The sequence below is a fragment of the Muntiacus reevesi genome, chromosome 5 (assembly GCF_963930625.1).
Source record: "Muntiacus reevesi chromosome 5, mMunRee1.1, whole genome shotgun sequence".
NCBI classification, from domain to species: Eukaryota; Metazoa; Chordata; class Mammalia; order Artiodactyla; family Cervidae; genus Muntiacus; species Muntiacus reevesi.
In genome coordinates this window covers 101,079,520-102,213,908 of record NC_089253.1, presented here as the reverse complement: position 1 = coordinate 102,213,908, position 1,134,389 = coordinate 101,079,520, and the positions used below count along the sequence as shown (strand labels likewise).

Sequence of the window (1,134,389 nt, the reverse complement as noted above, 5' to 3'; positions counted from 1 at the left end):
ATCAAATGCAGAAATGCCGGAAATGTTTAGACTAAAGCCTGTAAGTTAAAGCCTGATTTGGGCTCCCTCCTTCCAGACTCTCAGGGTTACTAGGACCTTCATGGTTCCTTGCAGGGACAAATCAGTGGAAATTCTTGAGGAATGAGGCTAGAAAAAGGCAGGAGACGAATTAATTTTGTTTATTCCCTGATTTCTTTACCCGTCTCCCAACCTGCTTTCCCCTCCCAGTGGGCAGAGGGGCTTGAGGACTGTGGCTATAATCTCAGCTCTCTTTGCTACTTTGGGGGATTTACAGGGAAATCAGTGCTTGGCAACTTGTATTTTTCACTGCTTGGCCCAAACTCCAGACATGAGCCCCTTTCTCTTATTTGAACAACATTTATATGTAAGGAATAGATCTGGGAGAGATCTCTGCATCATGGTCCTCTCCCACATTGGGGCTGATTGGGCAGCAGTGACATCTCTGTGTTAGATGCAGCAGACATCATGGCTTACAAAAAATGTCAGCCAGGGAAATGCTGCCCTGCCAACCCTCTGTCCCCACCCGTGCCCTCTCTGTTGCCTGAACTCACACCATGGACACACAGAGCAAGGTTCAGAATCCACACGAGCTACTGTTAACACACAGACTCCCCCTTCCTATTATTCCAACCGCAAAGACACTCCAGGCCCTAGGAATTCCCAGGTACCCTAAGCAAGTCACCGTGACCTTGAAGGAGCTGTTACCTGGGGCTCGGCAGCTGGAACCCACCGCAGTGGTCTCTAGACTGTTGTTCTGAGAAATCACAAACACCAAATCCTCCAATCCCTCCAAATTTGAGTTTGTTGTTTTAACCTTTAACAGCCTTTTCAGGTAAAAAATAACAAAGATCGATTTACTCACTTTGTAGCTACACTGTGCCTGGAAATGCATTTACTTAATAACTAGAAAGACTAGATGGCAGAAAGGAAAAAAACAAGAACACATGGAGTACATACTCCTCAGGCGTTAAGTGAGCTAAAATAAAAATAAAAACAGACAGAGGAAGGGAGAGGACAAACCAACTTCCCCACCCTTCCACAGCACTGTAGCTCAAAGACTGGAATCTCCGCTTGTTAACCATTGTTAACTAGTATTTTTAGTCCTGGTTGCTTTTAGCCTCTGTATAGTTCCTTTTTTAAAACACATTTTCTATACGTTAATAAAAGATCCTGAAGGAATGATGTGCTTTTGTGGAGTCCTGTGGGGAATCCTGGAGATGCACCTTTCTTCCCAGGAAGCTGACTTTGCCTCTGCCCAGGCCCCCTCCCTGACCACTCAGGTTCACCCATCACTTCCGCCAAAGTATCTTCCCAGAATCACTCTTTTGGATGGTGAAAGGGTTGCTGGACCCAATTCCATCATGTGTGGGTTGGGGGCGGGGGGCTTCCTCACACCAACAAATGGTTCTCAAACACTGTGAGTACAGGTGCCTTCCCTGGTGGTCCAGTGGTTAGGATGTCAGGCTTCCACTGCCAGGCTCCAAGGTTTGATCCCTGGTTAGGGAACTAAGATCCTGCAAATCACTTCATGTGGCAAAAAAAAAAAAAAAAAAAAAAAGCATCAGGTAAAGGGCTCAGTCCCACAGGACCACCCTCCACCTCAGACCCCAGTCGCAAGCCCAGATTGCTACCTGTGCTTCTGACCAATGGGCTACAAACTGAAGGTTCCAGTGACTAATTTGCCAGTGCAGCTCACAGATTTCAGAGAAGCATTTTCCTCAATGGATCACTGGTCTGTTATAACAAGATATATCTCAGGAACAGCTCTACCTGTTCATCAACCTGGAAGTTCTCTGAACCCTGTCCTTTTAGGCTTTTATTACATAGGTATTATGTGACTGAGTAAATCATTGACCATTTGGTGATTGTTCCAACATCCATTCTCTCTTTCTTCCCTCCCTAGAGGTCAGGGGGTGGGGCTGAAAGTTCCAACCCTCTAATCAGGTGGTTGGTTCTCCTGGCAACTAGCCCCCATCCTTACGTGTTTCCAAAAGTCACCTCATTCACCTAACCAGACACCTTTATCACTTTTCAACTTTTAGGAAATCTCAAGGGTTTGGGGAACGGTAAGCAGGAAAGATGGATGAAGACAAATATACATTTATTATAAATCACAGTAACATAGCCAGGCTGATCTCACGCTCAATGTCTTGCTACTCCATCTGTGTCCCTTGCCTCCTGTTTTCCCATTCTCTCATCATATCCTTGCTATTTCCATCCTCTCCTTCTTCTCTCCACCTCCTTCTCCTCCTCTCTCTTTTCTTCATCTTTCTCTCTCTTCCTTCTGCATCTCCCACTCTCTCTGAATTCTTCATCTCACCTTTTGTGTTTACCATCAGGAAAGGTCACTGCTGGGTGACAGCCTCTGCTGGATGCCCCAGCATCACCCAGACTGGTCCTGTCTATGATTTTGAGCCCTTGATCAGCCACAAAGACTGACTCATTGTCCAGTTCTCTCAAGCCTGGCGTGCCCAGTGGTAGCCAGATCGCCAAGGCTCTAGTGCCATCTATGGGCACCAACGGAGAATGTCTAACAGGCACAGCCTGCTGGGCTGCCTACCTTAGGCTCAGTCAGTCTCCAGCTCCTGCTTCTCCGACTTGTCACCTAGGATGACATTTTCCCTTTCTCTCCCTTGAGAACAGACCCAGCGCCCAGGGTCAGATCAACTCTAATCTCCAGGTACCATTAGGTGAGACCCAGCCGAGTAACAGGGCTTCCCCTGGTGGCTCAGTGGTAAAGAATCCCCTGCCAATGCAGGAGACGTGGGTTTGATCCCTGGGTGGGGAAGATCCCCTGGAGAAGGAAATGGCAACCCACTCTAGTATTCTTGCCTGGGAAATCACATAGACAGATTGGCTGGCTACAGTCCATGGGGTCGCAAAAAAGTTGGACTCGACTTAGCAACTAAACCACAACAAGCCAGGTAACAGCCCCAGGAGGAGGGACATGAGGAAAACTTCCATCCAGTTCAGTTCAGGAGGCATGCAGAGCCAGGAAGCACAGACAGGACTGTGGCAGCGCATTAGGTCCCATAAACCCAGACAGGTTCCTCCCCAGCTGGCCAGGGAAGGGGCATGGAGGGAACTGCCCCGGGAGGTCTACTTGGAGGGCTGGGTCTCAGGACAACAGGAATTCGCCAAAGGAAAGACAAGGAGGGAGCAGTTAGAAGGAGAGTCCGAGGGCATGAAGCAGAATAACCTGGGTGAGCAGCACCGAGAGTGGTGAGTATTCACGTTGGCCTGGCTCCCCGGGGATCTGGGCAGGGATGTGGAGACAGAGTTGCTCACCAGGACAGACAGAGCACTGTGCGATCCCAAGGCCAACAGGCAGAGGGTTTTCTCTGCATCTCCATATTAAAAGGGAGACACAGAGTGTACTTTAAAAAGGGGACAGGTTCCCAGCCTTGATATCATAATTATTATTTTTTTAATGTTTATTTCTCCTAACCTTTTCCAGGTACCAGCAGGCCTGTCCTCAACCCTGGGGCCATGTGAGAAACATGGACAAAATCCCAGCTTCCAGTCACATGACAATTTCCCCTGGATGGCGGCAACCCACTCCAGTATTCTTGCCTGGGAAATTCTACTGGCAGAAGAGTCTGGTGGGTTACCGTCCAAGGGGTCCGAAAGAGTTGGGCATGGCTGAGCACGGATGCAGGCAGGCAGATGCCCTACACAAAGAGGGCAGAGCACTTTTCTTAGCCTTTCCTTGTGCCTCATTTCCTAAAAAGCAGACTTCTATAATATCAGACAAGAGAGGCCCCTTTTTAAATAAGCCACATTTCCGGGTCCTGTTTTAAATAAGCCACCCCCAAAACCCATATATTAGAATTATGTTACCAGAGGAGGGATCTTCATAGTATTCAGATAAAACCCATCCCTGAAATCTCGTTCTGCATATTATCTGGGAAAAGGAGACTAAAGAGATATAGGGATAAAGGGATACAGTGGAACTCAAAGGCATCGCAAGAATTGGTATTTATTCCTGAAGTGGCTGAATGCAAAGCTATGTTTTAGCTTAAATGAGCATAATTCACTCATTGCTTAAGACCTCCGGGTACATTGACAACCATCTGAACACATGTTTAATCACTGCTGTGTTGTGGGAATGAAGAACTGCCACGGGTGAAATTTAAAAGTGGGTTATTAAGCAAGAGAAATGTTAGCAACTTAGTAATCGGTGCAATTACCAAGAACAAGACCTAAACACAGTAGCGTCTTCTCCCCCTAATGATCCCAGCAGTGACCGCTTTGCCGGCAGCAGTGAGACATCAGGGCGGAGTAAGAGACCAAGGGGTCTGTATCTCACCTCCTGTGTGAAATGTACAAGAGTCTCCATTGCCCAGGATTTCAAGAAACATGCATTGGACTCGTAAATCCACACGTAACTGCATCTCCTACTCCTCTTCCCTCATCTCACCATCTTCATTCAGTGAGCACCTGCTGTGGACCAAACCCAGGGCACTGGCCCTGGACGTGCAAAGATTAAAGGGCTGCCTCCCACTGGAAGAATTTTAGCTTCTTTTTGCCTCTTTCTATTTCCATCCACTGGTAACTCCCTATTCCCCAATTAATACTCCATACATATGTGAGTAAAGAGCCTTGCTTCAAAACTTTTAAACAAAATAGAGCAGGTCTTCCAAATTTATGTTTATGTGTTCATGAGGAACTGGAAAAAGATGTGCAGTAAAAGAATTCCATCAGCTAGGATGAGGGTTGTCCTTTCAATATCGGCAATTGGGTTTTTTTGGTCTACTTTTTTAACTCAGACACATTTCAAACACTTCAAACACTAAGAAATGTGGCAATCAGGGAAATACCTGAGTCCAAAAAAGCTAACAGAACCTTCTCAAATGACTGACTCCTATACAATCTTTCTTGGGAGGCGGGAGAGGGAAAATGGCATCGGAAAATGTTCTGGTACTTTCGGATGTGGATGGCCTTTAATACCTTACATAAGAATTGCTATGCTCAGAGATGACTACTAAGTACACATTCATAGCTTGTGTAAAAGCTTTGGATCTCCTCTTTATGACAAACAATAAGCCCTTTAGAGGTTTCCGGGAAATGAGTATAAATTACAAGAAATGCAATGGCAATTATGAAAATTCAATATGCTAGCTGTACAGGAAATTTAAAGATCCAAGGAAAACAGAGAGAACTCTGAGGGAATGTGTAAATTACATCTGGGTGCAAGCAATACCTGGTGTGATTTGTGACCCACACTCACTTTTTATGACTTTTCTGCCCCACAGAAAATAAAACCCACAGAGTAATAACCAAAATTCACATTTACAACCAAAGCTACCCTGAAACAATGAGCAGCAATGACAGCCTGGATTGTTTCTAAAGGCAACTCAGCTGACTTACTGACTTAGATGAGAGAGGGATCGCCAAGGAGGTCAAGGTGCAACCACCTGCCCTCCCCCTCCCCCATCCCCACCTGTACCCTTTAGAGACTCTCAGAGACATTTATGTAAATCTACTTTTCACCATTTCTGTCCCCCACCCAAGAAATGATTGGATTTTAACTGAGTTTGAATTACCCATGCTTGCTAGAGCAGGGTTTCAATACAGCAGTACAATGGACATTTTGGTAAGACAATTCTTTGTTGCAGGGAACTGTCTTACACACTGCAGAATATTTAGCAGTGTTACTGGTCTCTACTCACCAAACTCCAGTTGGATCACCCCTCCACCAGCCAAAAACACCTACTGACATTGCAAATGTCCCCTCAGGAGCAAAATCACAACCACTGTCTAAGGAAACTTATCACAAAAGAAGACAATTTCAATACCAACCTCACTGAAGCAACCTTTTCAGAAGCTTCAGCCAGTCCCTGTCAGTCCAAATGACAAAAGAGTCACCCAAACTGAACACTGCTGTAACTTTTCTATTGAATTTCTTTTTATATAATTTATAAAAGTTTGAAAAGCATATATCTGTGCTTCATTTTAGTTTCATTTTGTTGGAATTACTCTGGGTACTTTTGCGATATAAGATTAGATTCCAAGGCAGAAAGTAGAATTTATCAGATGGTGCTTACTGAAAATGAGAGTTTGACTTATAAATGGTTCCATTTGTCATGGCTCTCCAGGAATCAATTAAGTTTCAAATCTAGGGTCACTGGGAAATTAGACCTTTGGCTCTATTGCTCCATCTGATGGACAATAATAAATGGTATCGATTGTCTAAGATCCCTAGATACTGCATGATTTCATATGTCCTGAAGGTTGCTTAAGAAAAGAGAAATCAAGGGAGAGTTGGGTAACAAAGACAGGAGCCAGAAAACTCTACTTAGGTCCAGGATTCTGATCCAACAAGCAAGGAGGACCAACATCAGTGCCTGTTTCCCCAGGAGAATGTGTACATCCAAGTTACTTGCCTAAGAGGGTCCTCTGTGATGTTGGGGAACGCAACAGGCTAACCAGACCCCCAACCAGGAAGAACTTTTTAATTGGGTCACAAAAATAGAAATGGAGCAAAACAGAAAAATAGACAGTTGTCCATGAAAGAAATCTACTGCAACATGTGACAGAGAAGCACACCTACCATTAAACCCCTTTTCCCAGCTCAGCCTACCAAACAAGCTCTTCCACAACAGGAAGGGGAATGCAGACAGAGATGCCATTTTTCAAAGGAGTCAGTAGGCTGATTTTTCTTTCCTAGTGTCCCAGCTATGCCTGTGGGGCCACTTGGCCTAGTTTTATGCTTAGAAAAAACTGTTACCATAGTAGATCATCTGTAAAGTTATGTTACCTATAAAGGTCATTTGGGATCAGGAGAGGATCCACATGCCAGTGTGACTGACAGCTCTCTTGGTCAGATGGGACAGGTCTGGTTCAGTCTCTCAAAAACTTCCGATGAGATCCCTTTCCTGTAGGGATGTTCACAGCCACAGAGCTCAAAGCAAGGGAGGAAAACGTGGGATTCACAACTTGATGCCATGAGAGATGTGCTGCTCTCCATCATGGTCTTTTCCACCACAGAATTTTCTTCCAGATCAATGACAGCAGACCCTCTCCGATGGGGGTCTGGCTTTATCAGATTTCTAGACCATTTGTTTCTCTTCCAAAACCAAACCACTTGGAAGAGTCAGTCCTCCGATTTGGTGGAGTAGAGAGCATATTTTCTTTCCAAAGGCTTGGAGGGGATTGGGAGAGTACCAGTGAGAAGAGTATTCCCCTCATCTCTGAGCTCCTTGGGGGACGAGCTGGGTTTTCCATTTCTATTCCTAAAATTCAACCCAGCCCTCTGTATGGACTCAATACAGAATTGATGTAAACTGAATCAAATTAATCCTATCTCATGTCTACAAAAGAGATTCAGTGAACAACTTTGATTACGCTGAAGTTCAAATAGAGCTCTAAAATAGCACACTCTGAGACTTATTTGAGGAACAGAGGAAAGAATCCTGGATATTAGGTCAGAGGTATATGTGAAGGAACCATTTCTACCACTTACTGGTAACACTTCCCAGGGTAAGTCCTTTTGCCTCTCTGAAGCTTAAAGTCTTCATCTCTAAAATGGGAACAAGAATAGCCACACTTCTTACTTCACAGACTACCGTGAGAGGCAGACATTAAAATGTACGGAAAATGCTTTCAAGTAAGTGTTCTCACTACTGGAAATGTGCTAACTTGCTGAAGGTATAAAAACGTTGAAAATCATGCTTAAACTGCAACTACCTTCCCAGCAGTGTTATGAGCTAAAATTTCACCAACCTAGTTCCGTAAAGCAACTTATTGCCTTAAAAAATGCCCTGGGCAAAATAAGAGCCTCAGCTTGCTATCATGGGTCAGCCGATGGCTACCTGAGAACAGGAGGGGGCAAAAAAATGAGAAGCCAGAGAACAAGGAACAGAGGACACGAGAGCAGAACAAAGCAGGCGCAGCAGAGGTCTGCCCACCAGTGACTCTTTTGGTGGAGAGAGGTGAAGAGGAACAGGCTGTGTTGAAAACCAACCCAGTAAGGTCCAGAGCTACTGTCTAAGGACAGCCTGGTTCCAGCTCATCCCCCAACCAGACCCTCCCCTGGGACACTGAATCAGGACCAGAGAGACCCTAGCAGCCACCAGAGACTCTTAATAGCACTCTTTCAGATTCATGAGTGAGATCCTCCCTTAGATCTGTATTTATCAAAACTCCTCATAGGCGACCACACCTGGTTGAGGTTGAAGTCTGCTGGGCTCAGGCGTTAGGCCCCCAAAGGGCATGCTCACCAGCACAGACGACAACTTCTAGTGTGAGGGCTCCCATCTGGCTTCTGAGGAACTGTGGACTTCAGTTTTGTTATGTAGGGCATCTGGGACTACAGCCCAGATGCTCAAGGGGCAGAGAGCCCAAATACTGCCATCAGCCCCCTTATATTCCCCCCGATTGGAGGCTCAGATCCTTATCCTCACTTCTACATGAATATGAAACACGTTTGAAGACTATTCATTTGGAAGAGCCATTGTTCTGGATGCCCATGTCTCAATCCAGGCTTGCCCTCCAACTTTGTCAAGGCCCACAGAAGAAAGAGTGTCTTTTTCTGCTCCTCACTGTGTATGTGCTCAGTCGCTCAGTTGTGTCTGACTCTGCGACTCCATGGATTGTAGCCCGCCAGGCTGCTTTGTCCATGGGATTCTCCAGGGAAGAATGCTGGAGTGGTTGCCATTCCCTTCCCCAGGGGACCTTCCCAGCCCAGCAATGGAAGCTGCATCTCCTGCATTGGCAGGCAGATTCTTTACCACTGAGCCACCTGGGAAGCCCTTCTGCTCCTCAGAATGGACCCCAAACTTCCTACTGACAGAAGCTTGGTCTCTCAGAGAAGGTACTATCCCCACTCCAGAGCTGAGCACTCATCTGTCCCCCTCCAGCTATGACATTAGTACCACAGCTTGTCACAACCCAGCTCTGATTCTGCCTAGTGCTACAGGGGGCAAAAGACTCCTATCCACCTTCAGAGCCATTCGTCTGTCCCAGGTCCTGACCTAAGAAAAGAAGAGGAACAGAAATTACCACCTTCACATGAGTCCTCAGCTCCCACTTACACCCAGGGTCATAGACAAATTTGCGGTTCATCAAGCCAGTGTTTTCACTCCGGTGGTGTCACATGGACTGGACAGATGTGCAGGGCACCAGAGCCCCTCTGCTGCCATTTCCCCCATCAAGGCGTGGTGAAAGTCTGACATGAAAGTGTTAGTCATTCAGTCGTGTCCAACTCTGCAACCACATGAACTGCAGCCTGCCAGGCTGTTCTGTCCATGGGATTCTCCAGGCAAGAAGACCAGAGTGGGTTGCCTTTCCCTTCTCCAGGGGATCTTCCTGACCCAGGGATCAAACCCAGGTTTCCCACATTGCAGGCAGATTTTTCACTGCCTAAGCCACCAGTGTCAGACTTCATTTTTTTGGGCTCCAAAATCACTGCAGATGGTGACTGCAGCCATGAAGTTAAAAGACGCTTACTCCTTGGAAGGAAAGTTATGACCAACCTAGATAGCATATTAAAAAGTAGAGACATTACTTTGCCAACAAAGGTCCGTCTAGTCAAGGCTATGGTTTTTCCAGTGGTCATGTATGGATGTGAGAGTCAGACTGTGAAGAAAGCTGAGTGCCAAAAAATTGATGCTTTTGAACTGTGGTGTTGGAGAAGACTCTTGAGAGTCCCTTGGACTGCAAGGAGATCCAACCAGTCCATCCTAAAAGAGATCAGTCCTGGGTGTTCATTGGAAGGACTGATGCTGAAGCTGAAACTCCAATACTTTGGCCACCTAATGGGAAGAGTTGACTCATTGGAAAAGACCCTGATGCTGGGAGGGATTGGGGGCAGGAGGAGAGGGGGATGACAGAGGATGAGATGGCTGGATGGCATCACCGACTCAATGGACATGAGTTTGAGTAAACTCTGGGAGTTGGTGATGGACAGGGAGGCCTGGCGTGCTGTGATTCATTGAGTTGCAAAGAGCCAGACACGACTGAGCAACTGAACTGAACTGAAGCCACCAGGGAAGCCTCATCAAGGCACAGTACTTCATACTGAAAGCAAGAGCGTTTCTCCCCACACAGAGAGCCCGCTGCCAAAAAGGCCCCCCAGGGCAGAAAGGAAGACATGTCCTTCAATATAGCATCTCATCTGAGCTAGATGAGTATTTCTGACCTAGAGCATCCATTCACTCATTCTTTCATTTGTTTGTATATTCATTCATTCACTCACTCAACAAAGAGTCACTGGACACCCCCTGTCTGTCCTCATTGTGCAAAGAACTGATAGAAAGCCAGGGCCACTGGAGCGCAGATGGATGGTGAGTGGGTAATACAGAAGCAGCCGCGAAGGAGGGCAGAACCTCATCAGACAAGGCCTTGCTAGACACACGTGAATTCTGATCCATTTTAAGAGTAGTGGGAAGCCACAAGATGAGTGAGCAGATTCTAAAAAGGAGAGAGATGATCATACATGCATTTAAAAGAGTTGACTCTGGCTCTCATACAAATGTCTAAAGGATTCACAAGATGGGTGGGGGGCAAGTCAGGAGTGGTTCAGAAGAGAAATCAAGATAGCTTGGGCTCAAATGGCTTTAGCAGAGTTGGGGAGATAGGCATAGTCAAGAGATGTTTAGGGTGTAAATCAACAGATCTCGAACACGGAGATGAGCAACACTGAGGTCACAAGATGGCCTGTAAGATTCTCGGTGGCATGGCTGGATGGACAGTGGCCATGCAGGAAGTCACAGGCACTAGGTAAGAACCGAAGGCAGAAAACTCCATTTCACAGGTAAGATAGAGGCACTCTGAGATATCAAAGTAAGAGGGCATCTACGTGTACAGGTCTGAAGTTAAAGGAAGGGCATGAGCCAGAGACATCTGGGGTTCACACACAGGGTGAGCTTCATGGACATGTGACCTATGCAGCCACATAAGGCCCACACTTAGAAGAGCCCCACTCTTGGTCTAATGTTCTGCGGTCATCATCTTGAAATTTTGAACAAAGTGATCCACATTTTCATTTTTCAGAAAGTCCAGTAAATTGTAGAGCTGGTCCTGAACACATACCATGATATCAAGAAGGATACTGAGAATAACTGAAGTTGCAGACATGGATTCATTTTGCTCATTGAACAGATATATGGATAACTCAATATGTTTCAGGCCTTGGTCTATGCACTGGGGATACAGCAGAGAACAACAGAGACAAAAATATCTGCCCTCATAGACTTTATATTATGGTGAAAATGAAAGTGTTAGTCATTCAGTTGTGTCCGACTCTTTGCGACCCCATGGACTGTAGCCTGCCAGGCTCCTCTATCTATTGGGATTCTCCAGGTAAGAATACTGGAGTGGGTTGCCATATCCTCCTCCAAGGGATCTTCCTGACCCAGGGATGGAACCCATGTCTCTTATGCCTCCTGCATTGGCAGACGGGTTCTTTACCACTAGCACCACCTGGGAAGCCCAGCCCTGGCATCTACCCACTAGATACCAGCTGCACACACATGCACACACACCCGAGTTTTGACAAACAAAACTATCCCCTGGGGGCAAAATCATGCCCTGCCCCTTGAAAACCACAGCTCTGAGGACAGGGCACAGTGGTTCAGGTCTAAGCCAAGCAGGAAAATCCTATCCCAGCCCACAGTTAGTGGTTCAAGGTGAACAAAGTCCCAAATTAGTTCCAGAAGATTGAGACAAATATTTTCTAGCAGGTTCCAGGAATAAAACTCCCAATGCCTCTGAATTTTGGGGTTTATGGATGAAACACTTAGAACCAGTGTATCCTTTTTCTTTCCGTGAAAAAAAGTCAGGCTCAAAATGAACCTAACACCACATGAGGCTAAACAGAGATGCTGAAAGAAACTGGGTTCTGATTACACAGTTAAGCTTCAGAATCCAGTCTGACCTAGATTCATGAAAACATCCTCTTTTTTATTTCAGACAGTTTCAGTTGGGTTTTCTGTTACTTGATACTAAAAGATTCTTAACCTATAAAATACAGTAAGTAGGTTCACGATATGTAGGCCCCAGGAAATTTTTGACTCAGTCTAAAGAATACCTACCAATAACTTCCAGTTTTGAAAAAAAAAAGTTAAGAGAAGTTGAAATTGCCTCTTTCCAATTTTGACCTCCACCAAAACCATCCTCAAAGTCATGCTGGTTGCATACTTAAATGGATAATGTCAAAAGAGTTCCATCAGATAGCCCCCATCAAATTATCCTTGATTCCTAGCTCATCCAGAACGGTCCCAAGAGACTCTATATAGAAGAAAGGAAAAGTTAACAGAAAATTAAATTCTAGATGTTTGTTGTTGTTCAGTAGCTCAGCCGTCTCCAACTAATCGCTACCCCATGGATTGAAGCATGCCAGGCTCCCCTATATCTTCTGGAGTTTGCTTAAACTCAAGTCCATTGAGTCCATAATTTCATTCAACCATCTCGTCCTCTGCCGCCCCTTTTCCTTTTGCCTTCAATCTTTCCCACAATCAGGATATTTTCCAATGAGTCAGTTCTTTGCATCAGGTTTTGGAGTACTGGAGCTTCAACTTCAGCATCAGTCCTTCCAATGAATATTCAGGGTTATTTCTTTTAAGATTGACTGGTTTAATCTCCTTGCTGTCCAAGGGGTTCTCAAGAGTCTTCTCCAGCACCACAGTTCGTAAGCATTAATTCTTTGGCATTCAGTCTTCTCTATGGTCCAACTCTCACATCCACACACAACTACTAGAAAAACCATAGCTTTGACTATACAAACCTTCATAGGCAAAGTGATGCCTCAGCTTTTTAATACACTATTAGGTGTTTATATTATTACTTTGTGATGACAGTGGGAAATTAACCCAGCTAGTGCAGCTGTTGTCCATAACTGTAGTCCACAGGGTCCATTTTCAGGGGACCCTAAAAATCCAAACTCCTTTACAAGAATAATAAGATAAAATTTACCTTTTTCATTACATTGACATTTGCATCAAACCGCAGGCACCTCAGGACAAATCAAGGCAATGGCAGCTAACCATACACATAGCAGTATTTTTTACTAGCACTAAAAAAAAAAAAGTCATTTTCCCTTAAGAATGTCCTTGGTGAAAAAAATAAAAATTATTAATTTTATTGCATCTTGATCCTCAGTGCATGTCTTTTTAATTCTGTGTGACTAAATGGGGAGAATTCTTAAAGCACTTTTGTGACATACCCAAGTATAATAATTGTATCAAAGAAAAGAACTTATGCAATAGTTTGAGTCGCCAGATGAACTAGTTGGTTTTTTTATTTTCATGGAATGCCATTTTTACTTGAAAAAACAACTGACAGACCAACTACAGATTTTCAGACTTTGGCAGAACTTTTCTTAAAAATGAGCCAAGTGAGCCTGTCATTTTGAGGAAAACAATTGACAGTATTTGTAGCTAGTGATAAAAAAAAATTGAGCTCTCAAGAGAAAATTAGAATTTTGAAACACTTGTATCCACCATGCTAAGCTTGACAGCTTCAAGATACTTAAGAAAATTGCTGATGATATCAGTGGTGATGTTTAAAGATGTGATTGTTTGATTTTGTGTAATAAAATACATCAAATTTGAAATATCTACATAACTCATTGAATGGTTTTTCTATTATATTTATGTTTTCTACTATGTCACTTTGCTGTTGATCTTAGAAGTTATTTTTATATATTCTAGATAGAAAGCATTTGTCAGTTATGTGTGTACTTCAAATTTTTTTTCACTCAATTGCTTGTTTTTCCACTCGTTTATGGTGTCTTTGATAAAGAGAGTTTCTGATTTCAATGTAATCGGGTTTATCAATCTTTCCCTTAGTGGTCAGGGTTTGTTGGTCTTGTTTTTCGAGACATGAATATATTCTTTTGTGGTATTTATGGTTTTATCTTTTACATTTAGCTTTTTAACCTACCTAGAATTTTTTATTGGGTAGACTTATATGAGGTTGCCTTATTTGACGGTTTGGGGCCTACAAGATAATAGTTTTCTATAGCTCAACACAATGTATGATGTGGGCAGGGATATATTTTCATTTTTTTCCATATGAATAAAAATCTTTTCAGTACTATGTATTTAAAAGTCTATCCTTGCCCACTGATCTGCAATGCTTATTGACTATCCCAGACCCAATACCACATCATCTCAATTATTATGGCTTTAAAATAACTTGATATCTGTAAAGCAAGACCTCTTACCTTATTCCTTTTCTTCACTAGAGTTTGACTATTCTTCTCTTTTTGAACTTCCAAATAAATTTTAAAATCAGTTTGTTAATTTCCACCCAAAAAAACTTGGTATTTTTCTTGACATTATATTGATCCTACACATTAATTCAGAAAAATAGGCCTCTTCACAGGTTGAGTCATCTAGTCAGTGGGCACAGAATCTCTCTCAACTTACCATGTCTACTTTAATGTCTCTCGGTAAAGGATTATAATTTTCTTCTAAGAGGTCTTACATATCTGTCACTAGATTTCCTGTCAGCTACTTTTTGGCTCTGAGATTTGATTTCACTGTATTTACAAACCAATGTTGGCCAATTATCATTTCATGAATGCTGGCAGAAGACAAGAGACTCCGGCAAAAAAGAAAACTCTTATTACTCCCAATAAGAAGCATGTGCATTGGTTTTCCTTGATTTGAGCCCCACAAAGGAGCCCAGATGGAATCTGTCCATGTAGTGGGTTTGCTTTATGGTTAAGGATCACTGAGCATGAGAAACCCATTATTTTATTCAAGCAATAAGCAAGCTTGCTCTTTGTCCCAGAGGAAGACATTATTTCATCCCTCAAAAACTCTCGATGCCAAAACAACCTACGATCAGAGTCATGTAAGAGTTGTCAAGACCATGAGTTCTTGACATATCCAACAAAACATGCAGGCATATGAGGGACTCCTGGAGGAGGATCTCCCAACAGTATTTCCCAAAACCTTGTAAAAATGTCAAGTGTTCTGTCTGTTGCTGATACAGAGAAATATCGTTGAATTTTTCACATTAATTTACTATCTAATAATCCTGACAGTTTAGTCGTTAAGTCTTGTCCGACTCTTGCGCCCTCATGGACTATAGCCCACCAGACTCCTCTGTCCATGGGGTTCTCAGGCAAGAATACTGGAGTGGGTTGCCACTTCCTTCTCAAGAGGATGGAATCAAACCTGGATCTCCTGAATTGCAGGCGGATTCTTTACCAACTGAGCTACAAGGGAAGCCCTCTAATAATCTTACTAAATTCATTAATTCTAATAACTTCTCCTTAGATGTTATAGGATTTTTATAAATAAAATGATAGTTTTGAATAATGAAATGCTTCTTTTGATTCAAACTTTGTATCTTTTATTCTTTTTTTTTTCCTGCTTTATTTCACTGGCTAAAATATTTCACTGGCTAAACTAAAGTAATGCTGAGGCAACTGATGACAGTACTCTTCTTCTTTAGCTCAAAGACAAAGTTTTTAATGTCTCACCACTACAAAAAACACTTTCTCTAGTCCTCTTCCCCTCCCTGGATTCTAATCTAGAGTCTGATTGGGAATCACTATCATAGACTTACTATATCAAATCTCCAAAATTGTAGCATAAACTAGTGAAAATTTTTCATCCCAAGTCATACTGTTATGATATAGTGATACACTCAATACACACTTGTAAAATTGAACAGAATGCCCTCAAAGGGCAAGAATGCAGCTTCAAGGATTATGTACATTGAGAGGGGAAAATAATTTCTTTCTATTTCAAAGTTTCTGAACAATTATAATAAATGGACATTTTTCTGCATCTATTAAAATTATTGCATGATTTCCCTCCATTCATCTAGTGTATTAAAACTTGAGATAAACTTGACTTTGTCATTTTTATACACTGTTAAATTTGATTAGCCTTTCTTTATGCTTTTGTTGGCATTTGAAGTATAAACTCTCAAAGTATTGCATTAACTTCATCTCACACATTTTGATTGGCAGTACTTTTTATTATCATTCCGTTTAAAGTAATCTGTAATTTCTGTAAGCATTTCTTTTTTGAACTAATTATTTAGCAGTGTGCATTCCAATTCTAAACATACTTTTTAAATTACCATTTTATCATTGATTCCTTCCTAATTGGATTGAGCTGAGAATACCCAGTCTATGTTATTCAGCCTTTTAAAATTTGTTAGGTTTTGCTTTATGGCGCAGCATACAGACAAATTTTTGTAAATATTCTGTGTATTTTGAAAAAAAAATGTACTTCCCAGTCAAGTCAATTATATGTATCCATTAAATCAATTTTTTTTTCATCATGTTGTTCAAATATTCTATATTCCTACTGATGTTTTTTATCTACTTGTTCAATAATTACTGAGAAAAGAGTATTAAAATGACCCACTATGATTGTAGATTTTCTTTCCTCATTGTAGTTATCATTACTTAGTTAGAGATTTAGAAGTTTTGTTATTAAGGTACACATGATTTTTTTTAAGTATTTAATTTAATTTAATTTTTTTTTTTAATTAGTTGGAGGCTAATTACTTTACAATATTGTAGTGGTTTTTGCCATACATTGACATGAATCAGCCATGGATTTACATGTGTTCCCCATCCCGATCCCCCCCATTGCCTCCCTCCCCATCCCATCCCTCTGGGTCTTCCCAGTGCGTGATTTTAAATTATATCTTTTTGGAGAATTAAACTTTTTAATGAAGTGGTCTTCCTTATCACTAGAAAGAATTTGGCCTTAAAGTCTATATTTTCTGGTCTTAAAATAATTGCACCTGGGGACTTCCCTGGTGGTCCAGTGGTTAAGAACCCACCTTCCAATGCAGATGGTGAGGGTTTGATCCCTGATCGGGGAACTAAGGTCCCACATGCCACAGAGCAACAAGCCTGCGTGCCCTAGAGCCAACACACGCACCATGACTGGAGAGCCTGCATGCACACCGCAACTGCTGAGCCCACTCGCTCTAGAGCCTGTGCTCTGCAACTAGAGAAAGCCTATGCACCCCTCTGAAGACCGAGCGCAGCCAGAAATAAATAAATTTGAGAAAAAAATAATTGCACCAGCTTCCTTTTGGTTAGATTTTGTCTGATACATCCTCTTTCACTTTTTTTTTCCTGTTCACTCTTTCTACATCTTTTTATATGTTTCTTTTATTAATAACCCATAGTTGATTTTGTATTTCACCAAATCAGATCATCTTTCTTTCTCTTAACTGTGGCATTTATTCCTTTTTGTTATTGATAGACTTTATTCTTAAGAACAGTTTTAGATTTATAGAAAAATTGAAAACATTCTTCAGAGAGTTTTCATATTTCCCACATCCAGTTTCCCCTACTGTTAACATTTTTACATTCATATAGTATACTTGCTCTACTTGATGAACCAATATTGATACATCATTATTAACTGACATGTTTTGGAGAGGAATACCACAGAGGTAAAGTGCCATTTTCATCATGTCAGATCAAGTGTACATGCTATCAATGTGTATTATCACTGTTGATATTGACCTTGATCACTTGACTGAGATCATTTTTATCAGGTTTCTCTATTGTAAAGTTAGACTCCCCCCGCCCCCCCATACTGTAATCTTTGGAAGGAAGTCACCATGTGCCACCCAAGCTTAAGGAGTAGAAACTCATGTGTCACATCCTTGAGGGCAGCCTATGCATGTAATATACTTGAAACATTTCCGCATAGGAGGAATCTCTCTTTCTACTCCATTTATTTATTTATATCAATACAGACTCATGGATATTTGTTTCTAGTTTGGCTTATAAACCAATATTACTTTATTTCTTGCTCGAATTGCTCCAGCTTTGGCCACTGGGGGCTCTTTGGGTTGACTCAGTGGCCCCTCTGATCTACCTACATCACTATGGGGTGTCTGTTTGAATGTCCATTTTTTTTTTTTTTTTTTTTTTTAGCATTTCCTTTCTTTATGGCACTGTAAGATGCTCATGGCTGACCTTGTATATCTCATGCCCCAGCCATTTCTCCAAGGGGTCTGGTTCCTTCTATCAGATTAACAGCATTACAAACCAAATCTGGGCAGTAGGTATGCTCACTACTACTGAGCTGTCATTTCTTTTAAGCCCTTTCAGCTGATAAAACAAAGAAATACACTATATATCGGTGTATATCAACCAGTATTAATGGTATGTCACCATTTGTTTTTATATTAGGTTAGAAATGAGTTCTTTTTCACATCTCCAACTCATTACCAAGTGAATGATTCTAGCCTCCTCCCTAAGCTTACTGGTAAATTCCCATTCCAACAGTGAGAAACTAGGCTCCTACCATCTGCTGTCATTTACTTAATTCTTCAATTCCAGCATGCACAGAGAGCAATATCAGAATTTCTAACACGTATCTCCATGGGAAGCAACTTTATCAACTAAAATACAATGCTTATGTTCAGTTGCTTTTGCCTTATAGATTCCACTCATTTCCGAAATGACTTGGGTCAGCACATTTCCCACTCTCTTGTTTGTGTGTGCTAAGTTACTTAGTGAAGAAGGCTGAACGCCAAAGAATTGATGCTTTTAAACTACGGTGTTGGAGAAGTCTCTTGATAGTCCCTTGGACTGCAAGGAGATCCAACCAGTCCATCCTAAAGGAGATCAGTCCTGGGTATTCATTGAAAGGACTGATGCTGAAGCTGAAACTCCTGTACTTTGGCCACCTCATGCAAAGAGTCGACTCAATGGAAAAGACCCTGATGCTGGGAGGGATTGGGGGCAGGAGGAGAAGGGGACAACAGAGGATGAGATGGCTGGAGGCATCACTGACTCGATGGACATGAGTTTGAGTAAACTCCGGGAGTTGGTAATGGACAGGGAGGCCTGGTGTGCTGTGATTCATGGGGTCGCAAAGATTCAGACATAACTGAGCGACTGAACTGAACTGAACTGAACTGAAGTTACTTCCAACTCTTTGCAACCCCATTGACTGTAGCCCTCCCATCTCCTCTGTCCTTGGGATTCGCCAGGCAAGAATACTGGAGCAGGTTGCCAGCTCCTCCTCCAAGGGATCTTCCCAACCCAGGAATTGATCCCAGGTCTCCCACACTGTGGGCAGATTCTTTACCATCTGAGCCACCAGGGAAGCCCTCCATCCTGTTCGGTGACATCATTTTAAATATCCCTGTGATATAAGTTCTATTGCCATAGTTTGAATTCTTTCCTGGGATCCTCCAGACTCCTAAATGATTTTTTTTTTTAATTTGCATGCATTGAAGTTGAGTGCTTATCTTATAAAGTTTGATGGGTTTTGATAAATGCATAAGGTTATTTATCCACCATTTGAATGTCATATAGACAGTTTCACTTACCTAAAAAATTCCCTGGGCTTCACCTATCCCCTCACTCTCCTCCAAATTCCTTGGCAACCACTGATCTTTTTACTAGTTTCAAGAGTTCTAACTTTTTCAGAAGTCATATAGTTCAGTTCAGTCGCTCAGTCATGTCTGACTCTTTGCGACCCCATAGACTGCAGCACCCCAGGCCTCCATGTCCAACACCAACTCCTGGAGTCCACCCAAACTAATGTCCATTTTGTCAGTGATGCCATCCAACCATCTCATCCTCTGTCGTCCCCTTCTCCTCCTGCCCTCCATCTTTCCCAGCATCAGGGTCTTTTCCAATGAGTCAGCTCTTCGCATCAGGTGGCCAAAGCATTGGGGTTTCAGCTTCAACATCATTCCTTCCAGTGAACACCCAGGACTGATCTCCTTTAGGATGGGCTTGTTGGCTCTCCTTGCAGTCCAAGGGACTCTCAAGAGTCTTCTCCAACACCACAGTTCAAAAGCATCAATTTTTTGGCACTCAGCTTTCTTCACAGTCCAACTCTCACATCCATACATGATCACTGGAAAAACCATAGTCTTGACTAGACAGACTTTTGTTGGCAAAGTAATGTCTCTGCTTTTTAATATGCTATCTAGGTTAGTCATAACTTTCCTTCCAAGGAGTAAGCGTCTTTTAATTTCATGGCTGCAATCACCATCTGCAGTGATTTTGGAGCCCCCAAAAATAAAGTTAGCCACTGTTTCCCCATCTATTTCCCATAAAGTGATGGGACCAGATGCCATGATCTTAGTTTTCTGAATGTTGAGTTTTAAGCCAACTTTTTCACTCTCCTCTTTACTTTCATCAAGAGGCTCTTTAGTTCTTCTTCACTTTCTGCCGTAAGGGTGGTGTCATCTGCATACCTGAGGTTACTGATATTTCTCCGGGCAATCTTGACTCCCACTTGTGCTCATCTAGCCCAGCATTTCTCATGACGTACTCTGCATAGAAGTTAAATAAGCAGGGTGACATATACTTAGAATTATACAGTATATAGCCTTTTAAGACTGAGTTCTTTTATGTAGCAATGTGCGTTTAGAATTTTCTATCTTTTGTGGCTTGATAGCTCATTTATTTTTATTATTAAATATTAATAATATTCTATTGCATGGATGTACCATAGGTACATGTTTATACATTCATCTATTGAGCCACATTCCCGTTGCTTTCAGTGTTGGGTAATAGACAAAAGTTTTCAACTCAGTTGGTGAATACATAGGAATGTCATTGCTATAATATGGTAAATATTTAGCTTCTTTAGAAACTGCCCATATTGGCTGTACCATTTTCATTCCCAGCAATTAATGAGAGCTCCTGTTCCTCTGCATCTTAGCTAGTATTTGATATTGTCAGTTTCTTTGGATTTTGGTCATTTTCATTGATATGTGGTTGTATCTCATTGTTGCTGTAATTTGAAATCCCCTAATGACTGCTTCAGCAATACATGAACCATGAACTTCCAGATGTTCAAGCTGGTTTTAGAAAAGGCAGAGGAACCAGAGATCAAATGGCCAACATCCGCTGGATCATCAAAAAAGCAAGAGAGTTCCAGAAAAACATCTATTTCTGTTTTATTGACTATGCCAAAGCCTTTGACTGTGTGGATCACAATAAACTGTGGAAAATTCTGAAAGAGATGGGAATACCAGACCACCTGACTTGCCTCTTGAGAAACCTATATGCAGGTCAGGAAGCAACAGTTGGAACTGGACATGGAACAACAGACTGGTTCCACATAGGAAAAGGAGTATGTCAAGGCTGTATATTGTCACCCTGCTTATTTAACTTCTATGCAGAGTACACCATGAGAAACGCTGGGCTGTTAGAAGCACAAGCTGGAATCAAGATTGCCGGGATAAATATCAATAACCTTAGATGACACCACCCTTATGGCAGAAAGTGAAGAGGAACTAAAAAGCCTCTTGATGAAAGTAAAGAGGAGAGTGAAAAAGTTGGTTTAAAACTTAACACTCAGAAAACTAAGATCATGGCATCTGGTCCCATCACTTAATGGGAAATAGATGGGAAAACAGTGTCAGACTTTATTTTTGGGGGTTCCAAAATCACTGCAGATGGTGATTGCAGCCATGAAATTAAAAGACGCTTACTCCTTGGAAGGAAAGTTATGACCAACCTAGATAGCATATTAAAAAGCAGAGACATTACTTTGCCAACAAAGGTCCATCTAGTCAAGGCTATGGTTTTTCCAGTGGTCATGTATGGATGTGAGAGTCGGACTGTAAAGAAATCTGAGTGTCAAAAAATTCATGTTTTTGAACTGTGGTGTTGGAGAAGACTCTTGAGAGTCCCTTGGACTGCAAGGAGATCCAACCAGTCCATCCTAAAGGAGATCAGTCCTGGGTGTTCATTGGAAGGACTGATGCTGAAGCTGAAACTCCAACACTTTGGCCACCTCATGTGAAGAGTTGACTCATTCGAAAAGACCCTGGGAGGGAGGAGGAGGAGACTGCTGGGAGGGATTGGGGGCAGGAGGAGAAGGGGACAACAGAGGATGAGATGGCTGGATGGCATCACTGACTCGATGGGCATGAGTTTGAGTAAACTCTGGGAGTTGGTGAGGGACAGGGAGTCCTGGCGTGCTGTGATTCATGGGGTCACAAAGAGTCGGACATGACTGAGGAACTGAACTGAACTGAACTGAATGACAAAATATTGAGGATCTTTTTCATACGCTTCTTTGCCATCTAAATTCATTGGTGAGGTATCCATTCAGATCTTTTGCCCACAAATTTTAATTGATTTGTTTTTCTTATCATCGAATTGTAAGCGTTCTTTGTATATTTTCACTTATTCCTTTTACATTTAATGAGATTACTGATATATTTCTGTATGCACTCCACTTTATTTTGTGCTTTCTACATGTTGTATTATGTTTCTTCCCCAACCCTCATCAAAGTCTAAATTTAAACAATATCTTTACTCTTCATCTAGACAATACAAATATTTTACAACACCTTAATACCATTTATCATCCTCTAGACTTATCGTTTCAATTAAAGTAGTTTACTTTCATCATACTTAAAAAACTAAAACCCCACACAAGATGTTATTGGTATTGTTTATGAGGATTTAAATTTACCCATATATTTACCATCCTCTCACTCTTCATTTCTTCTTTGACTATAAGCCTTCCATCTGGGATTGCTTTCCTTTTGCATGCAGTTCATCCTTTAGAATTTGCTTTTGAGAGGTTCCCCTGGCAGCAAGTTTTCTTGGTTTTTGGGTTTTGGGTTTGTTTATTTTATTCTTACCCTTGAAATATATTTTCTCTGGGTACAGAATTCCAGGTTAGTGTTTTTTTTTTTGTTTGTTTGTTTTTCTCAGCACCCTGAAGATCTGATTCTGGGTTTCTATTATTTCTTTTGAAAAACTCAACTTTCTATTGTTCTCTAAAGGTAATACAGATTTTACCTTCTGAAAATGTGCCCTCTTCAGATTTCTCTTTGTTGTTTATGTCCTGAAGTTTCGCTGTGATGTGCCCAGATGCACATTTATTTTTACTCTTCCTAGGATTTGTGAGAATTGTTGAATCTGTGTATTTTAATCTTTAACAGTTATGAAAAATTCCCAGCTTCTCTCTCTCTGAACACTTTACCTGTCCCATTCTCACCACTCCTCTGACTGTCAGTTAGCACTTTTGTTAGATCTTTACATTTTGTGTTCTAAGTCTCTGGAGATCTCTGGCATATTTTCCATCTTGTGTGTCTCTATGCTACATTCTAAATAACTTAGCTGACCTATCTTCTAGTGCACCCATTCTCTCTTCACCTCCATCTAATTTTATGTTAAACTCATTCATTGGTTTTCAACTTGTATTATTATAATTTCCATTTCAATAAATCATATCTGGTTTTTCTTCAAATCTGCATTAAATTAATTACACAAGGAATTCATGACACTGAGGTGGCTCTAATGACATGGCAGCTTATGGAATCAAACCAAAATCTAAACCTGTAAAAAGCCTTAAGGTTCTGAAATCAAAACACTAAAGACAACCCGTCACAAACAGCCAGTTAGGCTTTAAGCTGTAGTCAATCAAATAATTTCCTTTCTTTTTTCCCACTTTCTCCATATATGTCTTTCTCCTGCTCCTCTTGGCAGAATGCTCCTAACCATTTCCAGTTTGGCACTGCCTGATTTGAGTAGATTTTTGCTCAAATAAACCACTTAAATTCATAATATGCCTCAATTTAGATTTTAACATCTGCTTAGACCCTCATTAGTTTTGTGTTTTCTACAGACATTTTAAACTTTTCTTTTAATTCTTTAAGTAAAATAATCATTTATTTTGGATCATGAGATTGATAATTGCAGTATCTGGTGTCTACGCAATCTCAAAAATGACAGAATGATCTCTGTTCATTTCTAAGGCAAACCATTCAATAGTACAGTAATCCCAGTCTATGCCCCAACCAGTCATCCTGAAGAAGCTGAAGTTCAATTGTTCTATGAAGACCAACAAGACCTTATAGAACTAACACCCAAAAAATTGTCCTCTTCATTATAGGGGACTGGAATGCAAAAGTAGGAAGTCAAGAGCAACCTGGAGTAACAGGGAGATTTGGCCTTGGAGTACAAAACGAAGCAGGTCAAAGGCGAACAGAGTTTTGCCAAGAGAACACACTGGTCATAGCAAACACCCTCTTCCAACAACACAAGAGAAGACTCTACACATGGACATCACCAGATGGTCAACACTGATATCAGATTGATTATATTCTTTGCAGCCAAAGATGGAGAAGCTCTATACAGCTAGCAGAAATAAGACTGGGAGCTGACTGTGGCTCAGATCATGAACTCCTTATTGCCAAATTCAGACTTAAATTAAAGCAAGTGGGGAAAACCACTAGACCATTCAGGTATGACCTAAATCAAATCCCTTATGATTATACAGTGGAAGTGACAAATAGATTCAAGGGATTAGATCTGATAGACAGAGTACCTGAAGAACTATGGATGGAGGTTCCTGACATTGTACAGGAAGTAGTGATCAAGACCATCGCCAAGAAAAAGAACTTTGTAAGGCCTCTAATGAGGCCTTACAAATAGCTGTGAAAGAAGTGAAGCTAAAGGCAAAGGAGAAAAGAAAAGATATACCCATTTGAATGCAGAGTTCCAAAGAATAGCAAGGAGAGTTTAAAAAGCCTTCCTCAGTGATCAATGCAAAGAAATAAAGGAAAACAATAGAATGGGAAAGACTAGAGGTCTCTTCAAGAAAATTAGAGATGCCAAGGGAACAGTTTATGCAAAGACGAGCACAATAAAGGACGAAAATGGCATGGGCCTAACAGAAGCAGAAGATATTAAGAAGAGGTGGCAAGAATACACAGAAAAACTATACAAAATAGATCTTTATGACCCAGATAACCACGATGATGTGATCACTCACCTAGAGCCAGACATCCTGGAATGTGAAGTCAAGTGGGCCTTAGGAAACATCACTAAGAACAAAGCTAGTGGAGATGATGGAATTCCAGTTGAGCTATTTCATTCCTAAAAGATGATGCTGTGAAAGTGCTGCACTCAATATGCCAGCAAATCTGAAAAACTCAGCAGTGGCCATAGGACTGAAAAAGGTCAGTTTTCATTCAAATCCCAAAGAAAGGCAATGCCAAAGAATATTCAAATACTGCACAATTGCACTCACGTCACACACTAGCAAAGCAATGCTCAAAATTCTCCAAGCCAGGCTTCAACAGTACATGAACTGTGAACTTCCAGGTGTTCAAGCTGGTTTTATAAAGGCAGAGGAACCAGAGATTAAATTGCCAACATCTGCTGGATCATAGAAAAAGCAAGAGAGTCCCAGAAAAAAACATCTACTTTTGCTTTATTGACTATGTCAAAGCCTTTGACTGTGTGTATCACAACAAACTGTGGAAAATTCTTCAAGAGATAGGAATACCAGACCACCTGACCTGCCTCCTGAGAAATCTGTATATGTCAAGAAGCAACAGTTAGAACTGGACATGGTACAACAGACTGGTTCCAAATCAGGAAAGGAGTATGTCAAGTCTGTATATTGTCACACTGCTTATTTAACTTATATGCAGAGTACATCATGCAAAATGCTGGGTTGGATGAAGCACAAGCTACAATTAAGATTGCCAGGAGAAATACCAGTAACCACAGATCTGCTGATAACTCCACCCTTATGGCAGAAAGTGAAGAAGAACTAAAGAGCCTCTTGATGAAAGTGAAAGAGGAGAGTGAAAATGTTGGCTTAAAGCTCAACATTCAGAAAACTAAGATCATGGCATCTGGTCCCATTACTTCATGTTGAATAGATGGGGAAACAGTGGAAACAGTGACAGACTTTATTTTGGGGGGCTCCAAAATCACTGCAGATGTATGCATGCACTGCAGATTGCAGCCATGAAATTAAAAGACACTTGCTCCTTGGAAGAGAAGCTATGATCAACCTAGACAGTATATTCAAAAACAGAGACATTACTTTGTCAACAAAGGTCCATCTAGTCAAAGCTATGGTTTTTCCAGTAGTCATGTATGAATGTGAGAGTTGGACTATAAAGAAAGCTGAGTTCCGAAGAACTGATGCTTTTGAACTGTGGTGTTGGAGAAGACTTTTGAGAGTCCCTGGGACTGCAAGGAGATCCAACCAGTCCATCCTAAAGGAAATCAGTATTGAATATTCATTGGAAGGACCGATGTTGAAGTTGAAACTCCAATACTTTGGCCACCTGATGCAAAGAACTGACTCATTGGAAAAGACACTGATACTGGGAAAGATTGAAGGCGGGAGAAGGTGATGACAGCGAATGAGATGGTTGGATGGCATCATCAACTTGATGGACATGAGTTTGAGCAAGCCAGGAGTTGATGGTGGACAGGGAAGCCTGGCGTGCTGAAGTCTATGGTGTGGCTAAGAGTCGGACACGACTGAGTGACTGAACCGACTGACTAATGTCTATGCAGATCTATTTCTTCTGTTGACATATTTAGTAATTATTCATTGTTAGCTGCTCCTTTTCCTTTGTGGAGGGAGGAGAATTCTTGAGGCCTTGGATGGAAGTGGTTTCCCTCAGAGAGGCTTTGTGCTTATTTTTACCAGATGGTTGGGGCATTGCCATTCTGGAAATACCTTAAAATCTGACATGAAGTTTGTCTTACCACCTGGGTTACATGAATTTGATTTACATGTCCACATGTAAATCAAATGTCAGCTTAAATTTTTAATCATCAGGAAGAATTGTTTATTATTATTATTATTATTACTACTATGAGGGCTTCCTGAGTGGCTCAGTGGTAAGGAATCTGCTTGCAATGCAGGAGAGACAGGTTCAATCCCTGGGTTGGGAAGCTCCCCTGGAGAAGGAAATGGCAACCCGCTCCAGTATTTTGCCTGAGAAACCCCATGGTTAGAAAAGACTGATAGGCTACAGTCCATAGGCCATGGGGTTGCAAGAGTCAGACATGACTTAAAAACTAAACCACCATTGTTCCACCACCATTACTACTATTACCTGCTTTGTCTGATGCTTAAGCATCTTGCCTTGAAATTTCCTGTGTGTGGAGGGGCACAGCTGGGTTTCATTCTGACTCACACTGTCACTTAGCATGTGACCCATTGGGGTTCCAGGATTGGGAACAGTCACTGGAGTCTGCTTTCTCCCTGCTCCCTACTCTCTCTCTCTCTCTTTCTCTCTCTCTCTCTCTCTCTCTCTCTCTCTCTCTCTCTCACACACACACACACACACACACACACACACATATGCATACCAGGCACTTGTCCTAAAAAACTGAAAATTGATGCACAGGTTCATCGGGTTCAGCAACAGCCCTCAGGGTAAAAACTTTGCTTACTTCTCTAGCTTCCTGTCTTCCCTTAGATGTTGGATGGATAAGTCCTTACTGCTATATTTTACCAGTTCTTCAATGCTTTTGAGATGATTTTAAAAATATACATTAACTAACATTTTTCATAGTTATTAGCAGGAAGCTTGTTCCAGATACCTAGCCATTATATTACTAGAAGCAGAGCTATGTATTTTCTAAATGTGCAGATTTGTAGCAAGGAAATAATTCAGAGTGAATTCCTACTAAACAGGACAATGTGGAGATCAGTACCTTGACAATTTTTCAAAGGAAACTTAGAGAAATATGATGGTAATTGCCTTTTTTAATAATATATACCAAACTAGATGTTTCAGGCTAGTGGGGATTAGAGATTCAACTTCTGTCTGTGGATCCAGCAAAACTAGCTCTTCTATAAGGAGACAGATTCCATTAATTCTACAAATATTTATAGTGCAACTAATCTACATCCTGAGGATACAGAAGTGAAAAAACCAAGTCTCTATCCTCATTGAATATAAATTCAAATGGAGATTCATGCCTGTGCCTTTCTCAGCACCGTGTTCTAACCAGCAGAGTTATGTAGCACAGTTGAGATAGAGCTATCAGTGAGTGTCATATTTCCTGGGGCCAACTCAGCAGGTGTAAAAAAATAATAAAGTGAAAAGAGTGTTTTTTTTTCCTCTTTTCTTAAACAGCCAATGCTGCATGGATGAGCCATTATTTTTCTTTCCTCTGAGTTCAGTTTTCTTAAACCTCAGCCCTATCCACAGTGAGCATAATTGGGAGCAACAGGGATACACTGAGTCATTTGCATGACAAACCCTGCTGCAGTCAGTAGGTTGCACTTGGAGTTTCTTCCTTTGAGGAAAATCAGATTTTCTTTTGTCATTATAGTCTATGTCAAGTCACTGCGCCAGGTCTCACCCTTAGTTCTGGGGAATGAATGGGAAGTTGGATATGCAGTTTAGTGAGTTGGAAATGCCCAAATAAATCCAGTTTATTTCAGGATTAGAAGGTCTTGACCCTAATTTCAAGTACTGACAGCCTGATTCTACCAGAATACACATGAGCAGACACTAAGTCGAAAGGTACGGTCTGCAAGCTAGAGGAGGTGGTTCCCACATTTTCATCTGCTGCATGATCTCAGGTTCATACTTAGAGACCCCAGAGACAAAAGGAAAGAAGCTTCTTTCATGCAAAGTCTTGCCCTCCATGCCCCTATGATACAATTTAGAAGAAAGCGGGCCACAAAACTGCCCTGTGACTACCACTGTGTGCATCACTAGCACGTGAGGAAAGAGCACAGGGCGGCATTTTGTAGCATGTATTCCTCAAGACCCTTGCAGTGTTACAGGGAGTGGGGAATATATTGTCTGTCTCTTTTTTGAATCATCTATAACTGTACTTACATATTCTGAGAAGTTACACATTGAAGTAACGAGAACTGATTATCCAAACATATTCCAAATTTCCAAAATCATTTGATGAAAACTGTTTTTTTCTGCCTATCTAGTGTTCCATGGAAACACTTTGGGAAAGTGTCTCGAGGAAAACTTAGGTATCATCATGGTTATGTTAAAGTGACAGGATTATGGGTGCCTTTTCTTCGTCTTTTCAAATCTTTTGTCCTCTAAATTTTGTTTTGTTTTTAAAAAAGAGCCTCAAACTAAACAGTAAAAAATTTCTGATCAACTGTTCACTACAACTGAAATGTTACTTTGTCAAAATATTTACTCCTTTGTGTGACATGCTAGATTTCCATGGCATCACTGACACGATGGACATGAGTTTTAGCAAGCTCTGGGAGTTGGTGATGGACAAGGAAGCCTGGTGTGCTGCAGTCCATGGGGTCACAAAGAGTCAGACATGACTGAGTGACTGAACTGAACTGAGCTGATCATTTCTACTGCAAATGTTACCTAACTTAACATAAACTATATCATAATCAACTATTTTTGCCTCAGAAAAGAAAAATTTTTTTGTTTGCTTGTTTGGGTGTCAAGGTTCATAATTGCAAGCTAGATGATTGAGGCAGAAACAGACTAATGATACTGAAAAAATACTGAATTCACCTGAAACTATCATAGCACTGTTAATCAGCTACACCCAAATACAAAATAAAATGTTTAAAAACAAAAAAAAGACACTGAGTTGCCCATGGAGGTTCCAGGAGGATCAGCATCAGACTTAAATGTTACTCATTCCAGAAAAGCACCCAAAATTCTCTTGTAGAACTGATCCTGTGAAGACTTTATTGTTGTTTCTCCTGGACACAGACAAATTGCTTCTTCCACTGACAGCCCTGATCCTGGACACTGGTGTCTGTGCTAAGACTGCTAACACCACAGACTCTGGAAACTGGATCCAGCTTCCACTGGCACTATTAACCTCACCAAGATGATGTCTGCACAGCCAAGGGTCTTTTGGATTCATAACTTCCAAGTCAAAGTCCACCCTGGGTGAATCCGATTCATGAACTGTTAGTCATGTGCCCATGGTCCAGCTGTAAGGAAAGCTGGAACGGTGAGTACCTGGCTTCTACAGAGTGGAAGACTTTGTGCTCTGCCCAGGTAGAGGATGTCTCAAAGCTAAAGTGGGGAGGGAGGGTAGGTAGGAAGCCAAAATTAATGACAAACTGCCTCTCCTCCCAAGTGGTTCCATCCCGTACACCTCTCTTGTTTCACATTCAATTATACTTTGTTCTCCCATCTTCTCACAATCTACACTTTCCATCCCCTCTACCTATTACAAATTTTACAGCAATCTGAAGAGTATCAGAGCTTTATCCACAAACAGCTAAGACTGCAGCAAACTATAAGAGCTTGTTATTTAAAGAGCCAAACTCACTTATACCTATGGAGCTGCTGGCAATGACTTAGGTTTGAATGTTCCAACCAAAACCTCTCATGTATTTTTGCATGTCCACCCCATCACCCCATCTCCAAGTAGCCCTTCAACACTTCTCTGTACAGTTTGTATTTTTAAAGAAAATTCTATTGGTTTCCACAATACTGAAATGAAAATGTATCCCTTCTCCTACCCTTCCCCTAACTGGGAAATGCACACAGCTGGTAAGGTCAGTGTGGTGCAGTTAAGCTATCTTCCCTAAGAAGGTCTTGGGAGACCTGAGCGTATTTAAGGAATTTTTCAACTGCCAGAAAATATTCAATGACCCTAAAACAGCCGCCCAAGAACAGCCCTGGTATTCTGGGAGCCCAACAGTAAAACAAAAGGAAAATGGAGGTTAGTGGTGGAATGAGCCTGGGATTTGGAAAAGCAAAAATTTCAGAGAAGTATGATATGAAACCTGACACCAGGCAGAAGTCAAACCCCTCCTAGATGAACTGCCCACTCAGGGAAAACATGGGCTGTAGGGGCAAAGAGAGACAATATTGCTGAGGATCAATAGCTTTGCTGTCCAAAACTCTTCTGAAAGAGCTGGTCAGTAAAGAAAGAGCTTTTCCTAACTGACCAGAGGGAGAAAAGTTCCAGAGGCCAATAGGCCATCTGGCTGTATACACAGCATCAAACCAGTCAATTCTAAAGGAATTCAGTCCTTCTTTGGAAGGATTGATGCTGAAGCTGAAACTCCAGTACTTTGGCCACCTGATGCGAAGAACTGACTCGTTGGAAAAGACCCTAATGGCGGGACATGAGAGGGAAGACAGAGGATGAGATGATTGGATGGCATCACCAACTCAATGGACATGAGTTTGAGTAAGCTCCGGGAATTGGTGATGGACAGGGAAGCCTGGCATGCCACAGTCCATGGGGTCGCAAACAGTCAGACATGACTGAGCGACTGAACTGATCTTGTACTAGTGCTATTTGGGCACACAAATCATTCCTTTGCTGCTATTGTAATCTTCTTAAGAGCACAATCCATATCCACTCTCTGTTTTTAATCTCTATAACTCCAAAGATAATGGCAAATATTGGTAGCAAGGGAGAGAGGGAGAGAGGAAGGAGAGGGGAAGGGAGGGAGGGTGAGAAGGAGGAAAGGAAGAAAGGAGGAAGTAAAGAAGGGAGAGAAGGAGGGAGGGAGGATATTTGGAGCAGAAATGCTATACCACCAGAGATTTCAGTGACACAGATAAACCCATTCATATTATAGGGAAACTTTTACTTTTCCAGTTGAAGAGTTCTTGGCTCATGCTGGGAAATTACTTGAAGGACAAGGTAATTCAACACACTCTTCCCCTGGTCAGTTTCAGCACTTCATCCCATTTACAGTTTCACATTTTTAAAACATGAAAATAACTAATCTAAAGAATGCAGTAATAGGATTGGCCAGGGCCCATGAATCCCTAGAAATATTCTCACAAAGTCATTGTAGAAAGCCAATGTTGTGTGTCTAAGTGGTCTCCAGGGTGAAAACATAGCTTGCTCCTAGGGGATATGACTTGGAGCATGAATGGAGTTTTAGCTTGGGTTAGAGATGGGCATCAGTTTCCACTGACAGATTCCTAGGCTCCAACTACACTGCAATCTGGCTTCTGAAAACCACCTACTCCAATAAAACTGCTCCAACTAAGGTCACTGACAACTTTCTTATGGGTAAAATCAACAGCCCCCTCATAACCCTTATTTTACTTAATCTTTCCACAACTTTTATCACCTCCCATGTATCTGTTTCTTCAACTCTTTTTTTTTTTTTTTTTTTTAGCTTCTGAGTTTCTTTTTATTTCCATTCTAGTTCCTCTTTCTTAGTTTCCTAGCAGCCATTTCTTGCCCTGTCCATCCGGAACCTGTTAATGTCCTCTAGTGGTGATTTTGGTCCTTTGTCAATTTAATCTACTCCTCCAGGAAGGACTCCAAACTCTCATTTCCCATCATACCACCCAGCCCTTCTCAGCTGACTTTTATAAGGGCATGAAGCTCTAGTGCATCCATTGTATATAATTAATTAACTTCTATGTATCTAGAATGGGACTAGGTATCAACCATCCTGGATGAGAACTGAGAAAACAGTTACTCAAATCATATCCTGTAAGGCTTAATTCTCTCCAAGAACCTTTACTGAAGCCGGATAGCATTGGACCCCTAGAGTCAGCTGCTTAGGAGACAGCTCCACTTGGCTGTTTCACAGATGCCACATGTCAATAACAAATCTATTACCTTCTCTCATAATTCCTCTTCTCCTCTGTTTCTTAGTTTGATGAAGATCATCATTATATTACTGCTTCCTGATTTTTCTACCTTTAGACATAATCCATTAATTACTATGGAAGATAAAGATGGGATGTTCTCTCTCACACACACTCCTGTTCCCAGCATACACTTTCCATCCATGTTACTTACAATTTAGAATTTTTGTATGATATTCTATTTATATTATTATAGCTATGTAAACACATTTAATAACTGAGCCATATAATATGCTCTAATGACCTTTCCTTTCCTGAACAACTTTCTGTTTTCCCTGGAAATAATTGTGGTCTTTTGTTTGTTTATTCACTTAGATTTCTGTAAACAAAACCTTAATTTTTTTCATGTAATCATCACTAACTCAGCTCCAAACTCTTGTCCAATTATGTAAACATCCTTGATATTTTAGGCCTCTTATCAATTTTACTTCCTTAAAGAATCTGCCTATAGATAAACTTCATTGTTGATATCTCACCAGGCTCCCTGTGGAAGCCCTTATGTCAGTATCTTTAGATCATTTTTCTTGGGTTAGTCATATTTCCAGAGAAGGCTCTTTTCATCTCTTTCTTGAAGGATAAAGATGTTGTTGTCAAAATTCCGAGATGTCTCAATCTCAGTATGTCAACTTTTACTAACTCACTGTATTTTCAATATGATATTCCCATACTTGACTCAATGTGGTATCCATTTTATTCTCTAAAGAGAACAACTCTCTAGTCTTCTGTCAGAGTGGAAGTAGGAAGTCATTTTCTTATATAGAGAGGGAGATGATTTGGGGGTGTCCAACTCTTTAAAATAAATTGAACCACTTCTCCTCATTTTATATCCTCCTTTACTTCTACTTCCAGAATGTCTGTTACCTTTGATTCCTGAGACTTTGGGGGAAAATCTCTGGTTCAGATCAGCTTCCTATTTATTAATAGTCGTCCCCACTGCTTACTTAACACTAGGGTTCCACTTTCTCCAGTGTGTTGATCAATTACCACCCTTCCATCTATTATCTAGCTTCTAAAGTTTTGTTACTCTTGTGTTTTCCCTGTTTGTTCTTATGGTTTATATATTTATAAAAATCCCATTGTCATATTTTAAAACATCTTTTAATTTCAGCGGGGAGAAATACAATGTATCTCTTCAATTTACCTTCCTTAAATAAAAAGCCCCTAGCCTTTTAATTATATCTCTTGCTACTCTTCCAAAGCCACTCTACTTGTAGTTCTTCAAATGAGCTTTTTCTCTCACACATACACACACACACATTTTCATGTTACTCTCCCTGCTAGATTAGCTTTCTTACTTCCTCTTCCCCCACCTCTGCCGAGGAACTCCTGTTCATCCTTCACTAGGAGCTCTTACCTCCACCAGGACACTTCCCAGACCCTTTCCTGTGACCCTATAGCTCCCTGGATACCTGCTCACCACAGCACTTATCTTCCTGGATAATATCTGCCTATTTACTTTTCTGTTCTTACCCACTGGACTTTAAAGACGTACTAATGGGTCTCTCACAAGGCCTTCTTCCTCCAGGGATACCTCTGGCAAAAGAACATTTCTTTTAACCAAGTGGGAAATGAGAGACTGTATGAGATGCTTCCCTAAGGCAGGGTTCCAGACCAGGAGTTTCAGTGCAAGCCATGAAAAATATTATTATTATTATAATAAAAGTCTCTCTCCTAGATTAGTTCTCAAAGTTAGACAAGAAATTAACTGCCCTCAAAATTATGCATACTGCTTTTTAGTCAAAGCACTTTAGCATTCATCAATTAATTATAGTAATTTACTATCATTAGCTAGCTAATTAAATTTGAAACTGAACCTCCAGAGGAGAAAGACCAATTTGGAAATACCACTCCAGGCAGATGTCCATAGGCCTAACTCCTAATTTCTTGACCTTCCATGAAAAATAGTGGGTTCTGGGCTGGAACTGGGTCAAGCAACAATCCCATGGGTTACTCCTCTTCATTACAAGCATCCAAGCCTAGTTCCTCTCCTCTCCAGAGTTTCAATAGCAAACATTTCTGAAAATGTCCCCCCAGGTGACATACTCATCAGAATCACATTACTATTTTCAAACAGAAACAAAAGGTCATCTCCAACACAAATACACACAAAATGCAGAGCTTCTCTGGCCCTTACTCTTGCAAAAAAAAAAAAAAAGAGAGAGAGAGAATAAAATGACTAGAGCTATAAACCAAGCCACTGTTTCAGTGTCTAAGGGCTGCTTAAAAAGTGGTTTTGTTGGTATGTTGATAAAATGGACAACCTAGAAGAAATAGATAAATTCTGAGAAAGGTACAATCTCCCAAGCCTGAACTAGGAAGAAACAGAAAATATGAACGGAAAAATTACCAAAAGTGAAATTAAGCCAGTAATTTTAAAACTCCCAACAAACAAAAGTACAGGACCAGGTGGCTTCACAGCTGCTTCTACCGAACATTTAGAGAAGAGTTAATACTTCCTTCTGAAACTATTCAAAAAAATTGCAGAGGAAGGAAAACTTCCAAACTCATTCTACAAGGCCAACATGACTCTGATACCAAAACCAGACAAAGATATCACACAAAAAATAAAATTACAGGCCAATATCACCAATGATATCAACAGTATCACCAATGGGCTTCCCTGGTGGCTCAATGGTAAAGAATCCGTCTGTCAACATTTGTCAATAACAAATGTCAATGAAGATGTGGAGAAAAAGGAATCCTAGTACACCATTAGTGGGAATGTAAATTGGTACAGCTTTTGTTGAAAACAATATGAAAGTTTCTCAAAAAATTAAAAACAAAACTACTATATGACCCAGCAATTTCACTCCTGGGTATATATCTGAAGAAAACCAAAAACACTAATTCTAGAAGATACACATACCCCAATGTTCATAGCAGCATTACTTACTATACATATATACACACACACACTCAATGGGATACTTCTCAGCCATAAAAAGAACAAAATTTTGCCATTCGTAGCAACATAGATGGACTTGGAGGACATTATGCTAAGTAAAATAAGTCATTCAGGGAAAGTCAAACACCATATGATATCACTTATATATGGAGTCTAAAAACCACAACAAACTAGTAAGTACAATGTAAAAGACAAACCAGAGGTTAGCCCTGGGAAGAGGGAAGAGAGGAGGGGCAAAAAAGGGGTAGAGGAGTAAGAGACACAAACCATAAGGTACAAAATAAACTACAAGGATATATTGTATAACACAGGGAATATAGCCAATGTTTTATAATAACTATGAATAAAGTATAACCTTTCAAAATTGTGAATCACCATATTGTGAAACTTTTATAATATTGTACAGCAACTAATATTAAATTAAAATAAACATAGTAAATCACCAAAAAAGTGATTTTGTTGGGGCAGAGATTTGGGGGAGGATGGAAACAATGGAATGGAAGAAGGCAAACTTCTACTTGGGTAACTAGTATTCTTGTAATACAAAATAGACACCCAGATTTATTTCTCTTCCATACATAAGAGACATGACCTTTCACTTGAAATTTGTGGAGCTTTTCACTTCTTAATGAAAAGGAAAGTGAAGAGAAAAATTACCTGATGTGTGTTGTAGCCCCACATATGCATTGAAGTCACTGGAAACATGCCCATGGAGCATTAGTCCCAAAGCAGTCTGATAAGCCTCCATTTGCTAACCCTGAGATGCAACCCTCCTAATCCATTAAGGCCGCTACCCCTAACAGGAACAGCCTGGCTTTTTCCCCTTAGAAGAAAGGGAAGAAAAAGGAAGTACAAATATCTCAGGATGCAGTGATTTTTCTAAAAAGAGCAAACCACTTCTATGCATTTTCATTGCAGATTGCTTTTGATGAAGTCTGATTATGATGCTGTTATTATTTACATCACATAATATTAATAAAGATAACAGTAATAATAACAGCAACACGTTTCAGGTGCTTTCACAGTTTACATTACAGCTTGTGAAATACTTGAGAAATATTTTATTATTTCCATTTTTACATGGAATTAAGCTCTTGTAGAGAAAGTGATTGCCCATGGCCACAAAGCTAGTTGGTGACACAGCTGAAATTCCAACTCTGGTCAGTTCAGTTCAGTTCAGTCACTCAGTCATGTCCAACTCTTTGTGACCCCGTGGAATGCAGCACGTCAGGCCTCCCTGTCCATCACCAACTCCTGGAGTTTACCCAAACTCATGCCCATTGAATCGGTGATGCCATCCAATCATCTCATCCTCTGTCGTCCCCTTCTCCCACCTTCAATCTTTCCCAGTGTCAGAGTCATTTACAATGAGCCATTTCTTAACATCAAGTGGCCAAAGTATTGGCATTTCAGCTTAGTATCAGTCCTTCCAATGAATATTCAGGACTGATTTCCTTAGGATGAACTGGTTGGCTCTCTTTGCAGTCCAAGAGACTCAAGAGTATTCTCCAGCACAACAGTTCAAAAGCATCAGTTCTTTAGTGCTCAGCTTTCTTTATAGACCAACTCTCACATCCATACACGAACACTGGAAAAACCATAGCTTTGACTAGACAGATCTTTGTTGGCAAAGTAATGTCTCTGCTTATGTCTCTGCTTTTGAATATGCTGTCTAGGTTGGTCATAACTTTTCTTCTAAGGAGCAAGCATCTTTTAACTTCATGGCTGCAGTCATCATCTGCAGTGATTTTGGAGCCCCCCAAAATGAAGTCTGTCACTGTTTCCCCATCTGGTCATTTGATGACAATTGTTACAGAGTTACTCCATTCTCTCCACATGCATTAGAGTGCTTATAGCTGAAAATAAAAGAAATCTCAGCCAAAAATCCAAAGAAAGGGCAATTGATTCAGTGCTTCAGTGACATCAAGGACCCAGGTTTTTTCCGTTTTTCTTCTTTACTACCTCTTCTAGGTCAAATGTCTTCCCCTCATGGTTTTAAAATGCTACCACAATCCTAGGCATCACCTGTTTAGACAAAGTCTAGACGCAGAAAAATGACTATCTCTATAACATGTCCCTTTTTAAAAAGCAGAGGCAACTCCCCTTCACACTTTGTTGATCACAATTTCATCATATGCCCTATCTCAACTTGCCTATCACTTACCAAGTGGTACCATCTTGATTGGCTTACCAGTCAAGATTCAATGCAGTAGGGCTAGGAAAGCACCCAGTCTCTGCTGAACAAAATGGATTCTCAGAGAAAAGTAAATAAAATTTGTCAGCAGAGAAGAACAGAGGACTGCTCCGGGATTGGGACCAGGTGTCACTCTATCAATATGGCAGACCATTTTCTAAAACATCCTGCTATCAAATAGTGAAACAAAACATCTGGTAATTTTCTAACTATAATTGATATATAAGGCAACCAGAGTATGAGAGAAACATCAAAGTCCAATATGATTAAATATGTGTGGTGCTAGACATACAACCCTGTAGAGGGAACTTCACTAACTGGAGGTAAAGAGACCTGAGTTCTACAAACTAGTGGATGGTCATAACCTTTCTAATCTTGAATTCTTTCTTTGTCACACTAGTTAACAATGCTTGCCTCTATTTACTTCTTGGAATTTTTCTTACTATAAATGGCTTACTAAATCATTATTGCCATTTAGCTGAAGTCATTTTCCAATGAATAAATACAACAGGGAAGATTTCTGGTTTTGAAGGCATGTTGAGTGTTCCTCTTGCTGGGTCCTCCCCATGATTTCCTTCTCCTTCCCAGGTCTCAAACAAACCTGAAACATGTTTTGTGAATCCTCCGCTCCTGGTGCCTGACCCAAACGGCAGACCAGGATGTCTGTCAGTCAGTATCTGAGGGTATTTTCAGAATTCACTGTAATGTACACACTGAACCCGCTGTCTGTCTTTTCATCTCAGTGAACCTATTTGATGAGGAAGTGGGTGTCAGGGATCACAGTGATCCCAGTGAAGCTGAGGAGACTCAGAGGGAACTAACAGTGATTTGACCACTTCTGTTTCTTTGTAACCTGAGAGATGTTTCATCAAGTACTTTTACCTCTCACAAGATTCTTGGTTACCTTTCTCCGTGGCTCTTTCTCTCTCTGGTCACATCTTTCGGACTGGGACTCATTCTCTGATTATAACTTGGCTGTGTCTCTCTTACTCACCGAGTCAAGCTTCACTGCTAGGTTCATCACAATGGTATGCCCACATGACTCAATTTGTTCTCAATTTGTTCTTATTGACTCCATTGGTTCTGGTTTACCTTCACTCCTATAATTCAGAAAGCTTTTAGCTGATTGTCTGTGAGAGAGCATATCATAAAGTCATGTCCAACTGAACTGGAGGAGACATAGCAATCATCTTGCTACTCAAAGTGTGGTCTGCAGATTAGCAACACTGGCTGCTAGAGGCTTTTTAGAAATGCAGTCTCTCAGGCCAGCCCTAGACCTACTGAACCAGAGTCCACATTAAACAAGATTCTCGGGTGATTCAAATGCATATCAAAGTTTGAGAAGTGCTGATTTAAATCAACTACCTTATTTCACAATGAAGTCAAGTGACTTCTCTAAGGTCTCATGGCAAATTAGTAACTGAATTGGATCGGATTTCCAGTCTTCTAATTACTAAAACTGTACCATACTACTCTTAAATACTACTGATTCATTTTCATAGTTAGTTCTCCCAGCTTTAATTTTCATATAGGATGGTAAGCATAAAAATATATCAGTATTTGGGTTACAAATTCACTTCTGTTACCTACTACTATGTATTATTTTGACAACATAGCTTCATTGTATTCTGCAGCCTTCTTATCTTTCATCTCTTGATGTAATTAATTCACCAGGAATTTCTCTGGTCCAAACAATGACATGAATAGAGTTTCTCTTTAGGATCTTTTTTATTCACCTCTTCCTTTCTCTCGCCCTTTTATGACTCCATCAGCTGAATTTGCAAACTAGTCTAACTAATAATATTTTATTTAAAATTCCTCTACCTATATTTATTTTTATTTTTTATTTTTATTTATTTTATTCCTGTACTTATATTTAATGTGTTTGACTCCTCTGTCCATGGAATTCTCCAGGTAAGAATACTGAAGTGTGTTGCCATTTCCTTCTCTAAGAGATCTTAGCAACCCAGGGATTGAACCCAGGTCTCCTGCACTGCAGGCAGATTCTTTACCTTCTGAGTCACCAGGAAAGTCCAACATACCTATATTTATAAATAAAAATAATCTAAAGTTTTTATTTTAGTTTAGTTCTCGGTGAAGATCTGGAGATTAAAATTATGATTGCTTCATAAAATGAACTGGGAAGCTTGATCAATTATTTTAAAATCTGTGGCTCTCCTAAATGAAGAATTTTGTGGGTCATACTCTGTGGTTCCTCTATATTTTGAACACTTTTTACAAGATCATCCTATTTGAAGGATCATAACTAACTAAAATCAAAAACAAAATAATTTTTTTAGATGAAATATACATCTATGTTTGCATCTTTCTGGTATCTCTTGAGCAGACTGAGGATAGGATAGAAGAACAGAGAAGAGGAAATATGCCCTCAGATTTCCCACTCCAACCCTCACTGTCTCCTAACCTGAAATATAATAGAAAATCTCATGTATCCACAATCCATGTTTATCTATCAATACCTTCATTCATGAAACATCCATTAGCATCCTTCCAACTTCTTTTATTCTGTATCAAGCAGCTAAAGAAATGCAGCCTAAGAGTCCTAGGTTCTATTGCAGTACATTCGTGGTGTCCTTTTTTCTTCTTTTTTCCACTTCAGTGTCCTCAAAATAGAGAAGGAGCATTTGGACAGCTCACAGTCACACTCAGGCCTTCTGACGAGGCACATGTTAGCAGGCATGGGAGTATCTATGGGGCACTCTGAGGCCCTCCCTGATCTGGAAAGATGTGGTCATGATTCATGTTTCTACAGCAAATGACAAGAGGAAGAACAGAGCCTGCCACTTATTAGCAAGTGTCCCTGCTGTCCTTGTCCTCACATGCTGTATTTCTCAGTTTAGAATTGTCTCATAACCTCAGGACCAGCCTGCATTTAGAATTTCCTGGGTACCAAAAAAGAAAACCTATAATTTTATCACTACCGCCCCTGCCCCTCAGTTTTCTTTGAGCAATCTTTGTGATTGGAAGAAGCTAAGGAATATACAGGAAGTCTGAAGAATCTTAAAACTTAGTGCTCAAAGACAAATGTTTCCCTCTCTTGATTAACAGGTCAAGTAAGCAATTGCTTCTGTAATGTGGTCTGAAGACATAAATCAACAAAAGGTCTGCCTACCTCATACATTTCCCCCTCTCTGGCCTGAAATTCTGCTACTAATTTTGCTGATGGGAGGGAAATTAGTTTCCCTTTCTTGTCGCAGGGATGGAAAGAACACAGACAGGGCATCCAAATTCGCATTTCCCTCAGTTTGCCCAGGACTAACTTTTCTCTAAAATTTTCACAAATATTCAGGTGCATAGAGGGGGTTCCCAGGTGGGTATCAGGGGCTGTAGGGAGGAGGATGGTTGTGGGAGAGAAACAAACATTTCTAAACTAGAAGATACTCCTCCTAACTCAATACTCTATAAATTCCAGGAAGAAGAAAGGTTTGCAGTGCCTCTCAGCCTCCTCCAGCTCCAAGAATTTCCTCTCTTGACAAGGAATTTCCTCTCTTCCCAAGGAATTTCCTCTCTTCCCACCCAGCAATTGAGTAGGAGAATAAGGAGATACGGGGGGGAGGGGGGGAAGAAAGAAAGAAAATTAGCAAGCAATATTTTCTGAGGTAACCTGTACATTGATTTATTTATTTCTGTGTTATTTATGTATATGTTAATTTTATGCAAGTAATTCCAGAATTGTAAGTTGTTTTTATTGTTTCCAGCATGTAGATCCATGGAGAAACCCTTCTATTATTCAAACACGAAAGCAGCGACAGAACAACTTGAGAATTACAATAAGATGTAAAATACAGGAACAGTGACAAGGTGGTCCCAGAGGTATCTGCAGGCACAGTTGTCAGTTCACTCGTCATGATCTGAATTGAAGCTACAGAGAGGCCCAGGATCCAGAAGACTCAACTCCTCAGAGAATATGTTTACTCATCCCTTCGTTCATTCAACAAATACTAAGTAATCTGTAGTATAAGCTAGAAATGCCTATTAGGGGCTGGTCATGGCCACCCAGGTATTAAAACACTACTCTTGCTGGTCAAAAAACTGAAAATCACAGTGTGATGTGGTGAGCTGTAGTGCTGGGCTTCCCAGTGAGTGGTTCAGTGGTAAAGAATCCACCCACCAGCGCAGGAGACCTGGGTTCTTCGATCCCTTTATCAGGAAGATTTTCTGGAGGAAGAAATGGCAACCTGCTCCAGAAGGGGGCGACAGAGGATGAGATGGTTGGATAGCCTCTCGGCCTAAATGGATAAGAGTTTGAGCAAACTCGGAGATAGTGAAGGACAGGGAAGCCTGGTGTGCTGCAGTCCATGGGGTCACAAAGAGTCAGACACGACTGAATCAACTAAGCGCGCGCGCACACACACACACACACACACACACACACACACACACACACACACACGAACTGTTGTGGTAGAAATGGCAGAGTCTTCAGATAGAGTAAGGAAACAGCATTCAGCTTAGAGAAAATGACGTGTGTCTGTGCGTGTGCACGCGTGTGTGTGTTGAGGAGTAACATGGCATGGATAGGGAACAAAATAACAAAATTGTGAGGAGGACACCAGCAAATAACCCTGGAGAAGCCAGCAGGGGTTGCTCATGAAGAACAGTGCATGCTATATTAAGGAATGTGCACTTCACCCTGTAAATAAAAACTGGGGAACCATGGACAAAATTCAATCAAGAGCATATTATAGTCAAACTTAATTATGAAGTCCAATCATCTGCCAGGTCTGGAAGATGAGTTGGAGGAGGTAAACAACGGCTGTAGGGAGAGCAGTTAGGAATCACTGCTGTGATTAGGAGAGAGGTGATAGGAGCCGAAAGTGGGGAAGTGGCTTGGGGATGGGACAGGAAGAGAACTCTATGGCAGGCAAAGCCAACCACATTTGGAGAGATTGAATGAGAAGCGAAGAAAGGAAGATGTTCAGGATGACCCTAAAATGTCTTACTTAACTGATTAGTATAATAAACAGTGGAGCCACCAATCTAGCTAAAGAACTTAGGAGGACGTTTGGTGAGAAAGATGATGACTTCAGCACAGCCATGTTAAGTTTGATGGGCTTAAGTACCATCCGGGTATAGGTTTCCAGCAAGTCAGTTCAAAAGAAGGATCTGAAAGTCAGGTAAGAAGTCTGAGATTTAAGAATTATCAGCAGCAAGGTGATAGTGTAAGCCATAAAAGTGGGTGCACTGACTCTGAGAACTATGTAAAATGAAAAGGGAGCTGACCTAATGATGAAACCTTTAAGGAACATGAATATAAAAGGTAAGAAGAGAGAGAAATGTCCACCAACAGGACATCTAGAGGAAGCATCATAAAAAAAACCAGAAGAGTGAGACTACATGAAAGCCAAAAGAGGGAAGAAATTCAAAAGCCTACATCAAATGCAGTAGAAGTACAGCAAAACAGAAGATCTTAAATATCTCAGTGGATATGGTGGTTAAGAGGCCACTGATCATTTTCAATTCAGTTGCTCAGTCGTGTCCAACTCTTTGTGACCTCACGGACACCAGGCTTCCCTGTCCTTCATCAACTCCCGGAGCAAACTCAAACTCATGTCCATTCAGTCGGTGATGCCATCCAACCATCTCATCATCTGTCGTCCCCTTCTTCCTGCGTTCAATCTTTCCCAGCATCAGGTGTCTTTTCCAATGAGTCAGTTCTTTGCATCAAGTGGCCAAAATATTGGAGTTTCAGTTTAAGCATCAGTCCTTTCAATGAATATTCAGGACTGATCTCCTTTAGGATGGACTGGTTGGATCTCCTTACAGTCCAAAGGACTCTCATGAGTCTTCTCCAACACCACAGTTCAAAAGCATCAATTCTTCGATGCTCAGCTTTCTTTATAGTCCAACTCTCATATCCATACATGACTACTGGAAAAACCATAGCTTTGACTAGACAGACTTTTGTTGGCAAAGTAATGTCTCTGCTTATTAATATGCTGTCTAGGTTGGTCATAGCTTTTCTTCCAAGGATCAGACGTCTTTTCATTTCATGGCTGCAGTCACCATCTGCAGTGATTTTGGAGCCCAAAAAAATAAAGTCTATCACTGTTTCCACTGTTTCCCCATCTATTTGCCATGAAGTGATGGGACCAGATGCCGTGATCTTAGTTTTCTGAAAGTTGAGTTTTAAGTCAACCTTTTCACTCTCCTCTTTCACTTTCATCAAGAGGCTCTTTAGTTCTTCTTCACTTCCTGCCATAAGGGTGATCTCATCTGCATATCTGAGGTTATTGATATTTCTCCCGGCAATCTTGATTCCAGCTTGTACTTCATCCAGCCCAACATTTCTCATGATGTACTCTGCATATAAGTTAAATAAGCAGGGTGACAATGTAAGCCTTGATGTACTCCTTTTCCTATTTGGAACCAGTCTATTGTTCCATGTCCAGTTCTAACTGTTGCTTCTTGACATATACAGATTTCTCCCGAGGCAGGTAAGGTGGTCTGGTATTCCCATCTCTTTCAGAATTTTCCACAGTTTGTTGTGATCCACAGAGTCAAAGACTTTGGCATAGTCAATAAAGCAGAAGCAGATGTTTTTCTGGAACTCTCTTGCTTTTTTGATGATCCAGGGGATGTTTGCAATTTTATCTCTGGTTTCTCTGCCTTTTCTAAATCCAGCTTGAACATCTGAAAGTTCACGGTTCACGTACTGTTGAAGCCTGGCTTGGAGAATTTTGAGCATTACTTTGCTAGCGTGTGACATGAGTGCAATTGTGTGGTAGTTTGAGCATTCTTTGGCATTGCCTTTCTTTGGAATTGGGATGAAAACTGACCTTTTCCAGTCCTGTGACCACTGCTGCATTTTCCAAATTTGCTGGCATATTGAGCACAGCACTTTCACAGCATCATCTTTTAGGATTTGAAATAGTTCAATCATTTTAACTTGATCATATTAATGAAATGATGGAAGTTGAGAGATGTTGAAAAGGGGGGGGGGAGGGGACATGAAGAAGTAGAGACAAAATCCAGCCTACCCTAAAGAGTCTGCACGAGTAAGGAAGAAAAGAGGTTGTTGAGAACAAGAAGATGTGGATTCAAGGGAAGCTTTTGACATCAGAAGTAATTTGAGCAAGTTGATAGACAGAGAGAAGTAGAAGAGACAGGACGGAGGCAGATGAATGATGTGATGAAGTCCCAGAAAAGGCAGGAAGCAACAGGATCAAGAGCACAAGTGAAGGGATTAACCTTGAAATGTGAGGTGAGAGTCAGAAGAAGAGCAACTATTTTCCTGGGAGGTTGCAGCATGGGATATCAAAGGATCAGCAGCCTCTGTGAGTGGGGATTGCAGAGGAAGTTGAGACTTTGAGGAGATCCAGGTGTCAGTTAAGACAAGAAGGTTGAGGACTTTTCTGAAACCTCTTTAGGGATGTAGAAGAGTGTATGTTAACAGTAGGAAGGGAGTTAAACACACTCAGAGAATTCTCAGGTCCTTGGTAGGGGTAGAAAGTAGTCTGGCCTAAACTTAGGGAACGTGGCAATAAGTCTAAGAGTCCTCCATCTAATGAAGAAAGATTTCAATGTGACCATGACTTCTATTAACACATCCTATAAAACATTAACAGTATCATTACTAATGCAAGAAAACCTTCTCGTGCCAGAGTAAATAAAAAATAAAGGTGTGAGCTTAGATACGAGACAAGGTGGCTTTGAACAAGAATTTATGTTTCTGCTAAGCTGGTTTCTGCTCACTCACACTCTTTTTCTTTTTTCATTTGCATTTCTGGGTTATTTTCCCATTATGGTCACTTATTTACTTGACAGTTGATAGAAGGTCAGCTAAGGATGGAGTATGATTAGCATATAAACAAGATTTTAAAATAGCTGGAACAGAGAAGGACTTTAGAGTCTGCTAATCACTGGAGACTTGACCTCAAGTGAAAGTGTACTTGGGCAATCCTCAGCCAGCCCTAAGAATGCCCTGCCTTGCCTCTGGTGACCTAGAGTGAGTCACCATTCAACTTAGCTATAAGCTGCCACTGTGCCTTTAATTTAGCTCTAGCATTCTAAAAAACAAAAAACTTAGTCACAAATATACAGTACTTGAAGGAAAGGTTGAATGGTGTAAAACTAAAGACCTTAGACTCAGACCTGGGTATGAATGGCAGTTGTCAGGCCAAGCTTTATTTCCTTTAGCAAGTTCCTTGAATGCTGGGTAAGAGATGTCACCAATGAAGGGAAGTCATCTATGGGTTGAGTTCTTTATGTACATTATCAGAATATCCCCAACTCTATGAGCTTCCTGGCTCAGCTTCCCCCAGTGTAACAGTCTGAGCTTGTACCTTATCATACTAAGTTAGAGAAATCTAGTTATCTTCTCCAGAATTTCCCAGGTGGAGGCAAATGTTCTTCAGACTCCTGTCATCAGCTCATTTCTTAGCCTCTATCACCATCCACCTCCTGAGATGCTGTTCTCTCTCCTTTTCCAGTGTTGAGTGGACATGGTCCCTTCTCCTTAGGCCTCCACACAGCACCGACAGAAAGCTTTTCCCGAAGGTTTGTGTTCATAGAGGCGGTCACCTATCAAAAAGCAGACTAAAGTGGAATATCACACATCAGGCCAGACAGCATCTCTTGCTAACCCTCCATGTACCTGGGATCTCAACCTCCCCTTGTGAGCCTTCCCTCATCTTCTCTTTCCTCTGCATTCCAGGGCCAGGAAACAGACATGTTCTCTTATGTTATTACTCAGGGTACTTCCAGGTCCCCTTGGTGCTCTGCCTCACTCCCCTGTACATTGCCTTCAACAATCACAGAGGGCTCTTTATGTGAGCTTCTACCCTGGGCTCTACTCCCAAACAACACAAAGAATCATCAGAGCTTTGAAATAGCAATTTTTCTTGCACGAGCACCAGATCACACATCTGGTCTAAGATCACTGTTCCATAAGTAGAAAGGAAAGGAATAGAAAAGCTATTTTCTCTCTGTCCTTGCAAATGCCTGGGTCCTGAAGTTCTGGGATTCTATTTTCCTGGGATACATGTGTCACTTTATATCCCCACAGCAATGTTCTAAGACATATATTATCATCCTCATTTCACAGAGGAGGAAGTTTAAGCTGAGAGAATTGAAATGATTTGCCCAGGGTTACAAAGCTAGTAAGTAACAGAGTCACAATTAGAATGCAGTGTTTGGAATGCTGCTCCCTCCAAGTAGCTTGAGGCCACCATGCTGGGAGGGAGCCCAGGCAGCCACATGGAGAGAAGCATCGAGAAACCAGGCATGTGAGTGAAGGCTTCAAAGTCTTTCCAGCCCATGTTAGATATCAGCTGACTACAGACAAGTGAATGACCCCAGCCAGTGTCACATTGGACAAAATTATCTAGCTAAAAACTATGCAAACTCTTACCTAGCCTGTTTTTAAATCCAAAAAGTTAGAGTCCTTCAGAAGGCTCCACTAAGCAAGGTAGGTCACCCAGAAACCAAACTGGGGATGAATTGGGAGATTGGGATCGAAATATATACACTCCTATATATAAAATAGATGACTAATGAGAACCTGCTGAATAGCACAGGGAACTAACTCTGCTCAGTGCTCTGTGGTGATCCAAATGGGAAGGAGATCCAAAAAAACAAGGGATATATATACCCTCATGCTGGGAAAGATTGAGGGCAGGAGGAAAATGGGGTGACAAAGGATGAGATGGTTGGATGGCACCATCGACTCAACAGACATGAGTTTGAGCACACTCTGGGAAATGGTGAAGGACAGGGAAGCCTGGCATGCTGCAGGCCATGGGGTCTCAGAGTTGGACATGACTGAGCGACTGAACAAAATAACTATATAGATACACACACACACACACACACATAGCTGATTCACTTTGCTACATAGCAGAAACTGACACAGCAGTGTAAAGCAACTCTATTCCAAAACAAAAATAAGAGAAGAAAGAAATAAGACTTCTTCTCACAGACTAATTTCTCCTGGAGAGTCTGCCTGTGCAGTTGGCAAAGAATAACTTAGCCCTGTAGGACCAAAACACCCAAAGGTAGAACAGATTCTGCTGAGCACTGACCCAAATCAGTTTTTAGTTTCAGGAAAGAAATCTATATTTCTGACTACCGTTTCATTGCTGGTGTCTGCGTCTGTAAATGCGCATCCCTGGGCTTAGCAGCCTCCATGCAGACAAACCATTTCACTACTTATATTCTATCTCCATAAATCTCATCTTCCCACCCTAGAGCCATTCTGGTGATTTGAGCCTCCCTGTGCTCAAAGAACTAGTTTCTGGGCATTTGTAAAACACAGGTCCAGGAAGCATCTCTTGTGTGCCAAGTGCTGTTCTAGGGCCAATGGATTCCATACAGAAAGGGCAGACATGGGGCTGCCTGCTCTGAAGGAGCTTTGGCCAGGAAACCAGGCAAGAAATAAGAAAACAAATCAGTAAGATACAAAAATGAGGGCTTTATTGTAAGAATTAGGAAGAAAAACCACCATGAGATCCAGAGATGGGGCAGGATGAAGGGAGGTGGGGTGTGGTAGGGAGCAGTGTCTATTTTTAAAGACCCCTCTGAAAAAGTGACTTTTGATCAGAGACTTGAATGAAGCAAGGGAGGGGACTGAATGGAGAAATGGAGGAAGAAATGTTCCAGGAGAAACAGAAAGCACATGTAAAGGTCCTGAGGAAGAAAGAGCTTGGGGCTATTCACGGCAGAGCAAGAAGGCATTGTGGCTGGAGAGGAGGGGGAGGGGAGGTTGGGCAGGAGCACTGGGGTCACGTGGTGAAGCCTTCACACCAAAGCAGAGAGAGTGGATGTTCTTCTAGCATGCTGTGGGAAGGTGCTGGGGAGCTGTGAGCAGCACGCTCTGGCCTGCTACATGAGAAGCAGACTCTAGAGGGAACCACGTGGAAGCAGAGAGACCAGTTGAGAGATGACCACAACTGTTTAGAAGAGCAGTAATAGTAGCTCGAACTTGAGTGGGAGGACGTGATAAGACATGAGATGTGATCTGAAGGTAGAGTATCTCAATTACACACACATAATTATTATTCAGATCCAGTTCCTCAGCTCTGAGATTTGGAAGCATTTTCATTTTTTAAACTGATGATTAAAAATGCTGAGCTGGGTACTCCATCAGTTCAGTTCAGTCACTCAGTCGTGTCTGACTCTTTGTGAACCCACAGACTGCAGCATGCCAGGCTTCCCTGTCCATCAACAACTCCCGGAGCTTACTCAAACTCATGTCCATTGAGTTGGTGGTGCCATCCAACCATCTCATCCTCTGTCATCCCCTTCTCCTCCTGCCTTCAATCTTTCCCAGCATCAGGGTTTTTTCCAAAGAGTCAGTTCTTCGAATCAGGTGGCCAAAGTATTGCAGTTTCAGCTTCAGCATCAGTCCTTCCAAAGAATATTAAGGACTGATTTCCTTTAGGATGGACTGGTTGGATCTCCTTGCAGTCCAAGGGACTCTCAAGAGTCTTCTCCAACACCACAGTTCAAATACATCAATTCTTCGGCACTCAGCTTTCTTTATAGTCCAATCATGCATGACTACTGGAAAAACCATAGCTTTGACTAGACGGACCTTTGTCAGCAAAGTAATGTCTCTGCTTTTGAATATGCTGTCTAGGTTGGTCATAGCTTTTCTTCCAAGGAGTAAGCGTCTTTTAATTTCAAGGTCACCATCTGCAGTGATTTTGGAGCCCAAAAACATAGTCTCTCACTGTTTCCACATCTATTTGCCATGAAGTGATGGGACCAGATGCCATGATCTTAGTTTTCTGAATACTGAGTTTTAAGCCAGCTTTTTCACTCTCCTCTTTCACTTTCATCGAAAGGCTCTTTAGTTCTTCTTCACTTTCTGCCATAGGATGGTGTCCTCTGCATATTTGAGATTTTGATATTTCTCCCAGCAATCTTGATTTCAGTTTGTGCTTCATTCAGCCCAGCATTTTGCATGATGTATTCTGCATATAAGTTAAATAAGCAGGGTGACAATATACAACCTTGACATACTCCTTTCCCGATTTGGAACCAGTCTGTTGTTCCATGTCCAGTTCTAACTGTCGCTTCTTGACCTGCATACAGATTTCTCAGGAGGCAGGTCAGGTAGTCTGGTATTCCCATCTCTTTCAGAATTTTCCACAGTTTATTGTGATCCACACAGTCAAAGGCTTTAGTATAGTCAATAAAGCAGAAGTAGATGTTTTTCTGAAACTCTCTTGTTTTTTTTGATGATCCAGGGGATGTTTGCAATTTTATCTCTGGTTCCCCTGCCTTTTCTAAATCCAGCTTAAACACCTGGAAGTTCATGGTTCACGTACTGTTGAAACCTGTTTTGGAGAATTTTGAGCATTACTTTGCTAGCGTGTGAGATGAGTGCAATTGTGCAGTAGTTTGAACTCCATCAGTGCCCCCTGATGTAGGAGTGTTGCCACAGCTATTGGACAGCTCTCAGGTGGGGAGATGAGTGGATTTAATAAAATTGGGCCCCAAAGGAAAGCTTCAGATAACCATGTGCCAGGGATGCCTGTTGGTTCTCTGTCTAGGCAGCCAGATCAAACAACAATCATACAAATATCCATTGAGTTTGTCATATTTGCCATCTTGAAGGAAATCTGAGTTTTGTGACATGTTCCTTGGAGAACAAACTAACTGCATTTTTTGAAGCCTGATCAATATTCCTTGGTAGGTAGAACTAGTTTCTGATCAGAGAAGGATCAATTTGCATAAGGAAACCCAGGATCTTCTAAGAAGGAAGGAACCTGGACCCCTACATGTTTCCCTCAAGATTTAAAATTAGGAGGAAAAATGGTAGCCCTTACTATGTTTCATTGGTAGGAAGAGATTCCAAAGGTCCCGAAAACAACAAAGGCAAAGATGCCACGCTGGGGTCCTTGGCTCATCCCAGGAGCCTGAGGTTCATGGGGCTTGGCCAGTTCTGGGAGGACAGGGGCTGAGCACAAGTGAGTCCTCACACTGCAGTTCTAGTGCCTGTGGCTCAGAGAGCTATGACTTCAGAGCCCAAGCATGGGGTGCCTCAGTGGAATGGTACTGATAAGAGTCTACACCTGTGAAGACATCACAGTACTGTAAATGGTTGTAAACAGTGGTTCCATGCAGCAGCGAGAAAAACAAACAGCACAGGACCAATCAGACACCACCTCGTCATCTCCCGGGGTTTGAAGGGATCTCTGGATCCTTTTGGACTGAATGAGCCCCTGGTCCTCACGGACAGTGGGAGAGGGAGGGGCCTTAAGATGAGTTCCTGCACTTCCTGAATATAAGGACAGATGAGGACCCTAGTGATTAACTGAGGAAATCAAGAGAACCACATATTCGAGAATGGATACATACATGGTATAGTGCATGGTACACCATATATGTGGTAAGATAACTCCATATAAAGACAGAATAGACTTCCTTACATCATAAAACTGTGGCACCAGCTACCTTTACTAGTAAAGAAATGGGTCATTTCATTTATCGTTTTGTTTGTCTCTATATTTGCTACAATGAACATGCATCACTTTTTTTCAAAAAAAGAAAAAAAAGTAAATTAAAGAAGAATATTCACCTCCCTCACCAGATCCCTCACCCTGCCAGCAAGTGCCCCTGTGGGTGACCCCAGGAACCCACAACCACAGACCACTTCTGGTTGCTCTTGTGGCTCCTGTGATGGCCATAGGTGGTGATTCCTAGGCCGGTGAGTGGCCAGGGCCTGGCAGCCTCCCAGAGGGTATCCTGGCTGGCCTGACCTCTGAGTTGAAGTGTTTCCCCTGCCCAGGACAGGACAGTGGCGGGACCCGCCTCCACGTCCTGTTATTGATCAGGACTCCCTCAACTGTTCAGGGGGCCCCATGAGGTGACCACTCAGGGATGTCAGGCGGGGATTCCCACACAAGTTCCCTGGCGCCACACGTGTTCTTTAAAGAGAGAGTTTCACTTCAGGTACCAGGCATCACACCCACAGAGCAACAAATAGAACCTCTCCTGTGAATTTGCATGCCACAGCCTATCCTCTTGGGGTCACTTCACTGCCACAGGCATTTATATATTACCTCCATGTGGTCAGAGCTCTGAGCTGCAGGCTGTGGGGACAAAGATGAGAACCCTGACTCTGTGCTTCCAAAGAACCTCCAGCCCAGAGGGAGGCAGGAGACACAGAAGAGCCTCTGACCCAGGAAGAATGTCCTGTGAAAATAGGGACCCGCAGGTCAGCACGTGACTGACTTCCTCCCACAGCAGCCAAACCTATTTCTGGTATCAGGTCCTGCTTCAGCAGGTCTCAGATCCGTCCCCTCAAACCCATTGATGGTTCTGCCCTCTACAGCTCTCACCAAGACTCACACACCAGCCACAAACCATCTTTCAATCCAAATCCAAATGCACTGCCAGGATTTTTCCAAAATCTTCTCTCTCCTTTAAAGTATTCAACAGCCTCCTATGACCTTCTGTATGAAGTCTTATCTCTTTAGCATTTGGTGCCTTTCCTAACATAACCTATCTTTCCTATCCTTTTCTCCCTGCCCTCTAGCCCCTGACAACCCCCTACAGTCACCTCCACCCTCTCCCCCACCCCAGCCCACACATACACATCCAGAACACTCCAACAAGACCAGACTTAGCAACATTCCTCAAATCCAACACAGCCTGGAAGATCCTTTGCCTTTATCTCTGCTTGTCAAAAGTATGTTTATTCTTCAAGGTGCAATTTAAATGTCTCCTTTTCTGCAGAGTCTTCTTCAGACCTGAATCAGAATTAATCCTACCTTGAACCATAATAGTAATTTGCTTATATCTTCTTAATTGCACACATCATATTATGCTTTGCCACTCTCCGCTTAACCTTGAGCTCCCAGAAAACAAACATTACAAGTCATTCCCTTTGTGTCCCCCACAATACAGGACCTAGCAGACACCAGACACTTGTTTGCTACTTACTGAATCAAGATGAAAATCATTCTTATGCTTTCAATACAAAAAAAAAAAATTAAGAAGTGTCATGGTTCAGGCATTGGTTTCACAGATCCCAGATGGTTTTCTTTTTGTTTAGTCACAGAGTCATTTGGCTAAGTCTTTTGCAACCTCATGGACTGCAGCCTGCCAGCCTCCTCGGTCCATGGGATCTCCCAGGCAAGAATACTGGAGTGGGTTGGAATTTCCTTCTCCAGGGGATCTTCCCAACCAAGGGATCAAAACTGCATCTTCTGCATTGCAGGCAGATTCTTTACCACTGAACCACCTGGGAAACCCATGTGTACACTAACACACACACTACTGATTTCAGAGTTTCCCTAGAGAATCTCAACTAATACAGCAATCAATTCTGGACAGGATGGAAAACTAAGCAACTCTTGCTAGTACAGAAGGCCTGGCCCCAGTGGATATGGCATGTTGATTCAAGTATAATTATTCATATAGGAACACTTTATTCCAAGCCCTAGTATTTCTTCCACATGGAGGGACAGCCACTAGTGTGACAATCCTGACCCTCACTCCACCATGCCTCACTCACCTGGCTGGTGAGTTAAATGGAAAAACCACCTTCTTCGTCTTCATCGCATTCCTCTCTGCCTTTTCATGCTCCAAGTCTTACCTGAAAAAATGTCCAGCTGCGACTATGGCAGGGTAGCTAAGTCTGTTCAACTCTGTGCTCAGTTAGCAGGGTCATTTGATTCTCATTAGAAGCTGCATCTTCCAACTTAGCCTCTATCAGTAATAAAGAAAAAATTTTTTCTCCATTCTTACTGTTTTGTTTCCTGTTTAGAACCCTTAGCAGTGAAGAGGCCCCCAGGCAATACTCATATCTTGACTTAGCTTCTGAAGTGTCTACCCAAGGAACAGCCCACCCTGGGCGCTTGGATATCTCCTAAGGACCCTGGAGTGGCCTTGAGGTTGGGAGTCCAACCCCTCTTAGCACTTAAGAGGATTATTACACTTGCTTCTGCCTGTGGGAAACTGTGAGAAGCAAATCAGAACATGTATGTGAAACTTTCTGTGAAGTCTATCCCAGTACTTAAATGCAAGGTGGAATTATTTCTGTAGCTGTTGTCATCCTGTTGATGTAAAATCCCAGGGACCCACCGCGCCAAGTTCCACTGACTGTTTGCTGGCACCCTGAGGGGCTGTCTTACACGTGTTCTACCAACATTTGGACCAGCTGCCGTGTGGCTCTGGTGAAGCACTTCCCGTAGCATCCTCCACGTCCCACCAGACACCAGCGCCCTGTGGCGAGATACGGACGAGCACGTTTCCCCTCCCCCCCATGGGGTAACCAGTTTCTCAGACTCCTGAAGCAGGACGCGCCTGCCCAGGGTCTTGTGGCATTTATAAGAACTCTGCATGTCTTCCTGCAGCCAGTTCCCTCTTGCCTAGGGTAGCCCTGTCCCGGGGCTCAGACAGGTTTGCATGACAGATGCTGGGCTCACTTCATCACTTCACTCCTTAGAAACCCAGTACCCTGTTACCAGACCAAGATGGCGGTGCTTGGTCCCAACTTCCACAGGACGAGGAACCTTCTGGGAGGCTCCTGAGTCCCTCACTGGATCACTGGACCAATTTCCCAGAGATGCCCAGACATGTCTGAATTCCAGGGGTGGATGCAGTACACCCTTTATGATAATTCGTGGCGGATATGACCAGGCCTCAGGTCCCCCTATGGCAGTTATACAGGTGCCCTTGAGAGCACCCTCCTGATCTCACCCCTATTTCCTGGCCAACCCACTTTCAACCCCAGCCTCTGGGTTCCCCTCCACTCCTTGCTTCTCTCTCCCCCTCCCTCCCTTCCACTCTCAATCTCTCCTTCACTTGTCCAAGTAGAAGGGGTGAGATAAGAAGGGTGAGATATGGTGAAGGCACAAACAAGAATCAGCCTGGGGATATTTTCCCTCCGCTGCTCAAGCAGATCATGTATTTTCTATTTTGCCAGCCCTCAGAGAGAGAGAGAGTTGGGAGATTTTACCCTGTGCTGTGTGCGCTCACCTCCCTTGGGAAGCAGGCAACATTCCAGCACAGGGCGATCCCACACCCACGGTAAGTTCTGCAGCCTTAACTCCCAGGCGGTCTGGGATTTCTGTGGACGGGGCCAGAAGGGTGGAAAGCATGTGACATGGATGGTGCACCTGGCCCCTTTAAACTGGTCAGAGAGAAATGCTGCTTCCGAGAGGGTAACAGCAATACCATCTCAAGCTGAGCAGCTGGCTCCGCTTGGTGGATCATTCTCCCACACTAAATCCCATCCTGTTTGCCAGCCCCGAGCCAGCTGGTTTCGTTCTCTGCAGGTCATTCTCTAGGGAGGGTTGGGGGGCAGGGAGATTGGGCAGGAGAAGGGTGTTTAGAGCATGAAAAAGTTCAGGAAGGGTTTTGCTCTCTTCCAAAAAAGGACTGAGCCAGGAGAGCCGAGGGATTCCCCTTCGCAAGCTGGTGGTGTCAAGGACACAGGCAAGGGATGCTATAAATTTAGCACTGATTGTCCCGCTTCTGGACCATAAGAGGTCTCTGATGCCTTAACCTCACCCCTGCTGCTGGAACACATGTGGCAAACGCTGTGATTGCAAACTCCTAGGGAACACAGTTGGGGAGCAACTCACTCTGTGTGGGGGTGCAGGGGCTGAAACCAAGACACATATCTGGGAGACGCTGTCAAAGGATGACAAGAAGGCACCCAAGAACATCCAAAGGGTCCCTAGGATGAGGCGCCTGAGCTGGTGTGAGGCTGGGAGTTACATTTTTCCCCTAAATCCTTCCCACCTGTCTTCCCCACTTTGGCAAAAACAAAATATTAAGGAATAGAGAGAAGTATTGGTCCACAAACATGATTGTACAAGAAATGTCATGTGTATTTATGCACTTTAAATTTGACTCAGAGTCCTTTACCCTCCAGTCTAGTGGGATAGTCAACCCAGTCATTCCTCATTCCCATATCTTAAGGCTATGCAAAGGACCCCAGGGATGTTTATGAGTTCAAAATATTGGTGAGGCGCCTCCAGCGCACACTGGTGACTGCACTGTACCTCCACGTGACCCCTTGAAATCTAACCTCCCTGTGACTTTCCTGCAGCTTTAGATGGAGACTGTAGGGGACTGCAAGCCCATTCCCCCTGGAGCCAGGGTCTTGCCCACCTACGAGTACCATCCCCTTCAAAATCTTGCCAGCCTCCCATCAGGGAAAGAAGCAGGGGTTCTCCCTCTTTGAGAAGCTCTCTGACCCCCCTATCCCTCCCTTAACAGAGAAAAGGAATCTCTCCCTCTCTCCTCTCTCACCTCCTTCTCCTTGAAGGTCCTAGTCTTCCCAGCTCCTCCCTCCAAGAAAACCTGGATAGAATCTGTGTGAGTTGAAGGCAGTCACCTCAAGCTGCTAGCTGGCAGGACAAATAATCTCGCAGATATGAGTTAAATGTTGGACAAGACAGTTGAGGATCCAGCTTCTGGGGAATCTGCATTCTATTTTATGTTGAAGACATAGAAACAGGCTTGAGGAGGGCACGTAACCATGTGCAGAGCAGGGGTAAAAAGGATCCTTGCAGGCAATGCCAGGGACCAGGAAGAAAATATACCAAGGGGGTAGGAGGAAGAGGAAGAGTACTCTGGAGACTGAGAGGTCAGGGAAGTTTCTCCATGAACACCTCCTGGGGGCTGAGGCCTGAAAGACAAGGAATGCAGCACATGGAGAGTGATGGAAGAGCCTGCCAGGTGGGAAAACACCAAACATAAAACCCCAAGTTGGGTACACGTTTGACTCTTAGGAATAACAAATCAAAAAGCCAGTGGGACAATTGAGCTGACTTCAGAGTTGGGGTTAGGGACTCAAATTCAGGGGACGAAGGACTGTCAAGAGGAAAAGCTTTTGCAAAGGAGATAAGTGAGTCCTGGAACAACGTGGCAGGCTGAAGACTAAGGAGGGAGGCCTCCAAACATGAAAAAGCATGACCATGGACTCCAGAAGCACTGATGATTGACCTTGAGCATTAAGCTTCCCTTTTCTGGGTTATAATTTTCTTGTGGCAGCATCAGGTCCTTGAGAAAATTCTATCAAATAGCTATAGCTTTCAAGGAGCTGTTTTGGGGCAATCAAGTCCAGGCTGTGTTCTTGTTTTGGGGACTAGATCACAGGAAGCAGTATAGATATGGTTACAGCAGGGCAAACTGAAGTCAGACAGAGCTGGGAGAAGCCTGGATGACTTAAAGGATGTGTGCGGAACTCCTTGATGATTTTCAGAAATATTAGGGGAAAGGACAGAATTACTGAGAGTGCAGGGTGGGGACTCAGACCATGACAGCTGATGTTAACAGTGGTGATGGCTGATGGCCGGAAAATCTCTTAAAAGAGAAGTAGAACTGAACGGATGGATGAGATTTAGACCATACTTAGAAGAATTGCTTTGGATCTCCAACACAAAATACAAGGCCTTCTCTCAAGAACTTCCTTGGTTAAATTATCTCAAAGCTGTGGCAATTAAGTTTCTGGAAGCACTGCCCTGAACAGCAGTGTGTCCTCTTCCACTTGGCTATACTGCCCTTCCTTAGGCATCACCAGAAGGAGGGGTGCCACGTGGCCAAGCTTGCTTAGAGGACTTTGACAAATCTCCTGATACAATGCCAAAGGTGAGATGGGAGAGCTGGGTGGGAGAGCACAGCTCACGTAAAGGCTAGGAAAGGCCGGGCCTAGGTAGGGGGGTGGGCAGGATGACTTTCCAATAAGCCTGCTGCTGCTGCTTAGTAACTCAATTGTGTCCAACTCTTTGTGACCCCTTGGACTGTAGCCCACCAGGCTCCTCTGTTCATGGGGATTCTCCAGGCAATAATACTGGAGTGGGCAGCCATGCCCTCCTCCAGGGGATCTTTCCAACTCAGGGATCGAACCCAGGTCTCCCACATTGCAGGCAGATTCTTTACCATCTGAGCCACCAGGGAAGCCTTCTAATAAGCCTGTTGTAATTTGATTAATTCATTCAATAGAATTGGGAGGCATCAGTGATTTCTGTCCTCATGGGGCTTATACTCTAGTTAGTGAAAACATAACAAATAATAAAAGCATAATAAATACGTCAGTCATATGGTATGGTGGAGAGAGAGAAATGCTTTAGAAAGGAAATGTGGAAGAAGGGAAGGGAGATCGGGAGTACTGGGAAGAGGGCTTGTGGGCACTTTTAATACTGTGGTCCAAATGCGGTGACATTAAGTGGAACGTGAAAGAGGTGAGGGAAGAGAAGCTTTCAAGCAGAAGGAACAGCCAGTGCGAAGGACCTAACATGGGAGTGTGACTGATGCCTTGCAGGAACAGCCAAGAGGCCAGCCTGGCTGGGGTGCTGAGAGGGAACCCAGAGCAGAGGGATGACCATGGCCCGTCCCACCAGCTGCAGCAGAAACCGCGATAAGCTCCACGACGGCAGGGGCTGTGCCTTTTCATCCTGCCTCCCCAACACCTGGCACATTACCTGAATCCAGCAAATACTTGTTGAATGAATCACTGCCTGTAAAACGAGCCCTTTATGATGTCCCAGTGCGTGGGCCAACGCTGAGTGATCAACACGGCCCCCACTTCCTCTCTCCCACACTTCCACGCCCCTCTCCAGGCCTGCAAGCACCCCTGATGCAACATCAGGCAGTATCACCACCGCCCAAAGGTGTGGCCTCTTTCACCCTAAAAGAAGACACCCTGCGTCTCCAGAGACCACATTATCTGAAATTCTTGGAGGAAAGGGCTGGGAATGGAAGTTGCTGTGAGCAAATGAAACAAATCAGCCCCCAGTCAGCGTTACCTCCAGGCCCTGCATCCCTGACTCTGCCTTTTATGGCATCCACGCAGCCTGCCCCCTCCCCTTTCCTGCCCCTCTCCCCCCACCCCCAGAGTCCATTCACTGAGCAGGAAGATTTCCTCAGGAAGGAATTCCTGTGCACACTCAGTCAGAAGGCAAGGCACAGTAATCAGCAAGGGAGGAGGGGGAACTCATTTTCTTTTCTGAGACAACGGTACCAGTCCGCACATCAGATTTTTTCCCAGAGCCTGAAGTGTCAGTCAACAATTAAACAAAAAAAGGGGTGATCACAGCCCCTTCCCAGCTCCTCCCCTACCGCACTACCCACAACTCAGGGCCCCAAGGGCCTGTGGGAGACCAGGGGACATCTCAGGCCAGCAGGCTCCTGTAGGAGCTCTCCTCCAGAAAAGAGGAGAGTGACACCCCTGGGGCCCTCACCCTGGGAACGAGATATAACTGAGCTGGGAAGCTTGTCATGAAGCTCTGCAAACGCTTTGCAAATGATAAGGGCCCACCAGCGCTGTCCTTTGACTCTCAGAGCTATGGTAATCTCCTCCCTCCCCAGAGGAACTCAAAGCCCCCTCGCATTTTCCCTCAGTCCCTTCTTCCTTCTCAGGCACCTGCCAGCCTCAGGAGACTAAGAAGGCCAGCACCTGCCAGCCCTGCAGGAAACCCCACCTCACCTGTGAACCCAGGATCCAGCGAACAGACAATGTGAATGAATCTAAAGATGCTCTATTAACAGAAAGGTAACCTCTTCAGACAGATGTTCCTAAGAGATCAAGTGGGTTACTATGCTTCTTAAAATATAGATCTATTTGTTTCAAGCCCCCATTTCATATCCTAGGGGGGAAAAAATCTGCTGCCTGCCTTGAGATTTCTGCAAATTGCAAGGGAACCTATATCCTTCTCTCACCTCTGGCTCCAATTTCCTGCCCTTACTGAATTCTCATTTTCTGTTCTCCATAATTCTGCACCTTTTCCTCCCAACCCTGTCCTCTCGCCCAAAAGCAATCATTTTTACAAGCATCAGACGTTAGCTGAATGTTTATTGACGGTTTGTAGGTCATGAGGAATGGGTTACATTTTCTCACCACACAGCAAACGACCTAACATCTGATAGCAGCTGTCCCATTTCTTGAACATCCTCTAGGGATTTCTCACAGGCCATGCCTGAATGTGAATCGCCTTAGCTCCCTCTCTCCCTCGCTCCCCCAGGGATTCTCCCACTCCCGGCTCAGAGCACTGGAGTTCCCTCTCCTGCTTCGTATCCAAAGCCAGTCTAGGTGTGCCATGGAAGCAAAACCACCGGACTCTTCTAGCAGGGCCAGCTTCAGAACACACTTACTTTAAATGGTGCTTTTGCTCTGTTTTGCCAATGAAATTATAATTCATTTTAACTCATAGGGAAGCAAAAGAATTTCTTCCATTTCATTCTGCAAGCTCACGTCATTATTTGTAGCATTTGCGGTCTGCTATTTTTTAGGCTGAGAGCTTCCAGTTCCATTCATGGCTAAAGAAATAGACTTACTTACCTTGGATCTTGCTCCCCTCCCCCTCCTTACTTCCACCCCTTTCCCCACCCTAAACAGCATCAATACTCTGTAAATTGTGTAAATAATGTTTTGACTTTACCAATTGTCTTTGCCACGAAGTGGTCTAAATCAAAAGGCTTAACCTGGGGTCTAGGAACCCCTTAGGAAGTTAGGCAGAAGTGTAGAACATTTATGAATCCCTAAAACTATATGCAACTCTGCCTTTTTCTGAAGAGAGGGTTTATAACTTTAATAAGATATTCCCCCCAAAGGTTTTAGCCATTTATCAGGGAGCTAGAGAGCAGAGCTCTGTAGCTACAATGCAGCCCCAGGTGCTAAGGTAGCCTTAAACCAGGTCACTATTTAATTGGCAGTTTGGGAAAGAGAATAAATCATTATTTTTTTTTAAAGTAACTTTTCCAAAATAGCTGCTATGAGAGTTGTAAAAAAAAAAAAAAATCAACAGGAGTTAAGAACAGGGAAAATGAAAATACAAATTCTTATTTTTTTCAGAGAATTTTTGTAAATGTGATTCAATAAGCTAGTGCCTAACAGCTAATGCCTTTTCAGAGACATAAATAAAGTGATTCTGAAATGCAGACACTTACTCCTGCATTTCACATTCTGAAGAGTCTGGTTTTATAATCTTAAAATATTAACCATAAAAACAAAAATGAATCAGATACATAGATTTATTGTATTCACTGGAGAACAACTTAGCACAGATAAAACAACTGCAACAAATGAACCCAAAGTTAAGGATGGATGGAAGCCTAGAGCCAATTAAAGCAAAAAGAGATTTAAGTCTGAAAATTGAAGATAAGGGTTGGCAATTATCCTACCATCTAACCAAACATACAACTGCTACGGTTCTGGATGACTTGATGTATTTTTAATTATCATATCAAGTGTTTGACTCTAGTTAGAAAAAAATGAAATTGACCGTAAAAAAAAAAACTTTCATCTCTTTTCCCCATAATTCAGAAAGAGAAACATCATGTCTGCCCACAGTGTCTCTACATGTAGACAGAGCTGTGCAGTGCCATTAAAATTATATCATAAATTATAGAGAAAGGATGCTCACCATCTCCTGATCTGTGTTTACCTCATATTAATTCTCAACTGAATGTGGAAATGTTTAGTTTTGCTTCATTTACATTGTTAATAGTCTTACACTAGATTACGAGGAAACAGATGAGAAAGAAGGTCTTCAGAAGGTGGCAGATGGTTTAAAAGTCTTAGCTGAACTTGCCCTGTGGAAGACAATATTATACTTAAGCTCCAGGCAAGAGAACCCCTGGCCTGGACTTAAGTGTTAGAAGGGCTCCCGTATCTCACAGTTCTTCCCAGGTAGCTCTAGTAATAAAGATCCTGTCTGCCAATGCGGGAGACGTAAGAGACATGGGTTCGATTCCTGGGTCGGGAAGGTCCCCTTCAGGAGGGCACGACAACCCACTCCAGTATCCATGCCTGGAAAGTCCTATGGACGGAGAAGCCTGGTGGGCTATGGTCCACTGGGTCACCGAGAGCTGGACACCACTGAAATGACTTAGTATGCGTGCACACATCTCACAGCAGACGTAAACACACACACACACATGATCATGTGAACAGTTCTGTCACTTGGCATCTGGTGCTCAGAGATGGTGCAGAGAGACCCATAGTCCCAAAGATCCACTCTTGCTTCCAGCGCCCTTCATGGCCCAAGAGAACACTTCTCATCTCTTGCCTATGTCCTCAAAACAGAAGGTGACTGGGTCTGGATGCCACGAATGTTTGTGGGTTTTGTCCTGCAGATATTGAACCACAGGGAGGATTCAAGCAACAGAAGCACTGAAGTATAAGAGAATAGACAAATTAGCTTGTCAAACTCTTCCTCTTGACATAAACGCGACACTTCTTGCATACCAAATGATTGTTTCCTAGTAAGTGCCAGGTGTCTGTTTTCTTCTGTCTCTTTGTATTCTAATTTAAGGTTCCAGAAGTAATCACAAATGATCACAGTATTTGCAACAGATGCAGGTAGCAGCTGAGGAACATTATACAATATTAAACAAACCATATCACCCTTAAATTTGTGTATACGGTTGAAGCATGGTATCAGCATTTTTACTGGTAACTAGAAGAATGCTGAATGCTAAACTGTAAATGGTTTTGTTTTGATACAAACAGTTTAAAATATTTAATTAAAGTTCAAGAAAAATCATATTACATTTCATGTTTATTGAAAATACAGCCAATACTTTTTCAAGGAAGATTGAGTAGATATATTTAGATATAGCTATTTCTTCCACTAAAAATCCTGGACATTATACATAAAAATAAAGATAAGAAGTCTCTGAAACAAAGAGAAGAAGGCAGACTGACAAGAGACTTCAGAACTCAAGGAATGGCAGAGTGATGAGTTCCAGGGTTTTCTTTTTGCCTCGTGCATCCCAGACTTAAAGCTGAACAACGCAGCAGCCCAGAGATACTGACAGACAGATAAAACAAGCCCCAACGAAAGCCTTCTCTCTCTAGCCAAAGAATAGGACAAGGGCAGCCTAGCAGACAGAAACAACTATCAACTATACTTTTTAGACTATAACAACTCTACTCTAGCCAAAGACCATAGGAAACATCTGTGGCCCCATTCCCACCCATGCCAGCAAAGTTCAAGTGGGAGCCTAGACATCCCCGCGTACATAAGACTGTAATTAGGTGCTTCAACACCCTCAGTGATATCAGGGAAGGACTTTCATCCTCACCACCAATAACGAGCTCCCCCCAGGCCACTGTTCAGTGGAGAAGACACTGACAGCTCAAACTTGTGCCCCATAAAGTGATAACGAAGAGCCCCTGTTCCTCACTCCCCTCTCTGGTTCTGTCAGAAGCAGCCTACTGGAGAGTCAGGACTTTCACCAATGACCAGTTGACCTTGACCTTGCTAACCAATGACCTTGACCTTGTTAACCAATGACCAATGACTTTGGTAACAAGGTCACTCTAACTGCAGAGTCAGTGGAGACCACACGGAGAACTGGAACTCTTACCTCCACCCCGAGCAACTCCCCTGGGGTCAGCTGTCAAGACAGAACAAGTGGAGAACTTAGATGTCCACTTCTATTTTGCAGTGATGGAGCAATGCCTCCCCTTCTCCTGACAGAGAGGTACAAAAAAATAAATGTGTGTGTGTGCTCAGTCACTCAGTTGTGTCCCCATCGACTTTGTGACCCCATCGACTGTAGCCCGCCAGTCTCCTCTGTCCACGGGATTGTCCAGGCAAGACTACTGGAGTGAGTTGCCATTTCTTCCTCCATGGAACCTTCCCAACTCAGGGACTGAACCCTCCTCTCCTGCATTGGCAGGTGGATTCTTTACCACTGTGTCACCTGGGAAATCCACAACAAAATAAATAAATAAAAACAATTTCAATTAAAAATCACTTTTCATACCAACAACCAGAAAATTCTCAAACTGAATGGAAAAAGACAATGAATAGATGTCAACACTGAAATAAAAGAGACATTAGAATAATCTGACAAAGATTTTAAAGCAGCCATGTTAAAAGTGCTTCAATGAACGATTAAGAACATGCATGAAACAAAGAAAACCACATAGTCTCAGCAAAGAAGTAGAAAGTGTCAACAAAGAAATAAAAGATGTAAAGGAGAACCAAATGGAAACTGTAGAACTAAAAAACAATAACCAAAAAAACACTCAGTGGATGGACTCAACAGTGAGCTGAAAGATAGAACAATAGGCATTGCTCAATCTGAACAACAGAGAAAATAGACTGGAAAAAAAGATTAATGGTGGGCTTCCCTTGGCAGAAGAATCCACCTGCCAATGCAGGGCGCATGGGTTTGATCCCTGGTCTGGAAAGATTCCACATGCCTCAGAGCAACTAAGCCCATGCACCGCAACTATAGAAGTCCTAGAGCATGAGAAGTCACAGCAGTGAAGCCTGTGCACCACAATGAAAAGTAGCCCCTGCTCACCACAGTTAGAGAAAGCCAGCAAGCAGCCACCAAAAGTAAAAAATAAAGTAAAAATAAATTAATTTAAAATTTTTAATTATAAAAATGTTAATTAAAAAACTAATGGTGACTCAGAGACTTGTGGGACCATAACAAAAGTTCTAATATTCATTTCAAGGCAGTTGTAAAGGAGAGAGAAGGTGGAGCTGAAGAAATACTCAAAAGAAATAATGGCTGAAAACCTTCCAAATTTGACAAGAGATATATACAGATTAAAGAAGCTTAGCAAACCCCAAACAGGTTATACACAAAGAAATCCATGCCCAGATGTATCATAATTAAAACTTCTGAAAATCAAGACAAAGAAAAAAAACTTGAAAAAGTCAGAGAAAGACACCTTGCCTATAGGGGAAAAACAATTTGAATGACAGTGGATTTCTCATTAGAAACCAGAGAGGTCAGAAGAATTTTTTCCCAAGAAAAAATATTTTACAATATTTTTCAAGTGCTGAAAGAAAGAGTTGTAAACCCAGAATCCTACCTAGCAAAAGTCTTATCTAGGAATAAAGAAGAAATCAAGATATTCTCAAATGAAGGAAAACTAAGACGATTTGTCACCAGAAGACCTACCCTAAGAGAATGGCTAGAGAAAGTTTTCTAAACAGAAAAGGAAAAATAAAAGAAAAAAGGAAAAAAATATGTAAGCAAAAATATAATAAGTACATACAATAGGCTTTCTCTTCTTTAGTTTCTAAATTATTTTTGATGGTTGAAGCAAAAATGCCAACACTGTCTGATATGAGTCTAAGTATATGTAGAGGGAAGTTTAAGACAGTTATATAATAAATGGGGAAGTAATGGGATATAAGGAAGATAAAGCTTCTATTATTTCACTCAATACTAATAGACTATGATAAGATATATATATATGTAAATAAAACTTTTATTATATAATGTAATTCCCAGAACAATGATTTAAATAGCTATACAAAGAGATACACTCAAAAATACTATAAACCAAATGTAAGTCTAAAGAATATTTCAGTAACCCACAGGAAGACAAGAAAAATAAAACAGAAATGAAAAAAATGAGAAGAATAAGGGAAAAAGGAAATGGCATATTTCAACCTCATCGATAAATACATTAAATGTGAAAGTGAAAGTCACTCAGTTGTGTTTGACTCTTTGCGACCCCATGGACTATATTCCAGTTCATGGAATTCTCCAGGCCAGAATACTGGAGTGGGTAGCCCTTCCCTTCTCAAGGGGATCTTCCCAACCCAGGGATTGAACACAGGTCTCCCACATTGCAGGCAGTTTCTTTACTAGCTGAGTCACAAGGGAAACCCATATTAAACGTAAATGATCAAAATACATCAATTAAAAGACAGTCTTGGGAGAGAGGATTAAAAAACATGACCCAACGATATACTGTCTATAAGAAATTCACTTTTAACATGACAGTATAAGCAGGATAAAAGTAAAAGGGTGGAAAGAGATATGTAATGCAAACATTAATAAAAGGAAAGCAAGAATGACTATATTAATATTAGATAAAGTAGATTTCAAAGCAAGAAAATTACCAGATCCAGAGGGAGATGTTATATAACAGGGAAAGAGTCAATCCACCAAGAAGACATAGCAATTCTAAATGTGTATGCACCAAACAATGGGGCTGCAAAATATGTGAAGACAAAACAGAATTGAAAGAAGAAATAGACAAATCTACAAATATAGTTGGAGACTTCACACTGCCCTCAATGACTGTTAGAATAACCATACGTAAAGTCATCGAAGAGACAGAGGAATCCATCATCAACCAACAGAAAAAATCAATATTTATAGGATATTCCACTTAACAACAGCAGAATACATGTTCTTTTCAATTACCCATAAAACATATACCAGGAAACACCGTAGCCTGGGCCATAAAACATATCTCAACAAAGGTAAAATAATTTAAATTATGCAGTATATGCTTTGGGAACTCAAACTGAAAATCAATAACAGTACGATAACAGGAATATCTTCAAACTCTTGGACACTTAAACAACATACTTCTAAATAATCCATGGTTAAAGAAGTCTGAAGGAAATTTTTTAAATATATCAGAATGGAAGAAGATAAAAATATAACATATCAAAATTTGTGAAACATGGGTAAAGCAGGATTGAGAGGTAAATTTATAACACTAAATGCATATGTTAGAAATGAAAAGTCTCAAATAAATAATCCAAGTTCCCAAATAATCAAGAACCTAGAAAATGAAAAGAAAACCCAAGGTAAAAAGAAAGAAAGAATAATGATACAAGCAGAAATCAATGAAACTGATAACACAGAAAAATCAATGAAACGAAAAGTAGAATCTTTGAAAAGACAAAATTGGCAATACTCTTATAAGACTGACAAAAAGGGGAAGAGAGAGAGAGGGAAGGACAGAGAAGACATGAATTACCAATATCAGGAATGAAACCGTGGGTATTGCTATAAACTCTGCAAATGTTACAGGGAATACAAGTGAATACTACAAACAACCCTACAGACCTACATTTGACAAATGGATAATGAAAAATAAAAACAAAAACTTGAAAAATTTTGAAGTTCTCTTTGAAAAATTTTGAAATTTCCCTTGCAAAATAAAAACTACCACAATTCACTCAATATTAAATAGATCATTTAAATAACCACATAACTGTAAAGAAAGTTGGATTTTTAACTTAAAAACTCCCAAAACAGAAATCTCTAGGACCATATGGTTTCACTGGGGAATTCTATCAAATATTTAATGAAGAATTAACACCAATTCTATGTAATCTCTTCCAGAATATAGAAGAGGGAACTTTTACCCACTCATTTTATGCAACTAGCATTACTTGATACCAAGACCAGACAAAAACAGTACCTAAAAGGAAAGCTACAGACCAATATCCCTTGTGAATTTAGACACAAAAATACTTAAAAAAATATTAACAAATAGAATTCACCAATATGAAAAAATTATATACCATGACACAAGTGGAGTTTATTTCAGGGATGCAAAGCTGGTTCAGTGCTTGAAAAGCAATTGTAATCCACTAGTCAACAAATCAAATAAAGAAAATCACATGGTTATGTTAACTGATACAGAAAAAAATTTTGACAAAATTCAGTATTCATTCATGAAACATGAAATGAGATGTTTCATGTTCATTAAATTCTCAGTAAAATAGGAATAGAAGGAACTACTCCAATGTGATAAAAAAGAACCTATAAAAACCTACAGCTAACATTATACTTAGTGGTGAAACTCTAAATGATTTTCCCCTAAGATCTGAAATAAGGCAAGGATGTCTTCCCTCACCACTCTTACTCAACATAGGGCCAAAAGTTTTAGTCAGTACAATAATGCAAAGGAAATAAAAGGTATACAGATGAGAAAACATTAAAATATGAAGCAAAATTGTGCCTATTTCTAGATGACATGTATGTGAACCAAGAAATTCCAGATGTACAAGCTGGGTTTAGTAAAGACAAAGGAATCAAATTACCAACATTTATAGGGTCATAGAGAAAGCAAGTGAATTCCAGAAAAAAAATCTACTTCTGCTTCATTGACTACACTAAAGTCTTTGACTGTGTGGATGACAATAAACTGGAAAATTCTTAAACAGATGGGAATACCAGACCACCTTACCTGCCTCCTGTGAAACCTGTATGCTGGTCAAGAAGCAACAGCTAGAACTGGACATGGAATAACAGACTGGTTCCAAATTGGGAAAGCAGTATGTCAAGGCTATATATTGTCACCCATATATTATATGGAGAGAACGTCATGACAAATGCCAGACTGGATGAATCACAAGCTGGAATCAAGACTGATGGGAGAAACATCAATAACCTCAGATATGTAGATGATACCACCCTTATGGCAGAAAGTAAAGAGGAACTAAAGAGCCTCTTGATGAAAGTGAAAGAGGAGAGTGAAAAAACTGGCTTAAAACTCAGCATTCAAAAATCTAAGACCATGGCATCCCGTCCCATCACTTCATGACCAATAGAAGGGGAAACAATGGAAGCAGTGTATTTTCTTGGGCTCCAAAATCACTGCAGATGGTGACTGCAGCCATGAAATTAAAAGACACTTGCTGCTTGGATGGAAAGCTATGACAAACTTACACAGTGTATTAAGAAGCAGACAAATCACTTTGCTGACAAAAGTCCATATAGTCAAAACTCCTAGAACAAATAAGTGAATTTAGAAAAGTTACACAATTTAAGATAAATATGCAAAAGCCCATTGTTTTTATATAGACTAGCACTAAATGCATAGCCATCTTAATTAAAAATACAAAACTGTTTACAATCACACATAGAAAACAAATGGGTGCAGACCTAACAAAACATGTACAGGACTTGTATGCTGAAAACTACACAATGGTAATTAAGAAAATCAAAGAAGATCTAAATAAACATATCATGTTTATGGATAAGAAGACTCAAACTAACAAAGATGTAAATTCTTCCCAAATTGTTACACAGGTTTAACACAATTCCTGTCAGTATATGGGAAAGACTTTTTGTAGATATGAAGATTCTTCTAAAATTTATTTAGAAAGGTAAAGGAACTTGATTAGCTAAAGACACTTTTAAGGAGGCATGGGGTGGTGTAGCGCTGGGTCTTAGCTGTGACATGTGGGGTCTAATTCCCTAGCTAGGGCTTCCTGCATTGGGGGAACGGAGTCTTAACCACTGGACCACCAGGGAAGTCCCACTAAAACCATTTTGAAGTAAAGGATTAAAGCAGAAGGAATCAATCTACTCTATTCCAAGACTTATGGTGTAGCTACATTTACTAAAACTGTAACATCGGTGGAGAGATAGACTCTCAGACTTATGGATAGGATAGAGAACCCAGATATAGGCCCACACAAATATGTTCAAATGATTTCTGACAAATATGCAAAATCAATTCAACAGAGGAATTTTTCAATAAGTGATTCTGAAGTAATTGGTTTGTTATTGCTGTTGTTCAGTCACTCAGTTGTATGCAACTCTTTGTGACCCCATGGACTGCAGCAAGCCAGACTTCCCTGTCCTTCATCATCTCATGCTCAAACTTATGTCCATCGAGTCGGTGATGCCATCTAGCCATCTCATCCTCTGTCGTCCCCTTCTCCTCCTGCCCCCAATCCCTCCCAGCATCAGGGTCTTTTCCAATGAGTCAACTCTTTGCATGAGGTGACCAAAGTATTAAAATTTCAGCTTCAGCATCAGTCTGTCCAATGAACACCCTTTAGTAATATACATTAAAAATAATGTCAAATTTTCACTTTCTAATATTTCAGTTCAGTCACTCAGTCATGTCCAACTCTTTACGACCCCATGAACTACAGCACACTAGGCTTCCCTGTCCATCACCAACTCCCGGAGCTTACTCAAACTCACATCCATCAGGTTGGTGATGCCATCCAACCATCATCCTCTGTCGTTGTCTTTTCCTCCTGTCTTCAGTCTTTCCCAGCATCAATGTCTTTTCAAATGAGTCAGGTCTTTGAATCAGGTGCCCAAAGTATTACAGTTTCAGCTTCAGCATCAGTCCTTTCAATGAATATTCAGGACTGATCTCCTTTAGGATGGACTGGTTGGATCTCCTTGCAGTCCAAGGGACTCTCAAGAGTCTTCTCCAACAACACAGTTCAAAAGCATCAATTCTTTGGCATTAAGCTTTCTTTATAGTTCAACCCTCACATCCATACAGGATTACTGGAAAAACCATAGCTTTGACTAGAGGACCTTTGTCAGCAACGTAATGTCTCTAACATTTACTTCCACTTATATCGACAAAAATATACTCAAACGCCATTCTGATGATGTCATTCCCTTGTTTAAAAATCTTTCCACGCCTTTCCGAAGGCCTATCGTATAAAAACACTTTAGGTTGATAATTGAAAAAGACACATGTACCCCCATGTTCACTGCAGCACTAGTACAATAGCCAGGACATGGAAGCAACCTAAATGTCTGTCGATAAAACAAATATTGTTTATTAACGCATACATGTGGAATCTAGAAAAAATGGTACAGGTGAATCTATTTGCAGGGCAGGAATAGAGATGCAGATGTAGAGAATAGTCGAGCAGACATGGTTGTGGGGAAAGGGGCTGGGATAAACTGGGAGATTAGGACTGACACATATACGCTACCATGTACCAAATAGATAGCTGGTGGGAACCAGCTGTGTCGTACAGGGAGTTCAGTTCGATACTCTGTGGTAACCTGGAGGGATGAGATGGGGGAGTAGTGGGAGGGGCTAAGAGGGAGGGGATATACATATGTAGATTGTACAGCAGAAATTAACACAACATTGTAACGCCACTCTCCCCCAATTAAAACCATGCTGTGGGACAGCTGACTGTCCAGCTCACATGACTCCTGCTTTCTCGGGGCTTTTTGTCTTCCCTTTTTCTCATCCTTCCCCCCCACCCCCAAATAATTCATTCCTTATTCTCCTAAAGCCCCTTAGACTTTTGTTCACAGGACAGTGTGCATGCTTCCCTGAGACTGCCTCAAGGTTGAGGATGGTACATTTTTCAGACATGCTTTAGACACATCAGAGTTCCATGTTGATTGATAAACAAGGTGTTCAACCTATGGACTGAACAAATGAATAAATGACCTTGAAACACCTTGTAAGTCATACAACATAGGTTACTTTTTAACTTCACTCCAGGACCTTTTACAAAGAGAGATAGAGAAAAACAGAAAAATATACAAAAACCCCATAACTCAGGAGGAAGAGCCCTGTGTAGCAGCCAGCACACGCAGGGAAGAACGAATAAGTGGTTGGAATCATGAACATCACTGTACAGCTTTTATTAATAAGTTTGGGGTCAGGTCCTTTGAATTGTTCTTTAGGACCGATGGGAGAAGGGAGAGTGAGAAATCATTGTGTCATTTCCAGCTGCTCAGAGAAGAATCCCAGTATGTGTCCTATTTTTCATGAAGAGACACAAAGAGACATCAAATCATCAAACAGCACATTTCAGTTTTATGCACAGTCCCAGCCTTAAGAAATTTACAATCCACTTTCCATTGTAATCATTCCAAACACTTGCCTTTAAAGCAGTTTAATGCAGTAAGGAAATAATGCATGGGAAGGAGCAAGGGCTGTTGCTTCAAACAGGCCTGAGTTCAAACCTGGCTTGATCCTTTGCTAGTTAGTTATAGAAGTCTATCACATAATTTGTTTCCATGGCTGTAAAATGCAATATCAGACCACTTAGCCATGGAGCAGGTATAAGAATTAAATAAGATAATATATGTAAATTGTGGATCACAATGCCTGGCACACAGTAGGCCAATAAATTATGACCATTTCTCTCCCCATGAAAGGTACCAATCTCTGGATTATGAATTTCAAAATATCTTCAGGGGAAATATTTTTTCTCATTTAAACTGTATTAGAAACTCAAGTTATAACACCAAGAGAATACCCAAGAAAAGTATGATACGTGTAAAAAATGCTATGTTAGAAACCCTGCAGGGCTCTCAGTCAATACTTGTTGACTGGCAAATGCATTGTCAGATCATAAAAATCACAGAGATGGAGAGAGATAACAGCATAAAAAGGTAATTTGGAATCAGCACAGGATAATGACTATACCTCAATAAGTATTTTATTTTTATAAGCCACAGTAAAGGAAACTAGAAATCATTTAGGAAAAAAATCAGGTTTTCTTTTACAGCCACAAGTTTATATGAATACCAAGAGGCAGAGTACCTGAAATGCTGGCATCTCATTGGCAAAATTGCTAACTGGAAGCAAAAATATTTCACATATTTGCGGGGGCGGGGGGTGTATTCACAACTGTGGCTACCTCCTTCTACATGACCTAGGGAGCAGGAGACCTAAATATCCTACACACCCATGACTGAAGCACCGATTCAAACAAACACTTCCTGGAACATCATCATCTCAAAGACATGGTTTATGTAACAAATGTTTATTGAGCTTTACTATGTTCCTGGTACCATGCTGGACTCAGGGACACTGAGTCCAGATGATGGATCTAGTTTCCTGTCCTCAAAAGCGGAGGTAGGCACAGAGATAAATAAATACGAATGGAGAGTGACTGGCTATACTCGGGGTATGTACAAGGACACACAGAGGCACAAAGAAAGCAGTGGTCCATATAACCTGCAGGATTAAGGAACTATTTCTCAGAGGTAGCAACAACTGAGCTAGACCTTAAAAGGTAATATGCTTTTCATGCCAACTGATGGTAAAGGTAAGCCAAGCAGGGAAACCCCTGGATGAAGGTCCAAAGACTAAATATGCAAGTGAACTCAGGGAACTGCAACCAGTTCCCTGAGAACTGGGACTTTTATAAGTCATACATAATGTACATATACATACTATCTCACATGCATAGTATATACATATCTTCCTATCCTTGTGAAATTGGCAGCAAATAATTATTCCAATTTTGTTGATGCATGTACCATGAACTTACACTCCCTATGCCATGAATTCATCAGCCTGGCTAATATTTTTAAACTAAACACGTGGAGGTTGTTAAATGGCCCTCAGTCACCTATGCCTTACTCCTCATAGGTTGCTGAATTTATAAGACAGGCCACTCACAGTGATGAAGATCCTGGAGGGATGCAAAGGAAAAGAGACTGAAGGATTGAGGGACACAGCTTCCCAGTGTGGGCATCTCAATGGTCCAACAAAATAACCCAACATCCTGGAGAAATCAACATTCTCAAATTGTCAAAAATACGCTAAAACTGTGAGTAGTACATGAATCAGCCCTGTCCATTGTGAAACCTAAGCCTTAGGTTATTTTGCAACATAAAAATAAAAAGTCTGCCATCAAGAAAAAAAAAAATTTTAAGACAAGATATGCCAATTTGTGGAGAGACTCTCGGTACCCTAGGGTTTTGAGCCATTATAGATCATCTTATTTAGGCTACAGAAAGAACTGCTATGTCCACAGCAGGCATCACTAAGTGATCTCAGTATGTTTTCCCACTGAACCTGAGATAAGGGGAGGTCAAAGCATCCCTTGTACTGTTAAAAATAGTGCTTTTAGGTACCATCAAAATAGCTCTATGCTTGCATTAAAATTGTCACTTCAAAATGTTATCAACCCAATTTTGTGTCCCAGGTCTGCTATAGAAGAGTTATGTCACATTTCCAAAGGTCACATAATTTCTTTAAGCTTCTAATCCCTCCCTTGCAAAATGAAGGTCTGGACCGAATAACCTCCAAAGTCCCATTCTGACAGTTCACAATTCTGACTTCTCTTTTTACTGCATCCAGTTATCCCAAGCCACCATCTATACTAATAACCACTTGCCTTGGACAGCAGAAGTCTAACCCTTAGTCCCAAAGGCACGCAGGTGAATCCTTGACCCAAACAGCACAGTTCATATGAAATGCCCCATGGGACCATCTGATCAGTGTTTTTGTCCCCCGTTTTGGGCAAATGTGCACTAGAAGTAAACCAGTAAGAAAATGATTGCTATCCCTAGAGCAGTGACTTGAAAATCAATATTTGCCTTGTCCTCTGTGGTTTCATTTCCTGCCCGGAAACAGAGCTGGGTGCTGCAGATGAGGCCTGAGAAGACAAACACTTCTTCAGATATAGGTTCTGAGTTCAGCATGGCTTCCTTTGCTGAGATCTTGCTAAACACTAGAGAAACTTTTCTTTGGTGGGATCAGGCAGAAAGCACAATTTGGATGGACTTCACTCTGGATTTCCTACTTCTGGATGAAATTAGTGGAGTGCCACCTTCCAAAGGGCTTTCCAGCCTCAAGGAACCCTCAAAGTAGGTAGAGAAAGAGGAGGCACCCAAGGGTGCCAGCAGCCAGTAGGCAACAGGTGTGAGAAATGCAGCTGCACTGGGCACCCTGCCAGGAGGACCACAGAGTTGCCCCAGGAAGAGCCTACCCCTCAGCTCAGCAATACTGGGTACAGCTTTCTACTAGGGCAGTGAGCTCTGCCTGCATATTTATAAGAGCACATAAGGCAGTGTTTCAAATCCTGAATTATAAAGCCAGAGACCTGGGTTCAAGTTCCACCCCTGCCCTTTACCACTTCTCCGAGCCTCAGCTTCCTCATCCCTAAAATGATGCTAACAGTAGAATCTAATCATAAAGATCATGGTAAGCATTCAATAAGACAAGGAACAGAAAGCATAAGTAGTCACTAGTTTACAGTGCTGTGCTGAGTTCTACTTCTGTGCTTAGTCACTCAGTCATGTCTGACTCTTTGGACGATAGCCCGCCAGGCTCTCTGTCCACAGGATTTTTCAGGAAAGAATATTGGAGTTGGCTGTCATTTCTTCCTCCAGGGCATCTTCCTGACTCAGGGATCAAACCCATGTCTCCTGTGTCTCCTGCATTGCCGGTGGATTCTTTACCCTCTGAGCCATCGGGGAAGCTCCAGCTGTACTTGAGCCTGAGACAAAAGGAAAAATCAGCACTACCGAGCCTGTCTTTTTAAAAATCTTGATATTTTATGTTGGGCATTCATTTTTCACATTTTTTATTTTTTAAAATATTGCATTAAATAACTATTTATCTTGACTACTGACAGACTTTTGGGAGGTATACCTTAAATCTTGCACACTCACCTAAGAACTCAGTAAATGTGGGTTATCATTTAACCACCATCATATGATGACTGCACATCACAATTTAGCACTTAATTACCTAATTTCTTGTATTAGTCATTGCTCTAGGTGCTTATGTCCTGTTTCCCAACTAATTTGTGCACTTATTAAGGGCACAAATTATGACCTATGTCTTTTATTCCTAAAACCGCTGAGTCATAGAGATTCAAGTAAGTGCATGCCCAGTGGATTACTTATAGCCCAAGGTAGACAATTTCCATCTCCACTGTCCTCTAATTGTTTCATGTGCTTAATGGTTTCTGTCTCATGATCCTTGAGACCAGAGATGGCATCTGGCATTTATTCTATGTGTCATGTCTGGTGCGAATATGAGGGACAGAGAACTGGGAGAGACCTCTGAGTTCATCCAATCCCACCTGCTCACTTTACAAAGAAATTATTTGCTGCCCAAAGAAGTTTAACAGTGTAGCCAAGACATGCTGAGTGATAGTGCTGGGGTGAAAACCCAGGTCTTCTAGACTGTTCATACTCTAGTGCTCTGTTAATTTTCTTTCACCTCTCCATGCCCATTGTATCAAGCACAGAATTCTACAAGTAAGAAAAATTCAATAAGTGATGTAGATGATTGATTTCTAGAACTTGAATAATCTTCTTTGCTTAAACAGGGAGTAGGGAGGGAGTCATTGCCTGGAAAAGTGTCTGTGTATTTACCAGCTATCCACATCTCAGCGTCCTCAGTGTGCTCAGCGTGGCAAAGTGGTTATGAGAACATTGGATTTGGAGTTAGACAGATCTGTGTCCTGGGTTCACTACTTCCTAGCCATGTGACCTTGGATGAAATTAAGTCTCTTAACTGAATTTTCCTCATGCAAAATGTAAACTTAACAATGGTACTTAACACATAGAATTGTGGGAAATCACACAAAACAGAAATATGCAATGAGTATGGCAGACTGCCTAACACATAGTAAATGCTCAACAAATATTAGCAATTAATGACTATTCTAAAAGTAAAGCCCTAAAAGTTAGGAGGGCCATAAGGGGAGATGGATAGAGTCATATGTGCATTCACGCGTGCACACTCAGTCACTCAGTTGCATCTGACTCTTTGCAACCCCATGAACTGTAGACCACCAGGCTCTTCTGTCCTTGGAATTCTCCAGACAAGACACTGGAAAGTGAAAGTGAAAGTCCTTCAGTCATGTCTGACTCTTTGTGACCCTATGCACTGTATCCAGGCAGCCTCCTCTGTCCAGGGATTCTCCAGCCAAGAATACCAGAGTGGATTGCCATTCCCTTTTCCAGGGGATCTTCCCAACCCAGGGTCAAACCCGGGTCTCCCGCATTGCAGGCAAATTCTTTACCTTTTGAGCCACTACAAGAACACTGGAGCGGGTTGCTATTTCCTTCTCCAGGGGATCATCCCCATGTAGGAGTCTAACCCAAGTCTCCTGCAGCTCCTGCATTGGCAGTGGGATTCTTTACCACTGAGCCACCTGAGAAGCCCTAGAGTTATATGGATGGTAATATACCCACATCTTTATATAATAATGGATAAAGACTGAGAATAGGGAGCTAAATGATCAATTAAGCACTTAGAATTATGCAAAAGACTAGAGATCTCTTCAAGAAGATTAGAGATACCAAGGGAACATTGCATGCAAAGATGGGCACAATAAAGGACAGAACTGGTATGGGCCTAGTAGAAGCAGAAGATATTAAGAAGAGGTGGCAAGAAGACACAGAACTATACAAAAAAAAATCTACTGTCCCAGATAACCACGATGGTGTGCCACTCACCTAGAGCCAGAAATCCCAGAGTGTGAAGTCAAGTAGGCTTTAGGAAGCATCACTATGAATAAAGCTAGTGGAGGTGATGGAATTCCAGCTGAGCTATTTCAAATCCTAAAAGACGATGCTGTGAAAGTGTTGCACTCAATATACCAGCAAATATGAAAAAACTCAGCAATGGCCATGGACCGAAAGAGGTCAGTTTTCATTCCAGTCCCAAAGAATGTTCAAACTACCGCACAATTGTACTCATCTTACATGTTAGCAAAGTAATGCTCAAAATTCTCCAAGCCAGGCTTCAACAGTACATGAACCGAGAACTTTCTGATGTAGAAGCTGGTTTTAGAAAAGGCAGAGGAACCAGGATCAAATTACCAACATCCATTGGATCATAGAAAAAGCAAGAGAGTTCCAGAAAACATTTACTTCTGCTTCATTGACTATGCTAAAGCCTTTGACTGTGCGATCACAACAAACTGTGGAAAACTCTTCAAGAGATGGGAATACCAGACACCTTACCTGCCTCCTGCCAAACTTGTATGCAGGTCAAGAAGCAACAGTTAGAACCAGACATGGAACAACAGACTGGTTCCAAATTGGGAAAGGAGTATGTCAAGGCTGTATATTGTCACCCTGCTTATTTAACTTATACAGAGTACATCACGTAAAATGCCAGGCTGGATGAAACACAAGATAGAAGCAACATTGCTGGGAGAAATATCAATAACCTCAGATATGCAGATGACACCATCCTTATGGCAGAAAGTGAAGAGGAACTAAAGAGCCTCTTGATGAAAGTGAAAGAGGAGAGTGAAAAAGCTGGCTTAAAAATCAACATTCAAAAAATGAAGATCATGGCATCTGGTCCCATCACTTCATGACAAATAAATGGGTAAACAATGGAAACAGTGATGGACTTTATTTTCATGGGCTCCAAAAATCACTGCAAATGGTGACTGTAGCCATGAAATTAAAAGATGCTTGCTTCTTGGAAGAAAAGCTATGACCAACCTAGACAGCATATTCAAAAGCAGAGACATTACTTTGCCAACAAAGGTCTGTCTGGTCAAAGCTATGGTTTTCCAGTAGTCATGTATGGATATGAGAGTTGGACCATAAAGGAGGCTGAGTGCTGAAGAACTGATGCTTTTGAACTATGGTGTTGGAGAAGACGCTTGAGAGTCCCTTGGACTGCAAAGAGATCAAACCAGTCAATCCTAAAAGAAATCAATCCTGAATGTTCATTAGAAGGACTGATGCTGAAACTGAAGCTCCAATACTTTGGTCACCTGATGTGAAGAACTGACTCATTGGAAAAGACTCTGATGCTGGGAAAGATTGAGGGCAGGAGGAGAAGGGGATGACAGAGGATGAGATGGATGGATGGCATCACCAACTCAATGGACATGAATTTGAGCTATCTCCAGGAGACTGTGATGGACAGGGAAGCCTGGTGCGCTGCAGTCCATGGGGTCTCAAAGAGTTGGACACGACCGAGCGACTGAATAACAACAACAATAATATACCCATATCTTTATATAACAGCGGATAAAGACTGGGAATAGGAAGCTAAATTATCCATTAAGCCTTTACGATTATACTATTCTATCCCATGAAGCCTCATAAATAACTCTGATATCCAACATATTCTGTGAGATCTCAGTTCCACATAATCGTGAAAGGGACCCCACAAATACATACACACCCATTGCCTAGCTCCTGAAATCTCACAGATTTCCAAAAGCAATAAGAGACTGGACCAGCAGATTGCATCCTGTCATAGAGTCAAGACTGCCTAACTATAATTCTACTTTTAGTTCCATTTCAAGAGAAAACAAACTATATTAGCAAGGATGTCCAATCGATAAGCTGAAGCCCAGACAAATATAATACTACACTCCATGACTTGGAATGTTGCCAGCATAAGCCTGACACTATGAAAAACGGATGGAGTAACCCAGGGAAACCAACTGCATAATCGAGTTCACACAGTACCCTCATCTACTTTTGTTCTCTTTTGCCCTCCACACAAAGCAGGGCTCGGAAGCCAAATTCATATGACTCCACAGGAAGATGTGAGGTAGAGGTCTGTGTGAAAAGTTATCCTATTTTTTAGTACTTAGAACTTGGGGGAAAGAAACAGACTTAGATATCCCAAATTTCCAATCAAAGACTCCAATATTTTGCATTTTTGGAGCATCTTTAAACCAAAATCCTGAAACCACTTCTGCTTGTCTGGTATTAACATCTCAGAGAAGCAACCAAGAGTTTGTTGAAGCACTTTAAAGAGCACTTAATGTTCAAGGCCCTTTTGAATTTTGAAAAATGAGGGAAAATACAAATAAAACCATTTTTCACCCTATGTCAAACACTCTACTGGCAATCTGAAAGTTCTGTTAAAATTCAAGGTTTCCCAAAATCAATGTGGTATCCTAAATTGGATCCCAAAACAGAAAAAAATGGGGTGGGGGGAACATTAGTGGATGTACTGATGAAATTCAAAGAGTCTATAGTTCAATTATAAATACTGAGTTGCCAAAAAGTTTCTTTAAGTTTTTCCAAAAGCTGTTGCAAAAAAACTTGAATGAACTTTTTGGCCAACCCAATACCATGTTAATGCTAATTTCTAAGTGTACCACAGTTACATTAGATTCCAGCACTAGGGAAAACTGAATGAAAGATATATAAGATCTCTGTATTTTTTTTTGTAACTTGCCTACAAATCTAAAACTATTCCAGAATTCATTCAAAAAGTTATTTTTGAATTAGCAAAAATAGGAAGTCAAGATTTCTTTCCCAAAGAAACTTTGGTGAGTGAGAGATAACGGGTATTACTATTCCCTCTCCCCAGTGAAAAGCATATTAAAAAGACAAAAATCTCCAGTCTTTTACTAGAGATTAACCAAAAGATGGTGGCCAACTCCGTGTCTCCTCCAGGTAACATATTGGAAGGCAAGGGGAACTGGGAGCTCCAAATGTGGGCTCTCCAATTTGTCAAAAGGAGATCATGACCTCTCTTTCAAGCATCCCCATGGGGAATTCAGCACACAAAGGATGTAGAGCACTCTGCACGTATCAGGAGCTGGGGGGAGTGGCATTTTCCTTTGCACCTTCTCAGGACCTCCCCACTGGCAACTCCTGTTGGTCTCTAGGGGTGGAACGATGGCTCCTATATCTTGGTAAGAGGGCTCCCCGTGTTCTTGGGGAGCCTGCTGGATGGCTTGGCACCTGGACAGTGAGCTGAGGTCTCCCAGCCCCACCTCTACATGCACTTGTACTCTGCTGGGCTCCTGTTAAAACTCTCTGGAGGCAGCTCTGTCCTTGCACTACTTTGCAAAGGACAGCCCACCCATCACTCCGGGGGGATACAGAGACAGAAAAACCTACCACTTTCTTAACTAATTTACTTTTTCAGTAAGAATGAGAAGGGAATAAATGAGTCATGAGCTAAGACTGGGGGGCTCAACCTTGCCCCAAAGAGTGGCACTGTGCAAGCCACAAGGTGGGTCATTTCTAGAACAAACTTTTCTACCCTTGACTTGGCCCAACTTTTAATATGTCTGCACTGACTCAGTCTTTTGCTTCAAGGAAACTCAAATTAACTAGACTTTGTCATTGTGTGACAGTGTAGAGTCCATCTGTTCTTCCTGGTATTGTCTGGTCTTATTACAGATAGAGACTATTTGGTGAAAGTCCCAAGTTTTAACATCCTATGTCCATAGGTTGTGAATTTTCTTGAGTAATCTCTATTCCAAATATTCTGCCTTATTGATCCTAGAAAACTGTCCCAAATGTCCCAGAAACTGAAAATGTTTTAGGATGTCTTCTCTCCCCAGCAGCTTCATCTATCTAAAGGTAACCACATGTTCTGCCAGCCCATCAACTTTCTTCAGAGGAGGTCAAGGGACTTTCCTGGTGGTCCAGTGATTAAGAATCTGCCTCCCAATGCAAGGATTATGGGTTTGAACCCTGGTTGGAGAACTAGGATCCCACATGTCATGAAGCAACTAAGCCAGTGTGGGGCAAGTACTGAGCCAGAACTCTCTGGGACCCACAAACAGAGTGTGCACGCTGCAACAAAAGATCCCACATGACACACGAAGATCTCATGCACCACAACTAAGGCCTCTCTTTTCATGTCTGACTCTTTGCAACCCACGGACGGTAGCCCGCCAGGCTCCTCTGTCCATGGGATTTCCCAGGCAAGAATACTTGGAGTGGGTAGCCTTTCCCTTCTCCAGGGGATCTTCCTGACCCAGGGATCAAACCCAGGTCTCCCACATAGCAGGCAGATTGTTTACCACTGAGCCACCAGGAAGCCCTCACAACTAAGGCTGGAGGCAGCCACATAAACGAATAAATATTTTTTAAAAAGAAGTGGCCAAGGTACCCATCGGGTGTGTGGGTACCATCAGGGACAATTCTCATGCTTTTTGGCCACTCGGTATCTGAATCTCCTTCGTTGGGGGCGTGCCTCCCCTCTATGGAGCAGGCAATGACAGTTTACTGATTGGCCTCCTGTGCAACAGAAGGGCTAGCCTTGAACAAGACTCTACCAAATGAGCCCAGTCCAGACTTCAAATTGGAAACTAGTCATATGAGAGAGCAGGGATCACACAGAATCCATCTGGTGTGGGGACAGCTCATCCAGCTTACCAACATGGCAGTGGCAGCGAACCCAGGACAGTTTCCAGCACTCACTGTTGGTGTGGCAGGGGACAAGCGGCAGTGTCTAGGCTGAGCAGAAGCCGCCATGGGTCTTCACCAGACCAGTTCTTCAACACAATTGGGCTGTTTCCCTGGCCAAGGAGCCCCAGGGTCTGGCCCTCTGACCTTTCTAGAAATTCTATGAACCAGAGCCTACTTCACAGGTCAGCAACCTATAGTCACACAGGGCCCCAGGCTCAGCTTACTGACCCTGGGTTTAGTTAAATGGTCAGCTTCCCACCTTCTAATCCTTCAAATTTTTCACCAAGAGGCCTCCCATTTTCATTCTGTGCTGGATCCTACAATTATGTAGCTGAGCCTGCTGTGAGCTAGCTAATAAGCTTAGGGCTTCTGTGTACCATGGAGCCCTTGGGAGGTCTGATGAAGACTATGAGGTATATAAAGAATATTTTGAAATGTACACAATGAAATGCATGGGAAGCCAGCTTATATTAAAATATAGTTTAAATATTTTTTGTAAAACAAATATATGATAGCATAATAAGTGTGAATTTCATTAGTACATTAAATAAATCTAATGGTAAGTCTAATAACTGCTGTTGCCCAGAAGTAATATGAGCATAAACAGTATTCTGGAATGCCTGCAATAACTGAAATGTGACTTGAACATATACCTATGACTTCTAAAGGTGATAAACTCACAGATATCTGATCTGTTGTCTATAACTGAGGGAAATGCTAAGTTCAGTGAGAGATTATTTTAAAGTGAGGGCTTCCTGGTGGCTCATTGGTAAAGAGTCCCCCTGCAATGTGGGAGACCTGGGTTTGATCCCTGGGTCAGGAAGATCTCCTGGAGATGGGAATGGCAACCCACTCCAGTATTCTTGCCTGGGAAATCCCATGGACAGAGGGCCTGGGGGGCGACAGTCCATGGGGTCACAAAAAGTTAACATGACTGAACAACTAACCCTTTGACTTTTGATATAAGTCGCAGACACCTTATTTTTTCATTAAAATTTAATTGTAAAGCTTAATTAATTAAAATTTAATATAAATAAATTCCTTTTCTGGGTCAGTCAGCCAAAGCTATTGCTTTGCTGCTTACAAAAAGGAGCCTGTAGAATCCAGGGACCTGATGTGACCCAGGCCCCAGGGCGAGTGCTGAGCATGCCAGGCTTCTCACAGAAAACAAGCAAACACAACAGTCAGAGTGGTCCCAAGGGAGTCAAAGGCTTATCCAACATAGCTCAGCCTCAAGAGTTAAGATCTTAGACGGGAAAGTGTCAATGATGACAGTCCAGGATGCTGGACTCTCACAAGCCCTGGGCATGTTACAAGCTGGACATGTTACAAATCCTACATGTATGGTATAAACCAAGGTATCTAGAGGTCTGAGCATGTGGAGATCCCTTCCAGGTGGGAAGGTCAACTACTAATAACTAACAATGATTCTACCACCGGAGAAGGGAGATAAGATATAAGACAGTATAAACACTGCCCCAAGGCCCACAGCAAGTTAACAGAACACTGAAGAATCCCCTTCCTCAAATTCCCAAACCCTAATTCAGAATCCTTTCTTCTAGTCAACTGTTGTTATTGTTGTCTAGTCACTAAATTGTCTCCGACCTTTTGCAATCCCATGGACTGTAGTCCACCAGTCTCCTCTGTCCATGGGATGCTCCAGGCAAGATTACCGAAGTGGGTTGCCATTTCCTTCTCCAGGGGATCTTCCTGACCCAGGGATCAAACCCAAGTCTTCTGCATTGCAGCCAGATTCTTTACCACTGAGCCACCTGGAAAGTCCTCTAGTCAAATTACCTCTCAGATATTTCAACATGAGTTTGTTTTTTGGAGATCTCCTAGGAAATATGATCAAAACATAACTCCCCAGGTACTATTCTCTTGTCACCCTTCCACTCTTCCTTTTGGGGGGAGGGGACTCAAAAGTCCTTCAACACACGGAATATCTATCCTTACAGCACACTTGAAAAACCCCCATTTATTTAGAAAGTAGAAAACAATCCATTCTCAGATATCTTTACTTTTCCAAAGTTATTTTCTATCCATTGTTACACTTGATCTCTGGGCACATATCACTAACCCTGTTTTACAGATGAGGAAATCAAGAGTCAGTCACAGAGAGGCTGTGACTTGCTTAAGGTCACAGAGCAAGAAAGAACATTCAGGTTTCTTGCCTCTTAGCCCAGTGTCCTTTCCTCTGCCCATAACCCTCCTCTGAGCAGATCACAACAGAAAGGGAGGAGGTCTCTGAAAGGGAAGTACAATCATGCAGATCATCCAAAAAAAAAAAAAAAAAAAAATTCAAGACACCCACACCCCAAATTCTGGACAGCAGGTGTCAGTTAGGAAAAGAGAGGCTTGAAAAAGAAAACAGATCACCTCATCCTCTGACCCCAGACAGGCTCTGAGCCACCAACATAGGACAGAATTCCCTTGGCCAGTGACCAGCACACAGAGGCCTTCCCATTCCTGCCTGGGATTTAGGCTCCGAACAACAGCAACAGCAGGAAAAGGGCTTCATGAACATGAAAATAAACAAACTTTCTATTTTTAGCTGGGCTGCAGCTGCGAGAACTTCATTATTTGCTTTTTAGCTGCAGCATTCTGAGGGAGGAGAGGCGAGGGGGTAGGGGTGGAGAATAAGGACAACTAGGGACAGTCATGCTGGGAGCCAAATTTTCCACTGCACCTAATTACACACAGGCCGAAGAAACCCACGTCCAGCCTGGAAGTCTGTGGAGCCTGCAGGTCTGGAAAAACTGGAGAGCAACAACCAGGAAGCCAGCCCCTGACTAGGCTCTCTCTGGGCCATATATAGAAATAAATGATCTTTTGCCTACATGGTTTTTAGAGCTACTAAAAACCATGTCACCAAGTGATCTCATCAGAGGAGTGGAAGATAAGCTAGCAAGATGAGACCTTTCTGGGTTTCCCAGTTGGCTCAGTGGTAAAGAATCTTCTTGCCAATGCAGGAGACGCGGGTTTGATTCCTGGGTCAGGAAGATCCCCTAGAGAAGGAAACAGCAACCCACTCCAATATTCTTGCCTGAAAAATCCCACAGATAGAGGAGCCTGGCGGGCTACAGTCCATGGGGACACAAAGGAGTCAGACACGACTTAGTGACTAAACAAGAGACCTTCCTCCCCTTCACTTAGACTCTGGTGGGAACCTGTGTGAATCTCACAGAAACTTGGATCCAGCATTGTCCAGGTTTAAACACGCTGGGGTCCAGAATTCCCAAGGAACCTGCAGTGTTTTCTCCTGCCCAGGCCTCATTGACAGCAGCAACATCGGGAGCTTGAGAAAGAACAATGCTAACGTTAAAAGTGGGGAATAAAGGGAGCTGTGGGTCCCCTTCTCTGTATGTCTGGCACAGGATTGGGTGTTATGAGGAGGGAGTTCCAAGTCACCAGCCAGGAGGGATCTTTCCTTATAAAAGTCACAGTGGCTTTAGGAAAAGTATGCACCTGTGACTTCAGAAGCACCTCTTTAGCCGTGCCATACCCTGAGACCATGGCATCTTGAATTATGTTCTTTTCCCCTCTAGTCATAGCCCTTTTCTTTTTTTATAAGTAATTTTATTTATTTCTTCTTGGCTGCACTGGGTCTTTGTGGTGGACTTTTCTTTAGTTGCAAAGAGCAGAGGCAACTCTGTCGTTGCAGCGCGTGGGCTTCTCATTGCGGTGGTTTCTCTTGTTGTGGAGCACGGGCTCCAGAGTGTGCAGGCTTCAGTAGCTGCGGTCCCCCGGCTCTAGAGCACAGGCTCAACAGCTGTGGCACATGGGCTTAGTTGCTCTGTGGCATGTAGGATCTTCCAGATCAGGGATCACACCTGCATTGGCAGGTGGACTCTCCACCGCTGAGCCACTCTCCACTCGTGGCCCTCTGCCTGCACGGTCCCCACTATATGTAGTTTTTGCGAGGACACAGAATTGCAGACCCCAAAGCATACCGAGCAAGGGAAGAATACAATGCTTTGGGTATTTACAAGGAACACAGTAGGAACACAGAGGACTGGCTTTTACCTCATTCCTGGAGAGTTAAGATCTTTTCAGAGAAGATGGTAGCACCCAGACAAGTAGAGATTAAGTAAATGGAAGAGTTTCTCCTCAAACACCCCCCATGAAAGTTGTTTAGTCATTAAATTGTGTCCAACTCTTTTGCAACCCCAGGGACTGTAGCCCAACAGGTTTCTTTCTGTCCATGGGATTTCCCAGGCAAGAATACTGGAGTGGCAACAAAAGAGACACAGACTTAAAGAACAGACTTTTGGACTATGTGGGAGAAGGCGAGGGTGGGATGATATGAGAGAATAGTATTGAAATATATATATTACCATATGTAAAATAAATGACCAGTGCAAATTCGATGCATGAAGCAGAGCACCCAAAGCTGGTGCTCTGGGACAACCCAGAGGGATGGGGTGGGGAGGGAGGTGGGTGGGGGGTTCAAAATGGTGGGACACATGTATACCCATGGCTGATTCATGTCAATGTATGGCAAAGCCACCACAACATTGTAAAGTAATTAGCCTCCAATTAAATTAAATTAATTAAAAAAAAAAAAAAGAATACCAGAGTGGCTTGCCATTTCCTTCTCCAGAGGATCTTCCCAACCCAGGGATTGAACCTGCATCTCCTCTGTTGGCAAGCAAGTTCTTTACCACTGAGCCACCAGGAAAGCCCCCTCCCCTCCCATGAAAGCGTGGCTCTCAAATAATAAGATGGCAAGAGGACATAGCAGGACTAAAATATAAAAGAACTTAACCCCACCTTCTCAAAAATAGTCAGTTTCTACCTCCCAGTAAACATTTATCATTTTACCCAACCCAGGGATATTACATTACTGAGCAAACCAAATTACAAGAAAAAAAGACAGTGTCATAATCTATTTGACTGTGAATTTCAACAGCTAACAGTGTAAGTACTGGAATCTTGGGCTGGAAGAGATCATATGGGCTACTGAACCCTCTCACCAGCTATAACAATCCCTTCTACAGTATCTCTACCAGGTTGTTACCCAGCCTTTGCTCCAATTGCTCCAGTAATGGAGAGTTTTCCAAGGATCAAGACAACCAGTTACTTCATTTTAAAGGCAGGAGTTAGAGTGCATAGAGGCCTCCTACCAGGTTGAAGTTAAGGCTCCCAGCCTTTCCACACTAATAAATCACAAAAGGTCACCAGATTAACTTTGAGAGTGGTCAGTTCATTGTTCAAAATCTGCAGTGACTCCAACAACTGATATACACGCTCTACTCTCTGTCTAAAAGACTGGGAGAGTCTATACCAAAATTTAATATTGATTATATTTGGTCACCAGGTTTATGGATGATACTTTGTTTTTCTCCTTCATACTTTTGAATCTTTCCCTAGTTTTCAGAGATAGAGAGAGAGATTAGGAAAGGATAATCAAATAAATAATGTTACTTACAAAAAAGCTCTACAATGTTTATTCCTTCATGTTGTACCCAATTCAGCTCCCTTTCACTCTTTCTCCCTCTTTAAATTCTTATGCACTGCCTAGATTCTGGCCAACCCACCTCTATCATAAAGGTTTCCTTGATTGCTCCAGCCATTACTGCCTTTAAATTCAAATTATAAAATTGAGCACTTTATTATAAGCAGTTGTCTACTATCTGTTAATTATAGCATGGGTCAGTTCTACATTAGATGTAAATACCTTAAGGACTGTATCATGGCACCTACCTAGTACAATGCAGAGGTTACTGTAGATTCTCCATCAATATTTGCTAGTGGATGGATGGATGGATGAAATTCCATTGGGTGTATTTATTAGTGCAGTTGGTTAAAGCATAGTTTGAATAGTTAGAACATAGCCCTAATAAATAAGTTTTGAATGCCATCTGATCCTATGCTTTTCACACTAGGGTGCCCACAACCCTGGAGGAACATGGAAAAGTATGTCAAGTGTATAAGTCAAAAAATATTAAATAATGTCTTTCTGTTTTTGTGTCCAACTCTTTGCTACTCTAAAGACGGCATCACTCCAGGCTTCTCTGTCCTTCACTATTTCCCAGAGTTTGCTCAAATTCACGTCCACAGAGTTAGTGATGCTATCCAACCATCTTATCCTCTGCTGCCCTCTTCTTTTGCCTTCAATCTTTCCCAGCATTGGAGCCTCTTCCAATGAGTCAGCTCTTTGTATTAGGCAGCCAAAGTATTAGCACTTCAGCTTCAGCATCAGTCATGTCTTCCTAGAGCAAAAATATTTCCCCTTGGAGGAATACTCTGGTGGGAAAGTATGAGAAGCACTTTTGTAGCCCATGTTTTTTTAAGTGTGGGAATTCCCTCTAAGGCTGATATTCAGATACTGTTTGAGTTCATCCATTTAGGCTGTGCTTCTAGATACTTTCAGATACCTGTTTGTTTAAACCCTACCAAGAGATGTTCCTGAATGAAGGTATCATTCATCTTGCAGACAACAGGATAGAAACCACTGGTCTAGGAGCCAGAACACCTTGGTTCTGGCCCAGTTATGCAGCCATTGTGGGCAACCAGCCTCTTAAAGCCCCAGACTCTCATCTACTCTGCCCTCTTAACAAACGCTGAGTTAAACTAAATAATAAATTTGAAATGTCTTTGTAAACTGAAATTTACGTGCAAGCTTCAGGTATTATTGTTGTTGTCTTTATCATCCCAGAAGCAGTTAATTTGACTGTGTCCCAGGAGACAGGTTCTCTTCCCAAATCTGTCCAGTTGAACTAAGGAGGGTAGATGCAGAGCTCTGAATTGAGCAGTTTCTAGGTGGAAACCTGACTCTAGTGGAAGCTCCACCAGGCTAGACTCTCATTCATTTCTATATATCTCAGGTTTTGCACAGTATTGGGAGAGAATGAATGCTTAATGAATGCTGAATAAATGTGTTTCTATTATTTGGAATTTCTGCCTTCCATCATTTACCTGATCTCTGACAACATGAAAACTTTTCCAAACCTCAGCCTCCTTAACTATAGATAAGTAGAATAGTACCTCAGAGTACTGAAAATTTAAAAGCAATATACATCAGTTGCCTGGCTCATAGGGAGCTGTAAGTCAAAGGCAGTTAAAACAGAAGGAGAGGGTGAGTGTATTTCTGCAACTTAGCAGATGAAGGCTAAATTATTATTTTATGGTTTTTGTCAGCCCTTCCTTTTACCTGTTATAGGAGCCATCCCAGGGAAAGGAAGTTTGTTTGCAGCAATGTTGTTCTGAGTCACTGAACGAGTTAAGGAAGCAAATTTCAAAGGCACAGTTACTTTGCAGGCCCTCGGGGCAAAAGGAATAAACAATTCTAGCCTTCCCAGAAACTTCTTCCAAACTGAATATGCTTGGGAACGGGGAGCTGGGGTTTCCTAGGCATCTCTCTGACAAAGTGACAAGAAATGCTTTACCTCGGCCATGGAAACGCTGCGTGAAACCCCCATGATGGACTCACTCAATAAATTGACCAGTAATGGAGAGCAGGAGACACGGGGAGCCACAGAGAGAGACAAAATGAGAGCTCTGTGGGGCTCTCCTTCTACCCTAAGACCCTGCCAGACAAGTGGAATCCCAAGGCCCTTTGTTTATGTGAGCACTAGGCCAATGATGAATCCCGAGGAAGAACACTCCAGAGATGGCGCTGGGAAAACAGCATTCAAGACACCACCCGGGAGGCTGGGAGGCAGAAACTGAAAATGAAAACTGAGCCCCTGCATGCCCCAGAGGTATAAACAAACGGACTTCCACGCCAGCACCACCCGCTTGCCAGCCTCACTGCTGGAACACAGGGGCTCTATCTCTAGAACTTACAGGAGCGCTCAAGAAAGCACAGAGCATATGGAGCAGATGGACACAGGTGTGAGGGCAGACATGGGGATTGTCAGAGGAGTCTTTTAAGAGCTTCCTGAACTTCCCCCAATGCCAAAGTTTAGAGCTACAGTCATAAAAGTAATATTTTTTCCCCCTGGCATCCAAGCTACAGCATTGAAGACACTCTGGATGCTGTATGGAAAAGCGCTCCCCAGAAAAGTATATTGTCACTGCTCTTTTTAGAGGAGCTTTCATAATTAGAGTAATTTATGTCAGAATTAGACAGTTTAGGGAATGGAAATCTAATTGCAAGAGATAAATATAATAACCGATATGAAAACAGGCTCTCAAAATCTGCTTAGAAATCCAAAGCCAAAATGAAAAAGCAATGCATTTTAAAAAAGGCTACAAGGGGTGGGCTGGAGAAGGGGTGGGTGGAGGCGGGGCGAGGAAATACTTTCTCAGAATGGTTATAATTTAGCTGGAAAACTCGCTGTTTTTAGGATAACCTGCTAAAACTGAACATGCATGAGACTAAAAATAAAAGACAGCATCTGCAGCACATACTTGGCTAAGGTAAAAAGAATGAGTTTTTGCTACCTCCATGAAGCGAAGGCCATGGAGACTGTAGAACTGAGCATGTCCATTGGCTCAAATCCAGGACAGGGCTCCTGTCCACAAAGGCCCCATGTTCAGGGCCTGCTGGGCCACCCTGAACTCCTGACCACATGGAGTCAATATCGGCTTCCTCCAGCACTCCTTTCGGGCTCTGCCATTCACAGGTCTGTTCCAAACCCCTCTGGAATCCATTTATGTTGCCAGCCTGTACCACCTCTGGGAGATAATCCATCCCACGCATTCATGACCTGCTGCATAATGTAGTATTTCCACCGACTTGTCCTGAACTTGCCTCCCTCGTGGTTCCACAGTGCTGCTGAGTTTCTGGATCTGGTGAACAAGCCCATGTTCATCCGACCCGCACCATTTGTAGGCTGACCATTTCCCCCAACAGCCTGCATCTTGTCAGTCACCATTCTGACTTCCAGTGGGTGCCTTAGGGAATCCAGGTTGCTGATCCGGTACTTTCTGTAGCCCAGGTATGCTTTGAGATCCCTGCCCAAGAGTCGCAGGCACAAATATAGCCCAGGTTAAGGTGACAGTAAAATAATATCCTCAGTTTAATATTTTCCTTCCCTGAATGCAGTGTGGGAGATCTGGGTTCGTATCCCTGGGTGGGGAAGATCCCCTGGAAAAGAGAAAGACTACCCACACCAGTATTCTGGCCTGAAGAATTCCATGGATTGTAAAGTCCATGGTGTTGCAATTGGACATGACTACGCAACTTCACTTTCACTTTCTTTCACTTTTCCTGAAGGACAGGCCCATTTGGGGGCAGCATTATCCTGGGTGCAAACACAGTATATTTGACATGGCTTCTGGACTCAGAGAGTTTGCAAACTGACAGGACAGTGTCTGCAGGCAGCACAAGGTGGGTAGTTTCAGGCCAATAGTGCAAGTCAGCCATCTGATCCAGGGCATCATCAAGAAAGAAAAGCAAGTGTGGCAGACTTGGCCTTCACAGCAGGCTATGGTTCTATGCTAAATACCACTCCCTTTCCCGCCCTCCCGCCTTGATTTTCACAACCCTCTGAAAGAGAGGCAACAACTTTTGTCCCCAACATACTGATGTGAAACCAGAGCTTAGCAGGTGCTAGAGTTAGCAGGGGGTAGTCACTCAAATCTCCAGCCTCAGTTCACAAATCAGCTTAGTTTGGCTTCTTTTTTTTTTTTTAATTAGATGTTAAGGCTCTGTTCTACTCCATTTAGAGTTCACTAACCTCTTGACCACTCTCAAATATCTTTACTAAAAACATGAAAAATAATGAGGATTAAGCAAAATGTAACAGCACCATGGTGGCTTGTGGCCATCCATGAGGTCATCAGACCTGGGATTTCACTGCCAAGAGAATAAAAGAGTGGGTGGTGCTCTAACCTGCTGTTTTGTAAGGACTGCGTCATCCTCCCAGAGTGAGAACATCCTGGTCAGTCGCCCACTCCTTCACTTCTACCATAATTGCATCTTCCTCATAATGCCAGTCCCTCCACAGACTTGGAAGCCTTGCAAAATACCGTGAGCAAATCTGCTTTCTTGCCCACTGCTTTCTCTGCCACAGAAGAGACGGCAGAGAAAGCAGTCTCACTTATTGAGACATTACAGAGATACAACTTACAGATTCCTGTAAGTGGCTTCAGTCATGACCAACTCTATGCGACCCTATGGGCCATAGCCCACCAGACTCCTCTGCCCATGGGATTCTCCAGGCAAGAACACTGGAGTGGGTTGCCATGCCCTCCTCCAGGTGATCTTCCTGACACAGGGATTGAACCCACGTCTCTTATGTCTCCTGCACTGGCAGGTAGGTTCTTTACCACTAGCACCACCTAAGAAGCCCTCCTTACGAATAGGCCTGGGATTTTCTTTCCACCATTGATAGCCATGACCATAAAGCCCTAGTCTCAAGTCAATTGCCTCAGTTTCTCTTTAGTTGTTTTCTGTCCTCTCTTCTAAAAGTAACCCTAAAAATGGTCATGTAGGCCAGAACAAATGTGTAACATTGCTCCAACTTTCCAGGAATGCATCTTCTGAACTCCTTCCTCAATAGACTTCATTCCAGGCCTGAATGTGACCCTTGCTCACATGTGGGATTCCTTCACAGAAGGGGCTTTCCTACTCTACTTGATGACATAGTAGTAAAAGGATGGCTGGAGGGACTGGAAACAGACTCAAATCTGGGTTCCACCACTTATGAGTTATCTGACTGTGTGGAAGTTACTGAGCTACTCGGAACCTCAGATTCTCATTTGTAAAATGAGGATGATACTACATCTCACAACTATGTTGTGAAAGGCTGAGCGATACATTATGTGCCAAGCTCCTGGCACACTGCCATGTCCTCAGCATGAAAGAAAACCTCCATTCCTAAATCCTCAGGCCAGTACTCAAGACCTCACTCCACCCCTGCCCCAACCCCATTCCTTGCTCAGGGCCCTGTTAGACTCTGGCTTTCAGCTCAAGAGTGTCAGAGGAACCAGTTCTATTAATACATAGGTAGACAGCTATAGGCTCAGTGAGGTTACAGAGTGAGTGTTTCCCACCTTGGTTAGCACGTCTGCTAAGAGAAACTCCTCATCCTGACCCTTCTAAGCAATCTCTCCAGCCCAATCGTCCAATCTCTGCTGGCCCTACCTGACCACCTGTTAGCCCACCTGCTTCTGGAATCCACCTTCCCCCTCTTCTTGTTCAAATCCAGACTGAGTTTTCTCCACCTGTGTTTCTGGCAAGGAGGTCTTATCTAATTTCCTTCCACTGGAGGAAAACTTTTCTTTCTCTCTCTTTGCTTAATGATCCTTGACATTTCTGATGGGAGCACTGGGTTTTCTCTTTGGTCTTCCAACTCAGAGCCATTTGGTTTCTCCAGCGCTAACAGAAACAGATCTCTTATTCCTCTGTGGAAACAGTTGGCAGCACCAGCCATGTTTAACACCCACCCGCAGAGGCCAAAGGACTCAAGCACAGGAGGTGGAGGGCAAGACACGGCTCAGCACCTGGCACTTGGGCATCTGGCAGAAAGAGTCAAGAGGGCAGCAGCTCAGGTCCATGACATGGAAGGACCCTTGGACACTCCAGGGCCAGGCTTCCCACACACGCAGCACCTGGGAAGCACTGAGCTCCCTGCCCTGAGTCATCAGAAACTTTGGGTCTGGAGTCCTTCCCACGCGGTGGGCAGCTCTTTCATTTTCTAGCTTCCCAGGTGCTGGACACCTGACCCACTAGATCCAAATAAAGAGTGGATGCAGGGCAATATTGAGGAGAGGGGAAGCAACTCTGAAACCTCAGTGAAGGCATTTCCCCCTCCATCTCTGCTTCTGACAGCTCCTGCAGGAGCACACACTGTTTCTCATCGCCATCAGCGAGCAGTGCAAAGACTTCTCCATGGTGTTGCGTGCACCCCACCAAACACACAGCCCTGATCAGGTGAGCCCAGCACTGCCCTCTGTCCAGTGAAGGCACGAGAACCTTCACCCAATCTGCCCCCATGGGCTCCCTCTCCAACACCTCCCACCGCCTCTCCGAGAAGGCTGCTCCATTAGGAAGGGCTGGGCTGTTTTCACTTAAGCCCACTTTCCCTCCCAGATAGGTCTCAGGTCTCTGGGAACTTCGTTGCGTCCCTTAAAGCACTGAGGGACTGGCTGGCTCCGCAGGCAGGCAGGGGAGCGGCTGTGTCCTGGAGGGGGCGTGTTCCGGGACAGCGGGGCACAGACACGACACGCAAGGGCGGGGCGGGGACGGGGTAGCCGGCGGGAAGCCCTGGCAGGAGGGTGCGTCCGGCCCGTGTGCGCCCAGGGCCAAGGGCACCCGTCCTCCGCCGGCCCGGGCCCGGGGGTGGAGAGCGTGGGCCGAGCCCAAGACGCGCGAGGGGCAGCGCGTCTGATTCAGGAAGTCGAGCCTCTGACATCAGGGGCAGGACGACGGAGCGGAGTGAAACCTCAAAAATGCGAAGCCTGAGCCCGCGGGAGGGCAGGGGACATAGAGGGCGCCTTTCTCGCCACCGGCGGCAGGTACGCGCGGCGCAGGGCGGGCCCCGCTGACCCGCCCCTCCGGGCCGGGACCGCGCGGGACGGACACCCAGCACCTCGGCCGCCTTCGCTGGGGCGGCACCCGGCGGATCCCCGGGCGACCGCGCCTGCAGGAAGGCCTCCGGTGGGACTCAAAGGTGAGTCTCAAGAGTTTGTGTGGTTGTCTGTGTGTGTGTGTGTTTAAATACATTTTAAGGTGCCTTCCGTTGGCAAGGGGACTTCCCACTCGCTCTTGCCTCTAGAAGGATGAGTCCAACCCCGGAGATCAGTGAAATCTGAAGATCGTTTCCAAACAGCCTCCTCCCCTCACTTCCAGGGTTCCCCCCGCTTTGCAAGGATTCTCAGCAGTCTTACATCTGCTTCTGGGCTGAGTCCACATGGGTTCCCAGCCGCGTCTGGGGTGGAGTTCTCAGACTCTAGTTGACAACAGCTGCCGGCAGGAGCGGCTTGAAAGGGACAGAGGGACATTCAGTTTGCTCCAGGAACAAGTCAAGACCTGAGACCCTCCAAAAAGCATTCCAGGCTCAGAGGTTTCTAAATTGTTCTAGGCAAGCCGAATTTTCAAAAGGGGTCTAAGAAACTGGCCACAAGGAAAAAACGGCCTGGAGCCAGGGCTGGAATGGGAGCCTTTCTGCTATTTCCTGAGCCTCAGGGGATTTGCTGGGACCCAAACTTCTGCCTAACTTCTCTGCCTCTCTCAAGGGTCCCACTCCTACTCCCCTCCCCCCACGTGGCGGTAGAATGGAGGACACAATGAGACCTGTTTCCCTAGTGTTTTGAATAACTTCACAGGAATACATTATGTAATAGAGTTAAATAAACTATAGACATTAGCTTGTGGGAGCACCAGTCTTGCCCAACCGAAAGGGAAACCGAAGCAGACAGGCATGGCTTTAATTTCTCAGAGAACACTGGCAGTCCACTTGCAAGAATTCTGTTGAAAGAGGAAGGGTGGTACCCTTGAGCGTCTGAGAAGCACTTTTCTCCCTAAGCTGTTGTATTTACTTCACTCAACTCAAGTGCATAAGAACCTGAAGGTAGTCTGAAGGGACCCTCATTCTGAAGTCCCGCTGGGTAAGGGAAGAGCCTTGATTTATATGGAGCAGGACTTGAAGATGGCACTGATGCTAGGCTGTTCCTAACCTCGGTACAAATGGTTTCCAAGTTCCACCTAGAGAATTCAGCAAGGATGTCACCGTCAACCTCCTGGCCTGATGTGTCTACCTGTTGCCCAGTGCCAGGCTGGGAAGGCAGATGTATTGAAAAATCTGATCAAGTCTTTCATTTTATATGAGATTCTGGCTCCCCATCCCCAGTCCGGATATAATTTTAAGAAAGAAATGCATTGAAAACCAAATGTTTCTCCAGCCTTCAAACTTTGTTAACATTTAACCCATGGAATGGGCTTCCCTGGCTGCTCATGCCTGTGTGTATGTACGCGCTAAGTCGCTTTGACTCTTTACAACCCCATGGACTGTAGCCCACCAGGCTCCTGGAGTGGGTTGCCATTTCCTACTGCAGGGGATCTTCCCAACCCAGAGACTGAACCTGCATCTCTCATGTCTCCTTGTTAGGTGGGTTCTTTACCGTTAGCGCCACCCGGGAAGCCCCTCCCTGGTAGCCCAGTGGTGAAGAATGCGCTTGCCAATGCGGGAGACAGGGCTTCACTCCCTGAGTCAGGAAGATCCCCCGGAGAAGGAAATGGCAACCCACCCCAGTATTCTCAACTGGGAAATCCCACGGACAGAGGAGCCTGGCAGGCTATAGTCCATGGGGTTGCAAAGAGTTGGACATGACTTAGAGACTAAACAACAACAAACCTGTGGAGTAGAGAAAGGATGTTTTCCACCCTGTCCCCTGAATACTAACTGGGGAACTGCAGGTAATGCGATTACACTACTATGCAAGGAATGATGAGCTCTTTCCTGTGGCAGTGGGAATTCGTTTTTTAAACAGGGAAAGAGTATGGTCAGATCTGTGTTTGGAGAGAAAACTAATGGCCAGATGGAAGCTGGGTTGGAGAGATAAGGAACAGAGATAAGGAGGACCTCAGCTACGAGAACAGCAGAGGGAACTGAGAAAAGGGGCTTGGACTTTTGGTGATTTAGGAAGTAGAGTCAGAGGAACTGGAGACCAAGTGAATGTGGCTAAGGAGGAATGAATGGAATGGAGGATTATAAGGTGTTGAGCTGGGGATGGGAAGATGCATTGTGATGTTTGTAATGAAAACCACATGAACTGGAGGAGGAGTGGACTTGGGAAGCAGAGTTTGGGAGAAAATGATGAACACTTCAGACACATTTAAGTTGGCTGTACTCAGGAGATGCCTGGGTGGAGATATATGAGAGGTAGTGGGTACACAGGTCTGGAACCCAAGGAGATGTGGAGGTTGCTCCAATGCGACTATCTCAGATGCTGTGCAGAAAAGCAGTGTTGAAGGAAACTAAAGAGGACTGTATTACACTGTCAATGAGACCGCTTGACCCTGAAGGGTCTTGGATTGGTCAGTAATGGCCTACAGATCTTATTTTCATATCACATACTGACTTCCATATGATTCCCATGAGACGCCCATGGTTTCCCCCAGCTGTCTTGCAGGATGATACCTAAAATGTTGGTGAGAACCCTGGGTTAACGACACACAGGTGGTGAGGATGCATTTAACCAATAAGCAAATCCCCAGGAATCACTCCCCAACATGAGAAGTGAATACTTTAGTTGAATTGTAAGATCTGCAGGAGATCTCCCCAGAACTCATACCCCAAGTCAAGGCATGGCACCTGTGTGGGAGAGTCCTACCTGCATTAAAACAAGAAGAACAACTTCCTCAGATGAATTCTAAACCTCTGTAGAGTGGTCCTTTAGGTCTGGCTGCCAATGCCCAGATCAGGATTTTATGTGACCTGGTAGGGAAGAAAAAATCACCTTGAACTTGGAACTAGACAGACATGGGTTCAATTCTTGCCTTGACCACTTATTAGCTGCCCTTGCACAAGTCTTTCAATCGCTCAGCTTCATTTCCTTTACATTTAAAATGGGGATAATTATGTCTCACCAGGGCAATGGTTAGAATCAGAATCAAATTGAAAAAGAAAGTACATTTAATGTGCTATATAAATTGTACAGTTCTATAAAAATGTAAGGGGGTTTTATTATTATTACTAATCTTTCCCCTTGAAGTCACCAAATCAGATGGGCTATGTAGGTGTAGGATTTGGGCAGCATCGTAGGTCCAGACGTGCAGCTTTTTAACTGCATATAATATTTGAAGGCCATAATTATAGACGTTTCCTTCCGTCAGAGCAATAACAGGTATCTGCTTTGCTTCTTACTCCTTACTTAATGTGATCAAAGATCAAAGAAGTGAATGGTCTCCTAAAGCGATGCAGGTTGTGTACTGACCAAGAGCTCCTGGGAGCTCACAGGGTAAAGCAGCCAGGATTCCACTTACTAAGCCACAGACCAACCCCATTTGCAGCTGAGGCCACCCAAAGGGGACACTTTTTTTTCTGTAATCCTCATCAGTGTGCTAGTTGAACCAGCAGTAGTCCTGAATCCGAGCATCTTTCAATGGCTTAGATGTCTCTGTGGTTTTCCTGTCTCCCAGCCAGAAAAGCCTGACATATTCCAACCTAGTGAAGCTCAAGGTTTAGGCCAACATTAGAACTTTCAAATAAACAGACTTCTGATAGGGGCTGGTTGTTGAATGAAGAAAAGGAAGTAACCACAGACTCAGAGACTTCAAATGGAAAAACACTTTAGAGATGAGCCAGCCCCTCCCCCTCACTTCACAGATGAGCAAACTAAGGCTCAGAGAGGGAAGTGTGTGCTGGGGTCAACAGCTGGTTAATGGGGGAACCAGCATCCAAGTCCTCAAACAGCGAACCCTCCCTGGGGTTTCTACCACCTGGACCTTCTGTGCCTCACACACAGGGGCACAGGCAGGCACTGAGAGGCTGGCGGAGGGGAGAAGTGGAAAGATTGTATTTAAAGGCTGCATCTTCCCCCCAGTGGCCCCTGGGGGGTAACCCAGGGGTAACCAGGAGCAGCCCCTCCTTTAAGGGACTTCTCAGTGGTGCTAGTGGTAACGAACCCACCTGCCAATGCAGGTTAGACATAAGAGATGCGGGTTCAATCCCTGGGTCAGTAAGACCCCCTGGAGGAAAGCCTGGTACCCCACTCCAGTATTCTTGCCTGGGTCTCACAGGGTTGGACACGACTGAAGTGACCTAGCACACACACACACATGCTCCTCCTCTATGGCAGTCTCTCTGCCACACCCAAGCCTTCTGCTTCATCAGTGTCAAGCCTCAAACAGTTCTTAAGAATTCCCAGAGTCCCTCGAGAAGGGATACAATACTTGGTGCCTTAATGAACTAAAATCTGGTTTGGGGTTTTTTTTTGGGGGGGGTGGTTCTTAACCTTTTTTTTAAATTAGAGGATAACTGCTTTGCAACGTTGTGGTGGGTTCTGCCATACAACAATGCAAATCAGCCCTAAGTGTATATCCCCTCCTTCTTGAGCCTCTGTCCCACCCACCCCCATCCCATCCCTCACACAGGTCCCAGGTTGAGCTCCCTGTGTTACATAGCAGTTTCCTGTATCTGTTTTACACATGGTAGTGTATATGTGTCAGTGTTACTCTCAATGCATCCCACCCTCTCCTTCCCCACTGTGTCCACAAGTCTGTTCTCTACATCTGTATCTCTATCCTTGCCCTGCAAATAGGCCTCATCAGTACCATTTTTCTAGATTCCATATACATGCCTTAATAGATGATATTTGTTTTTTTCTTTCTGACTTACTTCACTCTGTATAACAGACTCTAAGTTCATCCACCTCAATTCAACTGACTCACATTCATTCCTTTTTATGGCTAAGTAATATCCCATTGTATATATGTACCACAGCTTCATTATCCCTTCCTCTGTTGATGAACATCTAGGTTCCTTCCATGTCCTAGCTATTACATATAGTGCTCCAATAAACATTGGGGTACATATGTCTTTTCGAATTATTAAAACCTATTTATTAGTGTTTCATGAAACTTGTCATGAAGACTATTTCCAAACCAGTGGGTCTGGAAATACACATGGGTATTTCATTTTTGGGTCATCATTACACGTCAAAATGATAGTCAACTCACTGTTCAGTGGAAAGGCTGTAAGTGAATCACAGGAACTCATGAGACGCATCACAGGCACAGAAGAGACACAACAGTGGCAGACAAACTTTCTCCCTCTCTAAGCACTGGGAGGAAAATCTGCAGCACAGTTTTGGGTAGACAATGCCCAGGGCTACCGAGCAGCTCAGGTTTCTGACCTGTCCCCCGCATCAGCCCGAGCCATCTGAACAGAGCACCACCTGGGGACGTGCGTGGGGGACCAGGCGAGCGTAGCTGAGCTCCCAAACAAACTCCACCCAAACACAGGATTCCTTTCTGAGGGTAACTCCCAAGGGACTGTGGCAGTGTCCGACCGAATCCTGGCCCTGGGAAGAGGCTTCCTCCCACGCTTGTAAGCAAACTGCTCCATGGAATTTGTTGCTAAGAAATGAAAGGAAACCTAATCACAGCCATGTTTCTTGATCAGACCTGAAGATTTGTAAGTCATTGCAGACTCTCAACCGTCTTTCTCTTTTTAACAAAGAGCAAGCCTTGCTCTCAACTGTCTATAACTCGTTCCTCTTGGGATGTTTTTCAGCAGACTTTTATTCGTCTTAAATATGACCCTGATTTCAAGCTGGATAAGCTTAAGGAAAGCCCATCCACAACTTCGTTTAGTTTTCCAGGCAAGGTAGAAAAGACAATTGGCAGGAGAGGGGGGGGAAATGTAATAGCAATAAGGATATAAAATTGCTCAGTCATGTCCAATTCTTTGTGACCCCATGGACTATACAGTTCATGGAATTCTCCAAGCCAGAATACTGGAGTGGGGAGCCTTTCCCTTCTCCAGGGGATCTTCCCAACCCAGGGATTGAACTCACGTCTCCCACATTGCAGGCGGATTTTTCACCAGCTGAGCCACCAGGGAAGCCCTCAGCAACATGGATAGTTGTACATAATAATATTCATACCTTTAGTCTTCTATTGTCCTTTTCAGGACAAAAGTTGGGGGTACATAGGTTTAGAGATGGGTGTGGAGGCAAGGGTTTGGGGGCGGAGAAATAGGCAGGGGAAACTGGGACATTCAATTAGCTTTAGCGCCATGGGAGCAGAATGGCATGCAGTGCACATGCTGGGTCTTAACCTAAATGAGATGTGACTGGCCACCTTAAATAAGAAAAGAGGAAAGCTGCACATGAACCTGGAGCCTCTGAGACCCTGAGACTGTGTCTTTTCAAAATTTCTGATCCTAGGTCCCTCTGCAACTCCATCAAAGGGACAAAGCACTAGCTTTCAAAAGCCCCTCTGCTGTAAAGACTCCACAGCAGCTCAGGGCCCCAGGAGCCTCTCAGGCACACTGGCCCCAAATCCCCCAGGAGCTAACACTGGGGTCACAGTGACTTAGGTCTGCACTGTGCATGCTAGGCTCTCCATAGCTATTGGTTGAATCATGGTGCTAAGACTTTGAGGCACACAAAAGTGACAGCCGCTGCTCCCTCCCACCACCCCCACCAGGCTGCTCTACCAGCACATCCAGCATATCATGGTGGTTTCTGTTCTGCTGGGGAGAAGCAGTGGGGCTGGAAGACAACACGCCACTGTCAGGGCCAGCCCTGCAGACACACCCCATCTGTCGGGCTCCTTTCTGACTCCTGACTGATGGCTCCCACCCTCCCCTCCCTCACTCCACCTTCCAGTCCGACCCGAAACATCTCCTGCCCAAGGCCCACAGTCTGCCCAGTGGCAGTTGCCAGCGCAGTGACGGCCATGGCCTAGATGAAAACCTCCAGACTCGTTACGTGGGTGACCCACCCTATCCCATAATGAGGCCTCCCAGGGAGATGGGAGCACCCAGACACAGCACACCACCCAGACATGCTTGCTCAGAGTGCTCCTGGTTTCCAGAAGAGAAACTCAGACCCTTCCCTGCAGGATGTCTGGCCCAACGCCTTCTCTGGCTCAAGAGAAAAGCAATGATGTGCCGGGTGCCTTAGGACACTCACTGCTTTCCAACTACTGTGCTCGTGTAGTTTTGCATGGAGATATTATTGGCCCCTCTAAAGAAAGAGCTGATTTTTACTGTGTTTTCAGTGGATAGATGGCACAGGTTTCCACAGCAAGGTGTGGAAAGAATATCCGAGATGTTCAGGTAGAAATACTGCATTTCCCCCACCCTGTCTGGGACAAGAGGGAGGGAACCAGTCACAGGGCATGTGACACACGGGGAAGAAGGTCTGATGCTCCTGACAGACATTTTCCAGGAATAAGTCTTCAGATGTTTTAAAAATAAATATTATTCCTTCAAGAAGGAATACTTCAACCACTGAGGTATGTGGTCATTCAGTATTTGGTACTGGAGGGAATGAATAAATACACACTAAAAAGATAATCAAATCAACAATGTTATACTTCTTAAAACTTAATAATGGAAACTGTACCATTGTTTTCCATTTATCATCTATCAGCTTTCAAGAAATTTTGTATTATCTCCTCCCATTTTTTTAATGGAAGTGAAATTCACATTACAGAAAATTAATCATTTTAATGTGAACAGTTCAGTGGCATTTAGTACATTCACAAAAGGGATTGATTGAAAGTTTTAGTTGCTCAGTCGTGTCTGACTCTTGTGATCCCATGGACTGTAGCCCGGCAGGCTCCACTGTCCATGGAATTTTCCTGGCAAAAATACTGGAGTAGAGTGCCATTTCCTTCTCCAGGGGATCTTCCTGACCCAGGGATTGAACCTGGGTCTCCTGCATTGCTGGAAGATTCTTTACCATCTGAGCCACAAGGGAAGCCCATAGTACATTCACAATGTTGTATAAATAGCATCACCACCTCTAGTTCCAAAATACTTTCATCACTGCAAAATAAACCCCCAGATCCATTAAGCAGTTACCCCTTATTACTCCCTCTTCCCAGCCCCTGGCAATCTGCATTTATGGATTTATCTATTCTGATATTTCCTATAAATGTATGCCCTTTTGTGTCTGGCTTCTTTCATTTAGCTTAATGTTTTCAAGGTTCATTCACGTTTCAGCCTTTACTGGTGCTTCGTGCTCTTTGTGGCTGAATAATTATTCATTCTGTGTATTTACTATAATTTGTTTAACTGTTGACCTGTTGATAGACGCTTGGGTTGTTTCTACCTTTTGGCTATTGTGAATAGTGCTGTTATGAACATGTAAGTACAAGGATTTGTTTGAGTACCTATTTTCAATTGTTCTGGGTAGATACCTAGGAGTAGAATTTTTAGATCATAGGGTAACTCTATGTGTAACTTTTTGAGGAACCATCAAACTGTATTCTCCAACATTTTAATCAGCAGATGTAAGTTCACTTCCTTTCTTGAGGATAAGAGGCATATGAAGTGACATGCTTTCCCACGCCTGGTCCCTTATTTGTTGCCTTTGAGCTTATCCTTTAAGGAAAGATACTAAACTCTGCTTCTTGTTGTCCTGGAGATGTGGAGTTATTTGGATGCTTGAGATAGAAAATATTTGGGGGACTTCCCTGGTGGTGCAGTGAATAAGCACCCACCTGAAAATGCAGGAGACGTAGGTACGATTCCAAGCCCAGGAAGACCCCACATGCCGCAGAGCAGCTAAGCCTCTGCACCACAGCTCCTGAGTCTGCGCTCCAGGGCCCACGCACTGTGACTGCTGAGCCCACACGCACAACTGCAGCGGTCTCTACATTCTAGGGCCCATGAGCCACAGCTAATGAGCCACTGGGCCACAGCTACTGAAGCCCATGTGCCCAAAGCCTGTGCTCTGCAACAGGAGAAACCGCTGCAATGAGAAGCCTGTGCACCACAGCGAGAGGGTGGCCCCCACTCCCTGCAACTAGAGAAAGCCCACGCGCAGCAGTGAAAACCCAGCACAGTCAAAAAATAAATAAACGATAAATAAAGAAAATATTTGGGTAAACTACAAATCCTTCTTGGTGCGGTTAAGTAGTAGGCAATAGGTAACACCAGCAGTATTTCTGGAGGACTGTTTATGTGCCATGCATTGCATTAAGAAAGTCATACCCTTGCTCTCATTTAACCCTCGTAGTTCAACTATGATACCTATCTGACATAGGAGGAAAACTGAGGTCTCTACCAAGAGTTAAGTTCTCTTCCTCTGGCTCCAGAGTGTTATTGATAAGCCTCTCCTACAAAGAAACTGCAACTGCCACCAATGATGAATCAGAAGCTGTTCTGTTACGGTCCACTTTGGCAGATGGATAAAGACACAGTTATTATACAGTGTGACCAGTGCTTTGATAGGTGTGACAATAGTGAAGAAGTACACTTAGCCCAGCTCTTAGGTGACAGACTTACCAGAGGAGACAAAATCTAAGTTCCTGTTATTATTTCATTTATAAGTAAATGAGCTTTTGTGCCACTTGGTGAGGCTGGACCCTCCCCCATCCTCCTTTGGCACCACCAGGTCATCATTCCTTGTGCCCAGTGTCTGGCACACAATAGCTGCTCATTAAACATAGGTTAATAAACACATGTCCATCCTAAAGGAGATCAGTCCTGGGTGTTCATTGGACGAACTGATGCTGAAGCTGAAACTCCAATACTTTGGCCACCTCACGCAAAGAGTTGACTCATTGGAAAAGACCCTGATGCTGGGAGGAATTGGGGGCAGGAGGAAAATGGGATGACAGAGGATGAGATGGCTGGATGGCATCACTGACTCAATGAGCATGAGTTTGAGTAAACTCCGGGAGTTGGTGATGGACAGGGAGGCCTGGCGTGCTGCAATTCATGGGGTCGCAGAGTCGGACATGACTCAGCAACTGAACTGAACTGAATAAACACATGTGCTTCTGCAGCTGGAACTTCCAGGCCCTGTCACACTGCTACAGGACTGCAATGCCTGAGACTCAACTCCTTTGCTTTCTTGAAACAGCTCTGGGGCTTCCCTGGTGGCTCAGTGGTAAAGAATCCACCTGCCCATGCAGAAGACATGGCTTCCATCCCCAGTATGGAGAGATTCCACATTCTGCAGAGCAACTAAGCCTGTGCACCACAACTCCTTAGCCTCAGCTCTATAGCCTGTGCTCCACGACACGAGAAGCCACCACAGTGAGAAGCCCACACACCGCCACCAGAGAGCGGTCCCCACTTGCCACAACTAGAAAACAGGCTGAGCAGCAATGAAGACCCAACACAGTCAAAAATAAATAAATAAATAAATAAGCAGCTGTGGCCCAGGTATGAGGGAAAGGAAATGAGGAAAGGCCTAGAACAACTTTCTTTGTTCTCTCAGTCTGAAAACATGAGGAGACAAGAGAAGGCGGGAAGCGGGGTGGGGAGAGGGGTGAGGCTGTGAAGATACCTCCCCTTGCCCAGGTGAGGAGTCTGTAGAAGTGCCTGGGGTCCTGGAGCAGACACGGAATGAACTGCTAAACCACTTTCCTGAAACTCTAAGTTCTCCACTTCATCTCAGGGTTGAGTTGTTGCATCAAGACATCCAAGCTCATGGCTATCCCATATCTGAGGCAGTTCACCTCGGCCTGCAGGGACAAGAAGCAGCAGCCTGGTGGAAAGATCTTGACTCTCCCCAGTGGATAATTCTCACTCCTCTTTCCCAGGGGTTTTCAGTGAGATTTGGCCCTCACTTACCTTCCCTGGTTCACATTCAGCTCCTCTCTACAAAAAGAAAGCCCTGCTGGCCTTGCTTTAGAAGGCAGAAGCTGTCCCAGCCTGGCTCTGGCTGCACCTTACTTATGCTGGGCCACGCTGGGTCGTCGTTGGTGTACGGGTTTTCTCTTGTGGTGGTGAGAAGAGGCTATTCTTCATTGCAGTGCGCGAACTTCTCATTGCTGTGGCTTCTTTTGTTGTGGAGCCTGGGCTCCAAGTGCACAGACTTCAGTAGTTGCAGCTCATAGGCTCTAGAGCATGGGCTCAGTAGTTGTGATGCATGGGCTTAGTTGCCCTGGACCAGATCTTCCCAGTCTAGGGATCGATCCTATGTCCCCTGCACTGGCAGGCAGATTTCTTAACCACTGGACCACCAGGAAGTCTCTCTGGCTTCATTTTTTTCTCATACACATTTAAGTGTCTTTGTGTCTGCCGGACACTATCCTGGAGGCCGTGGGGGGATTTAAAAACCAAAACTAGGCACAGGTCCCACCTGCAGAGGCCTACTGCCTACCCCTAGGAAGCTGCCCAGCCCAGCGGCAGTCATGCCCCCTCATCTAGAGGTGGAAGAAACAGCCTTCCCCCCCACCCCCGCCACCGGAATTAGAGCCTGTCCTGGGATCTCTGCTTGCAGGTGCCACCGTTTCTTTGCCCACCACCCAGGCTCTGGACTGTGCCACTTGTGGCATCCCCAACATCTGCTTCACCCTGCTTGGCTGGTTCTCCAGGCTCTGACCAACTTACTTAAGTCATAAGCTGCTACCCTGGGTTCCTAACCCCAACTATGAAAGCAAGGCCTTCTTGTTCTGCACAGGCCCCAGTCCTGGTCCCCTCCACTGCTGTAGCCCTACCCCATTATAGTACCTGGGACCTGGCCATGCAGAGGCCACTGCAAAGCTCGTGGAGATATAAGGGCTCAGGTTCCCAGGGATGACTGTGGGCACCCTGACCTGGAGGAGGTAACACACAGCCCCTCACAGACACCCTCAACTCTCCTATCCCATAACCACTCAGTCGGTTCACTAACCAATGGACAAGCATTTATTAAGCATCTACTATGTGCCAACACTGAACTAGGCATGGGGGATTCCTAGAGGAGAAAGCTGTCAAATAGTCTACAATCAAGTGGAAAAGCAGATATGAACAGCATCTGTACCACAAGTATACAATAGGAAGACTACATAAGTATCCTACAGTATCTTACACGCATTGTCAGGGAGGGAGGTAGGAGAGAGGGACAGAAATCTTCGATTGTGATGATCTCTATGTAACCGTGATTCCAGAAAAAGTCCCCAGGTCACTAAATTCTCCTTTCTCTTGGCCTGTCTGCTGAGGGCTGTTCAGTACACATAGGTCAGAGTTTGCTCTAGTTTTATAGGCCAGAGCCTTCCTCATGGGCTCTGCCCGGGACACCCAAAGGCATCTTGCCATACTGCACACATGAGGCATCAATCACTGTGGTCCCTTCTGCACCCTTGAACTCTCCACTGCTGGATTACAGCAGGGGTCACAAGCTCAACACCCATGGGTTACCCTGACAGATAACACTAACATGTGTGGAATGTGGGCCAGGTGCTACTTTAACCACATGACAAAGATGATTCAACTCATTTGATTTCCATAACAATTCAATGGCAGAGGGTCCATTCTGATTATTATTTTATAGCTGAGGGACAGAGGGATAGAGAGAATATCCTAGGTTGAACAGCTAGTGAATGGAGGAGGGCAAGCAGCCTTTGACCCAAGCTGGTCCACCTGAGAGAGTAACACAGGTAGTGTGGGGATCCCTACAGGACTCGCTGGAAGCTGTGCTCAGCCAACCTCTCTTCACTGATCACATCTACCTTACAGGCTTCCAGCTTGTAGCCTGTGATTTCGGGTTGCCCTTCTTACACAAAAAACTCATTTGGTTTCCACCAACCTTGGGCTAAATGTTAATAGTACTGTTAAATGGGTAGGCTAACTGAGTGTGTGTGTGTGTGTGTGTGTGTGTGTGTGTGTGTGAAAGAGTTGTTGTTGTTTAATTGCTCAGTCGTGTCCGACTCTTCGACCCCATGGACTGTAGCCCAACAGGCTCCATGGGATTTCCCAGCAAGAATAATGGAGTGGGTTGCCATTTGGAGCAATCTCTTTGATCTTGAGCCAATTGGAACTGGCTTTGGTTACCCTCATGGCCCCAGACTGGAATTTGGGATTATTAGCACATTTAAGAATATACAAAGGAATAAAGCATGTTTGGAGTTGAGAGGGAAGGAGGCAGAAAACTGACTAGCCACTCAGATTTTCTCACGCAATAATCTGCTTTCATGGTTAAACATGAAAAACAACCCCTGAGTAGGACCTTGGCCCAGTGCATCATCTTGTTACCCCTGCTCTGTCCTTGGACATTCAAGTCAGAATAAGGAAGGAGGTGAGGAAAGAGAGCAAGTCTCACAGTAGCATCTCTTCTCAGGCCACAGCCTTAGGAACCCTCACCTTGGGCCAAGCTGTTGCCTGGAATACCATGGATTAGAGCAGCTGGCTGGGAGAGTGAGCTGTTTGTTGCCATGGTAACAGTGGCAGATTCAAACTCTCCAGATCTGGGCCCGGTGCCTGGGCCACCTTGATTGGCTTCTTTCTCTGAGCCAGCTGTGCTTTCTTGAACAGCCTGGAATCCCTTCATTCTCATCCTCACTGCATTTAATCATCCCATTCTCCCGGCAGGTGCCATTTCAAATCCCACCCTCCTCGAAGCCTTGCCTAGATTCCCTCATTGGAATGAACAGCTTCCTTCGTGCTGCTCCCATAACCATTTGCTTGCATTTCCCTTGGGACGTGTAACTAGTCATGCTTCACTGTTCCCCTGTGCTCATCCATTTCCCAAGCAAAAAATAAATCCCTTGATTCACAGTCTGTGTCTTTAGTTTGGAATCCCTTACCCAGGTAGTTGGCAGCAAGTTTCACATCTTGTTAGGCAGCATTAGCTGGGAGAGCCTTAGAAAAAAGAAGCTCCTTGTGCACACAGTAGGTTCTCAACGGAAGTGCATTGTATTGAACTGTGTGCTGTAGAGAGGGGAAAGGGCAGTTCCTTGGCCTCCTTGGACTCAATTGTGTCAACAACCCAGGCTCAGGGAAGGAAGAAAAAAGCCAGCCAAAGGAGTTCCTCTTTCTGAGGAAAAGAAACAAAAACTTTTTGCAGTAATACCAGTGAGGTACCGAGACACTGAATGCAACACACACTCTCGCTACTCAACTGACTTGGCGTCTGAGAATTAGCAAATGGAATGTTAGCAATTCATGACAGCAAAATGTGTCAGGAACACAGCCAACCGGGGCTTTCCAAAAGCATGGCAATAGCCTCGCTCTCGTGTGATATAATTATAATATTCAATATGGCACCCCGTGAGGCAAAGGCCCACATCCATTTGAGGCCAGCGATCTTTGGAAGTCAGGTCTCACTGCTGTCATTTCTGTTTCTTGGCACTGACAGCCTCACTGGAGATCCAAAAGTAGCCAGTCACCGAAAGGCCTGCAGAGTGTGCCTGCAGTCTGGAATGCCCCTCGGCTATCTGGCATCTGAGCACATTCTGAGCCCAGGCTGAATGAATTCTCCAAACCCAGAATACTGAAATTCCAATTGGTAGATTTTTTTTTCTTTTCCTGAGTATCTTCTGTGTGGCCACAATGCTGGGTACGAACCCATAAACCAGCATGGCAGGGTGGAATGAGCCCTGGATATTTAGGGGCAGAAGAGCTGCCACGTCTGCCATGATTGGCTGTGAGACCTCGGACAACTCACTGAATTTCAGTGAACCTCAGTTTCCTCATCTATAAATATGGTCATTCACTAATTCAACAAATATTTTCCAAGAACAAAACAGGTGCAAATAATTTCCAAGAACAAACATGTCCCATCAAATATTTTTTTCCAAGAACAGAACAGGTGGGAGTACATTCTGTCTAGAAAGGAAGCAAGATGATTAAATAAACAGTGACTCTAAAGTGGGTTGTAGGCTGTGGTGACGGTATAGGGATAGTATCAGGGTACAGGACAGCGGCTCTAATGAGGTCGTGGAAGCTTTCCCAAGGGGGTGCTATTTCAGCTGAGACTAAATGCACAGAGACCAGGAGATTGCAGAGTACTGGTTGAGGTGGGATTGGGGGAGAGTTGGGGGGATTTGAGATAAAGAAGCTCTCTTGAGACCCCAAAGCAGGAAGGACCACATATCTCAGGGAGTCTGAGAAATGGAAGGTTTTATAAACTGGAAGAGTGACTGGTTGCCATTGTTGGTTCCTCTCCTGTAGCTTTTTGGGAGTTAATACAATTAGGAGAGTATCACGCTGGGAAATAGAAAAACTAGAACCTGGTCTGCCCTTGGCCACTGACCAGCTTTGCAATTTTAAACAAATTTTGAACACCCATTTCTGTTCTTTAGTTTATTCATCTGTGAAATAGGGCAAGAAATCCCTTCCCTTCTCACATTACAGTGGATTTAATGAAGAAATGTTTGCAGAAGAGAAGCTGTTAAAAAATTAAAATGAGTTATAAGTGCAGGGTCTTTGCTAGCACTTTCCCCAGTCATAAATAAATTCAAACCCATTCAGGCATCAGTTTTAAGACTGGAAAAGTGATTGCACCGTGGTTTTTCCCCCCCTTTCCTCTGCCTCCCTTCCCAAGCGATCAGGAAATAAATGACAGTTTCTTTCTGATTGGTTTGGTGATATTTCATTTCAGTTCATAATCGGATTTTGTCTAAGGGAGAAAGTACGCTATTAATAAAAGTGTTTTGTTTTTTTTCTTTAATTGTAATATTTGTGATTACCAAGCCTGGCTGGTTAGGGCAGACTGCCCATGAGCCCTGGAAAAGGCTCCCACTTTCCACTCCCACTGGAGTGGAAATAGCATCCCACTCCAGTACTCTTGCCTGGAAAATTCCATGGACAGAGGAGCCTGGTAGACTGCAGTCCATGGGGTCGCTAAGAGTCGGACACGACTGAGCAACTTCCCTTTCACTTTCCACTTTCATGCATTGGAGAAGGAAATGGCAACCCACCCCAGTGTTCCTGCCTGGAGAATCCCAGGGACGGTGGAGCCTGGTGGGCTGCCGCCTATGGGGTCACACAGAGTCAGACACGATTGAAGCGACTTAGCAGCAGCAGTCCATGAGCCCAGGGTGGCCCTTAATCCTGCTCTGGCCAAGGCATACTTTGAATTACCAGAGGGATCAGGTAAGAGAATGAAACATTGACACTGCTGCGTCTCTCCTGCTCACCAACATTCAGGACTTTCCTGTTACACCAAACCTATGCTGAGCCTTCCAAGCCCCCTGAAATCTCACCCACCTTCCTCAGGAGGTTTCTTCACTGCCTTCCCAGTCCCAAACTCTGTACGTGCTGGCCTCTGCACCCCAGCTCTTGCTTTCCCATCCTATTCAGCTCAGCCTAGCTTCCCTTCTCTCCCTTGAATGTCCAACCCTCGATGTGATCACACCCAGTATAGGAGCCCCGCACAACCTCCAGCTCCTCCAGGTTGCCTCTCCCTTAAAACCTAAGCCAACAGCCATCACTCTCCTTTCTAACTGTGCATGCATTTTGGCACTTCCTGATATTTATCTTAGCCTTTAATAGCTTGTATTATTTTTGAAAATTAAACTGTAAAGCACATTATCAGTTTATAAAGACACTCATGCATATTTAACTTGACTTTCACAACAACACTGGATGGTGAGTGGAGTCAGTGGAGTTATTATCTTCCCATCTGAGAGATGGGGAACCTGAGGCTTGGGATTCAGGGACCTGCACTGTCTTCTGGCAGGACTTACCGTGTTCTAAGTCTCATGAAGAAACTCTCCTAACTCTGCTCATTGTTATGTGGCAGCCTGGATGGGAGGGGAGTTTGGGAGAAAATAGATACATGTATATGTATGTCTGAGTCACTGTGCTATTCACCTGAAACTATCACAACTGTTAATTGGCTATACCCCAATACAAAATAAAATTTTTTTTTTTTTAAAAAAAGAAATCCCAGGCTGGGAACCAGATCATACACTTCTCTTTTCCCCCTCAGCACCATGTTGATCACATAGCAGATACTTAACTAACATTTCTTAGCATGAAATCCATATGCAACTACCGGAAAAATAGTTGGAATGGCATATTTCATTGATGCAAATCATCACTATTAGTACTATTAGCCTCCTCATGGATAAAGAACGGGATGCTTGCAGATTTGTTTTTATTTTAGTGACCCAGTAAACAACTTCGGGGAGGCTCTCACATGTTCTATACAAACCTCCCTACCCCCGCCCCCAGCGGTCAGTCAGAGGGCAGCCACCCCTGCAGTTTCTGCTCCTTCTGCTCACACCAAGCAGCCTGGCCCCACCGACTCTTGCTTCCTGCAAAGGATGGAATGTGCTTATCAGAACCTGCCTGGCAGGGTGGACATGCTTGACCAGCCCTTGGAAATCTGGGGTCATTTGGGCACACGGAGGATCCAAGCTGCCTAGCACCACGGCACCGCAAGGGGAAAGAGGAGCCTCACTGGTTGGGGCAGGGTCGGGATGGGGTCCACCCATCCACCCATTCGGGGTTGGAGGCAGGAAGACCTCCCAGCATGGCAGCCAGTTTTCCAAGAACTTCAGGCCACTGCGATGACCTGGCAGAACTGAGGGGTGATGGCTGCTGCCCTGTCCCTACATCGGCCCGGAGTAACGCCAGTCGTGACTCTTAAGAACTTGTGCAGTTCCTGACAGCCGAGGTGCACATTCACACGCCCTGCTGCTCTGACACAAGGACCCAGGCACATGCCCACTTCCAGTCGGTAGTTGACTTTGGAAAGTGCCTGCGTACAGTCAGGCCTTCAGAACTGTATCAGCAGCCTGCCTCCCTCCCAGCCCCGTGCCCGCTGCCCTTCTGCAGAGGTGAACCATGCTATCACTTTCTTGTGTCTCTTCCCAGATTTCCCCCATTTGGGAGATAAAGAAATTGAGGCCCCAAGTGACTGAATGAGCTTCCTGAGGACGCACGTTAAGTCATAGGTAAGAATTTGAACTGGCTTCTCATACCACCACGAACTTCCCCTATGTTCCCAAGCTATCTTTTAGCCAAGAATTCAGCTTGTATGAAAATCTACAAGAGTATAAACAAATAAAACCACATATTATTCAAAGCCAGGCCTGGGGATCTGGAGCCTCATAGACTGTCTACTGAGGAGCAGAGCTGCCTACCCCTCTCAGGGCAGTCACTTCCCAGGTCCTTCTCTGGCTGCTCCAAGCCAACTCCCATCTCTGGGACCCTCTCCTGCCTTCCAGCTAGCAGGGGCAGGACTACACATCCTGACCGTTTTGCCCTATCAAAATGCTCCCACCCAATGTCCTATTTCTTCAAGATACTGATACTTTGAGGGTTGGTCTGATAAAATAAATATACATACATACATTGGGCTGATAAAATATACATACATACATACATACATAGGACTGCTAAGGAAAGATAAAGCTTAAGGCTGGTGTAGAACCAGGTCAGAGTCAGAGTTCCCTGGCCTCTCCCACCATCTCCCCCTGCCTCCCATTGACCCCATATGCTTTCCAGAGTGTCTGCCATAATACTTTGAGGTTTCCAGGCAAGGATGGAGCAGAGGTGGTGGCTAGGGAGGACAGGATAGGGCTGAGGGAAGAGTGTGTGTGTGTGTGTGTGTGTACTCTTTAGTATCTATGAGGAACTCCCCTACCCCCACAATCCCCAGCTTAAGCAGTTTCTTCCATCCATACTCCCAAATCACTCATGGCCAATGCCTGCAGCCTCCTTTGGGAAGGTCATTTCAATAGTGAAGAAGAAAAACATTGATATGGGGGACAAAAGCAAGAGAACTGAGGCTATCAGGGATGAAGCAAAGTCAGTGGCAGTTCCAGAATTCCCCTAGAACAGGACTTAGGGGTAGCAATCTATATGCACAGAGGCACCTAAAACTGCATTTGATAAGACTGAGCAAATGTCACCTATATCAAAGAAAGAGGGTACTGAGGCAAAAAAGGGGGTGTTAGTTGCCTGGGTGGGTGCTCCATCAGTGTTTTAGCACATTCATACATGTCTTCTACGTTCACCAACAGTTACTTATCAAAACGGTAAAAATATATCTATATCCACACTCGATGTTGGGGGTACAGATGTAAATGCATACAGACAGGAAGTGAAGATTCATCCAGCAGTAACATCGACTCCTCCGCACTATATGCCCTCTGTGGCCCAAAGTCTGACGAACCTGAACTGTTTCCACACTGTGCATTCCACAGGGGTGAGTTATGACTGGAAGGAGAATATTTCTGCTCACTCCCTCTATGACTTGGCCTTTACATTTTAAGCCTTAATATTACAGTAAGGTAGCTTTCAGCTTTTAATTGCCCTGAACTTTTGTTAACATTAAATGAAGGGAGGAAATGGAAAGGAAAATAAAATTGTATCTGTATTGCTTCTGAGTTGCATAATTGTATATTTTTGCCACCCCATTAGTTTTCAACTATTCCAACCTCTAAACCTCTCCCCCGCCACCACTGAGGAAAATAAATAAGTCAGTCATTCAGCTATTGCTGCAAAGTTTGCCAGACTCTGAGTTCTCTAATATTAAAGAGAGTGATGCAACTTTAAATTCAGTCTATTTTTTAATTACCACCTGTGGGAGACCCAGAATCACACAAGTGCTTGGCTGTCTTCTTGCTTTTTCTAAAAACATACCTTCCCTCTAAGCAGATATGACGTTAAACATCAGTTATTGGAGTCAGCCTCAGACTGTGTCCCCTTTATTTGGGGACCAGAGAAGGCACTGCCCCTCCCCAACCGCTTTTAACTCCAAGATGACCTCAGAGCCTCAGCTCACACTTTCCAAAAATAAAACTGTACTTCGGCACTTTACCACACCCAGCAAAATTGGCTCCAAAATTTTTTACCAAATAGTTTGGAAGAGTGAAAATAAGAACAGTATAACCCAGGTATGTCACTGTAACCATGGCTACAGGTTTTATTAGCACTAATACCAGGATGTGGTCAGATTGGATATATACAGACGGCAAACACAAGCCTGAGTGGTGTCAGAGTGTGTGCCCATAAATTCTCCAAATTGGAAACGTGCCCCTTAATGACTATGATTCATAAAGGACCTGGGGCAGGCAGGGGTGAGGAGGGAGGGAGGGTGAGGGGGTTGAGGGAGGAGAAGGTTTAGGTTGGAGGGCTGCATCAAGAAGGGAGTCAGTAACTAAAATTACTTCTAATTTTAGCTGTAATTCAGCTTTTGAATACAATCCTCTAACATGCCCCTACCTTGCATTTAGACTGCAGTTTTCTCTATGTTCTTTGACGTACCTTGTCGTTTGTTCACAAGTCTTGATAGATATCTGAGATGGCTAATAGCTGTAGTTCTCAGATGAAAAGGGGGCTCAGAAAGCTTAACTGATTTGCCCAAGGTCAGAAGCTTGGAGGACAAGTGAACCCAGAACTAGAACTGGTTCCTCTTAATATTCTTTCCACCGCACCCGTCTGCCAGCCTTTATATTCTGCTTGGGACATTTGGATATGTATTCATTCCTCTTGCAAACATCCCTCACCCTTATCATTTGTTTAATTAGCCAGAAACCAAGATCAACCCATCAAACTGGAGGTGACAGCTGGAAAGTGAGGCTTGCCTTTTGTCCTCATCTCTTTTTCAAGCCCCCTGCCTGGCTTCCAGCTACACAGATGACAGCACAAAGAATAGGCACTGTAGTCCCTATTCCAGAGGGAGTGTGTGGTATTGGGGTTACAAAGTTTAATATGCCTCCAGGGACCAGGTAGGTGTCAGGACCGGGTGAAGCCAGCAGAGTGGGACTGGGGTACAGGTTAGGGGAACATCGGTCCTTCTAGTGCTCCAGCAGATATGGGAGGTTAGAGTAGCCCAACTTTAGGACTCACTAAAGAATGAGAATTGTATATGAAATCAGAGGAGGAAAAAATAAAGTAAAATAGAAGTGCCTAAGGGTTGGATATAGCTCCTGGGCTGTCAGTGAGCACTCTAGGGAGTTTTATGCCTTTAGGTCCCCAGCACCGACGGTCATGTGTGACGTATTGCACTTCTCTTATATTTCTGGTCCTATTAAAATGTGAGCCCCTTAGGGTCACAGGAGGTGTCTTAGTTCATCAAGGGTGTGTCCACAGAGTGTGGCACACATGCCAGGCTTTCAAATGCTTGACAGGTGAATGATTGGTGAATACCCCTTCATCCTAGAAGACAGGGTCCAGAGACTGAAGTCCTCAGCATCTGGAGAGTGGCAGTTCTAGAGCATAACATTGACAGCAGGGTCTTCTGCACTTTAGTACCTCCATTGTTGTTCAGTTGCTTGGTCATGTCCATCTCTTTGTGACCCCATGAACTACAAGTTCTGTCTGTTCACAGGAAAAGTGATCAAACTGCACACCAGACTTCCCTGTCCTTCACCATCTCCTGGAGTTTGCTCAAACTCACGTCCATTGAGTCCATGATGCCATCCAACCATCTCATCCTCTTTTGCCCCCTTTCCCTCTCACCTTCAGTTTTTCCCAGCATCAGGGTCTTTTCCAGTGAGTCAGCTCTTCCCATCAGGTGGCCAAAATACTGGAACATCAGCTTCAGCATCAGTCCTTCCAATGAATATTCAGGGTTGATTACCTTTAGGGTTGACTGGTTTGATCTCCTTTGAAGTCCAAGGGACTCTCAAGAGTCTACTCCAGCAACACAGTTCAAAAGCATCAGTTCTTCAGCCATCAGCCTTTTAATGGTCCAGCTCTCACATCCATACATAACTACATGTCGTCTGGCTAACATGGAGCGGTTGGAGGGCATGTCCCTGCTAGTCAGGGCCTGACAAAACGTGCTCCATTGGAGAAGGGTATGGCAAACCACTTCAGTATTATTGCCTCAAGAACCCCATGAACACAGTGAAAAGTAGCTCCATGGCCTTGGGCAAATTAGTCTCTGATAGCCTCGGTTTCCTTATCTGTATAATGGGGATTTAAAAGACTCACCTCCTGCATTCTTGAACGAGGTCATGTCTGCTGAGCCTTGATTACACACACAGAGTTGGACATTTAGTAAGAACACAACCAATGGTGGCTTTTGGATTCAACAGATCATTCTCTGTTCCTGTGAAAGGTGATAAGACATTATACCAACCCTCTGTTTTTGAGGCTTTGGCCTCTGAGGTCTCTGTGTTAAAAGAGGATAGTCAAAGGAAAACAAGTGAGCATTCTAGCTGAAATGAAGAGGAGAAAGTTGATCGTGATGGACAAGACAAGGTAGCCCTAAGAAACTAGATCCTGGATGTCAGGAGGGCCGAGAGAGGGGCGGCAGCTGAGAATGAGTGGAAATAAAATTAATGAGAGAGCGGGGGAAAGGCAAATGAGTCTGCCATGATTCCTAGGATCGGCTAACTCACTTCTTAAACCAGTTCACAGTAAAAGCGATTAAACCCTGCAAAAACTATGAATTCTGTAATGAATGGCTGTTTTTACCTTTCACACAATGAGTAGTATAATAAATAGATGGCTATATGGTTTTCAAGGCAATTTTAAGGCACCCACTGTATGAGGTGTACTTAGGCAACATGCTCTACACACATTATCTTTATACATATCATTCATTCACTCACTCATTCATTCATTCATCCGTTCAACAAATACTGCCAGCCCACTTTCTGCTAGGCACTCTGTGGGGTATAAGGAATAAAAAAATGTAGTACAGTGGAAAAAACACCTCGCCTTCTGAGAAATGTGCTAATAGCTAATATCTGTGTTTACAGAAAACTAAACTCGAAGTGCTTAAGTGGATGTAGCCCAGACTCCAAGCCGGTGTTAGTGAAGGAGGCAAAAGTCCTGACTGCATTGTTTTTTGGTTGAGGAGAAGAAAACTCAAGTTTCCTTGATGATCTAGGGACATAAATATGAGGAAGTTTGTAACTTGCTAACAGGCTGGGGATATTATATTCAATCATATATAGCACTGTTGGAATTTCCAGAGTATCAGAGAGACACGATTTTTAGTGTTTATTCCTAAGAGTGACTGAAAATGACTAATTATTGTCAGAGTCTATGACATGCATCCTTGGGAGACAATGTAATTAAGGAAGGGAAGAGAGAAAGGAAAGAAAGAGAGAGGGAGAAAGAGTAAAGGAGAATAAAGTGGCTAGAGATTTTAGGCCATCCATAACAGAAAGTCAAAGAAAGCCCAGATGAAAACCCTTTAAAACTCTTTTCATTGTCCTTAAATTATTATCTAATTATTTTCCTCACATCATCTTTGAGTAGAGAGAAGGTGTCTTTTTCTTCTGCTGTATTTCCTAGCATAGCTTAATTAATACTTGATTGATTGAAAGATCGACTCATTTGAACCTGGAGTGAAATGGAGCTTTTTAATTTTCTTTTCTGCTGAACCTGAAATAGAGCATATAGTAATTAGGGAAGGATCCCTTGTTATCAGAAAGTCACAGCCACGATGAGCAATTTGTAACCGAGCAAAAGGAAGGTAGATGATTATTTGGGACCTGATAAAGCATACTCCCCACTCCCTACTGCTTTCAGTGATATGGGAGTTTCTTGATCATTATTTCCTCCTTGAAAGAGTTTCTTGGCTAGGGATCTGTCTGGACAGCGGGCTAAATGGTGGGTAATTGTCATCAGAGTCTGACCACAGATGTGACTGATGGCCTCTTTTCTATGCCTTTCATTACCCCAGCTCTCTCCCCCAAAACCTGGATTGACTCATTTACATTTTTCTTAAAGATCTCTTGAGTTAATCAGCATTTCATTTATTCATTCATTCATTCAGGGACATGTTCAACTCTGGGCATCTAAACAGAATAAAACAGGCAAGGACCCAGTTCTCACTGAACTCGTTTAGCAGAGCAGGCAGACAGTCCATAAATGCATACGCCACAGTGACAAGAGCAATGCCTGTGAACGAGAAATTTCAGAGTAGGAAGAACTAGTGGGGCTGTAAGACAGGATGGTGTGGTAGAGATTCACCGGGGGCTTGGCTTCTCGGATGACTTGGTTAAGCAAGGCTTCCTGTTGAGCTAACATCTGAGGTTACAGTAAGTAGAAATGCCTTTGTGTGGAGCTTCTGCATGTTATGAAGTGGTCGATCACGCTAAGATCTCAGAGAAGATGTACTGAAGGGATTAACAAGTCCCGGCAGGGTGGACAACTCTGAAGTAGGTGTGTCCAGGGCATGGTGAGTGAGGAGGGGGGTACAGGACAAGATTAGAGATGGAGGCAGGGCCAGCTGATGGAGGCATGTCTGGGGTACGGCAAGGAGTTTTGATTTGACTCCACAGGCATTGGGAAGCCGTGGTGGGTGGGGGCAACGTGATCTGGCTCATGTGGGGAGAAGAGGCCATAAACAGGGAAGAGTAGAACCAGAGAGAATGGTTAGGAAGCTGAGCAGTAATCCCGGTGAGGGGTGATGGTGACCTAGCCGCGACGTGGCGAGACGTGGACACGTGTGGGATATATTTGAGAGAGAGAGGCCATGGGAGTGCCGAGGGGTGGGAGTGCTGTGAAGTCACTGAGTCTCCTGGGCCTACTGTGATGAAGCACCACAGGCTGGGCACTTTAAACAACCCAAGTGAGTTGCCTCACGGTTCTGGGGGCTAGAAATCTGAGATCAAGGTGTCGGGAGGGCTGGGTCCTTCTGAAAACCAGGAAGAGAGGATCTGTTCCAGGCCCCTCCCCTTGGCTTGTCAATGGCCATCTTCTCTCAGTGCTCCCCTTCACGCTGTCTTCCCTCTGTGCAAGTTGACCTCTGTGTCCAAATTTCCCCTTTTCATAAGGAAACCAGTCATATTGGATTATAGACCCGATTTATGCCAGTATGATTCATCTTAACTAATTTATTGATATATCTCCAAAAATGCTGTGTCCAGTTAAGGTCATATTTTGAAATAGTGGTTAGGTCTTCAACATAGACATATACTGTGTGTGTGTGTCTGTGTGTCTGTGTGTGTGTGTGTGTGTGTGTATAATTTTTTGTGCTGTTCTGTCTTTTAATTTTTCAAAGAAGACAAGTAATTACAATAGAGTCAGACAAGGGCTGTGATGGTAGGTTATTGGAGTAGTAGGTCGTGGAGTCTGGAAGGACAAGGAGTTCCCCTGTGAATGTCCCGAAGGGAGAGGTGAGAAGCCACGCCAGGCAGGTGGATCAGAGCACGTGGCAGCGCGAGACAGCAGGATGCTTGGGAGAACCTGAGGGCATGGGGCAATGGGGGCGGTGGGGGAGATGAGGCTGGGATGGGAGCAGGAGCCACCAGCTCACAAGCGCTTCGTTCCCCTTGCCAAGGAGTCAGGATGATGGTCCAAGAGACGAAGAGCCGAAGGCGGACTGAGCAGGGAGGCTTGACCCCATTCTTTTAGGAGATGAACTGAAGAAAGGAAAAACTAGAGACCAGTCTGAGGGCTCGGACAAATGCGATAACAAGGCGGGTGAAGAGCAGGGCGCCTCTGCTCCTCCGGATCCTTTCTCTGCTCCTCCACCCTCTGCCTTCTATGCTCATGCCATCAGAACTCCCTGGTCACCTTTGGTGCTCCCAGGCTCCAACTCCCTCCTAGACTGTGCCAAGCTCTTCCCCATGTCCAGGCCTTCACCCTTCCGTTCCCACCTGTGCACAGGTAGACCCCCGTCATCCCTCAGACCTCAGCTCAAAGTCACCTCCTCAGAGGCCATGCTGACTGTGTCCTTTATAGCATCAATAGCATCTCTTGGTTTCCGTGTTTGTGTACCTGTTTACTGTCCACCTTCTCCCTGCGGAAAACAAGTCGCTTTACCATATCTGCATCATTCCTGACTACATCCGCGCGCAGTGCCTAGGGCAGCGTTGACACATACCAAGAATGCAGAAGGAAGAAGGGGGGCAACAGAAAGACAGTCTGGTTTGGGGGGAGGACAGAGGCTCATGTCACACTCTGCCCAGGGATATGAGGTCCCCAGAGATGGTATCCCCATCCTCATATTCTGTATTTTAATTCTGAATTGGTTGCTTTGAAAAAGAATGATGAATGGAATGGAGTTAAGAGCCCCCTCACTACAGGAAAACTGGAGGAAGGAGGAGAAAATGCCTTTTAAAGGAGAGCTCAAGAAGGGTGGCACCCAGGCAAGTAGAGATTGGGTATGGGGTTCACACACTCCCCCATGAAAGGGTAGCTTTCAAATAATAACACAGTAAGAGGACATAATGGGACTGGCTTGGTGGTAAAGAATCTACCTGCCAATGCAGGAGATGTGGATTTCATCTCTGGGTCGGGAAGATCTCCTAGAGAAGGAAATGGCAACCCACTCCTGTATTCTTGCCTGGAGAATCCCAGGGACAGAGAAGCCTGATGGGCTACAGTCACTGGCGTCGCAAAGGAGTCAGACACAACTTAGTGACTAAACAACAACAATAGCAACAAAGAATCAAAGTCATGGCTCCAGAACCACTCCAAACTCCAAAAAGGCAAACAAAATGAGCATCAGCTGAGGAGTCAGGGATGTTTCTTCCGCTGGCCTATTCAGATAATAAGGGCAGATAATAAGGGGTCAGATAATAAGGGCACTCGTGTCTGTTGCCAGGCGTGGTACCAAGAGGTTTTACATTTACTGACTCACTTGTTTTCACAACAGCCTATTATTATCAGCTTCATTTTACTATGAAGAAAGTGAGCCCCAGAGAGAGAAGCTGAGTAACCTGCCCAATGGGATAAGACAGTGAGTAGCAGTCAGGATTCCAACCGAGGCTACTTGGTCCCGTAACCTGCACTCTGGAGCACTTAGCTAAATCCCTCTTGGGTGGAAGCTGCACTACAAGAGAACTGTTTTGTTATATCAAATATATATGTAAACAAATATCACATATTTGTTATAATCATTACCAACGTTAGCTTTTGGTCACCTGTATGAGTCAGGATGGGTTAATTGCTATAGCAAATAATTCTTAAATCTCAGTGGCTTCCCCGCACAAAGGTTTCTTTCTCTTCCACTGTTCGCTGTAGTCAGCAAGGTGCTCTGCTAGCAGCCATTCAGGAACATCTCCCACCTCTGCTGTCCAGGAGCCCTGGAGTCCTTCCCTGGGCCCTGTGCATTGGCCAGCCAGTGAGCAAGCAGAGAGATATCGTGAAGGACCTCAAGAGAGATTTCAGGACCCAGGTCCACACTGTCTTGTCCAGAACTCAGTCACACATCCCCAGAGGTGTCAGGGGGCTGAGAGGCATAGGCTGTCCTGAGCCTAGGATAAGGACATGATGTCCGTCTTGTCAACTGCTGTCTCAGTCTTACCTGTTAGGACCTCTGTATGGGATACCTGACTGGTGTGGGGGGTCATGCTGGGAGTCAGAAGACATTGGTTCTGGTCCTGACCTTACCAATTGTCAACTGTCTGACCTCCAGCAAGACACAGCCTCTTCTAGCCCAGATTCCTCATCACCAAAGTGAAGGAACTCAACCACATGACCCATCTCTGGATTCTTCCAACTCAGGATGTCTGTCTGACAAAGCATCACTTCATTATTTTTAATAACCATAGTGCCTTAATCATTTCTGTATTGATGACCTATTTGTGCTTTTGTTCAAAATTGCAACCATAACATTGATTCTGAAGGAAAATACTATCAATTTTCCTCTAGTACTCAATATCCATTTCCACACCATATATGCATACTCTGCAGGGCAGAGGAAGAGGCTCCAACCTGGACTAGTTACTTAAAGCAATTAATTAAATTGGGGGAAATACAGATCTCTTTTTCATCATGCCTTGAGCCAGGTTTAAGTCATAAAGTCACATTCCACTAGCAGATTATTTTCTGGGATCTGACATTTGTACAAAACAGTACTTACATCTATTAGAGGGCATCTGAGCATGCCAGGTTAGCAAGGTGAGAACCGTGAAGAAAATATATACCCAGAGCGGCAGAGCTAATAACTGCTGACTGAGATTCTAGCCGTGCCCTCGCTACCAGAGAGCCTTGGTTTCTGAAGTGTGTGATGTTGTCATAACCAAAGGGATTCTACAAGGACTGCAGGGTGGATCTGAGAGCTGGGCAAGGTTTGGGCAGGCAGGGTACAGAGCCCTGGGGCTGAATAAGATGCTTTACACCCCCAGGAGAGATGGTGAGAGTCTTAGAGCCTGTTGGATGGGATTCCTATTTTAGAAAAAAAAAATATATATATATATATAGCAGAGTTGGATACCAGAGAGGAGACTAGGGTTAGAAGACGAGGAGCAGAGCACAGCCCAGAGACAGTCCTCATGTTCCTCGGCCTGACAGTTCCACTACTGCATCGGCTGAAGAACGCCCAAGTCAGGCCACGTGTCCCGCCCGCCATCACCACCCTCAGCCTTGTCCGGGTGTCATTTCCCCTGATCAGTTATAATCATCTCCTCCTGCTCCCATTCTCGGCAATCTGTTCTCTCACCCCATTGACAGTGTTCTTTATAAAACACGGGTCTAGCCTATTCCCTCCTTGCTTGAAACTCCATGGCCCTTTCGCACACACCGGCCACTGACACGGCTTAGCCAACCCAACGGGTGCAGGGCCACCTGGCTCAAGGGCTTCCCATCACCCCCCATCACCCTCCACACACACTGCTGCTACATCCAGCCACACTGTCCTTTCGGGTCCTTTTCAGGAAAAGCAACAGGTCCAATTGTTCATCTGCAAAACCAAAGCACAGTGAACACATTATTTCCTGTGTTTCCAGACTTTGGGGAGAGGGGACACTTTATCGAGTGTTAACAATTGAACTCATTGCTTGAAATTTAGAGGCACTTCATCTGAAAAGGTATTGGAGAGTTGAAGATAAACACACAACACATATTACTTGAAAGTACTTTAGATAAGTTTAGTCTAAGTTTTGAGACTTCTCAGACACCTTGACCACATGATTGCTGTGGTTTTCTTGTCACTCAGACCTTAGCAAAGCCATCCTTGCTCAGCGCCTGCCCCAGCCTCCCTGATGGGCATCACTCATTCTCTCAGCATCCCAGACTTCTCCGTTGTAGCACTTTCTATGTTACACTTGCACACCAGTCTTCGGACTTCTTTGCTTCCCGCGCTGGACTTTGAGCATGAGAGGGACAAGGACTGATCCTACCTAGACTCAGCCCAGTTCCTGGCATGTAATGGTGCTGCCTAAGTAGTCACAGAAGGGAGAGGCAGATGCCGTCCTGACTGTTATTTCCTTTGCATCGCTTTCCCTCAATCCCCTCCAGGCCAGCAGGCTTACTCCTTCCCCAGCGCTTCTCTCATGCCTTAACACAGAGCTTGACCACAGGACTCATCACATTGTGCTTCTGCTATTTCTGTTTCTCCTCATTACAAGACAGGAAGGAGCTCAGGGTCTGAGTGCACAGGGTCAGACACAGTGGGTGTTCCGTGAATGTCTATTACATTGAACTATGACCTCAAAAATCACTAAGGACGGTGACTACAGCCAGGAAATAAAAGACGCTTGCTCCTTGGAAGAAAAGCTATGACCAACCTAGATAGCATATTCAAAAGCAGACATCACTTTACCAACAAAGGTCCGTCTAGTCAAAGCTATGGTTTTTCCTGTGGTCATGTATGGATGTGAGAGTTGGACTATAAAGAAAACTGAGTGCCGAAGAATTGATATTTTTGAACTGTGGTGTTGGAGAAGACTCTTGAGAGTCCCTTGGACAGCAAGGAGATCCAACCAGTCCATCCTAAAGGATATCAACCCTGAATGTTCATTGGAAGGACTGATGCTGAAGCTGAAACTCCAATACTTTGGCCACCTGATGGGAAGAGCTGATTCATTGGAAAAGACCCTGATGCTGGGAAAGATTGAGGGCAAGAAGAGAAGGCAGCGACAGAGGATGAGATGGTTGGATGGCATCACTGACTCAATGGACATGCGCAAACTCAGGGAGAGAGTGAAGGACAGGGAAGCCTGGCTTGCTGCAGTCCATGGGGTTGCAAAGAGTCGGACGTGACTTGGTGAATGGACAACAATAATGACCTCTAGGAAAGCAGCTCTGGCCCAGATGCCCTGACTACACAAGAGCAAGAAGTGACACCCAAAGAGGCTGCTGTGGGCAGGCCTCAGGTCTGCTGCATATGAAGATGAACCTCTTCCCCACCTCTCCTTGCCCATGATCCATCCATTCTCTCATTCAGCATATAGCTCCTGAGAGTATAGAAAAGGGTCATCAGCTCAGTCTGCTCATTCAGCAGTTTTTGAATCTGATAACTGTCCAGAAACACTTGGGTTGTTTGTTATAAACAAATTTCTGGGCGTTTCCTAGACCTACTGAATCAGTCTCCAGGAGTGTAATTCGGGCGCTTGCATCTTTAACCCCCTTGATGATTCTCAGCCAGCCATCGTGGCCAGAGTCAGAGACCGGAGAGGAGACTAGGGCTGCCCTCCTGAGATCCTGCTGTCACCTGGGATCCACGGGTGAGGACATAACGCAAACACAGTGATCACTGCAGCACAAGGTGTGGGCTCAATGGAACACGCGGGGAAAGGCCCAAGGCAAGGTCTCTGCCCCTTTGCCCCCAAGTTACAATGATGAGATGGACCAAACCCATACTCAGGAGTCTGCAGCTGCAGCAGGGGAATCTTTTAAGGTTCTGAAACAAACCTGACCCTCCTGCTTCACCCTACCTGTTATAAGAAGGCCAATGGAAAGCACTGTGGAGAAGGTCTCAGGGATTTTAGTTGGATGCCATTATGATCCTTATCATTAACATTTCTAGAAAGCATTTGCTACCCAACAGACCCTATTCTCCAGCTTTACATGTATTATTTCACCTAATAGAAATAACAAGAGGCTGGTGCAAAAGAGAATGCCCTGCCCCTTTCTTGGAGAGTTCCAGAAGAAACAGAAGTCTGTGGGCCAGCCTTGGACATGACTCTGGAGCAGCTCTTGGATGGCAGGGATGGACCAGTCATCCCTGTGGCAGGAGCCATCCCTGTACATTTCCAGGGGTTCCGAAGTCTGAGGAGAGGCTGGGGCCTGCAGGGGACTAGGTGCTCTCCCCAGGCCTCATTTTATGAGCTCAACAGTCCTCCAGACACTACCAGATGTTCCTCAATGACCCGTCTCCATTCCTGTTGCTGAAAGCCAGAGTCTAGAATTACAGCCACAGAACTGCTGACCAGCCCTAAGCAGGGAAGTCACTGACGCCCTTTTCATTTGAATGGAGTAGAGGTCCATGGTTCTTTGGCCATGAAGATTGGGCTAGAGGTGAGAGACGGGGAAGAAAAATCTCAAGGCTAGAATTAGTCCATTGTTATCTGGAGTTCACTCACTACTTTGTAGATTATGTTTCATACTGTTGTACAGTTTACAAAATGCATTAAACACATTGAGCTCTTAATCTTCACAACCTCATTACAAGGGAAGCTTATTAACTGCATTTTGTAGCTAGTGTTTGGTAACTGGCCAAGGTCACAAGAGTTAACCCAGGACTCAAACCCCCAGGTCTTCTGGCTCCAGGATCTCTGTTCTCCATCAATACCTCACATGCAGGCAGACAGAAACTTGTGGGAAGAATGAATGAATGACTCTCTCCCAGCTAAATACTAAGGAGGATATAGAGATGAATACTACTTGGTTTCAGGAAAACTGAAAGGAACTTCTCCCCTCTTCTCTCTCCTCACACCCACCCCCACAACCACAATCAAGTTTGGTTAGCACCTATTGTCGGTTTTACAAGAAGAGATGAATTATTTTTCAGTGTCAGCAACACTTGAGAGCTGACAAAAGGATGGGGTCTCCCAGAGGGCATTTCTAGGCCAAAGTGTGGCTCCTTTTGCAAAAGCATTCCACAGAAGCTCTGACTTTTTAAATTCATACCACCAAGGAGATATTTGATTGTTTCCTGGAAATGCTAATAATGCAAAGCTCATAAATACTAATGAAATGCTATAGATTAGCAGAGTTCAGCAAGTAACCTGGGGGGTGGGGGTTGCCTAGAAGAGAATTCTTAGGTTAAAAAATATAAATACCTTTTAATCGAATGTTCCCCAGACAGGGTTCCCAAGTGTTAATGAATATTCTCTTTGGCCATATGGAGAGTAGACTCAAATAAGTACCTTTAGGAATCCAGAAGCTGATTATTGACTTCGCTTTTGCTTGAAAAGAAATCTGTTTATTCACATGGTTATTTTAGGTGCCATGGGATGGATGAGTTTGAGCCAAAGTTGGGAGGGGTGGGAGGGCCTGGAATGTTGAAATAAAGACATAATTCAAAGGCATGCTTTTATTTCATCCAACTAAGCAACCTAAACTCGAATCTGCTGCTGCTTCTTGTCTATTGACATGATCCCTTGATGATAGTAAGTCCCGTGGAATGTATGAGGCTCCATGATATCAAAAACTATATCTTTGTCATTCATTCCTGAATCCTCAATACCAAACAGTTTGTGGTACATATCAGGTGCTCAATAAATGTTTGCTAAATGGCTGAAGTGCTCTCTTAAAACACCTTCCAGAGCTTTCCAGACCCTCTTACCTTTCCCTGAAGGGCAGCTCTGATCACAACATCTTCCTATTATGTGCTCAGTCATGTCTGACTCTTTGTGACTGCAAGGGCCATAGCCCACCAGGGCTGGGATTCTGGCTGAAGCCCACCAGGGCTCTGACCATGGGATTCTCCAGGCAAGAATACTGGAGTGGGTTGCCATTTCCTTCTCCAGGGGTTCTTCCCAACCCAGAGATCGAACTGGTATCTCTTGCATCTCCTAAAATTGGCAGGAGGATTCTTTACCACTGGCGTCACCTGGGAAGCCCGTTATAGAGCCCCTCCCCACAAAGAAACACGCCCTGTGAAGGTCCTCTCTAACCTGGCCACAGCCTACAGTCCTTCACTCTCCCACCCTGAGTTCCAAGCTCATCAGAAGGTCCCCTAGTCTCCTACTGATGTTCTAGAAGTTTCTCTGCCTGGGATCTTTGACATCTTTTTCACACATCTGTCAAGAGCCTACTTGTCTCTCAAGGGCAAGTGGCTCTACTTTCATGAATACTGTCCTACTGTTCTCCAGGAGCTCCACGACCTTCTCTCTCCGACCGAACCCAGAGTGCGCCCTGATTCACATAGGCTCCCCACAGAGACCAGCACAGGAAAGCTTGTCAGTAAGTGTGGTCTGCTGCTGTCTAATTTGAATCACAGAAATGCAGTGCAAGGAGGCTTGGGTTCTCAAAACCGTATGTGCAGGAAGGATCAGCTTAGAGAAAGGCACCCAAAGTCTTCCTATGACAGAAGAGAAAAATCCCTCTGGGCCAAAAAAACAGGCCCATACAAGGCTGAGGTCAAAGCAAAGATTATGGCAAAAGGAGGAGAATCCAGAGGAGACTGAGGAGTGTGAGGAGGAATAGGTGGGGGGGCTGGCCCCACTGAGGGGTCTGGGGAGACCGAGCGTGGTTTTCCTCTGTAAAGAACCTGGGCACTTGTTGGCGTGTGGGCAGATCCATGGCATGTGATGTTTCAGACGCTGGAGGGGCTCAGGCAAAGCCTCCAGCGAGGACACATAACTTCTCAGGGTGCTCATCTTTGTTGCACGTTGAGTTTAAGTTCAGATGCCAGTATGCTTTCTATAAACCTCCCCTTGGGCAGGACTGGATTTTTATCGTATGTATCTTCATGCATCTGTGAGTTATCTGACAATGGGAAATAAATCTCTTTGTAGTCTCTTTCTACAGCAGACCGGGATAAATGTTTCAGTTGATCTGGGGATGGCGGAGGATTCTATAAACCCTGGGCTACTTGCCAAAAATGGGTTAATTCCACATGAAGAAATTGGAGGCCCAGAGCAACACAATGAATGGCTCAGCCCTTGGGGATCTGGAGCCAAGCTTCCCAGAATCCTCAGGGCCAGCTCTGCTACTCACACACTGTGTGACCTGGGCCTGCATCTCTTTGGCTGTAGGATGGGAAGAATAACTGTACCTACTGCATAAGCTTGTGATAAAGTCCAAATGAGTCAACAGGTGCAAGGTACTTAGAACAGTGCCCAGCATGTAATAAGTGCCACCTTTTAAAAAATAATTATTTAATATGTATTTATTTACTCGGCTGTATCAGGTCTTATTGCACCATGTGGGATCTTTTGTTGTGGTGCGTGGACTCCGGAGTGCATGGGTTTAGTTGCCCTGCAGCATATGGTATCTTAAGGTTCCCAGACCAGGGATTAAATTCATGTCCCCTGCATTGCAAGATGGATTCTTAACCACTGGACCACCAGGGGAGTCCCAAGAGTGCCACCTTATAGCATGCTGTCAGGCTCCTTGGGCCCAATGGCACAGAAGCAGGTGCCAATATATATGACTACATAAACTGTATAAATGATGTTATGAAGGGGTGGGGCCACATGCCTGCAGACCAGGATGGAGATCCTGGGTGGGGCTTGGATGGACACGTGGGCACTGGGTATCTGGGACACCAAGAGTGCATGTTGTCCAAGGAATTAGACCTCCAAACACAACTGCTGGGACAGCGTGTGTAACACACCACCCAGATGTGTACCACACGCACTTATGCTCCAGTGCAGGACAACCCAATGAAGCCTGAATTTCAGAATGACTCTGGACCTAGGTCCCCCCTAGTGCGTCCCTCCACTCACGATGCACCACTTAAGTGATGTTCCTCACTTAAAAGATATAATTCACATGAAGGTGGCTTAGAAAAATATTGAGTGAAATATAAAGTAACGTTACTATCCTTAGTTTTTCTGCTTGCCCGGTAGCCTTGGGAGAGTGCTGGACCCATTGCTCATAGGTCTGGGTGTTCATCACAGCTTTGTGTGTGATGAGAAACACACATGTGCTAGTGTGCCACCTCACAGACAGGTCACCTCACCACTCTGGGCCTCAGATTCTGCATCTTTAAATGAGACAGCTGGTCAGGATGATTTCTAAGCTCTCCAGTCTGAAAATCAATGACTTTTCGATCTTTGGCTCCTAGACAATGTTTAATGCCCAGAGGTCTCTTAAATTCCTTTGACTCATGCCTGTCCTCTGAGTCTTGTTTAGACCCAAGAAACTGTGGATTCCAGAACTGAAGGCGCCTCTAAGATCTTACACTTGGGAACTGAGGCCTGAGATACATGTGGCGAGTTGGAGAAGGTACCATAGGAAGAGGGATCACTCTGGACAAGCAAGCAGAACTGTCCAGCCGCAAGCTTGGGCTCAGGATAGGAGCAGAGAGGCAGCCAGGGACCCCCTCCCAGTTTCCAGGCACCATCACCGATCAGCCTGCAAAACTCTTTTCACTGCAAAGAGAGGGAACAGGCCGGGGAGGAGACTTGGGAATACTTGGTTGGGGGACAGGGAGAAGAGACAAGGGTAATGAGGGAGAGAAAGGTAGAAACAGAAAGACCTGGTTTCCCACCCACAGCACGATGAGTCCTTGCCAGGTCTGAAAGTGGAATGTAAGGAGGGAGGAGTCACAGGGCCAGGAAGAAAGCATGAAGGACTGTGAGAAAAACAGGAGTGAAACAGGATGGGGACTGATGACCTCTTAGCCTGGGGAGGTCCAGGGCCCCCATGACAGCCAGCAAGACTTGAACATTCTGTCTTGTGCTTCAGCTTTCATTAGTGTTAAAAATGACAAGTTGTGTTCATGGAAGGTCAGATATGGAACTGTCCCGTGGGGAGTATGTGTTCATCATTTATCAGGTAGGCTGAAATGAAGAAAGGTGGAGAACTACTTCTGTAGAGGGTTCGGAGAGCCAATCCCCTAACCAGAACACTGTGGGATGCACACACTGATTTACCTAACCATCATGGAGGACTACCTACGTCCCAGGTCTGACATCTTATTAACTGTCATATCCTAAGCCCCATATAGTGTGTACATAGTGAGAATTAGTTAATACATAACTGACTAAATGCATGCATTTATCTTGCTTATTGAGTCTCAATACAATTTCAGTGAACTCTGGAACTCTTTGATTTCCTCCCATTTCCTGAGCCTAAAATCAATGATGTTATTAAAAATTATAGACCGTCCCCTCCTCGTCTCTCTTAAATGATCTGCTGTTCTCTCTTTAGGTGCTATCTGTGGTCTATCCAAACCCAGAGCTGGAAGAGGACTAAGTTCGAGGTGGACAAGCCTGCATCTTCTCACATCCTGCCCCTGTGGGTGAGCTAAGGGGCTCCTCTGGCCCAGTCTAGCCAGGCACCATGGAGAAAATCAGCATGTTCTTCAGCGCCATCTGGGACATCATCTCCACCAAACACCAGGAGGGCCTCTTCAACAGCATCTGCCTAGGCATTCTCCTGGGGCTGCCCCTCCTGGTGATCATCACCTTCCTCTTCATCTGCTGTCACTGCTGCTGGAACCGGCCAGCTGCACGTGGCCGACAGCCAGAGCAAACCAAGGGGAAGAAGAAGAAGAAAAAGAAGAAGGTGGCTGAAGAAGACCTCTGGATCTCTGCCCAGCCCAAGCTTCTCCAGATGGAAAAGAGGCCATCCCTGCCTGTCTAGGTAGGCAGAGGGCAGCGGTGTCCTGCCTTGGGAGCTCAGCTGCCTTCCAACCACACCCAACGTGGGGAGCAGAAATCCCTGCAGTGATGCGCTCATGTTCACAGAGGAACTACCCAACCAAGGAGCAACCCTCAGACTGAGTGTCCCCCAGGGCAGGCCTTCCCAGGGAGCACGTGGACAAGTCTTGGGCGCTTTCTCAGCATCTATGTGTCCAATAGCAATGCTCTTTACTGCAGACTCAGGCATGTCTTCCACCCATCTCTGGCACATTCCGTATGCAAAAGCACAAGGAACATTTATTCATACTTCTTTACATATCTCCCAAATGCACACATGCACAACACCACAGGTACCCAGGCAAGTATATTCTGTTCATCAACTGGTCACTGAATGTCTACTTTGCACAAGTCCCTAAATGAGGCAGTTCATTGTCTGCTCTTGGAAAAGCATCTCATAGGAAGGCCTGGCAGATCCAGGCCCACATGCACAATTATATAACAAGAGAAGCCTATGTGCTGTCAATGCCATACACCACTCAGGTTAGAGATGAATGCTCTTCTGTTCCTGTCCCTACATAACCTTTTACTGGAAATCTTCCTATCTGGACATTCCAGCCATCTGGTATACCCCCATTCCCATATATTGATACAGACACACCAAGTTCCTGTGCTTCTGGCCTCTCACCTGGGAGGAAAAGTTGAAAAATCAAAAGCTATCATCTTACAACTCATCACCACTGATGGGTGTTTAATGGCATCCAAGACTTCTCTTTGAGATGCTACCCCCAGCAAGCCTTCCTTCTCCAAGCAAGAACAAATGGCTTCTGGCCATCTTCATGGCCAGGTTGACGCCGTCCATGTCAGTGGACTGCCAGTGTGTACCTGCGCAATGTATGTTTCACAGATGGAATGGGATGCTACCCCTGAGCTAGGGCTCTCCTATGAACCCAGAGGTTTTCAGCAGGGAAGGAATTAAGACAATCACTGGTACAGTCTCACAGAGGGCACACTGGAAACAATTACATAAGGGTATCATGGAGGCATGGCATGTTGCAGACGGGGTGCAGAAGTTACAGAGTTTAAATGAAAGTAGGACGAAGCTATTTAGAGATTTATTAATATTTATCTTGAAGCTCAGGCTAGTGCTTTGCACACAGTCGGTACTCACAACTGTCTGTGTATGCTGTCAGATATGTGATGCTATTAAGGGTAAACTTGTAATACCTCACCAAGTCCCCAAGTGACCTTCTCTTCCAAGTGAGCCCATTAATTGCTGCAACAGGTGGAAGTTGGGTATTGAATTCTGAATAAGGAGGATGCATGCAGGGCCAAGGTTTGGGTTGACAATTTGCCCTGAGATCCATAATGACATGTAAGCTGGGTCCATGGTTAGTTGGGCAGAGCATCTCCCCACATTCTGGGCTGAGTTTGGGAGGCTGAATTAATCCACTCACAGGGTGAACTGGGTGGTGTGTTGATTGTCTGTGACCATAGCACAAAAATGGATAATTTCCCACATGGGAGCAGGTTGTGCTCTCAAAGTTCATTTGCACATCTGCAGGGTAGCTCTCTTGAAATATTTTCTGACTGAAGCTGTTCTAAATGATGGTGAAATTGCAATTTCATTAATAATATAGCTAAGCTATGATATTTATAGAAGCAAAAGCTAAATTCTCTAACATTGTTTCATGGAAAATATCCTCTGCTCACTTGGGGCAGCTGGTAGTCACCCGCCTTTCAGGCAAAGTCCAGGTCTAGTCCTGTGGAGGCAAGGTGCCTGCTGGCAACTGCAGCACCAAGATCTTCTAACAGAATACCCTGTTAAACATATTGCAGGCCTGCTTTTATTTTAAAACCGGCCCTGTTCCCCCTTCTTGCCCTAAATGGGCCTAAATACCCCAGGCACTCAGACCCCTCAGGCATAAACCTCTATGACCAGAGAAAGAAGCACCCTCTGATGCTCTGTCCCCTTGTCCTGGAACATCTGGCCACCCCCTTTACCTCCCAGAATGACTTCTCATCTCCCCACACCTCCCACTGCCCAGCAGGCTGAGTTGCTTATTCTGTCTCCAACTCTTAGCAACCCCTCAAATGGGGGACTTGGGGGAGACGTAGACGCTGATGGCTGAAACTGGTGTCAGATACAATCCAGGAGAGCCGATCGCTGGGATCACGGAACCACACAAGTACAATAGTTGTCATGGCAACCAGCTGCTAGTCTGAATTAAGACAGCAGTCCGTCGTCATCACCCACGACAAGGCCTCTATCTCCAGGTGCAGTGCCCCACCATCTCCTATCTGAATGTATCTGCTCCACCTCCAGGTGTGAACACTGAGAAACACACTTCTCGGTTGCTTCCATAACCCAGGTTTGGAAAGCCAAATGCTTGAAAGAGGCATCTCTTCTTTCCCATCCAGCCTCCTCAACAGCCTTCACTGGAGTACCCAGAACAGTGCCCAGTGAGTGAGAGGCTTTGCTGAATAAGTGTGTGTGTCAAAGAAGCAAAAAGCAATTATTGGAGTCCACTGCCTTTCCCTCCCACTTCATTGTCATCCTCCTCTCCCCTGTTTTCTTCTCCCATTCCCCTCTCTGTCTCAAGGCACCACCCTGGCTCCATCCCTCTCTATCTTCACTCCTCCTTCCCACCCTCTGTCCCAGAACCACCACTGGCAGCCAGGGGTCCCTTAGGACTGGAGCCACCTTGTGGGGGTGGGGATAGGCTAACAGAGGACAAAAGGGATGGCAAAGAAGAGGCCTCCTAAACCAGCCCCCAGGTCCAGGACTTCTGAACAATCAGAAGAGGTCTTTCTCCCAACTGCTCAATGGATTCGCTTTGGGTTTCTTGGGGGGCGGCGGGAGGGGAAGATATAGAGAAAGGGCACTCACTTTTTCAAGAAGAATATAAATGGTCCACGTTGTATAGCATTTGTCAGTGTTTTTTTTTTTTTTTTTTTTTTCCTGGAAAATTTAAATGCACCAAGAGAAGATTTTATTTAAATAAAATAGTTTGAAACTAAAAAGCCATGTGTAACCTCCTTACTTATGGAAATCAGTTAGTTATTTTCTTGACATTAGAAACTACCCTCTCCCAGAGTTCAACCAGAATGATGGATGGGCTGACTCCCTCTGGGACGCCAAAGGCCCAGCCATCCCTGGGCACTATCTTCCCTCTACCAGCAGAGTCAGAGGTCCGAGGACCAGGGGTGAACTCACACCCCACTGCCTGCAGAGCAGGCACCTTGGAAACTAGGCACCCTCAGAGATGCCAGATGCAGAAAAACACACTCATGTTCCTTGGCAACACTTAGAGAACATTCCCATCGATGAGGTCAATCAATGTCCTCTTAAAGGTAAAGGGGGAAAATAGCAAAAACTAAGTAAAAATAGACTCCTGAGTTAAATCTGGTGCTGGGAAGAGGAGAGATCAAAAGTTTCTACAGTAGCAGCAAGAGAGATAGATAGGTAGGTATCTATAGATAGGTAGATAAATAGATCATAGTAGGTAGACTTTATACATAAAGAGATAGACAGACATGTGTATGAATGAATAAATGTGTATCTTTTTTTCGAGTTGGCCATAGCCTTGCATTGGTTAAGAAATGCAATGAGGACTTCCCTGGTGGTAAAGTGGATAAGAATCCACTTGCCAATGCAGGGGACACAGGTTCGATCCCCGGTCCAGGAAGATTCCACATGCCAAGGAGCCATGCACCACAACTATTGAAGTCTGCGTGCCCCGACTACTGAGCCCATGTACTACACCTACTGAAGCCCACAGGCCTAGAGCCCGTGCTCCACAACAAGAGAAGCCACTGCAATGAGAGGACTGTGCACCGCAACTAGAGAGTAGCCCTTGCTCTCCGTAACTAGAGAAAGCGGATGCGCAGCTACGAAGACCCAGTGCAACAAAAAAATTAACACATAAGATGTGATTAACATTTTAAAAAATGTAATGAGTTAAATGTTCCTGATTCCTCCCTTGATGATGCTAAGCCATCATTAGCACAAAAACCATCTAGAGCAGCGCTATCCAACAGAACTAGGAATAATGGAAATGTCCACTCCCTGCCCAATATAGTACCATTAGCGGTATACAGCTATTTAAATTAATTACAATTAAATAAAGCTAAAGGTCCAGTAGCTGACTTACATCAGCCACATTTCAGTTGCTCAACAGCTGCCCACAGCTGGTGGCCACCATCCTGGAGAACGTGGGCCTAAAAGCTTGTAGGGGGAGCAGTCAGACACACCAGCAAAACACCATGCTAACTGCACTTCAAGGGCCAGGGCAGGCCTGCATTCATCTTTCCCAAGGCAGGCTGATATCCCTATGAAAAGTGAACATGTAAGTCACTCAGTCATATCCAACTCTCTGTGGCCCCATGGACTATAGCCTGCCAGGCTCCTCTGTCCATGGGACTTTGTTGTCGTTCAGTCGCTCAGTTATGTCCAACTCTCTGCGATTTTAAAATCGTGGGACTTTACAGGCAAGAATACTGCAGTGGGGAGCCATTCCCTTCTCCAGGGGATCTTCCCGAACCAGGGATCGAACCCAGGTCTCCCACATTGCAGGCATCAATGTGCCTGAATCTCAGATGGCAGAATCTTTACCATCTGAGCCACCAGGGGAGATATTCCTCTAGTTGCAATCTATTCCTGGGTTTCCTTCCCCATCACACATATTCTACGACCAACTGAGGACAGAGATCCTTCACTCAGCTCTCGCTTCTTTCCTCCAGGATTTTGAAAACTTTCCACCAACATGGAGGGAATGTTGCCCAGACCGCATCTGGGGGAGCGGGGGTGGGGGGGGGCGCTGCTGCACCCCTGTGTGGATGCCAGAGCTCAATACCATCAGCTCCACCTATCCAGGGTCAGCCCTGACGTTTGGGATATGAATGGACATGTGCACAACGCTGTGAGCATTCTCAACTCACTAGAACACTCTTCACTGGCCCCTTGCCCTCTGCCCTTAGTACAATTCCTAAATTCAAAGTCACAGGATTACAAGACTGAAAAGAAGAATGCCTTTATCACCACTTGCAGTCTCTGCCAGAGGTTCAAAGGGATGTTTTGAAATACCTGTGACATTTCATTCAGGAATGGCCATGTATGCAGGTATCTATTAATAACTCCTCTGGAGGCTATCTGTTCCATTTACATTTTTGACTCTAGGATGTGCCAAGCACAGCAGGTGGCCACAATATGAAGGCATTTGGAGGGGCTCACAGCCTGGCTGTGGGAACAGACAAGCAAAGAGACCATTCTAGTACAGTTGGTCACTGCTTTCAAAGAGGGAAGTTTCAAAGCTCATGTCAAGTCGGGTTGGGGGCAGGGGTCACCCAGAAGCTGTCACCCGGAAGAGAGCTAGCTGCAGACAAGGAAACAGGAAAAAGAGGGCACTGTTCGTATCACCTAAAACCTGACGGTTTAGCCTGGTGAGGACCACCGTAAGTGTGGGAGGCAAGGACTGGGTTGTCCCAATTCCGAAGCTAACTCCAGCTCCCACAGTTGTGTAATATACATGCAAGACTTAATCTCTGTCGAATTAATGCCAGTCAGTATCTATATCAGAGGGATGAGAGGATTAAATGAGATAATGCATACAAACCGTTTAGCACGGACCCTGGCTTATTGTAAGTGCTCAGTAAATGTTCCTTATTATTAAGGACAGAAGGAGGATCATGAGAGACTTGTGTCCTAGAAGTCAAAGGAAAAGAGACATTCGAGAAGAAAGCCAGAGTTCGTGGAGTCAAATGGTGCAGACAGGTCAAAGGAGATAGGAATTGAAAATAATGCACATTTTCTGTTCCTGTTGGTGTAATAAGTTCCCTCATTTCACCACATACTGCACTGCTTACAGTATTATCAATACTCCTTGAATTAAGGGCTCCCAATTTATAGGATGTGACCAGTGAACTTCTTAATTACCTATCCTTTCTTGTGTCAAGCCCCTCTGCCCAAAACTAAGCCATCCTAGGGTGACAGCGCCCCTGGTGGTCAGATCAGGAGAGAGTTTGCGTCAACGTGTTTTTCACCTTACAACAGTGCTTCTCTTAGAACATCAATCCAGCTATGTTGCTGATCCTCAGATGAAATGTGCTAAAGATTCACTGGGTTTCATGGGACAATCACAATGCCACACTCATTTTCTAGATAAGGGATTTTCACAATCTTAATTGCTGTTACAAACTTATTTCTGTGAAGTCTTCCAGACTTTACATCACTGCCTAGGAAAGCTCCCCTAACCACTCAAGTCTTCCCCATCACAAGATCAGACTGCACTCTTCCTACCTCCCCAGCTCTCCATTCCATTCTCACCTATATTCGAGTTAGTCTTTATGAGGCCAGAATTGTAACTTATTCAACATGTATCTCCAATACCTAGAGTGGAGCCTTAGTGCATACTAGATGTTACATAAATGCACTGATTAAGGGAAAAAAGAAAAAGAATCACTTGGTTTTTTGTTTTGTTTTTTTTTTTACAAGTGCAGATCCCCACTTCCTCTTTGCCCTTCCGCTGGATTTATTATATCTTGGACCAGATCAGACAACCTGCTCTTCTAACAAGCACACCAGGTAGATGACAGTGGTCTCTGAACCATACCTTGAGAAATATTATCTAGATATTCAGAAACCAAAAGTATTTTATAGTCAAACAAGTTTTCAAAGTGCTACATACCATGTCTTTCCCACTCTTTCTTGGAATCTGCAAGTATCATATTAAAAGCTCTAATGGGTACTAGAATAAAGAAATGGGTGTGACTCTCCTGAACTCAGAGTTTTCTCAAGCTTATTTGACCATGAAACCTCATCTTTTAGCACATCTGGAGGAGCAAGGGTTACAAGGAACACCATTTGGGAAATGCTGCTCTGGGGGTGTGCATACCCCCATGCTTCATCTGCTGGTCTTCTACTGCTAATACCTCAATTCATATCATCCCCAAGGAAACCTTTTGTGAAATGTAGACAGATTCTCCTTTCCTTTTACTTAACCTTTCTTTCTCACTCTGCCCTTTCTCTTTCTTCCATCTGTGAGCAAGCCATAATAATCCTATTGGTGCCTATTCATAGCAAATATACCTTAGCGTTGGCTAGAGATACAACTTTATAAAAGAACCCGCCTGCCAGTGCAGAAGACAAAAGAGATGCAAGTTTGATCCTGGGTCAGGAAGATCCTCTGGACGAGGAAATGGCAAACCACTCCAGCATCTTGCCTGGAGAATCCCATGAACAGAGGAGCCTGACACACTCAGTTCATGGGGTTGCAGATAGTTGGACATGACTGAAGCAGCTTGGCACACACCTTTATCAGGAAAAAAAATCCCAAAACTTTGAGTGACATTATGGAGATGGAAGATGCAAGGCCTCTATCCTACCAGAGTGCTTTCTACCTCATAAAGGCACTTCCATTACCTCATCTGACTTTTGCAGCAACTGACGTTGTGAGTAAATCATCCCCATTTTATAAAAGATGAAAGTGAGACGCAGAGAAAGTGAGCAACTTGCCCAAACCTGGACTGGAAACCAGAACCCTCAGACTCCTGTCCTAGGGCCCCAGGGGCACACAGGGCAAGGCGACCCAGTCCACTGATCTGGGCTCCTCAGAGACTGTTAACTAGCAACAGCACCCCCTAGAGGCCAAAAACTCCAATAACGACTCCAATGAAGGGCTCTGCCCACAAGTCCTTAGACACTGTAGCATTCTTGCCTGGAGAACCCCATGGACAGAGGAGCCTGTTGGGCTGCTGTCTCTGGGGTCGCACAGAGTCAGACACGACTGAAGCGACTTAGCAGCAGCAGCAGCAGTACTCTTGCCTGGAGAACCCCATGGACAGAGGAGCCTGGTAGGCTAGTCCAGGGGGTCGCAAAGAGTTGGACAGACTGAGCGATTTCACTTTCACTTTTACTAATGTCTCCTTCAGGTGGTCCACCGTGCAGTGTGAACCCTGAGAGTTCTGTGTCTTTTTTTTTTTTTTTTTTTGTCATCCAAGTGCCTGACTTAACCTTGGATTGCAGAAGCACCCACTTCAAAGACCACTATGCAGGATAAACACACTGCAAACACACACAGCTAGATGAAGACCTGGGCCGCCTCCCCTCACTGTGGCACCTTTGTTTTAGAGATCCTGGGTGATTTCAGTAATCAACTACTTGGGCCATTTGATTTTTTTTTTTTTTTTCTTTTCCTGCACTTTAAATTCACCAGGAAAGACTGATCCCTCAAAATCCTAGGCCCCCACCATGGACCCCAATAAAAGCAGAACCCTAAGCTAGCTCTCTCTCTCTTGAGCTGTTTTCTCTCTCCCCCACAACCTCACTATGCAGCCCCAGGCATGAAGTGTAACTGCCAGGTCTTGTAAGAAATAAACCTTTATTTTTTCAAAGTTTCCTAATAGTTATTGCTGAAGGGTGTCTTAAGATAAGAATCACAAAAGCCAGTTCAACCAAAACATTGGTTATTGATAGGTTGAGACCAGCACAGAACACACACCCAGCCTCACTGGCCTCCTTATCCTTCTCTCATCAAAACTAATTTTCTTCAGTTGCCAAAATAAGTAATTGTTTCATTCCATTTTTTTCCCTTTTTAAATTTAAATTGCAATACTACAATACCTTTGTTTTCTACTTCGGTCATTTAAAGTGCACTGCAATCTGTATTATAGAATGAACAGGCTTCTCTGGGCTAACCTGAGAACCTTTGTATACCATTGGAATCAGATCTCAACCCACTTCCCATTTCCCCCGTAGAAACTAACACAAGGCCTATTGGGAAGTGGATTCAGCTGCGCTTTAGGAACTGCCTAAAACCCCTTCCAGGGGCGCCCCCCATCCCCTTGCCGGACCACCAGCCCAGTAGACCAGGTTGGGGGAGACAGTCCCGAGCTCACCAGGCAATCTCTTCTAAAGGGCTTCAGGGGCTCCTAACGTGCAACTGGGGCTGAGAACAGCGGCTAAGATGAAAAAGGGGGTGGCAGTGGATTGCAGTTTCTCAGGTACCTGTTTTGTGCGGCAACACTGGCTGCGCAACCACCAAGCGATGGCTGGAAGGTGAGTCGTACCCCACAGGCTGACTCTCCAGATGAATTTACCCGGGAAGAAAGAAACGTGAGGACCCCCAGAACTTCCCTCGCTGTAGGGGAGGAAAGGCGCGTTGAGGCTAGAGGTTCCCGGTAGGACCACACTGCCATCTGCTGGCCCGGCCGGGAACAGCGCGCCCCTGAGCCGGGCCGCTGGCTCCAAACGTATTGATTGATCCGCACTCTTTATCGACAGAAACCTCCCGATCCTCTCCGCTGTCCGGGTGAAGGGCTTCAGAGTATGACCTGGAAATATTTTTAGCGGAAGACTTTCTCCTGTAAATGGCTAGCCGAGAGCATTTCATTATTTATACTTGCTTTTCCACTGCCATGCTGTACCTCCACCCGGGACACTCCACCTGTCCACAGCCTCCCTCTCTTCACACAACACACCTGGTCTTTTCCTGCAGGGCATCCCTTTGATCATAATACTTTGGGTCTTTTTTTTTTTTTTTTTCTTCTTTCTCCCTAGTTCCTTCAGCGTTTTCTGGCTTTAATGATCCTTGAATCCCTGAGAATTCCAAGTTAAAAAGCAGATTTTTTTTTTTTTTTAAATTTTCGGTCACACAGCTTGTGGAATCCACCAAGGATTGAACCCAGGTCCTCAGCAATGAAGCGCAGAGCCCTAACCACTGGACTGCCAGGGAATTCCCCAAAGCAGAACTCTGGACGTTGTGTGACAAACAAACGTTGGGACCCTCTTCCCAGAGGAAGCTACTGTCAAGAACAACCAGTTTTAAACTCTGCCATGAAAGGAGCCCTCCCCTCATTTGCCACCCATCCCCCTCAGATCCTGTTAATCCTTCCATTAATATTACTGATCTGTGCTCTTCTGTTTCCCACCATTTCTGCCTCAGGCCAAGGAAGTCAGTGTCTGCGCGCGTAGTCGCTTCAGTCATGTCCAACTCTTTGCGACTCCATGGACTATAACCCACCAGGCTCCTCTGTCCATGGGATTCTCCAGGCAAGAATACTGGAGTGGGTTGCCATGCCCTCCTCCAGGGGATCTTCTCAACCCAGGGATCGAAACTGCATCTCTTATGTCTCCTGCATTGCAAGTGGATTCTTTACCACTGAGCCCCCTGGGAAGCCCATACCCATCGCCTATTGCAATAACCCTTCACTGTCTGTGAATCTCTACTTCCTTCCACGCCTCCTTTCATTCTCCAACTTTCCCAATGCCCCCAACTTCCTTCCACGCCTCCTTCCATTCTCTATGCTGTCACCAGACTGATGCTTCCAAAATACAAGTCTCACTACAAGTGTCCCTCCAAGGTTTAAACACCCTCAGTGTTCTCCACTGCCCCTCCCAAACTTTTTCATCTTAGCTGTGGTTCTCAGCCCCATTGCATGTTAGAAGCCCCTGAAGCTTTAGAAAGCACAGCTGCGCAGGACTCAGCTGAGGCCCATTGAAGCGGCATCTCTGGGGGTGAAGTAGGGTCTGGTTACGTGACAGCTCCAGCTGATCCTGATGATCAGTGACAGCTGGGACCACGGTGCCAGCTGAGACCACCGGGCTCGCATGGCTGAGAGGAGTTCCTGCCCGTCTCTCCAGTATGGCTGCCCATCCCACCAAGAAACCATCTTCCTCCCTGAAACACACCACACTCCGTCCGATCTCATTTTTGCCATCAGGTAACCTCGTCCTGAGGTGCCCTGCCTGCCCCCAGCCTTTCACCTGTCCCTGGCGAATCCAGATTTGTTCTTCCAGACGCGATGCTGACACCACACCCACAACACTTTCTGGGGCACCCCGCTCTGCTCACAGCACTCTCTCCATTGCAGTGCCCACTCTGCATCCCCACAGCTGTCCCCACCACCCCGCAGGCAGAGGCTGTGTTCTGCTGATCACTCAGGGCTTTGCTAGCATCTCCCTTGGAACAGGAAACCGCTCAGAGACTTTATCAACTGTGATACTCCGTCCTCACTTTTACCCTGGTGCCTGGCTATGCCCCTGTCCCTTCTATGACAGCTTTTGTTTGTTGCTATTCTTCAGTTGCTCAGTCATGTCCAACTCTTTGCAACCCCATGGACTGCAGCATGCCAGGCTCCCTGTCCTGCACTATTTCCCGGAGTTTGCTCAAACTCATGTCCCCTGAGTCGATAATGCCATCCAACCATCTCATCCTCTGTCATCCCCTTCTCCTGCTTTCCATCTTGCCCAGCATCAGGGTCTTTTCCAATGAGTCAGCTCTTCGCATCAAGTGGCCAAAGTATTACAGTTTCAGCTTCAGCATCAGTCCTTCCAATGAATATTCAGGGTTGATTCTCTTTAGGATTATTTGATTTGTCCTAGCCAGTAAGAATCGTCCCTGAAGCTTCAAAACACTGATGGCTCATAATCTGACTCTAAGAAAAGTGTCTGACCCTCGAAAATGCAGGTCTACCCAGAAATCTATTCTGGGGCCTATCCTACATTCAGGCAGAGCAGGAGCTCCCAGAGTTGGTCACATTAAAATGAGGTTAGGCACAGATGTTTAGGTCTGGAATGTTCTCCTCAGTCAGACAAGCATCTTTGAAAATGAGCCCCCTGTCCCTACCCCCACCGACTTCCTTGTCTGCCCCAGTGGAATCCTTGAGGAGTCAACTGAGGTTTTCTCTGCCCTGTCCTTTCAGGGCAGCAAGAACCCTACAGGTGAAAGAATGCAAGAAACAGCTCCAGTTTCCCACAAGTTCTCTGGCTACCATGTCAGACGCCTCCTGAGCAAATAGCCCATCAGCGAGTGGCCCCCTTTGCCAGAGCTACAGTCACCCATCCATCAGAAGCCCCAGCCCAGAGCTCCCGAGTCAGAGGGGTGGGGGCCCAGCAGTCCTCTTCCCCAGGAGCATCTGAGAAGCCTGATTCAATGTGGGAAGACCACCCACCAGGCACTCCACCCCCACTGTGAATCATCCTGGGGTTTGATCCAATTTGTAGAGGTGGCTTTCCTTTTCCAAAAAGGCTGCACCCACTGGGGTGAGCACAGTGGTTCTGAGTCACCAAGGTGGAGACTCTACCTGCAAACAGGAGATGAGAGGCCTTGGAATTTCCAGGCTGTGCAAAGGAACCTTTAAAACCGACAAGGAAATTAGCTCCTGCTCTGGCCCTAAGGTATGATGTTGGAGAAGGCTCTTGAGAGTCCCTTGGACTGCAAGGAGATCCAACCAGTCCATCCTAAAGGAGATCAGTCCTGGGCGTTTATTGGAAGAACTGATTTTGAAGCTGAAACTCCAATACTTTGGCCACCTGATGCAAAGAGCTAACTCATTTGAAAAGACCCTGATGCTGGGAAAGATTGGGGGCAGGAAGAGAAGGGGACGACAGAGGATGAGATGGTTGGATGGGATCACTGACTCAAAGGACATGGGTTTGGGTGGACTCCGGGAGTTGATGATGGACAGGGAGGCCTGGCGTGCTACGGTTCATGGGGTAGCAAAGAGTCGGACACAACTGAGCGACTGAACTGAACTGAACTGGCCCTAAGGAAGCTGGATCAAGGCTAAAGACATCTAGTCAGTTTCTACAAATATCTGCTCCTCACAGAGGCTTGTGGAGTCCCCCAGTATTGCCACCAATCTCTACCTCCATCTCTTGATCCTACCTTAATTTTCTTTCATGGCACTTATCACTTCTGGAAATTGTATGGATATCTGTTGTTTATTAATTATCAGCCTCCAACAGAATATCAGCACAAGGACAGGAATCTTGCATTTGGTTCACTTCTAGAGTAGCAGGACTTACAGTAGACCAGCATGTAGTAGGGCTTAATCTGTATTTGTTGAATGAATGAAGGAATGAATGCATGACAGCACACACACTCCAGTAAGGCAAGAATGGGCTCGCTCACCTCTGTGAGCTCACCTCACACTGCCTGGGAAGCAGGCAGAGCCTTAAAGTCTCCTTGAATCAATGAACAAGGTGCAAGCTTGTTTTTAAACCATCAGCCCCAACACCTACACAGTACTTCATCCAGACTGCCCTTTATCAGACTGAGCAGTTACCAGGGCATTGCTCAGTGCACGTGTAAACGGAGCCAAGGGGATGCTGAAAATTTTAAAGGTTGACAAACACTATTCCAAACGGATGGCTTGGCGTTTGGCCAGAGGTTAAAACCTGGAGAACCCCAGGTAATAAAGGACTCCCAATCCTGAAGGAGGATTGCAGCTTGTAGGGCATTTGTCTTCCTCTTCACTCACTCACTTCTCCTGCTTCCAAATACCATTATTTACCATCACAACAGTAAGAGGTCACAGCCAACCAAATTCCATTATAACGCTCAAATTGTACCTTTGCTTGCACTTAGGTTAAATTTAGAATTCAAGTGTACTTGCATGGGGAAAATAACACACAGCAGATTTTTTTTAATCAGTGGTTTATTTTTTTTTTTTTTCTTGAATAGGAATTTGACTTTTTTCAATGGTTACTGACTTTGCTACAGAAAAACCTTCCAAAGTGATAGGAAAATAAGACAAAAGGATCTGACCTTGCCAAGTGTCCATTCAGACAATAAGCATCTGGTACTGAGCACTTTCAGAAAACCCACGGGTCCAACAGAATAGGCGGTAGGGGAGAGGGGAGGAGGCTGAGGACTTGATGTTATGAAGGAGTGACAAAGAAGAGTCTTTGGGAGGACCCAATTACCAAGAGAGTCAAACTATTCAAGGTTGAAATAAGTGAGAATTTATTCACAACATATGCAGATCTACAAAAGTGATTATGCAGATGGCTGGTAGGGGGCACTTCAAAATAGCAGTAATATGGAAGCTGGGGTTTCCAGCATGCCAGATACCAGTCAGAACTTAGCAAAATTCGACTTCTCTCTTTGTCTCTTCTAGTTCCCTTGAATAACATCAACAATTTTTTTTTTTTTTAAAGGGGAAGATTTATGCCTTTTCCCCCCAAAATCCAGTGGTAATGGAAGGTAAGTTTCAGGCTACTATCAGCCCCTTGTCATCAAAGAGAAACCCCTCTTTGGTACTTCTTTATAGACAGAAGATTTGTATTAGTAGAACTATGTGTGTATACATATATATATATATGTACATATATATATATATACGTACACCAATTTTGAGATTTCCAATTAGTGAAGTACTAGATGATTCTTCACTTTTTTTTTCCCCAACCCCATATATTTGTTACTGAAGCTAGAACAGTAAACCTTGCAGTTTCAGTCCTGTCTCTCCCATAGACACGGTGCAGCTACTTTTGTATGGATTTTCAGGCCCCGATATACGTGGGCAAAATGCAGGTGACAGGGAAGTAAGCTGCATGGCTGAGAGCTGGCTGACATGCTTTGTCCTGCAGATTATCCAGCCATCTCAGAAGCCAGGGGCCATGAGCCTTCTTCAAACCTCCATTAGTCAGTCATCACTACCCACCCCACCCCACGCTTACACAGATGGCCCCAACCCTGGGTTGGTCTCCTCTTGTGCCATATATGCACAAATGGGCCGTCAGAACGTTCTCGAATTTTCTCCCAGCATTCGCTTCTTTCTGCCCAGAACATGCTCCCCGCTGTAGCCGTGAGGTCGGATCTTCAACTCCACAAAAGGAATGGAGAATTCATGTCCCTTCCATGGCTCCCAGTTCACCCCCTATGTTAAATAAAGAAATAAGCCAATAAACAAGCAAGCCAACATCAAGAAGAGGCGCTCGGGAGAGTGGAGTGGGTTATGGCACCACAGAGTGCTTCTCTACCAGAGAAACCACTCCCTCCCCACTTTGCGGTTGTTTAGTCGCTCAGTCGTGTCTAACTCTTTCACAACCCCATGGACTGCAGTCCACCAGGCTCCTCTGTCCACAGGGTTTCCAGGTGAGGATACTGGAGTGGGTTGCCATCTCCATCTCCAGGGGATCTTCCCGACCCATGGATCGAACCCAAGCCTCCTGCATTGGCAGGTGGGTTCTTTACCGCTGTGCCACCTGTGAAGCCCACACCTCTCTGCACAAGGGACAGAAAAGGAGACTGGGGTACTTATAAAGGAAGCGAGAGGAGCCTGGCAGTGTGTGCCCTCTGCTGGGCAGCTGAGGTTAGACAGGCTGAGGACTGGGAAGCCCCCCGAGGTTGGAGGATGGGGGTGTAAGCCCAGCAGGTGGGTGAAGCCAGAGCAGCTGCAAAGACAACACAGGGTCAACCTGGTCAGCAGTGATTAAATTCACAGTGATTCGCCTCACTCTTTTCCTTTACAAAAAAATTAAAGACAAAAATAAACACATTAATTGGCCAATTGTGTAAAATCATTTTCAATTTACACTGTACAGATATTAGCTCTGGGGTAACGAATAGCCTGCTGAAAACTAAATTTCGCTTTATGACTTTTGACTGGTGAGCACAATAATATTTAATTCACTTAATAACCTTGCAACCTGGCCAATAAAGAGCCCAAGTGACCAATTTTATGTATTTTAATTTCTGAGGTAAATAATAAACAAGAAGCTAAATGCTGTGCAGACTGTGAAAAGCACATTAACCAGATGAATGTCTTTTATTAGCAAATATGGGGATGGTTTAGGGCACGTTGGCTGCTTATTTCAAATATCTGATCTCTGATCACAGCTTCCCTGAGTCAGTCCACATGCAGCCTCCAGGATTCATGGGCCCACCCTCCTTGGTTCCCCTGAGTGCAAATTTCTTCTTCCCTTTGAAAAATCATGTAAGGATGGGGAGTCCCTACTGCCTGGTTAGGACCAACAGAATCAGAATATATCTGGACTTTAGATGTATTAATATTTACAGTCATTTTGATATAAGGTGAGTTCTGGGGAGAGGTGACTTCCTGAATGCTAGGATCAAGACCCAGGGTAGGAAATTAGAAACCCAGGGAGGGGAAATTTCATAGAGTGGGATGAATTAATGATGAGTAGGAACAAAGATGCAATTTTCAAGAAGCTGTGAGGGAGCAAACAGGAGATGTCTAGTAGCTGGCGAGGAGTCAAGATGATGTTCTCGGGGCATGAGAGTTCGAGAAATCACTGGTATGAAAGTTTTAGAGCAAGGGAGGGGTGAGGAGCCTGTGTTCACACTCCTGAAGTGGAGAAACTGGTTTAGCACAATGCTCTGAGCAGACTTTGGGTGGCTCTAGGATTGTGGATCCAAGGGTGTGTGTGTATGCTAAGTCACTTCAGTCATTTCCGACTCTATGCGACCCTGTGGGTCTTGCCTAAAGCAGAAAACTGTTCCCCGTGATCAAAGGACAGAGAAAAACAGCTCTGGTGTAACTGGAAGAAGGACTTCCCTGGTGACTCAGATGGTAAAGAATCCACCTGCAATGCAGGAGATCCGGGTTCGACTCCTGGGTTGGAAAGATCCCCTGGGCGAAGGGAATGGCTAACCACTCTAGTATTCTTGCACGGAGGATTCCATGGACAGAGGAGCCGGGATCGCAAAGAGTCAGACATGACCGAGTGACTAACACTTAGAATTCTTACTTTTAACTGAAAGAACAACTGGATAGAATTCTGATGTGTCTGTTATGGATAAAATGTTTGTGTCCCCTCCCAACACCCAAAAATGTATACACTGAAGCCCTAACCACCAATGTGATGGTATTCACAAGTGGAGGCTTCCGGAGGTAATTAGGGTTAGATGACGTCACCCATGGTAGGATCAGTGCTCTTCCAAGAGAAGGACAGACCAGAGCTTGCAAGCCAGCGAGCGAGCGAGCTCTGCCTCTACTGAGTGAGGACACAGTGAAAAGGCGGCCATCCACAAGCCAGAAAGACCTCCCATCAGAAACTGAATCTGCTGAGAACCTGGACTTCCATCCCCCAGAACCATGAGAAATGAACACCTGCTGTTTAAGCTACCCAGTCTCTATTATTCTCTTACAGCAGTTCAAGCTGACAAAGAGAGTGTCCACATGTGAATTTGTAAAGTAGAATGATGTGTGATGCATACCATCCCTGTTAAGCTGTGGGTGGCCTGAGTCCTCCCGACACTGAGGAAGGCCGCAGCACCGGTGGCAATGCAGAGAGGGGTGGGCTGCCGCAGATGGGCAGAGAGGACCTAGACCTCAAGGCCACGGAGCCTGGAGAAGGAGCCCTACTGCCCTGACTGCTGGCCTCAGAAGGAGAGGGGCAGCCACACCAGCTGGAGGGTGTCACTCCGGGAACAGAATATGGGTGGAGCTAGTGGTAAGGAACCTGCCTGCCAATGCAGGAGAAGAAAGAGATGCGGGTCTGATCCCTGGGTGAGGAAGATGCCCTGGAGGAGGAAATAGCAACCCACTCCAGTGTTCTTACCTGGAGAATTTCATGGACAGAGGAGCCTGGTGGGCTACAGCCCCCGGGGGTCGCAAAGAGTCGGACACGACTGAGCGACTAACACTTTCACAGGGACAAAAAAGGTGTTCCCCTGCCACCCACCTCGCTATGCTTGGTCTCCCCGTATCTGCCGTTGGGGTTGGCCAAGTGGCAGTTCTTGTACCACCAGCCGCCGTGATGCGTCAGGGCACAGTTGCTGAGGGCGATGTCGTTGTCTCGGTCAAACGTTGTAAACTTCCATCCGTTGTGGTAACTGAGCGCATCCCCTGTGGGCAGAGGTGACAGAGGTGGGTGGGATCCTCCTCTGGCCTGAGAGAGGACTCGGCAGGAAAACCTCCGGGCACGAAAATGCCAGGGGTGCAGTTGGTTATGCCACAAGGAGTCACGGCCTTTCTCAAAATCGCCAAGATGAACACACGACACGAATGAACAGGTTCTCTTTCCTCGCTTGTCACCCAAACTTCAGGCCTGTTTTTCCAGTCGCTTGAATAGCATTTCCACTTAGTGACTTCACAGTAAAATATCCAAACATCTAAAACCGAACTCCTCGACATTCCTCATAGTACCAGACCAACCTCACACAACTGACCCCCGTCCCATGCCGCTGTCTCTGCTTCAGCATCCCCCCATTGGTCCAGACTGGGCACTCCTGAGCCACCTTTGAAAATCCTGTTGCCCCCGCCCCTCACCAAGATCCAGCCCTTCCTTCTGCAGATCACTCCAATACACCCCTGTCCCCCACGTCTGCCACCCTGGGCTGTTCTCACCTCTCCAGGCCTGTGTCAACACAACAGGCTTCCCAGTTCTTCCGAAGCTTAATAAGTATCCTTTTTCATCATCTCATATCTACTTCCTCCCATGTGGAGTGAACTACTCCTCCTGGCCTTGCAGGCTTGTACCTTGGCTGTATCCTCTCTACAACCTCATAGCCTGCTGTCTGTCCCCAAAGGCGCTGAATGTGTAGGGGGGATGAGTCCATCATCCATGCCTCTGCTTACCTGCTTCTCTCTACCCTTCAACAGTCCAAGTCCTCACCACTCCTCAAAGCCCAGCTCAATCCCACTCCTGAGGAAGAGTCTCCTTCTTAATCCTCCCATGCGCCCTCTTAACACCCACACACCTGAACTTCTAGAGCCCTTCTGGGCACACAGGTACAATTAAGTACTCATTACAAACTGTCTAGAAACCTGCCTTAATTACTTGACTTGTGTTCTACTATTTCCCCATCACATTTGTCATCCTTTTACAAGTTTACTTTTTAATTCAGCTCATAAACGGCAATAAGGGCTCATATAAATCCCAAGCTTAATCAAGTCTGTTCCTATGATAACAATACTTCCATGTAATCTGATCTCCGAGTTACGGATCACCTCCACATGTGCATTCTCATCTGATGCCCCTGACAAGCCTGCGGGGTGGGTCAGGCAGCTCTTAGTCCCATGAGGAAGGAAACTCACAGAGTTTGTTCTAGGGACTTGCCACAGTCTCTCAGTCCACTGGCAGCAGAGCCAGGACTCAAAGCTCCAACCTCAGACCCCAAGCCCGGCATTCTTTCTGAGCCACCAATTCACCTGCGGTTTGCTTGTTTCAACAGCAGGCTTTGATTATGCCAACAAGAATGAGCTATCTCTATCTACAACAGTGGTTCTCAAAGTTTGGTCCCTGGGCCAGCAGCATCTGCATCACCTGGGAACTTGTTAGAAATGCACGTTCTCAGGCCCACCCCAGTCCTACAGGACCAGAAACTCCAGGGTGGTACCCTGCAGTCTGTGCTTTGACAAGCCCTTCAGATGCCAGCTGAAGCTTGAGAACTTCTGTCCTGCAACCTCATTCATTCATTCATTCAGGAAACGTCAGGTACACCTGCCATGGCCCAGGCTCTGGGAATGCAAACAGTGGTCCTTGCCCTTAGTTGCGGGTGGCTGGGGGTAGATACATAAAGAGTTGACAAAACATGGTGGAAAGGGAAGGTCTCAGCTTGTCTTTCTCATTTGGGAGCTCAGACGGTGGCCCTTTCATGTCCACCATGTTGTTATTGTTTAGTCGCTAAGTCGTGTCCAACTCTTTTGCAACCCCATGGACAATATGTAGCCTGCCTGGCTCCTCTGTCCATGGGATTCGCCAGGCAAGAATACTGGAATGGGCTGCCATTTCCTTCCCCAGGGAATCCTCCCAACCCAGGGATCGAACCCATGTCTCTTGCTCTGGTAGGTGGATTCAGTGGGCCACCCGGGGAGCCCTCGTGTCCACCTTTGTTGTTGTCCAGTCACTCAGTCGTGTCCACCACTTTGTGACCACATGGACTGCAGCACATCAGGCTTCCCTGTCCTTCACCATCTCTCAGAGCTTGCTCAAACTCATGTCCATTGAGTCGGTGATGCCATCCAACCATCTCATCCTGTTATCCCCTTCTCTACCTCCCTTCAATCTTTCCCCTCATCACAGTCTTTTCTGAGACACAGCAAAACCTCTTCCCCTGCTAATTTTCTCCAATGAAAGAAGAGCAAACTGTCACCTCATTCACAGACATTTCTTCATCTCCTTAGACTTTCTGCAGATAGTTCCCTACAGTTCAAAATACCACACAATGGCTCCCTTAGTAACACTTTTAATGAGTACAGTTTACCTAACTTGCAAGTAAGTTCCAAGAGCTGTTTTCTAAGCACCTGTGCAGAGGCTGTTTCTTAAAGATCTCCTTGTGGCTATCTAACCTTGGGCACTGGGATAAAGAAAGGTGAAGCAGGTTGTGGCCTGAGTGTGAGACTTCCCCCCACTTCCAATCCATGATGGATTATCTACCTTCTGGCTTCAGAGACCAAAGGCACACTAATGCTCCAAGTGTAGATAGCGAGTGCTCTCATAAATCAAAAACTAACTTTCCTTTGGTCATCAGGCCCTGGCTAAGACAGTGTTCTGATGTATTAAGCTTATCTCCTCAAGGAAAATAGAGCAGAAAAGTCAATGGTGGTTATACTCTCTCTCCCTCTCTGGAAGTTTTAGGAGAAAACATTGATGTGATATAAGTGCCCCACTTCTAATGTAATGGCCTTGGGTGGGAGAGTCAGTGGCAAGCCCATAAGAGGTCTGAACCCAAGCCTAGGTGGGGCTGCTGACTGGTCAGCATCCATCTCATCAAAGTATCTCTTGAGGGGAGGGAAGGGGGGTTCCTAGTGGGTCCAGTGGTTAAGAATCCACCTGCCATTGCAAGGGACACAGGTTTGATCCTTGGTCCGGAAAGCCCCCACATGCTGCAGGGCAGCTAAGCCTATGTGCCACAACTACTGAGCCCATGATCCAGAACCCACACTCTGCAACTCCTGAAGCCCTAGAGCCCGTGCTCCACAATGAAAGAAGCCACCGCAATGAGAAGCCTGTGTACCATAACTAAAGAGTAGCCCCCAGGCGCTACAACTAGAGAAAACCCATGCACAGCAATGAAGATCCAGTACAGCCAAAAATAAATTAAAATAAAATATTTGAAATATAAATATATACATATATAAATCACTCTGGGACCAACTCTTCTCCTCTCGTACCTCCTGAGATAGGAAAGATGAGCCAGGCAGCTAAGCTATCTCAGGCCAGAAGAAGCTGTTAACATCACATCCCCTGTGAATGAGACACAGGCACAGGATCATGTGTCTGGACCTTGAACCTCTTCCACTCTGAGACCAAGAATGGGCCCACGAAAGTGTGATTTGTGTCACTCCAGCTTTCCCTTTTGTTCATGTGTTCAACGATCCTTTCCTTCTTTAAGTGCCAGTACTTAAAAATTCACTTCAGAGCTAGGGAAGCACTGGCCTTTGGGATGGAACAATTTTTCACTGTAGGTATTTGACAACCCTGGCCCCAGCCAACTGAATGCTGGTTGAGTTCCTCGTCACATTTCTAAGTGTCCATAGAGGGTGAACCATCCCTTCTTGAGCAGTTCTAAGTCTCTGAAATCAGCTGCAAGTGGCTAGTTAGCCCGCAGAAATCCTTCTGCACCACCCTGAATGTCTGCCTATTTATGTTTTCAATATAATCTCCAAATTAATGAACAGCAGCATCCTGAAGGTAGAGCTCATACAAAGTCCTACCTGTCTCACTCCAAGAATCAGAAAGTCAATTGACCTGGCAGTACCTTGCTGGAATTTCCTTTAAGGAGGAATAATGTGCTGGCTTTTTTTTTTTTAATCAATTTTTATTGGGGTATAGCTGCTTTACAATGTTGTTTTAGCTTCAGCTGTGCAGCAAAGTGAATCAGCAACACATACGCTTCAGTCAAGCCAACTCTTTGAGACCCTGTGGGCTGTAGCCCGCCAGGCTCCTCTGTCCATGGGATTCTCCAGGCAAGAATACTGGAGTGGGCTGCCATTTCCTTCTCCAGGGGATCTTCCCAACCCAGGGATCAAACCCGTGTCTCTTGTGTCTCCTGCACTGGCAGGCAGGCTCTTTACCACTAGCGCCTCCTGGGAAGCCCGATTTAGCACAACGGCTGTTCTATAAGGTTGTTAGTTTCTCCTGTATAGCAAAGTGAATAGGCTCCACACACACACATATATCTGAGTAGGGTTCCCTGAGCTCCACAGCAGGCTCTCCTTAGTTATCTACTTTATACATAGTATCAGCAGTGTGAATATGTCGATTCCAATCTCCCAGTTCATCCCAGTCCAATCTCCACCGCCCCCCCCCCCCCCCAACGCCGCTTTGGTGTCCATATATCTGTTCTCTACATCTGTGTCTCTATCTCTATTTTGCAGCTTCTTGATTTGACTTCAGTAGAAGCAAAAGTTGAGGGCCCGCCTGGACAGTCTGAGTAGGAAAAGAACCTAAAACCTTCGTTATCCACCAGAGCTGTACATCTCTAGTTCCAAAAAGAGTGACAACAGGATTAAAAGCTGCGGAGAGCAGGCCCATGCCTGGAGATATCAAAATGTTCCCTTTCTATCTGAATGCCATGTCCTCTAAACAGTACCTCATCATCTAGGACATAAGCAGCCAGAAGCTTGCTAAATTTCAAAATCCTCCTTGGGGACCAATCAACACATATAAGGAAAGCTCAAACTCCACTAACCCCACCAGCATAATTCAGAATTTAAGAGTAAGAATGATAGTACACAGGGGAAGATTAGACCGCTGCTTAAATGCTGCATGAATTCCAAGTCTCCCAAGGCTTCCTATTAAAAAATACATCCTCCACTGACCAGCACTTGTTGGCCTGCACAACCTTAGAATGGGAATTAGCCCCTAATCACAGTTAAAATGCAAATATAGTCCCCGGGAGGAGAATCACAGTAATTCACAAAGATGTTGACTCCTTTTCACTCATTTTCCCATTAGCATCAGGTCATTTACTGGATTAGGACAGACCTCAGAGAAGGGACATTTGAATATAGAGGGAGGGGGACTAGGTAGCCTGGGAGGGCAGGCTTGAGTGAGGTCCCCAGCAGAAGGCCCATGAGGGCAGCGGGTTTCAGGGAGAGATGTGGGCCCAAGTGCCAGAGGGAACCAGCCCAATCCCATATCCTACCTGTAGAAGGTGCCATGAGTGCAGTCTCTGAAGACTGGGCTTTTTCAGCCTGAGAAAGGAAGGCTGACTGATCACTGTGGTCAGGACCAAACAGGGTATTGGGAAGAAAAGGGATAGCCAGATATTTAACTATGTGGGCTGAGACAGAACATGAGGAGGCCCGAGGGGTCTGATGAAATAAAGTTCATATTTTCTGCCAAGATACAGGGCCCATTTGCACCTTGTCCATCTCCTTTAGTGTGTACCATGCATCTGTATTAACCAGACCTCTTTAGGAAATGATACTCCCTCTTAATATCCTCAAGGAGCCATCATGGATCATGACCTGTGATCCAATACTTTGTATGTGGTGCAGATCTGGACTGTGTAAACTGTCAATGATACATCATTTGACGGACTTATAACCCTCTATCTCAAGCACTTATCTAACTGTGCTCTGACCTCTAACAGGAGAGACAGTCCTCTGAATTTTCTGAAAGACTGCCACCTGGGTTATAATCAATTCTCAGGTTGGCTGGAATAAAACTTCCATGTCTTTCTTGTTTTTCACCGACAGGTCTAACAGAGACTGCAGTGTGCGCACCCTTTCCACCTCTGGCTGTAATGCAGTCTGATCAGCTACAGTTGGTGAAAGGGTGTGGGAGCCAGTGCACTTACTCCTACAAAAGGGCGTCTTGAAATCCCTCTCATTCGATTAATATCCTTAGAAACCACTAAATGCCCATCTGTGTTTCCCAACTATATTTTAACTGGCTTTTTTCTATGCCTGGCTTCCACATTTTTTATATCAACCCTGAATATTCACTGGAAGGACTGATGCTGAAGCTGAAGCTTTGGCCACTTGATGCGGAAAGCCGACTCATTGGAAAAGACCCTGATGCTGGGAAAGATTGAGGGCAGGAGGAGAAGGGGACGACAGAGGATGAGATGGTTGGATGGCATCATCAACTCAATAGACATGAGTTTGAGCAAACTCTGGGAGGTAGTAAAGGACAGGGAAGCCTGGTGTGACGCAGTCACTGGGGTCCCAAAGAGTTGGAAACAACTGAGCGACTATCACACACACACACATTCCTACATAGCCCCAACAAAGTCAAAAACACGCTAAGTCAAACACTAGACTTACTTGCTAGGGTTTAAAGACAATAAACACAGGTTTAAAGTATAATATTAAAACAAAAACCACACCTTGCATCTTAAAGAAAATGCTCAGTGTCATAATTCCAGTATTTCATCAGCTGCTTAATTTTGTTCTTTTCCTTTCAAGACTTAACACACCACCAACTGGCTTAAATCCAGTGAGACGCTAATTGAGGCTACCATTCCCCTCCTTTCAGCTGAACTATTAATTTCTGTGTTGCCATAGTTGTGTGGAGTTAATGAGACCGATTCTTCTTATTGTGTGAATCAGCACTTCCATTCTTCTGTCTTTGTTTATGGCAAAGTACCACAATAAATTTAAATAACACACACACACACAGGCACCGCTGTACAAGAGTGGCAGCCACACTACTGAAGCCGAATGAGAGGTGGGCAGACACTGTGAAATCTCTCGGAATGTAGGTTCATCAGTTAATGTACAACAGCCTGAACTGGGGCAGAAGAAGAGGAAGGATTTTACTGGTGGAGGATCAGTGTGTAACATAGAGAAGTTCTGATTTTATGACAGACAAAGATTGCTTTGACAATTCTGTTTTACCCCCTACAGGGAGCGGGACCTCAACTGTTCAATGAGGACAATTCACCTTTGTGAAACAATATTCCATCCCCCAGGTCCACGGCAGGTGGCCGACCCATCCTCAAGATGCACCAGGCAGGAGACCCCAGCAGGAAAGACACATTTTGTCTTACCTGCCGTGCCTCTGTATTTCCCGACTGTGAGCCTGTACCGCTCCTTGCTGGAGGCCACCTGGAAGGAGTCGTACACGGCATAGGCAGATTCGTTGGCAGTCTGTAAGTCCACTCTCACCTCGTAGCGGGTGGGCGTGCCCATGGTGAGGTTGTGTAGCTTGTCAAGTCCTAAGAACAAGGAATGGAATTCTGGTAACCAATCACCACTGTTTGCATCTGAGACTTTCAGTCCCCCAAATGTGTCTTGGCCTTTTCCTCCTGTGATAATGGGGCGGGGATGCGGGGGTCTTCCCTATACCATCTCTTATGGCAGGCTTATTTTCTCAACCCATTATGTCTTTGGCACAGTCATGCTTCTGAGCATGGAAACCATGCTCTGGGAGGGGGTGGGGGTGGGTAATCATGGGATGAATCTGCCCCCACTGATTCCTTCTCTCTCAAGCAGGAGCAGTCCTAATTATCATCCACTTATCTCACCAAGTGGGAGTGGAGATCAGCCACTGACTCCAAGGTCACTGATGGGATTTTTTAACCAAGCAAACCACAAAACTCATCTACTCAATCAGATACTGCACATCCACGTGATGAGTTTCTAATTCTTCATTTCCCAACTGATGCTTCTGGCTATTTCATTCTCCACGAACATCTGCTCCAGAAGAGAGCAGAAGGAAAAGGGAGAAAACAATGCCACAGTGACTGGTATTCCTCACAGAATTCCAGGGAACCTGTGTGACTGCCCAATGAGAGCCCAGAATCCCAATCAATCAATAACTGTTCTCCTCCTGTGGCTTCTGAGAAGTTCAGGATTGTGTGGGGCTCAGATGCAGCATAAAGCCCACGTGTGACAGTCCCACCCTCCCACACACCCAGCGCACACCAGAACCTTCCCAGTAACCCAGCCCCACCAACACCCTGGTGGGCGGCTTCCTCAGTGCCCCCATCACCTGGAGCTCTTCCTAAATGTGGGAAGCTCCCTCAAGCTGCCTGATCAGCTTCTTATGGAAGAATCTCCCCTTCACACCCCAGACTTCAGGGATGCTTAAAGATCATACCAAGCCAAAACTCCTTCATGGGGTCCCCGAAGCCTTCCACGTAGGTCCGCCAGCGCTTGAAGAAATCCAGTTGCCCGGTGTTCCGCCTCTGGAAGACCTGAAGAGGGAGACGGGCATTTCTCTCTGACACACGTGGACAGACGTGGCTAAATGAGAGAGAACAGCATGGCATGCTGCAGGCTGCCCTGAAGATGGACAGAAGCGGCCAGGAGGTGAAACTGACAGAGGTGGTGATGGACCGAAGTGGAACTGGGAGAGAGGAGGACATCAAGACTGCCTTTCGAGTTCTGGGCTCCCAGTGCTGATGGCAATTCACTCTGCTGATTGCTAAGAAAGGGGCTCTGAGAGAGGACAGTTTCCATGGGGGCAACATCACTCATTTGGGACCTGATGAGTGTGAGTAGCTTCTGAGGTATCCTGGTGAATGAAGGTGCCATAGGAGCTGCTGAATGTCAGGGCCAGAGCTCTCAGGAGGGGGCCTGGCTGGACTTAGAAGGTGAGCTTGTGTCTGAGATAGTGCTGGGGCTCACCAAGTCCAATTTCGCTCTCCTCTTCTCCAGGACACAAAGAGACTTTTTGTTGCAGCCTTTCTTGCATTTTAAGTTGGAACCATGTGACTTGTTCCGGCTACAGGACTGAAAGCGGGAGCACAGGGTGTGGGGTGGGGGTCTCCCCACTCTCTCCCCCATTGCCCCGGGCCAAGGTGCCATGGCGAAGCCACATGTCAACAGGGCAGAACCATGAGCTGGAATCAGTCTGAATCCTGAGTCACCACTTTGCACACGTGAGAGAAAAAACCTTTTCTGGGTTAAATCATTGGAATCAGGCATTAGTTTGCTGCTACAGCTTAGCCCATTCCATCCTAACTAACGTGGAAAGCTATCAGGACACAGAGAGGGAGATGAAGCCATCGGAAGGATGAGACCAAATCAGGAACTGAAAGGAGCAAGCGGCCTAGAATGAAGCCTTGTGGATCCCAAGATATAAGAGCCACACACCGCAAGATGAGTTCCTGAAGGAGATAGAGGAGCAGCTAGTGATGTAAAGGACAACTGGGAAGATGTGGAATCAGAAAGGCCACCAGAGAAAGGTGTGCCTGATGGTGTCAAGTGCTGGTGAGAAGTCAGGGAACGTGAGGCCCAAACTGCCCACAGACTCTGGTGACACGGAAGCCCCGGTGACTTGTGCGAAGGCTGTGCTAGTGAGTGATGAGGGCAGAAAGCCACCTGGTTCCAGCTCAAGAGTGATTGAGAAGGGACAACATGGAGACACGGTTGCGGCTGTTTCATGAGAGTATGGGCTGCTTTCTTTTCAAAAATCCCTCCATCTGGGGAAGGGAGGCAGTTCTGGCCAGAATCACTGGATTCTTTTCTATGCTGCTGCTGCTGCTAAGTCACGTCAGTCGTGTCCGACTCTGTGTGACCCCATAGACGGCAACCCACCAGGCTCCCGTCCCTAGGATTCTCCAGGCAAGAACACTGGAGTGGGCTGCCATTTCCTTCTCCAGTGCATGATAGGGAAAAGTGACAGTGAAGTCGCTCAGTCGTGTCCAACTCTTTGCGACCCCATGGACTATAGCCTACCAGGCTCCTCCGTCCATGGGATTTTCCAGGCAAGAGTACTGGAGTGGGGTGCCATTGCCTTCTCCTCTTTTCTATGAAGTAAACCTAAAAAGCAGCTAAGGGCTAAACACACCTATGTATGCTTTTGCACTTCTAATTCCTCCTGGCCTTGGCAGCCATGCTAGACGCCATGCTAGCTAACCCCACACATGAGTCTGGAACTCCCTAAGAATGGAGTGGCATCTTCCTCTCCACCTACTGTCCTTGGTGCTCTTTCAAAAGCAGAAGCCCCAACACAAAATCCAATCCCCCTCTTTTCCACCATGCTTCACACCACGTGCCTTGAAGTCAACCACTTCATCTGGAATTTGGTGAGGTAGACCTCCTAATATTTGAGCATTCTTGACACATTTTTCTCTGGGAAGAGACAGGGAGGGAGCCAAGAGCGGGTTGCCCACAACAGTGCCCAGAGCTCACCGCCAACTCCTGAAGCATCAGTCCCTGGCTGCTGGCCTGGGAGGCACTGAATGAAGGGTGGGGGTCCTGGCAGGGGTTGGTGACTCAGTCATTTCTGTTCCTGAGCATCAGTCGACTTGTTGTCCAACAGGGTTGGAAGCGGGAAGGAGGGGTCTACCCCAGAGGTACTAGGAGGACTCATGAGACGGGATGTGTGAAAGGGTAGAGAGCTGTGAGCAGAACTTAGGGATGGTCACGGTGAACAACTGCACTAACACTCACTAACACTGTTGTTCCCTTTCCCCTCTTCTTATGTGTCCATCTTATAAAGACATCACCTTCCTTTCCTGGCTTCCTTGATTTCTTTTTTCATTTACTGATCTATGTAACAAGCGCTCGTTGAGCACTTTTAAAGGCTGACTCCAGGGCAAGAATATACAATGCCATTTTACAGATGAGAAAGTGTAGAAAAACAAATAGAGTCACACAGCCAACTATTCGGTGGCTGATGCAAAGAAAAACACTGCCTCATCTTTCCCTGAGGAAGCCTGAAAACACCAGTTGTGTGGAGTCTACTGTTTAAAAAGCATGCCTTAAGATTCTGAGTCTGTTCGTTTCCTATCACGGCACCTGGGACTCCTCCTGGATCATGAGCAATGAAATCCTAGGGCATCACCATTTGATTCCATACACACTGCATCAAATTCTATTCCCGCTAATGTAGTTAGTTCCCATGTAAGGTCAGGCTCAAATCTGATCCCACCCTCCTAGGACAGAGGATTTACAAAGGCATTCGGTCTCTATCTCCAATCAATGAACGTAGTGCCAAAGCATTTTTTTGTTTGTTTCTTTGTTTATTTTACTAATGCTTCAGCGTGGCTAGGGAAATTAGAAAAAAAAAAAAAAAAAAAAAGGTTCTGATGCTCTTTGCATCACTATTTAGACCCAGTTCTACACTTACTAGCTGTCTCCTTGGGCAAGTCAGTTAACCTTGACTAGCCTCACTTCTCTAAACTATGAGATCAGGATGTTAATAGCCTATTTGTCATTCTCTTAAATCAAGGCTTCAGCATGGTCATGAATTACGATAAATCATAAAGGCCAGAGTCCAGCTCATACAGATAAAATAAGTGATTATTATATCTCAGTAAATGTGTTAGCTTGCATTTTATAATGTCAGATTCCAAATGAACTGACCCATGGGGATCATTTGTACATCTTGATCAGGCAGCCTTAATTGACTCACTGAGAATCTAGTCCATTCCCTTCTAGGAGATGAAAATACCTTATAATAAACTATTTGGGATAACAGAAACCGCTTGCCAAATAAATCTCAAAGGAGAAAAAAATCTTTGATTCTAACAACAGAGCTTCATTGTACTCTAGAACTTTTGGTCCTAAGTGACTAAATCAGGAGGAAAAAATTAAAATCTCACTTAAATGCCTGTGGAAAGAGCCTCTCATGTAGTTCTTAGGACTTACAAGATGGGAAACAGAAATGGAAATATTTGAGACACTTAAGTGTTCCTTAATAGTCTCCATTCCAGCTTCCAACCCGTAGCCTCAGTTACCTCAGGGCAGAGTTCTGGCTAACCCAAGTTAATCAAATTGTGTTCTTGCTGCCTGAGTGGAAAAGAATTTCCTTTAAAGGATTTGAGAAGCTCAGTTTATAAGGGTAATATACTATGATCATCTTTCAGTGACAGAAGACTTCTGAATCCCCCAAAACATGGAAATTACTAGTAAAAGATTTGGTGGAGAGGTTTGCAGGACTCCACATATTTTCTGGAGTATAGTGACTTCGAGGAGAACCCGACAGCATCTCAGATCAAGTAGTATCTTCAGGAACCTGGGTGAGAAAACAAGATTTGGGAGGGGATGGGGCACTGGCATTGGTGGGAACCCAGAGTTATTTCTGGAACTGAACTCTGTGTTCTGGTAAAGGTCACTTGTAAAAGGCAAGCTCCTTGAGGTCAGGGATTTTTGTCTCTTTGGCCCACTGCTGGTTCATAAGTACACAAAACATTACCTGACACATAGTAGGCACTCAATAAATATTAGTGAAAAAGATGGATACTCCCAGGCAGACAGACTAGCAGCAGGTCTCTTTCAAAAAATTGCCCTAGACACATATCTCTTTGTCTGTGTGAGGCTGGCTTTCAAAACGGCCACACCAACAGGGACTTCCCTAGAGGTCCGTTGGTCAAGATACTGCACTTCCAAAGCAAGAAGCCATAGGTTCCATCCCTTATTGGGGAACTAAGATCCCATATGCCATGCAGCATGCCACCATCCACCCCCGAAAACAAACAAACAACAAAAAGAACCACACTGGACAGTACAGACGTCCTGCCAGTCGGCAGCTACAGGGACAGAGGCAGGGACCTGGCTCCAAGCCTAAAGGGACAGAAGCACAGACGTACAATGGTGCTGACGAGAAGCCGCAGGTGCAGCCCAAGAGTCTGGTCAGGTGATGGCCTCCCATGTGACACTCGGTCCCATTACTTTTACAAATCAATCAGGAGTATCCCCCATCTGATCCATTTCTGCCTTTCAGCCATCAGATGCAGCTGTGTGGATAATAACTTTTCCTTTTCGCTGCTTATCAGATGGCATCATTTCATCTGTGGCTGCTCGAGTGTCTTTGGTTCCTCAGGCCCCTAAGCGAATGTGTAAATGAACGCAGTCTGAGCTCTATGAGATCATGCTTTCTCCTTCCCACAGCAAGTGGTGGAAGCACAGCGGGTAAGGCTGCAGGCTGGTTTGGAGCAGTGAGAGCCTCTCGCTGTTCAGGTACAGGGAAAAGAGGGTAAGGAGAGGTGGGAAGATCAGATTGAAAGTCTCAAAAGCAGCTCATCATATAATTGGATCTGCAGATGCAATCAAAGAAGGAACCATGCGGTTTAATGGCCCGCAGAGAATAAAACCTCCACACAGATGTGAGATGATCAGAATATTGCAAGTTTCCCTCTTTCAGGGTTTAGCCTTTCGTATCAAAGTTCCAAAAGCCCTGCTTCTGTACTGTGGAGCCAGGATGCAGAGCTTGGACAACAGGCTCCAAAATTCAGAGAACTGAGCCCCCAAAGAGGCCATGTGTTTCCATCTTGGATGACCTGAGATGACCCACTGGGAAAACCAAGGACCCAGGAGACTGCAGTCCGAGAATCTGGTCCCAACTTTGTTACTAACTAATGTGACCAACTCAGTAGACATGAGTTTGAGCAAACTCCAGAGGATGGTGAAGGACAGGGAAGCCTGGCATGCTGCAATCCATGGGGTCACAAAGAGTTGGACATGACTGATCAACTGAACAACATGTGACTTGGTCAGGGCGCTTCTCCTTCTGGGCGTCAATCTACCCATTTATAAAGTATGAGCAATAATCTCTCTCATTCTATAGCTTATATGTGAAGGTCATGTTTATGAGTGTGCTTTGCAGAGAGGAAAAGTGTAGGCAACTCATGTAAAGAGGCCATTAGTACTAGTAGATGGTGATAAACCCACAAGCCTTCCCAAACATCAGCCTGAATTTAACCAAGCCTGCTCTATCCCAGGAATCAAGTACCTCGGGCCCTGTTCTTACAGTGGGGCGGGATCTCTCTGAAACAGCTGCAAGGCACCAAAGCATCTCTCTCCCATGGAGGAAGAAGAAATAGAGTTCTCTGGGCTGAGAAACAAGAACAGCCCAGGGCTCTGTGTGACTCACAATCCAGCCGCCTCCGTCTGTGTCCATGTCACAGTACACCTGCAGGGGCCGGCTGGCATCCCCATGCAAGTAGATGGTGTAGAGGCCACTGGCGACGTTACTGTTCTGCTGAACTTGACTGCAGTCCGAAGGGTGTGGAAAACGGGCACCAACTGGGAACCAAGCAGAAGGACAGCACTGTCAGGAGAAAGGCAAGGGAGGAGGGGAGTGGGGCTAGTCCCCTATTTTAAGGTCAGTTTCCCTGGTGGCTCAGAGGTTAAAGCGCCTGCCTGCAATGTGGGAGACCTGAGTTCGATCCCTGGGTCAGGAAGATCCCCTGGAGAAGGAAATGGCAACCCACTCCAGTATTCTTGCCTGGAGAATCTCATGGACAGAGGAGCCTGGTGGGCTACAGTCCATAGGGACGCAAAGAGTCAGACACGACTGAGCGACTTCACTTTCACTTTGTTTAGAAATTATTTTGGAACCTCCTACTACTTTGCATCTTCCAACTCTTCACTCACATCTTATTTTTCTCACTCACCCTGCTTGCTCACATCAAACCCCCCAAATGTACGAGTGTGTGCTAAATTGCTTCAGTGTCCAACTCTTTGCGACCCTATGCTCCGCAAGCTGCCAGGCTCCTCTGTCTGTGAGATTCCCCAGGCAAGAATACTGGAGTGGGTTGGCCATGCCCTCCTCCAGGAGATCTGTCCAACCCAGGGATTGAACCCACATCTCTTACATCTCCTGCATTGGCATTTACCACTGGTGCCACCAGATAAGGTCAAGTTCATATCACTTTCTCCTCTGACCAAACCCCCCTCTTCCCCTCCACCAGACAATACTCCACTTCACTCCCTTCCTTCATCTCTTTACCATGGAATGGATCTCTTCTGAATTCATAACCCCATTTCCATTTCCCCTTGTCTAGAGAAATCCAGAGCCCTGTCGCCACTCGCTTTTCCTTGGACGCATTTTCTGGTTTTTCCCATGCTTGTCCTGCATTGCATTCTCGTTCAGAGTGCATGAGCTCACATTACCTGTGGAAAGGTTGGTAGATACACTCCTGCTCCGGCGATCACCCTTAAAGGCAACTAAGGAGATAGGGAGGGTGACACCCTGCTCAAGGCCTTGCAACTCAAACCTCTGGTTCCCTCTTCCAAGCTGCACCTCCTACCAAACAAAGAAGACAGTAGACATTCACTCATCACCCACAGCACCCTCAGTGTCAACAGCACTCCCTGGTGCTAATGACAGAAGCTCCTTGGGAGGGTAGAGTTTTGTCATTTTGAGGGCTCAGTAGTAACCCAGAATGCCAGTAGGTTCCATCTTCTCTTCAGGGCTGTGCCATGGAGATTCAGCACTTCCCAGCACTAGCCGGGAACCACCAGCACCTCAAACTGCCACCGAGGGAGCACCCTCGAGGGAGCACACATGAGGTCTCCTGCCCTCCAGATACAAGCTGGGCAACCAACAACAGCCACTGTTGGCAGCAACAGGCTAGCAACACCAAGCTGAGAAAGTAATGGGCAAAGTGAAGCTGGCCACTGATATCTGAGGCAGGGAGATAGCTGGATTTTCAATAACCTTTCTCCCTATGCTTATAATGGCAGCTTTGCCACTGAGATAATGAATAAATCAAGGTGCCCTTCCTTTTTTTCTTCCTCCCTTTTTTTCTTTTCAAGGAAAGAGAATATCAACTTTCCACTGGGACAAGTCACAGAGATATGCTGGCTTTCTAATTCCAGGTAGGAGGTATAACTCTTGAAATAAGGTTAATCAAATTCATTAAATAAACATTTATCGAACACCAACCATGTGCTAAGTTCCAAGCACTTCAGACACAAGGCGAGGCAAAGCAAACAAAAATCCCCTGTCCTTGTGGAGCTGACATTTATTGGGGAAGTAACACGGGACATATGTGTGGCCAGTGGATACGTGACAGGCAGCTAGGAAGGAGCAGGCACGAAAGTTAGCCCCATAAAATGAGACCACATGTACACTGTTCACAAATGACCAAGTTTAGCTTTCTCCCTTGCATACAGCAAGTGATCAGTAGGGATCAACACATTCATAAGCAGGTTGCCATGGGACCAGCTATTGAGTTGGTTGGCCCCAGTGAGTTGCTGTACATGGAGGCTGGGGCAGAAGAGAAAAGACGAGTGTCCAGTACCTTGACGGTGCCGTCTGGGAACTGGTAGGTCAGAATATAGCCATCGATGTTGGCAGAAGGGGGTGTCCAGGTCAGTACCCCACCAAACTGGGTTACAGCAGAAGGACGAAGGTTTTGGGGAGGGTCAATGTCTGTATATAAAACATCAAGTAGTTATTATTACTAAGGTAATGAGAAGAGGTAATTTTTGAGATTTCTGCTTATATTCTCTCCCTACACATTCCCATTTTCTTCTTCCTATCAAGTAAGTAGCAGGCTCCATTCTTCCTTGCCATGAGGTCTTTAGGATCTGTTTTTCTAAAAGTATAAACCCATGGAGGACAAGAGGGTTAAGGGGTGAGTTTCAGAGGGAGTGAACCTGGGCTCCCATTTCCCCAGCAGATCTGCAGAGAGTGGTGGTGGTGGTTTAGTCACTCAGTCATGTCTGACTCTTGTGACCCCATAAACTGTAGCCCGCCAGGCTGCTCTGTCCATGGGATGGGATTCTCCAGGCCAGAATACTGGAATGGGTTGCCATTTCCTTCTCCAGGGGCTCTTCCTGACCCAGGGATCAAGCCCAGGTCTCCTGTGTTGCAGGCAGATTCTTTACTGACAGCCACCAGGGAAACCACAGAGAGTGGTGTGTATGAGCAACCTCGATCAGCAAAGTCCTGGAGATGGCAGGGCTCCCAAAGGGGCAAGGAAGGACTAAGACCCAATGCAGCATATATATATATATATAGATGTGGTAAAAATGGCACTCTGAATTTGGGAGTAGCAGAGGCAAACAGATTTGAAAGGCCCGGGCATACAGAAACCAGGGACACTCAGTAAACACCTGCCCAAAAAGATGACCAAAATACAAGATGGGACCCCATGCCTGGTCTTGGGAAATCACCTGAGACTTCATACACAGCCCTGAGGAAGAAGCATGACTCTAAATTTACTGAGATTTCCAACTAACAAACAGAATGGGAACTTACAATAGAAATTAAGTTGGTACAGAAATATAAAGTTCTGTGTCTTAGGTAACTAAGTGTACAGCCTTAGATGCATACCCTGTACAAAATGGGGAAGCAGGGCAGATGTTTGTACAAAAGAGGAGAGAAAGGGAGACAGGGTAATAGAGATGGAGGAAAAGCAGAGATGTCTTCTCATTCCCACACACTTCTTCACTCAAACACCAGAGGGAAAGCGTGGGTGCGTGTATGCACTGCAGACCAGGAAGACTACATCTCAGCAAAAATTCTAGTCAACACCACAGTAATTGGTCAGACAGCTCACTTTTTTTAAAGCAAACAAAATATGAATGGAAATTTCCATTTTGAAAAATCATCATAGAGGGTGACTTTAATTTAGAAGTTTCCAAAAAAGATGTCTCTAGGCTATTTTCTACCCAGTAGCATTTCAGCAGAGAACTGAAATGCAGTATTTTAATAGAAATCAGGCAGCTGTTGTTTCGAATTAGGATGTTTTGACAAATTTTGAGTTTCTGTAATATCAGTGTGGTGTGGCTTTCTAAAGCATAACATCTGGTCTGGATTTTATTCCATCCATCACACAGAAAAACTGAATTTCCTAGTTTCAGAATCAAAGGAAAACCTTAACTATGTAAATATCTTGAGCTGGCTTCTGCCACCCCTTTGACTGCCCACCCATCCCCAAGTTATGAACCTGAGATGTTTGTCTTAGTTATTTCTACATTTCTACGAAGTAGAAAGATGAAATATTTTTGCCTTTAAAAATGGGGAGGGGGCTTCTCTGGTGATTCGGTGGTTAAGACTCTGAGCTTCCACTACAGGGGGTACAGGTTTGATCACTGGTCAGGGAACTAAGATCTCACACACTGCACAGCGCAGCCAAAAAAAAGATTTTTTTAATGGGGAATGTGAAACAAAGAGAAGATAAAGAAGAAAGAGAGAGAGAGAGGAATGGAGGAAAGAGGGAGAGGGAGGGAGACTGGGGGTGGGGGGGAGATGGGGGATGGAGGAAGGGAGGGAGGGGAAGAAGGAAGGAGGAAGATGCTGACTACCCCAAGACAGAAGTCCTGGGTATCAGGGAGCCTTGGGTGTGGAAAAGAATTTTTCTTTCTACACACCTTTGTTTAGTTTGAAAATTTTCACTATAAGCATGTATTACTTTTTTATTAAAAACGTCCGTTAACTGTAACTGATAAAAATAATGAATACATTCAAGGCACCTCTCATTTCAGTGGCCACACATGGTAATACTGTGGCCACACAGGGGATGGCCAGGCTCTGCCCAGACTGTCTAAAAAGACCCGAGGACGTCAGGGTGGGCTGCGTGATCCTACCAGGTCCCTGTGAGGCCTCATCTCCACAATGCTCAGTGAGACCAGGGGTCTCATCACACACATAAAATACAGGCAGTCCAGGCCCCTTTACTGGCCAACTACAGAGGGACAGTGGGAGAAGGAAGATGCTCCACCACTGCCCCCGATGTGGAGATGGAAGCAGAAAAGGCTCCTCGCCTCCCTCTTCCCCAAACTGGAGCTGAGGCCCAGCCAGGTTCTCAGGTCAGGACGGACAGCCTGGGAGCTGGGCTGGGTGAAGGGGGTGTGAGGGAGGCTCCCTTCCAGACAGCCACCTGGAAGAGTCACACAGTCTTCCTTCACACCACTTCCTTCCTAAACTGTCTGTCACCGTATTACCTCAGAAAGCTGAAAAGGGAAGCACTCTGAAGAGTGCCCTCAGGGGCAGCACTGTGTTCCCTGCCCCTCTCCTCAGACTAGAAGTGGAGGAAGGCTATCTCCTGTTAGGTGTGAAGGGCTCCATGTCCCCCACCCCTCACAGTACCTGTCAGGGCCTTGGTGTCGGCCTTCCTGCTCTCCCGGTCCCCCTTCTCAGCCCACACGTGGACCGTGTACTCCACGCCTGGCCTCAGGCCCGTCAGGACGGTGCTGCTCTGCTCCTTCCCCACCGGAACCTCGATGGCGTCTCCGTCAGCAGACGTGTAGCGCACCAGGTACCTGTCGATGACGGCCTGCACCGGGTCCCAGGAGACGGTGGCCGTGTTCTCTGTCACCTGCTCGGTCACCAGGTTTTTGGGGCTGTCAATTTCTTTTTAAAAAGGAAATGCTGAACTTTAGGGCCAAAGGAGCACATCACCATTCATGATACTTTTATTAACAATACAATTCCATTGAAAACATTTTTCCAGGGGAAACAAACCACTGGGAAAATGTTATATTAAAGCTGAAAGGAATTTGATCTTCTCCAAGTGCATCGACATGGAAACTTTTTGTTCTTCTAGTTCTCATAAAAATAAAAATAAAAATCTCCTGAGCAACAAGACAAGTGACCCCAATGGCAGGTGAAGGGACCTCTTTTGCTATTTGCATGGTATATAGCTATTTTGTTTCACAGAATTTTAGAGCTGAGAAGTTACACCTTTCAAACTTCTTCCCTTTCATAAAAGGAGAGGAGAAGGGAGATCTAGAGAAATGAAAAGACTTGGCCAAGATCCTGCTGTTTTCTTGCATTAAAACTTGGACTCTGGGGACTCCCCTGGTGGTAGAATCTGTATTGCCAATTCAGTGGGCATGGGTTCGATCCCTGGTCGGGGAGCTGGGATCCCACATGCTGTGTGGCATGGCCTAAAGATAAACGAACAAAGAAACAAACGAACAAAAAACTACACAAAAAACCTAGACCCTCTTCCTCCTGAATTGTGAGCCCTTTCACCTTCTCAAGGACTTTGCTCCCTTTCATCTGCCCTTTCTCACCTGTACCTTCAGTCTCTCCCCGCCTCCCGTCATTCCCAAACAAGCTCTAGGCTCTCCCATCCCTCTGCTCCCCTTAACTGACAGACTTCTCAGGAGAACCCGCTTGTATATCCCACCTCCTGTTCACTCCTCAGCTCAGTGAAGTTTCACGTTTCTACAGCACATCACTATAACTGCTGGTCTAGGTCACTAACAACCTCATCTTGCCAAATTCAACAGACACCTGTCATCCTCACCTTGCTCGACCTTTGAGCGGCATTTGGTAGAGCTGAGCCACTGCCCCTGTCTCAAGACACTCTCAGTCCTTGGCTTTCATGACTATACACTCCACTGGGTTTCTCTTAACTGCCTCCTCCTCTTTGATTTCCGTCAGCAACCTGAAAACGTAGGGGAACCTGAGGGGCCCTTCTTCCTCTCTGTCTACAGGTGATCTCAGCCATGTCCGCAGCTTTATTAACATTCTAATCATTTACTTGGGGCTGTGTCAGGTCTTAGTCACAGCACGTGGGATCTTCGTTGAAGCACGCAGGATCTTTTGTTGTGGCATGTGGGCTTTCTAGTTGAGGCACTCAGTAGCTGCCCCCTAGCATGTGAAATCTCAATTCCCTGACTGGGGATCAAACCTGCATCCCCTGCATTGGAAGGTGGATTCTCAACCCTGGACCACCAGGGAAGTCCCTCCACAGCTTTAAACACCAGCCAGATGCTCACAGATCCCCAGTGCCTATCAATTCTGAGCCCCTGTGTTTCTAGCAATCCTGAGTCCCTGACTTCTATCTACAAAAGCATATCTACCACAGCACCTAGCATGTATTAAACACTCAATAAATACTTGTGGAATCAATAAATAAGTCTCTTAGTTAAGCAAGAAATCCCATGAGTACCTCAAGTGTAAGCATTTAAAAGTCTTAATGTTCCTCCTCAGATCTGTTTATCGCACAGAAGATCCTTCAAGTAAGAAACAGATGTCATACTTGGTTCCTCACTTTCTTCCTGCTCCGCATCTCATCCATCAACAAAAAATGTCACTGATGCCTCCAAAATATGTGCCCTGATGTCCTCTTTTCTCATCCCTATTGCCATCATACTTGTCCTTCTCTCCCTACCAACTTGACTAATCTTCCCCCTTCTACTCCTGTCATCTCTCCCATTTATTCTCCTGACTGTGGCCTGAATAACCTTTTAAAAATGAATATTGCCTCATACCATTCTTCTCCTGATAGAATAGCATGCCCCTTCTTTGAGGTACTGTGTGTTCCTGTATGACCTGACCTTTCCCCCTGCCCCCATCATCTCATGCCACTTTTTCTCCCCACCTCTATGCTCCAGCAACACCAGCTTCCTTTCAAGTTCTTCAACCATCTCATGCTATTCCAAATCAGGGCCACACACTTGTTCTTCCCTCTGCCCAAGATGGCTAGTTTTCCCCAACCCCCCTTCTGCCCTTCCTCTACAAACATGTTGCCCAAGAGATCTGTCTGCAATGATGGGAATAGTCTAGAATCTATACGTTAGTCACATGTGGCTACTGACCATTGGAAATGTGGATAGTGCAACTGAGTAAATCATTTTTAAATTCAGTTCAGTTCAGTTCAATTGCTCAGTTGTGTCCAACTCTTTGCGACCCCATGGACTGCAGTACACCATGCTTCCCTGTCAATCACCAACTCCCGGAGCCTGCTCAAACTCATGTCCATTCAGTCAGTGATGCCATCCAACCATCTCATCCTCTATCGTCTTCTTCTCCTCCCGCCTTCAATCTTTCCCAGCATCAGGGTCTTTTCCAATGAGTCAATTCTTCGCATCAGGTGGCCAAAGTATTGAAGTTTCAGCTTCAACATCAGTCCTTCCAATGAATATTTAGGACTGACTTCCTTTAGGATTGATTGGTTTGATCTCTTCGCAGTCCAAGGGACTCTCAAGAGTCTTCTCCAACACCACAGTTCAAAAACATCAATTCTTCAGTGCTCAGCTTTCTTTATGATCCAACTCTCATATCCATACATGACTACTGGAAAAACCATAGCTTTGACTAGAGGGACCTTTGTCAGCGAAATAACGTCTCTGCTTTTTAATATGCTGTCTAGGTTGGTCATAGCTTTTCTTTCAAGGAGAAAGTAATTTTTAAATTACTGTGAGTTAATTAAAATTTAAATAGCCACATGTTGCTAGTGGCCACTGTACTGGATGGGACAGTATAACAGAACTGTAAGCTGGACACATGGCCATCAAGCTAAAGACTCCATTTCCCAGCTCCCCTTGTGGTGAGGGACACTGTATCTTCGGTCTAGCCGGGGGAATGTGAGGAGTGACATGTGCAGTGCAGGTATCTCTTCCCTTTCCCATGCCCCTTTCCACTGGCTGGAGTGAGGATGGGTAATGACCATGTATTGGATTGGCCAAGAAGTACCTTTGGGTTTTTCTGGGAAAACTCCCTAGGAATGGCTGAGCAACAATATGGAAGGAGCCTGGGTCTCCTGAACCATGCATGGAGCTATCTTATCAGCCTTGGCCCCTTATGCTCTGACCATTCCACAAGAGAGAAATCAACTTCCTTCTTGTTTAAGCCACTGTTACTTGGATGTTTCTATCAATGTGAATCTTTTTTAAAATTTTTTAATTGGAGGATAATTACTTCACAATGTTGCATTGGTTTCTGTAGGACATCAACATGAATCAGCCATAGGTATACATATGTTCCCTCCCTCTTGAACCTCCCTTCCTCTGCCCATCCCCTCCCACCCCTCTAGGTTGCCACAGAGTACCAGGTTGAGCTTCCTGTGTTATCTACCAGTCCCCCATTTCATCCCTGCGCTGTTATTCTCTACACCTATACCATGTTCATCCCCTCATAAAACTTATAATTTATAGTTATAAATGCATTTGCTTGTTGACTATCTGTCTTTCCCACTGGACTTCAAGACAGTAGGGATCATATATATTTTGTTCACTGCTATATCCCAGGCCTGGCACTTAGAAAATGTTCATTAAAATTTAGCTGCATGTTGAAATGAGCACTGAACTTCAACTGCCAAAAGTTCCTTCAATCTAAACACCACCTATTAAGTAAAAAATAAAATCAAATAGCTTGCTACAAAACAGTACTTTAATGCAGTGGTTTTAAGAATTTTATATTGGCTCTAACTTATTCCCTATAATTTCCTATAGCTGAGAAGCATCATCATTAAAAACACAGGCTTTGGAATATAGTTTAAGACATTCATGGGATTGCTCAGTACTGAGCCCATTATTATGCTTTGTTCTTTCTTTAAGTGAATGGAGTTTGTTGTTCTTTTTTGCTTCTTTTCTATTCTTTTTTTTTTTTTTACTGTAAACTCCTAAAATAATCCACAGTCCCTGAGGACATGGGCCACAAAATCAGCAGTGCCCTAATTCAGCAGCAGTAGATCGGCCCACAGTGAAAAACCCTAGTTTGCTTTTCTTGTCCCTCCTGTTACCTGTAGGGGCCTTGGTGTCGGCCTTCCTGCTCTCCCGGTCCCCCTTCTGGGCCCACACGTGGACTGTGTACTCCACACCTGGCCTCAGGCCCGTCAGGACGGTGCTGCTCTGCTCCTTCCCCACCGGAACCTCGATGGTGTCTCCGTCAGCAGAGGTGTAGCGCACCAGGTACCTGTCGATGACGGCCTGCACCGGGTCCCAGGAGATGGTGGCCGTGTTCTCTGTCACCTGCTTGGTTACCAGGTTTTTGGGGCTGTCAATGTCTGAAAAGAAAATAACAATCAAAATGCATTATTAATAGGCCACAGAGTGCAGAAAATCACAGCCACCTTGCTTGGGGTGACACCCTTTCATGTTTTGTGGGGTTTCCATCTTGCATGCTCTAACTGCATCATGGATATACGTCCTCTCTCCCCATAAAGACTTTGACTCCTCAAGGAGAAAGCACAGTAGACTGAAACCTGAGCGTCTATACTACTACCTCTACCAAGAGTTTAGCAAGACAAATTTCTTTATTCATTCAATAAGCATATGTCAAATGCCTACTATATACAAGGCTTGGAACTAGACAGTTTGCAGGGTTCAGTTGAAGAAGACATGGTCTCTGCTCATAAGCAGCTAAAAATTTTGTTTCTAGCATCATGTCAACAAAGACCTCTTAGTTCATATAAGATGATTCTACCAGCTCGATGCAAACATAAGCCCCCAGAGGAAGTGGGCTATATTCTACTCCCCGTGGGGTTCCCACTGCCTAAAGGGAACAGGGCCCATGGAAAATGCTCAATATATGTTGTTAAATGAATCGGCAAAATTAAAATCCAGTTTTAATATGCTTTAGCACATCATAGATTCACTTGTAATGCTGATTTGCTGGCTAAATCACAGTACAGAAATATAATCATACATGTCTTTCACAAAAAGGTGAGAATATAACCTAGACGTTATACCTGAAAATAACACAATATTGTAAATCAACTATAGAAAGTCCGGATATAAACCCATGCACATGTGTGCATGTGCTAAGTCACTTCAGCCATGTCTGACTCTGTGACCCCATGGACTGTAGCCCACGAGGCTCCTCTGTCCATGGGATCCTGCAGGCAAGAATACTGGAGTGGGTTGCCTTGCCATTCTCCAGGGAGTCTTCCCGACCCAAGGGTCGAACCTGTGGTTCCTGCATTGCAGGTGGGTTCTTTACCACTGAGCCAACAGGGAAGCCAGAACATAACATAGAAATTATCCTTATCCTCAAATGAGTCATTATAGTAAAGTAAACCACATACAACTATTCACTTTGGTAGATGTAAAGTCTACTTTTTGAAGTTGAGTTTTGAACACATAACAGTTAATATTCATGGCATTTGATTTTCATTTTCTGTTTCCAATCACGAATTCAACAGGAGAGCCTCAATACTGAACAGAAGACTCACACACTCAGAAGAAGCACTGGCAGGATCTGACCATCAGTCATGGCAGACTTGTAGCTTGGAGGCTGCCAAGTGGCCCTGACTTGTAAAGAAACCAGTTAAAGGGAAATGAGAGATGGAATATGCAGTACATTATGATGGAACACCATCCTGCTCTTCCATAAATCATCAGCTCTGCCAGTTTTCAGTTCAGGAAACCAAAACGAGATGAGGCATAGCCTTAGCATGACAGGCCTTACATTCCCGAAGAACAGTGCGCTGTTACCTGTAGGAGCCTTGGTGTCGGCCTTCCTGCTCTCCCGGTCCCCCTTCTGGGCCCACACGTGGACCGTGTACTCCACGCCTGGCCTCAGGCCCGTCAGGACGGTGCTGCTCTGCTCCTTCCCCACCGGAAGCTCCCTGGTATCTCCATCAGCAGACGTGTAGCGCACCAGGTACCTGTCGATGACGGCCTGCACAGGGTCCCAGGAGACAGTGGCCGTATTCTCTGTCACCTGCTCGGTCACCAGGTTTTTGGGGCTGTCAATGTCTAAAAGGTAAAGTACACTATTAGCAAGCACCAGAGAGTGAGACCATGTTCCTTGGGGTGAGGCAGTCTCCATTGTTATGGTTTTCCTGTCTCCCATGTGGATTTTAAGTTGTTTCATGGACATAGGTCTTCTCATCACTCTTGGATCCTCAAGGAGGCGGCACAGGATAGCAGAATGGGCACTGGATCCAGAGTCAGAAGAGCTCCATTCCAATCCCAGCCCGAGAGGCAGAGCAGAGGACCATGAGGAGCGGCCATGGGCTGGAGCCAGCAGCGGCTCTAGGTCAAGCTCAGTCATCAGCCAGCAGCGGCCCTGCACAACTCTGCCACCCCTGGTTGGGCCTCCATCCCTCATTTGTAAAATGTGGGCCTTGCCAAATAGATTTTAAGGTACCATAATATTCCATGAATCATCAGCTAACTTTGTGACTTGTCAAAATCATTTATGTCTCTGTATTTGAGGTTTCTCAACTGTAAAATGGGGATATTGATTCCTGCTCTACCCATCTCAATGAATTCCTCTGAGTACCAATGAAATGAAGACTATAATTCTCATTCATTGCTGGTAGGAATGTAAAATAATGCCACTGCTCTGGAAACAGTTTGGCAGCTCCTCAAACAGTTAAACATAGAGTTACCATATGACCCAGGAATTCCACTCCCAGGTATATAGCCAAATGAATTGACAACACATGCCCACACAAAAATTCATTCATAAATGCTCACAGCATCATTATTCACCATAGCCCCAAAGTGGAAACAACCCAAATGCTCATCAGCTGACTAATGGATAAACAAAATGAATTAGATCCATATAATGAAATGTTATTTGGCAATAAAATGTAAGGACAAAAGCTATAACATGGATGAACCTTGAGAAAATATTATGCTTAGTGAATGAAGTCAGCCAGAAAAGGCCACATATTCTATGAATCTACAGAATAAGGAAATCTCTACAGACAGAAAGTATGTAGTTTCCTAAAGCTAGAGGAAGCAGTGCTGGGGAATAAGTGCTAATGTCTGGGGTTTGTTTCAGGAGTGATGAAAATTTTCTGAATTAGACAGTGGTGATGGCTGCACAATTCTGCATATACTAAAAACCACTGAATCACACACACTATAAAAAGGTGAATTTTATAGTATATAAATTATAACTCAATAAGTCTGTACTTAAAAAATGAGAAACAGAGATGTGAGAGAGCTTTAAAAATTATGAACCATTACTGTTTAAAAGTGCAACCTTAAGATCCTCAGAATGGAGTACACAGCAATCAAAAAAGAATTGATCCACTAAGAAAGCAATAAGACTTCCTTGTCCTGAAGATATTGCAGCACAAGTCATTTTCCTAAAGTACTTACCTCACAGATCCTAACATGTGGCTTATTTCTTTCCTTTCAAGAAGGAATATTTAATGATTGATCACAAAGTAAATACACAGTTGGAGGGACAGTAGATGGATAAAACCAATCACCATTTATCTTTGCGAGATCAAAGTATGAGGCCAAATGTGAGCCCTTTATTTTGATGTAATGTGTAAAAAGGAAGTGAGGGATGGTGTGTGGTTTGGCAGAAGTCTACTCTCCTGCTCTTCCAGAAAACATCAATTCTGCCACTGTCAGTTTAGGGATACAAAACTTGACCAGCCATTGACTTTAGCATCTCAGGGCTTACATTTCTAAAGAGCAATGCTCCCTTACCTGTCGGGGCCTTGGTGTCTGCCTTCCTGCTCTCCCGGTCCCCCTTCTGGGCCCACACGTGGACCGTGTACTCCACGCCTGGCCTCAGGCCCGTCAGGACGGTGCTGCTCTGCTCCTTCCCCACCGGAACCTCGATGGCGTCTCCGTCAGCAGACGTGTAGCGCACCAGGTACCTGTCAATGACGGCCTGCACCGGGTCCCAGGAGACCGTGGCCGTGTTCTCTGTCACCTGCTCGGTCACCAGGTTTTTGGGGCTGTCAATGTCTGAAAGGAAGATGCTGATCAATAAACACCATTCACAGAGTGAGATCTTGGGGCCATGTTGCTTGGGGCGGGATAGTTTCCCATTCTCATAATTTTCCTATCTTATAACAGTTTTCAGTTGTTTCACAGACAGATCTCTTTATACATCCAGACTTGAGGATTTTCAAGGAGGAAGCACAGAACAGCAGAATGAGCAGTAGACCCAATCAGGAGAGCTGTGACCCTGGACAACCCAGCTGTCTCTGGCTGGGCCTCAGTTTCTTGATCTGTAAATCTTGCCTTCAGGTTGGATGGACTCAGGTTCTTTTGAGCCCTACTGGTCCATGCATGCATCTAATCTCATAAATTATTAACTTGCTTTGTGACCCTTGGCAAGTCACTTCACTTCTCTGCATCTGTAACATGGGGGTGTTCAATAGTTATTGTATATCTCTCCAGGGTAGCTCTGAAAACCAAGACCAACAAATGTCGTGTAGAAAGGGGCCTTGAATATATTATGGTTATCAGTGTTTACAGGAAAAAAAAGGCACAGGGAGATAACATGAGTACATGTTCTGTAGAGCTGGGTATCATAGGACCTAATAACATGCCCTTTATAGCAGTTTCTGGCACAGAGTGCATGTCCAGTGACCACAAGCTATTTTAAATGATAGTAGTTTGTTGATATTTTATGAATGTACAAGATTATATTCCTCCATACTACACATAGATAATGTATTCAAAAATGTATTCACCAAGAGAACAACACCACTTCTCTGTTCCAAATACAGGCATACCTAGTTTTATTGTGCTTCTCTTTATTGTGCATCATAGATATTACACTTTTCACAAATCAAAAGTCTGTGGCAATCCTGCACACAGCAAGTTTATTGGCACCATTTTGCATTTGCCAACAGCATTTGCTCACTCTATGTCTCTGTGCCACATTTTGGTAATTCTCATAATATTTCAAACTTTTTCATTCTTATTATACTGGTTTTGGTGATCTGTGATGAGTGATCTTCAATGGCACTACAATTTGCTGAAGGCTCACATATGATGAGCATTTTTAGCAAAAAAGTATTTTTAATTAAAGTATATACATTTTTGAGACTATTGTACATTTCACAGACTATAGTGCAGTGTAAATTTAACTTTTATATGCACTTGGAAGCAAAAAATTCATGTGACTTTCTTTATTCTGATGTTCACTTTATTGCAGTAATGTGGAAACAAACACAATATTTTAGAGATATGCCTATAGTTGATTGCAAAAGCCATTACCCTAAGGTCTTATCATAGACTGATAATCATATGTTCAAGTGGGACCATTCTTATCTTGGCTTAGGCTTGACCCCAAGAAAATCAGTATCTACATTCCAACCTGAGGGCCCAAAGTCAAGGTGGGTGCAACAGTTTTGTGGCCTTTGATTGATCAACCAACTACAGACTATGAATGAGGTTGGAGAGCACAAAGAGGTGGGACTTAGAGAGTGGATTTCTTCGAAAAGAGTTACACGGACAGTCCCACGGGTGAGGGCCAAGTCTCGAGTAAGCAGTTGCAACAGGACCCCTTACCGACCTGCACAGGTATACTCTAGAGCAAAAGTTCTCAACCAGGGGTGATCAGCAATGTCTCGGTTCAGTGTGGGATAGGGAGGCTCCTGGCCCCAAATGGGTGGAGGTCAGCGATGTTGCTAAACATGCTACAGTGCACAAGACAGATCCCTGCAACAAAGAATTATCAACAGTGCCCAGGTTGAGAAAACAAGACCAAAGCATGGGGAACATCATGGGCTGGTATCTGACCTGTGCATAGAATATCTGAGATGTGAAAAAATGGCTGGTTGCCTTGCTGCAAAGAAAGGAGACACTGCAGCATTGGGGAAAAAAACAACAACAACATATATCTGGTTGCGTGGGCAAAGGGTGCATGTGTGTTCCACATGGACCAGATGTGGACCAAGGCAAGGATAGCCCACCCAGGGTTACTATAGAAGCTATCAAAGGGAATCACCCAGAGGCGTGAAGAGACCCCACCAGAAGGGCAGTGGTGGGCACTCCCAGTGGATGAGCAGAGGAAGAGGAGTGGGAGACCAGTAAGAGAGGTACAGGTGCCCACAGATCACTCCAGGGAAAGAGCCGAGGGAAGAGGACAGACGAGCTGTCTCTGAAGAGCCCAAGGAAGTGTTCCATGAAGGAAAAGATGGTTTTAATCCTTGTTTTGCACCATGGCAGACTCAAGTCAGCTGGGACTGTTACTGTCAAGTGAGATCTCTCACCTCTTCTTCTGCTGACCCCTTAACTCCCACACACTAAACATTAATGGGTCAGAAAGTCTAGCTAGCACTCTGGAAGAACAGTGCTTGAAGAACGGAGGAGAAATATAAGAGAAGCCAAGCAAGCCCCTTTCTGTGACAGGCAGTCCGCCCACAAATGGCCCAAGCTGATGGAGAAGAGCAGGTTTAACTTTTAGTAAAGTATGTACAATTACTTGGATGTAGACATCTTAATTACTAAAATGAAACATATTGGGGGCTTAAAGTGATCTAGACATTTGCTTATTTTGAACTAATAAAACACCATCATTTCTGCCAAAAATGCTCATCCAAAGGGCAGAAACAAAAATAAGCACCATGGAAAGGCTTTAAACTGGTGAGGAAGGAAGAAATTTGGCTTGGGTGAACCCATCCCTCAGCATGATCATTATTTATGTTTTCTTTATATTTATTCCTTATGAAGGGGAAGGCTTTGGGTGTGTTAACAACAAACCAATGATAAGGCTTTGTTAACAACAAAGCAGGCTCACAGACAGAGAACAAAGGATCATGAGCAGGAATGTCAATGTTGAAAGCCTAAACTTTGGTCTTTAACCAAGCAGGACAAGCTACACATTCTAAGAGAAGCCACGCCATGGAAGAAAGGCGTACACAATTCCCTATGCGAAGATACCAGCCTGCTCATCCTTAAGCCTCTCTTTCTGTTAAGGTGAGAGAAGGAAAACCAACCTAGACAGACCATGAGCTTAGCAGAGACACAGTGACGATACATGCTCCTTTACCTGTAGGGGCCTTGGTGTCGGCCTTCCTGCTCTCCCGGTTCCCCTTCTGGGCCCACACGTGGACTGTGTACTCCACGCCTGGCCTCAGGCCCGTCAGGACGGTGCTGCTCTGCTCCTTCCCCACCGGAACCTCTCTGGTGTCTTCTCCGTCAGCAGAGGTGTAGCGCACCAGGTACCTGTCGATGACGGCCTGCACCGGGTCCCAGGAGATGGTGGCCGTGTTCTCTGTCACCTGCTCGGTCACCAGGTTTTGGGGGCTGTCAATTTCTTTAAGAAAACATTTGGGAAAGACTAAGCCTTGAAGCAACATAAGAGATACTCATCACCCCATCACAGAGATTTTTTTTATCTCCTAGAGCCCTCTTAGCACAAGACAATGGCTTTCCCATCCCGGATTCCCTGGTGGGAGTCAAGCGAGAAAGTAGCCCCTAGTTCTCCACATCAAAGGACTGCTCATTATAAACCTGACATACTTCCTTAGCTTCCAACTCCCTAAAATGTGGGAGGAACAATGTCTTCTAAGCAACATCATGGCAAATCAAAACAATCCATTAAGTATCTGGCATGATTTCGGGGTATCTAATTTACCATTTTATCAGGGACTACTTCCCAAGCAATCATTCTAGAAGTACTATCATAATCATTGCAATGACCAGATCCTATCAGTATCTTGACTGAGTCTGCTAAAAACACAGCCACTGCACAACTTTCCTTCTGTCTCCTAGTCGGCTGAGTGGCTCCATGAGTAGCTGTCACTGGCAGGAAGGGCAGCACGATGAGATCACCACTAGAACTCACTGTCTTCTTTGAACTTTCAGTCTCTTCTTTGCAAAGTTTCTCAACTCAAGACACACCTTTTGCTACCATGCACACCCAAATCCACACCCTCAAACTTCAATCCACATTGACCATCTTTCTCTTATTACCTGTCGGGGCCTTGGTGTCTGCCTTCCTGCTCTCCCGGTTCCCCTTCTCAGCCCACACGTGGACCGTGTACTCCACGCCTGGCCTCAGGCCCGTCAGGACGGTGCTGCTCTGCTCCTTCCCCACCGGAACCTCTCTGGTGTCTTCTCCATCAGCAGAGGTGTAGCGCACCAGGTACCTGTCGATGTCAGCCTGCACTGGGTCCCAGGAGATGGTGGCCGTGTTCTCTGTCACCTGCTCGGTCACCAGGTTCTGGGGGCTGTCAATTTCTTTAAGAGATGAAAAAGTGTGCCATTTGCCAACTCACTAATTTGTGAAAGGCCAGCATACAAACAACCAAAATGATGACCTCAACAAATTTCAGAGTGTGTTAAATGCCAATAGTTGGGATAACTTAAGGGTTTAATTAAGCAAGTGGTCTGAAATTTCCAAGAAAGAGCCATTTGCATTTAATGAAAAGTAAGGTTTACAGACAAAGCCTATATTGAGTCTCAACTCTATAAACTTTTCTCTACAAGTTGCCTTTGGAGAAAAAGAATTCGTCTTCATATACACATTTCTCCATTACCCTGGATTTATCTTTTAGTTCCTGACTCCTCATACTGCAAAGCAGTTATACTTCAATAAATCTTTGCATCACATCTAATATTTTCTTTTGGAAGAAAAATATCTAATAAGTAGAAGCTGTCAGTTCTTTCCATATAAAACATTATGTCTGAGGCCAGAGAACTGGGAGACTTTTAAAGTGAATGTATTTAATGTCTAGGTGGATAAAAATAATCCTACTTGTCTGAGTTTCTATGCAGTTAAACTGAGTTGAAACCTGGGTTCCACTATTTCCTGGTTGCCAACTTAGAACAAACTGTACAATTTAAGTCTTGATCTCCTTATCTCTACAAAGAAGGAAATATCAGTACCTACCTCTGTGTTATGATGAATGGTAAATGAGATATTGCATAGTAAATCTTAAATATGAGCTCTTTGCTATTATGAATGTCACTTAAGGTATGAAATATCACTTTCTCCTCAAAACATAAACCCTTAAAAAGTCAAAAATCTAAGGAATCGGGTGTAATGATTAGCATGCCTTTACTCTCCTGTTTCAAAGATCACCTCCTTGAAAGGCTGAGTTTTCTGTGACAACAGCTTTATTTCAGACCTGCACACCATGACTTGCCAGTGGGGCCAGGCCAGCTCGGAGGGATACGCAGACAAGGGAGAACATGCCAGAAGAAGCACAGGGGCTCGGAATGTACCAGCAGCTGACATGAAAGGACAGACAATTTATCCTGGGATTCTGAGCTGGCTTCTCTGTCCCAGCCTTATCTTTCCACACTCCACCCCTCTCACAGACCTACCCACCATAAACACCACTAAAGATAACATTACCAAGATAAGCTGATGTTAAGACACGACAGAAAACCAGCCTTTAAGATATTCCCACACCTATATTGTTCAGTCGCTCAGTCGTGTCTGGCTCTTTGCGACCCCATGGACTGCAGCACGCCAGGCTTCCCGTCCTCCTCTGCATGTGCTGCTCCCACTGCTAACAGCCGCTCATCCTTCTAGACTCTTCAGGTGGCACCTCCTCCTGTGGGCTGCCATGACCCCTCCCACCCCTACCTTTTTTCAGATTCCCATAGTTTCAGGGTTAACACAACGTAAGTCACTGCACTTTATCTTTTTCACTTGTCTTCTCTACCCAGAGGACTGTGAACAACGTATGAGCGCGAACCACGTCTTTTACCTTTGGACCCCCGGAGCCCGGCTCTGTGCCTGACACCCCCAGCAGTACCGCACCAGTGGTGGCCTCTGATCTGTGGTACTTATTCACACCACCCTCACCTGTGAGCAGGGAAACCTCTTCTCTATTACAACTTTCACTGTCTTAAAAAGGTTGGCCCAGGGACTTCCCTGGTGGTCCAGTGGTTAAGAATCTATCTGCCAATGCAAGGGACATGGGTTCAATCCTTGCTCTGGGGAGATCCCACATGCTGCAGGGAAACGAAGCCTGTGCACCACAACTCCTTGAGTCCATGAGCCTAGAGTCTGTGCTCCTCAACCAGAGAGGTCACCTCAACGAGAAGCCCATGCATCACAACTAGAGTAGCCCCACTGGCCCCACTCGCCACAACTAGAGAAAGCCCATGCACAGCAAGGAAGATCCAGCACTGTCAAAAATAAATAATAAATAAATAAATGTTTTCTTAAAAGGTTGACCCACATGTTCTATTCACAACACCCAAAATCCTGGTAAATGGAAGGCCGGGTGTAATATAACCCAGGATCTGGTAATCTACCATCAGTCCAGCGGCCAAATCTGACCCACTGCCTAATTACATAAATCAAGTGTTATTAGAACACAGTCATGCCAGTTCATCTCCACACTGTCTATGGCTGTTTTCTCATTTCAGTGGCAGAGTTGAATAGCTGCACCAGAGACTGTGGTCCCCAAAGCTGAAAATATTTACTATCTGGCCTTCTGCAGAAGGTTTTCTGACTCTGACTTTAAACAAATCTAGATCTCACCACCCTTACTGCCAACTGCTTCTTTCCCTGGAGGAGACAAAGACCACATGGCCTCAGGAGGCTATGGACCATGAAATGCTTCCAGGTCAAATGCGGACTAACACTTCTGGGCACTGAATGCTTGTGTCTTCTCAAAAATGTATACATCAAAGATCTAACCCCTCATTTGATGGTATCTGGAGGAGGGACCCTTGGGAGGGAATGAGCTTTAGACAAGATCATAAGGATGGGGCTCCCACGGTGGGATTAATGTCTTTCTGAGAAAAAGAGACCAAAACCTCCCCTCTCCAGTATGTAAAGAAGAAGGAAGCATCTGTAAGTCTAGAAGCGGGCCCTCACCAATAAATGAATCAACTGGCACCCAGATCATGGGAATTTCCAGGCTCCAGAACCGCAGGAAATAAGGTTCTGTTGTTTAAGCCAAACAGCCCATGGTGTTTTGCTATAGCAGCCTGAGCAGACTAAGACACATTTCAAGAAATAAGCATGACTATGATTTATATAGCATTCTCTATGTCAGGTAGGGGCTTCCCTTGTGGCTCAGTTGGTAAAGAATCTGCCTGCAATGCAGGACACCTGGGTTCAATTCCTGGGTCAGGAAGATCCCCTGGAGAAGGAAATGGCAACCCACTCCAGTATTCTTGCCTGGAGAATCTCATGAACAGAGGAGCCTGGAGGGCTACAGTCCATGCAGTCCCAAAGAGTCGGATACAACTTAGCAACTAAACCACCACTACCTCTATGTCAGGTACTTACATGGATTAATTCATGCAATCCTCACACTAACCCAGTGATGTAGACAAGTCACATGCCCCATTTAATAGACAAGAATCTGAGGAACAGAAGTGAAATAACTTGCCCCAAATCACTCAGCTAATAAATGGTAGAGCTGAGATTAAAACTTGGACAGTCAAGCTTCTGAAACCATATTCCTAACTGATTATCAGCTTCTCTGAGCATCTTGACACTAAGAGACTGTCCAAAACAGAAGTTTATCGATAGGTGAATACTTTTCTAGGATTCCTGTCACATGTGTGGGATGTCAGTAGACTCCAGGATTAGGCTTCTCTGAATTCAAAGTCGGAGCCAGAGGAGGGTTTAAGCAGAAGGAATGTCTGGGATATACATTCCTATGCAGTCTCGGGATACCTGCAGGCCCCAGCCGAGCCGAATGACGGGATGGAGTAAGGGAGCCCTTACAGTTTCTGAAAGCATAAAGCTAGAATTGGTACATTTGGTAAATGTTGACTCAGGAGGCAAACCGTTTTCATGGTCTGAAAGAGAGCTCCAGATTGCATACACAGTGCCCGTGCAGTCACTGCAAGCTGAGATAAGCATTCAAATTCACTGTCAGCCAAATGTTTTGAATTTTCACATCCAAAAAAAAAAAAAGAAAATTAGAAAGTATTCCTCTGCTCTGAGGGAGTTGCACGTGGAATTTCAACCCATGTAAGTATGACCCTCTGATTCAAATTAAAGGGATGGTCTCTTTTGTTTGAGGTTAAAAGGGGGGGAAAAATTCATAATTATGCAATTTAAAATTGCTTTGGCAACCCCCTGCCCCACACCTGCAAACAAAAGAGCTGCTGCTAGGTGGGACTCGGTCTCCTAATTCAAGAATCAATCTTCTCCCTGCCATGAGGAAGTCTGTTTGTTTAGAGATGGGGGAGAATAAGAATGAGAGATGACTCCCCTTCTCCTGTTACCTGTGAGGGCCGTGGTGTCCGCCTTCTTGCTCTCCTGGCTGCCCCTCTCAGCCCACACGTAGACTTCATAGGCCTCGCCCGGCTTCAGGCCTGTCAGGACGGTGCTGTTCCGCTCCCCGGGTACCGCCGTGTCCTTCGTCTCCCCATCAGCGGAGATGTAGCGCACCATGTACTTATCAATGACCGCCCGGACTGGGTCCCAGGAGACCGCCACCGTGTCTTCTGTCACTCGGCCAGTGACCACGTTGGTTGGACTATCGATATCTTCAAAAACATAACACAAGAAAGAAACATTAGAGAAGACCTCTAGCTGGTCAAGGTCACAAATGTTTCAAGACTGCATTCTTCTGAGTGCAAGGCTCTCCCTCATCTATGACAGGGGACAGCTGACCTCCGCTTGAACCCTAAGCTGAAAAAAGTCTTCCTGATGGACGTCCACTTTCAGACCACTGAACACATCAGAGAAAGTTCTTCCAAGTGTGGCCACCTGAAGTGGCTATCCTTCAAGTATGTCTACCCTTGGTGGGCATGTAGAATACATCTAATTCCTCTTCCCAGAGACCATTCAGCAGACCCCATAGACTGTAGCCTGCCAGGCTCCTCTGTCCATGGGGATTCTCCAGGCAAGAATACTGGAGTGGGTTGCCATGCCCTCCTCCAGGGGATCTTCCCAACTCAGGGTCTCTAACATTTCAGGTGGATTCTTTACCCTGAGTCACCAGGGAGGCCGGGTCTCTTTCTGCTGCTGCTAAGTCGCTTCAGTCGTGTCCAACTCTGTGTGACCCCACAGACGTCAGCCCACCAGGCTCCCCTGTCCCTGGGATTCTCCAGGCAAGAACACTGGAGTGGGTTGCCATTTCCTTCTCCAATGCAGGAAAGTGAAAAGTGAAAGTGAAGTCGCTCAGTCGTGTCCGACTCTTAGCGACCCCATGGACCGCAGCCTACCAGGCTCCTCCGTCCATGAGATTTTCCAGGCAAGAGTAGTGGAGTGGAGTGCCATTGCCTTCTCCAGGTCTCTTCCTACTTCTCCCCTAATCGAAACAGTTTCACCTCTCTAAGTTATGCACTTGTAAATTAAAATCTATTATATCATATTATAAACTTATATTACCAACTTCCCACTTAGTTTCTAGACTTGGCATTTACATCTAGACATGTTCTTGTCTTTCCCTTTTCATAGAAAAATTCCCAGAACTCAGTTCATTCATTCAACAATTCACTGAGCATCCATTCCATACCATGGAATGTAATGGCTCTCAGAAATCACCAATTAACAGGACAGTCAAAAATCCCTCTTCATGTAGACTTCATATTCTAGAAGGACTAAGCCAGAACAAAACGTCACAGACACTTTACCCTCAACAACAGCCTCAGCCCAGAGCCTCAGAAAATCCCTGGTTTTTTTCATACTTGTCCCAGTTACCCCAGGGGTTTTCAACCTTTGTCAACCAAGGACACCTACTAAGTACCACCACTAGAGGGTCTACTTCAGAAGATCTGAGATATACCCTGACATCTCTATTTAAAAAACAGATATGCAAAACTGCACAGGTGATTCTAATGTACATCAAAGTTTGAGGACCTCCACATTAAACCACATCTTCCCAATTTTTGCATACCATACATGTCCTGGACCCACCATTTATCCCCATTATATTTCATCTTACAGATTCCATTTATAATTTAGTCTTTCATCCAAGATGCCCACTTTCCTTTCGAGGCTTTTACCATTTGCACACTTAATAAGTGATTCATCTGAGTGCACCCATCAAGGTCACTGATAAAGATGCTTGCCCCAAGACCCTGCCTTACATATAGATTGGTATCCTTCTGGGTGAAGACACACAGAAAAGATATCTAAGCATTTTTCTTCTTCCTCATCCTGCTCTAGTTCTCTTGGCCAAGGATTTTCCAGCAGAGAAGCTACAACTTTACATAGCTCTGTTCTTTGACATCAGCTACAATGCACTTTTCTTGAGCACAGTGGCTGTGTTTTGTGTGCAAGGAAATGAAATACGTTCTATTACCAGAGACAGTGCATATTTTATGCAATAAATCAACTGCCATTTATTGACCACATATTAAGTGCCAGGTGCTTTTAATTCATGACTTTATCAGACCTCATAGTAACGACATAAGGCATTTACCAGGTTCTCCATGTACTAGTTTGCAAAATTAATAACGGTTACCATTTTGAGATCACTAATTAAATGCAAGACTCAGAGAGATTAGATAAATTGCCCAAAGTACACAGACAGTAAATGGTAGACCCTGACTCCTTCTGTAAACAATCACTGAGTGTCTGCTTGGACCCAGAGACTCAGCAGTGTTATGAGTTAAATTGTGTGACCCGACCAAAAAGATAAATCTAAGTACTAAACCCCAGCACCTCAAAATGTGACCTTATTTAGAGGGCTAGAGATACAGGGTTAAAATGAGGTCATTAGGGTGGTGGAACCGATCCTTATAAAAGGGGGAAATTTGGACACAGACACATACAAATGGAAGACAAGGTGAAGACACTCAAGGAGGAGACAGGCATGTGAACGTGCACCCCAGTGTTCACCGCAGCACTGCTCACGACAGCCAAGACATGGAAGCAGCCTAAAGGCCCATCAGCAGAGGAACAGGTAAAGAAGATATATATTAATATGTATCCACGTACACACACACAACGGAACACGACTCAGCCATTAAAAAGAATGAAATAATGCCAGTTGCAGCAACATGGATGAGCCTAGAGAATGACTTCTCAGCAAGACAGAGAAAGAGAAATAGCATATGATACCCCTTATATAATGGAATCTTAAAAAGTTACGATACAGACGAACTTATTTACAAAACAAAAACAGATTCCCAGACTTAGAAAGCAAACTTATGGTTGCCAGAGGGGTGGTTGGGGGGAATGGATAGTTAGGGAGTTTGGGATGGACATGGACACAACTGCTATATTTAAAATGGGTAACCAACAAGGACCTACTGTATAGTACAAGGAACTCTGTTCAACGTCATGTGGCAGCCTGAACGGGAAGAGAGTTTGGGGGAGAATGGATACATGGATGTGTACGGCTGAGTCCCTTTGCTGTCCCCCTGAAACTATCACAATATTGTTGATAGACTATATTCCAATACAAACAAAAAAGTTTAAAAAAAAAACACACACACAAAGATTACCAACAAACCCCAGAGGCTGGAAGGGACAAGAAAGGATCTTCCCCTGGAGCTGTCAGAGAATGTGGCCCTGCTGACACCTTGATTTCAGACTTCCAGCCTCCACAACCTTGAGAGCCACAGCCAACTTCCACACTCAATTTCTGCTTTAAGCCACCCAGTTTTTGATACTTGGTTATAGCATCCCTGGGAAACTAATATAGGCAATGAAGAGAATAAAGACCCTCAACTAGGGAGCTTACATTCTCTTGGAAGAGCCAGACAATAAACAAGTAGGGATAGTGTTAGGAAGCCCAACAGGGCAAGGTAAAGGAAATACAAAGTGAGAGAAAAAAGATACTTGGGATTTTAGAAGGAAGGCCAGTGAGAAGGTAACATCTGAGCAAAGAGCAAAGTGAAATGAATTTGGTCATGGACAATCTGGGGACCTCACTCCAGGCAAAGGTAGCAGCAAGTTCAAAGGCCCTGTTCCATGTATTCAGGAAACAGCAGTAGGCCAGGGCATCAGGACAGAGTAGGTGAGGAGGTTGAGTGGCTGAAGGTGAGGCCAGTGAGGCAAGGAGGCAAGGGGATGCCTTTGAAAGTCATTGTAACAACTTGGCTTTTGCACAGAATAAGATGAGAAGCTTCTGGGGGTGCAGAGAGGGGTGGTGGTTCACAGAATGGTATGCTCTGACATGTTATGAAAGGACCCCTCTAGCTGCTGGAGAGAGTACAGACTGTCGCAGGTCAAGAGCGGAAGTCCCCTAGGAGGCCACTACAACAGTTTGTGTGTGAGATGACAGGAACATGGACAACTGTGGCAGATGAAAGGGGGCTGGGGAGACTGCAAAGACAGTGTCCGCTCGGGAATTTGATGTGGACTATAATGACTTGTCACTTTGGGTCTTGAGCAATTTGCAGAAAGTGGCGTCATTTGCAGAGATGGGGAGATCTTTGGTACTGATATTACAAAAAGTGCTAAAGGAACTTCTCTAGGCAGGAAACACAAGAGATGGGGAGATATGAGGGAAGGTAGAGTCTCCAGAAGAGGCCAGGGAGAGGAATGGGACCAAGGGTTTGCTTTTGGACTCATTAACTGGTAACTGGCAGAGTGAAGATTTGAACCCAGTCCCATCTATCTAAGACTACAAATTTCCACCTTATATCACTACCATTGACCTCTTCTTCTTCTTCTTCTTTTAGTATTTACTTGTTTAGCTGCATCCAGCCTTAGTTGTAGCACATAGGACCTTCATGGTGTTATGCGGGATTTCAGGCAGACTCTCTAGTTGTGGCACAGGCTCAATAGTTGCACACACAGGCTTAGTTGCTCTGCAGCAAATGAAGTCTTAGCTCCCCCACCAGGGATTGAACCCATGTCCCTGGCATTGCAAGACCAATTCTTAACTGCTGGACCACCAGATAAAGGCTCCCATTAACTTCTTCTTATGGAACTATGACTACTACTAAGAATGCAAAAAAAGTGAAAGTGTTGGTCATTCAGTCGTATCCAACTCTTTACAACCCCATGGACCATAGCCCACCAGGCTCCTCTGTCCACGGGATTCTCCAGGCAAGAATACTGGAGTTGCCATTCCCTTCTCCAGGAGATCTTTCCAACCCAGGGATTGAACCCGGGTCTCCCACACTGCAGGCAGATTCTTTACCATCTGAGCCACCAGGGAAGCCCACTACTAAAATAATAATAATCAGTTGCAAAGAAAATAAAGTATGATCTGAAAATTTCTTGCGACCTGAAATCCAGCAGCATTCGTGGACTGGAACTTGGAGGGGCAACTAGAAAGAGGACATGGTCCCAGACTGTCACCTCTGGGAGACAGGGGCTGGGTGTACCTCACACCCACTGGCAGAGTGGGCCTCTTAGGACGAAAGGGCAGTGCATTCAGGACTCGGACATCAGAACGGCCTCATCCTGGGCCTCCAGAGCTTGAGCAGGCTCTACGAGGATGCTCAGGAGAAAGTGTGTACCCCGAGGGAGAGGGCTCCCTCCTCACCCCATTGCCCCTTTCTGTGGAAAGCATGATTCTGCACATGCCAGGGAGGGAATGAAGAGAGCCTCCAATGGTGATATGTCACTTTGGGGAAATCAGTGCTCAACTGGGAGTGGGGACACACTGACTGGCAAAGTGAGGATGGGGAACACCCAGAGACTCCTGCTTCTTGAAGTCCCTGGCCCCCATCCTCTCCCACATCTGTGCAACCCCCAGGCCTCTCACCACCTCTTCCTGCCCCGGATCAGTGCTTGTCACTATGGCTACAGGACCCTCAGCTGAGGCCCATGGCTTTGCAGGGCGACGACTGCCTACATATGCAGCCCTGTCAAGATCCATCATATCCACAGGGCTGGATGGAGGAAGGCTTATGCTATTACAATCGGGTTTGATAGATTAATGTATGAAAAGCACCTGGCATATAGTATGTGGTCAAGCAATGGCGCCTGGTTTTTTCAATACCTTATAGTTTTACAGTTTATTTGCAAAAAGTGAGCTTATGTAACACACCTCTTCTTAGAGAAAAAAAGCACATAAGGAATGAGCATGAGACAAGGGGCTACCTCTGGGATTACACAACAATCTGGCTCTGTGGCAGCCACTACAGTACTCTAATATCTGGGAAGCAGAGATCAGAAAGATTAAGAGAATGACCCTTAAAGAAGAAACTGAATGTTTACATATATCCCATCATTTTTGGATTTCCTTCCTATCTAGATCACCACAGAGCATCAAGGAGGTTCTCACTAGTTTACTATTTTATACATAGTAGTGTACATTATATATCAATCCCAGTCTCCCAATTCACCCCACCACCTCTTTTCCCACTTGGTGTCCATACACTTGTTCTCAACAATTGTGTCTCTATTTCTGCTTTGCAAATAGGTTCATCTGTACCATTTTGTGTATGTATAACTGATTCACTTTGCTATACAGCAGAAACTAATACAATATTGTAAAGCAACTATACTCTGATAAAATTTTTTTAACATAAACAGTAATGAGGGCAGGCTTGCCTTTACATATAATAAAATTATGATAAGTCCAAAAAAAAAGAAAGAAAGATGAAGGAAGTCTTCTTCTAAAAAAAGGAAGAAAAAGAAACTGAATATTGTCTTTCCATCACTGCCTGTGGATTAAGGACAGTTCTAAAGAGACGTGTTAGACTGCATCTGTCCCACTTGGGTGAACAGCGCTAAGCTACCACCAACAATTATGGGAATCGGTCCAGGGAAGCACAGATTTCTGGCACGAGGCCTGATTTTGACACACAGCCCTGAGGCTCCTCCTCCACCCCCAACAGTCCCAGGACCCCCAGGAACAGATATGAACTGGAAAAAAGCCATCTCAGTTATGAAGAGTGAGAGAGTAGGAGGCAAAATAGAATCATAGCACGTCAGGGTTACAGAGACCTCACTCAGAGAGGACATGTGACTTCTCCAAACTCATAAAGTCAGTGAGAGGCCAGGCCAGCCTGGAACTTGGGACTCCCCTTCCCCTTTCTCTCAACTCCCTAACAACAGCAACAACAACTTAAGTGTTTAAGAGGCTCCTTAAAGAGCTGCTCCTCTCCTTGATAAATTTCAGGATGGGAATCAGATGCCAAGATACAGATGTAGGAGGAAAGCCTCAGTGATAGGACCCCCCACAATGCATGACATCACTGGAGGGAGCCAGCTTAGCAGGACCAAGACCTCCTTCTCTGCCAAGAAGGAATATGGGGATCATAAACAGTCTTTTCCATGGAACAAAGCCTTTTAGTAGCCTGCTACAGCTGACCAAATCCGAGATGAGTCACAGCCCCAGCTCAACTGGGAGATGGGCCCTCCTGCCCTGGCCCCAGCTTCCTCCTCAGGTTGCAATCTCCCATCTGCTGGACACTAGCAGCCCTGGTCGGACCTTTCTCAGGGCCATGGGAGGTGAGGGACATCTAAGAAAAGAGTCATGAGGCTTGATAGGAAAGATTCACTTTTGAGTGCATGTATTAGGTGGTGTCAATGGTAAAGAACCTGCCTGCCAGTGCAGGAAACATAAGAGATGCAGGTTCGATTCTTAGGTCAAGAAGATCCCCTGGAGGAGGGCATGGCAACCCATTCCAGCATTCTTGCCTGGAGAATCCCATGGACAGAGGAGCTTGGCAGGCTATGGTCCACAGGGTCGCAAAGAGTCGGACACAACTGCAGCAACTTAGCACACACACACTCAAATAAAGGTGAGCCCCATTTCAGAGAGATCTACAAAACTGGGGATACAGAAAAGGCTGATAAGGAGTTCTAAGCATGTGAGGACAGGTTATTCTGCCTTATTACAAGATTCCCCCACAGGGTTGGATAGGGTTACGGCTGTCCTGGGTCTATGTTGACACGCTCAACAGCATGGGTCCACATTCCAACCCATGGCCACGGGATTAGGGACAGCCTTCTCCATTCACAACAGCCACATGTCAGTCACCTAGCTGGCATAGTGGGAAATGGCACAGTCAGGGCCTAAAAATCTATGGGGACATGGGCTTGAGGGCAGGGACGGGGGCCAGGGCCTATACTACTGTTCTGAAGATGAGTTCACTGGAGAGGTATGTATAGTACCTCTTCAGTATAGAACTATATTAGCTATGTTTTCTTAGGTTTCCTCTACTGCTGTTCATTGTGGCAATAAAATTATTCAAAAGATATCATATGTAGAGAATGTGTTCACAGAGATCGACCCATCTTCCTGCTGTCCTCCGCTAGCTTTGCTTCTGGAAAGTGACCCTAAACTCAAATGTCATTCACTAGTTTACTCTGAATCTCCTGAACTTTGTAGGCCTCAACATTCTCATCTGTAAAATGGGAATAACAATGCTTGCAATGTTAGTAGAAGGACCAAAGATAATGTTCATGAAGCCCCTCGGTACCTAGAACACAGTGAGGTCTCAAAGACTAGAGATTCTCATTATTTTTCAGCTACAGGATGTAGGTGTGGGGTGGCGGTGAGAGACAGGAGTTCTGAATGATACAGGAGCTCATCTTGAAACAAAAAGGAGCTAGAGAAGGAAAGTTTTAGGGGCTGGGCCATTTCAAATGAAGCACTGTGTTTGGGAAGCAATAACAAGTGAAAAGGATAGTAAGAGTTGCCAAACTTATTTCATAGCATAGTCTCAGGAGAAAAGTTCTGAGAAAATTGCTAACAAGTGAATATGCTACACCGTATGTTCTAATGTGCCTGGGAACACATGAGATTATGAAAAAGCAAGTGGTCCTTTGTTTCAGACTCATTATGGAAAGGCATGTATTACAGACATTATTACACAATCATAAACATAAAAAAAGTAAGAGAAGGAATTTGAAACTCATGTAGTCCAACTTCCCATGTTACAGATGGAGCGTCACCTCCCAGTGAGGGGCCAGCCTCTCTGGTCATCTGAAATGATGCAGCTGTGAGGGTCTGATGGGGGAGTTTGGGAACACTTCTCCCTGGAGACACTGGCCTGGCTGATGTGTGCTTCTCCAGAAGCTGACCCGGTCCTAAGGTTTTTAGAAGTGCTTTTCAGGGCACTTTGAGCATGTTAACAGAGTAAGATTTTCAGTCGACACTTTCTGTTCTGTGGTATGAGTTCCACTGAGTGATTCGTTAAATGGAAAACTTCTAAACTGTGCCAGTTCCACCCTGCACATGCATATGCCATTCTTATATTCCAGTGTGTTTTTCCATCTCGTGGAATGCACAACATCTGGAGAAAAGAGATTCTTCCCCTCCCTCTTACATTAACTAACAGTCTAGCCAGGTGTGAGAGTGTTTCCGGACCTTAGAGATTATTGTGTCTTTTTTTGCCATGTTAATAAGGCACATAATACAAATGTATTTGCAATCCAATAAAATATCCCATCCTGCTTTTAGAATATAATAAGCAACAAAAATATCTCTTGAATGTTCATGTTCTAGCTAGGATAATACACTTGAAAGTTTAACTGGCAATTCAAGGCCATTTGTAATTAAATGCTCTAGAAATTCAGGGGCAAAGATGGTTGCCATTTAACATGGTCCTAGAAAGCCTCAGTGGAGCGGCCAGTGTAGGGGCTGACGCTGAAGGGATGTGTGATGTTACTGCTGTGAGCCCTTGAAGGGCAGAGACCAGGGCTCATCATCTATGTATCTAAAGGAAACATGTCTCTGCTGCTGCTGCTGCTAAGTCGCTTCAATCGTGTCCGACTCTGTGCGACTCCATCCCTGGGATTCTCCAGGCAAGAACACTGGAGTGGGTTGCCATTTCCTTCTCTAATGCATAAAAGTGAAAAGTGAAAGTGAAGTCGCTCAGTCATGCCCGACTCTTCGCGACCCCATGGACTGCAGCCTATCAGGCTCCTCCATCCATGGGATTTTCCAGGCAAGCGTACTGGAGTCGGGTGCCATTGCCTTCTCTGAAACGTGTCTCTAGGACCCATGATACTTGGCAATTAATGCTTGTTGAACTGACTTAATTGACAGCTAGAGGTAACAGTGGAGAATTGTCCAGGCAGGGGTAACAACACGAACAAATCCACAAGGTAGAGAGAAGCCTTCTGCTTTAGGGAAGCCCAAGAAGAGTCCAGTTGCAGGAAGGCTTCCTGGTGGGAAATTCTGAGCATGACAATGGCCCGGGTTGGATGGGCCCACAGAAGCCAAGATAAAAGGACTCTATCTTACCCAAGACAACGAGAAGTCACAGAATTTTTTTAGTCAGGGAGTAAAGAGTATGAAAATTAACCAGAAATTCCCTGGTGGCTCTGATGGTAAAGAATCTGCCTGCAGTGCCGGAGACCCAGGTTAGATCTCTGGGTTGCGATGATCCCTTGGAGATGGGAAAGACAACCCACTCCAGTATTCCTGTCTGGAGAATTCCATGGACAGAGGAACCTGGTGGGCTAAAGTCGATGGGATCACAAAAGACACGACTGAATGACAGAAACTTCCAATTTCACAATGACCAGAAAAATAAAAGTAGGTAGCCTTTAAGTTTTGCATCCACCAAAGCAGACATCCTGGGTTCCAGTCCCAGCCCTGTCACTTCCAAGCTGGGCAATCTTGAGCTTAATTTCTCTAAGCCTCAGCTGTCTCATATGTGACTTAGAAATAATAGTAAGACCTACCACACAGAATTATGATCAGAACTAAATGAGATAATTCACGAGCAGTGCAGTTAGTACAAAGCCTGGGGCATGGTAAGCTCTCAATTAATTCACAGCTAAAGAAAATGCCTCTCAAAGCAAGCAAAGACCTGCCATTTTCCAACTCACTGACGGTGATTCACTAATCCACCGTTCATGCAGGCTGCACAGTATACACTGTATGGTTAAAACACTAATGTATATTTTATCCTTTATGATTGCCCAACTATATAATTCTTTCACATTCCAGCTATGCAATCTGTTAGGCAGCTGAAACAGTGAATTCAATTCTTGCACCATCTCACCCTTATTCTCACCACCCCAACCAGCTGCTGCCAGGACTGAATTGAAAAGAACTACAAAACTTTTCAAGAAAGTCTCCAAATTCAAATATCCCTTCTTTGCTGGCTCCAAGGATTAGCCTTTACCCAGCAGCATCAAGCTCACAGCCTCCCAACGTGACTTGGCAGGAGCACAGAGCGGCTGACAATTCAATACGGGCTCAAGCACCATCTAAAAACTAAAAATTACATAGGACGTCTTGCACATCAAACTACCATGATTTCAAATTCTTTCCTGATTAATAAATTACAAACTTACTGTCAAATATTACTGATTCATAGCAACATTGGTCACATATTTTCTTAATCCACAGATGCTAAATCTAGTGCTACTCCCCTGCGAAAGTCTTTAATATCTCTTGACATTTTAAAGCAAACTCCCTGAGTGTGTTTGTCATGAAAAAACACCGAAATGACAAGAAAAAAGTTATAAATCACCTGTCTTGGGTACTGTGGAGCTGTGTGCCTAAGTCCAAGATAATAAATGCCTTGGAAAGAACCCAGTGATTGAAGTTATTAAAATAGGCAGAAAGGTGTTGGAAACAGCCTATCCCCTTGACTCCAAGATCCAGGTGGAGATTTTCAACAGCAAGAAAAATGTGAGATAGAAGAAGTTTGCTTCCCCTCTCCTGCCCCGCACCCCTCCCCCAGAGATGTCAGTACACAGACAGACTGGCTGTCTCTATGCACGGCAGTACAGAGTTTTATCCAAAGAGTTATCAGCCAAGAATATAGCAGAATGCAAGCAAGGGATGCATTCACCGTGCCTCCACGTGGTTCTTACCTGTCCTGCCATTGAGAAGAATCGGCTTGCCCTCGAGGTCTCCCCTCATGGGGATGACTGTGATCTTATATTCCGTCCCCGGCTGCAGACCTGGAAACAAGGAGTCAATGCCGGGTTGCGTAGGGGCTCTGGACCCTGGAGCCCCAGCACTGCTCTTCTGGGGATTCGGAAGGGCGAGGGGTGGGGCTGTGGGTCTCCCCTCAAGACTACATTCTACCTACATTCCTGCAGCTGAAGAGCTGCAGGACCAGTGGAACATGAGGCATCACTGAGGAGCTTACGGGCCAGAATGGACGAGAAGAATCTGATGAGGCTCTGGTTTCTTCCTTGGGCCATTAAGCACATATTTCCCAATTGTATTTATAGCCCCAATGTTTTTCTGCTCCCGACAATCATTTTCCCGCAAACATTTCTTTCCTTCCCATTGTAATAATTCACTTAACTTGTTCCTCTTTCTTTTCTTTTTCACCTTCACTTTACTTGGCATTTTCTGTTTCTTTTTTGTTCTTAACTTTTGTGGTTTCTCTGTAGCAGCCACCTGAATGCTTGTTCCTTATGGCACAAAACTTCAGACTTTGGTGACAAAATGCAGGCAAATGGTAGCATGTATGAGGCACACCCCACAAAACATTAAGAACCCCAAGATGACCGCTCAAGACAGAAATCAGAGGGTGGAGGGCAGGACAAAGTCCCAGAGGAGGACGTACCAAGGAGCTGGTAAGCCTCAGGGCCCCTCACTTGCACCAGCCCCTTCCAAGGCCATGTGGTTGGGCATTGATGCTTATGTGTTACTTTTCTTAAGAGGTCCTGAAAACTGTGCAAGCATCAGGTGCCACAAAACATTACCCAGCCCTGCGTGGCCCCATTGTGTTTGCAGCCATCTGATTTCCAATCTTCCAGTGTTTGCTCAGTCACCTGGGATGAGGAATGCCCCACTCCTGGCCACCTAGCTCAACTCCTTCCACATCCACATTATGGCATTGAACAAACCAACTCCAACCAATTTCTCAATGTCTCTCTCTCTCTCCCATGTCACATACACACACACACACATATACACACACTCAGTTCTTCCAAAAAGAAAGCCTGTCTACCTTCAAATCCCCTCTGAGACACAGAGGCTTCCAGAAGGTTAGCTGACTTGGAAGAACATTTCAGAGGTATAATCTGTTACCCAGGTGCTTCAAGATCCTGGAATCAGCCCTGGGATGCTGGAGCAGAGTCTTCAGGCCCCTCAGAGTGGGCTGACCTCTGTGAGCTTGGAGTCAGGGTTCAGGTGATTCTCAAGGCCTCAGAATCCTCTGCACACAGCTGAGAGCTGTAGCTGCTGGTCCCCAAGGCTCACACAGTCCCCACCTCAGCACCCACACCGAGCATCTCGCATCCGCAGTGCTGGCTCTTACCTGTGATGTCGTATTGGCTCTTGGGGTCACCGCTCTTGGGCACGGTGACCTCGGCCACCTCGTGCCCCGTCAGCGGGCCATATCGCAACTTGTAGTAATCCACCTCGGTCGGAGGGTTCTCCCATTCCACGTCAAGGGAGTTCTCCGTCTCGTCCGTCACCCAGGCAGTGCCAGGCACAGCAAGATCTAGTGCAGGGGTCAGGCAGGGCAAGAGAAAGCAGTGAAGACGAGGGCCCCCATCTGTAACAGGCTGCTGGCTACCAGGTCAGCTCCCATTCCTGACACTGAATGCAGGCTGCAGCCCCAGGACGTGTCCTTAAAATGTGTCCCAGAACTGCCAAAGCAGCATGTAACTGGTGGTTTTCACACTGTCCATGGAGGACACACTGTCTTCCAGGAAAACCTCTTCCCTATCCCAACCCATCAGATGCCAAGCAACCCTCCCCGTCCACGTTGCCATGGCCAAGCCCTGAACCTCAACTCTTGAGGCCAGCTGTCAACACACTCTGCTTTGGGGGAAAGTCACACTTCTCTGAACTGAACATTCACCGTTTAGCTCTTCAGAGACGAAGCCCCATGACAAAACTCTCAAGGCCCCTCCACGTAGAGTTTGGGAAATATATTTCAAATTTTCTGGAATGCAACACTGGTGATACAACCTGCTCCTTCCTCAGTCTCCCAAATTACAGTTGCTTCCCCTTCTCCCAAATTCTCCTGTAAGATTTACCCCAAGGCAAAAGTATAAAGTAGCAGAATTTTAACTTGGTTCTTTGAAGGATTCTTCCTGCACTTTCTACCATATTTTACCTGATACCTGATATCCTCAGATACCTGATACCTGATATCCTCAGCTGCTCTAACTATTGATCCTGTGAAGAAAGAAAGTTACTGTGCATACTTCTTCATGCTCTACTGGCTGAGTTGGTAAAGTATCTACCTGCAATTCAGGAGTTCAGTCGTTAAGTTGTGTCCAACTCTTTGAAACCCCATGGACTGTAGCCCATCAGGCTCCTCTGTCCATGGGATTTTCCAGGCAAGAATACTGGAGTGGATGGCCATTTCCTTCTCCAATGCAACGCAGGAGACTGGAGTTCAATCCCTGAGTCGGGAAGATCCCCTGGAGAAGGAAATGACAGCCACTCCAGTACTGCCACACGAAGTATTAATGGCTAAATGTTCACCCATCCACTCAGAAGAAAATGAAAATATGATGTCTATTACTAAGGAATGGTTTGCTGGTGTGGCTCTGTGGGAAGGACTTTTGGGTGCTGGTGTTAGAGAGGGGTCTGGGGTCTCTGGGAGTGATTTGAATTCCAATGGCCGCCTCCCAGGCCAGTGTCGTCTGGCCTGAAGTTTGGAACAGGAAAGACAAGCCCCAGACTCTCAGCCTCGCCCCCTTCCTCACCTCCTGTGCCTTGGTTCTGAAGGTGTTCCCACCAGATTGACTGACCCTTTGTCAAGGAAACAGAACAGAGAATTTGTGCATCAGTCAAGGGGCGAACTCTCAAGGCCTGTGGCTCTGAATGTTTCTGAATCTCTCTGTTATGGATATAGAGTTTCACGGAGCCTTTTCCCTGAAGCGCTCCCTCCCAAGCTCTGCCTTTCACCTGCGAGCCTCCAGGTTCTTCCCTCAAAGATGGCAGTTCCTTGAGGGAACAGGTCAAGAGGTGAATAATGAAAATGACTCGAGGGTTACAGAAGGGGCACGACATGGCTCACAAGTGAAAAAGCAGGAACTTCATGAAAAAGTGCAAGGTGAGCACGGGGATAAGTGCCTCTCAGGCTGAGGTCCCCCGGAGGAACAAACCAGAAAGGGTTTCACTTGAATTGGATTAGACGACTTTGCAGTCTTTGCAGTCCTCTTTGTAGGATTTTACAAGTCCCCAGGGCAAGAAGCCAGGAGTGGTTGCTGAGACTTTCAGAACAGATGTCTCTGCTCTTCATTGAGAGACTGTGAGCGCTGTCCTGGCCGAAGACAGGGGCAGTCAGACAAAAACAGAAAGAGAAAAAGCAGCAGGGCTGGGGGGGCGGGGGTGGCGAGTGGAGCCTGACTCTCAGGGGAGAGAGATGTTCTCCCGCTGAACATACGCAATTTCACAGGGACTTCCCTGGTGGCTCAGTGGGTAAGACTCTGTGCTCCCAATGCAGGGGCCCAGGTTCCATCCCTTGTCAGGAAACTAGATCCCACATGCATGCCACAGCAAAGATCCTCAGTGCCACAACCAAGACCAGGAGCAGCCTAAATAAATAAATACAATCTCACAGGACATCAGCAGCAGAAAGATCAAGATGAAACAAGACCATTCCAAGATCAGGTCTGCACACAGGCAAAACATGAACTGAACATTATCCAAATCACAAAAATGACTAAACATCCTCCCTCCTGACTAATATGAGTGACTATTCCCCTCCCTTTTTTTAAACCAATGACAGCTTTAGCCTCCCTCTAGTCTGCCCTCTTTCTAGATAAGATTCACTAAGATACCAATCACAGGATTATCCCCAGTTCATGACAGTATGCAATCGAAAGTAAATCCCTGCTTCCCTAACCCTTCTCTCAGATCACCTAACATAAGTCCAAATCCTACACCAGACCCCTCAAACACTGTCTTCCTGAGACACACATGGTCCCCCATTGTGTGAGTTCCCATGAGGCAACAATCAATAAACCCAACTTGTTCAACTACAGGGATGTTTTGAGAGGTCTTTGGCTAGAGGGCATTGACAATGGCAATCACAAACTGTCCTCCCAAAGAGGATAAGTCCTTCACGTTCTTTCAAGCACTGAGCTACTCCTACCCTTTTCTATTCTTACCACCAAAATGAACAGGCAGCCAGATATTTCTGCAAAGACACTGCATTCCCAAGGCCCATCTACCTGGATCTCCCTGGCCTTTCCTTGAGAGTTTAGGTGAAAATGGAGGCAGCTCATTTTTATCACACCTAGAATAGTGACTTTTTGTTTTTTTAAAGTCACTGAGTTGTGTCGGACTCTTTGCAACCCCATGGACTGTGAACTCTAGACTCCACGGAATTCTCCAGGCCAGAATACTGGAGTGGGTAGCCTTTCCCTTCTCCAGGGGATCTTCCCAACCCAGGGATCAAACCCAGGTCTCCCACATCGCAGGCAGATTCTTTACCAGTTGAGCCACAAGGGAAGCCCAGGACAGTGCCTGGCAATGTTCAGATAAATGTTCAATAAAGTATATTGAGAAAAGGAATGAATTTGAATCACTTGAACAGCTAGGTTTCTCTGAACCCTTGAAGATCTAGACTGTCTCAGGTACTTTCATAGGAATGAATAATTTCTAAAGAATAAGCAGTGATGCTTGTCCTTCCAAACATCTTGGTGCCGTGGAGACTCTGTCCCTCCAGATCCATCTGCCTTCCTGTTCTGTATCCCAGATTATGACCTCTATGAAATGTATTAGCTGGGTTCCCTGGCCCTCTGATTTCTGGTCATGTGCAGCCAGTGAGACTAGAAGACCAGAGCACAGGAGAGAGAGTTTAGGCAACTGTTCTCCTTCACTGCCTCCTGATGAGAACACAGTGGACTGCTTGGATTCCTCTACCAAAGGCACTTCATCAGGCAGCCATCTCCTAAAGCTCTTTCCAGGTCCCAGTACCGACTTCCATCCCCTGCCCCTTCAGACTGGGGTGGATCGCCACTGACACTAGTCCTGGAGTATTTCATCATCCAAATCCTATCTATACCTTTATAAATAACCTCTTCACTAAACTTTCTAAGCTACCCCGTTTGTTCCCTCTCTTTCCTGCTGAGATGAATTTAATTGACACAGGTGGCTTCAGCAGACCCCCAATCATACCAACTTGACCTTGTTCAGAGGCTCAGTGAGGGCGTGAGGATGCAGGTGTCCTCTCCATGGCTGCTTGGACATGGGTGCCAGGGCAACCAGAAAAGACTCTTGAGAGTCCCTTGGACAGCAAGGAGATCAAGTCAGTCAATCCTAAGGCAAATCAAGCCTGAATATTTGTTGGAAGGGCTGATGCTGAAGCTGAAGCTCCAATATTCTGATAGGAAAAGCCGCCTGATAGGAAAAGCTGACTCACTGGGAAAGACCCTGACACTGGGAAAGATTGAGGGCAGGAGAAGAGGACGACAGAGGATGAGATGGTTGGATGGCATCATCGATGCAACGGACAGGAATTTGAGCAAACTCTGGGAGATGGTGAAGGACAGGGAAGCCTGGTGTGCTGCAGTCCATGGGGCTACAAAGAGTCAGACTCAACTGAGCGACTGATGAATAACAATCTCAGGAAATAGAGAAGACCCTGTAATTCCCAATCCAGCAGGCTCCATCACTGGCTTGGAGGACCCAATAATCAAGGAGCAGAGAGAGGGGAATAAGAATGGGGACTTTTCTTCAGAACCTAGGATTGCAGCAGCTGTGTTTTTCAAACCCCAAACCAGAGCAATGGCCTGAGTAGTAGAAGGGTACTTGTGGGGAGAGTGGAAGAAGATGTATAGAGCAGGACCTCTCCGGGGAAACCTGGCTCCTTTCTCACCTGTGGTGGCCAGTAGATGCTGTGGGCTACTGGAAATCTCTTTCTTCACGTTGCGCAGGGTCACGATGTACTTGGTTCCAGGCAGCAAACCAAGGATCTCGTAGCTGTGCTGCTCCTTGGGCACTCTGATCTGCTTCACGGAGAGCTCCTTCCCCAGTGGGTAGTAGCTGAGAAGGTAGTGGTCCACCTGGCTGGTGGGCTCCCAGCTGACCAGCAGGGAATCCTCTGTGCTCTTGAGCAGCTGCAGTCCCTGGGGGGCAACCACTGCACACAGAACAGGAACGGGGGTGGAGAGAGTGAGGGGACAGGGGTGGGGATCCAGAGCCAAAACGTATTCCTTGAGCACCTACTTTCTATTGGGTTGGCCAAATCATAGTGTATGGAGAAACTCGAGTGAACTTTTTGGCCAATCCACTGCTTAATGCTATGATGGTGAGTGTGGAGGATACACAGCCTGAGTAAGGCACCACGGTGGACCCCCCCCCCCCAGAAGTTATTATCTGGTTAGGAGTTAATATTGACTCCCCCCCCATGTCTCCAGTGATGCTCCAAGTCTTAGTTCAAAACCATCCAACCTATGCCTTTAAAAGGAGTTAACATTAATCTTTACATGGTCCAGAGATGAGAAAGCAAGCTACAAAAAAGAGAGAGGGAGAGACAACCAACTGGAACCAAGATGGTGAATCTGACTTCCAACAGACCCTGAGTCTCACTCTACCCTGATTTTCTATAGTGGCATATTAAATGGCATGCCTACCAGCAGCATTGACTGGGACATTAGGAGTCCAAAAAATGATAAAAAGAGAGTGGCACCCCACTCCTTTGAAAAAGCACTGCTCCTTCTCAGGTAGTCTATTGCACACACCTCCCCAGCATTAACCTTACTCCTCCTTCCTTTGTTTTTACTCTTTAAAATTAAATCTCTCTTGCTAGCTGGGCCAGTTGATCTGTGCACTTCTTCCACCACTGAATAAAGCTTGTGCTGTAGGGATCTCAGCTTAAGTTCTGTTATTGGCAGCTAGAACTGCAACCGTTCCCCAGCCAGGCACAGAGCCTCAGCAGGGCCAGGGCCTGAGCAGGGTCTACAAGACTTCATTCAGTAGCACCTAGACACACACACACACACACACACACACACACACACACACACACACACACGATCACCTAAGACTGCTGGTCCTCAAATCAGTGGTATCAGCATCACCTTGGAACTTGTTAGAAATGCAACTTCTTGGGGCCCTACCTCAGACCTGCTGAATCAGAACCTCTGAGAGGGACCCAGGAATCTGTATTTTCACATGCTCTCCAGGGGATTCCGGTGTAGGCTAATAAAGGTGGGGTGCCCTACTTAGGACAAAATGTACGCTGATGGTTAAAGAGCGCCTGGACCATGGGGGCCGGGTCAGAAGAGAGGCGGGCCCAGGCGCATCTCCGCTCTCACCCTGGGCGCAGTCGAGGCCGGTGAAGCCCTCCTCGCAGTAACACTCCCCCGTGTCGCAGAAGCCGTGGCCGCTGCAGTCGCCGGGGCAGCGCCGCTCGCTGCAGTCCTCCGAGGTGAAGTCCTCGTGGCACTGGCAGACGCCTCGCACGCATGTGCCGTGCGCGCTGCAGTTCTCGGGGCAGGCGGGGTAGGCGCAATCGGCGCCCACGTAGGGCGGCTCGCACACGCAGCTGCCGTTCACGCAGCGCCCGTGGCTGCTGCAGGCGCCGGGGCAGGCGAGCCGCTCGCAGTCGGCGCCCTCCCAGCCATGCTCACAGTGGCATCTGCACGTGTCCAGGGAGAAGGTCCCGTGGCCACTGCAGTGGCGGCCCAAACCTGCCCGAGAGAGAGGGGAACAGTCAGCGGAGGCTTGGAGGGCTTGTGAATGGGGACTCTCCATCCCTGAGGACCCTGAAAGCAGCGGATTTCAGGATTCTGCAAGACTCCTTCTGTAGAGGGTAGGGTCTATAGGGAAGACTAGGAGCCTACCCTTTCCACCGTGGGTCAGACTCGAACCTGCGAAATCTATACTTTATGCCTGAAAAGTCACAGGGGCCACACTAACCTTTTCCTTTCCATCCTAAGCACTCCTGCGACTTCGCTCGGTTCCCCCACCACCTCCCGCAAAATGATGCTAATTATTTAGTACCTTTCTATGAAAGCGCCTTAAATGCTCCAACCTTAGTATAAGGTTATATACCACTTAGTATAAGTGGGCCAGCTTATACTAAGGGGCAGAGCTCCTGGGGTGGGAGGAGAGAGTTAGGCTGGGTGGGAGTTTGTCTTGATTGGAGGAGCTCGACCTAGCAAGTCTGAGTCCTTAGGAAATGAGCTGAAGTTGAAGCCTGAAAGGTGGACCTGCAGAAGCTATAAAACAGCCCAGTCTCATTATGGGGATGACAGATGGGAGAAGGGTTAACCAGGCTCCCTTCTCTAATCCCAGACAGCAAGAGGCAGTTGGAGGATGGGCCAGTCCTCCTGGTCTGCTCACCAGCCCCAGCTCCTGATTCCCAGAACACCCTCTTTCCTTCCTAAAAATGTTTGTCGTTCAGGCTGCTCAGGGGCAGCTTCATGCTCTTTAATTGCCATTTTATTCCCGCGCAGCGTCCTTCGTGTCTAGTTCTGCGTCTGGCCTATAGGAGGCGCTCTTAATGGTAGCAATTTCTTCTGGCATTAAATTGTATGCCGAAGTATCACCGGTTATTATTCTTTGGATAATAATATGGGAAGTTTATGCTGAAAAAAAAATGTGGTGATGGAGGTGCTCACTATTTGTAAAGTCAAATTGTAGTACTTTATTACTAACAAAAGAATTAACAGTCTGCTGAATAATGGGCCAAAAAATCTGTATATCATCTCTAGTTCTCAGAACTTAGACTAGCTGATAGAATTATTCTCAGCAGACAGTGAGGAAACTTAAGAAATTTGCCCAAAGTCACACACTAAAGAATGGCAGAACTGAGATTTGTACCCAATCCTGCCTAGCTCCAAGCCACCGACCTTCTTTCCTCTCCTACCTGTCGCTTTCTCTTATAAAGCGAAGGAGAGATTGGATCCGCAGATAAAACTGCGCCCAGAAGCATTCTCTTCTGGAAGCACTGACCCAAGAGTCCAGGCTCACTTTAAGAGTTGCTGGTCCCTCCCTGCTCAGGCTTGACGATAACCCCTAGAGCTAGTAACAGTGATGACATCCCCCTTAGAGAAAACCCAGAGTGAGAGGCAGGGTGCTCACGCGCCTGGTAGAACACCTGAAGGTGCTCATTCAGTGTTTGTTGAATGGTTATCAGGTAGTGTGCTCACCAGCTGCTCCCGGGCAGCAGCGCTCAGCGCTGCACCGCTCCTTCACCTCCGCCATCTCCTCCTCCAGCTTCTTCACCCGGGCCAGGAGGTCCCGCACGCTCCCTGCCAGCTCACAGTCCTTCTGTGGCGTCTGCAGGCGGATGTTGTGCCTGAAGATGATATTCTGTTCCTCGACCTCCTCTGGGGCCAGGAGCGAGGTTCCATCACCACGAAGGGGCTGGGGGTCAGCCTCCACCTGGACCAAGGCGGACTTGGGCACGTCGATCTTGTAGGTGTGGCTGACAGTGACCTGTTGCTCCTTCTCGCTGCATCCAGAAGACTCGAGAGTGGCTGGGGCCGAGGTCGCCAAGAGCACAGAGCCCAACAGGAGCCCCAGGGGGAAGCAGAACCTCCCCTGGAGACCCATCCTTGGGGAGACGGGAAACTGATGTTCCTGGAAGCCTGCATTCAGAAGAACATGCAAAAGAAAGCCAGGGATATCTGCTGATGGAAATTGGCTTTTTAAATGGTTTCTAAGGGTCCACGGGAAGCTGAGAAACCAGCAGAAAGATTTCATCCTCTATCTCCTGAGGGCTCGAATTAGATTATTTTTTTTTTTGTTCCTTCTTCACACATTGCACATTCCTGCCTCCTGCTTTGCTGACACTGTTCCTACTCCCTGGGAGGCCCTCCTCTTCATTTCTAATTCTGTATTTCACCTGCACTTTAGTAATAACAAGAAAGACTTCTTGTAGTCAGGGCATACTTTGTGCCAAGCTTTGCTCGCCCTAATCCATCCTGACAACACTAACAATTGTAGCTGTACGTGGAGCACAAGTTGTGTGCCAGGCACTGTTCTAAACATTCTACATTTATTATTTCATTCAATCGTCACAACAATTCTTCATGGAATATATGGTTATCCCCATTTTAGAGATAGGGAAACTGAGCCATAGCTACCTCAGATGATTTGCCCACAGGCACACATGGCTGAGAGTGGCAGAATGTGAACCCGAGAAATCTGACACCAGAGTCTGTTCTGGTACCACGACATCATGCTGCCTCGTGAAGATGAGGAGGCAGAGGCTCATGGGATAGAGTGTGTTGACCTGGGTACCACAGCCCCCCAGGCCAGTGTCCCACTCACCACCTCTGCCCACAAACGAGCAAAAGAGCAGAATTTCTAATCAAAAATAACTTCCCCACAAAGTCTTCTGTCACACCCCCTCCCTCACCTCAGCTGGAAATTAGCTCTCCTCCTGCTGAGGATTCAGAGCAGTGTATGGGTCCCTCAGAGCATCTCTTAGCAGTGATTCTTGTCTTGTAATTACTCTTGGATGCAACTTGTGTCCACACAAGACCATAAGCCTTTTAAGGTCAGGACCCAAAGCCAAGTCCTCTCGGGGACCGCCCCCAAGACAGGAGCACAGAGCCCCGTGTGCTGAGGGTTTCAGTCAGCCTCCAACTCCTCTGGTGCTCAGGTGGTTAGTAAGTCCTGGACCAGAGCTGGCTGTCATGTTCCACCACCTCTGCCGCCCACAGACGGTGTAGACCTCTGGCACCATCTGTGCTCAGGAGGACCCCATCTCTCCTGGGGCCCCTGGCCCCCATCTGGGATGGCACATTCTTGATCACTAACAAGCTGAGTCAGGGCAGATGCCAGGGACCTGGTTTGCACCTCACATTGACTTGCAGGTACTGTCACCAACCAGTATGTCTGTCAGTCAAGCTGTCATCCAGAAACCAGTCTGCAGAGCTGCCTCCTGACAATGGACTCCTGTGACCAACTCGAGACTCACAAGCATTTGTACTAGAAACTGGAGAAGTCGGGAAGCCTAGTCCTTTCCCGGGCTGTGTCCCAGGCAAGCTCAGGGTCTCCCTCTCTGCGTGTGAGGCAGCTCCTACGTACTGAAAGGACAAATGGGGCAGGTCCTAGGTGTCTACCCCTGCGAGTTCAGTTCAGTCGCTCAGTCACGTCTGACTCTGCGACCCTATGGACTGCAGCACGCCAGGCTTCCTTGCCCATCACCAACTGAACTTTAGCCTCCTCGGTTGTCAAGTGGGAATAGCAGGGGCTGCTTGACTGCATTGTGTGTGGAAGGCACTCAGCACCATGCCAGGCACGTGTGTGCATGCTCAGTCACGTCAGCTGTGTCTGACTCTTCGTGACCCTACTGAGAGAGCCAATTCCTAGGTAGGCTGATAAGAAGTCTGGGGGTCCCCAAGGAGGAGAAAGGGGTCTGGAGTTCTCAAGGAGAAAAGGACAAACTTTTTCTTTAAGCGCAGAACTGATGATTGAACAACAAAACAACTCATCTTGCTCAAGGATATGCTTTTCCTTAAATTCTGTATATAACAATGTATCCTGCTTCAGGACCTGTGTCTCCTTCTTGAGAACCTTCTGGCAAATCCTGTCCTCTTAAAATGTATATTGTGGGAGTGGGTCTAGTAAGACCTTTGCAACGTTGTGACATTCTTTTGATTTATTGTAATAACCAATTAAAAAGTACATCGCTCACTTGCTAAGACTAGCAAGTGGGCACTCTCTGTCTCCCTTCTGAGGTCTGTGTCAGAAGCTTTCTCTGCCCCTTTTTATACTTTAATAAAACTCTGCTACACAAAAGTTCTTGAGTGATCAAGCCTGGTCCTTGGTCCCGAAGCTAAATCTTCTTCAGAGATCATGAATCCGACATCATTCACCATAAGCTATCACTATGGACTGTAGCCCACCAGGCTCCCCTGTCCATAAGGTTTCCCAGGCAAGAATACTGGAGTGGGTTGCCATTCCCTCCTCCAGGGAGTCTTCCAGACTTAGAGACTGAACCCATGTCTCCTGGGTAGCAGGGGGATTCTTTACCCACTGAGCCACCTGAAAGCCCTGCCAAGCACATAGTAAGGCCTCAGTAATTATTTTGAGGTTTTATTTTTAATCAGCTACTCAGTATGACTTCCTTTTTTCTCATCTCTTTTATTTGGAAGGGTGACATTGAAAAGAATATGCAACATAAATTGAATAGTTCTAATGAACAATTATGGGCTTCCCAGTGGCTCAGTGGTAAAGAATCCACCTGCCAATGCAGGAGACCCAGGTTTGATCCCTGGGTTGGGAAGATCTCCTGGAGGAGGAAACGGCAACCCACTCCAGTATTCTTTCCTGGAGAATACTATGGACAGAGGAGTCTGACAGGCTACAGTCCTTGTGGTTGCATAGAGTCAGACATGAGTTAGTGACTGAACACACACACACAATGAACTGTTTTAAAGGCAATAGTCATGGAACCACCATCCAAATTAAGAACTAGAATACTGTGGACCTGGAAGATATTACCTTAGTGAATGTCAAACAGGGAAAAATCAGTACTCTACTTTTTCACTAATATGTGCAATCTTAAAAATAAATGAATAAATAAAAGAGAAACAGACTCACAGATAGAGAGAGAAAATTAGTGGTTATCAAAGAGGAATGAGGTGGGGGAGAGCAAATGAAGTGGATTAAGAGGTACATACTACTGGGTATAAAATAAATGTTACAAGGATATAAGGTAGAGCAGAGAAAATACAGTCACTATTTTATAACTTTGTATGAGGTGTAACCTATGAAATATAAAATTACTACATTGTACACCTGAAACTAATGTAATACTGTTGTCAATTAAAAAATTTTTTAAAGAACTAGAATACTGCTAGTGAAAGTGAAAGTGTTAGTCACTCAGTTGTCTCCAACTCTTTGTAACCCCATGGACTGTAGCCTGCCAGGCTCCTCTGTCCATGGGATTCTCCAGGCAACAATACTGGAATGGGTTGCCATTTCCTTATTCAGGGGATCTTCCTGATCCAGGGATCGAACCCAGGTCTCCCACATTGCAGGCAGATTCTTTACTGTCTGAGCCTCCAGGGAAGCCCTGAGCCACTAGGGAAGCTGCTAGAATCCTAGACACCCCCATGTGTCCTATCTGATGCTGCCTCTCCTCCACATCAGTAGATGAAATCAGCAGAACGCCATCAAGAGAATTGACCTGGACAGACTATTTCTGGGCAGAAGAAAGGGAAACTCCCTAGTCATTAAGCCAAATTCTAGTACTGTGTAAAATCTTTAATTCTTAATAGTCACCATTTATTTCGTATCAGAAAGTGGAGGAAATAAATGCTGAAGGATCCTAGCAGAATTGTTATTTAAAAAATAATATTACAGCATTAAATGTTATTTGTCAAGTTGCTGCTACATGCAAGGCACTGACCAGATGCATTAATCCTCATGTAAGATTGGTGTTGTTCTCCTTACCCTGGGTGAAGAACCAAGTGTTGAGAGTCAGCTCACTTACCAGGAGCTGCTCAACGAGTAGGCAGCACAGACAGGATTCTCATTTTGGTGCATCTGATTGCAAGCCTGTGCTTGTTCTTCACTGATGCGACAAATAATGGGTAAGTGCAGTATACAACATTTCTATGCAATCCCCTCCTTTGGACAAATATCCTATATGTTGTACCCAAAGGTTGTACCACCATTGTGAACTAATCAGAACAGCCCCAAAGGAAAGCTCTTCTTCATGTTACCTCTTTGCTACACTCACTCCATCTTGGCTCTTTCTATTAATATTATCCAAAGCATATATCATTAATAATAGTAATAGCACACCTCTTCTGAGCACTTACTGCATTCCAGGAACTGGACCCAACAGCTTGCAGAGGTAATGGAATGGTCAGTAAGACATTTCTTGTCGTCAACTGATTTAGACAGTTGGTTAATAAGTCCCCCCACATTTTGGAGAAAGCTGTTCTTCTGGAGGGTTTCTGGGGATGGGGAATTTGGGGTGAATAAGAGGTGAATACAGTGCCTGCCCCTTGCCTGGGGGAATTCAGAGATGGGAGTTTGCCTGGAACAGGCTGCATAGCAGACACTGGAGGGAAGCCACAGTGGAAGGGCTTGCCCCAAGAGTTTGGGGAGACAAGGTATATAAGTCCTTCCATAGGTGAAGTTCATGCCACAAAAAATGAGGCAGTGGGGGCCAGAGTTGAGATGCACCCCCCCCAGCTCACTCCAGGGGGCGAACTACCAGAGGAAGTGCTCAGAGGGTAGAATGGGGATGGTCTGAAGAAAAGAGGGGGCAGGTGGAACCAGCTCTGGGAGCAGCTGCCTTAACAAGGCGTCTGATAACCAGAGGGAGCTATAACAGCCCTTGCTTAATGAAATGCCTTTTCCCTTCTCTTCTGACCCCCCACCCTGGCTCAGTGACCAATGTGCCAGTTGGAGTGGGGGAGATGCAAGAAGGAAAGCAACTTACCAGGCCAACCGTGACCCCCACCCCGGCCCCACCCACTCACTCATCTTTGGATTCCAACATCACCCAAAACTGAGTGAAAAGAATAGATGCAGCTTGGGTGGGAGGTCGAGACTCTGATATGGGAATGGACCTGCCTTTCACAAAAGGGGTTCTCTTCCAACCCCCAAAGTGACCAGCAGAGCCCTGGAATCTGCTGGAGAGCTTTGTCAGAAGATGGAGAAGGTGAGGAGCACCAGTAGAGTGACTTGGAAGGTAGGTATAGGATAAAAATGACCGTATTTCATCGTTACTGTCTTCCAAAGTTCAGTTGCATGATAAATCAGTCACACACACATTCTCTGCTTACTTTCCTAGGATGAGGCTCACAGGCAACAAGCAATGTGCCCCTGATTGTGCAAGGAGACTGCAAGATCATAGATTGGAACCCAGGTGCAGTGTCCTCTAACTGAGCCACTAACTCCTGGGCACTCTGCCATCACCAGTTACCACACAGATGGATCTGAAAAAGCACTTTCTAGGTATGGGCTGCACACAAGTTTCCACTGTCAAATCTCCGCTTCCCGGGCAACAACAGAGCTAAAAAGGCAGGCTTCAGACCTCTCTGCCCACTGCTGTTATCCAACGCCCTCCCCCCAACCCCCAGCCCATGGCTTGCTATTCTCCAAAATATAAATGAAGTGCAGATGGTTTTCTGAAGTTCTGAACAAATGCAAAGCAATCCATGGACTCGTCATAAACCACAGCAGGACTGGGCATAGCCCAGCCTCACGGTGTTTGTCTTTGAAGCCTGGAATAGGAGAAACCCCAGAAGCCCTTGTAGGAGTGTTCACTGTCACCCATCCCTCTGAGTTGTAGCAAGATGTCCTCGCTAATTACAGCCTCTTGGATGCCACACATTGAGGTCAGATTTTCCTAGCAAGGGTATTTCTCGAAAGATGATGAGAATAGGGGAGTCCTCAACCTAGCTCTTCTGTCAAGGGTAGGGGGTGGGAGGAGATGCCTTCTGGCTCTCTCTCCCACACGTGGCAAGAGGCTCAGGGGAAGAGAGGGATGACTTCACCCACTCTTTTATGAACGGTGACCACAGACAGAGCTCTGTGAGGATGGGGAGGAGACAGGGAGGGCAGTACACGTCACCCAGGAAAATGCAGGGCAAGTTTCTGAATGGGGATGATTATCCTGTTGAGGAACCGTTTTCCGTGGAGAGAAGAGTAACTGCCGTAGGAATATGTTGGCAAAGGGTATAGGAGGGCCGGCAAAACGCACACAGGAAACCAGGCATCCTGGAGAATCAGTTTCATTGATTGACGTGCGTGCAGCGCATGCTAAGTCGCTTCAATCATGTCCAACTCTTTGCAAATCAATGGACTGTAGCCCGCCAGGCTCCTCTGTCCACAGGGATTCTCCAGGCAAGAATACTGGAGTGAGTGACTCTGGGGGAAATGTTTCCCAGCCCAAGGATTGAACCCGAGTCTCTTGCATCTCCTGCATTGGCAGGCAGGTTTGTTACCACTAGTACCACTTGGGAAACCCCTCAATGACTGAACCTTTATTTAATTTTGACTTCAGGAGGGGCAGTGGGTGATGGGGAGAAATAGGAGCAGTGTGCATTAAAACTCAGGACAAATGCTGCCTCCTATTGCTGTTCTGAGAAAGGCTCTTTGAGGTGTATCCTGCTAACCATGAACTGGATGGATGGTCCCCCTAGTTCGGCCCTGAGGCTGAGCTGATGTCACTGGGCTCTACACTTATGCTTTATTTCATTCTCTTTTGGCAGGCACATCTACCCCTGTGGCTTTCATTTCCAACTAAACACTGAGAGCTCCCCAATCTGTATGTGAGTTCCTATCCCAGACATCCCTGTAAGCTCAGGGATGACAGTGGCCATGACTGTGTTAAAGCTCTCCATACTCACAGCCTTACAGCACAATCCTGGCCAAAGTAATATTTTGTGTAAATAAAGAATAGCCACTGGGTTTTTGTTGGTGTGTTTTTGCTTGTGTGTTTATTAGATGATGGGTACTGTGCCACACGCTTAATAATGAGACAGCAGTCTCATTTAATCCTCAAAATCCTGGGTGTCAATTGATGTCATTCTTTGTTACAGGTGCTCAGAGAGGTTAAGTAAGTTGCCTAAGGACACACAGCTAAGAAGAAGCAAGTGTATTAGTTGCTCAGTCGTGTCTTACTCTTTAGCGACGCCATGCACTGTAGCCCACCAGGCTCCTCTGTCCATGGGATTTCCCAGGCAAGAAGACTGAAGTGGGTTGCCATTTCATTCTCCAGGGAATCTTCCCAACCCAGGAATTGAACCGAGGTCTTCTGCATTGTACATGGATTCTTTACCATCTGAGCTATGGAATATATATCCCAAACTGGGATCAAGACCAGGTCTGTCCACTCCCCATAACCATGTTCTTCATTTCTCTGCTATAATTATTGCATCAAATGGGAAAAAATCCAATAAGATTACAACATGTGAAAAAGAGACCAAATGTCCACCTTCCTGAAATGTTTAAGAGAGGGATCCTCCAAAATAAAGGAAGCCCAAGGCATACTGAGTGCTCAGTTAAACACAAACTTTTTCTGAGCAGTACCACGGATAAACCCCTGGAAAGATAAATTATTGTTTGTCCCATAAAGAGGTTAAATTCTGGTCAGTTATCTTGAGAGGCTGGAAAGCTCTCTTCCTAGGAAACACAGAGCAGACCAAGACATCTGTCTGTAGGGGTAATTACCAACCAAGTCTTTGGCCAGAGGAGAAGGATGGACTATGATCCCAGATGGTCCTCTCCAGTCCTAGGGCTGGTGGTCTTTATGTCACTTCATTTTCTCCAAAGAAGGGCAGGAATAAAATATACTACTTACATCAAAGAGAGTAACAGCCAATTTCTTAGCTACCATTACGCATCTATTTAAATTTAGGGCTTTCTCTGGTTCCCTTATTACCTCATCTTGCCCTTACAGTTAACCACAGCAAATAAGAGCACTGCTTTGGGTTTTAGAAAAACTGTAATATCTTGGGTTTCAGGGTGGAATCACTTTAAAAGATATTCTGTCCCCAAATGAAAGGGTGAACATCACTGAGCTAGGAAGGAAAGTGAAGGAGGTGGGTAGCTAGGGATATGGTGATGTCACAAATGTTCCCTGGAAAATTTACTCCTCCCCCAAACTCCCCCTGGCATATTCACCAGTGATGTACATTCTGCACCCTGAGTGACTCCAGGGTCTTTTAACTCAAATACAGTCTAGGAGAGCAAGTTCTTATGCAACTGAGTACTTGCCATGGCTCAACTCGCCCTGGCCTGGAAATCTTACGTAAACAGTTTCACCTCTGTGTCTTTTTCTCCTACAGGTTGCAAATACCTATGATACACAAGACCTTCGCTGGTGGCTCAATCATAAAGAATTCTCCTGCCAAAGCAGGAGAAGTGGATTCACTCCCTGGGTCAGGAAGATTCCCTAGAGAGGAAAATGACAAGACACTTCAGTATTCTTGCCTGGGAAATCCCATGGACAGAGGAGCCTGGTGGACTGTGATCCACGGGGTTGCAAAAGTGTCGGACATGACTTAGTGACTAAACAACAACAACAAATGATGCACAAGGTCATACTGTTTCTGTCTGGGTCACTCTTTAGACAAACCAAGTATATATGGGCACTTTCATTTCTAGTCTTTGTGACACTGAACTCTGCACAGGTGTTCTCTATAGGACATGAGTCAGCAAGTTGTGAGTGAGGATGAAAAATTGATTTTATGTGATAAGGCTTAATATGGTCACATTTCAGACCTCAGTTCCCCCAACTCAACCACTCTGCTAGCCCAGTGGAATACACCTAGTGAGTGGCCAAGAAATCCTTGTGAAGACCTCACACTGCCATGCAATACCCCTTCTCACAAAGAACTCTATCAAGTCTGCCCATGTGCTATAGGCTGGTAAAGATAAAGGATGGCATTCCTGACCGAGCCTCAGCACTCAATCACTTTTTCTTGGATTGCTCATGTGATTGTTTTGTTCTATCTCCTGAATCTCTCTTTAACATTTTTTTTATTTGATTGCATCAGGTCTTAGGGCACTCAAGATATTCATTGCATCATAAATCTTTCACTGTGGTGCATAGGCTCAGTAGTTGTGGCACACAGACTTAGTTGCCCCAAGGCATGTGGAATCTCAGTTCCCTGACCAGGGATTGAACCAATGTCGTGTGCATTACAAGGCAGATTCTTAAACTCTGGACCACCAAGGAAGTCTCTATCAACTGAATCTTAATCCACCTTGCAAAGGCTCACATGGGTGATGAGAAAGTGGCTACCATTTTCTAAGCACTTATTATGTGCCAGCCTCTATACTAAGAATGTTTAGAAGCTTGAGCAAAGATATTTATTTATCCCCCAGGAAGGTCACACACACACACACACAAAGTCCTTCATTTTGCTTTCAAGGGAATGCACAGGCTCATGCATGAGGAGAAGACAAAATGGGCACAAGAGCAAAAATTCAGAGACCTCGAACCACATCAAACCAAGCACCCAGGATTCAGAATGACTAAATATTACCTTATACAAAATTAACCTTATTCCCTGTGGTCCTGAGGGGTGTCTGATGAGAAACTATACTTGCAGCTGGATGACAATGAAAAGAGGCACATTATTAAAAAGTTGCAATTCCTTTCTTTAGTTTAGCATGTGGTTTTCCACATATTGAAATAACTTGAAAGCTCCAGCCTTCTGTCAAAGAGGAGAGGCTTTTCCTTGTTAATTCCGAGGACTTGCACTGCTCCACCCACATTCACTGGATGTCTTTGAGACCAACAGCACATATTCAGATGGTGGCTGGTTGACATTAACAGTGAGTCTACTGTGCTGAAACCCAGCAAAGCCCCTGAGATCTCAGCTTCATCAGCTCACATTCTGGTCACTCCAGATACTGCTACAGAACCTCAACCATGATCTCATGTCTGTATCCAGAGCTTATAGGAGCCAAGGCTCTGGAATGAGCACTGGGTGGACACGAGTTTCCACTGGGTCTGGGCACGATTTCCTCTGGCATCTTCTTGGGAACAGACCTCAGTCTACCCTTCATTTCAAACCACAGACGAGGACTGGGATGGAAACCAGAAGCCACAAGATGATTTCAAGTCATGCTGTCCTATTTTCTCTCTTCCAGGAGTCAACTGCAGCCCACAAACTTGGGGACATAGCAGGATTCAGAATTGCATGAAAGAATGTCAGGTGGGTTTTTCCCTCCTCCCTGGGAAAATAATACTGATGCTAGTATACTCTTTATTCCTTCCTAAGTTCCTTCTCCTAACACTCTCACCTTGATTCTGAGTCTCCAACAAATGCCCAAATGCCAAAAATCACTGATTTTTTTCCATGTAGACTCCGTGCTCAGCCAGCCGCCAATCTATAGTCTTGGCTGAGCAGGTGTCACCCGATACCTTAGTAATACTTCAACTTCTCCAAGAACCAGTGGACTTTGGGCACTGTGGTTAACCTATGTCCAGATTTGGGCGATTTCTCATTTTTATGTTAGGACTTGTTCTTTTCTTAATGCTTATATAGGCAACTCAGTTTTGTGCTTTTAAGTGATTGTTCTCACTCATTCTTTCTCTCTCCTTCTCCTAGCTCTCTCCCAAACATAAAAAAAGATAAATAGATACATAAATGAAAACATCTCCAAAAACTAACCCACCATATTATTCCTTGAACGGTTTCAAAATGTTTCCTTTGTGGCATTATGAGGGTAATAGCATGAAGCTTTTGAGAAAAGACATTGTCCTCTTACAATAAGAATCAAAACAGATCAAAATAAATATTTGAGTAAACTTCAAAGCTCTCCAAGTTTATTCACAAATATCATCTTTACTGGAATATACAAAATCCAGAAAAGAAAAAGTTATAATAGTTTCCTGGTCACAACTAAAACGAAAGCTCCATTTTAGAATTTTTAAAAGTGAGATATAGCAGATAAATAACAAAAACAGAGAAGTCTTTGCTATTGTAAAGCCAGCAAAAAAATAGAGATGAGAACATGCTAGACTTGAAAGAAACATTTAATATAAAAATCTATTATTCCATGTGGAAATTTCCCTACAATACAGACTGCATCTGGCCAGGTAAGAAGATTGTGCTTAGCTCAGTTGGGGAATCAAGTATACTATTGGTTAGGGACATGTTACTCAGGTCCTGGGAAATATTATTAAGAAATAGTATTTCCTAATTGGAAATAAATATCACTTCATGGAGTTAACAGGAGACTAATTACTCTGCCTGGATATTTGGGATCGGGAAGTGAAGCCCGTGAGTTTATCCGCACCTGGCCACCATCCTCCCCCCACAGGTAGAATCTTCAGAGATTGGTGCTCTTACCTTGGAGGCTGTTGGGTACCACTTCCAATACTTCTGCTACCTGGAAGCCTGGCCTCTGCGGCTGCAGACCTTGGTGCTTGTCTATCCCTCGTTGTCTAATTCCCTCAGCTGTCCTCTCTGGGTTTAAATCCCATCCAGGCCAGGGGAGGAGCCAAGAGGGACTCTGGGGTGTTCCCCTCTCTTCCCAGCAAAAATTCAGTTAAGAGATAATGAACAACTCTTTCTTACTCTAAGTAGGAAAGGAAAAAATATATTCGAAATTTCCCCCCTTTGTTTTTACTTCAGTTACACAGCAGCTAAAAATACTGGAGGCTGTTTCCATTTAAGTAGGTCCAGAATAAGGTTATTAAAAGACCTCCTGGCCAAGAGCAGGGTCTCAGGGTTTGAAAGTGTGTTCAGCAAGTCTCTCTTTTTTGGCTGTTTCAGGCACTCTGGGATTTATTGCCTACCATTTTTAAAATAGGAAAAGACCTCAAGCATAGAAAGAAGGGAGCGGAGACCTCAGGGACAGAGCCTCTGTGTCTCCCTCCCCCTCTCCCTCCATCAGCTCACAGCTGGGAGTGGTGGGCTTCTGAGGACACCTGAGAGCAATAGCAGACCCCGAGGGTCTATTTCACAGCCCATTCTGACTCCCAGCCCTTCCCAGAGGCCTCCCACTCACCAGCACAGAAGACCCCTGTCACCAGGAAGGCACAGGGGTACCCTTTCATCTACCCTTCCCCTTTTGCCATCGGATGGCCAGGCCTTTACCCTTTCTATGAACCAGCTGTTCCAATAGGTCACAGCCCCACCCTCCACCCCTCTCCTGCCCTGCTTGAGGTGGATTCTGGAGCACAGATCTACAACACAATGGAACGAGCCCACAAGTTTTAGTTCAGCTCCGTAGTCATCAAGTGTTGTTGGAGAGAGAGCAGGAGAAGGAAGAGGACAGAAGAGATGTGAGATCAAGGAGCTGCTCCCGGAAGTGTGAAGGTGCGTCCAGAGGCAGATTGAGCGTATCTGAAGCTTATGTCTGCTACTGGCAGATGAACTTTGACTTAACCTCTTCCTGCCTCTGCTTATTTATCTCTAAAATGAATAATGTGATTATGGTGAAGATTAAATGAGTTGATACATGTAAAGAATTTTGACTAATCCCAGGGACACAATGATGGTTCAATAACTGTTAGCTTCAGGGGAGGGGGAAGGGATAAATTAGGAATTTGTGATTAACAGATACATGCAACTATTTGTAAAATAGATAAATAACAAGGACCTACTACATAGCACAGGAACTGTATTCAAAATCTTGTAATAACATATAATGAAAAAGAACCTAAAAAACAATATGCATATCTGTGTGTGTGTGTGTGTGTGTAGTTTTGACTAGCCTGAAGAGTGAGGAAAAACAATCAAAGGAGAGGAGTCAGGTCCCACATGGGATCAACGCTGCACAAAGAGAAGGAAACTGTCATAAGATGTAAGACACAGAGCAATGGAGTTCAGAGGAAACAAGAATCCAGAACCAGGTCTAAGACCCTAACCACAAGCCAAAAGCACTTTCACCCTGTCCGTGATAGGATGGACAGAATCAGTCATGAGAACAGGGGTGGGGTTTCCCACAGGTTGTCAGATGGGGGTTGGAGCTGATTTCATTTAACTCTCTAAGAAAGGTGACTTTAGTTCGCACTCAAGTTATAGGATTTCTTCTCAGTAGCCCTCATTTCAAGATCCATAATGCTGGTTGACTTCTCTGTGTGTTTATGCGGAGGCTCCTTAATTTCAATATGAGCTCCTGGAGAATAAGGACTTAGTTTTCTTCTTTTCCCCTCACTACCTATGGTACTGCCAAGTATATAATGCATTACCTTAAATTTTCCAGCATGACAGATATATTCCTCGAGATGCCCAAGGACAAAGCAAATTCCTCAAACCTATTCAGGCCTAATGAATGGTGGAAGGCACTCTTTTGTCTGCCTCCCCAACAGCCTTGCCCTTCCTCTTGCCCATGAGAACCCCAATTTTACTTAAATAGCCACTTGCCTTCTCCTGATCTTGGGCTTCAGGGGTGTATAGGCCCATTCCATGCTGGTGGGTTCTTATTTATCTAAACTTACTAGGGTAATCCCACGGTCCTTATTACTGACTGATTCAGACAAGAACATGCAATGCTTTAGGGATCAGTGAGTTGTAAGGAGAGGCTACTGATGGGACTTCAAGGAAAGGTCCTAACTAAAAATAAATAAATAAATGACCCAGAGAGGAGACACACATTGTCACATCTTTATATAAAGCCTGAGACTGTGCTGTGCCAGACACTTTGCAACCAAGTGTAAAGAGTCTTAGCCAAAGACAAAGCAAATCTATCAGGGATGGCCAAACAGAAAGATGGCAGGAATCTGGGTTTTTTAATGACATAGCTGCTGAATTAATTGCCCCTCAAGTTTTTCTTTAGGCCTCCCAGGTGGTTCAGTGGGTAAAGAATCCAATTGCCAATGCAAGAGATTCAAGAGACACTGGTTCAGTCCCTGAGTCTGGAAGCCCCCTGGAGAAGGAAATGACAACCCACTCTAGTATTCTTGCCTGGAAAATCCCATGGACAGAGAAGCCTGGGGACTATAGTCTGTGGGGTTGGAAAGAGCCAGATGCAACTTAGCATGCAAGTTTTCTACTTCAGCACTTTCTTGAGTCAGGATTTTGCTTCTTAGAACTGAGAGCATTCCACAGGATTCTACACTGCTCTGTTAATTTCTTGATAGAAAAGTGATTTCTTGACATCCCACTAAGAACATAAAGAGAGAGATATAGAAAATCCTAGGAAGAAATCATCACAGCCAGGGACAGGCCATAACTTAGAGACAGATAAGTCAGTTTCCAAAGCTTTCTGTTCCTTGAGCAGCACTGCATGTCCTTCAGATTGGGACTCCATTGCAGATTTTAAATTCTTTTTTTTTCTCTAATATTTTAAAATCTCTATTAGGACTTCCCTTGTGGTTCAGCTGGTAAAGAATCCGCCTACAATGTTTGATCACTGGGTTGGGAAGACCCCCTGGAGAAGGGAAAGGCTACCCACTCCTTGGCTTGGAGAATTTCATGGACTGTATAGACCATAGAGTCACAAAGAGTCAGATGTGACTGAGTGACTTTCACTTCACACCATATATTTAAATTTATGGACCACAGCCTTGTCTAACTCAATGAAATTATGAACCACGCCTTGTAGGGCCTCCCAAGACACACAGGTCATGGTGGAGAGTTCTGACAAACTGTGGTCCACTGGAGAAGAGAATGGCAAATCATTTCAGTATTCTTGCCTTGAGAACCCCATGAACTGTATGAAATGGCAAAAAGATAGGACACTGAAAGATGAACTCCCCAGGTCAGTAGGTACCCAGTATGCTACTGGAGATCAGTGAAGAACTAACTCCAGAAAGAATAGACAGACTCAAAGTAAAAACAACACCCAGTTGTGGATGTGATTGGTGATAGAAGAAAAGTCTGATGCTATAAAGAATACTGCATAGGAACCTGGAAGGTTAGGTCCATGAATCAAGGCAAACTGGAAGTGGCAAACAGGAAATGGCAAGAGTGAACATCGACATTTTAAGAATCAGTGAACTAAAATGGACTTGAATCAGTGAATTTAACTCAGATGACCATTATATTTACTACTGTGGGCAAGAATCCCTTAGAAGAAATGAAGTAACCATCATAGTAAACAAAAGAGTCCGATATGCGTATTCGGAGGCAATCTCAAAACATGACAGAATGATCTCTGTTCATTTTGAAGGCAAACCATTCAATATCACAGTAATCCAAGTTATGCCCTGACCAGTAATGCTGAAGAAGCTGACACTGAACGGTTCTATGAATACCTACAAGACCTTCTAGAATGAACACCCAAAAACGATGTACTTTTCATTATAGGGGACTAGAATGCAAAAGTAGGAAGTCAAGAGACACCTGGAGTAACAGGCAAATTTGCCTTTGGAGTATAGAATGAAGCAGGGCAAAGGCTAATAGAGTTTTGCCAAGAGAACGCACTGGTCATAGCAAACACCCTCTTCCAACAACACAAGAAAAGACTCTATACATGGACATCACCAGATGGTCAATACCAAAATCAGATTGATTATATTCTTTGCAGCCAAAGATGGAGAAGCTCTATACAGTCAGCAAATACAAGACCAGGAGTGGACTGTGGCTCAGATCATGAGCTCCTTATTGCTAAATTCAGACTTAAATTGAAGAAAGTAGGGAAAACCACTAGACCATTCAGGTATGACCTAAATCAAATTTCTTACGATTATACGGAGGAAGTGACAAATAGATTCAGTGGAGTAGACCTGATAGACAGAGTGTCTGAAGAACTATGGACAGAGGTTCATGACATTGTACAGGAGGCAGTGATCAAGACCATCCACAAGAAAAAGAAATGCAAAAAGGCAAAATTGTTGTCTGAAGAGGCCTTACAGACAGCTGACAAAAGAAGAGACGTGAAAGGCAAGGAGAAAAGGAAACATATACCCATCTGAATGCAGAGTTCCAAAGAATAGCAAAGAGAGATAAGAAAGCCTTCCTCAGTGATCATTGCAAAGAAATAGAGGAAAACAATAGAATGGGAAAGACTAGAGATCTCTCAAGAAAATTAGAGATACCAAGGAAACATTTCATGCAAAGATGGGCACAATAAAGAACAGAAATGGTATGGACCTAACAGAAGCAGAAGACATTAAGAAGAATTGGCAAGAATACACAGAAGAACTATACAAAAAATATCTTCATGACCCAATAGCCACAATGGTATGATCACTCACTTAGAGCCAGACATCCCAGAATGCGAAGTCAAGTGGGCCTTAGGAACCATCACTCTCAACAAAGCTAGTGGAGATGATAGAATTCCAGTTGAGTTTTTCAAATCCTAAGAGATGATCCTGTGAAAGTGCTACACTCAATATGCCAGCAAATTTGGAAAACTCAGCAGTGGCCACAGGACTGGAAAAGGTCAGTTTTCATTCCAATTCCAAAGAATGGCAATGCCAAAGAATGTTCAAACTACCGCACAATTGCACTCATCTCACACACTAGCAAAGAAATGCTCAAAATTCTCCAAGTCAGGCTTCAACAGTATGTGAACCATGAACTTCCAGATGTTCAAGCTGGATTTAGGAAAGGCAGAGGAACCATAGATCAAATTGCCAACATCTGCTGGATCATCGAAAAAACACGAGAGTTCCAGAAAAACATCTATTTCTGCTTTATTGACTGGGCTAAAGCCTTTGACTCTGTGGATCACAACAAACTGGAAAATTCTTCAAGAGATGGGAATACCAGACCACCTGACCTGCTTCCTGAGAAATCTGTATGCAGGTCAAGAAGCAACAATTAGAACTGGACATGAAAAAATAAAATAAAATAAAATAAAAACTGAAGCAGAAAAATACTTATTAAAAAAAAAAAAAAAAAAAGAACTGGACATGGAACAATAGACTGGTTCCAAATCGGGAAAGGAGTATGTCAAGGTTATATATATTGTCACCCTGCTTATTTAACTTACATGCAGAGTACATCATGAGAAATGCTGGGCTGGATAAAGCACAAGCTGGAATCAAGATTGCCGGGAGAAATATCAATAACCTCAGATATGCAGATGACACCACCTTTGTGGCAGAAAGCAAAAAAGAGCTAAAGAGCCTCTTGATGAAAGTGAAAGAGGAGAGTGAAAAAGTTGATTTAAAGCTCAACATTCAGAAAACTAAGATCACGGCAACCAGTCCCATCACTTCATGGCAAATAGATGGGGAAATAATGGAGACAGTGAGAGACTTTATTTTTTTGGACTCCAAAATTACTGAAGATGGTGACTGCAGCCATGAAATTAAAAGGTGCTTACTCCTTGGAAGAAAAGCTATGACCATCCTAGACAGCATATTAAAAAGCAAAGGCATTACTTTACCAACAAAAGTCTGTCCAGTAAAAGCTATAGTTTTTCCAGTAGTCATGTATGGATGTGAGACTTGGACTATAAAGCAAGTTGAGTGCCAAGGAATTGATGCTTTTGAACTGTGGTGTTGGAGAAGACTCTAGAGAGTCCCTTGGATTTCAAGGAGAACAAACCGATCAATCCTAAAGGAAATCAGCCCTAAATGTTCATTGGAAGGACTGATGTTGAAGCTGAAACTCCAATACTTTGGCCACCAGATGTGAAGAACTGACTCATTGGAAAAGACCCTGATGCTGGGAAAGATTGAAGGCAGGAGGAGAAGGGGACGACAGAGGATGAGATGGTTGGATGGCATCCCTGGCTCAATGGACATGAGTTTGAGTAAACTCCGGGAGTTGGTGATAGACTGGGAGGCCTGGCGTGTTGTAGTCCATGGGGTCTCAAAGAGTCGGCACACTCAGACACGACTGAGCGACTGAACTGAACTGAATATTTATTGATGTTGTTACAGTATTGCTTCCATTTTATGTTTTGATTTTGGGGCCCAACGCATATGGGATCTTAGTTCTCTGGCCAGGGATTGAACCCAAACCGCCTGCATTGAAAGGCAAAGTCTTAACCACTGGACCACCAGGGAAGTCCCTACATGGCCATAGATTCTCTGCAGCTCCCCTCTGCACGGGACTGAATTGATGTTCCCACTACCCGAGCCTGGCTTACATTTGTGATTTCTTTGCCTGAAAGACTGAGGCTCAGTGTCACTATGAACCTGAGCTTGAGCCTCCAGTGGCCGTGAAGCTTCTGCTCTCACCATCTTGGAAAACAAATGCCTTCTAATGATGAAAGAGCACAGGGAAAAGAGGCCTCGCCAGCCTCGCTGAAGCCACAGACCTTTGAATGAGCCCAGCCAATACTACGTGAGCCACCCTGGCCCCAATCTACTCCAAACTGAATTATCTCCCAGTCTACTCCAACCCACAGAATTATGAGCAAATAAGTCATTATTTTAAGTCACTGTATTTTGGAGAGGTTTGCTATGCAACAATGGAAAAATCATATGGAGCCTACACCCAAACTAGGGGAATAGTTTAACTGAAGCTAATTTCAACGCATTATTCTGTCCAAATAAGTGTAACCCATCCCAGAACAACCTGGAAAAAAAAAAGTTGCTTGTTCAAATGGTGGTTCAACCAACATGTTATTATATCATCTTCTTTTATTTAAGGAAGATGTAGGAAAAAGCATTCCAACTGCAGTCATATCCAATTTTATTTGTCCTAAGAAATCACCCAAAACCCAGAACACCAATGTGCTGGCTCTGGCGGAACCCGAATCACTTGTGTCTAGTTAGGAGACCTGGAGCTGGTTTTAGCTGATCTGGGTCTGGTTTGAGCTGGTTGGAAGATATGTCTTAGCATCTTTAATTAAGATTCTGCTGAATCTAAAGGAACTAAAACACAAACTGAACAGACCTCCACTGTCAAGATCTTGTCTCAGCTCACTTGCTCACTGTGTCTCTGCTCTAAGTTTTTATCTACTCTATACCCACAGGGACCCATTCCCTTCGTGGTAGACTCTGATTTCAAATTCTAATAGTGTTTATGGGGATATGGCATCTTTGATTTTTAAATGCACATGTGCTTGCAAAATAAACAGAATCTGGCATTCAGCAAACAGGAGGGTTTATTACTCCCTTCAAGGCAATAGGAGACCTTGATTCTTCTTTCATCAATATTTTCTTCTTTGGGTCAATATTCTGTGATATCTATCTCAGTAGAAGTCAATATCTTCTTATTAATTTCTTTTCACTATAACATTTGTAATGAGCCAATGACCTGAAATGTGTGGGGTCAGAAGGCTAGATTTGTAGCTGCTGCTGCTGAGTCGCTTCAGTTGTGTCTGACTCGTAGCAAGGGACCTGGAACCTTGAAGGGGATGGCAGTTTGGTCTTTATGAGGCTCTTCATGCATCCCTTGCCCATAGATCACTGTTTTGTAGATATCATTACTATTTTCACTTTAAACGTAACATAATTATAGACTAACTAGAACATGCATAAAAATGTAAAGAAAATTAACTGTAATTTAATTACTGTAATTTTCACAACCAGAGATAACAACTGATTTTTTTTCTACTGCTACTGCTACTGCTAAGTCACTTCAGATGTATACATATATGAAGAAATGTCCATATCTACACCCATGGATAAAAGAGATTAAACAATTAAGATTACATTATATGCTTTTTTGCTCAATTTTATATATTAAATTTTTTCCCAATTTTTTAATGTACTTTCAAGGACCTGCTTTTTATGCTGCATAGTATTCTAATATATACATCTAATACATGGGGGAAAGGACTGATTACAAAGGGAAACAAAGACATGGGGGGCAGTAATGAAAATGTTCTATACTTTGGCTGGTGGTTGTCAAAGGACTATATAGATTTGTCAATATTCATTGAATCATATTCTTTAAAAGGATCCATTTTAATGTATATTAATTGTATCTCAATAAACCCAAGGAAGGGGAAAGAATTAGCTAAAGAACCATCTCAAAATATGAAGCAGCTCTGCCCAGATCTTTGTCTACAATTTAAATTGTCTTGACAGCACATGGGAATAACCAGGGAGTTTTTAATAAAATAAAATGCAAGGGGTGTTGGGCAGGGAAACCAGAGACTCTGGTTTAATTGGCCATGGGTTGGGCCAATGAATTATATTTTCTGAAAGTTCCAATGGTGACTCCAAAGTATGCAGCCAAGGTTGAGAACCACTGGTCTACACAAGAATTCATTTAGACCAAAGAGGCAGAAGGAGATAAAATGGAATGTATATATTTCAGAATAATAAAAGAACTTTAGAAATTTTTCAAAATAAACATTTATTAGCCCACTGATGTTTTGGTCTGATTTCACGCCCCTCACCCCAAGGTCTGAGGTAGTCCTATAAATATTCTTGTTGTAATGTAACTCAAATACTATAGAATTTGTTCTTTTAAAGTATACAATTCAGTGGTTCTTAACGTATTCATCAGACTGTGTAATCATTACCAGTATTTACTTTGAGAACATTTTCTTCAACCTAAAAACAAACCCCCAATAGTCACTTCTCATTTCTCCTTCCCCAAGCCTGTGACATCCACAAACCTACCTGCAGTCTCACTGATTTTATCTGTTCTAGACATTTCAAATAAATGAAATCATACAATATATGAACTTTGTGATGGATTTCTTTCACTTACCATGGTGTTTTTAAAGTTCATCTATGATATAGCATGTATCAGTACTTCATTCCTTTTCCTGGCCAAATAATATTCCATCACATGGATATACCAAATTTGTTTATCCATTCATCCATTGATGGAAACTTGAGTCATGTCCACATTTTGCCTATAATGAATATTACTGCTATGAACATTTGTGCACTGGTTTTTATGAAGATATATGTTTTCATTTCTCTTGGTATTTACCTAGGTATGAAATTGATTTCTGGGCCATATGGTAACTTTATTATGTTTAACTTTTTGAGGAACTGTCAAATGATTTCCAAAGTGCCTATACCATTTTACTAGCTGTGTCTGAGTTCCAATTTCTCCATATCCTCTCCAACACTTGATTGTTGTCTATCTTTCTTAATTATAGTCATCCTAGTGTGTGTGATGACTGGTGCATGAGTGGTTCAGTGGTAGAATTCTCACCTGCCACATGGGAGGCCGAGATTCAATTTCCAGTCCATGCAGCCACAGCGTCCCCTTTGGGGCTTCCCTGGTAGCTAAGCTGGTAAAGAATCCGCCTGCAATGCAGGAGACCCTGGTTCTATTCCTGGGTTGGGAAGATCCACTGGAGAAGGGTAGGCTACCCACTCCAGTATTCTTGGGCTTCCCTGGTAGTTCAGCTGATAAAGAATCCGCCTGCAATCTGGGAGACCGGGGTTTGATCCCTGGGCTGGGAAGATCACCTGGAGAATGGAATGGCCACCCACTCCAGTATTCTGGCCTGGAGAATTTCATGGACTGTATAATCAATGGGGTTGCAGAGTCAAACATGACTGAGCAACTTTCACTTTCAGTGTGTGTGAAGTAATATCTTGAGGTTTTGATTTGTATTTTATCAATAATTAATAATGTTGAGCATTTTTTTAATCTGCTTATTGGCCACTTGTATATCTTCTTTGGAGAAATGTCTATTCAAATCCTTCACCCATCTTTAAATTGAATATTCATTTTTTATTGTTGCATTAGAAGGGTTCATTATATATTCTGGACATTAGACTCTCAATAAATATATTATTTGAAAATATTTTCTTCTATTCTTTGGATTGTCTTTTCACTTTCTTGATAGTGTACTTTGAAGCACAAAAATTTTTAATTTTGAGGAAGTCAATTTATTCTTTTTTTCTTTCATTGCTGATGCTTTAGGTATCATATATAAGAAAGCATTGACTAAATTCAGATCATGAGATTTACAAGTTTTCATCTAAGTTTTTTTTATAGTTTAGGCTCTTATATATTTAAGTCAATGATCCATTTTGAGCTAACTTCAGTATATGCTGGGAGGTAAGGGTCCAACTTTATTCTTTTGCATGTGGATATCTAGTTGTCTTAACACCATTTATTAGAAAGATTGTTTTCCCTGAATAAATTATCTTGGCACCCGTATTAAAAAATGATAGTCATGTATTTTTTGAGTTTTACCTCTGCTCACCTGGAAGAAATTTATATATTCTGTCAGTTGATCAGAAGATCTTAGTCCAATTGTCCACATCCACACATCACTGGGCCCAGTGCCCAATAGTTGTGACTTTCAAGTGCCAGTTCCCATGGGTCCTTAACAAATACTTTTTGATAAACTTAAGGTTAATCAATTTCATAAACAGAGCATAATTTGTTTCTGATCAAGTTGATTGGTCTGATTCAAGTGGCTCTCTCCAATCAGCCAGAAGGACCAAACTAACCTGTAAAAGTCAACAGTCTTCGATTCGGAGCAGTGAAATAATCTTTGGGATGACAGTTGCCTACCAAGTGGGACTATGATTTTGTCTGTTCCTCTCTCCTGTGTGACTCATGGTTAAATCCTGATTTATTCTAAGATAACCATATTGATTTTCAGTCTCTATGGAGTAGGTTGATTTAGGAAAAAATATTTGATCCACTTCTGTCAAATGGGGCTTCTGAAAAATTTTTCGCATGTGAAGAGACTGGGTCCTTCTCCTTCCCGTGGCTGTGGCCCTGCTTGCCTGGGATGTGGCAGCCTTCTTGTAACTATGAGGGAGCTAAACAGGACAAAGTATGACAGAGTAGAGCTGTGAGAGGAATCTGAGTCTTTTTTTTTTTTTTATTGCTGACCTTCATTTTTTACCTAAATATAGTGATTTTTTAAAAAGAGTAAATCAAAAAAAAAAAAAAAAACCTTTACAGCAAATATTTTGCATAAATATAAACATGCATGTCTACTTCATAATTAAGCAAAATAAACTTTCAGGCACAAGATTTTAATAATCATTAAAGAACGAGACAATTAATTCAAGACAGAAATAACAGGAGCAATAAAGACATTTCATGACATTTCAATTGGTCTTGTCGTCCAACCTACTGGTTAAGGCCTGAGTTTTATGGATCCTACCTTCCTCACCAAATGGAAACATACAATTTGGCTGTACCTAATGTATATCCACATAACAATCACTCTTTCAGAATAGTGTAATAAATACATCACATGCACACCCCCCCCACACACACACCCTACTTAACCAGCCTCTCAAACAGGGAAGTAATAAGGATCTTGGAATTTTCAAGTTTTCCCACCACTGAAACACATACACATTAAAACCACACTTTAAAAAAAATGATTCTGCTACAGAAATAAAAGAATTAATGAGTGGCATCATGACACATCTCTAGTTTGTTAGGTTTCCCCGAATCACGCCTGTAAGGTGGCTTGCTTGCCATGGCTCCTCATGTGCTTCGGACTTCACACCTCACACCTCGCACACGCACCCACAGTGACAGATGGTACACAGAACAAAGGAAAGGCCGTTACAATGCTTCGGTCAGGCTTTGAAACCAGGACAGCCGGTGCGAACAGTCTCCAGCTGTCTCCGGAGGCCGGGAGTGTCCCCTGTGGTTGAATCTGAGTCTTTAATGACATTTCTTGAACCCCTGAGCCCACCTGGGAGCTTTCCTACCTTGGGACTTCTCTTGATCTGAGACAATATATTTCTTCATTGTTTTAAGCAATGGGGTCAGGGTGCTTTGTTACTTATATTCAGATCATTCTAACCAACACAGACCACATGACTTCTTACAGAAAATGCCCTTAAACTGCAGAACTTTAAGGGGACTTATAAAACTGAGCACAGTGACCCAGGGACTTGACATTCTCCAAGGGGAGTTCCCAAACTCAGCCTCATATGAGCTTCCTTGAGATCTACAAGGAGACCTACTCTCTAGGATAACGATGATGGAAAAATTATGGTACAAAGGTTGAACTTCATCCCAGCACTGAGTCCCTGGCTTCCTCAGGGAGGGCAGCTCATCTCTACTGCTTTACTGAAAAAGGAATAGAATTTTGGTATTAATATATTTAATATATCCTTATCCTCTAAAACTGTTGGATATAAAGAAGTGGGCTTCCCTGGTAGCTCTGTGGTAAAGAACCTGCCTGCCAATGCAGGAGACGTGTGCTCAATCCCTGGTTCGGGAAAATCCCATGGACAGAGGATGCTAACGGGCTATAGTTCACGGGGATGCAAAAGAGTCAAAGATGAAGGAGAAACTAAACAACAACAACAGAGGGAGTGCTTCTACATTCTAAGTGGAATAATGAAATATCAACATCTTAGGATTGGGAAGGCGACAGGAGAAGCCATACATACGGAGACTCCTCCCTGACAGTAGTCCTCCTCCAGCCAGGGCTGCTCGCCACCCTAATAGGAAGGAAATTTCAGTTGTATATTGAAACCAGCATGTACAGGATTTGAGAGCTTCCTAACTCTTCCCAGGTCCACACTCAGGGACGTCACATTGGTAGCTTAAAAATCACTGAATATTTATAGCCTGGAAATCAGCAAGGACCTTTCTCTTTCTGGAGAATCAAGTGTTCAATGTTACCAGCACACCACTGGAAATTCCTCTCTTGGTCCTCCAGGGGCTTGGAGATTCCTTTATACAACTGAGGTATCGTAATATCTCCCAAACTTCATGACTATAAATCAAAGAAGAGAAAGACCCCACTGTCCCTCCCTGAAGATGACTAACTGCTGAAATATGATAGGAAAATTCAATCAGTTGCTCTACAAACTGAGTCATAGCCTCCTATCTCAAATTTTCCTTCTAAGGCCAGGCTGTTCAGACTTTCGTTTTATGGTTTTTGTTTTTATTTTTAACACAACTTTGATTCTCCCCAATAGTCTAATTGCCAGCATTTTCATTTATGTTTTTTTTTTAAATTGCTGTTCTCTCAGAGTGTAGGTTTACAGCAAGGCTGCCGTGTGGCAGCTATTCCATTGCAAGCAAGGGCAAAGCCACAGCTAATGATAAGGTCTTACTGTGGAACTGATGAGGTCACCCATTTGAGCCCATCTGTGGTCTCTGGGAGATGAGTCTATGCGTGGCTCCCTGGTGACTGAGGGTACCTCTGTAGACTTATCCCTCTGGCCACTTCTCCTCCCATCTCCTTCCATCTCTGTTATCCCATATCCATCCCCAGCCAGGCTCTATAAGGCTCTTCTTTCTCCCACTCTCTTTCCAATTACAGGTTTGGGAAAGTGGGCAAAATTCGTTGTCAACACAAGTCATCCCCACTGGAGCCTAAAGTTGAAGATAATTTGTTTTGAATTATGGGATATTTCAGATATACAGAAAGGTATAGAGTATTATGTGTGTTAGTCACTCAGTAGTGTCTGACTCTTTGCAACCCCATGGACTGTAGCCCGCTATGCTCCTCTGTCCATGGAATTCTCCAGGCAAGAATATTGGAGTGGGTTGCCATTCCTTTCTCCAGAAGAATATTGTAAGCACTCTTAAACTTCTACCCAGCTTATGAAATAAAGCTATACAAACACTGTTAAAGTGTCTGCATGTGCCTCTCTGATCATATTGCCCCATCGCCAAGAGAGAAACACCTTCCTGAAATTGAGACAATTATTCCAGTGCCTGTCTTCATACTTTCACTATACATGTCTATATGTAAGCCTAAAAACAGTATACAAAATTGGTTTGTGTTCTTTTAAGCTTTATGCAAATAGTATCATATCTATTGTATGTCTCTTTCTGAAACTTCCTTTATATCTATTATGATTTTATCCATGTTTGTATTAATTTTCTATTTTTCCTGTGCCACACATCTTGTAGGATCTCAGTTCCCCAACCAGGGATTGAACCTGGGCCATGGCAATGAAAGCACTGAATCCTAACCACTAGACCATCAGGGAACTCTCTGTGTTATTATTCTATTGCTGTGTAACAAACTATCCCAAATGTAATAGCTTAAAACAGCACTCATTATCTCATAGTTTCTGTGGACTCAGAGTCCAGACATAACTTAACTGGGTCCTCTGCTCAGGGTTTCATGAGGTTGCAGTTAAGGTGTTGATTCTGCTGCATTCTCATTTGAAGGCCTGGCTGGGGAAGAATCTGCTTCTAAGCTTATTCTGTTTTCGGCATAATTCTTTTCCTTGAGTTCGTGTGGTTGAGAGCCCTGGAATTTTTGGAGGACATCCACTTCCCTGCCATGTGACCCTCTCCCTAGGCAGGTCACCTTATAGCAGCTGGCTTCTTTACAAGATCAGCAAATCTCTCACTCTAGTCTGCTAAAATGGAATCATATAATGTATAAGATTTCTCTTGTTGATTTTGCCATAGTGCATTGATTGGAATCAAGGTACAGGTTCTGCCTGCCTCCCAGGAGAGGGGGCTACACAAAGATGTAGACACCAATACTTGAGGATTATTGGGACCTAGTTTGCCTAGGATCTATCTGCCACAATGTTGATACACGTTACTCCGGTCCACTTATTTCTGTTGTTGCCTGCATCATATGAATACTCAACAAAAATCTACCCATTTTGCTGTTAATGATTAGATGATTAGGGGTAATTCCAATTACCTGCAGTTATAAATAATGCTATGCTTAATAATCCTTACAGGTCTCTTCTGTACATGGGAAAAAGTTCTAGACCTGGAAGTACATGTCTTCAACTTTACTAAATATGGCTAAATTATTCTCTGGAATAGTTATGCCTATTTCTATTCTACCCAGGAGTATATGACTCTCCTACTCTTGAAATAGAATTACTTTAATTTTTTACATTATGGGCAACCTGGCATGAGTGAAATAGTGTCTGCTGGATCTATTTATTATTTTCCTAATCAATACTAAGGTTGAGTAGTTTTTTCTGGTTTTTTTCTTTCTTTTTTTTTTTTTCCCCGGTTGTTGTTTGTTTTTGCTTCTGGGAACTGTCCTGGATTTTGTGTATTTTCTTATTGATTTGTAGACCTTTATGTATCCTAGATCTTAATTCTTGGCATTATTGCACTAATGCTATTTTCTTCTCATTTGTGCTTCTCTTTTAACTATTTTTCCTGGTATTTTTATGTTCAGAAGTTTTTCATTTTAATTTGTTCAAATTTATCAGCCTTTCCCTTTATGATTTGTTGTTTTAATGACTTATTTAAGAACTATTTCCCTATATTAAGGTAAATAGATAGGCACCTATGTTTTCCTATAAAGATATCAAAGTTTTGCTTAACACATTTAGATTTATATCAGTAGTATACCCAGAATTTATTTTTTTCCCAGGGTAAAAAAAAAAAATCCAATTTTATTTTCTTTTACTATGTAAATACCTAGTTGTTTTAACATCATTTATTTAATAGGCCACATTAGCCCTTCTAATATGCTATGTCAACTCTAATTTATCAAGGTCTCATATGTGTGTGGGTTTGCTTCTCAGTTCTCTGTTCTGTTTCCTTGATTTATTTGTTTATTCCTATACCAATACTCTCTGCCTTAATTATTATAATTTTATGTTTTAATATCTAATCAGACATTCCCTACCATCTCATTCTTCTCTTCAAAAAAAAAAAAAAATTTAGTCTATATAAGACCTTTGTTGTTTCATATAAACTTAGATTCAGAAGGTCAAGTTCCATGAAAAGACTTGCTGGGATTTGATTGGGGTGGTCTTCAATTTGTAGATTGATTTAAAGAAAGTAATAAGCTGAAAATTTTCCTTTTAAATTTTATATGTTGAATTGTTTACACACAGTACCTCCAATGTGTATTTGGAGATAGATTCTTTAAAGAGGTAAAGTTAAATATAGGTAGGTCATAGGTAGACCCTAACCCAAAATGACTGGTATCCTTCTAAGAAGAGGAGATTATGACACAGACATCATGACCATATGAAGACACAGAGAAAAAATAACCGTCTGCTAGCCCAGGAGAGAGGTCTCAGAAGAAACCAGGCCTGTTGACAACTTGATCTGTTCTAGTCTCCAGAACTATGGAAAAAAAAAACAATTCTGTTGTTTAAGCCACCCAGTCTATGGTATTGTTATCGTAACCTTAACAAACTAATACAGGGAATTTTGAAAGAATCACAACCCTGAGTTTCCCTGTCTACAGAGATAAGCCCTCTCACCATTTATCTGGATCTTCCTTAAGAAAGTTTTACAATTTTCTCCATAGTGATCTTATAGATCTTTTATTAGATTCACTCTAAGGTACTTCATATTTTTTTTATTCTCTCTTAATTCCAATAGTTTTTGCATAGATTTTTACAGATTTTATGTAAATATTCATATCCTGTATTAATAAATAATGACCGTTTAACGTCCTTCTTTCCTGCCCTTATAATTTTTTTTATATCACTGAACAGAAGCACTGAAAGCTGGCGTCCTTGTGTTGATTTTGATCTTCAAGGTGTTGCTTCTCTAATTGCAAGGATACACTGAACATTTTTATGAAGGAGTTTTGCTACCCGACATCCTGTAACACAAGCTTGATAAATCCCTCTCCTGCCCCCTCTTTCTCCAGCCCCTTCTCACTCTTCTTCCTTCAATACAACCTATCTGTTCTGAGCTCTGTGTCTTAAAAATCAAGTGAAGTCGTGTGGAGATTCACACTGAGATGCTGACGGCTGATTATCGATTGGATGGCATGTTCACATTTTAAGACAAAAGTCTTAGGTCCCAGGAACAAACGTGACTGTTGGGGCCTGAGTGTTCATCTTCTCAGATCCTGACAGTCATGGGAAACACAGCCCCCTTTACAGCTTCCTTTTAAAAATACCACTTCTCAGACTTCCCTGGTGGTACAGTGGATAGGAACCCGCCTGCCAATGCAGAGGACACGGGTCTGATCCCTGATCCAGGAAGATTCCACAAGCCTCGGAGCAACTGAGCCTATTTGCCACAACTACTGAGGCCCACACCCTTGAGCCCGTGCTGCCCAACAAGAGAAGCCACAGGAATGAGAAGCGTGTGCACCACGACCAGGAGTAGCCCCAGCTCGCCGCAACTGGAGAAAGCCGGTGAAGCAATGAAGACCCAGTGCGACCCAAAATAAAATGAATAAATAAGTAATTTTTTAAAATACCACTTCTCTCTGGGCATCCAGATTCATACTAACTCAGATGAAACCAGGAGAAATCCCAAAGGATGAGGACTTGCTGTGTCCCCTTATTTTAATCAAACTACCCAGGTTCACACTCCGCTTGCTTAAATGGTCTTGGGCAAAGCACTTCCTCTCTCCTGCCCCAATTGTTGGACTTCTCAGATGGGAATCACAGTAGCACTTCATCACGCTTACCTAGTAAGTCGCTTCGGTGGTGTCCGACTCTGTGCAACCCCATGAACTGCAGCCCGCCAGGCTCCTCTGTTCATGGGATTCTCCAGGCAAGAATACTTGAGTGGGTTGCTGTGCCCTCCTCCAGGGGATCTCCCCAACCCAGGATCAAACCTGCATCTATTATGTCTAACCTGAATTGACCGGTGGGTTTTTTACCACTAGCACCACCTGGAAAATTCCTAGTACCTTCTCACAATGAGGGGGTGGGGGGAGGGGAAGAAAATGAATCATTGATGTAACTTATTGGGAATAGTGCCTAGCATAGAGTAAACACTCGAAAAACACTAGCTAAGCCAAGGGGACAGCCACCTTTGCACTGCCATTCAGTTGCTTAGTGGGTTTGTTTGTTCTTTTTTTCTTTTTCCATAAAAATCTCAAAATATGGTGTTTAAGTGTTACCCTATCTCCTGTGTTCCACCCCGTGGCATGGCACAGAACACAACGCTAGTTCACTTGTTAGAGTTTATCCAGCCCTGCCTGGTAGCAACTATATTACTACTTTCCTTGCCTTTTCTTCTAGTATTTAGGGTTGAATGCTACTGGCTTTCAAGCTAGCTTTCCACAATGAATGAAATACTAAGCAAGAAGCAAGCAATCCCGGAAGGACCAAACCAAACCTGACCATAGAGATGCTGGCTCACTGGCAGAACTCTGAACAGAGCCGGTTAGCAGCCGCATCTCCAAGAAATTAAAGTGCTGTGCTGGGGGTTAGTATGGCTGGTAAACTTGATGACATTCATGCCAAGGTCACAGGGAGTGGGGGTGGGAATAGTGAGTGACAGGCCTCATTTCTTTTCAGTAATGCCCATTAATCAAAGAAAATGTCACATACCGAGATATAGGGAAGTCATTCTGGCTTACACATGAGTTAACTTGAAGTTTACACTAACTAAAACAGCCTGTTTGCAGCCTATGAAACATACACCTGCCTTAATTACTAAAGAAAAGGGCACATTGAGCAGCAGTAAAGAATGTCTGCTAAAAATCCAGATTAAATCCCCTCTTCCTGATGCTGCTCCTCCTTCAGTGATAAGACGTCCCTCGAAGGCACCAAGGCCATACTGTACGTGCTGGCATGTTTTTCTGAAATCTGGAAGAAATGTATCCCTGGCTTTAATATTCTTAGCCCTGCCAAGACATAAAGCTGTGCTGAATGGGGAGGGAGGTGGGAGGGGGGTTCAGGATAGGGAACACATGTACACCCATGGCTGATTCATGTCAATGTATGGCAAAAACCACTACAATAATGTAAAGTAATCAGCCTCCAATTAAAATTAATTAATTAAAAAAAACAACGCTGTGCTGAAAACACTGCATACTTCCCCAGAGCATACTTCTTAGAGTTATCTGAGAAACTAGCATTTGGACTGGTCCTCAGTTTGGTTCAAATGAAATTCTTTTTCTATTCTTACTACTGACTGTTTATTGATTATTTTTGTCGACACCGTTAAGCAATGAGATTGCTAGACTGTAAGTTCAGGAAGGGCAAATAGCTGCTGCTCTAATACCATGCCTGGTACATACAGGCACTTAAGAGATAGACACAAGCTTGTTTAAATATTCCCCTGCATGCACCCCACAGTTAGGCCTAATGCAGGCCCTAGACAGGCAATAGATAGTTAATAAATATTGGTGGGTACCTCACGCAGTGGCAACGTACTACAATGTGAGGTGTTAGCCTCGGGGAGCTGAGTCATCTGTCTTATAACACATTTTTGTTATATGTTTAATGTGTGCATGTGTTTAAGTGCAGTGTGTGTTCGTCAATCAGTCGTGTCCGACTCTTTGTGACTCCAGGGGCTGCAGCTCACCAGGCTCTTCTGTCCTTGGAATTTCCCAGGCAAGAGTACCGGAGTGGGTTGCCATTACCTTCTCCAATGTTTAAGTGCACACACCCTCAATTTGTTGCTATAAAGGAGAAAGTTAAATCACTAAACAAATGCAACTGTGTCCACTAAATAAGATGTTTTGCATCCAATGATGAAGGATCGGGTGTTACTGTCATTCTCAGCGGTAGCCAGCATGTATTGAGGAACTAAGCTAGGTCCCACACTGAGCAGGTTAGGAGAATAAAAAGGGACACTGTACTGTGACTCACAGGGGAGTTCAGTGAGGCTTTGGTCAGAAAAACAGAAGCCCAAGCACAGAAGGTGAGGGGAAGGGGCAAAAGAGTAAAGGCCAGCTCTCACCTTTGCTTCCATCCTTTAGAGAATCAGGAGCTTACAGGACCTTGGGGAACCACCACTGATGATCCCAGCGGCCTCCAGTACCAAGGGAGAAAAATTTCAGGAAGGGTACTACTCAGCCACTGGGAAATTTTCAGGGGAAGCATCACTGCTTCCACAGTCAGAGAAGCAATTAAAAACACATCTGCCTCTCTTTCTCATGCCAGATCTCAGAGGAATGCCTCTCATTGGTGAAATCCAATGGAAACAGAGGAAGTAAAGGACTCTGGGGAGTGTGGTTCTCTGGCTTCCAACCCCTAAGATAAGGGTGGAATGATGCTGAGCTGTCAACAACTTTGCCATGAAAGGCTTCTAAGGTAAATCAAAGCAGTTAACCTGTGCTAAGGACCTAAGATACTCCAATACTTTGGCCACATGATGCAAACAGCCGACTCATTGGAAAAGACCCTGATGCCGAGAAACATTGAAGGCAAAAGGAGAAGAGGGTGGCAGAGGATGAGATGGTTGGATAGCATCACCGACTCAATGGATGTGAACTTGGGCAAACTCTGGGAGACAGTGAGAGACAGGGAGGCCTGGTGTGTTTCAGTCCATGGGGTCACAAAGAGTCCGACACTGCTTAGCAACAACTGAACAACACAACAACAAGGACCTGAGAAGCAACACCATCTGTGCTTACAGACAAGCTTTGTCATTAACAGGTACAAACTGCTATGTATGAAACAAATAAGCTACAAGGATTATTATACAATGCAGAGAATATAGCCAATACTTTAGAAACTAATATAATATTCTAATATAATATGGAGGTAAATCAACAACAACTCAATAAAAATGATAAATTTTTTAAAAAAAGATAAGGATTGACCTTTGAAGAAGGCTTTGGATAGAGTCACACCCCAAGACAAGACTTCATCAAACAGGTAATGAAAAAGAGGAAAAGAATGTGGATGTGAGTAGGCATATTTTTATTTACTCACTGACTCATGCATTTAGTCATCCACTCAGCAAATATTTATTATAAGCATTGGGCTAGGCCCTTGAGCTTCTAGACAGCGAGGAGCCACTGATTGTTCCTAAGACAGGAAGTAATATGATGAGATTTTTAGTGTAAGATCATTCTGAAAACGCATATGTGCAAACACACAGCTGAAAGGAAATGCACTGCAGTATAATCACTGCTCATCTTTGGATGATGAGATTGTGAATAAACATTATTTTCTTTTCTAAACCTTTCAGTATTTTCCAAATATCTCACAATCAATGTGTACAACTTTTTATCAGAAAAAACATTTTGGGAAAGAAGAGATCAAGCTGGTGACAATGTGGAAGAAATTCATCACACGTTTGTCATCTGATGTTTTTCTCATGGATACACTTCCTTTGCTCTTGCTTTCTTCCTCTTCACCTGGTTGCTGCCTCATCACTCCTTAGTTTTCAGTTGAAACTGTTTTTCACTGAAAAGACTTGCCTGCCCCCTAAGGCTAGGTTAGGTGTGCATGTTTGACACTCTCAGCCCCGGGAGTGTCTCCCACCACTTGATATACCTACATATGTGGGCTTGATGTTCATCTTTCTCACCAGAATGTAAACCCCATAGGGCATGCATCATACTCACCTTGTCCACAGCTGCTTCCCAAGCACGTTGGTCACTCCATAAATGTTGCTGGAATGATCAACTCTTTCTATAAAGGATGTAAGACTGGAGATTGGCAGATTAGTAAGGAGGTGATTGTGATAATCGACAAGGATAAACAGTGCCTAAACTAAAGAGAGGAGAGAGTGATGAAGAGGAAGAAGGGAAGAACTAGCCCATGATGCTATTAAAGTGTCAAATCTGGAGAATCTAATGACTTCCTTTTGGATTCATTCAACAAGAAGCAATAGTTTGGGGACTATTTTGGAGGTAGGATTTAGAAGGCTCACTGATAATTAAATATGAGTATGATGGAAACAGAACTACCAACAAGGTATCAAGAGTTCTGGTCTTGGCGAGGCTACTTTCCTTCTCCCACAATCCCTCGCGCTCTTCCTTTCCAACCACGGCCCTGCAGGATGGCTCCCGCAAAGAAGGGCGGCGAGAAGAAGAAGGGCCGGTCCGCCATCAACGAGGTGGTGACAAGAGAATACACCATCAACATTCACAAGCGCATCCATGGAGTGGGTTTCAAGAAGCGTGCCCCTAGGGCACTCAAAGAAATCCGGAAGTTTGCCATGAAGGAGATGGGAACTCCGGACGTGCGCATCGACACCAGGCTCAACAAAGCCGTCTGGGCCAAAGGAATCAGGAATGTTCCATACCGGATCCGTGTACGGTTGTCCAGAAAACGTAATGAAGACGAAGACTCACCAAACAAGCTCTATACTCTGGTTACCTACGTGCCTGTCACCACCTTCAAAAATCTACAGACAGTCAATGTGGACGAGAACTAATTGCTGATGGGCCAATAAAGTTACTGAACTGCCTTAAAAAAAAAAAAAAAAAAAAAAAAGAGTTCTGGTCTTGAGCAGTTGGATGTATGATGATACAGTTTCCTGAGATGGAAAAGGCATTTGTTGGGGGAAGCATTAAAAGTTCCAGTTTTGGGTGAAAAGTAAGGATAGGGAAGATGGAGGGGGAATTGCTGATCTTAGCTAGGGAGTTATTCTCTTAGGCAGGAGATACAGAAGGTGAATCAAGCTTGTGGAGAAATGCTAATTAGGTTTTGGATATGTTGAGTTTGAGGTGTTCATTGAGATAGCCAAGCTATCTAATGAGATTATGAGGAAGTGAAGTGAAGTGAAGTTGCTCAGTCATGTCTGACTCTTTGTGACCCCATGGACTGTAGCCTACCAGGATCCTCAGTCCATGGGATTTTCCAGGCAAGAATACTGGAGTGGGTTGCCATTTCCTTCTCCAGAGGATCTTCCTGACCCAGGGATTGAATCCGGGTCTCCTGCATTGTAGGCAGACGCTATACGTCTGAGCTACCAGGGAAGCCCTAATGAGATTATAGGGGTCTAGAATTTATGAAGGGCTTCCCTGGTGGCTCAGAGGGTAAAGTGTCAGCCTGCAATGCAGAAGACTCGGGTTCGATCCCTGGGTCGGGAAGATCCCCTGGAGAAGGAAATGGCAACCCACTACAGTGCTCTTGCCTGGAAAACCCCATGGACAGAGAAGCCTGGTAGGCTACAGCCCATGGGGTCACAAAGAGTCAGACACGACTGACCGACTTCAATTCATGACCAGATCCTGGACAAAGACAGACATGCAGACTTAGCAGTTATAGTTGAACCCGTCAGGTAAATGAGAACATGCATACAGTGAGAAGGGCAGAAAAATACCAACATCAAAACCCTTGAGAAACTGATATTTATAGAGGAAGAAATGTCCTAAAAGGAGATTGAGAGGGACTCAGGGGAGTAAGAATATCAGATTACATGAAACAAGGAGTGCCATTTTGATCGAAGCAAGAGTTCAGACAAAGAAGTAGTACACTTGAGTGGTAAGTAGAGGCCAGATTTTGGAGGTCCCTGAATACAAGGCAAAGAAGTTGACTCTTCATCCAGAACCTTCGTGATCCACGGTGATGACAATGTATATGTTCTGGGTGTACCTGACTGAGCCTCCTAGCCCTTAGGGAAATTGAGAAACACTGGTGGGTCAAGGGTCCAAAATCTTGATCCATACAGTCGACTTGGAGATAGAAAGTAGAGAGGGTCCATCAACAACATATTTCTTATCAAACTCTATGTCATCTAACTCAAGTCACCACTGACTTGAATAAGCTGAAGAGTAAAACCCAGACTCCCAAAAACCATCATTATTTTTGCTTGGTTCTTATAGCAAGGCCCTCAGCAAAGATGAAGGACAAAAAATATCCCCCAGGAATTCTTCTGGTCTAGCCAACTCCAAAACCAACCACAGCTCATCCAATAGCCTCTGTGATGAACCTCTTTGGCGCCACATGGGCCATGTGTTAGTTTATGTTCCAGAAAGAGCCATTAGACAAGTGCAGAAAAATGTGTGTCCTCATTTCCATTATAATATCCAGAAGAAGAAGAAGATGGCCTGAGGCAAGGGGAAGACAAGTATCATGACTCTTCTAAACCCTGGCAGCTGTACCTTCTACCATACCACTGCAGCTTGGGGAGAGGGTGAAAGCTAAGCTTCAAAAACAATCACCAACTAAGGACCTGACTAAACACAACCAAAGAGGGAGAGGGAGGTGAGCTGGATCTTTGCAAAAGGCACTGGGGTGGATGGTGAGTCTGTGAACCTGAATGTTCAGGAAGGTTCCTGGGTGGATGCCTTGGTGGGCAGCATGCATTAGGGAGGATGCATGTCACAGGAGGATGCACCTCTCTGTGTGGATTGGAAAAATGAACAGCAATTCAGACGAAAGGAAAGAGTATCAATGATGGTTAGTAACTGGCAGTGTGTTTGTGAACGTCTGCAGGAGACTGAACTTGACATAAACACTTTGCGGACACAAGTTGTGTGGTTGCTTTCAGAAAGCCCCAAGGTTCCAGCCGCTGACAGAAGCCAGAGGCTGCAGAGACTTGGCTGGAAAATGAGCTGGACAGGACGGATGCCCTTGGGGAAATGGGCTGGCCCTGAGAACTCTGTACTCCAGAGCCTGGTTGGGGAGAACAGGGAAAAGAGCAAAGCAAGCCCAGTTGAATGAGAGGTTCTTTGATCCAATCTTTTGATCAACTCTCCCCCCAGTCCCCAGTTTCATGTCTAGAGGAAGGGGAGTGAAAAGGCAGAGAAATCTTTTAAGGAGAGAGGCCATCTCTGAAGGATGCAAAAGCCAGAGTCTAAGTAGCTGATGTTCTGAAGCACAAGGAGCTTGTGGCTGATCCCTCTAAGTGTCCTCAAGATGCGCCCTGTGGAGACAAAATAAATAAAGTAAAAATAAGCAAATGGGACCCAATCCACCTTATAAACTCTGCACAGCAAAGGAAACCATCAACAAAACAAAGGTGGGAGAAAATATTTTCAAACACACAACCAACAAGCGGTTAATATCCAGACATGCACACAGCTCATACAACTCAAAAGCAAAAGACAACCCAGTCAAAAAGCAGGCAGAAGACCTAAACAGACATTTCTCTAAGGTAGACGTGCAGATGGCCAAGAAGCACATGAAAAGATGTAAAAGATGTTCCACCATGCTAATTATTAGAGAAATGCAAATAAAAACTGCAATGAGGTACCACCTCACACCAATCAGAATGGCCATCATCAAAAAGTCTACAAACAATAAATGCTGGAGAGGGTGTGGAGAAAGGGGAACCCTCATACACTGTTGGTGAGAATCTAAATTGGTGCAGCCACCACAGAAAACAGTATGGAGGTTCCCTAAAAAGCTAAAAAATAGAGCCACCTTATGATCCAGCAATCCCACTTCTGGATATATATCCCCCAAAAATAAAGCGAATTCAAAAAAAATACATGCACCCCAAAGTTCATAGCAGTACTATTTATAACAGCCAAGACATGGAAACAACCCAAGCTCCATCAACAGAAGATTGACTTAAGAAGATGTGGTGTATATATATAGAATATTGTGAAATATAATAGTGGAATATTGCTCAGTCATAAAAAGAAAGAAACATTGCCATTTGCAGCAACACGGATGGACCTAGAGAATTTTATACTTAGGGAAGTAAGTCAGACAAAGACCAAATAGTATATGATATCACTTATATGTGGAATCTAAAAATAATATAACTGAAAACAACTATACACAAAATAGATAAGCAACAAGGATTTACTGTAGTGTAAGATATTGAACTATATTCAGTATCTTGCAATAACCTATAATGCAATATAATCTGAAAAAAAATCTGTAATTGAATCACTTTGTTGTATAACTGAAACTAAAACAATATTGTAAATCAACCATACTTCAATTTTTTAAAAATTGAGAAGAAGTGCCTTGTTGGAGAAGACAGACCCCTCCTTACTCTTGATTTAGTAGACGCGAAAAAATAAAAGTATTAGTCACTCAGTTGTGTCTGACTCTTTACAAGCCCATGGACCATAGCCTGCCAGACTCCTCTGTCCATGGAATTCTCCAGAGAAGAATGTTGGAGTGGGTAGCCATTTCCTTCTCCAGGGATCTTCCCAACCCAAGGACTGAACCTGTCTCCAGCACTGCAGGCATTATTTACCATCTGACCCACCAGGGAAGCTCTTGGCTCAGTGGTGAGGCCCAACGTGTCCAGTGAAATTGAGGAGGCAAAAAAGACGGAAAATCACAGATAAAGAGGAACCAAGAAGGGATCAAGAATAATAATTTGGCTTAAAAATGAGGTCTAGAACTAAGGGTATGATGTCAAAGCTGGGGTAAAAGAGAAAGATATGCACCAAAGAGACAATCTCTGTTAGTTCCACCCAGTTCTGTCCCGTCCAGCAAGCACACAGAGCACCATGCATCCTAAGGTTCTTGCACTCACGGAGCTCACAGTATTCCAGACAAACAAGCTCCTAAAGGTCTGCTAACACAGTGAATGCTATAGGTCCAGGGTGCTAGGAACCCACAGAGGAGCAGCCCTAATACTGCCTGGGGTTCCCAGCAAAGCCTTCTGAAGAAGACAAGTATAGGCACTTTGAACGCAGAAATAACATTGTGTGCACACATGCGTGTGTGTGTTCCCACATGTGCACACATGTATATGTGCATAATCTATATTCCCCAAGGTCCTGTAGAGCATTTGCATATGACTGATAATAAAAAAGGCTGTAACGTGAACACAAGGATTAGTTACTTTTTATATTTGTATCTTTCTAACTATTCCTTTGCTTTCTTCTTTTTCTTTGCCTTTGCTGGCAATGCCCAGAGAGTTTCATTTTGAGGTAAGGTCCAATAAACTGGATGTCAATCAGATACAGAAATTATTGCCGTCTTATGACATGAGGCAGTATTGGAGGGGAGGATACTGTGGCCAACAGTAAGAAGGGAAATCATCGTTATCATAATCATCATAGAGCATTTACTGAACACAAAGATCCAGCTGCTATTTTAAGGGTTTTAAGTATGAAGTGTGCTAAATCGTTTCATCCTCAATAATGCAAAGAGGTGGGTGTTGTTAGAAGTGAGGACTTCAGTCGACACACAGAGAGGTCACATACCCTGGGCAAGGTCCCAAAGAGAGTAGATGGTGGAGTCAATTCCATCTGGTTCCAAAGCCTGCAGCTTCTACTGCATCCCACCCTCAGGACCAAAACCTAAAGACAAAAGAATCTTGAGCTTGTCCCAGTGTACGGGGCTGAGTTGCCTAATTATATACAAAAATTTTAAAGCTATCTAATATCTACCAGTTCATCTTCCCTACGTCCTTCTGTTTCCCTGTAGAAATCAGAAGGTCCTAAATTCAAGGAACTTTATAGATGATCACTTTTCTCTGAGCATTTATTCCAGTGGTAAAAATAAAATAAACCATAGAAAACAAGATAATATTAGAATCACAAAGCACATCATTCTCTTAATCAGATAATAGTGATGAGCCAAGGGCCTACTGCTTTCTGGCAGTAGATGCTCAGCAGGGCCTGGAGACCAGGATAAAGGACCACCAGGATAGGACTGGCTTTCCCACCCTCAGGTCAGTGTCCATGCTTCAGTTTCACCATCTGATGATCTCTGGGCCTCATTAGAGCACTGCAAGATGAAAAAAATTCATGTGTCTATTTGAGAAGTCTGAAACTCTTCAGAGAAAACAATTATCACCAAGATTAATTAACCTAAATATGACAATGACTAGTTGGTGCTAATCCTCTTTAATTGTTCCTCTGTATTAAAAGGAACATTAAAACCCAACCTAATACAATTGAGGGGTGAAGGAAAACTAGATGAAGCAAAAAGAAGAAAGAGAATCCTATAAAAAGCTTCTGTCACCACAGCTATCCCACACAGACAACTGTATTCTACAGTGAGGAGGCCACGTGTGCAGGCCTGTTCTTCCATCGTCATTACATCAGCTTTTCCTACTGGGTTGTCACTCCCCTTCATGCTGCAAATGCCCCTCCTCTTCCAGAAGCAGACCCTGTGGTTACTGGAAGTATGAGGCTGAGGTTTTGTACTGAATCCCAGATCACATCAGAACAGGAGACACTCGGCCTGAATCAGACCTCAAAGACAGACTTCAAATATATGAGAGGACAAGTCTACTCCCTGCTGATTAACAAAGTCTGAAAGAATATACCAAATATAACCTGAACTCAATTCATTCAAATATTTATTGAATGCATACTATGTGCTAGGTATTGTTCTAGAAGGTGGGGATATAGAATTGAACGAAACAGACTCATCACCATCACTGGCCTTTGGAGTTTACATTTCTAGAGGGAAGGACAGACTAGCTCTCCCTGTAGTAGACAGGAAGCAATATTAATAAAGTACAATCTTGTGATTCTATGAAAGAAGTAAATGAATGGATGGTAGTTTATGTTCTTCATGTGGGCTTCCCTGGTAGCTCAGATGGTAAAGAGTCTGCCTACAAGGCAGGAGACCTGGGTTCAATCCCTGGGTCAGGAAGATTCCCTGGAGAAGGGAAAGGCAACCCACTCTAGTATTCTTGCCTGGAGAATTCCATGGACAGAGGAGCCTGGCAGGCTACAATCCATGGGGTAGCAAAGAGTCAGACTCGACTGAACAAATAAGCACACACGTGTTCTTCATGTGTTTTTTAGGGAATATACACTACATTTCCCAAGAGGCTTGTAGCTTCCCTGGTGGCTCAGAGGTAAAGAATCCGCCTGCAATGCAGGAACTGCAGAGATGGAAATTCAATCCCTGGGTTGGGAAGAGTCCATGGAGGAAATGACAACCCGCTCTAGTATTCTTGCCTGGAAAATCACAACGGACAGAGGAGCCTGATGGGCTACAGTCCATGGGGTTGCAAAGAGTGGAACACTACTGAAGTGACTAAGCATGCACACTACATTTCTCAGTGCTGTATGGGATACCACTGACCCCACAGCTTGAATCCTATGGAGATGTAGTAATTTAGGTTACTGACCCCACAGCTTGAATCCCATGGAGATGTAGTAATTTAGGTTACTGACCCCACATCTTGAATCCTATGGAGATGTAGTAATTTAGGTAATTACCATTGTACTTTTTTTCCTCTCTTCTCTTCCCTGAGCAGAGACATCAAGGATGCTTCATCACCATGAATTATACCTAAGAAAGAGAAAAACAAAACCCTAAGTAAAACCCTGAAAGCAGATGTCCAGCAAGTCAAACTCAATCCAGTAAATTTTATATTTAGTAGTGGGCTTCACTGGTAGCTCCCTTGTGACTTCCTTTGTGGCTCAGCTGGTAAAGAATCCACCTGCAATGGGGGAGACCTGGGTTCGATCCCTGGGTTGGAAAGATCCCCTGGAGAAGGGAAAGGCTACCCATTCCAGTATTCTGGCTTGGAGAATTCCATGGACTGTATAGGCCATGGGGTTGCAAAGAGTTGGGCACTACTGAGTGACTTTCACTCACTTCACTCACTTCCCTGGTGGCTCAGCTGGTAAAGAATCTGCCTGCAATACGTGAGGCCTGGGTTTGATCCCTGGGTTGGGAAGAGCCCTTGGAGGAGGGCATGACAACCCACTCCAGTATTCTTGCCTGGAGAATCCCCATGGACAGAGGAGCCTGGCAGGCTACAGTCCATGGGGTCACACAGTCAGGCACGACTGAGCCACTAAGCCTAGCACAGCACATATGTTAATCCCGATCTCCCAATTTATCCCTCCCCTCGCCCTTTCCCCCTGGTCATGGTCCTCTTGATCATCAAGCTGATTCTGCTGCTCACTCCTGCCTCTCCAGCTGTTGGGGTGCCGCCTCCTCCTCCTACCAGAGGGAAGTCTACACTTATACTATGAGGTTTTGGATCCAACTCAGGGACTTCCAAGATGCTATCTGTCCCGCGGCTTGTGGCCCCGGCTAAAGCAAAATGTTCCGTGTGGTTTCAGGGACAAGGTCACACCCGTTTTTGTTTGCAGTGTTCTTAGTAGAGTTTGAGTTGGGGGAATAAACAGCTGATAGGAAAGCAGCTTCTTTTTTTCACATTGTTTCCTCTTTTTCTTTTTTTCCCCTTTCTTCTCTTCCTAGGTTTTCTAAATTTCAGATCCAGATGAAAAGGCTAAATACTAACAATTTAGCTGAAATACATTGCTTTTAGTAGCTATAGGGACAAAGAATCAGAAGTTAATGAGCTTTCAAGGGTAGAAAACCTCTGCAAATCACAAGGCGAGTCCTGTTGATGCCACCAACAAGGCAGAGGTCCCCTTTTTTGGAGCAGATGCATGGTACGACCCTGCAGATGGCCCAGCAGCCCCAGAGTGCAAGTGAGTATTATGTCCTCATGTCCCTGGTCTGTGCTGAGGCCTGTGAAGAAGCAAGAGGAGAGCACTGTCACTTCACATCCCTGTAAAGTACACTTTACATGTCTGTCCAACAGCCCTCTCCATGGCTTTCTCCCAGAAACCCATAATCCTTAAGTTTTTCCCCACCCCCTACCTCCAGGCTAACATGGTTAGACTAAGAAAAATGTTCCTGGATGTGCTTGTTTTCTGCTGAGTTTATTAGTTGTCAGGCAAACCGGGTGAATTTAAACTTTGTCCTGATTTATTTTAGAAACGGAAATTACAAAACAGAAACAGACTTACAGACATGGAAAACAAACTTATGGTTACCAAATGGGAAGGGGAGAGAGATAAATGAGAAGTTTGGGATTAACAGATATACACTACTATATGTAGAATAGGTTAAAAAAAACAACAAGGTCCTACTATATAGCACAGGAAATTATATTGAATATCTTGTAGTAACCTATAATGGAAAAGAATCTGAAAAGAATAATATAACTGGAATATATATGCATATATATATATATTCAGCCCATGGCTACAGTCCATGGGGCCACACAGAGTCGGACATGACTGAGTGACTTTCATGTTCACTTTCTTTCTTTCATGTGGGATCTAGAAAATAGTACTGATGAACCTATTCATAGGGAAGAAATGGAGATGCAGATGTAGAGAAAAGGCCTACAGACACAGTGGGGGATAGAGAGAGTAGGATGAATTGAGAAAGTAGCATCGACATATACACTCGTCATGCGTCAAATAGATAACTTGTGGGAAGCTGCTAACAGAGAGCCCAGCCTTGTACTCTGGGACGACCTGGAAGGGAGGGATGAGAGAGGGAAGGGCGGCTCTTGAGGGAGGGAATATAAGTAATTATGATGGATTTGTATTGTTGTACAGTAGAAATCCACACAAGTCTGTAAAGCAATTATCTTCCAATTAAAAAAAAAAATTGACATAGGAAATAGACTTATGGACCTGAATGGAGGGGAGGAAGAAGAGGGTGAGATGAATGGAGAGAGTAGCAAGGAAGCAGATACACTATTATATGTAAATAGATAGCCAATGGAAATTTGTTGCTTTGACTTAGGGAACTCAAACCAGGGCTCTGTAACAACCTAGAGGGATGGGAAGGGGTGGGGGCTGGAATGGAGGTTCAGGAGGGAAGGGACGTATGTATATCTGTGGCTAATTCATGTTGATGTATGGCAGAAACCAAAGCAATATTGTAAAGCAATTATCCTTCAATTAAAAATAAATTTTTTTTAAAAAGTGATTTTTTAAAAGTCATGAAAAAAATTTAAAAGTAGAGGAAAATAATACAAATTAATAACTGTATTAATTATATTAATAATATACATAGTATATTTATGTATTATGGATATTTATAGTATTTGTATTTTTCATATATATATATATATTTTGACAGCTGGGGGAAATATGTCAACCAAGTACATTACTGAAAGAGCTGTATTTGAGTATATCAGTCCCACCCTCCCTAACCTTGACTTTACCCCAAGAGAAATTCTAGTAAACATGTGTTTACTTTTGGATATCTCTTCAGAAATTCAGAATGGGTGAATATTGCACGCACATATTATGAATTGCTGGAGTCAGATAGGAAAAGAGGAACTTGGAAATGAGACAGGAAATAGCATTAACAGTAGACCCGCTGCAAGGGCATCTTGACAAAGTTGGTATGTGTAGTGGGTTGAAATAGACTTATGGACCTGGATGGAGGGGAGGAAGAAGAGCGTGAGATGAACAGAGAGAGTAGCAAGGAAGCAGATACACTATTATATGTAAAATAGATAGCCAATGGAAATTTGTTGCCTGACTTCGGGAACTCAACCCACCCACCCCGCCCCCAATATTCATGTGAATCCACAACCCCAGAATGTGATTGTATTTGAAAATAGGGTCTCTGCAGATGTTATTAAGGTAAGACTGAGATGAGATCATCCAAATGGCACACATTCAAATGAAAATGTTCTTATAAGAGGCAGAAAAGAATGCAAAGACAGAGTGAGGAGGACCAGGGGGAGTCAGAAGCCCCTGGTTGGAATATCCCAGGAGTTGGAATAATGATGCCACAAGCCAAGGAAGGCCAAGAGATATCAGAAGCTGGAAGAGGAAGGAGCCTCCTCTAGGGTCTTTGGAGGGAGTGGGACCCCATGACATTTGATTTTGGACTTCTGGTCTCCAGACCCTAGGAGAATAAGTTTCTACTGTTTTAAGTCATCCAGTCTGGGGCAATTTGTTCTGGCAGCCACAGGAAATGAATACAATGAGGAAAAGTAAACCACGTCCTTAGAATGGGGAATTAGCTTGAGAGAAAAGAGGTGGGTAGCTAAAATAGAAAGAGGACTTGGCAGTAGTTTCCTCTACACACAGATACTAAGGCCATGACTGGGATTATAAATCCTGGGAGCTGGATGGACGGATTGGCAATGACCTGCTGAGCTGTGCCTCATTGGTTAAATGAGATTATCGGGAACCATTACTTTCTAAAGCACCAACTTACTTGACATCTCTGGATCATAGTAGAATTAAAGGAAAGCAGTGCAGCTGCGGGCCAGGCAGCCAGGCTTGGCAAAACGAGGGGGCCGGAATCAGGTCATCACCTCCTCAGGCAGTGCCAACTTGCACACCGTACCTAGCCTGCCGGCAGAACGAGAGAGGTGAAAACTCAGCAATTCCAAGTCCCCAGTATCAGGAAGATACTGAATATGTGGCTGGAAAATGAGACTCAGAAAAGAAAAACCTCTTTGAATGCATATTACCTGCAACAAGTCAATACAAATACGCAAGCATCTCCTTGGAACTGCTGGGAAGAGAATGGAACATGTTTTTGTGAGTTGGGGATGGTAAGTCGAAATTTAGGGCCATATCTGCCGCTACCGATTTAAAATGTACAACATATTAATCACATCACCTTCATTTAGAGACCAGTCTTTATGATTAATGTAAAAATAAAAAGGATACATTTACCCCCACTCAGAACCTGGTTGGTACACAAGATCTCAAGTTCTACAAATGCACATTTTCCTATCTCCCTAGCAAAGTTCCGGCAGTGGTTTTGGCCTGGTGAAAAAGTATTTTCAGTCTCCTTCATTGGGGTGGCTTAGCCAAAAACCTTTTCGTGCGATGTTGACACATGACGGATTCGGTGCTAACCCCAGTAACTTGAAGCATCTCTCCCCACCCACCCATCTTTTCACCTGCTCCTTACCTCCTTGGATGACAGAAACTATGGTGTATGTGGTGTTCAATTAAGCACTTGGTGAACTAAATTGAACTGGGTGGAAAGGCTGCCTGAAATAAAATCTTTTTGAGAAAGGGCCACCAAGGGGAACCTTGGAAAGGGGATTATCCATTGTGGTTAGAGGTGCCTGGGGGGGCGGTGGTGATGGAAAGGGCACTGCAGAGAGCTGGACTTTATTTTGTAAGAGAAAGCAAGCTACAAAAAGCGAGTCGTAATGTGTTAGAAAGTTTACTCTGGCAGCAGAAAAGCATGGAGGTTTTGGGGGGGAATGTCGACTGAAAATTACAATCACGACCTGAAAGTAGAGAATTATTTGCTAGGAATGTTTAGGACTCCAAGGCCAGAAGACAGCATATCAGTAGCTCTGAGAAATCTGCTCCAAGGAGGTAGGAGGGGAAGTCAGGCTATATACCAGTTTGCAACACAGGCAACAGGTAATCTGAATATCAAAGATCAGGTATCAAGTTAAGAAATTCAGCATTCTGTGTATGGGAAGATGCAAGCCTCTGGGCTCCATGAATTCATTCCTTTCATATGTATCTCAGCTAGCTGGAGCCAATCCTGTTTCCTTGTTCACCTTAAGGAGTGGCCCAGGTGGCAGATGGCTGCTTCTTGCACTCGCCCCAACTCCTCAGCAATCACCATGGGATGTGACAGCTTTGGCTGGATCTGTTTTGGGAGCCCTCATTCACTTTCGGAGGCCAGAAATTGCTGATGGCTGTGACATTTCTTGTTTATTGATATGGCAGGAGATATTTTCATTTCACCAGAAGGAAGTGGGTTAAGTTTTTTTTTTTTTTTTTAAAGGAAGCAAAAAGAGCAGTTATGAATCCACTTACCAGTTCAGGTGGAGATAAAGAGGATCTGACCAAGAGGAGCAGGAGTAGGAAAAGGAGAAAATAAAAGAATGATTAGCAGCAGAATTACTGCCAGTAGTTTCCTGGCAGTCCAGTGGTTAAGACTCAGCACTTCCATTGCAAGGGGTGTGGGTTCAATCCCCAGTCGGGAGACTTAAGATCCCACATGCCACACAATGAGGCAAAAACTAATAATAATAATAGTAATATAATAAATAAAAATGAAAAAGTGGAATCAACAAGATTTGAATGATCTGTTGGATGGGATATTTTTGTCTTAGCCTGAGTTTCCCCTACTCCCCCACCACCTGCAAAAGCAGGCTCTTCAATAGAGGTTTACATGCAAGTAGTTGATTTGGGTAGCAACCCTGGTGAGCAGGAATGAGGAGTGAGAAGGGTGAACAAGAAAGAGGGGAAAGGCAGCACAAAGATGCGTCACCACGTTACTGACAGGACTTTCCTATTGCTTATACCTTCCAGGAGTCACACGAAGCGTGTTATTCAGTCTTCCCTCACTTGTTGGTTCCAGGAGTCCCACAAGCATCCACGGTCCCGCAGCTGGTGGCCGTGCTCGCTGAGAGCTGAGCTCTCCCCTGGCTCCTTCAGCATCCGGGGTCAACCTCAGAGATGCTGAAGAAGGAAATTCATAGGGCCTGGACTCCATCTCAGGCTTCTCCAATGGACTCTGAGCTCTGTGCTTAGCGCCTGTGGGAATGACAATGGAAGGATAAGACCCCCTCTGGGCAGGGGAATCTTGAAGATCACACCCAGGTTAAAAGAAAACAGACACTAATCACCCCTGCCTCCGGACAGTATCTATCCGGATGCAACCACAGGCTTATCGGTTATTAACTGGTTGGAATATAACCGCGGGCTTATTGATTACTAACTGTTTGAACACATAACACGTGAATGATGGGGTTATTGTGATTGTATTTACCCTTCCTTTGTAAGCCTCAAGGGATTTGGGCTGGAGGGTTTGGACACGTATACCTGGGGTATAAAAGATTTTCACAAATGCTGGTCCGGGTCCTTGGCTAAGAGGAGACTTTCCCTTGGGCCCGCTGGTGTAATAAACTGCACTCCACTATCTGCATTGTCCTGAGTGAGTTTGTTTCCCGGAAAGCGTGGCTATAACAACGCCCCAGGCCAAGAGGTGAGAGGTGCCTGAGCTAAGCTGAGCGAGGTGCTGTCTGACCGCTCCTGAGCTTCACTTTACATCTCACTAAGTTTAACTGCAGCTCTTTTCTCCTTTATGAACAAGGGGCCCTACATTTTTATTTTTCACTGAGCCCTACAAATCATGTGGCCAGTCCAGCTGTTGAGCCCTACAGAAGAGGTAGGTGTTAGTCATGTCCAGCTCTTTGCAACTCCATGGACGGTAGCCCACCAGGCTCCTCTGTCCATGGAATTCTCCACGCACACATACTGGAATGGGTAGCCATTCCCTTCTCAATTGCAAACGACCTGATGATAGGCAATAGGTCCTCATTGTATTTGGAGAACAGTGGCGTGTGTGTGTGTGTGTGTGTGTGTGTGTGTGTGTGTGTGTGTGTGTGTGTGTGTATGAGTTTACAGTGGCGGGTGTGTGTGTGTGAGTTTACAGTGGCGGGTGTGTGTGTGTGTGTGTGTGTGTGTGTGTGTGTGTGTGTATGAGTTTACAGTGGCGGGTGTGTGTGTGTGTGTGTGTGTGTGTGTGTGTGTGTATGAGTTTACAGTGGCGGGTGTGTGTGTGTGTGTGTGTGTGTATGAGTTTACAGTGGCGGGTGTGTGTGTGTGTGTGTGTGTGTATGAGTTTACAGTGGCGGGTGTGTGTGTGTGTGTGTGTGTGTGTGTGTGTGTGTGTGTGTGTGTGTGTGTGTGTGTGTGTGTGTGTGTGTGTGTGTGTGTGTATGAGTTTTTCCCATTTGCTGGCCGGCCTTGGCGCTCCAACGTGCCTTTACCGCCACCTTGTGTTCAATCCCGTGCATAGCATGCAGCTCCCGCAGGCAGAGCTGCAAGCAACTGCTTGCAGAGGAGCTCGGGCCACTGCCCTCCCCAGCCAAGCTGGTATGCCAGTAGGACTACTGTTCAGCTGGTGGTGTCTAATAAAGCTAGACTATCCATACACACCATATCAGAGCCTGGGTTGAAAACGGTTGTGTGTGTATGTGTGTCTGTGTGTGCCTTTCTCTCTTCAACCTCCAACCCTTTCTTTTTTTTCACCCCCACTTTCTTCCTCTTTGTTGCTCCTCTTGCCCTTCCCTAATCACGGACCACTGAAAGCCCGAGAAGCCTGATTCTTTTGACAAACCATATCCAGCTTTCCCCACGGGGGAGGTCCGGCCCTGGAGGCCGCTCCAGGAGAGCATCGGGAATGGGAAGCACTGCTGGGGTGAAGCAGGAAGAGTGTTCAGCTCCTAGGAGGTTGCTGAGTCAGCCTGAGCCAGACAAGGTCCCTAGGCACAGGCAGACACCAGGGTCAGTATTCCGACTCTGCAACTCCCAAGGCTACAGTAAAGTTAAGCCTGTTATTTACCAATTACAAGACAATAAAAAGGAATACTTGGGGCTTCGTTGGTGGCTCAGCGGTAAAGAATCTGCCTGCCAATGATCCCTGGGTCGGAAGACCCCCTGTAGAAGGAACTGGCAACCCACTCCAGTATTCTTGCCTGGGAAATCCCACTGGACAGAGGAGCCTGGCAGGCTACAGTCCATGGGGCCACAAAGAGTCAGACATAGAAACTAAACAACAAAAAGAATCATTGAATAATCCTTGCCTCCCGCCAAAAAAACAAAAACAAAAACAGAAAGGCGAAGGAAATGATCAGTCCCCTATTAGGTACAGACTAAATGCCAAACGAACAACCTATGTGAGGGTCAACACTAAGGAGTCGGAGAAATGAAGGCCAAAGGCACAGTGAATGACTGAATGACTGGAACTAAATAGGAAGGAGTGGGGCATCCCTGGATTCTTACTCTGCCTGTCCCCAAGGGTTCGAACGGGCTGTCCCCTAATTAGGGCCAGATCATGGCCTTTCCCTCCGAGAAATACATTTTTCAAATATTTTGGGTTAAATAATAGAGGCATGAAAAACAAGGATAGGTTGATATTTTTAAATCAACTTCGACATTTCTGTGTATATCATAAGGAAATTGAAAAAACATTTCAAACATAAATATAACCAGTAATCTGATCACTCACCTATTAGTCTTAGTATTCAAGTGTATTTCCTTCTTCACCTGTCTTCGATCTAGCTGTATATCTGTGTATCTAACCTATAAACATGCCTATATCTTTAAATATATATTTAAGATTTTGGAACCCATCAGATTTTTTAAAACTAGAATTATGTTATTTCTTAGTTCATTTAACTCTCCCCCTACTGTTAGACTTTTAAGTTATTTATTTGTCCCTACTATAAATAACCCTAGGGTATATATCCTTGTATATAAATTTTAGAGTTACTCAGTATGTCTTTGGGACAGATCCTAAAAATGGTACAACTAGGGCAATATAACAACTTTGTTTTTTGTTTTTTTTTTTAATACAACAACTTTGAACAGGCTCTTGCTAAATTATTTTGTAGAGAAATTATACCAATTTATATTTCTACCACTAGGATATGAAATTCCCCATTCCCCATACCCATAACAACACTGAACTTTTTTTTTAACCTTTGTTAATTTGCAAGATTGAATTGTCATTGTTTTAATTTGCATTCTCTTGGAAACTAATGAGGATGGATACTTGTTATTAGACATTTGGAGAATTGTCTATTGAGATTTAAGTTCAAAAATATGTTCACCTGTCTTTTCTTCTATTTTAAGGCTTTGCTAGCATTTAACTCTTTATCTAAAATTTAATTTGATAAATGGTAAGTGGTAAAGATATAATTAAAACAGTTTTTCCCAGGTGTTCTTTAACAGTTTTTCCATCATCACTTGTTCAGTGATTTTTATGTTTCCCTTAATATATAACAAGTTGCAATTATACTGGGGTTTCTTTCTGACCTGTCTAAGCTAGTTTATTTACCTGTCTGTTGATTTTGGCATCAGTATCACACTAGTTCAATCACAATGGCTTTATAATATATGACGTTTTAATATCTGGTAGAGCAAGACTATTCATTATTTTTCCTTTGAAAATTTCATAGCCTTCTAACCTCCTTCCAACCCCACTTCGTCTTTTATATAAACTTTAGTATTAAGAAAATTTGCATTGAGGGCTTGGATTGAAATGCCACAAAATCTATTCTTTAACCAACTGATAAGTTTATAAGTAAGGATCCCATGACAGTACTCCAGGCTTTGTCCCTGAGCTGCTACTTCCCCATTGCTGAGTGAGGATTAAAGTCATTGACCGTGGCCTGGGACTAGCTCCATGAGCTCAGCAAGTCGTCTAACCTCTCTGTGCCTCAATTTCATCATATATACAATGATTCTTGTCATTTTATAGAATCAAACATCAACTAGCACAGTCTCTCACAAACAAACCCCAAAACACTTAACAATTAAATTTTAATCTTTTTACTCCAAAAGTAATTTTTAAGTCTTCTCTAAAGGAAAGATTATATGGAAAAAAACAAAGGCAGTAAAACTGGCAATAGTGGGTATCTTCAACTACATCTAAGTTTATCATGCTGAATTGCATCAGAAGGACCGGGATTTTTTTTTTCTGTCATCCTACCTCACACCCATACACCATAGTACATGATAGACATTTAATACATGTTTGTTGAATGAATGCTGTGAAAAGAAGTGAAAAGCAAGGAAGAAAAGGAAAGATATACCCATCTGAATGCAGAGTTCCAAAGAATAGCAAGGAGAGATAAGAAAGCCTTCCTCAGTGGTCAATGCAAAGAAATAGAGGAAAACAATAGAATGGGAAAGACTAGAGATCTCTTCAAGAAAGTTAGAGATACCAAGGGAGCATTTCATGCAAAGGTAGGCACAATAAAGGACAGAAATGGTATGGACCTAACTGAAGCAGAAGATATTAAGAAGAGGTGGCAAGAATACACAGAAGAACTATACAAAAAAGAGCTTCATGACCCAGATAATCACGATGGTATGATCACTCACCTAGAGCCAGACATCCTGGAATGGGAAGTCAAGTGGGCCTTAGGAAACATCACTATGAACAAAGCTAGTGGAGGTGATGGAATTCCAGTTGAGTTAATTCAAATCCTAAAACATGATGCTGTGAAAGTGCTGCACTCAATATGCCAGCAACTTTGCAAACCTCAGCAGTGGCCACAGGACTGGAAAAGGTCAGTTTTCATTCCAATCCCAAAGAAAGGCAATGCCAAAGAATGCTGAAATTATCACACACTTGCATTCATCTCACACGCTAGTAAAGTAATGCTCAAAATTCTCCAAGCCAGACTTCAACAGTATGTGAACCGTGAACTTCCAGTTGTTCAAGATGGATTTAGGAAAGGCAGAGGAACCAGAGATCAAATCGCCAACATCCACTGGATCATTGAAAAAGCACAAGAGTTCCAGAAAAAACATCTATTTCTGCTTTATTGACTATGCCAAAGCCTTTGACTGTGTGAATCACAACAAACTGGAAAATTCCTAAAGAGATGGGAATACCAGACCACCTGACCTGTCTCTTGAGAAATCTGTATGCAGATCAGGAAGCAACAGTTAGAACTGGACATGGAACAATAGACTGGTTTCAAATAGGGAAAAGAGTACATCAAGGCTGTATATTGTCACCCTGCTTATTTAACTTATATGCAGAGTACATCATGAGAAATGCTGAGCTGGAGGAAGCACAAACTGGATTCAAGATTTCCAGGAGAAATATCAATAATCTCAGATATGCAGATGACACCACCCTTCTGGCAGAAAGCAAAGAAGAACTAAAGAGCCTCTTGATGAAAGTGAAAGAGAGTGAAAAAATTGGCTTAAAACTCAACATTCAGAAAACTAAGATCATGGCATCTGGTCCCATCACTTCATGGCAAATAGATGGAGAAACAGTGCCAGACTTTATTTTGGGGGGCTCCAAAATCACTGCAGATGGTGAATGCAGCCATGAAATTAAAAGACGCTTACTCCTTGGAAGAAACGCTATGACCAACCTAGATAGCATATTAAAAAGCAGACACATTACTTTGCCAACAAAGGTCCATCTAGTCAAAGCTATGGTTTTTCCAGTAGTCATGTATGGATGTGAGAGCTGGACTATAAAGAAAGCTGAGTGCTGAAGAATTGATGCTTTTGAACTGGAGAAGACTCTTGAGTCCCTTGGACTGCAAGGGGATCCAACCAGTCCATCCTAAAGTGTTGGGAGCCCCCGGGATGCACCCAGTCCCTGACAAGGTCATGGGACAAGAAAGGAACCTGCAAGGCAGCTCTTCCCCTCGAGGTTGTCCCAGGGGCCCGGTAGGTCCCTTTCCTCCTTCTGTCTTACTGTTGTTGGGCTTTCTATTAATTTTTGGAAATGATAATATATAGTAATAAGGCCTCACTGGAAAAGTCCAAGCCTTTTTGGAAATGCTTAAGATTGCTCTGGCTCAGGACACGACCATAAACATCAAGTCATAAAACAAAAGGCCACAGGTATACTTCGGCTGCTTGCTTAAAAGATTATAATGTTCTAGACTAGAAAAGAGTAGAGGTATTTAGATTTAGAAGGAGATACACTGCTTTAGTTTACTTGCTCCTTGGTTGAAAGGGTTTTCATTATTGCTATTTCCTTGCTGCTATTTGTTCAGTTTCCCTTTCTTTTAACAACATGAGATATTATGGGTATTTTTGTAAAATTAGAAAATGGGGTATATAGGATTTTGATAGAAGATTTAATATTAACCAGCTTTACTGCCATTATTTTACTATTAATAGAGGTGTTTTGCTATTTTAGAGGTGTTTTTGCTGTTTAATAGTTAATCGTTGTAAATTGAGATTTTGTAGTTTCAGGTAAAGAAAAATATCAGGTTTTTCTCATGGTACTATTTTCAGAAATGTCAAACATGTTACTGTGACCCTTCCCATGTATTGTTTTATTGTTCAGAGAATTTACACTATACCTGAGATTTGTGAAACGTTGTTTTTGTTAGAGTAAGAATGTTAGGCCATTGAGGCAAGAAGATTATGTACGGGACATTTAAGTATAAACCCTGTAATCAGAAACGTTCTAGATGAATGCTTAGGGGAAAAACATGGGAGAAAAAATATTGATGGAATCATAAACCAATATCTGATGTAATATGTGGTGACTTAAGGGGGAGGTAACATTCATTCTATAAAAACTGAGCTATCCTAAAAATAAAAAAAAAAGCTACCTCTTCTATGCAACGTCTGTGTGTGTGTCTGTCTGTCTTCTTCCTCGCCGACGCCACTCATCCCTTGGGTACTCCTGGTCCTGCCGGGGCTGGAACACGGGACTAAAGGAAATCAGTCCTGAATATACATTGGATGGACTGATGCTGAAGCTTAAACTCCAATACTTTGACCACTTGATGCAAAGAACTGAGTCATTGGAAAAGACCTTGATGCTGAGAAAGAATGAAGGTGGGAGAAGGGGACGACAGAGGATGAGATGGTTGGATGGCATCACCGACTCAATGGACATGAGTTTGAGTAGGCTCTGGGAGTTGGTGATGGACAGGGAGGCTTGGCGTGCTGCAGTCCATGTGGTCACAAAGATCAGAGACAACTGAGCAACTGAACTGAACTGAAGGAATAAATGAATGAATGATGATGGTTCTCCTGATCTTAGAATTCCAGAATAGTAAGGTCAATAGCCATCCCCACTTTTTGTCAAATAGCCAGGAAGAATTGCTTTAATCTCTTCTTAGGAAAAACAGGCTAATAACACACTAATACTGTTAAAGATATCATTCAGTTCAGTTCAGTTCAGTCGCTCACTCCTGTCTGACTCTTTACCTCCCCATGGACTGCTGCACGTCAGGCCTCCCTGTTCATCACCAACAGGGTGCAGGGGGAATGGGAAGTTACTGATTAATGGGCACAGAGTTTTGGTCGGGGAAGATAAAAATATTCTGGAGATCTTCGGTGATGAATGCTTGTAAAATGACATGAATGTACTTGATGCCATTGAACTGTACACGTAAAAATAGTTAAGATGGTAAATTTTATGCTATGTATATTTTACCACAATTTTTTAAAAGTTACAAAACTGTTTAAAGATGCTGTCAGAACTAATTTTACAGAAAGAAAGCAAAAGACTGCTGCATATAAAGTTGGCTCACCTATTTTGTTAGCTGATCGTGTTACTATTTTGGCAACATCACTGAGTCCAAGTTCATACTGCTCACCACTCAACAGGCCAATAAATCAAGAGATAAGTTATAGGGACAAGGAAGAGCGACGTTATTCAGAAAGTTGGCAGACAGAGATGAAAACTAGTATCCCAAAGAACTATCTTCCTGGAGTTACAATTTAGGCTTCTTTAATACTAAAACAGGAGGGGGTTGTCTTGGCTCTAGCGACTCCAGAGTGGATATTTCTTCCTTCCTTCAGTCATTCACAGATGGGCCTGATCAGGATGTTTCCTATGAACTAAATAAAGTTTTTTTAAGCGTAATTCTCATTATCCGGAAGACAGGGTTCCCAGAAGTACGCCTGTATGCTTAGTTATGCAGTCCTGTCCAACTCTGTGCGATCCCATGGACTGTAGCCCGCCAGGTTCCTCGGTTCATGGGATATTTTTTCCAGGCAAGAATACTGGAGTGGGTTGTCATTTCCTCCTCCAGGGGATCTTCCTGACCCAAGGATGGAACAGAAGTCTCCTGCATTGGCAGGCAGGTTATTTACAGCTAAGTCATCAGGAAAGTTTCACAGAAACGTGCCATTATGTATAATTTAAGCTTATAGGTAGCATCCCTTTAGTGATTAACTTGTAATAGAATACAAAGGTTCTTCCAAATTACAATTGCAGAAGATAACCCTCAACTGTGGGAAGAGAAAAGAAAGGCTATTAAATGCGCTAGAGTTAGGACTAGATGCCTGCTTGACCCTGGTCCTCGAATTCTGATTCTACCCTAATAGGAGCTCATGCTGGTTTTTCCTGCCAGCTGGCCTCAGTAAGTCCCTCCCCAGATCATAAGCCATGTTCCAAAAAACTTGAACCTCTAAAGAAAGGAGTCTGCACTCAACTTCCCTTTCCAGAAGACTCCTGTCCAATAATGTAGAGGTAAATGGCACACAGGGACATCGATTCATAAATCAACGCATCTGTTAACATACTAGCTTTGCCAACCGAACACGTACTCCTTGATACTCATCTAGGAGGACAGTAGGTGGCTGGTACTTGCCTCACTTGCTATACAAAGGAACCCCACAAAAGGTTCATTCCAGACCCAAGGACTTTTGTTATAAACATAAACTGAAAGTTCCTTGTACTACAGACTGAAAACAGCAGTTTTAACAAAATGGCAAAGCTCCGCGCTACCCACCCCCTGCTCCGGGAAAAAAATTTTAAAAATGATTTAAGCGTTTTCACCTAAAGTTTTAATACACAATATACATATTTTAAAATATATATAAGTCCTAGACACATTCATGGAACTACAGCATTGCCATTAACAACATGATTATATGACCATTATAGCTGAGAGAAAAGAGAGATCTGCAAAATTTACACGAGGGACGAGGAAGGAAGAACCGGACAGAGGAAGGACTGGCCGTAACTGTGGGCTTTTAGCAAGTAGCATCCTAAACTAATGGAGGATACAGGAGAAGCAGGTTGAGCGAGAATTTAAAGAAAGAGACACTGGTGCAATGAACAGATAGGTAGGAAAGGGTGGAAGAAAAGGTGAATGAGGACAAAAGTTAAGAGGTTGTGCAAACCGCTCAAGAAGGTAGGAACAGGTGAATAGCGTCACAGTCCACTATCAGTATCGCAGCTCCGCTTCCAGATTGTTATTTTGCCCAAATTCCGTTGAATACCGCGAGAACGCTAATCTAATTAACTATCCCCGCCTTCCCGAACGCTGAAGACCCGCCCCCTGCGGCCCAGGTCCCGCCCCTCGTGTCCTCGCTGTTTGCGTCAGTGTTAATAAAGTTGCAGCGGTTTGACACTTGCGGTCAACAAGATGGCTGCCTCCACGCTCGGCTCTCTGCTGCGGATCGTCCGGCAGGTCTGGCCCGCGCCGTTATACCCTCCTTCCCTTCTCCTCTGAACTTCCAAACACACAGGTCCCCCCTCCACTGTTCTGTCACCAGGAGCGCCCAGTGCAGACCTGTTCCAGGGTTCTCTGTCCGCTTCCCTCCTCCGGCTTGATTCCGGGGAGGGCCGAACTGCAAATGTAAATTTGTAAACTTAGAGCTTTTTTGGAAACATAAAGCTTAGGGTTATTTGTAAACTTAGAGCTGACTGGTGTTGAAAGCCTGCAGACTGCCTCCAATTTACGAGTGTAGGTGGAGACAGAAGGTGTCTGAAGAATGAGGCCTCCCAAACCTCCCAATGTTAAAAAAGAGAAGCCTAGCAAAAGAGACTTGAACAGAGCGAGGGAGGAGAGAGTGGTGGCCTGGAAGCACTTCAGGAGCAGCGAGTGAGGAACTCTGGTTAAAATCAATTAAAAGAAGGGCTGAGAATTGCCTGTTGGGTTTGCGTGCATGCATGCCTGTTCAGTAGCTTCCGATTCTCTGGGACCCCATAGACTGTAGCTCGCCGGACTCCTCTGTCCATGGTATTCTCCAGGCAAGAATACTGGAGTGGGTTGCCGCACCCTCCTCCAGGAGATCTTTCTGACCCAGGGATCAAACTGGCGTCTCTTGGGACTCCTTCTTTGGCAGGCGGATTCTTTACCACTGCGGCACCTGGTAGCCCCTCTGTTAGGGTTAGCAGCGTGGAAATTGTTGGAACCTGCATCATAGCAGTTTCGCTGGTGTGACGGGGGTGAAAGTATTAGAGACAGAAGAGGAGGAAAGAAATACATTGTGTCTTTCCTACAAACACAGACTACAAACGTAGACTAACTTTTGAAGACGTTTTGCTGCGAAAAGGAACAGAAAATTGGGTCAGTAGCTGAAGAGGTGGGTTAAGAGTGGGTGCTTTGTGGTGTTTTTTATTTTCAATGTGACAGAAGTCAGTGCGTGTTTCTGTGTCAAAGGGAAAGATTCTGTAGAGGGGTAAAATAGATAATGTAGGAGAGGGAAGAATTGCTGAAGCTGTAATTTGTGTAGGCAAGAGGTGGTGAGTTTAGTGTTAGATTATTTGGTCTTCAGAACATGAACAGTTAATCTGTAATGGTGTTGTCCAATAGAAATAAAATACCAACCACATTTGTAACTTACAATTTTCGAGTAACCAGATGAAATTAATTTTAATCAAATTAATTTTAAAGCAGATGAAATTAATTTTATTAAAATATTTTAAATATGTTTATCAAAAATATTGTATTTCAACATGTAATCTCTAAATATGATGTGTGAGATCTTACATTCTTTTTTTCATGCTAAATCTTCAAAATCAGGTTTGTATTTTACACTTAGAGTACATCTTAGTTTGGATTCTAAACGTTCCACGATTAAGATGGAAAATGTAGTCCTATCAAAACTAAAATTTTTTAATGTTTGCCTTGCTTATGTTTAGATTTTTTAAATTAAAATTAAATAAAATTTAGAATTACATTCCTCTAGTTACTTTTCAAGGTCTCACTAGTCATGTGTGATTAGTGGCTACTGTATTGGACAGAGCAGATCTTTAATAGGAAGAGGGGATGTAGTGCATATGATTGCAGATGCTTTTTAAAAAATTTATTTTGTTGAAGTAGAATTGATTTACAATGTTATGTTAATTTATGCTGTGCAGCAAAGTGATTCAGTTGTACATATTTTTTCATATTCTTTTCCATTATGGTTTATTACAGGATATTGAATTTAGTTCCCTATGCTATACAGTAGGACCTTGTTGTTTTTCCATTCTATATATAATAGTTTGCATCCCAAAGGCCTTATCCAGCCCTTCCCCACGGCCCCTCCCCCTTGGCAACCACAAGCCTGTTCTATATATCTGATTATAGATGCTTTTGATTTCATAATTGAAGAGAAAGTGAAGTCATCAGCTAAACATGGGGATGTGGGAGCAGGTGTCAGGGATTTAAAGAAAGAAAAGGTGGTGTAAAATAGTCAAGAGTAGATCAGAAGAATAGTGGCAAGAATTAGAGCCAATAAGGTGAAGTGAAAGAGGGATCAGGGAGTTGAGGGTGTATGATAGACAATATTGTGTTTATAGACCATGGAATTCAGGTGGCTCAGACTGTAAAGAATCCATCTGCATTGTGGGAGACCTGGGTGTGATCCCTGGGTTGGGAAGATCCCCTGGAGGAGGGCATGGCAACCCACTCCAGTATTCTTGCCTGGAGAATCCCCATGGACAGAGGAGTCTGGCTGGCTACAGTCCATGGGGCAGCAAAGAGTCAGACACGACTGAACGGCTAAGCACATAGGAGATAGGAAATCAAAAGCTGAGAGACAGGTGAAAAGCTGGTAGGGGCAACGGATTAAAAGTTCCAGAGGGGCTTTTATTAGGGTGTTAGAGGAAACATGCTAGAAAGAAGTGATAGAGTATGAGATACACACAATTGGATGATAGAAAACTTTCACCCACTGGGAATAAAAGACCTCCGGCATGGAAGTGAATAGGAAAAGAAGAGTGGAGGACAAAATGAATGGAGGAAAAGAGTTCGAGGAATGGAGAGATCAGGGTATAATTTCACTTGTGTTGAGATCACCAGGAATTAAGACAGGAGGAGTGACAACCAGGATTGACAGTGAAAAATGAAAGGGAGTGGTGGGGGCTGTGGTAGATGACTGCAGTGGTGGAAGTATAACCCAGTGGCACGTGAGTCACAGCTTCCTTTCAGGAAGGAGGGACGGTCTGGAAGCTGCAGTAAAGAGCAAGAAAGCTTCCTCCCAGTTGTGAGAGAAAAAGAGCTATAGGGAAAACTATTGAGCAAACATCTGGAGGAGGAGTTAAGAGAAGTTGAGGATTTAGAAGATATTGATGATGGTAGACCATGAGTTGAAGACAGTCCAATGGAATAGTTTTAGGAGATGAAGAGAGGTGAGAGAGAGGGGTAGGTTAGGATATGTACAGAACAGAATGGAAGCAATCTTAACATGTAAAGCACTGTTATAAACTGGTAAGAAAATACAGTAGAATAGAAATGTGGGCAGAGGAGATGTAAGAGACCAGTAAATGTTTATTTTAAAAGTGTATTGCCTTTATAATCAGAGGAAAAGGTTGTACAGAAAGAATAAAAAGTTCTTTGTTTTTTCTTAAATAAATAGAAACCTGTTAGGAGATGGTAAAACATTATTTAGGGATAGTCTGGAAAAGAATTGAAGGGGAAAATATTAAATTTTGCTTTCTAATTCTCTTTTGCTTTCAGTTTCATAGGTAATAGCAGACATGGCATTGCCCCTTCAGAATTGTTTCTTTCAGCCAGAATGACCTCCTTGGACCTTACCACTCGATCTTGTCCGTTTCCTCATTTGGTTTGGAAAAACTTCACCTTCTCTCCCTTCCCCCGCTTCCTGACTGTATCAGAATTCTGTCAGGCCTTCAAAGCCTTGCCTAAACCCTCTTTCCATGACGTGTATTTCCAGCCACTGTGAGCATGGTACTCATTTGAGTCAGTCATGAATGAAATTTCAATATCGATTTGATACATGCTGTCTTATTTCCAGGAGATGATTTTTGGGTTGTCGTATTTCCCCTTGAGACTTTGAAGCATTGAAGGCAGTTTATCTTTTGTTGATAGGTTGAAAAATAAAAGGTTATCTTTCTAGTCTAGTAGTCTCATTTTCAGCTTTATATTCTGTATCATGCTGTACATGTATTTCTAAAACCAGTTATAAGAGGCCATCATCATTCCCCATAGCTGTAATTTAATAAACATACAGTATCTGCTCTGGTTTGGGAAAGACTTGAGTTTCTAATGGCCTATACTCTGTGTGTACTTTTAGAAGTGTTGGCTCTCACCATGTAAACATGTGACAATGAGGAACCCTCTGTCTTGTTACTGGACAACTCACGCTAAGAAATGAGTTTTGAGTGACAATTTCAAAGTACCCATTGACCCAGCAGTTCTGCTTCCAGGAATTTATCCTGCTGATATATACAAATATATATGAAGTGATTTACATAAAACATTATTCATTGCAGCATTGTTTATAATGATAACTGGTGAGGTATGGTCTAGTTATCCACCAGTAGGTCACAGGATAATCATGATGCATCTGTGGGGAGGAAGAAAGTTCTCAGCTAGAGCCCTTGTGTCAATAGCAAGAGAAAAGCATACAAATTTGTAAGTTTTACCCAACACAGGAGTTTTCATAAGGAAACATGAACCAAAGGAGTTAAACCTAAGTGGGTTTTGTGCTAGGGTTAATGAAGCCTGGTAAGTCATGGGAAAATGTGGTAAGACTAAAGGCATGAGCTATGTGTAGAAAACTAAAGGAAAGTTAGCATAGCCTGTTATTCACATTCTTCTCAGTGTTCCTCAGGCTTCAGAGATAAGGCTGCTTCTTTTATACCCTCGGTATATGGAGGAACCCTCTCGTCGAGGGTCTTGTGACCTGTTTCAGGGGAAGGTCAGAAAGTCCTTCATGCACCTGCTGTTTCTCAGATTCCTTTTGCTTGAAATAAACAGTATGCCAAAGGAGCCCTATTTTGAGATAGTGTCTCCTGAACCTGGTCACTTCCATATAGTGAATATTATGCAACCTAAAACAATGTGGAAGCTTTTAAACATGGATATAGAAAGAGCTCTAAAATCTGTTGTTAAATGTGAAAAAAATGGGTAGGAGAGGAAACATGGGAGAGGGAGTGTGTATGTGTATTTTATAGGCAAAAATCTCTGAAAGGCTACAGAAAAGAAATTAGTAACTGGTTACCTCTGGGATGGGGGTATGGTCACTGGGCAGGTAAGGGATGATGTGGGAGAATGAATCCACTTTGTGTCTTTTTTTTATTATTTTTTTTAATTGAACTGTAGTTGATTTACAGTATTGCTTATATTTGGTGGTGTGTGTGTGTTCCTTTTCTAAATTCTTTTCCGTTATAGGTTATTACAAGATAATATAGTTGCCTGTGCTATACTCTAAATTCTTACTATTTTATACATGCTCATGTGTATCTGTTAATCCCACACTCCTAATTTATCTCTTCTTCCTCCCTTCCACTCTGATGATCATAAGTTTGTTTTCTGTATCTGTGAGTCCATTTCTATTTTGTAAATAAGTTCATTTGTATCATTTAAAAAAGAATTCCATATATAAGTGATATCATGAGTCTTTGGTTTTTTTCCTTGAAATGATGATCTCTAGATCCATCCATGTTGCTGCAAATGGCCTTATTTCATCTTTTATAGCTGAGTAATATCCCATTGTGTGTGTGTATACCCCACATCTTTATCATCCATCTGTGAGGGACACTCAGGCTGCTTCCATATCTTGGATATTGTAAATAATGCTGCTATAAACATTGTGGTGCTTGTATCTTTTTGATTTAGAGCTTTTTCCAGATACATGCCCAGGAGTGGAATTGCTGGATTATATAGTAACTCTTTCTAGTTTTAAGGAATGTTTTCCACAGTGGCTGTACCAATTTGCATTCCCATCAACAAAGGAGGAGAGTTCCCTTTCCTCCACACCCTCTCCAACAATTGTTATTTGTAGACTTTTTGATAGTGGCCATTTTGACCTGTATGAAGCGATACCTCACTGTCGTTTTGATTTTCATTTTTCTTAGAATTAGCGATACTGAATATCTTTACATGGACAGAGGAGCCTGACTGGCCATGGTCCGTGGGGTCGCAGAGAGTCAGACATGACTGAAGTGACCCAGCACGCACGCACGCACATGTACCTGTTAGCCATCTGTATGTCTTTGGAGAAATGTCTATTTAGGTTTTCTGCTCGTTAATTAGATTAAAATTTTTTTTATTGAAGTGTAATTGATTGACAGTGCTATGATAGTTTCTGCTGGACAGCAAAGTGAATCAGTTATGCATATACATATGTCCACTCTTTTTTAGGTTCTTTTCCCATATAGGTCCTTCCAGAGTATTGAGCAGAGTTCCCTGTGCTATGCAGTAGGTCTTTATTAATTATGTATTTTGTATATAGTTACGTGTATGTGTCAATTCCAATCTTCCAATTTATCCCTTCCCTCCACCCCCCCAAACCGTAAGATTTCTTTCTACATGTGGCTGTTGTATAAATAAGTTTATGCGATATTTTTAGATTCCACATATAGGTGGTATCACAGGATATTTGTCCTTCTCTGTCTAACTCACTTCACTGAGTATGACAGCCTCTGGGTCCATCCATGTCTCTGCAGTTGGCAGTATTTCATTCTTTTTTATGGCTGAGTAATATTACATTGTACATACATACACATGTATGTACCACAACGTCTTTATCCATTCCCTTGTTGATGGACATTTAGGTTGCTTCCGTATCCTGGCTATTGTAAATAGTGCTGCAGTGAACATTGGAGTGCATGTATCTTTCTGAATTATGGTTTTCTTCAGGTATATGCCCTGGAGTGGAATTGCTGGATCATATTGCTGGTAATTCTGTTTTTAGATTTTTAAGGAAACTCCATGCTGTTCTCCATAGTGGCTGTACCAGTTTACATTCTGACCCAGCAGTATAGGAGGGTTCCCTTCTCTCCACATTCTCTCCAGCATTTACTATTTGTAGGCTTCTTGATGATGGCCATCCTGACTGGTATCAGGTGATAACTCATTGTCGTTTTGATTTGCATTTCTCTGAGAATTAATCATGTTGAGCTTCTTTTTGTGTGCTTTTTGGCCATCTGTATGTCTTCTCTGGAGAAATATACATTTAAATCTTTTGCCCATTTTTTAATTGGGTTGTTAGTTTTTATGTTAGTGAGTTGTGTGTGCTGTTTGTATATTTTGGAAATCAAGCCCTTGTCAGTACCATCACTTGTGAATGTTTTCTCCCAGCCCATGAGTTATCTTTTTGTTTATAGGTTTCCTTTGTTGTGCAAAACTTTATAAGTTTGACTTGGTCCCAGTTGTTTAGTTTTTTTTTTATTTCCATTATTCTAGGAGATGGGCCCAAAAACATATTGCTGCAAATTATGTCAAAGACAGTTTATGTCAAAGACTGTTCTGCCTATATCTTCCTCTAGGAAAATGTAGCAGTGCAACTTTTCCTGGGACCATTTCCTGGAGAGATTGTCTTTTCTCCATTGTATATTCTTTGTCCTAGGTGAATTCACCCTAGTGCAGGGGTTTACTGCTGGACTTACAGTCCTGTTCCATTAATCTGTTTTTGTGCCAGGACCATATTCTGTTGATTACTGTAGCTTTGCAGTATTGTCAGCAGCCAGGGAGTCTGATTTCCTCTATCTCCATTTTTCTTTGTCAAGATCACTTTGGCTATTCAGGGTCTTTTATAATTCCAAACAAATAAAAAAAAATTTGTTTTAGTTTGTGAAAAATACCACTCATAATTTGATAGGGGTTGCATTGAGTCTATAGATTGCCCTGGATAGTAATTTTTACAATAAAATTGTTAATTTTCACAATATTGATTCTTCCAATCCAAGAACATGGTATATTTTTCCATGTGTTGTGCCATTTTCAGTTTCATCAAGGTCTTACAGTTTTTGAAGTACGGGTGTTTGCCTCTTTTGGTAGGTTTTATTCTTGTTTAGTTGCTCAGTTGTGTCCAACTCTTTTGAGACCCAATGGACTGTAGCCCACCAGGCTCCTCTGTCCATGGGATTTCCCAGGCAAGAATACTGGAGTGGGATGCCGTTTCCTTCTCCAGAGGATCTTGCTGATGGTGGGACTGAACCCATGTCTCCCATTGGCAGGTAGGTTCTTTACCACTGAGCTGCCAGGGAAGCCCTCAGCAGATTTGAAGTGAACTGAAAGTGGCTCAGTTGTGTCTGGCTCTTTGCAATCCCATGAACTATACAGTCCATGGACTTCTCCAGGCCAGAATACTGGGGTGGATAACCTGTCCCTTCAATGCATCTTCCCAACCCAGGGATCGAACTCAGGTCTCTCACATTGCAGGCAGAGTCTTTACTATCTGAGCCACAGGGGTGGTATTTTATTCTTTTTGATGCAATGATAAATAGGGTTGTTTTCCTAATTCTCTTTCAGATTTTTTGTAGTTAGTGTAGAGAAATGCAACAGATTTCTGTGTATTAATTTTCTGTCCTGCAACTTTATCAAGTTCATTGATGAGCCTCAGTAGCTTTCTAGTGGCATCTTTATGATTTTCTATGTATAGTATCATGTCACCTGTAAACAGTGGCAGTTTTATTTCTTCCTTTCTGATTTGGATTCCTTTTTTTCTTTTCTGATTTGGCTAGGACTTTAAAAATTTTATTGACTATTTCTGATCTTAGAGGAAATGTTTTCAGCTTTTCACCATTGAGTATGATGATGTTAGCTGTGGTTTTATTGCACTGAAGTGTGTTTTCTCTGTGCTCACTTTCTGGAGAATTTTTATCATAAATGGATGTTGAATTTCTTTTTCTTATTTAAAAATTATTTGTTTTTAACTAGAGGATAATACTTTACAGTGTTCTGTGGGTTTCTGCCATTCGTCAACATGAATGAGCCGTGGGTGTACATATGTCCCCTCCCTCCCACTCTAGGTTGTCTCCGTGCACAGGTTGAGCTCCCTGCATCATATAGCAAATTGCCACTGGCTATCTGTTTTACATAAGGCAATATCTATGTTTCAGTGCTACTGTCTAAATTTGTCCCACCTTCTCCTTTCCACGCTGTGTCTGCAAGTCTGTTCTCTGTGTTGCTTCTCTATTGCTGCCTACAAACAGGGTCATCAGTACCATTTTTCTAGATTCCACATATATATGTGTTAATATACAGTATTAATATTCTGACTTACAGGCTCTAAGTTCATCCACCTCACTTGAACTGACTCAAATTCATTCCTTTTGTGGCTGAGTAATATTCTGTTGTATATATGAACCACAACTTCTTTATCCATTCATCTGTCAGTGGACATGTAGGTTGCTGCGGGGTTATGGTTATTGGAAATAGTTCAGCAGTGAACATTGGGATACATATGTCTTTTAGAATTGTGGTTTTCTCAGGGTATATGCCCAATAGTGGGATTGCTGGGTCATATGGTAGTTTAGTTTTTAAAGAGATCTCCATATTGTTCTCCACAGTGGCTATATTAATTTACATTCTGACCATCAGTGCAAGAGGGTTTCCTTTTCTCCACATCCTCTCTAGCATTTGTTGTTCATAGATTTTTTGATGGTGGCCGTTCTGACCAGTGTGAGGTAGTACCTCATTGTAGTTTGATTTGCATTTCTCTAATAATAAGCAATGTTGAGCAGTTTTTTTCATGTGTTTATTAGCTATCTGTATATCTTCTTTGAGAAATGTTTGTTTAGGTCTTCTGCCCATTTTTTGATTGGGTTCTTTGTTTTTCTGATATTGAGCTGCCTGAGCTGCTTGTATATTTTGGAAATGAGTCCTTTGTCAGTTGCTTCATTTGCAATTATTTTCTCCCATTGTGAGGGTTGTCTTTTCACCTTGTTTATGGTTTCCTTTGCTGTGCAAAAATTTTTAAGTTTAATTGGATCCTGTTTGTGTATTTTTGTTTTTATTTCCACTACTCTAGGAGATGGGTCATAGAGAATCTTGTGATTTATGTCAAAGAGTATTCTGCCTGTGTTTTCCTCTAGGAGGTTTGTAGTTTCTGGTCTTACATTTAGGTCTTTAATCCATTTTGAGTTTCTCTTTTTGTATAGTATTAAGAAGTGTTCTAATTTCATTCTTCTACATATAGTTGTCCAGTTTTCACAGCACCAGTTATTGAAGAGATTATCTTTTCTTCATTATACAGTTTTGCCTCCTTTGTCAAAAACAAGGTGCCCATAGGTACATGAGTTTATCTCTGGGCTTTTTATTTTGTTCGATTAGACTATATTTCTGTTTTTGTGCCAGTACCATACTATTTTGATGACTGTAGCTTTGTAGTATAATCTGAAGTCAGGAAAGTTAATTCCTCTAACTCCATTCTTCTTTCTTATGATTGCTTCGAGTATTTGGGGTCTTCTGTGTTTCCATACGAATTGTGAAGTTTTTTGTTCTAGTTCTGTGAAAAATGCCATTGGTAATTTGATAGGAATTGCATTGAATCTGTAGATTGTTTTGGGTAGTATAGTCATTTTCAGTGTTTATTCTTCTAATCTAGGAACATGGTATATCTCCCCATCTGTTTATGTCATCTTTGATTTCTTTCATCCATATCCGATAGTTTTCTAAGTACAGGTCTTTTGTCTCCTTAAATAGGTTTATTGCTAGGTATTTTATTTTCCTGTTGCAATGGCGAATGGGATTAATTCCTTAATTTCTCTTTCTGATTCTTCATTGTTAGTGTATAGTAATGCAAGGGATTTCTGTGTATTGATTTTGCAGCCTGCAACTTTACTAAAATTACTGATTAGCTCTTGTAATTTTCTGATAATATCTTTAGAGTTTTCTATGTGCAGTAGTGTGTTATCTGCCAACAGTGAAAGTTTTACTTATTTTCCAGTCTGGATTCCTTTTATTTTTCTTCTCTGATTGCCATGACCAGCATTTCCAAAACTATGTTGAATAATAGTGGTAAGAGTGGGCACACTTGTCTTGTTCCTTATCTTAGAGGAGATACTTTGTTTTTCACCATTGAGAATGTTTGCTGTGGGTTTCTCATATATGGCCTTTATTATGTTGAGGTATGTTCCTTCTGTGTCCATTTTCTGAAGAGTTTTTGTCATAAATTGGTGCTGAATTTTGTCAAAAGCTTTCTCTGTATCTATTGAGATTATCATATGATTTTTATCTTTTAATAATGTGGTATATCATATTGATTGACTGGTGTATATTGAAGAATCCGTGCATCCTTGGATAAACCCAACTTGATCCTTAATGTGTTGTTGGCTTCTGTTTGCTAGAATTTTGTTGAGAATTTTTGCATCCATGTTCATCAGTGATACTGGCCTGTGATTTTCTTTTTTTGTGATGTCTTTATTTGGTTTTGGTATCAGGGTGATGGTGGCCTCATTGAATAAGTTCAGAAATGTTCCTTCCTCTGCAATTGTTTGGAACAGTTTCAGAAGGATTGGTGTTAACTCACTTCTGAATGTTTGGTAGAATTCTTCTGTGAAGCCGTCTGTTCCTAGACTTTTCTTATTGGCAGTTTTAAAATAACTGGTTTTATTTCAGTGTTAGTAATTTTCTGTTTCTTCCTGGTTCAGTCTTGGGAGATTGTACCATTCAAATAATTTGTCCATTTCAATTAGGTTACACATTTTATTGGGATATTGTTGCTCATACTAGTCTATTATGACCCTTTGTATTTCTGTGGTGTCGGTTGTAACTTTTCCTTTTTCATTTATGATTTTACTGATTTTGGCTCTCTCCCTTTTTTTCTTTATGAGTCTCTCTGAAGATTTGTAAATTTTGTTTATCTTAAAAAAAAACAAAACCTGCTTTTACTTTCATTGCTCTTTTTTATTGTTTAGTCTCTTAATTCATTTGTGCCCTGACTTTTATGATTTTTTCTACTAACTTTGATTTTTATTTCTTCTTTCGCTGGTTGCTTTAGGTGTAATGTTAGGTTGTTTATTTAAGATTTTCTTGTTTTCTGGGATAAACTTGTATCACTATTAACTTCCCTCTTAGAAGTGCTTTTGCTATATCTCATTTTCATTTGTCTCCAGATATTTTCTGATTTCTTCTTTGACTTCTTCAGTGATTCTTTGATTGTCTAATAGCATATTGTTTTATCTCAGTGTGTGTGTGTGTGTGTGTGTGTGTGTGTGTTTCCTTTTACTTGATTTCTAGCTTCATAGCCTCATGATAGGAGAAGACGCTTGATAAGATTTCAGTTTTCTCAAGCTGACCACCATCTGCTCAGTGCCCCTGCATGGATTCTATCCAGGAGGATGTTCAAGTGCACTTGTAAAGGATGTGTATTCTGTTGTGGGGTTGAATGCTCTATAAACATCAGGTCTGATGTGTCATTTAAGGCCTGTGTTTCATTATTTATTTTCTGTCTGGATGATCTATCCAGACAGATATTTGTGGGGTGTTATAAGTGGGGTGTCGTACCCCATTGATATAAGTGGGATGTTAGTGTCCCTCACTATTATTTTGTTACTGTCAATTTCTCCTTTTATGTTTTTTAACATTTGGCTTATCTATTGAGGTGCTCCTATGTTGGGTCCATATATATTTATAGTTGTTATATATTATTCTTGGATTGATCCCTTGATCATTATATAGTGTCCTTCTTTGTCTCTTGTAGCCATCTTTAAAAAGTATATTTTATCTGATGTGAGTATTGCTATTCCAACTTTTATTTGATTTCCCCTTGCATGAAATGCATTTTTCCATCCTGTCTCTTTCATTCTGTATTTCTTGCAGTGGGGGTCTCATCAACAGCATGTTTATGGATCTTCTTTTTATATTCATTCAACCAATCTATGTCTTTTGGTTGGAGTATTTAATCAGTTTGCATTTATGGTAATTGTCGATATGTATATTCTTACCATTTTGTTTGTATCTTACCATTCTTGCCATTTTGTTTATTGTGTTGGATTTGTCTTTGTAGGTCTTTTTTCTCCCTTTACTCTTTTGTTCTCTTGTGATTTGATGACTGTCTTTAGTGTTATATTTGGATTCCATTTTCTTTTTTGTATGTATATTATAGACTTCTGGTTTGCTGCAATTACCATGAGGTTTTATATTGGAATGTGTATTTATATGTACTTGTTGTAAGTTGATCTCTTATTTTCTAATGCATTTTAGGTACTCTGCATTTGTACTCTCTTCCCCTCATGATTACTATTCTTTATTTTATATTTTACATCTAGTTTTGTGTAACCCTTAACTGCTTGTTATGGATACAAATGGTTTTACTACTTTTGTCTTTTAGCCTCCCTACTAGCTTTGTGCATGGATGATTTCCTACCTTTTACCTTTACCAGTGAGTGTTTCCATTTTGTCATTTTCTTGTTTCTAGTTGTGGCCTTTTCTTTTCTGCCTCTTGAAGTTTCTTTAGCAGTTGTTATAAAGCTGGTTTTGTGGTGCTGGATTTTCTTAGCTCTTGCTTGTCTGTAAAGCTTTTGATTTCTCCATCAAATCTGAATGAGACCCTTGCTGAGTAGAGTATTCTTGGTTGTAGGTTTTTCTCTTTCATCACTTTAAGTACATCATGCACATTCTTCTGGCCTGCAGTTTGTGCTGAAAAATCAGTTGGTAGTTTAATGGGAATTCCCTTACAAGTCATTTGTTGCTTTTCCCTTGTTGCTTTTAAGTCTGTCCTTACCTTTAACTTTTGTCATTTTGATTACAATGTGTTATGGTATATTTCCTTTGTGAATTAATCCTGTATGGGACTCTCTATGCTTTTTGTACTTGGGTGTCTGTTTCCCTTCCCAAATCACAGATGTTTTCAGCTATTATTTCTTCAAATATTTTCTCAGACCCTTTGTCACTGGGATCCCTATAATGTGAATGTTAGCATACTTCCTGTTATCCCAGGGGTCCCTTAATCTGGCCTCATTTCTTTTCATTCTTTTTTCTGTTACATGGCAGTGATTTCCACTCCTGTGTCTTCCAGTTTACTGATCCATTCTTCTGAATCATTGAGTCCACTACTGATTCCTTCTATAGTATCCTTCATTTCAGTCATTGATTCTTTAATTCTGTTTCATTGTTCTTTGTATTTTGTAATTCTTTTCTGAAAGTTTATAATTTCTTGCTCTGCATCTGTGCTCCTGCCGAGTCCTTTGATTGTTTTTACAATCATTACTCTGAACTGTTTCTTGGGTAGATTGCCTACCTCCACATCACTTAGTTGTTCTTATGAGGTTTTATCTTGTTCCTTCGTCTCAAATATATTCCTCTGTCACCTCATTTTATCTCAAGTGCTGTTTGTATTTTATGTATGTGGTAGGTTGGTTATGTTTCTTGACTTTGGAGAAGTGTTCCTCTGTAAGACATCTTTTGCATCCCAGCAGTGCTCACCCAACAATGGCCAGGGGCCAGGTAGTCCCAGGGGAGTGTCTGGCCTGAATTTGCAGATTATTCTGTGGGTTGCGGAACAGTAGTTTTCTTTCTTTAAGGGGCTGGTACTTGTCCCCTGGTGGGTGGAGTTGGGTTTTGATCCTCTGGCAGATCCTGGGTCTGACTCTCCTTCACTTATTCCTTATCTCCTTTAGGTGGTTCCTTCATCAGCTTCAGGCCAAGTTCGAAGTTACTATGTCAATTGGAGAATGTTGCGTGATGTAAAGAGAAGAAAAATGGCCTATGAGTATGCAGATGAGAGGCTACGGATCAATTCTCTCAGGAAGAATACTATTCTTCCAAAAAACCTTCAGGTTAGCTAATTAAGATGAGTATCTGCCAGAAAATCATTAACTCAAATCACTTCATACTGTTTGTTTTAACTTCGTATACTTTGTGAAGACTAGAATCTAGTTTTCTTGGTCAACATAAACAAATACCATTGAAACTTTTGATTAGTTTCAAATGAAAAAATTATTTATTCTTAACTAGCCTTTTAGCCATTTCATTAGGTGATACTTAAAAGGTACTGAGGCATGGTGACCACACAGAAATTGGATAGTTATTTTGACCCATGGTGTCTCTCCAGTTCATCCCAGTCTTTCAGCGTGCCCAGCACATGACCTACACTATTCCTTATCGAAGGCCATCCCTAAGTCTGTTTCTGAATTCCTTTACCCATGAGGTGGCCTTCATATAGGTTTGACTTCTTGTCATACAGTTTAACTTGAAAAAGAGAATGTCAGCTCAGGCTTCCTGAAGCATAAGTCCTGTACCAAATTGTTAGCATAAAATACCTGCATTCAAGAGTCTTATCAGAGACTATAACTCATACTCAAGGCCATGAAGCTTATCAAAAGCTCAGAGTAAAAATTATTTCATTCATTTAAATTTGGAGAAGAATATACAGGCTCTTCATTATCATGGATTCTTTTTAAATCTTCTCTAAATTTGGCCAGATAAGCAGAAAATGGAGTGCCTTGGACCACTGTGTTACAGCTTTTATTGTAATGGCATTAAGCTACTTGCCTATATTTAGGCAGTAATAAGTGGCTCCTGAGAAACAAAGCTTAAGATGTTAGGGAGGACAAATTTATGAAGACCTCCATGAAGAGTCTCCAGTTTGAGAACCATCAATAGCTGTGCAGAGCCTCTGAATCTTGGGAACTTATATGGCTCTTTGTTGCCTGCCAACTAGCTTACAAGGCGAATTTCTGTCCCAGTGCTAATGAATTTACAGGCTCTCACAGAATGCTCTTTTGTTTCATTTTCCCTTTGCCTAGTTTCCTCGTTTGCTATACATATCGATTTTCTCAGTGAAGCTGGGACAGTCATTTGAGGAGACAGCAGAAGTGCATGCATGTATTTTCCAAAAGAGAAATGAGAATGTTATCCTTGAGGTCAGGGACTGAAAGGAGGGAGAGGGAAGGCTTGGGTACTGATACTGTTTCTTAGGCTAGTTGCTGGTTACACAGCTGTTTTCTTTTGGTGAAAACTTTTTGAGCTTTACACTTACAGTTTGTGGATTCTTGATTTTGTTTGTTAGGTTTCAATTTAATTTTGAAAAATTACATTGTGAGTATGTCAAACAATTCAGTCATTTTCTTTTTGGCCTGTTTCTACTCAGTAAAATTCATCATGGTATCCAGGGTTCTTTTGCCAAACTTGGCTGCATTAATGAATCTAGCCTTTTGTGTTCTCTTCCTCTGAGCATTGACTCATCATCTAGAATTAGTAAATGCATGTGATCTGTATGAATAATGTTGTGACTTCCCTTAGGAGGTGGCTGATGAAGAAATCGCTGCCCTTCCCCGGGATAGCTGCCCCGTTAGAATCAGAAATCGATGTGTTATGACGTCCCGTCCACGAGGTGTAAAGCGGCGCTGGAGGCTCAGCCGTATCGTCTTCCGTCACTTAGCTGATCATGGGCAACTGTCTGGGATCCAGCGAGCAATATGGTGATCATCTCCAGAAGCTACTGACCTTGCAGGAAAACCATTTAGGCAAGAAGAGACTTTTCTAATAGATAAAAACCTGATTTTTATTTGAGTGTTCTGTCAGTGAATAATATTTCTCTAAATATATTGTTCCCAAGCATAGTGCAAAGAGTAATTAAAAAAAAGTTTGTGAAAATATGTTCTGTATGGTTGTCTCTTCCTTCAAGTTTAATCTTTTAGCAACATGTAAGTGTTCCTGTACTTTTTTAAAGAGCGTTCCTTCATCCAGCAGTATTATCTTGCTCGTTGACATGTAGCTCATGTGTGGCAATTTTTAATCCTGGGCTGGCTACCCAGATCTGCACAGCTCACTTTTAGTTGGTTGTGAAGACAGACAGTACATTGGAAGGTAAATGTGATGTTCTAGATAATCTAACTAATCTTTGTGTGATGGCTGAACCAAAAGAGAATCACTACTTGTTTTCTTGCTCCATCTTCAAGAACCCTTAGAACAAAATGTGTCTCTTTAAGGCCTGAAAATCTATCCCAGGAGGAAAAGTCCTGCTGGAATGGCATGTATTTGCTGTATTCATATTTATTTCATCTGTAACAGAAATGAATAAAGGGAGAAAAACTTGTCTTGTGCAGTAACTTGATGATGTCATCAGCCCAGTGATAAAATATCCACGGGGTAGTACGGAAGCACCTACCCAACATCCGTCTAGAAGATGTTCCTGGAACTGACACCTGAACTTAAATCAGGAGGCAAGGGGTGAGACTGTCTGCAAAGAAAACAGTGAAAGCAAAGGCATCAAACCGGGAAACTGCGGTCCCTTCAACGTATCAGAACTACGAAGCACACAACAAAAGCTGTATCAAGGAAGACATCATGTGTGAAGGAGCTAAGACTTAAATACCAGCTGTCAGAGTTTAAAGCAAATGAATGACATGATAGTTTGCCCTACATGTAAATAACAGCTGTGTGGTGGATAGCTGTGAAAGGAAAAGACTACAAGCAAGATAAACAGCTAGGAGGATATCTTAATTGTTCAGGATGACAAGGGCCTGAACTAAGGCAGTGGTATTAGCAAAGTAGAAAAGGGGACAGCTTTTTTTATTTGGCTGCACCCTCTTCCAATAACACAAGAGAAGACTCTACACATGGACATCACCAGATGGTCGATAGCAAAATCAGATTGATTATGTTCTTTGCAGCCAAAGATGTAGAAGTTCTATATAGTCAACAAAAACAAGACCTGGAGCTGACTGTGGCTCAGATTATGAACTCCTTATTGCCAAATTCAGACTTAAGTTGAAGAAAGTAGGGAAAACCACTAAACCATTCAGGTATGACCTAAATCAAATCCCTTACAATTATACAGTGGAAGTGACAAATAGATTCAAGGGATTAGATCTGACAGAATGCCTGAAGAACCATGGATGGAGGTTTATGACATTATACAGGAGGCAGTGATCAAGACCATCCCCAAGAAAAAGAAATGCAAAAAGGCAAAATGGTTATCTGAGGAGGCCTTACAAATAGCTGAGAAAAGAAGAGAAGCGAAAGGCAAAGGAAAAAAGGAAAGATACACCTATCTGAATGCAGAGTTCCAAAGAATAGCAAGTAGAGATAAGAAAGCCTTCCTCAGTGACCAATACAAAGTAATAGAGGAAAACAATAGAATGGGAAAGACTAGAGATCTCTTCAAGAAAATTAGAGATACCAAGGGAACATCTTAGGCAAAGATGGGCTCAGTAAAGAACAGAAATGGTATGGACCTAACAGAAGCAGAAGATATTAAGAAGAGGTGGCAAGAATACAGAAGAACTATACAAAAAAGACCTTCACGACCCAGATAACAACAATGGTGTGATCACTCACCTAGAGCCACTCACCTAGATCCTGGAATGCTAAGTCAAGTGGACCTTAGGAACCACCACCATGAACAAAGCTAGTGGAGGTGATGGAATTCCAGTTGAGCTATTTCAAATACTAAAAGATGATGCTGTGAAAGTGCTGCACTCAATATGCCAGCAAATTTGGAAAACTCAGCAGTGGCCACCGGACTGGAAAAGGTCAGTTTTCATTCCATTCACAAAGAAGGGCAATGCCAAAGAATGTTCAAACTACCACACAATTGCACTCGTCTCACACGCTAGTAAAGTAATGCTCAAAATTCTCCAAGCCAGGCTTTAGCATTATGTGAACCGTGAACTTCCAGATGTTCAAGCTGGATTTAGGAAAGGCAGAGGAACCATAGATCAAATTGCCAATGATCCACTGGATCACTGAAAAGGCAAGAGAATTTCAGAAAAACATCTACTTCTGCTTTATTGATTACACCAGTCTTTGACTGTAGATCACAACAAACTGGAAAATTCTTAAAGAGATGGGAATACTCGACCACCTTATCTGCCTCCTGAGAAATCTGTATGCAGGTCAAGAAGCAACAGCTAGAACTGGACATGGAACAACAGACTGGTTCCAAATTGGGAAAGGAGTACATCAAGGCTGTATTTTGTCACCCTGCTTATTTAACTTATATGCAGAGTACATCATAAGAAATGCTGACCTGGATAAAGCACAAGCTGGAATCAAGGCTTCGGGAGAAATATCAATAACCTCAGATACGCAGATGATACCACCCTTATGGCAGAAAGTGAAGAAACTGAGGAGCTTCTTGATAAAAGTGAAAGAGGAGGGTGCAAAAGCTGGCTTAAAACTCAACATTAAAAACTATTATCGTAGCATCTGGTTCCATCACTTCATGGTAAATAAATGGGGAAACAATGGAAACAGTGACAGACTATTTTGGGGGGCTCCAAAATCACTGCAGATGCTGACGGCAGCCATGAAATTAAAAGACGCTTTCTCCTTAGAAGAAAAGCTATGACCAACCTAGACAGCATATTCAAAAACAGACATTACTCTGTCAACAAAGGTCCATCTAGTCAAGGCTATGGTTTTTCCAGTAGTCATGTATGGATGTGAAAGTTGGACTATAAAGAAAGCTGAATGCCAAAGAATTGATGCATTTGAACTATGGTGTTGGAGAAGACTCTTGAGAGTCCCTTCGACTGCAAAAAGATCAAATCATCAATCCTAAAGGAATGTAAATCCATGGCTGATTCATGTCAATGTATGACAAGACCCACTGCAATATTGTAAAGTAGTTGGCCTCCAACTAATGGAAATAAATGAAAAAAAAAAAAATCTTAAAGGAAATCAGTCTGTTCATTGTAAGGACTGATGTTGAAGCTGAAAACTCCAATACTTTGGTCACCTGATGTGAAGAACTGAGTCACTGGAAAAGACCCTGATGCTGGGAAGGACTGAAGGCAGGAGGAGAAGGGGACGACAGAGAGTGAGATGGTTGGATGGCATCACCGACTTGATGGACATGGATTTGAGCAAGCTCCAGGAGTTGATGCTGGTCAGGGGAGCCTGGAGTCCAGCAGTTCATGGGGTCGCAGAGTTGGACATGACTGAGTGACTTTACTGACTGATTACAGATCATAACTAGAACATGAAAGTTGCTGACTTCTGGCATATCATTGACAACCTACCTTTTCCTTTGAATCAGGGTTCAAGTACTGTTCACATTTTTTGGGGGGAGGGGAGCCATCTCCTACCCCTTTTTCTTCATGTAATTCATTTGTTGGAGGAGCCAGGTTATTGGTCCTGTAGAATGTCAACATTTGGCTGTTTGCCTCTTTATGTGTCCTTTAACTTGGTCCTCTATTTCTATAAAGTAGTATTTACATCCAGTGGCTTGACCAGATTCAGGTTTAATATTTTAGGAATGGATACTGTGTATCCTGTCCATTACATCAGAAGGCTCATATCTGGTTCTTTAACTTTACTCTAGTCATTTGTCTGTAGAGCAAACTATCATGCCATTCCTTTGCTTAAAACTGACAGCTGGTATTTCAGTGTTAGCTCCTTCACATATGTGATGCCTTCCTTGATACAGCCTTTGTCGTGTGCTTCATAGTTCTGATGTGTTGAAGTGACTGCAGTTTCACTGTTTGATGCCTTTGCTTCCACTATTTTCTTTGCCGGCAGTCTCATCCCTTGTCTCCTGATTCAAGTTCAGTGGATTCAGGAGGGGTCAGCTTCACCCCTGCATTTTAAGTTCCCCATTTATTAGCCTGTCACCTAATGATTTTAGCATTTCACTGATGGTTGTTACCCTGACCTCTGTTTCAATTAATGGTGGTTTTCTAAATTCCATGACTTTTTCTGCATTAGCTGGAATTTTTCTGTAAGGAACTTAATTTTATTTCCCTGAAATAAGACTCTTAAAGACTGGATATACATACATGATTTTCTATTAGTTTTTAAAGTTGGTGCTATAGCAACTTCCAAAGGTAACATGATTTTTCACTATCATTATGATAGTGACAATTTTACACTTTCTGTGTATTTGTTTCAGTCCCCTCCATACATGATTTTGATGCTCAAAATAATCCTTTCACTCTTGGGTCCTGTAACCTGTTAATTTGGTACAGGGTATTTGATAGTTCCTTTGCTTTCTGGCATAAGATAACCCAGGCTTACCTTGTCTATTTCCTGCCTCATACTTTTTTTTAAGGGTCCATTGTTTAGTAGGAAATGTTGGTAGAGACCATATGTGAGCCCTTAGGGTGCTGCTCATTGCTATTGAATTCTGAATTATCAGTGCTTTTAGGCCCTTTTGGTGGCAATTGCTAGATGTGTACTTTTATACTGGTAAGTTTATACTGATTTTATACTGTAAAAAAATCTTAAATTCCTAATGACATCAATCTAATTATTACTGTCATTACATAATACATAAACATGGTTTCAACGTACTAATTTTACTACTAATAGTAATGATTGCATTATGACTTGTGTGGGGTTTTTTGTCCCTAGAAAATGGACAAAACACTGTATTCTAAGGTCACTTGAAAGTAGTATAACACTATGTATTTTGTTTACAAATTTAGGGTTTTTCTTTTTAAAAATATTGAAGTATAGTTGACTTACAGTGTTGTTAACTTCAGTGTACAGCAAAGTGATTCACATAAATATGTATTCCTTTCCAGATTTTTTTCCATTATAGGTTAATTGAGAGATACTGAATATTTTGTGTATGTGAGGAAGTGTTTCTAACTTCATGGATTTACATGCAACTGTTCAGCTTTCCCAACACCACTTGCAGAAGAGGCTTTTTCTCCATTATATAGTCTTGCCTCCTTTATTGAAGATAAATGACCACAGGTTTGTGGGTTTATTTGTGGCCTTTCCGTTCCCTTGAACTGATCCATGTCTGTTTTTGTGCCAACACCATACTATTTTGCCTAGTGTAGCTTTGTAGTATTGTCTGAAGTCTAGGAGGGTTATACCTCCAGCTTTGTTTTTTCCTCCTAAGGATTGCATTGATAGTTCTGGATCTTCTGTGGTTCTATGTAAGTTTTAGGATTACTTGTTCTAGTTCTGTGAAAAATGTCATGGATACATTGATTGCATTAAACCTGTAGATTGCTTTGGGTAGTATAGCCATTGTAACTAATTCTTCTAATCCAACAACATGGCATTTCTGTTTCTTTGAATCACCTTCTATATCCTTTATCAGCTTATTATATATAGTTTTCAGCGTGTATTTCACTTTCTTCATTAGATTCATTCCTGAAGTGAAAATCGCTCGGTCCTGTCCAACTCTTTGCGACCCCATGGACCATACAGTCCGTGGAATTCTCCAAGCCAGAGTACTGCCTTCACCAGGCAATCTTTCCAACTGGAGATCAAACCCAAGTCTCTCGCATTGCAGGCTCTTTACCAGCTGAGCCACCAAGTTCATTCCTAAGGTACTTTGTTTTGATCATGATTTTTAAAAACTGAAATGTAGTTGACTTATTCAGTAATGTTTCAGGTGTACCACAGTGATTCAGCTATACATACACACACATATATATGTATTTTTTCAGATTCTCTTCCATGATAGGTTTTTATAAAATACTGTACAATTCCCTTCACTTGGGCTAGGAAGTGCAGAGAGGTGGCCTGAGCCTCCGTGCTGATCTCTTTTCCCTGCCTGCTACAACCTAGGTGTTGTACCCTCCTTTGAGCCTCTGAGGCTTTCTTTCCCAGCTGACCTTCCAGCTGGTGAAGGATCCCAGGGTGAGGAAACCTGTCACAGCTCACAGGCACAGGTCTCACTCTGATTCTTGTTTCATCCTACCCAGCTATGTGGTGATATTTCTTGCCACTTTGGTTCTATGAGCTCTTTTGCCAATGTTCAGTGGGCATTTGGTGAGAATTATTCTTTAGGTGAGTGTGTTTTTCTTGTATTTGTATGAGGTGAGTTCCACATACTTTTATTCTGCCATCTTGATCTGTCCCCAGGTTTTTAGGTTTTAAATTCTTAAATTCCAGGTGGTCAAAACAATGGAAAAAGGTACATTCACAGGATTGCTCCCATCCCATCTGTTTTCTTTCCCTATTGGTGGCCATTTTTATTAGTTTTTTCTTCCATTGTCTATTTACATGCAAATATATATATTATGTATTCACATTTCTCACCCTTGCTGACAGTAAGGTAAGTTTAACAGAAACATTCTGCACTTTGCTTTTCCATTTACTGTATCCTGGTTGATCACTGTATATCAGTATATGGAAACAATCTTCATTTTTTGGTGACTATCAGTACTTTCTGTGTAGATGTTTCAAAGTACTAGTTTACTCATCCACTCCCCTGTGAATTGACATTTGGGTGTCTCTGATCTTGTGTATACCTCAGTATCACTCCAAATTTTTGCCAGGGTTATCTTTGGGAAAGGGCCTAGTAGAATTGAGGATACATACATATATAATTCTAGTAAATACTACCAAGTATTCCTCTATACAAGTTTTAAGTTTCTCAACCTCTTTATTCCATTACCATGTATGTATTGACCCATACTGTAACAGTTAGTATGTTTTAGACTGTTTTAAAATTATATTTCTCTTCTGAACAAGGTATTTTTGTATGTTAAAGGTCACTTACATTCCTTTTTATAAGGAAATGTTAATAATTTTAGAATTCTTTCAATGTTTTTTGTTATTGTGAGGGATTTGCATCTTGCTCTTGTCATTTTAGGAGGAATAATAACCTTTAAATAAATACCCCTAAAAACCTGACATTTCTGACATACTCTTGGACAGAACAGCTTTACTAACTTTACTGAGCATAAAATACATGGATTTGCACATTTATTGTTGCTTTAGGGTTACTGTTTTTATAAGACATCTATCTGATCCATAGCAAAACTTCCTTGTTAGTACCATACAAATGTGTTTGTCTATTATGTTTAGATTTAGTTCTAATTTATTCATAAATGTATTTAAGCCTAGAGAAATATTTGTGATTAGATTATTAGGCCATGGTGATACATGCTATATGCATTACTTAAACTGTGGGAATAAAGCAATCAACCTCTATAACCACCTTAAAACACAGGTACAAATTTGCATTTTATGTAAAAATTCAGGCTTTATTTCTACTTATTCTTACACTGGTGGGAGCTGATGTCAGGAACTGAAAGGCAAGCACGAACTTTGTTTTCTACCTCTTAGCTGAACAATAATACACACAATGTGGCATTTTCATTAGGCAAGACTTGCTTTTTTACATTTCACACCAGAATACATTACTCTTCTTGAATAAAATGACCTGGTACCTAAAGAAACCATCCGTGGAGGAAATGTTTAACAAGCGAATTTTATTTAAATTAAATCCTCCAGCAGGAAGTGGAGAATTCATTGCCTTTACTTAGAAGAAGGCTGTGTAAGTAGTTATATGTCAGATTTGTGCAGCTCAGCAACATTTCCTTATTGGAAACATCATTTTTCCACATCACAGTTCCCGAAAAGACTTTAAAGTCTCAGAAGTCTGTATCTCCTTTGGCTTGCTTTTCTCTTGATTCCACCCAGGCTTTATTAATGGTTCTCTTCATATCATCATCTCCATCTTCATAAATTTTCTTTAGAACATTCATTAATCCCTCACTAGGATCTGTTTCAGTGTCATAGGAGGGCTTTCTATTAAAAAAAAAATACACAATGAAGAGTGGAGGAATATATATATATTTTATACTTTACGATTACTAAGTACAGAGAGACAAATGAGGCTGTAGGAAGTACATAAGTTTAGAGTCAGTATCCTAAAAGAATCAAAACATGCACAAATCTAAGACAATATACACCCACACTTAGGTAAGTAATCATTTACCTTTCTGAACTGTTTTAATGTTTTAAAACTATGTTTCCTCATGTAATTTGAAATTTTCATTGAGAGAAAAATAAACATACACTGTAACACATAGACACATACTGAAGCACATATATATTTTAATTAGAAAAGCCTTCCTTGTAAGACTGAAATACAGGCGTCTTGAGCTTGGTGGTATAAAAGCACACTTCTAGTTCAATCAGTGTGCAGCCTGGGCCCATTAACTTTTCCACTCACCTCATTAAGTGCCAGATTCTTGGGATACAGTAAGACAGGTTCCTATATTCAGGTGATCCATTCTAGATTTAAAAGCAATTCCACGGATAATGCCTAACCTTAGCCAACCACAACCGAAATGCCCAGTGGCTATGGGAAGGGGGAGTGAGAGATGTGGATGGTTAATTGACTCAATGTAGTACATTACCCCTGCAGGAAAACAAGAGGAATGTTTGACCTAGAATGGAAGTAGCTCTGAATAAACATTTTTTTCAGAATAGCCATTACTAAGTAGGATAAAAATATTCTCTTTTTCACTCTATACCAGTGGTGGTGGTGGTGGTGGTGTAGTCGCTAAGTTGTGTCTGACTCTTGCAACCCCATGGACTGTAGCCCGCCAGGCTCCTCTGTCCACGGAATTTTCCAGGCAAGAATACTGGAGTGGATTGCCATTTCCTTCTCCAGGGGATCTTTCCAACCCAGGAATCAAACCCAGGTCTCCTGCATTGCAGGCAGATTCTTTACCAACTGAGCTACGAGGGATGCCCACCAGTGATAGTGAAATTCTAATTATATAACAGAAACTTGTGGAACTCAAAAACTGTATATGGGAATCTGGGCTACTCTGTAACTACTGAAGTGCAATCTCTCAGAATGAACAGAGTTATCTGTATAGAAGCACCACAGCCGAGGGGTAAGAGCTGGCACAAAACCACCAACCCAAGAACAAAGACCTCCTTCAGAAGCAACCTGCCAGACGCATGCCGTCTTCTGGTGCCCTCTGACAAGCTGAAGCAGATGTGAGATAACTGGGTTGGTTAGTCAGAGGACATTAGAAGGTAAGGGGTCAAATTATATAGACTATAATACAAATATAATATAAATTACAGACTATTATCAATGAAAATCTATAATCCTAGCAAAAAAAATTATAATTCTCAAAGAAATGAAAGTAGACTCACTCTTTCTCTTTGCATTCTTTTTCAACCTGAGTCAGGTAGTCCCACCGTGTGTTTTCTGCTTTCTTTCTACATAAGATAAGAACTGTATCTGTCTTGACCTAGGAAAAAAGTAGAAAACAGGTACAACTTAGAACACATGGTGATAAGCATGAATATTTAGAATATAACTACTTATTCAATTACTTGAGTTACTGTTATGTACAGGACCTGTTTAGGTGTTAGTAATAGTTTTATAAATAGGCTGGAGTCTGAAGACTCATGGAGAAATGAAATCATACACAAGTAAAACTGGAATACCTTCAAAAAGTAGGTGCTATCAAAGTAAAGAGGGTATTAATGGGACTGGGGAGAGTAAAGAGGGTATTAGTGGGAACTAAGGAAGGAACTTTACTCAGAAAGCCTTTCAGAGGTGAAATGAGCTGTGGCCCAAGATCTAGCAAAAGAGGGCCTTCCAGGGAGTTGACACAGCAAGGAGAAAGGTTCCAAGAAGGGATGATTTTGGTATATTTTAAAATGAGGAATGCTGGATTTTGATGACTGAAGGACAGAATAATATGTACCAGCAGTCAAAGTCATGCAGAAAATCATATCAGGCAGTACTGGTTAAGAAGTGTGGAAGGTGAGTATGCAAAAAGAGCAAGAATATACCACCCTTTCGACAAATATTCATACGACTGGAGGGGTTCTTTGAGTACCACCTTCAACTATGCCATCAGTGGACAAAGAAAGGAGCAGTGAGCCGTAAGCTAGTCATTAAACTACATTCTAATGTTACCTTTCAGCTGCTACGTAACTATATAAACACAGCAGAATGGCACATCTACATACCAGAGGCATTAAACTTCATTTATTTAAATTAGGTAGAGAAGAGAGATTATATGAATCAGTGAAAAATATTTTCAAAGATACTTTATTTCAATTTTGTGAAACAAACTTTATTGCCACTGTACAAATGAGAAAACCGAGGTACAAAGTGATGAAGTGAGCTGCCAAAGGTCACAATAAGTGATAAACCTGGCATTAAAACCCAAGTCTCATTCTTAACTATTTTCTGTTTGTTCAATACCCTCCTGATTCTAATGCAGTATTCTTATAATCTACTTTTCTTGAGTAGGAACTGGCAAACTTTTTCTGTGAGGAGCTACTAGATAAATCTAACATTTAAGGCTTTGTGGGCCACACGGTGTGCTGTAGCTGCTTAAACTCGTCATTGTAGTACAAAGCAGCCACGGACAACACGTACACAGGTGAGCATGGGTATGGCCAAATAAAACTTTATTTAAAAAACAAGCAGCAGGATAAGTTAATTCCAGTTCGTCTTCATTTCATAAGATGTCACAATATTATGACCAAAAATGTAAACTTACCTTTTTTGAACTGCCTTCCACAGAGATGGGTTTCAAGAGATTGTTCACAATCATGGAGTAACTCTTTCCATTTAGGTTCTTTACCAAAAGATCAAATGACCTACAACACAATAGTGAGTACATTATCTTTCTCGTTCTATAAAAGGTGATAATCAGTTCCTGTGGGAAAAAAGCCACAGTTCTATTTTAGGATGTGCGTTTGACCATCTCAGAGCAGAAGACTCAACTTTTAAAGTGGATGTAAAGGATAATTAATACTCAAGCAGAATTTTAGGAACTGCAAAGGAAAGGACCCATTATAAAGCAATCTTCTCCACTGTTGAGAACTCACCTCTCTGTGAAATTCACCTGCACACTCTCAGCAGGCACTTGATGAACTCCAGGTAAGGTAATGTAGATTTTCACAAACTTATCTGACTGGTCCCATCCTGGTAACAATAACAACAGAAAACAACAGGAGTAAAGCCTGATACTATCTCTGGAACAGCAAATGCATATAGCTCATAAAAAAAAAATTCAGATAAAAATCTACTAATAGAAACATGAAATAAAAATTTAAGGATTTTTTTACATGGAAAAATTGAGCTTCAAAGCAGCTAAGTAATCGACCCAAAGTTAGGCACCTAGCTAGTGATATATAACATGGACTCAAATCCAGATTTACTTGAACACAAAACCAGTGTTTTTTATTCCTTCGAATAAGGAATAGGATACTATCTAATTTATTTAATTTATTTAACTATCTAGTTCATTTAACTATCTAACTAATAAAATGTATTTACATTCCTAAAGAACAGCTCATTTCCCTGTTTTATGGAAATAATTTTGTTCTAAGTATTGATAATCTCCACTAAGCTAGACGGCTAAACATCAGTTTTGTCTAATCAGTATTATCTAATTCTATAATCATATCCACTTCTCTAAGCAGTTCAACAAATGCAATCCTAGCTTCCTCAATCCTTCACTGATAAAGCAGAATATAAATTTAGAGTCATATTCATCCAAATACACCAAATCTGACTAACCTAACAACATCTAAAATACGTTATTTCAGTATGTATTATCAAACTATCTAGTCTCTAACCTAGATGAATTGTTTACAGAAAACACACAAACATCACATAAAAAGCATGTTACATAACAAAATGTATTTTTATGTATTTATTGTATACTATATATATGACATCTTCTTACCTGGTCCAGTAGAATAGAAATGCAGTGTTTTTAAAAAAAAAAAAAAAAAAATGTGCTAGAGGGTTCTGGAGAACTTCATTTAGTTTGTTCCCATCCATTCAACCCATCCTCCACACTGACAACAATTTCTCCCTAAACACAAACCTAGATTTCTAGTTAAGATGCCATAACCCTACCACCTTCAGGCCAGTTTTCTATAGTCAAAGAAGTACTTAGCATATTTCCTACAGTACTGCAGCACATCACTTAAACTGTTTTTTGCTATGACAATACTCAAAACACATGATGACCTTCATATCTCTTTATGTCCATTGCTCATAGAATTCTTTTTTCTTCACAGTTGCTGAACCCACCTTTTAAACTGAGATGTTTCTTCTAATTCTCCCTGACTCTTACCTTATCAGCTACAGTCTCATAAAACTTTAAAGCTTTATTCGGTTAAACAAGTATTTATTAAGTACTTACTATGTGCTAAATATTGAGAGCACAAAGTAAAAAAGATTATCCCTGCCTTCATGAGAGCTCATCTGTATTGCTTCCAAAGTAAAGCCTACAGTCAACTAAGGAAAAATGGTATTATGACGTTGTTATGGTACCAGGTTTATGTCTATGTCCCAAACACACCATGAGCAGGGACTGGGTCTTGCTCACTGTTGTGTATTCACAAGTCCAAGTACAATATAAGATATTAGATGCTCCGAAATGTTTTTTGAATTTAATTGGATTCCCTTCCACAGTTAATATGGGTGGTTGTTTGGCAAAGTGAAATAGGACACAGGAAGACAAAAAGCTGTCCACATATATGAAACTATATGAAACATATATGAAACTTCATCAAAAAATCTACAAACAACAAATGCTGGAGAATGTAAGGAGAAAAGGGAACCCTCCTACGCTGTTGGTGGGAATGTAGTTGGTGTAGTTGCAATGGAGAACAGTCTGGAGGTTCCTTAAAGTAAAAACAGAATTACCATATGATCCAGCAATCTCACTTCTGGGCATACACCCAGAGAAAACCATAATTCAAAAGATACATGCATCCCAATGTTCACTGATGCACTGTTTGTAACAGCCAGGACATGGAAGGAACCTAGATATCCATCTAGAGGAATGAATCAAGAAGAGTGGTACATATATACAATGGAATGTTACTCAGCATAAATAGGAACAAAATTGTGCCATTTGCAGAGATGTGAATGGACCAAGAGATTGTCTTAGAGTGAAGTGAGTCAGCAAGAGAAAAACGGTATAGGTGAACTTATCTGCAAAGTAAAAATAAGACACACAAACATAGAGAACACACACGGATACCAGGGGTGAATGGGGTGGTGGTGGTGGGATGGATTGGGATTCACATATATACACTGCTGTGTATAAAACAGAGAAACTAATAAGTACAGGGAACTCGACTCAGTGCTCTGTGGTGACCTAAATGGGAAGGAAATCCAAAAAGAGGAGACCTAAGTCCACCCAGAGCCGATTCACGGTGCTGTACAACAGAAACTACAACTCTAAGGCAGCGATACTCCAGTAAAAGATACACATGGAAACTCAGCAAATCTAAAGAAAAGTGTATACACACACGGGAGTTTTTTAAATACATAGCAAGCTAACATGTATCAATATATCACATTACTATTACCAATGAGTTGGAAATACTGAATGCTTACAATTTTATGGTAAAACAAACAAGTATTGAATAATGCTTACTTCAGTTTAAAATTGTACATGTGTTTTATTGGGACATGAAATATATTCCTTATAAAATATTGTATTCTAAACAGTATTATGGTTATTACTGGAGTATCTCTGGGTAGTAGAATTACTATTATTTTCTCCTTCATGTTTTTTCTATTATCCAAATTTTCTTTGATAAACACATACAGACACAAAGCTGAGTCCATATATACTGAATATATCTCAGAATAGGTTCCTTTTTAATCTCTTAAAAACCATTTTATTAAATAAGAGCTGACGGGTCCTCTATTTCGAATCACCAAAAACACTCAAAACTTTTCAAAAATGATTTTGTTAGTCTCTACTGAAGAACAGGCCTCCTCAGAGGCAGAAAGAGCTGGATGTGATGTGAGGGACAAGCCATACCGTAATTACTGATTTTCACTGTATATCCTGTTGTAATAGGAGCAACCACAGCAGCTGGCTTCTCATTTTCTGTAAGTTCTGCTTTCCTCTGTGATTTCTGCTGCATCTTATTCTTCATTTCTGTCTCAATCTTGGATTTTTCAGCTATCAGGGCATCACGTACTCTTTTCCTAGTGGCTTTTTCCAGCAGCACCTTCACCTCTTCTAGATCTTTCTGGAGCTGTGTTAAAATAAGAGATAAATTAGATATGATAAACAAGATAATCTGATATTATGCATATTGATCACTTCAACTCACTCAACTAAGAGCTAAGAATAAAAGAGAGGGTCACTTAAATTTTCCAGGATTGGTAGCAACTAGGAGTCTTTCCTCCAGCCTACTGAATTATAAATAACTCAAGCTCCCTTTCTTTTAAAAAGGAAAACTTAGAATGAACAATAGGTAATCAAGCCAAATTTTTCCAGTTTGGTAGACTGTTTGCTATCTGCCTTTGTTTTAAAAAATTTACAAGATACGTTTGTGATTTATAAGTATTTTCTGATAAGATGAATAAATTCAACAAAAAGGGATTCATGGATTTCATTGTAACATGCAGTCCTATCATCAGATATTAGGAATTTTTTAAATATTAAAATAAATGAGTACATGATAAGCATGGTGAAATGGTACAGCTACTTGACTGAGGTAATCCTCTGCTTTCCAATAATGATTGGTCCTCAATGATCTTCCCACCCCAAATAGTATAAATAGAAAAGTTTACTATTTTAAGACCAAAGATAAAAAAAGACATTTTCTTCTAATTAGTTGTCTGATTCTAAAGCTCCTGGTTAATTTTACCATCGTAAGTCTGGGACTTGGTTGCACAGTAGAGGGGAAAAACCTGGGCAAACAATCCAACACACTCCTGATCACTGAAAATGCCACCTGTTTTTTCTTCATGGCCTACCCAAGTCTATTTCTATTTCTTTCTAGAGAAAGACCAAGACACTGTTAAAAAATTAATGGGCTTAAAAACTTTTTCCCACTTATCCTTTGACCTACTGCAAATGCACGAGATCTTTATAAACAAGGGATTCGTTTTTGTTAAAATGACTTTACATTCTCACTTGATACTAGCAATTTGACAGGAAGACTGACATTATAGCCAGGATCATGTAAGGTTCAATGTAAAAATATTTAAATGCTTGATAACTTGGTATAATATCCAAAGTACAGCCTGAAAGTGTTTCTTACGAGTCTTAGAAAATGCAAAGACTTTCTGCATTTTTCTGTATGAATGCCTTTTACCTCAGGTCTTTTATCTCATTTAACTCAGATGCCCTTGTTTCACCTATCTGTAACTAACTTGGTATAAAAAGTCCAACTGTGCCCATGCTCCTGTCCAAATTCTATCCCTGCCTCCCAAACCTCATGTTACTAAGACAAAAATTGCAAACTCACCTTTTAAGCATAGCACCAAGTTCCTTTTAGTTCAAATCAATCTTTTCTGTTATGGTTTTAAAAATTCACATCGTAATAACAAGATGACAAAACAATTAAAATGCACGATGAGTATATTCTGTTTTCAGAGTAAGGACTTAACAAATGAAAATGTATAGTCTAAACAAAAGAGGTTTTACTTCTTGACTGAAATAAGAATCCTTCTTCCAGAAGAAAAAGAAACTGAGAATTATGCAAGAGATCCCTAAACCCTCTCTACAGCCAGTCTAACTCTATAGTACTACAAAAATAAGATATCCACTCAAAGTCTGAAGCAACTTACCGCAGGTCTGCTGAAGGTAATTCCTCAGTTCTCTGTTATTTGCAGAGATCTGACCAGTAAAACTGATCCCTTGGGACTTTTCCTGCACACATACCTTAGGTACATACAGCATTTCTTACCTAATTTGTCTAATATTCATTTGTTTTCCTTATGCAAAATCACATCTCCCTTTTATCCTTCTTCATAAACGTAGTCTTTTATTTCCAGATTCTTCACCAGGAAGCGTTAAAACCAAAGTGCCTCAAAATAGGCAAAGGATTTGCGCAGACATTTCTTCAAAGACACAAATGGCCACCGAGCGCAGCAAAGGATGCTTAACATCAGTAAGCAAACACATTAAGTCCACTTCACATCCACTAGGATGACTAACAACAAACTCCGGCAGACAAGTGCTGTTGAGGATGTGCAGACATTGAAACCTCCATACACTGTTTGTGGCAATGTAAAATGGGGCACTTTGGAAAGGAGTTCAGCCGTTTCTTAAAGCTAGTTACCAGTCGACCCTACAATTCCACTCCCAGATATATACCGAGAGATTTGAAAACCATGTATCCATATAAAAAGCTGTGCACAAGTATTCAGGGCAACAACGTTCTAGGGGCCCAGAGAGTGAAATCATCCAAGGGTCTATCAATTTATGAATAAAGAAAATGTGGTATATCCAAACAAAAGAATACTATTCAGCCATATAAAGAAATACATGCTTCACCAAGGAATGAACTTGAAAACAATATGCTAAGTAAAAGAAGCCAAAAAGCAAACAGTCATGTACTGTAACATTCCACTTATATGAAATGCTTAGAATAGGCAAATCCATAGAGACACAACTAGACTGCTGGGTGCTGGCGGGGAGTAATGGGAAGTGACGGCTTAATGGCTGCTTGATAGATTTCTCTGAGGGCTGAAAAATTATACAGTGTTGATGACTGCACAACACAGTGAACATACTAAAAAGCACTGCCCTGTACACTTGAAAATGGTTAAAACCTGTGAGTTTTATCTCAAACAAAACCAAAAATCCAAAGTGTCCCTAAATGTATACACTGCAATTAGAAAGCTCCCTACTTTGAAGATGACTAATACTGAACTATCCATATGTACGACTGTAAAGCCACTTCCTTATGGACCATAAAGGCGGCTGAGCACCGAAGCCTGTTGCGTTCCAACGGTGGTGTTGGAGAAGAATCTTGAGTCCCTTGGACTGCAAGATCAAACCAGTCAATCCTAAAGAAAATCAATCCTGAATATTCATGAAGGACTGACGCTGAAGTTCCAATACTTTGGCCACCTGATGTGAAGAACTGACTCATTGGAAAAGACCCTGATGCTGGGAAAGATTGAGGGTAAGGAAAAGGGGACAATAGAAGACAAGATGGTTGGATGGCATCACCGACTCGATGGACATGAGTCTGAGCAAGCTCCAGCCAGGAGCTGGTGATGGACAGGGAAGCCTGGCATGCTGCAGTCCATGGGGTCCCAAAGAGTCCGACACGACTGAGCGACTGAACAACAAAAAAGCCACTTTAGATACACTTTCCTCCGGGCACAAGGTACCATCAGGCCTATATTTAACACATAACAAACTTGTGGCAAGTTACCTAGAATAACACACACATGCGGGTTTTCTTCATTAACAGCAAATTTTCAGAATCACGTAAGTCAAGTGTGAGATTTCCCAGTCTTGCTCATATTAATCAGAAGATTTCCAAAGAACAAATCTAGTCAGTGGATACTCAACACTTTACCGTGAATAACAGTATTAACATCTTAAGTCAGTAAAAGAGCAATGCAAGTTTGATTCCCATTCTGTAACTGCGCAGTCACCAAAAAACCTGCCTCTGTTCAGTTTACAGGGCTTAAAAGAGAAAAAGCTATTTATCACTACCAAGTTTCAACTAACTTTCCAGTTTATTTATTTTTTAAAACACCTATAGCAGATTGCTGTTTTGCCAAGCACTGTTTTGAACATTTATAGCTCTTGGTCTTTACGACTCCATGAAATGGATACTACTGTGGCCCACAGAAGCACCATAACTTGTCCAAAGTGTGTGCAGAGAAAACATGACTAAGACATTTAAGTGCTAGGACCGAAAATTTCCCATTTCCAACCGCCCTCTAATATGGAACAACAGTTTTTGCAATCAGCCGTAATTTAACCAAGCTTCACGTCCTCAGGCTAGTGTAACGCGAGCGGAGGAGCCTGAGAACAACGTGAAGGTGACCAGCCCTCAGGCCCACCAGCGCACATACCTGCCACCGGGAACCCCAACACATCTCCCGCTCACCCACACCCAGCTGGGGAGGCGTCGGAAGGCAACTTTCCGGGGGCTAGCGGAGGCCCCGAGGCCCGCAGCAGCCGAGTCGGCACCGAGGCCGCTTCGGTTGGGCGGGTGGGAGGCCAGGCGGGAAGGGCGGGAACCCGAGGACGCAGGCGGGCGGCCCGACTGGCAGGTGCCGCCGGCGGCCGAAGGGCAGCTCGGCACGGGAAACGGGCGGGAGACGGAGCCGAAAGCTCCAGCAAGGCCGAGGGAGGAAAATGGGGCCGAACTCCTTACCTCTTCCAAAGCTGAAGACATGGTCGGGTTGCTTCAGGCAAGGCCCGGGCTGCAGCGGCGTAGGACGGAGAACGGGAACCGCCGCACCGAGCGCTCTCACCGCGAGCGCAGACAACACCGGCACGAGTAGCGGCGGACGCAGCTTGCGAGCACACCTGACCCTGCGCGAGATTTCGGCCCGCCTCCCGCACGCGGCGCCTCTGGAACCTTCGCGAGTCCTTCGCCACCGCCCAACCAGCCTCAAGCACCGCCTACCGGGCTCGGCTCCGCCTCGCCTCTCCTGGCCCCGCCTCGCCTCTCCTGGCCCCGCCCCGCCCCACCCATCTCGTCTCTTAGCAACGCTCAACTCTCGCGATCATACCAGCAGTTCGAGAAGAGTAATGCCTCCACCTCCCAGCCCGGGAAACTCTACTGAGTATACTTTGACCCCGTTTGTCCCGCCCGCGCAGTCGCCGCTCCGAACTGCTGCCTTCCGTATGGTAATAACCATAACCCAACCCCGGAAATCTGCGGGGTCCAAACCGGAAATTGACAACAGAGTCGGTTGTTTCCGTGCGCTCTAGGACCCGGGGCCATCGAGGCGGCCATGTTGTGTAAGACTAATTTGTGAACTTGTACGAGGCCGAAAAAAAAAGGGGAGGAAAAGAAACCTATTTATGTTAAAGTGAGAAGGAACAAGAACGTTAACTGCAGAGTCCTGGAAAGAATAGTTTAATTTTCACTAGGTTTTGGTGCTCTGGAGACTTCACGACTTAGCGTGTACGTGGTTACGTCATCACGGACCGCGAGAGGATGTGGCGTTCCATTGGCCACGTGACAGGACCCGTTAGCTCGTCGGGGCAAGTAATATAGGTGAACCTGAAGACGTCACGATTTAGCGTGTACGACGTGGTGACGTCACTACGGACCAGGCGAGGAGGAGGAGGAGGGGTTGCACGTGACCCGGACCCGCGGTCGCAGCTCGGAGAGTAAGGGTAGTAATATATGGGTGTCTCCGTGGGCCCAGCGTTTGCGGTCTCGCAACCCACTCCAGTGTTCTTGCCTGGAAAACCCCGTGCACGGAGCTTGGCGGGCTATAATAGTTCATGGGGTTGCAGAGTCGGACGTGACTGAGCGACTCTTTTTTTACCCTTTCCCTCCGTACACCGTGGAAGCGCTTCCGTGGAGCCCTCACCGACCATTCTGCGAATCTCTAGTTGTCACCCAGGTTTGGAGTCGGTTTTAGTGAGCCTGTAGACCACAGATATCGACTTAGCGACTGAATAACATCGACCGTAGAAAATGTGAGCCAAGCTTTTCTGGGGATGCGTTCTGCTCTTGTTCTAGCTCCCGTTATCTCGCTTCCTAAGACCCTTAACTCTTTTCAGATTATTTTAGCTTTTGGCAGGCCGTCGAAAGCATAAACAATAACCTCTGAGAAGTCAAATAGCCCGCATTCAGTTTTAAAGTCGTCCGAGGTAGAGCTTAGAAACAGCAAGTGAAAGGAGGAAAAAGGAGTATAAACAGCAGGCGGACCATTATCATGGTCAAGAATGTGAAGGGCAGTACAAAAACAAATTACAGGTATGCACAGTGTGCACGAATTTTAAACCTGATGTTAAAGGTAGAGAAGCCAGGAGGAAGTCCTATCGTTTGGTTCCCTTTAAACGAAGTCTAAAACTGCGAGACATTAAAAATCCGGTTAGTCTTTCCTTAAGCGGGAGAGACAGTGACAGAAAGGAACCACAAGGGGGCTTTTGCGGTTCAAACAGTATTTTGTTTTCTTGCTGTGGATGCTGGTTACAGATGTGTTCACATTGTAAAAATTTCATTGAACTGTAATTTGCGTTTTCTTTTGTGTGTTCTAATGAGCTGTAGCCCGCAAGGCTCCCCTAACCGTGGAATTCTCCACGCGAGAATACTGGAGTAGATTGCTATTCCCTTCTCCGGGGGATCTTCCCGAACCAGGGATGGAACCCCAGGGTCTCCTGCATTGCAGGCAGATTCTTTATTGTTTGATCCACTAGGGAAGCAATGTAGTTAACTAAAAGCTATATTTAAGTAGGCCCAGGAGGGAATTTTCCCTGGATGATAGAAATGTTACACTGATATATGCCATTGTCAGAATTCATAGAACTAACTCCTAAAATCTGTAGGATTTTTCTTTTTTTTTTAGTTACATCTCAAGTTAAAAAAAAGCGTCTAGGGAATTCCTTAGTGCCCAATAGTTAGGACTTGTTTTTCACTGCTGAGGCCTGGGTTCAGTCCCTGGTCAGGGAACTAAGATTCCACAAGCCCTGAAGCACAGCCAAAACAAGTCTAACTGGAAACCTGGAATTCTTTAGGTACTTAAATAGGAATAAATATCCCATTTCACTGTGTGAGAAACTGACCTAACCCAGTGATTTTTAAATTTGCTGGATTATACACCTGGGGCAAATTCTCCCACCAGATAGCCTAAGGTCACAGTTTTAAATACCACCAGTTACCAGTGACTAGAAAATCTCTGCTCAGTTGCACCACTCCTCTGAGCTCCAGGCTCTGCCTCTGCTTGGATGTCTGATGAGCACATCAAATTCAGCTTATCTGAAAAACAAACCAACCAGGAAAAGAAAAAAAAAACACCTCTGGATTTCTCATCCTCACACCCCAGATCAGCTTTTCCAGTTATTCTCCTCTCTGTGAAGGTCACCTCATTCTCTTTGTGGCTCAGACCGAGGAGTCATACTTGAGTCTTCAGTTTCCTACAGTCTACATCCTTCAGTCTACATCCGTTCCTCTGCCAAGTCCTGGTGGCTTTCAAAGTATGTTGAGAATAAAACCACTTCTCACAACCTCCATTGCTACCACCCAAGACCAAGGCATGAGTATTTTGTCTGGACTGTTAGCCTCTTAGCTGGCTTCTCTGCTTTCCCACTGGGCCTTTACAGTTAGTTTTCCAGAGTAGCCAAGGTAATCTTTTTCAAATGATTAAAATCCAAACTCCTTACACAGCCTGGACTGTTCTACATGATCTTAAATTTCACCTTTGCGATCCCTTATCTGCCGGAACTCATCTCTCACCAGTCTCCCCTCGCCCTGATGACAACACTGGCATTTTTGTCATTCCTTGAATCCACTGAGTTTGTTCTCACCTCCAGGTCTGTGCTCTGTGCTTTCTTTCAGTATGGAATGGTTTTCCTCCAGATCATCACATAGCTTTTTCTGTCTTCCTTTTCTGCCAGCGCTTAAAAACACCTTAGAATTTCCCATTTTTAACAGAAATTCAATGCTGCTTCTCTCCAGTTGTATCCTATAATTGTCCTTCCATGTATGATGTAGAAGCAAACTGAGTCCTTGCACTGCTTCCATCAGAAGTTACTGGGTACATCAGATTCCCAAATCAAGGGGAAAAAAGTGAAGAACATTGTATCCTGAGATAAAAGCAGACCATCATCGACACACACATCAGGGTCACGGTATCTAGTTCTAGTCCTGCAAATAAACTCGAGAACCTGAGCCTTTCCTCTGAAATTAAGACTCCCTAAAATCAAACGCTTTGTCTCTGATTTTTGCAATGCTGATGTCTAAAAATAGGGATCGTAGTGTGAGAACCATGAACAAACTAATTATAGACTCTATCCTTGGAAATTGTGTAGTTTCTTCCTATATATTCTTGTAATTTCTATTTGGCAAGCTTGTTCTTCTAAAGCCTGAACTTCCTCATAAACTTACTTTGCAATTAAACTTTCAAAGGATTTTATTCTGGACTTCCCTAGTGGTATAGCAGTTAAGACTTTGCCTTCCAATGCAGTGGGTGCAGGTTCAGTCCCTGGTAGGGGGAACTAAGATCCCAGGCCTCACAGCTGAAAAACAAAACATAAAACAGAAGCAGTATTGTAACAGATTCAATAAAGACTTTAAAAATGGTCCACATCAAAAAAATCTTAAAAAGATTTTGCTCTGAGTGTCCCTTTGACAGTGCTCAAAAGTTTTGTTAAAAACATAATTTCAAAAAGGTGAAATTGATTCTCATGCAAATAAAAAATGAATACTAACAAATACTTTATACAACTCATTGCATAAACCAGTGAGGGAACCAGTACCTTGTTAAAACTGTCAAGTGCATTTGCACAGGTAGGTATTTATAGACAATTTAGCAATGGAATATTAGTGTAAGGTTGCAAAGTTAGACACAAACTACTTACTGTCCTACAGAGTAGTATAACTATATCTAACTTGGAGTCGTCTATTCCACTGGAAAGAAAATGGGATTTGCGTCCCTCCTGAACAAAAACCTACAGGTTAACAGGTAACTTCACAAAGCCTAGGACCTTTAATCAATAATGAACAGCTAGTTCCACTTACTTTTCATGACAGGACCATTCATGACCTTGTAACTGCCAAGCTCAGTAGATATTTTTTGGATAATTTGATGGTTTTACTTTTTATATGAAATTTCTCATTGTTTTAATTGCTACATGGGCCAAACAAAAGATGTCTGTAGTCAGGGTTTGGGGCAAAAACTAATTTTACAATCTCTGATTAATATTTTTTTAATACATGAATTCTAAGAGGAGCTGACTAATCTGGCTTTAAGTCGCTCAGTCATGTCTAACTCTTTGCAACCCCATCGACTGTAGCCTACCAGGCTCCTCCGTCCATGGAATTTTCCAGACAAGAGTATTGGAGTGGGTTGCCATTTCCTTCTCCAGGGGATCTTCCCCACCCAGGGTTCGAACCCGGGTCTCCCACATTGCAGGCAGACGCTTTACCATGAGCCACCAGTGAAGCCCCTCATTTGGCTCCAGGGACACCCAGAACAAAATGCAAATTAGAACCCAGTGCAAATCGTAATTTTCTGTACCCTGCCTCCACTTCAGGAGAGCCTATGGAGTTTTCAAAGTTCTGCCTTAATTACGTGATGTCATCCACTGGATTGTTCTCTGAAAGATGAGCAGCAGCCACCCAATCCAATATTAGCCAATCAGATTGTTGCAAGATTTTGAATTGGGACACTGAGATGCCAGTCCATCTCTGCTGGTCAGTTGAAGACAGGGCATATAAACCTGGAGGTTACACACTTTGAAGCAGAGGGGGCCTCTTTTCAGAGGCAGCAGCAGCAGCAGCAGCAAAGCGTCACCTGTCAAGACAAGCAGAAGAGTGATTATGAGAACAATTGTTCACATTCCAGCCCCTTGTCCCTGTGCCTCTTCAGGCCCAACAGTTTGGCCTTTGGTATGATGAGCTAAATATACTTCTTCCCTTTTAATGAACTACCTTATTACTACTAGGTTAGCTTGAGAGAGTTTGTTACTTGCAACCAAGGAATCCTTACAGAGAGGCACACAGGGCACTTGGCTGTGCCTCTGCACAGGATATCGTCTTGCAGGGAATCACCCAGAGCAAACTCCTATTTATTTCTCCTTGCTACAAGGACTAGAGTCTAGTACCAGATAAGAAGCTTTTCACCAACGCCAGGTTCAGATGATTCAGATAAAGTCAGCTAGAAAAAAAATCAAAAAGACATAGATGGATTTTAGAACAAATGTTTATTACTGCTTAATGGGGCCAAAGGGGCAACACAAAGCATTGAGAACATCACTGGCTCACAAAAACAGTCACTTGCTACCTTCTCGGTTGCATTTGTTTATTTCACAAGGCTTCATTCACACATGAAAACAAGATAGTAATCCAATTCAAGTTCATAACAATTATAAAAGTAAACATTTGTTGGGACAATGTACAATAAATTGCACTTTTCTTAACAAGCATTACATTTACATTTATAGAGTGTACTATACATAATACATGGAATAATGGAAACATCTAATTGGTCAGTTGATAGAGGAGAGAGGCTGCTCAGTAATTTCTTTCGTAGTCAATTAGCACTGTTTGAGCTAATCAACTCCTTTATTCTGGAACCTGTTTTCATTGGAGAAGCCATGGGCAAAATGATAGAATTCGTAAAAACAGATGGCATAGAATTTCTACTACCTCCTCAGCAAGGGAAAGGTAGGAGTTGAAAGAAATGAAGTGAGGCTGACTGAGAAACTTTCTTTCTTATTTGAATTAAGGATCCATACATTATGCATAATACCAAAAATAGAGAAACTGATGCAAAGGCTATTACGATCTTGGATTCTGGGACCAATTCCAGGCTTTATTCTTGTGCTTTCATGACACCAGAGTCTTGACAAATTTATGTCCTTGTCATTCAGTTTCCTATATTTTATTCCATATATAATATATAGTTATTAAAAGTTACATTTCAACAGAAAAGATTTTACATGTTAATTTATTGCCAATGAAAAAGGAAGGTAACTTAAAATATTCATTTTCTACTCAATGATTCTTTTTTTAAAAAGTTTCCAGAATACCACTAATGAAAAACCAGGGGTGGAGGCAGGGAGAGTGGGACACATTGATGAAGATGTTTTTATAGCAGGGAGCAAACACACTTGTAGCCAAGCTTGACATGTCGTCTTTTAGATGGGCTAAGACAGGAATGTCTGACAGCTGACTAGTCACTAAGCTACTCATAAACATCCACTTTTCTCCTTACAACTCAAGATGATCATTTCCTATCGAGTGCAGCCCACATGCAAGTTTTAGCTCTTGAAAGATAAGACAATCCCTAAGGGCTCTGCCTGTGTTACATGGAAGCCACTATGAGACAGGAAGATGTTCTGGAGCAGTTCCAGTTCAATGTGACCATCAGCATGGCAACTAGAGGGCAAGAGTTTTGTATCTGGTAGTAGGAAACACAGGCCGCCGAGCTGGGTGTGGCCTTCTGTATCTGATCACCATGTGCATATTCAGTTGAATGGTACCAGGGTATACCAAAGAGGCAGGGATACGCCTATAAAATTATACCAATCACCAATCACACACAAATCTCACAGCATTCAGATCAAACAATAGTTTGTTCATGCTCTCATTTACCTATACTTGAAGCAAGAGAAGAATTTTTTTTTTAAGAGTAAGTTATACCACAGAATTATCTTACTAAGTAAAAGTGTTCTGTGCCAGAGAGAGAAAATATTCACTTTTTAAAAGCTTCTTTTTCCTTAACACAATCATGAAATTGGACAACCAGCTTACCAGAATAATTAGTAGACTGATCTCAACTAAAGAAAAAAAAAAACTCAATCCCTTACATTGTTACATATGTGATTCTTATCCTCAGAAATGAATTCGTTCCTTTAAGGATCTCTCATCTCTTGTGCCCTAAATTGTGTATTTTCTTGTTTCTCTCACTTCAGCTAGGAAATGAAGCCACTAGTTATCAACTGGAAAGTATTTTAGGAAAATGGAGTAAGGGTTTGAGAAACAAATGTTAATACATAGTATAAGAGGATGAAAGTTTCAAAAACAATGAAACCAGATAAATACTATTAAATATCCCAACATCAGTACAAAGATTACATTTCTACTTTATTATGGAAATTTTAAGAAAGCCAATGAAGAACAGACCACGAACTAAATAGTTGGGAGAGGGATGGAGAATTATTGGTTGCATGGAAAGGTAGGCCATAGGCCTATGTGACATTCCTATTAGTGTTTCTGATAGGCACTCATATACAGAACATTAGGTAACTGAGAATTTCTTTGCATTAAATTATATGAAACTAAATATAACCAAATTGTGCCATGGCTCAGGATGTGGGAAGCTAGAAACCATATGCAGTGAAAAATTCAACTTGGTTTCTTTCAGTTCTAAGGAATGTGTTAAGATTCTCAAGATATAAAAGCTAATGACTGAATTATCAAATTGAACTTCATTCTCTTATATTGAAGAATTTAATGAAAGGAGAACTCTTCACTTTTCAGAATGCTGCAAATGTTGGATTTTTGGAGGAATGTTTTATACAAGATGAAAAACATTCTGAAATATTTGAAATTTTCCTGGATATTTGAGCTGGTGAACCTCTTTCTAAAATCAAAAGAAGAATATGAATTCTCAAATATACTTCAAGATAAATTAAAACTAGCAGATACTTAATGCTGGAATGCATGAAACAATATATGTTGAAAGGCATATGGTCTGGGATAGTGCTATTGTAACATTGTATGAATAATATCATATACCAACTTTTGAATTTTCTTTCTTTCTGTATTTGCTATTGCTACTCACCCATAGGCATTGTAGTGAGGGACAGTGTAGACTATGATACTAATACACATATCCAAGTATGATGTGGAACTGGAGGAGGAAAAAAAAAAATCTATAGATGGCCATTATAATCTGTTAAAAAGAGTTAAAATGCAACAGATTAAATGTTTACAATGTTTGTACTTGGTGATTTTGTTTAAAGAAGCCAATGTTAGGGGCTAAAAAACTGAGCCAGGTCTACAGGTAAGAACTGAACCTAGTTCTCTCTCAACTACCCTTTAAGGAAAAGTATGCAACTTAGGCATTCTGTGAAATGTAAAAAGAGCTCTGTACAGTAGAATTACGAGATTCACAAAACACAAAAGAACATCCTTAATTTAGCTAGCCATCTGATAAGGCAACTTGTACAAGGCTTCTTGGGATCAAAGCATAAAGTACCAGAAAAGCTAACAAATTTTACTAAATGATTTACAAAAACAAGTACCAAGATGCAATTTTCTAGCCATTATATTTTACAAAAAAAAATATTAACTTTTCTAAACCACCACATAGGGAATGTTAAAGTCAACACATACTCAGAATGCTGAGTTATTTTCCTTTGGGGTGAAAGGAAATGAAAACTATGATGAAAGATGTCAGGACGAAAAACAAAAAAGGAATTCTGTAAGAAAAGTATTATTTGATGAGTGTAATGAAAGATAACAAACAACCACATCAATTTTATGGGCTATAGATGATACGAACACTTACCGATGAGGGGAACTTCACTTTTTAGAGTTTAATGATTATTTTAGAGGAGAGGATCCACCATGAGTAACTTGTAGTGCATGCTCCTGGACTTGAGATGGCTCTTACATGATTTTTACTTCCAAGAGTGTGTTACTTTTAACTGCAACATATGGCACAAATGAGAGTCACTCTGCCACTACAGGGTTTAAGATCCTCTGCAAAGAACATGTTCAACAGTGAAGCCAAGGATGGGCATCAGTAAATGTTACTGTACACAGACGACAGTAGTTTGGTTGACATAAAAGGACCGAAGGCCTCCAAAACAGCTTAAAAAAATGGGAAAATTGGTTTTTCCCTTACCAAAGGATTTCCTGCAAAGACTATTTATAAAGACATGTAAAATATAATTGAAAAAAATATTTCCATCAACTTTTACACAATAGCTTTGCCTTTCCATGAGATAAGTATTTCTATAAAGGTTTTATATGCAATTGAAAATGTTACAAATGCATTTGCATTTCTTCATCTAGGGGTACCAAGGGCACATTCTTAGGAAGCTACAGAACTCAGAAAAAGGGGCCTAGTATTAAATTAAGGTGATATGAAGCTGACCTCTATTTCCCATTTCATAACTTTAACAAAGTTAGAGTATATTAGTGTTTCCTTCGCAAAGTATATGTCAACATTAAACAAATACTCTGTCCCTGGTTCTACATTCCATTCTAAGCACAGTAACTGTTCCTGGGCCTTTTCAGGCTTCTCTGGTAAAGGTCTCCTAAAGATGAAACTCGTAATATCCACTTCTGACTTCACATTTGCCAGAAGGCACAACTGTATTCTTACTTAAGAACTTGTGATTCTCCTGTGGAATTCTGAAAAGGACCTGTTAGGAGACCAAGACCAAAGTGATTTATTTTATCCTGCGTTTATAAAAACCTCAGTTCTTTTTTATCTACTGTGTGTTCTCAATAGCCTATCTTATTCCATGGTTCTTGGCACTTAATTTCCAGATGTACCTCACAGAAAATAAAAATAAACTAATTCTCTTTGGGAACTGTCCGACCCCAGATCTGTTCTTTCCTTCGGATAGGTTTATCGCTGTCCAGGGAATCACTTTCAAGAGGAAACCTGACGGTCATGGCTGGCCCCACAGTGTGCTTTATCTGAATAAGTCCTGAAAAGTTACATGGTTTTGGTTTCAATCTTTTTTTTTTTTTGCTGTGACAAATATCTTCCTATCAATTCAACCTTGGAATAAAAGACATCTCCATTTTCATGTAAGATAAAAATAATTATGAATAATTAGTTCTAAATAAAAAGCATTTAGCTCTGAATTACTTATTTCCAACCAGACATCAGGCATATAAAATAATGTGTAATAATACTAGGATGGATCGGAACACGGCCTTCCATGAAGCACAAACACAGGTATTCAACATAAATCAGGTTAATTTAAGTAACACCCCTTTGAAAAGTGTCATTCGAGAAAGATTGAGAGCTACTGAAAGATCCTGGCTTGCTTTCTGGCCTCCTTCCCTTCCTTTCAAAGGGACACCAGGACTCTCCCTGGGTTTCCGTCGCTTTGATCGTTGTGCTCCTGTGCTTGGGTGAGGCTGGAACTATGTGCTCTCCTTGGGGGGCTGGGTGGCCTGTGGCGGCTGCAGCGGCTGCGTGCCCGTGGCCGTTTTGATAGAGTTCAGGGTTTTGCTAAACCAAGAGTTTTTTGCAGCTTGGATTTCATTCATAAGGGCTCCTCTCTGATGTTCAAGTTCCTAATTAAAGAAAGAAAGTTATCTGAGTTATATAAATGTTTTTTCTCCGCCAAAAATAAAATCAAGAGTGCAGCTTTTTGGAATCCACATAGCCGTAGTTTTCATCCTACACACCCAGGTGAGATTTAGTTGGCTTCTGAATGCAAGAAAAAAAAAATGTAGAGCTAAAAGAGTTACCACTAAAACCCAGAATCTGTGCTTTCTCTGATCCGTGACAGGAAACCTCATTTTACCCTTTCCTCTCCCTTGCAATTTAGGTCCAATTTAGGCTGCAACCTGAGAGAAGATGTTTAAAACCACAGGTAAACATAAGCATATGGATGGAAAGAAGTTTTACTGATAGTGTGAGCATGAACGAGTTCTGGGTCCCAACACACAGCCTTGGCCCTGAGAATGTACAAGGTCTGGTGCAGAAAGTTCAGGATCATTAGTGTGGTGCAGTGGAGGCCATGGCAGGACACAGTGAGGGTGAGGATCACTGGTAGAAGGAAATGGGAGCAGTCCATCAGAAGCCAGGACTGTTTTCCTAATTCTGATATCCTCCAAAGTGGAATGGATTATGGGGAAAGGGATTTGGCAAAATCAGGTAAAGATGAAAAGGGACTCCAAAGAAAAGAATGGCCGTCAGCCAACATTCAACTGTTAGAGCGAGGAGAGCAGGAGGGGTGTGGCTTTTCAACTCTAAGCATCAGCTAAGTGACCAAGTTCAATGCGAAAGAACCATGGCAAAAAATCTCAGGTTAAACTAAAAAGGCATATGCTTAAGTTCCCATAAGGGAGGGAGGGAGGGAGGGTGTGTGTTGTGAAATTTAATTATTAAAAATTTATTTACAACTATGTGTTTATTTTTGTTTCGTTGCTCAGTTGTGTCCGACTCTCTGCAACCCCACAGACAGCTGCATGCCAAGCTTCCCTGTCCTTCACTATATCCTAGAGTTTGCTCAAACTCATATCCATTGAGTTGGTGATGCCATCCAACCATCTCATCCTCTATCGTCCCCTTCTCCTCCTGCCCTCAATCTTTCCAAGCATCAGGGTCTTTTCCAATGAGTTGGCTCTTTGCATCAGGTGGCCCAAGTATTAGAGCTTCAGTTTCAGCATCAGTCCGTCCAATGAATATTCAGGGTTGATTTCCTTTAGGATTGACTGGTTTATATCAGTGTTTAAAAGTGATGTAAAATACAACTCATTAGTGGGCAGAAAATGTACTCATCATATACGGTATGAATTGTGAACATTCCATGATTCTAAGCTTGATGGGTATATTCTACAGTCCTAGAATATCCTGGGCCACTGACTTTAATTTTTCTTCTTATCGGTCTTTTATCAAATCACCAACCTGGATTTTACACTTGGCCTCCACCAGCTGCAGTTTGGTCTGTGCCAATTCCAGCTCCATCTCCCTCAGCTGCTTCTTAAGAGAGTCCTTCTCGTCATCCGATTCCATCCCCTGGTCCTCTCTGCTTATGGCCGCTACTTTCAAAGCACCCTCCTTGCTGAAAATGTCACTGCAGTGTTTACAGGCCATCATTTTACCCTGAAATACCCAAAAGAGATAACCAGTATCAAACTGTATTTCATAACATATATCATGTCCTGAGACACTGTGATAGGATTTTTCTTTAGACACTGCTTCTGGTCATGAAATGAAGGCCCATTTATGAAAGTATTTTTCTTGGGCTATGACCAAAATTGTTAAAATCAGCACAAAACCCAACTATCGAAGACAGGTGCTACTTTTTCTTCAAGTGTCTATAGAAAAAGTCTGGAGACAGGAAGTGTTATAGCACTTTCTTGAATATGTTCTAGAAATTTTATTCTACCATTATCCTTACTGGATGCCAAGCCCATGGCATATACTCTATGTGCATTAATTACTTCATTTAACCCTAGAGCTACCATATGATTAGGTACTATTATCATCCCCATCTACAAATGAAGAAGCTCAAAGAGTACAAGTAAACTTGCCTATGGTAGACAAGGAAGGTCATTATGAGTAACCTAAGTCTACCCTAGCAACAAACAAGTACTGCGTTGGCCAAAAAGTTCATTTGGGTTATTCCATAAGATGGTATAGACGTACCTGAACGAATTTTTTGGCCAACTCAAGATATGTCCTTTTGTTCAACTTTAAGGAAAGATGGTCATTATTGTTTAAGGTGATAAAAGTCATTGGGTTACATGCCTGGATTGTCAATCAAGCAGAGAGCACTGAACACTAGCAACAATGGAACTGCTGTTTTCTTAAAATATCTTCAAAAAATTTAGAGATAAGGGATATTATAGAACATTTCTATTTTGATGCCCTACTGTTACAAGCTCAGCACTCGCCATAACCATGCTCCTCTCTTCACACACACACAAAGTAACCATGCTCACACTTCTGTGTCACCGTGCATAACCCCACCATGTAGGCCTAAAGGCTTTGGTATCATCTTTAGCTGCTTCTTCATTCCACTGGTCATTAAATTCTTTCTCTGGTATGTCCAAGCATGTCTCCCAGGCCCAAAGCCCCAAAAGTCACCTTCCCAGAGCAAGGTTCAGATTTTTCAGTTCTCATGTCTCAGATTTTCAGGTTATAACTTATAAAATATGTATTCTTTGAGCATTTATTGTGTGCCAAGTTCTAGACTAAGCACTTTATATACATCATCTTATTTAATCTTCAAAATGACCTTATGAGGTAGGTAATACCTCTAGTTTATGGAGCACAAAATAAAGCTGTGCTTAGCTGCTCAGTCATAGCCAACTCTTTGCAACCACAAGGGCCGTAGCCCCCCAGGCTCCTCTGTCCATGGGGATTCTCCAGGCAAGAGTACTGGAGTGGGTTGCCATGCCCTCCTCCAGGGGATCTTCGTAACCAGGGATCAAACCCACATCTCCCGCGTTGCAAGTGGATTCTTTACCATCTGAGTTGAGGTTAAAAAACTTGTCAAGCTGTTAAATGATATGCGAAAGTGCCTAGAATGCATTTACTTACTAGCACTGTATAAACCTGAATATATTCAAATTGAATTGCATCAGGTTTCTCTAACACTGGTCCCAAGAGTGGGCTGTGCCAACGCTGCTGCTTAAAGAATACCAATCCACTTAGTTTATTCCTGGTTCTGTAGAATAAGCTATCGCTTTTTTTCAAATAGAAAAGAAACACAAGTAGTTCTACCACGAGGGGGCAGCATATAAATAAGTGTGACTCTGTGACCCCCATGGACTGTAGCCCACCAGGCTCCTCTGTCCATGGAATTCTCCAGGCAAGAGTCCTGGAGTGGGCTGCCATTCCCTTCCCCAAGGGAATCTTCCTGACCCAGGGATTAGAACTCGGGTCTTCTGCATTGCAGGCAGATTCTTCACTGTCTGAGCCACCAGGGAAGCCCTATAAGTGCTTCGGGTTTTCCTTGCATCTCTAAAGCACTGGTGGAAGAATCCACCTCCAGCTGAGTTCTACACTGCCCATGGTGTCTCCTGTCTAACAGAGTGATGGGATGGTCCTGCTGGGCCGCACACTGACGTCACATCAACACAGGCACAGTTGGGATGCCGGCTTCAGAGGGTTCCCAGGTTGCCAACACGCAAGAGAGCTCAGGGGCCTCGTGTGCCAAGGCTGAAATCTAGCCTCTTTTCCTGTTACTGTCTCTGACAGCCCACAAGGGTTATGGGCTTTCGGCTGGCCCACATCCCAGTCCAAGGGTGAATCCTATTCTCCATAATTCCTAAATCCTTTGTAACAAAGGTGGGGCAGGGACTGGATTTACAGGCTGTCCTGCCTGTGGTGTGTCATCATATACTGGGATCAGGCGCTCACTTAAGATGACATGAACTGGGAAGACACTGCATCACAGAACCGTCTCATTCTTCCTCACCTTTACCACTTCCAGCTCCTCCTTGCTGGCTGCTTGCTGTTTCTCCAGTCGGGTACTCAACTGGGAACAGATCTAAGAGAAAGAAAAGAGCTGCTTTATTAGAAAGTAGAACAACTCACGTGGCATGTGCACATAGCTGTTTATTCACTCTAGCGTCTCTGACACTAGAAGAAATTTTGCAAATTTGCCCGTCATTCCCACAATGAGCAGCAGAAAGCCTAAGCCTGCTCTGTGTGTAAAGCACATTTCTATCTCAGTCAGCAGAAAAAACACAGGGGATGAGTTTGATTTATGTCTGTCACTAGTTTTCGTGACTGGTTCCAGAGAATTCCTGTCCTCACTTTGGAATCAATCTGTGGAATCTTGCTGACTGTCTACTTCGGGCAAGGTACTATCCTAGGAATCTGATGAAAAGAATTCTGAATCAAAGATGTCCCCTGTCTGCTGCAACACAAAGAGTTTCTGTTTCCAATCACAAAAGTTTCTTTAGGAAGTGGCAGAGTGAATTTTTTAGAAGTTAAAATGAACAGAAAGTAATAGAGACTTAAAACTTGAAACAAGAGGTTTGGCAACATAGCATAAAATAAAATGCCTGGAAGTCTAGCTCTATGACTTCCTAGCACGGTGTCCTTGGGTGTATTCACTCATCTTTCTAAGCCTCAGTTTCTTCATGACTGAAAAGTACTGTGCTGTGATAATCACTGGGAAAGAAAATGTACATAAAGGGTTTAGTATAGGACCATTAAATAACCTCATTATTCTGATTCTGAAACAAGGTGCAAACAAGCACAGGGAACAGAGAGAAATAAGTGCTTTCAAAGTCCCCCAAATTATAAATGTGTGTGTGTGTGCATGCACGTGCGTGCGTGTGTGTATGTGTATATACACTGAGAGAGACTGACCACACAGATATATATATATATCATGTCTGACTCTTTGCGGTCCCATGGACTGTAGCCCGCCAGGCTCCTCTGTCCATGGAATTTTCCAGGCAAGATTACTGGAGTGGGTTCCTCCTCCAGGGGATCTGCCCAATCCAGGGATTGAACCTGTGTCTCTTGCATCTCCTGCATTGACAGGTGGATTCTTTATCACTGTGCCACCTAGAAAGCCCTATATATACTATGTATATATACATATAAAACTGGAAGGTCAAGTCTTACTATGCCTGAGTGACGTAAGAACATTTTATTTTGGGAAAAAAATGGAATAAAACATTTAGGGGATGTCAAATTTTCAAATGCAATCTGGACTAAACACATAAAAGGTCTACCTCTATTATCAAAACAGACACTTAAAAAAATCCCTGTCTATAGTTTCAGAGATCAGAACTTGTTGAGTTCAGTCTCTAGTTTCTCCAGATCCAGGCCTGGAAACAATACGCAGGACTGTGCTGGCTGACGTTAAAAGGAAGCAATCTCTCTAGCAATTCTGGAAAACCATAAACCATTTTAAATAAGCCCAAACCTTCTGAAATGTAGCCAATAGTAGCCAATTCCAACTACAGAATGCATTTGGATTATATGTTTAATTATCTTCAAAGAGATGGGTCTGTTGCTTGAAGTGCTTGCCAGATAACATTCAAGAATCGTCCCAAGGACTGCTCTTTGAAAAGTGCTGCATATGGAGGCCACCTATGGCCTAATGTGATGGAAAAAATGCATCTGCAGTGATGACAAGCACGTGGTCTTTGATGATCTTCGTACTGCTTAATATCTAACCAGTCCTTCTCCTAGTTGTCCAAATTCAACATTTCCTTATTAACTCTCTTGTATTTCTTGTTTCTCCATTGTCACTACTATTTATTGTAGTTCAGGACCCTGTTTTGTCTCAGTTGGCCTCTTACTGCTCTGTGCCTTTCTTTGCCTGTACATCTCTCCACTTGTTTCCACATCTCTCCCTGCGACCGAGTAGTACCAGTTCCATGTTCTCAGTCATGCCACTGTCCTGCTACAAACAGAATGAAATCCAAACTCCTCAGCCTGTCCCTGAAGACCTTTCTTGACATTGGCCCCAACTCATCTTTGCTTTTCTTGCATACTTGAAACTCTTGCTAAACAAAACTGTCACTAATCAACCTGCCATGCCTTTGCACATGCTTTTTCAACCTTTCCAACATTTCCAGCCTTTCCTTCTCTATCTCCAGATGCCTGAACCTGACCGTATCTTTGAAGCACAACTCAAATCACTCCCTTCTCCCATACATAATTCCCTCTCCTCTTAATTATGGCCAAGTTTTACCTATTACAAGATTAGCTTCCAGAGAAGAAAAACTGGATCAATTTCTCTTTTATTCCTCTAAAGTATCAAACCTCACATGCAGCAGGCATTAAATAAACATATTTTGATTATATATATGTATAGATAAATAAGCATATAAACAGATTATAAAACAGAGTAAGATAGATTTGAAGCCTTAGTTCTAAGGAGTCTTCCACGAAAGGGGAGAATCCTTATGGAAAGATAGTCATAACAAAAAATGAACTAGTTTTCCTCAAAAAGCATGAACAATATGACTGACATTTTTATTTATATATCAATAGCAACAAAGCATACTCAGTGTATTAAGTGATTCTTTCTAGTTGGAAGGATTAAGGGAGGTTTGTTTTGTGTTTTTCTGCACTTCCACAAGGGACATACATTTTATTTACAAGCAAAAAACCACTTTTTAAAAAAGTAAGACTTAGACTTCCAACTCTTTTGTGAAACAGGAGACCCTAGGGAAATTTCTGGGTAAGTAGGTGGCATATGGTGCCTTAATAATTTGAGAAAGCTGAACTTGAACAGTCTAGTCAGGGTCTTATGACAACAAGCAGATTCCTGGCTGTGCCCCAGCCTAACCAGCAGGGACCACAGGAGCTGGAATGGAGGCTTTCTGGTCTTATGATGAGACCAGCAACATCCTCAAGGAGACCAGCTACCCCCCACCCCGCCCCACCACCATTAAAACATCATTTTAAGGTTCACAAGAGGTTTCCTGCTAGGCACTAGCCTCTGTTGGGAAAGGCCACACAGGCATGTGCGGACAAGAGCTCTCGTGTTCTCCACTGTGACAGCAAAGGACGTACAGATCTCCTAGCTGTGCAAATGCTAACTTCTAGTGCTTGGCAAATGTGATCTATTGGAAATTAGCTTCTGAGTAAGGCAGAGACAGGATCCCAATGGTAATAAGATTCTCATTCCTCTAAATCTATCAAACATTGAAAACAACCAACAGATTGTTTTGCTCAATTAAACTTCCCATGTTATCAGCAAGCATGTCTAACCACTGTCTGTTTCAGAGGAGAAAATGAGCCAACAAATATAATCCATGCAGTGCAGCGACTATTCAGGAAACTCTAAAAACAAACAAACAAAATTTCCTCAAAGATAAGAGCGAAACAAATACTTCTACAGTGATTAAGCCCACGGGGGCACATTACCTGTTTATATTCGGCAATGATAGCTGTAGTCTTCTTGATTTCATATTCCGCCTTCTCTAGCTGTTTCCTGAAGACTTCTTTTAGCTATAAAGAGTAAGAATGAGAAACATCAAGACTCAGTCAAAATCTTTACATATTTCCACCAATATCCATATTCAAGTCTGCCTGATTCCAAGTCAACAACGATGTAAACAACTGTTGAATAAGGGTCCATTCAGAAGCTATCTTTATTCTCATGAGTCTAAAACAAAAAACACCAAGGCAAACACTGCATGTGCTCTCGATGCTCTGACACAGACTACTGAAAAAACATTTTAGGCCTTCTTTCTCATTTCATATTGATTCTGTTGTTACCTCTCTGGAGGAAGGAACAAGAGGCTTTTGGGACTGGAGTCAGAAATAGAGATGCGAACTAAAGAAACACTGACTTTAGAAGTTAAAGTGACATATACGATGCAGTACTTGTTACAGTCACAGAAATACTAAATTATGAATGCTGAACCTGAAACCACAGTTATTTCTATAGCTTGGCAGCTCAAGAAGAAGGTTAGAGCAATGAAAAGGCTTAGATGTTACCAGATAAAAGGGAAAGAATTCAATTCTCCCAAGATGACCAAACAAAACCCAACCCTGGTTAATCTGCAAGTACACAATGAGAAAACAATTGGTGAATTCTGTTTTGCAGCATCCCAAAATATGAATGGAGGATACTCGGTACTTTCAAATTCACAAGTTATTGAAATTGATAGCTGCACTTCTCATTAGAAGATTTGGGAGTCTCTTCATATTTGCTACATTCTAAAATTTTAAGAGCATTTGCAGGTTATACTGATTCAAACTTATTTGTTTTTATTGGTCTCCGTTCTTTATCTTCCATAATTCAAGGACATCAACCATGCCCTTTGTCCCTTCTGCCATAATGCTCCACTGACTCAGGGTCAACTTAGGTAGCTGAGAGGCTTTGAGTAAGTTCACTCAGTTTCTCTAAGTTGTAGTTAACTCATTTGACAAATGAGAATAATCTCTATCTCACAAGGGAACCATAATTAAAACAGGATACACACACACACAAAGGGAAAATCATGGATTAAATTCCTTTGTTAATAGCTTTGTTCTTTACCTAAAGTACTGAAGTGGGCCCTCAAAAAGCACGAAATAAAGAAAAGAGTAAAACCCATCAAAATGCCAAGATCAAACCAGATAATCAGCCCCTGAATATTTTTGATTACATTAAAAAAAAAAAATTCCTGGTCCACTGTAATTGCCAAAACATTTCATTATTTAGGAGAGAAAAATGAAAATCATGGAATACTTTTTATAAATTCTGGAGGATGCCAAATAACACATCCCTTCATTAGTAACTTTACTGGAACTTTTGCTGGTTGCTTGGAAGGAGGTCTTTGAAATGCTTTGTGTTCTGTTTTATATTTAGTATTATTGATGTCTCCGAATGAGACTCATTAAAATAACTGAGCTAATCGTGCCTGGCTGGGACAGAGATGGAGACCACGGGTGAAGCAGCCTGCTCCTCCTTAGGGAAGCCGGAAGCTCTGACTCCAGCTGTCACGGTCACCTCTGGGGCTCCTTGGCAATGGCATGTCTTCCAGCTGATCACCCTCACCACTCACATGAAGACAGGAGGGAGCTAACTTCAAGGCTGGTTCCCAAAGGGATTCTTTCTATTCCCTCAGAGAATACAATTTGAGAGTTCTGCCAGGAACAGAAATGTTGGTGCTCCTTCTTCAAAGTCATCAATCCAGAAAATGAAGCGTGACTGATGGAGGCAAATCTCAGCAGAGATCTCTGTAGGCATCTGGCTTAACGATCCTCATAAATGACTTCAGAGAAGTCAGTCATCTTGGAGATGCGACACGAAATTTACAGATTTGTCACAGCTCTTGGGTCATAATTCCAAGTTCTTAAACTTTGAGAAGACTTCACGCTCTTGCTAGACATCTCAGTGAAGGCAAATTCCTGAAAGCTGCTCCAGGGTGGAAATGCTGCCACCTCTCCTAACACCCTTCAGGAGAAATGACTCAGTGCTACTCACATGTACCGCTTCAGAACCAGCCTTGATTTAGAACGAATTTAACTTTACTTCCTATTTAACTGATGCTGGGAAAGACTGAAGGCAGGAGGAGAAGGGGACGACAGAGGATGAGATGGCTGGATGGCATCACCGACTCAATGGATATGAGTTTGAGCAAGCTCTGAGAGATGGTGAGGGACAGGGAAGCCTGGCGTGCTGCAGTCCATGGGGTTGCAAAGAGACACGACTGAGCGACTGAACAACAACAACAACTTTACTTCTTGTTTATAGTGTTAATCAAGCCCAGGAACCAATGCACCTGCATGAAGACCAGTTACCCATCCCCCGCATGCCTGTTACCTGAGCCGTCTCTTCCTCCTGCTTCCTCTTCTCTTCTTCGGTCTCCACCAGCCTCTGTTTGGTCAAGAGAAGCTCCTTATTCAGCACGTCTGCCTTGTCTTCTGCCTGCAAATCAGAGCACATTAGTCATGAGAAAGGTGAAGAAAGCATGTACATATTTTATGGGGCAACACCCCCGGAAGCCTTTCTTCCCCTCTGGCTCACCCAGGGTGGGGGGTAGAGGTGGTTGCTTTCAATGAATGCCAACTAGCTACCGCATGCTCAGCACACATTATCTCTAATCCTAACAGCAAAAATTATTTTCCAGCTAATGAGAGCAAGATTTGAAGAGATCAAATAACTGGACTGGGACACACATCTAAGATCAGAGTCACAGTCTGAATTTGGATGTGAATGGCATGGAAGGGCATGCTCCTTCTAAGTGTTTCTTCCACATTTTCAGCAGCCACAACAGCACAGACTTTGAGGCTATAGTAGGACGAGATGAAGGGCTGGAGCCTCCCTGGGAAGCTTCTACCTGGTGATGTGTGGGGCGGAGCCAGAGAAGAGGAACAGACAGGCTGATCCATGAACCAGTTAGGTGAGAAAGTTTAAAGATCAGCTGAGGGAACCTGGCCCACCAGGCTACTCAGAACAGCAGGAAGTACAATAAGGAGAAATGAAGACCAAAAACCCATAACAGGGACAGCCCAGAGACAAACTGAAATAAGGACCAAGAATCCAGGCACACAAGACCGTATTTCTAGAACAGCCAAGAAAACTCAGAGAGGGTGCTCTGCTCTTAGTTTGGATACAGAGCCAAACTTCACTGTGAAAGCAGTGTGTGTGTGTGTACATTTAACTTAGTTAACGTGTGTCTGCCTGCCTTACACATTAGGGTCCTTACCTCACCCTTTAGGTCTTGGCTTCAAGCTTACTTCTGCAGATACAGGGTGGCCTCAGCCCTGTCCCACTCAGCCCATCCGAATCAGTTCCCCACCCTCATCTAAACTTGTATTTCCCCTGGTAGCACTTGCCCCGATCTAGAGTGATAAACTGTGTGTGTGACGTGTGTGCCTGGCCCACTTGGCTGCAAGCTCTAGGAGGCAGGAACCCTCTTTCCTGCGCTCATCACTATACCCCCAGCACCAAGCCCAGGACCGGAACAGAGCTCATGCTCCATAAGTGATTACTGAGTGAATGGACGTGGTTCTCTGAGTTATCAGAGAAGCAGACTTGCGGAAGGGGGCCACGGGATGAGTTCAGCAGAGAAAATGACAGACACTGAATACAGGCAGCTTTCTGAAGAAGCCGTCCCTGGCTGACAGCAGCAAAACGCTGTCTAAGTCATTGTGAAAACTGGCCAGGTGGCCCTCTGTCTGTGTTTCGCTGCATCTCCCACGTGTCCAGATGGCTGGGCCAGCACAGTCTGCTGGGTCCTGGCAGAGAAACTACCTTCCAGCGTCTCAGTTCTGTCTTCCAGTTCCTGATGTCCCCACAGCCCAGGGCTCAGAGCTGTTTTCAGATAACTTGGAACTGCCGGGTGGTTAAAGTAAAAAATTCCCTTCTGAAGACTCTGAAATTTGTTCTGATACATTAGATTTCAGGAAGAAAATCTACACGGCAAAAAACATCCTAAAAGGAGAGGTGGGCCTCAAATAAAGCAACATGTATACTGCAAGTTAAGTTTTAATAAATGGTAAGATATTAGATGATTGATACTGACTATGGACACTCAAAATTGAGAATTCTAGAGCTGCAAACTGGATGACAAGTGACCCACAAAGTGGGAGATGCTCCCCAAAGTGTCTAATGAAGGGTCTCCCAATGGCAAATCAAGAGCTTGCATTGGTGGATGCACCTCTAATTCCCTGAGAGTTTGGTTCAACTATCCTTCAGTTGTTCCACTATGGCATTAGCCTTTGAAAATATTTTTAAGTAAAAAAATTCAATTTTCTAGTGGGAAAAAAAAAATGAGGTCCTGATGGTTTCAGTGTTTAAGTGGAAGTGTTAGTGGCTCAACTGTGCCCAACTCTTTGCAACCCCATGAACTCCAGCCCGCCAGGCTCCTCTGTCCATAGCAATTCGCCAGGCAAGGATACTGGAGTGGGTTGCCAGTTCCTTCTTCAGGGAATCTTACCGACCCAGGGATCGAACCCAGGTCTCCCACACTGCAAGCAGGTTCTTTACCGTCTGAGCCACCAGGAAAGCAAAAATCATATCAGATCTGTCTCCCTAGCATGGCTGCCCACTGGTTAAGGTTCTACCCCAGAATTTCTGAGTGACAGCCTTGCTAATAAAGACGACTGCACTTTAACTTCCTCTTACTGTACCCCCAGCAGGTTCCATTTTGTAAAGAGAATGATCTTTTTAATAGCACATATCATGACACTCTGAAACAAATGTTTTCTAAGTTTGGTTTCTCAAAGGAAGATTCACTCAAACTGTGAGCCTTCTGTAAACCTCTGAAGAGTCAATGCTATCCTGACATTTAGCACCAAGCTTCTGAAATTCTGCAGCATATCTAAATGTTTACAATTTTGGAAATATCTATTAGAAAAGGGAAAAAAATCCACTTCCTTGAGGAAATTTTTAATAAACACTTAGATACATATGATGAGATGGCCTATCATTTTTATGTACACATAAAATGTACACTGCTGCACATTCTTCATGAGGCCAAGGTCAGGTGACCTCACTCTATTTCTGTTCTCAGATCTGACATCTGTAGGAGTTGCTCTGGGTTCCACATGGGAAAAGTCCCTGGAAGCTGCATCCAGAGTTTCTCCTTCAAGCTTGACAAGTGAAGTAGGGGTAATTCTGCTCATCAAAATACAACCAGATCTGAATTAACGTCCTCCTCCTTCTAAAAACAGTCTTCTGAGTCTCTGTACAGCCAACCTCTATATGCTGCTTAAGTAGAAACCATTTTAACTTTAAAGGCATCTCCAGGAACAGAATACTAAACAGACAGATATTCAAATTCTATCTTTGTGCCCAAATGATAAAACCTTCACCACAGTTTGATAAGACTGAGTGGACACTTGTCATTATCATCTTCTAATCACGGACCAACATCTCATAATGTCTTATTGATATGAAACCTTCTGAAAGTGTTAGTCTCTCGGTCATGTCCGACTATTTGTGTCTCCATGAACTACAGCCTGCCACGCTCCTCTGTCCATGGGATTCTCTAGGCAGGAATACTGGAGTGGGTTGCCATGCCCTCCTCCAGGGAATCTTTCCACCCCAGGGACCAAACCCAGGTCTCCTGCATCGCAGGCAGATTATTTACCATGTAAGCCTTCTAATTGTTATCTAACTTCTATGCCATATAATATGCAGGTCAGGAAGCAACAGTTAGAACTGGACATGAAACAGCAGACTGGTTCCAAATCGAGAAAGGGGGACGTCAAGGCTGTATATTGTCACTCTGCTTATTTAACTTATATGCAGAGTACATCATGAGAAACGCTGGGCTGGAGGAAGCACAAGCTGGAGTCAAGGGTACTGGAAGAAATATCAATAACCTCAGGTATGCAGATGACACCACCCTTACGGCAGAAAGTGAAGAAGAACCAAACAGCCTCTTGATGAAAATGAAAGAGGAGAGTGAAGAAGTTGTCTTAAAACCCAACATTCAGAAAACTAAGATCATGGCATCCGGTCCCATCACTTCATGGCAAACAGACAGGGAAAGAATGGAAACAGTGACAGACTTTATTTTGGGGGGCTCTAAAATCACTGCAGATGGTGACTACAGCCATGAAATTAAAAGACAGTTGCTCCTTGGAAGAAAAGTTATGACCAACCTAGACAGCATATTCAAAAGCAGAGACATTACTTTGCCAACAAAGGTCCATCTAGTCAAAGCTATAGTTTTTCCAGTAGTCATGTATGGAGTTGGACCATAAAGAAAGTTGAGCACTGAAGAATTGATGCTTCTGAACTATGGCATTAGAGAAGACTCTTGAGAGTCCCTTGGATTGCAAGGAGGTCAAACGAGTCAATCCTAAAGGAAATCAGCCCTGAATATTCTAATGGAGGAACTGATGTGGAAGCTGAAACTCCAATACATTGGTCACCTGATGCAAAGAACTGACTCATTTGAAAAGACCCTGCTGCTGGGAAAGACTGAAGGCAGGAGGAGAAGGCGACGACAGAGGATGAGATGGTTAGATGGCATCACTGACTCAATGGACATGAGTTTGAGTCAACTCCGGGAGTTGGTGATGGACAAGGAGGCCTGGTGTTCATGGGGTTGCAGAATCGGAGACGACCTGAGCTACTGATCTGAACTGAATTGATGATATATAAATGAGAGACACAGGCACTTGATCTGTGATTACAACATGAATCAACTTCTCAGAAGGCTCCGCTCTAACATTAGGGATGAGGCTCTTTCAAAAATGATTTCTCAAAGAACTAACCAAGGCAACTGTTTAGTTGAAAACAGAACAAAAGAATGTGTCACCTGTGACATGCAGTGTCTGATTCAACACAAACTCCTGTGGTCAGAAGGGACCTGGACCCAGTCTGCATGGAAAGCACTGGTCGTGTCTCTTGCTTTTGTTCCTCAGGAACAGAAAGAACAGGAAGGGCCTGAAAGCAGGTAACCAAAACTGAACTGGAGATGCATCTTTTTTTCATTTCTGATCACTGAGAAATCTTTACTGAAGGGGTCTAGAGGGTTGGGGGCAAGTTGTCAAAAGAGAAGGCTCTGTCAGAGAGAAACATAAAGAGCTGCTGGTGTCCAAGGAGCCTGAAGCCAGCCAGCTCTAAAATGACATGGGTAGGAAAGAATGTGTTTTTTTAAGTACCCGATTACCTAATTAGTGTTTGTTTGGTTTACATATTGTTTCAAATACAATCTGCTTTCATACTTGTTTAATATTTGTCAATGTTCTGCTATCTGAATCAAGAGATTTGATTTTGATTAAGCTGGGAATGAAAAAGTACTGGGCAAACTGGGTAAAAGCAGGCACAGCCTCAAGCTAATGCCCTTCCTTGAAGTCTGGAGGGGCCAGGAACCTAAACTGCAGGGACAGCTTTTTGATATAAATCCCACTCGGGCAGAAACTGCAAGACCAGATTTTAGGAGGAGATAGCTAGTTTTGAACTAGCAATTCAATGACATAGCAATTTCATTCTTCCATCTAGATGATAAGCTTCAAAAGGCAGAGGGGCCAGGTCTTTACTGTTTTAAAAAGAGAATGACAGGCATGAGGGCGGGAAATAAAGAGAAGGAATAAATGAAGGAATCTTTTCTTTTGGAACAGATCTAGTAGCTCCATGAGATACTTAGGTACTCAATAATTATTTCAGGAGGACCCTAGAAACTTTTCCAGACTAATCTACAAAATGAATTTTTGGGGGGGGTGGAGAAATAATTTTTTTAATAATATATTTTTCTGATCATTAACATTATAAGGCATGTTATTACTTAACCAAGGGTAAAAATATTAGTCGTACCCAACTCCTTGCAACCCCATAGGCTGTAGCCTGCCAGTCTTCTTTGTCCATGGGATTGTCCAAACAAGAACACTGGAGTGGGTTGCCATTTCCTTCTCCAGGGGATCTTCCTGACCCAGGGATTGAACCTGGGTCTCTAGCATTACAGGCAGATTCTTTACTATCTGAGCCACCAGGGAAGCCTCTACCCAAAGGCACTTAAGTAGTTTAAGGTCTTCTTAGAAAAGATAAATAATTGATAAAAGTATAAAGATGAATATAAAAATTAGACTTACTCTTATCACCCAGAGATATATCTAATAGCAACATTTTTTAGAGTTTTCAAAAATTAATTTGTTCTTTATTTTTATTTTTGGGTGCCTTGGGTCTTCACTGCTGCACTTAGGCTTGTTGCAATGAAAAGGGAAAAAAGAAGAATGAGTTTTACTTTTCTTTCCTGAGAACAAAGAAGATGGAGAGAACAGTGAGCAGACCTAATCACTCCTAGTTTTTCTCTTAACAGGTCCTAATTTGTAGCTATAACTAAGCTTGCTTTTCTGCCCCCTAGCTCTGCGTGAGCTGCTTCTGCACCTACTATTCTTTAACTCTATGCTAATTACATCCTGTATGTGGTGCTCACTTCACTTTACAGCACTCTCTTTACAGAGCACTCCATAGTTTTTTCTCTTTTTACATTATAGAAACAAGGCCACAGTACAATACACAAAAGACAACGGGGTCGACTACTAGGCTATGGGACTGCCAGACCCAATTAACAGGCTGAGGTGAATCTGCAACTGCTTTTGAAACAATGCAAGAAGAAAAATACAAGATCTTTACACCTGTGTTCCTCATCACCGACCCCTGAGGGCAAGCCCTCATCTGTAGAGTCCTCCGGATCCCTCATGGGCTTTCCTGGTGGCTCAGGTGGTAAAGAATCCACCCCCAATGCGCAAGACCTGGGTTCAACTGACCTGGGTTCAACTGATCTGGGTTCAACCGACCTGGGTTCCATCTCTGGATTGGGAAGGTCTGCTGGAAGAGGGCATGGCAACCCACTCCAGTATTTTTGCCTGGAGAATCCCCAACAACAGAGGAGCCTGGCAGGCTAGTCCATGTGGTCACGAAGAGTCGGACAAGACTGAGTGACTAAGCAGAGCACAGATTCCTCATGGAAGTGGGGCACAATTTTTGAGGCACATGCTTGCTGTGCCCCTTCTGCCAGCTGAGGATTAAATTCACCTATCTAGTTCCCCCAGACTCCTGTCTCTGTATTTTTTATTAGGCCTTGGTAGTCAGAGAAAGCCAAGATTTGTGGTGGCATCAGGCTTTTCTCTAGTTGTGGTGAGCGGGGAGGCTACTCTTCTTTGCAGTGCCTGGGCTTCTCATTGTGGTAGCTTCTCTTATTGCAGAGCACGGGCTCTAGATGTGAGGGCTTCAACAGCAGCAGCACATGGGCTCAGCAGTTGCGGCCCGTGGGCCCCTACAGCACGGGTTCAGTGGTTGTGACATAAAGGCTTAGCTGTTCCTCGGCACGTGCAGTTTTCCTGGACCAGAGGTCAAACCCGTGTTCCCTGAATTGGCATGTGCATTCTCATCCACTGCGCCACCAGGTAAGTTCCTCCTGTAGCAACAGTTTGATGTATTTCTATTTTCTTGTCGGCCTTTTTCCTGTCACAAGGTAGATTCCAGCCTCCTTTCCTTTCCTCCAGGATGGCCCTGGGTGAGCATATATCCCTTGCAATTTAGATGTAAACATTATACACAGATAAATTTACTTTTTAAAAAATATTATTATATCATTATCTTCTCATTGTTTTTAAAAATTATTCCAAAAAGATATTTTACAGATGTGCCTTCATCCTTTCTTTCTATTGGACATATACCTTATTTCATTTTTTTATTCTTGTAAGTAACACTGCAGTAAACAACTTTGCACGTATATTTTCATGCAAGTCTCTATTTTTTGGAAGGAAAGTTATGACCAACCTAGATAGCATATTAGAAAGAAGAGACATTACTTTGCCAACTAAGGTCCATCTGTTCAAGGCTATGGCTTTTCCAGTGGTCAAGTATGGATGTGAGAGTTGGACTGTGAAGAAAGCTGAGTGCCGAAAAATTGATGCTTTTGAACTGTGGTGTTGGAGAAGACTCTTGAGAGTCCCTTGAACTGCAAGGAGATCCAACCAGTCCATCCTAAAGGAGATCAATCCTGGGTGTTCACTGGAAGAACTGATGCTGAAGCTGAAACTCCAGTACTTTGGCCACCTCATGCAAAGAGTTGACTCATTGGAAAAGATCCTGATGCTGGGAGGGCTTGGGGGCAGGAGGAGAAGGGGACGACAGAGGATGAGATGGCTGGATGGTATCACCGACTCAGTGGACATGAGTTTGAGTAAATTCCGGGAGTTGGTGATGGACAGGGAGGCCTGGTGTGCTGTGATTCATAGGGTTGCAAAGAGTCGGACACGACTGAGCGACTGAACCGAACTATTTTTTAAAGGCTAGCTTTCCAAGTAATGGTAGATATGCCAGTTGCCTCATTTATAAAATGGAAGATTAAAATACCTGCTTAATGGAGTCATTGGGAAAATTAAATGAGATGATGCTTATAAATTGCTAAATAAATTGTTTGGTGAATAGTAGGAATTCAGTAAATATTTAACTTCATTATTTTTCTACCTTTTAAAGGCTAAATATATACCAAATACATTTCACACAAAACTTTCAATTTACAACTCATTTCATTGCACCCCTATTAAGTCTAACTTCTTAAAACTATTTTTCCTTTTAGATTTATTGAGATAGAGGTGACATATAGCACTGTGTAAGTTTAAGGTGTACAAAAAAATGACCTGAATTACATACATCGTGGAACAATTACCACAACAGATTTAGTGTAAAACTTTTTCACTCAGCTAGCCATCTTAAGAAAACTATTAATGGATAAAATATTCAAAATGGCAGAATCAAGTGTCAGTCAAGGTCATCTGGAAAGTTAATATGGAGCCAAAAATTTCATTATAGTACTGAGTCACCACAGTGGTCTTACTTATGACAGAAGTAAAACAGTCCAGGTCATGCGGGGTCAATGGCCCTGTTGAATGGGACCCTTCTGCCTTCTTTGGTTCTGACTCTCTTAGACACACATTTTTCATTTCGCCTCTAACAGCTTGCAAATGGGCTGGCTGATGCAGTTTGTGGTCAAAAGGGCAATCCCCACCACTATAGGGCTGCTGCTTCTCCCTTCTATATCCTGTCCCAAGCAGCACAGTTTCTGTTTTATTTTGAAACTCCAGTTAGCGTTGACTCCTTCTGCTTTCTCCTCTCCCCTTTCAGCACTTTTCTTAACAGTGGTTTTTATCTCCCATCTTACTGTGGTCAATCCTAAAGGAAACAAACCCTGAATACTCATTGGAAGGACTGATGCTAAAGCTGAAGCTCCAGTACTCTGGCCACCTGATTCAAAGAGCTGACTCACTGGAGAAGACTCTAAGGCTGGCAAAGATTGAAGGTAGGAAGAGAAGGGGGCAGCAAGGAATGACATGGTTAGATAGCATTACTGACCCAGTGGACATGTGTTTGACCAAACTCCAGGAGATAGTGAAGGACAGGGAGGCCTGGTGTGCGATAGTCTATGGGGTCACAAAGAGTTGGACACAACTTTGCAACTGAACAATAGCAACAACACAAACAACAATAACTTACTGTGGTTAAAACTTCTCAGCTGCAAAATTAGCTGTTTATATGGGAAAAGGAGTTGTGGCAGGAACCGTTTTTAAACATTAAAAAAAAACCCTTCCATTTTAAACATCCAGTCATATTTATATTATCAATGGATCTGTATTTTAAATATTGCCAATGCATACTTAGAGTACAGGTAAAGCCTTTTTTTTTTTTTTTTTTTAACAAATTCAGCCAGTCTAACTTTCAACTTTTTTGACCCTGCGCCATTGGGAATACTCACATTTTAAAAGTTAGAAAATAGTATGATGATTTTAAAACTGTGCAAGATTCCTTCTATATTGCCAATTATTTCCAAAGACACTAGCAACGGAAAAACAGTAAGTCCTAAAGCTATGAGTACTGCTGGAAAGGACAAGGAAGTTAAAGAATTTAAGGGCTTCTTAGCAACAGCTAATGTTTATTGAACACATACTACTGTAGTGCTTTACTTCATTTAATTCTCACATCTTCCCTATGAGGGAAACACTTTTTGAAACCTACAGGCAGGTTAAGGATGGCCCTGGGTCATGTGATTAGTGAGTGGTGATGCCAGGATTGACACCCAGGCAGTCCTGGCTCTCTGCCCCTAGGATGCCTGTCAGTCCACCAATACACATAACTCAATGTACAAGCTTCATATAAAATCCTCACATTTACTCTAGATGAGAAATCTTGGAGCAAAAAGTATAGTAACTATAAAATGTTAGAGTGGCATTAATATACTCCTGGTGACTGATATTTTCAGGTAATGATGCTGTTAAGTCTTTGGTTTAGGAAAACAGATTAAGAGGGCATCCCTGCTGGCTCGGTGGTGAAGAAGGCAAGAGACGTGTGTTCAATCCCTGGGTCAGGAAGATCCCCCAGAGAAGGAAATGGCAACCCACTCTGGCATTCTTACCTGGGAAATCCCATGGACCGAGGAGCCTGGCAGGCTACAGTCCATGGGGTTGTGAAAGAGTCGGAAACCACTTAGTGACTAAAACAAGAGATTAAGAAGAGAGACACCAAAGAAGCTGAGAGCTATTTTTTTTTAAGTATCTTACACATGCTGATTGGAAATGACCGAAACCCCAAAGGCTTGTGTTTTTCACCATCTCCAAGGAGCACAACAGTCCCCTCCCACCTGCCACTCTCTCGCATGCCGCCCACCCATTCACCCGTCAAGCAGCTGACTCGCATCAAGCACAGAGCAAGCCCTGGTGGGACTGCCCTGGGAGCAACTTGGTCCTTGCCCTGGAGGACGTCACCACAGTCTTATTTCTACCTCGGGAAACCAGGCTTACCTGATCCAAGTCATTCCGCAGAGCAATCTTGCTGGTTACTAGTTCGTGAGCAAGGTCGTCATTCTCCTGTTCCAGCCTCATGCTGGCCTCCTGTAATCTCCGGTTCTCCCTCTGCAGAAAAAGAGCAACAGCCAGAGGCGGGCATTAGTGCCTGGACGTACTATCAGACACCGATGGAGCTGGAGAGGAAAGACAAGCGACAAAAACAACAAAGTGAACTTTTGAAAGTGTCAGAAGGAGAAGGCGCAGTGGCACAGGAAGGCAGGACTGCTGTCTGGGAAACAACGGTGGGTTAAGCGAGCGGTGCAGCTGCAGAACTCTATTCAGTGAAACTTACAACCCCGTCAGCCCCCCAGACAGGGCTTCATCATAAAAACCATGCCACGAAAAGCAAACTTTCCAAAGCCACCCCCAATCCTGTGAGATTTTCATAGAGACCCAGAACACAGACACAGGCAAGTCTTTGCTGGAAACATGCACGATAATCCCACCCTGGACCACAAAGGAAACTGCACGACAGTAGGGATGAAATTGCGAAAACCGCTAGGCATTTCTCTGATATGTTTTTCCCATTTCAGGGTTTAAATTAATTGAGTATATTTAAGATACGCAGTTTGGTCTGTTTTGCTATCAACTGATATTTTCATTCTTTTTGGATATGAAGGCATTTACTTTTTTGAAGGCCAATTTCTTTGGTATGAGCAACAGTCCTTATGATAATGTCTCAAAGTTTGTTTTGCTTTTTAAAAAAAAAACACAAAACTTCAAATTAAAAGATTCTGGGTAAAATAAATGGCTGAGTTGTTTTTTTTTCTCCCCTTGAACTCCCAGAAAAAAATGTGAAACAGCTCTATGATGAAAGAAGCAAGTCACTCATTCTTATGAAGCATGGACTCCCCTTAACCAGTCATTATAAACTGTGTACATTCACTCTACTTTCCCAAGAGCAATTTAGTGTCCTCCATTTCAAAGTATCAAAAGTGCTGTCTTTGCTATTGTTAGCAGTTACAGATGATTCAAAAGAGAGCTGACAGGAAAGACATCAATGTGATGAGACCTTCCTGTTTTTCAGATTTACACTCCTAACAGCATTTTCTGCAAGCGCGGCAAAAACTCAAGACAAAGCAGTGTTGCGCAACCAGAAGACGCATCTACGCCCTGGAAGGCAGTGTATCAGACTGGAGTGGGGGGCAGAGGGGGAGAGCAGAGGGAGGGGCAGGGAGTGAATTTTATCTTCTATAGAACAACCTGGACTTAAAAAGAGGAAAACCTAACTTCTTTCTTTTTGTCTTTTAGAAACAGGCTAAGAAACAGACGGTAAGGGCAAAGCCTGAGCCTCTTTATGGAGGCAGAAGATCCAAAAACAGGGCCAGCAGAGAAGCCAAAGAACACACTTGCACTTTGACTGCACTCAGGCAACAGGGCCCACTTCTATCTTTTCCTTTGGAAAACACAGACTGGGATAGTCGGGAACAGTCAAAACATTTTTGAAAAAGAGAGCTACTGAAAAAGAAAACAATCCCAATAGAGTGTTAACACATAAGTAAAAAATATCTAATGACAGGAGAAATCTGCATGCTATCTTTGTATGTATTAATGTGCTGTTTAGTCGCTAAGTGGTGTCTGGCTCTTTTGTGACCCCATGGACTGTAGCCCACCAGGCTCCTCTGTCCATGGGATTTCCCAGGCAAGAATACTGGAGCAGGTTGCCATTTCCTTCTCCAGGGGAACCTCCCAAGCCAGGGATCGAACCCGCTTCTCCTACATTGGCAGGCGGACTCTTTACCACTGGCCCACTGGGGTTATCTTATGGGGAAAAAAATAGACAAGTAACTAGAAAATCCCATTTTTATAATAACACAAATAATATTAACTGTGGATAGTGGATTATTATTGTTGTTGTCTTTTTTTTTTAAAGTTTCCAAGTTGTCTACAATAAATTTATAATACATGTGTTTAAAAAGTTGTTAAAAAATAAAAAGTAATTCAGAATATCAATTTCATTGGAGAGGATAAAATGCCAAAACAAGAACTTTTTAAAAGTTTACTCCTAATAGAAGCTATGTGAAACTATAATGGGTGCACCTCTGTGACTAAGATACAATGGAATCCCTCAAAACTGCCACCTTTCCAGGAACCCTTCCCCAAGATATATTCCTGGAAAGATAGTGTACATATTTGTATGGGAAAATTATACCCATCAAATACTGTTTGGGTCTACCCTTGAATCTTTTAGTCTGTGCTGAAGTCATCCAAATTCTAGCAGGGGATAGAGATTCGTCTCTCATTCTGATCTATCAAACTATGACCCCTTTTTGTGGGTACAACTTACATACTGGGTGGCAACTTAGATTAAAAAAATATCGTTCAGAAACTTTTCCAATAAATTCCCTCCTTGTCAGAAAGCAGCAGCAATATCCAGCACAATTTCATCATAACATATTTCACAAGGCAGAATGTTTCAGGCCGGGAAGAGATTTTTCTCATTTCTTGATAAATCCCTTCAAAAGAGACCACGGTAAGATGACTTGAATACCTATTCCCAAGTGTCCTATTTCTCCTGAAGTTGCACTTGGAGGTCTCCAAGGCACAAAGAGCTCCCTCAACTATTTATTTACATTTCATTAATTTGGCACAAGTGGAAATGTTGCAGCTACCAGTTTTTCACGTTACAGTGTCAGAGGCTTAGAACCAAGTTAAAACAACCTCCAGGTAAGGGGCTTCCCTCATAGCTCAGTTGGTAAACAATCTGCCTGCAATGCAGGAGACCCCGGTTTGATTCCTGGGGTGGGAAGATCTCCTGGAGGAGGGATAGGCTACCCATTCCAGTATTCTTGGGCTTCCCTTGTGGCTCAGCTGGTAAAGAATCCACCCACAATGCAGGAAACCTGGGTTTGATTCCTGGGTTGGGAAGATCCCTTGGAGAAGGAAAAGGCTATGGAGAATTCTATGGACTAGTCCATGGAGTCACAAAGAGTCGGACACAACTAAGCGACTTTCAGTTTCACTTCACATGAAAGGCATACAACACTAGTGGACACACACTTTGTTCAAAGAACTTAAAACACACACCAGGTAGCTACTTCACTATTGATTGGAAATAAATGTCTGATGGGTTATGCTTTATAAGAAAGAGGTATGAGCGCAGCTGAAACTTGACCGGCCATTTCCTATTACCATGATTGTCACCACTCGAACCTTTGACACAATGCCCAGGGAGTGGGATGGAAAGGGGAAGATCCGGGAGAAATTATGGGTGTCTGAGGGTCTGTTAGGCTTTCCAGGTGGCTCTGCGGTAAAGAATTTGCCTGCCAAAGTGGGAGATGTGTGTTCAATCCCTGGGTCAGAAAGATCCCCCAGAGGAGGAAATGGTAACCCACTCCAGTAATATTGCCTGGATAATCCCACGGACAGAGGAACGTGGTGGGCTACAGCTGGCTCCTGGGGTTGCAGAGTTGGACACGTCTGAGCACACACACACGGGGGTCCCTAAAAAGCAAAATAGCCTAGGGGGCAAGCCTACTGGCTTTTGCTCTAGCAAGAAGCTTCAGTTCAGTGTCTGCAAAGCAAGCAGCACGGTGGGGAGTGTGGACTCCTGTTCTGCACTCACAGACACGTGGGGAAGCAAGCTCTGGGGCCCAAAATGCAGTATCGTCCTCCAAAGTATGAACCTGGGGGTGGTCAGATGGAGACTTTCCATGAAGAAGAACCTGCCCACACTTACCACGGGGTAAAGAGAGACGACATGACTTGGCTGTCTCTTCCAGCCTTTCCGAGGAGTCAAAACTGTTTTTAGAACTGACTGATTCAAGAAACAGTTTGCCTTTATATTAAAGAAGATAGGTTAGCTTTGGGAAAGGTAGTAATCTTGCCTGGTTCATTCTGAAATGTTGGCAAGGGCGTCCACCAGAGAAAGACTGAAGTGGCCCCCTAACCTCAGCCAGGGCAGAAATGCTCACATGCCACACGTCTGCCCGAGCAGATGTGCTGACCGCTCAGAGCCCATAGACAACACAGGCAAATTGCTTCCCTTGCTTTTCGGAAAAGACTACAGGAGACAAGGCTTACATAACCCTGCAAATTTACATCACACTCTTGGAAACCTCCTCCATGTCACACAATTAACAACATGTGCACAAAAAGCAGAGAGCAACTTTTCTCCTTAGTTTCGTCCCCCCTGCATAGATGTGTAACCAGGAAAGTTGGATTAGTATCTTGGGGGAGGAGGATACTGCATTTTTCGGAGAGACAGACGCTGATGTTACAGACACACACAGACAAAAAAACTTACCTCCTCAAAAGTCACAGACCAACTATCGTTTTCAATCATAGGTACAAAGACAATTGAAAAAAAAAAAAAGAATATCCAATGAAATTGCACACCTACTAATACAATTAGGAAATGGTGATAACAAAAACAGACACTTGGTAATGCTATTTTGCTCTGTTGTTTTTCCTTAGAGTGTCATTTACTCTATGCTCTCTCTAGGACAGCTAACGTTTGATGGAAGAAATTATACTTGAGGCAGCCAACGGGAGCGAAGAGTGATACACTAAACTCCTCCCTCTCCACACTGCTATTTGCAGTCCGCATGACTGATGCAAATGCTGTCTGTGGAACTATTTGCAACTAGGGTGTGAGTTGTTTACACTGTGTTGTTAAGAACTGGGCGGAAGGAACTTCCTTCAATGATAAAGCCAGAAACCTTGCAAAATATTTCATCTTCAGGCATGACAAAGCCAGCAACCTTGCGAAATATTTCATCTTCAGGCAATGGAATTATACTGTTGGTCACGGAAATGAGAAAGAAAAACGAAGGTCCCAGGTCTCCTTCGTGTCTGGGGATTGGAGTTTGGGTGAAGCAGTATAATGAATGGTGAAAGTGATTTTTTCCAAGATGAGAAACCAGAGAAATGTGAACTGGCAATCAGAAGAAAATAAACTCAGCCTTAAGGGAAAAAATGATGGAGAAGGAGGCGGCTTTATAAACTCTAGCTCAGTATTTTGGGTGTGCTTGCTGTCTGCTGCTATAATGAATTCTTGGCACATGCTTTTAAAGACATTCCAGGGTTTAGAGAAAATGTTTTCCTAAAAGACCCAGGGCAATTTTATTAGCAACAACACACTCAACTCTCACCTTTCTTCTTCTGGGTGCCTCTTTCAAAAGCCTTGATAGTCATCATATTCAAATTTCATCAGTTTTTTGACATTTAAAGACAAATGCCTACAGACAAAAATGTTTAAATGTCTACATTGTAGATGAGATTTGAGAAAGCAAATCTGGATATCTGAAATCATTTCATCCTCTTTCTTCACCCAACACAGCCAGTTTTATCTTTCTGGTGGAAATTTAAACAATTTTAAATGTCAAACTAAAGAGAAAATCTTGTCAGTAGTAACTAACTGGCAGTTGGCAAACCAGACTGAATTTCTTTTAGCATTTAAGAACCATCTTAGATTATACTCTAGCACAGGGGTCAGAAAACTTTTAATGTAAATGCCCAGACAGTAAATATTTTAGGCTTTGTAGGCCATATGGTCTTTGTTGCAGCTACTCAACTCTGCCATTGTTGTGTAAAAACAGTGATAGATAATAAGCATGTGGCTGTGTTCCAATAAAACTTTATTTACAAAAACAGGCAGTGGGCCATATTTGGCCCACAGGCCATATGGTTTATAAATCTCTCTACTACTCTAGCGTATACATCAAATTTTTAAAAAACAAATGGGTTACAGATGATGTAGAAACAGGAGTGTGATGTAATTTTCCAGTCCTCCTCCTCTAACAGGAAACAAAACGTACTAAAAATTGAAGAAAAATTTTGGAGCATTAATTCTAAAGACCATTGATAAACATACTGAGAAATTCTTAATATGCATAACCTTTATATCTCCCCTGAGTGTTAAGTATAACTCAATCAGCAGACAAGCATCATCAGAAACCACTTGCTCCTTCTTAGCTAAGTGGCTCCAGAAGCATCAAGAGAGCTTAGGTTTGCCTTCTCCACCATCCTACAGCAGTGAGTGCATGAGTTAGCCAAAAGCAAAAAGAAAAAGAGTGGCAGCCATCTGAGGTTTATAATTAAGTTGTCACAGATAGATAGAAACCATCCTCTTGATTATCACTATTCATTAAAAGCATGTGATTTCATAACAAATATTTCCAAAAGCCAGTAACATCTCTGTGATGTGAAAAATAATAAAATATGTTTATTTTTATTGGATGAAAAACATTTTTCAAAAATGGATTCACTTCTCTTAACTTCTATGAGTAAGGAAGGGTCCAATACGAAAACAAAACAAAACAAAATGGGGCGGTGGTGAGGATCATTTTTTTCCAGATATGATTAGTATAATTTAAACTTTAGCATAATTTAAAAACAAAATATGATCACTGTTGTAAATTATTTCCTTAGATATGTAAGGGTAGCAAATAATACAAATACAAATTAAGCTTTATTTAGAAAACCTTGTTTGTACTATTTATAATTAAGCAGCTTAATTTTAAATTACATGCAGGGACAACTGCTCTACAAAAATTAGTATGGGCAAGTAAAACCTTCTGTGAAATTACAGGAGTCATTTTCTTTCTGTTTGAATTACATTTTAGTTAAAAAAGAAAAAAAAGTACTATGTCTAACCTCAAGAAAGAAGTTAAACATTCTAAATTTAATTATACTGAATATAGATAAGATCCTTCAATTAGAAACTATGTATTTATAATACTGTCTCCCAAAACCCAAGAGGGTTTTAAACATTGCTGATTCTTTCTAGGATTTGCCCAACCAGAATAGGTAATAATATAACCTTCATTACACTTTGGGAAATTCACTGAATTTAATTAATTAGCTGTGCTTTTTGAAGGCTTAACTCACATTTGTACAAGTAGTTCTTTCTTTAATTAAACAAGAAAAGCATATCATCTTCTAAAGACGGATGAAGGCTGTAGTTCTCTAAAATTGCCATTAATGATTACATCATTAGAAAACTAACTTCCCTCAAATGAAAACAGTTCATCATCTTAAAATAAAAAACAATATTTTAACTTCTGAGCTTGATAACCGCCTATTAGGTGCTTGGCTACTAATTTTTAAAATGACTAAAACAGCTGTACATATCCATGAATGTTTGTTTTCTGGGGATTGTATAAATCCCCAGATGAAAGTATACATGATATATTTCTACAGACAACTCTTTATCTTGTATTTCACTTAATCTGAAATTTATAAATATGCAAACCAAAACATCAGAGCAAATAAAAATCACTACACAAATCCGGCCAGGTCAAACTTAAGAAGGATAATAAAAGAGGCTTATAATAAATACTGTACATTCTTCTTCCAATAAAGTTTCCTTTCTGTATCTTGGAATCTAGTCATGAAGATAAAACAGAAAGAGCAACCAGAGGCTGTAAGCAGTCATTACAGAGCTCACTGAGTTTCAAATACAAACTAATTCCAAGACCAGGTAGCACAGGCACTGTGCATGTGTATGCATTACCTATTCATAGGTTTTGTCTATGTGCATACATACATGTATATAAACATACACACACACACATAAAGATGAATGCATCACCCACTTTTGTTGGCTGGCCTTTCCCTTATAAATATGAGGACATACGGGATCTACAGTCATTGATTAACTCTAATTCTGACAGGAGACCTCCCTCCTTTAAGTATGGTTCCTGCACAGGTATCTCTGGTATGACTGAGGTTTTTGAAAAAAACATGGCAGGCAGATGTTAATTCTCTTGGGACATTTAGCTTGGCAGGTCTTTTTTGGCGGGGGGGGGGGGGGGGGGGGGATATAATTCACATATCAAAAATTCATCTTTCTAAAATGTACAATTCAGTGGTTTTTCTACATTCTCAAAATTGTACAACTGTAACCATTATCAAATTCCAGAACATTTGCATTATGCTTAGGGTTCCAAAACTGAAATTTATACTGACGCCATTTCATCAAGTGTTAGGTACAGGTGAGTATGCTGACATAACCTCAAGAGTAGACATTTTCATATGTCATAAAAATAGACACAAAACACATGTTTAGATAGACACAGCAAGAATGTGAGTGCTGCAAGTTATCTCTACTTTGTTGGATCTTTAAATCCATGTCTGGTTTCCCTGAAGCAGTTCTTTCAGTACCCCACCATGCCCAAGAGAAACAGTATCAAGCCTGAAAAAAAATCTCTTGGAATATCATAAGGTATGACATTTCTGGGTCTTTGTTTTTAATTGACACAACCTTCTTAATTCTCTTGAATTAAGCTAGGAGGCAAACTAGGGGGTAAACAAGGCATTTTAAACACTCCAGATCCTAACTGTTGAGGAGGGATTGTTAGTGAACTGTGTAAGTTCTGACTCAATGCCTTCAAAGAACTTCCCCAAGTTATTCTTGAGAATTTTCATATCTAGGTTCCCAGTTCCTGGACATGAACAATGAATTGTAAAGTGCTTATGCCCGGGGCATAGATCTTACTCTTGACAGGATTAAATTTATAAGATGCTAAAATGTATTTTCTAAGATCCTTTCCTAAATTAATGAATACAACTGTAATTAGTTTCTTAAACTAGATATTGACTATCTGAAAGAACAAATCTCCTGATGGGTGAACACCATGCACTCCACTCTCACTTTAAAAATGTAATTATAATGTGAGGACCATAACTTTACCAGGTTTATCTCCAGTACAAATTTTTAGACATTATTAAAAGGATTTAGGAATATTAGCTGAATGATGCATTAGCAAGCTATTATAATAACACAAAAAATCCTATAGAGGATATCTTATATACATAAATAGAGCATTTAAGCTGAAAAGTAGTACCTTTGTTCAAAACAAATAGCAAAAATAAGTTTAATTCTACTTTGACTTCTCAGTAAAAATTGTACACATCAATAGTATATGTGTGATAGTCACTTTTTAAGAAAATAATAATAATATGCATTGACCTATTCACTTATACATAACTGTTTTGACATAAAAAGGATATAAGAAACAATAACAAGTTCAGTTCCAGACTGAATTTGAATACACAATTTTAGTCTTTCATTTCCCTGTCTTCTATTTAAAGAACCCTTCCCAGACTTCACTCAGAATGATGGCAGCAATAAGAAAATCAGAATAATGCAAGCAGCAGGAGAGTTTCATTTTGGATTCTTAAAAATATTTTATAATTACTACTTCAAAGCTTTCTACAGCAGCATGCTACATAAGCTACATTAAAATTGGTTTTACTGAGCGGTGGAAATTAGCTTCCAACTATGAGTACTTTATATGGTAATAGTTATCTGCATAGCAGTATGTGGGAATTCTACTGTCAGCTAGTTTAATAAACAAAGGGAGAAACATACCTATGTTAGATTATTAGGATAACAATACCTGGGAGAAATAGGAGAAAGAGAAGTGAGGGACTGGTGGGGCAGACACAAATTAAGGGGATATTATTCTAGTAATAATTGGGTAATTTGAGGCAGCAGGCCTAATAAGGCTAATAACAACCATTTACCAAATACCAACTATGTGCTGGGTACTTTGCATACAACATACCTCATCTTCGCAACAATCCTTCAAGGAAACGTGTATACTACTCATTTTACAGATGCGGAAGAGGTTCAATAATTAGTCTAAGATGCTGAACAGTGGCATAGAGGTTAAAACCCTCAACTTGGACTCCAAATCCTGTCTTCTTTTTCAGAAATTCACGTTTTGAACTCAGATTTGACTACAGAATCCATACTGCCTTCCACCACTCCTCTATGTCAATGTTCCATGCTATTCAATTCAGCAACAGAAACAAGATAGACTTCGTGACTGCAGTGGCCTGTGTCCAGCTCTCTGACGACATAAAGGCCACTCCAGCTACAGAAGTGGAAGCCATCTCACAGTGAGTGGTTTAATTAACAATGTCATCACAGTACTTTTTTTGGCAAGTTGTTTCAGCATTGCTGGGGCTCAGTGTATGAATACAGTATTCTCTTATCCTAATGTACTGGTGTGGAGAGGGAATCATTATATGTCTGTAGGAATCTGAAGAATTAAAACATGCTGAAGAGAGACACTAATATTTCAGTCAGAAAAAAGTAAGCTTGGGGTCAGCATTTCCCCAACACTGTTTTATGGAAACTGTTGCTAATTACCATTGAGGACATCATTATAACCAGCCCAATTTTTAAAAAAATACTGCAACTAACTGGGATATTAAACTGAATCATTTTGATTTTGGAACTGAACTCTGTAATGAAATGTCACTGTTTTTTATAAATTTGTTCATGGAAATAAATGTTGCGACAAACACCATGACTGTGCTCAATATACCTTTGTGGTTTTTATTTTTTACTTTTGAATGAGTTTGTATCTTTAACATTGGCTACAAACAGGGGTAAGTCTGAAACATTCTTGTACCAGTCTTGGAACAGTTCGCCTTCTAAAAGTCTTTGTGGATGTGACCGTGCACAGCTAAAACCGTACTTTGCCATTTTTCTTTTTTTTTTCTCATTTTTGAAAGTAGTTGATAGCCACTTTCTCTCTTTTCTTTTTCCCTTTCTTTCAGCTTCTTATGAAGACTCCCAGTATAAATGCAACAGGTGAAGTTACCTACAAATATACAAACTGAAAGAAAAGAAATATTATGTTTGGCTCCTCAGGAGTCTCCTGAGATGAAAACATACCTGGACATTGAGCAAAGTCAGAGTTAACATCAATCAAGAAGGAACAGGGGGAACGAATGTCCCCCAATTGCGGCTTTAGGGGAAAGAAGATATTGGCTCAGACAGGTGACCTGTGTCTCCCATACCTTATATCTATCCATTGGGTCTTCCTGCTGAAGCTGACTCTCTCGCATTGTCTGATATTCTTTCTCATATTTCTTTAGCTTCTTGGTTGGTACCTGCCGGGTTGAGAGGAAAACCAAGTTAGGAAAAAATCATTTAGGAAACCATTTTCTGATGTGTTTCCCAAAGAAGTCTCTGGCTTTCTAAAGGAGTACACCTGACTCAATGAAGGGGAGAAATCTAGACTCTCTGGTGGCTCAGATGGTAAAGAATCTGCCTGCAATGTGGGAGACCTGGGTTCGATCCCTGGGTTGGGAAGATCCCTTGGAGAAGGGAATGGCTACTCTCTTCAGTGTTCCTGCCTGGAGGATTCCATAGACAGAGGAGCCTGGCAGGCTACAGTCCAGAGTCGTACAAGACTAAGCAATTAACACTTTCAATTTTAAAGTTTTTCTGTAAAGGTCCCAATAGCGTATATTTTAGGCTATGTGGGCCATACAGTCTAGGTTACAACTCCACTGTTGTTACTATACAAAAACTGCAGATAGGTGATATGCAAACAAATGAGTGTGGTCATGTTCCAACAAAACTTTATTTACCAAAATGAACTGTAGTTGGTCCATGTCTGTTCTACAGCATTGCTGGCAAAGCATCCCTTTTTCTTGTTAACATATTTAACAGTGCTATTACTTCTGTTAACTGCTTTTCTTAAAGTAAAATTCATTCTTCTACCATGTTAAAAATCATAATTATTATTCTATAAAAAGACTGAGCAACAAAGAAAAATTTTTAATGGAACCTATATGCCAGAGAGAAAGCAGATTCTAGAACAGGTAGGCAAACGATTTCTATTTCATAATGGTTGTCAAGAGAATTAAATGACATAAAGTATCTAAAGTAACGTCTGGTTCATGGGATTTTAAAAACAGTGTTTCTAGAAAATATTATAAAATTAATCGATTATAATCTGTCATATATTTTATATAACAGACTGTCTACTTTTAGGGTATTCTTGAACAATCAAAATTTACAGAATTCCTTTAAACATCAAAATCTCCCCTTAATGTTTAGGTCCTAACATGAAGCTAAAGTTTTAAAAAGAAAACAAGTGTTACTTGGCTAAATTCTTGGGGGCTCAGTGAAGGCAAGGACCATATGTTGATGCTCCTCAGCCTCCATCATGACAACTACCAAAGTAACTGGCCCCTAGGAGGCCCTCAACAGATTGCTTTTTGTCAAGTTCAAATCCTGGCATTTAGAAAACGTGTGTGTTTGTGAGAGAGAGAGAGAGAGAGAGAGAGAGCGCGCGCGCGCGACAGAGAGGATGGAAAGCAGCAGAAGGAAAACAAAATAAACTTATAGTTTCCTGGTATAAGGATTGTTTCAATTCTCTCGAATCTGGTCAGAGAATTTGTTAAATAAAAAGCAAAGACACTAGGTTATTCTAATTACTTTGTTCTTCCCATCCAAGCACACTGTGAGTACTGGAATTATTTGCTTTTTATCACAACTGGGAAGTTTCACACAATCCAAGCCCATCAGGTAGTGTAAATCATTCAACAATCACACAACGACAATATTCATTTGGCTGACAGGGACTGCCTACCCAGGAAGACAAGAAGAAAGGACACTTTCCAGCATGTTAACTGAATTGCAAAACCATTACTGAATACTGGCATAAGAAACTCTAATCTTTACTACTCCGTCTCCAGAGACCTTCAACAATACACTGTGGCCAACTTGAGTGCAAGGCAGAAAAATGCCACCTGCCAACTGTATGGCCTTAAGATCATTGATAAACAAGGAGGAAAATATAAATGATCACCTACTAACAAAACAGCAACGACATTGTATTTCTTGACTTTGAGAAGGCCAATTTTATCCAGTTTTCTTTTCTCTGTACTTATCATATACTCTGAAAACCAAAAACAGATTCTCAAGATGAAATGACAGATCACTGGAACTGCAGTCGCCTGAAGCTGGGGAGAAAAAGGAAGAAGTCCCAGCGTTTTGTTTTAAGCCGTGAGAGGGGTTTCCCCGGTGTCCCTAGGAGGAGGGGTCAAGGCGAGAAGTGAAAGGATTTGTGAGGAGGAGGGAGCCTACTCCAGCAGCCACTTACCCACAAGATGAGAAGGAAGTATTAGACAACATGCAGGTCTTTTTGTGTAGCTGAATACTGGTACCACTGGGTACCAGACTGAGCATCAGTCTTGCACGCATGCTAAGTCGCTTCAGTCATGTCTGACTTGTGACTCTGTGGACTGGAGCCCGCCAGGCCCCTCTGTTCATGGGGATTCTCCAGGCAAAAATACTGGAGTGGGTTGGTTGCCATGTCCTCCTCCAGGGGATCTTCCCGACCCAAGGATCCAACCCAAGTCTCTTTTGTCTTCTGCACTGGCTGGTGGGCTCTTTACACCAGTGCCACCTCGGAAGCCCAGGAACATCAGTCTTAGGAGGAAGCATTTTCTACATGGTTCTGCAATGGATTCATTCACCAGTAAGTCAATTACATATTATAAGCCTGTCTCTAGAGAATTTCTTCTAAAACTGTATTTTTTCAATTGAAACTATTTATGACTGAGGGGTTTTTGTTAACACGTAAAAGAGTGTCCTTTTAAAAGTCAACCTTGTTACTCATGTTAAGAGGTTCATTTCAAAGGGAAATATTTTAAAAATGCATTAAACACCCCTCAGCAAGCTAATCCTTTCCCATTCTGGCTGAGATTCTAGGATGTTTGGCTTCATCTTGTTCAGGAAAATAGAGCAGGTTCCCAGAACAATATGTTGCTAGGAAACCTTCCAAGCGTATTTATCTTGTGCTGTGGGGTGATATTGAGCATCCACCTGTGATTGGCACAAAGTAAAAGGAAAACAAGGTGGAGGAAGAAGGGGAGCTGATGTGAAACTCCTGTCGTTTATGAGATAATCAAAGAAAATAGACGGTTGTGGTTTTAAAAACTGTATTCAGGACAAAATTGATTTTATTTTAGGGAATGTAATATTAAAAAACTTCTTCAGTAAGTAGTTTTAATTAAAAACACAGAAAGTCATCAAGAATTATTAAAATTTAAACAACCTATGATCTCAAGAGTAGTATAGGTATCTTTTCCCTTAAGTTACATAAATTTAATGTAATTGTGCACTTGAACAATGAGATTTAAAGTATAGGAAAGCATGTGTGTAGGTTATATGCAAATACTACACGATTTTGTGTAAGGGACTTTGAGTATTCATGGAGTTTGGTATCTATGGGGGGTCCTGGAACTAATTCTCTATGGATACTGAGGAATGACTGTAATTACTAATTTGCCTTATTGTTTCTTAAGGTTAATCAAGCTGGCCTCAGTAGGAGATACAGAAAGCGAAGAATGAATAAGAATACAGTAGCTCCCTCTCATCCATACTGGCTGTCAGACTGCAAACAGGACCAAACTCTATGTACATAACACTCTATTTTTTCCTATACATAGGAACAATAACAATAATAATTATAGAACAATCATTACATGCTGTAATAAAAGGGTTACTTGGACACAAGCACTGTGATACCAGACTGCTGATCTGATAACCAAAGCGGCTGTTAAGCGACTCCTGGTGGGAACACAGTGTGGATACACGGGGCAAGGGGGTGATTCGAACCCTGGGAGGACTCAGCAGGATAGTGGACCCTAATCAGAACAGCTCAAAATTTAAAACTTATGGATTTCTCATTTGTTCATTTCTGGAATTTTCCATTTAGTATTTTAGGATTGCAGCTGATTAGAGTAACTGAAACCTTGGAAAGTGAAACTACAGATAAGGAGTGACTACTGTATGCTCAACATTCTCCATTTCCCATGTTCTCTCTCCTTTTCCTTTAAAGCACTGATTTCCTGTTTTTATGTGACTCTGAGAGAAAAAATATATATGTATATACAAGGTTTTGTTGTATATCAATTAATTTTAGGTGAATTTGTCTTAATAATCTTTACTTCAGTAATCATGCCCATCTAGGTTATCACCTCACTTCATATTTTTATTACATTATTTTGAATACCTCTGTCCATGGGATTTCCCAGGCAAGAATACTGGAATGGGTTGCCACTTTTTTCTCCAGGGGATCTTCCTGACCTAAGGACAGAACCTGCATCTCTTGCATTATAGACAGATTCTTTACCACTGAGCCACCTGGGAAGGCCTTTGATCAGTAGTAATTGGCATTAAGAAAAACGTGAAATGCCTTCATGCCAAAGAATTTCCTTAATAGTTTTAGAGGTATAATTTAGAAAACTCTATATTAGAAAACTCTATATTTAAAGCCTCCCAACAATTAAGATAAATTTTAAAAATTTTATTTTACAAATAAAATCCAAGTAATACTTGGAGAGTGTTTGCCCAAGACAGGTAACTTGCCCTACATCATACAGCCGATAAATGGAGTCAGCAATGGGATCCTGGCAGTCTGCCTGCAAAATCCGTCTTCTTCGACCACTCGAATCTGGTGCCTGGGACCAGATGATTGAGGTAAAGCTTCTTGAGAAGCTGATGGTCTAGACATAGCATTAATTATGTGTCTAATTACCATATACTTTCATAAGTCCAACAGCAGATGTTCATAAAGGGTACAAGCATGATCAAGAAGAAATTTGCTGGGGTGGGGGAAAGCACCTCAATAAGGAAGACTTTTCGTTATGACTGGTTTACGTAAACTTCCTTGCCCAATCAAACATTCCTATACGTCCCTTTGCTAATTTTTAACAAGGGGCCACTCACCTGTAAGAGGCATTTATTTCTGGCTTGATGAATCTTATTTCAAAAATAAATACAAAACTATTTACTGATCTATACAAATGCTGGCAAAGTAAATCACTATGTTTTAAAAAGGCTGATAAGATCTAGTTAATACTTTCCTGACTGTCAGAGGTCGGAGTGCCTAAAAAATTAACAGGCCAAAGGTATTAACCATTATGTACTACTGCTCTTACTCATGTCAGATAATTTCTTAAACTAAACATCAATGATTCTAATTTAATATATTTATCACTGGGTAGAGAAAAAAATAAATAAGCAGTATAGCACCACATTTCTTGGTTATAGGGGGTGGGAGGTGCTCAGACTGAGAATTTTTAATTGAGTCCCTCCCATCAAGATGTGAACAGAAAGTGGATTACTGGCAACCAAAATTCTAATAGTAAGCTTGCAAAAGCCTAAAGGACTTAGAATGAAATAACTGGGAAGACATCAAGAGGAGAAGACATCTAAGAAGAGGGAACATGTCGTTTAGGCTTAACTTCACCCTCCTCGTGGTGTTCAGCAAAAGAAGTTACCTTGACTCTTTTTGAGTTTTTAGTACTAGGAGGATGGAAAGAGTTAATTTACACCCCACCCCAGGGTACGTGGAGAAGATTCTTGAGTGTCCCTTGGACTGCAAGGAGATCCAACCAGTCAATCATAAAGGAAATCAGTCCTAAATACTCATTGGAAGGACGATGATGAAGCTGAAGCTCCAATACTTCAGTCACTAATGCAAAGAACTAACTCATTAGAAAAGACTCTGATGCTGGGAAAGATTGAGGCAGAAGAAGGGGATGACAGAAGACGAGATGGTTGGTTCGCATCACCGACTCAAAGGACTTGAGTTTGAGCAAGCTCCGGGAGATGGTGAAGGACAGGGAAGCTTGGTGTGCTGCAGTCCATGAGGTCACAAAGAGTCAGACACAACAGAGCGACTATACGACAACTGGGGGAAACCTTCAGAGAACATAAGAGTCATTTTTATTGAGGTATAACTGACAAATGACATTTATTAGTTTCAAGATATATGTTTTGATACCTGTACACATTGCAAAATGGTCACCAAATTCAGTTTAGTTAACATCTGTCTCTACTGTTACTGCCTCACTTCATCTTGTGATGAGAACTTCTAAGATTTGTTCTCTCAGTAACTTTCAAATATGCAATACAGTATTATTAACTATGGACACCATGCTGTACGCTACATCCCTGTGACTTACTTATTTACAACTGGAAGTCTGTACCTTTTGACCCCCTTTCACCCATGTCACCACGCCCCTCCACCCCCGCCAAGCCCCGTGTCTCTGGTAACATTAGCTGTATTCCAATACTTAAGGAATACAGTGGTTTAACGGGGTGAGGACAAGAAAAGTATTTATCTCCTGCTGTAATTCTAACGTAACTCCCGATGTTTACAGACATCAAATTACTCGACATACTTTCCCTGAATTCACACATTAGTCTACAATGCTGCACCTTCATTTCATCAGGCGCGCTCAGTTTCCCCAATTACTCAGGCCTAATGGTGCGCACTCCTGTGACAGGTTCCTGTTCTCATTCATGAATAATTGTATGATGTGAGTCACTTTCCGGCATTTGTGGCTTACTCCTGAATGCAGTGTGCTCATCAGAGTATCTATGAAAGCTTCTGAAATATTGATTTCTACTTTCTTTACCATGTTCTAATATAATCTGTCTGGCCCCAGTGCTGTAGCAACTCTAAGAGACAAGGCATTTTATAGAAACTGCTTATCTGTTCATTTCTAATTTCTCATCTCCAGGCCTATAAATCTAATCTATTTATATGGAACTATTTATATGGAACTTCTTGGCACTTCTGCTCTAGAGTTTTCCTATCAATAAATAATACCTGGAGGTAATTTCTTTATTATTCATGTTTTGACAACTTCCAAATTTATAGTGCCCAGCCCAAGACTTCTACTGAGCTCAATCTACATAACTCACTGGGAATTTCATGTATATTGGATGTTTCATATTTGAGATGTGTTCAATCAGGAGACACAACCCACCCCCTACACCCCAACTTGCTCTTCCGTGGTTCACCCTCAACGAGATGCACAGGCCAGAAACCCAGCAGTCACATTTGGGCTGGGTTTGCTGTGTCCATGCAGTAAGTTGAGTGAACTGAGAAAGACTAAGTGACATGCAGAGGGACCAAAGTACGGAGCAACCCCAAGGTGTGATGCCTTTCTGACACCAAAGGTAAAGTCTTCCTGCAGTATGTTACGTGCCTGTCATCCAGCCGGCACACAGGGCTCTCAAATCCAAGAGCCTTGCTAAGCTTCATCAGTCACCTGCTGCGACTAGCTGAGTGAAGCCACTGCAGGAGGATGGAGATGCTCTGTTCTACAGCTGACTGGGAGACAGTGAACCTAGGCTCTGTGCCATCTTAACCAGCGCAAAGCAGGAACTCAGAAAACTGCAAACACCTTCACCCTGAACTTTCTGGGAAAGCTAGGAAAAAAAGGCAAGGTCAAATAGACCCTGACTGAGGTGACTGAGCCAGGAGTTTCACTCTGAGAGTAGCCTGCTTAAAATTCCATAAAGTCTCAAGAGGGGGCAGATTGAAATGATATATTTTCCTCCTCTCCCAGTCTTCTGAAAAAAGCACTGAGGCATAAACAACTCAGGAGATTTACAGCTTAAAGCAAATTACCTTAAGGTATTGGAATCAGTCAGAGCTTAGATGGAACATTTTTTGAGGCCTACAGCTTCATTGAGAATGCCCTTCTCTATGTATTGTTCTTATATTTGTTTCTTTCTGTTCCCCCTGCTTCATGTACAGATTTGTAAAAAAGAAAAAAGAAAGAAAAAGATGACAGGTTCTTTTTTTCACCCACAAGCAACAGTTGCAACAGGGTTACAACCATTCCTATTAGTTTTTAAGTCTTTTTGTCAGAATTTTTTTTTTATCTGAAGGAGAAAAAAAGACATTCAGCCTATCTCTCTTTAAAGCAATACAAATCCTTATCTCACTATATTGGTTAACTTCAATTTGAGACTGAATTATAGAAATTCTGCTTTCTCTTAGATTTTGGTGAGAAATGTATCACTGAAAATGTTTATTATAACATTTGAAAAATAACCGAATGCTACCCAGTGCTAAAAATTAAGACTGTAAGGTAGTATGTAATACACTAAATCTGGTCACATGTGGAATGGTATTGGTCTGATTCCAGGGAGCAGATTAACCAGCTGTAGTCCCCAAACTGGGCCACAGAAAGCTGATACAGCTATGCATTCAGAGTGAGCTAATTAAGCTTATTTAAAACTAGACAATGAGACAGGAGGGGAAGAATGATAGCAGAGCTATGTAGGACACTGTTCTTTATTACCATCAAACGCTACATTCACTGGGATAGTGCTGGCCTTCGCACTGCAGATGCTGAGAAACCCGAAGCAGTATTTTTATGTCATTGCCACTGGCAATTAGGTCAGAAGTAAACACAGATTCTTGCTGAAAATACTCACTGTAGGCAGGAGGCCATAGATGTTTATGCTACACAAAATTTAATTCAAGACATACGCTGGGGCTTGCCTGTCAGCCCAGTAGTTAAGACTGCCTTCCAACGCAGGGGTGTGGGCTCCTGATCCTACTGCTAAGATCCCACACGCCTCCGGGCCAAAAGAGTCAAAACATAAAGCTGAAGCAATATTGTAACAAAGTCAACAAGGACTTTAAAAAATGGTCCACATTAAAAAAAAAAAAAAAAAAAAAAAAAAAAATATATATATATATATATATATATATATATATGCGCCAAACAGCAGTTGTATAAAAGTCTGAGTATGTCTGTCTTCAGATTCACCTTTACCATACCCTACTATCTGAAAAGGAAAGCAGGGGGAAAGAGAGAGAAATTGGGAACCTTTACTGTATTCACCTACCTTAAAGGCAATCCCTGGCAGGAAGGAAGTCAAATTGGCCAGAAGTCATCAGCAGGAGTATTCAATGCATGATAACTGCACTGCCATTTTTTTTTCTTTTTGAATTTATTTTTTTATTGAAGGATAATTGCTTTACAGAATTTTGTTTTCTGTCAAACCTCAACATGAATCAGCCATAGGTATACATATATCGCCTCCCTTTTGAACCTCCCTCTCATCTTCCACTGCCATTTTTATATACCAACTGTTTTAACATGGGAAGAAAAACTCATCCCTCCTTTGCATTTTTAAAAACCTCCCATTTGCTCACTCCCTCCACAGATAGGTACTGATAACCTACAGTATTGCAGGCAAAGCCAGCCAAGAACAAATGCACAGTGCGGCCTCTCCAGGTGCTCAGGCTGGTGGGGAGGAAGTCTTCAAAGAAATGATCACACAGTTGAAATAAACAGTGCACTTACATAAGGTGAGCACTGTTAGGGAGACATTAAGCTTGGGGGATAAAAGTGGACAGGATTCTAAACTTTGATTGCTTCTCTGAGGAACGACAACAAAGCTGAAGAGAAGTGAAGAGTTAAGTCAGGGACTTCCCTGGTGGTCCAGTGATTAATAATCCGCTTGCCAATGCAGGGAACACGGGTTCAAGCCCTGGTCCGGGATGCTCCCACATGCCCATGCCACAGAGCAACTAAGCCCATGCGCCCCAACTACTGAAGCCCTCTTGCCCTAGAGCCCCTGCTCACCAACAAGAAACCACCACAGTGAGGAGCCTGGGCACCACAACTAGAGAGAAGCCCCTGCTTGCAGTAACTAGAGAAATCCTGCATCCAGTGGAGGCATAAATAAATAAATAATACAATTAAAAAAAAAAAAAAAAGTAAGTCAGCCAGTGAAAAGTAGGAAGGGAGAGTGTTCCCAGCAGAGGGAATGATGCACAGGATGGCAAAGAGCATGCTCAGCTACAGGATTTGCCAGGACCAATACAAAATAAAAATCAAGGCCACCTGTTCAAAAAGTGAGAATTTCAAGATGAGAGTAGAGCGTTAGACCAAACGCAGTCGTGCAGGGCGCGTGCCCATGAAGCCAGCTGGAGGACTGACGGCCCGGTGGAGCACAGTGAGAGAAATGGCTAGCTGAGGCTGAAGAGGTAAGAGAGGTACACGCGCACCAGCCAAGGAGCAGGGCCCCGGGGACCAACCTCAGGAGCAACCTCCTGTTGTTTCCTGCACAGTCCACAAAGAGTTACTGAAGAGCTGTTGTGAAAGTCAGCCTATTATGTAAGCACTCTTCTGGGTGCTAAGAGGAAGACAAAGAAGACAGTCTTTGCTTCTAAGCAGCTTACAAATAATTGCATAATTTAGGGTAGAATGTGGTAAGTTCCACAAGAGACTGTAAGCACCAATTTGTGGGAGACTGAAGGCATGAAGATCACTCACTTGAGGTACAATGTGTAAACACAGACAGAAGGACTTCAAGTGGACTGGAATTGGCATTCCTCTGCCTTTGTAGCAAAGATTGGGCTGTATCACTTCCTTATATGCCAGGCACTCTACATGTATTAATTTATTTTCGCCTCACATCTGTGAGGTAGGTGCTATTAATTTCCCTCACTTTACAGAGAAGGAAACAAAGAGTCAGGAAGGTTAAATAACTTGCCAGAGGTCACAGAGCTAGCCAGGTGGCTATTCATTCTAATCAGGGCAGTCTGGATCTGAAGTCCTGACTTTGAACTAGTATATGATGTTATCATTTTACAAACATTTTATTTTGCTTTCCTATATCTATATGTTATTCTTATGCCTTTCTTATTTCTTTTCCCCGGTCTTCTGTTGTCGCTTTATTCTTTTTATGTACTTGATTAGCTATATACAACTGCCTCAAATTGGCTAAGAGATAAAAAACAAGAAAAAATAATTTTTCTGAAGATTTTTTTCAACTGTATCCTCTAGAGCCAGAGTTGGCAGAAACAGCAACAAGATGGGAACTTCCCTGGGGGTTTAGTGACTAGGACTCTGCACTCCCAATTCACAGTGCCTGGTTTGATCCCTGGTCAGGGAATTAGATTGCATATGCCACAACTAAGATCCAGCACAGCCAAATAAACGAAATAAATAACATTTAAAAAAAAAAAGAAAAGAAACATAAGATACATTTAGGTGTGGATTTCTGAAGATGATACAGACAATGCTACCTTCCTCTGCTACTGATGACAGTTGCAATGTGTCTTTGTACTGATGGGACAACCAGAGCTGATACAGTTACAGAGGACTCTAAATCTGAATTCGTGGAATTCTGGGAACTCACACATTGCCTCTCAGTGCCCCCATGACCCAAAGTTAGTTATGTTCCTCATAGAATTGGGAAGTGTGTGTATGTGCTCATTCATTCAACAAACATCTACTGTGTACAAGGCACTATGCCAGATGCTACATGGGATACAAAGATAGCTATGACATAATTCTTTCATCGAGAAACTTACAATAGAAAAAGAAACTCACAATAATCTACAGAATTTGATTAATGCCATAATTGAAATTTGAGACTCCTGATGTTGCAGTTTAGAGGAGAACATTTTCACAAATCTACGAGGAAATTAGGACAGACTTTAAAATGGAGCTAGTATGTAAGCAGGCATTGTCTTCGAGGAGGTTTTGCTATTGACCACCTATAGGCACTGGGCTTCCATGGTGGCTCAGATGGTAAAGAATCTGCCTATAAGGCAGGAGACCTGGGTTTGATCCCTGGGTCAGGAAGATCCCCTGGAGAAGGGAATGGCAACCCACTCTAGTATTCTTGCCTGGAGAATTCCATGGACAGAGGATCCTGGTGGGCTACAGTCCATGGCGTCACAAAAAAGCTAGATTCAACTGAGCGACTAACACTTTCACTTTTCTTGGTCAGGATTTTTCATCTTCATCAGCATTTTTCTTTTATGGTAGGTATCAATAGCCTCCAAGGACTAGAGATAATCACGGCCATAAGTCTTCTCCCTATTACCTTTCTACCAAGCAGGAAGCATCAGTTGTTAGGTGGTAGTCAACAAGCCCAGCATGTTCGGCTGCAGGTGCCATCCTGCAGGTGTTAGACTGCTAGCTTGCCAGAATCTTACATGCAATCCATACAAGGCCAGAGGGGTCTACATATAGTATTTCTAGCCAATCCAATGAAAAATTATTTGACATCCTTTATGCTAATTAGAAAACCCTCTACTGTAGATTTAAATATAAGTATATTGGATTTATAGTAGTTTTCTCCTGATTGGGGTCTTTCTAATGCCAACCAACTACCATTCCCATATCAGGGTGCTTCAAATATTAATCAAGTCCAAGGTATAGACTAAAACTAACACATATCACACTGTGTAGGCTGTAGTATTTAAATTGCAGAGTCTAACAATAGGGTAGGACTGTAAGAGCTACAGAGAGGGGTAAGATTAAGGAGGAAACAGCTCATTATGGCCTATTTCTTTCCTCATTCCATAAAGGAAAAAGAAAGAAAGTGCTGTAAGCAAAAGGCATGGAGCTAAAAACACGGGCCTACTAACTGTGCCATGCAGTTATGTTTGGGTGAGGACCTAGGAGCCTGGTGTATGGTGCCTGCAGAGCAGGCTGGAAAGCATACCCCGGAGCCAGGTCATTAGTAGATCTAGGTCATTGCCAAATTGATGAAAGTGTGAACTATTTTGGTAGTTGCTAGTTGTGTGACCATATTTTCTGAACTAAAAGCTGGGCACGTGGGCTTAGCAGATGTTTGTATCCATTCTGAATATGAGAAGCAATCTGGAATACAAAAGAACATAGAATACTAAATTTAAATTGTTTTGGTAGCTTATAGGACTTAGAAGGTAGAGAAGGTAGAATATTTGACATCAGAACTATCTTTAAAAAAAAAAGTCCTGTTCCAGAAATGGTAAGAAGTCAGTGAGGTTTTAAAACAGGGCAACAGAAAGATCATAACTGTGCTAGTAAGAACATTCATTGGAAATGGTGTCTATGCTAAACTAGAAAGGGGATTAAAGAAAGGGAGGAAGGTGACAACTGAAAAAATACCAAGTTATGAAAACAGCTCAGGAAAAGGTGTTTGTTAAGATGGTGGCAGTACAGGACTTGCCTGGCGGTCCAATGGTTAGGACTTCATGCTTTCACTGCGGAGGTACTGGGTTTGATCCCTGGTTGGGGAGCTAAGATCCCACAAGCTGCATGGTGCATCCATAAAAGTAATAAATAAAAAATAATAAATAAAAAAAAATAAAAGGAGACAGTAGAAATGCAAAGGAAAGACCATTAAAACCAATAATAGACAGGCCTTAAAAGCAAATCTTCCTTGCTCATTCTGGTCAGGCCAAGAGAACCCTCCCCTCCTAAAACTTCTTTCAAACTAGTCTATACAACTTATTTAACAATCACATATGGCTATAATTAGTTTTTCCTGGGCATGAACTTTCTTAATCCAATTAGGATGCCTTATGGCAAAAAAAAAAAAAACCCCAAACAACTGCCTTATTTAAACTTGGTATCTCCTGCTTTAATTGAAACAAAAAGCTGAATACTCAGTAGATGCTTAACGCAGATTTGTTTGGTTAAGCAGATTCTTCATGTTTCAGGGTTCACAGGGACTGTGTTAAGTAGTAAAAATATTGGAATAAAAAAGAGATAAAGACTGTGCCCATCTATATTCCTTGAGTATGGGTATTATAGGAGACGTGATGACAGAGAGTTGATAAGTGGAAAGACAGAGAAGTTCACTTAACATAGGATATTTCTGTCACCTAAATGAGAAGCCTGTGATAACCAATTAAAAATGGCAGTTTTCCTTGATATGTTTGACAGAGCCAATAATTAGCTCTGCTCTGTGGGGCAATTTCTAAAGTAGTGCATAAGAATGAGACTATTTGAGGAAACTTTTTATGCTATGCAATTGGATGCTGTTTCCTAAACTGAAATTCACTTCTGTAATCTTGGGAGGAAAGACATTAATAAAACCATCATTCATACTAAATGCTTAATACAGGTAGGACAGATATATATATATCTCTGACAGTCAATAAGAGTATGTCTAAGACAATTCTCACTTTGAAAAAAGGTAATATCAAACTAGCTTTCTAAAAGTTAACTAAACAATCATTTTAAGCGAGAAAATAGATCAAATAAGAATAAGTTTGCAAGTAGGCTTGGATGCACAGGTGGAAGAAAGGTTAAGATTAGTTTTGTACATGCCTTGTTAAAGGTCCGTCCACTGTTTACACATGAATGACTATTCTCCAAAGCTTGGGGTGGAGTGGCACTTATGCTCTCATTTCCATGGAAATTGTGAGGAGGCAAGAAAAATAATGTATGGGGAAATGTGTAAGTCAGTCCTCACTTCCCTTCCACCCATCCAGCCCTCCTCATTTCCATGGGAACAGGAATTGAAAGACCTCCAGCAGCTGAAAGTGAAAGCTCACTCATAGATTGCAGCTGTTTGAATGTCAGCTGAGCACTGCAAATGACAGTTTATAGCAGCTGTTAAAATTTTTAAATGATGTTTTCCCTAATAAATTCCTCACTATAATAATTTACAAGGGGGAAACTGACTATATAACTAGCATGAGGAAGAACACTCAAAGGGATGTTTTGAGGCTTAGTCTGCTGCTGTCTTTCAAAATTCTAATATCATATATCATTTTAAAACAAATGACTGTAATAGGAAAGGCAGTGAAATGAAGAGTATGTTCATCAAGTCACTGGGATGTCACAAACTTCTTCCAAATGGTGGACGTGGAAAGGGTAGAGCAACTAATTAAACTCAGGGAGGAGAGAGAAAAGGAGGAGGAGAGAGAAAAGGAGAAGGAGAGGAGGGATTTAATTCAGTTTTTAAAAATGATTAATTATATTTTATTACACAAAATTATGTGAAGATTGTCAGCTATACCTAGAGATGGAACACTGAGTCCAATGATGTTACTGAGAGATCTTGACTTAGGCATTTGTAAAGAATTCTATAAACAAACAGTACTGTATTCAAATCTCTTTGGTTGGAGTTCAAATGGAGAGGTATACCCATATATACATACGTGTGTGTGTGTGTGTGTGTGTGTGTGTGTGTGTGTAGAAATATATTTGCTACTGTGATTGGAAAGGACAAACCAGAACTCGCTAAAGATTGCCCATTTCCTCTCTACTTTCAAGAGCTTTAGCATACACATATAAAGTGACTTATAGATAAAAATCTGTGTTACAAGCTTTTAGCTCAAGCGGAAATAGTCTCTTCAATTCAGATTATTTCAGATTAATGAACACGATCCTTTTAAATATATGTGAAGGCTGACAAAGGAAAAAAAAGAATTTTTTGTTTTACATGTCAGTGACTCAATTTTAGCTCGGAGGTACTTTTTCACTCTTTATGGAGAGGTTGTTGCTCCCAATTGTTCCCTATAACTTGGCTTCTACTCAGGCAAATACAGGAGTAGTATTGTACATGTATTTTACAGATTTTGTACAGGCAAATACAAAATCTGAACATTGCCTAATACAATTCAACAGAATAGCATCAAGAGCATTAGCCAGCAAGGTAAGTAAGTGGGAATATTATATTCGACCTTTGGGGCCTACAATGGGCTTCTTATTCTTACCACAATCTTCAACGTGATAGTTCCAAAAACAGGATATAAGAATAAACTACAGCAGAGTTCCAAGTTAAGATAACCAACAGGTTTTCACTGCTGATTCACGTAGTCTAATTTCATTTACATCAAGAAGTACATATTGGGAACCTACTTATCATCTAGCTCCAAGTGCTAGTAACACCAACAGTTATGAATGAGATTGAGTTTCTAACTGCCAGGTATCTATTTTTTAATGAGATATTACTATTTTAAAATGAATCTTATAAAAAAGTACATGGAGTTCTCCTTCTCCAGCCCTCATTGCTATAGATCTTGATATTCATGAGGGTTCTCCTGAGACTTTGTGAATGTTATTTATAATGTAACAGATAACACACCCTATAAAATGCAGGTCAGTAGTTGAAAAAATGAAGGTGACCCAAGGTGAATCTATAAATATGGGCCCAAAGTTATTAATAAATCCTGGTACTTTTCAATTCTGCATAAATGCTTTTTCTTTCTCTTTTCATGAGCAAATTTCTACTGACTAACATAATAGGTAAGATAGTTTTATAAAGCACTTTGATGCTTATATAAAGTATATGGTGATACAGGTTCATAGCATAGATATGACCTATTAAATTTGACAAGCTAAGTTAAAGCATGCTTTAACTTAATCCAAATGGCTCTTTTTTTGCTAAAAACCATAATTCCTTTGGCCTTTATGAGACATTAAGTTTCTCAAATTTCCTTTTTCAAAGCTAATGATTTCTTGTGATCCATTTTCAAAAGATTATTTATAAATTCAAATACGTAAGGACAAGCCAAAATTAAGCCAAAGTCCAAATTAAGTGATTTACTTCATCTCTTAGACTTTTGTAAGCAGGAGTAGGTATGTATTTATGTATCTATTGTTTCTAGTGCAAAAAAGTCAAAGGTATTACACCTAGATATTCTCAAAACTTATTCACAGAGAACCCAAAAATATTTACAAAAATTTTGTGAGAACAGAAGTAAAGGCCTTCCTTGAGAACAAAGAAAATTAAAAAATCAGAAATATCAATCACCTTTTAAGAAGGGAGTAAGTTTTAATTTAAGGGAACTTTTAATATGAATTGAAAAAAATTTTTACTTTAGGTACTTTGTCATAATTATTCCTTTTTGCTGACAGAAAAGCTAAAGGATACAATATCTAGCCCAGGAATCTAAACAAAGAACAGATTCCCTGATAATCCCGTGAGGTGAAGGTCACAACACTGAATCAACCATGCTGTTTTCTAGTATAAATATTTTTGGTCATTTAAGAAAAAAAAGAGATATTTTCATAGTGATTATACCAATTTAAATTTCCACCAACAGTGCACAAGGTTTGCATAGCATACTTTTGATGACTATAGAAAACATAGCTAGTATAGGAGAGAAACAGTTCATTAATTGTACTTTCTTATATGTGATATTAAAATAAAAACAAAAACAAAACAAAAATGTACCAATTCCACTGCTTTGATGTAACTGTTACCATTGCTGATCCCTACTTTAACTGTTTCTGTTAGGTTTTAACAGAAAAGGTTTCTAAACCAAGAAGACAAAGAAAAGTTTAATTCTTCTACAGCTTTATAATTTTCCCTAGGGGACAGGGCTTTCCACAGACTGTGAGTTGATATGGATAGATATTCTAGTCTGACCCTGATGCAAGACCAGGAGTGTTCAGATGGCTCTAAAACCCTAAAAAAGGTCCCCAGGCACACGTGACAACCAGGGAATCTTCATTATTCAAGAGACAACCTCAATGAAGACTGGAATACCGAGTAGAAAAATCTGTCTTCCCCAGGACAGTGGGTCTCAAACACAAGTACGCATCAGAGTCTCCTGGAGGGCTTGGTAAAGCACACATTTCAGGGCCCTATTCCCAGAGCCTCTGATTCATCAAGTCTGAAGTAAGGCCTGAAATTGCACATCCCTAACAAGTTGCCAGGTGATGCTGATGGACCTAGTCTAGCGAATACACTTGGAGAACCTCTGCTCTAGTTTCTGTTCATTAGGGTACATCCTTGAGTACTCATTAGTCACCCAATCTCCTTTTGTAGCCAACCCATGAAAACAGAGTGCAAGATGGCCTTCTCCAGGGCCCCAAAAAAGTGAGGAGGGTAACTACGCAAGGGGATGGCCTTGTGTGGGACATCAGAGCCCAAGAAGGATAAGGAGGGCATTTACACATAGAGGCAGCCTAGCTGCAACCCAAGTGGAAGACATCCATAAGAGAGGTACAACCCGACACGGGCAGTTAGAGCTCCAGTGGAATGAAGAAGGCAGCCACACAATGTGGGGGCAGCAGGGGCTGCAGAAATAACAGCCTTGTGCATACAAAGGGACTGATGGAACAAGTTAAGGATTCAGGTTGCTTGATGTCGAAGAAAGTCGTTATAACAATGGAAAGAACCCCTATGTTCATAGCAGCCCTATCCACAATAGCCAAGACATGGAAACACCCTAAATGTCCATCACCCTAAAGTCCAAATGGATAAAGCAGATCTGGTACATATACACAATGGAATATTACTCAACCATAAAGAGAATGAAATAATGTCATTTGCAGCAACATGGATGCAAATCAGAGACTATCACACTAAGTGAAGTAAGTCAGAAACAGAAATACCATTCTGCTTGTAAGTGGAATCTAAAATATGACACAAATGAACACTCACAGACAGAGAGAACACACTGGTGGTTGCCAAAGATGAGAGGGTTGAGTGAGGGATGGAGGAGGAGGCTGGAGTTAGCAGATGTAAGCTTCTAGATATAGAATATACAGCAAGGTCCTACTGTATAGCACAGAGAATTATATTCAATACACTGAGATAAACCATAATGGAAAATAACATACAACAAGAATGTACATATATATATATGTATAACTGAATCACTTCTGCAATACAGCAGAAATTAACATACTATAAATGAACTGTGTTTCAATAAAAACATTTCAAAAAAATATTAATGAAAAAAGAACTAGAATGAACCCTGTTCAGTTCAGTTCAGTTCAGCTGCTCAGTCGTGTCTGACTCTTTGTGACCCCATGAACCGCAGCATGCCAGGCCTCCCTGTCCATCACCAACTCCCGGAGTCCACCCAAACCCATTGGTTTCAAAGTGGAGGTACTGATGCAAAGTCGGAGTTTCCACGTGTGTGTGTGTGCATGTGTAGGGTGTATTCCCTAGCTCCATCTGCTCAGGGGAATGCCTAGAAGCAATGCCATCTCCCTGGTGGTGTACCTCTATTGCAGAGATCTTGGTTTCTAAATATCACTCTCTACTAAAGTGAACGAGGGCTTCTTAAATACCTGATTTCAAGGGCAGGGGCAGGAAAGCACAAATAGAGCCTGGAATATCTTGCTGTTCCTCAGAGGAAAAAAGGGAACATGTCACAGGACACAGACATCATCCTGGAGGAGCTCCTAATGGTCCCAAAAGGGATATTTGAGCATTAAAATGAATAGTTACAGGAACAAAATAACAGGAAATCACAAGTCTATATAGAAGTGAATTAAATTATTTAAATTATTTTGATTAGGAAAGGGCTATTTATATCATTTTAAAGCCTTCTCCACAAAAACCTTATTAGTTATGTAGGAGAACAGAACTTTTACATGGAGAATCTGGTAGGAACCACCATTAGTCAAATGAGCAAAGTGAGCATCACCAGTAAATGGACAAATCAAAATCATGCTCCAGGGACTTCCTGGGTGGTCCAGTAGTTAAGAATCTGCCTTCCAATGCAGGGGATGCAGGTTTGATCCTGGTCAGGGAAAAATATCTCACATACCACTGGGCAACTAAGCCCATGTGCTGCAACTACTGAGCCCTCTCTGCCACAACCACAGAGAAGCCTGTGTGCTGCAATGAATGATTCCATGTACTAAAAATAAATGCATATTTTAAAAAATTATGCTCCATCTGATAGAACGGACACAATGAGGAAAAAAATATCATATCTAGGGTAGTCTGGTCAAAATGTACACCCTAAATCTAATCATAAGGCACCATCAGAACCATTAGACAAACTCAAGTTGAGAGACATTCTACTGAATAACTTAGCTTGTAATCTTCAAAAGTATCAAGGTTATAAATGTCAAAGAAAGACTGAACAGCTGACTGAAGGTGTCTAAAGACAGACGTTGAACACAGTGCCTGGCTCAGCGTTTATCTTTAAAAAAAAATTTTAATTAAGTGAATAATTTGAAATATTAAAGAAAAGGATGGACTTTCCAGACTTGTTCTGATATAATCCTACTTGGAGAAAGGAGAAGTACCAGATGATTTCTCTGGGTCCTTTATAGTTTACCAGTTCTATCTGGTTTACTATCTTCCTGCTCATCTATCATTCAGAGCACAGTGAATAGTAGAATTTGAGCATGGGTAGCTCAGAACTGCACTGGACAGGCAAATAACCACATACCAAAGGTACATGATCCGTCCCAAGGAAAGCTGAAGTGAAGTGAAGAAGTGAAAGTTGCCTGGCTGTGTCCAACTCTTTGCGACACTACGGACTATACAGTCCATGGAATTCTGCAGGCCAGAATATTGGAGTGGGTAGCCATTCCCTTCTCCAGGGGGTCTTCCCAACCCAGGGATTGAACCCAGGTCTCCAGCATTGCAGGCGGATTCTTCACCGTCTGAGCCACCAGTGAGTCCAAGGAAAGTAGCTTTATTAAAAGCAGCAAGAAGCTTATATTAGAGTCTTAATTTAATACTAAGTAGGCAAATCTCAAAAGCCTACATACACCTGGACACAAAATGGGAGGCAGACAGTATCTGTAACGGAAAAGGCCATCACATGCAGCCTTTCACATGGTATTTCTGCCACTTGGTTGTATCCTCAACCAGAAAGTGATGAGAACCAATGTATTATCATAGGTTTTTTAAGTTAAATATCACCAAAACCTTCTGTTATAAAATAGGAGTCATCTTTTGGCTTCTTACAGTGCCAGGGGGCTGTTATGCAAGTAGTAAATGGGCGTCTAAAGGTACTACCCGTTTATTTTACAACTTGAGATGGCTAGTTAACCAATTAATCAGAATCTTTAGCATATTGAGGCAAAGAGCAGTGCAGAGATATATATGTTACATGGATACGGAAATTCCCTGCCGTCCTCCTTCCCTCTTAAATACTCCAATTGGCTGAGATAACTAATTCTGGTTCAGCATAGCTGAGTAAAACACATGACAATAGCTGTCTTCCCTAATCTCTTTTTTTAAAAAAATATGTCTTGCCAGGGCTGAAGCAAGCTTTGATTTGGCTCAAAGCATTGGCTTCTATTAGGCTTCAAAAGCCTCACAAAGAAAATCCATGAAAGAGGATAAGTGAAAAAAGCATTAACTGTTTGAAGCCATAAGAAATGACTTCCCTTATTCAAAGCATTCGAAGCCAGGCTTAGAACTAGAGTATTAAAATATCAATCTTACCATTAGCACTGGGGATTCTGCATTTTATTCTTTAAATATAATGCAAAAGACATCCCATCAGCTTTCTTCTTAAAAAGAAATGGGAAATGTTCATCGCGTAAGAAAATACTGAGTTTCACTGGACACATATATTCATTCCCACTACCCAGAGTCTGACCTGGAGGAGGTACATGTATATTGTGAAGTACCCTGACAATAAATGGAATTAGGTATTAAGAGCATTCATATTGCTTATTTTATCTCTCTCCTTTAAGAGAGGGGATGATGAAGGCATGATTTTTCAAAATGTTTCCAGTGAAACTCAAACCGGAACAACAACAAAACCTCACTGAAATTAAGGGTCTACAAAAAGAAGAAACTATTCCCCATTTGATAAACTGAAACCGATAAATTCCTTTACTTGGACTTTGGTAGTTTCATATTCACCTGGACTTCAAAAACATATCATCAGATTACCGTTAAATTTAGCAGGAATGCTTAATATTTGGTTACAATTTTAAAGCTCTTATCTTTTAAGATGTATATTTAAATACTGATGAATGAAATAATATATCTGAAATTTTTAATACTCCAGCAAAAAATGTTTAGGAGAAAAGAAATAAAGAAAAGTGGGAGACTGAAGGTTACTGAAGCTGGGTGATGATACATGAATATTAATGGTTCTCTTCTCTCCAGTTTTGTGTGTTTAATAATTTCCATAATACAAATTAATATATATGCAAAACAAGCAGACTCAGGCATAAAAAACAAACTCGTGCTTACCAGCAGGGAGAGGGAAAGGAGGGACCAATTAGGGGTATGGGATTAAGAGACACAAACTATTATGTATGAAAGGATATACTGTATAGCACAAGAAATTATAGCCATTATCTTGTAATAACTTTTAATGTCATATAATCTATGAATGTCATATAATCTATGAAAATACTGAATCACTATGCTGTACACCTCAAACTAAAATTGTAAATCAACTATTCTTCAAAAAAAACTTGTGAACAACAAAAAGTTTCCATAATAAAAAGATATTTTAATGCATCCATTATTAAAGCTCTTGTGTATAATTATGGCAATGACAATGAATTCTGATCTGGATTTAAGTCCTTTCCATTTAAAACACTGATTCAGAAATCTGATTCTATCCTTGATGTTGTAATCACTTAAAGTTACAATGAGAGATTAAAAAAAAAATTTTTTTAATACAAAAACATTTTGTATTGGGGTATAAGAAGTAAGAAGTGAAGTCACTCAGTCGTGTCTGACTCTTTGCGGCCCCATGGACTATAGCTCACCTGCTGCTCTGTCCATGGAATTCTCGAGGTAATAATACTGGAGTGGGTTGCCATTCCCTTCTCCAGCGGATCTTCCTGACTCAGGGATTGAACCTGGGTCTCCTGTACTGCAGGCAGATTCTTTACTGTCTTAGCCACCAGGGAAGCCTTATTTAACAGCTGTAGGTAGCCCCAAATATAGCATAGCCCATTTTCATCCACATTTAGATATACCATGGGGCACAAATTTAATAAAAGTTAGACAAAAAGATTTATAAAGTAACTTTGTCCTATTTTCTAGAGCGCATGTTGTAAATGAGACCATTATAAATGGATTCCATTCTATTTCAAATTCTGAATCATAGTTCTTTGAAACACATTTTTTCTCATCTCCATCTCAACATGGAAAATGAAGAAAATAAGTACCAAGTAAATCATCATTTGACGAGGACAAAATCAAGCTCATTGAAAGAATTTACATTTCTAATTTCTAATCTGACCAAAGTACAAAAACTTAGTCATATTTTTCTTAACAAGTCTGAGGAACAGAATCTTTCTTCAATACTGACAGTGGGGAACAGGAAGAGAGCAGTAAGTAAAAGAGGAAAGTGGTTTCTCCGACTATTTCTTCCCAGCGCTCCATCCTCAATCACTTCCATTTACGCTCCTGCTCGCCAACACAACTGTTAAAAACCCACTGAGCAGCAAACTTCCTTACAAGGTAGGGGTTACAGTGGAAAAATGAGGAAAGTAGTAGGATAACTATGCAAAAGCACTGCTATATTTGTTTGTTTACAAGTTTGTATCCCCTACCAAACTTAGAAAAGGCAGAAGAACCAGAGATCAAATTGCCAACATCCACTGAATCATCGAAAAAAGCAAGCTAATTCCAGAAAGACATCTACTTCTGTTTTACTGACTACACCAAAGCCTTTGACTGTGTGGATCACAACAAATTGTGGAAAATTCTTAAAGGAAAGGGGATACCAGACCACCATACCTGCCTTCTGAGAAATCTGTATGCAGGTCAAGAAGCAACAGTTAGAACCTGACATGGAACAACAGACTGGTTCCAAATCTGGAAAGAAGTATGTCAAGGCTGTATATTGTCACCCTGCTTGTTTAACTTGTATTTCATGTAAAATGCCGGGGTGGATGAAGCACAAGCTGGAATCAAGAATTGCAGGGAGAAATATCAATAACTTCAGATACACAGATGATACCACCCTTATGGCAGAAAGTGAAGAAGAGCTAAAGAACCTCTTGATGAAAGTGAAAGAGGAGAGTAAAAAAAATCGGCCTAAAACTCAACATTCAGAAAACTAAGAACATGGTATCCGGTCCCATCATTTCATGGCAAATAGATGGGGAAATAATGGAAACAGTGACAGACTTTATTTTTGGAGACTCCAAAATCACTGCAGATGGTGACTGCAGCCATGAAATTAAGACACTTGCTGCTTGAAAGAAAAGCTATGACCAATCTAGACAGCATATTAAAAAGCAGAGACATTACTTTGCCAACAAAGGTCCATCTAGTCAAAGCTATGGCTTTTCCAGTAATCATGAATGGATGTGAGAGTTAGACTAAAAGAAAGCTGAGTTCTGAAGAACTGATGCTTTTGAACTGTGGGGTTGGAAAAGAATCTTGAGAGTCCATTGGTCTGCAAGGAGGTCCAACCAGTCAACCCTAAAGGAAATCAGTACTGAATATTCATTGGAAGGATTAATGTTGAAGATGAAACTCCAATACTTTGGCCACCTGATGTGAAGAGCTGACTCATTTGAAAAGACCCTGAAGCTGGGAAAGACTGAAGGTGGGAGGAGAAGCGGATGACAGAGGATGAGATGGTTGGATGGCATCACCGACTCAATGGACACAGGTTTGGGTGGACTCCAGGAGCTGGTGATGGACAGGGAGGCCTGGCATGCTGCAGTCCATGGGATCGCAAAGAGTCGGACACAACTGAGAGACTGAACTGAACTGAGTTTTGACAAGTTTGCTAAGGAAATGCAATAGTTTTTTCAACAAATGGTGCTGAGACAATGGATATCCCTATGTTGAAAAAAGAATGTATGTAAACTCTTATCTCACAACATACCTCCTTGCCCTCCCCAAAACAAAAGAAAAATAGAACACAGACCTAAATATGAGAGCAAAAACTAAAATATTTCAAAGAAAACCTAGGAAAAAAATCTTCATATTAGATTAGGCAAAGATTTTAAAGATATGATACCCAAAGCATAATCTATAAAACAAAAAAATGGTAATATAAAAACTCTTGCTCTTCAAAAGACATCATTAAGAAAGCAAAAAGGAAAAGTTATAGATTGTGAGAATATATAATATAAACCATATATCAGATAAAGGACATACCCAGAACATATAAAGAACTCTCACAACTCAACAAGAAAAAAAAAACTAATTAATTAAAAAATGGGCAAAATTTTTGAAGTCACTTTATCAAAGAAGAAATACAAATGGCTAATAAGGAAATGAAAAGATGCTCAACATAATTAGGAAAATGTAAACAAAAACTTCTAATGAACTACTATTATATACCCACTGAAATGGTCTATAATGAAAAAGACTAACAATATTAAATGCTATTGAAGAAATGGAGAAATTAGAATCCTCAGAAACTACTGGTGGGAACGTAAAATGTTAAGAGTCACTTTGGAAAATGGTTTGGCAGTTTATTTAAAAATGAGACACAGGCTTACTATACAACTCAGCAACTGCTCCTAGGCACCCACAGAAGACAAATGAAAACCTATGTTCACACAAAAAGTTGTATACGGATGTTCATAGGAACGCTACTCACAGTAGCTAAAAACTGAAGCAAGTAAAAAAAGTCAACCAACTAGTACACAACTAGTTTACCATCCAACTATGGGTAAACAAAATATGGGATACACATACAATGGAATACTGTTATACAACAAAGGGAACAAATGACTGATGTATACAGTAGCAGAGATGAACTTCAAAATCATCAGGCTAAGTGAAAGACACAAGGTAAAAAGCTATCAATTGTTTAATTCCATTGATATAAAATTAACAGAATGTAAATCCATAAACATAGAAAGTAGATTCCAAATTACCGTGTCTGGGGATGAGATAGGGATTGACTGCAAATGATGATGAAGGTAATTTCTGGGACGACAAGAATATTCTAAAACTTGATGTGGTGACAGATGCACAAACCTATAAATAATTACCCTTCCTGAGTTTCAACTGGGCTCCCATCTACGGATTATCTTTTTCAGATTCTTTTCCCATATAGATTATTACAGAATACTGAGTAGAATTCCCTGTGCTATACAGTAGGTCCTTGTTAATCATCTTTTCTATATATAAAAGAAAAGAAATATGCATATGCATAACTGAGTCACTTTGCTCTACACATGAAACTAACACAACATTGTAAGTCAACTATACTCCAATATAAGATAAAAATTTTTTTTCTAAGGGAGAGAGAGAGAGAGCCAAGAAAAAGAAAAAAATTATCTTTCCCAGCTTTTCCCAGCTTGAGAGGCCATATGACTAACTCTGGCTGTAAGCAAAGGTGATGCACGCCATTTTGTACTGCTGCTCTTAAAAGGGAAGGGGCTTGTCCCCCACTTCCTTTCTCCTTTCTCCAGGGGATCTTCCCAACCTAGGTCTCAAACCCAGGTCTCCCACATTGCAGGTGGATTCTTTACTGTCTGAGCCACTAGAGAAGCCCACAAATACTGGGGTGGGTAGCCTATCCAGTCTCCAGGGCATCTTTCTGGATTGACCCAGGAAATGAACCACCTGCATTGCAGGTGGATTCTTTACCAGCTGAGCTACCAGAGAACATCTGGTAGCTTTCCTTTCTCCTTTGGCCATGAGATAGCAATGACTAACAACTCCTTAGTTCCTACTTCCATCATGTAAGTAGCTTGTGAGGATGGCAGAGCTACCTATGTCCTTCTAGCCTTGGATCTCACCATCATGGACTATATGTGAGAAAACCACTGGATTTTTAGGATACTACCATTACATTTTAGAAAATGAAGACTGGAGTTCACCACTCAACATTTGTTAACTGTGAAGTATCTTAGGCAACAGCTATCTTTATGAACTGTTTGCATATCAGCAGTAAGAACATTCTTATCTAATTACAGAAAAATGTATGAAACGAATCTGTTTCCAACTGTAGATAAACATGGTGGGAAATCTATCCTGTACACTAGTATATATCTGAAGGATATGTGTTGAAAGAACATTCCAGAAAGTCATGAAAGCTTTGTAACTTGCTTCTGTCTTTTAGGTGTCAACATTTATTTTCTGAAACAAGGAATCACTAGTCTTTCACTTCATATAGTCACTGGCATTTAAATAGAACCAAGGAAAAATTTGTCTTTTTTCTTTTCCCTGTAGTTTTCCAATAAAACTTTAAGATAAATATTACAAAAAGAAACCTTTTGCAGACAGTTCATTTGTAGAAAGAGGCTAGGTATTTTCTTACCCGCCACCTGACTTAGAATGCTGACAGGTAATCAACTAGGAGAGAGCTAAAAGTGAGAGGCAGTTATTAACCCTACAGAAGTTAATAAGTTTTGTAGAATTTTCACAAAGTGAGGGTTTGGTAAACATATTTACATTATCAGGAAGATTATAGCACAAAAATAACCATGTTCTTCAGGCAAGACAGAAGCTGCCTGTTCTAACTGACATTCCACAGGGACAAACCTTTTATTTCTAGAAACAACATTTAGTGTTGCTATCTTGCTCACATGGCAATGATGAGCATGTCAAAACCTGTGGGGGAACAATCAAAATCCTTATAGCTAAATGACTTCATCACATGGCTCTTATGAACAAGCATTCAGAGTGGACTATAAGTAGACACCTCTACTTAGAGCCAAGGTAGAATCTGTGTCATATATAACAAACACCTAAGAGTTCATAAATTAAACTTTCAATTATTGTGCTATTTACCGAGTATACCAGATAACAATGCAAATGACAGCAGTAAGGAGTTGCTGCCATTAGAATGGCACATATTTATTTTCACTGTTTTCTAGGTTTAAAAACTTGAAAATATACAGGTTATGAACATCTGAGATAAATTTTGTTAAAGGATTCCTTTCTTGAAAATCTAGAAGAGAATGAATTCACAGTTAATTTCAACTACCTGACATGACTTATCTTTTTAGATTGATACACATTTCCATAATAAACTTATCTGACTAGACACAGCTGGCACTGTCAAAAACAGATTCAGTTTGTGTCCAACTCATCTTTACTTATCTATACTTTGCTTTTAAGACATTTCTAGATGTGAGTGTGTTCTTTTCTGAACACACTGAAAATTCTTGAGATCAAAGACCTCATATTTGGCTTTTAGGTATTTCCTGTAATAAGGCGTGGTACACACCCTTGCCACTTACAAATGCACAGCTCCAGTTTGTATAAGGATAAAACAAGCATCCAGTCCTTTGGGCTACTTTTCCAAGACAATGGATGTGCGCTAGTCTGTTCATATTCTCTTGCCTGGCCCACTGTTGTGAGATAAATTTGAAAGGCTACCGGCAGAGAATCATGCTCCCCTGGTAACTCAGTTGGTAAAAAATCTGCCCACAGTGTAGGAGACCTGGGTTTGATCCCTGGGTCGGGAAGATCCCCTGGAGAAGGAAATGACAACCCACTCCAGTATTCCTGCCTGGAAAATCCAATGGACAGAAGAGCCTAGCGGGCTACAGTCCATGGAGTCGGACGTGGCTGAGTACCTAAAACACCACTGGCAGAGCAAAGCAGTAAGACCTACAGAACAGAACACAAGCATCTGTCTCGTGTGGATGCGGAACACATGGCTTGCATGTCATTAACACCTGCCAGCCATGGACAATGCCATCAATCGGTTTTTTATGTTTTTATTTTATCAAACAATGAGTCTGTGAAAGCATAAATGCTTATTACCCAGCTCAATTTATACTTTAATTCAGAAGTAAAAATACTTTGTTCGGAAGTAAAAATAAAATCTTACCTTGTCACTCATTTGACTGCAAAACAAACTCAGGTCTGCCAAGGGTAGGAGCTACTGTGAATAACAATTCCAGAAACAGATCAATAAGAGGACATTCCCTAACTGACCAGGGCTTGTTGTATTACTCTGAGTCTAGTCAGCATTAACACAGAAGCTCCAGGGAGAAAAGTGGGATATCTGGAATAAAATCCATCCTAGTTCTGGAGGAGTTTAAAAATCACTATCTCCAGAGTCACCGCTATCTCCTTTCTACACCATCAAGGCAAGTACAGTCTAATACCTGGGAGCAGTAAGGATCTTTCTGTTTAGTCATGTGTCTCTATATTCAGCAGTCGAAAAGAATCATAGCAGTAACAAGGGAGCTTTGATTTTTATAACAATAAGTAATCATTCAATCACATAATAGGAGTATTTGAATGAGCTATTTTCCACATCTTGAAATCTAATAAGACAGATGATGTCATTACTAAGCAGATAATATGCTCACAAAATTTACTGCTAGTCTTACAAGCACATTCCCAGATTCTGTAAGCAATAAGTTAAAAATCTCAAAACATCCTTCATAAGTAAATTGGAACCTTTTCACAGAAAGATAAAGCTTAGAGAAGGAAACAAAACAACTCATGCAAATTTTCATTCAGTTTAGCTACTATGTTATTCTGCATGACTCAGTGGGTAAAGAATCTGCTTGCAAGGCAGGAAACACAGGAGATGCAAGTTCAATCTCTGGGTCAGGAAGATCCCTTGGAGTAGGAAACGGCAATCCACTCCAGTATTCTTGCCTGGAAAATTCCATGGACAGAGGAGTCTGGTGGGCTACAGCTCATGGGGTCACAAAGAATTGGATATGACTGAGCAACAACTATGTATATCTATATATGCTATTCTGCACATATTCACATGAACAGTTTGCACTCTTATTACATAAAACTTCACTCTCTTAAACAGATGTTTTTATGAATTTTATGATGTTTTATGTCAAGAAACTCAGCAGTGACCACAGGATTGGAAAAGGTCAGTATTCATTCCAATCCCAAAGAAAGGCAATGCCAAAGAATGCTCAAACTACCGCACAATTGCACTCATCTCACATGCTAGAAAGTGATGCTCAAAATCCTCCAAGCCAGGCTTCAGCAATATGTGAACCGTGAACTTCCAGATGTTCAAGCTGGTTTTCAAAAAGGCAGAGGAACCAGAGATCAAATTGCCAACATCCACTGGATCATTGAAAAAGCAAGAGAGTTCCAGAAAAACATCTATTTCTGCTTTATTGACTATGCCAAAGACTTTGACTGTGTGGATCACAAAAAACTGTGAAAAATTCTGAAAGAGATGGGAATACCAGGCCACCTGACCTGCCTCTTGAGAAACCTGTATACAGGTCAGGAAGCAACAGTTAGAACTGGACATGGAACAACAGACTGGTTCCAAATAGGAAAAGGAGTACATCAAAGTTCTATATTGTCACCCTGCTTATTTAACTTATATGCAGAGTACATCATGAGAAACGCTGGTCTGGAAGAAGCAGAGGCTGGAATCAAAATTGCCTGGAGAAGTATCAATAAGCTCAGATATGCAGATGACACCACCCTTATGGCAGAAAGTGAAGAAGAACTAAAGAGACTCCTGATGAAAGTGAAAGAGAAGAGTGAAAAAGTTGGCTTAAAGCTCAACATTCAGAAAACTAAGATCATGGCATCCAGTTTCATCACTTCATGGCAAATAGATGGGGAAACAGTGGAAACAGTGGCTGATTTTATTTTTCTGGGCTCCAAAATCACTGCGGATGGTGATTGCAGCCATGAAATTAACAGACACTTACTCCCTAGTAAGGAAGATTATGACCAACCTAGACAGCATATTAAAAAGCAAGGACATTACTTTGCCAACAAAGGTCCATCTAGTCAAGGCCATGGTTTTTCCAGTGGTCATGTATGGATGTGAGAGTTGGACTAGAAAGAAAGCTGAGCGCAGAAGAATTGATGCTTTTGAACTGTGGTGTTGGAGAAGACTCTTGAGAGTCCCTTGGACTGCAAGGAGATCCAATCAATCAACCCTAAAGGAAATCAGTCCTGAATATTCATTGGAAGGACTGATGCTGAAGCTGAAACTCAATATTTTGGCCACCTGATGCGGAGAGCTGACTCATGTGAAAAGACCCTGATGCTGGGAAAGATTGAGGGCAGGAGGAGAAGGGGATGACAGAGGATGAGATGGTTGGATGGCATCACCAACACAATGGACATGGGTTTGGGTGGACTCTGGGAGTTGGTGATGGACAGGGAGGCCTAGCGTGCTACAGTTCATAGGGTTGCAAAGAGTCGTACATGACTGAGTGACTGAACTGAACTGAAAAATATCTTTGACACAAACCAAAAAAAGTAAATTGGACTTCATCAACATTAAAAATTCTATGCAAAGAACATGAAGAAAGTCAAAAGACAATCTACAGAATGAGAGAAAATATTTTTGAATCATATATCTAATAAGAGTTTGATATCCTGTATATATAAAGAACTCTTACAATTCCACCAAACGATACATTTATTATTTTCTTGGGCTCCAAAATTACTGCAGATGGTGACTGTAGCCATGAAACTAAAAGACGCTTACCCCTTGGAAGGAAAGTGATGACCAAACCTGGATAGCATATTAAAAAGCAGAGACATTACTTTGTCAACAAAGGTCCATCTAGTCAAGGCTATGGTTTTCCCAGTAGTCATGTATGGATGTGAGAGTTGAACTATAAAGAAAGCTGAGCACTGAAGAATTGATGCTTTTGAACTGTGGTGTTGGAGAAGACTCTTGAGAGTCCCTTGAACTGCAAGGAGATCCAACCAGTCCATCCTAAAGGAGATCAGTCCTGGGTGTTCGTTGGAAGGACTGATGTTGAAGCCGAAACTCCAGTACTTTGGCCACCTGAAGCGAAAAGTTGACTCATTTGAAAAGACCCTGATGCTGGGAAAGATTGAGGGCAAGAGGAGAAGGGGATGACAGGATGAGATGGTTGGATGGCATCACCGACTCAATGGACATGGGTTTGGGTAAACTCCAGGAGTTTGTGATTGATAGAGAGGTCTGGTGTGCTGCAGTTCATGGGATTACAAAGAATCGGACATGACTGAGCAACTGAACTGAACTGATACAGTTAAAAATGGGCAAAGGAGTTGAGTAGACATTTCTCCAGAGACATTTCTCCAGATACATAAATGGCTAATAAGCACGAGTGAGAAATACTCAACATCATTAGTCATCAGAAAGAAATGCAAATTAGAACCACAATGAGATAACCAATTCACATCCATGAGGATGGTTAGAATAAAAATAAAAACAAAATGTCAGAAAAGTGTTAAGAATGTTAGTGAGGCAGTAGAGAAATTAGAACTTTCCTAAGCTGCTGGTAGGAATGCAAAGTCGTTCAGCCCCCATGGAAAGCACCATGGTGGTTCCTCTGCAGGATAATTCTACATTTAACTTTAAAGTATAAAAGTCACTCAGTTGTGTCCAGCTCTTTGCGAGTCCATGGAATTGTCCAGGCCAGAATACTGGAGTGGGTAGTCATTCTCTTCTCCAGAGGATCTTCCCAACCCAGGGATTGAACCCAGGTTTCCTGCATTGCAAGTGGATTCTTTATACCAGCTGAGCCACAAGGGAAGCCCAAGAATACTGGAGTGGGTAGCCTATCCCTTTTCCAACGGATCTTCTCAATCCAAGAATCGAACTGGGGTCTCCTGCATTGCAGGCGGATTCTTTACCAACTGAAGCAATTTCACTCCTAGGTATATACTGAAAAGAATAAAAAACAAGGACTCAAACAGACACTTGTACAGCCATGTTCACTGTAGCATTATTCACAACAGCCAAAATAAGGGAACAATCCACATGTCCAACAACAGATGAAGAGAGAAACAAAATGTGCTCATATAGTATATACATACAACAGGATGTCTTCAGTTATAAAAAGGAACAAAGTTCTAATATCATACAGCATGGATGAACCGCAAAAACATTACAGTAAGTAAGACAAAGGATTAATCTCAAAAATATACAAGCAACTCCTGAAGCTCAATTCCAGAAAAATAAATGACCCAATCAAAAAATGGACCAAAGAACTAAACAGACATTTCTCCAAAGAAGACATACAGATGGCTAACAAACACATGAAAAGATGCTCAACATCACTCATTATCAGAGAAATGCAAATCAAAACCACAATGAGGTACCATTACACGCCAGTCAGGATGGCTGCTATCCAAAAGTCTACAAGCAATAAATGCTGGAGAGGGTGTGGAGAAAAGGGAACCCTCTTACACTGTTGGTGGGAATGCAAACTAGTACAGCCACTATGGAAAACAGTGTGGAGATTTCTTAAAAAACTGGAAATAGAACTGCCATATGACCCAGCAATACCACTTCTGGGCATACACATTGAGGAATCCAGATCTGAAAGAGACACGTGCACCCCAATGTTCATCACAGCACTGTTTATAATAGCCAGAACATGGAAGCAACCTAGATGCCCATCAGCAGACGAATGGGTAAGGAAGCTGTGGTACATATACACCATGGAATATTACTCAGCCGTTAAAAAGAATTCATTTGAATAAGTTCTAATGAGATGGATGAAACTGGAGCCCATTATACAGAGTGAAGTAAGCCAGAAAGATAAAGAACATTACAGTATACTAACACATATATATGGAATTTAGAAAGATGGTAACGATAACCCTATATGCAAAACAGAAAAAGAGACACAGAAGTACAGAACAGACTTTTGAACTCTGTGGGAGAAGGTGAGGGTGGGATGTTTCGAAAGAACAGCATGTATACTATCTATGGTGAAACAGATTACCAGCCCAGGTGGGATGCATGAGTCAAATGCTCGGGCCTGGTGCACTGGGAAGACCCAGAGGAATCGGGTGGAGAGGGAGGTGGGAGGGGGGATCGGGATGGGGAATACGTGTAACTCTATGGCTGATTCATGTCAATGTATGACAAAACCCACTGAAATGTTGTGAAATAATTAGCCTCCAACTAATAAAATAAAATTTTTAAAAAAATAATAATAATAATTAAAAAAAAAAAAGCATTACAGTAAGTAAAATAAGCCAGATAGAAGGACAAATATTCTATGATTCCACTTGTATGAAATACCTAGAATAGGCATTTCACTGAGACACAAAGTAGATTAGAGGTGACGAGGGGTTAGGAGAAAGGAGGGCAATAGGGAAGAACGGCTTAATGAGCAGATATCTGTAATGGGGGGAAGGGGGGAGGTGGGTGAAACTGCTTTAGAAATAAATAGTGGTGAATATAACCAATGCCACAACTGTACACCAAAAAATGACATACCTAAAAATTAGTTTAAAACTTCCAGCATTTCTTCAAAGTCAAGACACCTAGTAGCTTAAATTACTTTTCTTTCTTAATCAAGTATTAGATTATTCAAGTCAGTTATGTGTTCCTCAAAATACGTAATGAATTAAGATTCCAAAATAAAACCCTTGATTATGGAGTCAAAGTTCATATAATTTCACTTCCTAGCTGATGTTGGGATGTCCTCAATATTATCCCTAAGTGACTATATACTGCTTAAACACATGTAGCACTTTACTGGAACACTTACAGGCATTCAGAAGAACTTACTAACCTTCCAGTGAAAGTTCTAATTGTTAGTTTTGTTTTTCCCACTTCTGAGTTGAAATCTGTATCTCTAGCAGCCTATACTCATTAACCATGATTCTGCCTTTTATTCCAACTTCCACACAATAGTCCTTCAGAAATCTGAAGATTATTATTGGACCTTCAATGTTCTGCTATCCCAGCAGCGGAATTGCCCTTTTGATAAGATTTGAAACCAGCCTATCCAGGAGATGGTGAGGGACAAGGAAGCCTGGCATGCTGCAGTCCATGTGGTTGCAAAGAGTCAGAAATGGCTGGACAACTGAACAACGACAACAACACCAGCCTGTACCTTTCATTCTAGCTATATTCCAAGTATTTTAGAATCACGGTATCCATCACTATTATTTCCTTCTCATTATTTTCCACATTTAAAATTTTTTTCCATAATACATCTATATTATCTTTCTGATGACAAAATTCTACTTTAGGGGGAAAAAACCCCACCACATCAGAGGAATCATTAGAGCACTTTCTGTACTCTAAAATACTAAAATATGCTCCATAACAAAATATTCTAATCTGAAAGGAAGAAAAATAGAATCAGAGCAGAACAGATGAAAAATGCTGTGTTACTTCTTCCTAGACATGATACTTTCAGAAGATTTACATGCACATTAGAGATTTTTGATCTGAAATGGTTAACCCAAGACTCTCACTCTAAAGATGAGAAAATTCAAGGGCAGAAAGGTCAAATGCATTGCCACATTTAAATCATTAGCTTAGAGTTTCTGACAGTGCCATAAAATTAAGATCTTCCCTGCTTAAAACCTTGAAACAGCATTCCATCGCCCTGTGCATGAAGTCCAATTTCCTTAACATGGCTATTAAAGCCCACTCTCTTCTCTAGCCTAACTTCAAGCCATTCTTTGCTTCCCTTACCCAACACTCTCTACTCCATTTCTTTACGTTTTCCTGCTCACTCCTGAAACTTAGAATACACTTTCTGCTCTTATTAGAACACCTGACCCCTTCCCCTCATTCTCTTCGGTTGACTAAATCCTCCTTGTCCCTCAGGTCCCCTGACCCCTAACTTAGATCAGTTCGCCCTATGTGTTCCCACAGAGCCTAATCCCTCTGATTTGGACTAGATCTCCCTAAAAATTCCCTTAGGACTCAGGTCTTCCTCTCTCTTCATAAAATTCATAATTTTTTTTGTGATTGCTTAACATCTATTTTGCCAATTAGACTCTAAATCCCGTGGAGGTAGGAACCCCACTTACCTTGCTCTCTTCTGTAAGTGTAGCACTAACTCCACTAACATTACTGGGTGCAAAGTACATAGTTAGTAAAAATTTAGTTTTATTAATACTAAGACTTAAGTTCCCTTTTAATGGCTAAAAACATCTATAAAATGCTACTAACATGCTATACTACATACAATTCTTCTGGATTTGAATCCCACATATTACTCTTTGCCCTACAAAGTTTCATGGACACACTGTTCCCGCTAGACTTTTCTGGGTCCTGAATCTGTCAACCAAAATGCTAGCTATCCACACTGGGCCCTCTATACATTTGATACACAAGCTATCAAAAAATAGATTGTCTTTGTATAATTAAGTACCCTTCATTTAAGATAAATGAAACTGGTGGCTCAGACGGTAAAGCGTCTGCTTGCAATGTGGGAGACCCGGGTTCGATCCCTGGCTCAGGAAGATCCCCTGGAGAAGGAATGGCAACCCACTCCAGTACTCTTGCCTGGAAAATTCCACGGATAGAGGAGCCTGGTGGGCTATATTCCATGGGGTCGCAAAGAGTCAGACACGACTGAGCAATTTCACTTAAGATAATTTTTAGTATAAGTCATTTTTGTACCTGTCCAATCTTCTTCTAAAGTGCCAGTTTCTGGACTATCAAAGTTTTTTTTTTTCCATTACAACAGTAAGTTCACAGACGTATTTGAATAAATAGACTGAAAGACGGCAGCAGTTCCACATTCAAACAATAACTTTCTCATTAGCATATGCCTTCTACACAATTAGGGAAATTCAAAACAGACAAAACTATTAACTGCTTTACTTATTCACTGTAAGCATGCCTGCTAAAGGAAGAATCTTTTCATGTATAGAACTCCGAGTCAAACATGGAGCTTTTAGAATTTAAGTAAGCATGCTTTTGAACTGTGGTGCTGGAGAAGACTCTTGAGAGTCTCTTGGACTGCAAAGAGATCCAACCAGTCCATCCTAAAGGAGATCAGTCCTGGGTGTTCATTAGGACTGATGTTGAAGCTGAAACTCCAATACTTTGGCCACCTGATGCAAAGAGCTGACTCACTGGAAAAGACTCTGATGCTGGGAAAGATTGAGGGCGGGAGGAGAAGGGGAGGACAGAGGATGAGATGGTCGGATGGCATCACTGACACAGTAGACATGGGTTTGGGCAGACTCCAGGAGTTGGTGATGGACAGGGAGGCCTGGCGTGCCACAGTTCATGAGGTCGCAAAGAGTCAGACACGACTGAACTGAACTGAGGCATGTTTACCTTAATAGCCACATACCCGAAAGACAGTGAAAAACAACAGGGCCGATCACTGTTAGAGCAATCATTCACCTTCAAGAAATTAAAGAAACTCTAATTATAGATTTAACGTCTAACTTACCATCTTCCTTAGAAACTGTTTAGGTGTAGAAAAGTTCAGGATTCTGATAATCAAAGGGATATATAATCTCAAGGTTATACAATAACTTATATAATAACTCTAAGTATAGTATTATACTTATAGTATAATAACTAATGAATGAGAACCAAGCAAAATGCCATGTATTTTGTTTTGTTTTGAACGCAAATAAAACATTTTATCACTTTTTTTTTAATGCCACGCATTTTGAATAATGATTAAGAACACTGTCCCAGAGCCAGGGAGCCTGTGTTCAAATTCTGACTTTGCTACTTTCCTGCAGTGTATCCTTGAGCCATCTTCTGAACCCCTGCTTCAGCCTGACCACCTGTAAAATAAGCCTAAAGCTTTGTTGTGAAGGTTAAATGACATAAAAAAAGAGAATAATGAGTTAATTGAATGAAATAAAGTTTAAAAATAATGTGATTCTTTTTATTGCATTATTTTATCACTATTAAGATGAAACCCAGGATATATGTATACCTATGCTGAAGCTGAAACTCCAATACTTTGGCCACCTCATGTGAAGAGTTGACTCATTGGAAAAGACCCTGATGCTGGGAGGGATTGGGGGCAGGAGGAGAAGGGGGTGACAGAGGATGAGATGGCTGGATGGCATCACCGACTCGATGGACATTAGTTTGAGTAAACTCTGGGAGTTGGTGATGGACAGGGAGGCCTGGTGTGCTGCAATTCATGGGGTCGCAAAGAGTCGGACACGACTGAGTGACTGAACTGAACTGATGGCTGATTCATGTTAAGGTTTGACAGAAAGCAAAACTCTGTAAAGTAATTATCTGTCAATTAAAAATAAACAAATAATAAAAGAAGATGAAATATAATACCATGGAACTTGTTATAATACTATAGAACTTGTGGACCCCGAGCCTTACGTTCCTTATTATGTCAATTCCCTTTCATCTTAATTTGTGAGTCTACTAATTTTCTATTCTTACTCTAAGTCTCCTAACATGAAATCTGTGCATAGTCAAGAAAGGAAATTAATTCTTTCCCTTTGTAAGGGTACCAAAGACAAGTACCTTAGAAAAATTCTCTAAAGCTAGGGAAGACCGAGGATCTACACAAGCAGCTGGGCTCTAGAGGTGCTTAGAGAAAGGTGGATCAGTCCAACGGCAGCAGAGCTGTGGTCACCCAGTCCATGTCACACTTGTCCTGCACAGCTGGGCCCTGGCTCCTGCAGCCAGAAGCAAGCTGAAACCTATGGGTTTGGTCTAAACAGGTCACCAGTGAGTGAAATTTTTCAGTATGAATTCACAGTCATTTTATATCATGTTCAATATATTAAAAAAAAAACCTTCTATATAGTTTGAAAGATTGAGTAGGCTGAATGCCTTCATTTCACTCCAGATGGAATTAGTACCTTTATTTTACATGGTTCTTATTTCTGTTTTTCCCTTGAAGATTGCTTAGGGGAGACGTGGTAATTTACTGTGGGATATCAATATCACTACAAATTTGTATATCCTTTAAATATTTTCAGTATTCTTAATTCTGGAAAATTCACAGGACAGTTTCTCTTATTTCTAATTAACAGAAAGGAATAGTTTTCGCTCAGTTATTCCAATTACTTATTTGCCCAATTTTGTAGAATATCTACCATGTTCTGACCTGGCAGGGTTTGAAAAAATGTCCTTGTGTCTTGGCAAGTGTCTGTTAACAAATGATCTCTTTTCTCCCCTGGGTCCAGTGTCAACCTTCTTGCATCAAATGCAGTGTGCTAAATTCCATTTCCATCAATGATTATAGAAGAGTACTCACTTCCTGAAGAAATAGGTAAAAGTCCTTTGTAGGAGAAAAAGGAACTCGTGAGTCCAGCCAACTCAGTCGTGGCCATCTTGGTTAGAGACAAAATATATTCTGGCGTACTGCAGTCTTCTCTCATATCCTCTCTGCACCCTTCCATCATTGGAAAGGCTGGTCCTTCAAAACATTTCATTCATGAGCAAGAGTCGTGGATCCTAAGCTATCCCTTGTTTTTCATATCTTCTTCCAAGAGTTCAAGTCAATGACAAATTAGAGTACACATTTACACATGACATTAATCCTTTAAATGGAAGATACATTTCCTGTCTCTTTAATAAGAAGAAAGCTCAACAGCCTACACCCAAGAGAGAAAGCAATTTGCACCTTTAGGCAAGAGCAATAAAAATGATCACTTCACATGAAGGAGTCAAATTAATGTAAGTGTGAGTGTTAGGTTAGAGGGCATTGCAGAGCTTTTGGGCTTCTAACCAAGTCACCTTTTAACAATTAAGAGATTTTGCTGATTGCAGCATTTATCACATACTATATGAGTTTTACCACTATCTTGGAATATACTGAATTCCAAAACACCAAAATTATTGTCACAATCTACCAGTTTGGAGTTCTCCAACAGATAGTTCAGTAAATGCACCTAGGACCTTCCTCCTCTTCCCCTCATAATTCTTAGGATCTAATCAAGGAGGGAAAAATTATTTGAAGGTATTTTAATGTACTTCCGAAGCATGCACTGGTAGGACACATGCATTTAAAGAGAACAATAGTGACTCGGAAATGATGTTCTCAAATCCTGTTTTCAAAGAACAGCCTGGAAAAGATCTGCCACATACTGTTTCAGTGAACTCTACAAAAGGAAGATCTGGTTACTAAAACTACTAGGATTATAAGAGACCTCCTGAGTATGAACAGTGTACTCCAGCTTTCTGAAACTTAGCAGACATTTTGCATGGCTGATAATTGCTGAGATCCTAATTAGAGAAGTACCTGCCAATGAAATGTCATAAAGAGGAAAAACAACACATGTAATCAGGTTACATGTATACAAACTTAAAGGTTTGTAGAAGATGTTGGAGAAGACTCTTGAGAGTCCCTTGGACTGCAAGGAGATCCAACCAGTCAATCATAAAAGAAATCAGTCCTGAATATTCATTGGAAGGACTGATGCTGAAGCTCCAATACTTTGATCACCTGATGTGAAGAGCCAACTCCCTAGAAAAGATCCTGATGCTTGGAAAGACTGAAGGTAGGAGGAAAAGGGGACAACAAAGGATGAGATGGTTGGATGGCATCACCTACTCAATGGATGTAAGTTTGAACAAGCTCTGGGAGAGTGAAGGACAGGGAAGCCTGGCATGTTGCAGTCCATGGGGTCACAAAGAGTCAGAAACAGTGGAGTGACTGAAAAACAACAAAGGTCCTTAAAGAAAACAAAAATGGTTCTTTGTCTCTAATAGGCACCTATATGTTTAAGATAAGGCCTTCATTTTATATGCTTACATTAACAACTATGCTGTAAATTACCCCTTTTTCTCTTCTCCTTTCTGGGAGAAATAACAACTCTTAACAAGTGGTTGTCTTCTGGAAATCACTGTCTTTTCTAACCTAAATACATATATTGATTCTCTTTCATTGTTTTAAGGACCACAAGAGTTCTTTGGATAGAATTTCTGAGTGGTAAAATTATTAGTAATTTCTGCCTTTTATTATTTATTTATATTTTTCCCAAATTTTATTGTATAATCAACATTATTTTACTCATTAACGATAAAAAACTAAGGTGCAAGATCTTTAGGGAGTAGAGCTATTTGGTATGCTTCCCTTTAAATAAATGATACAAACAGCTATTCTTTCTGTAATATGCATTAATCAACTTTAGTACATCATTTTCCTACTCAAAACCTTCATCTATAGAACGAAAATATCGCTCCCTTAGCATTACACACAAAACCCTCCACGACCAACACCTATTTTCTTACCACTTCCTGGCCTTTCTCTCATATTCTAGCTAGATCAAACAGGATAAAATTCCCAGACAAGCTATTTCTCCTGTGTGCTTCTCAAAGTGCTCCCTCTTCATCTGTAACATCTTTCCTCTCCATATAACGACCTGAAAATTTTCCATTTTTTCTTTAGAATATTAATCAAAAGTTCTCACCTTTAAAAGGGCACAGATATACTCTGCTGGTGGGTGAAATGATACATCTTTGAAGGACAGCAATTTGACTTATATATCAAAATTACAAAATGCACATACCCTTCAACCCAGCGATTCCACCCCCAGGAACTGGATATATGGATATTTTAACACTTTTGTGAAATGACACGCAAAAGGTTATTTACTGCACCAGTTTGTAGCAACAAAATACTGGGAACAACTCTAAATATACATACATTGGGAGCTGGTCAAACATATTACAAAATTCCATACAATGAAATACTATGCATCTATCAACTGCATAAGGAATCCTTGATGTACTGACATAGAAGAATTTCTAACAAATATGGAAAAACAAAGTACAGAAAATGAATGGGATGCCAAAATTTCTGTAAAAAGAGAGAAGAGGAACACACACCAATTTGCTTGTATCTGCATAAAATATTTCTGAAAAAGAACACCACCACTGGGACAACAGGAACAATTTCACTGGACGCTATTTTATATGTATTGAAATTTTAAACCATGTGAATGTACTACTTATTCAAAAGGTAAAACTGTAACAGTTTAAAAATCAATGTGCTAAAAAATGTTCGTATCTTTTGATAGTATCTCTATTTCCCATACTGCCTTTTCCATCAACTCCTTTATTCATTCATGAGAACACCAGACTGCAGATATTCTGTGCCAAGTGAAGAGAAATAAAAACAACCTGCAAGGTACAACTCAGGGAAGCAGAGAGAATATTCATTTCAGTGAGGCCCCGGGTACACACACAATGTGACAGGCACGCCAAGGAAAGGCTCTCTTCCAGATTAGACTGTTGTCTCTTTGAAGACAGCTTAAAGGTTAACACAGGGCATTGCCCGTAGGAGGTATGCATGTTCAATGAATCACTGAATAAGCTAAAGAAATAAGCAATGCATTATTTTTTTAAACAGTTAAAAACTATTATTTAACTATTCAACTAGTGTGTGTGTGAAAGTCGCTCACTCGTGTCTGACTTGTTGCGACCCAATGGACTGTAGCCTGCCAGATTTCTCTGTCCATGGAATTCTCCAGGCAAGAATACTGGAGTGGGTAGCCTTTCCCTTTTCCAAGGGATCTTCCCAACCCAGGGATCGAACCCATGTCTCCTGCATTGCAGGCGGATTCTTTACCATCTGAGCCACCAGGGAAGCCCATTCAACTAGACTCTAATTAATTCTACAGTAAATTTTACAAGAATTTAGTATGAAGCTCTAAGGATAAAAAGATTTTGAAATAACCTTTCCTATCTTATGAAGGTATCCAATCATTTAGAGAATCCCTTGGACTGCAAGGAGATCAAACCAGTCAGTCATAAAAGAAATCAGTCCTAAATATTCATTGGAAGGATTTACACTTAAGCTAAAGCTCTAATACTTTGGCCACCTGATGCAAAGAACTAATTCACTGGAAGAGACCCTGATACTGGGAAAGATTGAAGGCAGGAGGAAAAGGGGATGACAGAGGATGAGATGGTTGGATGGCACCACTGACTCAATGGACATGAGTTTGAGCAAGCTCCAGGAGCTGGTGATGGACAAGGAAGCCTGGCGTGTTGCCTGGCGTCCACGGTGTTACGAAGAGTTGGACATGACAGAGCGACTGAACTGAATCATTACAAACATTATCCACCGCAGACCAAGATTACACATATGCTTCTTTTACACATACACACTTCTTTTTCCCCCCAATACTATCGATTAACTATGTACAGAGAGCATATAAAGCACCAGGCACAATGCTGGGCTAGCGATATGGTGGTACACAAAACCAGACACAGCCCTGTTCTCACGGAGGTTATGGGTTAGTGAGAGACCAGTCAAACAATCACACAAGTTTCACAAGTGTTTTTAAGAGCAGGCTCATTGGAAAAGATCCATAAGCTTGGAAAGATTGAGGGCAGGAGGAGAACGGGGGTGACAGAGGATGAGACGGTTGAATGGCATCATCGACTCAATGGACGTGAATTTGAGCAAACTCTGGGAGATAGTGAAGGACAGGGAAGCCTGGCGTGCTGCAGTCCATGGGGTCACAAAGAGCTGGACATGATTGAGCAACAGAACAACAAAGGAGAAGAGAGAAACTGCCAGGCATAGTCAAATTTCTCCAAGACAGTCATAAGGAAAGGAAAAGTTACCTAAAGCCTTCATGTCTCAGAAAATGTAAGTTAAATGTTATGTTAGGGGGGACTTCCATGGGAGTGCAGTGGTTAAGATGCTGCATTTCCACTGCAGGGGACAGGGACTCGATCCCTTGTCAGGGAACTAAGATGGCACATGCAGCGCAGGGGGCCCTAAAAAAAGAATTTCTTTTTAAAATGCTATGTTAGGAAATTGTGGACAGAATACAATGTCTTTGACCTTAGATAGAAAAATATCTATATTTTCCTGAACCTCTGAAGCTAACCTCTGAAATCAAAGTTATGAATATAGATAATAATCTACTGTAGTATTTGTGACTTTGTTAACATATCAAGCTCTGTACCACTTTGGGGCTTTCTCTCAGAGGTTTCCTCTGCCCGAGCCATTCTTTTTTCCCTTATTTTCCCTTGGATGGCATTCAGGTCTCAAATGACACCAGTGAGGCACTCACTGATTACCCAGCATAAAGCCTCCAATTAAACAATTTAATTACATCATTCCATTTTAAGTCTCCGCATAATACTTATCACTGGCTGACAAGTGTTATCATTAGCTAATATTCATGTCTTACCTCTCCAAATAATATAAGATTTGCAACTGATACAGGTCTTTCTACCTCACACCTAGATTCCCAGGGCCAAAAATACAGCACAGCACACAGGAGTAGATCAATGAATATTTTTAGTTAAGTATTAAACTGAATGCAAATATGGGTGCTAAAAGAAATAAAAAACTAGAATAAGATTTTTCAGTCATTGTGGACAAGCTATGATTTTACAAAACAAAAACTAGGTATTATATATTTCATGTCAATTGCTCCTATAACAACTCCAAAAAAGATATTTTGAATTAACTCACAAATCAATCCCACTCCCAGAATCAAGTATAGAAGATAACTTCTCAACATCTGAAACAGGATCTCTAACGATTATCATAGCAGCTGGTTCAATCATTTCATATTTAATAGTAACACAACCTAAGTGAGCTTTAGAAAGTGAATTTATTAAGTTCTGCTAAATGTTAATCTCTTATTTCAAGACTGTGTAAAGGAAGAATCAGTTTGGAATTATATTAATCTATACACATATACCTCTTACTATGTGCTGGGTATTCTTAAATGCTTTAATGTATTAACTGATTTAATCCTATAAGATACTTCTAACATGCTTCCAATTCACAGATGAGAGAAAGGAAACTCAGAGAGGTCAAGTAACCTGCCCCAAGTAAATGAGCTAATTGGTGGTGAAGTGGAATTTGACCCAGACACTTTGGTTCTTGGGCTCATCTCTAGACTATGTTACCTCCCCTGTCACTCAGATTCGCTCTGAAGAATCTAGAGGTGTGATTAATGGGTAACAACTTAACTCTGCAAATGACAGAACTATAAGTCTGAATGCTGTATGGCGGCTACCTTCTGCAATGGGAATGAAAAAGCAAAGAACTTGGGGAAAGAGATGAAGTAGATGCAAAGAGACAAGCTCATTAGATGGCAAGAGATAATGGAAAACGTTTGTCACTACCAGCTATGCTGAACTCTTGCTCTTGTGTTTAAAGGAACATCCCCTAGCGCCCACATGATAAATTCTGCTTCTTGTTTAAGATAGCTCAAGATTTTATTACCTGCAACTGTAACAATCTCAACTTATATCAAAACTGATAAACCAAATGAGTGAGGATATGGCTTCCTGTGTTAAACTGCAGATGATGAAATACTACCAAAATATGTTCACTGAAATAACAATCAGAATGTAAAATATTCTGATAATATCATTTAAAAATATGGATGAGTCAATAGCTTTATTCTAATCAATATTTTTGTATACAGAATGAGGATTGAGAAGCAACTACTGATTTCATTCTTTTCTCCATCTCTGGTACAAGGAATTGCTCTAAATTTTTTTTCTTTTTAATTTGGCATGTGAGATGAAATTTATGTGCCAACCTGATAAGGAGGAAGTCATTTCAGAAAGCTCACCCTCATCTCCCAGTTATACAACAGAAACTGTAGCTCCCTAAAGACCTCCCTTCTTTCCCTGGTGCAGAGCTGCTATGCTGGTATCTGTCTGCTAGGAACATTATATCCAGTGCTAATCGAGTATAAACATGTGCTAGTCTGGGTAAAAAGCTTTTGTTAATGGACAAACCACTGAACAATCAAGTCTCTTACAGTGATGCTATGATCTAGAATTTCTAGATGTGGAACACAAGAAAGCCAAAATGGGTTTTCTCCATCTTTTCTCCATTACATGTCTTAATATCCAACTTTCCTATTTAAGCTGACAATAGTAACAATCTTTCCAATTTTAATTTTATAAGGTGGAAAGTTTACATGACAGTAATTTGCAATTTATCTCAATCATTTACTCTTTGTGTATAGATCAGCTGCTGCTGCTTCCTAAGTAATTCTACTGTACCTATCCACTACAAGAACTGAGCATTGTGCCTGGGTGAATTTCTTTATTTACACTTCTGCTGCTGAAGTGTCAAGAAGTCCAGACTCTTGTCAATTCTTTTTATCTGCTGTAATGACCTTTAAATTTTTCTCCATGGGCAAGGTGGTGCCTGTCAATCTGTTACTGCCCATTCCTGCAATAATTGATGTATCTACTCAACAGATGGTCTCACCCATATAAATCCCTACAATTGATGCCACATTGCCTTCTCACCATCCTGAGGTTCAAACCTAAGCTCTTCTACAGCAGGGGTCCCCAGCCTCTGGGATCTAAAGCTTGATGATCTGAGGTGGAGCTGATGTAATAATAACAGAAATGAAGTACACAATAAATCTAATGTACTTGAACTACCCCCAAACCATCCCCTACATCCTGTCTGATAAAACAGGTCCCTGGTGTCAAAAAGGTTGGGGACCACTGTTCTGTACCATCTTCATGGCAAAGACTTCAAGTTTTCTATAAGACTGATGTCCTAATAGTGACCCCCTACCAAACAAAGCAATTTACTAGGGTAACCCAACTAGTACATTTGTCCACCCCTTGCCTTCTTCCATGGGCTTCCCTGGTGGCTCAGTGGTAAAGAACTGCCTGCCAATGCAGGAGATGTGGGTTTGATCCCTGAGTCAGGAAGATCCCCTGGAGAAGGAAGTGGCAACCCACTCCAGTATCCTTGCCTGGGAAAACTCATGGACAGAGGAGCCTGGCAGGCTTCAGTCCATGGGGTCGCAAAGAGTTGGACACAACTTTTCAACTAAACAACAACAATGCCTTCTTCCACATCCCTATGATGCCTTATCTACTCACCATGCTCATCCTTTAGGCTTTCTTCAGGCAGTTACAAGGGGAGACAATTAGAGCTTTCACTCCTAAATGCTTTTATTTAATCCCTGAAATAACCAAGTAATGTAATCCTACTATATCCCTCATTCAGATGCTTAGAGAAACTAAGTAATTTTCCAGTAAGCAGCAGATGTAAAACTTGAACTGGGAACCTTATAACCTTAAAGCCTCTGAAATAGTTAATCCCTCAGCCTTTGCACAAGCTGTTTTCACCCGGTTTAGAGAGGCCCTACTACTTACCACTCGCTGGCAAACAACTGATCAGCCTTCAAAGCTTCAATTAATTGCTTCCATCCCCTTTGGAATTTTGCCTCCACACTGAGTAACTATTCTCTACTTCATTCTATTCGATAACAGTAAATATCACCCCCATAAATATTGATTTTGTTTGTCTCTTTTATTTTAATATGAGATCTTTGGGTAAAGGATATTCTATTCATACCCAGCATACTGCAGTAATCCCAAAATGTTTATAACATTACATACTGGCTAAAACAACGTTCCCTTCATTATAGATTAAAAAGTTGAAATAAAACATTTAACCTGAAATACACAAGCTTGACAGACTATGCATTGGTTACTAGGTTTATTCATTTTTAAACATTAAATCATAAATTCTGAATTTAAATACATATTCAAAGCTTCCTTCTGGAATGCATAACAAATGTAACAGGTGTGATCTTTTCCCTTTATTTACACTAGTCAAGTATAAAAATAATTAGAAACGGTGGACGTGGTAGAGAAGAACACTGGTGGTTCCACTAGGAGACAGAAGGCCCTGACTGAGGAAAACTTAAGAGTCTCCCTCCTTCGGTTGTTATTACTGGTTGTTATCATTCCTGTGTGAGCACCTTGCAATAAGCGGAGGATGAGGAAATGGGTGCAATTTTGTCTCAAAATGAAAGAGTTAACTGCAGCCAATGAACAACAAAAAGAAAACTAAGCTGTTGGATTTAAGGAAAGGCAAGAATACTGTGTCCAATGAGGTAGCTTTCTCAATGCTTCTGAGTCATTTTGATTAGACTGGATTTTCACCTTACATACAAACTTATTTATGCTGTAATTTACAAGTTCCTAAGTTCTAATACCACCCTTATGGCAGAAAGTGAAGAGGAACTAAAAAGCCTCTTGATGAAAGTGAAAGAGGAGAGTGAAAAAGTTGGCTTAAAGCCCAACATTCAGAAAACTAAGATCATGGCATCTGGTCCCATCACTTCATGGCAAATAGATGGGGAAACAGTGGAAGCACTGTCAAACTTTTTTTTTGGTGCTCCAAAATCACTGCAGATGGTGACTGCAGCCATGAAATTAAAAGATGCTTATTCCTTGGAAGGAAAGTTATGACCAACCTAGATAGCATATTAAAAAGCAGAGACATTACTTTGCCAACAAAGGTCCATCTAGTCAAGGCTATGGTTTTTCCAGTGGTCATGTATGGATGTGAGAGTTGGACTGTGAAGAAAGCTGAGTGCCGAAAAATTGATGCTTTCGAACTGTGGTATTGGAGAAGACTTGAGAGTCCCTTGGACTGCAAGGAGATCCAACCAGTCCATCCTAAAGGAGATCAATCCTGGGTGTTCATTGGAAGGACTGATGCTGAAGCTGAAACTCCAATACTTTGGCCACCTCATGTGAAGAGTTGACTCACTGGAAAATAACCTGATGCTGGGAGGGCTTGGGGGCAGGAGGAGAAGGGGACGACAGAGGATGAGATGGCTGGATGGCATCACCGACTCGATGGACATGAGTTTGAGTAATCTCCAGGAGTTTGTGATGGACAGGGAGGCCTGGCGTGCTGTGATTCATGGGGTTGCAAAGAGTCGGACACGACTGAACGACTGAACTGAATTGAAGTTCTAATAATCGTGACTCTAGGCTTTTGTTTAGCTTATCTTAGCAACTACAGTATTGATGTGTATAACCTTATGTTGTGTGTGTGTATGAATAATCTGGATGATAAAAGAGAGATTATACCTGACTTCCTTATCCTTTTTTCTTATCTGTTTTATCAAAAGGGCCTATATAAAGGGATCTGTGATTTTCTTCATTATCATTCATTTTTAAAGGATCAACAGGATACAGCCATATTTTCAGTGTGAATCAAGACATTTCTGAAATCAATGGTTGTGCATAACTATCTTTAAAACAAATATAACAGAGCAGGAAAAAAAAACTGAATATCACATGTAGTAACAGTAAGTATGGTTTAGTCAAATTTTCTTTCGGTCTTGTGTGTACAATGTCAGGAGATGTATTTTTCACCGTGTCCCCATCAAAGATGTCAGAAAGCCACAGAGTTACTTATGAACAAGAAAAGATTCAGTGTCCACATCGAAACCACTGTACTTAATGGCATTACTACCATTTAAGGAATCAAGATAACTCTCATTATGAAACAAAGTCCAATTACAGAAAGATATTAATTAATCCTATACTAGGAAAGTTTCTAAATACCCTTATAAAAGTCAACCTGAACCCAGGGGATTTTATATGTTAGCAAGAATGTAATTTGCTTTACAGTGCAGTAATAAATCACATTGAGAAGCAATTTACTTTATACTGTGGAAAACCTGAGTATTTATCTCTTTCATGCGATTTTTTCAAGGATTCATCTCGGACAAAGCAGAAAACTCAATATGGAATCAAAAGCAAATAATAAATACTTTATCTTACCACAATTTTAGTATAACTTTCCCAGACAAACTAAAACCAAACTATCACTTCCAAAAGATGATACCAGTAAATAAACTCTTTCAAATTTCAAACCCAATAAAAAGAACTAAGATGAACTAAGAATCTCCAGCATGTTCTGTAATCAATTTAACATCCTAACATTTATACTATTTAAAAGTTCGGTGTATAGAGCTATATTTTGTGTCTTTATCATGCCTCTGAGATTTTCCATGCTAGTGACCAAATTTCATGTCAAATAAGCTCCTGGGCTAAATCCCCTTAGGGGGAGCTGGAATTGCATCAAGGCATAATATACATCAATATGCAGAATATGGGAGAGTGCTTCCGGGTAAGCACATCAATAGCCATTCATTCATTCATTTTCTCTCTTCCTGTCTCTCTGTACGTGTATAAGCACACATCCCAAGTGTCTTATATTTATTGAGTATATGAGGCTCCCCATAACCTGGTCACTGCCTACCTCTTCCGCATCTTCTGCCCTCTACATTGGGTTACTGTACATCTCTGTTTTTGTTCTTCTCCCCTTTGACCTGTAAAATTCCTACACATTTTTGAAGATTCAGGTCAGATCCCTTAAAAGGACCTTGATAGGACCATTAGAAAACAGTGAAACAGAATTTTGAATTTTCTGGATAAGTGTTCATGATGGAATATTATAAAATTAATGGCTAAAATGAAGCTTAAAGATTACTCACAACTGTGAACTAACCTATCCTGACTTGGTATATATACATATTTATGGTTAACTAAGGATTGACAATAATCTCCATATAATACATATAATTATAAAAATAGAAATTATGTATATTAAACAGGAAAATAATGCAATAGGCTGGATATTTTTGTACAAATGAACAACAAAAGTATATTATGGTTTTGTTTTTGCTTTGCTTTTTTGGTCTAGCTCATTCTTTTAAACTGTAGCTATAAAACATTTACAAAAGGAGAAAGTATAATGAATTCCTATGTACTCCTCTTCTGTTTCAACAACTATCAACACCTATTCATTTAGTTTTACCCACATCACCAACCTCTTTACTGGACCATTTTGAATCTTTGCAGACATTAACTATCCTTACCTATCTTGTTTATCATCATTAACTATATCCATATATCTCTCTAAATCATCATTTTAAACACAATCAAAATATTACTGCACACACACAAACTGAGTACTTCTCAGTATTACTAAATATCTAATTAGTGGTCAAATTTTCCCTGATTACCTTATAGATTTTTTTTTACAGTGTCATCAGTACACCGAAACAAGGTCAGTATACTACATCAAGCTGATATTACCCTTAAGCCTTTGAAAATTAACCTATGAGTTACCCCTCCACCTTTTTTTTTTTAATTACAATATACTGTCTGAAGAAATTGCCACATTGTGTTAAGGTTCCTATGTCTTAGAATAGAGAATTATGGTTTCATACTAGTAAGATGGTGGCTCAATGGTAAAAGAATTCACCTGCAAATCAGCAGACACAGGAGACACAGGTTTGATCCCTGGGTCGGGAGACCCCCTGAAGGAGGAAATGGCAACCCACTCCAGTATTCTTGCCGGGGAAATCCTATGGACAGAGGAGCCTGGCGGGCTATAGTCCATGGGGTCACAAGATTCGGACACAACTTAGTGACTAAACAAAAACAACTAGTAAGAAAATCGTTATTATTGCTCATTCTGTTGCTTATGATGAGTACTACTGAATAGAAGAGGTCACGATGACAACAGTCAGGAAAGTATGTTTAAAAGATACGGATCAATGACAGACATAAGGATGACATTTACACAGAAGAAACAAACATTTGCAAGGACTTTGTTTTTCTATTATGCCAGGACATGCAAACTAAGACTCTTGGAGAATGGTTTAAAAAAAAGGTTACAAATTTAAATCCCAACTAAAATTATATTTGTAATGGTTCCTAGTAATAATGTAAAGACTGAAAGTTATTTGATTTTTAGATAGTTCAATTCTTAATGTCTCTGTTATGGCCCACTGGTAAAAACGCTCCACTTCAGAAATACTGAATTATATATGTGTAAATGTACAGGTAGCCCTCACCTAATAACCATATATGTACATACAAGGCAAACACATGGGAGAATATTATGTTTGGCATTATAAAACTTCTTTCAACCTCACTACATAAAAAAGCATTAACCTAAGTTTTACTTCTGGGACACCTTAAATGTACTACTAAGGTATAATAGTGTTTACTTATATAAATAAAACCATGAAAACCTGTAGACCATGTTGCAGCTGTAACAATGTCAACAGCAATACTTCTATTTTAATTCCTAGGAAGTTATGCCTCAACTGCTACACGAGTACAACTATCATATTAGAAAAGAAATAACAGCCCGAGAAGAATGTGCAAGGCCCCACCTACCATAGACCTGGGCTTGCTGATGGCCACCAGACTAGTGAGGAAGTCTTCGTCGTGCAGCTGGCTGAAAACATGGGCGTCATAGGCTACCATAATGGAGATTTCTTCCATCATCTTGCCAGCTGGTCTTCCCACAGCAGCAGCTGCTGTCCCAGCTCCAGACCAGACTACCCAGGGGAAAATCCTATTGCAGCTTGGTGCCAATGCACACACCCACCTGAGTTTGAGGGGGTGGAGTGTCAAAAATCCAGAGAAGGGGAAAAAAAAAAAGCAGCTGCTATCATAGGCTTGTCTAGAAATTCACCCCCAGTAGAAAACTGAGCGAGGTCTCTTTATCTACGGAGGAAGTATATACTATAAACACCTTCTGCATTCTTAACAGAGCAGCTGGAAAATTTAGTTTTTGGAAATCTTCTTTAAACTTCAAAAAAGTCTCCTAACTGGAAATATCCTAGAGCAAAAATGGGGGGGAAAAAAAAAAAGGAAACCAAAAACCACAAAAATTGATGTTATGTTCTCGAGAATTTTTTTAAGTTTATCTTCTTACTTCAGTATTACTTATATCAAGATTTGTCTTCTTGGAGAAGATGTAGATTTTCTTACTGCTTATTTGTTTCACGTTCACAGAAAATAAATAGATGGTAACATTTAATTTTTCAGAATTTATAGAATTCTTGGTGTAATTAAAAATTATCTCAAGAAGCATGAAAAAAAAAAAGGTTCCTTTTCCCCTCTGAGTATTTCTGTTAAAAACAAAAAGTACCAAAATATAAAAATGAAACAGACTGCAATATCAGTTAATAACCATTTCCTCTTCTCCCATTAAAAAAACAACAAATATTTTAAACAGAATTCCTGATTTTCAGAGAATTTAGTTTTGCACTGTTATTCTGAAAACAACACAAGGTTGTCATTTCTAAACTGATTATTATTCTCCCATGATAAAAGTTCTCTTTGTCTATTTTTAAGCTTAGAGATTTCTTTTAATTACCCAAATCAGCAGATAGTAATGAACTATTGGTGCCTTAGCTAAGAGAAGCGTCTTTTTAAGTACAGCTGAAGACAGTAAATGAACCTCAATGTGCCCTGATGAAAAATGTGAAAACTGCCCAAATTATCATTACAAGGTTGCCTAAATCACCAGGAAATATAATGGAGGCTAATTCCATGGGGAAAGTATTAAGCAAATAAAAAGGGAGGAGGGCAGATAAAGCTCCTCCCGAAGTTGTTTTGCCAGTATTTCTAGTTAAGCTATTATCTTCTCTGCTTTTTCCAGAGTATGACAGTGCAATACTATGAGAAATATATGTTAGAATTAGAAATAAACTGGGAATGTTTATCTTTAGTCAAATACAATGTTTAGTCCTAATTACCCATAGTAGTTTGCTTGTTTTTCAGAAAACAAGACTTGGAATGAAATTTCTAGAGCTTATTTTTCCTTTCCTTTCCAAAGTATTTCCATCTAGATGAACATGATTACTTAAATAGTACCCTGTTCTATTTAAATGTGATTAGAAGAGTTTTGCAACTACCAGAGCATTCTGGATTACAAACACATGCACACAACACACACACACACGCACATACACAGAAGGGGGGAAACACCTTACTGCCAGGAAACAGAAGCAAGACTAATAGGCTTATTTTAAACCGAAAATGCAATACTTTAAATAAATCCTCAAGATTAAAACAGCTTCAAACTGTGTTTGACTCATGCTGGAGCTGGTAAAGCATTTTCACTTCATTTTTTGTCCCCCTACAAGGCAGTTGTGCCTTTTAAGCATTATTTTTCTTAAAAATTCTTCCCGAACTCAACACTGACTAACCCGGTAAAGATTAAATGATCATCAGGAGATGAGGTATTCTAAAGCGTCAGGCAGTTCATACCTTTTTAATTCCTTTTTATCTTTTCAGAAGTACTTGAATAGATACTGTGACTCCTCTCGTGCATTCACTAGCACCAGAAGACTTCCGATTTATATCTCGCAGGACCACTTTCTAGCTGTGAAAGCAATTCCTCTGGCTTTCACATTTTCCTTGGCTTCAGTGACTCAGTGCTTCCACACAGGTATCTGAATCAGGTGCGCTGACAAAGACACCTGTTGTGGAAGGTAAAGAAACCACTTCCCATAATGCCTTATTCCCTGCTGGCAACCGCCCAGGGGCAAACAAGAATTATGACCGCATTTGAGCAGCTGCCTGTGCAGCCTGGGAGAACACATTCAGTTTAACAATAGGTCATCTTCTTGGTTAAGAACACTCATAACCAAGGAAAAAAAAAAAAAGGACCAGGGAAAAGAGTATTAAATAGTTTTAGGTGCTGTGTTACAAACTCATAAAACTTTTAAGGCATTAGGGCTACAGGAGTGCAAAAGTTTTAGAAACATAATCACAGGCTGTAAAGATGGTTTTAAAATGACAAAAAAGCTAACCACTTCAAATAATTAAGTCCTTTTAGAGCTCCACGTGGGTTGTTAGGTAAACAATTAGGTATTTTTAGAAAGCTCCTGATTTATTATCTTCAAAAGACTGTTCCAACTAGCCAGAGTGCCTTAGAATTTAACAGTTTGTGCCTCAATCCAAGTGGTCTTCTCTAATAGCCACACTGCATACGCTTACTAGAACAAGGGCTCTGTAAGTTTTGTATGTATCCTTCATTTTCTGTCACCCTTAAATATTCCTCCAGATTTTGCAGTCTGGGAAACAAAAATTTTAATGTCCCTTTTTCATACAGTTAAATGTATATCTGTGGTCCCCCCAAAAAAGCATACTTCTATGGCTGATTCATGTTGATGTTTGCCAGAAAACGAAATTCTGTAAAGCAATTATCACTCAATTAAAAAAAAATTTTTTTAGCAAACCAATGATCTATTTTTTAAAATCTGTCTTTATACTACCTTTTTCTCTTTTCCTAAAGATTTCTTTTCTCCAGTCTCAGAAATAAACAGCTATTACCCCCCTTCCAGACTTCAGGAGTCATTGTACACAGTCATGTTTACATGCAGTACTTCACTGCCTTGCAAGACATCTTTCTGACTCGTTTGCCTTTTCCTCAGTGAATTGAACCCACGGGTCTCCCCGGATGGTTCCCACCTGAGCTTCTGCAGTCACTGACTTCACACCATTCAGATCCACTGAAAGAAAGGTATGGGGGAGCGGGGGGGAATTACCTGCAATCAAGGAGTGTACTGCCGACAGCACCAGTTGCTGCTAAAATTCACCAGGAGAGGATTGTGTATTAAACGGGCAGCAGAAAATAAGCATTTGTGGTAACCAATAGAGGGGCTCCAGTTCCAGCAGGAACAAGCTAGCTGCCTGTCCCAGAGCAAGTCACTTAACCTCCCAAGGTTTCAATTTCCTCGTGGTCATGTAAATTGAGAGGGACGGAATAGATGAGAGGTTTTCCTGTGTGCTCAGAAAGAGTCAAAAGCAGTGTGTCCTTTTCCGCTCCACTAAATAGGCTTATTGGAGGATTTGAAGGTGAGAATACCTTTTTAATCTCTATCAGGATGAATCACAAAGGGTAACATTAATCCCAGATGTTAGGAAAGTACCCCCCGCGGTTGCTATAATGTGTTCCAACAAATGCTATCTACTTTGTACCCTAAATTGGATTTTCTAACATCAACTCTTTTGCTTTTATAAGATTTGGTGACAGTTGTTGCACTTTTTATTAGTTACTCTTTACAGTCTTTCTATTCAGAAGCCAAACTGGCTACAAAATAATTTTCAAAAGGCTTCTAGATCTCATTAAGATAAAAAAAATTAACAAATATTAATAAATATCTCCAATGAGTTTTGAATGCTGTTTTTAAAATTTTTTTTACACAGATTTTTACTCTATTAGCTGATTGTGTTCCAAAGGCTATTCTTCTGGGATTATTCCTATTTAACACAAATATACCTGGGTCATACTAAATGAGCATGAGTCTAATAAACCATTCCTGGCCTTCAGACAACATCTATTCTCAAGAGTCAAATTTAGTAAAAGCCAAAATAAAAATCAAGAGAAGCCTGAATAAGATGTGAACATTTTCTATTTCTGCGTTCTCCCCAAATGCAGCAAAGTAAAGTAGTTTAATCATGGGAGCAGTATTTTGTTATCCACCATCAAAGCAGCAAATACATTTAAAAAATGAACCACACATCATTAAAAAATTATCTCACCTCACAAGAGTGGCTTTAGAGACCCTTTCTCCCATGCCTCAGGTTCTACCTGTAGAACATTCTCACCACAACAGCCATAAAATCAGGATAAGATAGAAGACAAAACCACCATGACAGAAATATGGCCTAGAGGACAGAAAGGTCTCCTGTGCCCCCACCACATACTGACAAAGCCTGGTAGAGACCATTTTTTTCTTCCCCACGGGTTCGTCTAATCATTCAGTAACATCTTTATAGATTCAATTAATAATATAATAGATTCAATTCAATATAAATATTCATGAAAATATATAAATATTCAAGGAGTATACACAGCTCAGTTTTAACGAACTGTCGCAAAACGTTCATGGTATTGACATAGAGATAAAGAACTCTAAGAAAGACAAAATTCTACTCTTTTCTTAATCACAGAAAAGCAATATTCCAAGGAAGTTTCTCTTTACATGTAGGAGTGCACATTACTAAAACCCAAGTGCTCTCAGTGGAGGAACAAGAGATAAAATGAGAGAGAAACCACAGAAATATCAATAGAAGAAAACGTCTCAGAAGATTTTGGATTTCAGAATAGTCCAGTAACATACTGAGTTTTACAAAGGGAAAAAAAGAAGTAGAAGATAAATTAAAGAAATCTTGGTTCTTTTCAAAATCATGCGAATGTAAATAAAGAAAACCATTATTCTTGTGTCAAATTCCAACCATTTAGCTCATTATCTTTCTTATCTTTGCCAGTAATTGCTAGGCAAATTCAAAACCTCAGAAAACACAGATTATTTAAAAAAAAAAAAAATCCCTAGAGTTAAACTAAGAAAACAAAAACCAGTGGGACACAAATACTTGCTTAACAGTTATACTGGGTATCTTACTTCTTCATTTGCATCTCACTGCAAAGAATGATGGGGAGGTACATTCCAGACTATGAAAGAGTAGCTGCAAGCTTTAACAAGTCAGCTTTCTACCACATTTGTAACTCTAAAACCCACAGCTAACTATTAAAAACAAGACAACAGGTCCAACATGGAGTTCCTTATGCTAAAGCCCCATGTCACCAAAGACTGCTACAGTTTCTACTCTCCCAGAAATGAAATCTTAAACCAGGAATCACCTGATCAGCACTAGTTAGGTAATCTGCCTGATACAGCAGGTGAATTTTCCCTAAGGGAAAGTAATCTCCCTATAACCACTCCACCTTTTTGTCTAGTTTAACTTTCTTGGTTCTGCTCCGTTCTGCCTATAAAAGCACAACTCCTCAGAGTGCCATTCTATCTGTTAGACTGGCTGCTTCCCATGCATGAATTGTTGAATAAAGTCAGTGAGATCTTTAAAATTTACTCACTTGAATTTTCTTTCTTAACACAACATATTCACTTAAATTTTACCTAACCAAAAATAAATATTTCAAGTGCTCCTAAGCATTCACTGTTGAAGCCTGGCTTGGAGATTTTGAGCATTACTTTGCTAGCGTCTGACATGAGAGCAACTGTGTGGTAATTGTAGCAAAGTAGCACACTAGCGAAGTAATGCTCAAAATTCTCCAAGCCAGGCTTCAGGAGGATGTGAACCATAAACTTGCAGATGTTCAAGCTGGATTGAGAAAAGGCAGAGGAACCAGAGATCAAACTGCCAACATCCGCTGGATCATCGAAAAAGCAAAAGAGTTCCAAAAAACATCTACTTCTGCTTTATTGACTATGCCAAAGCCTTTGACTGTGTGGATCACACCAAACTATGGAAAATTCTTAAAGAGATAAGAATACCAGACCACCTGACCTGCCTCCTGAGAAATCTGTAGGCAGGTCAAGAAGCAACAGTTAGACGTGGACATGGAACAACAGACTGGTTCCAAATCTGGAAAGAAGTATGTCAAGGCTGTATATTGTCACTCTGCTTATTTAACTTATATGTAGAGTACATCATGAGAAATGCTGAGCTGGAATCAAGATTGCCAGGAGAAATATCAATAACCTCAGATATGCAGGTGACACCACACTTATGGCAGAAAGCGAAGAAGAACTAAAGAGCCTCTTGATGAAAGGGGAGAGTGAAAAAACTGGCCTAAAACTCAACACTTAGAAAACGAAGATCATGGCATCCAGTCCCATCACTTCATGGCAAATAGGTGAGGAAACAGTGGAAATAGTGGCAGAATTTTATTCTTTAGGGCTCCAAAATCACTGCAGATGGTGACTGCAGCCATGAAATTAAAAGACACTTGCTCCTTGGAAGAAAAGCTATGAACAACCTAGACAGCATATTAAAATGCAGAGACATTTCTTTGCCAATAAAGGTTCATCTAGTCAAAGCTATGGTTTTTCCAGTAGTCATGTACTGATGTGAGAGTTGGACTACAAAGAAAGTTGAGTGCTAAAGAACTGATGCTTTTGAACTGTTATGTTGGAGAAGACTCTTGAGAGTCCCTTGGTCTGCAAGGAGATCAAACCAATCAATCCTAAAGGAAATCAGTCCTGAATGTTCATTGGAAGGACTGATTCTAAAGCTGAAACTCCAATACTTTGGCCACCTGATGCAAAGAACTGACTCACTGGAAAAGACCCTGATGCTGGGAAAGATTGAAGGCAGGGGGAGAAGGGGACGACAGAGGATGAGATGGTCGGATGGCATCACTGACTCGATGGACATGAGTCTGAGTAAGTTCTGAGAGTTGGTGATGGGACAGGGAAGTGTGCTGCAGTCCATGGGGTTGCAAAGAGTCGGGCACAACTAAACAACTGAACTGAACGGAACACATTCACTGCTATTTGCTACTAATATCACCCTGAGTGAGAATGGTTTCAAACACAATCCAGGAATACGAGTAATGCTGCATCTTGTCTCATTTTGAGCAGAATATACAACTGAACTGTAATTACAAATACTTTCACCTTAATTTCTAAAGCATTTGAGTAACTTTTTAAAAGTTTTACTGACCACTAAATCAAACTATTCCACATGGAGTATGTTTCAGATTCTTTTTTCTCACAAGGTCAGAAGGTAGGTTTAGGGAACAATGAACTGTAAGCTCCTTTTCATTCAAGCGTTCATTTGTCTCAAGTTCTTCCTGTAGGGTTGCTGACCCAACCTGGATAACTCCCTTCCAACGAGCCCTCTGGTCCCTGGAGTCGGTCATACACTGAAGTGTGAAGCCGTGGACTTGGCTGAAATTCTGCAGTTAAAACTGGAAGAATTTCATGGGACGTGAATTACATCAATAAAAATAAAAACAGCATTTACAGAATGCCTACAATGTGCATGAGATGGGCTTACAGATTTGTAATATAGTAAAATATAACTAGTTATAATAATGACTGGAGGAGAAGGGGATGACAGAGGACGAGATGATTGGATGGCATCACTGAACCAACACACATGAGTTGGAGCAGGCTGTGGGAGATAGTGAAGGACGGGGAAGCCTGGTGAGCTGCGGTCCTTGGGGTTGCAAAGAGTCAGACATGACTGAGCAACTGAAGAACAGCAGCTTACACTAAAATTCTTCTGTAACAGCTAGTGTTTAATAAGTACTCACTCTGCCCTAGACACAGACTCTCATTTAATCTTCACATAAGTCAATGAGCTAGGCACTACAAATATCCTTGCTTTATAGATGAAGTAACTAAAGTGTGGACAAGTTTAGGGATTTGACCCCTTTCTCAACAGTCAGAAATGGAATCGACAGGATTCCAAAACCAGTCTGTCTGGCTGCAAAGTGAGTGCCCTTCATGACTAAAGTAAGATAGGGGAAGTAAACAAACATGCAGGGGAATCAGCCTTGAGTCAGACACCATTGCTCCTCCCACGCTGGGATCTCCTTCACACTCACACACTTCAGGTTACACAATACAATGCACTGTATTTGTCAAGTCATATTAGGATTGTAATAGAATTAAGTCCTTCTGCAGACAGGAAAGTCTTCATGGGAAAAAAGAATGGATTAGTTTTCATAAGCGAAGTAATTTTTTTAAGAGAAAAAATAAAATCAGCCTGGCCAGAGTGGTGAACTGATACTTAGATACAGCAGGAGATAAGGTTTCAAAGGCAGTTTTGAATCAGCCTGTGGTAGGTTTCTAACCTCAGGTCAACAAATTTGGAATAGAAGGTATGCAGGCCAACGGCAGACCGTGTAGACTACAGGGTTTTTGTCTTTCTAGCCTCCACTTTTTTTTTGTCATTAGGTCATTAGAGGAAGCACAGTATAATGGTTAACACAGGGACTCCAGGGTTCCAAATACCCTGGTTTGATACAATACTTTGCCACATACTAGCTTTTTGACCATGAGCAAGTTCCACAGGCTGTCTCACTACTGGTCTTCTCATCCACAAAATGAGAAAATGATAACAGTACCGATGTTATGAGGTATAAGACAATGCATATAAAAGTCCTTACTAAGCTGCCAGGCTCCATAAAGTATCTGATTAATGATAGTTGCTATTATTATCAACATTAGTAAAAATGATGGGGAGTTCCCTGGTGGTCTAGTGGTTAGGATTCAGCACTTTCTCTGGTATGGCCTGGGTTTAATCTCCAGTCAGGGAATTGAAATTCTGCAAGTCACACCATGTGGCCAAAAAAAGAAAAAAAAAAAGAGAGAGAGAGAAAAGCTTGGAGGGGTAAGATCATCTGTCAAAAACGGAGAAGAAGATGGAATATAACCTTTAGAAATGAGGTGGGGGCTGTTCTCAATGTATGAGGGCAGTCAGTATCTCCATTTCTATTTTTTTGGTCCAATTAATAAAAAATTCAGGAGGGAGAAATACAAAGTGTCACACAACTCCAATCCTGTACCTGTTTTCCCAACGCAATTAATCTTTCTAGATGTTGCTTTGTTTGGGAGTGATTTGGTAATTTACACAATTCCTTCTGTCAGAAATAATTGAAGCAGTTTAGTGGAGGTAAAGGATTGATAATGGGGTGGCAGGGGATCTCTCACAGTTAGCTTCCCTCTCCAGTTTCCTGACTACAGTGCAAACAGAGCCTAATCAATTACCTTTTATTAAATTGAGCAATTGTGACAAGAACAGGGAACAAAGAGAGCATTTGTTGTATAACGATATCCATCTGTTAAAACCTGATCAAGAAAACAGTTACAATGGGCTATCATGTGCAAATACATAATCCTTCTTCATAATTGCATTATAATAAGATTTTCCAGCATTCATTTGTATCTTAGAGTCAAAAGAAATATCCTATGCAATAGTTTAGAGTAATAGCTTATCCAAAAGCTTAGAACTGACCAATAAACCTGTAATCTACTTCAGTTCAAAGATATCAACTGAATTTGATTAGGGGTGAAGGTGGAAGGAGAGGAAAAATAACACATATTTAACAGGCGCTGTGCCGGCAGCGGGGTGGGGGACGTGGGGGGCGGGGGAGCTTTAACTATTTTGTATTTCTTTCAGTTTTAACAGCAATACTATTCGACTGGTTTTGTTATGCCCAATTTACAGAAGGGGGAACCACTGCCTTAAGAGTTTATTTGAGGTCTTACCAGTAGTAAATCAGAACCATGATTAAAACTGATATACATGATTACAAAGGCTCTGGGTGTTGTTTTTTTCCCCCTGCTTTTTGTTTTTTTCTCCACCTACGACAAGTTCTTCATAACATAAATTTAACTGAGAAGAAAAAACGGTTCAACTTGGAGATCCTGAAATAGAAAGTTTAAAATTTCTAAAGTGAGATTCTGTATTTCTCTTCTCTTCTGTTTTAAATATTATATTAAATGTTTCAAATATTTTGTTTTTAATATTATATCACTGTATATTGAAAATATGAACTAAAAACTCATTGCATCTTTGCATCTAATAATATTACTTACTAGGCATTTGCAAATTAACGAGAAAGAAAAGACTGGAGGCAAACTACTGACAACGGCCATGCGCATACTAAGAATCTGCTACAACAAGAAACACCGAGTGAGCTGAGACAGCGTTCTCTGAACTGTCAATGGTGGCTTTTATGACGTTAAAAATCAGCTTTCCCTTTGTGTTAAGAGCAACAGTGAATTGCTTAATTGGCTGATAGTAAAATAATAAAAAGATATTGATAATTTTTTAACAGTAGTCGTTAAGTAGCAGCAGTGGCAATGCCCAAAGCATTCTAATTTTATTCATTTTGATAATGAATTTTTATATTCCATTTTTATATTTTATATATTCATTTTTATATTCCATCTAAAATTTTTTTCCCAAAAAGTGATCATTTCAGGCTTAAAAAATGTTAGCAAGTGCCATCATAGAGACTCTCTCTCTAAAATCATAAAGATCATAAAAGCAGCTAAAATCCTTATGCTTTAATTCCTTTTCAAACTAAGCAGGAAGTTAAGAGGGAATATTAGGGCCTGCATAGCTGACTTAAAGGTTTTATTTTCAGTCACTGATTCTAATATGATAACCACCTTCAGGCCTAAGGATATATATATATTCTGCAAAACATCTTCCTTATTTTAAATGCTCACTGAGATATAAGTAAAGCTTCATATATTTAGGTGAGGAAGGCCTAGTTTAACTAGGTTAAGTAGTTTACTAGTTAACTTGATACATAAAGAAACAGAGGCAAAATAAGCAGCCATTAATTTCTAGAATTTCTGGCTTATGCATTCCTTATTGCATGCATGCTCAGTTGCTCAGTTGTGTCCGACTCTCTGTGACCCCATGGACTTCTCTGTCCAGGCTTCCCTGTCCATGGAATTTTCCAGGCAAGAATACTGGAGTGGGTTGCCATTTCCTACTCCAGGGGATCTTTCTGACCCAGAGGTCAAGTTCGCCTCTCCTGAGTCTCCTGCAGTGGCCAATGTGCCATCTGGGAAGCCCACATTCCTTATTAAGTTGCCCTTATTATCCTGTATTAAAATCCTCAGTGTGTTCTTAAATACAAATTTTAAATATTCAAAACTGCTATGGAATTGTTGTTTTATATTAAACTTAGCATTCATTTAGGGAGAATTTTAATTGTGCAATATGAGATTATGACATATATTTAGACCAACGTTTAACTAAAATTGAGATAATGGTGAAACAAAAAATTAACTAGCTGAAATTATGTTTCTATACAAGCAAATCTGAATAAATGGTCAGACTGTAAAACTGGATACAAATATTTTTTAGTGGCTTGTGAACAACTTTAACTTATGTATATAATGTCTTTTGCTTCTTCTAATGGCCAACTAGTTGTTATTTCACTACTTCTATTTCTCTTTCAAGGAGAGCAAAAACAGGGAAAGAGGGAAAAACTCTAATTAGTGACTTTAACTGGTGGGTGTTATTTTTTATCATCTATATCAAACAACTAGGCTATGGGAATAAGTTAAAATTAAGAGTTAAAATAAATGCAAGTTTCATTTTATATAAATTTCAGTTATCAAATGTCTATCCATTTTTCAGTTTTCTATTCCCACGTAAAAAGGAGAGCTGCCTAAAATAGAGTTTATAAGAAAATTGGTTCATAAAGCAGGCTAAATAAACTTCATGTTAAGCAAATAGTTCTAGCATTAAACTTTATAAAGGATAAAAGAAATTGCCCATTATCTGTGCTTGGAAAAACAGAACTGAAGCATTAATAAGTGTCTACTTTTATTAACTATTTTAGTCACTATTAGTGATCTTGTAAATTTTTTTTTCTTTTCCTCTGGAAAAACTGAATAGTAACCTGGTCTTAAAACTAACATGTTAAGGTTCAAAGAGTCTTTAAACTTCAACCATAACATTTTCTTATCCTCCTCACCATTCTTCTCCACATTATCTATCTTCATTTTTCTCTTTGTCTCTCTCTCTCTCTCAAACATAGCTAAGTCGCTGTAGTCATGTCTAACTCTTTGTGACCCTATGGTCTGTAGTCTGTCAGGCTCCTCTGTCCCTGGGATTCTCCAGGTAAGAATACTGGAGTGAGTTGCCATTTCCTTCTCCAGGGGATCTTCCCGACACAGGGATCAAACCTGCAACTCTTAGGTCTCCTGCACTGGCAGGAGGTTTCTTTACCACTATCGCTACCTGGGAAGTCGCTCTCTCATACGTACCTCTCTTAAAAGATTATTTTTTGCCCTAAACTATTTGACTCTGGCACATATGCATTTTATTTGATGTGTATTTATATCATTGTGACCCCTCAAGAGACTGAGCCATATCTGTGAGTGTTTGAGGGTCTTCCGCGGAGGTGTGAGTCAGCAGTGGCCTGCTGAGGGCACAGGGGCACTGGCGGCAGCAGTCCTGGGAAGCACAGGTTGGCACAAGTCTTCCTGGAGGTTGCCTTTAGCCCTATCCAAAAGCCTGCAGACGCCAGGAAAGGGCCTTCATAGGCCAAACAACTCACAGGGAGGGACCACAGCCCTACCCAGCAGCAGAAAAGAGGATTAAATATTTACTGAGCATGGCCCTGCCCACCAGAGCAAGCCCCAGTTTTCTCCACAGCCAGTCCCTTGCATCAGAAAGCTTGCATAAGCCTATTATTCTCATCCATTAGAGGACAGACAGAAGAAACAAGAACTACAATCCCACAGCCTCCAGAACGAAAACCACAGTCACAGAAAGCTAACCAAAATCATCACATGGATCATAGCCTTGTGTAACTTAATGAAATAATGAGCCATGCTCTGAAGGGCCACCCAAAACGGACAGGTCATGGTGGATAATTCTGACAAAATACGGTCCACTCAAGAAGGGAACAGCAAACCACTTGAGTATTCTCGCCATAAACAGAATAGAAAGGAAAAAAGATATGGCATCAGAAGATAACTCCCCCAAGTCAGAAAGTGTCTAATATGCTACCAGAGAAGAGCAGAGAAATAGCTCTGGAAAGAACGAAGGGGCTGGGCCAAAGCAGAAACCATGCTCACTTGTGGATATGTCTGATGGTGAATTGGTGGTGAAAGTAAAGTCTGATGTAATAAAGAATAATATTGCCTAGGAACCTAAAATATTAGGTCCATGAATCAAGGTAAACTGAGTGAACATTGATATTTTAGGAATCAGTGAACTAAAATGGAAGGATGCTTTCTAATTGTGGTGCAGGAGAAGGCTCTTGAGAGTCCCTGGACTGCAAGAAGATCAAACCAGTCAATCCTAAAAGAAATCAACCCTGAATATTCACTGGCAGGACTGATGCTGAAGCTGAAGCTCCAACACTTTGGCCACCTGATGCCAAGAGCCAACTCATTGGAAAAGACCCTCACGCTGGGAAAGACTGAAGGCAAAAGGAGAAGGAGGTGGCAAAGGATGAGATGGTAGGATAGCATCACTGATTCAATGGACATGACTTGAGCAAACTCCAGGAGACAGTAGAGGACTGGTGTGCCACAGCCTATGAGGTCTCACAGAATCAGACACAACTTGGCAACTGAATAACAATGGCAAAGCTGTATGTGCCATAGTGGGAAGATTTAAACCTCTGACAAGTGAACATGCCAAGGCTAAGTGACGAGTTTGACAGGAGACTGAATGTGGCAGCACCACCTCCCACTCTAAGCCCTTAGCTCAGATGACTCTTCTGAGGGACTTCTGGGTCAAATAACCAAAAATAAAATCACTATATGTAATATCAACACTTCAACTGAATCTTTAAGCACTTCCCTCTCTTAAAACCTTATTGCACTTAATATATTAGCTTCTTAGCATTAAAAACCAATATTGTAGAATTCTATATCCAATGAATTAGAAAACATTTCTTTAGTCAGCAGTATCACTGATAGGCCATCCTATCAGGAAAGAATAACTAAAGCAAATGATAAACACAGGGCAATGTTAAAAGGGTGATGGGAGAAAAGAGACATTCATGTTAAATATACCATATGTTTTGTTTTTGTTACAAAACATGCAACATCTATAAATTAACCAATAAAAGCAGAAGTTGGAAGAAATTCAAAGTGAAACAAACCTCCTCTTGATTTTAATGATCAATAAAGTGTGAATCACTCAGTTGTGTAGGGCTCTTTGCAGCCCCATGGACTGTAGCCCACCAGGTTTCTCTGTCCATAGAGTGTCCCAGGCAGGAATACTGGAGCAGGTTGCCAGGGGATCTTCCTGACCCAGGGATCGAACTCGGGTGTCCCACATTGCGGACATATTCTTTACCATCTAAGCCACCCCAATAAAGAAATAAATAAATTTAAGACAAATAAGTCTTTCAAGGCTTTACAAGATATAGGCTTATTAGTTATGTTGGTGGTTGCTAAGCAACATTCTCTTCTGTAGGGCTAAAGCACATGAAATTAGCATGTTTTCAGGATAAAAAAACTTGAACAAAAAATTAGAAAACAGCATTTGAAAAGTGTAAAGGAAAACACATTAACCAGCTAATCAGGCAGTAACAGAGGTTTAGTGCTTTTTGCAATAATGGTTAAACACTTTGTTTTCCACTGGTACCACATGAGATGCTACTTCAGTACATTAATATTTTAATTTTATTGAAACAGTGATGATTATACTGACCTCTACACTCAATAGCCTAATTATTTTGAAAATCTCAAATTAGATCAGGATATGCTCTAATTACTACCACTAATGGTGATCTCTATAGATCTCTTTCTCCAACAATATTTCTTCAAATCCCCAGTTTCAAGATATGTCACATACCTGGTTTATACTTTTAAAAAAATTGTATCTGGTTGTGACATGGCATTTTAGTAAAGCTACCACTTCATGATGCTACTTAAATTGTTAAGATTCCTGAAAATTCTGTTCTTTAACATCACCATTTTGGAAAAACCTTTTTAAAAAAAAAACAAAAACAAAACACAGATCTTGGCTTCCCTGGTGGTTCAGTTGGTAAAGAACCTGCCTGCCATGCGGGAAACCCAGGTTCAATCCCTGGGTGGGGAAGATCCCCGGGTGAAGGGCATGGCAACCCACCCCAGTATTCTGGCCTAGAGAATTCCATGGACAGCAGAACCTGGAGGGGTACAGTCAATGGGGTCACAAACAGTTGGACACGACTGAGTGACTATCACTTTCTCCTTTTCACTATAGCAACTCGATGAGTAAAAGATGAATGCTATTGAATCTGTTAGGTATAATAATGGAAACTTTTTTAAAAAAGGAAAGAAACAAACAACTGAAGGGAAAATGATGGTAGAAACCCAACTATTGTTGGGAAAGACAGGATAGTAAGCAGAATTCCAGTTCTATCATTTTGAGGATTCAAGGGAAAATCCCTACCCCACCATTGTCACTTCTCCCCTTCCCCATTTTTAATATCATGCTGCAAAAAAAATATGTAAATGCTGTAGGGTTACAACTGCCAATTCCCTTATTCACAAAATCAGCGCCTCACTGAGTTTTCTTCAAGTCCACAATGAATAAACCTTGATGCAGAGGCTAGTGAGGGTCAACTTAAATGAGCCAATGAAAAGAACCTGCAAATGTGATGACTATCTTCATGGAGGAGAAGAAAGTGCCTTGTGCCTCAATTGTAATCATGACTTGTTTTGGCTCTGCAACCCAAACACTGTATGAGCTTAGATACGCAGCTTCTTATTTTATTTTAAAGCAACAGCATTGGACTAAATGATTGGTCGAGTCCACTTTAGCTTAATAGTCCATGACTCCACTTTGAGGATACAAGACTTATCTATGTAAGAATAATTACTCAGTCTTTAAATCTTCTCAGATGGGACAGTTAGTACCAGTTAGTAGGATCTTTCAAATGCTTTCTCTTTTTGTTTTACCATAGTAATAATATTGCCTCAGACCAAATTCAAGAATCCACTGTGAAGATCTAATCTCATACAGCCTCTTTCCCTTCTTTTTTTTAAAAATAAATTATTCTATTTATTTATATTTTTTTGGCCTTGCACCATGTGGGATCTTAGATCCTTGACCAGGGATCAAATTCATGTCCCCTGCAGTGGAAGCACAGTGTCTTAACCACTGGACCATGAGGGAAGCACCTGAGATGTGACATTTTTAACGACCATTATTTTATCTTCAAGACCTACTAGACTGAAACATGAATAGACACATCAAATTGCAGAACTCACCCTGAGTCACAGTCACATACAGAAAAGTTTCTCAACCTTGGTATTAGTAACATTTTAAGATGGATGATTTTTTGCTGCATGGAGTTGTTCTGTTCATTTAAGATATTTTGTACATTACTGGCCTCTACACACTAGAAACCAGTAGCACCCCTCCCTTAAAACTGTGACAAAATTTTCCAAACATTGCCAAATGTCCCCCGGAAGTGAAAACTGACCTGAGTTGGGAACCCTGGATACATAGAAAATTAAGAGAAGGATTATTTTTCATCCCAAATTTACTTCTAACCATCAGACTTTCAAAAATAATTTCTATAGTTTCAACTCAAATGATGTTGCCTCATAAATATCACAAAAAATGAGCCACTGATTCATAGCTGTGATAAATTTTATTTCACTTTGACAAAGTCTTTGCCTCTGAGATGACAACCAGAACATTAAAATATTCTTTTTGTTTTTCAGCCTTGGTGGTGGTTTAGTCGCTAAGTCGTGTTCAATTCTTGAGACACCATGCCAGGCTCCTCTGTCCATGGGATTCTCGAGGCAAGAATACTGGAGTGGGTTGCCATTTCCTGCTCCAGGGGATCTCCCCAACTGAGGAATCAAACCTGGGTCTCCTGCGTTGCAGGCAGATTCTTTTCCAACTGAGCTACGAGGGAAGCCTGTTTTTTAGCATTCAGTTCAGTTCAGTTCAGTTCAGTCGCTCAGTTGTGTCCAACTCTTTGCAACCCCATGAATCACAGCAGGCCAGGCCTCCCTGTCCATCACCAACTCCCGGAGTTTACTCAAACTCATGTCCATCGAGTCGGTGATGCCATCTATCCATCTCATCCTCTGTCGTCCCCTTCTCCTCCTGCCCTCAATCCCTCCCAGCATCAGGGTATTTTCCAATGAGTCAACTCTTCGTATGAGGTGGCCAAAGTATTGGAGTTTCAGCTTCAGCATCACTCCTTTCAGTGAACACCCGGGGCTGATCTCCTTTAGGATGGACTGGTTGTATCTCAGCCTTACTGAGGTATAATTGACAAAAACGTATTTAATACATACAACTTGATATTTTGATACTAAATATTCTTAAAATTGGAAAATCAAAAATCACCTGTGAGTACCTCATTGTTATAGGTACTGTTTATATATCAGTATTAATTAGTTACAGGTTGAAATATGTACTATTCAATGTCATCAATCAGTTTTATAAAGTTGCAAAAGGGAACAGAATATTCACCCTAAAAATGCCTCTTTGGCATAATGATTATTTTAGAGTTATTAATTTTAAGAAAATAGACAGAGGAAAAGATTTGAAAACCAAGTAAAAGTTACCCTTTTGTTAAAGAGAAGGATGATTCTAAATTTCTAGAAACTCTTATCACTGGAGAAGGTAAGCACTTAAACTGCATAATAACTTTGTCACTGTTTACTGTGCTTTTCCTCCCATAAACGACTGTCCCCCTAAACATTTTTTGTCTTTAGCTGGAAAAGCTATCAAAGATGGTTTCTTAGGCAATGTTGGGAAGTTGCTCTGTTTTCCTGGGTATCTCCCATGTATGTGGGAGGTATGCATGTTATCAAACTTCTATTTGTTTTTATCCCATGAATCTGTGTTTTACTATAGGAGGTGTCTCAGCCAAGAACCTCAAAGGATAGAGGGACAATTATTGATTCCTTCCCTATAGTAGAATTAATGAATTTCAGAGACACAAGGTTCTGAATGGTTTTCAGATTCTTATGTTTCTGAAGGTGATCAGAATACACCACCCCAATTATGCTGATGTGATTGAAGGATTATTTAGAGCTGAAGGCACCTGAGAAACAGTAGACATAGGAGGAGCTCATGTCCTACCCCATCTGCCAAAAAGAAGGGCATGTGCCTGCAAGCTCGGCTGTGTTCGACTCTTTGTGACCCCATGGACTGTAGCCCGCCAGACTCCTCTGTCACAGGATTTTCCTGGTAAGAATGCTGGAGTGGGTTGTCATTTCCTCCTCCAGGAGATCTTCAGGGATTCAACCCACACCTCCTGCATTGGCAGGCAACTTTTTTCCACTGTGCCACCTGGGAAGCTCAAAAGCAGGACATACATTTCCCTTTTGCAAAGGAAATTTCCTTTAGTAAAGGTGTCTCCTCTACAATCCTTATCTACCATGCTTTCCTGACACATTTTCTAGTCATCTTCCCACAATTCACTTCCCTAGAAGCCCCAGTCCCTTTTTCCTGTCTTGTCACAATTTATTGTGCTGCGGATATACATGCTCAATTGCTCAGTCGTGTCCAACTCTCTGTGATCACATGGATTGTAGCCTACCAGGCTCCTCTGCTCATGAAATTATCCTGGCAAGAATACTGGAGTGGGTTGCCGTTTCCTACTCCAGGGATCTTCCCGACTAAGGGATTGAACCCGCATCTCTTGTGTCTCCTACATTCTCAAGAGGATTCTTTACCACAGTGCCATGGGAAGCCAAGAGGTCCCCAAGTCCAAATGCTTCCTTGGTTTTTCACTTCTTTTCTGTGAAGTTTCCAAATCACGTAAAAATATTAACATCAATGAAGAAATATATGACTTTTATCAGTTTAATTCACAGTTCCCAAAAAACCAAACCTGAGAGGGTAGAAGAAAGGTTTTTTCCCCACACTCATTTGAAAAGACCCTGATGCTGGGAAAGACTGAGAGCAGGAGGAGAAGGGGACGACAGAGGATGAGATGCTTGGATGGCATCACCAACTCAATGGACGTGGGTTTGGGTGGACTCTGGGAGTTGGTGATGGACAGGGAGGCCTGGCGTGCTGCAGTTCATGGGGTCACAAAGAGTCGGACACGACTGAGCGACTGAACTGCACTGAATTTGTTGATATATTTATCATCAAAATGGTGACAATTTTGTTTATTCATAAGTATATACCGCTATGAATTCATAGAGTATTGGCACTGACAATAAATCTAGTTCCTGATTTATACATTGCTAGGGAACCCACTGACTGAAACCACCAACCCTGGCCAGGCATGAGAGTAACCACTTGTAAAAGTTATCTCACAACAGGAGGTCCTGGTAAGGATCACAGAAATAACAAAATGCCGACAACTGGAATAATTCAGAAAAGGCCAGAGGGAGAGAGGAGACGCCAGCCCATAAGTCCCACCAACCTCCCTGCATCCTCACTGGAGCCCATCTTGGCTGGGTGATGCATGCACCACCAGGAAGAACCTAAGTCACAGTGACTGATCAGAGACAACCTGGACACTAACCCCATCACCGTAATACCCGAGACGGTGAGCTATGTGGCAGAGCAGTTCTCCTGGCTTCCCTCACCCTGCTGCTCTTGGCCCGGGCCCTCCTTCCCAGTGAAGTCTCTTGCTTTGTCAGTACATGTGTCTCCTCAGATAATTCATTTCTTAGGGTGAGATAAGAGCCCATTTCAGGTCCCAGAAGGAGTCCCCCTTCCTGCAACAAGATGAGGAAACCAATTCCTAGGACTTAGGCAACTAAAAAGGTAAGAATAAATTACATCTTAAAAATGAGAGGAAGATGAAAGTGAGAAAGTGGCATAAGAAGGAAGAAGAAACAATGCCAAGTGGGGAAAAAAGTAATGCCTTTAGTGGAGTGTGGCAGGGTATAGCAAACTAAGTCTGACTAACTGTAGACCTCAGCCTCTGGGATCTGTACAGAACAAGAGCTAGAGAGATGATGGATGTAGTTATAGAGCTTTGATAAGATCAGTGCTTCCTACTGAAACCTAGCAGGAGTCTGTGGGGCCTCTCCAGGTACAAACCCTTTCTGTGTTCACTACTTCTTATGTGTAGGAAAAAGGTTTCAGCCTCCTAGACCTTCTCTCATTTCCAAAGGGCAGATTCAAATAGTTACTAATTAAAAGTGAAGTTGCTCAGTCGTGTACAACTCTTTGCAACTCCATGGACACATGGCTCCTCCATCCATGGGATTTTCCAGGCAAGAATACAGGAGTGGTTTGCCATTTCTTTCTCCAGCGGATCTCCCCAACCCAGGGATCAAACCCAAGTCTCCTGCATTGCAGCCAGACTCTTTACTGTATGAGCCAGCAAGAGGAAATGCACAAAGGAGGAGCAGTCAAGAAATAAGAGCGCACTGATAAAGAAGGGTTCTGTTCCTCATCAAGGACTGTTGCTGTGGTTCAGTCATTCAGTTGTGTCTCTTTGCAACCCCATGAACTGTAGCATGCCAGGCTTTTCTGTCCTTCACTATCTCCAGGAGTTTGCTCAAACTGAAGTCCATTGAGTCACTGATGCCATCCAACCATCTCATCCTCTGTCGGCCCTTCTCCTCCTGCCCTTAATCTTTCCCAGTGTCAGGGTCTTCAAGGGATATATCTATAACAATACCTTTGCACTCTTCTGCTGGAACTAAGGCCCCCACTCAGGTGAAGGATGGTAACTTCAGGATGAGTACAAGATTCCTGCAACACCATTCTGTTAACCTGATCACCAACAGATCAGAAGAAGGTCACACACCTGTAGCCCTCACCCCAAATTTTTCCTACAAAAACTTTTCCCTGAAAACCATCAGGGAGTTTAGGTTTTTTTGAGCAAGAGAACTCGTTCTCTTCACTTGGCCCTGTAATAAACCTTTTGGGCTCCAAACTTTGACATTTTGGTTTGTCTGGTCTCACTGTGTGTTGGGTAAAAGGACTTTTGACCGACAATACCATAAAGGGGAAACTGCTGTTGGTGGAGATCTGTAAAATCAGGTGATGGGGTGGATAGAGCCTCCATGCTTTTTGGTTTATACTACTTGATTAACTTGACTTGCTGCTATTAGGTGGGGTGCAGGGTTGGAGGAATAGTGTGGTGTTCTAAACTTAAATTTGGAAAGGTTTTTTCATGTGTTTTTCCTGGGGCTTTTTAAACTAAAGGTATTTAACTTAAAAATATAAGAAATAAAATAGAAAAATAAAAGCAAACCCTGTAAAATGTAGTGGTGAACCTTTGCTGCCTCTGTATGAGTTTTAAGTTGCATTTTATTTCATTTCTTTCTCCTAGGCTGCATGTACCATGTAGCCTGTGGGGTCCCATTCCCGACCAGGGATAGAACGTATCCCCTTGGCAGTGAAAGCATGGAGTTCCAACCACTGGACTCAAGGAATTCCCTTAAGTTGTACTTTAAATTGGTCCAGGTATTCCAATATGTAATTGGTCAGTCTAATCTGAGAGCATATGGATGAGAATAGGGTTATATAATATTTTAAAATTAAGAGGGATGCCGAAAACTTGGCCTCTGTGCACCGGTGCCAAATCGAATCTTGGAGACAGTGTTTTGGGTGAAGTAGAAAAGAACAGATTTACTGCTTTGCCAGGCAAAGGGGGACACAGCAGGCTCATGACTCTAAAACTGCGTGTCCCAAAGGGGAGGTTTTCCTGAGGAGTTTTATAGTAATGATTCAAGGGCAGAGTTGCTAGTAAGTATCAGGGTATGTGCGGGGCCAGAACTCCTTTAATCTGACCTCTCCTGATGAGCTTCTCTGGCTTCTTTGATCTGGCGTCAGGTGGTCACCTCCTTTGTGTCTTCATTCCCTCCCTTCTCTGATTAGCAACTGTTTGAATCTTCCCTTTGGGACTCAGGGAAGGTCATGGAAGCTGGAGTCTATACCTTACAAAGAAGAAACAAGGGACAGAGAAAGGCTTCCGTGGCCAGGAGCCCCACAGTCTCCTGCTCCATTTCAATAACACGAATTACCTTTTCATTTGAACTGTCCATTTAATGAAAGCTATGCTCTTGTTAGTACAAACAAATAAAAATGGTTCACTGCATAAGCATCAATCAATCATGAAAAATTGACTTAAAATTATGCAAATACTAAAAGGCAGTTTACACTTTATTAAGTGGTACTTTAGCGAAATTCAAGAGAATACATAGTTATTGTTTTTCCTACATATAGAAGACAGTGTTAAACATCTGGGGTAAGAAAAGAAAGAAAAACTCAAGGAATTCAGGCTATTAAAATACTGTAGAAAGACAATGAAAGAAACTTCTATACACAATGAAAATCCAGGGATTAATCCCTCATTTCCCATAAAAAATAAACAAATACCTTTCAATCTCATTTTGTTTAAAATGTCTTTGATTTGAGCCTTTCTTTTCACTCAATCTCAAGGGCCTGTGTCTTTCTTTACCAGGTGCAGGAAACAATGCCTATTGAAGGGGAATAGAATGCTTACTTTAAGAGTCTATGAAATCACAGATGGAACTTAGATTCGTATGGTGTAAGAGCTGTACTGGGCCTCTGGGGTCCTCTAACTCAACTGCTTATGTCAAAGGCCCCCAATAAAGCTATGCAGTGGTGAAGTTAAGGTGGGAATCAGCCCTCCTGACTGTTAAGAAAGGGCCCTGAAAAGTGAAAGTGAAAGTGAAGTCGCTCAGTCATGTCCAACTCTTCGCGACCCCATGGACTGTAGCCTACTAGGCTCCTCCGTCCATGGGATTTCCCAGGCAAGAGTACTGGAGTGTGTTGACATTTCCTTCTCCAGGGGGTCTTCTGGACCCAGGGACCGGACCCAGATCTCCCACATTACAGGCAGACGCTTTTACTGCCTGAGCCCTAATGGAAGCCAAAGCCTGTCTTGCCTTTGTTCTATGTACAGGATACATTCACTCCCAGTCTTTCACAGAGCACAGCTAAACTCTAAGGGCTAAATAAGGTGAAGATAAGCTTCCTCCAGTGCCTTTTGGACTGGAGAAGCTCTAGGCCTGAATAGGGCCATCAGAATGGCCCATGGTGGCTGCTCCGTCAGACTGCTACAGATTTCCAACACTAGACCAGAAATGAATTAGTTTCTACTACTAAAACACAGGATCTAGGCTCAGCGGGAATTGACTCCCAGCACTTAATATAAGCTCAGGCTTTTCTCAAAATATGATTTTAGGTAACTTCTCTTTACTGAGAATATGAGACTTTTAAAAGGGTTGGGATAAGAGATAATAAGAAAAGGAGTACGCCAAGGCTGTATATTGTCACCCTGCTTGTTTAACTTATATGCAGAGTACATCATGAGAAATGTTGGGCTGGAGGAAGCATAAGTTGGAATCAAGATTGCCAGGAGAAATATCAATAACCTCAGGTATGCAGATGATACCACCCTTATGGCAGAAAGTGAAGAACTAAATTAAAGAGCCTCTTGAAAGTGAAAGAGGAGACTGAAAAAGTTGACTTAAAGCTCAACATTCAGAAAACTAAGATCATGGCATCCAGTCCCATCACTTAATGGCAAATAGATGGGGAAACAGTGGAAACAGTGACAGACTTTATTTTTTTGGGCTCCAAATCACTGCAGATAGTGATTGTAGCCATGAAATTAAAAGACATTTACGCCTTGGAAGGAAAGTTATGACCAAGCTAGACAGCATATTAAAAAACAGAGACATTACTCTGTCAACAAAGGCTAGTCAAGTCAAGGCTATGGTTTTTCCAGTAGTCATGTATGGATGTGAGAGTTGGACTATAAAGAAAGCTGAGCACCAAAGAATTGATGCTTTTGAACTGTGGTGTTGGAGAAGACTCTTGAGAGTCCCTTGGACTGCAAGGAGATCCAACCAGTCCATCCTAAAGGAGATCAGTCCTGGGTGTTCATTGGAAGGACTGATGTTGAAGCTGAAACTCCAATACTTTGGCCACCTGATGCTAAGAGCTGACTCATTTGAAAAGACCCTGATGCTGGGAAAGGTTGAGGGCAGGAGGAAAAGGGGACGACAGAGGATGAGATGGTTGGATGGCATCACTGACTCAATGGACATGGGTTTGGGTAGACTCCAGGAGTTGGTGATGGACAGGGAGGCCTGGCATGCTGCGGTTCAAGGGGTCGCAAAGAGTCGGACACAACTGAGTGACTGAACTGAACTGAAGAGAGAATACTTAAAAAACATTAAAAATTTTTACATTTAGTATTGCAATCAGAAGGTTTAATATACAAGTTTTATTTCAAATTCACTCGTGAAATCCATAAATTATTGTGCATTTCCTGGTTGCTTAGGCCATTAAGGGTCTAATCTATTTCCTGAGCTGAAACTAGCTAATGGAAAAATATTTAGAACAGTAATCATCCAGTGAAATGGGCATCTGGCATCTATTTAACCAAAACATTCTTGGTCATATTTCCCTTCAGTAATTTATATGGTTTCTAAAGGGATAATCTCACTTTTTACAATGAGAGGTCTCTGCTATTAAAACATGGAAAGGCTCCACCCTCTCTATCCCTAATGTTTTATGAATAAGGGCACTCCTCTGTACAATACTCTTTGGCCTCAATATATACATAATATCAGGTTGGAAAGTGTATCACTTGATTTCCTACCAAGCAATTCATTCCTGAAACCACTGAACAAAAAATAAAAACAAAAATGTAAGGTCAATATTATCATCATAACAAAATTGAGATTTTTATATTTACTTGATGGAACTCTGTTAAATAAGCTTATCATATACCACTTATATGCAATATTGCCCCAAAGCTGAGGAGGTCCAAATTACTGAAGGCAAACTATGATGTGCGGATGCTGGATTTACCATGTGCAGCTTACAATACTTCTCAAAGCCTCATTCCCACACGTTTCTTTCTCTTTGGGGGCTAGCAAATTCATCACCTATCAGCATGCCTCTGACACATATTATTAGGTGGAGGGTTCAGATGGCAAACTAATTTTTTATATTTAGCCTAGTAGAAGCATTATTTGGAAAGTAAAATGCCAGAGGAAAACCCCGACCTTAGGAGCGAGTCAACCAGGATTTTAGGGGTGATCTGTACCATTCCTAAATGAACATTTAGCAGAGATCATCAAGAGTCTTTGAAAACAGTCTACCAGAGCCAGGCTTGGGCTTTGGAGCAAAGTTAGCCTTTGAGTTGAGACCTGGGAGTGTGGATCCCCTAAATTATGCACAATTCTGAAATCAGATTTTCTACTAGAGGGAATTTCTGTTAAATCAGTAACTGTAAAGTATGGTTTATAAAGAAGATAAAGTAGTTTGATTAGATAAAAAGATTACTGGACTTCAAGAAAAGCACTCTGCTTTCTTTCAAATTGGAGAAGGAAATGGCAACCCACTCCGGTACTCTTGCCTGGAAAATCCCATGGACTGAGGAGCATGCTGTTCTTCTGTTATGCAAGTTTTTACCTTTTCATAATTCAGACACCAATCAGTGAGGGTTATTTTATATGTTTTGGCACTGAGCACTAATATAATTAAAGCAGCTGCTCTGAAAGCTTCCATCTACTACAGAATTAACAATAATATAGTTTTCTTCCTTTTGGAAACATCTCATGAGAAAACAAAAATATTTAACTTCATTCCCTTATGAAAAACAACACATTTCTGCTAAAAATGACCAATACCTTCTTTAAAGAAATTTCATTATTAAAGCAAAATAGAAACTGTTTGTTCTGTCTGCTAGGCACACCCTGTACAGTCATTAAAGTCAGTTGTTTAAATTTTTCCTCCTGGGTTTCACATTTATTATAGATAAATCTTTTTATAACACATTGCCCAGAGATGTTATATTCGAGGCAGAAGCATTTTCTGACCTCAGCACAGTGTTGACAAGCCCCTGAAATGGGCCGGGAAAGAAAAATTGAACAACGTAACTGACCAAAAAGAAATGACATCAAGACTCAGAATTAGACATTCTATGTGTTATTGAATCTGTTGATCATGCTGGGCTCTTGACACTGACTTGCTTGTGACTGTATTTCCTACTCAGAATCTGAAGTGGTGGAGACCACAAAAGCAATCGAGAATCTTCCTAAGCTCTTTGGAGACCTGAACAGATATTCTTCTCTTCTGCGGTTCTCAGAGTTGACATTTCGAGGCAAAAGTTTATGAAAGTCCAATGAATTAAATAAAAGTAAGATATTTGATTCCCACACCACAAAACTCAAATAATTAAATGAAAGATAACTTCTAGTGTCTGGCAATTTAAAAGGTAAACAATTTTTATTCAGTCTCAGGTAAAATTGCCATTAGAAAAAACTGGGTGGCGCAGCAGTGAAGAATCTGCCTGCAAAGCAGGAGACGCAGGTTTGATCCATGAGTTGGGAAGACTTCCTGGAGAAGGAAACGGCAACCCACTCCAGTATTCTTGCCTGGAAAGTCCCACGGACAGAGGAGCCTCGTTGGCTACAGTCCATGGGGTCACAAAGAGTCAGACATGACAGTGACGACGCACAGCACGCATGGAGCAACTCAAGTAAGTAAGACTCTAGAAAAACTGGTCAAAAAAGCATTACAGTGTCACTGGACTGCACATTCATGATTAGAAGTTGCTCCAGTGACAAATTTAAAACCCAGGCCACATAAACAAAGAGTTTCTAGAAAGGTAGGAGTTAATTTCCTAAAGTATCCAAAGAAAAAATTCCAATTTCTTCACTGAAAACAGAAAAGACTGTTTAAAATGGAAACGCCCCCCAAATTGCTTTCAAGACTATAATCCGAATGGGGGGAGAGAGAAACAAGACAGCTATAAAAATTTTATTCTCTTCATTAAGACAATAAAATTATCATCCTATACACTGAGTGCCTGATTAAAAAGAATAATAAGAAAATTGGACTTCAACACAATTATAGAAAATAATGAAAATACAGCAGAGTATGTTTTACTTATGGTACCTCAAAGGAGTCAAGCAGCCTGACTCTACATGTGGTCTCTGTGCTGGGGGCTCTGAGGCTGATCTGCACGATCCTGCCACATCCAGACAGGAGGAAAGATGCTCCCACCTCTAAGTTCTCATAAAGCCCCACAGGTATGGAGGCTGTATTTTTAATTTTTTTTAAATTAGAGTACAATTGCTTTACAATGTTGTATTGATTCCGGCTGTACAACAACATGAATCAGCTATATGTATACATACATCCTCTCCCTCTTGAACCTCCGTCCCACTCCCCCATCCCACCCTGCTAGGTCATCACAGAGCACAGAGCCGAGCTGTGTTCCCTCCAGGAGCTTCCCACTATGCATTTTACACCTAGGAGTGTGTCCCCGTCAGTGCCACTCTCTCAACTCGGCCCACCCCCTCCTGCTCCCCGCCCCCGTGTCTCCATGTCTGTTCTCTACGTCTGTGTCTCTGTTCCTGCCCTGCAAACAGGCTCATCTATACCATCTTTGCAGATTCCTGTATGGAGGTTTGGAAATGCCATTTTACTCTACTTGTTTTCTATTACTGTATAACAAATGACCACAGACTTAGCAGCTGAAAGGAGCTGCCATCTATTGCCTCACAACTCTGAAGGTCAGGAGTCTGGGTGGGCTCTGCTGGGCTTTGCCTGGGGTCTCTCATAAGGCTGAAATCAAGATTCCTACTGGGCTGGCCTCTCATCTGGGAGCTCTGGGGAAGAATCCGCCTCCAAGCTCTTGCAGGTTGTTGACAGAACACAGTTCCTTGTGGAACTATGGACGAGGCTGTATGGATGAGGTCCTATTTCCTTGCCAGACGTCAGCTGGAGGGCTGCCCTCAGCTCTTCAAAACTGCCTGCCTCCCTTCTCCCATGGTCCTCTCCATCTTCAAAGCAGCAGTTGTGTATGGAGTCCATTTCATACTTCCTCCCTCCCTGACTTCCCTTCTGCCATCAGCCAAAGAAAGTTCTCTGCATCTGAGGCTCTAATGATGAGATCAGGCCCACTCAGATAATTCAGGAAAATATCCCTATTTTCTGGTCAACTATGACATATAACATAATCTTATCAGAGAAGCCACATCTCATCACATCCTCAGATTCCAGGAATTTGGCTGGGACATCTTTGAAGAGCATTTAAGAAATTCTGTCTAGGACTTCCCTGGTAGTCCAGTGGCTAAAACTCTGGGGTCCCAATGCAGGGGGCCCAGGTCCGATCCCTGATCAGGGAACTAGATCCCACATACCTCAACTAAGATCCAGCGCAACCAAATAAATAAATAAATATTTTTAAAAAAAGAAATTCTGTCTAGCAAAAAAATTAAGGCAAATAAAAAAACAAAAGCCAAAGGGTGTTGTGAATTTGTCCAAATGTGAAACAAAAGTATTCTAAATTCCTCACACTTGAGTAAGAAACATTTGCAAATGGTATAAAGTAATAAAAGTACATAAGAAGCAAGACATCCTTCTCATACTGTCCCTTAGGCCCAGTTCTGATCCCCAAGAACCACAACTTTTTACTAGTTTCCCAGGTCTCCTGTGAGAAATCTCCATGTTTGCTAAAGCACATATCTGGGAACTCTGGTCTGATGTGGTCCTGAAAAGTTATTAGCAGTCCCCTGCTACATCACCTGGGCCTCACTCAAGCTCTTCCTGACAGAGTTGGCAGGTGGAGTTATTCTGTGATAAATAGTCAGTTTAGGTTTCCTGATGATTAATGATCTGAGATTAGTATTGATTATTTCTGTTTTACTAGAAAAGCATTAAAGCCTTCCAGGTTCTCAAGTTAATTTGTGCAGGACTGAGCAAAATATTTTCTTATAATTCTCTTACTCTTTCTAGGTTCTATCCTTTCCCCATTATTATTTCTCATTCTATGTTCTCTTCCCCACCCACATTTCAATTTTATTAGGTTAGATAAAGATTTATCTATTTAATTAATTTTTTTTAAAAGAACCAGTTCTTTTATTAGTCTGATTAATTTTCTTCTTCTAATTCATTAACTTCTATCATTATTCTGACTTTCTGCTTTTTAATGTTTGTTTTATTGATTATTTCTCTAACTTCTTGAGTTAGAGATTTAATTCAGCTATTTTCTTTTTTCATTAAGATAGGTGCTTCTAAATTCTACTTTTAGCTGTTCTATAAGTCTTGACATATAGTGCTTTTCCTTCTAGATTTTCTATAATCTGTTTGATTTCCTCTATGATCCAAGAATTGTTTAAATAAAAAATTTTAACTATTTCTAATTATGTTAATTTCTAGTTTTATTACAGTGTGATTAGAGAATACTATATGTATTCATTTTACCTTTTGGAACTCATTGATATTTTCTTTACAGTGTATTTTGTTTTTATTCAGCAGTATAAAAGGTCTGTTCTTAGCTTTTAGGACACAAAGTGACAAATATTAATAACAGAGTTAGATCACTTATTATGTTTATTTGGGTTTTCATTTTCTTGTTTTTTTGGCCACCTGGTCTCACTAACCAAGAGGAGTGAATTAAAGTCTCCTACCATATCACATATTTCTCTTCGTATTTCCCACTTCCTGTTTCTGTTTCATGGATGACAGTAGTATGCTGCTGTCATGAGTCACCCTCTTTGCCTCATTTAAAGCTCTCTCCCCTAAATCTCACACACCTTACATTGAAGATGTGATCCTACTTTTTTGTTCGTGTTTTCCCAAGAAGCTTTTGTTTCTCTCATCAGCCTTGCCTGGGCGCTTCTTCACTGAGGCCATTACCCAGCTGCTTCTTCATGCCCAGCCAGGGTCAAGGACGCTCCTGCTGCCATCCACACACCCTGTCCCCTTAGTCTAAACTGGGCATTTCTGGGTTTGCCCCTCAGAGAGTTCTTTAAGTTTCTTCTGAGATTGGCACTTGCAGGTATCTTTCTTCAACTGTGTGTATCTGTTCTTTATCCCATATTGTGGTTTGGGGTTGTGTACACCTCCTCCTGTCCTGGAAGATGAGGTTCATGCTTCTTCCTTTTGTCCTCCTAGTGCACTGACGCCCTGATATTCTGTCACTGAAAACCTAGAATCTAAATCTGTTTTTGCCAGTTCTCCTCCGCGATCGTGCTCTACGTCACGCTCTCTGGTGAAAGGCTTTGCTGGCCCGTGTTCTCCAGGTGTTCCTGACAACAGTACGTTCCACTCCTTAGCCTTGTGAGTGGGAAAGGAAGCTTCTTAGCCAGCTCTCTGAAATTCCCCCCAAGGTTTCTAGGCTATTCTACGCTATCTCTGCCTCTCCCAGAAGCTGCTGGAAATTCTACTCTCACTTCTAACTTACATTTCTCTCTTCAGCTTAGTTTAGCCTGCCTGAAAGTATACATTTTTTTACCAGTCAATTCAAAGCAGATACTAAACTTTAAGACAAATCAATAGCTGGGCCATTAGGTGCTCAATTTAGTGTTTCACCTACTACGTGCAAGGCCCTCTTCCAGGCATTAGAGAGGCACACTGCCATGAATGCTTCAGAAACTCATACTTTAGTAGGGAGAAAAGAAGAAATAATATTCTTACACTTTTTTGCTAATGTACGTTTCCACACAGTCACCTCTAAAGCCATGTTTCAGGTCATTAACGTTACCTACCTTTCTCTGGTCCCTCCCTGTATCACATCAGGGTTGCCTTTTCCTGTTCAAAGTCTGTTCCCCCTTCAAGTGGGAATAAAACTGTTATTGTTCTTTAGTCCTTGCCTTGGCTGCAGAGCCAAGGTAATAAAAGCTGAGCCTGTAGAGCAGGTGTGTCATTTAGGATCCTTTGGCTACAAGGAACAGAGACTCAATCAGCTATCCCAAGTAACTGTGTGTGGCTGTATATAGTGTGTGTGTGTGTGTGTGTGTGTGTGTGTGTGTGTGTGTATTTATATATGTGTGTGTAAGAAAGGAGTATGAGTGGGAATACTACTGTAACATTTCATGGGGAAATATGGAATAAAAGCATGTCACGTGGCTAGGCCTCTTACTAAGTCATGGAAAGCTGCTTAAGCAGGCCTCGTGAGAAGTACAGGAACACAGATTTCAAGTTGCCCAGGCTTAAGCAAATGTGTAAGCATTTGGTTAGTTCCTTGTGTCTTTGGCAACAATAACCTACTGATCATGCTCTTTGCCTACAGATGTTAAGTAAAATCTCTGTATCTCCCCCACATACAATTAAAAAAAAAAAGTTTCATGACTTAGCTTTCACTTATTCATCACTCCTGCTTACTCATGGCTTCTTACTGACTCATATCATCTCTGTCTACCTTTGTTCTAGTTAAGCATTTGACTTCTGTTCCTATCAAATAAATCTCTCTACCTCAAATATACACTTTTCTGGGAGAGGATCTGATCAGCCTACTAGGTCACCATCATCAGTAAGGTGAAACACTGGTGCTAGGTCTTCTAATGGATCAGCCTCCGCACGGCCTGTTTTAGTATTTATTTTTTCTGATTGCTTTACGTCAAATGTAGGTGGTAAGGTCTAGCAATCCAGAGCATGGCCACCTACATGCAATGCCTAGAGCTGATGTCTTCAGGAAGAGGCTACAGGTAGGAGTCCTTAGATAAGAACTGTGGGTATACAGATACTCCTAGCTTTGGCCTGCCTATTGCAGTAAGCTTTCCTCAGTTCTGATAACCAAAATGCTTCTTGGAAGTCATAAAGAAATGATTATTTTATAGAATTTGAGATTTTCTTTTATTCTTAACTGTAATCACTACCAAGATAAGAGTCCATATACTATAACATCAAAGGCATGAGAATTCAGTCTAGCCAGCTAGAAATTCCTGGGAAAGGGTTATATCAAATAGTACCTATTCCTAGTAGTCAAGGAACCAAGGTGATCAACGTCCTGACTTCTGTAAAGGAACCGCTATAGCTCAGCGCCAGTGTGCCTAAAAGAAACCAGGGCTTACTTATAATCACATTTCTGTCATCTAATACCACATAAATGAAAGCTTTTCATTTCACTTATGACAATTCAGGACTGAATTTCACTTTGCTTACAATCCCTACAAGAACAGGTTTTATCATCAGCTCATAGACTGGGAAAGAAAATGATTCCAGAAGTCAACAATGCCATATTCTAGATGAGAGGTACACCAGACTCAGAGAATAAACTAATATGGCTTTAGGATTTCAAGCAGGGCACAGCTGTAAACTTCAGCCTGGCTTAACACCTGAGCTGACACAGTAAGTGCCTGATTGGGTACAAACATCTGTTTGCCCAAGCCTAGCCATATGCCACTAGAACTGAAGAGGAGGCAATTACCGACAGGGTCATAATGTATTCCTTACAGCTCCTGTAGGGGCATGTGCCCAATCTGTCCCTATATGTGCAATTTGCTTGATTCTTGCAAAACTATAAAATCTGTCAATCATACATAATCTGACATTTTTTTTTACAAATTGAAGATATATTCATAAACAAAGAGAATATAAATTTTGATAAATTCCTTATACAAAAAAACATTATCATAATGTTTTTCATAAAAATACCTTCTATGGCCAGATAGTGACCTGTATCTTAAAGGTACATTACTGATGTGGTAAAAGGAAATTCTCTACAGTGAATAATCCATATAATGCATACCACTAGGAACACTTTTTCTATCAGCCAGATACAAACCATTCATTAGGTGTTTTTTTATTATTATGGACATGAATTATGTTGTGTAGATATTCTACAATTTTTTTTCTATATTCATCAGTTGATGGACATTTGCTTGTTTCTACTTCCAGATTTTTATAAATAATGCACATATGGGGGGGGAGTGCAAAACATACATCCAATAAAGAAATTGTGTCCAAAATATAGACAGAACTGTTAAAAATGCAACATTTGGTTTTTGTTTTTTAACTTTTTTCTTTTTTTTAAATTATTTTTTACTGGAGTACAGTTGATTTACAATGTTTGCTAACTAGCAAAGTTTCATTTGGTTTTTAACCAAGGAGTTACTAAGCATTTACACTACACGAGGTATTATGCTGGGTGATCAGAATATGGAACTGGATTTACCTCCTACCTTACCTGGGTGGGTGGTGGGGGCGCTTCCCTCGGGGCTCAGATGGTAAAGAATCCATCTGCAATGCAGGAGACCTGGGTTCGATCCTTAGGTTGGGAAGAACCCTGGGAAAGGGAAAGGCTACCCACTCTAGTATTCTGGCCTGGAGAATTCCATGGGCTGTATAGTCCATGGGGTCACAAAGAGTGGGACACGACTGAGTGATTTTTACTTCCCTAGAGGGAAGGAGTCATGAAGGTCCAGAAAGGCTAATAGACTGATAGATAAACTATGAGAAAATGATATAAGGGAACATCTATCCAGCTAATTAAACAGCCAAAGATTCAGAGGGGTGTATTCTGATTTCAGTGTGTCCTATGGGACATGTACACACATTCTGATACATTTTGCATCTCTCCCTGAAGTGTTTACCACGAGAGATCCTGTGGCATCTATTATCAGAGGTATAAAGGAATAAAAGATGTTTCTCAGTTTTAATTTATGACTTTCTTGCATCCAAGTGTGTGAATCTGATTCTGTGAATATCAAATGAGGTAAAGCAGAGGTGATCATGGTCTTTATCAACTGTTTTGCCAAGAGGGTGCTATCAGTGGGTGGGACAAAGTGGCTACAGGAGCGTAAATCTTTGAAATGAATTATTTGGCTGGACAGAGGAGGAGTGATAATTATCTTATATGGAGAACAGGAGGCATTTATAACCTTCAACTCCTCTCTCACACCTCAAGCTTCTCAAATTCCCTCACTTCCTATATAAACCTTCTAACATCCTAACCTTCAAACTGCATATGACATCAAATATACACAGAAGAAAAACGAGAGGAAAAAAAAAAAAAGAATGGGCAAGAAATTAGGTCCTTGATGCCACCTTGAAAGAAAATCAGTATCTTTTAACATGATGCTGTGCTTGGTTGCTCAGTCGTGTCCGACTCTTGCGACTCCATGGACTGCAGCCCGCCAGGCTCTGCTGTCCATGAAATTCTCCAGGCAAGAATACTGGAGTGGGTTGCCATGCCCTCCTCCAGGGGAGCTTCGCAAACCAGGGATCTAACCCAGGTCTCCTGCACTGTAGGTGGATTCTTTACCGTCGGGGCCACCAGGGAAGCTAGTGGCTGAATTAGTTAAATTACAGGATCTTGGTAATTTAAAATAAAAGCAGTGTATTTTTTGTTCATGTAGAGTTCAGTAAACAGGAGAGTATGATCACGGGTTTTCTGAACTATGTCATCATTTAGGAAGAGATTCTATCATCTTCAATATGTGGTTTCCAAAGGCACTTTGAGTGTGTCAGTTGGCAAAAGTGCAGACAGCACAGAAGCTATATGGGAGGTTTTGTTTTTTTTTTCCCAAACAGCCAGAAAGAAACATAAAAATGTACATCACTTGTACTCTCTTTCCTCTGCCCAGACCCATTCAGATGACTACATGCACTTGCACAGGAGGCTAGGAAATGCAGTTCAAGCTGTATCAGCAGGAAGAAAAGAGAACAGGTTTGGCGAACAATCAGTCAATTTCTGACGGTGTCTTTCCCAGAATACTATACTTCATATGCAAATATATTCAGTTCTTGCATTCCAGGGATGGCTTATTCGAATATGAGTTCAACTATATAAACATATTTTAAGTATCTTGGAGAACAGGGCGGTAGAGGATGAGATGGTTAGATAGCATCACCAACTCAATGACATGAGTTTGAGCAAACTCGGGGAGATAGAGGACAGAGGAGCCTGGTGTGCTATAGTCCATAGGGTTGCAAAGAGTTGAACACGACTTAGCAAACACGTTATAACAAAGTTTTAGTATATCGAATAGTGGTACTGTCTCCACTTGAATTTACTTGTCAAACTTAGCATTCCTAAAACTCAACATTTCTAAAGCCAAACTTATGATCTTCCCTCTTCCTATCTCCTTCTGACTTAATCAACTCAGAAAAAGACCTCTGAACAACCAGTTATTCAAGACAGATGCTTGGGGATAGCCTTTCATATTCTACTCACTCTCAAATCACCATCCAATTCATCAGCAGGTTTATTTTAAAATACAGCCTGAACCCATCAGTGTCTTCCAATTGTCCCTAATCCAAATCAAATCCACTTCTCACCTCTATTATTACTGTGGTTTTTCTCTGTTTTTGCCTTTAGAAGAGTTATTTTTATATTTTCTCCAATCTATTCTTTCTTACATAAATCAGATAATCTCTTGAAAACTCTCCAAAAGATTTGCATTATACTTAGGATAAAATCCAAAATCCGAGCCAAAGCCTTTGAGGACAACAAGGATCTGGTCCCAGGTTTCATTAACAACCTCATTTGTCAGCACTTATTTTGCTCAGTCTACACCAGCTTTTTAGTTCCCTGAAAAGGTCAAGTGCCTTTTTCTATAAGGGCCTTCCCATACAGCCTTTCCTCTGCCCAGAAAATGGTTATTGGTTTTTTTTTGGTTTGCTTGTTTTTTAAGAATGAAATTCATTTTCCTTTTACCAGGAAATATCTTTTCACACAGAAGAATGTGATTGATGTGTGTGACTCTCACTCGCTCAAGTACCAAGGCCAAGATGGGTGATTCTCCCAACCATCTCCCTCTGAAGAAGAGGTGTAAGGGGATGGGCTTTTCCCTCTGACTCAACCATGGCTCAGAAGTCTTGGTTTGACTTTGTCTTCTGCACAAAGCCTGCTAAAGCCTAAATGTAGGCCACCAAGGATCAGCAAAGGCCCAAAGAACAAAATATAGGTTTAGAATTTACTTGTATCTCAGAATCCAGGTTTTCACAGAATTTCTGGCTCCCAAAATTCTTCCTTATTTTCCCACTCAGCCACACATTAAAAAAATATACTTCAACTATTTTATCCAGAAGTTTTAGATGTTCTGTATCAGAAGAGTTTATACTGAGATCTAGTCCACTCTTTGGCCAAAAACAAAAGACCTTCTATAGCATACTTTACTACTCCTCTATAGCTGGTTAGCGCTGTTAATCTTTTACAGCTTCAGCTGAAAATGTCACAAGTTTTCCTTGATCTGCATTCCTCAGTCTAAACTATCTTCTTACTATTTTCTCTCTTGTAACAAACTTCTTTCCTTTTGAAACCTTTATTACAGTGCTCGACTATACTTTATTTTTGGGTTATTCCACCCCTTCCATTATCCTGTGAGCTTCAGGACAGAAGTCTTATCTGTTGTGATTATTACTGAATAGAAAGACTAATGCAGGATTGGGACACAGAAGGTGCACAAGAAATTTAAAAATACGTATTAAGCAAAAGAATGAATAGATCCATTGAATGCAGTCATAGTGAATCAGAAGAGTCTTACACCCTGTAGGTGACCAATAAATACTGGCAACAGTAAACAACTTCTAAAATGACCGCCTTCAAAAATTATGTAGTATAAGATTAATATAAAACATAGTATACGAGAGAGTCAAGCACAGACTGTGGAATCAGACTGCCTGGAGTCAAATTTCTGATCTGTCACTTACTGACCAAGTGGCCTTTGTCAGAGGCCAGTTTTTTTTTTTTTTTTTTTTTTTTTTTTTATTTTAAATATTATTTTATTAGTTGGAGGCCAATCACTTTACAACATTTCAGTGGGTTTTGTCATACATTGACATGAATCAGCCATACAGTTACACGTATTCCCCATCCCGATCCCCCCTCCCACCTCCCTCTCCACCCGACTCCTCAGGGTCCTCCCAGTGCACCAGGCCCGAGCACCTGACTCATGTATCCCACCTGGGCTGGTGGTCCGTTTCACCATAGATAATATACATGCTGTTCTTTCAAAACATCCCACCCTCACGTTCTCCCCCAGAGTTCAAAAGTCTGTTCTGTACTTCTGTGTCACTTTTTCTGTTTTGCATATAGGGTTATCGCCACCATCTATCTAAATTCCATATATATGTGTTAGTATACTGTAATGTTCTTTATCTTTCTGGCTTACTTCACTCTGTATAATGGGCTCCAGTTTCATCCATCTCATTAGAACTGATTCAAATGAATTCTTTTTAACGGCTGAGTAATATTCCATGGTGTATATGTACCACAGCTTCCTTATCCATTCATCTGCTGATGGGCATCTGGGTTGCTTCCATGTCCTGGCTATTATAAACAGTGCTGCAATGAACATTGGGGTGCACGTGTCTCTTTCAGATCTGGATTCCTCAGTGTGTATGCCTAGAAGTGGTATTGCTGGGTCATATGGCAGTTCTATTTCCAGTTTTTAAAGAAATCTCCACACTGTTTTCCATAGTGGCTGTACTAGTTTGCATTCCCACCAACAGTGTAAGAGGGTTCCCTTTTCTCCACACCCTCTCCAGCATTTATTGCTTGTAGACTTTTGGATAGCAGCCATCCTGACTGGCGTGTAATGGTACCTCATTGTGGTTTTGATTTGCATTTCTCTGATGATGAGTGATGTTGAGCATCTTTTCATGTGTTTGTTAGCCATCTGTATGTCTTCTTTGGAGAAATGTCTGTTTAGTTCTTTGGCCCATTTTTTGATTGGGTCGTTTATTTTTCTGGAATTGAGCTTCAGGAGTTGCTTGTATATTTTTGAGATTAATCCTTTGTCTGTTTCCTCATTTGTTATTATTTTCTCCCAATCTGAGGGCTGTCTTTTCACCTTACTTATAGTTTCCTTTGTTGTGCAAAAGCTTTTAATTTTCATTAGGTCCCATTTGTTTATTTTTGCTTTTATTTCCAATATTCTGGGAGGTGGGTCATAGAAGATCTTGCTGTGATTTATGTCGGAGAGTGTTTTGCCTATGTTCTCCTCTAGGAGTTTTATAGTTTCTGGTCTTACATTTAGATCTTTAATCCATTTTGAGTTTTCTGCACCTGTTTTCTGATCTGTACAGTCAGATCAGTAAGAGCACTTCATGATGTTAAGGTGATGATTAAATGATAAACATGCCGGGCAGCCAAGAAAGGAAGGTATCATTGTTATGACTTCTCTCATTTCAAAGATAATGCTAATCAATGGTTCCTTCAAAGGAAAAAAGGAAGTTACACAGAATGAGAGGGGGAAATAAGTAAGAGCAGCAAGCAGTTGAAAGGGACTTGGGCTGCTGATGTTCCAGCAAGACGCGGGAACACACAGGGACAGCCACGAAGGTGGCAGGGAGGAGCGGGCTGCGTGGGTGCCCAGTGCCAGCACTTGGGTATTATCAACTCAGTGGTAGGGAGAGCCTGAGACAGGCCTGCCATCTCCTCGAGCCACAAGCCCGTAGCACTTAGTTCACACCATCCATCCACCTACTCTGTGGGGAGGATGTCTTTCGATCTGATTTTGGGCTCAGTTAATAGAAAACAGTAGGGAACATAAGCCAACAGGCAAGATTAAGTTGTGCACTTCTTCACAGTAGCAAGTATCTCTGGGCAGTAAAGGTAAGATCTGCCTTCTGCAGCAGTTTTACTGATAAATGCTGTCCTCTGGTTTCCAATCTTTTGGTCCCCAGGGACAGGTTTCGTGGAAGACAATTTTTCCACAGACCGGTAGGGTGGGGCAGAGGAGGGAGCTGGTTTCAGGATGATTCCAGTGCATTACATTTACTGTGCACTTTACTTCTACTCTTATTCCATCAGCTCTATCTCAGACCATCAGGCATTAGATCCCTGGAGGTTGGGCACACCTTCTGTACTCTACTAGGGGATCTAATTTTTCAAAAGAGAAAGTACTAGATCTTTCCCCCACTTTCTTTTGTCTTTCTTTGTTTTTCAATGGCATTTCCCTCCCAATACTGGGAATATATTACACAGTCTCTTCTCTGGTGTCCATTCCCTACTCCCTAGATCCTGGATCCATCAAAAACAAATTCATTAGAGTTTGGATCTTGTGATGTTACACTCAATTTCATGCTTTTACCCTGCTCTCTAGATAGGAAACTAGCTCTTTTTTAGTTACTCCTGGAGACAATCTATGCATGGCCCACCATGAAAAACTTACACTAAGATGAGTTTAACTACATCATCCATGTTAGAAGTCTAAAGTTACATCTGTTGGGATCAGATGACCACAGACAAACCCTGAGCTGAATTAAAACAAATACGTTAGATCCAAAGAAAGAGTCCGCCATGGCAAAGCATGGAATAGCTAGGCTGGTGGCAAACTTTCATTTGGTTCTACCATATTTTCATTGCTCTGTGTCAGAGAAAGTATCAGATTGTCCTTTCTTTAAAATAGTGTGAACTCATCCTACCCTCGGAAAAAATAGTCTGAGACATTTATCTTGAAAAACCAATTTCAATAGTAAACCTTAACTTTCTCATCAGAGTATGTGAATTTAAGGGCAAGCTGCTGCTCTACTTTGGCCAGAAAAGTAGGTATTTTAGGAGATTCAGATTTGTCTCTAAATCTTTGATTGCAATACACCTATGTACTATTGTCTTAAGAAGGTGTCCACATTCATTTTGACAAATGCATTCCTCTCCTCCCACTGACTTATGTCATCTAAACCATTCTTTTTGGTCAACATGCTGGATAGATAACACATAGTACAACTGAAATAAAACTAAAATATCCTGAAAATAAAACAGAATATTTATTTCAAATCCCCTATAAATTATTGGTAGCTATGTCACAGTAAACCTGAAAAATTTTGTTTCCTGTGAATCTTTCTCATATATAATAAAATTAATATCATAGACTGAATTTTCTTTGTAATCAGAGTATCTCTACTCAAGTTTCGTTAACAATTCATAAGCAACTATTACTTCTGCCATCAGGGAACCCAAACTGATAATGGTTTATGAGAAACATTTTTTTTTTTTCAATTGAAGAAGCAATATCAGCCTATGGTAAAAGAAAGTGCACAAAAGGATATAGATATAATTAAATAAAAAGTATTAATAAATGAAAGTAAATACATTAAATGGAAAGGAAGTCTCCTCTCCACATCAAACTCAGTCCTCTCATCAGAAACTGGTTAATGTGGGGGTTGGTTGGCTTGTTTTTATGTACTGAAACACAAATTTGTCCCGAGTGTGTGTAGTAGATCGTTACAAGACAGGCTCCCAATCAATTACATCTTCTGGCTTCATCTTTCCTGTGAAGTCCTCTCCATGTGCTTTGCTTTGGTCAATGTGATGCTGACAAATGTAACACAAACAGAAGCTTGAAAGGTGCTTATGTACTGGGTCTTGCCTTCCTGGAAATCTGAGACCACAAAGCTGAGAAGCAACCCAGGGTGAAAAACCATGTGGAAAGGGAGATCCTACTCTGAGCTATCCCATGAGCTGAATGCTACCACAAGAATGAATCCAGAGATAACAGCAGCAGAACCAGTCAGTCAACTCATAGAATTGTGGAAAATTTCGTTGTTGTAAGCCAGTAAGTTTGGGGATGACTTGTTATTCAGCAATAGATAACTGATCTATGTGAAGCATAAATATGCAGCTATATTGCTGATATTCCCTGACTTCAATTCATGAAGAATAAAATATAATTAATAATTATGAAATATGTAAAGAGAATTTCATAAAAAATACAAAACATGACTATAACCTCTTATATAAAGAAGGAACAGACTAGTCTGTCATTTAGGATCTGTATTAGCAGTCTTTTGATTATAAACTCTATTAAATTTGACTGTCTACCCGATTTAATTTTTTTTTTTTTTTTGCCACATAGCATGTGGGATCTTAGTTCCCCAACGAGGGATCAAACCTGCACCTACCCCTTGCAGCGGAAGCTCAGTATCTTAACCAATGAACCACCAGGGAAGTTGCATGTCTACCCTATTTAAAAAGGTTGTGGTATATACACCTTGGCTTCAGTTCTTTCAACAGTTGTTTTGACCACAGACAACTAAGAGGTTTATGCAAATAAGACTTGAAAGAACTTTTAGAATTCTAAAATCATTGACTAATAATCTGAAAACTTGCATAGTTAAAGATAAGGAAGAGCATTTGGTAACCTAAGCGTCAGGGAAGAAAGCTGACCTTCTATCTAGTCTATCTAAATCTTAAAGGTATTGAAAGGTCGAAAATTCACAAATTTATACTACATGATCCCTGTGATCTATACAATATGATGGACATCCTTCTTAAGGCTGCATTCAAACCAAGAAATTTAGATACTCCACTTTTCTATAGGAAGAAACCTGGAGTATTATTCAGTGGGACACATGAGGTTTTTCTATTTTCCAAGTATTTTCAGAGAGGATTTAAAGCCCAATATTCCTCATCTTGAATGAATAGGCTATGTTAACTGAATAAATATTTAATGAGTGACTTCTTTGATCCAGCTTTTATGCTAGGCAATGAACCAGCCCAAAGCCATCTAGAGACGAGCAAGGTAGAGAAAAACCCTTGAGGAACTCACAATGGGAGAAACGGACTCAAATCGATTACAGTAATAATGATGAACATTTTTTGTATACTAATGATGCACAATATTTGCTAAGTTTCTTACATATATTATCCCACTTCATCCTCACAGTAATCCTATTATACAGACAATATAATCCTCATTTTACTGAAGAGATAACTGAGGTATAGGTAATGTCAGATATCACACTAGTAATAAAGTAGAGAAGCCAAAGTTTAACTCTAACCACACGGCTGTGGTGCTCTAGTGGAGGAACCACCAGAATTAGAGTAAACAGCAGCCTGGGCTCCCAGAAGGGGTGGTGTCAGTTCTGGTTATGAAAGGATGACTGGGGTTTGCTTGACCTCATAACTGCAAAAGGATTGGATAAATAATTTAGCCAGTGCTTCATAGATATGTTTAGCTTTATTAATTCTTCATTTTTGTTTAGTAGGTATTAGCTTTATCTCATAATGAGAAAACTCATACTCAAGGAAATCGAGTAACTTTCTCAGGATAGTCATTACAAGTTCCAGGTAGAAGGGACAAGACGTGACGAGTTCAGGAAAACACATGGCATACTGATGTGAAACCTGGCGATGAGTGCCAAGCTGAGAGCCAGCAGTGCTCTCTGAAGTGAGGATCGGTAAGATGAGGTTGGTTCTCCAGGCAGAAAACTTTGGTGGTAGTGAGTAAAAGAAACTCCAGAAGATATAAACTACATGGAAACTTACATTACCATATGTAAAACAGGCAGCCAATGGGAATCTGCTATATGACTCAGGGAACTCAAACCAGGGCTCTGTAACACCCTGGGGGTGGGGTGGGGAGGGAGATGAGAGGGAGGTTCAAGAGACGGAGGGGACATATGTATACCTGTGGCTGACTTATGTTGATGTTTGGCAGAAACCAACAAAATTCTTTAAAGCGATTATCTTTCAATTAAAAAATAAAATGTGGAAGCCAGAGAGGCCAGTTAGTCAGTCTGAGGCAGCTACAATAGCCCAGACAAGCAATGTCAGGGGCCTACAACTACAAATTCTGAAGGTTCTAAGATCCTACCATGTCAAAAACAAAATTTCCCCCCCAAATTTTCCCTTACAAGTGTAATGTCTACAACCCTGCATGTTTAGTCGCTCAGTTGTGTCTGATTCTGTGATCCTTTGGACTGTAACCCACCAGGCTCCTCAGTCCATGGAATTCTCCAGGCAAGAATACTGGAAAAGGTTGCCATGCCTTCCTCCAGGGGATCTTCCCAATCTAGGGATTGAACCCACATCTCCTGTGTCTCCTGCACTGCAGGTGAATTCTTTATCACTAGAGCCACTTGGGAAGCCATCCTAAAATTTCATGAAATATTTTTGAATAAGGGCTTCCCTGGTGGCTCAAATGGTAAAGAATCTGCATGCAACGCAGGAGACCCAGGTTCAATCCCGGGGTCAGGAAGATCTCTTGGAGGAGGGAATGGCAACCCACTCCAGAATTCTTGCCTGAAGAATCCCAAGGACAGAGGAGCCTGACAGGCTACAGTCCATGGGGTTGCAAAGAGCTGGACACTACTGAGAGACTACTTTCATTTTACGTTCATTTTTGAATAAAAGGTTGTATATAAATGATTTTAGAAAATAAACTAAATCCTTTGGTCTTAAACAGTATCCAAATCATGGTGTTGCTTAAAATACTCATTCTATTACAACAGAATATAGATTTTCTTCTATCACTGGACATTCTGCTAAGATGTAACTTATTTACTTGTACAACTCACAGCCTATCTTTTAGGATATGAGGGGAATAGGGGGAGCTTATGGTTTGTATAAGATATGATCCTATATAGAGACAGGACTGAGCTTCCCTGGAGACTCAGACAGTAGAGAACCCACCTGCAATGCAGGAGACCTGGGTTTGATCCCTGGGTTGGGAAGATCCCCTGGAGGAGGGCATGGCAACCCACTCCAGTATTCTTGCCTGGAGAATCCCCACAGACAGATGGTGGCCTCAGAGTCGGATACAACTGAGCAACCAAGCAGAGCACACAGCGCAGACAGGAGTGTACGGAAGTTAACGCGTGCAGACCACACCAGAACAGGGTAAACGAGATAAATCAAGCTACCATGCATGCCAGAGGAAACTCCTTGCCAGCCAAGTGGGCTGATGATAGTGGAGAAAAACAGGATATCTTAGGAAATTTGAGAATTTAGGAGAAAATGGGAGAACTTGGGTACACTGACCAACACAGGAAACTGTCAAGTGTCACCAGATGCTGGAAATACAGTTCAAGTTAAGAAGGGAACATTTTCAGAAAAATTAGCATTCTGCTGACTATGAGAAAGACACTGCTAGGAGTTGGACTGTATGTTCTCAAAATTCACGTGTTGAAGCCCTGATTCCCAGAACTGGTATCCTTGCAGCAGTGTAGTGGTCGTGTTAGTTGCTGAGTCATGTCCAACTCTTTGCAACTCCATGGACTGTAGCTCACCAGATTCTTCTGTCCACGGAATTTTCCAGGCAAGACCACTGGAGTCAGTTGCCATTCCCTTCTCCAGGCGATCTTCCTGATCCAGGGATTGAACCCAGGTACACCCACATTGCAGGCAGATTCTTTAGCATCTGAGCCACTAGGGAAGGTATCCTTGTAAGAAGAGGAGATAAGGACATGGGCAACACAGGCAGCAGAATGACCATGTGAGGACACAGAGAGAAGAAAGCCGTCTCCAAGGTGAGGAGAGAGGGAGGCCTCAGAAGAAACGAAACTGCCAACAACTTGATCTTGAACTTCTAGCTTCCAGATCTGTGAGAAAATAAATTTCTGCTGTTTAAGACACATAGTCTGGGGTATTTTATTATAGCAGCTCTACCAAACTACCACAGGCATGAAATTGGGGGACAGACATGAGACCCAGAAAAAACAGTACTGTTGGTTAGGAAACAACTCAGTGAACAACTTCAAGAGGTAGTAAGAGCTAGTGAAAAGTACAGTGACCCTAAGGACTGGGGATAGTAGAGGGTAATGTAGTGCCTGGCACGGAGAACGAATGAAACACTGCCAAGAACACAGCGCTGAAGGCACTGGGCCTGTGCCAAACTGACTGAAGCGTCCCCGAACCTGCACGACGAGACAGAACACTCTGTCTCGCTCAGTCATGACAAGTGGTAAGTCGTGGTACGTTTTACCACCTCTCCAGGTGGTTTGTACGCCAAGATTCCCTCATATAATAATGATGATAACAGTGACGAATTGTTTGAATCACATATTATAGAAATTTAGGTAGAAAGTGGTACGGGCACAGAAAAGGAAGAGGCTAAACATTCCAGATGAAAGAAATGGCTTCCACAGGTGGCAGCAATAAAATGTCTCCAGACTAGAGGAACTGACTATGAGAAAGGAGCGCCCCATTTAATCCCAACTAGCAACTACAGCGGGCTTCCCTGGTGGCTCAGAAGGTAAAGAATCTGCTTGGGTTCAACCCCTGGGTTGGGCAGCCCCCCTGGAGGAGGGCATGGCAACCCGCTCCAGTATTCTTGCCTGGAGAATCCCCGTGGACAGAGGAGCCTGGCGGGCTAAGGTCCCTAGGGTCACAAAGAGTCGGACACGACTGAGCGACTGTGCATAGCACAGCACAACAACTGTATCAAGGTATATACCTTTCCCCTTAGCAGTTTGTCTGCCTTTAAGTGGAGCTTCAGAAAGCCTGACCAACAGTTGGAGATATGTGAAAAACACTTAAAAAATCTCCATTATCTTTTTTGGGTTGCTATTCTCATTGATATGTTTCATTTAAAAAGAAAAGAATTTTTCATGGTTGAGCAGGGAGAGGGAGAAAAAGGTATAAGAGTAAAATAAGTAAGCTCTCCAGAGTATTATTAAATAATTAGATTTGGTCATTTCCCAGTTAAATGCTAAATGGATCCATGAGTTCATGAAATAAGAAAATGAATAACTAAATAAATATAATTATACTTTATACGCCCCAGAGTAGGGGCACTGGCGTCTGACACAGCTTTAGCTGAAGTGTTTGAAACACCTCCAAGTTCCAGTGGCTCAGCCTTCCTAACCTAACCTATTTTAAATACCTAAGACAATTATAATTTATTTTTACTGTTACCTAAAAAAAAACTTAAACTATTATCAATGAGCAGCAACAGGGGCACAGAGAAGTACATTTATTTTCTTATCTAATTCAGATCCCCAAACGCAAACTATGAAGCATACTTTAAATATAATCTCAACATGAATTCAAGTAGTTAAAAAAAAAATCAAAGAGGGGGACTTCCCTGGCAGTCCAGTGGTTAAGATTTCACTTTACAATGGTGAGGGGAGTGGGGTGTGGGTTTCATCCCTGTCTTGGGACTTAGGATCCCACATGCCTCATGGTCAGGAAACCAAAACACAGAACAGAAGCAATATTGCAACAAATTCAACAAAGAGATGTGCTTCTCATTGTAAATAGCTACAGGAAAGTTATTTATTACCACTCCTTCCAGAGAAGGAAGAGGAGTTCTAACTTTATTCTCCTACACAGATAAACATAAATCATAACAACTGGATAAGAGGTAATTGGCGAAGCACTGCAGAAAGTTATATGAAATATGAAAACTCTCACTTAAGAGCATAACCATTTGTCTTACTAAGTCTTTAGAAGACTGTTGAGAGTGAATTAGCTGCAGGGAAAAAGAATACTTAAAAGTTTGAGAGGAAGGAAACTTCTAGTTGAAAGAGTAGCTCTGAAGTGTCCTTTTTTGTTGTTAATTGTATGTGGAGAGCTCTAGAGACACTGTACCAAGTTTGAGATGCAAGTATTCTTATGATTTCTTAGTATTCTGTTTAATTTCTAAGTATTCTGATTCTTAGTATTTCTGTTTCTGAAAAAAGAGATGCCCACATAAAAATCAATTTTTATATCCATTTATCTTACTTTTCTTTGAAATAGGACAATGGAATGATTTTTATAGATCAGTTCATCATGCAATATCCAGGTTCACCCATCAAGTTAATTTAAAAGTGTTTACATGCTTTCTCCTTAAATAAACTGAAAGAGAATGAATGGAGAAGCAGATATGATGGTAGAATAAAACAGCGGAAGCAACAAAGGATACAAATGTATTCCGGCTGATTAGAAATGGTCAGAAGAGCAGAGTTTTCTAAAGAGGAAGGGTGGGCTTTCACCCTTGGGCACCTGGAGCTCTGGCCTGTTTTCTCTACCTGTTATGAACTGTTTCAGAGCATGGCGAACATTGATGCATGTTCTGCTCGTTCCTACAATGTTTGCTGTGTGAGAGGCAGGATCAAATTGTATTAATTGCTGTTTGGAGGAAAACAAAACAATGCCCCAAATCTCAAGGCACGCTAAGGGTTATCAATGTTAATAGAAGCTTCAAAGGAAACGTGAGAGAAATGTTTTGATATCAAAACTCCTTCACTATCTATTCGTTAATGACCACATCATGTAGCCTATAACAAAATTAACAGTAACCTGGCAGAACACTATGACAGTTGAAACCAAATAGTCCAAACTGTGGCTGTGAGTGGTCTCTACAGGAAAGGAACACGAGATATGGTTCCATTAAACATGAGCCCTTTCCACAATGCACATACCGGTCTGTATTTTAGATTCATGGAGTCAACAAAAGCCTCTGTGTGGCCTCACTGCTAATTCAGAAAAAGCCTCTATTTGGGAGATTACATTCTTGTTTATACACAGCAACAATCGCCAGAAAGAAATAGCAAATGGCATGAAGAAATTAGAGGTAAATTGCTTTTAATACAAATGTTCTTTATAGTTTTGCTTTAGTGAGAAAGTTATTTTCAAACAGTTAAGTTCAAATCCATGGTTACAGATATGGAGTTCTTAGAGGGAAAAATATTAAATATCCAGACAAATGAATTTACCTCCAGTCCATGAAAAGCATGATTTGTGAGAGGCAAGATCAAATTGTATTAACCCACTTTGGGAGAATGGATAATGGTCCATCATAGTATAATATATGGGTAACTGAGAGCTTCGAGTTTTCAGAGGCAGGTAGTTACCATGGTAACATATGGTCAGTGGTGGCCCCCTCTCTAGCAGGGTTAGGAAGATGATTTTGGTGTGAAAGAGTAAGATGCTAGGGTAGGACTTTGTTTTTATGCACTAGAGCCCTCCTCTTACTCTTATTTCCCTTACTCTTACAGTCTCTGCCCTTTTTGTTTATTCCTCCTACAATGCATTTCAAATCTCTACGATTAGAGTAAAATGGTAGTGATGGTGATAATTTCATTAAGACAGAGAGAAGCAAACTGTGTGAACTAGCCATGTCTGGCAAAATATTTAGCAACTTGTATGATTTTGCTGCTACTAAGAAAGCTGAGCTTCTGTTGTTGTTCAGTTGCTCAGTCATGTCCAACTCTTAGAGACCCCATGGACTGCAGCATGCCTGACTTCCCCATCCTTCACCATCTCCCGGAGCTTGCTCAAACTCATATCCATTGAGTCGGTGATGCCACCCAACCATCTTGTCGTCTGTTGTCCCCTTTTCCTGCCCTCAATCTTTCCCAGCATCAGGGTCTTTTCCAATGAGTTGGCTCTTCGCATCAGGTGGCCAAAGTATTGGAGTTTCACCTTCAGCATCAGTCTTTCCAATGAATACTCAGGATTGATTTCCTTTAGGATGGACTGGTTGGATCTCCTTGCATTCCAAGGGATTCTCAAGAGTCTTCTCCAGCATCACAGTTCCAAAAGCATCAATTCTTCGGCGCTCAGCCTTCTTTATGGGTCCAACTCTCATATTCGTACATTACTACTGGAAAAATCATAGCCTGAGCTACCAACTGAAAATTCTGAGCACAGGTAAGTATTATCTTCTAATGTCACTAAGCTGTCCTTAAAAGTGTTTTTGGAGAAAAGATGCATTTCTCTTGGGTAATCACCAATAAGACTTTTAATGTCCTCGGCCACCACTCTCTGCATTCTTAGAGTTCAGTTCTTTGTCCCTCGTCCTCACTCCCTGTCCTACAGTCTCTCAATCCCTATCTGTCCTCACTCTCTCTTTCACTGGTTCTATTCCATTATCATGTTAGCCACTCTCCTGCTATGAGCCTCATCTCCCTGACCCCGTGGTGAGGTAGGGTTAGAAGCTACCAGTCCAACAGAAATGACTATTAACAGTCAGAAATGATGTGCCAGTTGTTAAGTCACTGGTACCCTGAAATTGGCCATGGTGGAAGTATTCCACCTGGAAACTGGCAAAAGCTACAAATCAGAGACTCTCCCTTTACTCCTCCCTCTCATGACCCCAAAGGTCTGACTGATTAGTGCACCACTGCCCAGGTTGCACTGCCCTCCTTTTGTCTAATGGTGGGAAACCTCAGCGACAGGTGAAACGAACTGCTTTCTTCAGGTATATATTTGGATTGGTGGGTGTTTCTAGAGAAACTCCAAAAAAGTTGCAGATTTTTGCCATTATGAATTCATGATCTCCAACAGTTCAGCCCAAGAATTCTTTTGTGTTTTCTCAGTTAGTTCTTCCATTCTCTACAATATCTAAAAGTTTGTCTGTATTCTTTAGATCTCCAACTCTACTACATTTCCTTAGTTCTGGATGATGCTTAACAGAAATAAGAGAAATCTTTAAATGGAATATAAGAATTCAATTTCCTTCAACCTTCCCTTCTCTTACCTAACCTACACATTTGTCTTTATTCCCCATCTACTCAGTCCCTCCTGCTATAATGAAAAAAAAAAGTACATTCTTTGATCTGAGGTCTGTCTCTGTTGATATATGTTGAATCTTTAGCTTTTTCTCTTGTGGACCTTTCCTTCTTATTTGAAGATGAATGGTCTGGCCCCTGGATACCAGCCGTCATCATTCCTTGAGCCATCTTCCATTTCTTAAACATACCACACTCCCTCCCACCCCACAGCATCCACACGTTTCCTTCAGTCTGAAGTGCTTTATCATCTCAGTGCAAGAAAGCTTCACCTAATCCCCTGGGTCAGGTTCCTTTGCTCTCTGCTCTTCATATATCTTTATCATATCCCTTCTGAGCATTTGTCTCACTTTTGCAATTGTACATCTATTAAGACAATTATATAATTAATATATTCTGCACAATATAAACTCCAGGAGTTCTGGGAGTTTTTCTGCTTTTGCTCAACTTTGCATTCCCTGGGCCTAGCACAGTGCCTGGCATGTAGTAGATACTATATGAAGACATTGATTCATTGAGGGAGTTTTAAGCATTTAAAGCCATCTTCCCCATCCTCCAAAAATTCATCTCAACCTCACATCTCTTGTACTTAACGCTCTGGCTTGCTGGCTCTCATCCTCTGTTATGTCCCTATGCTAACCTCCTTAGAAGAAGTTGTCTCATCTTCCCTTTTCCATTGACTCACCTCCCATTTATTCCTTGAATCTTTGGCCGTTATATATCATCACCCCACTGAAAATGTTGTCACTAAAGCACCTCTTCATCACTAACTGTTGCATGACATCCACTTCCACTCTCAGTACCTTATGTGAACTCTAAGCATCCTGGTTAGTTGAACTAACCAGGAAGAAGTTCAACTTCTTCCTTCTTGAAAATATACCTTTTCCCTTAGCTTTCACACTTCACACTATTCTGGGTGTTGCCTTTCCAGTCTCACTAGCTTCTATGCCTCAGAGCATCTCTTATATGTTAATGAATCTAACCTCAACCCTTCTCTCTGCTCCTCTGAAAATTCACCCACTCCCATAGTTCAAATACTGATGACATCCAAATGCCTACTTTCAGCTCAGATCTGACTTTCATTCCATACCTACTGCCTATTGGATAGTTTTATGTACTTGAATTTGAGATTGTGGATATACACCATGAGACTAACATGTCCCACACTTAACTCATTATCCTCCATCCTTGTAGTTTGTCCTTTGCTTGCCTTCATAAAGTGATTACTACCAAGTTGCCTAAGTAAGAATCCTGAGAGTCATTACTGACTCTCCTTCTCTGCCCTAAGCTCTCATTTAATCACTAGAATCTGCTGATTCTATCTCATGAATATTTCTGGAATCTGTCCACATCTCTTTAATACTAGTCTGGTCACTTATTAACTGGATTAATGCAACCACTCTTGAATTGGTCTGTTACCAATATCTAATCTTATCCATTTTAATCCGTTTTCCACACACCAGCCAGAAAAGCCTTTCTAAAACGTAAATCTGATCATTTATGTCTCCTATTCAAAACCCTTCAATCCATTCCCCTTCCCCCAGGATAAAATCCAAGTTGCTTACCATTGGATTACAGGGTTACATGGCTCTGTGCCAGCTGTCTGGCCCCTGCTTATCTCTCTAGTCTTCCATCTATTCCCCTCATTCCATCCCTCCTCAAACCCTATTTTCCAATGAGGAACTGCATTTAGGTTTTGGACAACTCCATATATTCTCATTACCTCTGAGCCTCTGCATATTCTCTGCATGGAACTTCCCTCCCCCTGCCTCCACGCACTCCTTGTGCTGTGCTGTGCTTAGTCACTGGTCATGTCCAACTCCTAGAGACCCCATGGACTGTAGCTCGCCAGGCTTCTCTGTCCATGGAATTCTCCAGGCAGGAATACTGGAGTGGGTTGCCATGCCCTCCCCCAGGGGATCTTCCCAATTCAAGGATCAAACAGAGGTCTCCTGCATTGCAGGTGGATTCTTTACCATCTAAGCCACCAGGGAAGCCACAGACGTCCTCCTTAATTCCTGCTAATCCTTAGGTCTCATCTTAACTGTTAATTCCCCTGAAAAGTCTTCTTGCAGAGCTCCTGGTACATAGTAGTTACTCAGTAAATGACCTTTTCCCTCTAATCTCCTTCTTTTAGTTTAATGTCAGACCACAGTTTTAATATTGTTCAAGTTATTTTACTAATAAAATATAAGTAATATAGATTATTTTTTTTCAAACATTTTATTATGAAGATCTACTAAAAGAATATTTTGAATGATGATGATGAACTTTACTGCTAATGGGGTTCATCGTAACAGTGGCACTTATAACACTGTTCCAAACAAAAGTTAACTGGAGAAAAAAAGACATGCTCCCTAGCTTTTGGAGAATAATCCTCAGGAAAGGTTTTCACAGTCATAAAACTAACCTATTATAGTACTCTGATTTCTGTTATATTTTCTTCTAATTCATCTTTTTTTTTTCCATCTTTTTTTTTATCAGAGCAATGACCACTAAATGAATGCCTCAATGTTTAAAAAAGCCAAAGTTTTAATATGTCATCATTTACACAAACAGTCTCTTTGAAACATAAGGAGGCATGAAATATTGAATTAAGTCATATACAATGTCAAATAACTGGCAGTTTTTGACCAAATGGCGCCAGTGGTAAAGAAGCTGCCTCCCAGTGCAGGAGATATAAGAGACACAGGTTCGAACCTAGGTTGATGATCCCCTGAATAAGGAATTGGCAATCCATTCCAGTATTCTTGCCTAGAGAATTCCACGGAGAGAAGATCTTGGCAGGCTACAGTCCAGAGGGCCGCAGAGAGTCAGACACAACTGAAACAACTTAGCATGCATTTAACCAACGAGAATGGTCATTTAATCAATTTAACCTAATACAATATGTGACTAATGTTGAATGAAAGTATGCAAAAAAAAAAAAAACCATAACAAGAACAATTATAAAGATTATATGTATATTTGGACTGCAAGGAGATCAAACCAGTCAATCCCAAAGGAAATCAGTCCTGAATATACACTGGAAAGACTGATGCTGAAGCAGAAGATCCAATGCTTTGGCCGCCTGATGTGAAGAACTGACTCATTGGAAAAAGACCCTGATGCTGGGAAAGATTGAAGGCAGGAGGAGAGGGGATGGCAGAGGATGAGACGGTTGGATGGCATCATCGACTCAATGGACATGAGTTTGAGCAAGCTTTGGGAGCTGGTGATGAACAGGGAAGTCTGTGGCACAGACCATGGGGTTGCAAAGAGTCGGACACAATTGAGGGACTGAACTGATATATATATACTTGAATATGTATAGGTACATTTATAAATTCTTATGCTCTAAAGAAATATCTATTTTCTTAATATGCTTAAGATGATCCCACAACACAAAAGTTAACTTCTTTGAGCCACTGAGTTGCCTTTAAGAATCCAATAAATGTTATATATTGTCTCACTAGGAAACACAGGATACTTAGAAGGTTAAATAAGGAAATTCAAATTTCTAGTGACTCAGAGTCCATGAAGCCAAGATCCAAGTTTAAGAAGCTCTCCAATAGCAAAATTTTAAACTATATGCTAACAACTGAGTAATGATATTCAACAAAATTTGCCTTCTTGTGAAAGTGCAAGATATTCATATATTAGTAACGAAGTGATTTTTCAAAGTAAAGTCGATGGGTAAACATATTTTCTCATTTTAGCCTGGTTGGATCATAGGAACAGAAGGAAAATCAGAATGATTTAAAGTCATGTTAGTAAATTTTAAAAAAAACACCAAAAATATTCCTGATATTTAGTATCACACAGGTTTCAGATGAATAAAGTTATTTATCAAATCCAATGTGCTTTATCAATAAATCCTGTTATCAACACACAGAGCTTCCAAGTTATTTTTTACCTATAACTGTTGCATTTATTTTAAAACCAGTCAGTTGACTGAAATTACTGGTTACCCAGTTCCTTTGAATTAGAGGACTGATTCATTTTGAAGGGTAATTAAATGAGAACATGTCCAAAGACTATATGATCATATACAAATACTATAGAAGTAATTAAAATTTTAAAAAATGGATTACTTTCAACAGAAGTTCTTTTCTTAATCTTAAACAGGTTGTGGATAAGAAATCATGAGTTCAACTTTTTTGCCTATTCCATACCATAGCTGCCTTTCTCTTTAAATGTTCCCTCTAATACGGAGATTTGGTCTGTAAGTCCATCATTTCCTAACGTTTCCAGTTGCCGGCATATGCTGCTATAAAGATGGCACGATGACTCACATCCTTGCCAGACTCCCACTTTCATTATTCAGTGTAACACCTCACCCTCCACAACCTTTTACAGTTGCAGTCTATCAGAATGGGGGAAGGGGAGGAGGGACCAGTAGTGGAACAGCCTGAGTTCTTTTTCAAAACTGTAAGCTGCTGTGAAATCCACTTAGTGGGTTGTGACTAGCTTTCTGGTTTGGGGATTTGGAAGGGGAAGGAGAGAAGTTTAAAATGAAATAGAATATAATACAGTAGAAGAAAAAACATCAGAGTGCTTCATACATTATAACCATAAGTGTCACTTCAGGTATACATGCGTGAGTATGTATGAATGTTTAAGGTCTTGACATAAAGGCTATTTCAAAATGCAGGTGTTAGATGTCAATGTATGGCAAAAACCACTACAATACTGTAAAGTAATTGGCCTCCAACTGATAAAAATAAATGGGGGAAAAAATGTAGGTGTTGGTTAACAATCTTAAATTTTTATGTTGGAGATCTACCTTCTAGTCCCAGCATAAACCCTGAATACTGTACTATTTATGCCTTCCTTCTTTCAACTAAACCTCACACCCACCTCACAATCATGTTATAAATTAAAATGGTGTTCCTGTGGGTGGGCTTCCCTGGTGGCTCAGTGGTAAGAATCTGCCTGCCCAGGCAGGAGCTATGGGTTTGATCCCTAATCTGGGAAGACTCGGTGGAGAAGGAAATGGCTACCCACTCCAATATTCTTGCCTGGAAAACCCCATGGATAGAGGAGCCTGGTGGGCTACAGTCCATGGGGTTGGAAAGAGTCACATACAACAGTGACTGACCAACCAGCAACCAAACAACCCTGTGGGTATTGGTTTATGTGGCTAAGAAAAAGTTACTCTCCTTAGAAAACACAAAAAACTAACAAAATAGACAAAACAAAATAACAACCCTATTATTATTTTTTAAAGAATTCTTATCTATCTGTTCATGTGCAAATAAATCACTGTGGCTGCACACAGCACTTTCATCCCAGGAACAATCCATTCAGATCATATTTTGAACTTGTTTTCTTTTTTTTCTTTTTTTGAACTTGTTTTCTGACATTTATGTTTCAGTGTCTTTCAGATCTCATGTTTCTGGCTTGACAACTGTTAGTTACCTCCATCCTCTGAGGAGCTTCATAAATTATACTGGGCAAAAGTCTTTCCCTGTTACATTTCATATTTTAAAATCACTTTCCTGGGTTTTTTGTTTTCAGTGATTTCCCCATCATTCTAGATTTCCCTTGAAAACATTTACCTATACCTCTTAACTCTCTACTCTCTTTCTCTTAGAAATGAATGTTTTATTTTAATAGGTCCCTACAGCATTGCCCCAGGTTATAGTACTTCCTTCTGACAGCTCAGGAACAATAGACTGAATGAAGTCTATCTTTCAAACCTTCCACCCACAAAATTCAGTCACCATGACCATTGGAATGTATTTTCAACATTTACAGACAAACGTGGCTTCTGCTTAGTCATCTGATGATCTTAATCAAATAAAAGTCAAAAAGGGTTTAAAAGTTTGCATTTCAGGATGAAGACTTTAGAGGTCTATCTTTCTTAATACCTTTGGAAAATGATCTCTTTGAATACAGAGTTCATTTGGAAGACAATGTAAACTTTTTCTCCTGAGTTACTTACATTCAACATTGAGTTACATTTTTGAACATTTAGAATTTAGTTTAAAATAACTTAAAATTCAAACACAAGTCTAAGGACACCAAAAAAAAGAAAGGGTTACAGTGGGCATTGTGCTAAAGGGAAGTCTGTATCAAAGCACATTTTCAGTCATGAGCTTAATAAGCCAATGGCTATTCTCTCTTATAACTGCCTCATCCCCAATCTGTGGAATCATTTTGGCTCCTTTTTCCCTCTCACACCCATGTTTAATACATCATGAAGTCCTGTCAGTTCTCTTTCAGAATATGTCCAGGTTCCAAGCACTTCCATTCTGTGTCTCTCCCCATTATGATCAGCCTGGTCATCTGTCATCGTTTCTCAAGAGGATTACTGCAAACCCACATCTGATCTCCCTACTTCTACTTGTACCTTCCTCTTATCTGTTTTCAACACAGTAGGCACTGTGATCCTCCAAAACCTCAGACAGATTTTCTTACTCTTTCACTCAAAATCCTGCAAGGGCTCTTCCATACAAAGCAAAGCCTACGCCCTTACAGTGGCCTTGTGAGCTAACTTCCTCTCCTATTGCCCTTGTTTTCATTCACTTCATTCCAGCTCTACACTGGTCTTACTTGGCATGAGCCAGCCTTGGGGACTCTGAATCAGCTGTTGCCTCTGCTGCAGTGCTCCTCCCCCAGACATCTCCATGACTAACTCATCTCTACCTTCAATGAGATCTACTCTATCTAACTGTATCTAACTGTAATGCTCCTTCTCCCTATCATCCCAATCTTGCTTATTTTGCCCTACTTTTTCTCTTTTGATAGCTATTTATCACCTTCTGACATATTAAGTATATTCTTTATTATGTTCATTGGTTACTGCTGTCTATTTCCTTCTGCAAGAATGTAAAGTCTGCAAGACCTGGGATCTATGTTCAGAAAACAAATTTGTACTTTTGTCATGGTTAGGTTAAGATTTCCTAGAATATTCCAAAGGTACAAGAACTTACATCAGTAAATTGGTTCCAAATTTTTTTTTGAATGTACTATCTTGGTACTACCCCAGTGGTTAAGAATCTTTCTTCTAGTGCAGGGGATGTGGGTTCAATCCCTGGTCGGGGAACTATGACCCCACAGGCTTCAGGGCAACTAAGCCCAAGCACTGCAGCTAGAGAGCCCGCACCGCAACAAAGACCCAGCCCAGCCCAAAAAACAAACATAGATTAAAAAAAACCTTAAAAAGCGCTATCTTGCCTTGACACCACAATTCTCTAAATAGAGATTTCTATTTCAAGTTATTTATAAAATTTGTTTAGTTTTGTAAGACATGTGATAAGGAGCAGTATATCACATATATCTGTCAGGTGTGGGATGGAAATGGGCAGGTCAAGACAGAGCTTTCCAAATCCCCTAGAGAAAGGAAAGCACGGCCTACGCAGGGTGCTTTTCTTTTCTTTAACTCATAACCAAATTTATTTAGCTTAGTTTTGTTAAACTCACAATCAAGCTTATTTAACTTAGTTCTGTAAAGGAACAGAAACAAATTGGCACTATGATGGATGCTGGTGAATTACTGGATTCATTATAAAAGAAGTCCCAAATTAATTAAAATTATTATAAAACTTGATTGTATAATTTTTCTGTATCAGGAAATTATCAACTTTCTGACTATGATCATCAACAAACACCTCTAAAACTTATTTGATTCTTTCATCTAGTTTTTTTAAGTTCTATTTTTGCCCCCACATCAAAAAATAACAACTGGATTAAAGAATTCATATTGAACAACAAAACAGAACAAAAACCAGAGAGAAATTACGTAGCAAACCAGAAACCCATGGACAACATCTGCCATCAAAGATGGCCACTAAGCATATCCATAAATTTCAAAATGTAAGTAGGTAGGAACAAACACCACCACCATAAGTCATTGTCTGCGCAGCAGCAGGAAGCCGAAGAAAGCAATGGGACATCTAACAGGAAACTCCTCAACAGACACAGGAATTCACTGGAAAGCATTACACACCAAATCAAGAACAGCCACTGAAAACGAGAATAACTTTACCCAACTTAAAATCCAGTAAGAGTTAAGCACAAAAAGCCCATGGATAGACCTGATGGAGTTGGAGCCACGTGACCCCTTTGGACTCCAGAAACTAATTCACCTAGAAATCCTCCTCTGACAGATCCCCAAGCCAACAGTAAATTGGTGGGAAGGGTGCGTTTCTTGCTTGGCCCTAAAGAATCTTAAAATAGATGGCAAAATCTAAATACTAAGTCTGCTGCCGTGGAAACCACTAACAGAGCAGGCTACTCTAGAGGCCCACTTGTAAGATCAATGTTTGTCTTCCTCTTGTTACGATCTGAACCAGTCAAGGTTCACTCTAAGTCCTACTAGAAGATACAGCCACTATAGATACAGACCACCTTGACAAAAACGTCTGAGAGAGACTAGGTCAGATACCACACATCACCTTCAACACAGTCAAAATCCAGCAACAAACAGAGGGTTTTACATCATTTGCCATGTTAGTCTGCATTCAGGCTCCACCTTTGTTACCTATAAATTCATACATCATACCTTAATGTTGCAAGCCTGCTCCATTAGCCTTCGTGCATTTTCCTCTGCCCTGTACCTCTTTGGAAGCTGGACTCTGAAGAACTTTAAGGCGCCTTCAAAATCAGCCTGCAGAAGATCTTCCTTTGAGGTCTACAAAACAATCACCAAGAATCGTCCATTACATTTTAACCTTCATTCATAACAAACACATTGCAAAAGGAATTTTTATTTTCCTGAATGTAACTTTTATTGGCCAAGATCTAGGTGAGGTCCAAAAATTTTTAGGAAGAGACTTCTAACTGCTTTAGTATAAGCTGAATAAGTCACCGTAAATCCTAGAAGTGACAAAGGGATTAATTAACAGGTTAACATATTTAATTTATATAACCTCTAGAATAGAATGATGGATCCTGGCAAAGCTAACCACACTATGGCTCTGGGAAAAGAAAAATGCCAGAAAAAGGAAAAAATTTGAACTCTGGGACACATCTGTGATTTCAACTTAGTGGGCATTTTAAGGATTTTTTAAACAAAGCTGGCTGAAGACACAGACAGTACAATTAAAGCACAGAAGAGTTACATAACAAACACCTAATGAGAGGATGACTTTTCAATTAATGACAATAACAGCTCAAATGAAGAAAATAAGAACTTATTTAATATCTTAAAGACTAAAAAAAGTAAATGAAGCAAACCACTTACCTACTGAATTTCTTATGAAAGCTACTTTTGCAAAATTTACTTAAGAAATAACAACTACTTATAAATATATGCATGCACAGAAAAAAGACTGAAAGGAAATAAAAGAAAATGTTTCTCTGAAGAGTGAGGTTAGGTTTTTTTTTTCTACTTCTTTATATTTTGCTGTATTTCCTGTGGGAAAGGTCTTATAATAAGAAAGCAATAAATGTTTTAATAAACAACTACACATAATCATTGGCAAGTATTGAGACACAAATTATGAGACTGAGGCATACTGGGTACACTGAAATAGGTCAAATCAAAAAAAAAAAAAAATTAGGTGTTAAAGAGTCAGCACTTAATTTTCAAAAAAGGCAGAAAGAAAATGATTAAAACAAATTAAAAAAAAGTAGCTAGAAATCATAGAACTACATGAAAGTTCAAATTTTACTTTATTTAAATTCAAATGTAAAACTGATTAACAACTACACTGAAAGACTAAAAGGAAGTCAGAGGATTTCTGCTCATAACAAGTTGTCATCATCACCACCCTGCTCTAAGTCACTGTTTCTCAGCTGAGTCATTCAGTAACTTCGCAGCTGGTCTCCCTCTTTCTCCCTCTCCTTACCGCAGCTAGACACTTTTTCAAATCACGCTGCTCTTCTGCATAAAGCCCTCCAATGGTCCCTACTCTGCTCAGAATAAAATCCAAAATCATCACCATCACCTGCAAGACCCTTTATGATCTGGGGCCCTGCCTTCCCCTTCAACATGGTGTTGAATTGCATCTCTTTTCTTGGTCTCAAGTTCCAAGAACACTAGCCTTCTTTCTGGTTTGTTTGGGTTTTGTTTTGTTTGTTTTTTTTTGTACACACTGAGTTCATTCCTAACTGAAGGCTATTGCCTGTTATCTCTGTCTGGAATACTCTTCTTCCACATCTTCACTATGATAATAACTTTTTGTGATTTATATTTTAGCACAAATATAAGATTTTGAGTTAGACCTTTTCTGAGCACTTAAATTCTTCCTCCTAGCCTATCAAGTCATTCTTCATCCAGTCGTTTTCTAGTTTTTTGTTTGTTTTCATCCTAAAGAAAGGGGACTTATCTGTCTTGTTCTTTACTGTATCCACAGTGATAAGACTAATGCCTAGATTATAGGAGGTACTCAACTAAAATTTACTGAATAACTGAATGAATCCTCCTTTTGTCTCTCTTTCACTCTACATACATAATTTTTTCTCCCCTTCGCTTCTCTTTTAAATAGAAACATGTAAAATAAAATATTAATTCACACAGCAGGCATTTTCACAGGGGACTAGGTTGGCCCAGGTTTAGATTCATAAACTAGTAATCAGAAAATAGAGCCAGACTAACAGTGCCAAGGGAAAAAACCAAGCTTCAGTATACCTCAGACTTATTTCTTCCCTCATAGATACTGAAAGATGGTGGCAATAAGTAGTGGAGAAAATATTTAGCAGGATAAAGTGCTATCAACTCACCTTAACTGGGAAAGGCAGTTACTGGAAACAAATTCAGCCCAAAAGTGGGTCTCTTCAACTGAAATATCAACGGCTGAATTGCTGAGAAAGCATCCACCTACCAGTTATACCAGACATACTACATCCTATTTCACCTGTAACACTTGTTCCGATGATTATCTCTGGTAATTGTTGGGAAAATTCAAGACAGGCTGCTTATAGAGTTTGTAGTGAAACAGGACTGGTAGCTTTCTTCATCATTCAAAACCTCTAAGCACACCTTTTCTATTGTCAGTGCAACTAACCTCTAGTTACCTACAAACAGATGATCCAAAATGGTGTGGAACAGTCTATCACCTGCAGGCAGCATGGTTACCTAATTCTCTAATACTGCCCAAGGCCTAGTTTCAAGTCCAGCTTCTGAGATCATACAAAAGAAGAAAGATACAGCCCAACTCAGATGACATCTCTGGAAACCAGAATTCTGAGTACTCTGTGACTGGCCTTTTCAAGACACTGCTGGTGTTAATGAAGCTCCAGATTGCCTGAAAGTGTGAGTTGCTCATTTGTGTCCAACTCTTTGCAACCTCGTGGACTGTAGTTTGCCAGGCTACTCTGTCCATGGGATTCTCCAGGCAAGATACTGGAGAAGATGCTGGTAGTCATTCCCTTCTCCAGGCGATTTTCCTGACACAGGGATTGAACCCATGTCTCCTGCATCGTAGGCAGATTCTTTACCGTCTGAGCCACCAGGGAAGCTTACTTCAAGCATACCCACTATTAAAAAGTAAAAAAATTATCAGATGCAAATTAGAAAGGAGATGCAACACTTATTTTGAGAGACAAATTGATTTTTATATTTGGGGGGTATCAGAAGTATACATGGGCTTCAGCCCATGGGGTCACAAAGAGTTGGACACTACCGAGTGAACTAAAAAAAAATTTTTATTTATTTATCTGGCTGCACCAGGTCTTAGCTGTGGCATGCACCCTCATGCCACATTGAAGATGGCGTGCATCTTCAATCTTCATTGTGGCATGTGGTGTCTTTAGCTGTGGCATGGGAGATCTAGTTACCTGACCATCCGGGTCCCCTGCATTGGGATTGTGGAGTCTGAGCCACTGGACCCCCAGCGAAGTCCCAACATGGCAACTTTTATACTCGGGTCTTTAACTTCTCTAAAGAGTTACTGAGTTGGCCAAAAGGATTGTTCTGGTTTATGGAAAAACCTGAACGAACCTTTTGACCAATCCAATAGAGTCTGTCTTCAGTGAGTAATCAATCCTTGCAGCAGTCAACAACAGAGGTAAAAATGGGAGAAAAACTTTCTCATCTGCTTTTTCATTTTCTCCTTAAAATTAATGTTTTAAGGAAGTTTACAAATTAAAAAAAAACTAGGATGCAGTTTGACAGCATAAGAAATCTGATCAAAATTAAACCTTAGATGGCTGCTGGAGGAACAGCAGGAGCATTTGGCTATAGGTGTATGTCAGTGCTCGGCCTGTGAGTCCTCCAGTTTCACCACGCACAGGGCCCAGAGTACCAGTACTGAGACTAGAGTCAACATTGACATGTTATACAGTGATCTGATTATGATTTCCCACGTCATATAAAAGAAGAAAGAAAAAAATCTAGGAGGACAGGAAGATTTTGAACATGAGTAAGAGCTTCTCTTTCTCCAAATTTCACACACTTACAGAGGAGTATGAACTCTGGCTGTATGCCACTGTTAATACCATTTTGGGAGTGTTTTTCCCACTGAAAAATTCAGTGCAAGAGTATCACATTTTCAAGTGATTAAAAAAATAAGAGAGAGAGAGAGAAGAAGGCAGGGTGGGTGGTAATGAACAGTTCTAACATTTGAGTGTTAGCTCCAGATGCTTCTATTCCAAACCTCTCGCTGTTCTCCAAAGACAAATCTTTCTTTAAAGGCCTCTGATAAGCAGAAAAATCTAGATTTAATTATTTTAGAGGATTATTTGGGGGGAAAAAATCTAGGCACAGTTCTCTTTCTCACCTTCACTATATTCACCACAAATGGCTTTTTCTTCCTTTAGGCATAGAGTCTAACAGGATTTCCATTCCATTGAGCAAAGTTTCTGGAGGTCTGAGAATCATTTGGAAGTGTGGGCTTTAGAAGAGGACAACATTACTTAGCTGGTACCTAGGATACCTGTATCCCTTGCTTTGGTATTTTAATTTCATCAAAGAAACGTATGCTTGGAGGGTCTGCACAGAGAATCTATGCCTTGTGGTAATATCTAAAGTGGAACACTGGTACTTGATTTATTAAAGGGAAATTATTCTTTACTAAGTGTACCTTTGAAGGACCATAAGCAAAAATTCCAAATGTGCTTGATGTTCCTGCAGTTTGATGGTCCCTCTGTGCCTCAGGGAACAAAATATAAGGCTCAGAGTTCAAATCCACAACACTGTCTTGGTAAATCTTCATTTAATTTGATCTGTTTCATTAAGAAAAGTAACTGGCCTCATATGAAAAAATTACTACTGGGATCTTAAATGCAAAACAGGGATTTGTATGTGGTTAGCCCCTACATAGTCATATTGCAAACATGACTAAAAACCTAAACTTCAGTTCCTTCCCTCCTGACTGGTAATGGAAAGATTACAACATTGCATGTGGCAGGATTCCTCTTAGGACCACCCTGGGCAGATTAACCATCGATCCCCTATCATTAGGCAGTCCAATAACACATGGCTGAACAACTGGACATCCCCCTGGTACACACTAAACTTTGAGCAATAACTCATTGGATAGCTGATCCCAATTCATAGCCATATTGCTAATTAAAGGCATGTGATGTGATTTCTCAGAATGTAGAGTACCCTAATTCTATCAACAATCTTTTAAGCTGTGTAACAAAGTCAGAGATTTCCAAATGGCCCTGCAGATAACTCTGCATACACTTTTCACACAGACTGCAAGTGGCTCTATGACCTGTAGTGTTCGAGCCCAGAACAACGTGAGGGCTGTGCCTACTTGGGTACCTAATTTGGCAACCGAGCCAAGTTTGTACAGTTGCAACATACAGATGTCTATGAGCCCCCCACTGATCTGAACCTTGTGAAGACTACAGCTTTTACTGTTGACAATCATTCTACACTACAGGCAGTTTAAAGTCATCCCTGATGCAGACGTAGGTATGAGAGACATTTCTCATTATTGACTTTATGTTTCCCTTCAAAATGCTAAAAATGTAAATGGCAAAGAAAGGCAGTACCAGGTCACTGTACAGTTATCAGTGGAAGCCTATCAGAGACAAAGTAAGCATTCTGTAAGGATATAGAAATGCGTTAGAGAAAAAACTGATTCCTTAAAGAGGAGCAGATAATTTGGTGAAATATATTTTAGCACTTCTCAATGTCAAAGCTCCTAAAATGCTTTTTATTTCACTGTTAAAAAAACAAACCCTCCTTTTTAATATGATCATGATTCTTCAGTTTTCTCCTTTATTAAGAAAAAAAAAAAAGTGACTCAGGGAAACAAAATTCAAGTGAGCACTGATGACCTCACCTGGGCACTGAAACATATATTTTGAGCTCTTCCTTCTTAAATTACAAAGGAACTGTATTTCTCAAAAAATATCACCCCCTTCCCTATAACTGTATGCTGATCACTGCATTCAACTTCACCTTGCAGTGATAAATAGACTTTCTTCAGGGTGAGAAACCCCTTATGTGCACAGCTACCTAACATGTCTGTTATGATGATATAGGAGAGACCCTATTTATTTGTAAATAGATACATTAAGATTGAGTTAATACTTGTAAAGATAAGTATAAACAAAGATGAACTATACTAGAGGGAGATACGTGAGAGAGAGAGTTAAATTCAGTCAAGTCAATCTTGTACTTCTGAAAAGACTCAAATATGAGAGAACCAAATGAAGGAACAGTCTAGAATGGTATTAAACTCCACTGTATAAAATAGACAAAGCGAAATTATTCTTGCCCAATTACCAAATAATGGTATAGGACTACTGTAGGCCAATTATATTATAGAACAGTTGCTAGGTATAGTTCTCAAACCGCTAAAAAGAAACCCTGCACCAGTGATTGTGGGTATTTAATTTTAACCCTTGATGGGAAGTGAGGAAGAGTGAATTTTTTCTCTTCTTCAGGAAATTAAATTTTTTAAAAAAAGCAAATCAGACTTCCCAGACTCAGCAAAGACCCAACTGCCCCAAGCTGTTTCCAGATAAACAGTTCAAACATTCCAGGAGAGAAATCTGTAATTTCCTAATCAATGATTTTTAGGGAATAAAATTCCCTACTAAAACAATCAAACTGGATATCAAATAGAGAGGTTAGAAAGCAAACCACACATAGTCTAGATAAGTCATAATAATGTCTGTTGTAAAATTTAACCCTTTGGAGACATAAATAACAGAATGCCTCCACCAAGCATTTGGGTATCCTGGTTTACTGCTAAGCCTGGCCAGTCATAAGACCTCTTTCTTTTTTGCTGCCAGAGAGATAATGCCACTGATGTGGGCTCAGAGAGGAGAGCCATATCTCCTCCAGTCAATTAAGGAGTGGCGCGGACCAGGCTCGGACAGAGCCCCAGGGCAGTGGCCACTCAGCACTTCCTTCCCGGTAGAGTGGGGAAGGAAACAGGAGACCACAAGCCTCTTCCGGGGACACAAGGAATTCTCACAGAGGGTGGCAGATTCTCTACAAATGAAGTTCAATGAAAAACAGTCTCACCGCCAGAAGCCGAGGCACAAACAGACGATGCCCCATCCCCAGAAGTTCCAGCACTCGACACGCATACTCATTCACCAGCTTGCTCCTCTCGTCGTGCATGTCCTGGGACTTTTTGACGGGAGCTGTGAGCTTAGCAGCTGGGGCTGGGCAGGGCACCCCTTCTTCCATGAGCAGTAAGTAGGTATCCAGAATGAGAAAGCGGGATCTCTTATCCACAATTTTGAGAACTGCGGTGGGAGGGGAGCCAGGCTTCGGTCTCCCTGGGAGCACGCACAAGCCAGTCTATGGTGGGAATTGCCAGCTAACGTCTCCACGAGAAAAACATTTTGGCTCAATTATCCACTGTGAGAGAGCCCCAGAGTAGACTGGAAATGAAATTAAATGCTGATCTAAATTAAAAACAACAACAACAAAAAAAACCAAAAAACAGTGAAAGCAATCGAACACAAGAAAATGGCCAAGAGTGATGCAGGAGAGTTCACATACATGTGTAAAAATGAACAAGATGCTTAGAAGGGTCTAGCATGAGAGAGTGGTGTGAGTGTGTGTGTGTGTGTGTGTGTGTGTGTGTGAATGTGTGTGAGAGAGAGAAGCGACAGCAGCAGCGGTAGCCAGGAAGCCAGGGCAGTTGTGAAGCTGCAAGGAGAAAAGGATGAGCTCATTGCAATCCTTGGTTCGTGACAAGCAGCGCTGCTGCTGCTGCTGCTGCTGCCGCCTCTCGCTGTGAATCAGTAATGAAGGGGTAGGGAAGGAGGGGAGGGAAGAGAAGGAGGTAGGTGAATGAGCATGCAGACTGTGTCTCGGGGGAGAATGCTGTAATAGGAAGCCAATGGCGAGCCGCTGGGCAGATGCACTTCCCCTCCCAGTCCACCGTCAATCAGTGTTAGGCTGACAGCTTATGCTGTTGAATCCTAAACCCACAGACAGATGAACTAGCTTCTCCCAACGTGTGATGCTCACAGGAAAATCAGACAGTCTGCCGGCTAAAAGACTGACCTTTACTCACTCCTGCTTTCTAATAACGATGGATACCAGTCTGATTTTATACCACATATTTAAAGTGGGAGGCTCCAATTCTCGTTAGATCACTGAAATTTCTAACAGAAGAGGGGCTTGGGGGAAGATGACAATTATGGACAGAAGAGCAAGGACCGAGCAGCCAAGAAATGACACACCCTCAAGTTGAAGTGTTTATGCAGTAATGACTTCTTGCAGTGCTAGGATATGCAAAAGTAACTCAGCATTCATTCTGGGGAGGCTAGCTGCAACTGAAAGGAAGATTTTTTTAAATTTATTTTTATTTTTTATTGAGGTATGGTTGATGTAAAATATTATATAAGTTTCAGGTGCACAACACAGTGAAAATGAAGATTTTTATAAATACACAATATGATAAAGCATAAAAATCTACAACATTATAATAAAAGTATACCTTCCTTTAAGGAACTATTAAAGTTGAGAGTCTCAAAGCAGAAATAACTTTCCTAACCTAAAGACTTTGATAAACACTCAGTTAATAGTTCTAAACATTGTTTTGATATTTTCTGGTCTAGTTCTGCCTTGTATAAGACAACTGAGACTTATCCATAGTTTAAAATTTTACAATCTTAGTATTGCATTTTACATTAATTTCCTTGGTGTGAATGATCAGTTGTCACAAAATCAAGGCAAAAGGACAAGATCCCCCCTCAGTGTAGTTTCTTAACTTTATCCTAACAATTAACTAACACATATCCAGAATCTTGGTGCTAAATCTCTAGAGTTGGTCATGAATACCAGACCAGTTTCTCCATACAAAACTGTAGCATGGTACAGAGAAATGGGGCTAGGAGAGCCATAGCAAGTTCCTTCTCAGTCTTAAGTTTCTTAACCTGACAAATAAGAGTTATGGATCTCATTTATTGGCATAAATCACGATCATCTCTCTGATAGTGATTACCAAAATACATTAATTACAGAACTGAAGATTAAGGGAAACGTTGCCTTCTTTAACAGAATATGGTTTGGTTTCTTTTTCCAAAACTTCAGGAGAACATTATTTTGGTTAAACATTTAAAGTATTAATTAACAAAATATCTTCAATAAGATGTGCATATATTGCTGTCAAACCCTCTATTTCTTCCAAAAATTATTTCTTAAAAAATATAAAGATTATAATGTAAAATTTTCAAAGCCATTAGAAAAAAAAAATATATATATATACATTTCAGATCACTAAGGATTTGGAGAAAATGTCTGATAGGTTACCCAGGAGGGCAGTTGGTTCAGCCAGAAAGGGAAAGAAGGGAGACGTTCTCTCATATCCCTAACTACCCCCCACCAAAACAAACACACCGTCATCCCCACACATAAGAAACAGTTCCATTTTTATCTTCTTTACATAGTGGAGTTCTACATGAGCTTTTGTTTGAAAAGATTGTGTTATTGTGTGAAGAGCACTGCCTTAGTAGCTTCACATTTAAGAGCAAGGGGATATTTTGACTTGAACAAGAAGGAAGAATTCAGTGACTCCTTGACTTAAAGGATTTTTTTTTTTATTATCGACTTTTTTTTTAAAGGATAGAGGAGTTGCTCCCATGTATGTGACTTGGTCTCAAAGAACACTAGCAGAAGCATTATTTTAAATTTATGTAAACCAGAAACAAAAAACTTATTATCCAAAAGAACTCTGGTAAAAAGAAGTAAAAAAGTAATCAAAAGACTTCGGAACTCTAGGGTTTGGCTCTGATGCACACAAAAGAAGTTAAAAATATATGTACTAACATTAAGTGTAATAATTAAAATATGATATTTTAATGAGCAAGCCAGGTTACACTTCAAACATTTAGGTACATTTAACAAGATGCTGTGTAAAAGGCACTACAAAGAGGTGGTAATACGTTTCAGTTTTCCCAATCTCTCCATCATCCTTCCCCTAATGTATGTATTATTCTTGAAGAGGGAAATGGCGCAGTCAGCTGGGGCTCGGGGTGACTCCTGCTGGGATGGCAGAAGTATTTATAGCGGGACGTGTCATGGGTCCAGGGCACACCTCCTCCAATCAGGCTAAGGAACTGGGGTCACACTGGGGCCCTACTGAAGGCACAGGGGATTAGAGGAAGAGGCAGGAGGACATGGGGGCAGGTCTAGGTGACTACTCCTACCAGCCTCTGAAGCAAGATCCTGAACCAGAAGGTGCAGAACTGGCAACAGTGGTGGGTGGAGAAGGTGGAGCTGCTGACATCCTGGTCAGAACTAGGTCCTAGGGCTTCATTCCCCGGACAGGACAGTACAGAGTGAGGATGAAGATGAGGAGGGAGCTACAGCACTGAGTGACCACAACCCTGCCATGGACCCAGAACATGGCAAAGTTGGTGGAAAGGGCAAAGGTGGTGACATCAAATGCCCAGTGGGAAGATGTGGTACAGAAGGCCCACCAAGCCTGGCAGGTGTCCACTGTCTGCCAATGACCTCACTGGTCCTGTTTTCAAGTTGGTTGCCCCTTAAGAATAGGTTGTTGATCAGTCTCAAGGAAAGTAATTATTCTACATTATCACTTGGTAAAAAGAAAGAATGTAACTAGTGATTTCTGAAGCCCTAGAAGAGTGAGTAATATCAATGAGCATTTCCCCTTATGCCTCCCCAACTCCCCAAGTAAATTATTTATCTCTCATCAGATTCAGCAATAAATACAGTAAACTTTTGAGTTGTATAATAGGCCAAAACTGAAACTAATGATAGAAAAGAAACTCCTCTGCATTAACCAGTTAATAATACATGATTTCTCATATTTCCTTACATTAGGAGATTTTTTAGAAAATTCTGTAAAGTAAGTTCAACAGCAAACTGAAGATAATATGGGAAATGTGGACAAGTCATCCTATGAGGCAGAGTGAGAGAGAGGTAAAGAGGGCCAGGCAGTGGTCCCAAAGCCATCGTCTAAAGAACAGCAGCCTCATGCTGGAGCACTGGAAGCAGGTGCATGGTGGTGCCGTCCTAATTAGAGTTCTGGGCTTGAGAGCGCTTCCTGAGCCACTCCACTGACTGTGGCCATGTGCAGAACATAAACAGATTTCCATTGTAAAATGAAAAGCGTACTTGACTTAATTTATGGAACTGTAATTAAGAATGCTGAGTGCATAGTTACTTCAGGGGTTACAAAGGTGAAAAAAGGAAAACACTTTCCAATTCTGCAGGAGCTTCAAATCAGGGAGGCATTCAAACACAAAGGTAAAGCAGGATGTGGACTCTGTAAGAGGAGGAGGAACACACTGTGTCTTATGATCTAGTCATGTCTCCACTGTCTGCAACAGATGCAGACAGAAGTGGGTTTAGACTAGCGGGATTGGCCTGGATCCAATTATAAGAGTAATGAGAATTAAACAGATCTCTGAGAGCAAAGCAGGGCATTTCTTATGAATATCATCCTTTAGTCACACTTACTAACTGAATGACAAGCATGAGGTACTTACTACTCTGGGGCCTCTGTGAAAAGGTAGTATCGCCTACCTAGTCAAGTCATTCTGAAATTTAATGAGTTGATGTATAGAAAGGAATTATCTCCTAGTGCCTAACACAAGGTGGGTACCAGATAACCCTAGAATTTCTTTCATTCTTTCTAGAAAGTCAAGAAAAGAGGAGAGCAAGTGTAAAATGCATCGTCTTCACCTGGGTTAGAGTCTAGAAAGACAAAAGGCTCTGGATGTTTTAACAGAGAGTTACCCAAATACCGATAAAAGATGCTCCTGTAAGACCAACTGCCTCTTTAGTTGAGATTTAGATGGTGAATAGTAAGTAGCGAAAGGATTCATGCTCTTCTCAACTAAGACAGGTAAAACTTCAAAAACTCAATTCTCTATTTCTTTTTTGTCTTCTAGACTACTTTTAAAAAGCTGAGGCCTCAACAGTTTGGCAAATTCCTAAGAACCAACAAGAATGGATACTACCCACTCCAGTATTCTTGCCTGGAGAATTCCATAACAGAGGAGCTTGGAGGTCTAAAGTCCACGGGGTTGGGAAGAGTCAGACACGACTGATTGACTAACACTTTCACGTTTTTTTTTTTTTTTAAAGATCCAACAAAAATTAATAAATAATATCAAGTAGTATGATATCTTAGAACTGTAAAAACCCTACAACTCACCATGCCATTCAAGTCTTGGTTCTGCTTAGCACTGTTCCTCGTGCTTCTGGACATAGAAAGAAATATCAGAGGCTGCTTCTGTCTTTATGGATTATTCAAGCTACTTGAAGAAAAGGCTAAAATGAAATGTAATGAGACTAAGTATACAACTTGGATCACAGGGAAATGAGTACCTTTATCTTGTAGTTGGGACTCACACACTGAGGAATTAAGAGTTCAAAATAAGAAAATACATAATTAACTAATATCATGGCTGGTATGGCTTACAATATTATTGGAACTCAAAGAAGAAAAAATATCCTTGTAAAATATTACAGACTTACCTAGTTTTCTAGAAAAGTTTTGACTTCTTGTGACACTTTAAGCATAGCTATCTTAAAGGAGTTCTTTTGTTTTACTTTTTTAGTAGAAGAGAGAACTTTTCCCCACCAAAAGCAATTCAATAACATTCTGAATAGTCATGGCAGTATCACTATTACCTTGTTACTTACTCTTGTGATCAGATTTAAGAGTAATCGTAATTTATTAATGCAAGAACTTCTACAGTCTCTTTGGGAGTTGGTCATTTTGCTCTGTTTCCTTATCTTTGTTGGCAGTTAGCTCAAAAGACTGACTATTTGTATTGCTGGACCTTTATATTTATTTAAAAAGGACTACTTATGGTAAGTGAGAAACCTGAGATTTCCGGGCACTCAGTTGGATCATGTATTTTATAATAATCCAGGATACAGGATTTTTTTCCATGTGATGTTGGTGAAAATATCTGAACACAGTCAGTTTCCTTTTCTTCAAGTTAATTATCCTTGTTGATAACTGGGTCTCCTGTAAGCTGGTTTCTGGACCATTCTAGACTGTTCACAGTCCCACCTACTGCTCCAAGGAGATGATTTTGTTAGACAGTGTATCTCAATAAAGTATTACCCACACTAATATACTTGATAACTCTAGAATCATGAAATAATGATTTTATGATTAACAGAATCATAAAATAATGCAATGTTTTTAGACCCTAGAAACATCAAAGTCTAACACACACATTCGTCCTATTGATGAAAAGACTGAGGTGGCAGATAAGTGACGTGTTCACAACCATAAAATATGCCTGAAGGAGAGCCAGGAAGCCAGAGCCCCACTGCACTGCAGAGAACCTAGCATTTCCTGCTCTGTACCTTGCTCTCTTTCGGTAATGGAGCCCATTAAAAAAAAAAAAAACAACTCTCAGAAGGAAGACTGTGCTCCACCATTTTAATGGAACTGGTCTGAAGCCTGTGCCTGCCATCTGATATGAATGAACCTAAGAGACTTAAATCTGAGTTGAGAGGAGGCTTCCAAAAGTCCACCTCGATAACAGACACTTCTAAACACACACACTTGTGATAACAAAGCACACCTGTCTTCTAGTTTTGAACTGAGAAGTGCTCTCTTCTTCAATCAGACAGAGAAGCTACACTGGCCAGCTACACTGGCCACTCGGCCTCAGTGTCTACATAAAAGCAGCTTTTTTGAAGCCATGTTAGTGATGCGGGCTTGAAAATGGAAGCTAACTTGGTTCATTAATTCCCTCCTCTGGACAGTTTGTGTGAGGCTCATCTTTATTTTCAAGTTGAAGCAGAAGGCATAAATGGTAGCAGAGGTCTGTTATTTTTAATTAATTATTTAATTAATTAATAGGTTGGTACAAATGTAATTGTGGTTTTGGACCATGAATTTTAAGTCATTATAATAAATAGGCTCAAACACATCTTTATTAATCAAAATAGGTACCACTACAATCAACACATTTTTGTCAACAAGAAATAAGTTTGTTTATTCTTGTAGTGTAAAAATACATCCTTTGGGATTCCGTAAACTCTTGGAAAGCATTTTCTGCCTCCTGCTGGTTGTGGAAGGCTTTTTCCTGCAAAATTGTCAAGATGCTTGAGTCAGCAAGAGGTCAGGTGAATATGGTGGATGAGGCAAAACTTCCTAGCTCAATTCATTTATCTTTTGATAAACCAACCTCATGTTGGTTGTGTGATGTGCACTCAGGCGTTGTCATGGAGAAGAACTGGGCTCTTTCTGTTGACCAATGCCGGTTGCAGACCTTGTAGTGTTCAGTGAATCTCACTGATTTGCTGTGCATACTTCTCAGATGTAATGGTTTCACCAGGATCAGGAAGCTGAAGTGGATCAGATGGACAGCAGACCAACAAACAGTGACCATGACCATTTTTTGGTACAAGTTTGGCTTTAAGAAGTGCTTTGGAGCTGCTTCTTGGTTCCACCACTGAGTTGGTCGTCACTGGTTGTGGTGTACAATCCACTTTTTGTCACACCTCTCAGTCTCATTGAGAAATGGTTCACTGTTGTTGTGTAAATTAAGAGAAGACAACAAAAACTATGATTGTTTTGATTTGTGGTCAGCTCATAAGGCACCCACTTATCAAGCTTTATCACCTTTTTAATTTGCTTCAAATGCTAATGACAGCAGAATGGTTGATACTGAGTTCTTTGGCAATTTCTTGTGTATTAATAGTTGTAAGAGGATTAGCTTCGATGATTGCTCTCAATTAGTCACTGTCACCTTCTGATGGCTGGCTACTACTCCGCTCCTCATCTTCAAGGCTCTTGTCTCCTTTGCAAAACTTCTTACAGCACCACTGCACTGTACATTCGTTAGCAGTTTCTGAGCCAAATACATTGTTGATATTGCGAGTTGTCTCTGCTGCTTTATGACCCATTTTGAACTCAAATAGAAAATCGCTCAAATTTGCTTCTTGTCTAACATCATTTCCATAATCTAAAATAAATATAAAATACACAGCAAGTAATGTCATTAGCAAAAAAACATAAAGTGACAAATGCGCATTAAAATGATGTATAACATAACCACATTTAGTTAAGAATGTACTTCAATATCAAATGGCAAATTTCAACAATATAAAAGCCGTGATTACTTTTGCACCAACCTAATGATTTATTTCTGGCTGCACTGGGTCTTCGTTTCTGGCGCAGGTTTTCTCTAGTTGTGGTGAGTGGCGGCAACTCTCTAGTTGCAGTGGCTTCTCTTGTTGCAGAGCACAGACTCTATGCACGCGGGCCTCTGTAGTTGCCTCCTGTGAGCTCAGTGATTGTGGCTCACGGACTTAGTTTCTCACAGTATATGGGATCTTCCCAGACCAGGGATGCAATACATGTCCCCTGCATCGGCAGGCAAGTTCTTAACCACTGGATCACCAGGGAAACCCCAAAGGTCTGTTTTTTAATTTTAAATAGAGATTAAAACGATGACATATTGAATCTAGACTGTTCCTTGATGGTCTCAAGCTAGACCGGCATTTTACTTTTTCTCTGTGTTTTGTCATTGTTGTTGAAAATAATGAGGTGCTATATTCATCTTATAAGTTGTGAACTGCCTCTTCCTCCTTCTCACGGTCCATCTCCAGTTTCTATTAAATTTGCTATCTCCGGAATCTTTGTGTTACATAGAATGCTAGGTGTAGTCTAACAGCTGTCACTGTGAAAAATAATATTTTCAGTGGAGGAGTTATATGGGTCAGTTCATGTATTAGCAAGTGAATTTGTTTCCACAAAATGAATATGTCAAGATGAGGACATTCAATTTTTTTTTCTGAACAGCTAAGTCCACGTTCTGAAATCAAGATGCTAATAGACTATGCTAGTTCCCTCTTTCCTACTTCCCACTCATGGCTTCGAATGGATTCAGTAGAATTTCAGAAGTAGCAAGCTGGTGAGAGTGGAGGGGATTTTCTCCTTTACTTTCACTGGAGGTGACGGGCTTTCTCTCCACCTCCCTTGTACATTCAGCCCTGTACACGCTGAGCGCTGCCACAAGCTGTCTTGTAGGATGACGGGAACAAGTGAACAAGTGTGTGAGGGTCTTTCCTGCTCGGTGGGCTCCTTCCCCTACCTCACACATATATTTGTTTCAAGCAGAGTCTAACAAAACAACTTACACATCACAAATCCTTGATAAATATTTAAGTGACTGAAAGTATAAATAATAATAGTTACCGTTTATTTGGAGCCTATAACAGCCAAGAATTGGGCTTCACAGGTGGTGCTAGCGGTAGAGAACTTGCCTGTCAATACAGGAGACCTAAGAGATGCAGGTTCGATCCTTGGGTTGGGAAGATCCCCTGAGGAGGGCATGGCAACTCACTCCAGTATTCTTGCTTGCAGAATCCCACGGACTGGCAAGCTACAGTCCATAGGGTTGCACAGAGTTGGACACGACTAAAGTGACTTAGCACACACGCAACAGCCGTGAATTATACCAAGGCCTATTACTGCAATTAACCTTAACAACCAAGTACACTCATTTTGGGCTTCCCTACTGGCTCTGAAGGTAAAGAATCCACCTACAATGTGGGAGACCTGGGTTTGATGCCTGAATTGGGAAGATCCCCTAGAGGAGAACATGGTAACCCTCTCCAGTATGCTTGCCTGGAGAATCCCCATGGACAGAGGAGCCTGGAGGACTATAGTCCATGGGGTCACAAAGGGTCGGACACAACTGAGTGACTAATCACACACACACACACCCATTTTACAAAGGAGGCATCTGAGCTTAAAAAAGAAATAAAGTGACTTGTAGCTACAAGACCATGTAGCTACTAAATGGCACCTGCAACTATAATTTACACATCTGATATATAAGTATTTTAAGTCTAGTTTGAGTTATTTGAAACAAAGAAGGAGGTGGAAGCTAGATTCTAGAGAATAGTCAAGTTAGTCCAGTGGAAACTACAGGATTTTCATAGTCATATAGAGTGACCAATGTGTCATTTTAAATTTTTTATTTATTTTAAATAAATAAATTTATTTATTTATTTATTAATTACTGACTAACATGTCTTGGTTCTAAAAGAAATTACAAAAACAACTTATGTACCCATACCTTTTTTTTTTTTTTTTTTTTTTTACTACTGGACAACCCAATCCTGAGATCAGACCTCTCTCCAGAGCTCCCAGTCTATGTATCTCTTCTTCCTGGACAAATGCAGCCTCACATGCAAAGTCATCCTGGCATGTCCAAGGTCACCATTTCTTTCCCAATGCAGGCCCTCCTCTTATATTTCCCATCCTAGTGAGCAGTATCCTCATCTACCCAATCACCCTAGCAGACACCTGGGGGTCATCCTAGAGTCCTCTTTTTACCTCCACTTCTCCCACTCAACCCATCATTCAAGAGTGGCTGATTTAATCTCATCATCTCTCAAACCTATCCTCTCTTCTTCATTCCCAATGCTTCTGATTTGAGTTCAGCCTTAGTATGACATGCTGGGACTTCTATAATCTGTGATACTCAAGTTACTTGAAGTTCCCCTCCCCCTACAATCAGGTAACTACATACCTTAACATCTTTGTTCTTGCTCTCTCCTTTTGTTGAGCTGTGCTTCCCCTCTAGTTTCACTTACCTTTTCCTAATTTGTTAAAAGTCAGCTCTTGTATTACCTCTGGCTGGAACCCTCCCTCAATCCCAGGGTTGGGGGCATGGCCTTTCTGCTTGGTCTCTTTCCTCCTTTGCTCTCTTTCTCATAACACTCGTAGTCTTATACTTTAATAAGCTGCTACCTTAAGTATCAAAATCAACACTTAGGGTCCTTCTCCCCTACTGAGACACTTAGAGATAGGTATCGTGTATTAGCCTTCTTTTTGTCCTAAAAACTTAATAGAGGCAATTACTTGAGACACATGGCTATTCTATAAATATTTGTTGAAATGGTTCAGCATTTGAAATGGATAATATAATTCATGGGAGGGATAGATAAACATTTCTCTGGATAGAGATATTGATGCTTTAATATTTCTGAGCCTTTTAATTTCTTTTGGTTGTACCACATAGCATGTGGGTCTTAGTTCCTTGACCAAGAACTGAATCTACGCCCACTGCATCTGAAGAGCAGAGTCTTAACCACTGGACCACGAGGAAGTCCATCTGAGCTTTATAAAGGGTTATTTCCTCTTTCTAGAATGATTTCCTCCATTATTTTTTCTTTAAAAATTATAACAATCCTTAAAACTGTTGTCACAGAGAAAATAAAAGCTGAGATATCAGAGAGACCTGGCTTTAAAACCACAATTTCAAGTCCAATTAGTTGCATGACTTTAGGAAAGTTAACCTCTTTGAGTCCCACTTTAAATAGTAATACTATGAAGTTGCTAATATTTATTTCTAGCTTGGTAAACTGGGATGCTGGTAAAAGCATTAATCGATAGGGAGACTGCTGGAGACGAAGTGTGGAGGATGAAATCGGTTAGTGAGGAATATGCGGCAATTCGTTGGAGATGTTCTATAGGCTATGGGAAATAGAATATGGAGCCAACGGATGGGTTTAGGAATCACTGGTAGTCATATGCAAGGTGAAACAAGGGAATAAATGAAGTAAATTAGGGAACTATGGAAGTTATGAAGAGAATCTGCCTGCAATGCAGGAGACCCAGGTTCGATCCCTAGGTTGGGAAGATCCCCTGAAGAAGGGAATGGCTACCCACTCCAGTATTCTGGCCTGGAGAATCCCATAGACAGAGGAGCCTAGTAGGCTACAGTCCACAGAGCTGCAAAGAGTTGGACATGACTGAGCAACTAACACACATGGAAATTATGAAGAACTGTTCTCACAGTTTACTTGGATAGTTTTCTTAATCATCCCAGATGTACTTTAATAACTAATTGTATAATTACACTGTTAGGGAAATGATCAACCCAACAGACAGAAAAATTCTATTACTGCATTAGTTTCACTCACCAGTATGTTCCAGCACTCAGTACAGTAACTGCCTATAGAAGGAGCTCAGGGAACACTTACTGAGTTGATGAATGATTGAATCTCACATCATACTCACCAATGGATATTCTAATCATATGCTTTTGAAATCTGGTGACCAAAATAAATAGTAATGTGAGACTACAAGCTCCTAATAAAAACATCCCGAGGTGAGGGTAAAAACAAAAACCTCGTAAGTTTCTACTGTGGGCCAGACCTGTATCATCTGCTTCCACACATGACCTCACTTCATTCCCATAATATGTTGTGGTAATATCACTGCTAAAACAAAGGATTTGCTCATGGTTTGAAAAATCAGTTTGCCCCATCTCTGCAACATCCTTGATTTCTCACTTCCCTTCTGCCTTCTAAACCCAATTTATCTGTAAGTCCTGTCAGCCCTATCCACAAAACTATCTGAAATCTGTCCTCTTTTTCCATCTTGTCATTACCTTGATCTAAGGCACCATCACCTCCTCACTGGGCTTGAAATAACATCTTAATTAGTCTCTTTGTTTCTGTTCTTGCCTCTTCTCAACCTACATTCCACACGCCAGAATTCCTCATTCAAAACGATGTCTTAAAACCATAAATCACATCAAATTTCTTCCTGATTAAAACTTACACTGCCTTCCCATGTTACTCAAAGGCCAATGTATTTCTGTTCATTACAGGTCTCTACTGATTCAGCCCCTGCCTAAATCTCTGACCACAACTCCATCCTCTTTACATCTTGCTCACTCACTCACTAGGCTCCAGTCACACTAGCCTCCTTTCTGTTTTGAACATATAAAGCTTTTCCTGCCTCAGGGCCTTTGCACTTCCTGTTGCCTCCAATTTACATATGGTTGGTTCCACGGCAACATTTGACTCAAATGTTATTTAGCTCCTGGAGGACTTTTCTTACCAGATTATCTAGTAGCAGGTAGTAGTGTAACACTTAGATTCCTCTGTATTATTTCTTTCATGACATTTATTACTATTTGAAATTGTTTATTCCTTTCTTATGTATTATCTTTCTCTGCAACTAGAAAGTACCATGGCAAAGCTTACAGGGGAGAAGAGAGAGAGCTTTTAAATTATCTTGATTGACAAGCTATTAGAAAAATATAACCATAAAATAAGGTTCTTGTCTTAGCTTCTTTCATTCACTCACTCATTTTTACTTTAGAAGATTATTATTTTACAGGGCCTTTTGAATCTCTCTTTTCTTTAGCAACCAATAGTCAATGAAAGTGACTCTTTGACATTTATAGATTTAATATTTATTGCTTCGGCTCTCTGAGAGACCCCATGAGGCCACAACATGGCACCTTATGAGTTTGCTAAGGAATGAATTTAGTTATTCCCATGTAGCAGATGGTGAGTAACCTTAGCTTACAGTCTCATTCTTCTCAGTTATTATATGTTCTCATTGCAAGACAGTTACTTTATCTCAATTTTATTAATAAACTGAATAAAAAAAGAGGTATTAAAAAATTAGGAAATTTAAGAATATCTTTAATGTATCCTTTATGAATGTCAAGTTTTTTTTGCCCCCAAACCTACGTCTATACACATTAAAGAAAGAGATGATACTCCAACTAAATCAATCTACCTGGTTAACTACAGCAATACCATGATTAATAACAAATGTTATACCTCCAAAAAGCCTACTATTAATCTATAACCATCATAAAGACTGGCCACAGAAAAATACAGAAACCATTTTAGACATGCAAGTAGCTGAGTCACTGTGGTTTTTGGTAAAGGAGAGATTTCTATATTTAAAAACAAAGATATCATAATGGTTTTTAAAGTGTCCTGCAAGCTGTGGATAATATATGCTATATTACTGTTGACAACTTTAGGAAAGAAAAGGAAGTTGAACACAAAACAATCAGAAGTAGCCCTTAAGCCCAGTGGGGATAGAAAAGAATAAATGAACCCAAGGGCAAGGGATGAAAGAGGAAATATTCCATTCTCTGTGTGTATGCCATGGTCTCAGAGTTGTGCTAGGTACTAGACAGATGGGAAAACCAGCACATAATGTGTTCTCTACCCTCAATGGCATCATAGACTTCACGGCAGAGATCTCACCTCATGAGTGGGACAATTAGGATGTCTACATGACAGTGTGTGGTCACACGCCCAGTGGGTACAGTTGAGGCAGTAGGTACATCTGAAGCTAGATTATGATGAAAATGAAATGCTAGAGAATGTGCTTATAGTGGACAACAGAGAGGTGAAGATACAGTGAAGATAATATTTAGAACAACTAATCTGGTAGCTGAGGGCAAGGGAGTTTAAGAGAGGAAGACATCAAAGGCAGACAAGTTATAAAGCTCTTGCAGAATGCTAAATGTGAGAAAATGAGAGCCTGGACCGGTGTGGTTGTCATGGAAACAGAGCCATGCTTGAATCTGAGAAACATCATGAAGAAAAAACAGCTCTTCGTTATCTTTGTGTAACTTTCCAAATACATGTAGCTTATTATGTCCTCCTTTATATAACTTGCTGATACAAAACTGTCAGAGAAAATATTCTTTACCAAGTCAGGGGAAAAGGCACACTACAGAGAAAACACCCATGATATATGAACACTGTGTCTCTCTTAAAAGTTGCTGACTTTGAGGTACAAAGTTGGTTAAAAGATCAATTGGTTTGGTCACTTTCTCTGAAAGTCTAATTATTAATGGAGTTCAAACCACAATATATTAAGCTGAACTAAGCAGAAGCTGATCCAGTAGCACTATTCAATTGTCTAGGGACACCCTGGTTATCACTAAATGAGCAGTAAGTGAGAATGTAAGGTCTAGTAAGTAAGCTGCCTTCTCTACAAAAACAAAGAACACTTCATATGCAGCTCCTTTCCTTCACACTGAAGAAGGAACATGACATACATTAACAAATGAACAAGCTTATTTCAAAGAGCTCCCCTCAAGTTTTTTAAAAGGCAGTTAAGTGAAGCAGGTATTTAAAAGCACTTACTTTAGCAAATGCCAACTAAAAATTGTTGCCTGCCATCTGGTTCTATAAGAATGAAGTCACTAGCCACTGCAGTCACTGACCTTCAACACACCCTGAAAGGAGTTCAGGGTGGAGATGGGGAACGCAGCACTCTGCTCTGGGGAAAACTGATAGAACAAGCCTTCAGGTGGTTAGATTATTTTCAGAAGATTTTATGAGACCAATTTCTCATAAAATATCCTCTCGTATCTACAAAAGCACTAAAATCATTAACAGACACATCAGTTCCTCGTGACTAGCAGTAATCTTCCTGTGACTAGCAGTAAATTTCTGCCAAAACTGTACTTGACTTCATGTACCCTGCTCTTCACCAAAATCACATATGTACTGACCTCTTCCCTCACCTCTTTGGAGTAGTTTCTCAGAGCTATCTGAGAGACTGTATCCCAGGCTACAGTTCTCATTTTGCCAGTATTTCTTGAGTTATCTCTATTTAGGATTGTAATGTAAACATGGAGGAAGGTAAATGATAACAGAGGTCAGATGTGAGCCTGACCTGCAAAACATGTAGATTTACAAAGACTAAAAGCCTATGCTTAGACAGAAAGCAGACAAGTCCAAAGTGCATGAGGCTAATCTGATTCTACTTCAGTTTAGCCAGAGTAGAGACAAGTGATGAGAACCACCCATGTGAAGAGTGTAAAAGGTTTTTAGGAATAGTCTAAGGTATCTGAACTCCATTTTCAATCTTTAGGAGTCAGTGAAGTCCTATTAAATATAGGAAAAAAGGATGTAAACAGTGTCTGAGCCCTGTGCTTGACACTAGTAAAGTTAATTGAGGGAAATTTTAATCGGTGTATAATTATTTAAATTAAAAATACTTAATTTGGGAAACATGAGACTTTTCTATTCAAAAACAGGAGTTTTCAGCATATATAGTCTATGTGAAAAGATATGCATTTACTGGATAAACAATCAACAAATATTAAACAAAAGAAGCAAGGGTTAGTGTGGTTTCCTTCTCTCCAATGTGACACTTGAAAACAAAGCAGAGATCTTTAGGGGAAAAACAAAACTACTTCAGATATTGCTTTCGATGAGGTGCAATCTACTTAAATACAACAACTGCAAAAAGATGAGGTAAATCCTGTGGCCCTTTGCTACTCTGTGCATCAATCCTGGAATGAGGATGCTTACCGAACACGCAGAAACTCAGGTGCCGCTCTGGGGGAGGAAAAGTAAGCTTCAGACTATCTCTAAGAAATAAACAGTCTAACTAGAGAATGCAGAACAACTACATATGAAATAGCTAAATAAAACAAAAGAGTGAATGATGCATTGTATAATTGCAGTAGATGCTCATTTCAGGCAGAAAGAGTCAGGAACCATTCTTTAAAGGGGGTAGGACTTAAGCTAAAACATAGGGGCTAGGAAGGCTCTGTATAAACAGAGCAAAAGGGACATGATATGTGAAATAAAGATGGTTTCAGGATAGATTTTAGCTCAAAGACTTTCAATGAAAGAATGAAAAGATGAATACAGTATAACAATCAGGGACATGACAGATGTGCAGGTCATTATCTATGTAAATGGCGCCCCCTGAAGTTGTGTGTATATAGTTGCCTTACCCACACATGAATAATGATCAAGATAGGGGTCAGATGGGGTGGGAGGGAGGTTTAGGAGAGAAGTGACATATGTATACCTATGAATGACTCATGTTGATGTATGGCAGAAACCAACACAATATTGTAAAGCAATTATCATCCAATCAAAAATAAACTTTAAACAATAATGATAAAGGTAATAATGAAAAAGAAATGTCAAGGGACTCTGAAAACATTATACAAGGTGGCTAAAGATATAAAACTGGAACTTGAGCAAGGACAAAATTTAGGAATTATCTTCTTTGGAAATCAAATTTATGCAATTCAAAAATTAAGAAGGCCCAAAGACAAATCTATTGCTAAAAGCTGAGGAAAAAGAGGAACCCACCAAAGGAGTGAGCAGAAAGTAAGGGTCCTGAAGAGTAGAAAACTGGGGAAGCATCAATGGTACCATCTCTGCAGAATGCCTTTTTTCTCCCAGTCTAACTAGAGAGTTATGACTAAGTAGGAAGTAAACAATGAAATCTTCTGATCATATATTCAAACAGTTGCTTTTCTGAGCAGCTTCTCTGTCTTAAGACACAAGATTACATGCATGTGTGCTCAGTTGTGTCCGACTCTTTGCAACCCCATGGACTATAGCCTGCCAGGCTCCTCTGTCCATGGAATTTCCCAGGTTAGAGTACCGGAGTGGGTTAGCATTCCCTCCTCAGGGGATCTTACTCATCCAGGGACCGAACTTGCGGCGCCTGTGTTTCCTGCACTGGCAGGCAGTTTCTTTACCACTAAGCCACCAGGGAAGCCCATGTTGGAATCTAGTATCCATGTGTCCATGCTTCAATTTCTACAGTTATTGAAAATTTCAAGTTTCAAAATTAAACATATTATGTAAACAGTACTCCTTAATAGATACAGGGCTATTTAGGTGATCGCTTTCTTCTTCAATGAGCTTTTGCAGTTTGTATTTTTTGAGGAATTTGTCCATTTCATCAAGCTGTCAAATTTACTGTCATAAAGTTGTTCATAATCTTTTACTAATCTTTTTAATGTTTGTAAAATCTGCAGTGACATTATCTTTCTCGTTTCTCTTCTTGGTAATTTTGTCTTCTCCAGTTTTTTACCCTGGTCAGTCTGCTGAGAAGTCTTTATTAGGTGCATAAACGTTTATCATCTTGACATGTGTTCTCTGTTTGTTTGACCTACTCTTTTCCCCTTTTCTTTTCCTGCTTTTTTATTTATTCTGTCTGCACTGGGTCTTCGTTGCAGCATGTGGACTATAGAGTGCAAGGGCTCAGTAGTTGTGGTGTCCAGATTTGGTTGCCTCAGAGCACATGGGATCTTAGTTCCCTGACCAGGGATCGAACCTGCATCCCTTGCACTGGAACGCAGATTCTTAACCACTGGACCACCAGGGAAGTCCTTCCTGCTTCTTTTAGATTAAATTTTTTTGGTTCTATTTTATTTCTTTGTTGGCTTACTAGTTGAAATTCCTTGTTTTGTTATTTTAGTAGGGTTTCCATTGTGGCTCAGCTGGCAGAGAATCTGCCTGCAATGTGGGAGACATGGGTTTGATCCCTGGGTTGGGAAGATCATCTAGAGAAGGGAATGGTTACCCACTCCAGTGGGTAATTCTGGCCTAGAGAATTCCATGGACAATCCAATAGGGTCACAAAGAGTTGGACACGACTGAGCAACTTTCATTTCACTTCACTTAGGGTTCCTTTAACTTATGATATTGTACACTTCACATACAGTATACATGTTGTGCAATGGTCATACTACCATTTCTTCCCTCCTGGCTTTTATTCTATTCCAGGTATCCCATGCTTTCTGAAAGTTCACTTATAGCACTTCACTTTTATGAAAGACTTACATTAGAATCTGTTTTCACTAACTAAAGAAATCCAAAGAAGACTTTCATTTTTACAAAAAAAAAAAAAAAAAGACAAAAAGCAAAACCAACATTAAACATTTGTTTTGCAGCAAGCTGAGCAGTTATGGAAGCAACACACACCCCAAGGAGGGAGAGTGGCTCCTTATCTGGGAACTGGACTCAGCATCAAGTCACCATAGCTCTGAACTGTGTCTGTGAGCATCTGCTTCATCTCAATTACCCCACAACACAGAGTTATTCCTTTTGTTTAAACAGTGAATTATATTTTAAAGATAATTAATCAGGAAAAGGTTTTATATATTCACTCCTCAGCCAAAGGACTTCCTTTAACATTTTCAGCAATCTGTATTTGCTAGTGATGAATTCATTCAGGTTTTGTGTACCTGTAAAAGTATTTTACCTCAGTTTTTTAAAAATGTTTCCCTTTCTTGTTTATACTTTAAAGATGTCATTCCACTGTCTTATTGCTAGCATTGTGCCTAAAAAGAAAGCTGCTAAATATTGATCTTTGTTCTTTCGTAGATAATATGTCTTTTTCCTTTGGCAATTTAAAGATTTTATCAATGGTTTTGAGCAATTTGATTATGACATGTCTTGGTGCATTTTTCTTCATGTTCCTTTTGCTTGGAATTTAACTGAACTTGAATTCGTGGATTTTATAGCTTCTATCAAATTTGGGAAAACATCAGGCATCATTTTTTCAAATGTTTTTCTGCCCATTCTCCCCTGTTTCTTCTTCAGGGACCCCAATTACACACCCAGGAGGGTTTTGCAGTGTCTAACAATTCATTATTCCTTTCTTTTCAAAAATCCCATCTTCACTTTAAATTTTGCATAGTTTCAACTGCTATGTCTTTAAGTTCATTAATCTTTTTCTTCTATAATATCACATCTACCATTAACCTCGTTTAATATTTCTTAGTTTTATTAAACATATTAATTTTTATCTCTTAAAATTCAATTTGGGTCTATTTTTTAGTATCTTCAATTTCTTTGCTTAACTTTTTGAACATATGAAATAAAGTCATAATTACCATGTTAATGTCACTGCTAATTATAACACCTGGGCATATTTTGATCAGTTGGTTTTTCTCTTCACTATGGATCAAATTCTGCTTTGGCCATATACATAAAGGTTATTCTAAGAGGTATAAAGCAACATTTCACAACCATGGGTGATTTTGCTCCCCAGCAGACACTTGGTACTATCTGGAGACATTTTGTCTTCACTGGTAAAGTGCCACCTGTCACTCTAGAGAAAATGGATGCAAAGTGGTCTATACACTGAACTGACCGAGTACAGTGATCTGACGCCTCAGAGTTGGAAACTTTAGCCTGTCCCCCCAATAGAAGGATACACAGGGTCTATATTTTTCCATAAGTATCTCTCATTAAGACTTCTCAGCCAAAATATGGACACAGTCAAGAGGCAAAGATCAAATGAAGGATGTTGCCTTCCCACTCAAACTTGTGGTTTTAGAGCTGGCCTCCCTGAAACCATTAATAAAATGGGAGAAGATGAGGATGGACCACTAAAAACAAACAAATACTACAAGAAGACTTAAGAATTATGTTTAAAAGAAAGATTTGGGTTTTTATAAGTTTATTCATAATGAACTGACTGGAAGCAAAAACCCCAAAGCCTACAAAAATACTGAGGAGATTAATTTCCAAAAGGCTGGCCTAAATAAAACCAGCTTATTTATTTGATCACTAAAACAACTCTCAGGCTTCCAAATCTCTACAAGGAGGAGGTCACCTCTGAAAACTGTACAATCCCCAAGGAGGGTGTACTCTTGAACACTAACTTAGATGTCGCCACAGAGGACAGTGGAAAACGGCATGGTTGTTGGAGATGAGAACGAGCGGGCAGCCAGATGGGCTAACCAGGAAGGCTTCTCTAACTGCCGGAGGAGGGAACCTTGTCTGTTTCTGTGGACCACTGACTACAGTGTTTCCCATTCCTCCCTTTACAAAATGAGGGTTTTTATTGCACTTAGACTTTTCCCTATCACGTCTGCACACTGGATGTGAGATGAAAAGATACCTTGTCACTGGACTGTGAGGAACCATCCTAGACCTGACAGACAGGACTGTGCATCACCCAGGACCCTTGACTCTGAGCAGATAAAGTAACTGAATGGGGGCCTTTGAATGTCTCACTTGGGAGGGAGGGAGTGTCTTCGTGTGGGAATAAAGGTCACAGGTGGGAGGGGGGATCGGGATGGGGAATACATGTAAATCCATGGCTGATTCATGTCAATGTATGACAAAAACCACTACAATATTGTAAAGTAAATAGCCTCCAACTAATAAAAATAAATGAAAAAAAAAAAAAAAAAAGGTGATCACAGACATTGAATGGCCAAAGGGTAGGCAAACTATGATTGACTTTGTTAACTGTTCTCTAAAACATTTCCCCCTTCTTCCACAGACATAACTGCTTTAACAGGACACGTGGCTGCCGCGGTACAGACTGTATTACTTTGTTCTCTTGCAGCTTGGTGTGGCATGGACAAACATTTTGTCGTTGGAACATGAGCAAAAGTAATATATTCAAATTACTCACTATTTGCTTAAAATAAAAATTCTTGTTCTTCATTTGCTTAAAATTTCCCCCCTCTCTGAATTGGAACTTGGATATGGCATTGATCTAGTTTTAACCATGTACATGAGGACAACATCCTAGGAGACAGTAGAGCTATAACATTATCTAAGTCATCTATAGAGCTGGGTTGCCTGCCTTTCTGGGCCAGTCTTTCTCTTTCTGGACTGGTATGTATGTGCGAGAGAAATAAACTATCCTATTTAAACCACCATATTTTTCATGGTTTCTCTTTCATGTGCTCTTCTGCTTTCTAAATAGCAGCTTAGCCCACACCCTAATTAATCAAAGTTACCCAGGCCACAAGTAAAAGATTTTGTTATAAATTCATTTGGCTATACCAAACCCAAATTTCCTTAGTCAAAGGAAAACAGCAAAGGAGAAAAAAGACCAAGACTATGAATTTTTTGGTGATTTTATTTTCAGTAAAAAGAGTATATTTTAACGTTTTCTCAACCTGCATAAACCAAGTATCAAGTTTTTATATGCTTCAGTTGAATCTCCTCTGACTGATTATCCTATTGTGATAATATCTATCGATTTCCACAGTGAATCATCAACCCTGTCAGCACTTTAATGAACAAAATTAGTCTATTTCATGCTGAAAAGCAATGCCAGCAACTCTTGCAGATAAAAAGGGTCATAAAAACTTATTGGGCAGTGACATCCTCTCACAAAATCTCTTGATAGTATCTCCCTATGACCAGCCCACACACAATGATTGGTCAGAGTGAAACGGAATTTGAGTAGGGCATTAAACAGCATTCAAGGATGACTTCATACATCTTAATGGCCATGAAAAAGAAATGGATAGACTGAGTTTAGGAATCAAATATTATTCTAGCCAGTCAATGGCAGAGAATATTTTAATTTCATGACCATTCTTCTTCTTTTTAAAAAAAAGTTATTTATTTATATGGCTGTGCTGGGTCTTTGTTGTGGCACGCAGGCTCTCTAATTGCAGCTAGCAGGCTTAGCTGCAGCATGTGGGACCTCAGTCCCCCGACCAGGAATCGAACCTGCATCCCTTGCTTTGGAAGGTGGATTCTTAACCACTCAACCACCAAGGAAGCCCTCATGATCATTCTTGATAGCTAGCTGGTTTTCATTAGCCTGAATTCAATTATTTGTTGACGTAACAATTGCTCCTAGTTTCCCTGACTCTGTTTCTGTCCTATTCAACCAGTGATGTTTCAAAATTGGGATAACTATCTTTAAACATGCAGTTGAAGGAGTTGAAAACACACTACCCCAAAATACAGCTTCTTGCAATGCTGAATACTTTAAGCTGAAGGAGTCTGAGAAAGTGGCCTTTTCCCACCTTCCCCCATCCTTCTCCTCTGAAGCAAATCATAACACCCTCATGTGAGAGGTACCCTTCTATACCTGGAAGGAAAAACATCCTTATCTCCCAGAGAGAAAGATGCTGCAAAGAATTCAAATAAAAAGGTCTTACAAAATTTTTCTCAGTTAATCATACTTCCTTATGACTGTTCACTCTTCAGGAAACCTAGCATGAAAACACTCAAGTTTAACTGATTCTTCAGGTCTTCACTTCCTTTTGAAGGCTCCTATGTCACGTAAAACATATTAAACAAATTTCTAAGCTTTCTTCTGGTAATCTGCAAAAATTAGCATTCAGATTCAGGCATGGATTCTACGAGGGTTGAGGAAAACTCTTCCACCCCTACTCAGTCTTCAAACAGTATGGATAGAAAACTTTTTCATTCATAGTACAATGTCAACATGGACTTGAGAAATGGAAGTTGGTTTCACTACAATATAAGAATCTCCTGCTATGAAATGGGGGAAAGCATGGAATTTGGGGTGGGAGCTCTGGAACTGAGCATCAAATGGGAATGATGATCTCTTCTTCACAGGGTAACTGTAAAGTGTAAAATATCTACACATCTACAGTCTAATGATCAAGAACATTAATTCAATAGTTCAAGACAGGCCCAGTTCTGAGGCTGGTGTGTCATTCAACTAAACAAATGACTTTAGCCAAGTTATTCAACTTCTCAAAGCCTTTGTTTCTTCATCTGTAAATGAGGATATTGACTCATAACAATCTTTCTAAGATCACTATTGAAATGAAAGGTCATACATTATGATAAGTGAAATAAGCTAGTTACAAGAGGACATATACTATATAATTCTACTTATATGGGATACCTAAAGTAGCCACATTCGTTGAGACACAGTAGAATGGTGGCTGCTAGCTGATGGGGACAGGGAGAAATAGGGAGTAATTACTTAATGGGTTCAAAGTTACAACTTGGGGAGATGAGAAAGCTCTGGAAGAAAGCTCAGTACAAGTGACCAACTTTATGTTATGTATATTTTACTACAATTTTTTAAAAAAGAAAAGAAACAAAACAAAACAAAAAAAGAAACTGGGCTTCCCTGATAGCTCATTGGTAAAGAATCTGCCTGCCAATGCAGGAGACATGGGTTCGATCCCTGGTATGGAAAGATCCCACATGCTGCAGAGCAGCTAAGCCTGTGCACCACAACTACTGAACCTGTGCTCTAGAGCCTGGGCCACGTGCCACAGCTACTGAAGGCCGCACGCCCTAGAGCCTGGCTCTGCAACAAGTGAGGCCGCTGCCATGAGGAGACCACGTGCTGCAACCAGAGGAGCTCCCACTCGCCACAGCTAGAGAAAAGCCTGTGCAGCAACAAAGACCCAGCACAGCCAAAAATAAGTCAATTATTTTAAAAAAAAGAAAAAAAAATTAAAGGTCATGAAAATTAGTTTAAAAGTACAGCATCAGGCATATTTTAAATGCTTTACAAATGATGAGTGTGTAACAATTAATTTTATTATTTAGTTTTAAAGTGCATTAAGAGTTCATCATAAATGATAAATGTACAATTAGAGAATTTTTGATGACAGTCATTAGATTTGTTAAAATATGGATCCAACAAATTACTTGGGTGTCTGGAAACACCTGCTAAGAATAATGGAAATACAGAGGTTTATGTACTAAACACACACCCTCACATTTACACATGCATACAGTGACATTTCACTGGCTTAGAACAAATGAATTGTTCATATTCAAGGATGCTGCTGAAAGGGACTTTGAAGTAAGATTATAAGCAAATTTGTTGGTATTCATTCTTAATTACAATAGATTGATTATTCTTTTGCATCTAACCTTATTATATTGCCCTCAAAACTCTTTTTTTGTAAGAGAGACGAACATAAACTTCAGCCAAGGAGTTAAACAACAAATGTGGCAATAATTCCTATCTATTCACTAAAGAACTGAGATGATTGTGTATAGCATATATAGTGTGTGTATATGTATATACATAGATATGGGTACAGACACATTCATTTATACACACACACACATATACATGCATATAGTAAAGATTAGCAGTCAGTAAGACAGAGATTTAGAGCCTTTAGAAACAATATTTTCTTATCCCCTTACCTGTAAGTAAGGAAATTAAGTGTTAGAGTAGATGATTTGATTAAGACCCACATTAAATGGATGGCAGAAATATAATCAAAGCCCTTCAGAACCTCATCCCATGCATCACCCTCAAATGCACCAGAGCAAAGAACCTGCCTCAGCCCTTCCTCCTCATGCCTCTTTTAATGCTGTTCATGCTGCCTAAAATGCTCTCCTCACAATGTAGTCATCTTTGGAAAATCTTTCCTGGAAAATCTTTCCAGAGCGAACATGGAGCCATGCCCTTAGGCTCCCGAAGCTCCCCTTTAAAACCCCAGGGCAATCATCCTGATAACAGTCTACTCATCTGCCATCTTCATTAGACTTAGAACAACCTGAGGACACACACTGTCGTCTCTGGCTGCTCCCACACCTGACCCTGGACCTGTAGACAGTAGGCACTCAATGAATATCCGTTGGACAGGTGACCTAATCCAGCACCACAGCTTCTCCAAAAGGAGACAGGAAAGCTGGCATCAAGACTGCAAGTGGCAAGCTAGCTTTGGAATGAAGGCAGAGCACACCTTCATTAAAGACAGAAGCACAGCAGAGGATGAAGGCGGAGAGGGATTCTTTTTTTACGTAAAAGAAAAGAAGGCTTGAGTGTGCTAAATGTATTCATAGAAGGACACTGAATTTTATTATTCTTAGTTCTCTCAAGTGACCCCATATTTCCCAGGATACAAGATCATATTAATTACTGACAACTTGGAACGGAGCATGTTTAATCAACTATCCTCTCCTACTGGCATCTTGGACTGTCTCATGAGAAATAATGAGAAATCACCTCGAGAAATTTGCTGTGCTACACAATATATACACAGTAGTATTTTTTTCTGATATCAATCCCTCACCTATTAAATGTACTATTTATAAAACTCTAAAACTTTAAAATTCCTTGAGTATCTTGCACTAGTTAGAAGCCCAAATTTGTGTTTGTTAGCAGTTTTAGCATTTAGTATTCACTGGATAGCATACTAAACCAATCTATCTGCAAAACGAAATACAATACAGAAAAAATTAAAAACAAACTAAACATTCACACAACCAATTATGTTGGAAGGGGAAACCAATACAAAGGAATAGCAGTATCACCAAATTGCAAGTGCAGGACTATCAAGTTTTCTATTTCAAAAGGAGTAGTGTTTTGCTGCCACCTACAGGGAAACAGGCATTCCTTCATGAAAGTTACAAAACTAATTAACTAAAGGTGCAAAAACCATTGCAAATCCAAAAGAATGTTATGAGTTACTTCATATTTTCAGGTTTTTATCTTCTAATTTTGTAACCTGAATAGCCGCTGCAGAAACTACAGCCTTAATTTCAGTCCTACATTAGATCACCAACTTCAAGCTCAGAAACATTTTTTTTTAACCCAAATTGGTAAACCAAAGACTAAAGAGAACTAAAATCCATTTTCTATTTTCAAGCTAAACGTTTTGCTCTTCACTTCATGCTTTCTAACCCTGTGTGGTATTTAAATATGGTCCCACAAGGAGAGAGCCTCTGGAATATGAATTGATCCTTCTTTCTGGTGTCAACAGAAAGGAAAAGGGGAATTGCATTTTGAAAGGTCAAAGGAATCCTTAACCAGCCAGCATAGTGTTGAATAAAAACTGATTTTTTTACTTTCAAATAAACAAGGCCCTATTTTATTTTACTTTATTTTATTTATGGGTTACATCAGAGATGTACTCCCTACTTTTAAAAAAATATTTATTGGTAATTTGTGTTTCTACTTTGTAAATTTTTATTAAAATATAGTTGACTTACAATGTTGTGTTAGTTTTCATGTATACAGCAAGATGATTCAGTTAAGCATATATATATGTATGCATTCTTTTTTAACATTCTCTTCCATTATATATTATTACAAGATTTTGAGTATAGTTCCCTATACTCTACAGTAGGTCCCTGTTGTTTATTTTATATATAGTAGTTTTATATATAGTAGTGTGCATATTTTAATCCCAAACTCCTAATTTATCTCTGCATCTCCCCCATTTCCCCTTTGGTAACCATAAGCTTATTTTCTACATCTGTGAGTCTATTTTTATTTGGTTTTCTTTTCTTAAATTTCACATGTAAATTCAGTTCAGTTCAGTCGCTCAGTCATGTCCGACTCTTTGTGACCCCACAGACTGCAGCACACCAGGCTTCCCTGACCAGTGCCAACTCCCGAAGCTTGCTCAAACTCATGTCCATCAAGTCGGTGATGCCATTCAACCATCTTATCCTCTGTCATCCCCTTCTCCTCCTGCTTTCAATCTTTCAGAGCATCAGGGTCTTTTCCAACGAGTCAGTTCTTCGTATCAGGTGGCCAAAGTATTGGAGTTTCAGCTTCAACATCAGTCCTTCCAATGAATATTCAGGACTGATTTCCTTTAGGATTGACTGGTTGGATCTCCTTGCAGTCCAAGGGACTCTTCAAGAGTCTTCTCCAACACCACAGTTCAAAAGCATCAACTCTTTGGCGCTCAGGTTTCTTTATAATCCAACTCTCACATCCATGCATGACTACTGAAAAAACATAGCTGTGACTAGACGGACCTTTGTTGGCAAAGTAATGTCTCTTGCTTTTTAATATGCTGTCTAGGTTGGTCATAGCTTTTCTTCCAAGGAGTAAGTGTCTTTTAATTTCATGGCTGCATTCACCATCTGCAGTGATTGTGGAGCCCAAGAAAATAAAGTCTGTCACTTGTTTCCGCTGTTTCCCCATCTATTTGCCATGAAGTGATGGGACCAGATTCCATCTTAGTTTTCTGAATATTGAGCTTTCACTCTCCCCTTTCACTTTCATCAAGAGGCTCTTTTTCTCTGTCTTACTTCACTTAGTATGATATCTCTAGGTCCATCCATACTGCTACAAGTGGTATTATTTCTTTCTTTTTATGGCTGAGCAATAGTCCATTATGTGTGTGTATATACACACACACACACACACACACACACACACACACACACACACACACACATATTCTAGAATATATGTAGAATGTAGAATAATTCTAGAATCTACATTTTCTTTATCCATTCATCTGTCAATGAACACGTAGGTTGCTTCCATGTTTGATTATTGTATATCTGTATAATATATTTGGCTATTTGTATAATAAATAGTGCTGCAATGAACATTGGGGTGCATGTATTTTTTTTTTCAAATTATGGTTTTCTCCAGATACATGAACAAGGCCCAATTTTAGACTTCTGGGATTCTCTACTAAGACTCTTTTCTTGATTTGAAGATATTAACAGTAGATGAGCTTTGCTTTATAAATTAGGTTTTATGGTTCAAGCAACAACCTTGATGATCCAACATGAATTAGCTGAAGCACAATTCACACCTCAACCCGGGTACTTCTTTGGTCTCCCTTTTAAAGGAACTCCTATAATATACTCCTCAGGAACCTACCAGTAATTCTCACGGCCCCACTGAGCAGATGCTACAATTCTCAGATAGGGATTCCAATGGTGGAGCATGGAGACAAAACAGACACATTAGCAACTGCTAACAATGAAAATAAGGACCATCCATTTTCTAAAAATACTGATACTTGGGATCCCTTGATGTTCAAATGAAACTGCTGTGTACAACTCAGAATCAGAAAATGTTTAAAGCTGACTCTAGTTACAGGAGATTCTGATGTAGAGTTAAGACTGAGGATTTTTGTCGTGTACATTAACAACTCAATGCCTGGCAGGCCATGGTCCATGGGGTTGCAGATAGTCGGACACGACTGAAGCGACTAAGCACGCATGCACTTTTTACCCTCCTGGTTCTGGAACTGCCTGCATCAGATCTAGAGGGTAGGGGGATGGCTAAGAGCAAGAATTTGGAAATGTTCAATTTAAACAAATTACTTGCGATTTAGGTGGTTCCAAAGTACACTGATGATTAATAATCACTTTGAGTTCTATTGCTGTTTTGCTGTTCAGTCGCTAAGTCGTGTCTGACTCTTTGCAACTCCATGGACTACAGCACGCCAGGCCTCCTTGTCCCTCGCCATCTCCAGAAGTTCACCCACATTCATGTCCATTGAATCAGTGATCTAGTGCTGAAGGATCTCACAGTACTGTAATATAACTAAAATAAATTGGGATAGTCTCTTATTGAAAATTGGTGGGAAGATTTTTTTTTTCTTTGAAGGAGGAGAAGAAAAAGTAAGGAAAAGAGATTTGCTTCCATACATTAAGAGGACTGTCAGACACTACTTCAAACAACTTAAGGAAAGGCACTGTGTGTCCACTGTTGTATCCATATCATTAAGCACAGTGTCTGGCTCACAACAGGTGTTCAAAAGTCATTTACTGAATGAACACATAAATGAACGAATGTTATTAGTATACAATGTGTTTTACTGGGTCCATTCCCAGTAGGGAATGCTAGATGAGTTGGCAGATAACAAGTGGAAGATTACAAAATGACAGGTTATTACAGGTGAGAAAACAAAGACGTCCTAAAATGGTATAGGAAAAGGTTATTTTGGCTGTAGAAGGGGCATAAGGAAGCAGGTTGCGACACACAGGTCATGGCTTATTAGAGAGCTCCCAGCCTGCTGACAGCAGGGTAACCTGGAAGGTTTAGAAGGAGGCCAAAATACGAAATACAAAAGATTATTTCTCCTATGAAATACCGGACAAGTTTCTGGAAAGACGATTCCATGATACAAAAATCAGGCTTACTGCAGCAGGCTACTGACATGAGAGAAGTTTGGTTAAAGAAAGAGATGTTTCAGTTCAGCATGTAGATTCTGTTTGATATCCAAATCAGAATCACATAGTTAAACTGGAAAAAAAAAGTATTGTAACACAAATATATTTTCTATTTCTCATGTAATGTGAAATATTTCTTTCTAAACGCTGAACAATGACATAAACAGAGTAAGCAGGGATAAATGAATAATCTGAGAGAAAAAAATTTCAATTAAGCAAGTAGATTACATAAACCCAGAGACAAGCACAAAGATACGTTTTTTAAAAAAATAGTAAAATCTGCCCTCAAAGTCAATTATATTTCAATATAGCTGGAAAAAAAAAAGTGCTAGGGTTTCCTATAAATCTAGTCTGAATCACAGTGATGACAAATACAAAACTCACATGTATGAGTAAAATGAAGGTTTTCTCAGAATAAGGGGAAGAGTTTTACTACTCCTTATGCATAGTGATTCTGAATAGAAGAACACAGAATTCAACAAAGAAACAGAATATATAAGAAAGACTCAAACAGAAATTACACTCAACTGAAAAACACACTAAAAGGGTTCAACAGCAGAACAGATGAAATAAACGTAAGTACAAATCACTGAGCTGAGAGAGCAATGGGAAACACCCCACAGAGTAGCAAAACAAAAAGGAATTAAAAGAGGTGAGGAAATGTTAGGGGTCTCTGGTACAAGATCAAATGGAATAACATTCACATGAGAAGAAAGAAGAAGCCAAAAGGACTATTTGACGAATAATGCCTGAAAACTTCTCTAATCTGCAGAAGGAAACAGTCACCCAGATCCAGGAAGCCCTGAGAGTTCTAAACAGGATGAATCCAAAGACAAACACACTGAGACACATTATGGTTAAAATGCTAAGAGTTAAGGATAAACAGAGACTCTTAAAATCACCAAGAGAAAAGCAATTAATTACTTAAGGAAAATCTCATAAGGCCATCAGAAGACTTTTTTCATCAGAAACTTTACATGCCATAAAGGAGCGGCATAACATATTAAAAATGCTGAAAAGAAAACAAAAAACACACAAACAACCTGCCAACCAAGAATTCTCTACTGGCAAAGTTAACCATTCAGAATAAAGGAGATATTGCGAGTTTTCCAGGTAAGCAAAAGCTAAAGGAATTCATCACCACTAAATTGGCCTTATTAGAGATGTTAAAGGGACCTCTCTAAACTTAAAAAGTGCTAATTAATAATAAGAACATATAAAATTAAAAATCAATATACAGGCAAATAAATACTAAAGGTAGTGGATCAATCACTTATATAGCATATACGAAGGCTGAGACAAAATTATTAAATAAAATCAAACTACAATAATTAAGATACACATAGTAAACTAAAAAGGTATAAAATGTGTCATTAAAAATATAAGACATATGGAGAGTACACATATATAGGATGCTGTATGTAAACCCCATAGTAGCCACAAAGAAAACACTTATTAATAAATACACAGAAGAAAATGAGAAAGAAATCTAATACTAAAGAAAATCACGAAAAAATCATGGGAAAAGAGAAAGAGAAGAACAGAACAGAGAGGAGCTACAAAAATGATCTGAAAAATTAACAAAATGACAGTAAATCAATTGTTTAGTCACTCAGTCATGGCCAACGTTTTTGCAACCCCATGGACTGAAGACTGCCAGGCTACTCCATGGAATTTTCCAGGCAAGTTTACTGGAGTGGGTTGCCATTTTCTCTGTCAGGGGGTCTTCCCAACCCAGGGCTAGAACCCATGTCTCATGTCTACTGCACTGCAGGTGGATTCTTTACCAAGGGGTAGGGAGAGGAGAATTTCTATATCCAATAATAACATATAGATGTACTGTAGTACTTACTAAGCTATAGGCACCAATCATATATAAATTCATTAAACTCTAATAACTATCCTATGTGATGAATGTTACTAATATCCCCACTTTAAAGAAAGGGAAAATGTAAGTTACCTAAAATGTTACTATTAGTCACTCAGTCATGTCTGACTCTTCACGACTCCATGGACTGTATAGCCTGTCAGGCTCCACTGTCAATGGAATTCTCCAGGCAACAATACTGGAGTGGGTTGTCATTTCCTTCTCCAGGGGAATCTTCCCAACCCAGGGATTGAACCTGGGTCTCTGCATTGCACGCGGATTCTTTGCCCTCTAAGCCACCAGGGAAGACAGTAAGTTACCTAAGATCATTGGATAAACTGTCGAAGATGGAATCTGTTCTCAGGAGGCAGAAGAAGAGTAGGAAGAAAAGCAAGTACTATGCTAATACCGTTTTGATAACTACTGAGAGATCAAGTTAGATAAAAAATAGAAAAGATGACAACTAGATTTCGTTAATGAGTTGGTCAAAAAAGCTACAATAGCATGGTATGGAAACATACCATAGTAGAGATCACTGAACCAATAATATAAAAGATATACTTAATAACATTTACATAACATACACAGCCCCTCCAAGATAAGGCTCATTCTTCTAAAATTTAACCAGAATCAACTGACTTCCCTAAAAACATCCTAGATATTTCCAAACAAAAGTACATAACATTGGAGTCTTCAAAACTGAGGCATTTCATTTGTTTACAACAATTATTATAATAATTACTTTTTAAGTTGCTTTGTTTTTCCTTCAGGATCTATAAAGGTATGTTATGTAGAAATTCTGATTTTTCAAGAGTATGGTTGTTAACTGAGAGCAGTTTTGCAATATGGATCAAAAATTAACATGTGATTACAGTTTGACCAACAATTACATTCTTAGGAATTTATCCTAAAGATACCATAAATATGCAAAGATGGAATTTAAGGATGTTTGTTATAGTTCTGTTTAACAGGGAAGTCTAAAAACAATTTTAATGTCCATAAAAGTTAAAAATATAAAATTGGTTAAAAAAATAAAATTGGCTACATAAATTATGATACATACAATAGAAAAATAAGCAGTCATTTAAAAGGCTAAGGAAGTTCTATGTGTAATAATAGCTCCTGGGTGACTGTAGTGCTTACTAAGTTACAGGAGCCAATCATATATTAACTCATTAAACCTTAACAACAATCCTATGGAATAGGTATTACTAATATTACCCATTTTAAAGACGAGGAAACTATAATTTGCCTAAGATCACCGGACAAATTGTGTAAGATGGGATTTAAACTCAACCAGTCTTTTAACCACTACATGTATATTATAACACAGAAGGATATTTATAATATATTATTATATTAAAAAGTCTTGTTCAACAGCATTTTTAAAAGAAAATAAATATATATTCATCCTTTTACATTGTTCTTTTAGATTTACTTACTACCTCCCCATCGTCTTATCTGTAACCCTCAAACCCATATTAAAACATATTTATTTATATACACATATATGTGTATGAGTATATGTAGGTAGGTAATACATCCTTATATATTCAATAGACTAAAGCATGGGAGAAAGATTTTACACCCAATTTTTATTATGGTTTCCTCTGAGGTAGGGTTATAAATGGGCTTTAACTCTATAATGCTTATATGCTTGTGGTCAGGGTGGAGGGAAATGTTCTGTCATTTACTTTTTAATCCTTGTCAGAAAGCAAAGAATCTATTCTGATTAGAAACTTTCTCTGCCAACATGAAGTCACTCAGATTAATTCTCACGGATCATCTCCCATCTATTATAATGTACTATGCTGTGACTACTGAATACATCATATAATCACTAAATTCAATTTTTAGGAATATACCTATCCTACCTAATGGATTCTGCCAACAGCCTAAATAATTTAATGATGATACTATAAAGAATCAATTTTTTTAGCTGAGTAGCTTTCTAGCCACCTGGTAGACTGTTTCTAACCCAAAAGTAAATAACTCCCATTCAGAAAACAGATGTTATAAACCATACTGAGCAATAGAGACACTCACCTATGTTTATGTTGTTTAAAAATGTTATTAATTCAGCTTTACCCTTGCTAAGTCAAAAGATTTCAAACAATCTGGGGCCTTGGTTCTATCAATTATCAGCTGGGGGAGAGAATTATTAAATGGTTTTCTCTGATACAGTTTATGGTTCTCCTACAAATAACATCTGGATATTTAATATATGCTAATAAGATGATCTAAGCTAACACTCAATGCTCAAGTGTTAGCACTGAGTGCTCAAGTAATGTTAAGTAATTGCTCAAGTAATGTTACCTTTCTGATTCCCCTCATCACAAGAAGTAGAGAGAAATCCCTCTGCAGCTATACTGAAAATTGGTTAGGCTAGGTTCAGAAGCACTTTCAGCGATCCCTAAGTTTATTATTTTTATATAAACAAGTTTACATTCTTTTATCTGACAGATTAGAAGCTAAAAATTAATCACTGTCAAATGCATTTTGGGGTATTCTTTTTCTAGGTGGGAACAGTCAGATCAGTTAAGTACACTTAGGTACAGCCTATGTGTACTGATTCTATGTGGGGTCAGCTCCAAAATTCAAACAAGAGCTCCTAAAGTAACTTTGTCAAATGAATTGTTCATATCTAAACTCAAAATGAAAAATATGAAGTACACTGTATGTACATTTTAACAGAATAAGAGAAAAGGAGCAGTAGCCCATGTCTTGAGTTATGTAAGGCCCATGTAATGTGATGCCTTTGCTTTGGATAAAAGTATTTAATGGTTAAGCAGGAAAGCTCTCCTAAAATATCAAGAGGTTCTCTGAAACTTCAAGTTATGATCTTTGGGGCAATGTGGAAGACTTATGGGGAACCTAGTAATAAATTCAGAGTAACTTCATGAATATAACACTAATCACAATAATGACAGTTACCATTTATTAGGCAATACAACTTTCCATTATGTTAAGGGGTTTTATGGATCCTATTATTTAGCAATCCTATGAATTAGTTTTCATTACTATCTCAAAACTCAGGGTCTGAGCACTATGAGTAATTTGCCCAAGGTCATACATTAGAGCTGAAATTAGAACCAAATCTATCTGAGTCTGGTGTCTGCAATTTTAACAACTACATTTTACTAGGAAAAGGGTGAGCCTGCATCTTTTTATAAACAAGGCAATTTTCACCTTCAATAATAGAACTTCATTTTTAACCAAAGGACAAAAACCAATCAGGTTATTTTCATCAACTCTGCAGCAAATGTCTTGCTGTTACTACACTTTTAAAGTTGCATTGATATGTTGATATAAAATCCAACGAGGTAATTATAATTGAATTCTGACATGTCATATAAATTTCTAGCTATCAGAGAAAGAACTGCAAATTGCAAGTAGCAGTTTCTTTTTTAGTCAGCATATTATGGAAGCTTTCTAATAATTCAATTATATGTTTAGCCACCTTTAGAGATGTTATTATGGTAAGAAGCATTTTAAGGAAAAAGCTGGCATCATTTTGACAGAGAATAGGTTTTAACTTTTTCTCATATCATCCAACTCGAATGAATGGAAATATTTTTATATGCTACTGGAAAGAGTGTTATGATAGCAAGATTAAATAGATTACAAGAAAATCAAACTTGAAATACACAACAACAACAAAAGATGGGAGAAGGAGAGAAGAGCAGAGTTCCTCAGAGAAGTCGTTTTTTGTGTTCAAGAATCTAGAATGAGTCAAAGGTTGTAAACTGAATGATGCTCAGTTCCAAGGGCAGAGAGATAAGACAGTTTGGTTAAACATAAAAACGGACTTACTTTTAGGAGAGCCAAGGCTACATGAAAGATTATGTTCAAACCCTGAAACAGAAAGAGAGAGTCAAAATCAATAATCACATCGATCACTATTAAGTATTTTCCCAAGACCTCCACATATCATTAATAAAATCTGATTGTTTTCATTTCCACATGCAATAATAATTAAATGATGAGATTTTTCAAAGGTATTTTTCTTCTCTGAGAGGCTTATAATAAATTTTAGGTCCTATTTAATTGATACATAAAATTATTGCTTTTACAGTAAATTACTTTTCTTCAGTCTATTTCTGGTTCAAAGCCTCCAAAAGTTAAGTTCCTTGATCAAAATGGCAGTGACACTGAAGTCTAAAATTATTAAATGAAATTTCTAAGTCCCATCTGTGTTATATGGTTACACTGCCCGTGGAAAACAAAACAGAGAACAAAAGGTGTTCCTGGTAACTGAGGCAGATTATATGAGGGGAACTGTAAGCATCACACTGGATTTCCACTACCTACCATTCTAATTGTTTTGTTGTTTCAGTGTTTGTTTTCAAGGAGTATTTGTACAACTAGAGGCTGTAATTAGGGGCTATCTGCTAGACTTCCTTGTCTTTTTTTTTCCTGAAAACCAGAGCAACATTTCTTCAGGAATAAAAAAAATTAAATAGCTTGCTAAGAAGCCATACTGGAGCTGAATTTTGACTTTGAGTGAGATGTTGAGATATAAAAGTCAAGAGAAAGGAATCTCAAATGCTCAAGATGACAGAGGCAGAAACAAAACTGCCACAGAATACGCTGTTTCTTTGCCATGCAAGTCATAATTCATGAGAAAAAAGACCTTTCAAATTTGAGCTAATATCTCCCATTAGTTTGTATCTTCCCGTAACTATGTGGTATGCCCTCTTCAGCTTGGTCACAAGTATAATCTAAACTACCTTTTGGACATGGAATTGTACTAGATGTGCTATGCAAAGAACTCCTAATGAACCATCCTTTTACTATCTCCAAAATCAGAAGCAAGGATTAGGACTAGATAATTAGAGTATATTCCTGTTATAATATAAGAATCTCTCACATTCAACTACCGAACATATGATGTAATGGCAGAAGAGATGAATGATAAACACAAAATAATTGGTTGAAAGTTTTGAGTGTACTGAGTAATTCGTTAAGAAACCAAAGCACTAAAAAGCATAATCAGGCCAGAAGACAAAATCAAATTGACAAAGAGTTCATTACCACACCAAGCAATGATTCTAGACTAGTTTTGATCACTATTAAAAAAAAAGAGAGAGATACTATTATAATAATAACAATAATAATAATTTTAAAACAACTTGGGTTACAATTAAGCGGAATTTGCTTTCTTAATCTAAATTTGGACCCTTGCCCTCTAGCTGTAGGCCCTGCTCCACATTCCCTCCATCCCCCACACCACAACCACTAGGCATAGTCCAACCTCACGACCTGAATGCTGTGCTGATCAACCTGCCATGAAGACCAAATCCACAGGATCTCTGATTCTTAGTTGTTTTTTATTCAATCACTGTCACTATGTAAGCACCTCTTGTCTCTAGCTCTCTAATCCCCATAAAGCTCTGGCCTTCCTCCTAAGCCCGTCTCCCACCCTTCCATCTCCTTTCCAGACTCCTTCAGAGTTCATGTTCATGTTCAGCCCCATTCCATGTTCAGCCAACTTTGCCATGCTCTTGACCTCCCTACCAAACATTTCCCCCACCTCCATGCTTTCAAAGAAAGAGTGAAATCTAGGGATCCATGTAGCAACCTGTATTATGGCTTTCATTTTTCAGAGCATGAACTTGATTACCTAAGTTATATATGCATTTAGCAGCTGCAGGCTAGGATCACTCTCCAAAGCCTCCCAAATGAGTAGTCTAATGGCATTTTCACCTCACAGTGTTGATGTAACATGTATAATAAGTGCTTATTTGATAACCAAATGATTATACTTGGTATCTCCAAGTTTTCTCGGATTTATTCTTTTCCATATGGACCCAACTAGACCAATTTGTACAGTAAGAAATAACAGTAAGAAACATTTTCTTCAATGATCTCAAATTATTGGACAATTGAGCTATGGAACACACAAAGAATAATTTAGGGGAAAAAAGAATCTGTAAATAACCAAAACAGCTCTTGCTAATAGCAAAGAAAAAACTTATTCAAATTTTAATTTCACTTACACTTAGAATTAGTAAAGAATCTGCCTGCAATGGAGGAGATCTGGGTTTGACTCCTGGGTCAGCAAGACCCTCTGAAGAAGGAAATGGCAACCCACCCCAGCATTCTTGCCAAAGAATCCCATGGACAGAGGAGCCTGGCGGGCTACAGTCCATGGGGTCCCAAAGAGTTGGGACAACTGAAGCAACTAACAACATGATTTTATTGTTTACAGATATCAGAAGTAGCAAGCTAAAAGACAAAGTATGTGCTAGATGGGATTAGGGACATAGCCTATAGAGACAAGTTATCAGAATCAAAATATTATACTTGATAGAAGGTAAACTTTTAAAAAAATGTATAGCTATCTAGGCTCATCTAATGATGTCAAAAGACCTTCAGTTGCTAACATTACTGTGGTAATCCCAGAAATATTAATGAATGCTTATATTATATTTGAAACACTGTGCTTAAGAAGAAAGCACTGTCTGTGTTTTAAATAAAAAGTAGCTTTTTAAGCTTGGGCAGCTAAAGAGGTTAACTTTCAATTATTAGAAGATTTTATACAAATAAATTCTTTAAATAAGTTCATAATGTACATGTTTATGTGAAACCCTACAAGTTATCATAAAAAAATGAAGAAAAGTAAAGACTTCATAAGCTTTAAACTGAAGTAGAATAGTGTGGCCAGACTATACAAACAAAAGCACAATCTTTTCAGACCTCTAGATTGCTGGAAATTAGAAAAAACATGCTATTCTGCCAAGTTCTTTATTTCACTACAAATGTATCCTGATTTCCTAATAGAATAAAAAAGGCAACTTTAGTCAGACATTTTAAATTATCTATTTTTCTCTTTTAGATAAGGCTTATTCCCATTTAGGAATATAATTAGAGGTATTATTAAATTATAGTAACCTCCATAGGCCAGCATTCAGGCAGCACAAGTAGGTTTCTCTTAAGATGACAATGTCAGTACAAACTTCGGTCCTCAACCTGCTAGCCACCAAAGAAATACATCGTAAGCAAACAACCGTTTACTTTTCCAAGGCACCAAAAGAACTAAATGCCCCATTATTTTATTGTCCGCTTACTCTTACATGGTCCAACATTTGTCTAATTAAGCTGAAATATATTAAAAAAAATTTTTTTAAAGAAAAGAGGTCATACACTTTCAAGATGACTCCCTATTCAGAAATATGTAATCTATAACTGTTTTTCACTGAGGGGTAAATAAGTGTTCCTAATGGGATTGAAAGGGTTAAGGTACTTAAAGAATTATTAAGAGTGAAAATAACAGGTAAATACACTGTCATGGCTACTTACCATTTATATGCAAAGTCTAACTCCAAGGGCAAGATAATAAATGAGTCAATATCCATTGATTACTTCCTACATGTCAAGATCTAAATTAATTACACTATAAACATGTCCTTACTTAGTCCCACAACAACCTGAAATTCCATTTTACCCACAAAAAAATGAGATTTAGAGAAGTCAAATTATATTTCCTAAGGTCATAGAGCTCTTAAATGGATTTTAACCTATACAGTATAACTCTAGAAGTCATACTCATAACCACTGTTAAGAGAAGATGGCTGAATGAATGAATGAATGAATGAATACCTTAGCTGAGTATTACTTAATGTGGCCTCTAAAAAAAAAAAAGAAAAATGTGGCCCCTAATTCTTAAAGGATTAAAGTGATTCTTCCCATTTAAAGACAAGTATATTTTGAGAGCAAGGAGGAGAAAGATTAATAATAGGTGACCTCTATCAAAACCAGATTTTATTATTTGTCTCCATATTAAAAACACTCACAAAAATCATCTGACCGCTTGCAGGACGTGAAGCAATAGAAACTCAGCTTGCTGTGAAAATAAGGGTCACCACCTTTATCCAGTGACAACAGACAGCGACCATCTTCTGGGTATGAAGTAGTTCCTTAACTGCCTGGGAAGCTGCTGCATCAAAATTCAGTCACAGCCTGGAAAAATCTTCACTTTAAAGAACACCTACAAGTAATTGCCTCAAATTAAATAATTGCTCCAAAGTGCAGATCATCGTGTTCCTGGGTAGGCCGACAATGGAGCACCCACCAGCCTGTATGACAGCAGGTGACAGAGCGCTCGCTGAGACAAAGGCGCGAGTGTCTTGGCTCTGACAGCAGGCAATCATGGGCTCGGGGGGCTGACAGGCTGTGTGAGAAGCTGTCAAGAACTGAACTGGCAGCGCTGAGAACAAACGCTGGGAAGGTCGTGTCGAAAAAGTGCCAAACGTGCCTCCGCACTGGGGTCCTCAGGGACCAACGTAAAAGGGGAATAAACAGTATATGGAAGTGGAGAGCCAAGCAACAAGGTAGCGAAAAATGATCAGACAGGTAAGTGGAGGACAAACACAGCTGAAGCTGGGGGAAAAGGGTGCTGCTCTTTTGGCCATCCAGTGTGGGACACGTCACTCCAGAAGGGGGCAGCGACTCACTGAGACAGCATTTAGAAAGCATACTGAATGAACTGAGCACTTGCTCAGTATTCAATAAACGCTAGCAATTATTACTAGGTTTGCATATTTATTGCCTGCCATATCTTACATTTTATATATTGTTTTCACTAGTTCTCTCAATACTCTTGGGCATTTATGTTACCGCCACAATTTTAGAGATAAGAAAACAGAATCAAAGACATCACACTGTTAGTAAATGGTAATGCCAGGGTTAGAATTTATGTATGTTGAACAAAAAAATGTCCATGCTTTTTTTCACCAATCCCATCTCTACTGCAAAGCCAATGAGATTTTGGTAAAATATCTGTTATGAATTAAAGGTGGTCATAATTCTCAGACACTTTTCCCATTGACAGGCAGAGTCTTGGTCCTTTCCTCTTGAATCTGGTAAGACTATTACTGCTTTGACCAAGAAAATATGATAGAAGTGAAGCTATACCAATATTCTGGGCTCAGGTTTCATAAGACATTGATTGATGGCTTCCATATCCTATTTCTTGGAGTGCCCTCTTGGAAACCAGTCACCAAGTAAGACGTGCAATTACACTTAGATTCCCAAGCTCCAAGAGGCTGAACACAGAGGAAAGAGCGTGCAGGACACACGCCATGCACAGAAAGAGGTCAAGAAACACCCTGGTGCTAGGTATGTTAATGAAGATGTCATCCTGAAAGTGAATCCTCCAGCTTCAGGTGCCCTGGCTGATGCCATGTGGATCAGAGATGAAGCACACAGATAAAGTCTTCCCAAATTCCCGAATTATGAAATTGTCAATAAAATAAACAGAAGTTCTCAACTTTTAAAAAAAACTTTTACTTTGAAATAATTTCAAACTTGGAAAAAATTTGCAAAAATAGTGTCAAGAGCTTCTGCTCACACTTCACCCAGCTTCATCAAATGTTAACATCTTACAAAACAACCAAAATCAAGAAAGTTGTATTCAAATTTTGTTAAATGTCCCACTAACGATTTTTTCCTGGTCCAGGATCTAATCCTGGATCATAAATTGAAAGTACTTGTCATGTCTCTTCAGTTTCTCTTCTGGGACAGTTTTTGGTCTTTATCTTTCATGAACTTGACTCTTGCCAAGAGTAAGGGCCAGCTACTTTGTAGAATGCCCCTAAATTTGGTATGTCTGATGTTTCTTTATGATTAAACTTAGATTATGTATTCTTAGCACAAACACTCTAGAATCAATGCTGGATTAGCCCATTTGATCAGGAAGCTACATTAATATCAACAACATCTTGCTCCAAAATCACTGTTTTAAAGTCACTCAGGGGACTTCCCTGCTGGCCCAGTGGTTAAGACTCTGAGCTCCCAAGGCAGGGGGCCCAGGTTCGATCCCTGGTCAGGGAACTAGATCCCACATGCTGCAACTAAGACCTGGTGCAGCCAAATAAATGAATAAATAAAAAAATAAAAAATAAAAAAATAAAGTCACTCGGATTTGGCATAGTTTGTAACATCAGGTAACCAGAAAGAATCCCTTTGGCTTCTCTTTGATAAATTTCTTACTTCTGTGATCGCACTGAATTTTTTTCCCCCACAGAAAAGAGAAGGTGACAGATAATTACCATGCAAATATAAAGAAGTAAATACTGGCTGCTCTTTAAATATAGGTGCTATAGCAAGAATACTGTAAATTTCAGCCAAAAAAAGTATTTTACTTTATTCTGTGCTTCTTGTATTATAAGTACTTTACAAGTTCAATTTTTTAGAATGACTAAATAATGGACTTTGATGGAGTAGTAAGTAAAATGATGCAATATTCTGGCTTTTGGTTTGTTTCTGAATGCCCGCTAGAGGGCAGGATTGTAGCACTGAAAACCAAGAAGCAGCTTTACCAAAAAAAGAAAAAAAGATTTCTGAGACTTTCATAGAAGCTTTGCATACAAATTCATTTAAGTCCTAATGCGTTAAAACCCTCATGGCTAAGTCCTCCCTTATGTCTACAACTAATTCACTAAAATAATATAAAATATGAAAAAACTTGGAGGACTGTCACCCTTCCTTCCCCCAGTTTTATTAAATATTCTCCATTTTTGTTATAGAATTGTGAATTTTTTCCTAAGTAGAGTGGTGAAGAAGAGTTCGAGAAGGGGGAGGGATGAGAAGTAAATGTAACATGAATGTGTCAGTTTAGTCACAGGTGATTATCTTTGCTTGACTTAGACCTGTTGGTTTTTAATATTCTATTTGTTTACTTTAGTTCTGGCTGCCTCAGGTCTTACTTGCAGCATACAGGATCTTTCCTCGTGGTACATGGGCTTCTCTCTACTTGTGGCCTGCAAGCTCAGTTGCCCTGCCACACATACCATCCTAGTTTCCAGACCAGGGATCAAACCCACGTCCCCTCCATTAAAAGACAGAATCCAGAGGATTCTCAACCACTGGACCACCAGGGAAGTACCTAGGATTCGTTTTTTCAGCAAACTCAACATTCAGAAAACTAAGATCATGGCATCTGGTTCCATCACTTCATGGTAAATAGATGGGGAAACAATGGAAACAGTGGCAGACTATTTTCCTGGGCTCCAAAATCAGCATGGATGGTGACTGCAGCCATGAAACTAAAAGACACTTGCTTCTTCGAGGAAAAGCTATGAATAACCTAGACAGCATACTGAAAAGCAGAGATATCACTTTGCCAACAAGATCTGTGTGATCAAATCTATAGTTTTTTCAGCAGTCATGTATGGATGTTAGAGTTGGACCATAAATAAGGCTGAATGCCAAAGAATTGATGCTTTCAAACTGTGATGCTGGAGAAGACTCTTGAGAGTCCTGTGGACAACAAGGAGATCAAACCAGTCAATCCTAAAGGAAATCAACCCTGAATATTCATTGGAAGGACTGATGCTGAAGGTGAAGCTCCAATACTTTGGCCACCTGATGGGAAGAACCAACTCACTGGAAAAGACCCTGGTGCTGGGAAAGGTGGAGGGCAGGAGGAGTAGAGGACGACAAGAGGATGAGATGGTTGGATGGCATCACGGATTCAATGGACATGAGTTTAAGCAAACTCAGGGAGATAGTGAAGGACCAGGAAGCCTGGTGTGCTGCAGTCCATGGGGTCGCAAAGAGTCAGACATGACTGAGCAACTGAACAACAACAACTGAAAAGTGGTATATCTACAAAGTCTGAGTCCTTAATTACATGTGACTCTGGGAAGAACTCTTAGTAGTCACATCTGAAATAAATAAACCTTTCAAAAACAAAGCATGTGAAATAAGAGAAATAAATTACAGTTTTTTGACAAGTATTCATCAAATCTGTGTGCCAGGCACTCTGAGAACTGCTTAGTATATACTAGCATTTTTAAGTTTACATGGATGGATAAGTTATCCTCTTCCAAGGACAGGAAAAGAATATGAGATAAAAATGTGAACAGACAACATTGTCCCTGGGCAAAAAAAAAAAAAAGGAGAGGAAAACATGTTGTAGTTTCTATAAAGATTCCCTATTGGCAATGAACTCTGGCAATCACCCTTTGTTCTCCTCAAATCCCCTTAAGTCAGGATGAGTCTTGGATTATGTTGTCTTCTAGCTACAGTTATCTGTCAACCATCCCATGCTGCAGGGGTATTACTGATGCCCTTCATAAGGACAAAGTAACCTCACCAATTCCTAACTACCAGCTGATCTTGATTCTTTCTGTCCTCCCATCTCCTGCTAATTTCCATTGGCCCAACTCACCTAGAAGCCAGAAAGTATATGAATTCTATCAGAATTCTTGTACCTACACCCTCACCTTTCTTTTAAACTAAAAAAGATAAGAGATGAGAGGGATATAGATGTATAAGTGATATAGAAATTGAAACACACTGCTGAAGGTTCATTAATTCACTCTAAATCACACATAAATCATTGAAGCTAGGATTCAAGATAAGCAGTCTGTCTGCAGAGACAGTGTTTGAAAGGACCATGGTATACTATACATTTTCCTCAGATCTGAAGCTATTAAGTGAGAAGATATTTTAAAAGTTAGCTGAATTAACAATGGAGATATTTTAATACTGCATCTTCAGACTAAACATGGTTCCAGAAGACCTGTAGCTAAGAGATATGTGAGAGTGTATAGATTTATTACTAAGGTATATATTAATATACCAACTTGAGCGGCATTAAATATATACTTCTGAGACAACAGAAAATACATATTGGCCTCTGGCACAGAGCTCCAGAAACCCTTGTAATTTCCAAACTGATAAGAACACTGGGAGCATCTCTGTTCTACTACCTGATCTTTGAGCCCAGTTCCTGACACAGGGCTCTTGAAACCTCTGTAATTTCCTGAGTGATACAAGTTTCTTTTGTTCCAGTGAAGTAACTGTGGGTGGGTTCCTGGATGGCTCTTGGATGAGGGCTGGTCACTGAAAGACCAAGCCAAGATTGGAGCTTGGAATTTCCCGGTCTACTTCACACCCTCCTGAGTAAGGAGAAGGGCTGAAGATAAAGTTAATGATCAATTAAGCCTGTGTTATGAAGCCTCCATAAAAATCCCAGTAGTACGGGATTTGGAAAGCTCCTAGGTTGACGAACACATCTGCTCTAGGAGAGTAATGCACCCAGCTCCATGGGGACACTGGGCTCAGGACCCCCTGAGGCCTTGTCTTAGGCATCTCTTCAACTGGCTGTCATTTGTATCCGTTATTATACTCTTCAATAAACCGGGAAAGGTAAGTCAACGTTTCCCTGAGTTCTGTGAGCCCCTATAGCAAATTAATTGAGCCTGAGAAGGGGGTCAAGGGAGCCTCTGATGTCTAGCCAAAAAGGACAGAACTGTGTGTGACCTGGGGGAGCTACTACCTGCACCTGGAATCCGAGGTAGAGTGGGAGCAGGTATTGGGGGAGCAAGACTTTAACCTGTGGGACCTGACACTATATCCACATAGATGGTGTTGGAAATGAGGTAAACTGTGGGACACCCAAGTGGTGTTGCAGGGAAGTGCTTGGTGTGGGAAAAAACAGCCACACATTGAGAGACTAAAAGTGTCAGAATTGAGTGTGTTAGGAGTGTGCGTGCAAAGGAAACACACCGAGAAGAAATATAGGAGGTACACTTAACTGAGATTTTCCCCCTATAATAGAAGGGAAAAACAGGTGTTTCCCTTTACTGTGCTAATCTAGGTAATCCCAATAAGAAGGTTTAGACCTGCTGGTAGACTGTAAGGTCCTCTTTGATAAGGCTCTCAAGGGATGCTATCACATCACCTACCATGTCAGGAGGGAATGGCACTCTGCCCCCGGCTGCTTGTTAGGGGTTTCACTGGTGGTATCCAACTCCCCCTATATCCCACCCTCCTTAGTGATCTAACAGCTGTGGGGAGATGAAAAATAGGTTTTTAAGATATTCCCCCATATTAGACCATGCCCTGTACCTCTGGACTTTATGGTGTTTTTCTTTACCTGGAACATTCTTCCATCTTCTCTTAATTACTGTTCTCCTTGTTTGGGTCTGGGATTAGATGCTAATTCCTCTGGGAGGCTTTTTGGCTTTCCATTGCTGGGTTAGACACCCCTCAATAGAGTTCTTTCAAAATACCCATGATCTCCACATCACAGCATTCAGTCTACTGATGGGTAACTACCCATTCACCAGTCTCTATTTCCCTGTAAGTTACATGAGGGTAGAAACCTGCCTTTCTTTACTGGTATATTTCCATCATTTAGGACCCTACCTGGAACAGAGCAGGTACTCAGAATTAGTTGAAGAAATGGATGACATAAATAGGGTTGTCAGGATCAAAGAGAAAATCTTTGATGAGAATTAAAATTCATGAAATGTTCTTCAAACTAATTTCTTCCTACAATTTCTTGATATTAACTACATACTTTTTTTTTTGGTTGATGAGTCTCCTTTTCAGGTTATTTGAAGAGATAAACATGTTACACTCAGTTCCTTCTTAAATATTAAAAAAAGTAAGCTCTTGGATAGTAACACTAAATTATAGAATGTTACTTTATAGAATGTTCATCTTTTCTGTCCCAGAAGGTTCACCACCTCTTTACAAATCTGAGAACTACAGTATAGTGCACCAGGAAAACAAAACCAATCACACAGTAATCACTGTCTTCAGAGATAAGTAGGAACTGATATTTAAAGTAATCCCAAAGCAGAATCATGTCAAAAAATCAAACAAAACAAGAATTTTCAGTCGAATATACAGTGGAGAGGATTTAAAAGCCTCAAGAAATTGTATGTAATTTTGCTTGATTGATGAATCCAGTGCTAGGCTACATCTAGACTAACACACCAGGGAATGCCCTGCATAGGTGACTCTCACCCCTCCAGAGCTGAAGTCCTGAGGCTGTGTCATGGTGGGAAACCACTAATGAGTGTATTCATCTTTGGAGACCCTTTCTCTTTCTTCTGTCCTCACTCAGTATATGGGTAAATGTTGGTGATGCTTAAACACCAGGGACAGTAGAGGTGAAAGAGATACAGGAGGAAAGTACTGAAAATGAGTATGGAAAGTTAAATCAGGTAAACAACTCCACTGTTGCCCACCATGTCTCTGTGGAGGTATAAGAAGAATGTTACTAATTATAGGAATTCACAAATGTTTTCAAATCTCTAGATGGGGCAGCTTCATTTTCCCCTCCACTGCTGGTCCCCTACCACCTTGAGCCACTAGCAGCCTGGTCTGAGTAAAAAATGTAGGCAAACTTTAAAAACCAGGGTAATATACCCTGGAGATAGCCAAGGAGCCCAAATTTCTTTCTGCCTCAGAGATACATGTAGCTTCTTTCTGCCAAAAACCACACAGGACTTAGAAATAAACTACATGCACCACGTTACAGAAGCCACTATATGGTAAGCTCTCATTGCTACCATCTCACAGAGGCTTTAGCACAAAGGACTTCTGAGTACACGGTTCCATTCAACTGGAACAATACCTGGGGCTATATAAGCTAACGGTAATACCTCCATTTTACAAAGGAACCTCAAATACACTAGGTGATTTATCTTAATTCACAAAAATAGAAATGGAATGGTTAAGTTTCCTTCTGATGCAGTTCTTTTGTCATTAGATAAGTGGTTCTCAAGCCAGGATTTTCATTGGAATCACCTGTGCTGCTTTTATGACACACAGATGCAGGAGTCCCACCTCAGATAACAATTTCTCCAGGTTAGAGCCTGGCCACTTGTATCTTTAAGAACTTGCCAAGAGTCTCTAATATGAATTCAGAGGGAGAACAGAGCATTATCTAAAGTTAGAAAGACAACTAACTGCTCATTAGAATCACCTGGGGAGCTTTCCTAACACTCCCAGATCTAATTTTATTGGTCTGGGTGGGGTCAGGTGATTATAGTATGTAGCCAAGTGTGGGAATCATAACACAATGCCTCTAACAAGCACATCTAAAGATGCCTTAGAGTCTGCTTATAGCTATTTCATATCATTTAAAATGTTTCTAAAGGTCATATGTGGAAAGCTCTTAGTCAAACACTGATATTAAATGTCACTGAAAATACTGTGTGCTGCATTGTAGCATATGTAATTAAGAGATATGGAATCTAGCTGAAGATGATGGTAGAAACAGAAGCAACTAATATATCTTTAAAAAAATAACACTGATATGGAGCTCAGTATAGCTTTTTAGAACTTGTGGTCAAATAAATGAAGATGTTAAATAATCTCTCTGGAAACCATTAATACCAATCATGTGTAATCAAAAACTGGAACATATTCAATTCTCTAATGAATGGTCCTTTCAAGTACATTAATGTTGGTAATAACCCACTAAGAATAGAAGGTCGATGCTTCTACAATGAGTAAATCAATACACCACATTTTACTTGAACTATGCAAAAAAAACTTGTGCTTAAAATATCAAGATAAATTAAGTTTTATGTATTTAAAAATAAATATATGACAAATTCTAAAAAGCATACTACATTCTTTATAAAATATAAACATAATTCTATATAACATAAAACTAAAACATAATGTATAGAAAACAATGCATTGAAAACTCAGTCTTTTGCATGGGTGAATTTTATAATGGAAAATATCTGACCTTTTATTTCAATGAATGCAGAAATAATGGAGAGATCTGATGAATATCTGATAAAATGATTAATAAAAACATAAACCTCAGGATCCACTGCAGGCTAATCTATACGCCCCATCTTTTGTCAGCAGAAAAAAATATAAAGTGGCCACTTTGAAAACTGTTGAAAATAGGTTACTTATCCAATTTCACAAATGTCTTCAGTGATTTATGTCCATGTATATATGTGTACATATTTATATACAGGTGGTATTATTCTATTTTATAGGAAACTATATACAACTGTCTATTTTTGAATCTACAGGAAATACAATAAACTCAGTTCAGCACAATAAAAATGCCAACAGCAAAAATTTAAAGTAATAAAATTTGGCAGATTAATGGTGAAAAAAGAACAGCACATAATGAAAAACTAAGCAACAAAATTTCAATTTAGCAAGTTAATTTTGTGGAACTAGTAATTGAAAAGATTTCAGAGAAAACAAGCTATTAATATTGTTTCCTTTAAAAATTCCAATGAAAGTCAACATTTGCTCATCAATTACAAATGTGCCCCAAATTTTAACATAAATACATATTATCTGCTTGACCAGAAATCACATTCCTTACTAGAAGAGAGAATACACATGCTTTTGAAAATAGCAGTAATTTTTTTACTGCAATATGAAAACTTAATCTTGAAACTAAAAATGTTTACAAAACAAAACAGAAATGACAGATTCTTAGATGTAACAAAATATTCTGATGAGCATTGATTTTCCTTGAATACTAAACAGTTAGAAGTTGGCAAAGGTCCTATTTTCTATAGCTTTATGATGTTTCCTGTCAAGCATTTTTTGGACAGCAGCCTTAATAATTTATGGTACAATTTTCCCTTTTCTACTTATCCATTCATACATCAGGGATATGTAAAATCTACAACCTCTGACCCATGAGCCATAATAATTATCCACTTTTTTAGAAAGCAAAAAGTAAATAAGCTTCCAGTATAATTTCAATTAAGCACTATGATTTATATAGCAAATCATTTTTTGTTAGAAATTAGCGACCATGGAACAAAATACTGAAGACTTCAGGTACCATGAAGAATAGTCATTTGATTGCTCTAGGATATAATTCAGGTTATTCACAATTACTCTAAGCTATAAAATGGATGGGGAGTTTTTTCCTTTATTAAGAGCTGACCAAAAGAAAGGTATTTATCTGAAGGAGGTAGATAGCTGGTCTCACGTCAAGCAATTATACAAGAAATCACAGATCAACCTGCCATGGTGAAGAGGTGTCTCCATTTAGGAAAAAATAGTAGAATTAGTTCAGCTAGTTTGGTCTGAAGATCTACTAAATGACAAAAAACAACAAAAAAGCAAGCTAAAAGTAAGAGCTATCATAAAACAAAAGGACCTAATTAACAAAGGACACTGCAGCAACAGGAATACAGTGAGTGTGTCAGTCGCTCAAGCGTGTCTAACTCTTTGCAACCCCATGGACTATAGCCCATCAGGCTCCTCTGTCCATGGGGTTTTCTAGGTAAGAATATGAAGTGGCTTGCCATTTTCCTCCTCCAGGAGATCTTCCTGATTCAGGGATTGAACCCATCTCTGCTGCATCTCCTGCTTTGCAGGTGGATTTTTTACCTGCTGAGGCATCAGGGAAGCCCAAGAATACAGGAGTTGTTGTAAAAGTTCTATAATTATAGGGAGAAATTCCAGAAATTAATTCTGTGAAACTCATTCCCATTTAAACACAGTAAATTGCTCCTATTAAACAATCTGGAAATTCACGGTAGAATTCATTAATTCTGTAAACCGAAAGTTTCAGAACTTAGGCAACTGTCTCAACCTCTCTGTAAGTAAGATTCTTAAATAATAAAATGGGGAGCACAGGTTAAAAATAACAAAGCGGGGGATTTGGTAAGTTCACTTCCTGAGTTCCACCCTGGAAGACTGATTCTTAATGTACCGATTCTTACTGGTATTAGTGCAAGGTCTCAGTCACACAGAAAGGTAAGCACTTCTACAATCCAGTATTCAATAGGTTGAGCATGAAGATAGCTTTGACCCTAGTTCATCTCGTGTCTCATTTATAATAGACGTCCTTTGACTTTCTCTTAAGACTAAGTTTTTTTAAATTAATTTAATCTATTTTAATTGGAGGCTAATTAGTTTACAATACTGTAGTGGGTTTTGCCATACATTGACATGAATCAGCCATGGGTGTACATGTGTCCCCCATCCTGAACCCCCCTCCCACCTCCCTCCCCATCCCATCCCTCAGGGTCTTCCCAGTGCACCAGCCCTGAGCATCCTGTCTCATGCATCAAACCTGGAATGGCGATCTGTTTCACATATAATAATATACACGTTTCAATGCTATTCTCTCAAATCATCCCACCCTCACCTTCTTGCACAGAGTCCGAAAGACTGTTGTTTACATGTGTCTCTTTTGCTGTCTCACATATAGGGTCATTGTTACCATCTTTCTAAATCTCATATATATGTGTTAGTATACTTTATTGGTGTTTTTCTTTCTGACACTCTGTATAATAGGCTCCAGTTTCAACCACCTCATTAGAACTGATTCAAATGCATTCTTTTTAATGGCTGAGTAATATTGCATTGTGTATATGTACCACAGCTTTCTTATCCATTCGTCTGCCGATAGACATCTAGGTTGCTTCCATGCCCTGGCTATTATAAACAGTGCTGCGATGAACACTGGGGTACATGTGTCTCTTTCAATTTTGGTTTCATTGGTGTGTATGCCCAGCAGTAGTGTTGCTGGGTTGTATGGCAGATCTACTTCCAGTTTTTTAAGGAATCTCCACACTGTTCTCCCTAGTGGCTATAATAGTTTGCATTCCCACCAACAGTGTAAGAGGGTTCCCTTTTCTCCGCACCCTCTCCAGCATTTATATTTGTAGACTTTTGGATAGCAGTCATTCTGACTGGTGTGAGATGGTACCTCATCGTGGTTTTGATTTGCATTTCTCTGATAATGAGTGATGTTGAACATCTTTTCATGTGCTTGTTAGACATCTGTATGTCTTCTTTGGAGAAATGTCTGTTTAGTTCTTTGGCCCATATTTTGATTGGGTCGTTTATTTTTCTGGAATTGAGCTGCAGGAGCTGCTTGTATATTTTTGAGATTAATCCTTTGTCAGTTGCTTCATTTGCTATTATTTTCTCCCATTCTGAAGACTGTCTTTTCACCTTGCTTATAGTTTCCTTCATTGTGCAAAAGCTTTTAAGTTTAATTAGGTCCCATTTGTTTATTTTTACTTTTATTTCCATTACTCTGGAAGGTGAAAACCAGAGTACCAGTGAACTCCTACTGAGTTCTGGTTCTGACTTTTTACCTTTGTCTATTTTACCTTTATTCTGAATTTTTACCTTTGTCTATTTGTCTATTTGACCTCTGGTTCTATAATTTTTACCTGCGAACTTGTTCAATTCTCCGGGCTTTTTTAGGGCAGGGACCTTATTGTTGCTAATCCCCTCTTTGGAAATGAGGTCCTGCTTCCAAATCCTACCCATTTGGGCAGGGCTTAGAAAGCCTTACTGGACCTGCTTTCCATTCTGAATCCCACCCTCTCCTGAGATCTCACGGCAACCCACTCCAATATTCTTGCCTGGAGAATCCCATGGACAGAGGAGCCTGATGGGCTACAGTCCACAGAATCACAAAGAACCGGACAGGACTGAAGCAACTGAGCACGCTCCAGAGATCTCTATAGTCACACTTTGTGTTCCTACTAAGAGCTAATCCTACCTTCAATATACTAACACTTACCAACAACTATATTAGGAACTATAAGGAAATAAACCACAGCTCTGCCCTTGAACACTGCATGCTCTAAGAAAGGCATGAAAAGATCCCCTACCAAGCTGACCACTACAGTCTCCTTTGCAGGATTCTTCATACTTTCTTGTCAAATCCTGGGTGCCACAGCTTCAGTATTTGATCCTCCTTTATTGACACTCCCGAGGTGACGCCATCAAACCCTGTTTAAATACATACTATGTACTGATGACTCCAAAAACCAGCATCTTTAGTCTCACTTTCTCCTTTACACTCGACTCATTTATCTAGCTACCTCAAGATCTCTATTGCATGTCCATCTGGGAATCTCTGTCATGTCTGAATCTGAACTCTTTATTTTTCCCCACAAACCTGTTTTCCCTCCAATATTTGCCACCCCAGTTGTCATTCAACTGCATTCTTCTAGTTGTTCAGACAAAAAACTTGAGAATTTTCTTCTATTTCTTTCACGACCCCCAGTCAATCCGTCAGCAAATCTCATAGAATCTACATTCAATATATATCCATAATTCAACTATTTCTTACTATCTCTACTGCTCCCACTCTATGCCTAGCTACCATCCCCTCTTGATGTGGATTCATGCTATAGCCTTCTGGTCTCCCTATTTCTACCTGTTGGTCCTCCAGTCTGTTGTCAAACCAGCAGCCACTCTGTTAAAAGTGACCCTTTTAAAAGAGACATTAGATCACATGACTGCTCAAAACCCTACTTTTTTTCCCTTAACTTTGATAGCGTCATTAATTCAGAAGTTTGAACTGACTGATTTTTCCATTTAGAACAGTACTTGGCACAGAGTAGTGCTCAATAAATAGTTGTCAGATGAATGAAGACAACTACAGTGAGAGAGGTATGTACATGACAACACAGGGGGGTCCAAAGGCAGAAACATGAGTTCCAGTAGCGTAAACTGGGAATGGCTTCACAAAGCAGTGGATGCTTGAACAGATTTCAAGGAATAAACTCACACTGGGCAGGAGTTCTGAGAGGAAGACGCTGAAAACCAACAGCCTGGCCCCTGTAAGGGCTGAGAGAAACAGAGGCATAGTGCACTGTGGAACTGCCTGGGATTCCAGAGGGTGGAGAGGGAAAGTGTGAGTGAGCAGAATGAGCTGGCGGGGGTCCGGGTGGGGCCAGGTGCTCCACTCTTGCTGGCCCTCCTTGACTCCTGCAACTGTCCAGAACCTGGTCTTCCTTACTATCAGTTCAAGAGATACTTGGGCTCCATGAAAGACAGAAAAGGCAGTAGGGTATCGGGGGTTATGAGATGGACTCTGGAGTTAGCCTTCCCAAGTCTGAATCAACCCTTCAGTTCCTCCTAACTGGATGACTTAGAGAAATGACTTACAAGCTGTCTCTGCCTCAGTTTCCTCATAAACAGTGACCTACCTCAGAGGGCTGTTATGAGAATTAAATGTGAGGCACTTAGAACACACAATTCAGCACTGCATATCTGAACACCATATTATGGTAGTCTACAAAACTGGACTTCCCAGAATTTGTATATGGAATTTCATTTATTCAAGATCTTAAGGAATTTGCTCCATATTTTGATAAAAGCTGACCTATACATTTCTTGTATAACTTTTCGAAAAAATCTTTTCTTTCTTCCAATCAATATGATCATATCAAAGACTCAGTCTTAACAGGAAAAGCTTAGATCACTAGGAAATAAAAATAGCTAGTACTTCAGGAGAAAGAGATCAAAGGATTAATACACTTGAAAAATGAATAGAAAAGAGACATGTTTATAGCTTTTGCTTCTTAGAAAATAATGAAGCTGACTAATTTAGTTTTTGAGTATTTATTCCTTAATGGCTAGTTGCAGTTTTTAAAAGTCGTATTAATAAAAGAGCTTGATTGCACTGATAATGTAGGGAGTTTCCCGTGGTTAGGCTGCTACCTTGCCTATAATAGCCACTATTAGACAGTGCAAGGTCACTGAGCTGAGGTAGAACTCTGGACGTGCCTGACTCAAGCCTTGAGATGTCAAATCTCAACCACAGGAAACAGATACTGATAAAAACCAGAGAATTTGAGGAAGACAACCAGGAAGCTGAACATCCCTTCTATTGCAGTGTTTACTGGCTTCATTGTGTGGATCTGCTTCACGTCTAACTGCTGTTCCTTTTACTATAGTATAAATTTACTTCCTTTTGTTCTGTCTGCAAAGGAAATGGAAAACACCTGGTTGCAATTTTCCATGTCACTGAGATACTTCTGAAGGCACCCTTTTCAAGTTTAAATATTCTTAATTCCTAATCTGTCTTCATATGTACTATTGTAAATTGTTTCACTGTTTACCTATGAACTCTCTTCAAGGCTTTTATAACATTTCCTACGAAAAAAACAAAACAAAACAAAAAAATTAGGTAGTATACTGTAGCATTGGTCCAAAGAGTACAGACAGCTTTTGAAGAATTACCTAGTATACTCAAAGTATTCAACTCAATTCCTAACCAAACTGCTTCTCCTGCTTTGAACTTGAGGATCAGTCATGGATCTTATAGCTTGTCCTGTCATATTTACACGAAGTCCCCTTCTTTTTAAATAAGGGCTCTTGACTTGAACTACCCATGGAGTATTTTCCAAGGTGAACAATCCATGATTCTTTAAAATTTATATACAATAGGAACACCTGATTTTCCGATTTCAAATAAAGAATAGACTGATTTATAGAGACATGGCTGTCTTTTAAGCTCTCAGTCACTAGAATATGTAACAAAAAAGGCACCAATATTACCAATGCCAAAGTCTGAGAAGCAAGCCTCATTTACAGAATATGCCTGTAGAATCTAGCCTTTCTGAGACTGGAGGAGTGACCGGGCATCTTACAAATGTAAACGGCAGGTGAGTTTATGAATAACAGTAAAGCAAGACAGTCAGGACAGCATGAAAAAGAAGTCTTAGGTTGCGGGTCTAGTGTATAAAGGTTTCGGTTTTGCTTTGTTTTGTTTCCTGGATTAGTCAATAGAAAAATAATATCTATCAAAATAGTATTGTAATCTATTTCTCACAAATGCTGAGAAAAGAAAAAGAACTAAAAACCCGAAGAAGTTACCAGAGTATAAAGTTCCTTTTTGAGACTAATCAATAGGACGGACTGAACCCTAAACAGAAGGACCAACTCTTTGCGACCCCTTGGACACTGGCCCACCGGAGTCCTCTGTCCGTGGGATTCTCCAGGCAAGAACACTGGAGTGGGTTGCCACGCCCTCCTCCAGGGAATCTTCCTGACTCAGGAATCAAACCCCCATCTCTTATGTCTCCTGCACTGGAAGGCGGGTTCTTTACCACTAGTGCCAGTTGGAAGCCCAAACAATAGGATGAGCATGCATTTCAGAGGGAATATCTACATGTGTGCAAACAGAATGACAATGAAAACTATCTATACAATTCCTAGCGGCCCTCACGACCTTCTAGTTGTTTCTGAGGGCAGTGAACTGCACTAGGTAAAAGTAGAAAGTCCTCAAACAAGAAAGAGGTTGTTCTTAGAGGCACCCTCAAGGGAGGAAGGCAAAAAGGACAATGCTGTTTTCCACTTCAGCATGAACTTGGAAAAAAATCATTCTGCCCATTAAATTATTCTCTGGGCAATAATTTTTACATTTTAAACCAAATTGATATGTTCCAAAGCTGAATTTATTTTATGCCGCTTTCATTTCCTTTAGGACGCCGAAACTGTGTGACTGGGCTTGATGACCACACAGGTGTGAACAACTCTATGCCTGGGTACAAGTAAAGCCCTTCCCGCTCAGAGAATAGGTGCACAGACACTATGTCCCAGTGAACACACAGGGTGCACTGAGGACTCAGGTTTAAATACAATAACTAGCGAGGGGCAAAGTTCAAACATCCAGAGAGAAGCACTGTATATTCAATGCATCCCCCCCAAAAGTCTTATTTCAGTCAAGTAATTGTTATAGAATTTATATTCTGAGTTTTTGTAACTAATCTGCTTAGCTTTTCATTTTTTCATGCCGTAAACTTTTAAAGACAATCTAAATGGGTAACAAGTTACAAACAAATAAAACTTGTCCTTGCATTTTGAATTAGTTCCAACTAAGTATCTGGAGGTTAGAGTGCTTAGGCATTAAATGGCTAGGTCTTGCATGTCATTCTCTAAACAGTGTTACTTCTGAGAGTGAAGAGTTAAGACATTTGTCTGCAATGTCTTCTGGAGAGAGAGACTGGATTCCTTTCCTTCCCTACAAAGAAATGCAATTCTGATGGTTGGTACAGGAGATTAACTGTTTAAAAGTAAAAACAGGAGAACTTTGCCAAGGGTTTCATTTTTTTGTTACTCTCTAAAGCCTTGCTGAAGCTGAAATTCCAATACTTTGGCCACCTCATGTGAAGAGTTGACTCACTGGAAAAGACCCTGATGCTGGGAGGGATTGGGGGCAAGAGGAGAAGGGGACGACAGAGGATGAGATGGCTGGATGGCATCACTGACTCGATGGACATGAGTTTGAGTCAACTCTGGGAGTTTGTGATGGACAGGGAGGCCTGGCGTGCTGCGATTCATGGGGTCGCAAAGAGTCGGACACGACTGAGCGACTGAACTGAACTGAAAGCCTTGCTATACAACATGTGCTTGGTGGGGGCAGTAACAGCAACACCTAAGAGTGAGTTAGATGTGCAGACTCTCAGGTTCTATATCCCACAACCACCAACTGGAATTTGAATTAGCAGTTAAATAGTATCACCAGGTGATTCAAATGTATAATAAAATTTGAGACCCAATTGCTAACGTTCCTTCCAGTTGGAGGAGCTTATGATCTTATAATAACAAAATCTGACTCTTGACAAAGGTGTCTTTAAAATAATATAAAAAGGAAACTCACTGAATTTCAACATAATAACATTTTAATGAAAAGAAAGGATTGTGCCAGGCATGCAAGAAATACTGCCTCATTTAATCCTCACCAAAACCCCTAAAAGATGAATAGTATTATCTTCTTTTTACAGAGAAGGAAACAGTTGCTGAGAAATGAAAAGCTTTGTCTGAGGCTGCAGAGCCTGGGAGCAGCAGTGTATGTCTGGGGAACTAGGTCTTTCTCCCTCCAAGTCCTACACTGCTTCTACACCAATGGCCAGGAGAAGAATCTAGGAAAAGGTGCCAAGGGTAGTCACAAAAAAACAAACCAAGTGAAACTCAGTCAACCAACCAACAAAGTTTATCGATTACTTACTCTGGACCAAGAAATGTTCAACTCTTAAAGGAAACCTAAGATGTGAGCAACAAAGCAAAATTAAGACAATATAATGAGTATAAAATCTGTGATTCAAGTAATTATTAGAGATAACTAGACTTTAAAAGTGATTTTAAAATGTTAATAATAGTTATCTCATGGTTAGTAGAATTGCTGCTTTAATCTTTCCTATCTGAATTAATCAAATTCTCAAAAGGAGACACTGTTTTTAAATGAAGCTATGCTTCTACCAGTTTAATATGATATTTTAATGAAGAAATAATAAAATAGATTAAAAATGATTTTACATAAAAATAAGCAGATAAATCACAGGCTTCAAAGTTTCACAGGTCACGCTCTTGGACTTTTCCATTTCATTTAGTTTTACATTTTTCTTTTAGACATTATATACTTATTCTGCCTTGTGATTCAAAATATAATGTACTTCCCACAAACAGCAGATGGCACCATGCATCAGTGAAAAGAATGACAAAAAAAAAAGTCATAAAGGTCAAGCTGTCAAAATTGATATCTTTTTAAAATAACTCAAATTTTCTAATTAGCTTTACAACAGTGACAGATAATTTAAGACTTCATTTTGAAGATTCACTTTAGATGAGGAAGTTACATTTGATCCAATTTTGCTGAAGAAAACTTGTGTGAGGATACAAAAGAGGAAAGAGGTATCCTACATTGTAAAAAGTCTACTGCAAATTAACTTAAAAATAGAGCTCTTAACATAAAAACTCCCAACTCAAGAGAGGTTTCTAGGAGAATAAAAATTCAAAGGGAAAATTCAAACTGCTAAATTATTAAAAGAACAAATCTAATATACAATTTAAGGATCATAAAATCATTACTGTATCTTCGAAACTGATTTTAATCAATAATCTGTGGTATTGTCAACCACACATCACAAAGAATTAAATTTTTTGCCACCAAATCACATCATAATTCTTTTCTTTGACTCTAAATGATCCCAAGTATTGTCCAAAAACACACTAAGAACCTGGGAGATATGCTAAAAGCCAAACACAGAGTGCAAGTGAGTCCTTTCCTTCTTTGACCAGCAACTCAGCAAGCAAATAGACATTACTTCAGATACTATTTCATTCCTGGATTCAACAAGCACATGAATTATATTTTTACAAAGACAAAAAACAGATTCTATAGGCACAATTTCTGTAACAGTTATAGAATGAAAATGAAAGGTTAAAAGGCAAAAAATAAAAGTGATATAGGATGTTATATATTTTTGATACTTCCAATTTTTGTAAGACTAAATTCCACTAAATCTCTTTTTCCAAACCAAAAACTTGCAGGGATTGGTCAAAACAGGAGGTCATGGTTTCAGAAGTTAAAAAAATAAACCCAAGAACTCATCAGAAATTTTCCTGCAATATTTTCCTTTCTCAATCTTTAAGCTGTGTGTGTAATGCTTTGGGAAGAGGGTGATGTTTTTCATCGTCTCGGATAGGTATTTTTCCTGAGTGAAACATAGCAATAATACGTCTCAAGGGTTTACCTTATAAATAGTTTTGCCCTTCAATCATAAAAGCTCATTTTGGGTCCAAACAATAAATTTTAAAAAATGAAAATTCACTTAAAACCATGCTCTTGGCTCTACGTAGTCATTCGTTTCTGATTCAATTCAACCCTATTCTATGCTATCTCATGCTTTCTCATTGAGTTGTCAGAATTCATCAAGTCCTCCAATCCTTTACCGTGCCCATAACAACAACCATGCTCTCCTTTCTGAAATACGAATTCACCCACTGCCCTTCATCTCCTCTGCTGCCGCTTTCAACTACCAGCTTCTATGGGCACCGGTCCCTAACCGGTCTCCTTGGTCTTCTCATTCCCCTTCAATGCATTCACAGCAGCCACTGTTGTGGTTTAGTTGATAAGTCACAGCCATCAGTTCAGTTCAAATCAGTTCAGTCGCTCAGTTGTGTCCAACTCTTTACAACCCCATGAATCACAGCACGCCAGGCCTCCCTGTCCATCACAAACTCCCGGAGTTTACTCAAACACATGTCCACCGAGTCAGTGACGCCATCCAGCCATCTCATCATCTGTTGTCCCCTTTTCCTCCTGTCCCCAATCCCTCCCAGCATCAGGGTCTTTTCCAATGAGTCAACTCTTCGCATCAGGTGGCCAAAGCACTGGAGTTTCAGCTTCAGCATCAGTCCTTCCAATGGCCACCCAGGACTGATCTCCTTTAGGATGGACTGGTTGGAGAGTCCAAGGGACTCTCAAGAGTCTTCTCCAACACCACAGTTCAAAAGCATCAACTCTTCGGCGCTCAGCTTTCTTTACAGTCCAACTCTTACATCCATATATGACCACTGGAAAAACCATAGCCTTGACTAGACAGACCTTTGTTGGCAAAGTAACATCTCTGCATTTTAATATGCTACCTAGGATGGTCATAACTTTCCTTCCAAGGCGTAAGCGTCTTTTAATTTCATGCTTAGAGTCACAATCTGTGGTGACTTTGGAGCCCCAAAAAATAAAGTCTGACACTGTTTCCACTGTTACCCCATCTGTTTGCCATGAAGTGATGGGACCAGATGCCATGATCTTAGTTTTCTGAATGTTGAGCTTTAAGCCAATTTTTTCACTCTCCTCTTTCACTTTCATCAAGAGGCTTTTTAGTTCCTCTTCATTTTCTGCCATAAGGGTGGTGTCATCTGCATATCTGAGATTATTGATATTTCTTCTGGCAATCTTGATTCCAGCTTGTGCTTCATCCAGCCCAGCGTTTCTCATGATGTACTCTGCATATAAGTTAAATAAGCAGGGTGACAATATACAGCCTTGACGTACTCCTTTTGCTATTTGGAACCAGTCTGTTGTTCCATGTCCAGTTCTAACTGTTGCTTCCTGACCTGCATACAGGTTTCTCAAGAGGCAGGTTAGGTGGTCTGGTATGCCCATCTCCTTCAGAATTTTCCACAGTTTTCCATACGGATCTCTAAAACAATTAAATCAGACCACACAATTCCATCTTATAGATCTTCACTGGTTCCTCCCTGCACTTGGGATGAAATCCCAGGTCCTCCTGGACATGGCTGCCAAGCTCTGTTATCACTTGAGTCCACCCACCTCTTGGCCAGCTGCTGTCTGTGATCTACTAATTCTGCCTTTCTTCAATTTTCTCCCACTCAAAAGCCTCCCACATGGACCTTCCCCACCCATCGCTGAGAATTCGCGTACTGATCTCTCAGATCTCAGCTCTAAATGTCACCTACTCAGAGAGGCCACTCCTGAGACCCTAATCTAAAATAGGTTTACTTATTACAAAAATCTTGAGGCAGCTTGTACTTTCCCTTTATAGCATTCATCAAAATGTATAACCACATATGTTTTGTATTAATTTAGTATTTGTCTGCTCAATAGCCTGTTAGCTCCATGGATAGAAAAATAAATCTGTTCTATCAACCATGATATCTGCTAGGTTTATCCCAGTGTCAGAATATATTAGGAATTCAATATTTTTAAATAAATGAATGACTGGATGAATGAATACAACATTTCCCTTTAGTGAGTATCTCCAGTCCCCTAAATGTTGAATTTACTGGTTATTGCTTTTCTAAAGACAAAAGACAAACCTTCACTTGAAAACAACTTGGAAGCATATGCTTCCCCTGTTTTTGCTTTCCTGGCATCCTCCTAACTGTTCTAAGTACCAGTCTGTCTCACATTCATGTTTGGGATGAGAGTTGCCTAGTTTTCACTCTTTTTCAATGCCTTTAAAAGCAAATTAACTCATGAATCCGTTTAGACTCTCTTATAAACCTTTAATAACCCAACCTTAAAAACATCTAGTTACCCTGCTGAAATGATGCAACACACCAATGTACTCTATGAACTCCTGTCCCCCCAAATATAAGAAAATATTCAAAAAAGGCTATACAAATCTAATTAAAATTTTTGCATACATCATATAATGTGTTCCCTCCCCCGTAAGTCCGCAACAATGTAGCACCATTAGACAATTTGGCATTACACCACATACTCATAAATGTAGGTTTACTGCAAAAGATAAAAGGTATAGAGGATAAATCTGTAAAAGCCATAATCTTCAATATCAGCATTCACTCTTAATGCTGAATTCTCAATGAATATGTGTCAGCTGACACACACAACTATTCTGACTCTCCTAGGATTACCTTTTGAAAATATCTATTTCATCATGCCATTACCCTGATTTAAAAGTTTCAGTGGCTTCCCATTTATATAACTGTGTTTCCCAAACTGCAGACGCTAAATCCGAGGTAACAGTGAGTTATGTGTGAGGGAAAGAAAAGCCAAAGCAAATATGCTATATCTCTTTGGACAAACAGTTTTTACTTAAACATTTTTAGGAAAAAACATTTACATTAAAACAGCTCTGGCTCTACTGTGGAGCAAAATGCAAAATTTAAAACTGAATTTTAAATATATGATATGCAACTATACAGAAGCTTTGAGTTTGCGAAACTCTCAGACACACGATAAACAGTAAATATGTCAAAGAGACATCACAGAGGACTTCATTCACTATATATATAGTGACAATTATGGCCCAGCAATAATGGGCTTGAGCAGTGGACCTCCCTCCAGTTTGGATCAGGTGTTCCTTTTCTTAAGAGCTCAACCCTAATATATCACTAGTGTCAATATAATATTAGGTTGAACCACAGGAAACTGTCAATATTCAATGACTTTTGATTTACAAAAATGACATACCCATATGGTTCAACACAATAGAAGAGTCTTTCTGTCTAATTTGTATGTGATCACCTCAACCTGCCTCCTTTCAAAAATATGTTTGTTCTTTTTCTCCATCATCAATTACTGTTACTGGCCTAAACCAGACTTCAGTAAATGTTGGCTTAGGATTCAATCTGAATCAATTGATACACAAGTATAAGCAAGTATTCGATGCTCTATATTTTGAGGAAAAAACATTCCCTCTCCTTCAGGTTATGGCATAAATAACTCCGGTTTGCCATTTAATAGTACAGAAGGAACATGAGCTAAAAAGAAATGGGAAAGCCACTTACAGTCATGCTCCCACAACCTAACTGATCAGAGCATTTATCTCAGTATGCTACTGGGTTAACATATAACAAAACCATTTTAATAAGCCACTTATATAAGTGTAGAATCTTTTAAGCTTGATCAACTATTTCTACTGTTAAACAAAGAAATAGGCTTCGTCAGCGTAAGAGTGCCGATATCAACCACAAAGCACTGAGTATCAAGTCACACTTTTCTTTGTAAAAAAGAAAAAGTTATTTGTGAATCTGACCTTTAAAAAGCTTTGAAATTTTTTAAGAAGGAAAAATTTTAGGTTTTCAAAGAGATTTTTAAGTTTAGTATATATAAACATGTTATTAACGATCATAGGTCCGTCTGGTCAAGGCTATGGTTTTTCCAGTGGTCATGTATGGATGTGAGAGTTGGACCGTGAAGAAAGCTGAGTGCTGAAAAATTGATGCTTTTGAACTGTGGTGTTGGAGAAGACTCTTGAGAGTCCCTTGGACTGCAAGGAGATCCAACCAGTCCATCCTAAAGGAGATCAGTCCTGTGTGTTCACTGGAAGGACTGATGCTGGAACTGAAACTCCAGTACTTTGGCCACCTCAGGCGAAGAGTTGACTCACTGGAAAAGACCCTGATGCTGGGAGGGATTGGGGGCAGGAGAAGGGGACGACAAAGGATGAGATGGCTGGATGGTATCACCGACTTGATGTTCATGGGTTTGGGTAGACTCCGGAAGTTGGTGATGGACAGGGAGGCCTGGCGTGCTGTGATTCATGGGGTTGCAAACTGAAGCGACTGAACTGACTGACTGACTGATATCATTTTCTGACTTTGTGAAAGTGAAAGTCTGAAAAAGCCTCACAAATCATCCACATTGAAAACAAAATGCAGACACATTTCATTCCCTATTTGGCAACTGCTAACTTTAAAAGGTTCCATCTTACGCTTCAGCTAAACCTTTATGAAATAAAATACCTGACTATTTTTAATCATAATTTGTCCTGCTGCAGCACTGTCATGAAACAAGACTGATCCAGATACCAGTTCTGAGGAAGTTTAGCTGTTAAAATACACATCTGTTTTCTGTCAACTTGGCTTTGTTGATAGGTCCATAGTAACAGATGACCAAAATAGCCTTGAAAAGAATCAACAGAACGAGGTTCTTACCCCTAGAATCAATCTGAACATACAGCAACCACATAAACATTGCTGGATATTTCCCTGAAGTTTTGTGTTTCTCCGAATTCATTACCTTGGACTATTATTTTACTTCCTAGAATTTGCCAAGTAATGAATTCTAAGAAATGAAAAAGTGCACTACTCTCATGCCTCTCCATCTCACTCTTCTCAACCTCCACAAAAAGAACTGTGCCTAAACTATTCAATAGCTCCCATATGGGACAGAAGGCAGCTCCCCCATAACTCTCCACTATTGTTGCTACTGATGATTAAAATGATCAAAAAGTATATAACCTTTAGCCCAAACACATTTCAATATATAAGCACATGAAAGTATTATGTGAGCATTCCTTAAACTTCACAGAATTTTAAAATCTAGAAACATTTGTTAAATATGTAAATTTCTGGGGTCATATCTTTCAAGAATCTTGAGTCTCCTATGGGGCTACAGAATTTGTGTGATTAACAAGCTCTCCCCATCCCTCTTCCAAGTTATTTTTTTCAGATATAATTCAAGTACCATAATATTCAGCCTTTAAAGGTGTTCAAATCAGTAGTTCTGAGTATATTCACATGATTGTACAACTATCTCAATTATCTAATTTCAGAACATTTCATCACCCTAAAAAGAAGCCTTTTATACCCAATCTCTCTTCCCCCAGCTCCTGGCAAATACTAATTTCCATTTTGTCTCCATGGATTTGCATTTAAATGAAATCATACAATATGTGCTCTTTCTGTCTGGATCCTTTAACTTAGTACCATATTTTCAAGATTTATCTAGGATATATCAGCACATCATGCCTTCTAAGGCTGAATATATGGGTATACCATGTTTCGTTTCTTCATTCGTCAAGGGTTGGACAGTTGTGCTGTTTCCACTTTTTAGTTATTATGAATAATGCTGACATGACAATTAGTACACAAGGTTTTCTTGTGGGGGTATTCTTTTGGTAAATCTATGTTTTTAGTTCGTTTGGGTGCATATACAGAAGTTGAATTGCAGGGTAGTATGGTAACTCTATTTTTAACTTTTTGAGTAATTTCCAAACTGCTTTTCAAAGTAACTATAATACTTTACATTCTCATCAGCAACTTATGAGGGTTCCAGTGTCTCCACATCCTCGCTAATGCTGGTTTTTGTCCACCTTTTTTATTATAGGTATTCTAGAGAGCATGAAGTGTGTGCTTTTAGTTTGCTTTTTCATCTTGACTCATGATGTCAAAGATCTCTTAATGTGCTTATCGACCATCTGCATATCTTCTTTGGGGAAATGTCTACCCAGATTCTTTCAGTTCAGTCACTCAGTCGAGTCTGGCTCTTTGCGACCCCATGGACTGCAGCACACCAGGCCTTCCTGTCCATCACCCACTCCCACAGTTTACCCAAATTCATGTCCATTGAGTTGGTGACGCCATCCAACCATCTTATCCTCGGTCATACCCTTTTCCTCCCGCCTTCAATCTTTCCCAGCGTCAGGGTCTTTTCCAACGAGTCAACTCTTCGCATGAGGTGGCCAAAGTATTGGAGTTTCAGCTTCAACATCAGTCCTTCCAATGAACACTCAGGACTGATCTTCTTTAGGATGGATTGGTTGGATCTTCTTGCAGTCCAAGAGACTCACAAAAAGTCTTCTCCAACACCACAATTCAAAAGCATCAATTCTGCAGCACTCAGCTTTCCTCATAGTCCACCTTTCACATCCATACATGACTACTGTCCACTTTTAAACTGGCTATCGCTCTTCTACTACACTTGATCTTAGAAAAATGAATGAGATGCTTGGATGGTATTACCGGCTCAATGGACATGAATTTGAACCACCTCTGGAAGTTGGTGATGGACAGAGAAGCCTGGTTGGTGTGCTGCAGTCCATCGGGTCACAAAGAGTCAGACACGACTGGACGACTGAACTGAACTGAACCCCTTTATTCATTAAGTTGTAAGAGTTCCTTATGTATTCTAGATACAAAGCCCTTATCAGACATGGGATACAAATATTCTCTCCCATTCTCTGGGTTTTTTTTTTTTCTTTTTCCACTTCCTTGATAGTTTCCTTTGAAACACAAAATTTTAAAATTTTGATGAAATCTCTTGTCTTTATTCTTTTGTTGCTTGTGCTTTCAGCATCATGTAAGAAACCATTGTCTAATCCAAGGTCATGAAGATTTACAGTTAGATTTTCTTCTCAGAGTTTCATAGTTTTAACTCTTATATTCAGGCCTTTGATGGATTTTTGAGTTAATTTTTACAGATGTATGGGGCAGGGTACAACTTCTTTTTTTTTATATCAATATCCATTCATTCCAGCAACTTTGTTGGAAAGACATTATTTCCTTATTGAATTGTCTTGGCACCCTCATCAAAATCAACTACCCAAAAATGTATATTTGTGAACTTTCAATTATAATCCATTAATCTATACATTTATACTATAACTAATCAGCTAACAGTGAGACTTTCAGTATTGCACTATCATGCTCTTCTGATATTAAAAAAAAAAATTCTCACAGAACAAGGAATATTTATAAAATTTCCAGGCGATGCACTACTGGACATACACAAAAAACAACTAAACTAATTTTGGGAGAAAAATAATATCTGGGACAAGAACTGGATCATATTTCTAGATAGGTGAATAGGTAGAGTTACATCTCCCAAAGGAGACCTGTTTTTCAGAAGCCTGATGATTTTGTGTATTTCAAGACAGACTCACTGTACCTGAATGTGTTCAGCATTATTTGCTTCAGTCCAGTCACTTATTTTTAAGCTGTTTATATTTCAAATTAAAAGTTTATTATTAGACAATTAGACAATAATGTGCTTTCCTCTGCTGAACAGAAAAAAGAACACTTAGAGATTTTACCAGGACTATTGGATATCTATCATTCATGCTTTTACAAAGGGTCATATAATAATAATAAATATTCCTTTCAATTGACTTATGGGAAAACAGATTCTGAATACTGAGAATGCATTAATTTTTCTCTGTATTAAAGATCATTATGGACAAAATGGACCCTTGCCTATCTGTCAATTAGCATAAACAAGAGGACTAGTCAGAAGTACTATGCACCTACTTCACTGGGAAGAGGAGAACAACTAGACCATGACCACTAAGTGTGTAAGAAAGAAACAACTACCAGATAATGACACAGCCCAAGCTGCAACTCAATAGGTCAATGAGTCAGTGGAACATGCAGGAAACTGTTCTGTTCAATTGAGGAAATTTTTCTGGCAGTATTTCTCACAAAGAAGGGCAAAATGGGCTATATTACCAGGACATGGATAAGAAGCAAAATGTTAAAGGAACTTCTAAAAAAATAAGAGCTTCTGAAAACCCTGATGAGACAACCTAAAAAGCAAGAGGCCAGAATGTTCTTTTTTTTTTTTTTACATTTACTTTTATTAGTTGGAGGCTAATTAATTTACAATATTGTAGTGGTTTTTGTCATACATTGACATGAATCAGCCATGGATTTACATGTATTCCCCATCCCAATCCCCCCTCCACCTCCCTCTCCACCCGATTCCTCTGGGTCTTCCCAGTGCACCAGGCCCGAGCACTTGTCTCATGCATCCCACCTGGGCTGTTGATCTGTTTTACCCTAGATATTCTTTTATGCTTCTTTTATAACCAACGCAATCAGCTATTACAGTAGTGGTAGCTGATTACTGTATGTCTAGACACAATTGCTCTGGGTAAATAATGTAAAAGTCAAATCATTATTTGGTTAAAAATGCCAAATAATGGATGTTGATGCTAAAGTACCTGAAAAGGGGAGACAGAGAAGAATACCAGGAGTATCAGAAGAAGCCATTTCATAATGAAATCCTGCTAGACCATAGAAGGAGCAACTGAGATACAAGATCAACAAATTCTTGGACTGAGAGACCTCAGCTGATGTTGAGAACTGACAGAACTCAGTCTTTAAATGAAAGTAGATAATGTGGATTTCTTTAGAGAGACAAAGATCATGGTTTATTTGGACAATAATAATCAGTCTACCATAAAAACTGTTTCTAAGTTGGCCAGTCATATGATGAAGATGAAGGGCAGCAGTCTGTTTGGAGAAGGTAAGAATCAGTAGGACCAGGGATATAAAACTTTAAGCAATGTGTGGCCCTGAATCACTCCCCGGAAAAGTCTGCAGTATGCCGTCCCCAAACCTTTTGAGACTTAAAAAGGAAAGCTTAAAGTTTATCAGTAAAAACTGAGTATGAATATAACTGAAATAAACTGAATGATAAAGACAAGGAACTACTCTCCAAAAGAAGGTCTCATTTCCTATCTACTGCCAGTTGACACTATACGACAGAGTTTCTTCTCTAATGTACAATCTAAATAATTTATAAATCAGACTGTTATGAATAATAGCAATGGAGGTCTTTAAATCTGTATTAGTTAGAAGATGCTTTCACAGTCCAATTTTCAGACAACGGGAAGCATTCAAATATTTCATATTGCTTTGCACATAATTATGAAAATAATTTACATAGACTGACGTTACATGCTGCCTTTACTCAACCCCTGTGTGAAAAACTAAACCACGAAAATGATTTGGAATACTGCTATCACTACAACTCTGAGGACCATAATTTTTAAGATTAAACTCTATATTAAAACTGTGCTACTCCTCATTCTAATTAAATAAATATCTATGACTGGATAATACATTTTTGAGATATTTTTTGAGATTGATAATATAGTTTTGAGAGTAAATATTTATTTAATAAATATCAAATGCCAAATTTTAAAGTGGTTAACACTAAATAATTTCAGTCCGTGAAGTATACACACTCAGAAATATTTTGATTTTCCAGATCCACCAATGACCCATCTCAGAAAATCTGATTCCATGCAGGGTACCTGCTTAGTGCCCTGTAGGTCATGTGACTTCCCCCAGTGGCTACCCCTTATCATAGAACACTGCACAAAAGATGGACACCTAGCCTAAGGTGACACATATATCTGACTCGTTAATATGCAGGCTTATTTAAAACATGAGCAGGACCAATTACGTTATCCCTGAAGAGTGTTATCTTAAAAATATAAAGATAGTGCCAAGAGCTTAATCTCAGAGCTGAAGGGTGATGGAAGAATTTTCTGAGATATTTCAGGCCCTGTACAAGCAAAGATACAAATATATAGGTCAGGAAAAAAGGGAGAACATCTAATTCATAAAGAGCAAGAGATCAATACAGATGAGGGGCTGGAGTCTGTGAGTCACCTATTCTTCCTGAGGTCTACTTGTTCATATTCCTCTGGGTCCCCTCTATATTTATAATAATTCCCGGATGGCACAGTGGTAAAGCTAAGACAGGAGATGTGTTTTCGATCCTGGGGTCAGGAAGATCCCCTGGAGAAGGAAATGGCAACCCACTCCAGTGCTCTTGCCTGAAAAATTCCATGGACAGAGGATCCTGGTGGGCTATAGTACATGGGGTCACAAAAGAGTCAGACTCAACTGAGTGACTAAATAACAACATTCCACTGTGTTAAAGCTACTATGTCTAAGTTTCTGTTTCTTAAAATCTCTTAACTAAAAGAGAAGGGATTCCTAAATATATTAACTTATTTTTTTCTCTTAAAGACTCAAAAGACGTCTTATATTTCAATCCATAGGATTTCATAAAAATATCTACACGAGGACAGTAAAAATAATTTTCCCCATTAATTCTTTATTCCTACTCTTTTTCAACAGATATTTCACGTGTGTCTACAAGCTGACTAGGTATACAGTAAAACAGAAGAGAGACATGGCTCCTCTTTCCAGAAATGCGTAATCCAAGGAGAGAAATAGGTATTTGAAAAGTAATACACAATAAATAAATAAACAACCACCAACTTACAGGGTGCTACCAGAAAAGGTAAAAGGATGCATTACTTAAGAATGAGTGATCACAGAAGGCTTCCTAGAGGAAGAAACATTTAAACTTAGATTTGAAGGAGTGAGCACATAGAATGAAGAATACATTCTAGGCAGAAGGTAAAGACTACAGGAATGTTTTCAACCTGAAAACATCATAAGTGTTTCAGAAACTAAAAGGTGGCCAGTGTTGAAGTATAGTGAATAAGGACAAGACTGACCCAGGGATGTCACTGGGGAGAAAGGAAGGGAAGATTTCAGACCAAGTGAAAGAATGTAAATTTTATTTAGTGGGAAATCACTGAAGGATTTTCCTTCAGTCGCATGACCTGATATTGGTTTTATGAAAATTTCTCAATGCTGTGGAGAATCACAGGATAAAAGAAAGTCAAGTGGTAAGATGAATTAGGAGGTTCCTGAATAGGATATGAAACTGAATAAAAGTCAAGAAGCAACACTTAGAACCAGACATGGAACAATGGGCTGGTTCCAAATTGGGAAAGGAGTACGTCAAGGCTGTATATTGTCACTCTCCTTTTTTAACTTATATGCAGAATACATCATGTGAAATGCCGGGCTGGATGAAGAACAAGCCAGAATCAAGATTGTTGGGAGAAACATCAGTAACCTCAAATATGCAGATAACACCACCTTTATGACAGAAAGCGAAGAGGAACTAAAGAGCCTCTTGATGAAGACGAGAGAGGAGAGTGAAAAAGCTGACTTAAAACTAAACATTAAAAAATGAAGATCACGCTCTCTGGTCCCATCATTTCATGGCAAATAGATGGGGAAACAATGGAAACAGTGAGAGATTTTATTTTCTTGGGCTCCAAAAATCATTGCAGATGGTGACTGCAGCCATGAAATTAAAAGATGCTTGCTCCTTGGAAGAAAAGCTATGACCAATCTAGACAGCATATTCAAAGCCAGAGACATTACTTTGCCAACAAAGGTCCATATAGTCAAAGCTGTGGTTTTTCCAGTAGTCATTATGGATGTGAGATAAGGACCATAAAGAAGGCTGAGCATTGAAGAAAAAATGCTTTTGAACTGTGGTGTTGGAGAAGATTCTTGAGAGTCCCGTGGACTGCAAGGAGAGCAAACCAGTCAATCCTAAAGGAAATCAGTCCTGAATATTCACTGGAAGGACTGATGCTGAAACTCCAATACTCTGGCCACCTGATGGGAAGAACCGACTTATTAGAAAAGACTCTGATGCTGGAAAGATTGAAGGCGGAATGAGAAGAGGACAACAGAGAATGAGATGGTTGGATGGCATCACCGACTCAATGGACATGAGTTTGAGCAAGCTCTGGGAGTTGGTGCTGGACAGGGAAGCCTGGTTTGCTGCAGTTCATGGGGTCCCAAGAGTTGGACACGACTGAGCGACTGAACAACAACTGAGTAGAAAGACACATTTTCCTTTGAAAACATATTTTGAAAATGGATTTGAGAAACCAGTGAGAACAATGTTTTCCAAATAATTGTAAACTGCTCAGATATATATATATACATATATATACACACACACATACACACACAGAGCATACATAAAGACATACATGAAAATGATAAACACTGAATGGGTCCTCTGAAATAGGGAAAAGGGAGTGTGTGTGATTAGGAAGAGGTAATAATATACAAAGCTAATATTGTTGGTATTGTTTTATTTCTTAACCAGAGAGGTAGATACACAGGAGTTCACTGTATGTCTTAGTGATTTTTTATAAGTTTTATTATTACTTTTTAATATTTTTTTTTGTTGTTTATTTGGCTGTGCTGGGACTGAGTTGCAGCACTCAGGATCTTTAGTTACGACATGTGGGATCTTTGGTTGTAGCATGTGGGATCTAGTTCCCTGACCAAGCATTGAACCCAGACCCCATGCATTGGCAGCATGGAGTCTTAGCCTCTGGACTACCAGGAAGTCCTTATTATTTTTTTAATTTTTATTTTATACTGGAATATAGTTGATTTACAATGTTGTATTAGTTTTAGGTGCACAGCAAAGTGATTCAGTTACACATGATCCTATTCTTTTTCAGATTCTTTTCCCATACATATTAATATAGAAAAGTGAGTAGACTTCCCTGTGCTATAATGTAGGTCCTGGTTGATGACCTATTTTATACATAGTAGTGGGTACATGTTAATCCCAAAGTCCTAATTTATCCCTCTCCCAACCACCTTTCCTCTTTGGTAACCATAAGTTCATTTTTTATGTCTGTAAGTATGTTTTGAATGGACTTCCCTGGTGGCTCTGATGGTAAAGCGTCTGCCTACAACGTGGGAGACCGGGGTTCAATCCCTGGGTTGGGAAAATCTCCTGGAGGAGGAAATAGCAACCCACTCCAGTATTCTTGCCTGGAAAATCCCATGGATGGAGGAGCCTATTAGGCTACAGTCCATGGGGTTGCAAAGAGTCGGACACGACTGAGCGACTTCAGTTTCACTTTCGTTGTTCTGAATATTTAATCATAAAAATAATAGACTATGTTTATTTTATTCAGTCAATCCATGTATGTACATTTAACTTCTACAAGTGTTTCTGCAACCAAAACTAGTATAAAGTAACTTTAGTTATCCTGATTCATGATGAACTGAAAGATTTTTATTGGAAAAAAAATGTCACCCTACAACGTAAAGTCAGTGATCTTGGTTCTGATTATGAGAACTAACCACGCAAATAAACCCTGTGAGTTACTGCACAGGTTCAAAGTGTGCAAAGTCTTTGTGAGTCTGATTTCACTGAAGCAAAATACCATTTCTGTTTTTAGGAGTAAATATGTTCTTGTATTTTAAAGTACTAGGTTTAACATGTTTATTCCCCCATTGATCATCTTTCATAATTATCCCACCCTCTGTAGTTCTTTTTTTTTTTTTTTATTCTTTTTTAAGTGTATAGTTTTATCTTTACTAGAGCACTAGTTCTGAAATACTCCTTCTAAAATTACCTCTTGCCCTACTGTAGTTCTTATTTAAAGGTTGACCTTACATGTTTCCAGAGGCACAAAAATCTGCTTCTAGAAAAAACACTGCAGAGGAACTGTAATCCAAGCACTTCGAGAACAAAGCACATGACAGTAACTTTTCCTTTCACTCCACAGCATCATCTGTCTCCAAGATGCTCCCTGGAGCATAGAGACTGAACAATCAGCCGTCCTTTTCCTCTCCACACTACACTAAATGAAAACATGTAATCAATAAACGTACCCCACATGCGCCATCAGCATATCCTGTTTTCTCTACTTTTGAAATCTGTCCAGAATTCAACCTCTTTTAACCACCCTCACTGCCACTGGGCCAAACAACCGAGACTACCACAGTTGCCTCCAACTGGTCTTCCACTCCCCTCTTTGAACTCTCCCCACATCTTTTTTCAACAGTGCAACTGATGATCAGGATAAAACATAACCTCTCCAGTGGTTTCTCCTCTTGGTCCAATAAAACCTAAATTCTCTACAAGAGTCAAAAGGCCCTGTTTAACGTCTGCCACAATTCTCCTCCTTCTCTTTCTCCATAGGATTTAACACCTCTCATATACTATAATTCCACTTAATCATCTCTTTCTTGCTTCCCTCTTCCACAAAGGTAACAAAATTAGTAAGGGCAAGAGTTTTATCTGTTTTTTCTTTACTGTTGTATCCCTGAACTTGAATGATGCCAAGTATTGAGTAGGCGTTGAAAAAATATTTGCTAAATGAAAGAATGAATATTCCTCTCAAAGTCACAGGAAGTAGAGGTAGTTGTTTCGTCATTTTTTAACTGGAGGTTTCTGCCTCTTTCTGTAATGCCAAAATTAACAAAAACACAAGAAAAAGCTATACGACAACTGATGTGAGAACCATAAAGACCCTAGAAAGTGGGAAAGATACTAGCACCCAGAAACAAGATATAAAAGAGAGTTCTTTTTCTAGTCCTGAGATTTTCTATTGATAAGTAAAACATTAAAGTAGCATATAGAGTATTTATTGGTTAGTCAAAGTATTTGTTTCCTTCCTTTCATGAACAATTACTACTAAAATTTTCAGAAAATTTTATGTTTTTGTTCTTAATTTTCCTTATATCAGCTCTTTCTAATGTGTTTTAAATTCAACATATTACTTGTTGAAGATATTAGTGCTTCCGTAGTAATCATATAGCACAATAATAAATGTATCAAACTAACATGTTGTGATACATAGCGATACAAGCTTCAATTCAGTTCAATTCAGTCGCTCAGTCATGTCAAACTCTTTGCGACCCCATGGACTGCAGTATGCCAGGCTTCCCTGTCCATCACCAATTCCCGGAGCCTACTCAAACTCATGTCCATCACATCAATGATGCCATCCAACTATCTCACCCTCAGTCGTCCCCTTCTCCTCCCGCCTTCAATCTTTCCCAGCATCAGGATCCTTTTCAATGAGTCAGTTCTTTGAATCAGGTGGCCAATGTATTGGAGTTTCAGCTTCAGCATCAGTCCTTCCAATGAATATTCAGGACTGATTTCCTTGATGGACTGGTTTGACTTCCTTGCAGTCCAAGGGACCCTCAAGAGTCTTCTCTAACACCATAGTTCTAAAGCATCAATTCTTCAGTGCTCAGCTTTCATATAGTCCAACTCTCACATCCATACATGACTACTGGAAAAACCATAGCTTTGACTATAGGGACCTCTGTTAGCAAAGTAACGTCTCTACTTTTGAATATGCTGTCTAGGTTGGTCATAACTTTCCTTCCAAGGAGCAAGCATCTTTTAATTTCATGGCTACAGTTACCATTTGGAGTGATTTGGGAACTCCCAAAAATAAAGTCTCTCACTATTTCCATTGTTTCCCCATCTATTTGCCATGAAGTGGGACCAGATGCCATGATCTTAATTTTCTGAATGTTGAGTTTTAAGCCAACTGTTTCACTCTCCTCTTTCACTTTCATCAAGAGGCTCTTTAGTTCTTCTTCATTTTCCGCCATAAAGGTGGTATCATCTGCATATCTGAGGTTATTGATATTTCTCCCGGCAATCTTGATTCCAGCTTGCGCTTCATCCAGCCTGGCATTTCACATGATGTACTCTGCATATAATTAAATAAGCAGGGTGACAATATACAGCCTTGACGTACTCCTTTTGCTATTTGGAACCAGTCTGCTTTTCCATGTCCAGTTCTAACTGTTGCTTCTTGACCTGCACACAGATTTCTCAGGAGGCAGGTCAGGTGGTCTGATATTCCCATCTCTTGAAGAATTTTCCACAGTTTATTGTGATCCACACTGTCAAAACCTTTGTTGTAATCAATAAAGCAGAAGTAGATGTTTTTCTGGAACTCTCTTGCTTTTTTAATGATCAAGGAGATGTTGGCAATTTGATCTCTGGTTCCTCTGCCTTTTCTAAATCCAGCTTGAACATCTGTAAGTTTACACTTCATGTACTTCTGAAGCCTGGCTTGAGGAATTTTGAGCATTACTTTACTAGTGTGTGAGATGAGTGCAATTATGTAGTAGTGTAGTTTGAGCATTCTTTGGCATTGCCTTTCTTGGGTATTGGAATGAAAACTCACCTTTTCCAGTCCTGTGGCCACTGCTGAGTTTTCCAGATTTGCTGGCATATTCAATGAAGCACTTTCACAGCATCATCTTTTAGGATGTGAAATAGCTCAACTGGAATTCCATCACCTCCACTAGCTTTGTTTGTAGTGATGCTTCCTAAGGCCCATTTGACTTGGCATTCCAGGATGTCCGGCTCTAGGTGAGTGATCACACCATTGTGGTTATTTGAGTCATGAAGATCTTTTTCGTATAGTTCTTCTATGTATTGTTGCCACCTCTTCTTAATATCTTATGCTTCTGTTAGGTCCATACCATTTCTATCCTTTACTGTGCTCATCTTTGCATGAAATGTTCCCTTGGTATCTCTAATTTTCTTGACGAGATCTCTAGTCTTTCCCATTCCATTGTTTTCCTCTATTTTCTTTGCACTGATCACTGAGGAAGGCTTTCTTATCTCTCCCTGCTATTCTTTGGAACTCTGCATTCAAATGGAGAATATATCTTTCCTTTTCTCCCTTGTCTTTTTTTTTTGCATTTTATTTATTTTTTATTATTATTATTTTTTTTTCAGTGGGTTTTGTCATACATTGATATGAATCAGCCATAGAGTTACACGTATTCCCCATCCCAATCCCCCCTCCCACCTCCCTCTCCACCCGATTCCTCTGGGCCTTCCCAGTGCACCAGGCCTGAGCACTTGACTCATGCATCCCCCCTGGGCTGGTGATCTGTTTCACCATAGATAATATACATGCTGTTCTTTCAAAACATCCCACCGTCACCTTCTCCCACAGAGTTCAAAAGTCTGTTCTGTACTTCTGTGTCTCTTTTTCTGTTTTGCATATAGGGTTATCATTACCATCTTTCTAAATTCCATATATATGTGTTAGTATGCTGTAATGTTCTTTATCTTCCAGTTTCGTCCATCTCATTAGAACTGATTCAAATGAATTCTTTTTAATGGCTGAGTAATATTCCATGGTGTATATCCTTATCCATTCATCTGCTAATGGGCATCTAGGTTGCTTCCAGAAAATTACTAGAGCTAATCAATGAATATAGCAAAGTGGCAGGATATAAAATTAACACACAGAAATCCCTTGCATTCCTATACACTAACAATGAAAAAACAGAAAGAGAAATTAAGGAAACAATACCATTCACCATTGCAACAAAAAGAATAAAATACTTAGGAGTATATCTACCTAAAGAAACGAAAGACCTATACATAGAAAACTATAAAACACTGATGAAAGAAATCAAAGAGGACACAAACAGATGGAGAAACATACCGTGTTCATGGATTGGAAGAATCAATATTGTCAAAATGGCTATTCTACCCAAAGCAATCTATAGATTCAATGCAATCCCTATCAAGCTACCAACGGTATTTTTCACAGAACTAGAACAAATAATTGCACAATTTGAATGGAAATACAAAAAACCTCGAATAGCCAAAGTAATCTTGAGAAAGAAGAATGGAACTGGAGGAATCAACCTGCCTGACTTCAGACTCTACTACAAAGCCACAGTCATCAAGACAGTATGGTACTGGCACAAAGACAGAAATTTAGACCAATGGAACAGAATAGAAAGCCCAGAGATAAATCCACGAACCTATGGACACCTTATCTTTGACAAAGGAGGCAAGGATATACAATGGAAAAAAGACAATCTATTTAGCAAGTGGTGCTGGGAAAACTGGTCAACCACTTGTAAAAGAATGAAACTCGAACACTTTCTAACACCATACACAAAAATAAACTCAAAATGGATTAAAGATCTAAATGTAAGACCAGAAACTATAAAAAATCTCCCTTGTCTTTAGTTTCTCTTCTTTTCTCAGCTATTTGTAAGGCCTCGTCAGACAGCCATTTTGCCTTTTTGCATTTCTTTTTCTTGGGGATGGTCTTGATCACTGCCTCCTGTACAATGTCACAAACTTCTGTCCATAGTTCTTCAGGCACTTTGGGTATCAGATCTAATCCCTTGAATCTATTTGTCACTTCCACTGTATAACTGTAAGGGATCTGATTTAGGTCAAGCTTACATGATGTTTTATATATATATATACACACACACACATATATATGTATCAATTAAAAATTCAATGTATCACTATTTCAGGGAGGAAAGTAGGGGCAAAGAGTAAGGATATATAATGAATCTATTCTTCAGATAACAGTGTTAGAAAAGTGCTTTGAAAAGGGGATTACACCTCATGGTATTTAATCATATATCCCATAGTGTCATTTTTCTTCTCTTCATCACCCTAAGAAGGAAGGAGGCAGGAGAAATATTCCAATTTGAAGGGTCAATGATTTCCTTAAATTTCGTGAAATATCAAGTTACTATATAAGTCTGAATATATTTGATACTCTAAAAACTGAACTATCTGGGAAGAGTCAACTTCAAACACCAGCTGTCAGTTAACTTGTCAAGACTAAAAGAAACACTGTTTTCCTTATGTCTTTTGAAAGACCACGGAAGAAAAAACACTTTTGGAAGACTAACTGAATCACCATAGCAAAAAAGAAACAGAATAAACCTTCTATTAGGGACAATGGCTAAAATTTTTGGTTTTAGCAAAGAAGTGCCTCCACTGAGGGGAAAACAAAGATGTTTAGAAAGATAAGAAACAACAGCTAGTTGAAGCCCTCTTAAGAATCCCTGAAGTCAGCTAGTTATAGAATAAATGGAAAAGCAACTAAAAGGATTATACAGGTTGATGGAGCAGAATGGAGGGCAATATTACTAAGTGAATATTTACTATATAGCAGACAGAGTACCAGGCATTTTATATTCATAATTGCCTTTAATCCTTAAAATAAACCCAGGAGCTAGATATTGTTAGCTTCATTTCACAGATAAAGAAACTAATACATATATTGGTAAAGTGATATAGGAAGGATTAACTTAAAAACCAACTATCTCAACTCCAATGTTAAGATGTCTCTCTGGTTGCTTCTTCTGTAATTGAATATATTGCTGAATTTTCCCCACCAGGGTAACTTCCCTCATATAAGCACAAAAGTGATTCAGGTCTTAGACACAGCTCTTAGTTCTCATTTGCATGAAGCTTTAGAGATGAAGTGAATGATTTCAACCATCAAATGAATTTCATTTTGATTCATGTTCAGGAACACTAATCTGATCCAGGACCTGCCCTCGAAAATAAAAAATAAAAAAAGAAAACAAAAATTTGCCCCTATTTACAAGGAAGATTTTTGCTGAATAAAAACAACTCAAAAAGTGATACTTAAGATACTCTGAAAAACTGTTTGGTACCATCTACAAAAACCCTAGCTTACATATATCTTGACCCAGAAATTTCACTCCTAGCTGTGTACCCACTGAAGGGTATACACATGTTTACCAAAAGACAAGTTCAAGAATGTTCACAGCAACACTACTCATAATATCCCTAATCTGGAAATGATCCAAATGCCCATCAACAATAGAATGGAAGAATAAATAAACTGTAGTATAGTCACACAATGGAACAAATAAACCATGCCTAGGAGCACTATATAGATGAATCTCACAAACAATATGATGAATGAAAAAGCGAGATGAAAAAGAGTTCATATTGTATGAGTCCATATAAACAAAGTTCAAACAATTAAAACTAATCTATAGTGTTGAAAGTCAAGACCACATTACTCGTTAGAGGAGCAATGACTGAGTGGAGGGAAGGAGGGCTTATGAAATATAGTGTTCTCCTTTAATCTGGGATGCGTTACACCAGTATGTTTGCTTTGTTAAAATCACCCTGTTTTAGTCTTGGTGGGTTAACAGAACAGTATTTACACTATAATTAATACTTTTAGCCTTCTTCTTATCCCTCCATATAAACAGAGGTATATAATAAACATAGAAGATTTTGTTAATTTTTTTTTTCATTTCAACTATTGGCTAAATGTCAATCTACAGAGTTCTTCCATTTATCTCAATATAAGAAAATGTATTTTCAGCTCCAGTTTCAAATCGTGTAGCCATCCATCTTCACCAAAAATAGAAATTGACCCAATTTACCACATATTCAGCTTTAAGTAAATATTTTAAAAAAAACCATCATTAAGTTTTTCCTAATTCCAGATGCACTGACAAAGTCTACTAAAATTCTTCCCTTTTCTTCTACTTAACTTCATGTTCTTAACCTTAAGATGAATGAAGAAATCTTTAAAAGCATTCAACTTAGGAAAACATGAAATGACAATATGCTTTCTAAGGGTAAAATTTTAAGCTCAATGTCTTTCTCATTCCACAATAGGATCTTTAAGCAAAATACTCTGCAGAGCTGTACATCTTTTTAGTCAGAATAAAGAACTCCAAAAGCTTTTCCATCTGAGAATTTCCAAGCCTTCCACTTGTAACTCAATATTAATTTACAACCATCAATATTTAAAAATTTTTTAAGACAGAATATGACAGAAATACCTATGGATGTTTCTAATTAAGACTAAGTTGCCGCTTCTTCTTTTAGAATATTTGATCCCATATGAAAGAGTGGCTTTGCTATAAATATTTTATTAACCACAAGAAGGAAAGGGGCAAAGAGAAAACACAGACAAGCAGGAAATAAAAGTTTATCTAAAAATTTCCTTTGTAAATTAATCCTCTGACAAAGATGAGTTAGTGGAAAGAACAAATGTCCTGAAGCATACTCCAATATCGCTCCCAATAAACTCTATTTGGAAAGGCTATTTTACTGTTGTAAGGGATGTTATCATTTACTCCCCTGGTTTCCACAATGCTGTGCTTACAAGCAGTTCCACGTTTTAGAAAGCTGGGCAACCTCCTTGGACAGCTGCAGAGTGCACATTGAAGGGAAGGGAAAGTAACGCCTCTGATGCTCTCATTAGTTTTAATGAGCATCAAGATTAATTAATCATCAATGCTGGGATTATGATTCTGAATCACAGTGGACAACTGATGAGAAGGCTTATAAATTTTCTTTTCTTTTCCCTACCATAAATGTTGCTAATTTTCTTAGTAACTGATATTAGAAACTCAAGTCTCTTCAAGATGACACTTCCTGAGGAATTATGTAATCTGGGTTCCAGAAGTCCTGTGCCCAAAGCTCCAATGTTAGGAATCACATCATTCAGGAAAAAACAATTTCACAAAGTCACTATTCCAGTGTTACTACTCTACCAAAAGTGACTCAAAAAATCCAATTTACCTGGTATGATTAAGCATGTTAATTTCATTCTTTTTTCTATAATGAACACCATCAAACCAATCTGCTATATATTTAGACAGTATCAGCAGCAAAAATGAAGCAATGATAGTATTTGCAAGCTCTTACTATATATAAAGATAAAACTGTTAAAATGTCATATCTCCACTTTTCTATTTTTATACATACCACGAAATACTAAACTCAGCTCAGTGTGCAATGAGTAAGATATAGGCATATTTACTTAACAAAATTAACTTTTAGTATCAATCTGCTTTAAGATTAAAGAACTCAATGAATTTGCTTTTACTTTCAAAGGGCATTAAACTGAATTAAAAGAGCCAGAATTGTTTATTTCCCACACCAATTTGGACTTAATCAAGCAAAGCAGAATTTTTGGTACAAATGTTCAATTTGTTTTGTGTATATTGTTATCACATCATTTTGACTCTGAATAAAGTTTTAGCGCCTATTTTTGCATTCTTCCTTTAGGTTTAATTTAAATAGGCATTTTAGAAACTAATTTGTAAGTAAAATAAACAGGAGAATTAAATGTTTTATCAACCAGGTTCTTTGCTGTTATAATATTCTGAATTTGAGAATTTATTCTGTGACTCTTATTGAGTCACTCAACTCTTTTATATCAAATATATTATAAATGTTTTAAAATCTTATGTGTTTATAAAATGTTCTGCAACCTTTATATATTGTGCAACTGCCACCTAGAACCTTTGAAGAGCAAAACCCAGCTATGTTTCCATATAACATGGTTACTGCTATAGTAGGTTTGAAAATGACAATTATGCTTTATATAGATTATATGTTTTATCTTTTTAATCTTATTTTTATAATTAAATTTCTAGTTTCTGTAGTGTTTAAAATGGTTAGAATTTTTTTAAGGAAGTTATAAAACTTTATCTAAAAAAATGTAATACTGTAATACAAAACTGTCTAGATTATATTAGACTTATACTTTTGATTACTCCAGCTTTTTACATTAAGACAATTATATTTTTAAAGATATTTATACTCTCAATAAAAAAGTTCTTATCCAGCAACTTTTCATCACTGCAAAGACTATTAAACATTTTGATGGGCAGTACATGATACATGTGTGTGTAATATTACTTACATCTTTAAAGAGTAAAGTAAATAAATACAGCCACCTATGAAACTAAAAACAAACAAAAAAAGAAAAAATGTAGATACCTAAGGAATTCTGCAAACAAATTTCTGAAATAGTCTGTCTAAAAAATATGATATAGAAGCTCTAGTTTATCACTTCTCAGTTAGCTGGCAAGAGCCTCAAATAACATACAGGAAGAGATACCTTATGACTTGAAGAATTTAATTACCATAAAATTTTCATTTATATTCACTCTTGGAGTATAATTACATTACCATTAAAAATACTCGATCCTGATTTCATTTATTTAACTTAAAAGATCCTTTATATTAGTAATGCGTAATTACACAGATACAGGCTTATTGTGAATGTAATGATACAAATTTAATTACCTTATTTTACTTTATAGAAATTATATATGCCTGATATTTTCATTCCTCACAAATAATAAAATTAAAGTAGTCTTGACTGAGAATTCAAATAGAACCTTTTGTTCAGTATTTCTGGCTTAATGTTCTTTTTTAAGGAAAAAAAGGAAATGAAGAAAACTGTAACCATTTTAAGTAGAGACTATTTTCTATTTTGGCTAAAATATGAAGGACGGGATTCACTCTACCTCACAAAGCAGTAAGTCAATGATGTGGAAGACCATGCAGAGTGGGAACTTGGCAGTAAAAAGAGTGAGAAACCACTGGGATGCGTACATATGAGCTTCCAGGTTCAGATCAGAAAAGTGGTTGTGCAGGTCCGGTAACTGCTCCTGAAAGTCAAAGCGGAAAATTGAGGGCGAGGAACACTTGAGGATGCTCTATTTTCTGCTACAGCTGCGATTTATGACGAACTGGCTATGATGACTCTCAATTTACTACAGTATTCATTGAATTTTATGTAACTACATAGAAGTGATGACAGGAGATGAGAGTTGGGGATGTGACAAAGGACAAGACAGACTTGTTACGAACAAACAACAAAGATAAGCTCTTGCTCACTTGACTCTTCCTGTTTCTTGGGAAACACCTGGAATGAAACAACACCTGCAGTCTAGTGAATACTGTGACTCCACGGTCAAGTCACAGCATTCCCATTCAGGGTTCATGCCTAAATAGCCAGGAAAACAATGCACCTTTTCTTTGAAGACCATTTAATACCAATGTCATTTAGGTTGTATGGTATTACTTCAGTACATTGTGGTACTGAAGTGTAAAGATAATCATACTTTTAACAATCTAGCTTCAACATACTAAGAATGATTTAGTAAGGAAAATGTACAAGTGTATCCTGTATGACATAGATAACCAGATTCTTCCACACAGTCTTTTCCCCCTCAGTGCCCATTTGTCATTGGCGCTTGCAGTTCTTTTTGACATCCATCTTCCCCTTTATTTCTTCTTCACAGTTAAGGTCTTATACCTTTCTGCATTCCCTTCTCTTAATAAAGCTGTCCTTAACCTCAGTGCAAACTCTCTGCCTTCCACCCTCCGGTTCAGTCTGACATTGGCTACTCTTCCCCTTTAGACAACTATGGATCTGACAGCTCATGTCCATTAACTCCTACCAGTAGCCTCTACCGCCACATCCCAATAACCTTCCTCCCCATACACTTGACTTCCCACCACTATGGAATCAATTCATTTATGTATTTTCTTCACATTTCTCTTGGGTTCCCAATACTTCACACAGAGAAAGCCATATAAACATGCTTCACAGAGCCACTACAAACTTAAGATTTATTATACAACCTCAGCTTCCCTGGAGGCTCAGACGGTAAGGCGTCTGCCTACAATACGGGAGACCCAGGTTCGATCCCTGGGTCAGGAAGATCCCCGGGAAAAGGAAATGGCAATCCACTCCAGTACTCTTGCCTTGAAAATCCCATGGATGGAAGAGCCTGGTAGGCTACAGTCCATAGAGTTGCAAAGAGTCAGACACAACTGAGCAACTTCTCTTTCTTTTCATACAACCTCAGGTAAAATTGAAAGCTACTCAGTAATTCCTTTAACAGCACCAAACAACAATTTTGCTCTTGCTCACAATCTATTTTATTATATATTATATTTATATATATATTATATATATATAAAAGAATACCTATTTCTCATACATATATAAATTATGAAATAGTAACAACATTGTTTAAGATCTGGAAATTACAGAGGAAAACATTTAAAATATGTGCTTATATTACAATATTTTATGTGGTTTTTAATTTCATCAATATCTGTCTCTTTAAAGTGTTCCTTACTTGTGAACCTAAATATAGTACCGGTGTCAGGTAACACTGAGAAAAATATTAAGTATTTCAGTTTTTATTATGAAAATATAACTTCTTTACAAATAATACTGGGAACCCTCTTCATTAACTTAACTCACCATATTCACGCTTATAAGTTTCTTAATGTTGAATATTTAAATGGAAGACTAATTTTATAAACCATCAAATAGTTAAATATTTTATGATATTAAGACACTATAGACATTGGTAAAAATCAAATCTATTTACATTTCCTGTAACTTTCCACTAGATTTTCATAAACCATTATTGTTTAATTTTAGAATTTTTCTGTAACTTAACAAATTCCTTAGTGATAAAAGTTCCTAGTATTTATTTACCTGCATGAGTCTCTCCAACTGATAGAATTTGCAGTGAAGATCTTCAAAGTTGTTTTTGTAGAGGTCTCGTAAACCATAGTCATACATGATTTTCACCAAAACACAAAATGCTTGTTCTTCTGGCATCTACAGGAAAACATACACATATAGAACATGACTGAATGGCATGTGACCAAAATGTCAGAAACATTCCTGTATGTTATTAGACCACTGGATCAGTGGTTTAAGGTCACTTGAGAATGAAGTTCTTCAGAACCAGCTTTCTGCAGAGACAGAGGTAAAATATATGCTCCAAGTTTTGAGCTTCCTCACTTGAGATGATTTTTCCTCTTTTGTTAATTTTAATCATCCTTTCATTCATTCATTAAACCATCTTAAAAACAGGTAATATAGTCAGATGATCCCCAAAAAATCAAAACAGTGTAAAAGTCTATGAAGGTTAAAGTCCCACTCCTCTCTATCCTTATAAATACTAACCCCTGTATCTGCCCCCCACCTTTTTTGCATAATCCCAAAATTACTCTTAATAATTTCGTGTGTATCCTGTCAGTTTCTTTATGCAAATAAAAGAATTATACTTATTTTCCCTTTCCTACATGAAAGATAGCATTCTAAATACATTGCTGTGTATATTTGCTTTCCGCTCTCAATAATGTTCCCTAAAGAGGGAATGCTGGGCCAAAGGACAGAATGTGTTTTTAATTTTGACAGATAGCATGATATTGTCCTCCCAGAATTTTCTTGATGCTGCTTATTTTTCTCTCTATAAAAAACATTTTTCAGCTGTTTCAGAAGCTTATGAGCTTCTTTCATTAAGATTTAAATGACAAAATTTGATATACCTTTCCAGAGAGATTTTTATCTTAACAGAGAATAAAGTCTAAAATCAAAAGAACAGATCTCTAAATTATAGTATAAAGCTGAAAGAATTTAGAGAGGGACATATTCAATATTCTAGAATCTGTACCAAGCAAACAGAAAAAGTTGTCCTTACTCAAGGTCCTAGGATATACCTATTATGTAAACATTTAGTTTAAATGTCATTTCTTTCAAAGTCTGACCTTGGCTGTTTATGGTATCTGACACATCTGTTAGACTAACTTCCTGCCTGTATAACTGAATCAAGTAGGGTTCTATTCACCCACTTAGAAATGAAACTGTTTATCTGAGTTCCTACACAAATTGGCCACTTCTGTTTTCTACTATAAACATGAAATATGTGAGTTAGTTAAAATCTCCTGAAGTTAAATAATGACAGTTAGCTCTTGCCATTTTGCTTCTCTAAATATTTGCTATTTCTTTTTTTATCTATGAGTTGGGGGGCTTGACTTTGACCCTAGCTGTTCAAATCAGCAGACATCTTTCAGTTTATTTGCAGTTATCTGGAAGGTAAGCACAGTATATTTTCTACCCCTTTACCAATTCTGTCACTGAAGCTTCAGTTGAGACTAACATGCACATATACAGTCCACGGTACTTCTCTTATTACCACATTTTAAGCCTTTTCATCTTCTCTTAGATCGCTACTAACATGGCTATACAAAAAAGCTGCAAGTAAGATAATTGTAACCAGCCCTGGAGAAATTAATTCACTTAATCTCTCCCTCATTCTCAGTGATGGATAGTTGAATATTTTACCATCTGCTATCTCATCTTATCTCCTGCAATGTGGTAAAACCACTAAAGCAAATGTTTAAACACCCTTCAGCATTCATATATGCAATCTCTGAACATGTGAGATCATGCACTGTTCTAGGTCTTGGATACAGAGGCGAAAGTAGAGTGTTGTCCCAAAGGACAAGGAAATAGGCAAGTCAACTTGAGTTTGATATAGACACATTAAGTTCTGGAATAGGGGAGGCTGGATGTGTGGGAGAGGAGTTAGATGCCACTACAGTTACAGTGCAAACAGAGGGATGGCTGAGTATGAGCTTGATCAGAATAAACTATTCACAAAAATGACATGAGACGTAAACTTCTACTGTGCTTTTAGGTATGAAGCTTAAGGTCATTCATATTCATTCATTCCAGACTCATTCTCTCCCCCTCTATCCCCGAAGCGTCACTGTCTTTTATCTCTTGGCCCCCTTTCCCCTCTCTCTCCTCCACCTTCCCCATGTAACTGTCCCTCTCACATAAACATGCTAACAACATATTGAATAAATGTTCTTTAGTTTGAACTTGATCCCTAAAAAGAAATCCCTAATAACCTTTATTTAAAAAAAAAAATACATCTGTATTTGTTGGCAGATGGGTAGCCTTGGAGTTAGTATCCTTCAGATCTAGCTTCAGCAATACAGTCAAGCTTTTGATTTTCAGGTAGTTCATGGGTCACATGAAAGTCATAGACTAAACCTATAAAATACCAGTCCAGCTGGGGTAGAATCAATACTGACTATCTGTGAAGACTAAGGTCAGATATAATAAGCTCTTATGGGATCTCAGATAGTGCTTATCATGAAACTAAAAATGAATCCCTGTGAAAACAGAAAAGGCTCACTACCAAAACGAGTAAAAAAGTAATGGGGGAAAAAACAGAAAGAAAGTAATGGGAAATATGTATAATCCTTTGGAAAGTGGAAATTCAACCTTCTCTTTATAGTTTAAAGATGAAATGGGATCTGTTTAGCATGTTCAATTAAAGCTTCCCTTGGTATTTCTCTCTCTTCAATTAATGTACTCATTATTAAAACAGAAAGCAGGGTAAGCACTCAAAATTTAGTAAAAATCTCAAAAGATGTAAAAAATGAGAATAACTAAAATGTTTTATATTTGATATAACTAAAAATATTTTATATTTTATAAAATATAACTAAACAACAATACTCATGGACATTTACACCACAGAGAAAAAAGGAAGTTTACACATAGGTTTATAATGGTATTTAGATTTTGAAGGATTAGACAATGCATGTTTATGAAATATATGTCAGTAAAATGTCAACGACAGGGAGTGAAGGCTGAGTCTAGATTTGATGATATTGTAAAACATAAGTTACATGATAAAAATGTATTTTGGAAATAATAAACAATAACCACTTATGGCCACTAGTGGCCTCATGATGGCAGGAAAAACAACAATAACAGACATAAACAGACTCGAGTCTAAGTAACAGTAGAATATGGCAAAATAATTATTAATTTTCACTATTTACAACTTTTCTGTTGTAATGTTATTTAATGTAAGTTTATATCATTTAATTTTTCCCAGTTTTATTGAGATGTAATTGATGTACAAGAGTGTGTAAGTTTAAGATGCACAAAATATGGTTTTTCTGATTTGTATATTTCTACATACATATAAATGTATGTATAATTATATCCATATCACCTCACATATATATTATTTTTGTTTTTTATTGTGAGAATTTGAGTTCTTTTGTGGTGAGCATTTTTCAAATATATAATATTGTTAACTATATTTACCATGCTGTACATTACATCCCGTAAACTTATTAACCTAGTAACTGGAAGTTTATACCCTTTCACCATACTCACCCATTTCTTCCATCCCCCACACCTGTCAACTACCTACCTACTCTATTTTTGTAACTTCTCTTTTTGAAAAAAAAAGTTTCTGCATGTAAGTGACATCAAGACTTATTTTACTTAGCATAAAGCCCTCAAGATTCATTCATATTGTCACAACAAAAGGATTTCCTTTTTTATGGCTGAATAATATTCCAATCTATGTGTATACCATATTCTCTTTTATCTATCCATCACTCAGTGGACAATTAGGTAGTTTCTATGTCTTCATTATTGTGACTAATGCGGCAATGAATGTGGGGTGAAGGTATCTTTATGAGTTTGTTTCTTTGTTTCCTTTGGATGAATACTCAGAACTATAATCACTGGATCACGTTAGTTCTATTTTTTTACTTTGTGAGGAACCTCTCTTCTGTTTTCCACAGGGCCTGAACCAGTTCCCACTCTCACCCATAGGGCACAAGGGAAACCTTTTCTACATGTTCTCAACAACACTTATTAATTCTTGTGTTTCTGATGATAGCTATGCTAACAGATGTGAGGTGATATTTCACTGTGGTTTGATTTACACTTCATTAATGATTAACGTAAAGAGTCCGCCTGCAATGCAGGAGACCTGGGTTTGATCCCTGGGTTGGGAAGATCCCCTGGAGAAGGAAATGGCAACCCATTCTAGCATTCTTGCCTGGAAAATTCCATGGACAGAGGAGCCTGGTAGGCTATAGTCCATGGGGTTGCAAAGAGTCTGACACAACTTAGCAATTTTCACATACACATAACATAATGATTAATGATGTTGAGCACCTTTTCACGTACAGGATGGCCATCTGTATGTCCAGAGGAAAAGTTTTCAACCTACCACCAATGAGTATGGGGTCAGCTGTTGGCTTATCATATATACCCTTTATTATGTTTAGGTACATGTCTTCTATATCCATTATGTTGAAAGATCTTCTCATGAACGGATGCTGAATTTTGTCAAATGCTTTTCTGCACCTATTGAAGTAATCATATGATTTTTATCTTTCACTCTACTAATGTGACACATAACTTTTATGATTTTCATTTGTTGACCCATCCTTGCATCAGTTCAGTTCAATTCAGTCACTCAGTCATGTCCGACTCTTTGCGACCCCATGGACTGCAGCACACCAGCCTCCCTGTCCATCAGCAACTCCCAGAGTTTACTCAAACTCATGTCCATTCAGTTGGTGATGCCATCCAACCATCTCATCCTCTGCCGTCCGCTTCTCCTCTGGCCTTCAATCTTTCCCAGCATCAGGGTCTTTTCAAATGAGTCAGTTCTTCACATCAGGTGGCCAAAGTATTGGAGTTTCAGCTTCAGCATCAGTCCTTCCAATGAATATTCAGGACTGATTTCCTTTAGGATGGACTGGTTGGATTTCCTTGCAGTCAAAGGAACCCTCAAGAGTCTTCTCTAACACCACAGTTCAAAAGCATCAATTCTTCAGCACTCATCTTTCTTTATAGTCCAACTCTCACATCTATACATGACTACTGGAAAAACCAAGGCTTTGACTAGATGGACCTCTGCTGGCAAAGTACTGTCTCTGCTTTTTAATATTCTGTCTAGGTTGGTCATAGCTTTTCTTTCAAGGAGCAAGTGTCTTTTAATTTCATGGCTGCATTCACCATCAGCAGTGATTTTGGAGCTCAAAAAAATAAAGTCTGTCACTGTTTCCATTGTTTCCCCATCGATTTGCCATGAAGTGATAGGACCAGATTCCATGATTTTAGTTTCCTGAATGTTGAGTTTTAATCCAACTGTTTTACTCATTTTAAGCCAACTGTTTCACTCTCCTCTTTCACTTTCATCAAGAAGCTCTTCAGTTATTCTCCACTTTCTGTCATAAGGGTGGTGTCACCTGCATATCTGAGGTTACTGATATTTCTCCCAGCAAACTTGATTCCAGCTTGTGCTTCATCCAGCCCAGCGTTTCTCATGATGTATTCTTTGTATAAGTTAAATAAACAGGGTGACAATATACAGCCTTGACATATTCCTTTCCCTATTCGGAACTAGTCTGTTTTTCCATGTCCAGTTCTAACTGTTGCTTCCTGACCTGCATATAGATTTCCCAAGACGCAGGTCAGGTGATCTGCTATTTCCATCTCTTTAAGAATTTTCCAGTTTGTTGTGATCCACACAGTTTAAGGCTTTGGCATGGTCAATAAAGCAGAAGTAGATGTTTTTCTGGAACTCTCTTGCTTTTTCGATGATCCCCATTTTAACATGGTATATGATCCTTTTTATGTTTTGTTCAATTCAGTTTGCTGGTATGTTGTTGAGAATTTCTGAACTATATTTATTAGGGATACTGGCTTATAGTTTCCTTGTAGTAACCTTCTCTGGTTTTGATATTAAAGTAAAGCTTGCCTTGTAAAATGAATTCGAGAGTTTTTTCTCCTCTCCAATTTTTTGGGAAGAGTTTGAGAAGGATTCGTACTAATTCTTTAAATGTTTGGTTTTAATGTTTGGTAGTATGCAGTAAAATCATCTGGTCCTGGGGTTTTCTTTGTTGAGGAAGTTTTGATTCCTAATTCAGTCTCCTTACTTGCTGTTGATCTATTCAGACTTTCTATTTCTTGAGTCTTGTGTATTTCTAGAAATTTATTCATTTTTTTTCTAGGCTATCCAATTTGTTGGTGTATTGCTTTTCAAAGTAGTCTCTTGTTATCCTTTATATTTCTGTAGTATCAATTGTAATGTCCCCTTTTTTAATAACCTCATTTATCTGTGTTCTCCTTGATTAATTTAGCTAAAGCTATGTAATTTTGTTCATCTTTATCTCTTTTGAACATTTTTAGCTTAAAGTCTATTTTGTGTGATATAAACATAGCTACCTCTACTTCCTTTTGGTTACCATTTGTTTAAAATACTTTAATTCTATCCCTTCACTCTCAGTCTGTGTGTATCCTAAGGCTAAAGTGAGTCTCTTTGGGCAGCATATTATTGGGTCCTACCTTTTTTTTTTTCCCTTCCTTTTTCCAATCAGCCACTCCATCTCTTTTGAGATAATTTATCCATTTTCATTTAAAGTAATACTGGTAGGTAAGGACTTATTATTAACATTTTGTTAGTTGTGTTTCTCTTTGTGAATTATTTGACCCTTGCTTCTGCTCTTGCAGTCTTTCTCTGTGATTTGCTGACTCTTTGTAATGGCATGCTTTGATTCTCTTTTGTGAATCTACTGTTGGTTTTGCTTTATGGTTAACATGAGCCTTATATAAAATATCTTATAACATCCTATTTTAAGTTGACAACAACTTAACTTTGATAGTGTATAAAAACTTCATACTTAATATTTCTTCCCACTTCACACTTTAGTTACTGATGTCACAATCTACATCCTTTTATTAAAATATTGTGATAAAAATTACTATAGTTATGGTATTTGTTTTATACTTTTTAAAAAGAGCTGTAAGTGAATTATGTTCTACCAGTACACATTAGAGAATCTGACTCTGACTATGTATTCACCACTGTTGTTGCTCAGTCACTAAGTTATGTCGGACTCTCTGTGACCCCACAGACTGCAGCATGCCACACTTCCCTGTCCTCCGCTATCTCCCGGAGTTTGCTCAAATTCATGTCCACTGAGTCAGTGATGCTATCTAACCATCTCATTCTCTGCCACCCTCTCCTCCTTTTGCCTTCAATCTTTCCCCAAATCAGGGTCTTTTCCTATGAGTCGGCTCTTTGCATCAGGTGGCCAAAGTAATGGAGCTTCAGCTTCAGCATCAGTCCTTTCAATGGATATTCCAGGTATTTATCATTACAAGTGAATTTTACAATTCATGTTTTTATGATGTTAAATCAGCATCCTTTTATTTCAGCTTGATGATGCCCTTTAATTTTTCCTGAAAGACAGGACTAGTGATGTTGAACTCCCTCCGCTTTTGTTTGCTGGGGAACACATTTATCTCTATTTCATTTACAAAGTTCAGCTTTGCCAAGCCTGGTATACTTGGTTGATATTTTTTCTTTCACTATGTTGAATATATCATCTCAGAATTTCTTAGCCTCCAGTGTTTCAGCTGAGAGACTAAACAGACTTACAATAAGTCTGGATAAACATCTTTGGGTGGGGCTGCTGGCTATGCACCATGGTCAGAATGGCCACTAGCTGACCTTCGTGATCACCTCTGGATGGGCAAGGTCACAGACTATGTTCCCTGGCAGGGTGGCACCAGTGGTTAGACTGGCTGGGCTCCATAGCTCGATGGTACTATACGCTGGGCTTTGAGGCTGCCCAGAGTGACCCTTCGGGCTACCTGGTTATACAGTGGGACAGGCTGTGCCCAACAGTTGGGCAAGGTTGCTGACTTGGTTCTCTGTCTGAGCAGGGCTGTAAGATGCAATTGGCAGCTTGCTCTGTTTCTCTGGCCAAACTTCCTAGAAGATCAGGACTGGAGTCTAAACCAGAAATTGTATGGGGCCTGTGAATTTGCTTCCCTGCCTGGCCAGAGCAGTAGAACAAGCTCTATGACCACTATAGCTCATTGACTGATGATCTACATCAAACAAACTGCCAATCAGTATCTCTGACCAGATGAGGTCACTAGCTTGGCTCTAAACATGAACAGAGCTATGGGCTGGGAAATCTCGTTGAATACCACTGAAAGCAGTAACGTGGTCTGCAAAGATCCTCCTCTCTGTCACTATCTGATTTCTTGCGGTCAAGCCCTGAAGATTACCCTAGTGATCTCTATTAGGCAGAGCAAAGTAGGTCTCCTAGAAAGCATCTTGCAACACTGGGGGAGCTGGATGTCCACCCTGGGTTCTCACTTTGGGATGCTGTAAGGATAAAGCTTGGGTAAAGAACCTACCTGCCAATTCAGGAGACACAAGAAACATAGGTTTGATCCCTCAGTGTGGAAGATCCCCTGGAGGAGGGTATGGCAACCCACTCCAGGATTCTTGCATGGAGAATCTCATGGACAGAGGAGCCTAGCAGACTACGGTCCATAAGATCGCATAGAGTCAGACACGACTGAAGCGACTTAGCATGCATGCAAGGATAGAGGAGACGTACGCGAGGGACAATACAGGTGTGTGGCAGGTGACCAAGGGGGGGTCATTCCCTTCTTGAACACGGAAACTATGTCTTACATCAACAACTGTCATAGTGCTTTTACAGGTAGGCACTCAAAAGAATTGAAATGGGTAAAACTTTTTATCCAGGTAAAATTACAAAAGTAAATTTCTTTACTTTTTTTTTTAATATGTATAATCTCATTTAACTCACTCATCAGTCTTACTATGCAGGAGATATTTACTACTCCCACTGTAGAGGTAATGTATAAAGGTATATGAAGCTAAGAGATTAAATTGATAGAAAGGAAATTACTACAAAAGTGCTTTCTACTGTTAAAATGGTTTCCAGAAATATATGCTCTCACAAAGGAAGTAGCAGAAATGTGTTTCTTTTCATACAAATGAGAGCACTTCTTATGTATCACTGGGAAGAATGATCCATGAGAAGAATGCCCCCTTTCTGTTCCTCACCATTTTTATTACAGAAATAGTGACAGCCTACAGCCTAGTGACAGTGTCCAGGCTCCTCTTGGAATTAAGGCACACAAGCTCAGGGTGAATGGCTGGGTTGGGGTTTATTATATAGTACAGCTGTGTCTTTGAAATTTTACTTTCTTTTAAGCTAATCATATATAGCACTTGGAACATAAAGTCTCTGTTATTCACTTTAGCTGATGAGATCATTCATAGCTTCATCTTAATCCCAAAGCTCTTTGTGGCATGTAGTAATTTCTATGCCCCTACTAACTGCTAGACTCAGATGACCTAGATTCACATACCAGTCCTAGCTGTACCTTGGGCATGCTACAGTACCTCCCGGGTGTCAGATTCTTCTCCTGTAAAGCAGGGATCATGACAATCTACTTCCTTCTGAGGACTGAATGAGATAGATGTAAAGCTCTCAGACCTTACCGTATATATAAGTGACACATGAAAATTAACAACTATTATTGTACACTCAGGCCCGTGCAAACATAAAAACCTGCACGTACCCTCAGGTATGCATATTTATATCCCACAATGAGCAAGAGGGCTCCCCTTGTGGATCAACTGGTAAAGAAAGCGACCGCAGTGTGGGAGACCTGGGTTCCATCCCTGGACTGGGAAGATCCCCTGGACAAGAGAACGGCCACCCACTCCAGTGTTCTGGCCTGGAGAATTCCATGGACTGTATAGTCCACGGGGTCGCAAACAGTCGGACACGACTGAGTGACTCCCACTTTCACTCACTAACTGCTGGACACTGCTGTAACTCTGTATCCCCCAAAGCCCGTAGCACAGAGAGCTACATAAAGAGCAAGTATTGATATTTATTTAAGATAATTTTAACAAAACTCTGAATAAATCTGCCTTTATCAATAAAGGCATGTCACTCACAGGGGGCAATCAGCTGGCAACTGTGAAGGTAAAAGCCAACAAAAATGTAGAAGAAAAGGATGAGTGTCAAAGTCGAAGCAAGGGGCAGCCAAATGTAACTATATTAGTACTGGATTTCTTTTAATATTACAGTAAATGATAAATGTTATTATAGTAAATGTTATATATATATATATGTGTATATATATATTTATTATATATTATATATTATAGTATATATAAATGTTATTATAGTAAATGATAAACAAAAGAAATTCTTGTATTATCTGTATTTTGTATTGGCTATTTATCTTATATCTCAATTCATTTAAAAAATCAGTCAAGATCTGAAAATCAATCTGGAGCTGCGCTAGCAAACTCCACTTTGCTGTGAGAGTGGGTTCCCCACTAAGCAGCACTGGGCATCCATCTATTTGAAAAAGCATTAAAATTACTTTGATTTGCTGTTGCTGTCGCTTAGTTGCTAAGTTGTGTCTGACTCTTTTGCGACTCCATGGAATTTAGCCTGCCAAGCTCCTCTGTCCACAGGATTTTCCAGGCAAGAATACTGGAGTGGGTTGCCATTTCCTTCTCCAGGGAATCTTCCTGAACCAGGGATCGAACCTGCATCTCCTGCTTTGCATGTGGATCCTTTACCGCTAAGCCACCAGTGAAGCATTTAACTTATTACAATGATTTCATTGAACTTGACAATCTAATTTATCATTGATATGCAATTGATTTGTCTAACTTACAATAAAAATAAATCACTGGACAATATATTTTAAATCGGCTATTAGAAGTTGCACCACAGTGTGTCTCTAGCAGTGAATATCCATCTTTGCTGTGTACAGGAGCTTTGTCATGGAAACAGTATTGCTTTACTGAGGAAATGATGAGATAAATATTAAAAGCTTATAATTTAAGATGTCAAAACGTCATCCATGGCTCTATGAAATACAAAACTAAATACCTGCCTCACATGCACAATCTGAGAATCAAGCATGATGTAATCACTGTTTATTAACAAATGCTGATAATGATCTGCCATCTGTACTAACAGAGGTTATCACTGAATGGAGCCAGTCTTTAAGCTTCACTGCTTCGATCTGTGTGCTCAGTCATGTCCGACTCTCTGTGACCCCATCAACTGTATAGTCCACCAGGCTCCTCTGTCCATGGAATTCTCCAGACAAGAAAACTGGAGTGGGTTGCCATTTCCTACTCAGAGGATCTTCCCAACCCAGAGATCAAACCCATGTCACTTGTGTCTCCTGCATTTGCAGGCGGATTCTTTACCACTGTGCCCCCTAGGAATCCCTGCTTCTCTCTGCAATCAACCACAAAACAAAGCACCCTAAGTACTTCAAAAGTCTTTAAGACTCACCTGAAGTAGTTACATCAAGATTTTTTTGAAGTAAAATTATATGTTGAAAATCTTAAATAACTGTTTAGGATAAAACTAAGTTTTCATTTCACATCATGGGGTCGCAAAGAGTCGGACATGACTGAGCGACTGAACTGAACTGACGTGTTTTCACGTCTTTTTGTAGTCAATCTACCTTTTTTCCATGAAGTTAATGAATATTCCACTGATTTTTTTGTTTTCTTCAACAAAGGTCAATGTTAGAGACTATTTTGACAATCATAAATTAATGAGTCTTCATTTTCTGTTTACAAGTTGAAAAGCAAATAGATGAAAACTTCTGTTTATTTTCCTTTTAAATCAAATATGTGCCAAATACATGGTAAAAAACATTTAAATTTAATGGCTATCTGTAAGTCTTAAAACATGCTGTACGGCCTATTAGTTGGCTTTGCGAGCTCAATATAAGCTAGGGCCCAAAAGAAAATTGGCTGGGTAAATAATTATTAGTTTTAGAAAGAACAGCATTGTTACAGACATTCATTCATGACCCCATTAATCCTCACAAAAGTAGGAATAAGTTCCACATTTTAAATATTAGACTAGTGAGGTTCAAGGAAGTTAAGTGATTTACCAATAACTATATATCTATTATGTAAAGTCTGGACTTAATCCCATGGTTATACTCTTTTTGCGCCAGATACAAAATAAAACTACACTTATAATGCACGGTATTCAACATTCATAGAAACCCAAGGAGGATGATAATATTATTTTCACTTTATATTATAAATGAAGAAACTGATTCTTCAATCTCAGGGAACTTTCCCAAGGTCATGTAACTTGAAAGGTATTAACCCACAATTTAAATTCATAGCTGTGCTTTTTATAATCCTTTGAAGGAATTCGGCTTTGAAAGGACAAAGACATCTGAGAGAGCTAAATGGGAGGATCAAAAGAGGATTTTTTTCTTAAGGCAAAATGCCTTGATTGTATTTACAGGACACAGGGAGAAAATGCTGAGGGATGACTCTGAAGCACTGATGCAAAAATTAACAGAGAACAGGAAAAATCTCTTGAGTTTATAAGGAAGAAGTGATTTGGAAGTAAAGAAGGGCTTATTAAAAATAAATTCAAACTCTTATAGCAAAGAATCACTACAAGATAATGGGATGTATCTGTCTAGCATTCTAACTTCCTATCATCTTATGTCAAGATCTCCTTTCTTATAGGAACACCATTTCATTTTTCAGGAAGAGGTGACCCAGATCATTACCAGCACAGAGGTGAAAAGACCTGGGCCAGGCCCATCAGAACACTGAACTTCCTGAACTCAGTAACCAACTCAAGAATGGCAGACCCCCAAGAGCAGGATCCTCCAGGGATTTTGCTTGCTTGTTTTAAGTGCAGAAGCAATAGCAAAAGATAAACATGATGCCTTCTGAATGAAGCTGTAAAACTGAAAAGATACGAGGACAGGCCAAGTTGCAGACAAACTGCCCACTTTGTGCCCTGCGTTTATAAGTTAAAGCAAGAAACTCTAAGCACAACAGAAATAGAGAGATGCAGATTTCCAATGACAAACTATGAACTCTGGAATATCAAGCATATCAAAATCATCTCTGCTTTGGACTTCCCAGTTATGTGGGCCAATATATTTCCTTTTAAATTTAAACTACTTTGAGTTCATGTTATGTCACAAGTAGCAGAAAGATTCCTAAATAATATCAAGGCGCAAATATTTTTACTTATATAAGCATATAAAGACACTAGGAAGCCTCTGTTTTGTTACCTCGGACTTTGTAGAATCTTTATGTTCAGGAAACCTAAGAAGTAGCTCTACTTCTCATTTCTTAAGTTCACTGGTTAAATCTTTTTTTTTTTTTTTTTTTTTTTTAAATATTATTTTATTAGTTGGAGGCCAATCACTTTACAACATTTCAGTGGGTTTTGTCATACATTGGCATGAATCAGCCATATAGTTACACGTATTCCCCATCCCGATCCCCCCTCCCACCTCCCTCCCCACCCGAATCCTCAGGGTCCTCCCAGTGCACCAGGCCCGAGCACCTGACTCATGTATCCCACCTGGGCTGGTGGTCCGTTTCACCATAGATAGTATACATGCTGTTCTTTCAAAACATCCCACCCTCACGTTCTCCCCCAGAGTTCAAAAGTCTGTTCTGTACTTCTGTGTCTCTTTTTCTGTTTTGCATATAGGGTTATCGCCACCATCTATCTAAATTCCGTATATATGTGTTAGTATACTGTAATGTTCTTTATCTTTCTGGCTTACTTCACTCTGGAGCCCACTGGTTAAATCTTAACCTGAAGCTCATTTTTTTTTGGGGGGGGGACATTACAAAGATTTGTAATTTTTAAATCTTATATTATTTTTAAATGTAGCACACAGAAAAAGACATAAAAGTTAAGATTTTACTTCATAGAATAAATGATTAAGAAGTATAAACAGGTTAGGAGCTAGAATACTGTTTACTCCTGAAGATCCCTACGTGTCCCTTCCCAGTCATGACTCCCAGTTTCTCCAGGAAGGTCAAGATCCTGACTTTAACTGTATCGACTTCATTGGTATTATCTGTATTTCCCATCTCTACATAGCATCCTAAAAAAACAGAGTTTACTTTTGTCATTATTGAATTATACTAAATGGAATCATACCAAATGATACCAATAATTGCTTTCTTACTAAACTTTATGCTTGTATGATTCATTCACAATAGCCCATGTAGTATATAGGAACTTCCCAGGTGGTGCTAATGGTAAAGAATCTGTCTGCCAATGCAGGAGATGTTAAGAGATGCGGGTTTGATCCCTGGGTCAGAAGATCCCCTGGAGAAGGGCATAGCAACCCACTCCCATATTCTTGCCTGGAGAATCCCATGGGAAGAGAGGCCTGGTGGGCTATGGTCCACTGGGTCACAAAGAGTAAGCCATGACTGAAGTAACTTAGCATGCATGCAAGCATGTACTGCAAAACATTTCTTTCATTGCTGTATAGTGTCCCATAATATGAATATACCACAATTTATCCATTTTGAGGTCTAATTACAATTGTAAAATTAGACATTATAATAATGGGCATTTCAGTTGTGTGATCATTATAAACACTGATCCTATAGTATAAACTGTAATTATGATCCTATTTTAATACATGATTCTAGTGTAAAAGTAGTGAAAGTATTAATTACTCAGTCATGTTCTATTCTTTGCAACCTCATGGACTGTGGCCCGCCAGGCTCCTCTGTCCACAGAATTCTCCAGGCAAGAATACTTGAGTGGGTAGCCATTTTCTTCTCCAGGGGATCTACCCAACCCAGGGATCAAACCCAGGTCTCCCACAATGCAGGCAGATTCTTTACCATCTGAGCCACCAGTATACAGGTTCTTAAATTTGACTAAAGTATATACTGAGAGTGGAATTAACTGGTATGCATATCTTTATCAGATAAAGCAAAACTGGTTTCCAAAGGAGTTGTGCCTAGTTACAGTTTTTGAAAAACTGCGATACTTTCAAACACTCTGGCTTATCCAAAAATAATCTTTTTTGCAGCTGGAAAGCTTCCATACACGCTGATATTAGTGTGTGTGTGTGTGTATACACACACAGTGATTTAACCTTAAAAAGGAGCATAATCTTCTGAAAGTCTAAAAAAGTATATGTTTGATTAAAAAAAACTTTAAAGCTGCTTGACAATAAATATGTGAGAGAAATATACTGGGGTTAAAAATTATCCAAAATACTTTACATAGTATTTAGAATAAATGAATGTTCAAAAGATATTATTTATTATACTAATAATATAATGATATTAGTGATAATTATTGCATATTTGACTTTAAAGGCAAACACTATAACAAGCAATCTGTGGTGTAACAGCTTTTTTGAACTATAAATGATAAATTTCTTATAATTCCATCAATGGATATAACAGCATCTATGTGATAAACATTTAATTCTTCCAGTGCTTTACTGCAAGTTACAAAGAACATTATCAAAGCATCTGAAAATTTCCAAGCACCAGGAAAATATATTTATTTCTTAAAACTATTCAGACATGGAAAAACTTTAAAATTCTAAATTTTGGTTCTTAAACCTACTTTCATTTTTGGTCTTTCTTTCCTCTTAGGCAGTGAGCGTGAAATATAAATGACCATGAGTGAGGAAGACAGCATCCCAGAAAGAAGCTGCTTCTGACAATGATTAATGTGGAGCTGTCAAAGGATATGTGGCAGCAAAAAGAAGCCATTGCTTATGTAACTGATAAAAAATTAGTCAGTAAGGCCCTAATAACGTATCTCCCTGGGATCCGAGATAGTGTATTTGATGAATTGTTTAAGCTAGACTCTATTCTTTTACCTATTTAAACCATGGGGACAACATGAAATACAGAAAAGAAACATTTATAGTTAGCTTCTCTTATTCAAATTGGTTAATGGATATATTGGTCTTTCAATGAAATATGCTGATTAATAGAATTATCACATGTATTTTCAATAAAATTACAATCTAATCTAATTTGTTTTTCACTAACATTAATTATCAGTTTATCTTTCCTCCAGGATTCTGAAGGCATTTCTATATCTCCAGTTATTTTTATAAGCCATGACAACAACTGCGAAGTTCTATTAATGTAGAAAGTGTAGAAACTAGACTATTCTATTCATCTTGTGACACACTTTGGAGGCAATTTTGTTGAGTATGTTTACAATAGCTGACTTTCCACAACCCTTATAATAGAAGAGTAGATAATCTAAAAAAAAAAAAAATCTGGGTTATTTGAGTTTCTTAGCTATTTGAATCACTCTCTTTTTTTTCAGGGACAAAATGTGTCCAACTAAACATGAACTCACAGTTAACTAAACTTCTGTTAAGTCTCAGAAGAGATTTCCTAAAGTGATATTCTTCTCATTGAGGTTTAATAGATATGTGTTTCACAGGTCTAATAGATATGTGTTTCACAGGCCTAAAATGCTAAACTGTGACATATTCAAAGATTACTTTGCAGAAGACAAAGCTTCACTATCTGTGGCCTGAACATCAGCTTCTCATCAGAGCGATCATGAAAGCTCCTTTTAGAAAAATGATGGTTTTGAACCTTGGTGGAAACACCCATCACTGCTTCCAGCCTCCAGCCCCTTGTGTAGGGACTTGACTATTCCAGATCTACTAGGAGGCGTTAGTAATAGAATTAAGGGCCCAAGAATTTATGACTATAAAGTACTTGATTATCACAGGAAATCTGAAGAAGGTGGTCTGTGGAGATGACAAAAAAAGGACAGTAAGAGAACATCAAAACACCATAAATAGATGATAATGCCACAGAGAAAGAAATTGAAATCAAAGCTAGAGTGAATAATCACAATAGAACAACGGTGTATTATTATTTTTTCATTAAAGTCAAATGATCAGAAATAGGACCATGAATCTACTATAATTGTTCTTCATTTTCAGAATGCAAACTGTAAAAAAGAAAAAAAAAAGCTTCTGTTTTAAACTTGGTCCTCTTTGCTGCATCTGACATTACACAATGCTGCTTCTCTGTTGAAAATCAAGGAACTCTTCAGAGATCCCTCTTCCTCATCAGCTAAATAATTGGCATTCCTGGGTTCTATTCTGTTTTTCTTCTACTTATGAAATGATCTGATCCACTCTCATCATTTCAGCTTTGATTTCTCCCCAGAGTCAGTCTCCAGTATACAGCTGGGTGCTGGACAGCTATTCAGATGGCCCCCAAATACCCTCCCTTTCCAAAATTTTAAAACTAAATTCATCATCAACTCCTAACCTTTTTGCTTCCATTCAATCTCAATGGAGCTGTTTTCTACCTCAGCTCAATATATCGAAATTTAGCCGGTCGCTTAAGCAACGAAACAAGACAGGCTACCTTTGACCCTTCCTCTGTCATTCCATCCATGAAACCTACCAATTTTGCCTCCAGAAAAATGATTCTTTCTTTTTCTCTAAGTCTCAACAGCGCTCATTCAGATTGCTATTTCCTAACTGGTATCTCTGCTATTGCATGCTTCTTTTCAGTTCCATCCTCTACGTGGATATAAGAATTTATCTGAAATGAAAATCTGATTGTCATTCCCTTGCTTCAAACTGATTGTGGCTCCTCATTAGGTACAGAATAAAGCCTCTATAGAATAAAGCCTACATTTCTTGATATTAAGTCTTTATAATTTTTCCCTGCCCATGTGTCCATTTTTATCTCACATATCTTTCTCTGCATACACTTTCTATGGCAATGATATAGAAACTGTCATTTCACTGTTCCCTTTATATATTGTGCCCTTTGTTTTGCCATACATCCGCTCACAAAGCAATCTCTACTCCTCTTATCCATCTTGTTTCCCCCAACCTCATTTATGTCTTGGCAAAGCTACCACCTCTTCTAGAAAGTCTTTTCTGAAAGTTCTCCTCTCTTCTCTTATTCTGTGCATCACTTTCACTTAGCACACCATAAGTCCTCTATAGTGATCATCACAAAAACAATGGAGATACATAAAAAGAATTAAAATAATAGATATGTGCCTACATTACCTGTGCCCCATTCCAGCCCTAAGGCCTTTGAAAACACAAACAATAAATTATTCATATTTGTAATCCTACGTCTTAGCCCAGTACTGACAACTGATCCTCAATAAATGTTCTGTCAAATGACTAAGAAGAAAGAGAATGTACAAAAATAAATCACAGAAGAGGTAAAAGACTTCCTTGTCACATTCCTTCATGATGCTCCTGGTTCTGCTCACATTTGGAAAGATACACTGACTTCCTCAATCCTAGTGGGTTCTACTTAAAAATAACTGCAAATAAGCAATTTATTCCCTACCAGCCCGCAAAATTAATTCTATTGAGAAACTAACTGTCATGTTCTTGACATCAGATCTCTTATTTTCTCACCAAAAGTACAGGTTTAAAAAGAAATGCCATATGTAATCTCCAAAAGGTAAATGGAGAATAAGAAGGGAGAAAAAAAAACGAGCAGAAAATACAATGAATATGGCAGCACCATGCCATTTATTACATGGAATATTACTTACATGCAGCAGCAATACAGCAGCAAGAAAAGACTGTCCTTGACAGTACCCAATGTCTTCGTCATAGACAGAGTAGGCCTAGAAAAAAGATGAAAGGAAAGAAATATTATAAACATTCACAGATTTTAACCTAAGTGCTAGTTCACATCAAGCTGCTACTTGTTCTTATCCCTGGCCTGTCCAGCACAATTTCACTGATCCCTCATCTTGAATGTGCAAGCCATTAGCACAGTGGAATCCTTCAAAGAGGCCGCACATTTCCTAAAGCAATTCTAGATGGCCCATTATCCCCAGGTTCATCTTTAGAATCCGGAATAAAAAGATGCTCAGAGCACCTAAATTAATTTTTAAAGATCCATTATGGTTTGTGGTCAGGCAGACAAGACTATGTGAGGGAACAGCAAAAGGTAGAGGAGGGTAGAAGGGTTCTACAGTTGATGTGGAAATTCTAATGCACCGTATGGGGGACCCTGTAGTACAGATACCATAACCTAATAGACTCCCCCCTCAAATCACCCTCTGTAGCCTCTACATGTTCTCAGACTTTGAGGGACACTTACATATCTGTTGTATACTGTTTTTCTTTTCTTATATAACCCTGTATAACATAAAAACCATTTATGGCTCCAGGGTAGTATAAAGGTAGACAGTGTGGGCTATAGCTATAGTTTACTGACCCCCGGTTTAAAACAACAACAACAAAAATAATTCAGGTGCTCTCCTATTTATTTTTAAAATACAAACAATCCCAATTGTGCTGTTTAAATCCTGGACATGTACCCCATTCCATGTATCCTATCTATCTGTGGTACTTCATTTTAGTGAAGGCATCTCCATTTAATGTACTTAATATAATACAATGCACTGTGATTTTTTAAGTATAAAAATTCTCTCTGTCCAGGGCAATGGTTATCAAAGATAATGAGGAACAGTTATCATATCTTCCATATGCCAAGGTAGTCAAGGGTATAAGGACTAGAATTCTTTTTTTTAATTAAAAAATCTTTATGGAAATACAGCTTCTATTCAATGAAATGCATACCTTTTAATTTCACAGTTCCTTAAGTTGAGTCATTCATGTAACTTCATCATTATAGAATATTTGTATCATTCTAGAACGTCCTTCATGACTCTCTGAAGTCAAACCACCTCCACCCAGGCTACCAGTGAGCTGATTTTTTTCACAATTACTAGCTTTGCATTTTTAAAAGAATTTCATAAAAATGGATTAATATATACTCTTTTGTGTCTGACTTCCGTCGCTGAGCATAATGTTTCTGAGATTCTTCAATGTTGTTGAATGCATCAGTGAATCATCCACTTTTACTACTGAGGAGTATTCCACTGTATAAACATACCACAGTTGGTCTATCCATTCCCCCACTAATGAACATATGGGTTTTTTTCCCCCAAATGGGGGCTGGTACAAATAAAGCTGGTTTGTATACACAAGGCTTCTTATGTACATAGATTTTCATTCAGTTCAGTTCAGTCGCTCAGTCGTGTCCGACTCTTTGCGACCCCATGAACCGCAGCATGCCAGGCATCCCTGTCCATCACCAACTCCCGGAGTACACCCAAGCCAATGTCCATTGAGTCAGTGATGCCATCCAACCATCTCATCCTCTGTTGTCCCCTCTTCCTTCTGCCCTCAATCTTTCCCAGCATCAGGGTCTTTTCCAATGAGTCAGTCCTTCACATCAGGTGGCCAAAGTATTGGAGTTTCAGCTTCAAAATCAGTCCTTCCAATGAACACCCAGGACTGTTCTCCTTTAGAATGGACTGGTTGGATCTCCTTGCAGTCCAAGGGACTCTCAAGAGTCCTCTCCAACACCACAGTTCAAAAGCATCAATTCTTCAGTGCTCAGCTTTCTTTGTAGTCCAACTCTCACATCCATACATGACCACTGGAAAAACCACAGCTTTGACTAGACGGACCTTTGTTGACAAAGTAATGTCTGCTTTTGAATATTCTGTCTAGGTTGGTCATAACTTTCCTTCCAAGGAGTAAAAGTCTTTTAATTTCATGGCTGCAGTCACCATCTGCAGTGATTTTGGAGCCCCCCAAAATAAAGTAAGCCACTGTTTCCACTGTTTCCCCATCTATTTGCCATGAAGTGATGGGACCGGATGCCATGATCTTAGTTTTCTGAATGTTAAGCTTTAAGCCAACGCTTTCACTCTCCTCTTTCACTTTCATCAAGAGTTCCTTTATTTCCTCTTCACTTTCTGCCGTAAGGGTGGTGTCATCTGCATATCTGAGGTTATTGATATTTCTCCCAGCAATCCTGATTCCAGCTTATGCTTCCTCCAGTCCAGCATTTCTCATGATGTACTCTGCATATAAGTTAAATAAGCAGGGTGACAATATACAGCTGTGACGTACTCCTTTTCCTATTTGTAACCAGTCTGTTGTTCCATGTCCCTTGGGTAAATACCTAGGAGTGGAGGTTCAAGGTTCAAATGCTAAGTTTAACTTTGTAAGATATTGCCAGATTATTTTGCAAAGTATTCAGTTATTGCCTCCAAATCAGCAAAATATGAGTACTCATTGCTTACATTCTTGTCAATACTTGATATTGCCAGTCTTTTTCCTTTTACTAATTCCTGTGCTTTTGACTTAAATTTCTCTGATGGCTAATGACATAGAATGTCTTATACTGTGTTTTTAGGCAACTGATACATCTTCTTTTGAGGTTATCTCTTTGAGTTCTTGTTCATTTGTTTAATTCAGTTGCTCATCTTATCACTGTCGATTCATGAAAATTCTTTATACATTCTGTTGACAGAATCATTATCTGACATATGTATATGACAAATGTATTTGCAAATGTACCAATATTTTCTCCCAGTGCATGTCCTGCCTTTTTATTGTCTTAATGGTGCCTTTTGAAGAACTGTTGTTATCTTTAACATTCTGCCAATGATGACATTATCGTACTCTCATTTAATGAGAGAAAAATTAGATCACAGAATTATTTCCTAATGAATTTTAAAGAAGCTTTTCTTCATTATAACCAGTTTCCCAAGATCAGTCTACTTATAAAAACTGAAAGAAGGACTACCATCCTTTTATTTATTTAATTTTCTTTGATTTATATAGTTTTATTTATGAGTGCTTATTTGTACTTTTATCCAGAGCTCATGGATTGGGGTGGGTTGGGGTGTGTGTGTGTGTCTGTGTGTGTGTGTGTGTGTGTGTGTGCGCACAAGGATTACAAAGAGAAAAGAAAAGGAACAATTAACAAAGAAAGACAGGAGAGGTTCTAATACTATCCTTATTTAGTGCATCCCTGATGGTTCTCCATTACGTCTTTTTCCACGAACAAGGAACTCTGAGATTTCTTGATAAGATATCATGTCACATATTATCATCAAGGCTTCCCTTTCTCATAAAAAATAGTCTAAGCTGAGGATTCCTTAAAACTGGGGATCTCTAAAGGCAATCATGCTTCATCATTTTGACAAATGTTTGACCCTGACATAATTTTGACAAATGTTTGATTCATCTCTATATATTTAATAGTTACTGAGAAGGGTGCTATGTACATGCACAATTTGCTGTGTACATGCATATTGGTGTTACAAGAGAAGTCCAACATAAAATAAAGGTCCACAGTCCACCAGAGGAGTTCACCAGAATTCAGTGACCCCACAAACTATTCTCTAACTGGAGAGCTGAGGATAAAAGTACATATCAGCAGTGTATCGATCTTACTTTCTAATTATGTTATGGCTTTGGATTAGGTTAGCAACAAAAAATGACTTCTCAGAGGCCACCTAATAAATCGATTTTATGATTCACAGTTTGAAAAACACAATATTCTAGTATATTCTTTCCTTTGGAGGTCTTCCAAGCATTCTTTGGATTTAGTCTAAGCCTCCTCTAACTGAACTGAACCAAATCCTTTCCCTCCATTTGAAACTTGCCTCTCTTTTGCACCATACATTCTTGTCCCACTTCTCACTGTAATTGCTTCCCTGGCCAGATGCCTGCTCAAACTGACTTTCAGAAACCAACTGAATAGTGCTACTATAATGGAGGAGGAATTGGACCAACCTTCCCTCTGGTAATAAATTTAATCGATATACAGACAAAATATATAAAACAACTATCTGAAAGCACTGAGCAAAAAGCAGGAGGAAGAAACTGGAGGGGAGAATAAACTTGGAAGACAGTAATGACACTGCATAAAATTCTCATTTTTTAATGGCTTTTTCTGGAAGCCATGTAACAATGGTGCCACAATGGAAGGATACAACTTGGATATTAAACTATAGACTTACTGGCTTGAAGAATCAGAGAACAGACTGGGATGACTGTAACAGCTAGAAAGCAAGAGTAGAAATGCTAGGGGAAAAGTAACAGAAGAGAAGCCTTTACTACACCTAACGTAAAAGTACAATATCCAAGACAATGTAAAACTGATACAAGTACAGACAAATAAATAAAACAGAATAAGAAGTCTAGAAGTAGAGCCACCCTCATATAGTCATTTAATTGCAACAAGGTTACCAAGATAACAGTGAGGGAAGGAGAAATTTTTACACATGTAAAAATGTAAATCTATAGAAATTGTTTCAACAAATGTGCTCAAACAATTGAAATCCATATGGGGGAAATTAATGAACCTTTATCCCTAACTTTATTTCATATGAAAACATTAATTCTAGATATACCATACTCCTAAATATAAAAGTAAAATTATAAAGCTACTCAGGGAAAAGACAGAACATCTTTGCAACTTGGTAAAGGCAAAGGTTTCTTAGCCAGGGCACAGAAGTATTAACTATTTTAAAAAAATGAATACAATAGACATTAGCAAAATTTAGAAACTGAAAAGTGGAGACATGAGTCTGCTGACAAAGGTTTGTACAGTCAAGGTTATGGTCTTCCCAGTGGTCACATATGGTTTTGAGAGTTGGGCCAAAAAGAAGCAGAATGCTAAAGAATTGATGCCTTTGCACTGTGGTGCTAGAGAAAACTTCTGAAAATCTCTTGGACAGCAAGGAGATCAAACCAGTCAATCTTAAGGGAGATCAACTGGATGGACTGAAGCTAAAGTTCCAGTATTATGGTCATCTGATGAGAACAGCTGACTCACTGGAAAAGTCCCTGATGCTGGGAAAGATTGAAAGACAGAAGGAGAAAAGGGTGCCAGAGGATAAGATGGATGGATGACATCACCGACGCAATCAACATGAACTTGGGCAAACTTCAGGAGATGGTGAGGGGCAGAGAGGCCTGGTGTGCTGCAGTCCATAGGGTCGCAAGGAGTTGGACATAACCGGGCGACTGAACAACAACAACATTGATAAAAAGATACCATTAAGAAAACAGTTAAACTAAGGACTGGGAAAATATTTGCAAATGTATCTAAACAAAGCTTGAGCAGAATATATAAAGAATTCCTCCAACTTGATATCAAAAAACCCAATTTAAAAATGGTCTGAAAAGATACATCACAGAGAAATATCTATGAATGGTCATTGGGAACATGCCCAAGTAGAGAGAAGATGAAAATGGACGATTCTCACCTCCCCCATGAACACATCAAAAAATACACCTATTTGTGGAGCAGTTCTCACTGAAAACTAGCTGGAGATTTGTAGAAAGACTACTGTACAACTAAGACTGTAAGAAAGATCCACACAGAATCAAGGAGAAAGGGAAGAGAAGTGATCAGACTTGTGCCCCTGGGAGAAGACTCAGAGGAAAATAGAAATTATACGGGAAAGAGATCCTCCCAGGGAGTGAATGGTGTGAGTCACACACTGGTGCCCCAACCTTGGGGACCAACACAGGGAAGATAAGCCCAGCAGCTGGTTGGAGGGACAACGGGACTAACAGGAGGGCTGTGTGAAGACTGGACTCCACTTGTCAGAAGCATGCACGTATTTGCTTATTCCTGAAGCAGGACACAGAGTGTGGTGTGTAAACTGCATGAGAGGCTGGCCAGCTTCCTGAAGACCACTCCAGTGCCTGCTCCACTCCAGTGCTTCAGAAGCCTTCTGGGTCTCAGACCACAACCAGACTGCCACAGCCCAAGGCCTGACCTACCCCAAATGCCTGAACCAGCAACTTTAATACTCCAAGATACTTTAAAGTATTAAGATGGATTAATTAATTGAATGCAAGAGTAAGATGGATAGAGACATGTGATAAAAGAGGTAACAAAATATTAATTATAGAATCTAGGTGATAGATTTATGTACACTGTACACTGTACAATTCTTTGAGTGTTTCTGTGTATTTGAAAATACTTTGTAACTTTCAGGGGGGAAATGCTGTTCCTATACTCTCTCTTCACTCTGTTCTGGACTACAGACTACTTTTCTGGCTGGGGTCCCAAGGGAATTTTTTATATTCAGTCAGCGAGTCACTGCTTACTGAGTATCTATTATATAATCAAACATTATGCTGAGGTACACACAAGGATGAAAATATACGGTCTACGTTCCTCAGTTCAGAATCTTATAGAAGAACTCAGCACGTACAGTGAGAAAGTACACAGTGAGATGAGTTCCAACCAGAGGGAAAGGGTGCATAACCAAGCCACAGTGCAAGGAATGGAAATAAAGGCAAGGGAAGCATCTCAGACAAGGTGCTACTGTCTTAGTCTCAAAGAAGAGGATGTGACCAGAATTGCTGGAAGCTTTGCCTCACATTCTTGAAGGAAGAATACTGAGATTCTTCAGGCATGCTGCATGGTCAAAGGCAGGCGACGTCAGACACTGTGCTAAATGCTTTCCCACATTCTCAATCAATCCTCACAAAGCCTGTGAGATGGCAAAAGTGATATTGAGAGAGGGCAATTAACCTGGGCAAGGTCAAACAGCTAAAGCCAGGATTTGAATTCAAATCTTCTCAAATACAGAGCCTATTATATTATATCACTGCTAGAGACTGTGTTCTCTCAGAATTCATATGTTGAATCCCCAAAGTAATGGTTATTTCGATGCGGGGCCATTCAGAGTTGTTTAGGTCCTGAGGTAGAGCTCTCATGAATGGTATTAACTGTTCTTATGAAGAAGATTCAAGAGCACTCCCTCACCTCTTCTGCCACTTGTGGACACAGTGAGGAGATGGCCATCTGTGAACCAGGAAGTGAGTCCTCACCAGACACTGCAAACTGCCAGCACTGTGACCAAGGCTTCCCGCCCAAGGACTCTGAGTAGTAAATGTTTGTTGTTTAAGCCCCCCAGGGAGTGGTGTTCCTGTAATAGTGACAGGCTAAGACATTCACTTAGACTGTGTGCAGAATTATTCGTCTTAGACATTTATGTGTTTGGATCCATGTAAGATAAGAGGGTCCATCTTCTGATTTGCCTTGGGGTTCAATAAACATGGAAAATCAGACTGCATACTCTCAAGAAAAAAGAAAAAAGTCTGATCAAGGACAGTTTAATATTTTTCAGTCCATAACTTCTGGGTTTAGGGAAGTAGAAGTTTAAATTTCTTTATGTAATATGCATGTTTATTAACATACAGACTACAAGCTAAAACTTAGACATGAGAAAACATAGGTAGTTGTTAAAGCTTAATCGTGTTGGTGCTACCACGTACATATAATTTAGGTTCTCCTTATTAAAGTCAGTACGGTGGGTGAAGGAGAGGTTGGGAAAAATTGAGAGCAGCACTGGAATATATATATGACCATGTGTTAAACAGCTGCTAGTGGGAAGTTGCTGTGTAACACAAGTTCAGCCTGACGCTCAGTGATGACCCAGAGGAACGGGATGGGGGAGTGGAGTGGGAGAGAGGCTCAGGAGGAAGGAGACGCATATATACTTATGGCTGTTTCACGCTACGGTATGGCAGACACCAACATAACTGTAAAGTTAATTATTCTCCAATTAAAAATAAATTCTTAAAAATTAACGGAAAAAAGTTAATATGGAAAACACTTGATTTTTTTTTTTTTTTTGCCTTGTGAGTAACTCTTATGCACTGATAGAGATGCTAACTTTGAAAATAATTTTCCACAGGGTAGTGAGACTTTCTTTGCCAATCCAAAATACACAATAACCACTATTGCTCTTAAAATCCCTAAGGAAAGTTTTTACTCTTAAAGCTAGATTGTCTAAAGCCTTATCAACAACCTGTTTCTCCCCAAACACTTATTCACATGTCTTTATCAGATGGATACAGAAAATAGAGAATGGTGTTTCTCTTTTGTCTCAGAAATGTGCAACATACTGTTATTTTATCAAACAATCACACTTACAAATAAAGATGAAGGAAGTTCAGACTCACAGGAAGAACAAAATCAGAAGATGCTCTTTAACAAGACAGAAAGGCTGCTATGTAGGCATGCAAGAAGGAATTAAACTTCTAAAACAGAGTCCCATTCAGCCTCTTGATACTACTAAAGTACTGATGTAGTTGCTGACTTAATGGCTATCAATAGACAGTAGTTAAGTTTATTAGTTTTAACCATGACATGTTAAGTGTTTCTCTAAACTCTAACCTAAATATTGAATTCTCTCACAATTTAATAGAGTTCTGAGAACAGGAAATACTAACTCAGATTTCCCCACTTTAATAGGAGTTTGACATTTATGTAAAGCAATTTTTCATTTTTTAATATTAGATGAACTGTTAAATCTATCACTACAATGAACTTCTGTCAACATGAAACCAAAACAAACAGATAAACAAATCAGCCTTTGAATTATTGCTCAGTAGTCCTTAAATGAGTATGCTAGGGAGAAAAATCCAAATATAAAATATGTAGAATAAATTCACTTACAAACTAAAAAGAGATCTGATCTCACACAATCTGAGAGACAAAAAAAGAGATACCGAAGAAATACTATTTTAAGTAATGCTACAATAAGCTAAATGAAAAGAGGTCACAAAGTGACAAGAATCATTAAAACACATGGTTGTCTAAAAGTAGGATAACATTTAAAGAAAAGATTACTTAATATAGCACAAGAATATAAGTGGCTTTTCAAATAATTCTTCAGCATTAATTTTTCTAACAAATAACAAGTAACATTTATTAATAACTGCTATTTTTCCAGATATTTGTGTTGTGGTGCTTAGATGCTCAGCCATATCCAACTCTGCAACCCCATGGATTGCAGCCTGCCAGGCTCTTCTGTCCATGGGGATTCTCCAAGCAAGAATACTTGAGAGGGTTGCCATGCCCTCCTCCAGGGGGTCTTCCCAACCCAGGGATCGAACCCAGGTTTCCCGCATTGCAGGCAGATTCTTTACCATCTGAGCTACGAAGGAAGCCCAAGAAACTGGAGTGGGTAGCCTATCTCTTCTCCAGGGGATCTTCCTGACTCAGGAATCAAACTGGGGTCCCCTGAATTGCAGGAGGATTCTTTATCAGCTAAGCTACCCGGGATATGTAAGTAATTTATTTAACCCTTACAACAACCCTCTGAGTTAAGCACTCTTAATATCCCCATTTTATAGAAGAAAAAAACTTAGGGAAAATAAAAGTAAACAGCTTGTGCAGGTCACCCAGTTAGTAAGCAGTAGGCCAGAATTCAAACTCAGGCAGCTCCAGTGTTCAAACTAAGACCTAGCTTCAGAGCCCAAGGCCTTAGCTACTGTCAGTATACAGGCTCTAGATCTCAATGATTGTTGACATATGTACATATGTATGTATGTATGTACATATGTACAGTTTACATGAGCAAAAGAAAGACCTAATGATAAAACATAAAGTTTTCTTTTTGCTATGTAATCAATGAATATTCAGAAACAAATCACAGAGAGAGCTTTAGTTAAAGAAGAGGAATGCTAACACAAAGTTTAGGACAGTGGTTGACTTTGGTGAGGGAACACTGAATCTGAGATGAGCACCTGGGAATATTCAAAGATACTGATAATGATTTATTTCCTAAATTGTATGTACAGGGATATTGCTTCTATTATTGATTTTTCAAAATCATAAATACAAATTATGTTTACTCAGTTGAATGTATGATATGTTCCATAATTTTAAAGATTTGAATATATTTTAAAATATATATAATTTTAAAAATTTGATGAATTTAAAAATATGACATGTTTCATAATTTTAAAAATTTAATTAAAGTTTTAAAGAATGACTTATTACTAACATTCCATTTCACTGAGTGGAACACAGCACTGGTTTATGTTAAGATTTCAATTTGGGTGACATCTCTAGAATATGAATGTATAAGACACATACTGAGCTGGAGTTTATTTAATATAATGATTCAAATAGCAAAACAGACAACTAATGAAAACTACTTTCTTGGAAAAAACTGTACATGTATGGCTGATTCTCATTACTTACTCTAGCTATGCTCCATGAAGTTTCTTCAAACACTGAATCGAGCAGGTATTCAATTCCTATCTCTAGGGGATACAGTGTCTGAGGCTTCTGCAAGCCTCTGGTCACAAAACTTTCAGCAACTGATCAATATACAACCTTCTGTTACACGTGCTTCTACTTAAATACACCTTTTAAAATATTAATTGTTGATTCATTGAAATTCATTGAAATTGTTGAAATCACGGCCAATAGCATTTCGCTCACGCCTGAATGAAATTGATCTAACACATGTACTTCCTCCACAAGACACATCACAGCCTTCTGGTGCTTAGCAAAACAGGCAGCACTTCAGCATGACACGTGGGGAACACTTTAAACAGCAAAATCACCAAAAGCAAAAAAACGAGGTACTAACTACACCGCAAAAAAGACACTGGTGTGTAGTATGAAAGCTGAAACAAGAAGGCAGAGCATTACCTAGTTGCATCTGACCTTGGCAGATACTCACTCATCATGCGACTCAGACATTGTGCACAGGCACATCAGTGAATGACTACAAAAGCACCAAAAGTATCAATTTTGAGGTTACAAACAAATCGCAGCAAGTAGGTGAATTTGAAAATATGGAATCTATGAATAAAGAGGATCGACTCTGTGTATGTGAGTATTGATAGCTATATTTATCCATGTCTACATATCTTCTTGAATTTACGTATCTTTTTGGACACACACACATATAAACACACAGGCATATCCAAAATTAAGTTGAAATTGTTTATTTCTGAAACAGTCTACAAAAAGTTAATCAATACAAAGCATGTTTAATTAATAAAACCAATATTGTTATTTATTGGAATAATAAATTATTAGTTTTATGAAGGACCACAAACATTAGATCAAGTAAATGAAAACTTAATGTGAGTGTAGCCCCACATACAATTTGAAGTTCTAAAATTTGATTATAATCAATATTTTATTAAAAATTTTCAGTACTCAACTTCCTGATCATATTCCTTTTCATGCAAGGAATATTATCACTTTAGAATATTATCACTGACATGTTTTATTTACTTCTTTACTATTTAGTACCAGTAGTCTACAGTAATGAACCATTTATTAACCACTATTTTCTGTGAAACTCAGCATGTGTTTCACCATGAACACAATACAGTTACTAGGTTATCAGATTAGCTGGAATCATAAAATTAGTCCCTAACTACAGTGACCAGGACAATAACCCTAAACTCATTGATTGCTGGGTTAGAAAAAGCTTAATCAAAGGTTTTCTACTAGTGGATCTGAATGCCAAATACTTCAAATTTCAGCTCTGCTATTTACCAGAATTATTTTACCAGAATTCCCTAAGTTTCAATTCTTTCGAGGCAACAAATATTTATTGTGTCTACTATGTGAAAGGGTGATCTAAGCAGTGAACAAAAAGGCCAAAAATCTTTGCTCTCATAAAATAAGCCTTCTTAGTGGAAAAATATAACAGCCTAAATAAATAAATAACAACATAGGTACAAAGATACATACACATATGTTTGAAAGTATTAAGTGCAGTGGGAAAAAGTAGAGCAGGGAAAAGGGCTAGCTAGAAGTGCTGGGTTAAGAGGAGATCGCAATTTTAAGCCAGGTGGTTAGGGCAGGCCATACTGAGAAAGTAACACTTGATCAAGAAGTCGAGAGAGGTGAAACAGCAAGCCACACAGATCTCTGGGAGAAGACTGTTCCAAGCAGAGGGAATAACCAATGCAAGAACTCCAGTGTGTGGGCAAAGCTGGCATGTATGACTGGGGCAAAATACATGATGAAAAGAATACTAATACATGAAATTCACAGCCCTGTAAATCACTATAAAGACTTTGGTTTTTATAATGAATAGTACAGAAAGCCACTGGAAGCAGAAAGATCAGGTAGATAATTATAGCTTAGACCAGGGTAGCTGCAGTGGAGATAGTGATTAAACAGTCAGGTCCTGCATATATTCTGAAAACAGAGCCAAAAAGGTTTTCTAAGGGACAGGTGTGTGGTATTGAGACTGTTGACCTTAGCATGGCTGTAAAAGCACCATAGGCCTGGAATGTTTCCACGCGTGGAAATAAGGAGCCCTCACAGCTTGTGCTGAGCTTACTGTCTTGTTCGGGGGTATCTTTTCCTTTTCTAGCTTGATGTGTACTTCATTGTTCTGCTCAAGTGTGTGTGTCATATGACACCTGGCCAACCCCACCATTATTATCCACAGTCTCAGTGAGGATGGAACGTGGCCCATCCCTGGAGCACAGACCATCTCCCTGCAACAGTACAGATGGGACTCGCTCACCACAGGGGGCTGACACTCACTGCTGAAGCTGACTTGGCTCTCTTTTTTCTGTGAGAGTAATGCATTGCTCCTTTCAGTGTCTGTGTGAGTCATATCTTTCTTAGTAACCCCAACATCTGCAAACCACACAGTGGGTTGACATCCTGGGGCTGCTGCCCGTAATGCATAGGGAACAGTTGCTATTATTTTAACAAGTAGTGTAAGAGAAAGAAAGAAGAGTCAAGGATGATTCAAGGTTTCTAGCTGAGCACCTGGAGTTACTATTAACTGAGACAGAAAAGACTATGATGATTCTTTCTGATTTGTAATGCATTTGTTTTCTGACCAGACCATTTTCAGAGCAGTGATACAGGTGAAATCCTGACTGATACAAGTTTACAACAGAGATGGAGAAGAAGAATTGGTTAAAGCAAGTATAGACAAATCTTCTGAGGACTTTTGTGATAAAGTGGAACAGATGCTTTAATCTATAACACAGAAGTAAAAATAGAAACCATATAAGTTTATCTGAGAATTAAACAGAGTGCCCAGGACACAGTCAGTTTAGTCGCTCAGTCGTGTCTGACTCGTTGCAACCCCATGATCCACAGCACGCCAGGCCTCCCTGTCCATCACCAACTCCCGGAGTCCACCCAAATCCATGTCCATCGAGTCGATGATGCTATCCAACCATCTCATCTTCTGTTGTCCCCGTCTCTCCTTACCCTCAATCTTTCCCAGCATCAGGGTCTTTTCCAATGAGTCAACTCTTTGCATCAGGTGGTCAAAGTACTGGAGTTTCAGCTTCAACATCAGTCCTACCAATGAACACCCAGGACTGATCTTTAGGATGGACTGACTGAACTTCCTTGCAGTCCAAGGGACTCTCAGGAGTCCTCTCCAACACCACAGTTCAAAACCATCAATTCTTCAGCGCTCAGCTTTCTTTATAGTCCAACACTCACATCCATACATGACCACTGGAAAAATCATAGCCTTGACTAGATGGACCTTTGTTGGCAAAGTAATGTCTCTCCTTTTTAATCTGCTTTCTATGTTGGTCATAACTTTCCTTCCAAGGAGTAAGCATCTTTTAATTTCATGGCTACAATCAACATCTGCAGGGGTTTTGGAGCCCAGAAAAATGAAGCAAGCCACAGTTTCCCCATCTATTTGCCATGAAGTGATGGGACCGGATGCCATGATCTTAGTTTTCTGAATGTTGAGCTTTAAGCCAACTTTTTCACTCTCCTCTTTCACCTTCATCAAGAGGCTCTTCAGTTCTTCTTCCCTTTCGGCCATAAGGGTAGTGTCATCTGCATATTTGAGGTTATTGATATTTCTCCCAGCAATCTTGATTCCAGCCTGTGCTTCCTCCAGCCCAGCGTTTCTCATGATGTACTCTGCATGTGAGTTAAATAAGCAGGGTGACAGTATACAGCCTTGACGAACTCCTTTTCCTATTAGGAACCAGTCTGCTGTTCCATGTCCAGTTCTAACTGTTGCTTCCTGACCTGCATACAGGTTTCTCAAGAGGCAGGTCAGGTGGTCTGGTATGCCCATCTCCTTCAGAATTTTCCAGTTTATTGTTTCCACACAGTTAAAGGCTTTGGCATAGTCAATAAACAGTGAAATGCTGAATAAATGGTAGCAATGACAAGCTGACATCAAGAAAGATTACTATGCCCTTTTCCCAAATACCTCATTTGAGCCATCTTCAGAATGAATGTGAAGCTATCTGAAAGGGGTCTTACTCACTACTAAAATTTTTATGGATTCTTAGGTTCACTGACTTCTTAAGAATGATCAGTTTTCTATAGATGCCTCCCTCAAAAAGCTCACACATTTATTCAGATACGTAAGTTGTACCTTTTCTTTTCACTCTTTGAAGTCAGATATGCCAATATAAGTCTAATATATCTTCATAAACTCTCACAAGTAAAACTGAGCAAAGACAGAAAGGATAATAAAATTCATCTGTAAAGCATCACTATTCTACCTATTTCCTTCCTGATGCCATTAGGGAGAGAAAGACACAGAGAAGGGTAAGCTGACATAGAAAATCAGACCCTAACCAGGATGACAAGACCATCCATGTGGGGAAGTGGTGGCTGACAAGGTGAGTCCATGCAGGGTGACATTCTGGCAGAGGCGTTAGAGCCTGACCATGGTAAAGAGGCTCTCTGTGCAAGAGAGAAGAGAATGCAGCAAGGGGAGACTGGTCACACATAGAAATGTTGATCTAATGGATTAATATTTTAAGGATAATAGGAGGTGGGTTTCTCATTGTCAGAGAAGGGAATTACAAATGCAGGACAGATTAAAAAAAAAAAAAAAACAAATGCAGGACACTAGAATTAATCCTCTGGTGTTGGACTGAAGTTGGAAGTATTTCTATGAATCCATGGTTTTCAATATATATATACCAATACAAAAACAAATGTGGTCAGTATACATCATCAAAAAAAAGAAAAAGAAAGAAAGAAAGAAAAGGCAAAGTAAGGATCTCCAAAAATGCGCTTCTCCTTAACAACAAGAAAAATGGCAGAGACTGTTATAATCAACTTTTTCAGAGCTCTGGATATTGACCAAAGGTTTGCAGCAGCCTGAGGGACATTTATTCTGGAAATGCAACTGAATTTTGGTAAGAGCGAGGAACTCGGTGACATTTTTAACTTGCCATAGTTCCATCCTCTGCTCTGTAGATGATGACCTGGAAAACTAACAGCTTGCATTCTGCAGTGAAAACAAGCAGGCTGGCAGCCACCAGAGGGAGTAAAATGAGACTAGAGCTTCCTGTAAAGATCCACTTCCAGAAAATTATCATTTGACCTGTCTATTGATTCCCCAAAGAGTCTACCTGCAAGGTTCACTCAGGATGAAAGCCTTTTCCCCAGGGGCATTTGTCAAAAATAATTACAGACACGTTAAACATGGCAACTGCCTAAGGTGATAGATGAAAGCTGGAGCAGACAAGAGACTAATCAAAAGGCTTAATGTCCATGAGGGCTATGAAAGACTCAGAAATATTTCTGAGAATTTATAGGGCCACACCTATGCATAAGGTTTTAGAGATGCCCAAAGCTTTGTGTATGCTTTAGGAAAGGCCTGAAATGGTTTTAAAATCTTGCCTCTGGCTATCTGTGAGATTCTGCACAAGTAGAAAGTCAACTGACTGCTTGATTGAATACTGAAGACATACCTAAACACACACACACAGCCCCATGGCAAAGACTGAGAAACTTATGGTTGCAGACATTTAAGGAAATCTCTGTCTAAACACCAGCTAATCACCAAGTGGAGACTTCAGTGGCCACAAATGACAAAAAATATAGACTTCCCAGAATTAATGCAAAAAAGTTACCAACCAAACTACGTTAACAAACAACAATAAAAGTTGGCAAACCCATAGAGACAGAAAGGTCAATGACTGTCAAGGGCTGAGGGCAGAGATGATGAGGAGAGACTTGTAATGGACACAGGATGCTGGGGGGAGTGAGGGAAACGTTCTAGAATCAAATAGTGGTGATGTTTTCATAACCTCTTAAATATACTAAAAACCACTAACTTTCACTTATTCAAAGGGGTGAATTTTATGGGATGTGAATTACATCTCAATAAAAATGTATGTTTGTGTGCATACAGATGCTTATGTATGTCTGTATGTATATTCCCCAGCCATGTTCACTGTGGTGACTTGTGAGAAATGACACCCCAAAGCAATGAATACACCTAGCTGATTTTGGTTTCTTACCATTTTTAACTAAAGAAAACAGGGCTCCCTGGAGAAATGGCTAATTGTAGAACTGGGGCAGAGAAAAAAATCTTGGGACATATCTTTTTGAGGCAGAAAGAAAGGCAATGCTCTAAGAATGACAGAGTACATCTATCACTTGAAGGTCTTAAAAGTCTCCTGCTGTCTAATTGGGGACAATCTGAGCACCAAAACAAATAATGCTAGCGAGAGAATATAATCCCCTGAATAAAATGAAGATTCACGAATCCAAGTGACTACAGTAAGTAATAAACAGATGGAAAGTCTGATAAGGAATGAGATATTTACATAGCTACAAGTTGTGCCACACAGAATAGTTACCAATTACAAAGGCAAAAAGAGTAACTTCCTATCAGAGAAGCCTAGTAAACAGCATCTTATTTGTACAACCAAGGCAAAAATGGGGAAGCAGTCACACCTATGTGCTACCTGGGAGAAAGAAGTAAGAGCAGAGAATTCCTTCTGTGTTATTTCTGCCAAAAACGTATAACCTAAATCTAACCATGAGGAAAAAACAGGCAAAGGAAATTGAGGGACATTCTAAAAAATGACTGTCTGTAATCTTCAGGTCAATAAAGTGAAGGAAAGAGTGAGAAATTGTTCTAGACAGAAAGAAATCAAGAAGACAAGATAATCAAAGGAAATACATGATTGTAAACTAGATTCCTTCTCTATACAGGATAATATTTAAATAATTAGGGAAACCTTAATAAAGACTAAAGGCTTAAGTGGTAGCAATATAGCAGTGTTTGCTCTTCTGATTTGGATGCTGTATTCAAGTCATGTGGGAGAATCTTCTTGCTTGTTAGAAAACATCCTAACATATTTGGGAGTGATGTCGCATCATGTTTGAGAATCACTCTCAAATAGTACAGGAAAATAAAATTCTGTACCTGCAACTTTCTTCTAAGTTTGAGATTGTTTAAAAAAATATAGAGAAATATGGAAATATACATACATATATATAAATAAATTTGACAGGATCATTTTTGCCTAGATTCTAATAATAAAAACTTGGAGCTTAAAAAAAATTATTAAGTTTTTCCTGTATGCTGATAAAAAGGGAATATCAACATAAGCTCTAAAAATAGATTCAGTGATATGAAATCATCTAAACACTGGTGACGATAAATGTAGAAGGCTAGATGTCTCACAAATATTCACTCACAAAGCAATTTTCTTATCTAAGATAGCTGGCAAGATTCCTAGATTTAAGTTTCCTTTTATATAACACTTTTAAAAAAGTCCCTGGCAACAACTTAAAAGTGAACTGATATACCCTTTTGTTTTTAAGGAAATTTAATGTAACTGCCATATCCTTAAAAAAATTTTTATGTCCTTCTTATAAGAAACTACTGTGTGATTATGGTAAATTACTCGGAGGGTTTATATTCTCAATTTTTTTTAAATGGTACATAAAGGACATCAAAAGTAGGATGGAACTCTACAAAATAAAGAAAAGCAGCAGCCATGTTCTGAAGAAGTTTAATAAAACTGCAGAAGGAAATGATAGAAATAGAGAGCTTTTTCAGAGTTTATGTACATTAAATTTTCATCTGAAATAACAGTGCGGTGACCATGAAAATGTACCTCTCAGATCTCCAACATCAGGGAACATATTGACCAAGGGTCCCAGGCGGTTGCACCAAGATCACACTTGCCATGGGCTGCTCCCAATTAATGACTGAGCACAGCACGAACCCAAAGGCAGGCCAGCTTCTGGGAAAGGGGGTGCTCAGGCCACCCCAGTGGCTTTGCCAAACTTTCCTGACAAGTGCACTACATCCAAGACACTTCCATGTGACCCTCTTCCCTTCCTCTCTCCTTTCAGGGTCAGACCAGCATGGCACACCCAGCTTTCTTCCCATTTTCTCTTACAGGCACTTCCCCTAATACATTTTTTACACATTTAATCCTGTCTGAATGATAGGCTTCCTACAGGACATGGAATAACACAGTCAGTTGCATCAAGTCAAGACTGCTGAGTCAACTATATTAACACAGGATAACCAGTACTGACTGCACTCAGCAAGCAGGGACAAAGAAAAAGAAAATGTCAGAGACAGCCTCCTCCCTCCAAGACTGAACACACTGCAGAAAAGACGTAAATGGAACTAATCAGATAATGTTCAAAATATAATCCATTATAACCTAAATTGTGCAAGAGTATTTTTAATCTCTAAATCACTGTGGGTAGAAGTGGGTAGGATAAGCTTCACAAGGGAAGTGGGCAACTAAGAATTGGACAGATGGGAAGGAGGAGGAGAGCAATTCAGATTCACACCCTTCCAAGGTCTTTAATACATGTGAGAAGAGGTCTGGTTAAGGAGGAGGCTTCAGTTATAAAGACATTGCCAAATGCATAACGATTAGTAAACAGGAAGGAAGTGCCCATAATTCTAGAGCTAACTAACTCAGAAATAACTGAAGAGTTTATTACTTAGGCTATTTAAGGCATCTGCATCTGGTATAGAAACACACCTCTATTGTGAGAAAAATCATAAATTCAGGAGGTACCACGATTAGCATTTTACTTGAAGGTTCTTTGTGTATGTCTTTGCAGGCTAGTTTTGTTTTTTCCTTTTCTATTTTAAAAAGTAACCTTACTTTTCTCCTTATCCTCAAAGAGTAATGTTTTCTTAAAAGAGTGACTATAATCAAACCCTTAGGATATACTCTAATCCGTGTATTCTAATTTTATACATTTTTATTATCCTCATAATCCCACCATTTCTCTTCTTTATTCTAATAATGGTGTGACGGCTTCAATTAGCCTTTCAGTTGAAAGACTACAGGCTCCACAGAAACTACAAAGCTATTTCAAGAAAAGCTGTTATGTGCTTATGCACATAAAGAAATTTTAAAAACCTCTTCAGACACTCTCAAGAGCATTACAAATCTCTCCTTCTCTTTCCAGGACTCCAGCTTCACAAACCTGACCTTTTCATTGTTACAGTTTCAGAAGAAAACTCCATATTTAAAATAACAGTATGCTTTCCCAGTTGAGCTCTGAGTCATAGAAAGTCTATCCTATTAATATGTGTATAAAAGAGAAAAAAATCCCAAACATCCTTAATGTATGAGTTTAATGATACTAACAAATATAAAAAATATTTTTTAAATATTTACTCAAAAGCTAAGCATGAAGTTAACCCCCAACCAGATACACATACACACAAGTGAAGCTTTTCAACTTCAGGTTGCAAAGATTTCTTTTTATGTGTATGTATATGTGTAAGCATGCTCCTGATGTTCTGAATAGCTACAAATATAATTGTCCTTCCATGAAAGCAGCAGAAATAGCCACTTCTTCTAAAATTTGAAATGACTGATTTAAAGGAGGGGGGGGGGAATTAAACAAGCACTTACTCTGAGAGATTAAGTCTTAGCAATATGATAATCTACTATCGCCCTGTAAACAAGATCATCAGTGAGCTTCCCCATCCTCCAGAAACTCTGAAACTAATAACTAACAATATGTCTACTGAAAAGTGTGAGGAATACATTATAAAGGTTTGATCCCTCATATTTCCTCACAGGAGCTATGTGTAACACCTTATAGAAGGGGAAATCTGTGGGAAAGTGCCTATAAATACTAAGAATAGCTCAGCAGAGATTTTCAGTGGTTGACATGTCAGGTACACGAAAATTAAAGGTAGGGCCGATCAAAGAGAAAGGTCTCCAGGAAATATCTCAGACTTTTAGTTGAGATCCTGGAAGATCCTAACCCTCCAAGCAAAAAAATAAAGTCAAAGCCAGCTCAAAGGGATACGGCATACTCCATCTTCTTACCAGAGGAATACTGAATCTGCTCTGGAATAAAATAACATCATCCAAAGCCTTTATAATTTTTCATACACGAGACCCAGAATTCTATTAAATATGACTGAGCAGGCAAAAAACATGAGCAAATAAATAAAAATCAAGAGAAAATAGGAATACATTCATGTAAAGTAAAAGTTAAAGTCGCTCAGTTGTGTCCCACTCTTTGTGACCCTATGAACTATACAGTCCATGGAATTCTCCAGGCCAGAATACTGGAGTGGGTTGCCTTTCCCTTCTCCAGGGCATCTTCTCAAACCCGGGATCAAACCCAGACCTCCCACATTGCAGGCCAATTCTTTACCAGCTGAGCTACAATACATTCATAGGTGATCAGATACTAGATTTTATCAGACTTGCACTTTAAAATAACTGTGATTAATCTGTTCAAGAAAAGGAAAGGAAAAAAAAGTAATTTCACCAAGGAACTAGAATCTACTTTTTAAAAAATCAAATGGAAATTCTAGAATTGAAAAATAAAACAACATTAATCAAGAATTTAATAGATTGGAGGAAGGATGATAGCAGGCTATAAAGTGTTCAGAAAATGTCATTCAAACTAGGGATCATTCAGGAACCCCAAGGAAGAGAGATGCATTACAAGTAGTCAAATGGGTACAAAACTGTATTGAAAGTACTATCAGTTCTGTAACAACTCATCCCTACAGTCACAGTTCAGTTCAGTTCAGTCGCTCAGTCGTATCTGACTCTTTGCAATCCCATGAACTGCAGCACGCCAGGCCTCCCTGTCCATCACCAACTCCCGGAGTCCATGCAAACCCATGTCCATCAAGTCGGTGTTGCCATCCAACCATCTCATTCTCTGTTGTCCCCTTCTCCTGCCCTCGATCTTCAACCAACCCCCCATAAATCAAGAAAAAAATATAAATAATATACAACTGTATCTACTTTCACAAGAGTCAGTAATCATTTGTGTTCTGTAAAAATCATGTATCGGACCACTCATCATTTTGGTATCAAAATAACTCCTGAAATGCATCAGTTCTTATACTAAATCCAACCTCATTTTTGAGAAAAATATATGCTGCAACAGGGGTTATATTTATTTTTGTCCTTCTACAAACCATTATACTAGCAAATTATTAACCCAGATGAACAGAGGTGTGATTTCTCTGTAATATGCTCAATCCCTTCCTTTAATTCATAACAGTAGCCTCTTTTATATAAATCAGTTTGCTGGAATCAGAAAATTTGAAAAAAAGCAACATGCCTCAAATTAAACTGCACAAGAGTCACTCAGGTCTAATCTATTGTGAACAATGTTTTAGCTAATTACTATGACTGACTTGTCTTAGGTCTTATAAAGAGATGTATATCTAGAAGTAAATCACTAAATGCACTACATTTCATGCGTGCATGAAACACACTCCCAAACACAGTAACAGAAAGCAAGGCTAAGATTTCAAAGTAAAATCACACCCATTTATAGTCCTGGTATGGACAAACAGAGCTGGGACCTAAAACAGGAATTATTAGTAACTGTTCGAGTCCTCATTCAATACGTCATATTTCAGGAAAAAATTTCAAGCAAACTGTAAGAAGAATCATCTTACCACACCCCACGCTCTTATTGAGGAGGAAATTTAAGAAGTGATTTTCCCAAAGTCTTAAATCTGCCTACAGGAGGAATAAGACCAGAATCGGATCTCTTAATGCTTAGTCCTTTAAACTATGCCAAACTGTCTCTCAACTAAAACCAGAATTCACATCATATGTAAATTAGAAAAGTGCTAAAGATACTTGGGGAGACCGTATCTTCTTTCTCCTTTAAAGGACACTATTTTAAAATATGTTATTGACATAATTAACAGGAAAGAAAGGAGGGAGAGAAGGGAGAAAAAAGTGAGGGAGAGGAGAAAGGAGGGGAAGGGTGCCAAAACCTTCCTGCTTCTAAAATCTTATGAATTCTATTATACTTTCAGTTCTACTTCCACACATAAATTTATGACGGGAGAATCTTTGAACCTTTTCGATTTCCTCCTACTCTGAAAAAGATATTAAGAGTCAAAAACTAAAATTGACAGGGCCATTAAAACATGACAGTGAGTTTTTAACAGTATTCCCTCTAATCTGACAGTTCAGATCATTCCTCATTTCATCAGAGTCACTGACAACTTTTTAACTACAAAGTCAGACTGTATCCTTGAAACTAGAGTTGATTTCTACACTTATTCTAACTTAAGTTCTCTTAATAATTTCTCTCAATTTAAGAGCACAGCATATTATATATCTGAAACAGATTTCATTGATGAGGAGCTGTCAGAAATAAATGAGGTGATACATGTGAAAGTACTCTGTAAATTTGAATTTATTATAACACCTGGAAGGTATTGTGTGAAAAAAAAAGTCTATAAATGTGTTGCTTATGTGAATACCACCATTCTTAGTGGTAAATCATTAAATGCATTTCCTTTACAATCAAGAGTGAGACAAGGATGTCTACTATCATTACTTCATTTTAACACTATAAAAGAGTTTTGGGTCAGTGCAATAAGACAAAACTTACTAAGGGGAAAAAAAGAATAAGAATGGCTTAAGAAGAAGCAAAACCATCCTAATTTACAAATTGTATAACTAAATAGCTGATTTAATGCCAAGGTTTTATTAATGCTTATTCAGTTTTGTGCAAAGTATCCAGAATGGAAACTGTTTTATTGCTGAGACTGTGAGATATGATGTTAGATACTATTCTAGAAATAAAAATGATAGAATAGGGACATCATACTCAGTGACCTTAAAAGTCATACATGGCAGGATGAAGCTCATATGGCTCAAACTGAATACAAAAAGCAAAGGAAAGTAGATGAACAAACTTGAGAAGAATATTTAATCTAAGCTATTTGTGATTATCACCACCATCACAGGTTTTCCTGCAAGAAGACTGGACTATTAAACAACAGCAGCTCAAGAGGAAAAGGAATTGTGTCAGTTACAAACCAAGTGGTCCACAAGGCAGGACCCCAACAAATTTTGGTTTCTCCAACGTTTTCTCACATATTCATCTCTCCTCTCCTCCACTATCAAAGACAGTTGAAAAGTTATGTTTGGGCAATATATATTTTAGTACAATATTAAAACCCTTAGGGACTTTTATTTACTATCTTGAATTGTGAAATGCTTTTAATATGAAGTTTTTTTGGGGGGTTTCCACATTTTCATGAAATTCAGTGCAATTTAAGCTATTCAGCAATTATAATGTATCTTAGAGCTACATTTTCATAACATTTTTTACTCAGAAAGAGCTTAAAATTGTGTAATCATATTACAAAACACACACTGATGATCTAAAATGGCTACACAAGCTGTGGGAATGTATAACATACTTTCTAGTGAATTCAAGGCTGGATTATTATCCGTAATACAAAAGCAAGGGGTATCAATTACTTAAATGTACCAACTATTTAACTTTTATCTTTGTATTTAGTAGTGTTTTGGATGCTTCCTCTCTAAATCTTACATAAGGAGGCAAATACTGGTTTACTACAATGGAGCAAAACTGTGAGGTACAGACTGCAAGCACATCAAGCCATCTGTTTTAGATATGTGAAAAAAGTATCTAAATTCAATCAGAGACAAATTGCAAGAAAAGTTACTGAATGGCTGAAAATATACTAAACTCTAGGAGAAAAACGCTGCTCTATAAACCATAAGCTAGACTTTCTAAATAACTTAAGAGACTATATAAATTTTGTTATCTTCCTGATACAAGCCAGACACTAGCTTGTAAAATTTCAAAACTGGTAGAAAAAAAAATTTAATAATTACATTTCCTTTTTACAAGCATATAATGAATATAAGATACATTTTTTGTGGTGTTTGATGGTTTTGGGCATTTTAAAGAATAGATGACATATCGCCTTCCAGAAATCAGTACACTGTCAGACTTTAAGTTAGCAATACATTTCTAGCTCTTAGTGATATATTCATATAAAAACAGACTTCTGATCAGTGTGTACATTTATAATCCTCCAATATGGCTACATCAAAAGAAAAGAAATGGGAAAAAAGAAAAGACAAGACAAGATAGGAGTAGGCAGAAGGCTGAAACACAAACATCCAAGAAGAATTTTAATCAAAGTGTAACATTTGCAGAACACCATTCCTACTTGGTAAGCACTGCTTTTACAAGTGCCATTTTTCTAAAAAGTAAATATAAAATGATATTGATATGTGAGTATATTTCTGACTATCTACTGACTAATCTTTGCTACTTAATACTTAACTAAAGGCTAAATTTGATAATTCAGAAACATGTAATCTGGCTTGAAAATCAGCCATGGTGTTTGTTGTTTTTCCATATTATTACAAGATTTTTGTGTAGATCACTATTCATTAACAATCTTTACTGGAATGGCAGCTCAGGACAAATACTGAATATACCCACCACACTTTGTAGGACATTTTAACTTTGAGGATAAAGGGCAAAACTTTTTTTAATGGAAATTTTGCAATTTTGAATCTCTGGCTTCAATTAGTATGGACAATACAAGTTAATGATATATAATTATTTGAAAAGTTATTCTGCATTTCTAACAGAACTTTCAGAAATAATCTGATAACTATTCTCCACTAATAAACAAAGTCTTTTTTTTTTTTTTTTTTAATTTAAGCAAGGCCTATTTACTGAAAATCAGGAAACAGTTTTCTTCCAGGTCTACTAATAATGAGGGAGAAGAAAGATTTCAAATGGGACGCTAAAAACTGCACAAAATTGTGATATAACTCAGAGGATATCAACAATGTCAGAGAACCTGCCAGTATTCCAAAACAGGTGCCACACTGTTTCCTACTTTTGCCTACCGTCAAAAATTGCAACAACTGCCACATTATCTTGTCAGATAGACAGAGTCATCGAGAATCCTCTGAGCCTTCACTGCAGTAGTCTAAGAGGACCTTTCAGTTCCTTTCCTGTTAGCATCAAAGTCAAACTGAAGTCAGACTATGCCCCCTCCCTCACAAGAAGGTACAGAGCACGCAGCCCAAAAGTCACCTTCAGGACTCAGTAGGGAGGATCTGGTGGTGTTAGCGTAAAGGACAAACAATGGCACAGGGCAAATAAGAAATGCAGACAGAACGAAAATCTAAAAAACTTTAAGATGCATTCCTAGAATGCAGCCCTGAAAAGGAAGTTAGAAAAAAATAAGGCAGAGGGCCCTACCTTGCAGATCTTGTAGAGAGATTCCTGGCCGTCTCCTCCAGTATCTTTGAAGTAATCATGTGCAGGAAATGTACGATGAATATCTCGAGTAATAACACTCTCCTGGGCTGAGTCCTAAAAAAAAAGTAGAGTTGATCACTAATTTAAATTTTCTTAATTATGAAAAATAATACATACATGTTAAAACATTTCAAACAGCATAAAAAATATTTGCTGCTTCCTCCATTAAAAAAAAAAAAAAAAAAAAACCTGCCTTCCTTCCCAGATGCCTAGTCCCATGCACCAAAGATATTATAAATACTACCAATAGTTTCTTTTGTGTCTTTCCACCCATTTATCCCTAAATGTGTGAATCCATGTTTATATGAGGGGGAGAGGAGAGAGGGAAGTTGCACACACCCATCTCTATCCTTTGCTTTTTGAAGCACAAATAGACATAAGCTCTCTGCTCTTTTCACTTAACAGGATAACTGATAGAATATTCTTTATTGGTACATGTAAATATATTTAATTCTCTTTAAGAGCAACTATTAAAAAGAATGAGGTACATCTGGATATAGACATACCATAATTTACATTTTCTTATCACTGATGTTTTGTTATTTTTTCTATTTATATCACAAATACAACCACTAGGAATATTTCCATACATACATATTCAAGACAGATTCCTAGAGGTGGAATTGCTAGGATACTGGATATATGCGTTTTTATTTAAGGTACTTTCCCTTCAGAATTGTTGTACCACACATAATCGAAACAATGATAGTGTCTTTGTTTCTCCACACCTGTCCCAAAGCAAATCTGACTTTCTGAGAATCTGATATGAGAAAACTCAGACCATAGTCATTTAAAAAGTACAAAATATTATCAATCTTTCCTGCCAATAGGTAAATTACCCAACTCATTTGCTTCAGAAAATAAAAAGCCCCCAAGCTAGCATACTAAGATGACATACACTTTAAATATAAATCTAGAGGCTTTTCTTTTCCAGACAGATTAGGTCTAAAAGTTCAAAACTGAGTAAGTTCTAAGCTTTATACAAAATGATTAATCATTCACTTGATTTTATTCTTCTCAATGTTTGCTTTATCTGTTTAAATGTCAAGAAAATAGAAAAAGACTACTTCTAGCAACCCCAATAATGAAAATATCCTGCACAATTAAAGAAGAATCAATGATTACTAATGCAAATTAAGTGTTTCTTAATGTCTTGTTTCCATATTTGAACAAATCCCCTCTTTCAGATAAAATTAAGAAAAACATGTTTAATATATGAGTTACTTTAATAAATGCTATTTCTCTTTCTTTTTCTAGCTGAAAAGTATATAAGGAGGAGTAGCTGATGAGCTCTAAAGTTAAGCCAGTGCCTTCTCTTGCTGCCTTTTTCATTTCAGCTGCTATATCATGCTGGGTGGTAATTAGATCTTATATCATGTGGAGAAACAACTAAAACTGAAATGTTCCAAATCTGCCAGCAAACACCAAACATATTACAAATCAGTCCAGAGGAAATTCTGATGGCTTTATAGGAGTGGAATGCTAAAGACAAATAAAAATGAAACTTTCAAAAATTTTCCATACCTTAAATAAAAGGAGACATAGGAAGTTTACATTTATCATGGCCAATGTAGTTTCTAATGGTACAGACTACTGGGGTAGGATGGGGATATAGAACAAGGTAAATACAAAGGCAATGTATATGGAAATATATTATAAAATGCATGATTTATCTGGTATGATATTGAGTCTAAGCAGGGGAATCTGGTAACGGGCAGATGAGTTTTCACTGTCCAGATTTCCTCCATCAGTGGGTTTCTTTTCAGTAAGTCTCCACCGACAAACTCTTTGAAAAAAATAGCCAATGAAAATGTTACTCCTCCCAAGTTGAACTATTTTAGGGGTAAACATGTGTCGACTGCTTCACAGGATAACTCATTTTTCACTTTCTGTGATGCTGAGAGAAAGAAATCATTGGACTATATTCCCTAGAAACTGCCTACTCCGTTGCTATCATGCTGTGTTTAAATGGTGCCAAGAGTCTGATTCAGAGAAAGAGAAATTGATCAAAAATTTCTAGGATATAACGCTGCATAATATTGATCAATTTTTTCTATGAATAGTTGAATCTTCCTTGTTTGTTTTAAAAAGTAAAGAAGCAAAATCAAATGAATAGTGGGTTGGGCAGAAAGACTGAGTGGAGTTTTCCATAAGATGTTATGGATAACCCATTAAAAATCATAGACTTTTCTGCACTTAATAAACTTTACCTTGCTATGATTACTTTTAAATGCTTTCTGCATATGTGTTTCTAGAGTTTTCTTTCTACACATTGCTCTCAGTTGGTTAAGAGGACAATTTCTGGAACTTCACTTTATAAACTAAACAAGCTATTTTGCTACATTATTCACTGATGCCTTTCATTTTAGTGAAGGTTAAGAAGTACACTGAAGTGAAGTGAAAGTCACTCAGTCATGTCCAACTCTTTGCAACCCCATGGACTATAGAGTCCATGGAATTCTCAAGGCCAGAATGCTGGAGTGGGTAGCCTTTCCCTTCTTCAGGGGATCTTCCCAACCCAGGTCTCCCGGATTGCAGGCGGATTCTTTACCAGCTGAGCCACAGGGGAAGCCCAAGAACACTGAAGTGGGTAGCCTATCCCTTCTTGAAAGAATCTTCCCAACTCAGGAATCAACTGGGATCTCCTGCATTGCAGACAGATTCTTTACCAACTGCGCTATCAGGGAAGCCGTAAGAAGTACACTAGACTCTTACAAACAGACTATTATGAATGAAATTGCTAGAGAAAATAATAGTGTTTTCAAAGCAAAAGCTGAAGTTAACCATCTCCCAATTACCCATACTGTTAAAAATAAGAATGGTATATATTCAGGAACCCACATCTAATCCCCTGAATTTATCCACTCAATCATTAAAGTATTTGAGTCAGGGAATCACTAACACTGCAAAAGGAAGACAAAATGATTTCTCTTCAATATTCGTCCCTTTTTCAGACTTATTCCACTTATAAAAAATAAACAAAATGAACAGAAGACAAAAAAGAAGCCAAGTAACTGACCATCCAAATATCTAGAGTTAAAAAGTTTCATGTGAAAACCTCTCTTAAAATACGGCCAAAAACATTTTATAAGCACAACCAAAACTGACATGAGGTCATCTTCTTGGAAGGTCCCCATAAACAGAGTTTCCTTCAGTCCTTACAATTATTCTTAGAATGAGAAGAGGGAAGAATTCACTTCCTGACAGGTGGTGAATTCACCAGGATCTAGAGACTCACAACTTTACCCCCACAATTTCCTTTCCAGTGGATGTATGTCCCATTCCGATCTTCAGTCCAATATGGTGGCTTTAGTGGCTCCGGGGCCAGTCAAACTCATTGGTTGTATTTCCAGCTACTTCACATAACAACTATAAAAGCTCATACAAGTTATTTAATATCACTAAACTCAGTTTCCTCATCTTTAAAATGGGATGATAATACCAAATTCATGTTGTTTAGAATAATATACTGTGTGTAAAGTGCTTAGCACACTGTCTGTTATCAAGTGAACACTCATTAATCTGTGTAGTTGCTAAGTTGTGTCTGACTCTTTGTGACCCCATGGACTGTAGCCCGCCAGGCTCCCTGGTTCATGGGATTCTCCAGGCAAGAATACTGGAGTGAATTGCCATTTCCTCCTCCAAGGGATCATCCTGACCCAGGGATCGAACCCACCGTCTCCTACATTGGCAGGTAAATTTTTTATCAGTAAGCTACCAGTGAAGTCCCTAAATCTGAGAAAACTCATTAAAGCAATAAATAAAAATAATAATCATTATTCCTCCTTCTCATTAAGGATCATGTTCAGTTGTTTAAAAATTTGGTGAATTTAGTTTTAGACATCCTTCTGTATTTGTACACTTTAAATAATGAAATAAGCCACTGTTTCTCTTCGGATCATAAACATTGTGATTATGAAAGCAATTCCCTTTGAGCTTTCAGTGTGATGATGCACTAATGCATATGCACCCTCTTCTGAATTTTCTATCAGGCATCTTACGTATATTAGTTTCTATTAGTCCATGATGAAAAGCAAAAGTGAACAATTATTTAGATAAAGTGATGTTTAACTCAATATGCAATGCTGGGGCCACTAACACCAGTGTGAACACTCTGGCTCCAACTTTACATATATTCATGCAAGAAAAAAAATACGTACACAAATATACCCTGAAAGAAGACTGGTAAGCACAGAGTACAGCAGAAGCTAAATTTGCCAGAACAATTACCATTTTCATTCTTTACTTCAGAATTCAGAATCTGAGGATCAGTGAGGGGTTGAAGTCATGGTTAGGGAGAAAACAAATGCCACTATCACTATTACAAGTCTCCCTTCTGGATCATCACCATCAAGAAAATCACTGGCAGGCAAAGTTCTTGAGATCATCTTCTATCCTGCCTAAGGAGGCATCAGCTAGGGCCACACACACAAACTGACTCAGAGCAGAAACAGGCAGTAGTAGTGAGAAGTTTGGAAGAAGTCTTCTCTTTCTTCCTCGGACCACACTCCTCTGATACTACCACCACACAGAAACAAAATTTCTAAGGATTTTCTTTTTTTTACTTTACAATATTGTATTGGTTTTGCCATACATTGACATGAATCCGCCATGGGTGTACATGTGTTCCCCATCCTGAATCCCCCTCCCACCTCCCTCCCTATCCCATCCCTCTGGGTCATCCCAGTACACCAGCCCCGAGAACCCTGCATCATGCATCGAACTGGCGATTCGTTTCATATACGATAATATACATGTTTCAATGCTGTTCTCCCAAATCATCCCACCCTCGCCCTCTCCCACAGAGTCCAAAAGACTACTCTATACATGTGTATAGAAAGAAAGGATTTTCTTTCATTTCCAAACTGCTAAGTCATAAAACAAAACTTATCTTCAAAAATACATCAATCTCTAGTGTAATAAAATCCAAGGCCAGACAAAGGATATATAATTCAGCTTGCTGAAGATCAGTTTAAAACCACTGCTAAGAGGTATGATAAGTATCTCGATTAACTCTTGATCATTTTAAGTGGAGACAAAGTACAGCCTGTTATCAAGAGGATTACATAAGTTTTCTTCCAGTATATTGTATATATTCTGACATCCTTCTAATCCTCTTAATTCCTCTTTGAAGACAATCATCACTTACATGCTTGTTGTGAGAAAGAAACGAATATAGCATTGAAGTGTCAACAAGTATTAGGAAGACAGGTTTGGATGACCATACCTTATTTTTTATTTTTTTTTTAAGATACAAATGCTGTATGTTGAAAATTAACATTTTTTTCTTAGATAAATTTAAAATTTTTAGTCTCTCCTTTAAATTAAATTTGTCACTTAGTGGTTAATTTTTATTTGACCATTAAAAATACGGAGTGTGAAAGAGTAAAATCATTTCTGAGATAAGTGTGTTATTATTTTCTATGGAACAATTTCTAGGCTGTCAGCAACCGGAAAGGTGTTCTAGTGAGGATGAGTGTTGTCACATGTGACTTTAGCACCAGATGAAGTGAAAAAGTAATGTCCTGATAAACAAACACCTTTGGCTGCAGTCTGATTTGCAACATTTTTACAACTTTCGCTGCACCTTTTCTTATGAATCTCTATCGTCAAATCCAAACTAGAAGTACATTTTCACTTTTCATCTATTACAAAATCATTTCAAGTACTATGTCAACTTGTATCATTAGAAATGCCAGTGTAGACCATGTGTAGCCACAAGCAGTCAGCAGATAAATGATTCAGAGCCTAAGAAAAAAAAAAATGACCTTAAAATGTGCCTTCTATTCTTACTCCACAGGGATCCTCCTCTAGTTCTATGCTGGAGCTAGATCTGTGGAGAAACATCACAAACTAGTCAGCTTACATGTCCCTGAAAGCAGATGGGTTTGCAGTGGTGGCTCTGATTTATTTGCCTTGATGTTTGCCAAAATTCCAAAGAGGCAGAGATGAAAGGAGAAAACATAAGAAGCTCATTACAGCCACTATGGAAAACAGTGTGGAGATTTCTTAAAAAACTGGAAATAGAACTGCCATATGACCCAGCAATACCACTTCTGGGCATACACACTGAGGAATCCAGATCTGAAAGAGACACGTGCACCCCAATGTTCATCGCAGCACTGTTTATAATAGCCAGGACATGGAAGCAACCTAGATGCCCATCAGCAGATGAATGGATAAGGAAGCTGTGGTACATATACACCATGGAATATTACTCAGCCGTTAAAAAGAATTCATTTGAATCAGTTCTAATGAGATGGATGAAACTGGAGCCCATTATACAGAGTGAAGTAAGTCAGAAAGATAAAGAACATTACAGTATACTAACACATATATACGGAATTTAGATAGATGGTGGCGATAACCCTATATGCAAAACAGAAAAAGAGACACAGAAATACAGAACAGACTTTTGAACTCTGGGGGAGAACGTGAGGGTGGGATGTTTTGAAAGAACAGCATGTATATTATCTATGGTGAAACGGACCACCAGCCCAGGTGGGATACATGAGTCAGGTGCTCGGGCCTGGTGCACTGGGAGGACCCTGAGGAGTCGGGTGGAGAGGGAGGTGGGAGGGGGGATCGGGATGGGGAATACATGTAACTGTATGGCTGATTCATGTCAATGTATGACAAAACCCACTGAAATGTTGTGAAGTGATTGGCCTCCAACTAATAAAATAATATTAAAAAAAAAAAAAAAAAAAAAAAAAAAAAAAAAAAAAGAAGCTCATTCTAGTTTCAAACATGCTACTAAAATCATGAGCTAGAAACAGTAACACAAAAAGGCTGGATCACTGTCAGCCTTCATTTCTTGAATATGGACGAGGGGAGTCTCAGCATTAGCAGGGTAATACGGAAGCAAAGAAATAAACAACAACTAAACCATATTGTTAGCAAGCTGCTTCCTGGGCACTGCACACACATGCTGCCAGATGTCTCAGAATCAAAGCCTGACACAAAGGTCAAAAATAAAAGCCATATTCTGGCTTCAACTAGAAGGAGCTCTCTTAGGGGCAGTAGCAATGGTAAGAACAAAGAGCAGGGGAAAGTGAGGGGAGAGGAAGTACTATCATCATAAGACCAGTCAATATCCATAACGAATACCTTAATCTTGAAGGGACTGAGGGGAGTGCAGTAGGAATTATGTGATTAGAATAAAGCATTTCTTTGGGACCAGAAGACTAAGAAGCACTGCAGCCTATGAGAACAGCCTGGATTTCCCTGAGATCCTAGAGAATCCAGGTCAGGTACCTCCAAGATGAATATCTGGGGTTACTTTTAGACTCCAAATGCATCTATGGCCATATTTGGATATGCCCTCATTCCCAGGAATGCTGACCACTCACCATCTCAAAATAAAGGTTCAACTGTGTATTTGACAGTCTTGGAAACTCATATCAATGGGCAATGATAAATTCTGCAACTCTTGTTAGAATGAAGTACAATAACTGAACTCTGTTAGTTCAGTTTGGAAAATATGCTAGTATTTTCCAAAGTTATATTATTTCTAACTTTGCATTATTTTTTAAATCATTAATTAAAAAATTTATCAGAACAGTCCTTTATACTCTTTTAAGATAAATAAAAATTTAAAGGGCTACATATTTACTAACCATTGTGTAAGAATAACTTTCATTTTTCTATAAAACTTTAAAGAATGCCTCTGATAATCAGCATTTGATAAATATGACTATTTTCATCTAATCATTACATTTTATCATTGTATTTACTTTGACCTCATACATACTAGTTACTGTTTTTATAGGTTGAATATTTTAATAATTTATAAAACACTCTTATCATTCCTTCAATCATGTTAGATGCTTCTCTTTGAGCTCAATTAATTGTCTAGAATTGATGACATAAAAATTGAATGTACATAAAAATTAGGCTTTTTATTTGCTGCATAGTTCAAATCTGTTTATGTATTCAACATCTACTTTTCTGAGTACCTACTAAGAATCAGACACTACTTTAGGAGCAGAGGATATAACTGTTAGCAGGTGAATGTCCCTCCCCTATGGAGTTTGTATTCTAGCAATAGAGGAAAAAGACATAAAAAACAAGTATATAATACTGTTTAGTGAAAAGTACTATAAAAAATAAAACAAGATATAGTGAGGAATGGGATGGTATTTCAGGTAGAGTGGTTTTGCTTCTCTGAGTGAGAATTCAAATATTTAAAGAAAAAGTTTTGTAGGAAAGGAAAGAGGATATGCAAGAGCCCTGAGGTGGAAGAGGATGCCAATACTTTTCTGAACATCCTCCACCATTTTGCTGACTTTATGTTTGCAGATGTCTTCAACGAATTCTTAAATATAACTCTGATACTCTCCTGGATTAACCTGGCTACCTCAGAAATTTGTTAGGATAAATGAGATTATGTTACAAGATGTTTCAGTTCATATATTTGAATAATGTGATGTGTCTATATGAAAGCTTACCATTCAAATATTTATTTAACGTCATGGGTGAGACATTGTATGAGGATCTACAGGATCAAAAAGGTATAAGACATAGTTCATAATGTCCCTAAATGGCTAGAGCTTAAGATTTACTTGTAAAGACAAAATGGAAAGAAGCACACTAACAGCCAGGTAAGCGATATGAGTAATGCTGGCTACAGGAATTCAGTAAAGAAAAGGGTTATAGAAGGGAGCAAATGGTGAAGAGTTGCCTTGCACAGGAGATGGAGACTGGGCTGAGCATTGTAAACAAGACAGTCTCAGCAAAGCTGAAAGATCTCAAGAGAACGCACTGACAAGTGTGGTGTGAGCAGAGGCTGCAAAGCAGCAAAGCACCAGGCAGGCCCAGGAAATATGACTCTAAATGACCAGAGAGGGAAATTTATAACGGGGCAAGGTGAGTGGGATCTAAACTATGGAAAGTTAATCTTGAATGAAGATGTTTTAACTTAACCCTGCAAACAACGAGGAGTTTTTTCATCTGCCATGGTCTCTGTAGTCACAGTTTTGTGAACTCTCGTTTCAGCTGAGCCTCATCTGCAGAACTGCCGTGCAGTGAAGATTTACCTTACCCACAAAAAGGACTGGCCTTTGCCCTTGGCCTCTAGGAGGTGATCTCTAGGCCCCCGTGATATCAAGTCTAATAGGAAGGCTTTGTTTGCACGTGGGCATGACCACCCAATAGCCTAGCAATGTGACTCATCATGGGGTTTTTGAAGCACAGAGTATTAGTTCCATCTATGGAGAGGATGGAGGCTAAAGGTCAGTCATATAAACAGTACATGAACAAGCCCCTATAAAAACTCTGGACGACAAGATTCAAGTGAGCTTTACTGACTGGCAATACTCCAAGCACATGTTCACATAGTGATGTCAGGAAACTACATGGTCCGTGACTCCATGGTGAAAGGACAAAGAAAGCAGCATGCTTGGTACTTCTCGTGGAGTCTGTCCAACATCCTTCACCCCTCGGCAAGCTTTAATCAGTATCCTGTAGTGGTAATATGATGTCACCGCAGAGAAGCCAAGTAGGCTGCAGTCCATGGGGCTGCAAGGATTCAGACACGACCGCGAGACCAAGCGCACACACATACATGGGTATTACAGCTTTCATGGAGTTCTGCGACTGTTTCCAGTGAATTACTGCACCTGAGGGTGACTGTGGTCAACACCTTCACACAGCTAGTGTTAGAAGCAAGGGCAGTCTTGTGTGGACTATGCTCCCTCTCTTAACTGTGAAACTGGTCAAATTCTGACAAGTAGGCCATCAACAAATAAAAAGTTCTCACTGTCATATTCTCACCAGTAAATTTTCTCTGTTCAAAGATATGTATCATTGCCTTTCTTTTAGTCTTTGACAAAATATTACTCACAATAAAAGTCTTCCAATACCATGTCAATTCAGATGACTTTTTAAAAAATCACCTTTAATATAGAAGCTCAAATGTTAAAAATGTTGTTCTACTGTTGACCATCTGTTCATTGAGTTTCTCAAAAACCTCTATGTAACCAGTAAAATTAAAAATAGGTCACACAACTACAGATATGATTTATAACTTGCATAAAGGATCACCTGGAACTTCACAGGAGAGTGAGTGTAAGTAAACAGTAACTACATGCTAAGCCGCTTCAGTCATGTCTGATTCTTTGCAACCGCATGGACTGTAGCCTGACAGGCTCCTTTGTCCATGGGATTCTCCAGGCAAGAATAATGGAGTGAGTAGCCATTTCCTTCACCAGGGGATATTTCCAACCCAGGGATCAAACCTGAGTTTTTTATGTTTCCTGCATTGGAAGGTAGGTTCTTTACCACTAGCACCACCTGGTAAGCCCAAACTATAACAACCACCCTAAGTAAATGTCAATAATATGTATACTTTTAAAATCCTTTAGGATCAATAAAGTTACTCTATACTGGAGTGTTGGTTTTGAAAAAGTAAATTTTTGTATCAAGTCAGGTTATATAATTGCCATTTTATTCTTTTTGTAACAGTACATGTTTCCATTAACATAAGATTTTACTCAAGTAGGACTAGAAGATGCACTGATAACAGCAATAATAAAACAGGAAGGGCCAAGAACAGAAAAATTTTTTCCTGAGAGACTATAAAACTTCTAGCTCTCAATAACAATAATTTCAATAATGTCACTTCAATAATTAAATGCTCTAATTCAATCTGGAAAGTGTACAATAAGGTATTTTGTTTGTTTTACATATTCTGGTTAATATATCAGCTTTCTTTTCTGATACTCTACTCATAATTCTCTATTCAAGAGGGTCAAGTTTTGTTTCTCCAACAGATTTCTCTGGAAGCAGTACAATCCTTTTTGCAATATGGCACATTTGAAATTTGATTAATCCTTTGTGGAATAATGCCAAATAATGAGTAGAAACTAAAGATTTTTATTCTGCACTGCTTTTCTCTATATGGACTCACAGATGAGCATTACTATTCTAAGACTTGGAAGGTCTAGGTAAATATATTCCAGCTCCTTGACACAGTATATTCCTTTTTTAGCTTCTTTGCTGATTCCTCCTCTGCCTACTCCTTATCTGATGGTGTTACATCCTTAGCATTGTTCTGTGCTCACTCTCCGGGCTCTCCTTGGGAAATCACATCCATCTCTGTAGCTAACTACCATCTGTCTTCTCTCTCCTGGATCTTTACTAAAGTAGAGGCCAAATCTTACTGGTTATCAGAATCATCTGATAATTTACTTCTGAAGCTAAATCCCCAGATTTCACCTAGATATAATCTACCAATATCTCTAAGCACTTCCAAGCAATCTGTATTTTTAACAAAGATCTATCTGTCCTTGAGTTAAAGTCCACTAATTGTTATTTGGAAACTACTGGTCTAACAGACTTACTAATCCACATCTAAAACAAGCTCAAAATTCAATTTAGAATTTCCTATATTCTGATTCTCAGTGGAGTGAACCTCCATGCCTCAGCTGACATGGAAAAGAGTTATTCTAGAAGTCTTCTGTCTTTTTCTTCCTAAATCAGTCTGTCCTCTGGTCTTCCACTCTGCTTTTCTAATTAATTGGTACCCATGTCTGAATATCCCCATTGGAGTGCCACCTCCAGATAGACAATCAGTTCTTACTTGTCCTTGTTTCCCTGGTGGACAGAGACTTTAGGAGGTCCTTCATAAACAGGTGCTGAACGAATCAGAATAAGGCAAGCAGGCATGGGAAGCATATATATATACGATGATATATATATATCTATGATGAAGAGACTTAAGTTATATAATTTTAATTCTGAGTTTTCAATTCTCTTCTAACCTCATTTAGTCAAGAGCAGTGACAAAAGGAAAAAATTTGCACCAAAACCAAAGATAAGGAGTGATAGACTTCCAAACCAAAATTTCACAGCAAAATGCATACCAAAATTGTTGTTGCTCCTACTATCAAAGAAGACACATGAAAATAATTACAGGTATTATATAAACTACAAAAAATCAAAATCGATCTATCTTAAAATATAAGTTAGAAATTCTATCACTATTGCAATTGCCAAAAATCATCATTATGAAAAGCTATCTGGAGTTTTCTCACTGAGTTTTACCTCATTTTATATGAAAATTCATAAAAGATTAAAGACACATTCAAGTGCTGCATTTTTAAAAAAATTAGTCTTTTTACTTTAAAAATGAGAGGAAATGAAATACATAATTAACGTGTTCAAAACTCTGTTAGAAGCAAATTACATTAAATATGATGTTTTAGAAATCTGAAGTATCCTTTACAGTTTACATGTTAACTTTTTTTCAATAAAATAGCTTGAAGTATTAGACTGAGATCAATATTAGACAACAATCAAGAAATTGTTTTCTATTCATTGTAACTCTGGATTATAGTATTTAATAGAGTCAGTTTCTTTATTAGTCTTAATTCAATCAAAGGAAGACACAGATCCTCTCTTCTTCGATTTTAGGATCCTTTAGAAAGACTAACACCTTCTATTCTGTCTCATAAGAATATGATACTCACAAAATGAGAATTTTTTCTATCTTTTGAGCTGCTAGTTTATTTAAGTTCTATAACACTATCATGAAAAAGTAGAGAGAGAAACAGTGCATTGGTTGTCATTTTCATTGGTTGTCATCTTCTGAAACACCACCATCTCCTCTGCTTTCATCAACATATGTTTGTTTCTGATTTAAATGCTATACTGCCCACATATTTTTATGTAATTTGTTCCTAATAAACCCAAGTTGCTAAGAGAGGATTTTTAAAGTCTAAATTTCTGAGAAAGATAAATATCGTATACCAATGCATATATACGGAAACTACAAAGATAGTACTGATGAAATTTTCTGCAGGGCAGCAATGGAGACACATATACAGAGAACAGACTTATGGACTCAGGGGGTGGGGGAGGAAGGAGAGGGTGAGATGGATGGAGAGAGTAACATGGAGACTTACATTACCATATGTAAAATTGACAGTCAATGGGAATTTGCTGCATAACTCAGGGAAGTCAAGGTAGGGCTCTGTGACATTCTAGAGGGCTAATGGGAAGGGAGATGGGAGACACATTTAAGAGGGAAGGGACATACATATACATATGGCTGATTCATGTTGCTGTTTGGCAGAAACCAATAAAATTCTGTAAAGCGATTATCCTTCAACTGAAAAATAAAGAAATAAAGTATGAATTTCTAATGAAGGGAAAGAAAGTGCAACTTCTATAAACATTAAGAAATTGTAAAAGTAACTCCATTTATTTCTCATTTATTAAAGTGACGTTTGTGGAAGTTACTTCGACTTGACTCAGTGCTGTGGGAGTCGAAACGTTTCTTCCCAGGTGTCTGCCCAGCGCTGCTTTTTTATTTAGGCTTAGTTCTGGCTCAGTGGGAAACATCTGCCTGTCAATGCAGGAGACAGAGACTCAGGTTTGATCCCTGGGTCCGGAAAATCCCCTAGAGGAGGAAATAGCAACTCACTCCAGTATTCTTGCCTGGAAAATCCCTTGGACAGAGGAGCCTGGTGGGCTACAGTCCATGGGTTGCAAACAGTCGGACATGACTGAGCAACTGAGCAGAACAACAAAACTACAAATAAAAGATCTTTCATTTTCCAGAGCTTTAAGTGATTGGTAAGTTATACACACAGAATGGTTCCTATCTTGCAGGGTACTTAGGTACAATTTGTAAGTAGTTCACAATATGAAAATAATATTATTCCTCAGAGAAACTAAGCATCATTTAGGTCAGGCAGAACATATTTTTTTCTGGTACCATCACCATAATTCAGGATATTATCGCTTTAAGCTCAGGCTCTTTCCATGGCCTCTGAATCACCCACAGATTTGCTCTCTTTCCATCAGGCTGCTCAATACTTAGGTAAAGTCGCCTAAAGCACTGCTTTGTTGTTTTGTTGTCATTGTTTTTCCACAGTATCACAAGTGTTTTACCATTTATTTTTTGGTAATACATAGCTTTTTTTTTTAATTGAAGTACAGTTGATTTGCAATGCTGTATTAGTTTCAGACATATAACAAAATGATTCATATTGGATGTAGTTCCCAGTGCTATAAAGTAGGTCTTTATTGCTTATCCATTTTATATATAGTGATATATATAGTGATAAAGCACTGTTTTGCTCCTGGGTAGCATTCAAACTACAGTCCATGGGGTCACGAAGAATCGGACACGACTGAGAGACTTCACTTTCACTTTTCACTTTCATGCACTGGAGAAGGAAATGGCAGCCCACTCCAGTATTCTTGCCTGGAGAATCCCAGGGACGGGAGCCTGGTGAGCTGCCGTCTATGGGGTCACACAGAGTTGGACATGACTGACGTGACTTAGCAGCAGCAGCATTCAAACACATCTACAGTAATGGTCCCACCTGCTATCCTCTAATAGAAACAAATTCTTATTCCATTCCATCTGAAGTCACATCTCATGCCCCAAAGTTTCACTGTTCTTTCAAGTTTTAATGCTTTTGTGCACTTTCCTCTCTCTTGGATGACACAACTTCCCACATTTCCCCCTTCTGAAATCCTGTCCATTTATAAAGGTTCATATCAGACTTCTTCCATGGTACGTTTCTGATGATCCAAAATTAAAATAATACCTTCTTCCTTTATGCTCTTATAATACAAACCTGTATAGACTTAACTAAAACTTCTATATATTGCCTTGGGGTAAGACATATTTTACCTCCACTAAGCTCCTGGCCACGAAAGATGGTGCCTTATAGTAACCCATACAGTACTCTATGCAGTAAGGGCCAAGCAAAAATACCCATGTAATAAATGATTCTATAAAACAAGAAAATGGTCAACCAAAGCAGAAGGGCAGAGAATAAAGAGCTAGCTTGTATTTCCACTTAAGTAAAGGGTGGGTCATGTCCCACCCTGAGCCACAAATAAAAACTAGGTTGGGGTAAATTTTCCGTGCTTGGTCACTCACATCTGCCCTGTGAAGTGCTTTGAGTTCCTTGGGAACAAGACTGATAAAAAACCATCATAAGGCATGATGTTATCTACCATCACCAAATCCACGGTTAACATTTTTACAAACAAGAAATAGACAGTCTTGTTCAAAACACTGCTTTGTCAGGGGCTACTCGGAGGTAGCTCTCGAATAAGTCATCACATTTTAGTTCATAATGCTAACTTCCTGATATACAGAGGAGAATCAAAGAAGTCTGTACACAGATTTATCATGATCATCAGAAAGCACACATTTTACTTAAATCTATCTTCAACCTAGCAGAGGCTGAAATGCTTTACGAAGACAGTGTTTGCTGCAATTGCCTAAGGAGCCACTGTAAGCAACAGTCTTCTAAGCCGGCATTTCATGCTACGGCTGTGATAACCTGTTTAAGATCACAAAGGTAAATAACACAACCTTGAAACATGATAGGGATAGTAGGACCAAGACACTGTTACAACACAGCAAATCCAAAAGCCACAGAGAGGAGAAAAGATTTTGGTTCTTTAAACAACAAAGATACACACTCTGACCCCAGATATCAGTCAAGAGGACACCTCTGCTTTTGCCACTGGAGGAGTATCTACAACTTCTGAATGTAAGGAAAGAGATGGAGATGGGATGAAGTAAATGAGGCAAAAAAAGAAAAAAAATGGTCTGCCTTTAACCTTGAAAGCAGATATCACAATACCACTATGCGATTACCCCCAGAGAGATCAAGGCCTTGTAGGTAAAGGGGAGGAGCAGCAGAGAATGACACTGAAGGGGAGGAAAGCTCAATAATATTTCATGAGCAGAACTCCTGACTTCTGAGCTTTTTTATTGTATTTTACTGAATGATTAAATAGGGCGACTAGTACAAAAATCAGTGTCATATTAAAGAAAATGTATTTAATCCAATATGCTCAACTATAAAATGAGCTTTAGTCATTTTAAAATTTCATAATTTCTCTGTGTCTCTTTTTTTGTCCTGCATATGAGGTGGGAGGGGGGATCGGGATAGGGAACACATGTAACTCCATGGCTGATTCATGTCACTGTATGGCACAAACTACTACAATATTGTAAAGTAATTAGCCTCCAACTAATAAAAATAAAATAAATAAATAAAGTTTTATAATTCCACAAGGGTTAGAAACTACTGTGTTCTGCCCCGGCTTTAGGGTTCCCACATAAAATACAGGATGCCCGGTTCAACTGTGATTTCATATTGCAAAGGACTTACTTGTTACTTGAAAACATTATTTTTATATCTGAAATTAAAATTTTAGTGAGCATCCTATATTTATATTTTTGCTAAATCTGGCAGTCTTATCCAGATTACTATTATCACGGTATGGGGAACATCAATTTCTGAGTACTGCTCACATATTACTCTGTTCAAGTTGCTTTTAAATACTTGGTCAAGTGAAAGTTGCTCAGTCATGTCCAACTCTTTGTGACCCCAATGACTGTAGTCCATGGAAGTCTCCAGGCAGAATACTGGAGTGGGTAGCCTTTCCCTTCTCCAGGGGATCTTCCCAACCCAGATCTCCGGCATTGCAGGCAGATTCTTTACCAGCTGAGCCACAAGGGAAACCCAAGAATACTGGAGTGGGTAGCCTATCCCTTCTCCAATGGATCTTCCTGACCCAGGAAGGTACCATATTTGATAGAAACTAGTCACACGTGACTTCTCAAAAAAGCTGTATTAAATTTACTTAAAAATTGAGAAAATATTAGTTAAAAGCCACAGATATTGCTATGAATAGAATCAGAAAGATCTGTTCAAAACTATACAAGACTGAGAGGAAAATGAGGACATCTAGATAACAATGGACAGACACCATTATTAGTGAGAATACCAAGCCTGTGAGGCACAGAAAAACTGAACTGATGAACTGGAAACTAACATCAAATTAAAATATAGCAGACTGATTTGAGGTTCCTGCAGACATGAAGGCAGGGAATAGATAAAGATTCTTCCCAGTAAACAGAAGACAAAGATGCTCAGAATGTTTACTTAGTCAACATTGTCTCTCCTCTGTTTAAATGCCAAATAAAATTCAATCAATTAACATCTGAAAAACTTTTCTGGTCTAAGAAGAAAATGGCTTCAAAATTAGCAGAATGACACAAGCCTGCACCTGAGTTTTTAGTACTCTACTTTGCCTTATCAAAGGATAATGTATTGTCCTGATATTTGCATAGCAAATTATCAGGAAAACTTGAAAGGCTTGGTGGGTATGGTGGCCTGGGGACAAGGAACCTTTACATAGAACTCCAATTCAGGAAAAATGAAAATTTATGGATTGCATTTTCTAAATGATTTTTTAATTAAAAATTCTAAGTAAATAAATGTTAGCATCCATTTCTTAAATATTCTTTTTTCAGATAAGATAGACTTAATTTTTTTTAATTTTATTTCTTAATTGGTACAAAATTACATTTTTGTGTTGTTTCTGCCATACAACAATGTGAATCAGTCATAATTTTATCTGCCATCCCTCCCTTCCCTCCCCATATTCCACCCCTCAAGATCATCACAGAGCAGCAGGCTGTGATCCCTGTGTTATTCAACAACTTCCCACTACTTGAGTAATATATATATATATATATATATATATATATATATATGTCAGACAATGCTACTTTCTCAATTTGTTCTATCTTCACCTTCTGCTTCTGTGTCCACAAGTCTATTTTTCTACTAGTTTCTTCAATACCATCTTTCTAGATTCCATACATATGTGTTAATATATGATACTGGTTTTTCTCTTTCTGACTTATTTCATTCTGTATAAGAGGCTCTAGGTTCATTCACTTCACTACAATGCACCTATGGGCACCTTATCTTTGACAAAGGAGGCAAGAATATACAATGGAGAAAAGACAGCTTCTTCAATAAATGATGCTGGAAAAACTGGATGGTTATATGTAAAAGACTGAAATTAGAACACATCCTAACACCATACACAAAGAAACTCAAAAGAATTAAGGACTCTAACATCAGAAACTATAAAGCTCTTAATGGAAAACATAAGCAATATACTCTTTGACATAATTCACAGCAAGATTCTCTGACCTACCTCCCAGAGTAATGGAAATAAAAAATAAATAAATAAATGTGGCCCAATACAACTTAAAAGTTTTTGCACAGCAAAGGAAACTATAAACAAGATGAAAACACAACCCATCAAAATGGGTGAAAATAACTGCAAACCAAGTAACTGCCCAAGAGTTAATTTCCAAAATATATAAGCAGCTCATATAGCTCAGTATCAGAAAAAGATGATCCAATCAAAAAACAGGCAGAAGACTGAAACAGACATTTCTCCAAAGAAGACATAAAGATGGTCAATAAACACACGAAAAGATGCTCAACACTGCTCATTATTAGAGAAATATAAATCAAAACTAAAGTATCACCCCACACCAGTCAGCATGGCCATCATAAAAAAAAATCTATGAACAATAAATGCTGGAGAGGATGTAGAGAAAAAGGAACTCACCTGCAATGTTGGTGGGAATATAAACTGATACAGCAACTGTGGAGAAGAGTATGGAGATTCCTTTAAAAACTAGGAATAAATCTACCATGTTAGTCGCTCAGTTGTGTCTGACTGTGACCCATGAACTATAGCCTGCCAAGTTCCTCTGTCCATAGAATTCTCCAGGCAAGAATACTGGAGGAGGTTGCCATTCCCTTCTCCAGGGAATCTTCTCAACCCAGGGATCAAACCTAGGTTTCCAGGATTGCATTCAGATTCCTTATCATATGACCCAGCAATCCCATTACTGAGCACATACCCTGAGAAAAACCACAACTCTAAAAGACACATATACCTCAAATTGCAGCACTATTTACAACAGTCAGAACACAGAAGCAATCTAGATGTCCACTGACAGATGAATGGATAAAGAAGTTGTGGAACTTCTTCATACAATGGAACACTACTAAGCCACAAAAAGACACAAATTTGAGTCAGAGGTGGATGAACCTAGAGCCTGTAATACATAGTGAAGTAAGTCAGAAAGAGAAAAATAAGTATCATATACATGGAATATATATGAGAACAGACTTGTGGACACGGCAGGGAAAGCTGTTGTTGTTCAGCTGCTAAGTCATATCCAACTCTTTGTGACCCCACAGACTGCAGCACGCCAGGCTTCCCTGTCCTTCACTATCTCCCAGAGTTTGCTCAAACTCATTACATTGTGTCAATGATGCCATACAATCATCCCATCCTCTGTCAGTCCCTTCTCTTCCTACCTTTAAACTTTCCCAGCATCAGAGTCTTTCCCAATGAGTCAGCTCTTTGCATGACATGGCCAAAGTATTGGAGCTTTAGCATCAGTCCTTCTAATCAGAAGGTGAGCGTAGGACAAACTGAGAAAGTAGCACTGACTTAAACACACTATTATGGGTAAAATAGTTATTAGGAATTTGCTAAGTAACACAGGGAGCCCAGTCTGGCCCTCTGTGATGCCCTCAAGAGGTGGGATGTAGGGAGCGGAGAGAGACACAGGAGGGAAGGGATATATATTAATAAAATTATGACTGATTCATGTTGTACAGCAGAAACCAACACAAAACTGAAAGCAATTTTCCACCAATTAAAAAATAAATGTTTTCTAAAATTTAGGTTTTAAAGCCAACTGAAAAATATATAATCTTGGACCAGTTACTTAATGTCTCTAACCTGTGTTTTCTTCATCCTTACTACTACTCCAACAAAACAATTATGCTAATTCTAAATTTCAGAATTTAAGATTAGATATTATGCATGTCAATCATAGTACTTGGCACATAACAGGCATTCAACTCATGGCGGATATCATTAAATCTGAAATTCTTTTGCTTTTTTCCTATAGCATGAGGGCAGTAATTTTAGTACCTGGAAGCTGGGTAACTGCTGAAGCCTTTGGATGCTACCAGGCAACAAGATCATACGCAAAACTTCTAAGATAGAGTCATGGTGAAAAGACTGGAAGTTACTGAAAATATGGCAATTCTTGGCATTTCTCTGTAAGCCATGGGAACTTCACATCTCCATTTCTGAATAGTGATAATGTTTTGATGTTCAGTGTGGAGGAGCATGCGTGATCACTCATGTACGATTCTTTGGGACCCCATGGACTGTACCTCTCCAGGCTCCTCTGTTCATGGCATTTTCCAGACAAGAATACTGGAGAGGGTTGCCATTTCCTACTCCAGGGAATCTTCCCTATGCAGGGATTGAACCCACATCTCTTGTGTCTCCTGCACGGACAGGCAGATTCTTTACCACTGCTCTTCCTGTTCTGAAAACTTTTCCTTCTGACAGACAAACATAGATGTATATATGGGGATGGTCAAAAATGTTTGACTACCACTGCCTTAGAACACACTAGGATTTCAAGGAGACCTGATACTGTTTAAAATTTATGAGACACAAATAAGCAGGAAAGAAGAGAGCATTTAACTCCTTTGAAAAGGAATTTTTAGGGCAATCATGAGACAAGAGTTGCCAAATATGGGCTCTAAAACATGGATACTGGGATAAAGATATAAAAATCCTAGCTTCAATCCATATGGCTGTATTAAGATCAACTACCTTCAAACGACTACAGAACAAAACACAGCTGGTAAGCTAGATGATATACATTCTTCACTGAGCAAGACAAGTTCATTTTTTCTTCATAAAAAAAAAAAAACCAAAAACTTGTGTGTTTTCTTTTTATTTTCTTACCACACTGAACAGCACATGGGTTTCCCTGACGAGGGACAGAACCTGCGCCCCCTGCAGGAGAAGGGCAGAGTCTTAACCACTGGACCGTCATGGAAGCCCCCTCACTTTTTCTTAATGGCTTTTTCCTTTTAAAAGCATTTGGGAACCTATATGCGAGACAGCAGAAGAGACACAGATGTAAAGAACAGTCTTTTGGATTCTGTGGGAGAAGGCGAGGGTGGGATGATTTGAGAGAATAGCACTGAAACATGTATATTATCATATGTGGAACAGATCGCCAGTCCAGGTTCAATGTGAGAGACAGGGTGCTCAGGGCTGGAGCACTGGGATGACCCAGAGGGATGGGATGGGGAAGGAGGTGGGAGGGGGGTTCAGGATGGGGAACACATGTACACCCATGGCTGATTCATGTCAGTGTATGGCAAAAACCACTACAATATTGTAAAGTAATTAGCCTCTAATTAAATAAATTAATTTTTTAAAAATAAAAGCATTTGGGAAATATATAACTTAATGCACTACGGAAAGGACTTTATAAATAGAATCTGGTATAAATCGTTTTTGTGTAAGGAATTAGAGATTTACATAATTGGAGACTTCAAAATATCAGCATCCTGATAGCTCAGTTGGTAAAGAATCCACCTCCAATGCAGGAGATTCTGGTTTGATTCCTGGGGCAGGAAGATCTGCTAGAGAAGGGATAGGCTACCCACTCCAGTATTCTTGGGTTTCCCTTGTGGCTCAGCTGGTTAAGAATCTGCCTGCAATGCAGGAGACCTGGGGTGGGAAGATCCCAGGAGAAGGGAAAGGCTACCCACTCCAGTAATCTGGCCTGGAGAATTTCATGGACATAGTCCATGGGGTCGCAAAGAGTTGGACACAACTGATCTGCTTTCATTTTCTTCACTTTCAACGTGTATAATACAGATGCTATAGTTTGCAATGTTATTTTTGGTTATGAAAAGAAAGACCAACAATGGATTAAAAAGACGCATGTGATTTTTAAAAAATGAAGCACCATGGGTTGGAAATGCTTAAAGGAAAAAGTTCTAGCATTAAGACAGAAAAGACTTAAGCAAAGTAAGTCTGTCTGTTATAAACTGAACTCTATCTTATCTTCAAAGACATGCTCCTTCAAACACCTTATGGATTCTGCCCTCAACACTCCACTGAAACTGCTTAGAGGTTGCGATGACCTCTAAATTGTCAAGCACAAAGGCTATTTTTCAGTGTTCCCACTGTTTCAAGTAGACAGCATTTGAGAAAGCTAAATGTTCCCTCCTTTTGTGTGTGTATGATGAAAACCATTAAGATCTGCTCTCTTAGTGATCCTTAAATGTACAATTTACTATTATTAACTATAGTCACCATGCTGTACGTTACATCTCCAGGACTTATTTTATAATCCATTTCTTTTTTCTTGAACCTCCTCCCCGACAGGCTCCTGAATACCACTTATCTGACAGTCCTCTCATCTCTACAGTTTCTCAGTCTCTTTTGTCAGCAACTCTTGTATAAACTTCATATTTTCAGCCTTTTTTCCTTTTTAACCAATACTACCCTTATGATTTTGTATTTACATACAAGGCCTCACCTTTAAGCCGTTCATGAATGACTCTTAAATTATGTCTCCAGGCTTCAGCCTACATTTTAAATTGCCTACTGAACATCTCCACCCAGCTGCCCTGCAGGTACCTCAAACCCAGGGTGTGAAAAAACAGAGTCAGCACCGTTTCCCGAAAGTATCTCAGTATCTTTGCTGTGGTTGTTCAGCTGCTCAGCAGTGTCTGACTCTCTGTGACCTAACGAACTGCAGCACACCAGGCTTCCTTGTCCATGAGCAACTCACGGAGCTTGCTCAAACTCATGTCCACTGAGTCGGTGATGCCATTCAACCATCTCATCCTCTGTCATCCCCTTCTCTTCCTGCCTTCAATCTTTCCCAACATCAGGGTCTTTTCTAATGAGTTGGCTCTTCACATCAGGTGACCAAAGTATTGGAGCTTCAGCTTTAGCATCAGTCCTTCCAATGAACAATCAGGATTGATTTTCTTTAGAATTGACTGGTTTGATCTCATTGCTGTCCAAGGAACTCTCAAGAGCCTTCTCCAACGCCACAGTTTAAAACCATCAATTTTTCGATGCTAGCCTTCTTTATGGTCCAACTCTCATATCCATACATGACTACTGGAATAACCATAGCTTTGACTAGTTGGATCTTTGTTGGCAAAGTAATGTCTCTGCTTTTTAATATGCTGTTGAGGTTGGTCATAGCTTTTCTTCCAAGGAGCAACTGTCTTTTAATTTCATGGCTGCAGTCACCATCTGCAGTGATTTTGGAGCCCAACAAAGTGAAGTCTGTTACTGTTTCCCCATCTATTTGCCATGAAGTGATGGGACCATTACTCAGCATCTTTGCCTCTCTCATATTCCCTCTCCCATGTGGTGAATGGTACCATTCTCTATTTAGTGTCTCAAAGTAAAAATCTAGGAGTCCTCACAGATGTGTCCTCCCATATGACTCTGTCAAAACCAATCACAAAGCCCTATCTGTTCTTTCTCATAACTGACCCTCAAATCCATCATCATCATGTATTTCATTACACTATTGCTCCTTATTTCAGTAACTTTCAGTATTACTTCAGTAACTGAGCTTCCTCTTTCTAGGATATTATAATCTTCTTTCCCCTTGAAAATAGATTTTTTTGGGGGGAGGGTTATTTTTTTTTCCATTTATTTTTATTAGTTGGAGGCTAATTATTTCACAACATTGCAATGGGTTTTGTCATACATTGACATGAATCAGCCATGGAGTTACATGTATTCCCCATCCCGATCTCCCCTTCCACCTCCCTCTCCACCTGATCCCTCTGGGTCTTCCCAGTGCACCACGCCCGAGCACTTGTCTCATGCATCCAACCTGGGCTGGTGATCTGTTTCACTATAGATAACATACATGCTGTTCTCTCGAAACATCCCACCCTCTCCTTCTCCCACAGAGTCCAAAAGTCTATTCTGTACATCTGTGCCTCTTTTTCTGTTTTGCATATAGGGTTATCATTACCATCTTTCTAAATTCCATATATATGTGTTAGTATGCTGTAATGTTCTTTATCTTTCTGGCTTACTTCACTCTGTATAATGGGCTCCAGTTTCATCCATCTCATTAGAACTGATTCAAATGAATTCTTTTTAATGGCTGAGTAATATTCCATGGTGTATATGTACCACAGCTTCCTTATCCATTCGTCTGCTGATGGGCATCTAGGTTGCTTCCACGCCCTGACTATTATAAACAGTGCTGCGATGAACACTGGGGTGCACGTGTCACTTTCAGATCTGGTTTCCTCAGTGTTTTGAACAGAATTGACTTAACAACAACAACAACAAAATCACCATTTAAAACACACAATTTAATGGTGTTTAATATATGCACAGAATTGTGTGATCGTCACCACAGTCTAAGTTGAGAACATCTTCATATGCCCTAAATAAACCTCATGCCATTTAGTAATCACATTGTATTAGCCTCATCCCTCTTAACACAAGGCAACCTCTGCTCTACGTTTCTATATATCTGCCTGTTCTGAACATTTCATATTAACAGAATAATACAATATGTGGTCTTTTTGTGACTGGTTTCTTTCACTTAGCATAGTATCTTCAAAGATCAACCCTGAACCACGTACCAATACTTCATTCCTTTTTATTCCTGAATAATATTCCACTGTATGGATATACTACATTTTATTTATCCATCCCTTACTTTATAGACATGTGGGATGTTTCTACTTTTTGGCTATCATAAGTAATACTGCTATGAACATTTGAGTACAAGTTTTGATGTGAACATATTCTCAGTTCTCTTGAATATATACCTAGAAGTGAAATTGCTAGGTCATATGGCAATTCTCTACCTAACCTTTTGAGAACTGCCAGTCATTTCCACAAAGCAGCTGCACCATTTTAAAACTCCCACCAAAAAATAAAATAAAATAAAATTCCCACCAGCAGGGTATGAAGGCTTCAATTTTTCCAAACTTAACTTTTGATTATAGCCATCCAAATGGATATGAAGCGGTATCTCACTGTGTCTTTGACTTGCATTTCTCTCATAGTAAATGATCTGGAGTATCTTTTCACATGCTAGTTGGCCATTTGTGTATCTTCTTTGGAGAAATAACTGATTCAAATCTTTTACCCATTTCTCACTTGGGATGTCATTTTATGATTGAGTTGAAAGTGTTCTTTATAGATTCTGAATACTAGGTCCTTACCAGATATATGATTTGCAAATGTTTTCCTCCATTATGGGTTGCCTTTTCACTTTCTTAGTAATGTCCTTTGATGTATAAATGTCCTGGGTGTGGTGGTTTTTTTTTTCTTTTTTGATAGGTCAGTCAGTTCAGTTGCTCAGTCGTGTCCAACTCTTTGTGACCCCATGAACTACAGCACGCCAGGCCTCCCTGTCCATCACCAATTCTTGGAGTCTACCCAAACCCATGTCCATCGAGTCATTTGATAGGTAAGGAGTAGATTTACTTAGAAACACACTCCACAGACAGAATGTGGACCATCTCAGAAGGAGAGAACATCATCAAAATATGGTGTGGTTAGTTTTTATGGGCTGGGTAATTTCATAGGCTAGTGAATGGGAGTATTATTTCAAGTATTTCCAGGGAACGGGTGAGGATTCCAGGGACTGGGTTACCACCCACTTTCTGATCTTTGATTGTCTTAGTTGGAACTATCATGGTGCTGGTGGGTGTGTCATAAAAGTTTTAAAATTTGATAAAGTCAAATGTATCATTTTTTCTTCTGTTGCGTGTGCTTTTATCTTTGTATCTAAAAAGCCCTTGCCAAATCAAAAGTCATGAAGACCGACCCCTGTGTTTTCTCCTAAGTGTTTTATACTTTTAGCTTTTACTTTAAGATCTTTCATCTATTTGACGTAATTTTTAAATATGATGTGACGTAGGGTTTTATTGTAATCTTTTAACCTCACTACCAAACTTTGGTCTTGCTGCCCAAGTGATTTTTCTTAAAAGAAGACAGACAATATTTCCTGTTGGCATCAATGTATAATTAAAATTTCTACATGGCTTTTTCATATTTTTGCAGTGATATTTAACTTTGTGAGAATAGAGTAACTTATTATAACTATCCCAGGATATGTGCATGTGTACACTAACACATAAACACACACACACACACTCATGTGTAATTTCAGAGTATTAGCAAAAACACTAAAATCTATCAAGGACCGCCAGCCCAAAGAATAAAGCCTAAACCCCTTTGCACTTCTTTGGCACTCCATGCCCCCATCATCTATCCTGACCTACCACTCTAGCCTCCTTGTCTTCCAGTCTGCAAACTAGCTCTCACAGGTTAGCATTAAAAGTTCTCTGAGTCAATCCAATATGTCATACTACATTATAATCACATTTCTTTGCACATGCATGGTATTTTTTCCACCCAAGATGTATTTTTCATCTCACAATACTGTTTTAAACATTAAGTATGATAACTATGCAAATGTACTGCAAGTTAGAAGGCATAATGTTTGCTATATTTGACAACAAAAGACTTAGCATGTTGGGAAATGACTCCATATCTTATTTCCAGAAATTTGAGTGACTTAAACAAGGGTGTTATATCTGTATTTCTTCTTTCAATAGTTAATACTGGAAATCCAAATATGTATATGTATGGAAATTATATAGAACTAGACAATTTCCAGGTAACAGTAATAAGTCTAAGGGATGGTAAACTGATCACTGTATAAGTTGCTCTTATAAATTTTTAAGGAAGATTATACTGGTTGATGTATCCATGTGAAAAAAGTTGCAGCATAACACAGAACAACGAATGTCAGAAAATATGGTGTTCTGTCTCTGGAAAAAGAAATTCAGTTAAAAGGCTACTAAATTTTCACCTACATATGTTTACTTCACTATCTATCAGTGATGCTTTCCAGACATCACTTTAAAATGCATCGACTTACTTAAATTTTGTTAAAATTAAAGTTGCTACTTCTGTGTACACATCTGAGGGAAACAAAGTCATTATCTTGAAGAGATATCCGCAACCCCATGTTTACTGCAGCATGATTTACAATAGCCAAGACATGGAAAAAACTAAGTGATCATCATTGAATGAACAGATAAAGAAAATGTGACACGTGTGTGTGTGTCTATACATACAGTGGAATATTTTTCAGCCATAAAAAGGACGAAATTCTGCCACTTGCAAAAAAACACAGATGGACCTTTAGAGTACCATGCTAAGTGAAATAAGTCAGATAAAGACAAACATTGTATAATTTCACATATATGTAGAAACTTTAAAAAAAAAACCCTCATAGAAACAGATAATACATCCATGGTTCCTAAAGTTGATGGGATGGGTAAAGGTGAGGAAAAGTACATAGTTCCAATATGAAGATTAATAAGGTCTGGGGATATAATACACTACATGATTGCCATGGTCAAAAATACTATACAGTGTACCTGAAAGCTGGTAGGAGAATAAAGAGCTCTTGAAAACGTATCATAAGAAAAAGAATTATAATTACATGAGGTAATGGATGTTAACTTATCATGGCAATCACTTCATAATATACGCACACTTCAAATCATTATGCTGTCCACCTTAAGAAAATGTTATACACCAACTGCAGTTCAATAAAACTGGAGTGGGAGAACCGATCACCAAAGGAAAGCTATATCTTGGCAGGGAAGAAGTGTTATGTCAGCTGAGAATCAACCCTTAAGAATCAGGACAATACGACAACTAGTTCTAAAAGCTAAACATCTTTGAGAGGAAAAATTCAGGAAGACAGATGTAAAATAATTAAAGAGTAACAGGGAGAATTCAAGGAGAAATAGTTATCAAAGTAAAGTATGCAAGTAGTGCCATTATCATGAGGAAATAGCACATGAAATCTGTGGAACTAAGACTAAGGGAAGGTATAAGAATAAAGAAATAACTGTAGGGAGCTGAGGAGGGCTTTTCTTAAAATTTATAAAGTGAGAGTGTTAGTTGTTCGGTAGTGTCCACCCCTTTGTGATCCCATGGACTACAGCCCACCAGACTCCTCTGTCGTGGAATTCTCCATGCAAGAATACTAGAATGAGTAGCCATTCCCTTCTCCAAGGGATCTTCTTGACACAGGGATCAAATCTGGGTCTACTAGCACTGCAGGCAGATTCTTTACCATCTGAGGCACCAGAGAAACCCCTAAAATTTGTAAATTTCTATATTTATAGTCTTAAGGTTTACTAAAATCTCTAATGAAAAACGTTATAAAACACTTGTATTAACATTTTTAACTCTTTCTAAACAAATCTAACAAATAAATGAACAGATTGTGATGTTACATTTCACTGAGTTTACTATTTTGGGGCTTCCCGGGTAGCTCAGCTGGTAAAGAATCCACCTGCAATGCAGGAGGCCCCAGTTTGATTCTTGGAGTCAAGGAATGTGGATGTATTATGTATTAATATGTATGTAACATGTATTAATCAAGCAGAAGGACAGAAAAAAATAAAATGTTGGTAATTACACGTAAGGGCATAACTAAAATCCAACTCTTCAACAAGGTTCAAGCAAAATCACAAATAAAGAGACTTTGCTAAATAAAATGCAAACTCTATTTCATAAACTTCTTATTATTAAAGCACTCTTTTTTGGAAATGACAAGTACAGTAAACTCATTGATTATTCATTACAAAAAAATTAACCTTCCTTACACAAATTGCTTCAATTTGTGACCTTCTGTGTGGAAGAAAATGATGTGGTACTTCAAAAGTCATATCGTAAGTAACTATTATTATTATAAAGACCAAATAGTTTATGTTTTTTATATTTATTTCTGACATTTTAAAAGAAGTTCCCTAATATTACAGCTCGATTTTTAGATACAGTGGACAAAAGAAAACATCCAAAAGGCATATATGAGCCATGTTTTTATTTCTTCCATTTTTCTTTTTATGATTATATATATTTCAACATACAAAAGAATGGTGTTTCCATTATTTAAGCTGTTTCCCACCAGATAATGTTTTCTTCAGCATTTAACCAAATGTTTGAAACTGAAAACAGAGAAGCTCAATATGATTGGTTAATTAAGATTTCAAAGAACCTGCTGCTCCCTAGAGAGGAGGCTAATTTCTCATTTATAAAGCCCATTTATAACTCTAGCTCTGAGAAATGGTCCTAATAAAACTCACAGTTAAGCAGGCCTTCAAATGCATACCAGCCATTAACATTTGGGCTGCCTGCTGCTAGCAAAATATTAATATTTGATGCTACAGCATTTTCATTTTATAAGACTACTTAGCATAAATCTGTTTCAGGGTCTTATGAAACAGCTTTATTTATGTGTTAAACAGATTAAAATTTGTAATAGTTGGTTTTTAAATGACTTGAAAATAGTTTATAGCCACAAAGAATCTATATATTTTCTGATTAGATTAACAGATGTATTTTCTCCAATAAACACACTACTTTTAGGGCAAAAACAACTTACTGTAGGGTCCTTTGAAAAAGAAAAGAGAGCCAGGAAGATAGTAAGGGAGAAAGTCAACTTGAAGGAGATAAAACCACTTTATTAAAATGTTTGTAATTTACTAAGAATTTCTTATACATTCCTACTCATTTAATGCACATAGCAATCTGGTGAGAAGCATACATAGTTACTATTAAATACATTAAAAGACGAGAAAACAAAATCTCCAGAAAGGTTAAATCAGAGCTCAGTTAGTGGCAGGGCAAGATTAGAATTTAGACTTTGTGTTAAAAAGAATTTGTGCTTGTATTTGTCTAATATTTGAGCCGTGTCTTAAAGATTCAAAACCAAAGGAGCATATGGGTGTGAGTGTGAGTGTTTGTTTAAACAAGGGTGGGGAGAACAGGGAGAGGATGAAAGGAGAGGGGAAGGAAGCGGGGGAGAGCGGGAAAATCTCAGGTTAGGACTCTGATGGATAAAACCATGTGCATGGAACTGCTCACTAACCCATTTCCTTCTTTAGACTGTAACCTCTTTGAGGGCAGGGAATGTGTCTTTGTTCGCCACTGAAATCCCAAGACATACCAGAGAGCACATAAACACTGACTGCACAAATAACAGAAACTAGAAGAGAATAGTGGTAAGGACATAAAAGGAGAAAGTTTCAAAAAAGAATACTTAATGTCAACTGTCACAAATCTGTCTAAGTAAAAACTAAAATATCTCCCTTGGATAAAACAAGGAAATTGAGGCTGACTCTAAAGAATACGGGTGAAGGACAGTTAGTTCCCAGTGGCATGATGGAGGAAATACAGTCAAGTGTTCCGCAATTCAAATCTTTTATTTCTTCACTTGTGTGTTATTAGAGTGTTACCATGGTCTTTTAACTATGTTTCTGGGCATAACAGACATCAAAGCGATATTCCACCAAGGTTCAGAGAAGGGAGGTAGGGAACAAGCCACGTACCAAATATTTTCTCAAGGTAAAACATTATCATATCAGTAAAAACTCTAAAGAGAGGTAGAAACGAGCTAGGAGAATTCATTCCACCCTTCCTTTCACCTAATGAAAAAAGTGTGACTGCTTTCTTAGATACGAATAACGAAGTATAACCCTTAGGCTATTTTCACTTGTTTGTGCTATTTAAATATTATGGGAAAAAATGACCACACATTAAACAGTACAACAGCCAATCAGCTATTTAGAAGATTCCAACACTTATGTGGCATTTATGCCACAAAAATACCTGTAATAGTAACAGTAATAATAACAACAACAACATAATGTCTTTTTCTAAGTAATAAAATTACCATACTATTTCAATATGTGACATGTTGTACATGTGGGAAAGCAAAACTGACACAATTTAAATATCAGCTATATTCTCTGAAAAATGAAACTGATGATACTTCCTTTCTGTTTAAGGCTTCAATCTTCACATCAATAGGAGAAAGAATTTCTTTATTCTTTGCTCCATCAAAGAATGAAAAGATAAGTCCTGAGATCTAAGAAGGCTGTTACTTTCATTAAGTTAAGAACAAGATCAGTAAGAACCTTACCACATGAATCAATTAAAAAAATGTAAAAGAGATTTTAAACTTTCTCATCAAAACAGTACTGTGGAAAACTAGAAAGGATGATGAGTTCTAACAAGCACCATCTTGCTTTATCAAACATTAGTATCTGTTCTGTACTACGTATCAGGACATTTATGGTTATTTGCTTAAAGTCAGTTAATGAGGGTAATATCATGAGGAAAAGATTTAAATTTGTACAATTCTTAATTACAGAATAATTACAGAGAAAGCAAATTTATTACTTTCAAATTCCACTCAGTAACAGCAAGGTCCTAGGGGACCTGCTGTAATGACCAGATAAGGCTGGCTGTAATTAGCATGCCTCTTCTCTGTGTTAATCAGGATGCCCTACTACTGAAGGTGGCTCAGAAACACTCTGTTCTTTTAACCATTTAAAACATTCCCTTTTTAATCTGGCTCACATTATTAGTCATAGGCAATGAAGAAAGAATTCTGGAAGCAAAAGCAAATTTCTTTCAGGAGCTGTTTCACAATCCTTAAGAGTTTAAATTAATGAGGTCTTTACTAAGTTTGGTTTCATCGTTTGCTAAACTTTTCTCTGTTGAGCACATACTACCCTCATATGTTTTCTTGTTGTCGTTTGTTTGTTTGCATTCAATAGTTTATTATGGTAAAAGAAGCAGAACAAGTCTGAGACCAATAGTGGCCCCTTCTTATCATTTCTGCCTACGTTTCAAAACCAAGAAGGAAGAAAAAAAATCATTGTGAGACAAAAGTCTACCACATCACAGGGAGATGACAGATCAACTCCCTTAAGAATAAGTTTTTTAAAAGAATAGATGCCAGTACTTAGCATAAAAAATGGTATTCAGTAATTATACTTTTAATCCTAAGAGCAAGGATCTGTTCTTATATAACCACATTATATGATCAAAAACAGAAAATTATCAGCTACTTTGAATGGTAATATCTTCTGAATTTGAATTTCAAATGGCCCTTGACACTAGAAAATGATCTTAAAAGTTTTGTGTATACTAGGACTTTCTTGGTGATCCAGTAGTTAAGACTCCACATTTCCATTGCAGAGCAAGCGGATTCAATCCCTGGTTGGGGAACTAAAATCCCACATGTCATGGAGTATGGCCAAAAAAAAAAAAAGAAGTTTTGGGTATACTAAATCAATGATTTTTGAAATAATGGCAAAGTGAAATGGACAGTGGCTTGGGACTCAAGAGTTTCTTCCTTTTCTGACATTGCTAGTTATATGGCTTTAAAAAAAATCAGTTTATCTCAGGATCTCAGTTCACTTAGCCACAAAATGAAGGAATTGGCCAAAATAGTTACCAATATTCCTCCCAGTTCCAACTTGCTCCCATTCTGTACAATGATTACTAAAAGTAGAAAACTACCATTTGTTTTACAGCTCAACAGTGTGAGATTTTCAACTGACTGTTCTGCCTTAAACTTTGCTACCCAATCAGTACAACAAGTTTCAACCAAGTGTGGCCATTCTGAGTCTTGTTTCCCTGGTGGCTCAGATGGTAAAGAATCTGCCTGTGATGCTGAAGACCAGGTTCAATCCCTGCATGGGGAAGATCCCCTGGAGAAGGAAATGGCTACCCACGCCAATATTCTTGCCTGGAGAATCCCATGGACAGAGATAGCCTGGTGGGCTACAGTCCATGGGGTCGCAAAGAGTCAGTACGATTTAGCGATTAAACCACCACATAAGGCCTTTAAAAACTGTGTGTTCTGATTTTAGTATATTTAAAACACAATGGTTAGAGGCTTTATAGAAAATTTTAAGATGCTACATAAATACAGGCTAGGTTTAACAACATCTAACATTAAGGTTTAAAAGGAAATTTCACATGTTATCTCATTCAGTCTTTACATGTTGGAGAGCTACTGTGTTATCCACTGTGCAAAGGACAAGCTCTAAGATGGCACAAGGATTGGGAGAGTTCATAGTCCATGCTCTGTCCAGTACACCATATTACCTCAAATGCACATATAAACCTCCTAGATAGACCTCACTTTGATTTAGCAGGGAATGTGTTTTAAAATGCTTAACTGTAAACTGTCATAGTCCCCAAAGAGCAAAATCTTGTCCAAAATACAACATCAAAATTTCTTCATTTTTTATTTGCAAGCTATTCCTCAAGAACAATTCAGGATAACTCAAAAAGTAAGTAATTGAGACTAATCTTATATATAAAAACAAGTATTTCTGTTAGGAGCTAATGTGGAGACATGCTGAAACAATGTAAATATAGGTGATAATTCATTTGATTCCCAATACTGAAATTACATACTTATTAATAAATTTGGGATATTCCAAAATTGTAAGGTCCTTTTGAGACTCTATAGAACTCAAATTTAGACTGTATAAGAAGCTCTTATCAAAGAGCTCTGATATATACATGACTTAGAAAGACTATAAGATCTTGAGATCCTCAAAGAAAGCATTTTACTGCCACTGATTATTAAATACAATTCTTATCCAGTGGTCACTGATATACAAAGCTCTGTGTTCATTCAATCTGTTCAGAGTGAAAATAAAACTCAGTTTATCTGAAAAACAGCCCAAACCTATCCGACCACTGTAATACTTCTATAAGCAATGATGACAACTGAATTATTTGCTTTAGAAAGTATTTCAAGTTGAGAATTTCTATGAACATGTAACATGGGTAACCTTTCATTAGTTCTAGTTTATACTTCAGGATTACCTATTAGAAAATGATCAACTGATATAATTCCAACATCATTTACTTATCATTCAAAATAAGAATCATAAAATAATAATTCTGTAGCACCTAAAAGCACATTCACAGCACAAAAATCACATTCAGCAATGATTTTATAGAATTTATTTATTTTTTCACCATAACAACTACAATTGATTCTTAGGTCAAAGATAGGTGTCAGTTTTCCAAAAACCTTTTACAAATTGTTGCTCTTGATAATTAAACAAAATACGCTTCAACTTCTTTCCTTTTGTGGGAGGGTGACTTTCTCCAGATTACACACATTAATGCAAAGGAAAGAGAAATGTAAGAAATCTTATCTATGAGGAGGTAGAAGTAGCAAAGCTTTTACGTTTCTCTAGTTGGCTGAGAGAAAACATTGCTCGATTCCTAAATCCATTTTTGGACAAATGCCTAAAGTGGATAAAACTGGCTTTCTGCTCTGCAACAGCAGTTAGTTTTTAACAATTCCTTACAAAAACCAGCAGACATTTGGGGGTTGCCAAGGTAAAGAATACAATGAGGTAGTGTACAGAGTGGTTACAACAGGCTCCCAAGTCAGTGGTCAGGTCCAGCTCCTAGCTCTTTCCTCATGATCTTTGTTAGTGAGAATTTTGTTGGCTGAAAAAAATAATAGGAAACCCTTGACAAAGTTTATTTGTCTCTTTTGTGTAAATGCTTAAAGACTGACCATTCAGGGCTGATGTAGAGGTTCTGCTTCCCAAAGCCCAAGGGTCCCAGTTCCTTCCAGCTTTCTGCTTTATCCTTCTAAGGTGCAGTCCTAGCTGGCTTAGACTTGCATCAACTGTCACATGCTTACGACAAAAGAAAGGAGGAATAGGGAAGGGAAGGAGAAGGTGTAAATGATGCAAGCCAACTCTCTCTTAAGAAAGTTCATCAAAATTACCCACAATAATTTTTTCTTTTGCCACAATGGTAAACAGATGCACAAAAATGGAAACAGTGGCAGATTTTATTTTCTTGGGCTCCAAAATCACTCTGGACGGTGACTGCAGCCATGAAATTTAAAGATACTTGCTGTCTGGAAGAAAAGCTATGACAAACCTGTGTGTGTGTGTGTGAGAGAGAGTCGCTCAGTCGTGTCGAACTCTGCGACCCCATGGGGTGTAGACTGCCAGGCTCCTCAGTCCATGAGATTTTCTAGGTAAGAATATTGGAGTGGGTTGCCATTTCCTTCTCCAGGGGATCTTCCTGACCCAGGGATCAAACCAGGTCATATTCATTGCAGGAAGGCTCTTTACCATCTGAGCCACCAGGGAAACCCATGACAAACCTAGACAGTGTATTAAAAAGCAAAGACATCACTTCACTGACAAAGGTCCATATAATCAAAGCTATGGTTTTTCCAGTAGTCATGTACAGAAGTGAGAGTTGGACCATAAAGAAGGCTGAGGGCTGAAGAATTGATGCTTTCAAACTGTGGTGTTGGAGAAGACTCTCGAGAGACCCTTGGGCAGCAAGGAGATCCAACCAGTCCATCCTAAAGGAGATCAACACTGAACATTCATTGGAAGGACTGATACTGAAGCTAAAGCTCCAATACTGTGGCCACCTGATGTGAAGAGCCAACTCATCGGAAAGCACTGATGCTGGGAAAGATTGAGGGCAGGAGGAGAAGGGAGCAACAGAGGATGAGATGGCTGGATGGCATCGCTGACTCAACGGACATGAGTTTGAGCAAAGTCCGGGAGATAGCGAAGGACAGGGAAGCCTGGCATGCTACAGTCCATGGGGTTGTCAAGAGTTGGACATGACTTAGTGACTGAACAAGTCACACTTAACTGCAAGGGAGTTTAGGAAATGTAGGCCCCATGACTTGCTGGAGCTGTTTTTACTGTGAGTAGGTAAAAACAGATATTGGGGTACTTGGCTGTCTCTATCACACCATCTTCTTGATCTTAAATGCTTTATGCCACTGATGTCTCATCTTTAAAATGAAAAAGATAATATAACCTCCCATCATAAAGTTACTGTGAATGTGAAATAGTAATAATCAACATAGAAGGGTTAGCATACTGTCTGGCACATAATACTCAGCAAAGTAAATAATTATTTTTCTTCAGATATTTTCTTTCACTTACTGATTTTCCTTCAACTGCTAAAAATTTTATAAACTGTTTTGTTCCCTTTAGTTTACTGATTTTTCCCAAACCGCATTTTTATCAACATGGAGTAAACAGATTGATCCTCTCAAGTCACTGCTTTCAGCAAGGCCCCTCCTCTTTCTAAAGTCCCTAACACAAACACACACACACACACACACATAGAGATTCTCTTTCTCAAAGAAAACTTTACTGCATGTTACTCTCTAAATTCATGTGCAAAAAAACTCCTAAATCTATGCAATAACCTCTAAAAATCCTCTTTCCTTACCTCTTCAACACCTTTTCAACAATATCCCCACTATGATCCAATATAGACAATACTAATGATAACAACTACAAACCTGATAATAATAAATAGAGGCTATCACTTTTTGAGTTTTTGTCATTGCCAGATAATGTGCTATGATTTCTCATGAACTCTCTCCTATTTTAAAAATATAGTTGATTTACAATGTTATGTTAATTTCTACCATACAGCAAAGTAATCCAGTTATACACACACACACACACACATTCTTTTTTAATATTCTTTTCCATTATGGTCTATCACAGAATACTGAATATAGATTCCTATACTGAATAGGGTTCCCAGTAGGACCTTGCTCTTTATCCATTTTATATAAAATAATTTGCACCTGCTAACCTCAACTTCCCACTTCATCCTTCCCAAATCTCTCTTCCCCTTGGCAAACACAAGTCTATTCTCTATGCCTGTGCTAACTCTCTCTTTTAACCCTCATAAAAATCCTGTGAGGTTATCACCATTATTATCTCCACATTATAAATTACAACTAAAGCTTAGAAAGTTTATACCCGAAGTCACACAGTAAGTATATGGCAGGGCTGTGATGTGAACAGAATTCTTGTTGGACTTCAGAGCTGTTCATTTAACCACCGTGTGACAGGTGTCTTGCACAAACCTACCAACTGCATTCTCTGTACACACCCGAGTCATTTAAATTCTTCTTCTAACCACATCCTGCAGAGTGTCATTAAGGTCTAGCTCATTTCTGATCTCTTCCATGACCCCTTATCAGGTGTAATGTAAGAATAATTATAGTAATTATAATAATAAAGATAATAAACAGCAAAATCACACTTATACTATTATAGATGACAGCATGCAATTCTCAGTACCATATACTAACTCATTTAACCCTTACAACAACACTGTGAGTCAGACGGTAACAGTCCCCAGTTTATAATGAGAAAGTGAGACTGAGACAGGCGAGACAACTGGCCCAAGTTCTCACAGCCAGGAGATGTCGAAGCCAGGATTCCAACTCAGGGTCCCTGGATGCAATCTTGTGCATTTCACCACTAAACCATACTGCCACTCATTTATCTTCTGTACCTTATCTCCTCCCTGACAAAATATATTCTTCCCATAACCCTTTCCTGGGCTTCCCTGGTGGATCAGACAGTAAAGAATCTGCCTGCAATGTGGGAGACCTGGGTTCAATCCCTGGATTGGAAGATCCCCTGGAGAAGGAAATGGCAAGCCACTCTAATATTCTTGCCTAGAGAATTCCATGGACAGAGGAGCCTGGTGGGCTACAGTCCATGGGGTTACAAAGACTAGGACATGACTAAGCAACTAACGCTTTCAATTTCACAACCCTTTCTTAGATACTTAATCATATAGAGCATTATACTATAAAACAATATAACCAGTTAACATATTAAAATATCACACACAAGATATATGAATAAACTAAACGTGGCATACTTTCATAATGGAATATTATTCAGCCATAAAAAGGAATGGATTTTGATACATGCTACAACATGGATAGACACTGAAAACATTATGCTTTGTGAAATAAGTTAGACACAGAAGGACAAATATTTTAAGATTCCTTTACATGAGGTACTCAGAATAGGCAAATTCACAGAGACAAGAAGTACAAGAGAGGTTACCAAGGGATGGGGGCAGGGGAAAAGGAGACCTACTATTTCAAAAGCATGGAGTTTTTGTTGGGAATGATGAAAAGGTTCTAAGTATAGATATTGGTAAAGTTTATACGACACTGTGAACGGATTTAAAGAAAGAGAATTGTCTACTTCTGAAGGGTTAGAATGATAAATATTATATTTTACCACAATAAAAAATATCATGCACATTATTTGACAGTCACACTTCACAGACTCTTGAAGGCTGATGAAAACCTTCTAGGACCAGGAGACAGTAGGATGTTTTTACATGGTTGGTTCATAGTTCTTTAAAATTTGCAGCAGACAGAAAATGAAAATGTCCACTTCTATGAAACACCTAAATAGTAAATCCAAAACCAAGTCTTGCTTTCCCATTGTGATCAACAGTATTTGTAGGAAAATTTTTGTACACACACACACACACACACACACACACACACACACACATACAAACAAGGTGCTCAATAACATTTTGCTTAATTAAATAGAATATTCAAAGCCTCTCAAAGACACAAAACACAAGTAAGCTTTGCAATTATTTCACCAGGATTCAAGGGAAATTCTACAATCTTCATTTTACAAATGGGAAATATATGGCATGAAGAAGAGAAGCGATACTATTTCAATTACTGGGTATCTGACACTGAGAGCTGCCTCACATTTGTAAGTTACTGAATCACACAACCTTGAAAAATGCCTCAAAACATCACCCATGATACTACATTCATCCAAGAGAGTAAATCATGGGTCCCCAGGCGTCTGAGACTGGCTGCTGCGCTGAGATCAGGCCTGAGCTCCTGAGGCAGGAGCGCGGACTCTGAACTGCTGGAGCAACAGAGAATCTCAGGGCCCAAGGAGTAAGTAAAACAGAGCAGGGTGAACACTGATCACCACCCGCAGCCTTCCTCCTCTAGCTTTCCCCCCACATGATTCAAAACACCCTCCAAATTAAAAGTGGAGTATTTGAAGACCATAACTCAGGTGAGATAACTGATTATTACCCACCCAGCAATGACCATGATGGGAAAAGAAACAAAGCTAGCATCTGTCCTTTAAGAAAGTGACCTGAACCCCTTCTAAAGAAGAGGCTCCAAAACCCTGTCTCAAGTGAGACTACTGGCTCTCTAGCCAAATGCTCCCCCACCTCTCATCACTCAGCCTCATCCCCTTTACTGACAAGGGCAGAAACATGGAATTTCTATTCTTGCTCTTTGTTTGGTTTCTATTGGAGGTACAAGTGATTAACAACCATGGAAATACTAAAAGCTTCATACCAGAGGAAAAAGGATGCAATAAAGGCTAAAGTATACATCAACTGGACATTTAATAACTGGAAATATCATTGAGATATCTTTGTATTTCTTGGAATAAATTCTAAAGGGAGTTAAGAATCCTAATTAGAAATGAAGAATTGTTAATATAATGGTATACCATAAGATTATTCATACTTACATATCTGAGGAACAATTTAGGATTCTTTTAAATTTATGAAACAATCAAAAGGTTACATCTTATATATATAGGAAAAGAATACCACTGAAAATCATCCCAATCTTCACTAAAGTTTTCAAGAAGTGAATGGATCTATCAGCTTCCTGAAGCAGCTCATCCTTACCGCCCCCAACCCCCGCCACAATAGCACTTTCTGTTACTAACAACCATTGACCAAAAGAAGTGAAAGTCACTCAATCGTGTCCAACTCGTTGAAACCCCATGGGCTATACAGTCCATGGAATTCTCCAGGCCAGAATACTGGAGTGGGTTGCCATTTCCTTCTGCAGGGGATGTTCCCAACCCAGGGATCAAACCCAGGTCTCCCACATTGAAGGCAGATTCTTTAGCAGCTGAGCCATAAGGGAAGCCCAAGAACACTGGAGTAGGTAGCCTATCCCTTCTCCAGCAGATCTTCCCGACCCATGCCCGAATCTCAAAACAAAGCAACTGGGACATGGGGAACATAGGGAAACAAAGCTTAGGTAGAATTTCTTTTGAGTTGCAGCTGATGCTTAAGTTATAATGTAGCCCAGCTTTGCCTGATATTAGAGATTTATCTTTAGAAATTATACACAGAAACATTCCAAACTGTATCAAACCCAGACAATGAATCCTTTACAGATATTATGACAATCAGCTGAATATTAACATACCCAAAGGAATTCAAGGGGGAACAGAAGGAAAGTGGAAGCCAAGAGATATTAGACAGGTCATAAGAGGAAAGTAATCAGCCAAAAAACAAATAAATAAAGGCAATTAGCTAGATGCCAAGTAGTGAGAGAATCCTACAGTGAGCTGGTGATCATTAAAATTTAAGGAAGCAAAACTCCTCCATTGGGAGGAAGTGACGTAGTGTGTCCACAACATAGCTGGACACGTTCATTAAATAGAGTGGAAGCAGGGAGATAATAGAGAAAGACCATGTTTCATGACATGTGTCTCAAGAGTGGAAGTTATGTGCTAGGTTAGAAAATAACTGATTCTAGCTCTTTTATGATCCTGTTGCCTGAGTTACCCCAGACACCTCATATATCCACCAAACCCATTCCTTCTAATATCTTCCCACTAACCTATTAAATCACAAATACCCCTTCACTTCATGACATACTGCCTACATACCCTACGACACATGCTTCTTGCCATTTCAAATACAATCATTCAACTGAAGTTACGGCAAATATCTGACACTCTGTGGGGAAGAGACTAAAGGGCTCAAAAGGATGAACATGATCTCAGAAATAACTTTTGGCAGGGCGGGGGAGTGGGGGTTGGTTAGAAACTTGTATGGTTTTCTGGGAAGTGGAAGACAGTTAATCCCTGCAGGAGTTCAAGGTGGCTCTACCTTTTAACCCAATCTACCACTTTTAAAACAAATTTAGCTCCCAGAAGATCTAGAGAGTTCTAAATACATTAAATAAGAGATTCCTCAATAATTTCATATGTATTTAACTTCTTGAAAATTGATACTTCTAACCCAACAAAAAGTTCCAAGACATTTCAGGTGCCTGAAATCCAACCAGAGTCTTTGGCAGAGGGGACTTCCTGGGAAGAAGAGAAGCCCAGAAGCATAACCACAGGAAAACTGGACCGTGGAAAGAAAGAGCGTGAGAAAGAGATAGGGGAAGGACTTCCGGACCAGCATTTGTAAACAGCTTTCAGAAACTTTCCCACCAGAGAAAGGATTCAAAGAGACTATGGTGAGCTCATGAATTGTCTACCCTACTCCCCAGGGGATGCACCCCAGAAAAGTAGTCTTATAGTTAATAATACCTAAAGGATTCCAGGAACAGAGACCAGTATTGCGACCACCGAAAATTTATCATTATTCTAAAGTTCTTCCTCAGGATTGAAAATAGGAGTCATTCTTTCAGAAGTCTTTCCCACAGCAGAGTGCCACAGAGTCTCCTGAAAAATTCACTTATCCTTCATTCAGGTACCATCTCTTCCAGGAAGCGTTCCTCAACGCCCTAAGATGGGAATCATAACTTCCACTGTATTCTCATAACATCCTCTGTAAAGTTCCAGCTAAGCATTTAATACACCAAAAAAATCAACAATACTTTATCTACCTCCCTAGTCAGATTGTGAATGCCTCAAGGAAGAGATTTCTGATGCATGTAATCAGTAAGTACTCAAAAAAATATTTTTTTGATTCAATGAAAGATCATCTTTCCTCTCTGAAGATACTTTGAATTACATATGTCTCTATTGCCCAAGGGAATCTGAGACGTTTCAACTAAGCTGAATGCAAGAGAGTAAAACACGGCAGAAGAGGAGAGTGTCAGCCTCTAACAGAGTTGAGTTTAATGCCTACATGCTACTTTGCCAAATATGTGACTCTGAGCTGGTTACTTACCTATGCTTCACTATCCTTACCTGCAAAATGATGGTAATAATGGTAGTCATCTCACAGGCTGTTGTGAGGGTTAAACAATGAGACATGTGCAAAGTACCCGGCAGAGTGGCCAACGCACCCTAAATGATCAATTAATCTTAACTGTTATTGCCAAGCAGAAAGAGGGCAGATATGCACTTAGGAGACTTGGATGCTACATCTCCTAGGATTCATTTGCTGGCCATGTCACCCGGAGTTAATAAAGCACAATCTCTGGGAGCCTCAGTTTCCACATCTGAAAAATAAAGTTGAGGAAAACAACCTGCTTAACCTTGCCAGCTGTGTGAATCAAATAAAGTCAGATATGTGAAGCCACTATAAAAATACTACAAATAGGTAAAGTTTATATAACATGGAGCTCTGAAGTTTTTGTTCTGTATAATATATGTCTGTCTAATGAGAAGCAAGCAGTTCTCATCTCTGCTTTCTTCACTGAGGTGATGATTAATACATATGTGCACATTATTTTAAAAATGAAAATCTCTTTCCAAAAAAGCAAAACATTTGATAAATGCTCTACATGGCAAGTTATTTAGGTAGAAGAGAAAAAAGGATTATATTAGAATATACTTAAAAAGAAAACATGGATTCCCAAGCATTCCCTCTACCCTTTATATTTTCACAATCTTTATTAAAGCATTTACTATACTCCTGCCTACAGTAAAAAAAAAAAAAAAAGAAAAAAGAAAGAAAGAAAAAAATCTCTCGTCAAATTATAATGCCCAGAGGAAAAACACTATCTTGTTTATGCCCCCAATTTGTAGTACAGTGCCTCATACTTAGAAGGCCATGTTTGTGGAATTCAGGACAAAGACACTATCATCATTTACGAACAGCCTCTTCTCTGAATGTAAAATACTGTCTCTACAGCTCACTTGACAATTACTATGAAAAAATCATGTGGCATTTCTTGGAATACTTTTAGAATATTGTGCAGATTCGTTGCTATTAAAACAACTATAAATGTACTATGGTCTTTTCATATGCAGTAAACCCCTTGAAAGCAAGATCCAGGCCTTATATTTTCTTTCAAATTTTGTATTATTTACCATAATGTCTCACATACAGAGGAGTTCAATAAAGAGTTGCTAGCTGGTCAGTCATAGTATATATGGCAACTTGACATAATCATTATGTTCAAGGAGGAAAAAAATGGGAAAAAAAAATTTCTTCTTGGTATTATTGACCTTCTATTTAGTTTTCTATCTAGAAAATAAGGAAAATTATAACTGTTAAACATTTTGCAAGAGGACTAATAAGATCATCTGTAATCACTGTTGTGCTTCAGGGCAAAATGATACTACATAAATAGAAAATTGTATTAAAATATGCATTTCTAGAAAGCCAGGGATGCTTGTGCCTGGGGTTCCTAAACTCTGACCAAGACAAGGCAGAGCTTTATATGAGCTGGAATAAGCATCCCAGGGAGGGCACTGAAAGTGATAAACATTTGGAAAAAGCCATTGTGGTGTTTAGACTTAATTCATTTTCTACCAGTGGCAAGACCTGGGGTGACAACGTTTGTGTGCGTTTGTCTTAAAACAATTCTCTGGCTGGAAGTAAACAAGTAGCCTGGCTAGATGCCAATTCAACAACTTTCCCCTATTCGCCCATTTCTGTAAATTGAGCAGACCAGACCATGTACATTCTGTGTCACTGAGGATGTTGGTATTAGGAAGAAGAAATAAATTAAGTACAATTATTTGCCCTCATTTTTAAAACAACTAGTACTACACATGCATATCTTTAAACCACAATGCAAGGTAAAGAATCTCAGAGGTTAAATATAAACTGAGTTGATTTTTGGAACCCTTTGTTATCACAGTAACAAGTATTGTGCTTATTAGATTCCAAACAGTGTTCTGCATGCTTTGCATATGTCAATTTACTTATTCCTCATAGTATTTTCATTTCATGGATGAGAAACTGAGGCACAGAGAGGTTGAGTCACCTGTTCTAAATCCCACAGAAGAGCAGAGCCAGGATTTGAGCCAAAAGAGCCTAGCTCTAAAGTTTTTGCTCTCTGAATATGCTGTATCGTATGTCCATATAGCAGCCAGCACAGATATATGCAATAACTGTTTGTTAAATTTAATTTTATACCTAATTTGCATGCTTGAACAAACTGAAAAATATTTTTTCACCAAAACCTTTACATAAACCAAACAATTTTAAGTCTTAGACTTCATGGTTCAGTGCAGGGAAAAAAGCATTCTGTTAAAATACTCTAAAATACTGTGAAATAAGGGGCGTACAAACTTTTTTTCGGTAAAAGGCCAGAGAGAAAACATTTTAGGCTTCTGGCTCAAACATCTCTGTAAGAACTACTCATCTCTTCTCTGTAGCACAAAAGCAGCCATAGATATTATGTAAATAATAAATTTCAAAGTTTACTGCAAAACGAGTAGAAGGCCAGATTCTGCTTAAGGGTCTTAGTTTGCTCACTCCCACTCTAAATGAAAACAATATATACATAAACAAAGCTCTACTATGGCAAAATTAGAACAACTGAAGTACCAGAAGCACATTGCTTAAAATAATTTCTCTGGTTCAGACAGTGATTCTCAGTAAGGGGTGATTTTTCCCCAAGAGCAACATCTAGAGACAATTGGGGTTGTCACAAGTAGGGGATTGTTAACTGTCATCTAATAGGTAGAGGTCAGAGATGCTGCTAAATATCCTATATTACACAGTACAGTCCCTAAAACAAATAATTATCCTATCCAAAATGCTAATAGTGCTGAGGTTGAAGAACTTTGATTTCAAGAACAATGATTTATATAAATAATCTTTTCTATTTGCCTTAAAACAACTTTTCTATTTGGTCCTGAAATAACCCCATAGAGAAGATAAAGTAGGCACATTTATCTGATTTTCTACAGAAGAAAACATTCAGAGAAGCTAATTATACAAATCAGTTCACAAAGCCAATTATGTATCAGAGCAAAAACTCAGTCACAACCTAAAACCTGGGTTCATCCCCCCTTACTTTATAGGATTTTAAGACATGCTTATAGCAGATAAACTTGAAAAAATGCTTTTATAATTGCATTGTCAAATACAAGGCTATTAATAAAAACACTGAATTCCATATTTTAGGTCTTGTTGAACTGGCTGCCCTCAAAACGTCTACAAACAATAAATGCTGCAGAGGGTGTGGAGAAAAGGGAGCCCTCTTACACTGTTGGTGGGAATGCAAACTAGTACATACAGCCACTAGGGAGAACAGTGTGGAGATTTCTTAGAAAACTGAAAATAGAACTGCCATATGACCCAGCAATCCCACTGTTGGGCATATACACCAAGGAAATCAGAACTCAAAGAGACACGTGTACCCCAGTGTTCACTGCAGCACTGTTTACAATAGCCAGGACATGGAAGCAACCTAGATGTCCATCAGCAGATGAATGGATAAGAAAGCTGTGGTACATATACACCATGGAATATTACCCAGCCATTAAAAAGAATGCTGAGTCAGTTCTAATAAGGTGGACAAAACTGGAGTCTATTATACAGAGTGAAGTAAGTCAGAAAGAAAAACACTAATAAAGTATATTAACGCATATATATGGAATTTAGAACGATGGTAACAATGACCCTATATGTGAGACAGCAAAAGAGACAACAGATGGAAAGAACAGACTTTTGGACTCTCAGGAGACAGTGAGGGTGGGATGATTTTACAGAGCAGCATTGAAACATGCACATTATGATATGTGAAACAGATGACTGGTCGAAGTCTGATGCATGAAACAGGGCACTCGAAGTCGGTGCACTGGGACAACCCAGAGGGATGGGATGGGGAGGGAGGTGCAAGTGGGGTTCGGGACAGGGTAACACATTTACACCTGTGGCTGATTCATGTCAATGTACGGCAAAAACGATGACAATACTGTAAAGTAATTAGCCTCCAATTAAGATAAATTAATTTTTTAAATACCTCAGGAAATTAAAAATAAGATTCAATTCTGGGAGGTACAGTACAAAGGAAATTTAGAAATGTTAAATCAACTTTCAAAAATATCCTAGGAGAGAATCATCACAATTAACACATAACTCAGCCAATTCTCCCCTCCTATTCTCTGCTGACTCATTTAGAGAGTCGCCTATCAGTCCCAATATTCCTTTCAAAGCACAGTTCTTAAATTTCTTTCTTAGAACTGAATACATAGAACTACTATGAATACTATACTGAGACACATTTTTGATGGAAACTGAGACACATTTTTGATGGAAACGGAAATGTACTTTAGTTTCAGTCTGCAGAATCAGGGAATATGGAAGAAATAAAGTGCAGAGTATTCCCTCCACTGAAACTTAAATGGGACAACAACTGTCCTAAAATATAGCTTCCATCAAAGGGAATTGTTTTGAACACGTATGACAACTCCATTCTCACAGTACCAGAGCCGCTGGTGTTCGTGGACTTTGGCAGAATTAGGCAGCCACGGGAGCTCCCAGGTCATACTTCTGGCTCTATCAGCTCTAACTCTCAGCAAAATGATTTCGCCAGAACCAGAAGCAGAAAAACTGACCAGTTTAGAAAGACATGAAATACTGCTAGATTTCAAATGAAATTATTTCTTCCATACAATTCTCTCTTTTATCTTCAATCCCACTCAATAGTACAAGAAAATGGACTCCTACCTCTTCAAACTAGAGACATATAAACTACAAAATAGTATTTCAATTCAGAGCCTGCTTTAAGTATATTCTTGATGTGTTATATCAGGCCAGGACAGTTTGGTCTCCAGCAGAGAGAAAGACAATCTATCCTGAATTATCAAAGATGTGGAAAAGTCCCATGACAATACAATTATATCAGGTCTAGGTCTCTTGCACTTAGTATTAAATAATTTTAATTTGCATTTCCTGGCAATTTTTTTTAACAAAGTAAAAGCTTCATGTGTGTCTGTTTGTTTGTTTATGCCAGTATTTGATTTTCTAAGCTCTTTTTGTTGCGACATACTGAACTTGAAATTTCTATACCAATGCTTTGCCATATATAGATAAAAGCTCTAAGACTTCTGTGTTAATAGTGAACAAGAGAAAATAAAGTACTTCCTTCAAAAATATATTAGAACAATTTGAGAATAAATTAAAATTTTAAAATAATAATAAATTATAAAATGAAACTTTTGCAGTATAAAACAAATGATGAAACATATGATTTTTAAAATTGTAGTGAATACTTTTTTTCAGTGAATTCTTAATTAGGTAACAAAAGCATAGTTTGAAAAAGATGACTAAGTGACACATTTCTGAATGGGTTAGTCTTTCTTTCACCGTCAACAGAGAGCTAGGCTGCCATCTTCAGATTCCTTCCTTCATATTCTCTGAGGGAAAAGCACCTTCATTTATTGAGAATTCGAGACTCACAATGACTGAGAAAACCAAAAGAAAACACCTGTCTAGGTTATAAGTTCATAGACTCGCTTTCCCTTTATTCTGCTTTCTCACTCAACTTCATTATTGCCTCAAACAATACACCAAAAGGGAACAAACGATTCCCTTTGATGGATGGTGGTGGTTGTTTATAGTCGCTACGTAGTGTCTGAATTGTGCGACCCCATGAACTGTAGACCGCCAGACTTCTCTGTCCATGGGATTTCCCAGACAAGCACAGTGGGTTGCCATTTCCTTCTCCAGGAGTTTATTTCCCAACACCATGGTACCAGTAATGTTCTGCTATCAGGGATGATAAATATTAGGAAATTATGGGTAAGCAGCAGCACAGTGGTTTAAGAGGCACATTATGGTTTAAAACAAAACTTAAGAATAACATCTCTAAATATAACCTGAGAATTTATTTGGAATAGAGTCTAGCTACTTCTACCAACAAATGTTTCTCCTTTGTTCAGAAAGATCAGCCTAATCAACTATGGAGGTCAACAGAATGATAGATGTCACAGACAGAATCTGTCTCTCTCTAGGGGAACTTTTAGCAAACCTTGAAAGTGAGACAAGGTTATATGAGGTAAAGAAGCAAACTGATTAAGCTATATATAGACTTGATTCGATGGAAATTTTAACTTCATCTGGCAGTAAAACTATAGAACAGCATAAGGAGTTCCCTTAGGCTGAGGCAAAACATCACAGCCTTTACAGAAAGCACCAGGGTGGCCGGCTTGCAGCTCTAGGGTGGACCTTTGGTGTAAAAAAGGAGGTCACAATGCAACTGAACAATAGGAAGATTAACATAGATTTTTTAGACATTATCACAGCCTCAGAGTGGCAGGAGTAAACTGTCCTTGCCTGTCTTTACATGACTTAAATTTTTCTCTGTTCAATTTTCTGGAGAAAACTCTAAGGAGAGAGGAGAATGTTATCCTTATATCTTTCCACCTAAAGGGTGGAAGTGGTCGCAAAAGGTTGCAGTGTAACTCTTTGAACTGGGAACAGTAAAACTGCAGGAATTAAGCTAGACTGCTCTCTATTCTGAGGAAGCCAGCTGAGGTTCATTGCACTGGGTCTGTTCCCTGACCCCAAACTGCTGTGATCTATTTGCTTCCCAGGGGCCCATGATCTTTCTCAGTCAGAAAGTAGCCAGCCTTCCTGGAAGAGCAATCCTCTTTTTCCAATGTGTATATCCTGAAGCAAAGGAGAGTGAGTGAGTGAGTGAAGTCGCTCAGTTGTGTCTGACTTTTTTCGACCACGTGGACTGTAGCCCACCGGGCTCCTCCATCCATGGAATTTACTAGGCAAGAGTACTGGAATGGCATGCCATTTCCTTCTCCAGGGGATCTTCCCGACCCAGGGATCGAACCCAGATCTCCTGCATTGCGGGCAGACACTTTACTGTCTGAGCCACCAGGGAACAGGATAACCTAGCTCTTAAAACTTGCACCATACTTCTAGAGGGAGAAGCTTAGAATTCTGAGGCAATATCCCCAGTTCATCTGAGCTTGGCATAAAGAAAAAGGAACCATGGGGATCCTAGCTTGGGTCGTATATGACCGAGAGAGCAGTAAGATGATGTAATTCAAGTACAGCCTCTGACCTAATCTAGACAGGAACTGTTTAGCAGGATACAAGCAACTGGTTTTACACCAAGGCCATGATGGAGGTACAGGTCCCCAGAGTGGTAGACTGGAATGAAGGGGTTGGGAATAAGGTCACAGAAGTGAAGGGAAGAATTCCTGGAGGACAGTCTGCTGGTACACAGTGTATCACTGGTTCAGGCAAGAACTGGCATCTAAGCAAGAGATACACATGTCTATCAAATAAACAAAAGTAATGGTTGGATCCAGCAGATGAATACCAAGGCATTTACAATAATTTCAGCAATTTCCAAACTGTTGGCAATTTCCAAACTAAAGATACTAGTCTGCCCATGACCCTGAAAAGTTCAGTAGAGAACCCCGAGCTTCAGCCTGGGCTAACTTTTCATCAAGTACCTAGAGAAATCATGGGCAACCCAGCATCATTTTCTATGGGCAACTGCAAAGGGTCCTGCACAAGTCATTCACGTTGACCTTTCTAGATACAATGTGGATGTAATTTTGTCCCTGCGCAGGAGTTACATACTTGCAAAATAATTCATGCCATTTAAGAGAATATATACATGAGATATGATCCTGCCTTTACGATCCTATAGCTGACTTTCAGTGATAAAGTTGCCTTGATTTGCTCAATCTTTGAATGGCTGAAGAATTCAGAGACGCAAAACTCCCTTTACAAAAATGCCCCAAACTCATTAGTACAAACCTCCAGACTCCTCTTTAATACCAGAAGCAATGCTACTTGTAGGTTTATAAAAATACAACTGCTGACTAGCAGAAAAGTGCTCTCAAATCTGAGCTTACTTCATCCATCTACAAATAATTCCAAATTTCTCGAATGCTCAGCAAAGAGCTTCCTCAGGACCCAACAAAGAAACTTAATGTGCATTGTTTCCTTTTATTTCAAACTTTTAAACCTAGTACCAAAGTTCTATTCAGATTGCATTCTTATCAGGCTCCAATTCATATTTCAAGCTTTTGCCACTAAATAGCCAGCTGAAGGGTATACTAAAAAGAAGGGTATACAGTGAGGAGTGAGAGAAAGAGCACTATGGGAATATTATCCTTGGTCTCCTGTCTTCAGTCATTACTGCCCTTATTTCATCCATCCTGGATATCACCAAATTAGTATTTCTAAAAATCTCCATTTCATGTTTTTATTTTCTACTTTTTGCTATCACTATAATTCTATGTATGTGTGCGCATGCTCAGTTGGGTCCAACTCTTTGTGACCCCATAGACTATAGCCCGCCAGGCTTCTCTGTCCATGGGATTCTCCAGGCAAGAATACTGGAGTGGGTTGTCCTGCCCTTCTCCAGGGGATCGTCGCAACCCAGGGACTGAACTCACATCTCTTGTGTCTCATGTACTGGCAGGCAGATTCTTTACCCAACGGCATCACCTGGGAAGCCCCTTCTAGTTCTTCTGCAATGGATACATATAATGACATTATCTTTTTTTTTCAGTCAAAAGAAAACTCTGCTTTCACTATTTCATTCTCCGAGTACAGTCTAAATGCACAGCCTTCCACCATCCAGGCCCCCATGCCTCCCCACTCTGGCAACTCATTTGACCTCCTACAGTGACTCCTACACTCTTATTGATTAATCTACATTTCTTGAGTACAAGTCTTTGTCTTACCATTCCTGCATTTTGTTCTTGCTTCTCTACCACAATGCATTCCCTAGCCCTTCCCTTATCAAAATCATCTTCACCTTCACAGATTACATCACCTTTGATGTTACTTACATCTACTATAGACCAAAAGTGAAATTTTCCACTTCCTTAAAATGTCTCTGCAAACTGAGAGCCAACTGATAATTTACTGGCATAGATAATGAGTTGTTTTCCTATGTAAACACTACTTATACCTTCACTAATCTCATTAAACATTAAAGAAAAGGAACACAACTTGCATTTTTCTTCTTGGCACATAATAGATGGTCAATGAATGTTTGTCGCATGAATCTCTAAACATACTTAAAAACTTTAACATATAAATTAAACCAGGTACTTGATAAACATTCAGTATTTACATGATTCTGGAGTACAAGGGCTTTTGCCATAAAGCTATTGAAGGGTACCCTTCCTACATTACTAACATATTATGGAGCATTTTAAAGCTTGAAGAATGTAGATATTACTCACTGGTGAGTTAAGCAGCGATGGAAAATAGTTACAATTGAATATGAAAGATAATTTGTACCTTGGCATAATTATAACCTTTTAAAAAAGGATCTAAACATATACTCCATTGATTTAATGTTCATATTATTACTTCCCAATGCTTAACTCTAAACAAAGAGTTCTCATATATAGAGAAAGAAAAGGTATAAAGTAAAAGAATGCTTGCTGTTTTCTCTTTTGTCTTTAACTACAGCCAAGGGAAGCCTAACAGGATACACTGCAATGCCATAAGCCAGGCACCCTCTTGCTTCTTCTAACTGCTGGAAACCTAATTAAGGAGCAATAAACAACTTCCTACATGCTGGCCTTGGAAACTACAAGTGTAAGCAAAATACAACACTGTGAAAAGGGTTATGCAACATTACTGTTTATTATGACCTCAAGAGCTATTAAGCACTAAAACGCAAAAAGAGTCATGTCACCAAATAAACTTAGACTTATTTTCTTCCTTTTAAAACAGATAATATCCATGGTAAGATATATGACCCTTAAAACATTTTATTTTCAGAGAATCATCACTTCAGAGGGAAAAGGTTAAATTTCTAGGAATGTACTATGCTCAAAACTGAAAAAATTATTTTCAAAGTACAAGGTGTCTTTTTAAAGAAAGGAATTACAGTGTATAAATCAAATTAAACATTTTCTCCTATGGTACATGCCATTCCATATTTGACTGCCAAGTAAACGCACTGCTTTTTGAAAACCTACCATCAGAAAATGTCAAGGAGTTCATGTGCAAATGTCATGGGAATTTAGTACATTGGTGGTGGTGGTTCAGTTGCTAAGTCGTGTCCGACTCTTTGCGACCCCATGGACTGTAGCCCCCTAGCCTCCTCTGTCCATGGGATTTCCCAGGCAAGAAAAATGGAGTCAGTTGCCATTTCTTTCTCCAGGGGATTTTCTCAACCTAGGACTGAACCCAGATCTCCACCTTGGCAGGTGGATTATTTACTGCTGAACCACCCAGGGATACCATTTAATAAATTACTATAACTCAAATTGATTTCAGTTTTACCAGGTCAAAAAGAGGAAGGTTTAACCTAATCATGAAAACATTCCAACATTTCAGATACCTTCTTTAAAAAGGAGGAGAACATCAGATGAAGCAGACTAAGTACTATAAAAAATATAGAAAAATAAAGGTGCAAAACTATTTCAGAAAAGACGAAGGAGAGCCTCAATTTATGAAAAAGAGGATTTGGTTCAATTTGTAAAAGCAATTATACTTGAAAACATTAGGGATATAAATGAAGAGAACAAAATGAAACAATAAAAACCTGTTGAATTTGATTATAAATCAATTGAATTTTGAGGCTATCGTTAAAGGAGCACTGAATTAATATTTTCACTTAAGTGACGAATAGTGTTACCTTCTATAAGGAGGAACACTAGTTGTAATTACCTGTGATTCTATGATTCCTGTTGAGGGTTTTTGCATCTAAGCAAGTTAGAAATAATGGTCTATGCTTTTTTTCCCCTATACTGTCTTGTCTATTTTCAATATCAAAGTAGTATGAGCTTCAAACATGACTCAGGAGGGGTTCCCTCCACTTTCATAGAGGAAACTGTGTAAAATTGGTATTAATTCCTCAAATGTTTGGTAGAATTCTCCAGTGGAACATCCAGAACTGGAGATTTCCTTTTCAGAATCTTTTAAATTACAAGTCTAATTTCTTTAATGGATAAAGAGATATTCAGATTACTCCACCTTGGGTGAGTTCTGTAGTGTGTGGTTTTCAAGGAATTGATATTTTTCTTCTAAATTATCCATTTATGGGGATAAATTTGTTTAAAGCATTCTCTTGCTGTGTTTTTAATGTGTGCAGGATCTGTGCTGATATCTTATTTTTCACTCTTGATACAGGCAATTTGTATTTTATCTTTTTAAATTTGTCTTTCCAGTCTTGCCAGAGATTTACCAATAATGATCCTTTCAAGAAATCAGTTTTTTGTTTCATTAATTTTCTTTCCTTTTTTTTTTTTTTTACTGTTTATTTTACAAATAAGGTTTGTATATATGTAAGGTGTACAACTTGATGATTTAATGTGCATATGCAATTCCCTGTATGCTGGCCTTGGAAACTACAATTGTTACATAATCACCACATTCAAGAAAATTAACATATTCATCTTTTCAATAGTTAGCACAATTTTCTTTTTCTATGGTGAGAACACTTTAAGAGCCACCCTCTTAGCAATTTTCAATTATGTAATAAAGTATTGTTAACTATAGTCACATTGCACTACATTAGCTCCAGAACTTACTCATCTCCTATAACTGAAACTTTGTAACTGTTAACTAACATTATCAAATTTTCCACTTTTCCCAGGCCCTGGTAACCACCATTCTACTCTCTGCTTCTATGACTCTGACTACTTTAGATTTAAACTGAAATGAGATCAAGCCATGATTGTGTTTTTGCATCTGGCTTATTTCAATTATCATAACATCCTTCAGGTTCATCTATGATATGACAAATGATAGGAATTCCTTCATATATATACAGAGTGATGTATATATTTTAAAACTTTCTTCACTCATTTGATGGTGAAGATTTAGGTTGTTTCTATATCTTGGCTATTATGAATAATAGAAATTACCTTGGGAGTACAGCTCTCTCTCCAGTTTATGACTTGATTTCCTTTGGGTATATACTTAAAAGAAGATTTCTGATCATATGGTAGTTATATTTTTACTGAGGAATCTCTGTACTTTTTCTCTAACAGATATACCAATTTACACTGGTAATTTACATTACAGCAAACAGTGAACAGGGTTTCTTTTTTCCCACATCTTCCTCATTACTTGTTTTCTCTTTCTGATAATAGCCATTCTAAATGGCGTGAGAAGACACCTCACTGGGGCTTTGATTTGCATTTTGTGAAGCTGGGCATCTTTTCATGTACCTGCTAGTCATTTGTAAGTCTTTGAGAAAAATATCTACTGAAATCCATTGCTCATTTGTAAACAGATTATTTGGGGGTTTTTATGCTGTTGAGCTTTATAAGTTCCTTATATATTTTGGACATTAGCCCCTTATATGGATTGCAAATATTTTCTCCAATTCCACAGGTTGCCTTTTCATTTTGTCAACTGCTTCCTTCGCTGTGTAGAGGTTTTATACTTTGATGCAATCTAATTTGGCTACTTTGCTTCTGTTGCCTGTGCTTTTGGTGTCATATCCAAAAAATCACTGCCCAGACCAATTTCAAGGTGCTCACCACCCCCAAGCTTTCCCCTAGGAGTTTTAACCAACTGTAAGCTGATTTTTATATATAGTGTGACATAAGAAGTCTTTCTGCCAATGCAGGAGACACTGGTTTGATCCCTGGGTCAGGAAGATCCCCTGGAGAAGGAAATGGCAACCCACTCCAGTATTCTTGCCTGGGAAATCCATGGACACAGGATGCTGGCAAACTACAGGTCATGGGGTCTCAAGAGTCAGACACAACTGAGTGTCTAACACTTTCACATACAAGAATCCAACTCCAATTTTCTGCATGTGTATACCCATTTTTCAACACCATTTATTGATAAGTTATCCTTTTCCAATTATGTGTCAGTACCACTGTCAAAGACTGGTTGACAAAAGAGGTAAATTTTTATCTTGACTCTCCATTCTGTTCCACTGGCCTATCTACCTTTTCCTGTGCCAGTAGCATACTGTCTTGATTAAGGTAGATTTACAATATTTAAAATAAAGAAATGTGATCCTCCGGCTTTGTTATTATTTCTTAAGACTGCTTTGGCTATTCAGGGTAAGAGCCGTTGGATCCTTCTGACGTCCTCTTACTCATTTTCTTCCCATACGGGGGAAGTATTGGCCAAAGCAATCTTTCTTGGCACCGAGTGTGGCAGTAGGCCTCTTTATTTCATCAGGAGGATCTGGGGCACTTGCGCCAGTAACGGCATACATGATGGGGCATGGAATGCAGAGGGAGCAGCCAGGAGCTCAGATCCTGCAGGACAGCTATAGCTCCTGAGACTGCAGACACAGGCACTCACTGGTAGCGGCATCAGCGTCCAAGGGGTGGGCGCGTACGGGGTTGAAGTCCAGGGCTTGGGGGCACAGAATGACCAGTGCCTGGGGCCGGGGAACAGAAACACCTGCTGCAGTGGTGGTGCTGGTGTCGAAGGTGTGGGCACTTGCTGAGCCACTGTGGAGTCGGGGTCTGGTGGGGCTAACTGGTCCTCCTCCTGGGAGAGGGCGGAGACAGCAATGGTTCATTTGTTTGTGTGGCAGGGGAGCACAGCAACATGGGACTCTGGAAGCTCTGGGAAGTGAGTTCAGGGTTAACGAAGACTGCATAGGTCCTCCATGGTGACAGCCACCAGTGTCTACAGGCGTGATGAGGGTCGCTAGGGCCCTCCTGTTCCTTTCCTTGTGGGAGAAGGTCACACCACGGGGTTGAGGTGACACAGTCAAAATGCTGTCTGTGCTTTTCTATGCAGGATTCTCAGTGTCTGCTTTCTGCAGCTCCCCTGCTGTAAGCCATCATATTTTCATCAATATGCAGTTGCTTATGCACTGTTTTTGATGTTTCTGTGGAGGGGCTGAGCATTAGAACCTCCCGGTCTGCCATTTACTGATGTCACTCTACTGTTTTCTTATTTTTAATTTCCTGGTTTCTGTTTTTATATTTATTATTGCTTTGGGCTTATTTTCTCTATTTTTTTTGTAATTTCTTGTATTAGGGATTTTGATTATTGATTTGAAAACTTTCCTCATTTCTAATGTAACCATTTAGGGCTACAGATTTCCCTGTCAGAACTGGTTTAGCTACCTTTGACATATTTTGATATGCTTTATTTTCACTCATACTCAATTTGAAGTATTTTTTAAAATTTCCTTTGAGACTTCCACTGTGATCTTTTCTTCCTATAATATTTGTTATGGATTTCCACGTTCAATCTATTTTCAGAGACCATACTCTCTTATGTGGAGAAGGAAATGGCAACCCACTCCAGTATTCTTGCCTAGAGAATCCCCATGGACAGAGGAGCCTGGGGGGCTACAGTCCATAGGGTTGCACAGAGTTGGACACGACTGAAGCAACTTAGCACATACTGTCTATGACTTCAGTTGTTTTAAATTTACTGAGGTTCGTCTTACAGCCAAGGAAATAGTCTAACTTGGCTAATGTTCTATTTGTATTCTGCTGTTGTTGGGAAGCATGTTCTATGTGTGCCAGATAGATTCTACTGGTTGACAGTATTGTTCAGATCTTTAAATACCTGTTGATTTTCTGGATACTAGTTCTATCTGTTGCTGAGAAGGGAGGCCTGGATCCATTTACAGTTTAATATAATTTCTAGAGTGGCCACATTCAACATACTTTGATGTTTTCTACATTGAATATTTATTAATAAATTTTGAACAGGTATACTGAACTTATCAGTAGCAGTCACTGATTGGCTGACTTTCAGAAGCCGGGGGTGATGACTGATTTGTTACCTTTCAGATGTGAAGGTATTGAACTGAGGCTGTTATTGACTGGCTGATTTGCAGAGGCATGGCCACTGGAGTGAGGCTGTCATTGATTGGCTGATTTTCACAGCATGAGAACTGATCCAGAGTTATTTCTAATTAATGCTTACTTATTCATGACTTGGGACTTCAGGCAAAGAACAGTCTATTCATTTATTGAACACAAAAACTAAACACTTTTAATTCTCAGTTCCCTTCAGAATAACCTACAGGAGAGATCATAAAAAAGTACACAGATTTATATTTCTGCAGTATGATTTTCAGCTAGTGCTGCCATATAAACAATTTAAATGTCAGTTACTGTGTTGGATAAATAAAGACACTTTAACTGCTGAATTTTGATATTGTATTAGAAATGTTAAATACATGATATTTAGTGCATCCTAAAAAAGTCAATATAGGACACAAGATAGAATCATTAAATATGGGATGCATGGCTATACTAATTGTGAGAGTGTGTGTTTCTGGATAGAGACTTTGGATTTCAGGCAGTAAGTACCATGGACATTTTTGAAACAGGACAAAAGACATGACTAGATTAATGTGCAGACAGGTCAGGAGGGAAGAGAGTGTGGTCTAGAAAGTAATGACTACAGGAAGGCGATTAGTTTAAATACAACAGATCCAGGAGAAATATTAAAAATGAGATTCCTCAATTATTGTGAGTATCTCTTAAAACAAAGGTCAAGGGAGGATAGAGAAAGGGACTGTAAAGTAAAACAGAGCTTAGTCTCTGGCTAGTTTTGGTCTCAAGTGTTTCAGACTGGTATAGTACTCAATTCCTACTTAATGGCAAGGCTAATTCCTCGATACTATTTACAGGAAAAAACCTAAGCTTCTGGATTTATTCTTAGTTTTAGGGACTCAGGAACAAGGTGGCTTGGCTTTTCAATAGTTTTGCTTCTGCAGGTTTTTCCATTTCTTGAGATCTCAAGAGCTATTACCAAAACATCAAAAGCCTTCACTTCATCTCTGCATAATTCTAAGCTTTAACTGAGAATGATGACCAAGTATGTACAAACTTGCTTTTCTCTTCACAAGAAATTCAAGGTTTGAATACCTAGAGGACTGCATCACAATATTTAATTCCATTCTCCCCTTTGAAAGCATTCTTGCTCTACAAAGTATCTCTAGCAACCAAGTCAACAACCTACAAACACCAAGAAAACATAGAGCTTTACTTCCTATAATTATCATTATGAAGAAAACAGAGCCAAAACAATGCACCATCCTACGGAAATAAGGCTGCCTCTTCTATCTGCTTTTGAGAACTACTTGGACTGCTGCTGATGCTGAAGTTCCAATACTTTGGCCACCTGATGCAAAGAGCTGACTCACTGGAAAAGACCCTTGATGCTGGGAAAGATTGAGGGCAGGAGGAGAAGGGGACGACAGAGGATGAGATGCTTGGATGGCATCACCGACTTCAGGGACATGAGTGTGAGCAAACTTCAAGGGTTGGTGATGGACAGGGAAGCCTAGCGTGCTGCAGTCCACAGGGTCACAAAGAGTCAGAGAGAACTGAGTGACTTGAACTGAACTGAAATACATTTTTATAGTTGTATGGTTTTCTTTCTTTAATCTAGGTGAGTGTTGCCAGTTTAAATTATTTTTTAAACCTTTTGGACACTTTCTAACTAAACTTGTAAAATATCAACTGGAGACTCAGGTATTCTTTTAGTGTTATTTAAACATATGCAGCAAAAATAACAGCAAGTAGTTAGTGAATGATAAACTTAAAAATGAGAAAAGTGATAAGAAGGCATAACATGAAGTTGTAGTAGTAACTGAGTTTTCCAACCAAGATAAATTAGTAAAGCAAAATGAGGGAGCTCCAGCCATGGCCTGAAATATTGGAAGATGAGTGGCATACCAATACTCCTGCAAATCTATTTGGAAGTGATGAAAGTGTATCTCAGAAACAGATGAAGAGTAGAGGTTTTACTCTTCTGAAAAACTTAAGAGAATAGCTTAATTTGTAAAAGAGAATGAAAAAATCAAGTTATTCCTATAATTATCTCTAATACTAAGCATATAACATGATACATTTATAAATAAACAAGCTCAGAGTTTCTTCAATATTTCTACTCATAGTCCTAAGAATACTGGTGAACATAGCTTTTAAACTAAGCAGTATGAAGTACTTGAACAACAGAAACTGTAATTTTACAAACAAGTACATTAGAAGGTAAACAATTTAATTAACGTTATATGGCAAAATTTTTAAATTCTAGGTTGTTTTGCTTGAGTCTATATTCATACAGGTTCTAAAGTGAACATCTATGACATCAACCAGGGAAATGATCCATAAAGTTACTTCTAAACTCTAAGCTCCCTCAGAAAGAGAGCAGCGCTCATGTCAAGCTGTCAAGAACGGCTGATGAATTGATGAATAGGCGTCAAGTCTCCTAAGAATTTGGTGTCTCAGGACATATTTGTACAATTAAAGTTCACGGAAAGAGGTGGAACAAAAAAATGTGAGACGTTAGAACATCTCATCTAATGTTAAACGATAATTGGTGACAATGTCACAGACACCTTCACAGAACCTAACCAAGACTGTAAGATCATCTTTGATTAGGTAAATTGTTTTTCCCACAGTAAAAGTAAATTTAATCTTGCTGAAAGACAACATAAATATGATCCTTTTCAAATGTAATATAGTATTAGACTTCCCTGGTGGTCCAGTGGTTCAGAATCCTTCTGCCAATGCAGAGGACACGAGTTTGGTCCCTGCTCCAGAAGATCCCACATGCCGCAGGGGCAACTAAGGCTGCACACCACAAATATTGAGCCTGTGCTCGAGAGTCTGGTAGCTGCAACCAGTGAGCCCACATGTTAAAACTACTGAAACCCATGCATCCTAGAGCCTGTGATGTACAACAAGTGAAGCCACTGCAATGAGAAGTCTGAGCACTGCAACTAGAGAGTAGCCCCTGCTTGCTGCAACTAATGAAAGCCTACGTGCAGTGATGAACACCCAACATAGCCAAAAATAAACAAAAATATCCATGAATTTCATTATCCCCTACATATAACCTCTTTAATAAAAAGAAACAAATACAGTATACAATAAATTGATGGACCCGAGGTCAGCTTAAATACTATGACCACATATCTAAACTTTGCAGAGATATTCTCTGCCTCTAAAACTGCTTAGTTAACCTGAAATTTTTGTTCTTTTAAAGCTAATCAAGCTCTACAGTATAACAAATCCTTACTTCACACACACACACACACACACACACACACACACAATGGAATATTACTAAGTCATAAAAACAAATGAAATAATGCCATTTGCAGCAACATGGATGAGCCTAGTGATTATCATATTAAGTAACTCAGAGCAGAGAAAGGCAAACATCATATGATATGACTTACATGTGGAATCTCAAAAAATTATATAAATGAAATTATTAACAAAACAGAAGATGACACACAAACATATAAAACAAACTTATGGTTATGAAAGGGGTTTGCAGGAGTTGGAGGGAGAGGAAAACTAGGAGTTCGGAATTAATATAAAAACACAACTATATATAAGATAGGCAAACAACAGGGACCCAATGTATAGCACAGGGAACTATACTCAATATCTTGTAATGACTTATAATGGGACAGAATCTAAAAAAGAATATATATATATATATAAAATATATGTGTGTATATATATATATATATGTATAACTGACTCACTTTGTTGTACTATTGAAACTTACACAACATTATAAATAACTATAAGTCAAAATAAATAAATAAATCAGAAGGGGGAAGAAAAAGAAACGCTTGCTTTTTTCACCAGTTCTACCACCATAACAATAATGAGTACTGGCATTTCCTGAGGGCTTGCTTGCTATGCGGCAGACACTGCATGGACTTACTATCAATCTAGGAGGAAGCTACTAATTTTACTCTTACCTTTACCCACAAAGAAGCACCACTGCTAGCACAATCAAGAGCAAGGATCTGAATCTGAGTTTGTTTAACTTTAAATCACAATGTTAAAACTCAATTTTCAAAAGTGAGTTTAATGAACACCTACTGGCTTTTTCACTTAACTGCTTTATCTTAATTCAACAGACGCAATTTCAGAAAAAAATAATCAGACAAATCAGCTCAACAGTCCTTTTCCTCAATATCTGTGAAACAATTCTAGTGACTCTAAATACTCCACCTTACCATTACCAAAAGAGGCATCTTTAAAAGAATCAACTATAGAAAAGGACTCAGAGCAAAGTTCTTATTCCCTGTATTATGGATGGCACATTACAGGAAATGAGAAATCTGATGAATTCAGATAACTGAGTAACATCCAAATTATACCACCAGCAAATATCTAAACTCTGTTTATACTAGAACTCCTACTTTATTTAGCGAGTCTTGAGAGCTTAGTGTAGAGAGTGTGTGTGTGTGTGTGTTTGTGAGTGGGTGCACGAACATCTGAGCCCCACGTTAATATATTTATACTTAGTACATTTGCTATATGCATTACTGTCAACCTATATAGTAAATATTTTTAGATAAAACAAGTGTAAATAGATTGTCTTACATGTTCCCCTTACCCACTGGGTTATACAGTACACTCCTTCCTCATTTTGGACATCATGGAATGAAAGAAGCAGAAATTTTTCTGGCTTCTTATTTCACTAGAATTGACACCAGATCCAACCTTAGAGCAGTTCAAGGGCTAACACTCAGGAGGGTCAGTGGAAGAACCAATCTCATAGTAAACAAAAACGTGTTCCGGATAGGTCTGGAAAAGCCTTGTTTTCTTTATATGTTCACTTAGATCTACTTTTTTAACTTTAAGATTTTTTTTATTTTTACAACACCAACTCTTTTCTACTTAGAAGCTTTTTTTTTTTTTTTAAGCTAACGTAAATACTGCACAGAATGAAGCAGCCTGTGTGATCGAGACAAAGGCAGATCATCTTGTTGTTTAGTCGCTCATTCATGTCTGATTCTTTGTGACCCCATGGATGGTAGTCCACTAGGTTCCTCTGTCCATAGCATTTCCTAGGCAAGAATACTGGAGTGGGTTGCCATTTCCTTCTCCAAGGAATCTTCCCGACCCAGGGATTGAACATAAAACCAATTGATAATGTTTGTTAAAAACTGCCATGCACCAAGCAATATGTGAAACATTTTACAGGTATTATTTCACACAATTCTCAAAAAATCTATTGGAAACAAATAGGTAACTTCCACAAAATTATACATGCAGCACAAGAAAAACAAGAATTAAAACCCAGGCTTATCTAATGCTGAGCTCTTAATCCCTCAGCCTGACCGCCAACTAAGCCACACTACGTTTGATTTTTCCATGAAAAGATCATAATAATAATAACTAACCTGTACTTACTATGTGTCAGCATTAACTTTTTCTTGAAAATGATACTCTAACTATAAGCAGTTATTAATCTGATTTATAAATGAGGAAACCATAGGATTAGAAAGTCAAATAACTTACCCAAGGTCACAGAAGGCTAAAAGTTAATTTAAACCAAGGCATTCTACTGTCAGAGCCCAGACTCGCAACCACCACACTAAAGCAATATGTTTTTCTGTGGCAGTTTCACCCTGCTAAAAAATTACTGTGGTCTGTTATTGGTATCACATTTTAAATGAGCTTGTAACAAGTGCAAATGTGTACACACACATACACATGCAATATTAATGATCCTGTATTTCTAGATTATTTGATATTTCAAAAAATTATCTGCAAATTGTGTGCAAAATTTTCATATTTCAAAGGCAAAAGCCTCTTACTATTTTTCTGTAAATCTGACCATTTTCCTCCCAGGGAGTTCAAAGAAGTTCTTTGATAAATAACATAATTTTATAATGGTTATGCATAGTGAAATATCATTACACCCACTTTGTGGGTAAAAAAAAACTAAGTCACAGAAAAATTAAATGTCAGGCTGCAATTCAAAGAGTAAACGGCAGCACTGGGGATAGAATACAAAAGTCCTAGATTACTGGTATGTCTATAAGGTTATATTTCAATAAATAATTTTATAATGCACTGTGAAACATCATTACACCCACTTTGTGGGTAAAAAATAACTAACTCATAGAAAATTCAGTGATGAGTCTGTGAGGTCATCCTTCAGTAGACATTTGTGGGTCATATACTATAGAGGATACATGGCAAACAACATAAGGTTTGGGAAAATATAAGAAAAATCATTCTTAGCTAATAATCTTACAAAAAAAGACAGATATATGAAGAGTCATAAGGGAAGAATAAGGCAAGTACTAGTAAAAAAACAAAACAAAACAAAAAAACGCTTATGATACGCACAAAGAAACCGAAACAGGAAAAATCACTCTCAGGTTGAAAGACGGAAAAGTTTCAAAGTGAGTTAGCATTTAAACTGAACTTTAAGAACAGTTAAAATATTCACACATAAAGGTAGAGGAATGTGCATTCCAGATAGAAGTATTATGTCATCATAAACAAAGAAACAATTTCCCAAAGAACAGGTCAGAGGAAGCTGCAGCATGGGACCCACAGAGAAGAAAACAGTAAGATCTGAGAGAGGGAAAGAAAGCTTCATGCAGATTCTGCTGTTGTTTAGTCACTAAGTCCTGACGGACTTGTGAACCCTATGGACTATAGCCCATGAGTCTCCTTTGTTGATGGGATTTCCCAGACAAGAATACTGGAGTGGGTCGCCGTTTCCTTCTCCAGGGGATCTTCCTGACCCAGGGATGGAACCTTTGCTTCCTGCATTGGCAGGTGTATTCTCTATCACTGAGCCACCAGGAAGGCCCTAATGCAGACTAGAGAGGACATTTTCAAGCAGGCTAAGGAATTGAGCTTTCTTCTAAACTAAGAAGAACAGGAAATGACAAAACAGATTCCAAGCTTCAAGGAGACTGCTCTGGCAAAAGTTTTAGAAGATTAACTAGGTAAGAGAGAAACTAACTGGCTACATACTTGTAGAATGATATTGTGCCTGGGGTATGTGAAGCCACTGGATATTCACTGAAGGTATTTCTTAAAATGTAATTTTATTGGAAGATCTGGAGTGGTGGAAACAAGAACAACTTTTTGTGCCCCTTAAAAGCTTTTTATACATGCATTAGAATCGTATTTTGCACAGTGATCATAAATATTGTAGAAAAACATGTAAAACTCACATGGTGGCAGATCATTAGGGTTGTGCTCTAAGGCAGCATCACCCTCCTCCTCTCTACTCAGGAACTAGGTTCCCTTCTCCTTCACTGGCTGTTGAAAGTTCTAAGTCACAAATATTTGGCAAACACTGTACAAAGTTTTAATAATTTAAGTAGGAAGGTCCTAAACATGGCAGTTATGGACAAAACTGCAAGGAGGAAATGGGTGGGGTAGTTATTAGGGGTAAGGTAATGGCTGTCATCCATTCTTTATCCTTCTGCCCAGATTTGGTTTAGGTGTCCATCTACAAACTTCCACAGAACACTGCACACTGTTGGCTCAGCACTTATTATACCAAATTGACAGTTTTCCTGTCTGTGTATCCCTCACCTCAATTCATGCCAAATCAGGGACTGCCCAGAGGTACAGTTGTATTCATAACACTTTGTACAACTTCTGGCATCTAGTAAGTATTCAGTAAATGTCTGTTGACTAAACAATTATAGAAGCAACAGATGAAATCACATCGTAACTATTCATATATTCCTTTCACAGAGAAAAGGAACTCGCATATCCACTGAGATATCCTGTCCCTTCACAAAGATTTAATCACGCCAGAAATGAGAATGTATCCTCAGCCAAGGTAAGGTGTGCTGCGGTAATCTGGGAGACACCTTCAACCACCCTTCCTACTCTTTCAAAACAAATGTGAAGAGTGTTTGGCAGTAACCACTTGGTTTTCTTCTGATATTGCTAACCACCTCCCTAACCACTGCTTAGTTAGGGCAGCCACATGCACTGATGTTGTGTACAGAGTAGGAGCTCGTTCAAGGAGGTTGGGAGAGTTATCCTGTGCATGTAATGTAGGGACAGAAAAGACAACTGCTGCTATGTTATAGGGCTTGCTCTGGACTTAGTGAACCAAGGAGCTTTATTTGAAAGTGAATATAAATTTTACATTTACGTACTTTTAAGATATTAGTCTAGAGGTACTCATTTTAAAGTAACATTTATTAATGGAGTAATGGTATACCACCTGTAAATCTATTAATATCTGTATCTCCAAATAACAATATTCAAAATCTAAGGGTCACAACAGTTTTATTTTCAATAGACTCTTTCAATAAAAATATTTTAAAAACTACTTCAGAAAAATGACTCAACAATTAGGGTCATAAATATTTAAAACATAGGAATGCTTTAAGGAGCTTGAATTTATAAATAAGATCTGGGGAAAATGTTTGTCTTTAAGTTAAATTTTATTATCACAGGCTTTGAGATTGAGAAGACTGCAAGAAATAACCCTCCTTTCATTTCTTCCTTCCCCACTTATTTCCCTTCCTGAATCATCAGGAAAAGAAAAAAAAAAAAAAACTTGCTGCCAATGAAGCATAGAAGAGAGGCAAGACAACTTTCATAGAGCTGAGAGTATGGAAAAAGGGAGGAAGGAAAGACAGAAACCTGCTCTAGTGATGTGAGCAATGCTGGTGGTAGAACAAATAGGCAAAGTTGCAAGCAACCTTCTACAAATAAATAAAAACTAAGTATGAGCGTCCCATTCAGTCCTTCTAGCCTTGCCAAGAAAGCTGCCTAAGAAAGCTGTCAAGAAGAGAAGTTTACTAACTGGACTACTTAATGTGGACTTCTGAAACTACTTTTTCTTCAACATCAGGTATTTAAATTGAGAGGAAAACAGAAATATTTTCTTTGCGTGTCATTGTACAAAGCCAGCATATAGTACTTTAAAAAGTAAAAGAGGATTCTTTGTACGTCATGGTATAATATTAAAATTCTGTAAGAAATACTCAGTGATGTTCAGTCCCTCAGTCATGTCTGACTCTTTGCGACCCCATGGACAGCAGCACACCAGGCTTTCCTGTCCTTCACCATCTCTGGGAGCTTGCTTAAACTCATGTCTAATGAGTTGGTGATGCCATCCAACCATCTCATCCTCTGTCATCCCCTTCTCCTCCTGCCATCAGTCTTGCCCACCATTAGGGTCTTTTGTGGGTGAGCTCTTCACATCAAGCGGTCAAAGTAATGGAGTTTCAGCTTGACTATCCGTCTTTCCAATGAATATTCAGGATTGATTTCCTTTAGGATGGACTGGTTTGATCTTGAAGTCAAAGGGAATCCCAAGAGTTTTTCTCCAATACCACAGTTCAAAACCATCAATTCTTCGGCGCTCAGCCTTCTTTACGTTCCAACTCTAACATCCATACATGACCACTGGAAAAACCATAGCCTTGACTACACAAACTTTGTTGCCAAAGTAATATCTCCGCTTTTTAATATGCTGTCTAGGTTGGTCATAGCTTTTCTTTGAAGGAGCAAGCATCTTTTAATTTCACATTGGCAGTCACCACCTGCAAGTGATTTTGGAGCCCAAAAAAATTAAGTCTGTCACTGTTTCCATTGTTTTCCCATCTATTTGCCATAAAGTGATGGGACTGGATGCCATGATCTTCGTTTTTTAATGTTGAGCTTTAAGCCAACTGTTTCACTCTCCTCTTTCAACCTTCATCAACAGGCTCTGTAGTTCCTCTTCACTTTCTGCCATAAGAGTGGCATCACCTGCATATTTGAGGTTATTGATATTTCTCCCAGAAATCTTGATTCCAGCTTGTGCTTCATCCAGTTCGGCATTTCACATGATATACTCTGCATACAAATTAAATAAGCAGGGTGACAATATACAGCCTTGGCATACTCCTTTCCCGATTTGGAACCAGTCTGTTGTTCCATGTCCAGTTCTAACTGTTGCTTCTTGACCTGCATACAGGCATCTCAGGAGGCAGGTAAGGTGGTCTGGGATTCCAATCTCTTTAAGAATTTTCCACAGTTTGTTGTTACCCACAGAGTCAAAGGCTTTAGCGTAATGAGCAGATGTTTTTCTCAAACTCTCTCACTTTTTCTATAATACATCAAATCTTGACAGTTTGATCTCTGGTTCTTCTGCCTTTTCTAAATCCAGCTTAAACATTTTGGAGTTCTCCGTTCACATAGTGTTGGAACCTGGCTTGGAGGATTTTGAGCATTACTTTGCTAGTGTGTGAGATGAGTGCAATTGTGTGGTAGTTTGAACATTCTCTGGCATTGCTCTTATTTAGGACTGGAATGAAAACTAAACTTTTCCAGTCCTGTGGCCACTGCTGAGCTTTCCAATTTGCTGGCATGTTGAATGCAGAACTCTAACACCATCATCTTTTAGGATTTTAAATAGCTCAGCTGGAATTCCATAACCTAGACCAGCTTTGTTCACAGTGATGCTTCCTAAGGCCCACTTGACTTCACACTCCAGGATGTCTGGTTCTAGGTGAGTGATCACACCATTGTGGTTATCTAGGTTGTGGTTATCTGGATCACACCATGATGATGTGATCAGTCAACAATAGGAAAAGTTTCATATGATAAAAGTCTTACCAAAAAATATTATGTAAACTCCTTAAACATTATATTCTGTAAAATATTTAATGTTTAATGACATGGAGAAAATATGTATAATGATTTATTAAGTGAAATCAAAAGAGCAGATTATAAGCAGAGCAGAGCATACACAAAACATACATGATTAGTTAGAATGGTAGCTCTACTTCCCCTATGAAGAATTTAGCTTTTTCCTGAAATTTAGGAAATTTAAAGAGATTTCCTATTTCTCGTGTGAAACCCGTGGCTCTCCATCTCTGGTTTTGACTGGTTTTGCTCTGAACAACCAACACTTTATCAGCAGGAGAATGAAATCTTTCCATTTCATCTACCCACATCTCTGTCTAAAAATGTGGACATAAATGTGATACATATATGCTTTTTGATAGCTGAATTTTCATTATCCTAATGAATTTCATTAGCCATCTCCTCAAAGAAATACAGCTGCCAACTTTTTTCTCTTTTCTTTTCCTCATTTATAATTGCCAGTGTTTCTGTAAATGGAAATCTTTTATTAAAACAGAGACCAGTTAAATGCTGTTTGCTTTCCTGCCCAATATCTAAGCTTAATGTCCAATGGCGCATTAATAATGAAATATTAAAATTTCTTTGTAGGCACACAGACATACTTTGCAATACTCCAAAAATCTACTGATAAATAAATAGTGTATAAAATAGCAGAATCTGGCTTAGAAAATTCCATAAAGAAAGGAAAAGTCTAAATATCTTTGATTTAGAATCAGGAAGTTCAAGAGTTGCTAATGCTATGTAACACTTACTAAGCACCTCTGCTAAGGAATGGGGAGACAGTCATATAAAAATGACTGGTTCCCCAAAATCTTTTACATATAATCTCAAATGGGAAAGAGTGGTGTTCCTTAGGAAGATAGGTTCTTAGAAGCAGTATGTTCAGGGCTACAGGCTCCACTGACTCCCTAATTAGCCTTTTGTTCTCTGAGAGGAAGACACATGCCTTTACACCCACCCCAGGTTAAAGAAGGGTGATTGTTAGTACTGATATAGCTCCATGTTTCTCAAATCTTATTAAGCTACTTTGCACTTGGTTCAACCTCATAATATGAACTGTCATAGCAACTCATTCAACTGCTTCCCACATAGAAGTTTATAGTCTATTTTTAATTGAAACTTCATCTAAGTCACAGAAGAACTGACAAAATACAAAAGCTCAGCTGGAAACGCATTTCTCAAATTATCTTTATGGTTTGTTGAGGGAGAGAGGAAAGGCAACTCTATTTCAAAGAAATTAATAAATGAGATTTTTGACCTTTTAGGTTAAAAAATCAACTTCAGAAGCAGAAAGATAATATCTCAATATCTATTTATGTTCTACAATTTAAAAATCTCCCTGCCTTTATATCTATTCCTTCTTATATCAAGAAAATTATTTTAAAGTGGAAAATAAACATGTAACATCTAAGCCTTTTTTCCCTATTAAGAGAAAAATATGAATTATTTAAAAGATCTTAATGTGCAACCAAAGCAGGCAATATTTCAGATACTCTACCTTCTGCTCAAAACAAATAACATTCTTTGCTAAATGTTAGCAAATTTCCTTAACGTGACTATAAAATATTTCTAACATAATACACACCTTTTTCCAAAAGATATTCATAGGTTTTCCCTCTTCTAGCCATTGACTTACTCTATTATCTAAAAGCAATTATCAGTATGATTTAAAGTTACCATTTGTTAACCTTATGAATGCTTGTTTTGATGAAAACTAATTTTTTTTAAAAAGTAAAAAGGTTTAATTATTCCCATACACAACCTATCATTGTCAGTCATCCTAGAGATATATCACAATTTCATAGAAGTCACATGTAAATTCTTCCTGTCTCTGTATCCCCACACTCTTTCCTCTTCTCTCTCTCTTTCTCAACCTTTGTATACATATACACAAACACACACACACACACTCCCATAGAGTTACAGAAAGTTAAGATTATTTTTGCTTTGGAACTTTTCATTCTCAAACTGCACCTTTAAAGAAAGTGATATAAACACTGAGAAAAGGCCATACATTAAATTTCCAGGCTATATATTAAATTTGCTCTGACACTGAAATTACCCATTTGAATAAATTCTCCAAGTAAAGACCTCATCAATAGTTAAAATACTGATGAAAGGATATTAGCCAAGAAGAAAAAAATGTCATGATAAAAACCTGAGGTGAAATAAGGACAAGATTTTCTACAGAAAACACACATGCACATTATTTCAGCCTTTATAAATTCCATTAATATGAGGCTATCATGTTCATTTAACAATATTCACTAACTGACTACCACACACAGACACTACAACAAATGAAGTACAAAAAGACGAATTTTTCAAGAATCTTCTTGATGCTTACAAAATTATACACATCCAATTTAATTTTAAAGTATTCTCAATTTTCCTACCAAGTCCATGGCAAAGTTGAAATATTTTAATTCAATGAAAACCAGAGAAGCAATTCTGAAAAACGAAAACCTGTTATCAGAGCACTATTCCTAATCACAATGAATATTTTTTCCTCTGGAATTAATCCTTAATCATTTCAGAAATGCATGTTTCTTAAAACTAAGTAGATCCCCGTAACTAGGAAAACACAGCTTTCAAGAAAGACAATGAAGAAATTGGGAAGTGGAGGGCTACAATATTGTAACTAAGAACACCTAAGATGTTCCCACTGAACTAAACACTTCTGTTCTTCCAAAAGGATTCTGAACAACTAACAGGCACCAAGTACATATTCTACAGTCCTTTCATAATAGTCATTACTCAAACTAAAGACAAGCTTTCTTTGGCAAATCATTCATTAACTGCCGTGTTAGTCACTCAGTCGTGTCTAACTCTTGGCGTCCCTAAGGACTGTAGCCCCCCAGGCTCCTCTGTCCGTAGGCATCTCCAGCTAAGAACATCAGAGTGAGAAGCCATTTTCCTCTCCAGGAGTTCTTCCCGACCCAGGGATCGAACCTGGGTCTACCGGCACTAAAGGCAGATTCTGAGCCACCAGGGAAGCCTAAAACTATAACGCACAGAGCAACTAGTTCTCACAGATCCTAACAATCTGGACTTGCAAAGTTCTGGGCCTCATGGACCATTCCAAAATCCTAAGACATGTAGAGGAGATTTTCTTTAAAAAAATATCTGGGTACAATCCTGAAAAACCTAGGAGTCTGTATATAAATGGGGCTCTCACAGACATTTTGCTTCATTTTGTTTAGTTTTGATATATGTGCAACAGAGGAAAGATAATGGTAAATATCACATCCTACGGAGATGAAACATAAATATTAATTTAGAAAATTCATTTTCTAAATAATTTAGAAAATTAAAGGTAAACTAGAATAGTGCTAACTACAACAGTAGTGGTCTTTAGAGTGAATATCATTCATTCATGTCAGGAAAGTGGCATTTTAAAGTTTTAAAGTCCCAAAGGTGAGAAAGCAAAATTTAAGCATAATTTTGTATAATAATCATGAAAGCTTAAAGTCCAAGGATTATGACCCCATTTTTACATAAACACTTGGTCTACTGGAATACACAAAGTTAATGATCTACTAAAAGCAAGAGACATAAATAAGACATCTTAAAATCTTTGAAAGATATACACATGGACACACTTATCCAAAGAGACTAACAAAACTGAATACAATTAAATTATAAGGGAGAATGAATAAGCATTTCTTTGTGTGTATTTATGCCTAGTTCTTTTTAACTTCTAAAGAATAATAAATTTTTAAATTAAATTTAGTAAAATTTATTAAACTTAATAATAAAATCTGATTCTGGATCCAGAATCAAGCAATGTTTATATCCAAGTGAAAATAAAAACTCTTAATGGGGAATGAGGATGGAACAACGGTTTACAAAAGTAAATGCTTATAATAAATACGAAGCCAGAAAAAGAAGCATAATTTAGGGAACTTAGCTTACAAAAAAGCAAAAATTAGAGTCCCCAGTTTTTTAATTCACATATATATAAGCATTTATATATTAATTATAAAGAACAATTATATATACATAAATATAAAGAATCTGAGCTTATAAATGGGCTTCCTAGATGGTGCAGAGGTAAAGGATCCGCCTGCCAATGCAGGACAAGTAGGAGATGCAGGTTCAATCCCTGGGTTGGGAAGACTCCCTGGAAAAGGAAATGGCAATTCACTCCAGTAGTCCTGCCTAGGAAATCCCACGGACAGACAGTCTGGTGGGCCCCAGTCCCTGTCGTCGCAAACGAGTTGGACACGACTGAGCATGCAGCTAGCAAATAGGAGAGAGGGAAAAACTGTACCATGGACCAAAAAAAGGCAGGCAGGGCCATACTGCACAATGCTCAAGGAATAACAGTACTCTATGACAGTGAACAGCCCCCACAGAACTTTCCCAAAGATTCTATAGTCCACATTTATGAGCAGAGTTAGCATATTTACCAAATTAAAAGAAACCCAATTAAACCTGAATTTCCAATAAATGGTAAATAACTTTTTAGCATATGTATGCAATGCAATATTGGGGACATACATATGCTAAAAAATTATGAGTTGTTATTTGAAATTCAATTTTAACCGAAAATTCTCTACTTTATCTAGAGATTCTAGTTTGGATGCTTAGTATTTGCCATTTACTGAATCTAGTTCCTTCTGAACAAATGAAAGTAGTATCAAAACTTGAAATTCCAGGATCCTAACTCCAGAGACTAGTAGAGGATTACAGTTTAAAGACCACAGAAGCCAAATATCTTGTTTCCTGCTTGTTAGTATAAAGAATGGAGACCTGTCACACCACCTGTGTGACCTTGGGCAAATCACTTAACTTCTCTCCACAGCTAGTTTCATATAGTACATCAGTTCAGTTCAGTCGCTCAGTCATGTCCGGCTCTTTGTGACCCCACGAACTGCAGCACACCAGGCCTCCCTGTCCATCACCAGCTCCTGGAGTACACCCAAACCCATGTCCATTGTGCCAGGGAGGCCATCCAATGATCTCATCCTCTGTCGTCCCCTTCTCCTTCTGCCCTCAATCTTTCCCAGCATCAGGGACCTTTCAAATAAGTCAGCTCTTCACATCAAGTGGCCAAAGTATTGGAGTTTCAGCTTCAACATCAGTCCTTCCAATGAACACCCAGGTCTGATTTCCTTTAGGATGGACTGGTTGTATCTCCCTGCAGTCCAAGGGACTCTCAAGAGTCTTCTTCAACACCATAGTTCAAAAGCATCCATTCTTCTGCGCTCAGCATTCTTTATAGCCCAACTCTCACATCCATACACGACCACTGGAAAAACCTTAGCCTTGACTGGATGGACCTTTGTTGGCAAAGTAATGTCTCTGTTTTTGAATATGCTGTCTAGGTTGATCATAACTTTGCCTCCAAGGAGTAAGCGTCTCTTAATTTCATGGCTGCAATCAACATCTACAGTGATTTTGGAGCCCAAAAAAATAAAGTCAGCCACTGTTTCCCCATCTATCTGCCATGAAGCGATGGGACCAGATGCCATGATCTTAGTTTTCTGAATGTTGAGCTTTAAGCCAACTTTTTCTTTTTTTCTTTTTTTTTTTTTTTAGTTTTAGAAAGTCTTGTGTATTTTATTTATTTTTAATTTTTTATTTTTCAGTGGGTTTTGTCATACATAGATATGAATCAGCCATAGAGTTACACGAATTCCCCATCCTGGTCCCCATCCCACCTCCATCTCCACCCGATTCCTCTGGGTCTTCCCAGCCCACCAGGCCCGAACACTTGACTCATGCCTCCCACCTGGGCTGGTGATCTGTTTCACCACAGATAATATACATGCTGTTCTTTCGAAACATCCCACCCTCACCTTCTCCCACAGAGTTCAAAAGTCTGTTCTGTACTTCTGCATCTCTGCTTCTGCCCTGCATATAGGGCCATCGTTACCATCTTTCTAAATTCCGTATATATGTGTTAGTATACTGTAATGTTCTTTATCTTTCTGGCTTACTTCACTCTGTATAATGGGCTCCAGTTTCATCCATCTCATTAGAACTGATTCAAATGAATTCTTTTTAACGGCTGAGTAATATTCCATGGTATATATGTACCACAGCTTCCTTATCCATTCATCTGCTGATGGGCATCTGGGTTGCTTCTATGTCCTGGCTATTATAAACAGTGCTGCGATGAACATTGGGGTGCACGTGTCTCTTTCAGATCTGGATTCCTCAGTGTGTATGCCCAGAAGTGGTATTGCTAGGTCATATGGTAGTTCTATTTCCAGTTTTTTAAGAAATCTCCACACTGTTTTCCATAGTGGCTGTACTAGTTTGCATTCCCACCAACAGTGTAAGAGGGTTCCCTTTTCTCCACACCCTCTCCAGCATTTACTGCTTGTAGACTTTTGGATAGCAGCCATCCTGACTGGCGTATAATGGTACCTCATTGTGGTTTTGATTTGCATTTCTCTGATAATGAGTGATGTGGAGCATCTTTTCATGTGTTTGTTAGCCATCTGTATGTCTTCTTTGGAGAAATGTCTGTTTAGTTCTTTGGCCCATTTTTTGATTGGGTCATTTATTTTTCTGGAATTGAGCTTCAGGAGTTGCTTGTATATTTTTGAGATTAATCCTTTGTCTGTTTCCTCATTTGCTATTATTTTCTCCCAATCTGAGGGCTGTCTTTTCACCTTACTTATAGTTTCCTTTGTTGTGCAAAAGCTTTTAAGTTTCATTAGGTCCCATTTGTTTATCTTTGCTTTTATTTCCAATATTCTGGGAGGTGGGTCATAGAAGATCTTGCTGTGATTTATGTCGGAGAGTGTTTTGCCTATGTTCTCCTCTAGGAGTTTTATAGTTTCTGGTCTTACATTTAGATCTTTAATCCATTTTGAGTTTATTTTTGTGTATGGTGTTAGAAAGTGTTCTAGTTTCATTCTTTTACAAGTGGTTGACCAGTTTTCCCAGCACCACTTGTTAAAGAGATTGTCTTTTTTCCATTGTATATCCTTGCCTCCTTTTTCAAAGATAAGGTGTCCATAGGTTCGTGGATTTATCTCTGGGCTTTCTATTCTGTTCCATTGATCTATATTTCTGTCTTTGTGCCAGTACCATACTGTCTTGATGACTGTGGTTTTGTAGTAGAGTCTGAAGTCAGGCAGATTGATCCCTCCAGTTCCATTCTTCTTTCTCAAGATTACTTTGGCTATTCGAGGTTTTTTGTGTTTCCATACAAATTGTGAAATTATTTGTTCTAGTTCTGTGAAAAATACCGTTGGTAGCTTGATAGGGATTGCATTGAATCTATAGATGTAAGCCAACTTTTTCACTCTTCTCTTTCACTTTCATCAAGAGGCTTTTTAGTTCCTCTTCACTTTCTGCCATAAGGTTGGTGTCATCTGCATATCTGAGGTTATTGATATTTCTCCTGGCAATCTTGATTCCAGCTTGTGCTTCTTTCATCCAATTAGAAAAGTGAAAAAATTCAAAGGAATGGATTAAGAACTATTTTTAAAGATTTTAGCAAATGACAGTTTAATAATCAAGATATATTTTCTTATATCACTTGTTAAAAACATTTAAGTGCCTATTCAGTTTCATAAGACCAAGGAAAACACTCTTAAAGATCCTAGTAAACTATCTGAAAAAAAGCAACTGAAAACTGTTAGCTCTGTTACCCACCTCTTCTCTGACCCTATTCATGTATTATGAGCAACTTAAATGCAAATATTATATAGGTTCATAAATATCCACAGTGGAGAGCTGAATATTGAAAATATTCAAAGAAAACTACAAACCAAGTTCTGTGGGATTCAAAAGGTGGAGGAAATTATATTCATGTGGAGGTAAGGCATCTGAACTAGGTCTTAAAACACAGCCAGTATTTTAACAGACGGAAATAGTCAAGAGAACTTCAAAACAGACAGAGGCATAAGAGCGAGCATGAATACAGGAAAACATGGGATATTTGGAAGCGGAAAGAATGGAAGTTGGTACAAACAGGAATCTGCCAAGCCTTTCTGAAATGGATCAGATAATAAATATTTTTAATCTTTGTGGGCCATACTGTGTCTGTTACAACCACTTATTCTGCCCTTCTGGTACAAAAGCATCCTTAACAATAGTCAATGAATGAGTGTGCTTGTACTCCGTTAAAATTTTATTTACAGACATTGAAATTTGAATTTCATGAAACTTCTCATGTCATTAAGATATTCTTCTTTTGACTTTTTCTCACCATTAAAGCATAAAAAACCATTAGCCTTCAGGCCACATAGAAGCAGACAGAGAAGTAGACTTGGATGACAGGTTGTAAATTGTCAACTCCCATTATTTGAAATTTCCAATAAATTTGTACCTGATGACAAAGTTTCAATTTTCTAAAAATTTAACTGTATCTAAATACTTTCAAAGTTTACTACTTTTTTTTTTTTTTACTTACAACTGATTGTATTTTAAAGAACAGCAGGTCAGAAAAAGAACTTCAAGACTTCATTTTTAACCATCCTTAATCTTACTTCTTATATATGTTAATAGACCTATGTTCTCTTGATGTTTAATTGCACTCAATGTTTAGGCATTAAATTTCTTAATTTTCTACTAGGTCTCCTTAAGTGTTTTATTGTCCTTCCTGCTTCTCTTTGTATAGCTTAACTAATTATCAGTCAGTCAGTCAGTCAGTTCAGTCGCTCAGTCATGTCTGACTCTTTGTGACCCCATGAACTGCAGCACACCAGGCCTCCCTGTCCTTCACCAACTCCCAGAGTCCACCCAAACCCATGTCCATCGAATTGGTGATGCCATTCAACCATCTCATCCTCTGTTGTTCCCTTCTCCTCCAGCCTTCAATCCTTCCCAGCATCAGGGTCTTTTCCAATGAGTCAACTCTTCGCATCAGGTGGCCAAAGTGTTGGAGCTTCAGCTTCAACATCAGTCCTTCCAATGAACACCCAGGACTGGTCTCCTTTAGGATGGACGGGTTGGATCTCCTTGCAGTCCAAGGGACTTTCAAGAGTTTTCTCCAACATCACACTTCAAAAGCATCAATTCTTCAGCATTCAGCTTTCTTTATAGTCCAACTCTCACACCCATACATGACTACTGGAAAAACCATAGCCTTGACTAGATGGACCTTTGCTGACAAAGTAATGTCTCTGCTTTTGAATATGCTGTCTAGGTTGGTCATAACTTCCCCTCCAAAGAGTAAGCATCTTTTAATTTCATGGCTACAATCACCATCTGCAGTGATTTTGGAGCCCCGCCCAAAAATAAAGTTAGCCACTGTTTCCAGTGTTTCCCCATCTATTTGTCATGAAGTGATGGGACTGGATACCACGATCTTAGTTTTCTGAATGTTGAGCTTTAAGCCAACTTTTTCACTCTCTTCTTTCACTTTATCATTATTTAGTTTTTGTTTTCTACACAGACTTTATCTTGAAGTCTCTTGGAGTTTTTAAACAACAATAATTGCAGTCCATTTCACTGTATTTTTTATTTTAAGATACTCTAGTCATTGCCTCCACCTTTTGAATCTGAATACTTTAGAATCTTACCAAGAATCCTGAAAGTTTTATTATTGAAACAAAAACATCTTTACCCCAAATTCATCTATTTTCATCTCCTAAGATTACTACAATCTTTGGTCACGGTAGAAAAGTTTCATCCATATGGATCCCATAACATCAAATCCAAAAAATTTTCCATATTCAAAAAAATACAGTACAGTTAACTTGGGCAAAACTTCGGCAAGTAAATTAATCAAATATAATCATATGTTTATTAGAAATAAAAAGAACTGCTCAGTGGGACAAATCCTTCACATATGTGCCTTATAATGCAATATACCAAAATCAGAAGAAAATCATTTTGAAATCATTTCAAAAATTATTTTGTCCAAGTGGATTAAGAGAATAAAAGATATAATATGGCAGACACACCTTGAAACAAACTGCAATAAAAACCACCATTCACTTTCAAATCTAATACTTAGATTTTATTCTTTATCTTGTAATTAAAGATCTGATTTTGTGTCCTGCAATAGGACACAACACTGCAAAAGGCTAAATATTATCCACAGTTCACCAAAGTACAGCTAGTAGCTGTTAGAAAAAAAAAATAAGGAAGTACCTATTTATGACAAATGATTCATTTTTTATGAAACAAAATACTCAATGTGACACAAAAGTCCTCTCAGAGGGAAAGAGATTGACGCTGAGAGCAGTTTTAATAGCGGCTGTTAATGTCAATTATGTGTTTACCAGGAACTAGGCGCTGCTATTTGTGCTTTACATGTCGTAACTCTCACAACAACCCTATGAGGTAGGTGCTATTATTATTCCCATTTTATAGATCTGAAACTCAGTGACAGCGAATACCTTGTCCAAACTAGAAAGATGCAAAGCTGCAAGAAACTCAGGCTTCAGACCCTGAACTCTTAAGCACTACACTGTTACAGTGCAAAACAAAACATAACTATTTGAGACAAAGGACTATGGCTTTACAAATTGGGATTCAAAACACTTTAATTTTCAACTGTGGGAGGTTACATATAATTTCAAGCACAGTAAGGTTTAGTGTTTAATCATATTACAAACATTTCACATTATTACTTAGTAACAAGGCTAATATTTACTAGTCAACAAATGGTTGAAAGCTGTCTTAAAATGATGCATGAGTATTACTTTGAAAATGTGACAATTCAACATGATGAATATATTAAGTAGGCATGAACTGATGAGTGGCAGACGAAAAGAGCACTGCTATACTTTACAATTTAGATCATTAGTTCTCCAAGTGTGGTTTCCAAGTCAACAACATCAGCACTGAAGAATCCAACTCCTGGTAGAAAATCCATGTATGCTTTGTGATTGCCTGTGGGCAGATCTAGAAAATGCTTTACCAGGAAAAATGAAGAAAGTCACATTCTCAACACCAGATTTGATGCACAGCCAATGCACTGCAATGAGTAAATGGAGTTGCACTCAAGGACTCAGGCCCCCTGGCCAATCATACTCTTTCCCTGGCTTGACTCTTTCATTTTTGGCTAGTTGCTTTAATTGCTACTCCAACACTTGGCAGCTCAGGGCACTCTCTTACCAGCTCAGTTAAGCAGCTGAGAAGCATCACCTGGGAACTTAATAAAAAAAATAAATAAATAAAGCAAAACCTTGGGCCCTATTCCAATTCAAAAAGAAATTCTGGGGGTGCAGCCCAGCATTTTGAGCTTTCATAACTCATCAAGCTTTGAGAATACTCTTTCAGGGAGACACCCTCCTTCCTTCCAGATATATAAATGATTCCTAGTTATTTCTTGGGGCATTTCCTAAGAGCACTTACAAGAGGAATGATCAAATTCATGGGTCAGAAACTTCTGAAAAAATAATCTAAGGTTTATCTCGTCTCCCTTGCCCCATCATCTTTCCAAAAGTTTTGTGTTAGCCTTTAAGATCCTTATTTGTATTCCTTTTATGGAATAAGACAAATTCTCTTTTTAAACTTACAGTAAACTGCAGAAGAAAACATATAGTATACCAGCATTCACACAAAGTTTAAAAAACATTCAAATTGCTAAATACTATTCAAGGCCAGATATAAAGACACACAGGAATGACAGATGTAAACTTTTTCTAAACAGTGATTACCTTTAGGCAAAAAGGAGGAAAGATGACACCAGAGAGGAGTACACAGGGGGCTTCCATTACATTTGTAATACTTAACTTCTTAAGCTCAGTTGTGGATATACAGATGTTTACATTATTCTCTATAGATGTTTATGAGGTTTTAGAAACAACTCATAACATACCAACACTTGATATAAATGGTACCTAGTGGCCTGTACTCCTAAACTTACTTTTCTCATGCCATACTATGCTTTTGGGGTATCCATGCTGAGGAGGAGTCTGTCTTTCACTACTTTCTGATGCTTCACAGTGTACCATCTACATGAGACATTTCTATTATTAGTTATGTACTTACATACTCTATTCATAGTTGAATCATACAATAAACTATCACTTTTCTATTTCCGTTTCCATATTGTTTCTCCCAGCCCCAGAGTTTATAGTTGTCCTGTTTCTTTACTTAGTTTTCTACATACCCAAAACTCTTCCCTAATTTTATAAATCTCTTCTCAGTAGATACCAATATTCTCAATATTTTATCAACTTGAAAAAAAAAAATCTCCCCAGATCCTTCTGAATTCTGATTTGAATTGGCTGCTCAACAGACCTCCCATTCAGCTATCAGGTTAACATTTTCCTTTTCCTCAACCAGAGGGTTCTCTGTACCTCTCTTTCATAGTAGGTCTTCTATATGCAGTATCTTATATCTTTCTCTTTGTTTTTGCGTACTTTCATTGTGAACATTTCACAGTAGCTTAAGAAAGGACGAATGGAGACCTAGCACATCTTAAAATGTTATTAATCTATGTTCATATTTGTTAATTTTTGCTGGGTATAGAATTCTAGGTTGGAATTATCCCTCACATATTTGAAAGTGTTATTCCATTTTCTTCTTCCACCTTTTTATCCAATATGCTGGACATCTGGTGTTTTCTATCATTCTGGAAACTCATGAACATGTTTGTGAATTCTTTATTTCCTATTCTCTATTTTTATCTTCTAAAACTCTTTCAAAAAGTAAGATTGATCGATTGGTTGGTTGGTTTTTGTTTTGGTCATGCCCCACATCATGGCATGTGGGATCTTAGTTCCCTGACCAGAGACTGAACCTGTACTCCTTACAATGGAAGCACTGAAGTCTTTACCACTGGACTGCCAGGAAAGTCATTCTCCTAGACCACTTACTATTCAAGTATTGGACCTTTTAGACTATCTAATATTTTTCCTCTATTTTTTTACAGAATTGACTTATACAAAGTACAGAAAAGCATGAAGGTCAAAAGATTTTTACATTTACATTCAAGGTATAAAACCTAGAAGACACATTCATATTAATACACCATCCTGTCCTATACCCACCTCTGACTGCTAGCCACTATTCTACCCAAGACCATAGTTTTGCTTATTCTTGAAATTCATATACATAGACACATGCATTATATAGTTGTGACTGATTTCTTTCACTCAATAATTGCACTTTCAGATTCACTCATGGTATTGTATATGGCAAGTTTGTCATTCTTAATGCTATGACCTGATTCTATTAAATTATCTACTCTATTTTCTACCTCTTTGTATTTATGACACTTGCTGGGGGACCTCCTCAACTTCATTTTATAACTCTTTATACAATAATTTTTTAATTTTGCTTTTTTAAAAAAGTCTCTCTGCTCATTTTAATTCCCTGAATGTTCCTACTTACAGGAACATATATGTGTGTGTATAAATATACTATTTTGTCTATCTCTTATATCTCAAGATATTAATTTTAGTTTATTCTATTTTCATGTTTGCTCTTTTCTCTGCACATGCTCCATGTTCTCCAAGTGGTTTTTAATCTGATTGGTTTGACCTTATTTTTTTTTTTAAGTTAAATGCTTCCTTCTAATACCTAATGATATTTAATAGTAGGGCACTTCCTCAGCTCTGCAGAACAGTGCCAAAAGACTCACTTCTTTCTTGCCTCATCCATAAGATCCGTGGGAGGTACTGCATGATGGGGAGTGGTAAACAGCTGGCAGAAGAGCAGCTGAGGCTCTCAGAGGGCATTAATGGGATGTAAATCCTACAAATGCACCACAGATTCTATTAGGAAGGTGGTCCATGAACCGCTGTGGATGCCTCAGTGGAGGATCCCATCAATTGTTCCCCAGCTGACAATCCCAATTTTCTCTGCACCTCACCCACACACACTCCCACCTGATCTTCAGCCCCATGTGCACAACCCCAATGCTTTAACAGGCTGCTAGCGCACACGTGAAGAGAACTGGCCCACCTCTACAGGACTGGGAAAAACCACACAGACTCACATGGTCAACACTGCTCTAGGGAAAGTAAGCAAACAAGAGGCTGTAAGCATCCAGTACAACTTTGTAGGGTCAAGAGAAGTCACACAAGTTTAAGAATTAATTCTATCAGAAGAGGGAACAAGAAGTGTTAAATAGGCATATCCATAGAAAAGGTTTGAGAAATATACACAAATATATATATATAAATAAATGAATGTGATACAAAATGAATGTGATACACCATGTTAAAAGAATAAAATTTAAAAACTGCATGATGTCTTAATAGGTGCAGAGAAAGCACTCGAAAATTTAAACATCCTTTCACAATAAGGATGAATTTGTCACGAAGTTTGTTTACTTCCTCTCAACAAACTGTATACATAACTCAACATAAATAGAGGCCATATGTGACAAGTCCATAGCTAAAATCACATGAGTAGTAAAAAGTTCAAATCTTTTCCTTTAAGATCAGGAGCAAGACAAAGATATCCAACCTCGACATTCCTAATTCAACACAGTGCTGCTGCTGCTGCTGCTAAGTTGCTTCAGTCGTGTCCAACTCTGTGCGACCCCATAGATGGCAGCCCACCAGGCTCCCCCATCCCTGGGATTCTCCAGGCAAGAACACTGGAGTGGGTTGCCATTACCTTCTCCAAAGCATGAAAGTGAAAAGTGAAAGTGAAGTCGCTCAGTTGTGTCCGACTCTCAGCGACCCCATGGACTGCAGCCTACCAGGCTCCTCTGTCCATGGGATTTTCCAGGCAAGAGTACTGGAGTGGGTTGCCATTGCCTTTGAATTCAACATAGTACTGAAGTCCTAATGGACCAATTCAGCAAGAAAAAAAATTCAAATCAGAAAGAAGTGTCTCCGTTTGCAGGTGACATGATCCTATATACAGAAAATCATGAAGAATTCACAAAAAAAAAACAGAATTATTAAACAAACTCAGTAAAGTTTCAGGATATAAAATTGATACATAAACATCAGTTGAACATATGCCAACAATGAACTATCTGAAAAAAAATTTTTAAAGCAATCCCATTTGTCATTTCAAACCTATAAGATAGTTAGGAGGTGAAAGATCTGTACACTGAAAATTATAAAATATTGATGAAAGAAACTGAAAAAGACGTATAACTGAAAAAATATGCTATGTCCATGGATCAAAAAAATTAATATTGTTGTTAAAATGTCCATACTACTCAAAGTCATCTATAGATTCATTGCAGGTGGATATAGATTCTTTACCAGCTGAGTCACAGGGGAAGCCCCACAGATTCATTGCAATCCCTATCAAATTCCAAAACAGTTTTCATAAAAATAGAAAAAAAATCCAAAATTTATATTCAACCACAGAAGACTTCAAATAGATAAATCAATCATAACAGCAAAAAAAAAAAAAAAAAATGGAGGCATCACACTTCCTAATTTCAAACTATATTATGAAGCTACAGTAATTAAAACAGTGGTACTGGCATAAAAATAGACACCCATACCAATGGAACAGAATTCAGGGCCAGAAATAAACCCATGATTATACAGCCAACTAGTATTTCATAAAAGACCCAAGAATACCCAATGGGGAAAAGACAGTCCCTTCAATAAATAACACTAGCAAAAGTGCATGCCCACACACACAGATGAAATGGGACCCCTATTGTACACCACTCACAAAAGCTAAGTCAAAATGGACTAAAGACTTAAAGGTAAGACCTGAAGTCACAAAAACCCTAGAAGAAAACAGTGGCAAAAAGTCCATTGACATTGGTGTTGGCAATTTCTTTTGAATATGATACCAAAAACACAAGTAACAAAAGAAAAATATAGAAGCAGGATTACATCAAACTGAAGATTTTGTACAGCCAAAAAAAAGAAAAAGTCAACAACATGAAAAGGCAAACTGTAGAATGGGAGAAAAATATTTGCAAAATACATATCTGATAAGGGGTTAACATCCAAAATAAGGAGCTTATAAAACTCAACATCAGAGAAACAACCAACGAGGGATAGGGAACTTAATAGACATTTTCCAAAGAAGACATAAGATGGCTTAAAAAAAAAAAAAGATCCATTTAAAAAATGGGCAGAAGGTTTGAGTAGACATTTTTCCAAAGATATAAAAATGGCCAATAGGAATATGAAATAGTGCCCAATAACATTAATCCTCAGGGAAATGCAAATCAAAACCACCATCAAAATTTTAAAATGAGATATCACTTATTAGCATGGTTATTATCAAAAAGAAAAGAGATAAGTGTTGGCAAGACTGGAGAAAAGAGAACCATTGTATACTGTTGGTGGGATTGTAAATTGGTACAGCTACTATGGAAAAGAGTATGGAGGTTCCTAAAAAAAAAAACCAAAAAAAAAAAAAACACGGAGACAGAACTACCAGAAGAGCCAGCAAGTCCACTTCTGTATATGCCTGAAGAAAATGAAATTGTTACCCTGAAGAGGTATCTGTACTCCTGTGTTTACTGCAGTGTTACTGAAGCAATACTCACAATAACCAAGTGATGGAATCAACCTAAGTGTCCGCTGATGGATGAATGGATAAAGAAAGTTGATACAGACACAATCCACAATGGATTACTATAGCAATTCTGTCATTTGAGACACCACAAATGGATCTTGGGGCCATTATGCTAAGTAAAATATGCCAGAACAAGAAAGACAAATACTGTATGACTTCACTTATATGTGGAAACTAAGGAAGTTAAACTCATAAAAGCAGAGTGGAATGGTGTTTGCCAGAGGCTGGGAAATGGGGAAAATGGAGGAGATGTTGGTCAAAAGGTATAAATTTCCATTTATTATAGAAAATAGATAAGTTATAGAGAATTAATGTACAGCATGGTGACTATAGTTACCAGTATTCTATCATATACTCGAAACTTGCTAAGAGAGAAATCTTAAATTCTTCACCATTAAAAAAAAGTTAATAGTGTGATGTAATGGAAGTGGTAACTAACCTTACTGTGATAATCATATCACTATATATATATATATATATGTCCATCAAATCATCACACTTTACACCCTAAACTTACATAATGCCATAGGCCAACTACAGCTCAACAAAGCTTGGGGGTGGGGAAGAGTAGGGCACTAAAGAACTGAGTAAGGTCAATAGGATGGATGGAGCTTGCTGACAGTGGTGCTCACTGAAGAATGATCTGACTAAGCCGTGTCTTGGGGAACCCCCAAAGAATCTATCTGTAAGTCTTTCCTTCTTGGACTTCTTATATTCACTAGAAAAAATTCTTTCCATCTCTTGCTCTGACAATATGCGTCTGATTACCTACATCCTGTGGGCTGACAGAGAAGATTGGAAGTCTCAATATTCAAAATGCAAAAGTTTCATTTATTATCCCTGATTTCAACAGAGTACCCACCTGTCTTCTGCCTTTTACTATTCTGTGGTGTTCGGGCCTGGTGCCTTTATTTTGCCCTCTACAGAAAATCTGCCTTTAGACTGCTGCCATGTAAGACAGGCACTATAACCCAGCTATATGGTGAGAAGGACAGGCTCTTGGAAACCAACTGCTTAAACACATTTTTAAACCAGTTCTCTTGTTTTTAACCCCATTTTAACTCCCATTTCCAGAGGTACCCAGTGTTTCCAACTCTGAGTAGTATGAATTCCTGGTATATAAGTCAGTTTTCTCAGTTTTCCCCTCTGCCAACTTATAATTGCATTTTCTCAGGTCTGCTAAGTTAGTTTGCACTCATGCATCTGCTTTTCATCTTTCAAATTTTGTAACTTATCTCCCATTTTCTTTGTCTTTTTGAGTTTATTTTTAAGCCCTTTAGTTTCCTTTTAGAGGGGCTTTGGGAAGGACATGAGCTGTCAGTGTATGTTTAATCTGTCAGGTCTAAAAAGAAGTCCTTTCAATTTTTTTTTATACTACATTTCAATAATGAATAGAAAATTCACAAAGCAAGATATTAAATTTAGACTGCAGCTATCTCTTTCAAAATCTAGCTTTCTATAAGCTCCTTCTTTCTGAGTATGACCACTGGTTATTTTATTTTAATAAAACCAATGAACTCATGTGACAAATATTTTACCATGATTTAAAATGGATAGATGTTCTAGCATAATTTTTGAATGTGACTAAATAATCTGCTGAATTATAATACATCCAGTTAAAATATAGTTTTATGATTGAATCAAACAAATTTTTTCAGCCTATAATAAAGGCTCTTTATTTTCTGTGGAATATACATTTTATCTGCCACTGCTTATATTTCATATTATCTAGGACACCTAAATTTAAATTCATTAATAGGTTTTTCTAGTTATAAACACATTATGTTCTTGATAACAAAACACTTTAAATCAGATGCCTACATAAGAAAACCTAGATAATTCACATATGATTTTAATTTGGAATATAAAATTTTTCTCAAAAGTTTTTATCAGTTATTACTAACTGATAATGTATTTACCAGTGTCTCAAGTAATCAATCTTTAAAAAAATATATAGAATAAAATGCAAAGCAGTTGTTTTGTCTTTTTTCCTATGGTAGTCAAGAAATAATGACTAAGAAAATATGACAGTCATAGTTCAAATAGTATATTTGATGGCATTAAATAGTTATTATAAACCTATTTTATGCTTAATAATTAAAATTCACTCTACATCAAGTTGCTATGGCAACACAACTTCACTGAAAAATAAATTCTTCAAGTTCTGCCATGAAGCATACAGCCGACCTGAAGTCTTTATTTTGAGAATAGGGAGAAAACTATATAATTTTCCAGTTCATAAACGTCTAATCAATATTTAGAATTGCTTTCCAATCTATAGCAGGAGTTCTGCTCTCAGAGTCCTGAGGACTAAGTCTTTTATTTGGCTTTCATTTCCTTATCCCCTTAATACATGAAAACATTCTTGATAAGAACCATTTCAGCAGGGCTCACCTCAGGCACATTGGCTGCAACTATAAATAGTAAAATCTGCCATCTGCCTTTCTATTCTTGTGCTGAATGCAGTGCTGGCATTGTGTTCACACTTCACTGGAGCCAGGCCTGATGCTGTATCGCCAGCAGCAACAGAAAATAATAGTGCAAGACAGAGATAATGAAGTGAAGAACAGAAATGGTACTACTATAATTAACTGCTATTTTGATATTCACCACAATAAAGCATACACAATGGTGTGGAGACAGCCTAAAGCCACATTTCGCCTCAGCCTTGTAAATGGGTCTGAAACCAAACTATTGTTGCAGCCCCCTGATTTTACATCATAGAAGACTAATTAAGATGTAAAGAACCTAAGTACAGTTAGCAATATTTGTTTGTCAAGTTAGAAAGAGGCTCCACAGTTGACCCATGTAGTTTTTAAACTAATGATATTTAATGAAGCATTTCTTTCTACAATCATGGCTAGTTTCCTGTTCTGTTTTAAAGAGATAAGCTCTTTAATGATGAAAAGGCCCTTTTGCTGTGCCTGACCCTTCCTTACTCTCAGTTCTGAGTGAGTGAGTCAAAGTTGCTCAGTTGTGTCTGACTCTTTGCAATACTTGCGACCCCAGGGACTGTCGCCCGCCAGGCTCCTCTCTGTGTGATTCTCACTCAGGTTTCTCTCTGTGTGATCCTCACCCAGGTCAGAATACTGGAGTGGATAATTGTTCCCATCTCCAGGGGATCTTCCCAATCCAGGGATCGAACCCAGGTTTCCCACGCGGCAGGCGGATTTTTTACCGTCTGAGCCACCAGGCTGAAACGCTATGAAAATTTTCATTTTAACACAGTTCCCGATATTTCTCTTGGGATATTTTGAATCCTTAGCTACTGTAAGATATAAGACCTTTCCTCAACCTTGCCATTACATACATTTGACCTATTTTAAAATAGAGAATGATTGTCAAAGAAGTCATTTGGATATTGTAATTGAAGAGGAATGTATACAGGGGCAACAGTCATATTGTATATTCCTATATTAGTAACCCTGATATTCCTGAATCATTAATTACTGAAGCCACTAGCTTACTTACGTCATCAACAGCCAACTCCAGGAAGCACTGAACACAGTATGAACAGTGTCCCTAGAGCTGTGCAACATGACAGAACTAAATGTGTATTTAATGCCAAAGATGAGATGAGAACAGGATGGACTGCTTTGGTTTTGTTTTGGTATGTTTTATTTGTTTTTAACTCCCCACGTGGATTTAATATACAATGAGGATTGACTATCACTGGCCTAATAATATTAAAATCTGTACCAAAGTTTTTCAAGATAAAATGATTTCACCCCAAAAATTTTTACCTACAATCACTTCCTAGCTTTCACATTCAAAACATCACTAATATTCTTATCTGATTGATGCTAGCAAATATCAAATATAAAGCATTATGTTGATGCGTAAATAATGTCACTTTTGTAAAGATAAAAAAAACAAAGGCAATTAGAGAGTTACAACGTAATTCATGTCAGACCGTGAAATATTCTTTACGGGTGGAAAACTTTGCTTCATGAGAAATAAATTTATTGAGATGACTGAAGTGCCATCTGGAAGTCTACTATAACCACACAGCATTTATAGTGGCTTAGCTGAATATTTTTACTTCCTAATAAGCTAAGGAGAAGTTTAACAAATACAGCCCTGACTGACTGTTACCATGTATTTCTACAGTATGTATTTCTATGGATTAAGACTCTTAAAAAAACTTGCCTTCCTAAAACTTGTATCAGTAGTTCCCTAGAACTGCAGGGGTATTACTCGTTCACTATAGATCGGTAATGTTTTATAGTCACTTGCCAGAAGAGAATTTATGGCTCTCTTAGAAATAAAAATGGAAGCTCTTACAGGTATTTTCAAGGACATTAAAATATTGCAAGGAAGACATCAGTATTTCTTTCAAATTACTTTTAATGGGTCCTATTCAGCCAAGTCCTGCTTCTACATCTCCCCCTATAAAACATATTTGAAATGAAGTAAATATTTCCCATGCTTAATCCAACATAAGAAAACCTATTTTAATATCATGTTAAATTTAGATTGCATTCTTATAATATAGAACTAATGATAATAATGTTATATACTTTAGTGAAATATTCAAATGTGCATCTGAAATCTTTGTTTTGGTGAAATTGCCAGGGTCTTCCAATAGGTCTCCTCTTAAAATAATTCATTAGCTCCACATTTTAAAGGAATTATGAGCTAACACTTGAATAAAGAACTATATTAATAATCATGTTACACCATCTATTTTTTTTAAAAATTACTGTTCAAATACTGGGTTCAAATCTCAGCTCTGTCCCTTACTAGGGCTATTTATTTAGACTTATTAAGCCTCAGTTTCATCTATGAGGGTAATTATAACACTTAATTCATACAGTTGTTCTGAGGATTAAAGAAGGCATAAAGCATTTCACACACACACTCTGTCTCACACACACACACACTTTTCAAAGCTAGAATAACTCAAGTATCTTCTAATTGATTTCAAGATTTTATCTTATTAAAGGAGCAGATAATTTTACTTTGCAAAAGTAGTGGGTATTTCAGATGAATTTGACTTGGTATCTGTCCATTCTTCCAGATTATCTGCAATTACTGGAACTACTTCATAGGATTATTTTGAGATAAAAATGAAAAAAATCTTTATTGGGTTTAGCACAACACCCAACATTTAACCACGTGCTCATTGCTGGTTAGTGATTCTTTTTCTCATTATTATTCAGTAAATATAGTTTTTATGGAATGACTAATCATGGTCCTGTTAGTCCATCAAGCACCTTTGTACACATTAGGAAAAAGTACCCCTCCCCTTGGACTGGTGAGTGGTACAAGGCCAAGTCAAGGTGCACACCTGAGAAAGTTGAGTAGCGACCTGCTTTCTAGCCAGGCTCCGTGTGCCAGGTATCAATCTTGTTTAAAGTACCTAGAGATGGAGAGGCAGAAAACACTTCCTGAACAAAATGAGTTTTAGAGCAGACAGTGAAATAAGGGAAGAAGCATTAGAAAACATATAGAAATATTAGGAAATAAAGAAATTTATTCAAAGAGATGGCATGCATGAATGTTAAAGGAAAATTTACTTCATAAGCAACACTCTTTATTAGAGTAAGTGAGAACTCAGACGTAAACAGAAAAAGAAGTCAGTCATCTGGATCGGGAAAGGAGGGTTAATGGGTAAAATCTTCAAGGAATATGGTGTACCTATAGTCATATAGATATAGGTGTAATGAGAAATTCAGATACTATGGGTAGAGGATGAATTGGTGTGAAGAGATGAATCAGATTCGGCTACTGGTTTTAAGTCTGCATACAACTAGTCCTTTCAAGTAATACTACAAAATTTAATATATACTGGTGAGCTGATTTTCAGAAAAGGAATATCTATAAACTGGTTCACTGGAGTACTACATCTGCTAATTTATAACTTACCCCCCTCTATCTCACGGTCTTTAACTCCCTTAAGATCAGGCTTCTGGAAGGAGGGAGCTATGGCTGCTACTCTACTTCCTTTCCATTTCACATTTTCTTACAGTCTGGCTTCTACCCCAGCTTTAAATCCTTAGATTTGAAAGGTGGCAAATGAACTCCACCAACAAAAAAGAGACTCTCCCCTGTTTCAGCTTAAAATGTAGCACCAATTTCACAATTTAAAAGTCAAGTAGCACAAAACAGCCTATGTTTCCTCTTTTCATAAGATTCCTCTTCTGAGAATCAACTGTTTTTCCTTTAGTAATAATTAGCACTGTACTTAAATATTCATAAGCTTATATAGCTATTTCTTGATTCATTTATTTCAGAGTTTACCTACGGTTTCCTGCACTGGTAGCTGAAACTTCATCTTTAAATGGATATAAGCATTCACTGTTATCACTTTAACAGTCTCTCTTCTTTTGATTTTCACCACACCATGCATCATCCCAAAAAACAAATATACAAATTCATAAAAATGTGTTAGTTTAGTTTTACAATTTTTCATATGAAGAGTGCTTAAAATATAGACTATTACATACTTGAGTTATTTGTCCTAAATACTCATTATACATAATTTTAAGTAACTAAAATCAATAATTTTAGATAACTCTGGTATACTATCAGGAGAAATTCCCTATCAAAACAGACAAGCTATTGAAAAATTTAAATTTTTTTACACTAGTTAAAAACATGATACCAGTAATACATCTCAGCCTATATCACATGCTTCCTAGAAGAGTGGCAACTGACAATAGCTACTAGGTTCAGCGTTTATTTTTTAGTTAGTAAATGATCTACTGAATGTTAAATATATTCTAAACTGGATAAAAGGAAATAATACTTAAAATATATTGAGAAATATTATTGAGGGATGATGTAGAATCATTGCTTTATAAGTACTTAATGAATGCTAACTATCTGGGCCTTATATGAATTATTAAAACAGAAATGAAAGGATAGTTTGATTATATAATATTAACATCTGTCACAAAGCCTTCCTTTAAGGTATTTGCATGACTCTCTAGCAGTGCTATGACAGAACTCATTCTCAAGGACTGTGACTATCAGGGAGACTTAATTCCACTGCCTTAATGTCACTATACTTCTCCTCTGGCTTAGCAGTAAAGAATCTGCCTGCAGTGCAGGAGAAGTGGGTTCGATCCTTGGGTCGGGAAGATCCCTTGGTGAGGGAAATGGCGACTCATTCCAGTATTCTTGCCTGGGAAATTAGATGGGCCACAGTCCATGCGGTTCCAAAAGAGTCGGCATGATTGAGCAATTCAACAACAAAGTCGCTTATAGGTGCAGAATGTTAGCAGAATCAAGAAAACTAGTATTACATACATCTCTGACTTAAAACATAACCATCCTGAATAATGTATTTTGTACACGTTCATGTTTAAATATTCACTATTCTCTGAGCAGCACCATCTAGCCTAAAGCAATGTCTTCAGCAATGTGGGCTCCAGAAAAGATTACATTAGCGCCACTGTCACAGAGGCCTCTCCAATTCACCAGGTGAGTCATACGAAGATTCTAATTTACCTGGCGACCTCATTTTGAATCCCTGATCTGCTACAACAGGTAATTTGAGAAAGGGTTAGAGAAAAATTGGAGGCTTACAGTGTGCTCATTATGCTCTGAAAACATGATTTTTATACATGGTGTGTGTCAGTAGCTCAGTCGTGTCTGACTCGTTGTGACCCCATGAACTGCAGCCCAACGGGCTTCCCCTGTCCATGGAATTCTCCAGGCAAGAATATTGGAGTGGGTAGCCTTTCCCTTCTTCAGGGGATTTTTCTGACCCAGGGATCAAACCCAGGTCTACCACACTGCAGGCAGAAGCTTTTTACCATCTAAGACACCAGGAAAGCCCTTGTATATATATATGATAATAAGTTTCAGTTGTCCCTTATGCTTCCAAGTAGCAAATGTTTTAGAGTATAACAGGTAAATTCTAGTACAATCTTAAGCCTGGACTTCTATATCTCTATTCTCTATCTTCCACATTACAGTAAAATCGACTAAAATATGTACTACCATACATTTCAAAAGTTACATGCAGTGGTAGTTAGAAAATACACAACAGGTTTGCTAGAAATCAGTAACTATAATGGAAGAAGTGAAAGTGATAATACTACCATTACTGCTCCCTCCAAGAATAATGCCAGCTATTAGCTATTACCACGACTAGAGTACTAGGCAAGAAATATTAGTCCCAAATGGTTAAGGCTCATCTTCTCAAGAGCATACTTGCGCTATGAATAAACACATTGAGAAATCCTTTGTTTTTATTAATTAAAATTAAGATTGGTTTACTGTTCATTAAAAAAAACACTGTAAAATACTTCACAACATGATTAGTTGTATAAATAAGCCACATGCTATTGAAAATTCCAGCAGGAGATAAATTAACCAGGGAACTTGATGGAGAGTCAGAAAATATAACCAAATGGAAGGTCACATGCTCAGTATATCTAAAATTACTCCAGGAACCATGGGAAAAAAAAAAAGAAAAGGCATGAAATTCTAATTTTTCTTAGGTGGAAATTATGGCTTAATTTATTTTAGTTCCAGTGTTCTAAATTTGTGCTTTTAAGAGCAGGCTTACTTCAACTGTAAACATGTAGCATTACATGTGAGACTCCTGGATTCTTTTATGACTAAGAAAAATTAGTCATAAGCTATTTTCACTGAAAACATGCACTGCTGCCACAGTGTTTTGCTGGTAAAGAAACAGGTTTCCTTCTCCTTTACTCTGTAGCTTTCTTCACATTACAGATCTGTTGACTTTGTGCTTGAAGTCTGTGTGGTCCCTTTTCTCTCCTATCCCTGCATACAATCAAAACCACGTGGCTGACTTTTGTGTGCTGTATGCCTTTAAGTGATGCTCTAAGTTTTTATCCAAATAAGAAATTCTACAACAGGTTAGGAATGTGGAGTCCCTGAAGTCATGTTTACGAGTTAAAACGTCAAAGCTTTGACAGAACATTTTCATTAAGACCCTGCTCCTCCTCCTGCCTGCAGTTCTGGTCAGTAAATAAGAAAGAAAATCTGTGGACACGGATACATGGGATTGTTTCTCTTGTGGTTTGACCATCAACCAACTCAGTGCACTTTGCAAATCAACTAATTAATGTCCTGAATTAGCATCCTAACAGAACTGTCTGTTGACCTATGGTAAGCTTTATAATAAATACATGACAAGTTTCTTTGTTCTCATGTAAACAAAATATGACATATAGTCATGGGCAGTTTCATGAGTAGTTTCATTGAAATGCAACTGTTTCTCTTTTAACACAAACTTGGATTGTGGGATATCTGACCTTGGGGGTAACATTTTGTCTGTTTATACTTCCTGAAGGCAAAGGTGAGAAGAGCCATAGGAGTCCTGAGGTCTCCAAACCAGGTTCCTTTATCCAAATTCTGAAATGGTGTTTCCAAACTTTATTATGCTGTCTTGGTCAAGGATCATTTGATCAGAAGGAACAGGATCCCCTTAAGTTACCATAGGCAAAGAGAGTTCACTGAAATGATATAGGACTCTTACTCAGAATCTTTGCAAATTCAGAAAAGAATAGCTAAATCCCATGAAAGGTATCTTCCAATTCCTCCTTTCATTCACTTGCCTATTCATTTAATCAATATTTACCGAGAACCTCCTATGTGCCAGGCATTGTTTTAGAAGCTGAGGACAGAACTGTGAATAAAAACAGATGAAAAGAAAATCACTGCACTCGTGAAGCATACGTAAAGATATGAAAAGACACAGGAGCGGAAAAGAATCTAAAATATTTGAGGGAAAAACCTCACTGCGTTTGACCTAAGTATGGCACATGTGGAAAAAGAGGTTAAAAAACTAGATTGAGATAGGTTTTGCAACTGAGGTTGAAAATTATCATCTTAGGTTATATTTAAGATGCAGTAAAAACCCAGTGGAAATTTTTAAACAGGGTAATGGCATCATCAAGCAAGAGCTTAAGGAAGACCAGAGCTATGAATGGTGGATAGAATGGACTCAAGTCGGGGTTGGGGGAGGAGGAAAAGATGGGAAGACCAAGAGCAACAATTGCTACTTTCCAGGTAAGAAGATGTATGGACCTTAACGTCAGCAATGAGTAGAAAAAATAGAATGGAGAAAATAAATTAGGTGATGGTAGTTACGTAAGTAGAATGGACATGCCTCTCACTGAATATAAAAAACGTTAAAAGCTGTCAAGCGTGACTGACCATGCCATGAAGTGAGACAATGAATACTGTGTGTAGCAGAGGGCAGAGGGTTAGAGAGAATAGAGAATGATTCTTGACTTTTAAGACATTTAGTTTGAGATGTCACTACGCTTCGAATATAGGTATTCTGGCAATGCAGCTTCTGGAGTCCAGGAGACTTGAGGACCAGAAATATATATTTGGGAGTCATTGCAATGGGTTTAAAAGTAGAAATATAAAGTACTTCAAAGGAATGGATTGCAGGGGCAGGAGGTAGTGGAAGGATTGACTGAAGGATGCCTGTGTTTAAGGTTTGAGAAAAAGGAGTAATAAATTCTTGATCAGAGAGTTAAGAGCATTAAAAAATTAATGCATTCTTGTACATTACCTGAGGAAAAAGGATGAAGCAGGAGGAAGAAGGGGTTAGGGGATTATATATACAAACATATACAGAGTTGAAATATGACAAAAGAGAGGCAAGATGAATGTTTTTAATTTATATAAGCTATTAACGTTACTAAGCCACATGCATTTCCCTCCTTCAGCAGGGATAGGATAAAAGGTATTATAATATATCTTACTCTGTACCCACTGGGCCAGTTTTGACTACATAGAGATTTCTAAGTAGGGTTCACCATTTTGAATGCAAGGTGTTAAACCTAAAATAAAGAGAGTATCTGAGCAAAAGGTTTTATCATTATTCTTCAAGCTTTAATTATCTTTTTTCAACAGTATCTGAGACTAGCTATTTTTACTCAGATATTTTCTAGCCAAAGATGCTCTAATTACCTTGCCCTGAATAGACTCTGCTCACCCCTATTTCTATAGTGCTCTGATCACTTAAAATCTGCCAGCAGTTCTTAAAAGATGGCATAATACCATAGCACTCCGATTTAATTAAACACAAATGTGCTCTTTTTTCATTCCTAACAAAACACACACAACTAAACAGGGCTTGCATGTTACATAGAAGTAATAAAACAGGCACTGTGTGTATCAGTCACAGTTCTTTAGACTCATATAATATGCTTAATAACATTATTTCTAGGGTGAGAAGAAAGTATATCTTCCAATAAAAATATGTGACATTTGTTCAGAAAGGACAATCATTTCCTTGAGAAATCGTCAGACTAGATTTTTCTCAAAGACACATTCCTATGAATAACTTTTCTGAGGAATGAAGCTGTAACAATTTCTTCTAGCCCTCCCAGGAGAGAACATCTCCCTCAAATAGAGAGTTGGGTCAAATACACAATTGCAAATGACATGCCAATTCATCATATGTCATCAGATCTTAACCACGTTTTCTCTGGTTATGGTACCATTTAGCTAAAAAGCAATCAAGATTCTTCCGAGAACACTGCAGAAAAGATGAAAAACTATATTAAGAAGAAAATAACCTTGAGATTCAATAGCAAAGTAAAGGGCATAATTGTATTGATTCAGAGAAAAAGCAAAGGACTGTGAAACAAAAGTACATAAAAGATTTACTAAATATATAGATGGGGAAACAGTGGAAACAGTGACAGACTTTATTTTTAGGGACTTCAAAATCACTGCAGATGGTGACTGCAGCGATGAAATTAAAAGATGCTTGCTTGCTCCTTGGAATGAAAGTTATGACCAACCTAGACAGCATATTCAAAAGCAGAGACATAACTTTGCCAACAAAGGTCCATCTAGTCAAGGCTATGCTTTTTCCAGTAGTCACATGTGGATGTGAGAGTTAGACTATAAAGAAAGCGGAGTGCTGAAGACTTGATCCTTTTGAACTGTGGAGTTGGAGAAGACTCTTGCGAGTCCCTTGGACTACAAGGAGATCCAACCAGTTCATCCTAAAGGAGATCAACACTGAATATTCATAGGAAGGATTGATGCTGAAGCTGAAACTCCAATACTTTGGCCACCTGATGTGAAGAACTGACTCACTGAAAAAGACCCTGATGCTGGAAAAGACTGAAGGCCAGAGGAGAAGTGGATGACAGAGGATGAGATGGTTGGATGGCATCAATGACTCAACAGACATGAATTTGAGTAAATTCCAGGAGTTGGTGATGGACAGGGACGCCTGGTGTGCTGCAGTCCATGGGGTCGCAAAGAGTCAGACACGACTGAACAACTGAACTGAACTGAAATATACTTCAAGGCACATGAAAAGTCCTGCAGAAAACTGTAAAAACCCACATTAAATATAGTTTCTGTCAGGGTGGTGAAATTTAGGGGAAAAATAGTAGATAGCGGATCCTGGGCCTTATTTTATAGGAACATATTGTTGGTATGGTGTGGGGAAGATACAGGCTCCTCTTCCAGCAGAGTGGAAAATGGCAGAGTCCTTACTGTCACTAGCACAAATGTATATAAGAAATCAGGAAAAAGAAATTTTACTTATTCAAGATGTCATAATATTTATAAAATTTTTAATGTATTAACAACTTTAAAACTCTTTTGAAATGCAGATACAACATACTATTTCATAAGCAGTGAAAATACATTCAAGATAGAGCATGCCTTTATTGGCATCACTATGTTGTAAAGAATACAGATACTGAATCAAGTGTGGTTTCTGCCTTTAAAGAATTTCTAACTACATGAGCAATGGCTCTATTTGGTGAATACAAAATATGGTATATTAAAGATACTTAATAGTAAAACAAAATTCAGACACATCTTATTATCTACCATTAGGTTACAGTGTTTACTCATCTGATCCACTTTGAACCAATTCACTAGACAATGGCTCATCAAGGCCACTGCAACTCTCACATATTTTTCCCCATGTGCTTTTTTGTTTGTCTGTTTTGTCTTGTTTTTGCTATCACCACCCCCACAAGAATGTGCTATGAGGGTAAATCAGTTTTGGTTTGGTTCTTGGTTTTCTTTTCTTCTTTCTTTCAGCTTCTTGATTCTAGCTATAGTAAAAAGAAGCTGCATGGAAGTTTTGAAAGTACAGATAACATTAAAGAGATGAAAATAACTTATCTGTATCAATTACCTACTACAGTTGACCCCTAAAAACATATAATAAAAATTGGTAGAAAAGAATGCTAGAAGGTACTCATAACTTTTGTGTTTATAGATTAATATTTCCCATGGTATGCCTTTTGTTTGGGACTTCCCTGGTGGCTCAGTAATAAAGAATCTACATGCCAATGCAGGAGACGGGAGTCTGATCCCTCAGTCAGGAAGATACCCTGGAGAAGGAAATGGCTACCCATTCCAGTATTCTTGCCTGGGAAAGAGGAGCCTGGCAAGCTATAGTTCATAGGGTCACAAAAGTCAGACATGACTTAGCAAGTAAACAACAATGCCTTGTGCTTAAGTATGTGAATTCAGCATATCTTTAGTAATACAATGGAAGCGCCAGTATAACATGGCAACACTACTACCAACAAACATAATTCTGATCACTATATTTTTAAACTTTTTATCAAAGCGATGAATGTACATGATTTTAAAATAGTACCCTTAGGATAAAGTAAAAATCTACAGTGTTTTGTCCCATTTTATTCTCCTGAGGAAATTATTTTCAATTCTTTGAGCTAGTTCTTCCCTATATTTACATACATATATCTAAATAGCATGTACACCCCTCAACAAACCCCACAGCATATAACAGGTGCTAGTGAGCTACACAATATTCACATGGTACTGAGATGGACCAGGTAGCTTGTCAGTTCTTTAGGAGACTTTTCATTGGAAAGGTCAGTTTCCTCAGAGATGAATCTTTCAGTTTCCTCACTGTGTTAAGTCTATTTGCTAATATTCTATCTGGCATTTCAGCTGCTTAAATTAATTACATGAACTTTCCTATATACTCATTTATAAAAAGTTCACTGTATGAGGAAATTTATTTGAAATTACATTTCAATAATTATGAAGAGTAGCAAGTTTTGAGGCACATTTTTACCAACATAATTTTCTACTTATAATTTTCACTTTCTGTACATGAAACACACCTTTATATCAATTAACAGTATTCAAAGGTAATCAGTGTTCCAGTGAAACAGCAGAATTTTAGATTAAGAAAAACTTAGGACATTTTCTAAACTGCTCCATTATTGCTCAAAATTAAGTTAAGAAAAAATTAATAGATATTCTAAGAATTCCAAATGGTGTGCTCCTCAAAAAGGGGGCATATATAATAAATATTTTCTAAATCGATGTGTTTTTTTCACTGCTGAAAATCCTCTTGGAAAGCAGAGCAACCATGTGTTTTATAAACACTTACAAAAAAGAAATTATTATGCAATAGAAATATTTTGAGGAAGAATCCTAATTGTTAGTACATAGCTGCTCTCTCCCCAAAGTCTTTATTTTAAATAATCAACAATGACTACTTACAGTCATCACTGAATAAATAAATCTTCTCATAGTGCCTTATGTACCCATCCAAAAAGCAACTAAAAAGATTTTAATGGAGGTATAGGAAGAAGAATAGACAAGTAATAAAATGAAAAGACCAAGCAGTTTAGAAAATGAAGAATCTCAAAAGGACATAGAAGCATCTGTGTCTTTCCCAAGCTTTGGCCTCTACCACGGATTCTGACTCAGGAAACATTAAGCAAAATAAGAGAAGAACGTTCACAATAGGAAATGCTTGTTCCTCATTTTAGATCACTGAAGTTGCTCTTCTAAGAAGTCAGGCATGTCTTCCATTCAATTATGGCAACGGGCTTATAGAAAACAAATAAGGAAAAAGCAAATTGGTATTTAATTTTACCTGCAAATAAAACATGTGACATCACAAAGATTCATCACTCCCATTTAACCACAACACCATACTGAGCAAATCTTTTATAGAAGTCCCAAGTCTTGATTAACACTGAGTTTTTTCACTGGGATTCAGAGCTATTGTACCTCCTAGCTCCTTCTCAATCAGAGACTGTATTTTGCCAAGAAACAAAACTATGGGTAGTGATACCTGTATCAGAAGGTTATGGTGATCATTAAGTAACAATGCAGATGACAATGCGTGTGAGCTACCTGTCCCACAGGCAGTTCATGCACCTTAGTTTCTCTCCTTCCTTTTTAAGAGGACTTACCGCACCTCACTTACCACCTTGTCCTGATTGTCCATCGGTTCCTTGCTCTATGAATGCTTGCATATTAGGAACTCTATATTCCTCATCTTTGATCTGGGCATTTAGTATAGTACACAGTACACAGTAAGGGCTCAAATGAGTCAGCCATAGCCTTACAAGTAGCTGTGAAAAGGAGAGAAGCAAAAAGCAAAGGAGAAAAGGAAAGATATTCCCATTTGGATGCAGAGTTTCAAAGAATAGCAAGGAGAGATAAGAAAGCCTTCCTCAGTGATCAATACAAAGAAATAAAGGAAAACAACAGAATGGGAAAGACTAGAGATCTCTTCAAGAAAATTAGAAATACCAAGAGAACATTTCATGCAAAGATGGACTCAATAAAGGACAGAAACGGTATGGACCTAAGAGAAGCAGAAGATATTAAGAAGAGGTGACAAGAATACACAGAAGAACTGCACAAAAAAGATTTTCATGACCCAGATAATCACGATGGTGTGCTCACTCACCTAGAGCCAGACATCCGGGAATGTGAAGTCAAGTGGGCCTCACGAAGCGTCACTACGAACAGAGCTAGTGGAGGTGATGGAATTCCAGTTGAGCTTTTTCAAATACTGAAAGATGATGCTATGAAAGTGCTGCACTCAATATGCTAGCAAATTTGGAAAACTCAGCAGTGGCCACAGGACTGGAAAAGGTCAGTTTTCATTCCAATTCCAAAGAATGGCAATCCCAAAGAATGCTCAAGCTACCACACAATTGCACTCATCTCACACACTAGTAAAGTAATGCTCAAAATTCTCCAAGTCAGGCTTCAGCAATATGTGAATCGTGAACTTCCAGATGTTCAACCTGGTTTTAGAAAAGGCAGAGGAACCAGAGATCAAATTGCCTACATCCGCTGGATCATCAAAAAAGCAAGAGAGCTCCAGAAAAAAACATCTATTTCTGCTTTATTGACTATGCCAAAGCCTTTGACAGTGTGAATCACAATAAACTGTGGAAAATTCTTCAAGAGATGGGCATACCAGACCACCTGACCCACCTCTTGAGAAACCTATATGCAGGTCAGGAAGCAACAGTTAGAACTGGACATGGAACAACAGACTGGTTCCAAATAGGGAAAGGAGTACATCAAGGCTGTATATTGTCACCCTGCTTATTTAACTTATATGCAGAGTACATCATGAGAAACTCTGGGCTGGAAGAAGCACAGGCTGGAATCAAGATTGCCGGGAGAAATATCAATAACCTTAGATATGCAGTTGACACCATCCTTATGGCAGAAAGTGAAGAGGAAGTAAAAAGACTCTTGATGAAAGTGAAAGAAGAGAGTGAAAAAGTTGGCTTAAGGCTCAACATTTGGAAAACTAAGATCATGGCATCTGGTTCCATCACTTCATAGGAAATAGATGGGGAAACAGTGGAAGTAGTGTCAGACTTTATTTTTGGGGGCTCCAAAATCACTGCAGATGGTGACTGCAGCCATGAAACTAAATGACACTTACTCCTTGGAAGGAAAGTTATGACCAACCTAGACAGCATATTCAAAAGCAGAGACATTACTTTGTCCACAAAGGTTCGTCCAGTTAAGGCTATGCTTTTTCCAGTGGTCATGTATGGATGTGAGAGTTGGACTGTGAAGAAAGCTGAGCACCGAAAAATTGATGCTTTTGAACTGTGGTATTGGAGAAGACTCTTGAGAGTCCTTGGACTGCAAGGAGATCCAACTAGTCCATCCTAAAGGAGATCAGTCCTGGGTGTTCATTGGAAGGACTGATACTGAAGCTGAAACTCCAATACTTTGGACACCTGATGCGAAGAGTTGACTCACTGGAAAAGACCCTGATGCTGGGAGGGATAGGGGCAGGAGAAGAAGGGGACGACAGAGGATGAGATGGCTGGATAGCATCACCGACTCAATGGATATGAGTTTGAGTAAACTCCTGGAGTTGGTGATGGACAGGGAGGCCTGGCATGCTGAGATTCATGGGGTCGCAAAGAGTCGGACACGACTGAGCGACTGAACTGAATTGATAGTAACAGAATCCACTAACACCTGAACTGAATGGTACATAAGCATCAGGAAGTAATAGTAAAATGAACACTGTTCCGCTTATAAGGAAACTTACCACAAGCTATTTACACTGGGTAAATCACTTAACCTCTCTGGACATCATTTTCTCACTTGTAAAATAAGAGGTTTGGACTAAAAGATCCCAAAACTTTCTTCTAGCTACAAAATTTTGTAACTTTATGACTGTAACTCTAAACAGTATAGAAGTTACAAGGGTCTAAAATTTTGTATTAAAATATAAACTATAAAAAAGTTCTAGGAATAGAGATTTAAAAGACAGAGAAAGCCAAGAAACTGATATGTAATACATGTTTCAGGTTTTACTTTCTTATACTAAACAAAACTGTCACTGCTACCCCTACTGCTAGGAGCAGCTACCATTTACTGAGTCTCAATATGTGCCAGGCACTGTGTTAAACTCTTCATGTAAATTTTATCATTTCATCTTCATGGGAATTAGATGAAGTAATTACTGCCGTTAGAGCCGAGGACACTAAGACTCAGAGTGGTAGCCCAAAGTCACATTGATTGGAGCTGGAACTCTCAAGCCAAAGTATGTATGATGCCAAAACCCACTACTAAGAATACATGTATCTCGGTACCTATAAGCTTTATAACTCTATGTAAGAGAAAATAATCTCACCACTTATAATTATGTAAGTACTGACCATAAGGAAGGCTGAGTACCAAAGAATCGATGTTTTCAAACATGGTGTTGGAGAAGACTCTTGAGAGTCCCTTGGACAGCAAGGAAATCAAACCAATCAATTCTAAAGGAAATCAACCCTGAATATTCACTGGAAGATCTGATGCTGAAGCTGAAGCTCCAATACTTTGGCCATCTGATGTGAAGAGCCGACTCACTGCAAAAGGCCCTGATGATGGGAAAGACTGAGGGCAAGAGGAGAAGGAGGTGCGTGGCATCACTGACTCAATGGACATGAGTCTGCACAAACTCCAGGAGATAGTTAAGGACAGGGAAGCCTGGCGTGCTACAGTTCATGGGGTTGCAAAGAGTTGGACCTGACTTCAGCGACTGAACAACAATTGACCTCAAACAAATACTGACAAAGCAATCACTCACATGGTCCTCTTTCTTATACTAATATGTACCTCCAGCAGCCCTGAGTGCTCTACGTCATACCAACTGTGTGCACTAATTTTAAAACCTTTGTTGGATATAATTATTATACTATGCTATTCCTTTTTAATATTGATTCCCATAAAAATATAATCAGGTGTTTTAAACTTGAGTTTCTATGTGCTATAAGATTTCATCAAGAATACATGAACTACATTCTAATCTAAGCCATTTCCTGGATCATAATATGGTATATGTGATAACTGAGCTTGCATAAAGGAACTCATTTTTAATTTTTTCCCAGTTCTACTGTGCATGTTGTATTGTGATATTTTGGCCTTTCATAAGACTGAAAGAAAAACAACTCTGAGTGAATAATTACAACTTATTAATATGTAGAAAGCACATTCCATTTACAAATTCCTAATATTGCCCAAAAGGAATTCAGAATATAAAGAAACACTCTTGTTGCAATAAACATCTATAGCACATGATCAACTCATAACTGACTTAGAGATTGTTCCTCTGGAAAGAGAGACTTCTTGAAGAGATAAAATATATAGAATCATATGTATCAATTAAAAACATTATATCAAATGTTTTTATCAATTAAAAACATTATATCAGATATATTTCCTGGTCTGGGATTAGATAGTAGAGATCAAAGAGCCAATTCCTAGCCTCTATGAAGAGAAAGCAATGCTAAATAGTCAGTTATAATTTTGTTTCCATTAAAATGCTTATTCCTCATATTCATAGGATTCAATTAATCTTGACCTACTGATCAGATTTACTACAGTCTATACCATGATATCAGGAAATTATTAAAAGATTATAAAATATATTTGATTTAAATAAGCTCTCTTTATAAACAAATATACGCAAGTAACATCATGTGAATATTACATGTGAAGTTAAAATCACTCAGTTGTGTCTGACTCTTTGTGGCCCCATAGAGTGTAGTCCACCAGGCTCTTCTGTCCATGGAATAATCCAGGCAAGAATACTGGAGTGGGTTGCCATTCCCTTCTCCAGGGGATCTTCCCAACCTAGCAATCAAACCCAGGTCTCCTAAACTGCAAGCAGATTCTTTACCATCTGAGCTACCAGGTAAGCCCTCAAAGTACACATATTCCTATAAATAGGTTTCTATGTAAATTCATATATAACCTCACTTTTTCTTAGCTGAATCGTTATACTCTCACTTGTTCAATTACCATATTTCAATACAAAACAAAGAATACAAATTAATTAGTTCAAAGCTAAATAAACAAAATGGGCTAAATTATGCCATCTTTTCTAAGCATGGTTTAGAACTTTAAAGGTAAGTAATAAAAATATAGAACTAGCTTTCCAAATGTGATAAGAGTAACTTATCCATGAAACTTACAGGCTCTTGAAATAAATCAAGCCTGTAAGGTAAGGTGCTTTCAGGGATTTTATTTTCCCTTCTGGGAGATACTGCAATGACCACTGTGTAGTTACAGCCTCTGAGACAGAAATCAGAAATGAAATTAATGTATAGGCCAGAGCTACTAATAGTGTAATGTGCAACTCTCTGACATTAATAGAGATACTCAACCAGAGATGAAGCGGCTAATCAGTTTTTTCAGTCAAGTAAATCAATAGCCAACCTACAAAGGGTTCTTGGAATCTTTTGTTCAAATGACAAGGCTGCTGATCTTTATAAGCAGTCTTTGTTGGACTGAAAGAGAGAGAAAAAAAGAGCGAGGGAATCTGCAAGAAGCTGCCAATGACAAAAGGGCAAGAGGGGGAGGGTGCATAATAAAACAGGCTCAGAGAACCAGAAAGCAGTGCACCAGTAAGACTCCAGGTTATAAAAGGAGGGAAAGAGAATTCATACAACACAGAGAGCCCAGAAAACCAATGGATCAAAGGGGTAGGAGGAAGGGAGCACAGGAAGACAAACAATTTACACAATGTACAGTGGTGTTGGGAAGGAAGGGCTGAAGACAAAAATGCAAGGCAGGGACCCAATGCAACTTCCTGGGTTGAGGGTGAAATCTACAAATTCCACTCAGACGTTCCTTAACTTTCTTATGTCATTCAATTACAAGTTCAACCTCTTTAAGGAATTTCCCCAACCCTCTTTTCTTTCTTGGGATGGCAGCTAGTTAAAAGGAGGAGACTGAGTTGTCTTACAGCATGCTAATTCACATGCTGCATGTAGCTCAGGCAACTGACTGGCTTCCCCTTAGACATCTGCCATTCTACCTAATCACTGAGTGTCCTATGCTTGTGTCTAGTGAGATCTGGCTGATTTTTTGGCTTACACCCTTGAATACTGCTATAGCCTATGGGCTTGAGACCCTCTGGTTTTGAGGTCCAGATACTCTGCAGTATCCAGGCTTTCTGTTTAAAGACTTTGGCCAGCTGACCAGCACTCTGAGAATTTCTCTATCACTAGAGAGTCAGTTTTTTCAGGCAATCTTGCTGTTCTTAGATTCTCTCCTGAAGACAACAGATTATTCTTATCATCATCATCATATCTCCCTATCTTCTACTGTGACTTTCAGCCTCTGAAAAGGTAGGTAGGGGAATGAATACACTATGGCTCTTCTCAGCCCTGGAAAAGATTTCTTCTGGTCTGGCAGAAATTGCCTATTTGGTTGTTTAATCACTCAGTTGTGTCCAACTCTCTGGCGACCCCGTGGACCCCACCCAGCAGGCTCCTCTGCCCATGGGATTCATCAGATAAGAATACTGGAGTGGGATGCCATTTCCTTCTACAAATACATCATCCTAAATCTTTTATATACCATATTATATGTGTATACTTATACGCTTATAGTGAAATTATGTATAAATTTTTAAATTTTACTCTTTATATACTAGAGTTTCTAGAATTTAAAAAACTTGGTATAGATAAAAAAATTAATTTAAAACTCAAAACATTGGACTTTGATCCAGTAATTATCCTCCTAAGAATTTATCATACTGATAAACTGATAGGTATGTAAAATTATGTATGGTCAGAATTATTCACTGTAGCATTATTTGTAAAAGCATAAGATTAAGAATTGAACTGTCAACCAATTGGATATGACTACTATAGCTGGTAAGAATGAAGTAGTTTCATACATACTGATATGGAACTGCAGCAAGAGATATTATGTGAAAAAACCTAGGTGTACAAGAGTGTAAACTATGTATCTTTTGTGTACACAAAACTGAACGGGAGAAAGGGTGAAGGCCAGTTGGGGAGAAAGTAGAGGAAAGAGATTTATATAAACTTGTATCCTTTTGTACCTTTTGAATTTTGTTATTATACATGTATTTCACATTAAGAAAATAATTTATTGAAAATAAAACTCAGAGCTGAGCAAATGATTCCTTTATTTGAGGCTGCATCTAACCTCATCCTGAAATAAACAATGCATGTAAATGGTTCCATGGACTGATGGGGGAAGGTCTGGAAGGACAGGAACAAGGGAATACTTGGAACAAAGATATTCTTTTAATAGCCCCAAAAGATTCTTCACATCGCCCTGGGAACTAGGCCAACTTTCACATTTCCTTCCCATGAGTTTGAGACACTGGAAGAAGGTAAACTGGAATGGTGACATTTCACGGCATACATTTCAAAGGGAAACCAGTTTCCACCAAACACTCACAGGGTGGAAAGAGTGAGTTTCAAAGACTCGGGCAAACACTCACCACAACCTTATAACTCATGCTGGAGAGTCCCATGGGCTTCGGAGAAGTGAGCAGCTTCCTCGGGCAACGCATATCTTCTAAGAGTAATTTAAAATGGCATCATAAAATACCAAAGATTCTGGCTGCTAGGAATTCTTTCTAATGGCCAACTTAAAATTTCACAGTAACAATGAAAACAGAGGGAAAAATTAGTTTTATTAACTTTAATCATCTAAACTGGAATTGAAACAATTGAGAGGTTAAGATTCTAAAATCTTATACAAACAAGTCCAAATCTCTAAAGAATCATTTCATATCACACAGAAAAACCATACAATCTCTTGTAAATTATAACTACTTGGTAGAAATTATCTCAGAGGTACTTTTTCCTCCAGGAAAACAACAACAATAATACTTCAACAGAAGATTAAATGAACTGTGTCACAATCTACCAGCCAGTTCCACGGTGCTTTAAATAGGAACAACACAGAGCAAATTTCCTTTCCTATCACATTCCTATCCTTTACGAAACAGCATCCACTGGCCCAAGGGAAAAACAGTACATCAACACAAAAAACAACCCAGCTGAAGGTGGCTGTGGCTTTATCTGCAGGAGAGCATCAGCAGACATAAGCCCACTTAATTTGACCTAAACCCTTCCAAGTCTCCAACAGAGTATTATTTTCAAAAGGCAAGAAACAGATCAATGCCATTTTTTTCTCTAAAGATTATTACACACAAGCAATATTCTAAACTATGCTCTTAAAAATGCTAGACTCCAGCGAAAAAAGTCAACAGAAAAATAAAATTGTTTCTTAAAAAATAATGACTAAGTGCAAAATGGTAACTTCCAAGAAATACTTAAATTCAAATATAAAGATGAAATAGATCAGACTTTGAGATTAAATGTTAAGTCTGAAGTCTGAATAGATTTCAATGTCATTTTTAAAAATAAAAGTAGATTTCATTGCTATAGACTGCATTCTGCCTATAAAATTATTATTAAGTTTAATGTTCAGTGTGTTATGAACTTCAACAGATAAGTAAATAAACTTGAAAATGATACTTTATACACTTATTTAATCATGTGTGCTATTTTGGGAACATTTGAAATTGTTACTATATTTCACGAATGTCATTCAATAAATATTTCTCAAATACACATTATGCCAGACTCTGGGAATTCAACAGTGAGCAAAAAGAAAAAAAAAGAAACAAAGACAGTCCCTGACAATGACAATGAGAAAGAATTAAATGGGTAATATATTGCAATGAAATAAGGCTAAGTTGGAAGTACAGGATGCAGTGAGGCCACAGAGAAGGTTCATCTGCCCAACACCTGACCAGTATGGAAGAGCAGGAGGGGCAAAAAGTGGTGAAGGAATTTAGGACCCTTCCTAAAAAGTTTTCACATGTAAACTAGGACTTTAAGGGTCACTAGGACTTATTCAAAGGGAAAGACAAAGAGGCTCCAATAAAGGAAGAATTACCTGTGTAAGAGTGGAGAGGCACAGGGTAGGGTAGGGAGGTAGAAGGCAGGGCATCTGAGAAACTAAAAGTTCTTAATTCATTTCTCAGGTAAATGAATGGAAACATTCTCCCTTCACTCCTCAATTCTACTTAGTCATCCATTCAATTAAAATTTACTGAGCTCTGATAAAGTTAATTCATATACCAGGACCCTCAAAATGGAGGCCACCCCATTGGCCCAGCCCTCATCACATATCTAAACCCAAGTCAGCCTGCACTTACAGGAAACACCTCACTGTCAAGGAAATCTAACATATACCAATTGCAATCCGCCAGCTCGGCTTTAGCTAACTTACCTTACCCTAGAAACTAGGACCTGCTTGCCTAATAAGGAAGTCCCTGACCTCTTGGTCAATCATGCCCTACTTCTGACTTGCCTCTTCTAATGCTCTATAAACTTGCTTTTGCCCCAGATCTTTCCAGAACAAAGCTCTACTGTTTGTAAGACACTGTATTCCCCGAATGCATGGATCGTTTTCCCTTCAAGAAAGGACATCAAATTTATTACCAAGTTGTTTTAGTTTTGTCATTTTACAGCTTCTATTATCAGCAGCCCCATTCAAAGGGCAAGGTTCCGTTATCTTTTTCAAATTATAAAGCCCAAATAAAAGAAAACCAATACTCCATATAAGGGTTCTTTATCTTAGGATGACCTTACACACAATTCCTTTGAAAAACAACCAAAAAAGTAATTATTGTCAAATTGATAAACTCTCTGAGAAGGAATTAAGTCTTCAAATAACTGTTTCACTTATTTTCCCATTTTTCTTATCCCACTGCCTCTGAATTTTCATAATATGTACATCTTACAGTTCAGTAGGTCAGAAATCTGACACAGGTCTCCCTGGGATAAAATCAAGGGCTGGCAGGACTGAATTCCTGCTGGACTCTCCAAGAGGAGAAATCTGTTTTCCTGATTTTTTAAGGGCCATTCACATCCCTTGCTTTTGGCTCTCTTCCTCAATCTTTAAATTAAGAGTTAATCAAGTCTGCATCACTCTAAAACTCTTTTCTGCCTCCCTTTTGCATTTTCAAGGACTCTTATGATTATATTGAGCCCACTAGTATAATCCAGCATAATCTCTCTGTATTTTAAAGTTAACTGATTACAACTTTAATTTCATCTGTTACCTTAATTCTCCTTTGCCATGTAACCCAACATATTCAGAAGTTCTGGGAATTCTGAATGACTGGGGAGTCATTACTCTGCCTACCACAGCACACTCAATGAATATTTAACACAACACTGAGGAAGTTGCAGTGGTGGCCTTTATACTTCTGTGATTTTTATCTGCTAGGGTAGGTTTTAAAATGTGTACAATATCACACTGTCAAGGGGGAAAAATGCATCCTAAGGGTACTCTAAGTAATAACTAGGTGACTACAGAAATGAGAAAGAACATTTTTAAAAGCTTAAGGGAGAAAATATAAAGTAGGTCTTAAAGCACAGGTAAGATCCATGTAACAGGTAGAAATGAGAATGGGGGATATTTCAGGTGGTGGCTTTGGGTGACTAAATAGAAGGAAGATTTAGAAAAAAGACAAAGGAAGACATATGTAACAAGTCCCAATACGATGGAGTGAAGAACACTCAATGGGATGCAATGAGAACTGAAAATTCCAAGGAGAATGGTCAAAAATTATTAAAATGTTGCAGAGATAAAGGAATGCAAAGACAGAGAAGTCACTGGAGTTTTAATTAGTGGATGACTGGTGAACTTCAAATGAGCACTCAGCCAAGTGCTGGTGGCAGGAGCCAGGTTGCAGCTCTTACAGAAGCTGGCTGGTGCAAGTGTAAATGATTCTTTTGATAAACCTAGTTTCAAACAGCAAAATCTTTTTAAAAAGGTTGCGATGACAAGGTAAAAGGTTCAGTAGTACACAGTATGGCAAGAGGAAGAAATCAATGAAACTGGACATAAACCAAGCCATATGCTGTGCAGTGCTTAGTCACTCAGTCGAGTCCGACTCTGCAACCCCGTGAACCGTAGCCTGCCAGGCCCCTCTGTCCATGGGGATTCTCCAAGAAAGAATACTGGAGTGGGTTGCCATGTCCTCCTCCGGCAGATCTTCCCAACCCAGTGACTAAAACCAGGTCTCCTGTATTGCAGGCACATTCTCTACCATCTGAGCCACCAGGGAACCCATTTTTACCGTATAAGTCATAGCTATTTTATGTCTATCTCCTTCTGATAACGTAGTCCTTTAATGTCTCTATTTAAAAAGAACAAAACCAAAAAAAACCCCATAAGAATACAATTAAATATTCAAATGTGTAGCACTAAGGAACTACATTTGACTTAAAACACAAGGGCTACGGCATGTTCTAAGACCACTCTGGTCTGTTTTCTACATCCCCCACGAGACATGGAACAACACTAGCCCTGAAGGAATGACAAGAACAGTGATGATCAAGATCTGTCACGCAAGAACCAGTGATCAAAAAGCAGAACGGCAGTTGAATGTACCCTCCTCACTTATGATATTTTCTCATACTCTTTTCTAAATTTACTGATGCTACAGATAGACATTTAAAAAGTGAATTACTGAAAGCACCAGTAATAGTGAAACAAAGAAAAATTAAGAAAAACTTGATGCGAACGGAACAAAATACATAAAGAAAAACAATAAATATTGAAAATATTACTGGAAAATTTTCATTTTTCAGTGAAATAACTGTATATTATACTCCCTATTAACAAACACAGACAAAATCTTAGAAAATATTAAATTATAAACTTAAGAATATTCTTCTTCTGAAAATGATTATCTCTAATTAATTTGCTCATTTCAATAACTTCAAAAAAGTTTAATTTGGACAGTTCTGGTTATATATCTGAGCAAAATCTCACACAACTGAAGCCTTAACTCAATAATAATATTTCACAGATAATCTGATAAACTATTACTTTATAAAAAAAAAGCTCAGTATTGAACTCCAGGAACATAAAAAATGGGCACAATATGGATTATTTAATTAAATTTATGATGTCTGAATGATCTCTCTGCCTCTGTTAAATGAAGTAATATTATTTGCTTCTTATTGCCCTGCTAGGTTTTAGAAGACACTACAAATGAGTTTTATTCCTAGAAAAATTATTCATTTAAATTAATTTCTAAATATTAAACCTAATTTGTCATTGGTTCTTCTGAGGAACTTGACAACAGCAAGTCCTCTCAAAGAAACACATAGCTGCCCCGCTAAAAGACAAATCCCCACCTCTCTTGGCTTCCCAGGTGGCTCAGTGGTGAAGAATCTATCTGCCAACGCAGGAGACGTGAGTCTGATCCCTGGGTCAGGAAGACTCCATGGAGAAGACAATGGCAACTCAATCTAGTATTCTTGCCCACGAAATCCCAGGGACAGAGGAGCCTAGTGGGCTACAGACCACAGGCGTCCCCAAACAGTCAGACACGACTTAACGACTAAACGACAAAACTGAAGCTAATCCTAACTGATACAATGGGCATATCCTAACAATTCCACACTTAGCATATACTCAAAAGTGTAGACCAACGCTATCTAAGAGAGTGACAGAAATGTTCTGTATCTTTGCTGTTCAATCAAGTAGTTGCTAGCCATGTGTGATTATTGAGAAACTGAAATGTTTTTTAACATTTAAAACTGAATTTTACATTTTACTTAATTTCAATTAATTTAAATTTAAATAGCCACATGTGGCTAATGGCCATTGTATTGGACTGCACAGCTCTAGGTACTAAAAAAACATCAAAACTGTAACTGAGTTAATTTTAAATGATATAAAACTTCTCCCTAATTTATTTTTTCTCCCTAACTTATATATAATAATATAGTAAAACTGCAATCATCATTTTAATAAGAAACATGTCTATAACTATACTTCGCTAGAATAATGTATATTGTCACTCTGCTTATTTAACTTATATGCAGTGTACATCATGCAAAATGCCAGGCTGAACGAGTCACAAGCAGGAGTCAAGATTGCCAGGAGAAATATCAATAACCTCAGATATGCAGATGATACCATCCTAACAGCAGAAAGTGAAGAACTTTTGATGAGGGTGAAAGAGGAGAGTGAAAAAGCTGGCTTAAAACTCAACATTAGAAAACCAAGATCATGACATCTGGTTTCATCACTTCATGGCAAATAGATGGGGAAACAATGGAAACAGTGACAGACTTAATTTTCTTGGGCTCCAAAATCACTGTGGATGGTGACTGCAGCCCTGAAATTATAAGACGCTTGTTTCTTGGAAGGAAAGCTACGACAAACCTAGACAGGGTATTAAAAAGCAAAGACATCATTTTGCCAACAAGGATCCATATAGTTACGGTTTTTACAGTGATCATACATGGATGTGAGAGTTGGACCATCAAGGAGGCTGAGCACCAAAGAACTGATGCTTTTGAACTTTGGTGCTAGATAAGACCCTTTAGAGTTCTGTGGACAGCAAGGAGATCAAACCAGTCAATCCTAAAGGAGATCAGTCCTGGATGTTCATTGGAAGGACTGATGCTAAAGCTGAAGCTCCAGTACTTTGGTCAACTGATGCGAAGAGCCAACTCACTGGAAAAGACCCTGATGCTGGGAAAGATTGAGGGCAAAAAGAGAAGAGGGTGGTAGAGGATAATATAGCATCACCGACTCAATGGACATGAGTTTGAGCAAACTCCAGGAGTTAGTAAAGGACAGGGAAGACTGGCATGTTGTAGTCCATGAGGTCACAGAGAGTTGGACACGACTTAACAACTAAACAACAGAGAAATGTTGTTATGATTAACTTGAGCTATGCCTATAGAAACTTCGAATATGTTAGTTGTGAGGATGAAGACAATTTGACAATGGGTCTAAAACATACACTTTCTACTTTTGTACAAAAAAATACCCTGAATTTCGTCTTAATTTGAAATCAACTACTCTTAAAAATGTGATAGAATTTAAATAGTTTTCAAACCTCTCCATTCATATGCCTCTTAACTCAGAGCGGCTGGAATATACAAAGGACTATCTAGAAAACTATAATGCCTTTCTATGCTTTAACAACTGACCTAATATTATGTTGGAGAATATTAAAGCAAAATTTGTACTTAAATTTCAATAAAATTACTTCTTAGCAAGCAATGAAATTTTTTTTGCTCTGCTTTAATAACCAGTAGATATTTTTCCTCCCAATTTTAACAACCTTTGTGTCAAGAGGTACGAATATTATGGATAGTAAAGCACAGTTCTTATGTTATTAATAAACCAGAAAATTAACAACAGAAAGGTATCTCAAAAAGGTCATGCAGTTTATATGCTCACATTTGTCTACCTTCTTCTCTCCTTTCCCTTCAGGCAGAATTAATCTCTGTGATCATAAAGTACTCTGTGACAGATCTCCTCACACAGCACTTACTGTACTAGATCAGGGTGGTTTTCAAAACTGCCTCTGCTCTACACCTTGAAATTCTCAAGGGCAGAGGAGATCTCGGAGGGGACTGTGGCAGTGGAACAAAACCATCCAGAAGTGGCACAAAGGAGTTTGCTCTCTAGGGCAGAGGAGCAAAAGAGGAGAAATGTAAACATGGCTCACTTATCCCACGTTTCTGTCCAGGGCTGGTCTTGGTTACAATCTGCTTTATTTCAGTTCATCCTGTGGTTCATTGTTGGGTACACCTCCGTTTGCTTAAGATTTCTGAATTGCAAAATCACATGCAAATTAAGGAATAAATGAGATAACAAATTTAACCATATAATGGATTAATCCTAAATAAACCTTCTAAGTCACTTTGGTTAACATTACACAGTTTGCTGATCAGAGCATTCTAAATGGCCCTCACTGTTTCTTCAACCTCTGTGTAACTCCCTCTTGTTTTAAATAATCTATATAGAATCAATTAAGTATTATATAAATACCACCCACTTCCTTAAAACAGAGACATGAGCAGATGAAGAACTGATTTTAAAGTTATGAAACGATGTCATTTTTAAAAATTCACTTTGAGTGACATACTTTTAAATTTTAACTGCTGCCTTAAATTAAAATTACAAATAACTCGTTAGTTATCTGAATTCCTATTTTTTAACGTGAAAACTAACTGTATATTTTATATACAGAAAAGGCTAGACTTGTGACACTAGGTATATATGATAGTAGTATTAGAGATATAAATGTACTCCAGAGAAAGTAAATATCCTGGTCAGAATATCCAGGAGCAGAACCAATACTGGCAACCATTCACCATCAATTAATATACGTACCCATCTATTACCTCTAACCAACTATCCAATTTAAGACCCCTTCAGGGCTAAGTAGGGAGTAAAGAGAGCTATGGTCTTCACCACTGATGTACTATAATAAATTAAGAACCTTCTGCCTGAGGTAATCAGCTAGACAGAGAAACATACAAAAGTATACCATTGCTTCTTCATTAACCAAATTTTACATTGGCATTTTAAGCCCACCTTTCAGGTGGGCTTTTCATTCCATCTCTGTCTTAAAAAGCTGTCATTCTGGAAAGGTTTGAGAATTTCCATAGCAACTTCAAATTTTAAAGTACTATTTCTCAAAGTATAGTCTTAAACCACCTGCACAAAAATCTGAGAAGATTTGAAAACTGCAGATTTCTGGGCTCCAAAGCCCCACCAAAATGAACTCAGAGAAGCAGAGCCCAACTCTTCACAAACATCCTCCCACAAGATTCTGGTGCATGCTCAAGTTTGAGAACCTCTGCCTAAGAACAATCTATTCCTGGGACACTTCGTACATGCATGAAGAAGCACTGGACATACAGATATAACCTACACTTTCAAGGTATGATCTCTAGATCAGGAGTAGCAACACTAGGGAACTTGCTAGAAATGCAGGACCTCAGCCCTGTTCCAGCCCTGCTGAATCAAAATTTGCTCCAGGTGAGCTCCCCAGGTGATTCATATTTACATCAAAGCCCGAAGTATACTTTAATAATACTGCTCTAGACAACTGTACTGTCTAGAGCAGTATTATTCTTAAAGGTAGGTGTCCTGGGGCACTTTCCATCAGTAAACGACAAAGAATATTAGGGATACTATGGTAAACACCCAAAATACACTTTATAGTGAAAAAGGCAATCAAAGCCAAGGCCTTGCTGCAACCACTGAGGGATGATTCTGAGTATCTTTCATTGAATTTTTAAATGTTTGTGATAATATCCTCTCCATTCCGTTCTACCAAGCATTTTATTAATCATTGAAGACGGAAGTCATTCAAAATACAACTGAGGACAGACAAAAGCTGGAAAAGAGAGAGTGCATAAGCAGCAATGGTTTGTGGGTTTGTGAGTTGTCCTGGTCCCCAACTTCAGACCCATTTAATATATAAAGAATAAGCAAGACCTTATTCATTTAATTCAGCACATTCTAAAAGTTGTTTTCCCATGTATAGATGCATTTCTGGTTGGGGTATAGTTTCTTACTGAATAAAAAGATTTGATGAAAAGAATCAAAAACAAAATGCTAAGAGACAGCTCTCTTAGAACCCTTTTTAAAACATGGTAGGGCACAAATTAGAGGGAGGACTAAAGTCCAGAAAGATACACTTGAAAACTAGATAGGAAAAATAAGAACGAATGTGCATATTCTAGATATATTTTGTGCTATTTGACAAAATATCATGCTTCCATAACACTACACAGAAATGACAACTTACTTTCTTAATCAGAGAAGCATATTAATTTAGTTATAAAATTTATTGCTAGGTAAGGACAATATTACCACTCAACTATGGTAATACTATCTACATATTCAGCTTATTATAAAATGTACTTCTGCATGTTTGATATAAATACTTCAAAAAATATCTTTGGAGAAAAGAACTCCAAGCACTCATTTAAGTACTAAATAAAGGCAAAGTTATATTTATTATAATTTGACATTTACTTTGTACTTGACTCTACATAAAACCTACTCTTTAAAGAAAAATTATTTACTTATTTGGCCAGTCAGGGTCTTAGTTGTAGCACGCAGGCTCTTTGCGGCAGTATGTGGAATCTAGTTCCCTAGCCAGGGACTGAACACGGGCCCCCTGTGTTGAGAACAAGGTGTCTTAGCCACTGGACCACCAGGGAAGTCTCCAAACTTACTCTTAACTGTATCCACATTACTAAGATTTTTAGCAAGTGCTTTTAAATCAGCTAGTGCAAATGATTTAAAAGTACTTACTAAAAATCTTAGTAATGTGGGTACAATAAGAGTTAAGTTTTATGTAGAGTCAAGTACAAAGTAAATGTCAAATGATAATAAAACATAATTTTGCTATTTTCATGCATTAAGTCAGAGTCCCTATTGTATGTTGTTGCTGTCTTATCGCTAAGTATTATCTAACTCTCTTGCAACCCCAGGGACTATAGCCCAGAGGCTCCTTCTGTCCATGGGATTTCCCAGGCAACAATACTGGAGTGGGTTGCCATTTCCTTCTCCAAGAGATCTTCCTGACCCAGAGATTGAGTCCGCAGACCTGCATCTCCTGCATTACAGGCAGATTCGTTTACCACGAGCCATCACGAGCCATCACGGAAGCCTTAGAGAAAGAAATGTATCCAAATGTCTAGTACCTTTGCTCCATCTTAATAACTTAGAACTGAAATTGAAAACAATGTTACATGTTACAGGAAGCAAATACCAGAAAATCAAGTAAAACTGCTGTCACATATTGGTTGATCCAGAATCAACACTAAATTCCAAAGTCACATTACACCCTTCTCTACTTGCTATACTAACAATGCTTAGTTCATTGCTCACAAGTCCGAAATGTTAGACAATGATAATTACTATATGTAAATAGAACAGCAATGCCTACAGACAATGAAATCACTCCATAAGATGCTTAGTAGCTCAGTGGAGGTTATTTGTTTATGAACAGCATAATTTTAGCTTGTGATGCTATTTGTTCATACATTTCAAAAGTCTGGCTGCCATTCATACATACAGATTAGCTGCAAAGATTTGTGAAAGAAGCCTACCTAGCAATAACTTTTGCATTTGATATGTAATAATAATACTTTAATTACAATAATCTAGCAGAGACCACATGCACAGCTTGGATATCTCAGCACACCCAGTTCTGCTCCTGCATCTCTGGTACTCAAACAGTACTGCCTTCCGGTCCACGAAAGAGACACTACCACAAACCCTGTGTTGCAGAGGATCCTAGTACCGCCAACAGCCCAAACCAAATCTACTGCTGAACACTGGGATGCCTTCTGCCCCTAGGATTTGGGGCTCACAGCTAACACAGTGCGACCCTGACCCTGAACATCTACTCTCAGAAGTAGTACTCCTTAAGTCCCAAGGAAACGCATCTCTCCATCTCTTATCCTTCCTCCTCAAAATAAAAGGAGACTATGTCAGAACGCCCTGAAGGTGTGCAGGCTATGCTGCTGCCAAAGACAGAGACAGATTTTGCTCTGGAGCTTTGGGAAGATTTGAGCGATGAAAGCACTTAGGTAAGAGAAAAGACAAATTAATTAACTTGTCAAATCCTTCCTCTCAGACATCATGAATGCAATAAATCCCTGCTTAACCACGTATCATTTCCCAAGAGTGCCAAGGGCCATTTTCTTGCTTCATGTTTTAATTTATGGTTCTGGAGGTACTTGCAAATGAACATGGTGTTTGCAAAAGTTGCACACAGCAGCTGAAGAGTATTTTACAATATTAAGAAATTCATAAATCTCTTGTGTTTGCCTTTTACATCCATAGAAAAAAAATAACCTGAAAATAGTTTTTAAACTGTTTATATTTCCTTTAATTTATATTTTTATTAACATGTATTCAAATTTTGGTGAAATTGCTAAAATACTTGATCAGTCAGTAAATTGCTCCAAATTTTATTTAAATTTTATTAATAAAAAGAATATAACTAAAATAAAAATAGTATAGGCATAATTACTAATCTTTAGAGTACTCAACAGTTTTAAATTTAAATTCAGAATATTAAAGATTAGAAAATTATTTTAAGTGAGATCTTTTCTTACACAGAAGACTGGGAACTTTGTTGAAAATTTTCTTATCAAGGATCATAAATGCATAAAAAATTAGAATTAATTCTGACCTTTCCAAGGTTCTTCTTTGTTGGACCCCAAGCCAGAATTCTTATCTCCTGACATGGTGCCAGTGGTAAAGAACCTGCCTAACAATGCAGGACACATAAGGGACCTGGGTTTCATCCCGAGGTCGGGAAGAGCCCCTGAAGGAGGGCATGACAACCCACTCCAGTATTCTTGCCTGGAGAATCCCACGGACAGAAGGGCCTGGTGGTTACAGCCCACAGGGTCGCAAAGAGTCTAAAACAACTGAGGGGACTTAGCACGCATGCATGACTCCCAACCTAGTGCTCTTTCAGTTTCAATTTAGGAAGATTTATAAAGTTCCTCTTACATGGGATATTTAGGTTTACACTTGTAATTTCTTGACCTGAAAGTAATACATTTAGAGCAAGAGACTAGATCTGCCTTAATGTGCTAGAAGTCCTTGACTGATATCCTTTCAAATTTAAAATCTCCAAAAATAGACAGGATCATCATGTTTACCTTAACTGTCTGCCCTTAACTTCTTGATACTCAGCACTGCAAACTTTGTTTTTATCTCCATTATTCTAGAAGATAGGTCAAAGAGGACTTTGCTGTGATTTATGTCAAAGAGTGTACTGCCTGTTTTCCTCTAAAAGCTTTATAGTTTCTGGGCATTTAAGTTTTAAATCCATTTTGAGTTTATTCTTTACATGGTATTAGGAAATTTTCTAGCTTCCTTCTTTCACAAGGAGCTGTTCAGCTTTCCCAGCACCATTTATTGAGGAATCTGTCTTTTCTCCATTGTACTTTTTTGTCATACTGAATGAAGTCAGACAAAGAAGAAGAAATAGCATATGGCATCCCTAATAGGCCAAATCTAAAAAGAAATGATACAAACCAACTTATTTATAAAAGAGAAACAGACTTAGAGCATGAACTTATGATTAAAAGGGGAAAGCATGGACGGAAAGAATAGTTAGGGAGTCTGGGATGGACAGGTACACACTGCTGTATTTAAAATGGATAACCCACAAGGACCTACTGCATAGCACAAGGAACTCTTCTCAATGTTATGCGGCAGCCTGAATGTAAGGGGAGTCTGGGGGAGAATAGATACATGTATATATATGTCTGAGTACCTTTGCTGTCCTTCTGAAGCTATCACAACATTGTTAATTGGTTATACTTCAATAAAAAGTTGAAAAAAATTGAACAAAAAATACAGTAACAATGTCCAACAAGACACACAATGACTGAAAAAGATAATCCAACCAACCATTCAACATATATAAATAGAAAAAAATGCACAATGGGAATGTCAAATAATCTAGCACATTGCTATTTCAAGTGTGGTCTCCGTATCAGAGCACCAGCATTACCTAAGAGTTTATCAGAAATGAAGATCTCAGGTACCACCTCAGACTTGTTAATACTTAATATGAACCCGCAATTTTACAAGATCCCCAGGTGATTTGTACCCATATTAAAGTTTGAACACTACTGAACTAGTAGGCTCATTGTACCTGCTTGAATATGACAACAGCTATCATTTAAATATTCATTAACTATGGCAAACATGGTACTCCTGGACACTTCATGTGTTACTTCATTTACTATTAGAATATGACAGATATTATTTTCCCTGTTTTATAGACAACAGAATTAGGGGTCACGGAGGGTAAGTAACACGTGCTCAGTTGCTTCAGTCACGTCCAACTCTGTGTGACCCCATGGACTGTAGCCTGTCAGGCTCCGCTGTCTATGGGATTCTCCAGGCAAGGATACTAGAGTGGACTGCCATGCCCTCCTGCAGCAGATCTTCCTGACCCAGGAGTGGAACCCATCCTCTATGGCTACCTGCATTGGCAGGTTCTTTACCACTAGCACCACCTGATGGCCATAGTCAAAAGTTAATGGTGCTAGACCTCGGATAGCATCCAGGCCACTGCAGTTATACACTGCCCCTCTAATCACTGGTCTCATGAAAGAAGAATCACTCTTAACTGTTACTTGTCAACGTCTGAAATATTTTAAGAGGAATTAAGAAGGGAAAGGGATTCCCACGGTGGCTCAAGGGTAAGGCACCCCCCACGGATACAGGAGACGCAGGTTCCATCCCTGGGCTGGGAAGATCCCCTGGAGAAGTGAATGGGAACCCAATCCAGCATTCCCGCCACAGACAGAGAGGTATGGTGGGCTACAGTCCACGGGGTCACAGAAGAGCAAGAAACAACTGAACAATAAGCAACTAAAATAAACAATAAGAACAACTAGACAATAAGAACATGGGAATACAGCAAAGTACTGTGACATTGACATCTTTTTATCAGAGTCTCTTGGGTTTATCAAAACGCTTCTCTTTTACTGAGTGTTATGGTGAGGGGCAGACAAAGAAAGTTTGAAAAGAGTGATAATCCAGTTGTAGAATAGGGGTAGCTCACATAAACTAACAGAACACCCATAAGAAATTAAAATATCAACAAATGCAAGATGACACTTTACAAACTGAGTACATAATTTCCAAGAAAAGTACTGAATAAATTTATTCATTTTAATGTAACATTTATTAATTACTTAATATATGAGAGGATTATATTAGGATGTAATGAGGATCTAAAATTAATTTAAAAAAAATAGATTCTCTGAGCTTAGGGACTGCGAGGCTGACAGTATGAACATTTAAGTATAAAAGAAAAAATGATAACCATTACAAGATACATGTATACAAAATGCCAGAGAAACAGCTAATTCCACTCCACCATGCCTTACAAACAGGAAAATGGGGTTAGTCAAAGACTGTCTAAGGAAAGTTTGGTAAGGCCCTAAGAGAACTGATTGATATGGATTAATTTCATGTGCATTCATTTTCTTGTCTTTAAAACAAGGGAGTCAGAGATGAGAAATCCCCAAGAACCTGTAACATTCTATGCAGGAGCCTCAGGGGAATGGCTGACGGTAGGCCTCCTCAACCTGCTTCACTTAGAGCAGCTCAGCCATCATAAGTTCTGTACACGCATCTAAAGGAGGTTTTACTGGCTTTAAAGAAAGTGGTGGTTTTTTTTTTAATTTTCATTGGAGTATAGTTGATCTGCAACATTGTGTTAGTTTCAGGTGTATGGCAAAGTGAATCAGTTGTAAATACACCCACTCGGGTTTTTTTAGATTATTTTCCCATATAGGCCATTAGAGCGTACTAAGCAGAATTCCCTGTGCTATACGGCAGGTTCTTATTAGTTAACTATTTTATATATAGTAGTGTGTATCTGTCAGTCCCAATCGCCCAACTCATCCCTCCCCTACCTTATCCTCTGACAACCTTTAGTCTGAATTCTATATCCAGTCTCCTGGCAGACTAGATATGCTTTGAGGTAAGCATAATATGGCATATATAATTCTACAATGCGAAGAGAAAGTTTAAAAATTTAAAACACTTTAGCACTGTGGAATTATATATGCCAAATTATGCTTACCTGAAAGCAAGTCTAGTCTGCCAGGAGACTATCTCAATTACTTGCTAAGGAGCCAAAGTAAGATATCAACCTAAGCGGGAAAAAGGGATGCAGGTACTGTAAGAAGGGAAAACATCATCAGGGCGACTTGTTCCGTGGAGAATCTTGAGCCTGTGCGAAGTTCACCTCCGAGTTCTAACTGGGATTTGTCCCCCAGTTCCAGATGGCAGATGCCATATCAAGAAAAAGGAAACAAGATGTTGCTCAAAACGTATGTTCGAGACAATGAGAGTACAAGGTGGGAAGGCTTTGGTGGCGAGGGCGGGGCAGCGAGGAGACAGCTGGCTTTACAAAAGTAACAGAGAGAACGCAGCCTGCTTCTGCAGAACCCCAGAGAAAGCAACACCACTTAGCGTATGAGGAATTTTGCACACCAGCATGCTTCACAGAGGTCCTGTGTTGTCAAGGGAAGAACTCACAGTGCAAACAGCAGTGGCCTAGCAGAGGCAGAAGTGGACACCATCAAATAAGGGAGCTAGTACCAACTGGGCTCTGGAATATACAAGCAATGGGAAGAACGCCGATGCGGTACAATCAGAAAAACCACGTGAATATTCCTATGCCATAGTTTTGCCCCTGTTATGGTAAGGAAACACAAGTTTATGACTGGAAGGTTATAGATGAAATGCATGCTGAAGAAAACAACAAGAAAGAGACATGACTGACCAACTTTGTTTACCGTACTGATTTTTTGGAAGGAGTAAATTAGTTTGTCATTGCTTTTGCAGAGATTTCAGTTCTTTGACTTAATAATATTCTGGCAGGGGTGGGGAGAGAAGGTAACAATATACTATATATGAACGTGGGTTAGTATTCCTACCTCATAAGGAATTCTTCTGCCAACTGATAATGAAGAAAACATTCTAACAGAAATGTAGATAAAGAACACAGACATTTAATTTATTATAAAGTGGCCCTACCTCTTTGTACCTGTCTAGGTACTTATTACTAAAGGTACTGTAAAGATACTCTTACTATATAAGCAGATACAACCTAAAATATTGCTCCATGCTTTGACCTTAAATGTATGGCAGTATTTCACTGTATTCAAAATTGTTTTTTCCTCCTAATACTTTTCAAAAGTATCTTTATAATAGACCAACTGAGGACAAGGATGGGTTAAAATTGGTTCCTATTATGTATAAACTTTGTTAATGAAAACAGAAAGACATAAATGCAATTTTCTCTGGTTCCTATTATATATAAATTTTGTTAATGAAAACAGAAAGACATAAATGTAATTTTCTCTTTCTAGTTTAAAATATTACAGCACAAATATCAGTTAACACAGCAAACCTGAGACTGCTGTCCTTAGAAGGGCCAGCTTGCAAGGCTGGCCATTTGCTGGCATCTGGGAACTTGAATAGGGGGAGGGGTCCCACCACTCTCTAACTGATAAGTATGCCTAAACTATTTCTACATACATGCATTTTATACTGAACATCTACTTTCCTTCTAGGAGTCTGGAATTTCTACACAGCAGATAAAGTGTGTCTATGTGACTCGATAAAAAACCCTGAACTTCTAGACTCAGGTGAGCCTGTCTTGGAGAACTCAGCTGAGAGAGGACTCTTGGAAGCTTGTGCCTGGCTTCCTTCAGACTTTGTTCCTTTTCCTCTTGCTAATATGCTTGTATTCCTTTTACTGGAATAAATCATAGCCATGAATGTGACTATATGCAGAATCCTGTGAGTCCTTATAGCAAATCCCCAAACTTGCAGTGGTCTCAGGAACTCTCACCATGATAACATTTCTGCCCACTGTAGGAAAAGTGGATAAATGATCCATTTCAAGACTCATCAGCAATCTCTAACCTAATCCTTTGTCTCTTATATGTGGTCAGCCACCAGGTCCTGCAGACTTTCTTTTTTATAATATTACTTTCTTTCCATTTCCACCAGACCAATATCCTTGATTTCTTTCCAGTTACCACTCTCCTGATCACCTCAAGCTCTGATTATGACAACAGTCTCTCTCATTCTGCTCTGACTGCCCACCAAAATACTACAGATGAAGTGGCTGAAACAACAGAAATTTATTTCTCACAGCTCTGGAGGCCAGGAAGTTCAAGATCAAGGTGCTGACCAGTTCATTTCCTGATGAGAGCGCTCTTCCTGGTCTGCAGACAGTTACCTTCTTGGAGGGCCCTCACACAGCAGACAGGAGAGCACTCTGCGATCTCTTCCTCATCTTACAAGAGGACCAGCTGTATCATATGAGGGTCCCACCCTTATATCCTCACTTAACCTTTACCACTTTCTCACAGGCTTATTTCTAAATACAGTCACACCGGGTGTTAAGAGTTTCAACACATGGATTTGGGGTGTGTGTGTGTTAAACTTGTGGAACTTAAGTCTCCTATTTGGTCTCTCTGACTTCTGTAATAAATTCTGCATTCTGCAGCCAGACTAAGCTTCCTAGGAGGACTGCAGTCACCAAGGAGGGATCTCCAACACCTCTAGTATGCAAAACAAGTACTTTAACCTGGTGACCAGAGTCAGTATCTGACATCTGAATGGGATTTACTTTGGAAGTTAATAAATTAGGGTGGTTTGAAAGAGTATTTAGTACTGATTTGGATATGTTCAAGCTCTTTTAAAAATATTAATTGTCTAGTGTTAAATTCTAGTAAGTATCTACTTTTCTAAGGTACTGTCCAATTTGCAAAATTTCTAATATATGAAGAAATTATCATCTTCATAAACAAATTACTCCCTAATAAGTATACTTGAGTGTTTCAAAGCAAGCTGAATATTTTACTCTCCTTCCCCATTAAAGAAGGTAAACATTGTCTTAATATCAATTTTGTATCTCCAAGTCATTCAATTTTGTATCTTCACACCGTTGTCTTACTATTAACTTTTTAAACTGAACTGGAAAGGAATGCTAATTCTTCAAAATAACTACTATACCATCAGTATCACATTCAATCAGGAAGGAGCTTCAGCAGAAAAACAGCTAAGTGCTAAGTATAACTGTTAAAGACAAAAAAACTACATAAAAAAGGGATAAATTTTTAAAATCCTAGTGAATCCTTCTCAAAGAAATTCATGCAAAGTGGCTAAAATGCACTTCTATTGAAACAATCAGTATCAATACATCAAGATTTTTTTCTAAATTTCTGCTATGCATAAACCACCATACTAATCAGTTACTTCAGTGTAATTATAAAAGCTTGATACATAGTGTCAGCTCTCTTAATTCCTGACTAGGAAAATAAAAAGGCAAAACCCAACTTTAAGTTAACCTGGCTAGCACACAATGTCAATGAAGTCATTGGTTTAATCTATGACAACTGCTATGCTTTGTTCCCTAAACACTACATTCTAGAATTCCCTTAAACGCAAGGAGGGTCAGGCATTATAACATGGACATAAAACTAAAAATCTGTCATTATTTCTGGAAAATTAATCAACATCTTTGCATAGAAAAGGTAGTAGCATTGCCATTTACTTTCGTGATATAGCTGAAAAAAAAGGTATATCAATCTAATCTGTGAGAGAGGTTAATGCTGAGCCAGGACATTTCAGGAGGTACCTCCAAATGCAGTAGTCATTTTGTGCAACCAGTAAGAGCATGAAGGTGGGCCATGGCTATAGAGAGACCTTGATCATGCAACCACAGTCAAGAAATTATCAAAGATACAAGGCATGTTTGGGCAAAAGTTCTCAATACCACCAAGAACTCTGCTCTTATAGCTGTGAAATAAGCAGAGCTTGTTTTTTCTTCTCAAGGCAGCTTAGTTCTATAGTACCTGGCACTCCTGGGCTTCAGGAGGGTAAGTAAGGTCTGTTTGGCAGTGACAATCCCCAGTGAAGACAGCTGAGCCACTTCCCGGAATGCTGTCAGAAATTGGAACTGAATGAAATTTTGTTTCCTTTCAGTATTGGTTTAGTGAACAATTTTAATGTACCTGTTCTGTTCCAGTCCAAAGGGTTTAGAAAACAGTGTATGTTTGGATCCAACTCACAGTGAAATAATCACTGTCTTAAAACTGACTAGTTTGGGACTTCACTGGGACAGAGCACTTGCGACGAGGAGTTCTCTCTGCAGAGCCTCTAAGATCTAGCCTCTCCGCAGGGCAGACACTTTAAGCAAAATTTAATACAGTGACTCTCAATCTTTTGCATGCAGAGAGAAATACTTAGTTAAAAATTCAGGTTCCAAAACAGCACATGAAAAGATGCTCAACATTGTTAATTATTACAGAAATGCAAATCAAAACTACAACGAGGTTATCAGCTCACAGCAACCATCATCAAATATAAACAATGCTAGAGAGGTGCAGAGAAAAGGGAACCTTTCTACACCTATGGTGGGAAGGTAAACTGGCACAATCACTATGGAGAATACTATGGAGGTTCCTTAAAAAACAAAAAATAGAGCTACTATATGATCCAGGAATCCTACTCCTGGGCATATACTAGGAATATATATATATATATACACGATGGAATGTTACTCAGCCATAAGAAAGAATGAAATATTGCCATCTGCAACAACATAAATGAACCTAGAGATTATCACATTAAGTGAGGTGAGTCAGGCAGATAAAAATAAATATCTTAAAAAACTAAAAAGAGAGCTATCAGATGACCTAGCAATTGTACTCCTGGGCATATACTGAAGAAAACCAAATTTGAAAAGATACACTCACCCCAACATTCACTGCAGCACTATTTATAATAGCTAAGACATGGAAGCAACCTAAATGTCCATTAACAAAGGAATGGATGAGGACAACATGGTACATACACACAATGGAATATTACTCAGCCATAAAAAGAATGAAATACTGCCACCGCAGCAATATGAGTGGACCTGGAGATTGTCATACTGCATGAAGTCAGACAGAGAAAGGCAAACATCATACGATACTGCCTATACATGGAATCTAAAACAAACGGCACAAATGAACTTATTTACAAAACAGAAAGAGAGTCACACACACACATACACATATATACAGAAAACAAACATGGTTACCAGGAGTGAGGGGCTGGGGGAGGAGGAAGGAAGGGTAAACTGGGAGAACAGGATTGACAGACACACACTGCTATATATAAAACAGACTAAAAGGATCTACTGTACAGCACAAGGAACTCTACTCAATATTCTCTAATAACTTATATAGGAAAAGAATCTGAAAAAGAAGGAATATATGTATATGTATCAATGAATCACTGTGCTGTACACCTGAAACACAACATTGTAAACCAACTAAATTCAATAAAAAAGAATCAGATTTCAGAGACCCACATACCAAATATTCTGATGTAGTGGATCTAAGGTGGTTTCAGGTTATGCTCAGTTCTAGCAAGCACTATCAGAAAATCTGATGGAAACTGTTTACAGCCGACACTTCTACGAAATGCTAGATTAGTGATTAATTCACATCAGAAAAGACCTTATTCATTAGAAAGGAGCAAAGACATCTTTGCCAGAAAGATGTAGGCAACACAACTTTCTGATATGTGGTAACCAAAATAATACCCCTTATCACCAAAGTATTCATGTAAAATTATATACACACACACATATTGAGCCTACTATAGAGGACAATAAATCAAAGCAGCACTTATCTGACAATCAGCAATTTATGAAAGGCCCTTACACAGTTACAACTGTCATTTTCTAATATCAGTTAAAAAGACATGAGTATAAACACACACAAGCATGTGTTTGGTACAGTTACCTAAAATATCTATGCTCTGTTCTTAGCTTTTGTATAAAGCACTTTGCTAGTAGCATCTAGAAATTTTGGGGAAACAATCATACATTCTTAGAAATATTCAAGCAAAGCTCCAAAATAATTATCAGTATGATCTACTCAAAAGCAAAAATACTCTCATTTCTGTATAGTGCTCACCTAAAATCCAAGATAGATTGCCTAAAAATACTTGTTGAACACCTATCACATGTAGGGTGCTACTTTGGGTGACAGGAATACAGTGATGAATGTGACAAAGTTCCTGTCCCCCTGGGATGGAAGGTTCTAGAAAGAGGAAATTGTAATGATTTTATACATATGTCAATGTCAAATCCTTCTCCTCTGGGTTTTTAAATTTTTTTTTTAGATGCTTTAATATCCAATGTCCAATGCTAGCCTAAAAAACTAACCACTATTTGAAATTCGCTGTGCAATATTTATACCAAATATATGTCAACTCCATCATATGGATCCTGTTTAATTTTACCTCATCAATAATACCTGTTTAAACTCAAATTAGTTAGTAAATATATACTCTGCTATAACACTAGAAGATTATAAAACCAATGTAGAATGTAAATCCATCATTGAAAAACAATCAGAATGAATTCTCATAAAAAACTAAAGCACATTTTAAATCTATACAATTTTGTCAATTATATTTCAATAAAATTATGTATCAATAAAGCTGGAGGTAACAGGCAAATGATTGTTAAGGGGGACAGTCCAACTTGTTCTAACTCTGTGTTATTGCAAATATAATTTTTTGTGCATTGAATTGGCTTTTTACAAAAGCTAGAGGTAAAAAGAAAGTAAAATTGGGATATTAGAGCATAAGGATAATGACTACTTGCATTTTAATATTTTAAAGTAATTTTTTATTTTTCATTAAAATTAAATTACAAATTTGATTTTTTAATTAAAAAATTACAAAAATGTAATTTTTATAAATTTGGCTGACAGAAAGATGAAATAAACTACTACTAAAAACTACTACTAAAAGCTCTGATGTACCACACACATACATAAAAAGCAGAATTATTTAATATAAAATCAGGTTACTTTTTTTTTGGTATATAAACTCTTACAGAATGTCATCGTTAAGTCATTAGATAAGCTGGAGTACCATGGTTTCTCTTACACATAAAATAGGAATATTAAAATTTCTATTCATTTATCCTTATTCATATGTATCTTTATGTAACCTTTAAATTTAGAAACAGAGTGAGTGAGTGAAAGTGAAAAGTCGCTCCATCGTGCCCAACCCTTTGAGACCCCCTGTAATATACAGTCCATGGAATTCTCCAGGCCAAAATACTCGAGTGGGTAGCCGTTCCCTTCTCCAGGGGATATTCCCAACCTAGGGATCGAAACCAGATCTCCCACAATGTGGGCAGATTCGTTACCAGCTGAGACACCAGGGAAGCCCAGAAACACAGAAGAAACTTTTAAAATACATGCATTGTAGAGAAATATCAGGAAGGAAGACAAAAATTGACCTTAAATGACAATCAAAACATTTCAGACACAAAAACACTAAAATAACCTCTTAATAATATATATAGCCCACATTTAAAACTGTGAAATGGCCAGAAAACAAAACACATGACCAAAAAAGTCTCTTCTAACTCTTAAGATTCCACGATTTTACAGCATATATAAAATGCTAAACATTATCTTATTGAGGAAAATTTGCCAATTTTAGTCATGATTCTCCTCAATTCTCTGACTGAAAATCTTCTCTACAGCAACCCTCTATTAGTTTCCCAAGGAAAGATGACAAACAAAACGAAAGAATAGCAGCTTCAGGTTAACTGCTAAATAAAGGGGGAAACAGAGAGACAGCCATCTATTGGAGTTGAAAGGAAACGGTTTTGGAGTCAGACAAAACCGGATTCAAATTCTGTAGATTCTGCTACTTAGTAGAAATGAGAAGATGTAGGCATTTAAATTTCAAGGTTTGATATACCTGCCTGTGAAACAGACTCAGTAAACAGTTGAATAAAATAATATACATGAAGACATTTTCATAATGCTTGTTACAGAGTAGCTGTGTTATAAGTATTCTTTCTCATCCTCAATATTTTTTTATTGAAGTGTTGATTTACAATGTTATCATCCCTGCTATAATTTTATTTTCTGTGTTTAAAAAGATAAGAACCATGGCTAAGTGAACGATCCAAGCAACTTGCAATTTTAGTTTCAGCATCCCATGCCCATGTCTCACTTTCAACTAGGCTTGAAAATAAAGTAGCTATTAAAAGATCAGATTAATCTTTGAGAAATTGTGGACCAGCAGAAAGATGATGACTAGAAAAAGACAAAAGTGTCAATACAAAAATACAGATTTCAGATATACTAAGTTCTATGCTTTATCTAGTAAAATTCTAGACAAATGGCTTATAAAATTTAAGAAACAAAGATGTTTCACTGTGTTCACTCCTGGAAAAAAAAATAGCAACAATTTAACTGTGTTTATCTTTCTGTACATGCACGTGCCTTTAACCGGTTTCGATTAGGAAAATCTTGAAACAGAACATATTTAATTTCTGTAGGGCTGACAACAATGATGACAGCTGCTGTTGCTAACATTTACTGGACTCTTTCATATGCCAGGCATTATAGCAGGTGATTTATATTCATTATTGCATGTACTCCCATGAAGCAGGTACTAATCAAGGTTCAGACAAGTTAGGCAACATGTCTAGTACTACAGATAACGAGACAAAATGAAAAACTAAAACCCAGATTGGTTTGACTCTGGAATGACTGAATGACTATGCTTCGTTCTCATTAGCAAACATCTCATGAAATAATTGACAATAAGAAGGAAGAAATGTGAATTATATCTTAACACTAGATAAAATGGGAACTAGATATTAGGCAGAGTTAAGAGACAGATATACATCTATGCTCAAAAAGTGCTAACTGAATAAAGCATAATTCATTTAGAAGGAACCTTTATAGTTAAGTTCTGTTCTAGGTATTCTGTTTATATCATGACTGCTGACTTGAAGGATAACAGAAAGCGTAAGATTTTCAATCTATAACAAGATTCAAAAATATCACATAAAACTATAAGAAAAAACTAGTAACATTAAATTTTACAGGGATGACTTTAAAGTCCTGCAATCAGGCTCCATAAATTAACTTTCCAAGTTCCAAATATGAAAATTCTGGTTGAAGAATAGTTTAAAATGACAGACCTTAAAAAGATCACTATAAACTTAGGATGACTCTGTTGTTGAAACAGCTAAGTATATCTGGGATCTATCTGATACATATATATATATTTTGTAAACTGGAATTACCAACTCATTTGAAACTATAGTTGGTGAAACAAGGCATCACTGCTACGAATAAACCAATCCCTGTGCTGTGCCGTGCTTAGCTGCTCAGTCGTGTCTGATTCTTTGTGACCCTGCAAATGTAGCCCACCAGGCTCCTCTATCCATGGGGATTCTCCAGGCAAGTATGCTGGAGTGGGTAGCCATTCCCTTCTCCAGGATCTTCCCAACCCAGGGATCAAACCCAGGTCTCCTGCATTGCAGGCAGATTCTTTACCATCTGAGCCACCAGGGAAGCCCAAAAATACTGCAGTGGGTAGCCTATCCCTTCTCCAGGGGAACTTTTCAACCCAGGATCAAACTGGGGTCTCCTGCATTGCAGGTGGATTCTTTACCAACTGAGCTACCTTGTTTTATTTTCTTCATGACATTTATTATAATCCAAAATTACCTTATGTTTTACTTATCAAAGTCTTAACTTGGAATACTTTTTGTTTAACCTCTATTTGCACAGAAGCCCTATGAGAGAAGAGAGTTAGTCATTCTTAATTACCACCATATTCCAAGTATTTCAAACCAACTTGCACCTAAGAGGTACTCAACAAATATCTATCAAATGAACAAATGAGCAAAGTGCAGGGAAATAAAGACATTTAATCTGGGAAGCAGAGGAAGATATAAGGCAGTTTTCACATATCAAAAGACCTATATCAAAAAAGGAGAAGACCTATTTCTGTTTTCCGCAGAAAGATGACATAGAATCAAATGATAGACATTTCAAGAGAAAAAGATTGGGCTCATAATTAAGAAACATCTTCTAAGTCATACAGCTGCCTAAAAATGGAAAGGGCAATCTTACTAGTCACAAAACGATTCCTAGGGGTAGGGGGGTGTGTCTGTAAGTTATCAGTTAACCTAAATCTATGATTTAGAGTACATTAAGAATATAAGATGATACATGAAGACTGAAAGAAAGTGATCTACGTGATTACTCAGAGATGGTATCTTGAAAGACAGTAAAGAAAAAAATGAGTACAAATTGGATTTTGAATGAAATGGTGAAGGAGAAGAAAAAGTTCTGACAGACTTTTGTCCAATGAGCATTTACTAAATACAGAGTTGTAAGCTGGAGGTCTAGGAAGACAACAGGAAGGTACCAATGAAATTAATAAGAAAACAAAACACAACAAAAGGAGATGGTCAGTATAAGGAATCAGCTGGAAATAATTAATTCCTTTTGCAACTGTTTGCGTTTAAATTTTTATGAGAAATCCAGAATAAACAGGCAAAATATGTGTGGCAAGATAAAGCTATAAGGCCATATCTGGAGAGCATCATTTGAAAATATTTGCCAAAGAACTGTACTTCAAGCCCTGAGAATGGATGAGCTTTCTGTAGAAATATTCAAAGGGAGCAATAAATTAAAGAAACGGAGAACATCAAAATTATAGCTCTGGAAGGACCATTTTTAAAGGCCAACTAATCATTTATTTGTCCTTGGGTAGAAGTTCACTTAAAAATCCCAAAGGTCTTTCCATCTTCATAAAAACCTGCACCAAAAGGCATTCTTAAAAACTCCCCTGCAAAATATATTCCAAACAGTAAAGATATTTGTATTAAAATCTTTGTACATTTTAAATGTAGTTATGGAATACAAATGGTAAATTTTCTTTTAGCAAATGCTATCAAATAATTGCATATTACACTATACTTTGATTTGCTAAACAGATAAGCAGGACTTAAACACTTTTTTCCTGAATTTGTAATTCAACACATAAGTTTAGAAAATAACATATTATCTTTTGACAAGTCCAAAATATCTATCTGTATTGTATCAAATTAAGTACTTCTCAAATGATGAAAAAAGGTTTCTGCATTTCCATACATGCCCCAATGTTCTAAAATAAACAGTATCTTTCTGCATCAAATTGAGACATTATAATTAATGAAATTTAATTATAAAGATCTAGTTGTTTTTTTCCAAACTCTGATTTTTGTTGTTGTTGTTAATGTTAATTCTTTTCTCAATCTTACTTAATCATAAACAAGGTTAATATAATGATAAAAATTACAGGAAAACTAAGTTTTAAAAACTGTAGAGCATCTTTGTAATTTAGCCCCAATTGGAAGACTAGAAACTACAAAATTAGTAAGTATATTGCAATTGGTAATCAGGGAGAGAAAGGAGAGGCAAATTCTTATCAAAATACTATATCACTAAAACTGTTGTTTAAAAGAAATGAATATAAGTAGTAAGGAAAGGTGTATTTCAAATAAAAGGTCTACTGCTGTAAACAATAAAAGGTCTAATCTAATTAAAGAGGCCTATATTCAGTTATTTCTATGAGCATAAGAAGAACTGAATGACTCCTTTGGTGTATACTGTAGGAAACTATACTCTATCATTATCCTAAAACATTTATACTATATATATATATACACATATATATGTATGTGTATGACATTTATATAAGTAAATATCAACATAACATAATGTATTAAAAAAGTTAATTTAGCAAGCCTAAGACTACTTACCCTTTGAACAGCCTCCTTGTAAGGTTGGCCTTTGGCTAGCTTCTGGGAACATGGCTGATAAACAGTTCCCTACAATCATATAAAACTTCCCTTAAATGATAAGGAAGTCATTATGCCTGGACTGTGTGTGCAAACAATATGGTTAAGTTAAATATGTTTTCCTCTGGGAGTCTGGGATTTTGGCAGGTGCAAGGAGAGAATGCCTACATGACCAGCCCTGGGTAAAACCCCTGAGAGTTGAGCCTTTAATTAGTTTCACTAAGACAACATTTTGCACATGTTGTCACAACTCACTGGAGGAATTAAGTGCATACTATGTGACTCCACTGGGAGAGGACTCTTACAACCTTCTGTCTGATTTCCTTTGCTCATTTTCCTTTATATCCTCTTGCTGTAATAAACCTTAACCATGAGTACAATTTACTAAATCTTATGAGTTCTTCCAACAGAACACCAAGCCTGAGGATGATCTCGGGGATTAATGATAAAGATAGTTTGAGACTCTTTGATTACTCAACACTGATTTACACATTAAAAATGCTTATCATATATGCAGATGGCAAAAGCTTAATGAATATATTGGAAGATACAGTGACGTATCCAAAACGGCTTGAACAACTGAGCCGATTCTAACAAAATGAAATCAAGGGAGATAAAGACAGCCTCTGATTATGTTCTTAAAAACAATACAAAATAAATATATCTATGGCTAATTCATATTCATGTTTGGCAGAAACCAACAAAGTTCTGTAAAGCCAACTGTGTGTGTGTTACTTGCTCAGTTGTGTCCAACTCTTTGCAACCCCATGGGATGTAGTCCACCAGGCTACTCTGTCCATGAGATACCTTAAACTAAAAAATAAATAAAATTTTTAAAAAAGAGGGAGGGGAGAAAAATAACACAAGCTACTATACATGTAGGAAGAACGAACTTGTAATTAAGTAAGTATGAAAAAGACTTCAGGGTTTATTGAAAATAAACCCATATATTAATGTAATATATAATAATTAAATTATATAATTAATATAAACCCATATATTAAAGGGTAAGATATAACTATTAAAGATTCCTAATTTACTTCTGTGCTAAATAAAAAGCATACTATATTCAAACCAAGAGTAAATAATAGCCCAATTCTCCTCTGTTACTGGTCATATCACATATAGAAAATTATATTTATCCATTTAAAGAAGAATATATTACAGTACATTCATGGCAAAGCTTGTGATGAGCTCCAAAACCATATTTTATAAGGAACAGCTCAAGACCAAAAGAAGACTGGAGATAGGCACAATGGTTCTACTAACATATATAGAAAGTTCTTAGGTAAAATAGAAATTTTAATTTTTTCCATATAATCATAAGGAAAAGGAAACAGGAAGACATTCATTCAAGTTGTGTATAAATTTAAAAATTATCTAAAATTCAAAGCTACCCCAAAGATCATTCACCCTCCTTTAAAACACATATTTGAAGCCTAAATGTCCACTTAATGTGGGTTTAGAAGGAAGAACTCAATTAGGTAGATAGCTATATTAAATAAAACTTAAATAATCCTTCATTTCTTCTAAATACTCTTTTTCCATAGCTCCTTCATGTATACTCTACTAGAAAGTCAGTGGGGAAAGAATTTTGAAGTAATTTTCAGTCCAACTGCACCCTTAACTGAGTCGGGGAGAAAAGGGATAAGACCTCAAAATACAGTTAAGCCAAATTATTCAATTCAATTCAACTCAACAAATAAATGACATACTACAATAGAGAGCCCTTTACATTCAGCTCAAAAAAGAACTGAGTAGCCACCATGTACAAAGCACTCTGAGGAACCAGGGCAATGTAAAGAATGGGGAGAAAAGCTGGACTTACAAGCATCCCCTGGCTCCTTAGACATTCATACCAGGTGTCACAGCTCCAAAGTGGTAAAGCCTCTCACTGGCTTACCACAGCTCTAGTCACCACTGTGGGAACGATGGTTCCGAAGGTTAGAAAAATCCCAAGTATCAAAACCAGGCCTGGCGTTCTCAACCATTAACAGCTTATGTCTTAAGGTCCACACCCAAAGACACAGACCTCTAAAGCATCTGCTTGAGAAAAGATCCTCCCCCACAGCTCTAACAGAGGCATAAGAATATAAGAGGGAAAATGTTCTAAGTCTTTCTCAAACTCTAATAGAGGTGGCTGTATGACACACACAACATGCTTCCCACCAAACATAAAAATAAAAAAATAAAGGAAGAATTTGAGTACCATGGTTTAAATGAGGCTCAGCAGACCCATCCCAGTTTTAAGGGTTTTAGTGGTTTTTTTCAGTGCATGGAAGATAGACATCACAAAAAACACACTAAACATAGCAACCTCTTTCAGAGGCTCAGAGGAGATAAAGTGAAAGTCAATTCTCTTAGTTTACTTGTTAATGTACAATTGCTGCTGTAAAGTTTGTGGTGAAGCAGGTAGATTCGTTACTATTTGAACTACCAGGGAAGCCCTAACGGTAGGCTGATAGTTGTTAGTGTGAAGATAAACTGGCTCACTTCTTTTAAAAAATTTGGCACCATGTATAAATAATCATTTTAATAATATTCAGTATTTCTCTTTCTTAAAAATTGGAACAAAATAATACTAAATACTAAAGCTTATTTATAAAATGTTCATTAAGAGTATGCAATAACACAGAAAAATGCTTAAGATATAAATAACTACATTAAAAACCCTTTACATAGAAAAAATCCTGGTCAATGGTAGAAAATAATAGGGGGGAAGAAACAAATGAGTTTTTATATGTATGTGTTAATATTATATATAATTATGGGTGATTCACTCTCTTACTTATCCTTTTAAATACTCCTTATATTTCCTGCTGGCTCAGACAGTAGAGTTTGCTTGCAATGCAGGAGACCCGGGTTCGATCCCTGGGTAAGGAAGATTCCCTGGAGAAAGAAATGGCAACCCATTCCAGTATTCTTGCCTGGGAAATCCCATGGACAGAAGGAAGAGCCTTCTGGGGTCGCAAAGAGTCGGACACAACTGAGAAACTAACACACACATATTTCCTTAAGGAATAATACTTGTTTAAAGATTAAAAATAAAAACTAAAATGAATTCTGACTGAGGATGAAAAAGGGGCAATTAGTTATGCGGAAGCAATGACAATCAGAAGAGGCAGACTATTATTCAACATAGTTTAGGAAGTCCCAGCAGGGCAATCAGAGAAGAAAAAGAAATCCAGATTGGAAAAGAAGAAATAAAACACTGTTTGCAGACAACATGATACTATACATAAGTAAGTAAGTAAAGTCGCTCAGTCATGTCCGACTCTTTGCAACTCCATGGACTGTAGCCTACCAGGCTCCTCTGTCCATGGGATTTTCCAGGCAAGAGTACTGGAGTGGGTTGCCATTTCCTCTCCAGGGGATCTTCCTGACCCAGGGATCGAACCCGGGTCTTCAGCATTGGAGACAGATGCTTTACTGTCTGAGCCACCAGGGAAGCCCACAGAAAACCCTAAAGATACCACCAGAAAATCAGCAGAGTTAATCAATGAAATCTGTAAAGTGGCAGGACATAAAATTAATAGACAGAAATCCCTTGTATTCCTATACACTAGCAATGAAAACTCAGAAAGAAAAATTAAGGAAACAATCCAATTCACCACTGCAACAAAAAGAGTAAACTACATAGGAATAAACTTATCTTAGGAGACAAAAGATCTGTATGTAGAAAACTATAAGACACAGATGAAAGAAATCAAAGATGACACAGATGGATACATATGTTATGTTCTTGGATTTGAAGAATCAATATTGTGAAAATGACTATACTCCTCAAAGCAATCTACAGAGTCGATGTAATTCCTATCAAATTACCAATGGCATTTTTCACAGAACTAGAAGAAAAGTTTTACAATTTTTATGGAAACACAGAACACCCCCAAATAGCCAAAGCAATCTTGAGAAAGGAAAAACAGAGCTGGATGAATCAGACTCCCCAACTTCAGACTGTACTACAAAGCTACAATCATGAAAACAGTATGATACTGGCAGAAAAATAGAAATATAGATCAATGGAACAGGATAGAAAATCTAGAAATAAACCCATGTACCTATGGTCAATTAATCCATGACAAATGTTGGAAAGACAGCCTCTTCAACAAATGGTGATGGCAAAACTGGATAGTTACATGTAAATAAGTGAAATTAGATCATTCTTTAACACCTGACACAAAAATAAGCTCAAAATGGATTAAAGACCTAAATGTGAGACTGGACACTAAAAACCTTTTAGAGGAAAACACAGGTAGAACACTCTCTGACATAAATCGCAGCAAGATACTATTCAATTTGTCTTCCAGAATAATGGAAATAAAAACAAAAATAAACAAATGGGACCTAATTAAACTCAACACTTTTTACTTTGTTGAACACTGAACATTTCCTTCCCTTTCACTTTAGTAACTTTTCAAATATCCCAAGGTATCCTCTGAGACTAAAGCATCCAAGTGAGTGACTAAGTGAGTGAAGTTGCTGAGTCATGTCTGACTCTCTGCGACCCCGTGAACTGTAGCCTGCCAGGCTCCTTCATCCATGGGATTCTCCAGGCAAGAATACTGGAGTGGATTGCCATTTCCTTCTCCAGGAGATCTTCCACATAGCTAAATATTTAGGTCAATTCATCTTTAAAACTGGCAACCCACTCTAGTATCCTTGCCCAGGGAACTCAATGGACTGACAGACTGGCGGGCTAAAGTTCATGGGGTTTCAAGAGTTGGACATAACTTAACAACTAAACTGCCATCTTTAAAATGCATCAAGTTCTCTAATTCTTCAATCTATTGCATTGCTCCTAAAATTGTTTTGCAATCTCTCCCTCAAATTCTAGAAATTAGATAGTCTGCCCCTTAGTTTGCTTCCCACAATTCAATAAATTACACTCTGGACTTAAAAGCATCCAGGAGTATCTGCAGAACCACAATTTATGTCACATAAAACATAAACAAATATTTATTGTCCTACTTTACTGATACAAAATGCAAAAATATCTGGCTAATTCAGATTTCAATAATTTGAATTTTGCAATGATTCATCTTGCAAATCTTTTTAAAGGGTACCATAAGTTAAATGATCAAAATTCTCACAAAAACCTTAAATGTTTAAGACAACAAACTTTTCAAACAATTCAGTAAAATTCAGTTATATTCAGTTGATGCATACACTAGAAACTAAGGAAACAGTTCATCTAAGGACATTTATAAGGCAATCCTGTGTTAGCCTAATTAGAGTTCCTTTAATTTTTCTATAACCATATTATTTCACTGAAAGAAAATTGAATTATACATTAACAGGATTTTATGTAAAAATATCACTAATTCAGACTGCTCTCTCTGATTCCCTGAGTACAATTTTTTAGACTATACACAACATAGCACTTCATAAAGCATGGTAGCCAGAAATGTCAAGACCTTTTCTATCACTAGGTTTAGAAAAAAACATCCTATTATGACTTCAACAACACTGCAAATCCATTATAAAGAATATTCAGAACATAAAGTGCACAGCTATGACATTTACTTTTCAAAAGCATATATATGTGTGTGTGTGTGTGGTGTGTGTGTGTGTGTGCTAGTGTGTTTTTAACAATTCTTCATCATTAAGGAGAAGGTGGCAACAGAGGACAAGACGGATGGATGGCATGACCAACTCAATGGACATGAGTTTGAAGAAACTCCAGGAGATACTGAAGTACAGGGAAGTCTGACGACTGCAGTCCATGGAGTCAAAAAGTTGGACATGATTTAGTGATTTAATATCATCATCATTAAGGTTATAGTTTTTAAATACATAACTAACACTGCTCAATTCAGTCTACATATCTCTCAATAAATTCACCAGATGTTTTTAAACTGTTGTGTTTTTTAAAAGATAGGTAAATTTTATAACCCTCTATGGATAAGAAATTTCTTTAAGAAATTAGCACTGCTGAGAATACATATCATTAAAATTTTCCATAACCTCAAAATTCCACCTTCAATATACAATTAAAACTTCATATGGAATTTTTCCTGTATTAACTAACTCACTCCTCATTTTCTACTCAATGAAAAAGGGTCAGATCCCTCAACCACCAGCCATACATAAATATATTATTCAAGAACTTTATCACAGGCAAAGTCACTGCTGCACAAGATATATGGTCAGTAGTATCTTTGTTTGGTTATATGATCTTGTGAGGAGGGTCACTTAAAAATCTTATCTCAGATTTCTACATGTAAAATGAGATAGGGTTTGCTCACAGAAACTTTTAGAATACATTTAATTCATAATGCCAAGGGTATTATACATATTCAAAAGCATTTTAAGCTTTTTCAAAACTTAATGTGCAGTATTTTATAATAATTTCTTAACACATATGACAGAGAGGCAAGACTTGTCTCCAATCTCCTCAATGCACACACAATCATTTGAATATATCCCATATTAACATTCCCAAACTAAGACATCACTGGAAATCTCAACAAAGAATGTTACTTCAAATCCTAATAAGTTTTCTATTAAAAAACATGTGTACCTTTAACTATAGCAAAAGTAAACACTCTAAAATGACGACAAAATGAAAACACAGGGATTTTTTCTCAGTCTGTAAGAGGTGCTTCCCTGGTGGCTCAGTGGTAAAGAAACTGCCTGCCAATGTAGGAGACATGGGTTTTGATTCCTGGGTCAGGAAGATCCCCTGGAGAAGGTAATGGTAACCCACTCCAGTATTCTCAACCTGGGATTCCCATAGACAGAGGAGTCTGGCAGGCTACAGTCCATGGGGTTGCAAAAGAGTCGAAGATGATTTTTAAGCAGTATAACAAATACATATATATCCACATGCAGACAACTTTTTATCTTGTCCCATAAATAAATGCTACTGCAAGATATTCTAGACTTCAAAATCTATAAAAGTATGCCAAGGTATAGCCCTCTAATAAATTTAAATTTTTTGTTCAATTTTAAGTATTAAATCACATATAGAAACTGAGAAGGTAGGGCTGATAAGTGATGCTGATGACTGAAATAACAGAAGCCATTACAAGACCCACTTAATAATAATACATTCTAAATATAAATCTTCAAAATGTACTTTTCCAGGGTTATCTCCAAGTAAATATACCTAAAAATCCAGTAATCTTTTGAGATCTTAGAGAGCAAGAAGTTAAATGCATATTTATTTGTAATTTTTCTTAAATTTTAAAATCTAATTTATGGCAAGAACATTTCGCAAAAACCTAGATATACATTATACAGAAGTTGTTTTCTTACAAATAAGAATTTGTAATTTGCAATTGGCAAGGAATTCTAAAGACAGAATTTTGAAACTTCCTTGCCAAAACAATCACAAGAAAAATCCAAATACAGTTTAACTTGTTAAAAAATTAAAACAAGGACTTTAGAATTTTTTAACCTATTGCTCACAAATTATCTTTTAATCTTGGCAAAATCTAGCATTTATAGTATCAATTTTACAAATACCATTTTTAATTACAAAACCTGTGGAAGAGTAAATGGAATAATTGTGATGAGGCTATTTATTATATAAAATGTATACTCTAAAAATAACTACTTTAAACTTCAGACTTTATTAGGAATATAAGTAAATGTTTTAAAACTGTATGTTACACAGAGTATATACATGAACACTTGCTTGTGTCAGTCATAACCTCAGACAAATGCACAGGTCTGCACTGCATTCAAAGATACATTTTGAATTTTAAAGAACAGACTATATAATACTTTGTACTTGATTTTTTTTTCATGCGTGGGACTTCCACTGAAAATAATGTCATCACTTTGAATTCATAGAGTATATTTGAGTAGTTTTAACCAGCATCAACATCATTTCCACTTACTTAAGTAGAAAACATAAAATAAAATTGGAGTCAGATTTCTAAACTCAAAAGAGAAACATGATTTATTTTGTATAAAGGAGCATTTGGGGAAATTTTAGAATTTAAGGAAATAATTCCATTCAATAAATTCTATCACTATGCACTGTTTCTTCCTTATACTTATCCCTTGCATATTTTGAAATTTTACAATCTCCAAAATTAATCTGATCCCATTTATGATAGTGAAAATATTGATATCACATATGCCTTTCATGTTAAACACTCATCAGACATAACAATCTCCAGCTGAATTTATTACTATGATTTTCTTCACCTTAATAGCGAATCATATGTGAGAATAAAATAAAAGTTATCACTAAAAAGTTACAGATATGACTTTTGGGGGTGGGGACGCTAAAAACAGAATCTTGCCTATCTGTGAAACAGGCAGCTAACACATAAGCTGGACTCTACTTCCCTAATGCAAGGTCATCCTTCTGTTATTTAAAGATGTGAAACATGCATTTTAAAATGCATTAGTGGTACATTTTTAAAATATAATGCATTTTAAAAAATGTGGTAGATAACAGAGATCCATTTTAGATTCAGCAAACAACACTTAAAAATGACTGTGCTGAAGCAAAATTATATCAAGAACATCTAATATCACAAACAGAAAGGCATCAAATGTCTCTGAAAATTTTACATGTACTAACAAATATTATACATGTCAGAAACTACATAAACTGTCTTTAAAAGAAAATTGTATTGAGACAAAATTAGCTAATGCTACTTGTAAAATCAACAAAACTGTGAAACATCAAAATAGTTTTTAAACAGCACACTTAACAAGACTATTTTCCAATCATAAAAGAAGTAAAGGTTCACTATAAAAATTTTTAAACAGGATATTAATAAAGAAGGAAAACCTAATCACATCACTTTTAATATTTTAAAAGAATTATTTACACTATTAAACAAAGTTAAAATATTTTAAATTATAGAGCAAAACTAGCACTGGATAAAACTTACATTTATAAGAAACACTGAAAGAAGGATTATTTTTTCTCTTCAAATCATTTTTCCTCAATGTCCACATATATGGTTGTTGATTATACAACTTTCTACACATCCTTCCTAATCTTAAAGTTTTACTCAGGGAAAGGAGCAACTGTTGGACCCTATACATCAGAACAGAGCATCAGCTCAGTAACGAAGGCTCCTGTGCACTGTGATGCTCCTTCCCGGACAGAAGGGATGCTATGCTCAGCACGTTACACAAGCAAATTCCCCACATCGCAATTTCCTCTGTTTACCACACACTTATATCTTTTTCATATCTAATGATTACCTTCCAGGGTATGGAGACAGAGGAAAGTCATTTAAGGCGACAACTTCATTTCTAATTTTATATAATGAATGATATAAAGAAAGCAAATCTACTTATAATCTTTGTTTCTTCCAGGTAACATGTTTATGGCAAAATATCTTAAATTCCATGTTAGTGTACGAGGAAAACTAAAATGCAAAGACAAATGGGAAGGTACTCCTCAACAATGCTTTCCTACTATTGCCAACCTGATGAAAGAAAAATATTTAATTATGCTGTATTAAACATATAACTAATACAATTTTTGTATTTACTATATTAAATAAAGTGCTAGTTGCTTAGTCGTGTCCAACTCTTCGCGACCCTATGGACTGTATCCCGCCAGGCTCCCTGTCAACGGAATTCTCCAGGCAACAATACTGCAGCAGGTTGCCATTTCCTTCTCCAGGAGATCTTCCAACCCAGGGATCAAACCCAGATCTCCCACATTGTAGGCAGATTCTTTACCAACTGAGCCACCAGGGATGGAGGTTAATCTCAGAGTCATCCTGTCTCATCCCATCATCTGCTTGCTGGTTATCTTTCATCTCCAATGGTATCTTCATGAACAACTATTCCTGGGAAAAGAGCTTTCAGAAATTATGGAAGCTTTCTACATTTAAAAAAAATCTGGTGGTTTAGTCGCTAAGTCATATACAACTCTTGCAACCCCAAAGACTGAAGCCTGCCAGGTTCCTCTGTCCATGGGATTCTCCAGGCAAAAAAACTGGAGTGGGTTGCCATTTCCTTCTCCAGGGGATCTTCCTGACCCAGGAATCGAACCTGGGTCTCCTGCACTGCAGGCAGATTCTTTACCACCTGAGTTATGAGGGAAGCCTGGGTTTAGGCCAAATACAAGTTTAACAGATTTGGTTTAAAAAAAAAAAAAAGCCATCTTATATAACTCTAAATGGTTATAAAACTTCCTTATCAGAATCAGTAATCTTTAACTTGTGATAGCAATAAATATGGCAGCTACAAAGACAATAAGACAGCAGCTACCACAATTTGAACAATTTGTATGTGTCAGGAGCCATGCTGAATACAGAGACTGCTTTATCTCATTTAATCTTTAAATCCAGCCTACCAGGAAGGTACAAGTCTCTGGACCTTTCTGATCCAGATGAGTAAACTGAAAACTTGGAACATTTAGTATCTTACCTAGGGCTAAACAGCTTATGAGGGCCAGGGTTTCAGTCCAGACTTCACAAACTCATAGGTGACAAAGCCTTACGACACTTTGTAACTTTAGAAACAACTCCGCAGATAATAGAACCTTTAGAAATGGACTACAGCATTATTGTTTGGCTGTGATCTATAACCAAATTGGATAATTACCACCGAATACTATAAGTATAGTGGTTAAGAATGATGGTTATGCTTTCTATTCTTAAAACATATTCATATTAAAAAGGCAGAATAGTTTCAAAATAAATGTTTTCTTATTACAAAACACATATTAAAAGGAAGTTAAGTGACTTATCCTGGCATTGCCCACAAAACATTAGAATAAGTGAAGAATCTAAACCAAGGACTTGCCTTCTAGAGGCTTTCCTTTCAGCCTATAACAAAGTTTTCCTTCTCTACCCTTTGTCTTAAAAAAAAAATCATTAAGAAATTTATAGAGACTTGGAAAAGATATGCAATGAAAACTTAGCAGAAAAAAAAAAGAAAGAAAACTTAACAGAAATGAACAAAAGGACTGTCAAGGGGGTGTCCTGCCCCAGGGTTTCAGTTTGATTAAAGACTAAACTGGTAAGTGTGGCCTTATCAGATTGCTACTTTAATAAAAGAGAGTTTTAAGATCAAGGAAAAAGATATCACAAGGAAAGAACTGAAGCAAAAATTTAGGTGAGAAAAAAAAAACCTCAAACAAGCTTTGCAGGGAAAAGGTAAAGACAGAGGTACAAGGTTTGAAGGCCTTATGGGGGAAAGGCAGGGTAGCAAAACGGTTACGTGAGTGTGGACGAACCTCTACCACTGACAGAGAGGCCGACCTTGGATAAATCACTTTTCTGTGGCTTCCCCATCTTTAGGATGGGAATAAAAACAGTACTTATCTCCAAGGGTTGCAGTGAGAATTCAAAGTTATCACATATGTAAAACTTCACAGTGCCTGGCATATAATTATTAACTAGCATGAGGAAAAGCAAAAAAAGAAAAAATGCCATAAACACAGCTTCAGGTATTTTGTACAGAGGATGTATGAAGTCTTTTCTAACTATACTTACATACCAAACTAAAGGAATCAACATCTGATTCCCAAATAACACACACAATGTTGAAGGTTCTACTTATATCAGTCAACTTGAAAGTTAGTATTACATTTCCTCAAGCTTTATTTTCCTTAAACTGGTCTGAACTCAAAAGGCACATTTCAACTTATCCAAGATGTCACTGGCAAATGGAATGAGAATCAATGTAAACAACCCAAACCACAAAAATGTGAAATAAATTTTTGATTTCCCAACAGTAACCTTATATTCTAAATGTTTTATTAAACTGAAGCAACTGAAGCAAAGTCTGATTTTGAATATGTAGAATTCTGTTTTATTCTTTATTTTAAACCTTTCTTACATATTTAAAAATATACATGAGTTCAGAACAACCTCAATAAAACAATGACATTTCTTTTACTAAAGGACCTCTTAAGTCAAACCACCAATGTGCAAACATGGTTGGCTTCTAATTTGAAGAGTCATAGGCACATTTCACTATATGCATTTCATAAAATAATCAAAAATGCTGAGAATACTCAGTAGTTTGATATAAATTTTAAAATGTCTATCTGGCAGGAGACTTATGGTAAAAAAAAAAAAAGTAAGATTTAGATGTTTTAGCACTTACACCTGCTTCACTATTAATTTCCCAAATGCCATTTTGCTACATCTAAACCCCTGACAATTTATTACACAACTCCATATAGCACACAAAAAAATAAGTTAATTTAATCTCTGAATGGGAAAACAGATCATTACAAAAGAAAATATTGACAGTTCTTACCTGTATTTGATAATTAAGTATACTTTATTCTCAGCATCACTAGGAATGCAGCTTGGTCTAATAGAAATATCTAATTAACAACTAACAAAAGTATTTTTCTCTTAAAAGAAGTTTTTATATATTTTTGTCCAATGTTGACAATTTAAGCAACACTGATCTATATAGTGTGCTAAGAAGACATTAGGCACAGATCACATAATGTAATTTACAAGTTCTTTGTTGTAAAAAATATAGTATGTGCAAATGCATTATCATACAAATAATTAGTGGATCACAACAGTAAGCTCTGCAGACTTAACATAAAAAGGCTAATATTTTACTCTTTAAAAAAAAAAGTGGAACATACCAAGTAGCTTTAAGAGCAGTACCCCACTTCTGAGTGAGTCCTCTGGATTTGCATTGTGAATTATCTTAAAGAAAAACAAAGCTTAACTATAGCCCCCCCCCCCCCAAAAGACACCACTTTGGGCACATGTATTATTTCAAAAGAAACCAAATAAAAATGTTTCTCAAAGCCATTAAAAAATACTTAACACAATATTTTAAACAATATATAGAATACTTTTTTAGAAGGAATAAGCCATTCATCATTATGACTTTTATATAATAGATTCTTTCATTAGCTAAGACACTTCTGGCTTAAGGTATCAAAGGATGCAAATAAAGAAAAATGGAGGAAAAATAATAGAAGGCTATTAGAAAGGAGGAGGGAGCATACATTTACCCAGAAGAAACAAACAAACAAAAAACTGTTTCTTTTTCTTCACTGCAGAAATTTGTGCTACAGGTATAAAAACACAAGCAAAAGTGTTGTGTGGCAGGTAATAAAATACAATGCTTGCTATGTATCCTCCATGGAGGGACCTTTTAGAGACTGCAGATTAGTGAGTTTAGAAGTACACTTTGATGCAAAAGGTTATACTTTACCACATATATAATATGTAGCATTTTTCTATAAAGGGCAATTTATGTAAGTAATTTCTAAAGACACAGGAGAGAGAGAGAGAGACAGAGAGAAAGAGAGAATGAGAGGCAGAGACAGAGGAGAGAGCCCAGTCAGAAAGAGAGACAAGACGCCAGGGGCTTCGCTCATGCCCTGTGGAAGATCTGAGGTACTTTTCCATCCTCAGAGCTTCACTTTTCCTAGTACTGCATATTTATACTCACACACTACAATTATCTCATGAGATTACCCTCTATATATCTTTAGGTGTTTTTTTTTTTTTTCCCACATGAAAAAGAAAAAAAAAAAAAAGAAAAGAAAAGAAACTTTTAGTCCCTTCCCCTCATAGTCAACTATTCAAGTAAATATTTCTCTAGTGGCAAATTTCCAGATGAAGCAAGAATACAATCCAAAACTACTGTCAGATTACATGTGATTTACTGTGGTGTTTTCTTCAGATGGAGCAGGAGTTAGCCCGTTTCCTAGGTTTGGGGTCTCGTGCTTCCTGATCCTTGACACACACACAAGACGCACACATTGTCTCAGACAGTCTTCGGAGGCCTAGCCGGAAAACACTGTTGGAGAGGCTGTATATAACACAGTTACAGAAACTATTACTTATAGCCAGCCAGGTGGTCAGGAAGGACAGGGTCGGATTGTCCAAGACCCGGGAGCTTTCTAGAAGAAAGTAGATGATGTAAGGGAGCCACAGCATGTAAAACACACTGGTTATCCGAAACAAAACCATGGCGTAGCGACGATCAGGGCTATGCCCGGCCTCTCCGGAGGCAGCCGCCTCATGGCTCGGGAATCGGGCTCTCCGGTCATTTATCTCTTTGGTGTGCTGCCGGCAAATTTTGAAAATGTGGAAGTAAGTGAAGCAGACAACCAAGGCAGCAGGGGCATAAAGTAAACAAACAATAAAGCCGGTAAAATAGGCACTGGTGAGCCAAGAGGTGGCACACCATTCAAAAATGTCACCGTGGTAACCAGGTTTCCCCCAGCCAAAAAAGGAAGGCAAGAAAATTAGGCAAGAGTAGATCCAGATTAAAATGATGCAAATTCTCAGGCGACATGGGGTGACCAGTTGATTGTAGGACAGAGGCTTGGTGATGGCAAGATAGCGATCCACACTGATGCAGGCAAGACATGCCATAGAAACACTTTTCAGGACTGAGATGATATATCCAAAAACCTGGCAAGTCAGGGACTCGTGGATACCTGTGGAGTAGTGGAGAAGTGAGAGAGTAGGAACCAAGCAGGTAACTCCAACAAAAAGATCAGCATATGCCATTGTTTGAATGAAATAGCTGGTCGTATAGTGGTGTAAGAGTGGAGCACAGTGAAAAACAAAGATGACCGTTAAATTCCCAGCAATGATGAGAAATGTCAGCAAGACAATGACAACTGTCTCGAAGATGCATACGTCCACCGCACTGTAGTGGCCAAATCCAAGTGGGCAGGAGTGACGTTCAGACACATTCAAAATGCCACTGCTCGTGTTCAGGATCCTCCATTCAGTCCACCTGGAATCATTCATGGCTTGGAATTAAAAGGACCTGCAGCCCTAGCTACAGCAAGCAGGTGCCCTGCCTAGCATCTGCTAAACTCTGCCCATGAGTGTCTCAGCATCAGCTTCGGCAGACAGTGGCAGTGCTTCTGTCACAGCTGAGCATCCCGGGGAGTTGTACTCAAGTCTCTTCATCAGCCTCGGTGCAGCAGTAACACACCTCAGCTTTGGGGGGGAAGGAAGAGGAATCAGCTAGAAAGGAGGTGAAAAACAGGTCACCAATTAGCTTCCTCCGGTGCTTTCAAACAACTTTTTGCAGACACAAGGCACTTCTAGAGAAAATGGACTTCTTAATAATACCTTGCACTATGAAAAATTAAATCTGTAAAAGGAAAAAAGCAATTGCCAAGGAAAGAAAAGCTCTTGTGGGCCATTAGTTCTCTTCAGAAAGGTAGTTTCTTAGGGATCAACTAGGAAGAACGAGGAGGAAAAAAAAAGTCTTAAATAGTTTCAGGATTCCTGTTTCATCTGTCAGGAGAAATGGATTCAAATTTTAGAGCTTAAATAATTAAAATCACAAATTTGGTTGGAAAGCTAAGAAAAAGTTCATTGGGCTAAATAGTGTCTTTGGGCTCAGTTCAGGGTCTGATGCTGGTGGGTCAACTTTATGATCCATTTCTCTTTCTTTTATCTCAAAAGCTAAGAATCCCCTTCTCCAACAAGATTAATTCTAAAAGATTCATCTCTATTGGGGCACAAAGGAGCAGAAGAGAGGTAACAGACTCCAGACTGCCCTATAACTCTCATGAGAGGGAAAAAAAAAGCATATTTCCGACAAGGAAGATAATACACTATGGGTCAACACTGACAAAATAGAAAAACAAACTTCTAAAGTTTTAATTCTGCATGTATTTTTTAAGCATTCAGATGAAAACAGTTTTACTCCATTACAGTTAATGATGCTATCACCAGCACTGCAATTTATATCTTTTCCTTTTCAAAAGGAAAACAAAATCATTTTTGCTATTAAGTTCAGCATCAATAACTGAAAATAACCTTCATTATCTGATACGCCACCTTCCTTATAATGGACGATCATAAAATATACAGCTCAAAGTTATTTATCACCTTTGCAACCACACCTATCTCTCACAAATATATATATAAATATATATAAAATCTAGACAATAGAAACTTTCCTATATGCTCTGAACTTCTGACTAGAAATGCTGTCATTATTTATTATTTAGGTATTTCTAGTAGGCTTTATAGTCTATACTGCTGCATCTTTTCTGTTTTCATTAAATGATTAATACATTTAATCATTACTTCAACTAAATCTTTTCAAAGTAAAATATTACCTTGTCTGTTATATTTGCAGTTCTATAGCAGCCATATGTTAAGAAAATGTCTCTTCTATTTCTGTACTCTATTTTGAGCAAGTGCTCAATTAGTACAGGGGCCATTAGGTAGGTTATAAGATGTTCTTGTTTTAAAATACTTCTAAAGCATCGAGATGAGTTTAAATCCTAGAGTTTGAAATACTGAAAAAGTGGCAGGATAGAATCCATCCAAAAGGCTTCCAAGGTCATTCTGCTATCAGGTTAGCATTTGTCAAAAGTCTTTTTTAAAGTACAGGCATTTCAGAGTCTCCTGTCAGTCGTTGTTATCATACCTTTTGAAGAAATAACATGCATTAGAAATAAAAACATTTCCTTCAGGAACAATGCAGGAGCTTAATAGAAAGCATTCTTCTCAAAGTTATTTTCTTGTGCACCACCAGGTCATTCAGGGAAGTCTTTCTTCTTTCATAATAATATCCACAGGATATTCCTCCTTGTACACTCTTAGTTTCACTTAGCAGAAAATAGTTCTCTTGTTACAGGAATAAAACAATGCTTCTCACCTACATTCACTCTTATCAGCTGCTTAGCTGGGCTGCTTGATTCAGAAGTCCAATTTACTGTGATGCAGTTACCGAGATGCTGTCAGTATATTCTTCACAATCTCTCAGTATCACTTCCTGCACCTGAGCCGAAGCCCTGCTCCTCCTCCTCCTCACCCTGAGCTGATGCAGAAGAACTCACCATCAGAAAGGTGACTCGGTCCTCCTGCCCCAATCAACAGCACAGCCAATGGCCACTGCAGCTGAAACTGTCACTAGGTAACAGTTGCCAGGCACATGCAGGCTTATAGACTTAAACTCGGCAAGCTACGATCAAGATTGACAAAAGAAGACAATGGAACTGACCGATCCTTATAACATATTAATGACATGTATGAATTTCTAGAGGTATTGTCCTTATAGCATGTGTAAAGATTGTTTTCTATGAGCAGGACAGGAAAAAGACCCCAGGATGCACCTTTAAACCCTGTAGAGAAACTACCACAAGGTACTCTGACACTAAAAAGTCAGCAGTAATCTAATGCTCATTGGCAGAAAAAACTTATTAATTATTAAAAATCATCTAAGTCTTCATGAACTCAAGTGACAGAGCAACTATTTTTACTCTCTAAAATATATCATATTTTGATTAATAGAAGTTACTTTATAATCTCCCCAACCTCTGCCACACCCACACTAAACTGCTGAATCCGATGTATTTAACTGTACAAAGCACTGGAACTAATACCTCTATACTAAAATCTACTTGCTGGACTATTTAAGGTCAAATATGACCTCAGAAGAGTAGACATTAGAAATAAACAGAATGACTGTTTAGTTCACGTTTTATCCTAATAGAAAAAAGAATTAAAGAGTCAAAGAACTTATTCACATATTTCTTGAGCTATTCATACCCAAGTCAGAGAAAAGCTAATTTATAAGCTCATTTATATAATGGATGTTTAAAACCATTTCCACTTATTTTGACTTACTATAGACAAACAGTCCCAATTTTAAAAATATTTCTTACAGGGTCAGCAACTTTCTTAAAAGTGATTTAGAATTAATTTATACATTATTTCAGAATTGAATCAGGAAATTTAAGACGAAAACAAATAACCAACATTTAGAGCATATTCTATGTGCCAAACATTATGCTATATGCTTTACATTTTTCTCTCAGTAAAAATACTAAATCCATATGAAGTAGATACCCGTCATTATCATCTTCCAAAGGAACAGAGTGGGTACCTAGAGAAGGTAAGTATAATTTGCTTACTAACAGTCATGAAACTAGGAAGGAAACAGGTCAAAACTGTCATTCTTAAAACCATTTTGATGAACCCCTCCCTCATTCCCTCTGTTTTCCACTTAGAGCAGCTATTAAGAAAATGTCTAAGAACAATTATTTTCGGATTTCAAAAAATGTTTTCTAAACCACAGGACCCTATTTTTTCCTTCATTTTTAACTATCAGGAAGACCATATCATTGCTAAAATCTTCATGAAGTTAGGTGAAATTAAGAAACCACATTTCTCATTACCAGAAAAATTTATAAGTTAGAATAACAATCTTAGAATGAGTACCATACTGATATTTGAAAGTAAAATTTGCATATATTTTTAAATTATGAAAGTATGATGACACATTTACCAGAAACTTAGAAAAGACAGAAAAAAGTCACATACAGTTCTACTCTATATTACAACTAATTTTTAAGTAGATAAATTAATTTTTAATTGGCATTTCAATATCAAACTATCAAAAAGTAACAGAAGAAATTAAAAAGCAGAACTATATAGTAGATCTGAAAAGCAGTATGAACCTATTCAACATAATTAAGATAGATACAATTTTCACACAATAGCAAGGTAAAAAAGTTCCCATAGACTATAAACCAGAAGATACTGAAACATATGTAGGGACATAAAACAAGGTGCAAAAATGTCATGGTCTAAAGGTACTGCAATTGTACAAAGTCTGTTCTCTTATCACTGTGGAATTATGTTAGAAACCAATATCAAAAGCTATTTGAAAATAACCCACATACTTTCAAGTGCAATGTGACATTTACCAAGACAGATCGTTGACCTAGTCACTGAAAGCTTAAAGGAGGTTAAAAGATGGAAAACACACAGAAGGTGATTGCAGAGAAGAAAGCATTTAAATGAGAAATTAATACAAAAGGCTAGAAAAGTTCTATTTCACAGGGAAGCATTTTGACTTTTAGGGACACTCAAAAACATGAAAATCAAACAAGATTCAACTTAACTAAAACTTTCTTGCACAATAATAATAAATATTCAAACTAAAAATTATAGATGATATATATTAATGACTGTAGACAGGTCCTACATTCCACATAAAGAGTTAAATATGAAGGTTTCTGAAGAAAACACTAAGAATAAAGCACAACTAATTATTAAAGCGGCCTCATCTAAAAAAAAATTTTTTATACAATATTGTAAAGTAATTAGCCTCCAATTAAAATAAATTTTAAAAAAAGAAATTAAAAAATAAATAAAACAAAGATTAGTTGCAAAAAATTCTCCCAAAGATTACCACAGATACTACTGATTTTATTGCTTTGTAATTTTCAAACTACTTACATTAACCTCATGCAATTTTATAGCAGGCAGGATTATAGGAATGTTTTTTCTCACGTTGTAGATGAGAAAACAGAAGGGAAGAAGATACGTGAATTACTTAAGCTTAAGCAACTTGTATGTGACAAAGTCATGAAAATAGAAAAAAAAATCTTTAAAAAAATCATTTTAAAAGTATACACTATACATTATTTTTCAAGTTTTGAATCATAATATTTTTAAAAAATCAGAGAAATGACCAAAATGTCACTTACAGATATTAAAATACTAGATCACTTTGACCCATTTATTTCCAACAAATAATCACTGGTAGAGACTTAAGTCTAAGAAAAATATAAATAATCCCTAGTTGTATATGCTGTCAAAGGTATATGATAACATGGGAGGGAGAGTTCAAGAAGCAATAGCTTTGACCCACCAAGCTTCCTTCTTTTCTTCTACCAACTTAAAAAAACAGCTTCAGGAGTTCTGACAAGGTAATTTTCTTCTTTCCTGAGACTGACGCTTACTACTAGTCCCTCACTTTCCTTTCCTTCCACTCTTTTTTTGTGAACTGATTATAAGAAAAACTAATTTATAAAGTGAAGCTCTAATAATAACAGCATTAATAGCATATATTTACACAGCTCATTGCATAAAGCACTCTGTTTTTATATTATGCATAATTTTCTTCATTTTAAGGGTCATTAGATGTTTTATTACTGCCATTCTTATTAGTCATTATCAACCACCCCCCTCTCCTTTCAACTTATGAACACTTGCTGGGAAAAGAGGAATCATCATTTGGGATTACTTCAGGATTACTTCTAACAGCTAAAAGTTAGAACTTCTTGAGATGATACATCACGGATGTTTAATTATTCATTCATACCTTATATATGTTTTATATGTTCAACCTTTGCACATATAAAATTCAAATATGAATCAATATTTCATTAGACATCTAAGCAACTCAAGCAACTACTCAATAGGTGTTAAACAGCAAAAGAAGAGAGAACCATTAGCCACTGGTGGTAAACAGCATAAACAGTAGGCAATGATTATCAGGGAGAAATGCAAAACCAATACTATGGGGGCGGACAGAAGATAATATAAAAAGTTTTTTAAGCTTATTTTTAAAAGATACAAAAAGGTGTATGGACTCAGAATTTACTCATTTCTTCAACTGTTCCTCCCTACCTATTAACTTTTCTCCACCTCCACTGGCACGACCCTAAGCCAGCTAGCCATCATCGTGTGTGTGGACTACTACAGAGGCTTTCAATCTGGTCTTCCCACGTGGTCTGTGGCCTCTTTTCAAACCACTATGGGCAAAACAGACAGAATATTCTTTTCAAAATGCAAACTAGATGGTATCATGCTCAGTTATTTCATACTGCCCTTAGTATACAATTCTAACAGGTCCTACAAAATCTGATCTCTGTATATCTATTCAATCTAACTTCTCTTTTCTATTATTTAGGATTAGCTAATTAGGCTCCTAGAGAAGGAAATGGCAACCCACTCCAGTATTCTTCCCTGGAAAATCCTATAGACAGAGGAGCCTGGAAAGCCTCAGCCCATGGGGTCGCAAGAGTCAGACTCGACTTACTGATTAAACCACCACCACCACCACCAAACTGGCTCTACTTGCTCCCACTCCACCCTTTCCTCATCCCACACATATTTGCTATATTCCCTACTTGCCACAGGATATTTATACCTGCTGCTGATTATAACATTATTTTAGTTAACTCAGATATATATATATATATATAGATATATATAGATATATATAGATATAAAATCCATCCCTCCTAATATATTCAAATTAAGGGCAATATTATTCATTTATTTATTTATTTAAGTTGTTCAATTGAGTCCAACTCTTTGCAACCCCATGGACTATAGGGGCCTCTTTTCAAACCACTACAGTTTGAAAGCAACCATATACAGTCCATGGAATTCTCCAGGTCAGAATACTGGAGGGGGCAGCCTATCCCTTCTCCAGCGGATCTTCCTGACCCAGGAATCAAACCAGGATCTCCTGCATCTCAGACTGATTCTTTACCAACTGAGCTATCAGGGAAGCCCATTATTCATCTATACCTCTACCTAAATCCAATTCAATACGCATACTTGACTGCCACTTTGAAAAATCCTATCTAAAAAAAGAAAAAGAAAAATCCTATCTAACGAGAGATAATGATTATTATCATTTTAAGAATTAAAAAATGCTGCAAAATATAGTATAAATATATTTTAAATGTACTATCAGATGTAGCATCAAAGCAACTTGGTCTAAGCGCCAAGAGGAAAAAAAAAGAATATAAAGTGGGACATCTTAGAATCCATTGATTTTGTGACCCTTCAAAAGCAAAAAACAAGCTTATAAATTAACTTCATTTTATAATGAGGCAAGTTATTAGCTATTAAAAATATTAACAAATGTTAGTGGTACTACAGAAAAAAATTTCCTCAAACTGACAAAGATACTATATGGGAAAGACCACGGCTAACATAATGCTTAATAGTGAAAGAGTAAATGCTTTCCTTTTAAAACTGGAAACAAGGCAAAGACGTCTGCTCTCACCATGTCCATGCACAATATTCTGAAGTCTCGACCAGTACAACAGGCATAACAAACAGTTCAGTGATAAAGGAAAAGAAAGACATGACTGTATATGTAAGAAAGACCCCCAAAGATCCACCCCAAAAGCCCATCAGAACTAACGAGTAAATCTTTTCAGAAACAAGGTTAATATACAAAAATCACTGCATTTCTATACACTTGGAACAATAAATGAAATTTTAAAACAATAAGCTATTTACAACAGCATCAAAACACAGAAAATATGAATAAACTTAACAAAAGACATGTATGTCCTCTACCCTAAAAAATACAAAATGAAAAAAAATACGAAATGTCACTGAAAAAAATTTAAAAGTCCTAAGTAAATGGAGAGATATATAATCTTTTCAAATTAGAAGACTCAATATTGTTACAAATATTAATTTTTCTCAAACTGATCTACAGATGTATTGCTATTCCAATTCAAATCCAAGTAGGTTTTTGATAAACTAAGAAGTTGATTCTAAAATTTATATATAAACACAAAGGACCTAGGACAGCAAAAACAATCTAAGGGAAGGATTAGAAAAAATTTGGAGGACTGGCACAACCTGATTTCAAAACTTATTATAAAGCCACAATAATTAAGATTGGCATAAGGATAAGCAAACAGATGACTTAAAAGACCAGAGCCCAAAACTGCCCATACAATGAAGTTCTGCAACAGGAAAAACTTTGATGAAAGAAATCAGAACATGGCTGCTGAGGGGGGTGTATGTGTGTGCGTGTTTACTGTGTGTGTAAGTTATAGCTGAAGAGAATGATAAAGATGATTACACTTGCTTTTCTTCAAGTGCTCCCATTTTGGTGCAAAGCCATCAAATTAGAGACCTAAATTACTTGAGTGCATTTTAAGGCATTGCCAGGAAATCGTATACATTGATGTTGAAAAGAAAAACACCAGAATTCTCCAAAGCAATGTCCCATTAAGAATAAATAGGCTACTGAAATGTCTGAAAGAACAGAAACTGCTGGACAGAATAAGTACATTTAGCCCGTGTCTACATTCACACTCTCTCAATCATTATACCTGACTCATTGCTCACTGTTTGTACTCACAAACACAACACTCCAGATGCAAGTGAGACACTGAGTGACAAAAGGCTTCTCATTAAATGCCAGTTATGCGACACTCTGAGACTGCCCTAGCTAGCTAGCATCTCAGACAGCTGGCTGAGAAAGCAAAACCTTTGAGACAATCCATTATTTGTGTCAGTCACAAAGGAAAATGGACAAACAAAATACCAATTTATGTGCATGTTTAACTCAGTGGGGGGAACACTCAAATATATAATTAAAATCAAATTAATTGGTCAAAAGCAGTACACAAGCAATAAAATAAAACCATGTACAGTATGATCTTCCCTCCCATTTCTCCAAGTTATGTTATTATTTTTAATAAACATCTAGTTAGTTTGAAGACTGTGAGTTAGTGAAGAAAATAGTCTTTAAAATGAGACAGATTTGGGTTGGCACTAGCTATAGCACTTAATAACCATAAGGCCTTAGCTACGTCATTTTCTTCATGTATCTCAGTTTCCATATGTAAAACTGAGATAATATTTAACTTTTTTAAAGTTGGTTATGAAAATTAGGAATTAAAAGTAAACCTGAAAAAGCACATAAGGGTAGTTCACTCCATTCTCACTGATGATGAAGTTAAACATACTCTTCACTACCAACAGGCTTTTTGTTTAGTCATTTCTCCCTAAGAAACCATGCCCACAGTAACCTGTTGAGATTACAGAATTAAAAACAATACTCTCACTTTTCTCTTGAGTTGCCATCTCTCTCAACAGTCCTTTTAAAAAAATATATTCTTAAAATATACACTAAATATACATTAAAATACAATATACATTAAAAATATATTCTTAATTATGCATTATCTGAACCTGACCACACATCTTAGAAAATTCATGTGATTAGCAACACAGTAATATAAAAACTACCAAACCCTGGTCCATAAAAATCTCAGTTACAAGGATCCTGCAATTCCCAGATAAATATTTCTTTTTTAATTTTTAAAATTTTGTTTTACTTTATCCAATTTTACACTTAAATCTTTATAAGATGGATCATCCACTTCTCTGCCTTCTTACTAATAAATTGAGAATTCTGAACATAATTTAATGTTTGCCTAGTAGGCTGGGATCATCACTGTTAACGTCAATTAGAATACTATCTTATAACACAAATCAAAATTTGGATTCAATATACATGTATACTGAATCAAGAGAAACTTGTTTAATTTTTATGAGCAATTAGGTACCTATAAGAGAATACACAAATTTTATATATGCATCCTTATATTTTCTGATTCTATTTGCACAGAAAAGAATATATAGCTTCCTATATTTTTATATATAAATACAGCAGTATTCTTCCTTCTTCTTTTAACTTGCTATCTTCAATTTTCTAGAGGATTAAATATCAGAAACTAAGCTTATAAGAATTTTTTCCTCCAACAGTAAACAGAAGTACTGCTCTATGAATAAAGTGTCATAGCTCAGGTCTGCACTGTCAGTTATTTCCAGGTAAGTGAAGTGGTACCTATTTTAGTATGGCAATAGACATAATAAATACACTGAAACAACACAGGGAAAAAGGAAATTCCAAGCTTTCTTACAGCTTTCACATAAGAGCTACCAATCATTCATGTTCTTTTCTTACTTTATATAACAACAGATTTGGAAATTTAATTTTTATATCAATGAAATGCCATTAAGTATTAATATTATCTCTCAGAATGGGGTCAATACAGTCACTTCCCTTTAGTTTTTGTACAATAAAAACACAGAAGGAAAAGTTAAACCTTAAAACATTTCCGGGGAAAGTCTGTTAAAATTATATGAAAATAAAACAGCACAATATCATTTTAAATTATGGGTTCACATTATAGGAAAGAAATGTTTATTCAAATTCATTTTTAATTGAAAGAGATTTCTCCCTTATAAAAGAAAATTGCTATTTTTTAAGATATCTTATTGTTATGGCAACTGAAGTGCTAAAAATAATAAAGAAATATCAAAGTTGTTATAGCAACTGGAATTTTAAAAAGCCATGAAGTATAAAATAATCAAACCTTTACTTGGCTTGAAATGCAACATCTATGACTCAGTCTTCAAAAGAAAATTTGAAGTACTCATGGTCTTGTCTTTACAAGTTATCTCTGGAGTCCAAATTAAACACACAACACACACAAACTCGCATAAAAGTTGAAGTATTTCCTATATTCCTTACATTTCTCTCATTATTCTATACATATTAAACAATGTGGCTTTACTAACCATACAAGTTATCAAACTTCATGAACAGCAGAAAATGATTATTCAATAAATATGTGTTGAATTGAATTCAACTATACAAGAGTTGGCACAAAACCTGGAGTTTCTGATTTCCTAACTCGTTTCTAACCTCAAGGTTTCACTGTTCTGCTTTAGAAAACACTAAAAGTGCAGGAAATTTCTACCCATTGCCAAAGTGCTTTGCCTAGATTCATCTAATTAGTTCAATTAATTTAAAAATTTATTGAAGTCCTATTGCATATTTGGTATTATGCAAGGTTCTAGGACTTTCTTTCATAGAGTTCACAGTATAGTACAGAAGAACTAAAACAGGTCGCCACCATTGAAATGTAAAGTGCAATGAAGGAATATAATGAAATTATCAAGAGAAAATTCATAAAGGTCCTCTAATCAGTGGTAAGATCCTCGAAGAATTTAAACCACGAGGTAACATAAATTTCTTGTTTGTTCTCAGCAAAGCTCAGATTAAGAAATTAAAACTAGGTCCATTTCTCCATCAGCCTGGAAGGACATTGTGGTTGAGCCGCCGAGAAGAACTACCATGTCCACTGCTTTGGCAAAACCTCAGATGCGTGGCCTCCTGGCCAAACGTCTGCAATTTCATATTGTTGGAGCATTCATGGTCTCCCTGGGGTTTGCAACTTTCTATAAGTTTGCTGTGGCTGAACGAAGAAAGAAGGCATATGCAGATTTCTACAGAAATTATGATTCCATGAAAGATTTTGAGGAGATGAGGAAGGCTGGTATTTTTCAGAGTGCAAAGTGATTTGGAATATAAAGAATTTCTTGGGTTGAGTTCCATGGAAGTTTGTCACTTTCCTGTGTTCCTGAACTATGAAACTATGACTATCTGGGGTGAGAAATAGTCTCTCAATAAATAAACAATTAACAAATACTGTGGGGGAAAAAAAGAAATTAAAACTATAGATTTATATGCTTAAATAAAGACACATCTTTACTTTCATAGTTTTGTATGTTCCTTTCTGATAACTAATGACCAAGATACAGGTAACAAATATAGTAACATTTGGTGCTAACACAGAACATCTCTCCAGCATTTATGGACGGAAGAGAATTGGCTGGGAACAGTCTTCTTGATTCCCGTGTTTAATTTGTACCCATCTGCATTTTAGTATTTTCACCCTAAAACCATCAGCTTATTTTTAAACAAGCAGTGATTTATCTTGTGAGCTACTGATAAAGATTTGAGAAGTTCAGACTTGGTTCAGTGGGAGATAGGAATATCTCAGACCTAGAAAGGGATTGTTGGTGTGACTGCTGATTAGCAAAGGCTCCTGTTACATATAATACACACACACACACACAAACATACATACACAAACATTACCTTATCTACCTTACCCAGTAAAGAGAATAACTAGTGATGACTGGTACTATTTTGATCCTAAGGCCAATACAATTCTATTGCTTTCTATTAAAAATAAATGATATGATCCTTTATATGAATGATTTGTAATAACTTGCTTTATTCTGAATCCATGTTTATTAGTATCATTCAACAAAATCTTATTTTTATAATTTTTATGAAAAAAATACAAACAAAAACACCAGGAAAAAAACCTAAAGTCAAAGAGTTGTATTAAGTGCTTAGATTGTATGTACAAAATAAATTATTCAAGTTAATTTGATTTAAAAATGTAGTAATTTATATCCACACAGTGCCTGTATCATGACTTGTATAACAGCTGTTTAGACTTCTATTCATTTACGCCAAATATATAGTGTCTATGTGTATGTATACATTATACATTTTCTAAAATTTCTCACACTGGAGTCTAATGAATTTTTGAGAGTTATCTTTTGGGTCCCATGAGTATTCAATAATATCTTTTAATTTTCAGTTTTTACTTTCACAACAATCTTAAAGGCTTTACTAGAAGTAGATTCTGATAATCTGACGACTATTTCATAATGAAGTATTGTTATACAATACTGGTGACAACAACTGTCAAAGTGTTTACCACAGTTTTGGAGCCAAGTAGTTCTTAATTTGTGCAGGCTGAGAATCAGAACATAAAGAGGTTTAATATGTAAATGATATACCAAATAAAGGTTACATGACCTAACACCACACTGTACAAGGCAGTTTTCCAGTGGGTCAGAAACGTGTGTTGGGAAAACTGAGTCATCTGAGGGCACATGGCCCCATAAGCGTGCCAAACTCAAAGAAAATCTGTACTGTAACTGTCAGGATCACATGCACACTGTGACCAGCAGTTTAGTTTCAGGAAAATAACCTCATCTGTAACATTAAATTAATATTGTAAGTGTGCATTTTTATTGATTTTACAGATTATTTCTGTTAGACTTATTATGGTCACCAGAAATAAAAGTATAAAGAGTTTATATTTAATTTTATATCACATATGATTCATATTGAGGTAATAATGAAATGATATTTATAGTCAAGACTGGTAGAAGGGGACTGTTGAGGACTTCTCTACCGATGAAATGGTGTGGCATAGTCTTCAAAATGAATATGCTGGAAACACAATGTGATATATTTCCATCCCATACACTGTACTGTCGGCTCCTAGACCTACACTATCATCTCATTTTTCTTTAAACCTGGCACACAGTGCTTCAATCATATATACTCAGAACAAGTTTGTTGAAAGGATAATATTTCTGTTGATTCAGAACTCCCCACCCTCAAAGATCTCAAAATGCTTTATCAACAGACATCACTGCTGACTTTGTAAATATATTTTATGACTTACTCAAGATCACATTAAAAATATGATGAAAGAGAAAAAATTCACAGAAAGGAGTGAAACAAAAACCCTCAGACCAGGGATGTATTAAGGTCATTAAGATTCTGCTGTAGGAACAAAAAATTATTTACATGTCAATTTGATTCACCAACCAAAAAAAGTTTAAGTGTATTTAACCATCTTCTTCACTAGGTTATAAGCTCCTCTGAAAATATCTTTCACCACTGTTACTCTGAGCGGTAAGCACAGTGCTTGGCATATTACAGAAAGTGTTAGTCGCTCAGTCGTGTCTGACTTTTTGCGACCCCATGCCAGGCTCCTCTGTCCATGGGATTCCCCAGGCAGGAATATTCGAGTGGGTTGCCTTTTCCTTAGGTTATAGTATGTTCTAAATAAATCAAATTAATTGATTTGCATTCCCCTCTTGCTAAATATCAACATAAAAATTATTTATAAGTGTGGATTATAATCTAGCAGGTTGCAAAAACTCCATGGGGTTGCAAAGAGTCGGACACAACTGAGCAACTAATTTTAATCTAGAACAAGCAGCAGAATTCTCTTAAAATATCATAAATTATGGTAGCTTAAACTCATCCATATAAAGCTTTTCAAAGGAAAGCTAAAAACATTATACTGTCTCATCATCCTTGGGTCATGTTATGGGGGAATGAGGAAAACAAGAAATCAAACGAACTGACCTACATTTTCCAGCACAACTTTATTTTTCACCAGGCAGTTTCAAAGCTAAGTGGCTAAAGTGATTAGGTAGCATAGAGAACATCTCAGAATATTGAACCTCTTGACAGAAATCACTTTTAAGAGACAGAAACTGAGAAAGGGAAGAATAAACCTATTACGCTGTTTTCAAGACATGATTAAAAGAGGAATAAATGTTGCTAAACTGGCAGAAGCTTATAAGAAAATGTCTCTATTGAGAAGGATTTGAGATCAAAGAAGAAAATATGATTAAAAACGGAATTAGAAGATTGAAGTAGGGATCAGCAGGGTGGTTGGATAATTTGGGGCCCCCTAAGTATCGCCAAGCAACAATGTTTACAAACTCCTGAGTTGCGGGATAGGACTTTAAGTAAAATGAATGTCTATGTATTTATGGACATTCATTATACACACACACACACCCACACACACATGCATGTATGTACTTATTTACATACTTTGTTGTTTGTTACTCACAGAGTCGTGTATTTTGTCGCTTTTTAGTCACAAAGTCGTGTCCAACTCTTTGAGACCTCATTTACTATAGCCTGCCAGGCTCTTCTGTTCATGAGATTTCTCAGACAAGAATACTAGATTGGGTTGCCATCTCCTTCTCTAGGGGATCTTACCGACCTGGGGATCAAACCTGCATCTCTTGCATTGGCAGGCAGATTCTTTACCACTGAGTGCGTGCACACACACACACACACAGAGTGCGTGTGTGTGATTAAATGCCCTATTAATCCAACACTGACACCGTCACAAAGCCAGCTTCAACTCAGCAGTGCTTTGGATGCTTACAGTGACAAGTGTAGCAAGGTTAACCTTGGAAGGTGCAGCTGTGCAACACGAACTCACATCACAAACGCCACAACCCTCTGGTTTCCTGGTCACCGTCTCTTAACTATCCTTACCTGCAGGTGCTAAAATAGCCTGACACGCAAGCAGTATAAAATGTAAGGATGATTTCTAGAAATACAGTTATTTAAAAGTTACAGATTTTTTTTTAAAAAGTGTAGTTTTGCTTAAAGAAAACTATACTTTGGATTAAAAGTAGATTCTCATAAGATTTAAATGTGTGAGTAGGGTAGAATTAACTGGGTATTTAGAAGTCAGAACACTAATCCTAAGTTATTAATAGTGAACATTTACACTAGAAAAAAAAGTGTTTACAGAATTTTATTCAATACCCAATATTCTGAAGTTGCTTGTAACAATGAGATAAATCAACTTGATTCTTTTTTCTTTTCTCATATACATTTTGACCATATATATTTTTTTCTTTTATCAATATACTTCCTGTGCTTATGCTATTTGAATAATATCAAAACCTTGGAGTCTTAATACTCCAGTTTTTCAGCGATTGTGACAGGGAGAAAACATGATTAAGATGTATTTATGATAGAAAAGTTTTAGAAAATCTTAGGAAATTATTTATCCAACATCTCTTGTATGTCTTTAAATTTATAAATTTAATAATCCTGTTTAAATGCTTACATATGCAAATCTTACCAAATTTTTGTACCAAAAGATGGCTGCAAAAGTATGAAGGATTCTAGTTATAGTAATGGGTTAGAATGACATTTTCCTTAATAACTCCTTTTATAAATGTACCGCCCAAGCTGAATGTCATTATGAGACTATTTATAATTTAGAACTTTCCGTCAAGATGATTTTATGCCCTGACATGACACTGAGTAGGCTGGAAACAGCTGTATGCCCCAAAGGAAAATTAAATTATTGGTGTTATTCAAGAGCAAAGGTATTTAATGCAAAGTATTTTTTATAGAACTTCATGAGAATGATGGTGGATATTTGATTACAATGTACAGTAAAATTAAACCTTTCAAACAAAAACAATTACAATCATAAATGCTATTCCACCAATAAAGTTTCCTCCCTCTAAGGAGATGAAAGTTAACTATAAATATAATTCTAACCCTTTGAGCTTCCTAATAAACTAGATGTATGGAATGGCACTACTACAATTAAGGTTTTTGTTGCACACAAAGTGGGTATTAGAAAAGTTTTGGAAAAGACAAACAATTTACCCAATATTTATGGAATGTCTTTACATTTATCAATTTCAACTTCACATAAATAAGTTTAACACGAGCCGTATCAAGATGAAAATGTCAATTACTAGGGAACATGAGAGTTAACTATATTTAAAGAAAACATTGGTCTACACCCCACCATTAACATAAAACTGTGAAAAGGACAATCGGACTAAGGTGCTTGCTTCTATTGTGCTTTATTTATTTTTTTAATCTATTAAAAATAAAAAATATTAGGTTATGTCTAATTTACTCCTTATATTTGGGGGGCTTTTCACAAGAATTCAACTTTGTGGAGAATTCTGAACACAGAATGCTTTTCACATCTTAGTCAAACGCTAATGGAAATGAGAGAAGAAAGCTTTAGTTCACTTATACATTGCATAACATAAAGGAAACCCTTTGACTTCTCCCAGTCCCAAATGCCTAACAAATCTCATTTATAAAGTGAGATACTTAACATGTGAAGCATGCGCTAAAAACACTAGATCCTTTTTTAGAGTTCTTGAGAGCCTTGAAATTTTTACATCCAAACACTGCCTATTAAAAATGTAATAAGAATGGGCTGGAACACAAAGACTGTAAACATGAAAGCCAAAGAAAACTACTAACAAGAAATAACATACTACAGTATAGCTTGATCATACAGGTCAAATCCTATTTACAGCAAATGCCATAACAAATTCAAACGAAAAACCTCAGCATGACAAAAAGATTCCCAATGCTGTGGCTGATAACCTAAACATCTCAAATAATACTCAGTATGTAACAATGCCCCTTACCAACTGAAACAGAAAAAAAGAAAAAGGGGGGAAAAGGTAGAAATTCCCCTATTATTTGCTTACGCTGACTGACAAGGTTGATTTAATCATTCTGTTCTAAATGGTAAATCATAATCCTATTGTTGGCTTATTTTAATTCCAAAAAACCTTGCATTCCATTGTATACCACAATTTTATAACAATAATAATGCCAATAAAGCACTAATCATGGGCACAAATAGAACATAAAAGTGTGCCATAAATGATAATATATATGCCAATGAAATGCAATAAAGTCTGGAATTTATTCCTGTTTTTATTTCAGAGTTACAGTAAAACACTTCAGAAAGAGTGTGAGTTCAAGGAGATTTTGTGTTGGTTGCTCAGTCGTGTCTGACTCTTTGCAACCACATGGACTGCAGCTTTCCAGGCTCCTCTGTCCATGGAATTTTCTAGGCAAGAATATTGGAGTGGGTTGCCATTCCCTTCTACAAGATTAGTGTCTTGAAAATGGTTTACATTAGTCAGCACCTTTTCCCAGAAATTTTGGTTTAAAATAGTTATTATTTATTTAAAATATGGTTGAGTACACTTGACTGAGATGACTTACATTAAAGTCTGAAAAGTATATGATAAACCATTTCAGTAAAATGTGTATTTTACCACTATCAAAAAGAGTTTAATAACGAAAGAAACACAGAAATGACATGGACTTGAGGAAATAAATGAAGGTTAAATCTGCAGTTTATTAGTTGGAGAAATCATCCTGAATATTCACTGGAAGGACTGATGATGAAGCTGAAGCTCCAATACTTTGGACACCTATTACGAAAACTGACTCATTGGAAAAGACCTCGATGCTGGGAAAGATTGAAGGTCAGAGGAGAAGGGGATGACAGAGGATGAGATGATTGGATGGCTTCACCGACTCGATGGACATGAGTCCGAGTAAGCTACATGAGTTGGTGATGGACAGGGAAGCCTGGCGCATTGCAGTCCATGGGGTCACAAAGAGTAAGACACAACTGAGTGATTGAATTGAACAGGTTGAGAATGCAAAAGCAGCAGAAGTTAAACTATGAGCCAGTATCTCTACTTGCATGAAGTCTGAGAGGAAGACACACAGAGGTTATTACTTTCACACCATAAGCACATCCTGCTCTAGGCCAATACTACAGAACACAGAAATCTTAACAATCTCTCTTTGCAGTGGGTCAGAAAGAAAAAGATAAATCCTATATTCTAGGAAGGCCACAAAAGTGTAGACATACATTTTTATTCATTCATCATACTTCTTGAAAGCCTATTATACCAATGCTTTCTGTTTGAAATCGTCTGGTTTTGGTCAAATGCATCTTTTCTTATAAACTGAAGTGACTTTTCCTTTAGGAACAAGGATGCTTATTTCTCAGATTTGCCTTTGGCCTACATATCCCAAAATAATTTTTTTTCTGTTTCTGAAAAGAGAGAAAGTTTAGTTCTAAACAGATGTCATATATAAATCAAAAGTAAAATGAACACTTAGTCTGCCTTCTGTACTTAAATTACCTACAGAAGTTGTTTCAAAATTAGACATGAGGGCTTGGCAGAAGATAGAATATAGCTTTTACAGAATAGTAGTCTATCCTAGGAAGGAAAGAGGGAGGAAAGAAAGGACAGAGGGAGAGGAGGAAAGAAAGGAGCAAAGAAAGAAAGGCATGTTCAAGACTTCCAAAAAGGAACTTAAGAAAAATTTTTATATATAAATATGTATAATGCACTTAATCCAAAAGCATATTACTTAGCATTTAAATAGCCCCTGTGGCCCAGAAGTCTTTGAAAGTTTTATTACTAGTTGACTCAAAATTCAAAGTACAGGTATGTAGCATTTTGGAAATACTATGCAGCTCATTCTGAGATTTTTTTTTTTAATGCAATTTTATTCATAGTAACTTTTCCAGAAGAGAATAAAGAAAAGTCCAAAAGACAGGAGGAGATAATGCCAAAATATTTGTTTTCATTACTGTCAATTTAATAAAATGTAAAGTGCTTCCCACAATGTCAGATGCAGTCTAAAAATACCATGGAGAAACATTGGTGAGATAAGTACGTATTCTGTAGGGAAACAGTCACCTGTAAGCAAAAGACGATAGTGTGGTATAGAAGAATGGACCCCAAACTTAGCGTAAGAGATCTAGGCTACAGCTTCAGATCTTATAATTATCACTATGTACTGCATATCCCTACAAATAAGTTCCTGTACCTTTGATTTCTCATTTGAAAATAGGATAATACACCAAATGTTTTGCTTATCCCAGATGGTCAGCTGAAATATTGAGAAAATATTTATAAAACATTCTGAAAAAACAATTCTAAAGTATGTTAAAATATCATTATTTTTCACTAATAATACTTAAAGGAAAATATTTTAAAGAAGATTTTATTCAGAAGAATGGATACCTGACCAACTACTTCATATAGCTTCCATTCGGCCTCTATTTTCACATCCATAAAGTGGGGAGAATCATTACTGGCCTAACTTAATATTATATGAGGCTTTCATAAGGATAAAATTAAAAGCTATATTAAAAAAAAATCTTATAAACTATGAAAGACCTATTTCGATGAACTTATTGTTGATGTCACAACAAAATTCATACCTTGAAATTTGAATTTTGAAATATTAGGAAATAGGCACTTTGGGAAGTGATTATAAATGAAGTCCAAGAAAGCTTGCCCCTTGCACCATGTGTGCAAGAAAGTACCATCTATGAAAGCTCCCCCAGGAAGTGGGCCTTCATCAGACACTGAACCTGCTGATGCCATGATTTTGGAATTCCCAACCTCCAAAACCATGAGAAAAAATTTCTATTGTATATAAGCCACGTAACCTATGGTATTTATTTTGTTATAATAGCCCAAATGGACTAAGATAGCTATGAAATAAACACAAATGATTATTCCTATTATTATGAATTTAAGTTTCTATTCTTAAAACTTTTTTTGGGAGTTGCTCAAATGTTAAGAAAAATTGACTTAAATCTCAAGGCTCCTTATTAACCGGGCACAGGAAGCCTAGTTACAAGGCAGTCCTCACCCAACAGGCACAGAAAAGACTCTAGTTTGTTACACCTAGAAGTCTCCAAACTCAAAGAAATCACACAAAGCCTTTTTTTCTAAAACATGTGCTCTTAAACCAGACAGCTCTACTGTCTGGTTTGCTATGACTAGTTTGGACAAAATTTTTATAAAATATAAAATCTTTATGCTTCAGTGGCAGCAACATAAGGTAAGATTAAATGAGTTAAAAGATTAAATTATACTCAAAATTATTATCACTACTAACATATCATTAATATTTATATTAAATATAATTTAATATTATAATTATAAAAATTATAAAATTTCTACCTAACAAACCTCAGAAGAATCACTCGTGCTTCCCTTCAAAAGTGCTAAAGTTTGATACACACAGGAGCTGTACTTCTTGTATGATGGGGTGGGCCTTAACAGACCAAGCATAAGTTCTAGACTAAACACACCCAAAAAATACCTCACTGAGCATTGAAGAGAGACTGCGAGTGGCTGAAGTTCTAAAAGAAAGTCCACCACTTTTATCTTTTCTTACTGAGGAGCCAGGGACAGTACCCAGCGTAATTACAACTGCGACAGAGTGAGGAGAGAAATAATAGGGAAAAAGAGCTAGAAAATGAGAACTCTAAATTCTGTGCATAAAATATGCCCAAGTCTCTGGGTAACCCCCAAATCAAATACACACATGACAGACAGACTGCAACCTGGTAGGTTCAAGAAAAATGGACTAAACTGAGAAATGGGCTGCTGACCACCACAGGCAAGACAGAGTTTACAGTTAAAAGCTAAACATCTGGGAAAAAAAAAAAATTCCTCTCCTGACATTCACTCTTTCCAGAGGACAACTCCAAAATTATCTGACAAACAAATACCAGGAAACCGTGACCCATATTCAAAGGAAAACGCAATTAAAAGAAGAAAATTTTAAGATGATCCAAATGTTGAAATTATCAGACAAGGACTTTTCAGAGGCTGTTATATATGAATAAAAATGTAAAATTCTTCACTCCCTAAATGTTTCTATGCACAGAAACTGTTGTCCATATGAAATAGTTATTTTGTTTATATCACAAGGTGACACTGAGGCTCATTCCTGCATGAAATTTTGTGAATAAATTCTGTTATCTTATTAAAAAATTAACATTTTTAAAATGTGTTCCATGAATAAGCACAGTCTGGACATGGAGCTATCAGCAAAGGAGCCCCAGCATTAGCTAAAAAAATCCTCAGAAAATTAAATTATTTTTTAAAAGTCAAACACATTTCTATATAACAATTATACCCTGATTATATATGTTATTCTGCTTTTTTCTCTTCATAGTCATCATTACCTCATTTTTAGTCTGTTTTATTAACATATCTTTGAAAGGGGAAAAAAGGCTATGATAACTATGCTCAGTGATAGAAAGAAAATTATACTTGTAATGACTAGAAAGAGAAGAAATATCAATACAGAAACTGAAATATTAAAAAAAGATCCAAATGAAAATTCTAGAATATAAACACTGCAATAAAAATAGCAGTAAAATAAAATATATAATAGCATATATATATATGCTATATATATATATATAATATAAAATATAAAATAGCAATAAAAATTCACTGGATGGACTAAGAAGTGAGATAAAAAATAAAAGATAAGTAAACTTTAAGAAAGGTCAACAAAAATTATCCTATCTGAAGAAGAAAGAAAAACAACTGCAAAAAAAGAAGTACAAGAATGTGGGGGCATGATACCAATATTTAGAGTACCAGTAGTAGAGGAAAGAATTGGGAAACATGAGATATTTTAAAAATAATGTTCCCAATTTCTCCAAATTTGATGAAAGACATAAATTTATGGATTTATGATCCTATGCAGGATTAACATGAAGAAAACCATGCCTATTATAGTCAAATTGTTGAAAACTAAAGTTAAAGAGAATTATCTTGAAAGCAGCCAAAGAAAGACAATGTGTTACACACTGGGGATATTAACAATGATTATATGAATGATGCGGGACCAGCTATATAATTTGTGGGCGTCAGTGTAAAATGAATATACAAGGCTCATTGTTCCAAACTGTTAAGAATTTCAAGGCAGCAACAGCAGAAAACGTAACCAATCACAGATCCTTTCTAAATATGGGAGGGAGGCGGGAGGGGGGTTCGGGATGGGGAACACATGTAAATCCATGGCTGATTCATGTCAATGTATGGCAAAAACCACTACAATACTGTAAAGTAATTAGCCTCCAACTAATAAAAATAAATAAATAAATAAATAAATATGGGGCCCTCTGCAGCTGCACAGGTCCCATGCCCATGAAATTGACTCTGAAATGATCATTTACTTTCATCAGGAATTACGGATGCCAAAGATGGTAAACAACATTCTTCAAATGCTGAAAGAAAAAACAGTCAACCCAACAGTCTGTGGTTGTTGCTGCTTAGTCGCTAAGTCATATCTGATTCATTTACAACCCCATGGACTGCAGCCCACCAGGCTACTCTGTCCATATCCAGAGACAGAGTCCTTCAAGAAGAAAGTCAAAATAAAGGTACTTTCAGACAGTGGAAAACTATGCTGTTACCAGCAGATATATGCCATAACAAATACTAAAGAAATTACTTCAGGTTCAAGGGAAATGAGAGCAGAGAGAAAACATGAATCTTCAAGGATGAATGAAGAAGACTGAAAACAGTAATAAATATCTGGATTTTGTTCTTTATCCTAAATGCATCAATGAAAGTTTTTTAAAAAGCCTTTTCTGGCCATAATATGGAAAACAAGCTGTAGTTAAGTGGGTGGGGTATGAAAAAATGGAAGTGGGAAGACCACCAAGAAAGTTATTGCTGTCATCTTGGAAAAAGATGTACCTAGGACTCTAGCAATAACAAAGATGCAGAAAGGCCATGTTTGAATCCTAAGTAGGCTCTTCCCAACTACACTGGACTACACTTCAACAGGAAAAAAGTACAAAGTATTTTCTCAGCTGGAGATACTGGCAGAAGATAAAGTTTAGCTTAAGCTTCATTCTGTTCTGGAAGGGCCTCAGAAATATGTTCACATCATTATAAGCTTTGGTAAAATTTGCAAAAAAAAAAAAAGAAGACTATTTTCCTTAAAAAGCTTCCGCTCTCCCCTCCAAAAAAGAAATCATATATGCTTTAGGCCCAAATTCTGAATCCACATTAGATACTCAGACAAAGCTAAGTAGCATACAAGGGAGAGATGAAAGGTATATTAGAAATGAAAATCAAAAGCTATTTTTAAAATCTTCTTGGGTATTTAGCTAAAAAGTCTTGAATGATGAGAGCCAGTTAAAAAGCACTCCCACAAATTAAATTAGTAACATTCAACCTAATGGTCTCTAAATCAATAATGTAGTATATTCAAGATTCATATAATTATACCTGTTAGTAATCAAGATTTTCTTCCGAGGAGTGATTTCTGAAGGTAATACAAATAAAGAGGCTTTGAGGGTTAATGCATTTAATATGCATCACTTCACTTTCACAGCAAAGGCACTGGCCAGGTTTTCCCAGAGGACTGTTTTGTCACAGTTTCTCTCTGGCTACATATTCACCCAATTTCAAAAAGAAGAAAAAAAAAAAAAAGCCATCCAATAACTTTAAATCTGTGTTAAGCTACTATCTCTATAATAGAATACTTCAAATTAATGTGGTTGGCTCTTTCACTAAAGGACTCTTCTCCCATATAAACCGACAGAAGGAATGGGAAGTAGGACTTATCTTCCCGGGAAGTAAAATGTACTATGGTTTTAAATGTGATGGGTTGAGTAGCACAGAATGAAGATTAATGGAAGTAAAATTTAATTCTTGTTCAATAGGCTCAAGTGGAAAACCTAAAAGGCTCCACACAATTTGAGCATTAAAGACGAAGCCTGAATAAAAAATCAAAGTGGACAGCCAAAATCCAGGAGAGAAAAACTGTTCAAAAGAATCATCTTCTACTTCTCTGATTCTCTGAATTTCCTTTCTTCTTTCCCATCAAGTAAAAGCCAAGTATCACATGGCTTGTTTGTTACATAAAGCATAAATTAAGGAAAAAATGTAAACCTTATAAGGCAACTATGTTTAACCCATTTTATGTTTATTTACATAGTATTCTTTTGATAAGGAACTACTGTATAACTATTTTACTTTTTAAATTATACTGACTCATAGGTCCATCTGTAAACTCTTTATTAATGAGGGCTATCTATGATTATAAAAAAATAACCATTTTAGAGTAAACAGTAAACTACATTGTGACCTTTTAATATATTTATCTTTCTTAACTACAATAAGCCAGGAATAATTACACCCATTCACTGAGCCAGTAATCATTTTAAAAGTACTTCAGAAACATTTTAGTGTTTAAGGTCTAGGACCCAGATCTTTGCTACTCAAACTGTGGTTCATGGACTAGTAGTGGTGTTGGCATCATCTGATGGGTCATTAGAAATGATAACCACAATCCCCACCCCAGACCTACTGAATCAGAACCTGTGTTTTAACAAGAGTGACAGGTGTTCTGAATGCCCATTAAATATAGACTTCTGTCCCAGGTAATGTTTCCGACAAAAGAAAAAAAAAGCCGATGGTTGAAGTTAAAACTGAAAGCAATCAAACCAAAAACAGATTTTCAAGGTCTGACTCTGTTTAATGATTAAATCAAAACTTGCAGAGGGATATGGAATTGGCATCTTAGATTATATACAAAGTTTATACTCTACATAGGATCTAAGTGACATAATGCTGGCAATTAGTTTCACTGACATATTTTCATGGGACTAAACACTCAGCTCAGAAGGTAAAGAATCTGCCTGCAATGCGGGAGACCAGGGTTCAATTCCTGGGTCAGGAAGCTCCTCTAGAGAAGGGAAAATGGCAACCCACTCCAGTATTCTTGCCGGGAAAATCCCATGGACAGAGGAGCCTGGCAGGCTACAGTCCATGGGGTCACAAAGAGTTGGACACGACTGAGCAACTAACACTAAACACTTTAAAGACTCTCTGCGGTGCCCCTGCAGCATCATGTGATTCTTAACCTTTAAAATTAGCAAGGTAAGAAACAGGCTTCTCTTGTTTTTAAAGGATGCTTCACTGCTGCAGGCATTGTTAAAGAACATCTCTATCTCCAGAATAAAAAGACATAATCATGATTTAATTGTAACTATTCTCTCAAAGTATTAATATGCAACCAGAGGACCCTATATTCAAGAATTGTCAGTGACTTAACACACCAACAAACTTGGTACAAACTGGATAGAATTTAACACCAAGAGAATTTCTCTTTAAATGATAATAAAATCATTCTCGGGAGAGATCCACAAACAATACAAGTGGAAATAATACCTACTACCTTGCTAAATCTAAATATGACCTTTTACCTAAGAACAATAAGTGACTTGAGTGCCTAATCTGGAACAGAATCATTTTGGAGTGAGGCACAGTTTTCATCCACTGCCATGCGTACACCTAGAAGGATAGGTAGCAATACTGGTGAGCAACCCAGATAACAAACAAAATGAGTTCCACATAAGTGCTGTCATGCCTCAGCACTCAAAACCTCAGCTCTGGAAAGCCAGCAAGTTGCCTCTTAGCATTTAGTCTCAGGAAGCAGTTATCTATTGATGAGAACTTTGATGCGCTTATAGTTTTATCACCACATAAAGAAGAAATATTCTCTGTTTATATGCTCCAAGCAATGTTCAATGCATAACATTAAGAAGAGAGTTAGAAACCACAGATAAATTAAGGTAAATCCAGTTTTTATTTCCAATTTGGACACGCCTTTGACTTTGGGCTGAATATTTAAACATTTAGACTTCTGTATTAAGTTGTAATACTATACTATTACTTGAAATCAATCTATTCCATAGATAAGACACAAAAATAAATTAATAAATGTTTCTAAATCAATTTAATTAATGTATTAAACACATGAGACTACTTCAAATAATGTGAACATCTGAGTAAATGAGTTATTCAAATTAACACAAATCCATCTACCTAAAGTTCAAAGAAAACCCAAAACAAAAATAAGACCAGATATGAATAAAGCTATGGCTTCTGGCTTTAATACTGTTCTTGCTCAAGACATTGACTTGCTCCCATCATACACATCACATACAATATAGGTGAGTGACATTCTGAAGTTAATAACTTTTCTCTCTTCGTTTAAACAAACTACAGGTCTAAAAGAAATGCATCTACCTTTAAAAAACAATTATGTCTTCATTCTTAAGACTATGTTTGCCCTGGTTAAGCATGCCATGAAGTTTGTGTATATTAGATTGTGTCGTATCAGCAAACAACTGTATAAGATTTACCATCTTGAACTACAACTGATTTGAAATAATTGCACAGAATAAATTGATTGCCATAAGACTGCAATTCAAATCAATATTACAAAAGTATGCTCTGACTCTACCATGTGCCAATGGGTGGGAATGGGAGGCTGGTAAGGATACAAGGAAGAGTAAGTTACAATTCTAGCCCCCACTAAGGGTAGCTTTCCTGCGCTTATCTTCCTAATTCTTCCAAATATCCGCCAATTTTAGAAACTAATAAACCTCTAAATGTGTATTAGGACAAAAATCAAAAGCCAGGGAGTAAAATTAACAAAAGCAACATCAGAAAAAATGATAAAGTTCTCATTAGTAGTTCATAATCAATTACGATTTGGTAGATTAAGAAATAATTGATTAGCTGGATATAATAATCATCACAAACATAAAAAGGCCTGGGAAACAAGACATATAACACATACATAAAACACATAGCCTTGTTAAGTACTTTCTTATAAACCGTAATTCTCCAAGATGATTTCAGGTAAGACAGACTGCTAAGTAACAGAAAATCCAGTATGATTTAAATAAATAAATTCACTATTGTTGTTAGATATTTATGTTTATTTTGATCTTGTACATTTTATATATGTGTGTGTGTGTGTGTGTGTGTGTATAGTTGCTTACATGTATCTATATACAAACACAGGGCTTCCCATACGGTTCAGTGGTAAAAGAATCTGCCTGAGAAGGCAGGACTTAGAGGAGACCCGGGTTCCATCCTAGGGTATGGAAGAACCCCTGGAGAAGGAAATGACAACCCACTCCAAGTATCCTTGCCTGGAGAACCCCATAGACAGAGGAGCCTGGCAGGCTACAATCCATAGGGTCGCAAAGTGTCAGACAAGACTGAGCACGTATGCATATACAAACCCAAAAGTTATCTACTATGATACTTTCCATATAGCATGGTTTATTTCAGGATTTAGAAAACATGGTAAGATGACAAGATTATAAGTTAGAAAGCCTTGCAGGTCAGCCAAAATATTCTAACTCCAGAATTATTACTATTATGTAAATTTATATCTGAAAACAAGTCCATCAAAGTTTATTACCACAAAACAATCTGCAAGAAATTCTTAAATTACCCCTTTCCCATGGGAGACATAAGCAGTTAAAGAATGTTGCTAGAACCCAGAGAGCAAGTAGCTAAGTCTACAGTTTCTTTCTATAAAAAGGCTGCGCAGGCAGCTGATGAGCAGTTTCCCTTTTAATTAGAGTAGTTTCCTGATTAATTAGTCCCAGAACACTTAATGTAATACTACACTGTGCCACTGGGATGAACGTTTCTCCTCATGGTACTAAGTATCATCTTTTTTCTAGGATCAAGCTCAACCTGTTTTCTGATCAAACGGGAAAGGATCTTCTCTCACAAAAAGTGAGTTGGAAAAAACTATAGCTACATGGAGAGGTATATCATCAGACCCAAAAGGAAAAGAAAAAAAACCATGTAGATTATCTAGGGGAATTCCTTCACTTCCTTAATTGAAGACTATCAAATAACTTCATTTACTTAGAAAATCTTGATCTTCAGTAGTATGTAATAAAGATCAATTTCCTTTTTGACTGCATGATCAACTCTATAGTTGATCCGAATGAGACAGAAATTTTGTAAACATACCCAAATCATCTTTGCACATACTTGAGCTTTGAAACCCATCAAAGCAAAGATCGTGGGATTCTCCAGGCAAGAATACTTAAGTGGTTTGCCAACCCCGTTTTCAGTGACAATTTGTCAGAACTCTCCACCATGACCCATCCATCGTGGGGGGCCCTGAGCAGCATGGCTCACAGCTTCCTTGAGTTGCACAAGGTTGTGATCCATGCAATCAGTATGGTTAGCTTTCTGTGACTGTGGTTTTCATTCTGGAGGCTGTGGAATTAATAGTTCTACCTTCCTGATGGGAGGGACACACTGGGGAAAACTGGGTCTTGCTCTGGGGGACAGAGCTATGCTCAGTAAATCTTTAATCCAACTGTCTGCTGATGGGTGGGGCTGTGCTCCCTCCCTATTAGTTGTGTGGCCTGTTAGTTGCTTAGTCCTGGAGTCTGCAGGCTCAATTATAGGGCTACTGGCAACCTCCAAAAATAACTTATGCCAACATCCACCTCACAGGACTGCTGCTGCCACTGCCCATGTCCCTTCAGCAGGCCGCGGCTGACCCAGACCTCCGCAGGAAATCCTCAAACACTCACAGGCAGGTCTGACTCAGTCTCTTGTGGGGTCATTGCTCCTTTCCTCTGGTCCTAGTATGCAAAGATTTTATTTGTGCCCTCTAAGAATCTGTTTCCCTCAGTCCTGTGGAAGTTCTATAATCAAATCCCGCTGTCCTTCAAAGTTAGATTCCCTGGGTATTCCCAGTTGCTCTGTCAGATCTCCAGGTTGGGAAGTCTGATGTGGGGCCTAGAGTGAGATGGGAATACCAGACCACCTTAACTGTCTCCTAAGAAACCTGCAGGCAACAAAAGCAGCAACAGTTAGAACTGGACATAGAACAACTGACTGGTTCAATCTTGCAAAAGGTGTACATGAAGGTGGTATATTGTCACCCTGCTTATTTAATTTATATGGAGAGTACATCATGCAAAATGCTGGGTTGGATGATTCACAATCTACAATCAAGATTGCTGGGAGAAACATCAACAAACTCAGATATGCAGATGATACTTTAATGGCAGAAAGCTGAGAGGAACTAAAGAGCCTCTTGATGAATGTGAAAGAGGACAGTGAGAAAGCTATTATTAACACTCAAAAAATGAAAATCAAGGCATCTGGTCTCATCACTTCATGAGAAATAGATGGGGAAAAAGTGGAAATAGTGATAGATTTCATTTCGTTGGGCTCCAAAATCACTGTGGACAGTGACTGCAGCCACGAAATTAAAAATCGCTTGCTCCTTGGAAGAAAAGCTATGACAAACTTAGACAGTGTATTAAAAAACAGAGACATCACTTTGTCAACAAAGGTCCTTTAAGTCGAAGTTGTGGTTTTTCCAGTAGTCATGTATGGATGTGAGAGTTGGACCAAAAAGAAAGCTGAGCACCGAAGAATTGATGCTTTTGCTGTGGGTTTCAAGAAGACTCTTGAGAGTCCCTTGGACTGCAAGGAGATCCAACCAGTCCATCCTAAAGGAAATCAGTCCTGAATATTCACTGGAAGGACTGATGCTCAAGTAGAAACTCCAATACTTTGGCCACCTGATGCGAAGAACCGATTCACTGGAAAAGATCCTGAGGCTGGGAAAGATTGAGGGGAAAAGGAGAAGGGGGCAACAGAGGATGGGATGGTTGGATAGCATCACTGATTCAAAGGATGACTTTGAGCAGACTCCAGGAGATAGTGAAGGACCAGGAAGCCTGGTGTCCTGCAGTCCATGGGGTCGCAATTTCTTAGCAATTGAACAACAAAAGTAAAGATTTGAGGTCCCTAGAAAGTAAAGTAAGAGAGCCTCAGACTTTAATTAAATAATCTGTATGAAAAGACAGAACCTTACTTAGTGTACTTAAGTACCAACTAGAAAGATGGGTAGAAAAATTAACATAAGCAATCAATTAAAAATTACCAATTTTACTTTTTCAAACACGAACTGAAGGTTCAAGAGTTCAATGGAATTGCTCTTTTTCACATCATTTTTACAGGTATCAAGGTAAAAGCTTCATGACACTGTCTTCAAAAAATTAGTCATCTATTAAAAGATTAAATAGCTTTTTTAAACATGTCAGAGATCATCCTCTTAAAGGGTAAAAGTGATTGAATTATTCTGACAGTAGTAACAAGTAAAGCTCTCTCTTGTAGAAGAAAATGTGCATACCTATAATATTCCAATCCAAAAATTTTAAAGTTCTGAGCAATTTTTACCTAGATCCCCTGGAGAAGGGAAAGGCTACCTACTCCAGTATAGTACATGGGGTGGCAAAGAGTAGACACAACTGAGCAAATTTAACTTTCACTTTTCAGTTTTCTTCATCATTCATAGGGATAAAAAAAGTTTGTATGTAAAAAATTCAAGTATTTTGTGTGCTTAATAGAGGTATAATTGAGAAAATTGTGATAAAAGAAAAAGTAAAGATTTAATATACAGAAAAAAGGAAACAAATGAGAATCATATTAAATTGTTATGGTATAACTCTTCTTTCAAAATTGCAACATATTGAATTAATTACAATACTTAATTTGAAACACTCTATGGAATGAATATATTAAGACAAAAGCCAGCTTGTACATTAAAGCTTTAAATCTGAAAAATATTAGTGCTTTCCTCTTATCCGTAATTCTATAGCTATAAATATAGTTTAACAGCCCAAAAGTCTTCTCTCAAAACAGTATACTCCTACTCTAATTCATTAGAAAATCATCTTTTCCTTTAATTTACCTCAAAACTATTTACTATGTTTAAAGAAAAACAAAAACAATACTTAGTACTAGAACTAGAACATTATCACTTAAGTACATGGAAACAATTAAGAATATATTTTTAACTTTTCATAGAAACATATCAATCGATGCTGGGGGGGAAATTCTGAAGTCTCAGATTCACACACATCATCATAGCTTTTATACATGTGGTTGTCCATATTGATATGAAAGAAATTGAAAGATTTCAGGTAATGAGAACAAAGAAAATTTAATAAAATTTATCCTGTGAATAACAAGCAAAGGTATAATTATGTATTAAGAAACCATCGCCCTTATTGTGCAAGAGAAAATAAAAGGTACATTTTCTTAAAGAATCTCAATAATTCTTAAGTTTCCTTTAATACAGACCTTCTAGCATGTACATGTTCAAGTCATTTCATTACAACACAGTGGATATTCCTAGTGTCCTTGCTCCCCTTATTTTTTTGGCTAAAAAATTTTAAAGAATTATAAATTTTCTGGAGAAGTTTATATAAATTTTATGGCAATATCAGTAATATACCCATACAAGAGTCTGTGACTTTTATAATACCAATGGTAGAGACTCAGCAGGAGTAACCCCATTTGATCAAAAAGATCATTTCCTACAAATAGACAAGGTGATGACAGAGAACAGAGCAGCTATGTAATTAAGCAATGCCCTGCTTCTCAATGAAACTAGTGTTGAATGTTATCTGACTAACATACAGCATTGAATTTTTTAAAAATAAGCCATGTAAAGAAAAAGCAAAAAAAAAAAAAAAAAAAAAGAAAAACCAAATATCTACCTGGCTAAATGACATACAAAGTTTACTTTAGTTTTGGAAACTTAAAAGAAAATGTAACTGATTCCATAATTTCACTTTTCAAATATTCACTAAATTTCATTTGATCATTAAAAAAACACCAATTTAAACATTTCCTCTTGAGACTGTCCAGTAATTATAATTACAGTACATTCCACTAAAATAGGGTAAAATTTTTTCTTTAGCTACATGTTTTATTAAAAGCCATCTGCTACAATAATACACTGGAGAACAGAGAGAAGACAGGCTTTACTCTGAGCAGTACCAATAACCTGACAAGAATAAACACAGTGAAGCTTTATCTGTCCATACAATGCTCAAGAAAGCAGAGAACTTGCAGAATCTTAAAACAGGCCACTCTTACTGTTGTTTTTTATTTATATTCCAAAAAAGATTTTTTGGCAGCAACTACCAAAGTAATACTTGCAACTTTGCCCTTTTTACTCTCCGATAGAGGTTTAAGCATATGCTCTCTGAACTATGTCAAATTAGACTTCCTCTTTGCAAGTTTATACTGTTTTGTACTTAGTCAGTAGATGGTATTTTTCAGTTCACTGATTTTAAAAATGAAAATGCATTACCATCCTAGCACAGTACCTGACACGCAATAGGTACTCAAACATTTACCAAATAGATGCTGTAAAATTACTTGTTCAAATTCTATTACTTCAACTTTAGGTACATCAACCAATAACTCTAGGTACAGCAATTAAATACAAATATCCATTTTGATATGACATATTTTCTGAGGTTTTTCACTTCACATATTTATTCTAAGAAGAACAAACTTGTATTACATTCTTTTCATTTTACCAGGGGACAAACACTGAGCCGTAAGTAGTGGATGCAGCTCTCCAACTGTGGTGGAAGTGAGGGAAGGAAGGAGCGCACTGACTTCACCTCCTAAGGCTTCCAGGATAACCCAAGCTAAGTCACCAAAGGGCACCTGAATCATTATGTAAGCTACTCCCACACTCTATTCCCTCCCCCATCCCACTCAGACATATTTAATTCCCATCTCAGGCATCAACTTCCCCATGAAGTCTTCCCTGACTCACCCAAGCAGAGCTGCCACTACCTCTTTCATATTCCACACACTTGATTAAAATATCTGTTATAACCCGAATCATCATATATTTGATTTATCTGCATATAGGTCTGGCTTTCCCTAGGCCATGCTTCTCAAAGCTGTGAGCCCCTTTTGTCTACACAGGCTTAGAAACCACACAGGGTCTGGCCCATAAAAGATGCTCAATAATAAGTTACTGAATGAATGAATAAGTGAATGACACTGGTATCTCCCCTGCAGTCTTGATTATATCATATAGTCATTAGGAGTGGTTTTTAGAGAATATCATTTCACTTTATGATATACTTGAAACTGCATAATGACTAAATAATAATTCATATAATCATTATAAAGCCAAGTTTAAGGATTCAGACATTCCAAGATATTCACTAGCCAGAAGGAAAAAAAAAGACAAATTTGATTTTTCATACTTCTAAAAAGAATAATGCTTAATTCTATCAGCTACTGTTCACATCAGATGCTCTCATAAAAACTATGTGAGTGGAAGTTGACCAACACTAAAGTAGCAGTATACACTGATACAAATATCCATTAGTACTAATACCATACATTCATACCTTAAATACACATTATGTACCAAGCACTTTATCATTTTATTTAATTCCCACAACAATTCTAGTAGGTACTACTATTATCTGTGCTTTACAAACGATGAAGCTGAGGCTTAGAAAGTTGAGATAACTTCTCAAGATCACAAGTTAATACATGGCAGGGGTGAGACTCAAATTCAGGTCAATCTAGCACTCGAATTTAAATCCTTTAAAAAGAAATTGTGTGTGCACATTTATACAAACACTTCTTAAAGAAAACATTCACTTGGAAAAAAGCAAATTTAAGTGAGAGAAGGAAATGGCTCATGATACCATTACTTCTGAAAGCTTATCAATTAAAAGCTTATTTTGATTTTAGCAAAATATAAAGTAGGAATGTTATCGATTAGATCACTTCTACAAAAAAGGAGAGAATTATAGTCTAATAATTGCTATGTTATATAAGCCGTAATCAGCAGACTTGATAAACTTGATACCACACATGCCACATAATTACAAAAATTATACATACAATTCTGTAAAGCTACATAAAATGCAGATTGCCCTAAAACACACACAATCTTCCCTACGTCAAATGGCTCATAAAGTGTGAAAATGTTGTCATTACTCAGCGGCTCCTAAAGCCAGCAATTAAGATTTAATTCTGGACTTCCCTGGTGGTACAATGGACAAGAATCTGCCTGCCAATTCAGGGGACACAGGTTCAATCCCTGGTCCAGGAAGATTCCACGTTGTGCAGCAGCTAAGCCCATGCACCACAACTCCTGAACCTGTGAGCTACAAGCACTGAAGCCTGCACGCCTAGAGCCTGAGCTCCGCAACAAGAGAAGCCACCGGAGAAAAGCCCGTGCTCCACAGTGAGGAGCAGCCCCAGCTCACCACAACTAGAGAAAGCTGCATGCAGCACCAAAGAGCCACCGCAACCAAAATTAAATTTTCTGTTTAAAAAGATTTAATCCTAATCTTTGAGGCTCTAAATTCTGTTTGTTTCTATAAGGAGCAGCAAGGTTACAATCCTTCCATTGTCCTTTCAGATCACCTCAGTATCATGAAGAATGCTAATTTAACAGAAATAACAAGAAATCTCAATGATAAGCAATAAAGAACTTATACTTTCAGAAGTATGTGGTACAAGCCTGCCACTGATCCATCAACAGTGTTGGTGTCCTCAGCCTCTGGCAGATATCACATAGCAGCAGACACTGGTTGAAGCCTCAAGTCAACTTTAGGAAAGATGTGTGAACACCCACTTGAAAAGTGACAGCTGGAAGTTAGGTGATTTCAGCTTTTCTATTACTGATTTTATAAAGTACTGTTAGAAATTTTCTATGATTTGGGAAATTTAGACATGCTTTTTTCTATAAACAGAATTTCTCAAGTAAACAAAAATTTCATTTCCATACAATGATTAGCATAAAGTAGAGAAAAGGAGATAATACTGTTTTTATTTCTTTAAACATTTATTACCCTTAATGATTAATGATGGGGAAAATATAGAGAAAGAGTTTTCTCTTCCAAAGGATCTTTAAAAGACAAAACATTAGAATGCCCTATCCCTTTCATGTCTATTTTAGAGTTTTCTACTTTATGGATTCACATTCATATTCACATTCATAACTCTGCTATTTAGTAACTATGGGTCTCTCAAACTCTCTGAACCTCCCATCTCATCGATGGTAAAAATGGGAGTTCCATCACTGAAGATGTCACGTTTACCTGGAAATGGCATATGAAAGCACTAGACATAATACCCATCACACTTTCCACTGGTTCTCTCAGCAAGTATGTTTTAGCATCACCATGAAATTAAAGGATGCTTACTCCTTGTTAGGAAAGTTATGACCAACCTAGACAGCATATTAAAAAGCAGAGACATTAATTTGCCAACAAAGGTCCTTCTAGTCAAGGCTATGGTTTTTCCAGTAGTCATGTATGGATGTGAGAGTTGAACTGTGAAGAAGGCTGATCGCTGAAGAATTGATGCTTTTGAACTGTGGTGTTGGAGAAGACTCTTGAGAGTCCCTTGGACTGCAAGGAGATCCAAACAGTCCATCCTAAAGGAGATCAGTCCTGGGTGTTCATTGGAAGGACTGATGCTGAAGCTGAAACTCCAATACTTTGTCTACCTTATGCGAAGACTTGACTCATTGGAAAAGTCCCTGATGCTGGGAGGGGTTGGGGGCAGGAGGAGAAGGGGACGACAGAGGATGAGATGGCTGGATGGCATCACCGACTCCATGGACATGAGTTTGAGTAAACTCTGGGAGTTGGTGATGGACAGGGAGGCCCGGTGTGCTGCGATTCATGGGGTCGCAAAGAGTTGGACATGACTGAGTAACTGAATTGACTGACTGACTGAGAGGGCAGTCCTAGTGTTGAATATTAAGATTACAGCAGTGAGCAAATCCATATGCAGTCCTTGCTGACCTAAAGTTGATGGTGAAGAGTGCCTTGTGGCTCATACTGAATTTCCTACAGCCTCTGACCATGGCGGAACTTTTCACAACTCTGTGTCTTTGGGTGTGGCATTGCCTCAGCCTAAACACACCCTCCAGCTCTTTGCTCCTGGGCAGAAGGGTTGGCTGCTCCAGTGTCTGTGCTCCCCTATCTCTGTCACATATCTCTGTCACAGCACTTAACCATGTCATCACCATTCCTCTGCCTTCCAGACTGACTCCCCCACTGGACCGTGCATTTCTACTAGATAAGATACCAGTGTTACTCTTCACACAGAAAACACCTGCATGTTTAATAAAGGATGAATCAGTGGCACAAGTCCATAAAAGTGTTACACATATTTCATTTTCCTTCTTTCTCTTTATTTCTCAAGAGGATGTCCTTAATCTGCACAGATACCACAAACCCATAGTAATCTCCAATTTCCTTCTTTTCCATGCTACTCATTTAACATTGAAACATACACTGTTTTATAATTTTTCTCATCCCCTATCACTAGCAAGTGCTTACCATGTATTAGGCATGCTGAGTCCTTTATGTAAACTACCTTACAATCTTATTCAATCCTCCCAAATCTATACAATATGTATTAGTAAGACCACTTTATAAATGAGATGAAGGATAATTAAGGAATTTGCCCAAGGTCACGAGCTAGTAACCAAGGTCCCGAGCTAGAGCTTGAAATCTGAACCCATGGTCTCCCTACAATTGTTGTTCAGTCGCTCAGTCATGTCTGACTCTTTGTGACCCCATGGACTATAGCACGCTAGGCTTCTCTTCCTTCACTATCTCCCGGAGTGAGCTCAAACTATGTCCACTGAGCTGGTGATGTCATCTAACCATCGCATCCTCCCTCCAGAGTGCGCACCATTTCCTCCCAAAGTGGAGTTATAGCTTTCCCGAGGCAGGCTGTGCCTAAAAGTTCCCTGATCCTGGCACTGCAGTTAGCACAATTTCTCCATAATGTAGACGGCTCGGCTCACCTGGCTTGTTCTGTTTGGTCCTCGGCTCCAGATTAAGGTGAGCAGTTAGTCTGCAGCTCCTGTCCTGGCTCATCTTAAATCTGTCTAGACTTTTTCATCCTTTTTAAAAACTTTGGTCCCTAAAGTCTTTTTCCTTATCAGTGACAGCTCCCTCCCCTGAGGCAAAGGTTGATATGCTAATATGATGGAGTCACAGAATCAAGCATATTTCAGGGCCTGGTCAGGTATTACAATGTGTGAAGAAAAGAGAGTAAGTAATAAAGAGCAGGAACAGTATGTCTATGAAATAGGAAGTACAAGCTTGAGCGAGCAATGGATACTATTCTTTAATGTATTGTGCTGATGATTACACAAAGCAGATGATAGGCTGGATCCAGTCTTCTGGCTATATGCCATCTCACCTGAAAAGAATGCTTCAGAATGTGATTTGTTTTTTCAAAGAGTGAACTAGCACACTACTACTAAAGGATGAAATGATAAACAAACTAGTTTTTCTCCTAAGAGCCCAATCACCTTTTCCTTCTTCCCTATATTATCTGATATATTTGGGAGGGATTTTAGCAAGTTTATTTGTTCAAGCTGAACCAGTTCATTAACTGACCTTGAAATCTTGCCATTCCCTTAATAAGAGAGGAGAGATTAATGAGACCAAAAGAAAATACTACCAGCTTTGGACTAAACATGCAGGCACTTCTTACTGAAAATCCTCTAGGTATTCATATTCTTTCTCCTGAGCATCTCCTAAGCTTATATGCATTCACCACCAAAGTGCACTCTTAATGTTCTTGGCTATAATCACTTGCTGTCTGATTTCTACCCAAAAGCATAGAGAAAGAACAAAATTATTTTTTCAATACTGTCATTATTCATCTTATTTTTATTATGCTTGGCTATCAAGCAAGGAAGACAATGAAATTAAATATATCACTGTACTTCCTCTCACAGAAATGTTATGACTTGAGAGCCTGAATAAAGGCACATGATCAGAGCTACACATTTCTACATTGTTTATATGAAAATGCTTTTGATAAATGGCACTGTTAATGATAGAAATATTAAAAATTTTATGTGGTCATTGATTTATAAACCAAAGGTGAAAATATTTACTATACTCTCTTTAAATTATACATTATTAGTCAATCTCAAACAGCGATTAGCAAACATTTGCTGTCCTAAAATAAGCCACTAGGCTTAGATGCTTTTCATAATAAATTATTCCACAACAAAAAGCTCAATCACTGTCACTATCAATAGGCAGGTGTTGCAGAGAAAGGCAGGTGTCTACCTAGTATTAAGTGTCTCTTTCTTATTAATAAACTTGTATTTCAGTGGATGAAGAGGAACTGCAACATACCATTTAAAAAAAATATTTCCCAGCATTCCATGGAGATAGTCATATAACAGAATCCTGGTCAAGGAAATCAAGTGGAAGTTGTTGTTGTGGGGTTTAAGAAAAAGCTCTTTATAAGGGTGACACACCTGGTCCAGATCTGCCAAAGAGTTCTAAATTCAAGGAAAGTTCAGGCTTTAAATACTTGGAATTTCCCAAATGACAGAGGCATCTTTGTCATTCATGGTGGGACCCACCAATCACCTCTTACAATTTATGCTTACATTTTGGGTGGCTCATGGAAGGACCATAGACAGTTTATTCTAAGAAGAGGACTAACCATGGCAGCTGGCCAAGTCAGAAAGACCAACCATGAAATTAGAGGACAGGAGTGTTGAGCCAGGTGATTTCAATCCAATCTCAGTGGCGAGAAGAAGACTAAAGACTTAGTTCAACCAAATGGTTGGCAATGATTCAATCAATCACCCATATATGATTAATTAACTCTATATACAAAGAAACCCCAATAAAAATTCTGGACTCCAAAGCTTGCTGAAATGCCTGGGTTGGTGATACATACTACTACAGATTGATGCTGGGAAGGTAAGGTGTCCCTGAGGACAATGTAAGCTTCCTTGGAACCCTCGCAGTTTCAGATTCTGCCCAATGTATCTCTTCCTTTGGCTGACTCTAATGTATATCTGATGTATATCTTTTTGCTATTTAAAAAACCCTTGTAATCATAACACTTTGCTACATGCCTGGGTGAGTCTATGGGGACCCCCAAATTTGTAGCCAACTAGTATGAAGTGAGAATGGCACTGGGGATGCCCAACCTTGTAGTTGATTTCAGAAATCTGGGGCAGAACTTAGCAGTCTGGAGGACTATTCCTTTAACCTCAAGTTTGGATGCTTTTGTCTTTCCTTTCCTCTTTACTGGACACAACACGATGTAGAGAAGTCATTTGAGACAACAAGGTGATAAGCACAGACCAAATATATCAGACAGAGTTCTGTCAGGGACGCAGAACCTGTTCTAAACATTTCAAAATCGATTAATGCGAGGACTTAGGTTCTTAAACACTGGAAGACCAAAAGACTGGGAACATCACTGTGAGCTTTCAGGTCTGCCACAACTACAGTCCAAAGAATCAGGTGGTTAGTTGGCAATGCTAATCAACATAGGAAACTGCAAGAAAAAGGAACACAGAATGAAGGCGGGAGATTCATAAGGGAATGTCCAGAGCAGATGAAAAATTCACAAATGGCAAAGGCCAGGCATCTGCCTACTACTGCCAAATAAAAACAACATGGCTTTTTCCTCCCTCCAGTCTTCACAGGCAGAAAGTAAACCACTGTCAGAATTCCGGAGTGAAAGGAGTCTGGGAATATTTTATTCAATGAAAACATTTATGTCATTCTGTCTCTTGACTCTTTCTCCTGAAAATTGTATATTCAAAACCACCATGTTGCTTAGTATATGTGTATAAGTATATGCTTAGTAAAATTTTTATCACACATATAGTGATATATAGTGATATAGTATATGGTCAGGAGTTTATAAACAATATTGTGGCAGACTAATTTCATTTTTCTCCCAAAGCTTGAAAGCTTAAACAGTATGAAATAACAAAGCCTCTTAGCAGAGAAAAGAATATGACAGGAGCTGCTACCCCATAAACAGTCATTGAAAGTATACAATTACTTACTCATAGGAAAAAGTGATTTGATGCCAAGAATTATGGTCTCTGGACATTTTTGCTCAGATGGGTATCATTAATAAAAATGTCTGAGCATAAACTTCCAATATATGTATATTTATTATTTATGTGTATTATTCACAAGTGCTACTGTACTAATAAAAATACTATAAAGCATAGAAACAGACTATAAAAAAGATTTTTTAAAATGAAAAATGTTTGCTTAACAAAAATACTACAAAAATGCTATTCAATATAAAATATGGGTCATTGAATTTTTTATTTTCTATAATTTTTCTATGAAGATAAACTTTATATGACATAATATTCACCAAAGTGTACAATTCACTGGTTTTTAGTATATTCACAATGTTGAGAAACCGTCACCTCTAATGCCAGAATATTTCCATCACCCCAAAACGCAACCCCAAACCTGTTAGCAGTCACTCCCAATTCCTCCCTCCTCCATCCCCTGACAAACAGTAGTCTATTTTCTGTCTCTATAGACACAGCTATTCTGAACATTTCATATGGACAGAATCATACACTACGACTCCTTATCTTTTAACATGTTTGTCAAGCACTTTATGAAATGACAGTTTGAAAACCTTCACAAATCAGTTTTCTGATTCATGGTTTTAATCATGATCGTATCTGGAGAACACTAACAGAGAGCAGAGGCACCTCGCTGGTTTCAGTTCCACCATCAACCATTTTGCTGAAATAAAGCTAGGGGGTTACTCATTTTCTCAAAGTATTCTTAATAAATCAGAAGGCAGTGAATTTTTATATTTCTAACAATCAGTCTCAAATTTCCTGCAACTACTTGCACAAGATTTAAATGTTCTTGAAATTTATGATTTCAGATTTAAAAGAAAGAAAATGGTAAGAGTTTTTAAAATAACACAGACATGCAGTTTCAATCACAAAAATCACAGTGATGTTCAAATTGCCAAACGTTTCAAATATCCTTTCCTATAACATGAATTTATTTCCCAAAGTAGTTGCTTTGTCATCTATCATCATAATATTAGTTTTTGACTGAAGGAAAAGAGTAGTGTGCTTCTCTTTTTTAATACCTTGATATGTAGCATCCTGTGACATAAATCTTTGTAAACCATTCACCTATGCTGTGAAGATTAGAACTAGATAACCTGTAAATCCACGTAACCTAACTCATGCAAACTGCAAGAAAACTGAATATTCTAAAAGTGAATACATGAGTATGAGCACCACTGTTATTTCATTCCAAAGTACGCAAGGCCCTTCTCCCCCACCTCACTCCTGAACCTGAAGGGATAAGTGGCTATTAGCCCCAAGAACTTAGTAAGGTACGACGGCACAGCCAATATGCGTATAGCTTAACATCATTTTGTATTTGCAATTTAAAATTGCAAATGGAACTTCAGATATCTGCCCCCAACATCAATCGATTATCCTACACATCCCACTACAGAAAATACTAATTAGAAATGGTATACACGGGTGTTTAATATAGGAATTGAGCAGTGACTGACTATACTAGGAACTCAGAAAACATCTGTGGAAGGATTGGAGGCAAAGAGGTAAGGGAGGGGAGAAGGAATTAGAGGGGCTAAAGAATTTTAAAAGCTTATGTAGCCCGAGGAGTAAAGTCTTACTGAACAAAAAATTCCTTTATGAATAGAGATTTTCTTAAAAAAAAAAAAAGTTATCATTATTTTAAAATCCATGATTTACAGTAGATTAAGAAATTGGGAGGTAAGACCTAAGAAGAAAGCCTCAGAGCCAGGATTACCCATGTTCTAAAATCAGTTTTTTGGACATAAGCAGAGGAATTTACATTGGAACCAGAGGCTCCTGACAGGATAAGGATCTGGGCAACTATCCACATCATCTACGTGTAAGGTTACATAAGCACAGACAGTCATAATTTCAAGTTAATTTGACTTTAAAATTATACTAGAGTACAATTATACTGTGTACAACTGTATATAAATCTCACACAATAAGAAAGGTTTATTGAAAGTACATGAAATATAAGTATATTCCAACTTAGTAAACAGTTATAACAATCACTGAAATGAAAAAAATGAAAGCCAAGGCATTAAGTGTTCATAGATGACTACAGTCCACTGTTTATCACTATTCAACAAGTGTTCAAAACAAAAGGCAGACATATTCACCAAATGATGCAGTACAGCTTTTCAAAAAGTTCAAAGCATTTATGACTTATTGGAGCTATGAAAACAGGATTTACTTAATATATTGTCACATGAGAGTAACATGAAAAGAGCTCCTACCTTTGTGATAAGAAGTCGGTACCTATCCAGCATCGCCTGGTTGTCATGGCAGCCTGCTAATAATTGCCATACCTCTGCCCTCAATGCTTCAGGAACACCACTCTTCACCAGAGTGGATAATCCCTTTGGTCGTGCACCAAGGTTATTGTGCCTGAGAAAACAAGAAGATAAATCATTCATACTCCCTTCACCACTACTGACCTGGTGCTGTTATGGAAAATATATTAATGAGCTTGTAGTAAAAAAAAAAAAAAAAGTGTAAGACTGAATCAAGAGGAAAATGGCAGGGAGTGGCATGAAATAATAATAGTAATGTTTAAGTTTAGTAACATCTTCAACTTCTTTACTTGATTGCATCTTCCTTATTAGTGAACCACATTATCCCACCCAATAGGAAAATTTTTCCTTCCTCTCATTTATTTTTTAACCATTCTATGAACTTATAATAATGAATGTGTTAACTGTATATTCCCAGGAAGCATTTCAAGGCATAAAAAGAGCCATTTGAATTCCCTGAGATGAATGTATGGTGTGTACAGAAAGGGCTGGGGGCTAGGGATGCTGAGAGTAAATCAGAAAAGAGGCCTATTATACCTTAACTATACCTCTAAATCCTGATCCAAAGTACCCCTGAAAGGAAGAACCTAGCCCTTTCCTACAAACCTCATATAACCTATCCAACTCCCCAGACACATACACTTAGCAGCTTTACCCATTTCCAAGGGTGCTTAGAACCTGAACAAAGACAAATACATTGTCATGAAGCCAGTGATCACACAGCAGGTATGCAACTCTGATAACCTGCCCAACTGAACTGAAACTGAACTGCAGTTCCCAGCCTATGCCTAGCTTGAACCTGAAGTTATGTTCCACACCTTTTTGTTCAGACTTTACCTCTACTTTTATTTGCTGCTCACCTTTAATCTCTTAAGAGTTGATCCTAACGTAACCATCCAAACTTTAAAGATGTACTGTGGTTTGGTCTAACATCCCAGGTTTCGACTTCAGGTTTTGAACCTGTAAGTCATAGAAACCATATGTCTATATTCTAAAATTGGCCTCCTGCCTACTTTACCTATAAAATGCAACCCAGACCTCAGTTTTGGCATGTCCTTCATTTGAAAATATGTTCCAAGCTTTACCCGTACTCTCATGATCCAACTATCTCGGAAAAATTTTAACAACTTCCGAAACTCGAAAATTCAAGTAAACTCATCCCATTATTATCTTTAATAAACCATTAAATTTATGACCATTCTGCTTTATTTCACCCTCTTAAGGGAAAACTTTTATATTGTTGAGTTAGAGAACCTAAGCTGACGATACTGACAGGCTTGAAGCAAGACAGAGTAAAGAGAGGTAGAGCTTACATGATTTAACATGCCATGGCACCATTAAAGAACCTAATTATGCTGCTAAGTGAAAAAAGCAGGTTTCAAAATAGCACATATATGGTATTATTTTAACTACACATTCTCTCTCTCACACTCTCTCCTTAACACATACTATTTTGAAACCTGCTTTTGACATGCATAGGGAAAGAATATGGAAGAATGAACACCAAAATATCTATGTAATGGAATTAAGAGAAAGTATTCCTTTTATTTTTCTATACTGTTAGAAATATTTACAATGATCTTGAATCCTTTTATAATCATACATAAAAAAAATTCATTTCAAGTCTTTAAATTTCTCCTGTGGACTTCAATTAAAAAATAAATTAATTTGGAAAAACATCATAGCCAAATATGCTCCATAAAATACGTCAAGTAGAGGCTTCCATGGGGACGCAGTGGTAAAAAATCTGCCTATCAATGCAGGATACACGGGTTAGATCCATGGTCTGGGAACATATCACAAGCCACTGAGCAGCTAAGCCCACATGCCACAATTATTGACCCTGTGCTCTGGAGACCATGCTCCATAACAAAAGAGGCTACCACAATGAGAAGCCTGCACATCCTAACTAGAGAGTAGCTCCCGCTTCACTGCAACTAGAGAAAAGTCCTTGCAGCAACGAGACCTAGCACAGCCCCCCCACACACACAAAATAATTAAAAAACAAAAAGTTGATTTTAAAAAATATGTCAAGTAGAAAGATTATTAACTATTCCTGAGGAGACTTACATTTGAGTAAACTATATGACACATGGGTTTCCTTCCAGCTGCCTAGTCTTCACTATCCAACAGCATTTAAAATTAGCAAAGGAATGCTGCACCAAAGAAAGCCAGGAGCAGCTTCATAAAAGGATCCTTTTTGTAATTTTATTATTTGATTCTGATCACTGATGCAATGGACATGAACTTGGGCAAACTTTGGGAGATGGAGAGGGACAGGGAGGCCTGGCATGCTGCAGTTCATAGGGTTGCAAAGAGTCGGACATGAGTAGGCGACTGAACAAAAGAAACAACATACTTTTGAATAGGAAAAACATACATGATTTGAGGGCTAGCTCAGTTTCTGAGCTCTTAGTATAAAATAAAAATAACTAAAAACAACAGTGTGCCAAGGGCTAAGCGCATTTCTCATGAAATTAAATGCAAAGTATTCTGAATTATAAGTCCCATAATGAATAATATAAGAGTAATTCAAAGTAATTAAATATACTACATGTTAAATATACTACATGTACTACATGGTTATACGTGAACCGTGAACTTCCAGAAGTTCAAGCTGGTTTTAGAAAAGGCAGAGAAACCAGAGATCAAATTGCCAACATCTGCTGGATCACCAAAAAATCAAAACAGTTCCAGAAAAACATCTATATCTGCTTTATGGACGACGCCAAAGCCTTTGACTGTGTGGATCACAATAAACTGTGGAAAACTCTTCAAGAGATGGGAATACCAGACCACCTGACCTGCCTCTTGAGAAATCTGTATACAGGTCAGGAAGCAATAGTTAGAACTGGACATGTAACAGACTGGTTCCAAATCGGGAAAGGAGTACGTCAAGGTTGTATACTGTCACCCTGCTTATTTAATTTATATGCAGAGTACATCATGAGAAAGGCTGGGCTGGATGAAGCAGAAGCTGGAATCAAGACTGCCTGGAGAAATATCAATAACCTCAGATATGCAGATGACACCACCCTTATGGCAGAAAGTGAAGAACTAAAGAGCCTCTTGATGAAAGTGAAAGAGGAGAGTGAAAAAGTTGGCTTAAAGCTCAATATTCAGAAAGCTAAGATCATGGCATCCTGTCCCATCACTTCATGGGAAATAGATAGGGAAACAGTGCAAAGAGTGGCTGACTTCATTTTGGGGGACTCCAAAATCACTGCAGATGGTGATTGCAGCCATGAAATTAAAAGGCACTTACTCCTTAGAAGGAAACTTATGACCAACCTAGAAAGCAAATTCAAAGGCAGAGACATTACTTTACCAACAAAGGTATGTCTAGTCAAGGGTATGGTTTTTCCAGTAGTCATGTATGGATGTGAGAGTTGGACTATAAAGAAAGCTGAGTGCCGAAGAATTGATGCTTTTGAACTGTGGTGTTGGAGAAGACTCTTGAGAGTCCCTTGGACTGCAAGGAGATCCAACCAGTCCATCCTAAAGGAGATCAGTCCTGAGTGTTCACTGGAAGGACTGATGCTGAAGCTGAAACTCCAATACTCTGGCTACCTGATGTGAAGAGCTGATTCATTTGAAAATACCCTGATGCTGGGAAAGATTGAGTGCAGGAGGAGAAGGGGACGACAGAGGATGAGATGGTTGGATGGCATCACTGACTCAATGGACATGAGTTTGGGTAAACTCCGGGAGTTGGTGATGGACAAGGAGGCCTGGCGTGCTGCGGTCCATGGCGTCACAAGAGTCAGACATGACTGAGCAACTGAACTGAACTGAACATGTTATACTGAGCTCAATGTCAGCACTGTGTATCTACAGCTATTAAAACTCCAATAAATATCTCCCATATAAAAGAAACCTTTATTCAACCCTACATAATACTCCAGATGTCATACTGTCTTCCCCCTTTGCACATCACATCTCCCTAAAGGATGACTGTACATTCTCTCTATCTTCCCTCACACTCATTCCTCAGCTCAGGTCAGCACGGCTTCTCTCTTATATAAGTAACACATGACCTCTCTCCAAGCCACTAAATTCCAGAGACTTTTTTTTTTCCTTCCCTTTTTTTTTTTTTTATTAGTTGGAGGCTAATTACTTTACAATATTGTAGTGGTTTTTGCCATACATTGACATGAATTAGCCATGGGTTTACATGTGTTCCCCATCCCGATCCCCGCTCCCACCTCCCTCCCCATCTGATCCCTCTGGGTCTTCCCAGTGCACCAGCCCTGAGCACTTGTCTCATGCATCCAACCTGGGCTGGTGATCTGTTTCACCCTTGATAGTATACTTGTTTCAGTGCTATTCTCTCAGAACATCCCACCCTCACCTTCTCCCACAGAGTCTAAGAGTCTGTTCTGTACATCTGTGTCTCTTTTTCTGTTTTGCATATAGGGTTATCATTACCATCTTTCTAAATTCCATATATATGCATTAGTATACTGTATTGGTCTCTATCTTTCTGGCTTACTTCACTCTGTATAATGGACTCCAGTTTCATCCATCTCATTAGAACTGATTCAAATGAATTCTTTTTAACGGCTGAGTAATATTCCATGGTGTATATGTACCACAGCTTCCTTATCCATTCGTCTGCTGATGGGCATCTAGGTTGCTTCCATGTCCTGGCTATTATAAACAGTGCTGCGATGAACACTGGGGTACACGTGTCCCAGAGACATTTTTCAGTCCTTCCACTATTGACCATTTTGTTTCCTTGGCATCAGTGACAAAGCACTCTCTTTTCCCTCCTCACAAACCCCACTGATGATTGCTTCTTAAAGTGTTTCAAACTGTAAATCTCTCCACTCTCCCTCAATGATCTAATTCTCTCCACTCTCTGATCTCTGGGCATTACTACCCATCTCCATGAATTCTGAGCTCCAGAAATCAACATACTCAAATTCAAACTCATATTCTTTCTCCCTAAACCTGATCATTTTCCACGGTGTCCTACCTCAGTGATTGTCACCACAATTCAACCAAATTAGAAACCTAGATGTTACTGTTCACATTATTCTCTATCCCATAATTTATTACTAATCTATCAAGAAATCTAATGCATTTTATTTTCCCAACCACTCCAAAATCCTTTCACTCCTACCTATCTCCACTGCTACCAATTCTACTCATTGTGCCTCCTAACATCCACTCATCCTATTACCATGTATTTCCAATACGGCAGGCAAAATAAAGAGGAAAATAGCTTGATTACATATCATATTGGCTCAAATTACTTTGCATAATCAATTACATAAGATTCTGAACTGAATTCTCTCTTCTTACACAGGCACACACACACACACACACACACGCAAACACACACCTTAACGTTAACAGTCAACAGTTCCTAATGCAGCTTTTACTGTAATATGATTCAACTCAACCAATATTCTAGCTTCTAGCTGGCCCTTGTCTATTTGGCCAGGCATAATAGAAAATGTTTTTCTCCTCTCTTAAAAACCCAGGCACTGTTTATCTTCATAGTGAAGTGAAAGTGGCTCACTTGTGTCCAACTCTTTGCAAACCCATGGGCTGTAGCCTGCGAGGCTCCTCTGCCCATGGAATTCTCCAGGCAAGAATACTGGAGTGGATAGCCATTCCTTTCTCCAGGGGATCTTCCTAACCTGTGGATCAAATCCAGGTCTCCCACACTGCATGCAGATTCTTTACCATCTCAGCCAACAGGGAAAGCCCTAGAACACTGGAGTGGGTAGCCTATCCCTTCTACAGGGAATCGTCACCACCCAGGAATTGAACCAGGGTATCCTGCATTGCAGGTTGGTTCTTAACCAGCTGAGCTAACTTACAGACTGACATTTAAAAAGAACTGGGTAGTTCATAATACAACATGATTAACAGCTTTAAATTACAGATTATTCTGGTAATGATACAGTAATTAATTATATTGTATACAACACCCTGTACTTAAGAGATACTGGTATCAATGGCTATCAAGCCAAAAGCTATAGTATGCATCTATGACCAGAGAGGATCTAAACAAAATGACAATTTATAAAAATAGTAATTGTTTCAGTATTTCTAATAAAAATATAATTATTGATTTAATACATTAACTACAGTTATCAGGAGACTTACAAGCAGGCATCTAGTTAGGACAAGTGTTGAACTCTGCACTAGAAGCAATATAGGTATCAAATGATTCAAAAAGTCACACATAAACCAGATGTGCTAAACAGTAGTAATTGGGAAGTTTGTAATGCATGAATGTAAGTTCCACAAGGGAAGGAATCTCTGTCTTCTTTACTTATATATCTGAAGCACCTAGAGCAGTACCTGTTATATACAAGGTATTCAATAATTTTAGATAAAAGAATAGATTTATGAGACTAAATTAACATGAACAACTAATACAGCTAAGCTAAAGAGTGCTTTTTTTAAAGGCAAACAGTCTCACTGATTTAACAGTATCATAAAGCAGTTGTATATTCATCTAGTTACCTTCAAAGAGGCATCTTTTCTTTAAACTGTTTGGGCATATAAGAACTTTCTCTATTTTTAAGGCTGTCTAGGAAAGAATTTCAAAGAGGAGCTATAATTTCTAACAAAAACACCAGAGAAATCAAGAAGTGAGAAGAAAAGCCATTGAATGATACTCAGTGGTCACTTAGAGAACTGGGGCAATTTTGATAGAGAAGAAGTAGAAGTAGGTGGCTAGAAGATATGAGAATGTGAGGGCAGCAGCTTGACCCACTTTAAAAGGTCTTCTCAGCAAAAGGAATAGTTAGAACTGAAACTAAAAGACAGAGAACATCAAGTAAAGTTGGGGATTTGTTCTTCCCTCATTAATGGTAAGACCTATATATGTCAACCGAGGTCTCACTTTAAGTTAATCAAGATACATGAAGAAGTTTCAAGAAAAGAGATAGATTAAAGATCACTAGGAAAAGCAAGAGCACATACTTTGTTCTGATATGTATATGCTTTCACCGGGTTTTTTCATTAGTGGAAAAAGTTGAACATTATATTGATGTGAAAAGGAAGGAAGCTATTTATGTTCATGCTTAGTGATTTGAATTCTTCATGTTTTCCGAATTTAGATATTTTGGGGCATCATTTTGCTGATGTTCAGCTAGGTTGAGAGATCATGGATTAAGAACATATTTTCCCACTTTGATAATAAGGATAGTCATGAAGAATATAATCAAAGTGCCTATTAAATCTGTATCAATTTTCTGAAAGTCTAACAAAGGTAAATGACTAGTCTGAAGGTAGTTTTATTTATATATAGTAAACCAATACTCAAATTTTATCTCAAAGTTCCCTTAGTGTTTTGGTTAGAAAATCTTCCTGCCACAAAAGTTGACTTACATCTAAGTGTTCAGGGTCAGCACAGTGTTCTCCAAGCCTTTAAGAATCTCAACAGATTTGATACAATTCAAAACCAGAAACAGTTTTCCAGAAATAATTCTGCCCCAATTCCTTAAATAATTATTTAATATGCAAGACATCAGCATTACCATTCTGAATATATTCAACACATAAAAAAAAATCTTGCTACCACTTTCAGTTTGGTGTTTTCAAGTCCTTCTATCACAAGTGTGTTAGTTGCCCAGTCATGTCCTACTCTGTGACCCCATGGACTGTAACCTGTCAGGCTCCTCTGTCCATGGAATACTCCAAGAAAGAATACTGGAGTGGGTAGCCATTCCCTTCTCCAGGGGCTCTTCCCAAATTTCTATCACAAACATTTCCTCAATTCCTCTCTCCCTGACCTTCTTCCTCTCCTTTTCTCTAAATCTTTGTTTGCTCACTTTTTTATGTAGTATTACAAAACACTTTAACTCCAATTTCATATGAAGACCTCCATCACTGAATTTTTACTGTGTTTTCCATTTTCTTTCCCAAAGTATCTTTATTTTTTTTCTGATAATTTAAAATTAGTATTAGTCTTCCTTTGCTGCTACTCCTGCTAATCACTTCAGTCGTGTCCAACTCTATGCGACCCCATAGACAGCAGCCCACCAGGCTCCCCCGTCCCTGGGATTCTCTAGGCAGGAACACTGGAGCGGGCTGCCATTTCCTTCTCCAATGCAGGAAAGTGAAAAGTGAAAGTGAAAGTGAAGTTGCTCAGTCATGTCCAACTCTTAGCAACCCCATGGACTGTAGCCCACCAGGCTCCTCCATCCATGGGATTTTCCAGGCAAGAATACTGGAGTGGGGTGCCATTGCCTTCTCCGAGTCTTCCTTCATATATTTCTAATAGTATATTTCATTATCTGAGTAGTTCTGATTTTATCCATAAAAGTTTCACTTTATTTTGATATAGTGATCTCATTGTTTCACAGTAAGTTCAAAATACTTTCAACTACGTTTTATTTAAAAACCCGTTGATAACACAGGCTGTCTCCTCATAAACAAAATTTTCCCCCAAAGCACAAAATGAAGCACAGTAGGTGCCCTACCTAACTGAATCACAAAAATGTCTTCTTGTAAGTCCCTAGCTAATATTCCTAAGACTCACTGAAATGCTCTAAACCCACAGAAACATTAATGTTAAAAAAGATACACCAAGAGAAATTTTAAAACTTTGTCAATTCTTGTGTAATAGAAGTAAACTTCTCTCAATTAGGCAAATCTCATCATATTCACATAAACTGTCATGACACAACTGCAATGAGACAAGTAAACATAAAAATACTTCAATTGTAAAAGATTCAGAAAGTTTTCTACAAGTCTAAAAACCAGTTATCTGAGTTCTTTAAAACAGTTCCCTAAGATTCTATAAATGAGTTAGCTAAAGTCCACTACAAAAAATATAATGTAAAAAAGACTATATTTCTGAAAAAATGTACACTGAATGGTAGCTGAGGAATCCCATCAACTCTACTTTAGAATTCTTTCTCCATTTGGAACTACACTTTATACAGAAGGCCCATGAGTTTGGTACTGACCTCATCAACCCATTCAGTTATGTCCTAACTAGCTACTCTATTAACAATTTCCTCTGACTCCAAAATTAGCTTCTAAATAATAAAAAGCATAATAAAAGCAATTTTTTAAAGGTTATTTTCCAAGATCTTTTTTATTAGTATTTACTTTTATTTATTTGTTTGGCTGTGCCTGGTCTTTGTTGTGATACCGAGAATCTCTGGTTGAGGCATGCAAAGTCTTAGTTGCAGCATGCGGGATGTAGTTCCCTTACCAGGGATTGAATCTGAGTCCCCGGATTACCAACTGGACCACCAGGGAAGTCCCCATAATAGCAACTTCACCTTTAAAATATTTGTTGGGAATTGTCTTTATCGTGTTTATTGTATTTTTTTTTTTCCTACTTCTATGTTCATTCCAAAAGTTTCACTGGGTGCTAACAGAAGCATTTATCCATTTTGTCACAATTCTCTGTTTTAATGTCTGTATGCCTCTAGCGGCTTCCTTGGTGGCTTGGACAGTAAATCTACCTGCAATGCGAGAGACCCGGATTTAAGCCCTGGGTCAGGAAGATCCCCTGAAGAAGGAAATTACAACCACTCCAGTATTCCTGCCTGGAGAATTCCATGGACAGAGGGGCCTGGTGGACTACAGTTCACGGGGTCATAAAGAGTCAGACACGACTGAATGACTAACACTTTCACTGACTCTGTAAGATGGTAAACTCCTTGGGGGTAGGGATTTTCTACTATTCATCTTTAACTCAGTAGTGTCTAGTACAGTTCCTTAGAGAAAGTAGATGATATTTTTAAGCTGGCTCAAAAATCAAATGATTGTCATTCCACAGAAAAGAAATATAACAAAATGGTTAAGAAATTTGAAATAACCTCAGTTTTTCAGTTATTTTGTTAAAATGGCCTGTTATCTATTCCCACCCTTCTTGCTTGTGAATCTCAAAGGTAGGAACTATGTGTTTACCTGTGTATCCCCTGGAGCCTACGAGGATGCTTTATATTGAAACAAGTTATAAATCTTGTGGACAAATCAATTTTAAAGAGTGAAGATCTCAACTGGCTGTCTAATTAGTCATAAACATATTTTATTGTATTGTCCATCATACTGTCATTCTCATTATTTCTTTTTAAACTCACACTAGAAGATTGGAAAGAGTACCAATTTTCTGAGTCTATTCTCTCGCTTACTAAACCTTCTACATGCACCCATAATAACAAATCCAGAAATCTATGTACATTATAGAAATGGCAGCCTGTCCAACTGGTTAAAAAGTCCTGCCTTTGGAGCCAGACTGCCTAGATTCAAACCCTGGCTCTGTCATTGACTTGCAGCATGATCATGCTCCTAACTGTAACTCCATCACTCAACAAGTCCCATCTCTTCCTGCCTATTCATCAGCTTCCCTTGCAATTGTGTCCTCTTCTGGCATGATCAAATTTTCTCTCCCTGCAAGTCACGTACAGCAGCACACAATGTACATGCTCAAATTATCTCTCAACCCACATTCACTTACTAATATGTCCTTATTTCTTATCACCCCTTTATAGCAAAACTTCTCTCGAGAGTTATCTATCTATACCTGATGATTACCTTTCCTCCTAGATACAGTCCAACCAGGCTTTCATTCCTCCCTCTCTATGGAGAGTTTCTTGTGTGAGTCACCAGTGACATTCAAACTGCTGGACTCAATGAAATTCTCAGGCTTCCTCCAACGTGACCTTTCAGCAGCTGAGCACTTCATTCTTGAGAGACTTATTCACTTGTGTTTACCTTGACTCTCCTCCTACACTATTGGTTGTGCATTCTGGGACTCCTTTGCACAATATTTCCTACTCATCTTTCCAACTGCCAAACTCCACTGCTGGTTGAGGGCTCGGCACCTAGATGACTATATTTACTCCCTAAGTTATCTCAATACAAAGATACATAAACACGCAGTTTTTAAATTAATACAACAAATGAACAATCACGTAAATATAAAATTTTCAATAAGAAAAATAAATTTTTACCATCTTCCTAGCAATTCTCCCCAAGAATATAGGATCTTCTCAGGACAATCCTTAGACACATCACCTGTTCCACTTGAGAGTTCATTATCACTCTCTGCAGAGGAAACACAAAAACAACAAACATTATATAGTACATTGTATATTTATGTGTTATAAAACAAGAAGCATGACTGTTTCTAATAAAACAAATACTTCTGCTTATATTACACCACTGCAAAAATAACAGTATAAACTTCAATAATATATTTTATTTCAGTGCCAAAATAAATATTTTCAAAGCACAAACTTTTTATTAAAATTCTTGTCCACAGTTTACATGGTATGAAACTGAAAATACCTATAAATAAATATCTTTACCCAATGGAAGTAAAATTTAAAAGCTAATGGTAACATGGTTAGAAATTCCTATTATTTTACTCATCAGTTTAGTATTCTCAAATATTGTGTGTGTGTATTCAGTCGCTCAGTCATGTCCTACTCCTTGAGACCCTATGGACAGAGGGCCACCAGGCTCCGCTGTCCGTGGGATTCTACAGACAAGCATGCTAGAGTGGGTTGCCATTTCCTGCTCCAGGGGATCTTTCTCAACCCAGGGATCAAATCCATGTCCCAGTGTCTCCCAGAGATGAAACTTTCATCTTTCAAAATGACAACTTCATAAAACATCGCAAAATATAAAGTAATAGTTTTAGAAAGAATAAGACAGCTTGAGTTGTAGTTTACAATCAGTAGTGAAAATAAGTTAATTCTAAATTCTGTAAGTCTTTTGAATGGTAACAGACTTGGTAAAGAAAGGAAATGTAATGGATACAATTCATTTACACTATAACAAAGCTTTTGACACAGTGCTACCTAAGAAAAGGCTGGAGAAGTACTGATTGAATGATAAAATAAGCTAGATAAAAATCTGTCTGGCTGATAGCACATACCAAGGTTTCACCAATGTTGTTATAGTATAATAAGGATTGGCATTAAGTGAATCTCACAGGGATCTGTGTTAGAAAACAATATTGCTTAGCATGTGACAAATCCAATGATCCAAGCAGAAATTCATTCATACCAGTGGATATATTCAACACCAAAAATTAATGTGATAAATAAAGATTTATTTGGTGATGTTTAAAAGAATTGCTTATATCCACCTGAAAAGATTTTATCACATATTTAGCAAAATAAAACCAAACTATATACACACACACACACAAATGCTTCATCATCTTTAGGACAACATCAGATAAACAAGAATGATGATGGACATTTTATTCTAAAAGCAAGTATTATTCTGGATATTGGGAATGAAGGTTAAGAGGCTATACGCTAACATCACTGCTCTAGAAATACCTCACATAGAACTGAGAGGGTTTTGTTTCTTTTAAAGCTAAAGCAAATGAAGTATTACTAAGTATTGGAGGAATAAAGTAAACAGAAACAACTGAAGTCTTAATATTAAAATAGCCTAACATGAAAAACTGTGCCTTATAATCCTTATAATTTTTAACTAAAATGAGGCACTTCTGTGAGTAATATGAAAATGAATAAAGGAAATCTCATTTAAAATGAAGTCAGGAAACCCTGAAGGGGCAATTCTCACACATGTATCATTCGTGGCAGCTTACAGGCACTAACAGGAAGGAAGATTTCCTCCCAATCCAGCAAGGACAAGCTGCTAGCCACCTGCAGTCAGTGAAGAGGCCCTGCAGCCCTCCCCAATTTCCTCCTTTTCTCTATAAAAGCAAGCCCCTCTCCTCCATTCTCCAGATATGCCTATCGTTTACCGTTGTTTGCTTGTCCCAAATTGCAATTCTCTCCTATTACAGAATAAACTTATTCTGCTGGCAAAATAACTGGCTGGTGTCATTTGTTTAACATCGGCAGTGAAAAGGGACACTGTTAAAAATTACACTAGAAAACAGGTTAAACTTACACTATCTCAGGCAAGCAGACTTCTGGTCACCCTTCTTATTAATTAGTACCAAACATAAGTGTTTATAAGTTGATATTCGATTAAGCAGAGTCCAAGATGATCCCACATTATACTCTAATTTGCCACACAGTAAATAATAACACACCAAAGTGCCAAATTGTGCACGCTAAGTTGGGAGATCAAAATCTAAGAACACAATAACAGAAACAAGGAAACGAACACCGATGGACATCACTAATCTTGAATGTGAAAAAACTCAAAAACTCAAAAAAAAACTGATATTGAGACTCTTTTGGACTCTTATTGTTCTTGCTGGGAAAGGAATCCCTAAGCATGAAACAAAACGAAGATGCTTTAAGAAAGAACAAGAAATATGACTACCTATAAAATTAAAACTTCTATGATGTAAGGTACAGTATATATTTTTTAAAACTATATTTACAGTATATATTTAGAAAAAAAAATTCTAACATATGACAGGACTATTTTGTGTAACATATCAAAATAAAAAGCAGTCCAACGGAAAATTGGGCCAAGGACATGAACATAGTACAGGGCAAAATACATAAAATACAACTAGTACTAGTAAAAAAGAAAGCCCTATTTCATTAATAATTTTTCAATGCAAATTAAAACAACGAAACATATTCATCAATTAGACTGGCAGATAGTATAAAGAATAATAATATCTAGTGTTGATAAAACGGGAAACAGGAAGGTTGATACTTAAACAAGCAATCTTTATTAAGATTCTAAGATGAATATACCATTTGGTCTAGTAACTTCACTTCTAGAAGTTTATAATCCAGAAACAGATATGACAAAAAAATATGTAAAAGGATTTTCACTGTATCATTGTTTGTGAAAAAAGAAACTGAAAACTATCAGGAATCTATCAATAGGACTTTTATTAACTAAATTTTGGTCTATTCAGTCAAAAGAATACTATCTAGCAGTTTAAATGAATTGGTGAATCTTTATATGCTAAATGAAAATCATCCAAAATATATTGTGATGAAAAGAAATAAAAGAGCAATTTTAAGTATGATTTTATTTTAGTAAATATTATTCCTTATATGATTACAAAGATCTTTAAAAATAGCTGTAAGAATATACACCAAACTATTAACAGCAATTACGTTTCAATAACAGTATCTTATCACATAGTAGGCACTCAATAAATATTTAGGGAATGCATCTTTCAGTTCTAAGTTTTATCTTTCTGCAATACTTATATCTTTTAACATAAGTTATGTGTAACTATAAAAAGCACAGGGAAAGGATTTTAATCTTTTAAATGACCCCTGTGCTATATGAAACAAAAACCTATTTTATTTAACCCCTACTGCTATGTCATAAAAACATGAATGATAACAACAACATCTTGTCTTCTTGACACTCTCCCAAGTTACTGTCCATCAAAAAAGGAAATCAGAACTGTAAGCAACTAGAATAGCAATGGAGAAGTCCAAGGAGAAGGAAATAAAACGGGCACAATGAAGTAAAACCAGACCCCTGATGAACAATTAAGGAAGAAACAACAGAATGTCAGGAGCCAAATATGTGGATGAAAAGTAGGATTTAGCCAAGTAAGTTAGGGGGCTTCCTCAACGGCTCAGTGGGTAAAGAATCCATGTGCAATGCAAGAGACCCAGGAGATGGGGGTTTGATCTCTGGGTTGGGAAGATCCCCTGGAGAAGGAAATGACAATCTGCTCCAGTATTCTTGTCTGGGTAATTCCATGGACAGAGGAGCCTGGTTGACTATCGTACAAAGGGTCACAGAGAGTCAGACATGACTGAGTGACTGAATAAATAAACAAACAAAATAGACTCCTACAATAATATCTTTAAGACTTCCATGAAAACATGCCGTTTGGACTCCTTGGTGGCGCAGTGGTTTAGGAATTTGCCTACCAACGCAAGAACATGGGTTCAATCCCTGCACAAGATTCCACATGCAGTGGGACAGTTAAGCCCACACACCACCAACTACTGAACCTTGCCTGCCCTGGAACCCAACAAGAGAAGCCACCACAATGAGGAGCCTGTGCAGTGCAACTAGAAAGTAGCCCTCACTCACTGCGACTAGTGACAGCCTATGTGCAGCAATGAAGACCCAGTGCAGCCAAAAATAATAAATGCTTTTAAAACCATGCCTGTTTACATTATTTAGTCATATATTTAATATCTGTAAAATTCATGTCCTTCTCTTGAAGTCCAAGCTCTTAGAGAGCTGGGATTGTATCTTATTTGCCTTTATAAGTAAACTTCAGCACATAACACTGGACTGTGGAATGAAAAGAAGGATTACTTTGTTGCTGCTTTATTTTTAGAATATGTTCACACATATAAGGCAATTAGGAAGGAGAACCCTGGAGCAAGAAAGATGAGAAATCAGGCAAATTTTCTGTAAAGACATGAAATTGCCCAGGTTTCGGAGTACTGATTGAAGAGGAGGACAATTTCTATTTTGACTGCATGAGAGGCTTTGGAGAAATATGACAATGTTAAGAGAGTTAGTTGAGGGAATTTGTAGGTAATAGTTTCATCTTCCTCTATAAAGCTTAACTTTAGGAGAGGTCTCGGGCAGACTCTGCTTAACTTACATAGCAGGATTTGGTAGAGACTCTTCTTAATATGCCTAATTTCACTTCCTTATCGTGAACATTTTCCTCATCAATTTCAATTTCCCTGCAGTTACTGGTGTCCTTTAGAAAGCAGGACCATGAAGAGCATTTCAGATGTCACTGGATTCATACTGTAGGACTACTACTTTCTTTAATCTAAACATCAGTGAAATGGAAATAATATCAATCAGGTAGCACTGTAAAAATTAAATGAAAATGTATTTGAGGTACTACACAGGGTGCCTGGCACACACTAGCACTCAAGTGCTAGCTATCATTTTTATTATTAGTGTTATTGAGCCCTAAGTTGCCTACCTTCAAAGCACTTAAAAGTAACTTAAAAAGGATTCCAGGTCTGTTCTGTCTTATTCACTGATTTCTAGTATGCAGAGAGCAGAAACCAACTGTACAATGCCAAAAGAAGTTATAATAGATGTAAATTTTTAGATCAAACAAAATAAGTATGTATGATGCTGCAATCAAAATAATTTAGTTTCTTAACCTTGTCACCACTCCCTGCTTTGAAAAAGAATTGTGTTTCTATTAGTGATGTTTTTCATCCTAATCATAAAAGGAAATTTTCAGAACTAGTATCAACAAACATCATAAAAGGAAAAAAAAGTACAGACACAGATATACAAAATACTTTTTTTCAACTAAAGTTAACAATAAATAACAAAATTAGGGACAAATAAGCACAAAAATCTCATTTTCTTTTCTTTTCTACTAAAGAATTACTCATAAAATAAAAAGCTGAAAAGTAAGCACAGATAAAATGTGACTACTGAGGGTTTTCAGATATTTCTCCCATTAGTTTTAGTCTTTCTTTAATAAGTAATAAATATTTGTTGAAAGAAATACAGGCAATCACAGGTTGCCAAAACCTTTCACCTAAACACACTCAGGAGAAAAAAACCGAAAATTTTACTAACTGTGCAAAATGTGTAGAAACAGGTCTGTAAAATGACATCTTCCAACTTGGAGTAGTAAAAAAGTGATTCATTTTGATTGCCTGCTGCCTGCTAAGTCACTTAAGTCACATCTGACTCTTTGAGACCCTATGTACTGTAGTCCGCCAGGCTCTTCTGTCCATGGAATTCTCCAGGCAAGAATACTGGAGTGGGTCACCATTTCCTACTCCAAGGGATATTCCCAACCCAGAGATCAAATCCACGTCTCTTTTGTCTTCTGCATTGGCATGTGGATTTTTTACCACTAGTGACACTTTGATTAATTAGTTGTAAAGAATATCATTTTGAAGGTCAAACCCTATAGCCACATTTTAATGACTTTGAATATAATATAATCTCTCAATTTTCACATCACAGTCAGAATGTACTTGTTTTACATAGAAACTTATACACAAATGTAAATCATTAATGTAAAACAAAATATATTCCTTAGTTCCTAAAATGTTCTAAGATTTCCCACTGTCCAAGCAAGTTGATTTACAATAGAGAAAAGATTCAAGGTAGAGACCACAAATTGCTTGCTTCTTTCCAACTAAATTATCATCACTGTCATTCTGAATCTAATTACAAGTTTAAAATTAATAATCCCTGTAGTTCCTAAGCATAAGTGATTAATAAAAATGTATCATTAATTGCTGAAACCTGTCAACCACACTCAAGAGAACTAGGGCAACCAACACACCTGATGTTAAGGACAATTAACAATGTTAAGCAAACTGTTACATTTTACATTTTTCTGGGATAGTAATGACTTAGAATTTATTTAGTTATGTATTTACACTTCGAATTTCAGTTCTTTGGAAATGCATTTTAATTTTATTCCATTTTCCTATTTTTAAAATTGTAATGTATGTATGTACGAGTGACATACAAAAAACTGTAGATATTTAGTGTATAAACCTTGATGTCTTTGTAGAGGTTAGCATAGCCCTAGAATAAGAAATTTGAGTAATGTCTATCTGAATGCGCTATCTATGACCCTTTGCAAAATAAACTGAGGTGGTAAAAGAGGAAAATAACATCTGGCAGATTTTTTAAAAAGAACATATGATTTAATAAAAAATTGTTTTATAACACATTCAAAGAATGATTTTTTTAAGGTAGCTATTCAATTAAGAGGGAAAAACTGAGGAAGAGTTGGAGATAATTAGAAACAAAGAGTAGCAAGACAAGAAAGAATTCATCAGGCTAGGTCAAATCTAACTTAAGGTAGAAAGGGAACTCACTGACACCTACCATGTGGTAACCAACATACTCAAGAGTCCTCTGAGCAGACGACCCTCTTCAACCAAGAGTGTAAACTGAAAGGGAAAATACTCACAAATAAATAAGGAAGGGGAAATGCCCACAAAACTAGCCAAAGAAGCCACATGAAATCAGGCAGTCAAAGAAGTAAGAGTGAAATCAGGTTCATGTCTGCAGTTGGGTTTATATATTCCACTGAGAGACTATACTTCAGAATATAAACTCAGTTGAGTTACTGAGAAAATCAGATAACTAGACATGATGAAGACTGAATAACAATTCATCCACCTATCTATATATATGTGTATATATATATATATAAACATGTATATGTGGACACTTATGAACACATATGTGTGTGCACATATGTACACACATGTGTCTCTCTGAAATGTGTATGTATGAGGAGAGGAAGAAGAAGGAGGGAGAAAGAGAGATGGATAAGTAACCAAAATACGGAGGGGTGACAAAATCTGGAGGAAATGGTTCTCTTTAAGAGAAAGCATATTAAGCATATGAAGAGATTGCCAAGTAAAGAACACAATAGAGGGGAAAGCAAAAATTGACAAAACAGACTTAGGTTTATGGGCATTCCTGGTGGCTCAGATGGTAAAGAATCTGCCTGCAATGCTGGAGACCTGGGTTCGATCCCTGGGTTGGGAAGATCCTCTGAGGAGGGCACAGCAACCCACTCCAGTACAGATGATCTCATACACACAAGGATTCTAAAATTCAAAAGTCAAAAAAAAAAAAAAAATTTTTGTGAAAGCAATAGAAAATAACAGATTTTTGAGAAAAACTCCAGTTTTTGGAATTTAAGTTCCATCTGTTGGGCCTGCTAACATTCTCTATGTGGCCCATGATCACACGTCTTCCTGTGATGTCCTGAAAACTTGTCTGCCTTCCTTTCTAGACTAACTTACTCACTTTTGTTAGAAACTGTGTTCTAGTCATCACTGTATTCCTCCCTATCAAAGTACTGGGCGATTTGGCTGGCAACATCTGTACAGAGACACAAAAGACCACAAACAATCAAAGCAATCTTCAGGAAGAAAATCAGAGCTAGAAGAACCAGGCTCTTTGACTTCAGACTATACTACAAACCTACAGTCACCAAAACATTATGGTGCTGGCACAGAAACAGAAATACAAACCAATGGGACAGGATATAAAGCCCAGAAATAAACCTACACACCCACGTTCAATTAATCCATGACAAAGGAGGCAAAGACTACACAATGGAGAAAAGAAAATGTCTTCAATAAATAGAGCTGGGAAAACTGGACAGCTATATTTAAAAAGTAAAATTAGAACATTCTTTAACAACATACACAAAAATAAACTCAAAATGGATATGAAACATAAACATAAGACCAGGTACTATAAAACTCATAGAGAAAAAAAAAAAAACTCATAGAGGAAAACATAGGCAGAACACTCTTTCACATCATAAATTGCAGCAATATCTTTTCTGAGCCATCTCCTAGAGTAGTGGAAATAAAAACAAAAATAAACAAATACAAACTAGTTAAACTCAAAAGAGTTTGCATATCAAAGGAAACCACAGACAGAATGAAAAGACAACTGACAGAATGGGAGAAAATATTTGCAAATGATGCAACGAACAAGAGACTAGTCTCCAGAACTTACAAACTGCTCATGCTGCTCAATAGCAAAAAAAACAAACAACCTAATCAAAAAATGGACAGAAGACCTAAGTATACATTTCTCCAAAGACAACAAATACTTGTATTTGCCTGATTTCCTATCCCTCTTTAGCTCAGCTCAGTTCAGTCCAGTCACTCAGTCATGTCCGACTCTTTGCGACCCTATGGACTGCAGCATGCCAGGCCTCCCTGTACATTCCCAACTCCCAGAGTTTACTCAAACTCATGTCCTTTGAGTCAGTGATGCCATCCAACCATCTCATCCTCTGTCATCCCCTTCTCCTCCTGCCCTCAATCTTTCCTAGCATCAGGGTCTTTTCAAATGAGTCAGCTCTTCACATCAGGTGGCCAAAGGACTGGACTTTCAGCTTCAACATCAGTCCTTCCAATGAACACCCAGGACTGATCTCCTTTAGGATGGGCTGGTTGGATCTCCTCTTCAGTGTTTTCATAAATGATATCACTATCTATCCAGTTGCTCAAACTGCAAATCTACAAGTTGTTCTTGAAACCTTTTACCCCCATCACCCACATTTAATTACCCAATCCTGTGCATACCACCTCCAAAATCTTATCTCAAATCTATCTACTTTTCTCCCTTTCCAAATACAACTCTAACTCTAACCTCTAACATTTTGACAGATCTTACACTGAGGGTCTCCCAAACGATCTTCCTGAACTCATGCTCTGAACTTCATGCTCTACTGAACTCCATTCTACATGTAACCAGCTGCTGTGGCATTTTGAAATCATGAACCAAATCTTTGTCTCTCCAGCTTAGAACCCTTCAAAGTCTTCAAAAAAGAGAAAGCCCTCACTGTGGCTTACAGAAAGTGACATGATGTCCCCCTGGCGACCTGTCTACATCTGTTGTACTACTAAGTTGCCTGTCCCCTGCCGTTTGGTCATCTGTCCTCCCTTTCTCTTCTTCAAAAATCATCAGGCATACTTTCACATCTGAGACTCTGTACCAGCTGGCCTCCCTCCTGAAATGCCCTTTCCCCATCTTCCAATAGCTGACTCTCTCTTGTCATTCGGATCTCAATTTAAATGTCACCCACTCAGAGAAATTTTTGCTGACCACCTAATCTAAAGCAGCTACCCAAACCAATCAAGCATCATTAGTTCTTCACATCTTTCTTATTTATTTATCATCTACTATCTTCTTCCCAATTAGAAGTAGAAAAAATTTATCTATCCTGTTATATCAAGATCAACTCCAGGTTCAATGATTCTCTAGGAGGACTCACAGAAATCAGCAGATAGTTACTTAACACATGATTTACTAGTGACTGTGAAAGGATACAAAGAAAAATCAGCAAAGGAAAAAGGCACGCTGGGTGGAGGCTAGCAGAAAGAAAGCAGCAACTTCCAAGAATCCTCTCCCAGGGGAATCCTCTCCAGGTGCTCAGTGCTAAGAGCACCTCTCAGGTGCTCAGGTGCTCAGTCATTCAGCCATGTCCAACTCTTTTGGACCTCACGAACTGTAGCCTGCCAAGTTCCTTTGTCCACGGGGATTCTCCAGGCAGGAATACTGGAGTGGGTTGCCATGCCCTCTTCCAGGGAATCTTCCAAACCCAGGGACTGAACCCATGTCTCCTGCATCTCAGGAGGATTCTTTACCATCTGAGCCACCAGAAAGCGCACTCAATTCCTCCAGTGATGAGCTGTGACACCACATGTGAAACACCATCTACCAGGACAGCTCATCAGAGACTCTGCACCAGGAGTTTTTTCTGAGGCTGGTCATAAGTACTCTATGCTGAGCATGTACCAAAATTTCAGAAGCCAGGAGAAAAGCAGGTGTTCAGGATAAACCATACTGTAGTACAAACAATTCAGGCAGAGTTAGTCACTCTTCTCAGTTAGGGAATGTGGCAACCCTCCTAAAATCTAAGTTTACCAATACCAGCCAGAGGCCAACCTTGCAAACTGGCTCTTCTAAGGATGGAAGCCTGAAGTTTGTTATGTTAACTCTTTTCTGCACATTTATCCATCCCTATATCACCAATTATAACTTCCATTAACAGATTTTAAAAACAAGAATACATTTTTTTGTCTCTGAATCGAATATTTCTAAGAAATTCCCACTCATTAAACAAATATTTACCTAACACTTACTACATGGTAGGCATTGGGAGCTCAAAAAATAATAAAACACCATCTGCCCCTTAGGAACTCACACTTTAGCAGGTGACAGAAATTAATTTAAAAGAAAGCATTTTAAAAATTACTAATAGTGGTGTGTATGAAGTGCCATTAGAGCATGATGATGGAAAGACTAACACTACCTCAATATATAAGAAAATCACTTCCAGGAAAAACTGAGAGACAGAGGAAAAAGCCTACTTCAGCTATAAGATTATCTGAAGGAGTAATATTTGAGCCTGAGCTGAGATCTAAATGATAAAGGAAATGCAGCCAGCACAAGTTTTGATGAAAGTACCTTTAAAAACAAAAAATAACATACACAACAATAGGAAAGGTCAATTAGAGGGAAAGCTTTAAATACTTAGAATACTGTAGATATTCAATAAATGGTAGCTATTAGTATAATACCATGTTCTCTTCATACATTAAGAAACGGATGATTTTACAGACTAGATACATGAAGCCCATACCCCTAGTACATTTGGATACATTTATATCTACTCTATTCATCTACCAAAAAAATTAATTGCAGACAGAAGTTAAAAATAGTGCAAGTAAAATGAAGCAAAAATTGATTAGCTATTCATTCATTCAAATATTTACTAAGTACTCACTACATGACCGAACTTAAGAAGGTGAAACAGACATGCCTCCTAACTTTGAGGAGTTTATGTTCTAGGAGAAAATAAGTGCTTAGACACAGACACATGAGAGGAAAGCAGAATATGGGCTATAACAGAAACAGGAACAGAAAAGTCAATGGTTGGAGTAGGTTAGTAAACATGCCTTAGATCAGAAGACTTAAACTAGAGCAATAGGTAAATGAAAAACTAAGCCTTACCCTGCTCAAAATAAAGGGCAAGTTACGGGGCAGCACAAATATGGGGAAAAAATTAAGGGTTACATCATTAATAGACATATATTTTCCTAAGTTATGTAAGCAATCTATTTCCTAAATTTTTATACAAAAAATACACTGAATAAAATAAATCATTTCCAAGAAGACACTTTTAACACAACTGTAAAATATCTCTTACACCAACCTTTGATTAAATCAGAAAATACAAAATCGGCATGACATAAATGCCCCTCCATTATTCAACCTCTATAGTCTCTCTAATCTCATTTGCCACCCTTACAGATGAACAATGTATATTTTATTGCACACATAATGTGGTTTCCCATCGCCTGAAGCTTTCCTCTGCCTGGAAAGGCTCCTGTATGGTAGTGTCCAAACATTTCCAGCTAAATAACAGCATTAATCAAGACTGAACTCAGAGGTATAATTTTCAAAATGTCTTCCCAGAATTTTCAGGCCAAACCAAGTTCCTTTTAGTCAGCTCACATCATGCCCTGTTCTCATCTTACTAAAGTTGGCCCACCTGATCCACAGGGTCTGCACTCATAGACTCAAACAATCATGGAGCATCTCTAAGGGTACCTGGGCACCTAAGGATTTGGGTATCAACAGGGAATCCTGTAACCAATGCCCCCAGACACCCAGGGATGACTGTACTGCATCTACTGTATTTTACTAAAATTATCTATTTATGGGTCTTGTTCTTCAACCAGACTATAAGTTCCCCAATGGTAATAGTCACATCTTATTTTTCTGTCCACAGCAATGAGCAGAGCAGTGGGTGCCCACTAAAAGTTTACTAAACTTTTAAAACTTTGATAAAAACTACCAATAACAAATCTGAGTCATAGATGGCTTTCTAACCATTGCAAATGATCCAGGAATCACACTTGAAAACCGTAAAAAAAATAAATCATTAGTTTTCTTTAGAGGGAACATCCTGAATATCAATTATCTACATTTTTCAGTATATAGTACAGACTTTTCAAAACAGAGATCATCGGCAAGTGCCAAAAGCATCTGTGGTTTGCACTGTGAATGAGAGAAGACCCAGCTGCTCTGTACACTTCTGAGGTGAACGAGCAGTAAAATGAAAATGCACTGCAGGAGTCAGAGTCTTCTGTGTACTGCCACTTGGACTGAGGGCCACTGAATCTCAGAACAGGTGGTTTTCCATGATCAATGGTTCTCAATTCTTTCTACCTCTGTATCATTCACATATGTAGCCCATTCTCATGAATTCTTTTTTTCAACACAGTGAATTCTCAACTTAGGACATACACTTCTAAAGTAACAAGACACTTCCATATATTGAGAATTACTGATCTACATATATTAATTGAATTTGAAAGCATCACATAGGAACTGCCAAGTTAATTCTTTTATAAGTATATTTATGAGTATATTTATATTTCTTTTTCTAAAAAAAAATGTGATAAAGGTCAACATACAAAATGTGACTCACGTGAAGGTCAGTCACTTCATTAAAGTCAAACTACAAAGTCTCTGCATCTCTGCCCTTAAAATCCAGCTGACAGTCATACTGAAAGAAATGGAAATTTGTTGCATCATTCTATGATTAAGGCATATTATTCTTCTTACGCAAAACAGCATACTATTTTCAAAAAAAGTACTATGAATGAAGCTCATGGTGTCTTAAGTTATGAAGTTTTAATCCCTTAACCATAATATGATATAAATAGTCAACAGAAATCTTACTTTGGAAATGATCATAGGTACAAAGACTTCAAGAAGTATCCAAATTCTCTTAGAATTCAACTAACTAGTCTTTATCTGAGTGCCTGTACCTTTAATATCTTGCATTTATTTTACACATCTCTTTCCATCTCTAGACTGTAAGCACCAAGAAGACAGGAACAGATCTTAAGCATTTGATACAGCACTTAATATATGCCTAGAATATAGCAGGCTCTAAACATAACTGAATATGAGAAGGATGAATAGGGCATTGGGAGTTGAGAGACTCAGATCTCTTATAATGACTGGAGGGAAGCTGAACTTTCTGAAAAAGTTAAAGTGAAAGTCACTCGCCCATGTCTGACTCTTTGTGACCCCATGGACGCTACAGTCCATGGAATTCTCCAGGCCAGAATACTGGAGTGGGTAGCGTTTCCCTTCTCCAGAAGATCTTCCCAACCTAGGGATCGAACCCAGGTCTACTGCATTGCAGGCAAATTCTTCACCAGCTGGAGCTTACTGAAAACTTACTGCTAAAAATATCACACTGGGCTTCCCAGGTGGAACTAATGGTCAAGAATTCACCTGCCAGTGCAGAAGACATAAGACACATGTGTTCAATCCCTGAGTTGGAAACATTCCCTGGAGAAGGAAATGGCAACCCACTCTAGCATTCCTACCTGCAGAATCTATAGACAGAGAAGTCTGGTCTATAGGGTCGCAAAGAGTTGGAAACAACTGGAGCAACTCAGCATGCAAGAAGGATGAAAGAATAGAAACTGAAAAGCAAAGATAAGTAGGACAGAGCAAAGACTGGGAATGACAGAAGCAAGGAAGGGTAAACTAATACTAGAGAGTCATAACGGTACGAGAAGAGAGATGATTAGGAAGACTATTAAGCAGGTTATAGCTGGGCAATTCTGAAGAGACATAAAAAATCTAATACCTTTATTTCTCTGATGTAAAATTTGTTTGTGGTTTTTGTACAAAGAGAAAGGACAAATGAAAGCTCTAATTATCTAAAGTCAAGCTTCTGTTTTATTATTTAAATATCACTCAAAAAATTTTAATGTCCTCAAATGGGTATCACTTAGAATTTTTATTGAATAATTTGCCTATCTCTATTTACAGTGTAATGAAAACACTAATACTACTGTATTATGTAGACCTTCTGCTGACACACACTTTCCAAATATTTACTCGAGTCCAAATATTAAAGCAAGGGTAAAATTTTTAGCATTAAGTTTTCAGAAAGCTCAGCTTTCCTCCTGTCATTATAAGAGATCTGAGTCACTCAACTCCCAAAGCCATACTCAAACCATTAGAACACCACACCCCATGGTGTAACAAAAGTCATAATTTCTCCAATTGAAAAATTAAGTCCTTTCTTTTCAGATACTAACTGCTGCTAAAGAGAATGGCATTTGAATTAGTTCCACAAACATTCTGCAACTAGTTAATAAAATCTCAGTCTTGTTTCAGTTAAAGGAGTTAACTGTTTACAAATGCAATTATAAAGTAATCAGGAGAACACATTCTGGTCCAGCCACTGTCACTTAACCTCAGGGTCTCAGTTTCCAGAACCATAAATGAGATGGTTCAGTATAATTAAATTCAAATAACATTTATTGAATACAATCTGTGTACAAATATACAATGCCTAAACAGTTGCAAGGTTCCAACACTGAAATCTGTCAATGATTTGAGGTTATCAAAATTGTTCTGATTGAAACAGACTGTATAAAGAGAATCCAAAAACTAGCAGCCTCCTCCTCGGACTTTTTCCTGACACCTACTTTCCCAATCCCTGCCCTTGGGAGCCACAGATGCTCATAGTAATTTCTGGCTTCAACCCAAAGCCCAGAATGAGGCTGATAAAGAATGGCACTCTGCCATATTCAGCTCCCACCTGAAAAGAAGGTAAGGCCTGAGGAGGAAAAGGGAGACTCAAGCAAGGTGTTAGCCTGAAAAACAAATGAAAGGTTTTAGCATGAAAACTACTCATAAACTGTGTAACTCGGAGCAAGCTGCTTAATCTCACTACATTTCAATCTTTTCATGCTTAAAGAAAAAAAAAAAAGATGATAAAATACCACCTAATAGGACTGGTGTGAGAATTAAACAGATAATTCATTTACTTTCCATACATATGCTTCACTATTATTCAGTTCAGTTCAGTTCATTCACTCAGTCGTGTATGACTCTTTGCGACCCATGAACCGCAACACACTAGGCCTCCCTGTCCATCACCAACTCCCGGAGTTTACCCAAACTCATGTTCATTGAGTCGGTGATGCCATCCAACCATCTCATCCTCTGTCATCCCCTTCTCCTCCTGCCTTCAATCTTTCCTAGCATCAGGGTCTTTTCAAATGAGTCAGCTCTTCACATCAGGTGGCCAAAGGATTGGACTTTCAGCTTCAACATCAATCCTTCCAATGAACACCCAGGACTGATCTCCTTTAGGATGGACTGGTTGGATTTCCTTGCAGTCCAAGGGACTCTCAAGAGTCTTCTCCAACACCACAGTTCAAAAGCATCAATTCTTCGGCGCTCAGCTTTCTTTATAGCCCAACTCTCACATCCATACATGACTACTGGAAAAATGACAGCCTTGACTAGACAGACCCTTGTGGACAAAGTAATGTCTCTGCTTTTTAATATGTTGTCTAGGTTGGTCATAGATTTTCTTCCAAGGAGCAAGCGTCTTTTAATTTCATGGCTGCAGTCACCATCTGCAGTGATTTTGGAGCCCAAAAAAATAAAGTCAGCCACTGTTCCCACTGTTTCCCCATCTATTTGCCATGAAGTGATGGGACCAGATGCCATGATTTTAGTTTTCTGAATGTTGAGCTTTAAGCCAACTTGTTCACTCTCCTCTTTCACTTTCATCAAGAGGTTGTTTAGTTCTTCTTCACTTTCTGCCATAAGGGTGGTGTCATCTGCATATGTGAGCTTATTGATACTTCTCCAGGCAATTTTGATTCCAGCCTGTGCTTCTTCCAGCCCAGCAATTCTCATGATGTACTCTACATATAAGTTAAATAAGCAGGGTGACAATATACAGCCTTGACGGACTCCTTTTCCTATTTGGAACCAGTCTGTTGTTCTATGTCCAGTTCCAACTGTTGCTTCCTGACCTGCATATAAGTTTCTCAAGAGGCAGGTCAGGTGGTCTAGTAGTCCCATCTCTTTCAGAATTTTCCACAGTTTATTGTGTTCCACACAATTGAAGGCTTTGACATAGTCAATAAAGCAGAAATAGATGTTCTTCTAAAACTCTTGCTTTTTCGATGATCCAGCAGATGTTGGCAATTTGATCTCTGGTTCCTCTGCCTTTTCTATAATCAGCTTGAACATCTGGAAGTTCACGGTTCACGTATTGCTATAGCCTGCGTTGGAGAATTTTGACCATTACTTTACCAGCATGTGAGATGAGTGTAATTGTGTGGTAGTTTGAACATTCTTTGGCATTGCCTTTTTTTGGGATTGGAATAAAAACTGACCTTTTCCAGTCTTGTGGCCACTGCTGAGTTTTCCAAATTTGAGTGCATAACATATTGAGTGCAGCACTTTCACAGCATCATCTTTTAGGATTTTAAATATCTCAGCTAGAATTCCATCACCTCCACTAGCTTTGTTCGTAGTGATGCTTCCTAAGGTCCACTTGACTTCCCATTCCAGGATGTCTGGCTCTGGGTGAGTGATCACACCATCATTATTATCTGGGTTGTGAAGATATTTTTTGTACAGTTCTTCTGTATATTTTTGCCACCTATTCTTAATGTCTTCTGCTTCTGTTAGGTCCATACCATTCCTGTCCTTTACTGAGCCCATCTTTGCATGAAGTGTTCCCTTGGTATCTCTAATTTTCTTGAAGAGATCTCTAGTCTTTCCCATTCTATTGTTTTCCTCTATTTCTTTGCACTGATCGCTCATTATTAGTAACTAGAAAACAGAATTAACTGCCTTGTGAATCAGTTACTCAACCTGTTTCCAGAGACCAGTTTACCTACCAAGTGTTAAGGGCACTCTACTCTGCCAACAAAGGTCTGTATAGTCAAAGTTATGGTTTTTCCAGCAGTTGTGTATGGATATGAGAGTTGGATCATAAAGAAGGCTGAGCACCAAAAAACTGATGCTTTCAAACTGTGGTGCTGGAGAAGACCCTTGAGAGTCCCCTGGACAGCAAGGAGATCAAACCAGTCAATCCTAAAGGAAATCAACCCTGCAATATTCACTATAGGACTGATGCTGAAGCTGAAGCTTCAATACTTTGTTCACCTGATGAGAAGGGACAACTCACTGGAAAAGACCCTGATGCTGGAGAAAAATACTGAGGGCAGGAGGAGAAGGGGGTGACAGCACTTGCTTTACCTGGTGTGGTGGTAACAGACCATATCAAAATGCATTTGTGTTAGATGAAGACATCTTCATTGTGCTTCAACTGACTGAAGAAATTTAAACGTTCTGGAGAATGATGTCTACTGTATTCGGGAGACACTTCAGTTTGTCAAAAGTATTAAGATATAAAGATGATGTAAGCTTAAGTGACGACAGTCCTGACAGAGTATTGACACTCAATAAACATCTGGGAGGGACAGAATCCAAAGGGAAAGCAAAAATTCTTTCCCTTCAAATAGAATGGATTATTGTTTCTGGGTTCCTAGTGGTTTTGATCTGTGTATCCATAGTTTGATGGGATCCCAAAACAATATACACCTCTTAACATATAAAAATGCAAAAGGAGTGGGTGTGAGAGAAGTAACAGTTTTCCATGACTCTCCCCTGACACTAGCACAATAATAATGCTTACTTTCTTTCCCAACTCCCTTTAGACAAATATGCAGGCACATAAACCAAACAAGATTTTTAGAATTTGACTATAGGTATCATGAAATACTAAATCTCTGACAGGAAGAGCAGTTTATATTAGATTTAACAATCAAATTCAAATCTATTAGCAGAATAAGCATATAAGACATGCTCAACTTCTTTTATAATCATGGAAATGTAAACAAAATGAGATGTCAGTAAGAATGGTAAATATTTTAAAACTGATAATATCTCCCGTTGGTGAAGGGAATCGGTGAAGGGTGCTCAGAGACACTGTTGGAAGGAGAAAACATTTGCAGTCTTTCTAGAAAACAATTTAGCATTACCTATCAAAAACCAGATTGAGCCTCAGAGTATATATACAAAGAAGACTATTCTTTATAATAGCTGTAATAGCAAAAAATAAAAATGGTAATTGCTTTTAAAACCTTCAAAAGAGAAATGGAAAAGTAAGTTATGCTATACCCATGCCACAAAATACTATGCAATTTTAAATAGTGAAAAACTGTTTAATGAAGTGTTCATAAGAGATTGTTTCATGAGAAAATTGAGTTGCCAAACATGATATACACACTGTTCCTTTTGGAAATGAATACATAAGCTTCTTAAATGATTTCTCTTGAGAATTACTACTGGTGGGTAATAGGAGTCCATTTTACATTTATTTAAAATTTTTAAATAAGAAAAAGAGAGAAAATTTCATGTATTTTTGTATTTGTTTTTTAAGAAATAAAAAGATGATTATCTTCCCAAATCATAAATCAATGATTAGCTTTACACAAAAAATTTTTCAGTCACACTGTTAATTTATTTAAATTTCTTAAAGATTTGATTAAGTAAATGATTATCTCAGTCAAAATCCATTCTAGTTGATTCATGTGCTTGGTTAAATTGAAATCACAAACATACCAATAATATTTGCAAGGGAAAACAGAACATGCTATTGTAAGTTTATCTCAAATTCACTTGGGGGTTTTTCTATTACATTTGATTCATCATTTGTCAACAAAAGTAATTATTTTAAGAATTCTAGCCTGTTTCTAACCAATCTCCTCTATCACACTACCATTTAAAATGTTATTGGTATCATATTAAACTGAAGCCACCGGGAATAAATACCCTTATATCCCTTAATATGCTGGATCAAAACCACTTTTTCAAACACATGCTTGACTGAACCACTTTGGAAAATATAATTACACCAAAAATGTTATTAGAAAGATAAATAAAGTCAGATTTCTACAAAAACTGTGCTGAATTTAGCCAGTTGTACTGACCCTTCAAGTATAAAGATCATTTATCCACTCTATAAAGGTCAGCCCTATTATCAACAATGACATTTCTAGGATTAAATTAGGGCTTCCAAGTTTTTTAAAAGTACCAGTATAAACTCTATTTAGTATATGATTGCTGTGTAAATATGTGAGATTTATTTTTATTAAAACAAAAAATCCTCAGGTCATGAGATAATTACATACCCTGAAAAAGAAACAAGAAAAGAATTCTGTATTAATTTAAAATTTTAGATATCAAAGATTTTCCCTCAGTTCTCAATTATTCTATGAATTAAATTAAGTATGAAAAGGAAGTCTTAATGAAGGGGGGGAATCCTATTTCAGTTAAACTCCTGCAATTTCAAAGAAAAACAACTTTCTATGTAATGTTAAAAACATTAACATGATGTTTACATGAACTCTGAATATATGATAAGAAACGTTAAGTGCTCAAATTTTCATCCAAACATGATGCAGCACTAGCCTTGTGCTATATCAAGCAATTTGCATAATCAGATTTTATAGAACTCAATCTCCCTCTTATTTTCTAATACTTTTTCTTCTCCATTCTCATCCTATTCTATATTTATAGAAATTGTTGATAGGGAAATTGCAAAAGTAGCATTGGGACAATCTCTCTAAGCATTCTAAATTAATTTTAACACACCTTTCAAGAAGTTTGAGACATGAAAGCAGGCAATGAAGTAACACATTAGTAGGCATTCAGGAGAATTTACAGGGGATTGGGAAAAATGAATTTATCACACTGAAGTTAGAAAATGATTAAGGACAGTTGTATGCACATCAGACTGATACAAAAATAGCACTAATTAAGGAAGAACTAAGGATAAGTTTCTATGGGAATACTGGCTAATTCAAAATTAATTTTCTAACTTGTGAAATAAATATTTTAAATAAGTTAGAGGCTTCTCTGGTAGTTCAGATAGTAAAGAATCTGCCTGCAATGCAGGACACCCAGGCTCGATGCCTGGATTAGCAAGATCCCCTGGAAAAGGATGTCGCTACCTACTTCAGTATTCTTCCCTGGAGAATTCCTCGAACGGAGAAGCCTGGCAGACTACAGTCCAAATGAGTTAGAAAGAAAGAAAAGTGATCATGATCACTTAATGCTCGACTGCATATTTTTACATTAAAAATGTTTCAGATAATATAAACAGTGTATCTACAAAGTACTAAATGAACCAAATTTGACACCAGCATGAAAACAGAACACCAAAAGAATAAAAAAGGGACACCAAAAAAAACCAAACCTATAGAAGTTTAATAACCAAATCTGAGTATTTTAAAATAAAATATTTATCTAATTAACCCTTTTCTAAAAGCACACAACACAAAAAGAAAAAAAAATTAACAAAAACATACCATATAAAAATCCCCAATTCATATTTACTATATTCACAATCTTATACTTCCTATAAGGTTAAAACTTAAAGTTTCATGCAATAGATTTATATACTTTTGAATAAAATGTCTAAGAGTGTGATTTTCTTATCAGAGATTCTGCACTGTATTAGCCTTGAAGAACAATCCACCCTGATCAATATAAAAAGATATTTTTATGATCTTAAGATGTATTTTTTCTACTAGATTATTCACTTATAACAGTTTGAATTAAATATACATTTCAGATATGCCAAAACAACCACAAGTATAATTGTACCTTGAATATAAACAAACTGTGTAGGCACAAGTACAATTGTACCTTGCATATTAACAAACGTGTAGCCACACTTAAGTTACTAAATGAGAAGGATGGGTGCTTGCCATCACACCTATATTATGAAAACACTAACTCTAGCAGTACTGCTTTTCCTTTTTTTCTTGCTATTTACATTTCCTTTCAAATATATTTTCTATTAAGAACGAAGTTAAATCATGAAATTTGTTTTGGTCGCCTGAAAGTCATTTCAAAATGTAAAAAGAAAAAAATAATTTATTTTTTAGATATATTTCCACTAGAAATACACTAAAACTTTACTATAATATGCTATCCATAGCAAAAGTCCTATAACAACAGCTTATTTTGGAACACTAATAAAAAGGGCATTTATTATGTAATAAAATGTAACTAACAAAAAGTAACATCAGCTATATGGTGGCCCCATTTTTGTACACAAAAGACATTACAGTAATAGCAAAACATTCCACAGAGTTTCAGAAATTACATTAAGTATACTTAAAACTGTTCACAAATATGCTTTAACTGTTCGGGTTGGCCAATTTTTCTATAAAGGGCCAAAGAGTATTTTTAACTCTCACATGTTGTTGTTTCTTTTTACTTTCTTGGTGTGGGGAGGGAAGGGGGACTGGGGGAAGTTGTTATTACAATCCTTTAAAAATATAAGAGTTATTCTTTGCCCAGAAGCCATATAAGAAAAAATAAGTTGTGGGGCAGATTTGCCGGTAGGCTACAGTTCACCCTTTCAGAATAAGGATTCATTCTTATTTGCTTCATTATATTAAAGATGAAAGAATCTTTTAAATGCCCAGTAATACATATTCGAAAGTAATTAATTTCATTAAAAAGTACGGTTATACTTACAGTAATACAAAAGACTAGACTATGTATTTTATAATTTAAATATAATAGAAATCATTCCCATACACATTGAACATGTTAGAATCAGATTTTGATCTGCCAGTTCCAAGAATCTTATCACTTAAAACAAATTGAAACACTAGATTCCAGTGAAACTCCACAAGTTAAAGACAGAATAACAAACTTTCCAGGCACAATAACATTGCAGGAAGTGAATTAAGACATATTCTTTGTTAACTGAAAGGTCAATTACTGTTTAAAGCTGCATAAAACCTTTTTTCGTGAGGAGGGAGTAAAAAGACTCGCAGCTTAGACACATGACAATACAATTTACTTACACTGAGTGGTACAGATTTTCACTCTCTGGAGGTATTTTAAAATATAAAGATTACTGTATGATTGAGGGGAAACAAAACTAGATCTTGACAGATCTTATTCATGAATCAAACACTGTGAAGTTTGTACTTTAGATTTCTAAATGAAATACAAATCACAGGGGAGGAAATTAAATGCTTGGGTTCAGTTGATATGGAACCCAATCACACTCAGTCATCCCATGGTTAGATCGCAGTGTTCTCTGAAACACCACCAGTTATTTGTAAAGGAAAAGGTCAGAAACCCAAACAACACTACCAGTCTTAAATGAATATCACAATCTTGATTATATTCAGGTAACTGCAATACACACTGTGATGTGTCACAGTACTACTTAATTGCTGCAATGATTCAGAATGCTTATTCCCACCTAAAACATAAGTAACCATAAAGGAATTTTTCACCCTCAGAATCAAGCTTATTGCTAAAATATCTAGGTACACACACACACAAACTCATACTAAGGATGTGTTTTTCATCATAAGGGAATAGAATGCAAAAGCAGGAAGTCCAAGAGACACCTAGAGTACCAAGTAAGTTTGACCTGAGAGTACAAAGTGAAGCAGGGAAAAGGCTAACAGAGTTTTGCCAAGAGAATGCACTGGTCATAGCAAACACCCTCTTCCAACAACACAAGAGAAGACTCTACACATGGACATTACCAGATGGTCATTATCGAAATCAGCTTGATTATATTCTTTGCAGCCAAACATGGAGAAGCTCTATACAGTCAGGAAAAACATGACTAGGGGCTGACTGTGGCTTAGATCAATTCCTTATGGCCAAATTCCAACTTAAATTGAACAAAGTAGGAAAAATCACTAGACCATTAAGGTATGACCTAAATCAAATCCCTTACAATTATACAGTAGAAGTGACAAATAAATTCAAGGGATTAGATATGATAGACAAGGTGACTGAAGAACTATGGGCAGAGGTTTGTGATCAAGACCATCCCCAAGAAAAAGAAATGGCCTGAGGAGGCCTTACAGACAGCTAAGAGAAGAAGAGGAGCAAAAGGCAAGGGAGAAAAGGAAAGACATAAGCATCTGAATTCAGCGTTCCAAAGAACATCAAGGAGAGATAAGAAAGTCTTCCTCAGTGATCAATGCAAAGAAACAGAGAAAAACAATAGAATGGGAAAGACTAGAGATCTCTTCAAGAAAATTAGAGAAACCAAGGCAATACTTCATGCAAAGAGGGGCACAATAATGGACAGAAATGATATGGACCTAACAGAAGCAGAAGACATTAAGAAGAGGTGGCCAGAATAAACAGAAGAACTACACAAAAAAGATCTTCATGATAACCACAATGGTGTGATCACTCACCTAGAGGCAGACATCCCAGAACGTGAAGTCAAGCGGGCCTTAGGAAGCATCAATAAAAACAAAGCTAGTGGAGGTGATGGAATTCAAGCTGAGTTATTTCAAAACTTAAAAGATGATGCTATAAAAGTGCTGCACTCAATAGGCCAGCAAATTTAGAAAACTCAGAAGTGGCCACAGAATTGGAAAAGGTCAGTTTTCATTCCAATCCCAAAGAAGGGCAATGCTAATGAATGTTCAAACTTGATGAAAGTGAAAGAGGACAGTGAAAAAGCTGGCTTAAAACTCAACATTCAAAAACTAAGGTCATGGCATCTGGTCCCATCACTTCATGGCAAATCGATGGGGAAACAGTGACTTTAATTTCTTGGTCTTCAAAATCACTGCAGATGGTGACTGCAGTCATGAAATTAAAAGATGCTTGCTCCTTGGAAAAAAGCTATGACCAACCTAGACAGTATATTCAAAAGCAGAGACATCACTTTGTCAACAAAAGTCCATCTAATCAAAGCTATGGTTTTTTCCAGTAGTCATCTATGGATGTGAGAGTTGGACTATAAAGAACGCTGAGCACTGAAGAATTGATCCTTCTGAACTGTGGTGTTGGAGAAGACTCTTAAGAGTCCCTTGGACTGCAAGGAGATCAAACCAGTCAATCCTCAAGGAAATAAGTCCTGATTATTCATTGCAATGTTGAAGTTGCAACTCCAATACTTTGGCCACCTGATGCAAAGAATGGACTCATTGGAAAAGACCCTGATGCTGGGAAAGATTGAAGGCAGGAGAAGAAGGGGATGACAGAGGGTGAGATGGTTGGACGGCATCACCGACTCAATGGACACGGGTTTGAGCAAGCCCAGGGAGTTGGTGATGGACAGGGAAGCATGGTGTGCTGCAGTGTATGCAGTCACAGAGTTGGACACGACTGAGCGACAGAACTGAACAAAATGTCAGACCACCATACTTGTCTCCTGAAAAACTTGAATGCAGGTCAAAAGGCAACAGCTAGAACCAGACATGGAACAGCGGATGAGTTCCACATTGGAAAAGGAGTATGTCAAGGCTGAATATTGTCACCCTGCGTGTTTAACATATACGCAGAGTGCATCATTCAAAATGCCAGGCTGGTTGACTCACAAGTTGGAATCAAGATTGCTGGGAGAAATATCAACAACCTCAGATATGCAGATATGCAGATGATACTTCTGCATATTTAATATTCAATGATACCACTCGATGACAGAAAGCAAAGAGAAACTAAAGAGCCTCTTGATGAGAGTGAAAAAGCTGGCTTAAAATTCAACACTCAAAAACGAAGATCATGGCATCCAGTCCCATCACTTCATGACAAATAGATGGGGACAGAGTGGAAACAGTGACAGATTTTATTTTCTTGGGTTCCAAACTCAGCAAATGGTGACTGCAGCTGTGAAATTAAAAGATGCTTGCTCCTTGGAAGAAAACCCATGACAAACTAGACAGAGTATTAAAAAGCAGAGACATAACTTTGCCACCATCACTTTGCTACCAAACATCAGTATAGTCAAAGCTATGGTTTTTTCAGTGGTCATGTAAGGATGTGAGAGTTGGACCATAAATAAGTCTGAGTGCTTTCAAACTGCAGTGCTGGAGAAGACTCTTGAGAGTCCCTCGGACTGCAAGGAGATCAAACCAGTCAATTCTAAAAGAAATCAATCCTGAACATTCGCTGAAAGGGCTGATGCTGAAGCTGAAGCTCTAATACTTCAACTACCTGATATAAAGAGCTGATTCACTGGAAAAGACCCTGATGTTGGGAAAGACTGAAGGCAGGAGGAGAAGTAGGCAACAGAGGATCAGAAGGCTGTATGGCATCACTGACTCAATGGACATAAGTCTGAGCATCCTCCAGAAGATAGTAAAGCACAGAGAAGCCTAGCATGCTGCAGTCCATGGGGTTGTAGAGTTGGACACAACTTGGCAACTGAACACAAATATTTCTTAAATTAATGGGTGAAATTAATATAAAAATATGCCCTCTTCCAGGGTGAACTAACCTAGCACTGAGCCTTTGAATATGGCAATTAAAGACAGGTATGATGCAGCCACATTTCCCTGCCAATTATTTCTCTAAAATTGGTCATTTTCTATTTACAGGACCAGCATCCTAGTTCAGGCTTTATGTCCTCGACTTAAACATATATATCAAAGATTCTTTGCTATTCTTAACTGCATTTAACATAATATACTGCCAGGTTAATCTACCTAACTCACACCTAACTCAAACCTTCACTCACACCATGACCAAGCTCAAAATCCTTTTAAGACTGTCCACTGCTTTACACAAAGTCTATGCTGTTCAATGTTTCTAGTCACTTTCTCCAAGGAATGCCTGCTCTCAATCCCTCTCTCACCTCACACTCGCTGTCTTCCGGGAATACTGAAGATTCTGCTCATGTCTTTACTTTCCGCTTTCACATATGTCAGAATGCTATGCTTCTTCCTTTCTACTCTTCCAAATACCACTAACTCTTTCAGACCTTCCCAGGTGTGGTCATTTGAAAGTGAAATAAAACCAGTGTTTCCTGGAGACCCACTGTGTGGAACTAACTGACAAACCCACTAAGATGAATAAGAATCTGAGCTTCTCACTGGAATTTACAGTCACAAGGGGGAGATAAGACACATGGAACTATAATTTAATATGGAGTACCATAAATGACACTAAAGATGTGCAAATATAGTGGAATTCTGCAGTCAGTGAACAGGAGATCACTTCTGACTGGGGACAAATAGAGCAGTCATGAGAAAAACATTTAAGTTGATTGCTGAACCTTGGTTTCAAAAGGCAGAGATGGTGAGGATGCCACATGTAATGGAAACTGCTCAATAAAAGACACTAGAGACCTACAGCAATCAATACTCTTATAATTCATTTGGAAATTCATCACGTACTGTTTTCAAGTTGTCTAGATCATTTTTTGTTTACTAGTACTGCATATATGTATGCCCTTAACAGGACCTCGTCTAACAGGAGAAATAAGATACAAACTTGTAAAATAAGAGGAGTAACAGTAATTATCTTGCATGGTTATGGTAATAAGTGAGGTAATGTGTATGCAAAAGTGGTTGTTATCAATATATAACAGATGCTTGAAAAAGGATTGTTTCCTTCATTTCTGGTACATAACCCTTTGTTACAGGCAGTTCTAAAATGACCACTAAGATTCCTGCCCCCTGGTATAAACACCCTATGTAATCCCTACCCTTGGGTGTGAGTGGGACATGTGAATAGGATGGATGTCACGGCTGTGACAACGTTGTGTTACATGGCAAAGCTGAAGGGATTCTGCAGATATGAAGTCCCTAACCACTTCGGCTTTAAGTTAATCAAAGGGAGGCTATCCTAGAGGAGCCTGACCAAATCAGGTAAACTCTTACTCCCTGCCAGTCTAGTGGTTTTTCACTGCTGAGGGCGTGGGTTCAATCCCTAGTCAGAGAAGTAAGATCCTACAAGCTGTACCATGTGGCCAAAATAAATTAAAACAAAACCAAGAACTATCATTAAAAAAAAAATGGGGGGCCTGGGCCTTCTCCTGCTGGCCTTAAACCAAGCCCCTATGAGTACTATAACAATGAAATGAATTCTGTGAGCTCTGAAGAGAATCCCAAATTTCAGATGAGACCGAAGCCCCAGCCAAATGACTGCAGCCTCAGGAGACCATGAACAGAGGAGCCAGCTAATCCAGAGCCACACTCATGATCCGTGTGAGATAATAAAAGGGTGTTAAGATACCATATTTTTGAAATAACTTACTATAGAGCAATATAAAACTAACTAATACACTCTACTTTCTCTCAAATACCTACCCTTATCGAATGCATTTTTTGCTAACTTTCATTTGTTTAAACAGATTCAAGAATCAGTCAACAACATGATGAAGCCCTTTCTTCCCTCTTTCACATATACACAGCAGTGCACACACACATCAATTTTATAAATATAAAAAGTACCTGAGTGGAAAATAAATAGTATCTAGCATGCCAGTGTTATTTTGTTGAAACATATTTTCTCATCTATAAAATGAATATAAGAATAGTATTGACCTTATGGGGTGGATATGAGGAATAAACAAATTAATGTGTGTAGGCAATTTAAATTCTTGCTACTCAGAGTGTAGTATGACCAGGAGCAATGGCATCTGACAGATTTTCTTTTAAGTAAGACTTCATTTGAACAAGATCTCCAAGTAATACACACACACACTTAAAACTTGAGAAGCACTTCTTTAATCAGCACCTACCACAAATAAGTGCAATATGATCATCGAAAGTTTAAGTCACTCAGTCATGTCCAACTCTTTGTGACACCAGTCCATGGAATTCTCCAGTATAGTCCAGAACTATACAGTCCATGGAATTCTCCAGGCGAGAATACTGGAATGAGTAGCCTTTCCCTTCTCCAGGTGATCTTCCCAACCCAGGGATCAAACACAGGTCTCCCACAATGCGGGTGGATTCTTTACCAGCTGAGTCACAAGGGAAGCCTAAGAATACTGGAAGGGGTAGCCTATCCCTTCTCCAGCAGATCTTCCTGATCCAGGAATTGAACCGGGGTCCTGCACTCCAAGTGGATTCTTTCTTTTTTTTTGTTCTCCCCCCCGCCTTTTTTTCATTTATTTTTATTAGTTGGAGGCTAATTACTTTACAGTATTGTAGTGGGTTTTGTCATACATTGACATGAATCAGCCATGGAGTTACACGTATTCCCCATCCCGATCCCCCCTCCCACCTCCCTCTCCACCCAATTCCTCTGGGTCTTCCCAGTGCACCACGCCCGAGCACTTGTCTCATGCATCTAACCTGGGCTGATGATCTGTTTCACTATAGATAATATACGTGTTTCGATGCTGTTCTCTCGAAACATCCCACCCTCGCTTTCTCCCACAGAGTCCAAAACTCTGTTCTGTACATCTGTGTCTCTTTTTCTGTTTTGCATATAGGGTTATCATTACCATCTTTCTAAATTCCACATATGTGTGTTAGTATGCTGTAATGTTCTTTATCTTTCTGGCTTACTTCACTCTTTATAATGGGCTCCAGTTTCATCCATCTCATTAGAACTGATTCAAATGAATTCCTTTTAATGGCTGAGTAATATTCCATGGTGTGTATGTACCACAGCTTCCTTCCTTATCCATTCGTCTGCTGATGGGCATCTAGGTTGCTTCCATGTCCTGGCTATTATAAACAGTGCTGCAATGAACACTGGGGAGCACGTGTCTCTTTCAGATCTGGTTTCCTCGGTGTGTATGCCGAGGAGTGGGATTGCTGGGTCATATGGCAGTTTTATTTCCAGTTTTTTAAGAAATCTCCACACTGTTCTCCATAGTGGCTGTACTAGTTTGCATTCCCACCAACAGTGTAAGAGGGTTCCCTTTTCTCCACACCCTCTCCAGCATTTATTGCTTGTAGACTTTTGGATAGCAGCCATCCTGACTGGCGTGTAATGGTACTCATTGTGGTTTTGATTTGCATTTCTCTGATAATGAGTGATGTTGAGCATCTTTTCATGTGTTTGTTAGCCATCTGTATGTCTTCTTTGGAGAAATGTCTGTTTAGTTCTTTGGTCCATTTTTTGATTGGGTTATTTATTTTTCTGGAATTGAGCTGCAGGAGTTGCTTGAGCTATACATAGAAAACTATAAAACACTGATGAAAGATATCAAAGAGGACACAAACAGATGGAGAAACACACCATGTTCATGGATTGGAAGAATCAATATTGTCAAAATGGCTATTCTACCCAAAGCAATCTATAGATTCAATGCAATCCCTATCAAGCTACCAACAGTATTTTTCACAGAACTAGAACAAATAATTTCACAATTTGTATGGAAATACAGAAAACCTCGAATAGCCAAAGTAATCTTGAGAAAGAAGAATGGAACTGGAAGAATCAACCTGCCTGACTTCAGACTCTACTACAAAGCCACAGTCATCAAGACAGTATGGTACTGGCACAAAGACAGAAATATAGATCAATGGAACAGAATAGAAAGCCCAGAGATAAATCCACGAACCTATGGACACCTTATCTTCGACAAAGGAGGCAAGGATATACAATGGAAAAAAGACAACCTCTTTAACAAGTGGTGCTGGGAAAACTGGTCAATCACTTGTAAAAGAATGAAACTAGAACACTTTCTAACACTATACACAAAAATAAACTCAAAATGGATTAAAGATCTAAATGTAAGAACAAAAACTATAAAACTCCTAGAGGAGAACATAGGCAAAACACTCTCCGACATGAATCACAGCAGGATCCTCTATGACCCACCTCCCAGAATATTGGAAATAAAAGCAAAAATAAACAAATGGGACCTAATGAAACTTAAAAGCTTTTGCACAACAAAGGAAACTATAAGCAAGGTGAAAAGACAGCCCTCAGATTGGGAGAAAATAATAGCAAACGAGGCAACAGACAAAGGATTAATCTCAAAAATATACATGCAAGTGGATTCTTTACCAACTGAGCTATCAGGGAAGCCCTAGTATGAACACTGTATTTCTTAAAATAAAACTCATTTCTTTTCTATATTCTCCATTGTATTTTCATTCAAATATAAAGAAATCTCATTTGCAAACTGATTTCTACACTAAGAGCTTTAATCAGACTATGAATTAACAAATTAAAGGAAAAATAAACCTCTAGTTGAGTTTGAGACTGTTTTACTCTGCAATCAAAATGAATTAGAAATGGTATTAGTCGAGAGTACCAGTCACTGAGATCAAAGGTAATAGTCTAGATAGCATTTAACCAATCTAAATACAAAAACAAAAAATGCATATTACAGTAAAGTTTAGTTTACAAGCAAGTGTGAAGCTTGCCTCATATTACTGTGAATCTGGTCTTTTACAATTACTTGGGCATGTGTCTTGAAGGAAATCACCCTGTATTTGCCAAGTATTACCTTCTTATAATTTACCATCCATGTTATAAGTAACTAAATACAAGTCTGAGGTCAACAAACAGAAAGTCAGCTTGAAAACCAAATGAAGCAGTATCAAGTGTACCTCAAGTTTCAAAAGCAGGAGCAATTCAGAACATGAAGGAGTATACAAAGGTGGCAAGGTAGTTTAAAAATAATCCCTAAGGCAGTTGTACTGATGGACCTAACTTTCTGCAAAGATTCCTTGCATTCAAATTAATTCCCTTTAACACACTTCATTTTTTCAACAGCATCTGAAAAATATGCAAAGATACTTTAATTTTACTTTAGATCTTCCCCAGGAAATTAAGAGCAATTTTCGTCCTTTAAAGTCTGCATCCCTTTTTAGTTAAATTACAGGCTAAGGTAAGACAATTTAGTGACTTGAACTTCCACTTTTGCTTTGACAGGCAAATTGCTGAAAATAATTAAATAAAAGAATACTCCAAATCCCCCCAGCAGGAAAACATTTCTATGCCACCTCCAGCTCTAACTTTTGATATCTGCGTTGACAGAAATGTCAATTATAGAACTAATAATAAAGTGTATTGAAAATGTATGAAATGTCTCATCTATAAAAGAAACTATTACTTCCTACTCTGTGATTTCTGTAGCTTTTTTAATATGGGTGATGGCTAATAGATTTTCAAAAGACAAGCTGACATCTCAAATAGTGAAAACTTGTTAAGAACAGAAGTAAAAATTTTGAGGGAAAAATAGAAATCTGATGACTTGTTCTTATTCAAACCATATATAAGAATGAGAAATTGAAAACTTTATTTATGTTTTCCTATTTTCAAGTGCAATTTCAGAAATGTTACTACTGCCTTTCTAGTCTTTCTCAGTATGAAATCATCTTGAAGCAATGTAAAAGAAAACATATTCATTTATTCTATAACTTTTGTGTTAAAATATTTCTATTTATTCCTTCACTTACTATTATTCATGCTATTTACTCAGAAGGCAAAAAATCTCACTGAGAAGGTGGTACTTATTAGAGAGGAAGGAGAGACCCATTTGGCAATCCAGGAAACAAGGTGTCCTTCCAGGGGAACAGCAAGTGCAACAGCCCAGTGGCAGATTATAGCAGTGTCTGTAAAGGACACAAAAAGTGAAGAAGAACTAAACAGCCTCTTGATGAAAGTGAAAGAGGAGAGTGAAAAAGTTGGCTTAAAGCTCAACATTCAGAAAACTAAAATCATGGCATCCAGTCCCATCACTTCATGGCAAATAGATGGGGAAACAGTGCAAACAGTGGCTGACTTTATTTTTCTGGACTCCAAAATCACTGCAGATGGTGACTGCAGCCTTGAAATTAAAAGATGCTTACTCCTTGTTAGGAAAGTTATGACCAACCTAGACAGAATATTAAAAAGCAGAGACATTACTTTGCCAACAAAGGTCCATCTAGTCAAGGCTATGGTTCTTCCAGTAGTCATGTGTATGTAAGAGTTGGACTATAAAGAAAGCTGAGCACTGAAGAATTGATGCTTTTGAACTCTGGTGGTGGTGAAGACTCTTGAGAGTTCCTTGGACTGCAAGGAAATCCAACGTGTCCATCCTAAAGGAGATCAGTCCTGGGTGTTCATTGGAAGGACTGATGCTGAAACTGAAAGTCCAATCCTTTGGCCACCTGATGTGAAGAGCTGACTCGTTTGAAAAGACCCTGATGCTGGAAAAGATTTAGGGCAGGAGGAGAAGGATGACAGAGAATGACGAGATCGGGCGCGTTCAGGGTGGTATGGCCGTAGACGACGACAGAGAATGAGATAGTTGGATGGCAGTACCGACTCAATGGACATGAGTTTGGGATAGGCTCCAGGAGTTGGTGATGGACAGGGAGGCCTGGCAAGTTGCAGTCCACTGGGTTGCAAGAGTCAGACATGACTGAGCAACTGAACTGAACTGAACTGTGAAGGAGAGCAAAGGACAAGGGTGGAATTTGTGGGGCAGAGAGTGACAGCGAATGAGGTCAGAAAGGTTAAAATCAGAAAGCAAAATCATATACAGCCTTGTAAACCATGGTAAAGAACTTTGGCAAACAAAATGAAAAGCCAATGGAGAATTTTCAGAAGAGAAGAAATGTAATCTGACAAATTTCAAAAGGGTGACTATGGCTAGTGCAGAACCACAGACTAAGGGAGAGTGAACAAGGGTGGAACGCAGGAGACCCGTTAGGAGGTACTGCAACAATCCAGTCCAAGAAATGACAGCAGCAGAGACAGGGTGGATTCTGGATCCTGAGATCCAGCACCTAGGAGTTGCCACTTGCTCACAGCGGAAGCCTACAGGGAAGATGATCCTTCGGCCATTTACTTCACCTGGAACGCATTCTCTTTGTAGAACAGAAAAGAAGCAAAACCACTGCAAACGTGCAAGGCCTCAGGTCCAGCATGTATCTGTGAATAGCTAGGACCCTCTCTAATCTGCCTGAGTGTGTGTGCAGCCCTGCATGTATACACAGCCTCCCAGACCACCAGTGATATGCAGAACTAATGAGGCCCAGTCATTCCTTAAATCTCCTTTTGGAAGGAGTTTTTTTCTTTCCCAACCAAAATTACATCATTCTACATAAAACACTGGTCTTCCCATTCTTTTGCCATTAAAAACAAAAATCACTATTGTTTCCAATAATGTTCCAAATCGAGTGAGTCCTTTCTAGGGGTGAAAGCAAAGCTACCAGTTTTCACAGCTCACCCCATCCTAGCAAAACTACCATGATAATAAGCCAGTGGTGGGAATCAGCAGAACAGGAGATGCCTCAAGTACTAAAACACCATTCGCAGTTCTCACTCAAGGCTCAGTAGTTTTTCTTGAATAAATGCTTTCTCCATATGTTTATATAATTTGATCACCTTCTCAAGTCCTTCACTGCCTGTTTTTTTGACGATTTTGTTGACATTTATGATTGCTTTTTCATAAGCAGATTTGCCAAGCTTCTTACTCAAGCCATTCCTGCATTGAATACATTTTAAATGCAATTTGCCTGAGCAACCTACTAAAAAATATCATAGAAAATATTTTTAAACATTGCTAAGTATGGAAACTGCCTGTATGCTAAAATCACTATTTTCTTTTGACTGTTAACATGCCTTTGTTGAAGAGCTTACTCAGGGGGCCTTAAGTAGAAAAAGTCTCTAAGCAGAGTAAATAGCATTTGTAAAGACACAGGAAGCCTGCTAGGAAACTGCACCCTTAAGTGTTGGGTGACTATTTTTAGCTCTCCTTTCCCTATTACAGATGAACTCAAATCTCTTACACCCTAAAAATGCCCTTTTGTGGCCACATGCAACGCAATGTCTTAAAGTCCAGTCTCTTTCCTCTTCTTCTCCATTGACTTTCTTGAAAAAATAGTCTGAAAAGTATTTAAAACATCCCTTTCTCACCTCTAGTCATTCCTCAGTCCAGTATAAGAAGGCTTCTTTTCCAACTTTATTAAAATGACCCAGAGGTACCCAGTAGCCTCTCAGATTTACCAATGAACAATGGTAAATGAAACCAATGAACAATCTTTGGTCCTTATCATACTAAATCTCCTTGTTCCATTTGTCAATACTGCAACATCATTTTCTCCTTTTGAATCTCCACTCCTTGGTCCATTACTACCTTGTCTTAGTTCTCATACTGTTCCAACCATTTCTTCTGCAGATCTTTTAGCTGGACTTTCTCTTCCTGCATCTACCCTTAAATGTTAGTGATCTCTCAAAACTCTACTGTTAACCCCCACCTCCCACATTTTCTCTCAAAGAAATGTCAGCCAATTATCATTGCTTCACACTGATGACCCTCAAACCTTTATCTCCAGTTGTTAAAACTTCTCTCACAATATAAGACCATTTCTAATCACTGAAAAATAGCTGTACTTCAAATCCATCACTATCTGAAACTGAATGTATCATATCCCACCTCAGACCCACTCTTCCCAGGTATTCCTATCTCGTTTGCTGGCATCCAGTCACCTAACCTAAAAACCTAGATTTAATCTATGATTATTTGTCTTCACTTCTCTTCCTTCTGCTGCCCATGACATCCAATTCAGCTAAAAGCCTTGTTGCTTTTACCACAGGCATATTCTCACATGACTTCTGCCCTTCCTTCCTTACATGCTGAGGCAGGCACTTTGACAGACCTGTACCAAACGAACTTTGTCAAAAGGGCAGCATCAAAAATGAAGTTGGAGCCCAAGTCAGCTCTCTTGCTAAGACTAGAAAATGATGGCCTTCCAATACTTCATACAGGACTTTCAGATCCTAGCAGTGAATGTCTCCACACATTTTGCTGATTAATAACAAGCCAAAATTGGGATCATTTAGTTTGCCATTTACTTCTAAATTTATCAGTTTTCTAATTATGTTATTTTCCATAAGTAAATGGTTCTTCCCTTACACTGCACATCTACACAACTTTCAAACCTCATGAGCCCTAAATTTTCACTGGATCAAAAAATACCTTTCCAAGACTTGGATGGCATGGAGTAATGTCAGACAAAATGCATGTTAAGTCTATGAAATAGCAACTACATTGTATACCACAGAGCAGATGAATACTATGGAAGTGATATTCTGTGACTCCAAGGCTAAGATATAACAGCCATTGCAACTTCCACCTTAGTTCCCTGGACTGCTGTCTGGGGAGAGCTCACCATTGTACCACATGGACACCCAAGCAGCACAAGTGGGAAGTCTTTGTGGAGAGAAAAGTAAAGTATCGTGGCCAACGGCCAGCATCATTTTGACAATGACTATGAATCAGCCCCCTTGGAAGCTTCTCCAAGCTTGCAGCCCCATCAATGTCATCTTCAAATAACTAAATCCCCCAGATAATATCTGACTCTCCATAACAAAGACAAAGCCACAACTGACCAGACAAGCCTAATTCATGACCCACAGAAACCATGAGATAATAAATGTTTTCTGAGTGGGGTGGGGTGGGGAGAACTCTACTTCCAACTACACGTAAAAATTTAAATCATTCACAGACACATCATTAATGAAAAAAAAAAAAACCTGACAGGGAATTCCCTAACAGGGAATTCAGTGGTTAGGACTCTGCACTTTCACTGCCTGCAGTCCAGGTTCAATCCTCAGTCAGAGAACTAAGATCCCACAAGACAGAGAAAAAAAAAGAAGAAGAAGAAAGAAACTGACAAATTAGACTTCACAAAAATTAATTTTTCGTTTCTCAAAAGACATTGTTCAGATAATGAAAAGGCAAACTGCAGAGTGGGAGAAAACATCTGCAAAACACATCCAATAAAGGACCTTTGTGTGTGTTAAGTCGCTTCAGTCGAGTCCAACTCTTGGCGACCCATGGACTATACAGCCTGCCAGGCTCTTCTGTCCACAGGGATTTTCCAGTAAGAATATTGGAGTAGGTTTCCATTTCCTCCTCCAGGTAAAGGACCTTTATCAGTGTATTTAAAGAAATCTTAAAAATCAACAAGAAGACAAATAACCCAATGTTAGAAAGGGCAAGAGATTTGAATACAGTCTTGACAAGAAGGATAAAACAGATGGCAAAGATGATATAAAGAAACTTTCTTTTAATAAACCCTATCCTATAAGCAGGTAATATAAAGGTTAAAAGTAAAGATCCATCATTTAACTCTAGTTTCTATAAAAAGTACTGAGCACAAAGCCAAATGAAGTGTGACTCTCATGAGGTTGGTTAGCAACTCTCAGCAGCATTCATGTAGTAAACAAAGCAGATAATCGCTAGTGTTTCAAGAAAGTGAATGGTAAGTGATAAGGCAACAACAATAAACAAATCAAAACTGAATCATGTCAAATGAGGAGTAGGACATAACATTAATCACTGAAATTCTAAAAATGCTTAGAATTTGAAACTTCTCATTAAACACTTCAAACGTGCAAGACAGCAAAGTTAAGCTGTCAAATTTAAATAATTGTGTAAGTTGCACTTAGGAGTATGCAACCAAGGAACCAAATGGACCAAATTCTCTTCTGCATCTAGTAAAATCTAGTCTAAAAGTAGCAGAGACTACAAAGAAACACCACTCCTCCCCCTACTGCTTAGAGTGGCACGCATGCACATAAGCACACACGTGCGCACACACACACACACATACACACATCTGTAAGGATACAAGAAAAGCTGCTATGTAAAGACAAGAAACTGAGTAAGTTTCATTTCTTACCCTCTTCTGCTTCATCCTCTTGGGGTGACAACGGGCCCCCTCCACTAGTAGGAGTGACTGGTTCCTCCTTCTCAGACTCTCGCTGTAGACTCACCACCTCATATATTGCATCCCCAGCATTGGTATGGCCTTTTCCCTCAGACTGAGAAAGATATAAAAATGTGCTTAAACATTAGAAATTTGAAGTAAACACTGAAAGATGGTGCATTTCAATGGTCATTAAAAAGAACTAAAATGAAGAAGAGCAGCAGGTCATGTTTGATCTACAGCATGTCTGAAGTTGAGAAAAATCTTTCAAGTGCAATGTTCACATAACATCCTAAATGTATGGTTCTTTTAGTATTATTTTAACCAAAACAATAAAACATATTAACCATCTGAAAAATCTCAAATTTCTTTTATCAGAAAAACCTAAGAAGCCACAGATTCCAGGGTAGAAAGATAAGCAAGTGATGCTGGATTCTTAGGACTGACTACCTTGCTCTGAGATAAAGAGACACCAGCTATATCCATCAACTAATTCATGGAAGTAGGGAGTTTTCACCTTACAAATGGCTTACATTCTAAATGGTCTTTTTTTAAGGAGCAAAATTTCCAAGGCAATCATTAATTAACCAACTTAGCATGGCCTACAAAGTCCTAGATAAATTGAACCCTGCCTCTCTCATGAGCCTCATCTCATATTCAAAAACTGTTAGAATACTATACTTGAGCCACTCTGGCCTGGTTTCAGTTCTGAGAACTTTTTCTTTTTTTCCCTGCCCAAGGCCTTGGGATATCTTTTTCTCTCTGACAATACAGCTTTTCCTCCTACTCTTTGCTAACTACCATTAATATTGGATCCTTATTTCTTAATGTTACTTCTGTTGATGTTGTTCACTTGCTTTGTCATATCCAACTATTTGTGACCCCATGCACTGCTGCATGCCAGGCTTCCCTGTCCTTCACTATCTCCCAAAGTTTGCTCAAATTCATGTCCACTGAGTTAGTGATGCCATCCAACCATCTCATCCTCTGTCACCCCCTTCTCCTCCTGCCCTCAATGTTACTTCTACAAAGAATCTAAACTAAATTCCCAAGTTTTCAGTTCTTATCATAACAACAGAGGAAGTATCATATGGGCAGAGATCATGTTGACTTTCAATCAGAAACAATATGGTACCTGACACATAGTAAGTATTCAGCAAATATCTGTGGAATCAATGATTAGACTAATGGTAAAACATGAATTTTAAAGTCAAACAGACCTGAGTCTGAATTCAAATTTCACTACAAGTAAGAGTGTGGTCTTGGACAAAATACTGTGCGGAGGCACAGCACCTCTATCAATAAAACTGAAATAAACCATCTCAATTATTAAGGAGATTAAATATAAAAATCCTTAGAACATAAAATTAGAGTGACTGAAACAAATTTTTATTACTATTATTATCTCAGTCTTTACACCATTTTACCACACTCTAAAGAACACAAAATAACAATAGTATAGGCATATATAGAGGTATAATTATCTCAAATATCTACCTTTACTTTAATTAATTTAAATTACAAAAACATAACTAATTATTCATTCTTCTCAAGAATTTCTTCTGAACAATAAATCAAATTTCAGGCACATTTTCAAGTCATTTAGCAAATAATAAAAGGTAAAATTGTCCACTGCATTAAACATAGAGGGGAAAAAAAAGAAGACAGCCATGAAAAATTATGTGGTTAGGTTTAAACCAAACATTTTTTGTTGTTGTTGTAGTTCTATTATGTTCAGGAAACAAAGATCTCAATCCCTAAAGCAACAACTAAAGTAATTGTATAAAGAAATACAATAAAAATGAAATACTAGAAAACAAGCTGGCAGAGGAGTAGGTGGACATGGTGTATACCTCTCTCCATGGATACATCAGGAATACACCTTCAGACACAGAAGTCCATGCAGAACACCAGCTGAGAGAGGACGGGAGTAGCTGAGCAGCAGAAAAGAATATACAGAATCACGCAAAACTCGGTAGGATGGAGGAACTAGGGGAAAAAACAGGAGTACTACAAGGACTGGACCTGCCCTTGGTGGGTGGAAGAAGCGAAGCAGGGGTCTGATCCCCACATCAGGGCAATTGTCTGAGTCAGAGGAGAAACATTTAAGGCTGAGAATGAAACATCTGATCTGTGGCAGCCTAAATAGAATGAGAATCAGACAGTCCTTGCTGCAGCCATACGTACCCTGGAAAGGGATGCAGGTCCCCTAGAAGGGGCGGCAGCAGCTGGGAGCTGGAGCTTAGGGATTGTGGAGCAATCCCAGGGCGAGGGCTACTCTTGACTGTGGAGAAATCACTAGATATAAAGGACGCTACACTATGTTAAAAAGATCTAGTCACCAAGAATATATAAGAATCTTATAAACATATGTAGCTAAAAAGAGGCTCTCAAATAAATGAAGCAAAAAATTCACAGAAATGAAAGGAGATGGACAAATCCACATTTACAATTGGAGACATCAACACTCCTCTCACAGAAATGAAAAGAAGTATACGAAAATTTAGCAATGTTATAGAAGAACTGTACATCATCAACAATCGTATCTGATATTATATATCACTCCATTCAATAACAGAAGAATACACATTCTTTTCAAATGCACATGGAACATTCACCAAAACAAACCATGTCCTGGGTTATAAAACAAACTTTAAGAAATTTTTTTAGACTTAACTAAATTATGTTTAGTGACCATAATATAATTAAACTGAAAATCAACAACAGAAATATGTCTGAAAAATCCCCAATACTTGGAAATAAAATAACACACTTCTAAACACTCCATGGATCAAAGAGGAAAACTCAAAGTAGAAAATATTTTTAACTGAACAAAAATGAAAATACAACAAGTGAAAATTAGTGGGATATATCTAGGATTTAGAAATATAAATACATGTATTTCAGATGAGCCATTCAAAAATCAATAATCTAAACGTGCACTTTAAGAAATGAGGAAAAGAAGTACAAAATAAAGCAAACAGAAGTAAAATAATAATAAAAAAGATAACAGTACAAATCAATAAAACTGGGGACACAAAAAGTTTAAAATCAATGAAACCAAAAGGTAGTTTCTTTACAAAGATCAATAAATTGATAAACCTCTAGCTAAATTCACAAAACAAAAAAGAAGATACAAATTATCAATACCAGGAACAAAAGCATGGGTATCACTATATACTCCATGAAATCAAATGGATAATAAATAAATACTGCAAACCGTCCTATGCATATTAACTGTACAACTTAGCAAAATGCACCAAATTTAAGCTGTACACCACAATAATTTGATACACTGTATATACTGCAAAATAGCTACCACAATAACATCCTTCACATAACATAGTTAGTCTTAGTAATTTATTAACAGATTGTATTCTTTCAGTAGAAGTATAGTTGATTTATATGTTTCACATATACAGCAAAGTGATTCAGTTTTATGCATATATATGAGTGTATATATGTGTATAGATATATATATATATATATATTCTTTTTCAGATTATTTTCCATTATAGGCTATTACAAAATATCGAATATAGTTCCCCATGCTATACAGTGAACTGAAGTGAAAGTCACTCACTTGTGTCCGACTCTTTGTGACCCCATGGACTATACAGTCCATGGAATTCTCCAGGCCAGAATACTGGAGCGGGTAGCCTTTCCCTTCTCCATGGGATCTTCCCAACCCAGGGATCGAAGCCAGGTCTCTTACATTGTAGGTGGATTCTTTACCAGCTGAGCCACAAGGGAAGCCTGTGCTATAGAGTAGTTCTTTGCTTTTTATCTAATTTGTATGTAGTAGCATCAGCTAATCACAAATTCCCAACTGATCCCTCCCCTAATTGATTATACTTTAATTTAAATAGGTTTAAATCAACACGCATCCTCAAAAAGGAAACTTCCTCTTATGCCTTTTAGATCTAATAACTGATAAAAGGCTTTGCCTCCAAGTGAAAAGAATGTTAAGGCACCTGAAAGCAAAGAAGAGATTTGGGAGGAGGGCAAAAAATAGTTATTTTAACATTAAACCTGTATTTAGCCCAGAGCCCATAACAAGCCTAAAGGAGGCCTGAGCTAGGAAAAGATTTAAGAAAGGGCAGCTACTTCCACCTCCAGTCTGGATCATGCTCTCCTAGAGAATAAAGAAGAAACGGCTCCCTTCCTTCTAGTAAGGGTCAAGCCACAGGAGCTTCTGAGAGCAGGTAAGACTATGATGAACTCTTGTCATGCCCTAAATCTACCCTTTTATTCAGGCAAGCCTCCTCCCTCTAAACGATGTCAACTAAAAACACAACAGGATAGTAGCCTCTGGAGAACAGCTTATCAAGAGAGAAGCTTTTCCGCTCTCCTTAACAGTGATCTCCAGTCTTACCTCTTGGACATTATGACTCTGTTTCTCATTTCTCTATAACTTCCCCCTGTAGGCCAGAAAATTTACCACCCCAAAATGTCTCTTCGGCATTTAGACTATTTAGAGTTGGAACCAATCAAGGCCAAAAAGACTGAGGAAGAAGTTTTGACCTCTCCCCTCACTGCCTAAATTTAGATAGCAGGCCTGTTTCTGGAACAGAGTTACAACAACCTGCAAAGGATATGGGCTAGGTGTGATGCGGAAACTCGGCAGGGCCTAGAGATCAGAGTTCCCTCTGTCCGACTGTAACTGTGTAGCCCATCAAACATCTGTTTACCAAACATTTGCTTTCCCAGCTCCATATGAACTACCATTTTTCCCCAAAAACACTCCCCCCAACAAACTCTTTTATCAACTGAAGATGGTATTCAAGGTGAGGGATTCGGCCATTTTGGTGAATTTACTGTTTTCCTGGGTCTCTCCAATGTGTGTGCCGTGCTAAGTTGCTTAGTCATGTCCGACTCTTTGTAACCCTATAGACTGTAGCCCACCAGGCTCCTCTGTCCATGGGATTCTCCAAGCAAGAATACTGAGGTAGGCTGCAATGCCCTCCTCCAAAGGATCTTTACAGTGCAGGGATCGAACCCACATCTTTTATGTCTCCTGCATTGGAAGGCAAGTTCTTTACCACTAACACCACCTGGGAAGCCCTGATGTACACATGCTATTAAACTTTTTATTTTCTTCCTTTAATTTATCTCACATCACTTTAATTCTTATTAAGAATTACCATCTAGTCAAAAATATGCTTTTTCCAATAGTCAATTATGGATGTGAGAGTTGGACTATAAAGAAAGCTGAGCATCAAAGAATTGGTGCTTTTGAACTGTGGTATTGGAGAAGACTCTTGAGAGTCCCTGAGACTGCAAGGAGATCAAACCAGTCAATCCTAAAGGAAATCAGACCAGAATATTCATTGAAAAGATGGATGTTAAAAAAAAAGAAAAAGAAAAGACGGATGTTGAAGCTGAAGCTCCAATACTTTGGCCATCTGATTCAAAGAGCCGACTCACTGGAAAAGACCCTGATGTTGGGAAAGACTGAAGGCAGGAGGAGAAGGGGGCAACAGAGGATAGGTTGAATGGCATCACTGACTCAATGGACATGAACCTGGGCAAGCTCCAGGAGACAGTGAGGGACAGGGAGGCCTGGCATGCTGCAGTCCATGGGGTCGCAAAAAGGCAGACAGGACTTAGTGACTGAACAATTATCCCCACTGCCATCGCCTTTCTTCAGGCATTCATCATTTCTTATCTTGGCCACAGCAGCCTTCCAACTTCATATTCACTGCCTCCAGTGTCAATGTCCTTTACACCACTGTCAGACTGAACTTTCCCAATTAAAAACATATTGTCATTCACAGCTTAAAATTCTCCCAACCTGAGGACAAAGTACTAAGCATGACAATGACCTACCTATGCAGAATAATTACCCACCATGCCCACTGATACTTCAGCAATACAGCGATATCTAATCTCCTGAAGATCTTCAACATATCATGTTGCATCAGAGCTGTATAAACTGACTCAACTATTGTCTCTGACTAAAATGTCCTTCTCTGTCTTATCACAATTCAAAATCCTGACCCTTCTACAAGAGTTAGTTATTCACTTATTGGTTAATTTATTCATTCATTTATTTTAGGCTTAAGATACAAAATATTCTGTCCAAAAAGAATACAGACTAGATAGAAGACAAGTATTAATTAATGTTAATAATAACAATAATAGCTAACACTTATTGAGCACATACCAGGTGATAAGCACTGTCTTAATGGGCCTGACATGAATTCATATTTAATCATCATGAGAGCCATGATATTGTATATAATAAGAAATACACTGGTCTTCATCCTGGCTCCACAGCAATAAAGGTGAAAGAAACATCTTTTGTTATAATATTTGGTTTTTATCCATTTTCTGAAATAGTTCCAGGGAATCCCCTGATGGTCCAGTGGTTAAAACCCCACGCTTCCACTGCAGGGGGCATGGGCTTGATCCCTGTCAGGAAACTAAGATCCCACATGCTGCAAGGTGCCACCAAAAGGAAAAATATATATATCCTGAACCATGAAATAGTTCCAGAGCAATAAAGGTAAAATGAGCATTTTTTTTTTGTTATTTCTAATGAGCTTCTTTCAACTGCAGCTGAATTTATATTCATGAGGTGACTTTTAGAAAGCCCCTAAGCTGAGAACGGGGCAGGTGGATGCCAGGAGAATCTATCACATTGATTTGAGGGCTAGAACTTACAGCCCCACTCCACCAGTCTGCAGGGAGGGGAAACGGACTGGTGCTTGAGTTAATCGCTAACAGTCAATGATTTTCTCAATTATGCCTACAGAATGAAGCATCCAAAAAACCCCCAACTTAGCTGTTCAGAGAACTTCTGGGCTGGTAAACACATGGAGGTACTGAGAGGGTGGCAAGACTGTATATCCCCAATACCTTGCACTATGCATCTCTGCTAGCTGGCTGTTCCAGAGTTGTATCCTTTTCTAATACACTGGTAATCTATTAAGCAAACTGTTTTCCTGAGTTCTGTGAGTTCTAGCAAATCATCACACCTGAGGAGGGGGCTGTGGGAACCTCCATATTACAGCTGGTTGGTCAGAAACACAGGTGACAACATGAACCTGCAGTTGGTATCTGAAGTAAGGAGGAGGGGGACAGTCCTGTGGGACTGAGCCCTTAAACTGTGAGGTCCACGCTAACTCCAGGTAGTGTTATCACTGAACTGAAGGGTCAGTTGGAGAATTAATTGGTATAGGAAAAACACCCACCTGTCTAGAGTCAGAAATGAAGTGGTGGGAACAGCAGTAAAGGAAACAGAGTTTTCTTTAAACAAATCTGAGGTGGTATAATAAAAATCCCCACTTCGGAGATGAGGAGTATCTTGCCTAAGGCTAAATATCTAGGACATGGGGAGAAGCTGGGTTTCAATCCTAGGAACCTGACTCCAATCCAAGGTGACAAGTATGATTAGTGAGTGTCACTTCTGCACTCTGCATATACTTCTACTGTTGCATGAATCACCAGTAGGATAATCTTTTTACCATTATATTCTTCACTCTTTAAAGACAAGATAACATGTATTATTCACTCACATATCCCCAACACTATCACACTATAGGTACTCAATAAATATTTAATAAACAAAGCACTGAAAATCACTTCTAAAATTAATAGTGGTATCTCAGCAAACTAATTTTACTTATTATGATACAGGCCTTTGACTCTCTCAGTTTAGTAACACTTCATATCAAGCATGAATGCCCTCATGGTTTCTGGATCTTGACCCCTACTAAAACCTAGCTAAAGGAGAGCATCTTATTAAACTCATTAACAATGAGGTCAGTAAGACTGGTAAAAGTTATTAAGGTCTATTTCCTGGTAACATGCAGCAAAGCTTTAAGACAGTGGAATAAGCATCCAATAATAAAATATGAGATGTTCATTAACAACAAAAAGGCTTTTAGAGCAAGGGATCTTTTTGGCAAGCCATTTTCAAGTGACTCCATGTAAGCAGAGTGCTCGTCTCAGATCAGCATCATACAAAACGAAGTTTCAGCAGCGAACAGCCCGTTTTCTTAGAAAAGGAATCAGTCGCTGCACTTCCAAGGTTTCCAATGTTACAAATCCTTACATTTTCTCATAAAGTCTTCATATACTATATACCTAATGCAATCAGTGATGTCAACAAAGATGATACAAAGAAAGACAAGTTAAGTGAAATACAACAAAAATGATCAGTGCTCATATGGAAATTTTTTCAGGAAAAAAATACTAGTTTTAGTGTTACAGCTAGCATACTTTCCATTTCTCATAAACATTTCACAAGGACAAGTTTTAGGGCAAACTGCTTAGGCTTAATTCCTGATCTATCACCTAATAACAACCCTCCTGTGCCTAACAGTTTATCTAAAAAATGGGGTTAATAAAGCTACTTACACCTCAATGGTGGCGGGCTACAATCCATGGGATCACAAAGAGTTGGACACAACTGAGCGACTAACACTACACTACACCTCAACAGAGTTGTACTGAGGAGGTGCACCATGTAGGACTCTCTTTAAATGATGGTTGTTATATTACTATTGCTCATAGTAACAGTCAGAAAAGTTGCTATTGTTCTTTCCAACAAGAATGGAGAGATCTCCTTGAATATACAGAATACTGAGTAGAAAACACAGAAAATCTCATCATAGAACTTAACACAGTTGACATTTATAGAATATTCCACCCAACAAATGCAGAATACATATTCCTTACAAGTACTCTTGGAACATTCACCAAAATAGGCTATGTTTTGGGTAAGTAACTCTCAACAACTTAAAAAGATTCAAATTTCAGAGTATGTTCTCTGTTCAAAATGAAATTAAAAATCAGATTAAGAAAGTTATCTAAAAATTTTGTATACATCTGGAAATTAAATAACATATTTCTGAAGAACTCACATGTCACAAAAGAAATAACATGGAAAATCAGAATATACATTTCAAATTTATGAGCACACAAAAGATCAAGTTTTTATGGGTACAGCTAAAGCAGAAGTTAGAGGGATATTATAATCTTAAAAATTAAAAGATTTTAGGGAAAAAAGATATTAGTAAAAAAATGTTTTTAAAAATCTTCACAAACAAGTTAAATCCAAAGAACAGAAAAAGGAAATAAAAAAGAAAACAAAAGGAACTAACAGAAGATGAAACAGAAAAACAATAGAGAAATGAATGTGCTCCAAACTTGGTTCTATGGGAAAGAATGAAAATCAATAAAACCAATATACTTCAAGCTAGGCTGATTAAAAAAACACAAGGGAGAATATATAAATTACCAGTATCAGAAATAAAAGCAGATCATAGAGATTCTAAAAACATTAAAAATAAAAAGGGAATATTTTAAGCAATAAATTAAATATCCTTGATTAAACTGAAGATTCCTTCAAAGAAGAGGATCACCAAAAAATGACTCAAGAGAAAATAAAAATAATAATAAACAAAGTAACATATCATCTACTAAAGAAATTAAGTTATACCACTAAAGTCAGAATCTGCCTGCAACTCAGGAGACCTGGGTTCGATCCCTGGGTCGGGAAGATCCCCTGGAGAAGGGCATGGCAACCCACTCCAGTATTCTTGCCTGGAGAATTCCATGGACAGAGAAGCCTGGGGGTCTACACTCCATTGAGTCACAAAGAGACAACTGCTGAGCAACTAACGCTTTCACTTTCTTTCACTTTTCAAAGTTAGAAGGGCTTCCCAAGTAGTGCAGTGATAGAGTGTCTCCCAATATAAGAGACATGGATTCGATCCCTGGGTTGGGAAGATCCCCTGGAGTAGGAAATGGCAACCCATTCCAGTATTCTTGTCTGGGAAATGCCACAGACAGAGAAGCCTGGTGGGTTACAGTCCATGTGGTCGCAAAAAATAAGACACAACTGAGCAACTGAGTACACAGTTAGAAACCATCTTCTTATTTTACATTAATTTAAATCAGTTTCACATTTAATGGAGCTGAGCACTACAAGTGAGTCTAATTTAATCTTTTTAATTCACATGAAATGATGTCAAATAGTTTTCTTTTTCCTCAAATAGTATTTTTCTTATTACTAAGAAATCTTATGGTACTTACCACTCAGTAACTCAATATCAGCAATTTTAAAAAATATAAAAGTAACAGTCATAAAATCCACTCATATATTCTTTACATTTATGTAAATATAAATTCCAGTAGTCTTGCAAGATAAACAAGAGTACTGGAATTTATATATTTATATAATTAGATGTACATGTATAGCATACGAAGCCAAATTGAGCAATGATAAAGTTTTTGTAATATGAAAATGGTTAAGTGGTTTCTGTATTTGTTCACTGCACTGATGCTTGCTTTTACATTACTTTTTACATATTACAGTATATGAAGCAACAAGCATTTTTAAATTTGGGAGAGAGGGAGCACTAAACAGGATATGAGGAATTCTTATCACTCAAACAGAATATTTCATTCTGATTTCATACAATGGATGCTGTTAGAATTCAAATTATTTTCCACAGTAACTTTCTTCTTTCATTTACAAAAAGGGTGTTTTACATACTAACACTGCTTAAAAGAACTTAAAAATTTCAGAGAAACCCTAATTTTGTTCATCTAATATTAAAATAATTGTATAACCTTACTGATAAGCCAAACAACACATTCATATAATATTATATAGGTAAAAAGAACTATAACACTCAGTTATTACTTAGAAACTTTTTCACTGTTACTTTCTAAAGATATATTTCTGTGCTCTTTCTTTTTGGTTTCATATAATCATATATAACAGAAAAGTTTTTGATGTAGATTTAATATTTCTATTAAGTATGTTGATACTTTACAGGTACCATTACAGGTTTCTAAAACAAATTTCTATTTAATTTTACTAGCTGTTTTTTTCAACTGACACTAATCTTACATATTCACTGGAAGGACTGATGCTGAAGCTGAAGCTCCAATCTTTTGGCCATCTGATGCAAAGAACTGACTCATTGGAAAAGACTCTGATGCTGGGAAAGATTGAAGGCAGCAGGAGAAGGGGACAGCAGAGGATGAGATGGTTGGATGGCAGCACTGACTGGATGGACATGAATCTGAAAAAGCTCTGGGACTAGGTGGTGGACAGGAAGGCCTGGCGTACTGCAGTCCACGGGGTCACAAAGAGTTGCACATGACAGAGCGACTGAACTGAATCTTACATACGCATTTTACAAATACTCCATTATTAACTCTAAATATCATTTGATTATCTGAAGAATTTTATTGCTTTTTATTACTATTTAAGGAATTACACTGGCATTAAAGAAAAAAATAGTAGAAAACAATATATGAAAAGAACAAAAAGATCCTACCTGTTTCAACCTCATGAAGAAAGTCTCCGTGAAAGTTTTTCTGCTGAAATACCAAAATCGCTCATTTGCAGGGTACACACGTACTACTGTCTCCAGGAGAAAGCGGACTGGCTCCACCACTTCTGTGACTACCATATCCACTGCCACGGTCATGTATACTCGTTTATCTGCAGTAGAAATGTTCTGTGTTTTATGCTAACTTTATTACTACTTGATTGAAAAAACAAAGTTAAAGAACTTAGGTTCTTTATACTCATGTTACCCTCTATGTTTAAGTGTTTTACTGACACAGAGATTGACAAAGTAATCAAGTTTCCCAAGTACATTTCTCAATTCGCCTAGCCTCATCTTATGAAAAGACTAAATCTTTTCTGACAATTTTAATTTTTCCTTCCCAAAATCAGGCCCTCAATAAAAAAATAAAAATTTCAAATGTCTTTCACACTAAAACTATCTTTCAGGTTGCCCCCCACAAAACAAACAAACAAACAAACAAAAAAACACACTAGAAATAGAAAATCAAAATTGCCCTTTCATTCTATAAAAAAAAGATACTAGAAATTACTAGGTTTGTTTGATGAGTTGCATGGGAAGGAATGTCAAATCAGAAGAGACACTCAACCTTCACTTTGTTCAATTTGCTTGGAAAATTTTTATTAAAATGATTCTCTCAATCTTGTATGCTTTAAGGGAAGTCTCTAGGAATTTCTTAATACCCACAATTTCCATAATAAATATTAATCCTCAGGAAAATCACTGACCAAAGCTCTAATGAAATAGCTCTGTGTAATTTTCATACTCTCGGCATACATAATGTATAAAATATTCTCTCTGTATATATGCCATGTATACACACAGTATATTTATACATACTATAAATATAAATATATTACAAATATACATATACTATTGATAGTACCTATACACTACAAATATATGTAATTTTCAAATATATACTCTATATATGGTGAAATCTCTTGTCATGTCCAACTCTTTGCAAACCCATGGACTATACAGTCCATGGAATTCTCCAGGCCAGAATACTGGAGTGGGTAGCCTTCCACTTCTCCAGGGTATCTTCCCAACCCAGGGGTCGAACTCAGGTGTCTAGCATTGCAGGCAGATGGACAGAGAAGCCTGGCAGGCTACAGTTCACAGGGTCGCAAACAGTTGGACACAACTTTGTGCCTGAGCACATACTATAAATATACGTATAATATATATCAGAGCCCTGGCAAGTGCTTTTTTAGACAACAACAGTACACTGTTATAAGTGAGCATTTCAGCTACCATTTAAAATGCTTACTTGCTACAGCCTCCTTTAAATTTTAATCTAGAATCTTCTAGGCCAGTGTCTATTGGTTATCTTCAGTTTCACTATGATAGGTTGATGGACAGCTGGGAGTTGGTGATGGACAGGGAAGCCTGACATGCTGCAGTCCATGGGGTCGCAAAGAGTCGGATACAACTGAGCCACTGAACTGAACTGATGATAGGTTGATATGGACTTGATTTACCCTTTTGAAATTCATTGGGCTTTTTGAATCCGTGGTTTCATTATTCCATATAACTGTATTATTTTTAAATTACTTTTAAAATTTAAAAATCTATTTCGTCTGCAATTTTCAGTTCTCAGTTAAAAGGAAAGTTCAAATAACCAAGCTTACCACTAGAAGAAACCTTCAATAGTTTCTTTTTAACCATTATACAACATTTAAAATCATCAACTATACTTCTATTAATATAATTAAACTCAATAAAAGATGTATTACATTTGTACTAAATGCAAGCATTCAATCTGCCAAGTCAAGAAAAACTGGGATTCTCTCAACATTGTATCAGGATGTCATTTTGATATACAATTATATAGTTTAACTGAATAAATAAATTTTTAAGTATATTATTTTTAATTGACAACCAAATAGGTGTTAAACTACAAAATGAAAGTGAACTATGTGTTACATTAAAAACAGATAAAAACTGCTTTTATAAGTTATTGTTTGAAATGTCTATATTTTATTCTTCAAAATTATCAGCTGACTTATTTTTTTTCATTTTCATGTTGATTTTCTGAATGATTAAAAGGAAGAAGTTTATAGACTGGTATTCACAAGTCTGTAACCAGAAATAACAAACTGTGGGTGTAAAGATTATTTATTCCTATATATGAAAACCTAAATTTTATATAATCATCATTATCTTTCTCTTTTTAGCCCTCATTTTGAAACAGCTTGATGTGTGATCAAATGCATGCAATTTATGGAAGTGGTAAATACTCCTGAGAATAATTATCATTTACTGTTCTTCATTAATATCTTTCCATATCCATATTCACTAATGCTCCTGTCTTTAACCAAAAGTCTATTGTGGATGTAAAGCAAATAATACAAAACTAAGAATCAAGCAAACTGATCCATATTGTCTCAAGATAAATTATTGTGTTGAATCATAGTAAAACATTTAGTAGAAGATTATAACTCATGAGGAGCTTCCCTGGTAGCTCAGTTAGTAAAGAATCCACCTGCAATGCAGGAGACCCTGATTCGACTCCTGGGTCAGGAAGATCCTCTGGAGAAGGCTAAGCTACCCACTCCAGTATTCGTGGGCTTCCCTGCTGGCTCAGCTGGTAAAGAATCTTCCTGCAATGCAGGAGACCTGGGTTCAATCCCTGGGTTGGGAAGATCCCCTGGAGAAAGGAATGGCTACCCACTCCAGTATTCTGGCCTGGAGAATTCCACAGACAGTGTAGTCCATGGGGTCTCAAAGAGTTGGACACAACTGAACAACTTTCACTATAACTCCATGAGATGCAACTAAATTTTAGTTTAAAGGCAGACAGTAGACAAGAAAACAACAAAAAGCCACATGGGCAATGAACAGATGTCTAGATAAAGTAGGAGTAAAAACAATGGGAAAAATGAAAAATGAGCCTATTTATCATCTATAAATACTGTTCAACACTAGACATAGTAAACAAAATGAAAAAATTAAAAACTTAAAAAAAATATTTGCCTCAAATGAAATCTTAAATATACATTACTAAATTCCCAAAGGTCAAAAGGCTGGAATAAACAATTAGTAAATAAAAAATATATATATAAGTAATCTGTAATATAAACAAAAAAAGTTAAAATAGATATCAAATATATGCAAAAATTCCAGAATTTTCTTTCATTTCTTTCATATTCTGTCTTTTTCCCCTACAAATAAAACAACCCTATTATGACACATGAAACAGTAAGCCCAAATACTTTCCTGAAGAATGTAATAAAATTAATCCACATATTCTTGGAGGTCTTTCTTCTGAATAGTTATAGGAGGCTATCCCCATTGACACATAAAGTATGAAAAAGAAGAATAACTCCATTTAAAATAAGTACCAGAATATTTTTTAAACATGGCAAAACAATATTGTCCATAATGCAAATTTTATAATAAATACTGAATAATGTTCTAGGAAAAGTCACCTTTTGGGGTTTCTTCATTAAGTGCCAGAAATATTGGTGCATTGGGGTTCCATATGCCAGTGATAACATAAGCTCTCCCATCACAGCTCTTTCCCATGGATTCCTATGACATTTCAAACAGAAATCACTGAGAATATTTACACCCCAAAAATCATCATTTTAACTTATATCTTACTTTAAGCAATCCAATTAATTAAATTTGAATTTACACTCAGGGCATTTATTTCCTTGGTAAATTTTTTTCACTCTACAGAAGCATTTCTTTAAATATTAAATTCTCCTGCAACTTTCTCCAGCATTTCTATTTATAGACACAAACTCTAGGATAAAAGGTATGCCCTTCGATGTTGGCTCACAAAAACAGTATTGGTATGAAGTTATATTTATCTTAGGCTGGTTGTCAAAATCTCACATACCCAGACATACAAGGATATATGAAGTGAGAATTAAGCTAACCACAGGAAAACATTAAAATTTTTCTTCTAATGTTCTAATTTTTAATATATTCTTAAAATAACTAATTTCCTTTGTCACAATTAACACCTTTAAAGTTAATACTTTTCTATTGTCTATATGCCAGATATTCGGACACTTTCTTACAATCATAAATCAATATTAGGAGACTAATACTGGTTTGTAATCTATGCCCAAGGTTGTTAACTATCTTCCTCTACCCTTATATTTATTCTCCTTCTTCCATTTTATCCTTCTCTTCTCTTCTTGCTCTTCACTTCCTCCACTCCTTAAGACTTTTACCAAGTCAGCTCTTAACTCTCATTAAAGCAGAAACTTCTATAGTTAAAGCAAGGCCACATTCAGCTATGTATATATATGTGTGTATGTGGTGTGGGGGAGCTTAGAGGTTGTCCCATGGGAGAAAAGCACACAGTATACAAATATAAGCATTTGCAAAAGAGTATTATTATCTACAATACTTTCAATTTTCTATACCAATTTCCTCATATTATGAATGGAGAGTGCTAAAAATGTCAGGCTAAAAGACAAACTTTTTTTTTTTCAGTATTTCCCACACACAGATGCTTCTCTGAATCCTTATGAAACTATTTCAGTCATTTGGTAATTACTATGTATATTTTTCTACTGTACTGGTGATAGTTCACTGATCAGACTGTAAAGCAGAGTGGAAAAACACTCAAGACCATGTAAAGGAAATCCACTCAGTACCTCCAACATATTTATATATTCATGTTCATTCTCTTTCCCTGTCTCCCACCCTCCCTTCCATGTGCCTATCTTCTCTCTCTACTGTCTAACTAGACCCCCATTCAGAGCAAGAATGAGCACCTGACCCCAAAATATCTAGTTCATTTCTGGACAAAAGCATATGCTATTCTTGAGTCCAAAAAATGAGCTAGACCAATCAAATTCTCTCTTTCAAGTAACAAATACCAAGGAAAGTGGGCAGTCAGCAGTGGAGCTGAAAGGTTTTGATATGAAAATGACAGACCACAAGGAAAATGAAGTAATAACTGAATTTAAGGTAGGGGAAAATATATAAAGAACAGCAGAGTATTAGGAAACTGCTAAGTGTTAAGCAAGAAATGGGGAAAACAAACACACAAAAAAATCCTTAAAAATAATGAACCACGTAGTCAAAAAACAAAGGCACATACAAAGGAGGTGAGTTGAAGGGGCAGAGAGTGGGGAACCTAGAGAGAAGGGCAGAGAAGAGACAGGGAGGGAGAGAAAGGGCAAGGAGGGAAAAGGGCAGGAGAGGGAAACAAGAGGCGGGCAATGAAGGGAGCAAAGCAGGGAGAGAGAGAAGAAGGTGCAGAAAGAGAAAAGGGAGCAGAGCACCAGAGCTGTGATAACGGGGGCAGCTCCTAGGAAAGAGGCTCACTGAAAGAGCAAGCCCATGCGGAGAGGGGAGGCAGACAGGAAGAGATCAGACAGAGACCACTCTTCAGGTTCAGGTACAATTTCATCAAGGTCAATAACCTCTTGTTCTTCAGCTGCTCTAAGTGAACCTTTGCTCCCTGTAAGCAAAACAGCCTAACCAAATCAAACATATTTTTATTTCTTTTTAGTCTTCACAACCACAAAAATACTGTCTCATACATTAAAAGCCTTCAATCAAAGTTTCTCCTCGAGTCATTTCTGTTATTGTACTAGATATTTCTATTACATAGCCTGGCTTGCTCCCATCCCCTTATGAAGAGACTTTCACAATCTTTGCTCTAGAGTTCCTTCCCAGCTCTTCTACAGACCTTCCCTCCCCCAAGAAGGCTGACAAGATCAGGGACATCAGGGAAAGGACATCTGGACAACAAACACCTCTGCCCCAAAGAGGCCAGGCTGGAACCACCAGACGCCCTCCTCTTAAGAAAATAAACCAGGAAATAGAAACAGAATATGGCACTTCGCAATGGAACATAAGTTGAAGAATCACATACAAAGCCATGAATGAACTACCGTCAAGTTATGAGGTACCTGAAACTGTGAGGTCAAGTAGGGACAGCAGGGTAAAGCACACAGATGTTATCAGGAGGAGGAGAAAACACACAAAGAAAGAAAGAAACGTAACTTCTCACTAATCCATTCATTCCTTAAGCAAATATGAGACTACTAGGAGTCACACTCTATGCCTGTGAGTGTCCAGCAAAGAAAACAAGAGAGAATGGTCCTGACTTAACGGAGTTAACAGGCTAATGATTTCCAAACAGCAGTTTGTGACCCATCTGTGGATCATAAAATCAATTTAGTGGATTATGATCAGACTTTTTAATCAAGTAGAAGAAAAAAATAACAGATTTCATCAAACATGAATTATTTCATAAATTTCACTATTTCTTAAATTTCATAATTTAAGAATTATTTCATAAAAATTTTACTTCAGCTTTTTTTTTTTTTTTTTACGATTTATAAGTGTATTAGATTACAATGTAAATTTTATTTCTGTGAGTCCAACTACTGGCCTAGTGTCTCAATAAATAGTTAATTATGAAGATTCACAAACTTTCTGGACTTCCCTGGTGGCTCAGAGGGTAAAAGCATCTGCCTACAATGCAGGAGAACAGGGTTCGATCCCTGGGTCAGGACGATGCCCTAGAGAAGGAAATGGCAATCCACTCCAGTACTCTTGCCTGGAAAAATCCCATGGACAGAGGAGCGTGGTAGGCTACAGTCCATGGGGTCACAAAGAACCAGACTCGACTGAGCGACTTCACTTTCTTTCACAAACTTTCTGAGGCACCTCTAGGATTCTAAGTTGTGTTCCAGTTCCACGAAATCTGACTCTACTGAGTTTTCACCTCTTTTTGGTACTTTCCTGTTCAGCATTTCCTAGGTATCAATGGTTGTAAATCAAAAATTCTCATTTCCTTATTCCTATACTACAAGTATCTTCAAAACTTTTCTCACTACTGGGAAAAAATTCAGAGACCATTATCTGCACCCCCCCAAAAGAGCTTAATTAATTTTATTTATATGTGATTTTATCTACTATGTATAATATATATAAGTAATTCAGCTGACTAAAAATATATTTTGTTTATAAATAGAGCTTTCTTTTTCATGTATATTTTATATTAAACAAAATTTATAAATGTATAGAGAAGTCTCAGCTAATTCTGCTCATTTAGCATTCAGGGAACAAAGTAGGCACTGCTTAAAAATTATTCAACTCAAATAGAAAAGCCTCATAAATTCTGACGCTCAAAAAAAAAAATTCTGACATTCAGCTGTACCCTTTTTCAAAGTCTGTCAGAACAAAGTGCAAGGGGAAATCTGTTTTCAAAGAGTTCACATATTTGGATATGTCATAGAAGTATTAATATCTTGCTCTAGAGGGCAGAACTAAGACACATTAGGCAAAGTTACAAGGAATATGATTTCAGGTGATTACAAAGGTATAACCTATAATAACCACAACTGTCCCATAGTCTTCATTATAAGGTAATGAGTTCCTTTTTATTAGATGTAGTCTGGTTAAAGCTCAATAACTGTGTATTAAGATACCATGAAGATTAAAAGCACTGGGTAACAACAAATCACAACTGCTGATAATTCTACATGCAAGCTCTCCAACTTAATCAACTATTTGTTGCACTGGTAAGCCCACTGCTCCCTCCAGGAGCTTCAGTGCTGACAAGCCTTTGATTTCAGTATGGATTCTTCAAGGTGGAGGGATGCACTACAAGTGAAGGGGGATCAGAAGCTCACACCAGGTCTCTAAATCTCCGCCAGTGATTCATCTTAATCTTTTAAACTCTGCAAGACCATTACCAATTAGGATCGAGGAGCTGATAAGTATTTAATGTCCTTGACACTCCCTCCTTACAGAATTTTCAGGGCTCCAAAATGCTATCTCTTGCCTTAAGCAAAACCACCTGCATTACTGATATGCTGTAAAAATGGATGGAAGAGAGATGAACCAATAGCTAATTTGTTTTCACATTTAATGTAACTGGTTGTCCTTACCTTACCTACCCAAGCAAGGCTTCCTCGCTATTTCTGTGGCTCACTGCACTGACTCTATGAGAGCATTTAACCCAATGATATCATTACAGATTTAAAGATCTGTTTCCATCACAAGATTATGAACCCAAAGATGTTAGAACTTTATTACCATATCTATAATGCCAGCACTCCACACAATACTTGGCATACAATTAGGTGCTCAAAAATGCTGAATAAACCATCCTACTAATACTAAAAAATCACTGTGGTATTATCCTGAAATAAAGAAAAAGATGATATAATTTGTGATATTTAAATGACATTTGCAAAATACAGCTGGAAGGAGAACATGTAGTGCTACCTAAAAGAAAAATCTCATTTAAGAACTTTATATTTTCACTAAAATAACTATTTCTTATAACATTTTTAAACCATAAACTGGATGTTTTCATTAACTGCACTATTAACAGGTATTTCTGTTTAAAAGTTAAGATGACTTGCCATTTTTACATCAAATACCAACTCTTAAATATATATTAACCTTCAAGGGCATTCCTTAAATGAATACCACTCCCACAGTAAATATACTTTGCTAATGAAAGGTAATCAAGAAGGAACAACTCAGAAAGGGAAATGCTTTAAAGAAAACAAACACATCCATCACAGTACTCAAATTAACATCAATACCACTGCATTAAAATAAATGAAAGGAACCATATCCACTCTGGATATGCCTGTTATAATCATGTACTTGTTATGTTTGGCTCAAAGAAAGGATATTTTCCTAAGAAGTCAAACAGATGAGTAGATGAACTTTTTCGTAACACTATCCTTTTATCTGCTTTCAACGTGCATATGATTCTTTCTACAAAAGTTTTTTAACTCCTAAGTTTCTCGCTCATTAGAAATTTTAAGTATGGGGTTCCAAATTAAATGACTACTATCACACGGCTGAAAGTAAGAAGTAATTTTGACAAAATGACAAGATTTCAAAATAGAAAATACTTTAAAAACATAAAATAACTATCAACTATACTTGGTTAAGGTGCTAAAGATTTTCATTACCATATCCAGTAAATGCATGTCACTGTTCTTCACGTTTCGACCTGGGCTTAATAACATTCCAAAACATCTGAAAATATTGGGGGGAAAAAAAGAAGAAATGAGGTATCAAGAATATATAGAAGCCCAGTGAGCAAAAGCCTTTTAATAGTAACTATACAATCCATCTAGCTCTATACTTACAAATAACTTTTTTTAGAGAAACATCACAAATAAGAATCCGTCAAGATACATAATAAAATCACACAGAAATAAATTATTTAAATTCCCAGATCTCTATTTCTGCTTCTGAAAGATTACCAATGAACAGAAACTGTGATAAAAATAGCCACAAATTGTTGACTGAAACAAAATACAGTACTGAGACATGAACTAATTTCTAGGTAAAAATTAGAGATTGTTTGCCTTAGAGTTATTCCAAACATATTGATCAAGATCAACTAATATAATTAAATTAAAAGAAAACTTTAAAAAAAATTAGAATAAAACACTGTACTCTCTCTCTTTGCATCAAGCCAGATTAATACAATCAATCAACTGGCCCTCAACAGTCATGTTCACTGAGTAGACTATCAATACTATATCTTCAGTTTGAAAAAAAAAAAGTCACATGAAACTCATTACTAAAAAATGCTACTATACTAGTGAAGATACTATCCAGCATATAACATATTATTAACTACTTATTCTGTGCCTCCTGATGCTAAGGAAGTTTTAGGAATCCAATTAACACTATCACTTTATTTGTAAAGGGTTTTCATCAATGATAAAATTCAGTTAAACCTAACATTTCTTTATATTTGTTATGATATCATTATTTTTTCTTTATCGTTAGGAAATGTAAACTCCAGAAAAGTTAATTTACTTAAACTCATATGGCTATTACATACCTCTTGTACTCAAAAGGCAATGTGATCTATCTACAACTCTGCCAACAATGTATACCCACACTTATTAGAATATAGTAGTTTTTATTACAGTTCTCCAAACATTAAAAATATGCTACGGAGCATTTTATAAAAGGAGTAAAAAATATAAACAAACTAAATATAAGATTTTTTAAATTTCAAAATAATGGCAGCTGAGCAGTCGATACTAAACCTGATCCTTGTTTTCCAAAGGTTTACTTTTCCAATGGCAGGATTTTTCCTTCCATAAACAAGACAAGAGAGAGGTCGGGATGGGGAATATATGTAAATCCATGGCTGATTCATGTCAATGTATGACAAAAACCACTACAATACTGTAAAGTAATTAGCCTCCAACTAATAAAAATAAATTAAAAAAAAAGAGTGGTCCTATGCAAATATGAGCTTAGTAAGTGGTAAAAAAAAAAAAAATTTACTTCCTGTAAATATTTGAGGACATCTTCCAGAAGTCATGTAAAATGATCAAATATATAATAAAGATACAACAAAGTCAGTAAGCTTTGAGGAAAACCTTCCAAACACACTGCTGTAGCAGTGAGCAAAATATAATCAATGAAAATAGAGATAATTATAACCTAATACTCATAATTTTAATATGGTTCCTATAAATTGCTATGAACTGTCTTTGAACTCACATAACAAACACTGTCTATACAAATTAAATATTAATCAGCCACTTCATTGTATTATTTCTAATTGTGCCTTAAATTCTTTATAACTACGGAAAACAGTGTGGAGATTCCTTAAAAAACTAAGAATAGAACTGCCACACAAGCCAGCAATCCCACTGCTGGGCATACGCCCTGGGGAAACCAGAACTGAAGGAGACAAATGGACCCCAATGTTCACTGTAGCACTATTCACAATAGCTAGGACATGGAAGTAACACAGAAGTCCATCAGCAGACCAGTGGATAAAGAAGTTGTGGTATGAATGCACAATGGAATATTCCTCAGCTGTAAAAAGGAATGCATTTGAGTCAGTTCTAATGAGGTGGATGAAATTGGTGCCTATTATACAGACTGAAGTGAGTCAGAAAGAGAAAAACAAATACTGTATATTAATGCATGTTTATGGAATGGTTTTTTCCAGCAACCATGTGTGGATGTAAGAGTTGGGCTATAAAGAAATCTTAGCGCCAAAGAATTGATGCTTTTGAACCGTGGTGTTGGAGAAGACTCTTGAGAGTCCCTTGGACTGCAAGGAGATCCAACCAGTCCATCCAAGGAAATCAGTCCTGAGTATTCATTGAACGGACTGATGTGGAAGCTGAAGCTCCAATATTTTGGTCACCTGATGCGAAGAACTGAGTCATTGGAAAAGACCCTGATGCTGGGAAAGATTGAAGGCAGGAGGAGAAGGGGAAAACAGAGAATGAGATGGTTGGATGGCATCACTGACTCGATGGACATGAAGTCTGAGCAAGCTCTGGGAGTTGGTGATACACAGAGAAGCCTGGCGTGCTGCAGTCCATGGGGTCACAAAGAGTCAGGCACAACTGAGTGAATGAACTGAAGTGAACTGATGGAATTTAGACGATCCTACAGGCAGGGCAGCAAAGGAGACACAGATGTAAAGAACAGACTTTTACACTCAGTGGGAGAAGGCAAGGGTGGGATGATTTGAGAGAATAACATTGAAACATGTACATTATAGCGCAAGTATGATGTATGAAGCACAGCACCCAAAGCTGGTGCTCTGGGACAACCCAAAGGGATGGAGTGGGGAGGGAGGAGGAAGGGGAGTTCAGGACTGGGGGACACATGTATCCCAACATCAATTCATGTTGATGTATGGCAAAAACTATCACAATATTGAAAAAGCAATTATCCTCCAATTAAAATAAATTCATTAATTTAAAACAACTTAGTTTCTCCAACTAAAAAGTCAGGTCAATGAGGACAGAGACATGTCTCACATTCTCTACATATTTTGCTTCAGCCTGCATCTCTCATGGGTGTTTTACATATGATTTTTCCTATTATAGGATTTGGGTTTATTTATTTACTTATTTATTTTTTTATTTGGTTGTGATGGATCTTATTTGTGGCATGTGGGATCTAGTTCCCTGATGAGGGATCGAATCCAGGCCCCCTGAATTGGAAGCACCGAGTCTCACTCACTGGACCAGCAAGGAAGTCCCAATTATGGGTTTTTAACTTACAAAGGGCCTTCCTTGTAGCTCAGCTGGTAAAGAATCTTCCTCCAATGCAGAAGAACTGGGTTCGATCCCTGGGTTCAGAAGATCCCCTGGAGAGGGGAAAGGCTACCTACTCCAGTATTCTGGCCTGGAGAATTCCATGGACTATATAGTCCATGGGGTCGCAAAGAGTTGGACATGAATGAGCAACCTTCACTTTCATTTAAGTTACAAAACTATCATATAGTCACTGTAAAAAGCTAAAGAATACCAAAGTGTGTAGGGAATTTCTCCTTCTCTCTAATCTCAGCCCCCTCAGGAACCAATACTAAGAGTTTAGCAAGTATCATCCCTACTTTTCTTTTGCTTGTTTTAAAAATTAAAGTTCTATACTGTGTTTGTCACGTTTTCCTGAGAGCTCAGTTGGTAAAGAATTCTCCTGCAATGCAGGAGACCCCAGTTTGATTCCTGGGTAGGGAAGAGCCCCTGGAGAAGGGATAGGATACCCACTCCAGTATCCTTGGGCTTCCCTTGTGGCTCAGCTGGTAAAGAATCCACTTGCAATGTGGGAGACCTGAGTTCTATCCCTGGGTTGGGAAGATCCCCTGGAGAAAGGAAAGGTACTCACTCGTTTTCTGTCCTAAATAATTCCATAGACTGTATAGTCCATGGGGTTGCAAAGAGTCAGACACAGCTGAGCAACTTTCACTTCACTGTTTGCCAACACGAAGTGACAACAGTGTAACCTTAGTGAAAGCACCTATCCCCTTGGGGCTCTGCTTCCTCTTCTACAAAACAGAAGATGTACAACACATGAACTCTAAGGATTCTTCCAGCATTAAAACTGTATAATTGTTTTCTATCAAGCTCTAATAGTCATTTCCAAAATTATATTTCATTAAAGCACAACAGGTTTCCTATGGAGACAAGCTGGGTCTATTAGGAATAACATCTCAGTAATTAGATATTATTAGTACCACAAACACCTAATGTGAATATTAAGTGCTTCACTAGGGAATTCAAAGCATTCAACCTTCTCTTATTAACTCTATAAATAATGTTTTCAGCAAACTGCTATTACACCTATTTTTTTCAAGGAGCTCACAATCTAGTATAGGAGGAAAATAACAGACAATTACAACCTGTATGGTAAGTTCTATGATAACTGTTAGTATAGAAGGTTAACAAAGCACAGAGAAAACACATCTAACATTATTTATTGACCCAAAATTTGAAATCAAACCTCCTGAGAATAAGATGATGGTGTTATCATATTAATAATTACCATATTATAGCAGCTGTTTATTGAATGCTTTCAGACATTTACTATACTGTTGCATTCACATTTTAAAACAACCTCCATACAACAAATGATAAAATTTGGTTCCAGAAAGTAGAAGTGATTTGCTCAAACCACATAACTATTGGGCCATGACTCTGACTCCAAAACTGCATAGTCACTTAACGTTATAATTTGTCACTTTCTGGCCTATCAGTCAATGCTGTTCAACTGCTAAGTCATGACCAATTCTTTGCAATCCCATGGACTTTAGCATGCCAGGCTCTTCTGTCCTTCACAATCTCCTGGAGTTTGCTCAAATAAATATCCATTGAGTAGGGGATGCTATCTAACTATTTCATCCTCTGCTGCTGCTGTTGCTGCCCCCTCTAATTTTGCCTATCAAAAAAATATTATAAATTCCTACTGTGATCCTTGGCAAGTCACACACTTCAAAGCCTCACTTTCCACATTTCTGAAACACAAATACACCTGCTTATAGTTTCATTATGTTAATATACAGTTAAAATGAAAAAAATCTCACAGGGAAAGGACACTGTAAACTCTAGAGTAGTTGCCAATTACACATTATGTGGAACAATGGATTGGTTCAAAAATGGGAAAGGGGTACGTCAAGGCTGTATATGGTCACCCTTATATGCATATTACAACATGCAAATACCGGGCTCAATGAATCACAAGCTGGAATCAAGATTGCCAGGTTCAGTTCAGTTCAGTTCAGTTGCTCAGCTGTGTTCGACTCTGCGACCCCATGGACTGCAGTACGCCAAGCTTCCCTGACCATGACCAATTCCAGGAGCTTGCTCAAATTCATGTCCATTGAGTCGGTGATGCCATCCAACCACCTCATCCCGTCAACCCCTTCTCCTCCCACCGTCAATCTTTCCCAGCATCATAGTCTTTTCCAGTGACTCCATTCTTCACATCAGGTGGCCAAAGTATTGACGTTTCGGCTTCAGCATAAGTCCCTGCTATTAATATTCATGACTAATTTCCTTTAGGATTGACTGACTGGATCTCCTTGCAGTCCAATGGACTCTTAAGAGTCTTCTCCAACACCATAGTTCAAAAGCATCAATTTTTCAGCAGTCAGCTTTCTTTATAGTCCAACTCTCACACCCATACATGACTGCTGGAAAAACCATAGCATTGACTAGATGGACCTTTGTTGGCAAAGCAATGTCTCTGCTTTTTAATATGCTGTCTAGGCTGGTCATAGCTTTTTTCCAAGGAGTAAGCGTCTTTTAATTTCATGGCTGCAGTCACCATTTGCAGTGACTCTGGAGTCCAAAAAATAAACTCTGTCACTGTTTCCCCATTGATTTGTCATGAAGTGATGGGACCAGATGTCATGATCATAGTTTTCTGAATGTTGAGCTTTAAGCCAACTTTCTCACTCTCCTCTTTCACTTTCAACAAGAGGCTCGTTAATTCCTCTTCACTTTATGCCAAAACAGTGTTATCATCTGTGTATCTGAGGTTAGTAATATTTCTCCTGGCAATCTTGATTCCAGCTTGTGCTTCATCCAGCCCAGCGTTTCTCTTGATGTACCCTGCAATAAGTTAGATAAGCAGGGTGACAAAATACAGCCCTGACATACTCCTTTCCCAGTTTGGAACCAGCCTGTTGCTCCATGTCCAGTTCTAACTGTTGCTTCCTGACCTGCATACACATTTCTCAGGAGGCAGGTCAGGTGGTCTGGTAATCCCATCTCTTTCAGAATTTTCCACAGTTTGCTATGATCCACACAGTCAAGGACTTTGGCAAGCAGAAGTAGATGTTTTTCTGGAACGCTCTTGCTTTTTCGATGATACAGCAGATGTTGGCAATTTGATCTCTGGTTCCTCTGCCCTTTATAAATCCAGCTTGAACATCTGGAAATTCATGTTTCACGTACTGCTGAAGCCTGAGTTGGAGAATTTTCAGCATTATTTTACTAGCATGTGAAATGAGAGCAACTGTGTGATAGTTTGAGCATTCTTTGGCATTGCCTTTCTTTGGGATTGAAATGAAAAGTGACATTTCCATTCCTGTGGCCACTGTTGAGTTTTCCAAATTTGCTGGCATGTGGAGTGCAGCATTTTCAAAGCATCATCTTTTAGGATTTGAAATAGCTCAACTGGAATTCCATCACCTCCACTAGCTTTGTTCATAGTGAAGCTTCCTAACGCCCACTGGACTTCACATTCCAAGATGTCTGGCTCTAGGTGAGTGATCACACCATCGTGATTATCTGGGTCATGAAGGCCTTTTTTGTATAGTTCTTCTCTGTGTTCTTGCCACTTTTTCTTAATATCTTCTGCTTCTGTTAGCTCCATATCATTTCTGCAGATTTCCAGAAGTATCAATAATCTCTGATATGCAGATGACACCACCATTATGGCAGAAAGGAGGAATTAAACAGCCTCTTGATGAAGGTGAAAGAGAATGAAAAACCTGGCTTGAAAATCAACATTCAAAAAACAAAGATCATAGCATCCAGTTCCATCTCTTCACAGCAAATAAATGGGGAAACAACGGAAACAGTGATAAGACTATTTTCTTGGGCTCCAAAATCACTGTGGAAGGTGACTGCAGCCATGAAATTAAAAGATACTTGTTCCTTGGAAGAAAAGCAATGACAAACCTAGACAGTGTATTAAAAAGCAGTGAGACCACTTTGCCTACAAAGGTTGTTATAGTCAAAGCTATTGTTTTTCCATGTATGGATGTGAGAGCTGGACGATATTAAAGGCTAAGCATCAAAGAATTGATGCCTTCAAACTTTGGTGTCGGAGAAGACTCTCGAGAGTCCGTTGGACAGCAAAGAGATCAAACCAGTCAGTCCTAAAGGAAATCAACCCTGAATATTCATTGAAAGTGCTGAAGCTGAAGATCCAATACTTCGGCCACCTGATGCGAAGAGCTGACTCATTGGAAAAGATCTTGATTCTGGGAAAGATTGAAGGCAGGAAAAGGGGACGACAGAGGATGAGATGGTTGGATGACATCACCAACTCAATGGACATGAGTTTGCGCAAGCTTCAGGAGATGGTGAAGGACAGGGAAGCCTTGCATGCTGCAGTCCATGGTGTCCGAAAGTCAGCCACGACTGAGTGACTGAACAATAACTGCCAATATTATTAAGTGAAGTTTGACCTTCCACACTGCCCAGCGAGTCTTTTCCTGAAAACAGAGCTTGAAACATTTGAATACCAAGTTAGCTTCTATATGGGCTTCCTGGGTGGGTCAGTGGTAAAGAATCTGCCTGTCAATGCAGGAGACCTGGGTTCAATCCCTGGGTAGGGAAGATCCCCTGGAGAATGAAATGGCAACTCACACCAGTATTTTCGCCTGGGAAATCCCACGGACAGAAGGAGTCTGGTAAACTACAGTCCATAGGGTCACAAACCAATAAATGACTAAACCAACCAACCAAAGCATCCATACAAACAACAAAAACTCTGCATATCTTGTACGGCTTTAGGCTTAATTGATGGAGAAAAGGAGGGGGAAAAAAGGATTATATGTTAATGCCCTGCAATAGAAAACTAATTTTTTTACTTTTTTAGTCCATAAAAATCATAATTATACATATCTCCATGAAGACCATGGATAAAAAGGAGGAAAAGAAAAGGAAAAGAGGAAGGGAACTGACCAGTATCAGTTAAAGAACACTGTCTCTTACTAAACTAAACTTGTGCTATTAAAAATGAGAAAATGACAATATGACAGAATAAACAGAACTACAACAAAGAAGAAAAGCTGTAATTCTATCATAATTTTAGAATACACAAAAACCCTAGAAAACTAAATAATTTCATAAAATTGGAATCCTAGCCACCTTACAGAAGTTAAAGCAAAAAAGACAGTTGGAAAAGTCTTCTATATAAGAACTGTTGGAATTATTTTTTCCCTTATTAAAGTTATCAGGTAGAAAAAGACATACAGGCATTCCTCACTATACACAGCAGTATGGAAACATAAAAATAACCATACAAGCTGAAACTGCATTGTGATCTTATAAACAATGGGAAATATTATGATTGTCCTGTGACCTGTAAATATTTTGTCAAAACTTTAAAAACTCTCATCAGTTACAAATACATAGGGAAATTTTTTAAAAAGTAAAACTACTATTTAGTACTTTATATTTTAAAGTAGTTAGAAATATTGAAAACTGAAATGTTTTATTTCTTTTGAAAAGTTATTAAGAATAGTTTAAACAGTGTTTACATGGAAAAGACCCTGATGCTGGGAAAAACTGAAGGCAAAAGGAGAAGAAGGTGGCAAAGGATGAGATGGTTGGATAGCATCACTGACTCAATGGACATGAACGTGGGCAAACTCCGAAGATGGTGAGGGACAGGGAGCCCTGGCATGCTGCAGTCCATGGGGTCACAAAGAGTCAGACACAGCTTAGTGAGTGAACAACAACAAAACAGTGTTTTGCTTTCTTCTCATGTGATAAACAATACAAAATAAGCATTTTTTTCCTATGCCTTGGCAAACTGTCATACTCCTTTCTAACTTTGAATGAGCTTCCAGTATTTTATCCTTTGCACTTTTACATCTCTAAGAGCTCCTTTAACATGAAGTTTTTGCTGGTTTGACTTCCCAAGACATTCATCCTTTTCATCAAACCACTTGCCTTATTTATGTTGATAACTTCATCTTCACTAAGCTCTTCTGGCTGTATACCTAGTGTAAACCTACTGTCAACATTCCCATGGTCAGCTATTCTTCTATAACTCCACTTATGCACTATTCAAATCCTGCACTATTCAAATTTGTACGGTGCAGTGAACGTTTTGCCACACTACACAAATCCAACTCACTGTTACTTCCTGTTAGGATGTGTGAATGTTTTCAATTGTATGCCTTCATGTCATATCTCTTCCAAAACTCAGCTAAAGAAATTGTATGATCTCCAGTTTCTTATAATTAAAATATATTTCAGTGTTGCAACTAACTGCAAAACTGTGGCATGAAGACTAGCAAAACCTGGATTTTATTTTTTACCGCTGTCTTCAATCCAGCATAAAAATAAACACTCCATTTCAATCATAAGAAGCTTTCTATTCCTAGTGAAATTTAAACTAAAAAATGTTGAAATGCCTTTATCGTGTTTATCATGCCTTTATCATATATATCAGACTTTTTCAATATGCTTCATATTGTAACTTCATACAGAGCTAGGTCTCATCCAATCTTCATTTTGCTGTCATCATTTTCTTTATTTTAAATTTTTTATTGAAGTATAGTTGATTTACTGCAGTCACCATTTTCAAATCTTCTAAGATAACATGCAATTTCATTTTCAATATTATCACTTTGCATTTATTTGCTGCATTCATCTTTGTTGGCTACCTCTTTCAATTATTCATTATTGTAAAATGTTACATGGGTTTATCACTGAGAGACCGAGCAGGCAAAACAACACACTTGGCTGTCTGTGACTGAACTAAATAACAGATATGTCATAACCTACTTTACACTTTGAAATAAGTGATGTTAACAGTCACGGGATAAGCATTTATGTAGTGACTGTGAACTGAAGAGCTAACAGCAAAGTCTACATTTTATGCAATTACTCACAATTAAAATACCATGGTTAACAAAAATTTGAACCATGTGTCTAGGGGACTGGTATTCTTTAACTAAACCATGGTAACATAAATCCATGCATATCATATCTGCAGAACAAAGACTGCATGCATATACACGCAGGTTCCAAATAAATATAGCCAACGTTTTGCCTTCTCAGAGGGGTATTTTACTCTAATTCTGCAGGCCATTCTGATTTCCGGTTATCACTCACAAAGCACGACTGTGGTAGTACTATTAGTACCACCAGTATAGTACTATTAGTACCACCAATACTAATAGTACTGGTATTAACAGTATAGCAAGCACTTATTTGTTTCAGGGACTATTTCAAATACTTAGCAAGTATCACCTAATTTTATCCTTCCAACATTCTTAACAGGTATCATTCACAATTTACAAACTAGAAACTGAAGCACAGAGAAGTTAAATAATTTGACCAAGTCACTGCAGAGCAGGGTTTCAAACCCAGATGAGGGGATTCCATAGATGTGAACCTTAAAAATCTTGCTTGCTTCAGTGCCTTCAGTAATAGAAAGAATAAGTTTCATCATTAGGAATTATACTCATCAGCAAGATTTAAAAGTTCATTATTTTTTCTTTTCATTCATCAGGTAGGAAATTCTATTTGTTCCCCAAATATTTTTAGAACACAAAGACTAATTACTGTGAAAAAAAAAATTTAATAGATGCTTAAGATTGTCTTAAATCTGCTACCAGTGCAGAGAATTTAACCTATAGGAAAGTTATGAAAGAACAGATGGTATCTTTAGGTCCATTACTGAAAAAAGTATCTGTCAATAAGCTTCAAGAAAATACAACAACCTCCACACCATCCTTGGACAATAATGTCCCATTAACTCTCACACTCGTAATGGATAAAAATTTGAAATGCAGAACCATGATTCAAATATGAATACTTTTTAATAACTCTCTTCAAATTTAAAAAAATGAGAAATTAGCTATAGTTAAAATATATATATTAAAAATAATTACAACAATCAAAATCTAAAACTTGGCTTAATCACTACTAAAAACATTTAGTAAATCAATTATTTTGCTTTATTATTCAATGGTAGTAATACAGAAAATTTGGGTAGTGATACATTTGGGCTTTTGCATGTATCAGGTTTATACATCAAAATAATCAAAAGCCAAACTACAAATATTTTTATAATTGAATATAACTATAAATATAATTTTAAAACATCAAAAACAAAGGAAAATAACATTTTCTCCCTATACTGCTGGTTAACAAGCGCCCATTTTCTCTTTCATAAACATAAGCTGGAGTTGAGCCAAACAACAGCAAAAAAATTACAAACTCAATTTGATGAGAGAGTTTAAGGCATGAGCAAGTTAGCATGCATGCTTAGTCGCGTCCAACTCTTTGCAACCCCATGGACTGTAGTCCACCAGGCTGCTCTGACCATTGAATTTTCCAGGCAATAATACTAGAGTGGGTGTTCATATCCTTCTCCAGGGAATCTTTCTGACCCAGGGATCAAATCTGTGTCTCTTCTGTCTTCTGCATTGGCAGGTGGATTCTTTTCCACTGTGCCACCTGGGAAGCCCTGTAAGCAAGTTTACTTTTTAACAAAATAAAATACTAGTGATTCCACCTGGAGTTCCTGCTCCTTTTTCTTTTTCTTCTAATTATTTTTCTTTTACCAACATTTTCACCTATGTCTATTCACGTATTTTTCTTTATCCCTTTCCTCGAGAGTTTTATCTTTCTTTATATAGTTGGAAGTAAAGCGGATATGATTTACTGATGAATTAGATGTGCAGTGAAAGAAAAAGAAGTCAAGGATGACCCCAAGTTCTCAACCTGAGTAACTGGAAAGATCAGACTATAAATCATAATGCTGGGGGAGACTACAGGAGGGACAGGTTTGTGACATGTCGGGGGTCTAGACTATCAGCGAGTGATTTTGAGACACCAAAGAAGTAGAGCTGCAGGATACATGAATGAGGAACATAGAGGTCTGAGACCTCAGGTGAAAGATGAGAAGTTGAAAGTTACCTATTTTACAGATATATTTAAAGGAATTAGACAGGATGAGTTAACCTCAGGAGTGAGTGTGGTAGCAGAAAGAATAGAATCACATCAAAGAAGGCAAAATGGATTAAAACGGCAAAGGATTATTTCAGCAATGCTGAAGGTTGCGTGTAGGAAAAAGGCTCCTGGAAAGAGAAGGCAGAACTCAGGAGTGCCCAGCTTTACTCCTTCTGGTACACAAGACAAGGAAGGGGCAGTATTACTAGAGTGACGAGGAGCTCTGAGTATCCTCTTACTATTTCTGATAGGGAGATGGAAGGGGAACAGAACATGAGTGTGGAGGAGGATCTACTTGAACTGCATCAAGAAAAACTTATTCTAGGTGTCTGAAGACATTTTCAGGTGGTAAGTTTCCAAAACTATAAACCCATGTATATTTACTATATATTATCATCAACTCATTACTCATTGCTCCTCTGAAGACAAGGTGCAGAAAAGCTATTTTGTATCCTCATAAAGAGACCTTCAATTAGGCAAATACTCATTTTCTGTAATCAATAAAAGCCACACACACACACACACGGAAATAGTTATCTTAAATGTGATTTCTGGACGATAAACTAGTCACAAGAAAATGCTCTTCTGTCAGAGTCTTCAAGACCACTCAAGGTTCGATGACTTGCTATGAGGACTCACAGGACTCAGCATACAGTTGTACTTAGGCTCAGGACATAGTAGAGTGAACAAATACAAAGCAAAATTGGCAAAGGAAAAGGCACACAGGATGAAGTTCAGAGGAAACTAGGCACAAACTCCAAGAGTACTCCTCCTGGGGAGTCACAAAGAGGACACACTTTCCCCGCAGTGAGTTGTGGCATGTGAGAAATGACACATCACATATGTGACACGCTCACAGACAAGAGTGTTTTTCTCAAGACTAATCACATAGGCATCCTCTGCCTAGCATATACCAAAATCCCAGATTCCATAAGGAAAGCAGGAGCCCAGGACAAACCACATTGTTTGTACTAAGTAGCATAGTAAGTCACTAGTCTCAGTTCTAAGAATGGTGGAAACCATCCCCAAAGCCAGCTTTAAAATTGCCAGACAAGAACCAACCTTACGAGCACAACTTTCAGGAACAGTAGTTTCAGTCCTCCTTTGTTAACTCTTTTCTACACAGTACTATTTTGGTGTTTATATTTTAAGCAAAAAAAAATTAATACTAAACAACATGATCTGCATGTGAAATAATTTGGATTCCTCAGAAGCTCAATTCCACTTAAAACAGCTGAATCAAGTTATATGAAGCTCTGACTAGTTATCAAAAGGATAAGAATTTTCTATGTACAGTGGAAAAATAGAATAATTTACCTAAACATATGGACCTTAAAGAAAACAAATAAAGAACAATTTAAAAAATAACAGGAAAAGCCAAGCTTCGACAATATGTGAACCGTGAACTTCCAGATGTTCAAGCTGGTTTTAGAAAAGGCAGAGGAACCAGAGATCAAATTGCCAACATCTGCTGGATCATCAAAAAAGGAAGAGAGTTCCAGAAAAACATCTATTTCTGCTTTATTGACTATGCCAAAGCCTTTGACTGTGTGAATCACAATAAACTGTGGAAAATTCTTCAAGAGATGGGAACACCAGATCACCTGACCTGCCTCTTGATAAACCTGTATGGAGGTCAGGAAACAACAGTTAGAACTGGACATGGAACAGCAGACTGGTTCCAAATAGGAAAAGGAGTCCGTCAAGACTGTATATTGTCACCATGCTTATTTAACTTCTATGCAGAGTACATCATGAGAAACGCTGGGTTGGAAGAAGCACAAGCTGGAATTAAGACTGCTGGGAGAAATATCAATAACCTCAGATATGCAGATAATACCACCCTTATGGCAGAAAATGAAGAAGAACTAAAGAGCCTCTTGATGAAAGTGAAAGAGGAGAGTGAAAAAGTTGGCTTAAAGCTCAACATTCAGAAAACTAAGATCATGGCATCCGGTCCTATCACTTCATGGCATATAGATGGGGAAACAGTGGAAACTGGCTGACTTTATTTTTCTAATTCCAAAATCACTGCAGATGGTGACTGCAGCCATGAAATTAAGACGCTTACTCCTTGGAAGTACAGTTATGACCAACCTAGACAGCATATTCAAAAAGCAGAGACATTACTTGGCCAACAAAGGTCCATCTAGTTAAAGCTTTGGTTTTTCCAGTAGTCATGTATGGATGTGAGAGTTGGACTATAAAGAAAGCTGAGTGCTGAAGAATTGATGCTTTTGAACTGTGGTGTTGGAGAAGACTCTTGAGAATCCCTTGGACTGCAAGAAGATCCAACCAGTCTATCCTAAAGGAAATCAGTTCTGAGTGTTCATTGGAAGGACTGATATTGAAGCTCAAACTCCAATACTTTGGCCACCTGATACGAAAAGCTGACTCATTTGAAAAGACCCTGATGCTGGGAAAGATTGAAGGCAGGAGGAGAAGAGGTCAACAGAGGATGAGATGGTTGGATGGCACCACCGACTCGATGGACATGAGTTTGGGTGGACTCCGGCAGTTGGTGATGAACAGGGAAGCCTGGCATGCTGTGGTTCATGGGGTCGGACACGACTGAGCAACTGAACTGAACTGAAAAAGGATGACTAAACTTAGTAAAATGTATTAAAAATAGATAAAATCAAGTTAATAATTAGAGCACAAATACAGTATTCCACACAGAAGACTTCTTTCACGTTTGCTAATTACTGCCTAAACTCCTACTAAATAAAAAGAACATTTTATGTAGTTCTTCCCCCTACTTCCTTTCAAATAAACCAAAATCTTTCAAAAAAAGGAAAACTATGTTGCCATTACAAATAAGAACAAAGTATTAGTAATTAAACAATGCTTACTAAGTGATATAAAATAATTTTACCTGTAGGTACAATAGCTCTCTTGGCTCTTCTCCCCAATAAAGTCATAAAAAAGGGTCATACAGAAAAGTTTTAGGAAGACTAGCAAGAAGCCCTGCTGCCTCTTATTAGTTGTTTCTTAGCAGGAAAAATAACATGCTTTAGTTCCTTCCTTTGCCAAAAAAGAGTAAATAAAAAGATAAATTTTTTGTCTTCCCTGCTGGCTCAGTGGTAAAGAATCTGCCTACCAATGTAGGAGACATGGGTCTGATCCCTCATCCAGGAAGATCTCACACTTAGAAAACAAACTTATGGTTGTTGGGAGAAGGATGGGGAGAAGGGACAGTTAGGGAATTTGGGATGGAAATGTACACAGTTCTATATTTAAAATGGATAACCTAATGTATAGTACAGGGAACTCCGCTCGGTGTTATGTGGCAGCCTGGATGGGAGGCGAGTTTGAGGGAGAATGGATACATGTATATGTATGACTGACTCCCTTTGCTATTCACCTAAAACTATCACAACATTGTTAATCCAGCTATAACCCATTAAAAAATAAAAAGCTTTTTTTAATCACAATTTGAGATAAGAAATGACTCCATTTAACTTTGACTTGAATGAACTCTGACCTGTTTGTACTGCATTTTCTAAAGGTCTGGGGTTAAATTACACGTTTTTATTTGAACAGCAAAAAATGACTATCAGTTAAAAAGACCATGTATGGCAACCCACTCCAGTATTCATGCCTGGGAAATGCCATGGACAGAGAAGCCTGGCAGGCTACAGTCCACGGGGTTGCAAAAGAACTGGACACAACTGATCAACTAAACAACATGGCATCTATTTCCTAGGTAAACCATATAGTATACTATTATTACTTTGTCTTTTCCAGTGCATTTCGTTTTCCCTGGAGCGAAATGATTTTCCAGTATTTTTATATTGGCTTAATTTTTCTATGTACTTAACAGTAATTCAAATTCAAACACTTCCTTAATTATGTAAATCTCTTTTACAAATCTTCTGGTACTGTGGGTGTTGCGTTAAATTTGTCTTCTTGAGGAAATCACTCCTGAAGACTGCTCTAACAATGTGGGTACACTGTTCTCTTGGCCTGGGTCCCCATTACTGTCACCCTCAGGACTCCTGATTCTGTGTTGTGTTGGATATTCCGAATCCTGGACCCCATGTATGTATTTATTTAATTCAAAACCTCATTTTTTGGTAGAAGACATTCTTCAGTAGTTTCTCAATAAAAGGAGTTTGGGAGATTTAAGAAAAAAAAAGACTATCTAAAATAAACATTTTCCCCCCAGAAATGTATCAGGAACTTTATCTACCAGACTGGCTAATTTTGTTAGATACTAGTTAAATTAGTTACTGTCAGTATAAGTCCAAATATGGGAGACAGCACAAAAATAATTTGAACAGGGAAATCTTATTAATAAAAAAAATTATTGTCTATAACAAGAGAGTGACTACAAAGAGAATTTTTAAAAACTATTCTAAGGCTGAGAAAGAGAAACCCAAAGAAGAGCAAACCAAGAAAGAAGGTCCTCTCCCTAAAGCTGGTAGTCTGATCTCACTGTAGAAGGTATGACTGTAGACCAGTGGATGACGAAGCTTTCTGGACTGCCCCGGCAAAGCGGGACCACAAGAAAACAGGAAACATCCTCTAGGGTGCAGGCAGCCAATGTCAGCAGGCAGGTGAACAAAGAAACTCAGGACTCCTGGAGGCAGCTCCGAGGCAGAGCCTGTGTCTTTTTCTGGAAGACCACAGGAAGACCGCACCGAGCCAGGACCTGGGCCACGCGTTTACAGAGGGAATGCTCGGACTGTGTGCAGAGCGGGAGCACACCACCACTGGAGGTACCAGAACCTTGTAGCAAGAGCAGGGAGCAATCACAACACACCAGAACCAAGAACACAAGTCCCTTCCTCAGGGTATCTCTGCAGCACCCTCTACCGGCACAATTTAATATTGTGTGTGTTCAGTGGCTCAGTCATGTCCAACTATTTACGACCCCACGGACTGTAGACCACCAGGCATCTCTGTCCATGGGATTTTTCCTGCCAGGATACTTCAGTGGACTGCCATTTCCTCCTGCAGGAATTTAATACTGTGCTTGCTGCAAAGAATAAATGCATAAAATTGGACTAGTGAAGATCAAGTGAAGAAGTGACACTTGCTCAGTCGTGGTCAACTCTTTGCGAGTCCATGGACTGTAGCTTGCCAGGCTCCTCTGTCCATGGAATTCTCTAGGCCAGAATACTGGCATGGGTAGCTGCTCCCTTCCAGATCAAGTATGAGGGTAGAACTGGGACGTGAATCGAGACCTTTCAGATGTACAAGCTGGACTTAAAAAAAGGCAGAGGAACCAGAGATCAAATTGCCAACACATGCTAGATTACAGAAAAAGCGAGGGAATTAAAACAAAAAATCTACTTCTGCTTCACTGACTATGCTAAAACCTTTGTCTGTGTGGATCACAACAAACTGGAAAATTCTTAAAGAGATGGGAATACCAGACCACCTTACCTGCCTCCTGAGAAACCTATATGCAGTTCAAGAAGCAACAGTTAGAATTGGACAGGGAACAACAGACTAGTTCAAAATTGGGAAAGGAGTATGCCAAGGTTGTATATTGTCACCCTGCTTATTTAACTGATCTGCAGATAACATCAAACAAAATGCTGGGCTGGATGACTCACAAGCTGGAATCAAGATTGTCGGGGAAAACATCAACAACTTCAGATATGCAGATAATACTACCTCAATGGCAGAAAGTGAAGAGGGACTAAAGAGACTCTTGATGAAAGTGAAGGAATGAAGCTAAAAGAAGAGCAAGAAAAAGCTGGCTTGAAACTCAATATTCAAAAAATGAAGATCATGACATCCAGTTCTATCACTTCATGGCAAGTGGAAATTGCCAGATTTCATTTTCTTGGGCTCCAAAATCAATGTGGACAGTGACTGTAGCCACGAAATTAAAAGACGCTTGCTCCTTGGAAGAATAACTATGGCAAACCTAGACAGTGTATTAAAAACTAGAGACATCACTTTGTCAAGAAAGGTCCGTATAGTCAGAGCTATGGTTTTTCCAGTAGTCATGTATGAATGTGAGAGTTGGGACCATAAAGAAGGCTGAGGGCCAAAGAATTAATGCTATCGAACTGTGGAGTTGGAGAAGACTCTTGACAGTCTCTTAGATAGCAAGGAGATCAAACCAGTCAACCCTAAAGGAAATCAATCCTGAATATTCATTGGAAAGACAGATACTAAAACTGAAATTCCAATACTTTGGCCACCTGATGTGAACAGCAGACTCACTAGAAAAGACCCTGATGCTGGGAAGGATTGAGGGCAAGAGGAGAAGGGGGTAACAGGGGATGAGATGGTCAGATGGCATCACTGACTCAATAGACATGAGTTTGAGCAAACTTCAGGAGATAGTGAAGGACAGGGAAGGCTGGTGTGCAGTTCATGGGGCGCAAAGAGTCAGACATGACTTAGGGAGAGTACAGTTAAAATACATCATCACTTTAAATTACTTAATAGCCAGATTATAAGTCAAAATTTCTTTCCCTAATGTAAATCAAGAATGTAAATTGGTACAGATCCACTCAAGATAAATCTTGGTACAGATAAACTCAACAATAAGAGTGGACCTTGGTACAGACAATATGGAAAACAAAATGAAGGTGGCTCAAAAAGTTAAAACTAGATCTCCTATATGATTCAGCAATTCCACTTCTGGGTACATACCCAAAGTCAAAGAGATAAATGCACTCTTGTGTTTACTGCAGCATTATTCACAACAGCCATGATATGGAGAAAACCTAAGTGCCCAGCCACAGATAAACACATAAAGAGGATGTGGCATATGGGCTTCCCTGATGGCTCAGGGATAAAGAATCCACCTTCCAATGCAGGAGATTCAGGTTCGATCCCTGGTCTGGGAAGATCCCACGAGACATGGAGCAACTAAGCCCAAGCACAACTACTGAGCCTGTGCTCTAGAGCCCAGAAGTTGCAGCTACTGAGCCCATGACCACAACTACGCAAGTCCACGCGACCTAGAGCCCACATTCCTCAATGAGAAGCCACTGAAATGAAAAGCCTGCGCACCACAACTACAGAGTAGCCCCCGCTTGCTGTAACTACAGAAAAGCCTGCACGGCAACGAAGATCCAGCACAGCCAAAAATAAATCAATAAATAAAATTATTTTTTTTAAAGAAAGGGTGTACAATGGAATATTATTCAACTATAAGAAAGAAGGATATCTCACCATTTGCAACAATGAAAGTGGATCTTGAGGGCATTATGCTAGTGAGATAAGCCAGACAGAGATAGATAAAACAGCATGATATCACTTATATGAAGAATCTAAAAAAGTCAAACTCATAAAAAAAGACAGTAAACTGGTGGTTACTGGGGAGTGGGGGAATAGGAGAGATGTTGTTTCAGAGTACAAACTCTAACCAGAGGTAAATAAGCCTTGAAGATCTAACACACAGTATAGTTAATATAGACAACACTGCATTAAAGTCAAACTTGTTAAGAGACCAGATCTTAATCATTCCGATCACAAAGAAATAATTGATAATCATGTGATGTGACAGAGGAAATAATGCTACAACTGCAATCATATTACAATATATAAACATCAAATCAACATGTTGTACACCTTAAGTTTACACAATGTTATATGACAAATATATTTCAATTTTCAAAAAAATTACTGCATTTGAACAATCTGGAACTCTTCTCTGCTAGGACCTGGTAGCCTCTTTGTCCACAACTATCTTGGTCAGCCACCTTAAGTTAAATAAAGCTAGTAAAGGTCTTCTGCCACTGGGAAAACAAGAAATTATTATTCTATTATATAAGTATACTATGATTTACAAAAGTATTCAAAATGAGCTCCAACAGAAATCTATAGACTGTACCAATGTCAATTTTCTAGTTTGTGTATTGTACTATAGTTACATCAACTTCTCATTATATAGTTTTTGCTTTAAGCCAGCAAGCACAAATTAAAAACAATTTATTATCAAAACAGGCACATCTCTGAATCACTCTACAAATGATCAAACTGCCGTCTAGTAGTGATGTGTTTTATATGTATGTGTGTATATATATATATATATATATGTATATGTATATGTAATGATTTTACTCTCCCAAATTAGGATCAGATACAAGTAGTAACCCATGGAAATTTTTTCTTCCTAGCAGTAATGGCCTATGTTACTCAGTACAACTGAAGCTGCATACTTACAACAAATCTAGTAATTACACTTTGCTTGCTATATCAATACTTCATTCTGATTCACACATCAAGCATCAGGGCAGATCCCTAGGAACAAAGTGATCTGACGGACATAAAACCATGAAGACAAAATCTCTCCCCAACTAACCTTCCACAAAGTCTGAAATTACCATCATTACAACTCCACTTCAAGTTAGAGAACTGTAAAGAGGTCAGTTTTCCAAACGTGTATGGTATTACTTTCCCTCAATCATTTTATTACAAATTAAGAAGTAATACTTCGCAAAAATCAACTAGTCAGAAAACAAATACAACAAAAGCAAATTTTTCCTACTCACTTTTTGGTTAGCTGGCATAACCAATGGAGAAGGAAATGAAAACCCACTAAAGTATTCCTGCCTAGAGAATCCCATGGATAGAGGAGCCTGGTGGGCTGCTGTCCATGGGGTCGCACAGAGTTGGACACAACTGAAGCGACTTAGCATCAGCAGCAGCATAACCAACAATCATAAAAGCATTGAAGTGGGTACTATACAATAATGCTACTTATCATCTATATAGTGTATTTCAAATACTAGACAAAGCTTTAAAAAATCCATATCAATTCCAGGGTATATAAGAAAATCTCTGCAGTATTTCTACACACGGTGAGACCGAAATCCATGAAAGTATCAGCTGGAGAAGGACAGAAGATTGCCACCTCCACTTTGGAAACACCAGAAGAGCCTGACCTGATTGGATTTGCTCTGACATTTTAACTGGAACCTCTCAATAATTAGGCTTAGGCTGCTCAACTCACACATTTCAGAATACAATCATCTTGCCTTCAACCCGCAGCTGTTATTGTTGGTCTTCTCCTGAACAAAACAATCAGCTTTTCTCCCAGGGCAAGGTGTCCCTGGGTTTGAAATCACTGAGCTATCACTTGAATGCCCCAGGTATACACTCCCTTTCAAATTCCACTGGAAATACACCAAAGAATACTAAGCCATTTATATTCTAACTGGTTTAATTTTAAATTTAGCATATAAACAAAATTTAATTGGGTACAGTCTTTAAAAGCATATACTCAGAAGTTAAATGGCTTGGCTTAAACCCTGGCTCTATTAGTTTCTGGCCAACTGACTGTGTTACTTAATCTCATTAAGCTTCTATTTCATCTTCTGAAAAAGAAATAGGGTAATAATTATAATATCTTTCTCACATGTTGTTATGACAATTAAATTTTACAATGGCCATTACAGTAAGTCCTCAATAAATGTTGCCTGTTAATATTTTTTTTCTTATGTTCAGCTCCTAAATAAAGCTTAATATGTAAAATCTAACATGAGTGTTTGAGAAAAGCAAAAGAACATGAACATAACAAATCTTCAAAACATGAGAACAGTTTTCACATATCCTCTAAACAACGTAGGAGTCTATCAGGTACAATGTTCTATTACTCTCCACAAGTTACAATGAATTTCGTCAATGCCCTAACTTTATAAAATCTTTACACACTTTTTATTCACTTACTCTACAATTTTTTCTCACTTACTCAACAAATTTTTAAAAAGACCAGAGTAAGAATATTTATGTGGCAGTTGGCATTTGATTGTATGACCTTGAGAAAGCTATTTAACCTCTCTAGCCTCAGTTTCCCTAACTGTATAATGAAGACAATAGCATCCACACCTCATAGGAAGTATCTAGAACAGTGCTCAGCACAGAGAAAGTTCTGAGGAAGGACTAAGTAACTATACAGAACTGGTTCCTAGCATGGTGCTAGATATTGGAGATTCTGGGATAAATGACACAGTACTCGCCTACAAGTACTTGCTTTTGAACTGTGGTGTTGGAGAAGACTCTTGAGAGTCCCTTGGACTGCAACGAGATCCAACCAGTCCATCCTAAGGGAGATCAGTCCTGAGTGTTCATTGAAAAGACTAATGCTGAAGCTGAAACTCCAATACTTTGGCCACCTGAGGCAAAGAGCTGACTCACTGGAAAAAAAACCTTGATGCTGGGAAAGACTGAGGGCAGGAGGAGAAGGGGACGATAGAGGATGAGATAGTTGGATGGCATCACCGACTCAATGGACATGGGTTTGGGTAGACTCCAGCAGTTGGTGATGGACAGGGAGGCCTGACATGCTGCGGTTCACGGGGTTGCAAAGAGTCAGACACGACTGATAGACTGAACTGAACTGAACTTGCCTACAAAGCGGTCAAGACCAAATATACAATTATCTACACATAAGGAATCCTTGTATGTCAAGGCTGTATATTGTCACCCTGCTTATTTAACTTCTATGCAGAGTACATCATGAGAAACGCTGGGCTGGAAAAAGCACAAGCTGGAATCAAGATTTCCGGGAGAAATATCAATAACCTCAAATATGCAGATGACACCACCCTTATGGCAGAAAGTGAAGAACTAAAGAGCCTCTTGATGAAAGTGAAAGAGAAGAGTGAAAAAGTTGCCTTAAAGCTCAACATTCAGAAAACTAAGATCATGGCATCCGGTCCTATCACTTCATGGCAAATAGATGGGGAAACAGTGGCTTACTTCATTTTTCTGGGCTCCAAAATCACTGCAGATGGTGATTGCAGCCATGAAATTAAGATGCTTACTCCTTGGAAGGAAAGTTATGACCAACCTAGACAGCATATTAAAAAGCAGAGACATTACTTTGCCAACAAAGGTCCGTCTAGTCAAGGGTATGGTTTTTCCAGTAGTCATGTATGGATGTGAGAGTTGGACTATAAAGAAAGCCGAGCACCAAAGAATTGATGCTTTTGAACTGAAGTGTAGGAGAAGACTCTTGAGAGTCCCTTGGACTGCAAGGAGATCCAACCAGTCCATCCTAAAGGAGATCAGTCCTGGGTGTTGATTGGAAGGACTAATGCTGAAGCTGAAACTTCGATACTTTGGCCACCTGATGCAAAGGGCTGACTGATTTGAAAAGACCCTGATGCTTGGAAAGATTGAGGGCAGGAAGAGAAGGGAACGAGAGGATGAGATGGTTGGATGGCATCACCAATGGACATTAGTTTGGGTAAACTCCGGGAGTTGGTGATGGACAGGAAGACCTGGCATGCTGCGGACACGATTGAGCGACTGAACTAAACTGAAGGAATCCTTGAACTTGAACTCACAGATAAATAAATTTTTCATAATAAAAATTAACATTTTTAAAAACCAAAATATTGCAAATTAGCGTCCAGAATGGGTGATGGGTGCACTGGGGTTCAATGTATTATTCTTTTACTTTTGTATATGTTGTAAATTTCACATAATGAGAAGTTGTTTTAAAAGTGATAAATCACTTTCCATCTCAGAAGGTAAGCCAAAATTATGTGATTTGAAATATTTACTTTAACACAGATGTCTTTTTTTTTTTTTTTTGGCCTCAGAGGGGGCACCCGGATAGCACAGATGTCTTTATACTACAAATGAACTCTGTCGATAGCAGTGCTTAAAATTCAGAGGTTAAGAATCCCCTTGACAAGACTGCCACCTACTGGATCACCTTAAATCCACTATTCACATTTTGTGATTTAAACACAAATATAATCCAATAAAAAGGGTTTCTTTTAAAAAAAAAAAAGGGGGGGCGGAATTCAAGTATTTAAAAAACACCCCATGTCACACCCCATGTCTGTCTGCTGTGTTGAACAAAGTATTGTTTGGGCAAGTCCCATTAGCCAGAAGCAATCGCAGTCAAGTTTAGTTTAGATGTTTAGAGGTCATAAAAGAAGCAAAAACAACAACAAATTTGGTAATTATTGCTGACTGTATGAACACATGGTTGTTAGATATTATCATTTACATTAATTATGTTAAAATAAAAGCAATATATTAAGTAGTTATACATTGAATGAATTTTTTTTAACTATTCTACTGTTATACAAATGGGTACATCTGGTTTAGGTAAAATTTCTAATGAGAGCAATATATATGATTCAAAAAGTGCTTCATCTCAAACAACTTAGGCAGAAGTTGAGATACTATGCTCTGGAAAAATGCCTTAAAGTTACTCAAAAAGTAGCTAAGTAATGATGAAGGCATTAATGTCAAAGATTATTGAGGAGAGCCTGAATTAAGCTGTTTTATGAATATGAGAATATGGGCAAAGGCAACATTTCTAAGTAATTATTACATACAATATATTTTAAATGTATGTATAAATGCTTAAGTTAACAATGAAAACAGAAATAGGCATTCAACTATTTCACCTATATTCACCAAGGTTTCTGTATTCAAGTTAATCCATCCTGGAGCTTCTCATTTGTAAAAGGAAGGACTGCTATATATACAAGCATAATACGGTACAGGCATAATATATCATTTAATCATAAAACCTCAATATTTGTAACTACTATTTGTTTAAAGTTAAATTATTCAACATCTAACACTTCTTTGCCTGTGTTATTCATATACTACAAACTGGTTAATGCCCTTTGTAATACCAAAGAGAAATGCCTTTTATTACACCAGAAGGGAAGTGCTCAGGGCATTTTTCAAGGACAAAGGGTTTGACTAGGCTCCTGGCAAATTCTGGGACAATTTGAGCACCTAGATAATTAAACACTACAGTGAATCATGAACTATTTCAGGGGAGAGGGAATTCAAGAGTCAATATCAAAAACAAACAGTAAAAAATGGAAAAAAAGGGAGAGGTCTGGCTTACAGGAGAAATGTCAAGGGCTGCCTAGAGAAAATGCAGAAGATGGAGAATTACCACTTTACATTCATCATGATAAAGATTGGATCAGACAAGAATTATGAATGAAAGGTAAATCAAAGAGAAAATTTTGATTTGATGAGAAGCAAAACCAAAGAGGAAATTTTGATGAGAAGCAAGATATTTTCCTGGGTCTCCCAACAAACTGCTTACTAGTTACAAAGGAGGAGGGGGGGGAAAAAAGAAAAAAGGAATTACAGTGAAGAAATCAGACATCTTGGCTGGAAATCAAAAATTAACATCACCAGAAAGGGACAGATGTTTATCAAGAGCCTCCACATGTGATACACTGTGAAGGAGAGAAATCATCTATGCAGCAATAAATTATCTGCATCTTAGATAAATCCAAATTGAGCAAAGTCATATTAAAAAAAGAGAAAAGAGACATATTCTTCAATAATGTCCATGTTTTAAGACAAAGACTCTGGAAATCTTTCAAAGTTAAAGAAACCTAAAGACGTATGGCAGCTAAACGCAGTATCTGATCCTAATGTGAATCCCAAAGTGGATGGGGGGAAAGGACATTATTGGGTTCACTGGCAAAATTAGAGACAAATAATAGATTAGATAAAAAGTATTCTATGGAAAGTAAGTTTACTAAAGATGATACATGTGATGTGGTTACATAAGGGATAGCCCTACCCATAGTTTTCCTAGGAAAGACACATTTCCTAATGAAGTAGATAGAGGAAAAGCATCATGTCAAATGGGATAAAATATTATTAGTAGGTGATTCAGAATATACATGTATTCTCTGTACTAGTTTTATTGTTTTAACTCTTCTGTAAGTTTGAAATTTCTTCCAAATAAAAAGTTTAAAACATTGCTATATCTACTGCTAACAAAAATTAAACATAGAAATAAAAATATAAATGCATGCACACCCATGTGTATGTATGTATGGGTGTGTTTATATATTTAAAAGACAAATCTCTTAAAGATTCTAAAATCTCAGTAAATAAATGGACTTTTTAATAAACAAAAATGATTGAGAAGGGAAGGTGTCTGTCCTATATGTAAATAAGGAAGAGCAAGAAAAAGCCCAATTGGATTGAAAAAATAAAGACATTTCATGTTTATTTACCCCCATCAATTGAGACTTTCAAAGAACCAGTTACATCTAACTTATTTAAGTGGGAAAAACATTATTATTCTCACTCTCATTTTTAAATGGAGAAACTGAAACATGGTGAAAAGCCACAGTCAGTAATGCGGCAGAGATCCAATAGTATGTCTCTTGAGACAGCAAGGATGTCAATACGAGTTTTTGATAGTATGTAGGAGCAAGCTGCTTACCTTTCAATAGCTAATTCTTTGTTAGAAAGTTGCTGCACTGTAATCACAACCTTCTTCTCTATTCCTTGTTTTAATTTGAAATAAAATTTATCTCGATCCTTAGGCACAGGACTGAAAATGCAAAAAAGAACAGAAATGATCAATAATTAAAAACAATAAAAAGGTCATCTGTTTCAAGGTTAGAATGAAACAAGAGTATTTAACAACCTTATTAAGATATATCAAACTTTCACCTTGACACAAAGTAAATCCAAACTTCGGTTGTATCAGTTTCAGGTACTCAGCAAGTGAATCAGTCATACATATACATATACCCCACTCTTCTTTGGATTCTTTTCCCATATGGGTAAGTCATTACAGAGTACTGAGTAGAGTGCCCTGTGCTTGCTATACAGTAGGGTCTAATTGGTTGTCTTTTTAACATACAGCAGTGTGCGTATGCCAACCCCAATTCTCCCAATTGATTCATCTCCCCACTTTCCCCCTTGTAATCGTAAGTTTGTTTTAAATCAAAACTTTTTAAATTATATCATTTCAAATTTTAGTTTTTAAATTTTAACAAATTTGGAAACATGGTTTATTTAATTTTAAGACTGTTATATTTCTGGTTTAGCTGGTTATATGATTATGAATGCTTTTAACATAGCTAAACCCAAGGCAAAACAAGTGAGAAAAAGAGCTTACTTTTAAACATCCAGAATTAGAGATGACTGTGACAAATCCAAGAAAATATAAATAAAAGGTAAACAGAGAGGAATAGATCAGGGTAAGTTAAATTCTAGCCTAGGGCAGACTGACAATTCTTAAGAATTATCTATTAAAACAGTGTTTAAAATATAAACTGTCTTACCTGAAAAGGAAAAATACTTTCAGTAACTTATTTGACCTAAGTCTCAGCTTCTATAACTTAAAAAAAATGATAAAATGCCTACCTAATAATTATTGTCAGAAACAAAGGCAAAGTAAAGCCACATAGGTAAGCAATAAGAGTGTAACTGTTTATTAATCTGCCTATTTTTGAACTAAAGAACAACATTCCAAATATACAACAGAAGGAAATAGTTAATTAAATGATGGTCAAATCATAGAAAATACTACTGACAACTATTAAAAACAATTCTAATTAAAAATATTTTAGGGACTTCCCCGGTGGTTCAGGGGTTAAAAACCCACCTTGCAATATAGGGAACACGAGTTTGATCCCTAGTCTGGGAATTAGGACCCCACATGCCATGGAGCAATTAAACCTGCATGCCACAACTAGAGAGCAGACATACAGCAACTACTGAGCCCAGAACACAAGATCCCACATGATGCAAGCAAATATGGGAAAATTCTTACATCATGAAGTTAAAAGGAAAAAACTACATATATATACGTATATATAACTGTATAAAATACACTCTAGAGGGGGAGGGGGAGGGATAGTAGGGATCGACATGTACATACTGCTATGTTTAAAATAACCAACAAGGACCTACTGTATAGCACAAGGAACACAACTCATTATTCTGCAAAAATCTAAATGGAAAAAGAATTTGAAAAAGAAGAGAGACTTGCATACAGATAACTGAATCACTTAGCCATACACCTGAAATATTACAGCATTGTTAATCAACTGTACTCCAATATAAAATAAGAAGTTTAAAAAATACACCCTAGTATCAAATATTTTTGATAAAATAATTTTAAAATTTTGATAATACTAAAAATTATTTTTAATAATTAAAAAGTGATATGGCTGACAAGACCATAAAAATTTATTCTAATTTTACTTTTACTAATTTTTCTATAGTAAGTATATCAGTATTTTAAAATATCAAGGAAATAATTTACATAAACTATCTGAAAAGCCTGACAAAAGTGAACCATGCATCCACCAATGAAGTTTTTCTGTATCATCCTAGAGCTTTATAACAACAGTGTACAGTTTCTGCAACCTATATATTAGTCAATGTTATATTTCAGACACAATACTAATTTTTATTTTTTTCAAATAATCTCACCTAAAGTTTCCTTTTCCATCATCTTCTTTTACCTCCAAGGAGACGCTGAAGGTAAACACATCACTGTCGGGGGTAGGAATAATTGAGTCTTTAACATCAGACACTTGTCTAGAAGAACGTTTGAAAGCTGTACAGAAACTATATAAAATTCTGCTTACCTAAAAGAATAAAAGTGGAAACAATATTAGACAAAGATTTTAACTGCATTTTGATCACCTGTAATTCTTGAATCTGTAATTTCCCAAGGTCACAATGTTCTTAAAAGACAAAGTAGATACAGGGTAAGCATATATATATATAGAGAGAGAGAGAGAGTTTGTAACATATAGTGTGTATACACACACACAGTTGACCCTTGAACCACAAGGGTTTAAAGTGCCTAGGTCTACTTACACTTTTTCAACACTAAATACTACAGTACTACATGACCCACAGTTGGTTGCATCAGCAGATGTGGAACAGTGGATAAGGAGGAACCACTAAAATGGAGGGCCAACTATAAATTACACATGAATTTTTGACTGGGCAGAAGGTCAGTGCCCCTAACACACTCCACCTCCCCAGCACACTGTTCAAGGGTCAACTGCAGTTTGTTTCTTTTAATCTGGCATTTAATAAACAGCATAATAAAGATGTTTAAAGTCACAAAAGAAGTTGCATGTACTTATAGATGTTTCTAGGACTCATAAGATACTATATTGCAAAGAATGAATCCAAAGACAATTACTAGAATGATGCTGGCATCTAAATCTTCCCAGTGAACACACACAAATGAGGTTTTAGCCCAAGTTGTCAATTTCTCTTTTCACTTCCCTCAGCTTCAGAGGGCTAGATCCTGAGCCATACAATAAACTCTGTTCTTCGCAATATGAAACAAAACATGGCAACATGATTTAAAGCAGTTCCAGTGTTGATCCCCAATGCTGTTGCTATATAAATGTGTAGCAAAATGAATGAATCTGAAACATTTTTATTTATTAGTATTAAGCCACCCTGGTGATTACTTGACATATACATATGCATATATATATTATAAATGACTTACTCTCCTCCCCTAATATGGAGGAGCACTCTAAATCTAACAATCTTCCAGAGGCTGTTATCTTCCTTGGTTCCAAAAGAAGTACCATATCACCTCAAATTTGCATTCCTGAAGCACAAAAGACCTTTCAAATCTCTCAGGTCACCCACGCATTGAACAAATAAAAACAAGATGAAATAAGAATGATTTAAGCAAAAGTCATATTTTCAAGATCTCACACTGGAAGGTACTACTAGTAAAGAGACTTCTCTGAATATTAACAAATCCTTTACTTTAGATAAAGTGTATTCAAATTATTCTTGGTATTAGTCTAAGATTATAATATTTTATAATTCACTCAAAGTAAGAGCACTCCCATTAACAGAACTTCTTAAAGTATGGAGGTCTTTCCTCAATTTTCTATTTTTACTACATTCACATATCCTACCTTTTGTCATACACACACTCCATCACAAACTTCAAAAACTTCCAGTAGCCACACTTACACCTAAGTACTGAATTTGGCCTTTCCAGGGCCAAATCAATAGTTATCTAAATTAACTGATTTATACATTTGAACTGTATAACAATGCTGCCTGTCATCCTAAAGTTCAGCTGAAGCTTTACACTGACTGTAAAATGTTAATGTTATTATAATTTTACATACAAAGTAAAAATAAAGCAACAAAGGATTGATATTAATAAAAATTTTATACTTCAAATCTTATACAATTAAGCCAATGATAAATCCACTCATTCATGCAACAAATATTCTTTTAGTTCTTCTGTGTATTAAGTATTTGTTTTAGGGGCAAGGGATACAACAATGAACATGGAGTTTAAGTTCCAGCACAAGTTAAGTTGAGTGTGCTTGGGGTGAGTGGCAAGGAATCATTAGGTAACACAAAAGCAGACATGTTCAGTCTCAACTGGATCCTTAATTCACTAAGCGCAATAATTTAAGCGTTAAGAACAACAGAATCAAAGAACATGCTGGAAATAAGTAACTGAAGAGTATGCCTACAAGGTAAAGCGTAAAAAGGGACTTAAAACTTTTTGAGTTGAGTACTCCCCACTTCTAACTTCAAATACAATGTGAAGTCTATTATTTACCTTATATATTTTTAAGAAAACAAAGCAAATTTTAAGCATATTTTTAAGAAAACATTATATGTGAAAACAGAATACCTATAATTTTTTATACATTAGTAGAGTTAAACCCTAACCATATTTATTATTCTCTCCTATAGTCATTTCATTTTCTTTGTATCAGAGCTATCAGCAAGCCTGCCATTTGAGTCTACACCAAAAGTAAGTCAAAAAACTTGGCAAATTCTAAAGCATGGGCAAGGGTCAGGAATTTCTTTTTTAAAAAGTTAAGTATATGGGGATGAGCCAGAGTAGCAGAGAATGATGGGAGTAGAGGGAGTGGAATAAGACTACAACTTCCTGTTTTTGGAGGAAGGACTCAACAGTACATTAACAACAATTTAATCCACTCCTGCATTTAATCCTATGTCTTAGAAGTTGCTATTCCAAACAAGGTTAAAATCACTTGTGACTTCTAGAGTCTGTGAATAAGCTGGAATGATGATCCAAGAATGGGTAAGGTAGAGTGGCTTAAAAGACAATGATTATCAGTAATAGTTATTGGAACAAACTGGGTAACTGATTTCATCATGAAAAGAAAATTTAAGACATAATACCATGAAAAATGTTCTATACACATCACACTATTAAGTACACACACACACACACACAAAATCTAGAACAGGCATTTTCTTTGAAGATGTCAAAAGGTTTATTAACAAATAATACAGTACAATTTCTCCCCAGGAGGCAGTCCCTGTAGAAAGCACTAGTCAAACACAAAGCTATCTCTGGGGTGGTGGCTGTTGTTTTTGAAGAGCTGAGGAAAAGGGCACAGGTGGATGTGTGGAAAGGAGATACACCAAAATCTTAATTCTGGTGGAATTCTGAGTAACCTTTCTTTGGTATTTCAGTAGCTTCCAAATTTTCAAATATGTAGGACATGTTAACAATCCAAGAAATACTATTAAACAAAATATTTACTTAAATAACAGCTAATTCTTCTAAAATAAAGCCTTTTCACTAATAATGGTAAAAGAGAACCACCTCATTTAAAAACAAGTATCAAGAAAAATGTTCACCCAAAAAATACATGTAGAAAAGGCATCCCATAAAAGAACACCCAGAAAGGTGTGTGCTAAAAATTTTTTAAAACTTGCTCAAATATACTACTGAAAGAAACAAAAAAAAAAGGCATTATCAAACAAGAAAATTTTTAATAATAAAAATCAACTTATTTGAGAAAAACACTAACAATATAACTTGCCAATTAATTTCCAAAATAAGGCATTTTGCTAAAATACCATCTCAATAAATAAATATTTAGAAACAGTATTTTCCCAAAGAATTATGTTTTCTTTTATGTAGTGGTGTATCAGCAATCCCAAGAAAAACCAGAGCATTAAGAATAAAGATCTTCTTAATGATATTCCTGGTATTTATCATAAAATACAGTTGAATGCCTTTAACAGATGATAACAACCTGCTTCTAAACAACAACACTAAGAACTGCTAGTAATAGTAAGTATAACATACAAACAGAAAAATCTGTTTTGAAGGAAACAGTTACACTGACTAGTAGAAATAAATTCTTAAAAGAGTCAACTAAAACTTTTAAATGTATCTTTAAAAACAGCTTTGTATAATATACCCACAAAGATTCAACAAGAATAAGTGCCTCTGTGGCTCTTTTCACTATGCTTTCTGATATTATGCTTTGTTTGCAATTCTTCACCAGAATGTTCCCTGTACAAAGATCATCAGCATTAAGATACTTCTGGCTGGATTCCCCAACTCTTTTGCCATAGACAATTAACATCCACTCCAGCAGAGTCCCTCAGAAGAATATCCAGGGTAACAGATCAAATATGTCCTAACCCTTCTGTGGGAACCCCTAATCCTCACGTCATAGGTCCAACAAAGCCATCACCCACACTGAGCCTCCCCTCTACCATGGCTGGTATCTGCTGCTTGTGGAATTTTATGGTGAAATAACAGCATATCACAGTGACAAATGGCAGTGGCAGCCATGCTGCAACTTTCTGTTTAGAAGTTGTCTTCTTGCTTTTAACTGACAAACTTCTTCAAATCTCTTCCAGGGACTCTGCAAACAATGGAAAACAAATTAGCGACATTGTGCACCGTACATATTTAAGCAGTAAGAACGTCTGTCGTCTGTTCCAGAGCTATCTTTGCCAAATGTCTGTGCCCATTAAGAGGGGCCCATATACTAAGAACTAATGTTGTCCCTTCACCATAGAACAAGAAACTTCTGGGAACCAGATAACCAGACAACCAGTAAACGGAACAAAAGGCAAGTCATTATTTTTTGAGAGGAGAGAGGAAGATATCAGACACCTTCTATAAAAGGCATGAGTAAAACCTAAAAGTTGCTGGGATGACCAAGATATCCCTTTATAAAGCATAACTAAAAGGTAAAAAACTACATTTACTTTTTATAATAAAGTAACAGGAAATTTGTTACTGAAAAATACATGGGTCTTCAGAATCATATACTTCCTCTGAAAACCAGCTTTATTATCTATTCTCTTAGACCTGAGATACGGAAATGGTAACCAATTTATCATCCAAACCAGAACACTTTTGAGAATAAAATGGAGGCTTTAATAATATACTTAGACAGCAGGCATAATCTATGACTGCTCCAGGCAAAGAAAAGCATAAGATCACTAACAAATACTATCTTTGTTATGGAGATGTTATGAGTATCAAGAAAGTATTTAACACAGTGCCTGGCATAAGCCCTATGTCTATACTGCGTTATTTGTATTTAGAAATGATTGCTTATAATAAAGTGGAATGACAACTGTCAAGTATTTTTCCTCCAAACAATTTTACCACCAATGTCCCAGAATGTAACTCTTTGAAAAATTTACTCAAAAAAAACTAAATACATGAACATCACTTTCTCACAATCTACATGTACCAAATACCCTCTCTAGAAATATACTATTTAATACTATACCCAAAATAGGCCGAGAAAAACCCCCCCTCATTTTATCCACTGCTTACCCACTGTTAAAGCTCTCAAAATGACAAATACCCCCCTCATAAACAAGTGGATGCTATAATCCAAAAAGAGAGTTTCATACCATCAGTTATGAAAAATGCTTGCAACCAGGTGCCTTTCAATTTCCTTCCACAGCAGTGTTTCTGCCTCTCCAAGAAGCAGGTTCTCCAGTTCTTCAAAGTTCATTTTTTTACTGTTGAGTGCCAATTATCCAGAATCCACACAGGCATGTTAAATGATGGTTGCCAACATGAAATGCCAGGATTCTACCATCTGCTTCCCCACCTCTGTAGTGGAGTTGTAAGGATCAGAAACAGACCCCCTAATTCACAAACACACACACATTCTTTCAACATATTTATAGTCACTGTCTCCTATGTAACAGACACACTTGTACTCAGTCATTCTATCTATCACACACTTGGTCAAGCAGTCAGTACACACATATATGTATACATACTGGTATATGTATTGATATATGTATGTGTGTGTGTGTATATATATATATATAATATATGCATATATATATATACATGCAACATACACATATGGATAAAATAGAACTATTTTAGATAGATTCAGAACTACCTAAAACAAACAAACAAACAAAACAAATTTGAACTCCTTACATGGGCACATTTCTAACAGAGAACTTCTATGTCTGTACATGTTTGTTTTAGTGTAAATAAAATCGATCACCAGGGCCTAACAACCAACATACTGCTCACGCTTAGTATCAGACACACAGAAATACACATTTCTATGAGTTCCCATGTTGTGGCCAGAAACAAACTCTCAGAACTCCTGTCGATACAATGGTTTATTTATGTTTCACAGTAAAGAGAAAACAGAGTAACTGCTGCTTTTACCATTTTCTGCTGACAATTTATATTTCCAAAAGCAAACACACCTGAGATTTGCCCATCCAAACCCACTTATTAATGCCTCTGAAATGGCTGTATAATTACGAAAGTTCTAAAAGTGCAACTTATTTTTAATTTGAGAAGAATTCAATAGATACCAAAAAGAAAGCAATTTCCCCAACAGCCATTTGACTCTGAGTCCAAAAATAAACATTTAATCATTAGTGTGAGGAACTCAGTGGCATCTTCAAAGTACTATAAGTGGACAATTCTGCTGAATGGGAGCATTTGCATTTACAATTAAAACCAGTTTTATAGAACAAAAGCCAGTCTCTGAACAAATGCACATAATAAATGATCACAAGTGGCAACCGCAGAGATCTATAACACAATCTCAGTGCAATCTCTAAGTGGAAGGCTCAGTAGAGAAACAGGTATTATTACAGACATTTTTTAAAGTCACAGAGAACAACCAACTTGGGCGAAACAATAAAACAGGGGCAAAAATACTCTTTGTTTCTAAGCCTGAGCAATCATCACCATGGCGGGATGGGAGGACAGCTCATCAAGTGGGATTTTTCTCTTACATATGTTAAACTGAGAGTACCACTTCAGAGCACAGAGTAACCAGATTTAAATTTCCATATTTCATTCTATGCCATCACAAATATTAACTTTCTATTTAGAAAGATACTCCAGACTTACTATGTAATATGGTATATGGTCATACATACTAAATTATTTGACAGTGAAATCAAATAGTTGATTTGATTTCAACTATAGTTGACTCAAACCAAATATTGAGTCATCTCAATAGCAAATTGCTACAAAATATTATACTTACTGCTTCTTTAATTTCACAGGAGAAGACATGTATCTGGAATTCTTCGGAACCATGGGAACTCTCTGTAAATGCAAAGCAATTGCTCTCTGTTGTCCCATCATGGCCACGTGCACAGAACAATACCTTATAAATTGGAAAAGATGCTATCTCCATATTGTTGGATTGGTCTATGATTCTGCAAAACAGTTATGATAAATTAGATTAAATATTAACTATCAAAGAACAAAGGCAGTTTTACTAGGCCAGTAACATACAATTTTCTTAAAATCACAAAACTAAACTTGTACTAATAATCATCCAAGAAAACAAATTATCTTCATATTTTTATTATACACACACACACAAATTCTTTACTTTCTTTTCACAGTTACTTCACTTTTGTGTCCTATGATCCAGTTCACTTCATCTCAAAGCCAAGGATACACTGCCTGGTAAAATCAATGTTGCCCATCCCTAAATACTAGACTTGTTCTGTTATGGTAAAAGAAACACCCAGAAAAAACAGAACAAACCATCCCTGGAGAGCTCATTTCTATTTAAAGCAAAACCTGTAAGTTTATCTAAGTCCCAGGTCATTCACTGTTCAACAAAGACCTCTCTTACCATAAAAAAGGTCAGAGTGGTTCCAAAGATGAACTTAATGAAATGTAAGAGGTAAAAGGAGTTTGTGGAATTTTTCAAATACTTCTCTGACCTTCCCTGTATAAATCCTAAGATTCTGGATTGATCCAAAACCTCAAGACTACTTGAGGATATCAAGTGGTGAAACTAAGGGGTACCCATTAGGAATAGAGAGGCAAATCAAAACACTAAGTCTTTGTTAAGGCATGTTTGGCACTGTGATATTTAACAGATAACAGTGAAAGGTATTTTGACACTTATAGACGATACTGTACAAACAGTCCATATACAAAACCCTTTCCTGAAAAATCAAAGCATTTTTACCAAAATCTTGTAAATTTGTATTGCTACTATTCTGGTACTTAGTGCTTTTCCCACATTTTAAACGTCAGAGAATGAGGCAAATCAGAAAGATTTTGAAGAAGATTTAAATCAGCCTTCAGAGAATAGTACAGGCCAACACTTTGGCCACCTGATGCAAAGAACTGACTCATCTGAAGAGACCCTGATGCGAGGAATGATTGAAGGAGGGAGGAGAAGGGGACGACAGAGGATGAGATGGTTGGATGGCATCACTGATGCAATGGACATGAGTCTGAGTAAGCTCCAGAAGTTCGTGATGGACAGGGAAGCCTGGCGTACTGCAGTCCATGGGGTCACAAAGAGTCAGACACAACTGAGTGACTGAACTGAACTGAAGACACATTTGACCTATTCTCCTAGACTTGGTTCACTTATGGGTTCATTCAGCATATATTTACTAAAAACCTGCTATGGACCAAAACTGCTCCAGACAATGAAGCTGCAGCAGGAAGAAATACCAATAACCTGCTTCCACAGAACTTACATTCTAACGAGGAAGAGAAACAATAAACAAACAAACAAAGATGTAATATCAAGGCAAAGAAAGGTTCTTTGAAGGAGAAAAGGCCCAGTGAAAGCAAAGAAGGATGGTTAAGATATGATCAACGGAGGTTTATTTTGATAGTTTGACAGTTTCTTACAAAACTAAGCATACTGTATGATCTATCAATTACATTCCTTGGTATTATTCAAATGAGTTAAAACCCTGCACAAAGATGTTTACAGAAGCTTTATCCACAATCACCAAAACTTGGATGCAATCGCAAAGTCCTTCCATAGGCCAATGGATAAATAAATTGTGGTACACCCAGATGATAGCACATTATTCAGCACTAAAAAGAAGTGAGCTACCAAGCCACAAAAATTCATGTAAGAAAGTTAAATGTCTACTATTAAGTAAAAGAGGCCAACCTGAAAAGGCTATTTATTACATGATTTCAACTATATAATTTACTGGAAAATGCAAAAGCTATGGTGACAGTAAAAAGATTAGCAGTTGCCAGGGGCTGCAGGAAGGGACAGATGAACTGGCAGAAGGCAGGATTTTCAGGACAGTGAAAGTACTCTACATGACACTCCAACGCTGGATACATGTCATTATGTATTGTCCAAACTCACAGCATGTACACCACCAAGAGGGAACCCTAATGTAAACTATGGACTTTCTAAAATATGTCGGTGTAGCTTCATCAGCTGTAACAGCTGTACCACATGGAAGAGGGTGAGGGAAGTGTGTGTTTGGGGAGGTGGGGGTGCCTATCCAGGATATGGGCAATCTCTGTACCTTCTGCTCAATGTTGCTGTGAACCTAAAATCACTCTCAAAAGTAAACCCTATTAAGAAAAACAGGGAGGAAAAAAAAGACTTCTTTCAATAAAAGGTTTCTTGAGGTGAAACTGGAGAGAAGCGAAAGAGTCACTGGAAAACCAAGGAAAGCCTGTTTGGGCAAAGTAGGGACCACACAAAAGCCCCACGGGAGGACTCCTGAGGCAGGATTCAGGACTACCTGTGAGAAAGGACAAAGAGGCTACTGTGAGAGGAACAGAGCAAATGAATGAAGTACATGTAGTGACAGAAGTGAGAACAAAGAGGGCGGGGGAGATGATCGGGTCAAAGCAGATCACAAGGGCCAGACACGGTAAGAAAGAACTTCAAAAATAATCACAAGTGTGACTGGAGGCCACTGATAGGCTGAGTGTAGGAAAGTAACAGTATCTGATTTACATTTAAAGAAATCCAAGGTTCAACACATAGCTGATTCACTTCGCTGTTCAGCAGAAAACAAACACAACACTGCAAAGCAATTATACTCCAGTAAAAATAATAAATAGAGTGTTAGCTGTTGAGTCGTGTCCACCTCTTCTGCAAGCCCAAGGACTGGAGCCTGTCAGGCTCCTCTGTCGTGGAACTCTCTAGGCAAGAATACTGGAGTGGGCAGCCATTCCTTTCTCCAGGGGCTATCTTTCCAACCTAGCAATCAAACGTGGGTTTCCTGCATTGCAGGCAGATTCTTTATTGTCTGAGCCACCACGGAAGCCCAAATAAAATAAACGGGTTGTATTTACATATCCACAGAGCACAACACACCACATATGCTGGCCGTAACTCTCTCCAACTAATAATGTGATGAATTCATTCCAGATACTACGCAAAACAAATAAATACAGCCAGGCCAAAAAAAAGAAAAAAGAAATTCAAGATTCAGATGACATTATAAATTACTCCCAGCAAAGCATATGAGAAAAAGCTATTTTGCTTCTTTCCAGTCTGATGTGAAGAGCTTAAAATCTAGGGAACAGTCGTTTTCTGAATCGCTGTTAAATGACAAGGTGAAACACAAATCATAGATATTTTTAGTTATAGGATATAACTATATAGTTATATAGTTATGTATAGGAATACGATACATTTATAGTATTCCAAGCAAATTTTACAAATGCCCCAAGCAAATAAGGAATACAGTCTAAACCAAAACATGTTCACCTTGCACAGCTACAGAGTAAAAGTGAATCCAAAGTAAGTCCAAGGTCTCATTCATGATAAAGTATTATCACCACTATCCAAAAATAACTTCACACACATCTAAGGACGGTAAAAAAAGATTAGAGCTTACCTCACAGAACCTTCTGGAACATTTGGCACATACAGAGTAACAGGAAAGGGGTGCTGACTGGAAGATTTCATAGTTGCCATTGCCCGTAAAGCTTCCACTTCATTACGTGGGGAAGAAACCTTCATACATCCTAAATAGGTCAGTTTGTTAAATAAAACACTATCCTCTTCAGGTATTTCACTTGGAGAAGATGGTCTGGGTGTAGAAATTTCTGAGGAAAGAAAAAAAGAAACACTCAAAAGTTAATGTAAAATTTCCCAGTATAATTTCATCTATTGCCCAAAAACGAATGAAAACATTGCAAATAAAATTAATCTCCAAAATTTACAAGCAGTTCGTGTAGCTCAATACAAACAACCCAATCAAAAAGTGGGCAAAAGACCTAAACAGACATTTCTCCAAAGACGACGTACAGATGGCTAATAAACACATGAAAACATGCTCGACAGCACTCATTATTAGAGAAATGCAAATCAAAACCACAATGAGGTACCATCTCATGCCAGTCAGAATGGCCACCATCAAAAAGTCTGCAAACAATAAATGCTGGAGAGAGTGTGGAGAAAAGGGTGGGAATGGTACAGCCACTATGGAGAACAATGTAGAGATTCCTTAACTGGGAATAGAACTGCTATACGACCCAGCAATCCCACTGCTGGGCATACACACCAAGGAAACCAGAATTGAAAGAGACAGATGTACCCCAATGTTCATTGCAGCACTGTTTACAATAGCTAGGACAAGGAAGTAACATAGATGTTCATCTGCAGACAAATGGATAAGGAAGTTGTGGTACATGTACACAATGGGGTATTACTCTGCTATAAATAAAAGAACACATTTGAGCCAGTTCTAATGAGGTGGATGAAACTGGAGCCTATTATACAGAGTGAAATAAGTCAGAAAGAGAAACACAAACACTGTATATTAACACAGATAAATGGAATTTAGAAAGACAGTAATGACCCTACATGCAAGGCAGCAAAAGAGACACAGATGTAAAGAACAGACTTTTGGATTCTGTGGGAGAAGGCGAGGGTGGGATGATTTCAGAGAATAGCATTGAAACATGTACATTACAATACGTAAAACAGAGACCAGTGCAAGTTCGATGCATGAAGCAGGGCATTCAAAGCCAGTGCTCTGGGACAACCCAGAGGGATGAGTGGGGAGGGAGATGGGAGGCCTGTTCAGGATGGGGGACACATGTGCACCAGTGGCTGATTAATGTCAATGTATGGCAAAAAACCATCACAAAATTGTAAAGTAACTGTCCTCCAATTAAAATACACCAATTCAGTTCACTTCAGTTCAGTCACTCAGTCGTGTCCGACTCTTTGCGACCCCATGAACCGCAGCACGCGAGGCCTCCCTGTCCATCACCAACTCCCGGAGTCCACCCAAACTCATGTCCATTGAGTTGGTGATGCCACCCAATCATCTCATCCCCTGTTGTCCCCTTCTCCTCCTGCCTTCAATCCTTCCCAGCATCAGGGTCTTTTCCAATGAGTCAGCTCTCCCCATCAGGTGGCCAAAGTATTGGAGTTTCAGCTTCAACATCAGTCCTTCCAATGAACACTCAGGACTGATCTCCATTAGGATGGACACCACAGTTCAAAAGCACCAATTCTTCAGCACTCAGCTTTCTTTATAGTCCAATTCTCACATCCATACATGACTACTGGAAAAACCATAGTCTTCACTAGACGGACCTCTGTTGACAAAGTAATGTTTCTGCTTTTGAATATGCTGTCTAGGTTGGTCATAACTTTCCTGCCAAGGAGTAAGCGTCTTTTAATTTCATGGCTGCAATCACCATCTGCAGTGATTTTGGAGCCCAGAAAAATAAAGTCAGCCACTGTTTCCACTGTGTCCCCATCTATTTCCCATGAAGTGATGGGACCGGATGCCATGATCTTAGTTTTCTGAATGCTGAGCTTTAAGCCAACTTTTTCATTCTCCTCTCACTTTCATCAAGAGGCTGTTTAGTTCTTCTTCACTTTCTGCCATAAGCGTGGTGTCATCTGCATATCTGAGATTACTGATACTTCTCCTGGCAATCTTGATTCTAGCTTGTGCTTCTTCCAGTTCAACGTTTCTCATGATATACTCTACATATAAGTTAAATAAGCAGGATGACAATATACATCCTTGATGGACTCCTTTTCCTATTTGGAACCAGTCTGCTGTTCCATGTCCAGTTCTAACTGTTGCTTCCTGAGCTGCATACAGGTTTCTCAGGAGGCAGGTCAGGTGGTCTGGTATTCCCATCTCTTGAAGAATTTTCCACAGTATAGTGATCCACACAGTCAAAGGCTTTGGCATAGTCAATAAAGCAGAAATAGATGTTTTTCTGGAACTTTCTTGCTTTTTAAATGATCCAGTGAATGTTTTCAAATTTTAAAAAATTTAGGTCTCTCTGTGTTTTCATTTATTTTAATGTTTATCCTATATCTTATGAGTTCTGGAATTGGTCATTTTGTACTTCAGATCTCTCAAAGTATTATCTTACTTATCTATAACTTCTTTAAAGGAAAAGAAAAAAAAGTCTAAACTTTGTATTTTAAAAAGTAAAAAATACAGAGTTCAAATGATATAAAACATTGAGGAGAAAAAGCTATACTAAAAACAGTGTAAACATGCCAAAAAATAATGAAAATAACATTAAATTTATTAAGCAGCCTAATTTCCTAAGCAAAAGTCAACAATGTTAAGATATTCCATCTCACATTAGTATCAACAAAAGTCAAACTCCTTATTTTGTTCCATCCTGGCTTGCTCGCTTCTACAAACTATGCAAGTATCCCAATGAAATTTTTTCCTCAAAGTAATTATTTTGATGAATTATCCTATGAATGCTCCCCCAATTCTTTTTTTAAAAAATCCACTTTAATTCTAGCAAAGCATGCACATAGCAAAGTCCCAACTGTGGTTAGAGAGCATTCATCTGCATATATCAGGTAGTATAAAGCTTCCCCTCCATACTATCCCATCCACACCTAAAATTCCCATTCAGCTAGTCTCCAGCTCTTCCTGTTACCCATATCCATGCTGCACAAAATTAAGCATGCCTGTCTCACCCAAACTAGATCCTGGTGGCACGCTCCAACTCTCATTAGCAGGATTATACTTATAGGATATTAATATATAATTCACAAAAGCCATTCTCAACCTTCCCACCCCAGTTTTCAAATATTATACTAAATCATGCACCCTTCACCACTTTTTTTTCTATTGAAAAACTAAAGTCATTCAAAATGAAGTATTTCATCTACCATGTTCTTCAATCACTGAAGCATGTTTCTCCCTGCTTTGAATCTGTTCAGTGTACTGTATTTCAAAAGAGACAAGAAACTACAAATACAATATAAAAAGAAAGAAAGAAAAAACTACAAATACACTTTAAGGTTGAATGTTAATGTTATGTATGTGTGTGTGCAGAATGAATTTTGTTAACTGAGCAAGTACTTATGCAAAAACAATTACGTGCAAGAGCCACTGGTAAAACTATGCTTCAGTGACTGATGAACATGGCAGATCAAGTAGTTCAAATGGTCTAATTTATGTGTAACTGGAGTCCTACAAAAGAGGGAAAAGCATTCTAAAGAAATAAATATTTTATAAAATCTGTGTAATGCACACATTCATGAAACTCGGTAGACTCCAAATACAAAAGCAATACACAAATCGATCCAAAAATGACAGATGGCAAAATTAGTAGACAAGACCTTTTAAAATAACTATTATAAATATGGTAGAGGAATTAAAGAAAAACATCTAACAAAAGCAGGAGAAAAATGGAAGACAGAAAAAAAGAAACGAAAGAAATTCTAGAGACAAAAAATGCAAGAGCTGAAATGAAGTATTTTCTTGGTGAATATAACAACTAATTCTAATTTGCATAAGAAAATAAGAATGTTAAAGAAGCTCCTTATATTATAAAGAACATAATAAGAATGTTACAGAAAAACAAAACTAGAGGGAAACTGAAGAGCACCAAAAGTCATAAATAAGACTTTTTCCTTACTGTTTAACTTCTTTAAAATACAACAGACTGCTAATTATATCCATTTGGAAATCTTATTAGTATGTCTAAAATTGAATTCATTAGACATCTATTCAACTATTCATATCTTGAATAACTTTTGAATCCATCCTACTTTTCTTTGGCTCCACACTCATTACCCAAATTACTACAGCAGTAACTTTCAGTTCTTCTTTCCTCCAATTCATTACCTACACTTCAGCCACCAAGATTTCCATAAAGATGAAAGAAAGAGAGAGGAAGGAAGGAAAGGAGGGAGAGGGGAAATAAATTAGACATACCATGCAAACAGATACACCACGTAAACACTAATTCTAAGAAAGCCAGAATGGGTATATCAGTACCAGAAAAATCAGACTTCAAAACAATGAACAGTAAAAGGAGAAAAACAGACATTTCACAATAACAAAAGGGTCAATTTATAAGAAAAATGTAATTTAAATAGTGGCTATGACGCTCATACCAGAGCTTCAAAACACCTGAAGCAAAAACCAGCAGAACTGAAGACCCTCAAACTGAGCCAGTCAAGCCAAAATAACAAGTCTATTACAGCTTCTATCTATTAACTAAAAACACTGGGCAGAATATAAAAAGTAACTACCTTAGGACTGTTTTTGTTTTGTTTTGTTTTAAAAGCAAATAACAATAGACAAATTGGATAGAGAAGTCAAAACCTGAAGGATTACCAGTATAGTACTGAATTTCCTTTTATATTTTTTTCATCCTTTATATCTCATATTTGCTCTAAGGGCAGCCCAAGTTGCAGAACTGTGCAGTGAGCAAGAAAACTACGAGAGAAATCCAACCTGTCTGGCTGAAAAAACAGAAAAAGGAGTCCTTGTAAACAGCACAGTGTTTGGGGAGTTATAACATTTCTCTCTCTCTCTTTTGTCTCTCCCAGTTCCACCACAAGGCCAGCCCCAATGACACAGCTCCAGCAGAGAGAGAGAGAGAGAGAGAGAGAGAGAGAGAGAGAGAGAGAGAGAGAGAGAGTGTGTGTGTGTGTGTTTGGGGAAGAGGAGGCACGTGTGGGGGACTGGGGGAGAAAATGGAGCATCTAGAACTCCAGGAAGAAGAAAAGAAACTACTTTTCAGTAGGTAAAACGCCCAAGCAAGGGGCAAGACTCTTGTGGTTCAAAAAGAAAAAGGAGGCCTCTGCTATTTTTTTCTTTCTTTTCTCTCACCACTCTATCCTAAAGTTGACTCTCATCATACAAGACCACAAAACAGCACAAAGTAACAAAAACTCTAAGTAAGAAATCCATCTTTCTACTTAGGGGAAGAAGGAAAATGGGCCCCAAGAAGCCAAAGAGTATGGGGGAAACCGTGAGTTGGAGTAGGCAATCCCCTAATTCTGTGTATGAACTAACATAAGTATTGGGGTTCACCACCATACTATACATGTGTGGAACAGACCAAAGAAGCATAGCAGAGGTTTTAGAATTGACTGACTTTGGAACCAGAAAGCAAGACAGAACTTGCAGTCTGGATGCAACCAACCGAACTGCCTGCTAAAATAAAATCAACATTCTTCAGAGGATTTTACCTGGAAATACAATTTCAAATGTAAGAATCAGAAAGTCTGAAGAAAAAAAAAAAGAAAGTCTGAAAAAAAATTCAATTACTTAACAACAACAACGATAACAAAAATCAAACAAAGGTGACCAACTGTCAAGGGAAAAAAGCAATCAAAAGATACCAATCCCCAAAAGATGCAGTTGCTGTAAGCATCAGAAAAAGACTTTAAAACTGGTATTACAACCATTCTCTGTGGCATAAAGGTGAAAGAATTCAGAATGAATAAAAATATTAAAATCTGCAGCTGAGGAACAGAAAATGTAAAAAGGAACAAGGTAAATTTAAAACCAGAAAGACAGAGTATCTAAAATTAAAAATTCACTGGATGGGCTCAAAAGAAAGGAGGTAACTGGACTAACAGTCAGTAAACTGGAGCACAGATCAACAGATCTAAACTAAAGAGAGAAAAAAGATTGGGAAACAATGAAAAGTCTTAGGAATTGTAGGAAAATGTAACACTTTGTTGTCTTAGAGGAAAAGACTATGCACAAAAAAACTTCCAAATTTCATAAAAGATGTAAATTTACATATTCAAAAATCTCAATAAACATCAATAAAGATAAATTCGAAGAAAATCATACCCATATAATCAAACTGCTGGAAAATGAAAATATTAAAAGTAGACAGAGAAAAACAGCATGTTACAAATAAGGGAACAACAAATGATTCAAATGACTGCAGATTTCTCATCAGAAACTATGAAGAGAAGACAGTAGAACATCTTTACAGTACTCAAAGAAAACAACTATTCAAACAACACTGACTGCTCCACAGAATTCCAGGGGTTAGGTATGTCAATGGAGATAAAAGACCTACTCCCTGCCCAGGGCCCATTTTAAGCAGATGTGTTATAACTATCGGGCTCAGACTTAAAATTGTGTATAATTTTATTTTGAGGTTCAAGATTTCCAGAACTATTGATGATGACAAACATTTTATTTGGTATTCACTTTGTGCCACACATTTTATTAATACAAAATACTTTCTATGGATGATATGGATGGTACCATTTAAGTTTCTAAATCCCTATGAAATGGTTTCTATTTTATCTCTATTTTACAGATGTGATAACTTACTGTTAGAGAAGTTGAATAACTTGCCCAAGCCACAGACAGAGCCTGGACTCAAACCCAGGTCTGAGCTCCAAATATGTCTTAATCTCTAAGTGAAATGAAGTTGCTCTCTCGCATCCAACTCTTTGCGACCCCATGGACTGTAGCCTACCAGGCTCCTCCGTCCATGGGATTTTCCAGGCAAGAGTACTGGAGTGGGTTGCCATTTCCTTCTCCAGAGGAATCTCTAAAAAATGTCTAAAATAGAACAAATTAAAAGCAAAATGAAGTATATTCTGCTCTTAATTATAGAGAGTATCAGCTCTTCAAGGGAAAGAATTGTTCTATCCTCTTTCTATTCCCAGCACTTGTAACAGTCTCTAAAAGTCTAAACACTCAATAATACACCAAACAAATCAATCAGTAAATAAATGAAATTTTTTAGAGTTAGTGATCCTTTCAGCAACCAAGTAATGGCAAACACACATCTCTGGACACTATTGGATCCTATTCTATCCACAACTAAAAGTATCATAACTGCAGCCTCCACGTAGACAAAACTCATGACAAGTCGAAATCCTGGATTAAGGAGACAAACGATAAAATATTTTTTAGCAAGCCAATACTTTTAGATCTAGTAAAATCACACACCACTGCAATAAGTTCATATCCCTGTAAATTTAAATTCAGTTCTATACAAGTCATTCTTCTTCAATTCTATTATCCCTTCCTCAGCAAAAAGATGCAATGAGTAACAAAGAGCATGAAAGAGAAGACTCATTATGTAACCAAAGAGTATTTTAGTACATTGCCATAAATTAGCAAAACTTCCCTGTACAACTGAGTCCAAGTAGCCAGGATATATGATCATCAAATGACAAAAACCAAAAACTTAACCAATGAGTTAAACCAACGATGTTTAAACAAAAGCATTTATCTATTCAATTTTATCACTGGCAAACTACGTATCTCTAATATTGACTTCAGCCCATTTTAACATAGATACTTTCCAGGTAGTTCCTTACCATTGAATTTAGGGGTTATTTTAAATTGACCTCAAGAATTCTCTTAACAAAAACTGCAACTATGAAGAGGCAGCTGAAAAGTCTTGTCTTAGTTCTTTCAGGCTACTGTATAACAGAATACCACATAGGTGGCTTACAAACAACAGACATTTCTCTCTCGCAGCTCTGCATGCTGGGAAGTCCATGACTGAGGCTCTGGCAGATGGCTGTCTCATGAGAGCTCACTTTCTAGACAGCATTTGTTCGCTGTGTCCTCACATTGCAGGAGGCACAAGCTAGCTAGCTTGTAGCACTTTGGCCTACATCTACACTGAGCCTACATAAACATTCAGAAATGGATCCTACAGCCTTAAATCAATTAGGATGCTATCTCTTCTGCAAAGTAACTTAGTAAGGAATCTGAATATAACCAAGCTTCAGATTTCTTTCTGATGAGAAATCTGCATTCATTTGAATCATTTGTCATTCCCTTATTTGTAACATGCTGTTTTTCTCTGTCTACTTTTAATATTTTCATTTTCCAGGTCTGAATCTCAGTTGGTCCAATCAGAGTGATAGTCACAACTTTTTGTTCCATGGTTAAAACACCAGAGCCTTTCTCTCAACCACCAGGTATAAACAAATCATTTAGCCTTACTTATCAATTTCTGCTGCTAATTTCTGTCTCCATGACATGGAGAAGATCAAAGCTGAGTAGTTTACAAAGAAATATTACCAGAGCCTAGATCAAACCACACCTCCAGTGTTTAAATCAGTAGGGGCTGGGTTGGGGTGGATCTGCCTTTTCCTGATGTAAAATCATTTTCACTTATAAGGCTGGTATTCCTACTATAAATCCTACTTATTCATGCATGTATTTATCATTTATTATACTGTAATAAACACTTTTACAGTACTATTACACTGATGGAGTTGATACGCTATTTTACTTAGAATTTTCACAAATTATAATTTAAAATAACTGTATTTAAACTGAGTAAGAAGGCATATCATATGAAAGAATGTATATATTAATTATTCTTTGATACCCAATAATTTATTCATTTGTTAAGCATTTATTGAAGATCTACTATACACCAAGTCATTGTTCAGTTGCTAAGCCATGTCCAACTCTGTGAACCCATGGACTGCAGGACGCCAGGCTCCCCTGTCCATCACCAACTCCCGGAGTTTACTCAAACTCATGTCCATTGAGTCAGTGATGTCATCCAACCATCTCATCCTCTGCCACCCACTTCTCCTTCTGCCTTCAATCTTTCCCAGCATCAGGGTCTTTTCCAATGACTTGGCTCTTCACATCAGGTGGCCAGGTATTGGAGCTTCAATTTCAGCATCAGTCTTTACAATGAATGCTCAGGGCTAATTTCCTTTAGGATTGACTGGTTTGATCTCCATGCATTCCAAGGGACTCTCAAGAGTCTTCTGCAGCACCCCAATTTTTTTTAAAAGTGATCATATTTTAATTATGCTAAAAATGACTAATACAATGAGCTTTAATTAGAAAAATTAAGATTCTAAATAAATGGCTAGGGAATTTCACAATGGGGGGTCAATGAAAATTTTTCTCTACATACAATATGATCATTATGCAGCACCCCAATTTGAAGCATCAGTTCTTCAGAGCTCAAACTTCTATACGGTCCAACTCTCACATTCCTACATGACTACTAGAAAAACCATAGTTTTGCCTATACAGATCTTTGTTGTTAAAGTGACGTCTCTACTTTTTAATATGCTGTCTAGTTTTGTCACAGTTTCCTTCCAAGGAGCAAGTGTCTTTTAATTTCATGGTTGAAATTAATGGGTAAACTGAGTACCACAGGTAAAGTGAGTACCCAGGCATAGTATCAGTCCTCAAACAACACAGAGACTGATTTTACATGTAGAGATACAAACAGAAGCTTAAGAACAAAAGTGGGAACTCTCGACAATAACTGTGAAGCTGGTGGCCTTGATCTTAGAAAATTAAGCTAATAAAATTTTCTGATTTTCATCTTAAAATTTTCATCATCACTTTTTCTCTTACAGTTTCTAAGAGTTCAATACAGTACCTGTATTTGATGGATCCAAAATTAACTGAAGAGATGGCCTATTTGTTTGTCTGGCTGAAATATTTCCAAATGAATGGTCTGAAATCTCACTGGAACTTGGACAATCAACAGGAAGGCTGCTTTGCCCCTTCTCCGAATCTCTCAAAATCTCTTCCATGGCTTTTTCCAGTTGTTCATTACCATTTGAAACTATCTACAGACAAAGGAAAACAATTCCTTAAAATCATACTATGGTCCTAGAGCTTAATAAAAATACTGCATTTTTAGAACATATTTAAATTTAAAAATAGTTACTGAATACCAAGAATTAGTTGTACCTAATTTCATGAGATATGACAGAAAATCCTGAGTTTAAAAAAACAAAAAACAATAGAGGACTATTAGTTTCAGAAAAGCATTCCCCAGAAACACCCAAGTAAGTTTCCAACTGTATTTGGTCTAAGATCTTACTTACAGAGATTTTTGGGTTTTTTTTCTTTTTTTATCTTTCAGTAACACATTCTAAAAATCAAGTAATCCTAAATTTATGTGTTTTAAAGAGAAAAATGGGTAAGTTTAAATAGACAACATATACTGTTAATATCATTTAAAAGGTCAAATGTTATGTTATTATAACATAAATATGTTTCTGATTTCTTTACAAATTTTGCTAGAGCGGCCAAGAAGTATCGGTAATTTCCTTATATTTGAGTTGGCTGACCTTTTTCTTAAAAGCAAAGTGAGACACACTAAGCATAAGTAAATAAATGCCTTAAGCACATTTATGTCAAAACAGAGTTAAATGAATTTAAATAGCTATTTAAATATAGATATTTCAATAAATTTAAAGGAATTTATTGACTATTTTAATGAAATTATAAAACTATATATCCTCAACATAATATAAAATGAGTACTTAATCATCTAATTTTTACAACATTAGATGTAAAATTTTTTATTAGATTGATATTTTATTAGATGAACATACTAACATACCTTTGTATCATAATTAATACTAAATACAAGTCATAAATAATATATAGCATTTGGGGCTAATTTCTCTCTCCCTATATCTAAAAGGTGGTTATGCAATTCCCATAGATGTATACCTGGGTTTGTTTGGTTTTGTTGATCATTTATAAATAAGAAAACAGTTTTCATTTGGTCAAAGACCATACATATATCTGTTTGCAAGAATAAAATATATATATCAAATACATACTTGAATTGGTACACAGCTTCAAAGAAAGACTTTTTTGATAACTCAAACATTAAGCTGCCTAATAAAAACGGAACATAAAAGTGAAAAATAAAAAGGACATCTAAATAAAAACTCAAATGACTAAAATTACAAAACATATACTTAAAAAATATTCAGACAAGTGTTAATCACACAGATAAATGCTACAAGCTGACTTAAAGCATAAAACTCATAAAGCAAAGTCTCTCAAGTGAAAGGAATACATGACTACATATTTAAATAAGTAATTTTTAAAACCCAGCAGCAAAAAAAAAAAAAAAAACCCAGCATCAGTAAGAGAGACAAAAGTATCCAGATAAATTAAACTGATGTAAGACTTAACCATTAAGTCTAACTTGCCAATTATCCTTTCTCTTCTTTTCTCCCTCCTATTTCTTCTTTCTGAATTCTAAAAGATAAACAACCAAAAATAAAAAACTTTAAAAATAACAAACCTAACAATTAGGTCTCTGGATAAATCAAACATTGATTCTATTCTCAAAGTGAGTACTTGAGAAAAAACTTTGGCTTGTATACACTTCATAAAATAAGTTGCACCTAGTTAAAAAGAATAATTTAAAATAATATCATTTGTATAAAAGGAAAAAATACCTTCAGTTCTGGTTTTTCATCATCTTTTGTAGAAGTATCACCTCCATGCTGAGGAACCAAAACAAATTCTTCACTGTTGAGTGTAGTCACAGAATCCGATGACCCACTAACCTTCTGTAATGAAGCTCTGACCTCCATTTCAGTTCTGCAAGCTTCTCTGTCCACATCCACCTGGTCAAAACCACTAAGATTAAGGGAAAAAAAAAAAAACTGGTAAACAAAAACATGAACTACTGAGTACCTGGATCAATATTTTTGAGGCCTTTAAACATGGTTCAGGCAAAGAATTCTGCTGGCTAGATAATCATCTCAAAATTAGGGAGTCTACCTTCTTGGACTGGGCCACATAAGAGAGATGTACCCTGAGTTTCCAGACTAAAAGAACCATATTGTTCCCTGAAAAACAAGACAAACCTGTCCATATCTCAACTAAAAGGATTTACTACTATTAGGCGCACTCTATACTTCTGAGAAATACTTTTTGTTCTTTTTAATAAATATGGGAAAAAAAAGAAAAACAAGAAATAAACGAGAAGTATGTACAAATTAACACACAAACAAAAATACATTCACTGCTGACTTTATAACCAAATCTAAATGTCTGCATAACTTATCTCCTCACACTAATAAGTACTGTACCTTAAAATATTTTTTCTGTGTCACTTAAGTTGACTGATTAATACAGAATTCAACATTCTAAGCCATGTATCTTTTCCTTTCCAGACACAAAACCACTTATCTATAGGAAGCAGAAAGTGGGGAGTGGGAGCGGGGGTAGCAAGGGGAGCAAAGCTTTCACATTGCACTCATACAGCAGTATTCAAATACCGTGTTCTATATTGCTTTCAATACTGTTTTCTATATAGATCTCTAGTAGCTCAGCTGGTAAAGAAACCACCTACAGTATAGGAGACCTCGGTTTGATTCTTGAGTCAGGAAGATCCGCTGGAGAAGGGATAGGCTACCCACTCCAGTATTCTTGGGTTTCCCTGGTGGCTCAGCTGGTAAAGAATCTGCCTGCAATGTGGGAGACCTGGGTTTTATCCCTGGGTTGAGAAGATCCCCTGGAGAAGGGAAAGGCTACCCACTCCAATATTCTGGCCTAGAAAAATCTATGGACTGTAAAGTCCATGGAGTCTCAAAGAGTCGGACACAACTGAGCAACTCACTTTCACTTCACACCACGGAAACTCAACATTCTCTATCACTTTTAGAAATCCAAATATTCACACAACTAAATTTAACTGAATATGTACACTATGTAAGTCACTATACTCCGCATTTTGGGTTACATGAATGAATAAGGCAAACAAGATGCCTCCTCTCTCCTGGAGCTTACAGCTAGTGAGGAAACAAGCAGGCAAGTAATGAAGGAAATCCCAAATCATTCAACAGGCTATGAAGAAAACACAACAGCCTAATATAACAAAGAGGAGCTGTAAGGAGTATACAGACAACTTTAAGGAAGGTAGTATTTGAACTGAAACCAGGAAGATTAAAAAAAAAAAAAAGAACCATATGTTAAACAATCTGCTCAGTGACAAAGGGGGTAATATGACAGAGAGGTAGGACAGGTTCAGTTCAGTATAGTTGCTCAGTCGTACCCGACGCTTTCCAACCCCATGGACTGCAGCACGCCAGGTTTCCCCGACCATCATGAACTCCCGGAGTTTACTCAAACTCATGTCCATTGAATCGGTGATGCCTTCACTCTTTCCCAGCATCAGGGTCTTTCCCAATGAGTCAGCTCTTCGCATAAGATGGCCAAAGTATTGGAATTTCAGCTTCAACATCAGTCCTTCCAATGAATATTCAGGACTGATTTCCTTGAGGATTGACTGGTATGATCTCCTTGCAGTCCAAAAACTCTCAAGAGTCTTCCACAACACCACAGTTCAAAAGCATCAATTCTTTGGTGCTCGGCTTTCTTCACAGTCCAACTCTCACACCCATACATGACTACTGGAAAAACCATACCCTTGACTAGACGGACCTCTGTGGACAAAGTAATGTCTCTGCTTTTGAATATGCTGTCTAGGTTGGTCATAACTTTCCTTTCAAAAAGTAAGTGTCTTTTAATTTCAGGTTTCAATCACCATCTGCAGTGATTTTGGAGCCCAGAAAATAAAGCCAGCCACTGTTTCCCCATCTATTTGCCATGAAGTGATGGGACAGGATGCCATGATCCTAGTTTTCTGAATGTTGAACTTTAAGCCAACTTTTTCACTCTCCTCTTTCACTTTCATCAAGAGGCTCTTTAGTTCTTCTTCACTTTCTGCTATAAGGGTGGTGTCATCTGCATATCTGAGGTTATTGATATTTCTCCCGGCAATCTTGATTCCAGCTTGTGCTTCTTCCAGCACAGTGTTTCTCATGATGTACTCTGCATAGAAGTTAAATAAGCACAGTGACAATACACAGCTTTCATGGACTCCTTTTCCTATTTGGAACCAGTCTTTTGTTCCATGTCCAGTTCTAACTGTTCCTTCCTGACCTGCACACAGGCTTCTCAAGAGGCAGGTCAGGTGGTCAGGTATTCCCATCTCTTGAAGAATTTTCCAGTTTATTGTGATCCACACAGTCAAATGCTGTGGTGTAGTCAATATAGCAGATGTTTCTTCTGGAACTCTCTTGCTTTTTCGATGATCCAACAGATGTTGGCAATTTGATCTCTGGTTTCTCTGCCTTATCTAAAACCAGCTTGAACATCTGGAAGTTCACAGTTCATGTACTGTTGAAGCCTGGCTTGGAGAATTTTGAGTATTACTTTCCTAGCATGTGAGATGAGTGTAACTGTGTGATAGTTTGAACATTCTTTGGGATTGGAATGAAAACTGACCTTTTCCAGTCCTGTGGCCACTGCTGAGTTTTCCAAATTTGCTGGCATACTGAGTGAAGCACTTTCACAGTATCATCTCTTAGGATTTGAAACACCTCAACTGGAATTCTATCACCTCCACTAGCTTTGTTCGCAAAGATGCTTCTTAAGGTCCACTGGACTTCGCATTCCAAGATGTCTGGCTCTAGGTGAGTGATGACATCATCGTGTTTATCTGGGTCATGAAGATCTTTTTTTGTATAGTTCTTTTGTGCATTCTTGCCACATCTTCTTTTTTTTTTATTTTTTTTTTAATTACTTGGAGGCTAATTACTTCACAACATTTCTGTGGGTTTTGTCATACATTGACATGAATCAGCCATGGAGTTACATGTATTCCCCATCCCGATCCCCCCTCCCACCTCCCTCTCCACCCGACTCCTCTGGGTCCTCCCAGTGCACCAGGCCGGAGCACTTGTCTCATCCATCACACCTGGGCTAGTGATCTGTTTCACCATAGATAATATACATGCTGTTCTTTGGAAACATCCCACCCTCACCTTCTCCCACAGAGTTCAAAAGTCTGTTCTGTACTTCTGTGTCTCTTTTTCTGTTTTGCATATAGGGTTATCATTACCATCTTTCTAAATTCCATATATATGTGTTAGTATGCTGTAATGTTCTTCTTCTTAATATCGTCTGCTTCTGTTAGATCCATACTAGTTCTGTCCTTTATTGTGCCCATCTTTGCATGAAACATTCCCTTGGCACCTCTAATTTTCTTGAAGAGATCTCTAGTCTTTCCCATGCTATTGTTTTCCTCTATTTCTTTGCACCGATCACTGAGGAAGGCTTTCTTATCTCTCCTTGCTATTCTTTGGAATGCTGCATTCAAATGGGTTTATCTTTCCTTTTCTCCTTTGCCCTTCACTTTTCTTTTCTTTTCACAGCTATTTGTAAGGCCTCCTCAGACAACCATTTTGCCTTTTTGCATTTCTTTCTCTTGGGGATGGTCTTGATCCCTGCCTCCTGTACAATGACACGGACCTCTGTCTGTAGTTCTTCAGGCACTCTATCACATCTAACCCTTTGAATCTATTTCTCACTTCCACTGTATAATCATAAGGAATTTGATTTAGGTCATACCTGAATGGTCTAGAGGTTTTCCCTAATTTCTTCAATTTAAGTCTGAATTTGGCAACGAGTTCATGATCTGAGCCACAGTGTGCTCCTGGCCTTGCTTTGTGCTCACTGTATAGAGCTTCTCCATCTATGGCTGCAAAGAATAAAATCATTCTGATTTTGGTATTGACCTTCAGGTGATGTACATGTGTAGAGTCTTCTCTTGTGTTGTTGGAAGACGGTGTTTGCTATGACTAGTGCATTCTCTTGGCATAACTCTATTAGCCTTTGACATGCTACATTTTGTACTCCAAAGCCAAATTTGCCTGTTAATCCAGGTATCTCTTGACTTCATAATTTGCATTCCAGTCCCCTCTAATAAAAAGAACATCTTTTGGGGGGGTTAGTTCTAGAAGGTCTTGTAGGTCTTCAAAGAACCATTCAACTTCAGCTTCTTCAACATTACTGGTCAGGGCATAGACTTGGATTACCATGACATTGAACGGTTTTTGCCTTAGAAACGAACAGAGATCATTCTGTTGTTTTTGAGACTGCATTCAAGTACTGCATTTCGGACTCTCTTGCTGACTATGATGGCTACTCCATTTCTTCTAAGAAATTCTTGCCCACAGAAGTAGATAAAACGGTCATCTGAGTTAAATTCATCCATTCCAGTCCATTTTAGCTCATTGATTCCTAAAATGTCGATGTTCATTCTTGCCATCTCCTGTTTGACCACTTCCAATTTGCCTTGATTCACGGACCTAACACTCCAGGTTCCTATGCAATACTGCTCTTTATAGCGTCGGACTTTACTTCCATTACCCGTCACATCACAACTGGGTGTTGTTTTTGCTTTGGCTCCGTCTCTTCATTCTTTCTGGAGTTATTTCTCCACTTTTCTCCAGTAGCATATTGGACACCTACCGACCTGAGATGTTCATCTTTCAATGTCCTGTCTTCTTGCCTTTTCATACTGTTCATGGGGTTCTCAAGGCAAGAATATTGAAGTGGTTTGCCATTCCCTTCTCCAGTGGACCATGTTTTGTTTTGTTTTTTTCCATTTATTTTTATTAGTTGGAAGCTAACTACTTGACAATATTGTAGTGGTTTTTGCCATACATTGACATGAATCAGCCATGGATTTACTGGACCACGTTTTGTGAGAACTCTCCAAGATAACCCGTCCATCTTGGGTGGCCCTACATGGCATGGCTCATAGTTTCACTGAGCTATTCTATTCAAGGCTGTGGTCCCTGTGACTAGTTTGGTTAGTTTTCTGTGACTGTGGTTTCTATTCTGTCTGCCTTCTGATGGATAAGGATAAAAGGCTTATGGAAGCTTTCTGATGGGAGAGACAGGTTGAGGGGGAAACTGGGTCCTGTTCTGATGGGCCATGCTCAGTAAATCTTCAATCAAATTCTGCTGATGGGCAGTGCTATGTTCCCTCCCTGTCGTTTGACCTGAGGCCAAACTATGGTGGAGGTAGTGAAGGTAACGGCGGCCTCCTTTGAAGGGTCCCACACAGGCACTGCCGCACTCAGTGCCTCTGACCCTGCAGCAGGCCACCGTCGACCCACGCCTCTGCTGGAGACTCCTGGACACTCACGGGCGAGTCTGGGTCAGTCTTTTGTGGGGTCACTGCTCCTCTCTCCTGGGTCCTGGTGCACACAAGGTTCTGTTTGTCCCCTCCAAGAGTCTGCTTCCCCAGTCCTATGTAAGTTCTGGTGGCTCTATGATGGGGCTAATGGCGACCTCCTGCAAGAGGGCTTAAGCCAAACCCAGGTCTGCGGCACCCAGAGCCCCTGCCCCTGCGGCCGGCCGCTGCTGACCCGTAACTTCACAAGAGACACTCAAGCACAGTTCTGGCCCAGTCTCTGCGGGGTCTCTGGGCCCTGGTGCGCACGAGGTTTGTTTGAGCCCTCTCAGCAGACAAGCAGACCAGTGCTGAAGAATGTAGGACCTTGTAACCATGGTAAGTCTGACCCATGCCAAAAATTCCCCCAGAAATGTTCTTTTTCTCTTTCTAATTAGGTTATTTTGTTCACTTCCTCATAAAAAAAAAAAAAGGCTGCAGTATCTCATTTTGCCATTAGGTGACACTAACACCATTACTCTCAGCAGAAAAGGAGAAAAAAAAATTACTTTCCGCTTCAAGTCACAATTGAAAGAATTACTTCCTAATATTACTGAAAAATCAAAGTTTCTAATAATATCAAAACAAAGAATAATTACTGCCATCTCCAAGGCCTAGCTCTCATTTATTTCTGCTAGGCATGTAAACATACTTCTTTTTTAAAAACCTTCAAGCACATTCATCTGTCCTCTAAAGGCATATCATGTGTGTGTGCTAAGTCGCTTTAGTTGTGTCCAACTCTTTGCAACCCTACAGACTGTAACCCACTAGGTTCCCTCTGTCCATGGGATTCTCCAGACAAGAACACTTGAGTGGGCTGCCATTTCCAGGTTATCTTCCTGACCTAGGGATCGAACCCATGTCCCTTATGTTTCCTGCATTGGCAGGCAGGGACTTTAACACTAGCACCACCTGGGAAGCCCTTGCATATTATATGTTTCTGAAAACGCAGTATGTACTAGCAGCCAAGTTTTTAACCATCCGGCTGCCCCATGAAAGCTTTATTGTCAAGACATTACACACTTCAGGTGTTCTTTCTATGGCCAATCCTTCTCCAAAACCTTTTCAGTTGCCAGTCTTCTACTTGACATTTAAATGTTGGAAATTCCCCAAATCCTGAGCTTTTTTCTCTGATTCTTTGCCACTCACTCTTATTGCCAAAGATTTAAATAGCATCTATATATTTTGAAAGTCTCCCAAATTTCTATCCCAACCCAAATGTCTCCTCTAAATTCCTGATTTTGAATCTGACTCTTTGATATTTTCATGTGGAATTCTATCAGTATCTTAAAGTGTGACCCAAGTGGAATTCCTAATGTCTCCTCCAAAATTGTTTCTTATTCAGATTTCCCATTTCTGAAGAACACCACCTTCTACTAAGTTGCACAAACAAAAAATCTGGTTATGATCCTTGATTCATCTCTGCTTCTTTGTTCCTCTCATTACCAAGTCATGTCAATCTCACTTTCAAAATAAACCCCACATCTATTTCTCCACATCCGTTTTACAAACCTAATCCAAGCCATGATCTCACCTATTATAACAGTCTCCTAACCCATCTCCTCCTTCCAGTTTTCTCCTCCCTAATCTACTAACTGAGCAGCCAAAGAAATCTTTTGGAAAGCTAAGTTGGATTACATTAAAGCTCCAGACTAAAATCTTTTCACTAAAATTCAAATAAAATCCAAACTCCCGGCCATGACTTAAACACCTGACACACCCTTGCCTCCGTCACTTTTTCATTACAGCTCCTTAGTCATGTAAAGTTTCTTTCCCACTTTAGGTCTTAGCATTTATCACCTGCCTTCATATGGCTGACTCCTACAGGGACACCTGCCATTCATAGACTCAACAAATATTTAATGAGTCCCTACTACATGACAGAAATTGTAATGGGAGCTAGAGACTAAATAGATAGTGAGATGAATGTAGGGCCAATTTTCTTAGACCTAACATTCTTACTGACGTGTTAAATAATACAGAAGAAAGTAAATTAAGATCATATATTGGAATAAGCACTGGAAAAGATGCTGAGAAGGTAGGAGGCAATATGGATCCAATCGACATTTGGATTTAATAATGATGAGCAAATCACGGAAAGAACTAGGGAGAAAGAACTTCATGTAGAAGAAACAGCAAATACTGGGCTGGATAAGAAGTTTGTTCGGATTTTTCCACAAGATATTTCGAACAATCTTCTTGGCCAATCCAATCAAACACCAAGATATAAGAGAAGGCTGGTTCAGTTTCCAGTGGGGTCACTGCTCCTTTCTCCTGGGTCCTGGTGAGCACAAGGTTTTGTCTGTGCCCTCCGGGAGTCTGTGTCCCCAGACTCAACTGCACTCATCTCACAGGAGTAGCAGCAAAGTAAGGCCGCAAATTCTCCAAGCTAGGCTTCAACAGTACATGGACCAAGAACTTCCAGATGTTCGAACTGGATTTAGAAAAGGCATAGGAACCAGAGATCAAATTGCCAACATCTGTTAGATCATAGAAAAAGCAAGAAAGTTCCAGAAAAACATCTACTTCTGCTTTACTGACTACACCAAAGCCTTTGACTGTGTGGATTACAACAAACTGTGGGAAATTCTTCAAGAGATGGGAATACCAGACCACCTGACCTGCCTCTTGAGAAATCTGTATACAGGTCAAAAAGCAACAGTTAGAACTGGACATGGAACAATAGACTGGTTCCAAACTGTGAAAGGAGTACATCAAGGCTGTATATTGTCAACCTGCTTATTTAACTTATATGCAGAGTACATCATGAGAAACACTGGGCTGGATGAAACACAAGCTGGAATCAAGACTGCAGGGAGAAAAATCAATAACCTCAGATATGCAGATGACACCACCCTTATGGAAAAAGCAAAGAGGAACTAAAGAGCCTCTTGATGAAGGTGAAAGAGGACAGTGAAAAAGCTGGCTTAAAACTCAACATTCAAAAACTAAGATCATGGCATCTGGTCCCATCACTTCATGGCAAATAGATGGGGAAACAATGGAAACAGTGAGAGACTTGATTTTCTTGGGCTCGAAAATCACTGCAGATGGTGACTGTAGCCATGAAATGTTTATAAAAGAAGCTTGCTCCTTGGGAGAAAAGCTATGACAAACCTAGACAGCATATTAAAAAGCAGAGGCATTACTTTGCCAACAAAGGTCCATCTAGTCAAAGCTATGGTTTTTCTAGTAGTCACGTATGATGTAAGAGTTGGACCATAAAGAAGGCTGATCAGTGAAAAATTGATGCCTTTGAACTGTGGTGCTGGAGAAGACTTTTGAGAGTCCTTGGACTTCAAGGAGATCAAACTGGTCAATCCTAAAGGAAATCAACCCTGAATATTCATTGGAAGGACTGATGCTAAAGCTGAAGCTCCACTACTTTGGCCACCTGATGTGAAGAACAGACTCACTGGGAAAGACCCTGATGCTGGGAAACATTGAAAGCAGGAGGAGAAGGGGATGACATAGGATGGGATGGCTGAATGGCATCACCGACTCAATGGACATGAGTTTCAGCAAGCTCTGGGAGTTGGTGATGGACAGGGAAGCCTGGGCATGCTGCAGTGTATGGGGTCACAAAGAGTCAGAGAGGACTGAACAACTGAAATGAACTGAGAGAGAGAGAAGTTGCTCACTCGTATCTGATCCCATGGACTGTAGCCTACCAGGCTCCTCCATACATGGGATTTTTCAGTACTGGAGTGGGTTGCCACTTAAGAGAAGGCTTACTGAGAAACAGAAAGGAGCTATCATGATAGCTTCAAAATAATGAGTATAGGTAAGAACACATTTGTCCCTCAGTATCCATGGAGAATTGATTCTTGGACCCACCACAGACACCAGAATCCACAGATGCTCAAGTATCATAACTGACATTACATATCCTCGATCTGTCATCTGCTTCAACCAATCAGATTGTGTAGTATTGTAGTATTTATTGAAGAAAACTCTATGTATGTGCAGACTCAGACAGTTCAAACCCATGTTGTTCAAAGGTCAACTATATTTCGTATGAAATGAAATAGAGATAGAAAGGCAGAGAGCCTGAGGTCACCCCTGACACTCAATTCAGTTCAGTTAAGTCGCTCAGTCATGTCCGACTCTTTGCAACCCCATGAACCACAGCACGCCAGGCCTCCCTGTCTATCACCAACTCCCGGAGTCCACCCAAACTCATGGCCATTGAGTTGGTGATGCCATCCATCCATCTCATCCTCTGTCATCCCCTTCTCCTGCCACCCTCAATCTTTCCCAGCATCGGGGTCTTTTCAAATGAGTGAGCTCTTTGCATCAGGTGGCCAAAGTATTGGAGTTTCAGCATCAGTCCATCCAATGAACACCCAGGACTGATCTCCTTTAAGATGGACTGGTTGGATCTCCTTGCAGTCCGAGGGACTCTCAGGAGTCTTCTCCAACACCACAATTCAAAAGCATCAATTTTCTGTGCTCAGCTTTCCTTATATGCCAACTCTCACATCCATACATGACTACTGGAAAAACCATACCCTTGACTAGACGGACCTTTGTGGACAAAGTAATGTCTCTGCTTTTGAATATGCTGTCTAGGTTGGTCATAACTTTCCTTTCAAAAAGTAAGTGTCTTTTAATTTCACAGCTGCAATCATCATCCGCAGTGATTTTGGAGCCCAGAAAACTAAAGTCAGCCACTGTTTCCACTGTTTGCCCATCTATTTGCCATGAAGTGATGGGACAGGATGCCATGATCTTAGTTTTCTGAATGTTGAGCTTTAAGCCAACTTTTTCACTCTCCTCTTCACTTTCATCAAGAGGCTCTTTAGTTCCTCTTTGCTTTTTCCATAAGGGTGGTGTCATCTGCATATCTGAGGTTATTGATATTTCTCCCTGCAGTCTTGATTCCAGCTTGTGCTTCCTCCAGCCCAGCGTTTCTCATGATGTACTCTGCATAGAAGTTAAATAAGCAGGGTAACAATATTCAGCCTTGATGTACTCCTTTTCCTATTTGGAACCAGTCTGTTGTTCCATGTCCAGTTCTAACTGTTGTTTCCTGACCTGCATACAGGTTTATCAAGAGGCAGGTCAGGTGGTCTGGTATTCCCATCTCTTTCAGAATTTTCCACAGTTTATCGTGATCCACAAAGTCAAAGGCTTTGGCATAATCGATAAAGCAGAAATAGATGTTTTTCTAGAACTCTTGCTTTTTTGATGATCCAGCAGATGTTGGCAATTTGATCTCTGGTTCCTCTGCCTTATCGGTCCAGCTTGAACATCTGAAGTTCTTGGTTCACGTATTGCTGCAGCCTGGCTTGGAGAATTTTGAGCATTACTTTACTAGCGTGTGAGATGAGTGCAATTGTGTGGGAGTTTGAGCATTCTTTGGCATTGCCTTTCTTTGGGACTAGAATGAAAACTGACCTTTTCCAGTCCTGTGGCCACTGTTGAGTTTGCCATATTTGCTGGCATATTGAGTGCAGCACTTTCACATCTTCTTTTAGGATTTGAAATAGCTCAACTGGAATTCCATCACCTCCACTAGCTTTGTTCATAATGATGCTTCCTAAGGCCCACTTGACTTCCCATTCCAGGATGTCTGGCTCTAGGTGAGTGATCACACCATCGTGATTATCTGGGTCATGAAGATCTTTTTTGTACAGTTCTTCTGTGTATTCGTGCCACCTCTTCTTAATATCTTCTGCTTCTGTTAGGTCCATACCAATTCTGTTCTTTATTGTGCCCATCTTTGCATGAAATATTCCCTTGCTATATCTAATTTTCTTGAAGAGATCTCTAGTCTTTCCCATTCTTTTGTTTTCCTCTATTTCTTTGCATTGGTCACTGAGAAATGCTCCATTTATATCTCCTTGCTATTCTTTGGAACTCTGCATTCAAATGGGTATTACCTTTCCTTTTCTCCTTTGCTTTTCGCTTCTCTTCTTTTCACAGATACTTGTAAGGCCTCCTCAGACAGCCATTTTGCCTTTTTGCATTTCTTTTTCTTGGGGATGGTCTTGATCCCTGTATCCTGTACAATGTCAGGAACCTCCGTCCATAGTTCATCAGGCACTCTATCAGATTTAGTCCCTTAAATCTATTTCTCACTTCCACTGTACAACCATAAGGAATTTGATTTAGGTCATACCTGAATGGTCTAGTGGTTGACAGTTAAACTAACAGTTAATTCTGAATTAGCATGTAACTCAATACTAATGTGCATTGTGGTAGCTTATTCAAATGAGATGTCCATTTTTAATAGAGGTTTTCTTTATCCCAAGAGAATGTCAGATATTCTGCCATGCTAACAAGGAAACTAATAGTTTACCATATGTAATTTTGTGACCTCTTCCAAACACACCCTGCACCTCTCATTCTACTCAAAATTAAGACAGCTTTTAATACAACCATAACAACCCTGCCTTGAAGGGCCTTAAAGATACTCTTAGAAGTTCGCTGAGTACTACTACTATCTTAATAGTGAAGGTATTACTAGTACCTTCACTACTAAAGCAGGGTGAAGGAGGAAAATTAAAAAATGGCTTAAAGCTCATTATTAAAACAACTAAGATCATGGCATCCGGTCCCATTACTTCATGACAAACAGAAAGGGAAAAGGTGGAAGCAGTGACAGATTTCCTCTTCTGAAGACTCTAAAATGGCAGATGGCGACTGCAGGCATGAAATTAGAAGATGATTGCTTCATGGCAGGAAAGCTATGACAAACCTAGACAGGGTGTTAAAAGACATCACTTTGCCGAAAAAGGCCTGTAGAGTCAAGGCCATGGTCTTTCCAGTAGTCATGTACATATGTGAGAGCTGGACTATAAAGAAGGCAGAATGCCAAAGAATTGATACTTTCAAACTGTGGTGACTCTTGAGAGTCCCTTGGAGTGCAAGGAGATCAAACCAGTCAATCTTAAGGGAAATCAATGCTGAAGATACACTGGAAGGACTGATGCTGAAGCTGAAGCTCCAATACTTTGGCCACCTGATGCAAACAGGCAATTTATTGGAAAAGACCCTGATGCTGGAAAAGACTGAAGGCAGAAGAAGAGGGTGACAGAGGATGAGATGGTTGGATGGCATCACTGGTTCAATGGACATGAACTTGGGCAAACTCCAAGAGACGGTGCAGGACAGGGAAGCCTGGCATGCTACAGTCCACAAGGCTGCAAAGAGTCAGACACAACTTGGTGACTGAACAACAACTAATACCTTACAGGACTGAAGACGGCTTTGAACCTCAATATAGAGACAACATGCTTATCAAATTTACACACAAACACAATGAAAGTCAATATTTTAAAGTACAAAGAATGAAAAGTCAATACTTAAAAAATTTCCACCGGCAAGCAATAAGATTTAAAGAGGGAAAGTATAATCTTTTCAATAAAAAGTGTTGGAAAAATTAGATATCAACATGCAAAAGAATGATGTGGACCCCAACCTCATACCATACACAAAACTCAATTCAAAATGGATTATAGACCTAAATATAAGAACTAAAACTATAAAACTCTTAGCATAAAACATAGAAGTAAATCGTCATGTCCTTGGATTAAGGATGGTTTCTGATACGACAGTAAAAGCACAAGTGGCTGAAGAAAAAAGAGTTCAACAGTTAAAAGAAAAACAGTTAAATACATTGAAATTTAAAATGCACTGAAAATGATACCATGAAAAAGTAAAATCCACAGGATGAGAATATATTTACAATAGTTGATTATCCAGATTAAATGAGGAACTCTTACAAGTTAATAATAAAAAAACAAATAATTAAACTTCTGTTACCAGCTAAAGAGCGTGAACATTATCACTTTTTTCCCTATAAGAAGAAAAGGTTGGACAAACCGAAAAGCAATAGTTTTCTTGGATCCATCAGAAAACTGAGGTCACAGGACAAACTGCCATCTCAAATCTGGGGCAAGCAAGAGAAAGACAGCAAGTAAGAGCTGCTGGGGCCATAAACTGGAAGGAACACTTAAATGCTAATTTTGACAAGCTAAGTATGGGATTTGAGTGTGGGAGTGGACAGTGGGTTGCAAAAGGGTGGCTTCAAGTTTTTTCATATTTAGTTGGTACTTAATAATAAGTAATAATAAAGAAATTTCTAATGTTCAAAAAAGAAGAAAATGCTGAAATAACTACATTGATTTTAGACAAAGCCAACTTCAGAACTAGAAGGATTATCAGAAATAAAAAGGGGCATTATAAAATAATAAGAGGGTCAATTCTCTGAGAAAATATAACAATCTGAATTGAGTATGCATCAACTTGAGGTAAAAACTGGCAGAACTTGAAAGGAGAAACAGAAAAATCCACTATTATAGTTGGAAATTTCAACACCTCTATCTGAAACTGGCAGATCAAGCAGACAGAAAATTAATCAAGACATACACGACCTAAACAGCACTATTAGTCAGCCTGATCTAATTGATGTTTATAAAATACTAATCTAACAAGAGAAGAATGTACATTTCTTACATTACAGAGAACATTCACCAAGGGAGACCATATTCTGGACCATAAAACACTCCTTGGTAAATTTTTAAAAATTAAAACTACACAAATATTATCAAACTCATAACAGAATTAAACTAGAAACCAAGAACAGATAGCCCAGAAATTCCCAAATATTTGGAAATTAAATAACATAGGCCTAAGTAACCATGAGTCAAAGATGAAACAAGGAAAGATTTTAAATACTTTTAACTAAAGAAAAATGAAAATATAACACATTAAAAGTTGTGGGATATAGTGAAAGCAGTACTTAGAAATTTGTTGCACTGAATGCATACATCTATGAAAGAAAAAACATCTAAAATCTAAAATAACATCTAAAAACTTACGCTTCCTTAGAAACCTTAGTAAACTAAAAAAAAAAAAAAAAAAGAGGGGGAGCATATAAAAAATAATAAACAGAAATCAATGAAATTGAAATAGAAAAGCAATACAGAAACATTTTAAAACAAAAAATGGTTCTTTAAAAAGATAAATAATATAGATAAAATTGATAAAAGGTCTAGCCAGGCTAAACAAGAAAAAGAGAATACACAAACTAGCAATATCAAAAATGAAAGAAGGTCATCACTACCAATCCTCTGGATATCAACAGGATAATAAACAAATATTACAAACAATTCTATGCCCACAAATTTGGCAACTTAGATGAAATGGACCAGCTCCTTGAAAGACATAAAAGTACCAAACTTCACACCAGGAAAAATAGAAAACCTGAACAGCTCTATATCTTTAAATAAATTTAACCAAAAATAATTAATAAGCTTCCAAAAGAGAAAGCACTGGACACAGATGGCTTCACTGGCCATTCCAAAGATTTAAGGAAGAAACAGTATCAATTCTCCATAATCTCTTCCAGAAAATAGGAGAGGAAATACCTTCTTACTTACTCTATGAGGCCAGAATTGACCTAATATTAAAAACTAACACCAGAGTACAAGACAAGAAAACTATAGGTAAAATATTATAAAATCATACTCAACAATGTTTAAAAAGAATTATACCTTAGGTATGCAAGACTGCCTCAAAAATTAATCAGTGTATTCAAACATCAATAAGCAAAAGTAAAATCACTATCATGTCAATTGATGCAACATCCATTCATTATAAAAACTCTCAGTGAACCAGTGATTGATGGAACTGCCTCAACTTGATAAAGAGTATCTACAAAAAAAAAAAAAGAGAAAACCACCCCTACAGCTAACACCATACTTAACTGTGAGAGACAAAAGAGACTGGACACTTTCCTTTAAGACTGGGAATCAGAAAACAGTGTGGAGATTTCTTAAAAAACTGGAAATAGAACTTCCATATGACCCAGCAATACCACTTCTGGGCATACACACTGAGGAAACCAGATCTGAAAGAGACACGTGCACCCCAATGTTCATCGCAGCACTGTTTATAATAGCCAGGACATGGAAGCAACCTAGATGCCCATCAGCAGACAAATGGATAAGGAAGCTGTGGTACATATACACCATGGAATATTACTCAGCTATTAAAAAGAATTCATTTGAATCAGCTCTAATGAGATGGATGAAACTGGAGCCCATTATACAGAGTGAAGTAAGCCAGAAGGATAAAGAACATTACAGCATACTAACACATATATATGGAATTTAGAAAGATGGTAACGATAACCCTATATGCAAAACAGAAAAAGAGACACAGAAGTACAGAACAGACTTTTGAACTCTGTGGGAGAAGGTGAGGGTGGGATGTTTCCAAAGAACAGCATGTATATTATCTATGGTGAAACAGATCACCAGCCCAGGTGGGATGCATGAGACAAGTGCTCGGGCCTGGTGCACTGGGAGGACCCAGAGGAGTCGGGTGGAGAGGGAGGTGGGAGGGGGGATCGGGATGGGGAATACGTGTAACTCTATGGCTGATTCATGTCAATGTATGACAAAACCCACTGAAATGTTGTAAAGTAATTAGCCTCCAACTAATAAAATAATAAATTAAAAAAATAAATAAAAAATAAAAAAGACTGGGAACCATGTAATGATATCCCCTCTCTCTCACCTCTGATTAACATTAAGAAATAAAACTGTCTTTATTCACAAATTACATAACATCATAAGAAATAAAAGCTATGAAGATTAAAAAGGAAGAAATAAAACTGTCTTTATTCACAGATTACAGAATTATCTATGCAGAAAATCCCAAAAATCTATCCAAATTGAATGAGTACAGAAAAGTCACAGGATACAAGAGCAATATACAAAAGTCAATCTCTTCCCTACATACTAACAGTAAAGAATTTGAATTTTTCATTTTTTAAAAAGCAATACCATTTACAATAACACCAAACAAATGAATAATTATGTAAAAAACCTATAAAAATACCTGTAGGATCTGTTCATAAGTAGAAACCTACAAAACACTAATGAAAGAAATTAAAGACAATCTAAAAGATGAAAAGATACTCAATGTTCACAGATCAGAAAACTCAGTATTGCTAAGATGTTGATTCTTTCCTATTTAAATACTTGGATTCAAAAAATAACTTGTTAAGACTGAATAAACATATTTATCACTCACCTATCGACACAAGGACAGGGGACCAGGACAGGGGACCATATCTATTTTTATTTTATTCACCAACACATCCCCAGCACAGTACCTATACATACTATGGACTCAAAACATCTGTTTAACAAACAAGTCAATTATTTTGGATATAGCAGGCTGGACTCATGCATCAGATAGGAAGTTGTAATGAATGGATTCTTACGTCACTGTAAATCTTAAGATTCTCATTCTACATAAAGTGCAGAAGAATTCCATTCCAACAAGTCAATTCAAAATATAACCTACTAAGTCTACTATTATGCAGCAGAATAAACACTAAGCAAAATGTTACTTTTTCATTATATATGGTTATTTGCTATCACATCAAATCAAAAGAAATAGCAGCTGAAAATTTTTCAGTCTTTTAAATAACATTGACCTTCACTGTTCTATGAACTCAAGACTAATCCATCCATTTCAACTCAGCATGTAAAACAGAGCAATGCACAAAAGAAAAGCTGCTTTTAAAATGCATTTTGTTAAAAGTCTGGCCTATTATAACCCCAAAATTATAATGCAAAACCTGACAAAGGATTTCTATATCTCTTCAGGCACAGAAGAAGGAAAAAAAAAAAAACACCAACACTGAAACTATAGTCTAGGCGTAAACATTTTTATTTTATTTTTAGGGCATTTTAATGGTATATGAGAATAAGAAAACTAAGCAGTGCTACAGAAAGTTTAATGTTTCTTCTATCCATCTTCTTCTCCTCTGCTCTAAACCCAAATATGTTCTATAAACTGACTGACTTAAATCACTTAAACACACATTTCCCCCAAACCTATGGCAATTCTGAGCTTCCCAGGTGGCATTAGTGGTAAAGAATCTGCCTGCCAATACAGGAGACATAAGAGACACAAGTTCGATCCCTGGGTTGGGAAGATCCCCTGGAGGAGGAACCCATGCCAGTATTCTTGCCTGGAGAATCCCACAGACGGAGGACTCTGGTGGGCTACAGTCAATGTGGTCGCAAAGACTTGGACACAACTGAGCATCAGAGCACAGAGTAATTCTAGAAATTCTATCAAGTGAAATAGCTTTTCTTACTTTAATACCATATGCTGCTGCTGCTGCTGCTGCTGCTAAGTCACATCAGTCGTGCCCACAGACCATATAATTTTGTTAAATGAGCAATATATCTATATTAACACCTCACTTGGAGACCTAAAACTACAATTTTCACATGTACAAGAAACAGTACAACATTCAGCAAAGCCTAACTGGAAGCTATCTTCTTCCCAAAATAACCAAACACATTCAGAAGTATAAAATCGTGGTGTGGTACACATGGTCCAATTTCTTTCTGTGCCAAATGTGGTTGTTAGCCTACTTCTTCTTGCTTTAAGATTGAGGGCTTGTACCTATTCATTTTCAAGTGACGCTTGAACTAAAATAGGAAACTGAAAATATGAGTGTGAGTCAAAACTGGTAAGCTGGGAGATAACAAGACATGAAAATTAGAATGACTATAGTAGATCCATTATAACAGTGGAAACAGGAAATATTCCTAACTTACAGAAAGAAAACAGACATGAATAATTTAAAACATCTTTTATCAACCATAATTCCTCTGTGCTTTGAAGAATTAAGTTAGTCCTAGAAAAAACCACCATGACCTCTGTTTACTAACCAGTCCATCTGCTATTCTAGTTATCCAGGCAAGGGCCACACCAATAGTGTATGTATGTGTGTCCCTGCCTCTGATTCAAGGCACAGAAGGACCTTATTAACTCACATTACTGTAGTGGATACCTATTTCTATTTATCCAGCAATACTCTCCAAATCTTTTTTTCTGAAAACAAGCTTTCCCTCTACTCAAATCACATGGATTTTATAGAAACTTCAACCCTGTGGCCAAACAGATATAAAGGTGAACACTGAATCCAAACTAGGCCAATTAACCCATATCCCTTCCTATAAATGGAGAAGGAAATGGCACCCACTCCAGTAATCTTGCCTGGAAAATCCTATGGACAGAGGAACCTAGTGGGTTACAGTGCATGAGGTCGCAGAGAATCAGACACAACTGAGAGACTTAATACTTCCTATAAATTCTTTTTGAATAAGCACGCTTAAATTGTGTTTCTGTCGCATGATGTCTAATAAAGTACTAACATAATTATATGCTAGCAATAAGATGTACAAGATATACTTTAATAGGCTGAAGATGGCCATATGGTTTCATATAGTAATATTTGTGGAAAAAGAAATATAGGTGAAGAAGAGAATCTGAAAAGCTGACAATAATTCCCAGATAAATGGTACAGTCAAAGAAATGAAAGAAAGGAAAAAAGTAGGTAAAACACTTATTTGAAATAATTGTAGGAAAGAAAGATAATACAAGTACTTATAGTCAAAGCATGATTTAAAAGGCAATAGAAGAATGCTCTGTAACCAAAATAGGAAGCCATCAAAATAGGACAAAGAGGAATTTTAAATGGTTGGCACATTATGATTACTGCAATATATTTATATTCCTATGTCATAAAAACAGACTGCAATAGAGGAAAAAAATTTTAACCTAAGAATTTATATTAGGGAGGTGAGATGTGTGGAGTGATTGAAATAGATCAGATTACTGTTATCGACTTTTTGCTTCCTCCCTATTACAGAATTGTGCATTTATGCCGCCGTGTTGATTTTTCAACATCCTCAATTGGAGTAAGTGAAGCAAAATACTTCCCTGCCCAAGTAAGTTTGGGCTTAGCCATGTAATTTGCTGTGGTCAATGAATATCAATAAACAAAACCTGAACAGAGACTTTCAAAGGTACTTGAGTTTTTTGACTTGGTTTCCTGAATTTCTGTCATTTATCATAAGAATATGTACCAGGAAACTAGTGAACCCAAAATACAACATGAAAAGACCTGAATCCAATCTACAGCTTGAAGAGTCTCCCTCACAGACTTATAGAACATGCATTAAAAGTTAAATGTTTGTCATAAGCCAAACACTCCAGCATTGTTACACAGCATTACCAGAGTAATAGCTAATTCAGAAACTTACTATATTTAAATTCCTTCAGCATTATTATACTACCTTCAAATAAAAATCAGCTAAAGCTATCATTTGCAACTAACAAGTTAATTTCCAAGATGAGATTAGTATATTTCTTAAACTATTGCCTAAAAAAATCTAATGGTCTCTATAATTTTCATTTATATTCCACTGAATTACAATGCACATCAATAATCTATCCTTCTAATACTAACATTCAACCTTAAGTATACTCAGTTGCGTAAAACTTTGACCCATGCATTATACTAGTTTAGAAAAGCCTACTCAGCAGTATCTCCTAGGCAATAATACAAATGAAAAATATCCTGAAAGCAAATACAATAAAAAATTCTAATGAAGACTGACTTTAACTCTAGATTTTCCTCTTGGTTTTTCCACCACAACTATATATGCAATCTATTCAAGAATAAAGTTGATGAAGTTATATGCACTATACAGTCACTTTTTGCCTGGAAAAACAAGGATTGTCAGCTAAGCAATTCGGTCAGTAATCCAGAAACTTGGCTTAAGACCAATAGCCAGCTTTATGCCCAGAAGGTACAGGCATATGGTCAAGAGGAAAAAATTCGTCACATGACAGACTACACTAGGGAGTCCACCTAACTATAGTCCCCTTCCTCTGCTGGTCTAATAAAACCATCTAATACTTCATATGTTGTATGCTGCTGCACAAAAGTACAAAACAGTCAACAACCTTGAGTTCCTTCTGACCCACTGTGTTCATGGGAAAGGCATCTGTCTCACATCTGTGAACATGATGGTTTATCTGAAAAATAAGAGGTTTGACTAACTGACCTCGCTCTAAAAAATGTACACATCAATTATTTTCTGAGTATATCTGTAGATGAAGAAGAAACAGAATATAGATGAAAAGGTTGAGGCACAGAGAAATTAAGTAACTTCTCTAAAAAGTTACAGAGTCAGAAGTAGAATTTAGAAATCCTCTGTTAAGAAATCTATTTACTAGCAAACTATCTTTCCAAGAGCTGGAAACTATTTCACTACTGGAACCCAAAGTTGGGTCCAGCTGCTCGTCACACAAAAGCCAATGAAGAGGTGAGGCTGGAGGAAAGAAAAGTCTGCTTTATCTTGGATGGCAGCAAATGAGAAGGGGGCAGGGGACTCTGTCCAAAGACTGACTCCCAGCTTCACTGACAATCAGTAGGTTAGAGCTTTTATAGGCTGAGGGAGGGGGCTACATCCAAAAACAGCACAGTCAGTTCTGACACGCGTCTTGAAATTGGTCTTCAGTGGTCTGACCAGCATCATCTTGATTGTTTTCAGTACGGATAATCTTCAGTTCCAGTGTTGGTTTGTTTCCATTTCTTGAAGCCAGTTTTCAAAACTGCGCAGTTTATGTCATGGCTACAGTCTGGTCATCACGTAGTCAACTTCTTCCAACTGGTGGGGGTTTCAGTATCCACAAGACAGCTCATAGGATATGGCTCAGGCTATTATCTATAGCCCTAAGGAGACTAAAGAGAAGGAGCTAAAAGAGAAGAGAACTAAAGGAACTAGAGAAGGAACTAAAGGTCCTTAACTTTGCTTAGTGATTATTATTATTTGGTCTCCTTTGTTTGCTTTCCTTTGTTTCTGCATGTTCTCACTTCTTTGCTTAAACTTACTCTGGCTAAACTCATTCTCTGGCTAAGGACAAAAGGCAAGCAGAGAACAAGGCGGGACAAGGCACACAGGGTCCTGCTCTGTTTGACTATTGCAAACATTTTCATCTAATTATCTCTTCTGCCTTCACATAATATACCCTAGAAAGTATGCCAAATCCCCCAGTTTGGCATAACTAAGTAGAATTTGGTAACAATAAGCAGAATTGAGAGAGGAAAGTAGTGAATTAAAATTTACTGTGTATTTCCTATATAACTGGCACTAAGTTAACACAAGATGTGGTCATTACCAATTTATTACTTCTAGCATGGAGAGATTCAAAGCAGCAACCAAAGCTTCATGAACTGGACAACCAGACATGGTTTCTGAAGCTAAGGAGAAGAATAAGGGTTTCCCTGTTGCTCTCTTCAACTATTTGATCCGTACAAGCTCAGCAGTCAAGGAAGACTCAGTAATTGTCCAAGAAGACACTGCCCAAGCATCAACACAAATGAGGAAATTAAGTCAAAAGATTTTTTTTTGTCCCTATTAGAGCCTATAAGCAAAGACCTGACTTCTGTCTTGGAAGCACAGGTCCTCCAGGGTATACTAGAACATGGAGTATTTCTAAGATGACTGACTTAACACCTTCCTGCTCATGAGAAGAAATTTAAATATACAGTACACAAAAGCTTCTTGGCATATAGTGTGAACATATGTTTGTATGTGTGTATGTATTTGTGCCTGCCTAGATCTACAGAATTACTGATCCACACAGAAGAGCTAAAATTCATGAAAATCCCTCAGATTAACTAGGTTTCAAGAAAAGCCATTTTTCCTTGACTTTAGACTTTCTAACAAAGGAATAATATATAATACTACTTCCTAATTTTTTCAGTAAAATGACTCAGCAGGATGCTTATAGGGAAAGTTAAGAAATGTGAAAAAAAAGTTTTGAAATACTAAAAAAAGGACATCCAAATTCTATTGCACAAAAACAAAAATAAAATACCAAGAATAATCTGAAGAAGTTAATATTTTCTAAATATTAAATTTCATAAGAAAACAGTTTCTATGAAATTATATAATGTCATGTATCTACAAAAGCAAAGGGGAAGAGGGTCTTACTGAGTTGAAACTATTAACTAAAAAGTTTTCACTGTTCAATGGAAAAAGAAGTCAAAATAAAAATTGTTCTACTACTTTACAAGTTTTCACTCTCACAAGGCAAACAAAACCCAATGATACTTTATATCATTAGAAGAGTAAATTATTCAATGGCTTCATAACCATTTCTACTGAATATCCTACATGAAAGATGTTTTTCAAATGTTTTCTGATATTTTAAACAGGAAAAATGCGACAAAATACAAACCACCAGAAACCCAATATTTGATGGCTTCTCACCGCCCTAAATCCACATGTCCATCTTGGTATTTGTCATGCCTTTGAATCCTGGGTTACAAGCCACAACAGACTTGCTGCCATACTGTGAGTAAAGAATGGAGTGTTACAGCCTCATGGTCTTCAATGCCATTCACATAGAATCCAGTTAATTTTTTAAGAACTTTTCGCTGTTGTTGCTAATGCTGAACATGTATTTTGAAAGGCATACCAAATATCTAAGAGACATTCCAAACTCAACACATTCAAAAATCATACTTCCGAACTTCCCCCCACCAACCTTACCAAGTCATCCCACACTACCCTCCTATAGACTTTTTCATCTTGACTGATGGCAACTCCATCCTTCTAGTTACTCCAGCCAATATTAGAGTCATGTTACTCCTTTCTTTTTCTCTCCTTCACTAATCAACCTCTTTCTCCCTCACTCACTCCCTCTGACTTTACAGCTATACTGTCAGCAAATTCCCTTGGTTCTCTCTTTAAGTCACATCCAGAAATCATCCATTTCTCATTACTTCCCCTGCCACTATCCAGTTGTACCATCATCTATTACCTAGATTATTCTAAAAGCCTCCTAACTAATTTCCCTGTTTCTTTACTTGCTCCTCTATGGTCTATTTTCTTTTTTTTTTTTTTTTTTAATTTTATTTTATTAGTTGGAGGCTAATACTTCACAACATTTCAGTGGGTTTTGTCATACATTGACATGAATCAGCCATATGGTCTATTTTCAAAAGCAACCAGAATGATACCTTTAATGTAGTTCTCACCTGTCCTCTGAACCCTCCAATCACTCCTCCATTTCACTCATACACAAGCCAAATAGGTTTCAATGCCATTACATGCCTGTACTACAAACTCACGCCTCCTCATTACTTTCCTCACCTCATCTTACTTTACCTTTGTGACTTACTCCCTACAATTCTCTGCCTGGTTGCCTCAACTCCACCTAAATGAGCTCCTTACTTTCTCCTGACTGAGCCACTGAGCTGACTTTCTCTCAAACTCCTGACGCACAGACTCTGATTGTTTCCAAACAGAACACTCTTCCCCCAGATGTCTGCCTGACTAACACTTTCAGTCCCCTGTTCACGAGCCGCGCTGTGCTTTGTCGCTCAGTCACGTCTGACTCTGCGACCCCACGGACTGCAGCCCATCAGGCTCCTCTGTCCATGGGGATTCTCCAGGCAAGAAGACTGGAGTGGGCTGCCATGCCCTCCTCCATGGGATCTTACCAACCCAGGAGTTGAACCAGGGTCTCCTGCATTGCAGGTGGATTCTTTTTTTTTTTTCATAGAAACTCCCTTTAGTAAATGTCTGGTGGTTTGTACCATCCAGAAAATACACTCTTAACAATTCTCTGTGGAAAATTCACCTGTTTATTTTTTTACTTTTTAATTTTTAAATTTTTTTTATTTTTAATTGCAGTAGATTTACAATATTACACTAGTTTCAGGTGTAGAGCACAGTGATTCAGTATTTTACAGATTATACTCCACCAAATGTTATTATACAATAATGACTATAACTCTTTATCTGATACAATATAAACTTGTTGCTGTTTTATCAATAGCTTTTAATCTCTAAAAATATAGAATGCTTCACAAATTTGCGTGAGGCCATGCTAATGGCCTTTCTAATGGACCCTTGCGCAGGGGACATGCTAATCTTCTCTGTATCGTTCCAATTTTAGTATATGTGCTGCTGAAGCAAGCACTGCAGGTGGATTCTTTACCAGCTGAGCTACCACGGAAGCCCTATTCATAACTTTAATAATAGTCCCCCACCTATTTCCCCATCACTAACTTCCAATACCCCTTTATCCTACTCTACTTACTCTTTTCCCAGAATACTTATTTTCTTACATACAATCAATTTCACTTTAGTATTATATTTACTGCTACACTAGAATGTATTAATAGCATCTTCAAAGGTAAGGATCTTTCTTTTATTCACTGAAGTAACCCAAGCACCCAGAAGAATGTCTGGCTTGTAGCAGACAGGTAAATATTTGCTGAATAAATGAATGTCCAAGATGAATAAACACAAAGTTCCTAAAACCCAAAGAGGCCTGTAATGCCTTCCAGCCTGATCAGGGCTTCATCCCTAAAGGGACATTTTAAGAGCACTGCTGATCTCTTTCACTGGGTAACTAACCAGCACACATTCTTGACATTATATAGTACTTCCAAAGGTTTAGGATTTAATGAAATAACCAGAAGACAGAGTAAATTAAAATGTTAGAGACCTCCTCACCTAATTTCCCATTTATGCGACAAAAATGACAACACTTACTAGAGAGTCAGTCATATTAAGAAGCTACTGTTGATATTTTTGAGAGCGTGAATATGGTGGAATCATCCTGAGGGAGTCTTTAGCAATATATAGTGAAATATTTACTAATTTACGATAACTGAGATTTATTTCATATAACCTGGGGTAAGCACAGAGGAAACTAGAGTGTGATCATTTTAACATTGCTAAATTGGTATAAGGTCATAGGAACACTTACATCATTTGCCCTGATTTTGCATATGTTTGGAAATTGTCAGAAAAAAGGCAAAGTAAGAATAACATGGAAAGTAAGTTTTAAAAAAACAAAAACACAAAAACAACAGCCTATATCTCCTTTTGCATCTAACACATTAGTGGCACCTAAATAATAAATAAAATAAATGATGAAAGACTAAAGTATATGTCAAAACTAAACAATAGTTTCTATAAACTACCATAATGACAAGCAGACTAAAACAAAAATTAATGGCTAAAGTTAGGCCCGCCTTCAAAAGAAAAATGAGATTCAAAGTGATGGTCACAGTGACTTCAGATGTGTATGGATGATTTGGACAGAATAGGAACACAATGAAAAGTCTTCATATTTTTCCAAGATAAAAGGCAGTGCACTATATTCCAAAAAGGTCATTTATATAAATGCAAACTATAATTATCAAGGACAAGAGAACATGGTTGAAATTTTATGTACCAAATAACACTACAGCATAATTACTAGAAATCCAAGTATCGGTTCAGTGATTCAGACTCCACAATTCCACTGCCCTAAGCGCAGGTTCAATCCCTGGTCAGGGAACTAAGGTTCTGCATGCCACAAGGCATGGTCAAAAAAAAAAAGAAAAGGACATGTAAGGACCAACTTGACTAGAAAACAAATATAGCAGGAAACAAAAATACTATCTCAATCCCAGAAAGAGCAAGTAAACAAAAAATTTTAATCTTAGAACTATTAACGTAATATAAACTAGATATAATAAAATTTGCATTCTTCAAAACCTACCTTATAACACTGGCAGCAGTTTCAACAATCTCCTCAGTTGATTAAATCTACTCTAGTAAAACATTTGCCTAATATCAAGATGAGAGCTACCCATCGTGCTCATGTACAGATAAATGTTTATCAGCTTTTAATTCCCATTCAAGTAACTGGAAATAAAGATCTAATGGATTAAGTACAAAAAGGTATAAAATTTTCCCATCAGGAATAGAAACAGTTATTCATGACAGCTTACTCTGCTAATTTTCCAAAGAGTAAGATGTGCTATATGTGTTTCACGTTCTAGGAATACCAGACTGCTAGCTACAACCTACATAAGAACACATCAAGTACCTAAGACTGTCTAACACATGTAAACACCAAATATGTACTAAATTAACAAAATTAAAAATCACTAAGCACTTGGACCAACAAACACATCAGAGCTACCATCACAGATTGTTTAAAATATAAAAATGAGAATACTACATATCAAAATCTTGCTGGTTTTGTTCCACAACACCTTTACAGTAATACTGCATAAACGGCCACAATCTGCAAGTGTCAACTGAAAAATTATTAAAACTAGTAAAAGATTTCCAAAAAAATAACAGCTCTTAGGACACTAAGTATACAAAACAGTGCTCGCTGTTGTTATTTTGATATTTCTCTATTTTCACACATTTCACAATTTTGACACTATTAGCCTACCTTTCTTATGCTAAATGCAGTAATTTATATCCACAAGGCAAAGATTATTTCCTGTTCTTCTCTGGTGACAAGATCTGCCCCAGAGGAAGAAGGTCGGATCCCCTCTGCAGCAGTGCTCATCGAGTAAACCACCCCCCAACACACACTACTACGGACAGGTGTGTGGTCCCCTCCAAAGACGCCCTGGCCAGTCAGGTGTTAAGAAAGTGAGTGGGCCTCCATCCCAACCCAGGGACCCTGAGTCTCTGGAAAGAGTTTCAACTAGCTACAGGATTTTCCTAAGCCTGTTATCTAGGTATTTCACACTTTCTTAGCTAAGTATAAAGAGAATATATTCACCACCAACCCCCCCCACACACACATAAATCAATCGTGTTCCTATTAGACATTTATTCTCTGCGAAGATAGCAGATAATCAGTATTGCTTGCATTATTAAGCAAGACTGTCAGGCATAAAAAATATTAATTCAATAGCTCTCGTATAGGCCAGCTGTATCTCATTTGTTGTTCAGTCGCTCAGTTGTGTCGGACTCTTCGTGACCCCATGCACTGCAGCACACCAGGCTTCCCTGTCTTTCACCATCTGCTGGAGTTTGCTAAAACTCATGTCCATTGAACCGGTGATGCCATCCAACCATCTCATCTGTCGTCCCCTTCTCTTCCTGCCTTCAATCACTCTATGCCAAAAAGGAGGTGGGGAGGAACCCATTCATAAGCATCAATAAAATAAATGCCCAAGATAAACTTCTTACATATACAGGCCTACAAAAAATACTAGTAAACTCTACTGAACACTCAAAAAACAAAAAGCCAACAAATAGAAACAATGTTCCAGGAGAGGAGAATTCAGAAAACAGACCATTAGGTAACTAAGGATAGAGTGTAAAGACACCAATTCTCTCCAAGTTGATTTACCAGTTCGATCAAATTACATCAAAATTTTAAAAAGAAGTTCTTATGAAACTTAACAAAATAAGCTACATCAAAATTTTAGAAAGAAGCTCTTGTGAAACTTAACAAAATAAGCTTTGGGATGATGGGTAAGCGCCTGTGCTCTAAAGCCAGAGACTGCCTGGGTTTGAATTCTGGTTCCTCAGCTTAACGTGATCTGAAACAAAGTACTAAACCTTTCTGCATCTCCGTTTATGTATCTCTCAAGTCATGATGTAACACCAGCATCACTGGGTTGTCATGAGGACTGAACGTGCCAATCAGCTCAGTTCAACTGCTCAGTCGTGTCCGACTCTTTGCGACCTCATGGACTGCAGGATGACAGGCTTCCCCATCCATCACCAACTCCCGGAGCGTGCTCTAACTCATGTCCACTGAGTCAGTGATACCATCCAACTATCTCATCCTCTGTTGTCCCCGTCTCCTCCTGCCTTCAATCTTTCCCAGCATCAAGGTCATGTGACATTAAAAATTGGATTAAAGATTTACTGAACATGGCCCCAATCAGAACAAGACCCAGTTTCCCCCACAGTCAGTCTCTCCCACCAGGAAGCTTCCATAAGCCTCTTATTCTTACTCATCAGAGGGCAGACCAAATGAAAACCACAATCACAGAAAACTAATCAAACTGATCACATGGACCACAGCCTTGTCTAACTCAATAAAACTATGAGCCATGCCCTGTAGGGCCACCCAAGACAGACGGGTCATGGTTGAGGGTTCTGACAAAATGTGGTCCACTGGAGAAGGGAATGGCAAACCACTTCAGTGTTTTTGCCTTGAGAACCCCATGAACAGCATGAAAAGGCAAAAAGACATATAATAGGCTAGACAAATAAAAGTAGATAAAGCTAAATTCTATACCTATTGATCTCTTTCTACTTGTACGAAAAGTTTAAATGCATATGTTCATTTGTCTAGGGAAAGTAAATGTGCTAGAAAATTATAAAGCTCTGTACAAATCTCGCTGAAATTGTTCAGATGGAAAGAGAGGTATAGCTTCTCTAGGAAGAAAACTGATCATCTCTAGCTGGTCTATGAAAACTAATGCTTTTATTAAAACTACTCACGCAGGAGGAAGGAGTGAATAATTAAGTAATGAAACAAATGTTCCATGGTCAAAAAAAAAAATCATTCAGCCTTGTGGCAAAGTCATCAAAATGACATTGTTTTCATCTTCTCTGAAATAGAATAAAAATGAAAGTAATACAGAAAGAAATATTTGAGGACTTCTTGAAATTGGTAAAAAAAATTTCCCTCAAGAAGATTCAGCTGTTAGAATATAATGATGTACAAGCTGGGTCTCAAAGAGGCAAAGGAACCAGAGATCAAACTGCCAACATTCAGAGGATCACAGAGAAGACAAAGGAGTTTCGGAAAAACATTTACTTCTGCTTCACTGACTACACTAAAATCTTTGACTGTGTGCATCACAACAAACTGTGGAAAATTCTTAAAGAAACAGGAATACCAGACCAATTTACCTGTCTCCTGAGAAATCTGTATGCAGATCAAGAAGTAACAGAACCAGACATGGAACAAGTAACTGTTTCAAAATTGTAAAAGGAGTATGACAAGGCTATATATTGTCAACCTGCTTATTTAATTTATATGTAGAGTACATCATGTAAAATGCCAGGCTGGATGAATCACAGGCTGGATTCAAGACTGCCAGGAAAAATATTAACAACTTCAGACATACAGATGATACCACTCTAACGGCAGAAACTGAAAAGGAATTAAAGAACCTCTTAATGAGGGTGAAAAAGCTGGCTTAAAACTCAACATCTAAAAAAAAAAAAAAAAGATCATGGCATCCAGTCCCATCACTTCATGGCAAACAGGAGAGGGAAAAGTGGAAGCAGGGACAGATTTTCTTTTCTTCAAAATCACTGCGGACAGTGACTGCAGCCATGAAATTAAAAGACACTTGCTCCCTGGATAGAAATTATGACAAACCTAGACAGCATATTAAAAACCAAAGACACCACTTTACTGACAAAGGTCCATCTAGTCAAAGCTATGGTTTTTCCAGTAGTCATGCATGGATGTGAGAGTTGGAACAAAAAGAAGACCGAGCACTGAAGAATTGATGCTTTTGAATTTCTGGTGCTGGAGAAGACTTGAGAGCCTCCTGGACAGCAAGGAGATCAAAGCAGTCAATCCTAAAGGAAATCAACCCTGAATATTCATTGGAAGGATTGTTGCTGAAGCTGAAGCTCCAATATTTGGCCACCTGATGCAAAGAGCCAACTCATTAGAAAAGACTCTGATGTGGGGAAAGACTGAAGGCAATAAGAGAAGGAGACAGCAGAGGGTAAAATGGTTAAATAGCATCATCGCCTCCATGGACATGAATTTGAGCAAGCTATGGGAGATAATGGAGGACAGAAGAGCTTGGCGTACTACACTCCATGGGGCCTCAAGGGGTCGGACATGACTTAGCAACTGAACAACAGTAACTCATGTGAAAAAACCAGATGATCAACCACTCTAAACTGAAACAAAACACAAAGAACTTAACAGAGATAAACTGAAAGACAAAACAAGTTTTTCTTAAGGTGGAAAAGAAAATCATAAGTAAATTCATCAAACTATGGGAAAAGATGTCTTTCTTTAAAATGTATACTCTACATGGAAACAGATAATGGTGCACAATCTTGTGAATATACTAAAAACCACCTAACTGTACACTTTAAAATGGTAAATTACATCTCCAAAAACCTCCCAAAATAAGGAAAACATACACAGATGACTGTTATTCATCAGAAATTTTGTGTTTTGCAAGAATCTACTATTCAGCTGTAGATTTCTATATGCTCCAAGATTTATCTTCTCAAAAAAGGGGGGAAAGGGCATAAGTATATATTTAGTCTCCCTAAGAAGCCACAAGATTTCAATATCTGAACGGACATGTAAAATCCTTCGTTAACATTCTCCATAAACAGTCTCAATGCGTGAGAACCTTGTGAGAGTCTGCTACAGTTTTAGCTTAGAGTAGCTGATCACTGTTTGTTTTTTTTTCCCCACATTAGTCACTGACACTCAGTAAATTAATAGCTGGATCCTCTCTTGTGGGAAAAATGTTCATACCTTTGCAGACCTAAGCTGGGAGCTGGGCTGCCTGCTCCCACTGACAGCTACAGTTCTGTTCATACAACAAAAAATGTGACAATAAAGAAAAGATACCTGCTACTTCTGATTAGGAGTTCTGTGTTCTAGGTTGTCCACTCCAAACAGGTAACTGTCACTTCTCTAAAGTCTCCAAAGCCCAGAAACAACCCCACATAAGCAGGATTTCTCTCTTGCAGGACACACAGGGCAAAAGGCATCTAGGGGAAGTCAGAATGGCATTTCTTTATCCTGAGCCCAAAGTGGTGTTGCTTTTACCTCTGTTCTACAAAAACAAGTAACAAGTAACAGAAATTCCCACAAGTAAAATCTAATATACACAATTTGTATTTCATTCCAAAATATTATAAATAAATAAATACTAAACTGTTATTATAAAATTGTATTGTTATAGAAAAAGCGTAATTGACTTCATTATAGACTAAGTACTCAATTCAGAAAGCCATCAGTGTCAGGGAAAAATCTATCCAGCTGGCTCACATTGCCAACCCAAGAAAATACTACTGACCTGAATTATAGGCATCATGCCTATGATAATTACCATTCACTGAGTATCTGTGTATTTATAATACTTCCAAAAACTCTACAAGGTACCTATTAGTCTCGCTTTATAGATATGAAAACAGGAAAAGAATAGTTATTAAGTAATTTGCCCAAGGACACAGAGTTAGTATACAGTTGAGGCAAAACTCGAAACCAACTTAACCAGACCCCAAAGATTCTTTTTCCACGATGAAATGAGGCCTCTCAAAAAATATATATACAGTAATAACATCTAACATTTACTGAGTGCTTATTTTGTCCTATGCACTTTACACTCCATTTCATGCAACGCCAAAAACATGAGATAGAACTAACATTAATCTATTTTTATAAATTAAGAAACAACAGGATGCTAAATGACACCCTAGGTCACAAAACTAGTACGACAGTTCGAACAGAGAGACCACATCCTTAACCACTACACACACACACACACATTTGCTGCCAATCATTAAGCTCATTACTCATGAGGCACTGTGTTACATACTTTTCTTTTTCCTTTCTCACAAGAACCTCCAAGAACAACTAAACAAACTCTAGATTTCTAAAAGTTCAGCAACTATTATTCCTCAACTAAAACAGTCATTTACTTCACCATTTCAATGAATTTTAAGATGGCATGTTTAAAAGAAAAAGTAACTTAAATCTAGAAGACAAATTTAGAAAGTCCTCAATACATTAATGATATCTTTACTATGTTGCCACAATTTTATCAATTGTGCAATCTCCCCTCATCCTCAACTATGAACACATTCTAAACCTTCATGATTAACTCTACTTTTCCTTTAGTTAACGTAATAGTTAGAAACAGATAGTTATTTGTAGCATTTCTGTCATTCTATCGCTTGGTCTTGTCCAACTCTTTGTGACCCCATGAACTACAGCACACTAGGCTTCCCTGTCCTTCACTATCTCCCAGAGTTTGCTCAAACTCATGTTTATTGAGTCGGTGATGTCATTCACCATCTCATCCTCTGCCATCCCTTTCTCCTCCTTCCTTCAATCTTTCCCAGCATCAGGGTTTTTTCCAATGAGTCAATTGTTCACATCAGATCGCCAAAGTACTGGAGTTTCAGCATCAGTCCTTCCAACAAATACTCAGGGCTCATTTCCTTTAGGATTGACTGCTTTGATCTCCTTGCAGTCCAAGGATTCTCAAGAGTCTTCTCCAACACCTCAGTTCAAAAGCATCAATTCTTTGGCACTCAGCTCTCTTTATGGCCCAACTCTCACATCGTACATGACTACTGGAAAAACCATAGCTTTGATTATATGGACCTTTCTTGGCAAAGTGATATCTTAGCTTTTTTAAAAAAATGGCTAGGTTTGTCACAGCTCTTCTTCCAAAGAGCGAGCATCTTTTAATTTCATGGCTGCAGTCACCATCCACAGTGATTTTGGAGCCCAAAAAAACAGTCTGTCACTGTTTCCACATCTATTAGCCATGAAGTGATGGGATCAGATGCCATGATCTTAGTTTTTTTAAATGCCGAGTTTTAAACCAGCTTTTTCACCCTCCTCTTTCACTTTCATCAAGAGGCTCTTTAGTTCTTCTTCACTTTCTGCTTTAAGAATGGTGTCATTTGCACATCTGAGGTTATTGATATTTCTCCCAGTAATCTTGATTCCAGTTTGTGCTTCATCCAGCCTGGCATTTCGCATGATGTACTTTGCATATAAGTTAAGTAACAGGGTGACAATCTACAGCCTTGACATACTCCTTTCCCAATTTGGAACCAGTCTGTTGTTTCATGTCCAGTTCTAACTGTTGCCTCTTGGCCTGCATACAGGTTCCTCAGGAGAGGTAAGGGGTCTGATATTCCCATCTTTTCAAGAATTTTCCATAGATTGTTGTGATCCACCCAGTCAAAGGCTTCAGCATAGTCAATGAAGCAGAAGTAGATATTTTTCTGGAATTTTCTTGCTTTTTCTATGATCCAACAGATGTTGGCAACTGGATCTCTGGTTCCCCTGCCTTTTCTAAATCCAGTTTGAACATCTGGAAGTTCTCAGTTCACGTACTGTTGAAGCCTAGTTTGAAGGATTTTGAGTATGACCTTGCTAGCACATGAAATGAGTGCAACTGTGTGGTAGTCTGAACATTCTTTTGCACTACCCTTCTTTGGAATTGGAATGAAAACTGACATTTTCCTGTTCTGCGGTCACTGCTGGGTTTTCCAAATTTGCTGGCATACTGAGTGCAGAATTGTAACAACATCATCTTTTAGTATTTTAAAATAGTTCAGCTGGATTGATTATTAGCACTTACTATTTGAGTATTTTTCAGTTGCTTTGCCAGGAGTTAATTAATTAGTTAATTGGGATTAAAAAGGAATTAAGTAACTCATCCAGGAACAACACAACCAGTAAGCAATGAAAATGAGATGGAAACTCAACTCTCCTCCAAAGTACCACTCTCAAATTATTTCATGCCTTAAAATCTAGGGAATTTATTACCAGAGATGTATCTAGATGAAGAAAGAGGGGGCAGGGCAGAGCAATCTTATATTCGGGAGTAGGAAAAATCTTGGAAATAAGAAACTAGTCATTCCATATCTGAATGATTTAAGAAACACTTAAATGTTAGAGAAGGAAATGGCAACCCACTCCAGTATTCTTGCTTGGAAAAGTCCATGGACAGAGGAGCCTGGCGGGCTGCAGTCCATGGGGTTACATGACTGAGCATATGTGCATGAGGGTGGAGGGAGATGGGTTGGTAGCAATAAAGTGGTAGAACTAAAAAAAAAAAAAAAGAAGAAACACTTAAATGATTAATTGGTTAACAACAAAAAAGTACAAGAACATGGAAACCAGATAAAAATTTAAAATTTCTGAAAATGGTCATGTCTTTCCAAATTTGAAAAAAAAATGGAACAAACACAATATGTCACAATTTCTGAAAACGATCCCCCCTCCCAAAGTGGAAGAAAAATCATTAAATACTTGCCTAAAGGTAACAAAGAATTATTTTTAATGTGCATGACATAGATTCACTAATTCAAGCATTTATTGGAAGTCCACTATATACTTGTTTAAGTAACTTGTACCTGATATACTAAATATCACTAGCCTTTTTAAAAGAGTACTAAGCATACAAATTCAGTAACACCTTATATGACAAACCAGAAGATGAAAGCTTAAAAAATGAAAGGATAGGGTCTTTTACAACTTGTCATAGTCTTGTCAAAATACATCAAAATACATTAAACTTCTGTAAGCGAAGAACATATTTCAGTGTGTTCTTTCAAGAGAATGAGGAAAATAAACAGCTGGAGAAACACAGAAATAAAACTCACATTTGACATATCCAGAAATAAAACTCAAACACTACATCTGTAGTAAATCCTAATCTATTATGTTTTAGATATAGCTACCTAGTAATCACATATTGCACTTTGGAAGAAAAAAATTCTCAGGCTCCTCCTTGCTTCACAAAAGTACAACAGTATTCCAAACTCCATGTCACACAGAGATGAACTCACACATGTACAAAGTCCATGCATGCCCTAACAATAAGGAGTGGGCGGGGAGCAAGGCTGCCTAGGCAGAGAAGACATCCAAGAGCATCGCAGTAGACCAAGGTGGCTTCTATGAAAATTACATCCTCATCGAACTGCAGTTAAAGGCATTTTCCCACAGAGTAAATACTAACTTCTGGTGCCTATCTATTCACTTTCTGGTTTCTAACCAGTAACGATTAAAAATCCCCTGGTGGAACAGCTGTCCTTTCAATTCAAATCCAGTGTGAAGTAGTTTCTACCTTTCAAATAAGAAAAATTTAAGATTAGCATATTTCCAATGCAGAGTAACCTCTGGGGGGAGGGGGGCGGGGAAAGGAGGGAGGAGGATGGGAGGGAAGCAGGGAAAAGTTTAATTAAGGCAATTAGGAAAACTCAGGAAAGTTCATGTCTTAAACAGTTTTCTTCATATATATTTTTAAAACCAAACCAGTAAACAGTAATTAGTCTGAGAAAAGCTCCTGACTTATTTAGCCAAAGAAAACATAATTTAGTACCAGGAATCCCAGCCCTTGTTATAATTTCTAACATCATACAGACTGTATACAGCTATGTTTTAACCTTATCTCATTCCATAGATACAGGGACTCTTTACCCTGTTGCTTGCTTGTATGAGTGCTCGGTCATGTCTGACTCCTTGCGACCCATGGACTGTAGGCCACAGGCCTCCTCTGTCCATAGGACTATCCCGTCAGAGTGAGTTGCCATTTCCACTTCCAGGAGATCTTCCCGACCTAGGGATCAAATGCCCTATCTCCTGACCGGTAGGCAGATTCTGTACCACTGAGCCACCTGGGAAGCCCATTTACCCTGTTATACATACCTTGGATGGGAATCTTCTCCCATCAAGATTGCCGGGAGAAATATCAATAACTTCAGATATGCAGATGACACCACCCTTATGGCAGAGTGAAGACGAACTAAAAAGCCTCTTGATGAAAGTGAAGTGGCTCAAAGCTCAACATTCAGAAAACTAAGATCACGGCATCTGGTCCCATCACTTCATGGGAAATAGATGGGGAAACAGTGGAAGCAGTGTCAGATTTTATTTTTTTGGGCTCCAAAATCACTGCAGATGGTGACTGCAGCCACAAAATTAAAAGGCGCTTACTCCTTGGAAGGAAACTTATGACCAACTTAGATAGCATATTAAAAAGCAGAGACATTACTTTGCCTTTGCAACAAAGGTTCGCCTAGTTAAGGCTGTGGTTTTTCCAGTGGTCGTGTATGGATGTGAGAGTTGGACTGTGAAGAAAGCTGAGAGCCGAAGAATTGATGCCTTTGAACTGTGGTGTTGGAGAAGACTCTTGAGAGTCCCTTGGACTTCAGGGAGATCCAACCAGTTCATCCTAAAGGAGATCAGTCCTGGGTGTTCATTGGAAGGACTGATGCTGAAGCTGAAATTCCAATACTTTGGCCACCTCATGCAAAGAGTTGACTCACTGGAAAAGACCCTGAAGCTGGGAGGGATTGGAGGCAAGAGGAGAAGGGGACGACAGAGGATGAGGTGGCTGGATGGCATCCCCAACTCGATGGACATGAGTTTGAGTAAACTCCAGGAGTTGGTGATGGACAGGGAGGCCTGGCGTGCTGCAATTCATGGGATCGCAAAGAGTCAGACATGACTGAGCAACTGAACTGAATTGCACTGAACATACCCAAACCTTACTGAAGTACTTTAGGATCTCCCTTAATCTGAGTATCTGAGAAAATGAATGTACAGCAATAGGTCAGTCGATATTTATTAAACAATAATTATGTGCAAGGCATTCATATAAAGTTCAAGGCAGGTCAATGCTTTTGGGGAGTGTTGCTACACACTAATATAAATAATACCTTTCTTAGAAAATATCAACATGTCTGAAATTAAAGCTCCTACACAAGCTTTAATTTAAAGCTCAATGACACAAGACAGTTGAGATAAGCAAGTGTTGATGAATGTGTGGTTGACCCTTCCCTCAAAATGTGGAAAATATTACTGAGATTTCATTCTGACAAGAAAATGAAAACCTATACCTAGTTGTCTGTGTAATATTCAGTAAACTCTGCAGTATAAGGGTACATCAGCATAAAAACAACTGTAACCTTTGCTTTGATGAAATGAGTAAGCCAAAGAAGCAATATTAATTTGAAGGCATGTATGTCTATTAACAGTACAATTCAGAATGTAACAAGTATCACATACTGTGTGTTTAAGGTGGTAGTTGTAATTTTTAAAGATTTAAACATTCAGGGTCTAGTCTGTTGAAAATAAATAACAGTTACCATATTATTACTATTATTTACTAAATGCTTACTATGAACCAAACAGTATTGGGCATTTTAGTTATCTTTTTGTTGTTTATGTTCACAACAGTCACTGAACTAACTGCATTGCCACCTTATAAATGAAGAAATACATTTAAATGATTAAGCAATTTGTTTTAGTTAATACAGCTAATTAAACAGAGAGACCAGATTCAGAGCAACCAAATCAATCTCACTTTATAGCAGTCTGTCTCCTGCAAGGATGGCCCATTGGTTGGGTGCCTGGTGTTGGTCTGGGAAGCGACCAAATTAAAAAAACACCTGCCTAGTTCCCTGACCAAACTTTCCATCTGAATGAACTGTGGCTGTGGCAGGTGTCATGATTCATTGCACTGGGGAGCAGGGGAACTATTCTGTTCTCTTACTTCTGTGTGAGGGCTTTCACTTCTTGCAATGAAGAATGCAATACTAGAATCCTTACTACATTTCACAATTCACCTTTACTAGTACTAAAGCTCAACAATTTCTCCCCACATTTGGGATTCCCTGCTGGTTCAGATGGTAAAGAGCCCATCTGCAATGCAGGAGATGCAGGTTCGATCCTGGGTTGGAAAGAACCCCTGGAGAAGGAAATGGCAACCCACTCCAGTATCCTAGGAAACCCCACGGACAGAGGAACCTGGCAGGCTACAGTCCATGAGGTCGCATAGAATCGGACACAACTGAGCAACTAACCCTTTCACTTCATTTGGCTCCTCGTTTCTGTTCTCAATGAATTAAGAGCCTAGGAATGTGGAGTAGTTACTTCAACAGACCTTCCTGAAACTCCAACTGACATGTGCAGCATAGTAAGAAATACAGAAGGTTAGAGATCAAGCAGCTGTCATTAATGAAACACACTAACATCAAGAGAACCACAGGGAGGGATATTATCATCCACAAAATAAACCAGTAACATAATTCCTTTTGATACTGAACGACAAAGTTTCATAGATAATCTATCTTTGAATATGTACTTAATTTATGAAAGCTTTAGACCATTTTGTCTAATACCCTGACCACTTTGGGAAAAAACTAAGTCAACACCACCCTCTCTGTTGTTGCTATGAAACTGAACTTCCATCTTCTAATCCCAAACTATAAAGTCTGGCCCATCTTTCCCTTACTAATAAACTTGTCTTCCTAGAATTTTGCTAACTCTCATGAGCCAAATCTGACCCTTTCCTTGTGTACAATGAATGCTCTTGACTCAGCTTTTCTCTCTTATTCTAGGAACACCCTTGGTTATACCCCCAAACATCTTGTAGCAATGTTCTCTACTCACTGGCTGATAAAGACGTGCAGGACAGTAAGTAAAATGATCACGGCATACCAAGCAATTCTAAGAACAGAGGAAAGGAAAGGAAAAAGAAAGCAACAGGAATGTTGGAGGGAAACAAGGAAGAAGAATGCAATGTTCCATGATCTGACTGACAATCTGTTTTTCTCAGAGAGTATACATATACCCTCAGGCACAAACTGAGGCGTGCTGGGGATACACTAAGACAATGAAGGTGTCTCAAACATGATATTAGTCCTATTCATTCAACCCAATCTTCCAAAATTAATAGACCCACAGGATTTTTTTTTTCTCTTCTGAGACTGAAATATTACTACATTTATATAATCAGTATGCAATAGAAGGCAACATTCACATGACTTAATATAAAATAGAGAATTTAAGAAATTTCCAAGTTGCTCTGAGGTATATTCAAAGGGCAGTCTTACCCTCCTCTGTCTGCGAGGTTCTTTTCAGGGAGTTTAAGGAGCCCTATTTTATACAAATTTGGGAAGGTAAAATCCCAACAGTTTGAACTTCCTGACTAACAATCTTTCCAGAAAGAGTAGATCACTCCCTCTACAGTGTTTATACATTTTATATTACTTTATATTCTTACTTAAGCATTTATCAATCACATAATAACTTATGTGTCTACCTCATCAATTACAACTAACTCCTCCTGGACAGCAACCATATGTCTATTTGTCTTTTATTTAGAGCTCCTAGGAAAATGTCAAGAGCATAGCACACCACCTGACAATATCACATTTGTTGGGGTAAACTTAAATATTTCAAAGACCAAATGATTTCTCTCTAGCAAGATCATGTCAACACAGAATCTTTTACTATGTTAATCACATTAGACAACCCATACAAATACCTAACCCAAATCTACTTTACCACTATAATGGGATTTGAAATATTAATCCACTTACCCATAGTCAAGAAACTACATTCCATAGACTTAATAGAAAAACAAAAGCTGAACACTTACTGCACACAGTTCTCTCTTTTTTTTTTTTTTTACAGTTCTCTTATATAAAGCATACCCTTTCAAATCAGAAAATTTCTGGTCCTGCAAAAACAAAACTATGATTAAAAACCTTTATAAATGATGACTGCCATTCTGTTCATCCCAGCACACCTTATAAAGGACAAAAGATCTTAAGATACAACAAATCAGAATTGCAGTGTGTTTGTTTAGCTTTAATTGCCCATGCTCTACTTACTTCTAGTGCTATCCTTTAAACCTATTTGGTTCTCCAGAGGGCAAATATAACTACATTATGCAGAGTCTCAAAGAAAACTTTAATTACTTTAGTGAGAAAAAAGGCTACAATGCCTATGATCTTCCTAGGTTTTCAAAGATGATCAGAATTCTCAAGACAGTGTCAATGAAAAATGAATGAATAACTAATTTCAAAAGGATAAGCAACATTTTCTCCCATGTTTTAAAAAAGGTTCTATTTAATTTAGGAGAAAATTTGCATATTCTAATATTATCATCTGAAAATTTTAATGTCATACATTTTATTAAATATGATGCATAACTGAATGTACACATTTCCATTTAAAAATATACTACAGGCTACCAATACGGTGACTAAGCAACATTTTATTAATGCCTCTACAGTACTGACAAAAACACAATTAATAAATATTTGATTAATTAAGTCAACAAATATTTAAGCTTCTTCTTATATCCATACACTGTTCTAAGCACAGGCTTTGACAAGTCTAACACATAAAACCCTTGCCTTTATGTAGCCTTTAGTTTTGTGAAAAGGCAGAAATTCAACAAATAAATCCACAGATCTATACTCATTAAATGCTGCAAGTAGAATGAAGGAAAATAGTCAGGTGATAGTGGTGGCGGGGGTTGGGGGGGTAATCCGCTTTAGACTGGAACACTAAGGATGCCTCTCTAAAAACAGGACACTTGAGATTAAGATTCCACATTCAAAGATTTGAGGGAAAGATCATTTCAGGTTATGGGAACAGCATGTGGGAAAGTTCTAAGGCAAGTTTCAGAAATTGAAGAGTCAGCAAAACTTGATCACAGAAAACCAGAGGAAGAGTAGATTTCTTAAATCTGGTAAGGGACAAGATTGTATACAGCTCTGTACCACATTTAAGGATTTAAGGTTTTACTCTAGGCGCACTAAAAAAATCTAAAATGAAGCATTATAGGTGAGGTGTATGCAAGAAAGACCAATATACAGAATGTCAGAAGGCCCTGGCCCTACATCAGAAGCTTGGTAAATAAAGGTACACAAAGATTTCAACTTAACATGTTAAAAGGTGTATTTGTGTTATGTTCGCATGATTCCCTATTTTGAACAACTTTTTCAAATAATCCATCATCTACCAGACATGATCATACTCCTCCCTTTCCCTTTACACACTCACATTAGCAGAGATACAGCTGAGCAACAAAGTGGTCAGCTACAAAGGAAAACAGAAGTACATGGATATGCAAAAAGATCACAAATAACAAATGTTGGTGAGGATGTGGAGAAAAGAGAACCCTTCTACACTGTTGGTGGGAAAGTAAATTGGTACAGCCACTGTGGAAAAGAGTACAGAGGTTCCTCAAAAAAAACTAAAAACAGAACTACCATATGACCCAGAAATTACACTCCTGGGTATGTATCCGGAAAAAAGCAAACCACTAATCAGAAAATGTTATAGAAGGGTTTCTATAACATTTCTCCAATGTTCATAGAAGCATTATTTACAATTGCCAAGATATAGAAACAATCTAAGTGTCCATCAATAGATGAATGGATAAAGGAAAGGTGGTATATACAATGGAGTAATAGCCACAAAGAGAACGAAATGCTACCATTTGCAGCAACATGGATGGACTTGGGGAGCATTATGCTAAGTGAAATAAGTCAGAGAAAGACAAACACTGTATGGTATCACAAGTGGAATTCAAAGAATAAAACAAACTAGTGAATAAACAACAACAAAAAAAAAACACCACCCAGACACATAGGTATAGAGAACAAACTAATGGTTACCAATAGTGGAAGGGAAGAAGGGAAAGGCAAGGAAAGTGTAGTTGGTTAAGAAGTATAAACTATAATACTATGTATAAAATAAATAAGGTACATGGATATATTGCACAGCATGGGGAATATAGCCATTATTTTATAATAATTATAAATGGAGTAGGACCTTTAAAAATAGTGAAACTATGCCGTACACCTGAAACATATAATTTACCTAATACTGTATATCAACTGTACCTCAAGGAAAAAAAGCACATGGAAATGTAATGACAAGCTGGGAAACCAGCCCCTGCAGAACTAGACTCAGGAGTTCTGAAGTGAGGGTGGAACAGAAGCAGAAGATACAGACATTCTGAAACTGCTTAAATTTTAACCATATGAATCCATCACTTTTATATCAAAACATCAACTATCATCATTACATCTCTCACTAGGAAGCAGCTTAAACTGATGTAACGTCTTGCCAAAACATCACCAAGTCTTTCAGATATTTTTTTCTCTTAATTTTAATGACAATGAAAAAGTATTAGCCATTATTTTGAGAGATTATCCTCACATCTTCATCTATCTGAAACTCAACTATGTAGAAATTTCCTTGGGAGTTTCTACCTGCAACAGTCTATATGATAAACAGTTTTCATTATTAAATGAAACATTTTTCATCTCTATCAAAACAAGTTTGAGTTTTATTGCCCCTTTAAAAATCCAGAGTCAGCATTTAATTCTACTGAATTTTTTTTTAAATTTTAAAGTAAAGGTATACTGTTTTCCACCTGCAAAAATCTGTCCTAGATAAATATCCATTAATACAAGAAAATACAATGGCAAGAACACTAGATTTGTTTTCAGTGGAGGTGGTGGTGTAGTCTCTTAAGTTGCGTCCGACTCTTGTGACCCCATGGACTGTAGCCCACCAAGCTCCTCTGTCCATGGGGATTCTCCAGTTAAGAATACTGGAGTGGGTTGCCATTTCCTTCTCCCAGGGATCTTTCTGACCCAGGAACCAAAACTCATCTCCTATACTGCAGGCGGATTCTTTACCACTGAGACACCAGGGAAGCAAGGGAGACCCAGACTGTATCCAACAGTAAGGAAACAGTTCCATAAGTTATATAGTATTATGCTGCCAAATAAGTGTCACAGAAAGATATCCAAAATGCACTATCTATTGCAAGTTCATTTCTTTTATTTTTAAATGTGTGTATTTAGTAAACAATGAATGAGGAGATTTCACTTTTTACTTGTACTCTTAAATATGTTACAATGATTACATACTACCCAGGATTTAGGAGAGTGAAAAAGTTGGCTTAAAGCTCAACATTCAGAAAACTAAGATCATGGCATCTGGTCCCATCACTTCATGGGAAACAGTGGAAACGGAGTCAGACTTTATTTTGGGGGGCTACAAAATCACTGCAGATGGTAATTGCAGCCATGAAATTAATTAAAAGACACTTATTCCTTGGAAGGAAGGTTATGACCAACCTAGATAGCATATTAAAAAGCAGAGACATTACTTTGCCAACAAAGGTCCATCTAGTCAAGGCTATGGTTTTTCCAGTAGTCACATATGGATGTGAGAGTTGGACTGTGAAGAAAGCTGAGCGCCGAAGATTTGATGTTTTTGAACTGTGGTGTTGGAGAAGACTCTTGAGAGTCCCTTGGACTGCAAGGAGATCCAACCAGTTCATCCTAAAGGAGATCAGTCCTGGGTGTTCATTGGAAGGACTGATGCTGAAGCTGAAACTCCAATACTTTGGCCACCTCATGCGAAGAGCTGACCCACTGGAAAAGACCCTGATGGTGGGAGGGATTGGGGGCAAGAGGAGAAGGGGACAACAGAGGATGAGATGGCTGGATGGCATCACCGAATCGATGGGCATGAGTTTGGGTAAACTCCGGGTGTTGGTAATGGATAGGGAGGCCTTGCATGCTGCGATTCATGAGGTCGCAAAGAGTCAGACACGACTGAGCAACTGAACTGAACCCAGGATTTTAAAATAAAGGTGGAAATTTTCAAGAAATAATTATTTGAATGTACAATTTTACATCTTTTAATCATTTAAAATGGTGACATGCCCCCAATGTTCATCGCATCACTGTTTATAATAGCCAGGTCATGGAAGCAACCTAGACGCCCATCAGCAAATGAATGGATAAGGAAGCTGTGGTACATATACACCATGGAATATTACTCAGCCGTTAAAAAGAATTCATTTGAATCAGTTCTAATGAGATGGATGAAACTGGAGCCCATTATACAGAGTGAAGTAAGCCAGAAAGATAAAGAACATTACAGCATACTAACACATATATATGCAACTTAGAAAGATGGTAACGATAACCCTATATGCAAAACAGAAAAAGAGACACAGAAGTACAGAACAGACTTTTGAACTCTGTGGGAGAAGGTGAGGGTGGGATGTTTTGAAAGAACAACATGTATATTATCTAAAGTGAAACAGATCACCAGCCCAGGTGGGATGCATGAGACAAGTGCTCGGGCCTGGTGCACTGGGAGGACCCAGAGGAGTTGGGTGGAGAGGGAGGTGGGAGGGGGGATCGGGATGGGGAATACGTGTAACTCTATGGCTGATTCATGTCAATGTATGACAAAACCCACTGAAATGTTGTGAAGTAATTAGCCTCCAACTAATAAAAAAAATTTTTTTTAATCATTTCAATAAGTAAAACCTAAAACAAATAAAATTCTAATTACCCTTCAAGTACTTTAAGTGCTATAGTTCTCAAAGCAAGCTGCATACAATTTTCTGCCTCTCAGCTGGATATTTTCTTAGTGAACAGTGGCTAGCCAGTAGGTTCTGCACTTAGAGCTAAAACACTGTAAGGCAACTCCAGGTCTCCTTACAAGTCCCAGATCAGTAACAGGCGAATGGCCCAGAGCACTGACACATCCCTCCTGATGCCTCCTATTTCTACAATCATGTTTCAGTTGAGCCCATCATAAATCCTAAGCAGTCAAGAATCACTGCCTCATACAGAAAATGTCAACATGAGCAGGCTAAGGTTGCCACCATAACTCCACCCCAACCTTGAGTGACCTGTGGGATCAACTTCCACACCACTAAGGCTGGGAATTCTTAGCATACAACTGCCAAGATGAAAAACAAAATACCCTGACTACCACAAACTGAAGAAGTAAACAAAGAGCAATAGATCTTACTCAGGGTATTGGATCTACAAATAAACCCTGAGGAGGGTACAAGAGATTAACACTGCAGGGCTTCATGAAACTACTCTACTACAAGAGACTCTAGATTAGAACAGCTGCCAGGAGACTTCAGATTTTAAAATATTTTTAAGATGGAACACCACCTGAGGCCTATCTGCTCAGCCTCAATCTACTATTAACTATGAACAGTACTTAGCATCTGGAAAGATGAGAGGAAGTTAAGGGGAAGAGGTGTTACATGCAGGGGAACTTTATTTTTAACTAGATATACTTGAGTATTTATTAAACATTTTACCAAGAGAATATGCTCATATGGTAGCAACGTGATTTTTAAAATTCAATTAAGACTGAAAATATAAATATTCCTAAAAATCATACACAAGTTAGTTGAATAAGTTGAACAGAAGTTTTCTAGAGGGAATGTGGTAAAGAGCAATGACTGATAACAATTATATGAAATGATGGGATAATAAATACTATGTACTAACATAGGTCAAGCCCTACTCCAAGCCCTTTTTATATTACATATATCAATTTATTTAACCATCACACATTATAACCTTTCTTTTACCAAAAAGGAACCTGAGGCACAAGAGCTTATTTTAACTTTCACAAAAACACAGTGATTAAATGATGGAAACAGGACTTTAACAGTCTGATTCTAAGGGATTTCACTAAGACACAATGTCTCTTATAGTAACTATAAGAGGAAGACAAGAAAAAAGAAAGGCATGAAAATAATAGCATAATAGGAAAATGAACAACTTGATTTTAAAAATGGGGTAAAATAGATTATCTCAAAGAACTTAACAGATAGCAAATAAATATATAAAAAGATGCTCCATATCTAAGTCATCAGGGAAATGCAAACTGAAACAATAAGATATCACCATACACTTATTAGAAGGGCTGAAATCCAGAATACTGACAACACCAACTGCCTTCAAGAACATGATAACAGAAATTGAGTCATTTCTGGCAGGAATGTGAAATGATATGGTCATTCCAGAAGACAATTTGGTAGTTTCTCACAAAACTAGCCATATGATCCAGTGATCACACTCCTTGTTATTTACTCAAAGGAGCCAAAAAGTTGTGTCCACACAAAACCTGCACATGTATATTTGCAACAGCTTTATTTATATTTACAGAAATGTAGAAATAACAAAGATTCCTACAGTAGGTGAATTCATAAATAAATAATCCAAACAATGGACTATTAGTAAGTGCTAAGAAGAGACAGCATATTGAAAACCAGAGACATCACGCTTTCGACAAAGGTCCATCTAGTCAAAGCTATGATTTTTCTTTTTTTTTTTAAAGCTATGATTTTTCCAGCAGACATATATGGATGTGAGAGTTGGACCATAAAGAAGGTTGAGTGCCAAAGAATTGATGCTTTCGAACTGTGGTGTTGGAGAAGACTCTTGAGAGTCCCTTGGACTGCAAGGAGATCCAACAAGTCCATCCTAAAGGTAATTAGTTCTGAATAATCATTGGAAGGACTGATGCTAAAGCTGAAACTCACCTGATGCGGCGAATGGACTCACTGGAAAAAACCCTGATGCTGGGAAAGACTGAAGGCAGGAGGAGGAGACAGACAAGGAGATGACAGAGGATGAAATGGCTGGATGACATCACTGACTCAATGGACTTAAGTTTGAGTAAACTCTGGGAGTTGGCGATGTACAGGGAGGCCTGGCATGCTGCAGTCCATGGGGTCACAAAGAATTGGACACGAATGAGTGACTGAACTGAACTGACTGATATACTGGAAGGAATGATGCTGAAGCTAAAGCTCTAATACTTTGGCCTGATGCTAAGACTTGACTCATTGGAAAAGACCTCGATGCTGGGAAAGACTGAGGGCAGGAGGAGAAGGGGTCAACAGAGGATGAGATGGTTGGATGGCATCATGGACTCAACGGACCTAAGTTTGAGCAAACTCTGGGAGACAGTGAAGGACAGGGAAACCTGGTATGATGCAGTCCATTCAGACATGACTGAGTAACTGAACAACAACAATCAAGACATGAAAACACATGGAAGTACTTCAAATTCATAATACTAAGTGAAAGAAGCCAATGTGAAAAGAATACTTACTATAAGATTCCAACTATGCAATGCTCTAGAAAATACAAAATCACTGGTGGCAGAAGAAAAATGAGTAGTGGTCAGATGGGATGGAAGGATGAAAAAGCAGAACATGGAGGATTTTTAGGGCAGTAAAACTATTCTGTATGATACTATAGTGGCGGATACATGTTGTTATACATCCACACTCATAAATTGTACAAAACTAAAAGTGGATTCCAATGTACACTACGGACTTTGGGAATGATTATGTATCAACGTAAGTTCATCAATGGTAACAAATATACCACTTTGATGTCTGATGCTGACAGTGAAGTATGCTCTGCATGGAGGGTAGGGCAGGAGGGGTCTATGGAAACTGTACTTTCTGCTCAAATTTGCTATGAAACTAAAACTTCTCTGAAAAAAAATCTATTTAAATATTTTAAAGAAATAGAAATAATAGTATCATGAGGTTAAAAGGAAAAAAATAAAGCAGGCTGCCTGTGTAACTTCAGTCATGCTGTCATTTTTTTCCCAAGCTTTACTTACATTTCAAATGAATAGATAATCATGGCCCTTTCTGGCCAAGCATCTTTAGGAGTTTGAAACTTCTGAGAATGCCAGGTTGTGAGTAAGGATGTTAGCTGCTCCAGGATCAGCATGTCCAAATTCACCAACTGAGTACTTCTAATAAAGTTTTCCACACATCTTTGGTATTCTTACTGTCCTACCAAATTTTAATTCCTATGACATAGAGTTTTCTCCCTCACTTGACATTGTGGGCAGCTCCTATGCAATCCTTTATAAGAATTTCCATTCAAAGAGATTCTACTCTTTTTTAACCTTTCCCTTTGGCATTTTACAGGCTGTAAGACTGAGGAAAGGCCCAAATCAAAAGAAAAAGAGAGAGAAAGAGAGCAAAGGATACATACCATCTTTAACTTAAGCCAAGTTCCAACAGTACTTCTACTTACATTCCAAGGGCCTGAACTTAGTTATATGACCATGCCAGCTTTCAAAAAGGGCTGGGAGATGTAGTCGTTATTATCAATGAACATGAGCCCAGCTTAAGAAGATATTACTTCTGAAGAGAGCTCGCTCCGGCAGCACATATACTAAAATTGGAACGATACAGAGAAGACTGGACTCTATGGGGGAAGGCGAAGGTGGGATGATCTGAGAGAATAGCATCGAAACATGTATATTATCAAGTGTGAAATAGATCGCCAGTCCAGGTTGGATGCATGAGACAAGTGCTCAGGGCTGGTGCACTGGGATGACCCAGAGGGATGGGATGGGGAGGGAGGTGGGAGGGGGGTTCAGGATGGGGAACACAAGTAAATCCATGGCTGATTCATGTCAACGTATGGCAAAAACCACTAAAATATTGTAAAGTAATTAGCCTCCAACTAATAAAAATAAATGGAAAAAAAAAAAGAATATATTACTTCAGAAGAAAGGACAGAGCACTGTTGAAAAATTAGCAGGCTCTGCCATACTCATCCTTACACCCTCACCGCAATGGCTGACATATTCAATAAATATTTTGAAATTAAAATTCCTAATAAGTTAAACTGAAAAAAAATCAAATATTTACAGATTCTCCTGTACAAATTTAAATTCCTCAGTTTCAATATTCCTTCAGAAGCTAGTACCATCCTCATTATATAAACTTATTTTTTAATATTTAAGAGGCAATTTAGTGTGCTCCATAAAAAAATAGGCCTTGGAATCCAATTTGTCTGAGTTTAAATCCCAATTCTGCAATTTACTGATACTGTGACCTCAGGTGAGTAGCATAATTTCTCTGTGCCTCAGGTTTCTCATATGCAAAATGATAATAATAATACCAACTTTCTCAGGCTATTTGCATGTATGAGTACATATATTAAACTTAGATCAGTAACTGACATACAGAAAGCACACAATAAACGGCAAGCCACTATTACTCCCCAGCATTACGAGCCAACTAATTGTACCACGGTCTTTCCATTATCCTCCAGAGTTTATCAGATCCCAGTACATGAAGATCATTTTTTTTTTAATAAAAAATTTTATTGGAGAAAAATAGAACCACCACGTACACAGGGAAAAGAGCACAAAAATTCAACTGATACAGAAATGAAAGTCACAACTACCCAATGTTGTTTGCGATTACTTTTCAATTTCTTAAATGGCTTCCCTCAATTTTTTAAATAGCCTTGCCAATTTTCAGCTGAAATAGAATCAAGTTTTCAAAAAATTAAGAGCCTCAGCAAAGGGACCAGCTTTTAAGATAACAAAGGTGACACCAAGAGTCTCCTAATAGGACCAATTCTACCGAAAAATTCCTGAAGCACGTAACTACTGAGTCTGGTAGAACAGTAGCTCAGAGACCATCAGGAATTAGTCAGAACACTGACTCAGACGGTCCAGTATGCAGAGAGGGCAAACAAAAAAGCTGCATTTCCCTGTCAGATGAGTTCACGTAAGAAAACCAAGGAGGTGCTAAGAAAATACAGGCAATGGCTGCCCAAAATAATTAAGAAGGCATTCTAAATACCACATATTATTAGACAACAGTGTGTAAAGTGATGCAATTAGAAAACAGGCAACTTAAAAAAAAATATGGTCACAGGTCTTTGAGAACTCAAGAAAACAATCAGTAGCAAACACAAGAGCTGAAAGTCTTCTCACCTGAGGGTTGAAAGTGAAAATGAAAGTGAAGTCGCTCAGTCATATCCGACTCTTTGCAACCCCGCGGACTGTAGCCCACTAGGCTCCTCCGCCCACGAGATTCTCCAGGCAAGAATACTGGAGTGGGTTGCCATTTCCTTCTCCGAAGATCATTTTTATTTTTGTTCTACCTTTTGAAATCAAGGCAACTGTTTTAATCTTTTGTTCCTGAGACATTTAATTTTCCATAACTTTGTTTATATTATTTGGCCCCAACAATAATGCCTTTCTATTTCCTCCTGTTTATCTAATGCCTACAAGCCTCATCTCAAATCTCGCCTCTTCCACAAAATCTTCACTGTTTATCTAATTATGGTTAAACGGAATGCAGAAGAGACCTTCAAACACCTGCACTCTCAGCTCCTCACTCCTTGCCCCAAGATGAGTGGTGGTTAAAAGTAAAGGAAAATGACCAGACTCTCTTCAAATACTTCAACCCAAACAACATACCACCGTGGAGTGAATGTAGTAGCAGATATGAGAATCTGTCATCTACCAAGGCAGACATTAAAGGAATTCGCAAAATGTAAAAACCATGCTTTCTCACTAAACTGTTTTGTTTTAGAAATAGTTACTTTCCAATAAAATGTATGTCATTTATGTCAACATGCAATGGATTTCTTACCATTACTGTTAATGAACAAAAAAGCACTCTAAATTATCAGCTTTGCTTCCTAACAGAATAAACACCCCCGTATACACAAGTCAACATCTTACATCTGGTCATGCTATCCCCTTTACCCAAAGCCCCCTTCTGTCTCACCTGGCTATGCCTAGACACCTCCGTGCCTTCAAAACTCAGCTCAAACAGGACCTCTTTCATCATCTCCTAGCCCTCCTACTGCAAACACTTTCCTGCTACTTGAACTGCCAATGCACTTTATCTGAACCTCTCTCAAGATTAACATCTCTATGTGATTTATCCTCCTCGAGGGCAGATTACGATTCATCTTATTTCTCCAGCTCAGGCTCACAGTGGGCATAAAATGAATGCTTTTGCAATGAATACTTCTAAAACTTAACAACCGGTGACAAACTATAATTCAAAGAACAAGAAACAAGGAAATAAAGACAAATATAAAATGACTTTTACAAACCAAGAATGGGTAGGCAAACAGATTTTTTTTTTAATAACTACAGATTTAAAGAGGATCTAAGATGACACTGGGTCCAACTTCTGACCTAAATTATCCCCTCAAAGTGTTTCCCCCAGTAAGATTTCTTAGCTATTAAGGAGAAAAAGAAATTATAGCTACCTGAGCAGAAATGTAATTTATTAAAATATATCTTCAGAAAAGCAAGGAACTGGACTTGTAAAAGGCCACACAGCCGAGGCTATGCCTGAAAGCAAGCCTCAACCTTTCCAGTGACGACACCGCTGCCGTTGGCACAGATGTGAGAGCTTGCACCGCCCACATGACCAACAGTCTAGACACTGGGTGGATGCCACACTTAGAATCAGGGCCCCTGCTGCTTCTTAAACTAAACAAGATAGTGGCTACTGCTACCAACCCTCACTGGAATGCACTTTTTCCCAGGGTCATCTTTATATTACAAGCTTCTAGTCCATAACTGGACATAGGTATTTGACTGATGGAACCCAGGTACGTATCCATGACCCAGACAAGAAGGTGACTGGGAGTAAAGCACCTAACATTTTCAGCTTTTCTAGTAAAAGAACGGCTCTGCCTCATTAATTGTGGATATTTGTCAAATATAGGCAAGGGGTTCAAATGCTGGAAAGCGAAAAATTAGAAATATTCACTATTTGTAACAACCCTTAATGATGGCATTCAAACAACCACACTACCCTAAATTGCAACGATCAAAACCATATGATACTTACAGTGCTGAACCACAGATAACTTCTTAGTGATAAGGAAAAAATAAGCTTTATAACAGAACAATTCGATTCTGTTACCACTTTACCCAGCGATCAATCTCAACATCACCAAGAGTAGGACAATGAGACACGTGCCTCCAGACACAACCATTATGACCCACACAGCACAAACTATAAATACCGGTGTCCAAAATGTTTTAGTTTAAATAAACCTTCAGATCTAGCTTCCAGCTTATAGGAAACAATGAAATATGTCAGACAAATTCAAAACATGGAATATCTTACAGGACAGTTGGCTAGATGTCTGTATTGTCAAGAGAAGAAAAGGGGTAAAGTGGGGAGATGTATATAGGTTAAGGTGTACATAAGAAATTTACAACTAAATGCAATTGCATAGTCCTTGATTAAATCCTGCTTTGAACAAGCCAGCAGTATAAAAGACATTGTTTAGGACTGAACTGTGCCCCCAACTCCCACCACAAAAAAATAATACATATCTTGAAGTTCTAACCCCCGGTACCTCAGAATGTGACTATATTTGGAGTTAGGGCCTTTAAAAAGCTAAGGTAAAAGGAGGCCATTAGGGTGGGTCCTAATCTGATCTGACTGGTGCCCTTATAAGAAGGAAATTCAGACAAACAGAAACACCAAGGATGCACTCAGAGAGGTAAGACCACGTGAGGACTCACAGAGAAGGCAGCCACCTGCAAGCCAAGGAGAGATCCTCAGGAGAAATACACTGATTTTGGGTTTACAATCTCCAAACTGTGAGAAAATAAATTATGTCATTTAAGCCACCTGGTACATGGTATTTGGTTATGGCAGCTCTAGCAAACTAACACAAACATTTTGGGTATAACTGGCAAAATTTTAATTCAGGCTGGGTTTCTGATGATATTAAGAAATTGCTAATTTAGTTAGGTGTGATAATGTGATTATAGTTATATAAGAAAATGTTCTTACTTTTGAGAGATACATTTAAGTAATTAGGGACAAAAATAAACCAATTTCTGTAATTTGCAGTATTACACCCAAAAAAAGAGATTAAGCAAAAATGAGAAACATAAGAATTGTTCAATTTAGATTTCTATGTGGATGTTAAGTAAACTGTTTTCTTTCTCATAAATTTCAAATTTTCCATAACGAAAAGTTAAAAGAAAACATACCTATATGATACTAATTGTGAAAGCTAGACCGTAAAGAAGGCAGAATGCCAAAGAATTGATGCCTTCAAACTGTGGTGCTGGAGAAGACTCCTAAATGTCCCTTGAACAGCAAGGAAATCAAACCAATCAATCTTAAAGGAGATCAACCCCAAATATTCACTGGAAGGACTGATGCTGAAGTGCTAGTATTTTGGTCATCTGATGCGAACAGACGACTCATTGGAAAAGTCCCTGATGCTGGGAAAGACCCCGGGCAGAAGGAGAAGAAGATGTCAGAGGATGGGATGGCTGGATACATCAACAATGCAATGAATATGAGCTTGGGCAAACTCCGGGAGATGGTAAGGGACAGGGAGGCCTGGAGAGCTGCAATCCATGCGGTCACAAAGAGTCGGACACGACTGGGTGACTGAACAACAACATGATGCTGACTGGAAGAGGACAAACTGATCATACAATAGAACAGAGATCCCGGAAATAAATGCCCACAACTAAAGACTCAAATGAGGAACAAAAGTAATAGGGAAAACTGTATTCATTTCACAAATATTTATCAAGTGTATACTATATGCCAAGTACTGTGCATACAAAGGTGAACAAAAGAGACACGGTCCTGCCCTTAAGGGGCTTACAATCTAACAGAGGACAGACATGTGAAAACAAAGTAAATACAGTAAGCACAGATGGAAGAAAAACTAATAAAAATGTAAGATTTTCGAAACAATCTTTTTTTAAAGGGAGCTCCTCAGGGTTCTATTCCAGGTCTCTTCGACTCTACCTACTTAATCTCAATGAGCACATTTCAAACCCAGACATCTTTCTCACATTTTACACCATTTGTCAAGCTGCCTACAGACATCTACAATGTCAAACCTGGAACTCATATTTTCTTCCCCCAAAACGCTGCTCCTCCTTTAATCCCTCTTGGTAAACCTGCCCAAGAATTATGACTCCTCCTCTTGCACTCCTAAATCAAACACATCACAAAGTCCCAATGATTTTGTCTCATAAAAACTTCTTAAACCTGTCCACTCCTTTCAAGCTTCACTACTCCCATCCTAGTTCAGTTACTGGATTACTGTAACAATTTTCTAAATTGTCTTCCATACTCTAGCCTACTTCTCTCCAAATCAACTCTACACACCCAGTCCAAAATAATCTCTCTAGAACAAAATCTAATGTGTGTCTCAGATGGTAAAGAATCCACCCACAATGCAGGAGTCCTGGGTTCAATCCCTGGGTTGGGAAGATCCCCTGGGGAGAGCATGGCAACCCACTTCAGTATTCTGGCCTGGAGAATCCCCATGGGCATGGTGGGCTACATTCCACGGGGTCACAAAGAGTCGGACATGACTGAGCAACTAAGCACAGCGCAGCATTCTTAGAATAATGCCCACATCTTAAATGATCCGTAAGAGCCACCATCACCTGGCCCCTGCCTACCCTTACAGCCTCACGTGTTACCATGTGCTCTCCCGGTTCCTTCAAATACACTGCTGTCCACTTCCTTTTTTCCCTCTTCAAATTTGCTATGTTCTTCCCTGCTTCTGGACTTTCATATCTGCTCTCAGTCTCCAGGACTCCCACATCATCTTCCCTGGTTAACTCCTACTCCTTCTGATGGTAGAATCTCTCCTCTGGCTAAGGTGCCCCTCCTCTGAGCTACCCCTGCAGCTCAAATGGCCGTATCACCATACTTATCACAGACCACAGTAATTGCCTAACTCCTCCCTAAACCATAAATTCTATGATGGCAGGGTATCTCTGTTATTAGTACCTAGTATATCAAAGCCCTTGATTGGATACATTAACTGTATCAACAATAATTACTAAAATGATCTTCATTTTCATATAATTTATCTTCAGTTGGACCCCAAAATTGCATCTTTTTCAATCCAAAAAGTCCTGACATATTATTCTGTGGGAGGATTACTTAAGATTTAGAAAACTGTCAGAACTTCTTACAAGTGCATTTTATTTTCACTTCAAATATGAAACTTAAAAAAAGTTCCAGTTTTCAAAGCAGAGTAGTTACAATCCTATTTCAACTTCCCTCCTTATTCTCATTTCCTTGACCTCTCAAACATTATATCAGTAAGTCTCCTACCTTCCCAGATCTATGAGAAGCACCTTCCCAGATATATGTAGAAAGATGTTTCACTGCAGAAATGCCTCTTTTTTTTTTCTTCACCACAGCTACTGGCTTGCAGAACCTCAGTTCCTCAACCAGGGATCAAACCCAGGCTGCTGGCAGTGAAAATATGGTGTCCTAACCACTGGATCATCAGGGGAATCCAGAAATGCTGTTATTTCTAAAACTAAAAAAATGTTAACTCAACAAAACACCCTTCTGTGTGTGTGTGTTAGTTGCTTAGTTGTGTCCGACTCTTTGCAACCCCATAGACCGCAGCCCACCAGGCCCCTCCGTCCATGGGATTCTCTAGGCAAGAACACTGGAGTGGGTTACCAGTGGGTTTCCTCCTCCAAAAGAAACTACAGAAAGAAAGAAAGTGAAGTCACTCAGTCATGTCCGACTCTTTGCGACCCCATGGACTGTAGCCTACCAGGCTCCTCCATCCATGGAATTTTCCAGGCAAGAGTACTGGAGTGGGTTGCCATTTCCTTTTCCAATCACCCTTCTATCTAAGGTAAAAAAGCAGTATCCAGTATCATGTTTTTGTTAAGTAACATGAGTTTTTAATTATTCTTGCCAAACACTGAAGCATATTTCCTCCAAGCATCACTTTAAAAAGTTCTGAAAAAAAAAATTAGACCATAAAAGTAATTTTCCTAGTAATTCTAGTTTTTAACTAAATAAAAAACAATTGTTGGAATTATTTGGGAGGCAGAGTGTCCCAACATTTCTCAACGGTCAACTATAACCAAAATGTGTTACACTTAAGAGTTGTCAGATAAAACATAAGGCACTCAGTTTAATGTTGAATCTCAGAAAAATAATTTTATCGTATTTGGAATGTACATCCCAAACAGTGTATGTATTTTTATTTGTTAAATCTGGCAACCCTAGTTATACTAACAAAATTATCATTGCTAGCAAAATCTGATTTTACTTATGCTTTTTTCATTATAAAAGTTACACAAATTTAGGGGGGAAAAACAGACCCATAATACTATTGAGCTAATACAGTTGGCATTTTAGTGCATTCCTGATATTTTTCTTATAATTTTAAATGGTTACATTCACTCTTCCTTAAAATGATAGTCTTTCGAATTATTTTTATGCTACCCAATGGTTCTTGCAATAAATGTACCATATCTTAAAGTCTCCTATTGTTGAAAATTTAAGTTGCTTCCAATAAGCCACTACTATAATGTTGCTCTGAACAGTCTCCTGCAAACACCTGTTTCTTATCTTTTCCTTCTTTGTTCTGGAGTTATTTCTTTTTTTTTTTTTTTTTTTTTTGGTATGAACCTTTCATTCATCAGAATTTCCAGAACCAGAGTCTCTACTGGGCAAATAGAAAAATAGAATATTTTACTACTTCAAAAAGGCAGCTGTGACAAACAACTGTATGCCCCGACAGGGGCCCCTCAGGCTCGAGGGAGCCCAGGGTTCAGGCTGGGGGTGTCCTGCCGCCCACTAGCAGGCCCAGTCCTGGAACCGGAAGCAGTCGCTGGCGATCTTCCACACTGTGTTGCTGGGTGAGGCCTGCGCCGTCAGGATGAAGTTCTGGTTGAAGTCCCGCTGTTTGTTGCCCTCAAACTTCACTGTCCCACAGCTCACCACAAGGACCGTGGTCTGGCGCGGGGTGGCTTCATCGTGGACAGGCTGGCAGTCTACCACATTGATCTGGAACTCGCTGGAAGGCAGCATCTCAAAAAAACTCACTCAGGGACTCCTGCCCGGAGACGGCACTGCCGTTCCACACCAGGGTGGCCGCGCCCATGTACAGGCGGGACAGCAGCCGCCGCCGCTTGTCCGTGGTGCTGTAGTACGCGTTCGCGAACTCCGCCGCCGCTCTGCACGCCTGGTCCACGTAGCTCTTGAAGTCCACGGACGCCATCACTGGCCCCGCCAAGCGAGGCCTTGGCCTAGGTGCCTCCTGTACCTGAGGGGGCTGCGCGGGAGTGACCGCCCTGCTCAGTGCGGGAGATGACCGGGTCAGCGGGGGCCTCAGTTGGCCGGGAAGGTGCGGGGGAAATCACCGCAAGGGTCGGCGTGGGCGGCTCCGTTCACGCGGCTACGCGGAGCCCCCCGTGACCGCAGGCCGGAACAGCCGAGGCTCCGCCATTCTCTGCCGCGGGCCCAAGGCGGGCCGGGAAGAGCCGCCTCCGCCGCACCCCTCCCTCCGGGAACCTGCTGGGTCCAGCCAGAGCCTCTCTGTAGTTATTTCTTCAGGATATTCTCAGAAGGAAAGCTACTGATCAGATTTATAAAACAATTATGAACAGTCTAAAAATTCTAGATGCATCCTACCAAATTGCGATCCAGTAGTACTATGTGAATACGCCTGCTCTACCAATATCTAACCAGCATTACATACAACTGTTTTTGAAAAAATCTGAAATAAGTATATAGTATTCCATTTTGTTTTAGTCAGCATTTCTTTGATTACTGAGAAGATCACACATTCTTCTAACAGCTGCTTACAGGTTGCATATCCTCTAATATCAACTGTCTGTTCATTTCCTTTACCCATTTCAAAAATGCTTTTGTTCAGTATAATAATAAAATACTCCCAAATGAAGACTAAAATAGCCCACTGTCTAAAATTCTAGTCACGTGCACCAAACGAAAAACTAGCGTACATCTACAATTCCAACTGCCTTCCAGAAATTACTACAAAAGTTACTTTTAATGTAAACTTTCATTTATATGTATATTATCTCAAAGTTCATGTCACAGAAATCATAACTCTCATAATCAAAATTAACTAAAAAGAGATGACTAAACGTCCCTGATATTTAGAGTAAATAACCAGAAAGATCAGTTCAACTTAATACTTGGGATATGCCACAGAACCTAATTTGATCATCAAAACAGAAATCATGTTGCAGATCTAATCTCTTTAATAATCTAGATACACCAAAAAACTGAGTCTGCAATCAGAGTTAACTCTCCAATGCTGTCAGTAATCTTACAAATATAAATATGCATTACTGGTTTCAAGAGAAGAGTAAGAAAATAATTAAGTAGCTAAGCCCAACTTCATCAACACCATTAGAGCAGGACTCAAAGCTCACAACAAGCTAACAGCACAGAGTTTAGAAATAATCTAATTCAATCTTTTTCCTCTCCCATCCCCCACCCATTTTGCAACAATAGAAAACAAGGTATAATGAAGTAAAATGAACTTTCAAGACAGTCATAAAGCTACTTAGGGAAAGAATGTCTGCTTTATTCTACAGTAACAAAACTTTATTGAGCGAATTATTTGAAGCTCTAGAGATAACAGAAGTGATAAAACCCAGTTAAGTTCTTGCACTCAAAGAGCATACAAGCTACTGGAGAATGGAAGAAAGGAAGGAGGGAGTGAAGAAAGGGAGGCGGGGGTAGAAAGGAAGGAAGAAAGTTTCTATGACAGGGAAAAGTATTCTGCATGAAAATACATAGGGCAACGTGGCAGAGCAAGCCAAGAGCATCAAGAACCACTTCAGATTAGGTGGTTTGGGAAAGACTCAGAAATAAATTTTTTTAAGCAGAGATCTGAATGACAGGAAGTCAACAACAGGAAAATCAAAGGAGAGAGCAAGCTGATTAGATTCTTTTATATCCAAATGTTAGTCAAGGTACAGCAGGAGGTAACAGGGAGGGTGGCACTGCTTCTTTTGATCAAAATGTGCACCATTTTGCAGTAAAGATACTACATTTATACTAGATTTAATAATAAACACAGCACTAACTTGATGATCTGTTGCAAATGACGCACAAACTAAGATAAAATACTGCCATAGGAAAATATCTAAATCATGATGATTTAACTTAATCTGCTTAGAAAGACACAGAATAATTAATCAACTCTTCAATGATCACATTTGAAGGTGACAAATAATTTTTTAAATTCTTAGAAGATATTAGTGAAGGAATCAGTACAAGATAATGTTAATATAGATTCACAAATAAGATGGAAAAATTAACATTAGTCAGAAACTTCAGTTTCCAACTTTTCTAATCCATGGTTTGACACTTGCATAACAACAGCCTAAGACTTTTTTTTCCAGCAAAACTATCTTAAATGACCCTAGGGATATTGGGCTCAGAAAATAAGATGTTTTAGTTAATAATTCTGCTTTTTTAAAAGTTAGTTTTTTTAAAAAAAATTAGTTATTTTTAATACATGTAGGTATCACTTTCCCAACTGCAATCAATTTCCTGAAATACATGGTTTTACTTCTTTACATTCCTCCACAACACTTAACATGATGCCTTGCAAACAACAGAGATGTAATGAGATAACAGATCCCAACAGGAGTACCAGTCATATGTATCTCAACAACTTGTGGCACTAACGGGGTAAAGGATACATGGGGGGAGGCGGGGTGGGGGACACTTCATTTCTAGAAATGTCTTAACACGCTATCACAGAGGAACAACTCTACAGTCCATAAGCCTTGAATAAGTTGTGCTCAGCTCACTGAAAAGTCATTCTGTAATCAAGTAAGTAGTTTAGTATTGTAAGCATTTTAATAACGAAAAAAAAAACAAAACTTTTAAATTTTAAGTAAATTAAAAACCACCCAACCAGTTGATGAGGATTTAAGCCAGACTACAGATGTTATGTTACATCCGATCCAATCAGGTTTCACCCATCCTCCTTCACATAAAGCTATAGGCCCTTCCCATCCATCTCCCATCTGCAGTCAAGGGTGCTGGTGCAAATTCTCTGCTATCATTCCCCCAGTGATCCAGTTCTCCTTCACCCTATTTCTTGGTTTGCTGCTGTCAAACAAAGTTACTAATAAAGAAGGAATACTGAGGATTCTGGCTTGAAAAGAGAGCTAAGAATACCCACAATCTACAGAGCACCTTCTATACACCAGGCACCTATTTCTAAAATTTCAGAGTCATGAGGTATGATTACTACTTCATTATACAGATATATAAACCCAGAAGTAAGGTTACTTACCCAGGGTCACACAGCTAGTAAGTCTGTCAGACACAGGGTTCTTTCCTTCCAAGAAAGAGATCAATAACAAAGCCAAGATGATGGCAGTAAGAGGCATAGCTACCAAGACAAGTGAACAAGGTCAGAAAGCAGCAAATTCAGAAAAAGGAACTCTACCATCTTTTCCACTTATTTTTTTATATTCAGAAGCATCTTTTTTATTTATTTTTAAATTGGAAGAAAACTGTTTTACAATGTTGTGTTGGTTTCTGCCATACAACAACACAAATGAGCCATAATTATATACATATATATCACCTCCCTCTTGAACTTCCTCCTCTTCCCCTACCCCCATCCTCCAGGTCACCACAGACAGAACACCAGGCCCACCTACTTTAAACCCATTGCCATCACAACAATTACATGCTTGACAAGGCCTGGAGAAAGTTTTACAGGCTGATAATGAAATTTGGAGACTACATGATTTCCTGATATCTAGCTCAAAGACTGTATTTTTATATACTAGCTATTATTCAAGAAATTTTCATTTAATAATATTAATGATAGATCCAAATGAGCTCTAACACAGTGTACAAAACTACTTTAAAAGTACTAATGTAGTAACACCTTTAAATGCATTTAAAAGTAAATGCCAAACACAATAAGAAAAAAAAGGAGGAAGAAACATTTATGAGAACTAAACAATGTGCCAGAAACTGTGTTATTTCTCCTCTACATTCATTAACATATTCAAAATAAATAACTCTATGGAGTACGATTATCCCCACTTTACAGATAATTTCCCCAATGCCACACACAGTCAAGATTCAAATGGAGAGGAGACCAATTCCAGAGCCCTAGACCAAATAGCTTTTGTTCTCAAAAGCCTATACTGTAGTCTAAAGTAGAAACAGACAAGCTACAATGCAATGCTATTAGTGTCACAACAGGGAGGAAATAAGATGCTCCAAAAACACAGATAAGAGATATCTAACAGATTTCTAACAGGCTACAATCTCAGTGAAGGCTTTCAAGATGATAGCATCTAGGCTGAGAGAGACAACTATAAATCATCCAGAACAGAAAGACAACCTGGTCCATACTCTCAAAAGGACTTGATATCCAAATGGTCAAGAATCCTAACTTTGATACTTTATATAAGCAAATACCTGGAGAAGGAAATGGCAACCTACTCCAGTACTGTTGCCTGGAGAATCCCTTGGAAGAGGAGACTAGTGGACTGGTGGACTCCTTGGAAGAGGAGTCCATGGGGTCGCAGGAGAGTCAGACAGGACTTAGCGACTGAACAATATAAGCAAGTAGTTTCTAGCCAATGTTACATAGCAAAGACTGTACCGAACTATGTCTGAAAGTGAAAGAAAGAGAAGTCTCTCAGTCATGTCCAACCCTTTGCGACCCTGTGGACTATAGCCCGGCAGGCTCCTCCATCCATGGAATTTTCCAGGCAAGAATACTGGAGTGAGTTGCCATGCCCTCCTGCAAGGGATGTTCCCAACCCAGGGATCAAACTTGGGTCTCCTGCATTGACGGCAGACACTTTACTGTCTGAACTATGTCTAATATTCCATAAAATATGCAGTCTACGTGTCATATGGGCTTCCCCGGTGGCTCAGTAGTAAAGAATCCACCTGCAATTTAGGAGTGAAAGTGAAAGTCACTCAGTCATGTCTGACTCTTTGCAACCCCATGGACTATACAGTCCATGAAATTCTCTAGGCCAGAATACTGGAATGGGTAGCCTTTCCCTTCTGCAGGGGATCTTCCCAACCCAGGAATAGAACCGGGGTCTCCTGCATTGCAGGCGGATTCTTTACTAACTGAGCTACGTGGGTTCAATGTGTGGGCTGGGAAGATCCCCTGGAGAAGGAAATGGCAATCTACTCTTGCCTGGTCTAGAATCCCATGCACAGAGGAGCCAGGACAGAGGGGTTGCAAAAAGGGTCAGACATGACTGAGCAACTAGACAACAACAGATGTGTCATATATAAGAAGAAAACTTAAAAAAAAAAAAAAAGAAGAAGAAAACTAAATCTAAGGTTATTCAAAGCCCTTTGGAAATCAATCACTCAAGATAAACAATTTGATAACTGACATAAGAGTTTACCCTCTGGTTTTCACTCTATTTCATATTTTAAAATCTTTCTAAGATAAAACTTTAATGCCTTCATAAACGCAGACCATATATTTAACCTTTTCTTGTAAGGGAGAACATGACAAACTTTCATTATTATTCTATATATACTACTAGAAATACAACAGATACCCAAAGCTAAATAAGTGTGCAAGGCTGTTTTCCTTTACTATCTATGGTTTTTAGAGTTGGGTTGTGTGTGTGTATAGTTTTTCCTATTTCTTCTTTGCTATCAATGTCAGCAATCTCACTGTTATTATCAGTATGTATATTTATGACACCATTTCAATTCTATATTATTCTTTTTAATCTGCTACTTTAGAAACCACAGCATCATATATAAAATAAAAGTAAGTTCTCAGTGACAGCTTTATTTTTAAGTAATTACTTATAAAAAAATTACATCCATTTGGGGGTTTCTGCATGTTTCAGGAAGATGAGGAGCTACTGGGTCTACCCAAGTGAAGAGTTACAACTTCAAATTTTCATACCTCTAAGATGCCTCTCTCACCTTCTTTAAACTCAACTCAGACCAAGTTACAGAACCCTCTGAAGCTTTCTTGTAAGACACATCCTACACTGCCCCCATCCTGGCCACACTCCACTGTACTTGTATGTTTCTCCAACATGACTGTCATTTCCTTAACCATCTCTTATCTCTGTTTCTCAAGCACTGAATCCATTCCTTACCTTACAAACGCCTGCTGAATAAAACAGTGTCAGAGAATGAAACCAACTGTATAAAGAGCCATAAAACTAACACCCCATACAATAAAAATGACCTTTCATACTCATAATGTTAACTTTCGTGTGGAAATACACACTTACGAAATCTAAATTTGAGGGAAAATCACAAGAAAAGTATTAAGTGCAAGCAAGCAACAATATACTATTAAGCTGTTTTATCCACTGCACCCTCAAAAAAATCTGTTTATCTTGTGGGGAAGAAAGCAAAATGCATAAATGTATTCTCCCCAGGCAACCATAATACATTTTTCCACCCTGAGTGCAAAAAAAATAAAATAAACTGACATTTAAAGAAGAGTGATTGTTAATTATCCAAGCTAAAATAAAAACATTTGGAGGGTATATCTAGCTATTTTGAGGTACAAGAATAAAATAAAGGTCACCCATTACCAACACTCATAGATCTTGCTGTTGGAAGCATCTCTGAGGTCATCTAATGTTATTTAATATTCCTCCTCATTCAGAAAGAATTCAGGTTGCTAGAGATGATCCAATCCAACTTCTACTCAATACATCCCTATATTTCTGGCTCCACTTGCCTTTCACTCACTGATCCTCTGGACCCACACAAAACATGTCTTCTGCTGTTCAGATAGCAGCCTATCAAAATCTGTTTACTCGATTTATTTTATGGTTTGACTTATTTTAGTGATTAAAAGTAATATATGTGCTTTTCTATTTCAAAGATTTCTTTGGCTTCTCAAAAAAATTCCCAGTAAAATGAAAACACCAGGCACGTTGATAGGTTTCCTGTTGTAAATCTTACCTTTTTAAGTTCTCATAATTACCCTATGAAACACGCAAGGCAAGTATCATCAACCCCATTTAAAGAAATCATCAATAGAGAGTAGCAGTTGAGAGTTGCTATGAGGTAATTTAGGAGCGAAAGAGACTTGCCTCTCATGAGTGTGTAATCATAAGTTATGACCTTCTCTAAGTCTGTTTCTTCAACTGCAAACTGGACACTGTAATAGTTCCTACCTCAGGTAGTTATTGTGAAGATTAACTAGATAATGCACATCATCTTATGGAATAAATAACCCATTCAACACTTAATCATGTTAGTTTTTGTTATTATTATTACGCAAAGAGGAAAAACTGTGGCAAATCACTTATGCTTTCAGAATTTCATTGCAGCACTACATCAAGAATAGAGTTCTTAAGCTCTACCTACCTTCTCAACCACAAAACCAAAAAATATTTTCAGTAATTTGTGGCTTAAAGCTGATGCTTCTTTTCATTCACTTTGACCAACCATAATTTATAAAATCTACCACCATGCTCCTCTTCCAAATGAAATTTTCACAAGTATAAAAATTACTAAAGTTCTCTATCTAGAAAAATAAATTCTCAATGGCACATAATAATAAAGTTCCACCATGACTAGCATGTAAACATAATGAAACTTAAAAGCAAAATGAGAAGCATCATATTAACTGCTAAATGAACTAGTTTCTATGAACTACTATTATTGGATTATCCTTGAAAACCTTTATCTGTTATCTTCAAATGGTAGAGACTACTATTTTATTGTTTGTGAAATCAAGTGCAACAGGAGAAACCTGTTTCACATATCAAAACTACTGACAGTGCCAACAAGAAATATAAAATGCATGTCAGAATTTTAAAAAAATTAGAACACCCCACTGTTCATAGCAGCACTATTTACAGAAGCCAAGTCATGGAAGCAACCTAAGTAACCACAGTCAGATGAATGAATAAAGAAGATGTGGTGTGTATATATATATAAAATGGACTATTACTCAGCCATAAAAAAGAATGAAATAATGCCATTTGCAGCAACACGGATGGACCTAGAGATTATCGTACTAAGTGAAATATTCCAGAGAAAGACAAATATCATATGGTATCAAATATTCTAAGTGGAATCTAAAAAGTGATACAAATGAACTTATTTACAGAACAGAAACAGACTCACAGGCACAGAAAACTTATGGTTACCAAAGGGGAAAAAGATGATGGGAAGAATAAATTGAGTGTTTGGTATTAACATATACACACTACTATACATAAAATAAACAACTAGAACTTAGCATAAAGTACAGGGAATTATATTCAATATCTCATAATAATCTATAATTGAAAATAATCAAAAATTATATTTATATTTATATGTGTGTGCTCAGTTCAGTTCAGTCGCTCAGTCATGTCCAACTCTTTGCGACCCCATGAACTGCAGCATGCCAGGCCTCCCCATCCATACGAACTCCTGGAGTTTACCCAAACCTATGTCCATTGAGTCGGTGATGCCATCCAACCATCTCATCCTGTCGTCCCCTTCTCCTCCTGCCCCCAATCTTTCCCAGCATCAGGGTCTTTTCAAATGAGGTTGTATTTTCACATCAGGTGGCCAAAGTATTGGAGTTTCAGTTTCAACATCAGTCCTACCAATGAACACCCAGGACTGATCTCCTTTAGGATGGACTGGTTGGATCTCCTTGCAGTTTAAGGGACCCTCAAGAGTCTTCTCCAACACCACAGTTCAAAAGCATCAATTCTTTGGTGCTCAGCTTTCTTTGTATTCCAACTCTCACATCCACACATGACTACCGGAAAAACCATACCCTCGACTAGACAGACCTTTGTGGACAAAGTAATGTCTCTGCTTTTGAATATGCTGTCTAAGTTGGTCATAACTTTCCTTCCAAGGAGTAAGTGTCTTTTAATTTCATGGCTGCAATCACCATCTGCAGTGATTTTGGGGCCCAGAAAAATAAAGTCAGCCACTGTTTCCACTGTTTCCCCATCTATTTGCCATGAACTGATGGGACCGAATGCCATGATCTTAGTTTTCTGAATGTTGAGCTTTAAGCCAACTTTTTCACTCTCCTCTTTCACTTTCAACAAGAGGCTATTTAGTTCTTCTTCACTTTCTGCCATAAGGGTGGTGTCCTCTGCATATCTGAGGTTATTGATATTTCTCCCGGCAATCTTGATTCCAGCTTGTGCTTCCTCCAGCCTAGCGTTTCTCATGATGTACTCTGCACAGAAGTTAAATAAGCAGGGTGACAATATACAGCCTTGATGTACTCCTTTTCCTATTTGGAACCAGTCTGTTGTTCCATGTCCAGTTCTAACTGTTGTTTCCTGACCTGCATACAGGTTTCTCAAGAGGCAGGTCAGGTGGCCTGGTATCCCCATCTCTTGGAGAATTTTCCACAGTTTGTTGTGATCCACACAGTCAACGGCTTTGGCATAGTCAATAAAGCAGAAATAGATGTTCTTCTGAAACTCTCTTGCTTTTTCGATGACCCAGCGGATGTTGTCAATTTGATCTCTGGTTCCTCTGCCTTTTCTAAAACCAGCTTGAACATCTATAAGTTCATGGTTCATGTATTGCTGAAGCCTGGTGTGGAGAATTTTAAGCATCACTTTACTAGCGTGTGAGATGAGTGCAATTGTGCAGTAGTTTGAGCATTCTTTGGCATTACCTTTCTCTGGGATTGGAATGAAAACTGACCTTTTCCAGTCCTGTGGCCACTGCTGGGTTTTCCAAATTTGCTGATGTATTGAGTGTAGCACTTTCATAGCATCATCTTTTAGGATTTGAAATAGCTCAACTGGAATTTCATCACCTCCACTAGTTTTGTTCGTAGTGATGCTTCCTAAGGCCCACGTGACTTCCCATTCCAGGATGTCTGGCTCTAGGTGAGATCATCTGGGTCGTGAAGATCTCTTTTGTGTGTGTGTGTGTGTATATATATATATATATATTTATATATAACTTAATCACTTTGCTGTACACCTGAAACCAACACTTTTTAAATCAACTATTCTTCAATTTAAAAATTAAATAAAACAAATACATAATTAGAGACCTAGACTCATTACTGAAAGATTAAGCTGCATAACTCATGCAGAGGATGAGAAGGTTAGATAGCATCACCAATTCAAAGGACATGAATCTGGGCAAACTCTGAGAGATAGTGAAGGACATGGGAGCCTGGCATGCTTAGTCATGGGGTCACGAAGAGTTGGATATGACTTAGCAACTGAACAACAATCAATCTTATGCACAAAAATTTTTATAGGTTCACTAGTACTAGCAAACAGGTGGTCCAAAGATTTGAATAACAACATCTAACTTCATTTTTCCCATTAACTTTACCAAGAAGCTTGGGTTAGTGTTAAAAGTAGATTCTAGAATATTGAGAGAAAAAAATATATGCAGGAAAGAGGACATTAACTAAATTATAATTTAGTACCAACTCGATAAGCAACATCTTTGCATAGAAAGACTAGGACAAAGTCTTTAACATTAGTCCAAACCTGACCACTAACAGCAGGGCAAAATATGAGACTGAGATTTTAAATGAAAGAATACAGCCCATGAGAGAAGATCTCTGTGGAAATAAAATAATAAATGATTAAGGTCTGATGGCTATTAGCTGCTGAGACAAAAAGTTACTATAAAACAACCTAAGAAACCATATCATCTGCCGGTATATGTATAGTCTCCCTTCAGAGGCTGACTTCTCACTAAACAAAGATATAATTTATCCCAAGTGTCTTATCAAGATAAATTTACTAAAGAGAAACTATTGAAGGAAATACCTAATAACCACTCTAACAAACATCTGCACTTATACAATGCTCTTAGAAATGGGGCTCAAAAATGACAAAGTACATCTTGAAGCACAGAATAAACACTCAATATTGTTTATCAAAAACTAGCATTACATTTCTCTTAAACCTTCAAAACTGAAAAACCGCAAGTTTGTATTTTCTCTAAAAATAGTGCTTGTTATTTGCATCCCCTCTGGTGGAAGTTTGATTTTTAAGGTCCTGTAATTTTGCCTGGCTTCTCTGGTGGCTCAATGGTAAAGAATCTGCCTGCCAATGCAGGAAACACGGGTTCGATCCCTGGGTCAGGAAGATTCCCCTAGAGGAGGAAATGGCAACCCACTCCAGTATTCTTGCCTGGGAAATCCCAGGGACAGAAGAGCCTAGTAAGCTACACAGTCCACGGGGTCGCAAACTGAGTGTCTGCGCGTGCACACATACCAGTTTTCCTACTGCTGATGATGAGGGCAGAATACAGGCGCACCGAAAACACAGGGGAAGGGTGAAATTCAGAACTCCTTCACTGGCACGTGAATGAATTCTATGCCGGACTCTTAAAATGTGCTACTTTCCTGGAAATGTGGCATACAAAGGAAAAAAAAAAAAAAACGACTGGGTGTGCATGGCTCTTATATTTGTGACTTAAGAGACAGTCTTCAAAGAGCCAAATCACTTACTTTCAGTCATTTACCAGGTAGACTGTATTCTCACCAAAAATCCCAACAATTGGTGGGTGGCGTGTGTATTATACATACACATCCATGTGTATGTGTTTAGGAAAATGTTTGCACAGTTTAAATTAAGGACACCGTGTACCACATACACACAAAAAAACTGATGGTAGAAAATTTTAATAAACTCAATTTGTAAAACCTAACATGTTAAAAAAAAAAAAAAAAAACACCTACCTCTGTGCTGACATGATTAGCTGCACCATTCAAGTGGTGTGAGGTATCTGAAGCATGCTGCCTCTAAACTCTTATCATGCTATTTGGGATGTGCTATCTTGTGAAACAGTTCATGTGAAACTGCTAAAACCTACAGTAACAGGACAATATACATATCAGAACTTTAAATGAGGAAAACAGTATGGCAAAGACATTCATTCATATTTCTTTTGGAACCAAATCTCAACCCCAAAATTCCTTGTCAATCATCCAGAAGTAGCCCAACTTTTTACCAAGAAGTTTTGGTGTTTTTTTTTTTTTTTTTTTAACTATAGCAACTTCATTAACAAGATTACCAAAATTTTCCACACACTTCCAGCAGTCTGTATGTGTCACCTGGGCAACATTCTAAAAGGGCTTTTACTTTATAGAATTGGTAGGTCAAAGAGAAGTGAAGCTTCTTCAAATTGACTGTGCATCATTTTAATTAGAAGCAGTGAGTATGAAATCTTCAACAGACAGAAAATCTTGAGAATCAGTTTCATTAACAGACACAACATGCTGTCATTTGTCTTCATTTCCAGCCATCTAATTCCCCCATGGAACAAAGCAAGCTCCATCCAGGACTTCAAAACATCTCCAGTCATGCAGGTTGTCAAAGACATAAATGCTGAAATCAAAGGAACTACTTGAGTGAAGACCTAGCAAGCCTTCACAACTGGCTGTGGTATGAATACCCTGCTTTGCTGCCTAAATTCTGAAAACTAGTCAGCTCAGCTGTGGATCTGTATCAACTGCCTTTCTGCCTAAGCCAAACCTGCCTCCAAATTAAGACCCAGTCATTTAGAAAGCACATTTTAGAAGGTGCTTTAAAAAGACTTTCAAAACTGCTTCCTGTTATGCTACAGCCAATCTGATGCTGTCTATTTGGCAAAACAAAAAAATAACACTGTCTCCTTACAAAGAAAATCTTTTCTCTTTCTTTCCAACAGTTTTAGGATTGGTATACTCAACTTTGCTTCTCTTACACTAATAACTTTTCCCTCAGCTTTTACTCTAAGGATACTTAAGTGCTCTCTGGGTCATAGTCAAGTCGGGAGCAAAGCATACAGAGCTTACTGAACGTTAAGAAGCAAGTACCAAATGACTGCAGAGACAAAAGTGAAAGACAAGCTGAAAAACAGAAAGGAAAACTGGCATTCAAGGCTCTTCACCATTTGGTTACTGACTCTTTCTTGCCTAGCTCTTTCCCTCTATACCTTTGATCACCCTGGCCCAGAAAGACCTTCCTCTATTTACAGTGTATCCTATTTCCACATGTCCAAATCCTACCCATTCTTCAAAGCATGGTTTAAATGTCACCTCTTCCCATATCCTTACAACTAAAGGTAATCTCTCCCTCCTCTAACTTATACCTCCTTATCTTTATCTCTTTACTACATATTACTTTCTGCTTTACATTATCTTCATTTCCATATTTAATCTCCCACACAAGTATAAAGCCTCAGGGTCAAGGTTCATGCCTTATTCATCTCTGTTCAAACTGCTTAACACGTCTTACACATATTAAGCTCTCAGAGTTCCAGGGGTCAGGAAGGGAGATAAATCCACCACATATAACTCCAGATTAGGAGTCCACAGACCCCACTTTGTAGTGACTAGCTATATGACCTTGAACTTCAATTTTTTAGTGTATTCATCCACAAAGTCAAAAAGGTGGACTAAGCCAGTTTTTAACCATAGACAGTTATCCATTATCAGGCTGTAAAATCAATTTTGGCATCGAAACCCAGCATTATCTTTTTAATACAATGAAATAAAATAGAAAATATCAAAGTATCTTATAGGCAGTGAAGTGGTACACTATGAATGTTTAACTGGCTATCCAAAGGAGAGAGAAAAGCTCTGAACTGTAACATCTGTTGATGTCTCTGGTGTAAATACTCCCACCAAAGCCAATTTCAAGCTACACATGCACCTGGGTGGAAAGAGAGGCATAACTACTCTTACAAGTCAACTGATAAGCCAGCTCCAGCAAAGGCCTGAAACGACAAGTATTATTTCACCAAAATTTTCTTTCAACTTCGTGTGTGTGTGTGTGTGTGTGTGTGTGTGTGTGTGTGCGTGTGTGCATGTTGAATCGGTATAAAATATATTTCTTACTGTGAGTCACAGTCAAAACCGTACATAAATGTTCAGCTAAACTATCTCCTAGTCCTCTTCCATAAGTACTACATAATGCAACAAACTGCACTCTGAGTTACACATATAACCTCTTCAACACCAAAATTTATGTCTCTTCAAAAATGAGTAAGAAAGATGCCTACTGGTATCACCATAAGGCAAATTATAGGAAGTGAAAATCTGGCTTAGGAAGTATTAGAAAAAGACCAAGGTTCTCAGCCTTTGTTCAGTTACAACCTAAAGCTACAACATCCTCCAACTAGTTGCAACGCTTCATTTAGCAAAGGATTAGGGGAGACAGGAGGAAAGGAAAAGGACATCTATAGTATGAAAAAAGGTCCATGTAATTGTGAATATGTGCCCTTCACCCACCCAACTAAGAATCTTGTTGTTTTTGTTCAGTCGCTCAGCCCTGTCCAACTCTTTGCAACCCATGGACTGTAGCCTGCCAGGCCCCTCAGTCCATGGGGTTTCCCAGGCAAAAAATATTGTAATGGGTAACCATTTCCTTCTCCAGGGGATCTTCTCGACCCAGGGATTTAACCCGCATTTCCTGCACTGCAGGCGGATTCTTTACTACTGAGCCACCAGGGAAGCCCTTGCTTAGAACCTGGGTACAAAGAAAACCAGAGCTATAAAAAGGAGAATTTCCATCCCTGATGTTTCCCTGTTAAATTTTCCAGCACAAACCTGCATCCCTCAATAGACTTCCATTACTGAGAATCCCCTACTACTAAAATTAAGGTTTTGCCAGGGACTAGAGACATGTAGTACTTATTGAATTTAGAATAGGCAAGGGGAAAAATAGCACAGCAAACAGTTGTTAGACTTGATATTCTGGGAAAATCAGGCTTTTATTGAAAAACATACTTTCTTATTTTCTTCTTACTTAAGCTTACTAAACTGGGTGAGAAGGCAAGTTTATTGAATATATTTTTGGCTGTACTATGTCTATCACAACAACACAGTCTGTAACCAGATTTTTCCTGAGTGTTTATAAAGAATTGTGTTTCCTATTTTTAAGGTTATTTAGAAAACTAGGAGGCTCAGAATTTCAAGTAGGCTAATAATGGTAACTCAAACCTAACTCCAAATCAACTGAATATATGTACAGAAGTTTCCCAGGAAAATCCCAAAAATTACACCAAAAAATACAAAAGATGAAAAAAAGAAGTCAGCATGAACACAAACCGGCAATACTCCATTGTAGTATCCTATCTGTTCCATGAGTACAATATGGAAAGTAAGTGAAGTATGAAAAAGAGAATGTTGAGAGACAAGTTCTGCTTAATTCCATTAACTATTCCTTATTAGGGTCTGCTGGGAGGTACTTCTACCCAATTTCAAATATTGACCATCAAGTAAAAATTATTCAGTTCAGTTGCTCAGTCATGTCCAATTTTTTGAAAAGCCAAGAGTCAAGTCAAGCAATGTCTTTCTTCATGGTCACAATATTAAACCTTGCCTTAAAAACTGAGTGTTTTACCATACTCGGGCTCTAGTCAGTATTTTCTTTGCCTCCACTATCTGTGGTGTCAAATGCTCATAAGACCATCTCTGTAAGAGGCTGTACCAGAGGCTGGAATAGCCTGGGGCTGCTGGTCATGCTCAGATCCACTGGCTGACCTATGTATAGAAAGTAAGCGATATGCCTGGGCTTAGGCTCAGCAGTGAAGATCCACCTGCAATGCAGGAGACATGGGTTCAATCCCTGGGTCAGGGAGATTCCCTGAAGGAGGAAATGGCAACCCACTCCAGTATTCTTGCCTGGGAAATCCCATGGACAGAGGAGTCTGGAGGGCTATAGTCCATAGGGTGGCAAAGAGCAGGACACATCTGAGCAACTGAAAATACACAAACACACATACAAGAGCTATACACATGTAACAACTCATTAAAACTTGTGAGACATAGCAAAAAGAAAACTCTGTGCCTGGCAATCCCACAGCCTACGGTATCTCCATCCTCCAAACATCCTCTATTCAGCCACTAAGACCCCACACCACTTCAAGACAACAGCACGCTAGAATTCAGACCAATTTCTACATCCTCAAAACAAGAAAATTTTGCTACTTAGCTACTACTCTCTTCAAAGCTAATCTCTCAAAGCCTTGTTAGCTCCCACTCATAACATTTTAACTTGGCACAAGAGAATTCCTTCTTTTGATTACTCCAAAAGAACGGGTAAAAGGACTTTGAGCTTCAATGCTGTACCATCTGAGTTCAAATAAATATACACTAACTGAATGTGCTCAACTTTGGTTTAAGGCAAAGAAAATTCTAAGTTTTTAGAAATCACAAATTTAGAACTGCTGAGCTGATAAAACATAAAAACTGTTTCACATACTGAATAAAATTCTGTTACTCAAGTTTTAAAACACCATAATAACCACTAAGGTGAAAAGAAAATTATCTGAATTATGAAACAATTAGCAAGGGCACTAAAGTCACAGAACACTGCAACTATAATATATAAAAATTACCATCAAATAACTCAGGCCAAAAAAACAAAAAAGTCACACATTTACACCTTTTATGCCTGTTTGTATATTCACTATATCCCAATAGTTTGTTTTCAGCTTCCTACTTTGTTTCCAGCTTCCTAGAATATAATGTAGGCTATAATATAGAATATAATTCTATATTCCTAGAATATAATGTAATACATTCACATATAAAGACTGCCCAGATACATCACTTCTCCCCAGACGACCTGTCAATACAAATTATCAGGGCACATTTTGACCTCATTTAAGACTCCAGTCTCAGTCTCAACTAACTCCCCAACCAAACAAGCATTTAATACAATTTGAAGATAATGTATACCTTAAATTCACCTGGTCTTTCTCCTTTGTAGTTTCATTGTCAGTTTCACATGGGACTCGGTTGAGATAATGAATCACAGGCCAGTTTTCCAATACTGGCAACTTGTGGACCAGTATTTTCCATGGGCAAAAACCCACTCCCAATTTTACCACAAGCAAACTTCATGTTAGTATATTCTGCCATCATTCTACAAATGAGCAGATATTCTACAGAAGTGCAGCAGAAGCCACATATAAACACTATTATAAGAAAAGTCAGGTTTTCGTGATACCGTGTTTTCAGAATTATAAAAAGCAACTACCTATCTCCTCAGTACATGCAAGAAAATTTAAATGTATTTTTAAAAATCCCTAAACCTTCCAGCACCAGAACTGCAGACCTTGAAATCAAATTTCCAATCAGCGTTGAAATCTATCAGGCAAGTGAAAGCTGTCCTTACCATCAGCAAAATGAGGTTGGCATTTCCCATCACTTACATGAAACTCTCAATTCTACTTCTACATGTGAGCACGTAAATTTCGGTACGTTTTCTAAACTGATCCTATCTAAGAAGTACAGGGAGAATACACAAGCACCTGGACACACTGCCCTGGGATCAGAAACAACCCTATCGGTCCAGTTCCCTAGCACCCGAACACCTCCCCGCTAGGCAGGGGCCCCTTTCCACATGCTGACGCACTGCCCAGCCCTGCACCGCTGGCGACCAGTGCAAAGTACTAGTCCAGTCTCAGAAACTTTGACTCAGTTATCAGGACACTGAGCACCCACGACCTGGCCGTGGGATGTTTGGCATGGCCAGGCGGTCAACTTTGAAGCGGGGCATTCTTTGCAGGTAGAGATCTGCCCAGCACGCAGCCCATCCCAGCCAGCAAAACCACAAGCATCAACAGCAGGAGCGGAGCAAAGTGCCTGGCGGAGACAGGGGGAGCGCGAGGGCGAGACGCGGTCACGAACAGATGCCTGAACGTGGGTAAGAAAATACCCTCACCACACGCTCACCCCCGGACGTGGGGCTGCTGGGACGGCGACCCCGGCAGCAGCCGGCGGCAGTGTCAGGAGGGCACATCTGGAGGCGAGCGCCCAAGTCACCACCCCGCCCCCAGGTGAGGGGCGCCGGCCCGCCCCGGCCCCTAGGAGCGGCCGCCAGGGAGAACCACCGATGTCCGCGGAGCCACCGACAGTCCCGAGCCTTCCTCCCGCGGTCCTCTCGCATCCCGTCCCGTCTCGGCCCCCACAGCTACGCTCCCCCGGCGCAGCCCCGGCGCCAACATCCCCAGCCCAGCCCGCGGCTCCGGGCCGCTGGTGCGCCCGCCGGCCCCCAGCAGGCCGCCCTCGCCTCACCTCCTCTCGTCTTCGCGGGAAGGGCCGGAACAACTCTGCCAGGCGCCCGCGTCGCACCCGCCGCCCAGCGTTCTGCGACCCGGCCCGTCCCGTTCACTCCGCCGCCGCCGAAGCCCTGGGAGGGCGGAGGGAACAGGGCGGAGGGAGCGGAGAGAGGAGGGGAGGAGGGCCGCCCGGCAGGAAGAGGCTAGGGAGGGGGCGGGCCGGGGAGGAGGAGGTGGTGGCGGGTCGGGAGCGCGCACGTCCGGGCCCCTCGGCGCGGCGTGCGCGCCCCTGAGGGCGGAGGCGCCTTCTCTGCCCTGGGCGGCGGGCGCGCACGCGCGTACACGTCCCCGCCTGGCTGTGTTTGGGTTAGCGTCTGAGCGAAGACCTGGCCCACCTAGACTGTAAAGAGTAGGGACCCGGGAAGGGGCTAGAGACGCTCGCGGTGCTTCAGAACTTCCCAGAGCTTCGCCATGCCGGGAACCCCACCGCGCGGGTTAGCTAGGGCGTCCCCGATCTCCGAGCGAGTAGGGCTGAAGCCTTGCCCAGCGATTACTGATCTCTTAGATAATTCTTACTTTGGGGCGATTGTGTTCTTACTCATAAACCTGGTTTACGTATATTGTCATTCTTAATGCCCAGTACTCCTCAGGGAAGTCACCTTAAAGAATTCTAACTTCCCTCATCAGTTACTCTTTTCTGTGCCTCTTTTAAGGTGTCTTGTGGGCTTTATAAAAGGTTCCTTCTGTGGGACTCAGGAGAGATTGAAGAGGAAAATAACCAGTGAGAATTAAACAGGAAGCACTATTATGTATTTATGAAGACAACTTACCCTCACTTGCACCCTTTTATCCTGTGGGGTAATAAATTTGGGGGTACAAACTAGCAGAGATAAAAATAAGCCAACTCTTTCAATGACTAATACTGTACTGATCCTTAAACTGTGGATATCCTTCATCCTAGATCTTGCAGGCAAAAAAAAAAAAAAAAAAAAAATGACCAGGAATTTTTCTGAATTTCCTTAGCACTTTGTTTCTAAAGGTTTGTGGCACCGAATATATTCAACCTTATCTGGGTAAATTTGTGCAATACTTTAGCCCACTAAAGAATCTTTTGAGGCTCTGCTTCATTTTTATCTTCCACCATGCCTAGCATAGCGTCTGACTTAAGAGAAAGTACTCCATAAATGTTATTGTATAAATAAGTGAAGACATCGCAGGAGGAGTTAGATGTGTCCAGTGATTTCCACTCTAAAATGCCTTCTTTAGTTTAAAATTCTCTCTCCTAAATTCTTCTGCACTCATTTCCCCACCTGGATCCAAAAACTACACTGAGAAATCCCTAATTTAAATGTCTATAGATGCTAGGGAGCTTCCCTGATAGCTCGGTAAAGAATCCACCTGCAATGCAGGAGACCCCGGTTCCATTCCTGGGTCAGGAAGATCCCTTGGAGAAGGGAAAGGCTACCCACTCCGGTATTCTGGCCTGGAGAATTCCATATATGGTATAGTGGACTATACACTAGTACATGGGGTCGCAAAGAGTCAAACAGGACTGAGGGACTTTCACTTTCATAGATGCTGGGATAGACCAAGAGTGTTACAATTGTTTAATATTTCCCCTAGGTGCTGGGCTTCTTCCTAGGAAATCCTTTAACCTCTGTATCCCAAGAGTCTACCTAACTCTGAGCCTGACCCAGTAAATGCTGAACTTTTGGTATTTAATAAGGTTAAGGTGAGAATAACTCAGATCATCTGTATCTGTTAATAAAGAAGCCAACAAGTATGTACTGAGCCTCTACTAAATAAAATACTAGTAAAGTTACACTGGGCACAAGGATGTCAACAGATGAAAATGACATGATTTCTGCTTTCTGAAATGTACTAACTGAAAAAAAAAGTTTTCTGACAAAAGGGGAAACACTGTGACAATTATCTGCACTCACTAAGAAAGAGACCCCCCCAAAAAAGGAACTAAAAGTTTTAAATCATAAGTTCAAAATAAGTTTAGTGTTCCCATATTCAGTACCACAAGCCTTTGGCAGCATAAGAATGTCTACTATTGGCTGTTGCTAGTTAATTGTCTTATTAAACTGGAGCATAACAGCTAAGTCACTATTATAGGATCATTGATGTGTCAGCTTGCTACAAGGAAAAGTACTCTGTCCCATAGCCACATGTTACACCTCTTAATCACAAGGGGTCATTCTGTAAAACTGAGCTGTTCCTCACAATAGAACTTGGATAAGAGATATCACGAGAACCTAGATAAGAGGCGAGTCACAAGAGAACACAGATAAGAGACAGTGAAGGTGATTTGATACAAACGCATCCTCACTACCAGGAAAACAATTCTAAGTATATGCCAGAGAACTAGTAACAAAGCGTTCTTCGCAAAATGAGTACTGCTCACTTCTCTCACCACTATGGCTTCCTTAGCATTAAACATACACAGCATTAAACATACTTCCTTAGCATTAAACATACACAGCAGCCCTGGTTCATAAGAGGACTGAGGCTCTCACTTTGAGAGAAGGTGTTATAAAATGTTCTAACATGATTCATAACATGAAAACAGTGGCCTAGATCCAGATCTAACCGCAGATGCATTTTGTTTAGCCTGCATGGTGCTGAAAAAGTTAGCCAAAGTTCAAAGCCAGAAGATTCCACATTCTTTTCAGCCTTCTTTTTAAAAAGTGGAAAATTTGGAAACAGTGGGATTACAGTTTCACACGGTGACAGAAAGCTACAGGACATGCATTGCCTCTTCTGCAAAGTCTCTGCATTCCTTATTGTACCTCACATTGCCCTGTTTCTTTCATGTGGGTCTGCAGTTCCCAATTTTAAGTATCAGAATATCAAAAGCTGGAAAGAAGTTCAGTGTTGAACAAAAATGGAAGAGTTTAAAGTATAGTAGTTAAGCAGGTGGAATTTTTTTTTAAAAAATAAAGTCATAATCTTTTTATAGCTTTATTTATTTATTCATTATCTTTTGGTTGCACTGGGTCTTCATTGCTGTACCCAGTCTTTCTCAAGTTGCAGTGAGCGAGAGCTACTCTTCGTTTCGGTGAATGGGCTTTTCATTGCAGTGTCTTCTCTTGTTATGTAGCACAGGCTCTAGGAACATGGGCTTCAGTAGTTGCAGCACACAGGCTTTAGTTGCTCCAAAGCATGTGGGGTATTTCCGAACCAGAAATCAAACCCACGTCCCCTGCATCAGCAGGCAGATTCTTATCCACTGTACCACCAGGGAAGTCTGGAGGTGGAATGTTATCTTGTTTTTATGATGAGTATTACTGGTTGATTCCCACCCACGTGTGCATTTCCAGCCCTCTGCAATTAGAAGGCAGCTAATGATTTGAATGGGAATAGGCCCAGCTCCAAGTGTAGACCCTGACTGAGGTACACAATCAATCTAATCAGGTCTTCACCTGATTCTGTCAGTGATTGATGCTAACACAGATCTAAATTGGCCCAGTATAAGGAAGGCCTGAGCTTGTGTTGGAAGAAGAAAAGTGCCCTCCCACCTTTCTCTCTCTGTCTCACTTTGCTGAGTGTGATAGATTAATGTTAATCCATAGTTACTGTAGCCAGTTTGCTGCCCTAAGTGAAGCCAGCCTGAAGCTGACACATGACACACAAGCTGGAACCCAGAATGAAACCGACAACCTTTCTCTGCATTTAGTAACTTCCCTAAGCCAATAAATTTCCTTATCTATTTAAGAAAGCTTGAATTTGGCTTTTTGTTACTTGCAGCCAAAGCTAAATTTTCCATGCATGTTACAGAAGAAAAAGCTGTAGTTGCATTATTTGACACTTCTAAGAATACCCTTCCAATAGGAAGAGTAGGTAACAACCTACTTGGTAAAATTCAACAAGGTCTTGAAAGGAACTTCACCACCACCATCCCCCAAATCCTTCCCTGACTAGGTAACCTTATCTCTTAGAATCATCACTACATTAAAAAACAAACAAACAAACAACCGTGACTTCAATCCTCTGCCCTGTTTAAATCAGCTTTCGCTGAGAAGAGCATCAGTAATCTTGTGTAAATGAGTTTATCATATGGGTTTGGAGCAGTTTCTTACTATTGGAAAGAGAAAAAGAGACAATGGGAACCTGAGGAAGGAAAGAATCAACAGAGAAAGATGTAATAGAAGAGATTATATATTGCTGGGACTTCCCTGGTGACCCAGTGGTGACCCTGGTGACTCGCACTGTCAATGCAGAGGGCCCGGATTCGATTCCTGGTCAAGGAACTAGATCCTACATCTTGCTGCGACTAAAAGATTCTGCAAGCCACAAGAAAAGCTTGCACATGCCACAACTAAGAAAGAAGATCCCACATGCCGCAACTAAGACCTGATGCAGCCAAATGAAAAAACAAATCTTTTTTTATAAAAAGAGACCATAGATATATTGTAGAAGACAATTTTTTATATTTCACAGTTCTATGTATGGCTGAAATTCAGATTGCATGTGCATGTGTGCTAAGCAGCTTCAGTAGTGTCCAATTTTTTGTTACCCTATGGACAGTAGCCCACCAGTCCTCTCTGTCCATGGGATTTTCCAGGTAAGAACACTGGTGTGGGTTGCCATGCCTTTCTCCAGGGGATCTTCCTGATCCAGGGATCGAACTCCAATCTCTTACATCTCCTGCATCAGCAGGTGTGTTCTTTATCACTAGCACCACCTGGGAAGCCCAAAATTCCGAATAATTCATGAGCACTATCATGTAGGCTTCACCAGACTAATTCATGCAAGTCATAGTAAGCCTACATGATGGTGATCATGTAAGCCTCACAATTTTGCCACTCTGAACTAAGTTGCTTCAATCATGTCCAACTCTGGAAGACCGTACGGCCCATAAACTGCAAGGCCCCTCTGTCCATGGGTTTCTACAGGCAAGAATACTGGAGTGGGTTGCCATACCCTCTCTCCAGGGGATCTTTCTGACTCAAGGATGATACCTGTGTCTCTTGCATCTCCTGCATTGGTGGGCGGGTTCTTTCCCATTAGTGCCATGTGGGAAGCCCAAGCCTGCATGATAAACCAAACCTATTAAATCACCCTTTTAAGACTAAATAAGTGCAAAATCAAACAATATGTATATAGGAATCAGAAAATTTCCTCAGCAGTAGAAAAAGCAAGCAGAATCATAGATATTTCTCTGAAGAAGAATGCCGATGTACTACTTTTGTGATTCAATAAGAAATAAAAGGACACTTACCAAACTTTTCCCAGACCTTGTGGCAGGTGTCTGAAATTCATCTTCCCCTCAGAGTCCTTTTCTCTGGTCTGGGGCAGCCTTCCTCTTTCATGTATAACAAAATCACATTGGGAGTTTATTTTTAAAACACAGACTTCTATACTCAGCCCCGAAGAGATTCAGTAACTCTGGGACAAACCTCGGAATTTGTTTTATTTTGACATTTTATTACAAAAATGTTTAAACACATAAAAAGTAGACAGAATAGTATTATGTCATCATATCCAAGCATTCAACTTGAACAATTATCACCATATGGCCAATCTTCTCTTCTCTATCCCTCACATGGATTTTACCTATTAAAAAATACAATAAATATATGTATATACTTCATTATACAGTTCTAAAAGGTAAAGAATTTTTTTTTCCAATCAATAAAATCCAGAATGTGGGAGAATTTACGGGACAAACCACCAAATTCCTTAACAAATGTATTGCTTAAATAAAATTAGGAAGGAGAATATGTTTAAATTGCTTGAATCTTGATTTTCTTTGCTTGTTTTTAAAAACTTCATGCATGCATGCTAAGTCACTTCAGTCATGTCTGACCCTGCAATGCTATGGACTGTAGCCCACCAGGTTCCTCTGTCCATGGGATTCTTCATGCAAAAATACTGGACTGGGTTGCTAAGCCCTCCTCCAGGGGATCTTCCTGACCCAGGGATTGAACTCGTGACTCATATGTCTCCTCCAATGGCAGGTGGGTTCTTTACCACTAGCACCACCTGGGAAGCTGCTTTAAGAGCTTCATGTGGTATAACTGCCATACAAGGAACTCTACATATGTACAATGCACAATTTGACAAGTTCTGACATATGTATACACCTGTGAAACCATCACAGCAGTAAAGATAGCAAATATATTTATCGCCCAAAAAAGTTTCCTTGTGCCTCTTTGTAAGTTCTCTCTCCTACTCCCCGGTCCTCAGGCATTGCTGTCATTCTAGACTAGTCTGCATTTTCTAGAGTTTTCTATAAATAGGAACCACACAATATGTATTCTATTTGATGTTGCTTCTTTCTCTCAATAGAATTATTTGAGATTCATCCTCCCTATCCACATATAAGTTCAGTCACTCAGTCATGTAGATATCAGTAGCTGCTTTTTAGCCTTCCAGTCTCATGGCATGCTTCCAGCTCCAGTACCCATGTGAGCCTGAGACTTCAGCTCGCTCTGATACTTCATTTTTCTTTTTTTTTTTTTTTAATACTTCGGTTTTCTTTTCTCTTTTTAAAAAAAATTTTATTGTAGCTGATTTACAATATCTTGTTAGTTTCAGGCATACAGCAAAGTGAATCTGTTACACATAGACATATATCCACTCTTTTTTAGATTCTTTTCTCATACAGGCCATCACAGAGCATTGAGTAGAGTTTAATAATCCATTTTTCTGTTTCCCTTTTTCTAGAATCTGACAATTTCCCCTTTCTTGCTTTCAAAACATACTGAAATTGGCAACATATTTTTTTTCAAATTTTTACATTATTATATCGCATTTTTATATTTTTGGAAAGCTGCATGTGTGTTAAGTCACTTCAACTGTGTCTGACTCTGTGCAACCCTATGAACTGTAGCCGGCCAGCCTCCTTTGTTCATGGGATTCTCCATGCAAGAGTAATGGAGTGGGTTGCCATGCCCTCCTCCAGGGAATCTTCCCCACCCAGGGATCAAATCCCCATCTCTTATGTTTCCTGCATTGGCAGGCATGTTCTTTACCACTAGTACCACCTGAGAAGCCCTTTTGGAAAGGTAAGGAGTCGGAAAAGAGTCAAGATGGGACTTAGTGACTAAAACAAAACAGAGTGTCTTCCTTTATCAGTTGACTTTTGATCTCACCATTTTAACATGAATTTGATTAAATTTTTAAAAAAGTTTTTGAAAACTGTTGAAAAAAACTCCCTTTCAGCTTCCCAGGTAGTGCTAGTGATAAAGAACCTGCCTGCCAACGCAGGAGACCAAAGAGGCGTGGGTTCGATCCCCAGGTTGGGAAGATCCCCAAGAGGAGGACATGGCAACCCACTCCAGTATTCTTGCCTAGAGAATCCCATGGACAGAGGAGCCTGGTGGGTTACAGTCCCTAGGGTTGCAAAGAGTTCGACACGACTGAAGCAACATAACACATATTGGAAAGGAACTCTTATTTTTTAACAATGTAAAGAAACTATACAGAGCTTCCCTGGTGGTCTAGTGGTTAGGAATCCATCTTGCAATGCAGGGGACACAGGTTTGATCCCTGGTCTGGGAAGATGGCACGTGCTACAGAGCAACTAAGCCTGAGCACCACAACTACTGAAGCCGGCACACCTAGAGCCCAGGCCCCGCGCAACAAGAGAAGCCCCGCTGGCTGCAACTAGAGAAAGCCCGCACACAACAACGAAGATCCAGCACAGCCTAAATAAATACATCTTTTTTTAAAAAAAGAAGCTATACAAAGAGGGATGTGTTGATGTGGTGTCAGCCATTTTAGCAGAGTTCTTGCTCCTCAATGAATTCCCAGCACCAGGCAGGCAAACAACTTTGGCGGTGACCCCACGTTCCTTTGAAGTACTTGCCACAGGCCTAGAATTTAGATTTTGAACATATAAGATATATTCCTTAAATACATATGTTTTACAGGAAAGCAACTTCAAAAATTACAAATACTTTCATGGTAAAGGGAGGAAAATTACCACTTTCCTCTTCTGGTCGAGAGAAATCCGCCCTCTCCACGGCCTCCCAACCCTCCCCCAAGACATTCACTTACTCCCTTTTCCCTCTGCCCCATTAAAAATAAGCTGCAAGTTTGAAGCAAAAAAGATTTATGTCAAACTTCTGTAAGAGTCTATCTAACATTAAAGTAATTGAGAATTATCAAATAACACTTATGCTTTAGAATATACTAAAAGATTCCTAACAGTTTCTCTGAAATTTCCCCAATTTCAGGAAGATTCTCACTTCCCTTTAACTCTCTGATTTGACGACAATAAGAACTTCTTGTGGAAAATCATTTGTCTATGATATTTATACCTGTATATATTATACTGTATACTGATAATTTTAAATTTCATACCAAAATCCAGGTTTGAGGATTATTTTTCTTAAAAAATATATCCTGTGATCATATTCACAATATCTTATAAGATAACTGGTGATGACTGGATGTTCATTATGTCATTTTCTATGTCTTTCAATATACTGAAAATTGCATAATAATTTTTAATTTAATTCCACTGTCACTTTGTGCCTTATTTTGGATACATACCTTTCAAGCTCTTTTATAGAATTAATATCTCTCTTCTGTACCCCAACAACACCTGGTACACACTTCCTTACAGCAGCTATAACACTTTCTTACCTTTGAATTTTTTCATGACTATCTCCACTAGATTCTAGTCATGTATGGATGTGACAGTTGGACTATAAAGAAAGTTGAGCACCAAAGAATTTATGCTTTTGAACTGTGGTGTTGGAAAAGACTCTTGAGAGTCCTTTGGACAGCAAGGAGATCCAACCAGTCAACCCTAAAGGAAATCAGTCCTGAATATTCATTGGAAGGACTGATGCTGAAGCTGAAAGTCCAATACTTTGGCCACCTGATTCGAAGAGCTGACTCATTAGAAAAGACCCTGATGTTTGGAAAGACTGAGGGCAGGAGAAGCAGGGGATGACAGAGGATGAGTTGGTTAGATGGCATCACCGACTCAATGGACATGAGTTTGAGTAAACTCTGGCAGTTGGTGGCCTGGCATGCTGCAGTCCATGGGGTCGCAGAGAGTCAGACACGACTGAGCGACTGAACTGACTGAACTGAGATTCTATCTCTTGGAAGACAAAAATCATGTCTTTTTTCACCTAGTAACTAAACATTTAGTAAGCATTTATTCTATGAATAATTAAATAACACATTCACACATTTGTCTTAGAAATGCTTTTCTTCAGTTCATTTATACAGAATAAAACCTTGTATATTTAATCCATTATTATTTTTTTAACTTTGGCTTTACTCACTGCAGCTGAGTAAATCTAAATCTAAACATTGCTATAATGCTTAAGTCATTTTCAGGTAGTCCTCCTTCATTGATTCACATGATTTTTTTTTTTATTCACATGATTTTAGAATAGAGTTAAAATAGTTTCATAATACTCTAATTCCTTTAAAATGGGAATTCTTTATTTAAATGCATCATACTTATGATAGCTGATGCAGGAAGGCTAGATAAAAATTTCAGTAATTATTTTATCTCAATAACCATAGCTAAAATGTATGATTTAAGTACATGTGGGTTTGATATTGTTTTTACTGAAAGGACACTGATTCTCCCTGTCTTAGGAAGGTTGAATTTTTTCATTCAAATTTTACATTTATTTCTTCTGTCAGGTTTGAGTATTCTATACTCATTTATCTCAGGATTCTGCTGCAGTGACTGGTGAATAAAACTAACACAGGAATTGTACATTTTTTAATTTTATGAATCTGGATTTTCAATGCTTATTTCCTCCTAAGACCTGAACTTGCAAGTTCTGAAAGGTTTCCACTAACTGTACGTGGAAAATCTGTGTACTCGTTACCCTGAGCTAGTATGACTTGTGAAATATAGTCAAAACATAACTATTCTCTTTGATTTTTACCCTCTGCCACTAAGAAGAAAATTCCAGCATGTCTCATGACCTTTCTGGTCACTTATCTTATGATCACTTTAAAATCACAAAAGTCAGCCTCAATTTGACATTTAGAAGGGAAAGCCTTAGAGAAAAGAAATGTGGTCAGCTGCTTCATCTTTCCTGCTTACCTTCTCCCTATTAAGTATTTGCTCTTCTTGACTGTCTGGGTTGGAGTACAAGGAGCAAATAGGAAACAGGGAACAGAAAGGTCTTACTGTAGTGAGATGATTTTGTATTCTCTAGGACTAGCAGCTGTTTAAAACTGATCCTCTGTCTTCAGGGATTTGCATGCTTGGTCAAACAAGCTACAACTCTTTCAGCAACTCCTGATACTGGGCGTATACTCTATTCTTGCTGCCACTTATCCCTCATCCTCAGATTTCTTGGACATCTACGTCATTTGGTTCTTTCCGTTAGAGCCCAATTGACATTTTAGTCAGCTTTCTTGAACAGGGAGTCAAAAAGATCTCTGGACTGATTCTTTCTCCCCCGTGTAGCCCACATCTGCTCTGTGGAAAGCTTTTTGCATCCTTCATCCTTCAAACTCTGAGAGAGTTTACTGATCCCACTGTGTTTGAAGCGTGTTAGTCATTCAGTTGTGTCCGAATCTTTGTGACCTCATGCACTGTAGCCAGCCAGGCTCCTCTGTTCATGGGATTCTCCAGGCAAGAATACTGGAGTGGGTTGCCATTTCCTTCTCCAGGGGATCTTCCTGACCCAGGGATCGAACCTGGGTGTCCTGCATAGCAGGCAGATTCTTTACTGCCAGAGCTACCAGAGAAGCCAGATCCCAGTAATATTGGGTATATCCTCTCCAATGACAAAGAGCCTGCCAGGCCATCTCTTTCTGGCCATCTAGATTTTCCGAGGAAGGAGTCAGACCTAAGTCCTTTATACTCCATTCTTCCCACCACTGTTCTCTGAAAAATCCTGTAGAGTCCACACTCACTAGGCTGAAGGTGAAAGGGAGAGCATCCTTTCCTCCTTCACTTTTGTGAGAGAGCCTAGGGTACACAGCATGGCTTTTTCTAAAGAAGGCCTCTTAACAAATTCAGTCTTACTATCCATCTGTTTGACCCTGTGGTTTTTAAGAACTGTCTAATCAGTGGAAATTTGTTTGAAATTTCTGCTTGGTGGTCTGGTACTTCACCCTGAAGAATCACACCTGCTGCACTGGAGTGCTTCACTCACAATTTCCTATTTAACTTCCTGTTACATTTGTTATAGTTTCAGGATTCAAATAGCCAGGTTTTTCACAGAATTATTTAACCAAGAGAAAACTAGCATATTTTCCAAATAATTATGCTTTAAAAAAATTAAAATCCTTTATTAGAACAACAAGAATACCAGTTGACAATAATCACAAAATAGTCACTCAGTTCAGAGTAAATTTTGGTATTTTTCTAATCAGTAACTTTTATCAATAGTTTCTCTGAATTACTACATCCTCTTCCCTACTCCACCATGAATACTTTCAGAACTAAGAAACCTTCCTCTAACAAACCCTGCATTCTTCATCTCTGAGTAAAAAAAAATCTTTCAGAATACACATTTGGCTGTCCTCTTTAAAATCAAACACCTCTTTAAGAATCAAAATTCCTTTTAGATATATGTGTTGCTATTTCTACATATTTCAACTTTCTCTTATCCAAAGAGTTTCCTTTTCTTCTAAATGGGTAAACAGAAAGAAGAAAACATGTAGGCATGTAATAGACTTGTATTCTCTGGCATGATTCCCTTATTACTTTTTTCTCTAACCAGAATAAAATATAACAACTTTTACTTATCCCTGAAACTCTGCCTTTTGAGGATAAAAAATTACTTCAAATTCCTCCCCTTCATTCTTAGTCAAAGTTTTCCATATACTGACTCATGGTTTCTTATAATATTTAATGGGTTATAGTCTATTTTCATCAATATTTAATTTAATGCTCAAAATGTGCCAGGTTTGCCCATGGAGACCCTTCAGGCTCCTGCAACATACCCCCTCATTCCTGGAACGCTTTGTTTTCTGGCTCACCTGGATGTTCTAAGCTTATCTTGTATTGTTGCTGCCCCAGGACTGGAACCAGCTACTTCTCCAAGAATCCTGGTTACTTTTGTGGGAAATGGTATTTAGAAGCCAAAATCTGGAGAATAGATATGCTCAATTGTATTGAAATGTTTTTTCTCCCGGGCCCTTTCAGTGGACAGAGCTAGGGAAAATAGATATAGAGATACAAAAACACACCTTTAGTTCTATATTTACTTTATATCTCTTTACATCTATCCATCTTTTTATCTATAATAAATATCATCTATCTGGATATAACCACAAATTCACACAAATACCTCCAACAATAACCTGACACCACAATATTGTAGTTTTCTTTTTTTTCCATCTGATAGTGGGAAACCTGGTCCCAACTTTTTAATATATTTACTTATGTAGTCAACTCCCCTATAAGTAACAGATCTTCCAGGGTCACCCCACTCCCTTTTCTGCATAGATTTCCTCCTCACCCACTGAGGTTCTGACACTCATACCTGTCTGCTCCTACAATACTCCTACAATACTCCTCATACTACTGAGGCTTTGCCTCCTCATGCATGGCCAGTCTTCCTCACTTGGATCAGGCTAGGACTATCCATTCTAGGCAGTCCTCTTATACAGGCACTCTTCTTTCCCAGATGGTCCCGAAACCCTTCTCTGAGCTCTTGTGATTCTTCTCGTCTCATACTTAATGCCAGCCTCACTCTGCCTTACCTAATGGCTTTGGGTAGGAAGAGGAAGTAAAAGAAAGAGGCTAAGTCATATATAGAGTTTGCAAAGCCACAAAACTAGTGAGATCTCTTAGAGAATGAGGATAGAGGAGAAATAAGCCTTGGGGGAACTCCAACTTTGACATTTATTGTCAAAATAATGAGGAGGAACAAATAAAGTAGACTGCAAAGAAGGAGTCAGAGATGGGGGAAAACCAGGAGAGAGAAATTTCTTGGAAGTCAATGTAGAATGTGTTCCAAAATCCCAAAAAGATATATTCCATGCAGTTCAGTTCAGGCACTCAGTCATGTCCAACTCTTTGCGACCCCATGGACTGCAGCACTCCAGGATTCCCTGTCCATCACCAACTCCCGGAGCTTGCTCAAACTCATGTCCTTTGAGTCGGTGGTGCCATCCAACAATCTCATCCTCTGTCGTCCTCTTCTCCTGCCTTCAATCTTTCCCAGAATCAGGGTCTTTTCCAATGAGTCAGTTCTTTGCATCAGATGACCAAAGTTTTGGAGTTTCAGCTTCACTATCAGTCCTTCCAATGAATATTCAGGACTGATTTCCATTATGATTTCCTTTATCCAATGTACTCCATTGAATACTACTAAAAGGTGAAGCACGATGAAGAATTTATCATTCTGTTTAGTGATATGGAGAGCAAAGTTATATTTGATGAGAGTATTACCAGTGAAATGGTGAGGGAAAAAATGTAATTGGAGTAAATTCAAGATAGAATGAGAGTTAATGATATGAGAGAGCACATATAAAAAATTCCTTTGAGTTTTTCTGTAAAGTGGAGTAGAGAAATGGGGCAGTGGCTAAAGAAGATTGTGAGATTCAGAGGGCTTCTTTTATTAACTGAGATATTAAATGTATTTGTATGTTGTTTGTCATGGTCTGGGTGTGACTTGGAAAAAAATTTCCAGACATGAGACAGAATGATAGGGAAATAAAGTTTATTAGAGTGGGAGACGCTGTTAGAACAACGGGTCAACTCAAGGGAGAACCGATGTTGAACAGGTGTCCTTAGTCCACTTTTATACCCAGGGTACAAGGAGTGGGATAGGGGGCCTTGCGGGTCATTTGCTAGCTGGATGAGGCATGTATACTGGGTGGGGGAAGAGTAGGGCAAATACCTTCTCCCTATGGGGTAGGAGGAGAGACAAGTTATACTGTTCCATTAATAGTTACAACATGGGGGAGGGAAGGACAATAAAGGTCTGGTTTTTCTGTTCCTGCATTCCAAGACCCTCCTTGGTTTTATCTGCTCTTTGGTCCTTGGGTCACCCCATTAGTGTTAATAATCCCCATGAAGTGCTGAGGGGAGGGTGATACAGGAAACAGATGGGATCATTTTAAGAGCAAAATTCTTGAATGAGCAAAAGGAGCTAGGATCCAAAGCACAGGAGGAAAGTTTGGATTCAGACAGAAACAAGAATAGCTCAGCCTTCATAACAGGAGGGAAGGTGAAATGCAAGTAGGTGGGTGGAATTAGTGGTGAGAGACTGTAAAATTCTCTTGTGACTGATGGTTTTCACTCAGAAATAAAAAGCAAGGTCATCTGCTGAGAGGGAGAAAGGAGGAAGATGCTTGAGGGGAATGGCATCACCTGGAAGAGTGGGAGAGACAAATGACTAGAGAAATATAAAGAATGGCTGGATAATGCTGAGAACCCACTTGAAACTTGAGGCCATAATTCTAAAGTGAGTCCAGTCAGCATGATGATTTCTTTTTTCTCTAACTGATTAGTGCACTGAGTAGGTAGGGAGTTGTATTACAGCAGGCTTGGAGCTCTGCAAGCTCCAAAGGAGAGAAAAGAGTGTTGAGGGTGTGACTCTCACAGTATAAACCATCTTATGAAAGAGTTTAGACAATATTAGCTATATAATGTTTAAAAAAGCATTTTACTAAAAATTTAGATCTTTATAAAATAGTTTTCCAAATGTATATATGTCATGATAGATAAAAATATTATCTTCTTAACTATAATTGACAGCCACTTTTGGAGATAATATTATTTGTAAAAAAAAAAATATATATATATATATTATTTGTGTGCGCAGAAGAAACAAATACTAAATAAATTCAGAAGTCAATATTACTGTAAACATCAATATTTTCACTATACAACCATGAGTTCTGTAATAAATAGCTATTGTTTCTTATTTCAGAACTGAATGCAGTTTAGGAAATTCTGGGCTAAAACTTTTCTCTTTGCATCTAGGAAGCTATTAAGGGTTTTGACTCATCTCACCTCTGTTCTGTCCTAGAGGCACCAGCAGTTTAAATAGCTATTACTTCAGTAATTTTATTATCTCACTCCAAACAATATAAGCCAATAAGAAAATCCATTAGTATTGACTTTGTAAGAATAGTTACGTGTGTATTACAGATGGCTCCACTTTTGACATGCAGATGTGCCTTAAGGCCTCAGTCCCTTTTAGAACTGGGTGGGTCAAGGTCTTTGCATAGTCATCCATTGTATATTCTCTTACAACTACTAGAACAACTGCCTTGTGTTGGCTCAGTGGCGGGGGACACAGAAATTAACATATTATGCTTTCTGCCCTCAAGAGGTTTCCTCAACAGTAGCCCAGATGAGACATACACACATGTAATTCTATAAAGCAGTCTGTGATGAGTGTTATATTGTTGATATAAACTGCATCTATAGTTATACGGAGTGATTGTTCATTCCAGGAATGAACAAAGAAGTTATTAAGGAAGATGTGGAGATGTGGTATTTTGAACTTGAAGATGGCAGAATTTTGAAAGACAGAGACTAGAATAAGAAAGTTTTCCCTGCAGAAAGCATGGGTGAGCAAAGACATGGAGATAAGGAGGGGGGAAATGCGTGGAAAGAAGAACATTATTTTATTTTCTTTTTTAAGATTTAGGTTATTTTGTTTCTTTTAGTTTTTGTCTTTTGGGTTTTTTTGGCCACACCACGTGGCTTACAGGATCTCAATTCCCTGACAAGGAATTGAACCCAGGCCTCAGTTGTGAAAGTGCCAAATCCTAACCACTAGACCACCAGGGAACTCCCAAGAATAACATGTTTTAGATATCATTTGGTAGCAAGAGCAAAAATCCACTGATAAAGTTTAAAGTAGAATTTGTTTAAGAAGAATTTTTCACAGATTCAAGAATGGGTACAAAGTGGATCTGGGCCAGACAAGTATGTGGAACCAGGAAGAAGAAAGTTAAGAACCAAGATTAATCTTTCCTTCATTACTAGTTTTCATTGTCTATTTCTTTTCTCTTTCTCTCCACCCTGGTGAGTCAGTCTGAAGCCTCCAAGAGGTAAACATCAGAGTATGAACATAGGATCGGCGATACCCCAATACAAAAAGTTTTAAAAAAAATAAAAAAGATGCACAGAGGGAAGAAAACCACCCTTGATCAAAGTACTAGTCCCCAGTAACTTCTCAGAGTCTCTGTGATCCATTCCCAATTTCCCAGAAGGGAAAATTTGAATGACTCAGTTTGGGCCAAATAAAAGAGCATCTCTATTTTTTTAAATGTGCAAGTTGGAATAAGATCTGGGTGTATAATATACAATGCAGAGAATATAGCCAATATTTTATAATAACTATGAACAGAGGAGAACCTTTAGAAATTGTAAATCACTATATTTTACACCTATAACTTTGGAAAAGGGAAAAGAAACCCACTCCAATATTCTTGCCTGGAGAATCCCAAGGACAGAGGGGCCTGGTGGGCTACAGTCCTTAAGCTTACAAAGAGTTGGACATGACTGAAGCAACCGAGAATGCACGCATGCACACCTATAACTTATATGATATTGTACATCAACTATAATTTAAAAAAAGAAAGATCTGGACTTGAATCGTGGATTTGATATGCAATTCCCTATGTGATTTTCTTAAGGAATAGTTTCTCTATGAGTTGCTGCCTTGTCTGTTAAAGGAAGGTTAATAATACTTTACAGGGTTATTATAAGAATTAAGCAATATAATAAATATGAAAACTCCTTGAAAATTTTAAAGTTTTATACAAAACAAAGGTGAAAGAATTAAGAGAAGAAAAAATAGTCCAGATTCTATAAATCAAGGTTTCTTTTAAATAGAGGAATGCATAGATAAGAATAGTATTAGAATTAGCATAGGAATGGAATTAGATAAGAAATTATCTAATTATCTAATTATAAATGGATTAGATAAGAAATCTAATGGATGGAAAATAACCTTTAAACTTTACACAATGTGAGCCAATCCATGCAGATAAACTCCTATTTTGAGTGATCTTCCAGACCGTAGATAAATCTACAAAAAAGGGAAGAGACTATGTTTCATTCAGGAATACTCTTCTGGAAAAAGAATTAGGCTCCTTGCATATAAGACTCTTAAGAAGAAAAGAAGATAGAAAAATGTAAAAGTGATACTTTTGAGTCAGACTTACCTCCTATGGAGAGGGAGAATTCATCTATGAGAAATGTAAGTAGATGGCCAAGTACAATATTCTTTGACTGACACCGAAAGACTATCTTGCCTAATAATATATTCTCCACTGGTCATGTTACAGTGGCTAACATTATTGCTTTGAATTTAAGACACTGAAGGTTTCTGTTAATATGTACATATTATCCTGAAATAATTCAGCAAGGAAAAGTGGTTCCTTATAAGATACCTGAATACTCATTGGAAGGACTGATGCTGAAACTGAAGCTCTAATACTTTGATGACTTAATGCAAACAGCGAACTCATTCGAAAAGACCCTGACACTGGGAAAGATTGAAGACAGAAAAGATGGTGACAGAGAATGAGATGGTTGGATGTCATCACCAATTTAATGGACATGAACTTGTGCAAAATCCGGGAGATGGTGAGGGACAGGGAAGTCTGATGTGCTGCAGTCCATAGGGTCAGAAAGAGCTGGACATGATTTGGTGACTGAACTACAACCTAAGATACCAGCAGGGAAACCCACTAATAAAGGGAAGATTTTTAAGGACAGAAACTTTGTTGACAAATAGCACCTTAAGGCTAATCAGTTTATCATAGTATCTGTCCTATCACCTAGAATGACCAGAAAGAAAAGCAAATTAGGACTGGAGAATTTTGCTGCAGAGGCAGGGGATCATGAATGGGCTCAAACTGTTGATTGGCAACTTCTGAGAACTGTTGTACTGTCACAACTCATCTCTTCCTCTTTACCCCTGGCCGCTATGTGTAATATGAAGCAGAGCATTGGAAAAATACACCAGGAGAATTGCATTTTAGGTTCTTCTAACAGAAAAGGGGACTAGAAAGATGGAGTCATTATATTCTGAGACAGGGGAAAATTTAGGAGTACATAAGAGTGGACAGAATCAGGACTTAAATTTTGGATGCATTAAGTTCCAGGTGCCTGTTAAATAACCAAATACAGATGCCAAAGAGGCACTTAGACATACAAAGTTGGATTTATGAGACTGGAGTTCAGGAGAGAAGCAGAGATATAAATTTGGGATTGCCAGTATATAGGGACAATATTTAAAGCCATAGACTTAATTAAATCACCAAGAGAGGGAATAGAAATAGAGAAGAGAAAAGAACCAAGGACCGATCCCTAGAGCAGTTCAATATTTAAAGGCTGAAAAGATAAGGATGAACTCTCAAAAGAAAACTGCAGATGGCTAGAGAAGTAGAAGAGAAATCAGATTAAGTGTGTTGTTCAGTTCAGTTGCTCAGTCGTGTCCAACTCTTTGTGACCCCATGAACTGCAGCACACCAGGCTTCCCTGTCCATCACCGAGTGTGGTGTACATAGAGCCAAATGAAGATAATGTTTCAAGGTGAGAGGAATGATCAGCTGGTATTGAATGCCACTGATAGGTCAAGAAGATAAGAAGTGAGCAATTCAGTATCAGTCCTGCGTTTCAATGAAATGAAGATAAAAAATTGGGGGTTTTTTTGTTTGTCTGCATTTATTTATTGATTTATTTATTTTCTTTGGCTGTATCAGCTCTTAGTTGCAGAGACAGCCTTGGTAGCCCCACAGCATGTGGGATCTTAAACCAGAGATCTAAGGATCCCAGACCAGAGATCTGGGAACCTACATCCCCTGCATTGCAGGAAAGATTCTTAACCACCAGTAATTTAGTTGCTAAGTCCAACTCTTGCTGTTGTAACCATGCGTTCCAGGAAACAAACTCCCTCAGGAGGACAATGCAGATAGTGGAGTGCAGTTTATTACACCAGCGCGCCCAAGGTAGAGTCTCCTCTTAGCCAAGGACCCTGACCAGTTTTTGTGAAAACCTTAGATAGCCTAAGCTTACGTGCCTAAACCCACCTCCCCAAATTCCCTGAAACTAGTCTGAACAAAGGAAACAGAAAAATACAATCAAAGCTAACCCGTGATTCATATGCCTTAAGCCTAGGTAGTTAACAGTGGACAATTATCAATAGGCTTGTGGTCATACCCCAATAAGCATAACAGAATGTATGATCCTATTCAGTTACACAGATAATTAGGGTATTTTTTTAGGTGATGGAGAGCCCTGGGGCTCTTCTTTCTGGGGCCGGGTTTTCCAGTTAGTATGTCATACTGGGCATATAGCTCAAAGTCCACAGTCTGGCCCACGATGGAGTCCTGCTTTCAAGATAGAGCCTGTTCTGTTTCCTCCTTCATTGCAAACCCATGGACTGTAGCCTTCCAGGCTCCTCTGTTCATGGGATTCTCCAGGCAAGAATACTAGAGTGGGTTACCATTTTCTTCTCCCGGGGATCTTCCTGACCCAGGAATCAAACTGGGGTCTCCTGCATTGTAGGTGGATTCTTTACCAACTGAGCTACAGGGAAGCCCTAGGTAACTATCGTGAAGTGAAGTGAAGTCAAAGTCACTCAGTCGTGTCCAACTCTTTGCAACCCCATGGGCTGTACAGTCCATGGAATTCTCCAGGTCAGAATATTGGAGCAGGTAGCCTTTCCCTTCTCCAGGGGATCTTCCCAACCCAGAGATGGAACCCAGGTCTCCCACATTACAGGTGGATTCTTTACCAGCTGAACCACAAGGGAAGCCCCAAGTAACTAAAGGGTACTATCTTTTTTTTTTTTTAGGGTGCTATCTTAATGGGTTTCCCAGGTGGCGCTAGTGGCAAAGAGTCTGCCTGACAATGCAAGAGGTGCAGAGGCACAGGTTCAATCCCTGGGGAGCCTGGTGGGCTCACGTGGAGTCGCAAAGAGTCGGACACAACAGAAGCGACTTAGCACCCTCAGAACATTCACTGAACTTACTACAGTTCCCCAAATAGTCACAATTTTAACTGAATTCCTCTTATGAAGAAAAGCCTGTGCCAGGTGTTGGAGAAACAGAGATGAGTAAGATACGGGTCCTGACTTGAAAAATCATTCCCCCCCCAACCCCAAAAAAAACACTGCCACCCAATTCTGAATACATACTATGTGCCCAGCACTGTGTAAGGCACTTTACAAGTACCATCTCATCCAATTATAACCATAATCCTATGTGGCAGGTATGTTTTACAATCATTCTTAAAATCAGGAAATGGAGGCACAGTCAGGTTAAATAACTTGACTAAGACACTCAGGCACGAGTAATCAGAATAGGAAGTGTGTGTGTGTTTGTGTGTATGCGTGTGTGTGTGTGAGACTTAAAACAATTCTTGAACTCATGGTTTTATGGGTCAGAAGTCTGGGCTGGGTTTACATGTTTAACTCTTCTGGTTCAGTTTGACTCATATATGTGTCTGATGTCAAGAGCCCAGCAGCTCAGAGGTCCTACTTCAGGCACTTAAAAAAGCTGTCAGTTTAGGGAATGGGGGCAGTTGAGCCCGCATCCGCTAGCAGACTAGCCTAGACTAGTGTCTCCCCCTCTCACAGACTAGCCTGGGCTTAGCCCATGGACTATGCAGGTTACGTAAGACTGAAAGTAGAGGCAAGCAAAGTCCTGTAAGGTGAAGGCTACAGCCTGGCACTCACTATTACTTCCACCACATTGTACGCTTCACAGAGAATCATGAGGCCCACATTCAAGATGTGAGGAGCTTGCTCAGTGAATATGTCCACAACATCTTGCATTTAGTAGGTGCTCACTAAATGCTTATTAAACAAATAAAAATAAAAGACTCTGCATTTCCAATGCAAGGGGTGCAGATTCAATCCTTGCTAGGGCAACTAAAATCCTACGTGACAGGCAGTGTGGCCAAAATATTAAAATAAATTTGGGTCTTTGAATAAAATGTTTTTAAAATTAAAAAAAATTCAATCTTATGCTCAGCATTGCTCATTATTAGAGAAACACAAATTAAAACTACAATGAGACATCGCCTCACAGCAGTCAGAACGGCCATCAAGAAAAAATCTACAGACAATAACAGCTGGAGAGACTGTGGAGAAAAGGGAACCCTCTTGCACTGTTGGTGGGAATGTAAACTGATATAGCCACTATGGACAACAGTATGGAGATTTAAAAACTAGGAATAAAACTACCATATAACCCAATGATCCCACTACTAGGCATATACCCTGAGAAAACCATAATCCCAAAAGACACATTTACCCCAATGTTCACTGAAGCACTATTTACAATAGCTAGAATATGAAAGCAACCTAGAAGTCCATCAACAGATGAATGAATAAAGAAGTTGTGGTACATATATACAATAGAATGTTACTCAGTCATAAAAAGGAATGGATTTGAGTCAGTTTTAATGAGGTAGATGAAACTAGAGCCTGTTGTACAGAGTGAAGTAACTTAGAAAGGGAAAAACAAATACTGTGTATTAACATATATAGAATCTAGAAAAATGGTACTAATGAACCTATTTGCAGGGCAGGAATAGAGATGTAGGCTTAAAGAACAGACTTGTGAATACAGAGGGGGAAGAAGAGGGTGGGACGAATTGAGAGAGTAGCATTGAAACATGTACATTACCACATATAAAATAGATAGCTGATGGGAATTTGTTGGATAACACAGGTAGCTCAACCTGGTGCTCTCTGACAACCTAGAGGGGTAGGATGGGGTGGGGGGTGGGAAGGAGGTTCAAGAGGGAGGGGACATATTTATACTTACGGCCGACTCATGTTGTAGTATGGCAGAAACCAACACAAAGAAATTATCCTCCAACTAAAAATAAATATTAATAAAAAGCAAAAAATTTTTCATTCTTAAAGAACACAGACTCTATTCAGTGTAATCAATTAATCATCTTCCTCTCATCTGCAGAGAACCAGAAGTCTCAACGCATCCATTCTTATCTTTGCTTTAAAGTAGCAAAGGAGAGGTTAGTAAGGAGGAGTAAGAGCCAGCACCACTTAAAGTCACAGTGAGAATCTCAGCTGGCCCCCAAAAAACAGTTCCTCTAAAGAGATCCAGGGCATCATCAGAAGCCTTGACCAGGTACCTGGTCCAAGCCTGGCCACTTGAATTGAAAGCCCCATGCCTTGCTCTTCAATTACAGGGTAAGAAAGATGTTTAGGCCATTGTTAGGGCATGGAGACAGCCTCCGTTCACTCTTTTTCCTCCAAAATTTAATAGCTTTTTTGAGATCGAAATGACACAGAATGAATTGTACATATTTAAGTGTACAATTTGATACCTTTTGACATATGTATTTATGAAATTATCTGTGAAAATATTACCATGATCAAAATAGTGAACATTCATCACCCCAAGTTTTCTCATGTCTCTTTTTAATCCCTCCCTCTTATCTCTACCTGTCTGCTTCTGACCTAGGCAACCTCTAATTTGCTTTCTGTCCTAGGTAACCTCTAATTTACTTTCTGACTCAATATGTCAGTAAATTTGGAAAATTCAACAGTGGCCACACGACTGTTAAAGGTCAGTTTTCACTCCAATCCCAAAGAAGGGCAGTGCCAAATAGTGTTCAAACTATCAGGCAATTGAGCTTATTTCACATGCTAGTAAAAGTTATGCTCAAAATTCGTCAAGTTAGGCTTCAGCAGTACGTGAACCAATAACTTCCAGATGAACAAGCTGGGTTTAGAAAAGGCAGAGGAACCAGAAATCAGTTTGCCAACATTTGTTGGATCATAGAGAAAGCAAGGGAATTCCAGAAAAACATCTACTACTGCTTTATTCACTACACTGCTAAAGCCCTTCATTGTGTGAATCACAGTGAAATAGATCCTTAAAAAGATGTTAATAACACCCCATCTTCCCTGAGAAACTTGTATGCAGGAAAAGAAGCAACACTAGAACAACTGACTGGTTCAAAATTGGGAAAGGAGTACATCAAGGCTGTATACTCTCACCCTGTTTATTTAACTTATATGTGGAGGACATCATGCAAAATGCCAGGCTGGATAAATCACAAGCTGGAATCAATATTGCCAGGAGAAATATTAACAACCTCAGATATGCAAAGGATACCATTCCAGAAGCAGAAATTGAAGAGGAACTAAAGAACCTCTTGAGGGGTAAAAGAGGAGAGTGAAAAGACTGGCTTGAAACTCAACATTCAAAAACCAAGATCATGGCATTCGGTCCCATCACTTCATGGCAAATAGATGGGTAAAAGTAGAAGGAGTGACAGATTTTATTTTGTTGGGCTCCAAAATCACTGTGGATGGTGACTGCAGCCAAGAAATTAAAAGATGCTTGCTCCTTGGAAGGAAAGCTATGACAAACCTAGATGGTACATTAAAAAGCAGAGACATCACTTTGCTGACAAAGGTCTGTATAGTCAAAGCTATGGTTTTTCCAGTAGTCACATACGGACGTGAGAGTTGGACCCTAAAGAAGGTTGGGCTCCGAAGAACTGATGCTTTTGAACAGTGGTGTTGAAAAAGATTCTCGAGAGTCAACTGGACAGAAAGGAGATCAAACCAGTCAATCCTAAAGGAAATCCACCCTGAATATTCATTGGAAGGAAGGATGCTGGAGCTGAAACTCCAATACTATGGCCACCTGATGTGAAGAGCTGACTTTTCGGGAAAAAAACCTGATAACTGGGAAAAATCAAAGATAAAAGGAGAAGGGCGGACAGAGGATGAGATGGTTGAATAGCATTACCGACTCAAGGGACATGAATCTGAGCAAACTCCAGGAGATAGTGAAGGACAAGGGAGCCTGGCATGCTGCAGTCCATGGTGTCCCAAAGAGTTGGACATGACTTAGCAACTGAACAACATCATCATACAGGATTATGTTTGTAATTCACAAATTCTGTTTGTAAAATACAAATATAGCTTGTATTTTCTAGAATTTTTTTTTAAATAAAATCATACACTCTTTTCTTGTCTGGCTTCTTGCTTTCAGCACAATTATTTTGAAATTTACGTACATTGTTGTGTGCTTCCCAGGTGGCACTGATGGTAAAGAGCCTGCCTGCCAATGCAGGAGACCAAAGAGGTGTGGGTTCTATCCTTGGTTCTGGAAGATCCCCTGGAGGAGAGTATGGCAACCCATTCCAGTATTCTTGCCTGGAGAATCCCCATGGACTGAGGAGCCTGGAGGGCTACAGTCCACAGGGTTGCACAGAATCGGACACGAGCGAAGCAACTAAGCACTCACACATGCATATGAATACTATTCAGCCATAAAAATGATGAAATACTGCCATGTGCAGCAACATAGATGGACCTAGAAATTAGCATATTAAATGAAATAAGAAGTCAGACAGTGAAAAACAAATATATTACATATATGTGGAATCTAAAAAGTAATACAAATGAACTTATTTGCAAAACCGAGACAGATTTACAGACAGAAAACAAACTTATGGTCACCAAAAGGAAAGGGATGGAGAGATAAATTAGGAGTATGAGATTAACACATAGTACTATATATACAATAGATAAATAAGAATATACTGTATAGCACTGGGAACTATATTCAAATCTTGTAATAGCCTATAATGGAAAAGAATACTAAAAAGTATATATGTATACACACATATATATATATAAGACTTTGTTGTACACCTGAAACTAACACAACATTGTAAATCAACTGTAGTTCAATTTTTTAAAAAAGCAGGAGAGGGAAAGAGATGAATAAAAGAGTTAAGACTGTTCTGCATTATAATGTAAATTCTAAGTTCATTGTGTGTGAGAGTCGTGTTATGTAGGAAAATTAAGAAAATGTTTCTTTTCCTTCTTGTTGGTACCACTCTGGAAACTGACATTTGTCCTTGGCAGATCAATGTGTGTTTGTGTGCCTGATTTGATGATTGTCTACTAAATCCTTAGAATTCCAAGCTCTTTCTAGATACCAGACTATGCAGCTGGACTTAGAATAGAAAGTACACCTGGAACCCCCATGCCTTTTCCATGGTATTATTCTAGACTGGTCCCATCATGGCATCTGGTCCCATCACTTCATGGCAAATAGATGGGGAAACAATGGAAATAGTGACAGACTTTACTTTCAGGGGCTCCAAAATCACTGCAGATGGTGACTGCAGCCATGAAATTAAAAGACGCTTGCTCCTTGGGAGAAAAGCTATGACCAACCTAAACAGCATATTAAAAAGCAGAAACATTACTTTGCCGACACAGGTCTGTCTAGTCGAAGCTATGGTTTTTCCAGTAGTCATGTATGGATGTAAGAGTTGGACTATAAAGAAAACTGAGTGTCAAAGAATTGATGGTTTTGAATTGTGGTGTTGGAAAAGACTCGAGAATCCCTTGGACTGCAAGGAGATCCAACCAGTCAACCCTAAAGGAAATCAGTCCTGAATATTCATTGGAAGAACTGATGCTGAAGCTGAAACTCTAATACTTGATGCAAAGAATACTTGATGCAAAGAACTGACTCAGTGGAAAAGACCCTGATGCTGGGAAAGATTGAAGGTAGGAGGAGAAGGGGACAACAGAGGATAAGATGGTTGGATGGCACCACCGACTTGGTGGACATGAGTTTGAGCAAGCTCTGGGAGTTGGTGATGGACAGAGAAGCCAGGTGTGCTGCAGTCCATGGGGTCGCAAAGGTTTGAACATGACTGAGCGACTGAACTGATTCTAGGCTGAAATATGCAAAGTGGGAAAACGTGTTGCTGGGAGATACTCAGATTCACAGGCTATCAGGAGAGGAAAGGAGGTTGTGAACTATAATCTACAATTCAAACAAACCATTAGCAGCAGAAAAATGAAGAGTGTTTTCTGACTGGACAGAGAATGCCTTTCTGAGCAACAGAGTGCAGATGGGTGAATCCATAATGGATGTGGTGCAATTTCTCTTACCCTTCCTTTTCCTAAGTATACTAAGGAAGGTGATTCCAGTGAGTGGGCAAGGGAAATCTGAGGTTTGGGAGGATGAATAGAGAGCTCTGAGAGCACATATGAGTGACATCTAAGGAAGGAGGGCTCTGAAGGAATGCTCCCCATAGGAGAAGACATCTGAGCAGCATTTTGGATTATTAACATTTTCCATAAACTGTCTAGCAAAACCAAGTATATGTAACTTTGTTCTGTATTTTCCTAGTCTTTTGTAAATGTGTTATCACACTTTTATAACTTAAAAAATAAATAGGAAAGAGAAAAAAAAGAAATCTTGATGAGCAGAGCTTTTAGGAAACTGATGGATAGGTGAATATATTTCCCCAGAGAAAATGAAGCATATGGTCGGACATCTGATTTGGCAATATGACAGAATATTTGAAATTGGGACTCTTCAGTAAAAGACAGCATATGGTCACTGTAAGCACAGGGTGTAGTTTGGGAGAAGGCGCTAAGGTGTGAGAGGACTAAGCCAAAGAAATGGTGAGTGACTGCACTGGGATGAAGCAAATGTCTAAAGCCACCAGCATTGACTGCAGAGAGTTAAAAATAGCACTAAAATATAGAAGCCAACCAAGATCCCCTGCGGAGTTTCTCGCCCACTCTCCTCTATCTGATGTGACAGATATCAACAGCCTCCAGCAACGCCCACCAGGTAGGCTTTAGAAGTGGGTGATGATAGATTTTGAGGCAACAGTGGACATGAGGGTCAGCAAAAAAAACAGTGAAGTAATTGGGAAACAGCAAATTCTGCTGCAAAGATACTGATTACACCTCTCTTTAATTCCCACCTTGTGACAAAGGCCAGCATTGTAAATATTTTACTTAGTAGTTTATATGCCCCTCAGAAGACAGGATACAAGTTCTTTCTTTTTGAAAGGGAAACAATATTTTTAACCTAAAGAGAAAATGGAGGGATGGGTGGGAGAGAGGCTTGATGGAGGGGATATATGTATACTTAAAGCTGATTCACATTGTTGTGCAGCAGACGCTAACACAACATTGTAAAGCAACTATCTTCCAATTTAAAAATATATCCTTTGATAAAACATAATGGAAAAGGATATTTTAAAAAGAATGTATATATATACATACAACTAAATCACTTTGTTGTATAACAGGAATTAATGACAACGTAAATCAACAATACTTCAATAAAAATAAACAGAGAAAATGGATTAGATTAATTACATTTTGGTACTACCTACTTGATTTCTTCCTCTGCAAGGCATAAACTCCTAAACACCTATATTTAAAATAGTGTAATATTATTATGGTACTTCATGGGATAAGAGAAAATAAATTGTAAAAATCTAAGGACTTCTTGAGATGGGAATAAAAGGGTGAAAATAAAATAGAAATCTAATTCAGGGAGGAAATAATTTGTGAAAATCAAACAGGTAGATGATGGTGACAAAGCATATCATGACATTTCTTGGAGGGGGTGATAAATTTTCAGAATCTGAGTTTACTTCTTTGCATTTCATGACATAATGAAGTGGTTAATCTCATACATTCATGTTGAAGAAAACAGGTACCTTGACAGGAGCAAACATTTTTTTTAAGTTTTTATTTTTTATTGGAGTATAACCAATTAGCAATGTTGTGATAGTTTCAGGAGGACAGCAAAGGGCCTCAATCATACATTTATATGTATCTATTCCAGTAAATCATGAGAAATGCTGGGCTGGAAGAAGCACAAGCTGGAATCAAGATTGCCGGGGGAAATATTAATAACCTCAAATATGCAGATGACACCACCCTTATGGCAGAAAGTGAAGAGGAACTAAAAACCCTCTTGATGAAAGTGAAAGAAGAGAGTGAAAAAGTTAGCTTAAAGCTCAACATTCAGAAAACTAAGATCATGGCATCTGGTCCTATCACTTCATGGGAAATAGATGGGGAAACAGTGGAAGCAGTGTCAGACTATTTTTTTGGGCTCCAAGATCACTGGAGATGGTGATTGCAGCCATGAAATTAAAAGACACTATGGCAAAAACCACTACAATATTGTAAAGTAATTAGCCTCCAACTAATAAAAATAAATGGGAAAAATAAAAAATAAGAAATTAAAAGACGCTTACTCCTTGGAAGGAAAGTTATGACCAACCTAGATAGCATATTAAAAAGCAGAGACATTATGTTGCCAACAAAGGTCCGTCTAGTCAAGGCTATGGTTTTTCCAGTGGTCATGTATGGATGTGAGAGTTGGACTGTGAAGAAAGCTGAGTGCCGAAAAATTGATGCTTTTGAACTGTGGTGTTGGAGAAGACTCTTGAGAGTCCTTTGGACTGCAAGGAGATCCAACCAGTCCATCCTAAAGGAGATCAGTCCTGGGTGTTCATTGGAAGGACTGATGCTGAAGCTGAAACTCCAATACTTTGGCCACCTCATGTGAAGAGTTGACTCACTGGAAAATAACCTGATGCTGGGAGGGATTGGGGGCAGGAGGAGAAGGGGACAACAGACGATGAGATGGCTGGATGGCATCACCGACTCAATGGACATGAGTTGGAGTAAACTCCAGGAGTTGGTGATGGACAGGGAGGCCTGGCGTGCTGCGATTCATGGGGTCACAAAGAGTCGGACACAACTGAGCGACTGAACTGAACTGATTCTCCCCCAAATTCCCCTCCCATCCAGGCTGTCACATAATATTGAGTAGAGTTCCCCGTGCTATACAGTAGGTTCTTCCTGGTCACCCATTTTAAATATAGCAGTGTGTACACATCCATACCAAAGTCCTTAACCATCCTTCCCGACAACCTTCCCCCCTGGCAATCTTAAGTCTGTTCTCTAAGTCTGTGAGTCTGTGTAAGTTTATTTGTATAATTTCTTTTTAGATTCCACAGGTAAGTGATGTCATACAGTATTTCTCCTTCTCTGTCTGACTTACTTCACTCAGCATGACAAACTCTAGGTCCATCCATGTTTCTGCAAATAGCATTATTTCATTCTTTTTAATGACTGAGCAATATTCCATTGTATATATGTACCACATTTTCTTTATTCATTCCTCTGTTGATGAACATTTAGGTTGCTTCCATGTCTTGACTATTGTAAACAGTGCCACAGTGAATATTGGGGTGCATGTATCCTTTCAGATCATGTTTTTAGGAGCAGATAATTTTAAAAAGAAGGACAAGACCAAAAAAATACATTAAAATATTTAGCCTCACTAGTAACCAATAACAGTGAGATAATGTCTTCATCAAATTAATAAAAATTTAAAAAAACAATAATTCTTAGGTTTGTTGAGTGTAGAACTGTATAGTCTCACAGGTGGCTAGTGGGAGCATAAAAGGTATGACTTTTCTGGGAAGCAAAATATAAGAAAAATCTCAAAAATGAGCCGAGCATCTGATGTAGAATTCTACTTCTAATATTTATTTTGGGGAAATAAACAGAAGGGATACAGTCCATAGGGTTGCAGAGTCAGACACAACTGAAGCAACTTAGCATGAATGTTTAAGGCTAGATATAAAATTTTAATAGTATTTACAAAACTGAAAATGTCCAAGAGTTAATTAATGAATGTGATGATATTTCTATCCATTAAGTGTGCAGTCATTTAAAATTATACCTATATGCATCTACCTGGGAAGAAATTCATAATACTATTAATAAAGTAGGTTCTGAAATAGTATGTATAGTTTGACTTCAAATTTTTTAAAATTTATAACTATAGACATGAATGCTTACCCCCCAAAAAGCCTAAAATGTTAGCAATGACTGAATTATGGATACCTATTCTGTCTTCTGATATTTTCTATTTTTCTTTAATAAAGATGTACTATTTATGTAACAATATTTTAATAATTGAAGCATAATTGCTATACAATATATTTGTTTCAGGTGTACATCACAGTAATTATGATCATTGAAAGGGTCACTGTGATAAGTCTAAAAATGTGGAATGCTTCACAAATTTGCTTCTTCACACAGGGGCCATTCTAATTTTCTCTGTATCATTCCAATTTCAGTGTAAATACTGCCAAAGTAAGCACTGTAATAACATTTTAATGACTACTTTATGAACAGGAGTATTTTCACTCAATGTTTTTCTCTCCAAAGGATGAAAAAATCAGAATGCAGAAGTGTGAGGATAGCCAGAAGATGAAGCTGAATGAGAACTGCAACTTTTCAAGAGTCTAACTTTCAAGAGGAAAGTCTAACTATCAGGAAAAACCATGAAGAACTTTTATACATGTTCCAGAAATGATTAATTCAGCAAAGATTTTTTTAGGTAATCATTTTATTCTATTTTTCAAGCTTAAAAAAGTCTTCATCTGGAGAGCTACACTTTCATAAATTTGGGGATATAGGATGAGATGGAGTGGGGAAATTCAAATATTTTATGTCAGCAACTTTACTTCTGTCAGTGTTTATCTCATCACCAAGGAAAAATGGTTCACAATAGTCTTCAATCATCAGAAATATCTCAAGATTTCAAAAATACAGTAAGAACCATCATGTCCGACTCTCTATGACCCCGTGGACTGTAGTCTACCAGGTTCCTCGGTCCATGGGATTCTCCAGGCAAGAATACTGGAGTGGGTTGCCATTTCCTTCTCCAGGGGATCTTCCCCACCCAGGAATCGAACCCAGGTCTCCCACATCGCAGGCAGACACTTTAACCTCTGAGCCACCAGGGAAGCCCATAAGAACCATCATACAGATGCTTTTATAGCACCTTTCAAAATGTTAACATCAAACAGCATCTGTAATAACCCTATGTTGTTGTGTTGTTAGTCGCTCAGTCGTGTCGGACTCTTTGCGACCCCATGGACTGTAGCCCACCAGGCTCCTCTGTCCATGGGACTTTCTAGGCAAGAATACTGAAGGGTGTTGCCATTTCCTTCTCCAGGGGATCTTCCTGACCCAGGGATCAGGCCCGGGTATCCTGCACCACAGGCAGATTCTTTACCACCTGAGCCACCCAGGGAAGCCCATATAAGCTATATCTAAGCAATGTGATTCATAGGTCATCATGAAATGCGGCTTTCCAAACTACACACAAAAGTGTCTGTTTTAGCCAAGGTTCTCAGTAGCACTAGTTAGAAACCAATTCTCACTGATTTAAGCAGATCAATAGTGGATTAAAAGGATATTGGGTTATACTTCCATAATTTTTAAAAATTATATTGAGTGCCTCACAGAATTGCTAGGAAGGCTTGAAAAACTAAGCTTGAAGTCAAGCAGTAGGGATAAACCACCCACAGAACTGATCTGATGAATGAGTCGGCTAGAATAACCAAGCATCCTGGTTTTCCTGGGGTTGAATGATTTCCAGAGATTCAGAGCTTTCCATGCTAAGACTGGGTAAGAGGTATGCAAGCTGTGAGAAGAGGGGCCTCCCCGCATCCCCCGACCCCAGCCAGTGCCAAGGACATCAGGCTAGACCACGCAGTCTGCCTTTTGGCTACCTCTACACTGGAAATGGTAGATTGCAGTAATCTTTCCTGCCAGTAGATTAAGAGAGAGAGACTATTGCTTGTATCCTCAGGTTTGAGTTAAAAGTCCAGCAGAGATATCTGATTGAAAAGCCTGGATCATAGGTCATATGCCTTTACCCTAGCTGCAAGGAAGGCAGAGAAAGTTTATCTGACATCCTCCACTTCCACTATGGGAGACATCTTTGCTTACCACCACGGTTTACACAGTGAGGAATTCTCTAAATACAGGAAAGCAGTGCAGGTGGCCCAAATAATGACCAATTCCCCTACAGAATCTAAATTATTAACATGTTTAGCTCTCCAACATTATTTGAGGACACTAAGGCAATCATTTCTTTTTTTTTTTTTTGGTCAATCAATTGGCTGACTATATTGACAGGATTCTGATTGGTTACATGTTAAAGAAAACATACAATACAGAAAAAGTTCATTCCATCCCTTCCCACCAACCCCCGCTTATGCACCCACCCCTAAACACTCGTCTCTGTGCTTTGGCCAGAACATGACTCAGAACCAAAGGTCAGGGGACCAAGGACGAGGCAGAAGGGGGCTGTGAGCAGTGGGTTCATGGCTGTGACAATAATGCGGTGATAATGCTGTGAGTCTCCCAGCTGTGAGTCAGTGGGTGAGAGAGGCCCTGCAGCCTGATGACCAGCATTTGAGGGAAGAGCTGACCCTCCCTTCCCTGGCCCATCCGGCCTTCCCTTCCACTCAGAACCAAGAACACTCCAAACACAGTAAGGATATGGATGCTTCTGCTGACCTTGTAGTTTCTTTGATTTAAGCTAAGTTTTAAAAGTCAGACTAACAACATGTCACTGTAATACATCTTAATTACCTGATCACACAATAGTTTATGTCTGTTAAAAATTTTACAACTATATGACAAACATAATCCTATATTTAAGTTGTAAAAAATTTAATCCTCTGATTTTTATCCACCACAATGGATTGTTTCCTTTTCATTATTGACTCAGGAGAAATCTTTTCTCTCTTTTGTTTTTAATATTTCTAGAGAAGACAAATATTTGCCAAGGAGAAATGGATTTGAATGGAAAACTTTTATCGAGGACAAATGTTAAGAACAGTAATGGACAATGTGTTCTGCATAACTCTTTGGCCTTCACTCTTACATTTGTTGTGGTCAAGTGACTTGAGCAAAGGATTTCAAGTCAGCGCTTGTGTATTTTTCTTAGCTGTTCATTTCTCTTGCAGAATGACCTGGAACAAACCCATTAAATGTTTTTGTCTTATCTTCATATACTGAACTATAAAAGTGAGAATGCCCATAATAAATCAAGGATACAGTTTTTACTGATCATAAACCACAAAACAACAGACTCAGAGCCTGATCCTGCCTTTCATGGTGTAATTGTGCATTCTTGAGAGTATCACTTAAATTCTCACATGTCAATTTCTTTGATCTATAAATGATAATAATATCTACACTATTTCAATATATATATGAGAAAAAGATTTTTAAAAGTACAGAACAATAAGTGCAAAGTGTTAATATTGAATGACTCTTCCAGGATTTAGTGCTAAAAATGCAGAGTGCTTCCTTTGATTTTATCTGGAAAATATGTCTCTGAAAATCAATTTAAAATTATAGAAGCTAATAGATAAATCCTTTCACATTTATGGTTATCTTCTGCATGGTAGATTTTTAAGTAGTAATTATTAATTAAGTTTCCTTACACTTACTGTTTCCTAAACTCCATTTTTTCAAAAGCTTTCTGAATTATATTTACAGTCTCTGAAGTCCTGGGAATGCTCTTCTGTGTTTTGTTTTCTTTTAACCTAAGATGTCCAAGATAAGATTGCATACAGGAGATAACCATTAATACAGGAAATAGTAGCAGAATGATTCTACTTAAAATAATTGCCCCCTAATGGAAGTATAGACTGTAAACTCCATTTATACTGAGAAGAACAAATGGGGAGGAGGAGAATCTGTTGAAAGAGATTTGCTTGAAAAATATACCATATCTACTTTGTGAAATTACCAAGTGCCTAAGGACTAGAAAAGTACTCACATGCCCCCAGTGAAGAGGCTCCTTTGTTTCCTTGATAGCTGGCCCTTTAAACAGTGTCTGGATAATCTCACATTAACTATCTGGAGCTGTGAATTTATAGATTAAAAATTGCTGATATAGGACAGCCATGTGATTAATCAAGATACCAGAAGTACAAGCAGGCAGGCAAGAGGCTTATTCTGGCAGCTTCATAACTGGGACTCTTGGGTACGGAAAAAACATCTCAATCCCACTCCTTTACAAAAGTCCTTTCTATATCTCACCCTTCGCTGTCTAAACCTAAATAGAATTCCTTTCTATTTTTAATCCCCTTTCAACATAGTGAAAGCAGAATTTACACACCAGATTTTGTCTTTTATCCATCAACACTTTAGTTGGAGACAAACTATACTGCCTGTTAATCTCAAGTGGGATAAACCCTTCTGACTTTTTTCTCACACCTACTTTAAGTGTGTTTATCACAAAAGTTTGGCTTAGGCAATTGGTTTGATTTGCAGAAATGGTACTGCCTATTTCTCTGGGTGACCTTGGGCGAGCTCTCAGATTCTTTTCCTAGAGAATGTGATATAGTTAATAAAGAACTATAATATAATAAAGAACATGATCTGTCTTGCTGATGATAAAAATTTTTTGTTGGTTGATTTTTTTATTACAAGGCAGAGCTTAGATTTGCAGTGCTGAAGAGAGTAGATCCTATTTGTAGAGTTAAATATTCAACTCAGGATTGTTTATACCTAAGAGCATGAAGGAATTTGATTTACTTCTTCACGAGGCTAAAACATGCAAAACCCTACACATTAATACAAGTAGAATGCAGATGATGCCACACTATGTCCTGAAAGAACTATAAAGATGTATAAGAAATAATCCCTGATTACAAGGATATCACGGCCTAGTAATGACTTGCTACAATAACTTCTTACACATTTTAAAAGATTCAGTTCAGGGTCTTCCCCGGTGATCCAGTCACTAAGATTCCATCCTCCTACTGCAGGGAGCCCAGGTTCAATCCCTGGTCAGGGAACTAGATCCCACATGCTGCAACTAAGAGTTCCCATGCCACAGCTAAAGATCCTGCATGCTGCAATGAAGACCTAGTACAACCAAATAAATAAATAAAAGACTCAATTTAAAATACAATTGAGACTATTAACCATGTTCAAGGCATGGTAAAAAATAATAATAATTAAAATAATAATAATAATAATAATTACTATTGGAGTGTTCTAAATAATTTTTATGAAATGTGATTATCAATTAAATTTTTGTCTTTCTTTTATAAAAGTCAGTAAGTTTTACAGGGTATTTAAAACAGTAGAAGAGTCCTAAGTTCTTCCAACTATCATTCCCCTGTTTCCAAAGACAGTGACTTTCAACTCTAGGTGATTTTCTTCATATGAACTTCCATACTGCAAATAACATGCTTGTATTGCTGGTAGCTCAGACAGTGAATAATCCACCTGCAGTGCATGAGACCTGGGTTCGATCCCTGGGTTGGGAAGATCGCCTGGAGAAGGGAAATGCTACCACTCCAATTTTCTTCCTGAGATCAGAGGAGCCTGGTGGCCTACAGCCCATGGAGTCTCAAAGAGTCAAATATGCCTGAGTGACTTTCACTTTCACTATTGCTATACCATGTTCTTTCTGTTGTAGGAATTCTCTGTTGTCTTCATTCAGTTCACTTCAGTCATTCAGTCGTGTCTGACTCTGTGAGACCCCATGGACTGCAGTACGCCAGGCTTCCCTGTCCATCACCAACTTCTGGAGCTTGCTCAAACTCAAGTCCATCGAGTCTGTGAAGCCATCCAACCATCTCATCCTCTGTCGTCCCCTTATCCTCCTGCCTTCAATCTTTCCCAGCATCAGGGTCTTTTCCAGTGAGTCAGTTCTTCGCATCAGGTGGCTAAAGTATTGGAGTTTCAGCTTCAGCATTAGTCCTTCCAATGAATATTCAGACTGATTTCCTTTAGGATTGACTGATTTGATCTCCTTGCAGTCCAAGGGACTCTCAAGAGTCTTCTCTAACACCACAGGTCAAAAGCATCAATTCTTCGGCACTCAGCTTTCTTTATGGTCCAACTCTCACATCCATACATTACTACTGGAAAAACCATAGTGTTTTTTTTTTTAAACCATAGTTTTGACTATGTGGACTTCTGTTGATAAAGTAATGTCTCTGCTTTTTAATATGCTATCTAGGTTGGTCATAGCTTTTCTTCCAATGAGCAAGCGATCTTTGAATTTCATGGCTGCAGACACCATCTGCAGTGATTTTTGGAGCCCAAAAACATAAAGTCTGTCACCGTTTCCATTGTTTCCACATCTATTTGCCATTAAGTGACAGGACCTGATGCCATGATCTTAGGTTTTTTGAACGCTGAGTTTTAAGCCAACTTTTTCATTCTCCTCTTTCACTTTCATCAAGAGTCTTCCCTCACTCTATCACAATTAAACAGATACAAACACAATCAGTTCTCCTTCCTCATCATCCCAATATAGTGATTAGATAAATGTATACTGTTTCTATTATGATTATATATGCTTTCAGAACAGTAGTCATTAGTGCCATTTTTGCAAAATGTTTTGCTTTCTCTAGAGTTGTTAACTTCTATGTAAGTTTAGTTAATATTCTAATCCCTAATTCAATCAAACTATCAGTCAGGTACTTAAATTCATTAATGTATACTATCTGTTTCATCTTCCTAAATATTTCTGTCCTCAGCCTCTGACCTACTCCAGCTAGGACTTGTTGCATAGCTATGGTCCTAGGATCTCCCTTGGCAAACCTTGGGGAGTTCTTCACTCCTCTTCTATAAAGATATCCTGATTGGAACACAACCTTCATTAAGTTTATGAGAAAGTATATATACATGGAAAATAAGGTTTTTGAGACCTTGCATGTTTGAAAATGCCTTTTCTCCCTTCTACTTGCATACTGAGTATAGGATTCTAGGTCAGAAATAATTTTCCTTCATGATTGTGAGGCCATTTCACTGATGCTTTCTGCTTCTAATATTGCTTCGGAAAATGCAAAAGACATTCTGATTCTTGATTGTTTGTATGAAACCTCTCTCTCTTTTCTTTTTCTTTTTGGAAGTTTATAAGATCCTCTCTTTTTCTCCAGTGTAAATCCATGGTCATGTGTCTGGGTGGGGGTCTTTTTTTTCCATCCCTGATCATATATACCCTAGTGAGATTCTTCAATCTGAAAACTCATGGCTTTCAGTTCTAGGAAGTTTTTGTAAATTATCTTGTTAATGCCTTTCCAGTTGTTTTCTTATTTCTTTCTCTCAGGAGCTCCTATTATTCAGTTGTAAGACCGCTTGGATTTGTTCTCTGGATTTTTTCCCCCTCTCTCTTATTTTCTAGCTCTTGCTCTTTTTTCTCTACTTTCTGAAAGATTTCCTTAATTGGATCTCCCAAGCTTTCTGTTGAGTTTTTCATGTAACCATGATTTTCATTTTAAATAATAATTTTTGCTGTCTGAATATTGTTTTTATGTAGCATCTTGTTTCAGGAATGTAACATCTCTTTTATTTAAATTTTCTCTCCTTGCCTAGTTGCTATCTCCTCAAACTTTTTTTTCTTTTCTTTTTTAAATGTTCATTTTGGTTTTTATCTGTTTTATGATTTCTTCAACTTTATGGTATTAAATTGATTGTTTGCTCATGTAGGACACTAAAAGCTGATTGAAAGCTTTGAGCATATGTCAATTTCAAGTTTTAGTGTGAAATGATATGGCTGAGTTGTTTGTTGTTTATTGAGGAATCCCTGAAGTATTATCTTTAGCTTTATTTATGGACTGTGATCCTCAGAGAAGGATCTTCCAACATCTTGCCTAGAAGGTCTGGGCCTGATTGCTGGTATGTTGGAGTCAACTGTGGTAACAGTACTTGCTCAGACACTCAGTCATGCCGGATTCTTTGCGACCTTATGGACTCTAGCCCACCAGGCTCCTCTGATCACAGGATTCTCCTGGCAAGAAGACTGGAGTGGGTTGCCATTTCCTCCTCTAAGCAATCTTCCCAATCTAGGGATCAAACCTGTGTCTCTTATGTCTCCTGTATTGGCAGGCAGGTTCTTTACCATTGAGCCACCTGAGAAGCCAGTAAGAGGACTTACGATTCAGCATTCAGCATGCACTCACATTCTCCCATGTTCAGTACAGTACTCAACATTCAACTGTGACTGATGACCCTCAGACCGGAGATCTCTGTTTTACCCTCTCCAAAGAAAAAGTCTATAGTCTTTTGTAGGGGACAGGGAGTAGATAATCAATCAGCAGCGTGAACTGAGAAATAAAATCTAGCTGTGTATTTTATTGTCTTTCAACTAACATTCCTTTTAAAAAATTCCCCCTACTTTTATTTCCATTTAAAGAGATACCTAGTCTTGCTAATTCCTGGCATTTTAAGCATTTCTGCAGCACAAGTCAGTTTAGTTCTTGGCTTTCCTCCTGCTAGTTTAGTAAGCTACTTTCAATGGACTCCTCTCAGTAGCCACCAATCTATATCTATCTGTTTCATAGCAGACAAAATGTCATTAATTTTGTTTACTCTCCTGTTTTCTAGTTTGTCGGTTAATGGCCTTATATTTTTTTAAAAGCTAGTTTTACTGAAGTTTCAGGAGGGAGCAAAATTAGGTGTGTGTGCTCCCTTTTACTGAGAAACCCCCATTTATTTTTTTTACTGGGAGACTAGTGAATCAAAGGAACTTAATCCAAACCAGAATCATCAGAGACACCATCAAAAGCTAACATAGCTCTCCTCTTGTTCCAGTAGGGGCTTATGAAGAGAAGAAAACGGCATGTTGCTCCACGCAAAAAATAAACACCCATTAAAATATGGGTAGGGTGAAGCATAACTAATCAATGACATATTTCCTTCTACAATATTGATTTAGGCTGGACCACTGGTTAAAAATTAATACCTGTTTTTTATTAATAAACTTCATTTTTAGAGCAGTTACAAGCTTACAGAAAAATTACACAGAAAGGACAGAGTTCCCAAATACCCTTCTCTACCCCCACAGCTTCTCTGCTATTTATGTCTTGCATTAGTGGAGAACATTGTTACAATTGATGAACCAATATCGATGTGCTATTAAAGTCCATGGTTTCCTCTAGGGTTCATTCTTTGTGTTGTGCAGGTTTTTTTATTTGTTTGTTTTGAAAGTGCAGCATCATGTATCCAGCACTATAGTGTCATACAAAATAGTTTTGGCACCATAAAATACCCTTGCATCACCTATTCAATCCTTCTTTCTTTCCTCTCTTCAAATCACTCACAACCACTGATCATTTTACTGTCTCCACAGTTTAGCCTTTTCAAGAATGTCATATTGTTGATAGTATACAGTATGCAGTCTTTTTATACAGACTTCTTTCACTTAACAATGTGAAACAACATTTAAGGTTTTTCATATCTTTTTGTGACTTGATAGCTTATGTCTTTTTTTTTTTTTTTTTTTTTTTAGCTTATGTCTTTTTATCACTGCAAAGTAATCCACTGTATGGATGTACTACAGTTTGTTTATCCACTCACCTAGCAAAGAACATCTTGGTTGCTTCCAAGTAGTAGGAATTATGAATAAAGCTGCTATAAACATTTATGTATGTGTTCTTTTGTGGACATGAATTTTCAACTTATCTGGGTAAATACCTAGGGCAACATTTCTGAATTAGATGGTAACATTTTGTTGTAGACTGTCTTCCAAAGGGGTTGTGCTAGTTTGTATTCCCATCAGAAACAAATGAGGGTTCCTATTGTTCCTCATCCTTGTCAGCATTTGGTGTTGACAGTATTTGGAATTTTAGCCACTCCAATGGATATGTAGTAGGAAATCACTTTTGTTTTAATTTGCAGTGCCCTAGTGACATATAATGTTGAGCATCTCTTCACAAATGGTTATTATATGTATATCTTCTTTGGTGAGATATCTGGTCAGATCTTTTGCCCATTTTTAAATTGGGTTGTGGGACTTCCCTAGCAGTCTAGTGGTTAGGACTGCACACTTCCACCGCAGGGGTTATGGGTTTGAGCCCTGGTTAGGGAACTAAGACCCCACATGCCACAGGGCAACTAAGCAAGGCAATGAAGATTCTGTGTTATGCAACTAAGACCCGATGCAACCAAATATATTAATTAATTTTAAAAAAAAAAAGAAGGAGAAGAATGGGGAGAGGTTCCATGAGTAATTTAACCAGTCCCTGAACTAATAAAATCAGCATGCCTACAATCATACTGTGGAAATATAAAAAAGGTCATCTGAACAGTAGACTTCATATGCTCCATTGGCATGAAAGCAAAAGACTCTCATTCCTTTTTACCACCACTCCCAAATTTCCCAGTATGACTTCTGTGACATCAAGCAACATTTAATATCAAGGTGAGGCTTCAAGTATACTACTTCAAAATAAATGGCTCAAGCTTGGGGCATTTTATCAAATGGAGAGGTTATGGAAGATTTATCCAGTAAATTAAATCTCTGTGAGTATGAGGTTTTTCCAAATAGAGACATTACTAAAGAAAACAACATCCAGACTTCCCTGGTGGTCAGTGGATAAGACTCCACCTGCCAATGTAGGTTCCAACCCTCCTCCAGAAAGAACCCACATACTGTGGAGAAAGCCTGTGTGTGCCACAACTACTGAAGCCTGAATGCCCTAGAGCCTGTGCTCCACCACAAGAGAAGCCACTGCAACGAGAATCCTGCCCAACACAACTAGAGAGTAGCCCCCACTTGCTGCAACTAGAGAAAGCCCATGTGCAGCAATGAAGATCCAATGCAACTAAAAATAATAAATTAATTAATTTAATTTTAAAAAATCTCATCTCAATTTGGGAGATAATTTGCATGATCATTCTACTTACAAGGGAAGTGAAAACAGTGCTCAAGAGTTCTCCAGAAAACCCTATTCTTACTCATGTAGGCTACAAGAGTCCCCATTCTTAAAAAAGGAAAGAATAGAGAGGTCATACAATTCAGTTAAACATTTACACATGCATTAATAACAGAACTTCCTGAAATCAGAGAGGCTAGAGCCATTGTTGCTCAAATAGCCATCAGAGGCATTTTAAGCTATCAAATGGCTTTTAAACTAGATTATCTCATATCTCCCTGCTCACTTTCACACTGCCTGGAAAGTCCCTCTGAATATAGAAGTTTTTCTCTGGTATTTGAGAAAATTTCCATGCTCCAAAGAGCCAAATAACCTGCTACAGGAAGATCCCTAGATATTTAGATGATCTAATAGTTTATGTTTAGAACTAGGTCACAACATTCTTTTTTTCCCATTCAGGTCCTCCTTCCTGTTACTATTTTGAATATTAAATAGAGTCCTCACTGAGAGGAACTGCCTAGTTTTAAGGCAGAAAAAGTCAATCAACAATTTCTGAGCAAAAAAAACCCAACAATTTCTGAGCAACCTCTATGTAGGTCCTTAGGTATGTTGTCTTTGGGTACAAAAGCTCACAATATAGTCAAACAATAGATACATTAAATAATTACTTTAAAATGCCATATTACACAAATAGTATTGTGGAAGTACAAAATAACCCAATGATTTATGCAGTTTAGAAATTAAGCACAAAAAGAATTAAAGAAAAGGGAGCTGAATGTCTTAATAAGTACTGGAAGAGATTTGGTTAAAAGGACTGATTCTCTATGTGTGTATGTGTGTGTGTCTTTGTGTGTGTGTGTGTGTGTGTGTGTGTGTGTGTGTTGGTAGTAAAGTAATGAGAATATCTTTGAAGTACTCAGATTAAAATAGTACCTCTCAAGTTAAATTGTAGTTATCATGTTGACATTTTGGAAAAAAAAAAGAAAGGAATGATGAGAAGCAGAGTTGTACTATTCATAAACTCTAGCTATCATAAATCTAGCACTATTTAAAAAAATACAGGAAGGAAAAAAAAATATAGGAAGGAACCATGGTAGGAAAGAGACATAAGATATTATTTTTTAAGGCAGATTAAGAAAACCAACTAGATCTTTTTTTTTTAACTAGATCTTATATAAACTAAAAAATACCATAATTGACATAAAAAACCCAAGGGAAAATTACTTAAGCTAGCTAATGATCATTTATAAAAAGAGCTTCATGACTGTGTCAAAGGATTGTTTGATAAATGTAAAAGAAATGTAAATCTGAATTATTGGTTCTAGACAATAGAAATCAACTCTGGCTGATTCAAATAGAAAAGGAATTTATGGATGTTGGATAACTTACAGAATCTACCGGAGAACCAGACCCTTAGGCTACCTAACCTTAAATGATGTTTATAATAACATTTCAGGACTGACACAGGAAGAGCACCATTCTTCCTAACAGAAAGCAGCGTCTGCAACAACCTGCACCACCCAATACCACTAATGTAAGACACTGTATCACCAAAAGGCATGTCTACCACTCTGCTCCAGGGGGTGGATCTTTCAGTACCTTCCTCTGAGTTCCTCATAGTCTCAGCTACCACTACCACCTGCTAAATGTTTCAGGAGAGTGGCTCTGACTGGTGCTGGAAGAGCAGGCGTCTGGTATAGTCAGCTTCTCTAATATAAGGCAGAAACCCTATATATTACAAGCATTAGTCGTTCAGTCATGTTCTACTCTTTGCGACCCCATGGACTGTAGCCCATCAGGCTCCTCTGTCCATAGGATTCTTCAGGCAAGAATACTGGAGTAGGTTGCCATTTCCTTCTCCAGGGGATCTTCCTTACCCAGAGATCCATTGCAGGCAGATTCTTTATCATCTGAGCCAAGAGGCAAGCCCATCCATATTACAAAAGAGCTTCAAATACTAGGTAGTCAAAAATAAAAAAGTCAGTGTTACTGTAATTTACCCTGTAACTGCCCAATAGAAGAAAACACACTTCTTCCTATTGTTATACAACTAATTACTTCTGCTCAATAATACTGTAACATATCCTTCAACAAATGAAAACCTGTTCTCTATCACCCTCAAATGGGGACATCATCAGTTGGTTCAGGGGATGATTAACAATTATTATAAGCTCTTCTTGTTAGTAAAGTTGTATTGGGACACAGCCATTCCCATTTGTTACATATCATCTATGGCTGCTTTTTTTCTATATTGTCAAAGTTGAACAGTGGTAAGAGACTGTATGTTTCACAAAGTCTAAAATATTTCCTATCAGACCATTTACAGAAAAAGTTTATCGACCATTGAATTAGTTCATTCAGCTCCAAGTCCACAGTTTCTGAATAATATCTATTATTCCTTTAATCATATCATTATCCCATCACAATATTCTAACCTCCAGACTAAATTATAACAACAAATACCAACTACAAATCCAGTATAAAATGGTGGGGAAAATAGAAAACATTTTTAAAAATTTTCAAAGATAAATTTATACTTTATTACTTAATTCAACAGTTGTTATTGAATACTTATCATGTGTACTCTTCCATATACTGGAGTTACAGTTGTGAACAAACATTATTAGGAGTGACAAGCAATAAATATCATTTAGATAGTGATGAGAAGAAAAATAAAATGGTGGAGGGAGGAAATATATGGAAGAGGAATAGAGTTGCAATTTTAGACAGGGTAACCAAAGACAGCCTTTTTGAGAAGTTGACATTGAATAAAGACCTAAAAGAGATGATGAGATGAGATATGAGATATGCAGGTATATGGGGAAGATCAACTGAGATAAGGGGAACAAAATGCATTGAAGCTCTAAGGAAAAAAACCAGTGATGGAGAGAGAGTAGTAGAATATGAGATCAAAAGAGGGCAGACTGCAATGTTCAATGTTCACTGCAATACTATTTACAATAGCCAAGACATGGAAGCAACCTAGATGTCCATCGACAGATGAATGAATAAAGAAGTTGTCATACATTTATACCAAGGACTATCACTCAGCCATAAAAAGGAATGTGTTTGAGAGTTCTAGTGAGGTGGATGATACTAGAGCCTGTTATACAGAGTGAAGTAAGTCAGAAAGAGAAAAACAAATACTGTATATGAACACATATATATGGAATCTAGCAAGGAGATCAAACCAGTCAATCCTAAAGGAAATCAATCCTGAATTTCACTGGAACGACTGATACTGAAGCTGAAGCTCCAATACTTTGGCCACCTGATGAAAAGAGCCAACTCATTAGAAAAGACTCTGATGCTGGGAAAGATTGAAGGTAGGAGGAGAAGGGGATGACAGAGGATGAGATGGTTGGATGGCATCACTGACTCAATGGACATAAGTTTGAGCAAGCTCCAGAAGATGCTTGAGATCTCTCAAGGACAGGGAAGCCTGTCATGCCACAGTCCATGGGGTTGCAGAGTTGGACATGACCTGAGCGACTGAACAGCAACAATAGAATCTAGAAAAATGGTACTGATGAACCTATTTGCAGGGCAGGAATAAAGATGCAGAAATAGAGAACAAACTTGTGGATACAGTAGGGAGAGGAGAGGGTGGGACAAATTGAGAGAGTAGCACTGAAACATATATACTACCATATGTAAAACAGATGGCCAGTAGGAATTTGCTGGATAACAGAGAGCTCAACCTGGTGCTCTGTCACAACCTAGAGGGGTGGGATGGGGTATGGGGTGAGAGAAAGGTTTAAGAGAGAGGGGATATGTGTATACTTATGACTGATTCATGTTGTTGTATAACAGAAACCAATACAATATCATAAAGCAATTATCCTCCAATTAAAAAGTAATACAAATTTTGAAAAAAAAATTAAAAAGGAGACAGATGATGTAGAGTCAAAAAGTTATTATAAAAATTTTAACTTTCTCTGATGTGACACAGCAGAGGAGAAAATACAGATCTATGCTGCAGTTCTTTTCCCTGAAAATGGTTATGAGAACATACGAGATATCTATGAACTTAATTCTCAGAGAAAGACAGCACATTCCCTTTGCCTGTAGCAAGATAGTCACCAAATAGTCATCCTTCATTCCTGAAAGATATGAATCTTTAGTGGTCCTGCCTGCATAATCTCCTCCAGTCTTCCATCACTTTATACCTCTGAATATGTCAATAACAAAAGCCCCAATAGATGGTCTCCATCTATAACATTCCTGCCCCCTCTTTTGGAGCAGCAACCTTATTTTCCCGATATCCAAAATCAGTTACCTCAATAAATAATCATAATATCCCCCTTTTTTTGGTCAATTGGACCAATGGTAAAAGTAACTTAAAATGATCAGATAAAATTATTAAATTGCTCTTGTATTCCCTGTAGAAGCATTCTTCTCTTGCTTTCTTAGATTAATAAATAATCAACGCCCAGAGCTGCAGGTCCAGGAAGCGAAAACATTTGAGGAGACTATTATGCATTCATTTAGAAGACATTTATCAAAACTGGCATGGACTCTTTAAAACTATCAATGTTATAAAGTAAAAACAAAGTAGCTGGGGAAGCATTCTAGACTTCAAAATGTTGAGACATGACTACTAAGTGCAATGTATGATTCCTGATTGGCTGTTGTGTCAAACTTTTTTAAAAAGCTATAAAAACATTACTGAAACAGTCGTGTCAGACTCTTTGTGACCCCATGGAACTCTCCAGGCCAGAATACTGGAATGGGGAGCCTTTCCCTTCCCCAGGGGATCTTCCCAACCCAGGGATTGAACCCAGGTCTCCCACATTGCAGGCAGATTCTTTACCAGCTGAGCCAGAAGGGAAGCCCATTCCAAATGTTGAGACATGACTACTAAGTGCGGTGCATAACCTTTGACTGGCTGTTGTGTCAAACTTTTTAAAAAAGCTAGAAAATGGAGAAGGAAATGGCAGCCCACTCCAGTATTCTTGCCTGAAGAATTCCCATGGACAGAGAAGCCTGGTGGGTTATAGTACATGGGATTGCAAAGAGTCAGACATGACTTAGCAACTAAATAAACATTTAAAAAAAAAAAAAAAAAGCTAGAAAAATATTATTGGAACATTTGAGAAAATTCAAAAATAGACTGGATATATACACAAATGTGAATTATCCTGAGTGTGATATAGTTATGTACTATATATATCATAACTGATGAATGTTGAATTATTTAGGAATGGAGTATAATGATGCCTGCAACTTACTCTCAAAGGAACAGCAACAACAACAACAAATGTATGTGTGTGTACATTCATAGTGCAACTGAAAGAGAAATAAAGCAAATGTAGCAAAATGTTAACAGTTAGTGAATCTAGGTATTTATGAGATCACTCAACAAACACTTGGGTGGATGGGAAAAGAGTATCGGACATTTTGTCTACCTGATTATTGAGATCTTCCTCTGAAATGGGCATTTTTTAGTGAGCATTCTCATGGGACATAAATATTCTAATACCCTGGGTCCACACTAAGAAATGTGCCCTCATACTGTTTTTCTAAACTTCTTGTAAGCCACTCTTCAATTATTTTACTTCCAAGTCTCTGCCCATACATCAAAACTTATGAGTTATTGCCCATGAATCAGTGGATATATTTACCTTATGAAATCTTCTTTTCTAGGTGAAGTGAACAATGCAATGTCCTGCTTAAAATTTAATTGATGAGGAGTAGGAGGGGCTCTCTCTTCCATTGCCCTTCACAATCACCTCCATGGAGCTATAGTCTGATCCTCCTCCCTAAAATCCAGGCTCATATATTCAACTGAAGACATTGTCACCTGGATGAATAATAGATGTCTCAAATTCAACTTGTTCAAAATTAAGCCTCTGGTCTGTCCTTCTGGCTGAAGAGAACTGTTAGCCTTCTGGTTGTAAAACCTGAATAAATGTAAGCCAGGATGGAATTTTTTTCTTCTCCTCAGTGAATGAACATAAAGAATTCCACATGAAGCCCTAGGTATGGGCTGAGAAAAAAGCAGCAGAAAAGATGCTATAAATGTCATTTACTACTTTGCTTGTTCATGGCCATACATATAGCACTTTCACTTGATGATGGAACACTGCTGAGAACATCAGATTTTATGGTTTGTTTTATGGAGGGCTCCTCAGAATTCATAGCCCTCTGATATCTTATGGTCAAGTATTCAGTCTCTGCAAGAGACTGGTATTGAAAAAAAAAAAGAGTTGCTTATCAAAAATAGCATAGTTACTTGACAAAAAGAGTACAGTTTTTCTCCCAGATTGTAGGATGCCTCCATTTTGATTTACCTATTAGAATTTTCCAGGCTTCCCAGGTGGCTACATGGTAAAGAATCTGACTGCCAATGCAGGAGATGCAAGAGATGCAGGTTTTATCCCTAGGTCTGGAAGATCCACAGGAGGAGGAAATGGCAACCCACTCCAGTATTCTTGCTTGGACAATCCTATGGACAAATGAGCCTGGTGGGCTAAAGTCCATGGGGTGACAAAGAATTGGACACAACTGAGCAGCTAAACAACATTAGAACTTACCATCATCTCCATACAGCTCTCAGACCTGCCTTAACCATTTAGAAAAACTGTGCTTGTTTCGGATCTCTCTCAAGTCAAGAACTTTTCATGTTAACCTGAAACTGGGTCAGAGCAGCAGGCTCATGTGACACATGTTGCCTCTAAAATCCAAGGGGGCTCGTCAAGCATTGTCTCTTTCTTAGTGGCAGGTAGAGTAGCAACCTGATGTTCATTTTAGAGAAAAATATCCCAACTTTTCAAGGCTAAAGTGCAAGTAGTCCTGTGCCAGTGGCTGCATTTGATTATTTTATATAGAGAGTATGCCAAAGTTTGTTAGGTGAATAGTACCAGGACTTTAAAGCAAAACAAAATTATTCTCTTATTAAAAATACAGTATACAAAATATAGTAAAATACATGTAATGCATTAATTTTTTTTTTTTTTTTTTTTTTTTTGCTTTGTTGGGTCTTCGTTCCTTTGTGTAGGCTTTCTCTAGTTGCACCGAGTGGGGACTACTCTTCATTGCAGTGCACGGGCTTCTCATTGCAGTGGTTCCTCTTGTTGCAGAGCATGGGCTCTAGGTGCACAGGCTTCAGTAGATGCAGCAATGCAGGCTCAGTTGTGGCACATGGGCTTATGTGTTCCATGGCATGTGGAATCTTCCTGCACCAGGGATCGAACCCACATCCCCTGCATTGTCAGTTGGATTCTTACTCACTATACCACGAGGGAAGTCCTACATGTTGTTTGTAAAGAAACTGCCTGTGGCTTGCTATACTGAGCCTGAGTACATATTGATCCCTGGTGGATACTGAGTACATGATCGTGAGATACCTGTATCCATCATAAACTTCATATTATCTAACTACACACAAAGTAAAGCATCAAAATATCATAATCAAGTGGAAGAAACAGGACTATAGCCAAGCGGGTCTAAAAGTCACAAGGAAGTTACACATGTAGTTTTGTCACACCTCCAGCATAGTTTTTTCTGACTTCACTGCCATGCCTCCCACTTCCCACTTCTGTGGCTTCCCACTTCTGTTTGCTTCTGATCACTTGCTTGAAAAAAGGGGGCGGGAATCTAACAAGTTCATAGAAAGTGCTGTACAATATAGTAGCTCTTGCCCTAAAAGGACTTCTGTGTGTGCAATATAGTAGCTCTGGCCCTAAAAGGACTTCTGCGATATTTGGCTTCATTTAGGTGAACCCTGAAGGACAGTGGGAAAGAAATATCCCCCTGTGGCAAAAACCCTAAGAATGATAACTTAGAGGATATTCTGCTCCATGCAACTGAAAACATTTTATATGATATGAATTTTCCATATAGCATTGATGCAGACAAAAGAGCTCTGTGAGTCCATAGTATGACATCCATCGGATTTACAAATCTTATCTGGCATCTCATCACCCAGAAGCAGTTGGTACTGATCTTATAGAACAGTGACATGGCTATCAAAAACAGTTACTGAGTTTGCCAACTGGGGGATCATGCTATATCGAGGTGTGAAGTTGGCATGGTCCTACACAATGTGATAAATGCGCTAAACCTCTGATTAATATACGATGCCCTAGGGATTCCCTGCAGGTCCAGTGGTTAGAACTCTGTGTTCTCACTGCCAAGGGTTCCAGTTCAATCCCTGGTTGCGAACTAAGATCCTACAAGCTGTGCAGTGTGGCCTACATGTGTGTGTGTGTGCGCTTAGTCGTTCAGTCGTGTCTGACTCTTTTCAACCCCATGGACTGTAGCCCACCAGGCTCCTCTGTCCATGGGGAGTCTCCAGGCAAGAATACTGGAGTGGATTGCCATGTCCTCCTCCAGGGGATCTTCCCAGCCCAAGGACCGAACCCGGGTCTCCCGCATTGCAGGTAGATTCTTCACCCTCTGAGCCCCCAGGGATGCCCACATATGTTTATTTTTTCTGTCTCCAAATGTAAAGGTGTATGAGAGGATTAATCCTCTGAAGGAGAGTGCAGACTAAACAACCTGCCAAAGACCATGCCATGGGAAATCCCGCAATCAGAGGCTTGATGGGATGAGAACAGACAGATGTGCAACTGTAATAAAAAATCAATGAGGCATTTCTAGTTTTTAGTGGTATTTGGCAGCTCCTGACTCAGTCTCTCCCAACTGCTGCTTAAAACACAAAAAAAGACAAAGAAAAATGATAAAATTTACACCAACGCAGAGCATGAAGACGGACAGGCAGCTTATTACCAAGAGGAATTACCCGAATTTATGAGGTCAATGGAGTTGAATTCAGAAAAAGAGTTGGTGGCATGCCCACATTCTGCTTCATGCTTCAGAGCAGATCCAACCATGTAGAAAAAGGTAGAATGTCTGAGCATCCCTCTCCCATTGTCGGCTTGCTGACCCAGAAAGCCAGGATCCATACAGAGCTGCAAACTGAGCCATCAACCTTCTTTTACCTCCAAAATCCCAAATCATGCTTTCTGGTTATAATACTATTAGAGGCTAGCATCTTTCTCTGTATGTCTGAAGACAGCAACTTCCAAAGTTCATTGGGGAGGATGGGGTAGGAATGGAGAAGCAGGTAGTGATCCACTGTGCCCTGGCAGATTTGTCTGTTATCAACAAAGTCTATAGACAGAGTTCTGGTCGTAATGTTTTCTGAGCTGATAGCAGATCATGAATTCCACTGGTTTGTTTTGTCAAAGAATCAGTTAGTTCCTACGGCTCAGGCAGTACATAAATAACATTAGGCTCACAGTGTCCCATCACCATAAAGCAGACCCAGGTAAGAAGAAACATTGGGAATGGCCCTGGCCATGGGCATACCAATCTGGGCTCTAGCTAAAGATCTAAGTGAAAGTGTCTTAGTCACTCAGTCACATCTGACTCTCTGCAACTCCATGGACTGTAGCCTGCCAGGCTACTCTGTCCATGGAATTCTCCAGGCAAGAATACTGGAGAGGGTGACCATTCCCTTCTCCAGGAGATCTTCCCAACCTAGGGATAGAACCTGGGTTTCCTGCATTGCAAGTGGATTCTTTATCATCTGAGACACCAGGGAAGCCCGAAAGATCTAAGAGTAGAGCCAAAGGAAATTCATACTTCCTCCTATATGAACGGTATATGGTTGAGGATGAGAAAACAGTGGGAAAAACTTTCCAAATAGACTTAAGGTCTTCATAATTCCCACCAAATCTAGCACTATTAAAAGCTATCACAGGCTCATGTGTTTTATTTCCTCAGGTTAGCATTCCTGGCTTTGTCTTCAGAACCTACTAGCTAGGTCAATCTTTTTTTTTTTTAATATTTATTTATTTATTTATTTTCTTTTTGGCTATTCTGGGTCTTGGTGTCTGCCTGCAGGCTTTCTCTAGTTGCAGTGAGCAGGGGCTACTCTTTGTCATGGTGCCTGGACTTCTCTTGTGGTGGCTTCTCTTGTTGTGCAGCACAGACTCTAGGGGTGTGGGCTTTAGTGATTGCAGTTCACAGACTTAGTTGCTCCATGGCATGTGGAATCCTCTGGACCAGGGATCGAACACATGTCCCCAACACTGGCAGGCAAATTCTTATCTACTGTACTACCAGGGAAGTCCACTAAGGTCAATCTTCTCTGATAATCTTTGAAAAAGAACCAGTTCTTGGCTTACCTTCCCTTACAGATTTCACATTTCAGATTACTATCTACTTTTCAAGATTGCCAGGGATCGAACCTGGGTCTCCTGCATTGCAAGTGGATTTTTTACCTCTGAGCCACCAGGGAAGCCCAAGCATTGAGTAGACTAAAACAGATTACTTCAAAGTGACCAAAATCAGGTAGTCCTCATTCAGAGTTTCCACTGTAACAGAGCTTGGAACAAATCAGCAGTGATTCCCTCATAGCTGTCGGTAAAGAATCTGCCTGCAGTGCAGGAGATCTGGGTTTGATTACTGGGTCGGAAAGATCCCCTGGAGAAGGAAATGGCAACCCACTCCAGTATTCTTGCCTGGAGAATCCCATGTACAGAGGAAACTGGTGGGCTACAGTCCATGAGGTCTCAAGAGTCAGACACAATTTAGGGACTAAACCAACACCACCATCACCACTGTAACAGAGTTGGTAGCAAATTTGCAGGGATAAAATTTGAAATCCAAGCTATGGTTTAAGTATGAACCAAGCATGAACCACTGTGTTCATGTGTGATGTTAAGAGAAAGACAGGCTTCAGAATACCATTCATGTTCATTTCTTTAAAGAAATTTTAAGTATATATTCAACTAAGTAAGAAAGAAATAAAAATAGGAATTCCAAATGAGGAAGCTGTGCTGTAACATATGGGCAGTGGATATTATTTTTTTTTTGTGTGTGTGTGTGTAATAAAGTTTTATTAAAGTATAAAGGAGATAGAGAAAGCTTCTGACATAGGCATCAGAAGGGGGCAAAAGAGTACCTGGGCAGTGGATATTAAAGCCCATTAAACCTTATTCATTCATTTAATTAATAAGTATTTATTGACCTGTTACTATGTAATAAGCATTGGAAATACAACAGTGAGAAGGACTTGTCCAGGAACTTGTGGGAAATAGAAAAAGAAAATTCAACAAATAATCACAATCATGTGTGGCAATGAAGCATATAGTAGAGGGGGCTAGCCTATTTTAGGGGTCAAAGAGGACAAACCAGAGGTGAAATTTTAATCAAGACCTAAAAGATTGCTAAGAATTAACCAGGCAAACGAGAGGGGACAGCATTCTAGAAAAAATAAAGAGCTCTTATTAGCCTCAGAAGCAATAGAGGACACTTGAAGAACAGAAACATGTTCACTTGAGAACTCTTTGGCAGTCCAGTGGTTAGGACTCTGCACTTTACTGCCAAGGGTGCAGGTTCAATCCCTGGTCAGGGAACTAAGATCCCACAAGCTGCCCCATACAGTCTAAAAATAAAACAAAACATGTTCACTGTAGCTGGAACTTGGACACCAGGCTAGACAAATAGTCTGGGCCTGGATAATGACTCAGTTCAGTTCAGTCGCTCAGTTGTGTCTGACTCTTTGCAACCCCATGGACTGCAGTACGCCAGGCCTCCCTGTCCATCACCAACTGCTGGAGTTTACTCAAACTCATGTCCATCAAGTTGGTAATGCCATCCAACCATCTCATCCTCTGTCATCCCCTTCTCCTCCCACCTTCAATCTTTCCCAGCATCAGGATCTTTTCCAATGAGTCCGGATTGGAGTTTCAGCTTCAGCATCAGTCCTTCCAATGAACACCCAGGACTGATCTCCTTTAGGATAGACTGGTTGGATCGCCTTGCAGTCCAAGGGGCTCTATAAGAGTCTTCTCCAAAACCACAGTTGAAAATCATCAATTCTTCTGCGCTCAGTTTTCTTTATAGTCCAACTCTCACATCCATACATGACTACTGGAAAAACCATAGCTTTGACTAGACAGACCTTTGTTGGCAAAGTAATGTCTCTGCTTTTGAATATGCTGTCTAGGTTGGTCATAGCTTTTCTTCCAAGGGGTGTCTTTTAATTTCATGTCTGCAATCACCATCTGTAGTGATTTTGGAGCCCCCCAAAATAAAGTCAGTCACTGTTTCCACTGTTTCCCCATCTATTTCCCATGAAGTGATGGGACCAGATGCCATGATCTTAGCTTTCTGAATGTTGAGTTTTAAGCCAACTTTTTCACTCTCCTGTTTCCTTTTCAAGAGACTCTTTTGTTCTTCTTCATTTTCTGCCATAAGGGTGGTGTCATTTGCATATCTGGGGTTACTGATATTTCTCCCGGCAATCTTGATTCCAGCTTGTGCTTCATCCAGCCCAGCGTTCCTCACGATGTATTCTGCATATAAGTTAAATAAGCAGGATGACAATATATAGCCTTGACATACTCCTTTCCCTATTTGGAACCAGTCTGCTGTTCCATGTCCAGTTCTAACCGTTGCTTCCTGACCTGCATATAGATTTCTCAGGAGGTAGGTAACGTGGTCTGGTATTCCCATCTTTTGAAGAATTTTCCAATTTGTTGTGATTCACACAGTCAAAGGTTTTGGTGTAGTCAATAAAGCAGATGTTTTTCTGGAACATCTTTTGTTCCAGATAGATTTTGGTTAATTGATCTCTGGTTCCTCTGCCCTTTATAAATCCAGCTTGAACATCTGGAAGTTCACGGTTCATGTATTGCTGAAGCCTGGCATGGAGAATTTTGAGCATTACTTTGCTGACGTGTGAGATGAGTGCAGTTGTGTGGTAGTTTGAGCATTCTTTGGCATTGCCTTTCTTTGGGATTGGAATGAAAACTGACCTCTTTTCCAGTCCTGTGGCCACTGATGAGTTTTCCAAATTTGCTGGCATATTGAATGCAGCACTTTCACAGCATCATCTTTTAGGATTTGAAATAGCTCACCTGGAATTCCATCACCTCCACTAGCTTTGTTCACAGTGATGCTTTCTAAGGCCCACTTGACTTCACATTCCAGGATGTCTGGCTCTAGATGAGTAATCATACCATCGTCATGAAGATCTTTTTTGTACAGTTCTTCTGTGTATTCTTGCCACCTCTTCTTAATATTTTCTGCTTCTGTTAGGTCCATACCAGTTCTGTCCTTTATTGTGCCCATCTTTGCATGAAATGTTCCCTTGATATCTCTAATTTTCTTGAAGAGACCTCTTGTCTTTTCAATTCTATTGTTTTCCTCTATTTCTTTGCATTGATCACTGAGGAAGGCTTTCTTATCTCTCCTTGCTATTCTTTGGAACTCTGCATTCAAATGGGTATATCTTTCCTTTTCCCCTTGCCTTTCACTTCTCTTCTTTCACAGCTATTTGTAAGGCTTCCTCAGACAACCATTTTGCCTTTTTGCATTTCTTTTTCTTGGGGATGGTCTTGATCCCTGCCTCCTGTACAATGTAAGGAACCTCCATCCATAGTTCTTCAGGCACTCTATCAGATCTAATCCCTTGAATCTATTTGTCACTTCCACTGTATAATCGTAAGGTATTTGATTTAGGTCATACCTGAATGGTCTAGTGGTTTTCCCTACTTTCTTCAATTTAAGTCTGAATTTGGCAATATAGAGTTCATGATCTGAACCACAGTCAGCTCCTGGTCTTATTTTTGCTGACTGTATAGATCTTCTCCATCTTTGGATAAACCACACCAAGAGGGCTGGCTTTTAGCCCAAAGGTAGATTGAAAAATTATGTAAAAGTTTAACAGGAAAGAGATAATTAGACTTGAGAAAATCTGATTTGAGAAAATTCAGGAAAAAAAGTTATCTAATGGATTGAACTTAATGCCAGTAAAGTGGGTAGATTCAAAAGATACTGACCAAGAAAAGACATTTAAGAGACAGAACCAGTAGGATATTGTGAATGATTAGATACTGCAGAAAAGGGAGAGGAGGAATTAAGACTACTAGTTTCTAGCAAGGGCTACAAGGAACCCACACATCATGGTGAAGACCCTATATGCCCCAGCTAAGACCTCACACAGCCAAATAAATAATTTTTTTAAATTTAATTAATTAATTAATTTTTTTTGGCCGTGCTGGGTCTTTCTTACTGCACGCGGGCTTTCTCTAGTTGTGACGAGCAGGGGCTACTCTCCAGTTGTGGTGCGTAGACTTCTCATTGTGGTGGCTTCCATGCTCAGCAGTCATGGTACATGGGCTTAGTTGACCCCATGGCATGTGGAATCTTCCCAGACCACAGGTCGAATCCCTTTCCCCTGCATTGGTAGGTAGATTCTCAATCACTGGACCACCAGGGAATCCAATAAATAATTTTTTTTAATAAGTAGAAAAAAATGAATAGAAACATGCTGACAAATGAGACAGATGATGTAACTACTAGACAAGAATATAAAAAGTTATTATAACTATATTCCATGTGCTCTACAGGATAGAGGAAATATTGAATAATAAATACAAACACAGAAAATAGTAAAAAGATACAAATTGAACTACAGAAGATGGAAACAGCAGTAGTTTAGATGCTGCAGATGAAGATTTTAGTGAACTTGTAGGGATAGTGATAAAAATTATCCAATATGGTTTCTCTATGTATATGTCCAGATTAAAAAAAAAAAAAAGGCTGAAAAATGAACACAGAATCAGCTGTGAGATAATTTTAAGCAGCCTAAGATAAATGTAATTGGAATCCCTGAAGGAGATTTAACTTAAATGTGAATAAACATTAAGAATCATCAGACATTTCAGGATAGTCTCTAACATGGAAGAGACCAATAGAAACACTACAAAAGGAACTTGAAGAAAAATAGGTAATGGGGAGAAAAAAAATTCCTATTTTGAAAAAAAAGTAGCTTATTCTTAGAGAGATAAAAGAGATAGTATCCACGAAATGAGATGACAAATCTGCTTTTAAAAAGGATGATACTTAGAGAGCAAGAAAATATTTTAGGAAATAGATAATATAAAAATAATTTTAAATACACAGAAGAACTTAAGATAAAATTGAGGAAATCTCCCTGAAAATAAGACAAAAACATAAAACTGAAGGAAAATGAGAGATTTAAAAAGTAATAAAATTTAAGGGTCAGTTGAGCTCTAATACCCAAATTTGGAAAGAAATGAAAAAGAATAAAGCATGTAGGAAATTATTGAAGAAATAATACAAGAACATTTCCTATAGTTAAAGGACAAATTTTAGGACTGGATGAAACTCATCGAATACCCAGCACAATAAGTGAAAAAGACCCACATCAAGGCAAATCTGGGATTAGGAAAAGATTATAAGAGCTCTTAGAAGGAAAACAAAGTCACATGCAAAGAGTTGAAAACCAGAATATCTTCAGACTTTTCAGTAGCAACAGTTGAAGGTAGAAAACAATGAAGCAAGAACAGTATGAGGGAATATTATTTCTAGATATTCACCTAGATATCCACCCCTGTGAAGCTAGTGGTCATGTGTACGGAAAGAATTAAGACATTTGTGGACAAACAAGATTTTTTTTAAGAAATTACTTCTTAAAAAAAAAAATTACTTCTCATATACCCTTTCTCAGGAAGCTGCTGAAGAATGTATCACCAAAAAGAAGGAATGAACTAGATGGTACATCAAACTGAGTAACTGAAGACAGGTTAATAAAGGGACTGTTTAGAAGGGTATGGACAGGGTTTAGGGAAAGCAGTAAGGCGTAGAGTAGCACTCTGGGCATAGGAACGCCCCTAGGCCTGGAGGGGCAAGGGGCAGGAGTGGTTAATGAAACCAGGGCAAGAGACAGCGCTATCTGATGGAGACTACCAGACAGGAGCCGTGACTTTAGACAGAGGGAAGGAGTCAGGAGAATAAATACCCCACCTCCACTTCCCTCCCTCATACCAAATGCTGAGCCTCCAATTAGCCAAACCCTATCAAAAACCAAAGAGAATGGCTTATCTCAGAGCTATTGCAGATTTGGCTCCAGACCACCACAATTATCACAGCAAGTCACACATACTTTTTGGTTTCCCAGGGCATATAAAAGTTATGTTTACAAAAAAGAAAAAAGTTATGTTTACACTATACTGTAGCCTATTAAGTGAGCAACAGTGCTGTGTCTTAAAAATAAAAAAGTATGTATCTTAATTTAAACATGCTAACCATCATCCAAGCCTTCAGTGAGCAAAATAATTTATTTTGCTAATGAAGGGTTTGAAATAGTTAAAAACTACGAAAATGTGATATCGAGATACAGAGTGAGTAAATGCTGTTGGAAAATTGGTGCTGATAGACTTGCTCAATGCAGGGCCGCTGTAAAACTTTAATTTGTAGAAAATGTGTTACCTGCAATGTGAAATAAAGCAAGCCACGCCTGTATGTAGCAGAGTGGCAAAAGGAGGAGAGAGTTGAGGGGCAGAATCTGGAATACTGGATATCTAGTACAGAGGGCGATACAGGACCCAGGAAATGGGATCCAATACAGCAGCAAGGCTTCCTGGGTGGTGCAGTGGTAAAGAATCTGCCTGCCAGTGCAGGAGACTCAAGAGATGTAGGTTTGATCCCTGGGGCAGGAAGATCCCCTGGAGGAAGAAATGGAAATCCATTCCAATATTACTCAGTCATAGAAAGGAATGAAATTGGATCATTTGCAGAGATGTGGATGGACCTAATGACCATCATACAGAGTGAAATCAGAAAGATAAAAACATTGTACATTAATGCATATTTGTGGAATCTAGAAAAACACTACAGATAAACCTATTTGCAGGGCAGGAATAGAGACACAGATGTAGAGAATGGACTTGTGGACAAGGTGGGGAGGAAGCAGTGGGTGGGATAAACTGGGAGATTGGGATTGACACGTACACACTATTGTGTGTAGAATGGATAGCTAGTGGGAAGCTTCTGCATAGCACAGGGAGCTCAGCTTGTTGGTCTGGGCTAACCTGGATGGGTGGAATGGGGAGTGGAATGGGAAGGAGGTCCAAGAGGGACGGGACGTATGTGTTCATATAGCTGATTCACTTTGTTGTAGAGCAGAAACTAACACAACATTGTAGAGCAACTATACAACAATTTTAAAAAAAGAAATAGCAGTATAGGCATGTTATTTAGACATTTGAGTGTAAATACCAGAACAGCCAGCTCAAAGATTTGAAAGCAGTGACTCACGGAAATGGAGGAAGGAGGGTAGTCTTGGAGGAAAGACAGGTCCAGAGATCGCATTTTTCATTAAAAGTCTTATAATATAATTCGACTTTTTAAACTATGTACATCCTATAATGTGACAAAAAATTTAGATTAAATAAAAACCCTGAAAACTGAAGATTTTTCTTTTACTAAGACAAAATTAAAATGTAGCCAACTCCTTCATAGAAGTATAGCAAAATACACAAAATCTTGTTTGTCTGATCTTCTCCCACTTCTATGGTTTCCAAATTTCCTCTTCCAGTACTCTAGTCCCTCAGATTTTATTTAATGAAGATTATTTGCCACCTTCACAAAGAATGAAGAAAAACAAAAAATGGCAAGTATAAAGAGGCTCAAAAGAATAGGAGTCTTGGGCAAGTCTTTTTGGCTAAAAATTGTTAGAACATGAGATATGGAAAAGAATTCTAGAATGTGGGGATCTTCTTCAGAAATTTCCTTCCTTGAAAGAAAACATTTTTATTAAATAAATACATTCTGGAGATGCTGTTAAGTATAGCAACAACCAGTCCTTTGGTGCATTCACTAAGCCAGTGAATTCAATATTCAAGACAAACCTAATGCTTAAACTAAACTATAATTAAAAAAAATTGAATAATAGTAAAAACTAACAGCAACTGAGCAGTTGCTAAGTGATAAGCATTGTGCTGAGCCCTTTATTTGCATTACATCATTTCTATCTTCACAGGCATCCTAGGAGTTAGATTTGACTATTTCTCCATTCTGCATATGGGAAAATCTTTTAAAGGGTGAGTAACTAACTTGTTCAAGGAAGTGGCAGTCTGGATTTAAACTCAGATCTGTCTCACTCAAAAGCCCAAGTTCTTATAAACTTCCAGTGTACTTCGAACAAAACCAAAACTGACAACTGGGGGAAAGGGGGAATGGGGAAAGATTAGAAATCACTCTGGCTGTCAAGTCTCAAGGTAAGGCTCTAGGAGTGGAAGAGGAAGTTACTGAGGACCAATTAAAACTGCAAAAGAATGATATTACTTTATAAAAGAATGCCACTGTAGACTGTCACATGAGCACTGTTAGAATAAACCAAAATACAGGTAAATTAATTCACCAAACATTTATTGAGTGACCTCTGAATTGGTTACTGAGCTAAGTATTAGCAATATAATTTCTTCATATATAGTATAATATATTTAGAAATAAAGACTTGTTGAAGAGCCAGTACAAAATTGAAAGTCCTTTGTGATCCTGAGAACAATAAATTATCAGTATCTTAGAAGAAATTAATTGTTATACTATGGCTGTTTCAGTAGAGGGCACTAGGCGATCAAGATGGTTTTGAACTTCAGGTGGCAAAACAGTTAATAGATGTGTATTTTTAGAACTGCGTAGTCATTATGGCAAGTCCCCTACATATGAACCTTCAAGTTGCAAACTTTCAAAGATGTAAACATGTGTGCCAGCCCCTATATGCCAGTTGTTGTACTGTACTACTGTACCTTTCAAGGTACTGGACTGTAAGATTTTAAATGTTCTACTTTTATGTTTATTTTTTATGTATGTATTATTTTTGCAAAAAGTGTTATAAACCTATTACAGCCCAGTACTATACAGCTTATCATATTAACTGGGTACCTGGGCTAACTTTGTTGGATTTAGGAACAAATAGGACTTATGAATGTACTCTCAGAATGGAATTTGTTCATATATGGGGACTTACTATATTTTAAAAAGCATATCAAGTCATGAACCAAAGAAAAGAGGTTTTATATAAGAATATTGGTGAGCTCACTAAGGTTAATATTCTAGATGCTTGCATAGCTACAGATTTCTGTAACTGAGTGATTCTGTTTATAAGGTGGTTTTCACTACTTATTTGCAAGTGTCAGGACTACCAGGAAATGTCAGTTTAGCACCTAGTGCTTATGAGAGAGATAGCTTAGGGTAGTGGAATAAACTATGGACCAGAAATCAAAAGGCTAGCGTTTGAGAACACTTACCTACCTCCGTCTCTCACTTGCCCTCACCCCATTAGTTCTTAATAATTATATATACACAGTTTGAGGGCAAACTGTATAATTTCAGGTTCCATACCTCTAAAACATTGATATTTTTGCTCCTGTTTAGGAATGCAAAAGTGTGTTGCAAAGTGCTGTAAATACGTAAGGTAGGTATTACAAAGTGTAAAAAGTCAAGCTGTTAGAAAAAAATTCCAGAAACTAAATGCAATATGCCCTTTTGATTCCAGGCCTACAGAGATTGGCTTTAGAACCTTCTGACAATGGTGTTCATCTTGCTAGTGTAGACAAAGATAAAAGGCAGAAATCTATTATCACAATCTCAGGATACTTTTTCCCTCTTAAGATTCTGCAAGTCTCTTTTTATTTTCCCTTAATCTTGAAGAAGTACAAATTAATTAATGAAGATTTGATAAGAGATCTTTTTATCATGTAATCATCTCTATCAACAGAAAAACTTCCTTTAATTTGCCCAGACAGATTTCCCAGTTTTGGGGGAGAAAACACATCCATCTGTACACTTTGCACTAAACATACACATGCATACACATACCGAATTTGCATGCCTAATTAGCAGTATGGTCACTCAGCATCACTTCCAAATGCCTTGATGAGTAATGTTTCCATTAACAAATTCATAGGATATGACTATGTTCTACTTATGTATGGGAAAACTGAGGAACAGAAACATCAAATTAATTACTTAAAATGACATAGTGTCTATCATGGACATTAGCCTTCTAATCATCCTGGAACCCCTTACTATCTTGAAAGTCCCTTGGACAGCAAGGAGATCAACCCAGTCAATCCAAAAGGAAATCAACCTTGAATACTCACTAGAAGGACTGAAGCTGAGGCTGCAATACATTGGCCACCTGATGTTTAGAGCTGACTCACTGGAAAAGACCCTGATGCTGGGAAAGATTGAAGGCAGGAGGAGAATGGGACAATAGAAGATGAGAAGGTTGGATGGTATCACCAACTCAATGGACATGAGTTTGTGCAAATTCCAGGAGATGGTGAAGGACAGGGAAGCCTTGAGTGCTGTAGTCCATGAGGTCGAAAAGAGTCAGACATGATTTAGCAACAGAACAACAACTGGAATCACATGGGACTATTGAAAAATTAGCATTCTAAGTTCCATTCTGTTTATCTTATTCATTTAGTTATGAAATTAGCAAATATATTTCGAATAGCTACTATATGCCAGGCCCTGCAGAAGGCGTCAGAGCTACAATAAGGAGGGAAAAAGAACCCAGCACAGTCCCTGCACAGGAAGTTTATCATCTGATGGAGGAAACAGAGCCCCCCAAAAAAATGTGAGGAGAAAAATTAAATAGCTGTGAGTTGTGAACATTCCATGAAGAAAGGAAATAAACATGAATTCATTACATTAAAATAGAAACAAACAGAGGAAAATGATCTTAGAGAGAATTCAGGAAAAGTCAAGTCAGTAAAAAATGATGACATTTAAGCTGAGTCCTAAAAGTACAGGGTTTCCCAGTGGCTCAGCAGTACAGAATCTGCCTGCAAGGACGCTAGTTTGATCTCTGGGTCAGGAAGATCCCCTGGAGAAGGAAATAGCCACCCACACCAGTATTCTTGGCTGGAAAACCTCATGGACAGAGGAACCTGGTGGGCTACAGGGGTTGCAAGAGTCAGACAGGACTCAGTGACTAAACCACCACCATCACCACCTGAAAGAACAGCAGTATTGTGAAAGCTGCAGCTCTCTTGACAGAGGCGATAAATAGCACATGCAAAGACCCCGAGGAAAGATCTTGATGTGCTCCAGGAGCTGAAAGAAGACTGGATAGTCAGAACAGACGGGCAAGGGGAGAGTGACTTGAAAAACGAGTTTTAAGACATATGGTGGGGTCAGATCACAATGAGTTTTACAGGCCATGGAAAAGTTTGGATGTTTTCCTGAGTATAATGTACAGTCACTAGAAAGATTTTAAAGAGAGGGATGACATGACTGGATTTGTATTTCAGGAAGATCTTTTTGCTACTGTGAGAAGAATGAGCTGGAAAGGAGCAAGAGAAGCAACAGGGAGCCAAAATGAGAGTGTAATCAAGTTATTATTTCCTTTTATAATTATTATTTTATATTATTTCTCTCAGATAGATGACAAGAATTCAACAAATATGGTGATGGATATGAAAAATTGTTCACAAAGTGGATCAAATATAGGTGTATCAAATATACCTATTTTTCTACTGGTTATCAGTAAAGTGTTTCTATGCATAATACACAAGATAGAATCTTTTCTCTTGACCCAGATGAGTTCTCTTTCAATGAAATCAAAGTTGTTATCAAGGAATGCAATCAATTTACCATATATTAATTGAACACCTTCTAAGTGTATAGAAATGAAATTTGAGAGATTTTGCTCCTCCTCACAATATGTACCAGCTTGGAAATCAAAAGCTCTCTGAATTAAACAATTAGAAAGTAACATATTGCTTAATATAACACTAGATACTAAGGGCAGAAAGTAAGTTCTCAAGAAGAACAGGGGTTTAAAAAAATTTTTTTTGGACTATCCAGGTATGTTTATGGTTCTAAAAAGGGAGATTCTTTGGGGGATTTTAAGGATACATAAATTTTAGGTGGACCAACAAATTCAGGCAAGGAAAGGATTTGCATAAGATTATTATGGCAAATATTTGGGGAATTTCTGCTCAGCTCAAAATACTGGGTTGACCAAAAAGTGCATTCGTTTTTTTCTGTAAGACATTACAGAAAAACTTGAACTTCTTGGCCAACTGACCCTCCCTTCACAGGAATGAGAACCTGATAACCAAGTTCTACTGTATGATTCCTACTCTATGGCAAGATTTACTATACTTCCCTGGATGCTTGACCCAAACCAAGTCAGGCCAGTCAAATTCTCTATCTCAGAAATTATGAATTGGAACTCAAAACAAGTAGGTTAGTCTTTAAGCAAGGCGGAATTATAACATGTAACATCAGGAGCCATAAATAGGCAGAGAAGTGGGGAAAATTGTTCTGCAGTAGGAAGGAGCAAGAGAAAAATCCTGATTTGTTTGGTTCAAGAGTCTCTACACCCTCCAGAGTCTCTCGTTGCATTATCCTTGAATTATGTAAGAAAACTCTTTGTAGTTAAGATAATTACCCTGTTTGCTTACGTTGCCTCAAGTTAGTTGCATAGAAGGAATTTGCCTTATCTGAGCCCAGTACAGTCATGAAAATGGAAATGATCATGAGCAGACAGGACTGACTAAAGCAGATCATTCTATACACAGAACACTGGGTAGCAATGAAAAAGGATAAGGCTAGTCACCCGTCTTTAATAAGCATCGAGCTAGTGAAGTATGACAAACAGCATACCAGAAGAGCAACAGTCTCTCCTGGATGCTATCAAAGATGCTTCACACAAAAAATGTAAACTACATTGTCAGACGAGAAAGGGAGGCATGAGCTAGGCACTCACAGACTCAGGGTAAACTGTTAATTTATGGGATTAATTTGTTAAAATTCTTTAACCGGACATACTCTTATCAACAAACAGAATTTACTGAATCCTTACTATGTTTCAAGAAATCTTATATTCTAGAAATTAAGTACTAAATAAGAAAGACAGATTTTCTGCCTTCCTGGAACTATTCTTACAGGGGCAGTGAGTCAAGGAAGAAATAATGAATAATAAATTAATTAATGTGGTTCATAATTTCTAAGTACTCAAAATAATTAAATAAATATACAACTAAAGAGCCTCTTGATCAAAGTGAAAGAGGAGACTGAAAAAGTTGGCTTAAAGCTCAATATTCAGAAAACTAAGATCATGGCATCCAGTCCCATCACTTCATGGCAAATAGATGGGGAAACAGTGGAAACAGTGGCAGACTATTTTTTTGGGCTCCAAAACCATGGCAGATGGTGACTGCAGACATGAAATTAAAAGATGCTTACTCCTTGGAAGAAAAATTATGACCAACCTAGACAGCATATTAAAAAGCAGAGACATTACTTTGTCAAAAAGGTCCATCTAGCCAAGGCTATGGTTTTTCCAGTAGTCATGTATGGATGTGAGAGTTGGACTATAAAGAAAGCTGAGCAGAGAAGAATTGATGCTTTTGAACTGTGGTGGTGGAGAAGACTCTTGAGAGTCCCTTGGACTGCAAGGAGATCCAACCAGTCCATCCTAAGGGAGTTCAGTCCTGGGTGTTCATTGGAAGGACTGATGTTGAAGCTGAAAGTCCAATCCTTTGGCCACCTGATGTGAAGAGCTGACTCATTTGAAAAGACCCTGATGCTGGGAAAGATTGAAGGCGGGAGGAGAAGGGGATCAAAGAGGATGAGATGGTTGGATGGCATCAGCAACTCAATGGACATGAGTTTGGGTAAACTCTGGAAGTTGGTGATGGACAGGGAGGCTGGGCATGCTGCAGTTCATCAGGTCGCAAAGAGTCGGACATGACTGAGCGACTGAACTGAACTGAACTGAACATAGATATGAGCACAAAGATACTGACCTATTACAATGCTTATTTACAATATTAAAAAATTGAAAACCACCTAAATGTCCAATAATAAGGAATTAATTACATAAATTACAGAATATCTAAGTAATGGGGAATTATGTTTCAATTCAAAAATATTTTGAAATAATAGTAACTAATGTTCACTTAGTGCTTACTATGTGCCAGGTATTCTTCTAGTGTTTGTATATATAGTAATTTACTTAATAAACACAGAAATCCTGAAGTAAGTATTTTATTACTTCATTTTATAGGATATGAAAACTGGCACAGAGAGGCTAAGTAACATACCCAAAGTCATATAGTGAGTAAGTGGGAGAGGAAAGATTTGAACCCAGAGATGAATTTGACTGTAGAGCCTGTGCTCTTAACTACAACATCTCCTGAAAAGCATTCCAGTATGGGAAAATATCCACACTATAATTTTTAGGTTAAAAAGTGCAAGATTTTGATATAACTTCATATATAATTTTAATCAAATTATGTATATAGTATATTTGTGCTCTAAAAAAGCATTAGAAGATATTCTAAAATATTAATAAACTATTTTCTCTGAATGGTAGGCTTACACATTTTATTTTCCTCTCTGTTTTATATTTCCAAAACTGTTTTTCAAGTAAGGGAGATTACTTATTAAAGGGGGTAAAAATTGTGCTGAGTCTTGACAAATGAAGAGAAATTAAGTAAAAATTTGCAGAAAAGTAAGTGGGAGGAAGTTTAAGGTTTGCTCTCAAAATCCCTATAGTGAATCAGAAAGCAAGGGAATCACTTACATGTTGAATCTAAAATATGACACAAATTAACTTATCCATGAAAGAGACTCACAGACAAAGAATAGACTTGTGGTTGCCAAGGTGTGGGGGGCAAGGGGTTAGGGAGGAATGGGTTGGGAGTCTGGTGTTAGCAGATGCAAACTATTATATAAAGAACTGATACACAACAAAGTCCTACTGTGTAGCACAGGATATATTCAGTATCCTGTAATAAATCATAATGGAAAAAATATGAAAAAGAATATATATATGTATAGCTAAATCACTTTGCTGTACAGCAGAAATTAATACAACATTGTAAATCAATATATGTCAATAGAATACCTTTTCCAAAAAAAAGAAAAAGCAGGCAAAAATCGAGTTTCTATAAGTTGCTTCTTCCAAGATGTTTTTCAAAATGAGATTTGACATTTAGCGCACTTTATTTGTCATTTTTACAAAATGAAGCTGAGACCAAGATAAGAAAGGTTACATGTCCACAAAAATTAATAATGAAGCTAGAAAAGGAAAAGCCCTTCTGATACTCCAGGCTACATTGCTAATAGTATTGGAGAAAAGGCCTTTTCTAGGATTAAAAATGAGTTTTTTTGAACATCTCTGTTGGAGAATAGCATTAATACAATCAGACTGACTGTATTTGAAGAGAACCTTATGAATGCAGAATGAATGAGAATGATGAGATCTTATCATAAGCATTGTCAACCATTCATAAACTAGATAATGCTAGTAATTAGTTTCAAATTATTTAAGAATTGATAGTACCTGCTGCCATGGAAGTTTCTGAAAATAATTTGGCAGCAGGAAATGGAGAAAGTTTTATCTTAATATCTATATATTTGACCCTTACTGTTCCACATGGAAGTTAGCTGATACAGGAAGATGGTAGGCCATTTCATGTCTATTCCTGTTATGTTTCCAACCACACAATGTGCTCTTCTGAATGATATCTCTAAAACCAAATGAATAAGATAAGAAAAAAATCTCTCTCCAGAAAGACCAAAAGTAAAGAATTAGTAGAGATACATCTTGGAGAATATCAACATAATTTTGCGATCACTGGTCACTCAACAGGTATTTGTTAGAAGCCTATAAAGGGCAAAATAACTATGATATGAACCTCCATTGTTATAGACACAGCCACTGCCCTCAAAGAGCTTGTCTCTAGTAAAGAGATAAGTAAACAAGTATTATATGATTCAAGGTAAGCATATTTAATGTGCTATGAGTGGTATGAACCATGTTTTAAATCATCATGAAAGAGGTAAGGATTACATCAAGGCAGGTCACCTGAACTGAGTTCTGAAGAATGGTGGAAATTCAACAAAGATTAGGGGTAAAAGAAGCTATTCTAAGCACTCTACCAGGTGTGAATATAGAAAACCAGGGCATATATCAATACTGATACCACAACACAGAAAATTATGAATTTCAGGTATATTACCAGGAATATACACCTTCAGTTCTTTCCCCTATTCAGCACCAAGATGCTGAAAACCAGGCCAAAAATCTCCAATAAAAGGCTTTCCAATATATTTCCAGGACTATCTGAGTCATCCAAGAGGAAAGATGGAAAGATACCAGCATTGGGGTTTCCTTAACCTAGTGGCCAATGCAGCACACTCTACAGTAAACTTCACAATACACACGCTTTCCTCGTGGACTCAGGCTTACAACTGGCTCTTCAGCAGTTTCAAACAGATAAGTAAAGTTCACAGTTATCTCAGAAAAGCCTCTAACAAAAATGCTAAAGTAACCAGAGGAAAAAAAGACCATGTGGAGAAAAGAATACTCTTAAAAAAATCCTCATTAGACTCTGAGAAATAATAGACAGCACTGCATCAATGAAACAAGAACATGACACCAAATAAAAAGAACATTGATAATAATAATACAAACAAACAAAACAAAAACCAAAATCAGCCCTTGTAAATTAAGACTTAAACAACCCAGATAAAAATTCAGTATCAGAAAGATGATGTTGTAGATAAACAAGTATAGCAAAGAGTGAAAAACAGAGATTAAAAAATTAAAAAATTATTAAAAAGGATAAGAATACTCATTCAGATGGACCAACATCCAAATAATTCAGGTCCCAGAAAACAAGAACAGAGAAAATGAAAGGGAGGAAATAATCAATAAACATAGTCAAACTGGACTGAAAGATATGTGTTTCCTGACTGAGAAACACAACGCATCTACTGTGCAACACAATAGATAAAAATAAACCCATATGAAGGTACATCATGAAATTTCAGAAACCTGAAGACAATGAAAAATTCTACAAGCTTCCAAAGGTAAAAATAGGACATATACTATGAATTCAAATAATTTTGAACTTCTGTGGTGGGCAGAATCCTAACCTCAAGATTCCCCATCACTTGTGTACATGTGTACTATGAAAATGTTTTACTATAAATACAGTGGGTATCACTCTCATAATTAGGTTGTGTTATATGGTCCAGCCGACTTTAAGAAAAGCTTGACCTAATCAGAATGAAAAGGACACTTAAAAATGATGGTGCTCTTCCTGAGAAAGGAGATTGTACATAGGTGACTTTGAAGACAAGGAGGTCAAACAGCAAGAAATGCCCTGGACTTACCTGGTGGCTCAGATGGTAAAGAATCTGCCTACAATGCAGGAGACTTGGGTTTGATCCTTGGGTTGGGAAGATCCCCTGGAGGAGGGCATGGCAACCCACTCCAGTATTCTGGTCTGGAGAATCCGTGGTCAGAGGAGCCTGGTGGGCTACAGTCCATGGGGTTGCAAAAAGTTGGACATGACTGAGTTACTAAGCGCAGCACAGCTGAGAGGGGTCCCTGGCCGCTAGTCAACAAAGAAATGTGTCTAAGTCTTATAACCACAAGGAGCTGAATTCTGCCAATCTCCTGAATGAGCCTGGAGGTGATTTCAGCCTTGTGATATCCTAAGCAGAGAATTTGGTCATGCTGTGCTCAGATTTCTGATCTATAGAATTGTGAGCTAATAAATAGGTATTGCTTAAACTGCTAGGTTCGTGGTTTGTTAACAGCAAGAGAAAATGAATACAGCTTCTCAGCAACAATGGAACCTAGACAACAATGGAGACACACTCAATATTCTGAAGAAAAGCTATTTCTAACCTAGAATAACATACCTCACCAAGCTGCCAGTTAGCTGTTAGAGTGAACTATGGATATGTTCAGACATACAAGGTCTCAAAAATTTAGCTCCTGTGTATTCTTTTAGCACGCTACTGGTACGTGCTTCATCAAAATTTGGAGGGGGGGAGTGGATAAATCAAGAAAGAAGAATATGTGGTATACAGGAAGAGGTGTGAAAATTCCCATGATATTGGTGAGGGGAGATCCTAAAATGACATGCACCAGACAGCTAGTCCACACTGGAGCAGTTCTGAACACTTGGAGACCTTTCACCATGAAGATTAAATCAAAAGAATGACTAATATAGCTGAAGGAACAGAGAAGAGATTTCGATATGTGGCAGAGAGCTGGGGTTGAATTATTGATAAGTATATAGAAAACTAACTATATAACAACAGCTTCAAAAAAAGACACTTAATTCTAGGGGAAACAAAAGTTGTACAAGAATAGTTGTCGTAGCTTATTACTTGGTTTAACTGTTAACGGTTTTCACAAGGTCACTATAGAACATTTTATCACAGCAAAATTACAGTAAGACCTAAAGTTCAAAATTAAGAAGCATTAATAGCTGTAGAATCTAACAAGTAAACCAAACCAGTGAATGTAACAAAACAGAAACAGACTCACTAGACATAGAGAACAAATTAGTGGTTACTAGCAAGGAGAGTGGAGGGGCACAATAGGGAGAGGGGATTAAGAGGTACAAACCACTACGCATAAAATAAATAAGCTACAAAGACATACTGTATAACATAGGGAATATCATCAACATCTTATAATAACTTTAAATGGAGTATAATCTAGAAGAAATTTGAATCACAATATTATACTTCTGAAACTAATATAATATTGTAAACCAACTACACCTCAATTAGAAAAAGAAAAAAGGGACTTCCCTTGTGGTCCAGTGGTCAAGAATTGGCCTGCCAATGCAGGGGACATGGGTTCCATCCCTGCTCTGGGAAGATTCCACATGCTGCAGAGCAACTAAGTCCATGCACCACAACTCCTGAAGCCTGCACCCCTAGAGCCTGTGCTCTTCAACAAGAGAAGCCACAGCAGTGAGAAGCCCATGGGCTGCAAGGAAGAGTAGGCCCCACTCGCCGCAACTAGAGAAAGCCCCTGTGTAGCAGTAAAGACTCAGCACAGCCAAAAATAAATAAAAATTAAATTTTTTTAAAAAGAAAAAAAATAAGAAGTAGAAAGATAGTATGCTTATAGATCTGGAATACCAAACAAATTAAAGAGTTGAAAACTGCTGCCTCTACAGATGTTCATTACAGATGTAAGATGCTCATTTTAGTTTCAAATCTTACAAAATTATTTTTATCTTTAGAGACATGTATATCTTTAATGAAGATAAACACTAAAAAAGAAGGTAGTGAAAGGGATCTTTACAAATTAATCAGACATAAACAGCTTTCTTGAAAGGGAAACTGATAATCTGATCATAATAAAACATTTCCATGTTAGTATTCATTTTAAAAGGCAAAGAAGTTTTTATTTGCCAAACAATAGAGCATTGTACATTTTTGAGCAAAAGAAACCCATTCATTATGACAAGTGGGGAATGGAAAGAAGCAGGTTTTAAAAATCTTAGGAAATAGACTCAACAGAACTTGGTAATTGATTGCTAAACTGATGGGAGCAATGATAACACAGAAGGTATGAGAAAAGAGAAAGAGTAAAGAATGTTCTCAGGTTTCTGACTTGGAGTACCTGAATAGATGGTGGTACCATTTTCTGAGACAGAAAACTCAGAAGAGAAACAGAATTGGAAAGGCAGGAAAGAACATAAGCTTGATTTAACACATGATCAAATAAAGTACCTACAAGACACCTAGGCAGGGAAGGCAGGTGGCAACTAGATATAGAAAACAAGAGTTCAGGCATAGGAAAAAAAAAGAGAACAAGAGTTCATACGAAAGATTTGGTCTGGAAAAAGAGAATTGGAAATGTAACAAGATAAATAAGACTGTGGGGAAGGGAGCAGATGAATCCTTCCCCAGGGGCAGACCTACTTTGCTAGACCAATTTAGAAAAGGTTAGGCTTCAAAAGTCTATGGGAAAATTGAATGACATCACTTTTTGTGGACTCTAAAAAAAATGACACAAATAAACTTTCTAACAAAACAAAGAGACTCACAGACATAGAGAACATATTTATGGTTACCAAAAGGGGAAGGTGGAGAGAGGGATAAACTAGGAGTTTGGGATTAACATATATGTGCAACAATATATAAAATAAAAAACAAGGTCCTGCTGCATAGCACAGAGAACTGTATTCCATATATTGTAATAACCTAATGGAAAAGAATCTGAAAAAGAATATACTGTACACACACACACACATATATATATATTACTGAATCACTTTCCTATACATCAGAGACAAACATAACACTATAAATCAACTATAATTCATAAAACCATTAAAAAATAAAAGTCTATGGGAAGGTTGAAAATTGTAACTGGGAGAAGTTGAAAAGTCCTAAATTACTCTATGGGGAGAGTATATAAAGGGTTAGAAGACAGTGAGACACTGTGGCTGGCAGTATTTTGGGAAGGGGATAGAAAAGTCCAACTGGGAACTGAAAGTTATTTGTTGTGTGATATGCCTTGTAACTCTACACTTTTTTCTTCCTATTAAATCAATAGTAAAAACTGGCTTTTCTCCTCAGTATTTTGTGGAGCAGATTCGTTTTGGAGGGAATGTGGCAAAAAATGAATCATGTCTCAAGGTTTGTACAAGGAGAAGCCAGACATGGTCTATGGAAAGATGGCTACATGACTATAGTTACCAACAGCAGAGTGCTAGGGGAAGCATTTGCAAACATCTCTGGTAAGACTAAAACCAAGAGGGAGTCAGGGAAGTAACTGTGGTTACACAGGAAGGTCTCTGATAATCTCTATTCTTTCTTTTTAATATTTATTTATTTGGTGGTGCGGGGTCTGAGTTGGGGCATGCAGGATCTTTAACTGCAGCATGCAGGATTTTTATTTGTGGCACACAAACTCTTAGTTGCAGCATGTGGGCTTTAACACAGGGATCAAACCCAAGACCCCTGCATTGGAAGTGTGGAGTCTTAGCCATCGAAGCACCAGGTAAGTCCCTTGATTCTTCTTTTTTTTAATAGCTTATTGCTGTTGTTCCTCCAATACTGCCTTTTTGTATTTTTTTAAGCTGAGATATAATTGACAAATAACACCATATTAGTTTCAAGTGTGCAACGTATCGTAAACTCAATTCTTAACAACAACAACAACAAAACCCAGAAGACAGAAAGTAAGGTCCATAGCCAAAAGCAAATATAAGAGATTGGCTCTAACATAAAGTATCAGCAAGGCTGAAACCAAATGAACTAACAAGACTTGTGAATAAACGCAAAGGAGGATGTGAAGAAAAATGCAATGGCAATGTTAATTCATTAGTTCCCACTTTTGTGTCAACAAGGCACCCATTAACTATGATCTATCAATATTCTACTCCATTGTGCCTCCACTACCTTCACACTCAAGGTTCTTAACTCTGCTTTACTCTATATCATGTGTGTGTGCTAAGTTGCTTTAGTCGTGTCCAACTTCTTGAAACCCTATGGACCACAGCCCGCCAGGTTCCTCTGTCCATGGGATTCTCCAGGCAAAACTACGTAGTGGGTTGCCATGACCTCCTCCATGGGATCTTCCCAACTCAGGGATCAAATCTGAGTCTCTTACATCTCCTGCATAGGCAGGCAGATTCTTTACCACTAGCACCATCTGGGAAGTCTACTTAAATCCTAGCACCTATCAATACCTGAAATTGTATTATACATTGTTAATTTGTTAGTTGTCTGTCTCCCTCACTCTAAAGTAAGTTCCATGAGCAGAGGAACTTTGTCATCAATTCTCTGTCTGCAAAAATTGTACCTGTCATAAAAGATATTCAATAAGTATTTATTATCGGCTGAATCCAATAATTCAGCCAATAAACAAAACAAACCTGTCTTGTTTCTATCTTTTGTCAAAAATGACCTTTGGATTAAAGCAAGGAAGAAAAAGGGACTTCCCTGGCAGTCCAGTGGTTAAGGTTTCATGCTTCCAATACAGAGCTCAATTCCTGGTTGCTAAGGTCTCATGTGGCATGGCAAAAGAAAAAAAAAGTAGGAAAAAACTGGTTAAGAAGAAACAAAGTATTGAAAATTGAGATAACTTATTAAGCACCAAGTAGGTGTCAAGCACTTAACCTATATTATCTAATATAATCCTCAAAGCAAAGGGATTGTTATCCCCTTTGGTAAAGGTGATGAGTAGGGTAAGGGGATAAGATAAAGAAGGTAAGTAGGCCAAAGGCTTAAGGAATTTGCCCAATCTGGTCAATGTCCAAGCCAAAGTTCAAACTCAGGTCTCTGACTTCAGAGCTTATGTCCTTAAACATGCTGTGATTGTGCCCAATGAATTCAAAACATTTCCATACTATATTTAAATCCCTTGTTGTTATTCAGTCACTAAGTTGTGTCCAACTCTTTTCAACCCCATGGATTGCAGCACTCCAGGCTTCCCTGTCCTTATCTATCTCCTGGAGTTTGCTCCAACTCATGTCCATTGAGTCAGGGATGCCATCCAACCATCCCATCCTCTGTTTCCCCCTTTTCCACCCGCCCTCAATCTTTCCCAGCATCAGGGTCTTTTCCAATGAGTCGGCTCTTTGCACCAGATGGCCAGAGTATTGGAGCTTCAGTTTCAACATCAGTCCTTCCAGTAAATATTCAGGGTTGATTTTCTTGCTGTCAAAAAGGCTCTCAAGAGACCTTCCAGCACCACAGTTTGAAAACATCAATTCTTTGGCTCTCGGCCTTCTTTATGGTCCAACTCTTATATCCATACATGACTATTGGAAAAACCATGTGAGTGAAGTTGCTCAGTCGTGTCCGACTCTTTGCAACCCCATGGAATGTAAACTACCAGTCTCCTCCATCCATGGGATTTTCCAGGCAAGAGTACTGGAGTGGGTTGCCATTTCCTTCTCCATAGCTTTGACTATATGGACCTTTATCAGCAAAGTGATGTGTCTGTTTTTTAATATGCTGTCTAGGTTTGTCATGACTTTCGTTCTAAGGAGTAAGTGTCTTACTTTCATGGCTGCAGTCACTGTCTGCAGTGATGCAGTGATTTTGGAGCCCAAGAAAAGAAAATCTGACACCATTTCCACTTTTTCCCTATCTATTTGCCAGGAAGTGATGGGACAAGATGCCACAATCTAAGTTTTTTGAATGTTGAGTTTGAAGACAGCCTTTTCACTCTCCTCTTTCACCCTCATCAAGAGGCTCTTTAGTTCCTCTTGGGACCCAACCACATTATCTATCAGGATCCTAAAAGTTTTAAAGTGCTTTTTGTAATTATGAAGAAATTAGGAAAAACAGACTAAGTGTTAGAAGACTTAGTCTTACCAATACTAAGTGGTGGGTAAATATGTTTATAATTTTAAGAAGAGCAAATTCTACAATAAGGGACCACAAAAGTGGATAATTTAGTTGAACTACATATATAACAGTCTTGGTGTTTGAAATACCTTCAGACTAGGCACTTCACTTTGTACCCTGCCCTCCACTTCCTGCTGTCTTCTCCCAGCCATCTTATATATTTTGATTTCCTGTCTGGGCCTCAGAGAAATTTCAATATATAACCCCAGAAACCATAGAAATCTGTCACAGGAGAAATTCAAGGACACACACACATTGTACAGGATCACTTTTAGAAAAAGTAGCAATTCATCACTAAGAGCCAAGAAAGGTTTTCTATAAACTCCTAAGACAAAATTCTTTTTCAAAGTTATTATATTGATTCTAAATGACAAGGAGGTAATGGCAGCAAAAGTAGAAAGTAAAGTGTAGATTTTTTAAACCTACATTTTAGAATATCTTAGGGGCAAATACACAATGGAATGGAATGGAAACAATGTTTGCCTCTGGCAAGGGAATGAAAAGTCTGGAGAACAGAAGGAGGAAGTATTTTACTGTCTATGTAAAGTATCTTTTGAATTGTATGGCTCTAACTTGGTGATGGACAGGGAGGCCTGGAGTGCTGCGATTCATGGGGCTGCAAAGAGTCGGACACGACTGAGCGACTGAACTGAACTGAACACTTTGGTAACCCACTCCAGTATTCTTGCCTGGAGAATCCCATGGACGGAGGAGCCTGGTGGGCCACAGTCCATGGGGTAGCAAAGTGTCGGACACAACTGAGAGACTTAACATTTCAAGGGTGATGAAGCTCTTGTTGACACAAAGGCATGAATCATTGCATACATGGAACAAAATTCAACCTAATGAGCCTAACCTCCAGAGTTTTCTGAAGATTCTCTGAGATGATGCTGACACCATCTTCCCAGCCTTTATTGCAACACAGACTAACCAACTTACTTTGTTCTCAATTACCACAGGATGCTAAATTCAGATGTCTGTTGAAGCTTAGTTGTTCCCTACACATGACTCAGCTACCACTTGTCTTCACAGTGCATCTTGTCATGCTGAACCCATTAAGTCACTGCCTAACAAAAATGTGCTCCCTCCCGCTTTTACAGTTTTGGGTTAGTTGATTAATGTCCTTCAGTTTCCCAGCAACGAGAAATAGACTTGTAGGCTGTGAAGTTCTGCTTTCTTTCTTGATCTTTGGTTTTCCACAGACTTTAAGTTTGAAGGAAAATAAGTAAAGTTTCAAGCTATTGTTTTATTTAGCTATGTTTTGAATGATTTTGATATATGTTGGCCTAGAAAATACTGAATTTCTGGTTTTTTAAAAACGACAAAATGCATCAGAATCAAAATAAAAATCTAAGGAAATAGAAACCTTAGTAAGGAAAACCTTAGTTAAGGAAATAGAAATGGGAGTACTCTAACTGATACCCTGTTATCCTCAATCATTTTTTCTAAAGCATTAAAAATATTTTTACTGACAACAACAAAATACAATTTTAGAGCATGCAGTATAGGCAATATTATATATCATTGCTATAAATATTAAAATAATGTACTAATAAAATATATATATATATATATATATGCTCAAAGACATCTATTTCAGTAATGAGTCACTAGTTTACTCTTTCTCCATAAATAAAGAGTGAAAAACTAGTGAGAATTTTTGACCATTACTTTTCTGTGCTCTGTTAACCAAAGTTGAAATACAGTCTGAGTGTTTTCTTCCTCCTGGAGGTATTATCTTTGAACTTACCCCAAATTTAACATCATAAACCTAAAAATAACAACTTTGGCTTCATTTTTAAAACCTAAGAACAATTGCTAACCAAAGCAAATATACTCAAAATGCACAAGTGCAAACAATAATACGGAATAAAAATACTCAAACCCTTGGAGAGTTTACTCCATTCACTCCATTTCTTGGAGGATAATTGTCTGGTTTATGGACTGAACAGATCTTTTGTTCCTTTTCACTCCAAATATAGTTGTACTTCTGCCATTTAACCACTCATTTTCTTCTCCCTATAAGAATCTAGAAGAAATAAAAAGAAGAACCAACATCTCAGCTCTTGGACTTTCAAAAGGACAGTACTCTATAAAGCATCGTCAATATTACGGCCTGCTACTCCAACTCACTGGTGGCCCAAATTTTTTCAAAACACTCTGGAAATTGCCATCAGCTCATGAGAGCCACTCTTTCAAAAGTTTATGCTTCTTTCCCAAAGGTAGTTCTCATCTGATAACTGATCAATGTGAGGTTATAAATGACTGGCCTCTTGTCTCAAGGTGGAACATGTGTGATGGGACTCCCAGCTCCAAAACTTCTTGTGGGATCAGTGGAGGCCTCTCCTGTGACTGGATCAAAGATCAGGTTTTCCCATTGCTTTCATTCCTTAAAGGTGCTGTCCCTGAAAGTATTTCTCAATAAACCTTTCTCCATCAATCACTAAGTAAGAGTCTGCTTCTGGGAGACAATCTAAGGCATATTTGATTTTCTTCCAGCAAACATAAATTGCTTTGTGGTAATGACAGGGACAGAGGAAAGAGACAAAGTCGGTGATTAAATAGTTAATCCCATTAGGGGATTGTAAGTAGAAAAATATGGGAGACCCCTGTAAGTTAATGATTACTCAAGAGAGCAGGTTTACTTAACCACAAAACCAAGCAGGCTAGCTTAGCAATAAAACCCATGCGGCAGAAGCATGAGACATGCCCCCAAACAATAAAACAATGATGGCATGAGACCTACATATTGCCCAGTGAGCTCAGCAAGTTAATGATCCCTAGGATATGCTTTCTGCACACACCAAAAACAATAATTTGCAGACCTAGCTTGACCAAGTAGGGACAAGAAAACTCACCCGTCAACCTGGTGGAGGAACTGATGATGAAAGCATGCACTCTACTCAAGAAATACAAAGAAGTTATTTTCCCCCTTCCCCCTTTTCCGATGATTATAAAACTACAGCCAAGTAAGTTCTCAGGGTATGGCCCCTCCTTGCCTGCCTGCTTGTAATTCTCACAAGCATCCTATTCTAATAAATCACTTCCTATCCATCACACTGCCTCTCACTGAATTATTTTCTGCACTGAGACATAAAGGACTGTGGTACCAGAGCCCTACAAAGCCCCTGAAATGACACCAAATGGTTTCAGCAATACCCCTGTACTCTTTTTCTTAACATTTCCCTTCAATTTGCCAGTGATTTTTGTTCTTTTTAAGTTCCTGCAGCTGCATAGGACACAGAATAGTAATAACAGCAGTAAAATGAAAGCTGTGTTATTCCCTGCCTATTTTATAGCTACCCAAAACAATATTCTTAATTTCCTCTGAGATGAGGGAGAAGATGGAGCCCGTGAAATTAAGTAAGTTTAGTTGGTCTTCATGGAAATCAAACTCATGACCTTGGCATTATTTTACCATGCTCTGCCCAGCCGAGCTAATGGGTTCACAGAGAAAGCTTAAAAATGAGATTTTCTATAAATCTTGCTGCCTCCATTAACAACCACCACCAAGAGTAATCCAAAAGTTGTATTTTTGAGGGCTTTTACATTTCTCCAATAGATTCTAGCTGAAAGTGACAGGCTGATCATATAAATTCTTCTCTTTGCCTGCCTAGGAACCTCTTTAAAATTAAGAGAATTGGAGAAGAAACAACAGCAGATTAAAAATGTCAGCAGTTTTTTAAAAAACGAGATCAGATGAAGTAGCAGTTACTGATTGTGCAGAGCAGAAACTGAATAGCTCCGGAAAAAAATACATTTTGTTACCCTCCAGTGAAACAGCTGGCTTCCACCTAATCATCCTAAGTAAACAGAAAAAAGGGGCCCAGAGAAGATAGAGACAATGTAAGAAGTAGAAAATTCTTTTTAAAACGCTAAAACTTTTAAGGAAGTAAGAGATTATGTGATAATCAATTAAAAAAAAAAAAACTTCTGTAAAAAAAATAAGACAGAAAATATAAAAGCTATCTAGAAATTTAAAATATAATAGCCAAAATAACAATGTGACTTGAAGTGTTGAAAGAGGTTAATGAATCCCCCGAAAAACAGAGAAAGAAAATAAAAGCGATATAGATGATCAGTCCAGCAAGGCTGAAAACCAAGTTGTAGAATTTCTGCAAAAAGAGAAAATACAGATGAGCAAATTATCAATGAAATAATACTAGAAAATTCTCCAGACCCAAATGACAGGAGTCTGCAAATTGAAAAAGCCCAAATACCTTAAGCAGTGGCTAAAGAAACACTCACACACAAGTTTGTCATTGTGAAATTTTATAACACCGGAGATGAAGATTCTGAAATCTTCCAGAGAGGAAAAACAGGTAGTATTCGCAGGAGCAAGAGAGAATGGCTTCAGAATTCTGTCATCAGTAAGAACGCTAGAAGATAATGAAACAATGTTTTCAGAATTGTGAGGAAAAAGTATCATTCAAGGCCATAACATAGACTAAGGATATTTTCATTGATTCAAGGACCCAGATATGTTATTTTCTGCCCATCCTTCTCTGGATTTTACTAAAGATGTACTACAACAAAAGAGAGATATAGATAAAGACAGATAAAGACATGCAATCTGGGAAACACTACAGTTCAACATATAAGAAGCAGGCCCAGAGAATAATCAATACAGCTTGAAAAAAGACAGAGATATCTACGAATATGGAGATATGTTTATACACAAAGAAACAGTTAATATGGATTTTTTTTTAAAGTAATTGTTTCGGAGGCAGTCATAGAGAGGTAATTTGAAGGAGCGAGGCAAGAAACCCTTGTTTGTTTTTATAACTTATTTGGTGCTATTTGATTTTAAAAAAAAAAATATGTGCATGTAGCAAATACTTTGATTAAAATGTTAATGAAGTAAAATTGATAAAAGGTTAAATAAAACAATTTTGTCTTATAAAATATCTTTTTAAAGGAAAGTACTATAAACAGAAGCTGAACACAAAAGGATCACTGGTCCTAAATAAAAATATGCCAAACAAACTTCCACTTGCTCTTTTGGCACCTTGACAATCAATTTGCTATTTAAGGATGACTGAGCCAATGAAATTCAAGTTAATGCACTGTGCTTGAATGACATGAGCTTATAATGGACTTAGAGAATGTACTAATGGTGATTTTGCACGACTTCTGATTTAACCTAGCATTATATCCATAGGAAGTTTAAAATATTCTTTATTATACAATTATGGCTATTGTAAATGACTGTATTGCTGGGCAAATGACATATTTATTCATTTTGTCATGTTAAGGTATCTAGGGTTCTTTTCAATTTTTTTTTTTTTTTATTACTTTCGGTTTTAATCCCATAATATACACATCCAAACTGTTCTATTTTTTAAAGCAAAAGGGGGACGGGAAGATCGCGACTCCCAGGCATCCCCCAAAGTAGGCGGGTCACCTTAGGGGCAAACTTTACCCGCTCAAAAATTCGTCTCACATTAGCAGTGAGAATTCGGGCGTCACCCCGAATCGTTATTTTCCTTACTCATAAGTTTAAGGCATTCTTTTCAAATTTTAAATTTATTTTTGGCTGTGCTGGGTCTTCAGTGCCGGGCACAGGCTTTCTCTGATTGCAGGGATTCGGGTCTACTCTTGTTACGGTGCACAGGCATCTCGTTGCAGTGGCTTCTCTTGTTGCAGAGCTCCAGCTCTAGGCACTTGGGCTTCAGTAGTTGTGGTGTACAGGCTTAGTTGCCCCATGGCATGTGGAATCTTCAGGGAGCAAGGATTGAACCCACATCCCCTGCATTGGAGGGTGGATTCCCAACCAATGGACCACCAGGGAAGTCCTAGGATTCTTCTAAATGGAGCAAATGCAAAGTGGACTTGACTAACTCCCTTGCCTTAGCTCTGGTGTTAAACTTCAACAACTCTTAAGGGTTTCTTTCCACACCCTCCTCCCAAATTAGAACTACCATTTTCTTTCTCCCTCTAATGTTAGTGACATATGTCTTTTGACTTGAGCTTTAGTAGATCCTTTGACTACAGTTTGTAGAACAAAACACATGATACTTGCTAGTTAAGTGATGGGTATTTAGGGCCTTGATTATAGTATTCAATCTACCTCTGTTTGCACGGGAATTTTCTTTACTAAAACAGCTAGCATAAAGGTGGGTTTCCAATAAAGGAAGGCTTCCAATAAAGGGTTTCCCTGGTGACTCGGCCAATAAAGAATCTGCCTGCAGTGTGAAAGACCTGGGTTTGACCCCTGGGGAAGATTCCCTGGAGAAGGAAAAAGCAACCCAATCCAGTGTTCTTAGCTGAAAAATTCCATGATGAGAGGAGCCTGGCAGGCTACATTGCAAGAGATTGCAAGGAGTCAGACACCACTGAGTGACTAACACTTTTCAGTTTCCAATAAAGGAAAGCATTTGTTAATATCTATCTTTGATTGTTTGGTGAGTCAACTTAGGAAGGCAAGAGTCCATTTTCTTTTCAAGCTTTTCCAATATAAATTCTATTTTTGTTTTTAATATAAAGAGCAGCCTACATAACAATAATAAAGATTTCATCCTCATCAGCAAAACAGGCCTTGGCCTGCTAAGAACCTGAAGGAGAGACCCTCCAGGGAAACCTCAGTAGGAGGCAAAGTGTTGATGAGTCAGCTTGTGGCACACTGTCTCTGCCTTGATACTAAATCAGAGCTTCAGTTAATGAGTAGGATTGCTTTGTTGCTGAAGCACTTGTTTTGAGAGTGACCATAGGTCTGAGGGTGTAGATATTAATAAACTCTAAGTAAAAAAAAATAACTCTTTTTTTTTGGCACTATTTGTTTCAAAATGTGAAGTGCTACTTATGGAAAGCTAGACAAGCTGTTATTTGGATAATTATTCTCTCACTGAAACTCCACTGGTGGGTATAGTTAAACTAAAAAATGATACTGCCTTTCTTGCTCTAAACTGTTTGACTGGGCTGTTTACATATTAAGCTGTGCCAAGCCTAATCTTCCTCTCAAAGCCTGTGTTTTGCTGATTCTTCAGGTGATTCATCTACCATATACACATGAAAGTTATAGTTCACAAGGTTGTTGTTAAAATTAATTAATGTTTGCTGTGTACTTTATGATCCTCAGATGAAAGGCATTAAGGAAATGCGGTGTGTCTACATAAAACAATAAGATCAGTACACATTGTAAAGAATGTTGGGATCTTTCTGAATGAAAGGTGAAGTATTAACTTCAGGTTATTTTTTATTAGTGTTTGTAGAAAAATCAAACAGCATTTGGAGGAATATAATGAAACTTAGTCAACAAAGGTCCATCTAGTCAAGGCTATGGTCTTTTCAGTAATCATGTATGGATGTGAGAGTTGGACCATAAAGAAAGCTGAGCGCTGAAGAATTGATGCTTTTGAACTGTGGTGTTGGAGAAGACTCTTGAGAGTCCCTTGGACTGCAAGGAGATCCAACCAGTCCATCCTAAAGGAAATCAGTCCTGAATTTTCATTGGAAGGATTGATGTTGAAGCTGAAACTCCAATACTTTGGCCACCTCATGCGAAGAGCTGACTCATTTGAAAAGACCCTGATGTTGGGAAAGATTGAGGGCAGGAGAAGGGGACAACAGATGATGAGATGGTTGGATGGCATCACTGACTCGATGGACATGGGTTTGGGTGGACTCTGGGAGTTGGTGATGGAGAGGAGGTCTGGCGCGCTGTGGCTCATGGGGTCGCAAAGAGTCGGGACATGACTGAGTGACTGAACTGAACTGAACTGAATGAAACTTAAGAAATTTTCAAGTAAACATGTAACTGACAAAAGCAGACATAATTCTGTTGTAGACTAAGGAAATACAGACTAATGATACCTAAATATCAAAAAGAATGAAAGAAACAAAGAAAGGAAAAGGGGGGGGAAACACATACTCAATGTTCAAAGAAGTCAGACAGAAAATAAGAATGATTCTTGGTTCTCAAGATTCTTTTCCCATTGAGACAAACAACTCTAAACTGGCCCCGAAAGAGTATATCAGAAATGTTTGATCTTATTTTACTCTGCATAGTTTTACACCTCGTTGATGGCAGGCTGTTCAAAGAAAGAGAGGAGGGTGGAAACACTGGGTAAGCATAAACATCAGTGAACAGAGGAGACCCCCCGAGAGTTATTTTTAAAGCCATCCTTTATTTCCCTCCTCTTGATAATGAATGTCTAATAATATTTCCTCTCAAATATCACTTCCTCCTGCCATTCACACCTGCCTCACCCCAGCTGGATCCCTCAGTATCTCAGAGCTGGATTGCCACAGTAGTCACCTGGCTGGCATCCCTGAGCACTCACTCTGTATACCAAATTTATCCTGTCTAAACCCCCTTCCTGCCTTTGAAGGTCTATTATCATCAGGCCCCCTCTTCTCACCCTGTGTAACTCTCTATTCAGCTACATTGTTCTCCTTGGAGGTTATTCCCTCCTTCAAAATCTTTAAACCACTGAAAAGTACTATCCTTCCCCTACACCAATCTAAATTAAAACCATTCTCAAGGTTTCTGGTCAGTTTTAAAGCCTTCTCTAACTATACCAACTCTCAACAATACTTTGTCTTTTCTGATATTTTTGACATCTAGGCACCTAGAGTTTGTGCCACAGTCTTTGTTTTTAATGCAGTTTTATTTATTTTTGGTTTTGCAGGGTCTTCCTTGCTGCTTGGGCTTTTCTCTAGCTGAGGTGATCAGGGGCTACTCTCTAGTTGTGATGTGCAGGCTTCTCATTGCAGTGGCTTCTCTTGTTGCAAAGCATGGGCTTCGTTGCAGAGCACGGGCTCTAGGGCGTGGGGGCTTCAGTAGTTTCGAACATGCAGGCTCTAGAGTGCGGGCTCAATAGTTGTGACCGATGGGTTTAGTCGTGCCAGAGCACGTGGGATCTTCCTGGAACAGGGATCAAACCTGTTGCTCTTATGTACACAACGAGACTGTCATCTTGAGGACAAAGACTGGGGTTTTTTAAATAAAATTTTAAATTAATAAATTAATTGATTGATTTTCGGCTGCGCTGGGTCTTGGTAGCTGCACATGGGCTTTCTCTAGTTGCAGTGTGCTGGCTTCTCATAGAGGTAGCTTCTCTTGTTGTGAAGCATGGGCTCTAGTTGTCCACAGGTATCTGGAATCTTCCTGGACCAGGGATCAAACCCATGTCCCCAGCATTGGTAGGCAGATTCATAGCCACTGGACCACCAGGAAAGTCTGAAAAATATTGTTCTTGATATACATTTGGCGTGTCACAGAGTGAAACACTTAACAAGGAACAAAGTAAACATTTGTCTGATTGGCTGATCCTAACTCTGGTCTACTGTTGTCTCTCTTTGAAAATAGCATTGTGGGGTGGGGGCGGGTTCATAGTATATTTCACCCTAATATTGGGGGTAGAGCCCTCTGGGTCCTGGCTTTAGGAGGGAAAACTCTCATTTTAGAGTTTACATCTTGAATCTTCCTTTGTTTTTTGTACCCCTACTCCTTCTCGGTCACGAAAACTGAATTTACCAATAGAGGCAACTTTAGCAAATGTTCTCAAGGAGAAAACTCACAGCTCCTTGTAAAACTGAGAGCTCTTGACTTTATTCAGAACTTGGTCTGAATATTCCTAACTTTCTTGCCAGCTTCTATATATATATATATTTAAGATCTTTTAAAAAATTATTTATTTTTGGTTATGCTGGGTCTTCATTGCTACGTGTGGGCTTTCTTTACTTGTGAAGAGTGGAGGCTACTCTTTGTTACAAAGCACAGGATTCTCATAGTGACTTCTCTTGTTAGGTGGTTGCAACACTCAGGCTTAGTAGTTGCGGTTCACTGGCTCTAGAGTAGTTGCAGGCTTTAGTTGCAACATGAAGTTTTCCGTATTGAACCCATGTCCCTGCACTGGCAGGAAAATTCTTATGCACTATACCACCAGGGAAGTCCCTACAAGATAATTTTTTTTTAAGATAATTTTTAAGAAAATATTTCAACCAACATTTTTTCTTGCTTTCAACAGGAGGGTCTAAGTTTTTCTTTGTTTATGTTATTAAAAAGGATCATATAATATCAATACATGGTTTCATAACTTGCTTTTTAATATTCACAATGTATAAAGAACATATCTTACTTAAGGAATATGTGTCTGCAATCATCAATTGTTTTTTCATTCAACAAATATTTCCTGAAGACCTGATATCTATGAGATATTTTTGGTCCCTAATGATACAACAATGGATAATACACAGTTCCTACATGTATGAAACTTAAATACTAGGGGAGGGGAAATATCAACCTATTCAGTTCAGTTCAGTCGCTCAGTCGTGTCAGACTCTTTGCAACCCCATGAACTGCAGCACGCCAGGCCTCCCTGTCCATCACCAACTCCTGGAGTTCACCCAAACCCATGTCTACTGAGTCGGTGATGCCTTCCAACCATCTCAACCTCTGTTGTCTCCTTCTCCTCCTGCCCTCAATCTTTCCCAGCATCAGGGTCTTTCCAAATGAATCAGCTCTTCGCATCAGATGGCCAAAGTACTGAAATTTCAGCTTTAATATCAGTCCTACCAATGAACACCCAGGACTGATCTCCTTTAGGATGGACTGGTTAAATCTCCTTGCAGTCCAAGGGACTCTCAAGAGTCTTCTTCAACACCACAGTTCAAAAGCATCAATTCTTCAGTGTTCAGCTTTCTTTATAGTCCAACTCTCACATCCATACAGAACCAGTGAAAAAACCATAGCTTTGACTAGACGGACTTTTGTTGGCAAAGTAATGTCTCTGCTTTTCAACATGCCGTCTAGGTTGGTTATAACTTTCCTTCCAAAGAGTAAGTGTCTTTTAATTTCATGGCTGCAATCACCATCCGCAGTGATTTTGGAGCACAAAAAAATAAAGTCTGTCACTGTTTCCAATGTTTCCCCATCTATTTGCCATGAAGTGCTGGGACCAGATGCCATGATCTTAGCTTTCTGAGCACTGAGCTTTAAGTCAGTTTTTCACTCTCCTCTTTCACTTTCATCAAGAGGCTCTTTAGTTCTTCTTCACTTTCTGCCATAAGGGTGGTGTCATCTGCATATCTGAGGTTATTGATTATAACACAGTAAACTATATAATTGGGCTTCCCAGTTGACGCTAGTGGTAAAGAACCCATCTGCCAATGTAGGAGCTGTAACAGACATGGGTTCAATCCCTGGGTCAGGAAGATCCCCTTTAAGAGGGTATGGCAACCCACTCCAGTAATCTTGTCTGGAGAATCCCATGGACAGAGGAGCCTGGCGGGCTATGGTCCATAGGGTCTAAAAGAGTTGAATACCACTGAAATGACTTAGCACACACCACAAGCTATATAATTACAAACTTTCTTATGAAGAAAAAATATAGAGTATTATGAGACAGGCACTCAGTTTAGACTGAGAAGTCAGGGAAGGCCATTCTGAACAAGAAACATTAGAGACTAAAAGATGAATAAGAATTAGCCAGGTGAACAGGGAAAGGAAGAACTTCAAGGCAGAAGGGACAGCATGTATGACGTCCCCGAGACAAGAGGGAGCATGTCATGTTTTGAAGATGAAATCAAGCAGAGAAGTTGTAGCAGAGATCCAAGGGGGAGAGAGTGAGACACAAGCTGGAGAAATAGGCTGGGGCCAGATCATACATGGTCTTCTATGCTCTATTAGTCAGCTCTGGCTGCTACAAAAGACTGGGTGGCCTAAGCAACAGAAATTTATTTTCTCACAGTTCTTCAGGGTGAAAGTCCAAGATCAAGGTGCCAGCTAGCATGAGCAGGATCTGGGTGAGTTCTCTTACTGGCTTGCAGATGGTGGCCTTCTGGCTGTGCCCTCATGTGGTAGGGAGAGAGCTCTGGTAGCCCTTCCTCTTTTTATAAAGAGCATTGGTGCTATCAGACCAGGTGTGTGTTAGTCACTCAGTCATGCCTGACTCTTTGCAACACCATGGGGTATAGCCCACCAGGTTCCTCCATCCATTGGAATTTCCAGGTAAGAATACTGAAGTGGGTTGCCATTTCCTTCTCTAGGGGATCTTCCTACCCAGGGATCGAACCCAAGTCTCTTGCATTGCAGGCAAACTCTTCACTGTGTGAGCTGCCAGGGAAGCCCTATCAGATCAAGGCTCCACCCTTCATCTCAAATACCTCCTTAAAGATGCTACAACCCATACAATCCATGGGAGGTTAGAGCTTCAACATATGAATTTGGGGAGGTGACACAATTCAGCCTGTAGCATATGCCATGGATTTCAAATTCATTTTAAGTGTGATAAGAATCCATTGAAGAGTTTCATGCCAGAAGTGACATGATCAGTTTATGTCTTGAAAGAATCAGTGTGATTCTTTAAACACAGAAGTGGAGAGACCAGTTACAAGACTAAATAGCCAAGATAAAATAAGGCAGCTGGGGCCTCTTTGGTGTCAGTGATGAGCTGAGGGAATTCAATGCATTCTAGGACAAATTTAGGAATAAGCATTGTCACCGTTTAGTGATTATCTGGATGTGAGGAAGACCTGAGTATAAAGGAGGTGTCTAGATTTATGGCATAGGCCATGACTGGATGGTGGCATAATTTACTGAGGTTAAGTTCAGTTCAGTTCCTCAGTCATGCCCAACTCTTGCAACACCATGGACTGCAGCAAGCCAGGCTTCCCTGTCCATCACAACTCCTGGAGCTTACTCAAACTCATGTCCATCACGTTGGGGATGCCATCCAACCATTTCACCCTCTGTTGTCCCTTTCTCCTCCTGCCTTCAATCTTTCCCAGCATCAGGGTCTTTTCCAACAAGTCGGTTCTTCCCATCAGGTGGCCAAAGGATTGGACTTTCAGCTTCAGCATCAGTCCTTCCATGAATATTCAGTACTGATTTCCCTTAGGAAGGACTGATTGGATCTCCTTGCAGTCCAAGGGGCTCTCAAGAGTCTTCTCCAACACCACAGTTCAAAAGCATCAATTCTTCAGTTCAGTTTTCTTTGTTTGTTCAGTTTTCTTCTTTGTTCAATTTTCTTTATAGTCCAACTGTCACATCCATACCTGACTACTGGAAAAACCATAGCTTTGACTAGATGGACCTTTGTTGGCAAAGTAATGTCTCTGCTTTTGAATATGCTGTCTAGGTTGGTCATAACTTTCCTTCCAAGGAGTAGCGTCTTTTAATTTCATGGCTGCAGTCACCATCTGCAGTGATTTTGGAGCCCAAGAAAATAAAGTCTGTCACTGTTTCCAATGTTTCCCCATCTATTTGCCATGAAGTGATGGGACCGGATGCCATGATCTTAGTTTTCTGAATGTTGAGTTTTAAGCCAGCTTTTTCACTCTCCTCTTTCACTTTCATCAAGAGGCTCTTTAGTTCTTCTTCGCTTTCTGCCATGAGGGTGGTGTCATCTGCATATCTGAGGTTATTGATATTTCTTCTGGGAATACTGATTCCAGCTTGTGCTTCATCCAGCCTGGCATTTCATATGATGTATCCTGCATATAAGTTAAATAAGCAAGGTGACAATATACAGTCTTGATATACTCCTTTTCCTATTTGGAACCAGTCTGTTGTTCCATGTCCAGTTCTAACTGTTGCTTCTTGACCTGCATACGGATTTCTCAGGAGGCAGGTCAGGTGGTCTGGTATTCCCATCTCTTGAAGAATTTTCCAGTTTGTTGTGATCCACACAGTCAAAGGCTTTGGCATAGTCAATAAAGCAGAAGTAGATATTTTTCTGGAACTCTTGCTTTTTTGATGATCCAGTGGAGGTTGGCAATTTGATCTCTAGTTCCTCTGCCTTTTCTAAATCCAGCTTGAACATCTGGAAGTTCATGGTTCGTGTACTGTTGAAGCTTGGAGAATTTTGAGCATAACTTTGCTAGTGTGTGAGATGAGGGCAACTGTGCAGTAGTTTGAGCATTCTTTGACATTGCCTTTCTTTGGGATTGGAATGAAAACTGAACTTTTCCAGTTCTGTGGGCACTATGAAACTATGAGCCATGCAATGTAGGACCACCCAAGGCGAAGGGTTATGATGGAGTGTTCTGACAAAATGTGGTCCACTGGAGAAGAGAATGGCACACCACTTCAGTATTCTTGCCTTGAGAACCCCATGAACTGTATGAAAAGGCAAAAAGATAGGACACTGAAAGATGAACTCCCCAGGTCAGTAGGTGCCAAATATCCTACTGGAGATCAGTGGAGAAATAACTCCAGAAAGAATGAAGAGATGAAGCCAAAGCCAAAACAACACCCAATTGTGGATGTGACTGGTGATGGAAATAAAGTCCGATGCTGTAAAGAGCAATATTGCATAGGAACCTGGAATGTTAAGTCCATGAATCAAGGTACATTAGAAGTGGTCAAACAGGAGATGGCAAGAGTGAACGTCGACATTTTAGGAATCAGCGAACAAAAATGGTATGACCTAAATAAAATCCCTTACATTTATACAGTGGAAGTGAGAAATAGATTCAAGGGATTAGATCTGATAGAGTGCCTGAAGAAGGAAATGGCAACCCATTCCAGTGGACAACTTATGGACAGAGGTTTGTGACATTATACAGAAGGTAGGGGTCAAGACCATCCCCAAGAAAAAGAAATGCAAAAAGGCAAAATGGTTGTCTGAGGAGGTCTTACAAATAGCTGTGAAAAGAAGAGAAGCAAAACGTGAAGGAGAAAAGAAAGATATACCCATTTGAATGCAGAGTTCCAAAAAATAGCAAGGAGAGAAAAGAAAGCCTTCCTCAGTGATCAATGCAAAGAAATAGAGGAAAACAATAGAATGGGAAAGACTTAGAGATCTCTTCAAGAAAATTAGAGATACCAAGAGAACATTTCATGCAAACATGGGCACAATAAAGGACAGAAATGGTATGGATCGAACAGAAGCAGAAGAAAATTAAGAAGAGGTGGCAAGAATACACAGAACTATACAAAAAAGATCTTCATGACCCAGATAATCATAATCATGTGATTACTCACCTAGAGCCAGACATCCTGGATTGCGAAGTCAAGTGGACCTTAGGAAACATCACTACAAACAAAGCTAGTGGAGTTGATGGAATTCCACTTGAGCTATTTCAAATCCTAAAAGATGATGCTGTGAAAGTGCAGCACTCAATTTACTGAGGTGAGAAACACTTAAATTGCAGGTTTGGACCAGGAAGAAGATAAATTTCAAAATAAGTCTATTTTGAAATACTGAATTTGAGATGTCTACCAGACATCTAAGTGAGATGTCAGGTAAGAAATATATGGATCAGAGGCTCAGGAGATAGATCTAGGATAATGATACAAGGATGAGGGCATCATCAGTTGGTACTTAAGATACAGGAGTAGGTGAGATTAGACAGGAAGAGAGAACAGAATAAAGAAAAAAAGTGGGCCTAAAACTAAGCTTTTTTTTTTTTTTTAATAATGAATAAATTTATTGTCTTACAAAAATCATTGTCTAGAAATATGGGAATACAAGAAAAGATATTTGCAGTCAGGTGTCTGGTGGTCAACAGCCAGTACAATTCATAAAGGGGGAAAAATCAAAGATTCCAAACCCACATGACAAATTCTTCCCAACAGATGTTAAAGCTTTTAACCCAAAAGGTTTGTGTAAAACTAAGCTTTGAAGAACATAATTTCCTCATCAACACTTTATGATGAAAAACTTTAAACATAAGGAGTTACCAAAAAAAAAAAAAAAAGGAGTTACACTGTGAGTATCCATATACCCACCACCAAGATTCTATAACTGGCTTTTCACTATATTTGCTTTTTCCCATTTCTATTTATTTGTCTTGTCTTCTATCCATCGATCAAGGTATCTTATTTTTGATGCATTTCAAAGTAAGCTGCAGATATTAGTACATTTCACCCCTAAATGCATGCACATCAACCAGAGTTCAATATTTATCTATGGGACTTTTTAAATTGAAATTTATGTATAATGAACATGTTCCATTTGATGAATTTTAACAAATGTATAATTGCCTGTTTAATGTAAATTCCTATCAATATATATACATCATGACAACCCCAGAAAATTCCCTCAAGTCCCTTCCAGTCAGTCTCTACACCCTCTCCCACAGAGGCAACCATATTTCTGATATTTTTCCACCAAAGATTGCCTGTTCTAGAATTTCATATAAATGGAATTATATAGTATATACTCTTTCTTATATGTAAGGCTTATTTTATTTAGCAAGATGTTTTTGAGACTCATTCATGTCATTGCAATTAGCTTGTTCTTTTTTCTTGATGAGTATTACTACATTGTATGGTGACACCCTTGTTAGATTTTCTTCTATTGATGGACACTAAAATGCTGTTTCTCATGTAAGGTCATCATAAGTGAAGCTGCTATGAACATATATGTATAAATCTTTGTGGACATATGTTTTCATTTCTCTTGAGTAAATATCTAGAAGTGGAATTGGTGATAAGGTCAGAAAGTTGATAGACGGTTTGTTTTGTTTGGGGTTTATGTGTGACTGTGTGACAGAATATTTTACATGTTAGCATCATAGCAAGACAATCCATCCCAGGCATCATCCTGATCTGAACTCCCACCCACTATGTTTACACAAATACTCTTCCATGATCATTTGTGTTAAATATATATAAATAGAGAAAACCCCTTCTGCATATTAGTCTCATCTGAGAAGCAAAATGATGTTTATAGGCATATATAAGAAAGTGAAAGTGAAGTCATTCAGTCGTGTCTGACTCTTTGCAACCCCATGGACTGTACCCCACCAGGCTCCTCCATCCATGGAGTTTTCCAAGCAAGAATACTGGAATGGGTTGCCATTTCCTTTTCCAGGAATAGGCATATACAACAGGTTATCAAATATTTGCTGTGATTCCTTGTGATAAAGTCAATGCAAATTAGTTTTGTTCTGTGACTTTTATATCACCAGTTGAGAACATCTGATGCTTGGTTAGATGTTGCAGAAACAAGGTTACAAATCTCTGCAGAAAAGAACCACAAATGAACACTTCAATTATGAAAGTGGAAGTAACTTTGCACAAAATTTTAAAAATAATTCTTTTTCCATGTAATTTTAGCAAAGGTTTTGCCCCAGATAAAATGCTTGATTAGAAAGAATGCCTGTTAGCAAAATGAGTTTGAGAAAAAATAAAAAGCACTTTGCATTTGTCATAATTTTTAGCTAAGAGAGATATTTACATGGAGACTTTTCCCTTGAGAAATCTGTGCAACATTAGTTTTTAATGTAGACACTAAACATTCTTGGCAGAATAAAGAACACAATCACATCAAAAGCTTGAGAGGACTGCTTATTATTTGAGTATAATCAATGAACTGAGTAACAGAAGGAAACATGTAATTTAGGATATCTTCACTTCAGTTTAAGTGAAATGGATGCAGATGTTAAGTTTTGAGATTGTTATGACTAGGATCATGAAATCAGGGCCCAAAGAAAGAAAAAATCATGGATAATTCCTTTAAAGTGAGTAAACATCAACTATATGAAAAATCAGAAAACGGCTTATTTCTGTGGACCCTTGATTGCTGTACCCTTTCCCTTGTATGTTAAACTATTTTGGCGGTTAACATCAGCAGAGAGGGAATTTTCTGGAAGAACCCTGAGTGGCTTATACTTTTAATAGTAAGGTAGGGAACTGAAGGAAGCTAGATGGCCAGAACCTGGGCTAAAGTCAGTCCAGAAACAGCCTGGTAAGGGTACTGTTGACCTGACCAGTGGAGGCCGGACTCCATCTCAGGATTGTTGCCACTGTTTCGTCAGACTCTGGGTATCACAGGTGTGAGTGGGATGAATTCTACTTACGTCTGTGTAACTCAGTTCAGACTCAAAGTTCCAAGTAACAGCATCCAGCCTACCAAGCTTAGATCACTTTCTCTCACTCTAGGATGCTGTGGGGTAGAGGGGGAGGAGGTGGCGGGTGGAGGGCAGAAGGCAAATATCTGGATTTTCTGCCTGTAGTGGGAAGAAAGATCCTGCCATGCACAAATATTCCCAATTGGAAAATTCCCTAACAGTATAAGAAGGGAAGGGTAAGATGATGAGCAGTCAAAAAATTATAAATATCCATTATAAACATCTATCTTTCAGGGGTATGAGGTGATATAAGAGAATCTTGCTCTGCACAACAGTTACTATACATCATTTCTGCAACTGTAGGCCGTAGGTTAGGGGCTTCCCAGGCAGCTCGGTAGTTAAAAAAAGAATCTGCCTGCCAATGCAGGAGGTGCAGATGTGGGTTCTATCCCTGGGTTGGGAAGATCCCCTGGAGGACGAAACAGTAACCCACTCCAGTATTCTTGCCTGGAGAATCCCATGAACAGAGGAGCCTGGTGGGCCCTAGTCTATAGGGTCGCAAAGAGTCAGACACAACTGCGAGACTGAGCACACATGAGGTGGTAGCTTACAAAATCACCAATTATTGATATAAACATATACATATATACATGTACACACAAGCACACAAATTGATCCACTGAAGTTTTGTTTTGTTTTTTTTTCCAAAGTTTACTGTTCCTACTGAGAAAAGGAAACTTCTTTCTTTTTTCCAGGTCAAATAAAGGGTATGGTCACAGGTGTCATTAAACAACAGCTATATCACAGCACCTAACCTCAGAGAATAAATTTGAAACTAATGTATTTTGATGAAATAACATTGCGAGAAAGCAATTCAGCCATGTAGAGTCATGAGGTTCTGTTTAAGCGACTCCTTTTAAAAGATGCTCCCTTATATAGCTTACTGATGAGAAGGAAATTCTAATAAGTAGCATTGTTCTCCTCTTCACATTGGTTCCTGAATGACCCATTGTGCTCCTTTGATTTTATCTGATATTTTCAAGTCAAAAGTATTAGGAAAATCTGCCCACCTGTGAACTCAGTTTCCTGTTTAGTCTTGTAGGGTCATCTGTTTACATGACAATTACTCATACAGGATTATTTGCAAATATTTTTTTTTTTAAATTTTTCAGTGGGTTTTGTCATACATTGATATTTGCAAATATTATGTCTGCACTGTTATTGTTCTGGATTACTAATTCCTTGAAAAGGCAGGATCTCTGTCTAATTGTGTTTAAGACCAAACATTGGTCATTACATGTAAGCAAGATTTTTAAAGCTGCTGTTGGGCATTATAACAATAAATAGCTTGCCTGGCTACAGCAAATAAAATCTCTTCAGGGAAGACAGGTATGACAAACCACAGTGTGGGGGCCAAATCCAGCCCACCAGCATCTCTTTATGTTTGCTTTTATAAACAAAGTTGTACTGGAATCCAGTCATGTTCATTAGTTTACACATTGTCTAGAGCTGCTTGCATGCTATAACAGACTTGAGTAGTTGTGGCAGAGACCAGATAGCCTGTAAAGCTTAAAATATTTACTATCTGGCCATTTACCAAAAAATCTTGCTGACCATTGATCTATGTCAGTGGCTCAGAGCACAGAATGGGATCTTCTGTAAAATCCCCAAAAAGAAAAACTCCCTGGTCCCACACCAATACCCCAAATCGAAATCTCTGGAGAGCTGGAGATACACAGTTTTTAAAAGTTCACACAAAATTGAGACTCACTAGTCTAATATAATACACAGTACCTAGTAATTTTGGCTTCCTGGATGGCTCAGTGGTAAAGAATCTGCCTGCCAATGCAGAGCAGGAGCCATGGGTTCAATCCTCAGGTCAGGAAGCTTCCCTGGAGAAGGAAATGGCAACCCATTCCAGTATCCTTGCCTGGAAAATCCCATGGACAGAGGAGCCTGGCAGGCTACAGTCCACGGGGTCACAATGAGTCAGACACAACTGAGGAACTGAACACACACAAGCACACAGTATAATTTTAAAAATTTTCATTCACTGAGTGTCTACTACTAATAGATGTTAGGCATTGCACTAGATGCTCAACATGTATTTTCTCATTTACCTACATAAAAACCATCTTAGATACATTTTAATTTAATACATTAAATACACTTAATCCTTATTTTATAGCAAAGGAAATACAGCATTCTAAGGTTAACTTGTACAACACAGCCAGTAAGTAACGGGACAAGGGTTTGCACTAGGTCTTTCTACATGTCCAAGACTGACAACAGAAGAAAAATATACAGGTGGAAAGAGAAACTGGTTTTTATTCCCTGAGATGTGCATTTTCTCTGGGGGAGCTGTAGTATTTCCCATTACTAATGTTACACGGACCTCCGTAAGAATAGTTGGCCTAAGTACGACTTAGGCCTAGGTATAACTGCTGAATTCTACCATTAAAAGAAGGTAGCACATCTGAGAAAACACTGGAACATTCAAATAAGATGTTATTCAAATCTAGAGGATAACAAAAGGGAAATAAACTTATGGAGTAACATAAGGGTGAAAACTCATCTTCAATGAAGAATAAGACATAGGGACATTTTCATATCTGGTTCATGACCTGTCTCCTATTGGTAGAGCTCAACTTTAATCCCTAACCTCTTAGAACATCATAAAGAACTCTAAAGACTCACCTAAGCCCAGATCTTAGAAATTAAGGCATGGAGCAAAAGGAAGTTTCCTCTCCATCTTGCTTACAGCACAACTTTCAAATGCTGGTTTCCTGAATGATTCTTAACTGGTTATTTATAACAAGGTAAATCTAATAATGCCTAAGAAATATTGAACATACTTTTTTTGCTAGATGATATAATTTGGTTACAAAATGTATTTAACCTCAATATATCAGAGCAACTAAAGAGCCTCTTGATGAAGGTGAAAGAGGAGAATGAAAAATCTGACTTAAAACTCAGCATTCAAAAAACTAAGATCACAGCGTCCAGTCCCATCAGTTCAGGGCAAATAGATGTGGAAAAATGGAAAACAGTGACTGGCTTGATTTTCATAGGTTTCAAAATAACTGCAGATGGTGACTGCAGCCATGAATTAAAAGACACTTGCTCATTGGAAGAAAACCTATGACAAACCCAGATGGCATATTAAAAAGCAAAGACATCACTTTGCCAACAAAGGTCCATCTAATCAAAGCTATGGTTTTTCCAGTAGTCATGTACAGATGTGAGAGTTGGACGATAAAGAAGGGTAAGCACTGAAGAGCCGGTGTTTTTGAACTGTGGTGCTGGGGAAGACTCTTGAGAGTCCCTTGGACAGCAAAGAGATCAAACCAATCAATCCTGAATAAAGGAAATCAACCCTGAATATTCTTTGAAAGGACTGATGCTGAAGTTCCAATACTTTGGCCACCTGATGGGAAGAACCGACTCACTGGAAAAGACCCTGATGCTGGGGAAGATTGAGGGCAGGAGGAGAGGGGGTCAAGAGAGGATGAGATGGTTGGATGGCATTATTGACTCAATGGACATGAGTTGGAGCAAACTCCAGGAGATAGTGAAGGACAGGGAACCCTGGCATGCTGCACTCCAGGGGTTACAGAGTTGACTGAGCGGCTGAACAACAGCAACAATACCTATAATTGCTTATTTAGGCAGAGCTCTAAATGCTGTTCAAATCATTAGCTTGATAAAAATGTTTAATCCAATACGTGTAACTCAATGGCTGATTCGTGTCAATGTATGACAAAACCCACTGAAATGTTGTGAAGTAATTGGCCTCCAACCAATAAAATAAAATTAAAAAAAAAAATGTTTAATCCAGTCATACTAATCTTGGGTTTATTCAAGTTCTAGTATCTGTCTTTTGCTAACTCTCATTGTGCTGTGACTTAGATAATTTTGATAATTTGTTTTTTATAATTCTAGTATCCTATTTATTGTTGCTAATTTATGCCTCCCAAAGCATTGATATTTTATAGTGCAAGGAGTAATTAGAAAAAGAAAAGCAGCTTCAGATTTCACTGGGTAGATTTAAAATTGTACTTTAACTAGGGTACCTTTTACTCATTAGTATGATACTGTAAAAATGAGCACTTATAATTGTCATGGGCTGAACTGTGTCTATCCATCCCTCTTGCTCCCACCAAAGTCACAAGTTATAGCCCTATAGTACCTCAGAACATGGCTGAATTCGGTGATAGGGTCTTTGGAGAGATAACCAAGGTAAAGTAAGGTTATAGGGGTAGGCCTTAATCCAAAATACCTAGCGCCCCATAAGAAGAGGAGATAGGACACAGATAGACATGATGTTGAAGACAGAGGGAGAAGATGGCTATCTACAAGCCAAAGAGCGAGGCCTTGGAAAAAACCAAGCCTGCCTACACCTTGATTTTGAACTTCTAGCCTCCAGAATTTTGAGAAAATATCTGTTGTTTAAGCTATCCAAAATGCAGTATTTGTTACTACAGCCCTAGCAAACTAACACAATAATGAAAACCAACAGCATTCCAGTGAGTTTTGCCCAATTTAAAAGTGGAGCTACTTTCTCCTATGACACTGTTTAAAGTATTATAGAACCTAGAATGCACCTCTCTGCCTCAAGTTGTCTGATGCCTCTTTCATAAAGGGGTGCTGTTTACTATTACCCTGGAATGGATCTCAGGAGATCAGCTGAAGTTCAGATATTCTTAATTCATGGGTGGTAGGCCAGTCCAAAAGCAATTACAGGCAGGACTCAGATACATCATTTTATTTAGCTCTTTTGGAATCAAGTCTACAGGAATCTAGTTCCAGAAATCCCAAAACTAACTTGGCTACATCTTCCATGATCATTTTGGATTGTTACCCTGGATCTAAAGCAACCCCTTAGGTGTAGTTTGCAGTTACTACCTCAGGCCTGTTTTGAGATTGAACTGTAAAGATTAAGGGCAGGTCAGAAACTATTGATTTCCTCCTATTTCCTTGGGACACCTTCCTCTATTTCTCACTCCACAGATTAATCTTAATGAACACTGGTAAAAAGTGTAGATTGGGTGAAAATGTAGACTATGGGGAATCTATATACAAGGAAAGGAGGGTGAGAAAGAGAGGACTAATTTGGCCTCCCATAGTTAATTTACCTAAAGCAATTCAGAAAATCCAAATGACTCAGCTCCAGTATCCTCCGTTTTGTGCATGTGTTCATTTTTGAGGCTGCCATTCCCTCTGCATACATAAATAATTTACACTGGAGAGGTCTCAGGACCTAGCCGTACTTTCAGTTCAGTTCAGTCGCTCAGTCATGTCTGACTCTTTGAGACCCCACGGACTGCAGCACGCCAGGCTTCCCTGTCCATCACCAACTCCCGGAGCTTACTCAAACTCATGTCCATCATGTCAGTGATGCCATCCAACCACGACACCCTCTGTTGTCCCCTTCTCCTCCCACCTTCAATCTTTCCCAGCATCAGGGTCTTTTCCAACAAGTTGGTTCTTCCCACCAGGTGGCCAAAGGATTGGAGTTTCAGCTTCAGCATCAGTCCTTCCAATGAATATTCAGGACTGATTTCCTTTAGGAAGGACTGATTGGATCACCTTGCAGTCCAAGGGACTCTCAAGAGTCTTCTCCAACACCACAGTTCAAAAGCATCAATTCTTTGGCACTCAGAATTCTTTATAGTCCAACTGTCACATCCATACCTGACTACTGGAAAAACCACAGCTTTGACTAGATGGACCTTTGTTGGCAAAGTAATGTCTCTGCTTTTGAATATGCTGTCTAGGTTGGTCATAACTTTCCTTCCAAGGAGTAGCGTCTTTTAATTTCATGGCTGCAGTCACCATCTGCAGTGATTTTGGAGCCCAAGAAAATAAAGTCTGTCACTGTTTCCAATGTTTCCCCATCTATTTGCCATGAAGTGATGGGACCGGATGCCATGATGTTAGTTTTCTGAATGTTGAGTTTTAAGCCAGCTTTTTCACTCTCCTCTTTCACTTTCATCAAGAGGCTCTTTAGTTCTTCTTCGCTTTCTGCCATGAGGGTGGTGTCATCTGCATATCTGAGGTTATTGATATTTCTCCTGGCAATACTGATTCCAGCTTGTGCTTCATGCAGCCCGGCATTTTGCATAATGTACTCTGCATGTAAGTTAAATAAGCAGGGTGACAATATACAGCCTTGATGTACTCCTTTCTCGATTTGGAACCAGTTGTTCCGTGTCCAGTTCTAACTGTTGCTTCTTGACCTGCATACGGATTTCTCAGGAGGCAGGTCAGGTGGTCTGGTATTCCCATCTCTTTCAGAATTTTCCATAGTTTGTTGTGATCCACATAGTCAAAGGCTTTGGCATAGTCAATAAAGCAGAAGTAGATGTTTCTCTGGAACTCTCTTGCTTTTTTGATGCTACAACAGACGCTGGCAATCTGATCTCTGGTTCCTCTGCCTTTTCTAAATCCAGCTTGAACATCTGGAAGTTCATGGTTCATGGACTGCTGAAGCCTGGCTTGGAGAATTTTGAGCATTACTTTTCTAGTGTGTGAGATGAGTGCAATTGTGCGGTAGTTTGAACATTCTTTGACATTGCCTTTCTTTGGGACTGGAATGAAAACTGACTTTTCATATCCTGTGGCCACTGCTGAGTTTTTCAAATTTGCGGGCATATTGAGTGGAGCACTTTGACAGCATCATTTTTTAGAATTTGAAATAACTCAACTGAAATTCCATCACCTCCACTAGCTTTGTTTGTAGTGATGCTTCCTAAGACCCACTTGATGTCTCCTGTGGAGGTACGGGTCAGCAGTGGCCTGCCACAGGGGCTCTGGGTGCAGCAGACGTGGGTATGGCATAAGCCCTCTTGGAGGAGGTCACCATTAACCCCACCATAGAGACACCAGAACTTACACAGGACTGAGGAAACAGACTCTTGAAGGGCACAAACAAAATCTTGTGCACACCAGGACCCAGGAGAAAGGAGCAGTAACCCTGAAAGAAACTGACCCAGACATGCCCATGAGTGTCCAGGAGTCTCCAGCAGAGGCGTGGGTTAGCAGTGGCCTGCTGGAGGGTCAGAGGCACTGAGTGCAGCAGTGCCTGTGTGGAACCTTTCAAAGGAGGCTGCCATTACCTTCATTACCTCCACCATAGTTTGGCCTCAGGTGAAGTAACTGGGAGGGAACACAGCCCCGACCATCAACAAAATTGGATTAAAGATTTACTGAACACAGCCCCACCCATCAGAACAAGAACAGTTTCCCCCTCAGTCTTTCTCTCCCATGAGGAAGCTTCCATAAGCCTCTTATCCTTATCCATCAGAGGGTAGACAGACTGAAAACCACAGTCACAGAAAACTAACCAAACTGATCACAGGGACCACAGCCTTGAATAGCTCAGTGAAACTATGAGCCATGCTGTGTAGGGCCACCTAAGACGGATTGGTCATGGTGGAGAGTTCTGAAAAAACGTGGTCCACTGGAGAAAAGAATGGCAAACCACTTCAATGTTCTTGCCTTGAGAACCCCATGAACAGTATGAAAAGGCAAAAAGGTATGACACTGAAAGATGAACACCCCAGGTCAGTAGGTGCCCAGTATGCTACTGGAGAAGAGTGGAGAAATAACTCCAGAAAGAATGAAGAGACAGAGCTAAAGCAAAAACAACACCCACTTGTGGATGTGACAAGTAATGGAAGTTTAGTCTGACGCTGTAAAGAGCAGTATTGCATAGGAACCTGGAATGTTAGGTCCATGAATCAAGGTAAATTAGAAGTGGTAAACAGGAGATGGCAAGAGTGAACAGTTGACATTTTAGGAATCAGTGAACTAAAATGGACTGGAATAAGTGAATTTAACTCAGATGACCATTGTATTTACTCCTGTGGGCAAGAATCCCTTAGGAGAAATGGAGTAGCCATCACAGTCAACAAATGAGTCCGAAATGCAGTACTTGGATGCAATCTCAAAAATGACAGATTGATCTCTGTTTGTTTCCAAGGCAAACCATTCAATATCATGGTAATCCAAGTCTACGCCCCGACCAATAATGCTGAAGAAGCTGAAGTTGAACAGTTCTATGAAGACCTACAAGACTTTCTAGAACTAACACCCAAAAAAGATGTTCTTTTCATTATAGAGGACTGGAATGCAAAAGTAGGAAGTCAAGCAATACCTGGAGTAACAGGCAGATTTGGCCTTGGAGTACAAAACGAAGCAGGTCAAAGGCTAACAGAGTTTTGCCAAGAGAATGCACTGGTCATAGCAAACACCCTCTTCCAACAACACAAGAGAAGACTCTACACATGGACATCACCAGATGGTCAATACCGAAATCAGCTGTACTTTAATAGATCTAATTCAAACTTCATTCTCATATCCTCCAATGAGCCATCTATTGAAGCTGATTGTACTTATATGCCTCAATGTACAGATCTAATGCACAGTATTGACATCTGTCAAAAGGTAGGTTCTATGACATTAGAATGATGATTCCCACTAGTTTTTCCTTTTAACTTTCACAGAAGTCTATATTTTTATGCAAGAATCATCAAGCTATTTTATACTCCAGCTGTTGACAAGTACTTCTCATTGTATTCTTCCCACTAGATTATTACATTTCTTTAAGGCAGGGACACATGATTCATGTATCTTTGAATTTTTTCCTCCTCTTCTAGTCCTTCCCACTCTCTAGCCCCCCTACTCAATAACATGGCATTTATCTATAACAAAGAGTTGAGTATATATGTGACCTACCGAACTTATCCTAGTCTCTGTTCCAGCTGTTGCAGTGAGTGAGTTGGTAGCTAAGGTTTTTTCCTAGCCCTAATACAACAAGCAATGCTTTAAGTTGAAAATTACACATTCCAGATCAATTTTAAAGCATGTGGTAACAAAAAAATCACTTAGCATAAACTAAAAAGCATAGCCTATTCTAAATAAATAATCAAAACATTATATAGGCATATCAGAAAACACATTTAAAAGATTTATAAGGCCTTATTCTGATTTGTGTGTGACATTAAAAAAACAGCACTAAAATTTTTTTAGGGTTCATGCTAAGAGCAAAATTGTATTTGGTTACTGTCATTCTTATTTGACTGATCAAGAAACTAAAGACTATAATGATATATATCTAAAATGGATTTTTAAAGAACATTTGTATACCTTTTGTGTGCCATGTGCTGTTCTAAGCCCTTTACATGAAAATTTACTTATAAATTTCACTGGATTAAAACAAATTATATAATTTAAGCATTTAGAAGCTTAAATATAATTTAAATTTCAACATAATTATTTAATCTTTTTCATATTAACTTTCAACACCCTAAAATGGTTACTATTATTTAACAATAACAGAGCAAAAATTTTAAACAGCAGCATCAGGGGGGAAAAGTGCTGAATTCACTCGCTAGAATTCTTACAGAGTTAATTTGGGAATAAAATCCAGGATATCTTTTTTTTTCCACTGAATAACTATATTATCTGTTAAATAGACTCAGTCTCATGGGAGAAATTATTCTCTGCACTTAATACATCTACCCTATCTGGGGCATTCAAAGCATATAAACAACTTTTTGTAGATTAGTTTTTATTGCAAACACTTGTTTTCTTCAAAGCTCGTCTTTTTTTTTGCCAAATGTTTGTTTAATTATATCATTAAAATGAATTTTGGGAAGCCCCTGCATTTTAAACTTATTTTTAACAAAAATAAAAATAAATTTAACTTAAAAACCTTACTTTTTAAGGGGACCTTGAAGCGGGTCTACCTGTTGAGGTGTAACTATTAACAGTTCAAATAAATTACATGATCTAGGTTGACTGTAATGAAATTTGGCTTAGTTGCTTCACCTAAACAGGGAAGTTGGCATGTTTGCCTAGCAACAGCCGCTGAAACCTTCTGTTGTGGAAGGTTCCCTAGGAGTGAGGAGGGAGGAGGAGGAAAAACTGGAGGAACAGATTAATCTGTTTTTCCCAGCAGGAGACGGGAGGCCTGGCTAAGGGAAATGCTATCCAAAAGATAGCCTTTAGATTAGCACACACCCACCTAATCCCTCCATGGTAGCTAGAAATTTGCCCTTGGCAGGACTGGGGTTACTATTTACTGGGTTGAAGAGATGGTTACTGATTCAGCCCACTTCAAAGAGACTAAATTCCAATCAGTATAAAGATATCAATAGGTCGTCTAGAAAGAAGCTGAAATCTGAGTAGCAGGAGGGTGTTAGCAACTAAAAAGAACTGTTCTCTGCTCAGAATTTAGGAAGGTGTGTGATATATTATTTACAAATAATATAAAAACACTGGCTGTTATAGTAATTGAATTTATCACTTTAAAAGCAGAAGCTTCTCTAAACATAGTACTTCTTTTGGTATTGGGGATGTATGCAGGGAAGAAAGGACAGAACTGCAAAATCTCTCTTCTATTGGCCAGACCTGAGGAAAAAACAAAGGGATGATAATGCAGAGGAGTATTAACTGGGTGCTTATTTGAGGACCGTCTCTATTCTAGATGATTTATTTTGTAATTAGGACTGTATGGTATAAGAAGAATCCCCATTGCTCTCCTTTCTTAAAAGCAAATGTTTGGTTAAACTGAATAGTCTTGAAGGGGTCTCCCATGGCCCCAAATGAAAATGGTTTCTTTTCCATAAGGGAGAAGAAACTTTCAATAACTACAAGGTTAGCTTTTAGATCCGAGTTTTTTCTTCTAAGAGCCAGTTCTTTTCCTGCCCTCCCTCAGACAACTCTTAATTGGTCATATAGGCCTGGAGAGACTGTTCAGCCCTGTTGGGAGGCTGAATTCTTCAGAGACTCCTGACTAGGGCAAAGCTGGTGTGATCAAGAACCAGGATAAAATGAGATAAGAACAAATTCTTCTGGGGTGTAGGAGGAGAGACGTGAAAAAGAAACAAGAGCAGAGGGACGAGTTGAGAAAGCCAAGGGGCTAGAGGTGAGCGCGGGACCGGTTGGAAACGTCAGACATTTTCCAATTCACCCTCGCCGTCTGGCCACTTGCCCGCGGGACGCCGAGGCGCTGGAGGACCAGTTCTTCGGCTCAGGGCGTGGGTGCGCGCCGGGTCCAGGCGGGGAGCGACGCCGCCCTCCCTCCACGGCGTTGGTGGCGGGTGACTCAGAGCTTTGCTCCCGCGCCCGCCCCGCCCCCTCCGCCTGCCCCGCCCCCGGAAGGAGGAGCCTCGCCCTCGTCTCCGCCCCAGTCTCTGGGGCGGGCCGGAGCCCGAGGAAGAGGAAGGGGACGAGGACAACGAGCGACGGGGCGGAGGAGGAGGAGGAGGAAGAGGAGGCAGACCAACAAGATGGCCCCTGCTGCAGGAGCAGCCTCAGCAGCAGGTGGGGGGCCGGAGGCGGCGCTGGTGGTGGCGGCGGCGGCCGTGGCCCGGCGGCCTGGGACAGAGTCAGAGTCGACGGTGGCAGCGGCGGCGGCGGTGGCTGCCCCGGCGGTGGCGACGGCCGCGGGGACTCGGAGCTGAGAGGAGCTACTGCTCGGACCAGCGCGGTGAGCGAGCGGCAGGCGGCGGCGGCGGCGTGGGGAGCCGGGCGGCCGCGGCCCGGCCTCCGTCGGGAACAATAGGCGGCCGCGGCGGGGCAGGGGCTGTCCTCGGCCGCCCTCGGCTCCTCGGCCGTAGCGTCCGCCCGCCCGGCCTCGGGCCCCGCCGGTGGTCCGGGGACTTGTCAGTGGCCGGCGTCCTTTAGGCCTCAGGCCTCCGCGTGCCGCCGGGAGGGCCTGCAGGGGTGGGTAGGCCGTGGGGATGTACAGACGCCGCCCTGGACGAGGGGAGGGCGAGGGAGGCTTGGGCCATAGGGAGGGGGCCACCAGGCTGCCCAGCTCCTCTGTTAGTCCGAGAACCTCGGCGGGAGCAAGAGAGCCTCCGGGGGATGCTTTTGGACCCTCGGGCTGCGGGGGTGGAGGAGGTGCAGGCGTCTGTAAACAGGCGCCGCCTCTGCCTCCCTGCACCTCAAGGCTGCTCCTTCTCCCCTGCCCCTTAAGCGCTCCCCTTCCTTGGCCAAGTGGGCTTTACGAAGTCTCTGCCTGGAGCTACTGCAGAGCGAGCCCGGTAGTCTTTTTTTCCTTCCCGGCGGCGCTAGGGCGGTTAGGTTTGCAGGTGTTTTTTTTTAAAAAAAAAAAAAGTGCACAACAGCAAGAAATCTACCAGGTAAAATGTGATTATCGACAAAGGATGGAGAGAGAGCTAAAGGCTGCTCCTCTTTAAACATCTCTAGGCATCGGTTCTCTGTAAACATCAATTGTGTCCGCTTCCAGGGTGAGAGTGAAACAAGGGCTCTTTTGGAACGGTAAATAATATAACTCTTGACATCCCAGAATAGTCCCAGAAACTGGAAACAAAGCCACTTACTGGCAACGCGGAGACAAATTGTAATGTTTGAATAGAACTTTTCTTCAAAGGAACCGTTTTAAATTATTAATGTGCCTCATAAGAAGCAACATTAACTAGATAAAATAGACCTAATGAAGCATTTCTTCAGGAGACAGAAGAGGTTCATCTCCAGGCCAAAACTGGTCTTTTTTTTTTTTTTAACAATTTTCAAAAAGTAGAAACAACTGTTCTCTGTTGGATGTTTAGACTTATCAAGACGCATTATTAGTTGCCCTGTGTAGTGATTTCTGAAATGTCAACAATTAACTACTATTTCTCCTAAACTTAACTTCTCAAGGAGGAAATTATCCAAGTTATTTCAATTTCAGTTTCTATGGCGGTATGGAGAAATTTATATTAAAATTGTTTGAATGTGTCCGAAAGACTGCTTTCCACTATTTAACATTCACTGTCATGGTCCAATTAGTTTGCGTTCTTCACAGGACCTGTGCTGTGCAGAGAATATGCCAGTTGATATCTTTTACACAGTTTTAGGGTGAACTTCTAAGTAGAATTGTCCATATCTATTGTAATTTAGAGCATTTTCAGGTTATATGAAGTTTAATGAGAAGCACTGGTCCTTGGTTCTTCCACAAGAACTCACGGTAAATAGACTAGCAATTGAATAAACGTGGAGGTTGGACTGTTTTTTTGTTGTTTAGAATTGAAGTATAATAGATGATATGAACGACTTTAATTTTATGTCTAGTATAAATAATGTGGATGTTTTGACTTTTTAGGTAGTGGGGAAAGAACAACTTTCACATGGCTCCTGCTGATGTGAATGTTCTGGGAATACATTTCGACAGGGACATTTTTTAAGTGTTCAGAGTTATAATTTAATCAGTGGGTGTTTTTTTTTTTGCGAATTTTGTTAGGTTGATACAGAGTGCAAGTAATCTCTGTATCATAATGATACTTCAATTTATCTGTGAATGATGCTTAAATTTATCTGTGACTCTAAACCTATTAGAACAATTGTAGTAACTTATGATTTTGTAAATTTTAAGTGATCAGTGTGCTTTGTTGTGGAAACAGATCTGTGTTAAGGACTAATTTGCCTCATCATCTTCCTGAAAACAAAGATTTTTCGTGTTGATGGTTTTGTGTTTGAAATTGGATGCTGATCCAACAAGCATTGAGGCTAGGTCCCAGTTTCTATTCGATATTGAAAAAGCTCTTGGAGAATTGTGCTTTTGTTTGTATCAAACTATTTTAAGATGTGATCCCTCAATTGTCATGTCCTCAATATCAGTGTTTATTCTGATTATATCAGTTCAGATTTTCTCAAGTGATAATTTAAGAATTTCCTCTAAGAAGTTTTGGGACCACAGCTTAAGAATTAGATTTGTGTTTTTGAGGTAATATTAAAAGTTACTAAATGTTTGATTCATTTGGAGAAATTTGAAAGGCTTTTTTTTTTTGAAAGGCTTTTTTTAATACATTAAAAATCTAAAATTACAGTTTTTCAAAGCATATTTATAAAATGAATAAAAACATTTGCATTTATTCCTCCTAATTCGTCTGTAATATTGGTGGTATTCTCATTTTATATAGGAAGAGTCTGAGTCTAAGGAGAAGCTACTATAACTGGCAAAAAGACCACTTAATTAATAGGTGAAAAAGCTTACTCAAACCCAAGTCTTGTGACACAACTTATTAATAGATGTTTTACTACTGCTACTCCTGCCATATGTCCCAAGGTTAAATTTGCATCTCCTGTATGACGGATTTCTTTTTTTTAAGCTATGAACTATGTTTTGTAATATTGTGCTTGCCTCTTGCACTAATATCCTTTCTAGTATCATTATTTGTACCCTGCCAGTATTCACTTATAAGTTTGAGAAAGTATTTACTCATGTAAATTACAGAAAAAAACACTAGTTTTTGATTTTAGTACATCTGAATGCCATACATATAGAAACTCATACTGTTTACATCGAACAGATTTGCGGTAATGTTGTAATTGTTTCATGGCTTTAATTTGTTAACTAAATTATGCCTTTGAAATAAATACTTAGGAAGATTTTTAAATGATTTTAGTAACATTCAATGATGTTAAGGTCAGGTCAGCTTACATTTGAAGTTCTTCATTTATAATTTTTTAAAACCATAGACCATTTAGAATTCTGCAGCATTTTTTATCTCCAGATATTAGAGCTTGAAATGGAGTTTGGTGGGGCCTAATGAGTCATTTCTTGCATATATCTTGGAAGTGGTTGGTATCCAGTAAAGTGAAGAATAAACTGATAAATGATCCTTGTTTGGTGGACATTTCGGAGCAGGATGTTCCTTGGCAGGGAATGCTGACCTGGTTTAGCTTTGGCCCTGTCCATGCTCAGGAGTTCAGGTATTCTTTGGGGTTGGATTCAAGTGGGTTTAAATTCTCAGATTGACCTGCATCAAGACAGTCACAGATTTCAAAATCAGCCTGTTATTAGGATCTACTTTAAGATTACCGTCTCTTTTGTTTAATCCTAAAGTCTAGACTGTATTTGGACTAGCCTCTGAGGGTATAGCATAATGTTAATTTTGTCAATCATTTATATAAAGGAATTTTTCTTAATCCAAAGTTTCTTAATGTTGAGTCTAAACATTTTCACGTGTGAAGTTTACCCAATCTGAAGTGATGTTGCACTACAATCCACAAGACAGCTTTAGCATACTTATTTATATCCAGTGTTGGTCAGATTTGTGCCTGTTTACTTTTTATATTCTTGCTTACTCTTTATGTAATATTAGACATTTCTCATCAATTCACAGTATTTCCGATTGTTTGAAGTTTGAGAAAAAAATTTTAGTAAAAATTTTGATTTCATCTTACATGCACAGTTGAGCTGACTAAAATTGTGTTCTGTCCTAGAGGATTAAATATTGCAAGGTTCATTTATATATTTTTTGAGACTATTTACAAATGTATGTCAGCAATATTTTGATGTTTGTCAGGCTTTTTAGCGCTGATATCAAATACACACCTATTACTGTACATATATGGTGATAATTTAGCTTATAATGCTTTTTTTCTAAATATCTCCAAGATCTAAATAGCATTTGAATGTGGTAGCAATGTTTTTGAAGAACTCTAAAATGGTCCACATATTGTAACAAATTTTTTTAATGGAGGTTTAAATCGCGTAATATAAAATTAACCATATTTAACCGTTCAGTGGCAATACATTCACAATGTTGTACAACTACCATCTCTGTCTAATTCTAAAACATTTTATCACCCCAAAAGGAAGCTCTTGTACCCATTGAGCAGTTACTCCCCATTCCCCCTTCCTCAGTCCCTGGCAGCCCACCATACTACTTTCTGTCTCTGTGAATTTAACATAAAATCATTTTGAGCCAAGATTGAACACGAGTGCTGTGTATAATTGAAATTACAAGAAAAGACTTTGTGATATGATTGTTAGGAATCAAAAACCACCTCATTCTTTGTGTTCTTCTCTACAGTAGGCATGCTGCCAGGGATTCTTTGTGGGAGAAAAGTTGGAAGTCACAACATTTTGAAGTTTTTGTTTTGATCACGCCAGAAAAGTACTCTCAGATTCATTAGGGTTGTGAGAATTAACTAAATTTTATTTTATTTTTGAGAATTAACTAAATTTTAATGTTCTCTACAATTGTGAGCAATGAATACTTAGTCTGTTGTCTGCAACTTGCTTGCCTTTTGTTTTTTCTTAATATATAGAAGAAACTTGGAATATTAATAAATAAGAACTTATTTGAAGTTGCAGTAGAAAATGTTTGTTAGGTTGAAGCTCTTTTATCTTTTTTTTTTGAAGCTCTTTTATCTTTATGAGTCTAACTTTATGACTTTTATTCAGCTAACATTTGAGACTGTTTGGAGTTAGGATTTACTTGTTGACTAAATCTTTAAAACCTTGGTCTTGGCTCTATACCTAATTCCCTCCAAAAGCATGGACACTTAAACAGAAGCAATTGGTTTGTAAATGTTTGTTGGTCGATTTAGGGAGAAAATAAACAGACTCTTTTTTTTTTTTTCTTTCTGGAATAAAGTATAATAAAGTTGGACTTTTGTAAATTTAGAATTACTGCTGAATTTGAAGCTTCAATTTTGGGCTTTGAAAATACTCTTTTATTCTTTTCCAAAATTCAAAATTAGGTACTTCCCCTAATTAAATTTAAATTTTAGTGTTTATGGTGAGAAGTGAAATACAGATTTTATATTATCTGTTAAAGATTTATAATACTTTACAAATACAGAAGCTCTGAGCAGGGAAGAAGAATTTAAATTTTGATGCTAATTTCCTCTCTTTTAGGGAAAATTTAATTATTAAATGTAGTTTTAAGAGCAACTTTAAAAGTTACAAAAAAGAATTATATAGGTATATTTAGAATTCAATGCAGTAAAATTTCTGCTTTCTTTTCTTCTCTTTTTTTAAAAAAGTATTTATTTATTTGGCTGCACCTGGTCTAAGTTGCAGGTGTGGGGTCTAGTTCCCTGATCAGGGATCAAACTCAGGCCCCCTGCATTGGGAGCGTGGAGTCTTAGTCACTGGACCACCAGCAAAGTCCCCTTCTTTTTTTTCACTAGTGACTTTTTAAAATGTCAACTTTGTCTGTAAATATTTATGTTTACATATACCTCATTTATGTTTGGTAGTAACATTTATTAGAAAGCTAGTGTGCTAAATTAACATTTAATCATAAAAGAACATCTTTAAATGAGGTTATATTTAGAGATTATGCTTGAAAATACGGTTTAGTGTAAGATTTGTGAATGAAACAGGATCATTATATTCTTAACTTTATTATAAAATAGTGTATCATCTGGCCAAATCCCAATTTAGAATAAGAAATAGACAAAAAACTTTTATTAAATGTTAATGAACTAAATCATCTATATGAAGGCAACTGGCTTAGAACATCTTTTGTACTGTGTGTAATTCTAAGAAGTTTGATTATCTGCTTTATAATTTCACAGCAGATTAAAATTAGACGTGGGAGTAGAGGCACTCTAGGTAAGATGGACAGTAGTCCATGAGAGATGGACTACTCTTACTAGGAAGAGTAGTAAGATAAAAAATCACCTTTGTTGTCAGTCTCTAAGTAGTGTCCGACTGTTAACAATCCCATGGAATGCAGCATGTCAGGCTTCCCTGTCCTTCACTGTCTCCTGGAGTTTGCTCAAACTCATGTCCATTGTATCAGTGATGCTATCTAACCATCTCATCCTCTGCCATCCTTTTCTCCTTTTGCTTTCAGTCTTTCCCAGCATCAAGGTCTTTTCCAATGAGTTGGCTGTTCCCATTGGAGCTTCAGCATCAGTTCTTCCAATGAATATTAAGAGTTGATTTCCTTTAGGATTGACTGGTTTGATCTCCTGCAGTCCAAAAGACACTCAAGAATCTTCTCCAGCACCTTGATTTGAAGGCATCAGTTCTTCGGCACTCAAGCTTCTTTATGGTCCAACTCTCACATCCATACATGGCCACTGGAAGAACCATAGCTTTGACTGTACGGACCTTTATCAGCAAAGTGATGTCTCTGCTTTTTAATATGCTGTCTAGGTTGGTCATAACTTGCCTTCCAAGGAGCAAACATCTCTTAATTTCGTGGCTACAGTCACGAAAATCTGCAGTGATTTTGGAACCCACTGTTCCCACTTTCCCCCCTTCTATTTGACATGAAGTGATGGGATTGGCTGCCATGATCTTTGTTTTTTAATGTTGAGTTCTAAGCCAGCTTTTTCATTCTCCTCTTCCACTCTCATCGAGAGGCTCTTTAGTTCCTCTTCACTTTCTGCCATTAGACTGGTATCATCTGCATATCTTAGGTTGTTGATATTTCTCCCAGCAATATCGATTCCAGCTTGTATTCATCCAGTCCTGCATTATCACATTAGCTTGGGACAATGAAATACAAAGGCACTTTAGACTCCTGAGTATATCAATTAATTAATTAATTATTGTATTTTGCTGTATAACCTGTTGATCCTCATGATAGATTCATTTTGGGAAAATTCACTTACGTGTGTGATTTGGGGAATCATTAAAACTATATACAGAGTATATTAAAACAGACTTTGGAGTCAGATGTATCTTAGTTCCCATCTTTTATCATATAACTGTATAATCCTTTGTCTCTAAAAACAGAAATGGTAATATCTAAAAGGATTGTTTCTAAATTTAAGTGCGTTAACCTATATCTTTAGTATAGTATGCATTCAATAAATGTTACTTTCTTACTTAAATTTTGTTTAATAAAAATCACTTTAGAAAGATATTCATCCAGACTATTTGAACATTTTCTGCTGTCAAATGTTAGTACTCAACATAAAAATAAACTGTGTACTGGTGGAGTTGGTGGTAAAAAATGAAATACCATTCTCATTCTTTTCCCACATCAGTCTTTCATTAATATGAACCTGTGCTGTTTAATACCAGCCACTAGCTACATGTGATTATTTAAATTTAAAAATTTAATGGACTTTCTTATAGAGCAGTTTTAGGTTTATAGAAGTTTCACTGTAAGTAAGGTTTCCATGTATGCCTTTCCCCACAGTTACTTCTGTTAACATCTTACATTAGTTTGGTGCATATGTTATAATTGATAAACCAGTATTGACAAATTATTAACTAAAGTCCATAGTTTAGTTTACAGTTCACGATTTTTATTGTACAGTTCTGTGGGTGAGATTGTCTTTCACTTAGCAACGTATGTTTAAGATTCTTCCCTGTCTCTCTATGACTTGATAGCTCATTTCTTTTTATTGCTAGATAATGCTCTGTTGTATGGATAAATTTAAATTTTAATTAATTAAAATCAGAATTTAAAATTTAGTTCCTCAGTTGCACCAGCCACATTTCAAGGGTTCAGTAGCTACATGTGGCTCAGTTCAGTTCAGTCGCTCAGTCATATCTGACTGCAACCCCATGGACTGCAGTATGCCAGGCTTCCCTGTCCATCGCTATATGTAGCTACATGTGGCTAGTGGCTACTATATTGGAAAATGCAGATATAGCACATTTCTATCATCTCAAGAAGTTCTATTGAAGAATGCTAATACCAACCAAAGTCTGATTCTCCATTTACATTCACTCTCACAGAGAATTTACCTTTTGGCACAGCCTCCATTTGTCAATAAGCCTACATTTTCAGTGCTTTGGCTTATGCTGCCAGCAGTCCTAAACTTAACATAATTTAAAATTCTTTACTCCCCCAAAGAATCAGTCTTTCCAGATGCTGTCCATTATTATGTGGTTTCCTATCAGGGCATCATCTTTTACTCCACTCTTCTTGTCCCTAAAACCTAGATCATCTTTTTCTTTATTTTTTTCTCTATGCCTTTTGGATATTTATCAAAGGTAAACATATCTCAGAGCTAATAACTGGCAGAGGTTAGATCAGAATCTAGAACTCCTTTTTCTAGTTCTCTCTGGGAATCTCCACTAGTTGGGGTTGCTTTTACAATAATTTTAAAGTTACAGTCACATTTGAAGAGTTTACTGGGGACTGTGTGATTTATATCAAAACTGTAGAGGTTATAGCTATAGATTTAATAAATAGTGATATACTAATTCTTTTAAAAACAAGAACTTGAAAATGAAGTTTATCTTATTTCACTGATTCTTCTCGATAATTCAGTTATGATGGGAAAATTTTTTTGCTCTGTGTGTGACCCACTTTGCCTAATAAAACTTAATTTTCTGTAGTAATATGAATTGGCTGGCAAGAGTGAATAGAATTTTAACTGAACATTGTTGCCATCCAAAATTCTCTGTTGGCTCCCTGGTGTAGTTTATATTCTATTCAAATACTTTGTAACATCCAATTTGGTTACCACATGAACCTGTATCTTCTTAAACATTCTTCAGATTATCATGTTCAAGTTTCCAGAGCTTGAAAAATGGAGAGCCTTGTATCAATCTCTTTTGATTTTCTTTTGGGGTGAGCTGTATCTCTGCTTTTGCTGAAAATAGCCATACTGTTTATGGTCTTGATTTGACTTTCACTGCACACTGGTTATGCTTGCTCAGAAGTTCGTTTTTGTGGAGACATTCTGTTAAAGAGTAGTAGTCTTGCATGTTTAAGTACTGTATTAAAAAAAAAAAAGCCTGAATTTTAACCTTCATTTTGAAATGCTTTCCCTGTAATTACTGCTCTTAAAACCCATGTTTTGTATGTCAGTTTTTACATTAATTACAGTTTTGATTAAAACTGTCACTCTTTACTTGAATCTAGCCTCTCTTTAAATTTATTAAAAACTTTTTTTAAAATGTAAGGCTCTTCATATATTTAGAAAAGTTGAGTTACGCGTCACCTGAGTCAAGTTTTTCAGAAATGTCATTTTATTATGTAAGTCTGCAGTTGATATAATCTACTCATAAGGGCACAAAAGTTCCTTTCAATTTATTCTCTTTCTCCTGCTTTAGAAAGGAGAGGAGGAGAGAGAGAGGGTTTTTTGAATAAGAAAATCCTTAGGATAGAAAATGTAATATTTAAATCTCTTTAAAAGCATTTAAGAATAACTTAGAATATCACAAAGCTTAGAACATAATCTTATGAAAACACCTTTAAATATTGAAGCAATAGCACCTATTCCCCTATTGATTGACATGCATTATTAGTTAATTCACTGTATTCAGAGTATTAAAACTAAGCATCATCGCAGCTGTATAATGACAAAATGATAAGTGGCAGAGGAGAAGGAAGGGACAGGGAGCAAAGTCCTATCAATTGAATCTCCATTTTTGAGAGATTTCAAATTCAGTTATTGACTTTGACTATATTAGGGTTAGGGTTCATTCTTGATGTACATTCTTTGGATTTGTACAATATGCATTCTTTCATTTAGTAATATGCATTTAAGTTTCTTCATGGCTTGGTAGTTCATTTATTTTTTTTTTAAGAACTGAATAATATTCCATTGTCTGATAGTACCACAGTTATTTATCTATTCACTGGTGGATGTCTTCGTTGGTTGCTTCCAAGTTTTGCAATTCTGAATAAAGCTGCTGTAAATATCCACATGCAGGTTTTAGCGTGGATACAAATTTTCAGTTCCTTTGGGTAAATATCAAGGAGAGTGATTGCTGGATTGTATGGTAAGAATATGTTTAGTTTTGTAAGAAACTGCCAAATTGTCTTCCAAGTTAATTGGCCCATTTTGCTTTCCTATCCACAATGAATTAGAGTTCCTTTTGGCCCCACATCTCTGTCAACATTTAGTTGTCTGTGTTCCAGATTTTGGCCATTCTAATAGTGTTTTATTGTTTTAATTTGCATTCCCTGATAACATGTGATGTGATGTATCTTTTCACCTGGGGTTCTCTGGTGGCTCAGAGGTTAATGCGTCTGCCTGCAATGTGGGAGACCCAGGTTCGATCCCTGGGTTGGGAAGATCCCCTGGAGAAGGAAATGGCAACCCACTCCAGTATTCTTGCCTGGAGAACCCCATGGACGGAGGAACCTGGTAGGCTATAGTCATGGGGTTGCAAAGAGTCGCACATGACTCTTTTCATATGTTTATGTGGAACCTAACATTGTATAGCTGGAGTCACACAATATATAGCCTTTTCAGATTAGCTTCTTTATCCTTAACTTTTTAATCTGTTACTTCAGTTTTAGCTTTACCTCATTTATAGATATTTTTAAGAATGTGGTTAGTTTTGGAGGCATACTTTCTTCTAAGTATTACGTACCAGCATTAAAAAAATAGAACCAATGTGATATATTCTGCACTCTTACCTTTCATGTGACTTGTCCAGTACTATCTTTAGAAATATGAAACATGCCACAATCAGGTAGTGGTATTTTTCAGTCATTTAAAAATTATTGAGCAAATATGTGCCATACAGCAGCTTCCCCAGTGGCTCAGTGATAAAGAATCTGCCTGTCATTCAGAAGACGTGGAGATGTGGGTTTAATCCCTGGGTTGGGAAGATCCCCTGGTGAAGGAAATGGTGACCCATTACAGCATTCTTGCTTGGAAAATTCCATGGACAGAAAGAAGTCTGGTGGCCTATGGTCCATGGGATCACAAAGAGACCAACTGAGCAACTAAACAACAATGAAATGGTGTACTGCAGTATACAACAATATGGATTTTCTCTTATAGATAAAGTTTAGAATGTATTGGAGCCATCAGAGGGGCAACCTTATATACCCTGGATTTGAAAGAGATTTCTTGAGTTTCCTGAATTGAATGAGACTTAAAGGGTGAATAGGGTTTAACATCCCTGACTTATTTGAGCCAGACAAAACCTAGAGTGAAAAAGCATATGTTGTGTTTGGGGAAATGTTCATACTTTTGTTGCTAAAATATAAAACCTGAGGCAGATGGTGATGAAAAATAAAGCTGGAGAGGTAGGTAGGGGCCACATCCCAGGGATCTTGTATGACGTTTTCAAGCAGTTGGGATCAGTTCTGCTAAGGCATCATCGAAGAGCTGTGTTTTTTGTTTTTGTTTTTATGTTTGAGGTACAAAACACACCCACTAAAGGGCAAAAACCACAGGTGTACATCTTGATGACCTTTTATCTTGATGACCTTTTATGTATATGCACTTGTGTGACCACCATCCAGATCAAGATGTTCAATGTTTCTGGCACCCAAGAATTCTTCCTATTCTTTCCCCTCCCCAATGTTTCCCAGCTTTCCCAAGAGTAAATTCTCACTTCTAGCACCATAGTCTGTTTTGCTTCAAAGTCGTACATCATATATTCTTTTTGCTCCTTCTATAAACTGAATCCTGCAGAAGGTGCTATTTTGTATCTGGCTTTGTTGATTGTAGTATCTCTGAAATTTGGCCATGTTAAATATAACAGTAGATCAGTTGTTCTATTTTTATTTTTGCTGTATAGTATTCCATTGTATGAAATTGTCACAGTTTATCCACTCTACTGTTTATGAACATTTGGATTGTTTATAGTCTGTTTTTGGCATTTTTTTGAGTAAAGCTGTTATGAACATTATTGCATATGTTTTTTGGTAGCCATATGTAGTCATTCCTCTGGCAGTGAAATTTGGGAGTCATTAGTAGGCTTTTGTTTAGTCTAAGAGGATACTGCCAGTTTTCCAAATGTACCAGTTCACACTGCTAGCAGCATTGTATGAGAATTTTGCATGCTCATATAGTCTGTAATACGTGGTATTGTCAGATTTTTTTTTTTTTTTTTTTTTAGCCATTCTGCCAGGTATAGTTTCTCATTGCCACTTTATTTTAAACTCCCTTTGTGATGACTCTTTAATAAACATCTTATACACTTATTGGCCATTTTGATATCCTCTTGTGGAAGAGGATCTTTCAAATTATTGTCCTTTTTTTATTGCTTTCTTTTTTGGTCATAGAAGAAAACCATAAGTGAATGACCAGCTGCTTTGAGGAGGGTGAAGGAAGACAAAGCTGGAGACAGATCATTTAGAAGGTTACTGTGTGGTCCAGGTGAGAGAGACTATATATATCCTGTATGAGAGCAGGGACTTTGTTTCACTCAGGAACTACATCTTCAGATCCTAAGACACTGTGTGGCACATGGTCAGTGCTCAGTAAATAATTTTTTAATGAATGAATGAATACAGCCTTCAATCATGGAAGGAGAGATAGAAAGAAAGATACAGATGTGGGCGATAATATAAAATTTTTAATGAAGGTAGAAGTGGATGGAATCTAGGATGCTTACCAGATTACTAGGTGTGTCCATTGAGTGTCAAGTTGTGTAGTGTGAGGTAACTAAAGAAACAAAGGCTACAGAAGGAATTACCAGTTTAAAAAAATAGGGACAAATTAATTACCGTGTGACCTTGTGCATATTACCTAACATTTGTGCTCAGTTTCTTCAACTGTAATATTAAGATATAATGATATCTAATATCTAATAGGGTCATTGTGAGGACTAGGTGAGATAATGCATGTAAAATTTAGAATAGTGCCTGGCACATAAAATATACTCAAAAACGATGAGAGATAGAAACAAACAGAAATCCCAGTCTTCATGGAACTTAAATTTTACTAGTGGCAGTTCCACACTGTAGCAAAATAAGAGAAACAGCATATTGAATGGTGAGAAGTATTCTGGAGAAAAATTAATCAGGAATGAGATGGGAAGCATCTATCGTTGTGGTTGTAGTATGATTAGGGTTGACGGGTTCATTGTAAATAAGGTAATCAACTATGGCCCTCCCTAAGGGAATTCACATAGTAATATGTGTAGGGAAATAGGGAGAAAGTTCAGGATTGGGAGAGGAACAAATTGTTCGCAATTTAAGATAAGAAAGGAGGCCCCCTATTTTATGAAAGAATAGAGTATAAAATTAGATTTGTTTATTGTATAACCCACAGCGGTATGGCGTATCCCATCCTTTTATCCTCTGTTGCCTGTTGCACATACTACACAGACCTAAGCCTGTATTTATTCCCTCGGAGATCATTGTTACCTATTTTGGAGGAAATGTTTTGTGCTTAATTCTGATACAGTAGTAACAAATCAGTAGGTTCTCTAACAGTAGCTACTACTTGGGAACAGCAAAATATCTTTTTACAATTTATATGCCTTTTTCAAACCACTTGATATATGTAAATAAGATATATTGTAGCTATAGGCTTCTGGGTTTGGACTCCATGTAGCAATTGGTTCATTCTTTTAAACTTCAAAATAAAATTCGTCTGAGATTAACAGTCTAGAAATAGTTCTAAAGTGGAAAATGAATCTATACTTTTTTTTTTTTTAAACATTCTTTTTCAAATATGTGCAGTTGAATATCCTTGTGACTTTGTGTTCTGGAAATAGCTTGAATTCTTTCAGGCATATTTCGCTAAAATAAACAGTGATAAAAATGTCCTTAGGCCTTGGCCAGTAGATTATGGGGACATTTTAATAATACTAATGTTATTGTTATTTTGCTATTATTAAATAGGCTATATCTTTAACACAAAGATTCCCTAGGTCAGAGTGTACACTAAGTATCACCCACCCCTTGCAAAAAAAAGTTGCGTTTGAAACTTACCTATTCTGAATACATCTGCTTGTTTTTTCTTTGCTGCTCAGTTCTAGACTCTGTCAGAGCCCTGTGGTAGCTATGAAGTTCCACAGGAAGTCTAGGACACAAGCTCCCTCAGGAAAAAAATGAAGAAATAAGTAAAAGTAAAGGCCTAGGGCTACTAGTCTGACACATGTGCTGCTTTGTTTTCTTGAGTAAAGAGGGAATTCTTTGTTCTCCAGTTTTGTTGTTTGATACCTGGTATTTTCCTTGTAGTTCAGCACCAAAAATTTGCTTCATTCAAAATCCAAATATCATCAGTACTCCAAAAATGAGTTCGTGAAGGTTTGCTTTCTAATTGTAGTTTAACTGGAATGTTTTGTAATAGTTTAGTAATGTAAATGTAGGAAGAACAATCTTAACAAATATGTTGAATGAAAGAAGCCAAAATAGAAAACACATGCTGATGACTTCATTACATAGAATTTTAAAATAGTTAAAATTAATGTACAGTATTAGAAGTTAGGATAGCAGTGGGCTCTGACAAGAATAAAGAGATAATGATTGAGAAGGATAGTGAGGGGGCTTTCTGGGAAGGGCGGGATATACAGGTACGCTCACTTTGATAATTCACTGAGCTGAACACTCTGTATACCTTTTATGTATATATATTTCAATATATTAAGTATCTTAAAATATTTATAAAGTTAAAATTCACTTTGTGTTTTAGTCCCCTTATTATTTCTCAGTGAAATATTCTAATAAAATATGCTTTGTGGTTCTCTTCCAAAGAAATAATAGAAGTTGCTATAACCTGATCAGAAGGTTGTTGGAGGATTAAATGAGATGGTTTGTAAGTGCTTAGCACCCAGATCCCACCCCTGCCACACACAGTTTTGGGATAGAGGGGGGAAAGATTCAGGGAGTACATAAAGGTAGTTATAGGTGGGTGAAGTCAAGTATAGCTTGCTGAAGATGACTAAGGTGATGCTGGTAAGAAAGGTTAGGCCTTTAGGTTGTACCAGTGAAGACTAATAACACCTAACTTGGGAGTATTTGAATCACTTTCAGTAAGAGTTGATAATGCTGCTCTGGCACATCAACATGGAGGACTGTTACATAGATGACAATTTAAATATATTAGGTTGGAATAGAACACACAGGTTCAGATAGATTTAAATTAAGCCTAAGTAGTACATATTGTTAAGTCTAAGGGTTTGTTGTTCGTGCTGTGCTTTGAAAATATCACCATTTTGGTACACTTGAGTGCTCTTCCCTTCAGTTACTGATAATTTATGCTGCAAGAATAAGAAGCTAAATTTAGGAGTGTGGTGTTTGTGAAGGTACTTAAATATATTGGTAATTGTTAGGCCTTATAAAAAGAAGAGATTCACTTTATTAAAAGTTTGTAATTCAGTTGAGGGAACCTTTTAGATTCTAGTATGAATATTATATTCAGTATTACTCTTTTCTCAAAAGGCTGTAGTGAAATTTGTAAATGTAAAATTGTGTCTTGACTGTATACACAATCAGATAATCTATTGCTGAGTAACAAACCACTCCAAAATTTAGAGTGGCTTAAAACAGCAACTATTTGCTTATAATTGTGAGTTAGTGCTTGGAGCTAGGTTAGCTACAGGTGGTTCTGCTGTTGGTCTCTGAGGTTAGGCATTCAGCTTCAGTCATCTGGCAGCTAAAACCGGGGCTGATTGTTCTAGGGGTCTGAGCTGGGACAATTTTTCTCTGTTCTGTTGGTCTCATCTCAGGTCTAGCTCAAGTCCCCTCACATAATGGCACCATGTTCCAAGACAGCAAGAGTGGAAAGTTGCAAGGTTTATTGAGGCTTATGTTCTGTCTGGAGCTCTACAAACATCACTAATGCTATATTCAACTACAGTTTTCAAAGTAAGCCAAGGTCACCCAGATTCAAAGTGGGGGGAAAGATTCTCTTTCTTGATAGAAAGAACAGCAAAGTCAAATTACAAAGGGGTATAGCTAAAGGGATGGGAGGAACTGTGGCCATCTTTGCAGACTGTCACAGTAAATGATTAAAAAACCTAAGGGAAAAGTTTTTTAAGAGTAAAGTTAGATAAACCAGGTTGGAATCTCAACCCTTGGCGGCTGTGAGATGTTAAGAACATTGCTTAATCTGAGCCCTGATTTTCTCAAAGTTGTAATAATATTTTGCAAGGTTATTATGAGTATTAAAAAACAAGGCACTTTAAGTTTTTAGAATATTTTGACCCATCATAAATTCTATTATCATTTTAGAACTTGTCATTCCTTTAAATTTCCATTTGCTTATGTTGTTGTTCAGTTACTAAATCATGTCCAACTCTTTGCAGCCCCATGGACTGCATCATGCCAGATTTCCCCATCCTTCACTATCTCCTGAAATTTGCTCTAATTCATGTCCATTGAGTTGATGATGCTATCTTATCCTTTGCCGCCCTCTTCTTTTGCCCCCATTCTTTCCCAATATCAGGGTCTTTACCAGTGAATCAGCTCACATGGTCAAAGTATTGGAGCATCAGCTTCAGCATCAGTCCTTCCAATGACTATTCAAGGTTGATTTTCTTTAGGATTGACTGGTTTGATCTCCAGTCCATGAGACTCTTTAAGAGACTAGCACCATAGTTCAGAAGCATCACTTCTTTGGCTGTCAGTCTTCTTTAGGGTCCAACTCTCACATCTGTACATGACTACTGGAAAAGCTGTAACTTTGACTTTATAGATCTTGTTGGCAAAGAGATGTCTTTGCTATTTAGTATGCTGTCTGGGTTTGTCATATTGCTCACTTATTACCTGAACCTGTGATAATCTCCTTCAAAGATAGGAATGCCAGCATAACTTGCTACTAATAAGTGGTGTCCTAGAGGCCCTCTGAAAGATACAGTTGAGAATTTTTTCCTCTACTATTTGCTAGCTTTGATGTTAAGACTTGATTGCTTATAAGTTGTCTTCTTAAAATAATCAAGCAAAAACCTAGATTTTATATTTGGGTACATCAGCCTTGAAGTATCTCTCTACCTCCCTCTTCCAAGTTGAAATGTGTATACTCTTCCAAGTTGAAATGTGTATATTCATTGTAAAAAGGAACTGTCAAGATTTTTCAAAATTGCATTTACGCCTCATAAACTAACTAATATTAAACTGTTTGGGATATTAGAATACTTGGGTTTTTAAGTTTTTAATGCCTTTTGTTTATAAGTTTCTCTTTTGTAGTATTTAGGGAAGAAATCATCTAAAATTGGCATTACTTGACAGTATTAAATTCAAAACTTATATTTTGACCACAGAGAATTTGTCATCATGTTACTGGTGTTAGATATCTTTTTTCCCCAATGTCTTAAGGAGGAAAAGTAAGATTATTGATTTGAGACTTTCTTCTTTTTTAATATGGACACTTAAAGCTATTAATATCCATCTAAGCCTTGCTTTAGATGAATCCCATGAATTTTGATATGATGTGTCTTCATTTTCATTCATTGCAAAATATTTTCTAATTTCTCTTTTGATTTCTTCTTTGACTTATTGGTTATTTAGCAGTATGTTGTTTAATTTCCCTATATTTGTGAGTTTAAGTTTTTTTCTGTCAGTAATTTCATTCCATTATATGCAGAGACTATAATGTTTATGATTTCAATCCTTTTAAGCTTACTGAGACTTGTTTTATCATCTAGCGTATGGTCTATCTTGGAGAGTGTTTCATAAGCATAAACACTTAAAGAGTTCTGTTGTGTTGAGCATTCTATGGATGTCTTTTAAGTCTAGTTGATTTAAAGTGTTATTCAAGTCTTATCTATGCTTGTTTATCTGTACATGATACTTTGGATAGTAAGGCCCTAGGTTTCTTCTCTAGCAGCTTTTTATTAATTCAGTTGACTTTCTGTTGGTGAAAGCATAAATATTCCAGCTTTATATGTTTGCTACTGTGTATTAGCTGGCTTCTTCTGTATTAAAACCATAGAGAAGATATCAAGAAAGGGGACAAGGGGAAGCCCAAGACATTCTCTGAATTTAAAGAACCTCCTCTGTTGAGGATACTTTTAACATGGACCTAAGAAATTGTCACAGCAATCCAGGTAAGAGATATTGGCAGGCTAAAGTAAGGATTTAAGAATGGATGGAAAAATTTCAAAAAACTCTGAGGAAATAAAATGAATGGAACATGACGCTTGTTAGTTGAGGGGAGAGCAGGTTTGAGGAAAAGTGAATAGTGAAGGATGATTTCTCATGCTTCTCTCAACAGGTAAGTCACTTTGTCATTAACATAGGGAACAAAAGATTTGGTATGGTTGAGATTGTTTGAGACCCCAGTTGGACATGAATGACTAGTAGTCAACTGGTTATATGATGCTGGCACTCAGGAGAGTGGCTTGAAATTTTGGAAGTCATAAGCATCCAGTTGGTAGTCAAAACCTGAAAACAGATGAAATCACTCGGGGAAATTTTGTAGAGAGGAGAACTATGGAAGGAATTCTGAAGAACCACATATATTCCAAGGATGGGCAGAGAAGGAGAAGCCCCCAAAAGGGACATGTAAGGAGTGGCCTGCTAATCAGTGGAATACCTGGAAAGTATGCCATTATAGAAGCCCAAATTGGTTAACATTACTGAACACTATATAGAAAGAAAGAAGATAAGGATTGAGATGTGACTGTTGAATTTCATAAGAAGATTGTTGATACACTAATAGTGGTTGGGATAAAGTGATAGTTTGAAAACTCAAAGGTGAGGGAGAAGAGAACAGAGACCAGAAGACAGGCATAGGGATTGAGTTATTTTTTTTTGTTTTTACTTATAACACTGTGGAGATAGAAGTAAATTTGTTTTGTTTTTTAGCTGTTTTTCACAAAGATTTAAGCTTAAATGCTTCCATATAAGCAAGGAAAGAACTAATAGATTAGGATACATTGAAGTACAGTGTTATGCCCTAAAATGTCTCAATTTCACTGAATTCCTCAGGAGTTTTATAAATTAGTATTTAACAATCTGGAATATAAATTTATTAGACACAAGTTAATTTTTTTGATAGTGAACATTTTCCCTTACATTCAAGATTATTGAGGACTTGCCAATCAGATTTGTCATTGTGTCTCAAAATAACTTCTGGGGACAGGAGGAGTAAACTTCCTTTATAAAATGGAGCCATTATTTTAGCAGGACGACAGATTTCAAGAGATAAGTGAGTTATCTTCATGGCATAAAAAGAGTCTTAATTAAGGAGACTTCAGGTTTTTTTCTTTCTTTAAGCTTATTTTCCTTTTTTTAAAGGATATTTAATTTTTAAAGTATAATGAATTAATATACAGAAAGGGCTCAAAACAGTTTCTGTGCATTGTTCTTGGTGTTGGTTTTGTTATTGTTTTTTAGGAAGTGTTATTATTAAGACATCAATTTTCACAAAGAAAACAAGTTTCAGACATCTACAATTAATTTGAAAGCAGTTAACAAGATAACAGATCAACCAAAATGCATTGACATATTCCAAAATATATCTGACTTTGGTTGTTCTCATTATTCTTTGATGTTTAGGCCACCATTAAATGGTGAGGACGTATGTAATCTTCAGCAGAATATTAATGCAAACTAAAATAACTCTTTGATATTTTGCTATGACAGATAAGTTTCCCTGCCTACTACCTCACAGCTCTCTTTTAAGATGATGCTTTTGACTTTGGCCTTTTTGTTTCACCACCTCTGTAATAACTGTAATGACCTCTTGTGGAGCACATTTTACACTCAGTGTAGAACTTTGCTATATAGAATAGAAACCTGAAGCTTCAAAGTATATACCCAAAGTTAGTAGCTGTCCTTCACTTGTAGTGTTTCAGCTTGATTAGGCAACTTCTCTGTGAATGGCTTTACCCTTCCTTACTATTTCTTCATCTAAATTTGGCTTTACATTGGAAGTAGAAGTGTTTGTTTTTGTCCCTCTGAACACTGGGAAAATAAGCCACTTAAATTAGCCCTTTGCAGCTTTCTCAACCCTTTTTATCAAGTTCTATTTTCCAGGCCTGTTCCTCCTCTTAAGTCAGAAGACCTTCTCTTTATACCGTTCCTAAGAATTTGTCTATATTTGCACTAACATTAGCATATTAAGTTATTTATATCTAGGTTGTTGTGTACAATATAAAGTTACAATTCAGTTTGTTTATTTTGGGAAGAAGTATTTTTACAGTCAAAATTCGGTCTTCACAGGGTGTTACTGCTGGAGAAACCTTAAGCCTTTAGAAATCTCACACTGTTTTATATGTGAATTAATTAATATTCTGCTGAGAATTATAACACTGAGTGGTATTATACTAAACCTTCATTTATTTTTCTTCTTTTTGTTTTTATTTTCTGCTCTTAGCATCACTTTTCAAGATAGTTAAAAATTTTCTCTTCTCTGATGTTGCCCTGTTTATTGGTTGCTATGGAAATGTCCCAGGCAAATGGCAAATTAAGGCCAAAAATAATAATTAAACCCATTTCATAGGGTAGGGCGGGATGGAAGGAGATCCAGGATTTTCTTCTTACAGACAATAAGGTTTTGTTTGTTTGATGTAATATCTTGCTCTAGGTAACTTGCACTGTGAATTCACATAAGAACTGAGTTAGTCTCAGCTCGACAATTTATTAGCTTTGGGCAAGTTATTTAATGCTGCTGAAGATCAAGAGTTACCTATAAAATGGGTATTATAATGCTTCTGAAGAGTGACCAGGCTAGAATAGATACTTGAGGAATTTTAATTTTCTTATTTCTCCCTCTAAATCAGACACACATAAAATGAACCTTAATAGAGGAGATGGTAATAACTTTTTAAAAATTTTTAAAATGTCAGTTTGTAATATATTTAATGAAATCTTCAAAGCAGTATAATCTAGCTATTTCTTTAAGTTAGCTATTCCTTGTAGCTTAGTCAGTAAAGAATCTGCCTGCAATACAGGGAACCTGGGTTCAATTCCCGGGTCAGGAAGATCCCCTGGAGAAGGAAATGGCAACCCACTCCAATTCTTGCCTAATCCCATGGACAGAGGAACCTGGCAGGCTACAGTCCATGGCATCACAAGAGTCGGACATGACTTGGTGACTAAACTATTAACTACTAGAATTATTGCTGTGCTTATAGAACAGTCTGAAAGGTATCTTTATATTTTTAAATTACTACATTAAAATTTAAAACTATGACTTTATAAAAAACCTTTAATGGCTATTTAAACAGCTTTATTGAAGTATAATTTACATGCTGTAAAATTTACTTAAGTGTACAATTCAACAATTTTTAGTAAATTTGTAGAATTGTGTAACCATCAGCACAATAATTTTAGAACGTTTCCATCATCCCTAAAAGCTCCCTTGCCATAATGACTTAATTGCACCTGTTAAGTGGCAGAAATTAGAGAATTTTAAAGTACCAGCTTATGGGTTAAGCTGGCCTGAGTTTGAATCATAGTCCAGCCACCTAATAGTATTTTGGTTTCTTTATCTTTAAAATGGAAATAACTATATCACAGTGTTGCTGTGAACATTTAATTAATTAGATACAGTATATAGAGCACTGAAAATATTGCCACCTAGTTGGTGCTTAACAAATACTGGTTACTGGCGGTGGTTTATATTGTGGTTTAGATTTGTGGTAGACATTTAAATGAGAGATGCACCTGAAAACACCTGGCATAAGACACGACACATGGTTTACTTTTTGAAAGCCAAGCTCTGTCACACATCATGTTATCATAGTTTTGTCTATATTAGCTCCTTGAGAATTGCTTTAATCACCCTTAAACCATAAAGGCTCACAACATATAGTTGTTTGTTGTCTTGCAGAGGCATGGATTTGAAATGAGTTACTACAAGGCATTTACATGACTTGGAGTTTGACGTCTGCAAACTAGTCACTTAGCTGGTGGAATGAGTCAGTTTTATTGTTTACTGTTCACTGAAACAATTTTCTTACTCTGATAAGATTTTATTTCTTTTTAAAAGAAAAAAACTCTGGGAAAAGTATAATGATAATATTGAAGATTAATTTTATTAACATAGAAGGATAGGGATGAGATGGTTAGATAGCATCATGCCCTCAATGACATGAATCTGAGCAAATTCCGGGAGATAGTGAAGGACAGGTGAGCATAAGTTTGGGCTTTCTTCAAGGTCAGACTGAGTGCTGTTTAATTTATATTCTAAATTACCTATTATCAGTTATCAACAGTAAAATCACCAATTGTTGCCATCTACAGAGGAGAGTAGGTCTTATTTAAACTGATGGGAAAGTTAACCGTTGCTCTCATCATTGAGCAGCACAGTGACTCTTGTATTTTTTCTTTTAGAAATAAGAGGATTCATCATTTATGCTGTTTCTGATTAGGAAGGTTCCAATAGAATTGCTCCTATCGAGCTATAGTCAGTCTGAGCCCTAACACGTAATGATATTACCTGCAGACTTTGAGCACATGTGCATTAATTAATAGAATTTTTTTTTTTTTCTGACATAGCCTTGCTCTGAGGAAATTTAAAGAATCTAGATGTTGGTATTTAGTAATTTTATCTTATGTTTACTCTTTTTAATTTATTTATTTTTTAATTGAAAGATAATTGCTGTACAGAATTTTGTTATTTTCTGTCAGACCTCAACATGAATCAGCCATAGGTATACATATATCCTCTCCCTTTTGAACCTCCCTTCCATCTCCCTCCCAGTCCTACCCCTTTAAGTTGACACAGAGCCCCTGTTTCAGTTTCCTGAGACATAGAGCAAATTCCCATTGGCTATCTGTTTTACACATGGTAATGTAAGTTTCCATGTTACTCTCTCCATACGTGTCACCCTCTCCTCATGTCCATAAATCTATTCTTTGTGTCTGTTTTTGCATTGCTGCCCTGCAAATAAATTCTTCAGAATCATTTTTCTAGATTCCGTATATATACATTAGTATACGACATTTATCTTTCTCTTTCTGACTTACTTCACTCTGTATAGTAGGATCTGGGTTCATCCACCTCATTAGAACTGACTCAAATGTGTTCCTTTTTATGGCTGAGTAATATTCCACTGTGTATATGTACCCAACTTCCTTATCCATTCATCTGTCGGTGGACATCTAGGTTGCTTCCATGCTCTAGCTGTTGTAAATAGTGCTGCAATGAACAATGGGAAATGTGTCTTTTTCAATTTGGTTTCCTCAGGGTTTATGCCTAGAAGTGGGATTGCTGGATCATATGGTGGTTTTATTCCCAGTTTTTTAAGGAATCTCAATACCATCTTCCATAGTGGCTGTATCAATTTACATTCCCACCTACAGTGCAAGAGTGTTCCCATTTCTCCACACCCTCTCCAGCATTTTTTGTTGTACACTTTTTGAAATGATGGCCATTCTGACCGGTGTGAAGTGCTATCTCATTGTAGTTTTGATCTGCATTTCTCTAATAATGAGCGATGTTGAACATCTTTTCATGTGTTTATTAGCCATCTGTCTGTCTTCTTTGAAGAAATTTCTGTTTAGGTCTCTTTCCCACTTTTGATTGGGTTGTTTGCTTTTCTGGCACTGAATTGTATGAGCTACTTGTATATTTTGTAAATTAATCCTTTGTCAGTTGTTTCATTTGTTATTGTTTTCTCCCATTCTGAGGGTTGTCTTTTCACCTTGCTTATAGTTTCCTTTGCTGTGCAAAAGCTTTTGAGTTTAATCAGGTCCCACTTGTTTACTTTTGTTTTTATTTTCATCACTCTAGGAAGTGGGTCATAGAGGATCTTGCTTTGATTTATGTCATTGAGTGTTCTGCCTGTGTTTTCCTCTAAAAGTTTTATAGTTTCTGGTCTTACATTTAGGTCTTTAATTATTTTGAGTTTATCTTTGTGTGTGGTATTAGGAAATGGTCTAATTTCATTCTTTTATGTGTAGCTATCCAGTTTTACCAGCACCATTTATTGAAGAGGCTGTCTTTGCTCCATTATATATTCTTGCCTCCTTTGTCAAAAATAAGATACCTATAGGTGTGTGGGTTTATTTCTGGGCTTTCTATCTTGTTTCATTGGTCTATATTTCTGTTTTTGTGCCAGTACCATACTGTCTTGATGACTGTAGCTTTGTAGTATAATCTGAAATCAGGAAGGTTGATTCCTCCAGCTCCATTGTTTTTTCTCAAGACTGCTTTGGCTAATCAAGGTCTTTTGTGTTTCCATATGAATTGTGAAATTTTTTCTTCTAGTTCTGTGAAAACTGCCATTGGTAATTTGATAGGGATCATCACATTGAAACTGTAGATTGCATTTGGTAGTATAGTCATTTTTCACAATATTGATTCTTCCTACCAAGGAACATGGAATATCTCTCCATCTGTTTATATCATCTTTGATTTCTTTCATCAGTGTCTTATAATTTTCTGTGTATAATTCTTTTGTCTCCTTAGGTAAGTTTATTCTTAGAGATATTTTATCTTTTGTTGCAATGGTGAATGGGATTGATTTCTTAATTTCTCTTTCTGAGTTTTCATTCTTAGTGTATAGAAATGCAAGTGATTCCTGTGTATTGATTTTGTATCCTGCAACTTTGCTAAATTCACTGATTAGCTCTAGTAATTTTCTGATACTATCTTTAGGGTTTTCTATAGGGCTTCCCTGGTAGCTCACACGGTAAAGAGTCTGCCTACAATGCGGGAGACCTGGGTTTGATCCCTGGGTCAGGAAGATCCCCTGGAGAAGGAAATGGCAACCCACTCCAGTATTCTTGCCTGGAAAATCCCATGGACTGAGGATCCTGGTAGGCTACAGTCCATGGGGTCGCAAAGAGTCGGACACAACTGAACGACTTCACTTCACTTCATGTACAGTATCATGTCACCTGCAAACAGTGAGAGTTTTACTTCTTTTCTGACCTGGATTCCTTTTATTTCTTTTTCTTCTTTGATTGCTGTAGCTAGGACTTCCAGAACTATGTTGAATAATAGTGACAAAAGTAGACACCCTTGTCTTATTCCTGATCTTAGGGGGAATGCTTTCAGTTTTTCACCATTGAGAATAATGTTTGCTGTAGGCTTATCATATATGGCCTTTACTATGTTAAAGTAGGTTTCTTCTAGGCCCATTTTTTGAAGAGTTTTGATCATAAATGGCTTCTGAATTTTTGTCAAAGGCTTTTTCTGCATCTATTGAGATTATCATACGGTTTTTATCTTTCAATTTGTTAATATGATGTATCACATTGATTGATTTGTGTATGTTGAAGAATCCTTGCATCCCTGGAATAACCCAACTTGATCATGGTGTATGAGGTTTTTGATATGTTGTTGAATTCTGTTTGCTAAAATTTTATTGAGGATTTTTGCATCTATATTCATCAATGATAATTGACCTATAGTTTTCTTTTTGCATGCTGTCTTTGTCTAGTTTTGGTATCAGGGTGATGGTGACCTTGTAGAAATGAGTTTGGAAGTGGTCCTCCCTCTGCAATTCTTTGAAAGAATTTTAGAAGGATAGGCATTAGCTCTTCTCTAAATGTTTGATAGAGTTCTCCTGTGAAGCCATCTGGTCCTGGGCTTTTGTTTTTTGGGAGATTTTTGATCACAGCTTCAGTTTCAGTGCTTCTAATTGGGTTGTTCATAATTTCTGCCTCTTCCTGGTTCATTCTTGGAAGATTAAAGTTTTCTAAGAATCTGTCCATTTCTTCCAGATTATCCATTTTATTGCCATATAGTTATTCATAATAGTCTCTTATAATCCTTTGTATTTCTGCATTGTTTGTTGTAACCTCTCTTTTTTCTTTTCTAATTTTGTTGATTTGATTCTTCTCTCTTTCTTGATGAGTCTGGCTAAAGGGTTGTCAATTTTGTTTATCTTCTCAAAGAACCAGCTTTTAGTTTTATTCATCTTTAGTAAAGATTAATAAAGCTAAATTCTTTTTAATTTATTTCTGCTCTGATCTTTATGATTTATTTCCTTCTGCTAATTTTGTTTTTTTGTTGTTGTTCTTTTCCAGTTGCTTTAGGTGTAAAGTTAGTCTATTTGATGTTTTTCTTGTTTCTTGAGGCAAGATTGTATTGCTGTAAACTTCCCTGTTAGAACTGCTTTTGCTGCATCCCATAGGTTTTGAGTTGTTGTGATTTCACTGTCATTTGTTTCTAGAAATTTTTTGATCTTCCTTTTGATTTCTTCAGTAACCTGTTGGTTATTTAGAAATGTATTATTTAATCTCAATGTGTTTGTGTTTTTTACAGGTTTTTTTTCCTTGTAATTGATAGCTAGTCTCATTGTGTTGTGTCAGAAAAGATGATTGATAATTATTTCAATTTTCTAATAAATTGTTCCATGTGCACTTGAGAAGAAGGTGTATTCTTCTCTATTTGGATGGAATGTCCTGAAGACATCAATGAGATCCATCTCATCTAATGTATCATTTAATACGTGTGTTTTCCTCACAAGGAATACTTGTGGTTTCCTTTGTGGGAGTTCTCACTATTTGATACTCCCTAGGGTGGATTCTCTGATACTCTAGGATCTTGGAGTCAGTGCTCCCACTCCAAAAGCTCAGGGCTTGATCTTGGTGATGTTGAGAAGAGCCATTTATTTCACTGGAGTGGTGAGACCAAAACACCAGCGCAGTCACCGTAGGTGGGGTGTGGCACTGTCTTCCTGTTACTTTTTTATTTTTATTTTTTTTCATTTTTATTCCAGGTGCTCACCTGTTGCAGTAATCTCTTTGGACACATCTAGAATTCCAACAAAGTCACCTAATTCCTGTTTCTTTGTCCAGTTACAGCTCCTTTGTCTTCTCAGCCTCCTCTTGCTTGTTATGATTAAAGTGTCTCATGTTTACTCTTGATTGAAAGAATGTTTATTATATTCACAAAGTCATATGTCCTTTGTGGTTTAGATGTGTTTTGTTGTTGAAGATGGTGTAAATAACTGTCTTTTGAGAAACTCGAACAGTGTTTTAAAAGATTACTTTGGAGAAAGATGTTTAAAGAATGAGGAAGTGGAAATTCTTCTTGTACCTACTACAACTTAATGCCAGTTTGAGTCTTTAAAAAAGCTTTGGTTTATGATTTTGCTGATTGAAACAGAATCGTCAAAGATTGACTTACTATTCTTATTCATTAAATTTTCTATCCAAAGTCAAACTTTTAAAATACTATTTTCTCCTTGTCTCTCAAACCCATCTTTTTGGTCAGAAGAATACTTTTATTTTTTGTAAAGAGCTGGGTGCTGATTCTGAATGATAATTTTGTCAACTTTGTTATGCTGTAAGAGCTACTTAACTGGAATGTGTGAGGGGTTAGCAATTAATATACTTCATTTTACTAGGTTAATACAGATGGAAATGATACATTTTATTATAAAAGTAGTAAATTTTACTGGTTCTTTGAAGCATAAATTCTAGAGAAGTTCTTAAAGGAGTTTTTAATGAATTTTATAAAGAACTAATAAGTAATTTTGATGATTTGACTATCCAAATATGTGTAGTAAACGAAGATCAATTTATTAAAATGTTTTTAATAGTTTTATAATAATTATTTGTGTTCTAAATGTGGTCTATCTTCTCTTGTTTTCATTCTTTCAGTTTTTTTGTACTTACATAAGTAAATTGTGATTGTATACATTCTGTAAGTTGCCCAACTATGTAACTGCTATTAAGTTTGTTAGATATTTTCTGTATCTTTTTCTTCTATCCATTTATATTCATTGATACCAAGACTGTAGGGTTTTTTCCCCCAACCCAAATGACATCATATGTATTGATCTGAAAGTTTTGCTTTAACTTAGCATTTCTACATGCTTAATTCTCTTTTTAATTATTCTGCATGTTTTGATAGTGTAGGCATACCTTGTTTTAAAAAACAATGAAGTGGATCATTTCCTGCCTCTTCAGTGCCTTAACATTATGATTAGATACGACTGTTGTTTAGTCGCAAAGTCATGTTTGACTCTTTTGTGACTCCATGGACTATAGCCTGCCAAGGCGCCTCTGTACATGGGATTTCCTAGGCAAGAATACTGGAGTGGGTTCCCATTTCTTTCCCTAGGGGATTTTCCTGGCCCGGGAAAATCTCTTGCTTTTTAGGTGGATTCTTTACCATGAGCTACTGGTTATGAATTAAAAGATCCTATAGTTTTTGGTTCCTTTTAATTCTTTAGTCTAACCTCATATCTTTTTGTCTTGCTCTCTTTTATTTTTTGTTTTGTTTCTGGCTTTCCTGTAGCTTTGATTTTTTTTTTTTTAAGCTTCCCAATTGTACTATATTGAATTTAGTCTCAGAATATGTGATTATACTTTTCCTTTTTCTGTTATGAAATCTACATATGATGCATATTGGGCTTTCCTGGCGGCTCAGACAGTAGAGAATCTGCCTGCAGTGCAGGAGACCCAGCTTTGATCCCTGGTTGGGAAGATCCCCTGGAGAAGGGAATAGCAACCCACTCCAGTATTCTTGCCTGGGGAATCCCATGGACAGAAGAGTCTGGCGGGCTACCATCCATGGGGTTGCAAAAGAGCAGGACACGACTTAACAACTAAACAATAACATCTGGGTTATTATTGCACCTCTTTTTGTTTTTAGCTTATTCAGCCTCACTAAACCTCCATTTCTCATGGAGTTGACAGTTGAACTCCATTGACCCTCCAATCAGTTGAAGATCTATGTTTAATTTATAGTTAGCTCTCCATGTGTGTGGTTCCTCCTTATCTGTGGTTCTGCAGGATTCAGCCAGTTGCAGGTTGTGCTGTGCTCTGCTTAGTCACTCAGTCGTGTCCAATTCTTTGCGACCCCGTGGACAGTAGCCCACCAGAATCCTCTGTCCGTGGGATTCTCCAGGCAAGAATACTGGAGTGGGTTGCCATGCCTTCCTGCAGGGGATTTTCCCAACTCAGGGATTGAACCCAGGTCTCCCACATTGCAGGCAGATTCTTTACCATCTGGGCCACCAGGGAAGCAGGTCGTTGTAAAACTGCAGTATTTACTATTGAAAAAAAAATTCCACATACAAGTGGACCCTTGGTATTCAAATCTATGTTGTTTAAGGGTCAACTGTATCTGTAAAATGGGATAACAGTAGTTACCTACTTTTTATCATTTTGTTCTATGTAAAGCATTTAGTACACTTACAGTATGTGGCACATAATGTATAAATAGTAAAAATTATAGTGATTGTGCAATAAAGCATTTATGTTTTGTTCTCTTTTGGGTTTCTGTAGTTTTATAGTGTTAAGGGGATAAAGTGCCATGTTTTAACTTTGTTTTATGATTAGTTAACAAATGTTAAGTTCTCTACACAGCCATACTGGTAAAAAGAAAGGAACCATTTACTCTGTGAAGGTTTAAGTTAAGATCAGATTCTTTTTAAGCATTAATTTAAGCTGCATGCTAATTTATAGAAAAGATTGGATGATACTTAATCAACTTCAGCAAACATTTCTGACGAATAACCAGTTCTCATTCTAAATATTATGTCTTTTAAGCACTTTTCTCCTTTATTTTGGAGCATTCTACAACCCCATGCAAATTGTAGCATTTGACTCTACAATTGAGTAATTAGAAACTTCATTTTCTTTTTTAGCACTTCAGATGATGGTCTCTTTTTATTAAGTAATAAAGATTTAATGTAAATATGCCTGTAGCTACTCATTCTATTTGCAGGTACATTTTATTTAAAATGTTTATAATTAATTATACAAATAAAAATGTGGGCATTTTCTTTACTAACTCTGTCCTGTTTTTGCACGGGCCATTTGAACATATACACAAATAACTTTAATTTTAGATCTACATATGAAATTAACTTGTTAACTGTCTAGGTTCTTACATTTTTTTCCCCATTATCCATTTATTTGATAGCACAAAAATCCAGACAAAGCTCAGGTTACTCACAAGGCAGATACTACAGAGATTCATTGTTTCCCTAAAAATTCAGAGTCTGGTACACAGTACTAGCAGTGCTTACTAAAATACTTGTTGAATGACTGGATAAAATTTTTTAGCATACTAATGGAAATTGTTCTTTCCATAATGGGCTTGATTTAAGGTTGAATTACTTAAGTAAAACCTGAATTAAATGTGCTTGGAAAATAAAATGTGTAGATAATTTACCTTTCTAATTAATTACGGCTTAGATGAGTTTTTCTTTTCTTCCATAAACAGTCTCTAGGGAGCATAATCAAATCTTTAAAAACATGTATTACTGTGTTACTTTATTGTTCTGTTCATCAGTTCTCATTTTTTAGAAACTACGGTTACAGTAAGTGTAGCAGGTATTGTTTAAGATATGTGCAAGAAATTTCAGATTAGATTTTATACATAAAGAAAATTTCTGTTAGACACAGGTGATGAGTTTTGTAATTTGACTTTTATCCCCTACAGAAAGGTAGTGGATAGACAGTAAAATTTGACTGTATGTGTATATGTTCTGGTTAACTGTATTGTTCTATCATTCTTAAACTTGGGAATTTAAAAAATCTTTTGAAATAAATCATTTTAACTATGTTATAACACAGTACACTATAGCAGCAAATATAAGCCATAACAGAGGCTTAAAGATATTTACCAGTTAAAAAAAAAACTCTTAAGATAAACATTAAAAACCCCACAATTGCTTTTTAATCTCATTATCCACAGTGAATTTGATGATAAAAATATTATAGGGTAGTTTTTACTTTAGGCCAGTTTTTAAAAAAACTATTAGGGTATAACATACACTGAAATGTATACATTGTTAAGTGTAGAGCTTCATGAATTTTCACAGATGAACAGATTGTATGCATCAGAGTAGTCTTAGCTATCTTAAGTCTAATTTTAAAATATAAAACAATCACAAACTTAGATAAATTGAGAGACTTAATCTTTGATCCAACTTTGTTATTGTCACCTACGGCAGATTACTTCCTTTTTCTGAGGAAAAATCTACTCTCCATCTCTAAAATGAAGGGATGAGACTAGGTGTTTTATTATGGCTCTGATTTTGTAAAAATGCAAAACAGGTAGACTCTGTTGATATAAATGTGGCATGAAATGTTATAGGTAGTAGGGTGAGAATGTACAGTAAAGAAAGACAGTCATTTTCTTTCTTTGTTTTTCAGGTTATGTTTCACACTATGTGCTGACTGTATTTACAGAAGATATTTAATAAAAAAAAAAAACTTTTTTCAAAGATTTTGATTCCAGTGGAATCTTTGCTTTAGATTTTGTGTGTGTGTGAGTAAATTGTAACTCCAGAACAATGCCTGTACAAGCTCCACAGTGGACAGATTTCCTCTCCTGCCCAATTTGCACTCAGACTTTTGACGAAACAATTCGAAAGCCCATCAGTTTGGGTTGTGGCCATACTGTCTGCAAGATGTGCCTGAACAAACTCCACCGCAAGGCTTGCCCATTTGACCAGACCACTATCAATACAGACATTGAACTCCTCCCAGTGAACTCAGCATTGCTGCAGCTAGTGGGTGCTCAGGTTAGTTGGGTAACTTATTACATTTTTAAATGCCTGTATATGTGTATTTTCCTTCTGAGAGAAACTGATTAAGACTGAGTAATATTGCCCTCTATTTAAAAAGCTAAAATTCTGTTCAGTACTGTTTAGATCCTTTTATTTCAGTACTTTAGGTTTTGTTGTGGTAGTGCAGTGTTTCTCAGTCATTGCACAGTAACACTCAATCTGGTGGTCAGATTTTCTCAACAACCTTAGCTCTCAGGTCACTAGAGAAACCTCAGAGGTAAGTCACAAGGACTTCTTAATATTGGGGAAGATATTATTTGCTAAACAGTTGCATTTTACTTAATAAGAAAAATGAAGCTGCTTCAGACAATTTTACTTAGTAGGTACTAACTGAAATGAAAGACAGAAAGTGATGAAAACTATAGAACACCACCTTTGGAACCTTTTGTCTAGAGTAGGAGCAAATGCTCCTTAAATACATAAAATATAAAAATTAGTGATTCTGAAGGTGATACTCTGAAAGTCTTGTGTCAGTATTCTTAAGTTAGAGATGAGTAGTATCTTCAGAAAGTTTCACAAAGCCAAGGAGGGCAGGCTTTTCAGAGATAGATATGATTCACTTAAACAGTCCCTCACTGATTTGCATAGTGTGAGTCTGAAGTGTCATATGTTTACTGTGAATCATTTTCTGAATAAATATACTAGAACTTGGACATTAATACTTATATTAATATTAGTACCACTAATATTTGCTGGATCAGTCTTCCTGTAAGTGGATAAAAAGTAAGGAAAATCGATACTATGTATACTGGGGATAAAGAGAGCAGTTCTAGAACATCTTATTCAAAAGGAAAACTTATTGGACTTCCCTGGGCGTCCAGTGGTTGGGACTCTGCACTTCCATTGCTGAGGGCCCAGGTTCAATTCCTCATCAAGGAACTAAGATCTCACAAGCTGCAGCCAGAAAACAAAAATGAAACCAGAAGTGTAGTGCTTCAAACAACACTGTCACGAGAGTAAGAGAATAGCTCACAGAATGGAAGGAAATAATTGTAAATCATGTATCTGAGAAGAAACATGTATCTAGGACATATAAAGAACTCTTTCAACTCCATTATAAAAAGAACATCATTTTTAAATGGATAGAGATCTGAACACCTCACCAAAGATATGCAGATGGCAAATGAGCAAATAAAAACTTGCTCAGCATTGTTTGTCACTGAAGAATTGCAAATTAAAATGACAGTCAGAGGTATAACTACTATGTATAAAGTAAATAAGCTGCAGAGATATATTTTACAATAAGAGAAAGATAGCCAACATTTTATAGCAAGTATAAACAAAACATAACCTTTCAAAATTGTGCAAACAGCAACGAGATACCACTACACATGAATTAAAATAGCTAAAATTCAAAACACAACACAAAATACTGGTGAGGATGTAAAGCAACAGAGACTCTTCATTTATTACTGGTGGGAATGCAAAATGGTACGGCTACTTTGGAAGTTATATGATTCTGTTTATATGAAATGTTGTAAATAGGCAAATCCAGAGAGACAGAAAATAGATTAGTTTCTTCCTACAACTGGAGGAGGTTTGAGGGGAAATACAGCAGGCATGACTGTGGGGTTTCTTTTGGGGGGCCATGAAAATGTTCTAAAATTTTGATGTTGCATAACTGAAGATACTTAAAGTCATTGGATATATACCTTAAATGGGTCAATTATATGTTATGCAAATTATGTCTCAATAAAGCTGTTACAGAAATAAAACAAAAAATTTTTAATGCTATAATTTTGTATGTATGTATGGAAAAGATCTTTTTGAAAAAATTCAGTAAATTTAATGGGAGTTTTGATAGAGTGCCAGTGATGGAGTGTAAATGAAAGTGTTAGTTGCTCAGTGTGTCCGACTTTTTGCGGCCCCATGAACTGTAGCTCACCTGGCTCCTTTGTCCATTGGCTTCTCCAGGCAAGATACACTGAAATGGGTTGCCATTCCCTCCTCCAAGGGATCTACCCAACCCAGAGATTGAACCTGGGTCTCCCGCACTACATTAGCACTCCTGGGTGAACTGCACTACAGGCAGCTTCTTTACCATCTGAACCACCAGGAAGAGTAGGAGTGCATAAAATATACTCAACAAGCATTTGATCATAATTAATTAGTGAGCACTCAGACACCCTTTTTTTGACCTCTAGGTTCCTGAGCAGCAGCCCATTACTTTGTGTAGTGGGGTTGAAGATACAAAGCATTATGAGGAAGCCAAGAAATGTGTAGAAGAATTAGCACTGTACCTGAAACCACTCAGCAGTGCTAGAGGTAAATTGGATGAAATTATCCATGTTCATCAAAGATGCTTTTGTGACCATAAAAGTTGTGGGCTGCGTTAACAAAATTCATTCATTTATTATAAGCCAAACCCACTGATGCTAAATAATATCATTATAAACCACAACAAATAAAGTAGTGAATTTAAAGTTTAGATACTGTTTATTGGAAATATTTTTTGAATGGGTTGCAAAAGTAGGTATAAACATTCTAGTGGTTTCAGAAGGGCTTTGTATCATTTGACAACCCTGAATTGTCTGCCTTCTATCCAGTTTTGTGTGGTGTGCTGTTGGGGATACAATACAATTGGAAGTTACCATTATTGTCTTGCCAATAATGGCTTGTTTTCATTGAAAAGGTGAGCTTAACCACTATGAAATGTACCAAATCTGCTAAGACCTAAGATATGAATTTTTAATTAATATTGACTAGCCTTTTTTTATTATGATTAAAATGAATAATGATATATTTAATGTCATAGTGAGTATTCCATTTGCATGCAGTTAACAACTTTTATACTTTTAAACTACAAACTGGGCTTCATTTATGTGATTTGTATTGTTTAATTTAAATATCCCGACAGAATCCAGAACTGTTCCGTATACCTGTAAGTCAATCAGCTCATTAGAGGAAATTTTTCTGGACTCCAAAATTGCATTGGAAACCTAGAAATAACTCTTTCTTCTGTTTTAAAGGAGTGGGTCTGAATAGTACTACTCAGAGTGTTCTGAGTCGCCCAATGCAGAGGAAGCTAGTGACGCTGGTCCACTGCCAACTAGTGGAAGAAGAAGGCAGGATTCGTGCCATGAGGGCAGCTCGATCTTTAGGTGAACGAACAGTTACAGAGCTCATTCTCCAACACCAGAATCCTCAGCAACTCTCTTCCAATCTTTGGGCAGCAGTCAGAGCTAGAGGCTGCCAGTTCCTTGGACCAGGTATATAATTAAAATTTGATATTTAAAGTATAGTGTAGGCACTGTGCTGCTGCTGCTGCTAAGTCGCTTTAATCATGTCCGACTCTGTGTGACCCCATAGACAGCAGCCCACCAGGCACTATAGGTGATATAAAAAGGTCAGTTCTCTGCAGGATTCTGTTGTTATCAACTAATGTCTCACTTAGTTTCCCATAATCATGACTTGGGTAATGCCAAGTCAGTTTTTCAGTACACTTAAAACTTTTCTCTTAATGCCAAAAGTTTATTCATTTTGATAGAGGTTTTCCTTAACTGTATTAACCTGCTTTCTTAAATATATGGAGTGCAATACAAAATGGTCCCCATATGATTCAAAAAGTGTAGCTGTGAATATTGGTGGTTGTTGTGTTGCCTGTTGATTAAGTGGTACCTGTAGAAATTATTAAATATTGCCCTTCTAAGAAATGGATTTATCTTTTATCTGTACATGATAAATTTTGATTTTGTTCAACTTTTCCTAGCAATGCAGGAGGAAGCCCTAAAGCTGGTTCTCCTGGCTTTAGAAGATGGTTCTGCTTTGTCTAGAAAAGTATTGGTTCTCTTTGTGGTGCAAAGATTGGAGCCACGGTTTCCTCAAGCATCTAAAACTAGCATTGGGCATGTTGTCCAGCTCCTTTATAGAGCCTCCTGCTTCAAGGTATGGTAACTTTCAATTTAAAAGGAAACTTCCTTTCCCCAGACTTAAGTCATAAAACTTGAGTTTGATAAAGTTGCCTGTATCTTTTCATAAAATTTTAGCAGATTTTCTTTTAAAGAATGTAGATGATGGTCCAGTGGCTAAGACTTCTTCCAATTCAGGGGGTGTGGGTTGGATCCCACGGACCTCCTGGCCAAAAAGCCAAAACATAAAACAGAAGCAATATTGTAACAAATTTAACAAAGACTTTAAAAATAGTCCTCATCAAGAAAAGAAGAAAAAAAATCTTAAAAAAAAAGATGTAGTCACTTAGCTGTGTCTGACTCTTTGCAACCCTGTGTACTATAGCCCTCCAGGCTCCTCTGTCTATGGGATTCTCCAGGCAAGAGTACTGGAGTGCGTTGCCATTCCCTTCTCCAGGGAGATGGTGTCCTATTAAAGTTAAATCTTGTGGCATTGAATTTTGTATATTAGATATTGAGCAGCATAGATCAAATCAAGGCATATAGATTTTTGTATTTGAAGAGACTATAAAGCCATGTCATTTTTCCATCAAGACTACAAACAGAATTGATGTAAAGAGAGAGTCATTAAAGCAGGAGAGCATTTTATGTGGCTATTTGCTCCTGACGAAATTCCACATATACAGCAATGGAGCTCCATTTGCCATTTTGATTTTAGTATATGCAGTAACACAGAACATAGTCCTTTGTATGACAGATTGAATCAGCACTACTTCAAACATTGGTGTCTAATATGTGTCTCTTACTGTTCATTTTGTTTTCCTTACTTCTTAAAGTCAAGGTTTCTTGCTTTTGACACAACACGTAACAAGTACTTCATGGCCAGGGGAACTTATCTAAAAAATTGTTAATTGATAACAAGCTATAAGGAGGTCATCGCATCCCCTCATCTGACACTCAAACTAAAAAAGGCACAGTGTTTTTCAGAATAGTTGTGTGAGAATTTTCTTCTTTTCAAAGTATTTTCATGTCTCTATGTGGTCTTAGAATATATGAACACAGTTTGTTTCTTACTTGACTCATTATGAGATTACATATATCTTATTAGGTCACCAAACGTGATGAAGACTCTTCTTTGATGCAGCTGAAAGAAGAATTTAGAACCTATGAAGCTCTGCGGCGAGAACATGACTCCCAGATAGTGCAGATTGCTATGGAAGCAGGCTTACGAATTGCACCAGACCAGTGGTCCTCTTTGCTGTATGGGGACCAATCTCACAAATCTCATATGCAGTCCATTATTGACAAGGTAGACTCTTTTTTTGTTCCTTATTTCTTGGACTAATCATGGAGTTTGGTAATTCATTTATTTAACAAATATGTATTAAAATGAATTCTGTATATCAAGTTCTTGTAAATTATATTCTCTATAGCTGAGTGTCATGTCATAACTAGTCACCATAACACCAGTTTGTTCATATAAAGGTTTTTAAATTGAGGTATAGTTGACATTGCTTACATAAGAATTGATTTAATCAGTGTTTTAAGTTTTATCCAGTGCTGCCTTCCATCCCTTTGAGAGTCTCCCGTCTGTATTTTCTCATCACCTCTCTCACTGTTATTTTTCTTTGAGTTTTGATCACTATATTCATTAAACTCATTTTCTCAATGCTTTTATCTTCTTCCTGGAGCACCTATTTAATAGCCTGAAAGATGTGTACACTGAGGTTTCTTGTGACTCTCAGCGAGGAAAATTTCACATAATAAGTTACCAACCATTCTAAATTTGATCAGATTTTCAGTTTATTTCTACTTTTGTTTTTATGAAAAGATCACTTTAAGTACACATGAATTTTAGGTCAGATCCCTAAAATTTCTGACTCTAAAAGCTATATTTAATTCTCTTAAAGCTATAGAGTGATATTTAAGCCAGTTTTGTTTAATTCAACATGAAATTTGTGAAAGTGCTGTATAAAAGTCTTTAAGTGCCATTTGTATATATTGTGTTCAATAATTTTTTAAAAATTTCTACTATTTTCCTTAATTTTTGCTATTTTATCTTAAATCCTTACGTCAGGTGAGCGTATGCTCCTCGGTTCTTTGTCTCGTCACAACAAAAATTTGGAGTGACAGACATTAAAGCCCCCTTGGCGGGTCACAGCTCTCCGGTCTTGGACAGACCGTGTTATAGCTCTCAGGTCTCGAACGGATTGTGTTATAGCTCTTAAATAACTCGGTGTTCCAGCTCAGTGTTACAGCTCTATTTTATTTAGATAATAGGGGGAAAATCCATCTTCGAGGCGTGAGGGCACATCGATCCAAAGACGCGAAGGAAAGAGCGCCCCATCGCGCGGGAGAGAGCGAGCCCTTTGGCTCCTCTTTTTATATGTTTTTTCTTCCCCCTGGGCCTGTCCTATGCAAATTGGGCCTAGGCAGGAGTGCTGTTCTACCTGAAGTCCTCACTCCGGTGGAGTCGGACCTTCCTTTGACCTTCCTCTGCTCTATTTTCGCGGGCCTTTCCCTTCCTGTCTTTTAGCCACCGCCATTTTGGACTCCTTTTCCCTACTCTAACTACCTAACACTTATAACCATAGAAATGAGACTATATGTGAGAGTCCACCCTATATTTAATTTAAAGAAATGTGAGTATGTAAGAGTAGCCTAAATAAAAAATAGTTAACACTTATTGAGAGCTTACTGTGTGTCTGGTACTTTTAATTATTTATTTTTATTTTAATGTGTTACTACTTTGCTTAGAATGTTTTGCTTTTTGGCCATACCACATGGCTTGTGGGGTCTTGGTTCCCTGACCAGGGATTAAACCCTGGCCATGGTAGTGGAGCCCCTGGTGGCTCAGACAGTTTTAAATAATTCATTTAATCTTCTCAACAGCCCTGTAATATTCCTTTTATACAGAAACAGAGGGTGGTTAAATACTTTTCTCCAGGGTCATATTGGTAATAAGTGACAGAGCTGGATTTGATCTTGGACGCTCTGACTCAAGAATCCGACTCTTAACCACTCAAACCTCTTTCCAGGCTATTCTTCCCACCCCACCCCACCCTTTTTTTGTTGTTGCTATTCCTAAAGATAAAATTCTTGAAATAAGTAGTAGGTTGATGTCAAAGGAAAATTAGGAAATGTGTTTTATAACTGTGTGATGCATAATTTTCAGTATATATTATTTGTTCTGTCCTGTAGATACCTTTACCAAAACTTTACCTGCCATTCCTAGGTGTGAAATTATGTAATTGATTATAACCTTAATCATGATCTTTTGGAGGTCGTTTCTACTTCTGAAGAGAAACTTGACTGACTTTTGTGAAAACTCTAGTAGGAGATTATTAATCTTCTTATCTGAACTGGACTATATACCTAAATGTATACTCTGTAATAATTTGTTCACATCGTGAGCATTAATTTGAATTTAATGTCCTAAACTTTCATGCAACAAACTGGTAAATGAAGTTTGCAGTGTGACATCTTGTTAGTATATAGAGCAATAGAACTTCTGTGATAATGAAAATGTTCTATATATATGCATTGTCCAATATGGTGATCAACAGCCATACTTGGGTATTAAACACTTGACATGTAACTTGTGTAACTGATAAACTAAAATTTTTCTATTACTTAAAGTTTTTAATAGCCTTACTATTAAAGGCTATTTAACACTTATAACTACTGTATTGGATGATGGAAATAGAGAACTTATTAAAAGTGACAAGAAAATCAATAACCATACTAAATTAATAAATATGAATTTAGAGTTCACAAAGAGGAAATGTATCTAATGGATGGGGTAGAATGGGCCCCAATAATAAATACACATCTAAAGCAGTAACATGACAAATACTGTCTGTTAAACTATAAAGAAACATATACTCTCATTCATTGCTGATGGTTTGTAAAATACATTACAGACTTTTGGGGAACTAATTTGTGAGTGAAGCCTCAAATTTTTCCATTTTTAAATTGAAATATAGTTGATTTATAGTGTTCTATTACTTTCACATGTGGGATCTTAGTTCCCTGCATCGGAAGAGAAGTCTTAACCACTGGACCACTGGGAAGTCCCCGAACCTGAAAATATTCTTGTCCTTTACCAGAGTTATTATTTCCAGGAATTTATTTTAAAAGAATAATCCAAACTTTCAAAAAAGTTACAAACTCAAAAGTGTTATTTGCTAAATTATTTATAAATTATTTATAAATAATAATTATAAATATTTTATAAATAAAATAATTTATAAAAAATTATTAAATATGGGGATGGTTAAAGAAGTAAATGTTCATCTACTAAGAACACTGTTACATGGCCAATAAAATTGCAGTTATGTCAGGACAGATACTCTCTTCAGCTATTAAATAGCATTAAATTTCTTTTTAAAAGTGTTAGTGAAATATTTTTGTTAAATCTCAGTGATAGATGCACAGGAATTATATTAGACAATTGCTTTGAAGTATTTTATAATAAAGATGGTTAGATATTTTAAAAATATCTTTGTTATAATGTTAATGGTAAACAAATCCAGAAGTTTATAAATAACCCATTATAAGTATATGAAAAACATGCAAAGATGAAAAAATTGAAATAAAGGCATGTTACCATTTTATTTATTTATTTTCCATTTATTTTTCTTAGTTGGAGGCTAATTACTTTACAGTATTGTAGTGGTTTTTGCCATACATTGACATGAATCAGCCATGGATTTACATGTATTCTCTATCCCGATCCCCCCTCCCACCTCCCTCTCCACCCGATCCCTCTGGGTCTTCCCAGTGCACCAGCCCCGAGCACTTGTCTCATGCATCCAATCTGGGCTGGTGATCTGTTTCACCCTTGATAATATACATGTTTCGATGCTGTTCTCTCGAAACATCCCACCCTCGCCTTCTCCCACAGAGGCCAAAAGTCTGTTCTGTACATCTGTGTCTCTTTTTCTGTTTTGCTTATAGGGTTATTGTTACCATCTTTCTAAATTCCATATATATGCATTAGTATACTGTTTATCTTTCTGGCTTTTATCTGGTGTTTATCTTTCTGGCTTACTTCACTCTGTATAATGGGCTCCAGTTTCATCCATCTCATTAGAACTGATTCAAATGAATTCTTTTTAATGACTGAGTAATATTCCATGGTGTATATGTACCACAGCTTCCTTATCCGTTTGTCTGCTGATGGGCATCTAGGTTGCTTCCATGTCCTGGCTATTATAAACAGTGCTGTGATGAACATTGGGGGCATGTCACCATTTTAAATGATTAGTTGTGTTGCTCCATGTTTTTTTAAATGTATGGTATTTAAAATTTACCTTTTAAAATGACCTGTATGGGGCGGTCCGTGCCAACCAGGCTGCCGGCCGGTGCCGCCCACTCCTGCTCCATCGCCTGGGCCCTGGCGGCTCTACCCCTGCCTCCACCCTCTGACTGAGCTTTGCATGTTCCACTAACCCAGGGGGGTGGCGGGTGGAGGTACCCGGCTTCGGCTGCCTCTGAGGGCAGAACACTAACCTGACCACAGCAGGCCTGCTGCACTCGCCCCAATAAAAGCAATTCCAACCTCAAAAAAAAAAAAAAAATGACCTGTGGGGGAGAAAAAGTTTCATACATGTATTTTTTTTAAGTGAAAGTAAGTTTATTTAGAAAGATGCACATGCCATAGGCAGAATGCAGTCTGTTTCATAAGGTGAGAGCAGCCCTCTTCTATATTAATAAACCACAGATAAATGTTTTTAAGTAAGAACCCTTAGTTGTGAAAAGTGGAAGTTAGTCGCATAGTCATATCCGACTCCACAATCCCATGGACTGTAGCCTGCCTGGTTCCTCTGTCCATGGAATTCTCCAGGCAAGAATACTGGAGTAGGTTGCCATTTCCTTCTCCAGGGGATCTTCACAACCCGGGAATCAAACCCAGGTCTCCTGCATTGCAGGCAGATTCTTTACCAACTGAGCCACTAGGGAAGCATCACCTAATCTTTTTCTTTTCTTTAACGGTAAAATGTATTGGCCACCTTAGGAGAGTTAGGGCAAGTATGTGTCCATTAAGCCTTAGGAAAACACGCAACCTGATAGCTTCCAAGAATCCCAAACCAAATACAGAATTTTTCTGAACTGGAATGAACTCAAATTATGTAGTCCATGCAACAAATGAGTTCAGATCGAGTCTATAAATGTTGTATATGGTGCCATAACCTTTGGTCTATAACAGAACTTGAATTCAAACTTGGTTTGACTCCAGTTCCATTGCTTTTATTGTTGTATAACATTATCTCTAGACTATATTCCCAAATTTCAATTATTTGAATGGATCCAGGAGGCAAACTGACATGGTGCTAAAAGAACCTGAGCTCTAAAGAGTATTTCCAAATTGAGGAGTTGAGAAAGATCTCACATTCGAGGAGTGTAATGGCAGAGAGAAGAGAGTATACAATATACCAACTTGTGGATGCAGAGAAGTGTAAGGTTTCTTCAGGAGAGTGATCCAGTTGGCCAACTCATGAGATGTGGGCGAGGATAAAAATTAAATATAATCAATTGCAAAAATGATTGTTATCTTGTAAATAATCTTTACTTTAAAAGGATTATCTGATCTTTGGGGGAAGTTAATATTTATCTTTTTTTAAGTTGCAGACCCCAGCCTCTTTTGCACAAAGCGTTCAGGAACTAACAATTGCTCTCCAGCGGACTGGAGATCCAGCAAACTTGAATCGACTAAGACCCCATTTGGAGCTATTAGCAAACATTGACCCTAGTCCAGGTAAATTCAGGGGGAATTAATGGACTATCCTATACGTGCCTTAATACTATTCAGTGATTCTTTTGTCTTTTGTTACATTTCTCTAGAATTTCCCAGAGTAGTAATTCTGAATCTTTTCTGTCGTAGTTAAGTTTCTGGCCCCAATCTTGTCTGTCTCTTTATTACTTCAACTAATATTTATTTAATACTTTTTGCTGTTCTGTTCACTTCACCAGGAAAACAGATTTATTCTGGGATCCTTTATGTTTCTTCCCTGTCTCATCACAAAATTGTGCTAGATTTTTACCATTTTCATCTCATGACAAAACTCCGGGTTTTTTCTTTTTTCTGTATAATATGTCCTTGAAAGTGAAAGTGAAGTTGCTCAGTCATGTCCGATTCTTTGCAACCCCATGGACTGTAGCCTACCAGGCTTCTCCGTCCATGCGATTCTCTAGGCAAGAGTACTGTAGTGGGTTGCCATTTCCTTCTCCAGGGGATCTTCCCGACCCAGGGATCAAACCCAGGTCTCCCACATTGCAGGCAGACGCTTTAACCTCTGAGCCACCAGGGAAGCCCTATAATATGTCCTTAGTTGCATTTTTTTGGTCCCAAGTTTCCCATCTCCACAATAATCTTGTTCCATCACATATCCTCTTTTGCGTGTCTAATTTGTCAAGCCATTCCCTGTTCCTTCTCCTTAACCTGAAAGTCAACCAACCTTCATTTTTCACCTGATACTTACATCTTGGGTGTGTTAGCTTATGTGCTACTGTCCCTGTGTTTATTCCTACTACTGAACTAAAAAGCTCTTAATATTCACTAGTAATTTCCTAGTTTCTAATTCTAAGGGCTTCTTAAATTATTTGTCTTCAGCATTTGATAATGTTGTTGACTACTTCCTTGATAAACTATCTTGATACCTTATCTTTCTGTAGTCTTAGGATTCTCTTCTGGCCTGTCTGAATGCTAGTTCTGTCTTATTTTGTTCTTTGTCTGCTGTTTCCTCTCTTTTCCCCCTAAAGAGTAGCCTCCTTGTGTTCTTGGAATTTTGCTTTTTCTACACTCTGTTGAAGATGTTTGTCATTCATTCTCAGCATCAGGTATTATTCCTTTACGAATAATAAGACTCCCAAATACCTCTGTCACTATTATCTGTTCATCACTCCAGACCTACTTTCCCAAATGCTTTCTGAGATTCTACATCTCTCTGCTCAGTGTTCCAAAGCAAACTCATCTTCACTTGATACTTGCTCTTCCTCCTGTGTTCCCTGTCTCAATAAATGACCTGATTCTCTAAGGTATGTAATCATATCTTTTCCTTTCACTTGCTCTACACACCATTTCAGACAAGATTTGTCTGTTCTTTCACAGTATCTCTGTAGCCCATAGATTAATACTGCCTCAAGGAGTGCCTCATTCCTTTTCCTGAAACTAAATGCCTTTCATTCTCCTCTGCTCTTTTGATTCTTCTGATCTAATCTGCTTATTGCTGCAAAATAAATCACATCTCTGATCTTATTTGACACTCAAACTTTTAATGACACCCATTGCCTATAGAATAAGGCTTGGAACACTTGACAGTGACATTTCAGAGTAGTAAATTTATTACCAAAATTGCTTAATCAAATCAGTTAAGATCTATTTTTATTTTTTTATTTTATTTTTTGGCCATGCTTCACAGCATTCAGGATCTTAGTTCCCTAACTAGAGAGTGAACCTGCGCCCCCTGCAGTGGAAGCCCAGAGTCCTAACCACTGGACAGTCAGGGATTCTAAGATCTTTTTTAGAACACAGTGATTTTATTTTTTCCCCACTGTTGTGCTTTGAACAGTCTGAGCAGTCAAAAGAGCACTTCATAAGCTCACTGCTTCATCAGTCACCAATCTGTCTACATCAGTCTGAACCAATATATTCTAAGCCATCCTTGTGTGACAGTGGATAAGCCATACTTCTAGATACGGCCACCCTCTTTCCTTATGTACCAGTATCATCTTGTCAAGTATATCCTTTCAGTAGCCTCTGTTTCTTATGTCATCAGTTTTCCTTCTCTATAGAGTAGCTCTGTCAACATTCAAACATTTTACCATTCTTTTCATCAAAACCCAGTTTTGACATCATTTGCCATCTACCTACAACTCCAGTTCTATTCTTTTTATAGTACTCTCTTGAACACACTCCAATCAGACATTTATCTCTACCACTCAATCAAAGTGACTTTTGTCAAGGTTACAAATGACATCCATGCAGCTAATTCCAAATATCAAATCATGATTCTCTTTGTGTTTGACCTGTTAGCATTTAACATATTTGTTTACTCTCTACTCCTTGTACCACTCTTTTCACTTATAGGCCACTGTATTTTCCTAGTTTTCTTCTTACTACATTGATACCTCCTTCTCAGCCTCTTTTGCTGATTTCTTCTCTCCATAACCTCTATAAACTTATTTCTTTTTTTTCCCCCATATTTTCAAACCTTTGAAGTGCTTCCCGAATTTAATCCTTGTGTCTCTTCTCTTTTCTATTTATACTCATTCCCTAGATAATCTCATCTAGTCTCACAGCTTTAGATTTTATTTGTATGACTCACAAACTTGCTATATTTCATCAGTTCTGAGGCTCACATTTTTTCAGATTTTAGCATTTCTGAAATTGGGCTGCATTTGTATAATTAGTGACATGTAATAATTAGCAATTTTTTTTTATTTTGGTAGCACATAAAATAATGATATATATTACAGTTGACAGTGTTTTAAAATCTGTGTAACTTAGTATTTACAACCCAGACTTTCTTCTTAAATTCTTTTGCATATCTGCCTGCCTATTATCCAATAGTTCTATTTGAATATCCAATAATTATAAGAGTAGTCTGTCTAAAAGTGAGTTCCAGCCCATATTCTCCACACACCCACCCATCATTCCTTTTAGTGGCAACTCCATTCTTCCATTTCCTCAGGCCAAATACCTTGGACATATCATTAACTCATCTTTCTCTCATAAGGTACATCTGATCTATGGGCATACCTCATAGGCCCTACCTTTAAAATCCGTTCAGAATCCATCTACTTATCACCTCTCTACTACCTCCCTCTTCTATCTTCATGGATGATGAAATAGCCTCCTATTGTCTGTCTGGTTTTAATATAGGAGCCAGAGATTCTATTACCCCTTTGCTCAAAAACTCAATACAAGCCAGTCTTTTCTATGACCTACCAGACCTCACATGATCTAGTCTTCCTTTACCTCTCTCCAACTTCTTTTACTCTTTCAAACCTCATTTATTCCAGATTTCACCTCCACTAACATGTCAGGCATGCTCCCATATTAGGGTCTTTGTACTTATTCTTCCTTCTTGGAATGTTTTTCTCCCCGTATATCGTAGTAGATCCACAAGGCACTCTCAGACCCTGCTTTTGAGTCTCGAATCAAATGTAACCTTCTCAAGGAGGCCTTTACAGGCAACCTTGTCTAAAATTTTACACATACCTATTCCACGCCCTTTCTTTGCGCTATTTATTCAACTCATCATTCTCTAGATAATTTGTTTTGATTATTTATCTTATTTATTGTCTGGCTTTTCTCCTTGAGTAGAATAAGGATTATCTACTGCTTCTCGAGCAACTAGAATAATACCTGAAGCTTTGTAGGTATTCAGTAAGATACTTTGTGTATGACTGTTCTTTTTATTTTCTCTGTGCCTTTATCCTTTTTTCCTGATGAAGTTCCATGTGTCTTTCAAAGCCTAGTTCAAATGCCGTCGCCCAAAAATTTTTCAGAGTGTTCCAACAGGAAGTCATTTATACATATGCATTCTTGCTTCATTTTGTATTTCTTTTAGAGAACATTTCATATTTAGCTTTGTAGTTAATTTTTCCTTTAGAAAATCACAGTACTTACCAAATGAAGAGTGTGTATAGCACAGCTGCTTTATATAATAGCTCTTCTATTAAACTTTTTAAGCATTCTGTTTACCAATTCTTGCCTTATACAAAATTTCAAAATAGACATTACAGTTTGGCTTGACTACAGGCAGTTCACAATTACATTTGATCCAGAGTGCGTTGGTCTGTACTATACTCTCATTTTTTTAGGTGCAAACATTTAAAAACTAAAACTTTTTACATAAAAATCTCAAATTTCAGTTTTCCCTGAGAAATAGAAGTATATCTGGAAGCATCATCCTTGCATCTTCACATAGTAACAGTCAGCTAAAGTTGAGTAGTCACCATAACCTTAGATGGGAGACATACTGTTTAACACAGTCCCCGTCACTCTTTTTTTTAAAAATCACTGTATCTCTTTGAAATTTATTTTTTACTCTATTTTTCAGTGATTCTAATATGAGTTTTTTTGAGGTTTTATGTGGAGAATAATTGCTTTACAATCTTGTGTGAGTTTCTGCCATCCAACAGTGTCAGTCAGCCATAAGTACACATATATCCTCTCTGTCCTGAACCTCCTTCCTACCTCCCACTCCACCCACCCTCTAGGTCATCAGAGTACCAGACCTGTCACTCTTTATTGTTATTTCCAGCAATAAGGGTCTGATGACAGTTGCTGTTTATTATCTGTCATATTTCATTCCTGTATGTTACCTTCACTGTCTCTGTAGTTACTTTAGATTGCAACCCCTACTTTAAAAGGATATATTTATTTCTTTAAAATGATGTTTAGGTGAATAAGCTGTTTCATGAATAGCTATATGAAACTTGGCTTAATTTCACTGAAGTGCTGACACTCCTTTACTAATTTAGTACTGGTCAGAACTTTGAATAACATAGTTTGAAAAAAAAATTTTTTATTTGTTGTATAGATGCTCCTCCTCCTACTTGGGAACAGCTCGAAAATGGGTTGGTTGCTGTGCGTACAGTGGTACATGGGCTGGTTGATTATATCCAGAACCATAGCAAAAAAGGAGCGGATCAACAGCAGGTAAGGGAGGTGTTTGACATTTAGAAGTAAGCTACTGTGGTTATCCTCACAGATAAAAATTAAGGCAATAAGATGACAAGAATATTTTTAGACTCTGTAAAGACTAGAAATTAAAAATTAAAAATCTATTTTTAACTCCCTGTTCCTTTAGACATCAAGAAAAATGTAAGAAAAATAGTAAGATTTTTAGTTTAGAATGATTAGCAGCCAGTTTACTGGATTACCCTAGTAATTTTGTCTGATAAATTAAGTAATCCTTGTTGACCTGATGTCGTGCTGGAGTCACTTTTCACATTGGATATAGCAGCATTTGATTTCATGTTAAAGGTTATTCCATTTATATAAACTTATTCTTTTCCTGGTTATTATTGCTTTTCTGTTTGATTGTAAGTATTACTTTTTAGTGCTAATGCTGTATTTCTCCAGTACTGTTCACGTATTTTGTAAATGCTTTTTCTCTATTATTTTTAAAATATTTTTCATTCATAATGTCTCTTATGCCAGTGGGTCAAATTTTCCTCAGATATTTTTTTAATGAAATATATGGCAGTAAAATATAATAGCCTCTGTTATGGCTGGAATTTTAAATTTTACTCCCAATGATTTCATTTCACCCTCAGAATTTATGTTAGGGTCACTTTATCTTTTATTTTGCCATAGTGAGCTTGAGAAATTAAAATTTTGTTATTAATTTATCTGGCTCAGGTAAATACTAACAATTTATTTAAAAGTAAGAAATACTAGAAGTGTCCTACTAAGTCGAATAGTACAGATACGCTTTTCCCAATCTAGGATCAGAACTTTATTTTATGATTAGCAAAATTAACGTTAAAATTTAACTTTTAACTTTTAATTCCCTGTTACAAAAATAATATTAACTTTTAAGTTCTGCCCATGTAGATTTGTAGTATGTTATAAAGGAACATAATTGTAAGCATAGTTACATTGAACACTGTCCAAACCAAGTATTAGAAGACAGGTTAAGTATTTGAAGGTCCTAAACTCCAGGGGTTTGCTTATCCACTGTAAAATGTTGGAAGGAAGCTCATAGAGCCCTCATGAGATTGAATCAAGAATTTATGTGATGTTACATGTTTGATAGTTAATATCAACATAGAAAAATCAGGGCTGTATTTTTTAAGTAATTTATTTTTGGACTCTCTAAGACCTCAGACAGGATGACGTTCCAGCACTTTTGCTCTGAGTGGTCTAGATAAGTGTATAAGTTAATCTGAGTTATTCTTCTGGATTATTAAGTTCCTTAAATAGCAACACAAAATTTACATTATTTTAAATAGCTAATGTTTAATTTTGATCTTAGCCTCCGCAGCATAGCAAATATAAAACATACATGTGTCGAGACATGAAGCAGAGAGGAGGATGCCCTCGGGGGGCCAGCTGTACATTTGCACACTCACAGGAGGAGCTGGAAAAGTAAGTTTGAAAGTCCTCAGACTCAACCTTCCAAGAATGTGTTAGAGAATAATTTGCTGCCATTGAGAAATAGGAAGAAATGTATTCTCATTCTCTTTGATGACTAGGAAATGTTTAGAAAGTAAAATAAAACTTTAAAAAAAGAAAAGTAAATCAGTTTCCTTACCTTTCATTACATTGTGCCTACAAATGGAAAACTACTTATGGTTAACTAAATCTAGAAGTGAGTCATTTTCATTACCCCCTCCCCCAAATTAAAAGTCTCAGAATATTCATCAGCTTTAACCAATTGACCTTAACTAATTGAAAATTGCATTTTCAGTGGAAAAATTTGCCCTTTGGTCTATCGAATTATTTACTGCAGGCTCATTTTCACAGATTCTTTCAAATTTCAAGGACCAGATAATTTCAATGATGTTAAATCTGCAGCCCAAAGTAGAAAGGAAAAGCCTCTTAATTGTTTTGTAAAATCTGTGTAACACTGACACTATATTTGACAAAGATAGCACAATTAAAGAAAGCTACAGATTCATCTCACATGGTATTTTTAAAATCCCAACTATTATAACTTGGAATTCAGTACCTTAAAATAGACACCGTACAAAGGTGCAAAGGTAGCACAGTATAATTACTGTAGGTTAGAGAAGGGTTTTATAACCACGCGATCATATCCAAAGATACCAAAAGGCATTTGAATAATATTTGATGTCCATCAAGTTTCCTTAGTAGAACAAAAATGTCATAGACATTTTCCCAACATGATAATTATATCTCAAATCAAGAGCCAGCATGATAGCCTGATGCTTACTTGGTATTAGTTTATTAGATACAGTCCTGTTTCAGACCAGAGTCAGGGAAATTTTTCTGCTAATAAAAAATGTTATTTAACATTCTGGAAGTTGTAGCTTATGTAAGCAAGAGAATAAAATAGCCGAAATCAGTAAATGGGAAAATTCAAGAGAAATAGAATCAAAAGAACCAAGAATTTAGTAAAGTAGCAAATCGAAAAATTATTGAAAGCAAAAAATGAATTGCTTTCATATAAACTAAAAAGGGAAACATAACCAGTTAAAAAGTAAGGTGACATTAAAATCCCCATTGCATTAACAACAAAAACAAAAAAGTTAAACACCAAATAATCTAATAAATACCCAGGATCTATATTGAATTGAATTAGTAAACTACCTAGGAACATAAGAGTTGACTAAATGAAGCATACTATGTTCTTGAATGAGACTTAGCATTATAAAGGTTTTATTTTCTCTTAAACAGTAAATTCAGTGAAATCTCAGAATCTTAACAGGATGATTTTGGGGCCCTAACAAATTCATTCATTTGGAAGAAAGAATACGCCAATAACCAGGAAATTCTGGGGAAAAAAGTCTTCAGTGGGGACTAGACTAATAACCATTAATATTAACCTGTTTTATGAGCTAAAGTATAAAAACTGTGGTATTAGCATAGGAATAGATAGACCAATGAAGTACAGTAGAAAATCTAGAAAGAATTCCATATACATATATGAACTCAGCAATGTGAAAAAAGGTGGCATTTCACATCAATATCAAAAAATATGATGATGAAACAACTCTATTTGAAAAATAATTAGGGCTGGATTCTTAACCTTTATACCAAAATGAATTATAAATTTATCAGAGATTTAAATATTTAGGAGAAAACTGTAGAGTACTTAGAGATTGTTGTTGTTGTTGTTGTTACATCATCTTATGTAGGAAAGGATTTTTTTAAAATATAATTTTATTTATTTATTTTTAATTGCACTGGGTCTTCATTGCTGCATGTGCTTTTCTCTAGTTGTGGCAAGTGGAGTCTCTACTCTCTAGTTGCAGTGCACAGGCTTCTCATTGCTGTGGCTTCTCTTGTTTGTGGAGCATGGGCTCCCGAGCACTCAGGCTTCAGTGGTTGCAAGATATGGGCTCAGTAGTTGCAGCTCCGAGGCTCTAGAGCACAGGCTTGGTAGCTGTGGCGCCCAGGTTTTGTTTCCCCGTGGCATGTGGGATCTTCCTGGACTAGGGATCAAACCTGTGTCTCCTGCATTGGCAGGTGGATTCTTTACCACTAAGCTGCCAGGGAAGCCCAGGAAAGGATTTTTGAAGAATGACACCTGGCATGCATAAAGAAGATTAATAAATTTGAAATGAAAATTAAAAATTAAGATAATGGCTCAAACAGCACAAATGTAAAAAGAAGAAAAATGATGGTGAAATGACTTGATACCTGTTAACACAAAATGATCTCCTACAAATCTATAAGAAAGAGAAGAACCAGTAGATACATGGATCAGGCATGTAAACAATTCACCAAAGAAACACGAATGGCCAGCAAACATGTGAAACTATGTTCATTTTCACTAATTGTTAAAGAAATGTGAATTAAAACAAAACCTGATTTGTGTGTGTGTGTGTGTGTGTAATAAAGTTTTATTAAAGTATAAAGGAGATAGAGAAAGCTTCTGACATAGGCATCAGAAGGGGGCAAAAGAGTACCCCCTTTGCTAGTGTTAGCAATGGAGTTAAATACTCTCCAATGAATCAAAAGAATTTCTGGAGGTTGTAAAGACCTCACCAGACCTACTCCCATAATTTACATTTTAAGATAACAGAGTTGGCCAGAAGGTTTAATCCAAAGATTGTCCTCAGGCAGGATACATCCTTGTAAAGACCAGACCTACTCCCATAATTTATGTTTTAAAATAACAGAATTAGCCAGAGGGTTAAAGAAATGTGAATTAAAATAAAATCTGATTTTTTTTTAACTGTCAGAGACTAAGACTAGCCAGTGTTTAATAAGATATTGAAAAAAAGCCTTTTTTTTTTTCCTTTTAATCAGTAGGAGTTATAATAGCTTTGGACATTATAACAATTTCTAATGTGCATACATTAGACTTAGTAATTCTGCTTTTGGTTATTTACACAGGTGTGAAGTATATAATTTTCTGTTACCACATTGTTTTAATAGCAAAAATTAGGGATAACCTAAAGTATACTGACATAAAGGAATAGTTAAGATTTTGAAGTAGAGGAAAAAATTTACTAAGCAGCCTTCAGTTCAGTTCAGTTCAGTCACTCAGTCGTGTCTGACTCTGCCATATATAACCCTATTTCTGTAAATAATAATCTTACAAACGTAAGAATATTAAACTAGTTCATAGAGTGGAAAAATCTATATTATATATCAAACTGTTAACAGTAATTACTGTTGATGGGTGGTCCCCCCCAACCCCTACTCCAAAGTTTGTTATGTGTGTCTATATATATACAGGCACATATAGACACACACACACAACTTTGGAGTTTGTATATATATATATACAAACTTATATTCAAGTTTCCAAGATGATAGCTAGAGCCAGTGTTTTAAGAGAATTTCTAGAAAGTGATATGCTCAGAATCTTTTCCTTTTGTATCTGTTTCTTAAATACATTTTATTTATTGATTTTTGCTTCCACAATTTTGGTTTTTGTTGTGCACCTTTGCTTTTTCTATAGATTTCGTAAAATGAACAAACGCCTGGTTCCCAGGAGACCCCTGAGTGCCTCTTTGGGTCAACTTAATGAGGTGGGCCTGCCTTCAACAGCTATCCTTCCGGAAGAAGGGGCAGTGGATCTGCCTAGCAGAAAAACCCCTGCTCTGCCGAATGGGATTGTATCAGCAGGGAATACAGTAACGCAACTGATTCCACGAGGGACAGACCCCAGCTACGATTCCAGTCTGAAACCAGGAAAGATCGATCACCTGAGCAGTAGTGCCCCTGGGTCCCCTCCTGACCTGTACGTTGTTTTTACTAACTTTTATTTTTAAAGTTTCTTTATTGACATAAAGTAGAAGGAAGAAAGAATAATCAGTGTTTTGTTTGGGGGAGGGGAAAACCCTTAACTGGAGGGCTCTAGTCTGTTGTTTTTTATTTCTATTTCATGTGCCAGTGATTTTTTGAGAAACAGTATAGGTGACATAAGATCAAAGTTTGCAAAATTTGTGGGGAAAAAAATGGTTATTGGAAGAAGCCTGTTTCCCAAATTTTGGCAATTTTTTTTTTTTTTTTACATGTAACAACAGTTTATATGCATTTAGAAATGTTCTCAAAACCTTAAACTTGACATTCAGAATCTTGCTCCCATAGGCTAGAATCGGTCCCTAAGAGTATTTCTGCCTTGCCTGTTAATCCACATCCTGTACCTCCAAGAGGACCAACAGAGCTGCCCCCTATGCCTGTCACTAAACCTCTTCAGATGGTGCCGCGAGGTTCTCAGCTCTATCCAGCACAGCAGGCTGATGTCTATTACCAGGATCCTCGAGGAGCCGCTCCGCCGTTTGAACCAGCACCTTATCAGCAGGGTAATGGTCTTTCATTTATGTCACTCACTTTTCTTAGGCGTTACAAGAATGATTTCAAGTAAGAGTGACCATATTTTCAGTAACCTCCTCAAAATAAATAAATGCCTTTTTTTAACACTTGGGAAAAAACTGAAGTTATATGATCAGCTAAATAATATGAAATAAATGAAGTAGCAAAGCTAGGAAAACCAGTTTACCCCAACTGCTAGAAGCAGTTGTATACTAAAAGTGTTTACATATTTGTTTAAATAAGTCATTCAAGTAGACAGGGGAAATTTGCTGAGGCAATATATATTTTCCTGACAAAAGTTATCTTCAAGCATGAGAAAAGAATGTAATATTATGATGAATATAAATTAAACACACATGGTACATTTTTTCCTTTCAGTTGTCACCTAATTTTTTTTCTAGGTCCTATAATATACATGAAAAAATGCAAATATGTACTTCTAGAGAGTTTATAGTATAGAATCAATATTAGTAAAGAATAGAAAACTATATGTGTTAGAGTATATCTATATACATGTTTGAAATGAGGTGTTCAGTTGTGGTGGTTAATATTAATGTGGTAGAAATTAACTGCAAGACTCAAGGAAGATCATTGAGAACTTGAGGTCTCAAAAAACTCTGGAAGAATGCCCTAAATAGAGGTTTGGGGAATAGAAAGGAAAATTTACAAATGGATTGTAAAGATGAATCTAGAGTCAAGGAGGAGTAAGACTATTGTTAAATCAGGTGTGACTTGAGGTCTGGACTAATGTGGTGAGAAAATAGGAAGCAGGTATTTGAGAAAATAGACATAGCCAGTTTTAATGGTAATACTAGGTATGGAGAATGAGTTTTCACATAATGTAATTCATGTTAAAAAAAATATATATATAGGAAGCTTCTGTCCTAATTGCCAACAGAGGAGTTCATCAGTTGAGGCAAATGTCTTGAAATTGGGAAGCTATTGCCACAACTGTTGGGTCGGGAACTCTAGGAGACTTCCCTGGCAGTCCAGTGGTTAAGATTCCATGTTTCCACTCTGGAGGGCACGGGCTCAGTCCCTGGTTGGGGAACTAAGAACCTATGTGCCTTTCAGCATGGCCAGAAAAAGAACTCTGGAGTTATGCAGTTAGCCACTCTATCTGTACAGCAGAAGGGATCTTTTAAGGGCCATATCTCTTTCCAGTTAACTCAGTCTCACATTCTAAACTTACTCAAATGAAAGATTTGTAGAACCTAAGCTTCAGGAAAATACAGTTTTTTTGCTTTCCTGTGTTTGCAGTATATTAGGCACACCAGAAAGATGATCAGAGAATTGAGAGAGCCAGTTTACTCTTGTAGACTGTGAGTAGATTGGTGTTTTCAGTAATTTGAAAGGAGAATTTTTGCTTGATATTTTTCATAAATCTAGCCTGACTACATACCTAAGCAGAGGGGGAAACATCTAAAGAAATGAGTGGATTTTTGATTCTTTACTGTTGAGATATTTTAAAAGGAAAAGTCTTACATAGAAGAATAGGCTGGCTGATTGTTGCTTTTGGCTGCTCTTCTGTATTGTACAGGTGTGTACTATCCTCCACCGCCACAGTGTGTGTCCCGTTTTGTCCGACCTCCACCATCTGCTCCTGAACCTGGTGCTCCCTACTTGGATCATTACCCGCCATACCTGCAAGATCGTGTAGTGAACTCACAGTATGGCACACAGCCACAGCAGTACCCACCTATGTACCCACCACACTATGACGGCCGTCGAGTATACCCTGCTCAGTCTTACGCAAGAGAGGAGATGTTCCGAGAAAGTCCCATACCCATTGAGATTCCACCTGCCGCAGTGCCGCCATATGTACCAGAACCCAGAGAGAGATACCAACAAATGGAGGGTTACTATCCAGTGGCTCCACACCCAACTCAGATCAGACCTTCGTACAACAGAGTATGCTGAGTTCTTTTTATTATTATTACTGTAGATTTAATTTGACTATCGCTTATAGTGATTTTTTGTTTAACCTTTTACTATGGTAATAACCCTTTGATCAGTTAATTCTTTTAAAGGAAAGCGTCTTTTGTCACTTTTTCATAATCTTCATAGGTTTAGGGGTTTTTATTTATTTATTTTTTTACTGTTAAAAGGGAAATAAATTACTGCCCCACTCCCACTAACCCATCTTAGTTTCTGAAAATGTTAGATGATTTTATTAACATTTCTAGATTCGTTTAGAAAGTATGGTGTCTGACCAAGAAAAAGAAACTTATATTTAGGTCTTTGGGAAATCCTGAGAACTTTTAGGGGTTTTGTTTTGTTTTATTAAGTCTTGCTATTTCCAGATGTTAAGATGAGTATACAGTCTAGTTATTTAAAATATGTGCTAAGTGAATCAATGTGTCCTGAAATTCTTTTTCAATTTGTACTCATCTTTTCATTTTCAGGAGCCTCCATACAGTCGGCTTCCGCCTCCTCCCCAGCCCCATCCTAGTCTGGATGAGCTACATCGAAGACGAAAGGAAATAATGGCACAGCTAGAAGAAAGGAAGGTTATCTCTCCACCTCCTTTTGCACCTTCACCAACATTGCCTCCTGCCTTCCATCAAGAGGAAGTAAGCCTGTGACTTTTTAGTCTCGTTTATCAATTTTTCCTTTATCAGTGGTTTAAGTAATCTTCACCCTTCCCAAGATCATGAAGATATTTTTGTTTTCTTCTAAAAGGTTTATTATTTCACATTTAGATCTGTAATCCATCTAGAATTGATTTTTGTATATAGTATCACAATCTGGTCATAGTCATAGCCAGGTGACTGTGTTTCAGTTTCATTGATCTGTTTCTTTGTCCTTCTGCCAGCACCACACTGTCTTCATGTGGTGATGTTATGTTTTCTAGTTTTGGTCTTCAGGTTTGTCTTCGCTGTTCTTTGTCCTTGGAAATCCAAACATACTTTAGAATCAGCATGTGGATGTCCACAGAAATATCTGCTGCAGTTTTTATTAGGATTACCTCGAATCTCTGGATCTGCCCAACCCAGTATGCTAACCACTAGCCACATATGGATAATGATACTTAAAATATGCCTAATCTGAGTTCCCCTGTGCTATAAGCATAAAACATATATTGGATTTGAAGATTTAGTACCCCCTCAAAAATATTTCAGTAATATATTTCTATTAATTTATATAGTGTATATAATAATTATGATTAGTATATAATATATATTAATTACATTGTTGAAATTATACTACTTTGGATTATTAAGTTAAATAAAATGTATTGTTAAAATTATTTAACAATTTAACCTCTCCTCCAGGGGATCTTCCCCTTCCAGGGACTGAGCCTGGGTCTCCTGTGTTGCAGGCAGATTCTTTACTGTCTGAGCTACCAGGAAAGCCTCCTTTTCACTTTGGATTATTAAGTTAAATCTATTGTTTAATTTTACGTTTTTATTTTTTAATGTGCCGATTAAAAATTTTTAGGTTACATATGTGGATCAGTGACATTTTTCACTGTACAGTGTTTCTTTAGATCCATTTGGGCAGAAGTAACATCTTTCCAATAGTGAGTCTCTAAGAACATGGTACACTCTCCATTTTCTTGAATATTCTTTAATTTCTCTCAATAATGTCCTACCTCGTGTGGTTTTCAGTGTCTTTCACATCTTTCATTAAACTTATTCCTAGAAAAGTCATGTTTTTGAAGATTTTTAAATGGAATCCTTTTTGAAGTTTCATATTCTCTTTTTTCTTATTACAGAGAAATTAAGTAGATTTTTATGAATCATGATCCTTGTGTTCAGGAGCTTTGGTAGATTTCCCTATTAATTCTAGTGTTTGTTAGTGGATTCTTTTGGATTTTTGTGTTCTCTATGAATGGTGACCATTTTGCTTTCTCCTTTTCAATTCTTTTTTTCTTTTTCTTATTAGTTGTGTAAGCTAGATCCTCCAGTGTAATATTAAAAAGAGAGATGATGATAGGTTTTCTTATTTCTGATCTTTGAGCAAATGAAACTTCTAACAGTTTACCATTAGGATGTTTGCTGTCAGCTTTTTTGTAGAAAATCTTTATCAGATTAATAAAATTTCCCTGTATTGCTAGCTTTAGACTATTTTTATAACTGAGACATGTCAAAGTTTTGTTAAACTCAATAGCAAGGGAAACAATAGGGTGATAAGGTTGATTCAAATACAAGAGACAGGCTAATATAGGTAGTGAAAGGCAGAAAAACACTGAAATAGAGTTGCTAGAATAAACTGTTTTATAAACTAGAGAGTAGTAGACAATAATTTCAAGGTTATCAGTATTTCAACAAGACAGTGCTAAGAGTTATTATCAGTGAGTATTATCTTACTATCTTTCTAATGTCTATAGGGTTTATTCCACTTCTAATGTTAGCAATAATTTTTTCCCTTGGTTAGTCTTGCTAGGGATTTATCATCAATTTTATCTTTATAGAAAGCTGTCTTTTTGCTTTGTTGATCTTATGTATTTATTTTGGCTGCTTGTTATACATACTGCCTCAGCTCAGTGTGTATAGCCATTTTAAGTCAAATAGATTTTTTTCGTATGGGTGCAGTTGATATTATGTAAAGAAAATGTCTTACATGCTTTATGTGTAGAATTATAATTCTAAATAGTATTTCTAAGCAATGAAAGTTGAAAAGTAAAGCATACCATATTGCATATAATAAACAGTAAACTTTGGGGTGTATGAAAGTAAAATTACTAAAGAGAGTTCACAATATCTAGCTTTCCTATCTAAACACTTTGGATGAATTTTCCACAATAGTGTAGGTTAATTAGTAAAGCTGAAACATCTTCTCTTAATGTAATTTTACTTGGATAAACATGACATGATATTTTTTCAAAAGCTGATTATTAGAGACATTCCTGAGCTTTGTTATGCCATACCATTTTCTGAGAAATATGGAAAGCAATATGACACTATGAAAAATGAGCCAGTTTTAGAATGAAATATACTTATCTGTCAGGTTCAGCTTTGTGGCTCAGATCTTTTGTAAGTTACTTAGCTTTCCTTGAGGCTCAGGTTTCTCTGTTTGTAAATCAAGCATAACAAAACCTACCTCACAGTGGTGTGGTGAAAATTTAATGTGACATAAGGCATCTGGCACATAGCGGGCATTCAGTAAATAGTAAATATTTGTATTATTTTTTTATTTCTAAAAAATAATAATGTGTGACTGTTAAGAAACTTTAGAATTTGTCTCATTACTAACATAACAAAGCTATATAATTAAACTTCAGTTCTGATTATTACAACCCGCATATAGTTATACTAAACTGATACATTATGAAAATAATGTAACAAAGAAATTTCTCCAAAATCTCATTATCTGTATCATTGTCAGTTTATTATATATTTCAACTTTTTAATATGTATTTCAACTTTTCTGTACATGAACTAACATATCATCATAATTTTAATAGGATTATTTAGTAATTACATCTTCAGGTTTTGTGTTTTGCATATTTTTGGTTTTTGTTTTTACTTAACCAATTATCCTGCATGTCTTACTGTTGGAGGCAGAAAACACTCTTGTTAGTAGGTCATGTCTTTTAAAAAAAACTAATTGTTTTATACAAAATTTGTGTGTGGAGGAGACATGTAAAAAAGAGATGGAATTTTTTAAATAGAAGTAGGACAAAAAAACGGAAAGAGGTTATACACAATGGAAACAGGAGTTGTGCTTGAAAATGGGTGGTATTTGTGAACAGCAGATCCTTCTGCCAGTGCAGAAGACCAGAATGATGACTCAGAAAACAGAATTTTTTATTTTATTTTTTTCCAGTATAGGGGAAGCATAGAGCCATTTATATGCACCAGTACCCCCCTGGAATGTTAGTATGCCAGTATATACATCTATGACAAAGTGAGGGCAATTTAATAGTGTCCTAGCACTCCTTATACTGGCATAACCTTGGTCAGATCACCCATGTTGTCTCACCTGGACTTCTAGAACATATAAGATAGTGTATATCTAAAAGCACTTAGAAGCCTGTAAAAGGTTACGCAAATGTGAATGTAAGTAAAAATACATCAGCCTTAGAATACCTATTTGGTTATTACATAACTTCAGAGCTCATCTTAAGAAAAGAAAATTTGGAATCTTCACTTCATTGAATCAACATAAGGACCAGATTTTATTCAAGATACAAGTTGTTGCTGTTAAAGAGATTTCAGAGAAAAGTCATTATGTCATCATGTACTTATATAGAACATTTAAGATTACATTTTGAAGAGTGTTTAGTGCTCTTATTTACCTGAAATATTATTGAAAGAAACATTAAAGAAAGTCTAGTAAAACCAGGGCCTAGTACTTATTTGCTTAAATGTTAACTTGATCTGTTGAGAAAGAGGATGAGCAAATTGCTTCAAAAATCCTAATTTGATTCTTTGAAAGATTTTGAGATACTTCTTTTTGACCTTGTGTTAACAAAGTATAATGGCTCAACATCAGTTTTTGTTTGTTTTATATTTTTCATAGTCAACAAAAATCTTCTATTGTGACACAAATCAAATAACCATTATTTTGTTGCTTTAGCATGATGTTCTAAAGAAATTCCTGCTTTCTCTGTGTTGTTACTCATAGAGCTATTTCCTATTTTGTTCCCTTTTTCTTTTTTCTGTCTCTAGTTTTTGGATGAAGACTTGAAGGTAGCTGGGAAATACAAAGGAAATGATTATAGCCAGTACTCACCCTGGTCATGTGACACTATTGGCTCCTACATTGGAACCAAAGATGCAAAACCTAAAGATGTTGTGGCAGCAGGGAGTGTGGAAATGATGGTATGTGTAACAACTAAGCCATAATTCTATACTGTGTGATTGAATTATATTTAAAACTTTTTCTTATTTCTTTTGTAATTCTTAAAACTCTTAAGTTTAAACAAAGTTGAATCTAGTGAACAACACTAGTTTTTGTGTCACAATTATAATTACTTAGCTTCAAATAAGCTATGGTATACTGAAATGTATTACACTAAAATCATTTTACTTTTTAACAAAAAGTAGTGTAACATCAGTGTATCTAATACTCAAGCTTAAAATATATGACTATTTTATCTTAATTGCTTCTTTATCCTTTAAAGAAATAAAACTTTACCTTTGACTTTCTATACCTCCCTATCATTTTCTGCTCCTCTCCTTCCCTGGAGTTAAGGTAAATCCTATCCTGAATTGAGAGTTTATCATTTCATGGATACTTTTATTTGACTTATAAACAATTTTATCTTGAATATCTATAGACCTTATACATATTATAAATTTCAGCCTATGTTTTCTTTCAGCCTTGTTTTTGAGATGTACCCAAATTTATATCTAAGTTCAAATTCATTCATTTTCACTTCTTTTATCAGATACCATTTATGATAACTGATATCATACAATAAGTAATTATAATTGTTTATTCATTTTCGTGTTGTTATTTTTAGGCTGTTTTTGATCTTTTATTATTATCTTCAGTGCTACAGTAAACATTCTTGTCTACGTTTCCTTGTTTACATGCATGAAATTTATGCATAGGAGTAGTGTTGATGAGTTAAAGATATGCCTTGACTCTTTTTTTTTTTTAACTATTATTCTTAAGCCATTTGCCTTTATTAATTCTAAGAAAGGTTCCCTGAGTTGTTAGATACAGATTTTCAAAGAGAAAGACTTGTCCAGCAGGTTGAGAGAAGACCAGTTCTTGGTAATAGAAAAGGAAGACTTAGATGCCAGTATAACTGTAAATGAATGAAGTGGCATCTATAGCATGAATATGATTAGATGCCAGGCAATAGAAAAAGAAGAAAGGCAAAGGAATATAGAGGAGAAGAAAGCAGAAAGGAACCTTTTGCTTTTCTGTAGTGGGTTTAGGGCAACATTGCTTTTAGGCCATAAAAAACAGCCTCTCTAAGAACAGGAATGAGATAAGGAGGCAGAGTAGATAGAAACCCTTGTTTCAGAAAGAGTAATTAAAATAGCATAAACATTAGCAAAATAAAACTCATTTCTTTAAATTACTAAAGAATAAAAATGTTGTCCAATCTAACCTACATGTTATTGAACATTTCCCAAATGGAAAAAAGTCTCCCCCAGTGTTTCTCAAACATGAGTCTGGATGTGAATTCTGATCCTTAGAATTTAACCTAAGGATCTGTTAAAGTTCAAGTTCTAATTCAGTAAAAGTGGAATGAGACCTGAAATTTCTAATGAGTTCTATAGTGATGCTGTTGCTGCTGGACTTTGAGGTGTACTTTGGGCTTCTCTGGTGGCTCAGCTGGTAAAGAATCTGCCTGCAATGTGGGAGACTTGGGTTCGATCCCTGGGTTGGGAAGATCCCTTGGAGAAGGGAATGGCTACCTACTCCAGTATTCTGGCCTGGAGAATTCCATGGACTATGAAGTCCATGGGGTCGCAAAGAGTCAGACACGACTGAGCGACTTTCACCTCACTTTAAGTAGCAAGGGTCTGACAATTCAGTTTCCATTTATCTTTCTAACTGAAATCCCTTTTAAAAGCCTATGTTGGCACATATTTTTAAAGAATGTTTTTATATATGTATTTGAATGTGTACATATATATATTTGTATATGTATATATATGTGTGTATATATATGTATGTATACTGGATAATGATGTAAAAGATATTTCTGATGATGTAGAAAAAAATACCTTTATAAGGAGTGATCAGAGATTCAAAAGGTAGTGTTTTATATGGCAACTAAAAGCAACCAATGATTTTAGTCTTTACCAGTAAAAACATTATACTCTATTTTGACCTTACAGAGCTAGAGGAAATTATGTTAGAGATCTAAGTGAGGGGTGGATTTCTCATTTCATTTTTTCTCAGAATGTGGAGAGTAAAGGAATTAGAGACCAGCGACTGGACCTTCAGAGAAGAGCAGCAGAAACCAGTGATGATGATCTCATCCCATTTGGAGACCGACCAACAGTATCTCGGTTTGGTGCCATTTCTCGAACTTCCAAAACGATATATCAGGGTGCTGGCCCAATGCAGGCTATGGCACCTCAGGGAGCTCCCACAAAATCTATTAACATTTCAGGTAAGAATCTCAGAGGTAATCAGATTTTAGAGTGTTCATATTCACAACTTCCAACACTACTTTCTCCCAATTTACCATCAGTGCTGTTTGTAATCTTCAGGGGCAGTAGTCTTCAAAGTTTTCTGTGGAATTAGCCCTGTAGAAAAGTAATTATAACCTGGGGAGTTGTAGGGGTACAAACTAAAATGTCTGTATATGAGGATAACCTATGTGGTTTTTAATAGTTTCATTGTTTTTGTTAAAATAACACACCTTATTTTTTAAAAATTCATACCAAAGGAAAAATTACAAAGACTGATATTTTAGTGGGGAAAAAACAAACATCAATACCCTATTACTATTTTGGTAGCCATCTTTGAAGATAACTGTACAGAATATAACTTTGACTTTTAGATTGTGACTACCTGAAAAGAAGAATCAAATCTACAAATTGCATCATTTCACTGTAAATTACTCTCTTACAGATTATGGTCCATATGGAACCCATGGTGGCTGGGGAGGTTCTGCATATTCACCTCATCAAAACATACCTTCTCAGGGACACTTCAGTGAGAGGTATTACATCATTCTTATTACTTTTACAAACCTTTAAAATTACTTAGCTTGCTTTGTTTTTCTGGTCAATAGTATTTTTTTTTAATAAAATTTTAAATTTATTCCACATTTTCCTTCCCACAAAAGGGAGAGAATATCTATGTCAGAAGTGGCTAGTCATGGGAAACCCCTTCCATCTGCTGAGCGGGAACAGCTACGACTGGAATTACAGCAGCTAAACCATCAAATTAGCCAACAGACCCAGCTACGTGGACTAGAGGTACAGGCTTAGAGATATTCCAGTTTTTAAAGCATTCTCAGAGAGATTTTAAAAGGAGGAACTTTTGAGGTTCAGTGAACCTCAAACTTAAAAGTCTTTTTCTTTTTTTTTTTTTTTAGCACTAGAACAACCAGTTACATTTTTATTGAGAACGTCTCAAAATTTTTCAAAGATGGACATACTTAAACTAGTATAAAGTCTTTTTGGCTAAAAACAAAAGCAAAATAAAACTGTTATCATAAGATAACTTTGAACTTGGTGGTTTCACACTCAGAGATTAGCTTTTTTAAAGGAAAGGACATGAAATTTGAAGTCAGCAACTACATTCTTCTCAAATATAAGTGGAGTAGAAACTCTTCCTTCACACACATACAAGTGAGCCCAATTTGAAACAAAGCAAAAGTCTTTTTCTTAAGAGTTAGTATAAGTGTCCATTTTTCAAAGAATTTTAGAAGTTCTCAGACTTTAGGAAATTTAGAATATCTATTATCTGAGAATAGGAAACATATTTTGTATGTTTTATATGTTACTATTATATATTATATATAAGCTTTTCTATTTTTATACTGTATAATATTTTAGATAATCTACATTTACTAGATTATCTAAGATATTAAATAAAATAAAATACATAAAAGGAGCTTATATTCCCTGATAACACATTTAAGTTGAAGGTATACTATATAGTTTTCTAATCAACAGATGCTTTTAACTTAAATTTTGTTTTTAATTTCTCACATTTTCTTTAATTTTTAAAAATTTCTCTCACTTCTTTTACTCCTCAATATCTTTAGTAGAAGCTCACAGCTTTGACCTAAAAAAAAAAACCCTCTACATAATAATAATACCTTTCATTAATATAGTTCTTTCACTTTATAAATTATTATTACCTGTCTTATTTGACCCATACGGGTTCCTGACACGTAGATTGGGCAGGTGGTATTTTCCTCCCTTTTTGGTTGAAGGATATGAATTTCACAGAGATTGAACATGAACCCAAGTGTTCATACTCCAAGTTCAGTGTTCTTTCCACCATACTGTCTAGTACTTAAGAGAAACAGAATGTCAGAAGACAAAAAATTCTTGAATTCCCTTAAGTGCCCCATCAAGAAGACTAGATTTTGTTTATATTATCCTTTGGATTGGAACATTAACTTTGAATATGAAAAGCTAAAGACATTCTAGTGATAAATGCATTGCTCTCTTCTGAAGAAAAAGATACTCTTAGAACATTGGTCTTTATCTTTCTACCAAGATCTTTAATAATATGTAAGGCATTGCTTTGGAAATCCATTTCTAACTGATTCTGTCTTAGACTTTCTTATTAGCAAGACCAATAGGTAGGATGTTTTGTGTGTTTGCTTGTTTTTAAGCATGTGTCTGGCTTATACTCTTATGTAAGTGATAAAGTTTAGAAATCTAAACCTGTATAGTATTCATGTTTGTCTCCTTTTTCCATTGCTTTATTTACGTTGATCCAAAACTTCTTGCTAATTCCTGTTTTAAGAAAAAAGAATGCTATGTTTATTATGTTCATCTTCAGGTAATTAGTTATAAAAGATTTGGACCTTTAACCAACCTCATGAAATATAATTCTTTTCCTTGCTATTTCATGGCTTTTTATCTTAGTTGAAATTTCCTAGACTGATTTTCTGTTCCAAAAAATTTCAGCATTATTTAACTCACTGTGGTTAAAAGTCCTTGTCATTATTGAAGTTTCATTGAAAGAAATTACAGAATTTATTTCAGAGAAAATTCAGTTCGGGGGCGGGGGGAGCACATTTATAGTTTTTCCCCCCCACATTTATAGTTGACTTCTCTCTTAAATAAAAAAAGAAGAGCAGCTCAAACCAAAGATTAAATTACTGTTCACCAAGTTTAAATCGCTCATCTTTTTCCTTTTTTGTTCAAATGGTATTCAAAGACACAGTGCCTTACAGTTGCATCATTTTTATTGCAAATATGAGTAGTAAGCTGCTTAAGGCTGTGGTCTGAAGTTGGGCCTGGTCGTTCTATGTGTGGTGTGAAATGTGTTGAGCTGTGTATGTGCTGGGCTTTATGCACTAGGCTGTTAGTAACAGACTGCTGTTGCAGAGGGAGGCGAGCACCCTGGCAGGCCAGTCGCAGCCCCCGCCACCACCCCCTCCAAAATGGCCTGGAATGGTCTCAAGTGAGCAGCTGAGCTTGGAACTGCACCAGGTGGAAAGGGAAATTGGGAAGAGAACCCGGGAACTGAGTATGGTAAGTGTTACTGTGGAAGGAGAGAGGGAAGGTGAAAGGAAACCCTGTGTGTAGTTGTCACTGAACTTGTGGCTCTAGAGTTCTCAAATCATCTAGAGATAAAGAATCATCACCCCAAGGCTAAAATGAGTGATTAATACTTAGAGTGTCGTGAAAATGGACTACCTTCTTATTTTATCACTTTTCTCCTCATTTATCTTTTGGTTTGAGTGTGTTTTTTGTCTTAGTTTTCTGTATTTATAATAAAGTTTCAAGGAAAACAGGGTGATTATCTGAAAGTTACTAAATTTCTGTTAAACATGTTGATTAAGGAAGCAGAGGGGATGGCATTTTTTGCAGTGCTGTTATCCAAGGGCTTCCTTGAAGGTCAGTTGGTAAAGAATCTGCGTGCAATGCAGGAGACTCTGGTTAGATTCCTGGGTCAAGAAGATCCACTTGGGAAGGAATAGGCTCCCACTCCAGTATTCTTGGGCTTCCCTTGTGGCTCAGTCAGTAAAGAGTCCATCTGCAATGCAGGAGAGCTGGGTTCGATCCCTGAGTTGGGAAGATCCCCTGGAGAAGGGAAAGGCTCCTCACTCCAGTATTCTGGCCTGGAGAATTCCGTGGACTGTGTAGGCCATGGGATCATAAAGAGTCAGACACGACTGAGTGACTTTCACTTCACATGTTATACAAAGTTATATTACCAAGTAACGTTTCTTGGTTTCACAGCCCTTAAGTTATTGATGACCTGTTTTTTGTCATGAATGAAATGCTATCAGCATATTCTTTCCTGTGGAGTTGAATCCACAGATATGCTTAGGATTTATGTTACGGTACATGAACACTCATTTCAGCAAATTTTGAATCTTGGGAGATTGAAACTTTCCTTCAGATTGCATGGTAATTGATATTTCTTTTCATTGTTTTTGCATAGTTTTCATATTCTTTTAAAGGAAATACATGGGGCTTATTTGTTTTTCTGTTTTCAGTAAGTGTATTATAGATACTTACTATACTTTAACTTAATTTTTCTGAATCATCAGTTTTCCAATGAGATTGTCCAATGTTAACATGAGACATTGCCCCCTTATATCTCATCTTGGATGATGAGCAAGTGGACCATACTCCATTATATTCTTGTGTTGCCATTCTTTTAATCTGCCTGTTTCTTTGGTCATTTTACAGAACTAAATATGATTTCTGTTCATCATTTTGTATTACTTGCAGCTGGTTTCTCCTCCATCAGCACTGTTAAATAGAAAATAATAAAATTTATTTCCTTTTCTTTCAAAGGAGAACCAGTGTTCTCTGGACATGAAAAGCAAATTGAGTACAAGTAAGCAAGCAGAAAATGGACAACCAGAACCACAAAATAAGGTTCCAGCTGAGGACCTTACGTTGACATTCAGGTAAAGAAAGGGACACTTCCATATAGTCTCATACAGTCATGATAGAAGCACTCTCATAAATATAATTTGATTTTTTTTTTTTTATAATTTGATTTTTTAAATATCATTATTTTGTATACATTGAGAAAAGAATATTTTTGCATAAATTTGGGAGTTAATAAAGGGGCTTCCTTGGTGGCTCAGTGGTAAAGAACCTGCCTGCCAGTGCAGGAGACACAGGTTAGATTCCCTGGGTTGGAAGATCCCCTGGAGAAGGAAATGACACACCACTCCAGTATTTTTGCCTGGAAATTCTGTGGATAGAAGGAACCTGGAACGCTACAGTCCATGTGGTCACAAAGAGTTGGACACGACCTAGCACCTAAACAACAAAAAGGAGTTAATAAAACTTATTTTAGAACAGAGTCAAGGTTGAATTATCTGTTAATATCCAGGAAATGAAATTTTCTGCTTCCGTCTCCTTCTTCCCCTTGGTTTATAATTTATTTAAAACCATTGTTAACATTTTGATGTATATATACCCTTAAGTGTGCAGGCATTTAGCCTCTTTCACCCATGTATCCTCTGTTCTATCCCCCCTGGTTTTTAATTTGGTCTATCCATATCACCCTTTATTCTTCTACAGGTACGGAAGAATACATATCAATTATTATGAACAACCCTGCAAAAAATAGATTGTAGTTAATTCTTTGCACATCTTGCACCTTAGGATATTCTGCAGCTAGGGCACTGTGGGGCTTTTAATGCGTAGGCCTGAGTTGCCTTCCTGATGATATGCAGCAGTTTCTAATGCTCTGTTGCTTCCAGGCTTAGAGTTTTGTCTGTTTAAACCCATGTGTTATCTTGTCCTAGTAAACCTGCTAAAGCAGGGGTCAGCATTTTTCCTAAAGGCCAGATAGTGAATATTTAAGATTATTAGTCTTACTATCCATGTCAGAGCTCTCAGTTCTGCCGTTGTAATGTGAAAGCAGCTATAGACAATATGTAAACAGATGGGCAAGCTGTGTTCCAATAAAACTTTATTTACAGAAACAGGCAGCTAAACAAAACAAAAACCAATCACCTAGCTTGTCTTGGTTTGCCAACACATATGCTAAAATAAAGCATGGATATAGAGCTGTTAATTAAAGTTTGAAAGCCATTCATGTATTTTCCATAGTGCTATATAGAAAAGCCCTGTTGATTTTATTCTACTAATAATCAGTTTTCTCTCTCTCCTCTTTTAAAATTCCAACTCTCTCTCTCTTTTTTTTTAATGTTAACAGTGACGTGCCTAATGGATCAGCATTGACACAAGAGAATATCAGCCTCCTGTCCAACAAGACCAGCTCTCTGAACCTGTCAGAGGACCCTGAGGGAGGAGGGGACAATAATGACTCCCAGAGATCAGGAGTTACATCCAGTTCTACTCCCTAAAATATGAGGAGTCCTACTTTTATCTTCTGCTCCTAACCAATCTGTGGGGCATAGGGGTAGGAGAACAGATAACTTCTAAACCTTTCTCTGAGAGTGGTCAGAGAAATCCAGGAAAAGCACCGGAGGCAATGTGCACAAACACCACTACTAAAAATAAACCCTGCACATAGTTCATATTAATGCATTTTTTAATTTAAAGAAAAAGAAAATTAGCAGTATCTGCAAGCAATTCAGATTAAATTTGTTTTTGTTCTGTGAATGAACTTTATTTTAATAACTTTGGACGCCTTGGATCCAGGGCTTTAAAAAAAAAGAAGATATTATATATACACTCTGTTTGATTAATTGTATGATCTTAATGAAGTAGGTTTTTCTTGTATTTTGGTATTATTACATACCCAGTGTATAATTCCGTACCCCCAATCCTTTCCAATCTCACAACCCCATAAATTACCACAGACTAAAAGCACCGGTCTTTCTGAGAATTCTGTGGTGCTTGAGAAATAGTAATAGACTAGTTATTAGAAAATGTGCAGCAGACCAACTTTTCCAAGAGCCATTATTTGGAAGCCATCGTTTTCTTTCTTTCTGGGTCACAAGCTTCATGTGTAGGGAGGTTTTTCATATGGCATTAAAACTTTGTTGTTGCTCAGGAGGGCTTTATTTCTTGTTTTTGTATTTATTTCAGCTTTTCAGAGAAATAATTGCCAATTAATTTTTAAAGACCTCATTTTCACATCATGAACTGCTTCCATTCTCTTAATGTAATCAGAAATCCAAGTCAATTTTAGAGTGCTTGATAAGATTTAGATGGAAATTATTTTAAGGATGAACTATAATTTATTAGCACTGAAAATACATATTTAGTTTATTACCTATATTGAGCTAATGGCTGGAAATTCAGAGCAATGCTTTTCCAAATTGAAGTTGTGAAATCATAGAATGTTCAAAAACCAGGACAATCCACCATGTTTTAAAACTGCTCAACACTTGATTGAACTTAAAATGAACAGAGCCACATTATTTCAATGAATGTTTGTTTTACTCTCAAAAACCAAAAGTACAAAGTTCCTATGTAGTAGAGCCACTGGCTTTCAAGGAGATTTGGCAAATGAGAACTGCTTGAATCTTAAGGATAGTTTACAAATTGATCAGTAGTTGCTTTTTGGAATTATTAGCACAAGTAGGTAGTTAGTGAGTATCTAGGAATCAATTTTTGTAGTCTTGGCTTCACTATACTGAAAAGACTCCTCATGAAAATGTTGAAGAGAATAAGGAATAATTTTTCTCATTTAGTTCTGCTGCACATATTCTGATGCCACATGTCTATACTGAACTAAGACCATGTTATATGTGTTTAGTGGGGATTATTTGACATAGTCACCCACTGTATCCCTGTTTGCCTGATTTTCTAGAAATTTCCCTTTCTGGATTATACTACTAAAACAGAAAGCACTGGTTATGTAATAAGTTACTGCATTGCTTTGGTTGGGTAAAAGCAAGAGTTTGTATTTTTCTTGTTTCTTATTTTCTTAACCCTTAACTCCTGCTGAGGTCATAACCACCTCAGTCTAAGCTCTGTGTCTATCGTACTGTTAAATGAAACAAATAGGGGGTAAGGGAGGGGGGAGGGTAATACAGTCCTGCCATTGCCTACCAGTAGGAGAGTCCAAACAGAACACTCTTTTGAGTAGCAATTATTTAATTTGCCCAGTCAAGGCACCGTGTTTATATACTATTTCACATTGAATTTGATTATGCCCTACAGACCTGGCTGGTCAAGGATTTGATATACACATATTGGCTTGGGATTCGAGCTTTCTTTTTTATTTAAATAAAAATTTATATATATATATTATATATATACATATATACATAGCTATATCTGTATATATATTGGGTATGTTTTATGGATTTTTTCGCATGAGCGCAGCTGTTGCGATAAAATGACTGATTGGGAGGTAGAAGCACTGAATGAAGATGAGGCATTTTATCAGTTGGTATCCATATTTTCCTATTTTTTAAAAATACACTTGCTTTTTTGCCTTTTTTCGTTTGTTTTATTTTGCTTAAAACCCTCTTACATTTACTATTTAAGTACTTATTGTTTTTGGGAGGAGGAGGAGAGAAATTTTATGTCTGACAGAATCCTGAGATTTTTAATTTCTCTCTAACCATAAAAGGCAACATTCTTGGCCTCTAATCTTCTGTAGGCAGATTTGGGCAGATCTTATTTCTTCTTTGGACATGTTAGATAATTCCTAAGTTTTAGGAGCAGTTGGTTCAGTTTGGAATTCAGAATGATTCTGGTATTAAAAAGAAATTTATGGGTGTTGATTTTGTTGAAATATGGAGTAAAAGTAAAATTACATTTTGGGTATCTGTTGAAACCCCTAATAACTCAACTTTTGTTGTTCTTGTTTATTTCATTCAAATACACTCATTCTTTCACCATTTTGACTTTGTAAGCTAGGTAGAAAGAGGGATTGATTTATGTTTTTCTATTCTGAATAAAACCAGAAAAGCTACTGTTTTGAACTGACTTAAAATAGTCTCTCTTTTTAAGGTATTTTCATGGAGTGAGGATAGGGGATCTCTTAAATTATAGCCTTAATTCTAGCTATACCTCTCTAAGACCCCACCCTTGAGAAGAAATCTAGGTGGGTAGAACAGCAAAAGGAAGGTATGTGTGCCTGTAACTCATCTATTTAAGATTAGTTTTTCTGCCTTACCTCATGGAAATTCTTACAACTTTTCCAGTGCTCATAAGCAGTTTTAGGAATTCAATAAAACCTCCAAAAAATTTGTTTTTCTCTTACTTTCTTTTCCTTTTCCTTGTGACATTTTTTATCATATGATGAGCCTATAATGGTAAACGGCCTGTTTTGGCAAAACTGTTTGATGTTTTAACTGCTTTTTTCTTAAAATCTGTGAAAGATATTGACTTTTCTGGCTTCTTAGATTTATTCCCAGAAACAGTTAAAACGATGAAGCCAGTCAGATAGGAAATACCATCTTTAGGCTTTTTACTTATTCAAATGTTAATTTCTTCTGAATTAAAAGGCAATACTGGGACATCTCAGATGAAAATGAACACTTTTGAAAGGTTAAGGTAGGAGTAATAAGCATTGCTTTCAGTTTTGTTTGGATAACACCATAATTTTATTATAACCAGAGTACAAAAGTACTTTGATCTTTTCTTTATTCAGTGGGTCTTAGGAAGAGGGTAGAAGAACTGAGAATAAGATATCTAGACTCAATTTTCTGACTGGTATGTAGTTTTTTCTCCTTGCTTATAGATATTGTCATAAGTTCAGTAGCTGCCGTGTCTTGGGTAATTTACAGAGGCTGATGTGACCAAAGATCCATTCCTTGTTACTTTTCTAATCAAAAGAAAAATTAGTCATAGGTTTCTAGTAATATTCAAATAGTAAGACACTTTTTAATACCAGCTACAAATACTTAACTACTCAGAATGTATAAAAATATATTTCATACAGCATTAATATGGCTAATTTCCTTCTCCCATTTTATTTCCCTTTCCTCCTAGTCTTTCCCTTTTTTTTTATTTTTGGTCTGAAAGACCTAAAATTGGTGTGAGTCTCATTTGCTATCTTGAATATGTAACTCCATCGGATTTTCCATAGGTCTTCAAAGTTGGAGCTCAAAGTTTGTTTTTGTTTTTCTTTTTTCTCTGGCCCTTATCTGTCCTTCGAATTCCCCTGATTTACCCACTGCCCTCCCCAATCTGCAACAGTGACAGTTTGCTGCCTCAAAACAGAGCATTCAAATGAATTCGCTTAGCCAATAACTTCTGTGAAGTTGCCTTTTCTAATGGTGTTATTACTCAGTGATGCACAAATGTGGTATTTGCCCTACTGGTAGGCAAAACAAAGGTCTGGTTAGGAATGGTAACCTGCTGTTTTCTTTAAAGGAGAGCCAAAGACTTGTGCTTTACTCTGTTTTGGTTTGGGAGGAAATAGTGGCCATTTTGATTGTGAAACCTCTTAGTATTCGTGAGTTGATTATACTGTGTAGGGAGATGTATCCAAAGTTAACTCTTAAAGTTAGCTGGCCTTATAAAATATAAAAGTAATGAAAATCCATCAGTTTTTCTAAGACCATGAATGTCATCTTTTACATCTTTTGTGTGTAAGCCGTTCCTCCCCCCATATACTGAGATTGTCTTGTCATGATAGTTTGTTATATTTTTGTTATTTTACTTGTGCCTATAGACAGTCTACTGTCACTATGATCAAGTCTTGGGACTGAGTAAAAGAATCCATGAACATGTGATTGGTGAAAGATAATTAATTGTAGTCAGTACCTGTTAGATTATATTCAGATTCAGAGAAAAAGAGATTCTTTTCACTAAAGATAGAGAGTACTCGGTTGCTAATGCTTATATACAAATGGTGATAGATGGAGATCTAACCATCTCTTTTCCGCTTTCTATTTGCTCATTTTAAAGAGTTGAGTAAAGGTTTCATGTATAAACTCTGTCTGTGAAAAGCACTTGCAATGTTTTATATGTCATTAAAAGGCCCAGTTACTTTTTAGGGGAAATTAAGAACCTGTTTGGAAATTAACTGCAGTGTTTACTTAGATTTTTACCCTAAAAGTTCAATTGTATTTTGTTGTTATTGATGATAAATGATTATTGTGTTTGCAAGGTGATATCTTCCCTGAAAAATCTGCCTATCCCTTTAAGTGAAAATTAGGGCTTCTAAACTAAAGCATATTTTACGTTATACATTAGGGATTGAAAAAGTAAGCAGTCTACTGCTGTCATTATTTTACTTGACTGCCTATTTTGCTGGCCTATATGCATACTTTTCTGCCTTTGGACAACTATGATTTTTATATTTATTTGTGGCTTCAACTCAGCTTTATGAAATTTTCCTGCTGAAATTACTTATTGGGAATTACAGGTGGATTGCAGTTAATATATTTTTTTTAAATTCTTATTTCAACTTCCCTGAGCCACTTGGAAAAAAGAAAGGTGTTTTTGTCAAAAGACACTATTAACTATAGTAAATGCCAGCTTACAATTTGATTCTTAAGATTTTCTTTGCTAAAGATGTTTTCACATATTTTAGATTCTAACTGAAAGTAACACTAGCAGCAATCTTACTTAAGAATAAAAAAACTGCCACCACCAAGAAGTAATACCTTTTAATAATAAATATGTTCCCAATGGGTGAGTTTTCAATGCTGCACTGAACAAAGTGGGTAAAGATCCCTTTGAAATCCTGTTGTGATAAAGGGACTAACCTCACCACTGGAATTACAGAGCTTGTGAGTTTTCAGCCAAACACTGAACTTCCCCTAAACTTTATTCCTGAGCAGAACATCTTGAGATTAATAACTTTCATTTTCAAAAGAAAATAAGGCACAATAACCCAAGAGAGAGAACTTAAAATAAGCCTCACAACAAAATATTGTGTCCAAAATATGTATTTAGAAAAATAAAATCCTGTGGAGTTTGTTATTCTAAATGTATGTTATATACTAGATAAGGTGATTTATTTTCTTGTATTGAGGTCTCATTGTTTCTAGTTGGGGCTTTTTGTGTGGTTTTTCTTTTTTTCTCTTTGGTTTTGTTTTGTTTTTAATTTAAACTCTTAAGTAGACAGAGCTCACAAGTCTTTGGCGTCCATTCTAGGTGGTACACTCAAGAGTCATCTTATAACTGGAAACTGTCAGGTGGCCCCTACTCCAACTCCAGCTGATGTGTGAAGGATCAAGAGAAGAATGGAAGCAAACTATTGGGTGGATAATTGGTAGCCTTTATTTTTTTTTTTTTTAGAAATCACCGTTTATTAGCATAATCTTTCTCCACTAATTGACTACCATTCTCACAGTATTATCTGAGCCACCCTGTAAAATATTCCTCTGATTTCAAGGCATTTTAAGCTTTTGCTTATCATGTTTACATCCTCTGTTCAACTAAGACACTGTTCTGAGAGCTACTTTCCCCAGGTGTATTGTTGCCTAAATTTCCTTTATTTCTTCTTCATCCTTTCTCTTCTTCCTACATTCTGGGAATGAAAGGAACTTAAGAGAAAAAAAGTTGATATTTTCCCCCCCCACTGATCCATAGGCTTCATTATTTTACTTTATAATGAATCTATGACTTTTTAGAACAACAGAAGTGGAAAAAGTGAATTAAGATAATGAAAGAAACCTTTCACCCACTTAAACATTTTCCAGTTGTGAGATTCCTCTTCTTGTGTGTGGTCTTTTCCCCTTGTTACCCCTCTTCCCCTTTTCCCCTGACTATAGTCAATTTGGTCTTTAGGCTCATACCAGTCTCCCCGAGACATTCTGCAGTCATTATCACCTTTTTGGGTGGATTTATTTTGTTTTATTTTGTTTGTTTGTTTTTTAATAAGTTTTTAATATTGATGCATATTTGCTTGGGATAGAGCTTGTGTAATTTACCAATCGTATTGATTGTATGTGATTGTGCCCTGCAGAGGTATATTTAACAAGACAAAAATAATGTAGGTTAATAAAGGAGCCCATGAGATTTGAGTCAGGGTATAAATGACCATGAAATCATTTCCAGTTTGAATAGTGAAAATTTATGTCTCCTGTTCTTAAATTAGTGCTAGACAGAATATCATTTTTAAAAGTTTTTGTGCATTTCTGTTATTTTCCCCTTACCTTAGCTCCCTATTCTTTCTTGCCTGCCTCACCTACCTGTTAAGAACTAAAAATATTGAGCCTTAAAGGAACAGCTCATTTTTAAATTACTAAAGTTCATGAAATTTTACTTTTTCCAGATGTTTCCAACTTTTCTTTAAAAAGTGAAGACAGATAATGAGTTGGAATTTCACAAGCTGTGAAATTAGCATCTGGCAAGCTGTGAAATCTTATTTGAAGATGTTATCTCCTGGAAGTTCTTTGGGAATAGGAAAGAAGAACCCTGTTTTTGAAGTAGACCATTTTTCTCTCTTTAAAAATCTGTTTATATATTCAGTTTTTAAATGGCCTTCAAAAAAGTGAGGTGGGAAAAAGTAGTAATAGAAAGATGTTTAGGGCAGCTAAATGCTGGGTCTGAGTAAGTGCATAGTCTACTTGTTGCAGGGTTTTGAGAGGATGAGGCCATTTTGTTCAACCTGTGTGCATGCTGTTTATATCAAAGTTGCCACTTTTGTTAAAATGGTGTTATTTTCATTATTGTCTTGGAAACTGACTCAGCCTCATGTTGCTCCAAATTAGTGTTTAAGGCTCCCACAAGTTGCAGATAAAAGGATTATTTTAACAAGTAGAAGGAGGTGATTTGCCTTTGGTTTGTAAATATGTGAAAGTGTCTACAAGGTCTTTATCTGCTTTCTGTCAGCATTTATATTAAATGATAAATTAATGAGAAATGCGTAGTCTTTTTTTATAAATGAGCCTGTGCCATCTTATTCTAACCCTGGTATTGTGTACTTGTTTGTACCTTTTTTATGGAGTTGTGTTTGTTTTTTAGATGAAAAATAGAGAAGTAGATAATATACACAAACACATACTCATAGTACCAGTTTCCTAGATTTCACAGGAATTAATCCAACACCACAGTCCAGAATCCTTCATTTGTTATACGGTGACTGCACATTAGGAATAAAGGTAATGGTTCTCAGATCCTAGGGTCAGCATTCAGTGAGACTCCATGGTTAACATGCAAAGTTCTGGTTTTTATGCCTTCTCTTAAAAGCAGGACCTTTTTATGCTTAGGCAACATGGCCTTACTCTGAATACCTTCCTGATGCAAATATTT

The 1,134,389-nt window shown here is 39.2% G+C and overlaps 8 protein-coding genes, 1 non-coding gene and 3 pseudogenes across 22 annotated transcripts; 4 read left to right on the top strand and 8 right to left on the bottom strand.

Moving 5' to 3' along the window:
* The first annotated feature begins 82,639 nt into the window (after positions 1 to 82,639).
* On the top strand, positions 82,640 to 132,373 carry KIAA0040 (KIAA0040 ortholog). 4 transcript variants are annotated; one of them, XM_065936097.1, is made up of 4 exons: positions 92,869 to 93,292; positions 110,837 to 110,916; positions 125,920 to 126,010; positions 128,927 to 132,373. In XM_065936097.1, exon 4 carries the CDS (start codon positions 129,059 to 129,061, stop codon positions 129,359 to 129,361), a length of 303 nt encoding a protein of 100 aa, XP_065792169.1. In that variant the 5' UTR covers positions 92,869 to 93,292; positions 110,837 to 110,916; positions 125,920 to 126,010; positions 128,927 to 129,058; the 3' UTR covers positions 129,362 to 132,373. The 4 variants fall into 4 exon arrangements, with proteins under 4 accessions (XP_065792172.1, XP_065792169.1, XP_065792168.1 ...); XM_065936096.1 differs by lacking the exon at positions 125,920 to 126,010; XM_065936100.1 differs by lacking the exons at positions 92,869 to 93,292; positions 110,837 to 110,916; positions 125,920 to 126,010 and adding an exon at positions 82,640 to 82,651.
* A 10,431-nt stretch (positions 132,374 to 142,804) lies between these two features.
* TNN (tenascin N) lies at positions 142,805 to 214,608 on the bottom strand. The gene is made up of 20 exons (XM_065936923.1): positions 214,538 to 214,608; positions 202,904 to 203,344; positions 201,065 to 201,439; positions 199,624 to 199,887; positions 195,097 to 195,282; positions 193,694 to 193,783; positions 182,281 to 182,544; positions 178,048 to 178,314; positions 177,122 to 177,388; positions 173,818 to 174,081; positions 171,856 to 172,119; positions 170,163 to 170,426; positions 165,776 to 166,039; positions 162,981 to 163,111; positions 161,848 to 161,980; positions 160,826 to 160,977; positions 155,102 to 155,198; positions 154,050 to 154,217; positions 146,789 to 146,952; positions 142,805 to 144,018 (listed from the first exon to the last, which is right to left on the bottom strand). Exons 2-20 carry the CDS (start codon positions 203,307 to 203,309, stop codon positions 143,878 to 143,880), a joined length of 4,161 nt encoding a protein of 1,386 aa, XP_065792995.1. The 5' UTR covers positions 203,310 to 203,344; positions 214,538 to 214,608; the 3' UTR covers positions 142,805 to 143,877.
* A 21,903-nt stretch (positions 214,609 to 236,511) lies between these two features.
* On the top strand, positions 236,512 to 236,978 carry LOC136169146 (large ribosomal subunit protein eL31). Its single transcript, XM_065936922.1, has one exon. The coding sequence runs from the start codon at positions 236,552 to 236,554 to the stop codon at positions 236,927 to 236,929; it is 378 nt and encodes a 125-aa protein (XP_065792994.1). The 5' UTR covers positions 236,512 to 236,551; the 3' UTR covers positions 236,930 to 236,978.
* Positions 236,979 to 258,977: 21,999 nt separating this feature from the next.
* On the top strand, positions 258,978 to 275,154 carry MRPS14 (mitochondrial ribosomal protein S14). The gene is made up of 3 exons (XM_065936103.1): positions 258,978 to 259,063; positions 273,175 to 273,333; positions 274,799 to 275,154. Exons 1-3 carry the CDS (start codon positions 259,019 to 259,021, stop codon positions 274,979 to 274,981), a joined length of 387 nt encoding a protein of 128 aa, XP_065792175.1. The 5' UTR covers positions 258,978 to 259,018; the 3' UTR covers positions 274,982 to 275,154.
* A 7,278-nt stretch (positions 275,155 to 282,432) lies between these two features.
* Positions 282,433 to 293,585, bottom strand: CACYBP (calcyclin binding protein). Its single transcript, XM_065936102.1, has 6 exons — positions 293,351 to 293,585; positions 289,033 to 289,252; positions 286,067 to 286,163; positions 285,736 to 285,835; positions 284,369 to 284,466; positions 282,433 to 283,000 (listed from the first exon to the last, which is right to left on the bottom strand). The coding sequence occupies exons 1-6, from the start codon at positions 293,369 to 293,371 to the stop codon at positions 282,844 to 282,846; spliced, it is 693 nt and encodes a 230-aa protein (XP_065792174.1). The 5' UTR covers positions 293,372 to 293,585; the 3' UTR covers positions 282,433 to 282,843.
* Positions 293,586 to 298,852: 5,267 nt separating this feature from the next.
* Positions 298,853 to 956,837, bottom strand: RABGAP1L (RAB GTPase activating protein 1 like). Of its 9 annotated transcripts, XM_065936086.1 has the most exons (26): positions 956,715 to 956,837; positions 882,542 to 882,725; positions 880,711 to 880,903; positions 870,960 to 871,170; positions 867,362 to 867,536; positions 860,514 to 860,671; positions 858,508 to 858,618; positions 832,347 to 832,413; positions 826,863 to 826,965; positions 823,396 to 823,562; positions 812,069 to 812,210; positions 775,421 to 775,514; positions 764,427 to 764,577; positions 576,418 to 576,531; positions 551,078 to 551,152; positions 532,740 to 532,865; positions 530,746 to 530,889; positions 484,513 to 484,554; positions 442,836 to 442,964; positions 334,839 to 334,931; positions 324,036 to 324,146; positions 313,597 to 313,701; positions 311,208 to 311,291; positions 307,786 to 307,857; positions 305,265 to 305,462; positions 298,853 to 303,925 (listed from the first exon to the last, which is right to left on the bottom strand). In XM_065936086.1, exons 2-26 carry the CDS (start codon positions 882,677 to 882,679, stop codon positions 303,773 to 303,775), a joined length of 3,156 nt encoding a protein of 1,051 aa, XP_065792158.1. In that variant the 5' UTR covers positions 882,680 to 882,725; positions 956,715 to 956,837; the 3' UTR covers positions 298,853 to 303,772. The 9 variants fall into 9 exon arrangements, with proteins under 9 accessions (XP_065792158.1, XP_065792162.1, XP_065792163.1 ...); XM_065936087.1 differs by lacking the exons at positions 298,853 to 303,925; positions 305,265 to 305,462; positions 307,786 to 307,857; ... (1 more) ...; positions 313,597 to 313,701; positions 324,036 to 324,146 and adding an exon at positions 330,038 to 334,654; XM_065936089.1 differs by lacking the exons at positions 298,853 to 303,925; positions 305,265 to 305,462; positions 307,786 to 307,857; ... (3 more) ...; positions 334,839 to 334,931; positions 442,836 to 442,964 and adding an exon at positions 457,556 to 457,606.
* Positions 719,932 to 722,768, bottom strand: GPR52 (G protein-coupled receptor 52). Its single transcript, XM_065936919.1, has one exon. The coding sequence runs from the start codon at positions 722,766 to 722,768 to the stop codon at positions 721,683 to 721,685; it is 1,086 nt and encodes a 361-aa protein (XP_065792991.1). The 3' UTR covers positions 719,932 to 721,682.
* On the bottom strand, positions 906,871 to 906,942 carry LOC136170081 (U6 spliceosomal RNA; annotated as a pseudogene).
* LOC136169465 (NTF2-related export protein 1-like) lies at positions 938,376 to 939,038 on the bottom strand (annotated as a pseudogene).
* A 29,634-nt stretch (positions 956,838 to 986,471) lies between the features above and the next one.
* LOC136170085 (U6 spliceosomal RNA) lies at positions 986,472 to 986,569 on the bottom strand (annotated as a pseudogene).
* Positions 986,570 to 1,035,233: 48,664 nt separating this feature from the next.
* LOC136170185 (U12 minor spliceosomal RNA) lies at positions 1,035,234 to 1,035,383 on the bottom strand. Its single transcript, XR_010663613.1, has one exon. It is a non-coding gene; the product is annotated as a U12 minor spliceosomal RNA (small nuclear RNA).
* A 23,446-nt stretch (positions 1,035,384 to 1,058,829) lies between these two features.
* RC3H1 (ring finger and CCCH-type domains 1) lies at positions 1,058,830 to 1,134,000 on the top strand. 3 transcript variants are annotated; one of them, XM_065936084.1, is made up of 20 exons: positions 1,058,830 to 1,058,948; positions 1,089,998 to 1,090,368; positions 1,092,558 to 1,092,678; positions 1,093,383 to 1,093,622; positions 1,094,123 to 1,094,298; positions 1,095,370 to 1,095,570; positions 1,100,889 to 1,101,021; positions 1,105,814 to 1,105,932; positions 1,107,254 to 1,107,366; positions 1,110,875 to 1,111,156; positions 1,111,507 to 1,111,721; positions 1,113,272 to 1,113,642; positions 1,114,137 to 1,114,304; positions 1,118,349 to 1,118,501; positions 1,120,546 to 1,120,759; positions 1,121,224 to 1,121,314; positions 1,121,441 to 1,121,573; positions 1,123,668 to 1,123,814; positions 1,125,090 to 1,125,205; positions 1,126,471 to 1,134,000. In XM_065936084.1, the coding sequence occupies exons 2-20, from the start codon at positions 1,090,138 to 1,090,140 to the stop codon at positions 1,126,619 to 1,126,621; spliced, it is 3,375 nt and encodes a 1,124-aa protein (XP_065792156.1). In that variant the 5' UTR covers positions 1,058,830 to 1,058,948; positions 1,089,998 to 1,090,137; the 3' UTR covers positions 1,126,622 to 1,134,000. The 3 variants fall into 3 exon arrangements, with proteins under 3 accessions (XP_065792156.1, XP_065792157.1, XP_065792155.1); XM_065936085.1 differs by having other exon boundaries at positions 1,058,853 to 1,059,114; positions 1,100,895 to 1,101,021; XM_065936083.1 differs by having other exon boundaries at positions 1,058,853 to 1,059,114.
* Positions 1,134,001 to 1,134,389: the final 389 nt, after the last annotated feature.

What these genes read in the sequence shown, in the direction of transcription:
- TNN (XM_065936923.1), bottom strand. Translation starts at nt 203,309, where the DNA reads ATGGGTCTCCAGGGGAGGTTCTGCTTCCCCCTGGGGCTCCTGTTGGGC. An exon ending in AGACACCAAGGCCCCGACAG is followed by an intron (nt 177,389 to 178,047) that starts GTAATAAGAGAA and finishes GTTTTCTTAAAG; the next exon opens with AAATTGACAGCCCCCAAAAC. An exon ending in GAAATACAGAGGCACGGCAG is followed by an intron (nt 146,953 to 154,049) that starts GTAAGACAAAAT and finishes CTCTGCCCACAG; the next exon opens with GGGATGCGCTCAGTTACCAC.
- RABGAP1L (XM_065936086.1), bottom strand. Translation starts at nt 882,679, where the DNA reads ATGGAGGTCAGAGCTTCATTACAGAAGGTTAGTGGGTCATCGGATTCT. An exon ending in ACATGCATTTACTGGATATG is followed by an intron (nt 826,966 to 832,346) that starts GTAATGAAAATC and finishes GAAATGTCATAG; the next exon opens with GAATCCATGGGAAAGAGCTG. An exon ending in ACCCAATGGATAGATATAAG is followed by an intron (nt 324,147 to 334,838) that starts GTATGGGAGACA and finishes CTTTTTCTGCAG; the next exon opens with AGGGAGAACCGGAGATTACA.
- MRPS14 (XM_065936103.1), top strand. Translation starts at nt 259,019, where the DNA reads ATGGCTGCCTCCACGCTCGGCTCTCTGCTGCGGATCGTCCGGCAG. An exon ending in TGCTGCGGATCGTCCGGCAG is followed by an intron (nt 259,064 to 273,174) that starts GTCTGGCCCGCG and finishes TATCTCCTTTAG; the next exon opens with GTGGTTCCTTCATCAGCTTC. An exon ending in TTCTTCCAAAAAACCTTCAG is followed by an intron (nt 273,334 to 274,798) that starts GTTAGCTAATTA and finishes GACTTCCCTTAG; the next exon opens with GAGGTGGCTGATGAAGAAAT.
- KIAA0040 (XM_065936100.1), top strand. Translation starts at nt 129,059, where the DNA reads ATGGAGAAAATCAGCATGTTCTTCAGCGCCATCTGGGACATCATCTCC.
- GPR52 (XM_065936919.1), bottom strand. Translation starts at nt 722,768, where the DNA reads ATGAATGATTCCAGGTGGACTGAATGGAGGATCCTGAACACGAGCAGT.
- RC3H1 (XM_065936084.1), top strand. Translation starts at nt 1,090,138, where the DNA reads ATGCCTGTACAAGCTCCACAGTGGACAGATTTCCTCTCCTGCCCAATT. An exon ending in ATAGAGCCTCCTGCTTCAAG is followed by an intron (nt 1,094,299 to 1,095,369) that starts GTATGGTAACTT and finishes ATATCTTATTAG; the next exon opens with GTCACCAAACGTGATGAAGA. An exon ending in GACCTTACGTTGACATTCAG is followed by an intron (nt 1,125,206 to 1,126,470) that starts GTAAAGAAAGGG and finishes TAATGTTAACAG; the next exon opens with TGACGTGCCTAATGGATCAG.
- LOC136169146 (XM_065936922.1), top strand. Translation starts at nt 236,552, where the DNA reads ATGGCTCCCGCAAAGAAGGGCGGCGAGAAGAAGAAGGGCCGGTCCGCC.
- CACYBP (XM_065936102.1), bottom strand. Translation starts at nt 293,371, where the DNA reads ATGTCTTCAGCTTTGGAAGAG. An exon ending in AGTGAAAATCAGTAATTACG is followed by an intron (nt 286,164 to 289,032) that starts GTATGGCTTGTC and finishes TATTGTTACCAG; the next exon opens with GATGGGACCAGTCAGATAAG. An exon ending in AAAGAATGCAAAGAGAAAGA is followed by an intron (nt 283,001 to 284,368) that starts GTGAGTCTACTT and finishes TTTTTTTAATAG; the next exon opens with AAAGCCCTCCTATGACACTG.